The 1,113,524-nt window shown below is 42.5% G+C and overlaps 7 protein-coding genes, 2 long non-coding RNA genes and 1 other non-coding gene across 135 annotated transcripts; 6 read left to right on the top strand and 4 right to left on the bottom strand.

Annotated features, from left to right (window-relative positions):
* The first annotated feature begins 47,556 nt into the window (after window positions 1–47,556).
* Pik3c2a (phosphatidylinositol-4-phosphate 3-kinase, catalytic subunit type 2 alpha) lies at window positions 47,557–153,445 on the top strand. Of its 6 annotated transcripts, XR_015630478.1 has the most exons (35): window positions 47,557–47,702; window positions 48,320–48,405; window positions 70,239–71,367; window positions 89,362–89,465; window positions 98,748–98,905; window positions 101,529–101,649; window positions 102,474–102,585; window positions 104,889–104,968; window positions 105,096–105,159; window positions 116,347–116,490; window positions 118,273–118,318; window positions 118,398–118,608; window positions 121,384–121,506; window positions 122,370–122,537; window positions 124,417–124,528; window positions 125,209–125,354; window positions 129,030–129,218; window positions 130,335–130,428; window positions 130,746–130,840; window positions 131,180–131,360; window positions 133,374–133,478; window positions 134,417–134,509; window positions 135,331–135,400; window positions 137,265–137,394; window positions 139,005–139,141; window positions 140,421–140,590; window positions 141,331–141,487; window positions 142,118–142,227; window positions 143,950–144,157; window positions 145,813–145,937; window positions 147,332–147,449; window positions 147,540–147,612; window positions 148,189–148,298; window positions 148,378–148,503; window positions 150,302–153,254. XR_015630478.1 is itself a non-coding variant. In NM_001108500.1 (34 exon segments), coding segments are annotated over 32 exon segments (5,064 nt in total). In that variant the 5' UTR covers window positions 47,557–47,702; window positions 48,320–48,405; window positions 70,239–70,296; the 3' UTR covers window positions 150,485–153,445.
* A 2,582-nt stretch (window positions 153,446–156,027) lies between these two features.
* On the top strand, window positions 156,028–158,470 carry Rps13 (ribosomal protein S13). The gene is made up of 6 exons (NM_130432.2): window positions 156,028–156,081; window positions 156,219–156,267; window positions 156,392–156,470; window positions 157,101–157,270; window positions 157,673–157,773; window positions 158,396–158,470. Exons 1-6 carry the CDS (start codon window positions 156,059–156,061, stop codon window positions 158,427–158,429), a joined length of 456 nt encoding a protein of 151 aa, NP_569116.1. The 5' UTR covers window positions 156,028–156,058; the 3' UTR covers window positions 158,430–158,470.
* On the top strand, window positions 156,908–156,994 carry Snord14a (small nucleolar RNA, C/D box 14A). The gene has a single exon (XR_015655475.1). It is a non-coding gene; the product is annotated as a small nucleolar RNA SNORD14 (small nucleolar RNA).
* Window positions 158,471–180,462: 21,992 nt separating the features above from the next.
* On the bottom strand, window positions 180,463–183,983 carry LOC120099912 (uncharacterized). Its single transcript, XR_015652403.1, has 2 exons — window positions 183,218–183,983; window positions 180,463–182,017 (listed from the first exon to the last, which is right to left on the bottom strand). It is a non-coding gene; the product is annotated as an uncharacterized LOC120099912 (long non-coding RNA).
* Plekha7 (pleckstrin homology domain containing A7) lies at window positions 183,165–364,918 on the top strand. 44 transcript variants are annotated; one of them, XM_087582694.1, is made up of 30 exons: window positions 183,165–183,269; window positions 183,372–183,448; window positions 183,528–183,585; window positions 296,890–296,973; window positions 305,098–305,209; window positions 305,896–306,000; window positions 309,332–309,404; window positions 310,494–310,594; window positions 314,323–314,498; window positions 321,945–322,403; window positions 327,928–328,450; window positions 328,753–328,839; window positions 329,378–329,497; window positions 331,319–331,372; window positions 337,771–337,851; window positions 340,906–340,974; window positions 341,142–341,222; window positions 342,623–342,772; window positions 343,288–343,389; window positions 345,259–345,367; window positions 345,481–345,707; window positions 350,955–351,143; window positions 351,229–351,346; window positions 352,302–352,405; window positions 353,030–353,230; window positions 355,693–355,848; window positions 359,020–359,153; window positions 359,831–359,970; window positions 361,495–361,604; window positions 363,605–364,910. In XM_087582694.1, the coding sequence occupies exons 1-29, from the start codon at window positions 183,187–183,189 to the stop codon at window positions 361,593–361,595; spliced, it is 4,074 nt and encodes a 1,357-aa protein (XP_087438820.1). In that variant the 5' UTR covers window positions 183,165–183,186; the 3' UTR covers window positions 361,596–361,604; window positions 363,605–364,910.
* A 4,804-nt stretch (window positions 364,919–369,722) lies between these two features.
* On the top strand, window positions 369,723–378,084 carry LOC148007800 (uncharacterized). The gene is made up of 3 exons (XM_087603930.1): window positions 369,723–369,906; window positions 371,891–372,059; window positions 377,322–378,084. Exons 1-3 carry the CDS (start codon window positions 369,723–369,725, stop codon window positions 378,082–378,084), a joined length of 1,116 nt encoding a protein of 371 aa, XP_087460056.1.
* A 5,013-nt stretch (window positions 378,085–383,097) lies between these two features.
* C1h11orf58 (similar to human chromosome 11 open reading frame 58) lies at window positions 383,098–394,205 on the bottom strand. Its single transcript, NM_001013898.3, is given in 5 exon segments — window positions 383,098–384,099; window positions 384,989–385,098; window positions 386,214–386,274; window positions 388,530–388,613; window positions 393,991–394,205. Coding segments are annotated over 5 exon segments (546 nt in total). The 5' UTR covers window positions 394,054–394,205; the 3' UTR covers window positions 383,098–383,871.
* Window positions 394,206–394,374: 169 nt separating this feature from the next.
* On the top strand, window positions 394,375–1,003,139 carry Sox6 (SRY-box transcription factor 6). 50 transcript variants are annotated; one of them, XM_087657718.1, is made up of 20 exons: window positions 394,375–394,452; window positions 403,849–404,018; window positions 414,943–415,067; window positions 449,241–449,423; window positions 545,674–545,743; window positions 692,749–692,989; window positions 715,786–715,993; window positions 783,420–783,509; window positions 820,694–820,866; window positions 823,610–823,678; window positions 882,859–882,979; window positions 892,590–892,669; window positions 894,131–894,253; window positions 921,434–921,583; window positions 926,627–926,810; window positions 929,642–929,826; window positions 962,686–962,794; window positions 984,396–984,629; window positions 987,373–987,589; window positions 996,756–1,003,139. In XM_087657718.1, the coding sequence occupies exons 6-20, from the start codon at window positions 692,753–692,755 to the stop codon at window positions 997,057–997,059; spliced, it is 2,484 nt and encodes an 827-aa protein (XP_087513844.1). In that variant the 5' UTR covers window positions 394,375–394,452; window positions 403,849–404,018; window positions 414,943–415,067; window positions 449,241–449,423; window positions 545,674–545,743; window positions 692,749–692,752; the 3' UTR covers window positions 997,060–1,003,139.
* On the bottom strand, window positions 397,035–448,594 carry LOC147996941 (uncharacterized). 2 transcript variants are annotated; one of them, XR_015652401.1, is made up of 3 exons: window positions 448,317–448,594; window positions 398,934–399,075; window positions 397,035–397,472 (listed from the first exon to the last, which is right to left on the bottom strand). It is a non-coding gene; the product is annotated as an uncharacterized LOC147996941 (long non-coding RNA). The 2 variants fall into 2 exon arrangements; XR_015652402.1 differs by having other exon boundaries at window positions 397,035–397,455; window positions 448,317–448,571.
* LOC147996940 (uncharacterized) lies at window positions 846,952–921,291 on the bottom strand. 28 transcript variants are annotated; one of them, XM_087607475.1, is made up of 16 exons: window positions 920,889–921,289; window positions 913,316–913,385; window positions 910,032–910,204; window positions 897,853–898,029; window positions 882,616–882,958; window positions 880,332–880,601; window positions 878,661–878,799; window positions 878,513–878,588; window positions 876,262–876,403; window positions 874,265–874,451; window positions 871,784–871,898; window positions 869,953–870,170; window positions 861,040–861,211; window positions 858,207–858,280; window positions 848,342–848,531; window positions 846,952–847,620 (listed from the first exon to the last, which is right to left on the bottom strand). In XM_087607475.1, the coding sequence occupies exons 1-4, from the start codon at window positions 920,891–920,893 to the stop codon at window positions 897,882–897,884; spliced, it is 396 nt and encodes a 131-aa protein (XP_087463601.1). In that variant the 5' UTR covers window positions 920,894–921,289; the 3' UTR covers window positions 846,952–847,620; window positions 848,342–848,531; window positions 858,207–858,280; window positions 861,040–861,211; window positions 869,953–870,170; window positions 871,784–871,898; window positions 874,265–874,451; window positions 876,262–876,403; window positions 878,513–878,588; window positions 878,661–878,799; window positions 880,332–880,601; window positions 882,616–882,958; window positions 897,853–897,881. The 28 variants fall into 28 exon arrangements, 2 of the variants coding, with proteins under 2 accessions (XP_087463601.1, XP_087463600.1); XR_015652374.1 differs by lacking the exons at window positions 846,952–847,620; window positions 848,342–848,531; window positions 858,207–858,280; window positions 861,040–861,211 and having other exon boundaries at window positions 869,683–870,170; window positions 910,032–910,251; window positions 920,889–921,291; XR_015652399.1 differs by lacking the exons at window positions 878,513–878,588; window positions 882,616–882,958; window positions 897,853–898,029; ... (1 more) ...; window positions 913,316–913,385; window positions 920,889–921,289 and having other exon boundaries at window positions 846,966–847,620; window positions 861,040–861,110; window positions 869,953–870,173; window positions 880,332–881,643.
* Window positions 1,003,140–1,113,524: the final 110,385 nt, after the last annotated feature.

The following is a 1,113,524-nucleotide window of genomic DNA, read 5'->3' as shown; positions in this document are numbered from 1 at the left end:
CACCTGCCCCTGCCTCCCAAGTGCTGGAATTGAAGGCGTGCACTACCATATCCCACCCAGACATTTCCTCCTGTTTCTTTTTCCACCTCCTGTCTGTCACCTAAACAGAGATTCTTCGTTGTTCTTGGGTTGAGTGGATATATTCATTGGCAATGTCTGGGAGTTTCCTCCCTCTCAGATCTGCACTCTCTCCAGAGTTCACCACTCCCACTTATCAAAGAGAGGTAATCAAGGAGAAACAGACCTCCATACAATCTCTGAATCCATAGCTTTGAGGCCTGCCTTGGAGGATGCTCAGGGTCACAACATGGGGTACATTGATTAGTGGTGAAAGAAAAGCCATTAAGGAACCTGCTGATTGCAGAGCCCCTAGAAACCAAATAACTAAGCTGTGGTAGGCAGTGGGTGACTGTAATCCTAGCACTGTGTGTAGTGGGAAGGAGGGTTCATCCACTGCTTAATAGAGAGTTTGAGGCCAGTCTGAGCTACACAAGATCTGAGAGAGAGAGAGAGAGAGAGAGAGAGAGAGAGAGAGAGAGAGAGGAGGAGGAAGAGAAGGAGGAGGAAGAAGAGGAGGAGGAAAAGGAGAGGAGGAGGAAGAAGAGGAGGAGGAGGAAAAGGAGAGGAGGAGGAAGAAGAGGAGGAGGAGGAGGAGTGGGTGGAAGAGAAAAAGGAAAAAAGAAATGTAACCAGATAACTGAGATCTCTAATGAGTGAGCAGTCATTCAGCCAGAGGAGCCTCTATATTACTGGCCCCTAAATTTCAAAGCTATTCCTGGAGTCAGATTTTGCAAACTTAGTTCCATAAGGTCAAAGTTCAATAGTGTTGATCTGATTAGCCTTTTCCCTGTGTTAGCAAGGAAATCCATAGGCACTGGTGAATTCAAGATTGTGTGAAGAAGAGGCAGTGCACTGAGGTGGTATCCTCCTGAGGCAGAGCCTAGATTATGTGGCAAGCACCTGACCAGCCAGGGATACACAGTAAGACTGTCTCACAAACAAGAGTCAGCATGCTGGGAGTGGAGCGCTTACCTGGTGTATGAAGTTCAACCCAGCCCCATAAAAGCAAGAAAGGCAGCTGATAGAATACAGGCCTAGGTCCCTGGCATTTTTCCTGTCTTTGGAAGGAAGGACAAAGTCCCATGTATGTGGCTAGGAAAGGCTGAGCGGCCTTGAGAGTTCCCAGTGGAGGGCGAACAAACCCTTCAGAGATGCCATTCCTAACTCCTGTCTCCTTAACTCTGCCAGCCTACTCCCCTGTCTCAGTCTTACTCTAGGAGCTATGCCCATGCGAGGAAGCAGAACCCTGTCTTGCTGATCACACAGATGAGCCAGGGACAGCTTCTGCCCTCAGGCCACTCACCTACCACAAAGGTACTGTGTGGTCTGGAAACCACTTATTTACACTGAGTACAACCATTTGGTTCACTTTCATGTGGTTTTGTAGCCTAATTAGAAAGAAGCCTCTGACCACAATAAGCTAGCTAGGACTTAGATCAAGCCACGCAGAAAAATGACTGTTCCCCTAAAGGAAATTAATCTCTGCCCAAGATATCATGTGGTTTCTCCTGGTTTGTTTTCAGATTCGGAGTAAGGAAGTTATCTCTGAAAAGAATTCGAACTTGCCCCACACAAGGGAAAGTGTCCTCCTCAGCGAGAAGCCAGACATCTCAGCACTTAATCCACAGTTGCTGCTCTGACACCAGGCGTGGGTGGGTGGTTGTTTCACATCTCTGGGTCTTGACTCATTTTCTGACAATCACAATCAAAAGCAGCTTTTTTTGTGGCAGCAACGGAACATCAAGGCTGGACACCAGGAGGCCCAATCCCTGCTTTTGTAGAAGAGGAAACTGAACTGACTAGAGATAAAGCAGTGTACCAAAGTCAGGCATCTGGCTGAGGCTGAAGTGGATCTTAAGTGGAGTATGACTGAGAATCAAGCCGGTTCCGAGCCCGGGCGTGCCTGCTCGAGAGCGCCTTATTTAATACACTCTGTTCTTCCTTTATTTGGACAGTCCCCTTTGAAGAAAATAAAGTCCTTCCGTTGGCTGTGATTTGCCTTGAGGGATTTCAAGCTTTTATCTGAAGTTGCTGGTTATCATAAATCCTTACAGCTTTCAAGTATTGTTTCTTCATGGCAAACAAAACAAGGGAAACTTTCTAAAAGATGAAAATTAGCTAATTTTACAGTTCAGCAAGATGCTTAGCATCAAGCAGGGGAAAGATATTAAATTGCCTTATTTTTAACTTAAGAATTATGACAGAGCCAGGTGTGGTGGCCCATGCCTGGAATCCCAGATGTCAGAGGCAAAAGGATGATCAGGAGTTGACAGGTCAAACACATGGAGAGTTTGAAGTCTGCCCTGAGCTATGTAAGACCCAGTCTCAAAAAAAAAAAAAAAAAAAAAAAGGAGGAGGAGGAGGAGGATGAAGGAGAAGGAGCAGGAGGATGAAGGGCTAGAGAGATGACTAAGCAGTTAAGAGCACACACTGCTCTTGTAGAGAATCTGAGTTGGCTCCAGCCCATGTTGGACAGCTTCCAACTCCCTGTAACTCCAAAGGGATCCAACGTGTGTCTACTCATGTGCACATACCCACACACAGCTACACATAATTCAAAAGCTGAATAAAATGTAAAAAAAAAGTTATAACATGATTTCCCTTATGAGGAAACATGTAAGTATGTAAGTGAAGATCTTTAAGATTTGAAGGTTTCCTGAATAATTGATAATTTACTAAGAATAACACTATTTAGACCGGGTGAGAGAGAGAGACCCAACCGCCTGGTCAGGTGGGCACTCCTGAGGCTGCAGAGCGGAAGAGACCACCAACACTGCTCACCCCTGCCCACATCCCTGGCCCAAGAGGAAACTGTATAAGGCCTCTGGGCTCCCGTGGGGGAGGGCCCAGGAGCGGCAGGACCCCTGCACCTGAGACACCACCGGAACCTGAAAGAAACAGACCGGATAAACAGTTCTCTGCACCCAAATCCCGTGGGAGGGAGAGCTAAACCTTCAGAGAGGCAGACAAGCCTGGGAAACCAGAAGAGACTGCTCCCTGCACACACATCTCGGACGCCAGAGGAAAAAGCCAAAGACCATCTGGAACCCTGGTGCACTGAAGCTCCCGGAAGAGGCGGCACAGGTCTTCCTGGTTGCTGCCGCTGCAGAGAGCCCCTGGGCAGCACCCCACGAACGAACCTGAGCCTCGGGACCACAGGTAAGACCAAATTTTCTGCTGCAAGAAAGCTGCCTGGTGAACTCAAGACACAGGCCCACAGGAACAGCTGAAGACCTGTAGAGAGGAAAAACTACACGCCCGAAAGCAGAACACTCTGTCCCCATAACTGACTGAAAGAGAGGAAAACAGGTCTACAGCACTCCTGACACACAGGCTTATAGGACAGTCTAGCCACTGTCAGAAATAGCAGAACAAAGTAACACTAGAGATAATCTGATGGCGAGAGGCAAGCGCAGGAACCCAAGCAACAGAAACCAAGACTACATGCCATCATCGGAGCCCAATTCTCCCACCAAAGCAAACACGGAATATCCAAACACACCAGAAAAGCAAGATCTAGTTTCAAAATCATATTTGATCATGATGCTGGAGGACTTCAAGAAAGACATGAACACACTTAGGGAAGCACAGGAAAACATTAATAAACAAGTAAAAGCCTACAGAGAGGAATCGCAAAAATCCCTAAAAGAATTCCAGGAAAACACAAACAAACAGTTGAAGGAATTAAAAATGGAAATAGAAGCAATCAAGAAAGAACACATGGAAACAACCCTGGATATAGAAAACCAAAAGAAGAGACAAGGAGCTGTAGATACAAGCTTCACCAACAGAATACAAGAGATGGAAGAGAGAATCTCAGGAGCAGAAGATTCCATAGAAATCATTGACTCAACTGTCAAAGATAATGTAAAGCGGAAAAAGCTACTGGTCCAAAACATACAGGAAATCCAGGACTCAATGAGAAGATCAAACCTAAGGATAATAGGTATAGAAGAGAGTGAAGACTCCCAGCTCAAAGGACCAGTAAATATCTTCAACAAAATCATAGAAGAAAACTTCCCTAACCTAAAAAAAGAGATACCCATAGACATACAAGAAGCCTACAGAACTCCAAATAGATTGGACCAGAAAAGAAACACCTCCCGTCACATAATTGTCAAAACACCAAACGCACAAAATAAAGAAAGAATATTAAAAGCAGTAAGGGAAAAAGGTCAAGTAACATATAAAGGGAGACCTATCAGAATCACACCAGACTTCTCGCCAGAAACTATGAAGGCCAGAAGATCCTGGACTGATGTTATACAGACCCTAAGAGAACACAAATGCCAGCCCAGGTTACTGTATCCAGCAAAACTCTCAATTAACATTGATGGAGAAACCAAGATATTCCATGACAAAACCAAATTTACACAATATCTTTCTACAAATCCAGCACTACAAAGGATAATAAATGGTAAAGCCCAACATAAGGAGGCAAGCTATACCCTAGAAGAAGCAAGAAACTAATCGTCTTGGCAACAAAACAAAGAGAATGAAAGCACACAAACATAACCTCACATCCAAATATGAATATAAAGGGAAACAATAATCACTATTCCTTAATATCTCTCAATATCAATGGCCTCAACTCCCCAATAAAAAGACATAGATTAACAAACTGGATACGCAACGAGGACCCTGCATTCTGCTGCCTACAGGAAACACACCTCAGAGACAAAGAACGACACTACCTCAGAGTGAAAGGCTGGAAAACAACTTTCCAAGCAAATGGTCAGAAGAAGCAAGCTGGAGTAGCCATTCTAATATCAAATAAAATCAATTTCCAACTAAAAGTCATCAAAAAAGATAAGGAAGGACACTTCATATTCATCAAAGGAAAAATCCACCAAGATGAACTCTCAATCCTAAATATCTATGCCCCAAATACAAGGGCACCTACATACGTAAAAGAAACCTTACTAAAGCTCAAAACACACATTGCACCTCACACAATAATAGTGGGAGATTTCAACACCCCACTCTCATCAATGGACAGATCAGGGAAACAGAAATTAAACAGTGATGTCGACAGACTAAGAGAAGTCATGAGCCAAATGGACTTAACGGATATTTATAGAACTTTCTATCCTAAAGCAAAAGGATATACCTTCTTCTCAGCTCCTCATGGTACTTTCTCCAAAACTGACCATATAATTGGTCAAAAAACGGGCCTCAACAGGTACAGAAAGATAGAAATAATCCCATGCGTGCTATCGGACCACCACGGCCTAAAACTGGTCTTCAATAACAATAAGGGAAGAATGCCCACATATACGTGGAAATTGAACAATGCTCTACTCAATGATAACCTGGTCAAGGAAGAAATAAAGAAAGAAATTAAAAACTTTTTAGAATTTAATGAAAATGAAGATACAACATACTCAAACTTATGGGACACAATGAAAGCTGTGCTAAGAGGAAAACTCATAGCGCTGAGTGCCTGCAGAAAGAAACAGGAAAGAGCATATGTCAGCAGCTTGACAGCACACCTAAAAGCTCTAGAACAAAAAGAAGCAAATACACCCAGGAGGAGTAGAAGGCAGGAAATAATCAAACTCAGAGCTGAAATCAACCAAGTAGAAACAAAAAGGACCATAGAAAGAATCAACAGAACCAAAAGTTGGTTCTTTGAGAAAATCAACAAGATAGATAAACCCTTAGCCAGACTAACGAGAGGACACAGAGAGTGCGTCCAAATTAACAAAATCAGAAATGAAAAGGGAGACATAACTACAGATTCAGAGGAAATTCAAAAAATCATCAGATCTTACTATAAAAACCTATATTCAACAAAATTTGAAAATCTTCAGGAAATGGACAATTTCCTAGACAGATACCAGGTATCGAAGTTAAATCAGGAACAGATAAACCAGTTAAACAACCCCATAACTCCTAAGGAAATAGAAGCAGTCATTAAAGGTCTCCCAACCAAAAAGAGCCCAGGTCCAGACGGGTTTAGTGCAGAATTCTATCAAACCTTCATAGAAGACCTCATACCAATATTATCCAAACTATTCCACAAAATTGAAACAGATGGAGCCCTACCGAATTCCTTCTACGAAGCCACAATTACTCTTATACCTAAACCACACAAAGACACAACAAAGAAAGAGAACTTCAGACCAATTTCCCTTATGAATATCGACGCAAAAATACTCAGTAAAATTCTGGCAAACCGAATTCAAGAGCACATCAAAACAATCATCCACCATGATCAAGTAGGCTTCATCCCAGGCATGCAGGGATGGTTTAATATACGGAAAACCATCAACGTGATCCATTATATAAACAAACTGAAAGAACAGAACCATATGATCATTTCATTAGATGCTGAGAAAGCATTTGACAAAATTCAACACCCCTTCATGATAAAAGTCCTGGAAAGAATAGGAATTCAAGGCCCATACCTAAACATAGTAAAAGCCATATACAGCAAACCAGTTGCTAACATTAAACTAAATGGAGAGAAACTTGAAGCAATCCCACTAAAATCAGGGACTAGACAAGGCTGCCCACTCTCTCCCTACTTATTCAATATAGTTCTTGAAGTTCTAGCCAGAGCAATCAGACAACAAAAGGAGATCAAGGGGATACAGATCGGAAAAGAAGAGGTCAAAATATCACTATTTGCAGATGACATGATAGTATATTTAAGTGATCCCAAAAGTTCCACCAGAGAACTACTAAAGCTGATAAACAACTTCAGCAAAGTGGCTGGGTATAAAATTAACTCAAATAAATCAGTTGCCTTCCTCTATACAAAAGAGAAACAAGCCGAGAAAGAAATTAGGGAAACGACACCCTTCATAATAGACCCAAATAATATAAAGTACCTCGGTGTGACTTTAACCAAGCAAGTAAAAGATCTGTACAATAAGAACTTCAAGACACTGAGGAAAGAAATTGAAGAAGACCTCAGAAGATGGAAAGATCTCCCATGCTCATGGATTGGCAGGATTAATATAGTAAAAATGGCCATTTTACCAAAAGCAATCTACAGATTCAATGCAATCCCCATCAAAATACCAATCCAATTCTTCAAAGAGTTAGACAGAACAATTTGCAAATTCATCTGGAATAACAAAAAACCCAGGATAGCTAAAGCTATCCTCAACAATAAAAGGACTTCAGGGGGAATCACTATCCCTGAACTCAAGCAGTATTACAGAGCAATAGTGATAAAAACTGCATGGTATTGGTACAGAGACAGACAGATAGACCAATGGAATAGAATTGAAGACCCAGAAATGAACCCACACACCTATGGTCACTTGATTTTTGACAAAGGAGCCAAAACCATCCAATGGAAAAAAGATAGCATTTTCAGCAAATGGTGCTGGTTCAACTGGAGGTCAACATGTAGAAGAATGCAGATCGATCCATGCTTATCACCCTGTACAAAGCTTAAGTCCAAGTGGATCAAGGACCTCCACATCAAACCAGACACACTCAAACTAATAGAAGAAAAACTAGGGAAGCATCTGGAACACATGGGCACTGGAAAAAATTTCCTGAACAAAACACCAATGGCTTATGCTCTAAGATCAAGAATCGACAAATGGGATCTCATAAAACTGCAAAGCTTCTGTAAGGCAAAGGACACTGTGGTTAGGACAAAACGGCAACCAACAGATTGGGAAAAGATCTTTACCAATCCTACAACAGATAGAGGCCTTATATCCAAAATATACAAAGAACTCAAGAAGTTAGACCGCAGGGAAACAAATAACCCTATTAAAAAATGGGGTTCAGAGCTAAACAAAGAATTCACAGCTGAGGAATGCCGAATGGCCGAGAAACACCTAAAGAAATGTTCAACATCTTTAGTCATAAGGGAAATGCAAATCAAAACAACCCTGAGATTTCACCTCACACCAGTGAGAATGGCTAAGATCAAAAACTCAGGTGACAGCAGATGCTGGCGAGGATGTGGAGAAAGAGGAACACTCCTCCATTGTTGGTGGGATTGCAGACTGGTAAAACCATTCTGGAAATCAGTCTGGAGGTTCCTCAGAAAATTGGACATTGAACTGCCTGAGGATCCAGCTATACCTCTCTTGGGCATATACCCAAAAGATGCCTCAACATATAAAAGAGACACGTGCTCCACTATGTTCATCGCAGCCTTATTTATAATAGCCAGAAACTGGAAAGAACCCAGATGCCCTTCAACAGAGGAATGGATACAGAAAATGTGGTACATCTACACAATGGAATATTACTCAGCTATCAAAAACAACGAGTTTATGAAATTCGTAGGCAAATGGTTGGAACTGGAAAATATCATCCTGAGTGAGCTAACCCAATCACAGAAAGACATACATGGTATGCACTCATTGATAAGTGGCTATTAGCCCAAATGCTTGAATTACCCTAGATCCCTCGAACAAACGAAACTCAAAACGGATGATCAAAATGTGAATGCTTCACTCCTTCTTTAAATGAGGAAAAAGAATACCCTTGGCAGGGAAGGGAGAGGCAAAGATTAAAACAGAGACTGAAGTAACACCCATTCAGAGCCTGCCCCACATGTGGCCCATACATATACAGCCACCCAATTAGACAAGATGGATGAAGCAAAGAAGTGCAGACCGACAGGAGCCGGATGTAGATCTCTCCTGAGAGACACAGCCAGAATACAGCAAATACAGAGGCGAATGCCAGCAGCAAACCACTGAACTGAGAATAGGTCCCCTATTGAAGGAATCAGAGAAAGAACTGGAAGAGCTTGAAGGGGCTCGAGACCCCAAAAGTACAACAATGCCAAGCAATCAGAGCTTCCAGGGACTAAGCCACTACCTAAAGACTATACATGGACTGACCCTGGACTCTGACCCCATAGGTAGCAATGAATATCCTAGTAAGAGCACCAGTGGAAGGGGAAGCCCTGGGTCCTGCTAAGACTGAACCCCCAGTGAACTAGTCTATGGGGGGAGGGCGGCAATGGGGGGAGGGTTGGGAGGGGAACACCCATGAGGAAGGGGAGGGGGGAGGGGGATGTTTGCCCGGAAACCGGGAAAGGGAATAACACTCGAAATGTATATAAGAAATACTCAAGTTAATAAAAAAAAAAAAAAAAAAAAGAATAACACTATTTGTCCTAACGACTATAGATGAATTTTAATTTTGTCTGTGGTTAAATTTCATATTAATTTAATATGAAATTTTAATTTATTTCTCTCATTTTTCAGGTAAGCAAGTTTTTAGAAATGGGGTCCTCTCTAAAACACAGGGGCTAAGGAGGTTAGTGGAGAGCTGTGTGTTTATCACATCCAAGGTCCCCTGACTTCAATCCTCAGACTAAAACAGGAAAGAGGAAGCTCTACATTGCTGGGTCCTTACTTCAAGTTGTCAAAGGCTTGTAAAACCTGGTGTGGTGGTGGATACCTGTGACCTCGGTATCTGAGAGACAGAGATAGGAAGGTTCCCCCCCTGCAAGCTCCAGGCTGGCACAGTTTACATAGTGAGTAAACTAGGCCAGTTACCACAGCAAGGCCCTGTCTCAAAATAAGGCTGATAAGAGGTTCCTAATGCAAACACAGCTTACCATCTAATAGGACCATGCCATCTGCCAGTTTGGGGTCTCCTAGATTGTCTTGATTTGGGGGTCTTGGAGAAAGGGGTTGTAAGAAAGGGTCTCATCTTTCCTAGACTGGTCTCAAACTCAGCCTTGGACTCCTGATCCTCCTGGCTCTACCTCCCAAGTTCTGGGATTACCTGGGAACAAAGCACCAGCTCCCCAGCTGGTCTCAGACCTTGTCTTTTTAAAGCAACTAATCAACCTTCCACTGACTCCAAAGTAATCACCACCTCCATAGGCACTGTACCCACTCCCCCAGCTCCTGACCAGACTTTCCGCCAGTTTCCACTCAGCTGCCCTGTTCTAACCTTAATGAGTCTCTCTATCCCAGGGCTGTATTCAAGCACTTCCCACCCCATCCCTACCCCCATCCCTACCCCATCCCTTCCTCATCCCTCACCTCTGCTTCCCTCTACCTTGGGCAGGATTTCTGGCTTAAGCAGCAGGTAGACACTGCCCCTGCTTGATTATCCTTGGACTAGAGAAAGATAAACTCAAAACGCCCATCATTACTTTCTCCTGGCCCTGGCCTAGGTATAAAAGACAAAGAAAGCAAGTCCCTGGATATATTGGAAAGTTAGCTAGGGTCTCAGCTGGAAACCTGAGACTGAGAGAAGACAGTAAACACGGATAAATCTCTACTGAGAGCAGATGTGAGCAGGATGTGGTAGTGTGTGTATGCGCGCGCGCACGCATACACTCACACACGCACGTAATTCTAGCAGTAGGGAACTGAGGCAGAGGAATCTTTAGAGTTCCAGGCTAGCTTGGGCTACATAAGAAGACCCAAGTTGTCCCCAGCTCCGGAAAAAAAAGAAAGAAAAAAAAAAAAAAAAAAAAAGAAGAAGACCCAAGTTAAAATAAAAATAGGGAGGGAGGGAGGGAGGGAAGGCAACAGAGGTCACAGGTGGCAATTACCTATACTTTGCTCTTCAATTGTGACCTCAGAATGGAAGCATTAGTATCACATGGGAGCAGTTAGAAAGTCAAGTCACTCAACTCAGACCCAATAACTCTAAGGCTTCATTGTCTTCTTAAAAATCTGTTTAGGGGCTGGGGATTTAGCTCAGCAGTAGAGTGCTTGCCTAGCAAGCGCAAGGCCCTGGGTTCGGTCCCCAGCTCCGGAAAAAAAGAAAAAAAAAAAATCTGTTTAAAGTTGCTTGATTGAGAGAGAGTTTTACACTGTAGCCCAAGCTAATCTTGAACTCAATACAGAGCCCAGCCTGGCCTCGAACTCATAGTAATCCTTCTGCTTCAGCCTCCCAAGTGTTAGGATCACAGGCATTCACTTCTATGCCTAACATAAGCCTACATTTTTATTACATTCATGTATTTATTTCATGTCTATGTGGGCACACTCTTGCCACAGCATGCATGCACAGGTCAGAAGACAACTTTTGGAAGTTGATTCCCTCCATTCGCCATGAGACTCTTTGGGACCAAACACAGGTCATCAGCCTTGGTGACAAACGTCTTTCCCTTCTGAGCTGTCTCAAAAGCCCACATCTACATTGTAGCACCCCAGCCCCTAGGAGTCCTGCCCATGCATACTCTGTCTGCTCGGACGTCATAACAACATACCAGACTCAACTGTCAGGTCTAACTTCTGGCAGTTAGACAAAAGCCAGCATTCCTCAGGAATTTGTGAAGCTATTCCCCTCTATAACAGGAGCTAGTTCCCCTATCACTGACAGAAGGGACAGATGGTTATCTGTGGTACCGATTGGCGCACCAAAGCACATTCTGGTCTCCAGGCTCCCTCAATATTGCAAGTATACATTTCAGAGTCCACGTTGACATCCTGGCGCTTCTTACCCGGCTCCTTCCCCTTAACGTTTCTAGCTCATGGGCTTCTCTTGTCTTTATAACCCTGCTATTTAGGCTATGCTGTCTCTCTTGCTTCTCTCTCTTGGTTGTCTCTTTCTATTCCATGATGCTCCACACCCCCTCCTCTCATGGCCAAGTCTGGTTTATGGGTCATGTTCCATCTCCTACTTTATCTCTCAGCTCCGGATTCTTTCCGATGCCCCTGTCACTTCTCTCCTTATACTGAATAAAAAGAAAGAAGGAAAAAGGAAAGGACATGACTGCTCCTAGATACGGTGGAGGAGAAAGTTTATTACAGATATGTGGGAGAGCATAGCTAGAGTCAAAGACATCTGGGAGAGTCCAACAGGCATGACCAGACTGAGCTGAGCCATGTGGGGAGAGGAGGAGGGTAAGGGAGAGGGGAGAGGGGAACCAGGTGCAGCAGCCAGGAGGCCAAAGGTATAAAAAGAGAGAGGCAAGCAAATATCTGGATTATACAGGAAAGAACTTCTGGGGAAGAGTAGCCCAGCCCCTGGGCAAGAGAATTCTGGGTAGAGGGTGGCCATGCCCTATAACAGGTAGGGCCTGAGGACTGAGGGATGCTGGGAGAACCTGGAAACCAGATCTGATTTGATATGGTAAATAGGCAACTCAGCTGTTTGTCTGGGGTTTGAAACTTAACACATATCTACAATAAAAATCTTCTGATTAACCATACCTTAGAGTGGTCATGCCATCAGTGTGTAAACCAATGACTACCTGAACAATGGGAATATTCTGATGGCTTTGAAGGCTCACAGTCAGCAGGTCAAGCTTCTTCTGCGGCTTCCCTCCCTCCTGGGCAGATGGCTCCCTCTTCACTGTATTTTCCCATGGCCTTTCTCTGTACCTGTTCTTTTCTGGCATCTCATGTGGGCCCCTCTTCTTATAAGGACAAAAGACAGATTGGGTGAGGAGTCCCTACCAGTGTCTTCCTAATCACAGTCTTCAAGGCCTTATTTCCAAATACAGGTACCTGGGGAAAGGGCTTCAGCATGTAAACTTGGAGGACATTCCGGCATTCTGTCCACAGCCAATAAATTAAGTCTGGCTTGATCTGTTCTTTTCTTTGAAAGGGCCCCAGAGTAACAAGAGCCAGGAAGACCAGCTCAGGCTGCCCAAAATGCACAATCTAGGGCTACAGAGATGGCGGCGGTTGTCTGGGAGTGCAGAAGGGCCTTCTATGGGAGATTTAGCTTCAGTTCTGTAGGCAGAGGCCTTTTCCAGGTGTATGCCCAAGCGAGTCTCCAGGTCTCAAACTGCTCTACCCACCAAGATTCCTGGTATAGTTTTACCATCCCACAAAGGGACTAAGAGGAAAGCCAGGAGACGTTCTCGGCTGTGCCTCTCTCAGGGAAGATGAGAGAGCCATCAGCAGTGCGCAGCAAGCCATGCTCTGTCTCTGTCACTGTCCATCGAGTCCTATTTATACCCTGCAAACATCACGTGTCCTCCATGTGTCTTGCCTCAGCATGTGCGTCTATCTCAGCTGACATCACTGCCAATCAGCCTGAGTCTGAGGAAGTGGCAAGAAACTGCAGCACACCACCAGACGTTTTTTAGTCTTTTTTTTTTTTTTAAACTCTATGGAGTCCCAACAAATGCAGCTCAACTATGCAGTGTAAGGTGAGCCAACACATGTGTGTCTGTTGGAGATTGGTTCTAATGCTTTGATTCAATCAGGAATCTGTGTGTCCAGATACTGAAGGTCATTGTCCCCAGTTGGTTTTTGATCGATCAATAAAGATGCCAACGGCCATGGCTGGGCACAGGGCGGGACCCTTAGAGTTGTGTGTGTAGGACGCAGGTAGGAAGGGCAGCAGAATTGCCTTGACTCAGGAAAGAAGGAGGGGACACAGTAGCGGCAGGAGAGAAAGCCAACCAGTCATGTGAGATTTAGGGGAAGTGGCCACTTCCCCAATTGAACCTAGGGTAGCAGGGGAAGGTTTAGGGGTGCCCAGCCTTTGAGGTAGCCAAGGAAAATTTAAAAATAAGCTAATGTGTATGTGTATGTGTTCGGAGGACCCAAAACTAGCTCCTGGGCAGATTGCACATGTGTGATCTGCTGAGAGCACAAAGCAGTGTGGCCAAAATTCTCGGTTCCAGGTGCCATTAGCAAAGAATCCTTCCTTACATGGCCTTTGACATGCTTGTTTTAGCAAAACATCCTTTCACCTGTGTTTGCTTCAGCTAAACGTTCCTTCCCGAGTCTGCCTTAGTCTTTCACCTGTTTGCTTTACCTAAACGTTCTTTCATGTGTTTGCCCTAGCAAAACACCATCCAACTGACTTTCTAAAGAACCCATACGTTTCTACTTCAGTGAGCTTCTCTGATATTTCCGGAAGACACGGTCTCACGGCAAACTTCCTATTTCTCTGATTCTTACAATCTTCCCACCCGCCTCTTCCATAGCGATCCTGAGATACGGGAGCCTTAGGTACAGAGTTGTGTTGCAAACGTAATCGGGTAGGACTGGGCACCCACGGTCTCTGGTTCTCTGCATTCCTATTAGTTGTGGTCTTGTAACGGTCCCTGTTCGCTGCAAAGGGAAGTTTTCTTGATGAGGAGTGGAAGGACACTTAATTGTGGGTGTAAGGAAAAATGTTTAGAGTGTAGCTAGGGTATATACTGGTTTAGAGTGTAGCTAGGGTATATACTGGTTTAGAGTGTAGCTAGAGTATATACTGGTTTAGAGTGTAGCTACGGTATATACTGGTTTAGAGTGTAGCTAGGGTATATACTGGTTTAGAGTGTAGCTAGAGTATATACTGGTTTAGAGTGTAGCTACGGTATATACTGGTTTAGAGTGTAGCTACAGTATATACTGGTTTAGAGTGTAGCTACGGTATATACTGGTTTAGAGTGTAGCTAGGGTATATACTGGCTTAATAGAGTTTTGGTTGTAGGTTCTTGTCTAAGACCAGTGACTTCACTAGCTCTGGGCTGCTGCCAGCTGGTTCCCAGTACCTCGTACGGTTCCCCTCTTGTTGAGTGGGTCTTAAGTTCAATCAGAGAGTTGTTGGTTACCGCCCAGGTGTAAGTGCCACTCTTGCACAATTAGGGATGTTGTGCCATGTGGTGTGGACTTTTTACCCCAGGTACTGTAGAGGCAGAGATAGGCAGTAGCCTGAGGTTTGCTTGCTTCACTTGCCTATGCAGCAGACACTAAGCCAATGAGATAATGTCTCGGGGTGGGGGTGAGAGGTAAAACGTATCTGAGGAACAATAGCAGAGTTTGTCCAGCAAACACACACATGCACAGACATGGGAACTGTCGCTGTCACAGGTTACACGCTCAAAGGCAAATGCTTCTGATTCTGTCACCTTCCTTACCCGGGAGATTGGCTCTTCCTCAGGTTGCCAAGTGTATTCGGAATGTTTTCCCCACTCCTAACTGACCTCGTTTTCCCCCTAGAGACTTATGGGAGCTGTCGGAGTATCTCCAGCTCTCCAACCTCTGATTCTCAAGAGCAATCACGCCTCTACTTTGCTCAAGGCCGAGAACTTCTGCTAACTTTCAGACAAGAGCTCAGAACACAGGCTCGTCCCATGATCTCATCCAATCCTCATAACACACCACAGACACATTATCCCTACTCTACAAATGAGGAGGCAGGGCTGCAGTGGTGTTAGGTAGCTTGTTTAATACAGATTATTCGGAAATAGGAGGCTAGAATTTGACCTGGCTCAAAAGCCTGTGGTCTTAATCCCAGCAATATGCAAATGATCACCTTGGTTTTTCCTTCAGACAAGTTCCAAAGTTGCCTTCCCACTGCTGTTCACACATACAAGACTGATTTGCATTCCTTCTCCTGTGTGTAGTTTATGGGTCATATGTCAACCTCTTCAGTTTGATTACTGTAAATTTTTGTTTGTTTGGGGGGGTTGTTTTTTGTGTGCAATGGGGTTTTGCCTATTTGTATGACCCTATGTCAGATCTTGGAGTTACAGACAGCTGTGAACTCTTATGTGGGTGCTGTGAATTGATCCAGGGTCCTCTGGAAGAGCAGTCAGTGTTCTTAACCACTGAGCCACCTCTCCAGACCCTAATTATTATACATTTATAGCTACCACCAATTAACTAACATTGAAAGCTCTACCATTGCTGGGTGGTTGAATTTTAACTGCAATTTCTGGCCCCATATTCTTCCTATAAATTACTAGGACTAAGCAGAGTATGGTAGCACTCACCTAGAATCCCAACACTTGGGAGGTAGAAACAAGAGAATGAAGAGTGGTCATCCCTTGGTCACATAGTGAATTTGAGGCTAACCTTGGCTGCATGAGATGAAAAGGGTGGGGTACATCTAATTGAAAGCATAGTTGAAAGAGAGAATGTGATGGTTAGTATTGTCAACTTTACAAAAGTTAGAATGCTCCAGAAAATGGGCCTCTGATTCATGCCTGTGGGGATTATCTTAATCATGTTAACTGAGGTGGTAAGACCTGCCCACTATGGAGGGGGGAAGTGCACCATTCCGTACGTAGGGATCCTGGATTGTACAAGAGGAGAAGTACCAGTATGCTCAAACACTTCTGACTATAGACACAATGTGATCAGCTGGTCCTGCCACTATAATTTCTATGATGGACTATAACTGGGACTTCGAGCAAAAGAAACTAGCAGAAAAGCTACTTGTCACTAGAAAGCAGCCACAGGATAGTCCCTTGAGATTCGGAGAAAGCAGAAGTGAAAAGAAAACACAGCAGCACAGGAAGTGCTCTCAGTCAGCTCACTGTGTCAAATGACAGTCCTATGGGAACATCAGAGTTGTGGGCTTTCCCCTGCTCATTTGTCAAGGTTATCAGCCTTGACACTCTTGTAATCACCTGTGACCTACCCTGCCTCCCACCAACACTAATATACAAGAATTATCCTAATTGGAGGTGGGGGGGTTAGCAAGGTGGCTCCCCTGACAGCCTGACAACATGAGTTCCATCTCTGAGGCCCCTTGATGGAAGGGAAGAACTGACTTCCACAGTAGTTCCAACCCAGGAGAACAAGACCATTGGTCAGTTCCATCCCCTGAATCCCAGAGAATGGCCCTGAATTATATTAAACACAGGCTTATAAAAGCAAAACCCACAAGGTTTCATATTGCCCACTTTCGTCCAATCAGAGGCAACCAACCATACATCCTGACATACTTCCTGTCGTCTATGTGTTGGAGAACCCTGCTATTAAGGTCACAGTCTCTCATGACCTGATGGCTCTCTAAGCTAGACCTAAAATGGAGGACTTCATTTCTTACTTGTTTGACTTTGTCTGGAAAGTGTCCCTGAACACAGATGCCTGCCTTTATTCAAAGAATGACCTTGTACAGAGTTGCTTACCTCCACATATAAGTTCCCCTCTGGCTTCCTGCCCACATGATAACTAGGCATTATAATCAATCAGCCCTTCCCACAAGAATGATGTTATGACCAATTAGCCCTTTCCATCCGTACCCCTAAAGGCCCTTATATATCCTATTCCTAGAATGCAGTTGAGCTGTCTCACCGAAGCTGATCCAGAAGTTAATCTGTCGGTACTCATGGCCTTGATCCTGTTTGCAGCTTCTTTGGCCTTGCAGGACAGTGACCCCAAGGAGAAGTATGATCCACATCTATGTGCCTCCCACCTATGTGTGTTCAAGCATCTCCTGTGTGGTTGGGAGAGCAAGCCTTGTTTACTGGCCTTGTGACCATAATGCATGGCTTGTTATTTTACATGGACAGCAGCCCCCAGCATTCCAGAAAGTTATCTGTCCTTGGGCAACTGGTTACAGGTTAGAGGCATTGTCGTGTTATAGATCTCTTAAGCACTGTAACTAAAAATTAAAACATAACCTTAGCCCTCACACAAACACATGCACACTCAATCAACCAACCAATCAATCAATATAAATTCAATAACTTTTTAAGAAGAAATCCCAGTGGGAGATGGGATTCCTTTGTATGAACTGTGAAAATACTGCTTTTGTGACTTCAAGGACTGATAAGCTGTTGGGACTGACACTACTGTCTCAAAGTCAGTGGCTGGTTTGGTTGGTTGCTTGGGTTACTTTAGCTTGGTTTGTTTTAGTGTTCTGAGATAGCATTTTAACATAACCCAGGCTGTACTCAAATTCCTTATGTACTATATAGCCCAGGATGACCCTGAACCTAATTCTCCTGCCTCCACCTCCAGAGTGCTGGTATTACTAGCATTGTCAGCACATCCACTTTTATGTGGTATTGAAGATTGAAGCCAGGACACTTGGCATGCTAGACAAGCACTCTAGCAACTGAGCCACATCTCCAGCCCTGGAAGTCAGCCTGAAGAAAGGAATGTGTGCCTAAGCCTTGGTTTCATGTTCTCTGAACTAACAGAGGATGTTTAGAGTCAGTTCACTGAGCACTTGGAGCTCTTTCTTCCATTGAGATCTTTTTCTTTCCACTGTTGTTGGTCGTTGCTGTTGTGTGTTGACTCATGCTGGGACGACTGTCTACTTAGCCCTTGAGCAATGGTTAGAGGGTTGATCCCTGGGAACAAGGAGCCATCTGGGATTGGGAGGGCAAACTTAGATTCTGTTAGTTCCATTATGGCAAATTTTGCTCTTAGTGAGTTGCAGAGCCTGGAGAAGATGTAGACTTACACACAGCCTTGCATAGCATTTCTGCCCTGCAAGTCCAGTAGATCTAAAAAATAAACCTCAAGAACACAGACATCTAGATGTGGTGGCCACCAAGGATGCTGACCCTTAGCAAGGTCAAGCTAACTATCAGCTTACAGTGAGGGAAATTTGACACATTAGGAGGTTCAGGACGAAGGATAGACCGGGTGCCACTGAAATAAGCCTGGTTAGATAGACCCAAAACAAAAGAGGACCGGCAGCAGACACACTAAAGGAGGTTGGGATGAGTCGCATACCAAGAGAACAGGTTCCTCAAATGCTGCAAAGTTAAGATAGACATGGGGTGTTGTGGATCTGAGTTCCACCCCACTGCTGGTGTGTGGGAAATGCTGCTGGGTAGACAAAACAGTGAGAGACTAGACTCTGTTTACTGTGTGCTGCAGTTTGTTGGGTGCAGGGCTTGAGCAAAGCACAGATAGACCACTCAGGTTGGAAATGCAGCTTAGCATGTGGGAGGCTGAAGCTGGGGTTCCCTGACTCCCGGGAATCCAGTCGCCACTAGGGTACCACATAGAGGAGTCTGAAACAAAGGGTCAGTGGCTCCCAAACTCCCAGACATCCAGGCACCCCTAGGTCTCAGGTGTTGGGAATGGAGTTGAGAGCCACAGGCTAAGGATGACGATGAGCACAGGGGCAGGGGGAGGATGGCAACTCCAGCTTAGTTCATTTGTGACCATCTTTAATTTCGTGCCAGTTGTCTGGGAGCACAGAAAGCCCTTCTGCAGGAGACTTAGGCAAAAGGCTTTCTCCATGCTCCCCATAGCAGTTCTTGATGAAAGAGACAGTCCTTGGTTCCAAACTGTTTATTAATTGTTCAATGTGGAAAATGGGAACATACCACCTTCTCAGGGTGGGGCAGAGATTAAATACCTTCTGCAAAAAGAAATATCCAGGAAGGGAAGCCTATTGGATAAACCTTCAGGGCCTCTAGATACCTCATCAGCATGAAGAACTTTGTTCTGGGCTACATGTGGGGAGTGTGGTCACATGTTCTGGGCCAGGAATCTGGACACACACACACACACACACACACACACACACACACACACACAGAGTATTCTAGTATCCTGCCAAGTCCACATATTTACTCAGAGCCTGCATGAAGGACAGCAGCTCCAGAGCAAGATATTTACTCAGAGCCTGCATGAAGGACAGCAGCTCCAGAGCAAGATATTTACTCAGAGCCTGCATGAAGGACAGCAGCTCCAGAGCAGTTACCCTCAGGTACTCTGGCCCAGCCTCACAGAGTGCTGAGATTGTGCCTGCACACTCCTACTCCCAGTGAGCCCACATCCTGCACAGCAGTGAAACAACAGCATCCCACTCTTCTTAGTGTTCCCCAAGATGACATTGCACCCAGTGTCGGCAGGGATTAGTTGTAGACAATTATGTTGCCCCTTATTCAATTATTAGCAACAAAAGGCTGGGACGTTGGGTTTCAGACCCACGACAAGGGGCTGAGTGCATATTTTACAGACCAAAGCAGACCTGGCCTCAAGGTTCTCCAAGCATCCTTCAATCCCTATGTGACTTACCAAGCTCTCAAACCATGAACTTTCCAGCCCAGGGGCTGGGCTCCCTTCCCAGAGGCTCTTCCACATATAATCCAGACATTTTGGTCTCTTCTCTCCTTCTCTCTGCTCACACTCTTTCTCTTTCTCTTCCCCCTCCTCTCTGTCTCCCTCCTATGGAGAGTTCCCTGGCCTGGCTCACTGGGACCAATGAACTTGCCTGCCCAAGAACTATTTCCCAATAAACCTGCACACATATATATATATTTTTAATCTGGTTTGGGTTGGCTCATTTTTACCAGCAGAGAAATAACCTTTTAATTTTCTAGCATCTATGATTTGAAAAGATGTCTGAGAAAGTAAAAAGGCAGTCATTGGAAGAAGGTTCCTTAGAACACTCCATAGCTCTATCGCTCCCTTGAGAGAAGCATTAGCCCTTGCTGACGATGCAGATTCTTTGTCTTCCTGGCTCAGTAGGTGACAGGACAGACTCTTCCTTACATTTCATCAGTGCTTCTCACTGTACGTCCACATAAGCAGCTTGACCTCTTCCACTTCGGTTACCTCAACTGTACACAGGGGTGCTGATATCTACTACATTGAGTTATAAGAACTGAATTTGTTAAGTGTCAAATATGAGTAAATACAAGGAATTTTTTAAAACTAAACATGTAGAAATTATGGAATCAACATTCTAATTATGAACACTTATGTATCCCCTGAGTGTCTATGGCGGTTAGAAGTCCCACATGAAGTGAGTACATGTATATAGCACACAGCTATAACTCTGGCACTTTGGAGGTAGAAGCAGGAGGATCAGGAGTTCAATGCCATCCTTAGATACATATGGAGTTTAAAACTATCCTGTGCTATATGTCTGTCTTAAAACAAAACAACAAAAGCAAGCAGGGTGTGGTGGCACACCTCTTTAAACCTAGCACTTGGGTGGCAAAGGCAGACAGATCTCTGTGAGTTCAAGGCCAACCTAGTACACAAGTGAGCTCTGAGGCAACCAGGGCTACACAATGAAGCCCTATCTCAAACAAAGAAGCCTCCAATGAGATGTGCAGAGGGCACACCATAGATAAGCCTAGATAAGCCTGTAGCACATCCTAGACATCTTTAAGTCTTTTCAGCCTAAGTTCATGTAAGAGGCTTTTGCCTTTCCACAGGAATGCAACGTGGTTAAGTCTGGATGGTTAAGCTACCTGATATCATTTCTTGCCAGACTTGTTTCCAAGTACAGCCACCATGGTACATCCTGTTCGTTAGTTATGGAAGTTTCCATCCCTAACTATGAAGAAAAATTAGACTTTGGAAAAAGTTTATAAACTTTGATTTCACAAAATTCTATCTAAAAGAACTTCAAATATGTAAAGCATTTTGTGACAAACCATTGGTTTTGTATAGGGATGTAGCAGTAGTCTGGCTAAACTAACTGCTTTGTGCTCCCGATAGGTTGTATGTGCACACCCATTCAGGAGCTATCTGGAGTCATGAATGAAACACACACACATGCACGCACACACGCACACAAACACGTCAGTTAATTTTACTATGTCTTGACTAGCTCAAAGGCTAGCCTACATTTTGGATGAATTTTCTTCTGCAACTCTAAATCAGATCCATCTCATTCCGAAACATGGCAATCTCTCTCTTCCTCTCTTCCAGTTCTTAGTCTGCACAAAACCCCAAGTCCTGCCTCAGTCTACCTACCTAGCCACTGGCCGTTGGCTCTTTATTGATCAATCAAAAACCAATTGGGGACAAGGACCTTCAGCATTTGGACACGCAGACTCTCAATTTTGGGAGTGAGATTAATTTAAAGCATTAGAACCAATCCCCAACATAGGGGTTGGAGAGATGGCTTGGCAATTAAAACACAGCCTGCTCTTCCAGAGAACCAGAATTTGATTCCCAGGATTCATATCAGGAGGCTCACAATTACCTGACTCCAGCTCCAGGCTCTGGCCTCTGCAGGCACCTGTATTCATGTATACACACACACACACAGACACACACACACACACACACACACACACACACATATTAATTAAAAACTAGCTGGGCATAGTGATGCTTGTCTTTAATCCCAGCACTCTGGAGGCAGAGGCAGGTGGATCTCCATGAGTATTAGGCCAATCTGGTCTACAGAGTAAGTTCCTGGACAGCCAGGCTTACATAGAGAAACCTTGTCTCAAAAAAAAAAAATATCAAAACAACCAAAGACACACAGAAAAAGTCTGTGAGGGAAAAGTTGTTAACAAGCTTATGTTACCATAGAGAAGGAGCTACCAATTACAGTATTCTGCCTGAATGGGCTATTACACTCTCATTTAAAGGCTATTTCGGGATAACTCGAAAGCCCCTAGAAAACAACGAAACAGCATCATCAGAGATTCAAGATATAAGACTGGATATACAAGCATTCACAGACACATAAAAACACGACAGGAAGGAAATAGATCAAACTGTTGACCTTGCCTTTGGCTGTGGGATTGTGGGGTGGGGGTGGGGGTGGGGGCATTGAAAATGTCTTTCTTCATTCTCTCCACAGTTTTGTATGTTTCTATATTTACAATGAGCATGCTGTAAAGTTGCTAATGATGTCTCTTTATTTTGTCCTACATAACTCAGAACCCTGCATGCTTTCCTTCGTGGAAAGCAGCTGTGTGTGCAGGGACAAGAGCGACACAAACGGAGGCTGCACCTTGCCATCCCACGAACTCAGGGAGAACTCCTTTAAAGCTTACTATGTCACACAGTGTCCAAAAATTACTACAAGCCCCCAGTCAAGCACTCTCTAATAGTCAGGCTAGTGGAGTGACACACATTAGCCCCAGTGTATGGTAGGTATGGGCAGGAGAATCAAAATGTTCAAGGTCTGTTCAATATTAGTAGCCATCAGAGAAACGCAAATTAAAAACCAGGAGGGCTAGAGAGATGCTCAGTGATAAAAAGCAATGGCTGCTCTTCAGAGGTTCTGAGTTCACTTCTCAGCACCCATCTGTGACTCCAGGTCCAATGCCCTCTTCTGATCTCTGGAGGCATCCTCTCCCTGACCTCTGTAGGCATTCACACATACACATACACACACAAACATACATGCATATTCACAAATAAAAACAAAATTTAAAAACAAAAACTACGTTGAGATTCTAAGCAGTTTGCAAGTGGCATGCACTGTTAATCCCAAGGATCAGGAGGCAGAGGTAGGCAGACCTCTTCGAGTGTGTAGCCAGTCTGGTCTACATAGTAAGTTCCAGGCTAGTCAGAGCTATATTGTGAGATCTTGGAGAGAGACAGAAAGAAAGATGGAGAAAGTGAGGGACAAGGTGGGGGAAGAAGGGAGTAGGAAGAGAGTGAAGGGAGGGGAATGGAGGAGAAGAGAGGGGAGAGGAGAAATATCCTATCTTACTTCAGTCAGAATGGCAATCATCAAGAAAATAAATAAAAGGGACCCCCTAGGTACCATTGGTGGGCACATAAATTAGTCCAGCCACTGTGGAAATCAGTGTGGACCTACCATATGACACAGCTGTGATATCCCCAGATATTTTGATGGTTTTTTTGTTTTTTGTTTTTTTGAAAAGTGTCTTATCTCATGTAGCCCAGGCTGGCTTCAAACTCATTTGTTAGATGAGCCTGTGCAACTATGTCCAGATTTAGGGGTTGTATTGTTTTGTTTGTTTTTGAGAAAGTGTTGCACGGATGGATACTGTGGTATACATCTGTAATCCTAGAGTTTAGGAAAACCAAGAATTCAAGGCTACCCTTGGCTACATAGCCTGTTCAAGGCCAATTGGACATCGTAAGACCCTGTCTCAATAGAACAAACAAACAGAAGACAGGGTTTCAGTACATATAGCCCAGGCTAGCCTGAAACTCCCAGTTCTCCTGCCTCTACTTTCTGAGTGCTGGGGTTACAGGCCTGCATAGTTGTTTACTAATGTGTATTTTATTACAATTTAAATATTTTATAAATGAACAAAATAGCTGGAATCCAAACTGTTTATGGTGGTTTGATTGAGAATGCCCCCACCCCTAACCTCCTATGTTTAGAGCCTTGGTCCCTGGTGGGTGGAACTATTTGGGAAGGATTCAGACATGTGGCTTTATTGGAGGAGGTGTGTCACGAGGAAAGGGTGAACTTTGAGGTTTCAAAAGACTCAGTGCCATGAGTGCAATGTTTTCTCCACCTCCTACTTGCAGTTTGAGATGTGAGCTCTCAGCTGCTGTCATGCCTTTGCTCCATGGCCTGAAGTAATCCTCTGAAACCGTAAGCCCAATTAAACGTTTTAAAACTTTAATCATTGCACTGTTCTGTTACAGCAATAGAAAAGTAACTAAGATACCGCCTACAATTGTAATACATGTTCTTGTAATGGGACTCTTGTGTGGAATTTAATTATTCTTGGCTAAACCCAGCAGTGCAATTGCATATTTTAAAGTACATGGAAATGATAACATAACCTAAGAGGAGGCCATGGACTTTTCCTTTTAAGACTCCGAGCTGGGCCTGGTGTTGCAGGCCTGTATCCCTAGACACCCTGGAGGACAAGCCAAGACTGGAAGTTCTAGTTCAATGTATCCAGATCCTATCTTAAAACAAAAATGTTTTGAAACAACATAAAAATGTTGTGTTGTGGACTGAAGAGATAGCTCAGCCGTGAAAAGCACTGACTGCTCTTCCAGAGTTCAATTCCCAGCAACCACATGGTGGCTCACAACCATCAGTAATGAGATCTGATGCCTTCTTCTGGTGCATCTGAAGACAGCTACAGTGGACTCATAAAATAAATAAACAAATCTTTTTTTAGAAATGTTGTGTTGCAAGGGTGTGCTGAAGATACTGGTAGAGTATCACCAGGAGTGCGGGAGACTCCAGGTGCACATCGTAGAACCGAAGGATTAAGGGATGAACGCCATTCATGACGACTTGTTTTTAAGACCTACTTTTTCATTTTTAATTATTTGTAAGGGACAAGGAAATAAGTGCCCATGGGTGCAGGTAACAGAATTGGGCAGAAGATGGCGTAAGGTCTGCTGGAGCTGGAGTTCCAGGCAGTTGTGAGCCACCCAACGTGACTCCTAAGGATCAAATTCCAGCTCTGCGTGAGAGCAGCAAGCTCTGCAGTCTGAGTCAGCCGTCAGCCCGTTTACAGCGTCTGAGCAGATTCAGAGTATATATATATATATATATATATATATATATATATATATATATATATATATATATATATATATATATGTATATATATATATATATATATATATAAAAGCAAGGTGGAGCTGACATTGATTCCCAGAAATTGTCTTATCAGAGCTGGAGAGGTGGCTCTGTTGGTAAAGTGTTTACAGGTCAAGTGTGAGGACCTGAGTTCTGACACACATACAGAGTGCTGCTGTCCCATTGGTGAGAGAGAAGATATGGAGAGAGTATTCCCAGGAGCTCTGAGACCTGTTGACCTGACATACACAGTGGTGAACAAGAACCCCTGTCTTAAAGAAGGAGGAAGGTGAGAAACAACACCTGAGGTTGTCCTCTGGTCTCCACAGGCACACTTTGATATATATGTACCTGAACACTGGCATGCACACACACACACAAGTACGCACACCACACATGCAATACATATATATATACACACCACACTCACACCACACACACTACATACCACACACCATATCATATACACCATACACACATACTACCCACCCATACACATGCACCACACACACACACACACACACACACACACACACACACACACACACACACACATGAGGACCTGGAATGACCTCTGAATTCAAGAACAGAGCTTAGGAAGCAAAGGAAATTGAGTCAGGAAGATCAAGGTCTCCGCATCCTTGAGGTGCTGTGCTGCATGCCAGCTGTGTGTGTGTGTGTGTGTGTGTGTGTGTGTGTGTGTGTGAGCATGTGCGTGTGTGTCTACTGAAGCACTTGCCAGCCTAGATAACTGTGGTGTGTTCTTCATAACGTGTCAAACTTTAAAGCAAGTTGCTTTATAAAGTCAAATATGTTAAATAACCATATTTTTCCCAGTTAACTCAGAATGAATCGGTCTATTATTTTTATTCTTAATTTGGAGACAGGGTCTTTTGTAATCTAAACTGGCCTTGAACTTTTGATCCTCTTGCTTCAGCCTCTTGAGTGCTGGGATTATAGGCATGTACCACAGGAGAGCTGGTAAACCTGTCTGTTATTAAAGAATGTACGTGCAGATGTGCTCTAGCTTTCATACTCCAGCCATTTAATTGTTTTCTCCCTAATAGAGTCTACTGTAAGCACGTGTCCTTGTTGTCCCCATAGTCACCTCCTCCTTGTCCTCTTCCTCCCTCTTCCCCCCCCCACTTCTCCAGTTCTCTGCTTACTTTTTTAAAGATTGATTTTTGTTTATGTCTGTGTGTGCACATGTTTCTGCAGGTGCCCAAAGAAGTCAGAGAGGATCTTGGGTCTCTTGGCGCTGGGATCATAGCTGTGGAACACTATACCTGATCTAGGATGTTAGTCATTTGAAATCTCTGATTTTAAATCCTCTTCTCACTGTGTCTTGATCTTACACACACACACACACACACACACACACACACACACACACATTGCCACAAGCCAGAAATGAAAATACCAGCCAAGCATTATTTGTAATAATGTAAGAAATGAAGCCAGAGAAAACGCTGACTTTTCCTGAATCTTTCCCCCTATGAATGTTCCATGGAACATCAAGGGTCAGGAGGTCACCACAGGCATGCAAGAGTTTGGAGAGTGTTGTTTTGCTGCCAAGGCACCCCTGAGAAAAAGGCTCTCACAGTTTTTGAGGACCCTGGAAAAGGAAGTTTTGGGTAAAAAGCCAGGAGTGGAAAAGTACTAAGTCCAATGGGAAAGTACTAAGTTAACTAAGCCAGGGCAGATCAAATTATCTCTAGAATTCCCTCTTTCCTGGTCCCTCCACCAAGGAAGTCTCCACAGAGTCCCTTGAAGAAAGCCCCATAGACCCTTAGAATGAAGGCTCATGGTCTAGGAATGCAGACACGCTTAAGATTGCAGCCAGGCAGGAAGCCTGAGACCTGAGTCTTTGTCAGAAGCTCCCTCTGGCAACCCCAGTGCAATGGGCGTGCAAGGCCTGCGAAGGGAAGGACACATTCCGCTGTGACACCTAAAGACAGATAAAGCTTGTGCAATGGCCTGGAATCATGCTTGAGAAATCACACAAGTTTGGAGCAGGAGCTGAAATCCTTCTTTACCTAATTATATCATCAACAGCCCAGTAGGAAAAAGGTCAAACACTGTCAGAGTGGACAGAGAAAATGAAGTGGAAAGGACTGCCTGTGGAGTCTGTTCTCTCATTTTACTGTGTGGTCCCATGACAACACGGGTCATCAAACTTGGAAACAAGTGCCTTTGTGGACTGAGCCATCTCTTGTTTTGTTTTGTTTTGTTTTGTTTTGTTTTGTTTTGTTTTGTTTTGTTTTGTTTGAGACTGGATCTCATAAATGTCAGGCTGGCCTCAAACTTACTGTGTGGCTGATAATAACCTTGAACCCCTGACCTGCTGCCTCAACCTCCCAGAGCTAAAATTACAGGTGTGCACAGCCTTGTGCTTTCTCTCGTGCTGTACAAGAGTGTGTATTCAGCATTGGCTCTGCAGGATGTAGATTTAAAATCTACTAAAATTACAGTCACAACTGTATCTTTGCTCAGCAAACATTCTAGAAGATTGTCTTACAGATAGCTCTCACATGTAAAAAATAACAGATCTATCACAGTCTTTAGTCATTGCTATTTATTGTATAAGGAATGAGCAATCAGAAGCCACCTTTATAGTAAGCTACAGTTTAAACCACATGTGGCATGCCCATACACAAATTCTCTGCCTTCATTCAGAAACCATGTCCTTAAGTTTTCAAAGCAAGTGCAGACCACTGTGTGTAGCTAACTGCAGTTTGTGTGATAATAGGGAGATGACAAATGTGTGGCGGTGTTGCTTATAAAACGTACGTGAGAAAGCCGTGACTGACTTTTGGAGACAAAAGAAATTATTAACTGAAGTGTAAAACAACTGTTCACTCTTTTTTGACCTTTTAAATTCTGAACCATTGGGGGGATACCCTCACAAAGCTGAATGTGACCCCTCACATTTATAATGCTAGTTAGCGTTCAGGAAGATGAAGCAGGAGGATTGCTGCACTAACACAGTAAGTCCTAAGCTACCCAGACTTGCACACCAATAACACAAAACAGAGCCCAGCATAGTGCCCCATACGTGTAATCCCTGAAGCACAGCAGGCACTGAGGCAGAGGTGCGGTGACAGGTTTGAGAATAGCATGGGCCATACACTGAGTTCAACAACAGCTATAGCAGGAGGCCTTCCTCAAAACACATAAATTTTCTTTGAAAACACTCAAAGTTTTTGTTTGTGTTTTCTTACCACTCATTTATTAATTCAACAATCATTCCATTGGCAACATCAACATGCTTGACACTCTCTCCAAGGCCCAAGGGACACTGCAGAGGAAGGAGTAGAAAGACCTGGCGAGCCAGATGGGGAGGAGAACTGTGAAATGTGATTTCTGGATATGACATAGCTACTGCAATCATGAGCCTGTCTCAGCTGTGGCTGTCCACACAATGCATGAGGATGGTGAGCTAGGGGATGTTAGTTAGGGTTTCGACTTGCTGGGACAAAGCACCATACCAAGGCAACTTGAGGAGAAAAGGGCTTATTCAACTCACAGTCCATTGAGGGAAACCAGGGCAGGGTCTCAAACTGGTCAGGAACTTGGAAGGAGGAGCGGATGCAGTGGCCCTGAAGGAGTACTGTTACTGCCTTGCTCCTCTGGGCTTGCTCAGTCTGCTTTTTCTATAGAACCCAGGACCACAAGCCCAGGGGTAGCCCCACCCACAATGGGCTGGACCTTCCATGTCAATCTCTAATTAAGAAACTGCCCTACAGGCTTCTCTGCTTTATAGCTCTATCCTCTGGAGGTGTTTTTGCTCAATTTGGGGGGGGGGGGTCCCATCTCTTAGATGACTAGAGCTTTTTATCAAGGTGACCTAAAACCATGAGGACGAGCAGTTTCAGAGTTGTTCATTACTTTACTGGAAACAAGGAAAGAAAGTTAAACAGGAAGCTGTGGTGGCTTGGATGGTTAATGTTCCCCATACAGGCTCTTGTATTTATGTGAACACTTGGTCCCCAGCTGCTGGTGCTAACTGGGAGGTTATGGGACTTTTAGGACATGGAGACTTCCTGGACAAAGTACATAACTGAAGGTGGGCTTTGAGAGTTTATAGCCCTGCCTGCTTCCAGATGTCTCTGTAATTCCTGTGCAGTTTAGATGTAATCTCTCAGCTTCCTGCCCAGCCCACCTGCGGCCATGCCTTCCCCACTATCTTGGACTCTCATTCTAGAGCCATGAGTCAAAATAAACTAACAACAACAAGTAATTAATGTAGGGGCTAGACAGTCCAGCGGTTAAGAACACATGCTGCTCTTATATTGGGCCTGAATTTGGTTCCAAGCACACATTTCATGAGGGTCACAACTACCTGTATCTCCAGCTTTGGCGCTACCTTCCAGCCTCCCCAGGAACCTCTTCTCCCGTGCACATATCCACATGCAGACACATATACAGGCATATTTCAAAATACAATTAAAAATATTTTTTGATACAAGGTCTTACTATGTGGCCCTGACTGGAATTCACTTTATGTAGAACTCACAGAGATCTTCCCTGCCTCTACTTCCCTAGTGCTAGGATTAAAGACAACTATACCATTATGCCTGGCTCTACAATAAAATCTTGAGGAAAAAAAAGTACAGATACAGAAGCCCTTGGAATAATGAGGGTGAGAAGATGTCAAGACACTAGAAACAGGACATGGCCACTTATGTGACTCCCAGTTCCCTTTTTACCTCCGTGACCACCAACAAAACACACACAAACAGAGACATGTGGCCCCTTCATCCAGCACCTTTTGTTGTTCTGTTTCTTAGCGTTGGTTTTTGTTCATTTTCTTTTTAATCAACTGACCTGGCTCCCCCTGCTGGATAGAAAACAGTACAAAATATAAATCACTTTATAAATCAATCCATAATACAGTGGTAAGAAAACAAAGCCCGTGGTAGCACTGAGACTCTTATCAGAGATGACAGACTGTGACTTGGTTGTGACTATGACACTCTGAAATCTCTGTGATGACTGGCTACGTAACAATCAAATTACCTCATGTTTTTGGAGGCAGAGGTGTGGCTTTGAAGTCAAAGTTCAGAACTATAGACAAGGAAACTCAGAGCATAAAGTCAGCCCTGGTGCCAGTAGTGTCCTGAGAGTCTGGCTGAGTTGTCTCTTGACTAGTTTTTTATCTGCATCGAGGCCATCAATGTGCTGCCAGCTTCTCATTGCCATTCGGTTACTTGAGTCGGGTCAGCCATCAGTGGAGACTAGAGAATCTGCACACTACTGCCTGTCTCCGTCCCACGATTTGAGGGTGTTTTGAGGAGACGTGGAGGTTATCTATGTCATTTACTATGGTGCCTGACTTACTGTAAGCTCTCAACCAATACTCCACCATTTTCCTAGTCACCACTGACTCTATGAGGAACTCAAGGTTATTTTCAAGCCTGAGAGATGACGTTTATAAGATGTCCAGCCTACACTGGCTTGTCTGCAACATGAGAAGTACAAAGTCCTGTTTACATTCCATCACAATTTCTTACCAGTAAGCCTAGCACATAAACCGTGTTCTCAAGGAAATTCATTCTAGTCTTTAAAAAAACGTAAAGTGTGTGTGTGTGTGTGTGTGTGTGTGCGTGTATGCAATATGTGTGCAAGTGCTTGTGCCATGGTATATGTGTCAGTCAGAGGACAGGACAATTTGCAGCAGTCAGTTATTTTCTCTGTGAGTTCAAGGCCAGCCTAGTCTACAGAGCAAGTTACAGGATAGCCAAGACTACACAAAGAAACCCAAAACAGAAAAACAAACAAACGAACAAAAAAAAAAAAAAAAAGCCCAGTGTGGTGGCTTGTGCTTGTAATCCCAGTGCTGGCAAAGCAGACACAAGCAGATCTCTGGGGCTTGCCAGCCAATTTAGCCAAACATGAGATCTCCAGGACAATAAAGAGAAGCGAGGTAGATGGCACATGGGAAACAACGTAGGTACACACATACACTCACATACACACAAAGTGCATAGATATGCATTTGAAGTATGCTGTAAAGCCAGGTATGAGGGTATGAGCCTGTAATTTCAGTATGTGGTAGGTGGAGGCAGAGGACAGGAATTCAAGGCTAGTCTTACTATACAGAAAATTTGAGGCCAGAGTGGGTTGTACAAATCCTTATCTCACAACAATAATAACAAAAATCAGGAAGAGGAAAATATACTTCCCATGATTTGAAATCACTGGTTTGCATTTTGCCTAATTGATGATTACTGCCCAGCTCATAAAAGCTAGCTCTGGGGCTGGAGAGACGGCTCGGCGGTTAAGAGCACTGACTGCTCTTCCAGAGGTCCTGAGTTCAATTCCCAGGAACCACATGGTGGCTCACAGCCATCTGTAATGGGATCTGATGGTGTCTCTCTCTTCTGGTGTGTCTGAAGACAGCTACAGTGTACTCACATCCACCACCACCATCACCGTCGTCGTCGTCGTCGCCATCATCATCATCATCATCATCATCATCATCATAAATCTTTAAAAAAAATGTTAGCTCTGTTCTACTGCCTCTTCTCCACCTTTTCTTGCCCTTGGAGTGGGGGAGGAAAGACTTCGGGAAGCCTTCAAGTTCAACTTACAAAGTACAGATTCCCAAAGAAAAAGAAAGTCTGCATGTACAGCATATGAACATGCAGAAATGCCCAGTGGTGAGCCTCTCAGGAGAGCGGTGGATCTCTGTGGGCTTGAGGCCAGGCTAGTCAAATAGCAAACTCCAGGGTGACCAGTGTTTCCCAGTGAGACCCTGTCTCAAAAAAAGGTGGGGAGTCAGGAGAGAGCTAAGGGCTGCCAAGGACAGAACGCTCCAGCACTCCAAGCAGAGCAGCCAGCACTCCAAGCAGAGCAGCAAGTGTGGAGCTTCCTGGAAGATTTGGCAAAACAGAGCGGAAGGAGTGGGAAACAGCTTAGAAAGAGGCAGGGAGGGAGGCCTCTGCATGGGTGAAGGAATGTGAGAATCCATACAAGCATGAATTCCAACATCAAACTGAGTTTTATGAGATACTCGGTGACAGTGTTTGAGACAGCTAGCTCTGTGCCTTCTGTTTAGAAGGCTCTAACAGTTTATATGGAATAAATCAAATGGTTCAAGTAATTGGGGTGGAAGTGAAAAGACAAGCAGAGGTGGAGTAAATTGACGCTAGCCAGTGTGATACCGGAAACAGTCCTTATCAATAGCTAAACCTAGGCTATATTCCATTCTGATCTTCTGGGGAGGATAAAAATGGAAAATCCCAACAATAATGGAAGTCAGTGAACCCATGACAACAATGAAGTCATTCTTAAGGGAAATACAGCTTCCTGGTAACAAGACCTGAGAGAAACGGTCCCTGTTATGAGTCACTCTGACACAATGGCCAAAGTCTCAAGAACATTCCTATAATACACACGATGCTAACAGAACACTTTCAGCTCCAGAAACAAATGCTACAAGATTCTGAGGGCTAACTCTCATATCTAATTTCATGCTACATATGAGGAATAGTGTTCTGAATATCAAGCAAAATCCCTGGGTTTACTACCCTTTGAGGAACCACTAAGGAATATTGAGTAAACTACAGTAAAAATCTGAACTTCTCTGGAGAGAGAGAGAGAGAGAGAGAGAGAGAGAGAGAGAGAGAGAGAGAGAGAATATGAATATGCAGATGATTCTTGCTTCCAAATAACCACGGGCTTGACAGTCCGTGGAGCTGAAGGTAGGATGACAGCCCCTCAGACCAATGACTAGCCTAGCTGTGTGGCAACCAGAAAGAAAGACCATTCTACTGCCATTTAGATCTGGGTATAAACCGTTTATAAGTATGGCTGGGTATGGTGGCTCACTATAGGTTTGAAAAAAACTGAATGGCAATATGACATTGCTTGGCTGTGTGGTACATACAGGTAATCCCAGTAGCCAGGAAGCAGAGACTGGGTGATTGCCCTAAGTTCAAGGCCAGTCTAGTCTACATAGAGAGTTTGAGGTCAGTCAAAGTTACATAGCAAGACCTCATCTCAAAAAAAAAATACTACCACTGCTATTAATATGATGATCCAAGAGACCCAGAAATATATTGAAGCCCTACAAACATAGGGGTGTAGGCCACAACACTGTAGATAGTAGCATAACTGTGAAATCACTTAAAGCGAGAGCCTGAGTAGTCAGAAGAAACAAGTTTATGGGACCATTTGTAATCCCAGTGAGAGCTAACATGAACTGAAAGTTCACTTTGTGCCAGAAGCTGGCCAAAGCATTTTCTGTACATCTGATTGACTGATTGATTGATTGATTGGTCGATTGGAGTCAATTTCACAGGAAGAGAATCTGAGTGTGGGGCAAGTAGAACCCTTTCACTAGACAGAAAAAAAAAAATGGTAAGGTTGAGCAGCTTAAGGAACCCTGGCAATTCTCAAAATTGAGAAAGGTAGGCATTTGCATCTTCTCCCCAGCCAGTTCCTGTTCTGGAACACGTGACCACAACACCTCAATAAGAGGACCATGACAGCTGGTCACAGCTTAGAGCCCAGAGTTCTCCGTGCTAATAAAGTATCTAGATGGGCCTGCCTGAGGGTTTAGCCAATAAGCTTCCCTTCCCAGACATTCCTTCCTACAAAAAGTATTTAATCTCTGGTGTTCCCTGACTAAGTCATATGCATCCATTTTTCCACCATAAATAAACAGTTTGGACAAGCAAGGACTATCTCTTTCATCAAGAATCACTGTGGGTGGGGGGCTTCCTTACAGAGCTGTACCTCCTAGGATCATCTCAGGCCGGAGGACCCCCTGTTCTCGATGCCTTATGGTTCCCAGCGGTATCTGGATGCCCAGGAGTTAGAGAACCACAGCCTGGGCCCTAGCTCTCCTGTTTCTCACCCAGAGGAACATAAGTTGGGGCCCCTATCTTAGGCTGTGTTCTTCCTCCCGAGAGTGGCTGTTGGGAGTGCCACAACTTTACGTAGCCTAGTGCCCCGTGTTTCATGTTTCCATCTCAGCACCCCAGTGGGGAGGCGAAATGCTGACCCACATCTGAGCACTGGAAACGTAAAACTCTCTTCTTGTATTTGTTTTTATTTTTATGTAGGTGTTGGGGATTGAACTGAGAGTGTCATCTAGACTACAAAAGCACTTAGCTTCCAATTTTTATCCCCCAATCCCAAATACTTTCTTGACTCTGTTGGCATCCCACTGTGTGCTAGCTGCTCTAATGATAAACTTTATGATCCCAGTGACCGGACACAGCAGATGTTTTCCTCACACAAACCCAATAAAAAGTCAAGGTGCTGTCTTTAGAATATCACATCACATCACTCCAAGGCTTCTAGTTTCTATCCCAAGGGTGAAATATATCCAGTTCCACTGGCCAGAATCACCTATGCACACCTAGACGGAGAACCACAGATACACTATGGGTCCACAGGGGAAAAAAAGAGGGCTTTGTTACCAGCCAAACCGTTTCCATCACGCCAAGAGATCGGTTAGCTCGGAATGTGCTCTTCAGTGAACTGAAAGCACCTTTAGATAGCTTTGTTCACAGCCTTTTGTTAAAAAAGGAAAGAGAATTGTTTGTCCTCATACTGGAAGCACGGCATTATATGCACTCGGCAGTCACAGTGTTCTACTTAATTACTGTCAGAATGCATGGCGTGGCTTAGTCTTTGTTTCAGGGCTCCCCCTATCTCTAGACAAGATCTCCTGTATCCAGGCTGCTACATACTCCTATGTGACAGAGGATGACATTGAACTCTGTATTAACAAACAAAACAACAGAATCGCTGGTTCTGCTCCATGCGTTGCATTGATTTGTCTGGTGTGTGCACGTATGTGTACATCTGTGTACATGCCTGAGCATCCTTGCCCGTGTGGAGGCTGCTGGTAGACATTGGGTGTCTTCCTCAGTTGCTCTCTATTTTGCTTTTTTAATTTTTATTTATTTTGGGGACAGTGTTTCACTGAACCTAGTGCTCACCTATTGGCGAGTACTGGGGGTCTTTCTGTCTTTGTTCCCTTCCCACTCTGCACTGGCTTATAGACATGCACTGCTGCACCTGTATTCATCTGAGGCCTGGGGGTCTGAGCTCAGGACATGCTTGCACAGCAAACCATTTTTACCCACTGAGTCATCCTTCCACCCTTATTTGTTTTTAAGACAAGGTATCCAGTAGTTTGCACTAGCCATAAAGTCACTACGAAGCTGAGAATGACCTTGAATTCTGGATTTTTCCCCCAGTTTATATCAGTGCTAGGATTATAGGTGGGAGCCACAGATTCCTGGATTATCCTACTGTGTTTTAATGTATATGTAAAAATGTTATTCTGCAAAGAGGTCTTTAGATCACCTGACAGCTCAAAGGATGACAAAACAGGCAGAAAAAGGAAAACCTTAGTATAGTAGTCACTTTTTGATTTTTATAAAAGACATGGGAGCCAGGCATGGATGCTGGCATGGTAATCCCAGATTTGGGAGGTTGAGGCAGGAGGAGTTCAAGGCCAGCCTATGCTACATAGTGACTCTAGGGTAGTATAAACTACAGAGTAAGATACTGCCTCAAATCCCTAAAACAATGAAGTTTAAAAGAACAGATTGGTAGCCAGGGATGGTGGTGCACACCTTTAAACCCAGCACTCAGGAGGCAGAGTCAGGAAGATGAATTCAAGGCCAGCCTGGTCTATGTAGTGAGATCCAGGACACCCAAGGCTACATAGAGAGACCTTATCTCAAAGAAAAGGGAAGGGAGAGAAGAAGAAGAAGAAGAAGAAGAAGAAGAAGAAGAAGAAGAAGAAGAAGAAGAGGAGGAGGAGGAGGAGGAGGAGGAGGAGGAGGAGGAGGAGGAGGAGGAGGAGGAGGAGGAGGAGGAGGAGGAGGAGGAGGAGGAGGAGGAGGAGGAAGAGGAGGAGGAGGAGGAGGAGGAGGAGGAAGAGGAGGAGGAGGAGGAGGAGGAGGAGGAGGAGGAAGAAGAGGAGGAAGAAGAGGAGGAGGAAGAGGAGGAGGAGGAGGAGGAGGAGGAGGAGGAGGAAGAGGAGGAGGAGGAAGAAGAGGAGGAGGAAGAGGAGGAGGAGGAAGAGGAGGAGGAGGAGGAAGAGGAAGAGGAAGAGGAAGAGGAAGAGGAAGAGGAGGAGGAGGAAGGTGACAAGGGATATATTTTGTCTGTAGCACATCATGGAACAAAGATGCTCTATTCAATAAGGGAAGACAAAGGGACAAGGGACCCATTATCCCCTCAAGGGGACTTGAAGACCTTCCCCTAGCCTTTGCAACACAGACTTTTGAGGGACACTGAAGAGTTAAACTTTGGCAATGGCTTAGTGGATTTTATACTAGGTCCTTACCTCCATATAGTCTTCCTGGTTCATTCTCCTCCGAAGTCTCCCCAAGTTTTATAGTTGTAGCCTTGGGCCCTGTATACCACATTCATGGCACACAGAGTTGATATCCTTTCCTAAAGCACATAAAGACACCAGACATTTTCCAACTTCATTTTATGCTTCATGTAGTACCTCAACTCTGTTTTTCTTTTTTTTAATATTTCAATTCTAATGCAGATGCTTCTTACCACTGGCTCACAAAACAAGGCTTTCTGACTCTGACTGAGGGGGTATCAAACATGAAGAATTTATTTCATGTACTCATTCAAACAGTAAGCTTTTTTTTTTTTTTTAACTGAGGATGGTTCCTCTTGCCTATAATTCCAGCACTCGGGAGGCAGAGACAGGATTGCTGAGACTCTGAGGCAACCCTGGGTTATAGAGTTAAGCTGCAGGCCATCCTTGACTAGAGAGTGAGACTTCATTACAATCAACTTGTGCTCTGTGCCAGTGTTCTAAATACTGAGGAATCAGTGATATTGCGTTTATTTTCCCATGTAGAAAGAGAAACAACTAGAATAGGGAAGTATAAGGAAGCAGTCGTTGCTTCCCAGAGCATTAAAGCAGTGTTGCACAGATCAGTACTCAATGGCTGTTTCAGACACAGTGGTCAGGCCAGTTCTCAGGAAGGGACATTTAGGCAGAGATCTAAAGGATAAAAACCGGAGCCAGCCACACTCAAGGGACCGGCATTCCAGGCAAAGGACTTACTAGTACTATTATAGCAGGAATGGAGGCCGTTCTGGCTGGGAAACTGTGGGCAGAGGTAAACCTGCTGTGTTTGCATGTAGTTTTGGGAAAAGAGGGGAGAGTTATTGCAAGTGGGTGGGGAGCTTCTGGAGAGTCTGGATGGTTTGTTTGTTGGTTTGTTTGTTTGAGACTGTGTCATGCTAGCTAGCCCAGGCTGGCCTCAAACTCACAGCAATCCTTCTTCCTCGGTGCTGCCATGTTCACTTTACTGGGGAGTTTTAACTAGTGGTGAGATTTGATTTATGGTTTTGCTTGGTTAGTTCTTTCGTTATCATTGTGTTTGAGACTAGACCTCATGTAGCCCAGCCAGGCTTCAAGCTCACAGCAATCTCAAACTCACAGTGATCTTTGTGCTTCACTCTTCTGAGTGTGGGATTGCAGTCATGTACCACCATACCCACCTTTTCTGAATTCTGAGTTGCCAAGCAGCCAAATGCAAACACAAAGACAGTTATGTAAAAGAGTTCAGAGATATTGGGACTAGTTATACAGATTTGAGCATCATTGATCCAGGAGTGGTACTTAAAACGATAGGACTTGATGAATTTGCCTAATTAGAAGATATAAAACAGGGGGGAAAGGAGTTCCAATCTAAGTCTCTAGAGCACCACCTACCATCAAAGTTGTGATAAAGAAGGAGCTGACAAAAGACTGGGAGGCAGTCTTGATATGGTGGTGAATGCCTATAACCCCTGCTACCCAAGAGAGTAAAGACTGAGAATCATGAGTTCAAGGACACCCTGGGAATATAAAGACTGTTTTAACATTTCAAAAAGGAGAGCTTGGCTAGCCCATTGGCTGACTTCTCTAGCATATGTGCCTCGGTTCAATTCCTAGTACTAAAAAACAAAAGAGAATTAACTAGCCAGTGTGTGAGGAATAGGAAGGGCAGGAAAAACTAAGTGACCCTGGAATCCTAGAATTCTCCAGAAGAAAGGTCACAGAATGAAAAGTTGCTGAGTGTTCTCGAAGGATGGAGTCTTAATAAAAGACATTTCAGGATATATAGGGGGATTAGGACCATGAGGGTGAGAACGCGGTCATCAGGTAGAAGCGATTCTTTTGAGTTTTTTCATAACAGGAAGCAGAGGAAGAATAGAAGCTAGAACACATGTAAAGTCAAGTCAGGGGTTTCGGGTGGTGTTGGAAATATAGTTCAGCAGTTAAGGGCTCTTGAGGCTCTTGCAGAGGACCAGAGTTTTGTTCCAAGCTCCCACATGGGATGGCTCACAAATACCTGGGGTTCTAGCTTCAGGGGATCTGACATTCTTTACTGCACCTGCACACTCATGGCTTATACTTACACATAAATAAAAATGAAAACAAAAATTTGAGAGAAACTAAGAAGGCCGGTGAGATGGCCCAGCAGGTAAGAGTGCTCTCCACAAACCCAACTATCCTGAATTGATCCCCAGGACCCAAATGGTGGAAGAAGAGAAGCAACTTCCACAAGCTGTCCCCTGATCCCCATGGTCATCCTGGCTGAAATGCAGAAGAAAACAGGATGGTATATGTATGTGCGGGGAGTTGGATGGAGAGGGTGAACTAGGGAGCCACAAGAGGCAAAGAGAGTTTTGAACTTTGGTTTCTACGCTTAGAGAAGTTATGATCATATCTGGGAGAAACAGTACTAATGACAGGAACTTTATGCTTGATGGGGCCTGCTGTAATCCTAGCATTAGGGAGCTGGAGTCAGAAGAGCTAGAGATGTAGCTCAGTTGGTAGTGTTTGCGTAACGTTTAAGGCTCTGGGTTTGAACCCCAGCACCAAATGAAAACTGGGCATGGTCTACAATCAGCACTAGGGTTGTGGAGGTGGGAAGATTAGGAGCTCAGGATCATCCTTGGTCACATAATGAGTTTGTGGCTGGCCCAGGAAACAGGAGACCCTATTTATAAATAAAGATGCAAAGTTCAAAAATTCAAGGTCATCCATGGCTACATGAAGACAGCAAGGCCAGTCTGGGCTACATCACCCAGTCTCAAAAACAACTGGGTTATGAATGAAATCTGTATATAAAATGCTCAACACTCAGAACTCGCTAGATGGTGAGAAATGTAATAGTAAAATTATTCAAAAACATTAAGGATGGAGTAACAGGGCTAGAGAGATAGTTTGGCAGGTAAGAACACTGGCTGCTCTACCAGAAGTCCTGGGCTTAGTTCCCGGCACCTACATGGTGACTCACAACTATAACTCCAGTTATGGACACTGATGCCCTCTTCTGACCTGGAAACAGGTCATACAAGTAGTGTACCCACAAACATGCAAGCAAAATGCCTGTTCATTTTTTTTTAATGGAAGGTCTTTAAGGATTAAATGAAACAGAATCAGGTCTTCAGAAAATGAAGAGATTACAATGAACCACAGTGACAGTATCTTGCCATTAAAAATTAGGACCCATAATATGGGTTAAATTCTATTAATACAGCCATGTGGAGAAGTCTATAAACTTTGAGAGCTTTAACTAGCTCAGAAGTAGAAGAACACTTGCTTAGCATACACAAGGCTCAGGAAATTTTTTTGTCATTAATGAAAGACGGGTTTACCATTTCACTCAGGCTGGCCTTGAACTCATGGCAGTCCTACCTCAGCCTTCTAAGTGCTAGGATTAAGGCTCTAGGTTTGACCAGCAGTACCACCAAATCACAGAAAAGGGAGAAGGAGGTAGAGAAGGAAGAGGAGAAGAGGAGGAGGAAGAGGAGGAAGAGGAGGAAGAAGAGGAGGAAGACCTCACAAATATTTAAATAACTATTCATTTTATTTTATGTGTGATTGTTTTGCCTGCATGTATGTATGTCATCAGCAGCCAGAAGATTCCCTAGAACTAGAGTTCTGGACAGTTGTAAGCCATTATATTGGTGCCGGGAATCAAACCTGGGTCCTCTGAAAGAACAATTACTCTTAACCACTGAGCCATCTCTCCACCCTCTTGCAAAAAAAGGAGGCAATTCCAAATGTCTTCCCTCTGCCCCATACACCAGCTTGTATCTTTTCCTGTCCAGTTCCACTCATTGCCCAGGTTACTTCCTCTAGACTCCTGCTTGCTCATCCTAGCTCCAGCAGCGGTAGATCATGTTCCTTTAGTAAAAGCTGGAACTCAGTTTTTCTTTATGCTTTTTTGTTATTTATTATTTTGGGTGCGTGTGTATGATGTGTTGATGTGAGTGTGGACACAAGGGTACCGAAACTTACAACAACAGAAGAGCTGGCATTCCAGGTGTGTGCCCCCATGTCTAGCTTATGGGGTGCTGGGGCCTGCCCAACCCCCAGGATTTTGTGCATGCAAGGCAAGCTCTCTATCAACAGCTCACAGCCCTAGCCCTCAGTCAGTAACTGAACTCAGCTGAGTTTAACAGTGAGACTTTATTGCAACATCCTGGACCCAAGTCCTTGACAGACTGATAAAAATCCCACTGCAACTTTGTATCAGTTCTCTTCACAGGGGAGTTCTGGACTGTTTGTGTTTTATCTTTATTTTCTGGATCATTGAGCTTGGAGTCAAACATGGCCACTGTAATCTACATATACTTCACGCCCCAATTACCAAGCCCTCACACCTTAAAATTTAAAAATTTGTGTGTTATGTGTGTCACATGCCACTGCACAGGTGTGAAGTCAGAGAACAACTCTGAATTCATCTCTCTCCTTCCTTTACATGGGTCTTAGGGATCAAGCTCAAGGCCTTCAGGCATGGGTTGCAAGCACCTTTACCTGCTAAGACATCTCCCAGTCTAAGTACATCCTTTTACCATTTTTTCATATTATTTTATTTCATAGAATGATTCAATCCATTTCCCTTCTGATAGATATTTGAGTATTAGTAAGGGTTATCAAGATGAGTGGAACCAATAAAATATATATGTGTGTGTGTGTGTGTGTACTATATATATATATATATATATATATATATATATATATATATATATATATAATTGTATATACATGTGGGTGTGTGTTCTATATAACATATAAGTATGCAAAAGGGAGATTTGGGCCCATGAATTGGTTCATTGAGAAAAGGTTACTTGCTATGAAGCTTGATAACCTAAGATTGAGCCCCAGGATCCACACATTGTCCTTGACCTCTACACATGCACTGTATATGTATTGGGTAAACACATACACACACACACACACACACACACACACACACACACACACACACAATCAAAATGTTTCCTAAAACTTTTAAAATAAAAGGTGATTTATCTGATTAGCTTAAACGTTATTGGCAGTCCAACACCATACTGTAGAGGCTCGGGCACTCAGTTGACACCACTGGTTGTTTCGAAGTCCTTGTCTACTGCTGAAGACTAAGAGGATTTCTGAAAAGCTACTGGTCTTCAGTTTGTGCTGGAAGGTTGACGAAGCTGGGTTCCGGTGTCTGTAAAGGAGGGGCATGGCAGCAACAGTGGGGCATATTCAGTCAGCAGCACAATGCAAATGGCATATGAACTTGTCAGCATGTCAGGAAGGCAACAACAAAACAAGCAGTGAAAATGCAAAACCCTTTCCCCAGGAACCCCTTCATCTGGGTGATGTCAGATGGTGCAGCCCACATTTAAGCTGGGCCTTCTCACTTTAAATAACCTAATAAAGTCTCTTTCAGGGCCTGGAGAGAAGGCTCAGTAATTAAGAGAACTTATTGCTCTTGCAGAGGGCTGGGTTCTATTCCCAGCACCACAGGGCAACTCATGACCATCCCAAACTCCAGTTCCAGGGGAACCTGACACCCTCTTCTGACCCCTGTAGGCAGCACACAGGTGGTAAACAGACATGAAGGCAAAACACAGATAAAAATCTTTAAAGGGGAAACAAAAAGGAGAAAGCCCATTATAGATACGCCCATTGGTTTCTCTTAGTCGATTCCTGACCTAGTCAAGTAGACAAGATTTACCATTACAGATTATTTTCACTGTGCATGCTGCACACTTTGAGTTGAAGCATGTCCCTTATAGATTCATGTACACACTTCTAACACTTAAAGGTCTTAGAATGCATGTTTATTTGTGAATAGGACCTTTGTAAAGAGGTCAAGATAAACTGTTGTCTTTGAAAGAAGTTGGCGCTATGGCTCAGTGGTTACAAACACTTGTTGAATCCCAATGGTTAGTACTCAATGCCCTCCAGGTTTTCCCACTTTTGTGTGTTCTCCTTCCACTGAATATGGGCCATACTTACCCACTCATAAGGAACACACTCTAGGAGAAGTGACAGGGTGCCACCAAAATATTGGCCCTCACATCAGTCTTGTTCTCTCACACCCTGTTGTTTTTGAGACAAAATGTTGATATGTATCCCTGACTTTTCTAGAACTTGTTTGAAGAGTCCAGAGACCTTGAACTTGCAGTGACCCCAGGGGAGCCAGCACTGTGCAAGTGCCTTCTCATTGTCTCATGAGGAATCCTTTGACACGGTCCCCACCTCTCCCACGCCCATTAAGCCATTAAATGATGAAACTGAGACTGATAACTGAAGGGCCAATCTGAGCAATGCTTAAATTCCTGGTCCAAAGGAAGTACGAATATGAAAGGTATGTTCCCTTAAGGAGCTTTGTTAGGGTATCAGATATCAATAAACATGGAGGCCACAGATAACTAACAAACTTCCACCTTCCCTGTGTATCTCTCTTGAGCTTCCAGATTTATTTGGACAGATCTCTACAAATGATCATTCCACACTACCTATCTAAGTCACTCTCCTCAGCTGGACTGTCTCCTAAAACAGGAACCCTGGCTTAGTCAGCATAGTATTTACTGTGTCATATGCAAGTCCAAGGCACAGACATTTGTTCTAATTTCCAAAGTAGGCTACTTGAATCCTCTCCAGCCCCATTTACGGCATTTTCCCACCACTCCATGGAATCTTCAAAAAAGTACAACCCTGACCATTTGAGAGCTTGAGATCCACAGGGTGTTACTATGCAGGCTTGGTTGACTGGTAACTCACTATGTAGACCAGGCTAGCGTAAAACTCTGACATCCATCTGCCTTTATTTCCCTAGTATGGTGGTTTGAATAGATATGGACCCCATAGACTCATGTGTTTGTGGCCTTGTTAGAGGAAGTATATTACTGTAGGGGCAGGCTTTGAGGTCTTTTTTTTTTTCTTTTTTTTTCGGAGCTGGGGACCGAACCCAGGGCCTTGCGCTTCCTAGGCAAGCGCTCTACCGCTGAGCTAAATCCCCAGCCCCAAGCTTTGAGGTCTTATATGCTCAAGTTATGCTCAGTGTGGCACACGGTCTTCCTGCTGCTGCACGCAGGTCAGGATGTAGAATGCTCGGCTCTTTCTCTAGCGCTGTGTCTGCCTGTACACTGTCATGTTTACCACCATGGTAATAATAGACTAAACCGTTAAAACTGTAAGCCAGCCCCAGTGAAATGATTTCCTTTATAAGAGTTACCGTGGTCATGGTGTCTCCTCACAGCAATAGAACCCCTACGTAAGACACCGAGTGTTGCGATCAAAGGCATGTAGCACCACACCCAGCTATTTTTTTTCTAAATTTCATTTAATTTTAAAAAGTTGTAAATTACATGGCGCTTTGTTTCTGCATGAGTCTGTGCTAAGTGTGTGTAGGCACCCAAAGAGGCCAAAGGTATCAGACCTCCTTGAGTTCCAGGCAATTGTGGGCCGTCTAACATGGGTACTGAGAACTGACGTCAAGTCCTCTAGAAGAGTACTGCACACTTTTAACCACTGAGTCACCTTTCCAGTCTCCAATCTGTTTGGCAGGGGTGAGGTGGGATGGGGGAGGATTGTTTGTTTGGCTTTTGAGACAAAGTCTTCTTATATGAGACAGGCCTGCCTTAAACTTTTGAGCCTTCTGCCTCTACTTCCCAAGTGCTGACATTGCAGGTGTGTGCTATCATTTGGCAAGACCTAAATTTTTAACACTATCTCTAAGACCCAGCATGAGATGCTTGTTCGACTCATTAGGGAAACAAGAGTCACTTCCCTCTTATTCCCACTGTAACAATGACATTGGCCTTTCAGTTCCTCTACTGAACCTTGTTCCCTGTCTCTTTGCACACAGTTCCCTCTGTGTAGGCTTCTCTTTGTCCTTCCATTTCTTTCTCTTCCCTCCCACCTTTTAAGAAGGTCTTAGGCTAGAGAGATGGCCCAGCTGTTAAAGGCCAGGTTCACTACCAAAAATATGAGAGCGTGTATCATGTAACTCAGGTTGGCCTTGACAAGTAGCCAAGGCTGGCATGGAGCTTCTAATTCTCCTGCCTCTGTCTTCTAAGGGCTAGGATTACAGATGTGTGCCAGCATGCCTGACCTCCTTAATTTCTACTCAATGACATTTCCTAGAGAGGGTCTTCCTGCTTTCCATTCTAAATCAAAGAGCACTGTCAGTTTCCCTCATACTGCTTATCACAGTTGGGAGAAAATGATCACTTAATTGAGTATTTAGTGCTTGTCTCCCATGTACTCCAAACTCAGAGGACAGAGAAATAGTCTTTCTTGTTGCCCAGTGGATCCTTGGCATAGAGTTGTGGTCGGCACACTGTACAGAAGGTCAGGGCTCAGCATACTCTCCCTATGTTCCCTCAATGCCCACTCCCCTTTTTGGATCAAGGCAAACATTTATTCCTTTCACAAATTTCATATCCTTTTATTGTTTACGAATGCACTATTCTGAGTGTCGCTTTATCCGTGTCAATGTTATTTGCCATAGTTGATGATTTCTAAGGAGTCTAGACATAACTTTAAAAAAAAATAGAGCTAGGATTGGAAGCTGAGTCTTATATATATGAGGCAAGTGATATGCCACTGAGGTACATCTATTTTTGGAGACAAGAGTCTCACTTGGTAGCCTAGCTATTCAACTCTATCCTCTTACTTCCCAAGTACTGGGATTATAGATGGGTCGTAGTGCTGCTCAGAAACTCAATATACATACAAATGGGCTTCCAACTTGGTGATCTATTTGCCTCTGTCTGCTGAGTGCTGGACTTCTAGGTGTGCACATCCATGCCTAGCTATTGATGACCTTTTAAAGCTCTCTGGTTAAAATTTAAGGGCAGTGAGAGGGTTAAAGAGGTTGGACTATGTGGTAAGATCTGGGTTTGGACTCTATTATTTATAGCTTTGTGGCTTTTGGCAAATTGCTTTTCTCTCTGGTCCTCAAAGTGCTCAACTATAAGTCAAAGACAAAATGGTTCCTTTTTATCCAGGTTGTAGGTGGGATTCATACAAAGCATGAAGAACAGGGTCTGGTTTCAGGAAATGCTCAATAAATGTCAGCCATTCTTTTCATATATAGTAAAAGAGAAAGGGTTCCCATTTCTCACTTGGTACTGGAAGAAGTTTGGTGGTATTTATTGGCTGTGCCCTAAAGTTTTCTGTGGGAAGTTAAGGCTGGGGCAGTTTAAAATGTAATGTAACCCCCTCAATTTTTTTTTTCTTTTTACTTTCAAGTCTTGAAACTGAAGCCAGTGGGAGGAAGTAGGTGTTAGCTATGGTCTCCACTGACAGCAGCATGCGGTGCACTTTCTTTCACAAGTCTGTGTTCACATTGTTTAACAGCAGGTGCCATTGCCAGACAGAGGAGGAAAGTTAAGAGAGGGCTACTAGTCTGTAGTGATGGGCATCGCCCGTAAAAGGAACGACTTTTTTTCCATGTTTTGATTTACTGCCCGGTTATTAAAGATACAATGACTTGAAAAAAAAAAAAAAAAAAAAAAGAGAGGGCTACTAACTCAGCTTCTTGACACCTAGCAATTTGCAGTGCTGTCTTTTTTGGAAGATACCTAAGTCTTTTAACTTTTCAGTCTACTGGCACTTACTAGGTGATCAGAGCCTACCAATGGGACCATACAAAAGCCAAAATAAATGAGAAAGTCAGAATTTCAATAAGGATTTGTTTGACTCAAACCAGGGTGGGCATCAGCTAACCAGGAAACAAAAGAAGATACCTCCCTTTCTTCCTCAGATAGATGTGTGTGTGTGTGTGTGTGTGTGTGTGTGTGTGAGAGAGAGAGAGAGAGAGAGAGAGAGAGAGAGAGAGAGAGAGAATATATGAATTTATCTTCCCATAAGACTCAGTGTTTTCTTTTCTAGCTTCTCTTCCCCACCCCCCTCCCGGAGCTGAAGACCAAACCCAGGCCTTGCACTTGCTAGGCAAGTGCTCTACCACTGAGCTAAATCCCCAACCCGTGTTTTCTTTTCTAAAGGCACACTCTGTTCTCCAGCAGAAGGTAGGAAGCCAGTCCTGAGAGAATTCCTTTTCCTCACCCTTTTAAATCTTGAGGAAGGGCTGCCAAGTGTATAAATTCCTCCTTTGATCAGAAGATAAAGCAGAACAATGCTGTAGAGCTGAGCAGATTCCTAAGGAACATTCTTCTGGGGTGTGTAAGCTTGCTTGAAGTGCCAATGTACAGAGGAAGGTGAGGTTGGTGGACAGCTAGGGGCTGGGAAGGTGGTACAGCCAGAAGTTGCTCCTAGACTTCTCCCTAGAACAGCTTTTTGTTTTGCTTAGCTAGTGCTTAAGATTGAGCCTACACCTCACACATGCTACTTAGGTGCACTACCACTGAGCTAGAGTTTTCTTTTTCTTTTTTGAGACAGGTCCTGAACTGCTGAGTTTTAGTAATCTGTCTTAGCCTCAGCTTGGACTCCAGATGCCACATTCTCATATTCTCTCTCTCTCCTTCCGTCCCTGCCCGCTTTCCCTTAAAGTAGAACTTCATCCAGTCTCTAGTAGTGCATGAGTGTTTATTTAAACGAAAGTGTCAGGTCTCTCTTCCCTTGCTAAAGGAAAGGGGGGAAATGCTGGAAATACACTTCTAAATTCCAAAACCCAAGTAGACTGCCGATTTATTTTACCATTCCTCTCTTCCGACAGTTACGGACAGTCCTCTTTTGCAATCTGTAAAACGGGAATAATTTTCCTATCTGCTTCACAGTTTTGAATGAGACAACAGAGCGCTAAATTCTTTACAAGCACAATTCCAGTCCGTGCTCATGAGAAAGGTATGATTACTATGGGGCCTGGGTGTGATGTCTGGCCAAGCGCTGTTATTATCAGGATAACCTTCCTCACCTGGCCGCGGCAAGGCTGTCAGCAAACACTGAGGTGAGAACGCCGCACGCATCCAGCCCTTTACAGGACCCACATAACGAGCTAATTACAAAGTTCGAAGCACCTGAACGTCCGCGAGATTTCGCTAAATGCTGGAGGAAATGAAAGATTTAGTCTTGACTGTTTTCTGTCTTCCAATCCAAGTTAATCTCCGAGCGGCCTGGGGCCAAGATCTCAACCCAGGAAACTGCAGGTCAGAGGTCGGTGGTGCGCGGTTCAGGGAAAGGGTCCGGGAACAAAGGGCGCTTCAGAGCCCGAGGCAGGCCAGGAGGGGTCCTGGGGTAGCTTCCCCGAGAGGCCCCTGGCGGCGCCTAGACACCCATTCCCCCCGGGCAAGCTCTCCAGCCCGCAACCTCCCAGCAGCTGCCTCGCAGGCACCACCCTCGCCCAGCCCACCACCTCAGGTAGACCATCCGTGTCAGCCAATCGTAAGGCGCCCAAGCACGGGGGCGGTGCTTGTACCATCGGAAGTGACGTACAGTGCTCGGCTAGCCGCGGAGTCAGTCGAAGCTCTCCTCAGCGGCCGGCTGAGCCAGCTGAGGCGGGAGAAAAACATGGCTCGGACCTTTGAGGGCGCGAAGGCTTGGGTTGCGGTGGAGACTGGGGCTCCCGTAGCGTGAGGTAAGAGGCTGCCGGTGCGTGCGAAGCGAGGCCTGGCGCTGCGCGGCCGCTGAGGGACTCAGAGGGGAGGGACCGCGGCCGTCTTGCCCCTGGGTCACTCCATCCTCTCTGACTCGTTCCTCAGGGCCCCGTCCCCTACCCGGCGGTCGTCAGCGCCCCGCGCCAGGCCCCTTTGTCGCGGGCCGTCGGACGCTGCTGTCCCTCGGGGGGAGGGGAAGCCACCCCACGGTCCCTCGGGACAGTGAGGGAGCCGCGGCGGCGGTCCCAGGCTCCGGTCCCGCCTGTTCTGGAGAGTTGCTGTTGAACTTCTGCTATGGCCTCTTCCTCCTCTTCTCCCAGCTCGGCTTTTGGAGCCGCGGATAGTTCTTTTTCTTCTCCTGAGACCCATCACCTCGTTACCTTAAAACAAAAGTCCAGGATCTACTTGCTTTGGGAAGGCAATAATATCTGTGTATATTTTAGCGTATCATCTTTTTGCTAGGGCATTAGAGTAAATATTTAACTCTTCCTGAGTGACTGAGGAACAAGAAATAATTGAAGAGGAGGGGAGCGTATACGGTATTGTTTGTGTTGTCCTGATAGAAGGTGAAGTTCTAATTATTACATTTTTATTTTAGCCAGTGGGTGTTTTGAATTGAGTGACACGAAGGAAGCATCCCTGTTTGAACAAGATTACTTAAGAAGTATTCCCAAATCTTACCAGGTACGTGTCAGGAGGAAAACTGCCTTGGGAAAAACTTACTGAGTGTGGAACATCACAAGCCACCAGGTCAGGAAATAAAAGGCTATATTCTTTAGGGGTTGGTGAAGTAGCATTGGGGAAGGGAGGTTGCACAGAGGTCCTGGAACACTGGTTCCAGGGAAGACTTTGTACTCTTGCCTCTTTGATGATGGTTCATTCTCCACAAGAAACTGTTACTCAGCTCTGCTGTCATTATGGAATTGGTGTGGGCATTCAAGGTTAAAGACCACGCTGAAGTGCCTTGGTTGAAATTTTCAAGTTTTTGAAGCTGTCTGCATGGTTGGCATTCAGTGTTTTGAGTACTGAGAAGCATTGTAACTGATACAAAGATATTTGTTAACTCAAACTTCGTTCCAAAGTGTTTTTTAACCTAGGTACAAAATAAATACAGAGCTTCCACAAATCCCCACGAGTGCTGGCTAAATTCAGATTCAAAAGCAGGTTGCCTTGTGAAGACCTCTGTTGTTTTGGGCTTGGTGGTGTACCCTGTAATTGCTGTTCTTGTCTGCATTGTAGACCTATGGTAGAGGGAGTCAAATTTAAGGCCAGCCTAGGCTATGTGATGAGACACTGTCTCTGAAAGTAATAATGATAAAGTAAGGAAAGTTGTGTTATGATTTGTGTACTTGTTGCCTGCAGTTTAACTTGCAAACATTATACTTCAATGGTCTCAATCTCTTTCAGTTTTCTGGAGCATAACGGTTGGTGGGTTTGCCTTCAGGCTTTTAGAAACAACTAACTTTCTGTAATTAGCTGTGTAAGCGTATGAGTCTTTGTTTGCATCTGTTTAGAGCTCCAAATTTTCCATTCAGTTTTATCTTTCTGTGTACATTGCTGTGCCCAGGAGTAAATCCAGCATATTGTTTGGAATGTAATAAATTAGGCACATTCAGTACATTTGTACCTAAAGACAGTCTGATTTCTAAGAGCTCAGAGTTTGCATCACAGCATCACATCAACCCTTCAGATCAGGAGAGGTGCAAAGCACTTTCTTAAAATGCCTTAACAACATACCTGTAGAGATCAGCCTGAGCTACGGAATGAAATTGTGACTATCTTGCTTTGATAAGACAACTTAATCTGTTTTACTAATTGATCATATTTTCAAAACAAATTTGAGACAGGCAAATGCTTAAAGGTGTTTTAGTGTGCTTCATTTACACAATTTGGTGATTTGTTTAATCTGGACATACACATCCTGCCCTCCCAGTACTAGAGATTGAACCTAGGGCCTAAGCAAGCACTCTACCACTGAGCCATATCCACTTTGGTTTGGTGGTTTCATTTGATACTTGTAACTGAGTTGGGCTACAAACCAACCTCCAGAAACTGGGGAGGGAGGAAGGAGAAGAGAGAAAGAAAGCAAAGAAGAAATTGTTCAGTCCATCTAGGAAGACAGGTTAGCAAATTCTAACAGTGATGGATTCAAAGTTCCAAAGAAGGATGTGATCTCCTGGGATGGAAGGTGAAGAAATGAGCAGGTCTGAAGAGAAATATTATGCTCAAAATGAGGCTTACAGAATGAGTTCTTTCTATTAACAAGGGCAAATGGGTAAAAGTGATCAGATCCTAAGCTCTCTTCCATTACCTGCAATTAATAAGGTAATTGAGAAAAGTGCCTAACAGCTCTGGTATGTATTCATACTCAGGTATGGTATGTACTCTAGTTTTTGATAGTATTTATATACAATATTCTTTTAGTAGGAATCATATTCACACCTGGGAATTCAGCTCTCAATAGGGGTTTCCCACATTCGTAGAACTATGGTTGAAGCTAAGAAAAAAAACTCTTTGTTTTCCTTGCTTATGTGGGGGTCACAGTTTTGTTTGTTTGCTTGCTTGCTTTTGTTGCTGTTTTGAGACAGGGTCCCTCTGGTTATCCTAGGACCCACTACACATATTAGGCTGGTCTGCAACTCACAGAGAACTACCTGTCTCTATCTCTAAGTGCTAAGATTAAAGGCATGCACCAGCACATTTAGCCATGAAGTCAGTTTTTATATCTTTATTTTGTGTATTTCTGTATACCTTGAATCTTTTTTGCAATATTATTTCTTTATTTAAAATTTAATTTCATATATATATTATGATATTTCCATCCTCACCCATTAATCTTCTTTTATCTCTTCCCTTCCCAGTGAACCTCTTCTTCCTCCCAACAACTTTCATGTCTTCACTTTTCCCTTTTGTGGAAATTTTAATTAAGGTTGTCTGCATGAGCATGGATGGGTGGTTATTTACTTAAGTAAAGGTGGCTAGCCAGGGATGGTACCACTGAGGAATATGACTTCCCACCCCTGGCAACCATTCCTATAACTCCTTGAGAGTGGGGTAGGTTTATGGGTCCCTTCCAAATCCATGATAGAATGTTAATGGGCCCAGTCTTATGCAGGTCTTGTGCCATGCTTCTGTGAGTAATGGATACATGGCCATGTCACGCCCTGAAGATTGTTTTACAGTATTCCCTCCCATATTCTGGCTCTTAAAATCTTTCAGCCTTTCTCAGTATTACCTGAACTTAGGAGGGGTGGAACTGATGTCCTGTCTTAGGCTGAGCCCTCAGCAGTCAGTTGTTTTCAACACATTGACTAGTCATACAGCTCTGCATTAAGTTATATCCATTGTAAACAGAAGCTTCCTTGACCTACACTGAGAATAGCACTACAACATAAATATCTAGGAGCAGTTCAGTACTCTGTCCACTTAGCAAAACAACAATAATAGGTTCCTCTCCTTGGGCTTGTAGTAACCTCTCTTCCATCCATTTACAGTACAATTACAGGCATGAATTCCTATGGAGTGGTCCTCAAATCCAATTAGAAGCAGTTGGTTGTCCCCATAACAGCTGTGCTGGCTAATTTGCATCAATAAAGCAGGCTGAGCAAGCTATGGGGAGCAAGCCAGTAATCAGTGCCCTCTCCATCTGCTCCTGCCTCCAGGTTCCTGCCCTGTTTTGAGTTCTTGCCCTGCCTTCCTTCAATGATGAACAGTGATTGGAAGCATAAACCAAATAAGCCCCTCCCACCCCCTGTCTGCTTTATTGTTCGTGTGTTTCATTACAGCAATAGTAACCCTAACTAAAACAACAGCCATGCAACTATTGCATCAGTGGGCACGTCTTGGCCAAAAGATTGGTATTGTAGCTCACAGGATTCATAGCAGAGTAAGGGTGTTGATAACATTTCTCTTGTAGTAACCTGCACAATGCCTTCTGAGATCATAAAAAATAGACAGCAAGGAGGAAGTTTCCAGCTCAGTTCTAGCTTGATGTTTGCATGTCTTGCAATCAGAAATGTTTTGTGTCTTCAGCGATAGTGTCTTACTACTAAGATCTGGTTAGCAACTAAAAGCAATAGCAATAACCTATTATTAAGGGGGAAGAGGAGCTTTTGCTACTTCCTTATCCAACAAACCGATTAAAGGGTATCTTATACCATCCCTCGCACTAGGATTTTTGTTTTAAATTGTTGGGACATTATTCATTTGGGATCTTACTGTGTAGCTTTGGTCTGGAATTTTCAAGGTTGAGATGCCTCAAACTCAGAGATCTGCCTTCTATCTCCTGACTGCTGAAGTTAAAGGCATGTGCCACTATGCCTAGCCTATGTCTTCTTTCCGATATGATAGATTAAAAAAGAACAAGATGTACACATAGACATTTTCACAGTTAAGGGAAATAAATGCAACTGTGAACTACTTTCTGGGTTTCTTTTTTGCTTTTGTAGATAGGGTCTCATGAAGCCTATGCTAACCTCAGATTGTAGGTGAGGAGGACCTTGAAGTCTAGCTCTTCCTGTGTTCTAACAAGTGTTAGGATGGCAGGTACCACCATAACTGACCTTGGATTTCTTTTTAACTATTTTGGTACAAAATAAATGGAATTTTAAAACTTTTAAAATAGATTTGAAAGCAGTTTTTGTTGGCTTAGCTGTAGGTATTTATCTTTGAACTTTGAGACTATATTAAAATACTATTTAATTAACATCCTTACTGTTAAACAGTAATGCTTTCTGAAAGTCTTACTGTGAAATGGAGTCATATACTTTAGCTCAGATTGGCCCAGAACCTACTATGTAGGACCAATTGGCTTTGAATTCATAGTAGTTTTCATGCCCCAGCCCTTCAAGTACTGCATTATAGACGTGAAGCACCGCATCTAGCTTTAGTATTGAGATCCAGTCTTTCTATGCAATACAGGTTGCCCTGGAACTAACTTGCTGTCCTGTTTCAGCCTCCTAAGTACCTGGGATTACAGCCATGCACCAGTATACCTAGCTTAACAGTTACACGATAGAAAAAAGCAAATATTTTACTTCGTTTGATATAGTTGAGATTTGTTAGAAACAAACATTAGAAGTAGATAACTTAGACCAGTGGTTCTTAACCTGTGGGGTGCAACTCCTTTGAGGGTTGCATGACCCTCTTTTACAAGGGTCACCTAAAACATCAGAAAACATTAGATAGATATTTACATTGCTATTCATAATAGCAACAAGATTACATTATAAAATAGCAACAAAAAATGTTTTGGTTGGGGGTCATTTCTACATGAGGAACAGTGTTAGGGCTACAGTGTTAGGAAGGTGGAGAACCACTCACTGAGACCACAACATGAGAGCCTGATGTATGCATTGATTATAGCTTACATAATGCTGTTATTCCTCAAGACCGTATTATTCAGATAAATAGTGAATATTTTTGTTTTCTTGAAGAAGAAAAGGAGGTGTAATTATTTTATGACTTATTTAGCAAAGTGTCTAGAAAGGCACTATTTGAACCCAGGTCCTGCAATACTGGCCCAGTGTTCTTTTCATTGTGTTTCTTAAATTGGTGTTTGAATATTTACATATGTAACATGTAGCACAGTTTTGGAGTATGTATTAAAGAATAAGCAAGTTTATAGTCCAACCTGGAAAGACCAATTATAATCCATATGACATTTTTCTGAGATAGGGTCACAGAGTGCAGGTTGGCCTTGAATTTGCTATGTGGCCTTGAACTTTTTTTTTTTTTTTTTTTTTTGGTTCTTTTTTTCGGAGCTGGGGACCGAACCCGGGGCCTTGCGCTTCCTAGGCAAGTGCTCTACCACTGAGCTAAATCCCCAACCCCGGCCTTGAACTCTTAATCTGCTTCTACTTCCCAAGTACTGGCATTACAGGTGTGCACAGCTGGTTCTTTCCTTCCCTTTCTTCTTCCCTCCCATTTTGAGACAGGGTCTCAAAATTATAGCCTGTGCTGGGCTTGAACTTAGAGTAATTCTACTGTCTTAGCTTCATGAATGTTGGAGTTACATTATATGCCACTACATGTATCTAATAAATCATTATTAAAGTTCCACTGTGTAACGAGAAAACAAAGCAAAACCACAATCTTCTTTCCAGGTGAGAGGAAATGAATGAGAGGAGACTCTCAAGTGGAGATCAGCGCTGGTAGTGCCTTCTGCTGAGGAGGGAATGACACAAGACTGATTTTGTTTTTGTTTCAAAAAATTCAGTCTACTTAGAAATCAGGAAAATACTTTTCAAATGTTCTATTTTCAGTTTGGGAGAATAAGTAAACATGTATGCTCTTCCCACTAGATAAGCTCTTACAGAGATCTAACTATTCTTAGAAACAAAATCACAGTGCCGTGAGTAACTGTAACTGCATTGGTTTATTTATTAGGCCACTTTATCTGTGTTCATAGTAGAATGTATGACTGTTCTAACAAACACTTAATAGTTTAATGTATAAATCAGTTTTAGACTGCAGTGCTAAGTGAGAAAAGGATGCTTTTTAGCTCCAGGGAATATATAGTGTTGTACTTTCTTTTCTGTTCTGTTCTGTTCTTTCTCCCTCCCTTCCTTCCTTCCTTCCTTCCTTCCTTCCTTCCTTCCTTTCTTTCTTTCTTTCTTTCTTTCTTTCTTTCTTTCTTTCTTTCTTTCTTTCTTTCTTTTTGGAGGGAGTGGGAGACAGATTCTCACTGTCAACCTAGAGTAGACTTGAGTGCCTTCCAATCCTTCTGCCTTAGTCTCTGAATGCTGAAATTACATGTGTGTATCCCATATTTGACTTGGAATGACCCTCTTTTGTCAGAATAGACCTCTTCCCTTCCTCCTTTTGCATGCTAGATGAGTTTTCAGACTAGATTTTGTACATGTTCTCACTCTGTAGCCTAGGGTTGGCCTTAAACTTACGGCATTTCTGCCCCCAGCCTTGTAAATGTAAGGATTATAGGTGTGAAATACTACATACACCCTACTAACTGCAGTTGGTTTTTTTTGGTTTTTGGGTGTGTGTGTGTGTGTGTGTTGGGTTTTTTTGCCCCACTCATAGTTACTGAGGTATGTTTTACATATGAAAATCCATAAATCTATTTATCTAGACATCTGTGCACCCAAACTGAGCACTTCTGTTGATGATGGAAAACAGCAGTCACAGAACTGCACAACAGCAGTTAGGACAGAGAATGTGGGACTAGGGATATGGCTCCATTGCTAGAGTTATGCCTAGCATTTGTGGAGTTCTTTGATCAAGCTTGATGGCTTACACCTGCAGTCATAGTGCTCAACAGATAAGAGGTAAGAAGATCAGGGGTTTATGGTTATCCTTTGCTACTTGGTATAGTGAGTCTGGGGCAACCTGAGCTACACAAGGATGCTGTCAGCAAAAAGGAGGGAGGGAAGAAGGAAGAGACAGACCATATTTTCACCACTCAAAAAGATTGTGTCTGTTTTGAGTAACAGTCTAGTTTTGTAGATCAAACTGGCTTTGGCTTTGAACTCTTGATCCTCCTGCCTCAGCCTCCTGAGAGCTAGGATTAAAAGCATGTAACTCTAGACTCGGTGGGTACACGATACTGGGACTTTAACACAGGGCCTTGCACCTACTAGATGAGAACTCTGCTATTGACATTCAGTCAGTCTGTCTGTCTGCCTGTCCTCCCCCCGCCCCCCACACACGAACATTTGCTCATTTATAGTTTAGTGTCATGTTATAATGTTGTCTACACCACTGTCTGTTTAGAAAAACTACTGCAAAATGAGACTGCCCACTAAGTAATAACTATCCATGCTCCTACCTCCTATATTCCTTAATAACCATTATTCAACTTTCTGTCTCCCTGTCTTCTTATTCCAGATATTTCCTGCATGGAAATAGACTGCATTTGTTCCTTTTGTTTGGTTTATTTCACTTAGTATAATGCCCTTAAGGATCATCCATGTTACAATATTCTTCATTACTTTTTATGCCTAGATGATATTCTGTTCTGTGCATATGCCACATTTTGTATATCCATGCATTGATGGATACATGGTTATTTCCACCTGTTGGCTATTGTAAATAATAGTGTTTATACCAATATTGCACAGTTTGGACCCCACAGTGTCCTTTAAACAGATTTGGTTCTTTTTTTTTTTTTCTTTCTTTTTTTTTCCGGAGCTGGGGACCGAACCCAGGGCCTTGCGCTTCCTAGGCAAGCGCTCTACCACTGAGCTAAATCCCCAACCCCCCTTTAAACAGATTGATGTGTAAATTAAATCTGTTTTTGGTGCTTTTGATTAGGAGTAGAATTGATAGCGCAAACAATAATTATGTTTACATTTTGAAGGAAGCACACAAAAGTGTTTTTTAGAATGGCTGCCCCATTTTGCATCCCTTACTAACAAAATATGAGAGTTTCTGCATATATTTGCTACTACTTCATATTTTCCATTATAGTTTCCATATAACTGTCAAGTAGATTTGACGTGTGACTGGTTGTAGGTTTGTATCTCCCTTCTGACTAGGGTTGCTCAGCATATTTCATGGGCTTGAACTTCTTAGTGTTTACAGCACATCAATGCTTATTTTAATGATTGGACACACACATGCACGCACACACATATACACACATACACATATATCTATACATCATATTCTTCATGCATGCTAGGTAAGCACTCTTATCAACTAAGCCACATTCCCAGCCTAACTCAGTTTTTTTTTTTTTTTTTAAAGATTTATTTATTATTTATTATAAGTACACTGTAGCTGTCTTCAGACACACCAGAAGAGGGCACCAGATCCCATTACAGATGGTTGTGAGCCACCATGTGGTTGCTGGGATTTGAACTCAGGACCTCTGGAAGAGCAGTCAGTGCTCTTAACCACTGAGCCATCTCCCCAGCCCCCTAACTCAGTTTTTTATTATTACTGTTTCTTTGTAATTCTTAGTTGTATTTCTCAGTTTTAATTTTTCTACTCTTTTAAGCCATGTTGGAAATGGAGGCATGTTTTGTAATATTTAACACAAAAGATTTACTGTTATTTGTCATGTTGAAATTTTGGTAATGCCAAAGTATATTTAATGATTCATGTCAAATGAATGAACAGAAAAGTAGTACAAAGTTCAGTAATTATCTCCATCAAGAACTTCTGTTGGGAAACCAAGTTAGATTGCAAACTTTGTGGTTAGCATGTTGCCTTTCAGAAGAAGCTTCTTTCTGTGAGTGGGTCTTCTCTTCCTTGAGCTTCCCCCAGCTCATATATAATAGATCCCTATAGACACAGATGGTTGTTGTGGCTGAGTGTCCTGGATGTTTAGAATGTTGAGAGTGGGGGTTGGGGATTTAGCTCAGTGGTAGAGCGCTTGCCTAGGAAGCGCAAGGCCCTGGGTTCGGTCCCCAGCTCCAAAAAAAAAAAAGAACCAAAAAAAGAACCAAAAAAAAAGAATGTTGAGAGTGGAACAATGATTAGTGATAATTAGGTTACAGTATGCCATGCTTTTTGTCATGACTTAGTATACTCCTCGTTAGTATACTTGTACAAAACATTTTGAATTTTAAATTTTAAAAATAGGGGGCTGGAGAGATGGCTCAGTGGTTAAGAGCACTGACTGCTCTTCCAGAGGTCCTGAGTTCAAATCCCAGCAACCACATGGTGACTCACAACCATCTGTAATGAATCTGATGCCCTCTTCTGGTGTGTCTGAAGATACCTATAGTATACTCATATAAATAAAATCTTTAAAAAAAAAAATATGAGCTAGTAAGAAAGCCTAATGGGTAAAGGAGCTTGTCACCAAGCCTGACAACCTGAGTTGGATCCCTGGTACCTATGTGGTGGAGAGAACCAATTCTTAAGGTGCTATGGCATGAGTACCCCTACACACCTCACACAACAACAACGATAACAATAATATTAATAATTTAACTGAAATAAAGACAGGTAAGATTAGTTGCCTTCCACTTTATTCTTGAACTTTCATGCTCCTCTATTTACAGTTTGTTTGGCAAGCAGTTTACCCATGAGCTGTCTCACTGCCTCTCACCTGGCAGGTACCGGAGCTCTGGAGAGTCTTACCTGCATTTTGGTCTTTTTGTTTGTTTGTCTTCCTCCTCTTGAGACAGGGCTACACTATGTATAGGTGGAGCAAGCTGACATTAAAATCAATAGTAATCCTCCTGCCTCTGGCTCCTGAGGCTGCAAGTGCAAGTGTAAAACACCATGCTGTGCTTTACCTGTCTTTAAGATCATGAAGAATCTTGGGGAAACTTAATTTTTCCCATGCCTAATTTTTTTCCACTACTGACTAAAAACAACATCCACCTTACCAACAAAATGATTCTTTGTTTTTCTGTTTCACATACTCTCTAAACTCAGCATGTTTGTTTAAATTAAACCACTTCTAACATTTCCACTGCCACCATCCTTATGCCAAGCCATTGCTAGTCCCCTCATTTATCTGCATATTTATCTCTTGGATCTCCCTGTTTCCCTCCCTCTCTGCCAAGAAATCCATGACCCATTCCATGCTAGGCAAAACTCTGTTATTGAGCTATATCCCAAGCCCTCGAGTTTTGTTTTTGTTATTTTCTACAGAACAGTAGGGAATTTTGAACAGTGTAATTTCATGTGCTTAAAGTTTGTCTTCCTGTTATAGTGTTAAGTACAGTAAAGTGTCTCCAACACTACATACTCTTATTGTCAGATTTTTCAAGGTTCAGTGAAGGGCAAAGAAGTTTGATATGTAATCTTAATGATTGAACTTTTTTTTCTGTTTTGTGTCTAGACATTGAATCTTAATCCTTCAGCCTCAGCTAATTTAATCTCCATCTTTATCAAAACATTTTACCAAATTCATAAAGTAAAGTTTGATTCAAATGAAAAACTTTCATTGTGTCAGACTGTAAGGCAGACATATTACTGCACATTTAATATAAATTAAATTAAGAAAGAATTAAAACTTGCAAATCAAGTTTGATGTTGAAATGCTGGTGTTTGAGTAGATCTTACCATTCAGTGGATAACAACTTCATTTACTTGAGAAATTGGTTCCCTGAGAGGTGAAATGCCTAATCAAAGCTGAAGTTTAGCTATGATAAGACCCAGTAATCAGTCTCAATCTCAGTCAGCTGTTGTCCCCCAACCCGAGCCCTGTCTTTCTCTGTCTGTGTGTCTGACTCTCTCACTTTAAACTCATGGCAGTCCTTTCTCAGCCTCCTCACTGCTGAGATTACAGATGTATGCCAGTGGTTCTCAACCTTCCTAACCTGTGACCTTTTAATACAGTTCCTCATGTTTTGGTGACCCCCAACTATAAAATTATTTCATTGCTACTTCATAACGTTAATGTTGTTACTGTTATGAATTGTAATGTCAATATCTATTTTCTGGTGGTCTTAGGTGACCCCCATGAAAGTTTTGTTTTTCTACCTGCCCCCAAAGGGCTTGCTACACACAGGTTGAGAATCACTGCTCTATGCCCTGCTGTCAAGTTTGTTTGGTTATAGTTGTTTATCACAAGGGTTATATAATATATGAACTAGGTATAAGTAATGAGTATAGTAACTTATTATAAAAATCAAGGAGGATTCTGATTTAGATTATCTAGGTATTTAAAACTTAAATAAATCTTCTCAAACTGCAAATAGATAAAAAGAATCATGACATCTCATCAGTAAAATATAGATTCTGAACACTGATGTCCTATAGAACTCTGTTGTCAGTCTCTCTAACCAGCTTGTCCTGTCTCTAGAAAGTTCTTACAGTCCTGCTTCCTGTCTTTTGTGTTTCAGATCTGCCTTACTCATCTCACCTCTGAAGGCATAGTGCCCATAAGATTATCCTCATGTCATACATGAACTGTACATTGAAAGGCAGCTCCCCAAACCACCCTTAGGTTTGATAATCTGTTAGGATACATAAACCATATAGAACAATGTTAAACTTGTGGTTAATGGTTATTACAGGGTAAGGATAGATTAAAATCAGCTAAGGAAGAGCATGTAGAGCAAAGTCTAGGAATGTTCCCAACGTGGAACTTCTAGTAGTTTTCCCCTGTGAAGTAAGTTGTGTTAAACTCCTAACTATCAGTATGTAATAGTATACCTGGGGTATTGGCAACCAGGGATTCTCACATGAGTTTCAGGGACCATGCTTCATTGCATAGGCACAGTGGTAGAGTGCCCATGGTGTTGTTGAACTCAGTCTCCAGATTGAATTAAGATTACCCTTTATCACCTAAAGTTCTTTCTACCCCAAATCATATAGTTGGTTATTACATATGACCAGTCACACACTAAGCAATGACATTCCTATTAGGTATGCCAAAATAGGCTTCCTTTTGGACAAGGCTAAATTATTTATATATAATATATAAAATTACAGCTTCTTTCCTCTAGTCAGGCATGGTAACAACTGACTAGAAGGGGAAGCAGGAGTTCAAGGCCAGCCCAAAATACATAAGATAAAAATACAGCCCTTCGGGCTGGAGAGATGGCTCAGTGGTTAAGAGCACCTGACTGCTCTTCCAGAGGTCCTGAGTTCAAATCCCAGCAACCACATGGTGGCTCACAACCATCTGTAATGGGATCTGATGCCCTCTTCTGGTGTGTCTGAAGACAGCTGTAGTGTATTTATATAAAAATAAATAAATTAAAAAAAAATACAGCCCTTCACAAACAATCCTTTACTTCCTTTAAGAATCATCTATGGAATAATTTGATTTGATACTAACTTCACGAGTATTACTAAGGGAGTTACAGGTAGTTGTGAGTTACTTGACATAGATGCATTGGATCTCATAATTTCTCTCTGGGAACTGAACTCTGATCCTCTTCAAGAGCAGTACATACTTTTAACTACTATTTCTAGTCCTGTGTAATTTAATTTAATTTAATGTTTTTGTTTTGTTTTGTTTTCTTTGGTGATAAGGATTCACTATGTAGAGCAGGTTAGCCTTGAAGTCAGAACTTTGTCTCTGTCTCTGCCTCCTGAGTGCTGGGATCAAAAGCATGTGCCACAACACCTAGCTTAAGTGGATTTTTGTTTGTTTTTGAAACAGGTTCACATGCAGTTCTGGTTATCCTGGAACCTAGACTAGGCTATCTTCCAACTCATAGAGATCCCCCCCTGCCTTTGCCGCCCAAGTGCTTTAATTAAAGACATGCACCACGGTGCCTGTCCCTGAGTGAAATTTTAGGACAATGTATTTCAATAAATCTGTTTCTCATAAAGTCGCTAAAAAGCCTTTCAATTCCCTCAGGTTTCTGTGCTTTTTATGAACTCTTTCCAGTCCTTATACTATCTATAGATTTTGACAATACTGACCATTTTCTTAGAACACTTTATTCCTGTATTTCTCTATCATATCTTTTCTTGTTTTTGTGTCCTACTTGAGCATTATTGGGTTTCTTGATTTCTCTCTTTTCTTTACAGTCTCTAAGGGTGGTATCAATTGCTTTTTTGTCTTTAGGTCTTCAGGTGTTCATAGATGTCACCTGGGGTTTTCTTTTTAATCTCTAGTCAAATTACTCTCTTGAACTCTAGGCCAAGCAGAGAGGACGTATACTCATAGGAACTTCACAGTAGTAATGTATTTTGATCCAACTAAAAGGAATCATGTGGCTTTGAAAAAACAAAGCATGTACATACATGATTGTCATCTGATTGAGAAAGAAATTGGTAGCTTAATGTTTGTCCAATTTAAGATAGCTCCCAGGCTAGAATATGGAGCTTGCTCAGTACATGTGAAGTCTCAGATTCAATCCCTAGCACTATTCCCAAATCCCTAGAAATACCAAGATACGTGGGGCTCACAATACACTTTGGGAGGCTGAGGTAGATGGATTACCAGGGTTCATGACCAAATTTTGTCTCAAAAGACAAAACATTGAGAAGAAGAAAAATATATATAATTATATTTTGGTTCTATATAAGGTGTATATTAAATATATTCAGTTTAGACTTGGGTACATCTCAATATGCAAATATTCTAAAATTTGAAATAGTACTTATCCCAAACATTTCAGATAGAAGGGTAGTCAGCCAGTATTTTGACTTTGCTATTTGATTCTGTTACTTCTTTTTCTGACCTTATTGTACTATCTAGAACTGGTTAAAATGCTGAATTAAGGTAGTAGGTGGTTGACAATCCTGCATATGAATAATTTCAAGGTTTCCCATTAAGTGTGAGTTGTTGATATCTTCAATGAAGGAAGGAACTTCCTTTCTGCTTATCACCAGTTAAAATATCTACCATAATAAGCACATTTTATTTATAGTACTTGTTTTAATTTTTTGTTTTCGTGACAGACTAGTCTTGAGCTCTGTTGTGTAGCTGAGGATGCTGTGGTTTGAATTGCAGCAGCCCCACATAGTAACTAACAACTCTTTGTAATTCCAGTACCAAGGGGGCTTGACACTTTCTTCTGGCTACCATGGGCACTGCTTCCATGTAGTACACAGACATATGTGCAATTTGAAGTACTCATACACATAAAGTAAAATACATAGCTGAGGATGGCCATGAACTCCTGACTTCCCTCTACCTCCTGAGTTCTGGGATTGCAGGCTTGTGCTTCCACACCAATTTTAATTTTTCTCTGCTTGGTCATTATTGCCAGTAGCTTACCAGTTTCCTGTTGTATCTTTGTTACTGTTTTTTTTCCCTCTGATCTTTATTAATCTCATCTATTTTGACTATAAAGTTTTAAATTTCATAAAATAGTTTCTTAGTTCTTACTTGCCCATTTATGCGTGGGGAATATAGTTTGGTATACAGGCTTGGAGTAGTTTAATTGTTATTGTCTCAACAAGTGAAAGTATATTAGCTAGCTTTACTTTTGTGAACTGCTTATTCAAACCCTTTCATTTTACTACAGTATTGTCAATTATTTTCCCCTATTGGTTCCTTATTATACATTGGAGGATTAATTCCTGCTGTACAGTGTAAGAAATTCTTTTCAGGTTATTGTTTCCCACAGACATTTTATAGTTAATCTTTTTGTTTTTTGAGACAGGGTTTCTCTCTGTAGCCCTGACTGTCCTAGAACTCGCTCTATAGACCAAACTGGCCTCAAACTCACAGAGATTTGCCTCCTGAGTGCTGGGATTAAAGGCTTATGCCATCACTGCACAGCATGGTTATTTTATTTTTTATTTCGATTTTCATCATTGAGCAGAGTGCAGGGTACATAGTATATATATAGGAAACATCATTGAGGAAGTGAACCCATTTCATGGTGCTTCCCTTTGTCATTAATATTAAAATGTTTACGTACCAGAGTGGAGAGATGACTGAGTGGTTAAGAGTACCTAGTATCCTTGCAGAGAGTTTAGTTCAGTCTCCAGTTATATAGCAGTTTATACCAATCTGTAACTCCAGTGCCAGGGGATCTGAAACAGTCTTCTGTCCCCTGTGGGCAAAAATACAAATACAAATGGCACACATACATACATGTAGGCAAATATTCATATACATAAAAATAACTTTTAAAAATGTATGTACCCCAAATGTTATGAAAATTTCATGTGGTTTATAGGTTTTGAACCAAGATAGGGAGGCCTTCTCTGTGCAGTAGCTATACATAAATTCTTATTTTTTCTTTTTATGACTTTTCTTTTTTTTTTTTTTTACGGGGCTGGGGATCGAACCCATGACCTTGTGCTTCCTAGGCAAGCGCTCTACCACTGAGCCAAATCCCCAACCCCCCTTATGACTTTTCTTACACCTAAATATATTTTTAAAAATGTTATACCTGTGAGTGTTTCACCTGCATGTATGCATACACACTTCTTGCATGCCTGGTGCCCTCAGAGACCAAAAGAGAGCATTAGATCCCTTGGAACTAGCATTAGAGCTAGTTGTAAATTACCATTTGGGTTCTGAGAATTGAACCCAGTTCTTATGCAAGAGCAGCTAGTGCTTTTAACTGCTAAACCATCTCTCCAGCCACCACATACGTACGTACGTACGTACATACATACATACATACATACATACATACATACATACTCTATATTGTTGATTATGAATGCATTCTCTGTGGTAGGTGTGAATGCATGCAGATGCAGAGCCCAGAACATGTCATAAGGTGCCTTTCTTTCTCACTTTTCTACCTTATTTTGAGGGATAGGATCTTTCATTGAGCCTGAATGTGTCATCCTGTGTATACTAAGAAGGCTGGTTAGCAAGCTCCTGGACTCTGCTTGTCTCCACCCAAATGCTCCGTTTTTTGGGCATATGCTACAATGCTCAGGTGTTTTGTTGTTGGGTTTTTTTTGTTTTTGTTTTTGGTGGTGGTGGTTTTGTTTTTGGTTTGGTTTTTTTGGTTTTGATTTTTTAAAGACAGGGTTTCTCTGTGTAGTCTTGGCTGTCCTGGAACTCCACTAGGCTGGCCTCAAACTCATAGAATCTGCCTGTCTCTGACTCCCAAGTGCTGGTACTAAAGGCGTGTGCCCCTACACCGGGTTCCATGCTCACTTTTTATGTGGATGCTGGAGATTTGAACTCAGGTCCTCTTACTGAGCAAGCACTCTTACCCCCTAAGCCATCTCTCTAGCTCCATAAATGCATTGTTTATAGAATGTTGAGTTTATAATTCTAGAATATTGTTAATTGGAAGTTACATAATTTTTAAAAAGTTACATAACATATAAAAATTATGAAGACTGCTGGGGATATAACTCAGTGGTATGTTATTGCCTCAGATATCTCAGTTGCCTCAGATATTTTTGGTTTGACTTCTTTTTTTTTTTTTTCCCCTTTTCTTTTTTTCGGAGCTGGGGACCGAACCCAGGCCCTTGCACTTCCTAGGCAAGCGTTCTACCACTGAGCTAAATCCCCAACCCCTTGGTTTGACTCCTTCCTTCCTTCCTTCCTTCCTTCCTTCCTTCCTTCCTCCCTCCCTCCCTCCCTCCCTCCCTCCCTCCCTCCCTCCCTCCTTCCTTCCTTCCTTCCTTCCTTCCTTCCTTCCCTTTGTTTTTGTTGTGGTTTTGGTTTTGGGGTTTTTCGAGACAGGGTTTCTCTGTGTAGCCTTGGCTGTGCAGGAACTTACTACATAGACCAGGCTAGCCTCAAACTCAAGGAGATCTGCCTTCCTCCACCTCTTGAGCACTGGGTTCAAAGGTGTGCACCACTACCATCAGGCTGGTTTGATTAAAATAAAATTACAATAAATTAAAAAAAGATATGGTAGCTTTTCTGTAAAGGCTGTATTATCTATAGACTTAAATAAAAAGAAAATCTGTTTTGCTTTGTTTTGTTTCCCAAATGGTAAGCATTTGAATTGCTTCTCTGCCTTGAGGAAGGAGATGGCTATTGGGAACTGTTTTATCATACATCTTGTTACTGTGCAGAAGGTATAATGCTTGTTTGCCCTTTTTCTCTGCTAAACCTTTTCTTCTAAACTATGACTCTGGACTGTGCACACATGTGACTAGTTTGCTGGGTGTGGTGATGCAGGCTGGAATCCCAGTAGCATTAACATGTAATCTCAGCAACATGGGAGAAACAGAAGGATTAAAGTTCATCCTTAGCTACTTAGTATGTAGCTAACGTAGGCTCTGCTACATGAAACTCTGTATCAAAGAACCTAAAGCAAAGGCTAAGTAGTCTCTTGGGATACGGAAGTATAAAATAAACATCAAATTCCAAAGACTCAATACTAAAAGAAGAAAATACTTTTATTTATTTTCATATTGATTATCTGTAATGTGATAATTTGGATATAGTAGAAAAGTATGTTAAAATTATTTCATCTATTCGTTTTTATTAATAAAATTGATGACATTTTAAAATTTCCATTTAAACTCTTTGTCTTCCATTTTATCTTTGTGATAAATTAGTGTTTAATACCAAAGTACTTGGTTTATCCCTTGAGATGAGTTCTCCTTCCCATGAATTAGAGATAGAATATTCTCTTTTCATCTACTGGTATTTCTGTCTTTAACAGAGGTGGAACATCTATTTTTAGTTCTCCGTTGCCATATTCCTTCTAGTGTTCAAGATAATTGCCTCTCCCTGTTTATTCTGAACCCAACCATCTGATTTTTTTAAGTAGAAGGTGAATCATTAATAAAAGGTTCTTTTTTGCCTGATTTTTCTTTTCCAACTTTTTTTTTATTTATTTTTTATTTATTTACTTTTTTTTTCCGGTCATTAAATTTTTGACTGTAGAAGAAAGAACTCTTGTCCTTCAGTGAAATTATAAATGTGCCAGTCATTTGTTGCTGGTAAATTAACCAACAAATTGTGTGTGTTAATGACCACATAGAGGTGCTACCTGCCTTGTATAGAATTGAAGCAAAGTTTATCACTGTCTTCAGACACACAGATTCCATTATAGATGGTTGTGAGTCTCCTTGTGGTTGCTGGGAATTGAACTCAGGACCTCTGGAAGAGCAATCAGTGGTCTTAACTGCTGAACCATCTCTCCAGCCCCACAAAATTATCACTACAGGAAAAAGTAGTTCAAGATTGAGGAAGAAATTTGATATTTATGATGAATAAGTTATGGTGATTTAAGCCTATACTGGTTCCAGGTAATTTAAAAGTGTATCATCTAAGTTAGTAATGCTTGAATATATTCCACACTTGCTGCCTGCTCTCCATAGATAGAAATGTGTAGATACTTAACCACAATTTTTACTAAGCATTAGTAACTGCAATTTCCACAATTGTATGTGTGTGGGGTGTGTGTGTGTGTGTGTGTGTGTGTGTGTGTGTGTGTGTGTGTGTAAGTGTAAAAGCCAGAAAGCCAGAAGTCAACCTTGGTTGTTGGTACTGTCCGTCTTTTGTTTGAGGCAGAGTCACTCACTGGAAGTTAACTGAGTAGGCTAGACTGGCTGACCAGTAAGCACCTGAGCACCAGGGAGCCATCTACCTGTAACTACCTCCCCAGACTTGGGATTACAAGCCTGTACAGTCATGCATGGGTTTTTATGTGGATGCTTGGGATCAAACCTAGGCACAGTGGCACGCACTTTACTGACTGAACCATCTTCCCAGCTTCATAATTTTATTTCACATAGTGGCCTAATCAGTCCCATATCATTGTCATATTAGAATAGTGTCTAGTTTTTTTAAATTGATTTTATTGTCTGAGTATTTAAGACAGATTTATGCAACTAGAGCAGAGGCTATCGATGACTCATACTTTGAAATGAGAGGAGGACCTGCTTAGTTTTATAACAAGCCAATGAAATTTGTCTATCACAGGTGAAATTTAGTATCCTCATCATTTCTGAGCCTCAAGATGCCTGCAGGCTGAGACTGCTTTTTTAATCAAAATGCTAGAGATACTCAGGGATATCAGGAGCAAGGCATTTGGACTTAAGGATTCATAAAATTTTATTGCCAGCTACAAAGCTAGACCTGTGACACACCAGAGTCCCTCAGGATCACACTGATTTCTGAAGGCGTCAGGCCTTTTTTGGCCATTTTGTAAATATGCTCCTGACACTCAGATGTCACCTTCAGCCAGGTGGGAATGTAGGCAATAGAGCAGTAGAGCAGAGCCAACCACAGGCCCTTTCAGGGAGCATGCATATAAACTACGATGGTGACTGGCAGCAAAGAGAAGTGTGTCTATTGTTAAACTACAGTCATTGCTTCTTCATTTTCTTAGTATCTTTTGACATTGAGTTTTTAAATTGTGTATGTGACAGAGTTTAGAAGACAACCTCTAAGAATTGGCTTTCTTTTCAGGAACTGGCATTCTCTTTCAATCATGTAGGTACTGAGAACTTAACTCAAGTTGTCGGGTTTTGCTGTAAGAGCCTTTACCCACTGGCCCTGTTTCTTGTTTTTTTGACAGAGTCTAGTTATACAGTATAAGCTGGACTGGGAACTCATGGTTGGCACCCCTGGAGCTCCCTAGAACTTCATTCCACAGTGTTCTTTAGGGAGCCAACAGGGCCTGGCTAACTATCTTGAATTGTTAAGATGAGAAAGCATTTAGATGAGTAACAAGACTGACTTGTTTTATTTTTCCTGAGGTTTAAATTTAAATTGTAAATGAATGTCGATCACAGAAGGAGCAAGGAACTTTTAAATGAATCCCTGTGTTTTAGGGTATGCAAATGGTGTCCAAAAGTTTGATTAATTAGTTTAATTGCCCTCTTTTAGAGAATTTTAAAGTAGCTATGGCATTTGTGATCAGCAAGTGGTTACTGTGAAAGTTAGTGAAAAATATTAATTATTGCATTTTTTCTTTAATCTGACTTAATTTTTTATCTATAAAAATGAGGCACTTTGAAACAATTCTCACTTGTAAAAGATCATCTATCTCTCTTTTTTTTAATTAAAAGAAAAAGCAATTTTTTAGGGCCTTGTGAGATGGTTCAGTGTTTTAAAAGCACTTGTTCTTTCAAAGGACCTGGATTCCATTCCCAGCACTTGCATGGCAACTCACAGCCGTCTGTGACTCCAGTTTCATGGGATCCAATGTTTTTTGGTAATTTCCATGGATACCAGGCATGCATGTGGTCCACAGATATACATGTAGGAAAAACACCCATCAGATAACATAATAATAAAATTAATAAGAATTTGAAATTTTATTAAATGTGAGTCGGTGTTTTGTACACATGTATGCATACTATCTAGTGTTAAAATCAGAGTGCCAGAAATGAGCGTTGGATCCTCTGGAACTAGAGTTATAGTTAGGAGCTTTTGTTTTGGTGCTTGGAATTGAACATGGGTCCTCGGAAAGAGCAGCCATTACTCTAGCTCCTCCCTCTGTCTTTTTTGACAGGGTCTCATGGTTTTTTGTTTTCTTTTTTTTTTCTTTTTTTAATGTATAAAATTATTTATTGTCAATAAATTTTTATTTAAGTGGTTGGTTTGATTTCTTTGCTGTCCTTCCAGGCACTCTGAAAATAGCCCTTTCTCAAGGGCATCCAGTTGTACTTTTTAGCCCTGCATAATAAGAACATGGGAGTAATGGGATGAGTAGTCAGTATTCTAGAACCATCTACATATAAAGTAACAACTGGATAAAGATTTGCTCAAAAAATGTTCTCAACAGGTTATTTTGTTTTCTTTTTATTGAACAATAGATGGCTTTTTTTTTTCTTATATCTATCCTGATTACAGTTTTTCCTACCTCTATTCTTTCCAGTGCCTCCTACCTCCAACCCTCCTCCCCAAATCTGGTTCATTTCCTTTCTGTCTCTCAGTAAGAAAAGAAACAGGCTGGAGATGGCTCAGCTGTTAAGAGCACTGGCTGTTCTTCTAGAGGTCCTGAGATCAATTCCCAGCAACCACATAGTGGCTCATAACCGTCTGTAATAAGATCCAATCTGGTGTATTCTCGTATACATAAAAGAAATAAATCCTTTAAAAAAACAAGATTCTGGGGTTGGGGATTTCGCTCAGTGGTAGAGCGTTTGCCTAGCAAGCGCAAGGCCCTGGGTTCTATCCCTAGCTCCGAAAAAAAGAAAAAAAAACAAAAAAACAAGCTTCTAAGGAAAATAATAAAAATATAACAACATAAAATATAAGATGAAACAAAAACTATCACATCAGGGTTGAACAAGACCAAAAAAACAGAAAGAAAAGAGCACAAACAAGAATCAGTGTTGGCCTTGAACTGGCAATGTAGCTGAGGATGACCTAGAATTCCTGATTTTTCTACCTCCATTTAGAATGGTTTTCTTAGATGCATATTTTCATATGTGCTGAAAAGACTTAAGTTGTAATTTTTTATGGGAACATTTTAAGGATAAGTTTTATAGTGATTTTAACTGCATATAAATTGAAGTGTAATCTAAACTGATAAATTGAGTTATGATAAAATTTTTGAGTGGAATATTATAGCTCTTTATAATTTTAAAGCTTGCCCTTCTATTCTAAGCTATGCTATTTTGTACATTTTTAACATTTTGGGGGTTATAACAAAGGCTTAAAAAGTTTTTAAGAGATTTTGATCAAGTAACAGTTATTTATTTTGTTGACTGATAAAGTTTGCTCTTGGCCAGTATAACAGATAACAAGAAGATCATTACTATTTTGACTTTTTAGCTGTGTAATCATTAGCCTTGCTTTGGAAATATGTGAATGGTACTTATGTAATTTCATGGCAGGAATAAAACTAGAGTGCCACTGGGAAATGATAGCCATTTTGAGAGTGGACATGACGCCTTTTTAACTTCATTTGCTGTGCCAAGTATTTTGATAAGTCAGGAAATGGGGTAAAGTAAGTGTGTTGTTTAAGCATCTTCTGAACCTAAGACTGGATAAGGTGTTATGAGCTTTTACATTAAGATTTCATGAAACCTTTCATTGTTTTTATTTAGTGTGTAATTTTTGTAACTAGCTTCAAAATTTTTATTTGTGTTTTGAGACAGCATACTACTAAGTAGTACTGACTGACCTAGAACTCACTATAGAGACCATGCTGGTCACAAACTCAAAAGAAATCTACCTGTCTCTTCCTCTTAAGTGCTGGGGTTATTATAGATCTTTGTCACCACACCCAGCAGGTTTAAACAAAATAAATTTGTGTTTAGAAAATCTAACTGAGTGTTATGTTTATTTTTATGTATAGGTCCTGGTATTTTGGAAGCCACAAGAAAAAAGATTAAGAGATTTGGTCTCTTGTGGACATGGCTCAGATTTCCAACAACAGTGAATTTAAACAGTGTTCATCTTCACATCCAGAACCAATAAGACCCAAAGATGTGGACAAAGCAGAAGCATTACAGATGGAAGCAGAAGCCTTAGCAAAATTGCAGAAGGATAGACACATGACTGACAGTCCAAGAGGCTTTGAGCTGTCTAACAGCACTAGACAAAGAACACAGGGTTTTAACAAACAGGATTATGATCTCATGGTGTTTCCTGAGTCGGATTCCCAAAAAAGAGCATTAGATATTGACGTAGAAAAGCTTACCCAAGCTGAACTTGAAAAGATATTGCTGGATGACAATTTTGAAACTAGAAAAACTCCTGCATCGCCAGTTACTCCTGTTCTGAGCCCTTCATTTTCAGCACAGCTATATCTTAGACCTGCTGTTCAAAGAAGCCAGTGGCCCCCTGGATTATGCGGGCCTTCCACATACACTTTACCTTCTATTTATCCTTCAGCATACAGTAAACAGGCCACATTCCAGAATGGCTTCAGTCCAAGGATGCCTACTTTTCCATCTACAGAGTCTATATATTTAAGACTTCCAGGACAGTCTCCATATTTTTCATATCCTTTGACACCTGCCACACCATTTCATCCACAAGGAAGTTTACCAGTCTATCGGCCACTAGTCAGTCCTGACATGGCAAAACTATTTGACAAAATAGCAAGTACCTCAGAATTTTTAAAAAATGGGAAAGCAAGGACTGATTTGGAGATAGCAAACTCGAAAGCTTCAGTCTGCAATCTACAAATATCTCCAAAGTCTGAAGACATCAATAAATTTGATTGGTTGGACTTGGATCCTCTGAGTAAGCCTAAGATAGACTGTGTGGAAGTGTTAGAACATGAAGAAGAGAAGAAGAATCCAGTTTTGCTAGCAGAGGATCCTTGGGATGCTGTTCTTCTTGAAGAGAGATCACCAACAAGTCGTCACCTAGAAAGGAAGGTGAATGGAAAATCCCTTTCTGGGGCGACTGTAACAAGAAGCCAGTCTTTAATCGTTCGGACAACTCAAGTTACAAAAGCCCAGAGCCAGGTATCTCAGGTATAACCTCTCCTTGCTAACTTCTTAAATTCAGTAGCAAAACAGAGTGCATATTTGTGTGAATTGTTTTTTTGTGGGGGGAAATGGTCTTTTTAATCTTGCTTTTCTTTGCTTCCAAGACTGCTTTGGTTTTTTTTCTTGTGTAACAAAAGATTAAATATGATTAGGCCAACTGAAAATTTGCTTAGTTTTTTGTAAGAGTATAAAAACCTAGTTAGGCTGGTCTGGTTAGCACTGACCTCTAATCCCAGAATTTAGAATTCAGAGGCAGGTGGATCACTACGAGTTTGAGGCCAACCTGTTTGACTTAGTGTCTATGTAGCCAGGGCTACCTTGAGAAACTTTATCTCAAAACACAAAAATGAACATGCAAGACCAGCCTGGTTGAAGATTTGTCATCACTGAAGTGAGTTGAAGATATTCATGGTCTCTATTCTATGTGAACCTTTCTTTTTCTTATTTTCAGAGTGAACAAGGAATTCATTACACAAATTCTAATACATTTTCTTTTGTTATTAAGTTATGGAAGACACAAAGAAAAACATAACTTCAGAGAAACAGGAAAAGGGCCATTAACTGCTTCTCCTTAAATACCTGTATTGATAAAAGAAAGAATGAAATAGTAATGTAAAGGCTATAATTAGTTTATGTGAGTTTTTTAATTCTGTGAGTTTTTTTTTAATTAGGAATTTTTTAAAGATTATTTTTATTTTACGTGTGTGGGTGTTTTGCCTCCTATGTCTGTGCCCCACATATGTGCAATACATGTGGAGGTCAAAAGAGGGCATCAGTTGTGAGTCACCATGTGGGTGCTGGGAATTGAACCTGGTCATTACCAGTGCTCTTTAGCGCCTTTGAGACAAGACTCAAACTACCCTGAAACTTTGAACAGCCATCCCAGTAGAGCCTGCCAAGGTGCTAGGATTACAGGTTTAAAACATTGTTAGTTGGGCTGGAGAGATGGCTCAGTGGTTAAGAGCACCCGACTGCTCTTCCAGAGGTCCTGAGTTCAATTCCCGGCAACCACATGGTGGCTCACAACCATCTGTAAAGAGATCTGATGCCCTCTTCTGGTGTATCTGAAAACAGCTACAGTGTACTTATATATAATAAATGAATAAATCTAAAAAATAAAAAAAAAAGAAAAAGAAAGCATCACAAAAAAAAAACCATTGTTAGTTAAGGGGTAACTACAAATATTATATTTTGGCTCAGAAGAGAGTTGGGCACAGTTTAGAATTTTCTTTTTCAAATATTTTGCTTTTATATCCGTAGTTGTTGGAAATGTTTAGGATTAAAAAAGAAAAACGTTAACCCCACCTTTAGGAAGTTCACACCTTTAATCTGAACATTTAGGAAGTAGAGTCTGGCAGATATCTTGAGTTTGAGGCTACCCTGGTTTGTTAGCAGTTTCCAGGTCTACTAGGGCAACATAGTGTCTGCCTCAAAAGGAGAGAGGCTTGGGGGGCAGTATACCTGAGTGGGTATGGTAATTTTGTGTATAGTTTGTTGGTTTGTTGGATTTAGATTAGAGTTTCTCTCACTATGTAGCCCAGGCTGGCCTTGAATTCATGCTCTTCCTTCCCTCACTCTCCAAAGGACTGTATGTTTCAGACTGTTCAACTGTATATACTGTTTACATTCCTACTAGTAATGTGTGAAAGTTCAGGTTTTTCTGTGTTCTTTCTAGCACTTAACTATTTTCCATTTTAAGTTGATGTTGATTGTTCTTTCATGGCTTATATTTTTCTGTGGTACTGTGATCAATCCCAGAACCTTATGGAAGCTTAGCAAGCTTTCTACCACTGAACTATACTTTAGCCCCCCATTTTATGTTTTTACTGGCCATCTCTGCTTTTGGGGGAGAGGTACACATAATCATTTTGTTGTCCTGTTTGTTCATTTGTATGAGACGCTACTCTCTAAACTCACTATGCATTTCATGCTGTCCTCAAACTGTTAGCAATCCTCCTGCTTCAGCTTCCCAAGCACTAGCATTATAAATGAGTCACCATGTTAGACTGAAAAATGTCTATTTAAGATCTTTGTCTACTTTTTTTTTTAAAGATTTATTTACTTTACTTATATGAGTACACTGTAGCTATCTTTAGATGCACCAGAAGAGGCATCAGATCCCATTACAGATGGTTATGAGCCACTATGTGGTTGCTGGGAATTGAACTCAGGACCTCTGGAAAAGCAATCAGTGCTCTTAACCTCTGAGCCATCTCTCCAGCCCCTTGTCTACTTTTTAAAAGCTGAATTATTTATAAAAAATGAATCATAAAGATTCAAAGTAGAAACTGCCCAAATGTTAAACTAAAGAATGGGTTAACAAATAGAGTATATCCACGCAATGGTATACTTCTCTCTTAGAAAAAAATGAATGAAATCCTGATACTTGATACATAATGCTGAGTGTAGGATTGCAGATTTAGCTTAGTGGTAAAGTGCTTAGGCAAGGCTCTCTGGGTTTGTTGCCCACCAGCAGGAAAAACAAACAAAACTACACATACTGATAGAAAGAAACTAGATTTAAAAATCCTGGTGCCACATGTGTGTAATCTCAGAATTTAGAAGGCTGAGTCAGAATGATTGCCACAAGTTCTGATGCTAGTCTGAATTACATAGTGAATGCTAGACTAACCAGGGGTAAGACCTTGTTTTAGAACTAACAACAACAACAACAACAACAACAACAAAAATTCCACTGTATGTGTATTGTATAATTCCAGTTATATGAATCATTCTGAAGAGGCAAATGAGAGACTGGAGAAATGGCTCAATAGTTAAGAACACTGGCTGCTTTTCCAGAGGACCTGGATTCAGTTCCCAGCACTCATATGGTGACATACAATGGTCTGTAATTCCAGTCCCAGGGGATCTGATGCCTTCTTCTGGCTTATAGAGGCACCAGACATGTACATGATGTACAACATACACACAGACAAAGCATTCATATGCATTAAATGAATAAATAATTTTAAAGGGGACAAACATGTAGAAAAAGGATGCAAAAATAGTGTCTGCATAGACTAAATTGCTGTATGTGGAATGGCGTAACAGTACAGGCTCTTAGAAGTAATGTGAAGCCATTCTGAAATTGTTGATTGAACAAAAATTTGAATGTCATAAAAGCTACAGAATTATAGTTTTTCTTAAGAAATTGAACATTTTATTTTATATATGAGTACACTGTAGCTGTCTTCAGACACCACCATCAGATCTCATTACAGATGGTTGTGAGCTACCATGCAGTTACTGAGAATTAAACTCAGGACCTCTGGAAGAGCAGTCAGTGCTCTTAACCACTGAGCCATCTCTCCAGCCCAGAATTAAACAGTTTTAAATGGTTACAATTGTGACTTTTATGTTCTGTGAATTATACCTAAAATTTTTAAGTGAGGAGAGGGGAAGAAAGGAAGTTAGTCATCCCCAGATCTTTCACCTTGTACTGTATGGCACTGAAGAGTTTATGCTCTTTTTAATGGCAGTCTCATTTTTGTAGGTTAAACATGATCGAAAGTAATTCTGTGTATGGTGCCTACTAGTCAGGGCTTGAGATGTCAGCTGTTTGTAGTTGTTTGATAAAGGCAGCTACCTGGAGCCCACTCACTTTGGAGCAGTAGGAAGTTGTAATCTTACTATCAAAGAAAAAGTGAGCTTTTGATCCTATAGAGAACTTAAATGTTTTATCATTTATGGTGAAAACACTGAAATTCTTTCTCTTGGCTTTTGGAAACACTATGACATTACAAGCTGTATGTACTTACCCTGCTTTTGTGAAATTACTCCTAGTTTAATTCCCATTGATCATCCTTCCTTTCCCCCTTGTTAAGATGAAATAACCAAGGCCTGACGTGGTGGCACTCACCTTGAAGGCAGAAGCAGATGGATCTTTTGAGTTCTAGTTTAACCTGGTTGACGTTTTGAGTTGAGTTCTAGAATAGCCATGACTACAGTGAGACCCTGTCTAAAAAAATAGTTTAATAAAATAAAAACATATAGTAAATCTTAAACAAGTTGAGGTTCCTGGTAGGCATGTTCTATACTGTTCAGGACTAGGATTTGGAATGTAAGAACTTACATAGTTTTATTTTGGATGAATGTGTTGAGAATGAACTCTTGTTTGTTTGCTTGCTTGTTTTTTTTAATAAAGCTACCAAGAGTTACATTCACAAGGGCAGAATATTGTATCCCTATATTTGTAAAAGGTGAAAAAAATTGTGCTATAAAGAAGTTAAGGAATTATGTTAATATATTGGTATAATTCTGATATTATAGTTGTTAGTTTTTGTAAGGTAGGTAGGTGAGTAGATAGGTAATACATAGATAGGTACATAGATGAATTGGTAAAAGGACCAGCATGTAGGAGTGTTTACCACCAAGTCTGATGACCTGATGCGAAGGACCTACATGGTGGAGAGAGTTTAGATTTCTTCAAATTACTCTTTGGTCTCCACATACACATTGGCTGTAATGTGTGAATACACACTAAATTTTAGATGATTTATAAATTAAGTTAATGTAATTTTAAAGCCAAATGAGGTGTTGTGATTAGGGAGAGATATGGATGAAACAAGACTGGCCACAGATAATAGCTAAAAACACAGGCATTTTTCATTATTTTTCTTTTGTGTGTATTTCAGATTTTCCATAGTAACATTGTATTTATCCAGGGGAAGGAAAGGGAATTACTTGTTAGAAGCAAAGATCTGGTATCAGGATGTTTTGGAAGTAAAAAGCTCCTTGTTACAGAAGATGTGCAAACATGCTAGAAAGCCAGCTCCTTAGATCTGCTTGTATGTCGTCATGCCCTGCACAAAGTTTAGGCCACTCAATTCTGCTTTGGGGTTAGGGTAAGGGAATGTGGAATTTGAAGGGATAGTTTTTCAAAACTTCTAAATTCTCCTAATGATACCTAACTCCCTTGAACTCTCTTGGTGGAGGACTTGAAAATTTTCTTACACCTTAGGAATCTATGAAGCTAGGGCTATGGGAAGACATAGCAAACTAGAGCACATTGGGAATAGTTTCTGTAAGACCACTAAACCCATGATTAGATTGCAAAGAGTAGTCACTTTCCAGCCTTGCCTTTGTTGAGGAAAAGAGTATGATATTTACAAATGTCTGCCTGTGTGAATCTTTTTCGGCTTGTTTTAAATATCAGTACCTTCCTGATATTTTCCTGTATGGTTCCCTTCAGAAAGCATCCTGAAGAAATAATAATAAGTAGTTTCCTGAATATAAGATTTGCTGTTGTCTGAGCCATCTGATCTAATGGTTGTCGCAAACTTCAGGGATTAACTACTAGAGCTGCTCTGCATAAGCAGGGTTTGTTTCTTTGCCCTGTTGGTGACAAGGATTGATCATAAGGTCTCACACCTGCTAGACAAGTGTTCTACCTCTGAACTGCCTCCCTATCCCTTTTGTATCCCTAACTCTTGTAAAAAGTTCACTCTGGCTCAGGCTTCAGACTTGTAGCTATCCTCTTTCCTCAGCTTCCCACATGTTGAGATTACTAGTGTGAACCATCATACTTAGGGCAGTATCGTGTTTTAAATTAGTTAAATTGAGGAAGGATTAAAGAATAAGGAAACAAGTTAAGGAGAACTATAGGTCAAAGCCAAATAGGTAAAAGTAGCATAATTAGCCAGCTGATGAGTTAGAACTGACCTTGGCTAGCGCTGAGCACGGAGCTTGACTAGTAGCATACCATCAGGACTGAAGTAGCTTAACGTACCTGCCAGGCCTTAGAGTAACTGAATATGGCTGAGGAGGCATAATGCGGTTTATCATCCTATTGTATTTAACTATTAGAGCACATTCTCAGAGGTGTACCATAAACCTGTGCTATAAAAAGAAAAGTCTTTTTTTTTTTTTTCTTCTTTTTTCCGGAGCTGGGGACCGAACCCAGGGCTACCACTGAGCTAAATCCCCAACCCCAAAAAGAAAAGTCTTTAAGATCTATGAGTTAAGGCATCTAAGAACTGTTGACAAAATTACATTTTTTTCCCAGAAGAGAATATTAATTATATGTAAGTCACTATTTTGATCTGAAGGGTTTTTATTTGTTTGTCTGTCTGGTTGGTTGGTTTGGTCTTTTTGAGATAGTCTTGCTAGGTAATTCTGGATGACCTTGCTATATAGGCTAGGCTGAGCTGGGACTTTATCTTCCTCTCTGCTTCCCCAAGACTGGGATTAACAGACTTGCACTGCTATGCCTGGTCTTGATCACATTTCTTCATTTATTAAATAGTCATACTAGGTAATGTATGAGATCCCTTTATTTAAATAACATATAACATTATATAATTATATAATATAAAATTTGGAAAGTTGCCATTTAAAAGAGGACACTAACTTTTTTGTAGGGTTTTGGTTTTTGTTGTTGTTAGTGTGATAGTTGTGGCTTGTGCTAGGGATTGAAGACAGTGCCTTGTGCAAGCTACTGAGTTGCAAAACCTCAGGAGGTTTTGTATTTTGAATGTGTAATTTCAAATTAATGCATAGAATAAGATCACTGGAAAGGTATGGTGTTCTTGTAGAGCGATAAAATAGTAGTATACCAAATTTTCAATCCTATTAAATATTTTAAGTTTTCCTTTGTGTATGTTAGGATAAAATAGTTTGTGCTAGATTTGTATCAAGACAAGTGTTTACTGCTGAAAGTTATATTTTATAGAAAAATCCCAAAATCAAGCAACTTCTACTTTTTTCCCCCTGTAAATCGAAAGTTCAGTGTAGTAACTTAGTTTTACAGCTCAGTATCCCAAAAAGTAGAACAAGTCAGATGGGGAAAAAAATTCAAGTAGGAAAGTTCAACATCTAATTATCTACAAGGAATCTATAGCTATTTCATAATAATGACACTTAGGTTACAAACATAGTTATTAGGAGCAGTCAATCTAAGTTTGATGTACAAAAACATTTTTATATTAAAGTTTCAAGCCTAGTTCCTTAAAGTTTTAAATTTAAATTTACTATTTGTGCATATGTGTGCATGAGTTTCTATTGGGAGTCCATTCTCCTTCTATATGAATCCCATGCATCTAACTCAGGTGGTTGGCTTGGCAGTGAGCACCATCACCTTCTCAGTTATCTTACCTATCCCATACTACTTTTTTTGAGATAGGGCCTTGATATGTAGCTCAGGCTAGCCTCAATCTTCTTCTTTTCTTTTTTTTTTAAGATTTATTTATTTTAAATATGTGAGTACACTGTCAGTGTCTTCAGACACACCAGAAGAGGGCATTGGATTCCATTATAGATGGTTGTGAGCCACTGTGTGGTTGCTAGGAATTGAACTCAGGACCTCTGGAAAACCGGTCAGTGCTCTTAACCGCTGATCCATTTCTCCAGCCCCCAATCTTTTTCCAGGTGTCAAGATCTTATACAGTTTGTGAAATCTCATGATGATTTTACTTATACAACATGAATTTAATTCCCAGAACCTGTGTAGAGATAGAAGGAGAGAACTGACCCCATAGTGTTGTACCTGACCTCCACACTTGCACAGTGATATTCATGTGCACACACATGCCCATCCACACACTGACATCATACACATGCACTATAATAAGAAAAGAAAGTTTGGTTTATGTAGCCCAAAAGATAAAGAGAATATCAATAATGGTCTGATTTTGGAAGTCATTGGAATGGGACTTTCATGTGCTCACATACCAATCAGTCTCTCCCTACTTATCAGTATTTCCCTGAAGCTTATGCTTTCTGTTGGGAAACAGCATTGCAAATACCTATTCTCTATAACTACTGTGTGTACTTATGTGTTCATTTCCTGTTAAAATTTCTGTGTGTTTAAAAGCCCCACTCTAAAGGATATTTTTCTTCTCACTCAGCAGGCTTACTTCCTGTTTCCTTTTAGTGTCTTTTGTTTGGTTAATAATAATCTAAATACTTAAATACAGTTTTTGTTGTGTGACTAAAACCAGCTTTAAAAGATGTTTTAAGCTTAAATCAGATGTGGTGGTCAATAACTATTTTAGCTAGTTTAAACAGATTTCAGAGATTTTAGTGGTGAGATTAGATGACATTCATAAAAGTGGTTTTGAAAATTGGGTATGATAGCACACATTTAAAATATTTGAGGCTAGAGAGACGGCGCCAAGGTTAAGAGGTTATTGTCTTTCAGAGGACCTGGTTTGGTTCCCAGCATCTATGTGGCAACTGACAACTATCTGTAACTCATGTGTTCGAATAGTTGGCCATAGGGAGTGGCACTATTAGGAGGTATGGTCTTATTGGAAGTGTGTTGCTATTGAGGTGGGCTTTGAGGTCTTATATGCTCAAGCTATACCCAGTGTGGCACATAGTCTCCTGCTACTTGTGGATCAAGATGTAATCTCTCAGCTCCTTCTCCAACACTGTTTACCTGTTTACTGCCATGTTTCCCATCATTATGACAATAGACTAAACCTCTGGAACTGTAAGCTAGCCGTAGTTAAATATTTTCCTTTATAAGAGCTACTGTTGTCATGGTCTCTCTTCAAAGCAATAGAACTTTTAGCTAATAGAACTTTTACTTTTTAGGGCATTTGATTCCCTCTTCTGGCCTCCTCAGGTACCAAGCACTAAGTATGCAAATAAAAAATATATATACTTAAAAATGATAATAGTTAAAATAAATTCAAATCCTAGCACTTGGAACACTAAGCAAAGAAGATCAAGACAATGTCTGAGACCAGCCTAGGCTATATAGTGAGTGTAAGGTTAGCCTGTACTGTAGTATAGCAACATCCTATTTTAAAAACAGCAATGTGCTTTTATAAATGTGGACACTTGATGTTTCTAAAAGTTTATTAACAACCTAACTTTATATATTATTGGCAGAATGTCCAACATCAATTTCATTATATTTTTTTATTTATCGAGGCAAGGTCTCTTGTACCCTTGAACTCATTGTGTAGCTAAGGCTGGCCTTTAACTCCTGACTTCCTCCCTCTACCTCCCAAATGCTGGAATTATAGGCATATATCATTATGCCAGTTTCAACCATTTTTTACCTCTCCTCCCCCCTTTTTCTCATTAATTTTACAGAAGATTCAAAATACTCTTATTGTAAAGGGAGCAATGCATTTGTTTAGTTCTGAAGAGTAATATATTTAGAATACATTTCCTACAAATTTTTTTAAAGTATTTATTTAATGTATATGAGTACACTGTAGCTGTCTTCAGACACACCAGAAGAGGGCATCAGATCTCATTACAGATGGTTGTGAGCCACCATGTGGTTGCTGGAAATTGAACTCAGGACCTCTGGAAGAGCAGTGAGTACTCTTAACTGCTGAGCCATCTCTACAGCCCGATTTTTTTTTTTTTTTTAACAAAATTGTTTTTATCTCATTTAATTTCTGAGTAATGTATAAGGAACTTTAAAACTTGTATTGGCATGAAGCTTTCCCATGCAATATTTTTTTCCAATACGAGGTTTCACTCTGTAGCCAATACTGGGTGGTTTCCTTATTATATACCCTGGGCTGACTTGTACAGTCCTCCTCCTATAGTCTCATTAGTCTTACTTCCCAGCACTAAGATTACAGGTATAGGCCACTAGGTCTAGCTTCCCATTTAATATTCTTTTGTTGTTTTGAGGCAGGGTCTCTCTGTGTAATTCTGTCTGGCCAAGAACTTTTTGTATAGACTATGATTGCCTTGAACTCACAGAGCTCTACTTTCTTCTGTCTCTGTAAAGTGCTAGGAGTGCTGAGATTAAAGGTGTGTGCCACTGGGCCCAACCCATGCAGTGTTTTTGGTTTTTTGTTTGTTTGTTTAGATCAGAATATACTGAAAAATATTTGTTCTAAATATAATCCCATCTAGGGCCAAGTACTCCGTAGTCTCTTACTCTCTGCACATTGTCCAGTTGTAAGTCTCTGTGTTACCATCTAATGCAAGAAGCTTCTCTGTGGAAGGCTAATCAAAGTGCAGATCTATGATCAAAATATCATCAAAGTTGTTTTATTGCTGTGTTTGTTTAGCAGAATACAGATGGTAAGTTTTCCTATAGGGTCTGTGACCTATCTAGTCTTAGACCCTAGGCCATATTTACCCTAGGCCATATTTATACTGTCTGGTAGAGGTTCTATACCAGAAGAGGCCTTAAATCCAATTTAAAAAAAAAAAAAAGTGGTTGGTTACTTCCTTAGCATTTATACCACTATGGCATTAGTAGGCATATCTTGCAGGCTAGTCACTATTGTAGCTCACAGGGTTTCCAGATGAGAGCAATTAACGTTTACTTTTCTCCTCTTGTAGTGTGTATATCACCGTCTAGGACTGTGAACACTAGTCAGTAGGGGCGAAACTTCCAGTTGAGTACCAGCTCCATTTTTTCATGTTCTATGATGTAAGTATGTGGTGTCTTTAGCAGTAGGTTGTGGAAGGTAACTAATAGCACTGCCAATGGTGTCTGCAGGAGGAGGTGGACTTCCGGGACTCCTTTGACCAATGTCAGATGTAACCTATTTCTTCTGGTACTGGGAGGATTTTTTTGTTAGCATATGATATCTAGTTGAAGTATTCTCTCTCCCATTTCTGTTTTATCTTATAGATTAGGCTTTGCTCAGACATTTGAGCAAATATTATTCTGAGGATATCTATTAGAGTATTTCTGGGTGAAGCTAATTCTTGAATTGGTAAACTAGGTAAAGAAGATTGTCTACTTTTTTCCCAACCAGTTAAGGACACAAAGACTAACCTCCTGTCGAAGTGTTCTATTACTGTGGGGAGACACCATGACCAAGGCCATTTAATTGGGGGCTGGCTTACAGTTTCAGAGGTTTAGTCCATTATCATCATGACAGGAGCATAGCAGCACACAAGGCACTGGAACAGTAGCTGAGAGCTACTTCCTGATCTGCAGTCTAGAAAAAAAGAAAGATGCTGGGCCCGGGTGGGAATTTTGAAACCTCAAAGCCCACCCCAGTGATACACTTCCTCCAACAAGGCCATTCTTACTACAAAAAGGTCACACCTTCTAATCTCTCTTATAGTACCACCCTCTATATAGTACTACTATCTATTCAAATTGATGATCCTATAGGGGTCATTCTTATTCAAACCACCACACCTTCCAATTTGGAAATTCTGTCTGAGTACTTTAAAGCTGGAAAATTGATTTCCATGCACACATACAAACATGTGGGTAGGCACATCACCCTCTTGCCTTTAAATTCAAACTTGATGATACATTAGTTCTTCGTGGGTTTTAAACCTGCCAGACTCATCTTGTGCCTCTGGCTTACCACCTGCAGATTGGGGATTTCTTGGTCTTGTACAGGCATGAGATAATTCCTTTTACCCAGTCTTTTCCTCTGAAGAGGGAAGGGGTGTGTCCCTTACCTTCATAAAGGCTGTTGTCTATTGATAGAGATTAGTTAACCCAAATTCCCTTTGGTTGGTTGAAGTGTTGCTATTAAAATGATTATAATGGATCAACAGTAATTAGGGAGGGAGGGAAGAGAGATCCTGTAGAGAATTGGTGCCCGTTTTTAATCTCTTGGAATTTCTAGAATATGCCATTTCTAGAAAATATTTGGGTGGTAACCTAAACATTTACTTGGAATTTCAAACAATTTTACTAGAAAACTCAGTACCTTCCCCTACAGTCATTATTTTTTTAAATTCTGTGTATTTGCTGATGGCATTAGTTATTTTATAGATTATCCTGTCTTTTTAATTTACTAAAAGAAAATGAATGAGGGAGAGAAATGGCTCAGTGGTTAAGAGTACTTGTTCTTACAGAGAACCTGGCACCCACACCAGCACCCACATGAAGGCTTACAGCCACCTAATAATTCCAGTTCCAGAGGTTCTGATGGTTTTTGCTGACCTCTATGGGTACCAGACTTGCATGTGGTACAGAGACATACATGTGAACAAAATACTCATGCATATAAAACAAATAAATATGAAAAAGATTTAGGATATACGGTGTGTTAATAAGTATTAGTAATTTTCAGACATGACCTCTAAAGAACTTGATCCAGAAGAAGGGGCTGATAGATGAAAAAATGAAATAACAAACAGGAAGTCTTGAGTGCCACAAAAGAAAAGTCTTCATGATTTATGGAGACGTGGCTAGTTGATGTTTTTGGTTGTTGGTCTGGCACTTAGGTAATAGGGCATGGCTCAAAAGCATAGGTATAAGAATGTGTTGTTTCAGAGAAAGGGAAGGACTCTAATAAATGCATGTGGTGGCACAAGCCTACAATCCCAACACTTGTGAAACTGAGGAAAAGGAGGATTATAAGATTAAGGCCAGCCTGAGCTAAATAGTGAGACACTACTACAAAATGAAGACAAAGTTGACATTAGCATCTGAGGTAGCATAGACAACTTTATATTTTTTTAAACCCATTGTATACTTGAAACTTCCTTAATTATATTATATCTTCAAATTGTTTCTGTCTAGTGAATTGAAATTCAGTGACTTTAAAAAAGGAAGGACCGTGGTTAGGACAAAACGGCAACCAACAGATTGGGAAAAGATCTTTACCAATCCTACAACAGATAGAGGCCTTATATCCAAAATATACAAAGAACTCAAGAAGTTAGACCCCAGGGAAACAAATAACCCTTTAAAAAATGGGGTTCAGAGCTAAACAAAGAATTCACAGCTGAGGAATGCCGAATGGCTGAGAAACACCTAAAGAAATGTTCAACATCTTTAGTCATAAGGGAAATGCAAATCAAAACAACCCTGAGATTTCACCTCACACCAGTGAGAATGGCTAAGATCAAAAACTCAGGTGACAGCAAATGCTGGCGAGGATGCGGAGAAAGAGGAACACTCCTCCATTGTTGGTGGGATTGCAGACTGGTACAACCATTCTGGAAATCAGTCTGGAGGTTCCTCAGAAAATTGGACATTGAACTGCCTGAGGATCCAGCTATACCTCTCTTGGGCATATACCCAAAAGATGCCCCAACATATAAAAAAGACACGTGCTCCACTATGTTCATAGCAGCCTTATTTCTAATAGCCAGAAGCTGGAAAGAACCCAGATGCCCTTCAACAGAGGAATGGATACAGAAAATGTGGTACATCTACACAATGGAATATTACTCAGCTATCAAAAACAACGAGTTTATGAAATTCGTAGGCAATTGGTTGGAACTGGAAAATATCATCCTGAGTGAGGTAACCCAATCACAGAAAGACATACATGGTATGCACTCACTGATAAGTGGCTATTAGCCCAAATGCTTGAATTACCCTAGATGCCTAGAACAAATGAAACTCAAGACGGATGATCAAAATGTGAATGCTTCACTCCTTCTCTAAAAGGGGAACAAGAATACCCTTGGCAGGGAAGAGAGAGGCAAAGATTAAAACAGAGACTGAAGGAACACCCATTCAGAGCCTGCCCCACATGTGGCCCATACATATACAGCCACCCAATTAGACAAGATGGATGAAGCAAAGAAGGGCAGGCAGACAGGAGCCGGATGTAGATCTCTCCTGAGAGACACAGCCAGAATACAGCAAATACAGAGGCGAATGCCAGCAGCAAACCACTGAACTGAGAACAGGACCCCCGTTGAAGGAATCAGAGAAAGAACTGGAAGAGCTTGAAGGGGCTCGAGACCCCATATGAACAACAATGCCAAGCAACCAGAGCTTCCAGGGACTAAGCCACTACCTAAAGACTATACATGGACTGACCCTGGACTCTGACCTCATAGGTAGCAATGAATATCCTAGTAAGATCACCAGTGTAAGGGGAAGCCTTGAGTCCTGCCAAGACTGAACCCCCAGTGAACTAGATTGTTGGGGGGAGGGCGGCAATGGGGGGAGGATGGGGAGGGGAACACCCATAAAGAAGGAGAGGGGGGGTTAGGAGGATGTTGGCCCAGAAACCGGGAAAGGGAATAACACTCGAAATGTAAATAAGAAATACTCAAGTTAATAAAAAAAAGAAAAAATTAAGAAAAAAAAAAGGAAGGACCTCTTTAATAAAAGGTATCATGAAAAATAACCACTTTTTAATTAAAAAGTCTAAACATTCCGTTGAGGAGACTGGGCATCTATTCAACAGGGCAGGTTTCATGTCATTACCTCCACAAAGGCCACAGTGTTGTTTTCTAGTTTTCCCTGGCTTGTTTTTGCTGGGGGTGGGGGGGTCCTATTTTATTTTTGTTTTTTTGTTTGTTTGTTTTTGATACAGTTTTCAGGCTATCCTCAGACTTCCCGTGCAGCTGAGGCTAGACATGAACCTCTGATCCTTCTGCCTTTATCTACCAAATGACACACACCTCCTCGAACCCCACCACCAAGTGATCCTCCACCCCCTTTCAGGAAAGCTGTTGAGTATGAGTAAAGTCTTCCATATCCCCATCTGTAAAACAAATAATAATAATAGTACCAATTTATTGAAGCTACTTAATAAACAAATGCTTGTGGATTTTATACAGAGAGTCTGATAGGATACATGTCAGTATTTGTTGCAAGTTATTTTTAAAGTAATACTAAAAACTTAAAAAGATTATTTTAGAGAATTAAATATTAATGAAAGTTGGTGTTACTCCTTTCGGGATTGTTGAAAAAAAGCATAGTTTCTTAAATTATTTAAATTATTTGTTGTTTTGTGGTGTGTTTTTAGAGGGAGCAAAATATTCAACTAGTTGAACTGATTGATGGTTGTGTACCTTTTTAGCTGGATGTGAAGTTCTGTAAAAATACAAAATTTAGTTTGGTGCTTGTTCTCAGTCATTTTACACCAAGACTCAAAACAGGATGTGATGGTACAGGTTTTGATTCAAACTAAGTACTTAGAGGTGGTGGAGTAGAGGTAGGAAAATAGCTCAATAGAAAATTCTTGATCTGCAAGCATGAAGGCCTGAGTTCAGATCACCCATATAAAAAGCTGGTTTGTAACCCCATGTGGGTTGGAGGAGATAGGCAGCTTTCCGGCAGAGATTACAGAAATGGGTGCTACTGCTCTTACACAGGTGCTGAGAACTCTAATATGGATCATCAGGCTCAGGGAGTTGGGGTGGCATCTGGAACAAGTGTCAGTCATATCTCATTGAAGGCTGTTTGTTCTAGAACTCATTTCTATAATACCAATTAGCAGTGTAAACAGTAGACTCCAAGTTCAGTGAAAGATTCTGTCTCAAAAAATAAGGTGTTCTTTAAAACTTGGTAAGGTTCTTATTTTGTTATTTTTAACGTGGCATAAGGGTAGGCAAAGAGGAAGATGTTTTTTAGGCAAAGAGAAAATTCAGAACAAGGGTAAGCCCCATTGTGTTTTGGATGAACAGGATACAATTAAAGCTAACTGCAGCATAGAACTCAGTAGAAAGGTCAGATAAGTAAGATTGGAATAGACAGTGGCTGTTTGTACTTTTAAAAAATTTTTTTAAATTGTATTTTTAAAAATTCGACTTTAATGTATTATAATTTTGTGTGTCATGGTACACATGTGGAGGTCAGCAGACAGCTTTGTGTCATTTCTCACCTTCAACTTTGTTTGAGACAGGGTTTCACTGCTCTCTACACCAGGCTAGGTGGCTGTGAAACCTCTCAAGGATTCTCAGTTTCCACTTCTCATCTTCTTCCCATTTCTGCAATGATTACAGAAATGAGTGCTATTTGCTTTTACCTGGGTACTGAAGATGAAATATGGACCATCAGTTTAGGAAAGGCAGCATTTTACCTACTGAACCATGTGGAACAGCGGTGGTTAGATCTCATTGTTTAGAGAACTAAAGTCTGTTTGTTACAGTGCTTATTTCTATAATACTAATATGTTATTGATAATTCAGATTGGTATGGATACAGCAGGAAGTTATACTAGTTCAGCTTTCCTAGCATGTTATTATTAATAGCAATCCTGAACAAACTTTTCTTACAATTTAAAAGAGACCTTTAACAATATAACAGGTTTTATGGAAAATACTGAATATCCTGTACAAGTATCCTCTTTTAGTGAAACTGCAATTTCAGGAGTAGATCGCAGTTCACAGTATTGAACTGGTGAGACTGCGTACAAAGCAGCTGTGAGGCCATTGGCCCTTAGAAGAACTTTTGTCTCCTGGTTAACTGAGAGGTCTACTACATTCTTTAATATGATTCCATTATTCAGCAGTCTTCAAGGGAGTAAATACCCTGAAGCATGTTCATCACAAAACAGAAAGAAAAACAACTTCTAAGCATTGAAGAGTATGAAATGAGGGTGGACATTTAACTGTTAGGTTTGCTTTGGTGTGCTAATTTTGTCTTTTGTGATAGGGTCTCTGTAGAACCCAGGCTGGCCTGGAATTCCAGATTCTCCTGCCAGTTGAGAACCACCATGCCTAGCTGTGTTAGGAATTTTTATTGTAAGGATCTATTTTTTAGTTAGTTTTCTTCATGTTGCCCTTAAATTTTTTACTTAAGTATCTTTGTAGGCACCAAGATTATCGAAATAAATTGATTTTTAAAGTTTATATGCTGTTTGTTTTTACGTTTATTTATTTATTTATTTATTTATTTATTTATCTAGAGAGAGAGAAAGAGAGTGAGTATGTGTGTGTGTGAATACACAAAAGTCAGTAGACAGTTTTCAAAAATCAGTTATCTCTTTCCGTCATGTGACATTAAACTCGGGCTTCTTTGCTTGGCAGCAAGTACCTTTACTTGCTGAGCTATCTTTCTGTTCCCACTTATTTTTTATTTTTCATTTACTTATTGCCATATGGAATCTTGAACCCAGGGTCTATGCCATGTCTCTGCCACTGAGATAAAACTTTGGCTCTTTATTCACTTCATTTGGGTTGAAACTATTCCTAATTTTAAAGAAAATTTGTATTTGAAATTTGTACTAAAACAAATATTTCTATGTTGTATGTTAAAATACCTCTAAGTGAACTCTACTATTTGGCTGTTATTGTGTGGTAAATTGATCTTCACAAATACTGCAAACATAGTCTGGCCAAATATAACTTATAAGAGATTGTTAGGATTTTCGCGTATGCTTATTAACATAGAAAAACTACATTTTTTTAAAAGATTCATTTATTTATTATATATAAGTACACTGTAGCTGTCTTCAGACACACCAGAAGAGGGCATCAAATCTCATTACAGATGGTTGTGAGCCACTATGTGGTTGCTGGGATTTGAACTCAGGACCTCTGGAAGAGCTGTCAGTGCTCTTTACCACTGAGCCATCTCTCCAGTCCAGTAATACATTTTTCTAAAAATCATTCTCTACATAAGATGCCAGTTCTCTTGGAACTTAAAGCTTGAGTAGATTATATAGACATAGTGGTTTATAAATTCCAAATGAGTTTGGTCTCTTCCTTTTCTTAAAACAGATGACAGCCTTTTAATTTTATTCAGCTGCTAGCTTACCCAAGTATTTAGAATGGAAAGATCTTTAAGGTCTTTACTGTTCTAGCTGATCAGTGTAGCATTTTTTTTTTTTTTTTTTTTTTGGTTCTTTTTTTCGGAGCTGGGGACCGAACCCAGGGCCTTGTGCTTCCTAGGTAAGCGCTCTACCACTGAGCTAAATCCCCAGCCCCCAGTGTAGCATGTTTTTAATTTTTATCAATTAAAAACAAAGAGTTAAAACCAGGCTTAGTTGGTGCTTTACCAGGATAGAATTCCCCTTTTTCTTGTGTTTTTGTTTGTTTGGTTTTTTTTCTTTCTGAGATGGTTTCTTGATTACATACAGGCTGGCCTTGATTTGGAGATCTTCCTGCCTCAACTGTATGCCAAGGTGTATGCTGAAAAATAGGTATTTTTAGCCAGTTGTAATAATAGTTCATGCTTATAATTCCCATGTGTGTGAAACTAAGACAGTTGGATCACTGAGAGTCAGAGAACTGCCTGAGTCACAGTATAAGATGCTGTGTTAAAGCTAATAGGAAACTTCCTACTTAAATGATTCATCTTATCTCTCTAATTTTGTATAGCTTCATAAAAACTGGCTAGGCAGCATTTTGGAGATCTTTGCTTTTAAAATAAAACCACTTTTTTGATTACAGAAAGACCCAAATGGGACCAGTAGTTTGGCAACTGGAAGTTCTCTTCTACAAGAATTTGAAGTACAGAATGAGGAGGTGGCAGCTTTTTGTCAATCCATTATGAAGTAAGGAATTTTTCTTTATAAATTTACAGATTCTTTAAGTTAAAACAAACAACTTCAGAGATGAGTAAGGTAGAGGCAGCATATCTCTGAGGTCTAGGCCAGCCAAGGCTACACAGTGAAACCTTGTCTCAAAACAAAACAACAAAACAAAAATCAAAAGTTGCTACTTAATGCCAATCCTAAAAATTTTTAACTTTTTAAAAAAATTATTTCCTTCATGTGGCTAAAATTTTGAAGCAAACAGTTAATTGGCACATAACCACAAGCCACAGATGAATCTAGATCTTTATTTGTCAGGCTTCTAAATATTTAAGGAAAAAAATGAAGCCAGGAGTGAATTTCTGATCCCTAGAAAATGTCTCGTTTTGTTTTTAGGCAAACTTTCATCTTCTCAAAAAAAATAGGTGCATGTATGTATGTATATATATAATATATATTATATATATATATGCATATACATATACATATATGTGTGTGTGTATGTGTTTTGTCTTAGGAGACACTGTTTCACTTTGTAGCCCAGGCTAGTCTCAAACTCTCAGTCTTCTGCCTCAGTCTCCTGAGTTCTAGGTTTATCAGCATACATAACCATGCCCAATTTCTCACAAACTATCTAGCGTTCAGAATGCTATCCCATTTATTTAAAAATACAGCTTTTAAATATTTTCTCACTCTTGTATGTATTGGACAGTATTATTTTTTGTTTTGTTGTTATTGTTTGAGAGGTGGGGTCTGTAGCCCAGGTCTGTAACTGAAGATGTTGAACTTTTGATGTTCCTGCTTCCACCAAGGACTAGGATTACAGTAATGAACTACCACATCCAGTTTTCTGCAGTACTGGGGATGGAATCCAGGCCCTCAGTCATGTTAGGCAGGCACTCTACCAACTAAGAGCTTTATTTTCAGGCCTTGTACCATATGCTTTACAGATGGAAAAACTGAGTCCAAAGAAATACCCTAACAATGTTTTCTCTGCTGTCAGTACAGGACCACATCTTTGCCTCTGGTTATATGTGTGTTTGTTACATGATTGTACGTGTGTGTTACATTTCTCTGTGGGATCTGGGGAACAAACTCAAGTTGTCAAATTTGTACATCAAACACTTACCTGCTATCCTATCTTGCCATCTCTGTTCTACGAAACTCTATAGGCCCTGCTAGGCTGGCATACACTATGTAGGCTATACTGTCCTTTTACTCAAGATAGTCCATCTGACTCAGCTTTCCTAGTGCTGGGGTAGCATATATGTACCACCGCTACTGCTTTGAATTCATTTTTTTTTTTAATTTTTAAATTCAAATTTTTATTAAAAAATTTAAAATTTGAAATTGGTTTATTTATATATATGAATAGATATCAGATATATTTAATCTGTTGAATATATCTGATATATAATGAAATATGAACTTGAACTTGGATCCTTTGCCTGTATTTCTCAAGAGTTAATAGGTCTTATAGAACTGCTAACATGATGGATCAAATTTACAATTTACCCCTCCCTTCAGACTTTGTCTTTCTCTTTCCTTTCTTTCCTTTTTTTACCATGTTCAACCTCCATGTGGTTTAACTTTATTTTCTCGTATTGCTAATGGGACTTCTTAAGAAAGGGAGTATGGCAACTGACTCTATATTCTGATGCTTTTGTTAGCAGAGAAGAAAAATGATTCTTAGCCAGACAGAGAAAAGCTATGCAAAACACTGAAGTAGCAAACTTCAAGGCTGAGGGGACAAAATCTGTTCTCTCATGCAGGGAAAGCAGTTACCACTATGGGATCATTCTGAATCTAGAGCTGTTTTCTGTAAAAAGATCTCATTTTTAAGCAGGCCATGGGGCCTCAGATCATTTTTGAGTATGTGTGCCATAATTGATTTAGGAGTAATCTTTACCTTAATGGAAATAATCTGTTAAATTTCTTACATAGTTTCTTCTTTTCCCAAACAAGTGCTATATGATTTCCCTCATATTTTTTACTAAGTACTACATTTAAGCTTTGCAAGTCGGAGGATTAAGTTCTTTATGATCTGCCTTTTGAGTTGTAGAGCTGTTTTCACAAACCTCCCAACTTTAACTAAGTGGTTACAGTAGCCCTTCTTGGCTAGGACAGCTGCATTCCACAACTCTTCAGTGGATGTCTGAAAACAAATACTGGTGTAAACTCTTTGTAGAAAATATGTGTTTGAAAAGAAAAATAAGTTTATAGGGGTCACTCAGGTGGCTTAGTAGGTAAGGTGCTTGCTACCAAATTGATGATACAAATTTGATTCCTGGAATCTATTCCCTCTGGTTGTTTTCTGCCTCCACCTATATACCCCTTTCCTACATAAATTAAAAACAATAAATAAATTTTTAAATTTCCATTATTTTATGTGTATGAGTGTTTTGCCTGCATGCGAGTATACCATGTGCATACTCTGTGCCAGAAGAGGTGTGATTGGAGTTACACAGTTGTGAACTGTCTGCTATATGGGTGCTAGGAATTGAACCTGATCATCTGCAAGAAAAGTGCTTTTAATCACTGTGAGCCAACTCTCCAGCTCCCTCAGATAAATTTTTTAAGTTAAAAAATAGTAATTTTTATATGATAGAATAATTTACCATCAATCTTGACATCCTGAGCACATAACTTTTTTCCCTTCCTTTATTGGATCACAGATTTTTCTTTTTGCCTACTAGAAGTATTTTCAGATCATAATTGACAGGACAGTAACTAGAACTGAATAAGGAGAATGCTGTATTCATTTATATATGTACATATTTATGCTCAGAATGGCTTATATAACTCTAGATGAACCAAATAGAAAATGAGTTCTAATTCTCAGATACCCAGTAATACATAGTATGGATACAGCAATTATCAGAACAATAAGACCTAGACTTTTCTGAAGCTATGTTCTAGGAATTTTTTTTTTTTTTTGCTCTGGAAACATGGAGACTCAGCGCATATGCCGAGTTCCTCAAAAGTGACTGCTTTCTTCCAGCAGTTTTCTCACAATCCCAGTGGACTTTAAACACACACACACACACACACACACACACACACACACACACACACACACACCCTCACATATGTCAGACAAGCACCGTACCACTAATACTAAGGTTCTTGGTTCTTTTTCCCCACTCTCCTTTTGTTATTAAAAAGTCTTCTAAAAATATTCATGTGATCATATTGATTAAGCTGTGAAGTCAGCATTAGTCTATTAGGGTGTTGTGTGTGCTTACATTTGAAATTACAGTACGTCTGTTTTAACCACTCAGTTGCCTGTCTTAGGCCTGGACTTTGTTTGTTACCATTTTTGTCAATGAAATTAAAAACTTGGACTAGTGAAGGTCTTCTACTTTGACTTAGGATTACCTTTCATTATATTTGTTTCTTTTTCTTGCTAAAACTTACTAGATTTACTAGTTGTGCTTTAGAGAAAAGTTTTTAAAAGAATGTTGATATAATAGGCTTGTTTTGGAATAATGAAGATTGAACCTAGAGGACTAGGCATGCCTTCTAGCATCAAGCTTCAGCCCAGGCTTGTGGTTATTGCTTCTATGTTTCTGTAGTACAAAATGAGAAACTATATTCTATACCCGCCTTTTCTTTATATGTGATTCAGATCTCATACAATGTAATGATCTTTTTATTATTAGGGAATGTCAAAAGTATCATTGCAGCAGTTTCATACATACAAATAACATTGATCATACCCTCTCCCTCTCAAGAGTATCTTAATTACAAGACATTCCAAATCTTTTTAAAAATTGACTTCAACTTCGAATTGTTTGTTTATTTAGTGGTGTCTTAATTTAATTTTTTGAGATAGGATCTCACTCCTTTGATAGACCAAACTGGCCTCAAACTCAGAGAGATCTGCCCACCTCTGACTTCTGAGTACTGGAATTAAAGATCCAATATTATTTTCATGAATCTGCAAACAGGATAATGCCAATAATAAGAATAAGCATTTTGTAATTAGCTTATTGCACAATTATAAGCTTATTGTGTTGTGAAGAGATAAGCTTGAAAGAAACTATCTTTATCTTACTGTGTCCATCTGCGATATAGTACCAACATCAGTTCTGCTTCTAGCACTCTGATCACTTCTCAACTTTTCTTGTAAATATATATATATGTATATATATTTATATAAACCCACATATACACATATATAAACACATACATTTATATGTATACATACATATACACACATTATATACATAATATGCCTATATATGTTTGTATGTGGTTATGTACATGTGAATGCTGGTGCTAGTAAGGGCCAGAGTCATTGGCTCACCTGGAGCTGGATTATAGGTAATGGTGAGTCACCTGGCATAGGTGTTGTGAATCAAACCTGGGTCTTGTGCAAGAACAGTATACACTTTTAACAGCTTTCCATCTCTATCTATTTGAGCTATCTCTTCCAGTTCCATATTTTATCTTTTTAATATTGGATCCTGTGTGTGTGTGTCTTCTAAGACCACAATGTATAAACCACATTTATTCTTTGACTGATTCATTTATTTTATAAAGCATTAACAGCATTTGTTATGTAGTAGGCACTAACTGCTTCATAATATTACTTTACATATTCTTATGACAATCCTGAAAAATATATGGTCATATTATTCTGAAAAAAAGATAATGTCAGTAGCTTAACTGCATTTGTGTAGTTAACAAATAGTAAAAATAAGGTTTAATATCAAGTAGTCTGCTTAACAGGGTTTTTTTTTTCTTTTATTGGATATTTTTTATTTACATTTCAAATGTTATCCCATTTCACACTTTTTATTCCAGAAACCCGCTATCCTTTCCCCATCCCCCTGCTTCTATGAGAGTGCTCTCTCACCCACACACCCACTCCCTCCCGCTTCCCTGTCCTAACATTCCCCTACACTGGGGCATTGAGCCTTGACAGAACCAAGGACCTCTCCTCTGATTGCCCATTGCCCAACAAGGCCATCCTTTGCTATATATACAGCTGGAGCCATAGGTCCATGCATGTGTATTCTTTCTTTGGATGGTAGTTTAGTCCCTGGAAGCTCTGGGGGGGGGGGGGTCTGGTTGATTGATATTGTTGTTCTTATGGGGTTGCAAAACCCTTCAGCTCCTTCAGTTTTTTTTCTAACTCTTCCACTGGGGACCCATTTTCCGTTCAATGGTTGACTGCAAGAATCCCCCTCTGTATTTGTAAGGCTCTGGCAAAGCCTCTCAGGAGACAGTTGTATCAGTCTCCTGTCATCAAGGACACAACAATGTCTGGGTTTGGCATCTGTATATGGGATGGATCCTCAGGTGGGGCAGTCTCTGGATGGCCTTTCCTTCAGTCTCTGCTCCACACTTTGTCTCCTATTTCCTCCTGTGAGTATTTTTTGTTTCCCCTTATAAGAAGGATTGAAACATCCACACTTTGGTCTTCCTTCTTCTTGAGTTTCATGTGGTCTATGAATCTTGGGTATTCCAAGCTTTTGGGCTAATATCCATTTATTAGTGAGTGAATATTATGTGTGTTCTTTTGTGATTGGGTTACCTCACTCAGGATATTTTCAAGTTCTATCCATTTACCTAAGAATTTCATGAAAATTTCATAGCTGAGTAGTAGTACTCTATTGTGTAAATGCACCATGTTTTCTGTATCCATTCATCTGTTGAAGGACATCTGGGTTCTTTCCAACTTCTATTAGGAATAAGGCTGTTATAAACAGCATGTGTCCTTGTATATGGTGGAGCATTGGGTATATGCCCAGGAGTGGTATAGCTGGGTCCTCAGGTAGTACTATGTCCAATTTTCTAAGGAAATACCAAACTGATATCTAGAGTGGTTGTATAAGCTTGCAATCCCACCAACAGTAGAGAAGTGTTCTCTTTCTCCACATCCTTGTCAGCATCTGCTGTTATCTGAGTTTTTTATCTTAGCCATTCTCACTGGTGTGAGGTGGAATATCAGGGTTGTTTTGATTTGCATTCCCTGATGACTAAGGATGTTGAGCATTTTTTTAGGTACTTCTCAGCCAATCAGTATTTCACAGTTGAGAATTCTTTGTTTAGCTCTGTAGCCCATTTTTTAATAGGGTTTTTTGATTCTTTGGAGTCTAACTTCTTGAGTTCTTTTTATATATTGGATATTAGCCCTCTTTTTGGATGTAGGATTGATTGGTAAAGATCTTTTCCCAATCTGTTGGTTGTCGTTTTGTCATAATGACAGTGTCCTCTGCCTTACAGAAGCTTTGCAATTTTGTGAGATCCAATTTATCCATTCTTGATCTTAGAGCGTAAGCCATCAGTGTTCTGTTCAGGAAATTTTCCCCTGTGCCCATGTGATCAAGACTCTTCCCCACTTTCTCTTCTATTACTTTCAGTGTATCTGGTTTTATGGGGAGGTCTTTGATCCACTTGGACTTGAGCTTTGTACACTGCAATAAGGATGAATCAGTTTGCTGACTGCCAGTATAATTATCACCATTTGTTGAAAATGCTGCCTTTTTTCCACTGGATGGTTTTAGCTCCTTTGTCGAAGATCAAGTGACCATAGATGTGTGGGTTCATTTCTGGGTCTTCAATTCTATTCCATTGATCTACCTGCATGTCTCTACCGATACCATACAGGTTCTATCACTATTGCTCTGTAATATAGCTGGGGGTTAGAGATGGTGATTCCCCCAGAAGTTCTTTTATTATTGAGAATAGTTTTTGCTATCCTGGGTTTTTTTGTTGTTCCAAATGAATTTTCAAATTGCTTTAACTCTATGAAGAATTGAGTTGAAATTTTGATGGGGATTACATTGAATCTGTAGATTGCTTTCGGCAAGATGGCCATTTTTACTATATCAATTCTGCCAATCCATGAGCATGGGAGATCTTTCCATCTTCTGAGATCTTCAATTTCTTTCTTTAGAGACTTGATGTTCTTGTCATACAGATCCTTCACTAGCTTGGTTAGAGTCACACTGAGGTATTTCATGTTATTCGTGACTATTGTGAAGGGTGCTATTTCCCTAATTTCTTTTTTCTTTTTTTTTTTTTTTTTCGGAGCTGGGGACTGAACCCAGGGCCTTGCACTTGCTAGGCAAGCGCTCTACCACTGAGCTAAATCCCCAACCCCCTAATTTCTTTCTTAACCTGTTTATCCTTTGAGTAGAGGAAGGTTACTGATTTGTTTACATTAATTTTATATCCAGTCACTTTGCTGAAGTTGTTTATCAGCTTTAGTAGTTCTCTGGTGGAACTTTCCAGATCACTTAAATATACTATCATATCATCTGCAAATAGTGATATTTTGACTTCTTCTTTTCCGATCTGTATCCCCTTGACCTCCTTTTGTTGTCTGATTGCTCTGGCTAGAACTTCAAGAACTATATTGAATAAGTAGGGAGAGAGTGGGCAGCCTTGTCTAGTCCCTGATTTTAGTGGGATTGCTTCAAGTTTTTCTCCATTTAGTTTGATGTTGGCTACTGGTTTGCTGTATATTGCTTTTACTATGTTTAGGTATGGGCCTTGAATTCCTGATCTTTCCAAGACTTTTACCATGAAGGGGTATTGAATTTTGTCAAATGCTTTCTCAGCATCTAATGAGATGATCATGTGGTTTTTTTGTTTTTTTTTGTTTGTTTGTTTTTTTTTTTTTTGAGCTGGGGACCAAACCCAGGGCCTTGCGCTTGCTAGGCAAGCGCTCTACCACTGAGCTAAATCCCCAACCCCGGTTTTTATCTTTGAGTTTGCTTATATAGTGGATTATGTTGATGGATTTCCGTATATTGAACCATCCCTGCATCCCTGGGATGAAACCTACTTGATCATAATGGATGGTTGTTTTGATGTGTTCCTGGATTTGGTTTGTGAGAATTTTATTGAGTATTTTTGCATTGATACTCATAAGGGAAAATTGGTTCTGAAGTTCTTTCTTTGTTGGGTCTTTGTGTGGTTTAGGTATAAGTTCAATTGTGGCTTCATAGAACGAGTTGGGTAGTGTGCCTTATGTCTCCAATTTGTGGAATAGTGTGAAGAATATTGGTATTAGGTCTTCATTGAAGGTCTGGTAGAATTCTGCACTATAAACCCATCTGGACCTGGGCTAGAATAGCCAGTGTTCTTAACTACTGAGCCATCTCAAAAGCCCCAAATTGTTTACTAGTTATAGAAGCACATAAACAATATTTCCAGCATGCATTCCATTTAAGGCCTCATGAAAACCAGATGGTGACTAAATATATAGCTCACTGATGGTGTATATACCTAGGTTCCTAGCATTTATGAGGTCTTGGGTTCAATCCCAGCACTGCAAAAAAGGAGAAGAAACACTGATTAGGTAAGGAGACTAGATTCTGTTACCAACCTCCAGGAAAAAGTCAGTTATTGGGACCTGTGACAGTATTTCCAGCATGTGCTAACAGTGTTCAATTTCCCCCTATCTTAAAAACGTTTATTTACATTTGTTTATTTTTTCATTGTGCTTATGTGTGAATGGGTGAGTGTGAGTTGTGTGTTGGTGAACATGTCATGGCAAGTATGTGTTTATTCCTAAGGGTTGTCGTGAAGTTTATGTTTGTAAACATGTGAAGGTTAGAGGATGGCAGGCAGGAATTGCTTCTCTGCTACCATGTGAATCCCAGGGACTGACTCAGATTTTCAGGCTTGGTGCCAAGCACTTATTTACGGAGCCATCTCACTGGCTCCCTTCTCATAGCCATGTCTGGAGATGAGCCACATACTACATTCATGGATTTACATCTAACTGTGTTGCTCCAATGAATACATTTGCATGTGACCCTTTTAAAGTCCCCTCGTAGCACTTAATGTAAGGCCTTGTGCCACTATGAAAACCCATTTCCCCCATTGTCTTATAATCACAGTGTTTATAGGAAAAAAGTTTCACTTAGAAATAATATTTTGAAAGGACAGAAACTTTTTATCCCTCTTTATTTACAATTTTAGTTACATTTTTTCCCTGCCATAAATAATTCATTTAAAATAGACCAGTTTATGTAATTGCATTGTGCAGCCTAAGAATCTAAAGCAGAGAACCTAATTTGATGCTGGCCCTCTCTCGAATGCCTGGATCTTGTTGACAGTGTTACCAAAGATATCCTGGCACTAGTTAATCTCTTCTTTTTTTCTTGGTTCCCTTTTATTTAAAAGGCACATGCTGGTGTTTGGAGTTTTAACAGGAGTTCATTCATTGTCATTCTCATGAGCTGCTCTGAGTAACTGAAAGCATGTAAAGCCTTGTTCAGGGCTCTCAAATGCAGCTTAGAAAAACTAAAAAACATTTAATATCTTCTTTCTTTTGAACAGATTAAAGACCAAATTTCCATATACCGATCACTGTACAAATCCAGGCTATTTGTTAAGTCCAGTCACAGTGCAAAGAAACATGTGTGGGGAAAATGCCAGTGTGAAGGTCTCCATTGAAATTGAAGGGTTTCAACAACCAGTTACTTTTACATGTGATGGTAAGTTTTGTGTTGACTAGGAATAAAATGTTTTCAATGCCAATATATCCTTTCTTCTCATAAAACAATTTTTTTTTTTTCCCGGAGCTGGGGACTGAACCCAGGGCCTTGTGCTTGCTAGGCAAGCACTCTACCACTGAGCTAAATCCCCAACCTCCAACAATTTTTTTTTTTTTTAATCATTAGGTATCCTTTTAAAATGTCTGCATTCTCTTGGGAAGTTTTCTGGTTAAGGGAACAAGGTCACTGCAGGACTTTTCTCTGAATATAATAAATTGGTTTTTAGCTAAGGCCCCAAAGCATTAGCTATCAAGGCTAATTATAATGTTTTCTTCTACTTTTATGGCAAGAAAAGTACTTTCTTACAGAGAGCTGTCAGTGATACGAACCTTCAGATCACTTCTGATCTCCTCTGCAGGGAAGGTTCCCTTTGGTGTTAATTTTTCCTTCCAAGCTTGGGTAAACATTCTTTCTAGAATTGTGTCCTGGATATGTTTATAGTGTGTTTTATTTAAGTGAGATTTGAATGGTGAGGTAAGTTTCCTATTCCTAAAGTAGTAACTTCATGTAAGACTGAAGCCTTTCAGGGCTGGAGACATGGTTCATTGGGTTAAGAGTACTGGCTGCTCTTCTAGAGGTCCTGAGTTTAATTCCCAGCAACCACATGATGGCTCACAGCTATCTGTGTTTGGATCTGATGTCTTCTTCTGATATGTCTGAAGACGGCTCTGTGAGTTTGGCACCAGCCTGATATATAGAGCTAGTTCTAGGACAGCCAGGGCTATTCAGAGAAACCCTGTCCTGGGGTGCAGTAGGATAAAAGTTAAACATGAAAGTTTTAAGTATAGAAAAAAGTTGAGCATAAAAGTTTTAAGTATAAAAATAGATAATTTTAAAAACTTTAATTTGGGTCTGCAGAGTTAGCTTAGTGATTAAGAGCACTTGTTGCTCTTACCGAGGACCTATGTTAAGTTCCAGCATCCACATGGCTGCTCACTGTCTAACAAAGCTAATGGAGGCTTTGGAGCCCTTGAACTGTAGCTTCAACTCTAGTCCCACCTCATATGACACTCTCTTTTGACCTCTCTTGGCGTCTGGCATGCACACAGAGTGTGTGTGTGTGTGTGTGTGTGTGTGTGTGTGTGTATACACACATTTAAAAGTAATCTAAGAAAAATTGAAAACTAATTTTCTTATTGTTGTCATATTATTAGTTCATGTTAGCAAGAGTAAGACTGCCTACTTGCTCTGTTTCTTCTTCTTCATTGGAAAATTTACTATGCAAATATTTAGTACTTTTTTCTTTATCATTTGCTTTAAGACACTGCTTGCTAGGTACTGCTGACTACTGCCCTATTTGAAGGAACTGTAATATTGTTGTGACTTACATAGACCTTTCATAGAGATTGTAGAGCCCTTAAAATGTGGCTCATGTAGATGGTACATTCTGTAGATCCAAAATATACACTTGAATTCAGAGCCTTAGTCTAAAAAAAATATAAATGAAAATGTAAAATAGTTCAGTAGTTTAAAAAATACTGATAATGCTAAAAACCATATATTTACACAATTTATTGTTTGTTTAAGATAGGGTCTCATTATGTAGCCCAGGCTGGCCTAAACTCATGATACTCCTGCCTCTAAACTAATGTTCTTAATCAGACTAAGGGTCTGGAGAGATGGCTCGATAGTTAAGAGCACCGACTGCTCTTTCAGAGGTCCTGAGCTCAATTCCCAATAACCACATGGTGGCTCACAACCATCTGAATGGGATCCGATGCCCTCTTCTGGTATGTTTGAAGACAGCTACAGTGTACTCATATACATTAAATAAATAAATCTTTATATTAGACTAAATAAAACATTATTAAAATTAGTTTTATAAGGCTGGAGATATAGATTAGTTGGTAGAGTGCTTGTCTAGCATCCATGAGATACGTTTTATTGATCCTCAGCACCACATAAACTAGGCATAATGGTACATACCTGTAATCCCAACACTTAGGATGCAGAAAAGGTATCACAAGTTCAAAATCATTCTCTGCTTTATAGTGAATTCTGGGCCAGCCTGGGCTACATCAAAACTTGTCCCCTCCCCACCTCCAACATATACACACACAGTCTTTGCCCTATTGCTCACTTCTCAAGTTAGCCTCTTTCTCTGTTTTCATAGCTATTAGAAAATTTTAAATGGTTGAGTGTGATGGGCCAAGGGGTAGAAACAGATGGATCTGTCTTTTTTGTTTTTTTAAATGTGTACGAGTGTTTCATTTTGCATGCCTTGTGACCGTGGAGGCCAGAAGAGGGTATTGAATCCCTTGGAACTAGAGTTATAGATGGTTGTAAAATGTCATATGGTGCTGGGATTTGAGCAGCCAGTACTTTTAACTTGCTGAGCCATCTCTCAGCCCTCCAATGAGTTTGAAGCCAGTGTGAGCTACATAGTGAGTTCCAGGCCAACCAGGGCCACATAGTGAGACCCTGTCTCCAAGAAAGAAAATTTAAAGTAATACATGTGGCCTACAATTTGCATTATATCTCTGTTGTACAGTCGTCTCTTAGATTTTAAGTAATTCTTAGAGGTAAGTGAACAAAATGAAAATGACAAGTAACTCTTTTTCAGTGAGTTCTACTGTAGACATAATTATAATGCAAGCCCTTTGCTGGGTACATGATGACTTGAATCAAGTGGATGTTGGCAGCTACGTTCTGAAAGTTTGTGGTCAAGAGGAGGTTCTACAGAAGTAAGTTTAACTACTGAGTGGTATCTTTGGAAATTCACTTTTAATACCTTAAATTAGAATCTTTTTCAATTTAGATTTGTAATCTAAAAATATATTTGAATGTTAGGCATGATGTCGATGCCTTTAATCCCAGGACTTGGAAGGCAGAGGCAGGTGGATCTCTGTGAACTTGAGACCAGCCTGATCTGCATATTGAAATATAGGTTAGCCTACATAGTGAGGCCCTGTTCCTAAGTTCATTCATTCATTTATATACTTATTTTTTATATATTTATGAAATATAAGAAGTATATTTTGTCATATTATTGAAACTTATGTTGAGATATGTTGTATTGAAGATAGTGGTGGGATTATAGAAATAAGGAAGACATGATATTCTCTTAAGTTTAATATCCTTATGTGTGAAAAGTTGTAGTCTATTGGTTAAAAACAGAATAAAATGCTTATTTCTAAAAGGCCAGTAATCACCTCATTTGTAGACTCCATTCTTCTTTGTAGCATGCAGCTACTGTATATACAGGAGTCAGTTGTTAACTGACTTTTATTTGTCTGCAATAATCACTGTATGAACTTCAGTAATTTGTTATAGTTTCTCCAATTGTTTTAAAGATTGAGGCATTATACTCTTATTTGCCTCTATCGCCTTTCATATTTACTGACTCATATGGAAAAATTCCTGCTTAAATGTTTACAGTTAATTTAAAAACCGTGTTTCACCATTTTCTTTAATTTCTAATACAGATACAATTTGTAGTTTACTTTTATGTCTATAACTTGTGATTTGAATAGAATAATACCGGTGGATAATTCATGTATTTTAACAGTAATCATTGCCTTGGAAGTCACGAACATATTCAAAATTGTCGAAAATGGGACGCAGAGATTAAATTACAACTCTTGACCTTCAGTGCAATGTGCCAGAATCTGGCTCGAACAGTAAGTGTTTATGAATTGCATTTAGTGAGTCCAAATAATTCTGATAGCTGACAGGTTTTTCATTCTATATGTTTTCCATGTTTTCTATACCAGGCTGGAATGCTGGGATGATACACTTGTTTCCAGCAATAATCTCTTCAGATCTTTAGTCATGGAAGTTGAGGTAGCACATCAAATAGATCTAGAAGTATAAATTTGAAAAGCAAAATGAAAGAATGGAGTCTGCTGAACAAACAAAAGATGTTTGTTTGTTCGTTTGTTTAAATGGGAAAGAGTTAGTCTCCTTTATTTCAGACTGGCTTTGAACTCACTGAGTAGCTAAGGATCACCTTGTGTCACCCATGGCCAGTTTTATGCAGTGCTGGAGACTGAACTGAGAGCTTTATGCTAGTCATTCTTCTAACTTTGCTACATCCTTAGCCTTGCTTTTTCATTAGATTTTAAAGAAAAAGGTAAGTTTACTTAGTTCATTGCAAGAGCATAGTCTCATATTTAATAGTCTTACACAAGAGTGAAAATTTCAGGGTTAATTAAGAGAGAAAAGAAGAAAGGGGTTGGAATACTAAATAAGGTTTTCAGTTTCTCTTGAATAAGTTTGTATAATGTGGAATGGCAGGAGAAATTAGTATTTTTCTCAATGGTGATGAGCAGAGAATGGGACAAAACTTACTGAGAAAAAAAGGCAGAAATTCAAATGACCTTATCCCCATCTAGTCCCACTCTAGATTTTGCCCACCCTCTTACTCCTTTGATTATTTGAGATCGAATCTTGCTAAATAGGCCCAGCTGTCCTGGAGTTCCTTAAATAGACCACACTGACCTCAGATTTGTTACCACACCTGGATTACAGGTGTGCACCATCTGGCCCAGCTTAGTTTTTGCTTTATTTGTTCATCGTAAACTAGATTTAGGAACATTTATCTTCCATTTTTAAGAAATGAATTTCATTTATGTTTTGTGTGTGTGTGTGTGTGTGTGTGTGTGTGTGTGTGTGTGTGTGTGTGTACTTAGGCATGTCATGGTATGGGTGTGTTTAGATCAGAAGACAACTTGTGAGAGTTGTGGGAACCTGTGTTCTTTATACCATGTTAGTCTCAAAGATGGAACTCAGGTCATCAGGCTTGGGGGCTAATGCCTTTTCCCTCTGAGCCATACTGCTGGCTCTGTGAAATAGAAGTTTTGGCTACCTAGAGGACTGTGGGGTTAAGAAGTACACTCACTGTTCTTCCACGGGACCTAGGTTTGATTCCCTGTACCCATAGAACAGCCCACAACTATCTGTAGCTTCAGTTCTAGTGGATCTGACATCCTGTTTTGGCCTCTCAGGGCACTAGGGACACACATGATGCACCAGGCATGTGCATGATGCACCAATAGATACACATAGGTGCAGACAAAATATCCATACACATAAAATATTTTCTAAATAAAAGTTTTGTTCAGATATGATAGTATGCTTCTATAATCCCAGCAAAAAGACAGAAGGGTCAAGAGTTCAAGGCCAGCCTTCTCTTTAAAATTAACAGGGTCATATAGGGCTAGTAATTCAGTGGATAAAGTGCTTGAGGACTACAGTTTGGATCCCTAATATCTGTAAAAAGCTAGGTATAACAGAGCATTTTCATAGTCTCAGCACTAAGGAGACAAAGACCGACAGACCTTCCAGGCTGGCTGACCAGCCAGTGTAGCCAATGGATTAGCTTCAAGTTCAGGGAAAGAACCTGTCCTGTCTTAAAGCTTAAGCTAGAAAGCAATAGAGCAAGATATATGATGTTGACTTCTGGCCTCTACACATAAATGCATGCATGTATGCACACACCCTTGTACACATACATATAAAAGTAAATAAATAGTCAAACATTTAAATAATTATTTGTTTTTATTCAATGTGCTTGAGTGTTTACATGTATGTATGCGTGTATGTGTACCTTCTGCTTGGTGTGCATTGAAGCCAGAACTGCCTGTCAGATCTTTGGAACTGGAATTACAGATGATTATGAGCCACCATGTGGATGCTAGGAACCAGATCTAGATCCTCTGCAAGAACAGCAAGTACTCTTAATCTCTGAGCCATCTCTCCAGACCCAAATAATAAAACATTTAAGGCAATTAAGAAATGAATTTTTCTTAATTTAACTTATTGAGTCAATTATAAATAATAGTTTTGATAGCATTTTATCTCCAGTCCTCAAAAATTAGTCTAATTTTAAAATTTCATCATCTATTTAACTATACTTAATTTGATAGAATGACCAAATTGTTATATTTCATTTTCTTAAACATGTGTGTATGAATTTATTTAGGCAGAAGATGATGAAGCACCTGTGGATTTAAACAAGTACTTGTATCAAATAGAAAAACCTTATAAAGAAGTCATGACAAGGTATAGCATCTAAAACATTCATTACAGATTTTCAAACTTTGTTTTGGGTGTGAATATATTTTCTGTGATCAAAACAACTACTTTTATCTAAGATAGTCTTCAGCCAAGATACCTGTTTTTCTTTCAGACACCCTGTTGAAGAACTCTTAGATTCCTATCACTACCAAGTAGAACTGGCTCTACAAACTGAAGTAAGTTTTGGTATAAGAACTTAAAGATTGTTTCTGTTTTCTCTGAAATTCTAGTTATGGAATTAGATTAAATGTTTTAAAACTATGTACTTCATGTTAGCCATGCACATTCAGTGGACAGCAGGTAGGGGAAATTTTAGAAAAAGATTAAGGTAGCCCAGAGCATCAGAGTTTAAAAAGCATACTTGGGCTCTAGCCAGCATATAAAAGAAAAAATCAAAAGAAAAGACAAAGCAATAGTTAAAACCCTTTTGAGTTCTGACCCAGAAAAGATGAATCTTATTGGTGGCTAACTTATTGGTGGTAGCAACTGTCTGGCTAACTCTTCCCCCCCCCCCCGCCCCCCCGGAACTGGGGACCGAACCCAGGGTCTTGCGCTTGCTAGGCAAGTGCTCTACCACTGAGCTAAATCCCCAACCCCCTCTGGCTAACTCTTAAACAGTTTGAATTAGCCAGAAAAAGTTGAGAAGGGCCTATAAACAGAAGTGTACATACATTATACATGGAAGTAAGCAGTTCTATAATAGCATGTAAATGTAAAATGAAATGTACTAAAGAGAGTTCTTATTGGTTAAAAGCATTGGCTGGTCTTCCGTAGTATTTGATTCCCAGCACTTACATAGTGACTCACCACTGTGTGTAACTCTAGTCTCAGGATACTTCCACCCTTTTCTGACCTTCTCAGGCACCAGGCTTGCAAGTGATGCAAAACGTCATACATGTAAAATAAAAATTTGTAAAAGAAGGAAGGAAGAAAACATTCGACATGATTAGACAAAAGTTATTACATTATAGTTCATAAATGAATTTTTTAGCCCATTAAACCTATTTGCTCATATTGTTTGATGTTTTTATATTCCAATATTAGAGTTGAGTAGTTAGAATGTAGACTTTTAGTTTTTGCAAAGCCAAAACCATTTAAAAAATTTTTTTTAATTTTTTCTTATTTTATGTGTGTGTTTTACCTATAGGTATATGTACTATGTACATGCCTGGTGCCTTCAAAAGTCAAAAGAAACAATCAAGTCCCCTTGAACTGGAGTTACCAGACAGTTGTGAGCTACCATGTGGGAGCTAGAAATCAAACCTATGTACTCTATAAGAGCAATAAGTGGTCTTAACCACAGAGCCTTATTTCTAACCCCTTATTATTTGATCCTTTATAGAAAAGGTTGGCTGATCTTTTACATATAGTTGGTTCTAGCCACTTAAGGTGTTTTTAGCCAAGCACAGACTCAGTGAATTATTTAGCTCTGTCTTGTAAAGTTAGATGGGCCATGATGTAAAGATGAGGCTTAAAGGTGGCAGAATTAGTTTCAGAGAAAAGGATTTTTGTAACAGTTGAGGTAAAAGAAAGCAGAGCATTGTGAGTGTTACAAAGAGAACTGCTGAACAACACTTGGGGATAAAATTGATAAGAACAGGTTATGAGAAACAGAAATGTAGAACAAATAGATTGCTAATTACTGTATATTTTGTGTCTGTATGTATATATACATGTGTCACAGCACACTGAGAGACAACCTACAGGAGTTGGTTCTCTCTACCATGTGGGTTCCTGAAATTGAACTAGGGTCATCTGTCAGGATTTACCCACTGAGCCATCTTGCCAGCCCTACTACTAGTATATTCTTATCAACATATTTAAATACTGAATATCACATCCTGAGACAGTGTTGGTACACTGAATCTTCTGAAGCAATAAGCCCAAATAATTTCCTTCCTTAAGCTGTTTCTGTCAGTTATTTAGTCACAGTGACAAGGAAAGTAACCAATTTGGGTGTCTGAGATGTCATCCAAAAGAGAACCTGAAGTGAGTGAACCTGAAATTTTTCCCAAGTGGAGAGAATATACTTGGGATTAATCAAAGTATACATGGTATCTTAACAGCTCTAAGACTAGTTGAGGGGGCTTGGGGACATAGCTCATCAGTTAAGACCAGTGGCTGCTCTTCCAGAGGTCCTAAGTTCAATTTCCAGCAACCACAAGGTGGCTCATGATCATCTATAAGAGCATCTGATAGCATGCGGGTGTACATTCAGCAGAGCATTCATACATTAAACATACAAACATAAATAAATAAATCCCTTTTAAAAAAAAAGACTAGTTGAGGTGCTAAGAAAAATCATTGCAGAAGTGGGAGAAGAGTTAACTCAGCAATTAAGCAATTAAGGCTGCTCTTCCAAAGGACCTGGGTTCTCCTCCCAGCATTCATATGGCAGCTCACATCCACCTGTAGTTATAGTTCTGTGGGACCTGATGGCCTCTTCTGGTCTTCTTGGGTACCAAACACACATGTAGTACTCATAAATAACATATGCATACATGCATACATACATACATATAAAATGTTGAGAGCCCATGTAATCCTGTATCAGTCACACCACTCATCTGTTCTCTTTGCAGCAATAAGCTGCAAAGTTTTGCTATTTGCTTTTTCCTATTCTTTTAGGGACCCACTATAACTATGCCTTCATTGCTAACACTCCTTAAAGAAAAAGAGTATTTGTTGTGTCTGTAAATGGACATGGATATGTCTGTAAGTATACATGTGGAAATCAGAGTACAACTTGAAGGAGTCACTTTTCTACTCTTATGATGTGGGTCCTGGGATCAAACTCAGCTTATTGTGCTCATGGCAAGCCAATCTTGCTGGCCCATTGTAACAGTAAAATGAAACTGTACTTCAGGTCATTAGGCATGCACACAATCTCTATCCTGTAGTACTTATATTTTTTTCTCAGTCTTTCTGTAGATTAGTTTACATCTGCTTTTCTTTTTTTTTTTTTTAAGGTCTATTTATTTATTTTGGTGGGTTTTGTTTTGAGACAGGCTCATAGTATGCAGTCTTGGCCAGACTGGAACTTACTATGTAAACTAGATTGGCCTTAAACTTATAAGAGGTCCACATACCTCTCTGCCCCTTAAGAGCTGGGATTAAAGTTATGCTCTCCACGCCTGGAAAAAATTATTTTTATTTTTATTTTATATGTGTGAGTGTTTTGTCTGCATGTACACCTGTGCACTTGTATGCCTGGTGCCAAAGGAGACCCGAAAGGAACACCAAATATCCTGGAACTGAAGTTACTATTGTGAGCTACCATGTTGGTGCTAGGAGGTCCTCTACAAAAGCATCAAGTGATTTTAATGTGTGCTTATCTCTCTAACCCCATAAATAGTTATTCATTCTCATTCATTCTTTCTCTCTCTCTCTCTCTCTCTCTCTCTCTCTCTCTCTCTCTCTCTCTCGCACACGCACGCACGCACGCACGCACGTACACACATACACACGAAGGGGCTGTTTTAGAAGACAACTTGGAGGAATTATTTCTCTCCTTCCACCATATGGCCATATGGGTCCTAGAGCTTCAACTTAGATTGTCAGGCTTGGCAACAAGTGCTTTTACTGCAGAGCCATCTGTGGGGGTGTGGAGTATGAATGTGTGTGTTCATACATGCACAGTATTCAAGAGGAGGTCGGAGTACTCCTGAAGTTGTTTCTTTCCCTTTTCTGAAGTTGTTTCTGCCCCTTTTCAAGGCATTGTACTTGGGTCATTAGGCTTGACTTTCAACTCCTTTATCTATTGGGCGTTCTTGATGGCCCACGACTATATGTTAAGAGAAGTTTTGGGTTCAGAACAAAATGAGAAGATAGAAATATCCCATATATACCCCTGGTATTTCCCAGATTACCCTCTCTACTTTAAAAATTACTATTATTGGGGCTGGGGATTTAGCTCAGTGGTAGAGCACTTGCCTAGGAAACTCAAGGTCCTGGGTTCGGTCCCCAGCTCCGAAAAAAAAAAAAAAACCAAAAAAAAAAATTACTATTATTATTTTGCCTTAATTAATAGCAACTCTGTTCTCCCATTTAATCACACTAAAATCTTGGTGTTATCCTTGACCTTTCAAAAAAGGATCTTTCATCTCCTGTATTATATCTTATTCTTACCATCTCTGCCATTAAAAACACATGGAGATTACAACCATTTAACATTCCTAAATAAATTGCTATTCTTAAGTCAGTTGTTGTTCTTTACTAATCTTCCAAATTCTCTGCTTTTCCTTTTGCAACCCCCTCAGCCAACAAAAATGATACTTTAAAAATAATTCATTAAGGGCTGGGGATTTAGCTCAGTGGTAGAGCGCTTGCCTAGGAAGCGCAAGGCCCTGGGATCGGTCCCCAGCTCCGAAAAAAAGAACCAAAAAAAAAAAAAAAAATAATTCATTAAATGTAGTGATGTATCTTGGAACAGAGCAGGAAAAGGCGTTAGTGGTGGAAACACTGGTACAGCTGAGCAAATCTAGAGTTTACCTGATGGTGTGCTACTGCTCCAGTCTTTATTTTGTCAAATGTATCATGGTTGTGCAGGCTGTTGAACTGGTTCATATGGGAACTCTCCGCACTATTTTTGTAACATCCTATAATTCTAAAATTACTCCAAATGAAAAGTTTACTTTAAAGGTGGAAAAAATAGGAACAGAAAGCAGATGTCAAATAAGAGAAAAGGGGGGTGGGGACGCAAAAAACAGACTTTTGGAGCTGGCTGTAATGACAGACATCTTTAATCCCAGCACTTGGGAGGCAGACATAGGTGAATCTCTTTGAGTTTGAGGCCAACCTTCTCTACATAATGAGTTCCAGGGCTGCATAAACTATTCGGCTAATTTGAATTTACTGCTTAGCTTGGGTTGGCCTTGAACTTGTGAACCTCTCTCCTCAGCTTCCTATATTCTAGGACTGTATCCTGAGACCAGGCCTTTTGGTTTATAATCTGCCAAGTGTATTCCTGGTACCTATATTTTCTAGAGCTCTCCCTCAGGTATTTGTTTGGCTTTCCATTCCTTAAGGAACTTAAATATTATCTGAGTGCTCCAAACCACTTTGTCTCAAATATCAACTCTTTTATTCCCCCTTTTACAGTTTGATTGAACATGTTTTAAAACAGTGTCTTACTATTTATTTAGTTACTTACTATGTAGTTTAGGCTGTGGAATTTAGAATTCTCCAACCTCAGCCTCCCCATGTGCTAGGATTATAGGTTCACGCTCATAATGCATTATGCCCACAAGTGTAATTTTTAAAAAATTTTTTAAAATAAATAATTAATATACATGAGTGCACTGTCACTCTCTTCAGACACACAAGAAGAGGGCATCAGATCCCATTACAGATGGTTGTGAACCACCATGTGGTTGCTGGGAATTGAACTCAGGACATCTGGAAGAACAGTCAACATTCTTAACCACTGAGCCATCTCTCCAGCCCAAATATAATTTCTTTTTTCTTTATCTTTTTCCTGTTTTAGTTTATTGAGCTCATTCAGTTCAGGCTGACTTTGAACTAGCTATGTTGCTGAGGCTGGCCTTGAGTTCATCATCTTCCTGCCCATAGCTCCTGAGTGCAGGTATTATAGTGTTTGCCACTGTTTAGAGACTTACCAAATTCACAGAATTGTACCATCATCACCCCAGTGCTGTTTTAGAGCATTTCCGCATACTAATTTGCAGTCAACCCTCCTTCCAGCTCTAGCTTCAAATAATTGCTGAGCTAGTTCCTGTCTCTAGCATGATTTCCTCTTCTGCACATTTCTTATAAATGGAATGTACTAATTTTTCTATGCCTGTTTTGCTTTTTCAAATTAAACCCTTTTATCTGTTATAATATGTAGTTGTAGTTTGTACCTTTGTGTGGTGTGTTGTATGATGTAAGTACTTAATTAGTGTCAGTGAATCTCCTGGAGCTGAAGTCACAGGTGGTTAGGAGCCACCTCATAGGAGTTCTGGGGACCAAATTCAGAGCCACCTCATAGGAGTTCTGGGGACCAAATTCAGGGCCTCTGCCAGCGCGGTACACTTGCCTACCCCTGATCCATCCCTATAGCCCTATACCCAGCTTTTCACACGGGTGCTAAAGATCCGAGTCCTTTTTGTTAACTACTCTTCCATTGTAGTACATTTCTTTTGTACACCTAATAATATACATTTGGGCATAAGTTAATAGCTTTTAGTTACCATGAATAATGTTGGAATAAAGATTCATATATAGTTTTTATATAGGTTAATGATTTACTTTCTCATGGGAAACATTTTACAAAAAAAAATGAGGAAATTTCAGAACTTTTTAATTCTCTTGAATTTGTTTTTCTGGAAATAATCTGTTCATTTTGCTAAAGTGAAAGTGTGGGACTTAAAAAAATATTCTAAGGACTCAGTAGTTACAAGCATGTGCTGCTAGAGCAGAGGACCTAAGTATGGTTTTCAACATTCAAGTGGAATGGCTCACAACCACCTGTAACACCAACTCAAAGGAGATCCATCTCCTCTGGCTTCTGAAGGTACCTGAACATTATGTTTGGAGCTGCCAGTGTGATCATTCTGTGTGGATCTGACTTAAAGTAGAAATCTAAATAAATATAATACCCAGAACAAAAGTATAGAGAACTAACTACCTATTAATTAGTACTAACGTTTATCATCAGTAGCCAGTCAAGGGAGCATACTATGCTAGGTTTTTGGGTTTTTTTTTTTTAATTTTGATATGGGGTCTCATCTACTCCCATTGCCTGATCTTGAACTCTTGTTCTTTATGCCTCCATCTCCCAAGTATTGAGATTACTTGTGTGGACATGCCTACACACACAACTGAACCAGCCTGACACATTCTGGGACTTGACCAGAGCTATATTCCCCAACCTCTGTGCTAGCTGCTTGAATAAAATTTCTAAATAACCATTAGTGAAAGGGTAAAAAGGTTATTTTATCCTTTTTAGTAAAAGAGAATTTCTTTTTTTTTTTTAAGATTTATTTACTTTATGTATGAGTACACTGTCACTCTCTTCAGACACGCTAGAAGAAGGCATCAGAACCCATTACAGATGGTTGTGAGCCACCATGTGGTTGCTGGGAATTGAACTCAGGACCTCTGGAAGAGTAGTCAGTGCCCTTAACTGCTAAGCCATCCTCCAGCCCAAGAATTTCTTTTTTCCCCTCCTTCCCCCAGAATTTCTTTTTTTAAATAAATTTTTTATTTTAAAGTTATTTATTTGTTCATTTTAAATGTATGAATTTCTGCGTGCATCTATGTCCATTGTGTGCATGCCTTATGCCTACAGAGTAGGTTGTTAGATCCCCTGGGACTGGAGTTAGACAGTTGTGAGCTGCCATATGGATTTTAGGAATAAAACTCAAGTCCTATGTAAGAGCAGCCAGTGCTCTTAACTGCTGTGCCATCTCTCCAGCCCATAAAAGAGGATTCTAAGGCAAAAACTAGCTTGCTGTAGCTCATATGCCAAATCCAGCCTGCCACCTATATTTTTGTTGCTTATTTACTTAATGTTTGTTTATTTTGTGTTTTGTTTGGTTTTGAGATAGTCTCCATATTGCCATCTCAGACTTTGAAGTCACTATAATTATAGATGTGTATCACCATGCCTGACGATTAGTGGCTTGAGGGTGGTCATGATAGGGATGGAGATTTTCTATTCTTCCTATATAGCCCTGGATGGCTGGGAACTCACTATGCAGAGCAAGCTGACCATAGCCTTTTGACTTTGTTTCTGTGCTGGTACTACAGATATGTGCCATCACACCTGGGTGCCTTTTTTTTTTTTTTTTTTTTAAAGAAAATTTGCTAGTCTTTAAGAAGGGTCCAGAATTTGCAGATGTAAAAAGCAACTGCTATGTTGTGTCTAGGCTGTAGAAAAATGAACAATTTAAGATATAGAAGGACTTCTGATAAAACCTCTTCCCAGACTGAAATTTAGCCCTTTTGAAGAGCAAATGGCTAACACAGGAAGGTGGAGCCCATGGAAAAGAAAATTTCTAAAAAACTTTAGCCAGAGCTACCACATCAGAAGAACATGATCATAGGATACAGGTAGGACTGGTCTTTAAGAACCACTGAACTTCCATAGTGTATTGAAAAGAAATTAATAAATGTGTATAGGACTGGAATCCAGCTACAAAGTGTCTTTCTGTTTTTGTGTTAAAGTGTCCTTTTAGTGCCCTCTAGTGACAAAAAAAATGTTAGTGTGAGTTCAGTTCTACTGCAAAGCACAGCAAAAGAGGGTGGAATTAGAACTGTTAGACTGACCCCATGACACGTTAAGTATGATGGCGAATGGTGCAAGACAGTGTCATGAACCTTCTTATGGGAAAGGTTTTTACACGAAGGTGACATTACAAGCATAGCTATAAATCAAATGACTAGAAAGGGAGAACTTTAATGTTGATCATCAGTTCAGGCCCTGAGAACTACATAGTAATTGGATATTGAAGAAAATGAGATGGTTCCATTTACGCTTGAAGGTGAAAAGGGCATTTGACTTAGAGGGTAGCCAAGCTCAAGAATAGAAATCCTCAAAGGGAAGATGCATTGCTGAGTTGTAGCCTTTCGTAGTACTTGCATAAGAGTGTAGCATGAATATTTTATGAATCTTTAAGCTGGGTCTAGTGCACAGTTACTAGGAAGTAAGAGAGGAGATCTCTTGAGCTTATGAATTTGAGACCAGCCTAGGCAATATATCAAGTTCCTGTCAAGAAAAGGAAGAGAAATATATGAATGCTTTTGTTGTTGATGTTTTTAAAACTACATTTTGTGGATGTCTGTCTGTGCACAGGTCCATGTGTATGTACAGGCCAGATGATATCCAGGTAGCATTCTTCAGGCATTGCCATCCACCTTTCCCTTGAGCCAGGCCTGGAGTTTACCAAGTAAGCTAGTATGGCTGTCCTAGTTGCTGTTGTACTGCTATGAAGAAACACCAGGACCAAGGCAGCTTACAAAGGAAAGTACTTAATTGAAGGCTTGCTTACAGTTTCAGAGGGTGGGTTCATGACCATTGTGGTAAGGAGCATGGCAGCAGGCAGACTCTCAGGTGCTGGAGCAGTAGCTGAGAGCTCACATTATCTGTAAGTTGCAGACAGAGAATGAGAGACTGGGCCTTATGTGGGCTTTTGGAACCTCAAAGCCCACCCCTAGTGTCACACCTCCAACAGGGCCAAACCTCTCAATCCAATAGTTGACCAGTCAGGAGCCAAACATTGAAATATATTAACCCATGGAGCTATAAACATTTAAACTACCAGAGTGGCTGACCAGGTAGCCTCAGGGATTCTCCTATCTCCTCAACACTGGGATTAGTCATACACCACTACATCTAGCATTTTTATGTGTGTTCTAGGGGGTGATACACATGCTTGCAAGGCCAGTATACTGACTATACTGACTAAGCTATTTCTATAGCCCTAAAATTTATAGCTAGTTGACAGATAGTAGTTATACATATTTATTGTATGCATTGAGATATTTCAGTGTGTGTATGAGTAATGACTCATGCAAGGCAAAATGGTACACTCATGTATATAATTCTAGCACTACACAGGCTACAGAATTTATACACTTGGGTTACATAAGGAGTTTCAGAGCAGCCTGAGCTGCATACTGAGATGTCTCTAAAAACACTGGTTAACTAATATATGTAATGATAAAATCAAAGTCCACCCCTAGTGACATATTTCCTCTAACAAGGCCACACCTCCTAATCCTTCTACTCCTTTCAATTTCATTCCCTAGTGACTGAGCATTCAAATACATGAGCCTGTGGAGGCCATTCTTAAGTCAAACCCATAAGTGCCCAGTATCTACATCAGGTACCTTACAACCATCTGCCAGCTCCAAGGGTTCCAATACTCTGTTTTGGTCTTAACTGATACCTACACACATGTGGCATTCTTATATGGACATATAACACACACACACACACACACACACACACACACACACACACACAAATGTAGTGAACATTTTGGTTTCTTTAAAAAACATAGAAATATTATGGGAATATGTTTTCATTTTAATCCCAGGTATGGGGATATGGGGCTGCTTCACAGCAGGTGACTATGATTTTCCTTGTGCTCTAACAGGGACATGGTTTTGCCAGCTGCAGGTAGTTTGTGTGAGTGTATGACACTTGGAAATCTGGGGACTTTTCAAGTAGAGAAGGAACTCTGTGTCATTGGGTAAACAATCTTTTAAAGCATTTGTATGTATACAGTTCGGGTTTATGCTCCAGTCAGCTGTAGTGGAGTGACACACATGAACTGTCCATATGGAGACTGAGGTCAACAGACTTGTAAAAAGCCTTATAGAAAGCTGACCCAACACTGCTACAACTGACTTTTAAAAAACAACTTTAGGGGCTGGAGTGATGGCTCTGTGGTTAAGAGAACTGACTGTTCTTCCAGAGATCCTGAGTTCAAATCCCAGCAACCACATGGTGGCTCACAACCTTCTGATCTGATGCCCTCTTCTGGTGTGTCTGAAGACAGCTACAGTGTACTTATATATAATAAATAAATCTTAAAAAAAAAAAACCAACTTCAAGGTTTTATTTATTGCTTTTTAAGATTTGTATAACTGTGTGAGTGAATGTACAAAACAAATGTGTATTATTCATATGAGCTTAAGTGAGGGGGGTATACTACATCCCTGCGTGCCTGTGGAGAGCCTCAGAGTTAGAGGCATTTGTGGACTACTCAGCTTGTTTGATGGGATGCAAACTCAGGTCTTCCTGATACTTTTTTTGGGTTGGTTGATTTATTATTTTCCAATCTCTGTGCTGCCCTGTCTAACTAGGACTTGTTATCTAAACTAGGCTAGCCTGAACTAATAAGAGATCATCTGCTACGGCAAGACCTCTTAACCACTGAGCCATCTCTTAAGCCCCTTAAGGGTTATCTGTTTGGTTTATTTATTAGAATTTAGTTTTTAATACCAGTGTTTCACAGAAGAGAGGGTTATCTTCAACATGGAAATTACTTCCAAGTTGAGAGTTTAAAAGATAAATTTTGTTTTGCTTACTTTTTAGATTTACTTTAAATGTATAAGCAAATCTAGTTTTAAAAAATGATTTAGTATCTGTTCCTAATTTGTTGTCTTTTAATTCTAATAAGAAATTAATAACATTTACATATGAATAATTGTTTCAGAGTGAAAACTAACCATGCCTTGCTTTAGTATATTTCACAGTATACCACACGATTGAGAACTTATCTCAGATTTTTTATTTTTCAATAGAGAATATCTAATCTTAGAATTGTCTAAAATATCTAGCTTCTGGTTTATTCTCTGACGTGGGTCATATATCGTACCTAGTTATTTTTATTTTACTTTTCATTTTAAAGAACCAGCACCGAGCTATTGATCAAGTGATTAAAGCAGTAAGAAAAATCTGTAGTGCTTTAGATGGGGTTGAGACCCCCGCCGTCACAGAAGCAGTGAAGAAGCTAAAGCGAGCAGTTAACCTTCCAAGGAACAAAAGTGCTGATGTGAGTATGTGTGTGGACTTAAGTGACCACTGTCATTTACACAGGATGCTCATCTCTTTAGACAAAATATTCATTTAAAATTTTTGACTTTTACTTTTGGGTTTGTTGAATTGGTTTTTGGTAAGGTGGGGATTCCTTGTTGAAATGGTGAAAGAGCTTTGTGAACATTGACACTAAATAGTGGATTCAAATTATCTTCCTTCTAGAAGTGAGATCCCTGGCGATTTAAGAAACCTAGAGAGTAGTGCTTGCAGTCCTCCCTTGATGGAAATGCCCATGCTCATTATGGCTCATTGTGCTCATTCAAGTGGCATTGCCTTAGAAGCAGCCAGATATTGAGTCTTCTGTTATGTATGTGTCAGTTTTTAGTAAAACTATGTTCCATGATACTTCCTTCCATGGGATTTTAATAAATTCAGTTCATAGAAATGTTTATGTCTTTTATTGAAAGGAATAAAGAAAAAGTGCCTCTCATAAGCTACTGTACATTTTAAGGAGAAGCTATGTCATTGGCCTGCTCCTCTGTGTCTTCATGCTCATGGGTCTACTCATTTTTGCAGAAGTTCTAGCTGTGTAACACTTAAAGATTTAAGTGTCCTCTTCATTTTGTTTTGTTTGGTTGGGGTTTTTTGGGGGGGAGTAGGAGTTCTGTTTAAAAATTATTTGGAGGGGTTGGGGATTTAGCTCAGTGGTAGCGCAAAGCACTGGGTTCAGTCCTCAGCTCTGGGGGAATAAAAGATTATTTGGAAACTCAGTCGCCATAGATCCTAATGTCTGAAGTTTCTGCTTTTTTCATTCCTTTATTGCATAAAGAAAGAGTAAAATGTAGTCAACATGGGAGTTTACCTTTAAAATATGTGTGTGTGTGTGTGTGTGTGTGTGTGTGTATAAAGTTGGTAAGTTATATTTATAGTAAATTGGTATGTATATTACAGTAATTATGTCTCCAACTTACTGTACTTTTGCCAAGGAAGTTCTGAACTTCTGTCCTGCTCTTCTTACTTCATAGGTGCCGACCGCAGGCGCACACTACCATGCCAGCCTTTTGTTTCTTTCTTTTCTTTGAGTCAAGGTCTCACTCTGGCCCAGGCTGGCCTTGAACTTGATGTATTTCTCCTTCCTTAGCTTCTCAGATCTCTGAGTTCAAAGCTAATCTGGGCTACATGGTAGTAAGACCCCGTTTTAAAAAAAACAAAACAAAACAAAACATAGGTTTATATTTTTCACTTTTTTCTTTGGTCATTCTGCATTTGTGTGTGTGTGCACATGTGTGCGCGTGCGTGCGCGTGCGTGTATGGATGCAGTTTTTCATGTAGGTATATGGTTATGTGTTGTGGTGGGCAAATGTCCATGTGGAGGCTGGAGGTGTACAACAGATGTTAGCTGCTCTCCTCTCCTTTTGAGACCGTACCTCTTTTACGTGGGTGCAGGGAATTCTTCCGCATGCTTTCTTGGCAGTTGTTGTATCAACTGAGGCGTTTCCATAGCCCTCCATTTCTTTGTTTGCTATTTTATTAACTTTTGAGGCATGTTTGGCAGATTTCTTCTGAGAAGGGTTTCATTGACATTTAAAGAAATGTATCAAAAGTAAAGGTTATTTAAAACAAAAGCAAAGGAGGGTGGTGATACACTCCTGTTATCCCATCATTTTGGATGAGGATCAGTTTAGCAAGTTTGAGACCAGCCTGGGCTACACAAGTCTCTCTCAAAAATGGAAGAAAAAATAAGCATTTTATATTAAATTGTGGTCGATTTCTGACTAATTGATACATGTATATACAGGTGACTTCATTATCTGGAGGAGATACTAGCAAGAACTCAACTAGGGGTATGTCTTTAGATTTTTTTTTTACATTTTGGCAATGACTTTTGCTTTTTCAGAGAATTAAGACTCTGTTTCAATGTAGGCTCACTGAATCTTGAAAATCCTGTTCAAGTAAGCATGGATCACTTAACGGCAGCAATTTATGATCTTCTCAGGCTTCATACAAATTCTTGTAAGAGTTCTACAGTCTGTCCCCAAGGTAGCAGGAACATCAAGGAAGCATGGACTGCAACAGAGCAGCTCCAGTTCACCGTCTATGCCGCACACGGAATTTCCAGTAACTGGGTATCCAAGTAAGTAGCTGCTTAAAGGACATTCACAGCTTTACCCAGAAGTTACACTAACTTAGTGTTAGTAACTACTTTTATCTTTTTAGTTTAAACAAGCAATTCAAAGATCACAGGTACCCTTGTACCTGTCTGGTTTTAGCAAAATTACAGGGCTGTTTGAAATAATTGTAGTGAAAAACATCATTTTTATGACATGAAAAAAAAGAGCATGAGAGCCGGGTGTGATAGTGCACACCTTTAATCTCAGCCCTCAGGAGGCAGAGGCAGAGGCAGGCAGATCTCTGTTCAAACTCAGTCTGGTCTGCAAAACTAGTTCCAGGACAGCCAGGGCTACACAGAGAAACCCTGTCTCAAAAAACAAAACAACAACAACAAAGGAAAATATATAGTGAAACTGACAAACAAAAATGTTATTTAAAAGAATTACCTTAAAGTTGCTGAGCCTTTCTGCCTTTCTTTTACAGTCAACATAATTTGAAACAAAATGTAATCAAACTAGAATCCAGGCCCTATATCTCTTTAGTAGTTCACAGTCTACTAACTGCTGATACTTGAATTCTGCAAAAGTATATTTCTTCATACTGAAGTTTTTATAAGGTTTTTCCTTGATTTCTTTTGTTAAAATCTTTAAGACTTGGCATTTTGGTGCCAATTTTAATTTACTTTGAAATAACTAATATAAACTGAAAAGTGTAAAATTAATATTTTATTGAAATATGTTCATGATGGCCTAAAACATTCAGTAAGGGGCTGGAGAGATGGCTCAGCAGTTAGAGTCATCAGAGACTGCTCTTCCAGAGGTCCTGAGTTCAATTTCCAGCAACCACATGGTGGCTCACAACCATCTGTAAAGAGATCCGATGCCCTTTTCTGGTGCGTCTAAAGACAGCTACAGTGTACTTATATATAATAAATAAATGAATCTTTTAAAAAAAAAACATTCAGTAAGATAAAGTCTAGTGAAGAGTTAACAAACAAAATTCTACTTGAATTGAGCTTCAATTAAATTGAATTGATTGAAATGATGGAGTGTTTTTTGTTGTTGTTTTCAAACAGGGACTCTGTGTAGTCCTGGCAATTCTGGAATTTGCTATGGAACCTTAATCTCAACAAAGCTCCACCTGCCTCTGCCTCCTAAGTACTGGATTAAAGGTGTACATCACCGGGGCTGGAGAGATGGCTCAGAGGTTAAGAGCACCGACTGCTCTTCCAGAGGTCTTGAGTTCAATTCCCAGCAACCACATGGTGGCTCACAACCATCTGTAATGGGATCCGATGCCCTTTTTCTAGTGTGTCTGAAAACGGATATAGTGTACTCATATTCATAAAATAAATAAATCTTTTTATAAAAAAAAAAAAAAGTGTGCACCACCATTCCTGGCTAAAACTGGTTTTGTTAAGTCATGAAGTGTTTGCTGAGCCCCATCTATAAACAGAGTTTTCAGTATTGGAAATCCAGTAACAAACAAGAGAATAATGCCTTTTATTGCCTGTTTCTTTTTGTCTGTCTTGCTATTGAAATGATTTCTCACTGTATTGCTCAGTTGGTCTCATCTTCAGAGATTGAGTGATCCTTTTTCTGAGGCCTTCTAAATAATAGGGTTACAGCTGTGTTCCAAGGTCCCAGCTAAAAACATGGCAAACAAATCGTGTTGATTTTTTTTTTTTAGTTTGTGCTTTCTTTTGTTCACTGGAGTTCAGTAATAGAAGGACCCATGCATGTAGTAGGAGAGAAACAACTCCTACAAGCTGTCCTTTCACCTCCATACACAGACTTTCATGGACTCAAATACAGTCTAAATAAATGTAATGAAAAGACTTTTTTCTTTTGACACAGGGTTTCTCTGTGTAGCCCTGACTGTCCACGAATTCTGTAGAGCAGTCTAGCCTACTCTCACAGAGATCCACATGCCTCTGCCTCCCAAAGGTGGGATTAAAGGCATGTACTGTCACTGCCCTGTATAACTTTAAGTTAAGTTGGTATGACATGCATTCCTTTGCCTAATACTTGGGAGGTGGAAATGGAAGGATAGAAGATTCCAAGAACAACCACCACTCTACTGATTCACATCAGAAGAATTTGTGGCTATGAATAGAATAATTAGCACGTAAACCTAGAAGTAAGTTAGAATAGAAACAGAATATAGTTTTATTGAGTCCAAGGTTCTTAGAAGATTGTCTTATTGTGTTTGTATGAACAGCAGTTTGGAACTAAGTCATTGCTGTTTAGTGAAAGAATGTAGCAGTACCCTGTGAGGGGTTGGCTGAATTGTTGGGCCTGTGTATTGTTAAATAATGCTTAGTCGACTATTTCAGTGGTATAGCAAAGGAAAGTAGCATCAGCATCTCCACCACTACCAAGAAGAGACCAAAAGAAACTAAGCAAACCTCAACAGAAAACAGGAGTGTAATGGAAGCAACACCAATAGAAGATACTGTTGGTACCTCCCGGGTTTTAACTAGAAATGGATAAAATAGTCTCTTATTATTTACCTGTGCTCTTAGCACAATACCCAAGACAGCTTATATTCTATGAGAATCATTATATCCCAGCACCCCCCCGCCTCAGACTGACACTTAGGGTATAGGCTTCCCTCTTTACTTCTTTTGTTACACCTCTTCTCTTTCTGTAGAATTTGCAAAGGTTAAATTTTACATGGATTTCAAAAAAAAAACCAAAAGGTGACCATTTTGTCACTTGGGAAATCTGCTAATGTACTTGTGTTAGTTAGATAATTATTACCAACCTAGAAATCAAGTTAAGCTTTCTTTTCTCAGTTACGAAAAATACTACTTGATATGTTCCCTGTCTCACAATGGGAAGGATCTTTTTAAGCCTATTCAGTCAAAGAAGGTTGGCACATACAAGAATTTCTTCTATCTTATCAAATGGGATGAACTGTAAGTGGAGTTTTTTACTTTTATAATTTCACTTACCCTATTCTATAATTTTTCCAATGTATACATTATGTTTGCCTTTGAAATTCAGTAAATTCTTATTAATATCTTGATATCTTCTACACAAAATATACTAAGACAAATTGTAATTAACATTAAAAATGTTGAAGGTACGGGGTTGGGGATTTGGCTCAGCGGTAGAGTGCTTGCCTAGCAAGTGCAAGGCCCTGGGTTCGTTCCCCAGCTCCGAACAAAAAGAAAAAAAAAAAAAAAAGAAAGAAAAGAAAAAAAATGTTGAAGTACTTTAAATCTCTATATTAGATTTATATTTAAATCTTTATATTTATCTAAATTCTATAAAATTGCAATAGTGTAGTGTTACTTCTTTGTAGACTTTTGACATGTCAAAGGTAAAAATTTATATAACATTATACAGGAATCCAGATCTTAACAACCAAGCTGAATCTTAAATCTATGTTCGTGATAATATTCTTAATGTTAATTCTTTTAAATACTTTTCTTTTTAACTAAGGGAACTGCGATTATTTAAGTAAATAGCTAGTTGCAGAACTAAGGTCTAATTTTACTTTCGACTGTAATCGAACTGCCTATCTTTAAGTGCTTAGACATTTTTACCAAAAGAATTGTTTACATTTTTTAAGTTTTATACTAATAGTGAAATTTAAGATGTAATACTACAAGTTAGCCATACTTGATACTTAGCTAAAAGTTACTCAGAACTAAAGATTGTTTTATAAGTGAAATAAAACACCTAAAGTTATTGGTCTTCATTAAATGATTTCTAAGCCTTATTTTTCATCTATTATTTTCTAAACACCAACAAATTTTTTTTTTCTGCTCCACAGAATCATTTTCCCTATCCAGATATCGCAGTTGCCTTTAGAGTCAGTTCTTCATCTCACTTTGTTTGGAGTTTTAAATCAGAGCAGTGGAAGTTCCCCTGATTCTAATAAACAGAGAAAGGGGCCAGAAGCTCTGGGCAAAGTCTCTTTAACTCTATTTGACTTTAAACGGTGAGTATTACTGAATTGTGACAGAGTTCTCTGATACTCTGTACATCAAAAACAGGCTGGGGGCTGGGGATTTAGCTCAGTGGTAGAGCGCTTACCTAGGAAGCGCAAGGCCCTGGGTTCGGTCCCCAGCTCTGAAAAAAAGAACCAAAAAAAAAAAAAAAACAGGCTGGAGGCCAGAGTGGAAGCAGTGACAGACGTGAGCTTTGACCTAGACAAAATAGTCTCTCTGTTAGAGTTTCAGTGTAATCTATCTGGTGAATATTCAAAGGATTGCTTGTCACTCACTGATCCAGGAGAAAAGCGATAGCCAGTGATTGTCATTTGTAAATGACACAGTGCAATAGCTCTATCAGTTCTCTTGATATTAAAAGAAATCTATTTTGCATATTTCCTACCTTTCTCCATTTTCAGAGATGGTACAGGATTAAACAGTTCTAACTCACTAACCAGTCCTTAGTCTTGTGAGCCCTTGATCTGAGAGTTGCATGTGGCATTCCAAGTACAATCATGATTGCCATTCGTCCACTTTATTTCTAAGTCATTTAAAAAAAATTCAATTATTTTATGTATTGGGGGGTGATTAGAGAACAGTTTGCGGGACTCAGTTCTCTTCTTCCACACTGTGGGTTTGGAATTGATTACAAGTTGTCAGTTGTAAGAACAAGAGCCTCTGTATGCTAAAACATCTTACCAACCCCACTTCCTATTTTTATAAATATATTTTGTTATAATATATCATACAACATACTCATTCATATATCATTCTTAGCTACTTTGTGTTACTACAGCCAAATGAAGACTTTGCAACAGAGACTGCTATAACTGAGATTTTAAATATGTGCTATCATGTCCAGTCTTTTAAAATGTATATTCATTTATATTTTATGTATGTGAACATTTTTGCCTGCCAGGATGTCTGTGTACCATGTACGTACGTACATGCATAGTAACCACATGGATCAGAAGAAAGCATTGGATTCCCTAGAACTAGAGTTACAGGCAATTGTGAGCCACTGTGTGGGTGCTGGGAATTAAACCTCTGGAATTAAAACTTCCAGAGTAACAAGTGCTCCTAACCACTGAGCTAACTCTCTAGCCCCTAATTTTCAATTTTTATTGTGTTTAGGCAGGAAATCACTATGTAACCCAGGCTATCCCAAACTTAAGGTTCTGCCCCAACCTCCTGAATACTAAAATTACAAACATGTAGACTCTTAAATATTTATTGTCTAGCCTTTTATAGAAAAATATGTGGTTGGGGATTTAGCTCAGTGGTAGAGCTCTTGCCTAGGAAGCGCAAGGCCCTGGGTTTGGTCCCCAGCTCCGGAAAAAAAAGAACCAAAAAAAAAAAAAAAAAAAAAAGAAAGAAAAAAAAAGAAAAATATGTACTGAGGAGTGCTTAAATATAATTTACCTCAAGTAAGTTGTGCATCAATGGCAAAGCAGTTACTGATTCTCCTGGCTTTTTATTCTAATGGTAAAAAACAGGATACAGTTCTGTAATCCAGACCATGACCTTGAAGGTCCTGGTCTCTGGAGAAAACTTGGAAAGAGTTGTGTTTTGTTTTGTTTTGTTTTGTTTTGTTTTGCACCTTCCTGTCTACACAGCGGTTAGACAACAGTGGTTGTCCTTATCCCTTCTACACTCTCTTCTCAATGCCATTCTTTCCTAGATGCATTTTTATTCTCCCTTTTTCTGTTCCCACCCCACACTAATATTTTATCTAACCTCTCATTACAGTGTAGTTGCTGACTCCTTCCAATGTATTCTTAAAAACCATGCTGTTTTTACTAACACTCTAAGTTGATTATCACAATGTTTTGTGGGTTTGGGATTTTTAAAATGAAAATTACAGTATTTTTTTTAATGTTCATTAAGGTTTTTAACATGTGGAACTAAACTTCTCTACCTTTGGACTTCATCACATACAAATTCTATTCCTGGAGCAATCCCCCAAAAAAGCTATGTCATGGAAAGAATTGTGCTACAGGTAATGGTGGTTCTTGATACATGGAGGGCTTTAAATGTGAGTGTCCTTGTAAAAAGTGTTTGTGGATTCCATAATGTGGATTGTTATTAAAGAGCCTAATTAATCTTGTTTTAATCTCAGAATCTGTCTTCAATTTAAGTGTTAATAAAACCATTTCCAGTTTCTGAGAGAGTAAAACATGCTGTTTCTATCCCCAAAAATATAAACATGCTTTTGAGAATGATGAACTATTGTTGGTAATCACTGTCAACAGGAAGAAGTACTAGCTTTATACTCAATATAAATTTTTGTAGGGGTTGGGGATTTAGCTCAGTGGTAGAGCGCTTGCCTAAGCACAAGGCCCTGGGTTCGGTCCCCAGCTCCGAAAAAAAGAAGAAAAAAAATTTTTCTAGATTGTTATGAAAAATCGGTTTCCTGAAAGAAAAAGATATCAATATGGAAAATTTGGATTATAATTTGAGTGATTTTTTTTTTCCAGGCAGTGGTGGAGCATGCCTTTAATAGCAGGACTCAGGAGGCAGAGTCCTGAGTTTAAGATCTTTGAGTTTAAGGTCAGCCTGGTCTACAGAGTGAGTTCCAGTACAGCCAGGGCTATGCAAAGAAATTCTGTCTGGGTAAACAAACAAACAACCAAATACACACATACACTTTTTTTTCACTCATTTCTGTGAATTTTTCAGGTTGATTTTCCTTCTCCTGCATTTGACATTATTTATACATCTCCTCAAATTGATAGAAACATTATACAGCAATACAAGCTGGAAGCACTGGAGAATGAAATAAAGGGAAAACTTCTGGATATTGTTCACAGAGATTCATCATTTGGGTATGCTTTGTTTATTACTTTCTTGGGACTCTTCTGTGATGTAATACTAAGGTTAAAGTTAGAAATTATAGCCCATGACTTAGAAGTTGTCTGAATGTGAAACAGGCCATTTGGGACTGGGAGTGCAGAATGATCCCAACAGTGCCAATGAAAGACTGGCTATATACAAATCAGGAAAATGTATAAATCTTTTAGTCTTTTTAGTTGTTTAGACTTTAAAATTGTTTCTGTAGTGCATTTGTCTGTGTGTGCCCATGTGGAGAGAGGTCTACATGGGGTCTCTTCTCTATCTCTTTAACACTTTTTTTTTGAGACAGACTTTTATTGAACCTAGGCTCATCTCTTGGCTAGGCTGGCCTGCGGGCCACAGGACTTTAGGGATCCTCCCTATCTCTTCATTCCCAATGCTGAGTTGCAGATGCACACTGCCACACCAAATTTATATGTTAATGCTAGAGAGCTGATCTCAGGTGCTCATGTTTGCACCGTAGGTACTTTTTACACTAAACCATTTACCCAGACCCATTTTTACTGTATACATGTGTGTATACATATATGTGCATATAGAATATAGAAGTCAACATTAAATATCTTCCTTAATCAATCACTCTCCATCTTATTTTTGAGACAGGGTCTCTGACTGAATCTGGAGCTTGCCAGCAAGTTAAATAGACTGGGTGACCATCAGGCCCTAAGGATCTACTTGTCTCCAGCTCTATCACCCAGATACTTTAAAACAAAGCAAAGTAGAACATATCAGTGCTGGGAATTGAATTCAAATACTTATACTTACATAGCAAACACTTTCCCAACTAAGCCATCTTCCGGTCCTTCTTGTATTATCAAAGGCAAACCGGCTGAGATATCTCTAATAGGTATCAGTTGATTAATTCGCTTAACCTATAAAGAATCTATTCATGGACTGACAAGGTGGTGCTGCAGATAAAGTGTTTGCCAGTCATGCCTGGCCACCTGAGTTAAATCCTATAGCCCACATAAAGGTGAAAGGAAAGCATAGATTCCAAATGTTGTCATCTGACTGCTACACATGCTCTGTGACATGCATGCCCAAGCATGCATTGTATACACACACACACACACACAAACACAAAACCAATAAAATTTTAAAAGGACCTTTTTATGTTAATAAGATAAATAGGGTTGGGGATTTAGCTCAGTGGTAGAGCGCTTGCCTAGGAAGCGCAAGGCCCTGGGTTCGGTCCCCAGCTCCAAAAAAAAAGAACCAAAAAAAAAAAAAAAAAAGATAAATAGCTAAGTAGTAACGGAAAGGGGATGAACAAGACAAGCCCTTAAAAATGAGATATAATTAATACAATGTAGTATCCAAGTGGCAAAAATTTATAATCACCTTATGAAGCTATGTTGAAAACATACATACTGGACTGGAGAGATTGCTCAGTGGTTAAGAGCACTGACTGCTCTTCAGAGGTCCTGAGTCAAATCCCAGCAACCACATGGTGGCTCACAACCATCTGTAATGGGATTTGATGCCCTCTTCTGGTGTGTCTGAAGACAACTACAGTGTACCTATATATAATAAATCTTAAAAAAAAAAGAAAAGAAAAGAAAACATACATACACACAAAGAAAGAGAATTGTTTTATTAGAAGCATATTTAAAGGCCACATCCCTTTTGGAGAGCAATTTGACAAAATCTGTAAATGTTATAATATGTATATACCGCAACCCATCAGGGCTGCTCCCTATGATAAAGTAAAGGAAATCCTCATATATATTGAAACACAAATGTTCTTTGTAATATTTATTTGCGTTGCCAACTGATGGTTGATGTCCACTGATGGAAATTCAATTACCCAGGTAACAACAGTGAATATTTATAGTCGTATATACTAAAATGTGATACAGTAAATGGAGAAACCAAGGAGCAGATTAGGATAGTGATACCATCAATACAGAGAAAATAAAATCTAAAACACGCATGTGGATACTTCTGTGTGAATAGACCATCTCTGGAAGCAATGCATGCTGTCTTAGTCCACTTCTCCCTCGGGGTAGCCAGGCCCTTTGTGCACTGAGCTGGACTGGGTGGTACAGGCAGGATCTTGGTCAACAGTGAGTTCGTGGACAGAGAACATAGACCTGGGAACAGCTTTGCAGAACTAATTCAGCTTATTTGGGAGGTGGGGGATAAACACTTTTGAACTTTTGAGGGGTGAATAGAGGCTATCAAGATGAGGGTACATCATCGGTCATGGCTAGGTATGCCTCCTCTGCATGAGGAGGAATTCCAGGGGCTGCTGGACATAACCTTATACGAGGAAAGGAAGTTTAACCTGGCTGCCAGCCTTGTGACCTCCTCTGGTGAGGCAAAGGTGGGGAGCACATGGCTGCATGGACCAGGACATGCAGGCCAAGGCAGTAGGAGAGAGATCCTACTCCTTCAGATCTCAGGACAAGACTTCTAGGGTTTGGACGTGCTTGACCCCACTCTCGTTCCGGACTTGCTTTCCCAGTCCCCACGCTCCCTGGCCGCACAAGAGCAGATGCTTATCTATAGGAGAATTAGGAAGACTCCTGTCTTAGTCAAGGTTACTATTGCTGTCAAACCCTCAACCAAAGCAAGTTGGGGAGGAAAGGGTTTATTTGGCTCATACTTCCACATACTGTTCATCACTAAAGGAAATCATATCTGTGGGCTTTTTCATACTGAATATGAGTACATTTTACTTGTGTACTATATGCACAAAGATGAATGGGTGAGCCAGACATGCTATGCACACCTGTAATCCCAACACAGGCAATAAGAGGAACAGGAGTTGGAAGCCATCTTAAACTGCATGGCAGCTTTGACGCCAGCCAGGGCTGTGTAAGATCCTGTCTCAAAAAGAATGAGAAGGGTCCCCGCCTCGTCGCCCCTGGTGTGGGGCGGGTCCCCCGCCTGGAGTCTGGACCAGGGTCTGGTGCAGAGAGCCATTCGTCCCAGGAAACGGGGTGCAGCCCGGAAAGGGAGCCGCCCTCTCACCCGGCATGCTTAATGCAAGTTGTTCGTGTGGAACCTGGAGCTAAACCATTCTTAGACGACCTGCTTCTGGGTCGGTGTTTCGTACGTAGCAGAGCAGCTCCCTCGCTGCAATCTATTGAAAGTCAGCCCTCGACACAAGGGTTTAAATGAAAGATAATAATAATAATATTATTATTATTATTATTATTATAAAAAGAATGAGGAACGACAGTGAAATATTTCATGAACATGCCATTGAACTTAACTCAGAATTTGTCTCCAAAATATTTTCTCCCCATTTCGACTGTCAATTCAACTGTATGCTTCCCTAAAAAATTCACTGTAGCTTTTTATTTTCCCCATTGCACTTGATTGTACTTGTGTGCATGGAATCTTTGCTTCTTGTAGGGTAAGCTCTGCTTATTTAACTCTTGCTTTGTAGTGCTTGGCATCTTGTTGGAATTTCCCTTTATTTAAACAGATCTGGTACTTCTGTCAAATCAGAATGATTTTCATCACCAAATGAAGATAGGTTAGTGATGTTAGCTGTATATTGAATATAATATCTGTTTGATATTAGTACTATCAAGAGGTGACTGTCACAAATGAATACATTTCTTTGAATTTTTAATTATTAAGATAATTATATCATGATTTTACTGAGAAATAATTTAATTCTATTATATATGCAGACTTTCTAAAGAAGATAAGGCCTTTTTGTGGGAAAAACGCTATTATTGCCTAAAACATCCAAATTGTCTTCCGAAGATACTAGCAAGTGCTCCAAACTGGAAGTGGGCTAATCTTGCCAAAACTTACTCTTTGCTCCACCAGTGGCCGCCATTGTGTCCATTAGCTGCATTGGAGCTCCTTGATGCAAAGTAAGTCAAATACATTTATTTGATGTTTTATTGTCAAATTTTCCATCAATGTGTTATGCTTCCCTTTTAACATGAAAACAGCATAAGATGATGTAACTGTATACATGTAATTTATGTAAGCATAATCTTTTTCATTGAAATGGTCAAGAAACCATTTTTGTGACATTTAAAACTTAACCTAAAGAAATAATTAGATGGCTAATTTTGAATAATTTTATTAATATAAAATTTATAAATATATTTTTCAAGACAGGGTTTCCTCTGTGTAGCTGTGGCTGTCTTGGAATTCACTTTATAGACCAGTCTGGCCTTGAACTCATAAAGATCTAAATTTATAATTATTAATAATTAGTATTTTATGATGGTGCAAAATTAGTTTTATGAAGCTCAAGTTAAGGAATCTGTATTTAGGGGGGCTGGAGAGAGCACTGACTGCTCTTCTATTCAATTCCCAGCAGCCACGTGGTGGCTCACAACCATCTATCTATAAAGGGATCTGATGCCCTCTCCTGGTGTGTCTAAGGACAGCTACAGTGGACTCACATACTTAAAATAAGTAAATAATACTTTAAAAAAAAAAAGAATCTGTATTTAGACAGTGTTTTTCCTACTTTAGTGAAAAGAAAGGTATTGAGGAGGGCAAGAGAACACATGCGATGTACAGACCTGAAGAGGGATAGTGAGAATGATAAGTGGAGATTTGTGAGCTGGGCGGTGCTGGCACACATCTCTAATCCTAGCACTTGCGATAGAGGCAGGCGGATCTCTGAGTTTGAGCCTAGCTTAGACTATAGAGGGAGTTCCAGGACAGTCAGGGCTATACAGAGAAACACAAAAACAAAATTAAAAATAAGACAAAACAAAAAAAAGTGGAGACCGTGGGGGAGGTTCAGCCAGAACTTAGTGTGTATGGAGATTCCATTAGGAACTTGCTGTGTAGACTAGGCCTCTGCCTGCTGAGAGCTAAACTTAAAGGTATATACTGCACACTGGTTTAAATGGAGTAAGAGCCATTTGAAGCTTCTTTCTTAGGGGCAGACTAAAATTGTGTTTTTAATTAATGCAGCTGCATTAGAAAGAAACTATTGTTAAATCTTGAGTTTTCTGCTATTCTAGATTTGCTGATCAGGAAGTGCGATCGCTAGCTGTGAGCTGGATTGAGGCCATTAGTGATGATGAGCTAACAGATCTTCTCCCACAGTTTGTACAGGTAGGAATTTTTATCAGGCTACCTTGCTTCCTACTCACCCACTCAAGTTCCAGTGGGTGGGCAATGATTATGGGACCCCTTTTCTATTCTAAAATGCCATTACAGTACAGCAGAAATGTTGAGGACATTGTGTAAGAATGTAGTATGAAGCGTCTGCTAGGCAAGCCTTTTACCACTGAACTATAAAACCTAGCGGTTTCATTTCTATAAATATCTTTTCACCAATGAGTAATATTTAGTCTACATATTTAATGCTTTTATCTGAACAATTTAGTATGGTTTGACTCATAATAACACTTATTTCCTCTTACACATAGGCTTTGAAATATGAAATTTATTTGAATAGTTCACTAGTGCGCTTCCTTCTGTCCAGGGCACTGGGAAACATCCAGATAGCACACAGTTTGTATTGGTAAGATTTAAATTTTATCAAGTCACTCCTTTCTTTTGCAGATATTGGCAGAGTTGTGACAATAAACAGTGGGCTCATGATACTTGCTGTAGGTGACCAGATGTGTAGTGAATCTGTTATTTTACAGAAGCTAAAATTTTAGTCTTTAAAATTAAAACCAAAATGAATAAAATTGGACAGTATTTTTGGACACTATGACTTTATAATAACTAATAAACCTTTTCTTGCTTATATGACTTAATTTCTTAGATATACAAAATAGAAACTATTAGATGGATTTTTGCAGGAGCTTCATCTAGTTCACAGAAGTGACTGACATACGTATTTTTGTTGCATTAGGCTTCTCAAGGATGCTTTGCACGATACACGGTTTGGAAGCAGATATGAACATGTGTTGGGTGCTCTCCTCTCTGTAGGAGGAAAAGGACTCAGAGAAGAGCTTTCTAAGCAGATGAAACTTGTACAGCTTTTAGGAGGAGTGGCAGAAAAAGTAAGGCAGGCTAGTGGATCAGCCAGACAGGTATGTACCCATGAAAGAGAACACAAGTATTCTTTTGGGGGAACAGGGGGTTGGGGAGGAGATCTCTATATACCCAGGAAGGCTGGCCCCTATATCTTCTTGCCTCAGCCTCTTCAGTGCCCGGATTGTAGATGCTTGCCACTTTACTTGGGCAGTTGGTATTTTTTTTAACTTAATGTTTTTATTGATTATTTGAAAATTTCACATAATTCACCCTGATCCCATTCATTTCCCAGTCCTCCTAGGTCCACCTCAACTCTTATACCTCCCCCAAAACATAAGAAGGAAAACCAAACAAAAACTCAAGCCCAATTCGTATTGCCCATATATTCACTGGAGCATGGCCAAACTCCCAGTGGCCAGCCCTTTAAAGAAAACTGATTCCATCTCCTACGCCAACCCCTCCAGAAGCCAGCAACTGGAAGAGCCTATACTTCAGCAGCCTTATCACAATTTTTAAGAGTTCTCTTCTCACTTGGGCAGTTGAAATTTTAATAAGAACTATGTCGAATCTATAAATCAATTTGGAAATACTGCGATTATAGTAATGTGTATGTGCTCATCTGTCTGTCTGTCTATCTATCTAATTAGGGATTTTTGTTTTTTGGTTTTTTTTTTTTTTTTTTTTTTTTTTTTCGGAGCTGGGGACCGAACCCAGGGCCTTGCGCTCGCTAGGCAAGCGCTCTACCGCTGAGCTAAATCCCCAACCCTCTGTTTTTTGGTTTTTTGAAACAGGGTCTCCCTATAATCCCTGACTGTCCTTGAACTCACTATGTTGACCAGGCTAATCTCAAAATCACAAAATCTTCCTGCTTCTGCCTCCCAATGCCGAGTTAAAGGTGTATACCACTACACTCAGCCATAATAATGTATCTTAATTCTTGAACTCAGCTTGTCTTGTGTCATGAACACAAGATAGGACGTCTATTTAGATAAACTTAGATTCTTTCAAAAATTGTTCTAGTTTTTGTTTTGTGTTTTGAAAATGGCTCTTTTCACTTTATCTTGGAGAAGTCTTGTCAGCACAGTTACACTTCACATTCAGTAAGTACATAATATTACGAAGTATTTAGAACATGATTTCTGACCTCCATGGACATTGTTCATATTTTTGTGCTTTCTTGTGTAATGTTGCTGTGAACATTACTGCACATCTCTACCCATCCCGCAGCATTTCTTATTTCCTTCTTATGATGTTTTGAAAGGATGATACCATCCTTACTGTGTTGCCTAGGCTGGTCTCAGACTCTCTTAAGTTATCTCAAAATCCTGTCTCAATCTCCCTAGTAGCTCACTCTGTAGATGCATGTCACTGATTTAGGTATGCTTTTCTTTCTTTATGGGATATTCCTATGGACAAAATAGTCAAGAACTATACACATTTTAACTATAGTGACTTCTGTTAGAATCTTATTTTCTCTAAAAAGCAACCCCTGCCTGGGCATGATGACACACGCCTTTAATCCCAGCTCTTGAGAGAGGAAGGCAGATCTCTGTGAGTTCCAGGCCAACCAGGGTGATAGAGACCCCATGCCCATGACCCCAAACCCTGTGTATATGGGTGTTACTAATTGGATTTAGTGGGTTATATAGGAAAAAAAAAAGAGAGTTTGTGATGTTGGGAGGTAGATGTATTAGGGGATGTAGAAGGAGGTGTGGATATGAGCAAAAAACATTGTATATACATAGAAGAAATTTTCAAAGAACAATCTTCAGTGCTAGAAGATGACATTGTCAGTAAAGTACTTGCAGCACAAGCTTGAATTTAGAGTCTCAGTACCCACATAAAAAGACTGGAAGCAAAGACAAGAAAGGATCCCTAGGGCTCACTGGCAAGGTAGCTTAGCTAACCAGTCCTTTGATGAGAAACTGTCCAGAAAGATAGTGATTACAAAAGACACCAAGCATTAACCTGTGGCCTCCATGAGTGTGTGTGTGCATTCACATGAACATACTCAAAATGAATAGATCTTCATTTTCATGATGCACTTACAGAGGCAATCTCTTCCATAGGTGGTCCTCCAGAAGAGTATGGAACGAGTACAGTCCTTTTTTCTGAGAAATAAATGCCGGGTTCCTCTCAAACCAAGTCTAGTAGCGAAAGAATTAAATATTAAGGTAACACAATACTCTTTAAGTTTATATATACTTCAAAATAATGCATAAACATACAAGTATAAATGAGATGTGTAGTTTGTAAGTGCATAGGAAAGGGTGTCGTTAGATGTATTTTTTAGCATATTTTTACCTAATCAATATTCTTTAAAGACATAGTGTCAGACTTTTTTTTTTTTTTTTACTATTTTGGGTTTTGTTTGTATTCTTAAATTAGGGGTCTTACATTAGCTTTTTGGTAAATTTTATTTTAAGGTGAGATTTTTGTAGAGCATTTGTCTATATGTGCAAAGCCCTATATGTCCAATCCCCAGTCCCACAAAAAATTAGGTAAAATGTGATTTGATCTTTTCTGTAGTTGTTATTTGATGGCATAAATCATGAATCTCACCATACATACGTGAAAGTGGAGCTGTTCCAGATCAGGATGGGAATCACACAGCTGTGTGCTTTGTTGAGAGATTCAGATACTTTAAAGTTCAGGTGATTAAAATTTTTTGCGGGCTGGAGAGATGGCTCAGTGGTTAAGAGCACTGACTGCTCTTCCAGAAGTCCTGAGTTCAATTCCCAGCAACCACATGGTGGCTCACAACCATCTGTAAAGAGATCCGATGCCCTCTGGTGTGTCTGAAGACAGCTGCAGTGTACCTATATATAATAAATGAATAAATCTTTAAAAAAAAATTTTTTTTGCACCAGATTTTTAAATTTTTGTCATTTCTGCCTTTTTTAGTGAAGGTATTTTACTGCTATATGCTATGTTTAAATTTTAAGAGATATTTACATATATTATTGGCGGATCATGTAAACGCTAGTTAACAACCATTGTATGATTTGCTGTAATTCAGAGCAGATAAAAAGGAAAACATGAGGGACTATACATTCATAATTCACTTTTATGCTAGTGTTAACCTTTCTAACGTTCAGTGTTGTGTTTGCAGTCATGCTCATTCTTCAGTTCGAATGCCATGCCTCTGAAAGTCACAATGGTGAATGCTGATCCTCTGGGAGAAGAAATTAATGTCATGTTTAAGGTGAGAAGACCAAAGTTATTCTTTGGCTTTTGTCTTGGGTTTTTTTGTGGGGTAGGATGTGTTTAGTTTGGTTTTGAGACAGGCTCTCTATATAACCTTGGCTATCCTGGAACTTGTTATGTAGACAAAACTAGAATTGAACATAACAACCATGTTCCCATTTCTGCCTCCTGAGTGCTGGGATTAACAGTGTGTGCCACCATACTAGGCCTCTTGGTTTTCGTTTTATTTTGGTTTTTTAATGATAATTCCTCTGTATTGCCTGGCTGAAGGCCTAGGCTCAAGGGATCCTTCTCCTGGTTGAACTTCTCAAATACCTATACTATACTATTGATTGTCACCATGTGTCCAGCTAGGACACTGGGGGGAAAAGACAGCTTAAAAATTCTTTTAACCAAATTTATTAAATATTTATTTAATTTTGAAGTTGAATCAGTAAAATTTAAGATGGTGGCATATACCTGCAATGCTCAGGAAGTTTAGGAAAGGAAGACCACAAGTTGTAAGCCAACCTTGACTGTGATACTCTGTCTCAAGGAAAAAAAAAAGCACAATTTGAGTACTTCTATAAAATTATTACTGACACTCTTCTCAGATAGGACTGGGGAGAAGTTTAGCCCTAGGCCAACCTGACTGAACAGGCAGGCACTATTAGGTTTGCCAAGCTGCAAAAAACAGGAGTGACAGTACCTAGGGGATTGTGTGAGACAGCATCTCACAGTATAGTCGTGGCTGGCCTTGAACCCTGGATCATCCTGTTAGAGCTTCCCATGTGCTGGGGATTATAAGGGTATGCCACTTACCTGGATTTTGGTTTTTAGAAACAGAAATTATCTATGTGAAGCAGAAGGACTGGAGTATTAGAGAAGAATCTATTACCTGTTGAAATTTGTGAGTTTTAATCATAATGTGTATGCTTTTTGGGGGGGCGTAAGATTTATTAACTTATGTATACATTGTTCTACCTGTATGTATGCCTACAGGCCAGAAGATCTCATTATAGTTGGTTATGAGCCACCATGTGATTGCTGGGAATTGAACTCAGGACCTCTTGAAGAACATCTAGTGCTCTTAACCTCTGAGCCATCTCTCTAGTCCATAATGTGTACACTTTTAAGAAAGAATGGAGAGTTCTGATTAATTCATTAAGTTGATTAATTGGAAGTTCACAAAGACAGCTTAAATTGAACTTCCTTTGATAGATAGAGGTTTCTGTTTCTAAAATAATACCATTTGTTTTAATTATAGACATTTTATGAAGTTGTCTCAATATTTGTTAAGGGAAATCTCCCATAATCTTTTTCATAGTTTTATGGAGTGGCCTCAAAAATATATTTATAATCGTTTGTATTAAAATTGTTATTTAGCCAGGTATTGTTGTGCATATGTTGAATTCTACCTATCCAGGGCAAAGGCAGAGTTCAAGGCCAATATCGCCATATAGCCAGTTCCAGGTCAGCTAGGGATGCAGAGTGAGACCCTGTCTCAAAGAATAGTAACAATAAAATAAAAATGTGGTCCAGTTTTTAAAAGAAAATTGAAATGCTGACATTCCAGTTAAACCTACTCATTTGGGAAGACTAATATTTAGATTTACTTAACTATATGTGTATGAATGTTTGGATGTGTGTACATGCATGCTGGTATCCTCTGAGATCAGAAGAGGGCATTGGATCTTCTGGAACTAGAATTATAGACAGTTGTGAGCCACCATGTATAGATGCTGGAAACTGAACCTAGGTCCTCTGAAAGACAAACAAGTGACCTTAACCTTGGTATTATCTCTCCAGCCCCAAGAGGACTGTTTTTTGTTGTTGTTGTTGTTGTTGTTGTTTTTTTTATTGGATTTTTTTTATTTACATTTTAAATGTTATCCTCTTTCCTAGTTTCCCCTCCAGAAACCTGTTATCCCACCACCCCCACTTCTATGAGGGTGCTCCCTCACCTACCCACCCACTACCTCCCACCTCCTCGCCTTGACATTCCCCTATACTAGGGCAGCAAGCCTTGTCAGGACCAAGGGCTTCTTCTCCCATTGGTGCCCAACAAGGCCAACCTCTGCCACATAAGCAGATGGAGCCACAGGTACCTCCCTGTGTACTCTTGGGATGGTGGTTTAGTCCCTGGGAGCTCGGGGGTGGTGGGTGGGGTCTTGTTGTTTGATATTGTTGTTGTTCTTATGGGGTTGCAAACCCCTAAAGGACTGATATTTTTAAGTGACCTTTTATTTTAAATTATTGTAGACTGATTGATCATTATAATTCTTGGTGACATAGAACCATAATGTGATGTTATATTCAGAATATTGGCATTGATATAGTCAAGAAACTATCCTAAGATCCCTGATTTCCTTTTTTGTTTTTTGGGATTTTTTTGTTGTTGTTTTTCTAGGCAGGATTTCTCTCTGTGTTGCCATGACTATCTTTAATTAAAGGTATTTTACATACTCTAAAATTTAACTTTCTAAATGTACTGTTGAGTAGAGTGTAGCTCAGTGGTAGAGTACTTGCCTAGTATACATAAGACCAAAGACTCAGTCCCCAGAACCTCAAAATTAATTAATTAATTAATTAAAATAAAATAAAATCACTCTTTGTGAAATGGAGACAGAGTTTTAAGTAGGTTTTTCTAGGAAAGTTCAGTACAGCTCTGATGATCTCTTGTCTCTGTACATTCCCTTCCAAACACCCCTCAGATCTTAAAGCATGTAACAAGTGCTTGGGAAAGGTGTAATTTTTATTTCCTTAATTTAAAGGTTGGTGAAGATCTTCGGCAAGATATGTTAGCTTTACAGATGATAAAGATTATGGATAAGATCTGGCTTAAAGAGGGCCTGGATCTGAGGATGGTGATATTCAAATGCCTGTCGACTGGCCGAGATCGAGGTAGGTCTTTTAATTGGGTCTCGATTTCTTTTTGTCTCATGAATGTGGTTTACTTTTGAACTTATTTTTGGTTGTATACTTAATATGTCCTGGTGCAGGCTTACCGGGGTCTCAGGGTCTCAGTTATTTATATCTAGTGTTACTTATTGGTTGGACTATGTATAATTAAATACTTTTAAAACAACTGTAAAGCATTTAATAAAATTACTAACAAAACAGCTCAGTAAGTAGTCTTAATAAACACTTCATATTAATTAACCAGAAGTGTAGATCAATTGGCCCAATAAGAAATTCATTTACTTAAGCCAATTTTGGGTTTATTTCCACAAAATAAATAGTGATTAATGGGTTTGTTATTTTTGTGGTTTTGGAGAATAGGCATACATGTATGGAGTACAGAGAACAACCTTTAAGAGTCATTTCTCAGCTGGGTGATGGTGGTGGCACACACCTGTAACCATAGCACTTGGGAGGCAGAGGCAGGCGAATCATTGAATTCAAGGCCAGCCTAGTCTACAGAGCTAGTTCCAGAACAGCCAGGGCTATACAGAGAAACCTTGTTTCGAAAAACCAAAAAGGAAAGAAAGTTATTTTTCTTTCTTTTGTGGATTCTAGGGTTAGAACTCAGGCACTTTCATGGCATGGCGGGCATTTTTAATCACTCACTCAGTTCTCAATTGAACTCATTGTGTGATATATATTACTTGTTAATCAAGTAACACCATCATTGTTACATTGTTCTTAATCAGTACCTACCACATGAACAACACAAACACACAACACAAAATAATCATTACATTTTAGATACTCTTTTATATTTTTTCATTTTTTCCAGCGACAAGGTTTCTCTGTGTAGGCCTGGCTGTCTTGGAACTCACTGTGTAGACCAGACTGACTATGAACTCAGAAATCCACCCGCCTCTGAGTGAGGGTTAAAGGTGTGCAACTCCGCCACCACCTGACATTTTTTTTTCTTACTTTATTTACATGGGTTTGTTTCTTAAAAAGAATTATTTTATGTATATGAGTGTCTTAAGATAATACCAGAAGAGAGCGACAGATGGTCATGAGCCACCATGTGGTTGCTGGGAATTAAACTCAGGATCTCTGGAAGAGCAGTCAGTGCTCTGAACTGCTGAGGCATCTCTCCAGCCCCATATATGGGTGTTTTGCTAGCATGTATGTTTGTGTACTATGTGAGTGCTTAGTGCTTGGTGCTTTAGGATGCCACAAGGGGACATCAGATCTCCTGGCACTGGGGTTACAGATAGTTGTGACATGTAAGTGCTGACATTCAAACTGGATTCCTCAAGAAGAAAAGCCAGTAGTGCTCTATAACTACCGAGCCATCTCTCCAGACCTTGGGTGCTTTTAAAAAATAAGATAATTGGGGCTGGGGATTTAGCTCAGTGGTAGAGCGCTTGCCTAGGAAGCGCAAGGCCCTGGGTTTGGTCCCCAGCTCCGAAAAAAAAAGATAATTTTGGCTGCTCCCATTTTCCAGCATGACTTGTCAGATTTGGTATCTTATTTCAAGGATGAAAGATATAAATATTTGAAAAGCTTACTATGAAGACACATTTTCACACAGCTTCATATTGTGTTTATTAAAGGCATGGTGGAGCTAGTTCCTGCCTCAGACACTCTCAGGAAAATCCAAGTGGAATATGGTGTGACAGGATCCTTTAAAGATAAACCACTTGCTGAATGGCTAAGGAAATACAACCCTTCTGAAGAAGAATATGAAAAGGTGGTCAATATGTCTCTCTAGTCTAGAGAGCTATCTATTATAAAGACTTTTAATGCTTAAAAACTGTTATAATGTTAATGTGGCTTAAGGAAGACTCACAATCACTTTGAATGGTATCCTAAGAAGACTCCAGTTTTGTTTTGTTTTGCTTCAATGTTTTTATTTGCTTGTGAAGAATTATGTTTCAGTATGGCATTTTCAAAAAAATTTGCTTTTGTTGTTTGTCTTCCCTATCTTGTCCCTTGAGCTAAAGGACCTCAGGTTTAATGTGATTTAGCTGCCTAATTTAGGTACAATTAATGTGTCATTTTTATAGACATTGAAGTGCTGTCTGTCCGTTGACCTGTGGAGGTAAAGCAAGAGAAATTTGCATTGTGGGTCTTTTAGAGTGGTTTAGTTAGACCACTCCTGTTTTTAAATTCTTTTTGACAGGGTCTCTCTACATTGGCCCTGGCTGTCCTGAAACTCGATGTGTAAACCAGACTGCCCTTGAACTCACAAAGTTCTGCCTTCCTCTATCTCCCTAAAGCTGGAATTGAAGGCCACCACATTAATTTTTTATAGTCTTGGGAAGCAGTATGAAGGAGATGGTATTTCTTCACTTTAATATTTCTGATAAAATGATGGCCCAAAGTGATTGTTGAACAGCATGCACTAAACTAAGCACTTTCTTTCCATTTTACTAAGAAGGAATATAGCAAAATGGAGTCCTGTTGCCTGCATTGGATTTTAGCGTTCCCACCTCCAATTACATGATCTTGACGAACACTGAAGTCTTGCTAGATCTTACTTTTCACTTGCCTGTGAAATGGCATAAATCTTAATACCTAAGTTACTGGTTTATGGTGGGGTTTTTAAAAAATAGTTGTAAATAGATTGGTATTAAGTGTTATACCTTTAATTTTTTTTGTACTTGTATTTTTTGAGACAGGATCTTGTTCTAACTGGCCTGAAACTCATAGCAATCCTCCTGCTTCTACTTCTTGAGTGCTGGGATTATAGATAAGAGCTACCATACCCAGCTTTTCAAATACTTTTATTAAAGAGTGATGGATTGGACCTGATGTAGTGGTATATTCCTTTAATCTCAACACTCAGAAGCAGAGGCAGGAGATCTATGTGAGTTTGAGGATAGCTAGGGCTACATAGTGAAACCCTATGACCAAAAAAAAAAAAAAAAAAAAGTGATAAGATTACTACCACATACTGGCAATCCCTGCCTCACTTCACCTCCTTTAAGATATTTTTTTCCTAACATAGTTTTATGTGTTTATTACAGGCTTCTGAGAACTTTATCTACTCTTGTGCTGGGTGCTGTGTAGCCACTTATGTTTTAGGCATTTGTGATCGGCACAATGACAATATAATGCTTCGAAGCACAGGACACATGTTCCACATTGACTTTGGAAAGTTTTTGGGCCATGCACAGATGTTTGGTAGCTTCAAAAGGTACTAATGTTTTTATTACTATCACTGAAGGACATGTCCCAGGCCTTGTTCTTGCTGTGCTTTGCCTGTGTCTCCTTTTGAAGATAACGGGGAATAAAAAGACCTTAAGAAATGATCCTTTTTGTTGTTGTTGTTTAAGATAGATTTATGTATGTATGTATTTATTATAATCACACTGTAGCGATCTTCAGACACACCAGAAGAGGACATCAGATTTCATTACAGATGGTTTTGAGCCACCATGTGGTTTCTGGGATTTGAACTCAGGACCTTTGGAAAAGCAATCAGTGCTCTTAACCACTGAGCCATCTCTCCAGCCCAAGAGATGATCTTACCACACAGTAGACAAAACCAGTTTGCGTCTAAACTTTGTTGAAATAAATGGACATATATTCTGTTTCATCTAGTTCATGGTGCCTGCTACAGATGGTTTCATTTGTATAATGGTAATGAGTATAAATTCTCCTCTACATATTTTGGTAACCACTGTTGAATCTATCTTTGAGGATATTGATTTATAAGTAATCACTTTTGTGAAAATTTCATATTTAAGTTCTGTCCAATGATGAAGTTTTCCTCAAAATGTGAATTTTCAAGGATTATGGAAATGCAAAAACGTTTGCTGTTTCCTATTTGAAAATTGTTATAGCTCACATTGCTTCATTTAATAAATTTTAACAGCAGTGGCACCATTTATTTTGTGTGCATCTGTAAATATGCTTTCTGTGTGCTTTCAACAGGGACCGCGCTCCTTTCGTGCTTACCTCTGACATGGCCTATGTCATTAATGGAGGTGAAAAGCCCACCATTCGTTTCCAGTTGTTTGTGGACCTCTGCTGTCAAGCCTACAACTTGATAAGAAAGCAAACAAACCTCTTTCTTAACCTTCTCTCACTGGTAACAGTCTTTATAGACATTGAATTGTATATTAGAGCCTCTGTATTTAGATAATTTAAAGAGGATGTTTTATGCTTTTGGAATAAAATTGGCTGTACTCACAGATGTCAAAATATTAGTGCAACATTTTTAGCTTACTGCTATGAATCCCCAATCCTGATTTCAGTAATTAAAAAAACACAGAGTCAGGAAAGTGGTGACCCCAGAGTGGAGAGTAATAGTAACTGGAGCATGTAAGGGGCATTCATTCACTGCTGGTGAGTGCATTTCTGTCTCTAGATCTAGAATGTTCAGGTGGCAAACATCCATTAAGCTGTATACTCAAGATTTCTTTACTTCCTAGAATATATAGCACCTCAGTAAAAACAAGAAGAAGGTGCTATAATAGTTGTGACTGAAATTGTTATAGTAAACATAATCCTAGGAGGGAGATCAAGATTTTATATGTTATAGTCCATAAATGGACTTTACTAACAGCAAGTCATTTGACTTATTAACTTTAAGTTTCTCATTTATAAGAGTCATTTAAATACTCAAGACATTAACAACCTCCTCAAGTGTATGGTTTTTGTTCTTTTAATTCTAAGTACTTAACCAAAAGAAATTTTAACATTTTTTTTCCTCCTACAGATGATTCCTTCAGGATTGCCAGAACTTACAAGTATTCAGGATTTGAAATATGTTAGAGATGCACTTCAGCCCCAAACTACAGATGCTGAAGCTACTATTTTCTTTACTAGGTATGGCATGTTTAATTGTGTCAAAAGTCTTTTGTGACAGAAGACTGGGGATATAGCTCAGAGGTAGAGTGCTTATCCTCTCCTGTAAGGTCCTGGGTGGTTGTTCACCAGCACTGAAAGAAAAACACTAAAAGTTGCTGCAGCAGTGCTTACAGAATGTTATTCCTCTCATCTCAAAGTGCAATCTCTGCTTTTTAGTACATGATTTCCACTGGATGACTCTTGCTTATAAACATATTTCTTTCTTTCTTTTTTTCTATTCTTTTTTTTCGGAGCTGGGGACCGAACCCAGGGCCTTGCGCTTGCTAGGCAAGCGCTCTACCACTGAGCCAAATCCCCAATCCAAACATATTTCTAAGAAACATGTTTTCCACAGTAATGGTAATGTGCTTCTTTGAAGGTTTCTTTCTGAGACGATTTCTTTTTTTCAAGATTGTACCATAATAGTTTCTATGGATACCACAACCCAGCAAGAGACTCTGATTCACAAAGGCTGTACGTTATTGCTTCATGCTAGTATGGGAAGTACATGCCAGGAATAGCGAGCACTTGACTATCATTTTTGCTTTCAGTAAAAATAGATCTTGGCAAAGGTGTTCTAAAGATCCAGCGACCATGTTCACTGAATTCTGTTATGTCTTCTGGGCAGGGAGCTCAGTTCCCACCCCCAGCCCCTGCCCCACTTTCTTCCTCTCAGTAGAGAGGAGGTATGAAACACTGGCCCAGTCTTTCCTAAAATCAAGTTTGGCTGAAATGAAGGAAACTAACTTTTCAATGCTTCCCAACTTAATAAACCAATTTTGGTGTTTATAGTTTTTATTGTGATTGTTGTTTCCCTCAATTGAGGCTGGGGGCCAAACACAGGGCTTTCAAGCATTTTACTACTGAGCTAAACTCTCAGTCTTTTTGGGTTTTGTTCTACCGAACTACATCTTAGACCTTAAATGTGTTTCTGGGTCTTGTTCCTCTGGTGACCTAAATATGTAATCTGGCCTTCCTTACAAAATGCTTCTACAAATTCCACCATTTCAAAATTTCTTTTCCTAATTAAGTATGATCATGATTATCTGATGGAATCTTGTCAACAGATTCCTCCATGCTGCTTAATAAATTTTTTTTGAAATGTGAATTAAAATAGTAGTCATCTTTTCAGTAATACATTAATCATATTCCAGTTCTGTAGCTCTTTGGTCTTGGACCCTATATAGCTCAAGAAATCCAAATATTATTTCTTTTTTTTTTTTTTTTTCGGAGCTGGGGACCGAACCCAGGGCCTTACGTTTGCTAGGCAAGCGCTCTACCACTGAGCTAAATCCCCAACCCCCAAATATTATTTCTTTATATTGGAATGAGATGCATTTTAACAGATTTTCTTTGGCCCAAAGAAAAAGAGATTCCTTGGCAGAGAAAAAAAAATCTACTTAATACTTTACTTTTTTAAGAACATTGTTATTATCTCTTCTGTGTGTGGTGTATGTGGCCTGCTTGTAAAACAGGTAGAGGATAATAATGTACAAGGAGTCAGTTCACTCCTACAATGTAGGTCCTGGAGATTAGACTTAGATCCTCAGGCTTGGTGACAAATCCCCTAACCTGCTGTGCCATCCCCCAGAGCCTGCTCTTAATATTTTAAAAGGAAGTGGTTGTCATCTTTTATTATCTTAAATTTAACATATGTTCCATGAAAACTTAACTATTAACAAGTTTCTGATTATTTTTTAGGCTGATTGAGTCAAGTTTGGGAAGCATTGCCACAAAGTTTAATTTCTTCATTCATAACCTTGCTCAGCTACGTTTTTCTGGCCTTCCTTCTAATGATGAGCCCATCCTTTCATTTTCACCAAAAACATACTCCTTTAGACAAGACGGCCGGATCAAAGAAGTCTCTGTTTTCACATATCATAAGAAATACAACCCAGATAAACACTATGTAAGTTTGTTCAGTATGTAGATGATCGTGTATAAGGTTTCTGTTGTCCTTTGTTCATTTTTCACTGACTGCTTGAAGTTCTAAGCATTGGTTCTCTTTGTGCTTGTTGCTTCCATGAATGGTCGAAAAACAAGTAAATGTACTTAAACAACATGATTTTGATTTTTTTTTTTTTTTGTATTGTTAAGTTTACTTAAAAATCACAAGGCCGTGGTTGGGGATTTAGCTCAGTGGTAGAGCGCTTGCCTAGGAAGCGCAAGGCCCTGGGTTCGGTCCCCAGCTCCGAAAAAAAAAAAAAACAAAAAAAACAAAAAACAAAAAATCACAAGGCCAAAATATATTCTTTCAGTGTCAAAGTATTGTTTTCTCATTCCTTCCATCTTTTCTTATTTCAAAGGTCAATCTTGCTTGCTATCATAGATTTATCAGTATAATTCAAAAAGTCAACTCCCAGCTGGGCTTGGTTATGCACATCTTAATCAGAGTACTCAGGAGACAAAAGGCAGGCACATCTCTGTGCTCAAGGCTAACCTGATCTACATACCTAGTTCCCAGGACAGCCAGGACTGCTTAAAGAGAGCCTGTGTCAAATAAATAAATAAACCAACCAACCAAATGAACGAACAAAAATGTCTGAAGCTCTCATGCCTCCTTTCCATACAGTATTTTTCTATTTTTTGTATCAAACCCAGGGCTTACATAGCATTCATTAAATATACACATAAAGCTTGTTTTTGTTTTTCTGTGACTAGGTCTTACTATATAGCACTGGTTGCCATGGAACTCTGCATAGACCAGGCTAGCCTTAAACTCAGAGTCACATGTGTCTGACTTCCAAGTGCTGGGATTAAAGGGTTGTGCCAACAGGACTTGCCAAACCTTATTTTGAAACAAATAATAGGATTTGTATTGGTTTTTTTTCCACACTCTTTGAACTATTATTATTTACCCTTGTGTAGGTTTTTTTTTTTCCTCCTTTTATTTCATGCAGAAGTCAATCCCAATTTCCTAGGAATTGTAGCCATAAGCTCTATCACTGAGTTGCACCTCTCTCCTTCATGCTAATATTGTTAGATAATGTTTCTGGGTTTGTTTTGTTTTGATGTGTGATAAATAGTTTTCAGAAAGCCATTTCACTTTTTAACCGTTCTATTGAGGTTATATTGCCATTGATTTTATAATAGCTCTGGTAAGTATACTAAGTCTATACACACACATGCCTCTGGTTTACTGTGGATGTGCCTGACTCTTCTTACAGCAGTATTCAAAATATCGTAACTTAGAGTAGTTGAATTACCCAGTAAAATGTTCCCTTAACTCCTACCCCATAATTTTTTTTACCTTTTTTTCTATTTATTTTCTTAAATCCTAAACATTTTTTTTTGTTGGAAATGTACCAAGTGTATAATTTTGAGAGGTACATTATATTTAAACATGAAAACAAGTGTTGACTTTCAAGTTTTTATTCGAATCTTCCAATAGTTAAATTCAGTTTCAGAGTGCAGTGATGTGTACTGTAAATACAATGAACTGTATTCACTATGTCCTGATCATGGCATATATTACCAAGGTTAAAAGTACTTGCACTATAGATTTATATCAGGAAAGGAAATTTCATTATAATATAATGTGTCTATCATGTGATTTCTTTTCAGATTTATGTGGTTCGAATTCTGAGGGAAGGACACCTTGAACCATCATTTGTATTCCGGACATTTGATGAGTTTCAGGAACTGCACAATAAGCTCAGCATTATTTTCCCACTTTGGAAGTTACCTGGGTATGTTCCTATTCCTGCAGAAATTCACTTATTTTCCTATGTAGGAATAATTTATTTTTACACGTACATGAGAAACTGGTTAGCATTTAGTTCCAATTAAAACAATAAGTATCTTATACAGACTGAAAGTAGATAAAGAGCTAGAATTTGATGTTGAATGAACATATAACTAAAATCTTCACATCAGGTTTGGTGACACATGTACACAGGAAGCAGGGGCAAGAGGATACTAAAGATTTTTCTCCTTTAATTGTGTATCTGTGTCGGTGTGTGTTTGCCATGTTAGTGCCTGCAGACGCATTGGATCCCCTGGAGCTGGAGTTACAGTAGCCATTGTGAGCTGACCAGTGTGGGCGCTGGGAACTGTACTCAGTTCTCTGCAAGAGTAATACTCATTCTTCACTGCTGAGCTAATCTCTACTGCCCTAGTGCTTAGTTTTTCACCTGACCTCTTCAGTAAACCTTAGATTTACTGTAGTTTTCCTTTGACACATTCTTCTCAAACAAGATTTCAAAAACAAAGAGGCAAAATGGGTATCAAACTGTTATTGCTGGATGTGGATCTCTATAAGGGATACACAATGAGACCTTGTCTCAAAAGATATATAAAGTTTGGCTTAGGTGGTAGTGGTGGCACACATCTTTAACCCCAGCACTTGGGAGGCAAAGAAGCAGTCTGATCTCTGTAAGTTCAAAACCAGCTTGGTCTACAGAGAGAGTTGCAGGAGAAGCCCTGTCTTGAGAAACCACACACACCCACACACACCCACACACACCCACACACACCCACACACACCCACCCACACACACACCATTATTACTGTCTACAGTCATTTTTCTTTTTTACCATCACCTAAATAAGAGTTGAGATAATGGTTTTGGCACCTGATTTAGGGCCTGTGTCATTGTTTATCTTCTTTTATGATTATTGAGTAGTGACTATTTTAAAGATCAGGTAAAATATTTGAATAAAGCTGAGACCAAATAACAGAAAATTAATAACAAAAACAGCAAACTAGTAAAACATGCATCTTTCTTCCCATCCCACCCCCTCCTCCCCAGGGGTTGTTGAGATAGGACCTCATATAGCCAAGGTTTGCCTGCAATTTACTAGGTAGCTGAGACTGGCCTTCAACTCCTGATCTGCTTGTCTCTATCTCCCAAGTGGTCCTGGGATTACAGGCATGTGCCACCATGTCTAGCCAACAGATGCATCATGATGCCAAGGCTTACATAAAGAAAATGAGTAGTTGAAAGTAGCTTATCCTCAGTGCTTTGAATCATACAGGCAAAAACATAACAAAGTAGACTCCTAAGTAAGTGCTGTTCATGAATTTACAAATACTTTCTGATGAAATAATTTAAATCCGTTTGCTTTTGTTTTTCTTTTGTAGCTTTCCTAATAGGATGGTTCTAGGAAGAACACACATCAAAGATGTAGCAGCCAAGAGGAAAATTGAATTAAACAGTTATTTACAGAGTTTGATGAATGCATCAACAGATGTAGCAGAGGTGACTTCCAATCTAAGAAGTAAATAACATAGTCTACCTTTGTGCTTGTAATAGTTAACTAATGAGCCTTTTTTTTCTCTTCAATCTTAGTGTGACCTTGTTTGTACTTTTTTCCACCCCTTACTTCGTGATGAAAAAGCTGAAGGAATAGCTAGGTCTACAGGTGAGATTTTACCTTTTCCTTCTGGTTGATAATTATGAATTCTGTGATGGGGTGGAAATGTATGTGTGTAAGTGCATGTGTGTAGACCAGATATCAGCTTTGGGTGTCAGTCTTTTGTTTTTGTTTGTTTTTGTTGTTCTTGGGGTTTTTTTTAAGATTTTATGTGCATAAGTGTTTTACCTGAATGTATATATGTAGATCATATACATGCCTGCAGAGGTCAGAAGAGGGAATTGCATCTCCTGGAACTAGAGTTATGGGTGATTGTAAGCCATTATGGGAGTGCTGGGAATAGAACCCAGGGTTTCTCTAAGAGCAACAAATTCTCTCTGTTTGTCTGTCTCCCTCTCTCCCTCTCTTTCCAGGGAAGTCTTTCTAAGCCAGTCTATTTCTGGAAAAACTTAGCATTTTTAATAATTAGCATGTGATTTCCAAAAAAAGTACAAATTAGTGGCATATGAAATTTACTTTTCCTATTTGCTTTCTCTCACCCTACCCTCATGCAGCAGTTCTTTTGCTGAAGTGTGAGCCATTTCAGGCACATTGAGATAAAGAAGAAAGTATTTCTGTTTTCAGGTACAAGTCCCTTCAGCCCTACTTTGGGCCAAATAGGAGGAGCAGTGAAGTTATCGGTTTCTTACCGAAATGGCACCCTCTTCATCATGGTGATGCACATCAAAGATCTGGTGAGTGGTGACAAATGATAACTGTAAATTTGTGCCCCGGTAGGAAGCACTACTGTTAAGAGACTGCTTTTCTTTATAGGTGACTGAAGATGGGGCTGACCCAAATCCATACGTCAAAACATACCTGCTTCCAGATACCCACAAAACGTCAAAACGTAAAACCAAAATTTCACGTAAAACTAGGAACCCAACATTCAATGAAATGGTAAGCTAAGCTTCGTTTCTAAAATTTTCCAAGAGTAGTTGTTTTGAGTTTCAGTGCTTTTATTTCTGAAGGCTTACTTATTTTTATGTGTATTTAGTGTTTTGCTGCCATGTATGTAAGTGCAATGGATGAATGCATGGAGCCCACAGAGGCCAGAAGAGGGTGCTGGTTTCTCTGGAACTTGAGTTACTGGCAGTTGTGAATTGCCCTGTGGGTGATGAAAATTTAACCCAGGTCCACCTCAAGAGCAGCCAGTTTTTAACTGCTGAGCCATCTCTCTGGCCCCTCCTTGAATGTTTTCTCTTGGTACTCCTCTTACAAAAATGATGTTTCAGCTGAACAATATTGAGTGTAACTGTTGCTGAGATACTCATGGCCAACTAGCAGATCAGTAATTAGTTAAACTAGTTAAAACCTACTAAAATTCTCCCATCTTGCTCTCTTAACTATTTTTTAGGTAGACATTTATTTATGTACCTTAGCATTTCATCCATACAAAAAATGTCTGGTCAGAGATTGAAAGACAACTTGAATTTTTATCAAGATTATAGCCAAGCATGGAACTGAAGAAATGGCTCAGCAGTTACAAGCACATTCTTTTGGAGGACCTGAGTTCAGTCCCCAGCACCAACATTAGGGGACCTAAAATTGCCTTTGACTCCAGTTCTAAGAAGGAATCTGACACCATCTTCTAGCTTCCATCTTCTGGCGTCCTCAGGCACCTACACATGTATGGATGATATAAACATTTTTTTAAATTAATGAATAAAAATTGAAGAGGAAAAAATTGAAGAGGGTAGTAAATTCCTGTACTCATAGCTCTATAGAGGGCTGAAGCAGGAAGATTATAATAGATTATAATGTGAATTGAAGGTCAGCCTGGGTTATCTATATAGAAGACCCTGTCTGTCTCTGTCTCTCTGTCTCTGTCTCTGTCTCTGTCTCTCTCTCTCTCTCTCTCTCTCTCTCTCTCTCTCTCTCTCTCTCTCTCTCTCAGAAACCTACCTATAGAGGATCATTCACTCTTTAAAAATACATGCAGTGTTGACCACTGAACACAGAACACTTGTAAAATAGCAGTGGGTTTTTTAGTGGATTTTCCACTAGTTAATCCACTAGTTGATGTTACACTGCCAAGACAGCAAAATGCAAACAAGTGTGGTGTGGTTGTTTTAGTCAGGCAATAAGACAGACTAAAGAAATGTTTCTCAGAACTTACTATGAAGCTCTGTGGAAAAGTAAAAATTTAGAGTGTTGTGATGAAGATTTGAAGTAGCAGTTTGAACACTGCAGATCTGCTGCAAACTGCACTTGCACTGTGGTTTTGTATCTCCTTGTGATTCAGAAGTTACCACTTCCTGCTATAGAGCGTTTAAAGAACAAAAGAATCAATGAAATTTTAATCTGTTTTTGCAAAATAATTTTAAAATTACATTATCCAACTTGCTTTCCTTTCAATCCTCTTTTCCTCTCCAGCAGTTAGATCACCTGAAGGTGATCACGAGGTGATCTCTTTTCCTTCCCCTCACTTCCATCTCACAGAAGTCATATCTCAAAGTTTTGGGATTTGTTTTGTTTTTTGACAATGATTGGCCCTGCTTTGTTCAGTCTCTGTGTTAAACATTGACAGGAATGATAGTTCAATCCAAGACTCTAGAAGTTAAAACATGCTTCCGATGCTCTGAGGCAAGCCCTGCTGCTGTAGTCGGTGCCACTAATTGGATAGCTCTGACTGATGTCTTACATTTTGTTGAAAAGATTCCAAGAAACCAAACCTTATTCTTTTTCCCCCCTCTAGCTTGTATATAGTGGATACAGCAGAGAAACTCTGAGACAGAGAGAACTTCAACTGAGTGTGCTCAGTGCAGAATCTCTGCGGGAGAATTTCTTCCTGGGTGGAATAACCCTGCCACTGAAAGATTTCAACTTGAGCAAAGAGACAGTTAAGTGGTATCAGCTGACTGCGGCAACATACCTATAAACCTCCAACTTCCGAGCTTTGGAAGCAAGGAATTATAAATGTATGCACATGTGTGTATGTGTTCTCATACACACGCCTTGGGAACTTTATACAATTTCATACTTGGTTAGAAATTATAAACTTAACATGTTGGACCAACTGTCAGCCACATAACTAACTTTTATAGATTTTTGAGAAGCCATTGCTGTTTCAGAGTCATTTTGTTGACTCCTACCAATTCCAAACTTAATACGTACTAAGTCCTAAAAAAGACTTTGACATAATACTGTGTTATTTCGGCCACTTTGTCTGTATTCTTCCTATACAGACACAGCAAATTGTTTTTTGTTGTACACCTCACAGCCTTTACCTCTGTGTGTGTTCACAGACACCAAAGGAAAGATGCGGCTGCTACTCAACAGGCTGAAAAGCAAAGCACAAACAGTAGTCAGGATGCTAAGGACTACTAAGTAGTCTACAGAAGTAGGAAAAAATACTATTTTTATTCATTGTTAAGCCTTTTCAGAGTAAGTGCCAATCACTGAAGTTGTAAATAATGGTGCCTTACTGAACTCTGTGCTTCACTGGCACTTCATTTCTGTTAAAGAGCAAGTCGTTTTCACTCATTTTCACCTTACTGAGGAGGACAAAATATCATGTACATTTACTAATGGTTTCCTCACAAAAATACTATTTTCTCTACTTCTGATTGTGACTTTATTTTCACTATTGAGCTATTTGACTTAATGTTAATTGCCCAGTAATTGAATGAGATTCATTGATACTGTTGTATTCTAAATTCTATCATTCCATTATTATTTGCAAGGGTGTGAACTGAAATTGGCATTTCACTTCCATATATCTAAACTTTATTCCCTCATTAAACAAATGGAAATTGTTCAGCCTTATGCATAATAACCATTTTTATTTGGTAAGATGCCCGGGCGGCATAAGGAGTTAGGGTCCTGACTGAACTTTAATTTAGACATTTATGGAAGGTGTTGTGTAAACTGTCCTGTATTTGTAGACATTGTACATTCATGTGAAAGAACTATTTTCTGTACTACAATGAAACTCAGAATTTCAAGAGAAAAGTTTGAAGTTATTAGGGAGTAGCCATTAAGAATAACATTAATCTTTATTTCCCCTTTCAGATATAATTTTGTTTAGTTTTGGTAAACATGTATATATAATAAATTTCTTGGTTAGAAGTTCAAATATTTTTAGGATGGTAATAGAGATGTAGCAGATTTGGTAGTTAAGAGAAAACTGACAGACTATTTAATGAAGGGTACCAAGAGAGGACAATCTGATTCAGTTTTCCAGAATAAAATTTTTATGAAGTATACAAAGTGATTAACAGAAGTGATGCTTAAAAGAGTTAAGGGTGTTACCATTGGAATACATTTTTAAAAATCAAAACTTGAAGTATTTGGTGCCTAACACTATGGTCCATTTGTAGGGAAATGAGTATGAGTATGTGAATTTTTTATATTAAAGTGTGTTGTCTACTTGATAATTAAAATGAAGATCAAAACACCATTGTTTGCTTTTTCCACAATTAACATTTCCTTAAATTGTTTTGCAGATGTAAATAGCATTAGAATTTTTTTTTCTTTTGAGAGAGACCTGATTCCATTCCATGAGTCACATAGCTACTTAAAAAAAAAAAAAACAAAAACGCTGTTTGTAAAAGGTGGTCATTGACTGGACTCATGGACCTTTTTGTGACCTGTTACTGTCACAAAATATTAAGATATTAGCAGAAACAGAATTAGAAAATGTAATGTCACTTTTCAGTGACAAGAAATCTGATTAAACGGGGTTGGGGATTTAGCTCAGTGGTAGGTCCTGGGTTCGGTCCCCAGCTCCGAAAAAAAAAAAAAAGAAATCTGATTAATATGTAAAAGTATATATTATAATTAATACTGTATAGTTAACAAGAATTCAAAAGGTATTATTGTCTAATTTAACTCAATATGTGCCTTCTTTGGTCATTAGACTACATATATCTTAATATAAGTTATTTCTTTGTAAAATGCTAATCTTCAGCCCATACCAAAAAAACAATGATAGGGAGGAGAAAGTAGCCTCTTTGCACTACAACTGCAGCCAATTATAATCAGCTGGCTTTCTAAAAGCTTCTTAACAGTTATCTTGAAATAAATCTGAAAAACAAAACTCTAAAAAAACAGGTCAAAACACTAATTTTTATGTATATCATATTTATAACTACCTTCATCAAGTAAAAATAATTCTGCTACATACAAGTCCTGTGCCAGAATTCTTTGTTCTTGCCAGTGCTCTAGGACCTGAAGATAATGGTTCATCCCAAGAACCTGTTTTCTTTGAGGAATCCAATGAGAATTGGCACCAGTGCTTTTTATTACTGTGTTTATGTGAATGAGTTGTTAAAGCATGTGTATCTTTTTAAGTACTTTTTTTTCAAATTAAAGTTGTATCTAAAGTTCAGAATCTTGCCTTAAATTGTTTAATTCTTTCTAAGACTCATGAATTGTAACATTTAAAAAATTCACTTTTGATAACTCAGATTTTAAAAACACTGAAGCCCTGCTATCATGATACACATTTACTTACATGCTGTCCACTAGCAATGCGAATATGGATGTGGTTACTAGTGTCACCTGTAAGAACAAAATGCTTTAATTATATCAGCATAGTGAGATAAGATGTATAATATTTTTATTAATACTTGGAATATATTCAGTGAATTGAATGTGACTTCATAACTATACTACAATTATATTAAAATATTTCTGAAATAAAGGAACTCAGCTGTCATTTCCTTCCTTGGTTCAATACTTTGGTTTCAAACTTTAATATGGTTATTGCTTCTTACCCAGGAGTTTGTAAGGTTTAGTAATTCTAAGTTCGAATGTGATTCTTTGAAGGTCTGGATATTGTCTGCTACAGCCTATCACTTCCTGAGATGTGAATTCTGTAGATATGGTTCCTGGCCTGTGAAAGTTCACTTAGCCACACATTCTAGGCATAGTTCACAGAGCTGAGAAGTACAAATTAACATCATACCTTTATTCCGGATTATGAGCACAAGACTGGCTCTCTAACCTGATAATGCAAATAATAAATAAATAAAATACAGTATAAAGACCCCGAAGTGACAAAGCCATATCCTCATGCTGCCCACTATCCTCTGGCTCCCAAACATCTTTAGAGAGAGATGGTTTATGTAAACTTATCCTTTGAAATAACTGAGTCCTTGCCTGATGCCAGGCTGTTTGGGGGTGCTAGAGTTCAAACTGTTGCAGGCAGGGGGCTGAAAAGATGGCTCAGTGGCTACCATGGCTTTCTGTTGTTGTCGAGGACTAGAGTTTGCTTCCCAGTACAAAGGTACTAGTGCTTATTACTCTAGTTCTTGGGGACCCAATATCATCTGGCCTCTATGGGCACTGCACTCAGCTTGCACAGCCATATATACAAGTAATTAAAACACAAACAAACAAAAAACTAGGGGCAGATGGCTAGAGAGATGGCTGAGGGGTTAAAAGCACTTGCTGGTCTTGCAGAGGACTTGGGTTCAGTTTCAAGCACCCATGTAGCAACTAAGAATTTTCTGTAACCCCCGCTTCCAAAGTATCTGGTACCCTCTACTGGCCTCCATGGGTACTGCAGGTATTGTGATGCAAAGACACACACACACAGACACAATCTTTAAAAGTATATTTTTTTCTAGGTGGACAACATGTTACTACTTATTGGATCAGAAATGTACCTGGAATGAATAGAAATAAGGGCAAAGTGGTAGGACATGAGGCCAGGGACTTGGGTTTTATTTCAAATACATTGAGAAAGTTTAAAAAGAGGGCTTCTGAGATGGCTCAGTAGCCAAAAGTGCTTACTGTGCACTGACAACCTTAATTTGATATTCAAAGCCAGATAAAGGTGAAAAGACTCCACAAGATTATCCTCTTACCCCTACCCCATAAAACATTAAAAGTTTTTTAAGGGGTTGGGGATTTAGCTCAGTGGTAGAGCGCTTGCCTAGGAAGCGCAAGGCCCTGGGTTCGGTCCCCAGCTCCGAAAAAAAGAACCAAAAAAAAAAAAAAAAAAAGTTTTTTAAACAATTTAGAGAGATTCACAAAGAAGCAATGCATTTATCTGACCACTAGGTGAAAAATGGATTGTATAAGGACTGGGACACCACTTAAGCTGCCTGAGAGATGATGGATAGGATTGGAGTACCTGTGGAAACAAGTATTTGTATGATACATTTCTGTGGTGAGGTGTGTTGGAGTGACTTGTGCAAATGAGAAACAATAAAGAACTCTGAATTTGTATTCAGACAAATGTGTTAAAAGTGAAATGAACTGGGTTCGGTCCCCAGCTCCGAAAAAAAAAAAAAAGAAAAAAAAAAGTGAAATGAAGAACTCTCTAGCTTAGGGATTGCGAATTGAAGCAAGGCTTGATGCACGCAACACATACCTGGGCTAAAAGTATGAATCTGGTTAATAAATACAACTTTGCCAGGAAAAAAAAATACAAATTTGGCTCAAGTTCCCAATGTTTTGGGAAACGTTATTCAACTAGTGATGGGTTAAAAAAAAATGCAGCTGGGCATGATGGCTCAAGCCTTTCATATCTCAGCTTTATTATTTTTTTTTGAGACAGAGGCAGAAAGACTTCCGTGTGTTTGAGGCCAGCCTGGTCTAAAAGGCGAGTGCCTGGACAACCAGAGCTACACTGAGAGCCCCTGTCTCAAAACAAAAAGGAAAAATGGATCAGTGTTTCAGTACTATTTTAAACCTCTCACCCGTCACTTGTCATCAGTCTTGTAGATCTCAGTTTCTTCTTTCTTGGGTCCATGCTTTTGTTGTTTCCTGTTGCATTTATAATAAATTGTTCTATTCATCCATTCTTGGAACATACCGTGGTGAGATCAACTCCAAAAAAAAAATCAACTCTTCGGGGTAGTAGCCCTTTCCCTCTCATCTTCTCTCCTAGTTCCCAACTCCTCCATCCAGAGCCCGCGCGGTTCTGTGCTCCGCCCAAGTAGAACAGGCGCGCAGGAAGCTAAGGCCAGGTAGGGGCGGGGCTTGGAAGCCTGGTGTTAACCATCTAGAGAGAAAGGGAGGCGACGGCTGCACAAGGGGTATTGCTCTCATCCCGTACCGCACGAGTTCGGGGATTCAGGGGGAGGCATGACGAACCACTCGAACCCGCCCTAGGTTCCCTCAGACGCAACTTCTGAATAGAAGGCTGACTTCCCGCTCGGGCCCTCAGCCCGAGCAGAGACTTTGACGCAGGACGTAGTGGCCCAACTAAAGAATGAGGTGTGACGGTTGGGGATTTAGCTCAGCGGTAGAGCGCTTGCCTAGCGAACCCAAGGCCCTGGGTTCGGTCCAGCTCCGGGAAAAAAAAAAAAAAAGAATGAGGTGTGACGTATGGCCGCAATGCCTTCTGGGACGCGTAGTCATGTGGGCTCCAGTGGCCACACAGTGTAGCACCGCCCCCGCGCGAGAGGAAGCGTTCCTGCGTGACGTCAGTTCCGGTGCGGCTTGACTTCCTGTGCCGTTTCCTACCTCGTTCTCTCTTTGCTTCCAGACCTCCGCCATCATGGGTCGCATGCACGCTCCCGGGTGAGCCCGCCGGGCCAAGTTGGGTTGCGGGGTTGGGGCGCGGGACCGGGAGAGCAGGATGCGGGCTGCAGATGGTGGGACAGTGGGGCTGCTTGGGGCGCGGGCCACCACCTTACTCCCTATACTTATGTTCTCAGGAAGGGCCTGTCCCAGTCGGCGCTGCCCTACCGCCGTAGCGTGCCCACGGTGAGTAGAGGTTAAGGGTTGGAGGGAGACGTGGGAAGCGATCTGTGCGCAGAGGATGGGGCCCGAGGTGGAAGATTGTCGCCGTGCTTTCTCATCCTAAGGCCGATTTTTGTTCCATCTACAGTGGCTGAAGTTGACGTCTGACGACGTGAAGGAACAAATTTACAAGTTGGCCAAGAAAGGCCTGACTCCTTCCCAGATAGGTGAGTGTTGATGTAATCTTTACCTTCTGCTCTCGTGTGATCTGAAAAAAACAAATGTTTCTAGTCCATGTGGTAAAACGAATTTCCTGCTTCCACAGCTGAGCCCGGACCGTCTGGGATTGAGTCACATCTAACTGAAGTGACTCTAACCTGCTGTGACTTTGTACAAATGAGAAATAACTCATTTCTATTATCATGGTTCTGGAGCCTAGGATAACTGCTTCTAGGAAGAAATTATCCTCTTTAGGACATAAAGTACGCTAGAAATATGCAAAGACAGCCATTTGAAATAGACTCAGCTGATCTGAAGTAACAAGAGGTTTAGAAGTAATAACATGCAGTTTTAAAAATTGATATAAATAAATGCTCCTTTTAGTTAACACTAAATATAAAGGTAGAAATCATTGGTTCCTGTGGCCAGATGTGTTCTGGCAGGCTCACTGTGATGATGGTGTTCCAACATTCGCGGTTTCCACCAGAAGGACATTCTGTGTTGGGTAGACCTTCCTTGGATGTCTGAGTGAGCAGGAAATTTGGAGAGTTTTGCTGTTGGGGATTTATCACATGCTCAAGGGTGTGTGTGTGTGTGTGTGTGTGTGTGTGTTGCAAGTTACATGTTTCTCTTTTCAGGTGTGATTCTGAGGGACTCACATGGTGTGGCACAGGTCCGTTTTGTGACCGGAAATAAAATCTTGAGAATCCTTAAGTCCAAAGGCCTTGCCCCTGATCTTCCTGAGGATCTCTACCATTTGATCAAGAAAGCAGTTGCTGTCAGAAAGCACCTTGAGAGGAACAGAAAAGTAAGCAAGACAATAAACCTGGTATCATGTAGAGACTACTGGTCTTCAGAGAGTGGGATGCGTTTAAGTTGAGTCCTTTTGCGTGATTGGGGATACTAACTAGTGGTCAACATGATAGTTTTCCTTGAAATGGGTGGTTTGATTTTTAGCTCTCCTAAACCTATCCAGTTGGTCTCAGATGCTGGGCTCTTTTGTAGATTTGTGACTATGGGTCTTATTCTAGGAGCCCTTAATTTCTTGAGTTTGAGACCACCCTGGTCTAGCAAGTTGCAAGATAACCAAGGCTGTATAATAAGAAACCCTGCCTCCTTTAAAAAAAAAATTGCCTTAAGGACTTACCCTAACCATAGAAGGTATTCATTTTACTTGGTGGTGGTTTTCTTAGATGTCCTCTATTTTTAGGATAAGGATGCTAAATTCCGCCTGATTCTAATTGAGAGCAGAATTCACCGGCTGGCTCGATACTATAAGACTAAGCGGGTGCTCCCACCCAACTGGAAATAGTAAGTATATAGGTTTTTGTTGGCAAATCAGCTAGATAGTAAATAATGGGTGGTGGTAAGCATTTTGCCATTCTGGGTCCACTTGTTAAGTGCCATTTCAGTTCATCTCTGTCATGGTGGGAAAGCTTGCATGGGTAACATATGTATGATCAAATGACAGTGTTTGTCAAAATGTTACCTAGAGGCAAGCTGGTCTTTCAGTTTAAGCTGACCTAATCTACAGAGTAACTTCAGGACAGCCAGGGCTTTGTTTTGGTTGTTTTTTGTTTCTTTAATTTTGTCTTTTTAATGTTTCCTTCTAAAAGAAGAGGGTCCTAGTTGGCAGGCTCTGGTTAAACCATGAATGCACACACACTCCTCCTCCCCTTGGTGTGTTCCATGAGTTGCTCACTATGATGATCATACAAACGTTGACAGTTGGTCCAGATAGCTATTTCCTTGTTTTGGCCAGTTAGACTCGACCTTAGATGTCTGGCTGAGTACTGCCATTCATCCGCATGTTTAAACCTTTGGACTTTTGGGTTCTCCCTCAGTTTGATGCAGTGTATACAGTTGGTTAGAGAGTTGAGTGGGTCCTGGAGTCCAGTTCTAATCCTAGTTTCTCTTCCATTTTTTTTTCCAGTGAGTCATCCACAGCCTCTGCTCTGGTGGCATAAATGCTGTTGCGTACACAAGCAATAAAATCACTTTGAGTAAATTCATGTTTTGTGTTTCTCTGCGCCAGTACTGCATGTGTTGATGGGAAAGTGTTTCGGCAGAAAGGTGGGATCTGCTGGTGGCTTCCCTGGCCACTTAAACTAATGACCAGTTGGTGTGGAGTCTGGTGGGGTGTTGCTATCACCATGTAGGAGAGCTGTAAGACTAGGAAGTGGGGTGTGTTCATTGTGGAGATTTGAGTCCTCTGGTTATATTCAGTGTTTAAGGTGAGCCTGGTGTGCACACTGCTAGCTGTGAGGCCGATTCCATCTTGCGGGGGGGGGGGGGTCTTAAGGAAAAATGAAGTCTGTACGTTCTAATTTGGGGAATGAATTTATTAAACTTTGGCTGCGTTACAGTCATGCAGGACTTTGAGAGAGTGGAAGATAGAGTTGAGTCCCTGGAGCTGGAGGTCATAAGTTGCCTTGTGCTGGGAACTGCAAGAGCACCCGATGCTCTTGGCTCTCAAGCCATCTCATATATAAGTTCACTGTCGCTGTCCTCAGACACACCAGAAGAGGGCACCGGACCTCTTTACAGGTGGTTGTGAACCACCATGTGGTTGCTGGGATTTGAACTCAGGACCTCTGGAAGAGCAGTCGGTGCTCTTAACCACTGAGCCATCTCTCCAGCCCTAAAAATATTTATAAACTGGTTGGTAGGCCAACAAAATTCAACATGTCCTGTAGTCTGAGTGTAGACAACAGGATGGACTTAAACTCCACTTTCAGGAAAAGTCCTGACCCTTAGAGATTGTGTTTAAGTGAGGTCTCAGGTTGCCAGGACAGTAGCCACACTATAGACTGAAATATTGGTCTCAGGCAGGGCTGATAGGGTTTGGTAGGGTATGGTGCTGGGCAACAAATCTGACAACCTGAATTTGATCCCTGGAAACCAACTGGAAGAAAGAAAAGCTTGCATAAGTGGTCCTTTGAATTTAAAACAGGGTGAAGTACACACAAATGTTTAAAAACATCTTTGTGACAGTGGGATGAGATGTGTATGTAGGTCTAGATACTGTGATCTAGAACTGGCTGTAAGGGTTACTGTTATGTGCAGAACCCTGGGGACAATGCTAGTGTGTGAGATAGCAGGATCTGGAGGGGTAAAAGGTGTGTAACATGTTAGCCCAGGACTTGGGAGGCAGGCTAACTGGGTTCACAGCTAGTCAACCACATAGTGTGACCCTTTCTCAAAAACACTTAGTTCTGCATTCCCAGTACTTATCTGTTTGCTTTACTTACACGTTGACTATTTTTTGAGTCAGGGTCTCACTCTTGAGTTAGCTGGCCTTAAGTTCAGAGATTTGCCTGTGTGCTTTTGGAGTTCTGGCATTAAAGGCATGTGCCTCTCCCAGCTAAGTACATTTTTACTTTAAAAAGCATTTCATGGGGCTGGAGAGATGGCCCAGTGGTTAAGAACCCCGAGGGTTAAGATGCCCTCTTCTGGTGTGTCTGAAGACAGCTACAGTGTACTTACACATAATAAATGAATAAATTTTTTTAAAAAAGCATATTCTTGGTAACATCTCAGACACATGGGAACACATGTACATAATTTGTCTAAATCTGTTCCTATGAATCTAAAATTACTGTTTTCTTCAGTTGTCTTCCTTTTGAAGAAAAGTGACCTGTATCTCTTATGAGCCTTAGACAAAGCTTAGATCTGGTTTTTTAGCTCCACATTCATGAAGAAAACCATTTCCAAGGTTTATATCTCTGGCTTGTGCTTTATGGAACTATTCAGATGAAGGGATTCACTGGCTTGTATGTTTGTAAACTTTTTGTTTTGCCACAAATATACATACTCTTGAGCACAGGCATATGCATACCAAAGTGTTTATGGTAGACAGCTAGCTTTAGGGAATCCTTACCTTCTGACTTGGTTTTGAGACAATCTCTTAATTTTTTTTTCTAAGATTTATTTAATGTATGTGAGTGCTCTGTTATCGTGCACACCAGAAGAGGGCATCAGATCCCATTACAGATGGTTGTGAGCCACCATGTGGTTGCTGGGAATTGAATGCAGGTCCTATGGAAGAGCAGCCAGTGCTCTTAAACCACTGCTTTCTCCTAATTCTTGCCCTGCATGAGTACTCATGCTAGCTGGCCTTGGAAGTAGGGATTGTGCTTTCCCTGCTTTCCATCCCAACATAGGACTGCTGGTCTCTCTAACATTTGTAGTCATAAACCAGGAGGCAGAGGTAGCCTGATCAATGCGTTCCAGGTCAGCCAAGGCTACATAACAAGCAAGTTACAAAAAAGTAAGTCAGGGGCTGGAGAGATGGCTCAGTGGTTAAGAGCTCCGACTGCTCTTCCAGAGGTCCTGAGTTCAATTCCCAGCAACCACATGGTGGCTCACAACCATCTGTAATGGGATCTGAAACCTTCTTCTGGTGTGTCTGAAGACAGCTACAGTGTACTCAATCTTTAAAAAAAAAAAGTCAAAGAGCCAGATGATGTCTCTGAAGTTGATCATTTGCAGGAGTTTAGTTCCTAGCAGTCCTGTCAGGCAGCTCACAACTACCTGCCTGCAGTTCAAGGGGATTGGCTACCCTCTCTGGGCACACACTTACACAAACACTTTTTTTTTCAAAGATTTATTTATTCATTTATTATATATATATTAGTACACTGTAGCTATCTTCAGATACACCAGAAGAGGGCATCGGATCTCTTTACAAATGGTTGTGAGCCACCATGTGGTTGCTGGGAATTGAACTCAGGACCTCTGGAAGAGCAGCTGGGTGCTCTTAACCGCTGAGCCATCTCTCCAGCCCACAAACACATTTTTTTTAATCTTTAAAAAACTGCCAGGGCTGGGGAGATGACTTGGTGGTTAAGAGCACTGATTGCTCTTCCAGATGTCCTGAGTTCAATTCCCAGCAACCACATGGTGGCTCACAACCACCTATAATGGGATCTGATGCTCTCTTCTGGTGTGTCTGAAGAGAGCGTCAGTGGACTCATAAAAATACATAAATCTTTTTAAAAAAGATTTCAGGATGGAGCTGATGAGACTGCTTGATGGATGGATGCACTGTCCATCAAGTCTGGATACCGTATGCCGAAAGGTGAGAACCGACTCCTGTGAGTTCTGGTTTTGCCCTAAAAGTGTCAAAAATAGATAAAAGTTAAAAAAACTAACCTGTGATCTCCCAGTTAGTAACTCAGTGCTTTCATTAGACTCCAAGTGCTTAACCACTGCACAGGACAAGACAGGGTCTGTGTATGTAGCACTGGCTGGGGTGGAAATGATTAAGACCAGGAAACTGGCCTTTTCCGGCTCTCTTGATTGACAGGAACTGAAAAGTCGAGGTTGGAAATCAGTTTCTGTAGAAACATCTTAGTGCTAGCGTCCTGACTTAGCATCGAGAAGAGATTGGTGTTGCCGAGAAGCCGGCTGACTCTAGCCTCTAACCTGCTCAGGTCGGCCTCCTCTGCTTTTCGGATTCGTTGCTCTGCGTGAGCTGCGCTGATACCCAGCTTCGAGTTTTCATTTGGTCTGCAGGGTGCTCCAGCCCGTTTCAGCCCACAGCTGAACCGCTGCTCTGAGAAACTCTGAAATTACTACTTTGATAGCTTCAGCCAGCCCCCATTTTCAATTCTCAGAGTTTATTTGCACATTAGACTTTCTGGTCCACTAGTTTTCTTACCTTTTTCCCTTGAAAGTTCCAATGTTATCTTTTAATCTTGATAATTTTCTGTTTTACTTCCCTAAGTGCTGAGCTCAGGGGTATGCTGTCAACCGGACTAACAGCGTTTACCTCTTTCTGAAGTATGGAAACACCACAGTGCTTGGCTTTGCGTCACTGGTGGGATGATGGAGCTTGGCAACAGCAGCCGGCCCATGGTATGTCCCTCCACAGACAGCAAGTGTGGCAGCTGAGGAGCAGAGAGAACAGTAACTGATGTGAAGCGGGAAGCGGGGAAGTGCATTGTGAGATTGATGACGGTTTTTGTGAACATGATTTTTCTCACAAGTCTAATTTTTAATAAAGTTGATGTTTAACTGGCTTGCAGGGTTTCTGACTTCTTTTTTCAAGTCGACAGTGACTTTGTGTGTAGCCCTGGCTATCCTGAAACTCCCTCTGTAGCCTTGAACTAAAAGATCCACCTACCTCTGCCTTCCAGATGCTGAATTAAAGGCGGGTGCCACCACCGCCTGTTGGGTTTCCAATTTTTTTTAAAATGCAAATCATCAATTACACAGCCTCCAATATTTCCATTCCCTTTCTGTATTATGTGTTTATGTGAGCACACTGTCACTGTCTTCAACACAGCAGAAGAGGGCATCGGATCCCATTCCAGACGGTTGTGAGCCACCATGTGCTTGCCAAGAATTGAACTCAGGACCTCTGGAAAAGCACATGCCTTCAGTCTCAGCATTCAGGAGGCAGAGGCAGGCAGAGCTCGGGCCAGCCTGGTCTACAGAGTGAGCTCCAGGACAGCATGGGCTGTTAATGCAGAGGTAACCCTGTCTTGCCTGCACCCCCCACAGAAGAGAAATTTGTACCCATTTTAATTTGGAACTGTGTAGTGTTTTTGTAATCGTGTGCATGTATCTGCACGCCAGGGTGAATGTGGGAGGCCTGAAGACAGCCTGCAGCAGTTGATTCTTCCACCATGTGAGTCGCAGGAGTCGAACTCAGTTGTTAGGCTTGGTGGCACGTGCCTTTACCTGCTAAGCATCCTCTCAGCCCGTCCCTGTTTTTTAAAAAATGATGTATTTATCTTCGTTTTGTGTATATGGGTATTTTGTTTGTGTGTATGTCTGTGCACCACAAGTGTGCAGTTCCCGTAAGTTACTGACAGTTGTGATCCTCAGTCTGAGTGGTGGAATTAAATCCCAATCCTCTGAGCCACCTCTACCCCCATTGAAAAGACAATAAAGTTGCCAGGTGTGGTGGTGCGCGCCTGGATCCCCGCCTTCCGGACACAGGCAAGAACAGGACAAAGTTGGAGGCTGCTGGTCTACAAAGCAAGTTCTGGGACAGCAAGGGCTACATGATGGACCCTACCTCAAAAAGCCAAAAACAGATGAGGGTGAGGAATCTGAGGCTCAGGACAGTAATTAACTTTGAGACTCAAACTCAAGTCACAGAGATGTCTAGAGTTCTGTCCTGACAGCTTTATTGTTATGGTACTTGTTTTTATAAAGTCTATCTGGTGCACGCCTTTACCTCAGCACTGACCAGGCAGAGGCAAGTGGTTCCTCTGAGTTGGCCAGCCTGACCTACGCAGTTCCAGACCATGAAAGCCTGTCTCAAAACAAGAATTATAAGTACTATGTTTTTCTAGACAAATCAACGTAAGGATTAAGTTTAGTAAAGCCCTAATGTATGGAAATACCTATTCATTCAAAGAAACAAAACTTAAAATTCCTCAAATCAACCCAGCTACTTTGGGCACAGGATTAGAAGTTCTAAGCCAGCCTGGGCAACAAAGCAAGAGCCCATCTTAAAACAACAACAACAACAACGAACAGACAAACAAAAAACCAAGCAAACAAAAAGGAAAAAGTTAAGTGACTTTAACTGCCGCCCTACCCACTTGGCTGTTTTCTGAGACAGGGTCTCTGTATTCCAGCCTGGCCTTGAACTGACTATGTAGCAGAGAATAAAGAGCCCCAGATCCACTTGCCTCCATCTTCCAAGCACTGGGGATGCAGGCGAGTGCCTCACCCTGCTAGGTCCTTTGGTCTGGAGAGGCAGAATACTGGGGATGGGATCCAGGGCCTGTGCACAGTGTAACCATGTTCTATCCATGTTCTACAGCAGGGGACCTCTGTCCCCACTATTCTACCCTGTCAGTCTGTCCAATGGTGTTACAAATAAATACAAATTAGAGCTTGCTTTAGTTGGAAATGGGGTTTTCTCAGCCCCATGCTGATGCTGTCTCTGCCATTGCAACCTTGCCTCAGTCACATTGCTTCTTACAGCATTCTGTGTTGCTATGGCTACAAACCAACTGAAGTGTTTAGCTGAATTCCCAGGTCAGGATAATGGTCCCTCCCTGGGGCACAGCCATCGGGGGAGTTCGGGCTCTGCCTGATACTGCACTTATAAGCAGGGTGGCAGGTACAGGGGCTTTGGTACAGTTGTCTCCATAGTTTTTAATTTTCAATGATCCCTTTAAATCTCAGTGGGGTCCAGAATTATGAAACCAGCCCATTCATTCAGCAAGTATTTCTAAGCCTGTCACTTGGGTGACATGCTTCAGTGAGCAGCATTTTAGGAGCTAACTATGGCTAATTGTATACATTGCACGTATTGGTTGCCTGCTATAAACAAAGCTCTGATCTGGTGCTAATAAGATGATTATAAGTGGGGCTGGAGGGATGGCTCAGCGGCGAAGAGCACTGACTGCTCTTCCAGAGGTCCTGAGTTCAAATCCCAGCAACCTCTGGAATGGGATCTGATGCCCTCTTCTGGTATGTCTGAAGACAGCACAGTGACATACATTTAAAAACAAAACAAAACAAAACAAAAAACAAAAAAACAAAAAGAAGAAAAGAAGGTCCACAGACTACCAGACATGGTGGCACACACCTGTAATCCCTACACCCGAGAGGGACAGGCAGGAGGATCAGAGTTTGAGGTCATTCTTGGTTGTTTAGCTAACTGTAGGCTACTTTGGTTAAGGAAACACTGTCTCAAAGACTCAACACTGTTGGGACTGTGTGTTAACTTCCTGTTGGCGAATGAACTGCAGAAGAAAGGTGAAGATCTATGTTAAGGAAAACCCACAGAGTTTTAGAAGCTTTCAGGAGACCACCATTAGATCCTGAAGGACGCTGTGGAGCAAAGACCCACCTATGCAGAGGGAACAGCAAGCACAGGGTATAGGGAAAGGAGAAGCCAGTGGCCACTTTAGTTTGGCTAGTGAACCTTACAGGAAGAGAAAGTAAAAAGGGGTAAACTGCCCAAGGGGCCAGACAGCCGCTGGCAGCACTGACTGGGGGCTTTCTGCAGCAGGCCAGAATCCTTGGCTGTTCTAAGCACCAGCAGGGCAAGGGAGTGCCAGGTTGTTTTGTGCAGCCTGAGTGAGCACAGTCGCTGGCACAAAGAGACAGGGAAGTATAGACCCCAGCAGCCGCCTGTGCCGGGTCCGTCCTCTCAGAGACCTGTTTGGAACTTCTCAGGACAGGAAGATCAGGACCTACAAGGACTTGGTTTCTCTGCTGGGAAGTATCTCCTCGCTAACAGGCCTACTGTGAACCCTTTCACAGGACACTGGTGAGTGAGAGCTGGAGGCGCACCATGCAACAGCAAACCTGTCTTCCAGGGGCTGTTTGTGCCCTGGTCCTGGCCGCAGTGCGCCTGAGATGCACAGAGGCTGCTGTGCTGCTTACCTCTTCTGTATCAGACAGTGATGTACACCGGAGTCCTGGTGCCCACATAGGGATTCTGTGGACCTGGGATGCCACGTCTGATTGGGCAAAGTAGGACACAGAGTGCTAAGGCTACAGCTGCGAGATGATCTGCCCCAGCCCGGGTCCCCCTGGGCCACCATCTCTTGAGGAATGGCATTTTCTATTGTTCTGGGACTCTCTCCAAAAGGCGTATCAGCATTGCCCGATGTGGCGATTTGAATGAAAATGTCTTACATGGACTCAGGGCCCACGTTGGTATTGGTGTCTGAGAAGGTTTAGGAGCTGCAGCCTCCCTGAAGGAAGTACGTGTGACACTGGGGGCAGACTCTGAGAGTTTACAGCTCCATCCCAGCCTCTTCCTTGCAGATGCGATGGTGGCTTCTAACCCCCTGCCTCCCTGACACAATGAACTCAGCCCTCTGCAACCATAAGCCCAAATAAATTCTTCTTTTTGTAAGTTGCTTTGATCACGGCATTTTATCATAGCAACAGGAAAGTAACTAATACACCTTTCACACACACACACACACACACACACACACACACACACACACACACACCACCTCTTATCTCTCACTTGCTGGCTTCAGGGTCTGAATTCCAGTCAGTGGAGAAGCACATAAATGTTTTAGAGGGATTGGCACCTGTTTGAGGGTTAACCGGACCAATAATAGTTCACAGACACAGTGGTGTTTTACTGTAAGTCATAAAGCCTGGGCTAACCAAAGGACTGCTGTTTATAACAACCTCCTCAGAGGCACTCCCCAGCCTCAGTTTAGGAACTCACAGATGACAATATTGTCTGTTAAATCCCATTCCACTAGTGCCTTACAAGGAGCCTGCACTGTGGAGATTACTAAACTTCCGTCTGCCTCCATTTTCTTTTCTTCCTTTCTTGTCTTTTAAGTGAGGCTCTCTTGTAGCCTCTGAGTCATGATACAACTAAAGATAACTTCAAAGTTTTAATTCTCCTGCCTCTACTTCCCTATGCTGGATTACAAACCCTCAAAGAGGGGCAACCTGGCAGGCAGCAGGCTTTGAGCTACTTGGGAGCCCAGCAGAGGGCAGCAGGGGCCTGGCCCAAGCCTCCCTCGAGTCTCTCCAGTGACTCTGGACGTCTTCTGGAGGAGAAATTAGGTTCCTTACTGAAGAAGCAAAGAAGAAAGTGCCTTGTGGCCTGCATAAAGCTGGAGAGACAAGGATTCACGCGTGGAAATGTGTGGGGATGGAGACAGAGTAGCAGGCCAGTTCTGTGTATGCAGCTATGAGTGCCTGACACCTGCCATACTTAGTGAAATTCAGGAATGGGGGTGCTGCTGAAGGAAGGGAGTGAGGGCAGGAGATGCACGGAGGTGCTTGAGTGGAGGACAGAAGAGAAAGACAGTTTTACTGACTGAACACCTACTAAGGCCACATGGTAATAAGGTATTTCGATGCATATTTTTGTTATCTTTAGGGCTTTTTATATTATTTATTATATATAAGTACACTGTAGCTGTCTTCAGACACAACAGAAGAGGGCATCAGATCCCCATTACAGATGGTTGTAAGTCACCATGTGGTTGCTGGGAATTGAACTCAGGACATCTGGAAGAGCAGTCAGCATTCTTAACCGCTGAGCCATCTATTTCTCCAGCCCCTGATTATTTTTATCTTGAGTGTACGCATGTTTTAACTATATGTGTGTGTACCATATGCACGTCTGGTGCCTGCAGAAACCAGAAGAGGGCTTCAGATCCCCTGGGACTATACCTACCAATGGTTATGAACTGCCACGTAGCTATTTGGAGTCTAACTCTGGATCATTTGGAAGAGCAGCTGGTGTTCTCAACTGTTAAACCATTTCTTCAGCTGCACATTTAAATATTAAAGAAATTAAATTTCCTTTTAAAGTTTCAGGGCTCAGTTGGTAGCGTTGGAATGTCCCCTGCGCCACATAAAACCAGGTAAGGTGAGGTGGTAAACAGCTGTAGTTCCAGTGGAAGCAAAAGGGTCAGGAATTGTCTTCTTCATTCAAAAATCATCATTCCAGTTTATCCTCAGCTACACCCTGAGTTCCAGGCCAGCCTGGGCTGAGCCAAATGAGAAAAAAAAAAGATTCATCCATTTTTTTTTCTTTTTATTTTGAGACAGGGCCTCACTATGTATCTCTTGCTGGTCTATAACTCTTCGTAGACTAGGCTGGCCTAGAATTCATAGACATCTGCCTACTTATGCTTCCTGAGTGCTAGGATTAAAGGCTGCCATGCCTGGTTCTTGCATATTCATAGAAGCAATGCATATGCATGTACCTTTCGGGGGCATCTGATGCCTGTTGTGTCTCCAGTCTTTACAGCACTGTCCAAACTGTGATCTGTGACCACCTTCAACCCTCACCTTTATTATTAAAAAGGCAGAATCTCAGCTCTCACACTGGTCCCCAAAAGCAGAAAAGGGGAATCTGCATTCTAACTAAGTGTTCCAGGAACTCTGATGCCCATTAAAAGTATGAGACATTGGTGTCGTGTGTTAGTTATTGTCTTGTTGCTTGGTCTCCAGCCCGGGGAAGTCCTGAACTTATTCCATAGCTCAGACTGATTTTGTCCCTCAGCCTCCCGAGTGCTGGGATTGCAGGCATTAGCCCCCATGCACATACTGTAAGTTTATTATATATTCTATACTTTTTGTCATACATATCCACAGTGCAGGGTCTCTCTCTGGATAGCATCAAATTTGAGGTCTCCCAAGTGCATGCTGGGATTATGGGATTATGGGTATATGCTTCCATTCCTGGAGGTAGGGTGTCACTGCAGTCTGGGTTGGCCTGGCTTGCTATATAAACGAGGCTTGGCACAGACCTGTTTGCCCCTGCCTCCTGAATGTTTCACACCATGCTCATTCTTTTAAAATATGTATTATTGTATGTGCTGAGTGTTTGCCTGCATATGTGTACCATGTGTATACCTGGTGCCCGTGGAGGCCAAAAGAGGATGTTAGATCTTAGATCTTCAGAACTGGGATTATAGACAGTTATGAACTGCCATGGATGCTAGGAACTGAACTCAGGTCCACTACAAGGGCCAGTGCTCTTAACTGCACAGCATCTCCAGCCAGGCTTTTAAATAAGACGTTTATTTTATTTGTGTGGGTGTATGAATGTGACTGTTTGTGTGTGTTTGTGGTGCTTACAGAGAACAGAAACGGGCATAGGACCCCTTGGAGCTAGAATTCAAGGCAGTTGGAAGTTGCCCCATGTGGGTGCTGGGAACAAAACTCAGTGCTGCAGGAAGAATAGCAAGCACTCTTAACCGTGAGTCATCTCTCCAGCCCCTTGCTCCTTTTTTTTTTTTTTTAAGATTTATTTATTTATAAGTACATTGTAGCTGTCCTAAGACACACTGAAGAGGGCATCAGATCTCCTTGCAGATGGTTGTGAGCCACCATGTGTTTGCTGGGAATTGAACTCAGGACTTCTGGAAGAGCAGTCAGTGCTCTTAACCGCTGAGTCATCTCTCCAGACCCCCTTGCTCCTTTTAAAAAAAATCATTATTTCAGCTGAATGCCTCTGGGGAGCCCAGATTTCTCAGAGGCCCAGGCTGTATCTGAGTCCTCAGTGGTCCTGAGACTGTCTCTAGCTACTGCTTCTCCTCCAAGTTGAACAGTGGAGTTTTAGATGCAAACTCCTTCCCTTCTTCCTGCCCCATCCTCTTCCTCTCCTCCTCCTTTTCCTACATGTCACCCTCCCTCCCTCCCTCCCTCCCTCCCTCCCTCCCTCCCTCCCTCCTTCCCAACCTACTCCTTTCCTACCCATGTCTACTCTGTGCTGGGGATTGAATCCAGGCAAGTGCTCTAATCCTGAGCTCCCCAGCTCAAGATCAAAACCTCTAAAATATGTCCAGGCTCACAGGTGGAAAGAAAAGACCACACACACACACACACACACACACACACACACACACACACACACACACATATAGATGAGGCCATCCTTCCTTAGCAAAGTGTGTTAGCACCAGAGGCTCATGAACACATCATTCAATCCTCTCTCTAACTCTTTTCTTTCTTTGTACTAGGGATGGAGCTCAGAGCATCAGGCATCCCTGGCAAGGGCTCTGCCACTGAGCCTTAAGCACCTCTCTGTGAAATGCTATTGCTCCCATTACATAAATGTAGGTGCATGTCTAATAATTAGTGGGAGAGAGACAGAGTATTTGTGGCTGTGGTGGATCGAATGAGATGCCTTCCATAGTCATGTGAATAATTAATCCCCAGTTGGTGGTCCAGTTTGGGCTGGAGAAAGTATGTCCCAGGAGCAGGCTTTGAGGTTTCAAAAGCCTTGTGTAATTTCCAGTTTGCTCTCTTTGTTTCCTGATTGAGGTTTAAAATGTGAGCTCTCAGCTGCGCCAGTTACCCTGCTGCCCACTGCCTACTGTTGTGCTTTCTTGCTGGGATGGTGATAGGCTCATCCTCCTGGAGCCAGAGCCCAAAAATCAAGCCTTCCTTTATTAAAATAGTTGGGATGTTTTATCCAGCAGTGACAAAGTAACTAATACATTGTCTGACACTGTTTTAAAAAACATTTTTAGTAAAAAGATTTATTCTCCATGCATGAATGTTTTGCCCACATCATTGTATGTGCAGCACGTATGTGCCTGGTGGCTGCAGAGGTGAGAAGAGGGGTCAGGTCCCCTGAAACTGCTTTGCTGACTGCTGTGACCTACCATGTAGTTTACGGAATGGGAACGTAAGGTGTCTACAAAAGCAGCCAGCGCTTTTTTTTTTCTTTTTTTTTTTTTTTTCTGAGCTGGGGATCGAACCCAGGGCCTTGCGCTTGCTAGGCAAGCACTCTACCACTGAGCTAAATCCCCAACCCGCAGCCAGCGCTTTTAACCGTTGAGCTACGTCTCCAGCCCACCACATGGCTCTGCGTCTTATGACCACACTAGATTGTAGACAAACAGAAAATATCCAGCAAAATACCACAGCAGGGTTTGTTTTAGGAGCAGTCAGTCATGGAGGCTTGGGGGTGGGGGTGCAGGAGAGATTGCTCAGCAGTTAGGCAATTGGGAAAACGTATTGCTCTTCCAAAGACCTGAGTTTGGTTCCCGGCACCCATATTAGGTGACTCAAAACTTCAGCTCTAGAGGATCCAACAGTCTCCAAGAGGAAACCACCCTTATACTTGTGTAATTAAAAATAAAGACAGTTGAGGGCAGTGACGAGTACTTGCTCTCCTCCAGAAGAGCCAGAGTCGGCTCCATCACCCACATTAGGTGGGGTAAGCTCATCTCCATGGAATCTGACACCCCTTTCTGGCCTATACAGGCATGCACACACACACACACACACACACACACACACACACTTGCACGTACATTTTCAAAAGCATCAAAAGGGAACATTCCAACATTGCCTGTTGGCATCCATTCTAAGACAGACTGCAGACCTGGTGGCACTATCTTCATCTTTGAGGAAGTCATTATATGATTTTTGTACAGGATGAATTAAAATCACCCAACGATTTCTATAGACAGAGTCCTTTTAGGTAGCCCAGGCTACCTTAAACTTGTGATCCTCCTGTCTGAATCTCCATAGCTCTAGGCAGAGAGGCAGCACCTCCACACTTGGCTCTAAGTACACCCTTCCTCAGCTCTGTCTCCATTGTCTAACGAGGCAGGCCTAGGACTTTCTAGGGTGTTCCATTGCTTTCCACAGGAGACCAGTTGCAAAGCAGGAACCTCTTTATATGAAAAGGCATTAGGGACTTTTGTTTTTGTCTAATGTAATGTGTTTCCAAAGCAGTAACTGGGCTTGTAGACTGTGCCTTGGGGATGTTTGCAGATGCTCTGGGTATGGGGCTAGGGTGTGTCCCAGTGCTCTGGAATCTGTAGTCACTGAAGCATGCTGCCCTAGCTCCCAGCTCAGAGGATCAGGGCCAGTCCACTCTCTTGAACAATGGGTTAGGCTGTTAAACGTGGTTTTGTAGTTCCCTGTGAATCTGTAAAGCTGACTGAATGATGGGCAGAGTAACCATAGTGTGCCAGTCTGTTAAGAGTGTTCAGTGCTCTTATCTTTCCTCTTGACCAAAAAAAAAAAAAAGTCTAGAGGACATTAGAAAGCTCTGGGGACGCTGTGAGTGTGGGGTGTCTGTGTACTGCAGAGTAGGGGAGGAAGGGGAACCTCTTTGGTCAAGAATAGGGCACCAAAGAAGCAAGGTGGGTAAGGAGGATGTCTCTGAGAGATGCTCCCTGGAGGTAGAACACAAGTGGGAAAGGACAGGGCTTGGTGACAGGGGCGTCTGACAACAATGGGTACTCTAGGAAACTTTGTTTTGAAGAGGGAAACCAGCCAGGTGGAGGAAGTCTTCAATCCCAGCACTCCAGAGGCAGAGGCAGGAGGAGGTCTGTGAGTTAGAGGCCATCCAAGACTATATAGCCCTGTGTCAGTCAAACAGATTAGAGGGTAGTAATCTCGTAACAGTTAGTGACTGTTCTCTGTTTGGGGCTGCCTGTAGAACATTTGTGTTCGCTGCCTCAATGAGCTTCTAGCTGCTAGAAGTAGGTAGTTATAGAGCTACCATGAAAAAGGGCATAGTTTTTAAAAAGTCTGATTTTAATCTTTGAGGCTTATACTGACCCTATGGGAGGATGCCCTTGTTCACAGGAAGTGTGTCGTTTTGTTTCGTTTTGCAGTGCTGGGGATTGAAGCCAGACCCTAACACATGCTGGTCAAGCACCCTACCTGAAGTCATCCCAGCCATGGACACATCTGAAAGTGGGATGGGATGGGTGGGGTGGTCCCAGGTCATCCTGTCAGCAAGGTATGTGTCAAAAGATTTGAGGAAAAGTGAACTTTTCTTTGTACTTTACTGTAATTGAAAGAGAGATAAAGAGAGAAAATATATCAAGAGACAGTGTATATGTGGTATGTGGTGTGTGTGTGTGTGTGTGTGTGTGTGTGTGTGTGTGTGTGTGTGTGCTTGTGCGTATGAATGTGCACACACACACACACACACACACGGGGACACAGAGTCAGTTTTTGGCTGAACCAGATTTTAGTTTTTGGCTGAACCTGGAAGGAGAATGGATGCAGAGAGGGCAGAATAGCTGAGAACGGAGAGCCTGCAAGAAGACATGAGGACACATAATCTTCATTTTGGCTAATTAATTTTTGAGGATAGAGGTCACTATGTAATTTTGCCAGACCTCAAACTCCTTGGCTTGAACAATTTCCTGCCTCAGCCTACCACACAGTCAGAATTAAGTACAAATTATCCCCCCACACCTTCCCCTCTCCCTCTTGTAGTTTTTCTCTTTCTAGTTCCTTGGAGAACCCTGACTAAGATGCTCATTTTCTTATTCTTTCTTCCCTTACGTGTCTCTGATTATTGAACTAACACTGCACAGTTTCTTAAGAAAGGGTGGGGGAGGGTTTGGGGATTTAGCTCAGCGGTAGAGCGCTTGCCTAGCGAGCACAAGGCCCTGGGTTCGGTCCCCATCTCTGAAAAAAAAAGAAAGGGTAGGGGGTTTTGTTGTTGGTTTTTGTTGTTTTTGCTGTTGCTGTTTTTTTGTTTTTTGTTTTTTAAGGATCTCTTTGCGTAGCTTTAACTGTCTTGGCACTTGCTCTGTAGATCAGCCTGGTCTGGAACTCAGAGATCTGCCTACCTTTGCCTCTTAGTGCTGGTATCAAAGGCCTGTGCCACCACCAGCTGGCTAGGAAAGATAGGGTTTTTTTTTTGTGTTTTTTTTTTTGTGTTTTTTTTGTTATTGTTGTTTTTAAGTTTTCTAGATAGGATCTCATATACCTCTGCCTGGTCTTGAACTCACTTGTAGCCAAGGAAGATCTTGAACTTTTGATCTTTCTACCTCCACCTCCTGAGTACTGGGATTACGGGTGTGTGTTACCTACCATGCTGAGTTTTATGTGGTACTGGGGATCGAAATCAAGGCTTCACGCAGGCTACGCAAGCCCTCTCCCACTGAGTCACGGGAAAGGAAGCAGTTGAAAAGAAAGCAGCAATGAAATATAGATGATCACATAAGAGGAATGAAGAGTACACATGGGGTGAAGGCTGAGGAGACCTTCACTAACCTGGTGGGGCTCATTCACTACAGGGGGACCCTTGAAGTCTTCCTCTAGGGGGGCTTCAGAGCAGTTGGGAAAGTCCACTTAAGGAGTGCCCGGCAGGGACAGCCCATGTCTGGTGTTCTATCTTCAGGCTTCTGGAGCCTTGGTATCCTCCTGCCCTCATATGGAAAAGACTCATTTCCGAGTCCTTATTCCAACAGTGAGAGCTTCAAACCGTGGGAACCAGGATGTGTGGGCCAAAACGGATTTTGTAGTCAGCTACCATGCTGACTCACCCATAGTTTGGTGAGGAGAGAAATATGTAGAATCACAAGGCTGGCTGACTCCTAAGCCACCAGCCATGATGTCCCTAGATAGGGGACATACCTTTCACATGAGGAATTGCTGCTCGCCTGGAAATGCTTGGACACATAGTTGGTTGTCAGTGTTACCTTTCCTTTCTTCCTTTCTTCCTTTCTTTTTTTTTTTTAAGATTTATTTATTTATTTCATGTATGTGAGTACACTGTAGCTGTCTTTAGATACACCAGAAGACGGCATTGGATTCCATGACAGATGGTTGTGAGTCACTATGTGGTTGCTGGGAATCGAACTCAGGACCTCTGGAAGAGCAGTCAGTGCTCTTAACCGCTGAGCCATCTCTCTACCCCCCCCCCCCCCCCCCAGTGTTACCTTTCTATGGTTATTTGACACAGGGCCTCACTATTGTAGCTCGCACTGACCCAGAACTCAAGATCCTTCAGCCTCAGACTCCTGAAGTTACAGCTTTGAGCCCCCATGTCAGCTTTAAGCCACATTTAGACTCCTGTTTGAACATGGACTACTGCACATGTAAGTAGATGGGACAGTGCCGTGCTCAGCAGCAGAAGCTTCTAGTGCCAAAGCCTAGCACTAGGGCCAGTCAAGGGCCTCTGGGAGGGAAACTCCACTCACCTCCACGAGGTTGCTGACTTGTCCTGAGATAGTTTGCTAGGCAAGGGCTCAGGGATGCTATCTTGAGAGGGGCCCAGGCCTAGCTCCCAGCTTCTCAAATTGTGGGCCATGACCCCATATGTAGTTGAATATGGAGCATGAGGATTACAAAGACTTGGCAACATTAAAGGGTTTCTGAGCCACCAAACTTAAGATTAAAATCAAATGTGTAATGATTCTGAGGGGTTCTGGGAGCTCTTGCCCATGCCTCATCACGTGACCTCACTGCAGCGCTGGTTTTGAACACGCACCATGAGAGCACTTTGCGTTGAGTGTGCCACCGTGCCATGTGCATGCCCGAAACCCTTGGCTGAGATCCAAGGCTCCCCGGTTCTGAACAGCTGTGCCGCCTCTATATATACTGTTCTCTGTTCTGAAACACGACGTTTAACCATGGGAACAAAGACTGTATATCCACAATTCATCTCTCAATATGTAAGTATTAGATTAATGCATCTCTGGGCTATATCCTGTAAGAATGTTTCTTAAATTTGTCTTGATTTGATGTGCATTGATGTTTTGCCTGCTCATATATCTGTGTAAGGGTGAGTGTTGGATCCCCTGGAACTATAGTTAAGGCCACGTATCACTGATTAAGAGCACTTGCTGCGGGGTTGGGGATTTAGCTCAGTGGTAGAGCGCTTGCGTAGCAAGCGCAAGGCCCTGGGTTCGGTCCCCAGCTCTGGAAAAAAAAAAAAAAAGAGCACTTGCTGCTCGTGTGGAGAGCCTGGGTTAAATTCTCAGCACTCCCACCATAGCTCAGCCATCACTCCAGGTTCAGGGAGTCTGACACTCTTTTCCGACTTCTGTGGGCCCTAGGCAGGCACATGGTGCACATATACACATTCAGGCAAAACAGTCACATGCATATTTTATTTTACACGTATGGGTGTTTTGCCCGCATGTATGTCTGCACCACGCGTCTGTAGAACCCACAAAGGAGTTATTACAGATGACCGAGTTGCCATGTGGGTGCTGAGAATTGAACCCCGGTCCTCTGGAAGGACAACCAGTGCTTTTAATCACTGGGCATCTTGGATTTTTTAATTTTAAAAGCATTCTGAGTTGAGTGTCCTAACAAATCGTTAAATGAACTTTGGCTTGGGGTTGGGACAGAATTTACAACTTCTGAAAAGGTCTTAAACGTCCTTCACCAATCTGCATTATGAATGCAAAGCAGGGTCTTCCGTTCGCAACAACAACTATGCATTCAAAATATCCTCTAAACCATCAGACATCTCATTAGCATGCAAATTCACCTTTGTCTTAATAAATGGTAAAATAATTATACCAAATAACCACTTTAGAATATATTTACAATTTATTATCAGTATTTTTTACTGTATATGCTATGTATCTATGTATTTGGTATTGTGTAAAAAATTTTTGGGCAAATGGGTTGCAAGTATAAAAGCTTAAGGAACCCTCCCTGGTCTGGACTTCATTTCATACTGAGCTGCTTGGTTTTGGACAATGCCCTTGCCCTCTCTGAGGGCTCAAGATCCTCCTCTAAAACCAGAGACAAGAACTCTTCTCTGGTCCACCTCAAAAAACTTTTATATGTTCAAGTTATCTTAAAGCCATCCCCACAGAACCAACTCAGATGAAGAACATGCAAAATCTTAGAACCCCCATTATTTGTTTTTATTGCTCAGAAAGATTTCCATGACCAGACCACAGGCTGGGGAAACATCACTCCTTGTTTTGATCAATCACATCAGCCTAGGACAGAACTGACAATGCCTCTCTGAATCCAGACTTAAATCTTCATTCTTTGCTGTAACATGCCTCTCCTTAATCACACAGAGAAGGTGAAAGATGGTGTAGTGTGGTTCCTAAGCAACTGTGTGTTAGAACCTGGGGAGAGTCCAATAACACCAAGGTCAAGCAACACCGTTGTTGAGGCCCAGAATGTTTTTTGTTTTGTTTTGGTTTGGTTTTTTCCCCCCCTAAAGCACTCAAATAGTTCTAAGGGGCAGTAAGGTTTGTAGCTATACAAAGATATGATCTGCAAAGGCTATGTTTTCTCATGTCTGTCTTTCTCATTGAATTGGGGAATGGATGAGGGACTCACACATGCTACACAAATCTTCTGTCACTAAGCTATCTCCCCAGTTCCCATATTTTTAGGGGGTGCGGTTTGAAACAGGTCTATATAGCCCAGAGTGGTTTCAAGTTCCCTATGTAGCCTGGCTTTGAACTCTCCATCCTCTGAGCCCCACTTTCCAAATGCTTGGGTTACGGATACTGGGCCTGGTGTATCTTTCACATAGGGCCTTTCACCTCAGAGTGTAGATCAGATGTAACTCACGTGTGAGCAGCTACTGTCTGGTGTATGCAGAGCTAGAAAATACAGCACAAACATTTTTACCAACAATTTGCTGGGTTATCGTACTAGTACTTGCAAGAGTCTCTAACTCTGGGACTCTACTCTTCTCGAGGACTTGAGTTTGTGTCCTAGAATGCATGGCCCCTGTGGGCATTCACACCCACATACAAGGAGGAGAAGGAAGAGGAGGTGGAAGAGGAGGAGGAAGAGGAGGAGGAAGAGGAAAAATTCTAAATCTTACAGAGTATATATATATATATATATATATATATATATATATATATATATATACAGACTTTACTGTCATTTTTTATTTATACATTTAAATAGGAAATGAAGTTGTCATGTATCATTTCTCTGCAAAGTCCTGTGACTTTTTACCATCATAGTTGTTTTATTATTGCTTTTGTTTTACTTTTGAGATTAGGTCTTGATGTGTAGCCCAGGCTAGCCTTGAATTCGATTCTCCTGGTTCTGTCAGGCACGTTGACTACCACTGACTTATCTCCCCAATCCCTCATTGTTGTAATTTTGTAATTTTCTTTTGTATTTTCTCCCCCCCCCCCAAGATAGGGTAAACTCTGTAACCTTGGCTGTCCTGAAAACTACTCTGTAGATCAGGCTAGCCTTGAACTGAGATCTGCCTGTCTCTGCCTCCCAAGTCTGGGAATAAAGGTGTGCGCCTGCACCGCCGCCACCACCACCTAGCCATTGCTATTGTTTTTTAAAATAAAACTTTTAAAATTACGTTTAGGGAGTTGGAGAGATGGTTCAGTAGTTAAGAGCACTGACTATTCCAGAGGTCCTGATTTGACTCCTAGAACCCACATGGCAGTTAATAGTGGTCTGTAACTCCAGCTCCAGGGAGTCCGACACCAGCTTCTCACCTCTAAGGGCACTGCATGTATGTAGTACACAGGCATACATGCAAAACACCTATACACATAAAAATAAGTCTTTAAACTGCCAAGCTGAGTAGCTAGATCATTTTCCTTCTGCACTACCGTATCTGAGACTCAGTTCCTCACTCACTAGCCATGCAGTCTCTATTTGAACTATTAATAATTCTTTTATGATTAAAAAATGTTTAGAGGTGTGTTTACCTGCATGCATGTCTGTGTATCATGTGCATGCAGTACTCTTGGGTCGGAGAGGGCATCAGATCTTATGGAACTGCAGTTCCAAATGGTTGTGAGCTGCTGTGTGGATGCTGGGAATCAAACCCAGGTTCTTTTTTTTTTTTTTTTAAGATTTATTTATTTATTTTATGTATGTGAGAACACTGTAGCAGTCTTCAGACGCACCAGAAGAGGGCATCAGATCCCATTACAGATGATTGTGAGCCACCATGTGGTTGCTGGGAATTGAACTCAAGACCTCTGGAAGAACAGTCAGTGCTCTTAACCACTGAGCCATCTTTCCAGCTCCCAAACCCAGGTTCTTAAGGAGGAGCAGCCAGTACTCTTTTTTTTTCCTTCCATCTTTATTAAATTGGGTATTTCTTATTTACATTTCAATTGTTATTCCTTTTCCCGGTTTCCAGGCCAACATCCCCCTAACCCCTTGCTCCCCTTCTATATGGGTGTTCCCCTCCCCATCCTCCCCCCATTACTGCCTTCCCCCCAACAATCCCGTTCACTGGGGGTTCAGTCTTGGCCGGACCAAGGGCTTCCCCTTCCACTGGTGCTCTTACTAGGCTATTCATTGCTACCTATGAGGTCAGAGTCCAGGGTCAGTCCATGTATAGTCTTTGGGTAGTGGCTTAGTCCCTGGAAGCTCTGGTTGGTTGGCATTGTTGTTCATATAGGGTCTCGAGCCCCTTCAAGCTCTTCCAGTCCTTTCTCTGATTCCTTCAACGGGGGTCTCTTTCTCAGTTCAGTGGTTTAATGATGGCATTCGCCTATGTATTTGCTGTATTCTGGCTGTGTCTTTCAGGAGAGATCTACATCTGCAGCCAGTACTCTTAACCACTGAGCCACCTAGTCCTGTCTCTAGCCCTCTGTTACTGTTGTGTGAGATAGGATCTCTATGGCTGTCCTGGAGTTCACCCTACAGACTAGGCTGACTCCCAACTCAGAGATCTACCTACCTTTACCTTTCCATTGCTGGGATTAAGGGCATTTGCCACCAAGTACAGCCCTAATGAAAATTTAAAACCAATATTGGCTATTGTACTTTGAGTATGCTATAGAGTCAAGTGTAACTTTCTTTTTTTTTTTTTTAAAGATTTTATTTATTGTATATGAGTACACTGTAGCTGTCTTCAGACACACCAGAAGAGGCATCAGATCTCATTACAGATGGTTGTGAGCCACCATGTGGTTGCTGGGATTTGAACTCAGGACCTTTGGAAGAGCAGCCGGTGCTCTTAACCACTGAGCCATCTCTCCAGCCCAAGTGTAACTTTGTTTGAGTGACTGCTCTTTCAAAAGTTGGTATTAAAAATTTGAGCTCCACCCACATGCCTGTGTGTCAAGTTTTTTGTTGTGAAGTCAAATGCTGTGGTGTAAGAGATGGACTCTTATTCAACCACTCACCATTTCTAGTTTTTGCCCATACAGATGAAGCTGCTGTGAATATTATAAACATGTAAATGTTCACATTTATAATAAAAAACACCATTTTCTGGGGTAACTCATGAGTACATGTGATTAAAATATTTTTAATTTTTTAATTTTATGTATATACATTTGTATATACATTTTGCTTACATGTATGTATGTGCACCTCATACATATGCACCATGTGTGTACAGTATGCTCAGAGTTCAGAAGAAGGCATATGATCCCCTGGAGTACAAATGGTTGTGACCCACCACGCTGGTTGCTGGGAACCCAACCCAGGTTCTCTGCAAAAGTAGTATGCAGTCTTTAATTTTTAAAGATTTTATCTATCTATCTATCTATCTATCTATCTATCTATCTATCTATCTATCCATCCATCCATCTATTATGTATACAGTGTTCTGCCTGCAGGCCAGAAGACGACACCAGATCCCATTATAGATGTTAGGGACTAGCATGTGGTTGCCGGGAATTGAACTCAGGTCCTCTGGAAGAGCAGCCAATCCTCTTAACCTGAGCCATCACTCTTAGCAGCTGAGTCACACTGAGGAGACGGAATATTTCATGTGGATGAGCTCCTGGGGTGGAGTTGCCTGGTCAAAGCAGTGTGTAACAGCTGCGGCCAAGCTGCCCTTGAGGAATGTCTTAAGGTTCTACTGCGGTGAACAGACACCATGACCAAGGCAACTCTTATAAAGGACAACATTTATTTGGGGCTGGCTTACAGGTGCAGATGTTCAGTCCATTATCATCATGGTGGTAACATGGCAGTGTCCAGGCAGGCAAGGTTCAGGAGGAGCTGAGAGTTCTATATCTTTATATGAAGGATGCTAGAAGACTGGCTTCCAGGCAGCTAGGATCAGCATCTTAAAGCCCACACCTACAATGACACACCCACTCCAACAAGGCCACACCCACTCCAAGAGGGCCACACCTCCTAATAGTGTCACTGCCTGGGTCAAGCATATACAAACCATCACAAGAAGGCAGAATCATTTTTTAGTCCCAGCAACAATGAACAAGAATGGTTTTCTCTTCTAATCTGACATCTACAAAATAGAATCCCACTGTAATTTTCATTTGTATACTTGATGTTATGCAATGGTCAATTATCTTCCCATTTACTTAAAAGCCACTTGTGTTTCATTTCTATTAACTGTGTTTTCATATTCTTGTCCATTTAATATATTGTTTTCAAATGAGTGTTTAATAAGAGATGCTGGCCACTCCTGTCCCAGCCTCCATGAGAGATGCATGGAGTCCCTGATTGCTGTTTTCCAGAAGTACAGTGGGAAGGATGGGAATAGCTGTCAATTCTCCAAAACTGAGTTCCTTTCTTTCATGAACACAGAGCTGGCCGCCTTCAGGAAGAAACAGAAGGACCCTGGTGTCCTTGAATGCATGATGAAGACGCAGGACCTCAACAGCGATGGACAGCTAGATTTCCAAGAGTGTCTCAACCTTACTGGTAGCTTAGCTATAGTGTGCCATGAGTCCTTCCTCCAGACTTCCCAACCAAGTCATCATCTCCTCCACCCCCTCCACCATCCATCCCTGTACTGAGCCCACCACACCACACACACAGCCCATGCCTGACAGGGAAAATAAAACAATGTCAATTTTTTTTAAATGTCAACAAAAAGAGAGAAGCTATCTCCCTGTGTTCATTTGGTCAAGAACTGGATCAGAGGCTGAAGGCTCCACATTCCCAGTCACAGCACCTCTCTCCCTAATGACTGCTTCAGAGGAAGGATCGCTTCATGGTCTTCCTAGCACTCCACACCCCTCCCACAGGTTCACCTGCACCCCTAATAGGTTCCTCTGGAGCAGCGGTCATGTTGTGGTGACCCTCAACGACAAAATTATTTCACTGCTATTGTTATGAAACGTAATCTGAGATGCTACTCCGAGGGGTGGAGACCCACAGGTCAAGAAACACTGACAGAGCTCCACTGCGCCCCCTTCAGGGTCCATCCTACTCCTGATCTCTAATTCTAGTGCCCAGTGCAGACAGCTGCACCCTCAAGTGAGCCTCCTCAGACCTGCAGCTGTGTCTCTGCAAGGCTGGCCTGACCCTTGCCCAGCACCTAGCTTCCGGCTCCGGCTCCGGCTCCACCCACTTGCAGAGTGAGGAGTGTTTCCCATTCTTCCATTGAGATGTTGCTGAAAGGATGAGGTAGAATTGTTCGGGTGCCCAGGTCCTGGTATTTTGGGGGCAGATCAAGGCTCCTTCTCTTGTCCAACTGACAAAAGAGAGTAGACACATAAATGTTAATTAGGAGCAAACGAGTGAGTTAAGGGTCTCCTTTACTCTGGGAACTCAGGAGAGCTCCCCAAGAATTCGGGTTGACAGCTCTTCCTTTAAATGAGAGCAGGGAAATCCAGACCCAGCGCCTCTTTTTTTGTCAGTTGTCAGAACTGAAGGTTTGTGATCGCTGCAGCTTCAGGTGTGGGGGGCATTTTTAAAAAAAATTTAAAGGTTTATTTAATATATGTGAGTATACTATTGCTCTCTTCAGACACACCAGGAGAGGGCATCAGACCCTATTACAAATGGTTGTGAGTCACCATGTGGTTGCTGGGAATTGAACTCAGGGCTCTGGAAGAGCACTCAGTGCTCTTAACTGCTGAGCCATCTCTCCAGCCCCTACGTTTTGTTTTTTGAGACAGGGTCTCGTAGTAACCTGCGCTGTCCTGTAATTCTCTTAAGTAGTTCTGTCTGTCTTCCAGCTCGCAGCAATCCTCCGGCTTCAGTCTCCCCAGGGCTGGAATCACAAGCTAGCTTTTCTTTTACAGAAGTCTTGGAGACTGCTCTGGAATCCAGCAGAAACCTGTTTGGTGTTCCTAGTCTAAGACAGAAGCATACTTCCGGGGTGGGGGGGAGGAGAAGCTGTGGTGTGCAGGTCGGCCGGTTTTCCTGGAGAAAGGGTGTGTGTCGGGGGCTGGGGGGGGGGGTGTAGTCTGTTCACGGCCTGCGAGTCTCGGGGACAAAGGCTGCGGGGCCCTGTGCCCCGCTCCGGCCAGCCCTCCTCCAGTGAACTTTGGAGGCACCGGCCGTGACCTCGAACCACGAGTCACCAAGGCTGGGAGCCCACGCTGCACCCAGCACAGGGGAACCCAGAAGGATCGGTCCAAGTCCCTCGCGTCTCAGCCCCTTCCCACTCCTTCCTTGCCTCTCCCCCTCATTTCTTCCAATGTACCCTTCTCCCTATTCCTCCTCAGATCTAGTCCTCTCCTCCCTATCCCTAGCCAACTCCTTGTTCCAACTCCTTGTTACTCCAGCTCCCCGTTTCTTGTCCCTCCCACTCACTCTGTCCAACATCTTGCACCCCTATCTCCTCGCCCCGCCCCTTACCCCGCCCCTTTACCCATCCCCCCCTCCCCCGGTCCGGGGCTCAGGCGCTGGGCGAACATGGCGGCTGCGGTCGGGCGGGACACCCTACCTGAGCACTGGTCCTACGGCGTCTGTCGGGACGGCCGCGTCTTCTTCATCAAGTGCGTGAGAGGCGGCGGCACCCGGGCGGGGTCGTGTGCTGGGGCTGGGTCCGCGGGCGGGCGTGTGGGGCGGCGGCGCTAACAGGTGCACCTCTCCCGTAGTGACCAGCTCCGCTGCACGACCTGGCTGCACCCGCGTACGGGAGAACCGGTCAACTCCGGTCACATGATCCGCTCAGGTAAGCGCCCGGTCGGTAGAGGGTGCGGGAGGGCGCCACGGCTGTGCAAGTTTGACCAACTTTTCTCGCCTTCCCGCAGACTTGCCGCGCGGCTGGGAGGAGGGCTTCACGGAGGAGGGCGCCAGTTTCTTCATAGAGTAAGTGAGCCCGCACCACCGCCGCACCTCGCTTGCTTTCCCGCAACCTTGGCGGGCTCGGCGCTTGGGGTTTGTATGTCTGAAGGTGGCGGGCTCGGGGGACCGCTGCGTACCGGGGTTCGCAGCGCCGCAGGGGGCCTGACCAGGTCCCGCCCGCCGGCGGCCGAGCCAGCAAACTCCACGGCTCCCGGGACACGCCTACCCCGGGGACATGCGCTGGGCACAGTGGCCGGTGTCAGGGAGAAAGGCTCCGGTGGGTCAGGAGTGTGGCCTGAGGGCTTGGGCGTGGGGGAGGGGGGAGGGGGCCCCGACGCTAGTGTAGCCGCGCTGGCTGGGCTGGCGGTGGAGAGTTGGAGCGCGACCCGGGCCGCTGCATCCTTGCTTCTCAGGGATGGGATGGGGGTGGGGCTCCCGGTCAGCCAATGATATTCTTGGAACTCTACCCGCGAGTCTTCGGCGGGCGCCGAACGCAGTGGAACGCGGACGGTCGGCTCTGCCTGGGCTAGTAGAACGGGAGCTTAGCCGCCTGAATCTCTGGGCGCTGTCCCAACAGTTATTCTGGGTCTGTTGGGCTGCGTGGATCTGATCTCGAAGCTGTAAGGGGACACGTGTACAATCTTCCCTTTTCCCACTCCGGGAAGGTGCCTGTGTTGCAGCGTTCCTCCCCTCTGTGGGTCCTGGGAGTCAGAACTTGCCTTTGATCGTTTGACCCAGTCAGTGCCTGGCATAGAGTAGGAGCTCTGTAAATGTTTGTTTATGGAATGAATGAACTAGCCAAAGGTCTGGCGGCCGATGGTTTGACTGGCACTCGGTGTACTGTGGGGGACCGTGATTCAGAATTAATTTCTTCACCAACTTGGAGACAATGTTTAGATCTGGATCAGAAGGTGTGGAGAAAGTCCCGAGCCTCCTTTATCACTTGGGACTCTTGAATAGTGACTGCTGATGGATGAGGTGTGTGGAAGGGAGGTGCTCACTGTTCTTGTTCGTCGATATGTAATCCGCGGGAGGAAAGGGAACAAAGAGTGAGCAAATAATAATAGCAGGTAACGGTGGCTGCTGTGCGGAAAATTAACACGAGGGGATGTGACTTGGAGTGATTGGATGGCTGGTTGGATTGGTAGGTCCTGAGGACTTTTTTCTGAGCAGGTGACATTTGGAATTTGAATGACAAGAAGGACCCCTGCTGTGGTGCCAGTTGGGGCAAGACATTTCAGAAAAAAATGTTTAAGGTACAAACCCCTTCCAGTTCAATGAGTGGCTTGAAGATGGTGACCTAGGGAGAGAATGGCATTAACGGGAGTCACAGGAAGGGAGGTAAATGCTGAAATTGGACCAGGGTAAAGAGCTCCTGAACTCTGTTCAGAGACCAGGGAGGATGCAGACGGTTTAAAGTGACTTGGTATGCTTTGGGTATTCTTCCGTTAGGGAGAATGGGGTTTGGTGGACAGCAGGAGGCTGTGGCTGTGGTCCAGAGCAGACCGTTAGTGGAGGGTGAAGCACAGAGATGGAGAAAGGTAGTCGGATTCAGGCTGTGCTTTGGATGCTGCCCAAGAGAAAGAACAAAGATGACTCCTAGGGGACTGGGGAGATGCACAGTCCATAAAGCGCTTGTCATGCAAGCACGAGGACTCACGTTAGATCTCCTAAAAACCCAGGTGTGGTAACGTGCACTTGTAATCCTAGCTGTCACTGGGGAGGTGGAGACAGGAGAATCTGGGGCCTGCTGCGGGTCATCCTGCCTAAGCTGCAAGCCCCACTTCCCAGGAAGAGACAGTTTCAAAAATAAGTGGATATTTGAGAAACAACACGTGAGGTTGGGCTGGCTCCTGGATTTTATATTTACAGGCACACATATACGTGTGTACTTGTACACACAGGAATACATACAAGTACACATGCTGCATGCATGTATGCATGAACACACACTGTTGACTCCTAGAGGTGGGAGTTCCTGAGTGAGTGGGTGGTGCCCATATGTTTGAGATGGGAAGGCTGAGGGAGATATAGGCTTGAATAGGTGTTTAAAAAATCTTATTTTACTCTGTTACATATAAGATGTGAATATATCATGTAGTTCAGTAATTCTCCCCTGATTCACAAATAATCCCTTTTCAGGGGTTGACTAGAATCATGGGAAAACACAGATATTTACATTATGATTCATAACAGCAAAGTTACAGTTATTAAGTAGCAGCAAAGACAATTTTGTGGTTGGGGGTCACCACAACATGAGGAGCTATATAAAAGGGTCACAGCATTAGGAGGGTTGAGAACGACTGATACAGATATATGAATCTAAAGCTTGCGGTTGAGAGGGAGAGAGGCTCGCAGAGACCCATCTGAGGATAACTACGTGATGTCATAGGGCATAGATGTCATCGAGGACAAGTGTGGGCCAAATGTCTGTCCTGGTGTGCTGTCTGTTCATAAGCACCATGAGCAAAAGCATAGTGAGGGAAATTAGGGAAAACAAGGGTTTTTGTTATCTTAGTTTATACTTCCGGTCACAGTTCATCAGTGAAGGAAGTCAGAGCAGGAAATTGAGCAGGAACTGAAGCAGAAACTGGAGGAAGGCTGCTTATTGGCTCACTCTGGCTTGCCAGGCTGCCTGATTTATGCTTACACGTATAGGATACTGTGGTCCACAGTAGGCCGGACCCTCCCACAACCATCATCAATCAAGACAATTGCCCAGAGACATGCCCACTAGAGGCCAGTCTTCAGCTGAGGTTCCCTCTTCCAGGGCTACTTTAGTTTGTGTCCAGAAGCTAAGCAGAACAATGCTCTAAGCCTCGGGGCAGGTAATGGCCGAACTTGGGAAAGGCACACTTAAGAGGAGCCACTAAAAAGGTGAGAAGAGGTCACAGGGACCTCCAGAATGGCAGGTGATGTGGGTAAGAGACAAGTCCAGGAAGGGCAGCACATCTTCCTGGAAGTTTTGTTGCAAAGAAGAGTCCAGGCATTGTCTGATAGGCTGGAGGTTGTGTGGGTAGAGGGAGGGTGCCTTAGGGGTTTGTTGCTGTGAGGAGACCCCATGACCAAGGCAACTCATATAAACATTAATCGGGGCTGGCTTACAGTTTTGGAGGTTCAGTCCATCCTCCTCATGGTAGGAAGCAACATGTAGACCAGCACAGCTGGAGATGGAGCTAGAGATTCTCCATCTTGATCCCAAGGCAGCCAGGAGAAGACTGGAATTCCATACTGGGCAAAGCTTGAGCATAGGAGCCCTCAAAGCCTGACAACAGAGTGACGATACACTTCTTCCAACCAGGCCACATCTCCTACAGTGCCACTCCTCGTGGGCCAAGCATTCAAGCATGAGTCTGTGGGGGCCATAGCTGTTCAAACCACCATAAAGGGGTTTGCTCTTTTCAGGAAAGATGGTGCAACAACAGCTTTTGTTCCGGGGGTGGGGAGGAAGGAGAAATAGATGTAGGAAAGAAACTGGCAGTTATTGGAGCAGAGTTTCTGTGGAGATGAGAAGGATGCCAGCGTGTGTATCAAGGTCACTTGTTAGGACACTGAGAAGAGGTTGTGTTTTGTAGTAGTGGCACAGCCTTGAGCTTGGATTTGTGCAGTCTGGAAGATTCTAAGCTGTTGTCTCAGCACTGGGATTTTATCCCTGTTGCAACTCTTCTTCGATTATTCTGTCCCTGCTCCCACCACTCCCCCTTCTGAATCTTCCCACACTTTCTGGAAATGACTACCCATAGCAACATTGACGGTGGCCCTTACTCTCAAAGGCTGCTGGTGCCAGTAGGCTGGAATCCAGTTGTGTTTTCTACATGATAATTTCTGAAGAAGCCTCTAGATTTGGGACTAGTTTTCCCTCTCTTTTAAAAGATTTATTCGGGGTTGGGGATTTAGCTCAGTGGTAGAGCGCTTGCCTAGCAAGCTCAAGGCCCTGAGTTCGGTCCCCAGCTCTGGAAAAAAAAAAGATTTATTCATTTACTGTATATAAGTACACTGTAGCTGTCTTCACACACACCAGAAGAGGGAATCAGATCTCATTACAGATGGTTGTGAGCCACCATATGGTTGCTGGGAATTGAACTCAGGACCTCTAGAAGAGCAGTCAGTGCTCTAACCACTGAGCCATCTCTCCAGCCCAATTAATTTCCTCTTTGCCCTACCCCCCATGAAGTTTTACATCTCTGCTTACTAAAGAGTTTGTGTTCTTTTATTTTTTTTAAAGTTATTACATTTGGTTATGTGTCACCCCTAAGCCTTTAGTTTTCTGTGACAAGATCTTCCTGTGATCCTTAGACTGGTCTTGAATTTAAGATCCTCCTGTCTCCATCTCCTGAGGGTTGGGATCACAGGTATGTGCAACTGCATCCTATTTACTGAAGACTTTAAAGTCTGTTTCTTGAAGAAGACCCTGAACTATGAAATGTGTATTTTCATTTATTTCTGCACTTTTGGCTACATTCTGTCTTCATGGTTCTCGCAAGTACAGGCGAGGTGGTGCAGGCTCCCCTTTAAGAAAAAGTATTGCATTCTGAAATGTTTTCATTTTTCCGTGAGTCTCCTGACTGGATAGTAAATATCATAGTAGTTATTGATAGTGTTATCATACCAACAATGAGAATAGGATAGTAGCAATTATATAATTTTTTTTTTTTATGAGACAGAGTCTTATCTCCATGTGTAGCCCTGATTGACCTTCAAGTCACAGAGTCCACCTGCTTCTGCCTCCTGAGTGCTGGGATTAAAGGTGTGCACCGCCAAGCCTGGGCCTTTTGTTTGTTTGTTGAAGACAGGGTCTTGCAGTTTAGCCCAGGCTAGCTTTGTGTTTTCTAGCTCCCCAAGAGCTGGTCTCACAGGTAAGCACCTCCACCACATGGCGCTAACTTAATCTTTTTGAGTTTTGGGGGAAAATACCAGGAACTATTGCTATTCATAGCTGTTGTCTGATTTATTTACTTAAACACAGGGTCTCACTCTGTAGCCTAGTTGCCTGGAACACTTAACAGTCCTTCTTCCTCAGCTTTCCTGAGGATTTCTCAGGATTAAAGGCATGTATCACTCTACCTAGCTTTTTGTTTTGGGTTGAATAGAGCCTCATGTACTGAACCTAGGTCTTCTGTCAGGAAGCTATGCCCCCAGACGTTTAATTTTCATTTGGAGACAGACTCTCACTGAGCTGCTGAGGACAGCCCTGAACTTGCAATTGTCTTGCCTTAGCGTCCAAGTAGTTGGGATTTACAGGTCTGAGCCATACATTGTTCAGCTCTAGAGCTGCTTGGTGAATGATCCTCCAGCCACAGTCACCTATGTGCTTGGTGGTGTGTATGTGTGTGGAGTGGGGTGTTGGCACACCACACCCTGCTCCAAGGCTGCTCCTTGAGGGCAGACCTGTTCACTGTTTCTAGGCTTTGGCACACAGCCGAGTCCTGGTCCAGCTTCTGCCAGTATTTATGGAAGAGACTGTGTCCCCAAGAAACCTTGGACATTCATTTAATAGTCCAATCTTTATAAATTCCTGGCTAAAGAGGAGACTTGTATGTGGGACAGATGCGGGGAAGCCAGGAGTGGGCCTGTTGGGGCTGGTGTTTGGACCTAGGCATCTTGGAGATAGTCATTCATTGGCAACGGCAACATTCAAAGTAGGAACCTGGCCAGTAGAGAGGCTCAGGCAGCCTTTTCTGGCTCCTTGGTCTCATGAGCTCAGCCATTTGCATCTGGGATTTTCTCATCTGTTGGCAATTGGTCTAGACCCCTCTCTTTCCCTGGCTTCAAGGCTTTCACATCTTCTGACTTTGCTCCAAGGTCCTGACGGGGACCAGCTGGTCACACAAAGTGCCACTTAGCTTCAGGTCCTCCAGCCTTAGCTTTGCGGATTTGTGGGGTGGTCTTGTGTAGGTGCCATTCCTTAGGCAGTAGGACCTGGGAAAGATACACTGAAGACTTGGAGTGAAGTTGTTTTTCTGCTGTTCCCCCTGCACTGTGGCCTGAAAACATCTGAGGGGCAGAGCCAGTAGCATAGCTTTGAGGTTCCCAGTGCAAAATGAAAATGGAAGGCACCTACTGAAAGGGGAGGGCTGCCATTGGAAGTACTGTAGTAAAATGGGTGTGGTGGCACAGTGATCTTAGCTCGTGGGAGGAGGCAAGGCCATCAAGAGTTCAAGGTCATTCCCTGTGCTCCTTCGTGAGACTCTGACTTTTGGAGTCTCTGTCTCCAAAACCCAATAACAAAACAAGGCTGCAGTGTAAGCAGCCAGCGATTCCAGCGTTCTGGAAGTGGAGGCAGGAGGATCCAAGAGTTCAAGGCCATCTTCAGAAATATATTGAATTGTAAGAAGCTAGCCTGGGTTACATGAGCCTTTTTGCCAAGCTAAAGGAGACAAATCTACAAACCTACAATATAAAACTTGTTCCTTTTGCAGTTTTTTTCCTCCCCTAGACTTGTCATGGTTTTAAAAATTTGCTATTTCAAGTCTTTTTTTTTTTTTTTTCTTTTGAGAAAGAGTCTCACTGTGTAGCCCATGATAGCCTGGAATTTGCTATGTGGATCAGGCAGGCAGGCCTCAAACTCACAGAGGTCTGGTCATCTTTGCCTCCCCAGTGCTGGGATTAAAGGCATGCATCACGATTCTCTGGTTTGTTTAATATCATTTTAGGTAAAGAGAAAATGTAAGCGTACGTTATATATGTTTTGGAGCTCACTCTATATCAAATATAATCGTTTATTTAAATGTCAATATCAGGTCATTCACCTCTCATGCCGAATGACTCATCAGCCCCATGTCCCACTGTAAAATATGGTAAGGAGTGTGCAGGCTCAGGGCACTCTGGACAGGGTGAGGCACGAGCAGGCCAAGTGGGACATAGGAGGCTGGGAGAAGCAGGGAGAGCTGGGCTGCTGAGAGCCACGGCTTCTAGTCTCCTTCAGAGACGCCCAGTGTTTAGGATGTACCCTTTACGTAAAACAGCCTCGACTTTTCAGTCAATTTAAAGATGCAGTGAAGAATCAGAAGTGACAGATGTTAAGGGGGAAGTCACTATTAGCTGTAAGGCCCTTTAGAAAAACTATTAGAACTTGGACACAGCACTTGCAGAACTTTTGTTTCAAACCAGAAATTGACAGCCTTACATTGAATTCTGGGTGCTAATGGCTTACAGGTATTTAAAGTGGAAATCCTGAAGTCTCCTTGTTGAAGAGCAAGCAGGCTCTCCGGCTTGGCTGGTTTGGATATAATCTCACATTTTACCTAGTACTTCCTGGTGGCTTTATCAAGGGGGAAAGCCGGATCACGGATTTAGCACTGGGTCCATGGGAAAACACTAACAGTGAAGGTTTTGTGGGAAGCTAGAGGAAAGACTTAGAGCTGTGGTTTGTATCACGCTCTCTAAACAGGCCCTCCAAACACCTGGGAGAACCTCTAAGTAAAAGGATGGAAGCTGCTTAAGGCTCTTGACCACAGGGGAGCCAGTTGCTCTCAAGGTAGGTAGGTCTGTGTGTTAAGAGGAGGGTAGGTGTGAGTTTCCTCTGCAGTGGTAACCGCTGGGGGACTTGGTACTAGGAGAAGGAACTCAGAGGAAGAATGCTTGCTTGGCATGCCAAGGAAGCCTGGGTTCCATCCCCAGCACAGCAAAAGGAAAACATGCTTCTGCCCCTCTGAGACGATTTCTATCTTTTTCATATATTAAGAGGATATGTTTGGCACTTCCTAGTGGAGGAAGACCGAGAGCAGGAAGCAGGGGGACTATTAATCCCAGGTCTTCCAGGGCTACAGAGTGAATGAGTTCAAAGCCAGCCTGTACAACTTAGTGAGACTTTGATTCAAACGTAAAAGTAGAAAGAGAAAGAGATTAGGGGTTTGTTATGGTTTGTATATGTTTGGCCCAGAGAGTGGCACTATTTGGAGGTGTGGCCCTGTTGGAGTGGGTGTGTCACTGTGGGTGTGGTCTTTATGAACCTACTCCTTGCTGTCTGCCAATCAGTATTCTGCTAGCAGCCTTTAGATGAAGATGTAGAATTCATAGCACTTCCTGCACCAGGCCTGCCTCCGTGCTGCTATGTTCCCGACTTGATAGTACTGGATTGAACCTCTGAACCTGTAAGCCAGTCCCAATGAAATGTTGTCCCTTATAAGAGTTGCCTTGGTCATGGTGTCTGTTCACAGGAGTAAAACCCTCTAAGACAGGGTTCCATCCAGCCCAGGGTTAGGGCCTTTGCATTGCACGTGCAAGGCTCTGGGTGCAAGTCACAGTGGTTCTTTTGAGGGAGGCGGGGTGGGCAGCTGGCAAGGCAGGCTAGGATGTGGAATACTGGGTGACAGACTGTGGTGCCCACTCCAGCTCAGCATAAGGAGTCAGCATCTCAGACTGGCATGGTGTTGTGAGTAAATATTGGCAGAGGGAAGAACCTGGAGGAATACGGTGTTGTTTTCCTCTCGTCACATGGCTGTCAAAACATTTGCTTTTTGATTTCTGGGTAGGGGAAGCATTTTCAATGAATGTTTTTATTGTCTGCGGAGTGTTTCTCAAACATTATCTGGTTCAACTCTTATTATTTTTTTGGCTGTAGAACTTTGGCTCGCGGGTTAAAGTGATTTTTCTACAGTTACCTATTAGCTCAGCGTTCTCGGGGCTCAGGGGAGAGACCTGGAGGTATTGTCAGCCTAACTTGGGCTTCTCAGACATGGGGACTGCAGGCTTAAAGACAGAAGGAAAAAGAAGGTCTGCTTTCCAGGGAGACCTGTGTGTAGAAAATGTCATTCATGCAGATGTCAGTTTTGCTGTGCTGGGGTGGAACCCAGGGTTTTGGGCCTGCTGGGCAAACGTTACCACCGAATGACATCCCCAGCCCTTAGCTATAGAAACAGCAGTCTTCCTGTGAGACCCAGGCTGGCCCCACTCCTCATCCTCCTGCCTCTGTCCCGCAAATGCTGGAATCACAGGCCCTCACCAGCACACTTGGCTTCTATGGACTTAGAGTTGATTTCTCCTCTCCTCTGCCTGCCTACCTTGGGATCCCTGTGTTGGTAAGCTGCACCAGATCTACCAAATCGAAGTATCTGCCCCAGGAGGTGCCAGCTTCTCTTCACTGCCACCTGGGCTTGTGTCTGTCTCGGTGGACCTGTGCAAGTCTCACACTCTCCACCAAGCATTTGCTCAGTGCTGTGCACGTGGGGAAGATGGAGAGTGTGTAGTGGGAGTCTATGGGGAGACCCATCATTGGCTTTCTGGTCTTTCGGGGTCTTAGTCCCCAAAACAGGTCTAGTGCCTGGAGGAAAGCCACACCGGCAGCTGCTGTGGCCTTAGGTTATCTTCCTCTCCTGCACCCCAACCCCGCTTTGACAGAGCCTTCCTATATAGCTATGGTTGGCTTCAAAATCTCTCTATATATAGACCAGGCTGGTCTTTAACTCAAAGTTCCCTGCCTCTGCTACTTGAGTGCTAGGATAAAAAGCACGTACCACCCTGCCAGGTTTGGGCTGTCATCTTTTGCTGGACTGAGATTGTTTGGCTTTTCTAACCACCTGCCACCTGGGAAGCAGAGTTGGTTTTTCTGGAAGCCCAAAGCAGGGCCAGGCCCTGCATCCTGTAGACAGTGTACATGTGTGAGGATGTGGTTGACATCTGTGGGGAGAGGCAGCCTTACCACCTGGATGCTAATCCCAGCTGGGCACTGGCTGCTCTCTGACCTTGGTCTGTGGCTGACTGTCTTTAAGCTTACTTCCCCAAAGGTTCAGTGTTGTTAGTTGGAGGATTAAATGGATCACATGATGGGAAAGGCCCGGGACATGTCTAGTGCAGAGTAAATGCCAACGAACATGAGCTCCATTCCCACAGCTCAGAGCTGGGGCGAGGGTCTGAGCCCCAATTGCATTCGCTGCTCCAGGGCAACCCTGATGTCCCTGATACTGGTTTGCCTAAGTTAGTAGCTTGTCAACTGTAAAACTCAACTCAAATTAATTTGAACCAATAAAAACGGAAAGCCATTTAGTACTAACAATATGTCCTTAGTTCTGGAAAATGCACACTGAAATGTTTGCTCTGGTGGTTATGAGGCTGGGAACTGTGTATTTGTCGGGGGAGTAAGGGGGAGGAGAGGATGACACCATGGGACACTGTGTTAACAGTGGCTGGATGATGGATACTTGGGGACATTTTTCACTGTTCTTACTTTTGCAACTTAAAAATAATTTTTTTTAGCTGGGCATGGTGGCACATTCCTTTTAATCTCAGCACTCAGGAGGCAGAGGTGGGCTGGTCTTTGAGTTCAAGGCCAGCTGATCTATAGAGCAAGTTCCAGGACATCTGGAACTAGACAGAGAAACCCTGTCTTGAAAAAAAAAAGTTCTATATATTTATTTATTTATATGTATGAGTATTTTTCCTTGGTGTATATGTGTGTACCACATGCATTCCTGGTACCTGCAGAGGTCAGAAGAGGGGGTGTTGGATCCCTTGGAACTGGAGTTACAGGTGGTTGGGGTGCTGGGAATTGAACCTAGGTCCTCTAAAGGAACAGGTACTCTTAACCTCTGAGCATCTTTTTTTTTTTTTGTCTGCCCGCCGTCCCACCTCTGAGCATCTTTCTAGCTCCTTTACTCTTGGCAGCTTTTACACACATTTACAGGGATGTCAGGTAAAGTGTTCATTACGACCGACGTTGTAGTGAATGCCTGGAATGCACAGGAAGCTGAAGCAAGAACATTTGATGCTGTGAGTTTTTGCTAGGCTGGCCTACATATTGAGTTCAAGGCCAGCCTGGGCTATAGCAAAACCCTGTCTCAAAACAAAACAAACAAACAAACAAAAGCAGGAAAAGAAACCCCTCAGCAGTTTATCTTAACAGTCTGGCACTGACGGGTGTACCAAATAGAAATGGCTCCTTTAATTATCATATGCTGACTGCTGTTTACAGACTCGAGGGTGGGAGGGGTGTTGGGGGGGAGTGAGGAATTAATGCATGTGTGGTGGGGTTGGGGTTTTAGCTCAGTGGTAGAGTGCTTGCCTAGCAAGCGCAAGGCCCTGGGTTCAGTCCTCAGCTCCAAAATAAATAAATAAATAAATAAAAAATTAAAAAAAAATAAAAAAATAAAAAAATGCATGTGTGGTAGGTAGCCCAATCACAGCCCCGTTTCCCTGCTTGGCTGCCTCCTCCAATATCCCTGATGGTCCTGCACACGCTGGGGCCATCTTTTTTTTTTTTTTTTTTTTTTTTTAATTAACTTGAGTATTTCTTATATACATTTTGAGTGTTATTCCCTTTCCCGGTTTCCGGGCAAGCATCCCCCTCCCCCCTCCCCTTCTCTATGGGTGTTCCCCTCCCCATCCTCCCCCCATTGCCGCCCTCCCCCCAACAGTCTAGTTCACTGGGGGTTCAGTCTTAGCAGGACCCAGGGCTTCCCCTTCCACTGGTGCTCTTACTAGGATATTTATTGCTACCTATGAGGTCAGAGTCCAGGGTCAGTCCATGTATAGTCTTTAGGTAGTGCCTTAGTCCCTGGAATGGGGCCATCTTTTTAAGGGAAATACTGTCTATCCAGGGCCAGGCTGCCTGAAGTCACAGGTACTTGCCTAGGCTGCAGGAGACTAGGCCGTGAGAGGGAAAGGCTGGGGTCTGTTTTCTTTCTGGAAACTTAGAGGCTGTATGAAATGCTGCCCGGAACCAGGCAGCCACCTGGCATCAGCTGTGGACGCTGGAAAATAGACAAGTTGTCTGGTGTTTATCAGAGCAACAGCTGACACTAGTCAAACACGTTCCTTCTAGGGCACACATTCTGCTTGTCATTTGTACAACTTGGGCATTTGAGTCAGGAGTTGGGGGCCAGGGGAGAGCTAAAGATCTTCCTGAAACCAGAACCTCAGGTGGGACTCGAACCTGAGTTCTTTGGTGCTATTTCTACCCTGGCTCCACCCACCCTTCCTCTGTATCATCCTGGAGGACACCAAAGCTGCAGCATCTTGGACCTCCCTCACAAAGACCCCGAGGAGGGGAAAGTGAGTGGAGCTATGGTTCTCAGCAGGTGGGGGTGGTGAGCAGGGCCCTGGTGTCCTGGAGGGGTGGGTCTCCTCGTTTGGAGTATCACCCCCTCGTTAATCTTTTCCACTTCTCCCTTCCCCTCCTCCCCAGATGTCAACTGACCCAGCTTAGGGACTGATGAGCCTCTTAAGTCTGCTTAAAGAGCCAGGCCGTCTTTTAGGGCCTGCCTGAGAACATGTCTACACCCCAGCCAGCTCTACTGAATTTCCTATCTGGGCCTCACAGCCTGGAGCTGGCACGCGCTCTCCTGTGCCTCCCCAGAACCACAGGGGAATGTCGTAAGGGCAGAGTCCCATTTCATCCTGTGCCCCCCGGTATTGCTGCTTGGCCTTCCTATGGGCCAGGGCCAGACAAAGGCATATTTGTGTCATCCCCGTTTGTAACCTGAGTTGACCATAGCTCATAGCTGGAGCCCGTGGGCTGTGTAGGGTTGAGTGGCTCATTAGAGAATTAACCAGACGCTGCTTGGTTTGGGTGAAGGACTCATCCATTCAGTTACCAGACGTGAAGCTGAAGGGTCTTCACATTGGGCCCTGTGGACAGAGAGAGGCCACTATCCCTATTTCCAGTGTCCAGTGCACAAGCAGAGAGGACCCTGGCCAGTTTCAGTCTGGGCGTTGGGGGCGGGGCTCTGAGAGAATGGATCTGGGGACCTCCAGGGAAAGATTGAAGGCAGGCAGCTGTGGAGAAGGGCATTGCTGACCTGCAGGGGAGCAGGGGAGCAGGTAGTGTGGGTCATGGCATCTGTGTGAGGAGTGGAGGTGTTGGGTGGGTCCTGGATCAAGGCCTGCATTGGCAGCTTGGTTTCAGGAAAGAGGGCTGATGGGGACATTGCCTAAGGGGTTCCCAGTGCCTGAGTCTGAAACTTACAGTGGTTGTAGAACAAGATACTGGGCTGGGGATGGAGATTGATTTTAATTGGCAGAGTGCTTGCACAGTTCCCATGAAAACTTGGGTTCGATCCCAAACACTGCATAAACCTGGCACGGGTGGCACACATCTGTAATCCTCATACTTCAGAGGTGAAGGCAGGAGGGTCAGAGTTTCAAGGTTATCCTGAGTTACCAAGGCCACCCTGGGCTACATGAAACTCTGTTTCAAAAAGAAAGCAAAATGATGCAATAGACTGGTGCCCGGTCACTTCAATCTCTGTCTCCAGGTGTTTCCTCACCTAGAAAGTGGGGCAGTGATAGTCATGGCCACTTTGACCACCTACAGCAGCAGGAGCTCTCTAGCTGAGAAAGAAACCCTTATCATTGCTGCTTTCTAACTCTGTGAAGGAAGTGCCTTGCTGGGATAGGTAATGTGCTGCTGGCCAGGGGCTGGCATAGTTTCTGGGGATGTCTTCTGAGTCCTAGCTAGAGGTGGGGTTTGTGTGCTTTTGCTTTTTCTTTTCATTCATTGTTTTTGTTTAAAGAGGATCTCACTTAGTAGTCTAGGCTAGCCTTGAATTTATGTCTCCCAAACACTGGGACTCCAGGCTGCCAGTGTGCCTCGATGAGAACTGTCTTTGTATTGAGACGTGTCTGTAATTGGAAGCTGGGCACTGATTGGTGCTAAATACCAAAGAGTGGTTATTGATCTTAGAGGCTCTGTGTAGCTGTGTCTGTCTAGAGAGAGCATGACCAGGTTTTCTGGGCTGAGCCTTGGTATGGGCTTTCCACCCCTTGCCCTCTGCAGGACCCTGGTGGAGGGGCTTCCTTGGGGTTCCTGCATGGGCTATCTGGCAGAACATCTTGTTCAGTTGGGGGTAGGCAGCAACCTTGGTGTTTGTATTAGACACACTTAATGAAGTGCATGAACTAAAGCCCTAGTCTAGAATGTGGCTCTAAGTCTCTGGGGGCTTGGGATGTGGGAGCCTACACAGGTGCCACAGGTAATGCCGAAAGTGAAGCTTCAGCTCCTGCATCTGCACAGCAGCGGCGCCCCTTTTCTCTGGGTGTCATTTGAGATGGAAAGCTGATAGCCTGGCTGCAGGTCCATGCCTCTGCTCTACACATGGTGGGCCATGGGCATCGTGTCCTTCATGACAGAAGCTCATCTGTCCAAAACAGATAGTTGTCTGTCAGTTCCGACACTTTTGCTCAGAGGGAATCCTGGGAGCAGGAGTCTGGTCTTACTTCTCCATGGAAGTAGAACCGTGCTACTCTCACCTCTGCCTGGATTCTGCTGTCAGTCTGTCTCATAGGGAGGGGTCTGGTTGGTCATACCAGTGACCATAGAGTGGGGACTCTGCCTTCCGGAGGGTGATGAGCCCACACCTCAGAAGCCATAACTACTTAGAGATACTCTGAGGACAGTGGAGGCCTGGCTGGAGGGTCGTTCTGGGGTGCTGGAGGAGGCAGGAAGGTTGCAACTCAGAACCAGGCTGACTGTGTGCATGTGCACCTATCAGTGAATGGTGGTGATGGGAAAGTGATATCCTATCTCTCCCAACAGCCCTGAGCTGGTCCTGGGGGATCCTGGCAGGACTAGGGGCATGACCCTGTGCTCCAAACAACTCACCAGCTCCCTGTGGACTGTGTCAGGTTCAGGGCCAATGTTCAGCCAAATAGGTATGTAGGTTTGCTGATTTAACCTTTGACCTGTCTCTCCAGAAATGCTGGTTTACAAGGAGAGTGTTTAGAGTTGGGAGTTAGTAAGGCTTTGTGAGCTGGGATGGGAAGAAGGACCAGAGCCCATGGTCAGGGTTCAAGGGAGGAGAAACGCTTACCTAGCCTGCCAGGGGAGTGCTTGGAAAAGTATTTTTCTTAGCACGTTGTGAGCTGGGGATTTGGAAAATAATAGACAGTCGGCTGCTGTGAAGCTGAACACCTATAATCACTGTACCTACCCAGGGATGCGTTTTTAAATGGAACTGGTGGTACCTAAAATTACATCCGTTTATGTAGGCTTTGAATAATTACTTTTTTTTTTTCCTCTGTGAGGTGTGAGTGAGAGCTGAAGAGAGCTCAGCTAGCCTCTGCCTTTGGTTTTTCCACCTGTCCTCACCCGAGACTGTGTAGGTGTGTTTCCGTGTTCGACATCAGATGGGTTCTGAAACCCAGAGGACATTAATTCTTTGGGGGAGAGAGAAGTAATTAGCTTCATGTTCTGGGAATAGATATTTAAGTTAGAACTCAGAATGTACCCCTGTATTGTGGGAGAGGCATGGGTGATTGGTACTGGACATTTCATAGAACAAGCCAGACGTTCTTAAAGTGAGCTGTAGGGTGGACTGGTACCCCAAGAGGCCAACTGGTTTTCTTAAACCCTCATTCATTCATTCATTCATTCATTCATTCATTCATTCATTCAGTGTTTGTGTGTTTCTTTTTTTTTTAATTTATTTTGAGACAATGTCTTACTACATAACTTTGGCTGGCTTTGAGCTCCCTTTGTAGATTGGTCTGGCTTGGGACTTGTGGGCAATCCTCCTGCCTCTGCCTCCGTGGTGTTGGGATTATAGGTGTGCAATACCACCTTTACTTATTTATTTATTTATTTATTTATTTTTGGTTCTTTTTTTCGGAGCTGGGGACCGAACCCAGGGCCTTGCGCTTCCTAGGCAAGCACTCTACCACTGAGCTAAATCCCCAACCCCCCACCTTTACTTATTTACTTTATGTATGCTTGTCTGGCACTGACATGCTCACCAAACTTAACAGAAATGACTTCTTTAATTAAATGCTGACTGCTGTTTACAGACGAGAACAAGGGTTGGAGGAATTAATGCAGATGTATTAGGTAGCCCAGTGAAGGCTGCCTAGCAGTCCTCTGTGTCATCACAGTCCCTCTTTCCCTGCTTGACTGCCTCTCCCCAAGATCCCTGATGGTCCTGCACAGGCTGGGGCGATCTGTTTTAGGGAAACACTCAAACTGTACAAGTTCACTTAAAAGGGTGAATGGCCTTTTGTAACACTAAGGGGAAATAAACTTTGGGGACCTTGTGTTGAGTAAACTGGGCAGAGCCACACTGGTGGCAGGCATTGCCACCTTTCCCTGGAACATGCAAGTGGACCGTAGATGTGTTCCTGGGCTCTGGGAGAGAGTGGGGAGGTGGCTGGCTTTGTAGCGGTCATAGACTGTGCTACACTGGGGGCCGGAGCCTGGCCAGGTAGGCCTGGGGTCTTGGCCATGCTGACCTCTTCCTGTCACATGCCAAGTACAAGGTGCCAAGGGTACAGAAAAGCTGTTAGCTGTTTAGGTCACCTCTCACTGACTTATTCTGATTCCCATATCTGGCAAGCTGAAGGTTCCTGCAAGGATAGTAGGGCCTGGGAGAGGAGACAGCCTTCTTAGACCTTGGCCTTCGCCTTGGCTGTTTTTAGAGATGAAGTCTCTTTCCCCAGCCCTGCCTAGAGTGGAGATAGGACTTTGAAAATAACGAGCCAATGAGATGGCCCAGTGGGTAAAGATGCTTGCTGTGAAAGCCTAATGAATCGGGTTTGATCCCCAGAACCCATGTAAGAGGATTTACTCTATCAAGTTGTACTCTGACCTCTCCATGTGTCCACGCGCGCGCACACACACACACACACACACACACACACACACACACACACACACACACACAAATAAATAAAATAAAGCTGAAAAAAGAAAAAGCAAAGTGGGGGCTGGGGATTTAGCTCAGTGGTAGAGCGCTTACCTAGGAAGCGCAAGGCCCTGGGTTCGGTCCCCAGCTCCGAAAAAAAAAAAAAAAAAAAAAAAAAGAACCAAAAGAAAAAGCAAAGTGTGCTCCCAGTGGAGGGTCTGGTGCCATGTAGTGCTCTCCTGCTGTCTGTGGTCAACTTCTGGTGTCCCCTTTGAGGTTACTGCTCAACAACTTGTCTGTGGACCCTTCTCGTGGGAGGAAGGCTTTGGGCTCAGCAGAGAGAAGTTGGTGACTTTCCTGTCCTTAACACCTCATTCTGACCAGGGAATGGTGATGGAGCAGTGGCCACCTGGGGTGGGAGCAGAAGTGTCCTGCCTCAGGGAATCCCCAGGTTCTGGTAACTCAAGCAGAGACCTGGCTGAGCTTGAGGTTGGCATCTGCAGGGCCTGGAACCACTTTGGGGTTCAACTCATAGGTTAAACACCTGGTCCTGCATGAGGACCTCAAGTTCATTTATGTTTGTCTGTATAGGTAGCTATGAATGTGTGGGTGGGTGACATGGAGGTTACACATGCTTATGGGTGCACTTGGGTGTCTAAGTCAGAGTTCAATCTCAGGTGCTGTTTCTAGGAGCCATCCACAGTTTTATTATGAGACGGGGCTGGAAAGATGGCTCAGCAGTTAAGAGCATTGACTGTTCTTCCAGAGTTCATTTCCCAGCAACCACATGGTGGCTCACAACCATCTGTAATGGGATCTGATGCCCTCTTCTGGTGTGTCTGAAGATAGTTTACAGTAAGTAAATAAGTTTTTAAAAAAGTTATAAAGGGCTAGAGAGATGGGTCAGCAGTCAAGGGCACTGACTGCTCTTTCAAAAGTCCTGAGTTCAATTCCCAGCAACCACATGGTGGCTCACAACCATCTGTAATGGATCTGATGCCCTCTTCTGGTGTGTCTGAATATAGCTACAATGTTCTCAAACAAAATAAATAAATCTGTTTTGAAACAGGATCTCCCTGGACTTGGCCCACTGGCTGCTTAGGCAGGACTGACTGACTAGTGATCCAGGGATCTATTTACTTCTGCTCCCCCGATGTTGGGTTTGCAGGTTTGTTCCACCGTGCTTAACCTTTTCTGTGGGCGCTGGGTGCTGGGCATGGAACTCAAGATCTAAACGCTTGCGTAGCACACACGGACCTCCTGGCTCCATCTTGTTTGTTCATTGTCTCACCGTGTATCCTGGCTGGCCTGGAACTCTCAGACGTCTGCCTCTGCTGGGATTAAAGGTGGGCACCGCCACCTACCAGCTATGCTGGCCTTTTTTAAAAAGGCAGAATTTTACTCTGTAGTCTAGGGGCTGCGGTCAGGCTGCTTTGGGACTCACGGCAGGCTGCCTGCTTCAGCCTAGTGAATGCTGGGATTATGGGTGTGAGCCACTATGTCTGGCTTAGGTTCATTTTCATTCATTCATATTCATCCTCCCTCCCCATAACCCTACTGACTTAGTTAGGATTTCTGTTGTTGCAGTGAAACACATGACCTAAAATCAAATAGGGAAGGAAAGGGTTTTTATTCTACTTACACTTACACAGCTCTGTTCATCACTGAAGGGAATCAGGACAGGGCAGGAACCTGGAAGCAGGAGCTGATGCAGAGGCCATGAAGGGGTGCTGCTTACTAGCTTGCTCCCCCATGGCTTGCCCAGTTTTTTTTAGAACCCAGGATGACCAGCCCAGAGATGGCCCTATCAACAATGGGCTGTGTCCTCCTCATCAATCACTGATTAAGATCCGCCTTACAGCTGGATCATGGAGGCATTTTCTCAATCGAGGTTCCCTCCTTTCAGATGACTCTGGCTAGTGTCAAGTTGATATAAGACCAGCCAGCATACCTCCCTCCCTTCTCTCATATATAGACTTTACTGGCCTCGAACTGTCTGTCGGGGCCAGGCTATCCTTGAATTCAGAGTTTTGGCAGCCTTTGCCTCTGAGTTTAAAGGCCTATGCCACCATGACTGACCTGGCTCAAGTCCTTGACTTTCCTCTTACTAGTGGGTCCCTTAGTCTTCCTTGCTTGCCTGTCTTTCTGAGCTGATGTGGTTCTCTGGCCCTGTGTTGTGTGCTTCACTGTGGCAAGTCTGCTGGGCCTGCTGTGTGTTCACGTGGGAGAGCAGGGACTACCACTCAGCAGAGTGCTTGCTTTCTCTGTGTGTGCTGAGGGCCTCAGCCTGACTGAGCCTGACACCCAGCTGGCTCACTCTTGACTTCATGTAGCACGGCTCTGGGGTCATGAGAGAGCTCACGAGAGAGCACAGGGGCTGTGGAGGTTGGGGGAGTTATTAAGCGTCTGTAAAATGGGGTGAATGTTGGTATCTTTCCCAATATTTAAACAAATATAACATGCCGAGGGTACTAGTGGTCACATGTAATCTCATCCTTGGAAGGCCAAATGAGGAAGATTGTGAGTTTAAGACCACGCTGGAAAACATAGTAAGACCTCATCTCAAGAAAACTAAAGTAAACCAAACCAACCAAACAAACAAACAAAAAAGCCCTTAAAAAAAACAAAACAAAAAAAGTTAACAACAAAAGAACGTGGGGCATTGATTCCCAGAATGGAGCAGTGTCGTTTAATACTTTTGGCTTATTTGTATACACAGGGGGTTTAATCCTCTGGAGTGGTTGTGCTGTCCCAGGTGTGTGGGAGATTGCTTGGTTCCTTGGCTTCTATTCCACAGGCCTCCTGATAGACAGAGGTCACCTGCTGTCTTGTTTGGCCACCTCAGCATCTTCTAGACGACAGCATCAGTTGTCCTGTCAAGGTCAACAAGGGTTGAGAATGTCCAGTGTCCAGTGCTGCATCCTAATTGTGACTGTGGCTGTTACTACTTGTGGAGGCAGTTTGAGTACAGTTTGTAGCACAAGTCATGTCTCACCTGAGCCCTGCCTTTCTTTCCCTGGAAGAAAAGGCTCCAGTGATAATGGCGAAGCTAGAGGGGAGGTTTGAACTCAGTTTAGCATTTCTTCATCCACCTTTGCTGTGCCTCTGGGAGTATTAGGTATCTAGGTAGCTGGTGAATCAAGGCATTCATTCAGTTTCATGTGATGGTTAGGAAGTGTGTGGCGAGGACCCAGGGTAAGAGGTGTGGGTCCCAGGAGGGAGTGGTGTGGGGGCTGATTAGTCAGGGAAGCTTTGGGTCTCCCGCTGGGGTGGTGCAGAGGGCTGATCCAGCCTTGGTCACTAAGGGACTCATCATATGGTGGATTCTCACTGAACCCTTGATATGTGTTAGGCTCAGGCCCCCGGCACTTTGAGCATCCAGATGAGAAGAGTTCAGCAGCTTTGGACAGAAGTTAGGAACACAGGTTCTGACGCAGGGTTTTCTGTTTTTGAGGTCCAGCCCTGGCGCTTCTCAGCTTGTGGTGTGATCCCTATATAATCTGGGGCCTGGCTTCCTGATGTGGGAAATAGGAATAATGACTGTGATGGGATTTACATGGGCTAATGTGGGGTACTCGAGGATCTTGAGGACAGGAATGCTATGTGTGTGCTGCCTCTTTATTAGCACTAGAATGTCAGTTCAAGGGGGATGCTTTGTCTGGGTTGGTTACTGCTATACAGGTGCTCACAGAAACTTCTGGTACATACATAGCAAGTGCCAGTTTAATGATTCACAGCACCACTGGTGTGCCCAAGGAGCCCTGAGCCTGGGCTACAAGGGTCACACACAGCTGTGTCACAAACTAGAAGACACCATGCAAGTAATTTGATAAAGGGAACCTGGGTAATTTGGCAGAGGGGTGGGTCAGGGAAAGCTTGGGATGTTGGGCAAGCCCCCAGTGTGGTCTTGAAAAATATGCGGGGCTTGTTGGAGTCTTGAGTGATAGAGGATGACACTTGGGCAGAGTCACAGGAAGCATGTCACACTGGTGGCAGTGGGACAGTGCGGGCTGCAGAGTGAGTCACTTAGAGGAGCTTCATCCTGTGGGCTCCCTGGAAGGACTCTAGCAGGGGTGTGACCAGGCCTACCTTAGAGGAACATGGACTGTAGGGATGTAGGGAGTGTGGGAGGGGACTGTCATTCTGAGACTGCCCGTGCCTGTCATCCATGGGGTGGAGCTGGAGAAAGTAGGCAGTGTACATGAGACTTCCCCTGGCAGGTGAGGGCTGGCCTCCGAAGCAGAAAGCTGGTAACATATACCTTGGTTGGCAGCACATCTGTCTTAAAAATAGAAGGGACAGAGAAAGAGGGGTGGTGTGCCTGTCCTAGGTGTGGCCTAGTTAAAACCTGACCCCCTGGCAACACCAGCTGTCCTCACCTTCACTTGCAGGCCAGCAACTTCCTCTCGATACTGAGGACTACCTCCTGTCCTTCCCTCCTTCCAGGACTCAGCAGAGGGGTGGACTGAGTCCCCAGAGAGGCCTCTGAAGTCTGGGGGTGGGGGGGCACGTAGAACATTGTCGAGATTTCTGCTGACTTCCAGTCATTCCGTGTGTGTGTGTGTGTGTGTGTGTGTGTGTGTACACCCAGTGAGTTGTAGGGCCTTATACATTCCTATGGTGGTCACAGACCACTAGATGTGGTTTTGTGTGTTTAGTGTCTAGGTGATTCGAGCAGTTAGGGTGTAAGAGACAGAAAGTGCACAGACTTCATAAGTACCAAGAACACTTTATTCCATGAATCGTAGAGGTCAGGAAGGAATGTGCCATCAAAGAGACAGCTGGCCATGGAGTGAGACTCAAGTCTCTAGCCTGTGGCTTCTCTTTTGTTGTCTAGAGGAAGACAGTTTTTGGTTACTAGGGACATAGTTTGGTTCTGTGTGTCTGTCTTTGTCTCTGTCTCTCAAGATGTTGAGTCCTAGGCTTTCTAGGGCCAAGTATGAGTTTGCTGTCAGCAGAGCTTATCAAACTCAGGGAGGAGGCTGCAGATTGTAAACACCCTCTGCTACTCTTCTGGTCAGAGTTCCGGAGTGTCAGTGTCCCTCTCCTGTGTGGGGTGTGGCTTCTAGAGAGCCCTCAGGCGAGAGAGGATTTAGAGCATCTCTAACAGGTTCCTAGAGTAGCAGAATTTTGTGAGCAGGGAACATGCTAGGCTAGAGCCAGGGTCAGAAGTCTTGGCTTTGAGCCTCTGGATGGCCTCCTGTGGCAGTATGACCTCGTAGAAAAGCTATAGTGACCAGGCCCCAGATAAGTAGTCACAGCCTGTAAGAGGGCTAGACATGTGTTGTGATAACTTTTATTCTTTGGTTTTGTTGTTTGTAGACTTGGTCTCATGGGGCTCACTAGCTGACTGGGTCTGCATTCTTGATCCTTCCTCAGTGGCCCCACTGTGTTTACTCCTGACTTTTCAGTAGGTGAAGGGAGTCTGCTCCCAAGGCCAGTTGAGGGATGGAGGATGGAGAAACTGGGGCTTGGACCGGGGAGGGGAACACCAGGAAGCCTTTACCAAGAAAGTTACTACGCCTGAATTTTGTTTCAAAACCTTGTCATGCAGGGAAGAGGACAAAGGCTATCACAGGATCAAAGGCCTGGGGTCATGGGGTAGAATAATCTGGAGGAGAGAAGACACTGGAACTCAACACAGAACCTTTCGAAGGGTTGGAGAGGCCCCCTCTGTTTCCCACCCAGTGCTTGCGTCTCCGGCATCTAAAGGAGGTCTTCCATCCATCCGAGTTACTAGAGTGTTCTGGTCAGACTTGAGTCATAAACAGGCAGAGAAGTTCCTGGAGGCTGTTTTACATTCTCTTCATTCTTCAGACTAATCAGAAAGCCAGAAAGGGGCAGGTAGCTTTCCAGCCCAGTTAGAACCTGGCCACAGCCTCAGCCTGAGCTGTTTGCACCACACCCATTTATAAGGGAACCCCAGTCCAGGCCTGGTCCGCTCCGCCCCTCTATTCAGTCTTCTGTGGAAAAGGTATTGGAAGCAGCCGTTTTGTTTACCAAAGGGGCTGGTTGGGCAGGTCTACTTTGCAAGGTTAAAGGTCGGTGGGGAAACCGAGGTTTCTCTGCTGGCTCCTGGTGGTGGGTAGGTGGAGGAGGTAGGTGGGTGGAGGAGGCCTGAGCCAGCCAGCAGCTGGGGAGTTTTTGCTTGAGATGACTGCTTGGTGTGGTGCCTGAGGTTTTTCCAAGGCATGGTCCCTGAGCTCAGAGGGCTGAGCAGTTTCCGGTTCTCACATTCTTTTTCTGGAGAGTAGGGCTGGGAGAGATTAGGGCAGACACAGGAGGCTTGTGAGTTTTTCATTTGGGGCAATTAATTTGATGGATTGCAAACCAGCCCCCGACTTCCTCATGCTTCTCCCTGGACTGAGCAGTGGGACTGAGAAAGCCCTCCTCTCCTCTGGCACCTGTGTTACCTGCCCATGGCTTCAACTTGGTTGGTGAGCACACAGTAGGTGCTTTCTGAAAACCTTGAGTATCTGATTAGAGCCTTTCTAGAAAGCTGCTAGCTGGAGGATCTCCTGGTGGCAACACCATTCCTAGGTACAGCTGAACCTCAGCCATGAGCTAATCTGCTCAAGGTTACTCATGTCACTGGTGACAGCTGGGACTGTAGCCAGGTTTCTCCACCGCATTTGCCTAGTGTGCTCAAAGGACAACAGTGTATGAGGTACCCAGTGAAGGACTCCTGTGGGTTTTCCTGATTCCCCCCCTTGTCTTGGGGGTTGAGGGTTCCTGTTAGCATCTTCCCCTGGTGGTTTTGCAGCATCCTACAAGGGTGCCAAGGGCTACACTTTGTTGTGTCCCAGGGTCATGTCCCCTGCGCCCCCACATACACACATGCACATGCACACATGCACATGTGCTCCCCTGGGCGCTGCAATGATATCCAGAACTGACTTGCTTTATAGGGAGCCTTTGTAGCTGCATTCTCCTTCTCCTGGCTTAACTTTATGTGTTAAGATTTTGGCCTTCCCACACATCTGTAAACATGAAGGGTATTACAGAAAGCAGTGTGTAAAGAACTGACAGTGTAAGGGTGTACCAAGTGTCTAGGGGTGGCTGGCTTATACAGTGCTCCTGCTGTGTGCCAGCTTTGGGCAGGGGCTGGCTTTCTCTCTCTCTCTCTCTCTCTCTCTCTCTCTCTCTCTCTCTCTCTCTCTCTCTCTCCACACACACACACCCACCCCCCTCCCCAGAGTCTCATTATGTAACTAACCCTGCTGGCCTGGAACTTGTCTATATAGAACATGTTGGTTTCAACTCACAGAAATCTGCCTGTTCTCCCTCTCTCCTTTTTAAGAACTGGAATTAAAGGTGTGTGCCACTCATCCAACTAGAATTAATTTTGGTTAATATATAAATAAGTAGGTTCCATTGTGGGGTTTTTTAGGGGAGGGGACAAGGTGTCATGTATCCTAGGCTTAACCTTGAACAACTTTTTTTTTAAGATTTATTTATTTTTATGTATGTGAATATACTGTAGCTGTCTTCAGATGCACCAGAAGAGAGCATCAGATACCCTATAGATGTTTGTGAGCCACCATGTGGTTGCTGGGAATTGAACTCAGAACCTCTGGAAGCGCAGTCAGTCCTCTTAACCTCTGAGCCATCTCTCCAGCCCCAACCTCGAGCTTCTTTCTACTTCCTCAATGTAGGGTTACAAGGGCATACTAACACCCCAGCCTACATGGTGCTATGGCTCAAACTCAGGGTTTCACACATACTGGGGAAGCCACCTTAACACCGTCATATAAATAGGTCCTTATACTTTATGGCCCCGCCCCTCTTAGTTTCAGTTTCCATTTGGAATCAGCTGATGAGGCATTATTGACTTCCTGTGACTGCCAGGTATTGTTACAGAGGCCAGGCTGGGACTGTGTCCATAATCCTCAAACTCTCTGCTCCTTGGGCACACTTTGTAGTGGAGAGAAAGATGTACCGTTGGAGGATGGCAAGTGTGTGCGGGCTGGGCTGGGGAGTCAGGAGGGTGGGGTGTTGGGGGAGGGGTCTCTGAGGAGATAGATGGCATCTGAGTTGAGATCTCATTAAGATATGTGACATCTAGGCAGAACGCCCTCTGAAGAGAGAACGGCAAGTTCAGAAGCCAGGGGTCTAGAGTGGGCTTGTCTTGTCCAGAGCAGAAGGAGGTAGGGGCTAGGCTGAGAGGGCAGGGAGGAGTGCGGGTGGGGGATTTGGCCTTCACTCAGGGTTGGGGATCAGGGGAACTATTCTAGGCTTTTGGATAGAGGAATGTCATTTGATTTAGAAGGTTAATTTGCTGTTGTGTGTGGAGTAAACAGACTGTCCCAAACCCATGTAGGTAGTGTGTTTAATGCAGTACCCAGCATGGAATGAGCCTTCCTCTGTGGACGCTTGTTCTTCCCGAGAACTCAGTCATCAAAATTTGCTCTGGGTGTCTGTTGCCGTCAGCCCATTGTCTACCTCCTGAGTGAGTGACAGCATCAGGATGTCCCTTCCCTCGGGGAACCAGTAGGACCTAGGCTTGGGAGTGAGAAGAGAGCCGACAACCGATCCTTTGGCTAATCCCAGCTCTGTAGTTATGGTGGTATTCAAATGGAGTCATGGAAAGGGTGCTTGCTTCTACAAACCTGGCAGATGTAGTGTAGACCACCCAAGTAATGCCAGGTTGGCTGCCCATGGAGTTTCTGTATCTATATCTCTTTTCTTCTTTCCGGTTGCCTATGATTTTGGAAGAGGCTGGAGCTGGGCCTCTGTACCTTCTTCCTTTTGCCTTTCTCTCTACAACCTCAGGCCTTTATGGAAAGACCTCAGGTGTCCTTTGGCTCCTGGTTGCCACTTATCAGGTGGAGACACCTTTGGCAGCTAGACTGGGGAACACCTCCACTGGGTCTCTTTGGATGGCAGGAAGCATTCTCATTTGAAATGAGATGTCCCAGTATCACTGGCAGGACATTCCACTTTGGCTCTGAGATCATCATTGCTTTTAGTTAATTTTTAAAGGTGTGCTTTACCACATCCAGCCACTCTTTGGTTTTCAGTTAATGAACTATATGCATGTGGGTATCTTGTCTGCATGTATGACTATATACCATGTATGTATGTCTATATACCATGTATGTATGTCTATATACCATGTATGTATGTCTATATACCATGTATGTCTAGATACCATGTATGTCTAGATACCATGTATGTCTAGATACCATGTATGTCTAGATACCATGCACTTGCAGTACTTGCAGCGGCCAGAAGATGGCGTGGACTGGGATTGGCATTATAACTGTAAGCAGCCATACGGGTGTGGGGAATAGAATCCAGATCCTTTGGAAGAGCAGTCAGCACTCTTAACCACGGAGCCATCCCACAGTATCCTCTGCTTTTAGATCTTAACAGCCTCTCCTACCCATTTATTTAACCCCGCTTCCTTTAGGTAAGAGTTTCCCAAGAGCCTTTGTTTAGTTCTGGCTATATTACTTGGCGCAATCTCCTGAGTGGGAGGCATCTTCTCGGGGCACAGAAGGATCCAATGAGGTCTTTGAACCAGGGGGCAGTAGAGCAGAATCCTGCAATTCAAGGTGGTTGCCCATCACTGGGCAGTTGAGCCTATACTTGTGCCTATGTATGGGTGTGGGGTCAGGAAGGGTTGAGGCTGTGAAGGAACAGGTGTCCTAGAGCATACAGGCTCCCCCTTCATCCCATGTGTCTGATTGAGGAGGTCAGCGGACTGGGCTGCATGTTTTAGAGCTCATTTGTTTGGGCCCAACCACCATGGGTTTCACCCATAAAGAGCTCCGTTTGGGTTTGCAACCCCCCACCCACTGTCTTTTCTTCCTACTCTGGATGGGGTTACTGATTAAATTTGTCCTTGGAACCTGTGCACACAGAGCCAGGACAGAACAGTGTGTTGGATGTGACATTCTGATTTGGGGTTCAGTGGGGTGTGAGCAGGGCGCTAGGCCCTTGCATTGGGAGCTCTCTTTGGGTTCTGTGCCCTGGCTTGCTGGTCTTCTGCCCCTCAGTCAGTTGGACACACATGCCTGTCTCTGCCCTGCAGGTTGTTTGATTTAGGCAGAGAGTCTGCAATAATGGGAACCTGGACTTGAGCCCTTGGCCAAACATTCCAAATTCTCTGGACATAAAGATTTTCTAAAGGGGCTTGGGGCCTTTCCAAGGCTTTCAAGTTTCTGTTTATACCCCATGCATATCTGTGTTTGGGACTGATTTTTCTGTATTCCCAGTATTCTGAGGGAGGCCTGGTTGGGTCACTGGGACTCTTCTCTCAGTCCAGCCTCTCCCCACTGGCTTAGGGAGCATCCCCCTGGCAGCGCCTGCTCTTCCCCAGGGCTGTGATGCTGAAGGGCTGAGGGTGGAGTGGGGCCTTTTGTTTTGTTTTTAAATAAGGGCAACGTGGATAAACAGAGCAGGCTTCTGGTGCTGTCAGAGAGGGCCAGGACCCCACATTCCGGCTCCATGACGACAGGCTGTGGGCAGCGGCCGTTGAAATGGACAATGGTGGCTCTGTTGAAAGGCCGAGGCTGGGCTCTGAACAAGCGCATTTTAATTGAGCATTTTCCACCCTGAGATCTGTGGGGATCTGGTGGCCCACTCCTCATGCAGTCATTTTGTCTTTGTGGCTTCAGAGCCAAGTTATTGAAGCCCCCTTGTTCCCTTTTCAGCCTGGGCTGGCTTGTTCCGCAATGGTAAGAGGAAGGTTGGGATGAGGGCCAAGAGGGTTTGGTGACATCCTTGTAACCTGGCTGGTTTGAAAAATAAACTGACTGGGTTACAATCCTAGTGGCAGTGTTTCTCAGCTAAACCCTGTGCCTCAGTTTCCATCGTTTGCAAATTATGTGGAATGACGTGTCTTACTTGGGCTAGGGAGATAGCTCAGCTGTAAAAGTGCATTCCACGAAATCACAAGGGCCCACGTTCGTTCTCCTGGAACACATATGAAAAAAGCAGGGTGCAGTGGGGCATATGCTGGTAGTCCCAATAACGGCAGAGGTAGGTAAATCTCTGGGGTTTGCTTTTCAACCTAGCAGGACTGATGAACGTCAGGTTCCGTGAGGAGAGACTGAAGAAAATAGGTGACATTCCACTCCCAGCCTTTGCATGCACACGTGCACACAATTGTGTGCCATTATTCCCCTCAGGATTATTATGAGAATTAAAGATGTTTAACAGAAAGTCCTGAGGATGATTCCTGGGCTCCAGTAAATTCCATGCTGCCTTTCTTTTTGCCTTATGCCTCTTTAGTATCGGTCTCAATCACCACAGACATTTCACTTACCTCCAGAACTCCGAGGACCAGCGTAACGTTCCTACCACAGTGCAAATCTGATTTCATTCTCTCCTTGGCTCAGATTGTCACAATGTGTCTCACTGAGCCCTCTGCATAAGGAGAACTTGGTTTTGTTAAAGACTGAGTGCATGCCGAGCGCATGAAGCTTACATTTGTTGAAGACCTGAATGCTCAGTCCTCTCAGGTAGAGACTGAGCGAGACCCTTCACTTGGCTCTATTTTCCTGATCTTTCTTCCCCGTTGTCTCAGCCCCAAACCAAATAAGAACATGCATGTCTCGAACAATGGCCTTTCCCATGGTCGAGCTCAGCATGCCTTCTGCCAGGCTTGCCCCCTTACAAGCATCCCCATTGGATTCTTCTGTTCAAAAGCCCATTTGCCAGGCTCCGTAAGTGGAATTAAACCTTCGAACCCTGTCTCCACTGTGCTCTGTGGCCCTTAGACATGCTTAAGAGTATCGGGCCCCAGGTAAGTTGAGCTCCTGTGTATGATGACCTGTGTCTGGTTGCCGGGAGAACATCACAGATACAAGCTGCTTTTGACACCCTGGGTCTTTCTAAAGACCATGTAAGTCTCTGTTTGGATTCTCTCTTGAAGCTCACTTAACTGGACCAAGTTAATTTAGAGAAGCTAGTGTTTGAGGACGTTCAGGCTGTGAGGGAGGGCTGACATAGGTCTCTGGTTCTGCCCTTTCTATGGTGACTGGTGCTGCTATATTTCATTGCCACTTTTGGCTCCTCCCACTGGTTACGTTCACTCTTACTTCTCAGCCGCTGGGTGCATCCCTTATAGGGACAGACCCAGGGCAGGAAATGTGGGGTTAAGACCTGTGTGCACATACCTGCTGGTCTTGCCTGACTGAATGGGCTGCCAAGTATCCAAATGGGAAGCACTTCCATATTAAACAGAGCCACAAAAGATAGATCCTCTGTATTGCTGGCTTCATGGGGCCAAATTCTCAAAGATTATCATGAAAGTGGCTCTTGTTGGAAATAACAACCATGGTGAGGAGCCTTTAAAGGGAGTGCAGAAGAGTGGCCCAGGAGCTGTGAGCATGGGTGTGGTTCCTGCCACCTCCTGCTCTGATTCCAGGAGAGCCAAGCATCACCTGTGCAGTTAGCAGCTCACTCATTGGCCTTGAGCCTTTGGGTCTCCTCTCCCATACCTGTGACGTGGAGGAGGACTCGTCCAGCTGTACCAGCGTCTTCAGTGGCATCAGGAGCAAGGATCAGGCATTCTGGAAGTCCTGTCTTTATATCATCAGTCAACCTTTGCTACACACACTAGATTCCACAGCTGTGTACCTAAGGGTCTCTTTCTCCTGGAGCCCAGAGATGGCAGCGGGAGAGGGTGGGTGGAGAGTGAGTGGACAGAAGCTCACGATACATGCTGCCGAGTGTTGTGACAGAGGCATAAAGAAAGGGCTGTGGTACCTAGCTCTGAGAGGTCAGTGCAGCATCCCAGAGGAGGTGTCCCTCAAGTGAATAATGAATGGGGGTGGAGAGCCCTGGCAAACAGTCTCAGCACTGTGGAAATCTAAGGAGGGGTTGGGGTTGGGGGCCATGTGGGAAAGAGGCTGTCCTGGGACCATGCTGTGAGTGGAACAGAATAACTAAGGCCCCAGAACACATGTTGGTGCATTGAAAATCTTATTCTGATGAAAAAAAAGAGAGAGAACAAGACAACGGCAGGGAGGCCTGCTAGATAACTGTTAACGATGCTGTGTGTGTGTGTGTGTGTGTGTGTGTGTGTGTGTCTTTTAAAGATTTATTTATTTTATGTGTATTAGTGTTTTGCCTATGTGTATGCATGTATACTGTTCATATTCCTGGTACCTAGAGAGGTCAGAAGAGGTCTCAGTTATAGACACTATGCTGGAACTATAGTTACAGGCAGTTGTGAGCCCCTATGTGTGTGCTGGAAACTGACCCAGGGGCCCTACAAGAGCAGCCTGTGCTTTTAACCACCAACTAAGCTAGCTTCCTTCCTTCCTTCCTTCCTTCCTTCCTTCCTTCCTTCCTTCCTTCCCCTTTACCCCTCCTCTCCCCTCCCCTTTCCTCCCCTCCCCTCCTCTCTTTTTTGTTTTCTGAGACAGAGTTTCTCTGTGTAGCAGCCCTGCCTGTCGTGAACCTTTGAAGATCAGGTGGCCTTGAACTCACAGAGGTCCACCTGCTTCTGCCTCCTGAGTGCTGGGCTCACACCAGGCTCCAGTTCATCTCCCAAAGATGAACAGAGATAAGGGAAGGCACCTAGCCTCCAGCACACATGCAGGAAAGCCTTCATCTCCCTTTGTCACCCACCAAAGTCCCCAGGCTTGAGTGGTGCCTGTGAGGGATAAACAGTGGTTTTAGTTTTATTTTGAGACAGGATTTTGCTAGCCCAGGCTTGCCCAGAATTTGCAGTATCTCTACCTTAGTTTCTCAAATGTTGAGATTCCAGGTATTTGCCACCACCCTGGAGTATGTAAATGAAATGGCTTACTGGCCTGATGTGAGGTCAGGGCATGTGTAGAAGAGAGGGTGGTATAGGTGTACATATGTGTGTAAGTATGTGCACATATATATGGAGGCCAGAGAACAGTCTCAGGTGTCATTCCTCTTCCAAACAAGGTGCAGTTCATTGATTTTTAAAAATTTTTACTATTTATTTTGAGACAGGGTCCCTTACTGCCTTGGAACTTTCAAAATAGGCTAGACTCGTTGGCCAGTGAACTCCAGGCATCTACTTGTCTTTACCTCTTGAATGCTGGGTACATGCCACCTGCCTATTTTGTTTTTTAATGTAAGTTTTGTGGATCAACCTCAGGTCCTATGCTTTCAAGACCAATACTTTACTGAATGAGTATTTCCCCAGCCTGATGTAGCTTTCTGCCTCCGATTCCGGTAGTAACTGTTTTATCTCTGTGAATAGTGCTGCAGCCTCTTTCATGCCTCCCCTCCCTGGTTTTCTTTAAGCAACAGGGATAGGTGGCCGCTAACTAATGCCAGATTTAATTGGGAGCTGTGACGGGGCGGCCTGCCCCAGCATTCGGTAATACCGAACTGTAGGTTGACTTCGCCTCCCCTCTTGCAAACAGTCAATGCGCCTGGCCCATAAAGAGGCCTTTAAGCGGCAGCACAGCTAACAAAGACTTCTTCTAAAGACCTGCCTGAGTGGGGCAGGAGTAAAGTCGGGCTTTGTTTTCTTCTGCTTCTGGAAGCCAACTGGCAGCCAGGGGATGAGGTGTGTCTGCTGTCCAACCGGTTTCCCGTTCTTTGGTGTGCACCACTCAAGCCTGGGGGCTTTGGTGGGCGGCAGAGGAGATGAAGCCTTTCCCTCACGTGTGCTGGAGGCTGGGCACCTTGCCTTATCTCCATTCATCTTTGGGAGATGAAGAAATATGCTGCTGTAAATGGTGGAGCCAAGATCTGCCCTCAGATCTGTGTGCTTTCTGACAGCTGCCAGTCATCCTAGAGCAGGGGCTGGTCCACCCCCCAGAGGTGGGTACTCCTGCAGGGAGGACTTGATCTGGGCACGATGGGCAATCAGATATTCCTCCATATCCGCTGTGTGTACTGTATGATCGCAGGTCCCGAGGGGGTACAGAGAAGAGGCCAGGATGACACCTTGTTTGTGTGCTCAGCCATCCTGTTGAAGTCACTTGTTTTATCTGGAGAGATAGGCCAGGGGGTGGGGTGGTATAAATAGAGACACAGAGAAAAGGAGGTGGCTGCCATCAGTGGAACAGCTGGTGGGACCAAGGTGTGTTGGGAAGGCTTCATCGAGATGGGGGATACACAGTGGTATGGAGATGTGAAGCTTAGGTGAGCGTGTGGTTCTTGGAGGTGACGCTTGGACACTGACTGAAGAGTTCTACCAAGTTCTCTGGGAGGCAGGGAGCTTTTGGGTGCTTTTGAAGAGTCGACCCAGTAGCCAGCAGTCTCCAGGGGACGTGTCTGGAAGCTCAGTGGAGGAGGTGGGCTAGGATGTTTGCTCAGCTGTGGTAGTGGGGTTGGGAAGACAGGCTGGCTGAGCTGGAGAATCTCAAGTCTGGTCTTGGGTAAGCAATGGTCCGACAACAGCGAGGAACAAATGGCCCTGTGTCGTGGGTATGGTGGCCCACTGCTGTGTTCTCCTTTTAGAGAGTGCTGGTGGATGTGTGCATATGCTTTTGTGTAACTATCCACTCACCACCCAGATCATCACTATCCACCCTGATATTGGAGCCAAGCGTATGCCAGACACAAAGCTCTTTCTGCCTGGCATTTGCTTTGAAAACAGTGTTCTCTAAGACACTGGACAGGAGAAGCATGGGAACTGCTCAGAGAGAGCAGTTGGCTACCTCCAAGTGTAATGTAAGCACTGCTTCCCGCTAAGGTGGGATCTTAGAGAAGCCTCGGGACAAATGAGCTGGACAGAAACATGGAGCTTAGACATCTACTCCAACCCACATAATGTAGAGGCAAGAGGAACGGGTGCTGGATGAGCTGGGGCGATCCTCACAGCTGTTCCTCGTGTTTTCTGAGGTCTCCATGCTTCCAGCATGCCTGTTCCATGCCTTGTTGGCCTTGTTGTGTGGCTTAACCAGCCTTTCCTGACTGCTTGCTATCTTGAGTAGGACAAAGTTGGGAGAGAAAGGGCTCAACAGGCAGAGGTGGGGCTGGGTTGATAGAGTTCTTGCCCAGTACACACAAAGCCCTGGGTGATCGATCCTGGCTCACAGAAGGAGGCATGGCCATTCAGGGCTACATAATGAGTGTGAGGTCAGTTGGGGTTACATAAGACCTTGTCTCAAAGTGGGGGTGAGGGTGAGGCTGAGGTTGGGGAATAGAAAAGGGTGGGTGACTAACAAACAACATGGAGGCACCTGGCAAAGACCCCACAGCAGGGGTTCAACGCAGCTTTGACTGACCTCAGGTCTTTGTCAGCCCCTCAGTGGTAGTGGCTTTCTTGTAGGGATTATTTCTGAAGGCTTAGGTGAGGGGCAAGGTATTGCTACTTTCAGAGGCTTTCCTTTGGGTCCTCCCACTCTGGCTAAGCGTCCATGGTATGGCTGCAGGTTCAGGTCCATGGTAAGTGCCTGGGTTTTCAGGGGTGGCAGTGAGGCAGGCAGTGAGTGGCCACAGCCTATCTGTAAGAGGTGCCTGCTGGGCTGAACCGTGAATGAAATGGGTCCTAGTGTGGAGACCTAACAGGGCTTGCCAGCTGGAGGAAGGCCATGGTTCTGCTGGAAGCTGGGAAGATAGAGAAATTGGATCTTTACTCAAAGAGAAAAAACTGTTTTTTTAAAATAAGACTGTTTGTGTTATAATGTTATTCATGTTTCTTGTAAATTAGGCAATAAAAATACCTTGTAATTCTGTTAGCTTAGAATCACTGTGGATTTGTTTTTTGGTTTTGTTTGTTTTGGCTTTGGCTTTTTAGGTAGCATCCTACTCTATAGCCCAGGCTTGCCTACAGCTCACTATGGGGCTCAGACTGGCCTCAAACTTGCCATACTTCTATCTTAACCTATCAAATGCCAGCATTATAGATGTGAGCCAACATGCCTGGTTTGCTGTTGACATTTTGTTGGGTCTAGATCTGTGTATAAGTGGGCGTGTGCCAAGAAAAATAGGATAGCACAACATATTGTCATGCATTTCTCACTTAAGTATAAGAAAAATGGTCATTCATTAATACTGCATCATCAGTTTTAATAGCAGGAAGGTGGTCCCTGAAATCAGCAGGAGTGTCCCAGGACCTCAGATAGCGACCAAGAAGGCTTGGGATGGGCCCTAAGGAGTGGGGAGACATAGGGGAAAAGGTTGGGAAAAGGTTGGACCCTTATAGAGGCTGGGCCTTACTTTTTAATACAGTGGATGGGAAGAGTCATGCCCTGTAATGAGGCAGAGTGGACAGTGGGCTGGGTGGTGACTGGGAGGCGCACAAAGCCTGGACTCCACACAGGGGAAGCAGGTGCCTGGGCTCAGTTTCCATCCCTAACACAGTATCTGCATGGGATGGATGCTTCCCTGGGCCCAACACCCTCAAGGCAAGATTAGAACCACCGGGTATTTCTACCCCATGTAACACCTCGGCTTTGTTCTGTGACTGAATGGGGGTCTCTGGTGTTGGACTCTTGGCTGTGGTTTCTGTTGATCCAAATGTTCAACCATGGTTGAGAGCTCTGTGCTTAGGTCCTAAACACGTCGGTTGTCCCCTTTATTTTGGGGCTCGACGTAGCATATTCCTTCAGAAGGAACACCAAGGGAAACTGCCATCTTCGCCTGTACTGCAGCCACCAGGGGAGTGTGAGACAGCTGCTGCTGCTGTGCAGGAGCACAGGAATCTGGTAGCTCCCCCAGAGGCTCGCTCCTTGGTTGGCTTCTGTGATCTGTGTCTTGTCTCTTGGAACACTTCAGCCAGTGGCTTCCTTGTGGTCGAGTGCAGCCCCATTCAGGAGGAGCAAGGGCCGATGGATCTGAGAGAGTTTGTGGGTTGGAGGGAGACTGACATTCCCCAAGTCTCCATGGTACTGTAGATCACAGGCTGCTTTCAGACCTGGGTGTACCCCAACGCCAATAGCAAGCCTATAAGATGGGTCAGCCAGAGAGGAGCAAAAGAAAACCTGAGTTGGCTGGAGCCCTCAGGGTTTACCTCTTTGTAGGAAACCCTTTTGTCATGGCAAGATCTATGTGCCACTGGCTGGATGTTTCTCATTTTCAGGCATTTTTGGAGAGCCAGTTATGTGAGAGTCCCAGCACCTCAGTGCCCACTCGGCAGAGTGATAGGAAAACAAGACAGAGGCAAGATTCACAAATACCTCTTGTTATCTTTTTGTTTTGAGACAGAATCTCACTATGTAGCTTTGGAGGTACTGGAACTCACTCTGTAGACCAGACTGGCCTCGAACTCACAGAAATCCACCTGCCTCTGCCTCCTAAGTGCTGGGATTTAAGGTGTGCACCACCACACCCAGCTCTGCATTCTTATCTCGGTGCTTCAAAGATTTGCCTCCGTCTCCAGTTCTTTCCCAGGTTCTAGGGAAACATCTTCAAAAGCTTAAACTATTGGGTTTTGTGGGAGTTTTGGGTGTCCCATAGTAGCTGGGTGTTATTAGCAGTCAGCTGTGGATGTGGCAGCCATGATAGTTTATGTTTACCAAGCCCACGTAGGCAACACCTGGAACTCTCCCACACTGAGTTTGCCCACTATGGACTGTTTCCCTTCGGAAATAAACGGGGGAGAAAAGCAACTGTAATAAAATAAACAAACAAACAAACAAACAAAACCCTGCCCACCCATTGCTCACATCCATCATGGTACCTGTGTCCAGTAGACTCCTGTGTGTCTGTTATATTGACTAAGGACGTGGGTGATGTTCCCCTGTCTGTTGGGAGACAAGAGACCAACACAAGATGCTTAACTTGATTTACAAACAAGTAAATCAGTCTCTGGCTCTATTAGAGGAAACCCTCATGACTGAAGGGCACGTGAAATGTGAATCTTGACTCCATATTCAAGACTTGTTTGTGTTTATTAAGAAGTAAGAGTGTAGGGGCTGGGGATTTAGCTCAGTGGTAGAGCGCTTACCTAGGAAGCGCAAGGCCCTGGGTTCGGTCCCCAGCTCCGAAAAAAAGAACCAAAAAAAAAAAAAAAAAAAAAAAAAAAGAAGTAAGAGTGTAACAGCTCTGAGGGCAGCTGGTGGAGTGCTCGCCTTTGCATGCAGCAAGCCCTGAGTTCCATCCCCACACTGTGCTAGCCTGTAATCCTAGAACTTGGGAGATGGAGGCAGGGAGACTTAAATTTAGATGTGGTTCTCAGCTGCACACTGAGAGTGAGGCTGACTGGGCTCTGTGTTTGAATCAGAAAGGACTGTGGTCAGAGGAGGCCATTTGACACCATGCTACTGTGTTTGCACTCTGCTTTACAATTGGCAAAGGATAAGTTTTTAAATAATTAACAGAAAGAAACACCTCAGGGAGAACATCTATTTCTTCTAATTCTGCAGGGGTGATCACTGCTGTATTCTTCCTTCCTGTCTTTCTTTTCTCAGGGAGAAATGTAACTTGCATAAACTTGGACAGTGTTACACACAGGCTTTACTTATTTACCTGTTTATCCTTTTCTTTTTGAGAGACTCTCACTTTGTAGCCCAGGTTGGGGCTGACCTTGAACTCAAGGCAACGCTACCTCAGCCTCTCGGTTGCTGAGGTTGGGGCATCTTCTGCCACTCCAAGTTGTAGATGTAGTTTTGTTTTGTATTTTCCTTTTAAGTTTTGTGTTTTCTGTCTGAGTGTGTTAATGCACTTTGTGCAGTGCCTGGTGCCCAGAGAGGCCAGATCCCTTGGAACTGACGGTTGTGAGATGCCATGCAGGTGCTGGGAACCGAACCTGGGTATTCTGCAAGAGCAGTAAGTGCTCCTAATCAGCTGTATTTTCTCCCTGTATTTTTTTTTTCATCTCTCTTTTGCAACATGACTTCCTGGGCTGTGGAGTGAGACACTTTTCTCATCTTTGGACATGCAGATATTTTTTTCAGTATTATGGGTGACAGTGTTACTGACCTGCTTGTCTTTGTGAGCGTCTTTGAATTGCTTAGACATTTCTTTCTCCAGTCCAGGATATCAGCATTCAATACAACACTCTCCATTGAGTTTTTCATCCTTAACGTGATGGAACTTGGAGGGGGTTATTATCCTCATGGCAAAGGCTTAGAAAAGGCATTTGTGTAAGACAGGGCAGAATTGCTTTAATCCCAGTGAGGAGCAGCAAGGGCATTTAGATTCATGTTTTGTTGTGCCCTTCAGACTTGCTTGGGATTCCTCATGTAGCCCCAAGAGATGTCTTCCGTGCCCCTCCAAATCCCCAAACCCTTCCATGTCCTCCACCCATTCTTGCAGAGGCTCGGGGTTCAGTACTGAGCCCCCTGTTCAGGCTTACACTCCTTTTCCCTTTGAAACATGGTTTTACTCACTGTCTCTGACACACTCTGCCTCATTCCATCACCTGAAAATCCCCTTAAAGTATAGTCAGCTCTTCAGCTCAGAAGTGATAACCAGGTCAACTGGATTTTTAAAAAGACAGGTCATGTTCTCCATTCTCTGTGTAACCCTAGAACCCAAGATAGGTTGACCAGACTAAAACTTGCAGAGATCCACCTGCTTGCAAGTGCTGTGATTAAAGGCCAGAATGGCTTGTTTTTGTTTTTTGTTTTTTGTTTTTTTGAGGCAGGATTTCTCTGTGTAGCCTTGGCTGTCCTAGAACTCACTCTGTAGACCAGGCTGTCCTCGAACTTAGAGATCCTCTGCTCTGCCTTCCTAGCGCTGGGATGAAAGGCGTGCACTACCACTACCTGGCTTTCTTTTATTTATTTATTTATTTATTTATTTTTATTAACTTGAGTATTTCTTATTTACATTTCGAGTGTTATTCCCTTTCCCGGTTTCCGGGCAAACATCCCCCTAATCCCTCCCCCTCCCCTCCTTTATGGCTGTTCCCCTCCCCATCCTCCCCCCATTGCCGCCCTCCCCCCAACAGTCTAGTTCACTGGGGGTTCAGTCTTAGCAGGACCCAGGGCTTCCCCTTCCACTGGTGCTCTTACTAGGATATTCATTGCTACCTATGAGGTCAGAGTCCAGGGTCAGTCCATGTATAGTCTTTAGGTAGTGGCTTAGTCCCTGGAAGCTCTGGTTGCTTGGCATTGTTGTTCATAAGGGGTCTCGAGCCCCTTCGAGCTCTTCCAGTTCTTTCTCTGATTCCTTCAATGGGGGTCCTATTCTCAATCAGTGGTTTGCCGCTGGTATTCGCCTCTGTATTTGCTGTATTCTGGCTGTGTCTCTCAGGAGAGATCTACATCCGGTTCCTGTCAGCCTGCCCTTCTTTGCTTCATCCATCTTGTCTAATTGGATGGCTGTATATGTATGGGCCACATGTGGGGCAGGCTCTGAATGGGTGTTCCTTCAGCCTCTGTTTTAATCTTTGCCTCTCTCTTCCCTGCCAAGGGTATTCTTGTTCCCCTTTTAAAGAAGGAGTGAAGCATTCACATTTTGATCATCCGTCTTGAGTTTCATTTGTTCTAGGCATCTAGGGTAATTCAAACATTTGGGCTAATAGCCACTATCAATGAGTGCATACCATGTGTGTTTTTCTGTGATTGGGTTACCTCACTCAGGATGATATTTTCCAGTTCCAACCATTTGCCTATGAATTTCATAAAGTCATTGTTTTTGATAGCTGAGTAATATTCCATTGTGTAGATGTACCACATTTTCTGTATCCATTCCTCTGTTGAAGGGCATCTGGGTTCTTTCCAGCTTCTGGCTATTATAAATAAGGCTGCGATGAGCATAGTGGAGCACGTGTCTTTTTTATAGGTTGGGGCATCTTTTGGGTATATGCCCAAGAGAGGTATAGCTGGATCCTCAGGTAGTTCAATGTCCAATTTTCTGAGGAACCTCCAGACTGATTTCCAGAATGGTTGTACCAGTCTGCAATCCCACAACAATGGAGAAGTGTTCCTTTTTCTCCGCATCCTCGCCAGCATTTGTTGTCACCTGAGTTTTTGATCTTAGCCATTCTCACTGGTGTGAGGTGAAATCTCAGGGTTGTTTTGATTTGCATTACCTGATGACTAAGGATGTTGAGCATTTCTTTAACTACCCGGCTTTCTAATAATAACTGTCTTCATTTCTCTGGTGTCTGCACGTCACACGTTCTTCTTTTTTGTTGTATTATAAAGCTGAGGATGGCCTTGAATCCCTGATCTTCCTTCCACTGCCTCATACGGGGACTATAGATCTGTGCCACCAAGTGTGGCTGAATGTCTCTTCTGTTTGTTTGATTGTTTGTTTTGTGTTTTTTGGGTTTTTGAGACAGGGTCTTTCCATGTAGTCCTGTAGACCAGGTTGACCAGGCTCTGGTCTCCAACTCCCAGAGATCCTCCTGCCTCTACCTCCTGATTGCTGGGGTATAAGATACATGCCACCGTGTCTGACCGTACACCACATCTTTTGTTTTTCTTAATGGCTATTTTTGATTTCTGTGCATTGGTGTTTTTGCCTGCTTGTGTGTCTGTTTGGGGGTGTTGCCTCCCCTGGAACTGGAGTTACAGACAGTTTTCAGCTGCCATGTGGGTGCTGAGAATTGGTCCTCTGGAAGAGCAGCCACTGTTCTTAACAGCCTTCTCTCCAGCTCCTTTCTATCACTTCCTAAAGAGAATTTGATTGTCTCTTGGGTCCACCCGTGGGGTGCAGCATGGTGGCTGATTAATAATAATAAATATTTTGTTTTCTTCTTCTTCCTCTGAGATGAGGTCTGATTCTGTTGTCTAGGGTGGCTTTTACTTCCTGTGTTTAAGAGATCCTATCTTAGCTCCTACAGTGTACAGATCCATGCATTGTGCCTGGCAATATTATAATTGTACTAATGCTGCTTAAGGGCCTATTACTGTCTGGTCATACTTGGCTCATGGGTCGTTCTCCACCTCCTGAGTCTGCTGGGAGACCATTGGCCTGGGCTTAGACTTCATGTGGCTGGTTAGAGTCCAGAGATCAGCCTGTTGAGATTCTTCCCCCTCTTTCTCTCTCTGATTTTATTCAGTCTAGCTCTTTGTGTAGCCCCAGAGAGGCCTCCAGCTGTAACTGAGTATGACCCAAACTCCCGATTCTCCCGCCTTCAGCTCCCAAGTGTACAGTACAGGCAGGTGGCCATGACACACCTTGATGTCTTTAACCCCAGTCTGTAATCCGCTTCCTCCTGACCCCACCAAGTTCTGTGCTTGTGCCAGTGACCTCAAGGGGATGGGGATGGGAGATGCGGATTCGACTGCTCCAGGTGGTCCACTGCATCAAAAGAGCTGGAATCTCCTCATCACCTGCTACCCCACCCCAACCCACCCGCACCACCAAACCCTTACAGTTTTCTTCCCTTGGTCCATGAGCTCAGTGTGCTAGGTTTCTGATATATCATAGGTCACCAAGGAGGACTTCTTTGGGTCTATTGCTCAGGAAAGGTGGCATCAAAGATGGGGAGTCAACACCTGTCTAACCACCACCCAACCTCTCTTAAGGGCCTTGGACATACGGGAAAGAGGCAAGGAAGGGATGGAGAGGGGGAGGGAAGAGAGCAGTCATCGTTCTTCTTTTCTTAAATTCATTCCTGCCTCTCTCTCCCTTTTACCCTCTCTCCTGCTCTTCATTCTTCTCCCAACAGGGTCTTGCCATATAGTTCTGGCTGGCTTCAAACTTATTATCCTTCTGCCTTGGCATTTAGAGTTGATTACAGATATGTGCCACTGTGCCTGGTCACAGTCAACTTTTCTGTGGAGGCCCCAAATGAGCAAGTTAGAGAGATCACACACACACACACACACACACACACACACACACACACACACACACACACACACACACACAGGCATAGGTGGCCTGGGAGGCATGTAGAGCAAGCAGCAGCAACTGCACTGATGAATGTTATCAGGCTGAGCACATGCTTCTGAGACACAGGATGAGGTGTGTGCTATGTCCAGCAAGGGATTGGAAGTCTGAGCCTTGAGTTTGCAGACCAGTCCTGCTGCCTGTGCATGCAGGCACTCATGGTAGAGGGTCATGGGTGTGCCGGGTGGCTTTGGGCTTTGTGGCTCTCTTAAAGACTGGGAACAGTGTGCTTCAGCTGCTTAAACAGTTTTCTTTCTTGGTAGGCAGGAAACACAAAGCAGCCCTTCAGAGAGGGTGGGCAGGAACTTCTTCTGGCCCTGTGTCGAATTAATCCAGTGCAACCCTAGGGCAGCCTCCCAGATGGCCTGGCAGAGTCAGAGTTGGACAGCTGTATCTAGAGGTCGCCTAGGGGACAGAGAGCAGTGGTAAGAGCCCTTCTGGAAGCTGTGAGTCCACTGATGGCCTGGAGGAAGGGGGGCTGGTCCAGTCCTGGCTTGCTGGGCTGAGGCTAGAGCAGCTTTCACCTATAGCCCCTGGGTCCATTAGAGCATCCTGAAGTGCTGTGGGGCTCTCTGGACCTAGGTTTTCAGCAGTTGCTCTCCTTGTGTTTGGGAGGAGAGGAAGCAAATCTCTGTCGAATGAGTATTGCAGGAATGAGGTACCTCACCTCAAGGCAGGCTTGGGAAACTCCTTGCTATTTTAACCCTTCCTTCCTTTAGCACTCAGGTGATGTCATGAGTAAAGCCTAGTAGCTCTTTTCTCCTGCCTACACCAGGTCATGGTTCTGTTTTGATTTTGGCTTGGACTAAAGAGCATCTGTCTGCTCTCTCCCCTCCCCTTTTCCATCCCTTCCTTGCCTCTTCTTTCCTGTAAACCCCCAAGGCCTGAAGAGAGGCTGGGTGGCAGTTCGACAGGTAAGTGTTGTCTCCTTTCTGGTGCCACCTTTCCTGAGCAGTAGACCCAAAAAGGTGTAGAGTTTGACTCTGGGGTTGGTTGTGTGTGGAGGGGTAAGGCAGGAAACGGCATGTCTGAGTATCAGATGACAGTGTCCAAACCTTCTGGTACAAATGTGTGTTTGGGGGCAAAGCTGTGGGCTTGCCCTTTTAGCGACCTGACTCTGAGAGTGCCTGTGTGTTGAGGAACAGGTGTGAGTGGTGGGAAGTACGTAGAAAGTTAGGCTTTGGGGTTCTCTCCCTGGGACTTAGCGTGCTGTGGGGGAAGTACTCCCTGCTGTGGAGGCAGTACTCCATGGTTCTTGGGGTGCTGTGGGCTCAGTCCTTCTTAGGGAGATTGGTGCATGTCTTGATGCAGTTCTAAGGGCTAGGAGGCCTGTGGCCCTCGTAAAGTTGAGTCGTTCCTTCCCTTTCCACCTGGCCAAGGTTCAGAATAACCAGCTCCTGCCAGATCTTAGACTCCCTGCTTAGGATCCTGGAATCACTTGGGTTATTGTTGTTTATGATTTTTGCTGGAGAAAGCCAGAAGTATGCTTGGGAAAGCCTAGTGGCCTCTGGGATGGACTGCGGGGCTGACTGAGGGAGGCCTGCCCTGATAGACAGCTGTTCAGAGGCTCGCTGGAGAAATGATGCTGTAATGAGAATGCTGTCTCCCAAACTGTAACTGGCAAAGCCACTGAAGCATTTGCAGTTAATAATGTACTAAAAGTGTCGCTGAGCTGAAATTTAACAGCCGGTTTAAAAGCACAAGGTAGGGGATTTAACAAATAGGACATAGAGACCACGTGTGTCCTGGAGTAATTCCCATTCCTGTGACTTTGTGCTGACTGGGAGTATTGCTGCCTCCTCTCTGGAGGTCGTTATCCTGTCTCCTCCTCTCCGAAAAGTAACAGTGTACAGCCCACGTGCAGATAAACCAGGGAGCACAACTTGGTGAAGCCACAGATTCTTCCCAGAGTGGGACAGTCCAGGGAAGGAGGCTTTAGTGGAGAAGGGAGTCAGGATTCATGATGTCCCTGCTGTGGCAGGCATAGGCAGCTGTACAGTTCTGGGGCCAGAGCAGAAGATGCCCCAAGCAGGGTGTGGTTGGCCCCATGATAAGTAGGGAGTGGAGTTACTGCTCAGATATCTGAGATGACAAAGTCCTTCTGAGGAGTTTGCTTTAGAAAATAGAAAAGTTAAAAAAAAAAAAGGAATGGAAAATTTAAGGGAACTGAAACAAAAGCTCCCTGGATTCTGAGCTCTGTGTGCCACTGCAGGAGGTGCACCAGTGGGAAAGGCCTGGGGTTCAGTTAGGTCTGCTCCAGCTTAGACTCGAGGTCTCACGTGACACACAGTTACTGACTCCAGATATCTTTAAGCCTTGCTTGATCTTCTCAAGCCTTGGTGGCCTTGTGGTTTATAGTGTGAGGTCCCAAGGATGGATTCAGTTTCACTCATGTCTATGTCTATGTCCCTCAAAATGGTGACACTTATGCATCTACACATACATACTCACATACATAGTATACATGGTACACACGTACACATTCATGCTTCTACACATACATAGTCATACATACATGCACACACATTCATGCTTCTACACATACATAGTCATACATACATGCACACACACTCATGCTTCTATACATGCCTTTGATCCTGCTCTGAGTTGGTCTTCACTATCTTTAGATAATTCCAGTGTGTGTGTGTGTGTGTGTGTGTGTGTGTGTGTGTGTGTGTGTGTGTGTGTATACAAACTGTATATTCCCAAACTGTAACTGGCAAAGCCACTGAAGCATTTGCAGTTAATAATGTACTAAGAGTGTCACTGAGCTGAAATTTAACAGCCGGTTTAAAAGCACAAGGTAGGGGATTTAACAAATAGGGCATAGAGACCATATATATATATACACATACACACACATATATATATCTTTATTCTTATATGTTGATTGAAAGAAGTAGCATGGGACAAGCAGGCAGTGCACCCATTGCTTTGTGTGGACTTCTCATAACTGCTCTGTGAGGTAAATGCGGTTATAATGTCATTGTTTTTCTAATGAAAAAAAATGAGGTAGAAAAGGATCAGAAAGAGTTGTGGTTTATGCTTGCAGCTCCAGCACTCTGGAGCTGAGGCAGGAGGATTGATGTAAATTTGAGTCCAGCCTAGGCTATATAGTGGAGTGGTTCTGTGGTACCAGAGAAGGGTTGTTTTCTGGGACTCAGGTACAGCTCAGGGGTTATCAGGGTATGGAGAAATTGGCTCTCATGTAATTGCTATAGGAGTGTAAAGTAGGGCAGTTGCTATAGAAAAGAGTCTGGGGGCTTCTCGAACATCTAAACTGAATCATCATGAGATCCAGCAATTCTGCCTCCAGGTATAGACTCAAAGGACTTGAGAGCCGGGCTCCTGCGGCAGTGGCAGTCGCAGTAGCCAAGAGATGAAATGGGTCCCACTATACATTGTGGATGAATGGATAGACAAATGTGACAGTTACTCACAACTGGATATTATCTGTCCCTCCAAAGGAGGAAATACGTCCCATATGCCACAACATGGATACACATCCAAGACATTATACTAAGTGGAATGAGCCAGTTACAAAACCACGAGCACCGGATGACTCTATGAGTACAGGTCACCTAGAACAGAAAGCTGCGTAGAGACAGAAAGGTGGATTAGAGGTTTCCAGAGCTGCTGAGACAGAAATGGAGAGTTGATGCTAATGGTATCGGTGTCTGTCTTGTGTAATGGAAACTTTTAGAAATAGCCCTGGGCTGGGGCTGGAGAGATGGCACTGTGGTTAAGAGCGTTTGCTACTCTCAAACAGGGCCCATGTTTGCCTCGCTGCTCACGGAATGGTGCACCTAAACTCACACAGGCACATACACAGACATATGAATAAATAAATATTTTTAAAAAGAAAGAAAGAAATAGCTCTGGGCTGGGGAGATGGCTCAGTGTGTCAAATGCTTGCTTGTATTTACAATGGCTTGGGGTCAGTCCTGGACTTCACAAACTGGGTGTGCCTATACTTGGGGGGCAGGAGATCAGATGTTCAGGGTTATCCTTAGCTGCACAGTAAGTTCAGGGCCAGTCTAGTCTACATAAGAGCCTGTCTAAGAAACCAAACAAAAACCACCACAAAAACCAAAACGAAGAGACACCATCATCAACAACAACAACAACAATAACAACAACAACAACAACAACAAAAAGAAAGAAAGAAAGAAAGAAAGAAAGAAAGAAAGAAAGAAAGCAAAAAGAAGAAGAAGAAAAAAGAACCACAGTAGTGTTTAGAGAGCTGTGTAACGAATAAAGCAGAGCACAGAGGGGTCTGGGCTGGAGCGGAAGGCCATGTCATTAATTCTTTTGTTCAAATGTGGTTCAGCTGCCAATCAGATGCCACAATGTCCCGATTCCTGTGGACATTTTCTACCAGACACCAGGGCTGCTAGAATCGGACACCTGTGGCCACACCCTGGGCATTCTGGTTGGCTGTACCAACAGCTCTCCTGTCTTCCCAGGGGGGAATAGTCAAGATTTAGGCCATTAAGTGCAACCATTTGTCCCCTTTTTTGTCCTCTTTCCTCTGTCAGCTGATGCCAGCTGTAACTCAGTGCCCTGTGGTCAGGGACATTTCTGCGATGTTCCAGTGTCAGTGTTGTAATGTTCAGAAGCAGGTGCTGAGGTCTCCGTCATCCTGAAGTAGGGCAGTAGGTGTCTTTGCAGCTAAGCTTACTGCTTAGCATATGTGGTGTTAGAAAAACCCTAACTTCTACCTCCAACCATCAAAAATGAAAGAAAAAGTCCTAAATTAAACAAGGTCTGAGGTATCTACAGGTTCCTCACCAAACTAGAACACAAACCTCTAAAAATAAAAGGTGCTGAACTCTGGGAAATACAAAGCATGGTGCTTGGTCAGGTGCTCCGTCCTCCTGTGCCTGCCACACTTGAAGTTCTGACCTGGATAAGGGGAAGCTCAAGGCAGGCCCAGCGCCTCCTGGGAGGCTCGGCTGGAAACAAGGCCTTGGTACCTGGGTAGAGGAGCGGGATGGGAATGCTGACTCAGGTGTCTTCAAAGGCCACAGTGGTCCCCCCTGCTCCTCCTCACCCCCTTCCCAGGCTGCACACTCACTTTGATTGTCCCGGGTGGGAGGAGCAAGTGCAGCCACTTCTCTTTACCTAGTGCCCATGTCTGACCCACAGTTTGGGTCTTGTGGCGGTTTGGTTTTTATTGCTCCTGGGTCTTGAACAGGCTAGAGTGCCAGAAACATCCTTACAAACACAATCAGTCGTTAGGCCTGAGCAAGGCGCCCGCCCTCAGTGGCTGAGGTTGATTTCTTCAAGGAGAGAGGCTTGCTGGGTATTCTGGGAGAGGAATGCTGTGTGAAGGTGATAACCACAGTTGTAAGATCTCAGACACTTCCTGCTCTCCCTGTCCATCTCCAAGGGTCTTTCAGCAAACAGCCTCACAGCAGCCCCCTGCTGGACCCTGTGGTAGTGTCCACTTAAGAGTAAGAAAGCAGAGGCTCACTCCTGCCCAGGGTCACACCCTGCAGACGGATGCAGACCCAGCATGGTTTCCCCACCTGTGCATCTTAGGTGGGGAAACACAGTCGGGTCTCAGTCCCAATGCTCTTCTTTGGGAAAGAAGACAGGGTAGAGGTTGACTTATTTATCCCTTTGCTCCCTTGTGCAGTGGGGATGAGGCCAGGCTTTGCATGGTGTGTGCTTTCTACCTGATGAATTTGGCCAACCAAGGACATACTTGTAAGCACCTGCCTACAGCAGATCCCTCTGTGCTGTTTCCCTCCTGTAACCATGACAGTAAGGTGGACGTTACTGTTCCCAACATGCAGGGGGTGGGGGTGGGGGACTGAGACCTTGAGAGGTGACTTAAACTGCCCAAGTTAAGTAGCTAATTAATGGCAGAATCTTACTTGGATGTCAGAGCTGACTGAGATCTTGCCACCCTGGCCCAGGAGGGTGCAGCAGGGAGTCTGTAGCCCTTTTACTCCTGGGTGTACTCTCTCCTTGGGTGCTGATGCCAAGGAGGGTCTGAAGACCAAGGCTGAAAACAGCCCCTGACATCTAGGGAAGATCCTGTGCCTGGGAGAATAACAGCTGCAGATGTCCCCTTCGGGTGTGGCCAGAGGTGGGAGGGGGGCTCATTTCTGGGCCACTTCTCTGCTCTCTGGTTGCCTGCAGCTGTAACTGTAAACTCTCTGGAGCTCTGGCTGCCTGGGGCAAGCGGAGGCTCTCACTGCCTTTTCGGGGCCAGGGCAGGTGTGAGATGTCAGGAGACTGATGTGCCCCTCTCAGCGCCCGGACCTCCTTGAGAAGCTGCAGTGCCTTCTACAGTTTTCCAGCCAAGCTTTGGGATTCTGCCCTTTTGTCTGGAATCTCGGTAGTCCTAGTGAGTGGTGGAGGGATGACTTGGGAACCAGGGTGGTTTGGGGACCTCAGTGAGGAAGGTTCTCCGAATTACTCCATTTTCTTAAAACTTGAGTGCTATGTGTTTGGGGAAGGGGGAACCTGTATCCAGAAAGTGCGAAGGGACTGTTCAGACAATGAAGACCCAAGACCCTGAGGGCACAGGGACAGTGGTCTGTCTGGAAGGTTGGAGGGGCAGCTCCTGGCTGGGTCTGTCCTCTGGAGGTCAGTTCAGGGCCACAGGGGCTGGAGTAGTGAAGGGAAGCAGGGAGTTTAAAACGAGTTTGGGTTTAGGGAACGGGCAAGTTACTTACTGAAGTAAGAGATGCACCCTACACTTGGCCAAGCCCTGCGCGCCTCGGTGTCCCCATCTGGATGTTGGGGAATAAGTCGCCTTCAGGCTTTGGGAAGCCTCTGCCTTGGGTGTAGCTGTTCCACAGTCTGTTGTTATTGATATTTATTATTTAAGTGCCTCTCCTGTGTCTGAGCAGCTTCCTGGGGATGAAGTTCGCCCTCAAACTGTGGCTCCCTTTCCTGTGCACCCTGCTCTCCTGAATTTGTAGGTAGCAGCTGCCTCTGCTGGTCACACTACCTCACACCAGTTAAGCTTTCCTGGGACTGAACAGCTTTTCCAGAATCACCCTTAAAATTCTTCCCTCATCTTCTGACTATTGGTAACACACATTTCTTTCCCTTTGGCTTGCATGCCCGCCCCCCCCCCCCCAGCCCCTCACTCCTCTTTTTTTTTTTGGAGCTGAGGACTGAACCCAGGGCCTTGCGCTTGCTAGGCAAGCGCTCTACCACTGAGCTAAATCCCCAACCCCCCCTCACTCCTCTTGAGGGCCTAGCTGGTCCTCACTTTCACTCCCATGGTGCCAGGCACTCAGGTCTTGGGAAGTAAGGACTATGGCATTTGTATCTAGTGCTTTGGTTCCCCCCTGTTTCCTGGGTGCTTATGCTTCTTGTGTTGGTACCCGATGCTTGGAGACAGTAGCAAGCTTCTTTAGGGCTGGTGGGAACTTGAGGCTGTGAACTCCAGGAGCAGGAGCTGTGTGTTCTGATCGGAAGGGAACAAGTTTCAGATCCCAAGTGCAGGGATCGCAAGGATGTGGTTTTAGGTAGAGGAAGCCAAGAGAACAGGAGGGCGGATGTGGATTCTACTTTGAGGGACAGCGATGGGGCCTTGTCAGTACTAGTACTCTGAGCTCCCAAAGAGCTCTGGGGAGAGCAGACTGGATCGCCAAGAACACACCAGCATCACCAGCACAAGCTCCTTCCTTGTATTTGGCCAGAGTGTCAGACCCCGCCCCACTGCACCTGGCCATCCCCACCTCTCCAAAAAGGAGAGAGCTTGAGCCAGGAACCACAGGCCGATAAAGAAGTTTTTCATTCTGGGGGCGTTAATTGACACAGATTAGATTTCGGTTGAGTGGGCCTTTTGTTGCAGGAGCCTTTCTAATCAAGATGGTCTCAGAACTTCTGTAGTTTCTCAGAGTCGATTCAGGTTCATTACCTTGGTCTGTCACTGGCCTGGGCATTCAGACCTGATGTCATTACTTTTGGCCTTGGAAGGTTCAGTTTTTCAAATTTGGTTCCTGGGCTGCCACCTCCCTTAGATTTCACCCAGAGAGAATGCTAGGCTCAGGAGAATTCGGCTCAGACGTGCAGGCACATTGCTTGGCCGGGAGATTTCATTAAACATTTACAAACATGTTTTCTGCGAATTCCTGAGATAATCTGGCCCAAACACAATGGGATTCGGATTCTCTTCCGCTAGTCATGTTTATTAATAATTCCATCAGCTCCCACTGTGTGGAGAGAGAGTGGGAAGTAATCAGCAGTGCCACTCAGGGAGTCAGTTCACCACTACCTGTAGGTCTAGCCCAGGGCCATCTCACACCTTCTCTGGCCTTTGTGGGTACTGCACTGATGTGAGCACCCCCGTCCCCAACATCCACATAATTAAAATATCTTCAAAGTCATTAGGCATGATGGTGGCACACACCTTTAATCCTAGTACAGACAGGCGGATCTTTGTGAGTTCAAGACCAGTCTGAGGAGAGACCCTGTGGTCCCCACCCCACCTCCACCCCCTGCCAATTTTTTGAAATTCATGTAATATAGTTTCATTTTATTTCTTAATTAAAAAGTTAGAAAAACATCTATTTTATGTTTATGTATGTTTTGCTTGAGTGTGTGTCCTTGACCACTGAAGGCTTGGTGCCCTTGGAGGCCGGAAGAGGGTATTGAAATCCTATAACTGGAGCTGCAGGCAGTTGTCAGCCACCGTGTGGATGCTGGGAATAAAAACTGGCTCTTCTACAAGAGTAGCCAATGCTTTTATAACGGATTTTTTTTTTCAACTTTGTTTTTAGGGGTGTGTGTGTGTGTATGTGTGTGTGTGTGTGTGTGTGTGTGCTCGTGCGCGCCCCTGTAAGGTATATTGTGCTTAACACATTTGTGCTGAAATACATTCTTGTGTCTCAGCTCATGTATCCCCTATGCAGTTTGGTTTGAAAACAGTGATTGCAGGCTCTTGTGTGCCTATGTGCGAGCAAACTCACTTTTCCTCTCTCTTTTTCTATGTCTCTCATTCTTGGTGTCCCCCCTTGTCCCTCCCTGCTCTGCTCCCCCTGTACACCTCTCCCCCACTCCAGCTCTAACCTTTGGCTCCTTACTGTAATATGGAAACTCTTATCTCTTTCGTCAAAGTGTTCCCTTAGCAAGTATGACTAATGCTGCCTGGAAGCAGGAAGGTGATAATGCCTGCTTTGCACAAAGGTAGTGCTTGCCTCCCACTTCCGGTCTTTTGGGAGTGTGTGGACTGTCTATTGGGTCTTTGTGGTCTTTAAGTGCAGCATAACTTTTGCCTAGACAGATGACACTCTCTCTGTATGTTCTAGAGTCGGTGATCGGAGTTGCTTCCTATCTCTTGCCTGCGTGATCTCTGCCTCAAGGCTAGAGGCAGGCTGTGCGTGATGTCCTGTGCAGACAGATTGGGGATGAGGGCCATAGCCAGGAGGAGATCTCCCACAAAAGCCAAGAATGAGAGCCTCTCTCCTTTCCCACGACACAGACCTGGCTTATGTGTAATTAAGAGAGCCATCTCAGAACCTCACTGTGGCATTGTAGAGGATCAGTAGAGGGAGCCATTGATGTGACTGATGGGAGAATGATGAGTTAGGGGTCTGATGTTTGTTGTGTAACTTGAACAAGTTTCCTCTGGGGATCCGTAGTATCAGTAGTTGCTAACTTGCCCAGGGGGATTACAGCCCTCTGCAGAACTGCATGTTGGACTGTCATTGATATTTCTTCCCTCCAAGCCTACCACAGTGCCTGGCATAGGGTAAGCATCCAGGGTGTGTGTGTGTGTGTGTGTGTGTGTGTGTGTGTGTGTGTGTGTGCGTGTGCGCGCGCGCAGTACATCTCTATGGCAAACAGCAACCATATTTCTGCCAATGAAATCATTTTCTAAGAATCCTGCTCAGTGCTCTTTGAATGGCTGTGCAGTTCTTGAACTCTCCATGTATCCAGGTCCTGGGTCTGTATCAGTTCCGTTTCTGTGGCTTTAGTAAAGCACTACAACCTTATCTGGACTTAATGATTTTAGACGAATTAGAGTCCATCATGGCTGGAAACCATGGCAACAAGCTACAGGCATGGCCACAGGAGCAGAAAGCCGAGAGCTCACAACTTGAAGCACAAATAGAAAGCAGAGCAAACTGTAGCCTGAGGTAGCCGACGGCTCATGGGTCCCTACGGTTTAGATTGTCCTTTCTGTAGGAATCCTTTTGGAGTTCCCAACATAGTGTCCTGCATGCAGCAGTTGAGAAATAAATGCTTGAGTAATTTTTAAACATCTATCCATGACGTCAGGGACATAGACATGTAGAGAAGGTTCTATGAAGACAAAGCAGGGGCAGTGGTTAATACATACATCATTGTTTGTTTGCTTGCTGGCTTTGTTTTATATGTTATGTTCTTTAATTCCTTTCCGAAGAGTGTTGTGGGTCATTTCTGTTCCTGTGACTTTTCAAATATTCTCAGAATTTCATTAATTCTTTTTGTTTTCTTTTGAGACAGGGCTGCTATAAGCTAGGCTAGGCTCAAATGCTTGGAGTAGCCAGAGATGACCTAGAACTTCTGCTCCTTCCACCTGCTGAGAACTGGGGTCAGAGGTGTGCCTCACTGTGCCTGTTCATGGTTTATGTGGTGCTGGGGCTGGAACATAGGGCTTCCTTCCTTTGCTGTGCTAGGTAGACACTTGAGCTCTGCCCCCAGCCTTCGTGCTATTAATTCTTTATTCTTCCAGCAGTGTCAGGTACAGTTATAATTGTATTTTATTTAATAACTGCTTGTTATTGTTTAATAAACTATGTAAGGCCAGGCATTCTATAAGCCTTTCTTAGCCTGTGGTGCACTGTCTGTGTTTAAGTATGCTTTTTAGCTGGCACAGCCCAGAACTCCTAGCCTAACTCCCTGACTCCATGCAGATGCCTCTGTGTATGAGGCATCTTGTCCAAGATTATTTCATTGAGTTAATTTTGTAAACAAGGCCATACTACTGTTGAGTCCTTAACTCGGCTTGCTGGAGCTGGAAGAGGCAGGACACAGACTCTAGTTTGCTTTGCATTTTCCTACAAAGGACTGGGGATCTCTGTATGCTTGAACAGGAAAATAGAAGCACAAGCTGCAGTAATATGTTCCTTTACAGACAATCAGGTCAGTTTAATCCTGTTAGCAAAGAGTTGTGTTGAGCACTAAATGCAGTACTAGTTAGCCACATGTTAGCACTTAATCAGCCCAGCTGGCTTGGTGTAAGTTTGTCAGCGTTGTCATGCTTTCATGGAGGGCGTGTCTGGTGGAGAGTGTTCCAGTTCATTCAACAAGGTTACCTGGGCACCTTACCTCTCTCTCCCTCCCGTGCTGGCAGGGAGGTTGACCTGTGATCAGTGAACCTGCCTGGGTTTCTTTCCTCTGACCCCACTCTAGCTGAGTGACCTTGGGCATATGACCTTGCCCAGAGACTGTGCTCTTCAAAGCCATCATAACCTCTGTGAGGCGGGAAGGGTTAAAGAAGCAGCGGTACAGAATTCCCAGCACTGCGCCTGGCAGATAGCAAGCACTCAGGGCATGTTATTTAAAACAGTGAGGGGATACTGGCGTAGAGGCAGAACAGTCTCCAGCTCATTGGGAGCTGACAGTTGTGTGTGGGAGGCAGGCATGGAAGGGGTGATTTCTCCATGTGTGCCGAGTGCCAAGAAGGATTCACCGAGTGCTGTGAGAGTGAAGAGGCAGGGGGTAAGTAGCTGGGAAGGAGTGAACACAGGGCCAGCAGGAAGAGACTTTTATCATTATTTTTAGATTTGTTTCTCTGTATGAGCGTTTTTGCCTGCATATATGTATGGGCACCACTTGCACGTATGTATGGGCAGCACCTGCATGTATGTATGAGCACCACCTGCATGGCCCTTGTCCATGGAGTCAGAAGAGGCACTGGATCCCTTGGAGCTGGAACTATGGATGGTTGTGAACTGTGGCAGCTGGGAACCAAATCTTCTGGAAGAGCAGAAAATGTTCTTAATCAGGGAGGCACCTGTCCATCCCCGGGGAAGAGGTATTTGGTTTGGACCAGGGGGTTCAGCGAGGATGGCAGAGCAGAGGGTGAAGAGATTTGGAGAGGACCTTGTCAGAGGTGCCTTGGCTTAGAGGTGGGAGGCCGAGGAGTCCACAGGTGAGGTTAGGCATGTGGATCTAAGGCGGTGTGTGGGGTGAGGATAGGCGTGTACCTGAAGTGCCTGAGGGACTTCGATGGCAAGTCTAGCAGCATCTGAGCACCCGAGTGTGAAGGGCCTAGGGAGCATGCTCAGGGATTGAACTGTTCTACACCAGCAGCTATTCCCTTGTTCGCCCCGGCTTCCTTTCTTTATATATGTGCTCGTGGAGGTGTGCATGCCAGTGCACATGTGTATATGGAACCAGAATTTGACATTGGGTGTTTTCTTCTCCACTTTACATTCAATCTTGTTATTTTTATTTTATATCCATTTATGTTTTGACTGCATGTCTGTGTGAGGGTGTCAGATCCTCTGGCGCTGGAGTTAGAGACAGGTGTGAGCCGCCATGTGGGTGCTGGGAACTGAACTCTGCTCCTCTGGAAGAACAGCAGGTGCTCTTAACTCTCCAGCCCCGCCTCCCTTTAAAGATTTATTTATTTTATTATTTTATGTGTATGGGTGGTTTGCCTGCGTGTGTGTCTGAACGACACGAGGAAACCTGATGCCTTCAGAGGACAGAAGAGGGTGCTGTAGCCTCTGGATGTGGAGTTGGCCTCCATGTGGATGCTGGGGGTCGACTCTGGGTCCTCTTCAAGAGCAACAGGTGCTCTTAACTGCAAAGCCAACTCTCCAGCCCCTTCTATCTTGTTTATTGAATTTCAACCTTATTGATGATTATAGATCCACCCAGGCCCTCATTCTTACAAGGCAACTGTTTTACTAATGGAGCATCATCTTAGCTTCCAAGGTGCCATCTTCAAATATCCATCCATCCATCCATCCATCCTCCCATCCATCCATCCATCCATCATCCATCCATCATCCATCCATCCTCCCATCCATCCATCCATCCATCCTCCCATCCATCCATCCATCCATCCATCCATCCATCCTCCCATCCATCCATCCATCCTCCCATCCATCCATCCATCCATCCATCCTCCCATCCATCCATCCATCCATCCATCCATCCATCCATCCATCCTCCCATCCATCCATCCATCCATCCATCCATCCATCCTCCCATCCATCCATCCATCCATCCATCCATCCATCCTCCCATCCATCCATCCATCCATCCTCCCATCCATCCATCCATCCATCCATCCATCCATCCTCCCATCCTCCCATCCATCCATCCATCCACCCATCCTCCCATCCATCCATCCATCCATCCATCCATCCATCCATCCTCCCATCCATCCATCCATCCATCCATCCATCCATCCATCCTCCCATCCATCCATCCTCCCATCCATCCATCCATCCATCCTCCCATCCATCCATCCATCCATCCATCCATCCATCCATCCATCCATCCATCCATCTAGTGTGCATGTGTGAGTGCACACACAACTGTCTGGGGAGATGGAGTGTGTATGTGGAGGGATACATATGCCCTCATGGTACCTGTGTGGAGGTCAGAGGACAAATTTCAGGAGTCAGTTCTCTCCTTCAACTGTGTGGGTCCTGGGGATCAAACTCAGGTTGTCAAGCTTGGTGACAAGTGCCTTTACCTGCAGAGCTATTTTACTAGCCCTCTTTTTTTTTTTTTTGATGAGTTTTTTTTTTAATCAACCGCTTGTTGAAAATACAACAGCTTTGTCAGCGTTTACCAGAGACGCTTCAAAATGCTCCATTCCCAAGGTCCTGACCAGTTCTTCCATGCTCCCAGGGATACTGGGGTAGCTCCATCTTGGCTAAGATGAGCTAGTGCTCTTACTTTCCACCCAGAGGTCAGGGATGTGCAGTCCTGTCAGTTGGGGCAGGACTTTAACTCTTAGGGAGCAGAATGATAGCTGAGGACATTCATGTGCCCGTGTCAGTGGCAGTGCGTGTTCTGCAGCAGCGCACATCTAACAGAAGTTACATCTTCCACCTCATTAAGACACGGCAAGTCGGAACCTGTCAGCAGTGAGCTCTCTAATGCTGTCCTCTACAGAAACTCACTACAAAGCCTGGAGTCTTCACACTCCCTGGCCTACCATTTCTAAGTAGCAGTGAGAGAGCTTTTGGGCAGGTTCATGGCATCCCTAAGCATCCAGATTGTGGGAGCCTCTGCTGAGGCCCCAGAGTTAAGTCCTTCAACACATCAGAACAGGTGACACAAACGATTCACACCCTGGGGTCCCCAGAACCTAGATGTGGCCCAAGTCCAGGGCAGTAGTTCTTTTACCCTGCACTTGAAGCCCTGTATTGTCCTGCTATGTGCCACAAGCTCAGGAAAGAGGAACCGAGATTGGGGCTCTTTGGCAGGAGAGGAATCCATTCCCCACGGACTGGGTATGCATGACTGGATTGTCTGGAACAAGGAACAGGAAGGAAGTGCAGAGGCTCAGCTTCGGGCTGGTACAACATGCGTGGCTGCTGTCAGTGCAGATCCCCAGGCTGGTGTGGCCCATCTTTTAACCTCTAGCAGGACTGGGCCAGGGAAGCCAGCTGCCATTGTGGGAAAGAGCTGTAGCCGCCACTGCAGGATCCTGCTGCCCTCAGGAGGACATGTTGAAAAGGGAGTGACATCTTCACTAAGAGGACAAACAGCAGAAGGTTTGTATCATGGTTCTTGTCTGTCTCTGCCGTGCTCAAGCTGTGGTCCCCCAAAACAAAACCAGCATCACTAGGTGTCTGAACACATGGGAAAAGCAGTAGCATCCCACGAGGCCAGATTGACACGGGACCAATTTTCGCAGAACTCCTGATCCTGCCCAGGTGCCTTTGGAGCCGAAGTCCAACCTCCTGTTGAGTTGGACTCAAACTGCACCCCTCCCCCTCCGTCTCCTTGCCACCACTCATGTCCAGAGAGTTCCTGTTCCCTTCTCAGAAATGGATCTTTGATTTATAAAGCTGATAATGTCTGACTGTCTAGCCCCTCTATAGTCCCGTGGTAACCAAGGCAATATCAGAGTCACCTGGGGAATTCCCTAACGTCCACGCACCTGCCATCTGTCTCTCTCCTCTTCCCTCCCCTCTCAGAGGCCAAGTTCTCGGGTGTGGGAGGAAATGTGATGGAAAGAGTTGCCATTCCTAAGATACTCTCCAGACTGTTGGGGAGGGTGGACAATAGTCAGTTATGTGTGCTGTGCACCAGAGAAGAGGTGTCTATGTAAAGGCAGGAGGATCTGCTACGGAGGCCAGAAAGAAACCTAGCGATTCTCAGTATTAGGGGAGTAATGATGACTTTTATTATAGACTTATTTATGTTAAGCTTCATGGCTTAAACAGAAAAACATTAACTGTTTTTTGATCCCTAGAGTTCTCATTTTTGGGGTGGGGGCAGGGTCTCACTATGTAGCCCAGGTTGGGCAGAAACTCATGATATAAACCAGACTGACCTTGAATTTGCAGAGATTGGCTTGCCTCTGCCTCCTCAGTGCTGGGATTAAAGGCATGTATGTGACACCCAGAACTCCAGCCTCAGAGGATGACAGTGAAATGTACTTTCTGAGAATATCTGTGGGAGAGAGTCGGTGCTCAGTGAATCCTGACTGCTGATTGTGGTGGTTATCATCAAAGGACAGCTCTTCTCCAGGATCCTTGGAGGAGACGACTGCGCAGTAAAATGTCTCCACATGTTTGCTCAGCGTGGGTTCAGAGTTTTACAGTCTTGTTTGCTGTATCATGCATGAACAAAGTGTTAGTTCAGTTTAGTCCCGGGTAGGAGGACTCCTGGGAGATAAGGCACATTGCCTTTTAAGTGTTTTTTTATTATCTTTTATTGGCACATATTCTTTGTACATAGTGGTAAGTTTCATAAAGGCATTTTCATACAAATACATCAGGTACTCTGCCCGTCCCACACCTCACACCGCTGTCCCCCTGCTTCTAGAGTAGTGGCTTTCAACCTTCCTAACACTGTGACCCTTTAATACAGTCCTTATGTTGTGGTGACCCCCAACTATAAAACTATTTTTGTTGCTACTACATAACTATATTTTTGCTACTGTTATGAATGGTAATGTAGGGGGCTGGAGAGATGTCTCAGAGGTTGAGAGCACTGACTGCTCTTCCAGAGGTCCTGAGTTCAATTCCCAGTAACCACATGGTGGCTCACAACCATCTGTAATGGGATCTGATGCCCTCTTCTGGTGTGTCTGAAGACAGTTACGGTGTACTCATATACATAAAATAAATAAATCTTTTAAAAAAATGAATGGTAATGTAAATACTTTTTTAAGATAGAGATTTACCAAAGGGGTTGTGATTTACAGATTGAGAACTGCTATTCTAGACTGTTTTGCTTGTACTAATATCATATATATATAAATTACTTTTGTATATATAAATCTAGAGTCCACAAATTAGAGAAAACACGAAGTCTGTCCTTCTAAATCTGAGTTATTTCACCTTTTTCGTTGTTGTTGTTAGTTTTTGAGACATAGTCTCAACACACACACACACACACACACACACACACACACACACACACACACCCCTTCCAGGCTAGTCCAAAACTCATGACTTTTCTGCATCAACTTACCAAGTGCTGGGAAGTAAGAAAAAGAAAAAAAAAAGAAAGAAAGGAAAGGAAAGGAAAAAAGGTATTTTTGGGCTGAAGGATTTGGTTTACCTGTCAAGAGCATTGGCTGATCTTTCAGAGGATCTGTGTTCAAGTCTCAGCACCCACGTAGTGGCTTGCACCTGTGTAACTCCAGCTCCAGGCAATCCAGCACCTTCTTCTGGCCCCTCAAAGTACCAGGCACAAATGTGGTGCACAGGTGCATGCAGGCAACACCCCCCACACACACACACACAACAAAATAAAGAGGTATTTTAACATTTGCAAAATGGTTTAGTGCAGTCTCTTTTCAAACAGACTGTATTAGAATTAGCTGGGAAACGTCTTTATTGTATCTTGTTAGGCTGGAGTGTGTGTGTGTCAGAGACAGGGTCTTCTGTAGCCAGGTTGGCCTGGAACTTGCAATGCAGGGAAGGGTGACCTTGAACCTTCAGATCCTCCCCATCCTGCACCTCCCACGTTCTTGGATGACAGTCTTGTGACACCTCCCCCAGCTTATCAGTGCATATTTTACATGTCTTCAGGTGATTATGTTTTTGTGGCTGTTTGGGATCTCTGAACTCTGAGGCTACTGGGCTTCTTCTCTGCTCCTGGTCTTGGGTGATCTCCTGGTCATTGGTCCTTGCTGTTACTGAGGGTTACTGGCTGTGGGTATCTGATGAGAATTAGGGCGTAAGAGGCTTCCCCATGCAGCCTCTGAACGTGAACGTAATCAGAACCACCACACCATGGCTTTTATCTTTGAAGCCTGCAGTTGATTTGACAGCATTTAATGTTGTAAAATAAGGAGCGAGAGCCAGAGCATTGGCTCAGCAGCAGATGCTTGATGTTCAAAAGCCTCTGATTGGTGGGTTTGGGGATGGGGCTCAGTTGCTTAGCATGCACGAGAACATCCCTGCATCTATCATCCTAGTACTAAGAGATGGAGGAAGGAGAATCAGAAGTTCAGACTAGCCTGGGCTGCAAGAGACTCTACCTTTACAGAAAGGAGGGGCTGGGCTGTAGTGACACAGGCCTTTAACCCCAGCATTCAGTAGACAGAGGCAGGCAGATCTCTGTGAGTTCTAGGGCAGCCTGGTCCATAAGTGAGTTCGAGGACAGCTAGGACACCGTAGGAGAAACCCTGTCTCAAAAAAAAAAAAAAAAAAAAAAAAAAGAAAAGAAAAGAAAAGAAAAAAGAAAATAAATAAATAATAAAAAAGAGAGGGAGGGCCCTGGAGAAATGGGTCCATATTAAGAGCACTTACTGCTCCTGTACAGGATGAGGATTTGATTCCCAGCACCCTCATTGGGTATTGGGTGGCTCGTAGCCACCCGTAACTCCAGCCTTAAGGGACTCCATGCCTTCTTCTGGCCTGTGGGTTATCTCCGCACAGGTGCACACACAGAGAGAGACAGCATCACACACATACACATAAATAAGTAATAAATCTTAATAACAAAAGCAGCTTCTTACTGTGAACTACATTTTCCAGTGTCATGCGGAGAAGGAACTAAGTGCATTTAACAGTTAGACTTGAAGTTTTTAGATTATGCTGTCCAAAAAGTGCCCACTAGCCTCAGAGTGGCCGTGAGCACTAGGGGCTACTGGTCTGGATTGAGATGTCTTATGACTGTGAACGAGGGCCCTAGACTCCAGACTCAACACCTAAAGCAAGCAAACAGGTAAGTAAGTCACTAACTAACTAACTAAAATAAATAAAGCGTCTGAGTGCTGCTCTGATCATTTTCTGAGTAGAAAATGATAATGCTTTTAATACGTTGGATCAAGTTAAATACATTAAAATTAGTTATGTTTTCCTATTGAAAATGTGGCTCCTTACAGATCTGTGACATTCTGTTTTGTCACACAGCCAAGTTAGTTTCTTAAATCAATTTGAGGAACCAGATTAAAAAGTCGACAGCAGGGCTGGAGAGAGATGGCTCAGCTCTTAAGAGCACTTGCTATTCTTACAGACGATCCTGGTGGGGAGTCCCAGCACCCAGCATGGGAGGCCGGAATTACTGTCTGTAATTCCAGCTCCAGGGGATCCAACATCGTGGATCCAACATCTGTGGGTACATGCCCTCACATGCCAGTACATATTCAGACATATATGTACACTAATAAAGCTAACTCTTTCAAGACAGAATCTCTCTGTGTAGCCCTGTCTGTCCTGGAACTTACTATGTAGACTAGACAAACCTTGAGTTCACAGAAATCCCCCTGCCTCTGTCCCTGGAATGCTGGGATGAAAGATGTGCACCACCACAATTGGCAACTGGCAGCGTTTGCTGTCCCCCTGGTGCTGCTGAGTGGTGTTTGGGTACCCAGGCTCTTGATCTCTAGGGCTGCGTTGGGGGGCAGACGTCCAGGGGCAGCTATTCTGTCATTTACCTTGACCTTGAGCATCAACAGTGCCATTATCAGTGGCACTTTCTTTGAAATGGGAATTTTATGAAGCTTGACTTAAGGGTATTTAGTAGTTTCTCCTATTTTAAAGAACTTTAAGAGTGTTCAATGTCTCTGGGAGGGAGAGGAAGAAAATTGCCTAAGTGGAGAAATTGCTTTGCGTGGACGGAAGCTTTACCACAGCACTGTGGGGCCTCTTTAGAATTCCCTCTTACTTTACGTTTGTGGGCGTTTTGCCTGCATGTCTATGGGTGTACAGCAAGCCCGGTTGCTCTTGGAAATTAGAAGAGGGTGTGACATCTTGGGACTGTAGTTCCAGCCAGTTGGAAGCCACCCTATGGGTGCCACGAACCCCAGGGCTTCTAGTCATTGTTCTTGTTTAAAGAGACCTCTCTTTAGGCCCCAGACTCGTTTTAAAAACTGTCGGTAAAACTGCTATGAATTTCTGATTACAATCCCCAGTGCTCCAGTGTCCTGTGTCCCGTACAGTTGTTCATCCCCTTCATTCCCCTTCCTCAGTATCTTTGGCTGTCTCTCTGGTATTCTGCTGCTCTCTCTTTCCCTGATTTGGGATTGCTATGGGAATGCCAACTGACCCCTGCCCCCTCCCTGCAGGACGAGAAGAGTCCATTCAGTGCTTAAGGGCCAGCCGTGCGGTGGATGCCACCGTTCAGGTGCCCAGCACTCCAAGCATTCTTCAAAGTGGCCACCTGTTACGTGCTTGAGGCAGGTTGGGAAGAATAAGAGAAATAAAAGGGGTGCCGGAAATGTAGAAACTGTTGACGGTAGGAGCTAGGCTGAAGAATAGGCCCTGCCATTAGCTATTTGTATGTCCTTACATGGTGCTTTAGTTAGGGTTTTACTGTGGTGAACAGACACCATGACCAAGGCAACTCTTATGAAGGACAACATTTAACTGGGGCTGGCTTACAGGTCAAAGGTTTAGTCCAGTGTCACCAAGGCGGGAACATGACGGAGCCAGAAAGGGTCTAGAGCTTTGGGAAACTGCAGAGGGCTTTTAATTCTGCTTCAGTCAAGTTGCTCAACTGTAGGAAGTAAAGAGTACTGGATTCTTTTATTTGCGCATGCTCTCTCTCTTTCCCCCTCTCTTTCCCCCTCTCCCCTTCCCCTTTCCCCATCTCTCCCTCCCTTCCTTCCTTTTCCTTCTTTGGTGCTAGGGATCAAACTTAGGGCCTTGTGTGTCCAGGTAAGGAGTCTACTACTGAGCTCAATCCCTGGCCCAAGCTATTTTAAGAATGGTAACGATTTTAATTTTAAACAGTAATTATGTCAGGCAGTTTATTTGCTTTTCAGAGTGGCTTCAGATACAATGCCTCTGACAGCCAGCAGAGGGCAGGAGAGAGGAGATTCTTCTGTCCAAAGCAGTGCCCCAACCCTCACCGGCCTGGTCACACCTCTGTGTGCCTCCTGTGTGCCAGACACTTTGCTGAAGGCAAAGACACAGGATGAAGAGCCTCCTCTTGTAACACAGGCTGCTCAGCCCTGCAGAGGAAAGCTCCGGAGGTTTATGAAGGAGACAGTCCCACCCAGATGATTTTCCTGGTGGTCCTGCCCTCAGTTCTCCCTGCCCAGCCTGTGTTTGACTGGGCACACTGGGGCCTGTCTGTATTCTCTCAGTTTCCATTTCACTTCGCCAGCCTTATCTGGGCCACAGCAGATCTGGGTGCCAGTGTAGTGTAGCTGGTCTTTACCGCTTACCACAGTCAAGTTACCTCTGTCCTCCTAGGAATGAAGACCTCCCTTTGTAGACTTTCTTTGCTTTATGTGACCTGATCCCATGTAACTGTAAGTCCTCGGGGACTGATTCTTGTCCTGTCTTCTCAGAAAGTCAAGAGCCTTTCAAGGGTGCACACTCCTACTTGCCAGAGGACTTTATCTGTCCCTCAGCTCATTTTACCCCCACCCGCTCTCCCCAGTGTCCTTCATAGCAAGGATGACTTCAGGGAGTAGTGGTGTGCTTGCAGATGGTGTACTGGGGTGGGCATGCTGTGCCACAGGTAGGGAAACTGAGGCACAGAGGAGGGAACTAGCTTGCTGAAGGGTACATCACTGATTGGAGTTGCTCTGAAGTTTGTCTGGACATAGCTGGATTCTCTCTGCCTGCTGCTTCTGAGCCTGAGCCAGAGCCACTGCGTATCCCCTGGCTCTCTGTAAATTCATGGCTGCTTCTGACAGCTGCTGAGTTCCAGCCTCTCCAGTGTAGGGAGAAGAAAACCCACACCTGGGGCTCGCAGAGTCCTCAGAACATGTTCTCCCTGCACTCTGCACATGGTAGATGTGTTTATTGTACTAGTCACAGCATCTCCTGAAGTGCAGGCACATTAAAGATGGATATTACTTTCATAGAAGCCACTGGGGAAAAGGGAGAGAGAGGAGAGGCAGAGTTTGGGCATCTGAAGGAATAATTGGATTTATCCAGTAATTGTGGGAAGTGACAAGGAGCCAAGAAGTGCACTGGATAGGCTTGTGGGTTCGGATTTGTCAGGCATGTGTTTTTAATTACTTTGTCTCTGTTGTCATTATTTTAATAGAGACCTAATTTTGAGAATGGGGTTCATTATTTAATTAAACTTCAGCAGGATTGGCAAATGAGCGGGCCTGTGGCTCGGTGCTGCCCTCTTGTGTGTACTTCACGGATTGTCAATCTTCAACTACACAAGGCAATAAAATGTATAAAATATATTTTACAATTGCATCAAGTGTCAATAGATGCTTCTACAAGGTTGGCAGTACTCGGGACAAACATAAGCATCTGTCATCGCTGTGTGCTCAAGGATTCACAGATGACAGGCAAAAATCATCTCTGTGCTTTGCTCCCTGGAGAATGAACGTGATCACAAACACGTGTGGCCTGCCCATGGGGTTGGAGTAATTGCTGCCTTCAGATTTCTTAGAGAGGACGGTCCCCGAGGAAGGGCCCTGGTGGTGTTTGTAAACAAGATGAGGCGTTCGGTTCTATCTTTGGCCTGCTAGGCTCAGGAAGGGTTTTTGGCTCGAGACAGTATTGAGAAAATGTCATCATTTTTATGTCTGTGAAGTTGTGCTTCCACACTGCTGTTGGCTGCACGTTTGCCAGCTTGTGTCTGCGCTCAGAAGAGGACAGACAGAGCCCAGATTCATCCATGATAGATTCACATTGAGTCTGTGCCGGCCCCCCGGCGAGGCTTCGACGGTCTCGTTGGAAGATGAGGTAGCCCGCGTGGAACCCGTGACCTTGTGTGAATGGCAACAACCACAAAGTCACCATGCACATGTAGTGTCTGGGTGTTTACCTCTTCCCTCTAGATTACCGTTGAGTTAATTAAGGAGACGGAAGAAATAAGAACACGGGCGCTAAATATAAACTGATTTGCTTTTTTATTTTGAGACCTGGTCTCACTGTGTAGACCAGGCTAGCTCCTCTCACAGATCTGACTGCCTCTGTTTCCCAAGTGCTGGAGTTAAAGGTGCCTGGCTCCACACCCTGGACCAGACCTGTGTTTTCTTCTCAAACATAAAGAGATCAAAGATTAGAGTATTTTACTTGATACTTAGGATATTTCCCTTTAATCTTTAATTACTCTGTGCGTTGATGAGGTGGTTCTGACAGCCTGACATCCGGGGCTGTGCCATTTGAGCTCTTTTGTTCATTTATTTCTTTATCCCATTTCACAGTGGATTCTAAGCAGCTTCTGGGAAGGGACAAAAATGACTTAAACCCCCCCCGTTCCTCCCCCGTGACACACACACACACACACACACACACACACACACACACACACAAGAATGTGCATCCAGTTAGGAGAGGAAGCCCCAGGGGACAAGAGGCTGGAGCACACACAGTTCTGGAAGGCTGTGTGAAAACATGGCTGCCTGATGTGTCTTACGGTCCTGCTAGATCTTGGAAATTGTGCTCCTCACAACCTCTTTCCAACCTCCAGCACGTAGTCTCTCTTCTCCCAGAAAGCCCAGGAGGTGTCAAGATATAATTGTTTTACCGGGCCACATGCTGTGACACTGTGGCAGCTGGGCATTTGGAAGGGACCACTGTGGGGATCTTATTTTAGGAAACCTTTTATTGTCTTAACTTGTAGGCCTTTCAAGTGGCTCCAGAGCCTCACACTCTGGTGGGCTGCAGTGATAAGGGGACCAAAAAGGGAGTGTTGACGTGGAAGGGATGCTGGGTGAGATAACCTTGTGCTCCGGGCCAGAGTGAGTTGTGTCGCCTTCTGGAGACTGTCAGGAAGCATGTTGGAGCCTGGGCTCCTGGGAAGCTGCTCAGAACATGGAACTGAGATGTTGATGGATCATAGAGGATAGGCTGGGCCTGGAGAGATGGCTCAGAGGTTAAGAGCACTGACTGCTCTTTAAGAGGTCCTGAGTTCAACTCCTAGCAACGACATGGTGTCTCATAACCATCTACAATGTAATCTGGTGCCCTCTTCTGGCCTGCAGGCAGAACACTGTATATATAATAAAACAAACAAACAAACAAATAAATCTTAAAAAACAAAAGGCCAGGCAGGTACTGTGAGCCTCAGACTGAGTGCAAGCTTGTGACAGTGTTCCAGAAGTCCTTAGCCAAGAGAGCCGTCTCCTCATCTTCCCACAGTTACCCACTTCCTGCTGTCGCCCGTTCACTGCCTTATGACTTCTACTACCCCATCTGCTAGACCCATCCAACTCATGGATTTGAGCTCCCCCACCTCCATCTTCTCAGGACATAAAGCTGGCCTTGGTTTCTCAGTCAGAAGCCTGGAATAGCCTTGGTTTTCCTTTGCTTTGTCTCTGTGAATGCCATCCATGAGCCTTGGTTCTACATCAGCTGTTGGGCTAGCTCCCACCCTGTTCCCCTGCACTGCTCCGGGGGCCTCTTCACCTCCGCTCGCTTTCCCCTATTTCTGCGCTGTCATTGGTGCTGCCCTCGCAGGGATGGGTTCATTGCCTTATTCACTCTGCCTTGGTTTCGCTGTCTGTAAAATCAGGGCAGCAGTGGGCTCATACCAAAAAGCTTCTAGGGGGATTAAAGACACACACACACACACACACACACACACACACACACGAGAGAGAGAGAGAGAGAGAGAGAGAGAGAGAGAGAGAGAGAGAGAGAGAACAACACAGAGCAGAGCACTGAATAAATACTGGATTTTTACTTGCTACCACTGATTTCCAGGCCATTTTGGGCCCTTTCCACAGGCCACCGGGTTCCCCCACACATGGTATTTCCTTTCCAGGGAGACCCTTGGTTTCTTCCCACTTGTTTTCATGCCTGGACAGATCTTTTTTAGAGCTCTGCTGGAGTGCCACAGCTTAGGCCTTTGCTGCTGTCTCCCTGACCCCACTTCACAGCTTCATAGCCTTTACCTGCGCTTCTCTGTTCTTCTCTATTCTGTCTGTTATCCCCTGGGCTCGCTGTACCTCTCTATGAGAAGCCCTAATTGACACTAATGATCAAATAACGACAACACCACTTCTTTTTTCCCCTCTATATTTTATTTTATATGTATGAGTGTTTTGCCTTTGTATATGTCTGTAGCACCACATACATTTCTTGGTGCCTGAGGAGGTCGTGAGCCTGCATGTGGGTACTGGGAATTGAACTCAGGTCTTTTGCAAAAACAAGCACTCTTTACTGAGCTAACAGTCCTAGTGATACCGTCGCTTTGTTTTCTGTGTTGCATATACTCACCCGGTTCTGTTATCCAAGCCTTATAACCCCATAGTAGGGCTATGTGTTTAAGTCCTGTTTTAGAGTTGAAGAAATGAGACTCTGAGAAGGACAAACAACTGATACCAGGTCACCCAGCTGTGAGGAAAATGCGCCTACACTTTACTGAGGTCCAAGTCTGTGGGCTTTTTACATACAACTGCAGTCAGATGAGAGAGTTCTTTCCTGGCTATGGGTGCTGGCCGAGACTGCCAGTGACAGGAGCACACTAGCTCCATTTGAAAGCCAGTAGTCTTCCATTCCTGTGTGTTTTGGGCACCCATTATTCTGTAGTCTTGTATGGGGTGAGAGCTCATAAGAGGTACCCACTAGATTCTGTTTAGCTTTGATTATGAGTTGATCCAAGACTACTTGGGTGATCACTGCTAAGGGTGGTCTGTGTGTTACACTAACGTTCTTTTAAGCTTAGAAAGTGTCATAGTTAGGCTCTAAACTGCAAGTGGCCAAATCACTGGAGAGCTAGCCTACTCCGGCTGGGGGCTGCTCTAAGTGGTAGACTGCAGCCTACACAAGGTTCTGGATTTGAGCCCTGTACCATCACATACATGTACAAACAGGCAACTTAACAATGAATAAATAGAACAAGTGTTGGTCTCTGAACTTACTTAGACCTTTCATTTTAGATTATCTGGGGGTGGTGAGTCCCTGGACCTACATTTTTTTTTAAAGATTTATTCATTTATTATATATAAGTACACTGTAGCTGTCTTCAGATACACCAGAAGAGGGCATTGGATCTCTTTACAGATGGTTGTGAGCCACCATGTGGTTGCTGGGAATTGAACTCATGACCTCTGGAAGAGCAGTCAGTGCTCTTAACCACTGAGCCATCTCTCCAGCCCTGGAACTACATTTTTTTTTTTTTTTTTGGTTCTTTTTTTCGGAGCTGGGGACCGAACCCAGGGCTTTGCGCTTCCTAGGTAACCGCTCTAACTGAGCTAAATCCCCAGCCCCCTGGACCTACATTTTTAACCCAAATTTATTCCAGTCAAAGTAGAAGATGATACTCAGTGGCAGTGTGTGTGTGCTGTAGCTAGCTAGATGTTTTGTGTCTTTTTATCTTCAGTTTGAAATATTTATGTGTATGTTTGTCTCCAGTGTGTGTATGTCATGTGAGTGCGGTGCCTATGGAGTCTAGAAGACGGTGTCAGATCCCCAGAACATGGGTATTGGGAACCAAACTTGAATCACCAACCAGAGCAGTTAAGTGCCCTTCAGCACTGCAACATCTCTCCAGCCCCTTTGTTAATTTTTGTCTTTACTTGTGAGGCTTTTGGTCTCTGACCATGGGGCAGGAAGCCCTTTTCCCTCAGGACCCACACTTCATGCATATCGGCTTCCTTGGTCACTGTGTCCAGTGTATCCTTCCCCTGTCTTGGAGTCAGCTTTCTGGTGAAGCTACATTCAAAATTAAGTGTTGGCTTGTGTTTTGATACAGGGTCTCTTTGTATTGCAGCCCAGGCTGTCCTGGAGCAGCTCCTGGTCACCTTGCCTCTCCTCCCTGAGTGCCAGACCACAGGCTTCAGCCAGCCCAGCCTGATGTTGAGGTTTGTTTTTGTTAAGTTCCTTCCCAGAAATAGTTTTGAACTAATCAGAACCCGGAGCCTTAATAGCTGTGCTTTCCTCTTGTCTGTTCCCTCTCTAAACAAAGGCTTCGTGTTTTAATAGGCACAATAACAGTAAAATTAGCTTGATTAGGCTCCAGGTGGATTTGAAGTGTATCCTAATGGCATCTCTGCCTGGCTTGGAAGCCATGCATTTTGTTTTGTGCACAGGATGTGAGTGTCACATGACTTGGGGTAGGAAAGGACGATTGAATTAAAGTGGCCATCTGTAGATCCTGCCTCCTGGTTTCTAACCTATTACAATCTGGGAAAATGGACCTGCAGCATGGAGCCAGGTCCGCCTGCCTTCTGTCCTTGATGTGCTAAGTTATACCACACTGCTCCTCCCCCCTCTGCTTACCCCACTGGAAACCTTCTGGGTGCTTGGAGAGCTCAGAACCGGAGGTAGGGCCTGTGAGATGGCTTACCAGGCAGCTACCTCTGCCACCTCTGACAACCAGAGTTCCATCCCTAGGACCCACACGGCGGCAGGAGAGAACCTGCCCTGCAGGTTGTCCTCTAGCTTCTTCATGCACATGTTGGCACACACGCACTTCTGGACACCTTTGGCTGAAAACCCACAGCTAGCAGCTCCCTACTTCACGGGGAAGTGGCTGTGTCCACTTGCACTAAGTAGCCGAGCCCCGTGCTGGTGCTAGCCACTCGGCCCAAGTGCTTTTCCGTCTCTCCCTGGAAAGGGCCCTGACCATTGCAGGCTTTCTAATAAGAGGAAGATGAGGCACAGAGCAGCCTACTCATCACCTGAACCAGTTTAATGTGTGACTTGCTAATTAATTAGTCTTTATCTGCATGCTTGGTGGCCCACAGAGGCCTTAAAAAAAGTGAGTTTTTCTTTTTTCTCCTTTGAATCAAAGCATAGGCTATATAATTCCCTGAGCTCACTAAGAACCGGGAATATCAAACCTAGTATTTGAATAATATGATAATTATCATATAATAGTAACATTTGCAAGCAGGAAACAGAACCCCTGGTCATGGCTGCTTCACTTTGGAGCCTTTACTAAGTTTCTGGGCGTTGTTATAAGCACAGCCCAGGAGATAAAGATAAAAATAATTTTCTTGCCATTTTTTTCCTGTGTGGTATCCTAGCGACAATGGAGTGGCTGTCCTTGGGTTTAGGGGCACCAGCTGGGTCTGTGTCAGCACTCACCGAAAGGAAGACCGTGAAGGCCATGGGCAGAGTGGTCTTTTAAAAGCCAGTGCGGGGGGCTGGAGAGATGGCTCAGTGGTGGAGAGCACTTACTGGGTCTCACTCTGCAGCCCAGGCAGATCTTGAACTCATAGTGATCCTTCTGCCTCAGCCCCCCAAGCATTGTGATTACAGGCACACACCACCCACATCTGGATTTTGAATGGTTTCCTAAACTCAGTTATTTTTAGCAGTAATCTATGATCTGACCATCCAAGTAATATGTATTTATTGTCAGACAAGTTAGCCGGAAAATTTCAAGGGAGGAGATAAAAACCCAACACCGTCCTGACACTGTTCCACATTGGCAGGTAGTGCATTGTCTGCCGTACTGAACTGGACACCGACCAGCTTCCAGAGTTAGGGTAAAAGGCTAAAAACAAGTAATACAGTCAGAAATACCCCATACCACCCTGGACAGTAACTCGTGTGTAACGAAGTCTGAATCCCTGTGAGCTAGAATAACTGACAAATCTCTACACGAAGGCTTGGGGCAAAACGATTCCCCCTTTAAGACAAGTGTGGAGTGTATGTGGGTGAAGAACTGAGGCGCCTTCCTGTGTGCCTGCAAGGTTTGCTCCATTCCATTTTAATATTAGGGTTTCATACCTCTAGTGCGGGATAATGGATTTCCTTGTGCCATAGCAGAACACGTTTCCTGTAGGGCATGGGGAAGGTCAGTTCTGAAAACAAAGGAACACCAGGCAGGACCATGGAAAGTGCATCCCACCCACCCCTTCCACACATGCGCACAGGCGGGATCTCTTGTCTTAGAACCCTCTGCTTATTCTAGAGTAAATATTATATGTGTATCTTTCTTTTAAAGACAAGGTCTCACTATATAGACCAGACTGGCCTTGAACTCACAGAGGGAGCTCTGCCTACCTCTGCCTTCTGAGTGCCGGGATTAAAGATGTGTTCTACCACACCGGGCCCCCAGTCTATCAGCTTAAAACTTGGACATATTTTACTCTAAGGATGTTCCATAGTGTCTTAACTAGTCTCTTGTGTGTTTAGGTCATTATAATTATGTACCGTTATGCAAGTGGTGACACCAGTGAGTCCTGGGTGGGTCTTTGTGTCTGCCCAGAGTGTATTTTGTGCATAAATACTTAACTGTGGAACTGATGGCTCACAAGAGCTGAGTGTTTTTAAGGCTTTTATCTCATACTGCCAAATTATCCCCAGGAACATTCTACACTTCCTACAGTGGGTCTGTATCCCTGGTTAAACTGGAAATTATTCAAAAGAATTTTCCACAACATTCCTGTTCTTTACGGCCTGGCCAATTCTCTCTCCACCTTATATATGGAGGCAGCATCTCTCACTGAACTGGGAGGCTACTCTAGCTAGCCACCTCGCCTCTAGCACCTCTCTGGCCCTAGGATTATAGGCCGACCACAACACCCACTCAGCATCACATAGGTGCTGGGGATTGGAACTTTCCCACTGAGCCGGCCCTTCAGTATGATTTGTGATTTGGAAGATAGATGTTTGCTGTCTTATATCAGACAGGCTACAGAATGAGAATGACGTTTGTATATTTTTCCAAAGGAGCTATGGGTTAAACAAGTCTTTGGAGAGATATTGTCCTCACCCATCCCTGCACTGTAGATATAAAGAACACACAGAGACCAGAGAGCAGAGGCATTCTGAAGGGCCATGCAGAACAATGATGGTGACACCGGAGCCATCAGTGAAGGTCCCAACTTCATTTGCTCATGGAGGTTAGACAGCCATGAGTTAGGACATGAGAGAGGATTTGAGGGCCCCAGGACACACGGGTAGACTGGGCTGCCCACACCCCTCCTGGACAAAATCTGATTCTTAGGCAGGAGGCCCACTTCTGCCCACTCATCTCCACCTGTTGGTGGTTCCGTAAGTACTCTAATTACTAGGGTACATTCTCAGCAAGCCTCTGCAGCTGCGTGGCGTCCTCAGGGAAGACGTTCTTGATTACTGAGTCAGTTTGGGGTCCCTTGCATAGCTGCTTCTGTGCCTCTGTACTTCTGCGACCACTGTAATGAGTTTGTTATGTGTTTAAGCTCTCATCCTGACTAGACTATCAGGGCTGTGAGTGCAGGAACTTTATCCTCTGAGTGTAGCCGCAGGCACATTCTGAGCCTTATTTTTATTTGAATATTTAGATGCTAATGAATGAATTAGAAGTGTGTGTGGGTTGCTGGGCGGTTCTGTTTCCAACTGCTTGCAGGAACAGAAGCAAAGTCCCTTTTTACCAAGGACACCGAGAGAGAAAAGAAAAAACACAGTTGGGGCTGCCAAAGCTGAGAGGGGTATGGTCTGCTTTCCTGGGGCCTGTCAGTGGACTCCTAGTGTATGGGGTCAGCAGCCATATCTAACCAAGCATTCTTTCCTGGCTTACCAGATCAGCTGGGCAGTTCCCTAGGGGTTGTTAAAGCAGAGATTCCAGAAACATTGTGTGGAAGAGAATTCAAGGTCAGGGCTCTCAAGAAGGTTTTTGGCGGTATAGGGATATCACAGCTCGTCACCTACAACCTGGTTCTCACTGTTGATGGGTGCTCGCTGCAAAGGGCTTGGCAGGGCTATTTATTGGTGGCTGGCTGGGCGCCAGAGCGCCGCAGTGGTGAGGCTGCAGGTCCTGCCCTCCCCGCGCGCTTGCCTCCTTCCCCTCCTCCATCTCTGCCTCCTCCAGCTTGCAGCATCCTCTGCGAGGAAAGGAATGTGCCAGTCTGGGACGCGCCGTCCTGGCCGCGCGGCAGCACCTAGGGCGCCCTCTGGACTGTTAGGGGCCGGCGTCTGGCGCTGCGCGGCGCGCTTGGGTCGGCGCTGATGTCAAGTGGGTGTGGGCTCTTTGCGAAGGCCCCGGCGAGGACGAGAAGGGCGCAAGATGCGCCGCGGGCGCGTGGAGGCCCGGGCACGTTCTGTGTCCCAAAGCTGTTGACCGGTGGCCCACTGGGGTCGGAGCGAGCGTATGGAACCTTGGCGCTGCCTGCCCCGGGATGCGCGCCCCGCCGCCCTGGGGTTCTGGGGAGAGCCGCTGGCAGCCTGCAGGTGTGTGCACGCACGAACTTTCTCGGGCAGGACGCTGGGAGCGTGGGCTGCGGTCTGGTGCTTTGTGTCTGGGTGCGGCGGGTTGGGAGAGAATTCATCCGGCCCCTGATTAATCTCCCCTTGGGAAGGGCGCGCCGGTAGCTGCCCAGCAGGGTTAAGAATCGCGTCTCCAAGTCCTGCCTGTGTTCATGGTAACAGGATTCTCTCTCTGCAGACAGCACGGTTTTCCAAGATCGCCAGTGGTGCGTGGGAACTGAGAGGCCCCAGAGGCATGGGAGCTGCGGGTCGGAGGCTGGTTCCGAAGCGGGTGGGAGGTGACCAGTGGTTCTGCACCGGGTCCGCCAATCCCACCCCCACCCCCTTCCTGGAGCCCTTCCTTGCACACTTTCAGAGAGCAGAAAGCCTGAAGCTGGCTATGGAAAGGTCAGGGGTCAGCCCCTCTTGAATGACATCTCAGGTGTCCTGAAGGAAGGGCTTTGTTCCAGGCTCCCTTTGCGCCAAAACCCTGAAGCCTGGTGGTCTAGGGCTGGGGCTCCAGTGCTGTCACTAGTCTTTCTTGGCAACAGCGCTCTTGGTAGGCAGGTTAATTATTAATATGTATCGGCTGGTGACAGAGACTCGAAATGAGATTGGTGGCTACAAGGTCCTCTTCTCTCTCTCTCTCTCTTTCTCCCTCCCTCCCTTCCGTTTCAGTCCATCATATTGCAGTGTATTTCCAGGGAGTATGTGGGTATTCTCCCATGGAACCCAGACTCAGGAGGACACCCCCCTGCCCGCCCCCCCCCCCCCCGTGAGACAGCCAGATTCTCTGGGGAAGACAGCAAGACAATGTCCCTTCATTTTTATCTTTTTAACAGTGTTTTCTTTCTTTGCCTTTGGAAACCAACTGCACTCTAACACCAGACTGAGTTCTGTCAGTGTGCACCTGGAGTTTGGGCTGCAAATGCTACCTGCAATGCCTCACATTCTACAAGTACCTCTGATGTTGCTTTGAGAACCTGGGTTGGTAGGAACTCAGGCACGACCCTGACAGGTGGTACCAAACTCGGGTCTCCTGCGGAGTGGAAGACAGGCATAGGTGTGGAACTATGGGGGCAGAGTGGAGTGAAGCCCAACCCCTAGGCAGTTTCAGTTTCCCTTCTAGTCTTGACAGGAGAGGTAGAGTCTATGACCAGGCGCTAGGTGTGCTGTAGAGCTGGAGTATTTATATCTGGGCCCCAAGGAACAGAACGGAACAGAACGGAAGGCGAAGAGTCCAGGCTATGGAGAGCATGGATGAGAGCAGGCTTTGGGGATAATGGAAGCAAGGCTGAGGAGAGTTGACACCTTCACCCTTCCTAGCAGGGCTGAGTCTTGGGACCAGGCAAGCTGTTTGCCCAGCCTAGGACAGAGTGCCCAGTCTGGTAATTGAAGGGCCCTCTGATTGGTGCAGTGAGTGAGATGAGAAGTGGTCTTACTGAAGGGGTGGGAGTGGAGGTAAGGAAGCTGATTGTAACACTGCCCGTGGCTGTCATTCAGGTGACAGAGGCCCTGAAACAGACCTGGCGTCCTTTCCACCCCAGCTTTCTGAAAACTTCTGCAGGAACTTGACTCCTTAGGTTCCTCTTCCTCCTTACTCCAATGGCTGTGTTTACTGGATAATTGGAGATACAGTACCATGGGCTTCTTCAGCAGGGCCTGCTGGGCTGTACACTCTGGGTGCCACTCCCAGCACCCAGCCCCGTTGTCCTCTCCAGTGTTGGTGGTCCAAGCTCTCCGTGCTGTGCTGTGTGGAGGGCTTGGAGGCAGCTCTGATTGTGAGCCAGGTCTCCTCTGTTGTAGGAAGTTGGCCCAAACCTGCTCATCTTTTGGCTTTCTGTCATCTCCCAGAATTCACTGACAATGGCCCCATCCCTGCCTGGTGAAACCCTCCAAGGGGATTCCATAAAGAGCCAGTGACTAACAGAGTCTCTTAAGCACTGTGAGTTTAATAGGAAGGGACCAGTGATTGGAGGATTTCCGGGGAAAGTAAAGCAGTTTTCATGGAGCTTTTGGAATTCTGGGATGGGTCGTGAGGTCAGAGGATGGGGTGTGACTGTTAGAAATTGTGTCATGTCTTGTGTCCCATCCAGTGTTCAAGCAGTCATGGCATATTTTTGTCTACTCAGAGGCCTCTGCTAGACACTGACTCCAGGGACTCTCTTCTTAGGGCAAGAGGGGAATACTCTGAAGGTTTATCTGATTCAGGAGATAGGGAGGAGATAGAGAAGACCTAGCAGCCTTGTTTGCAAAAAACACAAAGATCCTTCTGGGGGTTGTACTGTCTCTTGTGAGGGTCAAAAGTGACCACTCTTGTAAGGCCAGTGTGCTGTGGGCATGCAGAGTGTGTGTGTGTGTGTGTGTGTGTGTGTGTGTGTGTGTGTGTGTGTGTGGTTTTCTCTGTGGACTTGGGTTTGAACTCAATCTCTGCTTTGTGTGGTTGAGGCAGAGTCAGTTTCTTCACTTGTGGAGTGGGAATAAGGAAACCACCCTAACCCCATACCTGGGAGGATTATAGGAGGTGTTTGGAAAGGATTTAGCACAGTGCTGACTAATTGGCAGATAGAAGATCATTGGGACATCGGCTGGGGGAGCTGCTTTCTCACTAGGAAATAAGAATGTTAGAAACCACATCTGGGCTCCTGGGGATCCGGTGTGGCAGCTCTCCCGGAGGAGTTTAATCACGCTTGAACATCACACTTGGCTTCCAGACTCCAGTACTGAAAGAGGTCTTTGGAGCCTCAGATGCCAGGGCCACTGAAACGTGTCCTAAGACTGGGCAGCCAGCACCTGACTCAGGAGCATAGGCTTCTGTGTGGGAATGGCATTCTGGTAGGACGGGCTGTGTGCCAGAGGCTGTTGGACACCCCTCTTGTGTGTGTGTCATGAGTTCGTGACAATTTTAGAGGCAGATGCTACCATTCACATTTTATGGATGAGATTGAGCTGTTAGGAATTATTTTGATTTTGTTTGCCTCAAGAAGACCATCATTTGAGAGCCTCTAAGTTCAACTTTCCTCAAATATGTTTGTGTACCCTTCTTCATTGGCCCGTTCTGCTGCTGTAGGTGAAATAAAGTATAAGCTGTAGACTGTTCTTACTGGTCCCTTGTTCAGATCCTCCATGGGGCTCAGCCCTTGCAAAGAGTGGCCCCAGCTCTCTGACTCTTCCTTACGTGACCTCTTCTATCTCATTGCCTTTGCTTCCCATGACCCTGTGTGCACTGAGGTCTGAAGTTCCCCAAATGTTAGAGAAAAAAAATGTCAGCAGACCCCCCCCCCATACTTGTTATCCCCTGAAAAGTTCAGTATAGCAATAGTTTACATATTGTTCTACTGTAGAGCTATTTAAAGCAGTCTATAGGTAGATTAAAGCATATAGGAGGAACGAGGAGGGTCTGATACTGTGCCATGTCACGTAGGTGGATGCTTTAGGAGCTCCTGGAAGCAACCCTGAGACACAGAGGGGCAACTGAACTATGTGGGGTGACATTCGTGTCTTTTTGTTCTTGGTTTTCAGGACAGAGTTTCCCTATGTGGCTCTGGCTGTCTGGAACTTGCTCTGTAGGCCAGGCTGGTCTCAAGCTCACAAGAGATCCATCTGCCCCTGCCTCTAAAGTGCTGGGATTAAAGGCATGGGCCACCATACTCTGCTAACAATTATGTCTTTTTAAAGACACTCAGCTTGGCTTATTTTGCTTGTTTGGGTCACTCAGTAACTGGAAGGGTGGGAAAGTCTGAACTCTCAATAGGGTCTCAACTGAGTTTCAGAGCTGACCGAGCCTACAGAACCATTTCTAGTTGGTCCAGGACCAGAACTTAGGCTCCCCCTCCTATTTGTGTCTCAGGGTGTCATGCAGGGCTCATACTTTTATCTTTAACAGTTTTATACATTAGGGGTATTTTTCACATGGAATTGAAGAACAAAACAGCTAAAACTTTAAACTCCCCACTTGTCATTTATTACTGCTTTGGATGTGGTTAGAATTGTCCTGTCTGTTTAGAGAAAAAAGTGGAAGTACGGGTTGGACAGGGCCCTGGCTGAGATTTCAGAGGCAGTGTGTGGGTGAGCTGCGGTAAGCGCTCTCCCAGTGAGGGACTTGCCCAGCTGCCTTTAGTGTTTCAGGGACCGGAAGAAGGAAGTGGCCCCAGTGAACATATATATTCTGCTTGATGGGTGTCTTACTCATGATCATGTCAGCGAGAGTGGGCACATTGTGTATATTGTGAAAGCCCAAAGTGAGAGAGGACAGGGAGCATGGAGTTGGGGTTCAGATCTCGGCTTTCTCTCATTGCTCATAGCTGTTTTCCACAGATTGTGTGCCGTCCTCTAGGCTCTGAAATCTGTTAGGGCCCGACTGCTCCAGCACCAGGCTCGGGTGGCAATGAAGAGGCTGGGTTCTAGGTTGCCATCACAGCCTGTTAGTTTAAAGCTTCCTTTTGATAGAATTTCAAAGACTGGAATTTATCAAATCTGACTCAGGCGGTTAAGCGATAGAGAGCACTTATCCTGCTGCCATTTGGCTAGCGTTCACATTGTGTGGTGACGCCACAAGTCTCCAGGAAGATGTGGTCTGTGCCTGTCAGTTTCTTTAAAGGGCAGTTGTCACATGCATTTTGAGACACAGTTATATGCCTGCGTTTTCAGCGTTCAGAGAACCAGTCGGAGCCTATGCACCTAGAGCAGCAGGAGGAAGAGGAAGAAGAGGAGGGGGGAGGAGGAAGAGTGAGCCGCTGCCTCCTTAGCTGTGAAGAGACCCAGAGCTGTAGGCTGGAGAGGGAAACAACCATCAGGGTCTGCTTTGGGGATATGGCAGGCTAGAACAATGGGTCTAAGTTTTGTCCCCTTCCTAGCCCTGCCAAGAAAGTGCTGCCACTTATTGGTATACTGTCTCACTGAACAGAGTGTACCTTGTCACAATGAATAGCTCACATCACCAGCACAGATTAAATGGCCTCACTGTGACGTTTCCATAGTGCCTGCCACCTTGCTCTCTTTGTCTTCAACATGAAGCACCACTGTCCGTGTGCTACACATAGGTGCTGTGACAGCTGGACCAGATGTCCATGTTCTAGTCCCAGAACCCATGTGCTGTCTGTCTAGAAAAGAGAACTAGTTTACAGGAGTGAGGAAGAGCAGGGCTTTGGATTCCCTGGTGCAGAGAGCCAGAGCCTCCAGAGAAGAGGTGAGGCAGGTGGTGGAGGCTGTGAGTCTGGGAACATGGGCAGCCTCTTGGGGGGTGACAGAGGTCAGGGATGGATTTTAACCTCAGTCTTCTGATAACCTGCTCATACTTTCGTTCAGTGAAGCAGACTTCATATTTGTAATCTCTGGAGCTTTGCACGCACAAGTGTGAGTGTGTGGGGTATGTGTGTATGGACAAGTTTTAGTTAACTCTTCTATTAGTGGACCTTTATCTGTACTTAGTCCATAGAGGATGTCAGACTTGGTTATGAGAAAAATAAGATATTCAGTAAATTATCAATTTTAAGAATAAAAATTTAAATTTAGTAAAAATTTTAAATTTAATATATTATTGTTACTATTATTTTGAGATCGAGTCTTAGTATATAGCCTAGGTTGGCCTCAAACTTCTACTTCTAGCCCAGAAGTTCTCAACCTGTGGGTGGAGACCCCTTTGGGGAGGGTTGATGAATGACCCTTTTACAAAGGTAGCATATCAGACACCCTGCATATCAGATATTTACATAATGGTTCATAACAGTAAAGGTTACAGTTATGAAGTAGCAGTGAAATAATTTTATGGTTGGGGGCGATCACACGTGAGGAACTGTGATAAAGGGTCATGGCACTAGGAAGGTGGAGCACCAATGCGCTAGCCTTTGCTTCCCAGGTACTAGAATTACAAGTGTGTATCCCATGCTTAGCTTATTATCTATTAAAATGCCTGCTAATTAATTAATTAGTTTGTTATGTGTCAATGCCCACATGTTCAACAGTGCTCCTGTGTAGGCCAGAAGACAACCTGTTCATTTCCTCTGACCGTGTGGGTCTCAGGGATCGAATGCAGGTCGTCAGGCTTGGTGTCATGTGTGTCTACCACTGTACCAGCCGCCGCCCCATCAGGGCCTTTAATATGAACTATAGATGTCTAACTTATTTAGTTTCACTTCTGTAGTCCTACTTAACAGTTCTGTTGTTTCCCTTTTGTTTTGTTTTTCAAGGCAGGGTTTCTCTGTGTAGCCCTGGCTGTCCTGGAACTCACTATGTAGACTAAGCTGGCCTGAAACTCACAGAGATGGCTCATCTCTGCCCCCTGAGTGCTGGGATTAAAGGTATACCATTAAAACTGGCTCTGTTTTTCTTTTAAAGCAATAAAAACAACCGTGAATTTCTTTTCTCTCTCTTGGGGAAAGATTTCATACCCACGCTGTGGCCTGGGCAGGATTTGAACCCATGGCAGTCTCCTTGTTCAGCTTCTTAAATGCTGGGATCACAGACATGGGCTACTATGCTCAGCTACAGTCAAACTTGTAATAAAACATTAAACATTAAAACAATTATTATTTAAGATTCTCTCTCTCCCTCTGTGTGTGTGTGTGTGTGTGTGAGAGAGAGAGAGAGAGAGAGAGACAGAGACAGAGAGACAGAGAGAGAGAGAAACAGAGAGAGAGAGAGAGAGAGAGAGAGAGAGAGAGGGAGAGAGAGAGAATATAGAGCGTATGTAGAGTGTGTTTAGAGTGTGTGACTTCTGCATGACATGGATATATATATATATCTCAGAGGACATCTTGTGTGAGTTGGGTCTATTGTTCCCTCATGTAGGTCCTGGTCTAGAACTCAGGTAGGGTTGGTGGTGAGTGCCTTGCTGCTGAACTCTCTCTCCAGCCTTCCCTCTGTTTGTATATTGCAGACTCTTATCCTCATGTGACATTTAACACAATTTATAAAAAACTTGTATTATTGATTTAATATGTTTGCAGTTTATTCACTTATGTATTTTTTAGACTTGGGCTAGCTATAGTAACTGGCCTTGAATTGTCCGCAGTCTGCTTGCTTCAGCCATGGAGTGCTGGGATGATGGGTGTATGCCACTTGCCGCCCTTGTTTAGTTTTGTAAGGCTTCCTTCCTCACTAGATGGTGCCATTTGTGCTGTCTTCAGTCAGTTTGTAGTAGCATGACATGAAGCAATATAGACAGACACCGAGCACACAGCCGTCACACACATGGTCAGCCCTGTCGTCAAGGGGAGGCAGACAAGCCAGCAGCCAGACTATATATTGTGGTAAGGCCCCAGCTGGACTATATATCCAGGGTTTTAGAAGCCCTGAAGGATGGTTGGGGAAAGGAGGCAGGAAGATCCTTACTACAGCAGGAAAAGCGCGGGAAAAGCGTGGTCAAGGTCCTCTAAGTAAGACCTGAAGGCAAGGCGGGGCTAATGGCCACTCCACACAAAGCCACTTCTTCCTAGGCTAATATGGCCCAACTCTCACCTCCATCCCATTTTCAGACCAAAACCTGTGGCCCTACATTGGTAGGAGACACTGGGACTGAGATTTGAACCCAGGCCCAGAGCCTAAATTCTGAAAATGCCTCTGTGAAAAGATCCTGGGGCCCAAAGATAAGAGAGTAGAATGTGACCCTTGGACACCCAGCTTCGTCAAGAGCAGCAGGGCTACTTCTAGGGCTCTCCAAGAGGTCAGACCTGTTGTTATTGACCCTCCGTCTTAGAAGAAGGGGGGGAAGCATCACTGACCCCTCATCTGAGGCCCCAGACCCTCCCTCCTGCACCTTCTGGCCATTGTTTGTAATTCTACTCAAATCGTAGCCCCATGGTCTCAGGCCGTACTTGGAGTAAGACTGTGGAGATTAGCTGAAGGGAGACTCTGTCTTTAGCTATGAGGAGGTCATCATCCATGCTGGGTGGCACTTTACATGGGGTGCAGCTGCTTCACTGTCACTGCTCATATAAGTAAACCACTCAGCCGCACACACCCTGTAAGCTGGCTCAGTAAACTCAAAGTTGGACTTTGGTAGACTTGAATTTGGTTTGCAGTTGGGGCCCTCTGAGGAGGGGACAGACACTTGTCACAACTTTTCAAGAGTTCCAGGGATACCTCAGTTCTAGTCTTTAGTCTGCTTCTTTGTAGATTCAGAGACAGCCAACCCCCTCAGCCTCAGTTTCTCCATCTGTAGGGAGGCCAGTGGTCTATCTGCTTCATATGTGCTGAGAGTAGAAAAGGGATCCTTTAAGCTTATTCTGTGAACTCCAGGACACATGTACCTCCAGAGAGGATGCTCACAGGGAGCCCCACCTCTTGATGGCTCTGCATCCTTCAGTGTCCTTGAGGAGGGCTGGGAAACTTGGCCACAGTCAGCCATTGAGGTAATCAGGGACAGCGTCAAGAGGCAGTGAGGCAGCCTGTCTTAGAGTATCGGAGTGGGGTATAAGTTTAGAAGAGAGCTGTGGTTTATTCCGTGCTCTCCGCGCAGATGCCAGAGTAGAGGTGGCTGAGAACACCTTTCCTGATGTGGGGCGTGTGGGCAGGACTCTGTCCCAGCCCCGCCACTTAATTTTCTTTGGTATGACTTGAGGTAGTTGCCCTGAATTATTGGACTCGCCGTTTATTTCATGGAACGAAGCCAACAGTTTCTACTTTGCAGACCATGTGAATGGAGCTTGCCCAGCCCCTGGCTACACTGGGTGAGCAGTTGGCAGGGCTGACTCTGACTCTGGAACGTTCTCAGGTTGCTCCAGGAAGGCCTTGTTTGACAGAGCCCTTCTCCCTCTCCTGCTGTTCACCCTCACTCTGGGTGAGATGTACGGGAGGGTCTGGACAAGAATTTGGAATCCTGGACCCTGTGTGAGTGGGAGTCCCGTGCCTCTGAGTGGAGCAGCAATGTGTGGTTCCCAGGTGCTTCTGCGGGCATGCCAGGCTGTTTTGGAAAGCACGCTGTGTTTGCCTTGCCAAGTGTGGGATCAAGTGTCAGCGTTTTGCTTTCTGGGAATAATGGCTGTGCACATGAGGTAGACTCATTGCGGAGCTTCAACAGACACCAGGATCTCCTCTTTCTTTCTCTTTCTCTCACCCTTGTGAATGCTTTCTGATTATTCTTATTTATAACATTTGGAAAATAGCCCCTAAAGAAGGAAATAAGGATGAATAAATACCTTCACATCCAGAGATGGTTACCACTAATTATGGCAACTATTTCTCCCCGCCCCCACCCCTCCAGTGGTGTGCCGCTTTGGGGTCATTCACACTCTTACAAGTAACCCCTCATCCACTCTGTAAGTCAGCCCAGTAAACTCACTGGGGCCTCTAACTGGATTCTAGTGGAACTGTCCACCCTCCAGTCCTCTCATCTCATGTGATCCAGGCTGTCCTTGAACTTGGTATACAGAGGATGATCTTGGACTTCTCTCTGGTCTTCCTGTCTGTGGCTGAGTGCTGCTGGGGTTAAGGGTGCTGGCAGGCAGTGGGCACTGACAAACCATCACTTTCACCTGTCACTGGAGATGGAGCTCTAGGCCTCTTGTACGCTGGGTGGCCATCAGGCACAGGACTGCACTGAGCGCCTCTGGTTTTTTTCTTCTCTCTCTCTCTCTCTCTCTCTCTCTCTCTCTCTCTCTCTCTCTTGTTGTTGTTGTTGTCGTTGTTGTTTTTCTGAAGTGTACGGGGTGTCATTGGCAGAGCACAGCTTTAATGTGTCTCACACACTTGGTCACACTCACAGCCAGGTCATCGAAGCCTTGCAGCAGTTTCATCCGCTTTGTGATGGTTGCTAGTGTCCCCTGTTCAGTAGAACCTTCTCCCGAGATGCGTGGAAGAGGTGACTTTTTCCTTCTATTTTCTTAAATTCCTTGAACTTGGTTTTCTAGTTCAAAGATAAGCATATTCAGGTGCATGTCCGTGGTGAGGCAGCTTTTGGCAGTCGGAGTGAGTCCCCTGCCTCTGACCATTGTGCACTATGCTGCCTCCTTGTTACTTACCCCCAGTCCTGGCGGACAGTACAATCAGCCTCTTGTGGCTTGCCAGTGAAATTTAAGTAATGGGTCAGCCTTTCCAGTGCTTCCCTCTTAGTCAGGAAGTTCACCGTGAATCTAACCTAAATCTCATCAGCTGCATTTTAAATCCTCACCTGCTGCTGGTTCCTCTCAGTGAGGTTGAGTGGAGCAGAGCTGCACATCTTCAAGTATTACCGCTCAGCTCCGGCCACCCAGCCTTATGTTACCCTGGAGGAAACTTGAGGGGCTCTGGCTAATGCTGTCACGACTGGGAGGGCGATCTCCGCATCAAGTTGCCACTGATAACACCAGGTAGGGTTTCTGCATCCTAGGGAGGCCATCCTGTGGAAGCCAGCATCTAGACCTCCCTTGCCCTCAGCAGAGCCTGTGGGGCAATTATCATGCAGAGCAGTGCTTGACACTGTGGGTCTATCAGATTCACTCTCTGGGAAAAGATGTGCTTGGGCCAGCCGAATGATTTGCCTCCCAAGCTAGTTGACTGAGCTCTTGGTGTGCATTGAAGAAGGATGCTCCCTGAAGGGAGGGGTGCCGGGATGATTCAGAACAGCTCTGGCAAGTGCAGGAAGCCAGGGTCCTAGCCTGAGCCACCCACCTTTGCTAAACCGCAGCTGGGAGTAGCCTGGGACGCCTTTCTGAGCCAGTGTCTCTCATCAGGAGACCCTAGCTGTATATCGGGAAAGGAGCACGCTAATTTGGAATGGAGATAAAATGCAGAAAGCTGCAAATTTGAGGACAGCAAGAGGACCCGTCCTCGTTGGGTTATTTTAGAGTCTGGCAACAGCCCCATCAGGGTGGAGCCAGCCTCCTAGGATAGAGCCCAGACCTGGAGGCCCCTGTGGGACTATTTGCTGTAGGGGGTGGAACTAGTGTCCTCAGGGACCTCGCCCAGGCTGGCTGGCCTTCCCTAGCTGCATGCTGCCCTTCCCTTCCTCAGCACCAGCAGACCCCACCTCCTGTGACTGCACAGATGCTGTGTTTGGGCAGATGTTCCAAAAAGGAAATGCTTAGTTCTCTCCTTCAGTGCCTGGCAGTGTAATGCTAGGCTGAAATAAAAGGAGTACCTCAGAGTCTTGGGCACTGGGTGAAGAAGCTCTCTGTTAGCTGGGCAAATGGTAATGCACTCACCTTCAATCCCAGCCCTCAGGAGGCAGAGGCAGGTGGATCTCTGTGAGTTCAAGGCCAGCCTGGTCTACAGAGTGAGTTCCAGGGCAGCCAGGGCTACACAGAGAAACCGTGTCTAGAAAAAATAAAACTCCACAAAAAAAGAAGCTCTCTGTTGGTCACCTCCCACTTTAACCAGCCAGGCCAGACTGCTATCCTCCTTCCAACTACCTTCCTGCCCACCTTCATTGCCAGCCTGTATTCACCTTGATGTTGAATGTCCCTGGTACTTAGCTCACCAAGTTGGAGCCCAAGATCCCCACTGCAAGGTCTGCCCCCATAAGTACCGTCCCTGGCTATACTTAGACCCCTGGGCTAGATGCCTGGGATTGGTGCAGAGGCTCTGATTTCTGTTCTGGATTAGGGCATTGCTTTCCCAAAATGTTGCACAGGTGTCTTTATGCTTGTTGATTTTCCTAAAGCCTCAGTTTTCTCCCTGTGGGAGCAAATGTCCCTTTCACTGGGGTCGAATATCAGATATCCCACATATCTAGTATTTATATTGTGATTCATAAAAGTAGCAACATTACAGTTGTGACCTAACAGTGTAAATAGTTTTATGGTTGGGGTCACCACAACCTGAGGAACTGTGTGTATTGAAGGGTTGCAGCGCTAGAGTAGTTCAGCACCACTCTCCCAGAGTAAGGTGGAAGACATACTTGCCACAACCCCTCAGCACTGCCCTTCATGGGAAGATGAGCATTCGAAGCCAGGGATGCCTGTAGCAGACGTTTGTTCCATATTGTCTTGGGAACCAAAAGGGAGAATGACAGATGAGAGCATCTGCCGGACTCTCCTGAGCTGGGTCAGCTTGTGGGGATGCCCTTGTGGGGATGCCCTTGTGCAGATCCTCTGCGGGCAGGGCTTGAGCTGTGTCTTGCCGCCTGCTAATTGAGGTGTGGGAAGGATGAAGATGCTGGGTCAGGTCAGTCGATGAAACTGAAGAAGCAGCAGTGAAGGGCACCTGTGTGTGGCTCCTCAGCCAGGGCCTGGAAGCCCCTCCCCTCCCTTTTTCTTTTCTTTCTTTTTTAACTCTTTGGAGGGGCGGGGAATAAAGCTGTGAATACCAGACCTTAAGTTTTTCACTTTGTGCCCTAGGGAAAAAAGACAGTCAAAGGATCAGGTGCCTACAATGTGGCACAAGCCCTGAAGCCCAGGCTAGCCAGCTTCCTGGGAAATGTTGGGGGTACCTTTCCTCAAAGGAGTTAATGAGGGCAAGCCATTGCTTGGGTGAAAAACAAGCCCGTTTGTCATTTTGTTTGTCCAAGGTATCTTCCTGTGACTTGAGCATGGCTATTTTCCATGGCTGGAGCATCCATCCCCACCCTCCTCAGGGTGCTTGAGGCTGGAGTTTTGCTCTGTGAGGGCTGCACTTTCATCTCCTGGGCTGCCTCCAGACTCTCAGCACTGCAGAAGCTAGCACTCCCTGGAGAAAGCCCTTGTCACTCTCACACCTCTAGGCTAGCAGTGGGGTGGAGTGTTCCCTAGACTTGCAAATCTTACTTAGAACAATTAGGAGTCCCCTGCACCCTTTAGACTGCAATCTGACAATTACCTGGAACAGCCGCTCAGGGTGGTGGTGACAACTGCAGAATTTCTAGGAATAGATTTTACACTCTAGTGAGACTCCTACTGTCTAGGTACAAGAATTTTTGAGAATTACTATGTCACATTGCCCCCCTCTTGTTTTATAGTAGAGAAATACAATGTGGTTAACTTGCCCAACTACCTGGAAGGCTAACACTATCACTTCCAACTTGCAGAGTTCATACCTTTGTGGACCTTGGCCCATCTTTCTGCTGCTCCAGTGTGCTGCAATCATTGTCTGGAAGTAGATTATTCCTCAGTGCGTGTGCGTGTGCGTGTGCGTGTGCGTGTGCGTGTGTGTGTGCATGTGTGTGTGTGTGTGTGTGCATGTGTGTGTGTGCGTGTGCGTGTGCGTGTGCGTGTGCGTGTGTGTGTGTGTGTGTGTGCGTGTGTGTGTGTGTGTGTGTGTGTGTGTGTGTGTGTAGCTCTCCTACCTCTAAGTATGAAAAACGTTTCCAGAGTTGCCAAACATCTCCTGGATGCAAAATCATCCCAGTCAAGACCACTGGTTTCGTGGGAGAAGCTGCGGCCAGAGCTATCCCCCGATAGCTTTATGTTTGGGGATTTTACTTTATCATTTGCATAGTTGGCTTCCCCCCAGCTTGGCCAAGCGCAGGGTTGCAGTCATAAATAGAAGTCACACTGCATAGAAGCTCTCCTCTCATCTGCAGCTTGGCCTGTGGAGGAAGGCATAAATCAATTTGGAAAGACCACTTGCTTTGGATTCTATTCTGTGGCTTCTCTGCCAGCCCTGTGCTTCCAGCTGCGCGTGCGATCTTGAGCAAGTTGCTTAACCTTCCCCGGTGCCTTGTCTTAGCTGATTATGATGGAAAGAAATGTTTGTTGTCAGTGAGAATGAAGTGACACCTTGCATGTGGGAATGTTTATGAAACATTACTCATCTATTAAGTGGCGATGCTAAGATTCGGGTCTAATTACCAGCACTCGAGAGTCCTCAGGTTGGAAAGTGCAGATCTCAGTGTAGTGGTTCTAGTTGTATGTTTGGCCAAGTACGTTACCCTTCATTTCCGCCCGTGGAGTTTTAAGCTTCCGCCTTCTCACTTTAAATTTAATCTGTAAGACCAATCAGTAAGTTTCTCTTTGCCTGGCAGAAGCCAGTTTTTTTGGTGTATTATTTTTTGTTTGCCTGTTTTCTTTTTTGTCTTTTTATTTTTACAGTGAGTTTCTGAAGGACTGTCAAATCTTGTATGAAAACCAAGTCACAGGCACCTTTTCTCCCCATGCTGCTGGCTTCCACAGAGAGTTAGGTGAGAAGCCAGTCCTAGCCTGCAGAGAGGCTCCTAGGTGTGCTCAGCTACTGTAGTCTTTCCATTTGCCGCCGTGAGACTGGGCCCAGGCGCTCCAGGTTCAAGGCTCCAGTGTGACATCTGCACCTTCCAGCTGCTGTGTCTGAGGGGAGGGTGGGTCAAGAAGGACACGCAGGCTGCCGCAGCTGCTCTGCAGGTCTTGGGAACCTGTATTCCTCTCAGCAACGTACGGGTGGAGTTTTACTAGAGTACACATCACACATGTGTGATTGTCTTTGACTCCTAGACCATCTCAAAGGGAAGAAGGCAAGGACACAGAAGGCCCCGTTCTTCTGTGGAGACAAGAGGAATTGCCAGAGAAGCTGGAATCTCCTTTTTTATTTTTCATGTCCTCAAACGCTGTCCCTGTTGTTGCGGTGAAACACCACGACCACAAGCATGTGGAGAAGAGGTTTATTTGGCTTACATCTCCTGTATACACAGTCTATTGAGAGAAGCCAAGGCAGGCAGGCAAACCTGGCAGGAACCTGGAGACAGGAGCTGGTGAGAGGAGTGCTGCTTACGGGCTTGCTCACCCTGCTTTCTGATCAAACCCAGCACTTCCAGCCCAGGAATGGCACCAGCCGCAACAGGCTAGATACCCCCCGCAGCAATCATTAATTTTAATAATGCCCTACAGTCTTGCCATATGCCCAGTCTTCGGGAGGCATTTTCTCAGCCGAGGTTCCCTCCTCTCAGGTGACTCTAACTTTGTCAAGTTGACATAAAAACAAGCCAGCACATTTGGCCAGTTTCTTCTACTGAGAATTGATCTTTTAACATGGCTATACATACTAATGAGTAGTAAAACTGCTACATTGTTGAGTGTTTACACCAACAGTGACACCTCACTGAATCCATCTAAACACCTCACATCATTTGAAGCGAGCAAACAGAAACAGGCTGCATGGAGAAATGAGAATCAGATCATTCCCATTCCCATTCACAAAGCCTAAATGGCCTCTTTTCTGCCCTGCAAGCACAGTGTACCCACCTGCAGCTCTGCCCAACTCCAGTCAGTAGCTGCTTACAGGTTCCTACGTCAGTGTTCTTGGTCTGCCGACACAAAATGTTGGGTGGCTTAAGCAACAGAAATGTATGTTCTCAGCCTGGAGGCTAACAGTCCAGGTATCCTTAGAGACCTATGTCCTTGGCTTGTAACCTGTCTTTTAGTTGTTAGCACTTCATCTTTGAAGAGCCAGGTTGTATGCTCTTGTTTGCTTTGAGACAGTCTCACTATGCTGTCCAGGCTGTCTCAACCTCCCCAACCCAAGCATTGTCCCATGCGCCGGTCTTGTGAGCAGCTGGGATTTAAGGTGCAATTGCTGTGCATAATCCGGGGTTCGAATTCAAGCTCAGCCACCCTTTGACTGCTCTGACCTTTATTGTTACTATATTCTTAAGTTCTGTGGGGGAGGAGATCAAACATGGATTTCACTGGGAGATGTGGGTCAGCCCACAGGAGTCCTGTTTGTCAGGTGTCCATTTTGATGGGTGGCACCCAGCTTGCTAAGCTGCTCTTTGACCCCTACAATGCTAAGAGTCTGATGGAAGGGCTGCTGCTGACCCCAGGAGCCTGAAGGCTGCCTGCTGTCAGGAATCACACCTTCATCTTCCAGGTCTACATCTGCCTGGACAAAGCTGTCATCTTCTAGAATATCACCTTCCCTAGTGTGGAGTGGAAGTCAGGCTGGCCTCCAACAGATGAAATGCTTCACATTGAAAGGGCTGAGGCTGGAGACCAGGCATGGTAGAGCCTGCCTATAACCCCAGCACTCATAAGGCAGAGGCAGGCAGAGCTCTGTGTTCAAGGCCAGCCTGGTCTACGTAGTGAGTTCCAGGACAACCAGAGTTGCACAGTAAGACCCTGTTGGGGGCGGGGAGACTGTAAACTCTGAGCTCAAATGGGTCTGATTTATACCCATGCTTGATCTATAGCCCCCACTGTCCTGGGGGATAGAGCTGGAGCCTGGGGAATAAGATAGAATTGGGTAAAGCCCACCACTTAGAATTGGCCCGTTCAGCCAGTTTGGGGGGAGGGTTGCGGATTTCTGCCTCTCTGTTTTCCTGGGGGACATGCTCAAAGGAGCTAGCAGCTGTTTCCTACAGATCCAGAGGGCTCTGTCCTGCTTCCCTTCAGGCAGCCCTATGGCTATGGGTGAGGATGGAGGCCGAGATTGCTTAAAAGGAAACAGCCGCACAGATGCTTCGGGTTATGGTGACCTTGAGCAAAGTAGTTAAAGATCTGTTATTTCGCCAGGATAGAAGTATTACTTTAGCGAACAAGATGTTGGAGAATGAATAAGTGGGGGATGGATGGGAGGCTGGAGTAATGGCTGTCTCCTCAATAGTCAGAAATACTTGGCTCTTCTTGCAGAAGATCCAGGTTCAGTTCCCAGCACCACATGGCCACTCACAGCGATCTGTAACTCCAGTTCCAGGGAGTCTGACATCCTTGGTCTCTGAAGGGACCAGATATACAGGCAAAATACTCATTTACATAGACAAAGTAAGTTGAGAGAGAGGGAGAGAGGGAGGGGTAGGGCACCCGATTGGTCAGTTGGTGATTAACAGTGAACACTGTTCTTCCTTTTAAAGGATTTTTATTTTATTTTTACATGAATTGATGTTTTGCCTGCATGCATGTATGTGTGTGGGTTTCAGATCCTGGAACTGGAGTAGCAGACAGTGTGAGCTGCCATGTAGGTGCTCAGAATTGATCCCAGATCCTTTAGAAGAGCAGCCAGTGCTCTTAACTGCTCAACTATCTCTCCAGTCGTGAATACTGTTCTTTCTTACAGAGCTTACAGCCATTTTTACCTAAAGCTCCAAGGGATAGCATGCTTTCTCCTGGAGTCTGTGTGTATCTGCACTCACCTGCGTACACATGTACACAGCATAAAGAAAATCTTGTTTTGTTTTTTAATGAAGGAAACCAGACTTGGTGACTGAGGCAGGAGAATTGTTACGAATACCAGGTCAGCCAGGGCTAAAGCTCAAAATAATAAAATAATTAAGTAAATAAATAAATAGGTGAAACTTTTCGTTCTGTGCGTCTTCTGGAGCTTCAGGCAAAGGCTCGGAAGGCAAAGGCTCGGAAGGCAGCCTGTTTGAGTAGGTGTACTCAATATGGTGCAGATGCGCGGGTGCATGGCGTGTAGAGCAAGTTACCTTCAGCTTCTCTGTAACACTGCTCCTGCCGCACACACACGTATCTAAACATTTCGCATCCTCCCCCATTTTAAAGGCCAAAAACCCTTGCAAGCAGAACGTGCAAAATGTACTTATGAATTTTAATTCGTACATAAATAACAGGTGGCAGCACACCAAATTAGTATCAGTGGTGGTGATTATGGGTAATTTACATTTTTGTCCTTCCCCTCCCTCCTTTTTCCATTCCTTCCCCTTCTTTTCCTCTCTCCTTCTCTCCTTCCCTGGAACCCCAAGTGTCCCAGGCTGACCTCAAGCTCTTCTGTTGCTGAGGGCGATCTTCAGCCTCCTCTTTGCAGGTGCTGGGATTACGGTGTGCATACCTGGAGTATGTGGATTACGGCGTGCACACCTGGAGTATGTGGATTACGGTGTGCATACCTGGAGTATGTGGATTACGGTGTGCATACCTGGAGTATGTGGATTACGGTGTGCATACCTGGAGTATGTGGATTACGGTGTGCATACCTGGAGTATGTGGATTACGGCGTGCATACCTGGAGTATGTGGATTACCGTGTGCATACCTGGAGTATGTGGATTACAGTGTGCATACCTGGAGTATGTGGATTACCGTGTGCATACCTGGAGTATGTGGATTACAGTGTGCATACCTGGAGTATGTGGATTACAGTGTGCATACCTGGAGTATGTGGATTACAGTGTGCATACCTGGAGTATGTGGATTACGGTGTGCATACCTGGAGTATGTGGATTACTGTGTGCATACCTGGAGTATGTGGATTACGGTGTGCATACCTGGAGTATGTGGATTACGGTGTTTTTTTTAAAGCTTAGTTGAGCTAAATAAGATATATGGCTGTCCACTGAGCACTTGGGAAGATGCTCAACGAATACCATTAGGTATTGAGGAAAGCATGTGATGACTTCACACACAGTGGTCTCTGCAGTAGTCCCCTTCTCTGCTGGGATGTGTCTCCAGGCTCCAGTGCTACCTTAAATCACAGATGCTACTCACTTCCACCCCCTACCCAGGGATGGTGAACCCAGCATCCCTGTGTTTTTCTCCTAGTGCCCTGCAGTGCCAACGCATAGCACCAAAGTCTGTCTCTCCTCCCACATCCTCTGCCTCTTAGCCCTCCATAGCTGGGGCCACAGACACAAGCAAGGTACTAGTACGGGATGGGGGTGTTTTCTTAGGGAGGCAAAAATGACCAATGTGGTCATTATACAACTCTGAATGTACGCAAAGCTGTTACATTGAACTTGTAAAGTGGTGATTGATTTGTGAATTGTATCTCAGTAAAGCTGCCCTCTATGTTCTCCCCACTCCAGCAGACATGCTGGGGAGACCCACACCCTAACAGGTGAGTTGCTAATGGTAGAGTTGAGAAGAGAGTGGTAAAGTCCCACACAGTTTTTTTTCGAAACTCTGGCTTTTATTAATTCATCTTCAGTAGAACCTACAGGGGGAAAAGGGCTTGCTTTAGCACAAAATTAATTATCTAGCTCTTAGACGATGGTGTCAGTGGACCTGGAAGTGATGTCCCCCTCAGCATTTCTCCTTTTCTAAATTTACTTATTTATTTTTTTATTTTTGCTAAGGGCTGCATATGATTACTTTTTGTAAATAACAAGCAAAAGATAAACTTTCATGCTGTACGTATTCCTTTGGGTTATGCACGGCTTCCGTGTGCTGAGCAGCTTAAAATTAGATTTAGAGTTTCTATTCTAGCAAAATAGGGGTTTTTTGGTTTGTTTTTTGGGGGTTGGGGGGAAAGTGTCTGGTCTCGTAGGTGAGGACCTGACAGAACCAGTGAGGGGCCTTTGCTTGGAGCTGCCTGCTTTTTGTCTTCTTTCGTCCTGGCCTGTCAGATCACTAAGGGCCTTGACCAGTTCTCAGCAGCTTGATTTGTATAAACGTGCGTGACCTTCCTGACAAGGAGGAGACGATCTGGATGGTGGTGGAGCTGAGCGCTTGGACAGGTGGAAGTAGAGCTGTAACAACCTACCCAGGAGTCCAGGAGAGACATGTCACAGAGTCTGTGCTCCTAAGACCTCTGTTTCACTGTGTCGTTCTGGCATGTAGCAGGCCAGCATTGCAGGTGCTGTGTGTATGTGTGTGTGCACATGCGTATGTGTGTTTGCATGTATTACTGTGCACATGTAGAGGTAAGAGAACAATTTTATGGAGTTAGTAATCTCCCTTCACGTGAGTTCTTGGGTGTCAGGCCTGCCAGCAAGGCCTTTATCAGCTAAGCCGTGTCACTGGCCAGCATTGTTTTTTACCACTCCATTTATCTCAAAGGCCTTTAAAATAAGAATGTTTTCCAGTAAAACCCAGTGTGTTCCCCCCATACTCTGAAAATCGTCTGGGAAGTTCACATAGAGCAGAGTGAGCAGTCTAAGTTGATTGATCATAAGGACTAGGAGCCATGCAGAAGGTTCCAGAAGCAAAAGAGGTTAGGTAGGAGCTGTTAGGATAATCCATGTGAGAGATACAAGAACCTGGGTTTAGGATAGAGGAAGGAAAGAAGCCAGTGTATTCTAGACATTTCAAAGGAGGACAGGACCAGGACTCCTTTGTTACTTGGGGCAAAATAATAATGACTTTGTTTCATTGTTTAATTAGACAGCTCACTATGCATACATATAAAATGATCACTATTGCTTCTTGCTGACGTTTCACAGTGGTGTTCCTACTTCTGTCTTCCAGGTGGGATCTAGAGAAGGTAAAAAGCTAGTCCAGGATCACACAGAGTGCACCACAGGGATCCTAAGCCTAATGAAATTGTATCAGACCTTTTAAATTTATGACTGAAATAAAAATAGCTAGAACCCTCTTCTCAGTCATAGTCAGAAAATTAAATTGGAATGTTTACACAGTTCTATGATGTTAGATCAAATACCCAGACAAATCTAAATTTATGAGCCCTGTAAACTCTGAGACACTGAGGCTTTGGGAATGTGGGGGTAGGGTCATGTGATTTGTGAAAAGCAGTGAAAATATTGCTGACTTCCTAAACTGTTTCTGGTCCTGTATTTCTGGATAATGTTTCATGGTTGTTTTCTTCCAACTGATTTAAAAAAAAAAAAAAAAAGAATGGCCTTAATTAAAATTTCTATTGTCTTTGCCACAGAGGAAGGAAGACTTTGGGTGGTTGTCATGGTGATGACTGAATACTCTGGGAGTGGGTAGTGATTGCCACCCAGAGCCCTGAAATGAGCATTTGCCATTTTCCTTACCCCCTGAGAGGCCTTCAGTACTACACTGCATATTTCCTTAATCGCCTTTTAAATTCACATTTGAGCCACATTCGTGCCTGCAAGGGCAGGCCCTCCCACGACAGCCACAGTTGCAGTCGTGAAGTCTGAATCTCATTCTGATTGCTCTGTGTTCCCAAAGCAAAGGCAACACATGCAAGGTGATTGGCAACCAGCAGCTTTTCCTAGTCAGTGAGGACGGTCCACGCTGCACAGCAGGGGCTCTGCAGCCGCCCTGTCCGAAGCCACACAGGATGCTGGCAGAGCCTTAGTTGCAGACCCTAAAGGCAGGCTAGCTTTGGGATTTCTGACTGTGGTGGAAGAAGGGGAAATGCAGAGCTTGGTGTGCCTCTGAGTCGGGAGTTGGCTTTTCCAGTGAAAAGGAAACTGAGTAGGAGCAAATGATTTTTCTGTGTTTCTCTTTTATTTAACTTCTTTCTAACCCCCACCACACACGCTGTGTATCAGACACTGTCCACTTTGCATTTGAAGTAGGCTTTCGCACTGGAACCTGAGGCTCCCTGATTCGCACAGGCTGGCCGGGTGGTCAGTGAACTCCAAGGATCCTTTGCCTTCCCTTCCCTGGCACTGAGATAACAGGAGCGCTACCACACCTGGCTTTTTACATGGATTCTGGGAACAGAACCCTGAACTTCTTGCCTGTGTAGCAAATATTTCACTGACAGGCCACCTTCAGCTCTATCTATTTTCGAAATGAGATCTCATAATATTGTTCAGACTGACCTCAAACTCCTGACCCTGTCCTCCTACCCCAGCCTCCCCCAGCAGTGGGGGCTATAGCTATGTGCTTTTGCATTGATCCACGTTTTTTCTTTAGACAGTTTTGGTAAGTTCTCTTATTGGTAAGTGCCCAGGTAAACCTGGGAAAAGGTGGATTTTTGTTCCTGTCTGTAGATGGCTTTTTTGTTATCTTACCTTGTGACTGGTAGGCCCAACTCCTTCAGAGAACTGTTCTGACCACAGCCCTCTGCCTCTATGCGTTAGCCAGAATACTGCTCACAATGTGGTTTCTTCTACAGTGGCAGATCTTCCCTCGAAGCCCTCCGTTCTTGGTTGACTGATTAGTAGACACTTGGGGAGTTGCAGGGAGGCAGTTAACATGCATCAGATACCATCACGCAGCAGAGAAAGCCATTCACCAAGCAAGCTCTCTGCTGTCTGTGTCCCTTCCTGCCCACATAGTTTGACACTGGGGACAGAGCCTGGATTGGGAAAGGCTTGGTTTTGAGTGTGATTCAGAGGCACTGATGTGCAGTTGTCTGTAGAGTGGGAGGCGCTAGGAGGATACTGTGTGCACTCATTTCTTCACACGGGCCTCTTCAAAGGCCAGAGTTCTTGCTAGTGAAAGACCAAGGACAACTTCCGGGTTCCCATCTTCATGCAGCCCTAACTGCTGGGACTTGCATGGGGAAACAGAAGCCTTTTTTTCCCCCCAGAGAATGGAGAATCTAGTGAGAGCAATTTCTCCTTCCTTCTTGTCTTGGTAATATAAAGAATTGATTTTTTTCCTTTGCTGTCTTTCTCCTTTTTGGGGACAGGAGCTCATGTCGCTCAGGCTAGGCTCAAACTTGATATGTCACTGAGTGTCACTTTGACTTCTTGATGCTCCTACCCTCATCTCCTGAGTGCTTAGATTATGGGGTGAGTACTGACTTTACAAGATACCCCAGGGATGGATATCATGTGCATAATGGGCAGGCACTCTGCAAACTGAGTCACATCCTTAGCCTTTGCTTTAATGTCTGAAGGAGAATAGTCCAACATTTGCTGTCCCCCCCCCCCAAGCTTTTAAGTCAGAGGGCCTGTGTTGAACCCTGATGGCAGCCCCCTCTCTAACTGTGTGATCTACAAATCTCAGTGGTTCTGACCCTCAGTTTCTTCCTTCATGAAATGAAGAGAGCAGTACCTGCCTCCTAGGCCATGTCCATGTAGGAGATGCCTGGAAGAGCAGTGATACAGAATGTAATGTGGGGGCTGGGAAGATGGCCCTATGGTTAGGGGTACTTAGTGGTCTTCCAGAGGATCTGGGTACAGTTTTCAGCACCCACAACTACCTGTAGTTCCAGGGAGACCTAATACCCTCTTTTGGTATTCGCTATACCCAAGGGAATATACCCACATGTAGACACATAGAAATACACATAATGAAAAATAAGAAAATATTTTTATATTATTTTATATATATGAGTACACTGTAGCAGTCTTCAGACACACCAGAAGAGGGCATCGGATCCAATTACAAATGATTGTGAGCCACTGTATGGTTGCTAGGAATTGAACTCAGGGCTGCTGGAAGAGCAGTCAGCGCTCTTAACCACTGAGCCATCTCCCCAACCCCAAGAAAATAAAATTTTAAAATAAAAGAGTGGAACGTGCTCCCTGGAGTTATTGTTCTGGACCCACATATCATTGGTATCTATGTCCTCCACCAGTCTCCAGGCTTGGCTGCCTGTGGGAGAAGTCTGACACACGGACATGGTGGGCCCTTGCTGGAGATGTGGAGAATCTTCAGGATTTCCTTATGGTGGGGTGGGGTAGACCCCAATAAGAAAACTTCGGGTTCTTCTTGCTGCCAGGCATCCCATCATGGAGAAATTTTCTATAAAGTGTCCACACTGCTGGGTGGGACTGAAGCTTGAGCCCAATTCTTCTTCAGACTGATTTTCTTCCACTGACTGATGCCTCTCTCTTGCCCACTCCTCTCTCCTGCCCCATTTAATGCTTGAAAATCAAAAGGAAAAAGAAAGAAATCCTATTATCAAGCTAGAAGATTCTGTCAGGGTGTTGCCAGTGTGGCCCTGGTGTGTACAGTGGAAACTTTGGGTTCTTGGGGTCGCTGTGGGTCAGGCCCCTTCTTCCTGTCGTGTTCCTCAAAAAGGACTCCCTTCCTGAGTGGACACAACTGGGAAATAAAACAGGAAACCATTTAGGTGGGGGTTTCCGAAGTCATCCCATTCCACCCTCTTCTAAGGTAAGGTAGGCAGGGAGCCTCTCTCTGTTTGGATGTCTGGAGTGTGAGTCTTCAGTTCTGAGGTAGAGTGGGGTTCTCCTTCCCTGGGTCCTGCATGGATACTGAAAGGAAAAGCACTGTTCTTCAGGTCCCCTCTGGAGTCTCCAGACTGTTAATTACTATGGCTAGAAGCCCCTTGGAATGCATGCATAGTAAACCGGTAGGTTTTGCCAGGCCGGAGGTCCTGTCTGGGGAGATTGAAAGGTTCTGGGTAACCTGATCATGGGGACCAGCTAGGGTAGAACAACACAGAAGCTCCTCCCATTGGGATGTGGCTGGGTTATCTCCTACACCCTGATAAACAAAGACCCTGTGCTTTAATTCCTAGAGATGTCCCCTGGGCTCTGGGCACAGTGAGCCTTTAGATCAGTGGTTCTCAACCTGTGAATCCCAACCCCTTGGTAGGTGGGGCTCAAATGACCGGACTGCCTAAAACTAGTGGAAAACAGACATTTACCTTATAATTCAAAGCAGCAGCAAGATTACAGTTATGAAGTAGCAACAAAAATTATTTTATGGTTGGGGTCACTGCGACGTGAGGAGCTATATTAAAGGGTCGTAGCAGTAGGAAGGTTGAGAACCACTGTCTCAGATCTATGTGTTGATTTTTCCCAGCATGGCCTGAGGCTGATAGAATGAAGGGCCAAAGTTCAGAATTTAGTGGGTTACTGAGTAAGCTGATGTGGGCACTTCTGCCTCTTGTTGATTTCCTCATTACGATGCTGCTCCTACCTGCAAGACTTTGGGCTCTTTCCTGGGTTCTAGAGAGACACCACTTCCCTGCCAGCAATTTCTCTGGTTCAATAATGAGGAGATTCTAGGGGAAAAAAAGGAATAAGTAAATCTCTAGATTTATTTCTCTTATTTTTTATGTGTATGGATATTTTGCCTGCATATTTATGTATGCACCACATGCATGTCTGATGACCAAAGAAGCCAAAAGAGGGCATCAGCTACCCTAGCACCAAAGTTACAGACAGTTGTGAGCCACCATGAGAGTGCTGGGAACTGAACCCAGATCCTGTGGAAGACTAGCAAGTGCTCTTGATGGCTGAGCCCTCTCTACAGCTCCAAGAGAAGAATCTAGAAAATGTCACTTTACAGGGCCACCGTAGGATACATGCCAGAGGACCTTCACTTGGTAGCCAATTTGCCTTGAATGAATTAAACCCCACAGTAAGGTGCAGAGGAGACCACAGGTCTCAGAAGAAACGCTTGGTGTTGAGCTTGGAGTCCTGGAGTGTGGGCTTGAGCAAATGATTTCTCTCCTCTTATGGGCTGTTCCTAAGATGGTGAATCTTACAGTGACCACAGCCATCACCAGTCCCAGTGGTCAGCATGCTGGAAATGGAGGCCGGACAGATACTTCATGTGGCCTCTGGGTGGGTGCTGGACACTGAAATCTGCATATAGAGGAGAAACGGTGGAGGGGCAGAGCCTACACAAACGACAGTGATGCCCTTATAGAAGAGGGTACAGTGGCTCCCTATGATTCCAGGTTGAGAAGGTGGAGAGAGGAATCCCTGAAGCAAGCTGACTAATGAGACAAACCATATCAATGAGCTCTGGGTTAGACTGAGAGACCCTGCTTCAAAAAGAGTCAGGAGAGAGTTATTGAGGATGACTTCCATTACTATATTAACTTCCATGTGTGCACACATGTGCACACACACACTCTTTTACTCGTGTTTGCACATATGTGAACACACATACATGCATGCACGCTCACCACACATGCACATGAAAAGAGAAGGAGAAAACTGGCTTCTAAGAGTTTCTTTGCGACATCCCACCATTGGAGGAAACTGGGAGAAGATCCATGAGGAATGGACAGGGAACCTGTGGGAACTGTAATATTCGACTTCCTGGCCTCCAGGACTATGAGAAGTGAATGTTTGTTGTTTACTCTAGGGACTGAAGAGGTCCCTCAGTTGGTAGAGTGTCTGTTTACCTCAAGCATGAGGACCCAACTCCAGTCTTCTTGCAACAGGCGAGGTTTGGCAGAACTGTTTGGGACCTGCCTGCCTCTGCCTCCCATGCTGGGATTAGAGGTGTGTGCCACTACACAGGGCTGGGAGTTCTGAGTGTGTGTCAGGGTACTCTTCTAATCCTAGCAATGGTGATGGGAGTCAGAGATAGGCTAGTCCCTTGAAGCTCATTGGCTGGCTAGCTAGCATACTTATTGAAGTTCTAGGCCAGTGAGGGACTGTGTCTCAAAAGGTGGAAGATACCTAATGTTGTCCTTTGACCACATGGCAAACTTACACACACATGCATGTACTCACATGCATGCACATCCACAGGAACATAGAAGTAAATAAGAACATTCGATGTAAGAATTGTCTGCCTTGGTAGAAAACCCAGCTCCTTGGGAGCTGGCTACCAGTTATCACTGTAGCTCTGCACTGGGTCTTGCTTCTGCTTCCCCACAAGTACCACTGTACACTTAGAAAGTCACACATTGCAGAGATGGCTCAATTTAGGTGATTACTAAACAGAGTATTGTCATAGACTCAAAGGTTCCCAGAGTTAGAGAGTAGGAAGTGGCCACCTTAGCTCATGGCAGGACTGGGCTCTCTCCATTCTTTCATTACTAGGGCTCTCTCTCTCTCTCTCTCTCTCTCTCTCTCTCTCTCTCTCTCTCTCTCTCTCTCTCTCTCTCTCTCTCTCTGACTTGTGACTTGAGCTGGAAAATGCACAATAGGGAGATCTGATAGTCAGTGAGTCAGAGGCTATTCTGACATTGTCACTCAGTCCCTTGAAGAGTCTGTCTCCCTGGGACCCCATCCAATATCCTGTTTCAGTCTTGGATTCCTACTCCATTTTATTTTTATTTTAACTCTCCAGAGCTGAGGACTGGAATCCATGGCCTTATGATTGTTAGGCAAGTACTCAACTACTGTGCTATCCACACCCACCCACCCCCACCTACCCCCCCAAACCACAGAACACTTTTTAAAAGTTTGTTTAGTTGTACTGTAACAAGAATGCTACCTGCCAACTCTACTTCTTGATAGTCCTTCCAGCATGGAAGATAACTGCCATCTTAGTTACTATTGCTGTAACCAGGCGCCATTATTAAAAGCAGCTTGGGGAGGAAAGGGTTCATTTGGTTTATACTTCACGTCAACTGTTCATCACCAAAGGAAGTGAGGAGAGGAACTCATGTAGGCAGGAACCTGGAGGCAGGAGCTGATGCAGAGGCCATGGACGGGTGCTGCTTACTCACTGCCTTGCTCCCCATGGCTTGCTTAGTCTGCTTTCTTACAGAACCAGGACCACCAGTGCAGGGGTGACTCCATCCACAGTGGGCTGTGCCCTCCCACATCAGTCACTATAGAATTGCCTGCAGCCTGATATTACAAAGGCATTTTCTCATTTGAGGTTTCCCTCCTTACAGATGACTCTGGCTTGTGTCAAGTTGACCGTAAAACTGTAGCCATCTTGGTAGTCATTTGCCCAGTGTCTTCCCAGGCCACAGAGAGTTCCAGCTCTTTCAGCAATGAGAACCTGTTTGTGTCGTTCACAGTCCTGGCCCCGATCTTCTGTGCTGGCTCCAGCTTTCCCACCTGGCTGATAGGTGTGGATCCCGAGTCGGACATGATATTTGAGTGGGCTTTGACCAGTTAAAAATGTAAGAGTAGCTGGGTGGCACACATCTTTAATTCCCCACACTTGGGAGGCAGAGGCAGGAGGATCCCCATGAGTTTGAGCCCAGCTTGGTCTACAGATCGAGTTCCAGGACAGCCAAGGCTATACAGAGAAACCATGTCTCTAAAAATAAAAAACAAACAAACAAAAAACAAACAAACAAAAAAATTGTAAGAATATTTAACCTTGCTTGTTTTGGACTCTGTCCTAGTGTTAAGTGAATTCAGATGTCCAGTGACTCTGTAGCTTTTCCAAACTGGACTAATTGGATCTACAGTCTTCTAGAACTGTAGGACTAAGGCAGGTTGTGTTCTATGAGCTGTCAACAGCCTTCAAACAGCAGAGTTTTATTCCTTTCCTGTCTTAAGATTGTGAAGGTCAGAAGTCAGAGGTCAGCAGGTTTGGTTCTGTCTCTGCTTCTGATTCTTGCTGCATCTGACGGCAGAGGCTGGCCTCTCTGCATTCCTTGGCTCTGGATGTGTAACCTTTGTGACTTCTCTCCTGTGTGCACTTAAAGGGCCCTCAAACCCAGATCTACCTTTCTGCAGTTCTTATGAAGTCCTGAGACTAGACACAGGGATTCCCACTTCTGAAATGTCTTTTTCATGTATGGGAGTAGAAATGAGACACTGGAAGATGGATCTTGTTTAAGGCAGGAAATTAATTAAAACCAAAGTAGGATGGGCTTCCCTCGAATCCTGTTTTCAGGAACTGCTCTTACTGTGAGTGGTTCAATAATTCTGTGACCTCCAGCCATTCTCTTAACCTTCCCAGGCCTGTTTCCTTATCTACGGAGCAGAGACTGGATGAGGTCAGTCTGAGTAGATTTCAGTTCTAAAATCTTTTGTCTTTTAAAAAATTACAGTTTTAAAGTTTAGTGTGTGTGTGTGTGTGTGTGTGTGTGTGTGTGTGTGTGTGTGTGTGTGTATGTGTGTGTGTGTGTAGCTTGTCATTCCAGGCCTGTATATGGATACCAAAGAACCGTTTGCAGGAGTTGTTCCTCCTCCACCCGTGCGGATTCCAGGAGTGTGTTTACCCACTAAGCCATCTCTCTGGCCCTCTAAAGTTCGAATACTGTGATTTCTGGAAGACAGGGGTAACCCTACTAAGAAAACAAGTCGGCCCAATTTGACTTCATAAATGGGGAATTTGCTGCTCTTGACTAAGTCAGGTTATCATTTGTGGGGATCTAAACAGCCTTCCTGTTGTTCCCCTTTGGGAGGGTATGAGGTGTGAGCTTACACTCCTGACTCCATTATTCACTGTTCAGAGGAGGGCAGCACCGGGTGGCTCTCGGATATTTATGTATTGAGTGAATGAATGAGGTGTATATACTGGTTCCACAGTCATTGCTGTAAACGGATCTTTCAGGTCTTGTCACCTAGTAAGAGAATTTTAAGATTCTGAATGCACATTAGTAGGGCCAACTTTCCTGTGGCTTTTTGGACCTGGGACCAATTTGTCAAGGGCTACATTCTGGCCTGAGCTCTGAATGCCATATTCGGTGTTAGGGGAAGTGAGTGATCTTACCCAGGGAGCACTTGGTCTCAGAGATGCTTTTCAGTCCATGTCTGAGGTCACTTTTGGTGTCTGTCATCAGAGTGGCATCCACTACAACCTCTTCTTGGATTCTTTAGGGATGATGCTGGTGGCAGTTTGCTGGGTGCTCTTCGGTGGGGAAGAGCATGGTGGTCTGGATTTAGCTGTGCTGTTGCCAAAGCAGGGAAGAGTAAGGGCGAGTTCCCAGTAGTCGCTAAACGGTTCTTCTACAATATGACAGGTGTGTATAAGTTAGTTACCTGTTTGCTTGATAAGAAGGAAAATGTCTAGCCAATTTTCTTCCTCTGGTTCTTCCTCTCATGCAAGATTCTCCTAAACACACTTGCTAAAGAAAAGCCTCCATTCGTCAGTATTGGTGCTGTGCGCCCCAGCAGATACATCCAGCCCGAGGTCTAAGGCATATGGCTAAGGACAGCTATGAAGTTGGCCTAGCACAGAATTGTAAACTTAATTAAAGCTCGATTAGATTATTTTTCAGAGACTCCATTGTGAGCTTTGTAGGTGACAGCCTTGTGTCGCAAGTTCAGAGGGTAGGGCTCGCCCACCAGCTCTACACTCATTTGTTTCTTAAATACTCAAACCAAGACTTTGTCTTTTGTTTTTCTCATTCTGGCTGAGCCATGGATATAAAGAGGTTAGTGTGAAAAAAGCTGGGAGTGTGCTAGCGATGACAGATGGGCTCCCAAGTCAACCCTGGGAGCAGAGGGTGTGGTGGCGACCACAGCGAACTGAAGGTGGGTCTGCTTGGCAGCCTTGCAACAGTGCTTGCTTTTCCAGGGTGACCTGGGTTATTTACACGTATATGTATATATGTGTCTGTGTATATATATGTATATATGTGTGTGTATATATACATATATATACATATACATATGTATATATACATATATATACATATATACATATATATACATATATATGTACACACATACATACATACATACATATATACATACATATATATATATATATATATATATATATATATATATATATATATATATATATGACATTTTTGGCTTTTAAAATTCCACTGGATTTTTAACCTCCTTGGAACTCAAATAAAACTTGTCCTGGGGATATAGTAGTTCACAGTCATCAGAATGCAATGCCTGCTATGTGTCTGGTAGGGTGTGTGTACGTGTACGCGTGCAGGTCTGGGGACAACTTATGTGAGTCAGTTCTCTTCATCTATGGAACCCTAGGGATCAGACTCAGGTAGTTGGGCTCGGTGGTGAGGACCTTTACCTGTTGAGCTATTTCACTGGCCAGGTAGAGTTTTAAGTGCCTAAGAATTCCATAGATGAAAGCAACAATAATGATACAAAGATTTATCTGGCACAAATATTGGCCAGATTGGCCAGTGGGTTGGAGGCAGGAAAAGGGTTTTGGTTCATACCCTTCTGGAATATACAGTTCTTGAGTATGTTTTGAAAAGCAAAATAAGAATTGGGAACTATATCACTCTAGTCTAAGCCTTCAGGAGTCAGTTAGGCCTGAGGTGACCAGGAAGGGCCACTTAGAAGAAAACAGACCTTGAAGGCTTCCCAGAATTTAGCAGAAAAGATGATAGCCACAGTCATGCTCAGGGGCGGGAACGACTAAGTGACTGAAGCTGGTAGACAGTTAATCTGGCTGGAGTTGGGGCCTATAGAGTCATGAGATGCGGAGGCGAGGTGGGGGAGGGGAGGCAGTGCAAGAAATCTGGTTTTCAGCACAGCTGATCTGGCAGCAAGGACAGCAGGGCCACTGGGCAGAGTGGAGGCAGTCTCTGTGTGTCCTTTCTAGCTCTCAAATACCTGTCACTGATCTCTGTTTAGGGTGTTCCTGGTGATGGAGGGTTAAGCCCAGATGCCTGCTGACTAAGTCCAGGCCACTTCCTGTTCCTCCACTGGCTCCTTGGCATCTGACGCACTGGGGCAGAGGTGACCTTAGCCTGAAGTGTAAGCAGGAAGACTAAGCACTAACTAACTTGAACTAACTTGAATTCTGTTCATGTGGTTGTAGAAGGGCTCTGGGCTGCTTTCAGCTCTGAGTTCTTCATTTGTTAAATGGAGAGAGCACAGTTTACCTTCAAAGGTTGTTGTGTTGTCTTTACAATGCCATTTCTAGAGATAGTCATGTCTCAAGCTTGCACTGGGCACTTGTTCCAACCTGGGTATGTGGCACAGATGACCACATCCATTTGTCCTATTGGATGTGAGTGCCTGTACCACGGGGCAGATTATGCAGTAATTGTTGTTTGTCCCCAAAGTACACATAGTGCTAAACACACAGTAGGACCAAATAAGTATTAACCCTATGGGGTTTGGACTTGTAAGGCTAATTCAGTCTTCATAGCAATTGATTTGTGATTGATTATGATCTTTTGTAGTTAAAAACATTCTGTCAAGGAGGACAATTATGAGAAAGGGTCCTGGTTACTCACACTTTTTTAAAAAATTTTCTTTATTTTTGGGAATTTAATTCATGGATACAATAAAATATCATATCTACTTCCTGTTCTGCCCTCCAACTCCTCTTGTCTTCCCTCCAGTATGCCCCCTCCCAGCTTAATGTCTTTTTGTTGTTGTTTAGATAATCCATGTAGTCCAATTAGCGCTGCCTACATGTGGATGGGTCTGGGACCATTCACTGGAGCACCCTCAAAAAAGAATCTTCCTGCACCAGCTGTCTGTAGCAGCACCATGTATAAACTGACTATGACTACTCCATGGTGTGGTTATGGAGCAGTTTATATTGTACACACAAAAGACAGAGAACAGTCAGAGGCATCAGGAAGAATCCAGAGCAGGGACAAAGGGAAGTAGACAGAATGTGGCCAGCAGACTGAACATGGCAGGGCTGTTTGTGAGAGGGGGGAATAGCAAGGGAGACACACACACACACACACACACACACACACACACACACACACACACACGCATGCACGCTCGAGAGTGCGCGCGCACACACACACACACACAGAGAGAGAGAGAGAGAGAGAGAGAGAGAGAGAGAGAGAGAGAGAGAGAGAGACTGACTAGCAGTGTAATAAGTGGCTGGTGGAAGGGAATCCCCATGAGCTGTAGGGAGTTGAGGGTAGGGGAGGAGAGAAGGTCTAGATGTGGTACTGAGGGAGCCCGACGACCAGCATGCTTTGATGTGCCAGTGGGTACCACGGATAGCCATTTGTCCCTTCTGCAGTATGTAGAGAAATGACTCCTTGGTAGAGGGTATCTTCTTGTAGAAAGCTTTGGCTTCCCAAGTTCCTGAGGAATGCTGGCCCTTATCCTACCTCCAGAAGTCCTCCAGAAGTCTGGGCTGAGCCCATCTCTGGACATCTAGACTGCCTTTCAGAGTCTGGGGATCAGAGTTCCTTTGGGCCTGACACATCTTAGAAAGGATTGGTTGCTTACTCTTTCATTTTTTTAAAGATTTATTTATTCATTTATTATATATAAGTACACTGTAGCTGTCTTCAGACACACCAGAAGAGAGCATCAGATCTCATTATAGATGGTTGTGAGCCACCATGTGGTTGCTGGGATTTGAACTCAGGACCTCTGGAAGAGCAGTCAGTGCTCTTAACCACTGAGCCATCTCTCCAGCCCCTCTTTCATTTTTCAGTGCCAGATTCCCATTCTGTTTTACAACTTGGAAGGCCTTTAAAACTTTAAAACTATTTTAAAAAGAAAAAAAAGGGGGGAGCAACAACCCAGGTTTCAGCAACAAAGCTTTTAAAATGGTAACAGTTACAAATTTTAGAAAAACTGTCTTTCTAAACAGACTAAGAACCAAATCCCCTACAACCTCCCTCTCCCCTTCAACCTGGTGGAGGTATTTCACCTTCCCTGTGATCAGTAGATCTAAGGCGAAAAAGCCACTGTTGGTCTGTGACCTCAGTATCAGTTTCTCTTTCTGTCTCCTCCTACTTCTTTTGGGAGCAAAAGCTTCCTGGTTAAGATTTGTCCTGAAGGAGCCGTAGCCGTTCCCAGGAAGTTCTGAAAGAACCTTGGAGCTAAACCAGGCAGGTAGGTGGTCATGGCAGCAGTGTTTCTCCACGAAGAAGAGGCTTGGTTTTATGGCTGATTTTAGTCCTGTGCTGAAAGGGAGGAACTAACTGGATGATTCTTTCTGACATTATAGACGTTAGGCTATGTCCAGATGCTAGAGGGAGCCAGCCTCCCAGGCTCCAAGAACAGCACTTGGGTCCTATAGCCTATAGCGCTTGCCTGCCTGGCTGTGTACAGCCCAGCATCCTCCTTCCATTTGGCCACAGGGGGTGGAGACTCAGCTGAGGCTCTGTTCCTGCCTGGTGTCTGGTGTTGCTTGGGGTGTGGAGAGGAAGGAGAATGAATGAGCAGGATCAGAGCGACTGCTGGATTGTAACACCTGGGAACAGCCGTGAAGAGCTGAAATCGAGAGAGAAAGAAATCGTAGGCAGCTGGGAGCCTTCCTCTCAGTCAGCCCGGAGCTGAGAGTGCAGGTTTCATCACACTACCACCAGGAAAGACAAAGTTCTGAACATGGGGCTCAAAGCGAGTGCGGGCCTGTCTGCAAGAAGAGAACAGGTGAGTCCCGTGCGGGTCTGTAAGGATTCAGTGTGTGATATATTTTGGTTCCTGAAGTTTCAAATGACCAGGAGTGCCATTCCTCAGCAAGAATGCCATTTAATTAGGAAAAAGTAGGACAAAGGTGTCCTGAACCCTTATCTCCCTCATGTCTTTCCGGATGACAGTAGCCTGTTGGCAGATGAGGAGGGACGGTCCTTTGTGTTTTAAGTTACCTGTACTATTGTTGAACTTCAGTCTGGGTTGGGCGGATGGTGGGTGTTTGAGGAGAACCTCGGTCACCTAAAACGTCCTCATTGCCTGGGAGATTCTTATAACACCTGGCCCTGTGTTCTCAAGTGGCTGCCAAGTCACCAGCCTGGGGAAGCACTGAGTGGAATTATAAATGAGTGATCTGAGGTTGAAGACGTCTCCCTTGTAATTTCAGTACAGCTGTAGGCTCTGTGCTCCTGGCTGAGCTCAGCCTGTCCGGGAGGTGGATTGTCTTGGCCCGTAGTTTCTGCACCATAGCGGTAGACCCTCTGAGGAACAAGGGTGTGGTTGAGGGACGGTGCCTGCTGATCCGAAACTACTTTGTCTGGCAGGGAGTTCTTTAAATAGATGTTGACAGTGGTCTGGGGTGTGTGTGTGTGTGTGGGGGGTGGAGAGTGTGTGCTTGGGCCTGTGTCTTTGGAGGCTTCTCCTGCTGGAATTGCCACACAGAGCAAGGCAGGGCACCTCAAGAGCAGTTCTAGAGACAGCACAGGAAAAGCTCAGCAGGCCCCAAATGCTGAAGTGTTTCCCGGGTCTCCACATAATGACCTCCTCATAACCTTGCAGAGTTGGTTTATCTCCTCTGTCGACAGATAAGCCCAGCACTCACCCACTCAATTCAGGTCATGCATGCATAGGAAAGGCAGAGCTAAGGTTTGAACTCTGGGCTGTGTCCGATCTGATCTGCCTGGGTGCCCTCCGTTGATGGGGAGCCCAGGATGAGAAAACGGGAGCCCTGAGAGGTTTTGAGGAGTTACTGCTAACAAGGCTGATACCAGCTTCTATTACCTTGTTCCTCTGAAAACTTCCTTCCAAAAGGGGATGGGCTGTCTGCATTTGATTTCCTCATTCTAGTAGGAGTTTGTCTTTAATCTTTTCATTCATGATCAGAGGAAGCCAAAATGAAAACTCCCTATTCAGCAGGTGGAATTCTAAGTATGCAGCCCTTTGTGGGATCTGGGATGCAGGCAGGCTTCAGCCAGCCAGGTGGCTTGCTTGGGAGAGAGGTATTTTACAAATGGAATGGCCACTGAATAGATCTGAAAACCTATAACCTGAGAGAGAGGTGCAGGGGAGGGAGAGGGAGAGAGAGAGAGCAAGCTTTCTAGATCCTACTCAAAGTCGTTACTCTGATCTATGGAGAAATCCTCTTTCTAAAGTTGGCAGTCACGATGTGTCTCGCTCAGGCTCCCTTGGTGTCCTTTGGCACAGAAACCCTCAGGGGGTGCCCCAGTATTTGGCTGGACTCAAGTTCCGCCTAGTTTGGGGTGTGCATGAGACAGATGTGGACAGTGTAGGTGCTAGTAGCCCAGCACTGCTGTGTTTCTGGCTCCCCAGGGCTGGTGGGTATTTCCAGCACTGGCAGAGGATTGTTTGCCAGGGAGCCCTGGCCCAGTCACCTGTCTCTGGGACTTTATGAGGTATTGATAGGCTCTGCACAGCCTCTTGAAGGTGGCTGGTGTTCATTCCCAGGCTGTTGAGGTAACGGTTCGATGAGCATCCCTCTGCCCATGCTCTATGATTGGCAGGTAGTGAACAGCAGAGGAGAAATACTGGTGGAGGAGCAGAGAACACAGCAAGAGCCTTCACAGCTGTCCCTGAGCTGAGCTTAGCCCCACATCTGTTCATGAACGGGAGACTGAGGCGATGTGCTCCCACCCCGAATGTCCTCGCCACTGAACAGTTTCCTCTCAGGCATTGGATTCCTGCCTTTCTGCACCTTCACCATGGGCCTGAAGAGGCTTCTGGTGTGTGTCTCTTGTTCTGCCAGTAGGAGGTAGCTACATCCTGGTGGCCCGTGTCTGTTAGGTTCTTGTCTCTTACCTGAGTTTGGGTTTCTGCAGGCTCAGACAGCTCATTTGAAGGATCACTTGAAGATCAGAATCCACCCCCACACCCTCCTTTTTTTCCCTCACCCACTGAGTCAAGAAATACTTCTGAGTACCTCCTGGGTGCCAGACACCTCTACTGGCTGATACAAGACAGGCCAGATCTGTGTGCTAGCCAAAGAAATTCACAGCAATCACACGTGCACATAGGTGAGAGACATTACAGCTGTTAATAACTGGAAAGTGGCTGGTGTGTGAAGTGACAGTGGGAAGGGCCAAGGTGGTGATAGCCCTGCCCAGGTCTAAAGTACAAGGTGCAAGTTCCATGGACACAGGCGAGGAGCATGCAAACTGAGAGACAGAGGGTGTCGAGTAAGAAAGGCCTGAGTGTTCAGGAAATGAGGTAGGCAGGGACAGAATAGTATTTGAAGAGGCTGCTGCTAGGCAGGGGTCATATCATCTAAGGTTTGCTCTGGCTTGAAAGAGATTCTCATAATTGAGGATGATATTGAACTTCTGATCCTCTTTCCACCTACTGTGTGCACAGTGCCAGCTTATGTAGTTCTAGAGATGGAACCCAGGGCTTTATGTGCATTGGGCAAACACTGTGCCCATTGAGCCATTGCCTCAGCCTGTCTTCTAGGGTCTTATAAGCCATGACAAGGAGTGTATTTTCACTGTGCATGGTGAACTGAGCCTGTTGCAATCTCTCTTACCTTAAAAGACCTGAGAGCTTCTGGTGAAGTCACAAAAGCTGAGGTAGAAGAAGCAAAGGATGTGCTTAGGGGCTGTTACCAAGGCTACAGGAGACAGAAGACGAGCCTGGTTCTTACAAGGCTGTAATCCCAGCTCCTTGAGAAGCTGAGGCAGGTGGATCTCAAATGCAACGTCTGGCTGGGCCACAGCATGAGTTCAAGGCCAACCTTAGCAACTTAGTGAGATCCCGTCTCAAGGTAGAAAGTAAAAAGCAGGCTGGAAACACAGTTTTATGACACAACACTTGTTTCGTGTTTGTGAGGCCCTAGGTTCAATCCCTTGAGTGGGGATGGAGTGGGACTGTCTGTATGTGGGCCAGGCAGGTGATGAAGATAGTGGAAAGCTGAGGGTGAATGCGGAGCATCTCTGAGAAGAAGCCAGGAGTGCTTACATGTGTATCACAGCAGAAGTTAAGATATAGACGAGAACAGAGAAAACTCTGGTGTCTGGGGACATCGTTATTGGAAAAGTACTTGCTTTGGGGCAAAGAGGGCTTATTCTCCTTCTGTTAAAACTTAGATGTCTGTTTATTGTTACCATAGTCAAGCCTCAGTCAGGTTAAACATTGAGCACCTTCTGTATTTTATGCCCCTTTCTTTTAACCCTTCTTTACATTTCATAGGAACATTTTAGGATCCCACTCGTAATGCCAGAACCAAGGCTTGGAAGAGCAGAGCAAGCTTGCTTTAATTTGAACCCAGCCCCAGCTCTGAACATCTAGGCTGACTGGTTCTCAGTGGCTGTGTTGGAAGAGATAGATTAGTGCTGAGTGGATAGCTCCCCCTTGGGGGACTGGATGGGACCATAAACTGGCCCATTCAAACCAGGGTTTCCTGGCTACAGGAATAAGGGCTGTATGCAGAGAGCCATTGTCAACAGTGGCTTATTTAAAACTCTGCAAACTTGAAAGACCATTCCGCCACATTATGGTGACACTTTCTGTTACGTGAATAAATTAGTAAAAGTGTTAAGTAAAATAAACCAAAGGAGCTTAGGAATCGCTGAGGCATTGCCAAGGAGGCAGTCTTATCTAGTCCAGGCTGGTCTGGAACTCACTCTGACACAAGGCGAGGATCACTTCTAACTCCTCCTGAGTGTGGGCCACCGTCGTAGCTTGGTTATGGGGGTGGGGATCGAACTCACAGCCTTGCGCTTGCCCAGCAACTGAGCTGCGTCCTCAGCCCTTGAAGATAGTTTCTCCTGTTGATTACCTCCTCTCCATTGAGTATCCCAGATGAGAGCTGATGATGTAGGGAAGGCAACTTCTCATTCTTGGAGTTTTCAGTTTTCAGTTTTGAGCATTTACTAGAGCACTATCAGGTGACCCACCATCCTTAGTTCTGTTGAGACACTAAGGACAAAGATAAAATGTGCCTTAAGCCCGGAGGCAATGCTGAAATCAGCCTTAGCCTGAGGGAGACTCTTCTACAGTGTTCTGGGAGGCACATGGAAGGGTTAGAAGGTTGGGGACAGGGGACCGACAGGCTCTGCTCAGCATGCTTGATGAGGGCCCCTGCTGACTTTGGCCAGATACTTTCCTTACATTTTAAGCTGTTTCTTCTTTTTATAGCTGGGAACAGAGCCGAGTGCTGACAGCACATCTGTCACACTTCACATGCCAATGCCACGACCATCAGGAAGCTGCGCTTAGCAGTATGATCTTATTCCTTCTTAAGCATCTTCCATGGCTTTCCAGAGCTCCTTGCGTTAAAGAAAAAAAGTGGCTAGATAAATAATTGGAAGTTTTAACTGATTGGATATTTAACTAATCAGTCACTGCTCATTCTTTTTTTTTGGTGGGGGTGGGCAGAGGGTGCTGTTGCTGAGATAGGGTTTCTCTGTGTTGTCCTGACCACCTCAGAACTTTCTCTGCAGACCAGGCTGGCCTCGACCTCAGGGATCCTCTTGTCTCAGCCTCCTGAGTTCTGGGATTAGCAGTGTGCACCACCATACTGGCTATGCTCATTCTATATGAATGAAAAATTCACCTTCCCCAAACTGCAAGAAACTATCAGGCCCTCCACCCTCCACTAGCCCAGTTTGTTGTGGTGCGGGTAAGCTCCCGTGAGCTGTTCTCTGGTTCTCCATGGTTCTCTGGATTCTGTTATCAAGGCTCTGCGTTTGCTGCCCACCTCTTTGGAGCCAGTCATGGTCCTTCCCTACCCTGGGCTCTTGTGAAGCATGCTTACTTACCTGGGTACTCACTCTCTCCCACCCTCTGCTCTCTGGTACTCTTCAGGTAAGAGCGGCATTTTAAGAAAGAGGACTGGATTATGTTTTAAATGGCTTGGCAGATTGCTTTCTTGGTAGCCTAAAGCGAAGCAGAAACTCCTGCATGAGGAGAGTTTCTATTCCCTTGAAACCAGCTGCCTGGCTCCTGGCAGGGCCATGCCTGCAAGGTGGGAAGGTAAGAAGGTGGGAAGTCAAGTTTCGGAACAGGTATTTCAGGGATGTGTTAGGACAGGCCTGCAAACTGTTTCCTGAGTCAGGGTAATGGGACGTGCGACTTTGTGGGTTTAAGAATCAGGAAATACTAGAGTTTTAGGTCCAAAGAAGGAGAGAACTTGGAGAACAGCGTGAGAGAACTTGGAGTTTCCAAGCTGATTTAACAGCCATCCAGCCTTCTTTGGGCAGTGGTGGGCCTGGAGCTGTGTAGGGAACACAGTAATTGACTGTGTCTGTAGACTGTGTCTACCTCTGGTGGGGTTTGCTTTTCTCCTTCAGGCCAGGTGACAGCACATGCCCTACTGGTCTCAGGTTGAACAGCATAGTCCAGGAACCTTACTCGTGTCCTTCTGTTCTGAGTGCTGAGCCAGAAGCTCTGCCAGGAGCAAGCTAGGTACGTTCAGTCAGAACTCACCACCCCAGCATTCAGGACCATTTATTCCTGCAGGTCTGTCTCCTTTCTTAGTGGAGATGTCCTGTTTTTTATTTTTATTTTAAATTCTGATATCTCATAATCTGGAGCTTCATTCTCTCTCTCTCTACATATATATATATATATATATGTGTGTATATATATATAATATATATATATTATATATATATACACACACACACACACACAGTATGTGAGTACACTGTCACTGTCTTCAGACACACCAGAAGAGGACATCAGATCCCATTACAGATGGTTGTGAGCCACCATATGGTTGCTGGAGTTGAACTCAGGACCTATGGAGGAACAGTCAACGCTCTTAACCACTGAGCCACCTCTCCAGCCCCAGCCTTATTTCTCTTATCTGTATCATGGAAATAACGTGATCTGTGCCTCTGACCACCTTGGTTATCTGAGAGTATTGGTCAGGAATTGCTAAATGTGAGCAGTCGGAAGCTGGAAGGGCTGATGCTGAGGCTGGCCTTGTTGGCATCAAGGGCAGCGTGAGTATTACAGAAGAGAGTGTGGGGAGCTGCTCTACATGTGATCAGGCAACAGCCGTGGTTCTTTTGTTTGTTTTGGGTGTTTTGTTTTTTAACTTAACTCATCTTCCTTCTAGTGTTAGAGTGCTTGCACTTTTGAATTCAGCACCAGCACCTTGTAGCTCAGGATTCTGGAACCTGGGACTCTGAATGACAATTGATGACATGCATTGGGTTGTGGGGAGTAGAGTGGTTGCCCTTAGGGTTGATGTTGTGTTTAGAAAAGGCAGCTACTGCCTGCTGGATCTGCTCCAGGCACGTAAAAGATTTGCCCTGTGCTTTTGTCTACCAGAGGGTCCACTGGGTGATCTTATGATAGGACCAGAGACTGCTTGGGGTATACTGATCACCATACAAGTATCATTTGGCACTTTGGCCCTGGGCACGAGGGAGATGGGGTGGGTGAAGGTAAGCATTGAGTTCTGATGCTCTGCCCACAGGGCTTTCTAACCCGCAGAAAGGAAGCTGCCAGTCTCCAGTTCCTAAGGGAAGGGGGCAACAGGTGATCACGTAGAAGGCATGGGATTTACAATCAGAACCTAGATTCATGCCGTCTTAACACTCTTCTCTGAAGTTGTCTTGTACACAGCCCTCACCTTCTCCACCCTGCTTTCTCACTTAGAGAATGAGGGGCTGATGTGTTGACAGCTGAGATGTGTGAGCAAATGTTTTGCCGACTCTAAAGTGCTTCTGAGCTTCGGATGTGAGGGGTGTTGCTGCTTAATTGTTCTCCCGTGAACAAGACATTCCCCCCACTCCCAGGTTGAAAATGGGACTGACTTAGGTTTGTGTTTCTGGTAAAACCAGCTATGTGCACATAAGGTCCAAGCCTTGACTGTGATGCAAGGCTGTCTGAAGCAGGTGCTGCAGGGGGCTACTCTCATCCTAAACTGGGAAGCTCTTTTTTGGGAAGCCCAGGCTGCTGCCTGCCTGGTGAGGTCATAGGATTCCGTGGGTTGGGTAGGAACAGGAATTGAGAGGCCAGCTGTCAGGACGAGTGAAGGCTCGGTAGGGGTGGGTCTCTGGGGCGAGGTCAAGGAACAAGCAGCCTGGACTGAAGGCCTGTTAGGACCAGGGCTGCCAGATCTACCAGTGCTAAGATTACTTCAGGTACTAGGGCAGAGTAAGGGAAATCTCAGGCTGTTAGAAATTGTCTTTCTAACCTTTGTGCTATGCTGATTTAGATATACTAATCTCCAGAGAGGCCCAGTGCTCAATTAGGGGGTGAAACTAACGTCTTAAAGTCACTAAACTGAGATGATCTATTTGGCTGTGACAGCCAAAAAGGGATCTTCATTGCCTGTGTTAAGAGCTTTTAAAAGGGACCATGCCCTTTGATTTAGTAATTTTACTTCAACGACTTTAACTCAAGGAAATAATTTGAATTGGGTCAAGGGGGCATCTGTGCTCAAAGGCGTTGATTATAATAGGAGGGAACCCCTAAAATATCCAGCATCAGAAGAGTTTGGGTCTAAAGAGAAGCACCATGGGGTCAGGGACTAGGGATGCTTTCATTCCCCTGTGCCCCTGCACCCACAGCAATGCCTCACACGCAGGCAAGTTTTATGAGAAAGATTATGTCCATATGTCAGGCTCTGTTTCTCAGTAAATCAAGTGAAGGCATCGGAAGAAAGTGTTTCTCTTATGTCAGTTAGATGTGGTATTAAAACCACAATGGAGACCTTTACTTTGTAAATTGACTTGAAGATTTTTTTTTAAAAAAAGAAAGTTAACATCAAATATAAAAACTGAAAAAGCAACATATTTTTATATGTAGAAAAATCACTGCCAACTTAGGCTCAGCAAGTAAGGGCACCTGCCACTCACCCTGATGACCTGAGGTCAATCTCTGGGACCCATCCACATGGTAGGAGAGAAATAACTCCTGACAGTTACCCTCTGACCCCCACATGTGTGCCCTGGTACATGTGTCCCCCCCCAAAAAAAATTCCCAAACTACCTTGGAAGGAGATTTCCAGAAATATAATAATGCTACCAGTGATTTTTGTTGTTTTTATAAAAATTTGAACGCAACTATGATTTAGTTCTTGGGAAATCCTTTCTCAATCCATCACATTCTCTTTTGAGAAAGGAGATTGATTTATTTGTGAAACAAGCTAGCAGCCTCCAGAGCCAGCTCCCCATCTTCTGAAGTGTCAGGCAGTCTTTGTCAGCACACAAAACACCTACACACTGGCCGAATCTGTCAGCGTGGCAAGGAAGCGGCCCCTCCTGACTTCAAAGGGGCGATGGAGGTGTCTGTGTGTTGGAACCGTGCGGGTCGGGTCGTGTTGCAGAGACATGCCCGTACGTTTATTATCCCTTCAGTGAACTGAAGACCTTTGGTAGCAGTGAGAAGAATTTTAAGAAGATAGGACCCGCAGGGTGGGTGGTTAATTCTTAGCATTCTCTCCCTAGCATGCATACAATTTGGAGAAGCTGTTGAGAGCGTTGCCCGTTTTACTTCATTCTTGCATCAGCTTGTACTATCTTAAAGGCTTTCCCCCCTCCCTTTAATATTTCAGCGTACTGGAATTTAGTGAGATCTGTCTTTAAGGTATTGTATTTTCATGGGTGTGGTGACATACCACTGCAATCCCACTATATACAAGGCAGAATTAGGAGGGCTGTCCAAAGTTTGAGGCCAGCCTCGTCTGCATGGAAGTTCCAGGGCAGCCAGAGAAATGTGGCTAGACCCTGTTTCAGAGAAGAAGACCAACGGGACACTTAGGAGTCAGAGGCAAGAGGATCAGTATGAATTTGAGGTCAGCCTGGGCTACATGTGTAGTGAGTTCCAGCCAGCCATGGTCCCCCTTTTCTGAGGAATGTTTGATGGCCAGGGTCCCTGGGCATACTGACCTTTTTGTCCTTGTTGTCCCCTCATTGACTTCTCATCTCTCCTCTCTCTAGCCACAACCAGCAGACTACAACATTCAGGCATCCTGTGACTGGACAGTTTTCTTCAGAAAACAGTGAATACGTTCTGCGGGAGGAGTGAGTACTTTTTCTTTTCTTAATGTTCTCTGTACTTGGGCAGTAGAGCCCCAAAGCGTGAAGATATGAGCCCAGCACCTGGCCTGCTAGGCTGTTTCTACTGTTTACGTTTGCTTGTTTTGTGTCAGGTAGAGGGGGCTTGGAGTGGCTGCATTGATTCAAAGTGAGAAGAGTTTTATTTCTGTCTTCACACGTCTGGGGAGATGCTGTGGGCAGGGATAGATGCTTGTAGGATGTGCTTGGTGGTATGATCAGCGCCTCCTAAAACTCCCTGTCTCCTGAAACATCCCCTTGTGTACTAGCATGCTCTGACTACACTTCTCACCTTGTGGGGAGATTTTAGAACTGGGATTGGGCACAGAGGCCCCTGCAGGAATTCCTAGGTCCTTGCCCTGAGCAAGGATTTGGACAGAGATACTGCACAGTAATAGAAGAGTTTAGTAAGGGAGAAAAGCTTTTCCATGGGTAGAAACAGGCCAGAGCTGGGAAAAGATCCACAGCTCAGTGGCAGAGGTTCTATACAGAGGACCAGAACTGTATAGTCCAGTATGGTGAGCTTTGGGTCTTAGTACAGCCCACATTTTTTTCTTTGCAGAGAGGGCTTCCATTCTTCATTCTTCGTTTCATATGTTAGTTTGACTTAATTTCCACCCTACTCTCTTGCTATAATTATACATATACATAAACTCTAGGGGTATCAAGTAGGAACCCAAAGCCTGAGTCCAGAGGAGAGGAAGCAAATCCTTGCTTATCTCAGTGATCTTCAGAGAGAAAGCCCTAGTCACAGGCTGATACGGTGATTCTAGCTGTAGTCGATCTTTGCTTCAGAGACACCAAGCCTTCTTTACCATCTCCTCTGTAGGATCCCTTCTCCAGCACTGTTACAGGGCCTCCTTGCTCACGATCGGATCATCTGTACTGTTCTTCTGAAGCCTCTTCCTGATGCTTTCTGGTTTTCTTCAATTATCAGGATGTGTCTGGCCTTTTGTGGCTGTCCTAGTTTTATTCCTGTAGCTGTGGTAAAACATTGTGACAAAAAAGCGACTAGTGAGGGAAGGGTTTGGTTCAGCTTACAGTCCCAGGTTATAGTCTGTTATCACGGGGGAGTCAAGTCAAACAGCTAGTCATAGCACATACAGTCAAGAACAGAGACAAACTAATGCATGATGATTGCTTGCTTGTGCTCAGCTTGATTCTCCACTCCTAACATAGTTCAGGACCTTCTCTGCCTAGAGGATGGTGCTGCCCACAGTGGGCTGGCTCTTCCTGAATCAGTTGACTTAAGATAGTCCCCTGTAGACATGCCCACAGGCTAACCCAATATAAACAACTCATTTAGACTCTCCTTGTGATTCCAGGTTGTGTCAAGTTGACAAAACTAATTATCACCGTAGCTAACTGGTCTACCTGAATACAAGGGACATGGAACATCCAGGAATGTGATTTCCATATCTGATCCTCAAGCACAGGACATGCTTTCTTCTCCTTAGTGCTGGGGTGGCTCGATAGCTTTAGGGAAGAGGACAGAAACATTCCTGAGCAATGACGGCAGCTGGCTGGCAGCAGGCTGTGTACACCAATCCCCACATTCTGCAAAGCATTTCATGTGGAGGTGGAGCCTGGGTTGAGTGAGAGTGCACTTGCTTTGGAAGCTCAGAAGTCCTCTGTCACCAAGGGGACCCTCACTTAGCCTTCCCTTCCCTGTGCCCAGTGAGCTTTATCTGCTCTCCCATTTTGTCATTTGTGTATTTGGATAAAGAAAACATTGGTTGGAATTGCTGGTAATGTTGTGAGTGGTGTTTGAAGACAGCTCTAAAAGAGATCTGAGGGGTTGGGGATTTAGCTCAGTGGTAGAGCGCTTGCCGAGCAAGCACACGGCCCTGGGTTCGGTCCTCAGCTCCGGGAAAAAAAAGAAAAGAAAAAAAAAAAAAAGAGATCTGAGCTTGCTGAAGGTAGGCGGTTGGTCCCTTACTGAACCTTGGCCCCTTTGCAGAAGAGCCTTTATTTTACGGGTTTCAGGACAAACTCCTCCGAGACCGGTGCAGATTGTTGGCTTAGGTGGGAATCTCCTGCTGTCTCCTGCTCCTCCGATAGCTACATGTTGATAAAAGCTGGCAGCCAGAGAGGAGAGTGAGGAGAGGGCTTTCCAGCTCCAGAAGGAAGCTGTCCCATGCTCACCCTTGGGGTTCTGGCCTGTGAGAGTCTTGTATGTTGCTAGTGGTGGCTGGTAAAACCAGCACCTTCTCTCCAGACACTGATAGTCTTGGGCTAGCTTTGCCTGTTGCATTTGGTTGCCATGGCAGCAGAAAAGATGAGGAGAAATGCAAACACCTGGCAAGCAGATGCAGAAACTTGACTGGCTTTCCTCTCTGGATTTTCAGACAGCATTTGTGGCAGTCACAGGTAAGGGGAGGCATGGGGATGGGGTCCCTTAGTTTACTCAGGGCCTAGCGGCAGATTTTGGTGTGAGTATTTTGAAGGGCCTTGACATTGGGAATGCAGTCATTGCCACATGACACCCACATCTTTGGCTCTTCTCTGCTGGCCAAATCTGTAGCCGTGGTGGCTTTGCAATGTGGAAGGGAAGCTGTTGTTCGAAAACAGAAGTCTGCTTTCTTCCTGTGACTCCTCTTGTCCAAGTCTTTTGCACCCCTCCCCCTCCCCCTCCCCCTCCCCCGTCTGGGAATCGCTCTGATTGCTATTTGACAAATGCTGTAGTTTGATGAGAGCAGTGGCTGCTTCGTAGATCAGGCAGGAGGAACAGACAGGCTGGAAGGAGGCAGATTTCAATGGGAGCATCTCAGAGGTCCATGTCTCTCATCCTGTACAGATAGTCATGGAATCTGGAGAGGGTAAGGGACTAGCCCAAGGCAGTCCAGCTTGAGGACTCTGAGGCCAATGCTCTGGCAAGGGTTGGGGGCACAGTTGTCTGGGCTGTCTTTGTGCCAGGTGAGGGGGTGCTGTTTGGGCTCCTTTCCAGCCTGTCTTTAAGGAATTGAGGGGGACGGGGAGAGCTCATAGTGAGCTGTAATGGAATGAGGCTGCTGTTGCTGCATTGAAAACCCACGTCACACAGCCTCCCCCGGGGGTGTTGGGGGTTGATGGTAAGCGTTGGCAGCCTGTCTCCGTCTCTTTTTCTGGGAAGACGGATATGTAGGTGTCCCTGCCTCTTTGGGACAAGAGCTAATTCACTCTCATTCATTCTCTCTCTCTCTCTCTCTCTCTCTCTCTCTCTCTCTCTCTCTCCCTCCCTCCCTCCCTCCCTCCCTCCCTCCCTCCCTCCCTTCATCTTCATTGTAGATTGTGCTCCTTAAATGTGTGCTTGTGTCACAGCCCTCCACGCAGAACTCAGCTGAGTTCTCTTGTCTTTGGAATCCTTGAGCACGCAGCCCGAAGTTGGGGGTCCATTTATCTAGAAATTCATTGGATAACATTAACTGAGTTTTTTTTTCAATGCTGGGGATCAAACTGAGGGTCTTATCCATACTAGGCAAGGACACTATCACCCCCCCAGCTGTATCCCCAGCCCAATAAGGTTTTTTTTTTAAATTTAATAATCAATTTCTGTTTCCCCTAACCTGAGTTCCCACTGTTGCCTTGACCACTTAGGGAAACGCCTGCTATAGTTTTTATACTTTGACTAAAAAAGTCGCAGGTAAGGTGTTGCTAAGCAACCACAGTTGTCTGAGCTTTCCGATAATAAAAATAAACTGTGAACGGGATTTAGGTTTTGGGGTCTCCAGTGGTGACACAGGAATGGTCTTACAGTACCTCCTGGCTCTCAGAAATTCGTTTTCATGTAAGAGCTGCCTTGCAAAGGGAGCGGTGGTTTTCAGCCTGTTTTACAAAACAGAAACTAAGGCACAGAGAGCCGACTCGTACAAGAGATATAACATCAGAGCTCAGCTGAAATCCAGTCATCTCTGTTCTTGCCCTTCCTGTTGTCTCAGGCCCCCTTGGTTTGGAGTTGCCCTTGTGGCTGATGTAGGCAAGGTCTAATTATGTCTTACAGACCTTGGGACTTGGCACTTGGAGCTTGGGAATCGCTCTGTGGCAGACTCACCCAGTTCATTGTTTTTAACTTGCTTTTAATTTTTGCAACGCTAGGAACTTAACCTGGGTCTTCATAGGCGAGCCCTCTATTACCTGCCACAGCTAAGCTCTCCTTTTCTATGTAAGATGGAGTCTCACTAGGTTGCCCAGGCTTGCTATGAATTCACCCTATAGCTTTGGACTGTCAATTCCCCTGCCTCAGACCCCTGAAGTAAGCCCAGGTTTTAGAGCACTGCTGCTATCTTAGGCAAGTCTGTCTGGGGCTCATCTACAAAGCAAGGTTGATAAACCTAGCATGCTCACCGTGTAGCTGAGAGGACTCAGGGAAAGCACCTGGCACTTAGGGACTCAGAAGGCACTGCACTGTCCCACCATGTGCTGTATTATATGCCCCTGTCCCTCACAGCTCGTTTGACCCCTGTCTCTTGTGACTTGCAGAAGGGAGAAGTCTTGCTGTGATAGCATGCCAGTGCTCAGAGCAAATGGCTTCCAGAACTTACAGTTTTTTGCCCTGCCTGTCAGATCATGCACACTTTGTCTTGAGGTGCAGAGAAAACCACTTTATGGCTAAGGCCAGGGTAGAATTGAGCCATTTTCCAATGGGCTTCCTCCCAGCTGATTTTGTCTAGTCTTCATTTCTTTTGTTCAGTACTGACAGGAGGCAGCTGAGCTCAAAGTCTTGCTCACTGTTTTGAACTTCAGCCCACACCCCTGCAGTAAAAGAATCTGCATTCATGTAGCTTAAATGAAGGAAAGGGAGGTCTTTGTTTCAGCCATCCCACTGTACTGGGAATTCAGACTGCACAGAAACCCGGCAAGCGGGCTTACAGTGAATGGATTTTATGTAGGGACACTAATAGTCTGAGCATGCAGGTTCCGTGGTCTCCTCTGTGGGATGCAGTATGCCTGAGGGCAGGCTGATGGGAGAACTGTATGTCTTCTGGGGACGTTTCTTGGGTGAAACTTAGTGGAGCACATGCAGGCTAAGGACTTGAGGAAAGATCAATGGGTCTGCCCTGCCAGTCTCTTCAGTGAGGAATATGCCTGTCCAAGTTGGAATATGAGCCGAGCTGAGGCAAATGGACCTGAATTCCCTTTGTTGAATGATGCCCTGTTCCCTCATTCTGGGTTTCCTGGCCTATCTGTTCAGGAGGCCTCATGGATGTTCCCGTTGCTCAAATCAATGGGGTTAAATGCTCCGGAAGCTCTCAAGAGTGCCAGTGTTTCGTCCAACTGAGAAAACGATTTGATGCTTTCTCCTATCTAGTTTTGATGTGAAGCGGGTTACTGGTTGTAAATCCTAGTAAATAGTGTGCAGTCCTTTCCAAAGTCATCATTCAGTGCCATCCATGGTGAGAGGATCTGGCCAACATCCTCTGAAGGCTGGCCCTGTTTCTTGGCTCGTGGGCTGTGTGTGTGTCTTGTTCTTTCAGGGCTGGGTTGGGGGCTGCTGCCTGAACGGGGATCTGTTTCTGCAGTGTTAGTAGAGACAGCACAATCACCTCCCTAGAGTTTTCCTTTTCTGCCCTGCCTCCCACCACCACCCTTCAATGTCAGTGCTGTGGCTATAACCAGTCTTTCTCCAGACAAAATCTCTCTACAGCTGGCTCCTTCAGCAGGAACTCTGTCCGCTTTTCTCGTCCAAACTTGTGGCCAACTTGTCTTCATTCTCATGCTGTTGACTGAGAGGACTCCCAGCCAGCTAGTGCCCAGGGCAAGGTATAAAATTCAGAGGGCCAAAAGAAAAAAAAAGGCCAAGTGCTCAGTCCTTCTGGGTTTCCTGGGCCAGTCAGAAATCCAAATGCTCTCTGGCATTGTCCTGTAGAGAAGGCATGGGGGAGCTCTCAATGAAACGGGTTGTGTTCATTTAAGGTGATTTAGATAGCTGAAAAGTGACGGGGAAACGTTTATGTTAAAATGTGCCTCCAAATCAAAGCAGGCATATCAAAAAGGACAGGCATAAATAAATGTTAAAGCATTTTTGCTTTGGGTAGCAGGACTACAGGGCATCCCCCTTCATCTTTTTCTGTGCATTTTGTTAAAAATCCTGTTCTATGCATCTCAAAGGGAAGCTGATTGAACTTGATAAAAATCACAGATAAACCTCTGTGAGATTGGCTCTTAGGTCTTGAATTTGTATGTGTATGCTGATGTTTGTTGGCACGTATGTGTGTGAGTATGTGTATGTGTGTGTGTGTGTGTGTGTGTGTGTGTGTCAGTGTGTGTGTGTAAGTGTATATGTGTATAGATGTGTGTATGTCTCTGTCCATCTGTTTGTCTATTATCTGTCTGTGTAGGTCAGAGGACAACTAGTAGGAATCAGTTCTTACCTTTACCGTGTAGGTCCCAGGGATTGACTTCAGGCCCTCAGACTTGGAGGACAGCACCTTTATCGTGTCTCACTCACTGGCTGTGTCTTAGGTTTTCGTGGAGAGGTACAGTCACCCTAAGAGGCAACCCGAGAGTTCTCCTTCCTGTCCCTCCTGGAAAGCTGGTAGGACAGGGTCCTGGGAGGATGCTTGGCTGCACTGCTTACAGGCAGAGGGAGAACAAGGCAGCTTCACAGAGCCTCTTCCCACCCCATGCCGAGATCTTGCTGCCACAGCCTCTGCCAAGGGAGAGGCTGAGTCTGGTGACATTCCCCATCTGAGCAGGGAGCAGTAACAACATTTTGGCTGGGATGGAAGCCAGGGGCAGGGATTCAGGATGAGCCTGGCTGGTAAGGAGTCAGCCAGCTTTCTGCCTTGTGCGGAGCTCGTCTGCAGCAGCTGAGCATCTCACAGGGTGGCCCATTGGGAAGCTGGTGCCTGCTGTGGTGGAAAGTGTAGTAGCCACACAACTTCTGCCGAGGAGGCCCGCCTGGGGCAGTGTGTTGCTGTGACTCAGGGAGCTGCAGTTCCCTGTCCTTTGAGCAATGGCGGTACCTGAAGGGAGCATGGAATCTCTAGGTGAAGACAAGAATTTTTCTGCCATTCCATGTTCAAGTGAGCGATACAGGACTTTCTGACCACTTTTCATTCAATTTCGTCTACCCTGGATCTTCCAGCTCTGTCTTTCAGGAACCCGGCTACATCTACTGAAGTGATTTTTCTCCACCCTTGAAGCAGGAAACTCCAATCTAGTGTAGTCTGCCTGCTAATCACCTGCCTGGATCCTGCTGCTCATTGGAGCAGCAGACAATGTGCAGCCAAGGAACACGCCGTGGTTTCTGTTCTCTGCTCAGGGACAGCCTACAGATTGTGGAGCCAGCAGGGTCTTGCCGTCATGGACCATGCTAATCAAGGATAGGGACTGAGCTTGGGTGAAGGCAGTGACAGTCTTGTGTGGGAAAGACGGGTACAAATATGGGCTCAGTGGAAGGCAGGTGAGAAGTTTTCTTCCACATCTCTTTAGAGTAGTGCTCCAAGCTCTGGCCGTCTGGCTGGTGGGGAAGCTTCATGTGGCTTGACGTACACTTCATGGCTTCCTGCTATCCAGGCATGGCACAGGGGGTTAATAGCTCCAGTGGCTCTATTTTGGGGCAAATGGAGTGTTCCCAGAATAGGACTCTTTGTTGAATAGTCTATTTTGGGAGGCAAGCCCCACTGGCGTTTATGTAAGCATTCTCTGTGTATGTCTGGGGGTGTGGATGTGTGTGCAAGTGATTTCTTCTTACTAATTATAAGCAGCTTCTTCGGGAGTCAGGGAAGTGGAGGTGTATGTGTATAAGGGTCTGATGGCTCCCTCCTTCTGTGAAGAGTATTGTGTGCCTTGAGCAGTTGCCAGGCACATCCTAGTAGGAGAATGCGCGTGGGTACCATAGGACCACAGACAGTGTGGTGTGCACCCTTTTCTGGAATATCTGGCTGTGGTGATGTGTCCATTTGTCATCTTTGTGGTGTCCTGAAGCACAGGGACAGGTGGATATTGTGGCCTTCTGTCTACAATCTGGGATCAGACGGCCTCCAAAAGATGGGACCTGAGTTACTCTAAGGCCAAGCAACTAGCTCCAACCTAGAACAGATCACAGACTAAGCCTCCCACTCTGCGGCTTGACGCACACTCACTGGATTCCCTTACACCTCCCTGCAGGCCACACCCACATATGTCGAAGCAAGAGAGAAACCAAAGACCGTCCAGCATGGTCAGCGAGACATCCACGGCTGGGACGACGTCCACCCTGGAGGCCAAGCCTGGACCCAAGGTGAGTTCCTGATCACAGGTTCTTCTTTCCTTTCCATATTTGTTCCAAGCCCCTTTGTAATCAGAAGTCCATTGGGTTATCACTAGTTCTGTGGGATGGACTCATGAGAAATGATGCCCCAGTTACAGATCAGGAAATGAATGCTGAGCAGGGGGTGGCCTCTCTCCAGGGAATCAAGTGGTTGCTGATCAGCCAGCACTTGTGTCTGGTTCTTGAATGCATTCTTCACTGCTCTGGAGTGGGCTCAGAAAGCCCACCTCTGTTCTCATGTGCATGGTGTTAGATCCCGGCAACTCTCAGTGACAGACAGGCCTGAGGAAAGGAAATGCCCAGAATTCTGTGCTCAAAATGTAGGATCACTGACCTAGGCAGGTGAACCAGACTGGGGGCCGAGTATTGGAAACTGACAAAGTCAAGGACTGCAAGGTGGATTCATTTCAGGGTGCCATAGCATCAGCCTTTAACACTAATGGAAAATCCCTTAACATCTCTGTGTGGACCAGTTGGGAAGTTTGCTGTGTCTGGGGCTTGCTGTTTGGCTGGGAGGGATACTGCCAGCAAGGACATGCACTGACAGGAGGATGCTGCCACTTAGAGTATGGCAGAGACTACCAACGGCCCTCCTAAAATACAAGCATGTGCCCCTCCAAGTCCCTGCTGCTAGAACTGAGGTCTGCTTTTCCTAGATCATCAAGTCCAGCAGCAAAGTGCACAGCTTTGGGAAGAGGGACCAGGCCATTCGGAGGAACCTTAATGTTCCGGTGGTGGTGAGGGGCTGGCTGCACAAGCAGGTGAGGAGGCGGACGTGGGACTGAGGTGGACGAGCGGGAGGCTGTGAACAGTTAGAGACGTTTCCTATTCCAGAATTTGTTTAGAGTGGGCAGAACCTGCCCACTAACCTGTTTGTTTGTTTGTTTGTTTGTTTGTTTTTTCTATGAGTGAGCTGTTTGCTCAAGGGTTGCAATGTCTCTTCCTAAACTTCATCACTTCTGTCCCTGGTGCTCTTGGCTAGTCAGTTGGGGGTGTGGGGGTAATGATGGAGATGGAGGAGAGGGGGCTGCAGATTGGAGCCTGGACCACAGTGTGAGTGGATGAGTCAGCCAGAATCCAGCTTCACTAGCCCTCAGCCAGCACCTGTCTTCCTGGTGCCAATGCCTTTGTTATTTGGTTACAGATGCCTTCTTTTCCTTGCCTGGGATGCATGGCTGGCTCCCTAGCATGTGGAAATCCAGATCTGCCAAACTCATCTCTCCTGCCACACACTCCAGCCACTTCCCTGGGTCTTGGTAATAAGGAACCATCACTCCTCTCACGGGTGCACAGGGTAGAGACCAAGGATTCCACAGCAGCACCTCCTAATGGAGGTGCAGTGGCACCATCACCTGCCCCTTCTCTCCCCACATCTGTGTAGTGGGAGCCCCTGCATCCCTGTCTCTTCCTTACCCCTCCCCACCCTCAGTACTTTGTCTTTGGTCTACAGCCAGCTCTGAGCGCCCAAGTCCAGAACTAGTCTCTTGGCCTCTCTCTCCTCCTATCCTTCCCTTACTCATTTGCTTGCTATGTCTGCACCATGTTTTGAGGGCAGGTATGAGGAGGTAAATAAGAAGGTGCCTCCCCTGAGGAAATCCTCATCTGCAGAGGGAAACATCACACTGTCACCCACCAGCATCTACAAAGGCCAGTCAAACACCCAGTGCAATGACACCTATTTGACAGAAGTTGTGAGAAAGTCTTGCATTGTGCGCTATGTAGGAGGGGCTCCAAGGTATTGTACACTGTGAGGGAGGGGTTGCAAAGAGCCCTTCCCATAGAAGGGGAGCCCCAGAGGCCCTTCATTGGCGTCCGGTCATACGTCTCCTTTCACAGCTCCCATCTCGTGTCTTTCCTTACCTGATTGTCTTCATCTGAGTAATTATCCTTCCTGACTTGCCTGTTAAATAAAGGACACTGCTTGGAAGTTGGCAGGAGGGGGAAAGGACTGTAAATAATTCCTCCCACCCCCTGACCTTTGCTGCTCCCCAACCATATGGGTCTGTTCAGAGCATTGCAGACCGACGGCAGAGGGTAGACTGGGTTCACACAGCCAAGGACGCTTTCCCAGGAAGCAGCATTTGAACCTTGTATGGAGGATGGACAAAGGCCTGCCAATAAGGAGGAGGCAAATGCTATCTAGACTGCTATCATTTGGCCAGTCTGCACGCCTTGGAACTGACCATCAGATGACAACATTAATTTAGTTTGGTTTTGTCTTTTAGTGTGTGTTGGTGGGAGGAATCTGTGGGGGGTGGCAAACAGGCCTCATGTATTCACTATATTCAGGGTTGGAAACTGTTCTTTTGTTTCAATTCGAGCCTGTCAAAAACTTCTGAATAGGGGAAGACTTTGTTTCTTATGCGTGTGAGTATTTTGCTTGCATGTATGTGTGTGCTCAATGCTCATGCCTGGTGAACAGGGAAGCCAGAAGAGGCCATTTCATCCCCTGAAACTGGAGTTAACAGTCATGACTTGCCATTGTGGTTCTGAGAACTCAGATCCCTTGCAAGATCAGCAAACGCTCTTAACCACTAAGCTATCTCTCCAGCACCAAGGAAAGATGGCTTAACAGCTAAACCCAACTCTGAAATTCTCCTAGGCCTTGGAGAAAGCTAGTGTATAAAATTGCTATTTTCCTTGTGACCAAGCTTGTTTGTTTGTTTGGTTTGGTTTTTTGACTTTTGTTTTGAGGAAATTTGATTGCGAAGAGAATTCAGATCTTTACTTTGAATGAAAAGAAAATAACAAAATCAGTCCTTTGGTAGAGAACAAAGTTGGTTAGCTGAGAGCTTTGTCTCAATTACCCAACATAGATTATTCAGTACTATGTAAATTCACTTTCTAATCAGCATGAATGATTATAGCCTCGATTCTAAAACAAAAACAATTTACATTTTAGTAAGAACACACATTTTAGTAAGAACTTATTATCAATAGGTAAATTCTATTTTTGAATTTTCCTTTCTAGAAGAAAATTAGTTATAATAACTTGTTTCTAGGAGACCAGAAAACCTTACTTCCTGTGATAAGCCCTCAGTGAGTCTAAGATTAATGTCTATTTAAAGATTAGCTATTCAATAACATATTTGTTGAAAGGGGGAGGGACTATAAACCATCAGTTAATTTAAGTTTAATGTCCTTTTCCAAGAGTAGCTATTCAGTAAGATGTTCATCGCTTTGTTGAGTGATAGGGAGTCAGAGATGCAGTTCAGTCAGCAGAGAGCACAGACTGGATCACGGGACCACATAAACCAGGCAAGCTCTGGCTTACCTGTGATCCCAGCATTCAGGAGGTGGAAGCGGAAGATTAGAAAGACAGTTAAGGTCATCCTGGATTACGTATGTAGTGAGTTTAAAACCAGCCTGGGCTTCATCTTCACCATCCACATGAAACTGACTCATTTAGATAGATAGATAGATAGATAGATAGATAGATAGATAGATAAATAGATAGATAGATAGATAGATAGATAATAGATGGATGGATGGATGGATGGATGGGTGGATGGATGGATGAGAGATAAATAAAAGGGGCACTGTAGCATATGCCTTTAACCCCAGCACTAGGGAGGTAGAGGCAGGCAGATATCTGAGTTTGAGGCCAACGTGGTATACAGAGAGAGTTCTAGGACAGCCAGGGTTACATAGAGAAACCCTGTCTCAAAAACAACCCCACAACAAAACAAAAAAATAAATAAAAGAGAAGCTCTGAGAAGTTAGTTCATTGAGTAAGAGCATATACAGCTCTTGCAGAGTTCTTAGTGACTCTCAATGGCCTGTAACTCTAGCTCCAGGAGATCTAACACTCTGTGACCCCAATGGATGGATAGGGACACACACACACACACACACACACCTTTAGATTCATTTTGAATGTATGGGATCTTTCCTGTGTGTATAATTGTGTACCATGTGCACGCCTGGTACCATGAAGGCCAGACTCTAGCCCCCAAAATAAACCTTAAATATAAAAATGTAAAGAAAGAGTGGCTATGGGCAGGTCTTAGCTCCGGGATCAGCTTCAGGTGAGTGGGGGATAGAGTGTGGAGTGCTCCAGGGCTGCCCTCACTGATTCTCTGTGCCTTGCAGGACAGCTCTGGGATGAGGCTGTGGAAAAGACGCTGGTTCGTGCTGGCTGATTACTGCTTGTTTTATTATAAAGGTGAGCTGGAGCCTCAGATCGCCAAGGGTTCCTTGTACTAAAGAGGATGTACAGATGGGAGTTTCTCAAATCTAGTTGTTACAACAGTGGCCTGCATTTCTTAGCATGTTACCCTGCAAGAGGATTCACTGACATGTATGGCTGTGGCTTTACCAGTCCAGTCCTCAGAAGTTCAAACTGTTGAATTTAAGCAAGTAGGATTCAGTTACAGTCTCAAGACCCAGAGTCACATGAGCTTTCACCCCACTTGGACCTAGGTTACCTTAGAGGCCCCGGAGAGCTGGGAAGCAGGGGAATCACCCTGTCCTCTGGGTGTCTCTCCTGTGCTCCTGAACAGGACACTCAAGTCGAATTGCCTGTTTGAGCATTTATGGAGCATATTTGAAGTCAGGGGCTGGGCCGTGTGGAATCTGCTATAGAAGAGGAAGACAAGCATAGATGCTGCTGAGTGACACTGAAGACACTGACGCCCATAGGTTCTTCAAGGGAAATGACAAGGGATTGTCGTTTGGGAATCCTGAGAAGGCTTAGGATTTGTGTTTGGCTTCTAAAGATGGGTAGTACTTTGCCAGTATGGAAAGAAACAGTCACTACAAAGACAAAACTTATACTGAGAAAATACTAGATACAGAAGGAGGTGGAAGGACAGACACATCTGTGTGGGCAGGGTAATCTCGCATAGGGATTATTTAGGACATGAGGCTCAAGAGGTGGGACCAGATACAAGGGCTGTCACAGAAGGGTGGGACACTGGGCTTAGGGTGGTGTCTGGTGGAGAGGCAGCATGTGAAATGTCTGAGTTCAAGAACAGCAGGGCCAACTCTATCACTCTGTGGGGTGGGGTAAGGAGTGGGGATGGGGGGAATGTTTCATAGCACATAGCATACTGCCCGTTCACCAGCATGGTGAGCTGAGAGTACCCCCATGCCCTTCTCTGCCCTTGGGGAAATTGCCCTGTCAGCCTCACTTCTGTGGTCCAGTCCTTAATGCAGAGGTGCTGGTAAGCATTTGATACAAGGGAAGGTGCCCGTGCAGCCTCGGTAAATGACCTGGGTAGGATCCCAAGAACATGTGCTTTTCCATCCAAAGACAGCCGAGAAGAAGCCGTTCTCGGGAGCATCCCTCTGCCCAGCTACGTCATCTCCCCGGTGGCCCCCGAGGATCGCATCAGCCGCAAGTATTCCTTTAAGGTATTGTTCTCTTGTCTCAGTGTTCTCAGAAAAAACACCCTTCCCATGTAGCTGTTTTTGTGGACAAGAAAGGGAGGTTAGGAAGCGAGAGGGTCTCAGACACAGGCTAACAAGGTGTAAATGACTTAAGAATAGAATCATGACAAGGCTTGGTGGCCCACACTTTAATCCTGGTATCCAGGAGACAGAGGCAGGCAGATCTCTGTAAGTCAGCCCGGTCTAGCCTAGCTAGGACTACATGGTGCGATACTATCTTCATAAACAAACAAACAAACAAACAAACAAACAAAAGGCTCATCACCTGGCCACTCTTGTATTCTGTAGCTCAGGAGCTGCTCTGAAATAATTATGTTCAGTGGCTTCTAGAGTTATCTTTAGTGGCCGAGTCTTTTTCAGGACATCTCCCCTTTGTGGGTAATTTTCTATTGCTGTGGTAAACACCGTGACCAAAAGCAGTGGATGGAATAAAGGGTTTACTTTGGGTTATATTCCAGAGGGATGAGCTCATTATGGCAGGGAGGTGTGACAGGCAGGGCAGCAGGGATGGCTAAGAGTTCTCACTTTACACTATGAGTACAAACCAGAGAGCGGGGACTGGAGGTAGCTTGTGCTTTAGTCTCAGAGCCCACCCCTAGTAGCGTGCTCCCTCCATCAGGGCTGCACCGTCTTGAGCCTCATCCAACAGCACCGCTTTGGAACTAAGTCTTCCTAAGGGGGAAGTTTTCCTTCAAACTGTCACACTGGGGTTGAGTATCATGGGGGAAAATGACTGGGGACCAGGAGAGATGGCCTTTGGAGTAGCATCATGGGAGTGTGTCATGGCTGTGTGTAGTTTATCTCCATACTTCGTTGTGGGGTGTGAGAGAGATGCTGGAAAGTGTCTTTTTGTGGTCTTTCCTTTCCTTTCTGTACTTCAGTGGTCTTTCCAAGATCTGATCTTGCTTGGCCCAGTTTGACTCCCTCTATAACTGAACACAAACCCTTAATGTGACCTGCAAGGCCCTGAAGACCCAGCCCTGGCAGCATCATAGCCTCACCACATGCCACCCTCCCCTCTGCTCTCTCAGGCCGGCCGTGCTGGCTTCATCTATGAGCATGTACACCAATGCTTGTGCTTCTCGGGGTCTGAGCGTCCTTTCCTCCTATCCAGGAGTCGCCTGTCAGGAGGAAGGCAGCTTTAATGTCCATCTCAGATGACACTCCTTTACAACCTCCAAAACTATGTTAGAGTTTGTGTGTGTGTGTGTGTGTGTGTGTGTGTGTGTGTGTGTGTTGGCTGCAATAAGTGTGTATGTACAATTCAGAACCATAGGTGTCTTTCTTTCTCAATGTGATCCTTATTGTCTTGACATAGGGTCTCTCACTGAACCCGAAGCTCACCATTTTGGTTAGGGTACTGTTTGGTGAGCTCTGGGGATCCAACCTGTCTCTGTGTCCCTAACACTGGGGTTATAGATACACACAGGCACATCTGACTTTCTGTAGGTTCTGAGGATTCAAACTCAGGTCCTCATGCCCTCAGAGCAAGCGTTATTACCCACTGAGCTGTAGCTGCTCACCTCTTGGCAGCAATTGTTCTGCCGGGGTGCTCATCCACAGGTGTTTTCTCAGACGTGGTTGTGAGTGGTCTCAGCCTTGTAAAAGGCCGTCCTCTGGCTTCTAGTGCAGTGCTTCTTCCCAGGTGGTAGCACTCAGTGATGGTGAATTACTGTGCAGGGAGTACATTTGAGAATGTCAGTCAGTTGGTGGCCTTTGGATGCTCCTTTGTTACCCACATAGCTTCTTGCTGTCCTGAAATTTGATCTTGGGGCTTGAGGGGGGAGGAGCTGGGCTTCCTTCTTAGTATCATATGAACACAGCCGTCTTTGTGGTTTCCTTTGGGTGCAGTCATATAAAGTCATGTAAACGTAAACTAGGGTTGTGCTAGCTGAGGAGCAGAGCAGACAGGAAGGGACCAGCTCCCAGTCTTCTCACTGAGCCATGGATACTTCTTCAGGTACAAAACACTTTGAGTTTAGGTCACTGGGCCAAGTGACAGGGGAACTTGTGTCTTTCTTACCTTTCCAGTCAGAGCACCTGATTGCCTCACAGAGCGAAGCTGGAAACCTGGTCTGCAGGGGAGCAGCTGGGCATAAGTCTGCTGGTCGCGTGACTAGAGAACAGGTTCCATGTGCTCGTGCATGGCTCCTCTGTGGTGGCTGCACTTGCCGTGGCCCATTTGCCGACAGACTGCAGAACTGTACTTGCATGCTAGAAGTGTGCTCTAGGCTGATTGCGGGACAGGGCTGCCTCTGAGGGTGCTTGTAGCTCAGGAACTTGCTCTTTCAAAAGACTGCACTACAGACCCCCCTGCATTTGTGACTGGTGGACAAGAGATGCCCCAGAATGCTCTGTGGTGGGCAGAGAAGGAAGGGAAGACATGCAGAGATCTTGGGCCTCATGGGCCAGGGGAACCTGTCTAAGGATTTCTGCTGGTATGTGGTGAAGTCTGCATGAGTCTCTTCTTGTTTTTATTGCCATAGCTCCTGCTTGCTGAAGCAGAGGGGACCGAAAGGACACCTAAGATATTCAGAGGGGGAGATAGGAGGTTTCTCTGCAACTGTGGGGTTCTTGGCTGCAGGCTAAGCTTGCACAGTGTCTCTGGGCTCTGGGCTGGGTAGAGCAGACATACTAATGGGAGAAGTGGGCCTGTAGTTAGTATGCACTGTGGACCTGGATGTCCAGTGTGGGGAGGAGTAAATGCCAAAGGCTCGTCTGAGAGGTTTTGGTCATCCATACTGAAAGCACACCACTTTCCTCCAGTCTATAGCTGTTTTCTCTGGCTGGTCATCAGTACAGCCTGCCTTTTATTCTAGGTCAAATTAGATCTCAGTTTTTCATGGCACTGTGAGCTTTACACAGAGAACCTTGGGTTGGGAGTCAGACCAGGGTTCCAACTCTTTGCTCATGTTCTTTTAGTCAACAAATAGTGAGCTCATGTCTATGCCGGGCACCTCCTGGGTGTGTAGTGGGGAACAAAATCGGAAAGGCTCCTTTCTCACGGAGTTTGTAAAATGTGCAGTGTCTGGGGATGGTAATCGCCCCGAGTGTCCAGGGATGGTAATCTCCCTCAGAACCTATTTCCAGATGCCATGTGTGGGAGAGTTACCAAACCTCTCAGATCCCTTTGCCTCATCTGCAAACAGGTCTGTGCCTACCCCTCCAGGCTGCTGGGATTATAAAGAGACTAAAAGTGTGCCACATCTAGGGCCCACAGGGTGGGTACTTTGACAGCCTTCCCATTTCTACACCATCTTCCTGTGCAGAGTGAGTGAGGTTTTCACTGCAAGGTTAAGGGGTACCCTTGCCTCCTCCGCAGAGGATTCTGATAGGAGTCAGCCAAGGTACTAATCAGGACTCATCCCCTGTGCCTTTTTCTAGGCTTCCCAGAATTCTTAGTCAGATGTTGATCAGCTCTAGCTCTGTCCAGTTCCTCAGTGTTTTCTGAAAAGACAGCAGCTGATTCTTTAGGCACAACTCACGTTCCATGCCAGCTGAAACAAACTGAGCCATATCGGTCTCTGGGTCTGACAACAGCAAAAAAGAAGCATCTAGGCTGGGACATTTTTCAGATGTGGAGACCACCTGGCCAACACCGGGGCTTCGTCTAGAAGCAGGAAGACAGCCAGGGTGCCCTTATTCTTGTTCCCAGAGAGCGTGTGTTAACCTGTCTGTCCTCCTGCTTACAGGCTGTGCACACAGGGATGAGGGCTCTTATCTACAGCACCACCACAGCGGGCTCTCAGGCAGAGCACTCGGGCATGAGGACCTACTACTTCAGTGCTGACACCCTGGAGGACATGAACGCCTGGGTCAGGGCCATGAACCAGGCTGCACAGGTGCTGTCTCGATCATCATTGAAAAGGTCAGTCCCCATGGGGGATCTCCAGGGTGGGAGCCACAGAAGTCCCCTGGGGCTGCAGTGCCACCATTCATGCTGTGTTCAAGATGGCCAGCTCTCTCAAGGCCATTCTGGAGCAAGTGCCTTTAGGAGGAGACTGCAAATACCAGCACATGTCTCTCAGTAGGCTTTAAGCTCTTCTAGACAGCATCTAATGGCTACGGCTGCCATAGAACCTGATGTGGTGTGTGTGTGTGTGTGTGTGTGTGTGTGTGTGTGTGTGTGTGTGTAGAGTTATGCTGTGGCACCACTGTGTAGATCAGAGGACAACTTTTAGAAGTTGTTCTTGCATGAAAGAAGGGTCCCAGGAAGACTGGTAGCAAATTGGACCATCTCACTGGCCTTCTTGCCACTTTAAAGCATAAACAAGATCTCCATTATTTAATACCAGTAGACATAGATCACTATATCAGTCTGTATTCTGCTGCTATAACAAAATACCGAAGTCTGGGTAATATAAAAAGAAAAATGTCTACTTAACCCCACAGTTTGGGAGGCAGAAGTCTTAATAGCATGATTTGGAATCTACCACGGGTACACACACAGCCCATTTGGACTGTCTCAAAGGCAGGTGACACTATGATGGGACCTCCTGCAAGAGGGCAACAGGTATCAGTTACTTTTAGTGCAGCATCTTCATTGCCTTGACCTGGCACTAAGCCCCATCTCTTACTCCTGTCACACTTGAACCAGACTTCTAACCCGTGAACTTTTGTTTTTTTTTTTTTTGTTTTTTTTTTAAAGATTTATTCATTTATTATATATAAGTACATTGTAGCTATCTTCAGATACACCAGAAGAGGGCATCGGATCTCTTTACAGATGGTTGTGAGCCACCATGTGGTTGCTGGGAATTGAACTCAGGACCTCTGGAAGAGCAGTCGGGTGCTCTTAACCGCTGAGCCATCTCTCCAGCCCCCATGAACTTTTGGAATGAAAACCTCATCTAAACCCTGGTGACTGTTTAATTGGCCACTGGTGTGGCATGCACCACGTGGTACCTACCACGTGGCCATGCTGGGTATTCAGACAGGTACAAAGCCTTGACCATCTTGAGCCTGTTTTCTAATGCTATTGATATAAATAGTCCTATATCAAAACCCCTCCACCAGCTTTTCACACAGGTTCTTCAGATTGACCCCATTTTATTTTATGTAACTCCACCAAACTGTCCTGTAAGCAACATGGTGTGTTCCACTTGTGAGTATTGGCTCATACGTCATCACTGGCAGTTGTTCTATCAACCTTTGGTGTTTTCTGATCTGCTGTGTAAACAGTCAGTGTCATCTTTAAAAAAAAAATAGCATCTTACTTTGTAACCAGGCTGCTTTGAACTCACAGTAGTCCTCCTGCCTCAGCTTTTCAAGTGCAGAGATCACAGGCATGAGCCACTGGACTCAGCAGTATCACTTGTCCCCAGTGGTGTAAAGACCAGCAGAGAATGCTGTAGGCAGGAGAGTGTTGTAGCTGCAAGTGCCATGTGCCAGAATGTGTGAGACTTACTTCTCTAGCCAAGATTTGGACCACTCTAGTCCTACCCGAAGAATTACAGTGACTATCAGTTTTAGAAGGAATCCTTGCCTTTTAAGATCTTAAACTGTTTTTGGGAATATTATACCTATTTTTCTTCTAACAAACTCTTAAAATCCCATCATATTTGCTCAAGGTTCTTCCCTTTCAAAATCTGGGAGAACTCTTCCCTTCTAATTGAGAATAAAGACATGATACTATTTCCCCTTGTTAAGGATTTGGTCAACAAAATGGATAGACTTAATAACTAGCTGTTAAGATGTTCAGACATTTGGTTAGTTACAGTGTTTTGTCTGTCAGGAAAGAATCTTGCCTCTCCTCCAATGTTTCACTGGCTCCCTCTCTCCTTGTTAGTGGTGCCCCCCCATTCCCCACCCCCTGCCTCTGCAGCTATGTCCTGCCTCCCCCCCAGCCATCTCTTGCCCCACCCCAACCCCTGCAGCCACCTGCCCCCAATCCCCATGCCTCTGTAGCAGTCTCCCATCTTGTAGCTCTCACCCAGATCTGTCACATACTTCCTTTAGGAACGGTGGCATCTATCAGTGCTGCTGACTGTAGGTGACTGAGGGAGGGGATGAGGATTTATTGTTTCATGTCCCTGAAGAGTTCAAGCTACATCTGGCTATAGATGGGGCTCAGACACTGTCATCCTCTCAGACTGGATTCAGTCTTGGACTCTGTGGGGAGGTCCCAGAAACATCTGAATCTGAGGTTGAGGGGCCTGCAGCAGTCTGGCTATCCTGTCTAAAGCCCAGCAACAGAGACAGGCAGCGTTGAGATCCATTTTGATTAGACAGGCTGACCTCGAGCTGACCTCGATTACACTGAGGCTCTCAGCCATCCACAGTGACCGGGGAGGCACTTGCTGATGCCACTAGGCCATACGAACCGAAAGCAGAAGAAAGGATTTGTTTCCATGGGAAGGGTGGGGGCTTCAGGCTGAGGACCTGGGAATGGCTTCTTGGGATGAGTGAGTGAACACCAGTAGCCATCCCCAGGCTGCTGATGCACCTCACCTTCTCCTGCAGCATTGTCTGTTTTACTTTTATCTTGTGTGTATGAAGTTTTGCCTACATGTATTCTGTGGGTATCTGGTGCCTGGTGCCCACCGAAGGTCTGAAGAGAGTGTTAGATCCCTTGGAACTGGAATTTCAGATGGTCATGAGCTGCCATGTGGGTCCTTGACATCGAACCCAGGTCCTCTGGAAGAGCAGCCAGTGCCCTTAACCTCTGAGCCATCTCTCCACACCACCGAACCTTCCCCTCTCCATTCCTATTGTTTTGACACCTCTTCCCTGGAGCTTATAGTCTCTGAAGTCTTTCAGACTCCAGCTTCCCTGCCGTCACTGTGTGCCAATGACTTACACTTCTCACAGTCAGTTTCTCACAGTTCATGAAACCCTTCCAGTGATTAACCATGGTTACTTAGTGAAGAGCTGAAACGTAGTTGGCACACCCCGTCAGATGTGGCTTCTGTAGCCCTTGGCATGGTGACATCATTGCTACCCCCTAACCCACCCCCAACCCAGTGCACCCTTCCAGCTTCAACTGTGAGTCTTTGAGCAAACTTCACATTCTCTGTTGCCATTGTATCTCCTAGCAGTGTGTGTAGCTCAGCCTCAGCTCCCCGAAGTCCCCCTCTTCCTCTAGCCCCTTCCCAGGGAATTCCTTTCTGCACCTCTGATTTTCACCATCTTGTTTCCTACACAAGGTCATGGGATGGGAGGAGGATGACTGTCCCATCCAGTCTTTCTCCATCCCTATATTCTCACCATCTCATCTGGACTATGTTTGATTCCCTGGGGTTTTCTTGACACCCATCTTGCCAGCTTGTCTGAGGATGCTTTGATTTTCTCAGGGAGCCATGACCCTGAGCAAGAAGGCCCATTTGCATTTGCAGCTCACAAAGCTGACAGGTGAGGGCTTACCAGAAGACACCCCGAGTCTTCCTGGTCTCCAGCCCTGCTTCCCATCCTTGCTTCCAGTCTGTCTTGGGACTGAAGGACTTACATCCTAGTCACCTAAGGAGTACAATCTAGGTTCATCACAGGGCTTTTGAGGCTGGTGTGTCTGTCTAGACTCTACAGACTTAACTCTTGCCCTCCCTATTGTCTGTGCCCCAACCGCCTGGACCTCCCTGCACTTGAGCCTGCACATCTGTTCATCCATTCATCTTTTATTCGGCAAATACTCATGGAGGGCATATTGCAGACGAAACACAGTTGGTGACCCTGAAATCGTAGCAGTGAATAAGACAGGTGGTGTGTGATCCAGCGTACATTTGGGGAGGGGGAGACACACATAAGTCAGTAAGAAGACGTTTACCACGATCTAAGCATGGAGGCTCTGAGATGGGGTGATGGCAATCAATGGGAGGAAAGTTCGAGCGATCAGGAAAGGCCTCTAGTAACTGTTTGGCTACGGAGGTGAGGACACCTTAGTACAGGGGAGTCGGATGCGCACACACATTAGTATAGGGAAGTCAGACACACACACACACACACACACACACACACACACACACACACACACATTAGTACAGGGGAGTCAGATGCACACACCCAAGGAAAAGCACATATGGGGCTGACGGATGACTTGGTGAATAAAAGAACTTGCTGAGGAAACCTCACCTGAGTTTGATCCCCCAAACCTACATTAGTGGGGGCTGGGATCGTCTAGATCCCGTGGCACACATCCTCACTTCACCATTACCTCCTTAAAAATAGCCTGTTTAGTGCCTGGCACAGAGTAAGTGCTCACTTAAATGTGCGGCTATGTGTCTGGTTGGGTGGGCAAGTGGATGACTTGCTAAACGAACAGTTGTGAATTGGCATGAGGCTGCCAAGATGATTCAGTGGGCTGAGGCACTTACCCCCAAGCCTAACAATCTGAGTTTGAGCCCCTAGAACCCCCATGGTTGAAGGAGAGAACCAACTCCAACAAGTTATCCTTTGTCCTCCCCGCCTGGCAGTGGTACACTGCTTTCTCAACACACCCGCCCCTTCCCCGCCAAAAAATAAAAGTTGTAATGAGAGAGCAAAGTGAAACTGCTCTGGGGTTGTGTGTAAGACACCAGCTTCCCCGACCCTCTAAGAAGCGGCCCCACATTCAAACCCTCTGTACTGTTTTGGGCTTCGGACTATTCACCTGGGTGATGTATGGCTGGACAAGCCCCAGCAGAAGTACTCCATAAACATGTTTCAGCCCTTTGTCTGCAGAGTTTAGGGTTGGAGCCATGGGGTTGGAGTCCTGTGTGTGTCACAGGGAGGACCTAAGCAAGTGTTTCACCTCGCTGAGCTTCACTTTCATTACTTGTAATGAAGGTGACCCTGGATCCAGCCTGTGGGTTTCTGAGGTTAACAGAAGAGGCAGTATCGTGCTTTGCTTAGAGTTCGCTCTCATAAGTGGTGAGCACACAGTCAGCACCTCAATTGTCACTGTCCCTCTCTTCCATTAGAGACACTGTGTTGTAAGTAACCCCATATGTGAATGTCCCTAGGCATGGCAGACCTGACCTGGCGGTGTTGTCGTAGTGATGAGAGATGGGCCTTGTCAAGCTCTTAGCACACAGTGGGACAGCGCATGTGTGACAGTGGTAGCATCATCCTTAAAAACATATATGACACTGGCCGAGACCCTGTGGAGTTTCCATCCATATAACTTCACAGGGGAGTTTGTCATTTGTCATTCCTGTGCAAGAGGCAGCTGCATTGTTGGGTGTACTTTGTGCCTCACTGGAAAGAGAGTGTCCTTAGCACAGGCAGGTCCTTTGTTGTTGCTAATTCTGGTAAAGCAGGGCCAGTTGAAGGGCTGTGGGGTGAGAGATTTTCCCCTGGGACAAGGGGTGGGGGCTGCCCTATTTAACTGAGCTGCGGAAAGAAGGAATGACTACCGTCCCCACTGCTCTAGCAGCTCCTTCCTCAATGCTGAGTGAAGGGAACTGCCTGCCTTCCGGGTTCTGTGAGGCCGCAGCTCTTCAGTCTTTCATACAAAGTTATAGGTGATTCCTAGGGTGGGTCTTCACTGTGAACTTAACCTACATCTCAGGCTGGGGATCGGTGCTCAGCACTCCAGCAGCAGCCCATGTGGGAAGGGTTTATGCCGTCTTAGCTCTAGACACCTATGCTCTGTGGCCAACTGTCTGACTGACAGTCATCCAAGTGAAGGCATACTTTACCCATTGTACTAAATTGATCTGTGAAGATTTCTTTTGTGTCTTCTGACTTGAGAAGTCATATGGTAAATTGCTGGAACTATAGGGAGACAGGAGAAAATGATTTGTTTGTTCGTTTGTTTGTTTGTTTTTTTTATCTTGTTTTAGGCCCCCATTAAGTAAATTGTTAAATGTTGAAGTCAGATAGAGCTATGGAGCAGGAAACACTGCTTCCCTACCTGTAGCCACAGACTGCACATTTTGTGCATGAAAGTGTCTCTTTAAGTCCTGGAAGCCACGGGGATAAGGAGCTTCATAACCTCAAAGTATAGGTTTCAGAGGTGAGATGTCTCTCAGATAGGAATAAAATGAGATACAAAGCAGCTGTAATTCTGTAAAGGCAAGATCAAAAGATCAAGCCAGTTCTCAGTTACATAGCAAGTTCGAGGCCAGCCTGAACTTCTTGAGACCCTGTTTTAAAACAACAAAAAAGGAGGCCTAGAGCTGGTAAGATGGCTCAGCAAGTAAAAGTACTTGCCACCAAGCCTGAAAACCTGAATTCTGTCCACAGGAGCTGTGTGGTGAAAGGCCCTCATTTCTTACTGCAAGTTGTGTTCTCGCCTCCACAAATGCATCATGTTACATTCATATAAACAAACACACACAAAACAAGTAGGTAAAAAAAAAAATGTAGAGAAGCTGGTGGCATATACCTTTAATCCCAGCACTTGAGAGGCAAAGGCAGGTGGATCTCTGGGTTCGAGTCCAGCCTGGCCTACAGAGGGAATTCCACCTGGAACCTCAGCTCTCCCAGGTGAGTTCAGACTCAAGCTAGTCTAGGGGAAAAGAAAAACATAATTCCCTACACAGCGGCTGCTGCTTGTTGTATGTGGGTCTAACTGTGGACATGAGGTCCTAAGCAAGACATTCTCTTACCACTGTCAGCGTTTGGATGACTTCTCTACAGAAACCCCAAGTTATGCAGAAATAAAGTTTCTCTGTACTTCTCGATTCTATCTATCTATCTATCTATCTATCTATCTATCTATCTATCTATCTATCTATCTATCTATCTATCTATCTATCTATCTATCTACTCTGTGTAGCCCTGACTGTCCTGGAACTCACTCTGAAAGCATTTGCCACCAAGACTGAAAACCTTTGACCTCTTTACCCTGGAGCACAGCTAGACTATTGCCCCATCTGAATTCCTGCTCATTTTCCCATCCATGTTGGACTGCCTTCTTCTGACTCCAGTGAGCCACTGTTCTGTCCTGAGTGATGGGGCTACATGCAAACTAGGTTAGGATCTGTCCCTAGGAGGCTTTCAGTATGGCAGACCCTGACAGAAGAACCCTGTCCAATGTCACAGAGCCCCTCTTCTATCCTCAGCTCACAACTTAAGTTGTGACCAGTACCTCTCCTCAAACTGGCCAGGCTTGTGGGTGGGGGTGAGGGCCATGAGTGGAAAGACAGTAGGTGGCAGAAGCTAAAGTGTGTGCTTCTGGATCAGCTGTTTCAGTGTGATGGTGTCAGGTGCAGTCCTATTTTACACTGAGGAGTGTGTCAGGAGCAGCTTTCTGGGGGAAGCAGTTTTTAAGACAGGCTCTCACAGCAGTAGAAAGCACTAAGCTTGACTGGGGTGGGGGGTGTTCCAGAGGTAAGTATATACTGTCACTGGGAAGTCTGGGCTGTGCTGTGGGCTGAATGTGCTGCTGCCGTTACAGGGACAAGGTGGAACGGCAGGCCATGCCACAGGCCAACCACACTGACGCCTGTCAAGAATGCGGCCACGTGGGGCCTGGACACTCAAGAGACTGTCCTCGTCGAGGCTATGAAGATGCCATTGTCTTCGACAGGAGGGAGCAGGAGGAGGAACGCTTCCGTTCTCAAAGGGACACACTGGAGGGCAGGAGGGACAGGAGCAAGGCCAGGTCCCCATACTTGCCGGCTGAGGAGGATGCCTTGTTTGTGGATCTACCTGGTGGGCCCCGAGGCCAGCAAGCACAGCCACAGCGAGCTGAGAGGAATGGGCTACCACCTTATGGCCTGGGAGAACAGAATGGGACCAGTGGGTACTCGAGAACTGCTCCTCCGAGGGCCAACCTAGAGAAACACAGCCAGAGGAAGACCAACCTGGCCCAGACAGAGCACTGGGCAAAGGCTCAGAAGGGGGATGGCAGAAGGTCAGTCCGGTGTCGAATGTGACAATGAGGGTGGGTGTGGGCTACTGTTATTTCCCTAGTACCTGCTCAGCTAATTCATCACGCTACCTCTATGTGAATAACCTTTAACAGCCCTCCAAGGAACGGTAGCTCTGATGTACAGGCCAGAGAAATGGGCTTGGAAAAGGGAAACAGCCTGCCTAGGACACACAGATTAGCAGCAAGGCTGGAGTTTAAAGTGTGGTTTGTGAGCCTCTGACCACCAAGAGGACACAGAGATGGCCAACGGTATCTGTAGCTTTTCGACTGTACACTGCTGCCCCTCTGCTTCCAAGAAGTCTCTGTAGACTCTTGAGAGCATGGAGACCCAGTTGTCACCTCCCAGATGCCTGGAGGAGTCTGGGGAGGAGCCTGGGGAGGAGCTCAGGTACTGTGGGCTCACCCTGTCATTGGGTATGGGCTCATTTGAAGAAAAACAATTAATTTCTGTGTATGGGTGTTTTGCCTGCATATATGTCTGAGTGCCAGATATTTGACTGGTGCCCACAGAGACCAAAAGAGGGCATTAGTTCCCCTAAAGCTGGAGTCAGAAACAGATGGATGCTGGGAACTGTCTGAAGCCTCTTCAGGAGCAGCAAGTGCTCCTAACAGCCAAGCCATTTCTCTACACTCTTGTCTTGTCTTGTCTTGTCTTGTCTTGTCTTGTCTTGTCTTGTCTTGTCCTGTCCTGTCCTGTCCTGTCCTGTCCTGTCCTGTCCTGTCCTCTCCTCTCCTCTCCTCTCCTCTCCTCTCCTCTCTTCTCTTCTCTTCTCTTCTCTTCTCTTCTCTTTTCTTTTCTAAAACAGGGTCTCACTGTGTAGCCTGGTTGGCCTGGAACTTGCTGTGTAGACTGGGCTGGCCTTGAACTCAGAGAGCTCATCAGCTCCCAAGTACCTCCCAAGCACCTCGATGAAAGCCATGCACACCACACCCAGCCAGAGCTAGTTTCAGGGTTTAAATCTGAAGGCAGTAGACGGTAGGAATGAAGGAGCCACTGGAATGCCTGACCCTCGAGAACTTTTCATGGGAGAAAGCCCTCGAAAAAAAACCAGACCACTGAGATTCCGGCTTGTTGTTGATGAAATGTGTCTCCATGAGTCTCTCTCCACCCACAGACCTCCTTATTCCACTATGCACAATGGCCTGCCCTGTGGGAGGCACAGAGGTGGCAGTGTCAGGGAGCTGAAGGGAGGGCGGTCAGCATGGGGATGAGATACAGTGACTCTGAGGGCTGATGGAAGGCAGAGTGTAGAGAAGACGCACAGCAGCCCCGGGGTTGCACCATGTCTGAAAAAGACTGTGTCCTGTGTTCCCAGATATTTGTCCTTAAAGACTTACATACCCGTGTCTCGTGGCACATGTCTGTAATCATGTAACCAGAGGGTGGCTGTAAGTTGCAGGTCAGTCTTTTCTACACACACACACACACACACACACACACACACACACACACACACACACGTATATGGTAATTTCCTATGGTAAGTGACCAGTAAATCTGCCTGCTTACTGAAGGAACTTCCTCCATTTTCCATTTGAAAACACAGAGAAAGAAAGAAGCCAGCTATCTCTCCTTCATGTATTATAAGACCGTGCTGATTTCATTGTCACTGGACAGAGCACACAGAGGCACTGGAAGGGAGTCCACATGGGGAACTATTTCTCACCTATCCCCATATTGTGAGACATATCTGTAGTGCATCTCCTGTCATTGAACTCTGTTGGAATGGGGTTAGCAAGAGTCTCACATAACCTTAGAGTCCTAACATGTTTTTGAAATTCTAGCCTCCCATTTCCACCTGCACCCAGTGTTTAAAGTAAAGTAAAAGAAAGGTGGGGTGGGGCCAGGGATTAAAGGAGACTGAGGCAACACAATAGGAAATGAAAGACCTGCATGATTGATGTGGATGAGAGGGTGAGGGATTTCTGCAGCGAACAGGAGTGGTCACAAAAGTCGACTTTATACTTGGCGTGACTGTTCCTGTAGCCACTTTCTCAGGATATCCTTTTCTGGTTTTGGAACCACAGAGCAGGTAGAAGAACAGGAGTTCCTGATACCAGACTATGTAAGGCCAGCTTGAACACATGTCTGTTGTCAGGATAGAGCTGCCCCAGGAGCAACCACCTATCATGTCCCTCCTTCCACAACTAGTTAACTAATATAGTGGCAGGAGTCAGCAACCACCACCAAACTAGTGTCAGGTCTCCCCAAATGGCAGACAGTGCACAGGTGGAGAGCAGGGACTGAGGATAGGCTCAGGATTTGGGGTGCTGCCTAATAGTGGAAGTGGGGGACTGTCATTACCTAAACATGGCAGGCAGGTACTCTGTGTAGGCTGTAGAGACAGCCGGAAGGAACAGCCCCACACCTGCTGTCTGCTCCAGCCACCACCTCTGAGGATTTGGGTGATGCCACATCAGACGCCAGCTTTGGAAAATGAATGAAAAGTCTGCCACCTAGTGGCAAGCAGGGACACTTGCATGCTAGACAGGTTTGGGTTGAAGAGATCTTAAAACTACCTCAGCTGAATGGAAAGAATCTGTGAAAGGGAAACTGCCATATTTGATGGCCCCTATTTCTATTCCTCACAGTGGTTAGTCTGAGGTGCTTATCATCCACATTTTACAGAAAGGCAAGTGAGAGTGGGACAGAAGAGACAGACCTGAGGTCAGACAGATAAGAGTGATGGAATAGCACTTTTCAACCAGGGGACTGTTTAAACAGAGTGAATGAATGCACTCTGCCCAGAGGTTATCACTCATAGGCCTCCTGGGGATGAAAAACATACATCTTAAAACTATACTTTTTATAGTTGATCCCAGACTAGCTTCTAGTCTATTAATGCCACGCTGGGAATTGAGCCCAGGGCTTCTGGATACTAGACAGACTCTAAACACTGAGCTATATCTCTATCCCGTATTTAAAAGATGTATTTTATTTTATGTGTTTTGCCTGCATGTATGTGTACCATGTGTGTTCCTGCTGTCTGCAGAGGTCAGAAAAGAGAGTCACAGTCCATGGAACAGGAGTTAACAGATGGTTGTGAGCCACCATGTGGGTGCTTGGAATTGAACTCAGGTCCTTTGTAAGAGCAGCTAGTGCTAAGGCACCTCTCCAGATTTTTTAATAATTATGGGATGAAAGAGATGGCACTTGGCACGAATGTTTCTTGTGCAGTTTCACCCATGCCTGGCAATCTCAGTGTTAGGAGCAGACAGATGGATCTGGGAGCTCATTGGCTTAGTCAGAACAAGAAGTTCTAGGCCAGCGAGAGACACTGTGTCAAGGGAATGGGCAGAGAGTGTTAGAGCAGGATACTGGATGCCCTCTTCTGGCCTACAGACACAAACATACATAAGTGCGCGCGCGCGCGTGTGCGCGCGTGTGCGCGCGTGCACACACACACACAATCATACATCTGAAAGAGTAATAGCTATATATTGATGGAGTAGATGGGATATTTTGGTACATGCATACATTGTGAAGTTGTTGAAACAAGTTAATTAATATTCATCAAAATGAACATGTGGTAACAATAATCAGTCTATTCTTCGAGCCTTTTGAAGTATGTCATTATTAGGGGCGGTCACCATGTTGTGTACAATGTGGCTCTGACACATGCTCACTTGAAAGTTTGCAGAAAGTTTGACCAATATCTCCTCCCTCTTTATTTCTGCCATCCCCAGCTTCAGTCATTGCTTCTCTGTATCCCACATACAAGGAAGAACATGCAGTGTCTGGCTTAATTCAGGGCCCTGCCTTTTGAATAAAGCCTCGGTCATTGCCGCTATTCCGCCGCTGCCTCCACAGACCACACACTTGGAGTTAGCATCGGCCCAGAGCAGTGACTGACACACAGTGGTATTTTTTGTTATAAGTTTTCTATGTGAAGTCGATGAGGCAGAATCAGGATTTTAACTCAGGCTCCTGTAACCCCAGAGCCTGTTCTCTTTACAAGGCCACACTACCTTGCAGATTAGACTAAAAAAGCAGACAACAACAAAAAAGAGTGTGTGTGTGTGGGGGGGAGAGCGCACGCACTTGAGCAGGCACATGGATGTCACAATACACATACAGCAGTCAGAAGACAACTTTGGGGAGTCATTTTCTTCCTGCCACCGTTGGTTCTGGGGATTCAGTTCAGATCATCAGGACTACTTGGTGAGCACTTTTATGTACTAAGCCACCTCACTGGCCATAAAATATAAAAAATGTTTTTTAATTTATATCCTGAACGTTTTTCCTGCATATATGTCAGTGCACCGCTGTACATGCCTGGTGCAGGAGTTAGATCTCCTGGAACTGGAGTTACAGATACTTAGGTGCCTTTTGTGGTTGCTGGGAATTAAACCTGGGTCCTCTGGAAGAGCAGCAAATACTCTCACTGCTGAGCCGCCTCTTCAACCCCTAGTCTTTTTTTTTTTTGTCTTTTTGTTCTTTTGTTTTTGTTTTTAGACAGTATTTCTTGTATCCTAGGATGGCCTAGAACTTACTATGTGGCTGAGGATGACCCTGACTTCTTCTCCAACCTCACTGTTACTGTTATAGGTGGTATATGCTGCCTCCATACCTGGCCATGGAGGAGGCGGTGTCAGGAAGGTGCACATGCTGCTAAGAGCCTTCTGGCTCTCAGGATACACATTCCCTTAATGGCCTCATTAGTTCTCAGAAGCCCTAGATGAGGTAGTGATACTACCACACATGCAGGTAGGGAAACTGAATCTCAGAGCAGTCAGTAAGCCTCCTGCGGTCGTATAACCCATATATGGAGAATTCAGATTCAAAACCTACTTTTGCTTTTTGCGCAGTGAGAAGTTCCTAAGGTAGGGAGCTCCCTGGTGGACAAGCGATGCAGACACTCATGGTGTGTGTACCCTGGCAGTCTAGGCTGCTGGCCAGCTGCTGGTCTCAGCCATGGAGGGAACTGGGAGAAAACAGTAGGAGCTCAGGGTAGGTTGCAGTCAGATGTTAGAGAGCCATGAATACCAGGCCAAGAATTTCAGGGGAGCTGAGGTAGTTTGGGGCACACTGGAGTGATGAGATCGGGTGACCATGTACAGGAAACACATTGGGAGACTCTCAGAGTTCTCTGCAGGAGGGAAGGAACCAGTGTCTGGATTAGAAGGGGAGCAAAGAGAAGACACCTCACCCGACCCCCTCCAGCTATTTTCTTTGTGAGCTTTGAGGCTCGGTGCTAGGTGAAGAGAGTCTCTCACCCCAGAAAACTGTGAGGCCTTCCCAGAACAACTCACATTGCTTGTCACTGACAGCTGGTAAGAGAGAGGCAGTTCAATCACACGACACCAGGAGTGAGGGGCACAGGAACCCTGTGGTAGTCCTGGCTCTCATAGAAAACTGATTCTGGGTTCTTCTGCAGTGAGAAGCCCCAGGTGTCTGCATCCATCACTGTTTGGGGTCCTAATGTCTCCCCCACAAGAGGTCTTGTGGGTTTCCTTAGCTGCATTGCCTTGTGTGGCGGCCTGACATGCTCTTTGTCTTTCTCAGCTTGCCTTTAGACCAAACACTTCCTCGCCAGGGTCCCAGCCAGCCCCCGTCCTTCCTGGAAAACTATCAGACTCTTCCCAGGAACACTAGATATCCTTCTGGGAGCTCTTCACCCCCGCCCCGGAACCTGCCCAGTGACTATAAGTATGCACAGGACCGAGCCAGCCACCTGAAGATGTCCAGTGAGGAGCGCCGGGCACACAGAGACGGAACCGTGTGGCAGCTGTATGAATGGCAACAGAGGCAGCAGTTCCGTCACGGCAGCCCCACTGCACCCATAGGAGCTGGCTCCCCAGAGTTCACCGAGCAGGGCCGCAGCCGGAGCCTGCTGGAGGTGCCCCGCTCCATTTCCGTGCCTCCATCTCCTTCTGACATCCCTCCTCCGGGGCCTCCGAGGCCCTTTCCACCCCGGCGGCCACATACACCAGCAGAAAGGGTCACAGTGAAGCCACCTGACCAGAGGAGGAGTGTGGACATCTCTCTGGGAGGTTCTCCCAGGAAGGCACGGGGTCATGCTGTCAAGGTGAGGCCTGGGAACTTCTGCCAGGCACTGAAGTCTTGCATTGACAGACAAGAGTCACTCAGTGGCTTCTTGACAGCCCACAAGTCAGGACATAGTTTAGGAGTTCAGTCAGTCCTCATCTCTATAACAACGCAGCTAAGGTTTAGCCCTTGGGACCTTTCAGTTTGCTGTGCTGTGCCCAGGGAGAAAGGTGTCCATTTCAGAGGCCAGGCGCCTAGGGCTCTGAGAAATGGAAGACCCTAGTGGTGAGTGGTCAAGGTCTCCTTGCCTGGCCTCAGTCTGGCTTCTCTCTCCTGCTACAGAACTCCTCTCATGTGGACCGGCGTTCCATGCCCTCCATGGGCTACATGACCCACACAGTGAGCGCTCCCAGCTTGCATGGAAAATCGGTAAGCTGTCCCTCACTTCCTGCTCCAGGTGACTGACATGCTGTAGAATACAAGACCCTCGCCCACACCACTCTTTCTCTCCCTCGGAGCCGAGCAGTTGCAACCCACTGGGCAGCTTTCATCCCCTTCTTGGTAATGAGGAGACAGGCCAGTGAGCACTGGGGCTCTGTAGCAGGCCCTCCAAAGACTGAGGGAAGTAGAGGGAAGTGTTGGGCTGGTCCTCTCTGGTTTTTTTTCAGAAATATAGTCCAGCTACCTGCTTTCTCCTTCAGCACCTCTCCTTTCTTCCCTGGCTTTCACTATGATTGGTTAACTCTCCCTTCAAAGCACTCATCCTTCTGGGTGAAGCTGAGCTGGTGGCTTCCAGAGCCCTCCCTATGCTGGCAGTGCCTTCACTTGCCCTAATGACCGGGCCCGTGCAATCACTGCCTGGCGGTGTCACGTCAGTGTTGTCCTGGCACGGGTGAAGAGTGTAATTGCGGCGGTGTGCCTCATGGTGCCTGACTCCCTCCCTCCCAATGTGTCTACACGCCCACAGCTGGAGGAGCTCTCGCTGCTGCTCACCCGGTTGCAGCGGCACCAGTCCAAGTTGGCCAGTGTGCGAAATTTCGCCGTGGGCCAGTTACTACACCACTACTTGACCTTTCCCGCCTGCCAGGTCAGCGCCGGTGGGCCCTCCTGGGCCCAGGCAGGGATGGCCTGCCTCCCACGTTTCCCTGTGCCGTGCTCTGGTCTGTCCTGCTATCTGTCCTGCTATCTGGCTACCTGGCTCTTCCCTCGCCTGTGTGCTTCTAGGTGCTGCAGCTAGTGACTGTGGGCATGGTGGAGTGCCTCCCCTCTGGTGCAAGGGAGGGGCTGCATGGGGTGGGACAGACCTGAATCTTGCTTCTTGGGCTGTGGAGAGGGGCAGGCTGCTGCGTGGTCGTCTTGTCTAAGAGCTGTGCCCTGTCAGCATTATTGCTCATTGAAGACACATGTGGGTCAGCCCGGAGGGAAATGTAGGGCATCTTCGCTTGCAGAACAACCCTCATCTCTTGTCCTGTCTAGCCTTGTGGGAACCTGCATAGGTTAGGTGGGTGAATGTAAGAGAGGACATGTTAAAGACAAGCAAACAAAAAAAGTAAGTGGTAGACTGAGTAGGCTCAGTGGCTAAAGAGATTCCCATGCAAGTGTAACCCTGCAAATGCTGGGTGGGTGTGGCCATCCTTCAGTAGTTCCGTCCCTGAAGCAAGCTGGCTACTAAGACTAGGTAAGTAAGTGTATCTGTGAGCCCTGGGTGACAGAGAGACCCCATCTTATAAATACGGTGGAAGAGCAGTGGAGTGGTTACACATGTTTGTGCCCCACACATGCAAAAACATGCATGTATGCATGTATACCAGAGAGAGAGAGACAGAGACAGAGACAGAGAGACAGAGAGACAGAAGGGAAAAAGAAAAAACTCATAAGTTCTGCATTTGACTTTAGCATTCTCCAGCTGTCCTTCTCCTATTCAGAGTGTGCAGGGACAGTGGCTTGGGGAAGTGGGATGAGGAAGGAGGCAGTGGGAAAGAAATATGCCTATGCAAGCTATAGCATCCCTTAATGATGGGGCTGCCACACCTAAGGCACGATATGGTATGCGTCGGTGACCGTCTCACACCAGAGCTATGCACCTTCCCCATCCTTGGCTTGTTCAGCTGGGGGCCTCAGTTCACTAAGAACACAATATCTGGACCATTCTTCAGCTTTTGCAACTCCTCTGCCTCAAGTAGCTTCTGTGATCTGCTGAACAGAAGTGTGACATGTGGGGAGTCTCTTTCTAAATAATTACACTGAAGAGCTTGATAGACCATTGAAGACACCACAAGCAAGTCTTACTCAGGAACTACACTAGCCCCTAATATGGCTGCTCTGACTTCTTACCGAGCAAAAAGAGCAAAAGAGTTTCAGGAAAACTTCCAGCAGCTGCTACTTATCCCCCTGGAGTCTAAAGTCATACTAGGTCCTCCTGGATCACCCAGGTCATTTCTGTCTTTTCCAGTCATCCATCCACATCACTTTTGGTCTTGTTACTTTATGCATGTGACAAACCAGGCCAAAGGCTGGATGCCAAAAATTAGAACAGTAGTGTGAATGGGATTAGCTTCGGGTGCGGCAAGTGCTGTTCTGGGGAGATCTGCTGGTTCTGCCTCGGAGCCCAGCATCCGCCTCATCTGCTCTTCTTCCCTAGCCCTCTTGTTGGGTCCTCCCCATTAAACCTCGTGGGTGCAGGGATAAGCTGGCTTTCCCACTGTGACCCACAAATTCTGCCATGCTGAAACAGGGCTCTGAGTTGCAACAAGACATCTGTGCTTCCTCTGTGGCTGGTGTGTTAATCTGCTGTGGTCCCTCGTCTCCAGTGCAATGTGAATGATCTACTTTCGAAGACCCAGGTTATTTAAACCTTGGTGTTTGTAACTGTTTTGTTTTGTTTTTTTCTCCTTTGCTTCCTTGGAAGGCTGATGACACCTACCTCCAGCTGAAGAAGGACCTGGAGTACCTGGATCTGAAGGTGGGTGGAAGGACGGAGAGATTGTTTAAGGGTTAGGAGTACTTGCTGCTCTTGCAGAAGACCCAGGTCCGGGTCCCAGCACCCAAGTCAGGTAGTTCACCTATTAATCCATTCGTTCTAGAGCATTCGATTCCCTTAGACCTCCACAGGCACTCCAGTGCATGTGGGGCACATAGGCTCACCCAGGTAATAATAAAGGTGATAAAACTTTAAAGGTGAGTGGCATCAGGATCTACCTGATGGACACTGCTCATCTTTCTGAAAGTATTACTTACTGGGACCAACACTGGAATTCCAGACCGTAAGTGAAAACTCTTGTCTGAATCAGGAAACAGTCATTGCTTATGGTCTGACTCTGGTGGAATTGCCTGTGAGCCCTGAGATGAGATCTCTGGCTTTGAGAGTGTAAAGGTCATGATTTTGGTCTGTTCCTTCCCTTGGTTAGAGCCAGAGGTTTCTAGAAATAGCCATGGCTTTTCCAGAGCCTCTGCTGCTGGTAGGAGTGTGTTTGGATCACAGAGAGTAGCTGATGTGTGTTTTTAGCCACACTGGCATGGTAAGGCCTTTGCATTTATTGATGAGGGAGTAAGTTCCACGTGGAGTCATGAGGCTTTGAGGCCTGCCAGTAGCCTCCACTTAGAGCTGAGCACTAGTGCCTGTGGGTACTTAAAGCTCAAGCTCTGAGTTAGCAGAGATGAAAGGGCCCAAAGAAAACCGCCACTGCCTTGCCACAACCCACGAGCTACGTCTGGTGACAGCCCTCCTCATGCTGGAGCTCTGGAACACACTCGACGGGTGTAACGTTAGTCAACCCAGGGAGGGAAGAGGGCTGTGGACCATGTTTATCCACCCTGCACTGTATACCTAGCTTTTCTGATGCAGGGATCGTCTCTCAGCCTGCAGCAGGTGGGGTTTTCCCGTGCTGAAGCGTATACAGTGACAGATACCTGTTTGCCTCAGGTCTAAGCTGGAGTCATGAGGATTCCTATGGGCTGTGAGAGAAAGGCTCCGAGCAGTTGTGATGAAGTTGGTAGGGACAGGACCAGAGTAAGCCAAAGAGAGCTGCCATGCAGTGGTGAGATTAGAGCTGTGGAGTGAGGTGGAATAAATCACGTTGACCCCTGACTCTGTCATAGGCCTTATAGGAAGAGAATGGAGGAGGAGAGACTGAGGCACAAGGCTTCAGAGCAAGAGTTCCTGTTTGTGCAACTAATAGAAGCTGAGTAGTGATGGCCCATGTTCTGAGTTTTACTCTACTGCAGTAGTTTGCACAGGAGTCAGGGCTGGCAGTCCCATAAGGGAGTAAAGTACTTCTCAGGGCCACACAGAGACAGAGACACATTTGAGTCCAGCACTTACTTACTCTGAAGCTCACATTCACCTCACTACCTGCCATTTGTGCTGCTGTGGTCCTGAAGGCATTAATCTTTTTGGGGAGCCAAGCTTGGGTTGGGATGGCAGGGAATGGGTTTGATGGACTGGAGAGGCAAGTTGCATCCTGGGAGTGCTTTCTTAGCTAGGAGCTATGTATGTCACCTGAGGAGGTATTCTGGATGCTGACATTGTCATGAGAAGAGCTGGGCTTGTAGCAGAGTTCCCTGGTTGTGTATCTGCTACTGTAATTACTAAGCTCTTTTCAGGGAAGTAGTCTGGAGTGAACCTCTCCCTCAGCTTGGAGAGGCTTGACGCTATCTGCCCAAGAGAGAAGAGAGGTTGTGTATGGAGTAATGGTCAGAAAGGCCAGTGTGCTTGCATGGCTTCCGTGAGAAAGACCTGGAAGAGTGTCCCACTGCAGGACGCAGAGCCCAGGGTTGGGAATTACAGATGATTATGTTTACAGATGTTCAAAGCCTGCTAAGTCTAAATGTGCCATTCCAATTTCCGGTGTCAGGGTTAGCAGTCCAGGGGGTTAGGCTTATCTCTGCCTTCCTATCTTGATATGCTGATGTCCCTGTCACCTTTGAATTCAGGTTCCCCTCTTCTCCCAGCAGCACCTCTGTGGAACAAGAGAGAGTGTCCATGTTAACTGTGTCTGTGAGAAGGCTCTTAGCAGCAGCTGCACTGCAGTGATAGGGAGTTAGGGTCAGTTTGGGAGAAATGGAGACAGGCTGTAAAGCTCTGGTGTATCACCATGCCTTTTCTGTGGCTCTGAAGAGGACTAAGCCAAGCAGATGGCAGCTATAGGCCGATGGTTCAGTTGGTAGAAATGCTCTCCTGAAAGGGCTTTCTCTGCGGTGGTGAATGTCCTTTCACGGGGCCACACAGATCTGTAGATCCTATGATATGCTGGGCAGGATGTCTTTGACATGAAGGGGATGTGGATGCAGGTACTGTAGGTAGAGACAGCACGAGAAGTGGTTCGCACCCCCAGGAAAGTGGATATATTTGAGCTCTGAGAACTGCCCTAGGCATGAGAGACAAGCTGTGCCCCTCTAGAACCATCCTTTCTCTATGGTATGGTGGATTGAACCTCCAGCCTCATGCAAGTACCCTACCTCTGAGGCATATTCAACTATGTCACCAAAGCTCTTACTTTTTTTCCTATGACTTTACTTTTTTTCTAAGTCTTAACTATTGATAAATTCCCAGGCTAGCATTGAATTCACTTTGTAGCCCAAGCTGGCTTTGAACTTGCACCAGGTCCTCAAGTAGCTGGGATAATTGCCTGTACTGCCACCAAGGTCTGGGGTGTGTGTGTGTGTGTGTGTGTGTGTGTGTGTGTGTGTGTGTGTGTTGCTAGGGATACAACCTAGGTCCTGTGCCTGCTGGGCAGGTGCTGTGCTACTGCTCTATCTCCAGCCCTAGAACGAGAGTCTCTAGAGATCACTTCCCCTGCCCACATCTGGCCTGCGGATCCCCCACTCTGATGTGTCTGTCGACTTAGGTTCTTCTGTGTTCTTGTCCCAAGAGCCAAGGATCCAGAGCCTGTCACCCTTCTGGGTGTCCTGCGTTCACTGGTGGTGACTTCTCCCTAGCACCTTCCACAGGTTCCTCTCCCTCAGGTGAATAACACTGTGGGGCCAGGAGATCAAATGCAGACGCCCCTCAGAAGTTGCTCTTAGCTCGTGTGTTTTAGAGAGTGCTTGCTCTCTTGGTGATGCCAGGGTATAAAGGACTGAGCAGCGGTGAAGCTTCTCTTCTGCCTGGCGGTATCTGGGCACTTGGTTCACTTGCATTTTAATTCTCACAGCTACTGAGTAATAGGAATTACTGCCCCTATTCCTGTTAACCAAAGAACCACATCTCAGAGAGGTTAAGGGAGCTCTGCAAAGCTCCATGGCTGAAACTGACTGCAGCCCTGAGTTTGTCATCTGTGAACTATGTTTCCATCATGGAAATTCTGCTTCCCAGAGCCTGAACTCCATTACCTGGCTGTAGTCGCCCACTGTTATCCATAGTACTTTTAAAAATCATCCTTTTAGATAGCATCTCACAGTTTCACCCAGGCTGGTCTCAAATATCTGGGCTCAAGCGTGATGCTCCTGGACCATGGATGTGTGCCTGTGCTCCTGGCTTTGAGTTATTTTTGTACAGCTGTGGAACGCGTCCAGGTGAGGCTGAGCAGCCTCTCAGACGATGACTTTGTAGATACAGAAAGTTGCCTTCAACCCCAGGGAGTCCCTTGTCTCTTAGGAGGAGTGTATCATGGTTGATATCAAATCTGTAGCACTGTGAGCTCTCTCTGACAGTTGGAGCCTGAGATCAGGCCTTGTCGGTTTCCAAAGTCAGCTTCTGGGGCAGAGTTTTTTAGGTTACTATCTGGGGCATCAGCTATTTCTAGAGCATCTAGGAACATGATTTTAAAAATATAGATCTGAGCCAAGTATGATGATACACGCCTGGGGTCCTAGCTTCTTGGAGGACTGAGACCAGGGAATCATTTGAACCTGTAAATTAGAGGCCAGCCCACAGAACATAATGACTTTCTCCCTTTAAAAAAATTTTTTTAATCTGGGCATGGTGGCTCATGCCTTGGGTGCTAGCACTGAGAGCAGAAAAGGGTGAATTTTTGTGAACTTGAGGCTAGCCTGGTCTACATAGTGAGTTCCAGGACAACCAGCAAAGCTTCCCGTAGAGACTCTGTCACAAAGAACAAACAAACTTCAGAGCCTGGCATGATGCATGCTTTAGACCCAGCAGTCAATAAGGCAGACACAAAAGGATTGCTTCAAGTTCAAAGCCATTCTGGACTACATAGTTCCAGGCCGGCCAAGGATTCAGAAACCCTGACTCAAAAATAAATAAATAAAAATAAATTTAAAAGCAGGGCTTAGAGGTATAGCAGGTACAGGTACTTACTACCAAGCCTCATGACCTAAACCAGGGCCCATGTAGTGGAAGGGGAGAACCACGCCCACGAGTTGTCCTCTGACACAACACGAGCACTATAATGTACACATAGATGGATAAGTAAATATGTCTCATTTTATTTTTCAAGATCTCTACTGAGTTAGCACTCTTGTGCCCAGGATCCTCTGCTCAAGCCACACTCAGGTGTGATCCTTGTGCACACTCAAATTTGAGGTCAGCCGTTCAGGAACAGAGATTACTGAGCCCGGCCATGAACTAAACCACTAGGGAATTTGGAAGATGCATGACTTAGGCTTTCTACTGCTGTGAAGTGACACCATGACCACGGTAACTTATAAGAGAGAACATCTCATGGGTGCTGGATTATAGTTCAGAGGTTTAGTCCATTATCGTCACAGCGGGAAGCAGGCAGACGTGGTGCTGGAGAAGATGCCCAGAGCACTAACTACATCTTGAGCTGCAGTCAGCAGGACATGGTTGCCATACTGGATGTGGCTTGAACATCTGAGTTCTCCAAGCCTGCCCCTAGTGACCACTTCCTCCAACAAAGCCACACCTCCTAATAGTCCATGGGGGCCATTTTCATTCAAACCACTACAATGCACATCAGTGCTTAAGTCCTATGCTTAGAGATTCTGACTTAATTGGCCAAACAATTCCTTAAGTGTTTTTAAAATACACTGAGGGTTAAGAAAGATTACCTCAAAGTCGTTGTTTTGTATTTTGTTGTTGTTGTTGTTGTTGTTGTTGTTGTTGTTGTTTTAAAACAAGGGCTCATCTATGCCAGGTTGTCTTGAATGCCCAATGACCTTGGACTTGTGTCCTTTGCCTTTCTCCTGAGTAGGAGGATCTTGTAGGTACATCTATGTCCACTTTATATGGTACTCAGTGGAGCCCAGGCCTTTGTAGATGTCAGACAAGCACAGAACCAACTGACCTACATCTTGGAAGTAATCACCAAGGTCTCAAGTATGGTTCCTTACCCAGTCACAGCAGCAATACCTGGGAATCTGTTAGGAGTGCCAGATTTTGAACCCTAGTGCAGACCAACTCAGCAAGGCCCTTCAGGGTGGAGCCCGAGCCTTCCAGGTTGATTCTACACACTAAAATTCAAGAGCTTGAGTAGGAATTCCAATGCTAAACTGGGGTTGTACCTTGTGGTAAAGTACTTGTCTAGTATACATGAGGCCCTGGGTTCTATTTCCAACACTGCAATAAAAAATAAAATTTTTGTTGGCCTGGGATCTACCCACCTGGTGGGTACAGACAGTGTTTTCTTTCTTTGAATTTCTTTAATGTGTCTATGTGCATGTGTGTGTGGAGGTGTGTGCATATGTTAAAGTCCACATGTGGAGATCAGAGACAGCCTGCAGGAGGAGCTGGTTCTCTCCTTCCACCATGTGGTTCCCAAGGATTAAGCTCAGGTCCTCAGGCTCAGTGGCAGCATTGCACACTGAGCCTTCTCAAGACCTGACAGACTGTATACAGACAGCATCACTTGTAAGCATTTGAATCTTCTGGTTAGGCATGAACATTTATCTGCACCCAAGTGTGGAGCTGAAGTCTGAGAAATTTCTGTCGGAAGTAATTGTTAGAAATGAGATGAATGCATAAGCCAAGCTTCCAGGTGTTGCAGAAGGTAAGGGAGGCAGGAAGAAGCAGATCTCTTCTGTCAGGCTTCCCCTCACCTTCAGAACTGGGAAGGAAGTGAGCCAGGAAGTGGCCCTTGTGCATGGTCAGTTCACACAGCGGCTCCCAAGCAAGCAAAGCTGGTGAGGCTAGTTTTTTTGTTTTTTGGTTGTTTGGTTTTTTTTTTTTGGTTCTTTTTTTCGGAGCTGGGGACCAAACCCAGGGCCTTGTGCTTCCTAGGCAAGCGCTCTACCACTGAGCTAAATCCCCAACCCCGAGGCTAGTTTTATAGAGGCTGTCCCTAGCTGGAGCTCACATCACGAGGCTTAACTGTCTTGACTGTCTGCGCACCTCATCTCTGAGGTCCCCCCTCTAGCCCCCAGACTGTGGCTGCTTCAAGTGTTGTTGGATGTCTCACCTGTTACGTTTTGTTGTATTTGCCTTTCTGTTTGGAACAGATTAAAAATAATGAACCTTTGATCAACGTGCTTTACAAAGTGCTGAAGAAGTCAGCACGGGGCTGTCGGCCCGGGAGAAGCGTAAGATGATCGGATCCGTGTCTCCAGGCGGGGCCATTCCATTGCTTCTGGCTCAGGGCCGGCACCATCACTTGCTTAAGCAGTTGCTCTCCTGACCGCCCCACGCTTCCTGCAAGTCATTTCGGTTGATTTTCTTTAACCCAAAGCTCTCTTCAGCACTGTGGCTGAGCCGCTCATCTGTGGTGTCCTGTGGCTCCATCTTTTGTGTTGCAGAGGGGTGGGGAGCTTGCCTGGCTTGTCATCAGCTTGCCTTGTGTCTCCATCTTCACTTGTCTGCCTCTACAGTAGTAGGGCTGAGCATGAGTTTATGGGAGTTTAGAGCAGCCTTAGATCCCAGTGTGTCTCTCCTGGGGACAGGATATTGATATACAGGTCCCATTTTGGAACTGGATGACTGTCCTATGTCTCCTTTGCAATGTAGCCAGCTCTTGGAGCATTCTGAGGGAGGGTACAGACTGGGGGGGCAGGTGTCATGGTCTGATGTGGTTGGGGTTAGAGGGATGGTCCAGGGGCCGAGTCTTTTCCCAGGTAGAGATTCTTTAAGATGAATGGAGATCCAAGACCTTTGATATTTCCGGTGACAGATACTGGGGACATTTGTTGATGTTTTAAGTGGATAGAAGTGCTGTCACCACTGAGCACGGTTTAAAAAGGGAAACTTGACCGCCATATACTACCTGTGGCTGTAGCTGTCCATCAGGGCACCCTTTCTCTGGAGTAGAGCTAAGCTGAAGGTCCTCTGAAGAGTATAAGCCTTTCAGGGGAGCCAGTGCCCTGTCACCTGTGTGTCACCTTTACTCCATCAGAAGCTAAACCAGCCAGTCTGATTTTGACATGTTTGTGAACTCACTGAGCTAACATTCTCCAGATCTCTTCCATATGCCAGTCCTGGCTGGGCTTCAAGGATAGAGAGAAAATGCATCCCAGTCTCCACAGTGCCCCCTAATGTGGCTAATATGTCTGGAGAGGAGAAATGAGCAAACATCATTATAATTTGATACTCTAAGCCCCACAGCAGTGACAGGCACCCTGTGTGAGAGGGACATGCTGAAGGACACCAAACCCACTCAGAGGAAGAAAGAGAGGCAAAGACTTTGAATTCCTAGCTCCCAATGTCCTACAAACAGCACATCAGGGAGAACAAGAGACTCCTGTTTCATAGAAGAGAGGGAATGCGGGTACCCTGGAGGGAGAGAGAAACAAATGGTTGGCTCCTGAGTCACCGAAGACAGCAGTAAAGGGCACACTTCTATCAAGGATGCCACTAGAAGGCTTAATTTAGATTTCTCTTTCTCAGAATGCCTTCGTGTGTAGATACCTCATTTCTTTCCTGATGGTGCTAGATAAATGAGGCATTGCTCAGTTAGATCCTCTTCCTTATTTAAGCATCAGAGACGTCCTTGATAAAAAGCTTAAGGGGAAAAGGGGGAGAGCTTGCTGGGGTAATCCCCAGAGTGCACCTCAATTTGAAAGTGATTTCTAGCTGGGTAACAAGCCAGGGCCAGCTTCTTCAGAGAAGAGACCAACTCACAGTCCTCCCCTCAGGGTTCCATATGTTTTGATGATATATATGCATGTGTGTACACATACTCTGCATATACCCCAAGGAATTCCATGAATGCTTGCTGAGCTTTTCCCCATAGCCAGGCCTTATAGTCAAGCTCTACCTTGAAGTAACCAAGGCCAGGGTCCATGCCCTCTGCTATGTGACTAAACAGAAGCAGTCCTCAGCTCAGAGCAAGAAGTCATGTGACTTCTTCTGTAGTGAAATGGCTCAGTGGTTAAGAGCACTGGCTACTCTTCCAGCAGACTCAGGTTTCATTCCCAGCACCCACATAGCAACTCACATGAGAGCCAACAACTTCTTCTGGCCTCCATGGGTATATAGACCCATGCATTTTATATGATACACAGATATACATGCAGGCAAACACCATACATAGAAAATAAATATTCTTTTAAAGAAGTCATTTGATAGTGCCTTGGACTTGCTGAGGGAGGATGTAGGGCAATTGGGCACATGGCTGCGGTTAGTCTGAAGAGAATGATTGGCAGCACTTTTGACTCCTGGCTCACACTGGCAAACTTCTTGGGCCTTCCAGATGGAGTGGGGAGAAAACAAAAGCTATGACTCCAGCAACTGACTGTCTGTCCATCCTGGGGCCTTCTGCCTAGCACACACACTGCCTGCCTCTGCCGTGGTCACCTATTCTTCATGTCTGCTGGTCAGAGCCATAAAACAGAACAGAGAAGGGCTGTCTGACTTGAGGTGCATTCAACTTGACCTTGTCTTAGCTGCAGAAGCCCATGTCTTCACAGCCTATGAAAGGAAGGTGCCCAGGGAAAGGAAAGCATGGGATAGGGAGCTGGAATCAACTTCTCAGGGGTCAGTGAGAGCAGGAAGGCAGCAAGCTGCCTGCTTACAGTTGCCTGAGGATGTGAATGGGACGTTCTACTGGCCTGGAAGTGTAGGTGACCTGTCCGTTGCTTCGTTGAGATTCTAAGACAGGTGATGACTCTCTTGAGTACAACCAAGCTTTGTTGTCTGGGTGTGAATCTTAAACCACTGGCTGGATCTGACCTGGGTCCCTTCCCCTCTGGCTGGATCTTTTAATAGTGTAGGATAAGGAAGGCTGGCTTTGTCCCTGGGGAAGTGGCTTCGCAGAGACATGAAACAGTAACCTGGCCAGCAACTGGACAAACTGTTTGTCCCTAGGTGTAGTAGCACGCCTCTCTTAACAATGGCAAACCCCAAAGACTCATAGAAATGTGTCATGCTCATTTGGGGCAAACTGATGACCCTGTAACTTGAGCACCTGCGCTTTCTTTAATTTGAGAAATGTAGTTGTACTAGGATCACCAACAGGTTTCGTTTTTCCATAAAATGAAGAAGGCTTTAAAACAGTGCAGATAGTGCTCAAGTTCTTGCCCATTTTGTGCCGTGAGCCTCCCGCCTCTGCTGAGACTTCCACGTCCATCCACCATAGGACTAACCTTCCTTCCTGCTGTTTGACCCCACACACCATGTTAATCATTCAATTGTTCACCTCCCAGATGACAGGCCGAGACCTTCTTAAGGATCGAAGTCTGAAGCCCATGAAGATCGCCGAGAGCGACACTGATGTGAGTTACCATTGACAGGCTGGCTCCTTGGCCATCTCCTGACCTGGACCTGGGCAGCTTCCTCAAGGGCTTCCATAGTCTCTGCTCTTTCTGCTCTTACTGCCGATGCCATGCGCCATGTTCTCACCCCCTTTCCCTAGCCCTCTCCAACTTGTTCTTACTCACAGGTCAAGCTGAGCATCTTCTGTGAACAAGACAGGATACTCCAGGACTTGGAAGACAAGATCCGAGCTCTCAAGGAGAATAAAGTAAGCATCGGTTCTGCATAATAGTGGCATGGGTCGGGGGACTGCACCAACTTGGCTTTGCTGACACAGTATTTGCACTCCTGTGTTAGCATTAATCAACAATGAATAGAGGTGTAACAGGCTATAGAGTGCTTGCCTAACATGTGTGAAACCCTGGCCTATATCCTCACATCATATAAAACAGGTATAAATTGTTAGCATACACCTATAACTTGGAAGGTAGACTCCAGGGGAATCAGAATTTTCATCCTCAGCTATGCAGTGCTTGGTCCTGCTTCAAAAAAACCACAATAAACAAACAAGAGTATAAGGTTATTCGGGGTTTTTGTTTTGTTTTTGTCTAAGGATATTTCTCAAAGACTTCTATCTGAGCCTCCCCTGTTGTGGTTAAAATCGGAGATTCTACCCCACTTTTGATCATTCAGTTCCCAAATAAAACCTGTATATTTATATTAAGCCTTAAAGCACCAGAGTTGGGCATATATCAACCATCTAAGCCATTTTGTCTACTTCTCTGTCAATAACTCTGTAACAGAACTTGCCACATTCCACCTCGGCCACTCTTACTCCAACTGGCCAGGCTTCAGGGCCACGTTCTCACTACTCACTTACCCCATGTCAGTGACTTCTCTACTTCAGACCCCAAGCACAGCAACCGAAGCCCCGCCTACCTCTCTTCTGCCCAGCTACAGGCTGTAGGCATCTTTATTTAATCAACAGTTTTAAATTAAGGAATGAGGTGCAGATTTTCTCATCCCTGAGGTGACTAAGCTTTTGGGGTCTACTATTTAGCATTGCATTACATAGCAACAGACCAAAGCTCAACACTCCCCTTCCTTAGGAAGAACAGTCTGCTCTGTTCAAGTGCCCCCTTCTCTGTGCTGGCCCACATCTCAGCCTGGGAGAGGTCTTTATTGGTAGCTCTGATGGCTTGACACAAGAAACCCAGAGGTCTGCCTTGGAGACCCTCATCACACTGGTCAAAGCCCTTGGCTTCCTCAGGTTCCTTCTCTCAGGGGTCCAGGCTGGGATGGCAGCAAGTCTAGATGGGAAGACAGGAGTGAACTGGGGCCACAGTTATGGCCTCAGGTTGACTTTTCTCTTTTTCACATTTAATAAGATATATCCATGGTGTCAGACATCTGTGACATGCTTGCCAAGGTTCCCTGTCCATTTGTCCCTTTGTTTCCAGATAACCTATAAGGAATCGGAGGGTTCTGCCCCTACCTTGTAGATAAGAAAGCTGAGGCAGAGCTTTATTGAGACTTACCTCATGCCAGTGAGCTGCTGTCCAAGGCCCGGTGTTCTGTTCCAGCTCAGTTCACCTCTTTGGTGTCAGTTGTTTGGCTCTGTGGGGGATAGCCCTCCCATCCTCTTGCTCTGGGCCCTTTCTCGCACAGGACCAGCTCGAGTCTGTGCTGGAGGTGCTGCACAGACAGACAGAGCAGTACCGAGACCAGCCACAGCACCTGGAGAAGATCACTTGCCAGCAGAGGCTCCTGCAGGAGGACCTTGTCCACATCCGCGCAGAGCTCTGCAGAGAGTCCACGGTATGTAGGGGTTAAAGAGGTAACGGGCACTTCTCCCGGGGGCTGGCCATGGCTGCGTTCCCATCTCCCTGGCTGCTGAGATGAGGCCAGGGGTGAGAACTTGTCACTGCCTCCTGGTGGCAACTTATCCAGGGTATCATGTCTGACTCTCTCTGCACCCTAGGCTTCTTTCCATCAGAATAGTTGAGGGAGCCCCCATTTCTTGGAGAGGTCTTCAGGCTGTATTCTAGTCTGCACAGTGCACTCTGAGATGTCAGAGTTCCCACTGTTGTGGCTGTCAGTGTACTGTGGTGTTGGCCTTCCTACTAGAGTAGGGAGGGAAGCCATCTTGGGGGGCGGGTAGACAGTGCAAGTGGCCAGGGTCACCTGCTCCCATCTCCTTTCCATCGGGCTGCCTAGGCCTTCCCCCTCCCCCTTTGCCTAGGGAGCAGCAGGTTATGGGTGGGTGTCCTTGAGGCTGGGAGGGGACAAGGTGAGGGCACATCTGGGGACCAGAAGTGTCTTCTTGCCTACAGGAGATGGAAAATGCATGGAACGAGTACCTGAAGCTGGAGAAGGACGTGGAGCAGCTAAAGCAGACCCTGCAGGAACAACACAGGAGAGCCTTTTTCTTCCAGGTGACCAAGAGAGAGGGTTGTCACCTCCCTCACCTCCATCACCAGCCTGTTAGGGCTGTGAGCTCTGCCTAGCAGCTGTTACAAGCTCTTCCTTGGCAGGGAACTCTTTGCTCTCCATGCCTGACCCTCAGTGTTTAGGAAAACTGATCCTTTAAAAGAGCAGAGCCAAGAGGAACCCAGTTCAGTGCCTATGCTCACCCGGAGTACACTTCGGACGTCCAGGGCGAGTTTCTTCTGGATTCCCTAGACAATAGCAGGAAGTCCAGCCTCTGTCTTGCTTCTGATTGTCACTATTGGCCTGAGGAGAGAGTGTGACTCAGTCCCTGGAGTTCCCTCTTAACTCATTTGTGCTCATGTTTTCATTTCCGGAGCCAGGCTGGCTGACTCCCATCTCTGTGGCCCCTGGCCAAATTGGAAGAAGTGAGTTTAGCTTAAAGTCAGAATATTCAGAGGTCATAGTGGTGCACACCTTTATTCCCAAGACTTGAGAGTCAGAGGCAATCAGATCTCTGAGTTTGAGGCCAGCCTGGTCTACAGAATGAGTCCCAGGACAGCCAGGACTTCACAGAGGGAAAAAAGGTCAGGACATTCTAAGTGGCCTGTGCTCTGTCCTGTTGGAGTAAGCATCAGGCTTCTACCCCACCCTCAAAATGTTTAAAATAGAAAATGGCCTGTTTTCTGTCTCTGCTTCAGGTCTGCCTGTCTTGGGCCTCTGCCGTAGGCTCAGTGTATTTGAGTTCAGCAAACGTTCCTGGCTTCTTGTGCACAGGCACCATGCTGTGCCACTCTGAGAGCTGGACTTGCTAATGCCGATGGAATTCTGATCTCGGTTCCTCTTCCAGGTCACTTAGTGAATATGTGAGCTCTGGATGTTCCCCGAACCCTAAGAAACCAAGGACTTCTCTGGGGAATTTTGTTTTGCTTTCCCCGTGGCCCACTGCCCCCAACTCACTCATGGGTGGTCTGGGAGATGCTGAGGACCATGTGGAGACTCTTGCCTCTGGCTCAGGGATGACCTCAGAGGATCTCTAGAATATGCCTCACTATTGTCACCCGTCCCCCGCCCCATAACGCCCTTCATTGGAAACAACATTCTGTAATACTGTAATGGCTTGAGCACACTGGGTGACTGCTGTTGCTAAAATATTCCCAGCAGTCGTTTCTAGTTCTTGCTGAGGTTATCTCTAACCCATAGCCATTTGAGAAAAGTCTCACTGCATAACCTAGGCTAGCTGGCCTTGAACTTGAAGTGCTAATCTTAGTTCTTTCTGTCTTTATAAGCTTTATAAGTTTCATCATGTATCCCTGGCTGGCCTCCAACTATGGAGGCCAGAACTGCCTCTGCCTCTGCCTCTGCCTCTGCCTCTGCCTCTGCCTCAGCCTCTGCCTCTGCCTCCTGAGTGCTGGTGGTAAGGTGTGTGCCACCACATCAGGCATCCCAACTGTGTTTAAGAGTACACTTGAGCAGTGTAAGTCCATTCACACGTTGTGCAGCCATATTCCAGAATTTTCCATTTTGTGAAACTGAACATCTGTTCTCTTCCCCTCCCCTCCTCTGGTCCTGGATCCCTGTTCTTTCCCGTCTCATAGACTGACGAGGTGTTGCATGTATCACGTTCCGCCCTGTGCTGCTCGAGGCCATCTACTTTTAAGTTAGGTAGGGTAGGGCAGTTGAGCTGGTGAACACTTTCAGCCCAGCATTCCTCACTGGTCTGCTTCTCAAGCAGACTTTGAGTGGACCCTGGCAGGTTCCAAAGATTGTGCCACCCTATGGTAAAGGACTTTGACTAAAGACATATGACAAGTCCTCAGAAGAAAATTTTAGTGAGGAGCCAAGAAGGTCCTGAACCAGCCCCCTGTGTTCCCCAGGAGAAGTCACAGATACAGAAGGATCTGTGGAGGATTGAAGATGTCATGGCAGGCCTGAGTGTGAATAAAGAGAACTACAGAGTCCTGGTGGGATCTGTCAAAAATCCAGGTAAGACAGTCAGCCATCTTCCTGGTGTGGGGACATGGAGAGGCGGGCGGCATGGCCCATGCACTGAGGAAGTCTCCATTCCACCCTTGTATTGTTTCTGCCCATACCCTCAGAAAGGAAAACGGTGCCTTTGTTCCCTCACCCATCTGTGCCTTCACTCTCTCCAACTGAGAGCAAGCCGGCCCTGCAGCCCAGCCCTCCCACCAGCCCCGTGCGGACACCTCTGGAGGTCCGGCTCTTTCCACAGCTGCAGACCTATGTGCCATACCGACCTCACCCGCCCCAGCTGAGGAAAGTGGTGTCTCCTCTGCAGTCACCAACCAAGGCAACGCCTCAGGCGGTAAGCTATGGCGGCTGGGAGCTGAGGGTGTGTGGATGACCTCCTGCAGAGATATGAACCCAAGTCTGTTCACCTCAAAAAGGCACTGGCAACATACCAAAGAAATGACTTCACCCAAATACAGCTTGGTGACCAGTGTGTTTATTGGGCTTCCTTACAGCAGGGGTGAAGTGTGACTTACAGCAACACGAGTGACCCCCCAACACCCACGTCATTTGCAGAGTCAGCCTCAGCACGAGTAAATGACTCACAAAAGCTGCATTGGTAGAATCGCTGGTTTTGATCCATTTTAAGATCTCCTGCCCAATGCCCAGTGTGAGGCACAGACCAGAGCTGCAGCCTTGATGGAGAGGAGGCTGCTGATGTGTAGCCAGGCGCCTAGCAGCCAGGGTTGGGCACAGACCAGAGCTGCAGCCTTGATGGAGAGGAGGCTGCTGATGTGTAGCCAGGTGCCTAGCAGCCAGGGTTGGGCACAGAGGTAGAGCTGCAGCCTTGATGGAGAGGAGGCTGCTGATGTGTAGCCAGGCGCCTAGCAGCCAGGGTTGGGCACAGAGGTAGAGCTGCAGCCTTGATGGAGAGGAGGCTGCTGATGTGTAGCCAGGAGCCTAGCAGCCAGGGTTGGGCACAGACCAGAGCTGCAGCCTTGATGGAGAGGAGGCTGCTGATGTGTAGCCAGGTGCCTAGCAGCCAGGGTTGGGCACAGACCAGAGCTGAGGCCTTGATGGAGAGGAGGCTGCTGATGTGTAGCCAGGTGCCTAGCAGCCAGGGTTGGGCACAGAGGTAGAGCTGCAGCCTTGATGGAGAGGAGGCTGCTGATGTGTAGCCAGGCGCCTAGCAGCCAGGGTTGGGCACAGAGGTAGAGCTGCAGCCTTGATGGAGAGGAGGCTGCTGATGTGTAGCCAGGCGCCTAGCAGCCAGGGTTGGGCACAGAGGTAGAGCTGCAGCCTTGATGGAGAGGAGGCTGCTGATGTGTAGCCAGGCGCCTAGCAGCCAGGGTTGGGCACAGAGGTAGAGCTGCAGCCTTGATGGAGAGGAGGCTGCTGATGTGTAGCCAGGTGCCTAGCAGCCAGGGTTGGGCACAGACAAGAGCTGCAGCCTTGATGGAGAGGAGGCTGCTGATGTGTAGCCAGGAGCCTAGCAGCCAGGGTTGGGCACAGAGGTAGAGCTGCAGCCTTGATGGAGAGGAGGCTGCTGATGTGTAGCCAGGTGCCTAGCAGCCAGGGTTGGGCACAGAGGTAGAGCTGCAGCCTTGATGGAGAGGAGGCTGCTGATGTGTAGCCAGGCGCCTAGCAGCCAGGGTTGGGCACAGACCAGAGCTGCAGCCTTGATGGAGAGGAGGCTGCTGATGTGTAGCCAGGCGCCTAGCAGCCAGGGTTGGGCACAGAGGTAGAGCTGCAGCCTTGATGGAGAGGAGGCTGCTGATGTGTAGCCAGGTGCCTAGCAGCCAGGGTTGGGCACAGACAAGAGCTGCAGCCTTGATGGAGAGGAGGCTGCTGATGTGTAGCCAGGCGCCTAGCAGCCAGGGTTGGGCACAGACCAGAGCTGCAGCCTTGATGGAGAGGAGGCTGCTGATGTGTAGCCAGGTGCCTAGCAGCCAGGGTTGGGCACAGACCAGAGCTGCAGCCTTGATGGAGAGGAGGCTGCTGATGTGTAGCCAGGCGCCTAGCAGCCAGGGTTGGGCACAGAGGTAGAGCTGCAGCCTTGATGGAGAGGAGGCTGCTGATGTGTAGCCAGGCGCCTAGCAGCCAGGGTTGGGCACAGACCAGAGCTGCAGACTTGATGGAGAGGAGGCTGCTGATGTGTAGCCAGGCGCCTAGCAGCCAGGGTTGGGCACAGACCAGAGCTGCAGCCTTGATGGAGAGGAGGCTGCTGATGTGTAGCCAGGTGCCTAGCAGCCAGGGTTGGGCACAGACCAGAGCTGCAGCCTTGATGGAGAGGAGGCTGCTGATGTGTAGCCAGGAGCCTAGCAGCCAGGGTTGGGCACAGAGGTAGAGCTGCAGCCTTGATGGAGAGGAGGCTGCTGATGTGTAGCCAGGTGCCTAGCAGCCAGGGTTGGGCACAGACAAGAGCTGCAGCCTTGATGGAGAGGAGGCTGCTGATGTGTAGCCAGGTGCCTAGCAGCCAGGGTTGGGCACAGACCAGAGCTGCAGCCTTGATGGAGAGGAGGCTGCTGATGTGTAGCCAGGTGCCTAGCAGCCAGGGTTGGGCACAGAGGTAGAGCTGCAGCCTTGATGGAGAGGAGGCTGCTGATGTGTAGCCAGGCGCCTAGCAGCCAGGGTTGGGCACAGAGGTAGAGCTGCAGCCTTGATGGAGAGGAGGCTGCTGATGTGTAGCCAGGCGCCTAGCAGCCAGGGTTGGGCACAGAGGTAGAGCTGCAGCCTTGATGGAGAGGAGGCTGCTGATGTGTAGCCAGGCGCCTAGCAGCCAGGGTTGGGCACAGAGGTAGAGCTGCAGCCTTGATGGAGAGGAGGCTGCTGATGTGTAGCCAGGCGCCTAGCAGCCAGGGTTGGGCACAGAGGTAGAGCTGCAGCCTTGATGGAGAGGAGGCTGCTGATGTGTAGCCAGGTGCCTAGCAGCCAGGGTTGGGCACAGAGGTAGAGCTGCAGCCTTGATGGAGAGGAGGCTGCTGATGTGTAGCCAGGTGCCTAGCAGCCAGGGTTGGGCACAGAGGTAGAGCTGCTAGCTGGGAGCCAGGGCACTGGGATTCCAGTGCTCAGTTTTTCACTGGGTCCTTAACAAGTCCCTCATTTTTCTGAGCTACCTCAGTTTCCTCTGGAGCAGATGATGGAATCTGCGGTCTCTGGAAAAGCAGTTAGTGTTTTTAACTGTTGACAGCCTCGGTTTTACTAGTTTGTATGGTTGTTTGCTTGTTTTAGACATTCACGTGTGTGTAACAGAAATAACTGTCCTGGGGCTAGAGAGATGGCTCTTTGCTAAGAACACTGTAACTCTTGCAAAAGACCTGGGTTCAATTCCCAGCACCCATATGGCATCCAGCACTGACTCTAACTCCAGTACCAGGGGGTCTGATGCCTTCTTCTGGCACTGAGCATTTATGTTCACAGACGCACATGCAGGCAAAATACCATACACATAAAGTAAAAACAAATATCAAATTTGTTTTTGTTTTTCAAGACAGGGTTTCTCTGTGTAGCCTTGGCTGTATTGGAATTCACTTTGTGGACCAGGCTGGCCTTAAACACACAGAGATCTGCCTGCCTCTGCCTTCTGAGTGCTGGGATTAAAGGTGTGAGCCACCACCATCTACCTTCATTTTTTTTTTTAATGAAATATCTGGGGCTTGAGAGATAACTCAGTGGTTGAGAACACTTGATGCTTTTTGAGAGAATGGAGGTTTGGTTGCCAGCACCAACAGCAGGAGGCTCACAATCACCTATAACTCCAGCTCCAGGAGATCTGAAGCCTCTGGCTTCCGAGGGCACTCATACGCACTCGTTTATGCACACACCCATACGGATACATGGAACTACATGTAATGCAAGGTTTTTATTAAAATATCCATTCTGAAAAATGGCATTAAAATATGTCATTGAATCATAATCAGGTCACCATCCTTGACAGACCAACACTGAGACCAATAAGTGTGGCCATCACAAGAAGGCCTCCAACCTCGAGGTTCCTCCCTCACTCCCAGTGGCCTTGGCATCTGTAAAGTTCCCTTGCCCATTTCTTTCCTCCACTCTCCAAGTTTGCATCCATCCCTAAGCGCCTGAATTATGCTAGGTTAGAACACCGCTATCCTGAGTCTTCTACATTGTGCACTTCACCAATCCTGTAGAGTGCAGGGACCCCACAGTGTGGCTTGGTTGTTTCTTTAATTTACTACCATTTTAAAAACTGAAATAGTCTCATCATGGTGGTATACGCCTTTAATCCTGGCACAGGCAGGTGGATCTCTGAGTTCCAGGCCAACCAGGGCTTAATAGAGAAGTCTGTCTTTAAAAACAAACAAACAAACAAACAAACAAACAAACAAACAAACCAGTCGTGGGTAATTTCAAAGAACACAGGAACGAGAGCCACAAAGCAGGTGTCTAAGAAAATGTCCCCCAGCCACCCTATCTATAGCTATTTTCTTTAATCATAGACAGTGGATATTTTGGGCTTCTCTTTGTGGAAAGCTTTTTGGACGATGGTGATTCTGACGGCTTGTCAGGTTGGAAACTGCTGATTCTAGGGAGCCCATGGCTATCTCAGGCAGATGGCTTACCTTTTGCCCACCAATGAAATGCTTGCTTTCAAAGACTGGATGGGAGACCAGGGGGATGGCTCAGCAGGTAAAGGTGCTCACTGCCAGGCCTAGCCTGAGTTAGATACCCCAAGACCCACATAGTAGCAGAGGAGAATAGATTCCCACAGGTTGCCTTTGACAGCCTGCATTTGCACACCCTGGCATGTATATGTCCACACACATGTGCACACAGCCACACACGTGCAAACACACTAAAATGTGAAGCTCTTTTCCCCCAAGAAATGCTGGTGTTTGTTTGTGCAATCAGCTTGGACTCCTTCCTGAGTTCTGTGGAATCCTGAAATAGACAGTCATACTAGAGTAAGGAGGGGAGAGCTAGTGAGGAAGGGGTACAGCTGTCATCAGTGAGTGAATTTTCTTGGCAATCAGGCTCAGTCTCCAGGTATAGAAGAAGCCCCCAAGAAGCCAGCAAGCACATTGAGTACCAAGGAGACTGGCTTGTCCCCTTCCTCCCAGGAAGCGAGCAAGCACCTCTCCTGCTCTCCTGTCAGGTCACTAGAGAGACTTTGTAAGCAGGTCCATTTCCAAGAGAAGGAACAGGATGCCAACTGATGAACTGGCCCACACGGGAGGACCCAGGTTTGTGTGGAGTCACCCGCAGTCTGCTCGGACTGAACAGTAGAGGTCTGGAAGATGTCTGTTCTTGGGGCGGGTGCTGTCACTATCTCAGAAGTGGTAGTCAGTGTCCTACCTTCCCTGACGTATGTGCTGAGGAAACGGTTGTCATCTGACACTGCCAAGAGCGTAGATCCAGGACACCAAGTACTGGAGCTGGGGACACACTGCCACCAGTAGCTTTGAAACTAGAAAGCATGGCCTATCAAAGAGGAGAGCTGTAATGGAGGTAGCCCTCAGCTTCCTTGGCTGCAGTGGTAATGTGCGTCTGAAGTGGCTGGCCCTGTGGCAGGACCTCGTAACAGCACCCCTTCAATTCCATCCCTCTGGACACCGGATCTGATTCTCTTTCTGAACAGGAAGATGAAGCACCTCCCAGGCCACCACTTCCTGAACTCTACAGCCCAGAGGACCAGCCCCCAGCCGTGCCACCTCTGCCGAGAGAAGCCACCATCATTCGGCACACGTCTGTACGGGGACTGAAACGACAGTCAGATGAGAGGAAGAGGGACCGGGAGCAGGGCCAGTGTGTGAACGGGGACTTGAAGGTGAGCTGTGAAGACCAGGCATGCCCACTGAGCGGAAGGGGCAGTGTGACGATAGTGACTTGACAGCCTCAGACTCTGTCCACAGGTGGAGCTCCGGTCCTACGTGAGTGAGCCAGAGCTGGCCAGTTTCAGTGGGGACGTGCCTCGGCCCTCCCTGGGCCTCGTGGGCTCTGAGAGCAGGTACCAGACACTGCCAGGCAGAGGTAAGGCAAGGCTCTGTGAAGCCTTCAGAAATGTCACTCTTGCATAGCACTCACAGACTATCCCCAGACCTCAGATCCTGGCCTGCAGCTTGGATCTAGCCATGATTGCTGAGAGGAGGGAGGACTGGTCTGACTTCAAGAGTAGTTTAGTTTTCCTCCCTTTTCTGCCTCCAAGAGCAACACCAGTGATTGCCTTAAAGGCTGATACTCTTGACCTGTTCTATGTGAGCCTCATACTCAATAGTACTGGTAGGGCAGATACTGTTATGATTCACATTTTAAAGATCAAGAAACAGAGGCTGGGACTGGAAAGACTGTTTAGTTGTTAAGAGTGCTGACTGCTTTTCCAGGAGGACCCAGGTTCAATTCCCAGCACCCACATGCTGGTTCACAACTGTCCACATAACTCCACCCATATCCTACCCATAAATAATTTAAGGAAAAAGAAACTGAAGGTAAGAGAAATTAATTAGCAATTGCCAGTTGGCTGACCGCAGAGGAGGCACCAATCCCAGAGCTCTGACTCCAGATCATGGCAGCCTGCGGGCTGGGGTCATGGGAACCACCAGCACAGAGGCCATATCACATCTGTGTCAGCCTGATATTCAGGGAGTCCTTTCTTTAGCCCACAGTCTCTTCACTGGGCTCCCTGTTTCTCCCTAGCTGGATTCTCCATGAAGCAGAGGGATGAAGGTTCTTGTGTCCCTTTCTGCCTGCTGTAGCCCAGCACTTCTTACATGGATCAGCTCTGTAGGGACAAAGACACCCAGACCAACTCTGTTCTTTCTGTGTGTCCGCCTCACCTAGGCCCCAGGAGAAAAGACCAGGACAAGTGGGTTGTTTGGAGGGCTCTCTGGTCCCTCAGGAGAGGGTGTGTGTGTGAGGGTGATTAGGGAGGGCTTGGGGTATGACTAACCACAGCACACATACACCTGAGTCTTTCCTCCTCGATAAGGGCTCTCAGGCTCCACGTCCAGGCTCCAGCAGTCATCTACCATTGCTCCCTATGTCACACTCCGGAGGGGTCTGAATGCCGAAAACAGCAGTGTAACCTTCTCTGTAAGTGGCCATGGGATGTGGAGGGGCTCATACTCCACAGAAGGAAGGGCCCTGGGATAGTAGTGACCAGTGAGCCACGGGGAACTTAAAATCCTCTCTCTCTCTCTCTCTCTCTCTCTCTCTCTCTCTCTCTCTCTCACCGGGTTCACCAAAAAGGTCATTACACTACCATCTCTATTTTCTGCTGACTACCCTAAATTCACCCTGGAGTGCAGATTGCCAGCTCAGTAGGGTAGGGCCAGCTACCTCTTCCTAGAAAACTCAGTAGGACGAGGGGCATTGGGTAATTAGAGGAAGTGATTTTCTGTGGCTAAGATGAGCCCAAAGAGTGTATGAGAGACTAACAGGGAGAGGGCAGGGCTGTGGCTCAGTCGGTAGTGTTTTTCTAACACATACAAGCCCCTGGGTTTGATCGACCCCCAGCACTGCATAAATCAGGTTTGATTGTCAACACCTGTAATCCCAGCATTTGGGAGGAACAGCTAGGAAGGGCAGGAGTTGAAGGTTATCCTTGGCTTAAGTGGTGAATTTAAGGCCAGCGTAGGCTACCTGAGATACTGCGCTAAAATCAGGAAGGAGCAATGCCCCTCGCCCCATCTACTCTGTGTCTCGCCTCCTCCTCAGAGACCCAAGAGTGCCTTGGAGCGACTGTACTCAGGGGACCACCAGCGGGGCAAGATGAGTGCAGAGGAGCAGCTGGAGCGGATGAAGAGACACCAGAAGGCTCTGGTCCGGGAGCGCAAGAGGACACTGAGCCAAGGAGAGAGGACGGGTCTGCTCTCAGCCCGATACCTCAGCCAGCCACTGCCTGGAGATCTCGGCTCAGTATGTTAGGCGGGGCTGGGACAGAGGCCAGAACATCCCTAAGTCCCCCAAGCATATGCACATCACCTCCCAGGGTGGTGACTTAGATGGTTGAGTGAACATCCTGAGGGGCTGTTTGCCCACAACCCCAGCTGCGTGTGCGAGCTGGCCAGAGGATGACTGGGAAAGAGTAGTAGGGAGAATCTAGCAACAGAGGCCTCATCCTTTCTCCGTAATAAGTGAGAGGAAGCTCTCGGCTGAATTAAGGACTTGAGAATGTAGGATTCGAGGAGTAGAGGAAGATGGTGAGGAATTGTATGATATGCAAGTCAACCGCACGGCCTCCCAATGTCCCAAGCAGATACTGCAGCCAGGGGAGGCCACTTATTCAGCTAAGGGTTTGTGTTCCCCGACCCTGAGGTGCTGGTAGTCTCCCGCAGCCCCTGTGCTGAGGCCTCAGGTACTCAGGAGGGCTGGAGAAATTGGTGCTGCCCCCGATGGCTGGCGCTGCACCTGCCCACGGGTGCCTTAGACCCATTGTGGGGACATTCCATTTGGCTTTCGGGCTTGGAGCCCCCAGTTCCCCAGCCCTCTAGCCTGATTGCTCCTTCCCTAATTCATTGCACAAGCTCCTACGCTTCTAGTGTCCGCGCTCATCGCCTCTAATCCTGCCTGATTGTCTTTACAGATGCTCTGAATTGGTACTGGCCCCTCTCTAACCGGCCAGTGCTCTCTGACCAGGCTTGTACTAGCAGCTCACAGCTCCCTAGCCTAGTAGGCATCCCTAGGTGTGGCTTACCTCTCCACTGTCCAGCTTTGTGTAGGCCAACTGACTGGTAATTCACTCATCCCAAAAGCTGCTCTGTGAGGACCACAATCATTAGCACAGGTCTGGGCATTGGGGATTTACCGATTCCATGCCTTACAGTGGACAATAAACATCAACTTTAGAGAGGGCGTAGTCTGAGGCCATTTGGTGGTAATCCCTCCTATCCCTCATGATTCCTTCTGGAAAAGCTTTTGTAATTCTGACTTAGTAACTCAAATAGATAGCAAAATTGTATGCAGAGGGCCTCTCTGCACCCGTTAGTCATCAATGACTAGAATAATGTCTTTAACAGCTATAAACCCATTGACTTTTAAGTATTATAAGTAAACATCATATGGGACAACCCTGACTTTCTATACCCTGCTGTCTGAAACACAGAGAGCATTTCAGAACCATAACTCCAATGCCTTGTACTTTTTCTTTGGGGGGAAAAGGCTTGTATAAGTTTCATCAACGCCAATAAACATGTTGCTTCCCACTATGGATTGGCGTGGTTCTTCCGCAGGGTACTTCGCTGAGCGCAGTGAACTTTTGCTGTTTGTGAAAGCAATCAGGCTGGGTTTAAATGAGGACTTGTCTCTTTTTGAGCATTGTGAGCGTGTAAGGAAATGAGTGTTTTCTTTGTGAACCATTAAATTTATCCCTGAACTTCAATTGTCTAAGTCTTCCAAACTGTAATTGGAAAACCAAACACCATTCCATTGGTTTGATATGGAGAACCTGAGCTTGTGCATGAATGTGTGGAACGTGCTGATGGGGCATTGGCCTTGGGGTCAGGGTGGGGTGTGAAGCACCTTTGGCTGCTAGGGTATTGTGAGGTGAATGAGGTGAGAAGGAGGAGGCGACCTGAGGCATAAGCATGGTCTCAGCCTCACAAGAGAGTCCTTTGTTCTTTTAAGGTCAGAGGTCTGAAGTGAACTGGAAGCCATCTTGGAGCTGCATAGCTGTGCTTGGGTAAATCTTTCCCTCCTAGGAAGAGACGTTGATACAAAGCTGCCACTGTGAAAGAGCCTTGGAGCAATTAAGTGTGATCTCACTTTTAGTTTCAGTGTTAGTTTGTTTTCTAGCTTAAGGAAAATGTCTTATCTTAAATGGTTACCGTTTTCCACAGCAGTTTGCTACACTTGTGGCCAACCAACTTCTTCGAACTGGTTGAAACTCTATCCCTGCTGGAATGCAGGTTCCCAAACTCTGTATCTGGCCTGCCCGGAACTCCCACCAGAGAGTCATCCCCAAGAGCTTGAAGGCTGTGAAGGGCTTGGTTTTTTCCCCACTGTTGGTTGCCCACCCGCCCAGAATGTATGGCTCTAAACCAGAAGGCCTTGGGGGAGGAGTATTTAGGAGGGTCAAGTCACCCTTTTGTACCCAGGAACATTTTGGATCCCTGTGGACCACTGTGAGCTAAAAGGCATGGGTCTTCCTCTAGTACCCTAAAGATGCACATTTGAGTACACAAAGGTCCTAGATCACAGCACAGCTATCAGTGTGGAAGAGGCTACAAGGAGGAAGGCAAAGGCCTTGTTTTCAGTCACACACAGCCATGACACTTGTCTAACGTCTCAAAAGTCCACCTTCCCAGGACCCCAGGCCTCAGGGCCCCGTGTGGCTCTTTAATGAGTTGAGAAGTGAGGTTAACCCTCTCCTCTGTTGCCAGTGGAAGCGAGAACAAGAGTTTGACCTGCAGCTGCTGGAGCGGGCTGCACAAGGGGACAGAAAAGACAAAGAGGAGGGCTGGCTCAAAGTGCAAGCCACACCTGTCATGGAGCTGGACCTGGAGCCACAGGACTATGACTTGGACATCAACAGAGAGGTAAGGATAGGGGCTTCCTTCGTGCTTTCTAGAAGTCACCAGGCAGGGTTCCGCTTCACTGTTGCCCAAGAAGGTAGATACATGAACAAAGACTTGAAACCATGAAGGCGTCAGTGTTCCTATTTCTGTAATTGGGAGCAAATTGTGCCCCTGTTTCTTAATGGTGATGTGGGGAGAATTAAGTGACTCAGCATGTTCCCAAGAAGATTAGAAAATGTTCCCTTGATCATTACTGGTGGCCCTCAAAAATGACCTCTTAGGCAGACTGTAGCTCTCATAGTGGTGGGAAAATACAGGGCAAGTCTGAAAAATCACAGGAGACATTTCCAGCCAGGACTGGAGCCAATTTTGGTCTGAACTCTTCTGCTGCCCTCTGGTGGCGCACTTGCCTCATGACAGGTCAGACCTAGGAAAACAAGGCATGAGAAAGGGAGTGAGTACCTTTGGTCTGTGGACAGTGTCTGCAGCTGCTTCTGTCCTTTTGTGTCTGTAGTAGGCATGTTATAAATGTCTGCTGGTTGAAGACGTTGCTATATGAATTTTCAGTGCCTCAAAACATTTGTATAGGGACTTGACCTGCTGAATTTTTCCCAGGTATAGGCTGAGTTTGGGTGAGACTCTTAAGTCTTCCGTGGGTCTGTCTGACTCACCTCAAGTGCCCTACTCAGGGCTGGGGGATATGGGGGCTTTGCCACTGTTGTTGTTGTGTGTTAAAATCTGGGTCTCACACATGCCAAGTACATAGACCTACATACCTCCCCTTCTGTTTTCAAGAGACAGGGCAGATTGATTTACAAGCTGGGGGCTGTTGTTGCTGCTGTTGTTGTTGTTGTTGTTGTTGTTGAATGGTTAGGGGTTCATGGGGAAGTGTGCTCTGAGAACAAAGAGAACACTGTAGGTTTGTTGGTACTTGAATTTCTGGGTTCTTGCAGTCAGTAAACCCGACTTTCTGCCCCAGGCCTGTCTCTCTGACAGCCTAAACAGTGGAAGCCAACAGCCTGGGCTTTCTTATTCACACCTCCTCGAGCTGCAGTGCTGGGATGCCCTCTGCTGTCCTAACTGGCCGGCAGGCAGCCCGGGGAAGTATCTTTCCTTCTCTCTAACTAAATCCTCCCGCTATAGTGAAATCTACCTCCTTCTCTAGCTCTGCCCCGGTCAGATGACAGATTTTTCTTGCCACCTCTCCATAAAGTGAAGGGCCACTTGGGTTTAATTCTGCTACTGAGACTAAAATCAACCCAGTCAAGGGGGAAGAAAACTACTTTGAGGCAAATTAAGATGACATTTTGAAAAGTCACAATCTTAAACAGTCCTAAAAATGTGGTTGGAGGTTTTCAGAGCTTTAGACAACAGGTTAAAAACAGGGATTTCCGACCAGTGCTGGCAAAGAAAGAAAGAAAGAAAACTAAATTATCTTTTTTAAAAAATTTTAAATAAGATAACTGGTAGAGTTGGTTCTTTCCTACCATGTGCTTGGCAGCGAGCACCTTTACTGCTGAGCCGTCTCTCAATGTGTAAGTTAAACATTCCTACAGGAGAGGGGCGCTGTGAATGCAGGATCTCTGGGTAGTATAGGGGTGGGATAGTATAGGGGTGGGGTCTTGTCACCTGGGAGAAACACCTATGTCCTTGGGTGAGGCTCCCTAAGGTTAGAGATGAGTGCCTTCTCCGCCCCCTGTTCCCCCAACACTTTCCTGGAGGAAAGAATGAGAGAGCTTTTAGGAAAGGTAACTTAGATAAACCTACAGAGTCAGGCTGGGGGCGGAGTGGAGAACTGAAGAGAAAACCAACCACTTGTCTTCATCCACTGAGGTGAAGGTAAAAATCTATGCTCTGCCCAGAAGTGTGAAAAGCACCTTGGTTATTAACTGGTTGCCTGCTGTTATTATTGGTGTAAGCTTTTCAGTCAGTCAGGTCCGACCCGTATGCACCCCAGACTCAGAAGTACATTTGAGATGGGAAAGGTTTTACTACGGTGATGTCAGCTCACCCATCAGTTTTGGGTGGTCTCTAAGCTACCTGGCTGTGGTTCGACCTTTTTTGTTTGTTTATTTGGTTGATTGGTTGGTTGGGCTTTGTTGTCGTTTTCTGTTTTGAGACAGAACCTTTCTAGGTAGCCCTGGCTGGCCTGGAACTTACTATGCAGACTAGAGTTCCTCTTGTCTCTGCCTTTCCATTGCTGGGATTAAATACACATTAAATATCTCACAACCCCGAAGTAGGACACAGACTTTGGCTTCCTCCCTCCCTCCACCCATCGATCGTCAGTCGTCCATTACAGAGGCTTCACTGAAGAGCTACTTGGTGCCAGGTCCCTGAATTAGACAGAGCAGAAGAGAGCTCCTTAGGTGGGAAGGACACTAGAGCTCCTGAGAGCCCGTATGGCTGGAGGGTCAGCTCACTGGGGCTTTGAGTGTCACACTAAGGATCAAGTGCTTCCTGTGATTGTCTCAGAGTGTTGCCTGCCTTGCTCGTTTCCTTTCCCTTGGCCTCCAGGAAGCTGTCTAGTGTGACCGGAAGAGCATGTGCTTTGGTGTGAGACCCAGGTTCAAATCCTTAGTTCCACAACCGATTCATTTGATGATCTTAGCAACTTTCTTCACCTATGTGTGTGGGGCTGAGTGAGCCGTGGGGAACAGGCCTGGACAAGAGTGGGGTTGAGGCATGTCCAAACCCTAGAAATCTTGTCCTGATATTGGCAGGAGAAGAATTACCTCCCCCACTCCCCCCCCCCAACCCCCATATCGCCCTGGGCCTGCATGTCCCAGTGCATATAGACAAATATTCCTACGTTTTCCTCACCAGAGGAGGTCATGTAGCCCAGCATCCAGGTTAAACTTCTTTCCCCCTTATAAGGTCCTGTCCAGCAGCCCCTGGAATTCTTCCTTATGAAAATGATGCATTCCCAGTAGCTTTGCCCCAGTCAGTGAGGCACACTTACCCCAAAGCCTCTACCCACTTCCCAAGGGGTTAAACAGCCTTTGCTTCCCACAATTACAGGAGCTACTCAATGAAGCCTGCCTCCCTTTGCCTGAGGCCTCCATCACCCCTGCTGCCATCATCCTCTCAGGCTACCTGTCTGATCCCGGGGGTAGAAAGGGTGGGGAAAACATGTCTCAGACCAGAGCATCTGAACTCACCCTCCACCCTACCACCTGATCCTCTCCCCAGCTGTCTAAACCAGAGAAGGTCTCCATCCCAGAGCGGTATGTGGAAGTAGACCCTGAGGAACCACCCAGCGTGGAGGAGCTGCAGGCACGGTACCAAAAGGCCGAGAAAATACGAAATATCCTTGCGCGGTCAAGGTCAGCCTTACTAGAAGTCTCACAGACTCCGTCGCAGGTGATAGGTCAGATGAGGAGACCCAGGCCAGGCCGACTGGTCCTTATTTTCTAGGCTTTGTTTCAAATGAATTCCTCTGATTGAAGTGGGTCGGCAGGTACTCAGACAAAGTTTGCCTCGGTCACCTAAAAGGCACTGAAGAACTTGTGAAGGGCTCCTATCCCAGGTCCATGTCCCCATATCTGCCCCCAGTGACTGGCAAGTGTGAGCCATCTGGCCAGACAGTAGTGAGGTGGACTTAGTGGAGGTCACTTCCAATGATGGTCCTCTTAACATTTGTGCCCGCACTCCCTTACAGATCCATAGATGGGCCCAGACTTTACATACTTCCTAAACACTGAGCTTGGACAAGAGGTTTTTCTGACCTCTGAGCTTTCCTTTCAGAGTTATATTAGCCATTTCATATCTGGATTTATCAGGAGTCCCTAGCTGGAGCCCTTCACTTGAGGTCTACAGGAGGAACTGAGTTGTGTTCCTTGTGGGTTTAGGGAGAAGTAGGCATTCTTGTCTTGGAAGAAAACGGGCAGTGCACATCTGATGCCCCCCAAGTGTTGAAGATTCACTCCCTGCAGCCAGGGAGACACGTGAGGCTGATGGCCAGGGTGTCGAGACTCACAGCCTTCTCTCTGGTCCCCAACAGCATGTGCAACCTGCAGCCACCAGGCCAGGACCGCAACAGCCTGGCCGACCTGGACACGCAGATGCAGGAGCAGGAGCGGATAATCAACATTTCCTATGCCCTGGCCTCTGAGGCCTCTCAGCGTAGCAAGCAGGTAGCAGGTAAGGCCGTGGGCGCCAGCCTCCAGGGCCCAGTCCCTGCCTGCTGCTCTTAGCGACCTGTCCTAGAGTCAGGAAGTGAGCAGGTATTGGCAGGTAAGGGTGTGTTCTCTGCCCTGCCTGACCCAAGTGACAGAAGAGCTGCCACTCAGCTCCATACCTGCCAGCTCTGAGACAAAGAGACAGGGACATCTCTTTCCTTAGGAAGAACGGGCAGATGATACCTGCCAGCTCTGAGACAAGGAGACAGGGACATCTCTTTCCTTAGGAAGAACGGGCAGATGTGACACTCGAGCAGGCCTTTCTTGGTGGGGCAAAGCAAAGAGCTCCCCTGACCTAGCCTAGATACCCTTTCTTGGTCCTCAAGCCAAAGCACTCACTCACCTTGTCAGTGACCCTGTGGCAGAAAGTAGGAGAATCGAGAATTGAGGCTTTTGGCAGCCTAGCCAAAAGAATATCACCATGGTGTAGAAACAGCACATGGCTGCTGTGTTGTATATGAAGGCTGCTTTAAGCATATGTCTGTAAGCTCAATGGTCAGGAAGCTGAGGCAGGAGGATTGCTACATGCATGTGGTAGCCTTATAGTTCACCAGCTATACTTTGCCCCTTATACAGAGGCCATTGTGTCTGTCTATGGTGCCCCTGACCAACTATACTGAGACGGACAGTCAGAGGACTCAAAATCATAATCCAACTGGCCAGCCCTGTGGCTGCCAGCCCTGGGGTGTCTGGAGTCGGGAGCGGCTTGGGCATCCTTTTGGAGGCCTGTGAGTGGTAAATGATCAGACAGACACCAGACTCTCAGGAGCAGCCTGCTTCTCTGTTCCCATGCCCCCATGCTACGGAGCTCCTAGAAATACAGCCTTGTATGGTGGCTTATTCCCAGCCAGGGAGGTGTAGACAGGTTGATGAGGATTTCAGAGTCATTCTTGATTATGTAGCAAGTTTAGGCCCAGTGCTGACTATGAGGCCCTGTCTCAAAACAAAACCAGACTAAAGCAGATCTCTGACGCCTCTGTTGCCCTTTCTCTGTCTGGACATGTAGAGGGGCTGAAAGTGGTCTTGTGTTGGCTGGGACTTAGGCAATCCCATCTCAGCGGCCTTTGAGCCCCTCCGTGGGAGGCTGCCCCTGTCCTCCAAGCACCTCCTCACTGCTGTGCTTGCTCCCACTCTGTGCCTCCACCACATCTTACGTGGTTCTGGGGTTGAACTCAGGGCCTCTGGTATGCTGGGCTGGCCCACTGGTCACTGAGCTATGCCCCCAGCTTGCTCTCACTGTGACCAATACCTTCTGCTTCCTCCCTTACAGCTGATGACCCCAGCCCTGACTTTTTGCCCTACCTCCTGTTCCACGCCTTTCTTCACTCTTGCTCTCTCCCCCGAATCAGAAATTACAGGCAAGCTAGGCCTCACGGATCTGCCCCCAGGGCCAGGCCACACAATCTTGCCAGGCAGGGCATAAGATGGTGTGGGTGGACAGAAGATCACTCTAACACACCGCTTGATTCCTGTGTGCTCTGTCCAGTGCAGCCGCTGGCCCTCCTCCCGCCTAAAGCCCCCCTGTCCTCCAGGACGGTACCACCTTACCCCCCCCTAAGCAACGGACTGCACTACACCTTTGTCTAACGCCTTCAAGTAAGAGCCCCTGCTGGCCTGCTGCTGTGAGAGCCCTGCCATGCTGGCCTGCTGCTGTGCACCCGTAGTCCGAGCATGCCCTCCTGCCTTCCCACTGCCGCTGAGCTGACTGCCATGCTGCCTGCTGCTGCTTCCTCATGGGCACTGCGGCCGCTGGGGGCTGGGGTCGGGGAAGCTGCCATGATGGTAGCAGTTGGAAGAGAAGGAACTCAGGCCTCTATAGAGCCGACATCAAAGGTGCTATTGTGCTAAGTACCTTGGGGGAGTTCCCTCCTTTGCTGTTGCTAGATGATGTCGCCATTTAGAGAGTTCATGCTGCAGAGCTGTACAGTTGAGGTACAAGAAAAGAGCTGCCAAGAAAAAAACACGTCTAATACTTTAAGTCCATTTAGGGTTTCGTGCTGGGCTGCAGCCCCAGCTGTCCTGGGCCACATAGAGTCTGTGGGCCTTGGGTTGGACATGTCTACTAGGGCACTAATAGCCCTTGCCCGTTCTCTCTTCCCAGAGTAGCCTAATGTCCCCAGCACAGGTCACGATGCCAGTGTCCAGGGAAAAGAGAATTAGGTCTCACTCTTTCAGGGCTTTAGCATAGAGACTGGGTTATAGTCCCGGGTTACAGAAGACAACAGACCCCGAGGGACTGGGCTCAGTCCTCACACAGTAAGGCCTGGCATTTTATCAGTCACTGTGTGCCTTAGGGAAGAGACAGAGACAAGTCCAGAATCCCAACCCATCAGGATGCTTGGTAAGACCCCATGAAGTGAACAGTTGACAAGGACAGGCAGTAGGTAAAGGAAGGAGCTTTGCCCTCACCACTCATACTCCACCCCACCCCCAGGAGCCAGCTCCTGTCCAGCCGTGAGTGAATTCATGGCCTGGGTCAGCTGCCTCTGTGTGTATCCTCACCTGGACCTCAGCGATGACACTAGAGCTCCCTGCAGCCCGTCTCTTCCTAACAGTCTGCCTTGCTGTCAGTTTGCAAAGAGCTCCCTTCTCTTTCCTTTACTGGATTATGGTCAACCTTGTTGAGGGGCTGCTGTGTGCTAGGCATGGTGCTGAACATCTCCTGATCTCCCAACTATACTATAAAGCTGCTCACTCCATTCTGTAGCCGAGGAGATGCAGCTCAGACACCTGAGGGACTTACCCAAGGAGGTGAAGCTTGTGTCAGGGTGCAAAGCCCTTTGGTATGAACCCACAACTTGTATCTCTATCACTGATGGCTTGTGGGCTCATCCAGGCCACTCCCAGAAGCTCCAAGGGTCTGCAGAGGATGATGATGGGGTATCGCTTTGCATTGGGGTCCTCCAACTTAGGACTGCCCCTGCTTCAGAGCCGGTAGGTTCTAGCAGCCTGAGGGCAGGAGGAGAGGTAAGCCAGCTTGGGCCTAGTCTGGCTCTCAGGATGGGTAGAGCAGAACTCCATGGAGAACAGCAGCCATGTCCTTTGTAAAGGCCTCTGGGGACTTACCAGAACCCCAATTATAGATGTGCTTTCTTAGAAATCTGAGCAGGCAGAGGTGCAAGGGAGAGTCTCTGTTCACTCGAGCTTTTCAAATCCCAGACTCTGTCTTGTGCTAGGCCTTGGACGCTCTCTCCAGACCTCAGCCTCTTCCTCTCCTGGCACTACATGCCTAAGAACCACTGTGTTCTTAGGTTAGAAAGCAGGGCCACAGCAGTGGGGCTCTCCAGTCCTCCCGAGAATAAAAAGCAGAGCCTTTCCACCCCCCCCCCCCCAAGGCTTGCCCAGGCCTTGGCTTACAGCAGGGCAAGTTTGTGAACCTGTGTGAGCACATTGTGTTTCCTAGAGTGGAAGGAAAATGAAACCCAACACTTTGGGTCCTAGATGAAAAGGTCCCTTGACAGCGGCCGCCTTGCCCACACACCCTGCTCTGCTGCCCCATCTTCCAGCCCCTGTCATGCGTGTGCACAAACATGTCCACTCTGATGACAGGAGCAAAGGTTTTCCGGCCTCTCATTGTCTCCTGTGCTTTTTGCTAGCCCAGGCAGTAACGGACCCATGATCCAGTGTGCATTGGAGAAGCGTGGAGCCAGGGTCCCAGCGAAACCAGCATCTTCCTGGGATATGGCCCTCTCTGCCCACTGTGGAAACCCTTCCAGCTGAACAGGGGCTCTGGCTGGAGGAGAGAGCAACCTACCCACCATGGTGGGTGCAGCATGGAGCCAGGGCCCCATCCTACCACATGCCCATTTGTCTCGGTCCAGGTTCCTTTTTACAGATGACAAGCACTTTTGATACACGATGTGAAATATACTGTATTTTAGAATCAGAATATATTTTATAATGCTCACCTCAAGGACTGGATGACTCGTAAGGTGAGCCTGCAGGGTTTTGTAGACACACATAGGGTTTCAGGTACTATGGGGGGTGGGGGGGATAATGGGTAGGGAGAGGGACAGGCAAGCAGGGGCCATTTCCACCACCCGTGAGCCCAGACAGTGACAGGATTTGAGGCTGTCTTCCAGTATGAAGCTCATTGTGCTGTCCAGGAAAAGAGAGGCAGTCGACTGCTGGGATCTGCGTCCCTGCTGATACCCAGCCTTGGACACTCCACCTGGATGGCTCAGGGAGCCTGTCTGTGCCTTGCCCCTTGGTTCTGACTGAGGAGCAACCATGTGCTCAAAAGCCTTGGCTTCTTCGTCTGTCGATGGAGTGACGTTTCCTCAGCAAACAATTCTCAGAAGAAGAAAAAAAAAAAGCCCCTGTGAGTGGAAACTGGAGAAGTGTTATAGCAATAAACGCAACATTGGGTGACATCTGCCTACAGATGCCTAGCCTTGAGCCATCCCTGCAGCCAGGCAGTGCTAAAGGACCTTTGCTGTCTGCTGTGGGGAAAGCCCGGACAGCTTCCCTTGACTCCGTCTGGTGAGGAGGGCAGGCAGGGCCGGGACACAGGATTGTGACTTGACACCAGCCCCGCTGAGGAGGAGGGGGCCCTTTATTTAACATGTCTCATGATATTCTACATGCGGGAAACAATGAGAACAAAAAAACACCTTCATTGGGCGGAGCCACATTTTAAACAAAAATTTGTCTTTGACTATGCTTAAAAGAAGAAGAAAAAAAATCCTTGAATATATTTAGAAGTTACTGTCTGTTTTTAACTAACTCCATATGCTGCCAGTATCAACTTCATGACATTTGCCAAAATAAGATTTTATTTTTTGCCTTTATAAGATTTTGTTGGAAAAATGAAATGAATATTTTGCAAGAAAAAGTTAATTTAAATAAAAGTGTAATGGTTTGCAAAAAAAAAGTGATGTATAGATTAAAATATTAACCTCATCTGTGTCCTGGTTTTTGCTGGCTGTGTTTATTCACTATGGAGTGTGCACACTTACCCTGCATCAACCCTCTGCCTCCTCACTGTGTTCACGTACGAAAGATCCTTCTCACTGACAGCTCCTTGACATTTGAGTAAGTTTGGAGGCTTGAGGGGTGAGGATCCCTTTCCCACCCGCAGGCAAGGATCCCTATTTGGGGCTGGCTTGGGCTGGCCAGCCCTGATCTAATCCAAGACAGCAGAAGTGGTACAACAGGCCCTCAGCCAACCCACACACTGTACCCGTTCAAACGAGGCCTGTTAGTGATGAACCGTTGCAAACTGGATTTGCATTTAATTCATCTTGACTTGGGATGCATGCCTAAAGCAGAAGGCAAGGGGCCAGCTTGGTTTAGAGTTGTGTGCGTTTCCAAGTTTCTGCATGGCCAAGGAGTGTGTTGGAGGTTTGGAGAAGCCTTCCAAGTATTTAAAGTGGGAAAGTGGATTCCCAGGCACTCTGGATGGACCGAAGGGAGAACTGTTGTAGCCACTGTTCGGCTGGAATTTAAGAAGTACTCTTCTTGTTTTGAACATTAGCCAGAGTGTCACGTAGCAGATTAAAACAAGGAGGGGACAATCTGCAGCTGAGTGCAGTCATCTAAAAATACCTCACAGCCGATGCCCGCCCCTCAGTTTCTAGGCGGTTTCTAGACAGAACCGCATTGGTGGTTTCAAACTGTCAATGTTGGTTTGTGTTTCACAGCTATAGCCCTGTGTGTGAGGGAGCCTGGCAACTGTCTGGCTGCTGTTCCCAGGGTTCTCCATCAGGGTTCTAGGCGAACGGCAGCTTCAATTTCAGTCTGCAGAGAAAGTGAAAGGGCTTCAGCCAAACTCAGTGCAAAGCACTCAAAAAAAAAAAACAAAAAAAACAAATGGGCTGGAGGGATGGCTCAGTGGTTAAGAGCACTGACTGCTCTTCCAGAGGTCCCGAGCTCAGTTCCCAGCAACCACATGGTGGCTCACAACCATCAGTAATGGGATCTGATGCCCTCTTCTGGTGTGTCTGAAGACAGCTACAGTGTACCTATATATAGTAAATAAATCCTTTTTAAAAAATAGATGGGGTATTCTAATTCAGCAATTCAAAAAAAGCAAACCAAGATGAGGCCGTTTGTAGACTGGCTCACTAGGTATGTGCAGTCTGGGGTAAGGACTCTGATCCAGTGTTTCCAACTGTGTACCCTTACCTAGCCGAGGGCCTGAGGAGCAGAGGACCAGTATGTCTCTGTGTCTTCTCTAATCTCTTTTGCATGATCCCAGCTAAATAAAAACAGTTTACATACAGTTTGTGAAGCTGGTTTGCTGGACTGAGGGGATACTAAAAGGAAGCATCCTGGTTCATCTTCCCTCCGCTGCCTTGGCGTCCAGCTCTGGGCCCGTAAACCTCTAGTGGGTCCTTTCACCTCCCCACCGAAGGCCTTGGTTACCTCCACATGGACAGTTTACAGAGCTTTCCCATCTACTTCTGGTGGTATCTTTCACCTGTTCCCCAGGGGCCTGCAGGTTCCCAGCAAGTGTGAAGAGGAATGATAGTAACAGACTCTGGCCCAGCCAGCCAGGAGCCTCTTACAGCTCTGGAGGCCCCCCCAGGAGCAGCACACAGTACCCTATGCTAAGTCCTTTTGTGTTCTCACCAAGGGTGGGAATGAAGCAGCAAATTATTTGTCTAATCCACAAAATCACATTTCTGAGACATAGCAGGCCAATGCTGGGAGCCCTCTGCCTCAGGAGCCTCATCACTCAGGGGCTTTGCAAGGGACTTCTCAGGTTGTTCTGAAAAGAACAAAGGGACTAGGCTGGGGAAGGCATGAAAAAAAATGGCAGCCCCTCCCCGCACAGTAAACATGCCATTGCTTTGCAGCCTGCACTCAAAAGGCGACCACTTTCATTGCTCCCCCAGCAAAAGAAACCTTTCTTCAGAGCGAGTGGCGGGGTACAAAGGCAGAGCACAAAATGTACGCACATCAGAGTCCCCGCAATTCTGTTTGAACAAGCATATTGATTGGGCCTGACCCTGTTACATTTTTTCCCTATTATTTGAAAAGGTGCATCTAAGTGTAGTGAATTGAATCAACGGGACTGAACTTTCCACGAGAACTTCTCGAGGTATTTCTTTAGTTCAAAGCTTTTGAATTTTAAAGGGCATTTTTAATATGAATCTGTTGAGTATTCTTTGCCACAGCCCAACAAGGCATGTTAAATGCAGATGAGGCTAGAGTAGGCTGGGAGTGTGGGTACAGCCAGATGCTGCAGAGTATGAACAAACCTCACCTTGTGGGAGAGCCAGGCTTTGGAGAGAGGGTAAACCCCAGGTTGGGAAACAGGGCAGACACTAACCGGGACTTTCTGAGTACTGAGAGCAGTCTCGAAGCTCTCCTGTGGAGGAGAAAGTGTGTTGCCAAGCTGCCCACTGTCCTGCATTCTTACGGAGCTGAGAAAGAACTACGCAGGCAAAGTCCCTTAGCCGGGGTCCCAGTTCGAGTCAGCACACCTTGCTGATGTCCCCCCAGTGCTAGGCAGTCTTCAGCCTGTGACAGGAGCTCTGCCTCTGGACATTGAGTTGTGCCTTAATCCTTCATGAACCAAGGTGTCAGGCGTTTTGCTATTTGTGTGAGTCCCTTGTCTGGTTCTGGCCCTGGAAGCATCTAGAGCTCTCAGTTTACCCAAACATGGGTAGGACTTGGCCCACTCAAGACTCATGCTTCCTTTTTTAAATTAAAAATTATTGTAGTTGTTTTTATGTGTATTGTTGTTGTTTTGCCTGTATGTGTGTATGACCTGTGTGCAGTGCTGGAAGAGGCCAGAAGAGGGCATCAGATCCCATGGAACAGAGTTACAAACCGCTGTGAGTTGCCATGCGGCTGCTCGGAATCAAACCCAGATGCTCTGGCTGTCCTGGCCGAGCTCTTAATGACACCATCTCTCCAGCCCCCTCATGGCTCCTTTTTGTCAAGTTCTCTGTTCCTTGTTGGTCTGAGTTTCTGTTTGTCTGGAGGTTTTTGACCCTCAAAAGCATTTTCTTCCTGAACCCAGGGTTTAGGCTCAGAGGCAGAATTGTCCCAGAGGAGCTGATAAAGCCTCCTCCACCCACCCACCCATCCCTGCCTGCACCCAAAGGATCTGTGGTATGGATATCTCTGCAGGGTCCTCCCCCAAAAGACAGTTGCTGAGGAGTCCCTGGAAGGTCAGGATTGTTGCAAAAGATCAGTTCTTTGTGCCTGTCTCTGCCCACAAAGGCAGGAGCCATACCCATTCAGCCTCCTCCGCCTTTCCCACCTCCAAAAGCTTTGTCCTGTACCCTAGATAGAAATTCACCCTCCCAACGCTTGTCTTCTTGGCTTTGACTTTCAGGCCTCCTGCTGTGGTCCGTGCCCAGGGCCACAACAGCCAGCGAGCACAACAGTTAGTAAGCAACCCCTGCGTCTCCACTGGTCTATTATATCCCAGGGGGAGCCTGCCAGCACCACCTGAGGGTGTCCCTCACTGACTTCACTTCAGTCCCCTCCAGTTTGAGTGGCCTAACTGGCAACCTCTAGATGTCTGCTGGCTGGGGGAGATGGAGAGGTGGGGGAATGATCCAAGCAAGCCTCTCACCCCTGCACTTCAGGACAGCTGTCCCTGCCTGGCTTCTTGTCATCCCCACAAGTTACAGCCCTTGGAAGTATCAGAAACATCTTTCTCTTTATATGGGAGGAGTGTTGCTGCTCCGGTTTCTATCTCTTGCCCCCCAAAGCAAGGCTGGGAGGCTGCAGAGGACTTCCTCAGCACCTGCCCGGGTCCTCTGTCTTTGAGCTTGGCAACTGTCTCAGTAGCCCTCCCTGTTCAGGGATTGCAACCCATTTCAAGTAGCTACTACAGTGTGGTCGGATACCTTAAACCTAGCAGCGTAACACTGTAATTATCTGTCATGATTATGCAATTACGCAGGCTCATCAGCGGGGCAGATCTTCAGCTCTTATAGCAGAGGCAGGGAGCAGCCTAGGGTGGCTTTTTCACCTTGGAGGTACAGCAGTGGGGCTGTCTGGATGGGATGCCGATCCTAAACTGGGGCGGCTGAGCATCCTCACCTCTACCCAAGCCTCCTCACGTGACTGCTAAGACTTTCTTACAACATAGAAGTTCAGGATACAGGAACCCCCTCATCTGAGCTGGTACCCTAGGGAATCAAGACTAACTCAGGCCCGAGCCAGGCATGAAGGCCTATGCCTGTAATCCCAGCCCTAGAAAGACTGAGGCAGGAGGATTGTGAGTTTGAGGCTAGACTGGGCTATTTAGTGAACCTGTCTCTACCAGTCTGGGAGGTGGTCTGGAAACGGTATTTCCCGGAGCCTTGCTATTTTGGTTTGGACAGGAAGTGTTTCCTGCAGTTCAAAAGTGAGTTGAAGCTGGTTCACAGCAGGTGGTGTTATCTGCAGCATTGTCTGAAGCCTTAGGAGGTAAACCCAGCTGGGGGCTGGTCACTGGTGGTCTGTATGCCGCCTTTGGATTAGAACTGGTTCCTGGTCTCCTCCTCTCTCTGCTTCCTGTCTGACTGGAGCCGAGTAGCCTCTGTCACATGCTTTGATGACCAAATATTCTGCTTCAGTGTCCACAGCCCAAAAGCTATAGACTAAAACCTTTGAAACAGTGAGCCAGGAGGAATCCTTCCTCTCTTAAGGTGTCTCTCCCAGGTATTTGGTCCCAGTGACCCCGAAGGCACTAAGGAACAGAGCCACCAACCAGAGAAGGTGGGCTGTGTATGTTCCGTCTCCCCCCACCAACCCCCAACAGTCTCGATGGCCAGCCCGTGGCGGTCTGGAAGACTGCTCTTTGCTTTGGTACCCAGCTTCTCATATCTGCTTCTACAAGAGGGAAACAAGCCAGTAGGGGTGGTGTCCTCTCCACCTCCTGCTTCCTCAACCCTCACTGCTCCAGGAGGGTTTGTCCTGGGACAGCTGTCAGAGACTGAGAAGGGTCAAGGTGAGCCCCTGGAAAGCTGTGATGAGAGAGGAAAGGAGGGGATAAAGGACTTTCACTTTGAAGGAAGGCATGTCACGGGGTGGGGTGTGGGGTGTGTGTGTGTGTGTGCTGAGGATGGCCAGTCATGGTTACCCTCCACCATCCCCCTCCCAGGAGCTTGCCTGCCACTGATGCTTCTGCATCCTTCATCCCACTAGCATCTGTTTGACACATTTGCCTCATCTTTACTACACATGATACTTTCCACCATCTTTAAAAATTATATTCATGGGGTTGGGGATTTAGCTCAGTGGTAGAGCGCTTGCATAGCAAGCGCAAGGCCCTGGGTTTGGTCCCCAGCTCCGAAAAAAAGAAAAAAAATTATATTCATTTATTTATTTTGGGCGTCAGGGGGACACTCATGTCATGGCTTGTTTGTAGAGGTCAGAGGACACCCTTCAGGCATTAACTCCCTCCTTCCATTCTGTGGGTCCCAAGGGTCAAACTCGGGAGGTCGTGCTGGTGGGAAGTGCCTTTGCCTGCTGAGCCTTCTCACTGGCTCTATCTATCACTATCCATTCTCCTCTTCTTATAAAGTAAGGTGACTGCTAGTTTGCCACAGTCAGGCTACTGTAAGGACTACGGGAGAGTGCGTTGGAAATGCTTCTTTTCTGTTTGTTTTGTTTTTTGTTTTTCAAGCAAAACCTGGCTGTCCTGGGACTCACTCTGTGGATCTAGCTGGCCTCAGACTCAGAGATTTGCCTGCCTTTGCCTCCTGAGTGCTGAGATGGAAGGCGGGAGCCACCACTGCCCGGCTGAAAATAGTTCTTGATTGGCTGAGATGGTTTCTTAAACGTGTAGCCTTGGCTAGCCTAGAGCTTGTTATGTAGACCAGATATCACTTGCCTCTGCCTCCCAAATGCTAGAATTAAAGGTGTGTGTACCCCTACACCCACTCAGATAAGAATGGTTCTTGATCCTATAGGAAACATTAAGAAAAAATATACATGTAGGGGCTCAGATCACTGGCTGCTCTTCCAGAGGACCAGAGTTCAGTTTCCATCACCCACGTGGTGGCTAACAACTGTCTATAACTCACGGTCCAGAGGATCTGGTGTCATCTTATGGCCATCCTGGGCATTGAATCTCATGAATATACGTGAGGCAAAACCCATCCACACACATAAATAAAAGTAAATAGAATCTAGAACAACCTTAATAAATCTGTGTGTGTACATACATATTTACAATTGTCTATCTACACTTAAGTTACAGTAATTCATCAGGTTTCACACATCTAGTCTTTTCTTTAGGGAGAACATAGGCCGATGGCCAGTGAGATGGCTCAGCAAATAAAGGCACTTGGCCACACTAGCCTGGAGACCTGAGTTCAAACCCCGAGATGGATAAAGACAGAAGGAGAGAACCAGCTCCACAAAGATCCACACCCACAAACATGTACTCTGCCCTCCACATCTTCCCTGTGGCTCACATGCACCTTGCATGTACACGCGCGCGCACGCGCACGCACACACACACACACACACACACACACACACACAATAATAAATTTAAAATATATGTGAGCTGTATGATAGTAGGGTTACTGACTTGTTTCCTACAGTAGCCACAAGAATCACTAAAAATCATAGTTCCAGGAATAAATGTCTGTTGCCAGGACCACTGGCCTTGGAAGGCGTGACCCATCTCTGTTGTGTGTTTTAGCTCCCGGAAGCATCTCTAGTTCCCTGAGCCTAGGTAAAAGCAGCAAGTATGGAGTCCAGCACGTCAGCCCTCACTCCCTAAGCTTCAGTTCCTATTTGAGAAATGGGGCTAGCCATGCCTGCTCCACTTGGGTCATCGCGGAGCCCGTGTGGTCACCGTTACTCACACACAGCCCTTGCTGGAGAGCTTTTGGTACACCACTAGCCCCTTTGCCCTCGTGTCTGATCCAGCCGCAGAGCTTGAGGTGGTTCACCCCTATTTAAGCCCTGCCCCTCTTAAGAGCTGGCCAAGGAGCACAGGCTTGGGATCCTCCAGCAGCCCTCTGCCCTGGTCTTCTGCTCTCACCCTCTGCCATTCCAGTCAGTCACCTGCAGCAGCCCTAGGCTTTTGAAGCTAGGATTCAAGGAACCTGGCCCTGATGGAGCTGCCTCCCTGGGCCCTCCATCCAGGTACGAGGACAGACAGGTCCTTGGAGGCCTGCTCCTGCAGCCCTGCGGCTGTCCACCTGACATCACATCAACCTGTGTAGTCCCTTTGATGTCAGTCCCCAAACTGGAGCCTGGCGCCCTGCTCTGAGGACCCGGGCTTTGAAGTTGGCCTATAAATTGAGCTTTCAGGAAGAAAGTTGTCTGTTGTGCCTCAGAGCAACCAGCCGGGCCCTGTAAAGGCACGCAGAGTACCGTGAGCCCCTGATAAATAATTCTTTCTGGGCCCAAGAAAGAGTCGTTCCATTTAAAGGGAAGGAAAATTCCCTTGACCTTTTCATTGAAGTTGGGGGTGGGGTGGGGTGGGGTGGGAGCGGTGGAGAGGGTTTTCGTGTCTTCATATGAAAGCCACATGGGAAAGCAGGTAGTTTCTGAGAATGAGGCCGGGTAACTATCCTCCAAACAAGCACTCTTGACACCAAGTGCTCTTAGCCAACCCTGCCCCTCCTCTCCGTGCCTTGCCATGCTGTGACCCGCCTCTTAGAGGAAGAGAGGCAAATCCTGCTAGAAATGATTGGGACTTTCGACCCATCTTTTCCTTCCAGTGTCTGACTCTGTTTAGGGCCGAGGCCTCCAAGCAGATAGCTCTCTGACCCCAAGGAGGCCTGGACATAGGCACTGGTGGGAACACACTGGGTGCCCTTGGACAGTCTCTGTAGTCCACAGCTGGGTAACTGGATAGCTAGACAAAGCATAGTGCACACACAGAAGGTACACAGAATACCACATTCAGGCCAGAACCAGATGTGTGCCACAACACCAGCTGCTCTTCTCAGGAGGCCGTTGCCCCAGCAGTCACCCTCCCCACTTCTGTGTTAGTCACACACACAGGATTTTCTTTATAGTGTTACTACCTAATGAAGCACTAACAAAGACCATCTCTTTTGTTGTTTGTTTGTTTGTTTGGAGGTTTTGTTCATTTTGAGACAGGAGATCACTACGTAGCTCCGGTTGGCCTCAAACCCACAGAGATCTGCCTGCCTCTGCCTGCTAAGTGCTGGGACTAAAGGCATGCGCCACCATGTCTAGCTCAAAGGCCATACAAACCTTAGCTTGACTGGTTCTTTTGAAGTTACTTTTCTCATTGCTATGATAAATACATCATAAAAGCAACGTAATGTGAGAAGGGTTTGTTTTGGCTTATGGTTTAAGAGGGGAACACTGTCTATCGTGGCAGTAAAGGCATGACAGCAAGGTGTGAGGTGGCACCCACGGTCCAGCCTCAAATTTGTTCCTGAATGCTGGAAGTTTCCGTGTACCATCATGACTGGCTCAGAAATTTTAATAAATATGATTTTCTGTTCACTTAGTCAATCCTGGAAGAGTATTGTTCCCAAAAGTTCTAAAGTCGGGCTGGGGCATATGCCTGGGAAGTTCTGGGCTCAATTCTCAGCAGAGTGTGGGAGGAGGAGAATTCCAGCTGGGTATGGAAGCACGCATAGATCTTAGGAGACTAAGGCAGGAGGATTACCTGGAGTTAAAAGGATGTTATATATAAAGAGATATATAATAAGACTGTCTTAAAATATGTACATATATACATAATTATAGTTGTATACTATACATATATATTTATAGAAAATCCATTAACTTTGAATTTGAAGAACTGTTTCTTCCTTGATTAAAGAAAAAGGCTGGAGAGATGGCTCAGGAGGTAAGAGCACTGACTGCTCTTCCAGAGGTCCTGAGTTCAGATCCCAGCAACCACATGGTGACTCATAACCATCTGTAATGAGATCTGATGCCCTCTACTGATGTGTCTGAGACAGTTACAGTGTACATATATATTTATTTAATTATTTATTTATTGTATATACTATATATATATCATTAAATCTTTTAAAAAAGACAAGATTACAAGAATAAAGGAAATTTCAATGATGTTCATTATTATGCAACGTATCTTTTTGTTCCTTTGCTTGTTTTTATTTAACAAAAAATTGTTCTTATGTGTACACGTGTGTGCCTGCATGTCTGATCTGTACCACGCATGCGTACATGAGCTCTGAGACCAGAGCAGAGAAGGAAAAGAGGAGCGCTGGTGCTCAGTTCACTTTCTCTTTTTCATTCAGTCCAGGACTCCAGCTCGTGAGGACCCACATTTGGGACAAGTGTTTGCTACTCAGTTAAAGCTCTCTGGAAATGCTCTCCCAGATACCCCGGAGTGTCTTCTAGATAATCCCAAGCCACTGGACAGTGGAGATTGACCATAGGATGTATCTGTTGGTTTCTTTGCCACTGAAGATCTTGCCTCTGATGGTCATCTTGCACGTTAATACCCATCCCTGCTCCTTTAGTATCATACAGTGCTGTATGAACACCTGCTTCTTCTCTGCTGCACTGTTGAAGGACACCAGAGCTACCTCAGATAATAGTGTGCAGCCACTGAATCATAGGTACATCTTCAATTTAGAAAGTACCAAACTGAAGCTGGGCCCCGTGGCACATGCCTACAATACCAGCACTCCGGAGGCTGAGGCAGGAGGATTGAGAATGTAAGTCTATCCTGAAAGATCTCTTTATTAGAAAAGAAAAAAAGCAAGAAAGCAAGAAAAGATACCTAAGTGCTGCCTGCCATCGTAGCTTTATTTCGTGTTTCTGCTATGGACTCTCGTTGCTACCCAGCTTCTCCACAGACGGCAGTCTCTGGGACAGCCCCCGATCTTCCCTCTTGGTATCCACACCCTGCAGTCCTTTCTCCTTAATTGTGGGCTGGAGCTAGTAATTCACATAAAGGATGTGACAAGGTGATAGGGCGGCACTTCTGAGGAGTCTGCTCCTGAGTGCTGGGATCAAAGACACAAGCTACCATACCTTGTCTCAGTGGGATTTTCTTTGTCTTCATTCTAATTGGGATTTTTTTTTTTTTTTGTGGTGTTCTCAACCTGTGGATGAATGTCTTCAGGCCATTTGAGAAGGTCTTATATATTCTCTCTTTTAAAAAAGACTTAATTTTTTAAAATTATGTGTATATGTGTATATAGTGGAGGTATGTGTGTATGCATGCGGGTGGCTGAGGAGACCTGAAGAGGGCATCAGATGCCCTGGAGCCAGATTACGGGGAGTTGTAAGCCACCTAGTGTGGGTACTGGGAGCTGAGCTAATGTCATCTGGAAGACCAGCAAGTGCTCTTAACTGATGAGCCATCTCTGTGGCCTTCGTATTATCTCTTTAAAGGTTGTGCTCTGGGGCTGGAGAGATGGCTCAGCCATTCAGAGCACTGACTGCTCTTCCAGAGGTCAGTTCCCAGCAACCACATGGTGGCTCACAACCATCTGTAATGGGATCTGACGCCCTCTTCTGGTGTGTTTGAAGACAGCTACAGTGTACTCATATACATAAGATAAATTAATAATTCTTTAAAAAAAACTGGTGTTCTCTGGCCCGGTGTGGTGGCACACACCTTTAATCCCAGAACTCAGGAGGCAGAAGCAGATGGATCTCTGTGAGTTCTAAGACCACTTTTGTCTACGTAGTGAGTTCAAGACAACCAGGGTTTGTTGAACGGAGAAACTGTGTCTTGAAAAAAAGAAAAAGTTGTTCTGTTCTCTCCCAGCTGTCCCTTTCCAGCACCCCTCTGTGTGAATGCTAGCTAGCCTTTCACACCGTTGCATGTGCAGAAATTCATGGTGCATCTGGGTGAGATGGGCCACACAGAATTGAAGACCTTTTTGGCCACACTCCCCTAACACATGGTGGCACATCTCACAGACCATCATCATGACATCATCATGACACTTGTTCATACTGACTTGTTTCAAGGATGGAAAACAAAAGATGTGGGACTCCTGGTCACCACAGCCCCTGTCCAAGCTGGCTGGCCACATAGTACCAGGCATCGGTGCCAGACCCTGAGTGATAGAGGTGCCCACACTCTGCGATAAACATGCATTTGTAATGTGCAGCTCCTGGGACAGACTCTTGCCCTCCTTAGGCCTAAGGCTGGCTTCTCAGGCCACACAGGACTGACATCTAGAACCAGGTTATTCTGCTGAGTCTCTTGGGTGTGGGATGGTATTTGGCAGTAGCCTCTGCCTCCGCCCACTCTATTCCAACGTCTCTCAACCATGACCAACCACAAATGTCTCCAGACATTGCCAAATGTACCCAGGGGAAGAAGCCGAAGCCACTCCTGGTTGAGGGGCAATGGTCCAAGGACAACATTCCGGACAAGAAAGCCTCACAGAGTTAGCGATACTAAGAGTCTGTGCAATAAAAGAGTTGACGGTTGACGGTGTAACCGGAGCTGTGGGTTGAGAGCTGTCTGTCTTCGGTTTTGGCTGTGGAAGCTAGTGGCTAAGTTCCATGTGTTCCACTTTAGCTACGTGAACTCAATTTTCAGCCCTGATCTTTTATTTATAACATAGCAATTCTTTTGAAAATGGCTTCATGTAGTTTGAAGACTGGCAGGCAAATTGACCCACTGTGGAATTCAGTCTTGGGGGTAACGCCCTGGCAATGGTGATAGCCCACTCCAAGTGTGTTAGGACCTATGAAGCTGCTCTCTGGACGAGTAGCACTTGTGGGTGCCAGGGAGAACAGGGAAGGCCTTGTTTGGTAATGGGGGACGTGGTTTGTAGGAAACACAGAACGGGTATTCCTTGGTTTTTCCTGAGCCAGAGGTAATTGAGAGTGCTTTGTGAGAGTCTGAGGGGGTCTGATATCCAGAAATCAAGTCAGGGGAAGCTCATGCCATAACAATTTGATGCTCAAGTTGTGCACTTGCAGTTTGGAGACAAAAAAGTGAGGTCATTTCTCACTTTCTTTGACAATCACCCAAAGCAGCAAAGAGAAGGAGAAACAAGAGAGCAGACACTGGCTCCCAAGGACCTCAGGCATCGAAACAAACTTGGAAATGCATGAAAGAGCTGAAAAGAGACTGGATCGTATCAAATGAACACAGAAAGATGTCTGCTTGTGCAGAATGTGAGTCAAGGGGCCAGTGTCTTCCTGAGGAGAGGCTGATTGCCAGAGCCACCTGCCAGGCACACAGGTCCACAGCCTCTGCCTCTCTATTTTATTGATAAATTGTGTGTGTGTGTGTGTGTGTGTGTGTGTGTGTGTGTGAATGCGCATGTGCACATAATATAATGGCCATTAGAGGGTGTTGAGCTTGGAGCTGTAGTTACAGCCTGGTATGGGTGCTAGGAAACAAACTCTGGTGGTCTACAAGATTGTCTGGCACGTGTCAGGTACTGAGTAAGTATGTGTAGTGGGTCAAACAAGTAATAAAAGGAGAAGAGGAGGAAAAAAGAGGGAGGAGAAAAAGTGGAAGAGGAGAAAAGGAGGAGGAGGAAGAAGAGAAGAGGAGGAAGAGGAGGAGGAAGAGGAGGAGGAAGAAGAGGAGGAAGAGGAGGAAGAAGAGGAGGAAGAGGAGGAAGAAGAGGAGGAGGAGGAAGAGGAGGAAGAGGAGGAGGAGAAAGAGGAGGAGGAGGAAGAGGAGGAGGAGAAAGAGGAGGAGGAAGAGGAGGAGGAGGAAGAGGAGGAAGAGGAGGAGGAGAAAGAGGAGGAGGAAGAGGAGGAGGAGGAAGAGGAGGAGGAAGAGGAGGAGGAGGAAGAGGAGGAAGAGGAGGAGGAGGAAGAGGAGGAGGAGGAGGAAGAGGAGGAAGAGGAGGAAGAGGAGGAGGAGGAAGAGGAGGAGGAGGAGGAGGAAGCGGAGGAGGAGGAAGAGGAGGAGGAAGAGGAGGAGGAAGAGGAGGAGGAAGAGGAGGAGGAGGAAGAGGAGGAGGAGGAAGAGGAGGAGGAGGAAGAGGAGGAGGAGGAAGAGGAGGAGGAGGAGGAAGAGGAGGAGGAGGAAGAGGAGGAGGAGGAAGAGGAGGAGGAGGAAGAGGAGGAGGAGGAGGAAGAGGAGGAGGAGGAGGAAGAAGAGGAGGAGGAGGAAGAAGAGGAGGAAGAGGAGGAGAAGAAGAAGCCGCCGCCCCTAAGCTTGTTGAAGAAACCGCAATGCAGAGAGCAGAAACACACTCTCCAGAATGATTCATTTTTATAGAAATAATGCACAGCAAAAATATAAGAAGATATGACAAAACGATAAAGAATATCAGCTGAAAGAACAGAAGATTTTACATTTTTATTTAGACTTTGCCCCCTACATTTACCTGTGTGCCTGGTGCCCGCTAGGTCAGAAGAGGATATCAGATGCCTGGAACTGGAGTTACATATAGTGGTGAGCCACCATGTGGGTGCTAGGAATTGAACCTGGGTTCTCTTTAAGAGCAAATAGTGCTCTTAACCTCTGAGGCAGCTCTCTAGCCTCTGATAATCATACAATGCAAGCTGGAATGTTGGACACTGCTTGAGTCACAAGAGGAACAGAGACAGGAATGACAGAAATGGAAATGGAGTGGAAATAGCAGAGGCAGAATGCTTGTACTTGGCATTTCTAAGGGGAAGGCTTGTATTTATTGATGACAGCATGGAGCAATTTGTTGTAAGTTTAAGAAACCACACTTAATCCTCTGGACTCGTTGGAAGTTCACCAAGTTTGTTTTTTCATCAAATTTATTTTGACTAAACCGGTCAGCTGACAGTTCTCTACCAATTTTTTAACTTTTAGATTTACTCTTATTTTGCCTTCATGTATGTATTTGCACCATGTGTGTGCCTGAGGCCCAGAGAGGTTTAGATTAGCATTAGAAATGGTTGTGAACTACCGTGTGTGAGTGTGTGCATGCTAGGAATTGAACCCAGGTCCTCTGCAAGAACAGCCAGTGCTTTAACTGCTGATCTCTCTCTCCAGCCCCATGTTCTCTACGTTTCACTGAGGACATGTAACTAGAGATTCTCTGTTATCCTGTTCTATATCACCGCGACAGGACACCAGACTGTTTAATTTATAAAGAAGATTGGAAGGCAGCCTAGTGGTAGAGTGTTTGCCTAGACACACACACACACACACACACACACACACACACACACACACACACGCATTCGCGTGCGTGCGTGCACGGCTTTTAGCAGAGGATGGTGGGGCATTTTTATAGTTACTTTAGCCCAGGAGTTCAAGACCAGACTGGGCAACACAGTAAGACTCCACTTTAAAAAAAAAATTAGGTGCTGGGTTGAGAGTGGTAGCATACATAGTGTATTGAGGTTCTGGGTTCTACCAGCTGGAATGCAAAAGAAAAAATTTTTTTCTTCTAGTTCTGAGGTTGGGCCACTCAAGAACACTGTACCAACAAGTGTTGAGGGTTCTGTGTGGTGTCGTCCATAGTAGAAGAGCAGAGGACAAGACAGGTTTGTGGACAAGCTCATGATGCTTTCCTGGCTTTATAGCCATCTGCATTACACTAGCTAGTTCACCAGGCTAATGCTCTCAGGACCTGGTCCATCTCAGCACATGGAGCTGTAGGTGTGGTTAAGCGACAGAGAGCTTCTTAACATGGGAAGGGCCTAGACTGCATCTCCAGCACCCCAGACCATTCTCACCATCTGTTCTAGAGGGGACATTGGAAGTATGTACCACCCGAATTGCACATAGTCGACAAATGTTTCCAATTTTACTTTTGTTAGGAGCCTTGAAAGATTGTGTTCCCCAGGACTATTGTACAAGCCGTTATGGGATGGCTAGAGGCACTGTCTTCCCTCCGGTGGGATTTTCTAAGGGGATGGAGTGAGGAAGAAGTAATTCCAGGTGCTCAGGAATGGAGGTCTCCAGCAGAACCTCTTCAGCACTGGGTGTGCACATCCTGCCAGGGTGTTCACTGAGTCACAGTGACTGACACTGCCAATAAGCCAAGTGAGAAACAAGGCAAGGGTTAGGAAAATAGGATCATGGCGTAATCAAACTTTTGCACTGTAGCGTCAAGGGTTGGTAGAAGCCATGTTGGGGTGGACTGTAGAGGAGATGAATGGTAATAATAGACTGGCAATTAAATTCACTCTAGGAGGGGCTGCAAAGTTGGTTGAACAGTTAAGAGCACTTGTTCTCACAGGGGACAATTCTTTTTTTTTTTTTTTTAAGATTTATTTATTACATGTGTACACTGTAGCTGTCTTCAGACACACCAGAAGAGGGCATCAGATCTCATTACAGATGGTTGTGAGCCACCATGTGGTTGCTGGGAATTGAACTCAGGACCTCTGGAAGAGCAGTCAGTGCTCTTAACCGCTGAGCCATCTCTCCAGCCCGTTTGATTTTTAGCACCCACATGGAGGCTCACCATCATCTAACAACACTTAGGTGTCAGGTGGTTGTGATCACCATGTGGGAGCTAGGAATAAAACCTGCACCTTCTACAGGAGCAACCTGTACTCTTAAATGCTAGGCCATCTCTCCAGCTCCGAACTTGTCCTTACACTGCTGGTGTCTCCTAGCCACTCAGCTGCGTGCTTTACTGTAGTCTCAGTGACTAACCAAGGTGCTCAGCCTGCTGTCCTTTTATCGATGCAAGGTAAGGCCACTCAGCACACTGTGCTCAAGTTGCTTAGTGTATCATCAATAATGGAGAGAGCTGGGTTGTGGGACACTAGTCCACACTGAGGCTTTAATAAGCACAAGTTCATGGAATTAAAAATATATTCATTTAGGGGAGTGGGGATGTACATCATGGTGCATGCCATGTGGAGGTCAGGGGCAGCTCGTGGGAGTTCTCAACTTCCACCATGTCAGATCTGAGGATTGAACTCAGGTTGTCTGGCTTAGGGTGAAGCGTTTGTACTTGGGGAGCCAGCCAGCCAGCCCAGTTCAGGAAAGACAGAAAGAAAAGACATTACAGAGATAGGAAAAGAGGCTCATAACTTGTAGGTTGTTTTTTACATAAGAGTAAGAAGTCAGGTGTATGGTCATGCAGTACAGTCAACACTCAAAAGGCAGGAGGATTCTTGAATTCCATGACAGCCAGAGATAACCTGTCTACCAAATGCAAAACAAACCAAAACAAAACACCCTACAGATGAACAAAAGAGTTGACTAGACAAGGAGTTATAGGCACTGTGAGGTCCTCCAGCATTTCTCACTGGCTTGTTGGATCATTTTCCAGAATAGCTAAAGGTGGTCAGGAAAGTGTGACCTTGGGGCTGGTGGCTGACACTGAACTGAGCAATTGAGACCTGCACCATTTCAGTGGTGACAGAGCAGCAAGGGACATCCCTGTGTAGCAGAAATTTATTTCCCCATTGGAAGGGTGACTCAACTTTGTTTTCAAGTGAGGTCATCACACTGAACATTTCTGCATCTTCCATTCTCCCAGTGTTAAATATCTAAGTAGCTTTTAGCTACTACATAGGACATGGATTTTGGTCATTAAGGGCAGCTGGAACCCGGTTAGGGGCGAACCTCTGGGTACGAACTTGGGGTAAGGACAGTTCTGGATGAAGTCACTCGTGTGAAAAATCATAACCCTTCCACCATGCCCGACTGTTCAAGAATAACTTGTATTCGTTACGTTTTCCATCTCATTTACTTAGTGTGTGCTCAGGTGCCACAGCACATGGGCACGTTCAGAGGACAAAGCGGCTGCTGACTTCTACCGCACGGGCACTGGAGAGCAAACTCAGCTTGTCAAGGGCAGGACTGACAGCCAGTGCCTCCACCAGGCTTCTCACTGGCCCAATTTCCTGAATTCTTTAAAACCTTGGCACAACATGGCATATCAAGTCTTTTGTTTTCCTTTCATTCACGTAAGATAGGCAAGGTGTTTAATATGGTGTAAGGACTAAAGGCTGCAGGGCTTCCTGGACCAATACCCCAAAACTGAGCCTGAGTCTTGTTGGTATCCAGTGGTTAGACGTGGATTAATTAAAATTGTAAACCTTATACTTAGCCCTACATGTTAAAGTGAATTGAAGGAAATGCTTTAAAATCTCACTGATCTTTCATTCTCCCATGGTCCTGAGGGTGGGCCTAAGGCATCCGCTATCAGACCGTCCCAGGAGGCTGGTTTTTCCAGTGTCCCTTATTATCTTTGAGACGGTCCTGCTGTGCAGCTTCCTCTGACCTTGGCAATCATCTGTCTCCCTAGCACCAGGGTGTCTGGCCAGCACCTTAGGGTTCTGCTCCTAAATGGAGTTTTACCTCCTGGTATGTTTGTGCACCACTTTTGTGCCTGGTGACTGCAGAAGTGAGAAGGACACATTGGATTCCCTGGAACTGGATTTAGTTGTAAGCTGCCATGTAGGTGAACCCAGATCCTCTGGAAGGGCGGCCGGTGCTCTTAATCACTGAGCCATCTCTCTAGCCTCTCATCTGTTCTTAAACAGTTTTCAACTTCTACTTAAATTAGCTCTAATGTACAATCCCAGAGGCTAGATTTCAAAATCATTGTTCAAGCTAAAACCAAACTTCTTCAAGGTACTTTACACACTGTTGATCATCCAGAGAATACTTATATGGGCAGTACCTACTTGTAGAGTTTGAGGAATTAACAATCAAAACAAAAAGGCCCTTTGGGTGAAAATGCAAAACATAGTGTGAAAATCAGAGATCAGCTGCTCTGTGCCCCCATGTTTCAACTTTCAAGAGTAGCTTTGCAAAGTCCAGCTTTGCAAATGTGACCCACGGCATTTGAAAGCAAACACTCTTTGTAGTTATTTAAAAGGGCCTTTTTAAAAATAATACAAAGGTCTGTGCTCTATAAGCAGTCCTCCACTGTGCATTATAACAATAAGGCTTACTTTTAATACAAAGACTAAGTGTTTGGTGGTTATGAGCCACTGGACTTGACGAACATCATCTTATAACTGCTCATCGGTCACTCACTGCTGTCTTCATATGTAACAGATCAGTTCTAACACAGGCTGGATTCTTACCTTTAGGCCCATTAAAATTTTGACAATTATTCAAAGCTCCATCCACTACCCCACAATGTACCCGTTAACTGTGGTACAAGCCAAGGAGAGAACAGATGCATCCGGCCTTACTCTAGCAGCACAGTGACCTGGTGATGTGTCCTTTCAGCCATCCGTCTAGAGAAGATGGTAAGATGAACATGGTTTCCTATTTCTTACTCAGGAAGCCTGTTCCCCATTTACAGACAATGAGGATAAAGGCATCACAATCAAATATGGGAAACTGCTTTCTCTTTATTTAGACCTTAGGAGGAAAAAATGAACTTTGGTCACATAGTACCTTAAAAAAAAAAATCCAGTTTTACATATTTCTAAATATACAGGACTAAATGAGCAGAGAAATAATTTCTTCTGTAAAAACTGGCCAAATTTTATCAAAACTTTACCATACAGTGAAATCAAATTATATAAAGACATTTTGGGATTGCAACCTTGAAATGATGTGACAGGGCACTTCCACACACCAGTGTCCTGTGCTTGCTCTAGTCTGAGAGCAGAGACTCAACAAGCAGGGACTGTCATCAATGGTCTGCAGCATGGCTGCTGGCAGCCAGATCCATGATGGACAGGTCTGCTTTAACAAAGTATAATCAAGGGAACACGTCACAGTATCAAATGAATATCTAAGAGAAAAATAGGAACAAACCAAAAGATGAAGATGAAAGGGCTACCACAGACAAAGCCAGTGTCCCCCATGATGCACCTACAGGGGCAGACAGTGGAGAGAGGGCTGAGGATGCTAATATGAAAGGAAGCTGAGTGCAGTATTTATTTCTCATTTTATACAACTCTGACTCTTTACAAAAATGGTTATAGTCATGCCGGGAGAAATGTGACCCACGGCATTTGAAAGCAAACACTCTTTGTAGTTATTTAAAAGGGCCTTTTTAAAAATTATAATACAAAGGTCTGTGCTCTATAAGCAGTCCTCCACTGTGCATTATAACAATAAGGCTTACTTTTAATACAAAGACTAAGTGTTTGGTGGTTATGAGCCACTGGACTTGACGAACATCATCTTATAACTGCTCTTCGCATCTTTTTTGCTCTTCGGGTCTTCTGTGTCGTCAGGATGCGCAGCAGCGTGGAGCTCTTCTGCAGACTCCTCCTTCTCAGACTCAGAATCGCTGTCCGAGTCATCTGGACTCTCAGCATCAGGAGAGTCGTCCTCATCGTCATCCCCAGCCACATCACCTTCTCCATCATGATCTTCTACCTGAAACATCAACCGAAGGCCTATGAAGGAAAAACGAGCACCACTGGCCAGTACAGAAACGGAACTGGGACTAATCCTAATTTCTGTCTATTTTAAAAATAGCCCATTTAGTTAGGCACAGTGGTGCGTGCCCTAATGCCAGCATTCAGGAAGCAGAGGCAGGTGGATCTCTGAGTTCAAATTCCAGCAGGGGCTACATAGTGAGACCCTATCTTAAAACACCCCACCTCCCAAAGGAAACCCCCCAAACAGTCTACTTAATAGTACTAGGTCAATATTCTATAGACAAATTAAAAATCCCTGGTTGCTGAGGCAAAGACTGAGGACAGCCACTCCACACTTTAAGGAAAGCTTCGCAGGAGCAATCTGTTGTCTCCCTCCTCTAGCTTGAAATTTTCTGCTTTTTTCTTCCTGAAACATCATCTGTTAGTAAATTCACACTGCACCAGTCATTGGCACTTATTACAGACACCAGTCAAGAAACAGCGAAGAAACAAATCTAAGCCAGAATCTTAAACTTCATGAAAGATTTTATTTTTTTTTTCTTAAAATATTTATTTACTTTACATATGTAAGTACACTGTAGCTGTCTTCAGACACACCAGAAGAGGGCATCAGATCTCATTACAGATGGTTGTGAGCCCCCATGTGGTTGCTGGGAATTGAACTCAGGACCCTGGAAAAGCAGTCAGTGCTCTTAACCACTGAGCCATCTCTCCAGCCCGAAAGATTTTATCTTATGAGCGTTTATTCATATCTGTTAAAGGTTTGTCCAGGTTAAGTAGCTGACAAGAAAGCATTCTTCCTCTATTAGGGTTCTCAGCTGCTTTAGCAACCCAAGTATTAAACTGAAAGCCATCATGTCCTGGTCGTGAGCAGTCACACGTACCTCACTGAAGCCGAGCCCGCAGTGCCGCCGGTACCGTCCTGACAGTTTGCTGTCCATGCTCTGCTGGTACTGAGACTCCAGCTCTTCATTAATTTTCTTGTCTTCTTCCCCTGCGTGTCCATTGTACTTTGGTTATGATTCAGTCAAATCAACAAAAACATGTGATTACACAAAAAGACCCACAAAACAGAGGCTATTCTATTCAGGGCTGAGATTTCTAACTGTGATTAACTTCACAATGCGTTCTGTGGACAGTTTCTGTAGTACAGTTGTCACCCATCAAACAACAGACGTATTTATGGTGTCTTAAAAGCCACCCTTGTACAGTAAGTGTCTAATGATCACTCTAAAGGTTTCTCCAAGTGTCCTAACGAGCGCTGATGCACAAGAGCATCTGCTGAGCAGTCTGCTCAGAGCGTCCCGTCTTTGCTTCTCAGTAAACTAAACCCAAGTTATTTCATATGCAACATTTGTATGTTCCCATTTACTCTGCGCTAAGCAGCAGAGGACTAACAGCCCAGTGAGCCCCACTTAAAATGGATGGTCCCCAACAGTCTGGATTCAAGACTGGGCACAGTGCTTTAGTGTATAAACATGAAAGCAATTTTAGGTTCCAATCACAAATTCTTGTGCTTTGGGTTATTTTTCTTCATAGGCGTCTCAATGTCTTTGGCATTTATTATCTAGTGAGCATAGCAAGGGCTGTCGTGGTCTTTTCATGCATTCATGTCACTTCACTTTGCTATAATTCTCAATTTTAAAAGAGGAAGTATTAAATGCCAAAATTCCTTTCCATTTTGCAAAGTTGATGTTCTGCCTTATGGAACAATGCTAATCATTCTGAAATAACTAATGTCAGAAAAATGAGAGATCAAATGATTTCTGAAATATACAAGATAGTCCACATAAAGTTAAATGATTCAGTTAAAATTTTTGTTACATTTAATTTAGATTATGCTGTTAATTAATAACAACCAAGATTTTATTTACTTTCCAACAGACTGAATTAAAATTCAATTCATTTGCAGTTTTTATAAAAAATTGTTACCCATATGTTTTTTTCCTTTTCTGGAGCTGCAAAGCCAGGGCTTTAACCATGCTAGGTGACTGTTTTACCAATAGAATATACTTTCCTTGAAATGCTTTAATTAACAGGACCATGAAGCTTATAAAAGCTCAAAATAATATAGATCTAGCACCTCTGTTTTAATTATGTTTTTCTTACCTGTTCTGAAGTGAGATGTTGATTTGTGATCTCCTATAACAAGACGACCAGTGTGTTCTTTCTGCAAGAAGGTAGAAAACTTGAAATTGCTCATTCAATATAATTACCGGGTGTTCACTATAATGTAGTGGAAACTATGGTAGGCTTCTGGAACATTCTGAAGACTAAGGCATAAATGAAGATCTGTCTTTATGGAATTACATAGTACCAAGAGGAAAGATTAGAAAGAGATTCACAAATGTAAACAGTGAATTATATGTATTATATTATACTACAGAAGGTAGTGCCATCAAAATAAAACAGAATACGGTGACAGAAAACTCAAAAGGGGCAGAGATCAGGTTCCAATATTTTGAGACAAGATCTCACTATGTAGACCAGGTTGGCCTTGAACTCATAAAAGATCTACCCACATCTTCCCCTTAAGTGGTAGGATTAAAGGCAAGTACCAACATGCCTATCCCAGGCTGCAATTTTAAATGATACATAATGAGAAAATTAAGCCAGCCCAAGCATTTTCTTTCCTGCTGAATGTGTTGTCATTTCATAATGGCCCCATTCCCCCATCTCAACACTGGTTTCTCTGTGTAGGTCTGATTGTCCTGGAACTTATCCTGTAAACCAGGCTGGCCTGTAACTTAAGAGATCTGCTGGGCTCTGCCTCCTGAGTGATGGGATTAAAGGCATGTGCTATCATCATCTACTGAATTTCTTAAAACCTTTTCTACCATCTCTTTCTGATGCCCAAGAATAGCTTAGCAAGCAAGCAAGCAAGCAAGCAAACAAACAAACAAAAAACAAAACAAAATAAAAGATTCCCCAAACCCCCCAAAATTTATGTGGATTGAAAACAAAATAGACTTATCACATACCAAGTAATAGAAAATGAAAATGAGCATTACTATTTACAATTTACAATTAACTAGCTAGTTCTTCATTAGATTACAATAAATCCTAAATTTCAACCTCTCAAAAACAGACCATAAAACAATGTAATACAAAACATAAAAATACTTTGATTCAAAGAAACTACATAATTAGTTTCATTATGTTAGTTCAGTCCACTCTTTATAGCTCCCATTTAATTTCCTAAAGAAAGGATCCATGAAAAGAGGGAAAGATTAAATCTAATTCCAAAGCAACATTAAAAAGCACCTGTGGAGACACATGTACGTCTTCCTGTTTCTCCCACCTAAGGACAAATATACACTCCACTTCCAGTCCTTTAGGCAAAGATTTATATGATGGTAGAAAGCCCATAACTGGTCACCAAATTTTATAGCTTCTGTTAGGATGTTTTTAGTACTGTCAGAATTTTCATCTTAGTACTTGATCATGTTTTCTAAATTATTACTTTATATACCTTTGACAAATCTTTTATTTGTAGATGCCAAGTGAAAGTTACATATTATGAAAACTGCAAATCATCAGGAAGCAAGGATCATTGATTCACTACAGAAATGCTTCCTGACAGCTCTGTGAGGGCCTGCCTTTCTCAGTCCCTTTCCATTCAGAACTCTCTGCTGGGAGCTGGGAGCTTGCACATCTACTATGCCTGGAAGCTTTCTTGTGCAGCACAGTCAAGAGATAACTGGCCACCATTGTATGCTCCCTCACACTAATGATTCTGTATTAGTTCCAATTTCTTCCAATGCACAACAGTCACGTCACCACGGGTGATACCCAGGGCACAGAGCAGTGCGGGCATGGATTAGCTAACCAGTAACTGCTGGTGAAATGCACCAGGGCTTCCAGTGTACAACAAAAAACAAAGAGCGGGGTTTATCTTGGGGTGCTGAAAAGGAGAAAATGATCTTCCCAATGCTTCCAAATGTTGTTTGTAAAACAAAACTGCTAGGAAAAGAAAGGCTTTCAAAGAGTGCTTTCTTAGCACTATACCTACACATTTCATTAAACTCAGTGTTACAAGATTCATGTAACATTCCTAAAGTTAGGACTCTGATAAGGAATAGTCCCCAGGCTGCCACTTTAAGGGCTATGAAATACAGACTTCTGACCTTGGGCAGCAGCTATAACTGAGTAGAAATGCCTTCCATTAAAACCCTCAGGCAGTAAGCAATCAGCTGAGTTTATACAAATCCAATTTTTTTCACCATACTGCCAAAGGTGCAGAAAAGACCAGACTGGTTCAAAAATAGTATAAACTGAAAGTGTTTGTTAGGCTAGGTGTATTTCCCAAAGGCAAAAATAAATCAAGCAGAAGAAAAGTGGAACTGGACACGCTCCAACCTCCTCACTTAACCCACATAAACACAGCATTGTTTTTAAAAGATAAAAACAAATATACAAGCTTACCTTTCCTGCACCCATAAGTCTCAAGAACTTCTGTTTTCTTTCTTCATTGCCCAAGTCTGCTGCCTCCCAATTGCTAGATCCAAGCTGCAAGACATTAGTTATCTTGGTTTTTGTTTCTGCATTTACAAATACTAAAATATTTACAGTCAATTTGTAACTCCAAGTTTTCTTCTGCCAGTTTTAACTAACTGGGACTTATGGTTCTTAGAAGTTAATGAATGTATCAATCACATCTGAGTTCTGCTAGGCTCCCTTTCCTCATCTCATAGCAGAATTCTTAATTGTGTTACAGCCACAGCTCTGTCTATAAAGCCTGATAATGCCAGCATTACATAGAGTGCTCATATATTACTATGCACAGTCCTGTGGGTTCCCAGCTCCAGGATGCAAATCTGCGACACCTACGCAGCAACAGAAGGCCGCCAGGACTGCTAAACAAAGCTGTAAAAATTCTGGGCTCGGGCCGGCGATGGCTCAATGGGAGAAAGTGCTTGTTGCCAGCCTGACAACCTAAGTTTGACCTCTGGGATTCCTAAGGTGGAAAGAACTCACTTCCAAGTAGTGTACCATGGAATTATGCTGAGTATGCATGTGCACACGCACACATAATACATCACTCAAAAATACACTTTGCTGAAATTCTAAGGAATATCATGCCATCATAATCTTTCAGGCTTTTTTGTTTGTTTGAGAAATTCTGATTATTTATTAGACCCAAAATGTTGTTTTATTGTTTTTTAGAGATCTTCCGAAGAATAGAAAAAGTTTACCGAAAAAAAAAAAAAAGACTAAAATTCATTGTATCTTTCAAGTCACTGAACCCGTTTGTCAATCTAAGTACTATAGAATCCTAATAACTATATTTTCCTCTACATTTTAACCTTTTTTTTGGGGGGGGGGTTCTTTTTTTTTTTTTTTTTCGGAGCTGGGGACCAAACCCAGGGCCTTGCGCTTCCTAGGCAAGCGCTCTACCACTGAGCTAAATCCCCAACCCCTTTCCTCTACATTTTGAATCTACCAACCACTTCCAGTCATACTAAGAATGATTAAAAGGAAACAGAAAAGAGAAAAGCTTGTTGGACTTTATTGTGTCAAATACTTTACTATCAAAATGTCCAGTCATCTGCTGTGCAAAATTTTTAATTTTTTTACCCAAAAGAAGAAAACTGACAAAAGGCATTTTAGAACTAAGAATTTAAAAAAAGAGGGCCAGAGAGTTGTCTCAGTGGTTAAGAGCAATACTCTTTCTGAGAACCTGGTTTTGATTCCCAGCACTGACATTGCAGTTTACAACTGCCTGTAACTCTTGTTCTATTAAATCCATGCCCTCTTCTGGCCTCCATGGGTATGAGGCATACAATTGGTGCACAGACATATTTGCAAGCAATATGCTTATACACACAAAAATTAATAATAAAAAAGCAAAAAAAGTAATATAAAATTATAGGCTAAAAATAAGAACAAAGTTATGTGCAAATAAACTCAGGCTGATCCTTTGTATGATAAACAACCAGATGAGTTTTCCAACCCACCAATCAATGTGAGACAAAGCAGGAATAAAGAAGATGGTACCCTCATCCAGTAAGCCACTCAACGGGAAATGCTCCGTTTTTGCAGAAAGAGTTTCATTTTGCAAGAAGACCTGGGACCATCTCATTTTTCTAAAAGGATGCTTGACTTTTACTTCATCTTTTATTATATGTGTACAACATTTACTTGATTTGTAAGGGGCAAAGGCTGAAGACAGGTGTGCATACAAAGGTGACTAAAAGAAAAAGATGATAAAGAAATGAAGACATTCATTGGGTTGATCATTCTAACTAAAATACAATAAAAAATAAAAATGTTTTACAATTATGGAGCAAAGTGAAAAACCTTCAACACAAAATGGTAAATCCTCAGTTTTCAAAGAATCCAAGTATTACATTTTGACTATGAAAATACAAGAAATAGACGTGACGAGAAAGCTAAAACCTATTAGAAACAGATAAGCAATCTTTACCCATTCGTTCTAGTTGATACATGACACCAACAAGCAATCAGCTATAGCCACAGGATACCAACTCTTTGGGTTTATAGACTGCTAAAAACCAGAACTTATAGAGTAGAAGTTTAGATTCATTATTGTTAAATTTAGATTAAAATTCCTAGTAGTCATTGATAAGTCCCCTTTTATTTCTCTGAAAATCACGACTGAACTATAAAGGACTTTAGGAACAGGGAGGACAACTGTGGGCCCGAGAGTTGCAGCGCTTGTACCACACCACTTCTCCTACATTACGTCTGCTGAGGAGATTACATGTTCTCATGGTTTTGGCTGCCTAAGTTACAAATCTCTATTCCTTCCCATGACGCAGGTCTTTTTATAGGTCAATTAGTCTTAACTGTTTCTAGCTCATTATAATAAAGTACCACTACTACCAAATCTTACTCTCACTAAACCACTTGCTCTGTGAGCCAAGATTGACATTCCACTGAGTTTTGATTCCTTCCTTACTAAGACTTTTCAGGACTAGTGTGGTGGCCCAAACCTATCTATAATCAATGAGATGAAGGCAGCAGGGTCCTGAGTCTTGGGGCTACACAGAAAATTTAATACTAGCTCCAGGTACACAGTGGCCTTGAATTGAAATCCTAATGGCTGTGTAGCTCAGTAGTAGAGAATTTGCTTAGCATGTTCCACCACCAACGAAAGAAACCATCTCAACAATGCATGAAGAGTCGCATGCAGGCTAAAAACCTAATATGAAAACCTGAAGAGCTCTGACTCCAAAGTTATTTTGAATGTGAGCATGGCAAACTATTCACCTGACCTTACAAGGTAGTTCAGTCAGTGGTAGGTGTACTCCAAAAGTTACCTTCAGGCACATTTGTGTATGCATGAAATAGGTCATTCTCTTACCTATACTCAGACCTAATCCTCAAGATAGCTCATTATAAATATGCAAATATTCCCAAATCCAACAAATTCTGAAACCTGAAACACTTCTGGTTCTCAGCCGAGGGGGTACTCAACATGCAGCCTTCTTTAACTTACAAATAAACCCCCACTCCCATTCCCTCTAGAGCAGTGGTTTTCAACTTGTGAGACTCCTTTGGGGGTGGCATATCAGATGTTTACAGTATGGTTCATAATGGCAGAAAATTATGAAGTAGCAACAAAAAAGCTTATGTCTGGGGACCGCCACAGAATTAAAGGGTTGCAGCATTAGGAAGGTTGAGAACCACTGCTCTAGAGCCACTCACAGTCCAACAAGCAAACCAAGGGGCTGGTAATAAAGGGGCACTAAGGCTCAGGAACTGCATGAGCTGCTCCCACGCTCTGGCCACAACTTCTGGTTCTTTCACACACACCGACTGCATGGGGCCAAATTAGCCAACAAGAACATACCAGCAAACATCTTGACAATGTTTTTACCTAAGTAACTCCATCCTTTACAATCTCTAATCTTATTTATTTCAATGCATTGTTGTTTTTGGTTCTTCCTTTCCAAGAACAGCAAGCACCTTTCCAAAATACTACACTCTGAAACACAGAGCCCATTTGTGATTCTCCCATTCTGACAGAACAGCTTTATTACCCACGTCACCCAAACCAATGAATCCTCAAGAGCCTCTTTTCACTATTCCTCACCATAAGCTGCAGTCAGGTTTGCTCCTCATATACACATCCCACTGATCATATATTTGAGATTATTTCTGTCACCCTTTCCTAGCAGTTCGTTCTGAGGTATGTTATCTATTTCTAGTATCTTCTGGTTTTGTTGCCCTCAATTAGGTATCAAGTCACTGAGCAAAAAACAAACAAACAAACAAACAAAAAAAACCCCCAAAACCCCACCAAAACAAACAAACAAAAACCCAAGAAACAAAAAGTCTTGCAGTAGATACTAACACATTACTGATAGTTGATTTCCTAAAATTACCAAATGTATCTAGAAATACAGATGAGCTAAACAAACAAAAATATCAAGCAAGTCATCATCCAATTAGCAGTAAAAATAAAAAGCATATACATTGAAAACTGAGTTAAGAAAACTACCGAGGGATGTTACTGCATAATACCGTGTAACATTAACATCGCAACCCTTTTTATGACAGTATAGGCAAAGACTCAGGTCCCAATCTTGAAAGGCAATGATATCACCTTTAAAGACAAGTTACAGGATTTGAAGTACATCAAAGTTCACCTGGCTCAAAAGTTGTTTTATTTCTGAGTCTATCAAGGCAAGTATGTAGCAATCAATTCACAGTTGATATTAGGAGGAAAACAATGTGACAGCTCTTATAGATCGATTTTAAAGGTGAGGTCACTGAAAACCTTAGACAAGTTCCTAACAATGCAGAACGGCTGTATTAACTATGTGTGATCTAAATTCCAGTAGCAGAGAAGACAAGGGACATGAATTAACCTCACTGACTACCCTTCCTTCCCTCTTTTTTCAACTGACGACTAATTTTCCTTACAGGACTAAAATTTATTTAAATGCTCTTACTATTCTGGTCCTCACCCCATCTTCCAACCAAAGGAGAGCTGTTCTTAGTATTCTCTCATGAACTACAAACTAGTTCAGGGGACCTTTCATTGTAATCGCACTAAGATTTACAATTCTCAAGCTGACAGTGTATTAAAGATCGAAGCCAGTTTTCAGCTGTCTCAAAGATGACTTCCTCATGTTCCCTTCCCACTGATTTCCCCATCAATGTTTCCAAAGGATTTCATTATAGAAGAACCTAATTTTACAAGTACAAGTTACCTGCAGTTTCCATGACATTATGCTAGAACTAAGGCAAATATAACAAGCATCCTCTTTATGAATCTTTCAATTCCGGTATCTGGCATTGCAGTCAGTATTTTACAGGTTATTAGGGGCACTTTATTATTTAAAATAATAAGTCGAAGGCCTGAGAGATCAGGAAACAGGAATTTGACATCAAAATGAGCTTATGGGTCTCACTCCCTGTGACCTCGACATTATTCTATTACCAAACTATCTACCACAATCTTCGGCTTAATACTGGTCTGTTTATTATGAACGGTATATAGTAACGGGCAGCAATTACCAGTACACAGAAAAAATGATTCGGGCTGAAAAGCTTGTCCAAATGTGATTGAACATTTCGCCATTGTCAGAGATGCGTTTTAAACCTAAATCAGGAGTATGACATATCTATCCTGAAATGACTAAGAAATGAGCTTCACCGGACCCCAAAAACGCAAAGACATCTGGATTAAGCTCTTTTTCCTTTTGATCCCTTCTCAGGATTTCCTTCCTCAATTCCCCTTGCTACGCAGGTCACTGGATCTCAGCTCAGGGCATCTTCTAACCTTCATATTCTAATAAGAAAAGGAAGACATCCCTTGTTGCGCCCCCTTCCTTCGGGCGCTTTTTCCTCCATCCACCCTTCCCGGCCTACCCCAGCCTTCAGTAGGCCTCAACCCTCATCCATTGTTATTTACATCGTCGTCGGGAGAGGCTGAACGTTTCACCCCGTGCGGGTGAGACTCCCGGGCAGCACTCATCGTAGCTGGGATACCGATGGGTATAGGCCAAACAGACTCGCAGTTCTCCTCAAACGCGACACCAGCAGCCCTCACCCAGCCGCCGGACCAAGCAGCGCCACTCCAGAACGCAGAGCCCCTCCGGGCCTTCTCCGCCACAGTCGTCACTGCTGCGGCCGCTCGCTACCCTGGAGCACACTGGGAGTTGTAGTTTTTTGGATTCACTCTTTACTGGCCTGACTAAGCCATCTTCAGCGATTTAAACTACAATTCCCAGGAGGCCGAGCGAAGCATCTCGCGCGGCGTGGCGGGAGTGCCCTCGGAGGCTACGCTTTCTTCGGCGTGTAGAGGGAGCTTTCCCGCGGATGGGTATGATGGTGATCGTTGGTGGAGAACTTCGTTGCCACAGAAAGGCCTAGAGTGGGTTTTTGCCTTTTTTTGTGTGAGGTTCTGCCGTGTTAGCAAACACATACATCATAGTTAAACACATAGATTTAAATGTAATGTTCGGGGCTTTTTGAATACGAGTTCTCGACCTAAGACCTTTTAAAAAATGGCTTCTTTCCCCACCCTAATGTGTAGTCTCTATTACTAGCATGGGATATCTAGGCAATTCTGATTAATTAAAAAAAAATTTTTTTTTTGAGTACTCACTGAAGTGAGTTCAGTATGATGCTGAAGGCTTGTTAATTGGTTGTCTTTTAAAAAAAGGTTCACCCTCAGGAATTGGCAATTGGCTGTTTTCCTCGGGGCCTGGTGTATTCTAGGTAGGAGTGACCAAACCCTCTGACCCCTTTCTTAAGGTAGATATTATTTGAAACTTCATCGACTGAAGTCTGTCTGCCAGAAAATCCTCTATCTTTTATTTTTCTTGTGTATGTGTGGGGTGAGTTTCCTATAAAATAAACCCCTTTAAAGTTACAATACAGTAACATCCACAGCTTTTTCCAACTGTCTCCTCAGTCTACTTCCAACCACCCTTAGGGTAGATACTTCGCTGCCCTTCCCATTTGCAGTCTTGTTTCTATTTCCTATTTCCCCATTTTCCTGCCCCTTTCCTAGCCCCAACAATGGCTAAGCTTCCCGCAGGGTCTTGTAGTTCAGTGCTCAGATATTGAAGATAAACTTGTATACATTAGGGCGTCTGAATTTTTCATTCACAGTTAAACCTAACGTTCTGTCAGGATGAGTTTCCCTTACTTATTCTGAAGTTTTCCAACCTCACTTAAAAAAATATTTTTAAGTATAAACAAATAGTATGACAGTGCATGTCTAGTGTAAATCTCCATACTGTTCTGTACTCAACAGTTAATCTAGTTGAACTGCTTGTATAAATTTCAGATGATGATGGGCTGTTCATAGAATTGTGCCCAAAGTGAGGCCGGGCTATGCCTAGTATATGGGAATTGGTGAAGAAAGATCAGAAGTTTAAGATCATCCTCTCCTTTATAATGTGTTGTAGGTCAGCCTAGGCTACAATGAGACCTCAAAAAATCTAAATAAAAACAGCACCCCACCCCACCCCAACCAAACATCAAAGCTTAGAATTGTGCACACTGAGAAGACATTCTCTTAATTTATGCAGTCATAGATCCAATTCTATTCCTTTATTTCGAAGCAGAGAATAGCTTTTAAATACATTATAGAAAAAAAACAAAAAAATACATTATAGAAAAATACAATTGGAGCTGCATTAGTAAGCCCAACCAAGCAAAACACAGATTAATGTTATTTCTGCATTAAACCACAATAAAGGAACAAACCTATGAGAAAAATATTTTTAGAAGTGGTTGTTTAGTCACTAGAATTAAAATATTCTACCTACTAACTCCATGAACCTACTTAGTTTTTATAAATGCGATTACAATGGAATTCCACCTAAGTAACAAAGTAGGATGATTATAGTTCACTTCAAATAGATTTGAAAAATTGTATTAAACACAATTTAGAGCTCTTAGCCATGATACTGACAAAATAAGCTAAAGATAGTTAAGCGATTCTAAGATAAAGAGGATAATCATTAAAGTTAGTAGCTACTAAGCAATTTTAACTTTAGTAAAAGATAAAAGTCCAGAAAAATTTAATGGATTAATAATGTGCTATTTATTTGCCAGATTTGTGCCACATCTGGATGACCATTTCTTTAAGTTATCTTAAAACATCATTGAGCAAATCAAACCTCAGTATAACGTAGACTGTATCATTTGAACAAACTTGACTTAGTTCATGTTCAGACAGATGTTAAGATGAAACGGTATGGTAGTAGCAGTATATGACACAGACTTAGTAGTATTCTTCCTTGTTAACAAGAAGATACTTAGTCATCAACAGAGCTATTAAATACCTTCTCTGGTACCGAGACCATTCCAACTGCACTTTTTGTTTCTGTGTTTTCTAGCTCAATGCCATAGAGTGGTTAGTGAATATCTTAAGTTTGTACTATCTCAGATATTCTCTGCTAATCCTTAAATTTTACCAAACACTTTCAGTAGGTACATAAGGGACATATTTTCTGCATTCAAGGAATTTACATTTTGATTTTTTTAAAGTCATACTTATTTTATGTATGTGAGTACACCGTTGCTGTCTTCAGACACACCAGAAGAGAACATGGGATTGCATTACAGATGGTTGTAAGCCACCATGTGGTTGCTGGGAATTGAATTTAGGACCTCTGGAAGAGCAATCAGTATTCTTAACCTCTGAGCCATCTCTCCAGCCTAGGAGTTTACATTTTAATTGTAACAATTTAAGTTGTTTACTGATTAACCATATACATCAAGACCATTTGGCAAAGATAGAGATGAGCAAAGGTGATTACTGAATTACAGTCGGTGGAGTGCCTAATGTCTAGGGACTTAACCTCTAAGGATTATTTTATTCTAGTATTCATTTCCATTGTTAAATACCTCACTCTTCAGATACATTTTTTAAATAGTGAAAACATTCAAAAATTCTTTCTCCTATCTTTTAATTTTTTTCTGATTTTTGGGAACAAGGTCTCACTAGCCCAACTTGGCCTGGAATTCTATGTAGTGCACTGTGTCGCTGAGCTCATGGTTTTTCTCTCAGCCCCTCAAGTACTGGGATTACAGATGTGTGTAGTCTAACCAGGCTTTTACCTACACCAGAATTTCTTACCCTTATCTAACTTTAACTTAGTACATCTTCACCAACTTGCCCCCACTCCGTTTTCTTAGCCTCTGGTAAACACTCTCCACTACCATGAGGCCAACTTTTAAATAATCCATGTGTGAATGAATGAATCACTCAGGACTTGACTTTCTGTTTCTCATTTATTCCACTTGGTGCTCTCCAGTTCCGTGCATAGTGGTACACATGACAGGATTCCGTTCCTTTGTGTATATATACGATGTCATCTGTTCATCATTGATTGATGCTTAGCTTGCTTCCATTTGTTGGCTATTATAGAAATAATGCTGCGATAAAAATGGGAGCACAGATGTCTCTTCAACACAGTGCTTTCATTTCCTTTGTATACATACCAGTTGGATAATTGCTACACACCATATGATAGTTCTATTTTTAATTTTCTAAGAAACCTTCATGCTGTTTGCTATAATGGCTGTACCAATATTCATCCATTAGTAGTGTGTGAGCTTCATCTTTCCTCAGCATCCTCCATAGCAATGTATACATTTGATACTAGCTTTTTTCTGGGTTGAGGCAATCCTCTCCGTGATTTTTGTTTGTTCTTCTCTAATGGTTAGTGTTGGTGAGCATTTTCTCATCTCTCTGTTGGCTGTGTGTCTTCTTTTGAGAAATGTTTATAAGCTCTGCTAGAGTTTGACACCCTCTGACACACCCTAAAGGCCAAGTTCAATTTAAAATTAGTAATTTATATGTTTTAAGATATGGTCTAGAGCTCAGGTAGGCCTCAAATGTCTCCTCCTCTTGTTTTAGGCTTATTAACTTTGGGATTACAGGTGTGTACCACCATGCCTGAGTCAAGTTCAATTTTAAATTGAAACTCAGAAAAATATTCCATCTATTTCACCATCCCCCCCACTCCTCTCCCAGTTACAGATGGCCATTGTGCCTCTGAATTTTTATCATCATCATCATCATCATCATCATCATCATCATCATCACCATCATCACCATCATCACCATCATCATCATCATCATCATCTATGTGTGGGGCTATGTGTGGGGCTATGTGGGGGTATGCGCATGTCAGTACAATTGCTGGAAGAGGCTAGTGGTGTGGGGTTTCCTCTAGAACTGGAGTTACAGTTGGTTATAAGCTGCCTGATGCAGGTGTTAGGAATTAAACTTGCATCCTTGCAATAGTAGTATGTACTCTTAGCAGCTGAGCCTTCTCCCTGCCTCATCTGATTTCTAGTACTGTACAGCTAGTGAGGCAGGGGTCATAATGTGTTTTTTTTTCTTTTTAGTTTTCAAAAATCAACACACATGCTCGACACAGTGGCATATACCTTTCATCTTAACACCTGGAAGGCAGAGGCAGGTGAATTTCTGTAAGTTTAAGGCAAGCCTGGTCTACATAATTCCAGGACAGTCCAAACTACCCAAACGAGCTATATAGTGAGACCCTGTCTCAAAACAAAACAAAACAAAACCAGCAAACACACTGCACAAGTCCCACATATACTACAAGTTTCACTGTGGCACTTTTGCACACTGGTTTTCACTGATATTCCCACACCCCCATTCTTGCTCTCCACCCACTCCAGCTGGTCCCCTTCCTTTCCCTAGTAGATGTCGTCTGCATTTAAAACAAGTTTTAAACATCTAATTTACTTGTTCATTGTGTATTTCTGTGTGTCTGTCTGTCTGGGTTTATGTATGTGAGTTCAGGTCCCGGAGGCTAGAGGTGGTTGAGCCATCTGGAGGGTGGAGTGGGGAGGGTAACCAACCTGGGTCCTCTGCTAAGAAGTACGTCCTCTTAATGCTGAGCCAGGTCTTCAGTCCCGCTCTTCTTTTCTTCTATCATAGATATTCTCTTGCCTTCTTTAGTAAAAATTTTCCTACCTCTCAAGATCTCTTCTCTCATGAGATCTGAAAAAAAAAAAAGAAACAGTACTGTGTTGTTTGTTCATGGGTTATGTGGATGAACAAATACTTTAAAAATTATTTTCTCTTGTCACAAATAAAACGTGCTTTGGTTTTTTTGGTTTTGTTTTTTTGACACAGGGTTTCTCTGTGTAGCCCTGACTGTCCTGGAATTCACTCTGTACACCAGGCTGGCCTCGAACCAGGCTGGTCAGAAGGGAGGGACTGAAGAGCTGCCTCTGCCTCCCAAGTGACAGAATTAAAAACATATGCTTTAAAAATAAGTTAAAATATTTTAAAAAATAAAAATAAAAAGCATGATCTAGGTGTGGTGGTACATGCCTTTAGTCCCATCACTCAGGAGGACTGTGAATTGGAGACCAGTCTGGGCCCACTATCAAAATAAATCAATAAATCAAGAAATGTATTTATAATTTCAATCTTTCAGACTTTGTATTTTGCACACAAGTAATTTCTTGTAAGCTAGGCTAACACAGCACATATTGGTTGACATTCTTTCTGAAATTTAAGAGCATGTTTTGAATGATTTTTATTTCAGCATTTCTGAGGAGAAAAGACCAAAAACATTTAGTTGTAATAACTTTCAATTTTGAAATGAAGCATGTTAAACTGACATCCTAAATCTCCAAGCATAGAATTAGAATTTCTTAGTTTTTAGAAAACACACACTTCATATGGGCTCTTAGAAATTGCCCCTGAATCTTTAATGGTGCATGAATTCCCTTTTTGTTGTTGCTCTTAAATTGTTGTTTTGTTTTGTTTGTTTGAAAGACTGGCATGAGGTTATTGGGGGTTGAGGGTAGGAAGAACTCAATACTACAAAGGAAATACAGTGGGAATGTCAGTGCGGGGCTCTCGAGCAGCCCTCTCTGGGCTGTTAACATTTAAAAAGCCCTTTCAGGGACTAAGGAAATAAAGGCTACAACTGTCTGGAGCTTGAAATGGCTTTTATACTTTTGAACCTGTTATAAAAGCCTTTCTTAGAACTCTGTTTCATCCTCCCTCCACCCCAAACAAAATAGTTGGAAGGAGGTGGGGGAAGAAAATTAAACTGAAAAAGACCAGACATAAAGGATGCTGCTCATAGCTTATTTTAAATTTCTGAATTACTATAAATGGGGGGAAATAGAACAAAAGAGGGAGCATGGCCATATTTGACAGTAAGGGAAAAAGAGAAAGGATTATGTCCTTGGCAGACGCTGTCAGAGGCTAGTGGCACCAACAGGTGCCCGAATTTCCTACAGGAACCAGGCTTCTCGGTTCTGCTGCTCCTAACTTGTTTGTAAACAAGCTGCAAAACCAGACTGTATGTTGACACTCCTTCCTGATGCCCCATTTAAACAGTGCCCTGTGCCTTTCGACAGCATGGTTTTAGAAGTTGATTAAAGGGCATGAACTTCTGGTTCTTGTAAAGTTCTTTTCAGACTATAGGACTTTTCTTCTTTGTTTTATGATTTATTCGTTATTTTTAAATTCGTACTTATTATTTTTGGAATATTGATGGTTTGCCTGTGTACCACATTCGTGAGTTAGATAGTTGTGAGTCACCATGTGTATGCTGAGAACTGAACCTAGGTCCTCTGGTGGCAGAGACAAACTTCAGTGGTAGGTCCTTGACTAGAATAATATTAAGTCCTGGGTTCAGTACCTGAAACCCAAACAAGCAAAGGAAGACAATGCAGGCCAGGTGGCAGCAGAGCTCACCTTTAACCCAGCACTGGCGGAAGAGGCAGGCAAATCTCTGAGTTCTAGTCTACGCTGGTCTGGTCTACAGAGTGAGTTTTTTTTGTTCTCTTCTTTTTCCCCCTTTCTCTTTTCTAGCCCTGTAAACCATCAAGATTTCAGAGAAAACCCAAGTCTATCTATGAACTCTAACAGTACTTAAATTATAAGCTTTAAAAAAATCCTGCAGTATAATGTAAGTGCTAAATTTTTAGTTTAGTTTAGTTTTTTAAATCTATTAATGTGCCCTTGACTAAATGGCTTAACTTTTTACAGAACTAAATTAAGTTCATTCTAAGGTTTTCTGTTTCTGAACTCTGTGATTCTTTTAACTAAATAAGTAAGAAAATAATTTTAACAAACTCGTTGAGAAACAACTTTCACAGTGGCTAGGGCCTGTAATTCTAACCCTTTGGACACTAAGGCAGGAAGCTCACCTCATCCTGGCATAAGAGTTTGAGGCCAGCCCCATACACACAGCAATACCTTGTCTTGGAAGAAACTCCAAGATCCCAAACTCAAATAACAATTAAAAAATAAATTCCAGGAATAGTAAGAGTCTTAACCAAATCCAAGAATTCATGAAAAAGACATGCAGAAACCTACTGCTATGTAAGCTAACTAAAAACATAATTTAAATTTTTCTAAATTTCAAATTATATTGAATTAGCAATATAAAACATATTTCTGAAGCAGTAGCATACTACAGAGAAGAGCATAAGTCACAGATGCTCCTTTGTCACCAATGAACATATCCATATTACTGCTCCTGGTCAAAGAGTAAAGTATTTCCAGTGCCCTGAAGCCTTCTCTCTGGGTTATTACCGTCTGTGAAGATCATAAATTCACTTTCTCATTATTTAAATTTCATTTAACTACTATAGCATGTGCTTTTCTACAAAGTGTCTTCTTTAATAGCATTCTTTCTGAGGACCATAACTTCATATAGGATAGCATCTCCTTCACCTTAGTTCTGAGTCATAGTGTGCTGTATGACTTTACTACAACCATACAGTATGAGTCGTTTCCAGTTTTTCACTGTCATGAACTATCCAACTACAGAGACTTTTGTATATTTTACATATATGCACTGGGATTATGCTTAGGAATAGAAAATGAGCCTAACTGGTTTTCCAAAGCATCTGACTCTCTTTATACTCCTTCTCTTCTGCTTATATTCTATAATTGGATCAGATTCATGTCCATTACAGTAAAGTACTTGAAGAAGAAATGAATATGTAGATATATGAGCTTGATAAGGTCTGTTTTAAGAATATATTCATGTATATATATTTGAATTCCTTACAATTAATGTGATAGGAACTGATTTTTGCTAATTTTGTTCTTTCAGAGAGCTGAGTACTTAGAAAAAAAGTAAGACTTCAAAATCAAACTATTGTTTTGATATTGTTTACTTTCTTAGCAGAATAATTTTTGTTTTCTGAGGCATGGTTTTTCTGTATATCTCTGGCTGTCCTAGAACTCTCTCTGTATACCAGGCTGGCCTCAAACTCACAGAGATCAGCCTGCTTCTGCCTCCCCAGTGCTAGAACTAAAGGTGTTTTTCATCACAGCCTGGCTCAGAATATTATTTTATTTCCTTTAACTGTTAGAGTTTTCTTGAACCTATAGTGTTTTTTTTTTACTTTGAGCAGAAAGACAATTTTTTAATTGGATATTTTTTATTTACATTTTAAATATTATTCCCTTTCCTGGTTTCCCGTCCATAACCCCCCTATCCCATTCCTCTACCCCTTCTTCTGTGAGGCTGTTTCCCCACCCAAACACCCACCCATTCCTGCCTCCCCATACTGACATTCCTCTATGCCGGGGATGGGGTGGGGTCCAGCCTTGGCAGAACCAAAGGCTTCTCCTCCCATTGGTGTTCAACAAGGCCATCCTCTGCTACATATGCAGCTGGAGCCTTGGGTCAGTCCATGTATAGTGTTTGGGTAGTCGTTTAGTTCCTGGGAGCTCTGGTTGGTTGGTATTGTTGTTCTTATGGGCTTACAAAGCCCTTCAGCTCCTTCAATTCTTTCTATACCTCCTCCAATGGAGACCCCATGAGAGACAATGTTTATTGTGTATTCTTTTCACTCTTCTTTCAGTTCCTAATTCTTACTGAAACTAAGTCTCACTAAGAATTTTGCTTCCATTAGACTATCTACAACAATATATTAATCATAAGCAATTTCTTCAAGGAAAATAAAACATCACAAACAAATTTTTAAAATTCTACTGATTATGGAAATAGTGATATAATGCCACAAATATGAGTCATAATATAATTCAAAATTTTCTATAGCTATACCGTGGAAAGTAAAAAGATGAGGCTGGAGAGATAGCTTGGTGGTTAAAAGCACATACTGTCCTGGGTTTAATTTCTAATACCCAGGTTGTGCAGCTCATAATCATCTATAACTCCAGCTCCAGGGGATCTGATGCCTTCTTCTGGCCTCCTTGGGCACCTCAAACACACACACACACACACACACACACACACACACACACACACAATGCACATGTGCACACACACATGCACATGTGCACACACACATAAAAAAATTGAGTCTTTTTACAAAGTAAAAGAGAAACAGGTAAATTAATGTTAATGTAAGTTTCAGAATACCCAATATTCCTAAAATAGTGGAAGTATAATAATCATAATTACATGTAATAATAATAAATACAACTAGTGAGATACCCTCTTTTATTTAGGATCTGATATCATTCTAATATGACAGCACATCTAAGTCAAAGTAGTCACATTTCCCGTACCCAAAAGTTCCAGGTGGCTGTTGGGCACCACATTAGACAGCAGAGGTTTGGGCTTGTGATAGAATGGGAGTGCTCTGTGCTGTACACGGTCGCTGTGCCTTACTGCTAAGCATGCTTTCAGCAGCAGTCTATACAGGTGAACACTAATGATGGGCAATTAATCGGTTTTCCAGAGGATCTTGAGTTTCTAAGATGAGCAGGAAAGTGAGTGCTCTGGACTCCAGTACTAAATATCACTTTTTGAAACTTTTCTAACAGGGCTGCCGCAACAGATTCTGAACAACAATTTTGAACTTAGAGCTTCGAAGATGGTAGAGGCCCAGACTATTCTAAAGCAATCTGTGTAGTAGAATGAGCAATAGGAAGATCCATGTCTTGTGGGCAAAGGACCCAAAGAAAATGAAAGGACACACCACGCAGAGCTGCTGGTAGGTAGCATGGAGGCACATGGAGAACCGTCAGGCTTTGGTGGGGAGCAATGACCTTGACAACAGGGACTTGGGAAATATAGAAATTGCACAATAATTGGGAAACCAAGCAAATGAAAAGGATCATGGAAGTGATATCTTTTCTAGAGCAACTGTGTACAATGAAGTTTCTTGTTCAATAAGGAAACACACATAAACGTAGAACTATAGTATAGCTGAATATTTACCATTTTTAGAAATGAGTACTGTTACAATGCTAAAAGTAAAATAATTCATATTTTATTATTGCTTTTTAAAATTTACTTTATTCTTGGAAAACAAAAAAATTACTTCATTATTTTATGTGTATGAGTAATTTTACCTGCATGTCTGTTTATGTGGTGTCTGCTGAGATCTGAGGAGGGTATTAGACCCCAGAGAATAGAATTACAGATAGTTGTGAGCTGCCATGCGGGTAGTGGGAATCAATTCTGAGTCCTCTGCAAGAGCAGCTCTCGATTTCTATTTTACCTTTTTTTTCCTCCCTCCACCCCTCCTTTACCTTTCTCTTTCCCCTTCTCTCTCTTTGTTTTTCCTTTGCTTCCTCCTTCTGTGCTCTTTCTAGCATAGCCTGGTCTGAAACTCTGGGTGATCCTTGTGCCTCAGCCTCTTGTATGCTCAAATTACAAGCACCAGTTATCATACTAGTTTACTGCTTACTTTCACAGTTGCACACATTTTACATTTTGTTTGAATTTCAGAGAGTTAAGCTGCCTATCAGGGGAATTTAAGAACATTTTTAGGGACAAAATATGATTTCCCCAGGAAAGTTTATTTTGAAGGACGTTGGAGATGATGGAAATGAAGCAGTGGCTGGCTCTTGAGTTTCTGCTTTGAAAACAGATAACAGAGTAGACAAGAGTTAAATTGGCGTTCATATTAGTTAACACAGGGAATAGATAATCAACAAACCAGGACTTCAATCAGATAACAGCACTGTATCTTATAGTATATTTATTTTTGTATTGTTTCCCAAAATGTTGTTGTTATTAGGGGCAAGAGAGTGATGTATTCTAAATAGGGGTGTATTAAAGCCAAGATAGTGGATGAAGTTATGCAGGAAACAAAAGAAGTCACAACAGGCTCTGGCCTGCACCTCAGGAACATTAGAACTTATAGGGAGAAGAGACAGACAGATTCAGTGGTGGAGCTGAGAGACAGTGGCTCTAGGTGAGGGTAGAATGAGCAAGAGAGTACAGTCCTTGGACGCTAAGAAAGGTGAGCAGACAAAGAGCAGGTGGCTGTTGTGGCACTGAGGGCTGACAAATAAGACAGCAGAAATGGCTTTGGCAGCGTCTGCTTTAGATTCCAGTGCCCTGAACTTAGTTGTGTAACAGGCAGCACCTCATTTTAAGTCACTATGTCCTGGTTTTATCTTCTTCAGAAAAAGGGATAACCCCTTCCCACACATGCTTGTGAGGATTAATGAGCTGTTCATCAGAATCGTCTGACAAATGGAGGGTGCTCAGTTCGTACTAGTTCCTTTCTGTTCTAGCTTTTGTGATGCCCTTTGAAACTGAATGGATTATGCATAGCCACCAGTCAATGAGATTAAAGCATTTCTGCAAATTCTGCTGTTTTGTGGGAAGTCATAAGGTAGATAGTGTTGGGGCTGAGGCGTGAGCTCACTGGAACACTTGCTGAACATGCTCAGGACCCTGTGATGAATCCCCAGTTCCACAACAAAACACACAGAAATTCCAGAACTAAACTATATTTTAAAGTTAGCATAAAAATGTCAGGTATACATACAACAGAGTATTCAAAGTACATATATATATGTATACATACATACATACATACATACATACATACACTTTGAATATGTATATGTGTAAACTTGGATTGAGTGTGGTTGCTTTTGCCTGTTATCCCAGCACTAGGGAGGTAGAGTTAGGAGGATCATGAGTCAGTCCAACTACATAGTGAGACCCTACAACAAAAAAACAAAACAAGACTCATGAAAAAGCTGGTGAATAAGCAAGAAGGCTCACTTTATGGTGCCACCAGGTCTGACAACTTGAGTTTGATCCCTGGGACTTACAAAGTAGAAGGAGAGAACTGACTTTTGAAAATTGTTCTCTGACTTCCATACATGCACTGCGGCACATGTGTCTGGGCATGAGTGCACACATGTATACACACCCTTGAAGAATAATGATAACAGTGTTATATAAGAAAATATCATTTGCAGGCGAATTAAATGTGGATTATAAGTGAACTGTGTATCAATCAAGGTTTTTGTTGTGCTTACCAGTGGAAGCAGAGTGCTGACAGCGAGAGATGGAAGGAGGATGAGTGTGATGAATTTTGGTTTTGGAAGGTGCAGGAAGGTACAATCTTCTTTCTGTACTATTTCCTTCTGACTCCTTTTTCCTTTTAGAGACTCACTATTGTCTTACCTTTATTTGGACTTAAAGTTATAGCCAGAAAACTGCTTTTAGAGTTGGCTAAGATGCTACCTCTTCAATTCCTATCAATGATGGAAAGCATTGGGGGTGTATAACTTAAACATGAACTATGACACGAGTGTTTTTAGATGAGAGTCTCTTAAACTGTGTTATGTACAGTGCTGCGTGCTTTGGCTGAAAGTAATGTCAAAGCATCAGGCTTTATATTTATTAGTATTGTGTTATTTGTTTGCAAAACAGCTATTATTCTGGGAGGGATGAGATCATCTGAATAGTGATAAAAACTTCTCCAGAGACATTTTAAGTTACTAATTTTAAGTTACCTAATTTAAGGTCTAGTGTACTGATAATCTGCTCTATGCATAACTATCCTAGACTCTTATAAATTAAATGATAATTTAATGCACATTATCTAGCAGGTAATATTTTTAGAAAAAAATTTTTTAATTTTATCTGTTATCTATCGTCTATGTCACATGTCTATCCATCTGTCTACTCTTTTTTCCATATCTATTAAATTGTGTATTTCTTATTTACATCTCAATTGTTACTACCTTTTCCATTTCCAGGCCAACATCCCCCTAACCCTTCTGCCTCCCCTTCTAGACGGGTGTTCCCCACCCCATCCTCCCCCCATTACTGCCCTCCCCCCAAGAATCCCGTTCACTGGGGGTCCAGCCTTGACAGGACCAAGGGCTTCCCCTTCCACTGGTGCTCTTACTAGGCTATTCATTGCTACCTATGGGGTTGGAGCCCAGGGTCAGTCCATGTATAGTCTTTGGGTAGTGGCTTAGTCCCTGGAAGCTCTGGTTGGTTGGCATTGTTGTTCATATGGGGTCTCAAGCCCCTTCAGCTCTTTCAGGCCTTTCTCTGATTCCTTCAACGGGGGTCCTGTTTTCAGTTCAGTGTTTTGCTGCTGGCATTCGCCTATGTATTCTGGCTGTGTCTCTCAGGAGAGATCTACATCCAGCTCCTGTCAGCCTGCACTTCTTTGCTTCATCCATCTTATCTAGTTTGGTGGCTGTATATGTATGAGCCACATGTGGGGCAGGCTCTGAATGGGTGTTCCTTCAGCTTCTATTCTAAACTGTGCTTCCCTATCCCCTCCCAAGGGTATTCTTGTTCCCCTTTTAAAGAAGGAGTGAAGCATTCGAATTTTGGTCATCCTTCTTGAGTTTCACATGTTCTGTGCATCTAGGGTAATTCGAGCATTTGGGCTAATATCCACTTATCAGTGAGTGCATACCATGTGTGTTTTTCTGTGATTGGGTTACCTCACTCAGGATGATATTTTCCAGTTCCATCCATTTGCCTATGAATTTTATAAAGTCATTGTTTTTGATAGCTGAGTAATATTCCATTGTGTAGATGTACCACATTTTCTGTATCCGTTCCTCTGTTGAAGGGCATTTGGGTTCTTTCCAGCTTCTGGCTATTATAAATAAGGCTGCGATGAACAAAGTGGAGCACGCGTCTTTGTTATATGTTGGGGCATCTTTTGAGTATATGCCCAAGAGAGGTATAGCTGGGTGGTCAGGTAGTGCAATGTCCAATTTTCTGAGGAACCTCCAGACTGATTTCCAGAATGGTTGTACTGGTCTGCAATCCCACCAACAATGGAGGAGTATTCCTCTTTCTCCACATCCTTGCCAGCATCTGCTGTCCCAGGAGTTTTTGCCATTCTGACTAGTGTGAGGTGGAATCTCAGGGTTGTTTTGATTTGCATTTCCCTTATGACTAAAGATGTTGAACATTTCTTTAGGTGCTTCTCGGCCATTTGATATTCCTCAGCTGTGAATTCGTTGTTTAGATCTGAACCCCATTTTTTAATGGGGTTATTTGTCTCCCTGAAGTTTAACTTCATGAGTTCTTTGTATATTTTGGATATAAGTCCTCTATCAGTTGTAGGATTAGTAAAGATCTTTTCCCAATCTGTTGGTTGCTGTTTTGTCCTAATGACAGTGTCCTTGCCTTACAAAAGCTTTGTAGCTTTATGAGATCCCATTTGTTGATTCTTGATCTTAGAGCATAAGCCATTGGTGTTTTGTTCAGGAAATTTTCTCCAGTGCCCATGTGTTCCAGATGCTTCCCTAGTTTTTCTTCTATTAGTTTGAGTGTATCTGATTTGGTGTGGAGGTCCTTGATCCACTTGGAATTAAGCTTTGTACAGGGTGATAAGCATGTATTGATCTGCATTCTTCTACATGCTGACCTCCAGTTGAACCAGCACCATTTGCTGAACATGCTATCTTTTTTCCATTGGATGGTTTTGACTCCTTTGTCAAAAATCAAGTGACCATAGGTGTGTGGGTTCATTTCTGGGTCTTCAATTCTATTCCACTGGTCTATCTGCCTGTCTTGTACCAATACCATGCAGTTTTTATCACTATTTCTCTGTAATACTGCTTGAGTTCAGGGATAGTGATTCTCCCGGAAGTCCTTTTATTGTTGAGGATAGTTTTAGCTATTCTGGGTTTTTTGTTATTCCAGATGAATTTGCAAATTGTTCTGTCTAATTCTCTGAAGAATTGGATTGGAATTTGGTGGAGATTGCATTGAATCTGTAGATCACTTTTGGTAAAATGGCCATTTTTATTATATTGATCCTGCCAATCCATGAGCATGGGAGATCTTTCCATTTTCTGAGATCTTCTTCAATTTCTTTCTTCAGAGGCTTGAAGTTCTTATCATACAGATCTTTCACTTGCTTGGTTAAAGTCACACTGAGGTATTTTATATTATTTGGGACTATTATGAAGGGTGTCATTTCCCTAATTTCTTTCTCACCTTGTTTCTCTTTTGTGTAGAGGAAGGCTACTGATTTATTTGAGTTAATTTTATACCCAGCCACTTTGCTGAAGGTGTTTATCAGATTTAGTAGTTCTCTGGTGGAACTTTTTAGATCACTTAAATATACTATCATTTCATCCACAGATAGTGATATTTTGAGTTCTTCCTTTCCAATCTGTATCCCTTTGATCTCCTTTTGTTGTCTGATTGCTCTGGCTAGAACTTCAAGAACTATATTGAATAAGTAGGGAGAGAGTGGGCAGCCTTGTCTAGTTCCTGATTTTAGTATTGCTTCAAGTTTCTCTCCATTTAGTTTAATGTTAGCTACTGGTTTGCTGTATATGGCTTTTGGTATGCTTAGGTATGGGTCTTGAATTCTTGTTCTTTCAAGGACTTTTATCATGAAGGGGTGTTGAATTTTGTCAAATGCTTTCTCAGCATCCAATGAAATGATCATGTGGTTTTTATCTTTCAGTTTGTTTATACAGTGGATTACGTTGATGGTTTTCCTTATATTAAACCATCCCTGCAAGCTTGGGATGAAGTCTACTTGATCATGATGGATGGTGTGTTCTTGGATTCAGTTTGCAAGAATTTTATTGAGTATTTTTGCATTGATATTCATAAGGGAAATTGGTCTGAAGTTCTCTTTCTTTGTTGGGTCTTTGTGTGGTTTAGGTATAAGAGTAATTGTGGCTTCATAGAAGGAACTCGGTAGCGCTCCATCTGTTTCAATTTTGTGGAATAGTTTGGATAGTATTGGTATGAGGTCTTCTATGAAGGTCTGATAGAATTCTGCACTAAACCTGTCTGGACCTGGGCTCTTTTTGGTTGGGAGATTTTGATGACGGCTTCTATTTCTTTTTTTTTTTTTAAAGATTTATTCATTTATTATATATAAGTACACTGTAACTGTCTTCAGATACACCAGAAGAGGGCATCAGATCTCTTTACAGATGGTTGTGAGCCACCATGTGGTTGCTGGGAATTGAACTCAGGACCTCTGGAAGAGTAGTCGGGTGCTCTTAACTGCTGAGCCATCTCTCCAGCCCGGCTTCTATCTCTTTAGGAGTTATGGGGTTGTTTAAATGGTTTATCTGTTCCTGATTTAACTTCGGTACCTGGTATCTGTCTAGGAAATTGCTCATTTCCTCCAGATTTTCAAGTTTTGTTGAATGTAGGCTTTTGTAGTAAGATCTGATGATGTTTTGAATTTCCTCTGAATCTGTAGTTATGTCTCCCTTTTCATTTCTGATTTTGTTAATTTGGACACACTCTCTGTGTCCTCTGGTTAGTCTGGTTAAGGGTTTATCTATCTTGTTGATTTTCTCAAAGAACCAGCTTCTGGTTCTGTTGATTCTTTCTATGGTCCTTTTTGTTTCTACTTGGTTGATTTCAGCTCTGAGTTTGATTATTTCCTGCCTTCTACTCCTCCTGGGTGTATTTGCTTCTTTTTGTTCTAGAGCTTTTAGGTGTGCTGTCAAGCTGCTGATATATGCTCTCTCTTGTTTCTTTCTGCAGGCACTCAGAGCTATGAGTTTTCCTCTTAGCACAGCTTTCATTGTGTCCCATATGTTTGGGTATGTTGTACCTTCATTTTCATTAAATTATAAGAAGTCTTTAATTTCTTTCTTTATTTCTTCCTTGACCAGGTTATCATTGAGTAGAGCATTGTTCAACTTCCATATATATGTGGGCGTTCTTTCCTTATTTTTATTGAAGACCAGCTTTAGCCTGTGGTGGTCTGATAGGACGCATGGGATTATTTCTATCTTTCTGTATCTGTAGAGGCCTGTTTTGTGCTGGTTATATGGTCAATTTTGGAGAAAGTACCATGAGGTGGTGAGAAGAAGGTATATCCTTTTGTTTTAGGATAGAATGTTCTATAAATATCTGTTAAGTCCATTTGATTCATAACTTCTGTTAGTCTGTCTAGGTCTCTGTTTAATTTCTGTTTCTATGTTCTGTCCATTGATGAGAGTGGGGTGTTGAAATCTCCTACCATTATAGCGTTAGGTGCAATGTGTGCTTTGAGCTTTAGTAAGGTTTCTTTTATGTATGTAGGTACCCTTGTATTTGGAGCATAGATATTAAGGATTGAGAGTTCATCTTGGTGGATTTTTCCTTTGATGAATATGAAGTGCACTTCCTTATCTTTTTGATGACTTTTGGTTGAAGATAGATTTTATTCGATATTAGAATGGCTACTCCAGCTTGCTTCTTCAGACCATTTGCTTGGAAAGTTGTTTTCCAGCCTTTTACTCTGAGGTAGTTTCTGTCTTTGTCTCGGAGGTGTGTTTCCTGTAGGCAGAAAAATGCTGGGTCCTCATTACATATTCAGTTTGTTAATCTGTGTCTTTTTATTAGGGAATTGAGTCCATTGATGATATGATATTAAGGAATAGTGATTGTAGCTTCCTCTTTTATTCGTGTTTGGATGTGAGATTATGTTTATGCTTGTCTTCTCTTTGTTTTATTGCAAAATGATTAGTTTCTTGCTTTTTCTAGGGTGTAGCTTGCCTCTTTGTGTTGGGCTTTACCATTTATTATCCTTTGTAGCGCTGGATTTGTAGAAAGATATTGTGTAAATTTGGTTTTGTCATGGAATATCTTGGTTTCTCCATCTATTTTAATTGAGAGTTTTGCTGGATACAGTAACCTGGGCTGGCATTTGTGTTCTCTTAGGGTCTGTATGACATCTGTCCAGGATCTTCTGGCTTTCATAGTCTCTGGTGAGAAGTCTGGTGTAATTCTGATAGGTCTGCATTTATATGTTACTTGACCTTTTTCCCTTACTGCCTTTAATATTCTTTCATTGTTTTGTGCATTTGGTGCTTTGACTATTATGTGACGGGATGAGTTTCTTTTCTGGTCCAATCTATTTGGAGTTCTGTAGGCTTCTTGTATGCCTATGGGTATCTCTTTTTTTAGGTTAGGAAAGTTTTCTTCTATGATTTTGTTGAAGATATTTACTGGTATTTATGAGTCTTCACTCTCTTCTATACCTATTATCCTTAGGTTTGATCTTCTCATTGTGTCCTGGATTTCCTGTATGTTTTGGACCAGTAGCTTTTTCTGTTTTACATTATCTTTGACAGTTGAGTCAATGATTTCTATGGAATATTCTGCTCCTGAGATTCTCTCTTCTATCTTTTGTATTCTGTTGGCGATGCTTGTATCTATGACTCCTTGTCTCTTCCTTTGGTTTTCTATATCCAGGGTTGTCTCACTATGTGCTTTCTTGATTGCTTCTATTTCCATTTTCACTTCCTTCACCTGTTTGATTGTGTTTTCCTGTAATTCTTTCAGGGATTTTTGTGTTTCCTCTCTAAGGGCTTCTACTTGTTTACTTATGTTTTCCTGCATTTCTCTAAGGGAGTTCTTTATGTCTTTCTTAAAGTCCTCCATCATCATGATCAAATGTGATTTTAAATCTAGATCTTGTTTTTCTGGTGTGTTTGGATATTCAGTGTTTGCTTTAGTGGGAGAATTGGGCTCTGATGATGCCATTTAGTCTTGATTTCTTTTGCTTGGGTTCCTGCGCTTGCCTTTCACCATCAGGTTGTCTCTGGTGTTACCTTGTTTTGATGCTTCTGACAGTGGCTTGACCGTCCTATACGTGTATGTGTCAGGAATGCTGTAGACCTGTTTTCTTGTTTTCTTCAGCCAGTTATGAAAACAGAGTGTTCTTCTTTCAAGCGTGTAGTTGTTCCTGTCCACTGGCTTTCAGCTGTCCCTGTGGGTGGGAACCAGAAGGGCCTGCCCCTACTTCTCCTGGGTCCCTGTGCACAGGGGGCCCAGATGGTACTAGGCATTTTCCTTTAGAGTCAGAAATGTGAGCAGAGGGTAGTCTCCTCTTGTTTTCCAGGCGTGTCTGCCCCTCTGAAGGTCTAGCTCTCCCTCTCACAGAATTTGGGTGCAGGGAGCCGTTTGACCAGGTCCGTTCAGATTCGGGTGCAGTCTGGACCGCAGGGCTCTTGCAACTTGACTGCCTCTATCTTCCTGTGCCCAGAGGCCCTATGCAGTTTCCTCTTGGGCCAGGGATGTGGGCAAAGGTGAGCAGAAGTGGTGGTCTCTCCTGCCCTGCAGTCTCAGGATTACCCACACTGGCGATCAGCTCTCTCTCCCATGGGGTTTGGGAACAGGGAGCTGTGGGCTGGGATCAGCGAGCCCATCTGTCTATTCTTGTCTTGTATAGTAAAAGAAGCCATTTATTAGTTCTAGTCATCTTTCCTTTAACTGAAAAAAAGCACAATATATCTTTCTAGACAAGAAATAATCCCATTAAAAGTGTAGGGTTTTTTTTTTTAAATTTATTTTTAGTTTTTAACTGCGTATGTGTCTGTCTGTGTGTATGTTCATGTGAGTGTAGGTGACTTTGGAGACTCAAAAAAGGTATCAGATTCCCTGGAGTTGGAGATCGAGTCATTTGTGAGTTGTTAGCCGTGAGTGCAGGTAATTAAGTTGGGTCCTAGAGTCACAGTGCTACTGTGGCCCATAGGTAGGAGTATGGATGCATCAGGAGCTACTGTTCATATAGGTTATATATTGAAGGTATGCATATTTCCTAGCAAAACTATGAATTTCTTACATAAAGGCTTGGCTTAGACAGGCAGAGTTACTTGAATCTCTCTATGTCTTAGGTGTCTGTGTCTAACTTCTTTAGCATGGGACTTTTAAAGCAAATGTAATTACTTATTTCCCCTTTCAAAACTAAGAAGTTTCTATCTGGCATGTGATAGTTCTTACTAGTTGCTTTTGGACAGACTTTGGTCCCAGAACAGCAGTCTGTGCATATTGAAAATCAGCCCAGAAGACTTCAGGTGACTATTACTAAGGTTTATTCTAATTCTGATCATTTTCTTTTTTTGTCTTAATATTAAATTCACTCCCCAGCTTAGTGGCCACCCAGTGATGGGACTGTAGGCATCTCTTAAGCCTGAAAAGGTACATTAAGATTAACGCAGGGGCCTTCTGTACTTTGCTGAAAGTAATTCTGTGTGTCTTACTTCAGTTTATTTACTTTTTCTGCAGAATTACTGTAAAGGTTTTCTATTTCACTCATTACAGCACAGTGTTTTTCACATTTGAATAGACTGCATCAACATGAATTCTTTATAAGGACCTTAAAACAAACTTTGCCAAGTCCCAGAATACAGAAGTGAATTCACATCCCAATACTCAGCTGCCTCATGAATAAAGGAGAGCTTGTGCCTGACACTTTGAAGCTGTAGCTGTTAAACCATACAGAATATTTACCTCAATAAATCATTATAAGAAAATAAGGTACAATTATACCCACAGAGAAAGAGAATTCAAAACAGCGATTTATGTGTTTCGGTGCCTATCCCTCTCCCACCGTGTTTTGAATTTCAGGAATGTTTGTCATCTTTGGCTGCTCCTTGTATCTTTAAACTAATGGGTTCTCCTTGTTCTTTATTTTATTTTTCACATTCCTCATTAAGGTCGTTATTTTTCTTTGACACACGACATGATTTGAATAGTATACCAGGTTTCACATTGAAAATGAACTGTATCTCTTTTCTTAGCTAAACAAAGGAATCAGGAGGAACTGCTAATTTATTTTAAATAACATAAGGTGTAGTTGCTTAAATTTGTGACATATGAACTGAAATTCCATGTGAAGAGTTTTTTGTTTTTTTTTTTTTTACATCATTTTGAAGTATTCCTGAGAAAAAGGAAGAACTGGGCTACAATGGAAAGAAGACCACTGCTGTAGCTCCAGCCTTGACTGGGCATGGCAATTTGCCTATAATCCCAGCACTCAAGAGACCTGGCCAGGACAACTGTGAGTTCGAGACCAGCCTGAGCCACACAATGGGGAGACTCGTCTCAGTTGAACTAGTTTACTTATTCACAGTGATAATGGTGCTGTGGAAAGATATATTTGCTCACACAGGCCTATTTCAGGCTTTTGAAAAGTAAAAAAAATTATTCCCAACCCAGAAGAGAAGTGGTAACTTGGGGAAAGGAGTGACAGTGAGGTCAACAGACTCCGGCAGGCAGGGGCAGGGGCAGGGGCAGGGGCAGGGGCAGGGGCAGGGGCAGGGGCAGGGGCAGGGGCAGGGGCAGGGGCAGGGGCAGGGGCAGGGGCAGGGGCAGGAAGGCTCTGAGTGTGAGTGCAGCCTGCTGTACACAGTGAGCTCCAGGCCAGCTAGGGCTACATAGTGAGACCCTCTCTATAAATAAATAAGTAAACAAACAAAAAACATTAGATAAGGAAATTTGTGCCTAGAATAAAACTCATCAGATGTTGTTTTAAAGAGGATATAAAGTGTTTTAAAGAACTAATTTATCAAAGTATAAAAGTTTTACTGATTCAATGCAAGACAATTTAAATTTTTTACTGTATTTAGAAAAATTAAAGCAAATGCTATTCTTATAACTTATCAATAGAAACAATAGGTTAAATTTAAATTGATTGAAGTTATGATTACTTTTTAATCAAAGAATTATACTTTTAAGTATAATTATCTAAAAATTATCAATCTATGAAATTATGGATGTTCGTGATATTATAGATTTTTTTTAAATGGCTATTCTGAGAGATCTAACTCGAGGCTTTATACATGCTAGGAATTTACTATACCACTGAATTAGGACTTAGCCCTAGAGTTACATAGACTTGTAATGTATTTTTTTATTACCTAAGCATTTCACTAGTTACTTTTCTTGTTGCTGTGGAAGAGTAGAGAAGAAAAGTGTACTTGTACACTGATTTCAGTCCATTGTGTTGGGGAAGGCACTGTGGCAGAAGCTGCTTAATCTGTGGCTGTGAAGCCGAGTGGATGGCAGGAAGAAGCCAGGGTAATTTACTCTCAGGAGCCTATTTAAGTAAGCTACTTTTCTTCTGCTAGTCTCAGCCTGTGCTAGCTTCTACAGCCTCCCAAAATAGTGCACCAGCTGGGGAGCAGGAGTCAGAGCATATGAGCCTGGGGTAAAACTGTGTGTGTGTGTGTGTGTGTGTGTGTGTGTGTGTGTGTGTGTGTGAAAGAGAGAGAGAGAGAGAGAGAGAGAGAGACAGAAAGAGAGACAGAGAGACAGAGAGAGACAGAGACAGAGAGACAGAGAGAGACAGAGACAGAGAGACAGAGAGACAGACAGAGAGACAGAGACAGAGACAGAGAGAGACAGAGACAGAGAGACAGAGAGACAGAGAGAGAGACAGAGACAGAGAGAGAGAGACAGAGACAGAGACAGAGACAGAGACAGAGACAGACATAGAGACACACACAAACACACATGACCATGCACACAGAATAAGAATGACTAGTATTTAAAAGTTTCTGGGATCCTGGGATGGTCCATCTCCACTTTCTCTAGAATTACAACCTTTTTTAGTCTTTCCATTCATATCTATAGCTTTTATTTACTGTGCCTTATTTATTATGTGTCTTTACAACAAGAGCTCTGTGAGCAAGGACCTGACTTATTTTGTTTAATATTATATTATCACTGCCTATACAGGTATGTGTGATGCATAGTATATGCTTTGTAAATATTTTAGGATGAAGGGATGAACATTATTATCACTTTAAATAAGTAAAGTAGTTTAATTTTTAGGAGTCCCTTTTTTGTCTGCCCTAGCTATGAGTATAGCTGAGAAAAGCAAGTCTAAAGGTGAATTAGTAAGTCAAAGAAGGAACCAACTTAAGACAAGAGAATTCAATTAAATGAAAGAAGTCAACTAGATGGTTAAGGACTTTGGCTGCCAGACCCATTGACCTAAGTTCTACACCCTATATTCACATGGTAAAGGGGAACCAATTCTTTCAAGTCATCCTATGACCTCCACATTCCCCCGCCCAGTGATAACTATTAAGACAACAACATTAGCAACAGCAACAGCAACGAGAACAAGAACAATAACAGAAGACCTAACTATTGAGGAGGAGCAGAAACATTCTCTGTCAGTCTTCCTCACCTTCCCTTTGGTTTTTTTCGAGACAGTTTCCTGGTATAACCTTGGCTGTCCTGGAACTTGCTCTGTAGAACAGGCTTGCCTCTGCCTCTCAAGTGCTGGGATTAAAGGTGTAACCTTCCATTGCCCGGTATTCTGAGTCTCTGTCTCTGTCTCTGTCTCTCTCTCTGTCTGTCTCTGTCTCTCTGTCTCTGTCTCTTACACACACACACACACACACACACACACACACACACACACACACACACACACACTGTATTTGGTTATCTTCACCCCAATTACTCTCTCACCCCTCCCACTGTTAAACCACTTCTTCCCAGCATCTCCTCCTTTACTTTCTTGTGTTTTGATTTGGTTTTGTTTTGATTGTGTGACCCACTGAATCTAATGAAGTTGCTTGCATGAGCATAAGGGGCTGCTATTTGCTGTAGCATCAGCAACTTAACAGTGGTATCACTGGAAAAAAATGGCTCTCCCTTCCCCAGCAATGATTAAATACTAATAGTTTCTGAAAGGTACATTCTCCTGAATGTTCTCCTGAGTGTTCACAGACCCCCATCTTGTACAGGTAATCATGTCTCCCATGAGCTCATGAGTTTGCAATGGGTATGTCCAGAAGATTGGGTTTCACAACACTCTCTCCCAGTCCTGCTCTTAAAATTCTTTCTTCTCCTTCTTTCTTTTTGTTCCTTTAATTTTGGAAGGCTATTAACTTTCAATATAGAAAAATAAAATAGTTCGTAGTAAAAAGTAATATGTCAATATTCAGGAAGTAAGATTAATGAGAGTAAAAAATAAAAAATAAAAGTGAAAGATATTTATTTACTCAATTTCTATAGTTGTTTTTCAAGTACTTTATGAAGGGTATTGAAGGTGATCCTAAATTCTCTTTTTCTTTCAGTGAACTTTTAAACCTAGAGGGCAAATATGTTGTGTACATTAGTAACAAAAGAATCATAAGATAAAAGCTATGACATTGAAAGTAGTCACCAAAGGCTACATAGTAGGTGATGGCACTTAATGAAAAGGCTAGAATAAGTGAATCTACAGAATGAAAAGTAGAGTGTTACTGGTGAGGTGGGGATTGGGAGGTAGGAGTTGCTTCTGATGTTGCATGTGGGTTTATTTGAGGGGGTGACAAAACTTTCTAAAACTGGTGATGGGGGCACAATTATATAGATGAACTAAGCTTTACTGAATGCTTTAAATGAGAGAATAGTACAGTTTATAAGTAGCATTAACATTAGACTGTTGTTTACGGTGTATGTAGGAGGGCTGGAGAAGGACACTAGAGATGCTCAAGATAAGTGAACTGAGAAGAAACTGGGCTGTCAAGCAGCAGATAATGGAATGGTTGGGTGTGTTTATGGAGAAGAAGCCTCTTACTTTTGACAACTGGACATCTCTGTGTATAGGACAGAGGAGTAGCTAGGGTCTGCAATAAGTACCTTTTGTTATTGTTCGTCTGTTTGAGACGGTTTTGATACTAGCCTTGGCTGCCTGAGAACTCTATAGAGTCCAAGTTGGCCTTAAACTCACAAAGATCCACCTACTTTGTCTCCTAAGCACTAGGATTTGTGTACCATAATCCCTTTTGGCAAAGGATGTTTTAAAGAAAAATTCACAAGTCTGCAGCTGGACACGGTGGTGTGAATCTGTAGTGCCAGGTATAGGGTTACTTGAGCATAGGAGTTTGAGGCCAACCTGAGCATCTTAGTCAGATCGTCTCTCTTAAAACAAGCAAGCAAGCAAGCAAGCAAGCAAACAAGCCAGCCTTATGCTTGAATTCTCTTGAGATATATTCTGAGTGGATGAAAGGGAAAAAGGCAGGAGGGTGAAACTAAGAGTGAAAGGTTAGCGATAGACCTCAGGAATACAGGAATGTCTAGCACTCATCAGGCAGGCTTTTCCCCAGCAAAGCCTTCTTCCTCAGGAAATGCTCAAAAAAGTAGAGTAAGTATGCTTGTGTTAAATGTGTGTATCTGAGTGAAAAAAGACATGGAATCTAGGTTAGTGGTGAAGAACAGGACCTAAATCACACCGAGGAAGAAGGCAATGATAGTGACCTGGTTTGTTCTATTGCTTGGACATTCCTGGTTACTTTTCTGGTTCCATTTCCTCCTCCTGTGACTTTACCGAGTCACAGAGCCAGTGCCTTTATTTGATGTAATCTTATTTAATTTCAGGAGGTTAGGAATAGGCCAGGCAAGCTATTTGTCACCCTCTATTATTCCCTGTGACTGGAGTTACAGATTGTTGCAAGCCACCAAATGGCTGCTGGGAACTGAGCCTCAGTCCTCTGAAAGAGCTGCTAGTACTGTTAGGTACTGAACCAGCTCCCTGATCTTTCATTTTAATTAGAAAGATAAAGGTGAAAGGAGAAAACAGTGTTTGGCACAGGGATGTAAATTATGAAAAATGGGCATCTGATTGTCAAGGTTATTGCTGTCTAAGAGGTGAAAGAAAAGAACCTTTTCATGATTGGCAGATTCTAACTTCCATGTGAGTGATGAGTGGCTGAAATCCAGATGATTTCTGTCTCTGTTTGTTTCATGGAAAATGGATATTTTTTCTGTTAAATGATGATTTAAAACCTAACATCTGAAAACCCTTAAGTTATCATTATATTCTAAAATATTTCCTATAATGTTGTACCTTAGATTATTCAGAAGAGTTGAACTGTTCTTTATTAAGTTTATCATTTAACTTGGGAAGAATCCTTATGACATTGTAGCTATTGACAATAAATTAACTTATAGAGGATCACAGTAGGACAGGATCCACTCTTCAGATCCTTCCAAGATCTGAATGTATGCATAAGAAGATGGGAAGACTTTGTTTTTCCCTTATGATAATCTTATATGAAGCCCTTACATTTTGCATATGAATAACGACATTTAAATCCATAGCCAAGTTTCTGAGAGAGGGGAAGTTCAAAGCTGCAGTGGGAGGCAAAGGAGAGCAGCAGTGCTGGGCGTGCTGCCAAGGCGTCTACACTAAGCCTTGGACATATTTAAATTTGATTCTATTAAAAACACATAACCTTAGTACAATATAGCACGAACATTTTGATGACTTAGTGTGTTCCTAATTTCTAGTGTATGTACAGTGCTGTGCAACCATCACTACACTCAGGATATAAAACAATGTATTCAAACCCTAAGTTTTTCTCATCAAGCCTTCTCCCTTCTCACAGCTTGAATAAGACGTGTCCCTGATGTTACATCTTGCCTCTTGTTGACATCCTATAAGGGGATGATTTTATTCAGCACATGCCTGTGCTCTCCACCCGAGGAGCATGTGTGGCTTGGGTCATATCTGTGGACTCACACTTCATTTTTACAGAGGTTCCACTTGCTGCTGAAGAGCATTCAGGTTGTTTCCAGGCTCAGTTATTTTTTTTTTTTTGAAATAACTTTTAGCTTAGCAAGCAAAGAAGTGACTTTCTTTGTGTCATTGTCATGCATACATCTAAAATCATGCCTTCATTCTTATTTGTCTACTTGTCCTTCTCCGTCCCTGCTCCATTCTCTCTGGTCCCCTTCCTTTTCCCAAATAGTCTCTTCTGCTTTTGAAACAGACTCCACTGCTTTTTGTGCGTTCCTTTCATTCCCCTTAGACCTCTTCTCCTCTCCAGGATACCTTTCCATCTTTGTCATGGATATGCACACGCACATAATTTAGTCTAGGTTATACACATGAGAGAAAATGTGATTTTGTTTTTATGAATTTGCCTTATTACTTCATGATTTTCAGTTATATATATTTTTCTGAAGATGCCATGATTTTAATCTTCCTTGAAGTGCCACAGAATTCCACAGTTACATAAACACTGGTTTTTTTAATCCTTCCCTCTGTTGATGGACATCTAGGGTACTGTGAATAGTGAAGCAGTTAATATAGATGTGCTGTGTCTCTGTGGGACACTGACTCAGAATCCCTAGAGCAGTAACCTAGGCAGCTGTAGCTGGATCACACTGCATTTCTGTCTTTAAGTTTTTGAGGAGCCTCCATACTGACTTTCATAGTGGCTGCACTAATTTATATCCTCATTAGTGATATATAAAGCCCCATCACATATGGCTTCTTTGATTTCTTGAACACAAACATTTAACCTAAGCTAAGATGGAGCCTCAGTGTGTTTCGCATTTGCATTTGAGGGTTCTATTTCTACGTGAGAGTGAACAATGCCACTGATGTGTTGAAAAGAGTACAGCAAATGTAAAGTATGGGTGTTTAAAGAATGGTGGCTATTCTAACCCATGAATGTGACATGTCTTTTCCATGGGTTTTCTTTTCTTTTCTTTCTTTCTTTCTTTTATTTTTTGTGTCCTCTTCAATACCCCTCTTTGCTTTTGTCTCTCAGTTTTTGAGATTGAATCCAACCCTCATATGTTCAGAATGAACTCTCCCACTGAGCTATACTGTGGTCCCTCTTTAGTGGTTCTCAATAGTGTTTTTATCACTGTGTGTGTGTGTGTGTGTGTGTGTGTGTGTGTGTGTGTGTCTGTGTCTGTGTCTGTGTCTGTGTCTATGTGTGTATGCGTGCCCACGCACGTGGTCATAGTCGTCCTGAGGGACCAATCACCTTTATGTTTTAAAAAAGAGTGTGGTGGTAAATATTCAATAAAATTCTACCATCCCACACTGTGCCAGCTCCAGGAGGCCATGTGGCATCTGCCGGCATTTTCATGTTAGTCAACAAGGCATTTCAACCCAACTTGCTAAGTTTCCAATTTTATCCCAAGATGTAACTGGCTACTCTCTGGCCCTGCAGTGATCTCACCATCCCTCTAGTTCCCAAGGGGGGTCACTGCCGCGCCAGTGCCATACAGAGACTGCCTATCTTGAGGCTCTCTTGCTGTGGACTCTGCTCACATTCCCAGCATCCAACCCCTGTGGTTATCATCACAACTCCCAGTAAGTTGTTAAAATCGAAGCTCAATAAACTTGTAATCTATCAATTAGATTTATATCTTAAATTTTCATTCCACAAAACATTCACAAAATAAACTCACAACCAATTAACAATGATATAAATTGCCCACCTAAATAAGACAATTGTCCTATAGAAATCCATCCCTTATGAAATGTTCATTACCACCTGTGGCCCCTTAAGGCCACACAGACCTGGGTCATCCTTTTCCTCCTCCATCTTGGTTCTTCTTCTTTCTCCTCTCTCCCTCCTCTTTCCAAAACTCTGCTCCTGCCTTACTTTTTCACTGCACAATCACAGGCCTTGTCTTATATTGTGCCTGCCTTCATCTGTAGATAGACAACAATCCACAAGAGATGTTTGTTTACTTGTTTTTATTAATTTTCATTTATGCCTATATGTCTGGGTGTAGATGCTATGTATGTAGATGCCTGTAGTGGCCAGAAATGCATCACCTCACTTGTAATGGGGGTTTCAGAAAGTTGTAAGCTGCCTGTCATTGGTATTTGGGAACTCAACTTAGATCCCCTAGAAGAACAGCAAGCCATCTTAAGCACTGAGCCATTACTCCAACCCCCAAGACTGTGGTTTTATTTTTTTTAATTTATTTATTCATTATATATAAGTAAACTAGCTGTCTTCAGACACACCAGAAGAGGGCATCAGATCTCTTACAGATGGTCAAGAGCCACCATATGGTTGCTGGGATTTGAACTTAGGACCTCTGGAAGAGCAGTCAGTGCTCTTAACTGCTGAGCTATCTCTCCAGCCCCTGTGGTTTCATTTTTAACTTGTGTGTGTACATGTGTATGCCTGTCACATATGTGCAGGCACCTACAGAGTCCAGAAGATGGCACTGAGTCCCCTGGAACTGGAGTACAGGTAGTTGTGAGCTGCCTGACATGGGTGCAGGGAACCCAACCAGAGTCCTCTGTAAAAGCTAGCAAGAGCTTTTAACTGCTGCACCACTTCTCCAGCTCCCAGATTTCTCTCTTTAAAAGATGTGGCTTCTAGGGATCAAACTCAGGTCCTCAAGCTTGCCAGTAATGTAGTTACAGACTGAGTGCCTTCCCAGCCTCTCATCATGTTTGTTGTACAGATCTTTTACTCCCTTAGTTAGGTTTATTCCTGTTATTTATTTACTTACTAGTTACTTTGAGTAATACTGCTTTCCTAATTTCAAAAAATTGTTAGTTTATAAAAACACTGCTTATTTTTGTATATTGAGTTTGGTGTCCTTCAACATGGTGACTTTTATTAGTTTGACATGGGTTTGTCAGGCCCCTAGGCTTTTTCATATCATGTTTTTTAAACAGAGACAGTTTGACACCATCTTTCTCGTTGTGATGTCCTCTATTTACTTCTGTTGTTTGATAGTGTTGGTGAAGACTTCAGGAACATGTTGAATGAAAGTGGGGGAAAGCATTGTATTGTGCACTGGTCACCGGGGATGTAGCATGTACAAGGCTTTGGAGTTCTGTTCAGCAACATAGAAGGGAAAGGTGGTGGAAGTGTACATCCTTATCTTGTCCAGAGTTTAGATAGAAAGTGATTGCCATTTCCATATTTAGTTTTATGTTATATATGGACTTCTAAGTACCTAAATTGTCCAGTTTTCTTTTCCTAAATGGATGGCAAGTTTTAAGGAATACCCTTTCTAAATCTATGGAGATGGCCATATGGTGGTTAATCCTTGGTTCTGTTGCATGATGTACCACATTTTTTGGTTTGCATGTGTTGAATCTTCCCTGTGGAGGTGTGCAAGAATGCACTGACCCTTTAAAAGCTCTCCCTCAGAGCCCCCTAAACATGTGAGCTGGATTTTTGGCAAACGTGGGCTTGGAGATCCCTCTAGTGCTGAGATAGTAGCAGTACACTGATTGTAGCCACAGGAAACCTTGCCAGTGATGGATGCATCAGTACTGAGATAGTGGCAATGACTCACTGTGACAGGAAGCACCCTGCTTAGAACTCCTGGGAGGACAGGCACAAATCCAGACTACAAAGAGTACAATAAAAATCCACTCTTCAGAGGAGAAACCCCTTCACATACCAACATGGTTCCAGTAGCATCCTACCTAATGGACTAAAATAAAGCAGCAAAAACTGTTCATAAGGCTGTCAATATGTGTGAACTTCGGGCAAAAATGTTTCAAAGGGTTGTTTTAAGAAAACCTAGTGAACGGGCTGGAGAGATGGCTCAGCCGTTAAAGGCTAGGCTCACAACCAAAAATATAAGAAAACCTAGTGAACTACAAGAAAATTCAGAGAAAGAACTCAGTGCTTTTATCAGAGAAACGTAACAGAAAGATTGAAGTAATAAAAAAAGCCAACAGTAATCCTTGAACTAAAAAGTATACTCAGTAAAATGATAAACACAATAGAAGGCACTCATAGCAGGACACATCGACGAAGTGATAAACACAGCGGAAGGTGCTATAGCAGAACACATCAAACAGAAGTAACCACTGAGACCCAGGATGGGCTATTTAAAAACACAGTTGAAAGAGGAAAAAAAAGTCCCAAGAATGAGGAGGATTGAAGGACTGACAGGAAGTCTGGTACATCATTAAAAAAGCAAGTATTGGGGCTGGGGACTTAGCTCAGTGGTAGAGCGCTTACCTAGGAAGCGCAAGGCCCTGGGTTCGGTCCCCAGCTCCGAAAAAAAGAACCAAAAAAAAAAAAAAAAAAAAAAAGCAAGTATTTCGAAGAGAATTGCATGTATGGATCATACTTGTAGTATTCAGGCTGTTATGTTTCAAGTGATCCTTGACCTTACCAAATGGGTAATAAACATGTTAAAAAAAAAGATGACCTAGAGAAAGATGTAAATACCCAGGTACATGAAGGTAAAAGGACACTAGCCAGATAAACTCAACGAAGTCTATCCTATGACATATCATAATAAAGTTTAAAGACAAGAACCTCAAAGAAGCAAAAACAATAACAACAACAACAAAACAAACAAACAAAAAGGGTGTTTCTACTTGACAGCCTACTTCTCTGTGGAAGTCACAGTGTAGATCATGGGGAAGTAGAAGGGGTTATTCACAGCGCTGATGGGGAAAGAACTACTCTAGGGAGTAAACACATGCTTCGGAAATGGAGGAATGGGCTCTGAGATGGCTCAGCAGGTAAGGACGCTGTAACCAAGCCTGGAGACCTGAGACTTCTCCTCCAGAACCTCATGGTGGAAGGACAGAACTGACTTTCCACAAGTTGTCCTCTGACATCCACAAGCATGCATTATGACATGCACACACACACACACACACACACACACACACACACACACACACACACACAGAGAGAGAGAGAGAGAGAGAGAGAGAGAGAGAGAGAGAGAGAGAGAGAGAGTGTTCCCCCAACAATCCCTAATGAGTAATTAAAGGTCTCTCAACACGAAAAGTCCAGGGCCAAAGAGACTCATTGCTACATTTATATTCAACATTTTAGAATTGATGCCAGTTTTTAATTAAAGTATTTCAAAATGTCAAAGGGGAGGAATTTTTTCCTCCAAATATATTCTGCAAAGACAGAATCATGACAACACTCAGGTAACAAAATCAGACAATGCTCCCAAAATGAAAGCTGTGGGCAAACATTCTTGGATAACAGTTGAAAAAAATCCTGAATAGAACACTACTCAGCAGGGCACAGGCGGATGAGATGCCTTGATTAAGAATAGTAATCACCGGAGTACAAGGAAGGTTCAATACAGGCAAATTCCTAAATGTGACACCTTACATCAGCAGAATGGAGGGTACAAACCACATGTCATCTCAATAGAGAAGCATTCCTTAAAATCCAGCTGCCCTTATCAGAACAGATTGAGTATAGGTTGATGGCAGAGAGAGGCCACAAAGAGGCCCATAGCTGACATCATACTGGACATGAACATCAAAAATCTCTCCCTAAGAGGATTTAGCTCAGTGGTAGAGCGCTTGCCTAGCAAGTGCAAGGCCCTGGGTTCGGTCCCCAGCTCCGGGAAAAAGAAAAAAAAAAAGAAAATAAAATCTCTCCCTAAGACCCAGAGAAAGAGCAGGATGCCCAATTTTACTTCATTCATTCAACCTTGTCTTGGAAGTCCCAGTCAGAGTAACAGAAATCGAAACACACAGTCGTCCAGTGGATCCAGAGGAAAGAGTAAATGAACAAAAGAAGAAACAACTCAGGAGGGCACACAACAGAGAACGATGATGTAGGTAGCCCAAAGTACAGACATAATGGCACTTACTGCATTTGTCCGACGACGTCAGGTGTGTGTAGGACTTATGCAGCTGTTTATGAAACAAAGACAGGATGAGCAGTAGAGCTGGGGAAAATACTTCAGTTAAATACTTCAGAGTTAGAGAGAAAGGCACTTTAAAGTCGGAAGTTGCAAACTACAGACATAGTAATTATTAGAGATAAAGTAATTGTATGATAATAAAAGAACAGACTACCATTTTTGAATATTTAAAAAGATTAGCTTTTCACCTCAAATACAAATAATGTTTTCATTTAAAAATAATAAAATATGTAAAGTAAGAATGGAAATTATTATAATTAGAACTATATATGAGAATAAAGAAAAATTAAAAATAAAAGTTATGAAACAACAGTAGATGAAATTTAATTTACTTGTGAAACTGTGTTGCCTCTGTTGACCTCAGATTAGTGATCCTCTTGCCTTCAGCCTTTTGAGTGCTGGGGTTATAGGTATATAGTGTCATACATAATTCCAAATATGTAACTTTCATTTATGTACACTTGTGTATACGCAGGGCTGAGGCCAGAAGGGGTCAGAGCGCCTGGAGCTGGATTACAGGCCGTCCTGAACCAACTAACACTGGTGCTGAGGATTCTCTTCAGGCTCTGGGGAGGGGCAGCAGCTGGTCTTGACCACTGAGCAATTTCTCAGCCCATAGTAAACCTTTTGTCTGTTTGCTTGTTTGCTTGCTTTAGACAGGGTTTCACTGTATAGCTCTGGCTGTCCTGGAACTAGTTCTGTTGAACAGGCTGGCCTTGAACTCACAGAGATTTGCCTGCCTCTGCCTCCCAAGAGCTGGGACTAAAGCTGTGTGCCATCACTACCCAGCTCTATATTAAACTTTTAATGTGTACTCTTCTAACTGGATTTGACTCCAACATGTATCATTGTAAAGTTCCTAGAACTGAAAGGAGGAATTGGCAGATGATTCTAACACTTCCTCCTTGGTATCTATCAAGCAGATCCAAAAGATTTGAAAATAACACATTTAATAAACCAACTCAATGTACATTTACCCACCAATAGGTTACATTTGCTCCTTTTATTTATGTATGAAATATATTTAAAATTAAGCATATACTAGACAACAAAATAATCTTAACAGATTTTAAAGTCATACCAAATTCTCAGTGTAATTAACTCAGATCAATAAGATGAGTAAGTAAAACTAGAAAAGAGAATCACATATTCAGAAATTGTAAAACATTAATTAATGGATTGATATTGTAGAAAGTATTAAAATGTAGTGTTATGAATTTAATGGTTATAAAATATCAAAGTAGTGTTTATTATTTTAAAATTTTATTTTAAAGATTATTTTTATTTTATTTTCCATTTATTTTAAAAATACTTTCATTTTTATTTTACATGTATTGGTGTTTTGCTTGTGCGTATGTCTGTGTGAAGGTGTTGGATGTCTTGGAACTGGAGCCACAGGCAGTTATGAACTCCCATGTGGATGCTGAGAACTGAACCTGATCCTCTGGAAGAGCAGCCAGAGCTCCCAACTGCTGAGCCATCTCTCCAGCCCCTTAGAAATACCTTTTTTTTCTTTTTTTCGGAGCTGGGGACCAAACCCAGGGCCTTGCGCTCACTAGGCAAGCGCTCTATGGCTGAGCTAAATCCCCAACCCAGAAATACTTTTAATGATTACATTTTCACTATTGGGCATGGAATCCATAGCCTTATACATACAGGCAAACACTCTTGAGCTGACTCTTGAACCAGACATTTTATAAATTATTTTTATTAGAAAAAAGGAAGAACATCAAATAAATACATTTGAAAAACTAAGTAATCAACAGAAGAAATTAGAGAACAGCAGAATTTCCAGGGTCTACTCAGGCTGCCCTAATAGACCACAGAGAAAGAGATAAGCATAGTTCTGGTAGAAGTGTATTGCTCACTTTTCTGAAAGCTAGAGGTCCTAACCCAAGACTGGAAGAGCTCTGTTCCTGGTAAGGGCTGTCTTCATGATTTGCAGATGGAAATTGTACTGCTGTGTCTGCCATGCTGGGCAAAGAGAAAGTCTGGACTCTCTTTTGTTTCTTCTAATATGAACATGAATCCTACGGGACCAGTTCCACCCTTATGACTTGTTAGAGTTTGGATGTCAAATGTCCCACACAGGTCTGTGAATTCAAGGTTCGGTCTTTGTAATGGTTTAGTTCAGGTACATACACCTGACACAGTGCTGTGTTGCCAGAGGCCTACAGCAAAGGAAACAGTAATAGTTGAATCAGAACCTTCAAAGTTCTGGGCCACAATACAGCCTTTTTCTTTTTTACTTAATTATCTCAGATACTTAATTACAATGACAGAAAGCTCACTACCATACTTTAATATAGGCCTCAATTCCAAATACAGTTAGTTACATTGGGAGTCAGGAGTTTCAACACATTAGTTGAGAGCATACAATTGTATATAAGTAAGAATAAATTAAAATAAATCAAAAGAAAGTAAAATATCTGCTTCACTATGGATTAAACTAAGTTAAATGCAAATCACTAAGTCTATTTACAGGTGACCATATAGGACCATTAGTGTGCAACTAGAAGTGTTTTCTAATAATTTTATATGTTCTGTGCTGATCAGTTTGATCAGACATTTCTGTGTTTGTATTCTTCATGCATGGATATAGGTCAATAGGCCAATTTGTATTTAAAGTATTGCTAGTTGTCATTGTAGAAGAAAAAGTAAATAACAAATCCTTTCCAGGCTATTAAGACTTATGCTCAGAAATGCCATAGATACTTTTCCTATGCTCATTGGCCAGCATGCGGCCACCAATGTCTTAGCAATTACAGATGAAATGATATCCCCACATACCAAGCCCCAGTAACATACCGAACAAGGCATATTTTAAGTCAAAATTAGAGGAGAAAAATTTTAATATATTTGAAGAGAATGAGTAATATCATAGAAGTAAATAGTCCATCAATAAGATATATCGATATATTGATGCATGCAGGGAACATGAATATACCCAGTTTTATAAAACAAATATTAATAGGCATACAGAAACAGAGGACCCTCATGGCTCCAGATATAGTAATACAAGGTGACTTCAACCTCACTGTCATTAATCAATAATCTAGATTCTCCCAACCCCCATCAGTGGTCTTTAGAGTTATCCTGTATCATAGAGAAAAATGGTCATAACAGACATAGAATCTTCCATACTACAAGAATTCAAAGTAATTTTAGGTCATAATGGAGCTAGAAATCAATAAAAAACTTGAAATCAATAGAAAAATACAGGAAACTATACTAACATGTGGGGACTGAACATGCCAGAATTATTAGTGGGTCACTGAAAAACCCAGAAGGGAATTTAAAATGTTCCTGGAATCAAATAAAAATAAAACCAACAAACCCAAATCTTTGGTAGTTCTAAGAGAGAAGTTTATAAGAATGAATGTGTGCACATTAAAAAGTCAGGAATATGAACAAAACACCAATGGATTTTGCTCTAAGAATCGACAAATGGGATCTCATAAAACTACAAAGCTTCTGTAAGGCAAAGGACACTGTGGTTAGGACAAAACGGCAACCAACAGATTGGGAAAAGATCTTTACCAATCCTACAACAGATAGAGGGCTTATATCCAAAATATACAAAGAACTCAAGAAGTTAGACCGCAGGGAGACAAATAACCCTATTAAAAATGGGGTTCAGAACTAAACAAAGAATTCACAGCTGAGGAATGCTGAATGACTGAGAAGCATCTAAAGAAATGTTCAACATCTTTAGTCATAAGGGAAATGCAAATCAAAACAACCCTGAGATTCCACCTCACACTAGTCAGAATGGCAAAAACTCCTGGGACAGCAGATGCTGGCAAGGATGTGGAGAAAGAAGAACACTCCTCCATTGTTGGTGGGATTGCAGACCGGTACAACCATTCTGGAAATCAGTCTGGAGGTTCCTCAGAAAATTGGACATTGCACTACCTGACCACCCAGCTATACCTCTCTTGGGCATATACCCAAAAGATGCCACAACATTTAACAAAGACACGTGCTCCACTATGTTCATCGCAGCCTTATTTATAATAGCCAGAAGCTGGAAAGAACCCAGATGCCCTTCAACAGAGGAACGGATACAGAAAATGTGGTACATCTACACAATGGAATATTACTCAGCTATCAAAAACAATGACTTTATAAAATTCATAGGCAAATGGATGGACCTGGAAAATATCATCCTGAGTGAGGTAACCCAATCACAGAAAAACACACATGGTATGCACTCACTGATAAGTGGATATTAGCCCAAATGCTCGAATTACCCTAGATGCACAGAACATGTGAAACTCAAGAAGGATGACCAAAATTCGAATGCTTCACTCCTTCTTTAAAAGGGGAACAAGAATACCCTTGGGAGGGAATAAGGAGGCAAAGTTTAGAACAGAGGCTAAAGGAACACCCATTCAGAGCCTGCCCCACACGTGGCCCGTACATATACAGCCACCAAACTAGACAAGATGGATGAAGCAAAGAAGTGCAGGCCAACAGGAACCGGATGTAGATCTCTCCTGAGAGACACAGCCAGAATACGGCAAATACAGAGGCGAATACCAGCAGCAAACCACTGAACTGAGAACGGGACCCCCGTTGAAGGAATCAGAGAAAGGACTGAAAGAGCTTGAAGGGGCTTGAGACCCCATATGAACAACAATGCCAACCAACCAGAGCTTCCAGGGACTAAGCCACTACCTAAAGACTATACATGGACTGACCCTGGACTCTGACCTCATAGGCAGCAATGAATAGCCTAGTAAGGGCACCAGTGGAAGGGGAAGCCCTTGGTCCTGCCAAGACTGAACCCCCAGTGAACGGGATTGTTGGGGGGAGGGCAGTAATGGGGGGAGGATGGGGAGGGGAACACCCGTAGAGAAGGGGAGGGGGCGAGGTTAAGGGGATGTTGGCCTGGAAACCGGAAAAGGTAATAACAATTGAAATGTAAACAAGAAATACCCAATTTAATAAAGATGGAGGGAAAAAAAAGGTAGGTTGAGCAACTTTCTACCAACATTTAACATGGATGAAATGGGTATACAAATGTTTGGACATGGGTTTAACTTTCTTTAATGGGTCCATTTGAAAATTAGATTCTATTTGAAATAATAACTCAATAAATTAAATAACTAAAATAATAAAAAAATCAGGAATAAATAGAATAATTCAATGATGCACTAAAGGCCTCAGAAAAAAATGAGAGTAAGCTTATGCCCACATTAGTCAGTGGAGAAAAATAGTAAAGATCAGGTGATAAATTAATATAATGAGTCTGTAAACAATAAGGAACCAATGAAACAAAGGTTTTTTGGGAAAAGATAAGGATAATCAACAAACCCATAGCCAAACTAACCAAAAAAAAGACTCAATAAAATTAGAGATAAAAAGATACTACAACAAGCATTAAAAGTAATCTAGTTGGTCATTAAGGAATATCTTGAAACTTTAGAAGAAATGGACAATTTAATAGAATCACGTACCTATCAAAATTAAACCAGGAAGATATAGATAACTTAAATAGATTTATAATAAGCAACAAAACTGAAGCAATAATAAGGTGGCTTCCAATCAAGAATAGCCCAGGTCTAGATGAATTTGATGCTATATTCCATTATTACCTTAAAATAGAATTAACACAGATGCTTCCAAAACAATTCCATAAAACAGAAAGGAAGGAATCCCACCCCACTCACTTTATGAACATTATCGAGAAACCAAAAGTAAGCAAGGATATGACAGAGAAGAAAATTTATAGGCCAATTTTCATGATGAACATAGATGTGAAAATTCTACTTACAAGCCAGATTTCCTAGAAAGACTGAAACAGAATAGAGGATCTAGAAATGAAGTCACTTAGCTACAGAAATCTACTGTTGAGCAAAGGGGCCCAAATCAACTACTCGAGAAACAGTGGTCACCAGCAAATGGTGTGGAGAAATGGATACTTACATATGGATGAATGAAATGAGACCCTCTCCCTTCCCTGAGCAAACCTTTCACAAGCACAATCAAGTTGGTTGCATTTTCAAAGTACAAGGATAGTTCAACATAGGCAAATCCATAAATATAATCCAGCTCATAAGCTCAGAAATAGGAATCACATGGTTGTGTTAATAGATGTAAAAAGGCCTTTGGCTAAGTCTAATACTATTTATGAGGAGATCTCCGAGGAAACTAGGAATAGGAAAAACATTTCTCAGTAGGCAAACCTAAGGCAAATTCAGACTAACTAGGGACAACCTGAAAGTCATTTCTGAAAGTATCAGAAATGAGACAGGGGTGTCCATTCTGTCCACTTACATTCATTCAATACAGTGATTGAGTCCTTAGGACACTTAGATCTAATGAGCACTTTCAGCCAAGTTGTGGGATACAAAACCAACATACAAGATCAGTAATGAATTTATCTAGAAAGATTAGTCAAGAAAAATAGTTTGTTCACAACAGTCATAAAACATATTGAGGAATAAGCTCAATATGTTGGTGAAAGACCTCTGCCAAAAGCAAAAATCCCTATGAAATACTGAAAAAGGAAACTGAAGAATACACTAGAATATGTAAATCCATTAATGCACGAGGGTAACTGATATGGTGAAACTGTTATTTCCAAAATAACCAACACATAGAGTCCTGGGTGCCCCCACCAAAACCCTAACGTTCTGCACAGAAATAGATAAAGGTCCTGAGATTCACATGGGAACACAAAAGACCCCCAAAAGTTAAAGCAATGTTAGTAGAAAGAGCAATGCTGGGAGGATCATAGTACCTGATGTCCAAGTACACCACTCACAGGACAGCGATTAAGCCCTGGCCACTGACACAAAAGCAGACACAATGATCCTGGAACAGAAGAGAGGACCCAAAAACAAACCAACTCAGCTACAGCCATTTGCCTTTGGGTAAAGGGGCCAAAATCCGGTATTGGAGAAATGATGGTCACCCCAACAAATGCTGTGAGGAAATGAACACATACATGTAGACGAATGAATCACGATTCCCCACCCCTTCCCTGAGCTAAAATCAAGTCAAAATCAATTAAGTATCTTAATGTAAAACTTGAAAGTTTCAAGTTACCATGGGAAAAATAGATAAAATTCTTCTGGATGTCGCCTTTCCAAATAGATCTCTAATAGCCCAAGAGACAATAGCAAGTATTAATAAATGGGATTACACAGAACTAGAAGTCTCTATGCAGCTAAAGAAATAATCAACAGAGTGAAGTGCTGGCCTACAGAAGAAGTTCTTTGGCATCTATTAATCTGACAGGGGATCAATATCTTGACTATACTATATAAAGAACTCAAATGCAAAGCCCCCATGCATTTGATCTAAGAACAGGCAAGCAGATTGAGCAGCCTGACTCTCCCATGTGGTTCTGACAGTCCTCAGCAAATGAAATCTCTCTGTGGTAAGCTCAGCAGTGAGCTCCCAGTTCATTTAGTGTTAAAACCTGAATTTGTCGAGTTTTTCTGTCTTTTTCTCCTTTTACTTCTGCGTATGCAGGTACATGTATGCATACATATTGTAATAAATGTAAAAATGTTGAAAACTTCATTGAGGGTATTCAATTTTCTTGTCTTGGGGATGGGAGTTTTTTAAACCTTTTCCCAATAATCTTAAAATTATTCACTAGTTACAATGAAAATTATGCTTATTCTCTTTGAAAGTTTAAAAAGGAATACAATACAGGTTTCAGAATGCAGCATGCTGGTTGTTAGATTTCTGACACTGTGTAAAGAGACTCAAGGTAGGAAAAGAGCTGGGAGCCTGATGTTTCAGCAGACTGAACTGTGCTTATTGGCACACACAGTGGGGGAGGGAGGGAGCATCTCTTCCATCTGAGTGGTTGAAGAACTACCAGAAACAAGATAGCGTCAATCCCTTTGGGGGTCAGAAATGATCACAGCATAGAGCTTGTGTTTCCCTCCTGTAGTCCCCTCCTCCTGGAAGGTGCCCATCCACGGAGAGACAGATTGGACTAGCATATGACTGAGTGAGGTCAAGCCAGATTATTGTAGGGGTGCTGCTTTTCAGGGGAGACACTTATCATTGGTGGTGATCACTATAGAGCTTTTATGGTTGTTGTGGTTTTTGTTTGGAGCAGGATCTTAGGATGTACCAAGGCTGGCTTTGATTCTTGATCCTCTTCCCTTAGCCTGCTAGCTGTTAGAGTAGAGGCACTGCACCACATAGCCTGCCTCTGTTTGTTAGGCAAATGAACAAAATCACCAAGTGTGAATAAAGGTAAATAAAAGTACTACATGACAAAGAATCAGTGTTCTCTCCCCTTGTTGTGAGGTTGTGTGAGAACATGTGTCAATTCTTTTCAGTGAGTAGTGCATAACTTCAGGACCCACAGTTTTTTTTTATTTATTATTATTTTTTTATTAACTTGAGTATTTCTTATATACATTTCGAGTGTTATTCCCTTTCCCGGTTTCCGGGCAAACATCCCCCTCCCCCCTCCCCTTCCTTATGGGTGTTCCCCTCCCAACCCTCCCCCCATTGCCGCCCTCCCCCCATAGACTAGTTCACTGGGGGTTCAGTCTTAGCAGGACCCAGGGCTTCCCCTTCCACTGGTGCTCTTACTAGGATATTCATTGCTACCTATGGGGTCAGAGCAGGACCCACAGTTTTAAGGAGATATAGAGAACCCAAAATGCAGAGCTTCAAGTATTATTAGAATAGCATTATTGTCTTAATGTATTTTGTGTTATTATCACAAAATTCTGGGCATTGGGTAATATAGAAGAGAAATAGGTTTATTTAAGATTTAGTGACTTGAAGGACCAAACATCAGGGTTGCTGGTTTTCTGATGAGCCCCTGTTGGTTGTCTCACCATGTGATGGAAAAGTGGGATGGTTATTGGCTAAGTGCAAGGAAGCAGATTTGTGTGTTCAAGAAGCCAAGAAACCAGGAAAGAGGCTGCTGCTGCTGCTGCTGCTGCTGCTGCTGCTGCTGCTGCTGCTCCTCCTCCTCCTCCTTGGCTTCCTATTCTTGCAACCTACTGTCATGGTTTCACTCCTACCATAGTTAGCCTAGCGTCTTAGAACAGAATATATATGCTGAGAGGCTGGAGACCTCAGGCCCCAACTACTTTCTATTAGGTTCCACCTCTGAAAAGTTCCACCACCTCATACTTCAGTCATAAAAGCTTTCCATGCATGAAGCTTTGGGGTGGTGGGGAACCATGTCTAAACCATACTACAAATAGCATGCATAGACATTGACACCCTGAATAAAGCTAACATTAGTGTTATCTGGATACTTCTGATGAGTCCATAATAGTAAGAAATCCTCTACAGTGTGGTAGTTAGCATTTTCATATCACATAACCACAAGGAAAATTTTTGGCTACAATGTATTTTATAAGTCTGGAATTTTGAAGTTCAGGCTAGTGTAAGTGCAGTAATGCCCTGAAGTCTTAGACACTGTCCTTCAATAGACAACAGTCACTATTCACTCACGTTTGCATTTTACAAAATATTTGTAGCATTCTTGTGGTGTGCTTGGGAACAGTTTTGTATATTTTGAAATTGCTTTTCATCCTTGTACTTAAATGGTTCTTTGTTCTTACCACTCAAGGCATGATGGCCACCTTCAAAAGGAGGAAGCTTAGAGGCGTGAAGGACATGTGTCCCTCTGTAAGAGTAAGAAAGCTTTCCCAGAAGCTCCTGCATTCGAAGGTGATGTTAAGCAGAGGGGAAACAGAAGAGGCACATATTTCAGACAGTCATTTTACAAGTTCTAACAGTGGATCAGTAGAATTCCAGCAAAGAGAATAGAGAACCAAATAGGGATAAAAATAATAAAAATTTAAAAAGTGTCTGGAACTAAAGGCACCCAGAAAGAGATAACAGTAAATTGCATAGGATCAGAAATCAGCTGTCTCAGTGTCACACTGAAGTGGCTTACAATCATAGAAGTCTAAGGGAAATGTCAGAATAGATACATTTTCCAATATGTAGCAGATACAAATTTCCTTCCATTTATTATTCTTGCTAAAGAAAGTATTAGAGGTTGGGCTCCAGGAAAATGAATTAAGGAAAGCAAGAAAAAGGAAGGCGTGAAATCCAATACAGCAGAGTGTAAGACAGACAGACACTAGTGACTGCAGTGAGGACTGAGAGCAGTATGAGCTGAGGTAGAAAACAGAGTCAGTTGTTACAGCCAGGCCTCCACAGGAAGAGTATATACACACTATGAGATTTGCTGTAAGAAATCTCTAAGATAGGATATGTGGTAGGAGATATTTAGGTCACTGGGGTGTGTTCTAAAAGGAGATTGTGGAGCCCGGGATCCTTCCTTTCTCTGTCATTGGCTTCTCAGAAACGAGGAAAGTGGTTTGTTCTACCACAAACTTCCGCCATATTGTGTTGCCTTAGCATGGACCCCAAACAACAGGCTAATCCAGTTATGGATGAAAACCCCTGGATTATGAGCCCAAGCTAACTTATGATATTTATAAGCTGATTACCTTAGATATCAAAACTGATCATCAGTGAGACTAACAAGGCCAAAATTTGCACAGTGGGCCAGAAACCTGGAACTCTGCAGATCTGATGAGGCATTTCCAGCCTGAGGCCTGAGAAGAACAATTTCCCAGTTACCGTCCAAGAGCTGTCTGTTGGGGGATGCTCAGTATTTTATTGATTTCTTCAGCCAACAGGATTAAGCTTATCTATTACATCCTCATAGGAATACTAAGAACAATATTTGACTAAATACCTGGATATGATGATCCAAAAATTGAGATGGATAGCTGCCTTGGTAATATGGGATATATTAACTGATATATTTGACTATTGGAAAATAATGCTGATAGACAAAAACATATGGAGACAGTGATATGGATCTACAGAAAGAAAGTAAAAAAAGGCTTTCCACAGGGAAAAGCTAAAAAGAAAAGATATACCTAGTAAAATGTACTTGTAGTATACTAATTAACGCTACTGCGAACAAAATTTAGTTTGTGTGATGATGAAAACACTGACTTGGATTAGACTACAGTTACTACATTATTGTTTTTATTTTTAATAATGTATGTGTGTGTGTGTGTGTGTGTGTGTGTGTGTGTGTGTGTGCATGCATGAGTGCAGATGCCTCCAGAGGTCAGAGGTGTCAGATCTCTGGAGCTAAAGTCACAACAGTTGTGAGCTGTCTGATACAGGGTACTGGGAGCTGAACTCTGGTCCTTAGCAAGAGCAGTATGTATTGTTAACTGCTTCGTCATCTTTCTAGCCTCAGGTTATTACATACTGTATGGGGAAATGAGGAGAATACATGAGCGAACTAATACTCACCTGCCAAAATGGTTGTGGGTATGGACGAAAGAAATCAGCACATGCGCAAAAGCTTACTGTACATCTAAAAGCATGGTATTTTAAAATGTAGAACTAAATATCAAAAGAAAAGCGGAGGATTTGAGTGTGATTACCTGGAATCACACACAAGGGAAGGAGAAGAGTGTGGCAGGGGCCTAGTATCGTAAGCTTTTTACTGTAATATTAGCTTTTATCATTCACAAGCTTTAATTTGTGAAAATCAATTAAGAATAAAAAGTGAAGTTCTTTACAAGTTGGCCTGGCAATGCCCTTCTCATTGATTTTTTTCGTAACTAAGTAAAAATGTGTATATTTGAAAGATAAAAGAAATCGGGACTTGTCAGAAAAACAGTTTATACCAGATACACTTGGATTATGAACACAAGAAATTTCAAGGTTCCCGATTCTTTCTGTTTGAATTTCATGGAGTCTTATGCAGACATTTGTAGAATGCTTGCTATGCACAGGTGATTTTGTTTTCTCAACAGTAAGTGAAGTGGTGCTTAGCAGCCTGGAGAGATAGCTCAGAGGTTAGGAGTATTGAGCTGTTCTTCTAGAGGATTCAGGTTCAATTCCCAGCATCCGCATGGTGGCTAGCTGCCATCTATGAGGTGATCCAATGCCCCCTTTCGTCCTCCACAGGCACTGCATATATGTGGTATACAGACATACATGTGGGGGTAAAATAGCTATAAATGTAAAATAAGAATAGTTCTTAATAGAAGTGGTACTTAGAAAGCAGGGATGAAGTAAATGGAGAGTTGTCAGTGCCTGCACTCCTGGACATAGTCAGTGGGAAATTACTGTAGTGATATTTGTAAGATATTTTAAAAGTTTGCTGATATATTGACATCTTGTCTAGTATAGTGTCATCCAGTACTCTGGCTCAGCAAAGATGCTATAATACTCCCACTTCTTGGTAGACTCTGCCTCTTGTGACAGTCGAATGACCATTTCTTTCCACGGATCTGACATATCATCCAGTCATTGCAAAAAGGATTACATTAATTTTTTTGAGAGTTGTCTGCTCTATACCAGTGGGATCCAGGCACCATGATCCTTTTTCTTATTCTTCTTGGATCTTAGTAACCATATTTCACAATGTAGATATGGCCTGATTTTTCTTAGTCCTCCTGAGTACATCACAAAAAAATTTGCAGCAGGACTTGAGCACTTCTGTGGGAAATGCAGTAGAATATCAGCTACTGAATTTGTAACTCTGCCTATGTAGCAATGCACATGTCTTCCATGTAAGGAATTACATCCAGATAAACCCATGACAAGTTGAAAACATAATTAGTTACAGGCTGAAAGTATCATTACTTAAAAATGCATGTGGGGCTGGGGATTTAGCTCAGTGGTAGAGCACTTACCTAGGAAGCCCAAGGCCCTGGGTTCGGTCCCCAGCTCCGAAAAAAAGAACCAAAAAAAAAAAAATGCATGTAATACACTCGACCTACCAATTTGGCTTAGCTACCATTTTGGCTTAGCAGTCCAGCTCTTGTTGGTCTCACGTGTCCTTCATGCTCACGTGGCTGACAGGAAACTCATTATAGCTGCCTTGCACCCCAACAGAGGGTCTTAGTGATCTCCAGGGAAAGAAGAATATTCCTGGTAGGATTTCTTTCTTTTTTTTTTTTTTTGGTTCTTTTTTTCGGAGCTGGGGACCGAACCCAGGGCCTTGCGCTTCCTAGGTAAGCGCTCTACCACTGAGCTAAATCCCCAGCCCCCCTGGTAGGATTTCTATTGACTATGTATTACTTTTGTACCATTGCAAGAATTGTTAAGTTAGACCATCATAAGTTGGAGGTCACCTGTAATTACAGACTAAAAGAAGTCTGCTCATTGCAAGATACCGCTTCTGTATGTTCATAAATATTAGTCATCTTGGTAGGAAACATTTATATTTTGATGCTTTTTCAGATGTAAGGATGAAAATGAAAGCAGGATGTTAAAGTTCACATTTTATGTGCTCATATTTGTCAGAAGGTAAAAAAATAGTACTTCTAATAACTGTTGTAGAAGTATCCATGCAATAATAGGAGGCGGATTGAACATAAGAACAAGTTAATATGACACCACCCAAAGTTATCAAAGAGACTCTAAAATGGGGACTACCTCTATTCTATTAGCATTTTCTTTTTTTTCTTTTATTGGATTTATCTTTATTTACATTTCAAATGCTATCCTCTTTCCCAGTTTCCCCTCCAGGAAACCCTCATCCCAACTCCCTCCTTCTGCTTCTATGAGGGTGCTCCCTCACCCACTCACCCACTCCCTTCCGCCTCCCCACCCTGATATTCGTCTACACTTGGGGATTCAGTCTTGACAGGACCAAGGGCCTCTCCTCCTATTGATGCCCAACAAGGCCATCCTCTGCTACATATGCCATTGGTCGCTCTATGTGTACTCTTTGGATGGTGGTTTAGTCCCTGGGAGCTCTGGTTGGTTGATATTCTTGTTCTTCCTATGGGGTTGCAAACCCCTTCAATCCCATCAGTCCTTTCTCTAACTCTTCCTTTGGGGACCCCGTTCTCAGTTCACTGGTTTGCTGAGAACATCTGCCTCTGTATTTGTCAGGCTCTGGCAAAGCCTCTCAGGAGACAGCTATATCAGGGTCCTGTCAGCATGCACTTCTTGGCATCAGTAATAGTGTTTGGGTTTGGTGACTGTATATGGGATGGATCCTCAGGTGGGGCAGTCTCTAGATGGCCTTTCCTTCAGTTTCTGCTCCACACTTTGTCCCTGTATTTCCTCCTGTGAGTATTTTGTTCCCCCTTCTAATAAGGACTGAAGCATCCACACTTAGGTCATTTTTCTTGAGCTTCATGTGGTCTGTGAATTGTATCTTGGGTATTCTGAACTTTTAGGCTAATACTCATCAGTGAGTGCATACCCGTTCTTTTGTGACTGGTTTACCTCACTCAGGATGATATTTTCTAGTTCCATCCATTTGCCCATGATTTTCATGAAGACATTGTTTTAATAGCTGAGTAGTATTCCATTGTGTACCACATTTTCTTTGTTTTCTTTTTTTTTAAGACTTATTTTATTTATGTGAATACACTGTAGCTGTCTTCAGACACACCAAAAGAGGGCACAAGATCCCATTACAGATGGTTGTGAGCCACCAGGTGGTTGCTGGGAATTGAACTCAGGACCTCTGAAAGAGCAGTCGGTGCTCTTAACCACTGAGCCATCTCTCCAGCCCCACCACATTTTCTGTATCCATTCCTCTGTTGAAGGACATCTGGATTCTTTCCAGCTTCTGGCTATTATAAATAATTAGCATTTTCTTTCTTCTTTTTTCTTTTCTTTCTTTTTATTAGTTATTTTATTTATTTACATATTTATTTACCTCTCCTGGTCCCATCCTCGCTCCCCTTTGCCAAGCCTGGTATAACTGTCCTCTGAGAGGCTCTGCCAGCACCTGACTGTTACAGAGGCATTTTCTTCATTGTTGATTGATGTGGGAGGGTCCAGCCCATTGTAGGAGGAACCATCATTGGACAGCTGGGCTTAAACTCCGTAAGAAAGGTACCTGAATGTCAGTGAGAGCCAGGAGAGAGCAAGAACACATGCTAGCCTTCTCTGGTTGCGCAGTGAGGGGTTGTGAGTTGGAAATAGAAGGTAGATAAACCCTTTCCTCCCTAACGATGTTTATTACAGCAGCAGGAAAGCAAATTGGAGCATTTTGGGAACGTAAAATATGAAAGTGTTTTCAAAGCTGATGGAGAGAGTGGGTTTCACTTCCTGTCATTTTGGAAGCTCTTCTGACTTTTTGTTTTTAAAATCCATATAGATAATTCATCCTCACCAGAAAATGCCAGTGATATTTGAGAGGCTGGGTCAGGATGACTAAACTTCAAGGCAAACCTGGACTGGATCACATACTGAATCCCATCCAGGAGAGCCTGAGATAGGGCCCTGGAGATAGAAGGGGTGTGTGTGTCAGTGATAAAAGTAAATCTTTTGTTAACTCTGCAAACTATTTCTTGAACATTATCAGATAAAATATTACCCTAAATAGCTGTTTGAAAATGAGAATGAAAGTAAAACGTTTCATTTTTAAACCAAACTCAAGCAGTTTTACAAATTTCTCCCTGTTGTATACTAAATATTATAGGAGGATAGGGTCATAGAGAGGCTGTTGAAGATTTCAGTGATCTTTTAGCTAACAAAATGATACCAAGGGCTAAAATATTGTTGGCCTGAAAGAGTTTTCTTTTCCCTGTGGTTAAGTATCCTGCACCCATGTAATGTTTAACTTACATTTCAAAACACCCTTTTTAAATTGAATGAAGTATGTGAATATCATTTATATGTTATCATAATTTGAGAGTTAATTGAAATTTCATGTGGAAATAGATTTAATTTCAACAATAATATTCACAAGAATAAATATCTACTAGTTAGTGAATATTTTCTAAGTACCAGGGACAAAAATTATCTGTCACATTTCCCATATAAATAAAAGTTTAGTTGTGATAGTGTGTATATATTTTAGTGTATTCAAAGATTTTCCTAATTAGATATTTATGCTCAGCTTATGTTCATCAAGGTAATTTTACAAGTTGTGATTCTTGCTTTCTTTTTCTCTTCATTGTGCTCCAAAAATATCTTTTCCATTCTGACAAATATGAAAAGCATCAGAGGTCACGTGAGAGAATAGCCATGTGGGCAGCAGCAATGCTGTATTTGTGGGCTCCGCCAAGTTCCATTCACGTCCTCCAGAGTGATCTCATGGGCAGAGTTCCTCATGGACACGGACCTGATTAGATATTTTGCTGTCTTTAATGGATAACACACACAATCACTCCTGTAGGCAGGAGATAAATGCTGCAAGAAGAAGGCTCATTACAAATGCATTTTTAAAAATTTAAACATTAAAAATATCTAGCACATACTTGGTTCAATAGATAGTAATATGAAAACTAAACTCTGAGCATCAGCAATTTTTGAAGTTTATTTCTGGTAATAAAGGGCCATGGTTATCACATATAACTTTAAAAAATACTCACTTGTAACTTTTCCATGTCACACCCTGCTACTGTTTCCGTGGGTTTCAGCTTCCTTGTGTTTTTTTACAATGGTGCTGCAGTTGCTAATGTGGTCTCTCAGGTCTGTATGCACTGAACACCTGGCTTACTAAGATGAACGTTTTGACAACAGTGAGTAAAACTTGGTGAGACAGATTGTGTAAAGCACAGCCTGTGTGTTGCAGCTAACGTGCTATGGAGCCCTTGCCATTATGAATGTGCATTATGACTACATTGTACAAAGTCCTGGTATGCAAATGTGTGGCATTCAGAGAAGTGAAATAATTCTGTGTTATTATTATCTTTGTAAATTACATCTGAAGAGTTTTTGAGGACTTTACGATGGCAGTTTCTATAGTCACAGTCACACAGTGTGTACAGCACAAAGTGTTTTTCTTTCTCTATTAACAATAAGTAAGCCAATGAAAATGCTTTTAAATACATACCCGGCAAGCAGTTATATGGCTTTTCATTCTTACTACCCACAAACCATCCTTCATCATCTCTTAAGACAACGTAGGGAACAGCGTTGTAAACATCTGCTTTTCATTGTTAATTGTCAGGAAAACTGGCATTTAAAAGCGTTGGAATCCTCTTAATCCTATCAAGAAGGCTATGTTATATATGTTTCCATTCCCCTTTCAGGTTGTTTCTCAGACTGTAAAACCATGCTACCCTCCATTCACTTCTCAAAAATCACTTGTAGAAGTACAACATTTTCATGAAATTTTTTTTTGCAAATGAAATATTAACAAAGGCTAAATTACATACAAAATATGCAGTATAAATAGAGTTTAAGTATATAATATATATTTAAAATTTCATGGGTATATTCCATATTGAAATGTTCAATGATAGAAAATATAAGGAAAAGATATTTGGTAGCCAAAGACAGATTAATTTGGGGCATCAAGTCTTCTGTCTTCAGAAAATATGCTTTATTTTCATAGGCTTTTTCTGTTCCAATAATTGAGCCATTAATGTCAACAGAGAATCCCTGGCAGTGATATACTGTGAAGGCATTTGCAGTAATGTAGTGGCACTTCTTTCTAAATCAGAGGCTCTGTTGAAATAATCACTAAAAATATTAAAATTCTGTTCTAGTTGTTCTGAATTTATAATGTGAGAGCAACTGCATCCATCTCTCAAGAGCATAAAGAGCACCCATAATTTAATAATTAAGTAACACATAATAACCAATAATTTTTGTTACCTATAAATAGGCCTGTGTAACAAGAGTAAGGAATACTAAGAGAAGTAGTTGATTGTTAATAAAAACTTTTTTCAGAATGTGCTCATTTAAAGCCTTTTATGACCTTTATTAAATTGCCATCTTACCATGCAATTAGAATGTATTGTTATTTTTCTTTCTTAAAAAACTTGCACTTTATCATTTTCCAAGCTGGTAGAAGTTGGACTCTTACTGCATTTTTTTTTTTTTTTGCTTTTTAAACTTGTATTGGAATGATGTAGGCCTTATCATTACATAGAAAATTAAATTAAATGACATATTGTTGCAGTTTCTATGACAACCATATCATGATGCTCATGTTCTTAAAAATTTATAAACTATAATCTGAAGTATGCTAATTCTAGTGAGTGTAGGCAACAGTTATTTGCTTAATATTCATTTTAGTACTGAGTTTCATCAACTCTGAAAATCAGATGGTTAACATGCTGCAAACAATCCGAAGAGGTTTTGTATGAACTCTTGGGCTTATGTATTTTCCTCAGAAGTCTACAGTACTGAACTTTTAAGTGTGGATAAGAGAACCTTTCATTCTTGGTTTCCTTGAAGAGACTGAATGAATAGGGGGGCCAGCAAATGCTGCAGACTTTCAACATGGCTGTTTCCCTCTCTATCCCTACTGGAAAGACAATATACTCAAACTAATGTAAAAAAATCTAACAAACACTAAAAATTCAATAACATCCAATGAGCTACTTAAGTAATGGTGACTATTCAAATCCTTGGGAACACTGGCTTATTCAACCTTTGCTGTTTGAGGTCAAGAGGCTCACATCTCTAAAGTATAATATATGGTTATGATATATGATAATGACATGTATCATATCAGTTAAGGATATTTGCTCAGCATTGATATTAAACATTTTGATTTGAAATACAGTTTGAATTTGCTTTAGGACTGATTTAAAAATATGCTATTTAGTTATAACCATGGACTCTCTTGTTAAATAAAGATGCTTTTAGATATATCATTTGATAAATTAAAAATGTATAATTTTAAAATTTGTATTTTACAAATGTAAAAAACATTGTTGGTTGATAAAAATAAGTGAGATATTTAATTTAAATAGTATATACTGAATAAGATAATTTAAAGTCAGGTGGAATTATCAAAAACCAAACAATATTTTTACTGACATATTTTATAAAAGTCATTTTAATTAATGTTCATTGAATTATAAAAATGCAAAACATAAATCCTTGGTTAACATGCTTTCAATGACTTGCTTTTCACGTGTTAGGCCCTCAGTGAATGCAACAGACACCCTGTACTTAGACATTTTAAAAAGCAATCTGTGGTTTCAAAAAAGAGATTGTCAAGTACCAAACTTTAAAATTATAGGACACCAAATTCAGTTTTAAAAACACAATGCATATCATATAACATTCCTAAAGAAAACAATCAAACGTCTGAAGAAGGGTAACGTCAGTAAGCTGCCTTGCTGGCAGTGACTGGTAAGCGGACCCTTGTCTGCCTTTTATGAGGCAGTTACAATAGGTGTCATATTGATTTGCCCACTGTTTCCTGTGTAGCCTGAGTGTATAGTAAATGGAATGACAGTCATCTTAGCCAGTGGTAAACTTCAGTCTGGAAGGAGGCAGGTATTTTTTCTAGTCAGTCAGCAGCACCTATGAGGCAGTGCCACCCTTTTCACTGGATGGTGAAAGGGTAACACAGTTATCATACTATTGTGAGGGGCACTGGGAGTTTTAGTGCAGGAAGTTTACTACTGTGTTTGAAACAACTTTTCATTGTATCTCCCCTACCTGGTGTGTGCTAAATGTGTTAATTATCCAAATGGCTTTTATTTTGGTTAAAAAACCCCCACATTCCAGGTAGGATTTTCAAAGAGACATTTGGGTGTATGACAAGCCTTTCTATTTCAGTGACTGCTTCAGTGGCATTAGCGTCAGTGTTATCCAGTGGTATCGCAGCTGTAATCCTGATGTGTTCTTTCACAGAGCATTTCAGAAAGGTTAGCTTGATGGTTTTAAAGTGTAGTTGATTTATATAGACTTTGGAGTGGTAGTAAAGGGTTACAATGGTTTCTTACCATATTCTTTATTTATGATGGTGTAATTTCATACATTTTCCCATTTATATTCCATTTATAGTCATGGGAAGTATGCCATTGAATAATGTCAGCTTGTACTGCAAGGATTTTTGTTTAAAAATTATGGAATTGGTCTCTGACTGCACATTCAATGTGTTTTCCAGTTTTTTTTTTTTTGATATGTCTACCTAAGCTTGGTCTCTGCCAGTTATGTTGGCTTCAATGTATGCCCATCTCATTTAAGATGAAGTGAATGGCCAGTATTATGTATAGCAAAGCCAAGCTTCCTTTGAGTTAGGGCTCTGGGGCATTGTACAAGTCTAATGTTCTTCCATGAAGTTGGCCCACCCCACTGTGACTAAGAAATGAGATGATTTGAGGGCTATTACATACTTACGATTTTCATAGTGGATTAGAATAACATTACTTAGCACAGGTGTTTCTATAATTGGGATTCCCTGGGAAACTTCAGTACTATATTCAATAACACTCAGCTTTCCACATGAGTAAAGGCACCATTGATTTGCTGGGCTGTAGCATGAATCAGGAGAGTGGTCTGGCTTAGAGGCTTGTTGCTACTCTTTTCAGAGAAAACATTTCCTTTTGGCCGTTAGCATAATATTGCTGTGGACCTATTTACAAATTTCCTTTTATTTATTTATTGCTGGCCAAATACTGGAGGCCGCAGCTGGTGTCAGCCAGACCTGGTTTAAGCTTTCATATAACTCAAAATAGGTCCCAAGTGTCCTTTTTCTTAAACAATTCTTCTTTTGTAAAGCATCATATTTAAATAACATTTATGTACCCAAGCAGCAGTGAAAAATCTCAGAGGTGTTCTCAGGGCAGCTCTCTGAGGAGGACCTTTGGGATGGCTTTGTAAGATGCCTCTAAGCCTTGAAGCCACTTGTCCAGGAATAACAAAGAGCGACTGCAGTAGGTTGGGGCAAGATTCAGCAAGAGGGCTGAATATCCACAGCAAATATATCTGCAGAGCAGTGAGTGAAAATGGGCTTCAGAAATGAAAGCAGGTGAAGCAATTAACAGCACACCATTGTTTTACCAAACCTATTCTTAAGGTGCCTGGAAGCCCTAAGTTTTCGGGAAATGGGACTCAGCTTTCACAGCAGACAACTATGCTGCCTCAACGTTCCGCCCCTGTTCTGGGTTCTCATCTTGAGACCTCTGCTTATGGCATCTCTAAGTACCTTTGTCTCCCGTTGAAGAGCAAAGCAAAGGAACCCAAGAGAGGCCGAGTCGGCCAGGAGCCATGTTCTCCGTCTTATAGGAGCTGAGGACGTGTCTTTCTCAAGCTAACTACCCATTCTCTGCCTGGGTAGTTAGTGATAAAAGTTCTATCTTGGATCTGTTCTCTAATCCCAGGTTTGTAGTCTAGTGAGAGAACGCAGCGCACCGGGTACTGGCACTAGCAGGTGTCTCTCTGCCATCTCCTGACTCGGGTTTCCCAGTAGTACGGCTTCCCGGACTCCTCTGCTCCAGGGGGACCTTCGTGGACTTTTTCTTTTTTTCTGTCCCAGAGGTTGTCCTGGCTGCCAGCTCCATCTGCTTGATGGATCTTGGTGGCTCTGAGCCCAGCGCACTCTTGCGCTCCACCTCAAGGTGGCGACCGAGGCACGTAAACAAAGACTGCACTGGCGGTTGGCACCCGTGGCCTCATCCACGAATCCCAGTTTCCCAGCTGCTCCTCAGAGAGCTGAATTGACTGTTAAGGGGGCCCTTGTAGACGGGTCGTTGGGCCGGAATGTCAGCCGTGCGTTCGTGCGTGACTGACTTAGTGACTCTGTGTGTGTGTGTGTGTGTGTGTGTGTGTGTGTGTGTGTGTGTACACGCTCGCGCGCGCGTCTGTGTATCCGCTGAAGCAGGCAGAAGCGCTTCTAGGATGGAAACTCTAGCCCCAACCCGTTTGGGACGCTGGAGGTTTCCTGGAATCACCTGAGCCTGCAGGCTCCCGCGACCCGGCTGGCCCGCTGGCCGGGGCTCCCGCCCACTATGTGTCCCGAGTACCCTGGGTCAGTGAGCAACTGGCGGGACTGCCACAAACAGCAGGTTTGCAGATCTCTGTTCAGTGACACCACGATTTATGAGTGGCTCTGGAAAATACAGCTCTTTGCTGCGCTGGAGTCCTCTAGGGTGCGCGCAGGCCGACCCTAGGGGTAGGGATAGTTGTGGGCGGGGAAGAGAGACAGTGAAAGAATAAGCATGCGACAGTCATACAGTCTTACCTCTGGGACGAAGGACACGGTTCCTAGAACTGCGATCTTCACGGCCAGTGTGCAGCCCAGCTGTTTCTCCCGTAGGCGCTTCCCGCCTAACACCGCCTTCTGACTAACTTGGATAGGGCTTGAGTTGCCCCCTCCTTTTTTCCTCCCCTTCTTTTCCTTTCCAGACATCGCTTTAACTCAACCCAGGGCATATCCAGAAGTCAGTTCCGTATAGCGCTTCCATTCAGTCCTGGGGGGGGGGGGGTGGGGGGAAATCCGGTATACAGTTTCTCGTAGGCAGATGGAAGATCTAGATGGTTACAGGACTTTGGAGGGGTGCGTAGGAATGGCACGGGGTGTTGGTGGCAGCGAAAGACGGTTTCTTTTGGGTCTTCGCACTGCCGCAGGTAAGGCTCTCAGATTACAGCTGCCCTCCTGTCGAGTCACAGTGGTGGGCAAGCGGAGGGCGCTCTGCTGTAGAGAGGGGAGTGGAGGAGGGTGGAGTGGGAGAAATGGGCTCTGGACAGGCTCCACCGGCACGCATTGTCTTGGTTGGTGTCTGTGCTTGGCGCTCAGCTGATGTCTTTGGGAGCTTTTGAACAAGGTAGACCCTCCAATACCCTCCCCCACTCTCTAGACTGTGTTTCAAAAGACGCGAATAGCTCTAAAATAAGTTTAAATTTTTTTGTCTGACTTTCCGTTCGAGATGTAAAAAGGATTAAATAAATGAAACTTTATTTGACTGTGGAGTTTATCCAGAGACTCAGCGACATCTCTGGTCTTTGGCCTTATTCTAATTCTATGGTAGTAATTACCCTTCGTTTCTTTAAGTGCGATAGATTTATTGCCTTAGAGACTATGCACAGTTTGATTGAATTATTCATTTTTTTCTTTGGTGTAGACTGCATCTGGGGACTCTGATGTGACGTGTAGATTTTTTTTCAGGAACAAAGGGAATGTGGAAATGAAAGAGAGAGGGAGAGAGAGGCTGGCAGATGTAATGAGACGCGGTGAAGGTGTACGCAGACGGGCACTCCCACGCCTCCTCCCTTCGGCTCTCACTGCAGCCCTGGGTAACTCGCAGGCTAACACAAACAGCTTTTCTCCCGCAGCCTGCCCTCTGTCACTGTAAGTACATCACCCTTCTCTTATCAGCATGCAGATTCCAGCCACGCACTCCCTCGCCTTGGCTTTGCACCTTTGACAGCAAAAGCACATTGGGAAATGAACTTTCCTAAGCTAGGAAAGGCATGTTTATAAAACTTACTTTTTATTTATCTTTATTGTTTTTTGAAAACAGAAGTTCATGTATTTTTACCACTTTCCTTACCTTCTTTGTGACGGTGCTCTGTTGCTCCTGTCACTGTGGCTGTGCTTTTCTCAACTGGATGTTGCTCAGATTCAAATGAAATTTAATGTTATTCTCCATCCGCTTAAAGTCCAGGCGCATGCCTTGTCCTTCTGCGAAATGACATCTTAAAGGACGAAGAATATTATTCACGGTTTGCTTTTGTTGCTGAAACAGGAGTTCTAACCTCTTTGAGGCACTGACTGTCCCAAGGGCACTGTTATTTGGGAGTTGATAAGATCTGCTTCTCCCAAACTTAAAGTGCCGCGGGCTGCTGGAGCATTCGGGTGTTTGTCATCCAGGGTTAAGGAGACCAATGGCGAAAACTTTTCTCCACGCTGTAATTAAAGTTTTTCAACTTCCCCTTTGCCTTTTACACTCTTTCACATACTCTTCGTTTTGTTAAAAGTTCTCCTTGGTGTTTTGGAGTGAGTGACATCTTTGTCCTGTTCACACAGTAGCTATGAAGCCCTTTCTGGGAGAAGTTGGCCACCTTAAGATGAAGTCATGTAGGTCTGAATGATCCGCCCGGTTGGTGTAAGTGAGCCTTTCACAGGGAGAACTCGAGGTTTTAACGGCTGTTCTGTCCTTTCCTTTCCTTTCCTTTCCTTTCCTTTCCTTTCCTTTCCTTTCCTTTCCTTTCCTTCCTTTTTCTTTTTTTTTTTTTGCGTGGGTGTTTTAAATACTAACTTCTGAAGCAGGATTATTTGCGTTGCCCCATCCCAAGTTCAGGGGGGAACCTCTCTCCAGGAACCGTGCGCGCCTTGTCTCACCAGTTCGTGCCTCTTCTCTGGAGGTGCGAGGCCAAACTTAGTAAAGCCGAGTTGCCTTTGGTTGGTCGAGGTGCAAAGGGACACAAACACAGCGGGCGCCCAGGCAGCAACCGCAGCACGCAGGTAAGTCAGCCCCACCCGCTGGCCTCTTCTTCCCTTCTGAGTCCTGGCATTTCAAAGCCTGGGTTCGTGTGGAGATGGCTCCGGACCCCAGGAGAAGTGAGCGTGTGTGTTCCAGGATTGGGATGCGGTGTCGGGTGCCCTTCGTAGACTTCTTGGAACCCGCAGGCGGTGCGGATCAGGTGGAAAGCCCACCACATCAGCGGATGCCTGGCTCTCTGCCTCGCCCACTTGCGTAGTACAGCTGGTGCTCAAGGCTTTGGAGGAAACCCTTAGCAAGCACACACCCCTACTTCCCCCGGGCCACATGTCACTCGGTGCCCTCTGGATTGTGATGCCCAGACCCCAAACTTTGGTTTCTTTCCTTTGGGACACAACATTGTCACCTGCTCTAGGTCGTTTGCCCCTCAGCCATCTATGCTGTTACTAGTTTATGACTTGAACTCTAACGAGGTCTCTTGAACTCATTTGCAGAGGGTACTAGGACCTTGGATCACAAAAATCTTGGTAACGTTTTCTTTTCCTTCTTGCCTCCGCCAGCCCAGCGGCCTGCTTTCTGGTCGGCTGGGTCTGTTTCCCAGATCCCGGAGTACTCTGTGATTTAAAAAGACCATTGGACTGTTGTTGGGAAAGCCAAACCTGCCTCAGCAATTAGGAGGAACCCAGTGGCGCCCATATTTGCTTATGCAATGGCTCATCTGTTTGAATGACTCTTCCTGCGAATTGGTCATTGACACCTAACTTGGCGCTTCTTCTCTTTGCAGGCTTTTAGGGTAGGTCATTTAGTTCGACCTGTAGGATTTGGACAGGATTTCTGGCACCCTAGTTTGAATTCTAAGGAAGGCAGCTGAGGCAGCTGAAGAGTCCAAGGCTTAGGAATTCAGAGCTGGGCCAAGTGGAGCCTCGCTCAAAAACAAGTGGGGGAGCTTTCTAAGACGGAAGTGCAGATTTGAGCTTCCCTTTGGACGTTAGGTCTTAGGACGGCCCGCATTCTAAGGAACCCTGCTAGGTAAGCATCTGGCCTATAGGTGCTGGAGATCACACCTCCTGGCTCTCTAGTCCCACTACCTAGATGCAGTTATGAGCAATGGAAATCTCAACATTTCTTGCCCAGGACTACTTTCCTCCCAGGCAGCTTTCATCAGGCCATTTAAACATGCAGCCTCCAAACTCGGAACCCTCATGCTCTGTGCTTTCCATGGAGCAGAAACAACCAGTCTCTGCCTTCTTCCAGGCTGTCCGCCTCCATCCCACCTCTCTCTTGTTTGGAGTTCATATGGAAGCTAATTAACATGGAGTAAGCATTAGGAGCCAGTTCCTTCCATTGCCTGGCTAACAAAGATGAGGCTTTCCCTCTTTTATTCTTGCCTCTATCTATGGGAGGTCTTCCTCTTGTTGGTCATCATTCCTGAGCCTTCTCCTTAGAAGGCATCTCAAAGGAGCTCTCTTTTGTCAGTTTTTACAAAGTAGAAGCCTTTAAAGTCTCTGCAGGTTATGTTGATTAACTAGAACCTCGCTCCTAGCTTTGTTCCTGATATAGGTTTCCACTAACCTCAGTGCGTGCCTCCCTCCTTCCTTCCGTCCTTCCTTCCTTCCTTCCTTCCTTCCTTCCTTCCTTCCTTCCTTCCTTTTCTTTCTTCTGGGCCTTGCTTGAGGCAGGCCAACCTCACCTTTTGCACACTGCCTCTTGCTAGCAACCTGATGAAGTCACAGATAGTTTTCTCACTTACTCTTTCTCTTTTCTCAACTCCCGACACCATCAATGTTCCCTCTGTTTCTGGTCCTCCAGTTGTCTTTGCCTTGAGATAAAGTTCCAGGCCTCTACTCATTTGGACATTTTGCATCTGTCACACCATTAGTTCACCCTACACATGGCTCAAAAGGGCATCTTGAGCTGGGATAGGGCTTTTATTGGGAGGAAGTGCTTTTTATTAAATAATTGTTTATATCTGAACATACAATTTTATGTGCTATTCTGGTCGACTTGAAACTTTTCAACATCTCCAGTCTCCAGCTCAGACATTTGAGATTGTCCCTTCCAGTGTGTCTTTGCAAGGCTGAGTTAATGCACATGTGTCACCCACTCAGTTCTTTAGGATAGACGTTCAGCCATTTTATTTATTGTACAGGTATGAAGCCTTCTGTGGTGTTTGCACATATCTTTTTATAGAAATTTTATCCTGTGAACATCAGTCATATGGCTTCCAGGACAAGACTACCCACAAAGTTAGGGATTTGTTACGCCGATTTCTTTTTCTTTTAGTTTCTCCTATATTATTTAGGTTTTTCTTCTCCATTCACTGAGGTTTTACGCATTGATGGTTTTATGATCTCTGTTTCCTGCATCCTTTTCTCTCCACTCTGCTGACTTCTCTCTCATCTGCATTACTCGCCCCCAAAGCCATCTTTCTCCTCCCTGGTCCACGTCCTTCCCTGTCCTTCTCCTTCAGTGTCTCCCTCAACCACTGGGACCTTCTAGTTTAGTATGAGTAGTTTTTAACCTTCAGACCTTGTCACTTAACTTTTCTGAAGCTCAAAGGGCCACCTTTACTTTCTTGCCAATTGACGCCTTTGCTTCTTCGCCTTGCTCCTCATTTTCTCAGAGCTGCCTACCTTTCTCCCACCTTTTTCTCGGTTCCTTCTCCGGCAGTCCCAGCCCCTTACCCATGCTCCCTCGGCCCTTTCTTTTCAGCCTGCTTCGCCCCCACCTAGTTCTTGTTCCTTGTTCCCTTTTGCCGGGAATCTCTTTCCTCTTCATCCCCCTGTAACCGTTGCTCCACTCTCTGCGTCCTGGGGCGCGTTCTCTAATTCCAGTCTCTGTTCTAGCTGATCTCTCTGCCCTCCTCTCTCAGAGGCTTGCTCTTGCCTCTGCCTCCTGCTCTCCCCTCCCTTCTTCCCCAGCCCTTCCCCCTCCCTCCCAGCCGCCCCGCCTGGCTTGCTGCCTCCTTCGCCTCTTGTCTCATCTTGCCTGTGTTGTCTGGGAGGGGAGCCCTTCCTCCTCTCCCTCTCTCAGATCAATGCCCTGGCCACTCACTTTCTGATGTTGCACGACGGGAAATGCTTTGAATACTTACGACATGGCCGCTCACACTGATTGCCAAGATTGACAGCACTAACCATCGCCTCCACTTGTTTCAAGGGGGGAAGCCCCCTGTCACCCGGCTCCGCGTGCACCTCCTGGCACCCCGGCAGCAAACTTGTGCGCTCAGCGCTCCCCCCAGGGCCCGGGACAGGACACCCCCGCAGACTTGAGTTAACGGGCGGCAGGCCGGGACGCAGCGCTGGGGACCTGTTCCCTTGCTCCCCAGGCTCAGCTAATTGACCTAGCACCGACTCCCCTTTCTTTAATTTTTAAAATTTGTATCTTTCCCTTTTTCTTTAATGCCTTTTACTCCCGCGGCGCAGCGCACAAGGAGCCCTCCCGTGAGGTACCATCCTGGAGCCCGCCCAGGTAACCGGGACGGAGCGAACGACTTAGGAGAGCGAGGGAGGCTGAGTGAGAGGGCAGCAGTGCGAGCTACCTGTTGGGGCGCCGGAGGGGGTAGGGGACAGGAGCCCCGCGCCAGGCTGGGCACCGGCCTCAGCGCCTCCCACTCCTGCCCTTCCCGGCACCTCTGGGGTTAGTTTCTCTGCGCGGGGACGGCGGCTGGGGTGGGACAGCGGAGGGACGCGAGGAAGGCGAGCGCAGCCCTTGGCAGAGTCGCGGCTGGCCGGGAGGGGACTGGGAGGAGGGCGCTATCCGGCGGGCAGGCAGGCGGGCGAGCCGAGGTAGAGAAAGGGGCCCGGCGCCGCTCGCTTGCTGTGGACTCGCTGTTCCTCAGGATGCCTGCCTCTCTTGGAGAGTTGTGCCTTACTCCGGAGGCGGTGACAGATCTGCGTGGCGGGTTTCTGGTTTTCTTGCCCCCACCCCTTCCCCAAATCACTCCGAGAAAACACACGTTGTAGCCGCAGATAACTGTGCGTAGGACACCGAGGCAAAAGGGCAGGGAGAGACAACCAAAGCCACCTTTGACAGCAGAAGTGTTATCGCCATCGCAAGTATTCGTCCGGAAATCTGTCTGCCCTCTTGGCCCACCTAATTCCTCCACCTTCGCCTCCCCAAGTAGATAATCTATAGAAGTGGGAATGATATGAAAAAGAAGTCAGGTGGCTTAGAGAGTGAATTGTTAAGTCTCCGTAAAGTTCGAGGTAGGTATTTCATGGAAGTTTGCACAAGTGTGGGGTGGAAGAAGTTGGTGTGCCTACTGTGTTGTGTTAGTGTTCTCTCTCTCTCTCTCTCTCTCTCTCTCTCTCTCTCTCTCTCTCTCTCTCTCTCTCTCTCTCCCCCTCCTTCTCTCTCCCTCTCCCTCTCTCCCCCCTCTCCCCTCTTTCCTCTCTTCCTACCCTCTCTTCCTTTCACTCGCTCTGTCCTCCAGCTTAGGGTTCAGATGGGGCTCTTGGCTGGCAATGCCCTTTGTACCCACAAGAGGGCAACATCTTGAGGGCTTTGTGAAACACTGGATCTTTCATCGCGGCATGCTTGCTTGGGTTTTGAGAAAGTTTTAGCGAAACTTTCAAAGTGATATTTCATGTTATTCATAATATCAAAAAGTAAAGTCATAAAAAGAAGAAACAAGAGAAACAAGAAGAAACAAGAAAGGAGAGAGGGAGGAAGGGAGGGAGAGGGAGAGGGAGAGGGAGAGGGAGAGGGAGAGGGAGAGGGAGAGGGAGAGGGAGAGGGAGAGGGAGAGGGAGGAGAGGGAGAGGGAGAGGGAGGGAGGAGAGGGAGAGGGAGGGAGGAGAGGGAGAGGGAGAGGGAGAGGGAGAGGGAGAGGGGGAGGGGGAGAGGGAGAGGGGGAGGGGGAGGGGGAGGGGGAGGGGGAGGGGGAGGGGGAGAGGGAGAGGGAGAGAGAGAGAGAGAGAGAGAGAGAGAGAGAGAGAGAACACGAACAGTTAGCTTGCCAGGGGAGTCTAAGCCACAGAAGATGGGGGAGGGCTGTTGTAATTGTGGGTTTGGCCGACTGACGGCTGGAGTGCCCTCCTCGGCAGTCTCAGTTGTAGCCGGAGGTCATGTAAATCGACCTTAAAAGAATGCATAAGCCATAAATTAAACCCTCACCCAAGGGCTGATCCATAAGTAGACAAAATCTAATCTGGACAAAACGGGCTTCCCTTAGAGCCGACCTAAACTGCCCCCCCCACCCCAAACTAAATGCGAAGTAAGTTTTCTTAGCGAATGAATATTTTGTTTTCTTGAAAAGTGTCGGGTTGATTCGCGGTGTGACTGCGCCGCCACAGTTCTAAGAGGCGTCAGTGTCAGCCAGTCTGGGGAGCAGGGACCCGGAGGACCCGCTGGGCTTCTGAACCTCCCATTTCGGTTTGGGATCGTTGGTTAGTTGTGGGGTTGTCGCTGGCCTAGGGCGGGCGGGACTCCAGGATCTCCATAGCACTCCTCATCAGGGGTGAAGTTTGCCCGGAGAACTAAAGAAAACCCGGGTGGCTAGAAGCCGCGCGCTCGCTCCTCGCCCTCCACTACCAGGGCTGCCCACGACTTTCCCGGGACATTCGAGTTCCAGTCCCCTCACTCCCTCCATTACTGAACTTTACTTTTTATGGTCTTCTCAGCAATACACACACTGAACTCCAAGGCAGTTCGCAACCCAACGGTGGTCCTCTTTGCTCAGCACGCTTGCTGCGCAGGCTGGCCCGCTGGCGGCGTGGGCGAGGGGCGGCCCCGTAAGGCTCGCGCGGGTTCGACTTCCAGGTCCTTTGCGCTTCAGCCGGCACCCTCGGCTCAGAGCCTGACCCGCAACCTTCGTCCCTCTAGGCTCTCTGCCCGGCCCGCTACCGCTGCCCGCTGCCCTATCTGCTGCGGGCCGATGTTCGCAGCACCGGCTGGGCCCTGGGCGGGAGGCGGTGCTGGCGAGGCCCGCCTGCCCCGGGGGAGCTGCTTTCGGCTTTCTCCCTTAAAGGGCAGTGCGAAGAAGGACCCGGGCTTGTGCAAAGGCTGCTGGGGCTGAACTGCTGCAAAGGAACGGCCAGGCTCTGCGGAGGACAGATTAGCTCCGGGTCCGCGCAGCTTTAAGATAAAAAGAATTGGTGTGTTCGGACAGATAAAAGGTGGTCGTTTCCGGCGTCCTTTGAGTTTTAGTTAAGCTTGTCTGATTCTGACCAAGTATGAAAATGTTTGTTTGTGTGAATGACCAGTTATTGACAGCCGCTCCTGTTTGTGGTCTAAAATAAGTCATTTACTGTGGCTGGCAGGGCTGCTAGTTAGCAAGATGGGCTGTTCTAGGCTGCTTCTGTGTGTCGCCTCCTGTAAGGGCCGAACTTGAAGTTTCAGTCTCAAGATAGCCCAAAGCTGTCCCAGTGGCACAATGGACTAGGCTCGGGACCACCACTTTCACTGTCTGAAAGGGAGTACGGGTGACTTCCCGGTGCTGGACGCTGAGCTCCAGAGTGAACTCCAGTGGCTTGGCTTTTGGCCCTGGCGGAACCGCCCAGCCAGCAACCCAGTGGAGAGAATGCCCCTTCCCCCCGCCCACCAGGGTCTCCACTCTTCTGTCCTTTGTAGTCACATGTCCGGGTTTTCCCCCTGGTCCCGAGAACAGACACAGCCCCGCCCAGTCTATTTCTAGAAGGTGGGTTTGGTGAATAAAAAGGTCAAGTGGTTACGTTCCCGAGCTGGTCCATAGTGAGGGGGGACAGGACAGACACCTGGCAAGGCCCGCCCCGCCTGTCCCCCCAACCCTGGCGGGCCTGCCTGCCTGCGACTGGCCTCCCTAGGCCACATTCTTGTGCTAAGTTCGAGAGGCAGTAGGAAAGGCAACCCTGAGCCGGCCCAGAGCAGGCGAAGCTGATCCCAGAGATGGCATTTTGTTTTGAACAGTTGGTGGGGTGGACGTTTCCTCATAAGGTAAGGTGTCAACTGGACAGTTGGCTGCCCAAATGCCACATGTATAATTAGCCTGCGCACTCAGCACCTCATCCCCAAGGCCCATAGGCACGGGCTTGGCTGACTTGAGTAGCTCAGTTCAGCTCTGGATTACAGGATTCCCAAGGGAAGCCTAACCCGCCAAGAGAGCCTGGGGAGGCCCTGGCTAGAAAGACTGGCCATGACGCCTCACTTTTGATTTCTGCCTTTTCTGCTTCTCCAGTTTTTCTTAGTTTTCGGCTAAGGGGCAAGAGCTGATTATGAGAGGGTACCCAACATCAGCGGCAGGTTGCAGACTGGGCGGGGAAAGGGAAAGCAGAAAGAATCTGGTAACATCGGTACCCACATGCTGCCTGCCCTGGGGAATCTGCTCAAACCCCTCTGTATGCACTTATTATGCACTTATTTACTGGGGACAGCAAGCCTTGGTACTGTATGTCTTGGCTTGGGAAGGGACTTTAGAACTGCTCACTTCAGAGGTCTCTCACAGTAATTTAGTGTCAGTGCCTGATTGTAGTTTCTGCTCCGGCTTCAGGCCTAGTTGCTTGGGGTTGCTAGTGGATCCCGGAGCTGGGCAGATCTGTTGTTTCTCTTCTCATTCCTGTTCAGCCTGGGGTTCTTGGAGTAGAGCCTTGTCTTCCTGTCTGCTCAGATGGATGCTAGAGTTTCTTGTGCAGCTTTCCTGGACATCATAGCCTGAGGCCAGCTTTAAGGTTGCTGCCCCCGTGCAGACCAGATTTGTGCAGTTTCAAACACGACCTTCCCCCTCTGTCATCCCTCTGCCACTCTGTGCACTCTCTGTGGAATTCAGCACTCAGCATTAGGCACTGGCATCAATTCGCCTCCTTCCCTTGCTTCTAGGCCTCTCAGATACAGTACTGGAAAGATTCGCTGTATTTCAGAACAAATGAGCAAACATTTACCCCAAACCTTCCAGAGGTTTAGTGGAGCAGATGAGAAGAGGGCACATGGCTAAGTCCCACTTGCTTTGATGGAGCCAGTGCAGTATTTTCTTATAGCATGACCAAGGTGATAGCTGAAGTTTTAGGTCTCTCAGCCCCGGAATTTTTACCGATGCACTTTCTAGAGGTTCTTTGTTGAATAAAAAGCATATAGATAGGCAAAATGACATGTAGATTTCTTCTAAATATTTGAGAGACCTTATAAGAGACACTATATTGTCCCAGTTCTTAAGAAAAGGGAACAAACCACTAAATGGCTCACATTTTGAAAGCCAATGTCATTGGATCTAGTTTATGGCCAAAAACATCAAGTGACTAGTACCTAGATACCAGGAGGAGACCATGTATTCCTCAGGCAAGCTGACACCCTTAGTCACTTCATGAGCACTAACACCTCTTTCTCCTCTGCCCTTCTGCATTTGCATTTCTTACTATGACAGGCTGAGAAGATTTTGTTTATTGTTTATCTGGTTCGTTGTTGCTTTTTTTGTTGTTATTCTAGAAGTGAAAAAAAGGAATGTTCTCTTGGACTATACGTCCTTTTAAATTAAAATGCAAAAATTGAGTTTTTTAGAATTATGAGGTATGGTACTCTGTGCTATATTGAACAACTACAATACTCAACAGTATATTGTAAAAACCAATGTTAGGAGACTACTTACCAGGCAGTGGTCATGTGCCCGTGTCTGCAGTGACGCTAATGCACTCAGCACGGCTCTCAGATGGAGTGATGCTCCGGGGATGCTGTCCACGAAGCGGCTCTCAGTAGCAGCAGAGAGCAGCGGCACTTTCTTTATACAGAAAAGCAAAGACTTACAACGTGTCAGCATAACCAGTAAATCTTCCTTTATACAGCTTCAAAATATATAGCTTTAAACAAATAAATGACAAATTTTGGTGGCATTATTGAGGTTTTATATAAATTTTTATTTGTCTTGTTTTAGGAGCTATTGGGTTTTAAGTCAATGATCAAATTCCCACATATTTTTCTTAAATATCATAAATCTGAAATATTTTATATAATTCTTTTTCAATTAATACAATAGGTACTAGAAGTATTGGTATTTCTTGAGAATAAGGTAACACGTTGGTTTTAAAGCTTTTAGCATTTTCTATCTTTTCATATTGGTTATTTTAATCCACTAGTGATATAACTCACACATCTATATTTATATCATGTATATGTATCTACTACTTAAAACAGCATTTTATGAAATTGTAGTTTGGGTTTAAGAGAACTATTTGCTTAAACATAGTTTAGGGATGGGTGTGTGTATATATCAATTGATGTTTTTGAAGTCAAGCAGAACATTCCCTAGAAATGTGTCTAAGAAACAATATCAGTACCATATCAGGCACAGACAGGTACTAGAGATGATAAAACACAGATAACATGCTGGGAGACGATTTGCAGATGGGTGTAATATCTGCCGTCATGAGGTTAGATGTGTCATGTTACTGTATATGTTTTTTAAAAATTAACCTAGGCCATTTCCCATTGATGGAGTTATGTGGCTAGATGGGGTTTAATGATGGCAGGTATTATAGAAACATGCTAACATGAACAAAATAAACGCTTAGTGCTGTTTTAGAAGAAGAAATGAACCAGTTCTGGGGTCTGGAATGCAACTTGCTTAAGAATATGGTTCTCTGTTTTTTCTTTCAACAGCGAGAAATAAGGTGCTGCACAACGGTAGCATTTCATGTCCTCAGCTGGTTCTGTATTTCCTTGTGATTATGTCCCCAATGTGAAAAGAGTCTAGTTTAAAAAACTAGTGTTTTGAAATATATGAAAGCAATTTTTACTAGACACAAGCACATTTTAAAGAACAGTATGGCCTTGTCAATTAAGTTTTTCAATTGTTATCTGGACATTAATTGTTTTGGTGCGTGGCATCAGAGCTCTTACTCCTCTCATTATATATTCATTAGTCATTCTTAGGAAGGATGTTTTTATTTTCCTTCTTCTATAGAAGAGGGTAAGGCTTTTCAGCTAATTATTCTTAGACATTTAGTCAAACTGGAAATAGTTCAAAATTTGCATTATGGTTTTGGTGGAGCTTTTCAAGTATATAGTATCTGATTGTCATAGTTTGGATAAAAATATTAACTGACGAGCATGGACAGAGAAACGGAATATAATTTAACTCTCTTCCAGGCTCTCACCTCCAAAGCGGGATGCTGATGCTCTTCTTCAAATCTGTGGTAGTCTTAAAAAAGGGAACAGGAAACCCTAAAATCTCAGAGAGGCAGTATTGATTCAATTCTTAACCCAAATCCTTCATATCATTGCTCAAAATAGCCAACTTTGCACCAATATTAGCCATTCTTTTTATAGTGACACCACGCTTAGTAAAAAACTTCTAAGCACTGAGGTCAGGTGTTGAGATTGGATTCTAGTTTATTTTTTATGAATCAGATAAAGATTTCTGTGCATGAGACCATATGTGAAGATGAGAGAACAAGAACATTTCCATATCAAAGGCAATATATCTGAGCTGCCTGGTAATTAAGATGCAGTGGTTTGGGCTCTGCACTGGCACTTAGAGCATCTCCGGGCCCTGTGCATCATGCAGGCTGGTGCATCATGCAGGCTGGTGCCTCTGCGTACTTCTTGAAATACACTTATGATTTTGTACAAACATTTATGCCAGTCCACACTTTTCTGTGGATAATTTGTATTTCATCCAAACCATTCAAAGTCGAAGTTATTTTTCGAGCTACCCCCTCATTATGGCTTTTGTGCGTCAACTATTTTTATTCTAGTTGTTTGTATTTCCTTTTACCAGAATGATGGCTTGTTTATATTCAGAATCTCTTCTTGCTCCTCTAAGACCCCTAATATATCACCCATTTTACCATTCACTCAAAAAACTTACATCTTTAGGAAGGATGTGAGTTATTTTCTGAGGTTAATTGTAGATGGTGCAATCCACTATAAACTAATAAACCACATTAAAAGTCAACTGCCTAGTTATTTGTGCTTTACAATGCTAATATATTTAGGACTCCTCAGTAACTTGTGTAGAATATAATATTGGGGAAATTTCAAAATGTTTAGAGAAGAATCCAGAAATCTTCTGTTTTACGTTTTTATAGCATGAAAATGTGTGGTGACATTTTCTTTTATACTCCACGTGAAAAGCAATACTTTGAAACTGTAGAAATCTTGCCATTTATCTAGAGTTACTTGTTTCTTTGCATTTAAAGAGAGATGTTTGGTTTTATTTTGTAATACATTGAGTTAGTGTCTTAACCTGTTTGGGACAGAACAGCGATACAGTGAAAGCTGCTGTAAATTAGAAGAGTGAAACAGGAGGATCTAGCGGTTGGTGCTCTAATGCTGCGTCTGTTTAGGACGCTTTGCATCTTTGGGAATCAGCTTGAATGTGGTCTGTAATTTTCTGGACTTTCTATTTCTGTGTTTTCTCTCTATGAGCGTTCTGCTGGCAAGGACTGCTCTTGGTGTATTTCATTAGGAAGCTTCGAGGGTCACTGAAACCTTTTTAATGCTTTCTCCGGATTGAAGTATTACTGTTTATTGAGGGTTGATATGATACTATAAATCCTGTAAGAATCTTCCATGTTTTAGTTATTTTGGACCAAATTGCTTAAATATATTGATTTAATGCTTTTCAGTGACGTCCCATGTAAAGCGGCAGAATGAGATCAATGCATTGTATGATGTGGGTATTATGATATGCAGATTTCTCATGCTATCTCAGATGTCATCGCAAGATAACCCCTTACATGATCTTCCTGTCACCTGCATCTGCTCATTGTTTCTAGTCGTAGTAAAGAGAGATGTTGAATTGTCTGCCTTTGATATATTCCTCGAAATGCAGAAAGGGGCTTCAGTGCTGTTTTTGATTTTACCTTCTAAACACAGTCTCTGCTTCTTTGAAGAAAGTAGTTCTTTAAAATTGTACAAAGAAAACTGAAAACACTTCATTTTCCAAGTCTAAAAGAAGCTCAGTGTGTGTAAGAAGAAAATACAACATTTTTTTTTAATCAAAGAGCACAGGTTTAAGAAGGCACTCATTCTGACACATGGCCGTGAAGCCTTCATTTCATATTGTGCAGACACATTACTGGGAAATGTGATTGGGTGCTCATTTCTTCGCACCCAAAGGACATCTGCTGAGGGCAGATGTTTGTTACAGAAAACTTAGGCTTTCATGTCCAGCTTTACTACCTGTTTACTACGAAATGTAGCATTTGGCCAGTTGCAAAACTTGCTTCCTTTTTCCTCTTCTGTAAAACAGAAACATCCACGTATCTTTTCTTTCCTAGACAGAACTCACTTGAACTCTAGAGCACTTGGGGGAGCCCTGAGTGAGTAAATGTAGTGTCTGGATTCATGACCTCTAAAATTTGATGAAACACCAATCTTAAAATCTGGAAGCGATTGTGAAAAGTCATTTCATCTGTCATCTTCCATTCAATATTGATGATCTTTATTTCACTCAGATCAATTAAATCCCTCCCTTCCTTTTGTAAGCCTGCAACCAAAGAGATTTTATAGCTGAATATGGTTATATACATGTTTCACATTTGTGAACCAAAATGTTTCACAACATCAGAGAGTTCTTTTGTCCAATATATACAATTTAGTCTTTATCTTTCTCTTCTATTTTAAGGAAAAATGGAAGCAAATATTTTTCCCTTGAGTGATAGACCTGCAAAGAGCAAAATCAGACCTTTAGTTTTTATTTCTTGACTCTTCCCCTTTTACATCGTATCCCAAACTTAATTGTATGTCCTTGGAAAAGTTACACAATCTTTTCAAGTATCAGTTTACTAATTTAAAAGATGGGGCAGTGATAGAATTTATGGCATAGAATTGCTGAGAAGATGCAGTGTGAAGATGCTGTAGACAGTTGTGTCAGGACAGATGGACAGTGGCTATGTGATCTGTACTAGACCCTTGACATGAGAAGTAGTCTTTATTCTCTAGTATTTTATAAATTTCCCCAGTTTTTTTTTTTTTTTTTTTGGTTCTTTTTTTCGGAGCTGGGGACCGAACCCAGGGCCTTGTGCTTCCTAGGCAAGTGCTCTACCACTGAGCTAAATCCCCAACCCAAATTTCCCCAGTTTTAAAGCTGCATTCATATTTGTGGTCTTATGTGAGCGCATGTATCTTGGGGCTTTGCTCCAGGATATTGTTTATTCCAAGCAAAGGCTGTATGCAGCAGGTAGGACTGGTGTTTTGCTCTTGTCTTTCCATCTTCTCATAGAATGTCATTTGCTCTATCTTTGTGTTCACTTCCAGAGCCAAGGTCGCAGTGTTTCCCATGACTATGCAAGCGACCAGCGCCCTGCTGACTTAGGAGCACTGCACATTTGTTTTCTATGTCCTTGACCAGGTGACTAGTCTCAAAGTATGGGGTACACCAAGAGGAGTATATAAAGTGTCCTCAATGACGCAAAGGTTGGGAATCACTTGATTACATGATTTCAAAGGTGAAAATGCATAATTCTTGAGGAGATAGAATTATGGGTGATTCTGAGCAGTGTAGTTTTTATTACTGCAGTGGATATATGTGTATGAGTAGAAGTTCCTATGCTGAGGAAAGCTTCTAGTACAAGGTGGCCTTTCGTCTGTTATATAAAGGGTGGTTGAGGGTGGAAGTCAGGTAGTACTTCAAGGAGCACTGGGGCAACATTTGATATAATTCCTTACTATCTGGTGAGTCTGATAGCGAAATGTCTCATTGTGTCTTTGTGATTTTCAAAAGGCCATATCTGTCATAAATGTGATATGGCCATAGACCAGTAGCTTAATCACTGCACCTCTCTTTCTGAACTCCATTTTGTGGTCAGAAACAACGTGGGTACATTTGAAGGTACAAAGAAATCTTTCAGATTTGTTTTCCTTCAAAGTTTTTAGATGAGGTATGAAAATTAAAAGAAGTGGTTTATTAATAAATGCACTTGGGCCTGGGGATATAACCCAGAGGTAAAGTGCTTGTATGGTTTATATAAGGTCTTCAGTTTGATTCCCAGCAAAACACACATACACACGCGCGCACACACACACACACACACACACACACACACACACACACACACACACACTCGCATACATGCCCCCCCCCCACATGCATGAAGGGGAAAAATCACTGTCAAACTAGATAAGCTGCCGACTAAAGATTATAAATCAATATTATCTCGTATGTTGTACTCTAATGTGCTCCTTTTCTTCATTTGACAAGCACAGTTGCAACGAAAATGCTATCTGAAAAGCTTCTGATCTGGGTATTAGTTTGAATTTTTCTTATTTGTTCCTGGTGCTAAATATTAATAGTTTTAATTTTAATAAGTATCAAGTTGGCATAGTTCATATTTTTGTTGTGTTTATGAATGCATGCCTGAACTTGTATTCAGGTGTGTGTGTGTCTTTGTGTGTGTTGGCCAGAGGTCAACCTTAGTGTCTTTTCTCAGATGCTATCGACCTTAAGTTTTGAGAATCTCTCACTAGTGTGGAGCTTGCTCAGTTGGCTGGGATGGCTGGCCAGAGAACTCCAGGGATCTGCCTGCCTCTGTCTTCCCAGTTAGGTTTAGTGATTACACACCACCATGCTAAACTTCTTATGTATGTGAGTTCTGGAAATTGAGCTCAGATATTCATGCTTGCTCTATGGCAAGAACTTTATCAACTGAGCGATCTCCAGAGACAATTCGATTTTGAGTTGAAGGGTAGCATGAAAGGAAATTCTTCCTCAGAGTGTAGAAATAGGAGTTCCTGTAAGATGATAGTGGGCAGAGCCCCTGGAAGAAGCAGGGATAGTAACAGCCGCTTCCCACTCCTGAGAACGTTCAAACAGGGCTGCTGCAGTTATTCTTGTTAGCTTTATAATCGGAAAGTCATGTTTTCTAGATTCTCAAAGGCCTTTTCTTGGAGCTGTGGCCTTCTGGTTTTGATCTGGAGTTTCTTTAGTGTTTAACAACACTAAATTAACTCCAAATTAAACATGCTCACTGAGATCTTGCAACTCAGATGGCTGTGACATAATGCCTGTCAGAAAGGACTGGGGATCACACAGGTTGCAGAAGCAGTGGGCCTCTATTCCAGTGGCCATTACCTGCTGTTGTCTTTGATACCCCTTGACTTCTGGACACTTGTGTTGTTTTTAACAACGTCATGAAAAAGTGATGCCACCTCTGCATTATAAAGAATGTTCTGGAGCTGATCAGGGTAGGACTTGTAGAAAACAGTTTTAAGGCATCCAGAGTCACATAAAACCAGCCATGCTCAAGGAGCAACAGCTCAAACAAAAAGAAAATAAATTAAAATAAAATGAAGGCTGAATAAAGTCTAAGTTATTTAGAGTGCAGTGTATTAGCTAACTGAATCCCAGGAATGCATATATACACATCACTCTTGAGTCAGAAAACCCAACTGTATGCTGGAGGAAAATCTGATTACTTACAAATTTCTAGATATATTCCTTTCTCTTAAAGGTTTCCCTCCCTCCCTCCCTCCCTCCCTCCCTCCCTCCCTCCCTCCCTCCCTCCCTCTTTCTTTCTTTTCAGATGGGGCCTCTCTACAGATTTCTGGTTGTCCAGGAACTCACAGAGATAGATCTCTCTCCACTCGCAAGTGCTGGGATTAGAGATGTGTGCATCACCACACCTGGCTCTAGTTCTTTCTCACTATTAATGTTTTTGTTGACACTAGATATATTGAGATTTAGAAATAATTCTAATCTTGGCATCCTTAAACTTGTATAACATTATAGTAAACTTCTATTTTTTTTTTGTTATACCAGAGCCTTGTATGTACTCAGTCAGGACTCAACTACAATTTATTCTAAGGCATTACTAACAGAAATTTCCACCTTTCTGAGGTTAGAACCTTCTAAGTTTTATAGACGATAGTCCAAGGAGTGCTTTGAGCTGCATATTTGTGTAGGTCTATGTTGTTTATAGGATGTTCATTATACTGAATACTTTCATATTTTAAATTGTGTGGTATCTTGTAGTAGGTTTATTTTCTTCAGTGTGTGTGTGTGTGTGTGTGTGTGTGTGTGTGTGTGTGTGCGTGTAATCAACTTAAATTGGATAAAATAAGTGAACTTATTTTAATAACTCAAATTCTTCTCTGTGGTTTGACAAGGGTGAAACAAAAATTGTTGTTTTAATTATGACACATTTTCCAAAGCACTATTCATACTTAGCTATGTGTAAGCTGTGAAATTTGTGCATAATGTCTTTGTCATAGCCATGGAGAAAGGTCATCAATATTACCAGAAGGTGTAGAAAAGTTTATCCTTTTTACTGTGTGTTAATATTTTCTTCATATTTTTAGTACCACTTTTACTTGTTTAGTGTTCTTATTCTTTTTGCTTTTTAATGTGTATATAAGCTAGTCCCTGTAATTGAAATACCAACATATTAGGACATTTGTATCAATGTATTTTACAGTTTAAGAAGCTAAAGTAGTATATATGTTAGTTTTGCTTACTTATCAAGTTTATATTAAGATAATTAAAAAAGAGTGCGATTTTTATTAAATGGAGTAAGAAGGGCATTGAAACTATGTAGTCATCAGAGAATTTCCCATGTGTGTCCTCTGTTCAGTTAAGTCTATTGCTGATGCATCTTAAAATAGCCTTTATTACTAATAAAGTCTTAACCTCAGCATGAAAGTATGGTAGTACTATCATTGTTGGTACTCATACTTCCTGACTGCGGTGAGCAGAAGAAAGACCTCCAGCAGTTTTAGGTGAAACTTAGGGAGTTCAAAAAGATATGGAAACAGAGACCCAAAGTAGTTTAGGAATCTAAGCACAGCTAGCGAATCTGCCAAGACAGTGATCAGGTTCAGGAGAACTGCAGAATCATTCATTGAGCATGCTCCCTACTACACATGCATATTTATTTGAAACTTTAGACATGTCATGTTGAGGTAATGTATGCTACAATATATCTCTAAAAAGATATTGAAAGGAAAGCTATAGCTAGAACAAATACTTTAAGGTTTATTATGGCTTCCCATACCAGGGCATGTTTTGTTATTTGTAAAAGTCTTGGCTGCACACCGTGATGAAGTGATTTAACATCTGGTTCTAGGCTTCCTTTACTCTGTTATGTGCTTTTAATGCTGTCACACTTAAACAGTGATTCTGGGGAAGGAAAGCAAATGCACGCAGGGGAAAAATTACATCACCAATTACACTTTCTAAATTGTGATATTAATTTTCTTAATACTAGGCACAAAGAATGCAAAGACTTTTTTAAAAAAATTGACTCCTAAATCACCATCTTCCAATTGATTATTTTTACCAGTGGGAATGAAATTATAGCATTTTAATAATTTAATAAACAGATTCAAAATACATTAAGATTCTTTGAATATCATTAAACAGGTTAGAATATTCTGTTGCCAATTTTAAAATTGAAAACAGATGAGAATTTTTAAAGGTAATCGTCATAGAATTTTGGTGACCAAACCACTCAATGTGATGTGATGTTTGCAAGTCTGTTCTCAAATCAATGTGTAAATGGCACTTTTGTACTTGTTTGATAAAATATGACCTTTACCTTAAAGAGACATTGTTTATATGTATCTTTCTAGTTACTTACCTGTATCTGTCTGTATGTTTGTGTACCTTATCATCAATTTGTCTATCTTTTATCCTACCTATTTAATTAGCTGTCAGGTTTCTATCCATCAATAAGCTATCCTCCTCCTTTTCGCTTATGTACCAAGTGGCATACACAGCTAGCTTCTTGTTATTTTAGGGAAATTCAACGCATTTGACATGTTAGGTCTTTTGCTTTTGTTCCTTTCCTTTAAGTTTTTCTTTCTCTCTGAGATAAGCAGGAGAACCTGTGGATGGTGCAAGCCATTTCTCTTAGCGCTTTACAGCCTTAGAGAGTCTTCACTGTTTCACAGATTTATTTTTAAAGATAGATGTTACATATGCTACCTCAGCATCTGGAGGCAGTCGTTAGTAAGGCCTGTGGTGCTGTCCATAGTCTCATCCTTTGTCCTATTTCAGCCAGGACAACCACTTCACCAGCAGTTACCACTTCCTCCATTATCCCTGCAAATTATTTTTATTAAAAAAAGCAACCGAAAAAACCCCTCATGACCAAAATTATATTTTCTGTTGTATTTCAGTGGTTCATTCAGAAGTAGCATTTTAGGCATGCAAAGAAACACATGGATTTATTAATCTGAAAAACAAGGCATGATATTATGTCTTTGTGCAAATTTGCAGCCATATTTTCTATGAGCCTTTCAACCTTGTGTGTAACAAAACCTGATGTACAGCTCCAACGGACATTGTTCACATTGCATTCTGGGTAAATGGCTCTTCCAAAGTGGTATATTAAATAGCTATGATTTTTAATTACAGGAAGGGATTGTATATTGTTGCTCTATTGTTTATCCTTTTTTTTTTTGTAGCCTTCTTGATGGGGCAACAAGAACAAACATGCAGCCTGTTATTTTATGAAGAAACTCAGAAAAATGCCTCTAAGTCTTTAATGTGTTGGTAAAAATTTGTAAAATATTGGATTTTTCATATTATTTTTAAAGACATTGTTGGAAAGAATTACAATTTAAATTTATATCTATGTAATTAGTTTTAAAATATCTTACAGATTGTAAAGTCTTTATTTTTTAATTTTTATTATTTAGCATCTCAAAGTACACTAGAGAAGGGTACACTGTCAATGTCACGGGATAGGAAAATTGTATCTACAACTGTTTTCTTGATAATTAGGAAGAGTATTGGCTAGTTTTGGCCAGATCTGCTTGGATCATGATCCACCCGAAAAAGTACTATTATAGAGTCCCAGCTTACAGTGACACATCTGCCAGGCTGGTCATGGGCTTACGGTATTATACCTTTGGAAAGATTTTTTAAACTAACTGGGTGCTTATTCAAGATTAACTGAATAAAAACACTAGATATTAATATCTAAAATAATCTCTATTTTTTATTCAGAATATTTCTTATATCAGATACAGGGCATTAATAATTCATACAGAGACCAGTATGTCATTTAGTATTTAAATTTAAGTAAGAAATAATTTTCCTTCTTTTAAATAGATATATAAACCTGTCTTTTATATCATATTTTCCTAGGACGGTACATCCAGTTAGGAAGTTACTGGGATGGAAAAGTAGGTGAGAATGACAGGGGAGAATGTAGGGAGTAAGGGGCAGCATCTCTGCGGAGAAATCTGGACAGCATCAGGAAGGTCAGTTGCTGGCTCGCCCGTGTTAAAGTTCAGGAAGAAGAGAATGAAACTTTATGGGCCCCAATAAGAGCGAGGAGGCAAACAGACGCCTTTTATTTCTTATGGCAAAGTCAGCCTCTGCTTTTCCCTTTTCTTTAATGTGAAGGGACAAGAAAGGGTTAGGAGTTTTAGAGGTAAGTCCATTTCCCATGCTTAGGAGGTGGATGAGTGAGGGTTACTAGTGTGAATGTCTGCAGCTCTTTGTTGTTTCCATGCTCAGCCTCCTCTAGATTTAGATGCAGTCGAAGTAGAAGTTAGAAAAGATGAGAAAGGTGGCACCTAGTGATGGTCTTTGGCAAACAGCAGACCAGCATTTCCCACTTGTCCTCCCCCTCGCCCCCAACTCAATGGGATACTGCCTTATGTGGATTGATTGCATAACAAAACCAAAAACAGTTCGGACATTTCAGCTCAGCAAACAAACTTTGGGTGATATTGGCAGTATCATTTCTCTCTAGGAATAAATTCTTTCATTATCAGACTGAGAAGTAAGTTTGATGATTTCTAAGGAGGTTTGGCTTTGATGTCCTGTTTATTACTTTCTGGGACAGTACCATTTCTTCATCTAAGACTTCTAGTGGGTTTTCCTGTTCTGCACACCGTCCACAATGCCTTCTGAGGCAACAAATGTTATGAATCTAATGTTATGATTCTCATGCTAGTGGGCTCATGAGAAAATACGTAGAACTCTTCTTCAGACAGTTTCTGACAGAATGCATTTCTATGATGTGATCCTGGGTGATGTGCTCTGGCTATCTAACTCAGTGTCTAGGGCATACCTCAGGAACGGAAATGTGTGTCTCTGAAGGAGCTCAGACTGCACAGGTCAGGAAGGGTGTTGGGATACAGCCATCAATTCATTGCATGTGCTTGGCTAGACAGGCAGCCGTGGCACTGCCAGGCCTTTTGAGTATGGTTTCTGTCACCAAGAGAGTTGGCTGTCTTTGAAGTGTGTTAGTTAACCTCTTCTAGAGTGTTAAGTACAACTGTCTCTCAGGAGGAGGATAAGGGATCTCTAGGAACAGAAAAAGCTACCATTTCCATGAAAAGTTTACTTCTCTTCCACTAGTATTACTTTTTTTTTTTTTTTTTTTTTGGTTCTTTTTTTTCGGAGCTGGGGACCGAACCCAGGGCCTTGCGCTTCCTAGGCAAGCGCTCTACCACTGAGCTAAATCCCCAACCCCTACTTTTTTCTTTTTTGAGCTTATTGCAGATGAAAGGACTTCAGTCTTTCTCATTCTTCTTTTCAGGGCCTACTTACTGCATGGACGCAGTACTGAATGCTGGAGTGGATGAGTTTCACCACGTGTGTACTGGCAGGAGTTGCTATGCGCCATGCGTATTTCTGGGGCCCTTTCATAGAGCAGAGGTGAAAACAGTACTTGTATCATAGTTCCTCAGAGCTTTGAATGAACAGATATACCTGAAGAAACAGATATAATAAGAGTTGTAAGTTCTCATTAGGGATTTATTATTTGATTATTAAATGTTCACAATTACTTTGGAAATATTATTATCTTTGTTTTACATGAAAATAAGTTAAGGCCTGAAGAGGAAAAATGGCCACCTTACAATCAGGCAGTCATTGAGTAGCAAAACCATGGTAGGCATAGATGTCCTGGCTTGAGATCCTGTGGCATGTGTGCCTCTAACAAAGCACATGGCCATTGAGTCAAGAGATTTCTCCTGGTCGTTATGAGCCAAGGTGATTCAGTAAGTAAGTTGGATAATCAGAGTACTCAGGAGCTCTCTCTCTCTCTCTCTCTCTCTCTCTCTCTCTCTCTCTCTCTCTCTCTCTCTCTCTCTCTGTGTGTGTGTGTGTGATGGGATCTCACTGGTGAAGTTATTAAAGTAATCTTCTCTGAACATGACGTGGCATTGACTGCAGTGCTTACATTCAGAGCTACAGTCTCAGCTTTATATGGTTGCTATTCTGGGATTTGATCTCAGTTACTACAGAGTCTTACAAAGTAAAGTAAGGCCATGGCTCCAATATGAACTACTTCAGCTAACATGACTTACTGGTTGTTTCTGTGAGCTTCAGTTTCATATGCAGAAATCTCAAATTCTCTTTCCTTTGGACCAGTTGGATGGTTCCTTTTCAATTGATGGCCTCTTGTGTATCTTTTAGGATTCTGCTCCTGCTAAGGTTACCATCTCCGACATTTATTGTGTTTAGTGGCAGAATTTCACTGATTTAGACAGAAACACCTGTTTCCTTTTGCCTTTAATGTTCTCGCCATCTCTCATTATATACCTTACTGCCTTTCTAAGTAGATGCACTGCTCTCTGGGAGTGTTAGCCAGGTCTAAGGCCAGCGTGGTCAGTTATCTCTCAGTTGGAGATAACATATAACCTTTAAGTAGCACTGAGCCTATTTAAATTTCTTTTTAGACACAGACATTTAAGTTCCCTTTAAGGACAGTAATCATTTCAACTCGAAGGCCATTGTGTAGATATCATTGTTAGAGTGTGGTAGTAAAAACACTGAAGCTTTGAATCTCTTCTTGACCCCGAAGCTTAAAATATTCTTCCCTGAATCTTTACTGCCTGTGGTAAGATGATGTGGAAAAACAGTTCTCAGACAAATGCTCTGAAGACCTGAGCTTGTGGGACAGCACACTTTTGCTTTCTGAGCTGTACAGTGTGGGAGAGTTAGTTTGGGTTAAGGAAACTCAGCAGTGTGAACATTGTTATACTTACTTCCTAGGGATGTTTTAAGAGGCAAAGGAGTAAATATTAGTACTTGGTGGTGGTATACTGTTATCGTTAAAGTGAATGCATGTAAAGGCCCTAAAAAGAACAACATTGTATTCAACATAAGTAAAATGAACAGCACTAGATGCAATGTACCACACAGATCCACGGGGGCTTTAATAGAAGCCTAACTCATCTATAGCCATGCATACTTTGAGATCAGTTTAACCAGAAACAAATAAACCTGCTGGAGCTAAAATTCCTTTATTTCAAGGTCAGCTTTGTTCATCTTCAGTGTCCTCGCTTGTGGGGAGGAACTGACACAGGTACTCAGTGAATCTGCATGTGAGATTTCTTGGGCTCAGATCTGTAACTGAAGTGACAAGAGCAGGAGCTCCAAGAGCTTCAGGAGGCAGCAGGTGCCCACCAAGCTTTAGCATTGGACCTAGTAGCTCATTCCTGGGGGTGGGAGCAGTTGAATCCTGACTGGAATACTGACTCTACCTTCTTCCTAGATCCAGAAGGCCTGAGTTGAGTTCTCTTTCTGAGATTGGGTTGTGGTATTGGTAATCCTTTATTTTTCCTTTAGTTCCCTTAAGTTTTTTATTGACATGGACTCCAGGTGACCTTTTCCCCCAGAAAGCATCCTCCAGAGGGGTTTAGCCTCAGTCCAGCAGTGCCAAGAATCTGTGGGTACCAGAAGATTCCTAGCAGAGGCTTCAGACTGGTTATGTCAGATCTGGGATCCGAACCTGAGTTTGTCTGACGGTAAAAGCTAAGCTCTTTCTAGTAATGGTTCAGTACTTTTTGCCTGGAGAAGAGGGTGGTGGGGAGAGATATAGGAGAATCACTAGGGGATCCATAGGTTCATCATCTAAACTGATGGTGAAGTGAGATTTGAGAAGGAAGCTGTGAAGCTACAGGGACTTCCTGTGTGCTGGCATGCTATGAAGTTTGTGCTGTAGGTGACAGGAGTCTCTGCAGCTACCCATGGTAACATGAGAGCTGTGGGATACATTCTGGGTACACGTTCTTTAGGTTATGAACCCAGCCTTTGCATTATGAGACATACCTAGAGCTGAAGGACTGCACAGTCACCTTTTCATGATGCAATTCCCTGTGATTATCCATTGCTGGCAGGGGAACAATGATGGAAATGACCTTCTCCTTATACCATAACATTACCTCCATGTAGACTTGACATTTGTGCATCTAGTTAGTTTGTGTCTGGCACCTAAGAGGTGCTTGGCAGGTACTGTTCAGCGAAAGAATACCTGGAGTACTTCATTGGATTTGGGTTGGCAAGATGGCTTAGACTCTAAGCCGTAGAGGGTAAAGATGCTTTGCTACCAAACCTAATAACCCTAGTTCAGCTTCTGGAACCCACATAGTAAAAGGAGAGAACTGTATTCTATAAGTCACCCTCTGAATTCCACAGTTACTTCACGGCATATGGTGTATCAACCATGCTCACCCACACACACACAAGTAAATGAATGTAAGAAACTATATTTTGTTTGATGTATTCCATGAAGATATGTTTCAAGTATTATCTCACAGAAGTTTTCTGTAACCCTGCGAAGTGTGTGCTATTATTTATGGTTTATAGATGAAGGGCACTTAAGAATTAAAGAATTTACTTAAGGTGACATAGTTAAGACATAGTGGCCAAGGATTTGAGACTTTAAGTACAACTGTTATAGAGTACTAGGAATTATCACCTTTCTTGTCCTAGATAATTGTCTATTAATAGAACCGCCCCCCCTTTAATGGAAGCTACCTCTTACTGTTGACTCATTAATCTTGCTGCCAACTCAACTCATAAGCCTTTTATTTACTGTGACTTGTCCTGTGCCAGGTGCTTTGGGCCTCAGTGCAAGACCTTGTCTTTATTTCATATAGACATTGTCTGGCTACATTCACATGAGCTTTCTTTCTTGAGTTAGCTTGGATTATATGGTCATATGGTTTCCTCAAACAATTTCTTGACATTTACTGATCAAATTTTTTTTACCCCTTAATATTATTAGTATAGTGTGAAACATTTTGATAGATATTCTAGTGCTTAAACTTTCTTATATTCCTTTACTAAACTAGTTGGTTATATTGAGTATAAATGCATACTGCTGAATTTGAATTATATCTATGTGAATTTATATCCATAATTCATGTATCCTAATGCCACAATTATAGAGTTAGGGCAATAGAAATGTTCTGGAATCATGGGGAGAGCATAGGGATTTATCAGTTCTTTAATGGTTTTTAAAAAAGCCCAAACCAAATCCTAACTGTAGAACTATTTTATCACTATCCATTTTAAAGACCAAGAGATTCAGTTGTATTTTATTGATGTATTTATATGTGCTATTCTTCCTTGAGCCAGTTTTTATAATTTGTATTTTATTATGGAATCCTCTTTTTCTCTTGGTTTAAAAAATATATTGAGGCCAGTGGGTACCTCATTTGTTCAAGGCTGAGGACCTGAGTTTTACTCCTAGGACTCACGTGGTGGAAGGCAAGAACTGACTCCCGAAAGCTGTCTTCTGACCTCCATACACCTCAGTACCATACGCACACAAAATAAATAAATGCCAAAGAACCCTCTAAAAATATTGATATCAATTGTTACGATTTAAAATTGTTTTCTACTTTTCTGTACTATGGGCTATATTCTACATTTTTCTTATGTTTTAAAAGCTTTGTGGTCTTTTCGGATCTGATTGTAGCATTTAACACGTTAGTTATTAGAAATGGCGAGTGCTCTGGCACGCGGTTTACACTCACTGTACATTTACAAGGCTTGGTTGAATACAATTCAACAAGTACAGTGAGTGCCTTCTGGTTACCAGAGAGGCCCTGAAGACTCCAGGGCGGTTCTAAGAGGCTCCTGCCTTAGGAACCTTACAGTGTGGTAAGAATGTTTGAGGCCAGTTGTAAACACTGCTGAGCTTCCATTCATCCAGAGAACAGTAACACCATAGCACCTCTTCTCTTCCTGCTGAATACTTGGTTCATATGGTATCTCTTTGTATAGATATGGGCATGCTGTCTTGGTATTTAAATTCATATTCTGTTAGGAAGACTTTTAGGCAATGTTTTAATTATTCTAGAACTTTGTAAATTTAATCAACTAGAAACTTGCTTTTTAAATTTAAGCAGGCACATATGTTATCTGGAGGTTTTTAGTAAAATTCAGACTCTGATTTTATTAGGATTGAGCTTAAGATTTAGTACATTCCCCCAAAGCCCTTAGGCAATGTCTCTGCTGCTTTTCCTCCTGATGCTGACTGGGACCACACTTTAAGTAGTTGGAAGGTAAAAAGTAGAAAGATACTATGTTTCCCGTCCTGTAAGTAGTAAAAAGACATGTTTCATAAAAGTATTGAAGAAACATATAGAAGGCTTCTTGGCTACTAGCAGTCAGTTACTTCAGGCCATCCTAAAATTAGTTTCAATTTGTAGGCAGTCAATTTAAAATGTGGAAAGATAAGATTTAAAACAATCTCTACATTCAATTGAATGATTAGTATAGTTATTCCTTAAACTCTAATTTCAGACTGTATTCATTGATAAGAAGCCACAATTAGAAATTCTTAGGTTCAGAGACCACATCAATGACAGAGACTGAACAAGATCATCATGCTTGCTTTGCAACTGCCTCACCACTCATGGTGAATTGTGCATCAGCTCTCGCAACGAGCAAACAGTCTTCAATAACTGTGACTGAGATGGTAAAAGATCCAATACAAATGAAGCTGAACTCTTACTGTACATCATATACATTAACTCCAAATGTGCTAAGACTTAAATGTGAGAGATTCAATTCACAGAAGAAATAGGGACTGCATTCCTATAAGCTTGGTGTAGAGAATGGTTTCTTCAATTTGTTGAAAAGAAGAGAAATTGGACTTCATCAACATTAAGAATTTTGTGCTTCAAAGAAAACCACCAAGGAGTTAAGGATAACGTGTAGAAAGGAGGTACTTTTTACAGATTATGTGTCTGATAAGGTTTCTGGGCCCATAAAAATCCTCAGAGCTCTTAACAATGAAAAGACAACACCATAGTGTTGTTGTCCCTACACATATAATAAATAAATCCTTGGAAAAAAGAAAAGGAAACTTCAATAAAGTGCAGAGAACTCAACCAGTACTTTTCCAAATAATATAGTTACCTAGCCAATATGCATACACACATGCACGTGCGTGCACACACACACACACACACACACACACACACACACACACACACACACGATGTTGAATATCATGAAACATTAGGGAGTGCTAATTAAAATTACAGTGAAATGCTGCTTCACAACTTCACACATTGCAGGGTCAATATGAGCAGAAGCCAACAAATGTGGATGAGCTCATGGAGAAACTGGAATGCTCACTCATTGCTTATGAGAATGTGACATGGTACAGCCAATTTAGAAACCAGCTAGTTGATTTTCAAAAGCTAAGAATACAATTACTGTAGGTACCAACTGTCACATTCCTACTAGCTGAGACACATACAGACTCTAGAACTAGGACCTGTGTGACAAAAAAAAAGTTTTGATAGAAAGAAAAATGAGAAACGATACAAGAAACAGTACAGTGGAAGAACAACGCATGGTTATAGAAGACATAATGCGGTTAAAACCTGATTTATGCTCATTCAATTTACCAGTTTCAGAAGTGAGAGCATATTCACCCACATGTATATATTTGAACACAGGATTTGAGTGTATCCGAGATTCTGTTTTTAAAGCTATGAATTTGGAAAAACAACTTCCCTCTTTCTCCTCTCATTCCTTCCTGTCTCTTCTTTCTGTTCCCCCCCCCCCCCCCCCCCCCCGGAGCTGGGGACCGAACCCAGGGCCTTGCGCTTCCTAGGCAAGCGCTCTACCACTGAGCTAAATCCCCAACCCCTCTTCTTTCTGTTTAATTTAAATGCTTTTTTCTTCCATTAGGTACTTAACACTTTAAAAACTAATTTATAGTATTTTAGGGAGACAATCAAATGGGATAAAGACCTTTAATATAAGAATATTATTAGGAGACACAAAATATTTATTCTAAATCTAAGAATTCCAAGTCTTCACATTGTAGTTCTTCAGGAATTCCTTATAGTCTTAGTTCTTTGCTCAGTGCGTTTGCTCTGGAGGAACTTTCATGTTAAAAAGATCATGTTTTAATTCAAAAGAAGGAATTGATTTAAAACCAGTGTTTTAAAAAAATCTCTTTAAAACTGATGTTACAGAAGATGTGACTTAGTGCTTTGAGTTAGCAGAATGTGTTTCTGAGGTATGGTCTGTGAGGGAGGTTGTTTCTAATTCTTAACTAACCTTAAAAATAGTGTGCACATAGTTTGTAATTTTGAAAAGGAGCTTTTCACAGGTGCTATTTTGTCTCATCTAGTGAAGTCTTCAAATTTATTTATTTGTATTTTTAACATGTATGAGTGTTTTGCCTATATGTATGTGCACCATGTATGTACCTAGTGCCCAAGAAAGATAGAAGGGGGTGTTGGATCCTCTGGAACTGGAGCGAGGGAAGTTATAAGCTGCCATGTGGGCACTGGGACATGAACCTAGGTCCTCTGCAAGAGCATCAAGTGCTCTTAGCCACTGAGCCATCTCTCCAGCGCTTGGTTTGTCTTCTAATGTAGACAATCTTTTTTTTTTTTTTTTACCCCGGAGCTGGGGACCGAACCCAGGGCCTTGCGCTCGCTAGGCAAGCACTCTACCACTGAGCTAAATCCCCAACCCCGTAGACAATCTTTTGATGAGAAGATGTTTTTAGGTTTTTGTAGTTGAATATTTATTGATACTTTTCTTTATGGTTAGTGACTTTCTGTGCTGATCAGAAAACAATTCTCTATTTGAGGCCATAAAAATAATCTCTAGTGAGTTCTACACCAGTGAACCAGAATGTGTTTTGGCACATTATTTGAAATACAGGTGTGTTGTATCTTCTTATGGATGTCCAGCTATTCCAGACAATTTATTAAAATCTTACCTCTCCCTTATGATTGTACAGTTTACGTTTGTCGTCCAACAGCTGCTGCTCAGAGTTTTTTTGGAATATTTATTGTGTCCTCTGTTGTGCCTGTCCGTGCCCGCACTTGTGTGCTTCGATGTGCCTGCACTCCTGCCTCCCCGTCGTCCTCATATTTTCATTGCAGTGAATCTTGGTGCCTTATAGGTTAAATCTTGTTAACTGGTTCTTATTTTTCAAGAATATCTTAGTGTTTCTTGTCCCATTGCATTTTTGTATGAATTTAGAATTATATTCCATACACATAAAAAATGACCTAGGATTCCTGATGTAGTTAGTTCATATTTATCTGTAAGAAAAAAATTTAGGGAGAAATGATACTTTAAAATTTCTAGTCTTCCAACTCTGTGACCTTAGTGTATTCTTCATTTATTTTTCTATTTCGAAAGTCTCCCAATATAGTTTTATTTTTCCTTATAGGTCTTACGCAACATAGACATTAAGAGTATCAAAAAATTTCAAGAAAATTGAAGCAAAATTTTGTCTGCTTAATGAATAGTACAAGCAGTGTGAATTGTCATGACAGGAGAAAAGAAGCCCAGTGTTTCATAGTAGATGTCGCTGAAGTAGATGATTAAACAGTATTCAGTATGTCACTTTGTAGGTGTTTGGTGATATGAAAATAATATGGAAATCACTGCATTTTCATTTAGTCAATAAGTAAAGGGGAAAATCCGTGCCCTGGTTGTTTTATTGGCCACTTGTGCTGGCCTTACCTTGCTGTTTCTTTTTCTGTATGGATAGACCCATTGCCGGAAGTGCCTAGGCTTAAATAGATGTTTTGGTGTTCTGTACAGCCACTCTGAGGGGAAGGTCTCATAGTGGTTTCCAGTCTAAATGTAGTATGTACTTTTGTGAGCTCTAAAGTAATAAACGGTGCCTGAGCTGCCTTTCAGTAGAAAGTAGAGCTGTTTTCATTTAGCGCTCGCTCGCTCTCTCTCTCCCTCTCTCCCCCCCCCCCCTCTCCCTCTCTCTCTCCGAGACAGGGTTTCTTTGTGTAACCCTGGCTAACACGGAAGTGACCCTGTAGAGCCTTGAACTCAGGAGGTCTGCCTGCCTCTGCCACTTGAGTGCTGGGATTAAAGGCATGTGCCACCTCTAGTAATATTTTTGAAATCACCAGAGCCTGTAAGTGTGCAACTTACATGCTCCAGAATAAAATTAAGCCAAATGCATAATCTAACATTAACATAGAATTTAATTTTTGTTTCCAAAAAGAGATAATGAAGCAGGCTGTCATAGTTTGTGATAATCAGAAGTCTCCACCGGGAGTCGGGGATGCTGTATAGAGAAGCTCTAACCTTGCCACTTCTGGGGAGCAGCAGTGAGACTGCTTACTTCTGACAGCAGACAGCCCCAGTGCAGAGCCCTGGTTTCATGTTACATTAGGTATTAGCGCTCTTCTTTCAGGAGCTATTATGCTGTGACATCAAAGATTTTCAGACAGGGCAGTGGTGGGTTAGCACTGAAATTGTCTGTTGAAATTTTAAAGAACTGAATTAAATATATATGGTTAGACTTTAATAGAAGAGGTAGAGACAGAATTAGAATGGAGTAAGTAAAGTTGAAGAAATGATCAATCTATGGGCTGTCCACTTAGTCTTTCCTTGTTTAAGCCAAATTTTATGTCTTTTTATTCTATACCAAGTACAAATGGCCCTTATGTTAATGCCCAAGTAGTTGATCATTTACAAAGAGACATTATGAAATAGGGAAAAGTAAAGTGGTTGGTTGGACCCACAGAGCATTGAATGGACATGTGGACAGTGATTGCTTTGAGCGACACCCTTCTTGCCAATAAGCTAGTTAGTTAAAAAGAGCAGAGCACGCACCTGGGTGGAACCACAGGCATGCAGGCTCCAGGTGCGGTAGAACACACACGTCTGCAGCTGGACACACGTAACGCTGGAGAGCCTAGCTCACTGCAGTGTATGAATGGAAGTGACTGGAAGTCTGATCAGATCACAGTGCTACCCTTTGGAAATGCTAATTCTGTGCAATGGTGAGGACCATTATTACTCACCTAGGTCTGCGATTTATAGTTAAGAAAAAAATAAATGAAGCATTGTGATTTCAAGTCTTTATTATTATTTTGTTTTTGGTGGTGAAATGAGTGTTTCTGTCATACAATGTTACTATGTTATTCTCATGACTGCTGAGACATGAAATGCTAGTTAATTTTAGAAGCTAACCAAGGGAGCTAAATATTAAAGTGAACACAGCTGTAGAATTATGTCTTTTTGGGACCTGTAAATTAGATATGTCATGATACATTTATTCTACATTAAAATTCTAATGCTGTTATTTGAGAAGTAACTGGAATAAAACTCCTCGAATCTTTATAGATCCTGTGCTTTTGATTATGTTTAAAGATAGTTTACTTCCTTTTCAGACTAACGTATAATATAGCCATGAAAACACTCACTTAGGAAGCAGAAGGCAAAGGTCCTGCCCTGTCCCGGGCTTCACTTCTCTGTCCGCTAATGTCATTAGAATGATTAAAGGCCGATGTCCGGAACTCTGCTGTGTGCCTGTCAGTTGTGGGATGTGCTAACCTACACGGCGGATTGAAGTGGATTTCATTATCTAAAATGCTTTTATGCCTTCTATGTTTTAGTTTGATTTTATTTTGGCATAACAAAAAAGGAAAGAAGTATCTGACCATTCACAGAAAAATATCTTAACAGCTATTAAAGCATCCAAGGTTTCTTGCCTCAGAACTGCTTAAGGATATTCAATATTTTTCTTTTAAAATACTATAATTTAAAATTACAGTATTTGGTAGGAAAAAGGGAGAATATTGAGATTCATGGTTACTCATTTATAAACAATAATCAATCATATAGAAAAATTAGTATTTTCAGTACTGCCTCAATTCTTTTGCTTTTACCAATTAGGCAAAGCCTCATTCAAAACGCTATGAAGGATCATAGCTCCAGAGTCCATATGGACTGGCAAGGTTTCCTGAGCCGCCTGGATGTAACATAGGGGTGTTGGATGTTTGTAATACTTCCACTGACTGACAGACTGAGTTTGTTCTGTGTCATAGGGCACCGAGGCAAAGTATAGATACTTTAGCTTATGTGAATGGTTTAAAAAATACTTTAAAATGTGGTGAGTTACAATGTCTGCAAAACTGATCCAGCAGATAGGTGCAAGGTTGCCCTAACTGCCCATCACCAAATACAAAGGTTGTCTTACTGTCCAGTATAAGAATTTCAAAGTGGTGCTTACGAGGCATAGTCTTAGGAAGCTGCAGAGCACAAAACAGAACTACAAATAAAGCCACATCAAATACAAAAGAACAAGCTGGAGAGTGTCTGCAGTTAACAGAAAGTGCTAGAAGAAATGGAGTTGTGCTTTCAGAGATAGAAAGGAAAATAATAATTGACCTAATCTTGTAGGATTATGTCTTGAAGCTTTACATCTATTTAAATGAAGTATCTTTGGAAATAACTTTGAGAAATATTTGCCAGAAAGAAAACAGTCATGTTTAAGGGGGCTGTTGTCTGTGGGTGGAGGCAGCACTTCCTGGGAGGGGCTGCAGAGGGACATCAGAAGGAAAATGTGTCTAAATAAAGGCTTTCATGATATCCATTTAGAGAGCTATTTGGACAGTACTTATAATTGAGGAGGCATAGTAGTCATTTTGGAAAAAATGTTCTGCCTACCAAACCTCTCCAGCGATAAGAAATCCCTACTAAATCCATTATCATTCAGTTTAAGTAAGTCTTAAATGATCCTTCCAATCAACAAGTGTTTATCAATGCTGACTATTGCCAGCTCTCGTACAGACAGAAAGTAGTGTTTCTCTGAACACAGAGACCTTAATAGTGAGATAGAAGACACTGTCTACTCAGTCGTTAGGCGAGTTTGCACCTTCTGAGATGAGAGAGACTAAAACCAGCTGCAAGACCTTCAAGGTCTGAACCTTCTGATGTATCCAGTGAGTGAATTGCTTGGGGCCATGCACAATGTCCTCTTTTGATCCCCAGCACTCACTGCACAGACATGGAATGATGACACACCTGCAACCCCAGCACTTGGGAGCGGGGAGGGGAAAGGAGGATTATAAATTAAAGGTAATTCTTGGCTATTGGTGGGTTTGAGGCTAGCCTGGGACAGGTGATACCATCTCAAAACCAAAACCAAAACCAAACCAAACCCAAACCCAAACCAAACCAAACCAAACCAAACCCAAATCCAAACCCAAACCCAAACCTAAACCCCAGCTCCAACCCCAAACCAAACCAAACCCAAAACCAAAACCAAAACACTAAACCAAACCAAACAAAGCACCTTTAAAGTCCTGACTGGATTGGACTGTGTTTTGCATATCACGTAAAGTAAAAGAAACAGTATCATTTAAGTAGTCTCATTCAGAAACTGGTGCACTGCTGTATCTAAGAAACAAAATTTATCATCTACTTTTTCTTATGTGAATATTCAGTTAAAGGAATAATACTCATGTTTAAACTGCTTTTTCTTAAAAATTAAAATTAAAAAGAAAATTTAAAAATAACTGATCAGGCCAATATTCATATTTCTTTGCCTTTTAAGGGGACAACAGCGGATAAAGTGAACTCTAACCATTTTTACTGCTAACCATTTTTTGAGTCCTTTCAAAAAGGGGCTGAGATGCATTTTCTTAAAAATTAAAAAGATTACAGTTAACTTGGATTTCAGATTGTTCTGAGAGTTGGCATGCTAAAAAAATGAACAAATACTCAGATTGGCGTAAATTTAGTGTAACAACTATTTACCACCTCTAAATATAGAGGTAACTCGATACTGACTTTTACCTTTACGATGGTCACAGACTGTTCTGCCATGCACTTATGGATTTGTTTCTCCCTCCCTTCAGTTGGCAGACTTAGTGAGCATCCACACTGCCAGGCCCTGTGGACGTGTGCAGAGAGAATAAAGCGTTTGCCGCCAGGGAGTAGGAGAAGGCAGACCAAGGAGTGAGGAAGGTGAGGTGAGGTCAAAGACAGCTGAAGGGAGGTGGGCAGTGTGAAAGCCATCCACATACTGTCTTTTATGCTGTGGGCATTTTCATAGAGCAGTGGTCAAAGGATTGTAGGAGCATACAAGAGAGAACACTTGTTCTGACTGAGTGACAGACTCTCAAGTATTATTTTTATGCATATGATAGGAATTTTCATTATTGGCACTGGGCCTTTATATCCTTAATTTCACTGTGATGAATTCTGTGGGTAAAATTTACACAGCATAGAAGGGTCTGGTCCAGCAATATTTACTATATCCACATGTTGTGCAGTCACCACACCTACATGGTCCTGGACTACTCCTTCACCTGAGAAGAAAACCTGTCAATAAATTATTTTTCTTTCCTCCCCTAGCACTCACTATCCAGTTATCTGCTTTCTGACTCTGGATTTATTGCTGATAATTTCATAAAAATGCAGTCATGGAATTTATAACCTTCGTCCCAAGCTGTTTTTACTTAGCACAGTGTCTCTATGTCTATGAATGTTTCAGCACATGTCAATATTTCCTTTAAAGATTTAGGAGGGTTGGGGATTTAGCTCAGTGGTAGAGTGCTTGCCTAGCAAGCGCAAGGCCCTGGGTTCGGTCCCCAGCTCTGAAAAAAAAAAGATTTAGGAATATTCCATAGCACACATGGTCATGTGAGTTGTTTCTGCCTACTGGCTTTTGCATGTAGTGCAGCCATGATATCTGTGTCCAAGGTTTTGGTTGGATCCCCACTTTCAGTTTTGGATGTGTTTGCAGCAATAGAGCTGTCAGGGCATGTGACAATCCTGTTTACCTTTCTGAGGAGCTAATGTACAGTTTTCCACAGTGGCTATACTTTTTTGGCATTTCTACCAGCACAATATGATGCTTCTAGTTTCTCCACATGCTTCTTAACTTACTTTCTATTAAAATAATTATTGCCACATTAATGAATATATTAAACATATTTGATTTCTCCTTTCTTTTCATAAAATTATTAAACTATTTTATTAGTTCTGTCTAGTTCCCATATCTGTTCCTTATCTACCCAGTCAACTTTGCAATCGTAAAAAAAAAAAAACCACTGGAACCAATTTGTCCAAATATTCTTAGATATGTGGCCTTCTACTAGAGAACTGTTGACTTATTTGGGGCTGCACTCTTAGAAAAAAATGATTCATTCTTCCAGAAGCTTCTTGGCTAGGGCTGGAACTTCATGTCTAACTCCCATTTCCATTCAGGGCTTTGGTCTGGCTTGGGTTTGCACAGATTTTTGTGCATCCTGTCTCAACCACTGTTAGTTCATATGTGCAGTTGCCATAGTGTGCCCATAAGATAGTTTCTGTCTAGTTTTTGTCTAGTCTTACACTCTTTCTGCCCCTTCTTCCGTAATAATTGCCTGATTCTTATGAGAAGGAAGTGCAGCGTATGGGTTCTTTTTAGGGCTGAGCATTCTGAAGCCTCTTATTCAGTACCTTGGCAAGTTGTAGGTCTCTGTGTTAATAATTATGTACTGCAAATAGAAGCTTCTCTGGTGAGAGTTAAGATAAATGGGTAAAATAAGTCATTAAAGTCAGTTTAATATTATGTTTTAAAAAATAATAGTAGTATATTTTCTCTTAGGGTCTTTGACATGTCTATCCATAGATAGATCTTGGCCCAATAATGATACCATGTATGGGTTCCATCTTGAGGAGTGTGAATTAAATAAAATCAGAAAGTGGTTGGTTACTCCCATGGTGTTCATGCCATTATTGTGCTAGGGCCTATCTTGCCAAATCATCACTGTAGCTTACAGGGTTCACAGCTTGGTACTATTGATCATAATTTTTTAAATCATCTAGCATGCATAGGACCTTCTAGCACTATGAAAGCTACGAAGTAGGAATGAAGCTTCTAGATCATTATCAGCTTATTTTTCCATGTTCAATAACTCAACTATGTGACAGTAGGCTCAAGTTCTAGAGGGTAATCAAGAACATTGGCAGTAGTAATGTTTTGGGGGTGGGTTATGGGACCTTATGAGCTAACAATTCCAAAAGAGGAAACCTACTCCAGACATTGGATTTTATCTAATAGATGTCTAGTGATATGTAGTATAGGGGCATTGTTGACCTGTTATAGAGTAACTCAACTCTCTCTCTCTCTCTCTCTCTCTCTCTCTCTCTCTCTCTCTCTCTTTCTCTCTCTCTCTCTCTCTCATGTATATATATATATATATATATATATATATATATATATATATATTACACACACACACATTCTCCTACAGGAGTAGGTTTCCATATGACTTTTAGAAAGATCTATATTGTTACTTGTCTCCCCCACATTTCCTCCTCTACTCTGTCATGTGTATTTCTTGAAGGGAGAGTGCTGGAGAGCTAAAAAAAGAAGAAGAAGGATAATAGGAGTTTGGTTGAACTCTGGATGTGGTGCAATATATCAATCTCAGAGACTTAGTCTATTTTTTTCCTTCAGCAGGAATGATCCCATTTAATAAAGATACCCCTAGCTGAATATACCCCAATGCTACATTGATGGTTCATTCTTCAGATTGTGCTGTTACAAGGACAGGATTCTAACTCTCCTAGAACATATAATAACTAAACAATTGTAGAGACTGGTAATCTCAGTCTTACTGGACTTTGAAAGTGAGTCAAAGTAGATGTTGCCTATACTTCAGGCTTTCAGTGTTTGCCTTAGGTTACTCTGAGCAAGCTGGAGAGCCAGTGCCCTAAATCAGAGGCTCTTAGACTCTTTACTAATGGTATCTCTTTGCACACTTAAAAAAGCTTTTGTTCATGTGGGCTATTTTACTTGGTACTTACTACATTGGAATTATTTCCCCTGTTGATGATTTCATTTACATTAGAGTTGTTTGGTCCATGAAGAAGAGAGTATATACTTATGCTGGTTCAATGTTTTAAAACATTAAAAAAATAGAGTGTATGATGAGTGTGTGGTATATAGTATATTATGATTGTTGCTTATTTAATGATTAAAGCATTAGAATGGTGTGTATGGTGTGTGTGTGTGTGTGTGTGTGTGTGTGTGTGCGTGTGCGTGCGTGCATGCACGCATGCTTACATGTATGTGTGTGTATTGGGGCATGCATGTGCCACAGTGTACTGTTAGCCTATGTCTTACACATTGTGTGAGACAGGGACCTTTTTGATTATTTCTGTGTGGCCCAGGCTAGCTGACTTGCAAGCTTCCTAGTATGATTCTCTGGTCTGTTATCTGAATCTTCTGGTTAGGGTGCCCTGGCATAATAGACACTTGCATTACTGCACTCAACTTTTTACATGGTGTGAATTCATTAATTCAGGTTGTTAGGCTTGTGTAGTAAGCATTTTACCTGTTGAGCCATCTTCTAGCCCCTTAATATTTTTTTAATGCAAAGACAAGGATTGTTGAAGGATATTGGATGGAACCTTTAAAATTTTTTTTCTTTGGTGCCGATGTTTCTGTGAGTTTTTGGTGTTTGTTTTGGTGTTGAGATAATATAAGCACTGTGACTGCTCTAGGGTATATTTCCTCCTCTTTTTTTATATGTGAGATGTGTAGAGTTGCTGTCATTGTTTGTTTTACATCTGGACAGATATTTGGGCTTGGAGATTTCTTTTGAGAAGTACTTAAATGTGTGCGTTTAACTGCCCTAGCAGTTACAGAGCTGCTGGAAGTGCTCCACTTTAGATGAGTTGCACTGTGTTGCAGGGAGTGCTCTAGTTCACCCACACGGCCGAAGCTGTGCATGTAGAGCCCACAGTGTCTTTATCTACTGTCTCCTCCATGCCGGTGTGCTGTGGATGGTCTCATTCCTGACATCTCAAGTTTACATCTCCTCTCTTTCTTTGTCAGTTTTGATACAGATTTGTTAATTTTAATGACAGTTAGAAAACATTTGTTTGCTTTATTATAGTGATTACCATTATTATTTTGTATATTGGGATTGAACTTGGGTCTCTCGCATGCTTAACAAGTACTTTGCCACTAAGCTCATTCCCAGCCTTATTCCATAAATATTTTCCTAGATATTATTTTTCTGTTTAATTTTATTGGTTTCTTCTCTTCTGCTTCCTTTGGGTTAACCATGCCCCTTTTCTCTGGGTCCTTGAGGTAAGAGTTGCTGCTAGGACACTTGTTTTATGTGTGTGCTCAGTGCTATGGAGTCCTGTTCGACCTTGTGTTAGCCATCCCCCACATGTTTTATGTTTTCATCTAGTTTGGGAATTCTTTGTTATTTTTGAGATTTCACCTTTGATCTACACATTACATGGTTTCCAAGGGTTTGTTATTCTGCTATTGATTTCTGGGTTCATTTCATGTTAGTCAGAGAACATGCTGTCTACCAATTCTTTAAAATTAGTTTGTGTATATGTGCAGGTGTGTGTGTGTGTGTGTGTGTGTGTGTGTGTGTGTGTGTGTGTGTGTGTGTGTGTGTAGGCCAGAGGACAACTTTGGCTGTCATTGATCAGGAGCAGTACATCCTGTTCTTGAGATAGGATCTCTCAGTGGTCTGGAACTTTCCAGGCAGGGTAGATGGCTGGCCAGGGAGCACCAGGTATCTATCTGTCTGTGCCTTCCTAGTGCTGGAATTATAAGTGTCCAATACTTTCCCCCATTCAAGTTCTTATTTAATTAAAATATAACTAAAATGTAATATACCACTATGCATCCGGTTTCTCTTCCCTCCCATGTTATATCCCTCCATTTCCCACTTCTCCTTCTGAAATCAATCATCGTCATTTTTTTCATCTGAATGTAGGTTCTAGAGATTGGACTAGGATTCCTGTGAACTGACTGATTCATCTCCTTGGGACTCATTTTAAAGTAGTTTGTAATGCATCTTGGTATGTGATCTGGAGACACTTGTTAACAAATGGGTATTATGTAGCTAGCTTGAGCATTCTGTCAACTTTATTTTCTCTTGGTCATACTTGAGGTCTGTCTTTCCCATGATTCTGGTGCAGCTCTGACAGCTGTCACTGCTAGGATAGTGGTTGTGGTAGTCCAAGTGGAATGCGGACCACAGGTCTCATTACTTTGCTTCCTTGTGATGCACCTTGAGTAGTGTGCTTTATATAATCCAGTAAACTCAAGAAGGGAAGGAAAAGTTGATTGATTTACTCATGTTTTCCTCTTATGCTCCCTCCCAGGGTTGAACTCAAGGCCTCATGCAAGTTAGTTAAACACTTTACCACTAAGCTCCTTCCGTGGACTTTTCTTCCTAACCTTTCAGTGTTTTGTGTCCTTTCTGCTTGAAGAACTTCCTTCTACATTCTTTGTGTGTGATCTTGCTTTGGATAAACTCTCTTCATTTTTTCTTCTGAGAAATGTTTAGATTTCACCCACATTCCTGAAGAATGTTTCAATGTGTAGGGTTTTGTCTGTCTTTTAGCACTTAACAAATATCAGGCCACTCCCTTCTGGCTTTGAGGGTTTCTGATGAGAAACCTGCTGCTGGGTGAACTTTGTCTCCCTGTAACTGACATGGTGTTTCCCAATGGTTTTTGAGCCTTGGCTCATCTTTTTGACGCTCACTTGTTTCTGCTGCGTAGACTGGATGCATCCTACTGTTTTCTATTAGAGACACTGGTCTTTCTGTCCTTTCTGTCTTAATAAATCCCCTCTATTAAAATATTTTACTTTAATTACTATACTTTGCAGTTCTAAAAGTTTTCAATTTTTTCTGCTTTACTGAAAATTTATCACATTACCTTTTCTATTCAATATTTTGCTCTATAGCTTCCTTGGTCCTGTTTGCTAGGATGCCTGAGAGTTGTACCTTGCCATGGACCCTGTGGAGACTGGCAAAAATCATCAAACTCTTCTTTTGGTCATGCTGATTCTGGCTTTCTCTTTCTGTAGACTTCTGAGATGTTACCTGGGCTGCCAGTATGAGTTTTTAGGAGATATGTCTCACTTCTTGGTGATGAAGGATTTCCAGGGTAAGAGAGTGCGCTTGGAAGGGTCATTCCTCATGGCCATGCATTGGCCTTGAGGGACCATTGCAATGGGCTCACAGAGATACCATGGTCTGTGCATTTGCTTATGAATGCTGTTCACCCTGAGCCCTTCTAGACTAAAGTCCCTGTGAGTGTTTACCCTGGTGTATTTTCTCACTGTGGGGCACCTCACTATGGGCCTGATGCAGGGTGAGACCAACATGGCATGCTTTCACCAGCTGATCCTTGGTCTGTGGGTCTTCTGGGCTGGCTGGTTGAACTAAATGTTCACTCACTGCTGCCAATCCTTGTGGACAAGGAAATGATACAGGATCCCACTATTCCATGTTGGCCCACAGCTTCCTCCTGTGTAGGACATTTAACACTTTCTTAAATCATGGCTGCTTTGACATGATTGCCAGACAATTCTAATATTTAGGTGTTACTATCTGTTGATTGACTTGTTCATTTAATCTGAGAGCTTTCTAGTTCTTTGACAATGCATTTTCTTTTCTTTTTTTTTATTAACTTGAGTATTTCTTATACACATTTCAAGTGTTATTCCCTTTCCCGGTTTCCGGGCAAACATCCCCCTCCCCCCTCCCCTTCCTTATGGGTGTTCCCCTCCCAACCCTCCCCCCATTGCCGCCCTCCCCCATAGTCTAGTTCACTGGGGGTTCAGTCTTAGCAGGACCCAGGGCTTCCCCTTCCACTGGTGCTCTTACTAGGATATTCATTGCTCCCTATGGGGTCAGAGTCCAGGGTCAGTCCATGTATAGTCTTTAGGTAGTGGCTTAGTCCCTGGAAGCTCTGGTTGCTTGACATTGTTGTACTTTTGGGGTCTCGAGCCCCTTCAAGCTCTTCCAGTTCTTTCTCTGATTCCTTCAACGGGGGACCTATTCTCAGTTCAGTGGTTTGCTGCTGGCATTCGCCTCTGTATTTGCTGTATTCTGGCTGTGTCTCTCAGGAGCGATCTACATCCGGCTCCTGTCGGTCTGCACTTCTTTGCTTCATCCATCTTGTCTAATTGGGTGGCTGTATATGTATGGGCCACATGTGGGGCAGGCTCTGAATGGGTGTTCCTTCAGTCTCTGTTTTAATCTTTGCCTCTCCCTTCCCTGCCAAGGGTATTCTTTTTCCTCATTTAAAGAAGGAGTGAAGCATTCACATTTTGATCATCCGTCTTGAGTTTCGTTTGTTCTAGGGATCTAGGGTAATTCAAGCATTTGGACTAATAGCCACTTATCAATGAGTGCATACCATGTATGTCTTTCTGTGATTGGGTTAGCTCACTCAGGATGATATTTTCCAGTTCCAACCATTTGCCTATGAATTTCATAAACTCGTTGTTTTTGATAGCTGAGTAATATTCCATTGTGTAGATGTACCACATTTTCTGTATCCATTCCTCTGTTGAAGGGCATCTGGGTTCTTTCCAGTTTCTGGCTATTATAAATAAGGCTGCGATGAACATAGTGGAGCACGTGTCTCTTTTGTATGTTGAGGAATCTTTTGGGTATATGCCCAAGAGAGGTATAGCTGGATCCTCAGGCAGTTCAATGTCCAATTTTTTGAGGAACCTCCAGACTGATTTCCAGAATGGTTTTACCAGTCTGCAATCCCACCAACAATGGAGGAGTGTTCCTCTTTCTCCACATCCTCGCCAGCATCTGCTGTCACCTGAGTTTTTGATCTTAGCCATTCTCACTGGTGTGAGGTGAAATCTCAGGGTTGTTTTGATTTGCATTTCCCTTATGACTAAAGATGTTGAACATTTCTTTAGGTGTTTCTCAGCCATTCGGCATTCCTCAGCTGTGAATTCTTTGTTTAGCTCTGAACCCCATTTTTTAATAGGGTTATTTGTTTCCCTGCGGTCTAACTTCTTGAGTTCTTTGTATATTGACAATGCATTTTCAAAGAATGCATTAACCTGGATATCTTGGTACTATCTTATGACAAAACCTGCATTGGCCAAATCCTTGTGTAGCAGGGAAGGACGGTACTCTTTTACTGCTAGATGGATTTAGCAGTTCAGCTGCCCAGCTTGTGACAAGATCATTGTTCTTGCTGGGTGAACAGTTCTCACTCCCAGAATGGTTCTCACTGACATTCAAGTGGAAATGACCTGTTGTCAATGGGTAGTGGTCCTGTGGGTACCCTATGATATCACTTCAGTGAGAGTGGGAGGATGCCCCAACATGGGACAGCACAGCCAGAGAGACAGTTATTGACTGGCAGGGTAAAGGTCCTAGGCCTCTCCCTGGCCTTTTCTGACACTTCTGGGATGGGAGAGTGATGTTCAGAGCCTCAATTACAACCATGAGAGAGTGGGACTCAAGTTTACATGTGGCTTTTGTTTGAATCACTTGGGAGGGCACTACCATACCTTTTCTTTTCCAGTGTCTACTTGAAGTCAGAGTGGTTATTGTAGAATGGGTTGTCTTGTCTAAGGCTATCAATTTCCTGGTCCTTATGCTGAGGAGAACAAACTGCTCTTGGGCCATGTTTGTCTGGGTGTACTGGTTTCCTAGGTTGTATTTAGGATGAGTTTTGCCTGTGTCTATTGGTGTTCCTTGACTGTTTGCATCTTTAGCTCCCGGGGAAAGATGCAGATGAGAGAAAGCTGGGGAAGTCACAGCAGTATTGTGAGTTCTCTTGGCTAAGTCTACTTTTCCCTACCTGCGGGTGTCTTCTTACATTTGTGTTAGTTGTTCATAAAGGAGAGACAATGGAAACGGGTCCTACTCCATCCTTTTAGACTTGGAAGTCTCTGATCTGTTGATGCACAACAAAGAGTACAGTTATCTCTAGAGGAATGATGTCATTGAGCAGCCTCTGGATACAGAGAGAAGAGTAAGAAGGACATTTTACCCTTATTATGAAAAAAATTTACCTTGAAAACCCCTGGAAAAATCCTATAATCATGTCTTAAGAACCACTGCCCTGGATCAGAAAACGCTCATGTTGACAATATGGAAAAAAATGAATATTTTTCTTATTTTGAGATTTGTTTTTATTTATGTGTATGTATGCATATGTATGTGCAGATGTCTATGGAGGCCAAGAGCATAGGATCTCCTGGAGCTGAGGGTTACAGGTAAGCCATTTTCTGTGGGTGCTGGCAACTCACCTTTGGTCCTTTGGAAGAGCAGCAAGTATTCTTAACCACTGAATCATCTCTCAAGCCTCTGACAATATGTATTTTTAAAACATTTTTGGTTGTGTGCCTATTTTTCTAGTGCTGAGATACAGCAGTGTAGAATCAAGAGCCAGGCCCTTATGAGCTTCAATCTTTTGACTCAGTTGACTTGGCAAATGATTGAAGTTGTAAGTTTCTCTTGGCAAGGGCCAAGTCCTTGCATTCATTTCTCAGGATTTGTCTCAGTTTGGTGTCTTTGTTTATCTTAAACAAGGTATTACAACCATTGGTGTTGAAAAAGTGGCGTTGAGAACAGTGGAATGATGTGATCAGGCAGGTGTCACTGCATAGTTGCTAGACTAGACAGAATGATTCAGCAGGCCCTCTCTCTCCTTCCCTCTCCACTCCTTCCATCTTTCCGTCTTTCTCCTCCTCTCTTTCCCTCCTCCACTTCTCTGTCTTTCCTTCTCTTTTCTTCTTTCCCTGTTCCAGTTTGAATTATAAACTGATCACTTTTCTAATTCTTACCTTCCAATTTGTGTATATTTTACATAAGTTTACAAAGTGCACACACATCTCTAGAATAGATTTATATATCTATATCTATATCTATATCTATATATCTATATCTATATCTATATCTATATCTATATCTATATCTATATCTATATCTATATATATATATATATCTCCAAGTATTTTCTACGTTTGGGCTCTATAAAGGATGACAATGCTAGCTAGTACATGGAGTAGGAATTGGAATTACTTTTCTTTTTGGATTTGTTTGTTTAGAGACAGGGTCTCTCTAGTTAGAATTGCTTGTCCTATAACTCACTGTGTAGACCAGGCTGGCTTCAAACTCGGAAATCTGTCTGCCTCTGCCTCCTAAGTGCTGGGAGTAGAGGCACGCACCAACACCCAGCTAGAACCAGAATGTTTTAATGTTGTGCTGTATTGAAATGCTGGTGAGGTATGTGTGCCATAGAGCCAGAGATCCCTATCCATTCCAGCTTTTATTTGAACAGTTTCTTTGTGCAATTCTAATGCATTCGTGATGGTCTGGCTTTGAAAACTTTTCCACCCTGTCTCCATACCCAGTATGAACTTTCATAATTGAACTTTCTTGAGATCTTAAGGGCAACCTAATGTTCGTGACCAAAATATCCTGACTATGGCTATAGTCTGAGAACCCCCTTTTTTCCTTGGCAGGGAACATTGTAAAAGGCAAGGCAAAATAAACATAAAATTCAAAACTTTGCTTTAATTAAAATAAACTCTTTGGGCAGGCATATGACTGGTGCACTAATAGCCTAGGGAAGTCAGAGCTCAAAGGAAATATTATTAGCATTCTTTAGACTCTAAGTAATAGCAACAAACCAATATTGTTCAACTTACAGTTTTGGAAGATTAATACAATACAGTTAATAAAGACTGAAAGACAGTAACAGATAGATGAGAGCTGGGGGGTAAAATGATTCATTTATTTGCGGGGTAGGAAACTGCTTTTCTATGTCTTGGTTATTTTTAAAACACTTGGTGCCACTTGCTGCAAATGAAAAATTTAATGGTTAACGATGGAAATCACTGTGAGGGGATGAGCCTGCTAGTGACATCCTTTTAGTCAGTAAACATGCTTCCTTGTTGGTCCCAGAGAGCCAGGAACGAGGCATTATATTATAATAGAGGCCCATGGTCCTAATCAAAGGTCACTGGTTGCCTCTTATTCTTCAGTGTCAGATTTGTCTGTTTGGTCAGGGGTGGCCCTGGAATGATGGTGATGAAGATTGTACTAGGCTGTTTCTTTTGGAACTTGAAAGGCTTTGGAGCCTGGTTGCTGACAGCATGTGAACCCTGAAGAAAGTGCAAGCTGTGTAATGTCTTAAAGAAACTTTCAAGCAGCATCTTCCTTTTGTGTCCTTTGAGAGAGTCCTAGTCAGTACTAAGGTGCATGTGAGAAGGTGTTTTATTGATTAAAGGAGATTTTTTTCTTCTCGCAAACACTCATGGAGACAGTGTTCCTATTACTTCCCTCTCGGTGCCTGCTTTTACACAGAAGTTCATTAACATGTGGATATGCAGTGATTGAAGTCAGACCGCTTTTCACAGTGGAGCTGTCTTGATATAATGAGCTCTTCTTTAATGTTCAAAAATTGTTGTTACTTTCTAAAAGGGGTTGTTTGTGAATTTCATTAAATTTAATCTCCTCTTCAAACAATTTCAGCATTGTTCAGTTTACTACAATTAAAATGCTTTCTGATGCTAAAAAAGCCACTTTTTACAGATGTATCACAAATGCAAGCACTGTGAGAAGGCTTTGTGTTTCACTCTGAAGGAAAGGCTGCTATTTAGCTGAGAACTCTTGGTGTTAGATCAGGAGAGGCACACACAGCGGCAGGCTCCTTTGCTCACAAGGTTAGCTTTCACAACGCCTTGCTTCCTTCAGTTCCTGGACTTATATCTTTGCATAATCACAGCTGAAATGCAGGGCCTTGCCTTCTCAGTTGACCAGAGTGCAGCCCTTCACCCTGAAGGTTGGAAATCTGGAGCTTCTGCTGTGAACAAAAATTCCCAAAGGGATTCGTGAGAAATTCCTAGGAGCAGAGCACTGCTTACAAGACCTAGTGGGCAGCTTCACTGAAGACACTCATCTTTCCTGCTCAGTAGGACATGAAAGGCATGGGAGCAATCCCCCATCTCTTGAAGATAAAGAGACAGGTAGTCTTTCTGGAGAGTGTTGTGCAGGAGAAAGATCAAAACGTTTTCATGTGCTAGAAAATAGCTTTTCCAGAGACCACCAGGGCAGTTGGTTGTTTCGCCAGCAATGGTAGTTTATAGAGCTTTCTGTGCTGTACTCCCGACCTGGGGAGTCAGCTCGATGCATCTTTTTGCTTCAGTTCCCAAGGTCATGAACTTCATCCCTGAATGTCTGGTGAAGTGAACAGGACTCACATGTTCTTGATAATTAGAAAACACGTGTCAAAAAAGTATTTAAGACATTGGGTTTTTGAAATAGTGCTTTGAGTTGTTAAGGGCAGAGCCAGTATGTGAAATGTGCGGGGTCTTGAGTTGGTGGAGCTCAAGCCTGCCTTTATCACCAAGCCGGCCTTTGTAAGTCATTGTGATGTAGCTCTGTAACAAAAGGGCTGTGGGGTCTCTCTGTTACCTCAAGTACAATGATGGTACTTAGGTCTGAAAAAGGAGCAATTCTTGTGCTACATGAGACAGGAAAGATTTCCATGGCTTTGTAAGACCTAACTATGATAACATTACTGATATTACTGTTTATTTATAACTAATAAATAAGGCAGTTGCCAGCGTTATAATTTGTAATCATAAAGGTAAGATTTCAAGTGAGAAATGAGGGTATTTGTGTTAGTCACCTAAGAAAATTATAAAAAAGCAAAGTAATTATAGAATGATGAGGGGATGGAACTTTGTTTAGATTAACTTCCATGTGGAGATTGCCAGCTTCACAATGGAAATTGTTAAGGTGGAACCAGTAAGAACATTCTACGGGTGGTATATAGTCAAGGAAAGATTTGGGTGCGAAATGGGTTTGCTGGAGGTCTCTCATGAGGAATATATTAAGGGAACAATTCAGGTTGTAAAGTAGGCAGAAAAAGTTATAGAGGTAAAATGGAAAGGGACAGGTGAAGAAATCTGTCACATGCAGTTCATATACTAGATTAAAAGATTCCTAGTTCTGTCTGCCTGTCCTCACACTTCATGTGGGCATACACAAACTATGTTCAGGGCACTTCGACATCTTCAATAACATTTTCCAGTAAATAGGGGAAGTTGAGATGGAGATTTGAAATTTTATGTAAAAGACAGATGTGTTTATGAGTTCTGTTCAAGGCACTGAATATGGCTAAAGAGAAGCACCACACTTGGAACACATTCAAATTGACAGTGAAAATGAAAAATCAAATGTGGCAGTCAAGTCATAGTGTGTACAAATAATGAACAGCCAGAGAGTAAAGCCAGCAAATATTGTTGTGAGTCTACCTATAATCATATCAGTAGTCATAGCTGAGACCTTTGGATTATTTATTGGCACAAAATCAAATTTGTGTGCATTCTATGTTTTATCAATTAAATTTCCATGTTTTTTAAAAATAAAAATAATCCTGAGGAACAAGTAAATGTTATCACCAAGTGTTTACAAGTAAATTTGTGATTAGAATAAGATGTTTTTATCTTCTGAAAGCCATCTTACATGACCTCATACTGGGTACTTTATTTGACTGGATCATTAAATGTTTTAATGTACACAGAGAAGGTTGTAGAGACGTGTATAGGTTAAAAATATTTGTTTTTCAGGCCAATTCTCTGCGTAATCGTGTGGTTGTATTCGAATAACTCATAGAAAGAAGGGTTTTAGGCTGTGCTTTAATTGCATTTGGAAGTTGGGATGACAGGCACAGTGGAGTCAGGCATGGTCACATATGCTGCCATCGAAGCACTTGGGAGGGGGAAGCAGGAGGCTGGAGGAGTTGAAGGCCATCCTTATCTATGTAATGAGTTTGAGGCCAGCCTGGGGAACCTGAGGTCTTGTCTCAAAACAGATAGACAACAAACCAAACAAGATCCAGCAGAGTAATTTTGTTTTAGTGAGAGAAAAAGTATGAATTGTGTGGCTAGGAGAGAATGGTGAGCCACCACACAGTAACAGCCTTCACTTCATTGACTCTTAATTTGGGGACCTGTGTATCAGTGGTTTTAATTTGTTTTCTTCCTTGCTTTCAGGCTATAATGAATTTTTGATAATTATCTTGATTATCTGAGTCATGTTCCCAGTCACTTTGACTATTTGAACTGTCACTAAGGGATCAGTGTCTGTATGTTCAGCCAAGGGTCTTTTGTTGCATATGTGAGCTAGAAGGTAATAAGCTAGAAATGAGAGCTGTGGTTTCTTAACCACTGAGCCATCTCCCCAGCCCCACAGCCGTGATTTGTTATACAACTTCACTTTGAATCAAATGCAGGAAAACTTTATTACATAGATAATGGAGATGTGAGAATCCACACATTCTACTGCCAACTTCTCAGCCATCTTATCTAGGTCAGGATTATGGGAACTATTTATATTAAACACATCTGGATGTAAAACTATGGGAGTGTCACTAAATCATGGCAAATATGAATGTATTCATAATTTTACCTAAGTAGTCAAAGGTACCTGGTTAAAGAATTTCTGTTTAATAATATTTCTATTTTAAAAAGTGATTTAACATTCTGGTAGTCAAAATTCTTTGGTAAAAATTTTTATGTGCTTAAAACTATATGTAATAATAATGATGACAGTATATTTTATTTGAGAAGCACATGCTTAAATTACATATCACACCTGAGAAAAAATGATTTGAAAAAGAAATAATTATAGCTATCTTGGTAGATGATCAGCTAATTAGTGGTAATTTAGATTAAATGCACACACTGAAAGCTGTAATAAGTTTTCATAGCATTGTCAAGTTTTTAAGGTGCAAGTTAAAACATTCTTTTCTTTCAGATTGTTGAATTTTGCTATTGATACTATAAATTCCATTTGCTTGTTTGTTTGTTTTTTGACTGTTTATTTTTGGTTGTGAAATTTTCAATTTGTCCCAACAGCTTGTGATTTAAATGAAGATATCCTCCATTTGTAGACATTTCTCTATGAGGCACTCATAGGAGTAATCCTGTATATATAGTTTTTTTGTGTGTGTGCAAATCAAGTGACATTCAATGCAGATACTATGGCAAGAGAAATCAAAATAGCCACCTAATTGTAATTACTACCCCCCCCCCCCATCATTATATCACTACGTGCACAACAACTGGTTTCTAAAGTGAGAGCTCAACTGCGGAGTTTTGGCAGGTACAAAGGGTTCTTTTCTTTTCTCTTCTCCGTCTGCATTTGTATTTCCATTCCATGTAGGGCTTTTTGGAAAGTTCAATCTGACCTCTCTTTTGAAAGATTTCATTTTAATTCTAGTAGCTTACAGGAAATGATTATTTTGTGTCTTCTGAAATTGTCAACATTTATGGTATAGTTAGGTTGTTAAGGGAATAGGACAGTTTTAGGTAATTGAGGGAAATCATTATCAAGGGTTGGGCCAGATAACATATAATCAGCTGTCACAGTTAGTGTGTATTGGGTAAAATCAAACATATGCCTGTGAGCGCAGGGGTGATGCCTGCTTTACTGCTCTGACTCAATGCGTGACGTGGGGTACACATTTGGTGGTGGCTGAAAGAGAAGGGAACTCAATGGGAAGGAAGAGAGCACTCAGTCCTAAATTCTATGCCAAACTCTTGCAGTGATTTTCATCTAATTGCGGTTCCCCTAGGTTGTAAAACATCAGGAGAATCGTTCTTCCTCTGAGCAAGAACATGACAGAAGGTTGAGAGATCTCATTTCAAAGGGTTGTAGGCACTTTATCTGCTTTACTCTTTTCTGTGTGTTTACTTTTACTGGTTAGTGTTGAAAATAACAAAAGTTATATGTAACATTGCAAGGAAAGCTTTGATGACAAGTATGAACATTTTAAAAGCCAAAAGGCATTTATTAGCCCATTGACTGAGAGTCATATATTATTTACCTTGTAGATAGAAGGCTTTTGATGATAGTGGCAAAGGGCTTGAAAAACAAAGCTCGTAAGTCAGAAATGAAACTCACCTATCTTGCCATTATGAATTTATTTTTATTTTAATGTTTTTCCTGGGATTTCTGTTGCTGTGACAAAATTACCTGAAAGACCCGGCTTATGATGAGAAAGACGTGGTTCACAGTTTTAGAGAGTTCAGTCCATAGTCACTTGGCCCTATTCTTTAGGGTCTGCAAAGTAGAAAAATCATGGTGGGGAATATTCAGGAAAGCAAAGTGCTAGCTCATGGCAGCTGGGAAGCTGAGAGCCAGAGCCACTGACCCAAGCCTCCACAAAAAAATGTGTCCCTTTGTGACATGACTTGTTTCAGTAGACAAACTTTTTTTTTTTTTTTTGGTTCTTTTTTTTCGGAGCTGGGGACCAAACCCAGGGCCTTGCGCTTCCTAGGCAAGGGCTCTACCACTGAGCTAAATCCCCAGCCCCCAGTAGACAAACTCTTTAGTCTTACTGACTCCCAATAACAACATAATCTCCCCACCAAGCCTCAACACATGGCCTTCAGGGAACATTTTAGAGCCAGATCAAACCAGGGGCAAATCCATGCTATATGTTCCTGGAGTCTGTACCTCTTTAAAAATATGATCTCAGCAGAGAGGAGTGGATGCTGGGTAGTTATGAATTGCTGTTGGGTCAGGTAGAGTAGTCTCTAAAGGAACAGATAGAAAGAAAATATTTTTGATGATAAATTTCAGGCTTCAGGTTTAGACTTCAATCCTTTTGGTGATACTAACATTTAGTAATTATTATATTTACTATGAAATGAAGTAATTACCATTGTATGAAAATCGCCCATGTACTCATACAGTATTGCTTCTCAGAATTAAGGATTTTCATTCCCATTAAGATAGGTATTATGCAATGCTGTTTTAATTTTCCTGGTTCTCAAACTGTGTCAGAGACCTGTGATATTTACCAAATCCTGACTTACAAATGTCAGCCCAGAGAAAGGCTGTGATTACTTATGGCACAGGGGTCTCATTGTAACCTTTCAGATCTTCATTTATAACTTTCAGGAATATTATATGGAGCATTTAGATGCATGTGTGTGGACACACATGCCCCAAACCTCTGCCATGCTAAAAGAGCTAAGCAGGGGGTAGCAATGCTTTGTGAATAAATGCCTAGAAAAAGCGTTTTCATTTCTGCTGTCTCTACATGTTGTTTGGTGCATCAATGCTTAGTTTATTTGACTCTAACATTTCTTATAGGGTAGGTTTACTGATGAAGAACTATCTGTCAACTTTTATCTGTGTGAACAAACGCTTGGGTTTTGCCTTTGTGTTAGAAAGATATTTTCTTTAGGCTTAGAAAGTCATCCACTTTTTTGTATGTTAATGATGTTGACTCATGGTCTTTGGACTCACATAGCTTCTAATGCAAAGTCTGCTGTCATCATTTCTGAAGTGTGTTATATGCATTAATTAGCTTTTCTCGTGGTTAGTTTTAAGGCATTTATTCTCCTATTTTTGGGGCAGTAGCTTGATTATGATATTTTTGTGTTCTCTTCAAGTGATTCCACTTGTTAATTCTTCTTGCGCTTTTTTTGAGGTCCCCAGACTTGTGAATTTATAGTTTTATCCACATTTGTAAAGCTTTGGGTAGATTCTTCATTTGATTTCTCCTTTCTCTTGAGATTGCCATGTATGTTAGATTGTTTGATGCCCTGTTAATTTTCTTCTTCTTTTCCTCTGTGCTTCATCTTGAATAGTTGCATTGCTACCTCATCAGGTTCTATTGTTGGTACAGCGGATGTGCTTCCACTCTGGCCATTATTTTCTTTTTTGCTTTACAAGTTATTTTTGTACCTTCCATTTTTCATTTCAACAAGTTTGTATTTTTGAACACTTGGCATTTTACATATCTATGTACCATACTTACCTGTTAAATCTGTTGTTTTTAATTTCTGGGTGACTTACTTTTCCCTGGTCATAGGTCATAATTTTCTGCTTCTTTGTAAGCCTAAGCATGCATGCATATACATATATATAAAATCAGTTTTAATATTTTACTACTCATATCATATTGGTTTGTTATCAATTTACAAGTCCATAATTCAGCAGAGGAGAGGAACACAACTTTGTATTTTCATTATCTTCCTGTGCCATTATCCTCTGTTTGACTCTCAGTGGTGCTCCCTGCACATTTTATCTGTCTCCTGAGTATTCTTAACATCAGTTTATGCTTGATCGTATGCGTGAATCCTTCTGGTAGAACAGTGCTTTGGCACATGATGGGTCCATTTCACAAGTCTCCAAAACAACTGTCACTCTTTGTTAAGTAAGCAGGCACTAGTCTTCAGCACACAGCTCAAGGGTACAGCAGCCTGGATGTATCTGCTTTCTCAGGAGTCTTTGCCCTGCCTGTCTGTCTGAAGCTTTTGTATAATTTAAATAGACACTGTCCAGTTCTTAGATTTGAACATATATTTCTAACCCTTTTTAATGTTTTCTGATACTTTTTTATTATATCTTTAGGAATGATCCTCAATCACCACTTTTCTTTATTTCTCTACAATCTTCAATACTGCACAATGTGGTAGATTTTTCACTGTTCACTTCTGTATTTTCTGGTATCCTTGCCATGCCTGTTTCTTTAATTACATTGCTAAAATCTAAATATGGAGTTAAGAATGTTCCCATTAAGAGTTGAGAACCAAGTAAGTATATTATGTCCTGCACTGGCTATCCTTGACAAGCCCTCTTACATGTGCACTAGAAATGTTCCCTCCACATGCCCTGCTCTAATTTGAAAAGTCTCTCCCCCAACACACATACTTCTTAATAATTCAATGGAAAAGGCATCTTTTCAAATGGAGAGCTTTCCCAGTTGTGATTCAATGCCCTTTTCTACTGTACAAAACAAAATTAATTTTGTACTTTTGGGAATAATATATACAAAAATTCTATTCTACTTGGATCAACTTGTTCACTTTCTGATGTTTCCATAAAGAAGACTCAGGGATGCTGAGTTGGAGGACTTAGCTACTCAGAACAGGTGAGACTCTGGGACTGCAGATGTATTCAGGTGTAAGACATGGATACTTTGTGCATGAGCAGCACAAGAGACTCCATGCCCCCAAAATGAAGACAATATCTCCATTTGTGCAGGCAAATTGGCTTCACCGGGTCAAGAGTATAACATCATAACCGTTCTTGTGGCTTCTGTAATGTAGGACAACTTCATCAGTTCCCTGCAGGAGCCATTGGTCTTTACAAGGGAACAACCAGCATGGACATTCTTAGCCCAAACAAGATGTTAAGATGAATCCCTTTTCAATTGACACAATGCCACAAATTCTGGAAAGGCCATCTAATTAGACAGAGGAGAAAGACTTCACCCTTCATGAGACAGCAACTGTTTTCCTTTTATGAATCTCCTTAAGTGCAATAAGTGCACTGGGATCCAGAAGGTCAAATGGCCTTAGCTCAACTCATGCAAAGTATCTACCTGGTTTCCACAGCATCTGTCAGCAGGTAATGTGCTGGCTCAAGGCTAGCATTAGTGGAGGGGCTAAGTTTACTTGAATTTATCACAGGAAACTTCAGAGTGACTTCAGAGTGACTACAGAGGTTAGGTCTGTCTAAAGTAGATGGGTAGAGTTCCAAGCTGGGATGATGTCACGTGGCTGGTGATCAGTGGCAGTCAGTAGATGGATACTACAGTGTTAAGTGGGGCCATCTAACTGAATTTTAAAAAGAAATGAGATTACAGGAGTGGCTCAAGAGGTTTTTCAGTCCTTGGATGAATGAAAAGAAGCACAAAGGTGACTAATCCATTTATCAGTTGGAAATTATTAGAGTTTTGAAAACAATCTTATATTTTTAGATAAAAAGCTATGTTTAGAGAGGGCACTATAGAGTAAAAGTGGAATGGATTGGCAAATAGGAAAATGTACAAAGTCGTTTTAAAAGGTATGTTTGAATTGGCGGTGAAGTGCTAGAGGTCAAGCTGTGTGAGAGTGGAGGCCCTGAACACCAGAAGAGGTGGCTATGTACAGGAGCCACTGTTATTCACTGGTCTGTTTTTCCCAGCATTTGACTTATCACTGCAACACTAGGCTTAAGATTTATATGGGAACCATCAGCTTTTCTCTTTCTATGATTTTTGGAGTACAGCCACATTCATTTTCAGATGGTAGGTTTCTATACTTCCTCCTGTAGATGGAGAGCTTTGACTACCCGCCTCTGAAATCATCCTATTCAAATTATCTACTGGACAGTGATGAGATAGCAGCTGACTCTACAAATTCACTTCATTTGTGTCCCTAGAACTTCCAATCTCATAACAAACCTCAATCTTGATAGTTTAAGAGGCAGAACTTCAAAGATGAACAAATACCTGGTAATATATTGCATTTTATACCAGATTTCTGTTTTTCTGACCAATAGCTAAATTTTCTTCATTTATAATCATTTAAAAATAATTTAATAAGAACTGACAACTCAAAATTTGATGATCTTCCTTGTAACTCACTTCTTTGAAAGTCATACATCAGCGCTACAGAGATGGCTCAATGGGTAGAAATACCTTCAGCAAAACCTGATCCTCGAATTCCATCCTCAGGACCCACACAGGAAGAGAAATGGCTCTTGCAAGTTGTCTTGTGACCTTTACAAGAGTGCTGTGATACGTACAATATCCCTCATATAGACATGAATACATAAATAAATGTAATGTTTTAAGAGCCAAAAATCAAAGAATTAAATGGTATTTGTAATTTTAGCATCACAAGAGGCAAAAGATAATTTAAAAGTAGTGACAGTTTTAACTGTTTTTATTATCTATTATAACATCTAATTTATATGTTAAATTCATGATAAAGTTATTTACATGTGCATTATCAACATAATCATACTATTTTGGATTAGAGGATTTAGAGGCAAGTTCTGGGTTCCTATTTAACTCAGTACTTCTTACCCCCACCAAGATAGAAAAACTGTCAAATAAACAAGAGTATTCTGGGATGTAGAGATGACTCAATCAGGAAAGTACTTGCTACACATTTTGAGACCTGAGTTTGAATCCCCAGCACATATGCGAAAAGTAGGCTATGGTAGTGCCTGTCTGTGAGCTCAGCACTGGAGTGGTGGGCACAAGGAGGATCCCTGGAGCTTGTTAACCTGGCAACCTTAGTATCTCAGTGAGCATTAGGTTTAACGAGAGACCTTATCATAAAGCGAAGTTGTAGGGCCACTGAGATAGTCAGGTGGTAAAAACACTTGCTTTTCAAGTCCGATGACTTGAGTTCAATTTCAAAGTTGTCTTCTGACATGCACGCACGCATGCATGCACACACACACACACACACACACACACACACACACACACACACGAGAGAGAGAGAGAGAAAGAGAGAGAGACAGAGAGAGACAGAGAAAGAGACAGAGAGAGACAGAGAGAGAGAAGGAGAGACATACACAGAGAGAGAGACAGAGAGAGAGGAGAGAGAGACAAGAGAGAATGAATATGAAAATTCTTACAATCAATAAATGACTTTAGCAAGCTCATAGATTGCAAAGTTACTATGCTGAAAAAGAGAAAAGGTTTTCTGATCTTCAAAAGCAATAAGCAATCTTGTTCTTCCTCTGGCCTTGCCTGTGTTTGAATACATTATGTGAACGGTGCTGTGCAAACATTCATCTTTTGTTTCTAGCTTGCTTGCTTTTCTGCATTTTTCCTTAGCCCGTCTATGCTGTACCATGTAAGAGCTTTTATTTTTGTGAATGAATAGTGTTCCGTTGCACAGCAGTGCCTTAGTTTTGGTTGTCCAGTCCCCTGTTGATGGAGATGGGCTGTGGCTACCTTTGGGTTGCTATGAACAGAGCTGTGACGAGTGTCCACATGGAAGTCCTTCCTAGCACCTGTGTTTGATTTGCTGGATCTGGTGATTTGTTCTTAACCTTTTGCAGAAGTGTGAAATTGTTTTCCACAGTGGATGTGTTTTAAGATTCACGCAAGCAATATACAGATGCTGTGGATTTCTCTCCTGGGGACTCAGTGGTCCCTTGCTGTGGTTCTGACTTCTATTTTCCTACTACACAGTGAAATTTCCTAATGCACTCAACTCCTCATGTGCTTCTTGGCTATTCGTATATTTTCTTTGGAAATGACTGGCCTCTTCAGTAATTACAATTTAAGAAAATATTTTTAGTGTTGGGTAGTGAGGAGTTCTTTTGTATTTGGGACATTAAATATCCCAAACATAAATAACACTGTTTTGCTAAGGTTTTCTACTTTCTGTGGGTTTTCTTTTCAAGTTATGTAGTGTTCTTTGATATAAAAAGTTCCAGAATGTGGTTGCTGGGTGGCTCTCATCACTCTCGTAGAAAGGTAACACAAGAGGACTTAGTCATTCTTGCAGAGGACCTGAGTTCACTTCCCAGGATCTGTGCCTAGTGTTTTGGAACTCTCATCAAGGGACTGAAGGCTTCTGTGTTTCTGTGAGTGCCTGCACTCATAGGCACATACACATACAGATACATAATTAAAAATATTAAAACTTTTTAAGATGTTTTAAAATTTGAAGAAGTCCAATACATATTTTTCTTTAGTTACTTGTGTTTTGTGTATTATCTTTAAAAATTATCATTATTGTAGCATGTATATGTACATGTTTGTGTCTGTATATGTATTATATGTGTGTGTATATTTATATGCATATGTATATATTTGTGTCTGTATGTGTGTATATATGATGTGTGTGTTTTTGTGTGTGTTTGTGTGTGTGTGTGTGTGTATGCTCACGTGATACCACATGCATGTGAAGGTCAGAAAACAACCTAGTTGTGTCAGTTTTCTGTTTCCATCTTTGTGTTAGTTCTAGGAACTGAATTCAGATCAGCCGGCTTGTGTGGCAAGAGTTTCACTGCTGAGCTCCCTCACCAGCCCCTTTGGTGCTGTATCTAAGAACCAATTGCAAAGTCCACAGTCGTGAAGACATGCCCCTAGGCTTTCACCCAAGGACTCTGCACTTAATTCATAGGTTAAAGACTCTACATCTTACAATAGCTTCTCTTGCACATGATGTGACGTGAGGATTTGCACGTGTATATCTAGTTTCCGTTCATTTTGTTGAAAAGACCACCTCTCCTCATTGAACTCCTTGGAGCTCATCCCCCTGTGGATGTCTGCACATGCTTCTGAGCTCTTTCTTCTGTTCCATTGGTTTTATTCATTCTTAGGCCAGCACTGCAAGTGATTACTGTGCCTTTCTGGTAAACTGGAAACTGTTAGTGTTCTAGTGCAGACCCTTTTCAAGATAGCTTACGGTCCTCGGCAATTTCATATAATTTTATAATCGGCCTTTCTACTTCTTCAGGAAAGGTCAGATTTATACTATATTTAAAAAAAAAGGTAACACCACAAAAATAACCATGTCTTGATAGCTAGCAGCAGGACTTGGAATGTTCTGTTGTGTGAGTTACTGCATCTGAATGGTTGGAGGAGATGGTGTTTCAATGATAGGCTTTTATTGCCAGCTTTTGTTTCTATTAAGGATAATGAAAACCCCATGTTTGGGCCTGTGAACAAAACTACTGTGACCTTGACATGATCCACCTGTTGTGCCTTCACAGTTAATGACTGTCACCTCATGTGAGGGTGATCTGGAGAGTAACATGCTGGCGAGATGGAAAATAACACATTTAAATCTCAGAAACTGAATATGGAACAGATCTTGGACAAACATAAAAAAACAAAACAAATGAAACAAACAAATAATTCTTCCCCAAACCAACACAACTTATTTAACTAAGTATTTTGAGAAATGAAGGTAATAAACGAAGGTAATAACAGCTGATTGACTCAGTGCCCTTCTCAGGGAGACTCGTGCCTTGACTCACAGTGTGCATACTATGCTCCTGCCTGGTAAGACACATACCTTCTTAATTCAGAGTTAGGCAGTTTTCACAAAGACTTCATAGCCAGTGCCTGGAGTTTACTCATTTTCTTCTGCTGCTTTTATGGGAAATTAGCATTATTTATCATTTGGGATTAAACTTGGAAATTATTGATTATTCTTCAAAAGGAAATATAAGCAGATATATCATTTGCTCTTAGAGCATAGGTTAGACTTTTGTGCTCTGGAGTTTTGTGGAAAGTAGTTTGCCAGCTAAAGACTGATATCAGTTCTTAGCTGGAGAGAAGGTTTGGCAGTTAAGAATACTTGTTGCTCTTGCAAAGGACCTAGGTTTGGTTCCCAGTATCACATGGTGGCTCACGACTCTCTGTTATTCGACTTTCAGGGGATGCTGCATCTCTTATGATTTCCTTGGGCTTCTTCTGTATAATATGGTGTAATAATGCACTCAAGCACACACACACACACACACACACACACACACACACACACACACACACACAGACGTGCCCAGAATAAATATTTATTTATTTATTTTTCTATTTTTTTTTTTTGGAGCTGGGGACCGAACCCAGGGCCTTGCACTTGCTAGGCAAGTGCTCTACCACTGAGCCAAATCTCCAACCCCTCAGAATAAATATTTAAAAAAGAATTTTATCAGTTCTGCAAATATAGTTTTTAAAAACACATTATTTTTAGATATTTTCACCTGCTTAAATTTTTTCTTTTTCTTTCTACTTCATTTAAAGAGTGTATCCATTCTTAGAGAGATCCTAATACTAATTTTAGTGAGTTAATATTTGTGGTTTTTTTTTTTTTGGTGTTTTAAAGTATAAAAAACCCACCACAAAGATACTTTTGAATACACATGTAAGCCCATCATCATGGGACTCTGTGTACAGATACATGGACTTGTTTCCATTTGAGCTTAGATAAAGATGGTTCTCACTGAGCACTGTTCAGACTAATAATGCTGCAGAAGCCCCTCCCCCCTCTCTCTTGTAATTACTTGATCATTAGTGCCTTGCCTGTAACTTTGTGATGGTTTTGCCTATAGGATAAACGGTCATGGTGGTGTCCAAGCTCCAGCTGAAGGTTTCTGGGTGAAGTTTTTTTTTTTTGTTTGTTTTTTGTTTTTTTTTTTTCTTTTTTGTTCTTTTTTTCCGGAGCTGGGGACTGAACCCAGGGTCTTGCGCTTCCTAGGTAAGTGCTCTACCACTGAGCTAAATCCCCAACCCCTGGGTGAAGTTTTGCTAGTGTCTCATGCTCGCTCTTGAACCCATTGCTGCCAGCACCAGAGGAGCTTATTTGTAAAAAGGACAGTGCTCATTTGAGGGCCAGGAGCACAGCTTATTCAGGGAGTTTCCCATGTGGAATTCAATAAATCTCCCCTCCCCTCTACTTCTCTTCCCTCCCCTCCCCTCTTCTCCCCTCCTTTCCCTTCATCCCCTTCTTTTCTCTCCTCCCTTCTTTCCCCCTCTTCATTCTTTCCCTGCCTTCCCTCCTTCAGCTTGAATTGTTTGTGAACTGTTTCTTCAGATCGTCCCCTTCACCACTGTTCTCTTTTGTCTTTAAACAGTGTCACGTACTAGTAACTCAGCTTGGTCTTGAACTTCCAGTTGCCTGACTGTCCTCACAGCATGACATACCTGCATCAGTCTTCTGACATAGAACCATGCTCAACTCCTATTTTCCCAGAGAAGCGGGAGTCTTACAGTTCAGTATTCCACCATGCTGTGAGTGGACTAGCATAGAATTCTGGCCGTTCTTAGAATTGATGTTTTTATGTGTAGGTGCAACATTTCAAACGTTAAGAACTTCTGGGGCCAATCCCATTTCCATTTAGGGATTTCTGATGCTCCAAGTCTAGACAGCAGCATTATTTTGGAGTTAATGGAGTTCATCCATTTCAAATTTATTATATACATAGGTCAGAATTCTAAAAGAAATACCAGTCCAGTTTGACTGGAGAAATGATCTTATGGGATTGTATCTTTAGAGCATTGAGAAAACCTAATGTAATCTATAACTTTACTTCTTTATGGGTCCCAAGACTCTTAGTTTTCAAAATTATTCATAGTCCTGTAATATAAAGGCCTAAGAATTCATCCTTTGAGAATTTTCTAGGCATCTCTATAAGGATTTCTGTATCACAAACCAATGTTCATGAGTTGCGATGAAAGGTGAGTGAGAGTGTATTTCTTTGAACTCACTTATTTCTGATATGTTTTATTGTTTTATTAGGTGTACTTAGTATCATGTTGAAAATATGGTAAGGTAGTTCTGTGTGTGTTTCTTTGGGTCTTCATGTGCTCTCAGTAGTACCTAAGAGGATATTATCATCATATATATAGGTGGGCAAGCTATGTATGGGCAGGCAGGACAAAACATGTGCTCGACTCATGCAGTGCTGTGGGTCAGACACTTTATTATTTTGAATATAAATAAATATGTAGGAAGAATTGTACTTGTTTTTAAAGAGACATTTGAAACAATTTTATTGTTACCAAATGGCAAAATGTGATTATTTTAGCATATGGGTAATTTCTTTGCAATATTGACAGTTTTGTTATTACCTCTTATCTATCTGAACATGTACTGTAATAAGATAAAAAGTTAGAGACATTATTGATACATTTAAGACAGAATTTCAGGTTTTCAACAAACATCTAATATCACAACTCCTCATTTTAAAACATCTTTACTTTAGGACAAAAGCCATAGCAATCATTTGCTGCCACAGAAAAAGGGATGACAAAGAGATGTCAATAGGTGGCTTTCAATTCTGTTTTCATGTTTGATTTCTTCAGAATTAAAAATTTAGAGTATGGCGTGTGTGTGTGTGTGTGTGTGTGTGTGTGTGTGTGTGTATGTGTGTGTGCGCGCGCATTCTCATGTGTGTGTACATGCTGAAGCTAGAGGCCATTGTTGGGTGTCTTCCTCTACTGCTCTTCTCCATTACTTGAGACAGGGTCTTTCACTGAAGGTAGCCTTGTTGGCCAGCAAGCCCTGCGTTCTCCCTATTTTCACCTGCTGTGACCTCTACTAGTTCAAGGGTCACAGAGTTGCTGCTGTTCCCAGCTTCTACATAGTATTGGGTCTGGACCAGGGCTTCCTGCTCACTCCGAATTTTACTCACTGAACAGCAGTCTTGCTCTAAAGTATGACTTTTAAAATCTCAAGATGCAAGGTTTTTTCCTCCCATTAGGGTTAAGACTCTTCAGGGACCCTTCTATTACTTCTCCATCGTACCTAATTTTTAGGAGATAAACAGTCTCAGCCACCAGTAATCTGCTATCTTTCTCAACCTCACAGACTAAATTATTCACAAAATATTAAAGATGTTCACTAAGGTTTAAATATTATGTTTCTATCACAAGATACTGGTGTTATATACTCTTGATTTATGTTGAAAATTTTTTTGCTGAATGAATATAATCAGTATGCTAAGTATTATGTTTTAAACAGATGCCAATCTGTAATTTTGTATCTAAGTATTTTTTGATGATACAGGGCATCAATATTAAATGAAAATTTAATTCAGTGATTTCATTTTGTTGAAAATATTTCTATCAGAAATTCATATTCTACTTGTATTATGCTGAATATGATGCTGCATGCTTTTCTCTTCCAAGCAATCACCAAAACATCCAAAAGTTTAATTCAAATGGAAGTGATCCTCCATGGAATGCACAGAGTCACCTGTGAGGATGAGTAAATTCCAGAGGTCAAAGGATTTTTGCAGTTCACACCTTAGCTCTGAGTACCCAGCATCTGAGAGCTCTGTCATGCTGTGCTTCTAAAAAATGCTTGCACAACCAATATTATGTCTAGGTCTGATGTATATTTTTGAGCATGGGGATCAAATTCTAGAGTTTTAAGAATGGCGGGGAAGCATACCACTCTATTCTTTATTTCTTCTGTCTCTACAGTCTTTGTAGAATAATGTTTGGGAAGTATCACTTTGTAAAAAACAAAACAAAACAAAACAAAACAAAAACTAGGAGGCTGGGGATTTAGCTCAGTGGTAGAGCGCTTGCCTAGCAATCCCAAGGCCCTGGGTTCAGTCCCCAGCTCCTAAAAAAAAAACCTAGAAAAATTTCAAAGAATTTGATTGATTCTGAAGCTGTTAACTAGAAGTCACTAAAACTGCAGTGTGCTTAAAGTCTTGAATGCCTTCAGGGTAACTGACTGTATTAGTGAGTGTTTTGTTTCTATGGTAAGATACCAGAGAAAATCAACCTAGGGACAAAATTTGCTTTGGATCATGGTTTTACAGGTCTGGTGGTGGTGAGGCAGAGTATCATTAAGGAAACCCTAGTAGACCACATATGCTCTCACCTCTCAATGGCCAGGAGGCAGAAAGAGCTCTAGGCCTTTTTTCCCTGGCAATATTGGAGATCAAACCTAGGGTGTCATGCATGTGTGACAAGTCACTCTATCACTGGCCTACAGTCCTGCCCTTATCAGTCTGTTTTAATAGAGCAATTTTCTCCAATTTCTCAGGTTTATGCTATTTAAAAAGATTTTGTATCATAATAGTGATATATTCTAAATAGGATTAAGTAGTTTAATTTGCCTAATTAAAGAAGTTAGATTACTGTTAATATAATTGCATATTTGTCACGGGAAGGGGCTTGCAAGAGGGAGGGAATCATGACCAGGGTGGGAAGGGGGTGAGAGAATGGGGGCTGAGAGCAGTCAGAACCTATTACATACATGTATGATACTCCTAAAGAACAAATTTAATTAATAAAAACATTATTATAAAACTGAACAAAGTCATATAATTTTAGAGCATTAGATGTAGAACCTGTGCAGATTAATGTCGTGGGCTGAGTCACTAGTTAGGTTTCTCCCCTCTCTTCCTCCCCTCTTCCCTTCCTCTCTCTCTCTCTCCCTTTCTTTCTTCCTCCCTCCCTCCCTCCCTCCCTTTCCTCCCTCCTGTCTTCCTTCCTTTTCTTCCTCCTCATTCCCTTCTTCCTCCTCCTTCTCTTCTTTGTTTTTTTGACAGGCTCTCCCTTGATAGCCAGGCTGGCCTTGAGCTAAAGATCTTGCTACATCTAGCTAAGTGCTCAGAATGAAGGCACTCATCACCCTTCCTCATTTCCAGAAGTAGGAATACATGCAGGAGTTGAGTAGTGGTAAGAGAATGATATTTAGGGATCTGCCCTAAGACTAGTGACTTAAAAAGTTATGTATTTATTTAAAATGTTTAGGTAAACTTATTTTTAATTAGTAAATTTCCATACAACATATTTTGATTATATTCTTTCTCTACCTCCAACTCTTCCCAGCAGTTTCCCTACCTCCCTACCCACCCGACTTCATGTTCTCTCTCTAAAACTAAAAACCTCAACCAAAACCAAAAAGTAAACCAAATTCACTTAAAAAGCTACAAAAAGATACTAAACCAAAGAGCACAAAACATATAGAGTTATTTTGTGTGGTGCCTACCCTGGAATATGGTTGATGTAGCTAGTAACACTCCATTGGAGAAAACTGAATTTTCCTTCTCCTAGTTGGTTATCAATTGCGAACAGCTTCTTGGTTAGGGGTGGGATTTTTTCCCCACTTTATCTTCTCAATGCTAGGAATTTGGCTAATTTGAACCTGTGTAGGTCCTGTGCCTGCTGTTACAGTCCCTGTGAATTCATATGTATGTATGTATGTATGTATGTATGTATGTATGTATGTATGTATGTATGTATGATCTAGAAGATTCTGCTTCCTTGGCTACCACTTTTGCTCTTATAGTCTTTCACCTCCTCTTCCACAAAGATCTCAGGGCCTTGAGGGTCGAGGTTTGACACAGACATTCTATTTGGGGCTGAGGGGTCCAGACGGAGTCTCAGTCTCTCACTATCTGCACGTTGTCTATTTGGGGGTCTTTTATTAATTGTCCTCTACTGTAAGACAAAGAAGCTTCTCTTACCTGAGTCTCAGTCTAGTGTCTAAAACTTTTAAATTTGAATTAAAATGTAATTATGTCATTTCCTCACTCCCCTCTCTCTCCCCAACTCCGTCCATGTCTTCTTCATCTAATCTCCTGTGATCCCCATTACTCACTCTCAAATTCATGGCCTCTTTATTATTGTTGTTATCTACACACACACACACGCAGATGACTACAACCTGCTGAGTTCATCTAGTGTGGCTTTTCTGTACATGATATGAGGACGGATCACTTTGTATTAGATAGCCAACTAACGAATCGTCTCTGGGGAGGACTAATCCTTCCTTCCTCAGCAGTCATTAATTGTCTGTAGTTTTTGTCTAGGAGTTTCCTCACTTCCATGTTAACCTGAATGCACAGACACAGCTCCTTTTTTCAGTGGACAAGAAGCCTAATTTAAGTTCTTCATGTGGTAAACAATAAAGAATGGCTAAATATCACAATGAAACTTATATTTATATAGAGTTAATATACAGTAATGATAAATATCCTAAAATTAAGAATGACTAATATACAAAATTATCAAAGATAGATAAATAGAAAGGGAACTGGGAATAATTTTCACTATAGGTTAAAAGAGATTTTTTTGTTATTTGAGTTTTTAATAGTTCTGCTCCTATTTAAAACAGTCAACAAAACAACTTTGGCCTTTCACTTAGAATAGGTAGAATTACTTTAGGAGCTTCGTGTTGTGACCCCATATCAAAAGGAATTATGGATATTATGAGGAAAAATAATAAAAACAAAGTGTAGCAGAATTCTGTCCTTAAGCTAGAATAAACAACAAAACCAGACGGGAAAGTCAGGTTTTATTACAGTGTCTTCAGAGGAAATGGAGTCAGAGCGAATGTAGAAGCCAGGAGGATGAGGTGCTCCCATAACCTGATCCAGTTCCATGCTATGTTTAGGAAAGTACCACAGAGTCAAATTTGTGCAGTGTGTGTGTGTGTGTGTGTGTGTGTGTGTGTGTGTCCGTGTGTCCATGTGTGTATGAGTGTGTCCATATGTCTGTGTGTGTATGAGTGTGTCCATATGTCTGTGTGTGTATGAGTGTGTCCGTGTGTCTGTGTGTCCGTGTGTGTATGTGTGTGTCCATGTGTGCGTGCATGTCTGTGTGTCCATGTGTGTGTGTCCATGTATGTGTGTGTGTGTGTATGTGTGTGTGTGTATATGTGTGTGTGTATGTGTGTGTGTCCATGTGTGCATGTGTGTCCGTGTGTCCATGTGTTTGTGTGTGTGTGTATGTGTGTGTGTCCATGTGTGCATGTGTGTCCGTGTGTCCATGTGTTTGTGTGTGTGTATGTGTGTGTGTCCATGTGTGCATGTGTGTCCGTGTGTCCATGTGTTTGTGTGTGTGTATGTGTGTGTGTCCATGTGTGCATGTGTGTCCGTGTGTCCATGTGTTTGTGTGTGTGTATGTGTGTGTGTCCATGTGTGCATGTGTGTCCGTGTGTCCATGTGTTTGTGTGTGTGTATGTGTGTGTGTCCATGTGTGCATGTGTGTCCGTGTGTCCATGTGTTTGTGTGTGTGTATGTGTGTGTGTCCATGTGTGCATGTGTGTCCGTGTGTCCATGTGTTTGTGTGTGTGTATGTGTGTGTGTCCATGTATGTGTGTGTGTGTATGTGTGTGTGTATGTGTGTGTGTATGTGTGTGTGTATGTGTGTGTGTCCATGTGTGCATGTGTGTCCGTGTGTCCATGTATGTGTGTGTGTGTATGTGTGTGTGTGTCCATGTATGTGTGTGTGTATGTGTGTGTGTCCATGTGTGCATGTGTGCATGTGTGTCCATGTGTTTGTGTGTGTGTATGTGTGTGTGTCCATGTATGTGTGTGTGTATGTGTGTGTGTGTGTATGTGTGTGTGTCCATGTGTGCATGTGTGTCCGTGTGTCCATGTGTTTGTGTGTGTGTGTATGTGTGTGTGTGTCCATGTATGTGTTGTGTGTGTGTGTGTTCTCTGAATCATGCCTGATGTACCAGGTATTGCGCCTGTGATGAAACTGCCTCTTCCTTCCCAGGAGGCTGTCAGCATGTCAGCTCCGCATGAGCACTTATCCCTTCCATGCTGGACCGCTGACTGGCTTCATCTTGTGGAGCCTTGTATAGATACCCACATTTTCTCTGAATTCGTGAGCACATCAGCTCTGTCATGCTTAGGAGACTGCTTCATCTCAATCCACCCTGATTGCTGGCTCTCACAGTCTTTCTTCTCCCTCTTCTGTGACAGTCCCAAGCCTTGTGGGCAATATGTGGTACAGATGCCCCATTTATGGCTGAAAGTGCCACACTTTATCTCTGTGCTTCAATAATCCTCGAGTTTCTGCACTAACTGCTGTCCACTGCACAAGGCTTCTCAGATTTTAGTATTTTATATGTTTTCTTAGTCTCAGCGACCTTTGCTCCCACCCCTTATAGTTTATGCTTGCTTGTGTCCTCAGTTTGTGGCACTAGAGCGTTCTGTGGCTTATGCTGAAGTGCAGTAAGCCAGGCAGACTCTCAGAGCGTGATGTGGTGGTCTCTGCTTATGTTTCTCCACCAAGGAAGTGTCTAAAGATATTAGATCACAGACAAGATGGCCTGCCAGTGTGTTTCTCTCTCATTGAGCTCTGCTTTACCTGGAATTTTCTTGGTACAGAACTGGGATATTTCTTCATGGGACTGTTCCTGACTAGTTCTGTTGCTTTGCATGCCCCTAGTGAATTCTACTTTCATCAAAGGATCATTGGGTCTCTTTTCTTATTTTGAGAACACTGTATTCTTTCTTTGAGTGTACAGTTGGTGTCACATCACTGAATTCCCCCCTTTTCTGGTTTGAATGCATTTAGAAGACAATTTTTTTGCATTGCCATTGTAGGTTTTTTCAAAAATCATTTTATTAAGTTATTTGCCATTTTCATTATGTTGGTTGCTTTTAAGGGGAGTGATTAGAGAAAAAAATGCTTTTATTTCATGTGTGCTGGTCAGCTGGTACTGGGGTAAAATTATAAAGACTGGAGGCTGACTCTTGTTTAGGTTCTTGTCCCTGATCAAGTGGACTCAGTGGAATGTGGTGCTAACTTACATGGCAGGACTGTGTGGTGGAGCACACTGTTTGCTTCATCAAGTCAGAGAGCAAAGGTGGAAGGGGAAAGTGTCTTGTTTCTCCCACAGGCTGCTCCTACCGATCCCTAGAACTTACCAACAGCACCACCTTGGAGACCCAGCTTGGAATAGGTAGCTTTGGCAAACTTTTAAATTCCAGACTCCAGTGTCATCGTTAGCTAGTTTAATGACTCACTGTAGAAAGGTTGTAGGCCAGGCATGGTAGTACACATTTTTAATCCAGCATTTTGGAACAAGGGGCAGGCAGATCTTTGTGAGTTTGAGGATAGCCTGGTCTAGAGTTAGTTTCTGGGCAGTCAGGACCTTGCCTCCAAAGCAAGCAAGCAAGCAAACAAACAAAAACAAACAAACAACCCAAGAAAACAAAAAACAAACAAACAAACAAAAACCAGACAAAAGCAAAACAACTGCAAAGGGTTTATAAATGTGTTTGCTACACTTTCCAGGTCAAACATTTCCTAAACTTTATTGTCTATCACATATTAAGGCTTCTCTGTGAACTGTAAGTAACTATTATCATTCTGAATCTTTGAAGAGGCAGCATGTTTCAACACTGTCTTATGTAGAGATTAGCAATTTCAAATTTAGATTAAGTTGGTTGCCTATGTCACACTGTAGTGAAGCTGAAATTAGAATCCATGCCTTTCTGACTCCAATGGTTGAATTTTTCTGCCATATGGTCCCAGCTTATATAATTAAAACTTTTACATGATATATAATTCTATCTCTCATAATTAGATCTTCTATTGTCTCCTTTTGACCCATTTAAATTAATAAATGTATTTGTCCTTCATCTACTCACACATCAGCAATGCTAGTGCTAGAGGCTGTGAGCTGGCTTTAATGGTCATACTTGTCATGAAGAGTCTTGTCCTGCATCCCTACAATTCCTACACTTGGCTTATCTATGACAGGCTTATTCCTGCCAGTCTCTTTAAAGTCTGTGTTCATAGGCTTGCACGGTGCATGCTCTGTTACCCTTACATTGATATTTTCACTTGAAGTGTTTGCTTCCCGAAGCCGTTTTAAGCAAATGCTGGCCTCCATATGACAGCCCACATGTTGAGTTAGTATTTAACACTGTCCAAGACAATCAGCTCCTAAGTCTGGATGGGGGAAATTCTCTAGTGTCCTGTTATCCTGCACTGGGGCCTCCAGCTCCCCTCACACATTCTGGAGCCCCCAGCACTCATCAAATTACTTGCAACAAGTGCTAACTTCAGTTTTATAAAATCTAGTCCCTTCCTTACAGTGTGGAGACCAGGTGTGATGGAGACTAACTTCTCAGAACTCGGGGGGCGGGTATGCTTAGGAGACAGACAGTACACTCTACTGCTGTCCACAGTCATGCACTCACTGTTTCACAAAGATGAAGTCTCTTATCCTTCTTCATGACTTGAGTCTTAACCATGCCATTTCTGGACAGAAGCTTTTAGAAGCCTGCAGGCTTCCATCCAGAAGCATCACAGGAGCACCAGGCTCTTGTAGAAGCTTTGAAGGCTTGTTTGCCATTTCCTCTGTTATGAGAATGGCACCTTTCCACCATGGCATGCGTAACTCTCAACCAGAGTTCCAGAAGGAGAAGACAACAGAGTAGACCTGAATTGGACTAACACCCTGGAGCATGGCATAAAAGATGACCTGTTCTCACCGATCTGTAACACAAGCTGGAAATGAATACTTGTTGCTGTAAGTCACAGAGTCTTTGAGGTTGTTTTGCAACACAATACCACCTTGTTTACCAGTCCTGAATGTGTCAGCTTTGCTGCAGTCACAAAGAAGCCCAAGCTAGTTTACAAGCGCAAACCGTTTATTCTCAGTCCTGGATCCAAGGCTGACTGTGGCTGTGCTTTGCTTTGCTTGGCCAAATGTCTCCTTAGTTTGTGACCTGAGTTGAAAGAACAGTTTCTGTTGGGGACATGCTGTTCCCATAGAAGACCCAGTGGTAAAAGAGGCTTCATCAAATCCACACAGATGCACTTAAATCTTCCATAAAGGTAGGGCTATGCCTCATATTTTTATATTCTACTGCCTGGTAATGGGTCAGGAACATCTACTTTGTGGACTGAGGGGCCCTGGGAGTCCTTGGCAGAGGTTAGAACAGACAGTTGGAAGCAGTGCAGTGTAGCCACAGTAGACTTTTCCTTGTGGACTCCTTCTGTGGTGGCATTTCTCTTTCCAGTCCGCGGTGACTGAGTAGGTATACAGTACTTAAAAAGGTTGGGAGTGGTAGGTGAAATCAGCTTCATTTCACTCACTACAGACTTTTAAATTGTTTCCTTCAGTACAGGTTCCAGCCAAGGCTTCAGGGGCAACAAGAAAGAGTGTGGAGAAAGGTTAACTATCAGAGGGGGCTGGATCAAGGCAGATGCATTCTAGAGAGAGTAAAAAAACTTCCCACCTTGGAAACACAGTTAATTATGTTGTCACTTTCCCAGGACTCTAAAAAGAAATGGCTATGGCAGTAGCTGGTTTGTTTGACTCGATGCCTGTTTTTCTTTTACTTCCTCTCCTCTTCCTCTTCCTCTTCTTCCTCTTCCTCTTCTTCCTCTTTTTCCTTCTCCTCCTCCACTTTCTCCTCCTTTTCCTTCCTTGGGGCTCTAGGAATTTTCATGAGCCATTTAAAAGTAACTGAGATGTTGGTCAGAATGCTTGTAGCAAACAGGTGATATTTGCAGTTTGGTTGCTGAACTCAAGAGTGAGAAGTTCCTTTGGCTGATGGAGCCATTTCTCAGGATTGGCATTTGTGTCTTGGGCATGAATATCCATCTGAAAAGCCTCTTGTTTGTTGTATAGCCTGTAAAAGTTCCTACTGTAGATTTATTTGTAAGTTTTCATTCTTATTGTTAATTGTGGGAATACATGTATGTATGATATATGTGTGTGTGTTCTGGGGTAAACATGTGCATCACAGGACACTTTTATGAGTTAGTTCTCTCTATTACTGTGAGTTCCAAGGATTAAATGCAGGTTGTCAGGCTTATACAATAAGAACTTTACTTGCTGAACCATCTTGCCACCTCCACCCCTCCTACATTTATATCTGTAATGGGGTTCCCAGCACATCAAAAGACGGCTGGAGGAAAGTTTGGTAGAAATAAGAACGTCTTCCAATGTTTTATTGAAATTCATTCTGAGTCCTTAATTCTTCTTCTGTGTTTTGTATATCTATATCTTCTTACCTAGACCTTTTTTTAAAAAAGGAAATTTGATCTAGGAAGAAGAAATGCTGACTTTCAGGCAAACCAGTACTTTTATATATATTTTTTATTTTTTTGCTTGCATGTCTGTGTACTGTGTGTATGTAGTGCCTGGTACATACGGAAGCCAGAAGAGGGTGGTAGAGCCCCTGGAACTGGAGTTGCAAAGAGTTGTGAGTCACTACGTAGGCGCTGGAAATTAAACTTGGGTTCTCTGGAAGAACAACCAGTACTCTTAACCATGGCATCATATCTCCAGCCCAAACCAGAACTTTTAAAATTTATTATCACACCATGAATTTAGAAAAGAAGTTTTCTTCAAGATTAGCTTATTGCATAGTACCTGGAAGACATGGTTAATCACACATTGAATTTTTATCCTAGCTGCTGAAAGTGAAGATTCATTCATTCATTCATTCATTTCTCTCCTCTGTTCTTCATTTTCCCAGAAGTTAGCAAGTGAGTGAGATCACTAGCCAGCTCTGCTTTCCTTACTGGGGAAAGTGCTAAACTAGACATTTTGTTAGTGGTCCACATATAAAGGGGAGCTCTAGTGAGATGTGAATAAAATATATTTTAGATAATGATCATGCTTTTCATACTGTCTAGCCTTCAAGGATAATTATTTATATCCAGAAATCAGATTCTGGAAGTAGAAGTTTTTGAAAAAGCAGACACACTTTGCTGTGCAACATTGTTACTGAAGAAATTCCCCTGTTGCTGGTGAATGCACATATTGCTTTTATAGTACCTGTGTTTTGTAAAAGTTGCTAATTGATGTGGATATGATGTATAATAAGGGGTAGCATGTCAATAACAAATATTTCCATCTTTCTATCATGGGAGTGTCCTCTTACTAATTTCTTAGTTGTGATTTCTCCAGAAGTTTTGTTTGCATAATTTGCTTCATACTTTAATTCCACAGAATGTTACTGAGTTCCTGGTAATCAGAGCACTTGTGTAGACTTTGCTGGAGAAATGAAAACGGACAGGACAAGTCTCTCCATGAGAAGACAGATGATTGAAAAAGATGAAAGATGTTAGATACAGAGCAAACTCGCATATCCATAAGAGACATGAAGGCCTTGTTCTCATTACTTAAGGCATGAGGGATGCATTCTAGTCTGAAGACTTTGTAATTGTCAAGAGAACTTGTCAGGGGACAATAACTATGGTGGTTCAGTAGATAAAGGTGCCTCCAAGCCTGACAACCTGACTTCTATGTGTGTAACAGCTCCTGCAAGTTGTTCTCTGATCTACACACACACACACACACACACACACACACACACACACACACACACACACACACACGTGTACACAAACAGGTATATATATATGGTACAAAGAAAAGAGAGAACCTAATAGAGGAAGCAGGGTTTGCATGTGATGGCTGGAGGTGAAGGAATACATCTCAATGGCCTTGGAGGAAAAACAGGAACAGAAGCTTAATGAAAGGAATGTACAACTTATTTTGAGGCCAGATTCAAAATCTTGAATTTAGTAAAGATTTTAGGGTTGGGGTGAGGGATGTGGGGGAGCTGTGCCAATTTTGAGCCTAATAGTGACATGCTTACCTCTGAATTTAAGAGAAATTCCTGGAAGGTTGTGGGTGGGATAAACAGTCACCTGAAAAAAAGAAAAGTTGAAGTTTCAGGTATCAGGCTATATAGAAATTAAGGTGAGAGGCAAGAAGGGGTTATTCAAGAGGTGAGAGGGAGTGGTGGAGGGGTTAGTATGCCGAGAAACATCTTGGAGATTACCAATGATAACACACATTTGTACTAGGAAAAGAGATAATTACAGACTGTCTTTGTTTCTGGTGACCAGTTACTTATTCAGGATTATTTTATTCGTTCGTTTATCCTTCATTATTTTGGGTACTTAGGATTTATCTCTGGGTCTGGCACACACAGACAGGCAGGCATTCAACTGTCGCACTTCACATGTAGCCCTAGGGGACAGTTTCCAAGTCCAGGTTTAAATATCCAGTCCCAATGGCAGCTGTTTCCTTTGGTGACTATCAGTGGCCAGTGCACTAGGTTGACGGTGTGTCTGTCTGTGTCCTGAGAGCAGCACGCCTGCTGCCTCAAAGCCCACGTGAACACGAGAGTGAAGGTCTGTGCAGGATGTTAAATGTTTCCAGTGTAGAACTGCCTATATTCAAAGTATTGTCGTTTTGTCATCTGAACTCATTTACAACACTCCTGGTCCAACAAATTGCATTTTAAAAGTATGTTTTATAAATTCAGGGAGCCAGGGAAACAGTAAGTTACTGACACAGCTAGCTTTTAGAAGAGAGGAAAATGAATGATCTTTGGATTATTATGTATCAAGTTACTCTGCTTGTACTAAAGTTTTCCTTTAGTCTGACCTAGTTTTAATAAAATAACTGCATAGATAAGCCCAGATAATCAGTCTATTGTGTTGAAGTCATTAAACAACACAAGAGCAGAAAAATACTGTGCTTATTGGCATTAAAGAAAAATACCAAATATTTTATTGATATTTTATACTCATATATTTAGATGCAAACTTGATTTTTCATTTAACAAAATCTTGTATGCCAGGAAGAATATGGAATATTATCAAATTTGGCCTTCTGTTTTGTTATTGGCTGCTGAGGCTGCATTGGGCATGGTGTTTTATTGGGGCTTTTGGGATCACAGCTGTGGATACTGCCTAGGCTCATCTGTGTTCTGCCTTTGACATCATTTGCTGGTACTTGTATGTTTCTGATTCTTCCTATATTATTTTGCAAAGATCTTTTTCTTTGCTTCTTCCCAGCATTACCGTCTCAGATGTTTAGGGTGTGGGATGGGATGGTGGTTAGAATCTCTGATTTCTGTGTTCTTTTTTGTTTCTGTTTTTGCCCCCCGCCCCCAATTTTTAGTTACCCATTTCCCCACAAGCTCTTGTATATTTTTGTGGTTACGTTTGGTCTGGGATCAGTGTTATCAGATAGAGTCAGCATGCCAGAGTGTGGAGTCTCACAAACGTCATGATGTATTACTTCCAGAGCTGGCAGGGTAGTGCTGCCAGGACTTCATCCTTTGGTAGTGTCTTCATACTCACCTCTCAGGGGTGTCTTTCACAGTGTGTTTGCTTTGCTAGGTACTGGCTTGCTGTCCTGACACTGAAGCCATTTGTTTCTTTGCATGCAGATTCCTCTGCTTTGCTTGGGAAGTAGATTTTCAGACTTTAGTCAATTCTCTATTTATAAACACTACTTTGGTTTCCTTGTGTTTTATACATTTGGGATTGAGCAGGGAAAGATTTCATAGCAGAAGCCGATTTTTACTTGGTTTGTGATGTCCTTAGGCTGCCAGGGATTTTTTTTAAATGTTTTTTTGAGAGGGTTTCTCTGTGTAGCTGTGGCTATCCTGGAACTCATTCTGTAGAGCAGGCCTCAAATGAAGAGATCCACCTGGCTCTGTAATTAAAGGCGTGTGCCACCACTGCCTGGTGGGTGTCAGTGGCTTTATTAGTGATTCTTGCCTAAAAGAAATGACTCATGCTAGGTATTTATGTGCTAGTAACCTTTTAGCTCTTTGTAAAAGATAATGTGGATAAACTCTAAAACCATTCATTTAATCCCATCCCGTTGTTGTCGTTGTTGTTGTTGTTGTTGTGCTCCTCCTCCTCCTCTTCCTCCTCCTCCTCCTCCTCTTCCTTCTTCTTCTTCTTCTTCTTCTTCTTCTTCTTCTTCTTCTTCTTCTTCTTCTTCTTCTTCTTCTTCTTCTTCTTCTTCTTCTTCTTCTTCTTCGTGTGTGTGTGTGTGTGTGTGTGTGTGTGTGTGTGTGTGAACAAAATTTCACTATGTCCTGTCATCCAGGCCAGCTTGGAACTCAGACACTTGCCTGCCTCTGCTTCTTGATTGCTGCAGTTAAAGGTATGCACCATAACTGGCTGATCTCATTCTTAAGTCATTGTTGTTAATACGATATGTTTGCTTCTTTTCAAACTCTGCAGACTGCACATTGTCACCCTAGTTTCCTGTTTCACATTCATTGTCGCACAGTTGCTTATCATAGTAACTGCTGAAAATCCAGTCTTGCAAAGAGGAGTTGTAGTCATGACCAGTGTGATGTAATACTGACTGCAGAGGAATCCATTTGTAATTGGCTGCTGATCAAAAGATGTTGTGTACTGCTGTTTTTTTCTTGCAGAGTTAAAATATCATCTTGCAGAGAGATGTAAATTCTCTAGCATGAGTGGCTGTATTTGAACGCTTTGAAACATGGTTTGCAAGCTACAGCTTTATGCATATCTCGTATCTACCATGACAACATATTTTCCTGGCACACGTCATTTAAAAGATGATGGTTGGTTTTGTTGTCCTTAGGCAAGCATTTGGTTCACAGAAGTTGGGACAAAAAAAGACCATATGCAATCTGCAGTTCTGAAATGAGACATTTTGCAGTGTGGTGCTTTGCTGAGTTCCGATTTCCCTTGCTTACATTCCCCCTGAATGCATTCTGACGATGGTGAGACACTCATAATGGGTTTGTCAGAGGCACAGTTCAGAACCTTAATCTTCTCCCTTTTGTCTTTAATGCAAGGAACTTATTTTAGACAGCTCTTCTGAGAAAAACAGAGTGATGGAGAAGCCATGGTTATCTGGGAAGGCTATTTTGGAACCTGGTTATTCCTGTGGTTTTAGGTTTTAGTAGCTCAGTCTTTTTCCTTTAAGGTAGCTCTTTCAAATGGAGGCCATCAGATGTTCCTTCTCAAGCCTGGTTGAGTCACCTTTCTCTGATTCACCCCTGTAGTGCAATGACTACACCAGGAACAGGAATTCGGTGGGTGAGTGTCTGGACAATATCTACTCTGTTGTGGCCACTGTCCTCATGGGTCACACTATTATCAGAGTTTAACTGTGACAATAGCAATTCTATAAGAACAGCTAACTCTGGACATATAAGGTCTCTGTTGGGGAAAGATTTATACAGTGCAATTCTGTTTTGAGTTGGCAAGAATTTTTCTTGCTTAAAAAAAATTGGTTTAGCCTCCCTAGAGTGTTAAGTGCTAAGTCAATATTTTGCTAATTATGCAGAAGGAGCACCAGATGGTCTGTGAGGGTGACACCCTATGGGTGGGAACTCTGGTGACTGCTGCTGTGGTGAACTTCGTGGTTCTGTAGCCATCATCCTCCATAGCAACACATCTATATGCTGCTGCCACCTGGGGATGACGACACAGTATTCTAAAAGTAAAGATGCTCCTAAGCCCCGTTCCAGAGAAGGCTTGGGTGCTTTGTAAATCATCCACAGCTCTTTCTTTCTGCCCTGCTTCCCTTTTTTTCTGGACAATAGTCCTGGATTTTTAGCTTGCTTTTTATTCAGTGAAGATTCTCACTAAGATAAAAAGCTAAGAGTTTCATTTTTTTTTCTGCAATCAGTTTGCAAGATTATTCACTGTTTTCTACCGCCTCCTGCCCTTCCGATCAGTTTTCCTATTTTGAAAAATGGGGGATAAAAAAATTAGTTCTATCCTGGTTGTCTCTGTACTGGGCTCTATTTGCAGCAGACTTAAAGGTACCACCAGCACACAAGAGCTGTGACACACATACGTTCAGATAAGCTACCCTAGCAGATACTTCATAGAGAGCAAAAGCTAGGATGGCAATAATCTCATTTTACCACAGGACACAGTTGGTTAAAAATGTACTTTGATTATATAATATTTCTATTTATAAAATTGTACTAACTAAATTGAACTTTGTGGTTTAATCAATGTTTATTGAAGGCTAAGTACTAAGGTATAATATAAAAGAAAAGACAGGAAAGAGTTCTCTCAATGGTTTCTAATGAAGGGAGTTAGCAGAAGGGGACACGAGCAAAGAACAGTAACACACAAGCCATAATGAAACTCAGTGTTTTGAATGCTGAGAAATTAATTAACCAAACAGTAGAAAGTCTGAAATGAGGTAGTACCGAAAAAATTTAGGAATATTCTGTCCTTGTAGGTCAGAACTTGGTTACTCAGTATCTCTGGAAATAAAAAAAAATAATAAGCAAGATAAAAGCATTGATGCCGGCTTGGTCAGAAAGGTAGCTTTTATGTAGATTGTCACAAGCAAGTAAATAAGTCAAGCTCTCTGTAGGCTAAGTGTTAACTCAGGAGTCTGTAGTCTATGAAGATGGGAGGGTGTTGCACCACCACCATCCACTGGTGAAGTCCCAACTTTGGAGTTTCAGAGGGGCAGTGTTCACCTCTTCCAAGTGTAATTCACTCCTTTTCCGACGGGACTCAGATTGATGACTTGGACATCATTCATGACTGTATACAATTGAGGCCTGGAGATGACTGAACCAGCTTAAAAGGCAGATCTGAGATCAACTGAAATGAGATATTAATAGATCCATGACAAAGTCAGGCTCCAGAGTGCTCATGGAACGTGGCTAATGTTTCAACCACAGCCACTGGATTCATTGAGTTGCCTTTGCAAGGAAGGAGTCAAATTGAAGATATCTATTTGATTCAACCTACTTTATAGCAACCATTTTACTTCTGCAGAAATTATGAAACCTCAACACATTGCCAAGAGTACGAGTGCCAGAAAATGGGAAAATTCAACTGGAAGAGAGAATCATTTATTGCTCAAGTATGCCTAGGTGAAGAAAAATGAAATTTATTAAAAATTTCATACTGGGCGTGTATGCTCTGTGGGCCTGTTTGGGCACAGGTACGGCTTGTTCTCCCTTGTGTATGTGAACTTGAGATGTTTACTCTGGCGTTTATTAGCACAAGGCTAAAATGTTTCTAATCTTTGCTCTCTCCAACAGTATTTAACAGTGTACTTTGAAAAGATATGCTATCTTAAAGACATGTCCATTATAGTGAGACCATCGTGCTGGGACCACAGGTCTCCAAACTTTGTTTTTAGGCTTTGTCACGTGTGCTCCCTCCAGGGCATCTCAGAGCTGGTGCTGCCTAATACACCAGTTGTACCAGGTTACTGTGTGTCAAAAATAAGGTCTGGCTGAGCAGATTTTCAAGATTTTAGATTTTATTTATGTGTCAAGGTCTGTGAGGACTTCTGTGAAATTAAATTCCAAAGTAAACTTACCATTTGAAAGATCATAATATATAGTAAAAACTTACAAAGCTACGAAAGGTGTATAGTTGAAAAGTAGGTCGCTGACGTCCTTAAGCCCCTCAGGTCCTAAGTGCCCTTCCCCAGAGCCTGGCTACCACTGCTTTCCTGTCAACCCACAAGAGAGTGTCCTGGAGTGTCTGTATCCCTGCAGTGCAAACATCCCTGTGCCAAACCTATTTGTCTGTTAGTTTTGAAAGTTTCACAATGTTTTCAGAATGCTTTTTATCAGAAATAAAATTTTCTTTTTTTAAAAGATTTATTTTTATTTACAGTATGAGCACACTGTAGCTGTCTTCATGCACACCAGAAGAGAGCATCAGATCCCATTACAGATGGTTGTGAGCTACCATGTGGTTGCTGGGGATTGAACTCAGAACCTTAGGAAGAGCAGTCAGTGCTCTTAACCACTGAGCCATCTCTCCAGCCCCAGAAATAAAATTTTCTTATTCTTTTACATGTTACAATATATTCAAATATATGTGTATACTAGAATTAATTTAACTCCTATTAATGGACACTTACTGGTTTTAGTATAATGGTATTAACAATATTGTAGTGAATATCCCTGTATAATGTGTGATTATGTGAAAATGGTGTCCAAGATATTTCTAAATGTTGAATTGTGGGCTAAGGGTTATATAAAAATTGAGATTTTATTTATTTATTTATTTATCTATCTATTTATTTATACGGGGCACTCTAGTGGGGCTGGCCTTGAACTCACTATGTAGCTAGGTTGGCCTTAATCTCTTTACCCTCAGCCTCTACTTTCCAAGTGCTGGCTTCAGTACGCACAACTATGCCTGGCCCGGGATTGAAATTTAAAATTAATGTAATCAATTTTTTTCATACCTAGTTTGTGAGTTTCTAATACTAATATTACTGTTTTGTGTACCTTTTTATATATGTAATATATTTTGTAGTACAAATGTTAAAAACTGCCTGACATCTAAGTATAAGACAAACAATCTAATTGAAAATAAAAATATAAAACCGAACAATGTGATGTTTTCACTTGTGGTAGAGGGTGTGGAGAAACAGGCATTGACAGTGAGTTCTTTTGAGCCAAGTCTCATGTCGCAAGCTGGCTTTGACTATCGTCTCTTTTTCTCTATTCCCTAAGAACTGAGAATTTAGGAGCATGCTACCACACCTGGCTTTCAAAAACTGTATTTTCTCTTGGGGCAAACGTCTACCACCACTGCTGAGGTTAACAGGTCCAGTGTTTCCAGCATCGTAGAACCCCCAGCCCCATCCAAAGATAAGGCTGACCCTGCTTTTCTTTTGAGGTGATATTACGTATCTTTTAGTTTCTTTGTAGTCTCACTCAGAATAGGCATGTCTACACAAGACAGTTTTGCTTTGCTTATTTTTTATATTTGAATATAAATAGAATTGTGATTTTCTGTCTTTGTTTCAATTCACATTGTAAGATCCATTCTGATGGTTCTGTGTGATGACAGTATGTGCCTTCATCATGGCATAGTATTTCACTGAGTGCTGACCACAGTTTACCCAGTCTCCTGCTGGCACACATTTCCAGTTTGGGGCTCGTGTGAACAGCTCTATGGCGAGCTTTCTCTCCCACGTGCACAGGTGCATGCACCTTTGCTGGGGGAATCTGAAGAGTGGATGAGCTGTGTTCTCTCCTTAGATACAAGTCCTTCCTTACTCTACTGATGGCACATCGGGGCTCCTCTGGTCAGCTCCTGCTCCTTTCATTGCTGTTATTAGTTGTGGCTGCAGCACAACATTCTGGGGTCACGGTGGGACATCTTTTAACGTTTGTGGGCCATTTAGAAGTCTTCCTTTGTGAATCCTACTCATTTTTGAACCCCTGATTTATTCAGTCATTTGCCTCACCTTACTGACTTGTGCCATCCCCTCCTGTGCCATGGAGGAAAGCTAGTTTCATGGAAGTTGTGGTGACGGCAGGGCAGGTGATCTTCAGGTGGTCACCTTGGGAAGAAGAGTGTTGGCTAGGAGGCTGGGGAGATGGAAGCGCTCCGACTGGGCCACTGGTGCCTTCCTGAAGGAAGAGCCTAGAACACTTGCTTTGTGGTGGCGGAGATTTTCCTTCAAGGGAAAATCTGGCTGCTGCTGATCCAGTGCTGGGGTAACCCTCTAGGTACCTTCAGAGAAGGCCCTGAAAAAGGAGGCAAGTGTTCAGACAAGTGACAGGAAACATACAGAAAACTCACGAACCCCACTCACTGGGCTCAAAAACCCTGAAAACAGGACACCTGTCACTCATTTCCCGAGGGAAAAAAGGTGGCAGCATTTTGAATAATTTTAAGGTGATAATGGAATCTTGAAACACTCCCACAGAATACCTGCGATCCACTGGGTTTTCATTTAAGACTCTGGGTCATTGTCCCACTTTGAAAATTTAGGCTCATGAAGCATTGGACTGGATTAGGCCAGGTCTGATTGCAGTTTTCTATAAAGATGTCCAATGGGACCCTGTTTTTCCTTATTACTTAATGGTGCCCACAATGCTAAGCAACAGTGCAGCCCTGTCAGGAGTCTCTGCTGCCTATCTTCCTGTGGGCGGGACATTGCTCTCGAAGTCTGGCTACCTGGCCTAGCAAGCCTGTGCTCGCTTCCCCCAACCCCGCCCCGTGTGTGTGTGTGTGTGTGTGTGTGTGTGTGTGTGTGTGTGTGTGTTTTATTGGTGTTACTTGAAACTATAGGTTAGTTAGGGGAGATGGACTCCTATAGAATGTTTTATCTTCCACTCTACAACACAGTATTAATCCCATTGCCAGCCTTCAGACTTATTCTCAAAAAATGTAGTTTATTACATAGAGGTTTTATATTCTTTCATTATACATTTTACTTAGGTATTTATATAAATGTAATATTGAAATCGTTTTTATAAATATTATATATTATTCTCTTTGGGATTATGCATAGGATTGTATGTATGTATGTATTTATTTATTTTTGGTACAGTGCTCTGGCACAAAAAACTTGCCAAGTTCTCTTGTAATCCTTCCTCTGTGGTTTCTTATATTTTTGTGTTACTTTCCTCACTGCTGGGATGAAGTGCCTGGCAGAAGCAGTGGTGGGGAAGGTCGGCTTTGGTTTGAGGGCGTAAGGTACTCTGCAGGAAGACAGGCAGCAACCATGAGTACCGGCACCTTTGTGTCTGCAGTCAGCAAGAGAGACAGGGAAATGCTGCTGTGTGGCTCATTTGTTCTTTGCATTCACCTTAGCTCCATTCAGGGGGGATCTGCCCTCCTCAGCCGAACCAGTCTGGGAACTCGCTCCCAGACATCAGAGGTGTGTCTGCTAGGAGCTGTAAATCTTGTCCAGTTGACTGGCGGGGCTAGCCACCCGAGTACAGCCATGTGCATACAGTGCTGGTCTGCTGTCTTCTGTGACTCTTCTGTCAGTTCCTGCACTTCACGTTTATCTTCACTTGTCTGGCTGTACTGTTCAGTGCCATGCGGACACCAGAGGCCGTGACAGCGAGTATTCTTGTCACACTTCCTATCTATCTTAAAGGAAATGCTTTCAGTATTTTCAATAGTTTAGCTATTTAAAGAAATGATGTAAGACTACACATGGACAGACCCATGGCTCCAGCTGCATATGTAGCAGAGGATGGCCTTGTTGGTCACCATTGGGAGGAGAAGCCCTTGGTCCTGCCAAGGCTGGAGACTCCTGAGTAGGGGAATCAGGTGAGGAGGTGGGAAGGGAGGTGGATGGGGAGGGGAACATCCTTATAGAAGAAGGGGAATGTGATGGGGTAAGGGGCTTATGGACAGGAAACTGGGAAAGGGAATAACATTTGAAATGTAAATAAAAAATCCAATAAAAAATAAAGTACCGTCTTCACATAATAAACAAACAAACAAACAAACAAATAAATGGTGTGGTGGTCATTGTTAAGTTGGGGTTACCAGTCTAAATCAGTCATTTGGTTCAAATTTGTTGATAATACTGGTTAGATATTTTATTTTATTTTATTTAGTCATTGTATTTTGTTTGTTTGATTGATAGATTTTTTTTTTTTGAGACAGGGACACAGGGTTTTTCTGTGCAGCCCTGGCTCTCCCAGAACTCCCTCTGTAGACCAGGCTGGTCTCAAATCGGAGATCCACCTGCCTCTGCCTCCCTAGTGCTGTGAGCTACCATTGCCTGGTTCAGTCTCTGTATTTTAAGAGCTATCAAAAGAAGTATTTAATATATAAAAGTATATAAATTAAAATTTAATTTTTTTATGTGTAAATGGATTTGTGTACATAGGGGTGCATGAACATCACAGTGTGCATATGGAGATCTGAGGATAACTTGTGGGAGTCTGTTCTCTCTTTCCACTTGGATTAAGGGATTGGAAAAGGTCATCTGCTCATGTTTGCTGAATGTCCTTATCTAGTGAGCCATCTCAACAGAGACCCTTTTTCTAATTCAAAAACTGAAAAGAAGTTTTTAAAAATCTTTACTCTGCTTTTGAGTTTGTTTATTTTCTTTATATTCCTACTGATATAGAAATACTAGATATTTTGGGTCTACGAGTTTCGGTTCCTACAAACAGCCCTTGCTCTGTTATGTTGGTGAATTGCTGTTTCACTGTGACCGTTGTGATTACCACCATTACCATTCCCTTTCTCTGGTGTTTGGTTTTTTACTTTCAGCCACCTTTGTCTGACGATATTAGTGTTTTCTTTTGGCTGGTATATGTGTGCTACTTTGAAAAATTATTTACTTTTGCATTAGAAATGCTTTTTGTAAATTACACAGAATGTCATATTTTTTTTATTATAGTGCTTAATTTCTGGGCATTTTGGGTCCCACACTGCAGCTCTGCTGAGCTCTGTGCTCAGATGGCTTCATGTGTCTTCTAATTAGTTCCCGCCTGAAATACTGTTCATGCACCTCCTTGTTCCTGTTTGCCTTCCTGTTAGGAGGTAAACTCAGTGACACAGACTTCTGCTGATTTGTTTGTTTATGATCAAATAAGTGGGTAAGCATTTAAAAACTGTGACAAAATAATCAGTTACTTGTAAATTTCTTTCTTTACCTATCTGTTTTGAGATTTCCACAGATTTTTAATGTACAAAAAGTTCCTTAGGCATAAAATCTGTTCAGTCTGAACTTTCCTGAATTCATGTGGTCACAGAACAGATGAGTTTCCTTGTGTATCAGGAAGTTAGTACTGCACAGGAAGCACTCTGGGGGAGCTCTGTCCTAGACGATGTTAAGGCATTGCTAGGGTGTCACACATGAGCCTGTGAGTCCTGCGAGTTGGGGAGCAGGAAAGCCAAATCTGCTATTTATGTAAACATTTTCTTGGAACCCAGTTTACCCTTTCCCTTACAGAGCCTCCATGGCTGATCTTGCATCTTCAGGGAAGGTCGAATGTCTGCAATGGGATCCATGTGGGCCACAGAATTGCCATTGCTTACCGACTGGTGATGACACCATCATCATATAGAAAGTTTGCTCACAATAATTGCCAAAAAATTGTTAAAAACTCACTATTCTGTAGGCTATTTTATATAGATGATCTTGTTTAGTGCTCTTCAAACTCTTATTGATGTAGGTAAGATGATTTTTATATTACAGATGAGAGAACCAAGATGCTAAGGAAAGTGTTACCAGTTTAAAGAGCTTCAACATTGTGAAGTGAACTTAAATATTTGAACACAACAGTGACAGTTGCTACCAGTTTTCCAGTTCTGTTCCCTGCTGGGAACTGTACTGATGTCTCTCCTACAGAATCTCAGTGTCAACGGGATGAGACAGGGTTATGGTGAGCTACTCACAAATTTACTCATGGAGGAAAAAGTAGGTAAATTTTTCCATTCTGCAACTTTGAGGAACATTGCTGATCTGAGAAAAGTTCAGTAATTCTGGCCATTAAGCCAAAGCCTCCCTGTACATAAGAGAGGCTGTGCAGCATGCACATTTCTGTTGTGGCTGCCCAGGGCTCCACATGAAAGCTGTAACAAGCATTCAGTGCTGTATCTAAAGGCTGGGCTTTTGAAAATAGGAAATAGAACTCACATTTCTAGTTAAAATGATGTACTGCATGTTAATACCTAGCATATTAACTGGACAGGACTTCAGAAAAAAGTCCTGAATACTGGTAGAATTGTGAACTCCATAAAGAACTGCATATTTTTGTATGGCTTTACTCAGCCATATGAAAATTAAAAAAAAAAAAACTACAAAACTAAAAAGAAAATAACGGACTTTGTCCCTTTTCCAAACCAGTGGAAGCCTTAGTTACCAGCTCAGTAGTTCTTTTTAGCCTCTTGTTTAAGCATAGGATTAATTTTAAAATTTATTATTCTCTCATTTATTACATGTAAAGTGGTTTTTACACTTCTCTCTCCCTCTTCTCCCCCCAGCCCTTCCCCACCACCTCCCCTATCCTGCAATTCTAATCTTCCCCCATTTCTCTTCAGAAAAGAGCAGACCTCCCAGGGATATCAGCCAAACATGGTGTAATAAGTTACAATAAGACTAGGTACATACCCTGGTGTCAAGGCTGGGTGAGGCAGTCCATTAGGAGAAACGGTTTCCAAAACCAGGCAAAAGAGTCAGAAACAAACCCTGTTCCCACTGTTAGGAGACCCACAAGAACAACAAGCTACACAACATACATGTAGAGGGCCCGTGCTGGCTCTGATTGTCAGTCTTTGTAAGTCCCTATGAACCCTGGTTAGTTGTTTATTTGGGCCATGTTCTTGTGGTGTCCTTGACTCCTCTGGCTCCTGCAATATATACTTTCTCCTTCTTTTCTGCTTGGGTCCCTGAACTCTGTATAATGTTTGGCTGTGGGTTTCTGCATCAGCTTCTATCAGTTGCTGGATGGAGCCTTTGATAACAATTATACTAGGGTCTGGTCGAATAGTATAGCAGAATATTGTTAGGAATAATTTCATTGCCTTCCCCTACCCCCAGTTATGTTTGGTTCTATCCTAGGTCTCAGGACTATCCAGTTTCTGGTCCCTGGCCATCCAGGCAGTGTCAGGTGTGTGTTGCCTCTTGTGAGCCTCAAGTTGGAGTAGTCATTGGTTGGTCATTCCCACAATTTCTGTGCCACTTTATCCCAGCACATCTTGCAGGCAGGACAACTTGTAGGTTGAAGGTTTCGTATCTGGCTGGTGTTCCAGGCTCACCACTGGATGCCTTGCCTGGTTAAGGAAGATGTCTGGTTCAGGCTCTCTAACCCCATTATCAAGCATCTTTGCTAGGACCACTCTCCTAGATTCCAGGGAGTTTCCATGGAACTGATTTTTTTAAAGTCATGCAAATATAATCTGTATTCATATTTTTGCTATGTGTTCTGATACTATTATATTGTGTTATCACCTAGGGTTCTAAATAAAAAAATTAATAACTACATAATTTTATGCATTGTGAGTAGATTAAGTTTACTTAAAGATGTGATGACTTTGGGATGCAGGTAGCTTCACATTCTTCTGGTTGCCGGATCATCTCTTTTTCTTCTGTATTTTAAATCAGAGTAATGGTGCTCACGTCAAAACAGATTTTCTGGAAACATGGTTTTCAAATTTCCTTCAACCTTTTTATAAAGGCTTAATCATTTATAATGTAAATAGATAAATGTATAATGTAGGTGTATCACATTTTTATATACATACATAAGCATTGAATTTATTTAATAAGGTAAATTTAATCATTTCCGAGCACCATTCCAACCTATCATTTATCATTTCCAGTGTCATTTTGGAGCTTATAATTTGTTCTAAAAATAACTGTGCTTGAATCTTAATTTAATCTTTACCCAATTTTTAATTTATTTAAAAATAAAAATAGCCTTTTTCCTCTCCGAGCCTATGAGAAATGAGTACCCATGTGTGTAAAAATTTGGGCACTATGGGAAGAGGGAGAAGAGGAGGTGCGGCAGTTCCTCACGCTCCACGCTCACCACATCTTCCCCAGAATATTCCTTTTACTTATGCATGTGTTCCATCGTCAAACATGTTATCTCTACTCAGGATTAGTCCCTGTGTGTCATTCTTATATTAATGTGCACTTGTGCACACATTATAGTTTGTTTTATGTTTATGGGATATGTATGGCCTCTCCTCTTCAGCCTCCTTTCTCCATCATAGCTATGGCTGTCTTCCTTGCCATGAGTACATCTAAGTGTGTGTCCCAGCTTGAAGGCCTGCACCGCACTCTGTTCTGATGTTGACTCTTGCTTATGGCTACACCAACAGATCCTGGCTGGCTCCCAGACACTTAGGCTATGAGCCTTATACATGCCTCTTACCTTCTAGTCCAGCACTCTACTTAGGAAAGATAAACAAGACTTTGTAACAAAGACCATCACTATTTAAAGTTTATTAGGTCAGGATCTTTTCCTTTTTACATCTGCCCATCTTTGCATTTTTGCCCTCAGTGCTATATGTAGTGAATGCCAGCGTCTTCCCGAAGGCACCGCTGTTCTCGGCAGTGAATGGGAGCGTCCTGTTGTCCTTATGCTCACGAATGTCACATTTTGAAAATTAATGTGATGTTGGATGCTCCTTGCTTTTCTGTTTTGTCATTTGTAGTGCTTACATCTGTAACATATTTTTCCCATTTTCTTAATGACTTTTGGAGCTTTTATCATTCCTCTTTGTCACACTGTTCTGAACATACATATTTAAAATTTTGTGGCTTGTCCCTTTGTTATATTTATACAGAAATTAAAAAATAGTTATAATTTGTATTAATATTTATCTGAACAGTTATTTAATAGCATGTTTATAAAGATCACTGTAAGATACAAATAGTCATCTAGATTTTATGATAGATATTTATGGTTTTTGTTTTTGCATTACAAAACCCCACATGAAATTTATTTTAGTTGACATGTGAGGTAGGGATTTGATTGTTGTCTTTCCTTAAAGAGCTACTTTTCTCAGGCTCACTTGTTGAATAGTTGGTTTTACTTTTCTAACTCGATGTGTAATATGCTAAATTCTTCTACATAGTCAGTCACCTTTGAAAAGATGCTCTATTGCTCATTGATCTGCTTGTGGATTTCTGCACTAGTAACACATTCCTCACTTGTACTTCAGTAATATTTACAGTAGAGGCTTGAAACCCAAGGTACATGCATTTTATTATGTTCTTGGGAAGATATTAAACTTCATATTTAAAAAATCACCTAGGATTTAAGTAATTTATTTGAGCACAATTATAATATCCTGACCAAAGCATAATGTTCTTTAGTTTAAGTTTTCATGTAATGTATATATATATGTATGACCAGGGGACAGAGATGTAGCTCAGTGGTAGAGTGCTTGTTTAGCATGTGCTCTGAAATGCAAGTCTCAAAAAAAGGCTTGGATGGGCTGACATGTGTGCTCGATATACCATTTATCTTTGAAGAATTATGGAAGCTGAAAAGCAGGGTTGGGGTCAGCAGACACAGATGGCAGCATTTAGAATCTCTTAAAAGGAGTTCTTGACAGAAGAACCAACAGGCTTTGAAGAGGTGGGGGTCTCAGATGCTAAGCAGTTCCATTTATGGGACAGGAAGAGATATGAGGTTTGAAATGAGACTTGGTTGAGCTTTAGTGCTGACCATGGCACCTGCTGAAAAATGGATGTTTAATCTCGCTGACATCTCAGGTTTCTTATGTATACAGTGGGATAGCAATCCCTTCCTACAGGTAATTGTGGAAACTCACACGGAAGCTGGACATCAGCTGTACTGTGCATGGGTGATAGAATTTGCTTCGTAGTACTTGTCTTCTTTTCTTTATAAAATGCATTTGTTTGTTTATCTATCATATGTGGTGTGTGTGTGTGTGTGTGTGTGTGTGTGTGTGTGTGTGTGTGTGTTTAGTTAAGAGGACACTTTGTGGTAGTCAGTTATCTTTTTCCAATGTGTGGTTCCAAGGATTGAACTTGGATCCTCAGGCATGGTGGCAAGAACCTTTACTCACTGACCCTCTTGCTAGCCCTAGTTGTCTTCCTTTCTTACCATCAGTTCCACAGAATCAGGGCTGATGGGGATTGGAGGGCTTAGGGTATCTCCATCTTTTCAAATAAAAAAAGAGGAGTTTTGTCCCATTTTTGGCCTTAGCATAGTAACATCAAAACAGGATGATGTAGGGTGTGTAGAGCATTTTTGAATTGTATATAAACACACATGCGCAGGGGTACACACACACACACACACACACACACACACACGCACACGCACACATGCATGGGCACACAAACACACACATACATGCACAAACTGTTCCATCAAATCTTGTTTCAAGAGAGAGTTAGCAAGGGAAAGTGAAAGAAGAAAAATTTTGGACAGGAAACAAATTTGTGTTAGTTTGGGGTTGGGGAGCTGGGTAGGTGCTAGCACTGAGCATGTCTAATCCCAAGCAGTCCCAGCTTCCATCTGCACTAAGCACAACGGTAAAGGACTGAAGCTTGCTGCTGACCAACCCATTTTACAGATGAAGTAGAGGCCTTCTTTTCATTGGACTAGATATAGCCTAGTAATTGCAAACTTACACTTAACATGCAGCCTATATGCTACGTGTTTGTTTCCTTGACCATAGTTTCTACCTCAGAGATGGAACAATTCTTGTGAGATACCAGGCCAGATTTCATCTGTACTTCACTGTGAGACCCTTGAGCTGTTCTGAAAATATAAATGGATCTCTCCATGCTGCTTGTTGCTGTTTCTGAGAGTGAGAAGAAACCTGTTTAGACTGGGGAGGATTCTCTCACAGTGTCCTGCTGGCCTCTCAGGTGGCTCTGCAGTGGTTAGTCAGCACATGACTGCCCTGACAGCATTCCTGGGAGCCTCAGCTCTGGGATCCCATTACCCTTAAGCCATTCTTTTAAAAAAATATTGACTAAGGGTCTGAGGATATGACTTCATGGGTAAAGTGATTGCTGAGCAAGCATGAGTACCTGAGTTCAGATTCTTAGCAGCTGTGCAAAGACGAGGCATGATCCCAGCTGTGGGAGGCAGAGACATGTGGGTTCCACCCTGATTAGCTGCTCTAGACTAACCATTGAGCTCCATGTTCAACGAGAGACCCTGTTTGAAACAATAAGGTACAAAGCAATAGAGAAAGATACCCAACCTTGACTTCTGATACCTGCAGAGACACTTAGGCACATACAAGGTGGTGGCTATAGTACCCTGTGTATACTATGTGACTTGGACACATTTCAGCTGAGTTTCAGGGTAAGGGCAGAGAAGAAATGTATGTGTGAAAACTGTGCCCCAGGCAGGAGTTAGGTTCTTACCTCCAACTGTCACAAAAGCTGGGAGAGGACCACAATGTTCTAATTCTAGAATATACATTCTTTATTACAGAACATGAGCTATGCAGTTTCTATTCTACTTTCCTTACCGGATGTTCCTACACTGCTAAGGCAACTTCACCAACTGTGAGCACCTTGACATCACCAGTTCTTCTCTGGTTACTTGTGCTTCTCCAGGGCTTAGCATGGTGCCCAGCAGAGAAAGCATGCACTGCCCAATGCATAACTATGATACACCCAGGAAATTTGGCTCTTAATTACCCAAGTTACCAAATCCTTATGTTTTTTTTATGATCTCTCCTCTTTTAAATTTCTGCCATGAATTTAGAAATACTTACAACATATAAAGTGCCACATCGTGCTGCATAGCATGTTCAGACGACGTTGGCCCTCTGTACTCATGTAAGTTGTTCTGGTTGGTGTCCAGTTGATAATGCAGCTGTTATTTTTATAACCATCCTAAGTACATATTTGCACAACAGGCGGTGTCATCTCATCTTGGTGTTATTTGCTTGGTACTTTCAATTACCAAGCTCCATTACCCAAGTCATTATTTGTGGTTAAGAGGGAGTGGTTCTGAGAGCAGCAACAAGAAGTTTCTTAAAACGAGGATCAAATCGACCCTTTTAAGATGTCTTTAAATATATCTTGGCTTAACTGGCTTGGTGCACAGAGCAGTCCGGCTTACTCCCTTTCACCAGTGTGCTGTTTAGAAAACAGGAAGCTAAATGAAACACGTCTTGGCTTCTTAATATCTGGTATTTATTTACAAACTTTTGTAACATTATTGCTATTTTTAGTGTTCTGCCTCTCTGTTCTTACCAGTGAGTATAATTGAGGAGGGGGAAGCTGACTGGAGGAAGCATTTCTCTCCACCAGTGTGAGACCTTGCTACAGTTTTTATCTTAAGAGGAGGAATCCAGACCTCAGTTGCAGGAGCTCTGAAATTGAGCTTTATCATTTTGAATCCTCCAAGATACCACATGCCACACACCCATGGGCTCTCGGAAATGCTAACCAAATTCCTGTATCTTTATCTCATATTCAAAAGAAGAAAACAGCCCACCCAGTGATAACTGAGTTTTAATCTCTAAGTAAACCCGGGTCTAGTTTCTAATCCCAATTCACACTGACGGAAGTACTTCATAGTTTAAAAAATCTTACTAGTTGAAAAGATTTTTAATAGGATAAAATATTTTACAATTTTTACAAGTAATACAACTTAAACAAATCTTCTGAATGTTTTAGTTTTTACTCCTGTGCAGTACACTGGCTTCTCAGCTCAGTAGGCCTTGAATTCTACCAGGGAGGAAAATACCTGAGGAAACTCCATAAAAATAGATTCCTGAACCAGACACGCTTCAGGACTGCGCAGCTGCTGTGTCTGGATGGGCCTAACGCTAAGAGTCTTCGGAAGCGTCCTGGTTACTGTACCAGCTCTGCTCACACAAGACCACCTTTGCGGCCTCTTGTTTTTACTCACAACCACATAGACAGTGAGAAGATAGAGGGGGCAGCTGTGAGTAAACAAGGAGGTGAGGGAGCAGCTCAGCAGCTCAGACGTAGAGCCCTGCCCAGTGCAAAGTGATGAGCTCAGTCCCAGTTCAGGAACAAAACAAAATGAAACAAGTGGAAAGACCTCCATGACAATGGGTATTCCAAAGATGTGCATTTGCTAAGAAAAGTGAAGGGACTGAAGGCAAAGGTGCACATGTTTATTGAATGAAGAAGTTACAAAATATACCCCAGTGTTCTTTCTAATGCTTGGTTCTGCTCTAGTGCCTTCCTCCTTTATGTTGCATTTATAAAGCATGTGGAGTTTTTCTGTAGTCAGTGCAAAAGCTTTAGGGACCAATCTAGAATCACATGGTGATTCTAGAAACAGTTCTTGAAAGCTTATCTTCTGTAGTTTGCTCTTGGTTCATAGTAATAAGCTGCCTTTGTAAAAAGTCTTTATGAAGGCATATAGTTTTCTTCTAAACAGTCTGATGTTTCCCTCGTGAGTACTGTTTTGTGCCCACTGTGTTCATCCACGATAACTTAAATGGTTACCTCAGGAAAACAACACAGTGTTGGTGGTTGTGTAAACATGTCACACTTAGGCAATCCTAACTCTTATTTATAATTTAGCACCACAGCCTGGCAGAGGCCTACATTGAGCAACATCAGTTTCTTCTGTCCCAAGAAAGATCACCAATTCAGTTAGACTAGGTGGCCACCAGCCTTCAAGATTTGCCTGTCTTTCTCCCATACACCAGCACTGGGAGAACAGGTATGAGGCACTCTGGTAGCTTTTATCTGAGTTCTAGGACCTCAATTCAGGTCCACGAAGCCATCCCGGGACTTTCAACTTCTAGTGTGGCATAACAAGCATTGAGCTTTTATTTATTTATTTATTTATTTATTTATTTATTTATTTATTTATTTATTTATTTTTCAGAGCTGAGAACCAAACCCGGGTCCTTGTGCTTGCTAGGCAAGCGCTCTACCACTGAGCTAAATCCCCAACCCCCTCAGCTTTTATTTTTGTGAGCAAATTATTCTATTGCTTTTAAAACATTTGTTTTGGACTTAACTAAAAATGACGATTTAGTGATATCTACAGAAAGGCATTATTCTTTTGGCAAGAGAAAAGAAAAGTTGCCTCTTAATTAGTACTTACCATGTCATATTTGCTGTGCTAAATTTTCCCCTTCTTTGTTGTCTTGAAAATGTTAAACTAGTTGGTTTCCTTAGCAGTAGAGTTTTAGAGAATATCAGTGGCCTGCATAGTAGGAACCCTCAAGGGTCTTCGTGTCTGAAATCAAGACCGCTTCTATCCTTCTAATATGTGGTTGTGTCTCCTGTGATCACTGTGCTGACAGTTGTGTGGACGCAGTGCCTGAGTGTAAGCCTGGTGAAGTCACGTCTTTTACCACAGTGACCTTAGGTGCCTGGGAGAAGCATAAAGACCTGCTTAGTTATCATCCATCACCCATGTTTAACTAGACACATGAGTGGAAGTGATTTTATTAGTTCTTCAGCACTGATTTAATATTCTGAACTTGAAAGTAATACAGAGTATTCATTTGCATACCCAGTGTTGTGGTCACTGTGAGGAACGTCAGATGCACCCTTGGTGGAGCACGGTCTTCACTCGAAAGCACAGCTAACAAGACACACAAGGGCTGTTTTGACTTGGCCCTTGGCAGCCGTAATTTCAAAAGATGATCAGTGAATCTACTCATTTAAGGAAATGCATACGTGTGCACATGTACATGTGTGCCAGCACATGTAAACACTCCCAATACAACACTTGAGTGTTAGCATTGTTATCAATTCTTTTGACAGTCAAAATTCATAGTGTATTTGTATAGGTAAATTTTTGTCATATTTCATGTGTTTATTAACGAACATTAAATGCAAAAGCTAAGCCTTGTGGAATTCAGGAAAAATGAGTCCAGTCTCATAAAACTATGAAAAAAAAGGGTTTTTTTTGTTTGTTTGTTTTTGTTTTGGTTAAGATTAGTGTGGTTGACGTGTGTGTAGGAGGGTATAACTCTAGCAAATGCATTAGATTTGCACAGAGACTATTATACATATTTTAACATCTCAGTTTTTATTTTGAAATGTAAATAAAAGATAAGTACTGAAGAAGAAATGTTTTGAAGGCAAGTGGTTTAAACCCATGGATCACTACATATAACCTTGTCAAGTCAGTGAATCAAGAAAGTAAAATTCTTTAATTCTTCAGTTCTTTAATGTGCAATGCTATAATTTAATGTGAAGGTAAACAAAAGTTTGTTTACAGGTTTGTTTTTGAAGCACTTTAGGGACTTTCAGGTTGGAAGCCGTTTAATCCAACTGCCTAGTTGATGTTTGAACCTTCTTGCAAAATCACACAGTAAAGAAAAAAAAAGGAGGAGTGTTAAAAAAGAAATGGGTGTGGCCTGGAGACAGAACTTTATGTAGGATTAAAAAATGTAGCCTGAAAGCTTTCAAGGTCTAATTACATGGGGAGGTGCCTGTGTTTTTATTTGCTGTTTACCTTTGATCTGTCGACTATTTTTGGCAGAATGGGACAGGCTTTTTTTGAGTTTTCATAGCTTCTTTATTTGATGTTCAGACACTGCTCCGAAGTTGCCTAGTAACTCTCAAGTTTCTTTTTCTTCTGAAAACCCCTAATATTAACACTTGGCTTTTGTTCCTAGACTAATAGCAAGTTACCATCCATATATCTGATTTCTTCTGAATGTTTAAACAACAAACTGAATTTTAGAAGCTATTTTTGCATCTGTTAGACAGGTTACATATAAAAACCCCAAATAATATCAATCTGTAAAAATAATAACAATAAATAAGAACTTGCAGCTCACTACATACTGTAAAAATTTCTGCGAAACTCTACTTTCTAAAACTTGTGTGTGTGTGTGTGTGTGTGTGTGTGTGTGTGTAATTTGATTTTCACATGTATATATATAGGTATTTGGTTTTTCTATAGATTTGTTTTTAGTATGCACATTGTTTTTATTAAGAAATATGTTGTGGTAACATTTTATTAGTAAATTTAAGATTTACACTTTAATATTGAATAGTTACAAAGTAGTGTTTTTGTGTCATAATTAACTTATCCAACCACCTGGATGTTTTTGATTTTTTAACTATTATAGATGTATTATAATGAGCAGAAATATTACATGTGCTGTATCTTTTCATGTGCTTGTGATTGGTTCTTTATGATAATTGTTAGACAATTTGAAGAATACAGACATTTAGTACTTTAACAGTTATGGTTACATTTCTGTTCAAAATGATACCATGATTAATAGTCCAGTTTATGATACACGAACATTCTTATTTATCCATTCCTCACCATTTAATCCACTTTATAAAACATTTTCCTGGATTTCAGGTAAATAAATATTTTACTTACAACTCTCTGATTATAAGCCTAGTATTTTATGTTATTAACTGTTTTATATTACTGGATATTAGTATTTCTTCACTGTACCCTTTCCTTTAGCTTTTTCATGATTTTCTTATAGTGAGATATACCGAGACATTTCTAAAATTTAACTAAGAATGTGGAGAGAGTTGACAAGTGGAAGGTAGGGAGCTGGCTTCCACTGTGTTGAATGTAAAAATCTGTGAGAATTCTTTTGAGGGGTAAGACTTAAAAACAAACATCTTTCTATGCTTTAATACTCCTGGGAAACCCCTGACCCATGGTCACCATTGCTGACTGAGTGAGTGGGTGAGCAGAGGTTTGGATATGCTGTGGCCCAGGGTGTTCTGGGGATGCCTTTGACTGAACAGACCGTGATTTTCCAGAACAGATGGTGATTTTTCTCTGGCATTTCCTCCAGATCTTCTCACTTGTGTGCTGCCCTCAGGACCCAAGTGGCTACTTGTACTTTTGGAAATATCTTCTGTAGCTAGCTTATAGCATATGTGGTGTGTGCAGGCTGACTTAGAGCCTGTGCTGACATGTTGCTTCTCTATTCCCGTTTTCTGTGGTTGAGGCATTAAAGTAATTTTTTGTTGTTGTTGTTTATTACAATGATCTATGTGATGTGAGGAATATATACCCTCTTCCAATTGTTTGCTCTGGAATTTACCAGTACTTTAAGTTGACTGACAGTCTGACTAAGAGATACCTGTACCTACATGTAGCAGGACAGCGTTGATTTAACAGATGGGATATAGGGAATTTTCTATAGTATTAGAATATCTTTTTTTGACCAAAATGTCTGGAATATGGTTTGTTCCAAGATTTAAAATATTTCAGAGTTAGAGTTTATAGAAAAACCAAATATCTATATAAATATATGAAAAAAACCTCTCTTTATATATGTATATGTACATATATATTATATATAATCTATCTATCTATCTATCTATCTATCTATCTATCTGCATGCAAGTTTTACAGAGTACAATTTCATAGAAATTTTCACAGTAGTAGTGGGCTCCACTTAATTCCTGAACAGCTCAATGATTGAAAATGTTTAATTCTTGTTAGGCATGATGTTTTCTAGTTGCTTTTCTTATGTCACCCATTGTTCACATGACAGTGAAGGAACAGGATGTGTCATGTGTCTCTCATACTTACAATTCATGCTTGTAAAAGAGTAGTTACCAAAGAAACAAAATATTATATTTTTAAAAGAGAAATTGCATAGGTTAAGAAAACCCTTTTGAATTTCTAGCATTTTGCTGTAGATTTCTTTCTTGAGAAACTTAATTTTCCCCCCGAGAACCCAGGCCTCAGACGTACTAAGCCAATGATCCTTCACTGTGCTACGTCTTCAGCCCTCTCTAGTGTCGATGCTGAGGCGGCAGTCTTCCTGCCTCAGCTGTTCCAGGAGCTGGGATCCAGGTCCATGCTGCTGGGCTTGGATCTATGTAATATCTTCATAAAGAGGTAAAAGGACCAGATAAGGAAATAATCCTTTCCCCACAAGGACCCAATACTCTGTTGCTTTGAGGTAATTCATGTTGAGGGTGTAGATAGAACTGTTGTATTCCAGGTAATATTGCCCTCCTAGATCTTAAAATATCTGACGTCTAAAGCAGAGAAGGATAAAATACCAAAGATGAGTGATAATGCTGTTTTCCTGGCAGGACTCTTCTATCTCTTTCCTCCTCTCAAGTCAGATCACATAGCTGCCGAGCACTGGTGAGCAGTCGGGACAGCCTGAGACAGCACATTATATGGAAGCATGGCATAAGGCAGCTCAGAGACGCTTTAATTCAGTGGCTCTCAGCCTTCCTAGTGTGTGAGCTTTTAATACAGTTCCTCAAGTCGTGGTGACCCCCAACCTTAACATTATTTGTTGCTACCTCATAACTGTAATTTTGCTACTGTTATAGAGTGTAAATATCTGATATGTAACCCTGTGAAAGGATCGTTTGAACCCCAGAGGAATTGTGATTCACGGGTTGAGAAAACACTGCTCTAACCAGATCCTCTTCTCAAATGCCAGACCCTCACCATCCATATGTCCTTACTTGAGATTAGACTAAATTGCCTCGATCCCTTAAGACAAAGTGTATTTTAGGGGCTGTGGAAGGGCAGAATGAAATATTTACTGTTTTGTCTCTTACTTTCTGATGCACATCCCTAATCTATTCTGATCATTTGTAGTGATTGGTATATTGGTTTCTACAACAATATATTGACCGAACTTTTCTTGAATGAATTTTATTTAACCTAGTTAATTCCAACTTATGTGTTTGCCGTCTATATTTTTAAAGTCACAGAACAAGTCAAACTCATCCCTAGAGTCCAGGAAAGTTTCTGGGCTAAATTAGTAACTTAAGTTCCGTCATTACTTTCATTTGAACACCACTCATCAGCGTCTTCACATTCTGGAAAGAACACAGCCTCTTTAACAAAGTCCCTTTGTTTTCATGGAACCAAAATGTCTTTATTTAGGCCAAACAATAAAAACAAACGACCTAACTACTTTCTAATGCATGGGGGCTCCAGAGGGAGGAAACTATGGCTATTTAGAGGCATAAGTGACTCACTGTGCTGGTGTGGGTTTTATAAAGCCGGCTCTGCATGTTTGAACTACATCTGCTACTTGAGCGTAACTGGTGTGTGCAAGCATGAGGATGCTGAGTAGAACTGTTGCAGCCTCAGCAGCCAGCAGTCCGCCCCTGTGCAGAGCAAACGCTGCCTCTTTCCTTATTATTTCTACCTATATGGTATTTCTGTTGAACACACGCAGGGTATTCCTGATGAAGTGAATTCTTTTTAACCTGCAGGATAAGTTTTCAAAATGCTTCTTGCAAATTTCATTTACCCCTTTAAAAAATCTTTTAGTTTTCACTTTTACTTTTAAACATCCCTGCTACTGCTGATAGTTTTTTGGAAAAAGCCACTGTGGATGGAGAGGTTGTATTCTCAGATGTAGTACAATGAAATAATTGTTGCTTTTGGCACAAAAGTCTTGGCAAAAGTTCTTAGAGTAGGTGAGGATGCTGACTCTGAAATGTTACTGCTCATTGCCAGAAAGTGCTTCTTCAATAAAGCTGTAAATGCAGTTTACTCATGCCTCTCCATTTCATTTTGTATCCAATTTTTTAGGTCACTTTCATGAATTCAAAGGCGATTTACCAGTGACTTCTGGGTGCTGGGGTGATCCTCGTGTATAATTGTGAGTATTGATCCAGTCATTACTTTTCTCATTATGTAGAGGAAACTCACAGTTTATAAACAAATCAGCCCATACGTAAATTCTGGTTAGCCCTTTAGTAACTGTTGAGTAAACATTGTTAGGTTTTCATGAGTGATTGTTTTGGGACCAAGAGTATAGAAGAGACGATCGGCCGTTGTGAGGAGCCTGTGTGTTGTGACTCCTGTACAGCAGCACACTGCAGCCCCACTGCTGTGAGCCTGGGCAACAGACTTGTTTGGGAAATAACCGCTGTAGGAGCCACCTTACAAGTTCTCCTGCATCCACACATAAGTCTTTACCCTGATAACTTTGCACATCTTCTGATTATCTGGACGTGAAAAGTGTTGTGTGTTTGTACTCAGAAGTGAGATAGGCAGATTTCAAAGAGCAGTCCATGCAGGGAGATTGCATGCTAAAGAGCCAGATTCATTGGTGAATATAATATGGACATCAAAATGGTGTCGTTCTCCATTTCCTCTCCTCCCCCAATTATCTTTATCCTTTCAAACCGTATTTTGGAGAAAAAAAACTTTTTCTCATGAGAAAGGTAAATTAAGGAAAAAATGAACTATCAAAGATTAATTAAAATACTTTGATTGACACATATTTGCTATACAGAAGAAGCCATACATGGTAGCTATTAAAACATGTCTGCATAAATCTACTTTTAAGCATCCAGAGTTTGCTTCCCTGTTTATGCTGTTGTGAACCATTGGTGTTTAAGGGTGTCTCTTTTACTGTTGACAATAGTAAAAATAGAAGAATCATTTTTGTTTTTGTCAAGAATATACTTTTTAGGAAAGTATTTGAAGAAATGTCAAAAATTAGAGTTTAAGCAGAAAGCACTGAAACTTTATCTGAACTCAGCTTTATGTGTCAGTGGAACTGTTGATCAGGACAGGCATTTTGAACTAACCAAACGGGTATGAATGTTAAATGTAGTTTAGATCATTTTGTATGAGTTTGGTCTTTAAGAATGAGCAAACGGGCTGGAGAGAGGCTCAGGGGTTAAGAGCACTGACTGCTCTGGCAGAGCACCCAGGTTTGGTTCCCAGCACCCACCCAGTGGTTCACAACCACCTGAAACTCCAGGTCCGGGGAGTTTCTACACTCTCTTCTGGCCTCCATTGGGGCACTGGACACATGTGGTGCACACACAAATGCAGGCAAACATTCATGCACACTAAGTACAAAAATTAATCTTTAGAAAATGACAAAATTGTTTTTTTTAATGAAGTTATCAATGTTTGTCTGGTGCTCTGAGGCAACTGTGCAAGCACAGGCTCCTATGAACTTCATGCCTTGTTCAGATTTCATGCAGGATTTAAATAGCACAAGGAGCAGTGGTGAGGATTAGGAGGGAGCAGAGAGGGATACAAAAACATCTCTTTGGAATGGATGGAAAGAGGGGCTTTAGGAAGCAAGGAAAATTTTTGAGGAGCTGAGCTGACTGGTGGAACCCCAAGGCGAGGGGAAGGATTTGGAGCTGGCCACTCTTCGCTCTGCCCTTTCTTTTGGCCCCTTTCTACTTTCCTTCCCAGCATCCTTTTCTCTCCAGTAAATCCTCTGAGTGATCAAAAGTTTTAAAGAAACAAACATAATTGCCATCATTTCGTTCAAATGTGATTTCTCATCACACCAAGATTTCTTTCCTAAATTCTCCCTTCTTATCAAGACACACAGGTGCTACTTTTGAAAGTAGGTGATCAGGAGCCGGGTCCTCGGGGTCAAAGATCAAGGGGTGGGGACATTGGAAGGGGACACAGTTCACACAGCTTTCATGCCATTATTTTTATAGTTTAACTTAAACACCTCAAACCCTTCTGGTCAGATTCTGTCTGGTCATGGGAATGGAAGCCGTGCTTGTCAAATTACCTCATGTAATCATTTTCCAGCCATGAAGAAATGCTAGGTTAGGGCACGGGCCAGATATTCCAACACAGGTAAAGCTGCCTTAGGCTGCAGGGCTGTGGGAAGAGATGTGGCAGGAAGCTGTGACTGCTCTGCTGTTTCTTCCAGTGGCTGTGGAGCTGGTCACCGCTTACCCTGAGTGACAAGGAGGCTTCAGTGATAGGAAAATGCTCACCTAGTGAGGCCAGCAAACAGGGCAGTGGATGGCTCAGTGGCAGAGGCTTTCTGAAGCTTCCCCCTGGAACTGCCTATTCACTGCATGATGGAAGGCAGAAAGCTCCAGCTCACAGCTCCGTGGAAGCCTGTGAGATAAGGAAGGTGGGATATTATTTTGCACATCCATAATGAATAGGCCACACCAAGGGTGTGTGAGGACTGACCGGAGTCTATCTGCTCCCTCTGCTGGTCTGCTCAGAGGAGGAGAACACTGTGAAGCTGACTGGCTGTGGCTTCTGACACCATGTCTTATCCTAGCATTGCCTCTTCCTTTCTCTCTTTCTCTCTTGTTAAAGAATAAAATGACATATTTTTCCCAAGTTGGCATTGGGTAGAAAGATCTTGATCTGTATTCTGTATGTCATATTTAATTTTTATCTTTAATGAAAAATAATTATGTAATCCTTTCTATTAAATTGTATTATGATAATAAATGACTGATTAAATAAATCAACAAATAGCAACAAACCCAAAGATGGTTCAATAGGTAATTTGTTTTTCTAATCTTCCCACAATACTCAGCAGTTTGAAATAGATTCCCACATAGAAAATGCTGCCTCCTCATGATCATAATAATAGTAAGCCTTTCCCTAAGGCCACCAAGTATTTTATTATCTGGTACACACACACACACACACACACACACACACACACACACACACACACACACACACAGAGATGCACATGCACACATGAGGTGGGTTGGGTGGAGAATATTGATTAACTAAAGGCCTGAGGCAATAATATAGCTTAGGTTGGCATGACCCTATTTTATAGACATGAAACTGGCTGAGTTTTGTGAGATGAGTCTGTGTTACTTTCTATGTCAGCACAGCAGAACGCCCACCTGACCTCCAGTGTACACCAGTCTCTCCCACAGCATCATGCTGTACTCTGAGAGACAATTTTTGTTTTTCTTTTTTAAAAATATGAGCACACTGCAGCTGTTTTCAGACACACCAGAAGAGGACATTGGATTCTATCACAGATGGTTATGAGCCACCATGTGGTTGCTGGGAATTGAACTCAGGACCTTTGGAAGAGCAGTTAGTACTCTTAATTCCTAAGCCACCTCTCCAGCCCCCAATTTTTGTTTTCTTTCTCTTGTTTTTGTCATTGTCTCTGACCTTAGTTGTGTGCTGTGTCAGGGGAGCAGAGGCCCAGTCCCTTCCCCCACTCACTTCTCCACCTTCTGGAGTACTGGCACCCCATCGGCCTTTTCCAACACTTCTGTTCCAGACTACTACTCATCATCATACTTCTGTTGGAAGTTTTTGAAATACATAGATTTTTTTGGGGGTGGGAGGGTGAGATGGAGTCATTAATTCACATCTTTGTGGTATTATTATTATTGTTACTATTAGTTTTTAATGAAAAGAAATCTGTGGCAAACTGAGCATAGCTCAGACCAAGGCTCCCTCAGGGAGAACATCTGTGAATTTAAGGGAAAGTAGGTCTAAATGCATTATCTTTAAAAAATATTATTCCAGTCTAATCTTGACATAGAGCAGGTAAATAAAAAAGATGAGCTGTGAAAATCCACAAATAGGGCTTGAATGCCATTTTCCATGACAACGGGAGCTGCCCCATGAAAGCATTAGTGCTGGGAATGTAAGGAATTTAGAATTGTGCCTTCTCAGTTTTACAGTTGTGTGCTCATGTTAATTAGAGATATACTGACATTTGAAGTATCTACATTAATGCACAGACCTACTATACATTTGTGAACCAAGGCCAGAAACCTACTTTAATTGAAAGGAGCTGCTAATCTGACTGCATACCCATTACACCGCAAGCCTTTAAGCTTTATACACTGCTGTCCATGCTCTCTTGCTCTTTATATGCTCTCCGCTGCCTAGTTCTAATTTATTCCCGAGAGGCCAGCCTGCTCTGTTTTCACATCCGGGACTGGTGCTTCGGAGGACTATCAGTGGGATTTTTCAGGAAAAAAATGTGATTAATAGTGTTTCTTTTCTCTGACTTCCTAAATTTTTGGTTTTCCTTCAGAATGGCCTACACTGAAGTCTGGTAGGATTTAGGTCTAGGAAGCTCACTCCACTACCTGTGTGGAAGCTCACACTGCAGTTGCAGGAGAGAGCCCAGTTCTTCAGGCCCTGATTAGGTGAGCAGCTCAGCAGCATTCGGGTTTTCCTGGTAGAGCTGGAGCTCTGCTGTTTTCGTGCCCGACCACAACTCTTCATTTCTGCCTTGTATCTCGATGCCTTCTTGAGGTCAGATTTCAGAGATTTTACTTTGTACAGTTTGTGTATAAAGTAAGACCTTCAAACTATTTTTATGACTTTGTATTTCTTTAAAAAATTTTAATTTTTTTACAAATTTTATGTGTATCGGTATTTTTGCCTGCATGTATGTCTGTGTGAGGGTGTCAGATCCCCTGACTCTAGAGATACAGACAGTTGTGAACTGCCAGATGGGTGCTGGGAATTCAATCCAGTCCTCAGAAAGAGCAGCCAGTACTGTTACCACTGAGTCATCTCTCCAGCCAGAGCTTGTATTTCTTAAGCTACGCTTGTCAGAGTTTTTAACCTAATTGTTTTGTGCTTGTTGTCTAGTGAAACTCCCTCCCTTACTTTTTGGAGCAATCTGTGAGTATTACACAAGACCAGTTAGAAGGTTTCTTTTTGCAGTACCAGATCGCACTGCCCCAAAGGACTCTTAGGACTCAGGACTTGTTCCATTAACTTATTCTACAGGCACAGTCAGACCCAAAACCTGGGGCCATTAAAACTTACTCAGAACTGTTCGTGTCATTATGGCCTCTTTTCCCTCCTTACGACTTCTGTCTGCGCAGCACCTCTGGTCTTTCCCTCTTTCATGTTGCTTGCTACTCCTTGTGCCATCATAGCTCACTTGGTAATTTCAAGTTAATTGCTCAATTATCAGTGATAGTCACAGAGGACTTGAAACACGCGCAGTGGAAGATCTTTAAAATTTCAAAATAAGTCGGTGTGTCATAATCTTAAATGTGAGGCATGCCAATGTCTTCAGATGTAAAACACACAGCCTGAGCCAAGCATTTTAGAGAAGGCCAAAACTCACTGTTAAAATCGCAGCTTTTGTCTGGCACCAAAGTGTTTTATGTCCACTGATTTCAAACAGCATGTCTAAATTTGATCTTGGTTTACTCTTCAACACCAATGCGTTGGGGTGGTTCATAGAAGAAAGGGGAAGTAGAATTGCACAGGTTTCTGTTTGAGTGCTGGAGTAGAAACGCACAGCCACACATTCCCTGTGAGTAGGCTTGCTGCATGGCCGCCTACGTTGGTGCCAGCATAGGAAGCTTCTGAAGGGGACAGAACAGTGTGGTAGTGGTGCTCATGCACCAGGTGGGAGGCTGCAGTCTAAGGAACACGAGCAATCATCCCCCAAGAGCAGTGACTCTGAGGACTCATTGAATCCTACCTAGCAGCACTCAAATGCTTCCAAGATCGCTCACATATGACAACAACAGAACTAGTGTAATGCGTTTGGCAACTAAGCAAAGTATTATTAAAATTTTGCTTTATCTCCCAGTTTGTGGTTTTCTCTAAACTAATATGGCACCGACAGCTCCATTTCCAGATGCTATAGTGATCCTTTCATGTTTTTGTAGGATTTACTGGCTGCATTTAAAGGTATGGTGGACCACACAGGGGTCAGTGCTGATATGGTCAGTGCTCACTGGAGAAAGGGGAATGGAGGCCTGGAGAGAACTGCTCCATGCTGCTTTCTGAGATTGTTTTAACCAAAAGATAGACATTAACATTGCCCTGTATTTTTACATAACAGTAATTTTAATGAAAGGACCAAATGCATATGGCAAAGGATAAATTCAGTCATTGCCTCAGCTGGGTAATGTTCTCAAGCATAGGCTAGGGAGTGCCAGCAACCTCTAGTACATAGCTAATAGCTGGACGTGACAGACAGGCTGCCCACAATTTAGCAAACGGCCATTGATTCCTGCAAGTATTTTAGTAACCAGTTCAGGAAGACTGAGAAATCAAAGACATCTACTTTGTTGCATTTTGTCTCTGCGTTACTTAGCTTCATTTTACCTAGGCATCCTGGTTTGTTATTTTGCACCTGGCATATGGATAATATGTCACCACTTTTTGGTAGTTCCACAGCATCGCAGTGTGAGTTAGATGCTGCTGTAAGGAGAAACACGGTGTGCGGTCTCTCTCCTTTTCAGTGTAATGCTTACATACTTCTGCTGGCAGTTTACAAAGGCATGAGTTAATTATAGTGAGAAAGATGCATTTCTGAAACTTCACTTCGTACAGAAGACTGGCAAAGAGACTTACCATTAATGTTTTATCAGTCAAAAAGCCAATCCCCATGATGTGTGCTTGCTGTTGTTAATTTCTGAGCACTAAGGGCTCGGCACAGATTTTAGAAGAGAAGGGAGGTGTTTACACCCGAGGGTTTAAAGCTTGAAATATTACTAGAGAGTTTATGTGGGTGGAGTTCTCTGTGGACAGTGTTGGCGCTTTCCCTTCTCAGCTCAGCTTCCCATGTGCAGAGGTGGACGGACCCACAGACAGCATCAGGCTTTCCATTGTATCTCTTTTTTGCCTCTTTTAGGGCTTTGGATGCACAATCATTGCACAAGGCATGTTTGCCAGCTAATTGTTGTTTTTCCCTGTTTAAGCCTGGCATTATGAACAATTAAGCAGCAGCATTAATGGAATCCAGTCTCTGCCCTTATAGCTACCTGAACTGAACAGAATACAATTTTATGTTTTTCAGCTGGGGCAGGCTGATAAGAAGCCCATGGCTTGGTTTTAATGACTGCTACAAATGTTCCAGTTTCATTAAACTAAGTAATGAAGAAATTTAGATATATTATTCCTCAGGGTAATACTATTTTCTTTTATTATTATGTGTATCAGTACATCACAAGTTAGAATGGATGGCTGCTAAAATATGTGCTTAAGTTCATATTCACTGAAGACTGACAGCTTTAAGGGAAGGGAACATTCTGGAATTTCTCTTAGTAATGGCACTCTGTGAACCCACTGACTGTGTTGATTCTATGACTAATTAAGTGGGTTTTTCCATGAGCCTAGAGTTGTAGGGCAGACAGCTAAAGGGAAACGTCTGGGGACCCTGAGAAACCTAAGCATAATATGGGACAGACAAGAGGAGTGTTAAAGACCCAGAGCCTTGAAGAAGGCGATATGGCTGAAGAGGTGGGGCAACATCTGTCCTTCCAACATTGTGAGTAACTGGGAAAACAGAGACAGCGCGAGACATGTGGACAAGAGGACCCTTCATCTGAAATAGGAGGCTTTGTGTAGGTCACAAAATGGATTTTAGGACTGTTTTTCAAGACTTGGAAATACTTGTTGGAATTGAGCAATAGTTATTTAAAAGGATTTCTACAATTTCTTCTGAATTATTGCAAGTGTATTTATTTTAATTCAGTGCTTTTTAAAAGTACAGCTTAAGACATTTCAGGAAGTGTAGATTCTGCAGAAAAACTAATGACAATAATTTACTTTTTCTGGGTAAAGATTCATATAGGTGTATATGAAAATAATCACCCATATAGCTCATGTTAACATTGTATTGGAGAACCCTAGAAAAGTTCCTCACCAGGTCAGCATTCCCAGAGAGTTGTACTCCATGCATATTGCAGTGATTTTACAGTCCTGCAGGTAGGGACCAGTCTAGACTGCCATCAGGAGATGGATAAAGATGATGTGGAGCATATATGCAACAGAGTACGATTCAGCCATATTGAAGAACAAAATGATGTGATTTGCAGAAAAATGCATGCAATTAGAGATTGTCATGTTAGCTGAACTAAGCCTGGCACAGAGAGACAGGTATGACTTGTTTGCCCCTTAGCTCTCACCTTTGAAACAGTGTAGAGTCTGTGTGTGACGAAAAATGTCTTATTTTGGGGGTTAGAAAGCTAGTGGAGCCTGTCCTCTCATGCAAGACAGTGTGGTGGATCTGTCTTCTGCTTCCTCCTTCTCTCCCTCCCCTTCGTTTTCTTTGTCTCCCTGTTCCTTCTTTGTTTTGCTGATGGTGGCTTTACTTTTAGTCTGCATCGTGTGGTAAGTTGAAGATGACAGTTGGCACTTGCCCCTTAAATTCTGTGCAGTGCCATTGTTCTGATGGGGGCTACAGACCTTCTTTAAGGTAGCCTGTGTTTGCTACTGTTGTTCTTTTCTGTTTTGTTTTTTCAAGACGGAGTTTATCTGCGTAGCCCTGGTCATCCTGGAACTAGCTCTGTCGAGCAGACTGATCTCCAGCTCACAGAGATCTGCCTGCCTCCGCCTCCCAAGTGCTGGGATTAAAGTTTTCCAGCACTCTGGGAAACAAAGAACTGATTGTTCCTTGTTTTGTTTTATTTAAAAACTATAAACTAAGGTCCCTGTAGACCAGTGGTTCTCAACTTTCTCAGTGCTGTGACCCTTTAATATAGTTCCTGATGTCGTGGTCACCCCAACCATAAAATTATTTTATTGCTATTTCATAACTGTAATTTAGCTACTGTTATGAATTGTACTTTTTTTTTTTTTTTTTTAGATAAAGGGTTGCTAAAGGATTCTTGACTCACAGGTCAGCAGCTGAGAACTACTGCTCTAGTCCATCCTGTGCAATCAAAGAGAAATGTAGAAACTATTGGAATTAGTTTATTATTATGAAGTGATGAAATAGGATATTTGAAAAGAAATAATTTTTATTGTGTCAGAAGCTTACTAAGCCAGAATTAAGGCTTGTCAAGTTTTAAGGCTTATTTGCTGAGAACAAGATAGAGAAGGAAGCATCTTTTTCAAAGGCTGTAGAAGTCTTCATCAGTGAGCTTGCTCGTTATCCCTGTGTGCGCCAGTCACCAGGGACGTCCCAGCTCTGGCTCTTGGTCATTTCATCTTCAGGGAATGAATTAGACTCAGTTCTTGACGCTGCTATTTTTTAAGAACAATTTCACTTACACATGAATAAGGTAGATGCTCTAGTACCAGAAGGGTTAAGTTTATCGGTTATATTAAGAGTAGTATTTAAGTAATGAAAGGTATATACACGTGGAAGAAGGCTGTGGCTTGGTTAAGGCCATGCATACTAATCAAATGGTGAGTTCACAACAATCTGAAGTTCTTCAAGGGAGTTTCCTTGGTGATAGCACTTAACACTAGAACTCTACACTTCTCATACCAGGAGAGGAATGAGTGGGCCCAGCAGTCAGGACTTGCAGCCATGGCTCTATATATAGCTTTCAGCGATGGTGCAAGGTACAGACTCTCCCCAGCTGTGGTTTTGTATGCTAGTTGGTTTCTGTTACTTTTTCTTTTTTCCCGTGGTAGTATTTAAAATAACAGGAATGTGTCATTTATAATGTCTATTTCCTCCCCAGATTAAAGGTTCTGTTAGGGTAGTTACCATGACTATTATTTAAGCTTGCGTAGTCAGCTTCTAGCACAATCCCTGATCTATAAGAAGTTCCCCTAAATATTTATTGAAAGGGTGAATAAATGAACAGTAAGTAAATAAAGAAGAAAAGGCAAGTGGGAATGCAGAGAAGTAAAAGATAGAACTAGGACCTGAAATCTGATGCTCAAGAGGGATGGGCATCATTTAGATAGTGAAGTCCCATTGCATTGTACCTACCTCAGAGCAGCTGGACCCTCCCGTCTCTGCTCTGCTCCACCTTGCTTGAGATGGAAGGCCATCTCCTCGTTTTCAAGCCCCTGGTTACTCAGCTGTCTTAACTCAGCTGTCTTATGCTAACAGCTCCTCCAGGAACAGCACTCTGGACTTTCAGAATTTTCTTTCTCATACACAGAGAGTACCTTTATCTTCTTTATTCTTTAAGATGGGTGCATTACTTAGGTCTTTGTGCTGCTAATTTGAGTTTGGGTCATGGGCGTTGTGCTTGTTGCCCGCCCTGCTGAGTTTTCTCTTGGAGAGGCGAGTCAGCTGGCACACAGCTTGACTGAAGTGGTTCTTAGCACCACCTTGCTTGTTTGGTCCTCTAGTAGTAACTCATTTTTGTGACTTCTCTTTCTTTCTTTCTTCCTTCCTTTCTTTCTTTCTTTCTTTCTTTCTTTCTTTCTTTCTTTCTTTCTTTCCTTTTGTTATTAATATATATGATGGTCAAGGAATCTTTTGTTTGAATTTTTTGCTTTTGCAAAATTCTATTGAGCACTTTAGAATTTTCTGATGTCACTTTAAAAATTGACCTTATGGGTCTTTTTCTTTTTCTTTTTTTCTCATCTTTATTAACTTGAGTATTCCTTATTTACATTTCAATTGTTATTCCCCTTCCTGGTTTCCAGGCCAATATCCCCCTAACCTCTCCCCCTCCCCTTCTCTATGGGTGTTCCCCTCCCCACCCCCCCATTACCACCCTCCCCGCAACAATCACGTTCACTGGGGGTTCAGTCTTGGCAGGACCAGGGGCTTCCCCTTCCACTGGTGCTCTTACTAGGATATTCATTGCTACCTATGAGGTTGGAGCCCAGGGTCAGTCCATGTATAGTCTTTGGGTAGTGACTTAGTCCCTGGAAGCTCTGGTTGGTTGGCATTGTTGTTCATATGAGGTCTCAAGCCCCTTCAAACTCTTTCAGTCCTTTCTCTGATTCCTTCAACGGGGGTCCCGTTCTCAGTTCAGTGCTTTGGTGCTGGCATTCGCCTCTGTGTTTGCTGTATTCTGGCTGTGTCTCTCAGGAGCGATCTACATCCAGTTCCTGTCGGCCTGTACTTCTTTGCTTCATCCATCTTATCTAGTTTGGTGACTATATATGGGTCTTTTTCTTCTGCCTCCCAGCTAAGAATGAAATGAATCGGGCAGAGTAAGCGCAAGGTTTGTCTCTTGTCATAGACACATGTTTCTATCTCAGTCCCTCCTACAGTGTTCTAAATGAACTTCCAAGGGGGTACAGGAAACAGATTTTGGTTGTGTGAAGCCAATTTACCTTTACTTGGAACAAATTATTACCCTGATGCATTGGCCATGTGAATGCTGTCAAAGCACATCAAAAATCTGCTTCCTGGGGCCAGTAGGATGGTTCAGCAGGTAAAGATATTGCCACCAAGACTAAGGATTTGAGTTTAATCCATGAACCCCACATGGTGGAGGAAGAGAGCTTCTGACTCTCAGACGTTGTCCTTTGATATCCACATGCAGGCTATAGTATATATGAACCCATTCACATCCACACCCACAACACACACACACACACACACACACACACACACACACACACACACACCACACACGTAAATAAAATGTGTGTTTCTATTGTTCCTTTTCTAAAAAACGAAACAAAACAAAAATATTTGAAGCAGCTTGGTTTTCAACTTTCTGGAAACTGGAAGTATAGTAAAGAGTGATCTAACTGCATCACAGACTTCACACAGGGTGACATAACCAGTGTTCAAACAATGTCCAGCTCAGTGCCTACAACCTGTTTCTAAGTATGACCAGCTGTTTTCCCAGTTAAGGCAAATCACTGTTTTGATAATAAAGGTTTCTAATCTCACGAGAGTGCTTAATACCTGCTGAAAATGAATGTACAAGCCACACACTGAATATGGAGGGGGCACACACACTGCATATGGAGGGGGCACACACACTGCATATGGAGGGGGCACACACACTGCATATGGAGGGGGCACACACACTGCATATGGAGGAAGCACACACACTGCATATGGAGGGAGCACACACTGCATATGGAGGGATCATACTCAAAGCATCACGTTAGGCATTGCACTAGAAATAAATGCAAATGTGTGCATAGGTTCCTGGGCTGGGAATTGTATAGTGCTTTTGTTCCTTGTTGTGTCCCAAGTATCTAAGGCAACATATGCTTCAAGAAGGTAGTAATAAATTCTGACTATCCTACAATGGTTCTGATTGTTTTAGCGATGTAATATAGTCTCCCATGCAGAATGTATTAAGGGCCTTATAGAGAGGATTCAATATTCTAGAGTCTACCTTTTAGGATACATTATTAAGGAAAAGAACATTAGAAGTGTACATTTATTTATTTATTTATTCATTCATTTATTTATGCTTATGAATGAGTGCATCTATGCCACAGTGCACATGTAGAGTTCAGAGGTCAAGTTTTGGGCATCATTTCTCTCCCTCTACCATGTGGGGTCTGAGGATTGGACTCAGATCCTTAGGCTTGGTGCTAAGAACTTTTACCTGATGAGCCACAGCCCTGGCCCTAGGAAGCAAACCATTAATGTTCCTTGATAATTGAGTACAATTTTGTGAGTGGGATAGGCACAGGGCAGGTGATGGCAGTGAGGGAGCTAGGGGCATAGTAAGCAGTTCAGTTTCACGGGGCACAGCTTGTTGGAAGAGCTGGAAAGTGCAGGCATGGTTAGGTGTGACTGTGGGATGGCTTCACACTAAGTAGATCACAGGGATCATCATGCCCAGAAATATTACTTCTGAAAGACTAATTCAGGCAGCAGGCAGCAGGGTAGACTGGAGGTCCCCTTGCAATCTGAGCAAGGGAAACTGCATGTGAAGGACATACTGCACATGTTTCAGGAGGGGGAAAGGTATTTAAGCAAAGAATCGAGAAGAAGTGTGGTAGGAGGCTATGGTGGCAAATGACCCTTGTTGCTTTCTCTTTGTTTCTTTTGCTTATGACTACATGGGATTTATGAAAGACAAGAATGACCCACTACAATGCCTCTTGCCAAAGTGTACAATTTTTTTCCATCTCATCGATTAAATCCTCACTTACACTTAAGGATTTTTTCTTCCCTTTCCATAGAATGCTAAGAAAATATAGTATGTTTTTAAAGCAACAAAGGGAAGCTTAAATATAAAATTACCTAGAAGAGTTAGAGGCACACAACTACACACAAGTGCACACACAATGTGAGATGTATCTAACAAGAACAAACATGGACTCCAGGAGCTGAAGGACACAGGCAGGGACCCATCGATTTCAGATGCCTGTGGTGGAGCCAGGCAGCTGTGAACATGAGGAAGTGAGGGTCCTTAAGATGGAGCAGTTGTTTCAGGCAGCTTCCTCAGGACCATTACTGTACGGTCTCTGTAAGAGTAGCGCTCCCTCGGGTCCTGATGACAATGGCTCCCTGGCTCAGTTGTCACAACAGGCATAGTTACATCAGACATTATACTTATAAACATGGCTCTCTTATTTATTCCTTTCAAGGCAGGATGGGTAGTGCTGGGAAATACACCATAATATAACAAGCTTCTGCTGAAGTGAAACTTAGAAAATAGGCATTTCAAAAAATTACTAGAGCCACACAGCTTTCTTGAAGATCTTGGCCATTTTTGTTACACTATCATTCAGAAAAAACATTGTCATCCATTTATTCACCTATCCATCCAATCATCCAAACACCTGTCCTTCCATCCTTTCACCTCTTCATTTATCTATGATCCTTCTGTCCACTCATCTATCCAGTTATCCACCCACATATCCATCTGTTCAGCCACCTACTTATTCATTCATTCTTCTACCCACCCACCCACCCACCCATCCACCCATCCATCCACCCATCCATCCATCCATCATCCACCCACCCATCCATCCATCCATTCATCCACCCCATCCACCCACCCATCCATCCATCATCCACCTACCCATCCATCCATCCATTCATCCACCCCATCCACCCATCCATCCATCCATCCATCCATCATCCACCCACCTATCCATCCATCCATCTATCCATCATCCACCCATCCACCCATCCATCCATCCATCATCCACCCACCCATCCATCCATCCATTCATCCACCCCATCCATCCATCCATCCATCCATCCATCCATCCATCATCCACCCATCCATCCATCCATCCATCCATCCATCCACCCATCCATCATCCACCCACCCATCCATCCATCATCCATCTACCCATCCACCCATCCATCCATCCATCCATCCATCCACCCATCCATCCATCATCCACCCACCCATCCATTCATCCATCCATCCATCCATCATCCACCCACCCATCCATCCATCATCCATCTACCCATCCACCCACCCATCCATCCATCATCCATCTACCCATCCACCCATCCATCCATCCATCCATCCACCCATCCATTCATCCATCCATCATCCATCCACCCATCCATCCATCCATCCATCCACCCATCCATCCATCATCCACCCACCCATCCATTCATCCATCCATCCATCCATCATCCACCCACCCATCCATCCATCATCCATCTACCCATCCACCCACCCATCCATCCATCATCCATCTACCCATCCACCCATCCATCCATCCATCCATCCACCCATCCATTCATCCATCCATCATCCATCCACCCATCCATCCATCCATCCATCCATCCACCCATCCATCCATCATCCACCCACCCATCCATTCATCCATCCATCCATCCATCCATCATCCACCCACCCATCCATCCATCCATCATCCATCTACCCATCCACCCATCCATCCATCCATCCATCCACCCATCCATTCATCCATCCATCATCCATCCACCCACCCACCCATCCACCCATCCATCCATCCATCCATCCATCCATCCATCCATCCATCCATTATCTACCCATCCATCCACCCATCCATCCATTCATACCATCTACTCTATATGAATTTGAATTATTCCATGAGAATTTAAAAATTTATTTTATTTATATGGGTATGTACCATATGCATGTTGGGTACCAGAGGAGTCCAGAAGAGGGTATTGGATTCCCTGGACCAGGAATTATAGGCAGTAGTAAGCTGCCATGTGGGTGCCAGCAATTGAACCCAGGTCCTATACAAGGGCAGCTGATGTATTTAATTGTTGAGCCATCTTTCCAATCCTCCATAACAATTTAAACTTAAGAATCTTTTACATGAGGCAGAATTTAAAAAAGAAAAGAGAGATTTAAAATAGATCAGGAGCTTACAATCTGATTGTGAGAGAAGATGACATATACACATCTGGAAAATGCAAAGGAAACCGACACATCTAGCACTTTTCTCCCTGCGAAGCTGTTTGTTGTTCCTTCTTTGGAGAGTTGAACAGGCTGGCTTCATTCATTTTGTATTTAAGTATATCTGTCTCAGCTCTGGACACACTGAATGCTCTTTCATAGCTTTTGTGTGACTAAAAAACCTGTCTTTCTTGTTCCTAGGACTAATGAATATAAAAATCAGATATATACATTTGTGTATGTCTATAATACCAAAGTGTTTTATATGCTTCCATAAATTCTATATCCTTCATAAACATTCTATCAATTTAGATATTTGTGTGCTAAAAATATGAGAAATTTGAATATCCTATGAGAAAATTAACATTAGAGTCTTCCTATGCTTTGTACTTTGAGAATAAACAAAGCAATAAGTAAAACTATTAAAGTTCCTCTGTGCACCAAAGTATATCTAGGTGTTCCATGTCCTCCCCACCACCACTAATTTCCCTAAACGATAGTAGCTGCTAGCACAGTGTCGGGGTACAATGTACTCAGAGGTACTGTTTCCCCTCAGTACCAGCCTCACTCCCTATGGGAGGAAGGACCTGTGAAAGTATTCTAATGGTTTTGAAATAAGACATGTGGGATTCCTGGCACCCTGGGCTTTGCTTGAGCTAGCAGAAGTGTTAGTCAAAGCATAGAATGCCACCTGTGCATGCTGGTTTTGATAGCTTTATTGGAGGGTAATTAATATACAATAAGTTGTGTGAATTGAAATACTTCATTGGGTAAGTTTGAGTTGGGGTATAGTAATAGTGCCATTTCCATAGCAAAGTAACATTTCATTGTTCCCAGTGTGTCTTCCCGATCCTTCCCAGCTTCTCATTTCTTGCTTCTTGCCTGACCCAATCCCAGGTTGTCACTGACATGTTATCACAGCTCATTTTGTACTTTATGGAACTTTGCATTAGTGGAATCATACAGTATATGCTGTTTTTTAGAGTTTCTTTCACTCAGTGTAATTATTTTGAGATTCAGCCATGCGCATGCTAATACCTTATCTTTAAAATTGTGGAATGGTGTTTTATTATATCAGTCTGCCGTGCTTTTGATTGTCCATTTCGTTTTGTTTTGTTTTTTGCCCTGGTTTTGACTCATTACAAGTGAGGCTGCTGTGAACATTCACTTCTGTGTGGTCCTATACTTTCTGTGTCCTGGTTAAGCTTGAGAGGAGAACTGGGTGTTTAGAGAGACAAATATAAGCTTACCTTTATAAGGCTGTTGAACTTTTCTAAAATACAACTTTACATTTATGTTCCTGCTATAGGCACTCCATATTCTTAGCCTCAGTTGTCATGCTTAGCCTACTCTTAGCTATTCTCTGGAGTTATTACAGCATTTTCTGGTGTATGTATTTAAAAAAATTTTCATTAATTGAATCATTAACTTAGTCTGTATGCATGTATGTGCATGTTTAGGTCAGAAGACAGAATGTGGAAATCAGTTCATACCTTGTAATGTGTGGATTCCAGGGGTTGAACTCAGGCCATCAGGCTTGGTTCAGGCCCCTTTCCAAGCTGAGCCATATTATTGGCCCGCCTTGTACATCTATCTTTCCCTAATGACTGATGATGTTGATTTTCTTCCCATGTGCCTTTTTATCTACTTTGCTGAAATATCTTTCAGTCCTTTCCCGGCTTTTGAATTGTGGTTGTTTTTCTCACTGGGTTATTTTATTCTTTGCATATTCTTTTACATTTTTAGTGCATTTCATATAAATTATTGATTCTATTGGCATGGATTTTTCATGATACCCACTCATTATACTTTTAATGAATGTAAGCTATTTAGTGTGAACCATATCTCTGGTTTCTGATATGAGAATATAAGTACAATATATCAGAATTTAATGTTGATTTTCTGTTTTCTAATTTGCCCTTTTCTGTTCTAATCATGATGTGTCCCATTCTCTGCATGGTTTGGTTTTTATTTGCTGTTTTTCTGATTATTAAGCTGAAGCCAAGGTTGCTGTTTTGTGGTTCTGCAATAGCAGTTGTGATGCTGTGAACTGGCTTCCAAGTGCTGCCCTGGCTGCTTCCCTGGCCTTGAGAGGTCACAACCACATTTGCAATCACTTCGAATGCTTTCCAGTTTTCCTCTTGATTTCTTCTTATTTTTTGTTTTTGTTTTTGCTTGTTTGTCTTTGGTGTTTTTGAGCTAGGATTTCATTGTGTAACCTTGGCTGTCCTGTAACTCACTCCATAGACCAGGCTGACCTTGAACTCACAGAGATTGACCTGCCTCTGCCTCTCTTCTTAAATTTATGTTTCATTTAGAAAATTTAGTAAATTTATACTTTAATAGTTGGGTATCTTTCAGTCATTCTGTTAGTAATTCCAATTTAATGCCACTGTATCAGAAAGACCCCTTGTATGATCTAAGTGACTTTTAACATATTGAGCTTGGTATTATAGCTGAGAACACATTCCATTTTTAGAACATATCATGTGAGCAGATGACATGCTGCTGGATGACATTGATTGATTATTGGATTGATTGATTGATTGATTGAGTTGGTCAGGCCTACTCTTTTCCTTTTTGATTTTTTAAAGATAGGAATGTCACTGTGTAGCTCAGGCTGGCCTACATTCTGTATGACCCTCTTGCCTCAGTCTGAGGAGTGTGGGGCTCACAGGTATGTGGTACACAGCTGATTATTTTTGACTACTGGGTTTTCACCCACTAACAGAGATTTTGGAAACTCTATTATTCTGCTTAAATTTTATCTACTTTTGCTGGTTTTGCTTTGAAGTTGGGCCAGGTGGATTGGTATTTAGATCAGTATATCTACATAGTATGATTACATAAGTGTTATTATATTACTAGAAAAATATCAGAGAAATTCTTTTTTGCTCTGAAATCTACCTTGTCTGCAAACCTATTGCAGTCTTTTATCTTTTTTTTCTTATTAACTTGAGTATTTCTTATATATATTTCGAGTGTTATTCCCTTTCCCGGTTTCCGGGCAAACATCCCCCTGCCCCCTCCCCTTCCTTATGGGTGTTCCCCCTCCCAACCCTCCCCCCATTGCCGCCCTCCCCCTAACAATCATGTTCACTGGGGGTTCAGTCTTGGCAGGACCCAGGGCTTCCCCTTCCACTGGTGCTCTTACTAGGATATTCATTGCTACCTATGAGGTCAGAGTCCAGGGTCAGTCCATGTATAGTCTTTAGGTAGTGGCTTAGTCCCTGGAAGCTCTGGTTGCTGGGCATTGTTGTACATATGGGGTCTCGAGCCTTTTATTAGTGTTTCTGTACTATGTTCCTTTGTTCTCTCTCTCTTTTTTCCTCCCCCCACCTTTTTTTTTTTTTTTTTGAGACAGGGCTTCTCTGTGCTGTGTTGTGTTGGCTGTTCTAAAACTCTCTGTAGACCAGGTTGGCTTTGAATTCAGAGATCCATCTGCTTCTGTCTCCTAAGTGGTGGGATTAAACTTGTGCACCACCACCGCCCAGCATTTTTTTTTTTGTATTTGTACTTTTAACTCTTTTACTTTTGAATGCTTATGTTTTCATTTGAAATGGATTTCTTATACGTGGCCTATAATTTTTGTGTAGTGTATAATTCTGCCTCTTAACTTGCATGTTTCAACTGTTTTAGTTAACGAAGTCACTGGCTTGGTTAAGTACCAGTATGTCCTCTTGTTTTTATTTTATTTTACCACTTATTCATTCTTCAGTTTTTCTTTTTTTGCCTTATTTTAAATTTGTTGAGACTCTTTATTACTTTAATCTAAAACTTTTAAAAATATGTTTGTTTTATTAATGCTAGTGATTGCTCTAGGGCTTATAGCAACTCTATTCGCTGTCCCGGCCTTAGTTCTTGTGATGATGCATACAAAGACATACGGTGCTGTGGCTTCACTTCTCTCCCCTGGATGCTTCACACCTGCTAGGATCCCTATAATAAATTATACTTTTGCTTTGAATTTTCAGTAAGGCTTAAACATTTTAAAATGAGGCAGAAGATGAAAATACAAACTTTTGTATTTGCTCATGTGTCTCCTACAGGATATGCTTACCACTAAGATTTCATTATTACCATTACTATAGTAGAGCTGCACGTGCTAGGCAATCATCCCACCAACCCGTCCTCTGCATTTCTAGAGAAAGCTTTCTTCTTCTCATGTGTATTCCAGACGGACACTTTTTTGACTGGATTCATTGTCCTTTGGCTTGCAAAACTGTCTGTTGTAGTTCCTGTCCATGTTGCCCTGTGTGTAATGTGGCTGATTTTTGGCTGGTGGCTTTGGAGATTTTTATCTGATTTCACAGGGTCTAGTTGTCAGGTAACTCATAGAGATCCTCTTCTCTATCTCTCAAGCTTGAGATGAGACATCTGTGGATTTATGCCTCTCATCACATCAGAAACAGCTCAGCCACGGTGTCTTCTGACTCTTTTTTCTCATGCCACACTCTGGAGGCTTGATTATACAGAGCTTCAAGTTCCTCTGTAGCTCAGGTCCCCCCTTTCCCTGTGGTCTCTTTCATTTTGGATTCTTTCTGTTGATATGTCTTCATATTTAATTATCATGTCCTGGAGTATGTAATCTGCTTTAAATTCCCAGTGACTTTTCATTTTACAGTATTTTTTGTCATAAAAGTTCAATTATAATATTTTACAAAAATGTCTCCCTCTTTCAGTTTATATGATTAGTCTTCCATTCAGCTCCAAGAACGAATAAAAGTTAGCTGTAATACCTACTTTCCTGTCCGTCGCTACCCATTCCTCATCCTCCGCTTCAGTTCCCTCGGCCTCCTCCTCATTAGACATTGTAGTTTGTTAGTATTAGGTGTGACCAGTAACGTTTTACCTTATTTTATCTGTATGAGTACTTTGCATGCATGCATGTTTGTGCACCAGTTGAGCACAGTGCCCAAAGAGGCCAGAAGAAGGTATCAGATCCGCTGGAACTGGAGTTACAGATGCAGCCATGTGGTGGCTGGGTTTCCATCCTCTAGAAGAGCAGTCAGTCCTTTTAAATGCTGAGCCATTCCCCAAACATGGGGAACTGTTCTTCTTGCCTCAGCTGTCTCCTAGGAAAACTGCTGAGTATTAGCAGGAACACAGAAACACCGAGCTGCCAGTATAATAAAACAGTGCCTTTTTCTATGTCCTGTGAAAGACTACTGACCAGGGCTGGTGCACAGTTGGATCTCGAGGTAGTTGAATTCCAAGCTTTCTTAGGAACTGACATAATTTCCATAGTGACTGTACAAGTTTGGGCTGCCACCAGCAATGAGGAGTGCTCCCCTCTCTCCTCATCCTTCCAGCATGAGCATTCTCTTGTGTTATTGAGCTTAGCCATTCTGACAGGTATAATATGGAATCAAACAGTAGTTTTAATTTGCGTTTTCCTAGTGGATATGGATGTTGAACATTTCTTTATGTGTTTCTCAACCATTTGAGTTTTCTCTATAACAAATTCTCTTTTTAGATCTGTACCCCATTTTTAAATTAGGTTATTTGGGTTTTTTGATATTTAGTTTCTTGAGTTCCTTATATATTTTGAATATTAGTCCATTATTGTATGTGGAGTTGGTCAAAATCTTCTCCAATGGGGAAGGCTGCTGCTTTGTCCAATTAACAGTGTTCTTGACCTTATAGAAGCTTTTCAGTTTCACAAATTCCCATTTATTAACTGTTGATCTTAGTGCCTACACTATCAGTGTTCTGTTCAGAAAGTCTTCTTCTGTGCCAGTGAGTTCAAGGTTATTTCACACTTTCTCTTGTCCTGGGTTCAGCATATGTGGTTTTATGTTGAGGTGTTTGATCTAGTTGGACTTGAGTTTTATGCAGGGTGATAAGTATGGATCTGTTTCCATTCTTCTACATCCAGTTTGACCAGCACCATTAGAAACTGGCTAAATCCTTTTAAGGGACTCCCTAGAGAACGTTGGAACCTGACATATTAAGTTCTCTTTTCTATTATCCTGTCCCATAAACTGCAGACATCATGGTCTCCTTTTGTTTCTCGCTCTATCACTGTAGCTAACTGATACCATTATGTTTTTTCTCTGAATAGCAGAGCTGCCACTGCCCCATGCAGTGACATGTGACCATATTTGATTTTCCTTTCTCAGAAGCTACTGTTCTTTGTTGCTTGATATCTGTTCTGAAACTGTTGTTTTCATTTTCATTTTGTTGGTCCAAATCTTTCAATTTTGGACCTTAATTCTAAAGCTGGTCCATGTTAGTTCATCTTGGTTAGAAGCAGAAGTCATCACCTATGTAAGGAAAATAATGTATGTGCCCCATGCATTTTATTAAGCATGTGCTACACTAGAGAGTATTCAATACAAGATAGTTATTACTGCTGTGTGCTGTTCATTAGCAAGGATTTATCTTATGTGCTACCCTCTTTGAAATCTTCTTGGCTATGTTTTCTCAGATAATTCCCATTATCTCTTTTTTACATACGCTTACTTTTTTAAATCCTCTTTTATTATGACAAAAATCCATGTTACAAGTTTGAGTTTCTTTTTTTCCCATGTGGAGAGGTTTAATGAGAAGAGAAGAGGAGAAGAGAGGAAGGCTGGCCATGAGCACGTGGAGGAAAGGGAGTGGTGTGGGGAGAGAAGGGACAGGGAAGAGGGCAAGAGCAGAGAAGAACAAAGAGCAAGAGAAGTTTGAGTTTCTTTGTGTCTCTTGCAGTAGGTTCATGGCTTTTAAACAAGTAAGATCTTTCTTGCATATTTCCCTCTACTCTTCAGCATATGGAACATACTTTGCTATTTGTTGTACAGATTAATAGTCAAGAGTTCTGAGCTTCTTACAAAATCATCAGAAGTAGATTGTTGACCACAAAAGAAAGATGAGCGTTTGGGAATATGAGGGCATTCAAGTAAAAACCGAAAGAGGAAATAAGATTTGGGGAGGTTAGAGAACAGCATGAGAGAAAAAAGTGGGTGACTGACTTGGATAATGATTTGAATAATTAATAATGATACTGATGAGGATAATAGTAATAGTCGTAAATGGTCCCAATAAAGGCAAGAGCATAGAGACATATAAAATAGAAGATGGAAGAATTATTATAGCACACCAATGGAACAGTTTTATGCTGTCTTCATCATAGTGCTATGATGGACATGGCAACCTTGGTAGCATTACATCAGTGTGAATCGTGTTGATTAGCGTCACTTGGACGTTGCAGTGGGGGGGATTTTAGATGATGTACTAAGGGACTTACTTTTGGAGTAGATGAACTTTAGAAGAGAGTGATAGGGGTATATTAAGAAGCAGAAAGGAATTATAGATAGAAAAGCAGAAACATCATGGACCATAATTGAGCATGCTATATTAGAAGAACGGTTGGACCTTGGAGTTAGGTACATTAGGATTTCATTCTTGTTCTGCTTTAGATGTGACTATGTAAGGAACCCCCTCCTCCAAGGCTCATGGCCAGCAGGGGGACAATTAGAAAGAGGTCAAGAATGAAACTGAAGGCAGTAGCAGGCAGTGGGGCAAAGTTTTCCAGAGACTGATCTTGTGATTTACTTTTCTTACACATTTAAACATAGCATAATTTGTGTCCTCTGACCTTTACAACAAGAATGAACTCTATTGGCTTATAAACAGAGCTCAAGGCTAGGGCTTGGAAGAAAGATCTATTATAGCTAGAAGGATAGATTCTGTTATTGGAGGATGCAAAGTACAGGATTAGGACCTGAACAATGCTCAGAATATTGGGAGGTGGGGGAGGACCAGGTGGAGGTTGGCTCCTAATGAAATAGCAAAGAATCACCAGATTGATTGAGCACTTATTATTCTGGCATTCCAGATGACTAGGTGTCACTCATTCCTTCCATTGAAGAAAATAGGCCCACCTGATTGACAATCCTGCGTCTCCAATGCTTATCCTAAGCATTGCCTCCTACAGGACTATGGACAGATGGTTATCCTGAGTCTCGATTCCCTCACCTGGGAACAGATGTGCTTGTTGGAAAGGATGAGATGATAATACACATTTATTCTGCATCTGGCAGCTAGCAGGCCCAATAACCACTAATTTTTAAATTTTTCCAGACATTCTTTAACTTCTGAGGAGGTGAGGAAAGTGTTTCTAGGACATTGTGGTTCTTTTTTAACTTGTAAAGGTCCCAGTGGGGATGTTGCTCACTTCTTAGAGCAGTTGCCTAGTACGGACAGTCTTGGTTCAATCCCCAGTGCTAACATGAATTGATCATGGTGGCATATCCCTATAACCCCATCACTTGGCAAGAGGAGGCAGAAGGATAAAATGTTCAAGGCCATCCTCAGCTACATAGTGAATTCAAGGTCAGCCTGAGAAAAACATTGTAAATAGTTCAAGTACCATATATGTGTTTGTAACTGATATTCCTGTTTATTAATGCTGCCTGTATTCACGGTGAATTGCTTTGCGTTCTGCACTGTTTTGTGGTCTATCACTAAGAACTAGGCAATGTGCACCCCAGAGTTTCTCACATAGTCTATCTTAACTTGTGTTTAGAGCTACTAGAATTGTTAACTAAACTTTATACACAAATTACTACCATAATTCAGTATTTTCAAGAATTTTAAAAATAGAGGGCCTACCTATTAAGTTAAGGAGAGAACATATGAATATCTGACAGATTAAAATTTCCCAAGCATTTAGCCCACTTTCATTCATCCCTCTTTTGTGAGTGAAGCAAATTTTGGTTTTAATTTTCATCATTGAATGATATGGTATTAGGTTGAAAATAATATTTAGAAACTCTGACATTCCAAAGCAATTATCTTTTAATCCCCAATTAGTTCAAAAATACCATGGCCAATGTGCACTTGCCCATGAACTACTATGTACATCTGGGAACTTTAAAGTGGTTCTAGCATGACTAATCTAGAAAACAGAGCGCCAATCTCCTCACCACAGAAAAGGTTCAGCACTCCTTCATTTGGATTGGTCTGCGTTTATCTGAGAGAACAATGCATAAATGATTGGTAACCAGCTCTGGGAGCTGCCTTTCCACCCTCTCCTGAATCTTTGCATTGACTATATGGATCAGGGGTACCACACTTGCTGCTGATCATCTGCCAAATGTAGACCTGCTGTATACATCTGTCTGCTTGCTTGTCACTGCTATCTGCTGAATTGGCTAGCACCCGCTTTCCCAAGCTGCCGAGTCTCAGCCTAGATCTTTACATTTCCTTGGTCTGTCTAGCCTGGCGGCAGTTTCCTAGGTAGGACACCCCCGCCCCCGCCTTATTTTTAGTTCCAGATGTGCCGCCAGGAGCTTATGAACATCTTGCAGCACTGCATTTTTGTTACTCTCTGGAAATCTCTGAGGTTGACATGAGTGTCTGGCGGTGCTCTGGATACCCAGCATTCACAGTTCCCCTGGACAAAAGTGGTGCGGGATAGTGGGAAATTAACTTTAGTCCTCTCATTCTGGTCTGTGGAGAACATTTGAGTACTTTCTTCAGCTTATAGAAGAGATGCAGAAGGTACCCTTGAAATGTGGGTCTACACTCCATGGGAAATGCAGGTCTACAGTCTACAGGACTGCGATCTGTGAAATAAAAGTCAGCATCACATCAGTTTCCACCCTGATTTAGTGAGAATAATGCTGAATTTTTATATCATATTGTGGTTGATTTGGGATATTTTAAGTTGCCTTTTAGTACAGAATATTAGATGAATGCCTATTTTCATATTTCAGGCAAACACATAAGCCTCACACTAGTAAATTTATGTATTTTATTTATGTTCAAGTATGAGAAAGTTGGGAAACTTAAGATATGTTAATAAAAATGGACACACATGGTGGCTCAGTGCTGAGGACATTAATGCCATTTTACAAAATTATTTTCAGCACAAGATAAATATACTTTCTCATATTAAAATGCCTTAGAAATGACACATGTCTTTTAAACATTATCGATCACAGCACACATGACATAGTTTGTGTGGCTAGAAACAGTATGCACTGGCTTGTGTAAAAGGCCTGGCTCCCTACGGTGTGGTAGGTAGTTTGTAGATCTGTGTCCTCCTGGCACACATAAAAACCTGTGTGACTCAGGAGACCTACACTAAAGCACTATTTAAGGCAGTGTCTGGTTCCTGGGGCCACTTGGCTTTCAGGTGACCAAAGGTTAGAAATGAAGGATTTAAAATTTGCAAAGAGAAAAAGGATGCTTTGTGCTCCTTGAAGCATTGAGATGTGTATTAGTTCCTAGAAATCTCTTGTTATGAGATTCAGTCAGTAGTCAAGGGCATAAGTGAATACATTTAAGTGAATACATTTGAGCTAGCTGTACTGGTGAAATATGGTCTGTTCTTACATGGAGAAAGACACTGGCAATAAAACTAAAAGTTTAGAAAAGATAAAATAAGGTTTGCTTTGGCTGTTGATGAAGCTGATTTTAAGTCTTAATAAAACCAATAGCCAAAGATATATGCTACTATTATATGCTCATTAACATAAATCATCCAGTGGGTGATTATGTTCACATGACACATACGTGGGAATCATGGTGGTAGCTCACCACCTGTTTCAGGAAGTGCCTTCTCTTTCCCACTTAGAAATTTTCATAGTTTTCTTGTCAAAGTCTTTAGACCAAAAAAAAAAAAATCAAACAAAACAAAACAAAGCACCTCCCTGAAGGCAGAGGAAGGTTTTTACAGCACATAAAAGTATTGCTGCTGAACTTGAGAGGAGTAGCAAGAGGATGAGAGGATCTGCCACAGTGCCGGTCCCCCATAAAAGCTGTCAGGACTGCTTCTTTGTGTGCGTGTGCGGGGTAGTGATGTCCACAAATAGCGTTCGTTGTACTGTTAGCAATAAAATGAGAGTTTAATCCAGAGACTAGCTTAGTGACTTTGGTTCAGTTTCTTTCCTCTCTGGGGCCTTTTGAAAAGGAGAGCACAGTACATTTCTGGGAACAACCTGCTTTTCTCTTGCCCTGGAAAATCATAAAGAGCAACTTGGCTTCTGACGCTGTCTGAGCTGCTGGGATGAGGTAAAGCTGATCTTAAAGGAGAAAAACTGGATACTTAGCCGGGCCCCACTGAAATTCTGACACACTCCTGGGGCTGTCGGGAGTTGCCACAAATTTAAATATTACTTGTCCTAGCAGAGAAGCCCGGTGAACAAAGGTCTTTGGATATTTTATGAACGGCAGGCCTGCACCCTGCTTTGATATGCCTCTGGAAGCTCAGACTTGGGGGATGGCTTTCTTTTGGGAAGAAGGAGTGTTGGAGAGGAGCTACTGATGAGGTGTCATATAATTTTACAAGTTGCATAACTGCATTTAACGATTAAACTAGCTCTGATTAAAATAACAATTGAGCTTGTAATTCTTTCTGAACAGCTGCTGCTACAGGGGGTCATTACCTTGGAGAGCTGGGAAATAATCATACTCCTGGTGCACGAGTTATGCAGTCTTGTGTTTTACAGCAAAGCACAAAGTTTAAAGCTTACAGAAGAATGTTATTTGAAAGCTGTCAAACCATGTTAAAAAAGACTGCATCGTCAGAAGGCCCTGGTGGCCACGCTTCTGCATGTAGCCTTGTCTTATTCATTATAAAATGCATGTTTATAAAGTTCCACAGAGCATCCAATTCCCAATTCACTTATATCAGCAAGACTTAACTTGCTCATTAATCTAAATTCTTTTGCAACTTTAATCTACATGTTTAATTAATCATAAAATGAGGCGGTAAGTAATTTCAGCAATGTGTGGCTTGTTATCAGATGCATTTAATCACTCTTCTGTGAGCTCATTTGGAAACACCTGAAGATGTCGAGTGCAGTTTGAATGAGCATAAATTATTCTTTGTCAGCGTACTTCACTCAACTAATAAGACATTAATTTAAAAGGCACTGTTTGTCATTTTTAGATCTTTACCAATATTTTTAGCTTAGCAATATAACTCTAATTGTATATATGATTCAGACCTAGTGCCCAGCATAGGAAAGGGTAAGAGTTTAATTCACTTTTCTTATTGACATGTAATTATGTCATGTAATCTTAGTTTTTAATGAGGATTAACCATCTTGTAAGTATTCATATGCTTTTGGAATAAGACACTAATGAATTATAGTTGCAAAAATTATTTGTTGCTACAAAGACTGATAATTCCTTATTTTTTTCAAGGTGAGGGATGAAAGGCAGTGACTTTTGGGAGAGGGCACTGATTTGAGGATGCAGGTACCACCATACAGGATCATAAGATATAGAGGCTAGCATCAAGTCCAACAGCTATATGTTGCTGTCTCAGAACATAAAAAAATCTGATAGGCAGTCAAGAAACACTAAATACTGGCTGTCTTATTTTCCCTAAGTTTCTCTTGGCATTCTCTCTTCTCTGTCTCTCTCTCTCTCATGTCAATGTGGTATATATGTGTATGCCTATATACATGCACAAGTCAGGACAGGACATGGGGTATCTTTCTCTGTTGCTGTCCTATTATTTTCTTGAGACAGGGTCTCTTGCTAGATCAGAAGACTGCCGTTTAAGCTTGGCCACCTCTCCTAGCCAGAAGAGCTCTTGGGCATCTGTCTCTGTCTCTCAGTGCCATGTCTACCTTCTTATGTGTGTGCTGAGATTTGAACTCAGTCCCCCATACTTACAGAGCAAATGTTCCTATCCACTGAGTCATCCTGCCCCATCGATTAACAGTGTCACACTTTTCAAGATGACTCAAAAAGAAGGTAAAACAACAGCAACAATAACCAAACCCCACTCATCTTCAGAGGAAAAAAAAACCACACCAGAAAAGCAAAACCGAACAAAAATTGTCCCAAGAGTGGAATGAGTTATGTATTTCAGTGTCAGGAGTAGCAGAATAACAATGCCATTTCACAGGGTGTCATCACCTGTCCTGTTATGCCCCAGGATTGCAGATACATGGAAGAATCATTATCTCAGTAGTAGGAGATTTATGTACCTGCCTTAAAGCAGCTCCGTTCATCTTACTCAGGAGCTTGTCTTACTCTCGGGCTGTCTGTGCACCAGAGGGAAGGAGTCCTGCAAAGGGAATGTGGTTTGAGTGAAAATAAAGCCATTTTGTCCATTTTACTTGATGTGTGCCCTTCATGCTAAGCTAGCTACTTTTCTCTGTTTCTTGCTCTGTGCCTCATGGCTTAGAAAATGTTTTTCTTCCTAGCTTCTTTTATAAGGAAAAATAAAATCTGGTGACATCTCATTTGTGCCATTTAGACCTGACAGGCTGCAGCTGCACAGTGAAGGGACGCACGGTTCACTACTGTTTTGTGAGCCGTGGCATGTGGTGTTTCTTAGACCTTAAGAGAAACTGCAAACACTAGGACTTTCTTCATCTGAATCAGCTTTGCAAAGGAACACTTTTTTTAAAAAAAAAACTTTATTCTTTTCTTCCAGAAATTTCCATAATTTTCTTCCAGTCTCTGTACATTCTTAGAGGATGTGTACACATCAACTATCAGGAGGTGTTGCTGTTGGGTTTTCTCAATCTTCCTTTCCCTGGAAAATTGATGACTTTTGAAAAAATGATTTTTAGCTGAGTATGGTAGCTAATACTTTTGAATCTAGTACCCAAGAGGCAGAGTTAGGCAGATCTCTGTGAGCTCTAGGCTAACCTGATCTACATAGTGAGCTCTAGGACAGCCAGGTCTATGTAGAGAGACCTTGTCTCAAAAAATTAAAAAATTCTTTCCTTCCTTCCTTCTTTTGATGACAATTTTTGCCAGGAGGTTTCTTCCCCATCCTTCCTGGGTCTCATGTAGTCCAGCTTAACCTTAAATTCTGTATAGCTCAGGAGATCTTTCAATTCTTGATTCTCTTGCCTATACTTTCCAAGTGCCAGAATTACAAGTCATGTGCCAACGAGTTCAACTAGGAGCTTATAGTTTAAACCTCCATTGTATGGACAAAGAAAGTATACAGCATCCCAATACCCATCCCACTGAGGTGTGAGAGGCCTGTCCTGATGTTCAGTTACCTACAGCGCTACAAACATAATTCATTTTATAAAATCCGAAGTGCTAACTGATGACTTTTGCCTGGGCAGACATTTCTCAATAGGCAAAAGATGAACTCAGTTCCATGAAGCTCGTGAACGTTCAGATGTTTGAATAAAGGTTTATACAGAGAATGCATCCTCATTTTCACCTGCAGCCACACCTTCATCCTCATCCACACTTTGTCTCCATTCACAAGCATAGCTTCATCTGCATCCATACTTTTTCCAGTGTCACCCAACACATACTAGCACACCTACCTTTGTCCATTCACAAATGTGGGCATATCATTTAAATGTGCCTCTTTAATTGGGGCTTCCTAGTTGAACGGGGTGAAAAACTTTCAGAGGAGGAACCATTTCAGCAGATGAAATGGAGTGAGTGGCCCTCAGTCTTCATGCTGGCAGAAATGCTGAGTGGGTTTTCATTTCCATGCATGACTTTTGTAGCTGACAAGAAAAGGGATTAGCGATAGCAGACAAAGAGGTCCTAGAATACGAAAGGACACTTACCACGTGGTGTGTAAGAGATCACATGCTGTACAGGAGGTTTGTGGAAGTCCTGAGTGGATAGCCACAGCTTCAGCTGTTGTAGAATTTCATGTTGACCAGGTAGCTGATGATGGTTTAACGCAGTCAGTTACAGGCTTCACTTTGCTTTAGACTGTGCATGTCAATGTTTTACTTATTAAAAACTGAGATAAACATCTTACATTCAGTTAATCCTTTGTGATACTTAAGGAGAAGGTTGTTTCCCACATCAGTTCCATATAAAGACAGATTATATTCTGTGTGTGTGTGTGTGTGTGTGTGTGTGTGTGTGTGTGTGTGTGTTTGTGTGTAAGCGTAGGCCAGAAGACAATCTCATGTGTCATCTTCAGAATTGCTTTCTACCTCCTTTGAGACAAGTCTCTGATTAAGGCTAACCAGTTGGGTTAGATCAGCTGTTTGGTGAGCCCGAGAGATTGATCTGATTTTATGTTCCCTGGGTTAGGATAACAAAAGTGGAAACCATACCTGGCATTTTCACGTGGTTTTCAACTTAGGTCTTATGCTTACAAGGCAAGCACTTTACTGACTGAGCTATCTTTCTAACAGAACCACACACCCTGAATTCTGTTTTTATTTTAAATAAAACATCTGTGTATTATTAAGAACACCTTTATTATTTATGTCTGTCCATCCTTGCTTTGGGCCCACCATTTTCAGAGTTTTCTTGTTTGCCTTCCTTTACAATGTAGTTTCTCAATCACTGAAAGCTGCTTTTGTTTGGTAATCATTTTAGGCATGAGAGAGTATAAGACATTTGAGAAGGTCTGATGACAAATGTGCAAAGCTCTGCTCAGATGATGTTTTCATGGACCATGCAACCTTGAAAGTGTAGGAAAGAAAGCAAAGCGCTGGGTCGTGCAGACGGTTAAATGTACATTAGTTCTATCTCTGGAGTTGACACAAAGATGGGTTGACTTAAACCGTACTGACCTCTCCAGTGCTGCCAGCCTGGAAGCTGCCTCTTCGTGTTTTAAAGGTTAAATTATCTGAGTTGTTTATGTTCAGAAGAGAAAAGTCATAGTTTTAGAAGTGGCGAGTACCCCCCTCACCTCTAGCTCATACAGTGGGCGTTCAGTTCTCACTTATTAGTATCTGCAGTTGTGTTTCAGTCCCCAAGATCATTTGTTTGTGCACACCTCCTGTTCTGTATTTTAAAACCTCAGACTTTGTATACCGTCAATAACACTGAATTCTTGTTATGCATTTTTCTATCGTACTTCTCTTTTGGTAAAACATATGATATACGTGAAGGTTCTTAGTTTCCTGTTTTTATTTTTAGTGTTTATCTACATTTTAAAAATATTTACTTTGCATGGGAGTATCTTTGCTTCTAAAGTACCAGTAGGCAACATTCTGAGAATGTTGACTTACTGTTAAATGGTTATCCACTCTTACTTTAAAGTCTAGCTTTCATAACCTTCTTCTGATAATATCTGGTAAACATTTGACTGGAGCTTCTTGCACTCCCTAGTAAGAAGCAACAAAAGTAAAACCTCTTTGAGATGGAACTGGGAGGCCAGGGCTTCCTCATAACCCTTCTGTGGAAAGAGAGTAACCTATCTGAGGTGAGATGGGTGGCCTGGGATCCTGGAGTAGTGAGCAATGCCTGTTTATGCACAGTGGGTATCTAATCGAAGGGTTCGGTAGTTCGAGGATGAAGAGAGCAGCACTTAGGCTCACACTGTAGTTCAGAGAAGGGAGGTACAGTACTTCTCTTCATTCACACACCCACAGAATCCAGGTATTCATGTGGCAGGTCTTATACTTAGCCTGTCTCTCCTCTCCTTCAGTTTGGGTTCTTTGTTTTTAAACATCAGCACTGGTGGGAGTGAAGCTTTGAACACCCTTGGAAAACATTATTTATCAAGTCTTATGTGAGATAAAGTGGGTATGCACATAGGCAGTGGCTGAAGTTGACTGGGAATTAAATATTCCTTAATAGATGATGAACTGAGAGCAGTAATTCATTACTGTTTAACTACAAAGTATCCGCAACAGTACTGGACAGCTTTGGTGACATCTTAAAACATCTGAATTTCATGAGTTTTAAAAGGAGTTTACTCCTTTCATTTTTGATATGGAAAATTATATTTATTTTCATTGCCAAGTGGGGGAAGTATGAGGGAAGGAGGAGCAGGGACAGGGGCTGGCATCTAAAAGACTTGTTGGATTGAGGTTATAGGAAAACAGTTGAAGGAGTTACAGATAAAACAGTTCCCAAAGGAATTGCATCAGCTCAAAATTCAGGGCAGGGTAAAGTGTTTGCTGTTACAAACCGTGTATTATTCCTAAAACAGTACATTAGGAAAACAGGTAGAAAAATAGAAACTTACAACTCAGATGACTTCATGTTGACCAAGTGAAAAATTTGAACTCCATCATATGGCCACATAGCTGGGTCACTCATAAACAGAGCCATCTGGTGTGTGGGCCACACTCATTGGCAAGGAGCCAATGGTAAGGACAAATTCATAAGCACCATACAGAACACACCAGTTACTCTGGCACTGTCGGCAGCACTGCCGGGCAACTAGAGCTATGTAGATTGCTATGCCATGGCTGGCTTATTAGCCAGCTTGATTGACTCCACTTTTTTTTTTTAATTAACTTGAGTATTTCTTATATACATTTCGAGTGTTATTTCCTTTCCCGGTTTCCGGGCAAACATCCCCCTCCCCCCTCCCCTTTCTTATCGGTGTTCCCCTCCCAACCCTCCCCCCATTGCTGCCCTCCCCCCAACAATCTAGTTCCCTGGGGGTTCAGTCTTAGCAGGACCCAGGGCTTCCCCTTCCACTGGTGCTCTTACTAGGCTATTCATTGCTACCTATGAGGTCAGAGTCCAGGGTCAGTCCATGTATAGTCTTTAGGTAGTGGCTTAGTCCCTGGAAGCTCTGGTTGCTTGGCATTGTTGTACATATGGGGTCTCGAGCCCCTTCAAGCTCTTCCAGTCCTTTCTCTGATTCCTTCAATGGGGTGCTATTCTCAGTTCAGTGGTTTGCTGCTGGCATTCGCCTCTGTGTTTGCTGTATTCTGGCTGTGTCTCTCAGGAGTGATCTACATCCGGCTCCTGTCGGCCTGCACTTCTTTGCTTCATCCATCTTGTCTAATTGGATGGCTGTATATGTATGGGCCACATGTGGGGCAGGCTCTGAATGGGTGTTCCTTCTGTGTCTGTTTTAATCTTTGCCTCTCTATTCCCTGCCAAGGGTACTCTTGTTCCCCTTTTAAAGAAGGAGTGAAGCATTCACATTTTGATCATCCGTCTTGAGTTTCATTTGTTCTAGGCATCTAGGGTAATTCAAGCATTTGGGCTAATAGCCACTTATCAATGAGTGCATACCATGTGTGTTTTTCTGTGATTGGGTTACCTCACTCAGGATGATATTTTCCAGTTCCAACCATTTGCCTACGAATTTCATAAAGTCATTGTTTTTGATAGCTGAGTAATATTCCAATGTGTAGATGTACCACATTTTCTGTATCCATTCCTCTGTTGAAGGGCATCTGGGTTCTTTCCAGATTCTGGCTATTATAAATAAGGCTGCTATGAACATAGTGGATCACGTGTCTTTTTTATAGGTTGGGGCATCTTTTGGGTATATACCCAAGAGAGGTATAGCTGGATCCTCAGGCAGTTCAATGTCCAATTTTCTGAGGAACCTCCAGACTGATTTCCAGAATGGTTGTACCAGTCTGCAATCCCACCAACAATGGAGGAGTGTTCCTCTTTCTCCACATCCTCGCCAGCATCTGCTGTCACCTGAGTTTTTGATCTTAGCCATTCTCACTGGTGTGAGGTGAAATCTCAGGGTTGTTTTGATTTGCATTTCCCTTATGACTAAAGATGTTGAACATTTCTTTAGGTGTTTCTCAGCCATTCGGCATTCCTCAGCTGTGAATTCTTTGTTTAGCTCTGAACCCCATTTTTTAATAGGGTTATTTGTTTCCCTGCGGTCTAACTTCTTGAGTTCTTTGTATATTTTGGATATAAGGCCTCTATCTGTTGTAGAATTGGTAAAGATCTTTTCCCAATCTGTTGGTTGCCGTTTTGTCCTAACCACAGTGTCCTTTGCCTTACAGAAGCTTTGCAGTTTTATGAGATCCCATTTGTTGATTCTTGATCTTAGAGCATAAGCCATTGGTGTTTTGTTCAGGAAATTTTTTCCGGTGCCCATGTGTTCGAGATGCTGCCCTAGTTTTTCTTCTATTAGTTTGAGTGTATCTGGTTTGATGTGGAGGTCCTTGATCCACTTGGACTTAAGCTTTGTACAGGGTGATAAGCATGGATCGATCTGCATTCTTCTACATGTTGACCTCCAGTTGAACCAGCAACATTTGCTGAAAATGCTATCTTTTTTCCATTTGATGGTTTTGGCTCCTTTGTCAAAAATCAAGTGCCCATAGGTGTGTGGGTTCATTTCTGGGTCTTCAATTCTGTTCCATTGGTCTATCTGTCTATCTCTGTACCAATACCATGCAGTTTTTTTTATCACTATTGCTCTGTAATACTGCTTGAGTTCAGGGATAGTGATTCCCCCTGAAGTCCTTTTATTGTTGAGGACAGTTTCAGCTATCCTGGGTTTTTTTGTTATTCCAGATGAATTTGCAAATTGTTCTGTCTAACTCTTTGAAGAATTGGATTGGTATTTTGATGGGGATTGCATTGAATCTGTAGATCGCTTTTGGTAAAATGGCCATTTTTACTATATTAATCCTGCCAATCCATGAGCATGGGAGATCTTTCCATCTTCTGAGGTCTTCTTCAATTTCTTTCTTCAGAGTCTTGAAGTTCTTATTGTACAGATCTTTTACTTGCTTGGTTAAAATCACACCGAGGTACTTTATATTATTTGGGTCTATTTTGAAGGGTGTCGTTTCCCTAATTTCTTTCTCGGCTTGTTTCTCTTTTGTGTAGAAGAAGGCTACTGATTTATTTGAGTTAATTTTATACCCAGCCACTTTGCTGAAGTCGTTTATCAGCTTTAGTAGTTCTCTGGTGGAACTTTTGGGATCACTTAAATATACTATCATATCATCTGCAAATAGGGATATTTTGACTTCTTCTTTTCCAATCTGTTTCCCCTTGACCTCCTTTTGTTGTCTGATTGCTCTGGCTAGAACTTCAAGAACTATATTGAATAAGTAGGGAGAGAGTGGGCAGCCTTGTCTAGTCCCTGATTTTAGTGGGATTGCTTCAAGTTTCTCTCCATTTAGTTTAATGTTAGCAACTGGTTTGCTGTAAATGGCTTTTACTATGTTTAGGTATGGGCCTTGAATTCCTATTCTTTCCAGGACTTTTATCATGAAGGGGTGTTGAATTTTGTCAAATGCTTTCTCAGCATCTAATGAAATGATCATGTGATTTTGTTCTTTCAGTTTGTTTATATAATGGATCACGTTGATGGTTTTCCGTATATTAAACCATCCCTGCATGCCTGGGATGAAGCCTACTTGATCATGGTGGATGATTGTTTTGATGTGCTCTTGGATTCGGTTTGCCAGAATTTTATTGAGTATTTTTGCATCGATATTCATAAGGGAAATTGGTCTGAAGTTCTCTTTCTTTGTTGGGTCTTTGTGTGGTTTAGGTATAAGAGTAATTGTGGCTTCATAGAAGAAATTCGGTAGTGCTCCATCTGTTTCAATTTTGTGGAATAGTTTGTATAATATTGGTATGAGGTCTTCTATGAAGGTCTGATAGAATTCTACACTAAACCCGTCTGGACCTGGGCTGTTTTTGGTTGGGAGACCTTTAATGACTGCTTCTATTTCCTTAGGAGTTATGGGGTTGTTTAACTGGTTTATCTGTTCCTGATTTAACTTCGGTACCTGGTATCTGTCTAGGAAATTGTCCATTTCCTGCAGATTTTCAAGTTTTGTTGAATATAGGCTTTTATAGTAAGATCTGATGATTTTTTGAATTTCCTCTGAATCTGTAGTTATGTCTCCCTTTTCATTTCTGGTTTTGTTAATTTGGACACACTCTCTGGGTCCTCTCATTAGTCTGGCTAAGGGTTTATCTATCTTGTTGATTTTCTCAAAGAACCAACTTTTGGTTCTGTTGATTCTTTCTATGGTCCTTTTTGTTTCTACTTGGTTGATTTCAGCTCTGAGTTTGATTATTTCCTGCCTTCTACTCCTCCTGGGTGTATTTGCTTCTTTTTGCTCTAGAGCTTTTAGGTGTGCTGTCAAGCTGCTGACATATGCTCTTTCCTGTTTCTTTCTGCAGGCACTCTGCGCTATGAGTTTTCCTCTTAGCACAGCTTTCATTGTGTCCCATAAGTTTTGGTATGTTGTACCTTCATTTTCACTATATTCTAAAAAGTCTTTAATTTCTTTCTTTATTTCTTCCTTGACCAGGTTATCATTGAGTAGAGCATTGTTCAATTTCCATGTATATGTGGGCATTCTTCCCTTATTGTTATTGAAGACCAGTTTTAGGCCGTGGTGGTCCGATAGCACGCATGGGATTATTTCTATCTTTCTGTACCTGTTGAGGCCCGTTTTTTGACCAATTATATGGTCAATTTTGGAGAAAGTACCATGAGGAGCTGAGAAGAAGGTATATCCTTTTGTTTTAGGATAAAACGTTCTATAAATATCTGTTAAGTCCATTTGGCTCATGACTTCTCTTAGTCTGTCTACGTCTCTGTTTAATTTCTGTTTCCATGATCTGTCCATTGATGAGAGTGGGGTGTTGAAATCTCCTACTATTATTGTGTGAGGTGCAATGTGTGTTTTGAGCTTTAGTAAGGTTTCTTTTACGTATGTAGGTGCCCTTGTATTTGGGGCATAGATATTTAGGATTGAGAGTTCATCTTGGTGGATTTTTCCTTTGATGAATATGAAGTGTCCTTCCTTATCTTTTTTGATGACTTTTAGTTGAAAATTGATTTTATTTGATATTAGAATGGCTACTCCAGCTTGCTTCTTCTGACCATTTGCTTGGAAAGTTGTTTTCCAGCCTTTTACTCTGAGGTAGTGTCTGTCTTTGTCTCTGAGGTGTGTTTCCTGTAGGCAGCAGAATGCAGGGTCCTCGTTGCGTATCCAGTTTGTTAATCTATGTCTTTTTATTGGGGAGTTGAGGCCATTGATGTTGAGAGATATTAAGGAATAGTGATTATTGCTTCCCATTATATTCATATTTGGATATGAAGTTATGTTTGTGTGCTTTTCTTCTCTTTGTTTTGTTGCCAAGACGATTAGTTTCTTGCTTCTTCTAGGGTATAGTTTGCCTCCTTATGTTGGGCTTTACCATTTATTATCCTTTGTAGTGCTGGATTTGTAGAAAGATATTGTGTCAATTTGGTTTTGTCATGGAATATCTTGGTTTCTCCATCTATGTTAATTGATAGTTTTGCAGGATACAGTAACCTGGGCTGGCATTTGTGTTCTCTTAGGGTCTGTATGACATCAGTCCAGGATCTTCTGGCCTTCATAGTTTCTGGCGAGAAGTCTGGTGTGATTCTGATAGGTCTGCCTTTATATGTTACTTGACCTTTTTCCCTTACTGCTTTTAATATTCTTTCTTTATTTTGTGCGTTTGGTGTTTTGACTATTATGTGACGGGAGGTGTTTCTTTTCTGGTCCAATCTATTTGGAGTTCTGTAGGCTTCTTGTATGCCTATGGGTATCTCTTTTTTTAGGTTAGGGAAGTTTTCTTCTATGATTTTGTTGAAGATATTTACTGGTCCTTTGAGCTGGGAGTCTTCACTCTCTTTTATACCCATTATCCTTAGGTTTGATCTTCTCATTGAGTCCTGGATTTCCTGTATGTTTTGGACCAGTAGCTTTTTCTGCTTTACATTATCTTTGACAGTTGAGTCAATGATTTCTATGCAATCTTCTGCTCCTGAGATTCTCTCTTCCATCTCTTGTATTCTGTTGGTGAAACTCGTATCTATAGCTCCTTGTCTCTTCTTTTCTTTTTCTATATCCAGGGTTGTTTCCATGTGTTCTTTCTTGATTGCTTCTATTTCCATTTTTAATTCCTTCAAGTGTTTGATTGTGTTTTCCTGGAATTCTTTCAGGGATTTTTGTGACTCCTCTCTATGGGCTTCTACTTGTTTATTTGTGTTCCTGGAATTCTTTCAGGGATTTTTGCGATTCCTCTCTGTAGACTTCTTCTTGTTCTCTAAGGGAGTTCTTCACGTCTTTCTTGAAGTCCTCCAGCATCATGATCAAAAATGATTTTGAAACTAGATCTTGCTTTTCTGGTGTGTTTGGACATTCCATGTTTGTTTTGGTGGAAGAATTGGGCTCCGATGATGCCATGTAGTCTTGGTTTCTGTTGCTTGGGTTCCTGCGCTTGCCTCTCGCCATCAGATTATCTCTAGTGTTACTTTGTTCTGCTATTTCTGACAGTGGCTAGACTGTCCCTATAAGCCTGTGTGTCAGGAGTGCTGTAGACCTGTTTTCCTGTTTTCTTTCAGCCAGTTATGGGGACAGAGTGTTCTGCTTTCGGGCGTGTAGTTTTTCCTCTCTACAGGTCTTCAGCTGTTCCTGTGGGCCTGTGTCTTGAGTTCACCAGGCTGGTCACTTGCAGCAGAAAAGTTGGTCTTACCTTTGGTCCCGAGGGTCAAGTTTGCTCGTGGGGTGTTGCCTACGAGCTCTCCGCGGCGGCAGCAACCAGGAAGATCTGCGCTGTCCTTTCCTCGAGTTTCCGTGTACCAGGATTCCAGATGGCGTTTGGTGTTTTCCTCTGGCGTCAGAGATGTCTGCAGAGTGCAGTCTCTTCTGGTTTCCCAGGAGTGTCTGCCTCGCTGAAGGTTTAGCTCTCCCTCCCACGGGATTTGGGTGCAGAGAACTGTTTATCTGGTAGATCCCTTTAGGTTCTGGCGGTGTCTCAGACGCAGTGGTCCTGCTGCTCTTGGGCCCTCCTCTACGGGAACCCAGAGGCCTTATACAGTTTCCTCTTGCCCAGGGATGTGGGCAGGGGTGGGCAGTGTTGGTGGTCTCTTCCGCTCTGCAGCCTCAGGAGTGCCCACTTGACCAGGCGGTGAGGTCTCTCTCCCACGGGGTCTGGGAGCAGAGAGCTGCTGCGGGCCAGAATCCGCAGGTGTGGGACTCCCGGTAAACACCGGAAGTTCCCGGTCCTAGAGGAATTTTGCCTCTGTGTGTCCTGAGTTCACCAGGCAGGTCTCTTGCAGCAGAAAAGTTGGTCTTACCTCTGGTCCCGAGGCTCAAGTTTGCTCGTGGGGTGCTGCCTATGAGCTCTCCGCGGCGGCAGCAACCAGGAAGATCCGCGCCGCCCTTTCCCGACTCCACTTTTGATAGCTAACTTCCCAACTGATTTGGCTAAAATGAGATGAAAGCGAACGCATGCACTAATATGCACGATTGTCTTGTGTACTGGCTCACTCTTCTACCTTCCCACGTACACACACACTACACACCTCAGGGAAGGGGTATGGGAGCGCTCTTCAAGCAAAGCTCAGTCACTGGGGTGCTTTACTTTCCATTTATCCCACACCTACCCCCAGAGGAAGAGACATTTCCTTGGTTTCTTACTTGTAAGTTCTTGGTTTATTGAATATGAAAAGAACAACATTTTTAACTCTTCTAATTACACTAATTTTTCTTCACTTTAAATCACTGCTGGATTTTATGGTTCTAGAACTTGAAACGTTATTTAGATCCATTTAGTTTTTCTTTCTTATCTTTAGATGAACTCTGCAGGGAAATACTCTGGCCTCGCAGTCTTGCAAATCAGTGGATATCCTGAATTCTATGAGTTAAAGAGACCTACAATGAGCAAGAAGACAAAAATAGCTCTTTCTCTATTTCATGGAAGCTCATGGCTTTAATTGTTCTAGTTTCCATGGAGTCAAGAGACTTTCCAGCTGTTTAAGTATGACCCAGAATAAAAAATAAATTTAGCTGCTGACCCAGTAATACACAGTGTAACTGAAACAAAAAGTTTAGTTAATGGATTTTATTTATTTATAATATTTTTGTTTTTGTGTGTTTGTCAGTGTGAGTTAGTGTAGTGTATATCAGATGTGTAACTGGTATCGGTGGAGGCCAGAAAGGGCCATCAGATTTCCAGGAGCTGTAGTTGTAGATGACTGTGAGCTGTCTGATGTGGGTGTTGGAAACTGAACTTGGGTTCTCTGTGAAAGCAACAAGCACTCTGTTAAGTGTCCCTCCAGCCACTGGCACTTGGTAGTTCTGACACTAACTTTTAGTACCTGCTTTGTGTTCTTTCCGGTTTCTGAATCTTCCTTAGCCTCCTCTCTCTTCCTTTCTTCATAATTTTTGAGTTAAAAATGCCAGTTGTTTCAGATAATTGATTTTTTTCATGCATTTGTGATAGTTTGAAAAATATTGCACCAATGTAGGGATTTTTTTTAATAAAGCGCTAAACTTCATATTCTTTGGTGTATAGTTGTTTTCCAAGAACCAAGTCTTCTTCATAGTCTGTTAGTTACATTTCCTGTTTTGTTAAAAATCATGAGGAGGATAAATTTGTCTTCCACAGGTAGCATGTAATTTATTCATAGCACCATGTATACATAATCTGATAAATTATATATATAATATGATTTAATATAATATAATATATTGGGGGAGAGAGAAAAAGGGTGAAAGGCAGAGAGGGGGAGAGAAGGGAAGAGAGAGAGAGAGAGAGAGAGAGAGAGAGAGAGAGAGAGAGAACTTCATTTATTTTATATTTAACTACCTTGGCAGGTAGAATTAAGGATTATTGCTCATCCCCCCGAGAGAAAGTGCATACTGGTAGAAACAGTCTTCAATTTGGGATCATTTTAATTAATGTTCATTCTCTTTCCCTTAGGCCTAATAATTTAATTGTGAACAGTATGTGTCACAACGCAAAGAGAAACAGACTTGTAAGGATGATTGCTGCATTAAGATGTAAATTAAATTTGTAATAGTTTTCTTTCTGAAGAGCAAAAAGAAGGAAATGAAGAAGGGAGGTGCAGAGAGTCACCACTCTACTTAAATATTAAGTAACTGACTCTCGCAAGATTTTTTTTTTTTGTGGAAAAAGTAGATTGACAGGGAATAGCATCTTACTCCACAAGTCAGGATATTTTACCAAGCCAAAGGAATTCAAATCTGAACGAAACATGGAATTTTCCTTTCGTTTTCTATAATAGCTGTGTTTGTTGAAGAGAAAACGGAGGAAAAAATGACCATCATGCCCGGTTTGAAGAGCAACTTGTTTATGTGTGTAAGGCATTGGGGAAACTTTTGGGACTGCTTTGACTATACAGAAATGTGATCACCGAAGTTCTAACCAAGGCGTGGGGCTGCTGGATCCACGAGAGGAACCAAGGCATACAAGAATGTCTGTCTGTGGGGTTGGGGATTTAGCTCAGTGGTAGAGCGCTTGCCTAGGAAGCGCAAGGCCCTGGGTTCGGTGCCCAGCTCCGAAAAAAAGAAAAGAAAAGAAAAAAAAAGAATGTCTGTCTGTGAGAAATTTGCTTATTTCAATTTCCTAGTCCCCCTTTGTAAAAGAGAAAATATTTAAAAAAGAAGACACTGAACGCAGCCAGAATTGTTTGCCTCTCCCGCTCCCACCACATCCCCAGCCTCCCTTCTAGTCTCTCCTTTCTCTCTCCCTCTCCTGTTATTCTGTCTTGTTTCTTCTTCTTCCCCTTCTTCTCCATCTTCTCTTTCTGGCCCTCTCTCTACACTAGTATCCCTCTGTCCCTTCTGTCACACTGACTTCTTAGGTGAGGTCTCTGTGACCGTCATTATGACCTTTGTTTTCTTGTGTCCTATATGAAAGGTGTAAAGAACTTTGCTGTTGCCATTTAAAGGGGTTGTCTAGAAAAACATTATCCTCTATGCCTTTTCATACTTTTCCTTTTCTTTCCGTACCACACACAGTTTCTGAAAGAAATACTGTTCTTTCTCTGTGGACGTTGGCATACTGTGTTCTAACTCCCCATCTCTCATGAATGAGATTTGTCTATGGATATTGATTGTGTGCCCATTAGCAATGAAAGCAAAACATTCACTGTAAAACTGGATTGGCTCAGATGGTTTTGCCACTCTAAGGAAACCACTGAAATGCACTTTTCTAAAGAGATGTACTTGTTCTGTACATAACCACAGGGGAATCTCTGCCCCAACTCACGCTGGGAACAGATCTAGGCCTTGTCAAGGCTGTGGTTCTACAACCACCCTTTTCAAGGGTGTTCAGACAAGATGTGATGATGAACTTGGGAGTATGGAGGCTGTAATGGTGAAGCTCCTCAAACAGACAGATTGATTTATGAATAAGGATGTGAAAATATCCTCAGACATATTTACCACACTGGACAAAATGGCAAATCATGGAGTAATTTGAATAAATTCAGATAACTCAGCTAGATGTGTCTTAGACAATGTTGGGGTGAAGGATACATTTCATAAAGCATTTGTGAGCTGATAGCTTACACTGGGTAAAGGGGTTTCATGAATTCCTTATTGACTTATTGACTTAATGTTGCCCTGCTATTAATTGGTTCGTATATTTTAAGCATCTTTATATGGAACCTAACCCTATACATGTTAAGATACCGATTCCATTATTGATCCAGGAGTTTTCTGTCTTAGATCATCAAGATACTCCTCATAGCACCTGAGACTGCTGTAGTCATTTTGGACACCTATGACGGACAATGCAGCTACATGTTGAGTGTGATTATTACACAGATATTAACTTGCTTTGTTGTTTTATGAGTTTGGCCATCAATTTAACCCTGATCAGCAATAAGAAAAAGTTCTTGGCAATAGAAAAAATTGGCAGAGAAAATGAGTACATTTCCAATACCTTGTATTACTACTAATAGGTACTTCAAAACTAATCAAAACAAGCAATACAGCCTCCTCTTTATCTTTTAAAAGGGGAATGGCCTTATAGTTTTTATAGTATTTTATTTAAATATTGACAACCATCATTTTGTCTGCATATCCAGATACTACTAACTGGGACCCACGGGACTTCCCTCTCTTGACCTCATGTTAAACAGTTTTGCCAATGAATGCAGAATGCAAGGGTGTCCAGTGTCATGTTAGAATGATTTGACAGGACTGAGCTGCCCAGCAGGGTTTCTGGGTGTGTGTGTTTTTTGGGGTGGCACAGAGGGAAGGGAACCAACAGTCATTGAATGCTAAAGGATGACGCTGAGTCTTTTACTTTTTACACTGGCTTCATGATCTGAACAGGACATTACAAAGAGTATTTGGAACCAGGAAACATTACGATAAAGAGTGAAATTGCCACAGGTTCTCACAGGAAGGACTTTATATTATAGACCCAAGTAAGAAATGAGGAAGATAGAACAGATATGCCTGGCAAAATGGGGGTGGGGGGATGGGGTGAGCAGTCACTTTTGCCTCACTCAGCAGTGAGTTCTCAGACAGCAAGTACTGCAAGTAGAGCTACTTTATAGCAGGGCACCTCAGAAAAGGGGAAGGGCTACGCTGCTGCTCAAGGAGGTGAAGAAATGTCAGAGGAGCCACAGACTACATACGTTTTAATTTGTGCATTTAATTTTATTCCTAGGAAATGTACCTTTTGATGGTAAAGAGACTTAAAAAAAATCCTAAAATAACTTAACTTTTTTTATTGTTTTTACTCCTTAGCCTCATCTTCCAAATCTCATTAATTAAATAACCAGCATTTAAATAAAACACTGAAAGAACCAAAATAAAACAGAGGCCAATTGTTTAAAAATCACGGAAGAATTTTTTGTTTGTTTGTTTTGTTTAATATGGTTGTATTGCCCAGGATAGATTTTAACGGCTGGGCTCAAGTAATCCTCCTGTCTCATTGTGAGTCACCAGAGTTCAGGCATACACCATGCCTGCTTTCATGCTTGAGTGAACATCTGTGTAGACTTTGTCTGACACTTAGCCCCATGGATGATCTGTAGCAAGTCCTAACTGTGTACACGTTACAGAGATGAACCCGGGAAGAAGTGATATAGGGTCCATAGACGCTTATGTATTGTTCTGTTTGCATCAACAGGAGATTACTGACGATGTGCTGTGCTCCAGGAAGACATGTTAAGACTTACATGTTAGTACACTAAAGCCAATTGGAAATATCTTAAAACACTAACAGAGACAGGGCAAGAAAGAAATCATAATGGCATTTTAGTATTGGCATCAAGATATGAATGAAGTGAGAAATTTGAAGTCTTCTAGGGAGAACTGGGGCAAGACTGCATTGAGCTGTTTCCATTCAAGGGCTTTTTTATTGAAGTGGTAGGGTTTTGTCTGGGCCCACATGGCAGCCAGTAGGCCATTCTAAGTAGAGATGTAAGAGTATCTTGGTACGAAGAGAGCTGGGATGCTTGATACTTGGAGGCTCACCATGCTTTCCACATTTTAGATGAGAGGACAGGAGAGAGAAACAAGCTAAAAGGCATAATCAGGATATTCATAGTGTGCTGATTTCCTTACAGACACTTGGAAATTAACTTTTTGATAAAAGTGTAATTTTCTTTTGCTAGTTTTTATTTTATTTTTTAAATATAGGTTCTTGTTATGGAGCCTAGGGTGGCCAAGAATTTTTGATCTGCTTGCCTCATCAGCCTCTGACATGCAAGGAGTTCTGGTGTGTACCACTATTGCTGGCCAGGGACATGCATTTTTGTAGTGATTTTCCTGCTTTATTAAGTCTCTATGATACGTGCCTCTTGGTGCCATTGCTGAAGTAGGAGAGCTGCAGTGCGTTAGATGAACCAGTGGTGCAGAGAGCAGTGCAATATGAAAGAACCTTGAAGCCCTGTATTGGAAAGCTGCAGGTCAGGACTGAGAGAATGCTCAGTGGTTAGAGCTGCAGGTCAGGACTGGGAGAACGCTCAGTGGTTAGAGCTGCTCTTTCAAGGGACCCAGATTCAGTTCCTAACATCCACATGGAGGGTCACAACTAACTTCAAGTCCAGTTACAGGGCATCAAATGCCTTCACCTGGCCTCCATAGCACATGTGGTGCACAGATATACATGCAGTCAAAAACACCTATACACACAAAATAAAGTAAAATAAAAACCCTTAAAAACAAACAGAACTGATGCTCAGTTTTCCTTCAGTTATTTTATCTGTTTAGTTGCTCTTTGGACTTTCCTAGAGTTTGGCATCAGTTCACTTTATAGACAACTTGTAGGTCAATGAGAGTCTAGATTCTAAGATGCACAGTGGATTTTTAGTTGGTGCTTAGTCACAGTTTCTATTGCTGCTTATGGAAACACAAATACCCAGAGTGTAGCAATGTGTATTACCACGATCACTCACTTGGACTTCAGTGTCTTCGTTCTGTGAGCCTGACTGCTCTATGTGCAGTCTTTCATTTTGAAGGGGGAAGGTCAGGCTCTGCAGTCTTTGCTATTGCTTTGGACTCCTCCTGAGCCACATTTCAGGTGACATCACAGTCCCTCGGACTTGAGATGGTTGGGCAGGTTGCTGCCAGAACACAGAGAACAGGATGTGTTTTACAAGTCAGAAAGTTTTCCACCAAGTCACAGCAGCAGTGAAAATTGTCAGAGAAACAACTAATTAATCTCTGCTCCTTTACAGCTGCTTAATGTAATGCATAACTAAAAGTCCTGTTAAATTAATTAATGATTTCAATTATGAACTTTTCTTCAAAATGTTATGATTCGTATGTTATGATAATACAGTGACCCGAGAGTGTGAAATCTGTGTTAGGAAGAGAGTCGCCAGTTAATTGATTCACAAATTATTTAAAGTTTGTTGCACCCAAGGGAGTGCTCTGTTTCACGACAGTCATTTCTTAAAGTGCACAGACTCCCTTTTCACCTTAAGAGTGTCCTGGGTGACTAGACTGATAAAACACCAGCAAGTGCTGCACCCTAGCATCCGTAGGTGAGTGTGAAGAGATCCCGGCTCTGAGGAGAGGAGAAAAAGCTCACCAACCAAGGGTTCTCTCCTGTGGCAGCTTCCCACTGCTCTCATTTTAGTAATCTGCAAGCATTTTCTAGCTATCACCTTTTTAACTCTTGGAATCTGCTAAGTTCCAGTTGAATATACTGTACATTTGAAGACAATATGAGCGAGTGCACCTCCTCTGGGAGCCCCGATGGGCAGTAACACAACACGAATTGTTGTGATAATTGCCATTTGAAGCATTTGGGTTCCCAGGGAGTCTGAGATGCCAGCCTTAAGTTCTGGAGTGCTGCTTTCCCAATGCAGTCAGTTTGGAAAAGACACCTCAAGGGTTTAGAAAAATAGCATACAAGAACCAATTAAAAGAACAAGAACCAATTAAAAGCGCCATAAACACTTGCTTCCAGTTTGGTTACTTCACCCATAAGTTAAGTACAAATAAAAGTATACATATGTACAGGCAGAAGCAGAGAATCAATACCATCAATATTTTATAATACATTTATTAAAGTTTTATTATGTTTTTATGCTGGGCTTGGGTGGATAAGAAAGCCTTAGGAAAGAGTCCTTTCCGATAGCTCGAGACTGACTAGATCAAGGGCAGGACTCCTGAGCAGACATTCAGGGTGACTGGAACGTCCCCAGACATAAGTGGCAGATTTATTAATAGTAGGCACAAGACCCATTCTTGTTCCACATACAATTGGGCTTAACGGATAGTTGAAAAGTAATGTGACTTTGGTTGGCTGAACAGTATCCTTCTCAGGTTTGTTCCAATTTGGTAAGCAGTATGGAAAAGGTGTTTTCTATTTCCTGTGGAAACCAAGTTTTCCTCTGGAGAAAAAAGCCTCCCCATGTTCAGTGGGTAGGTGCATTTACATGTTGGAGCAGGAAACACACCCTGACAGACTGTTCACAGCACCCTCATGCCCTGGTGACTCTTAACTTCTTCCATTCATTTCCTTGAACCCAGAAAATTGCCCAGAGAGAAGACAAATAGAGAAAGACTGTTACAAACAATGAATTTATCTTGTTGAACTTGCTTCAGGGCAAAAAAAAGTTAAGAAAGAAGGATAGAAATGGACTTGAAAGGGGAGTAAATTCCCACTAATTTTCCCGCTGTAGGGAGTGCACTATTTTAGACCCTCACTGACTGCTTCTGTTTTCTAGAATCAGGGAGCCTATAATCTCAGCACCATTAACAAGTGCTGTCATTCAGACACACAGTGTCTGGCTGATTTAAATAAAATGAAATGAAGATAGTTGTTTCTGGTCCCTTGGCTTCACTCATCGCCATAAACATATGCTCCGCGTCCCGCGTCCTCCATCTTATTTATGACTTTAATTTGTTGTGTGGGCTGCGCTAGAAATTAAATTTAATATAATTCTCCAAGGGACCCTGTCATATAATAACATGGTAATTTCTGTGTATCCTTTTGAAAAATGAGGAAATTAATTCTTCCTGACATGTTCTAATTATTCCAGTGTGAACGGCAAATCCGTTTTCCTAGCCCCTGAAGTGTTATAGGCAAATGGCTGGTGTTCAAAGCCGAAGTGCTAACGCTGACCAGCAGTGCGTTTAATTTGAAACATGAGCAGACACCTTTCAACACACCTTTGTAATATTGGAGTACTTTACAGGAATTAATTCACTACTTATTTGGCAGCTTAGCCTTGGGGTTAGGTTTTTTATTCATCAATACTGTAGCCACGGTAGCATGGTGTCTCCCCTTCCCTTTAGCGCTGCGGCTCTGCCTGGAACTTAGCGTGTGCAGTGGGGTAGCTCAGCTGTGTGAATGGAGGATTCCCCAGCCACTGCAGAGATACCAGTCGTATGCCAAATTGTGTTTACACTTTACAGAGAGGTATAGCAAGGTCTCGAGTGCTAAGCTTAATTATAGTCTGTGGTTAGCAGCTTTGAACTGAAACCACACAATGTAGGAATTATCAGGACAGCCTTGCTGTGGGAAGATCCCGTTGCCCTGCTGCACGTTTCAGTTGTGAAAATCCAGAGTTTTATGTCGGAAATGGTACCATGGGCAGTTTATTCTAAGATTTGTGAATGTGCATCTCAAGATCTTGTCTCTGCCACAAAGGAAGCAGGGATACGTTGGAAAATAAGGGCTGAGAGGCATTTTTGTTGCTACTGACAAAGTGGGACAGTCGCCGGCCAGATCAATTGGAAGTCCTGCGCAGCATTCCGTACAGGATTTTCTTTATCTGTGATCTTCATTGTAGACTGGCTGCTGGGGTGCTTTGTTTTAGTGAGCAGCTGATAAATGCTATCACATGCTGGCCGTTTATTGTTATCATTAACAAGAAAAATGAATGCACAAGATACTGCTTAAAACAGAAGCTGGAAATACAATTAAACTTAAATAAAAGAAGCAGGATTGTGTCTGGAGTGTTGTAATAAAGGCTATCTGTTTTTGTAACTCCGTAGAGCATTTCTGCTAAGTTTTAACTTAGGAGATCATAATTATCCTGAAAAAATAGCATTAATATTGCTCAGACATTTTCTGCTGACCATTCAGTTGCTGTATACCTAGTTTGAGTCTCTCCATCAGTCTCTGGAGGCTTAAACAGAACTTAAAAGAGGTTTGATTTCTTTAAGCTTTCCTTTCTGCTCAATTGATGGAAGGAGTGGGCTTCCGCATGCTGGAGACTGGGTTGAGCACAATAGCACATGCCCCTCTGCACAGGGCCAGGGTGAGGTCGCTCTGTGGCTTAGCCTGTGGCTTGGCAGCAGAGGCTCTGAGGAGGTGCGGGTGAGTAAGGGGCAAAAGACCTGTCTCCCCTGAACCCCAGGCTAAACCTTCTCTTCATGGTCTCTCCTGGTGCCTCAGGAGACACCACTCCACTTGACTCTTCCTTTTCCTTTTTTATTGTCCACTGAAATTGCAGGTGGATTAGCACTCAAGGTCTGAAGTAGGTCATGGTCTAAAGGACAGATAGATCCCTTTCAGAGTGTGACATTCCCCTTCTGAGGGCTCTAAGGAGAATGGAGGATAACTCTTTCCCTGCTTACTCTTCCTCACAGTTTTCAGAATAGGATGCACCATCAGTTGCTGACCAGGGCACAGTATGTTTGTCATGATTGAGTTCTGTGTCTGCCCAGTTTGTCTTCTACAAGGAAAGACACTGCAAATGCTTTTTGTGTTTCCATCAATGTGCCCTGAAAAATGAGCAAGACAAATATCCTCCCCGTTGCAATAGTTTTTCTTTCATAGAGTCACGTACACTTTTTTGTTCATTTTAATCTCTAAAATTCTCTTATTACAATTCAAAGCTAATATCTAGAAAATATGTTGTTAATTTCTCAATACTCTTTACTGGAATCAAAGTAACTGGAATCTTATGTTAAATTTTATTTAAAAGCAGATAAGTGATAGTCCATTATTTATTCTACATATGTCTGTGTGTATAATATATAAATATACATATAAACACACACATATTGAGGCCCAGATTTAATTAGTATTTCCTGGATAATCTTATAAGTACCTTCTTTTATAGCAGTATGTTTTATATATTGTTTCCTGAGTCAATTCCTTTTTTAAAAAAGGTGTTTCCGAGTATTTTGCTAGTGACTAGAGTTAAGAACATGTCTTCCCTTTATTTATATCTGTGTATGTTTTTGTAGCAGTCCCAACAACTAATATTTACTGAGTATCTCATAGTAGCAGGCATTGTGGTGATCATTTTATATTTAACATTCTCATGTGAAACCAGAAAAACTTCTTTGAGGAATCTGTGTGTGTGTGTGTATGTGTGTGCATATAGGAATTGGCTACTTCAGATCGATTTCTACCTAGTTAGAGTTCTGTTGTTGTAAGAAACACCATGAGCAAAAGCAGCCTGTGGAGGAAAATGTTATTTCATCATACAGGTTAGAGTTGGTCACCCAGCGGCAGGATGCCAGAACAGGGCATCAACCAGAAGATTTGCTCAGATCAGGAAGCCGGAAGCAGGAACTAAAGCAGAGACGCTATGGGGATGCTGCTTACTGCATACAGGCCATTTTATCCAGGACTACCTGTCCAGAGCTGTACCACATATAATAGGCTGGGCTAGGCCCATTAATCGCTAGTTTAGAAAAGGCTCCATAGACATGTGCACAGGCCAACTGATATAAGCAATTCCTTAACTGAGATTTCTTTCTCTTGGGTGATTCTAGTTTGTGTTAAGTTGAAAAAAGCTGACCTGCACAGTAGCTATTCCTAGTAGCTTTTGTAATAGAGTGCTTGGGTGTCCTGAAGTTCAACCAATATTTGCTGACTCTCTTCATTATTGTGTTAATGGAAATTATTTCGGTCATGGAGAAACTAGACTAGCTGTCCTAGGATCCTAGCTTGTGAACCTAGTACTTGGAGAGTTTGAATCTTAACTTGAAACTGCTCTCTGACTGCTGTTGTGAAGCTTGCTTTGGGTCAGAAAGTGCTTTTGCTGCTATCTTGCTTTTAATCTCGTGGAGGTGAGAGTGTGGATATGAGGGAATAATACATAATCCTGGGTAGAATGTGATTAGCTTTATATTTTAGAATAGTTTAGGAGAGAATCGCCATGGCTGTTGACCAGATTTTCTGCTTTGTTTACAGATGTTAGCATTCTGTGACTGTTTGGGGGAACTGAACACAATGTGGTGATTTCAGACTTAGAATCCTAGTGGACTGTAGGAAGAGTTGCAGCAAGTTTGAATTTACTAAAAACTTCCCATGGAAGAGGCCCAAAGGAGCTACTTACTGCCCATCATATGTTTCTTCACTTGACTCTTCAACAACCTAGAAATAGATATTATTAGTGGTAATATTATGAGGCAGGTTAAAAACCAACAAATCCCCAAGCTAGATTGGTTAACATAGAGGGAGGAAAGTGAATTTCAGCTCAGAGTCTGAGAGGTTTCAGCCCATGGTTGGTTACTTCTGTTACTCTGGGGCCTGAGTGGAGGTAGCACAGCAAAGAGGGAGTGGACTGTAGGCAAAGGCCCTTTGCTTAATGGCTGTGATGTGAAAGACAGGAAGGAAGAGGACTAGGGCTACAGTGTCTCCTGAGGGTACACCGGCAGAGATCTAAAACCTCCCACTATGCTCTACCTCTTAAAGTGTCTGTCACCTGCCTTTAAACGTAGGAGCAGGGGGAGCATGTAAGGTCCAAAATACAGCATTTGCTAACATTGCTCTGTGTGAAAGTGTGGCTGTCAGGGGTCTAGGTTTGGAAGTTACTTACAAAGGATTGGTAGTTAAAACCATCTAACCAGAAGATATATCTTATATTTCTACACACACACACACACATACACACACACACACACACACACACACACACACACACGTGCGCACATGTGTTTGGAGGCAGAGGGAGAAGAGAGCAGACAGAGGGAGAGAAGAGATAGAAGAGACAGAAAGGAAGAGAGAGAGAGAGAGAACGAACTAGGATGAGAGAGGAGACAGATGAGAGAAGGGAGAGAGGGGAGAAAGGAGGGGAAAAAAGCCCTAAAAATGGAATTATGGGGGAGTGGTGAAGGGAACAGGAGGGATGTGGAAGACAGAGAAAAACTGAGAAGTAAGTTGGGACTTTTTAATGTAATGGAACATGAAAGACTCTATATGAGGGAGTGTGGCTCCAGCAGTGACTGCTGATTTGATAAAGTGTGAATCCTGCTGAGAATCTTAGAAGAATGTAAGTTAAGGAGAGAGCATTCGCTACAGTACAGTACAACACTACCTGTAACTGAGAAAAACCCTCTGCTCTGCCAATGCCGTTAGTCAGCAGTAGCTTGTTGCTAAGGCCATGGATGGTCTGCTGCATAGGGATGGAGCCATTCCATTACAGAGAGATGGAGTCTGCTCTTAAAACGTGTGTGTGTGTGTGTGTGTGTGCGTGCGTGCGTGCGTGCGCGCGCGTGCATGTGTGCGTGCGTGTGTGTGTGCGTGCGCGCGCGCGTGTGTGCGTGTGTGTGCGTGTGTGCGCGTGTGTGTGCGTGTGTGTGCGTGTGCGCGCGCGTGTGTGTGCGTGTGCGTGCGTGTGTGCGTGCGTGTGCGTGTGCGCGCGCGTGTGAGTGCGTGTGTGCGTGTGTGTGCGTGTGCGTGTGCGTGTGTGTGTGCGCGCGCGCGCGCGCGTGTGTGTGTGTGTGTGTGTGTGTGTGTGCGCGCGCGTGCGTGTGTGACAGCATCCTGCAGTGGGAAGGTCAGAGGACAACTTTTGGGAATTGGTTCCCTTCCATGGTGACCTCAGGTCATCTGGCTCACGCAGCATTCTTCTTTATCAACTGAGCCGTCTCAGCACCCCTTCTTTTTCTGACAGAGAACCCAAACATGTTTATGAGCAGATATGAAACAGTCAGGAAAAAAGAGAGGGGAGGGAGAAAACTGAAAGAAGACAGTGGAAAGAAGGAAAGTAGCAGCCCTGTTTTTGAAATAGTTGTACGTGAAGACTTTTGCTAGGAGTGTGGGTTTTCTACCATCATTAAAACAAAGCACTGAAAGCTGTGTGGCTTGAAAAGGTGGACATTTACTGCTTATCACTACCAGCGTCTAGACTCCAAAGCCTGGGGGCTGGTGGCTCACACGCCTTTGGAGACTTTCATTGTCTGTTTCTGGCTTCTTACAGTCTGGTGGTACCACTGGTCCCAGATCTAAAATTTATAGTTCACGTTCTTATAGGAAGATGTGTGTTAGAGTTAAGCCTGCAAGTCGCTGTTTTGTAAATCACTATATGAAAGCAGTTTTAAAGATAATTTGGAATTTTCAAAATATATAAAAGCAAACAAAGCAAGTTTAAATTATTTTCTAAAGAGCTGAGCATGGTAATGCACACCCAGCACTCAGGAGGGGGAGGCAGGAAGTTCTCAAGTTTAAGGCCAGCCTGCTTGTACAGTCTGATTCTGTCTAAGGAAACAAAAACTCCACGAAAATACAATATAATAAAGAAACAGCAACAAAATATTCTATGCCCAAATTTTCAGTTCTTGAAACCATTACATTTTAAGAAATTTGATTACATTCTAAACTCTGTGACCTAGCAGCAACAAACATAGATATAAATAAAATTGTTTATAATCCATACAATTATTGGTATTTGTGTCATTTTTAATTAATACTTAGTTCAAATTATGACTATTAATACGTCAGTAACAGAACACTGAAGAATTAGTATCTATAATTCCTCGGGCAGAGCAGACAAACTCTCAGTTACAGATAGTATGAGGTTTGACTGTGGTGAATGCTGTTTGATCCTGCGTGATGGACGAGGAGGCAGGGTAGTTCTGCGCGTTCAGCAGCTGGCTCAATGTGTAACAGAGGGCGTACTGTCCAGCATCCAGTGTGACATCTGATGTAAACCCAAAGGCTGAAAACACCAAAGAAAATGTAAACCATCTTTACATCTTCATGGCCACCACTTTTTCTGTACTTATTTTATGAATTAAATCATGTTATTTTTCTCTTAGATATTTTAATGTTTAACTTATATGGACCATAAGTACACCACTTCATACGAATGTTTAGTGTGGTTTTCTGTAGGTTAACAAAGTGCTTAGTAAGTGCTTATGAACCAGGTATTCTCCTGGGCCAGATCACATCTAAATACAGAAGAGCTTCCTGTCTCAGTTGATGACTTAGAGGGGGAAGATGATCTAGATACATAAATGATTGTGATGTGATACAGTAAAGGTCTGTAGAAAGTGCTGTGAAAGAGATTATCAAAATAGATTTAAGTGAAAATGTCATCAGGACAGCCACCACTGGAATCAGGTAATGGTCACCGAAATCAAGGTCTATGATACCAAATCTTTCCATGTTCTAGCCTAGAATTATTCCAGATACATAATCAAAGTTTTAGCAGCACCATTTGTACCTGCTGTGAGGGACATGATCGAATAAACTTATCCTCAGGGTCAGAAACATCGGTGACAGTCCTCAGACACTGAAGATCATGATGTATAGACACAAGCTCGCTACTGGTGCTGGAATGAAGCATAGAAGGAAGTCTATAGCTTGTTACAAATGAGAACAGAAACTTTACATTTGGTTCTTTAAGAAAAATACTTTTCAGTCTCCAGGGATGTCAGCTTGGCAAGTTCCCTACTGTTGAACTCTGTCCTCAGGCTTAGACTTTAAATCTTCGTCTTAGATCACATTGGCAATAAAAGGTCAAACACTGAGTGTTTTCCCACTTTCATATACAGCCAGTGGGCCTGTCAACAGGGCTTAGTGGTGCTAAGTGGGAAGACCTGAGTTCAATTCCTAGAACCCACAAGGTTGAAGGAGAGAACTGATGCTTATAGGTACTGTAATAAAAAATAATGCAGCTAGTAAGAAAGCTGAGGAAGAAGCTAGTTGGCAGAGACCTTATCAAGCATGCACAAGACCCTGGATTCCCCATACTTTAACCAGGCATACATCTGTAATCCCAGTGCTTCAGAGGTAAAGGCAGGAGGATTATTACCCTTTGCTATATAACAAGTGTATAGACAGCTTCCAATATATGATACCCTGTCTCAAAATATTTCATAATAATTTATGTAATGTGACCAAATGGACTATCTGATAATATGTCCACCCACTGGAAAACATGATATAAATTCTTGTCATTATTACTTTCTTGTGGGGAAGATGTGATGAGTCTGTGACTAGAAGGATTCATAGCTCCTGAATGTTCATCACCGTTAAAGGAAAGGGACAACCAGCCACATATAAAGTAGAACTTATCCTTTTCATAATCCCTAATCTTGCCACCCCTATTGTGCTCATACTGCTCAGTTACTTAGTTGCTGTCTCCAAATGGGGAGCAGATCGCATGCATTTATCGCCATGATTAAACACAGTGACCTTTTCTCTTTGGCTGTTAAGGGTGTTGAATAGCACATAGTAACAAATATATATTTTTGGTGGGGGTGGGGATAATAAAAAATTGAACAGCTGCTATTTATAGGAATAATATACATCAGTGACAAAAATGTAGCTAGTTGTGACAAGTGAGGACTGCTTGATGGGTGACTGAATGCTGATTGAATGTTTATAGGCCACGTTCCAAATCCGGTGTACTAAGGGAGTCCCTTTAATGACCTCCAAGTTATGGGTAATACCTCTGAGCCTAACCCTTCTCTTTTTTTTTTTTTTATTAACTTGAGTATTTCTTATATACATTTCGAGTGTTATTCCCTTTCCCGGTTTCCGGGCAAACATCCTCCTCCCCCCTCCCCTTCCTTATGGGTGTTCCCCTCCCAACCCTCCCCCCATTGCCGCCCTCCCCCCATAGACTAGTTCACTGGGGGTTCAGTCTTAGCAGGACCCAGGGCTTCCCCTTCCACTGGTGCTCTTACTAGGATATTCATTGCTACCTATGGGGTCAGAGTCCAGGGTCAGTCCATGTATAGTCTTTAGGTAGTGGCTTAGTCCCTGGAAGCTCTGGTTGCTTGGCATTGTTGTACTTTTGGGGTCTCGAGCCCCTTCAAGCTCTTCCAGTTCTTTCTCTGATTCCTTCAACAGGGGACCTATTCTCAGTTCAGTGGTTTGCTGCTGGCATTCGCCTCTGTATTTGCTGTATTCTGGCTGTGTCTCTCAGGAGCGATCTACATCCGGCTCCTGTCGGTCTGCACTTCTTTGCTTCATCCATCTTGTCTAATTGGATGGCTGTATATGTATGGGCCACATGTGGGGCAGGCTCTGAATGGGTGTTCCTTCAGTCTCTGTTTTAATCTTTGCCTCTCCCTTCCCTGCCAAGGGTATTCTTTTTCCTCATTTAAAGAAGGAGTGAAGCATTCACATTTTGATCATCCGTCTTGAGTTTCGTTTGTTCTAGGGATCTAGGGTAATTCAAGCATTTGGGCTAATAGCCACTTATCAATGAGTGCATACCATGTATGTCTTTCTGTGATTGGGTTAGCTCACTCAGGATGATATTTTCCAGTTCCAACCATTTGCCTACGAATTTCATAAACTCGTTGTTTTTGATAGCTGAGTAATATTCCATTGTGTAGATGTACCACATTTTCTGTATCCATTCCTCTGTTGAAGGGCATCTGGGTTCTTTCAAGCTTCTGGCTATTATAAATAAGGCTGCGATGAACATAGTGGAGCACGTGTCTCTTTTATATGTTGAGGCATCTTTTGGGTATATGCCCAAGAGAGGTATAGCTGGATCCTCAGGCAGTTCAATGTCCAATTTTCTGAGGAACCTCCAGACTGATTTCCAGAATGGTTTTACCAGTCTGCAATCCCACCAACAATGGAGGAGTGTTCCTCTTTCTCCACATCCTCGCCAGCATCTGCTGTCACCTGAGTTTTTGATCTTAGCCATTCTCACTGGTGTGAGGTGAAATCTCAGGGTTGTTTTGATTTGCATTTCCCTTATGACTAAAGATGTTGAACATTTCTTTAGGTGTTTCTCAGCCATTCGGCATTCCTCAGCTGTGAATTCTTTGTTTAGCTCTGAACCCCATTTTTTAATAGGGTTATTTGTTTCCCTGCGGTCTAACTTCTTGAGTTCTTTGTATATTTTGGATATAAGGCCTCTATCTGTTGTAGGATTGGTAAAGATCTTTTCCCAATCTGTTGGTTGCCGTTTTGTCCTAACCACAGTGTCCTTTGCCTTACAGAAGCTTTGCATTTTTATGAGATCCCATTTGTCGATTCTTGATCTTAGAGCATAAGCCATTGGTGTTTTGTTCAGGAAATTTTTCCAGTGCCTATGTGTTCCAGATGCTTCCCTAGTTTTTCTTCTATTAGTTTGAGTGTGTCTGGTTTGATGTGGAGGTCCTTGATCCACTTGGACTTAAGCTTTGTACAGGGTGATAAGCATGGATCGATCTGCATTCTCGTACATGTTGACCTCCAGTTGAACCAGCAACATTTGCTGAAAATGCTATCTTTTTTTCCATTTGATGGTTTTGGCTCCTTTGTCAAAAATCAAGTGACCATAGGTGTGTGGGTTCATTTCTGGGTCTTCAATTCTATTCCATTGGTCTATCTGTCTGTCTCTGTACCAATACCATGCAGTTTTTATCACTATTGCTCTGTAATACTGCTTGAGTTCAGGGATAGTGATTCCCCCTGAAGTCCTTTTATTGTTGAGGATAGCTTTAGCTATCCTGGGTGTTTTGTTATTCCAGATGAATTTGCAAATTGTTCTGTCTAACTCTTTGAAGAATTGGATTGGTATTTTGATGGGGATTGCATTGAATCTGTAGATCGCTTTTGGTAAAATGGCCATTTTTACTATATTAATCCTGCCAATCCGTGAGCATGGGAGATCTTTCCATCTTCTGAGGTCTTCTTCAATTTCTTTCCTCAGTGTCTTGAAGTTCTTATTGTACAGATCTTTTACTTGCTTGGTTAAAGTCACACCGAGGTACTTTATATTATTTGGGTCTATTATGAAGGGTGTCGTTTCCCTAATTTCTTTCTCGGCTTGTTTCTCTTTTGTATAGAGGAAGGCAACTGATTTATTTGAGTTAATTTTATACCCAGCCACTTTGCTGAAGTTGTTTATCAGCTTTAGTAGTTCTCTGGTGGAACTTTTGGGATCACTTAAATATACTATCATGTCATCTGCAAATAGTGATATTTTGACCTCTTCTTTTCCGATCTGTATCCCCTTGATCTCCTTTTGTTGTCTGATTGCTCTGGCTAGAACTTCAAGAACTATATTGAATAAGTAGGGAGAGAGTGGGCAGCCTTGTCTAGTCCCTGATTTTAGTGGGATTGCTTCAAGTTTCTCTCCATTTAGTTTAATGTTAGCAACTGGTGAGCCTAACCCTTCTTATACAATGATTTACAAGCTGTGCCCTGGGTAGTCTATGGCATGGGAGCATTTCAAGAACTTCATCAACTATTAAGTCAACAATAGCATTGTGTGATTGGATTCACCACAAAGATGGAGACCCTCACTGTCAAAGACTGGCTAGAGTTTGAGACTATAAAAAAATAAGATAAATGTAAAACTGGATTTCAGTGTTAGACAGTTTTATGGCCAAATGTATCTGCTATAACTCTGACACTGAAATCTCCCCTCTTTAACTACTGGTTGTAAATGTCAGCTTCTTACGAGTGGGATGCATGTTGGTCAGTGATGCTGTGGGCTGTACTAAACCTGAAGGTTCAGTCTCAAGCACTGAAACAATAGCACTGGGTCATTCCCACTGTTTCAGTGTTAGTCACAAACTGCTTTGAATCCTTGACAGTTCCTACAAGTCCACCTTTGACTGTACTTACTTTGGTGTATGCCTTTTAGCTAAGTTCAGAGCAGGAGTTCTGAACTCTCAAGAGAGCTTTGAAAGTGGTGTTGATTCTTTTTATTGTCCTTATGTCACTTGGTCATGTATGGACACCTTCTGTCAGATATTTGTCCTAAATGAAGTGATATTAATTAAATGTAGTTGTCTGGCTCCTTCAATTAAGATAACTATAGGTCTTCAATTGTTAGGAGTAGAAGGATCAGAAATGGAGATGTCTGTGAAGTTAATGCCAGTTGAATAAAGCATACAGTATTGGCGATAGTTGATTTGCTAAAGGTACTTAGGGAAAAATTCCCAAACACCATTTCCTTGTTTCTAAACATGTCTGTCTTTACTGTCTTTCCTCTCCATCCCCTCCCCTCCCCTTCTCTCTCTTCTCCTCTCCTCCTCTCCCTTCCTCTCCCTCCTTTCTTAAGGTCTTATTATGTAGCCCACCGAAGCACCAAACTCAGGATTCTCCTGCCTCAGCGTCTGAGTGCTGGGATTACAGGCATGTACTACAGTGCCCAGCTTTCCTCCTCTTTCTTGTCCCAAATAATTCTGACTACATTACCGTGGGAGATGTTTGCTGATGCCTGATGGGCACATTACATTTATAATAGTAAAATGTATAATAATAAAAATGTCAGAGTTGAAAATTCCTTTTATAATTCAAAAGAATGTAGAACGTTATCTATGATGAATACTTAAACATAAGGTCTGTGTCACAATGAAGCAATTAAAACAATAGGAACTTGAGTAAATGTAAGCTCCTCGCAGCTGTTGCCATCCACGTGCTTCACAGTTGTGGAAAAGGCACACGTGCAGTGCTGCAGATACAGCTAAGTGACAGTGAGCTTGCTCAGCTCCCCATGGCCTTCAGCTGGCCTCGAACCACACCCAAAGCACACTCTAATTTTCATTTATAATCCCTTGCTCCATGTCGTGCTTCCTTGGCTTTCCTTTTTATCTAGCTCATAAATGGGGATTTCATTCTTTCTTAGTACCTGTATCTTAATTCCACCTTGAAATGAAATTCTTGAAGGGAATTGGAATTTAGCCTAGCTATTGTGAAATACCTGAATCTTTGTTTTCAGCTGCATAAAGTGTTCATTTTTGAGCATTTATGAGGCTTATTCCACAGACATCAATCACTGTAGGGGTAGGGTCTATGGTATGTCAGGTACCGTGTAAAGCAGGGCCCTGCATCAGCAAAGAACAGTCTTTGCTCCCTTTGTTTATTCTAGTGGTTGAGGCGAGAATGCCATTACAAATGACAAACATGGAGAACTGTGGTCTGTGGGAGAGGTGAGTGCTAACAAGAAACACCAAATGGATGAAAGAGGTCAGGAGGCCAAAGAGCAGACTTTCCTAGTTTATTATGTAGGAAACAGTACGGCCGCACGCACGGAGAAGGTGGAGTTTATACTGAGGCTATGAGTGAAGGGGTGACACATGCCGCTGAGGGGAGACTGTCAGGAAGAAGGGCATAGCCTCCCATCCCAAGCGTGAACTGAGGAGTGTAGGTTCAGAGCCGCAGAGGCCAGCATAGTTGTATAGTGTGAAAGGCGAGGGTGCATATGACTTGGGACATAGTGAAGAATGGTGGGACTCGAGGATGAAGAGAAGCCAGAGAAAGGTGGGCTTGCAGTCTTCTGTTTCAAGTAATGTGCACTGCCTGCAGTGTTGAGTGTGGGCTGCATGACAGAGATAACAAAAAGCCATGGCTCAGAGGGCAGAGAAGAGTTTCTCTTTCATAGTTCTGTAACATGGGAACACCAAAGCCAGGCGCAGCCAATCCATGTGCACTAAGCCTGCTTCCTCACACACAGCTGTGTAACCTAGCATGGTGGAAGGGGTAGCAAATCTCTTTCTGGACCTCATACAATAGCACTGCACTTAGGACTAAATCACCTATCAGACATACCCATCTTGTAATATCTTAGGGATAAGGGAGGAGTCTATGGGAGTACGAACATTCAAACCATAGCAGGAGTGACCCAGGTAACAGTTAATGGTGTCTTAGATCCTTGAATGAATGGCCCACTAAAAAGGCAATGGTCCATCTCTCATTGTGAACAAATGTAACTTGTATGAATTGATTGAATTAGGTAAGTCTTTCCTGAAGAAGTAATGATTAAGCTATAATCCCAAAGAATGGGCAATAAATAAGATATTTTAAAGGGTCAGGATAGGGATAGCAGAGGAACATACTACTTTACACAGAAGAAAGGGCATATACAAAGGTCCTATGGTAGAAAGTATAAGTCGAGTTCCAAGAGCTGGTGGATTTCTGGTGAGACAAAACTCAGAGTGCTGGCATCTGAATACTAATTGCTTGACAGGCCCCATTTTTTTCCTCCTATGTAGTCTGAGGGAGTTAGGTTCTGTTTATTGTTGATTTCAGAGTTGAAGGAATTGAAACGTACAGGAATAAGGCCTCTTGCTCAGGGTCAGATGGCTAAGAAATAGAAGAGCCAAACCCTTACCCTCCCCTCCCCCCCCCCCCCCCCCCCCCGGAGCTGGGGACCGAACCCAGGGCCTTGTGCTTCCTAGGTAAGCGCTCTACCACTGAGCTAAATCCCCAGCCCCTACCCTCTTTATCAGAGTGCCAATTAAATGAGAGCCCAGACCTTTTTCGTCTGAAGGTTCGTCCTTAGGAACAAGAACTTTTGGCAGATACTCAGTATTTGTGAATGAGTGAATGAACAAATGAAGGACTAGATTGGAATCAAGGTGCTTTTCCTCCATGATCATAGTCGAAGCTGACCCATGTGTGGGGCAGGACCGGATGCACAGGCACAAAGCTAAGCTTTTGAACCATTTCTTCTAGAGAAGGTTTTGAAACGGACCAGTGCTTGAGGCTAGAGCAGTCCGAAGGGGGAAGCGAAAATCCTGCTGGAGGGACTGAGGGAGCTCTGAGGGATGAGCACTTTCAGAGCAGCTTCCTGGGAGCAGGAGCAGAGGAAGAGGGTGAGAGGGCTCAGCTCAGGAAGGAGTCCCGGGGGCGTGGCTTGTTAACCTTTCTGCTGCACAGCAGCGCAGCAAAGGGGCGGCATTCACTGTGTGTCCCCTGCGGATTTTCTCACAGGTTTCCTTTAGTGCTTCACTTTCCCCCAGATATTCTCCCCATCGTGTTCTCTGGAATCTTCAGATGCAGGGAGCTTTGACTAGTGATTCCTAGTCAGCTACTGTGTGGCTTTACTCTGCCCAGTGTAAGTTTTTGTCAAGCGCTACATGCAGGCCGCAAGCCTCCCGCTCTGCTTTGCTTCATCTTCACAGCGAGGTCCGTTCAGTATTTCAGCCATTTTTGTTCATCTTTTGTCACAGAAGAAAAACTGTGCCCTCTGGTTTATTGAGGAGACATCTCTACTTGTGTTTTTGAAAATTCCATCCCCACTGGAGATGCTATTGTGTGTGTGTTTACGAAATTCCTGTTTTGCCTCTTTTGGCTTTGGTCAAATTAATTTGTCTTTTTTAAACTCTCTAGTTCTTTTGTTTTTAATTAAAATGTAATATCGTTTTCCCTCCTTTTCCTTTCTCCAACCCCCTCCCAATGCCCCCCTCTCCCAAATCCATGACCTCTTTTTCTTTAACCATATTGCTGTGTATATATGAGCAATATGTAAGTGCAACCTGTTAAGTCCATTTAGTGATGCATGTGTGTGTTTACAGGATAGACAAATTGGTATTGGATAACCAATTAGGGGGCTCACCCTCTGGGTACTCGTGGTAGTTATTAATGGTTTGTAGCTTTTCATATTGGGGTAGGTTCTGGTGAGATTTCTCTCATCCACATTAGGATGTCAACTGGTGTTGCTTAGGCAGCCATATTGTGAGATTTCATGAGTGTAGCTTCTCTCTCATATCAAGAAGATCCAACCTCACAGCAGATTTCCTGGCTCTTGATTTAATTTCCTTTATTAAATAAACATTTTTTCTTATTATTTTGTTTTTAAAAATTCTCTCTGTCTCTCCCCCCAAACCTCCGCACCTGCCATGGTAAGTGTGGCTCAGGAATTTTTGCAGAAGAGGAAGCAGAGATAGTTTAAGAGCCAGCGGTGGTGGAACATTTCAAGGCAAGAGCGTTTTACAGATACGGCAATGGAAACCACATATGAAGGAGGTCGAGGTCAAAGGACAGACTGTAGGAGCCAGTTCTTACTCCTATCTTGTGGTTTCTGGGAATCAAACTCAGGTCATCAGTCTTAGCAGAAATCACCTCTACCTGGTAAGCCATCTTGCTGGCCTTTTAACATTACAAATTCTCCTGCTAACATTACTTTCAGAATGAATGGGTTTTAACAGTGCCTATGAGTATACTTTATAAGCTAAACAAACATTCCAATACTGTCTGTGATCACTAAAGCATATACGCACAGATCATTAATATTTCTTAAGATAGTTTTCCTCACCTATGCTAACTTTCACAGTATTTTCTTTCTTCCTTGTATGATTAAAACCTCTTAAAAATATCTTTGCATTATATCTATATTTCCTTACTCTCTGTCCATAAAAATGTAACCCAGTGAATCTGCTAACTTTACTGAACATCTCTAAGTTCCATACTTATTGTTTTCCTCAGTCCACCCTTTAACACAGTGGCTGTTGATATAGTGGGCTAAATGTGGTTCACCACAGTGCTCAACATGTAGGAGATACTCAGAAGGTCTTAGCGAGTGAGTGTTTCAGATGAACTCATTTCCTTTTAAATACGGGCTTTTCTAAGTTTAGACCTCACTCCACTCTTTTCTCATGACGGTCATTCTTGTGTCTCTGGTTTGTCCTTGTGCCTTTTAATGCTACATGAATAAATCTTACACCTCCTCCTCCAGCTCCGTCCTAAGCTTCAGCTCTACCTGCCAAGTCAGAAAGTCAGAGTCAAAGAGACAGTAAAGGAAGTTATATCAGAGACAGCTGGGGCCTCAGACTGACGTCCAAGTATGACCATGATCGTAGCTTTCATTCTAAGTGGCACAGGAAGTCACTGAGGGTGTTGAGAGAGATATGATTTATGTATTTTTAAAAATAATTGTTCTTTTATAGGAAGAATAGGCTACAGAAAAGGAAGTATGAGATTTGGTCCTAAACCAGCAAATACAAGAGTGTAAATGAGCCGCCAGACTTGGACTGGAACAGGAGCAATAGGAAACCGAGCGTGCTGTGTGTGCATAGAGGAAACGAATCCCTTCTGGTGGTCGACACGGTGTCTTCATTTAGGGCGTTCTCCCTTGCTTCCTTTCTTCCTAGGTGCTTTCTCCCGTGGTAGCTACAAGCCATGCCCATGTTCAGTGAATAGGGTGCCAGCTAGATTTGCAACCTACTGGAGCATTCTGATATAGTGGTGAAGTGAGATAATGATGTACTACCATCCTGAGCAGGAGGAGAGGGAATGATAAGATAGTCACTGAGAAAGCTGTGTGTGTGGGTGAGTGTGAGTGTGCATGTGCATGTGTCTGAGAGTGTGGAAGGCAGAGGATGAGCCAGGGTCCTTCATAACGTGCTGTTCACCTTGTTTTTTGAAGGAGAGTCTCTCATTGGGGTCTGGAGGGCCAGTGAACCCCAGGGATCCATCCGTCTCTACCTCCCCAGCTCTGAGACTAAGTGTGTTCCATCACATCTGGCTTTTGACAGGGTTTCTGGGATTGAACTCAGGTCTTCATGCTTGCATGCCGAGCACTCTACCCCCTGATCTATCTCCATAGTTTACACCGTACCTCAAGCCAATTTGTTTTCTACCATCATTATTCTCATCTAGGCCCTTACTACTTCCTGTACATTTAATATCTCCAGCTACATTTTAAGACCAGGATGACTCCTTCTTTGCTTCAATAGTGTGGTGGCTTGAATTAAAATGTCCCCCATAGTCCCATAAGGAGTGGCACTATTAAGAGGTGTGGCCTTGTTTAAAAAGATGTGGCTTTGTTGGAGGAGGTTTGTCACAAGGGGGTGGGCTTTGAGGTCTCACATGCTCACAGTTCACTTTCTGCTGTTTGCTGATCCAGATATAGATCTCTCAGCTCTTTCTCCAGTACCATGTCTGTCTTCAAGGTGCCATGTTTACTGCCATGGTGATAATGCACTAAACCTCTGAACTGTAAGCCACTCCAGTTATAAGAGTTGCCATGGTCATGATTCTCTTCCCAGTAATAGAAATCCTAAGACAAGTAGTGTCTGACATGCTACACCTGTCATTGGTACTTTGATGGAGACAAAGACCAAATTATTTCATGGCAGTCTTTTTCCACAGTCATTTATAGTCACTATAGTCAATTCCTGAGGCCTGACAGTTCACCATGCCAACAGGAGCCAGTCATCGCAGCTTATTTCTATGGCTAGGGGACCTGAGCTAATGAATGTAAAGCCACTGAGTGACTTACACACCTTAAAAGTGGATTTGGGGGACTTTGTGAACTGTTAGTGTCATTTGAGAAGCTGATTGTCTCAATGTGCCTTTACTTAACTAACTAACCTAACTACCAGGAAACTTAACACATCCTTACCATTTCATTTGTACTTAGTGCAACAACTCAGTGGTATGTTGCAATGGCCTGGTGTTGTGGATGAAGGCGGTCCAGGGCCTCTTGCCAGGTCCTCCACAGCAGCAGCATGGAGGTAGGAGGTCATGGCTTCTTCTTGCAGTCTGCAGCCACTGTGCTAGGGGCACATGCAGAAGCTCTGCTAATTGCCAGCTTGTTTTCCATATGGTTCTGTTTTAATGAAGCATATTTGATACAGATGGTTGGAAAGTGAGCCGGGCGATGTCTAAACAGCTCTGACTGATCACAACCATGCCCCCTCCCTAGCACCAAGTGCCTCTATAAGCATCCTCATTCTCGGCTTTTCTTTTTAAAAAAGTTGCAATGGGGCCCAAGTTAAAAAAAAATTTTTGTTTTTGAAATTTAATCTTGGTCTCTGAAAAAGAAAGGGGGAAGAACAATCACATTTCTCCTGATTCTAGGTCAGAACTCTGTTCTGACTCGGGTTAATTCGGGTCTCTGCAGCTCTACTGCAGCTCTTTCTGTTTATGCTTAGGGGAGTATGGACACTTTAAAAGATTATCCATACAGACCAGGCGTGCTATTGTACACCTTTAATCCCAGCACTTGGGAGGCAGAGGCAGGCAGAACTCTGTGAGTTCAAGGCTAGCCTGGTATATATAGAGAGTTCCAGGACAGCCAGGGCTACATAGTTAAGACACTGCCTTAAAGAACAAAACAAATCAAGAACATCAAAGATGATAACCTACAGGGACGAAAACGTCAGTAACAAATGTGAAAACTAGTGTTGTGCATATGAGAACACATCAGCATTTCTATATAAAGTAGAACAAGTGAAGACTATAAACATATTGTTCTTTTTCTTTTAAGATATTATTTATTTTTATGTGTTTGGGTATTTTTGCTTGCATGTATGTCTGCACATTGCTGTGTGCCTTGTGCCCATGGAGGCTGGAAAAAGCCATGGGTTCTGTTGGGGTTGCATCAGACACTCGTCAGCTGCTGCTTGGGTGCTGGGAGTTGAAACCAAGTGCTCTGGAAGTGCAGCCACTGCTCCTAACACTTAGACACCTCTCCAGCTCCTGTGCATTTTCTATATTTTATGCAATGAAATAATACTTGCTAATTGTTAATATTAAATTAGAGATGAAATTTTAGATGAAAATAGAGATAAGAGCACAAACTGCCTAATAATACTACAAAAATCTTTCTTCTAAAACAAGAATATCAACACAGAGACATTGTGTATGTGCTAGAGCTTCAGAGAGTTGAAATGTTTTATCTTGCTTAACACAGGCTGGTGTTCTCTGAGTATTTTATTTTGGGTTGTGTATAAACTAAAAGTGGATGCAAGTGGACAATTATCTTCATATTTGCTCGAGAATATAGATAATGCCCTCATTAGACTTAAGGCTGAATTCTGCAAAGCAAAAGGGAAGACGTGGTCCAATGGGTCTGCATTCATTTTGCTGGTTTTTTCTTCTTCTTCTCACATTGTCACTAAGATATTCTCTTTGTTATCTGAATTGGACATCTGCTGACTGGTGGGGCCTCTTCACCTGATTGTGTGAAAAGTCTTGGCTGAATCTGTTAGGCTTTGGAGGCCCAGGGATCTGTTAAGTGCCACTGAGCTTGAAAGGCACAATGTCCTTGGTCTCTTGTCTCTTCTTCTTATGGATACCTTTGATAAATAGCCCTGAAGTACGAATGGAATAAGCCAAGGAAAACTATATTGTAATAGATATGTAGCCCAAAGGATTAATTAAGTCTTATTAAGAAATAACTCCTCAAATTCACTGAGAGGTTGAAATACGATGCAAATTTAAATTAACTTTTGCTTGACTTGTTTCTCTTGGTACAGAGAGAGGATCTGGTCACTGAAGAGAAATCAGTTAAAGATTCTTCTTCCCCAAGAAACTTGTTGCCAGAACTCTTCTAGAGTTGCAGTCCTGACTTATATCTAATTTTTCTCCTCAGCTATCTTTCTGTAGACAGGCCATAGAGCATTTGCTCCAAAGTACATGAATGTGTATGGGGAGCTATGCCAAGCACACCCCTCTGCCACAGAAACTGTCATCTTAAATAAATGTCAGAGCCAATGTTGAAATTTTATGAGGACTGAGAGGAACGCACGTTTTCAGGTTTTTTTTCAAACTTCCTTTTGAAAAACATAGTCTGTCACTGTTGTCTCCTGTTGGAAGATTTTACTAAGTTCCCTTTCATTACCCATGGAAAGCAAATGCCATCCAAAACTAGACGAGACAAAGCAGCAACCCACCACTCTTTTAAAAGTCTTAATACTTGTGGCCGGCCAGGCATGCCAGTCTTAGTCATTTTGTTTTTTATCGTTCTCTCAATTTATCATTGCTCTGGAGATTTTATCCTCCTCTTCTTTCTTAATCATTTTATTTAGAACATGGCTTAACTTTTGCTGGAGCCAGAGTCTGAGAGGTGAACTGTCAGATAGCTGAACCCTGGTGAGGATGCAGGGCATATCCTGGTAGTGCTTAAAGCAGAGCAGGATCTCACTTTCCAGTCGGATGCCCCTTGAGAAATCCCATTCTGCCCCTTTCACACTTCTGGAGGGACGCCTCTTAGATTCAAAGGGAATTGATCATCGGAATGTTTTCTCATGGCGAATTCTGTGAAGAACAACTTTCCAGGTACAGGGACCTCTCAACTGTGGTAAGCAGCTTGGAAAATCATTGATATATCATGCATGGTGAATTAGGAATGGGGTGGGGAGGACTGAGATGCCATCTTGTCGAAACAGCAGGGGAAGAACCAGAGAGACCCAACTTTTCCTTAAGATGGATGTCAAGTGCCTGCAAGTTGTTGTGTTTGTTCCTCTTATTTTCAGGGGACTAATACTCTTGTTTTAGACATAAAACAAGATATTTGGGATATTTGGTTAACCTTTGCATTGAAAAATTTTTTTCAAGCCCCATGCTATAATTTGCTCTAGTTCTTCAACTATTTTTTCTTTTCTTTTTTTTGGTCTTAATTTTGTCTTCAGAGAAGTAGCAGAGCTTAGATTTCATTTAATTGTAATAAAATATTACCCTAGAGAAGAAAGAACTATGTTTTGCTTTTGCTGGTTTGTACGGAAACACGTAAAACTGCAACAATATTTTAAGTATAGTGTGTATAGACCACACATTTAGATGTTGTGCAAGTCTTTGTAACTTTAGGGCAAACAAGCTACTAAGCCATACTGTGTGGTGTGTTGTGGTGAGCACGTGCCGTGATTGGATAATCGTGCTGGTGAGTTCATTGTACTATCGGCAGAGGAGAGCCATAGCATCTCACACATAGAAATATGCAAATAACCCAGCAGCAAACAGCCCCACTCTGGAACACTTGGGGAGGGAACGCACTGGATGGTTTCATTTTGTGGGAAGTTGCAGTGGTTGATAAGCGAAGACTAAACTAGCAGAAATTTCTGTTGTCTTCATGCATGGAGTTACTAAGAAGCCCCTGTGAGTACGCAACGTTAATTAAAGTACTCCCTCTGTAGGGTGGAAAGTACGCTGCCCAGACTACATGTGTTAGGGTCCAGGCTGGCCTCTACTGTTTAGAAATATTGGTGTTGGGGTGGGGATGTCTTAGGTGAAAGTGACAAGGGGCGTTTGCTGACTTGCAGCTCAAATATGTCACTTAGAAAGGACTGACAGTGCATCTCATCGTGGAAGCAGGCGCCAGCTTGTAAAACATTTCTGTTGCACTTCCCAGGTTTGATGAAGGTGCATGAGCTTAACTGCATCCAGAAGTTGGGCATCCAGCTTCTTCTCTCCCTGATCCTTCTCTTGGGCCCTCCCCCAACTCTATCCACTTCTGTTTTTTTAAAGGTTTCACAGAAATAAATGGCTGTGAAAACTAAGGATATCTAGCCCACTAAACTCTGTTAAGAATATGTAAAGATGTCTGTAAGTTAGAAATCAGGCTTGAGCCACACATTTTTTTCCTCCTCCCAGTTCTCTTGCTCTAGGTGCACTGCTCTTAAGGCTCCCTGTTAGACTCTGCATGACAGTGGGGGCATTGAAGGCATCTGCTTTAAGGTGACAAGCTCCCTGTGGGGCTGCCTTTGAGGACTCGCAAGTTCCCAATATTAAACTCTCCAGTCTCTCACAAGATGTTTGGATCTCAGGCTCTTTTCTTCCCTTTTCCTCTTTTAACAGAAGATTGGCCACTATCAGGATCAACTTGCTTAAAATGATCTGTTTTACACATTTTGATTTACACAAGGCAAAGCCATGTGCTCTGTCTCAAGGGTGCTGAGGTGAAGAACCCTGCATACCCTGTGGGACATGATTCCATCCATGCGCATCCCACACAGCAACTTTGCCAGGATAAGGTGCTGTGAGAGGGGGACCACATTTTGAAATGCCATGGTTGTGATGTAGGGATTGAAGACTCTAGGCACTCAACAAGCATCCAGTGATGTACAAGGACCACCTGGAAGAGTGGTCCTTTTCTCCTTTAATTATACCATTCTTTAAAATGTAGTGGCATCAGGAATGCTCGAGTTTGTTTAAAAAGCCTTTAAGGTATTTCACAATACTCTACCCCTTTAGAATTAGACGACAACAAGTCGTTGGCTGCAGAATGAGCTGAGCAGTGATTTTTAATGGGCAGGGTATTGCATGCTGGAAGTGTCAAGTGAAGGACTCTCTGCCCAAAGAGGTAGAAAATGACTTCAAAGCTGGCAATTCTGTGTACTAGTATCTCTACAAGGTTTAGGATATCGTGATCCACAACTACGTTAGTATTTCTTTTATGAGAGTAGTTGGGATGTTTAACATTTTAAAAGAAAAATAGATTCAGATATGAGGATTAGCTTATACTAAAATATATTTTTTCTTTTCCAAATTAATTTGTTGCAAATTTTCAGTAAAATCTGTTTCTTCTCTCCCTCAACTGTATTCTAGTCTTAGTTTGGTTCTATCATTTGTTTTTGTATTGGTTGTCTTGGGGATGAGGACCATTTTAAACTCTGAAGACATTGTCAGAACCTGAACGTGAACTCCTTACCTACAACCACAGTGGAGGCAAGGTTTTGATGAATTTGACTTATTCTAGCCTTGTGTCTGAGCTTTTCAGATGGAAAACACATTACAGAAGGGGTTTCAACACTTTATTGCACAGTTCAGAGTAAGGCATACAGTGTTCCGGTATTATCTTGGACTCTTTGTCTTCTATCTTGCCCACCTTACTAGCAACTTAGACTTAAAGTGTTTGGTTATTTGGTAGTGTCTTTGCACCATTATGATATTGTGGTAAGATTATATAGTCAGCCCCCAAAAGAGAGAAAAAAAATTCCAAACAACCCCCAAACCTCTGATTCTTTGTTGCTTTGAGTGCTTGGCAGATAGTAACATCCAATAGCTATGCAGCCAGTGACTGACCAACAAGTGAGTAAAGTGTGGGGCCGTGACAGGAATGTAGTGGGGCAAGCTACAGAAGCAGCTAGTACTGCTCACCTGACATATAGATTCCACAACTAGCCGCCATTTATTAAGCTGAGGCAGCCTTTTCTTTTTTCCATATCTTAAATTCTTTTATTTTTAAAACTTCATATTTATGTATTATATTTATATCATTTCCCTACCTCTCTCTTCTCTCTCTACCCCATTATACTCTTCCTCAAATTCAAGACCCCTTTTTCTTTATTGGTGTGTGTGCACTCCTGTGTGCATGTGTGAGCTCATGTATGTGTGCACATACACACATGAATGCACATAAAAATACAGCTGGCTGAGCCCATTTAGTGTTGCTTATATGTATATATTTTTAGGGTTGACTACTTGGCATTAAATAGAGGGTTAGTCTTTGAGGAAGACTGACTCTTCCTCTCTCAGAAGCCATCGATTGCTAATAGGTCTTTATCTAGAGGTAAGGCCCTTTGAGATTTTCCCCATCCACAACTGTGATGTCAGTTGGCGCTCTCATTGTTCCAGTCATGTTTAGGCATCCATGTTGCTGAGATTTCATGAGTGTAGCTTTTCTCTCATAGGCACAATCTCACAGTGGAATTCCTGGTCGTCTGGCTTTTACAGTCTTCCCACCCCTTCTTTCTTGCTGTCCCTGTACCTTAGGTGGAAGGTTCTGGTATAGATATATATCTGCATTTTGATCACGTGAAGCTTTCTACAATTTAAGCAATTTTTTAGATCTTTCTTGATAGCACAAAATAGCCACCTTTTGTCCCCCAAATGTTTTCAGTTTTTCCAAGTATGTTTTATAATCAATGAGATCCTCAAGAATGTCATAGACAGGACCAGACACATCTTGGAAAATTATGTATATGCTACTTTGCAAAAAAAAATGATGTTGGCCAGTAGGAAGGTCACCATTCTTGTCTACAGGAAGGTTTGCAGGAATTGGTGGTGAGTTAATTATGGGTCTGCATGTGGCCAAGTTGCTCTAAACAGACAGCCGGGAGGGTTTTCTTCAGGCTTACCATTGGAGGGTCAGCCAGGGCACTGTCGGTGTATTGACCTACTCCCAGTGTTCATGGGGTAAATTTGCTGACTTGCTCATTGCATGCACAGAGGACACCACTTTCTTCAAAGAGCCACTTGCTAGGACAAACAGTGAAGGCTCCTGCTAAGCGTTCCTTCGAATATTTTAAAAAAAATCAAAAGACCGCCCCAAAGTAATGTCTGCCAAGTTCTACGTATCTCAACTGTTTTAATGCAGCAGCTGGTGTACCCAGTAGGCATCTTTTCTTTCTAGATTATTTTTCTGTTATTTTGCCCATCATTTAGACCATCAGAAAACCTGGAGGTTTTCTGGAGTCCCTCGTAATTGATCATTTATTCTGCTTACATAGTCCACGGTGTATTTGTGCAAATGGTAGATGTTTTATTTACTGGCCACAGGGGAACAGAAATCTTGTGGACGCCCAGTTATTTTTATGGAGGCAGTATAGATTTTACCTGCCTAGTTAAGCAGATAATTTATATGACCTCTCAGATATTAAAAGTACTTCCCATTATATGTAGCAGACTTTCCCCATATTTTATTATTCATTTGCTAAAATATAAATAATAAAGAAGAACATATATCTTGAGTATCTCTGGCATGTGATGTTGGCCACAGATTGTATATGGAAAGTCCCATTCTTAATATATTGCAAATATTTTGGTGCCACAGTATTCTAGCACATATTATTTATAGCTTTCAAAATATTCTAGTTTTGAATAATACAATGCATTAAAAATTTAGGACATTAAAAATAGCTTATATGTATATGGTATCTTCATCCAAAATTCTCTTGATACTTGGAACTAGTATCAAGCTAGCATCAGAGGCTTCCTATATTTTGCAATGTGTTTCGCACTAGCATGTCTTTAGATATTTCTGACAAACATGTTCATTCACTTGTAGTAATCTGATGTGTTGAGGCCAGTCCCTGGTAGTCTGTGATCTTGCTTTACCTGAACTCCTGCTGTGTTTTCTCTCTCTTATTGTGTTCCTCAGAATCTTTTTTAGTGGTTTTTGTCAACAGTCCTTTCTGTCAGTTTTCTCCTTTCACAATGTGAGTCCGGGGAATTGAACTCAGGTTGCCTGGCTTGGAGGCAGGCACCTTTATCTGTTGAGCCATCTCACTGGTCCTAAATGCTAACTTTATATACTGTCCTTGTGTGGCATGTATATTTAAAAAAGTGTATGACTCTTTTTTTTTTTATTGACTTGAGTATTTCTTATTTACATTTCGAATGTTATTCCCTTTCCCGGTTTCCAAGCCAACATCCCCCTAACCCCTCCCCTTCTCTATGGGTGTTCCCCTCCCCATCCTCCCCCCATTACCACCCTCCCCCCAACAATCACGTTCACTGGGGGTTCAGTCTTAGCAGGACCAAGGGCTTCCCCTTCCACTGGTGTTCTTACTAGGCTATTCATTGCTACCTATGAGGTTAGAGTCCAGGGTCAGTCCACGTATAGTCTTTGGGTAGTGGCTTAGTCCCTGGAAGCCCTGGTTGGTTGGCATTGTGGGGTCTTGAGCCACTTCAAGCTCTTTCAGTCCTTTCTCTGATTCCTTCAACGGGGGTCCCGTTCTCAGTTCAGTGGTTTGGTGCTGGCATTCGCCTATGTATTTGCTGTATTCTGGCTGTGTCTCTCAGGAGATATCTACATCCAGGCTCCTGTCGGCCTGCACTTCTTTGCTTCATCCATCTTGTCTAATTGGGTGGCTATATATGTATGGGCCACATGTGGGGCAGGCTCTGAATGGGTGTTCCTTCTGCCTCTGTTTTAATCTTTGCCTCCCTATTCCCTGCCAAGGGTATTCTTGTTCCCCTTTTAAAGAAGGAGTGAAGCATTCGTATTTTGATCATCCGTCTTGAGTTTCATGTGTTCTGTGCATCTAGGGTAATTCAAGCATTTGGGCTAGTAGCCACTTATCAATGAGTGCATACCATATGTGTTTTTCTGTGATTGGGTTACCTCACTCAGGATGATATTTTCTAGTTCCCTCCATTTGCCTATGAATTTTATAAAGTCATTGTTTTTGATAGCTCAGTAATATTCCATTGTGTAGATGTACCACATTTTCTGTATCCATTCCTCTGTTGAAGGGCATCTGGGTTCTTTCCAGCTTCTGGCTATTATAAATAAGGCTGCTATGAATATAGTGGAGCACGTGTCTTTTTTATATGTTGGGGCACCTTTTGGGTATATGCCCAAGAGAGGTATAGCTGGGTCCTGAGGTAGTTCAATGTCCAATTTTCTGAGGAACCTCCAGACAGATTTCCAGAATGGTTGTACCAGTCTGCAATCCCACCAACAATAGAGGAGTGTTCCTCTTTCTCCACATCCTCGGCAGCATCTGCTGTCACCTGAGTTTTTGATCTTAGCCATTCTCACTGGTGTGAGGTGAAAGCTCAGGTTTGTTTTGATTTGCATTTCCCTTATGACTAAAGATGTTGAACATTTCTTTAGGTGTTTCTCAGCCATTCGGCATTCCTCAGCTGTGAATTCTTTGTTCAGCTCTGAACCCCATTTTTTAATAGGGTTATTTGTCTCCCTGCAGTCTAACTTCTTGAGTTCTTTGTATATTTTGGATATAAGGCCTCTATCTGTTGGAGGATTGGTAAAGATCTTTTCCCAATCTGTTGGTTGCCGTTTTGTCCTAACCACAGTGTCCTTTGCCTTACAGAAGCTTTGCAGTTTTATGAGATCCCATTTGTCGATTCTTGATCTTAGAGCATAAGCCATTGGTGTTTTGTTCAGGAAATTTTCTCCAGTGCCCATGTGTTCGAGATGCTTCCCCACATTTCTTCTATTAGTTTGAGTGTATCTGGTTTGATGTGGAGGTCCTTGATCCACTTGGACTTAAGCTTTGTACAGGGTGATAAGCATGGATCGATCTGCATTCTTCTACATGTTGACCTCCAGTTGAACCAGCAACATTTGCTGAAAATGCTATCTTTTTTTCCATTTGATGGTTTTGGCTCCTTTGTCAAAAATCAAGTGCCCATAGGTGTGTGGGTTCATTTCTGGGTCTTCAATTCTGTTCCATTGGTCTATCTGTCTATCTCTGTACCAATACCATGCAGTTTTTATCACTATTGCTCTGTAATACTGCTTGAGTTCAGGGACAGTGATTCCCCCTGAAGTCCTTTTATTGTTGAGGATAGTTTTAGCTATCCTGGGTGTTTTGTTATTCCAGATGAATTTGCAAATTGTTCTGTCTAACTCTTTGAAGAATTGGATTGGTATTTTGATGGGGATTGCATTGAATCTGTAGATCGCTTTTGGTAAAATGGCCATTTTTACTATATTAATCCTGCCAATCCATGAGCATGGGAGATCTTTCCATCTTCTGAGGTCTTCTTCAATTTCCTTCTTCAGTGTCTTGTAGTTCTTATCATACAGATCTTTTACTTGCTTGGTTAAAGTCACACCGAGGTACTTTATATTATTTGGGACTATTATGAAGGGTGTCGTTTCCCTAATTTCTTTCTCGGCTTGTTTCTCTTTTGTGTAGAAGAAGGCTACTGATTTATTTGAGTTAATTTTATACCCAGCCACTTTGCTGAAGTTGTTTATCAGCTTTAGTAGTTCTCTGGTGGAACTTTTGGGATCACTTAAATATACTATCATATCATCTGCAGATAGTGATATTTTGACTTCTTCTTTTCCAGTCTGTATCCCTTTGATCTCCTTTTGTTGTCTGATTGCTCTGGCTAGAACTTCAAGAACTATATTGAATAAGTAGGGAGAGAGTGGGCAGCCTTGTCTAGTCCCTGATTTTAATGGGATTGCTTCAAGTTTCTCTCCATTTAGTTTAATGTTAGCAACTGGTTTGCTGTATATGGCTTTTACTATGTTTAGGTATGGGCCTTGAATTCCTATTCTTTCCAGGACTTTTATCATGAAGGGGTGTTGAATTTTGTCAAATGCTTTCTCAGCATCTAATGAAATGATCATGTGGTTTTGTTCTTTCAGTTTGTTTATATAATGGATCACGTTGATGGTTTTCCATATATTAAACCATCCCTGCATGCCTGGGATGAAGCCTACTTGATCATGGTGGATGATTGTTTTGATGTGCTCTTGGATTCGGTTTGCCAGAATTTTATTGAGTATTTTTGCATCGATATTCATAAGGGAAATTGGTCTGAAGTTCTCTTTCTTTGTTGGGTCTTTGTGTGGTTTAGGTATAAGAGTAATTGTGGCTTCATAGAAGGAATTCGGTAGTGCTCCATCTGTTTCAATTTTGTGGAATAGTTTGGATAATATTGGTATGAGGTCTTCTATGAAGGTCTGATAGAATTCTGCACTAAACCCGTCTGGACCTGAGCTCTTTTTGGTTGGGAGACCTTTAATGACTGCCTCTATTTCCTTAGGAATTATGGGGTTGTTTAACTGGTTTATCTGTTCCTGATTTAACTTCGGTACCTGGTATCTGTCTAGGAAATTGTCCATTTCCTGCAGATTTTCAAGTTTTGTTGAACATAGGCTTTTATAGTAGGATCTGATGATTTTTTTGAATTTCCTCTGAATCTGTAGTTATGTCTCCCTTTTCATTTCTGGTTTTGTTAATTTGGACACACTCTCTGGGTCCTCTCATTAGTCTGGCTAAGGGTTTATCTATCTTGTTGATTTTCTCAAAGAACCAACTTTTGGTTCTGTTGATTCTTTCTATGGTCCTTTTTGTTTCTACTTGGTTGATTTCAGCTCTGAGTTTGATTATTTCCTGCCTTCTACTCCTCCTGGGTGTATTTGCTTCTTTTTGTTCTAGACCTTTTAGGTGTGGTATCAAGCTGCTGACATATGCTGTCTCCTGTTTCTTTCTGCAGGCACTCAGAGCTATGAGTTTTCTTCTTAGCACAGCTTTCATTGTGTCCCATAAGTTTGGGTATGTTGTACCTTCATTTTCATTAAATTATAAGAAGTCTTTAATTTCTTTCTTTATTTCTTCCTTGACCAGGTTATCGTTGAGTAGAACATTGTTCAACATCCACGTATATGTGGGCATTCTTCCCTTATTGTTATTGAAGACCAGCTTTAGGCCGTGGTGGTCTGATAGAACGCATGGGATTATTTCTATCTTTCTGTACCTGTTGAGGCCCCGTGTTTTGACCAATTATATGGTCAATTTTGGAGAAAGTACCATGAGGAGCTGAGAAGAAGGTAGGTATATCCTTTTGCTTTAGGATAGAATGTTCTATAAATATCTGTTAAGTCCATTTGGTTCATGACTTCTCTCAGTCTGTCTATGTCTCTGTTTAATTTCTGTGTCCATGACCTGTCCATTGATGAGAGTGGGGTGTTGAAATCTCCTACTATTATTGTGTGAGGTGCAATGTGTGTTTTGAGCTTTAGTAAGGTTTCTTTTACGTATGTAGGTGCCCTTGCATTTGGAGCATAGATATTTAGGATTGAGAGTTCATCTTGGTGGATTTTTCCTTTGATGAATATGAAGTGTCCTTCCTTATCTTTTTTGATGACTTTTAGTTGAAAATTGATTTTATTCGATATTAGAATGGCTATTCCAGCTTGCTTCTTCCGACCATTTGCTTGGAAAGTTGTTTTCCAGCCTTTCACTCTGAGGTAGTGTCTGTCTTTGTCTCTTAGGTGTGTTTCCCGTAGGCAGCAGAATGCAGGGTCCTCGTTGCGTATCCAGTTTGTTAATCTATGTCTTTTTATTGGAGTTGAGACCATTGATGTTGAGAGATATTAAGGAATAGTGATTATTGCTTCCTGTTATATTCATATTTGGATGTGAGGTTATGTTTGTGTGCTTTTCTTCTCTTTGTTTTGTTGCCAAGTTGATTAGTTTCTTGCTTTTTCTAGGGTGTAGCTTGTCTCCTTATGTTGGGCTTTACCATTTATTATCTTTTGTAGCGCTGGATTTGTAGAAAAATATCGTGTAAATTTGGTTTTGTCATGGAATATCTTGGTTTCTTCATCTATATTAATTGATAGTTTTGCAGGATACAGTAACCTGGGCTGGCATTTGTGTTCTCTTAGGGTCTGTATGACATCTGTCTAGGGTCTTCTGGTTTTCATATCTCTGGCAAGAAGTCTGGTGTGATTCTGATAGGTCTGCCTTTATATGTTACTTGACCTTTTTCCCTTGCTGCTTTTAATATCTTTCTTTATTTTGTGCGTTTGGTGTTTTGACTATTATGTGACAGGAAGAGTTTCTTTTCTGGTCCAATCTATTTGGAGTTCTGTAGGCTTCTTATATGCTTATGGGCATCTCTTTCTTTAGGTTAGGGAAGTTTTCTTCTATGATTTTGTTGAAGATATTTACTGGTCCTTTGAGCTGGGAGTCTTCACTCTCTTCTATACCTATTATCCTTAGGTTTGATCTTTTCATTGAGTCCTGGATTTCCTGTATGTTTTGGACCAGTACTTCAGTTTTACATTATCTTTGACAGTTGTGTCAATGATTTCTATGGAATCTTCTGCTCCTGAGATTCTCTCTTCTATCTCTTGTATTCTGTTGGTGATGCTTGTATCTACGGCTCCTTGTCCCTTCCTTTGGTGTTCTATATCCAGGGTTGTTTCCCTGTGTTCTTTCTTGATTGCTTCTATTTCCATTTTTAATTCCTTCAACTGTTTGATTGTGTTTTCCTAGAATTCTTTCAGGGATTTTTGTGATTCCTCTCTGTAGGCTTCTACTTGTTTATTTATGTTTTCCTGCGTTTCTCTAAGGGAGTTCTTCATGTCTTTCTTGAAGTCCTCCAGCATCATGATCAAATATGATTTTCCATCTAGATCTTGCTTTTCTGGTGTGTTTGGATATTCAGTGTTTGCTTTGGTGGGAGAATTGGGCTCTTATGATGCCATGTAGTCTTGGTTTCTGTTGCTTGGGTTCCTGCGCTTGCCTCTCGCCATCAGATTATCTCTGGTGTTACTTTGTTCTGCTATTTCTGACAGTGGCTAGACTGTCCTATAAGCCTGTGTGTCAGGAGTGCTGTAGACCTGTTTTCCTATTTTCTTTCAGCCAGTTATGGGAACAGAGTGTTCTGCTTTCGGGCGTGTAGTTTTTCCTGTCTACTGGTCTTCAGCTGTTCCTGTGGGCCTATGTCCTGAGTTCACCAGGCAGGTTGCTTGGAGCAGAAAAGTTGGTCTTACATGTGGTCCCGAGGCTCAAGTTTGCTCTTGGGGTGTTGCTTATGAGCTCTCCGTGAGGGCAGCAACCAGGAGGACCTGTGCCGCCCTTTCCGGGAGCCCCCATGCACCAGGGTCCCAGATGGCGTTTGGTGTTTTCCTCTGGAGTCAGAAATGTGGGCAGAGTGTAGTCTTTTCTGGCTTCCCAGGTGTGTCTGCCTCTCTGAAGATTCAGCTCTCCCTCCCATGGGATTTGGGTACAGAGAACTGCTGATCTGGTCCCTTCAGGTTCCGGAGGTGTCTCGGGCACAGGGGACCTGCAACTCCAGTGCCCTTATCTACCGGATCCCAGAGGCCGTATCTGTATGACTCTTTCAATTAAAATGAAGATAAGTATTCAAGGCCAGCCTGGTCTGCATAGTAAGTTTTAGGTCAGCCAAAGCTACACATTGAAACCAGTCTCAAAGAAAAACCACAACAACACGAATTAAGATAAATGATTAAATTACAGGGATTCTTTGTTCACAGTAAAGATTTGCTTGGCATTAGAGAGAGGTTTCTAAGTTTTTGTAGTTCTTGGATCCCATAAATAGAAAAATTTCATGATGGCAGTCTGGTATGGCAGGGCGTGACTATAATTCCAGAAGAGGCAAGATGATCAGGATTTCAATGTCAGACTAAGCTATAGAGAGAGCCAGACTCTATTTCAAACAAAGAAAGATACAAACAACTCCACCTAAAACAAAAGAAAAACCCAAACCCAAACCAAAAAAAGCACAAGATGAACATATACATACTAATATATATGTACACACACATGTATATTGTATATGCATATATATATAAATACACATATTTATATACATGTATATCTACATTATATATACACATATATATATACATATGCCCCTGTAGATCTTTGTGTTATATAAATCTAAACTTATGAGGACAGTAGCAGTGTTTTGAGTGTCATCTTTGAATCCAGAGAACAGAACTGAAGTTATCAAAACAAGAATTGTTGGTTCATAGTTGTGTCCTAAGGACTTGATGACACAATTCAAAGAAGCGTTTGCTCTGCAGCTGCTGTTATGATAAATAGTTTGGATCTGCATCCCACCCTCATTATTAGAAAAGCATACTCTTATGTACTATGTTGCTCCCTGAGTCCCTACCCAGCATCTCCCTAGCTTTTTTCTGGGAAAAAGCCTTGCATATGCTGCCTATAGCTAAGGTGGAGAGGTCCTGACCTGTCCAAGTCCTAAGGAGTGGGCATTTCATGTGCCCGGACACAGAGAATAACACAGAAATAAGCTTATTATCTAAGTCATGACAGAGGGACTCAATCTTGGGGTATTTTCTTCAATTAGTGAGAAGAAAGCACTGTCCTTCTACTGAGTGGGGAATAGGCCTGAATGAGAGGAGAGAAACGAGAGGGGAGGGGGGGAGAGAGAGAGAGGGAGAGAGAGAGAGAGAGAGAGAGAGAGAGAGAGAGAGAGAGAGAGAGAGACTCTTACTTAAATCATCTTGGGAGTGAGTCCCACAGTCAGATGCCAGGATTTCTCATTTATATGAACACGTAGGTTATTTTTATTAAAGCCATTTGAATTAGTTCTTAATACTTGAAATAAATGCAACCAAAGCCAGCACTCCTGATGCGGGGTGACCACATGGAACATTACTTTGGTGTTGACATACTCACCCCATTTTATGGTTTATTTACTATGCTTCACTTTCTAGCAGTGTGAGGGAGCAGGGGTGATGTAATGAAAGTCACTACTGTTTAAACAGCCACTGCCAGATGATTTGATTAGCATTGTCAAAGAACAGAATGCAAACAAGATGATATAGCTAGATAAATTTCAGACTTTCAGTTTATGTTATTTTGAAAATAGAAAAGTTTATAGATGTTTTTCTTCTTTGGTTAAGTAAAAGAAGTTGAAACTTGATTATGTTGTGAATATGAACTTCTCTGTTTCAGTTTGACATTTTTGTTAGATGTCTGCCTTCTACCAGAATGGGAGTCCTGTGCTTCATCTGCCTATGTTTGACATTTTCATATGCTAATCCTATTCATTACTATATAATTCTACTTAAGATCAACTGTAATGGATTTGCTTCAAATTACAGATTTCACTAGTTAAAAAAAAAAACAAAACAGGAATAAGTGCTGTAGTACAGATTGTGATGTTTGCCTGGAAAAAAATAATCTGTATTTGAGAGGAAAATTATTCTCCACATGTAGTTATGGAGAGTCTATCTGATTTTTATAAGTTATATTTAAAGGGGGATGCTTTGATATATATTATTTACATAGCCTTTTAGGAGTTCTCCACTTGTATGTTTTAATAGGACCTGAAACACACATGAAAAGACCAGGCTAATATGCTCTTTCCTTCAGCACACACTGGGCCTTTTTGTTGTAAGATTTTATTGCTTAAAAGTTAAAAACATCATCAGAAATAGCATCCTGGCTTTCCTGTTTTTCATCCACACATTCTCAATCAAATTTGCTCTTCTTTACTGCAAGCCTTCCGTGCCAGTGCTGTAGGTTTTCTCCCTGGGCCTGATAAACATAGTCTTCAGATTTGATAATCTCAGACAGCAGTCTCAGGGCTGTGGAGGTGCCACTGGGACATGGCCTTGCTTAGAGTTTGGAGTGCTGACTACCAGTTTAAAAGAGTAACACTCACATTGGAGTGATTTAGGATGTAGGATGGGTAAAGATCTTTTCCTAATCTGTTGGTTGCCGTTTTGTCCTAACCACAGTGTCCTTTGCCTTACAGAAGCTTTGCAGTTTTATGAGGTCCCATTTGTTGATTCTTGATCTTAGAGCATAAGCCATTGGTGTTCTGTTCAGGAAATTTTCCCCAGTGCCCATGTGTTCCAGATTCTTCCCCACTTTCTCTTCTATTAGTTTGAGTGTATCTGGTTTGATGTGGAGGTCCTTGATCCACTTGGACTTGAGCTTTGTACAAGGAGATAAGAATGGATTGATTTGCATTCTTCTACATGCTGACTTCCAGTTGAACCAGCACCATTTGTTGAAAATGCTATCTTTTTTTTCCCACTTTTTTGGTTTTAGCTTCTCTGTCAAAGATCAAGTTGGGGTTCACTTCTGGGTCTTCAATTCTATTCCACTGGTCTACCTGTCTGTAGGGATTACAGATGTGAGTCACTCTTCCCTGCTCTAGTTTGTGTCTTTGCACAAATCATCTAGTAGGAATGGGACATCTCTGTGATTCTAAGTTGCTCTTTACTTAATGTTGTACACTGTCTTTTACCAGATTGCGCACCAAGTTCATACAGATGTGCATGGGACCCCAAGTGTATCTCACCCACGTTTGGTGAGACCTGCTTGCTATTTCATTTTATACTGAAAAACCAATTAAGTTTATACATTATTTAAAAAAATTCTTTAGCTTGACAAGTTGTAATTATTTGTAATTTGGGAGAACATGGCAATCTGTATGTAGTGTGAAATGTTAGAATTAAGCTAGTTCATACACCTGCCACCTTTCATTCTTATCAGCTATGGCTCTCACCTCGGCACAACGTGGTCTTTTGACCAAAAACTATTCCTGAACTGCATTCCTACTCTGTGCACACTGCTCTGTCTCTTTACTGTTAGCATTTTAGATTTCCTGCAAAGGAGAAAGAACATGTGGGCTTTGACTTAGCAGTAAGGCCTTCTTCCCAAAGGCCTTGGGGTACTCCTTCCAACAGGAGTCTGAAGATTTTCTTCTTTTCCTGAGTGAAGACACCGTTCCTCTTTTCTGAGGGAATACATATTGACATTTTCCTGATAACTGTGAACTTTTATAAAGTCCTTTTCTTTTTTTCTTAGAGTTTTTCTTTGATTTGTAAATATGTCATTTCTGGACCATGTAGCAAAGATCGCATAGAATCTGCCTTCTTTCAGTTTTAGAATTGGTTAAAGTTGAGAAATGTTTTGCATCTGTGTTCGTAAATGAGATTAGTCATAATTTTCTCTTCTTACAGCATCTGCATTTGGCTTTGGAATTAAGAACACTGTAGCCTTGTAAAATAAAGGATTCCAAGGTTACCTTCCCTTGGAGGACTTTGCAATTTAAATATACACTGTAACTGGGAGAGAGATTATTTTATCCTTAAAGTATTTTGAAACATCAACTTAAGATATTGGTGTTGTCATTGTTGGGGGAGGGGGTGTGGATATGGAGGAAGTTGGGATAGAGAAGATGGAAAAGTCTGGGTATCTTCATTGGTCAAAACAATAGCAGGGTTACTGTTGTGCTTCTGTCTTTGGTTATTCTATAAGGCTTTTGGAACACTCAGTTGGGAGTATGATGAGAACAGCAGGTTTGGAAATGTCTGTGAAAGTGTGAACTAAACAGAAGGTTTCTGCAGCCAATGGGAGTTCATGTGAGTTCCTCTGCATACATTGAAAATGGTACAGCTTCTCTTTCAGGCTTGCTGCTCTCAGCTCCTGGTCATTTTGAGCCGTGTATGGCACCCATGTCCCTGCAAGTCTCTTCTTGGGGCCAGTTTCAGCCCATTTTGCCTCTATGTGGGGAGAAATAGCTGTAGTTCCTCTCCTAGGAAAAAGCCGACTGATGCCAAAGTTAGGAACTCTTGGGCTTCATGCATGTGCATTGTGGCCAGTGGTTTCTTACAAATGAGCAAATGTGCTTGCTGTCTAGAATCCTTGCCTCTTCTAAAAGTGGGACAGTTTTAATCAGTGCAGTGTTGGGGCTTGTGCTGTATGCCAGGTACTAGATACTCAGAGGTGACTGTTCTTCCTGTTTTCCACCTTTTCCTCTATGGCTTGCTCCTTTTCTGATACCACAGGTTTCTGTTTCTCTTTTACTTTGCCTGTCAAAGCAAAGAACCTTTTAATAGGAATTTCAAGTTGAAGTCAAGTTCCTTCCTGAGAAGACCTGCACTAGCTTGTGAACAAGGCTTGTTTGTTTGTTTATTTAGAACCCAGTGTCAGTGAGGGCACAATGCCACTTGACTCCTGTGGGGACTCCCTTCCCTCCTCTGTTCTGTGGGCTTGGACTGTTGTCCTAAAGACAGAAACTCGATGAAGGTGAGAGGATGGAGGATCAGACCATGCATGATTGTCTGATGCTGTCCTTATTGACAAAATGTAAGCCATAATTTAAGGCTTTGATTTAGAACAAAATCCTCATTGAATTAAGTTGTAAGTTGCTGCAGAAGAGTGAGAGCACTTACATGGGCTTCATTATGCTTCGCTCTCCACTTGGGTGAATCTCGGCAACCTCTTCCCTTTTATTTTTGTTTGTGGGCTTTGCAGGTTGTTATGTGTTCGAAATACTATCTTAGTTATTTACTTGAAAATTTTGTATAATATATTTTGATCATATTCACCTTTCCCCCTCCTACTTGTCCCAGATCTACCCCTGCCTCTAAATCAAGAGAAGTTGTAGAGCCCTCCTCCAACCCCCACTTCTCATTTAGTATTGGCCAGCTACTCTTAGGAGTGGCTTACCCTGAAATGTAGTCAGTTAACCAGAGGTCACCCACTAAAGAAAACCAATCTGCCGGTGTTAGTTATGTTTCTATTATTTTGGCAAGACATCACGACCAAGGAAACTTAGAAAAGAAAGGTTTGTTTGGAGCTTTCAGTTCAAGAGGGATAGAAGTACAGCACCGTCATGATGGGGAGCATGGTAGCAGGCAGCAGCTGAGGGCTCACATTCCATCCACAAACAGGAAGCAGAGAGTGCACTGGGGACAGTGGGAGGCTTTTAAAGCCTCAAACTCTCCCTAATGTCAGATGTCCAACAATGTCACACCTCCTAATCTTTTCCAAATAGTTCTACCAACTAGGGACTAAGTATTCGAATTTTTGAACCTATGCAGACCTTCTCATTCAGAGCACCACATTCCACTCAATGACCCCATAGCCTCATGGCCATATCCATGCAAAATGCATTTAGTCCAACTTAAAAAATACTTATAGTCTTTTACAGTTTTTAACATTGTGCAATACCTCTTCTAAGACTCAAAGACTCAATGTAGTCTTAATTACAACCCTCTGAAAATCAAAAGGTAAATTACACATTTCTAACATACCATGGCACAAAATATTTATTGCCATTCCAAAAGGGAGGGATTGGGTATGTTGTGTGACAAAATGTTTCCCAGGGAGAAACAACACACATGCCTACTTATTCCAGATAGGGAGCTCACCATAGACCAAAGTACAACTGTCACCAAAGTTCAGCTTGGTGAACCAACGAATTTTATTGGAGTTACTTACAGGAATATGGGTGAGGGGGTTACTCATAGGAGCAGAAATGACTAAAAGATGGTTGCTTTATCAAAGCTCACTGCAGCATGGGCGATACCTCACAAATCTGAGAACTTGCAGCATACTTGCAGCCAGCAGGCATTTCAACAGGTCGGAGAAGATTCTTTCCAGGTATCTTAGTTGGTCTAAACTCTTCTGGACGCTTGGTTGGTTTCTGCTTCTTCTAGGCACTTGGTCTGGTCTCAGAGTCTTCTTTGCAGCTTTGCTTGGCTGAGAGACTTCTTTGCAGCTCACTTCCCTTTCTTATTGCACTTGTTCCTTTACACAAACAAATTCCTACACCATCTCAACCTCAGATGCATCTTTAACTGCACAGAATAGAGGTCAGACATCCTCTCCTGCTGCTGCCAACACTCTTGATCCTTGTACACTAATCTTGAAGACTGAAAGATTTCTTCTAAACCTTTAACAGTTTTCAGGATGCTTCTGTATTCACATGGTAGACCCTATCATCAAGCAGACATGGCACCACATACCAGATGAAGACTGCCATTCTGGGATTCTGCCCACAGATACTCCTTATCCTGATGTTTCAGCTTTAATTGCATATCTCACTACCCATAGTAACAAACATGGAACTGTTATCAAAGCACAGAGGCACACTATACTATATAGGAAAGCAAAACCCTATTATTGAAATTTCATTCACAGATGCTCTTCTCTCAGGCTGCTGAGCATCAGCCTTAGTTGCTACCCACAGATGGCCAGGACCATGCACTCACTTCTCCCCAATTCATCTTTGGTTCTGTTGTGTCTCTATTCAGGTGCCAATTATGTCGTATGACAGAACTTTTCCTGAGGAGACACAATACACACATCTATTCACCCCAGAGAGTGAATTCACAACAGACCAGATACCACCAAAGTACAGCTTGGTGAACCAAAGAGTATAATTGGGGTCACTTAACAGGAGCAGAGATGACTAAAAGATAGCTGCTTTATCAAAGCCTAGTCCAACATGGGTGAAAATTCACAGAGTAAGGACCTGTAGGCAGCTCAACAAGTTGGAGAATGAAATGTCCTTAGTTGATTTAAACCCCCTTCATACAGCTCAGCTGGTTTCTGCTTCTTCCAGGCATCCAATCTGGCCTCAGTCTTCTTTGCAGCTCTGTTCTTCTAGTCTCAGAGGGGCTCTCAGCTTTTATAGCTTACTCTGACAGGGAAGGGTCCAGTGAATCTGGTCAGTTTCAGGGACTTCCTGAAGCTATTTTGACTTGTTTACCTTCCTGCTTAAGGAGCTTCCCTGCTTTATGGAATGTCTTAATCTCCGAGGAAACTGTTAACACAACAGGCATAGTGTGAAAATAGGCAAAATCAAACTAAATAAGGCAAACTTCGAACTTCAATAGCTACTACATGTCTTATGTCAGAGGGCTTAGATAGCTCTTCTTTCCAGTTTTGCTGCCTACCACACACTTCTCCTTCTGGAGCTGGTTCTACTTTCTGTTTGCAGTTCTCTGTGGCAGACACCCCACAGCTCTGGCACCTTTAATGTCTTAGAGTCTCTACCACATCCAGGCTTCACTTTTGACATTTTCACAAAATGGTCTCTAAGGGCCTCAATGCAGGGACTTCTCTGCCGTATTTTTGGCCTCAGCAGCTTTTTCTTAACTTCGGAAAAAGAGTCCACAACCCCATTATTCATGTATCCTCATGACTCTAAAGCCATAACTTCATGGAGAACATTGCCAAATTCAGTTGCCCACTTGAGATGATGAGCCTACACCCCTTACATCATTTTTGCAACACCATTCATTGCTTTTTGGAGCAGAGAATCCTTTAAGCTTTCTCTATTCCCAAGTTGGAAGCTTAGCTGGGTGGGGTCTTGCCCTGAGGGTATCCCTTCCTCTATCCACTGAAATCAGGCCTGTCTGTAGTTTTCTTATCTTGTTCAGCACAAGCCTTGGCTCCACTATCAGATCTTTTTGGTGCTCTTTTACTTTTCAAGCTGTATGTTTTGTATTTCTTTTTGCCCTGCGTGCTCTTTTTTATAGTAGACCTATATGAGAATGATTACTAATACAATACAATAAAGTCAATATCAAACTTTTTTGAAACCTCCTCTACTGAAGAAATCAGTCCATTGTTTTTCAATTTAGCCTCAGGAAAATTCTCAGGACAAGGGGCAGTAGATAGTCACATATTTTTAAATCAAATAATCATCTCTAGACAAGTTACTACTTCAAGAAGAAACTTTTTTGCTGTGGGTTGAATGATATATTGGTCTATGGATGTGGATGTAACAAGTCATTATAATGTTGTGTTCATTCAGCAGAGGAATTGCTTCTTACCAGAGGCCCACAACTTATCTGATCACAAGTGTTTTGTTTTGTTTTTTGTTTTGTGTCTCTCTATTACAAGTGTCAACTATGGGGTATATCCTGTGAAAAAGGCTTTAAATCTAGGCAGAAAGTGGTTGGCTACCTCACAGGGTTAACAGGGTGAGATTGGTGATTACCGTTCTTCTTTAGTAGTGTGCTTAGCATCCTCCAGCACTGTGAAGGCTAGCTAGTAGGAATGATGCTTCCAGTGGTGACTCATTTGATTTTCCATGTTTAGGACTCAAATATGTGGTGTCTTCAGCAATAGAATCTCACTGTCAACTTCCAGAAGGTAATAAAAAGCACTGGAAATAGTCTGTAATGTTTAGAGGGCTCTGGGACCCCGTGGGCCAAGGGCTCAAAAAGAGGTAACCCATCCCCGAAATGTTTTAATAAAGTGTTGATACTTTTATTTGGTAGTGTGTGGTGTTTAGTTGGGATATTAGCCTCCCACTAAATGGTGACTTCATATATATATATATATATATATATATATAAAACTTCTATTGTTATAGGTTTCCATATGGATTTTTCCAAATGTCGATAGAAGTAGTTATCCCACCCCTGTATTCTGTTTTCTACACTTCCATCTCATTGGCTTTTATTTATTTATTTTTGGCAGTCTTTATTAGTGCTGGCTCATAGGGATCAGTGTCTGAAGATATTGGATACTCACTCTGATGTTTTAGTTGCTCACAGGAGAAAGTATTCAGTAATGCTATAGGATCTGATTTCCCTTGCCACAGGGTTTAATAAGCCTGCACAGTTATCACTACTACTACTGGGTAGGTATTTGTGAGTAGATTGACTGGTGATTTCGCTTGAAGTACACCACTAGAGTTATATAGTGTCTCTGCCAGATCAACTTGAGGAAGTGGACACAGTCACTGTGGATGCCTTTCTTACTCTTTAACCACTAAGATCATAAACAAAATTTACAGAGTGCAGACTTATCTTCTTAATTGTCTTCAACTGTACCTTCATGTGAGGTGCCTTCAGGTCAGTTTTCTTTATTTTCCTTTATCATAGTTAAAGATGCTGGAGGAACAGTAGGTTTGGGAGTGCTATGGACTGAGGTTTAAGAACAATTTTTAAAAATATACTATATAATTTTGATCTTGTAGTTTGAAACACTATTATAGCAAAGGACTACAATTTAATTTTTTTTTATTTGTTTGTTTTCTCAATGTGGAAGGAAACTGTATTTTCTAAGGTGTAGAGCTGAGGAAAATATAGACTCAACTCTTAATCTATAAGATCAGTGGTTTTTAACCTTCCTAATGCTGTGGCCTTTGGATACAGTCCCTTATGTTGTGGTGACCTGCAACCATAAGATTATTTTTGTTGCTACTTCATAACTGTAATTTCGCTACTGTTTTGTAAACATATGTAAACATATGTTTCCTGATGGTCTTAGGAGACTACTGTGACCCTTCTTAAATCCCCACAGGTGTCACAATCAACAGGTCACAACTTGAGAATCACTATATTATATCTTTCCATGGATGATAATATGTGTAGCATGGGAGACTCTGGTTTACAGAAGTTTGTAGTTTTGAAATCTTCTTTTATTAAGGTATCCTAGTTCAGGTCCATTAGAACATAAAAATACATACTGATTTTGTATAGCACACATTTTGTGATTGCCTTCAAACTTGAAGTTTTTTCCACTGGGACTCAGTGGGGATAAGATATGAGAGGACTGGGCTGGGGATTTAGCTCAGTGGTAGAGCGCTTACCTAGGAAGCGCAAGGCCCTGGGTTTGGTCCCCAGCTCCGAAAAAAAGAACCAAAAAAAAAAAAAGATATGAGAGGATTGTTTGTTCATTGTTTGTAAAGAGCTTATTTAACTATCAAAATGGAAATTCTGTCAATTCTGAGTGGCTGTCTAGACAACATTAGTTACAATGGAATGAGTTGGAAGCTTCTTCTGCAGAACTTTGAGCTTCATTTAAATGACCTTGACTTCTTTGCTAGTGTTAACATTTTGAAGACCTGATTATTAGCTATTCGTCCTCATATTCAAAGCCTTTGCCTTGAAATTTCACAGTATCCTTTCCCTCCTGGGAAGCATTCATCATTTAACTTGCTTTAGCTAATGGGTTGTGAGCAAATGCCTCACATGAAGAGGCTTACAGACAGGTCAGATTGAGCTCTACTAATGAAGGATGAGATGTAGGGAGTGTAGTTTAGTGACCCCATTTGTTCCTACCATATCATCCTAGATTACCAAAATCCCAGTCATTCAGGTAAGTTTATGAACTCATCTAAAGTCAGTTGGTCTGCAAACATATGAACGGTTAACTTGTTTTAAGCTACCAAGTTTTGCAATGGGCAAACTTTCCATTGTTCATGTATCCTTAATATTTAATATAATCTCAGATAACCCCATCTCTGAAGTATATAACTCAGCTACCATCATCAATGATACTGAGTTATTAATTTCCTGCTATCCCACTGACAATTTGTTTCACATTGGCCAGGATGTGGAAAAGGGGAACATTACCCACTGCTGGACCCAGGAACTTCAGAGAGCAAAACATTCAGTGGTACTTGTGTGGAAAAAGTAGTTATTCTTTTTGTGGAATTTTAAAAGTACGCCCTCCCCAGTGGAGAGTAGCTTTCTAGAACATGGAATTATGTAATCTATAAAGAACAACACAGGTAAGTCATCAAGTTGAGTACATACAGTTGGACACATGACATGAGTTACAGGCCTATGATGGCAGTCTGGATAGTGGGAGACCCTGTGTGTGCTAGTGTAATGTGTAACCCCATGAGATGACTGTTTGCATCTGTGATGTACAGCTATGCAACTCCCTGTCCTCATTGTGTGACACATGTTTGAACATTTTTAGTCAAGAGCAACTTTAACCAAGTACTAGTTTTGAGGAGAGAGAGAGAGAGAGAGAGAGAGAGAGAGAGAGAGAGAGAGAGAGACTTAGAAAAGTAAAATTCACTTTACCTCTGGGTCATTTAAAGATAGCACAGTGTAGACAAATGCTATGACTATAGACTGAGCTATTGAAACTTAACTCCAGACACAGCAGGTCCAGTTTACTCAGGAGAGGTAAGGTTGGTTGTCAAGAGGCACAGCAAGTTTTATTGGGCACATGACTCTGCTTTGCACTTTGACCTTGGAAATCGGGAGGCTATTGTTTTTATGTGTTTTGTAAAGCACTGCTATTTCCTATCCTTTTCTTTTGTGGGAGAAGCCTGCTTTCATCTTAGTGATGAAATAAAAAGGTGCTGTCTGCGAGTTCTCTGAACAGAGCCTTGCAGAATACTTCTCAGAAGCTATGGCCTTCTGTTTCTGGAGCTGTGCTTGAGGAATGTTGCCTAGGTCTTGCCCTTGGTAAACTCATCCAGTTCCTTGGGAAGTCCTTACTATTTTGCCCTTAGTTAACTCACCCAGTTCCTTGGAAAGGACCTTATTATTTTGTGTAGCAGTGCTGGTCACCTGGCAGTAGGTCATTAGCATTTTTAGTCTTCTTTTCTTCACAACAATGCACAACATGCTAATTAGAGGATTCTGAAAGCTAAGTAACCTGTTTTAAAATCAGACATTTTAATTTGCAGCTTTAATGGCTGTTTTTATAATAACTGGCTTTATTGGGGGTAAAAGCACTTCTCATGTTCCACTAGCAAGGCAAAGCATAACAGAAGCTGACAAAATTAAAAACCTCATAATGCGACCTTTGCCTGGGATAAAAGGCTGTTTCATAACAATTTCCTTTTGTTCTTTGTTTAAGCCATTACTCTAAAAGGAGCCTCCGATTAATCTGAGTAAATGCATCATTACAGTACTAATCCACGTCCTTCTGTCAGTGTCTGTTTTAATTAAATAAGAAATGCTAGCAGAAAGATATCACGTACAAAGCTGTGATTGGAGAAAGAAACACCGGTTGATGAGGGAAAAGATTAAAAAGAGCTTTACGTTTTTTTGTCCATTTGTATAGCCCCAGATGCCACGGGGTTTCGGGATGAAAAGGAAACTTAAAAAAGTCCTGACCACATTGCTCTCATAGATTTAAAATAATGGGACTGACCAGTGCGATTCTAATCATGCATTTATCACATGCTAGACATTCCAAAGCGAGGGGCGGAACAGTGTGTGGTGTGTCTTCTCAGCCGTCCGTGCAGCCTCATTGTGCGGTTGTGAAAACACACCTGCCAAATTTGGAAAGTTTATTTTAGATGAAATGTACGGTGAGACTTGGTTGTGGGGTGTGTGTGTGTGTTGCTCTCATGAATGTGTGTTTAAAGTATCTTGCACCTTTTAGTTTAGCTTTTCTTTTATTTGGAACTGGTTTTCTTATGATAATATATTAACGATTTGGGTGCTTAATTGATTGTTAACTCTAAAAGGCACACCGAGTAAAAACTTGCCAGAGAATCTTACTACACTGATACCTAGAAACTCTCCCTGGCCCTGCAGTTGCAGAATTCCTGTGGCTAGGGCATTCTCCACATGCCCACCATTATCTGATGTAATGAAAAGAGAAAGTGTGCAGCAGTGAGATTGTTAATTAATTTAGCCTAACAAGATGAAGACGAATGAAGCAGAGCACAGACTGAATGAAGTAAGAGGTCTTATTTACAATTTAATACATTTTTTATATAATACAGATTTCACTTGGTTTAAAAAACACAGACCCCCAATATTATGAACAAAATAAATCCCCCACCCCACCATTCCGCATGGAGCTTCTGGCCTGACCTCACAGAAAGCCAGCCATGGCTCCATGTGGAAGACACTTCTCCAGTGTGTAAACAGGGCTTTTCCCCTGCTAAGAACCCACAGTAGTTAACCTTTAACTCCAGGGCTTTATTATTCCTGCTGCAGACAAGAGGGGAGAACAGGCACAGAGACCTAGAAGCCTGTCCGTCTCTTGTCCTCCAGGTTGCCCCAGACATGTTGTCTCTGTTGTTTAATAATCATTTTATTTTAATTGTCTTTCACCAAAGGCAGGAATCTCAAGAGCTGGGGGTGGGCAGGGAGGAAAAGCTTCGTGCTTCTTACATGCAGTTACACAAGGTTCATAGATTCGCATTATTTTAAAGTCCCCCCTTCAGAGAGTAATGAGCTTTCTCCGGGATTTGACCTTTCATCATTCCTGCTTTCTGCTCAGAAGTACTTCCTTCCTTCCTACTGTAGCTAGAAAAGACGGTCTTTTATCTCGTGTTACTGTAGGCAGTGGTGACAGGACTCCACAAATGGTGGGATTATGATCACTGTGTTTTTATCTCAGGGGTCAGGAACAAATGCATGCAACTGCTTCTAAGGATTTCAATAAACAGGACTTTTTTTTTTTAAAGTCCAGACAATTGCCTTTTATGTTACTTTTAAACAAAGCTACTAGTCCATCAAGAGTTTGAAAAGAAAACAATTCCACAGAGTGCCGGTATGGCCACAGACCAATCATCATGGCACCCATTCTCAAGTCCTTTATTTTTCAAGTCCACAACAATAGGTTGTTGATTCAATGGACAAGACCAGAACAATTAAGTTCTCTGTTTAGCAGCAGTGCAGCATTTTAATGCCCTTCTCTAATAATGCTCTCATTATTGTTATTCTAAGACTGGGCCTCAGGAGGAGGAATATTTGCTGGAGGTACGTCATTATTTTGCAAATTTCGATTAGCTCATCATGTTGTCTGTAGTGTGAAAATCGTAGCTAATTAGGGCAGCCAGTTAGACGACCAGCTTTTGAGCTTATGAGTTAAAAGGTAGCATACTTGATAGGCCAGCGATGTGAAAAGGTGGTAAAAAGGAGGATTAGAGCAGTTGCCTTAGTAACTCCAACTCCCATCTGGGAGGGAACAATGGACTTGTGTTTCTCCCCCACCTTGGTGTAAAAATTGGTTTTGTTTTGAAAGGACAGGGTTCTTTTTATGACAATCTGGAATTCAGCCCAACTGAGTGCAGTTTCAGTTGTTAGGAGAGACCATTGGGATAGGAAAGATGAAAAGGTCATGGTGAGCCTCAAGGACATGAAAGGTCGTTGTCTGGTGAAACAATGGCAGATTGTGTTCTTTTTTCCTCTCTTTCTCTAATATTTCAAGCCAGCCTCTAAGTCAGGTGATGGGAGAAATACCTACAGTTTAGTCAGGTGAAACAGGAGTGTGGGGGACGGGAGGGGGGTGTACTATGCCTTAAAAAGAAAGGAAGGAAGGAAGGAAGGAAGGAAGGAAGGAAGGAAGGAAGGAAGGAAGGAAGAAAAGGGATTTCTCCAGTATTTCTTTGTCACCATCTCCAGATTCCAGTGTGCTCTGGATGGCTTGCCTCTGTGGCCAGCACATCTCTGGGAACCTCTCCAGTATGAAGAGCTTGATTTAAGCTTTCTCTTTGAGCTCCCGGAGGACCAGTGATGTGATACTTAACAATAAATTTAGTTGTTGTCGCTTTCTTGCATTATTGGTACCCTTAAAAGGTTTTCCTTAAAATGCACACGGAATAAAATGAATGATAAATATGAAAGAAATTTGTCTCAGCACTCCACAGGGTTTTACCATAAATTCTATGACTTCCATCACAGAAAGTTTACAGGAAACTGTTTAGATGTTGCCGCAATAGCAGTGCAATTTTTTTTATGTACATAAGAAAATGCCACAATTTTAGGATCTACTAGGGGCTTTTTATATGGGGATGGTGATAGAAAAAGACTGAATGCAGTGCCATTTCTTTAAAATCCTCAAAATAAAATCACCCTTCCCAGGTTCACAATACTTGTAGTTCAGCGAAATGAATAACTTCTCTTGTCCTCCCACATTAGTCTCTCTCTCTCTCTCTCTCTCTCTCTCTCTCTCTCTCTCTCTCTCTCCCCTCCCCCTCTCCTTTCTTCCTCCCCTCCCCCTCCCCTTTTCTCTCTCTAGCTCTCGCTATGTCTGTGTGTGTAAAGCTAAAAGGAATAAAGGGATTGTTGCGTTTTATAAACAAAAAGGCTGTTTTTGATGCTCTCAGAAACCTTCATTTCTTTCTTCTCTGTTGTATCACCATGGTTCTGTGGTTGAAGCTGAACTTGGTCTAGGGGGTGGTCCAGGGGGTGTGGAGATTTCAGATTCTCCCTTAATCCCAGGTCTCCGATTGCCCAGCAAACCGCCCTCATCAGAGTAACCTTTGTTCTTTGGAGAAGCTGCATTCCTTTTGTTCCTTGTAGACTTGACATAGCTGAGTTATGAAACTCCAGAGTTGCAAGACTTTTGCTACTAGCTAGTTCATTTCTATATTTGAAACATGAAGAAAGATGGAAATGAAGTTCAACTCTTTAAAGCTAAAGGGCTACCATTTGTTATACTGTCTAAATATGAACACCTGAATTAAAAGAGAGAGAGAGAGAGAGAGAGAGAGAGAGAGAGAGAGAGAGAGAGAGAGAAAGCATTATCCAAACAGGTTTAACTTGCTTCCTGGATCTCTGAGTGGTTGAGAGAAGATGTGGTATCAAGCTAAGACCTGGTATGCTGGCGGTATTGAGAGAAATTTATTTTGAAAACTATTGAAATTCTGTTTTACAGAAATGGAACTTCTGTATGGTAGTGCAGTCTAGGATTACATCTGGATAACCCTGGGGAGATGAGCTTTGGTCGGGAAGCCTGGTTGCCAGTCCTGAGATTTCCTTCATCTTCACTGTTTACTGATGTGCTTCCAAGTGTATTAATGTCATTGATGTTTTTAGCACTTTTTCTACCGTGGCAGAATCCTTACTTTCTTGTTTTTGTGTTTGTAAAAAGTGACCTGAGGTTATTCAATTTTATTAGGTATTTGGAGACATTAGATTTGTTACATGATTTGAAAATGTAGTATACATTTGGGAGATTATGATGAGACTGTAAATTTGTGCTATATTCAGATACTCAAAAGCAAATATAGAATCATGATATTTAATATGATCAGTATAAATGCTATAATTTATGTTTTGAATCATTTAAAAAGTATTTAGAAATTTTAGGCTGCGTGTGGACATAAAAGGGAATGACCCATATCCTTACCTTATTATTTCATATTAAAGGAAATTTACCCCTCTATGACATTGGCTATATTTTATTTCAGCCTTTTTTATGCATGAGTGTGAGAAGAAAGAACACGGGTAGTTATTTATGTTCTGTCTCTGATGCTCAGGGCAGTACCTGGCTTATCTTAGGCACTTGGCAAATAGTTATGGGTGGAAACGAATTTGCATGCATGGATCATACCATAAGCACACTTTTATATTGGAATCATTTTATTGGATTTTCTCATGTTAATAGTTTTTAGGACATTTTCTTTTTTCTTTTTTCTTTCTTTTTTTTTTTTTTTTGGAGCTGGGAACCGAACCCAGGGCCTTGCACTTGCTAGGCAAGAGCTCTACCACTGAGCTAAATCCCCAACCCCAGTTTTTAGGACATTTAAAATGACTTCCTCATGTGCTTGCACACGTCCACCACACTGTGTTTTACCACGGAGTTAATCATTTTGTTAATTTTCACTGTCACATGGAAGTTAATTTAGAAAACCATCTTTTATTAATCTCCAAAGTAGTGTTTGTTTTCATTAAGAAAAGCAAACCCCTCTTGATTGCAGTAGCCCATGAAATGCTATCGCCTTTTCCTGTCATTATTCAGCTATCACTTCCTTAGTAGGCCTACATTGACTATCCTGTTTGCACTACATCACTACCTTTCTGGTGCTATGTATATTTCCAGGCTTCACTAATTTTCAGTATCTCCTGAGCTTCTTGACCTTCTTTCCCATCAGAATACCAGCTCTGTGGTAGCAGAGGTTTGTGGGTAGTGGTAGTCATCCATTCCTCATGCCTAGAACACCAATTCAGAATTTCAGTGGTAATACTGAATGAAATAACTGAAATTTGAAAGTAGAAATGCTTATTTCAAGGATTTTTAAGTCAAGCATTTATTACACACACATGCAACACTTATTAAAAATTAGTACAATGACCAACGACTTCCATTTTCCCCAGTTTTTAGGCTTATTTTTGAATTTGTGTGTGTGTGTGTGTGTGTGTGTGTGTGTGTGTGTGTGTGTGTGTGTGAACCTGCATGAGCCTGTGAGACCCATATGCTTGTTAGAATTCCTTATGAGCTGGAGTTACAGACAGTTATAAGCTACGAAGTAGGTGCTGGGAACTGAACCCCAGTCCTCTACAAGAACAGTAAGCACTCTCAACTGCTGCACCACTCTCAGATCTTGCTTTTCCAGTGTTGATAAATCATTTGAGCAACATCATTAATATTTGTCTCTGTTGATTACTGATCGGGTTTTCCTGAGGTTCTCCACATGAAGTCATCTGAACTCAGGCGTTAGGTAAATGTTTGTGTGTATCAAATCTTCCCATCACAGCAGCTCATCATCCCTTTGTTCATCCTCAGGCTCGTCTGTAAGACTCCTAAGGTTTCCATCTCATTGCAGTCTCAGATTCCATGGTTAAAATTTACTATATCCTGCTTCTAAGTGATTATTGGTTCTTTTCCCAACATTTCTTTAGGAAGAACATTCCACAAACTCCTGTTGACTGTTTTCACTGGGTTACTGTTATACAACTGCTTAAGATAATATAACATTGGCTGGGAAGATGGCTCAGTTGATTAAATGCCTGCTATACAAGCTCGGACACCTAAGTTCAGATGCCCAGGAGCCACATCCAAAGCCAGATGTGCTAACACGTCTGCAATCTCAACTCTAGGAGAGTGGGAGGAGAAAAGTCAACTTCTGAAGTTCATTGGCCAGACAACCTACCCTAATAGGTGAACTTCAGGTCTTAAAAAATAAAGGTGGAGAGAGAGATTGAGGGAAGACACCTGTGTCCACACTTGCACATGTTCCCACATGTGTAGATACACACACTCAGACTAACAAGTACACACATCATACACATACATGTATGTAAATATATCACACTGTGCACATATTCCACATCATATACATACTACATTACATATTTATCCCTTTCACAATGATAGTAATATGAGCTAACAAAAACAATCCTTTATGTCTTTTGTGAGTATGTTAATTATAATCTTTTGTAAATCATAAACTATGTGACCATTTAGTAGCTACAACAGCTATATCATATTTATATGGTACTCATGCTTTCAAAGTTTTTCACTAATAATGGTCATGATTCCTTAACCATAAAAATGCACCATGAGATGAAAAGGACATGGCTTATTATATTAATTTTGTAGGTGACAAAGAAACAGAAAAACAAAGAAAAAGTCTAGACCCAAAGTTTATATATTGGTAGAGAGGCATGGGAATTCATGTTGCTTGAGTTCTACTGGGTCAGCACTATTTGATCCAGTTTGTAGCCTTTTCTCTCAATTAAATCATCTCTCTTTTTTTGACCAACCTTAGTAGATACCACAAAAATAAAAACAAATACTTATAATGAAACAAGTTTAAAATCTTATTTGTTTTTTATTTCTGAGACATAATATTGCTATGTCCTTTAAGCTGGCTTTGTAACCTCAATCCTGCTGTTTGAGCTTCTGTCCTAGCCAGGATCACAGGCCTTGGTTCTATACCCAACTCTTGGCTTTTATTTTACTTCACTTCCCAAGAACATTGGCTGTTCTTGACTGTCATCTGCTTTTCTTCATTCTGACCATGCACACAGGCTTTTATCCAGCATGTGAACCTTGGTTGTTTTCTCACCTTCTAAGTAGTTAGTTGTTCATTTCCATCTCTGGATGTGACTATACATAGGAGCAGGTACAGAAGGGCAAATGAGGTCTGGAATAGCCTTGTAAGTAAGTTAACACAGTAAGCACAGTGTATCAACTAAGAGATTGGGCAATAGATACCAGCAAATGTAGACGATTATGGAAATGAGGCTCAAAAGAGGAGTTAAAGTGTTCCATAAAGCAGACCAAGAAAAAATCCTGTCTGGAGGTTAGACCACTGTCAGACCTGAGGCACCAAACAGAGTTAAAGGAGAGATTCTAGTGTCTGGGTGGTCTGCATATGGCAGATTGTCAGTACCCTAGAAGGAAGGGTCAAGGTCTCAGATGGACCAGCCCATTTACATATAATAAAGCAAGGTAGAATGTCAGGGTCTAAAATCAAGGCAGAAAGTCAAGGTCACAGGGCTGGAGAGATTAATTGCTGAGTGGCTAAGTGTTTTTACTGTTCTAGCAGATGACCAGAGTTGGTACCCAACATTCATGTCAGGCAGCTCATAACTGCCTGTGACTCTGGTTCAAGGGGGCACCCTATGCCTCTGGCTTCCATGGCACTCACATGTACATAATCAAAAAAAAACCCACAAAAATAAATCTTGAAAAGGTCAAGGTCAAACTAACAGCAAGAGTAAATAATTTTATTCTTAATCCCCAGAATTTGTATTGGAGACTCTGACAGGAGGTCAGAAATGGTTCCTCTGGAGAAGTCTTTAAGCCTTTAAAATCTCATGAGAACTGCTTGGCCTGTTAGGACTGAAGACAGAGGGTCCAGGTGTCTACATTTTCACAAGCATTCCAGATGATTCAGAGTCAAGTGTTTGCAGACCACATTTGGAGAAAATTGCCCTAAATTGTCAGGAAGCACTTATTGTGGGATAGGGGACCTAGTGGCTACTGCTGTTGGGAGAGGAAGAAGGCATTTAGAATTTAGACCTCCTGCTAGAAGAAACATCTCTTATGCTCAAGAGTCCAGTTGTGTTTATCTGCATGCAAGAAAGCAGTAAACATGGACTGGTATGCACTGGTCTGTGGCTGTAAACCGCCTAGGTTTTTCTCCTCTCTAGCTTCCTGTGTTTATGACCTACGTGCTTTTGTAATCCCTAACAAACATTTATACCTTTTGTGTAAAACTGCAAGGCAGATAGTTCTTTTTGACCTAATCCTAAGTGTTGTTCATTTTTTCTTTTTTTTTTTTTACCTTCCACTTGATAACTGCATGATTAATTTTCTTCTTTTCCCTCCCACTTCCTAAATTGATTAGCTCGAGCTGGGCAGGCAGACTGCTGTCGTGCTAAGGGTTAACCAGAAGAGAATTACAAATGAACTATCTAGAAAGTTGATTATTAATCCAGCTAGAGAAGAAATATCCTTTTACTTAGCAAGAATGAGTATCCGAAGAGTGGATAATATTGTTCAGACTGTGGGGTGGAATGGCAGAGCTTGGTAAGTAAAACATAACCTTTTATATTCATTTCTGAACAGGTAGAATGTTGATGTATGTAAACAATTACGCATAATATAAATTCACAAGCTGCTAGAACATTCTAAGGAGTTCCAAATGTTCTTGTCGATGAGATAGATCCCTGTACACTCTGCCAGCAGAAGGTCACGGAAAGTGTTTGCATGAGTGGATAAATATATTTAATTTTGAAAACATACGATTAGATTGGTGATTAAGAACAAGGAAGTGGGCATGGAGGAATGATTAGTAGGATAATCGAAGTCCAAACCTCAAGTAACAGAAACTGAAGAATCCCCAGTGACAAACGTACTTTCTTCTCTCTTCTCTCTTCTCTCCTTTCTCTCTCTCTCTCTCTCTCTCTCTCTCTCTCTCTCTCTCTCTCTCTCTCTCTCCCTCTCCCTCTCCCTCTCCCTCTCCCTCTCCCTTTCCCTCTCTTCCTCCCTCTCCCTCTCTCCCTCCCTCCTTCTCCTCCCCCTTCCCCTCTTCCTCTCTGCTTTCTCCACACAAGAGCACATGCTGGACTCTCTGGTATTAAATATAATTTAAAGTATAACATTCACATAAAGATTCACTGAGATATTTTCCAGACAATGAGGCAACAAACACTGTCATAGGTTTTCAGGGTCCCAGGACTCATTTCCTTGCTGTATTTAATTTAAAGCCCTTCCTAAAGACAGCTTTTATTGTATCTGTGAATTGGAAGGGAAGAGAAATGAGAAGATCTGTGCTATTTGTACAACGAAAATTAAGTGAAAAGGTAGGATTTTAATAATGTTCTTCCACCAAAGATTGCTCCTGTTGAAGGAGAAATTTTGATGTCAATATTCAATTCTGTAAGGTTGAAATTTTCTCTGATACCACAGAAAAATAAGCCTTTAAATGTAACGTGGAACAAGGGTATTCTCAAAGCTTGTGTAATAAATAATATGAATATGAAGCTATTTTTCTTAGAAGTCAGACAATTTCCTCAAATTGCAGTTGTGTTGACAAATGAACACTTTTGAAAGTATGTTTTTAATGATAATGACATCATTTCAAATTAATATTTTATTAGTTAGTGCTTTTAAATGAGTACAGAAGTCTTCTTTTAAAAATTCTAAATTTCAAGATAGAGCATATGCTATGTATGTGCGTGTGTCTGAATGTGTCTGAACACAGATAGGAAGTGTATGTTCAGAGCGCCAGAGCACCATGGGGCCCCACATACTTGGCTCCTGTTTACTTCTCATGTCCTGGCCTATATTTATGGCTGGGAGCAGCACAGCATAATAAATGGAATAGTAAGAATATTAGTTAAATGTATGTAGTTCTTAGAGGTAAGTGCATGTCTTAGTACACTTAATCCTCATATTAGCACTGTGGTTCTTGGGAAGCTGTGAGGATTAAGGTAGATGCTAAAACAAAAGTCAAGCTAATTAACGATTCCTTAGCATCTGATAGTATAAGTCGAGAGAGTCAGGGCTCAGGAGCTTGACTGTGTAAGAGGGGGAATACCTGAATTTGATATGCTTGTCTTGAAATTCAGAGACTTTGGTATAGGACCAGTGAAGAAGGGGAGGGAACTAACCTCTGAATTCTCTGCACTCATTAATTCTTCAACAAATGTTACTGTGGAATTTCAGCCATACAAATGAGATCAGTTATATCGCATAGCATATTAAATATGTATACATTTAAAAGAAGTGAAATGTCACTACAAAGTTTAAGCCTCGCTCAGTCTCCTCCTGTCATGCCAGAGGTAGCCACTTTCTTGAGTCGATGCTTCATTTTTTGTTTTGTTTCCTTCCTAAACTTGACTCAGATTTCATATTCATTGTGTCATAGTGAGATACCCTCTTACCACTCTTTGGATCCTTGGCTTCCCACAATTCTCTCATCAACTAAACAAAACAAACCGAGCAACAACAACAGTGCCAAGGTCCTCCTGCCCATTACCCAAGTCTCCCCTGGCTGCATCTCATGCTTTTCTTAGCCTTTCTAACCCAGCTCCTGTACCAGTTTCCAGTTACTTCTTGTAGCCACCAATGTAATATTAATTTTTTAAAAACTTTATTTTTTATTTTTTATTTTTTTATTTTTTTCGGAGCTGGGGACCGAACCCAGGGCCTTGCGCATGCTAGGCAAGCACTCTACCACTGAGCCAAATCCCCAACCCCAAAAACTTTATTTTTAATGATGGTTCTTAAACACTTTAACTTCCCTTGTAGCTCACCACCCACCAGAGGAAGTAGGAAAAAAGGATAGCGGGGGAGGGGAGAGTGGACCTGTTTAGAAAGGTTCTTTGGAGCAACTCCTGTCTGTGTTGTCTGGAAATCGTCAGTTCAGTTTATAGGTTAGCAGTAGCAGCTCAATCCACTTGCAAACACTTCACAGATATATCAGTGGTCTACTTTGGTAGAGTCAGGATAACAAACACAAATCAGCAGTGGTGGCACTACCTAGCAGAGACAGCCAGGTATCAGCCTCAGCACGAGTTAGCAGGAGGGACCCAGAGGGACACCAGGAAAAGTTCTCAGCTGTGCCTCTCTTATCAAATGCAGAGACCAACAAGTGTTGCATAGCTAGCTCTATGAGCAAGGCTAGGTCAGCTTCTGTCACTGTCCATCCAGTCCTATTTATACCCTGCAAACATCATGTGTCCTCCATGGGTCTTGCTTCAGCATGTGTGTCTGTCTCAACTGACATCACTCTGTCAATCATCTGGGAGTCCGAGGAAGCAGCAAGAAACTGCAGCACACCACCAGAAGTTTTTTTTGGTACAGTTCTCTGTGGAGTCCCTTCAAATGTAGTTCAACTACTCAGTGTAAGGCAGACCAATACATGCTTTCCCTGTGTTTGCTTCAGCTAAACATTTCTTCACAAGTCTGCTCTAGTCCTTTATTGTAGTTCAGTTAAAAATTCTTTCATGTGTTTCCCCCAGCAAAGCACCATCCAACTGACTTTCCAAAGAACCCTTAAATTCCACTTCACTCTGATTTATTTTCTGTCTTCACAGAAGGCTGTCTTCTCCTCTGTACTTCTTCAGTCTTTAATAGTACACTTCTAAATCATCTTTTGGGTCTCTGTTTTAGGTCACAGTTTTCATTAATTTAATCTATTAATTTACTATTGATTCATTTTTTTGTGGAAAGGAGATAGATGGGCCTTTATGTGCCACAGTGCACATCTAGAGGTTAGAGGACATGTGTTAGAGTCCTGTCCTTTCTGTGGGTCCTAGGAATGGGTCTTAAGTTGTTAACATGTGAGGCAGGTGTTCTTAGCTGCTGGGCCATCTCAGTAGCCCAGGTCCTAATTTCAAAGTCATTTCTTCAGAAAAACCTTCCCTAATCTTTCCATTTCTAATGCTGTTTGCCCACAAATATCTTGCCTACAACTCCTTTGATTTATCTGATATTGTCATTTTAAATGATCTAGTTACAGCAGTGTCTTTCTTTCTTCCTTTCTTCCTTTCTTCCTTTGGAATAGCCTACTTTGTTGTTGGATTTTTTTCTTCACATGTAGTATACATCTTCACATGTAGATACATTGCGTATCACAGGCATTCCTTAAGTACCCATTACTCTCAGGGAGGGGAAAGTAGTGAAAGAGAAAAGAGAAAGGGAGACTGATGTGAAGGACGACACGTCTCTGATGGTGACACTGATGGTCTGTTGTTCTGTATGGACACATTATGTAGACAGAACTCTGCAGTTTGATGTCAGTAAAGAATGAACTGAAGATGTGGTACAGACACAGGGACTCAGCCCCACATTACAGGCTTATAGGGGACCTCAGTGACTATAATCCTATTGTAGAAGTGCTCTAAGAGACTCCTAAAATATGGGGGAACTTAAGACTCAACTGCTAGAATGAAAAGCCTGGAGGCCACTTGTAGGAGTTTTAAAGCAGGAAGCTAGAATTTGTGGTGGGGAGAGTGGGCATGGTACAGTTACACAGCTTTGATTGTTTTTCAGGACAATTGTAGGTAACTTTTTAAAAAATAAAGAAAATGAAGTCAGGTAGGTAGGACTTACCAAATGTTAGGATATACTTACATTGTATTCTGCGCAAACCTTTGCTGACATTTATAATTAAGGTCCAAGGCTTTGAGATTGTTCTCAAATATGTTTGTTTGTGGTAGAGGTAGGAGAAAGGTAAAATGAAGATAGTAAGGGGACTTAAGTCATGTTTTTAAGTTCTACTTATACAATTAAAATTTTTATTCAATTTAATGTTTACTTACTATTTTCTTTCTATTGTTCTTTTATTTAAACAGACTTTTAAATACAATATATTCTGATTATGGTCTCCTTTCCTGCAATTCCTCTGAGATCCTCCCCTTACTATTATTTATTTACTATTTTGTGAGTGTGTTTATGCCACAGCAAACACTTGGAGGTCAGAAGACGATGAATGGCCATTGGTTCTTGCCTGCCAAATCTGGTTCCCTGGGCTCTTTCTTACTTGGGTTGTCAGGTTGGCAGCAAGCGCCTATATCTACACAGCCATCTTCCCAGCCCATCTTAGACAATTCTTGTGGGAACCTTATGACATAACGACAGTAAGGCTTTTGCTGTCATTGTTTCACAAGAACTCAAACAGGATCCAAGATTAAACTTATTTTAAAGAAATTCCTAGACACAGCTTTCTATGCAAAAAGAATACTCACTTACCCTGAGACCTCCTGAAGGCTTATGTCAAAGGAAGTGTTTAGTGGCTTTGGTAGATGTCTTCTATACATTGTCTTGACTTGAAATATTTTTTTTTCTTTTCTCATTTCCTAGAAATGCTAAGTAGTTAGCAATTTCCAACAAATGGGAACCAAATTGTCTAGATGCTTGTAATCAATGGAGATACACCACTGAACTTACTTTATGTTAAGGATTATTGAATGAACTTTGTCAGTCAAGTTCCTTGCCTGATATCGTAGAGCTCCAAAACATGGCACAAGTGTTACTGGAAAAGAATGGAGCAGTGAAACCATGTGATATCATAGGGTGCAGGCTCTCGGGTACATAACTAAGTATTCAGAGGAAGGTACTCACGTGTATGATTTTAAAAAGAACATGAAGAGTATTTGTGTTTATGTCACATATACACACATGGGCAAACAAGTGGCAAGTAGCAAATGGAGGTTTTTTTTTCCCCCAGACAAATTCCAGGAGCTATTTGTAATGATTACCTGAAAAGCTGTTGTGCTTTAGGACAGCCAAACTTCTGGGTTTCAGTTGGACAAAGGCTGAGGAGAGGGGTGTCTGCTCATGCTTGTTTGGGTTTGGTGATAGAAGATTCCAAGGTGAGCAGAACCAGGAGTGGTAGTCGTCAAGAACAGAACTTAGGAGAATGTGAAAGCTTGTGTGGGTCAGATGGTACAGACCTGCAACCCCAGCTACTCCAGAACATGCAGCAAGATCCTATGTGCCGGACATTGTGGGCTACAGAATGAGTTCAAGGCCAGCTTAGGTAAACCTAGTGAGACTGATACAAAATAAAAGTAGAAAAGAAGACTATGGATATTGCTCAGTGGTAGAACACTTGCCTAGTACACATAGCTAGTATACATGAAGTCTGATTCAGTCCCTACGCCACTCAGATAGAAAATGAGAATACAATACCTAGGCAGCAAGGATATGGCTATATGAGAAGTAGTGTATACCATGGTATGCCAGTGCATGAGTCCCAGGGAGCCATGGCCACAGCATGCAAAAGGAAGTTTGCAAGCTTATAGTTGCTGAAATACCATGGACTTCCCTCCTGCGTGGCTCACACATTTGGCCTCCAAGAGGAGAATGACTAAAATACTGAGCTATAGCAAATGAGTTCAGGGTTAATTCTTAAAAACAGCTGTCTTCTGTGAGTCTCTTAGCTCCAAAGGGAAATGACTTGATGCAAGGGACACATTTATGTATATTCCTCTAGTATGTGAACTTCATGAAGTCCAAGCTTGCCTTCTGTGTTGTTCAATCTAGGAATAAAAAGTGGTATGTGTTTTACATCTAGTTAGGCAGGTGATATCTGCCTTTAGCCCAAGTGAGGATTTTAGATTCCACCATCTTTCTTCAAACCACCAAAGAGTAGGTTTCAGAGACTTATGTGCTATGAGAAGGGGAGACAGGAGAGTAGGGATCTCAGGGTAGGATGTAGCTCAGCAGTGTGCAACAAAGATGCCAGGCTGGGAGCTCAGGGAGCTCAGGGAGCTCAGGGAGTGTAGGCCTCAGCACTGGTGTAAACAAAAAGAGTGTGATTTGATCTGGGTTAGTCAGAGGAGATTCAAAGCAGACTCAGAATCCCCTTTAGAGGCCTCTATTTGTATGCTAAAAAGACTAAGGATCCCATTTTTAAGTACCTTATTCTGTTATCCCAGCCTCCCTTCATAGAGGGGGTGTTCATAGCCCATTGAGTACTATCACAGACAAGATACGACATTTCCCCAAAATCATTGACTTCTCAAGTGAATAATTATTGGAATAAAGGAAGAAAAATTTCTTTAATGTATCTCTTCAGTATAATCTGTTTTTCCTTCCAAGAGTAACTGCTATTTTCAATTTGAGTTTTTCCTCCAGACTTCTTCCTATATAATCATATAGAAATATGTATGACTATTTAGAAATACACAGTTTTATTTGTGGGAAGGTAACACTCCTCTCTTTTACAGGTATCAGTTTATTCTTTTCACGTTATTTTTTTCCATTTAAAAAATTATAATTTGGCTTGTTGTGAAACCATGAAGATCAGAGTTCAGATACCAGTTACCCATGTAAATGCTAGGCAAAGAGTGCATTTAAAACCTCAGCAGAACTGGGCGTGAGGGGAGGGCTGTGCATGCATGTGCAAACACACACACATGCACACACATGCACATACATGCTTTATGTCTTATTCTTCTACACTATATTTTATGCATATACCATTGCTACACCTGTGCTATCCAACTTACAGTTCCTCAAGTGAAATTTTAGATATTTAAAAGTTGGGAAATGGTAAAATGTAAGTTACTTTTAAAAATATACAAGTAAAGCATAGAAGATGTCGATTGGAAAGGATCAAGATAATCCTATGGGTAGATAAGGGTACCTGGGACTTGTTTACTTTTGAACACCAACCCTTCCCTTCCACCCATCTTTCCTTAAGTCATTCACATTGAAAGAATGTGAATTGTGATGCAATTGCCCATGGTCTCACTTTTATCTTCCCCAGATGTTGTGTGGCTTATTGAATGTCTGATCCTTGGTCTAAAAGTTATTTAAGGTAATGACTCAGGGCCTTGTTCCCTCTTGAAACCGTCCACTCACTACACATCAGGTTGTCGCTCTCTATCCTAGGCATCAAGGAGACGATCAGCATTTTCTATTTGCTTGTTTGTCTCTGTCTTTAGCTCTCATTCTGAGGATGGAGCCTAAGTCTTTACACACATATGTTTATGTTCAACCTCTGAGCTACATCCCTGCCCTAGAATCCAGGACCTAGACGATTCCAGAGTATAAGGAGCCTACATTTGTAGCCAGGACAGACATATAAACTTATAAATGTAGAATAATGTGATAGAAGACTGATTAAATCATTAATGAGAGTAACTGTCTTGTCTAGGGTAGTCAGGGAAGGTTTTTACAGGGTATATGACAATTGTTAAGTTTAAAGATTCACTATTACTTAATTGAAAAGACAATAGAAAATACATGGCAGGAATGTAAGGCCTAAGGGCTCTGAGAAGTGAATAAAGCACGGTGCCATTTAATTTCTCATGGAGAAAAATGAGATGTCTTTTTGTATAGGGAGAGTGGCTGGTAGTGAGGAAAGACCACTTGAGCTGAAATTTGTTTAAGAAATCTGGGGAAAGAGCTTGCTGTGAAACCATGAAGATCAGTTCAGATACCAGGTACCCATGTAAATGCTAGGCAAAGAGTGCATTTAAAACCCCAGCAGAACTGGGCGTGAGGGGAGGGCTGTGGATGCATGTGCAAACACACACACGTGCACACACACATGGAGTTCATTTGTGTTGGCCATCTTTACGGGGGAAGGATTTGATATAGACATTCCATTAAGGGATGAGTACTCCAAGATATCAATGTCTGCATATTGTCCGGTTGTGGATTTGTATGTTAATTACCATCGATTGTAAGAAGAAGCTTCTTAGGTGAGGGTTGCATACGTCATTGGAAATAGTTTTATTGCTATATTCATTTTGAACATTAGTGGTACATTTTCCTGTAGGCATCTATGTAGTCATAGGTTGTTTGGCCTCATAAATAGTGTTAGGTGTGGGTCCCATCTCTTATTGTGGGCCTCATATCCAAGCAAAGGGTAGTTGGTTACTCACCTAAAGTTTGTGCCACTGTTGGACCAGTCTATATTGTAGACAGGTGGCTGTTGTAGGCCCCAAGGTTTGTAGTTGGTGAGACTGATTACTTTTCTTCTCTGGTTGTGTGTGTAGGGCCTTCCAGCATATTGAACACTAGTCAGTAGGGATGAAACTAATTGAGCACCAGCTAACTCTCTCAGTGTTCAATGCCATGGTAAGCGGTGTTTTCAGCAATAGGGACCTTACTATTTTGTGAGGTGTAACTGAGAGCACTGGCAATGGCCTGCAATGTTGATGGCATCTACAGGATTCTTTTGGCTGACAATTAACGAGATGAAACCTATTACTGGGACTGGAAGTTTTACTTGGTACCCTATGATGTATGCCTATTGGGGCATTGTCTCCAACATTGTAGGTTAATTCTATTTAAATCCCTTTTATATATGTACATCTTTTAGGGATCTTCTAGAGTAGTGGGTTTCCACATGACTTTTTAAAAGGTCTTTTGTGTGATCCCTCCCCAGGAGGGAAGCTTAATCTTGATTGCAGTTCAGCAAATCTGAACTGACAAACTCCAGATTCAATAAAGGATCCTTCCTGAAAACACAAGGAGAAAGCAATTGTGAGAAGACCTGGGCGGCAATCATCCAGCCTGGTTCTCAGTCTTGACTGGGAAGAAATCTAGCAATTTTGCTGTCTTTTTGTGATGCTAAAGATTAAACCCAGGGCCTCATGCATGGCAAGTAAGCACTGCCTCTGTGCCACAACTCTAGATATTTGCAATTTTTAAGAACAGTAGCCCCATGCTTAGGTTATGATTAACCAAGCAAATTGATTTTTGAAAATGAGATATAGCTATCTATATTTTTAAAGGTCTTTATTTTATTTCAAGATACACCAACACTTGAAACCACTGAGTTGTGATGATTTAAGATACAAAGACATTGCTTAATATGAGCACAGGTGCCAGGAAATGAGACCAAAACGATAGCACCCAATCAGGTCACACATGTGATGTAGATTTACCAAGAGGGCTATGTACAGTAGATGAAGAGAGATAACAAAACTCTTAAGGCAGGAGATTAATATACTTAGGTATTGTTTTGGGATCACAATGCAGGTTTTAAAAAATTGTCCCTCTCACCTCTTCCACCCTATCCCCAAGAGTTATCAACTTGGAATCAGGAAGGGAAACTTTCATTCATTTTGTATTTCTTATGTGCAATAAAAGTTATTAAAGATGAATGGACTTAACGATTTCTCTAATCCTTCTTATTATGCTATTTCCAAAAGTAAAGGCAAATCTATATACATGTAAGGACCAAATAAATAAATAAAAATAATTATAAGTAAGAAAAGCACATTTTCCCCCAAGATCTTATGCATACGAATACATTCAATCTTCCTATGAGTTTTGAATTTTGCTGAAGATGGCTTTGAAGTGAGGCCAGTGAGAATCACACTCAAGGGTTTGAGCTGAAGAACAATATGACTCCCGACACCACAGAGCTCTGAACACAGGACAGCTGCCCAAGGCTACTCCTTGCTGCCAACATGAAACTCTCCTCTGAGTTCCAATGTGTATTAGCTGGTAGGAGAGGAAGTCAGAGGAAAAAACTGCAAAATTTAATTAAATAATGTTTTACATATTTTTCCTTTAGACTCAATTCAGCCACAAATGAAATAGCAGTTGCCTGGGATTTCCACAGCATTAATTAATTCAAACAAGGAAAAAATGAATCAGAACCAGAAACTTATTTATTATGCCCTTCTTTCCTTTAAGATCTCAAAAGTCCCAGGGTCTCCTGTGATCACAGGAGTTTGCATTTTTAAGACTTGGGTATATCAAATTTTAAATGGATTAAAACATCCTCCCAGACATAATAGTAAAAGGAAGATATTTGTTTTCATTAATTTTTCTTTACCATTCTTTTAGTGGAATTTTTTTTCTTTTAAGCGACAGTAATAAGACTTGAAATAGTAATGCTGCCAAGAATGGAGCACCTCTTAAAATACCTTACAGATAAAGTGGGCTTCATCCTCTTCGTGCTGTAATATGTGGATGACCTGTATTTAGAGATGGTGTCCATCACCTTTAGTCCCTGGCAGAGGGGGAAAAGAAAGAAGTACCTGTCCGTATGAGCTGAGTCAGCTAGAGTAGCAGCATATCCATCCAGGGAGAGCATAAAAGACCGAACTGAACATTAATTGAAGTGGGATGCACAGATTCTGAATTCTAGACTTGATTCTACCAGAGGTCAGTCTCATGCTGGGCACTTCCTTCAGTCCATCTCTACTCTGTACGCAGTATAAACAATGTTGGTAATGTGTCAGTATTTAAAATCACTGAGGTGTCCCAGTGTCCCAACACTTTGTGTCTTTATTTATCTATTTATCTTTTCATTCTTATTCATTCATTCTGCTTCCCTACTTATCTTTCTATATCCATTCATGTATCTCTGAATAATGAAGAAGTAGAAAATGATTTGTGCTTCCAGGAGGATTCCCACTTTTTGAGTGGAACCATCCTCAGGTGTCTGCTTGCTATGTGTCTCTGGTACAATCTGCTGGTTGGACAATTCTAAGAGCTAGCTGCTGCGGGTCAGAAATGAAGCACTGTTGCTATGGCTTCTCTTCTGATAGTTTAGTTTCCCGTCTTCTCCTTTCTCTGTCACCTGTGCAGTACCACACAGTTGGTGTGATGGATGGCCATACCAAAACCTAAGCAGTGGAATTTCTTACAGAAAGTAAATGCATTTCATTTAAGATGATGGAGCCTCAACTTTCCCACTTTATCCATGTGTTTTGTTCTTTCCCTAGGGTTGTTTAAACTTTGTTTTTAAACTTTCAGACAGAGACACATGTGCCATAATAGAAGCTCCATGCTTAGACACTTTTTTAAAAGCATTCAAGTGAATTTGTTGGATAACATTTTTTTCCTTGAATGACACATTTTGTCTTTCTTTTTTTAAATTCTCATTTTTTTAATGTCACGCACACTTTGATTAACCTTTGTTCTTCTAGGGACAGTGCAGGTTATGTGAGAGAAGACTAACAGTCAGTGAGGAATCGTCTGTCATTCATGCATGTGCTCCTTGAGATTCTGGGCGTCATCTTTAAGAACCAGCCCTATGTTTTACAGTGTAGCTAAGCATGCTAATTTCCTAAGCAGTAAATACAAAGAGTTTGTAAATACAGTTAACAGAGATAATTACAATGACCTGCAGTTCCAGTATTAAATAGACTCTTGGCTGGGTTAGATGGCTCAGATGGGAGAGCTGCACAAGTCCAAGCACTTGAGTTCGAATCCTGGAGCTTCCAGTGGAAGGAGAGAACCAACTCCTGAAACTTGGTTCTGATGAACACTGTGGTATGCCCGTAGGGGTATATACTTACACACACAATAATAGTAATGCATAACATTTAAAAGGAAGTAGCACTGGGACCGTTTTGTTTGATTTGTGTGCAGCTGATGTCATATCATAGTTTTTTTCTGGTTTTACCTGATGATCCTCTGGTTTTTCAGTTTCATTTCTTGCTAGCTTATCATAATGGCTCAGAGTGGTCACCATGGCCATCCAGTCCTGACCTGCCCCTGAGCTGAGAGTCTGCTGGTCTGTTGACTTCTTGCTTCTATATTGAGCAGCCACAACTGCTATGCCTTCCAAACTTTTGTATCTGCATTTGAGTTTTCCGTATTTACCTTTGTTACCAGACTCACAGTTGTTATTTCTCTTCAATTGTTATTTTGGCCTTTATCAGGATCAGTTCTATACTCCAAGCTTCTACTTAGATTTGACTTTGAACTTCCAAATTAGATAAAAATAGGAAAAATAGCATTAAATGAGCTTCTTCAATTGCTGAACACTGACATAGCTGTACAGGAATTTCACCATTTATTTTTAAGTACTTAAAACTTTTATTTTTATCATTCTTAATTATGTATGTATGTGTTCATGTGGATATGTACATGAGAATACAGTACCTGCAGAGGTCAGAAGCATCAGAGCTGCTGGCCCCTGGAGCTGGAGTTACAGATAAGTGGTGAGTCACCTGGCATGGATGCTAGGAAGCTTCTGGAAAAACAACAAGTGCTCTTACTTCCTGAGCTATCTCTGCATCTCTGCTTTTCAATTCTTAAGCATTTATTCCTTTTTTATTTCAAGTAGCAAATAACTAGAATTAAGAACTCAGCATATGCCAGGCATGATGCTGAGAACCTTACAGATACCCATTGGGTTTATCCCTGCAATAGTCCAGCAAGGTGTACCATTTGTACACTGTATGCATGAAAATTCATAGGCTCAGAGAAGTTGAATAACCTGACTGTATTACTGATAAATGTTAGAGACAGAATTTGAACCCAAGTGTGGTTCTCAAGAAAATAGACTACAGTGACATTAAAGTAGAGTAAGTAGACTCTGAGCTGAGAGGACTCTCCTTTAAGAGAGATTAGTTCTTAACAGATGACCTTGAGATATTTCTTTGGGGTCTGCATCCATTCTGATTCGCACCATCACTACATTGTTACTACTGGGACATCATGAAGGGTTGTTGTCAGCTTTGTATTCAGGACCAACAGAAAAAACCTTCACAGCCCTCAGCCAGGAAGGGGCATCCTCCTCCTACTCAGTGTGACGAGTTTTAGGACTTGCCAATCCCAGGATCCCAAGTACACTTTTGCTGTGTTTCTCATATCAGGCATAAGACTCAGGATTTGTGAAGAAGCAGATGGTCTCTAGGAGCAGGGCACTGACCGTAACAACGCGCTTCTCAGGGAAGCAGATGTTAACCTCTTCACATGCATCTAGATGATGCAGGGCTCAGAGAGCAGTCCCTGAAGTTCCTCTTTCTAGGTTCAAATCCTACCTCACTGTGGGTGTATACTCAGGAAGTTCGTGCATGTGTCTGACTTCTCTTAGAAATGAATAGCAGGGATAGTGGCAATACACCTGCTCCCAGGACTTACTCCTACATGATTTGTTTTTAGAATCAAAGAAGTTAATGTACGTAAATAATTAGCATAAAACTTGTATAATATGTGAGGTACAAATATTAGCTATTAAGATTCTAATTTGAATTTTAAACCATTTTTGAAAACTCAATGTTTGTGAAAATTAAATCTTTAAAAGCCTCCATTAATCAGTATGTTTTATTTTTTAATCTAACAAATAATGGATGCCATCTCTTACTTCTGTTTTTTCCTTTTCTTAAAATCTACTCTCAAGTTGAGAGTGACCTGACTGTGAATTCTTTGTTTTTTGGGGGTGTATTTCTTGGACCTAAATGCAGAAATCTAAAGTTGGAAGATTTTGTTTAGAGTGGACCCAAGGTCCAGGTGAAGGGTCATGAACAGCATCTCTTCACCTTGGTATAATATCCTACTTAATGTGAGCATCTCCTGTACTGTTTCAAAGTGTGTGAGCTTCCATTGGGCAAACTGGAGAGAATGTAGTCTTGTTCAGCAGCTGACTTAAGTGTTGAACCGTCATTCCCTGCTCATTTGCTACTTAACTATTGGAAGAAAGCGGCAAATAGTACTGAACTACTCCCTCCTCTGTGGTCTGAGTGTGCAAAACAAAGATAAAAGCTATGTTTTCTTCGTGGAAGGGTGTGGAGGTAGACAGTAATTTCAAATAGAAATAATGAGGCTTCCAATTGCAATTGAGACTCCCAATGAGGACACTGTGGCCATCAGAGGAAGAAGGAAAGAAGTTCATTCCTGAAAGAGAGGTATTGGAGTCAACATTTAGACTGTGATGTCTGTCCAGGTGCCTGGGTGCTGCTGTGAATGGGGATGTGACTGTTTGACAAAGGTGCTGTCTGCATAGTTCCAGGATGGCTCCAAGAAGAGCAACGCCTGCAATTAGCAGAGTGAAATCCAGTGTTCTGATAGACAAAGACTTTTGCTTCTTGGGTCTCTTGCTTCTCTGTTATGCCAAATAATTTTGAGAGTTGGCTTATTATAATAGTGATTTATCATTTTTGACTAATGACATTGACTTAGAGGAAAAGTTACCAGATTCTGATGAACATGTGTAGAACTGTTTTATTACCTCAACCAGCCAACCTCCCCTTAACCCTCTACCCCCACCCCCACCATGAAGCATTGTTCAGTCTTGCTGTCACCTTTGGGTGGTATTTAAACATTTGTTTTTAGGAGTTTGACTCAGTGTGTATATGCCTGTTAGTGTGTGTGTGCACCTCTGTGGGCATATATTTGGACTGGGAAGGGATGAAGAGAAAGTGAAAGTTTGAGGGGATAGAATGTGACATTTGATGCAGAGGAGTGGAAATTTAAACTAAAAGATTTTCAATGTTTTCATCCACAGTTAGAAGAATGAAACTGGCTACATAATACACATTTCCACAGAGTATTTATGAATGCAATGTAAAAATTATAAGAGCAAGCAGACTTTCTAGAAATGGGAGAAAAAAGATATGATTGAAAAAACTGGGCAGAGGTAAAGAAAACACTTTCTGAACATAGTTTGGAGCACAAACTCAGCTGGGATAAAGTTTTAACAAAACAGCCTGGGCCATTTATAGATTACAACACTTTTAATTTCGTCAGTGTTACAAAGTGTTGATGTTGATAAAGAATTTGTTGATGCTGTATCACTTTCCCCAGGTGGAGAAGTGCTCCAGGGTGATTAGCCTACTTGGGGCTGGTAGCCAGAAGACAGAAACTGGGTCCCAGGCCTCTGAAATAGGAGCAAGTGGCCACTGCCGAACTTTCACTCTCTGTACAGAAATCCTCATGACCAAGGGTGGAAGCTCTCTTTGCTTTTTTATTTCTTTTGAAAAGTCTTTTGTGGCTTTTGCTGTCATTAACAGCTTCATGTCTGTTTGATTAAATTAGCACTACTTTCAAAGACATGCCAGATGCCAGGACCTAAAGTCACCTTGCTGTATACAGATTTGTGCAGTAATTTGAAAGCTCAACCCTTTAATGTGTTGCTTTATACTTCCAGCCAAGGGTCTAACACCCAGAGGACTTACCTGGTGTTCAGGAAAGCATGCTTAGGGGTCAGGCCAGGACTTTGAAAAGCAAAGCCTCCTGCCAAACAGCTGGCCCTGGCTGAGGTTTGCTTTTTGTCCCACCTACAGTGACCTTTTGCCAGCAGACTGTCACCTATTGCGCCATCTCGCAATAGTCTCACCCATCCCTCTGCCTTGCTGCAGGCAGTTGACATGAGTGACAGTGGCTGGCCTCACCCACAGCTTGATATAGCTGGAGGCTACATGCTCCCTGCCCTTGAAATCTTCCTCTGTGTCCTCCGTTACCATACACACCAAGTGCTTCACTGTTGCACCTGCATGCGTGCTCTGTAACTGGGGGTCTCATGTCCCACGAACACACCTACACTCCTGAACTTCACCTGGCTTAGAACTGTCATTCTGTTGTATCAGTTTGGTAATACGTCACTATATTATTTCATTTTTGTCAGTAAGTATAATTATGGGCTTTTAAAGGTTAGTTGGTAGGGTAGATTTGAAGAAAGGGATAAAATACAGTGTTTTTCATGGATTTTTTTTCCACTTAAAGTGCTCCATGATTATTAGAGAAAATCAGAAAATACAAAAAGGAAACTAAAAATGAGGAAACTCCTAGGGTGATATTGAGAAATAGTGCAGTGTTTAATAGGACATATTTTAGGAGATTTTATACCTCAGTATTCACAGTTATAGAAGAAAATAAAATACTACTGAATATTGATATTTTGTAAGTTACATTGTTCTATGCAGGTACTATGAAGGAATTGCAAAATACGGTAAAAACAAAAATAATTTGAAATCTTAACTACTCAGATTTTAATGGTTATGCTTTATTTCTTCCCCTTGTAAAAATTTTTTAATAAATATTTTTTATAGTTGCCTTGGGTCATGACATTTATCTTTCCTATTATTTCATTTTTTTTAATTTATCTTTTGAGACAGAGTTTCTTTGTGTAGCCTGCTGTACTGAAACTCAGAGATCTGCCTGCCTCTGCCTCTTGAGTGCTAGGATTAAAGGTGTGCCCACCCCCCAGCTCTCCTTGTAAAATAAAATTCATATAACTTCATCCTTAGGCCAGATGACTACACTGACACTATTTCATTATCAGTTAAGTCATGGTTCTTTGTAGTTGCATTATTTTCTAATTTATTTTTTGTGAATAAAAATATATCCACAAGCCCAGTACTATGTCCAAAGAATAGAATTTTGGTAACAGCACCTATTGCCACTAGGTGTGAGTTACTTTTTGAACATTAGCACCTCGTTAGCATTTCCTCACACATTACTAAATGCTCTTCCTCACAAATGTCTTCTTTTCTAAATGAGTCCATACTCTGTAGAAAAGTAAGAGGCACTGCACATGAGAAACTCAGAGAAGGTTAAACACCAAGGGAAACAACCTACTTCCTTTGTCCCACTATTGCCATCTTCAGGCACATAGTGCTTGATTTGTAACATTTCCTACCTGTCTATCTGTCTACCTATGCTTATTGACTAACTATCAACCATTTACATTTATCTATCCTTTTATATTTAATTAAAAATAACAGTAGGATCAAATAGTAGGAAATGTTTCATTTTCTTGTTTTACTTAACAATCTATTATATCCATGATGCTACGTGTCCATTAGCATGATGGTAGTTTTCCTTTTATTAAATAAAATTATAATTTGAAAAAAGCATCAGTGTGTGTGTGTGTGTGTGTGTGTGTGTGTGTGTAAATGTGTGGTCAGAGGACAACTTGAAGGAGTTCGTTCTCTCCTGCTGCCTTGTGGATCTGGGGGATTGAGCTCAGGTTCTCAGGCTCCATGGCAAGTGCTTTACCAGTGGAGAGTGAAGCTGTCCCTCCCTTGCTACAGCTGTGAGACAGCCAACAGAGCTGGGGCACCGTGTCCTTGGGTGGGGTCACATGTGCAATACAGCAGATAAGGACAGGAATAAAGAACCCCAACAATTGTTATTTTAGGATCATGGCTTCTAGGGGTGAGCTTTTCTCTATCATAAACTGTTTCATACTCATGAGGATAGCTGTGATCTTCTGGTAAGAACAAATGTTGCTTGCTTATGTAGTTTCCTCCCCCAAAGTGTCCCCTTCCCCCCCATTATTCCTGCCTTCTGCTTTTCTGACACATCTGTTCTGAAACCTCTTTTCCCTTCTTTTTGGAGTTCTGGTTCCCTTCTCACACTTTTATGAGATAAGTTTTGACAAACCCAGAGTGCCATTTCCCTATCTGTAACTTGTGTAAGTGCTGCATGTGTGAGGGGCCAGAGTGTTCATTGGTATGAGCTAGCAAAGTTTGAAGAGATTTTGAAAAGTGTTTGTTACTAATAGGTTTCCTTTTCATATGAATTTGAGGTTTCTTTTTCAAATAAATTAACGGATTTTTCTCAATGAAAGCTAATTACAGCAGTAATTGTTTGAAGTTCTAGAATATATTTTCAAGCTTCACTCCTAAAATCCCATTAGTTACAATGTTGCACTAACTTTTATTCTATAATTTTGTAAAAACAACTAATGTGGCATAGACTGCCTTAAACTTGTGCTCTTCCTGCCTCATCTTCTCAGGTCCTGGGACTGTACATGTGTGCTACCTTGCCACACCCATCCTGTATTTCTGATCATGGTTGTCTCCTTTTCTAAATCCAATGACATACAAGTGGCAAAAAGCAGGCATTACAAAAATAAGGAGTGGAGAGAAGTATGGAGAAGAAGAGAGGAAGATGTGATAGGCGAAATAGCAATGCAGATGGTCATCCCTTTAAAAAGTTGACCCCAAGCATAATCTTATTTTGCTGTTTCTTGGATTTCAAGGTTGAAAAAATTTTCTGTCATATTAGGATTTTTTTGTTTTGTGTTCTGTATTACACACATATCTCTTCGTTTGTCTTTAACACTGAATTTTAAAAGGTTGATTTATTTTATTTTTATTCAATGTGCCTGGATGTTTGGTTGCATGTATGTATGTGCATCATGTGCACACATTGCTTGTGAGTATCAGGAGAATGTGTCAAATCCCCTGAGACTGGAGTTATAGTTGTGGGATACCATGTAGGTGCTGGGACCAGAACCCAGGTTCTCTGCGTGAAAAGTCAGTGCTCTGAATGGCTGAGCTGTTTTCCCTCTAGATTCCAACATTATAACTATGTAAAGTATTTGAATCATAGTGTGACAGATTTAAGCAGAGGCTGAGAAATAAATCAAAGTGTTGGCTATGAAAAAAATATAACATTAATACTGAATTATAATTTTTCTGTTTTAAAAATATATCCCATATGTTATTTGAAGTACCACATATTGCATTGCTGTAAAGTTAATTTTTAAAATTAGTTTGATATGCACAATCACAATTTTATCTGACAAACCACTAAGAATGAAAAAGTTTAGAAAGGAAAGCTACAGACTTGGGAATAGGTGACAGTGTAAGTCAGTGTTTGCTGTCAGAAGTGAAGATGCTAATGAATTGAGAAGTCAGGTCAAGTCCCTCATGATGGCAGCATCTGAATAGTTTTCCTATTTCCTTGGTAGACTTTTATGGGGTTTCAAGATTTCATAAGTGTTAAGTCTCAGATGTGTGCATAGAAGCCTTAAGACACCGAGGGATGAAAGATTCATGAAGAACTCAGAGAAAAAGAGCTGGCTTCCTATGCTTTAAGGTAGTGTGACACAGTGTGATGTTGTGAGAGGGTCTGGGAATAGATGCTGGGGGTGGGGTTGATTGAGTTAAACATGGATCAGAGACGTGGTATTTACATTAGTCGATACATACGGTCCTTCCCTCCTGTCCCCTCCCTCTATTCCTTTTCCTTACTTTCCTGCGCTTTCTCTTCATTTCCCTTCCTTTGTCCACTTACCCCTCCCCTCCCCATTCTTCTCTCTCCCTCCATCCTCCCTTTCTTTGCCCTTTCTTCCTCTCCTCTCCCTTCTTACTCCTTTTTATTCCTTTCCTTCCTTTTTCCTCCCTTCCATGTTGCTTGTACCTCTCTTTAACTCTTTTTCTTCCTTCTCTTTCCTCCTCCCTCCTCCCCTCCCTATTTCCCCTTCCTTCTTTCAAGCACAATTACACTATAGTACCTAGGATGTTACATATTTTTGAAAAGTGTGTGTGTGTGTGTGTGTGTGTGTGTGTGTGTGTGTGTGTGTGTATGCACACACGTAGAAATCAGAAAAAAACTTGCAGGTGTTATTAGCTTTTTCTTTCCACATTGTGAGTCCAGAGATAAACCCAGGTTGTCAGGATTGGGAGAAAGTGCTTTTAACTGCTAGGCCATCTCTCTGTATGCATGTGTGCATTTATTTACAATTTGTTTTCGTACATTTGGTTTTGAAACTTTCAGAATTAAGCACATTGAGACCATATAATCTCAAATTCTTGAGATAAAAATTGGCTAGTCACTGGATATGCTTCTGGAAACGGTAGAAATACACCAATTAAATGTGCAAAGACAAATAATTACTTGTAAGGCTCACCTTTCCCTAGTGGGAGGGGGGCTCACAGATGGAAGTTATCTAAGTGGGATCCTTAATTTATTTGGGAGTGAGAGAGTAGCACAGAGAAGGAAGTTATACCAAGAAATAAGAAAAAATGTATGAGAGGAAGAGTGGACGTCTGCTTCAGACACATCTCTATACTCCATTGGTCTTGTATGGAAATGAGCACCATGCCTTCGTCCTTGGAGGCTGTTACTAAATGTAGAGACTATATGGACTATAGCTCAGTTTGGTGATTAGTAATGTTTGGTGTCACTACTAATGTGTGGAGGGACTGCATTTTTGTGTACTGCTGCTTGTGGATGGCACGTGCTGTCACATTGCTGGGAATGGCAATCTGTACACGGACATCCTGCCCCCATTCTCACCCCAACTATGAACTGTATTTGTGACGACTTTTGAGGAAGTGTTTGTGTCTTAAGTACTAGCATGGCAAATTTCAAACATTGATCAAACTATTAATGTTTTTACAGCATCAAGTGAATATATATATGAAATATCTTCAAAGTGATGGATATGAGTTCACAATAAGGGAATGAATGAGAGACTCTAAATTATTCTATCTAGGTTTTTGGCAGGTGATATCCTATTTATGACTAATCTAAGCTGCACACCCCTCTCTCCCTTTTAAATTCCCATTTCAAAGACAGTTGAGGGATTTCTAATCTCTGGTCACTGTCCTCCGCATTTGCCCTGCCTTGAGAGTGCAGTGCCTAGTTCCTTGTGACCAGGACCCACTGCTCTTCCTTGGAGTCAGCCACTGCCTCTCTACACTAGACTTATCTTTCAGTGATCTTTGAAGAGGTGGTCTTTCCAACAAAGTTCACTCTTAGCTATCAGCCCAACTCTTAGTTACTGCGTGCTGTCCTTTTTTACAGCATTGCTTTTGATTGGTTGTCCCTTGATTGGAAAGCCTGCTTTTTGTCCCCACTTTCCTGTTCTTTTTTTATTCCCCCCTCCACCTCCCAAATAGAGAGAGAGAGAGAGAGAGAGAGAGAGAGAGAAAGTTCATCAAAATTCTATTGAATTTCCTTTCCTATTCTTTTTGTGTTTTTCTTCCCATGCTATTCATTTATCATCACTTCTTCTCTCTTAGAGCACACATACTGTTACACAGTTTTTTTAAAAGTCTTTAATATACCTTGCTATAGTTTAGTACCTCACACGGTATAATTAAATAAGGAGACTGGACTTATAATCTTAGTTTTTAAAAAGTCCTCTTGTTGCTTGTTATGGTCATTTTGAGTGATTTCGCATTTACAATCTGTGTCTTTACTAGATTTAGTAATTTAGATTGGAGACTGGGGTCTGTTGGCAATGTAAGCATGAGAAACTAATTAATCTTCAGAATCCATTTTTTATTTAACCACCACCAAACACATCTCAAAAAACAAAGGGAGGCAAGGTGGCACCAGCTTGCAATCCCAGGGTGGGTTGGACAACCTAGCCTACTTGGCAAGTTCTAGGCCAGCAAGAAAGCCTATTTTAAAAAGCAAAGGTCAGAGCAATGAGGTAGTTCAGTTTCACCACCTGATGACTTGAGTTTGATCCTGGGACCCACATAGTTGGAGAGAATCCATACTAGTGGTGTCTCTCTCCACCAAACTTGTGTCAGGATACATGCATGTGAACACACATACTAACTAACTATGCTAAAAAAAAGGACCAGTAATGGCAGAGAAATCCCAGCTGAGGTTGTCTTCCTCATGCCCTACACGGAACAGGCGTACATATTTACACACCACCACCACCACTACCATAGAGCAATCGACCATTCAGTCAAATATTATCGAATTAAAGAGACTTTTGTCTTGTACTATCAAACAATCAAGGAAGCAATATAAACCAATTAAAGTAGTGGGATTGTCATTTAACAAATACTCTTACAATAACGATAGCTAAGCTCCATGCTTATCCTGGACAAGATATACTGTGCTAAAGATGTGTAAGCATGGTGCATAGTTTAATCTTCTATGTAATTTCCACGAGATATGTTTTATTATATTTTATGATTGTTGATACAGAATATGATACACAGAGGTCAAGTATGATCTCAAAGCTAGTAGGATAAGAATGAGTCATAGCAGGCAGACTGTTTAGAATGCTAGGCTAGAGAGCACTGATGGTGTTGGGTTGTTAAGGGCGAGATTTTGGTAGGAAAGGATGTGTAATGATGGTCTCTATTGGAGTTCAGAGTGAAGTCAAGACCACATGTAGATGGATTTAGGATGTGTGTTGCGCAGTATTTCCATCTGTGATGTATCCATTCTTTGGAATTTAGGGTCTCTTATCAGGTGTTCACTGAAGACATACTAGATGTATGCCATGGCTCTGGGGACACATCTGAGAGCCAAAGAGAAAATCCAGCCCCCAGGAGCTTACATTTTAGCAGAGAGAAACAGGCAACAACAGAAAGGTAACCTCAGAAAGTAAAGTAATATATTCTAGGTTAGAAAAGAAATTCTATGGAGCAGAGTAAAAACAAGAAATGAAGACAGAAAGAGCAAGTGTTTAGGCCGATGGGAGGCAGAATTCTAGGCAGAGGGGCTGCCAGCCCAACGACTCCCTCCCTCAAGAGGGGTAAAAATGAACCCGTCTATTCCAGAACAGAGGTGAGGGCCAGAGGGACTGGAGTCAAGTGAGTGGAAGGAAGCAATAGGAACCAGAAGATGCAGAGACATGCAACTGGACATGTGGAATTTTAGTTATTTTAAAATTTAGTGTACAAAATATTAGATTATACTGTAATGATTCATATATATTTATATATACATATACATGTAAAATAAGAATGCTGGGCATCCTTATAAGAAGTTTTATCTTATTTGTTTCACTATGTAATGGAAGCAGCCTTGAGTTTCTGTAATCCTCCTGCCCCAGCCTTCCACATGCAGGGATTACACACTTTGCCCCATCTCTAAGGGCTCTAAGAAGTTCTAGGAAGGCTCTGCACTTTTGGTGAAAGTTGCAGGTGTTGTGATGGTCTATTCTCTCACATTTGTCCTGAAAACTTGGTACTTGTGTTACATTTTACCTTGACAGTGGGTTAGGCATGGAAAAGACATGGAAAAAACAGGGCTGTGGCTGTAGCTCAGAAGTAGGGCCCTTACCTGTGTGTAGGTCCTAGCATTGCAAACAGACAAACAACAAACCTAAAGCAATAGCCACAAAACCCAGATGGAGAGCTTGTATACGGTAACTCCAGGGTACAGAAGAACCCCTGCCCTGTTAAACAGTGATTCATCGCCAAGAGCACATTTTCCCGGTAAATGTGTACAGAGCCCAATGTAGAAAGGAACTGTGATAGGCCGTAGCTTATGAAGTAATTTGTTCTCCGAGCCACTGAATAATAAAAACAGCAAATTTAGGCCCAGATATAAATCTTCGTCTTGCAATTTGCTTGCAATGTTCCTTCTCAATATCAGTCTGTTGTCTGCAAATTGGATATAATGTTCCCTACAGCTGTCATAGACTCGGGAAGACTAAGTAAGAACGCCCTTTCATTTCTTTCTCTACTTGAATTCATTCTTTATGACACAAGAAGCACTTCTATGTGTGTAGGTTGGTGGAATTGTATGTAGATCATTTTATAATTGGCTCCCTTTGCAGAATGTCAGGAGGTAAGAATGGAGAGACCTCTCTAGCCATCCTAGCAGCTGATTAAACACTGTGTGGGAGAACGGGGAAGTGGGAAGGGTGGCAGATGAAACCCTGGCAAAGAGAACAGTCTGATCCCAGAGGACATTTGCAACAACCGCCTGGGCCCTTTGGCTAGACTCAGAGCAGCCCAGGGCAAGAGGCCTGCCCCTCAGCACACCATCCAAACTGTGTGCGTTAAGGCTTGGCTTTAATGAAGTCATGACCACTTGTTCAGCTCTGCATATGGCTGGATGTGATTCCCAGCTGCCCTGTGAGTTAAAGTGTAAACAATGAGTAGATTGTTATGTTCTCCTATTAAGCTCAGAGTGTGATCTCATGTCTGTGCCACATATGTCTACCACTAGAAATGTCCCTGCTCCTGATCTCATGAAAGGGAATTAAAACTGTGTCTGAAAATGTCTGAGTCTGCTAGTCTGAGGGCTTTTTCCTCATGTTTACATTGAAAACAAAGAATGATATAGAGGTATAAAAAGTCATCATCAATAGGTGTCAACATGACACCAGAAAGATAATATATGCTAGGATGAACATTTTTTACCTTAGGACTAAGACATCCATGCATGTGACATTTTCTCAGAATACAATACCCTTGTAGTCTACAGTCGTAAAGAAGGCTGAAAATTCCAGGATCTGAAATGTATGCAGTGCTGGACAAGTAACCCATCCACAGAACTGTTTTTGCCCAATTGCTAGCATGTCGATTAATTAGTGTTCTAGTTTTTGTTGTTCTATATTAATCAGAAATGCTATCATCTGTGCATGTGTTTACATTTTTAAGGGTAGCATATGTGTACTGGTCAGTGACATCCTTGAATGTCAGCCCTATAGCCTTCTCCATGGTTTGAGACAGGATCAGGTACATCCAGCTGCTACATACAGAAGGCTAGCTGGCTTACCAGCTCCTGGGGATTCAATGGTCTCTGCCTCCCATTTCACCACAGGAGGCTTGGGATTACAGGTGTTTGCATTATCTTGTCTGACTTTATGTGTGTTCAGAGAACTCAAACTCAGGTCTCTACAGTTGCACAGCCAGCATGCAGCCATCCATCTCTTCAAGCTCTGGGATGATGTTTGTGCTGTTACTCTTTTATATGATGAAGGTTTCAAATGTTGATATAATGAGAATGCTAAGTGAAGACCAGGGATTTGAAGTTCTCTAGAAGGAAACATTTATTTTTGATAATGTCAATTAGCATTCTAGATAATCCAAGGTATCTGTCTAATTTTGCTTATTCTTTGTAGCAGTTCTAAAGTAAAGCCATCCCCATTCTACCAATGAGGAAGGGGAAGCTGAAGAAATTTAAATAACCTCTTGAGGTTGCGAAAGACTGGTTTCTTACTAGGGTGATCTAATGTCTCTATGTTGATATTCTTGTTGTGCCTCAGTGCTTAAGTCTTTCCTAAATTCTATGCAAGATGGCTTCCTGATCTCTAAACTTGGTAGTAGTTCTGAGTACTAATACTCATATTACTCTCACTGCTTTTTTCCACGTGTGTACATGCGTTCTACCTTTCCCATTGATGCTATGTCTGTTAAGCTGTGGTCTCTACCTGGCTGCCATGAAACTGTTATCCCTGTTTACAGGTGAGTAGAACAGACAGAGAGGGTGTTGATTTTCCAGGTTAAACAATTCTCAGAGACAAACCTAGTAATCTCTTGTCCCCAGTTTGGCAATCCTGTTCAAACTCTGCTGTGTATCCTCAGGGAGGCTGACTTAACACAGAGAACAGTGACTGTACAAGTGTCAAAATATTACATTAGCCAGTCTAAGGAGTAGTGTTTTTCTTTCCCTAAAAATGCAAGTCTTTGGGAAATTCTCTTGGGGGTAGGGGTGGGGCTTATCCTGCAAGTCCTGCCACTGTATCTAGGGAAAGGATATTCAGATAGAGTTATTATTGTTATGGATTAAGTGTAACAGATTCCTGCTGGGGTCTGCTAGGCCAGGGCCTTGGTTTCAGAGCTCTTAAAAATTCTCCAGCTTAATTGAACGGAGAAGTTTGGGAGTGGAAGAAGAGTTTGGAAGGGAAAGTTTTCTTGTAGGTGATAATTACAAATGCTGCACTCTAGTAGCATTGCATCTTTTCAAACCATGGGGTAAGGAAACCACGCAATCCATCTATGACTGCTGTCTAGTAACAGGGAAGCCTGGTTCTGTAGTGGGTAGGTATGGTTACTCTTGGGTGTTTGTGCTGGAACCACCATGAAGTAGCTGTAGATTTGGCACAAATTGCTTCCCTTCTCTGATCAGCCCTCACTTGGCAAGCAAGATAGTAGGGTTTGACAGCTTGTTTGGTTTATTTTGTTTTTATTGTGAGACAAGGACTTATGGAGATCGGCTTTAAGTTGGCTGTGTAGCTGAGGCTGGCCTCTGTCTCCTGAGTGTTTCAGATGAATTTTATGTGTACTTTTATTTTTCAATGGTTATCTCTTGATGCCAAGTATTGAAAAATTGAATGTTAAACCATATTTCTGATAAGAATAAGCAAAGATATAGAAACTTGCTATCAAAAATAATGTAGCAACATAAGTCCTCAAAAATATGGCCTTAACCTGTTTTTAAGAAAAAAAAAGTGTTCCTCCCCCCATTATGAGTTTATAAACCAGCCCTAGGTTAGGCTTCAGACCTTATTTCTTCCACTCACTTCAGTCTAGCCACAGACCATTTATTTAACAATGGGAATCTGCCTGTACATCTCGAACAACGTTTGTTTCTATTTACTTAAACCCTTTTTAAGGTCACTGGACCATATGTCAGATCCCGAGGCTGGAAGGCCCTCCTTCCTTATGGTGAGGAATGCCTCACCACTGTGGACTACGAAGTTCATAAACTCTTTTTGTTAGCAGTGGGACCACAGAGTTGGAGGGCACCTGGGAGGTGCCTTCACTTGAACTTAGAAAGCATGTTATGGACGTGACTAAACCTGCTTTATCTGTGGACTCCAGAATAGTGCTACGTACAGATCCATATTTACCGGTTAGGTAATAAGAGAATAGCGAGGAGGATACTTGCGTTAGGCAGCACTTTTCTTATCTACAGCCTTGTGCTCACATGTCAAACTGGCAAGGTGCCCAGGCTTGTGGGCATCTCCATGACAAGAGAGATAGGTGCTCTGGGTGGTTTGGTGTGGCCATTACCACTCTGGCAACTTCTGAATGGATATGTGATGTGCTGTTGCTCCTTGTGGAATGTGAAGAGTTCCATATGCTGAGAAGAGTCAATGCGCACAGTAATCTCTGCTTCCCGAAAGAGAATGTTTGTGGTGTAGAAGGCCTCAGCTCAGGGATAGCGTTCTCTGCTTGTACTGTCAGGTTCTCTCTTGATCTCCCTCTTCCTTAAGAAGGATTAGGCACCCCGCAGTGTTTCTGTACATGCTTGCTGTATGTTACCTCCTTCTGGAGCATTAGCATCTTGTTCCACATGGGGAAGTGGCTGCATTTTCACTGTTCTAGTTTTCTCTGAGCAGAGCAGTGGCAGGGACTCGGTCTGTTACCCTGCTGTTCCTTAGTCTGGGGAAAGGACAAGTGAGTTTAGGGAGCAGTGGGGATGCAGAGCCTGGAGGGGAGTGTTCATTACTTGCTATTGTTCTCTCTAGGGGAAAGGTATGGACCTGGCTTGATCTGGCCATTGTGTACTTTTGTCTCAGTAGCTTTTCTTCCCTTTGTAAGGAGCCCAGGGACTCACATTCTTCTTTTCTTCGGGAGGAACCACATGGTAAAGGGGGCAGTATTTTTGTTCTTTTCCTTTTCCCTTTTTTTTTTAGATAAAAAGGGAACATGGGTTTTACTCTGGGCTTCACACCTGCCAGTCCGCCTGGGTAGATGAGGAATGTTGTCCTCTCTGAACTTTGTCTGTAGACGATGATGGTGTAGTGAGAAGACTAATCACCGAGATGCTGGGGAAAGTAGAGGAAATAGTATTTATATGGGCTGTGAAAGTTGTAAATTATAAATTTATCTAAACACAAAGTGCAGTCATTTTTGTTTTCCAATATCTGTACTCTTAGGGATTTTGCTGAAGTGAGACTGGTTTTTTCCTGACTTTTGCAACTACTTCCTCAGGCACAAGCCAGTTGGTGCTCGGCACTGCCCCAGCCTTTCCTTGGTGTCTTCACCAGGCAATCACTCTGACCCTCACAGCTGTTGTGTGTCAGTTCCAGGAGGGTGCCTTGTGCTCGTTTAGGATTACAGAATCTGGTATTGAGTTTCAGTTTTTAGCGAACAATGGCTGATCATTCTGAGGTATGCTACGATTTGGTGTATTCCTGAGAGGATGACGTGGGTGCTTTATAATTCACAGAAACTTGTGCAAAAATGGCATACTTGACACTCATTCTTTTTAAAGAGGAATACATCTCATTTTCTTGATTTCTTATTTTCCCAGTGGTTTCTTTTGATACCTGCTGTTTAGATTTTCCACCCTTCCCTTCACATCGCCACACTTTGCAGCAGGAACAAAGAATGTTTTTACCATTCTTTCCTAAAGTATAAGAATTTCTCAATGTTGGAACAATATGTTCCAGCAACGTGGAGCTACAATACACAGAGACAGTGTTGAAAAGTAGTTAAGGACATGCTGCCTTTGGAGTGAGACATGTGGGTTTGTTAGGATGGAACTTGGACAGATTTCTTAGCTCTTTTTTTCTTATTTCCTTCAGTTTCCTTTGTAAAATAGGGTTGAAGAACCTATAGCATTATGTTATATGACAGATGAATTTGTATATATACATACATTCGTATAGAGAATTAGCTATTATTTCTGCCATCATTCAGAAAGTCTTCCTACTATTAAAGTACTAAAGTCATTCCACACCTTGTTCATGCAGCTAGGAACCTGTCATTTTTCTTGGGCATCAAACCTCACCAGGTATAATTCTTCTATCTTCCTGAAGCTGAGTGTGAAGCATGGTATGTTTGGATGGTACAGATTGCCCATGAATTCTGCCAGGGATGTATCCAATGTTATCTGTGGAGGAACACAGCACACAGACAGAAGAAGAAATAAATATAAGTCTATCTTGATCAAGTTAAATGGCTATTATATAAATAGTTGCAATAGGAAAGTCACGAAAGATTGATGCTTTCCTGAAAAGCTTCTGGAGAAGTCAAGCTATCAGCTGAGCTTGGACAGTGGATCTGGAAACAGGGAGGTGTGTGGAAAGCTCAGGGTGTTGGGAGTGGACAGCTGGTGCCAAACAGAGCAAGGACAGGATGCTGCATGTGACTTCCTGTGTGGGTGCAGTGAAGTTACTTAAGTCCCTGAAGCTTCAGTTTTCTCATCTGTGAAGTGGGGACAAGGATACTTGCCCATGCAAAGCAACTAGTGTAGCTTTTGGTATGATTTATATTTGGGAAACAGGATCACTTTCTATACACTCCAACAGCTGAAGGTGTGGGAGTAATACCCCAGGCAGATAACCATAGCCAAACTACTGAACTACTTTAACATGGATTGTTTGAAAATGAGTTCAATTTTGTCTTTATAGTTGTTTTGAGACTGTAGAGCTCAGGCTGGCCCTGAACTCTGTATCCTCTTGCCTCAGACTTCTCAGCTGGAAGGAAAGATGTGCACCACCTCTCTGGCCCCATAAAAGGGGATTGATTAGTAGGTCCCTTGCAGAGTTGTTTGGAGACTTAATGAGGTTCTGTGAAGATAGCTAGTGAGCTGAGCATGCAGTAAGTTCTCAAACCCCAGCCACTGCGCCAGCCATTTCTTCTGCAGTTCTGCTTTCTTGCGGATACCTTCTTGGCTGTTTTTCATCATTTCCCTACCCTCTGCTCTTCTTTTCATCTGTCTTCTTTCAACAGCATTTATCAGTGGTAGCTGGAGACACTGAACACAGAGGCTTGGAAGAATGTGGAGGTAGAGTAGCTGGTTGGCACCACACGCCCAGCCGAGCAGATAAGGAAGGGCAGCTAGACACACGTAAGCACCGCAGCGGGAACATAGGCACACATGCACCCCTTTGACCGAGGAGCCATCCTTATTAAGGCCACTGAGGGATTTTCTTCTTAAGAGGAATTCTGACCACACTGCTCCCTTGGTTAAATTTCTTCATCAGCGTGTTATCTCCCAGAGTTTAAATCCTTCCTGCCTGAACAGCATTAGAATCCTTTCTGCTTTGTTGTCTGCCTGCCTTTCCAGACAACCTGAGACATCCTGTATCTCTAGAGGGTGCTTTGAAGTTTGCTTTCCCAGGGTGCCTGCACACACTATGGAATCTCCCTTTTCCACCAGACAAACTTCTACTCGTCCTCCAGGAACCCACTGACTGGGACATCTGTGTCACCTTTGATTTCTCCAAAATTTGCTATTTTCTCTTTTGGGTTTCTAAAGTGTTTCTCTAGAGCACCTATGTATGTTGTCTCATAATGATTTATGCTCTAGTTCTATTTATTGCTCTAGCAAAAAGCAAAATGGTCCCCTACTTACATTTGCTCAGTTTATAATCTGATATCTTTATTATGACACAAAAATGTTGTGCTCTTACTAGAAGCTGTATTTCAAATATCACATGCAGTCCCTCTTATCCAAGGATAGCAGCCTGAGGTGTGCTGAACTCTGACCTTCCTGTGGTACAGCTCCGTAGCAAGTACCACACAGTTGCTAAGCTCTGCTACTTGATAGGTGAGGTGTATAAAATGCAGTTTTGACTTGTAAGTTTTCAAGTCATGGACTCATCAGTTAAATTCTGTCACAAGGTGAGGCACATGTTTACCAGATATGACAGTATTATATACCTCTGAGTTCGGCAGTCATGATAGTTCATGAGATGGAGCAAGCAGTCAGTGTTTGCATGTTAAATAAAAGAGGTGGGGACTCAGGGCTGCTGATTTCTCACGTGGCTAGCCAAATTCTAAGGATTACTGTGAAGACACTGTCTCATAGATCCTGTTTTGTATGAAGAATTCAGAATGGCAACAAACATTGTATTTTCCTTTCTCCATCAGATCAGACAATGATCCCTTTCCTTTAGAATTCAATGACAAAGTTTCTAACATTCAAAAAGAAGCCCCACTAGTTTTCTTTCTTCTAGTGGACTGTTTCCCAGATCATCTAGTCTACAACTCTGGCAGAAGCTGATGGTCTGACAGTAGCCTCATCTCTGGTTTTTCTCCAGGGTGGAGACAGCTTGACCTGGACACCGTTTACTGTGTGTCGTGGGACTCTCCTATGGGCAGAGCCATCAGCACATTCACAATAAAACTGAATTTCCTGTAGTGTATGCTTCTTAACAGTAAAACAATATAACAATTCACCTGAGATTGTACAATTTGAAAGAAATGGATGGAAGGAAAATGGCAGGGAGGTTAGCCTCCCACTTGTGGTTTATTAGCTCTATGCTGTGTTTAATGCTTTATCAGGATCAAATTTCTTTGAGAAGAAAACTGCTAATGTGGTCAGAGATATCTTTTGTTCCAGCTGGCTCTGGCCATTTTGGGGAGTAAATCAGCTCTTTTTTTTCTGTATACACTCTGCTTGGGAGCTGTAATAAGGGAGTGCATACTGCAGTGCGGTGACCTTCAGCCAACCAGAGAAAGACACTTCTTCTAATCAAAGGCAAAAGCCACGATCTTTCTTGTTGTAACTTACTGTTGACACAAGAAAGGCCAGAGAGATTGACATCAATCTCTATAGAAACCATTAACCAATGCTGAGTAAATCTGCAGCATTGAATCCATATGCATGCTTGCTTTTATTATTCTTGACCTATGGGCACACGTGAGCATTTTGTGGGCTTTGTTTTAAAAGGAATGTTTAAAATGTAGCTAGTTATTATGGGATTTCGTTGGTGAAATAAACTGTTTGGGTAGTCTAAATAAAGGAATATGTATTATTTTGCATCTCCTAAGCATTATTTGCTTAGGTGTGGCTTGGCTTGATTCCAAATTAGCACCCGGCAGAGGCTGTTGCTTTAGCTGGGTGTAGCAAAAACCAAGTAATTTTATATATGTTTTCCAAATGATGTGCGAGTCATGTGTATATTTGATTCTAACTGTGACTTTATTTTTTGGCTTCTACTCTTAAAAAAAATTCCTTAAAACCTTAACAATGACTGTGTTGGCTGTAGGGACATGTGTGTCTAAGAGTCTCTTAGATGTCCCAAACTCAGGTGGGTAATACTTGCCGGACAATTGGTCACCGTGTGCTTAGCAGAAACAGGCTCTGTAGTCAGAGCTTCAGTGTTTGGAGCTCTTTTTCCTGACTCCCCCGCCCTGAAATCTCAGCTCTGGTTGAGGAGGGCGAGGAAACAAAAATGCTTTTCATTTTATTCTCTGCTGTACATTTTCCAGTTTGGGTGACTAAAGCTGGCCAGGGTGCCTATTTTTGGAAAGAGGAATTAAGATACTTTGGAGAAAGTACTGCACTGTGTGCTGGCATTCCAGATGGCCAAACTAGAGTAGAACCAAGCCCAAGGTTTTGAGGCTTTCGTGCCAACGATGACCTCATGAGGTCCAGCCTGGAGAAAGAGAGACATAGTTCTCCAACAATGATGGAGAATGGCTTCTTCCTTTCATATTTCTATTGAGTGATCTCCAGTGTCCTTCTCTTTTCCTGTCTCTGACAAAATTAGCCCTTTATAATTAACAATTGTTAGGTTTTTGGCTTGTCTCTCAGACTTCTCTTAGAGCCCCTTTCACCCCATCTACCCATTGTGTCCTCTCTACCACACAGAAAAAAAACTGTGATATTTTTCTCTTTGGCATTCCTGTCTTTTCCTAGCAGGCTTTTCTAGTGGGGACTGTGGGCGATTTTACACTTGATTTGTTGAATCTGAACTCTTTGCTGTAAACTCTCACACACAGAAGGAGCTATCTTTATAAATGACAGAACGGACCAGGCCTGAATGGCGCTTTGTTTACTGTTTTCCTAAAAGGGGCCCCTCTATATTTCATCTGTCAAAGTTGCTTTTCTTTCTTTCAACAATGCTTGATTGTTTTCACAAAAATTCAGGTTCCATAGACAGGAGAATTCTGTATTATATTTTCCTGCCAAATTCCGATCTCTGTTTTCCTTCCCCTGTGCTCACAAAGGGCTCATAACTTACTGTCAACTGTGGGCCGACCACAAAGCTCCACTGTTGCTCAGCAAATAGGCTCTATTGCATGATGGCTTGACTAGCTTGTAAAGTTTGCTTAACTGGAGCAGCAGTGGCAGGAGGCATGTGGGTGCTGTATCTCCCCACAGGCCAGGAGTCTTCACTGCTCCCATCAACTTTTATGCTTTTAACTCTTTTAATTGTTGAACAGAATTGACACTGCTTTGTTTAAGCAGAGTAGATGCAATTTAAAGCCCCACGGCTGCATTTGGTAGCCCGGGACTCAGGAGAAATTAATTAGTTTTTTTGTTTTGTTTTGTTTTGAAAAAAATTCTTTTTGGTTGGCAGTTAGTGTTTTTTGTGATTTGGGAGGGTGTCAAAGGGGTATGCCCTCGAGTTCTGAAGTTCTGGCTGATGTGGCAAGAGAAAGTCGGATTGAAGAGTGGAGGAACAGCTACTTCGTGTGAGTGATTTGTGCCTTTTAGCTGTCACAGGTCTTAACTACGTTACTTTACCTTCTAATTTTCTTAACTTCAAAGCCTACCTGATTGGGTGGGATGGTGGTGTGTGAGGAGCCGCCGCTGATGTCACGGTACCGAACTAATAACTTGAAAGGCATTTTTGTGTGACATTTGTAATCTTCCTAGGGAATTGTAAAAATTTTTTTTTTAAGATTTGATTTTCCTGGGGGTTTAATATGCATGCCTTTTTTGGATAGTATTTATTAGATTTTCTAAAGCATGCACTTTGTTTTCCCTGTGTGCTATAAGGTCCTGGTATATAATTACATAGGAAGAATCACGGACCTCATCCACAAACTCTTCGAGGAAGAGTGATCTGTTCCCCACCCCTTGTGGTTTTCAAAGGCAGGCTGCATCTGACAAGAGGCCTTGTGTGCAGTGGTAAAGATACCTTCTCTAGTGAAAATATTTCATCATAATAAACATTTCAAAGAGGCACAACTGACAAGCAGGCCACCGGGTAATTTCTGGAGTGTTTTAACTAAAGAACATGAAATAGTCAGTGCTCACAAACAATTCTGACTAAGGAAGACTGCTGTTTTACCAGGATTCACCGTGTTGGACATCGTTAAAGGTATTTTTATACGAAACTCCAATGAATTGAATTGACTTCTGAGAAATGCATTACATTAGTGCTCCATTAATTCCTTTCACTCCGAACCCCTTTATTCTGTCATTTGTCCCTTCTACACCCCCACCCCCACCCCCAAGTAACACACACCCTGAGTTTGTTCCCTGTAGTGTTTGGCAAAGTTCAAAAATATTTATTTGTTTCTTTCCTCATCCATCTGCTCTAGAAACCGCTGCATTTATGAGCTTGGTCCTCAGGCAAGTTTATTCTTTTGGTACACTCGGCTTCAAACAATGCAACTAGGCACCCCAAGCTGCAGCGAACATTGTTTTGACTGAGCCCAGTGAAATACTTCTATTTTGTAATAATGAAGTCACTAAAAATCCAAATAGGCCAGGTCGATTCTTTAAAGTAAATGGAGGTAAGAGGGCAAACATCGTGTCTTCAGTCAGCCATGACGCTGCATCGCAGCACAGTACTCTTTAGAGCATTGGCAGGAGCTGGGTGCTTGCCTGATTTAGAAACAGAGAAGCTGGCCTAAGACAAGAAACAGTTTGGAGCCTCGTGTGAGGACAGGTATCACTGCTGCCCAGGGTGTTGGTCTCCCTGAAAGAAAGGCAAGTGTGAGTGAGCTCTGAAAAGCACTCCTGCATTTCAGGGAACACGAGCGGTGCCTTAGACTTTCTCTGCACTGTCAAGTTAATATGAGTACTGACGATGGAAGTTCCGCTTACCATAAGCTTGTTTTAGTTTAAAAATCTATCCAAAATGACCTTGAATGGGTTACGGTATCCAAATTCTTGGATTTGCTCTTTTGGTTTGTCTGTCATTGAAAATCAAGGGAAGAGATGGACAGTAGGAGGTCCAAATGGACAGTCTGAGTCCCAGACTCGACTTTGTCCTTGGGAAACAGCTTCAGTGGTGTGGACAGTAGGATCTGGTCTTATGTGTAACTCTTTGTAGAGATGGTGTGTGTGCACCTGTGTGTAGAAAATGTACTGTCCCACCTATTATTGTGTCACAGACAGATTGACAATAGTAAACTTTTACTGAGTGGAATGTTAAATGATTTCTAAAAATTCAGAATTTCTTTAACGATTTTTATTGGCTTTGTTTGAACTAAAATATTTTTCCTCTAAGTCTTATTTGAAGTAGCTTAGCAATTTTTCCATTTCTACTAAATGTTAGGTGCTTTCACAATGATTAGTTTAATAGTCACATCAACTCTTAAAGGTACATGAATTGACCCCACTTGTACAAATGGGGATATGGTGGCTCAGATAGTTAAATGACTTCTCAAGTCCACAAGTCTACTAAGTGAGAGGTCAGAGATTTAAATCCCTTTTCAAAACCTTCCCACCACAGCCTTCCATGTAGCAGCAGGTTCTGTTAAGACAAGTGAGGTTTTTCTAGTTATAGGCACCTTAGATACAAATAAATACCGCATCTCTAAAACTCATCCTCAGAACTCTCTCAAGTCAGGTTTGAGAAGTTGCAAGGCATGTTTTCATGATGGGGGCCTATGACTGTGAATGACACCTACTTCTTTCTTTCTTTTTTTTTTTTTTGGTTCTTTTTTTCGGAGCTGGGGACCGAACCCAGGGCCTTGCGCTTCCTAGGTAAGCGCTCTACCACTGAGCTAAATCCCCAGTCCCCACCTACTTCTTTCTTACAGTGAACACTTGAGCTTGGGAAAGCCAGAGGTTCTTAGCTTGGTAGATGCAGTTAGACACTCAGTAAAGAGTCTCTTAATATGCAAAGCTGTGGGCAGCCACATTTGACTTTCATAATGATAAGCAAAACAATTCTGTGCAGTGATTCATGGAAACAATTGGATTCTCATGTTCTCCTGGAGCTGTTTATGATAATATGTAACCAGCAAATGCAAGTGAGAAATTTACAGCAAATAGCTATAAGGAAGGTAGAGAGTTGCCGAGGTATGGAGGGGAAAACACAAGGTAGTGGCACTTCGGTTATCTGCAAAAGCAGACTATTTTGTGCATATTAAAAATGTGGAAATCTGTATTGCTGGTAAAATCTTTCTTTAGTTTCTACAGACAGTGACAGTTTAGAAAAATTTATGCCATTGTGTTTGAAGGTTTTCTGCCTCTTTCCCTAGAAGTTAGGGCATATGCAATGTCATGTACAGTAATGTTTTAGGAGGTTGTTTGAGTTCCTATGCCCTCCTTGGGATCAGCGGAGACAGTTGTGTCTGAATGAATATTGCTGGAGCTCCTGTCTCCTTCCCCCTGGCCCCTAGGCTGTCCTGATCCCTGCTTTTGTAGCTGGTACAGCAGTAGGAGTCATATCTTTTGAAATGCTTCCAGCTCTGACCTGTGTCCAGAGTAGCTTCTGTGGTCAGAGCTGGTGAGTAGAAATTGAATCTCATCCTCCTCTAAACCTAGATATGAATGAGCAGAGATATCCTTGTATTTCACTATTGATTGTTTAAGGACATAGTTATATGTGGGTCAGCAATGCTTGCCAGAAAATGCAAACTAGAAGAGGATGGTTTACATTAAGAAACAACACTACAGCACACCTCCCAGCCTCCTGTACTAAAAGCTGTAGTTACTTGCTTAACTGATTTTGGGTCAAGGTACCTGGAATGAGAGTCAGGTGGCCTGTTCATCAACCTCCTCTCCTTCCTTCTCTTTCTCCTCTTGCTTTCCCTTACTCTTCTTCCTACTTATCTTAGTTGTTTTCTATTGCCCAGACAAATCACTAAAACTGAGGCAACTTATAAAAGAAAGTATTTAGTTTGGGGCTCATGTTCCAGAGAGTTAGAGTTCAAGACCACCATGGCAGGGAGAGTGGTAACAGGCAGAAGGCATTGGTGCTGGAGCAGTAGTTAAGAGTTTACATGTTGAGACAACAACCACGAATCAGAGAGGAAGAGTTAACTGGGAATGACTTAAGCCCACCCCACAGTGCAATGTCTCCTCTAATAAGGCCGCAACTCCTAATCCTTCCCACACAATTGTACTAACTTTGTCTAAACATTCAAATATATGAGCCTGTGGAGGCCATTCTTATTCAAACTACCACAGCACTCCTCTTCTTTCCCTTCATCTTCTTTCTCCTTCTCCTTTTTATCTCTCTTTGCCTGTCTATCTCTACCCCTTCTTGCAACAGTTATCTAGTAATCAAATACCTCCAACTCTAGGATTAGAAATTATCTTGTTTGTTTTTGAAGTGCTAGGGATCAAACCCAGGTCTAGGACAGTTTTCTGCTGTCGGGCTATGCTTCAGGCCTGAAAGAAAACAAAAAAGAATAGATTGAAGTTTAAGTGAGCATTTAGAATACACAGAGAGAGAGAGAGAGAGAGAGAGAGAGAGAGAGAGAGAGAGAGAGAGAGAGAGAGAAAGAGAGAGAGAGAGAGAAAATACTCATAGTGATAGTCTATATGGAGAGACTATATTAGTAAGGAAGGATTCATGTGATAATTGTAAATAGTTAATAATTTATATTTCAAAAATCTTTAGCCCTGGTAGAATCTGCCTAGGAGTTAGACTGTCAGCTGTCACACTCTGTCCTCTGTTTGCTTGCTATGCCCTTCTGGAGAGCGCTCTTTCATTTTCTCTTTGTCTTGTGAGACATGGCTTTTGCTCTGCAGTCCTGGCTGGCCTCATAGTTATTATGCAGACTGAGAAAGCTTTGACCAAAAAAAAAGGCTCCTGACTCTGCCTCCCGAGTGCTAGGATTAAGGACATGTGTCATCTCACTTGGCCTTACATTTTATTTTACGTTTTGAATAAGCAGTTTTATTCTTTGGTTTTCTTATCATTAAACAGGACAGTGATGTCACCCAAATCCTATTGTCTGAGAACATGAGCTCACACTGTATGTATAGTAGCACAGAGCACAGGATAGGGACTTTCTAAGCTTTTAGTGATTGCTTCAATGTCCATCTGTCTAACCATCATCTATCCATTTACTATCTCATTTGTCCATCCTTTTAATGTTTCTGGAAACATAAATTGATGTTTGATTTGTATTTTTAATTGCAGTTATGTTTAAAATTCAAAATGAATTTAATGGGCCAGGGCGTGTGTAAAGAGGAGATATTTAATCGAGTATGGAAGTTTGGAAGCTTCATTTTAAATCTTCTAGCATGGCTGCTATTTTCTGGTTAGTTATATCCTACCAGTTTCTCTTTACTTATTTAATGGCATTTAAACAACTGGGTAATATTTTCCAATGTTACCTTTACACCAAATATTGTGCTAGGTTGGTACCGTGGGATTCAGAGAAACATGGAGTTTTGTTATTTTTCTTGGAAACTCATAATCTTGTTGGGACAATTTATACAATTGTTTATAGTCTATCATTCTTTCATTAGAAAAAATGTTGTATGCATGAAACATTGAATAAATGTTGTGAGAATGACTTCCTTAGATCACTTCCTGAGAGTTAAGCCCACAGTCCCAGGGATAGTCCCAACTAGTTCCACAAAGGTCAGAGAAGTGACAAGGCCAGGTAGACCATCACAGCAAGAGTGAGCGAAGCTTGAGGGTACCAGTGTACGCAGAGCAGAGGGGGAAGGTGCAGCCCAGAAAGGCTTAGGAAAGTTGGACGGGTCTGGGTGCAGGGCCTTGAACGCCTGGGTGAGGAGTTTAGATTTCATGGTGTCTCCTGGGAAGAGCTACTGATGTGTTTTGATCAGAATAGTGGGGGGAGACAGAATGGCAGCAATTCATCTGAAAGAGGAGGGACTTGAAAGAGGTAAGCCAGTTTAGGGTAGGTTGCTGGAGTTTGAGCCAGATGTATAGATTAACCCTGTCCTGAGGTGATTGTTATGGTGTGCAGGGAAAGCCTGAGAGACACGAGCAGGGAGGCTTGACACAGCAGAGGCAGGCTAACAATGAGCAGCCATGATGCTTCTGGGACTCTTCTGCATCTGTGTAAACAAGGGAAGGTGCTGAGGAAAGTCTGATGAATTTAGTTTTAAGTTTCATTGCTATGGCACTGCAAAGCGTATCTTCATGTTAGCACCTTGTGGTTGTTTGGGGCCCTTCATGGAGGAAGACAGCTCAATGTTGGGAGAAGACAAAATAATCAGGGAATTTAGAAATAAAGCAGAAAGATGCTTGTTCAAGAGTATAGCAACAGAATAGAGCTGAGGGTGGCAGCCTGGGCATGTGAGTGGTTTGTGTCTGTTCTCTTAGGTAAAAAAGAGTGATCTATTGGCTATTTTCCCTCTGCCTTTCTTTCCAGAACTATTGAACAGCTGTGAGATATGGTGCATGGGTCAGGCACTAAGGAGCCAGCGATGAGCAGGGCAGGTGTGAATCTGTCTCTGGGTCACATAGAATAAAAACCCTGGCATGACGCCTCTTTCCTTTACTTAACACAAGTTTGTGACACTCTCTACTGGGGCCTTGAAAGGATTTCTCTGACAAAGCATACCTTTTTTCTCAACATTCCTTATTATCTCCGTATTGTAAGAAATACCATGTGGGTGTATAATTTCAGAAATGGCTTAAATTAGCCATCACTGAGGTTCAACACTCATGATTACATTCTCTCAGGTAGGAGGTTGTCACTCTGTAAGGTCACATGTAGGATCTCTTAGAAGGAAAAAAGTTTGTTATATTACTTAAAAATTGTAAGATTGAGGAAAATGATGTTTTCACTAGATGATGGGAAATGTATCATAGATCACACAGTTGAGCTTGCCCCAGAGCCCTGACTTCTGTTCTAGCTCTCCCCACTTAGAGTTTCTGAGCCTGTGTGGGCGAGCATCTGTGTCTTTCTTACTCTTCCCTGATGATACGGAGTGGAGAGAGTGGGGTGCAAAGGAGCCTGGTCTCAAGAAAGTGTCCAGATAGAAGCAGGACACCAGATTGACAGCCTCTGGTTTGTATGCCAGCTGGCTCAGGGGATCCAGAGCTGCTGATGGTGCCCAGTTTGTTTCTCTTTGCCTGGTGTGGGACTTTTCTGCTCCCCTGCTAAACCTAGCTCCTTGTGGATTAAATGATTAGAAGTGATACCTTTTAGAAACAGAGGTGAGAGGCAAAAGTGGAGTATCAGGCTTTAGCAAATTATGTACCTTTCTAGTAAAGGAAGGATACTACTGATGGGAGAAAAGAAGGCCTTCAGGTTGGGAGTGCATGGGGAAAGTTATTTATTTACTTATCTATCTATCTATCTATCTATCTATCTATCTATCTATCTATCTATCCATCCATCCATCCATTTTGGACGGAATGATATGAATCTGAGCTTTTAAATTTTGAGTTAGACATAAAAGAACATAAGCTTTTACGTGACAGGTTTCCTTTTTATGTGTCAGGATGCTAATGATAATAGTTTCACTTGAACTATGGCATCTTCAATGTGTGGAAGAACAAGGTCAAATGTTCATAGCTTTAAAGCCAAACTAGTTTGGAGTTATCAAGGTCCCCAGGAGAGTGAATCAATTTGGGTACCAGATTTGGGTAAGAATTTCAGATGCTGAAGGTCTCAAAAACAATTGCAGAAATGTATTCTATTCATGGCTATTTCTAAATTTGGATTAGAAATAATCAATTTTGAAAGATGAGTTTCCAATGTCAAAAACTTAGGCCAATTTAAAGGACAAAAATAAAACATACACTTTCCTTCTCTTTTAAGGAAAAGTTAAGTCAAAACCTAATGAGTTTAAATTCTGTTCTTTCCCATTTCTGTGGTGGATTCTTGGCGAGAAGGAACTCTCTAGAGGTTAGGTTATTTTGTGATGGACATACTGCTGAGTGTGAAAAAGATAAGCCACCGTGATGTCACCTATAGGCCATTGTACCATGCCAGCAAGGCTGTGGGGCTCCTATTCATACTTGGGTTCATTTTCTATAAATTGGTCTTTCTAGTTGTTTTCCATTTTTATTTGATGTAAGACTAATAAATCTTACTGATAAATAACAGAGAGCTTTCGTCATACATGCAGGATTAAAATGCACCCCTTTTGGGGGAGCCAGATAGGTGTGTTTACTCTGTAGAGAGATTTAGAGTTGATTTTTTGTTTTCTTTGTGGTAATTATGTTTGCACTTTGCTGATCACTAGTTGTGCATTATTACAATGGAAGGTGACAATTTGATTGTCTTCAATTGGAGAAACAAGTAATTTTATATTCACTGAGCTGTCAGGTAACAGTAACTCCCAGAACTGAGAGCTCCTGGTGAAGCGTTTGGCACCTATATTTAACTGCTTTGATGCTTGCATAACCTTTGCTAAGTCAGAAGTGCTTCTCCGGCTGGAGACAGTTTCCAGGGCTATGCAATGAGGTTTCCATTAAGTAGGCAAACTGAAATGGACTGCAGAGCCACGCTTCTTCCCCCTTCTTCTGCTCCTCCCACCACTGCTCCCCTCTTTTCCTTTCCTTCACATCCTCCCCCTTTCTTCTCCCCTCCATCTCCACTTTCCCATCCTTCTCTGATAGGAGTCTAAAATGCATCTGATTTGTTCTTTTTTTTTTTTTCTTTTTGGTTCTTTTTTTCAGAGCTGAGGACTGAACCCAGGGCCTTGCGCTTCCTAGGTAAGCGCTCTACCACTGAGCTAAATCCCCAGCCCCTGATTTGTTCTTATGAGAGAGAATTACCCCAGAGCTTTATGTCACTGAGGGGAACCTAGAACATCAGCTTCTTCACATAATTTTGTCGAGCATAGCTATGCTTGAGATTTAATATTGGGAACAACCTCAGTGGTATCAAGTTTTCATCTCACGCTCTCCTTTTCTGAAAATGTTAGTCAAAGAGTGACTGACAATAGAGGAAGAATGGAAGAATGTCCATGGATCGCTTCCTACACTTTCTGTTTGGGAGGATATGGCTCTGGTCTGTAATTTATTTATTTTTAAATGAAAGAAGCAGATGAGATGTCCCATAGTCAGACACTCTATTAATGGATCAGTTTCAGCCTGGTGGGTATGCTCCTTGAAAAAATAAAGCTTTTCATCCCGTGTGAAGAGGATATTCTAAGTGAACACGTGGAAATAAATTCATTATGCTGTTATTTTAGACAGTCTCCTCTCATGAAAACCACGAAGAGGTCTTTCAGTTGAGCTGAACAGTGGCTGAGCTTGATTAAAACCCTCTGAGTTAGGGTGTGTATTTATAGTAGCCATTGTTCAGTTTTGATCTGACTGTCAAGCCACTGGTTTTATTTATAATCTCTGGTAGTGGCTTTACAGAGCAAAACTCCCAACAGCTACTGTGAGAAAATTCAGTATTGCTTCTATGAAGCAAAAAGTGTAGTGGTTCCATGATATCAAGTTGTTTTGATCCTAGGAAGAAACTGGATACACAAGGACAAATGTGATAATTTTAGGTTTTCCATAGGCAGTCAATTAGAGGCCAGCCGTTGGTCAGGATGCCTGTGCCTTCTAGCAGATACTGACCAATTAGACAGAGGTGGTTACGTGATGTAACATTATCAGGAGAAACAATTCATGAGTCAAAGCATTCCAAGACATATGAGCTCTAGTCCAAAGAACAGTCTTAAGCTATATAAAGTGACAGCAACATTGTCAGCTAAATATAGGCTCCAGAGAAACACAGACTTTGATGACTTGAGAGGAATCTGTTCCAGGTAGTTCCTGTTCTGTGAGAACCTCAGAGGGCCTTTGGTGACAATTTTGGAGCATCAGTATTAAAAATTAGAAGCCTTAGAAAAATCAAGGCATTAGTTTAAGCCCCTTCTTAGGCACAGGTTAGGTGTATTTCATTTGCCTCATCTCTTAACTTGACAACTTGCTCAGATCAGTGAGTTTTCTAACAGTGAGGCATGACATCTTGGTGGTTCTATATAAACTCCGAAAGAGGGGCTGAAATGCTAGAAGGAAGATAGGCTTCTACGTTTTCCAGTAGCTCTGATAGCACTACCCTTGCATTCTCTTAGCTGCTCATTAAGACATGGACAAGGAAAGAAAAACTGGTAAAAGCCTACAGGTATTTGGAGGTAGAGTGGAGAGGACATGAGATTGTGGCTTCAAAGAACTCAGAGACCCAGACAGCAAAGACGGCCTCTCCTGTGTGCGTGTGTGTGTTTGTGTGTGTGTGTGTGTGTGCGCGCACGTGCGTGTGTGTGTGTGTCCTATAAGAGGTGTCTTCATTGTAAGATCTATTTTATGTCTATATGGTGTTTGCTTGTGTGTGCATCTTTGTACCATGCCTAATGACCTAATATGTCAGAACTAGAACTGGAACTAGAGTTATAGAGGGTATTTAGCTACCATAGAAGTGATGGGATTTGAACCCAAGTCCTCTGTAAGAGCAACAGGTGTTCTTTACCAAACGGGCCATCTCTCCAGCCCTCAGAACTCTCTTCACGTGAAAGTCTAAAGTTAGGCTTTTCCTTGCAACCCTTTCAATCCCTGAACGTGGGAATTGGAGGCACAGGACAAAGGCTTGGAAGTCATTCTTTGCCCTGGCCTGGGTGAACTGGAATCCTTTGTGAGGGTTCCTGGGCATTGTGCATTTTGGCAGCTGAATGTATCTGTTACTCACGCTCCTTAGAATGAGAGGCACTGTGCTATATTTTTTGGGGGGGGGGGCGGGAACGAGTTTATTTCTCAGAATCAGATCAAGGGTAGTGTTCAAGTAACACTGAATTGTCTGAGATGAGTCTATGCTGAGCTTCAAAGAATAAATGTAAGCGTTGGGCTGAACGTAACATTTCCTTATAAGTAGGTGAGCTGTTAAAGTGCTGCTTTATGTCAGAACAGCATTTCTTTTGTACTTTTAGTTTTTATTAATTCTTTTATTTTTGAGATTATAATATAATTACATCATTTCCTCCTCCCTTTCCTCCTTCCAAGCTCTCCCATGTGCCCCTCCTTGCTCTCTTTCAAATGCATAGCCTCTTCTTTCATTATTACCACATGTTTATGTGTGGGCACCAAATTCTTTTGAATAAGTGTAACATACTTAAAAAGTTGAGTGTTATTTGATAATAAATAAAAATAATGAGATATTAGAAAATAGTTCTGTGCATCATATTGGAAAGGTCTGTAAACCACTTTTCTGCAGAGGCTTTAGCACGTGAATGCCCACCACTAGCATCCCTTCACAAAGCCCAGACCACCTCACCTTCCTCGTTCAAGAACACAGCGCACATTTACCCCTGGGTTACTTGGCAGTGACCTGAGCATTTGCACCAGTACATCAGGGCTCGAGGTGGACTGTTCGCACTTCGTTGGGATAGAGGTGGTCCTGCTTCCATCCTGGAGAACATTATTGATTAAGGACCATCCTTTCCATCAATCTCATAACCACAAATCTTAAGCTGGAAGGTTTGCCCAATGGTCCAGCATCTGAGGGCTTTCACCTGATCTGTTGGCAGAGAGACAGTTCAAATGCAGGGAACATATGATGGGAACTGAGTTTTACATGTCCCAAGACATACAATACCATTCTTTCTGGAGGTTTTCCTTGATAATAGCTATGCCCCAGAAAACCATCTTGTTTAACCAGTGTGATAAGTTGACAATGTAGTTTTCCTCTCTGATTATAATGTGCTCTGTGTAGTCAATACACTGGTACCATGTGAGTGTAATTTCCTCTTTTATTTGATCTCCAATGCACTGTATTATAAATAAACAGTTAAAAAAAAACACCAAACAAATCTGTTGCATTTCCTTTTAAGATTGTAGCACTGTAGACACTTGTTCTAGTAAAGTAGAATTGGGCACATTTGATTGCATTTAAATTTTTCATGCTTCAGCAGTTTGGCTGGGAGCACAGCAAAGAAAAATCCCATGAGCGAGGAGAGTTGAGAATAATAGAAGTTGATTTTGTGTATTATAGCGGCAACATTTGCGCTGCTTTAGTAGGGTTGTGTCAGCACTTCCATTGTAAACCCCTGTTCTCAGGGGCTTTAACTAGGGAGATTTTTTTAATACAAATTAAAAAACAATTCATTTGAATGATTTTTAAGTTATAATAGAGCAAAAATAAAACAAAGTAAAGTCACATCGAGATTGACCATTTTCGAAAGAATTTTGATTTTTCGTTGCTCATTAGTTGTGTGGGATGTAGCTAGGTAAGGTACTACCTAATGTACAGGGGTGGAGTGTATGGGAACACTGTTGTAATGGATAGTATATAGAATATTCAAAACAAGTGTGAGAATTCTGCACAAAGCTGAAAAACTATAATCGACAAGGTGCGTTTGACTCATGGATTTCTAAAGCAGGTGACTTGGGTAGAGTGGTGGGAGCAAGGGTATCGCCACAGTCGAGTGTCTGTCTTCCTAGAGTAGGAGGAAGGTGTGGAGGACTGCCAGGGCCTGGAGGAGTGCCAAGGTGAGGTTACTTACTAGTGCTTGCTGTGCAAACCTGACAGGAGTTCAATTCCCAGAACACACTCCTGAAAGTTGTTCTCTGGGCTCCACATGCATTACCTGTCAAGTGGCCGCTTGCATTTCTGATGCCTCCCCTACCCCCATATTAAAAACAAACAATAAGAAAGGGTAATATTAAAGAAAGAAATGAATGAGGACATAATCAGTTAAATTGAAAGATAGTATAACAATTTATGTGTAAAATTACTAAACCTGATCCAGTTGTAAATCTATGACTTATTTAATAAACTCTGTGACAGCAAGATGGCTCTGCAGATAAAGGCAGTTTCAGCTAAGAGTGACAGCCTGACTTTAGTCTCTAGGACCTACATAGTGGAAGGAGAGAGCCTGCTCCTGCAAGTTGTGTTCTGGCCTTCACATGTGCACGTGCACACACATGCACATGCACTGACACGAATATAACAATTAAAAAAGCTATGCATTAAAAATAAGTTGTGTGTACATTCATATAAAAACCAAACAACTACCACCTAGGAGAGTGGCTCTCAACCTGTGGGTCACAAGCCCTTTGGGTAGCATATACCAAATATCCAGCATATCAGATATTTACATAACAATTCATAACAGTAGCAACATTATAGTTATGAAGTATTAATGAAATAATTTTATGGTTAGGGTCACCACAGCATGAGGCACGGTATTAAATTGCATTAGGAATGTTGAGAACCATTGTCCTACACTAATACAACACAACAATTGCTACTGTTGAGAACGGTTGAGAGCAAGAGTCTTCTTTTCCTCTGTGGACAACATAGCTCGGAGTGCTAATAAACAAACACGGAGAAGGATGAGAAGTATGGTCTGAGAAGAGCTCTTAGACCACAGCATGGTGACCTTCTTACCAAGGGATGGACTTGGGAGCCATGTGTGCCTTCCTGCTTCTCCGACCTCCCCACGGCTCTGCCTGGTTCTGGTGGGAGCTGAGGATGAACAGTCAGCTTTAATACATTGGCAGCCGAGCTGGTATTTGCAACCTTGATACACATTTGTGTTTGTGGGTGTAAAATAAAAGACAGCTTGTGTGCCACTGTAAATAGACTTCTGATGGGTCACTGGAGGGCTCACCAGAAGCCTGCCGATGAAGGAGAGGTGAAGACTTTCCCCACTAATTGTATTCAGCGTGTAATTTCTAAACTTCCCTCTGAATTTTGATTTTCAATTAACACTCCCCATTTGAAGATAATTTTCTATTTAATGTAATTGCAGGAAATAATTTATTGGCTGATTAAGACTGAGGGCCCAGCCTTCCTTAAGAAAAACACTCACCAACCAGCCTTTAAAGTCAACTCATAGCTTTGGACAGATTGAGTCTATTTTTACAGCTGCAGGGTTGTTTAATGAGGATCGTACACCATTGTTAACCAGTATAGTCTGTTGTCAAAATGATTCTTAAGAGACTGTTTACATTTTGCATTTTGTGTCATGATTAATTTATACTAAAGCGATAGTCACAGATACTGCTACTGGAAGGCACCAAATTACTTTATAATAAGAGGCTGCTTGTTGGGAGAACTGAATGAGACTTGTTGTGAAGTCACTTTGAGTTTTGGATTATGACTTTTTTCTTTACTTGTATTGAACTGTTTCTAAAAGGTGGCAGTCAACTCATTCATCCATTTTTAACGTGTGTGATTACATTAGGGCTAACTTCCCATCATCGGAACAATGCAAACACTCTTGCTGCCTCTGACCGATGCGTGATAACTTACAGGACAGTTAGAATTGCCTGGTTTTGCACTGGCATTTCTGGGGCCACTTAGTCACACTAAGTTCAGTAGTGACTCTCAGTATGGAGGCTCATCTGTTGGCTTTGATTCTCTGTGTGTGTGTGTGTATTTGTCCATTTGTTAGCACCAACAGGAGTCACTCGAGAACGTGTCAGAGCCTTTGAAACGGTGCTCTTTAGAACATTCAGTTTCTCTCTTTTTAGGGGAAATAGAGCTAGCCACTCGTCTGCTCACTGTCCCTATTCTATTTTCCAGTCTCATCTAAATAGGTGAAAGTTTTGGTATTTGTACAATGATTATTATAAGTAGGCATCAGCATTTTAATATGTTTCAAAGCACTTCAAAAGCCCGTAATACTTTTATTTAGAACTATGCATAATTAGTTTAGCTGATCTTCTATTAATGTTTTTCACTGTAGGATACTAACTCTGAGCCCCCTCATTAATTGTGAGAAATTTAGCATTAGCTGTTAAATCCTATGTGAAACATGGGCTGCTACATAAAAACTACTGTTTAAATTGGAATTAACTTAATTATTTTTCCTTGCACTTGATATTTCCTTCACTGCAATATTCATGAAAGCATGTGACAGATTTGTAAATTTAACTGTTAATCTCAGATTTCTAGACCCTTTAATCAGTATTTATTTGTCTGTAGAAACAGTACAGGCAAGTTAATGATTTGCTAATTTGAAAAACGCTCATGTGGTTCCCTATGTTAACTGATTTGTGCATTTAAAAATGGTATGAAATCAATTAATGTTAAAGAGCAATTAAGGTGGCGATTGTACTCCTTCCACTGCACAGCAGCTCCAAAGGAATACAATAAATAAATACCAACATGAAGTTTTAGGGCAAAATGTTTTCTTCCACTAATTTGTAAACTTTTAGTGGTTTGATCACTAACCCCTTTACTAAGAAACTCATCTTTCTAAGGTGATATTCTCAGAGCTTTGTAATTTTGTATGACATCATGGTTTGTGATCTTATCTGAAGCACAAAATGAAGAGCCCACTACACAGTCCTTTGACGATTTGACACAGTCCTTTGACAGTTCTTTGTGAAGATTTCCACAGAGTTTTTAACCTTTAGTGTGCATAGTAGGCATTTTATTTTTTCATAGTAAATGCTACGAATCATGTGTATACTTTCTGACATGAAACGGAGGTATACTTATTTCAGAAATTCAACTCAAATGCCACAAAGTTGCTATAAGATTTATCTAACACTAGAAGCCATTCAGTCAACATGGCCCTTAAAAGTTAAGAAGCAATTCTTAATGCATCTGGGAGGTCTTCAGAAAAGCTTCAGATAGGTCATTGGTGTGCCGTCTGGCACTCATAGTCAAGATTTAAGATAGGAAGTGATGATCAGTTTGCTTAGCGTATTAAGGACAAATTATTTATTCAGTTTATATTTTTTTGTATAGGCTTAATTTTTTCCTTCAGCTGTGTGAGAAAGTTAGATCTTCTTTCTCTGAAGTCATTCGTCAGAGTGGCTCATTAGTCTGTTTACTCACTCTCTCGTTCTTGTCATTGCTAACCACCAACCCAAGTACCGCCTTACGCGAACTCAGAATCTACTGGGGAAGCCTGGAAGAAGGGCACACAGATATGTATATTGTACATCACAAAAGCTGCTAAGGATCAGATTTGCAGCAGTTAGGGGGAGGGGCAAAGAGGAGGAAGGTAACAGATAAGCTAACAGTTGTTTGTCTGTAGTTTAGACTGCTGATTTCTCTCAGTATCAAGAATCTTTATTTTATTTTTGCTCACATTAGTCAAATACAGTAGCTTCTAATTTGTTTGTTGAGGGTCCTCTAATCCATGGTGTTTCTCTTCTGCAGAAGAATGTCTTCCAAGCAAGCCACCTCTCCATTTGCCTGTACAGTGGATGGAGAGGAAACAATGACCCAGGATTTGACCTCAAGGGAAAAGGAAGAGGGCAGTGATCAACACCCGGCCTCCCATCTGCCTCTGCACCCCATAATGCACAACAAACCTCACTCTGAGGAGCTGCCGACGCTTGTCAGTACCATTCAACAAGATGCTGACTGGGACAGCGTTCTGTCATCTCAGCAAAGAATGGTGAGCACCGAGAGTCTGGTGACTGCTACCAGTGGTGTCTACATCATTAGGAGATGTTTAAGGAAAGCTAAAATACCTGGCTTCCGAGTATTCCTGGTCAGGCCAAATTCAGGTTGTTATTGTTCTGGTAACTGGGAAAACTTGGAGAGCAGTTTGCGATGTAAGCTATAGCCACCATGAAGTCTGCTCGACAAAAGAATATTGATTTACCCTTTAAACAAGGGAAGTCAGTTACCTTATTCTTTCCATTCTAATTTAATGTGATTAGTTTAGTAATGTCACAAAATAAATTCAAATAAAGTGTGGCTGTGTATTAATATTGAAACATTAAGTTAAACAAATATGCCCACATGAATGAAGTCATAGCATGACTGCATCTTTAATAAGGAAATGCCTGTATCTTTCAGTTTAAATGACAAGTCATGTGGCTATATATTAACATCAAAGGAGCACTCAAGGCTGCATTGTACCATCCAGTCAGACCACACAGGGCTTCTCTAAAGCAAAAACAGCATGTCAAGTGATGCAGGAGTATGCAGCTTTCCCATGGCAAATTCTGTCTTCTGAACATCAGAACAGAAACCCCAGGAGGACATTAGTTATCTAGTTCAAAACAAAAATCTTCACTTTTTTATCATCTAGAAGAAACCAGAACCTTAATATGTCTTAACCCTAGCTTGTATTTCTTAACTTTTGAGTGATCAAAAATTTAGTGAAAATATCTTAAGCAATGAGTTTTATTCCTAAACAAAACACAAGGTATCATTTTAAATGCCTTTTAAACAAATGAACATAGGGAAATAAATAACTTGTTCAGGGAGAAAGTTTTTTTTTTCCAAATGATTTTTGTACATACAGTATAGGCGTAGGTGAGAGAATCAAAAGATGAATGAAGCATGACTCAAATAATTTTAGTTTTACTCCATGATTCGTAGACTTTTATTTAGCACACCTTAATTATACAGATTAAAAATTTCATAATGTCATTTTCATAATGCAGATAGTACTTTTATTATAGTTTCCTGCTCTTCTACCATTTCTTGAAGACCTCCTTTCTCTCCTCTTTCTAGTCTAAGTTCCTAATAGTCCTTTTAGGTCAATGTTTCTCTCTTCCCCCATACTTACCTTAAATCCCTTGTCTGTGTATTAGACTTATTTCACGTAACATGATGATCTCCACATTTTCTTGCAAATGACATCATTTTGTTCTTTTATACATAGGGAATCAAGAGTAAACAGTTTTCTGGGCTGGAAATTTATCTTCCAGGAGAAAGGGAAGGCAAATATATAGCAAGGCAGGAATAGAGAACATTTTCTGATTGAACTTAACGTTCACTCTGTGTCTGTACGATGGCGTGGCTGAGACGGATATCTACTCTCTGCTCCTTGCTCATAGGCAGGATAATGAGACTCTGCTTGGTCTTTATTTGAACAAATATTTATGGAGCACCTTCTGGATGCCACACATTCCCTAACTACAGCTGTGTTATGGTGAAGCAGATGTGAGGCATGCCTGCCTGGAGGTTGTGTTCTTAGACAGGGGACAGCATGCAAATACATATATAGTCGAAGTTTTTTGTGCTGTGCAGAAGATCAGAATGTTGTCTGAAAGCACAATGAGACAAATCTATCTTTGAATAGATGGATAAAATGCCTTCTCCAACCTAAGGAGGACAGAAAGTAGTCAGAGTAGGGCAAAGACTAAATCCATGGAGAGAACAGCTGTATGGAGTGTCTGAGGTGATAAACCCAGAACTTAATTTAAGGAAATGAAAGATGGTCCTTGTGGTCAGAGGATAATGAATGGAGATACATCAGATGTGGTTGGAAAAAATAGATAGGGACCGTATCATACAGGCCTTGGCAATGGCATTGTGGGGGTGAGATTTGATCTGAGTGCAGTGGGAACAGCCTTTGAAGGGCTGAAGAAGGTTTCTCACAGATAATTCCAACTGTGGCACAGTGAATGGCTGAGCAGGCAGCAAGTGTGGAAGGATGGACCCTGGGGTTTCTATTTCAGAAATCTAGATGAAAGATTACAGTGGCTTGGATTAGTGTAAACAAAGAGGGGACACAGAGAGGGACTGGCTCAAGATAGCTGTGCTTTGATTCCATGTGCAGGCCTGACCAAATAAAAGTAACTGGACTGGAAAATGTATGGAGAGAGGCAGGGACAATACACTTCAAGTTCTGCTTCTTCTGAGGGCACTTAACTTATTTTTCTTAGAAAAACTTTACTTTTGGCAAGTGCTAAGTTGCTTTGCTGAGTTACTCTGAGTTTTTTGTTATGCAGAACTTGTCAAAATAGATACTAATGTATATGTAGTAATTCATGTCACATATGATTTATGGTAGTATAAAATAGCTTAAGGTTGCAAACATGTTATAGATTAGTGTGAAAGAGACCATTCTCATAGAAATGTTTCCAAACTTTCGCTGTGCTTTCTGCTGGAGCTTTTGTGTTCTCCAAATGCTGGAAAGCCAAAGTATTTGTTTAACTCCCACTCTATAGCATTTCCCAGCTGTGTACTTATATGGTGCAATAAAAGGATTTAACAAATGGGAAATAGCAGCTGCATGTGGAAACTTTCTCTGTGCTCCCTCTTCACCAGATAGAGTCAACAACATGGCGACTGTAGCCTCGGACCTGAACTGACCTAGGCCACAGATCAGGTCACCAGGCAGCTTCTGTTTTTTTGTAAAGAAAAACAATGGAAGGGTTTTATGTTCCTGCCAGACCTACAATGTGTGTGTGTGAGATATGTGTGTTTGTATAGTATGTAAGTGTGTGTGTTTGTGTGGAGTGTGTGTGTGTGTTGGAGTAGGAAGACTGTGACTAATGTAAAATTTTAATTTATTTCATTAACTATGAAATCTAAAGAGCATTGATGAAGAGCCCAGACATTTGCAGTTGTCTTCTATGGACCCTGTTTACTTGCTTGTTTGATTACTGTCAGCTGAATCCCGTCAAATGCTGTGGAGAAGTAAAAGCCAAGAATGAGTGTACAAACTACAACCCACATTGGCCAGGACCTCTTCCGTCTCCACATTGGTCCTTGTCTCATGGACAGCATTTGGTTTACTGAGTTCAGAGGGCTCACTGGGAAACATAAAGAACAAAGGTAGAAAAGGAAAAAACTTCACCAGTCCCCATGACCTGGTTAGAAAAAAGTTGCATCTTAGAATCCTGGTTATTTTGAAGTGGAAACTCAGTAAAGTAAGACGCCACACAGTTTCCAATAAGAAAAACAATGTGTAGTAATCTAAGCACAGAAGGAGGATAGAAATTTTAGGGAAGGGAATTCACAGACCAATGCAATATAAAAATTTAGACACATTTTAAACAGCAATTACAGAATCCAGAATGTTTGATTTTAAATTTAGTATTTTTTATCAACTGGTGACTTTTTTATGGTTGAAAGTTAGTACACATAAGAATCTCTCTCTATTTCTGTGCACAGCACTTGTTTTTGTCATGGTTTTAGGATACTAATACCTTTTTGGCATAGGAGCATTCCCACCATCCAGTGATGTGTGTTTTTATTCTCGTTGACCCTGGGCATTAGTAAAGAATGCACCCATGTAATAAAATGTACATGGCACAGTCCTTTCTGATGTCAGTGTGAAGGAACATCTCTGTGATAGCTTGCAGTGACCCATATTTGTTCTTATATGTAATTATTTTCCACAAAAGTTTTAAATGTGGAAAGGACATGTGAGCCTAGATATTGTTAGTAAACTCTGCAAATTACATGTTTTGCAGGGTGGGGTGTGTTGTGAAGACTGTACTTCTATGTAGCTATTCGTATTGAATGAGCTGAGAGGTGCATGCCATAGTATGCTCTCCTTCTAGCACATTTTATTCTTTTCCCTTTTTTTTGCCTTAAAATATAATTTAAAGAGGTATATCACCATTGCCCATGGGGGTTTGGAATGAATACTCAGTTCCAGATACAAAGACTACTTATGGTAATATCAGGTTTCTAGTGGAATTTACATAGCACCATGTCTCAGAGTAAGACAGTTCAGACAATGAAGAGAATGCAGTGAGGAGAGAATGACCGAATGGAAGGAAGACCTTTCTGAAGAGAGCTCTCAGCTGACATTTGGAACAAGTCAATTGTGCAGAGACTTAGGGATGATAAGTATAAAAGTACCTACAAGTAGCAATAATAAGTAATAAGAAGAAGAACAAAAATCTTTACAATTTCTCATTTTTACAGTGTTTGGATTTAAAATATGTTTTTATTTATCTACTTCCTGCCCACTGCCTCTTACCAATTCCCCCTGATAACTACCAACCCAACTCCTTCCTGTCCTCTTAATGTCCTCTTTGAAAATCTATTATTATATTAATAAATTATATTAGTAGTTCCCTGAGTCCAACTAGCTAGACAGATGTGAAGGATGTAGGACCATCCACTGAGGACAGACCACCTATCAGTAGGCACATTCCCACAGAAGAGAGAACCAGCAGCTGCCAACTGTCAGTAGACCCTTTGATAGAGATGGAGCCTCGGCGGCCCCTGGAATTTTCACTGGCTTGACCTTGTTCGGGTCTCAGGCAGGTAACCATCACAGATGTGAGTTGATGTGTACATCAGCCAAGTCATGTCCAAAAACATTCCACAACTCTCCTCGCCATTCTGTGTGTCTTGCATTCTTTTTCTCCACTCTTCCATGATGTTTCCCGAGCCTTGGGTATGGAGAGGTTGATAAAGATGACCTATCTATAGCTGAGTACCTGAAGTCAGCACTTTGACTGGTGATTGGTCTCTGCATTAATTAGTATCAACTGCAATCAGAGGTTCCTCTGACCAAGGTTGGGAGCAGCACATAATGGGTATACACATATTAGGAGGGCAGTCTGATAACCTTCCATTTAGTGAAACAATATCAGTAGACTTCTCTATTAGGGTCTATGACCTTCCAAGTCATGGAGTTTTGACCAGGTTACAGTATCAGGCAGAAATATTTCTTAAGTAGCGAGTCTCTAATCCAATCAGAAAGAAGTTGGTTACTATCACAACTGTCATACCATGATCATACCCGTGGAAATGTCTTTTCTGTCAGGTGATGCTGTAGCACACAGTGTCTAGTATTGGGAAATGTCTTTTCTGTCTCAGTAGTCTTCTGGCACTGTGAAAGCTAGCCATTAGGAAGAGAGTTTCCTGGTTAATTTGAGATTTCTTAATGTCCTGCAACCAAAGTGCATAGTGTCTTTAACAGTTAGTACAAACATCTTTTGATTAGTGTATTTGAACAACAAAACACAGCAGAGTGCCTGGAGAGGAGAGAATGATGTGGATGAAATCAAGGAGGCAGGCAGATAATACGTATTATAATCTCAAAGGCTCTAATGAAGTGTTTGAACTTTGTTTCAAGTGCAAGAGGAAACCATTGGGAAATTTTAAGCAAGACAGTAATAATGCTTTATTTAACTTTCTAATAGATCACATTGCCTACTGTGCAGGTATATCTGGGATGAGGATGGCAGAGTGAACAGTTTGGGAGGTTATCCCATTGAGAACATGAAGGCTTAGTCAAAATTGAGTGAAATAAAAGAGGCCAAGGACCAGCAATATGGTAATAGACATACACATTCCTGATCAAACCATGGTGACTTCTGTGTGACCATGAAAATGTGGTGAGAAGCTGATGGTCTCTCTCTCTCTCTCTCTCTCTCTCTCTCTCTCTCTCTCTCTCTCTGCATTTATGTGTAGATTGCATGTATTTGTGCATGTGTGTGGGACCACTGTATGTAGCTATGTGTTTGGGAATGCATATGTGTATGTATGTTTATGGAGGTAGAGGCTAACGATGGATGTCTTCTTCAATTACTTCCCAGTTGATTTACTGAGACAGAGGAGTCATTTGCTGAACCCAGGGCTTGCAAATTTGCCTAGTCTGGCTAACCAACTTCTCCAGGATCTTGACTCAGGAATGTTGTGATTACAAACTGACCACCTTACCTGCCTGGCTTTTATGTGAGTCCCTGGAATTTGAACTCTGCTTACTAGGAAGTGCTTTATTCATTGAGCCACATCCCCAGCCACACAGGGTCTTTCTTGAAAAATGCACAACGTGACAATAAAATTTATAGTAGGATCCATGCACATATGCCCTTGTGCATTTACATTCACAATCACATTGATATTTAGGTAAAAATGTTATTACATATATCTGAGTTTGAACTACTCATCTAATTAAGTAGAAAAAACTACTTGTACCCTCAGCCCAGAATGTCTGAACCCCTTGTTTTAGAGATGCAAGTCGAATAGCTTTTCTTGCTTGTTCTGGGACTGTAGTTTAGGAAGTGTAATTTATCTGGTGCTGAGTACTTGCAGCCTGCAATAAGACTGATGTACAGTTTTTGTGATTCCTGATCAATCTATGAAAAGCTTTAAAAAATACAGAAAAGAGCAAGATTTAGATGGTGACTTTCATTCATTAGAGAAGTTTTAAAGTAAGATGCACATAGACAAAAAAATGTGAAGATTATTCTTTGTGATAAGCAAAGGAAATAATAATAGCCACGTTGGCCCAGTTAATAGTGGCCAGGAGCAATGCTTCCTTGTTTGCAAACTGTCACTCCTCTCTGTCTCTCTTGCTTCAGCCAGGAAAGTTGCTAGTCAGCATTGGAGTGTTTTTTGTAGTTCACTTGGAGTCATAAAATTTCTAGTGTGGACTTTGTACCATTTCTTGGAACAGGGCTGTTGTCATTGTGTGATAGCATAGTCCAGGAATTCTCACTGGGGATTTAATCTTCTGCCACACTTCATGTTGTGACAGACTTTTAGAAGATTTCTCATCTTGCTTCTTTTTGAAAGATTTAAGAAGTTGAATTGTTGCCAAGGTTTTTTTCTGTGTATGTGTGAGAGAAATAGATTTAGTAATTTAAGGTACTAGGTACCACCCAGATGGATTTAATTTCAATACATTTATTGGGGGTATAATTCAGTAAGTATTGTTCACCTGGTCTGACTACTGTTGTCCTCATGCCCAAGGGCAGGTTGATCTATGTCTACTGTGTGGTATCTGGTCAACATCTGGAGTCCTTAAGAAAAAAAAATCAGAAACTGGCAATATTCAGGCTTCTTGAGAAATTTAGTTATTTCTTGTCTTAGTTACTTTTCTTCAGCTGTGACAAATCACCATTACCAAGAAAACTTATAGAACAGTTCCATGGGAGTTTCAAAGAATGGGTTCATGACTATCATGGTTGGAAGCATGGTAGGAGGCAGGCAGACATGGTGCTGAAATAGTAGCTGAGAGCCTACATCTTGTCCATCGCATGAATCAGAGAGTGGGGGATGGAGAGGAGAAGAGATGAGAGGGGGGAGAGAGGAGAGGAGAGGAGAGGAGGGAGGGAGAAGGGAGGGAAAGAGAGAAAAAGAGAGAGAGGAAGAGAGGAGAGAGGAGAGAGGAAGAGAGGAGAGAGGAGAGAGGAAGAGAGGAAGAGAGGAGAGAGGAGAGAGGAGAGAGGAGAGAGGAGAGAGGAGAGAGGAGAGAGGAGAGGTGGGAATGTCATGGGCTTTAGAAATCTCAGTGCCCACTGTGGTGGTTTGAATATGACTGGCCCCATAGGTTCATAGATTTGAATGCATACTCTCCAGGTTTGGAAGGATGAAGAGTGTGGTCTATTTGGAGTGGTTGAGGCCTTGTTGGAGTGTGACTTTGCAGTACGAAGTGTTTCTTTCTTTCCTTCTTTCTTTCTTATTTTCCTAAAGAAGTCCCCTAAAGAACTGGGTAAAGATTTGGGATTTCTTTGTGGCATTGTGAATATAAATAAGTCAATGTGAACCACCATACTACTATTCTCATTTTCCAATTTTAAAAATTCATTCAACTTAGAATTCAAACTTACGTGTTAATTAGGGGAAGATGTCCAACTGTGGCCCAGAAGACACCAAACAGTATTATCTAGGAAGAGTTCCCCCCTTTCCATAGCTTTTAAATTAGCATGCAGTATTGTCTCTTTTTATAAAATTTATCTTAGAAATTTAATCACAAATGTAGTTGCAGTTCATGCTGCAGAATCAAACTCCATTTTACTGTGTGGAATTTGTTAGACCTTACTGTGGGAGTGAAATAGGAACTTGTTCTGTGTTTAACACACTGATACTCGACTGTAACTTTCATGCCTGGATCATGCCCAAGTTTCCTTTCTGTTATTTTTTTTTCATGATACTCTAAAAGAGTCTCTCAAACCTTGGTTGGTTGTTTAAATAAAAAGGAAAAGGGTTATTAGATTGCTTCTGAGAAACGCTTTGACACTTTGGGAATTCTGAGTGGCCATGTTCTACTTTGTCCTGTTAGTGATGTCGTAGTTCTTTGTAAAGACACTTTTCTGGAAAAGGTTTTCTTCTTACCTAGCAGATAACTAAAATCTGTATCAGAAGCAGAAACACTAGCTGCTCTGCTATGGTTGACTTCCCCCTGGGCACGAAGGGATCAGGTATGCATGCCGATTAGCACAATCCAGTCATTAGCATGTGATTATGTGGGCTATATATTGAATACTTGCCAAAATCTAAGAACCCCATACTTTGCTGTATCCACGCAAAGACTTGTATTTCTTCTGTGTTTTGACAGTTTGAGGAAAATCAGTCCCTGATATCTTTTCTGTCACTATAATAAAATTGTGCATACAGTGTTCTTCAAGGAGCTGGCCTATGACACGCTCCACTCACTTTGCACTCATAAGCTGGGGTTGCAGACTACTGAACCCCATCACTGTTGTCACTTGTCATTTACACATTTCTACTCAACCATGGGTATTGTCCTTTGGGTGATTTGGCCAATTTTTTCTCCTAATCAATTTTATGTGATTTGTTTCCCCATAAATAGTTTTCCTTTCTTTTTCTGAGTTGTCCTTCTCTATGGTTTTGGTCTACCATAGAGTGTGTCTTGTCATCTCAGGATGCAGCTTTTCCCTAGGTTGCTGGTTTACTGTAAGAGTATATCTTGGAGTTGCACTTCTACAGAACAGAAGTTGTACCATGATAATTATTTAAAGCAAGAATTGATTGCAGCAGAAACTGGTGTAATTCGGCACAGAGCAGACAGCTTAAACAGGATGATTCTCAGGTTTTATTTTTTCTGATGGATTAACATATTTGAATGTAGAAGACTTTTTCTTTTAAAATGATCCTGTTAGAATTTGTTGTCGTTAATCAGTGGGGCAGCCAATGATTTGGACACCAGTGATTTCCTGCTTGAATAGAAATCCATAGGTGTGCTTCCAGTGTGCAGGGGGTTTGGGCTGTGTATACATTCCTTCAACATTCTTTATGCCACCCCTTCGTGCCTGGCTGTGGGCACTTCACTAGAATGAAAAACAATGACTGGAATAGTGAAACCTGCACATTTGTGATGCTCTAAGAAACATGCTATAGAGAGGAGAGTGTGGATTGAGTGGTGGGCAGGGATTTTCAGGACTACTTTGAACTTTTAGGGGAGCATGAGCTCCCTTTCCAGGCCCTTTAGACTGATGGGAGGGGATAGGGAGGACAGTGGTGGTCCCCTGCTTTGTAACTACAAGCCAGGGTTGTTTGCATTCTTTAGGGTCTGTCTTCTCCAATTCCAAGGGAGCTGTTTTTTCCAGGAAGGCAATTGAGTCCCACCTGCACCATTCAGGGGAGAGCTTGAAAGGCTCTGATGAGGACTCAAGCTTTGCATCAAGCAGGAGAGACCTCGCCCTATTCTCTCCACAAACACATCCAATCTTCATTAAACAAGCTTTCAATAAATGTGTCTTAATAACTTTAATATGCAAATGAACCCACTATTTGTCCCTCTCAATGAAAAGTTTTCCTTGTTTCCTCTAACCTTTTATTCCCTTTTGTTAACATAGCCTTCTATGAGATAACATTTATTATATTATAATATTAATCTTCTATTTTTTTGTGCTACTACATTCCCATGACCGCTAGGCATGGTGATACAAATTGAGCTTAATATTATATCTCTGCTTGAACTACATTCTTAGATCCAAAGTATAAATCATAAACCTTCACTAATAAAATCTCACAATCAGCTTGAAATTAGAAATGGATATTTATGCATTTAATTTATCTTGTTTATATTTTATTAACACCCTAGAAAATGGAAAATCTTGTTTAACAAAAGTGATTGGAAGTTATTTTGTAAACTTTTGTTTTCATCATTGTTTAACTCCAAGTTATTTCTACTACCAGAGTGTTGAAAGTAGCTTGAATACAATATTCTAAACTTCATCTAATTTCTGATAGTACTTATGTCCTTTCAAGCACAGATATACCACAGTGGTGTCACAGAAGACACCCAGTGTTATAAAATGTCAACAAAATGGAAAAGGAAGAGTTAGAACACTTAGATGACAATTATTTTTATTTTGTGTGTGTATGTGTGTGTGTCTCTGTGTGTGTGTGTGTCTGTGTGTGTGTGTGTCTGTGTGTGTGTGTCTGTGTGTGTGTGTGTCTCTCTGTGTGTGTGTGTGTGTCTGTGCCTGTGCAATTACTGAGAAGTAGCTAGGATTAAACAAACCAAGGACACAACTACTTTTCTGCTCAATGAAGAACCCCACAGGCATGCTTTCAGTCTACAGGTGGTTCAGATTTATGCATATTTTCTTACACAGAATTTTTCAGTTAACTTCTTCTCATCTCCATGAAGAAGTTGAGGAAACGTTTTCACTTGAATTTATTGGTAATATTTGGCCTTCAGCTGTTTTATTTTGCACTTTTCCATTTTGGTAACACCTTTCATTTTGCACAAACATTGCTATGCCTTGTTTATAATTTGAATATAATGGTTTGGGCTGGTCTTTTAAAGTGGCAAAATAGGTTAAGGCATAAATTTTATTTTATTTTATTTTATTTTTTTGGTATTTGAAAGTTCCTTCTCAGAGACAAAGTGCAGGCTCACTATGTAGTTGTTAAGTAAGGTCAGATGAAGGCTTATTACCTGAGGTGGGGAAGGCAGAGCTTCAGGCAATATGGGAGCTGATGGGCAGGTTAGACTTCCTGCTGCTTTGTGTCAATGTTGAGACACTTAGTGCCCAGTTTTCCCCTTTTCTGCAGATACAGAGATAAGTCTGAAGATACATGGATGGAAGAATGGATCAGTAGATGGATGGATGCATAGATATTTTACAACACTGTAAATGATTTCTCTGGAAATCATTCTTAGTCTGCTCATATTTTGTTCTCTTTGTAGAAATTGAAATCAGAATGCTAATGATGTTACATGTGTTTTCCTAGATTAACACAAGTTTCCTGGTAAGCTCATCATAGGTATTTGATATATTAGAAAGGCATTTGAAGACTTTTGCAGTGAAAGCCTCAAAATTTGAACTTGTACAAGACAGAATCCAATGAAGAGAGATTATTGGGCTGAAAGAGGCCTTGAGGGCTGACTCGGTGTGTATAGTGTTGAAAGTGATCTGTCCTGTCTTTCTTCCATAGATTAGTTTGGCCTTTAAAGGACTTCACTGTAGAGAAACATCTTTTTTAAGGCACAAATGGATTTAAGAAGCCCTAATTGGGATGTGGTACTTTTTAATGTTTAGATGGGTAAGGTCTGAAGAACATGGCATGAGTGGTTTGTCTAATTTTAAGCACACCAGTTGTCTTGCTGGTTATAACAACCACAATGATAACACATGGTTAATTTTCAAACCACCCCAATGTCTCTCAGATAAAGGAGAGAGGAAAACATCTGCTTAGTGCTTGGCAGGAGGCAATAGAGTTGACATTAGAGCAGACTTTGAGAAAAATTGTGGAATCTTGGGCCTCTCCACACAGTGAACCTGTAATCTGTAAGAACTTGTGCAACATCTCCAACTTTTGCATAATTCTTCCCACACCCAGTGCCTCAGATTGTCAAGAAAGGGGGGAAAAAGGAATCCTTTCTGGGTAATGGAGCTGTTTTCCCTGGTGTGACTGGGAGGGGACATGTCAGAAGGCTGCTACCTTACCAAAAGCCTGTGCTCATCTCTGCCACTGATTTGTCATGCGACCTTATGAAAGCCACTCTTAGTTCTTGACTTGGATTTCTTCATCGCAAAACTGAAAGACTTGAATTTTAATTGCCAAGGTTCAAACCACTTTTAGCTCCCTGGTTTCAGAGTTGAAGTGGTTTGAGCTAGTTCAGCCCAGCAGCATTGTTAGCAACCAGTGACGTTCCAGGTGAGTGGCCAAGAGCTGAGCCTTGATATTCCAAGCTGTTGTCTTGGACTCTGAGGAGTCCACCATTAGGCATCCCTGCCTGAAAATGCTTATACTCCACTATCAAAACCTACTGAGTATTGCCATCCATGAGACTTCCTGGCCATGGCGTTAGGACTTAAAACACTAGACCTCCAAGGCAGTGTTGATAGGGTGACTTAATTCTTGAAAATCAATATCCAGGTTGCTCAGTTCACTGCTCTTTAGGAGAGAGAAAAAAACAAGCTGGCATATACTTCAGGGAGACTGATTAGTGTGTCTGAACTTTTTACAAAAAATTATTTTATTTTTCTCGAGGGTCTTACTATATATCCCTAGCTGGCTTGTAACTCGGTATGTAAACCAGGTTGTCTTCAGACTTACGGAGATCCACCTGCCTCCTGAGTTGTACGAGTAAAGGTCTGCAATGCCTCTTATCTGCCTCTAAACTGTATCTTCATGAAGAAGTAAGGGAAGCTAGGGCGTTTCGTCCAGTTTGCTAAAGATAAGGTAGGAAGGTGCTTTGGTAGCTGTGTGTTGTATTGAAAGTGCTTCAATCTGAATTTTTCATGGGACAGATTTATAGATTGAAATATATTTATATTCTTATAAAGAGAACAATTTTCAACTCCCCAAAGATGAAATAGACTGCTTTCGGAGACAGTGAACCCTCCATGAAGAGGGAGGCATTTGCAGAGAAGCCACCCAGCTGATTGTCAGGGCTTTCTACCACTGCTACCAATCCTGTACCCCTCATTAGTGCTTATGTAATTGGCACAGGTCTGAGAGTCTTACGTTTAATCTGCTTTTTATAACAACCCAGTGTAGTCGATTCTTTATTGGTGGTACTATTGCTCCCATTTTAGAGAGAAGGAAATTAAAGATAAAGAGTTTAATTAAGTTGTCTGAGCTTAAATGAATAAAAGGTGAAAAAGTTTGGAGTCAGACTAGACAACCTTTCCCCAATTGCCTGTACCTGAGTTAAGGAGTTTATCATTCTAAGAGCTGCACAAGGATCCAGGCACTGGCTATGACTGGAGAACTATAATTTTTTTTTCTTTTCTATTTTTCGGAGCTGGGGACCGAACCCAGGGCCTTGCGCTTGCTAGGCAAGTGCTCTACCACTGAGCTAAATCCCCAACCCCGAGAACTATAATTTTAAGGACATTAGTTTGAAAGGGTGACTGTATGGTGACAACACAAGGTGCTCTTAAGAACTTGTCTCTGCACTTTGGGATTTAAGGATGCAACATTCCTTCCTTCCTGCCTGCCTATATTCTTCCCCCTCCTTCCCTCCTTTCCTCCTTTTCTCCCTTTCTATTTTTTTTGTGTTTACTTTGATCAATACACAAACTTCAACTTATTATGTGTCATTAAAATGAAGCAGTTTAGAAAACTTTTGGGTTTGTGATTCCTGTATTAGACACTTAATCTTCAACATGTTAAAGAAGTTAAATTTTCTTTGTAGCCAGAAGCTAGTAGAACCTAGAGAAGGCAACTCTTTCTAGACACTAAGACAGTAACCTGGTAGTGGATGGTCTCTACCACAGGGTAATCCACGGCTGGGTTTTAGTTCACCAGAAAACATTTTAAAGTGATAGTCTGAAATCACTGATAAGCTTGTATGTACCTCTCCCTCCCCCATGGTGTGTTAGAATTCTATATGGGATCATTTATGAATAAACAACTCTCTCCTTATGTAAACCTTATCTATAGGGAAGGTGGGCTATAATGAAGATAATGGAATAGGTACAGCTAAGCATGGTGCATTTATAATATGTATATAAGGCCACTGAATGTAAATGGATATGAAGATACATGAGACTTACGTAATACAACTTGAACGTCCATTGGAACTTAGAATAGATAGAAGCAGGGTCCACAAAGAGACTTGAGGTCATAGTAGGGACTTTTCACCCTGGTAAAGGAGACTGACCCCCCTGACATGCTTGTCAACATGAATACAACTTTTAGTTTCTTTTTATTATATCAATTTTAATTGATATTTTATAGTTTTTAGCATCTTTTGTAGATACTTAATTGTCATAATTCTCTCTAGAATATGTAGTAGTTGAATATCAATAGAATATCCAATATAGTTTAATAAGTTGTGTTGATTATCTATTTGGGATTTCTTCAAATGACTCTAGGTATGGGCTGAGTATAGTCACTGCATATTGAGTGGGATCAGAATTCAAGATTGCATTTCACAATGCTATGATTTGGAATCTCAATAAGCCTTACCTTGAATGGGGTGGGACTCACCCCGGTCATAATGGGGATCAAGGAATCAGACAAAAAATGCTGCAGAGGATGCTGAGAAAGAGGACTTGCTGCTGCTGAGAGTGCAAACTGGCATAGCCACTGTGGGAATCAGTGTTGGAGGCTCCTCAAGAAATTAAAAATAGAACTATCATATGACCATGATATTTCACTTCTGGACATTTGCCTAGAGAGCTCTGCCTGTGACAGAGATATCTGCACCTCCACATTTACTGCAGTCCACTCACTATAGCAGGGGATTGGAACCAACCTAGTTGTCCACCAGCAGATGAACAGATAATGAAATCTGGTTCATACATAAAACAGAATGTTATTCAACTCGGAAGAAAAATGAAATCACAAAAATTTCAGGAAAATGGATGGACTTGTATTATGTAATATTTAGTGAATCTACTCAATCACATAAAGAAAAAACCTGCATGTTCTCCTTCATGTATAGATCCTTAACCTAGGACACATGCATGTATATAAGTAAACAAATGTGTGTATAGAGTATAACATTTAGAAAGGAGAACAAGAAATAATATTTAAAAAGACAAAATGCTCACTAATAAGTTCACATATGCAGTATAGTTCCTGTAAATCCTTTTTTATTATTTCCCTAGGTATAATACATTTTCAGTGCAAGATAATTGGGGTGGGAGAGTTACCTTAGTGTGAGATCTGATTGACAGTTTCATTCCATTCCTATTCCTGTAGGCTCTCATTCTCCATGGTACTAAACCAAGTGTCCTTTACTCTTTGACAAAGGTTAGTTATTCAGATTATAGAGTGTGAAGATTGTTAGAAGTATGTTTAATACCAGAAGTTAGGTAACTCCGACACTACCTAGAAATTCTGATTTACTTTTTCTGAATCTAGAGAACAGCATGCCATGAATTTGAAAACACTGAGAAGCTTGTTTTACTTTTTCATTCTGTTATAGTTCCGATTACATCATTGATGATGAATAACCATACCCTCTTCACTTAAATAAACATCTTTAGGGAGGCTTTAGTGAGCTAGAGTGAGGATAAAGCTGTGACTAGAAAAAGTGCACCTAACATGGACATCAGAGTCTGGGGTGTAGATAGGGTGGTGGAGGGCTTTTTGTTTTTTAACATACACAGAGCCTAGACCATACAAAACAGGCATGGTGCTACATGTCTGCATTCTCAGCGCTCAAGAGGTGGAGGCCGGAGACTCAGAAGTTCAAGGTCATTTTGACTACAAAGTAAGTTAAAGGACAGCCTGGGATACATGTGGCCACATTTCAAAAGAAAAACTAAATAGGAAAGCACATTAAATTGACAGTGCACAAAACACAAAAAATGGATGCATTTCATTTAATTTTGCTTATGTGCTCAAGGAAGGGTAGGAGAGGCCAAAACTTTGTCCTGACAGTCAGATTGGGCAGCTAGTCACTGAGTTGATTGGTGCAGTGACTTAGGCCATTTCTCAAGTCTTTCTTTTATCAGCAATGACTTCAACTTGTTTATGGGTCTCCACTCCAGGATACAGGCAAAATCCCATTCCTGATCTCTGCTCTCCAGCTCCTATTTGTGGACACCATGTTTGATAGTTGCAGCACTAGTCTACTTCACTCCTCTGCCTGTGTACTGCTGCACATCCACATTCCTCCCTGAGGTGTGGCAGCAGCCCAGCTGACTCAGAGCCTTGAATAAGGGAGGAGAAAGCTCACTTGCATGTGTAGGACAAGTGCTCACTGATAACATTCCAAGAGAAAATCTAATTGCTAAGGTTTCTGGAGCCTTCAGAGGAGCCAGTACTTAGTCCATTCAGCTTGGGAGCAAAGGGTATAATGTAGTTTAGGCTCATTACTCCACTCAGATGAATTAGTATGAGTAAAATCCTAAAAATAGTGCCACTGGCTATCATGACAGTACGCAGAAGAGACAAATGACACAAAGCACATGGACAAAGGACATTTGGATTCAGTAATAAAGAGTTCTTGAAATAGCTAGTAGTGGGTACCATATGAAATGCTTTATAAAGGATTTACTTCTCACAGCAACTACTTAAGGATATAATTATAGCTCTGCCATATATAAGGTTAGTCTTAACTTCCATCCTCAATACTGTGAGCGAGCTCCATGACTCAAGGATTGAATAGAAAGCTGTGACTGACTTACACAGGGTCAGCAATAACCTTCCTCCAACTGTCCCGGAGAAACCAGGCTAGAGAGCAGGCACAATATGAAGTCACACAGTAATAGAGGAAGGAGTATGTCCTCGAAAACTCTAGCCATTCCAACCCCAAGTCTTGGAAATGTTCCTGCTCCGGTACCTACCGCACCTCTGAGCATGTCTCTAATGGGAGCCAGCCACCTCACAGACTTAATGCTGCTTCCCGAGAGACTCTGAGACAGAACCAGGCAGTTCTGAGTGTTGTTCTTAGTACTTCTGTTTGGAAGGATTTCTTTTATGCAGCTGCATGCAAACACTGCAACTTCCGTTTGCTAATTCTTGGGTTAGATTAGTATCAAAAGTATAATTGCAGCCTTTTAGTGGGGACATCTTCCTCCTGGAGAGAGATGTGTGGGAACAGAAAGGTTTACAAGGCAGGCCTGTTTGGGGTTACAGCATTGTACTGTTGATGTGACTGCTTTATAGTTGTGTGAGGAGAAAGAACTTTGGGTTTGGAGTCATAGAGCCTGAGTTTAGATGTTTGCCTGCCAGCTTTATCCAAGTGGCATGGCAGAGGTACTTTGCTGAGTGCTGGCTTGTTTCCCACCCAGAAAGAAGATTGGGAATTCACTATTTCCTGGAGTATTTTTAGAGATGTATAGAGATCAGAGTGTAAGTGGGGTCTGGAAATTATGTTAAATGAGAAATGGGAGGGGAAAGGTAGACAGCACAGTTAGATACTACTATTTGATCTGTTAAGATATTTCAACAACTTTAGTATGGAAGAGGATGTTATTGATGTTACATACTGTTGGAGGACAAACAGGAAATGATGTAATAGAGTCAGTTATTCCTCTGCTACAACACAATTTCACCGACCAAAGAACTCATAAACAGTAGGAATCTGTTAATACTGCAGAGCTCTGAAGGCGGGTGCTGTGGTTTGGAGGAGTGTTCCCAGTGTCCATGTTTTAAGGCTTGAGTCTTAGCATCAGGTGATGTTGTGAGGTGTTGAGAAGTGGAACCTAGTGAGAAATGCTAGCTATTGGAGTTGTGCCCTTGAAGGGGATTGTGGGGCGCTAATATTGATCTTTCTCCATCCTCCTCCCTCCTCCCACCCTCTCTTTGGTCAGGCTTTTCCCCTTAATATGTTTTCAATGTGTTATCAGGATGTGTACCAAAGGCCCAAAGTAGAACTGAGTCCATAGGTCATAGACCCAAACCACTAAAACTATAAGGCAAAGTGACTTTTTTTCCTTTTAAGTTGATTTATCTCAGGTATTTGTTACAATAATAGAAACCTAACTAAAGTACTCAGAAAGTCTAAAATCAAGGCACCAGTAGCTTCAGTCTGGTGAGACTTTTCCCTGCCTCAAGATGGTTAGAGGGTGTCCATTACTGCACTTTCTAGAGAGAGGGGGCTAATTAACAGTGTCCTTAAAGTAGAAACGGAAGAATGACAAACAGGGCCTAGCTAAGTTGCCAACAGGCTTTTGAGTCACAAATTTTATCCATGAAGGCTTTATCCCCATCGGTAATTATCTCCTCAGTGCCCCCCTTAATACTATGTTTAGACAACACATTCTACCTTAGGAGTTTTGGGGAGGATATATATATATATATCCATGTGTGTGTGTGTGTGTGTGTGTGTGTGTGTGTGTGTGTGTGTGTGTGTGACTATGTATGTATGTATGTATGTATGTATGAATGTATGCATGCGTGCATGCATGCATGCAAGTACATAATTTTAGCCCATACGGATTCTCCTGTAATATCTGAAATTCTTCAGTTGATAATGGCAGTGGCTGTTTTTTGGATTGCTTAGGGAAGTCACAACAAACTGGCTTTGATGGCTCAGGCAGACCAGGCTTTAGTCTCATAAATCAATCTTTTCCTCTTTTCAGTGTCCAACTCCAAAGTAATTTTTGTTTTTCTGTATTACAGAAATAGTCTGTTCATTGATGGAAAAGTTAGAAGACCAGATAAACAAATGTTTTTGTTGTTGTTGTTTTGTTTTTTAGCTGTTGCTTTTGGTGGACCCATTGAAAAGTGAGGCCAGAGAAACAAGTCCATTGTAAATTTCTGTTGCGCGTGACACCGGTCTGTTCACTGAGCTCCTCACTCCTGGCTTTTTGTGGTGCTCCTGTGATCACTCATGTGAATTAGTAATTGTTTTCCAAAGAAAGATCAAAGGAAGAGAGTCAGCTCCTGTCTTTTTTTTTTATTAAAAATCTCACAACTCTCTAGATTTATTAATTTTGTCTTTTTTTATATCCACATTGCAATGTTAAGGCCAAGCACCCCCTCAGAAGAAAAGGAAAATTCTCTGAGGAGCCTGAGGCGGCTGCTAGCTGCACAAAGAGCAGCACAAAGAAAAAGAAAAAGTCGCAGAAGGCACAGGAGGAGGATTAAAATGGACCTGCCTGGTGGAAGGGGCACCTTATGGGGGCAGCTCCTCCTGCCAATGGTAAACTCCATAAAAACACAAAACCAGAAAAGAAAGGGCCAAGAACTATTTAAAAATTTCCGAAACTGCTTTTTTGGTGTGTGTGTGTGTGTGTGTGTGTGTGTGTGTGTGTGTGTCTTTCCAGAGGTCAGGGTTGATACTGGGTGTCTTCCTCTATCTCTCTCCATCTGTAGTTCCAGGTGTGGTCCCTCACTGGATCTGTAGATCACCCATTTGTATAAAGTGGCTGGCCAATCAGGTGCAGGGAGTGACTTGTCTCTGCTTTCATAGCAGAGCAAGGCTCTGAATTCAGGGCTTTGTGTTTGCACAGCAAGCACCCTACAGACCAAGCCAGCGCTCCAGTCTCCACATAGATTTTATTTTACTATCTGCTTAGGTAGCAATGTTTCCTACAGGGAGTCAGGACCTATGTCGCAAAGTTACCGTACTTTTGTTCCTGAGGTCATTCTAGGGACACAGAAAAATCTTTGCACATGTTTCTTAGTTGCTCTGACCTGGAACCTGTCTTGTTTTATAAAATCACAAAATAAACCATGCTTTTATTCCTTAAGAAAATTTCCATGAAATGATGTAACTCTCTAGAGTGGTTTGAAATCTTTTTTCAAAGTTTGTTTGATGATCTCTCTCTATATTTCCCCTCTATTTTGACTATATTTCCTTTGATAAGTTCACACAGAAATGTATATTTTGAGACTATAACTATTCCCTACTCACTCCCTACCCCCACTCATCTCTTGCCCATCTTCCTCCCAAATTCATGTCGTGTACTTCTTTAAAAATTTTAGAAATGCTTATTTTACTTGGCTGAAGAAAACTGTCTCCCCTTCCTTTAACTGTGATTCCTTGCCAAATGCCCCTTCCCTATCTGTGCCATAAAGTTGATGGCTTGGTCTCGTACAGGCCTTGTGCAGGTGCCACAGCTGCTCTGAGTTCATGAGCGCAGTGACTCTCTCTCGCTGTCCCTCCCTTCCTCCCTTCCTCCCTCTGTCATTTGGGGTTGCTGCCATCCTATGAGACAAAATTTTAAAGATACATTCATATTCTTGTCAGTTTTGTAAAGTTGAAAACTGATAAACACATCCCCCTTCCCATGTTTCCAAGGGCCAGTGTAAGCACTTTTGTTTCTATTTCAGCCTTCCTCGAATTTCCTCAATGCCTGTGTTGGTGCCTTGGGAACATATGAGTATTTCTTGTGGCTTTTGTGAAAGAAATCATGACTTTGCAGCCTCATGTTCTGTACTTGGTAATGTAGAGGCACTTTGCACAGAGCTTGAGACAGGACAGCATGTGTTATCACTGAAGTAAAGGAGTCCATGGTTATTGTATTTGGTATAGGATGATGGAACTTACATTCCATGACCATAAAGAACACAGTCTAACAGCTAAGCAGTAACCAGCTTGCAGAACTGCTTAAGCTTGAGCCTGAGGAACTGCATGCCTGGAGCGCCTCTCCAGAGCCTTTCAGCCTCCATCTGACTCGGCGAGAGGACCTCCATTCTGGTCAATGGAGTCAACTGTGGACAAGCAGGTCCCTGGGCCACTGTTTTGTTGTTTTGTCATTCAGCTCCTCTTAGCTTATGCCAGAATTTTAGTTTTTATTTTTAGGTTATACGAGCATACTTTGCATCTGAGGGAAAGTGAAGGATAAAGAACCTAGTGATCATTATTAATAATGATCACAGTCACAGTGGCACTGCAACTATGTTTCTGGAGACTTTGTTTACACAACGTGGAGACTGAACCAAGCATGCTAAGGAGTCAGGCCTAAGCCCAGCAGGCATCACACAGAAGGGCTTCTCAGTCTCTCTCATAGAATGCTTCTAGATGTTAGCTGAGATGCCAAGTTGTCCATGGGTAACTGAGATGTCTAGGTGCAAGATAAAGAACTCTAGGCCATGCCTCACCCATTTACTTTGTCTTTGTCAAGTTATTTCAGAGTTCAGCATTGTACACAGCCCCTCTGGCATTGTGCTAGCAATAATTTGAAGGCAAGGAGTAGAAGACTCATCTCACAGTTTTAAACCATTCTACTGAAATTCATACCACACAGTTTATCTGATAATATAGACCATTCAGTAGTTTTTTAAAAGTAATCACAGTATTTAAGCTTATCGAGGGTCATATCAATGCCTCTAGTCCCAGTACTATATCTGTTCCAGGGGCTTTTCAAGTGCTACACCATCCTCTGGTCCCTTCCTCCGTGTGAACAGTGGCAGCAGTACCATTGAGCCAGCCATTGTTTCATTCAATGCACATGGAGGCTTGCTGATTTAGCTCCCACGCCCCCCATATACCAACATGGTCTCACTGGCCTCCCATTTCTTCTAGCACTAATTTATTTCTGTTTCATGGTCTTGGAGACCAAACCTGTTGTCGTTTGCATGCCAGGCCAGTGATCTGCCTCTGACCCAGCCCCAGCCCTTCTTCGCTCAAGCTGGCAGGGCTGCCTTTGGAAGAAAAAAGATTAGGAACCATTAGAAATTTGACGTTTCTGAAGACTAGACATTTCACACTTTTTCTTGGTCTTAACCAGGAAAAGAATATTTTGTTCAGACAAGGTATATGGAGGGCTACAGCCATGTAACAGTTGCCTCTAACCATTGGTTGTTAATTTTTATAATTATTATTAACTTATGTGTATGTGTGGGTTTGTGATTGTAAATATGTGAATACAGTTGCCCACAGAAATCAAGTACATTGGAGGTGGAGTTGTAGAACTACAAAATGAACCACGTGGGTGCTGGGAAATGAACTCTAGTCCTCTACAAAAGCAGCGTGCACTCTTACACAGCTGAGACATTCCTCTATCCCTAATTTTCAGTTCTTATTCAGAGATACAAAACTATTTCCTTTTCAAAAAGCTTTCATATGGTGTTTGTATTTTAACCTAAGAGTTGCTCCTTCTCTGTATCTATAGATGGGCCTCCAAGTAGTTAGCAAACTGTTGTATACTGGGAAGTAATTCCTGTGCAAACATTTCTGCAATGAGCAATTTACTGTTGTTAAAGACAGTTTTTAAATGCCATGTGAATGGCATGCTGCAGCATGCTGGAGCATTAGGGGCAAGGCTGAGGGGTGGACAGGAGCTTCCGTGCTATGGGCATGCATGTAGCTTGAAACAAGCTTTCTTACAAACACTAGCATACAGAAGAGTGAGGTTGCTGACTTTCCAGCACAGGTTTAGACATTTTGTCTAATTTCTAGTGAGGAGTCAATGTTGGACATTGAAACTAACTTCCACTATTTTTAAGGTTTCTAAATAGGAGAAAACGTTTTTTGTTTGGTTGTTCGTTGTATATATTTTGGTCTGTGGGAAGAGTATTGCTAATGAAAGGACCCAATTAGGGAGAAAGACTTCATCAATTCTAATACCGACTCACTGAAACTGAATGCTCGTAAGTTCAAAGCATGAGTGAATGAGGTGAGTGAGAAGCCAAAATGTCCAGTTTTGTTTTATTACCTCAAAAATGAAACAGCTTGAACTGGGCTTTGAGTTTACTTCCTTTGGTAATTAACTGCTACTTTAAAATGCAGCATAGCTTATCAGACAAATAGTTTGTCTCACTCAGTTATTTTATTATAATTATTAATATAATTTATTTGATCTAGTGACAATCATGAGCTATCCTCCAACAGTTAGGTTTTCTTCTTTCTTTTCTTTTTCTTTTTGGAGTGGCTGAGAAAGAAACCTACATGTTAATGACTCTTACAATCTCATTTTATTTTTCTAGGAGTCAGAGAATAATAAGTTATGTTCCCTATATTCCTTCCGAAATACGTCTACCTCACCACATAAGCCTGACGAAGGGAGTCGGGAGCGGGAAATAATGAACAGTGTTACTTTTGGAACCCCGGAACGCCGCAAAGGGAGCCTTGCCGATGTGGTGGATACGCTGAAGCAGAAGAAGCTGGAGGAGATGACTCGGACGGAACAAGAGGGTATGTGGACTTCTCCTCTGGGCTTTTTTCCCAGCGTTAGCAAAATAACCAAGATCCCAAGGGCCAGAAGTGCCTATGTGCAGCAAACTGGGGATAGTCACTCAGAGATTACTATGGTGACAGCTAACTGAAGTCCATTAGGAGTGGTAAGCAGATAGCCCCAGTTTCCTCAAAACCCGTGCATTCTGTTTGTTTCTTACAACAATACCCCAAGGATTAGAACTGATTTAGTGATTTTTTTCTCTTATTTCCCTTGGACAGATAGCTTTTTGATGATATGTCCCATTTAAAAACGAAGTAAACTTTTTTTCTAATGTATTTCTCTTCCATTTTATGACTGCTAAACATTTAAATTTTCACACTCACCACTGAATGTTAGAATAGAGTGGAGAGCGCTAATGGTCTCCAGGGGTGGGATGTGGTGCCTGCCACAGCCGTCTGCACTCAGCGTCTCTCTACAGGACTTTCCCATGTACTCTGTGTTTACACAAAATGCTCTGTGTGGTTATCACAACGAGTGTGTACGTGTGTTCTTTATCTGTGTGCTCCAGGCCTCATCTAGACCTGGCTTTTTCACTCGTAATTGAAATTTACACCTGGGTGACACTCTAGGGAACTTTGACTAGCAGACAGGTCCTGTCTAATTTAATTTCATTCTTGTAAAGACTTAACGTTTGTCTTTTATTGATATTTGTGGAACTCTGTCTAAAAGGTCTTGCTCACTTTCTTGTCATGCTAATCAGATTGCTGGCATGTATTTGACGCTTTTGATGACCCAGACTACCTTGCAGTAACGTAGGAACTGCAGCCCTGTCTGACACTTACTCTACCCAAAGCTCAGTTTTTCCAAGCCACTGAATTCAAAAGTTGCTGTGGTCTTTGTATCTAACATGACAACATTTTGAGAAATAACTCAAACAATGAATATGAAAGTCTCTTATAAACTGCAAACTATGTGGATTTGAGATGTTTCTGATGATTATCACGTTATAAATATTAATTATTCCACTGTGCTTCGATGTAATGATGCCTCTAGAGACCACTGAGGTAATTTGGATGATCAACTTCACAGTTATTTCTCTTTAGTTACAGCCCTTTAGAGTTCTTGTGCTTGCTTGATGCATACACCACATATGTCTTTTTACACACTCACGTGTGTGATCGGTCCTTTTTGTCACCTGAGCATATGTGTGCATGTGTACTCCTAGAGACTGATTGCCTCTTCAATACTGGGTTTCAGGATGTTTATTTCTTTCTCAATTGTAGTTTCTAATATGTTTCTTACATTCATCTCTAGAATGTGAAGGAAGATGATCTATATTTAAAACATGAACAAGTATGCTCTAGAAGGACCGATGAGTAATTATGGATAACACATGTGATCATTAGTGTGTGAACTCTGAGCTGACTCTTCTGCTCTTTCAGAGTTTTACCTTCTCTCTGACTCCTTTCAACAGTCTAGCGAAGCCTATAATGCCTTTCTTAGTGCCATAGTAAACGCAGAAAAGAAAATCCATAGACTTACAGAGAAGTGAATTATATTAAATACCCACGGAACTTTTAAAATATGATAAGGCAGAGTGTGATGCTTTTCTAACAGTAAGGTAAAGTTTAAGGTGGGCCCAGCCACACCCTTCTAGTGTAGTAGAGCTGTAACTGACATGTGCAGATGTTTCAACAACTGCAGTGAGATGGAGAACTGTGTTGTCATCATGACAACACTACAGCCGCAGTACATGTTGTATGTTGCTTTCACCGTCACTTGAGGGAAGGTAAGTCTGAGTTAGTTGGGCAAAGGTTGCTTTTCCATCTCAGTTCTGTGTCTCTTGGGGTCTGCGGACTCAAGGTTAAGAAGGCTGATGCTGGATTACATGCTGTGATAAAAGAATTCACAGTCTAGTAAAAGGCATAGAAGATATAGCAAATGAAACCTAGTCCGAAGTCTAACAGTGACAGACTCCATGAAAGCTGAACAGATCAAATGTTTTGGGAGTTTACAAGGTAAGGTGATTGCTCCTGCCTGGGAAGCTACCGGAGGCTTCTACCGGGAATGAGTCCTAACTAGTCTGGAGAATGAAAGCATTGCTTTGCAGGCTGAGAAAGGGCATTGCGTGTAAAACAGCCAGCCTTCAGGTTCTAACTTGAGGTGAATTTGCATAGGGACTATTAAGATGGGAAAACCAAGCCGTGTTTGGATCCTGACAGGCCTTGCCATTTTGGCTACAAAATTCAAATGCAATATTGAAAGTGATGGAGGAGCTGCTAACTGTTCTGTTCTTCATAGAAAAGGGTTGGAAGTTGGCTCTGAGGAAGTGAGTCAGGCCATTCAGTGTTGGCGGATGGGAGCAGGGACAGGCATTCAGGATGTTGCTCCAGGCTAGAGGCAGTAAGACCTGAAAGAAGGCAGCAGAAGTGAGAAAGGAAGGCTGCATATGGAGACGGAGTCAGGAGAGGAATTGTGAAGGTGTATGAGTGTCCAACCGCAGCTCAGGGTTTTATTGTGGTTTTTTTTTTTTTTTTTAACTCTGGGCCAATAGGAAGGTGGTGATATAATCAGTAAAATAAAGTATGTAAATATGGTTTGCAAATGGGAGCAAAACATGGTTCTAGTTTTATAATTTTATAGTTTGAATCTCATTTTTAAGTATGTGCATGTGCATATACATAGGCACACGTGCATGCCAGCATACCCACATATGTATATGCAGTACTCCTGCCTTAGTGACTGTGTGAAGGTGAAAGGACAACTTCAAGCATCAGCCCTCACTTTGCATCCTGTTGCAGGCAGTGTTTATTGTTCTTTGCCACTGCATGTACCAGGCTAACTGCCCTATAGCTTTCCAGGGATTGTCCCATCTCTACCTCTCCTCTCCCATAAGTATGCCGGGACTACAGCTGCACACCCCTGTGTCCAGCATTGCATAGGTACTAGGATCCTGAACTCGGGTCTCGACACTCTTATGGCTGGTGCTTTAGCCACTCAGCCACCTCCTCAAGCGCTGAATACTAATTTCAGTTATGTTCTGGTAACAGTAGACTAGAAGGCAGTGGGAGACCACGGAAATATAGAAAGAGCATTAAAGTTTAGGATAGATTTCTGATTTTAAAATGATCATTGTTCTCAGGAGGTCAGACAGTTCTTCCAGTTCCTGCTTGGCTTTGGCTCTTTAAAGCCTTGGGTCTGGCTCCTCAGTTGAGATGGGACAACTCATGGGGGATGTAAGAACTGTTCACATATGTCATCTTGCCCTCCACTTCATGGTTTGAGGATCATGTTTTAGAATCAACTGATTGACAAGCCTTTGTGGATGACGAGGTAAATGAAGATTTTTCTCGAGTCATTCCCTGGAAATGTTTTCACTCTTTATCAAATTAAAAAAGACCTTCCCTCTCATTCCTCTTAATGCAAAAGCTCATCTGTATGAAGTTTATCATTGTCCATTTAAACCGTTGCTCACATGATAAAACAGCAGCTGCTTTGATCCACTATATCACTGTTCTCCCTGTGCATTGCTCTGACTACATTGCAGAGAATCTGGTGAACAATGGCATTCTGTCAGAAGTGCCCCCTCCCAACAGTGCGGCTGATGGGAAGATGAACAAGGGTCTGCCTTTTGTGAATTTAATTTTGATTTAGTGTCATACGTAGATGAATGGCTATGTGGCATGTAGGAAAATGATGGGTGAGTAGAGAGACACAGGAGTGTAGTGAATGACTAAATCTCAGAATCTTCTTTTTAAAGTCCCATTGACACTGGTGGGTAGAGCACACAGAATGGCTGTGATTAGTAGAGCCAGGTTAGAATGCTTCCAAGATAAAAAGCCTTCAGCTGTGATTAAAGACGAATCCTAGTTGTCCCGTGTTACTCATCTTGCTGCCAGTGTAGCTGGGTCCTAACATAAGCGACAGTTGTCAGAAAATGAACACTTTAAAAAGGACTTCTATATCTAAATACATATATTTAATCAGAGAGCCCTTTGGCTTCTGAAAATAGGTTGTCTAATGAGAATTTCATTTGAGCAGCTGCGACTGAGGAGGTCAACAGGCAGCGCTAGGAGAATATGGCCCAGCTGGTTAAATGTGGTGGCTGTCGTGATTTAAACGGTCAAGTGCTGCTTGTAATCCAGGACCGTCTGTTTGTGGAGGGAAGAGTGAGTGCTTCAGCATAATGTACAGCTGTTTTAATCTCTCTTTAATAATAGTACTCCAACCACTGTCATGTCTTGTGTGTCATACTACTGAGTATATGATCCCAGGCCGCTGGGGTGGGTTGCAGTTATGTGAGGGACAGGGACACAACAGGAAAACCCTTGGGTGTCAGATAAGACTTTCTGATTCTCTGACTTTTTAAGACTCTCTTTTGGGTAATAATTACCATCAACGTGAGGAAGCAATGGTGTTTGGAATTAGGAGAAATATCAGAGTGGATGTTTTTTTTTTTTTTTTTTTGGAAAGTGTAGAAAGGACATAGGGTTCCATAGACATATCTGGGTCAGAGACAGAGTGTGAATCTGCCCCCATGGTGTGCCTTAGGCCATCAGGGTGATACAAGCACACAGATACACCATGCTGTGCACCCACACAAAGGGCAATAAGCTAGGGCTTCTGGCAAAGCAAGTTCTTAGAGGATGCCGTAGTTGTTGGGATTACTGTGTATGGGTTTCTGTGTATGACAGACCCTCTGGTCATCTGTCATCTGGTCTGTGTTCCCGCTCAAGTTACCAACGCTGTGTGTTTTTGTGTACTAAAGTTGTTGGGTAGTATAGTTGAAATGAGGAGAAAACTCAGTTTTGAAAGTCATGTCCTAGACTGAGGCAGATCTGGATTTGAATCCAAGTCTCAGGACTCATGAAAGCACTACAAACTGTCATGTGGGCTGGAGTTAGAGCGAGGTGTTATTTATACTCTGATAGTTACTCGGTATTTACCACAAAAGCTCCATAGCACAGATTACTGAATTTCTCTGTGTTTTAGTTTTTTTAAACCCAAAATGTGCATAATTATTGTCTTAGTTACTTTCCTATTCTATGATAAAACACCATGACCAAGGCAACAAAAGCAAACATTTCATTTAGCTTGAAGTTCCACGGTTAGAGTCCATGATGATGATGAAGTGAGGAACAGCCGAGAGCTCACATCTTCACCTACAGCCAGAGAGAGAGAGAGAGAGAGAGAGAGAGAGAGAGAGAGAGAGAGAGAGAGAGATGGGTCTAGCCCACTGTCCACTGTGTCCCTTCATCTACGAAGCTGGGCTGTAGGCTGGCTGTCACTTTTCCCATCACAGCAATTATTGCTGTTGTTATTGCAACTACGATTACAGTGTTGTTACTTGAAGAAACTTTTCAAAGAGAAATGTTATAAAAAAAAAATCGCATTGCATGCCGTAGGCCATAGGAAATGCCCCAGGGTGTTAAGGGATTTAGCATTTGGCGGCAATGGTGTTCTTGTGTTCTGGAAGAGCAATTCAGTTCTGCTGGCCTGTCAGGCCTTCTGGAAAAGCTGATAGTGAAGTTTCCCCACTGGAAGCCCGTCTGTCTTCCCTGCTGTGAAATGTGGAATGCAGTGTTGTCAGCCACTGAGGCTGGTGGAGCCTTGGATGAGGTTTTAAACTCCTGTCAGGAACAATGTGTTCCTGTTGCCATGAGATCTATGAAATCCTGTGCGGTAATAATAAGAGCACCTAGACATTCACACCATGCTGTAGCATCAAAACAATTCACAGCAGAATGTATTATTACTATTTTGATTGATTGTTGAAGTTTTAGGGCATCTAAACCTTTTCTGGTTTTCATTTGTGAGATGTGTACATAAAAACACATTAAAAAGGCTTGGGGATATGGATGGCTTCTTCAGTGAAATGCTTGCCTTTCACACATGAGGGCATGAGTTTGATACCCAGAACCCACTTAAAAGGTCACTCCAGTACTGGGGAGGTAGGCACAGGAGGATCCTGGAGGCTTGCCAAATTGGTGAACTCCAGATGCAAGCTCAAAAGTTAAGTGGGGAGCGATTGAGGAAGACACCACATGTAGACCGCAGGCCTCCGTGCACATGTATGTCTGCCCCAAACATGTACACATACATATTACACCCATACACATGAACACATGCACACAGAAATGCCTTGATTATTCACTGCAGTCCTGAGGGTATCATCTCAAGCAATTGGAAATGAATACTTAGGCTCCACAAGATGCTCACAGTTGAGGAAACAGGTAGTCAAAACAATGCTAATAGGCTTCATTTAAATTCCGTTCTCCTTTTTCTAAAATTTATTTTCTCCTAATAATATTTACATTCTTGGTGCTATATTGGATTGTTTAGTGTGGGAATTATGCTTAGTGCATTTTCAAGTTAGGTATATTTGCTTTTCAATTTTTGGAAAATGGCCATCCTCTCATGTAACTTCAAGAATCACAGAATGAGTGAGAGTTCTGTGGCCCATGGCTTTTTGGACAAATCATCACTAGCCCTGTCTGCAGCTGTTTAGTGGCCCCTGTTACAGCCCAGGTGACATACTATGCAGCTGAGTCCTCTCCTTAACTTCTCTTTGTTTGGTCTCTGCTTTGAAAAGATGTTGTAGATTTCTTGGCCCATTTCTAGCTCCTCAGATTTAAAGGTTATTTTTTTCCTGGCTAATAGCATTAGCAGACACAAGCAATTGTTTCAGGTTTGTCTTTTGCTGAATGGGGAGGGGGTTGAAGGTGCTCTAGGCATTTTGTTGTTTAGAAAGAGGCAGCTTCCTAATGGCTCACTGGAGCAGGTGCATTCTCCTCTGCCTTTTGCTTTGGAGAAGTTTGCATTTCTCCTTGAAAACCCATTATATTTTCTTCAGAGTTTTTTCTGCGAATTTCAAGAAATAAGCAGGCAAAAGTTTGGATCTTTAGTATGTTTTAGTAGCTGAAAGAGAAGCTGAGCAGATAAGGAAGTGGCTCCTTTACCATGTTAGCTGATGGTCAGTCCATGATCAAGAGACAAATGCTCATGGGCTCGTGGATGAGGATGTACTGTGACTGCCTGTGGGCTCTCCACTGTGCAGCCCTTGCTTTAGGCACGAGACATGCTACAACTTTGCTCTGAAATAGTTTTGAATTAGTTTTTAAGTAATACATTTAGTTTTGTTGGCTTTGGAACTTTATAAAAATGATGCCACCCTGCAGTTTCTGAGCCCTGGTTTGTGACTTCACCCCTGAACTACATGATGAATTTTGCATGAAGAATAATGCATTTTCACTTCTAATATTCCACACACTACTCTAAGGTGTGGCCTGTTACAATTTGTTCTACTGTCTTGCCTCTAGATATTTGAATTTTTCACAATTTTTGGTTGGGCAGCCAGTAATGTCATGGAGGGTCTTGCACTTGTCTGACCTACAAGCGAGTAAGGGTCTTCCCTTCAGGACAAGTACTGCTAGCATTGACATTGTTAGTGACAAACATGTGTACTCCTTTTCTTTTATTCGTTCTGTCTGTCTCCCTCTTCCTTTTCTGTGTGTGCATGTGTGTGTTCTCTGAAAACTTTAATTATCTAGACCTCTTTGGTCTATCTTCCTCAACTGTTCTTATAGTTTTGTTTTTATTTTTTGTATTTTTCCCATAATCACTAACCTTTTCAGAAACTCAACAAGAGTCTTCAGTGGGCCCTTTGGTGCAGTTTTCCCTTTGTTGTGTCATAATAGAATGTCTTTAGCCCTTTCAACAATGGCCAAGCACAGGTGCCTTGTGCTTCTTCTGGACTGTGATTACTGGATTTGTTAGGAAACACACTGTTCTCCTTTTGATCTTCTTTATTGATGTTCCCATCTTAAGATGTGGTTTTAGGATTAGAGTAATTACTGACCTCTAATTATCTTGGGTTCACAACCTACATTTTTTCTGAGATACTTTAAATTTAAAATTACAAGCCTTTGGATTATTGCTCAATCCTATTTTTTATATTGAAATAGACTTTTTTTTGGTAGTCAATTGATCTATTATATGGAATTGCCTTTCTCTAAGAATATCATAGACCTATAATTCCAGTTACCAAGAAGCTGAGGCAGGAGGATCACAAGTACAAGGCCATTCTGGGCTACATAGTGAGTGCAAAACCATCCTGTTTCAAAATAAAAATGGAAAAAAAAAAAAAAGGAAAACGAGAGCCAGGAATGTCACTCGGCATTTGCATGTTTGCATCGCACACATTCAGTGTCTGGGTCCCATTCTTAGCGGTTTAAAATTATTTAAGAATCTTTTCAGGAAGGAGACTGGGAAGATGGTTCAGTAGGTCAGATTCCCAGCACCAGATAGGTTGGGGCCTGCCTATCCTTCTAGCACTGCCTATCCTTCTAGCACTGCCTATCCTTCTAGCACTCTGGCAATGGAGATAGGATCTTTGGAGCAAGGTGGCTGGCCAGACTGACCAGATTTATACATTTCGGGTTCAGGTGAGACTCTGCCTCAATGTTTAGAGTGGAGTCTGGTCAAGAAAGATACCCAAATGCAACCTCTGGTCTCCAAAAGTGTCCACTATATATGTTCATACATGTGAATATGTACCTTTTAGGCCTGCATCCACCACACCCCCATTTAAAATAAAAAAAGATGACTTCTTTCAGATGTTGGCTTGGACTTGATATGCACTCTTTTATGGCCCTAGTAATTTGATAGTATCAAGTAATTAACTAGTTGATTTAAGTTTTTTGTTTTTTTAAAATTTATAAAATGATGATATATATATATATATGAATAAATTCTAAAATTCTATGCCATTTTGATTTTTTATAAATTCATATCTAACTTCAGAATCCATTAGTCAGGGTGTCTCTCTCCCAAAATGTTTTTGAATTAAATCACTCATTTCAACCAATTTCATGATTCCTTTTCTTTTATTCTTGAAAGTGTTCATGATTATCTCTTCTTTTTGATCTGGGAATATTTATGAAGTGAGAGATAAAAGCAGCTATGCAGTTTTGATGTCTGAAGAAGACATTGTCCAACGAAGTCCTTACAAAACCATGGCTTCAAGGCCGTAGCTTAGTTCTGATAGCTTAGCTCTGAATTATCTGGTGGCACAGAGGTGGACGCACTTTCTCAGTTGATATCTTTTGAGTTTATGTCGGAGGGGCCCACACTACAGCACAAGTCCAGACAAGTGACCCACAGTGAAGTCAGAGGATGCAGGCTATCCACTACCACTGGGAGCACTGGAGTTAGAGGCTTATGTTTTTGCACAGTTGCTCACAGACAGTATGTTAAAAACAAGTAAATACTAATGATGAAGGTATGCTGAATAGCTATGGCCCTGTGCTAAGAAAAGCCATAGCAGCAGCAGCAGCAGCAGCAGCAGCAGCAGCAGCAGCAGCAGGAAGATCAATCACACCATTGTGTATTTTTTAGTGAATGGGAGCAAGAGTCAAAGGGAAGTCTTAAAAGAGGCCCAACAAGCTGTGTGCTCTGAAATTCCATCACCTTCCAGAATGCAATCCCAGCTTAAATGGAACTCATTAGATTTGTTTATTTATTTACTCATTTTAATAATTAATTAATTAATTAATGTGTGTGTAGGTGTGTGTATGAGCATGCCATGGTGCATGTATGGAAGTCAGAGGATGACTTCTTTCAGGAGTCCTATTTCTCCTTCCACCTTATTTCCAAGGCACTGGCCTCTCCTGCTGTTTCTGCACAGCATACTCCAGGATAGGTGGCCAGACCGCTTCCAGCTGGTTCTACTCTTTCTGCCTTCCATCTCTCTAGGAGTGCTGGGATTACAGATGCATGCCACCATATCCACATCTGGCTTTTTATGTGGGTCTCACTTCATCAAATTGATCCAGCAAGGATTACACTTGAGTCATCTCCCTCACTCTCTTTGGCCTTCCAAAAGGATGATCCTTTAGTTCTCAGTTTCCAGCTTCTACATACTCAGATTTCAGTTCCAGGCAGGCCTGGATGGCTCAGTGGATAAAGGAGCCCTCTGCTGAACCTGAGTTCACTTCCCAGGACCAATATGATCTACAGAGAGAACTGACTCCTGTGGAGTGACCTTTAACCTCCACATATATCATTGCCTGTGTTCCACTCATATCCATACACAAATAAATATAATAGGAAATATCAAAACAAAATGTCCTCTTCCTTGGAGAAGTCTTAGAAGCCTGTAAGCCTAGCATTCAGGTCTAGGGGAGATAACACCCACACTTCCTTTTCTTTTCTCCCCCATCTCTTTTTGAGGGGGGTATAGGGTCTCATTTAGCTGAGTCTGGCTTCAAACTTACCTTGAACTTCTGATTCTTCTGCCTCCACTTTCCAAGTACTAGGATTAGAGACCTGTGCCACCACAGCTGACTTTTTGTTGTATGTGTGTTTAGGGGGTCTCTTTGCAGGCTTCATGGATGATACGCAAAAACTCTGTCAAGTGGACTCCATTCCAAGCCCCACAGAATCTTGTGGACATGCACGTGCACTCATTTTCACAAATTCTTTGTCTTCCATATTGTCTCTCACTTCATTTAGGGAGAGTCAACCAGGGCTTGTCCAGGGCTGTTTCCCAGGACTTGTAATGCTTAATAAATGTTTATTGATTAAAAAAACAAGTGAAACTTATTATCTTGAATATGGCTTCTGGTTTTTCCCTCTGCCTCTCCTACCTTTGCCTTCACCTCGCCCTCACAATTAGACTTTTAAGTATAACTTTAATGGCAATGCAGACCAGCGGAGAAAAAACAATTTTCTCTTTTGGTAACATTACATTACTTGCCCCTCTTTTAGCTCTATGAGACCTTTTAAAAGTCTTTCTGCCAACTTTTGGTATGATACCATTTTTCATCAGCCATTGGATTGGAATTACATTATCTACTCTGAAACTACAGCCCATCTCTCTCTGTTCAGCCCTGTGCAGTTACAGCCAATTGATTCTCAGTTAACCATGGACGTAGGCAGTCTCAAGTCTTTCTATGCCATCACACCATGACAACATCTCTTATCCATCCATGTTGATCTCACCCTGGTGGAAACTGAATTCACTATCTCTCTGATTGTGCCTGCTGTGTCATCAGCCTCTTGGATGTGCTGTACTCCGGTAGAAAATAGCTTCTGTGATTTTCCCATCCTAGATTTTCTATTACTTCAAAAATATTGCTTTGAATATGAGTAGTTCCTATATTCTCTACTCTGTAGTGTGAATACATTCCTTGGTCAAGGACAACCAGACAGGTTTCAGTTTGGTGATATCCCAAAAAATTCTATGAACACTTATAAAACTTACTACTTTTTGGCTGAAAAGAAGTTTTCATTTCTCTGTCAACAGTATTCAGAATAATCACTGGGTTAGATGGCAGTTTCAGTCTTAGCTTGATAAAAAGCTGCTATACTGCTTTAGAGTCACTGTGCAATGTTGCTTTCCCACTAGTCCCTGAGGAGTGACTTGGTTTCTCTGTATCTTTAGCAATAGTTGGCTTCCTAAGTCTCCTTTTAGCCATTCCAATGGATATGTTGTGCTTTTATTGCTAGTGTTACCCATTGTGTGTGCTGTTTGGCATCTGTGTATCCTTGTTGGTGAAATGTCTTTCCAGACCTTAGTTCTTTTATACAAAATCAGGTTTTCTTTTGCTATTGTATTTGGCAGTTCTTTGGTAGTCTAGTTAGAAGGCCTATGTTAGAGATATGGTTTGGAAGTATCAGTTCAGCTGTTGCCTTGTCTCCCCATGTGCCTACACAACTGCAAGTTTAGAGTCTCAATGAGGTTGTCGAGATGAACAGTTCTTTGCTTTATGGATTATATTTTTGATACAAAATCTTAGAACAATTTGTCAAGTCCTGGATTTTTTTAAACATTGTTTTCTACTTTCTCCCCTAAAGAATGTATAGAATTGGACACTTTACATTTAAGTCCACACATACTTTGGAGGTAACTTTTGTATAAGATGTGAGATTTAAGTCAGAATTCATTTTTATATTTTTAGCTAATGGATAGTTACCACTTAGTTTGAAAAGCCCTGTCTGCCTTCATTGATTCATACTACAAATGACAAGATTGGTTACACAGGACACCCCTAGGAGTCAGGAACAAAATGACATAGTGAAACACTAGCAGCTGCAGTAATGGCTAGAACAGAGGTCATGTTGGGCTGATGGTTCACGGGTCAGAGGGCAAGATCAACAGAGACCCATTGCACTTAGGGGTGTGGCTTAGTCTGCAAAGGCTGCTATAGTAAAGTGCTGCAGGCTGGGAAACACAAAACTAAAGACACATTGCTCACAGGCCCAAAGTCTAGAAATCCCAGGACCTAGATGCTCCCTTCTTCTTGGTTGGTACCTTGTTGCTATGTCTTCATATGTTGTTAGGGACAAGCAAGCACTCATAGTCCTCTCTCATAAGGACACTAACTTCATTCATGATCCAGTCACCAAGTCTCTTTAGCTCTTGACACCACCATACTGGGGATTCTATTTTAGCATGTGGGTTGGGAGGACAGAAACATTTGGACTATAGTAATACTTGAAAACAAAATTAAAAACAATATTATTACAATTTTTGTCAATAAAGTAAAATTTTTTGATATTCATCTATCACATTTGTACAAGATTTATATATAAAAGTGCAAAATGCTCATTAAAGAAACTAAATTTAGGAGCAGAACATACTATTCATATTCTTGAAAATTTTGCTGTGATGAAGATGTCAGTTCTCCCACAAATGATATACATATTTAATCCAGTTCCTCTTCAATTTTGGTAAGACCTAGTAAGTAATACATATACCATCATATTTGATTTTTTTATAGACAGACTGATGGGCACATCCAACCTTTCAACATTATAACATATAGTCATTTACAAGGTTCGTTCTTGGGAACTGTGCAATCAAGTTATGAAATAGATTATTAAGATCTCATACATTTTAAAAGGCATTTATGATTGTGTGTTGGACCACATTAACATCAATTTTTGATTGCATGTGGCCCTGGTAATTAATTCCATAAGGCATTTATTTATTTATTAAGCTCTTTCAAATCTATTGTAGTAGACCAAAGTGGGAGAGGTAAAGGTGGGGAAAGGAGGAAAAGAAGGATAGATATTGTTCTTAATGGCTTAAGGTTTGGTGGGAGAAAGTGGAATGAGTAAGTGTGGTACATGCTGTAATAGGAGGGGCTGTTAGCATGCAGCAGGCCAGAAGACAGAACCGTTGTTTTGTCTCAGGCTAGAAGTTCACGTGCACAGTGTGAGCTGGGTTTTGAGTAGCTGTAAGCTCACTGTCCTGAACAAGGGACAAGACGGAGTCTGAGGTAGGGATGTCAGTGGTATGAATGGGCTTCTCAGGAGATCTGAATGAGAGGAAAAATAGGTCGAAGGTATGCTAAGAAGATTGAATTTGATTGTTTGGTGTTGGAAAGCAAATGAGAACTTCAAATAAGAGGATGAGTGACAGATAGGAAATTTTATTTTTAAGGAAAGCAACTCTGTTGGCAATCTGACCATCAGTAGCAAACAGATGATGGACAATGAGGGGCAGACTGCCATAGGCTATTGTAATGGCCTAGGCATATACTGACAACAGCTAAAACATCAGCAGAGGAGATACAGGATCAAGCTTTTAGAGAAACAGTTGAAGTTGCTGATTGGCTGTGGTATATGAGGTGGGAGAGACAACTGGAAGGGAGATTTGAGACTACTGAGATGATCTATCTCCCACGGAGGAGACATTTCAGGGAAATGCTTAGGTTTCAATGTACTGAGTTTGAGCATTCTCTCTGTGGATGGAAAATACACCCAGTATGCAGATATATGAGGGACTACACAAGAAATTAAAAGAAGAATATGTTCTGGAGGTCCTTGCCGCTCATTGCTACGGAGTAAACTTCCTTTTTCTTAGTGAACCCATTTTGATGGGTCACAGTCCTGGATGGTACAGGGCAGTCACTACACCTGACCCTTTGGTGCCATCAAAAGATGCAATAGGCACAAGATGAGCTACATCTGTGTAAAAAGGATGCTGACGGCATAGCTGGCATGCTGCCTTATAGTAAACTTTTTGTTAAGTTCAAAAACATTCAAGAAAAAATAGTACATTAATGGCATAGTGGCTTGCTGTCACTACCAAGTGTCACATGTGCCACAGAGCTGCATTTGGCAATTACTGACACTTGGAAACTGGTAGGACAGTTGGCAACATGGTCACTATAGTGACATGAATTTTAACTTTATTGTCATCTGGTACCTAAACGGTATGTGTTCTGAATTTGACCAAAACATGACATGTGATGACAGTGACATACCATAGAATTACCCTCAAACAGGATAATACAGTTCCATGATCAATTTCCTAACAAATTTTCAAATACTTGATCATAGATTTAGGTAATAGGGTAGGAATATTAGCTGGGGAGCTAAGTCAAGACATAGACATCAACTTCCCATTTGATTACATAGTCTGTGGGTTTGCATTTTCACATAGCTTAACAGTTGAACTGATGTTATAGCATAAAGATAAATGAAATCTGAGTCTGCCTTAATAGTCTAATGACTGGCAAGGGTTCTGGTCTTAGGGCTTGTAAGGGAAAACACATTGTCAAAGCAAAGAAGAAAAGTTATTGTGTGCTTTCAAATGTATTCATTTGGATTCCAATTTTATTTAAGTTTCTGTACCTTCATCAAAGATATAGACAGAGGTCACAACATGATCCTCTATGGTGCTTCAGAAATACCACTAATTGATGAAGCTATAAGTAATACAGGAAACAAAGCCCACCGCCACCCAAGTTAGCATTGACAAGATACACATCTAATTACCACAGGAAACCCTGCATTTTCCTTACACATGCAGCTCTAGAGGTGTGGAGGTGGCCTGGGCAGAAGTGGATATTTGCAGTGTTTAGGTGAACAGCCTCAGATTTCTTTGGCGATGAAGTTGAGTTTTCGTCAGCCCCACTCACTCTGCCAGTCCTGCTGTTTTGCAACAGGGCTTAAAAGTGCTTTAAGTGCTTGTGACCGTGGTAATGAATGAAAATGTCTTTCTAGCACTGAGAGGATTGCATTAGACTGAATAGTCACCTCACTTGTAAAAGCACTATTAGAGTGGGGCAGCTGTAAGTAAGGATAACGATTTGTGTCCACTGCTTATTTACTGAAAATTGTCAATGTATTATTTATTGAGAGCTCTCCAGACAGTGCTTGTCAGAATAAAAATGTCAGCTCTGAGCAAAATGTTATAATACATAATAAAAATGCTAGGTACGCATTTTAGGAAGACAACTAATTAGACCTGCTTTTTCTTTAGGAAGGGACAGCAAAGATGTCTAATATCGGAGACTTTCTTCATTTGTACGCGGTCTTTTCTTTCTTCCCTGCTCAGCTCAGTATTTGTTTTAAAAACTTACCATGTCTGAGAAATAATTTGACAACTTTCTGTGGTTGCCATTAGACTCCCCAAGTAGTGGGAGTCTTGCTCAAGGAGGAAGGCCTGGCTTGCCACCCCACAGTGAGCAGCTGCCCTCACCGCCATGTTTTGTCTGGAATTAGATGTCACTTCCTCCCTGAGCAGTGCTCTCGGAAAACTGCCTCCAGTGTAAACAAGATAAAATTATTAAGCTTATTCCTCAGCCGTGCTAATTAACCCCAAACAAATTTCACATTAAGGAAACAGAATTCAATCAATGTAAATGTTATTGCCGTGTATTACTGTAAGCAATAATATAGTGGCTAAAATAATTAATTATTTTGATTTTTTTTAAAAAAGAAAGTATTCCGTCTCTATTTTTAAAATGTTGTTGCAAAACATTTTGTGGGTTTATTCTGCCTCTCTTTGCATCTCCTGGTATAGAATATGAAAGACTCAATTGGTAAAGCAGGAGTAACACAAAATTTTCTTCTGAACAATGAGTTTTTTCCTTCTTTCACAATTGGACTATAGAAAGGGGAGAGTACGCTTTGGAGAGCTTCAGATTTACTTGGTCTAATGTGTTTTCATTGGCAACACCGAGGCCGGGCTAATTTCCTCGGACCTGGTCCAGTTGACAGCTCATCATGGCGGTTCCCTCTCCTTTCCCAGCACGCTTCGGTAAAATGCACAGGCAATGGTGGAAGAGCACTAATATAATTTATATCCGGGAGGAGATGAGAAAATACAGTTTTACTGCATTTCAGGGTTTCAGAAGCATTTGCCTATGAAGACTCCCCTACCCCTCCCCTTTAAAGAAAAATCTGGGTTCACACAGGAAGTCAAATTATCCTCTTCATGGTAATTTTCTAACATCAAACCCCCAGATTTCAATGTGATTGCTTGGTTGTGCCTTTGAGAACTTGGATAAAATTTGTCATTACGGTTTTCATCATCCTCAAAGGCCTTTCACTACACAGAGTACAGATGCCATGTGACATATAACTTATTTCTCATTCAGTAGAATGTGTATCTGATTAATACAGAGTAATTTATCAATTATAAATAGCACATTCTATGGCAAATGGAACATAGATCAAACATCATCCTATTAAGATTATTCTGAAAAATAGTAAGCAACTTCACCAATATATACCAGCAAGCACTAAATAACTTTGAAATTTAAAGTAATTTAGCTGAATTATACAATAAGGAATGTGTGACTGAGTTTAACCCCTACGTTTCCTCTGTAATTTTTCCATTGTCTAGCAGTTGCCTCTGCTGTTCCCGTCCGTGCCTGAGTACTTTGGTATCTTGTATGAGGGTGCCGTTGAGCACCTTAGCTTCCTCTGTTAAAGCTGTCTTCACCTTGGTAGGGATAGTTAAGCCTTTAATGATATCTTAAATATCTAACAAGCAGGTTGCTGCTAAATATGCACAGTGATGCCAAAGTGAATTCAAGAACATAGGTGTTCCAAGAAAAAGCTGGTGTGTGCCACTAACGACCACATATAAATAAAAGCCAGACCTCATAGCAGAGATATGAAAAGATTACATTCTCCAAGTCCTTTAAAATCACACCTGGGCTGACCATTTTCTTGGCAGTATTTTGATTTCAAATAACTTGTTTCAGACAATTGTTTAAATTTTAGTCTATTTCTTTAGTTTGTATTGCCAGATAGTTGGTTATAATTTTTTCACTTCTTTGGACATTTATTTTTACTTTGCCAAATAGAAAACAACTTTAGTTTTTATTTCCTCACATTCCATAGGTATCTGTTGATGCCCTGCACATTTTAAGAAGCTACGTTCAGTAATTAAAAAAATGGAGACAATAAAAATTTGTATTGATCATGTCTTCATTTTAGACTTATGTATATGCAAACGTATTTTAGGCAGAAATGTTTAAATACTATGCATGCTATAGCAGAGAATATAGGAGGACTAACTATGACAGCCAGCACTCTCATAGCTTCTGGTAGTCAGTAAACTTATAAAATCTTAAACTGCATGATTTCTACGAGTCTAATGTTCCTAGGTTTAAAAGTTATGCTATAATTCCAAGTGAATAAATGCAATAAAATCTAAAAATAAGGATCCTCGTTAGAAGAACCTGTATTAGTGTATTTTAAATGAGATGCAAAAGGCTGCATCTGGCATTTTATTCCATTTAAGACAGTAATTGACAAACTGCAGTCAGCATGCTTTCATGTGTTTTTCTTCCTCTGCTGAATTCATTTTTTTTAAAAAATGAAAGTTAAAAAGGGAAAAGGGGACTCCAGGATTTTGAAACTCACTGGTCCTGAAGTGATGGGAAAATAGGCAAGGTGTCCCAGCTAATTTCTGGCTGTTCTGTTTTATGAGTTCTGCTCTACCTTAGTCCCCTGTCAGCTCAGGAGTCCCCGAGGCTGTGCAAGCTGAACATCACTCAATCTGAGTGTTATACCCCCTTTAATACTGTTGAGTCTATTCTGTCCAACTTTGATTCAGACAACCTGCTTGTCTTGAAAAAGTGATATATTTAATCAGTGGTGCTGTCTCTAGCCTAGCTCCCACTGCGTGTGACTGCAGCCAGGGAGTGGTACAGTGCTCTGTCAACTGCTGTTTGAATGGGTAATGCGGAGCCCATCAGCTGAGAAGACAGGAGCTGGAACTGCATGTTAGGACACACGATCAAAAGACACTCCATTTTCTGCCAATCAAACCTCATGTCGCCTTGTGGGGCAGACATTAAATAGATTTTTTTTTCCAGCCTTATACTGTGGGCACTTTGCCAGTTTGACATGTGAACTGTTATAAAAGATAGCAGAGTTTTGACTGCTTAAAAATATTACTGAACACTTGTCAGAATGAAATATTCATAATTCTATATTATAGTAAGCCAGTGAGATGTTCGTTACTCTTATGGTACTTTATGGGTTGTCGTTGTTGTTTCAGAAGTGGTTGGCAGAAGAAGGGCAGATAGTCGCTTCTCGGGAGAGAGTGAAGAGTCTGAGCCGAGGGAGCTGGCACAGAGCTAACGCTCGGCGTGACCCACCGTTCAGCTGGGGCGGTTGTCACTTTGTGGAGATAACATCAGTGATCGAAATATTGTTTTACATTCGTCTCTGTGTTTTAAGAATCATTTATTCCTCTGAAGTCAAAGTAGGAGAGGCTGTTAGTTATATTCTGAGCAAGCACTGCATTCGAAACTTGCAACTGTGACTGACACGGGTGTCTCCACCCATGAAGAGTCCCATTTCTGAACTCCACGGCAGTCTCTGGCTTGTGTTTGTCCTGTGACTGTTTTCAGCTGCCTCTTTTTTTTTTTTTTTTTTTTGTTCTGCCCTGAGGATTTCCTCATTATATTGCTGCCTCACCCCGTGCCCATATCAGCTCAGTAGCAATGATGGCCTAACTGCTAAGCTTTTATAAACACGAATGAATAGTAAGTACTTTTAATTTTAAAAGTGCCTTGGGACTGGCATTTCTGTCCATTTCCAAGCTCCCAGATAACCGTCCCAAAGCTGTTAAATCTTGGTGTTTTGATTCTTCCTGACTTGCCTCTTGGTACTTGCTGTCGTCTCTTCTCTAATGATCATTTTAAAAGGAGTTAAACATTTTCACCAAAACATACCATGGCAGTCTAGTGAGCTGCACATAAACAGCTGCTCCTTCAATAAGCCATTCTTTATAATACCCTTATTACCTTCCAGTGTCTCAAATTCTGATTAGTCAACAGAGCTGATTGCCGCACACATTCCATTGCCCGTCTTCTCGCTCAGCTGCTCATGTCTGAGTAATCACAACACAACTTGGGCATTGTTTCTCCCAAGTTGCTGTTCATATTGTGCCTTGAAAAACTCTGAATTACCCAGGAAAACGCCGTGGTGTGGCTGTGAGTGACTTTCCTTACTTTGTATTTAAACTGTCTGCAAAAAGCACTCCATTAAAAAAAAAATCATGTAACTGTTGAACTCTTAGGTTAGAAAGAATATCTGTAACTTAAAACTGTTGCTGTGATTGAATTATGAAACAGGGCATGTGGCTATATTTTAAAAACGAGTTCTTTATAAATGTGTAGTTATAAAATTGTTATGCTACACCTATTACATTTCAGTCAACTTTGGAAGAGATAATCGTGCGGAGAAGCTCACAGGAAGGCTCTGAAGGACCTCTACTTTTGCTTAAGATGAGATAACTTCAGTCCAGTTACCGCAGGCCAACACTGGTGCCCACCAGATAGGCCAGCTTGGTGGCGGTTCCAGTTAGGACGAAATAAGTAGGGTGGGAAAAGCGTCTCCACTGAAGCTAGAATTTCAGCGATTCCTCTGTTGTGACCCCCTGGAATTTACTCTCTGTGAGGAGGAAATGCTGACACACTAGAAATGCAACCTCAGCCAAGGCCCTAAATCTGTCATTGTGCTCTGGAGTCTGCTCTGAAAATAGCGGAGCTCTTTTGGTAAATTAAAATCGGTGTGAATGGGAACAGATGTCGCCATGCTTCCCCACTGTCTTCAGGGATGCCCATTAGAAAGGAGAGGGTCAGCGAGGTTAGAGGGTGGAGCACAATGGAGTATGCAAACAGGGTCCACATGGAGTACTACTGACATGTTATTGAATAGATTTAGACTTATCTGGTGGCTGCGAACGAACTTACCTATATTGCTACACCTAGAGAAAAGGAAGGGGCGGTATTATGTCTGGAAGGCTCTCGGATATTCCCTGTGCTTGTATCTTTTCGTCGGCGAGCTACATGGTCCCTGGATACCATTAGGTTCTTACTTTCTGGGATTCTCTTGGCATATGCTCCTAAAGTATTTGTTACGCTATAAGGCTATAGTAGATTCTTTGTACTGATATTTGTCAAAAATAATGAAAACGGTTTGTGCTCTAAAACTGTACAATTTATGTAGCCAATTTAAATAAGTCTCATCGAAGTTTCAGTCTTGATTTGAAAAAATAGCATAGGATGAATTTATTTATAAGAACCTTAATAGTTTCTCTCAATTCCTTTTACATTTTAGATTACCTTATAATTTTCTAAATCTATATGAACAATAATGATCAATTTTGTCAGCATTATTCACACCTTTTATTAATTTAACATAGATGAATAAATGTGAGTGTTGTGAAGAGTTGATTGGGAATAGATTTTAAATCTGACAGTTAGATTACAGGGTACCTAAGAAAAAATGGCTCTTTCACTAGGTACCTAGTAATTTAATTCTTGTTTGAAATTATTATAATTTATTACAGTGTGTGGGTCCTAATGAATGTCTACTATTAAATGAAAAGGAGAAATTGAAATTAAGATTATGAAATTCTTTTAACTCATATCTTTAAATCCTCTTAAACAATTCCAAAGACATTAATAAGCTATGTAGGTTTCTTTCCATATGCTACAATGACAGATAGAAACATTTTTCAACATTTAAATATTCTAGGAAATGTTGAATGCACCGCAACTCTACGCTTGCAATCTTGGGATTTTATAAAATGGGGAAAGCCATTACAAGAACATTGAACTTGGCAACTCCATTTAGGTCTTTATTTGGACTTGACCCAGACTTTTCTAGTACTTTTGCAAAATAGTATTTGCAAAAATGGCTATTTCCTACTTTTAAACCTTGAATGTAAGGCAATTTGAGCTTTCACGAAGTTATAGACAGCACCACATTAACATTTAAAAATACCAAATACCAAGGGGACCCCTAAAAATGTGAATTAGTAAAATCCACATATGCAGTGAGGATGGGTGAATGTCGGCAGACGTTGAAGGCTGCTGTGCCCAGATGTTGATAGAGCCAACATGGTCTCAAAAATGATCAGATATTTACAAATAATTCCTGAAAAAAACTACCAATATCATAGGTCATTGTTATATCCTGATATATTGCCAAAATGACTGCTTGAAGAGCCAGCCCTCTGGGTGTTTCCCTCTGGGATTCAGCCTCAGTTTACAAACATGGTCTTTTTTGTTTGAAATCCTTTTAAGAATTAGAAACTGGTTCTTTGAATTTTAAACTAAGGCTTTAAAACTCCAGAGGCTGTGTTTGCTAATTTTCAGACCTTTCCTTTCTTTCTTTCTACCTTTCTTTTTTAAGTTGGGGCTGCTGTGACAGTTTGGGTATAAAGAGGGGGAGTCAGAGACAGGGAGCTGGGCATGCTTAGTTCAGAGAGTTCAGAGAGGAAGCCTGTTCAGGCTTCCACAGCTCTGGAGCAACGCTGAGCTGTAGGCCTTGTGTCTTCTCATCTTGGGAACTCTGTGACCAACCCTGAATGGAAGTGAAGTGTAACTCTCAAGAGTGTTTCTGTTTGGTGGGTGAGTTCTGCGTCAGTTTCTTCTGAGGTCTGGGAGCAGGCCTTTGGGCTCCCAAGAACTGCATTTCCATTCTTCTCCAAGCACAGTTTGCTGTGGACTCCAACACTGCCCCTGTTAGTTAAGGAAGACAGTGGGCACAGCAAACTGCTTTTACTTGAGAAAGTGATCTGTGACTTCTAATATTGTGCTTGTTGACCTTGAGTTAGCTGAGTTTCTGATAGAAATAGTTATTATTGGGACAAGACATAGGACCCAGAGCAGTGCTTAACTGCTCTGTTAAGAGGAGAGAGACAATTGCTCCGTGTTCTAAGTTTGATAAATAATAAAGCCCTTTCTTATCCGTCCATCATATCCACATGGTTGCTGTTTTGCACTGCAGCTAGTACACTTATGTTCAATGTCGTCTTTCATATATTATTACAGAAGGCTAAAATCCACTCTGGCAGGGAGGTGGCACAGAACTTGTGGTGTTAGTTACATGGTGTGAGAACACGAGGATCCTGCAATGGAAACAGCCTCTTCACATTATTCTTTTGCCAATTGTGATGCCATAACTAAAAACATTCATTTTGAAAGCATTGACAATTTACAAAACTCCTACCTACTGTCATCTGTTTAATTAGATTTCCCCCCTTGGTGCCTATTTAAACTCTAAATGAAAGATGGAAATATGTTTGCTCTAAATATTTGATATGATTGAGATGAGATTAAGGGGTTTAAATGATTTAAAAATTATATTTACTTTAGTGCAATCTGTTAGATTCAGTGTTAATCTGCCATTTGGTTTGCTTTATAGCAAAGCAAGCTCCAAGGGTTAAAGTGCCCAGCTCACTGGTACAGTTAAAGCTCCTTCCCAGGCACAGAGTTCTTCAGGCGAAGTTGAGTTTCGCTCAGACCCTCCCTGTGCTTCTTAGCAATGACCTTGCGGGATAGAGAGGCATGGCACAGTGGCTCTTTCCAGCTGTACTCAGCCTATCCGTTGGGGTATAATCATGCTTGGTCCCAGCACCGCAGGCTTGGACATATGTTGAGTTTTATTTCTTTCTTCTGACATTAATCCTATTCACCAGCTGTTCTGCCAGCTGCCATTCTTCAGTTTGGAGATTACATTTTGGGGGATACCAACAAAGGTCTGGCTGACCACTGCTTTCTCTTTCCTCTTTCTCCTGTATTCCTTAGAAATGACTGGACCTGGGGAAAGGAGGATTCAATATTTTCCCACTATGACCTCACCTTTTTTCCCTCAGCTTCCAGACATTAACATGATTTATGATCACTCAGCATGCTGTAGATAAGCTTCCTCAGTGCAGGTTACCACCTTATTTATAAATCCCTTTCCATAAAAAGGTTTTAAGTTTACATTGAAGGATATAATTAATGTTTCTTATGCTACTATATAAACAACATTAATTAGTGACAATTTCTTTGATGTTCTAAAACATATTCCAGATGAAAATATGCTTTTCATTATTTCTTTGTCTCCTCCATCACAGGTTTGAGAGTGTATCTCAGTTGAGATACCCTCCCCCTTTTCCCCCTGAGCTATGGTCCCACTAATCTTATTTGAATGGGCTATTAAATCTCTGTTACACTTATAATATATACTAATAAGTAGTATAGATTTCTCACTCTGTATTCCAGATGATCTGTCTATAAGCAGGATGTTAAACATCTGTAGTTTAAGCCTCTGGGACTAACAGATGCATTAATGCCAGAGAGAAAAGTAGCCTGGACAATAAGGTCACAGACCATGTGGTGAAGCTGCATCCCCAATATTATTAAGTCCACACATTCTTTTCAATGCTAATCCTTCCATTTTCATAAAGGCAAGAAGATTAATAGACTTAAGTTGTAATCATTTACAGTACATGTTTATTACATTAATACCAACAAATACACAAAATCCCATATGTGTTATAATTCTCTGAGCTGATATTTGGTGGTTTAAAATACTCTACATGCCTCACAGTAGCACCCTCTTAGCCATGAATGTATTCCTAAAGATATACCAAAAACACGCATGTTTATCTACATGATTCTGCCTTTGTCTTCTAACTTTGTGGTATGTTAAAACTGTATCCTGTGGTAAATAACTCAATCTAAAGAGCACCTTAAACTGAGGTCATTAAAATTAAAACTGCACTCTAGATTAAAACAAACTAATTAGTACTGTGCTTTGGAAGGTAGTTTTGTTTAGTCTTTATTTTAATTGTCTATCCATGATCCGTATACCTACCTACCTACCTACCTATATCCATCCATTCATCCATTCATCCATCCATCCATCCACCCACCCACCCACCCACCCATCCGTCCGTCCGTCTGTCTGTCCATCCACCCTTCCATCCAGTCATTCATTCCACGGAGCATGATGCTACCTATTAAACCATGTAAGAGAAAACATAACATTTTGTGTCTACCAAAGCAGTGCTAATCTTCACGTGCAAAAATTTACAGAAAAAGGAGTTTATAACTGCCCGCTAAAAAATTATTGATTCCATACCATCTTCCTATGTCCCCCCAAAGCTTCAACAGTAGTGAACCCCATTTGCTAAATATGGGCATTCTATTTATAGAAATATCATATTTTTATTGGTGGCCAAAGCAGTGCTTATAGGCAAACCTACAGGTGACTAATAGGAGTTGCTCACTAAGTGGAATAATGAATAGTATTAGGTGTCAATTAAATCAAGCTTCCCCGAGGTGCAGGTGCTCCACAATGTACTGACACATTTCAAGTAGCAGTGCCACTTCACCCATGCATATGAACAAGCGCATTTGCATATTAAAAAGCTGAAAATTATTTAACTGAAGCAAAAGTCTTTTAGAGATGATGGAGGTTATTAAAACTGTTGACAAGAAAGAAGGTAATTGCCTGAAAATGAGAGATGACATTCTGCTATACACAGGGAACGCTGTTTTTGTTGTATTGTGCAGCAGTGCCTGGGTGTATAACCTATTACATTGAGATTGCTCCTATGCAATTAGACCCTTTTTGTCCTCACTTCAATAAGGCTATGATTATGAGGGATTGAAGAACACTTGGCATATTGAATGTCTGTTGTTTTTATAACTTCGTCAGAAATGACAAAACACGTTTTGTGTCCTGTTTTTTCTTTGTAGGCTTATTGATTCTGTGATTATAATATTCATAAAAGACAATGTGTTCATGGTTGAACACTCTGTCATTTATACAGGTTTTATTTTTTCTGTCTCAGCATCACATTTGTTTGAATGCCAAGGTGTTAGTCATAAGATGAGCAGATTTTTAAAGTAAAAGATGAATAGGTGAGAAGTTTATCATGCTAATAATCCCAAATATTACTATTAAAAGTGTCATAAAAGTGGATGATTTTCCAAGTTTCAGATGCAGATAGTTCACCCACAGAGGAAACTTGAAAATGATTTTATTTTCTCTTCAACTCTGGGCTGTTTATTTTCATTTTGATTTTGAGAGATCTTGTGCTTTGCTTGCGTTTGTCAGGAGGGAGATTCATGGCCTAGAGGGAGGCTCTTCCTGCCACTGGAAGGCAGTGCTTCTGGCTTGACTCACCCCATTCTGCAGGTAGCAGCTGAGGCAAGTACAGTAAATGAGGTAGAAACCTGCAAACCATTGCAGGTGGAAGAAATTTCTGCTTTTATGTTTTATTAAAATTATGGTTGTTAAATCACCCTAATTAGACTTCAGCTCCCAGAAGTGCCATTGTGGCAGTGTATGAAGTCCATTGTCAATCATTATCTTTTTTCCTTGAAGGTGGTGTTCTTTGGGACATAGCATCATAGCATATTCAGCTGGACTTCAGCCTTCTGATAAACCCATTTTTCTCTTGGGACAATCAGTTCCTGCCTCTATTTCTTACGTGAATTTAAATCCAAGTCTAGATTGTTGGACATAGAATAGATAGGTTCTGAATAATGCCCCAATGTATCCAAAAAGTTTTCTGGGGGCTTGCCATTTACGGGGCCTTTCAGTCTTTGATTTGGCTGCATCGGGGCTTAGGAAGTTAAGAGGCACACCTAGGGTTTTGTTAACAGCTGTCTAGTGATTTATCTAGTCTGACATGTTCATTTCTTTAAGTTGAAGAGGGAAAATGTCTTTAGGCATTGCAATCTCTCAATCAGAAACGTAAAAGTGAGATACCCCAGTTCTTTTCAAACACATTACTGCTTGTTGAAAACTTAGCTATTTGAATGGTGAAAATCCCAATGTATCTATATTTTAGAAAATACAAAATAAAAGATCTCCACACTAAAACTTACAAATAGAAGATAGATGTCCCCCAAATTCAAGAATAGAAAATAGAAACATCTCCTCATTCAACTCAAGAATAGAAAATAGAAACACCCTCTCATGCCAATCTCAAGAATAGAAGTCAGATCTCCCACAGGTCAAAGTCTTCAGTCACTTCAGAATGCATGTCTAGCCATAGGCCCTGAGCCTGAGTTTTTATTCACTTGACGCCTAGTTCTGTGACATTAAGTTATTTTGTGTTCTAATTACTGTTAGGTGACCTTGTTGTAAAAAGTTGAGAATAATCTTAACCTATCTTCTTTGACTGATTTTAGTGAGTCAAATCATTGCTTTTAACTTTACAGTTCTTTTTATAATTTGTTTTGATACTATTACTTGAAGTTTCCCCTCACTACAGCTAAGTCAGTCAACATGAAGTTATTCAGCACTCAGAAGCCTTTATAATACCATTGGCTTTGGTACCTAATTGGCTTATAGATTGGAATATTAAAAAGTATTGGTCAAAATTAGTTTTAATTTTAATTTATAAAAAATTACACCAAACGTATTAATGTTAAGTAGGGATTGTTTAATAGAAATAGGAAACATAAGATACAACAGGATCATAGACATTGCATTTGTTCTGGAAAACAAATACCTTCTGTTTGTCATATGCTAAGTTCTCTATGAAGCCATCATGTCACAACCCTGTGGGAGCCAGGGTGCACCTTTCCACAGATCCGTGGTTATGAAGCTCCCTGCTTGCTGCACCATTGACAAACTGAGTAGGCTTTCACATCCTGGGCATTCAGAAGAGTTCTTTGAAATTCTTTTAAATGAGGGAGTTATGTGAAGTAAACTCTAGCTTTCAAATGTGTATGCTTTTTCTCCACGTTCCCTTATGCTTAGAATATTTAATGTTCAAGTTAATGGGCGAAAAGCTTATTAGCCATCATATTGTAAAGTTGGAAATAATAAAAATGAGACCAAAGAAAGATTAAGAAAAACCAAAACAACAAAAGCGGTGCATGAGGCCACATGAATAGAAACGAAGGAAGCTATTTAGGTGGCTATTGCACTAGGAACATTGAAAATTCAAATACCTTGGCATGATTCGAGGGGAAAAACCTTGAAGAAATTGGTTGTGATTCGAGGGCTTTCTTCTGCATCCAGAGACTTTTCTAGGATGTCGGATACTGGGGAAATCATACTGTATTCCTATCTCAGTCCCTTAACCAAGCTTTGTGTTGTTGTTCAGGTAAAATCTGGTTAAGGAATAGCCAGTGAACCCATGAAGAATGAAAGGTAGCCTGAAGCCAGAAAGGTGGGCAGCAAGGTACTAGGAGCAGGCTCTGCAGATTCAGTGTACACAAGCTTAAAGACACTCTTAAGTTTAACTCCCCAAATATGTCTTATCTCTTACTCACTATTTTAAAGTCTGTGAGAAACTTAGGAACCCAGTACTGGTACTTGAGATACCCACACACTTCCACGTATGGGCTCGGATAAAAGCCTTGCATTGATTGCATAGGGGAGCACAGCAGGACACTTGTGTACCTTAGTTTGTTAGGTCGATGATGCTTTAGTTCTATGCAGGTCTTTAGAGTTTACACAGTTTTCTCCTGCATCATTGAAATCCCATACAAGCTTGGGGTGGGAAGGACAGGACATTACTCTCATGCTGTTCTAGAAGGAGGGTAGTAAATGATGGACTATCGATTACCCAGGAAACAAGGAGCTGGAGTAAAAACTCCGGCCACTTGTTTCTTTCAGGACCCAGGTTAGTCTCGTGTTGTGTTGCACACGTTAAGCTTGGTGTCATGAGGAGTAGCTGGATGTGATGAAGCCCCAAGTAAAGGAGTGAGAGACTCACCTGCTTAGGAGCTGCTCTGTGCAGTTATTTGTCTTCAGGCCAGGAGCCGGTTCCTTCAACAAAAGTCAGCTTATGAGGAATGTGTGTGTGTGTGTGTGTGTGTGTGTGTGTGTGTGTGTGTGTGTGTGTGTGTGTGTGGCAGGGAGCAGGGAGCAGGGAGAGGAGAGAGGGGGAAGTAGAGGAGAATCTCAAAGAATGCCACTAACAGAACAGTGTATCTCCCTTTGCCCTTAGACTTCTGTTGTCCTTTCCTTGATCGATTGCTCTCAGCAGAGCACACATACCGCAGTGATACACCCACACAACTGCATGATCTACAGTGGCAAAGAGACGCATGTATTTTCATGTTTCTTGAAGAACTGTCAGCTTTATACATCTTTCCTGAAAATTTCAGGATACTCATAATCAGTTTTTACACAAAATAAACCCACTCTTTTTTAAAAAAAAATCAAAGAAATAAAAAATTCAGAGAATGGTCTGATACCTTATGGACCCTTTAATTTAAACATTAAAAATATTTCACCTATTTTTATTTGATTAAAGTTTAATTTAAAATGTAAATTACAAAATATGCCATGCATCTAGAAAATCTAGTACATGCACTCAAATTTCCACTACTATTAGTCAGCACACATTATTTTTGTGTCAAACACGATAATGAGCTGCAATAATTGAAAGATTGAAAACAGACACAGAGCACACAAACTAAGAAGGGTGTAATAAAAGCATTTTGTAATTTACCAGAACTTGCTTGCTATCACGTCTTTAAAAATAGAATTCTGCATAACAATTTGTGTGACTGCTGAGTAAATGCCTTCTTGAACACAGTGACAGCCACAAGTCAGGTGACTGAACTCTAATCGAGGCGCTTTGACTTGCAATTGTAGCAGAGGCATTGCCGGAGCACCCTGTCTGCCTTAGTGTACACTCACAATTTCTTGCTATTAGGTATGGCCATTCGGAAGTCAGCGACATCTGTTCAAATTTCCTTAAACTACTGTCTGTGCTCTGCCATTAGGTCCAGCTGAGTTGATCTACAGTTATACTGAGCCACCTCTGGCACCTTCTTCTGAGAATCAGTTCAGTCCTTAGGTCTAGAGCACTCTTTTGTTGGAGAAATCGTCTCTATATATACTAAGTACAGCAACAACTTATTCTTCAAAATCTACAATACTATTTTTAAGGATTTAGACAGCTTATTTTGCACATTTATTAAGAATATTTATAAAGGCTTTTGACAATTTTCCTCTTATAGCAGTTCAGTGTGGGTAACATAATTAGAGTAAGTTTTTATTGATGTAGACTCAGGCCATATCTCAGGGATACATTGAATCTTCTAGTGATAGAGAAGATTGAGAGAATTATTTGTTTGTTTAGAAACATTTGCTGAGCTCCTGGCGTATGCCACAGCAAAACAGAAGTCATAAAAACTACTCTAGCATTGTTTCTTCTTATAATTTGTGAATGTGTATGTATGTGATCACACTTTACATGTACTCAACTCATGTATGTGCATGCAGGTGCTTATACATAAGAGTATTATCATATATGTGCACATATGTGTGTAGAAAGGGCAACTTGGCTGTCATTCTTGAGGTATATTCTTTTCTTGGGTTTTTTGAACCAGGGTTGCTCATGCTCACTGACGTAGGGCTCACCTAGTGGCTGCCAGCTAGCTCCAGGGACTCATGGGTTCTGCTCCTCAGTGCTGGGATTGCAAATCTGCACTATACTCACCATGGATTCATGAAGTTAACCCAGCTCATAATGAACACAGCCTAGGCCTCTGTTATAAAACAATTCTTCTTCTCTTCTCTCCTCCTCCTTCTCTTTTGTCTCCTTCATATTTATCTCTATTTTTTCTGAGGGAGGATTTCTCTGCGTAGCCTTGGCTGTTTTGTAGAGGTCCAGCTACCTCAGCCTCCCCAGTGCTGGGATGGAAGGTGTGCCCCAGGACTGCCTGTCCACAGCATTATGTTTCTTGTAATCTATTAACTGCAATCTACTTTGATTTTCTCCAGTTCTGGTATTTACTAAAAGAGGACTGGCGGATGTATTGGCTAGTCAACTTGCTTAACTGTACCTCTTCACTGAATAAACAGAGAAATAACCCGCTTCCCAAAATGAAGTATAGCATACTGTGTTTGTTCAAATTCTAGCCTTTGAAAGGATACTATGATAAAATTCTGAAATAATGATCCTGTCAACTCTTGAGTATGCTGTATCAACTTTATAAGAAAAAAGAGAAAGAAATGGTGTAAGAGAAAAGACAACTTAAAATGTAAACTTTAAACATTGTTTAAAGTAAACATTAGACATTGTTTGAATACACATATGTCAAAATGCAGATATTTCATATTTTTGAAGGTAATAAATGCCCTTTAAAAACTAAGAAAGTGCACCTTATAATCTACCTTGCAGTTGTACATGTTACATGTTTTAAGATATATGAGTGACTATAATAACCATAGATATCAAAAGATAAGTGAGCATTTAGAGTCTATAAGATATTTTGTCATTCTTTATGAACAACTCAGGATATCTAAAAACTCAAACGACCATAGCGATATGTACACATAACAAAAGTTTGGGCAAAACAGACATTTTCCAGAAGAGAAAGGAAGGGAAGGTAGTAGTGAGTGGGGTTTTTGTTGTTGTTGTTGTTGTTTTGTTTTGTTTGTTTTTTCATAGAAGGAGGTAGGCTAGACTATGACACCTGGGTGTCTATAGCAACAGTACCACCCCTATCATAGCACTTCCACAGGCTTTTGATTTGCTCGTTATGTGCCTAGTGTTTCCTATAAGACTGAAGCCCAAGCAGATAGCACCTCAAGTCATAGGATGGATAGAAAGAGTTGAAATACTACAAAATAGTAAGTTCTGTACCTGAAGTTTTTTTTCCTACAGAATATTCTAATTATGGCTTTCCCTCCCCTGACTCCTCTCAGATCCTCCCTAACTCCCCACCATCCAAATCCATATCCTTTCTTCCTTTTCCTTATTAGAATACAACCAGGCACCTAAAGGTAAAGTACAAACAAACCAGAATAGGATTTAAAATAACAGAAGAACATGAGACCTATATAGGTGCAGACAGACATGTTTGTGCACAACGAAATTCCATGAAAACACAACACCAGAAATCATAATATATACCCAGAAGATCTGTAAGGGAGGGTGGGAAGGAAATATGATTACAGAAAAAAATAAAACTGTTGTTGGGGTAAAGCATGAAACAAAGAATCTCCAAAACTACCACTGAGTTCGTCTTGTGTGTTGACCTTGTGCTATTGGGCACAGGCCCTGTCCTTAAAAGTGGCTTGCACACCCAGTGAGACTGTGGAGGAAGCTAACCTTCTTTTCATGAGCACTTGTCAACTGGAGATATCTTTTGGCTTAGGAATGGGCTTCCCCTACCCCTGCTTCTCCTCCCAACACTAGGATGCATCTGATCCAGATCCATGCAGACCCTGTGATGCTGCCACCTGCTCTGAGTTCATGTGTGTCAGTCCTGCTTATTTGGAAGGCCTTGTTTCCAACCTAAAAGCCCTTCCATCTACAAAACCACCTTCTCTGAAAGTAAATTTGAAAATATTTCTATACCTGGATGCAGTTAAAACTCTTTGTGTGTGTGTGTGTGTGTGTGTGTGTGTGTGTGTGTGTGTGTGTGTGTGTATGTGTGTATATTCTTTTAGTAGATATTTTGGCATATTGAGAAGTGAAAATGGTATTTTACAATTATGCAGTAATTCCTAAAGCAAAGATATATATATATATATATATATATATATATATATATATATATATATATATATATATATATTAGCAGATCACCCAAATTCTATAAAACTAGTGCCCCACATGTTATAAATATAGTACCTGCCAATTAGGTACTAATAATTAGGTAATAATCCAATTAGATTATTGGATTATCAAGAACACCCCAGTTTTCACTACAATAGATACCAAAAACAAATTGGTACACTTGATGGAGAGGTATCTATTTGGATTTAACATTTTTGGGTGGAAAAGAACACTTCTTCATGTTAAATATTAGTGTAAAACAAGAACATTTCATTGTGTTAGGTATGAGCTCAGCATTTAGAAGCTGTGTGCAACTGTGATCTGAATTGGTTATAGTTACACTTCACAGCAAATTTTTTCACTGTATCAGGAATACTTTAGTGAATTTAAGCCGTAGCCACATAAAAGGATGCCATGGACCGAGGGGACTCCCTGAGGAATGGAGATTCTGAACATGGCCACTGAGTTGTTTCCTTTTTGGAAAACAAGAACGTTAGGCAAACACAATCATTCTTGTAGTGGGGTCTGTGTGGCTTGTTTCTGTATGTCTGTTCTTTTCCATTCATTTGAGAGACTGAATGTCCTGTCGCATAGTGTGCAATCATAACCAAAGAATTTCAAAGATTTTAATCAAGTTTTACTAGCTTCAATGGAAATAAAATTAAAGTCAATCTTTTTTGTTTGTTTTTCAGACACAGTGCTGTTGTGTATGGATATTTCTGGTGTAAATTATGGTTAAAATAACGATTTGCTACTAATACACCAGGGTACACAGTCTGTGGAGATTGTTCTTTAAAGTATGATATGTTGGACATTTCTATTTCATAATGCAAACTCATCAGTCCTTAAGAATTTCATGCAGTGACTTTAGTGTTATATTTCTGTTTTAACATTTTAAATCAAAGTTTCTTTTAAAAATTGGTGTATTTTCTTGTTTATATATATTACTGTCTATTCTTTTTAAATGTATTCTTCCTTCATTTATTACATCCTGGCTGCAGTTTCTCCTCCCTCCTCTCCTCCTAGTCCCTCCCCTCTTAGATCTACTCCTACCCCATTTTCCTTCAGAAAAGGGCAGGCCTTCTAGGGATCTCAACCAAGCATGCATTGCTTATTTCTTACGCAGGTTCTCTTTGAGTTACCTGCCTTCTTGACTTCACACTTAGAGTGCCATTCAGTCCTCTGTGTGTGACTCCTCTTTTTCTTTCTTGTCTTCTTTTTCAGGGTTCTCACTCTTGAGCATAAACATTAAATACATTTTAACTCTGCCTCTTTGTCTTGTCTTGCCTATTTTTATTTATTTATTTTTTTAGACAAGGTCTTAGTTGGTAGCTAAGGTTAGACTATATCTTGCTAAATAGCTCAGATTCTTCCTACCTTTGTCACCTGAGCATTGGGATTGCAGCTTTAGAACAGCACACCCAACTAATTCTGCCATAATTTATAGAATTATATTTGTTACTGTGCCAAAGTTTCTTTCTTCCTCTCTCTCTTTCTGTCTATCCATCTGTCTGCCTACCTGCCTGCCTGTCTCCTTCTCTCTCTCTCTCTCTCTCTCTCTCTCTCTCTTTCACACACACACACACACACACACACACACACACACACACACACATGGGCATGAATAATCAAATTTCAAGTAGTGAGAATATTTTATTTCATTAAATACTTTAATAAAGTACTTTATTTTAATAAGGTGGAATTAAGATACCTATATCTGACAAAGTAGAAATTAATAAATTCATAGTTTATTAGGTTTATAGATTATTTTTAGGTATTTACCTATTTACCTTGTAGCTTCTATAATTATCCTCAGAATTTATATTTTTAGTATAAGTAAAGATGAAAATTAATATTTTAATAATAACAAATTATATATCTTTAAAATTAAAAATAAATCTACAAAGCTGCTTAAACTCAAAGATCCTACTGTGGGACGTACACCTTCCCACAGCTGTTTTCTAACAAGGAAGTGAGGGGTGGTAGCCTTAACTAGAATCCTTTCTAGATTTAATTGTGGACTTTATGTGAGGAAATGAAAGTAATTATAAACTTTATTTTCAGAATTGGTTTTATACTAAAACAAACAACTCTTAAAACCATCTTTAAAACTATCTATGCTATTTCAACCCCACATGCTTCAATCAGTGCTGATTGAGTTTTGGACATTTTGCATTGTTACCTTGATTTTCTCCTTAAAATTTCATTGTGGGGAGCAATTGATCAAGAGCAGTCTCCAAGTAAATGAATGCATTAGTGATTAATTTGATGAAGGAAACCTTTTGTGTTAATATATGATCAAGGGATTTGGTCTTGAGAAACTAATCTGAGGGAGGGAGCCAGTTTAAAACAAGAGCATCAAAAAGCAGTGGTAGTCAGTCAGACTGGGAGCTAGCTTGTGTGTACGCCACCCTCCTGTCAACCTGCTCAGTGGCCACACCACGGAGCGTTCCCAATAATTAGACACCTACTAAAACAAACTTCACTGTGATTTCAGAATTCGACCTGTCTATTGAAGACAAATCCACAAGTAGCTGTCTCTTCTTCCAGTCAAGACTTGCAGCCTAGTCGCTGTTCTCCTCTTTGAGAATTCAGCGAAGTTTAAATCATCTCAGCCCCAAGGAAGAGATGGATATGAGAAGTTTTGTGGTTTTTTCCCGTATTTTATTGTGAAGAAATATATTGGCATATTGCAGCTAGAGTATTAGTTGAATTATGAGGCAAATTGAATTATATTTTATTGTAATTATTGTACTTTATTATATGCCCTAAATTCTTCAAATCAGTGGTTCTATTTTCAATATGAAGGTGCATATTTATTTTATGAGTTAATATATAAACATGATATGAAAGTTTCTATATGAGACACAAACTTTGTAGGAGTTAATATATTTTGTGTATTTTAAAATATACTGTGCATTATAATATTTGCAGCTAAGGTAGTAACAGTACATATGACCTGCTTGCATTTCACATATTATAACTTGCTTGCATATTAATGCCTGTTTTTATATTTGCATCTGAGTCCATGGAGACACCACATCTATTTAGAATCTGGAGCAGGTATCTGTGGTTGTTCTATGTGCTTGGGAAAGCTACTTAACCTCGGAAGCTCTTAAATGTTGGATTGTTAGGATCATATAATCGCTACATCTACATCTCAGTAAATGAAGGTTAGTTAATAATAGTATAAAAAACTAAAATCAGACTTGGGTATTTTTGTTGATTTGTAGTTGTTGTTGTTTTAAGAATCTCTTTCTATAGACTAGGCTAGACTGGAATTCCCTATGTAGCCCAGTTTAGCCTTGAACTTGAGAGTACATATTAACATCACCAGACTTAAGTACTCTGTTATAGATATTAACGCGGAGTCTGTGTTTGGTATATGTTATATGTTATTGATGCCTGAGAGCCAATAAAGCTTTGCTGTACTTAGAGATTTTGTCCATATGATTCTCTTAAGATTTAGTATCACTGGAAACCTACTATGCAAACTATGTATATTCGTGTTGACAATAACATGGGTGTGTGTGAGGATCTCTCTGTCTCACAGGTAGAAGATTTTCATTTCTTTGATACAGTAGTTCATGTATCTCATTCAAATAGTAAACACACAACTTTTTTGATGTAGCACTTAGAGAGCGAGTGAGCGAGCGAGCGAGAGAGAGAGAGAGAGAGAGAAGGAGGAGGAGGAGGAAGACACTCAGGAAAGGTGGCTATGGATGTGACAATTCTCCTCCTCCCTTCCTCTTCCCCCTCCCCCCTTGCTTATATAGGTACATAACCCAAATCAATGGAAAAACTTAGGCCTTTTGAATATTTGACACCTCAGATCCAATTTTTAGTCAGTGGGTTTGTTCTGTAGTCTCATTATAGCATTTGTATGTCTGATACTGAAACATTTTTAGAACAAATAAATGACCCATCACTTAACTCTTATTTGCTGGTGGCTCAATGAATTTTTCACTCTCTTCTCTGTGCTACTCTTTAGATCTGATTTTTCAGATGGTAAGGATAACTTAAATCAACTATCATTGAACTAACTGCTGGGATTCCAGAATGAATTTTGTTCTTTTGGACACAGGTTTGGCTTTTCTTCATGGATTTAACCAGAAAATGATGATTAAAGGGGAAAAAAACTTATTAAGATAGAACGCTAACACAGCCAGCCTTCCAGGCAGTTAAGAATAGGGCATTTGAATCTTTATACACATAGCCAAGCAAACCGTGTGCATCTCTTTGTTTTTAGACAAGCATGTCTAATATACAGAGTATTCTCCTGTAGATTAGATCTGTGGTTCCCTTGAAGGGCCACTTGGTGAGGAAGTAGCTAAAAGTCTGTAGAGAGACGGGACAATTCCATTTGTGGTTTTAAGCGAGTCATTGTTTCATTTGGAGAATGTAAAATCGGTGACTGGGCTTGTTCCCTTTGTAAGGGATTACAGTGACACACGGAAGCTTATGAGTGCCTCTGACAGATGTGTTGGCGGTTTGCCACAAGCTAAGGGTGCGGCCCTGACTGACAGCTTGCAATTATGTTATGATGAATGGTTCTGATGTGTGTTCAAGAGAAAACCACTTTCTAGAGAGTGAAAGTCATACATACGGTTCCTATAAAAATCAGCTCAAAGAAAGTATGGTAACTTTCTATTTTGTTTTAGCATTTTGGTGGGCTAACCAATTTGAGCATTCCTCCTTCCACAGAAGTCTCTGTTTTTGATAAAATAAGGATGAAATCCAAATTTTTTTTGTGGGTGGAAATGAATTCGATACCTTTTTTGGCACCAGAAATACTTTATCTGCATTTTTGACAAAGCTGACATGTCCAAGGAAATCTTTCCCTCTCACATAAACTCTTAAAATGTATCTATGTTCTGTGGTGTGCCCATAAGACTTTTGAGTCAAGCATTCAAAAAGAAGTTGCCTCTTTGGACTAACTAACTTCTTAATAAGTCCTGCTGTTTGTATTTTGTTGAAGATACTGTGTTCAAATGATGTGGGAGGCTGACTTTCTGGGTCATTCGGATCATCTCCACTAGCTTCTGATTTAAGTCAGTGTACATTTTTTGAGAGTTAATATACTTATTGGTATAGAATTTTACTACTCAATGATGAGACTATAATATTTAAAATATGTCTTGATTAAACCAGCTGTTATTCCTCCCTGTATTGACAAAAAGTTGACAGATTTTCCAAAATTAAGTCAAATAAAAATATAAAATTAAATTGAGAGGGAGTTTTTTATTTAAAAAACTTAAATTATGAAATTTATTACTTATTTTGAAAAAGGTAAGTTTCAACTTGATTCTCTGAGAAGCTCAAAGCACAATGTTCCTGAAGCTAAGAAAGAATCTCTATTAAGAAAATAAAAAAGCAACATTGAAATTGTTAAAATCTCAGTAAGGGTAGTATTTACCATGTAAGAGAAGACAGCACAATAGCCAAATTCTTCACAAACTCTGACTACAAGTAAGTCTTAAACACTGAGATATCCAAAGGTCAGGTGAAAAAAATAAGAGGAAGAGAGATCATTCATTTATCCCAGATTTCCTAAAATGTATTGCACTATCTTACTCCAGAGAAGCTAATTGGGATTGTATAGATCTGAAGCTATCCCAAACAAATCTCTTAAGAATTTAAATTATTTCAGTTTTTCAGTAGCCAGCTTTTGTCCTTTGGACTTGTTTATCTCCAAGTCTCTTTGTATGGTTAAGGTGTGCCATCTCTAGTATTTCAGAAGTGACCTTCTATTGTAACTGAAATTAATCTTCCACAATAAAAGGAGGGGCATGTAGCAACTGTAGCAATCTGACTCCAGAATCCTACATTGCATCATCTATAGAGCCAATGGGGGAGAAGTTCTGTAAGCTTGGGTTTAGCTGGGAGTCACCTTCTTTCCCTCCTGCTACTCAGTAATCACTTACCATTCAAACCTGGCCTTATGTCTAAGGCCAAGAACGTGCACCCTTAGATCACTGGGACATTCGGTCTGGGTTTCCATCTTTGTAGGCCTCTGATTTTTCCTTTCCTGTTAATTCTAAACCTGTATTCTAGCCATAGATGTTCATCTGCTAAAATGTTATCATTTAGGTCTTGGTTTTTATTGATAAAGTTGTTTGTAATTCTTACGTTTATCCAGGCTCAAATGGGTGAACGTTATTTTTGTTTTCTAGTCTCTTTTTCTTTCACCTCCCTCCCCTCTCACTGTTTTTCCCCCTCTTCCTTCCTTTCCCTGATGTCCGTCTCTCTCTCCCCTCCCCGTTTCCTTTGTTTTCTTCACCAACCTTGACATTGAAACTCTGAGGCTTCAGATCTTCAGAACTCCTTGTTTGATTGAGTCTTTTCCTGGAAGAGGAACCTTCACCGACCCCTTTGCAGGTGCGAGTTAAGGCCTGCTGCAAAGCTTGGCATCTGAGCTCCAAGCTCTGAGTAATGGCTTCCAGCATATACTTTTGATCAGATGGGGTGTGCAATTGTGGAGGAAAGTAGATTATATTATTTTGAGTTGTATGGTAGGTCATAATTATTAGTGTTTATAGGACACACTCATTAGGCAATTATATCTTGTTGTGAATTCGAAACATATTTGTTTTTAACTCGAAACCTTTCTGGTAGGTAATAATTAGATCCCAATTTGGGATATTTTATTTAAATAAAAAGTACTTGGAATAAACTGCACATTTTCTTTGCTTAAAACATTATTTTAAAATCCTCTGGCATTTTGGAAATTATCTAGCATAAGCAGTAGAAGGCACAGAGATATCTGTCCTTGTTAATACCTAAGGTTGGGTGCCTAAATGTGTAATTGGATTTGGGAAAAGTTTTCTGGACTGCTCAGAATTAATTCCTCACTGATACCTTGTTGTTGTGATACTTATCAAACAAGTTCATAATGCCTGACACTATCTAACATGCTTTTAGCATGCATTATCTATCTCTGTGTGTGCCCTAATCAAGACCACAAAGTTAAAAATTAGAACTTGACATTCTAAACCACATGTAGTGCTTGAAATCCCAGTGTGAAGCATTATGTGCTCTGTAGTAAGCTGCATAGGAAAGTGCAGGAAAACCAGCCTGCAGACAGAGTTTTCCTGCTCCTCTCCCAGCTGGGAAGACAGGAAAACGAATGCACTGGCATTCTTTTCCCCCCACACTTGATCCAGCCAGTGTTGGATCCTTTGGAGCAGTTACAGGTTGGGGGTGAATGGAAGGTAGATAGACTACAGAGAAGATTTATCTGTTGTTAAGTACTCACAGGAGATGTACTTAAGCCACATGCTTTCCCCCCTCTTCATAACTACTCTGCTTTTTATCTTCGTTTTGTTTTTTCCTCTACAATAGGGTCTCACAATGTAGCCATGGCTATCCTGGAACTCACCCTCTAGACAAAACTGGCCTCAAACTCACAGAGATCGACCTACCTCTGCCCTCTGAGCACTGGAATTAAGGGTGTGAGTCTATAAGCGTGAATGAGTTTTTCTAAGAGAAGCTTAGTCACCTAGTTTCTCAGTCAGTTTGGGTTGCTGTCTATTACAAAATACCATCGGCTGGATGGCTTGAATAATAGAAATGTTTTTCTTATAGTTCCAGAATCTAAGAAGTCCAAGATTGTTAGTGAGGGCTCTTCCTGGCTGGCAGGCATTCATATTCTCCTGGGTCTTCACATGGTATAGATATGAGGGAGAAGAAAGAGCTCACTGGTATCTCTTCTTTTATAAACTCATCCCATCTTGAGAGTCTGGTCTTCAGGATTTCATCTTCACCTAACTACTCATGGGAATATCCTTCTCGGCATTCCATGAATCTGGGTGTCAGGGCTTCAACATGCACAGTTTTGGGGATATAATTCAGTTCTAATAATAGTCCTCCTAGACCTTAGGTCCTCAGCCCTAGAGCATGAGTTGTCTGGTGACAATAGTATTTACTTCTGTTTCCTCCTGGAGCATGTGTGCTGACAGATATGACAAGCATGTATCTCTTAGATAAAACCTTTTACCATGCAGTTTATGGTGTCTAAGAGGCTTAGTGTTTCTTGAATGTTCCTTCATTTAATTTGTGCAGCACTTGAGGAAACTGTGGCTTAGCCATTCTTCACATGGCATAATTAAGTGATAAAACTTGTGTTTGGGGAATGTGTTGGGCTACAAGCATGAATAACCAAAAAAGAGAAACCAAGCTGTACAAAATGCCTGGCACACTGTAGCTCAGGGTATCAGTAACAGCAGCAATAAAGGAGGCAGGCGAGAGGCAGGCCGAGGGGAGTTAGAGGGAGGAGCTGGTGGATGAATAAGAGCAAAAGAACAAATAGAATATTAAAAACAAGTGGGTATTTAATTCTTTCACATAACAAGCACTCTGGAGAGGTGAGATGCTGGTGTTAGTACAGGAGGCTAAAATTTAGGGACATGGTCTGCACATTTACACATCGTATGGCCTTCCATTAGCCACAGTAGCCCCATAGTCTGGGAGTGGGGACAGAAAATAGTGCATGGATGAATTAGTCCACATGTTCCCCTTTCTTTGCAGGGGAAGGGTAGAGGGACTCAAGACAAGGGGGACTTTTCAATAGCCCCGTTGCAGATGTCTTCCCATGTCTCATCTAGAATTAGGTTATATGGCCGATTACCACAGCTGCGAGGGAGACAAAAGCAAATGGCTTGTTTGTCTAGTTTTCCCAACAGAGGCGCCTGAGAAGGAAAGGGGTTATGAATGGGCTAAAAGTCTCTTACAGGAAAGAAATCCTAGGTTTAGTCCTTTGATTTCATCTCCATTCTGTCTAACTCTTGAGCTTTGCTGAAACAGGTATTACATACACCTTTTAAAAATATGAGCAGTCATATTTTAGTATATTTTCACAAAACATTTATAGAAAATGGCAGAAACACATTTGGTAAACCTTAGAAAGGGCCTGACTCGAACCAGGTTCAAATGTTTCTTGTACACATTAGAGGTCTATCACCCAGGAAGTTTCTGGACTTCTCTGTAACATAGTGCATATCAGGCACAGTCACACGTAAGGATTTAACAGCTGAAAGTAATTGTTTCACTATCAGTAGAAAGAACGTTTCCATGGTTCAAGATTTGGGAAGTGTAGCGTGAATCTATTTATATTTGTCAGCTTGAAGGACAGAATCTACCTTGATTTGGACTGTCTATTCTGAGCAAAGTTTAGACAATACATGAAACACGATTTAAAGACTCGGCTGTTTTTAAAAGAAGACAGAAGCCACATCTGGTCCTTTGTAGTTAATACCTTTCTCCAACTCTACTGACTTCTCTGGCTGGGCCTGCTTTAGGACCCCTTCACTGTGGTCACTATCGCTTCCTTTCCACTAGTTGGAGTGACACTTTGTGTAAGTGATCTGAAGTGATAGGGGGAGAAAGAGATTTGATTAAAGATTTGGTTGAAATAACTCACAACAAGATGTTAATGACCAATTGGTTCACTAATTCCTCAAAGGAAGAGGTGGTTTTGTTCTGAGATGAGCTTGTATACTTATTGCCAAGAATCTATAGTTTGTGTAACATATGAAGGGGGATTTAAGAAAATGTGTTATAAGGTAATCTTGATCATACAAAAATAGAAAATGTTTTAATAAACTCATATGCATCTTTACTTAGGTTCTAAACGTTTCAAGATTTTGCCGTTCAATATTTATTCTAGTGTTTATTTCCTCATTCCCATAAGATAATGGGAAGTAAGCCTTAGCCTTCAAGTCCTCTATCCAGATTATGCATATAGCACTGTGCTCTCACCAGACCAGCGGCTCATTTGTTTCTAAGAGCTCAACGTCTCATGCATATGCTGTAGGCCAGTGTGACTCAGCAGAGACTCAGCTATGGTCTAGGGTTAACTGTGTAAAAACATTTGAGAACAAAGGCATGGCTGTGGGCTTTGTATTATCTTTCTAGGGATTAGTTTTAGGTTGGGGCAACATGAGGAGTTGTAGCCCCTAAATCTTTAATTAAGGGGAATAGTCGATTGTTTCTATACCAATCAATTAAACATATTTGCTTTAGTTTGTTTTGAAAAAGAAGTATAATTTAATGAGAAATATGTATTGTTTGAAGTAAAAATTCAACTTGGAAATGTTTAAAAATAGAAGAGTCAGAGCTGCCACTTAGGAACTGTCATTAATACCAGGTATATATGATTTTATGTGATTACAAAAGTAGAGAATGAGTAGGGAGGATAGACAGTGGGTGAGATAGGAAGACTCATAAATACAGGTCATAGTGTGGTATAATTGTGAACAGAATATTTTTCTGTTATGCTAATAGGAAAGAAAGTGACCTACAGATAAAGGGGTTGCTGATTCTAAATAAGTATTTATTTCAACCACCAGATCTGATATTTGGCCAAAGATTTCCCTTCAGTTTTAAAACCAGGAGGGAACATTCTGAACAATTGGGAGGTTTTTTTGACAGAGCCATTTGTCTTTCCTGCTTGTGTGTGCTATTTCTGCTCTGTCAGTTCTGACAGCCTTCATGGCATTGTCTGGGGGATCACTCAGCTGTACCCCATAGGTACACAAGTGCAGTACCCTTCCCCAATCCTCTGAATATATCTCCTTTCTTCTGACTTTGCCTCCCTTTCTTTGACTGCCTGAATTAAGAGCAATTCATTCTCCTTGCATAGGGCTTAGGGGTACGGTCTAATGAGACGAGAGGGGAGCAGAGGTGGGGAGATCTCGGTTGAGGCTAAGTTGCCTTTTCTGAGATTTTGTGTCTAATGGTCTAGTCCTGTCTGTCTCGGCCTGGGCAGATCAGGATCCACCATTCCTTGAGTTAGGCATTCTTGGGACCCCTCTCCATATTTACCATATAGACCTGAATGGTCCTCTCTAGAAGCCAAAAGGGCTCGTTGGCCTTCTCCCTTCTGCCCCCCATTGGCTTGCTTGTATGCTTTACTTTGGGCTGAAGATGGAAGGGCTACCAAAGCTCACTTGATTGCTCTCTAGATCCGTGATGATCAGTGATTGTGCGTAACGTTTTACTGACTCATGACTTTTGACGTGTTACGTATGTTCAGTTATTTTACTCTGCTTATTTGTGAGATCTTGGTGAAATAAAAACAAAACAAACCATTGTTTTCTTAATTAGTAAATGGGAAAGCAAAATGTGTGACCTAGAATTTCCTAGATATTTATATTAATTCTTTGAGAGAGTCCTATGTGTTTTGATCCTATTTACCTCTGACTTCTTTCTCTAACTTCTCCTAGTGCACCTCACTTTTCTGCCCCCTAACTTTGTGCCCTCTTTCTATTCTTCTAAAAAAGTAACATGCTGACTCCAAATTGTACTGTCCTTACACTCCTGGCTATTGAGCTATCCCTGGAGCACAAGTATAGTTCTGGTAACCATAATCCATCCCCTTTGTATTGGGAGAATGTAATGCACTATACCAGTTTATTTTATTTTATTTTATCTTTTGGTAAAGAAAAACTTGGTAAAAGGTATGTTGATATGATAGAGCACGAAAGATAGGATAGATTATTTAAAAACAGACCATCCCAAGGGACCAGCAGACAGCCGGGTGAGTAAAGGTCCTTTCACTGTCAAGCCCAAGGATTCAACTTTGATCCCTGAAACACACACGATGCAAGGTGAGAACTGGTCTGCAAGTTGAAACCCATCTTTCCCCTCCACAGGCCACAGCATGCACAGGCCCCGTTCCTGGAACACACACACACACACACACACACACACACACACACACACACACACACACACAACATATATATATATAGAAATGTAAGAAGAAAGAGCTCCTACTATCAGATTTTGTGAATGAAGCTCAAAGCCTCTGCCTTTTAACTGTGGGTTTTTCCTTTCCTCTAACACAGTGGCCAGTCGATGGTCTGTGTGCTGAGACAGTGTTATTAGGTGTGTAAGCATTTAAAAGGTTGACAAACTATTCACATACTAGTGCAGGACCCACAGACATTTTAATTATACCAATTGCAGAAATTCTACAATATGTAATGTTTTTGTTTGTAACTTTTCTCCTTGCTGTGGACAAGTGCCTGAAAAGAAGGAGTGGTTTCTTTTGGCTCCAGTGTGAGATGACAGCCTATCAAGAAGAGAGGGCATGGCTTCAGACCATGGAAGAGTAGGTGCTGCATGGCTCATCAGTGCGCTCTCTCTCTCTCTCTCTCTCTCTCTCTCTCTCTCTCTCTCTCTCATTTTATTCAGTCAGGCTCCTAGCCCATGGGATGGTTCTACCCACATGCTGGGTGTACCTAAGAGATGGACGGAAAATAAGTGATCTCTAAAGTTGGTCCAGCTTACTACCTGGCACAGAGAGAAAGTGTGAGTCCAGGTGAAGGTTACCTACATTCCTGAAAAAAAGATAGGACTGTAGAGTCCTGGAGACGGGGCTGGCTAGAATTTGCAGGGAGAGGGGGCACCAAACACATCGCTGGGATTCTTGCTCCATAGTTGTGTGGTTTGTATCACATTTGGCTAGATGTAGTTTTACCTTACAGGCATTTATTGCCATTGTCCTTAGGCCTCTTTCTTGTATACTGCTAGGTCACTTGAAAGCAATATAATTCTTTCAGGTCTTACTTTTAAGTTTTCACAACAGGACAAAGTAGCATTTATCTGGTCATAGAATAGATTGTTGTGTAATCGTGATTCTGTCCAGCTTGGATCCTGAGGGTGTCAGGAGCTGCTCAGGGTTATTAATTATGATTGTTTCTTCTCATCCTTGCAGGCAGTCTTCCTCTGTCTTCTCTGAGTGCATGCTCCCATTGTGTGTGGTGCACCCTCTCCCTGCAAATTCTAGCCAGCCCCGTCTCCAGGACTCTACAGTCCTATCTTTTTTTCAGGAAAGTAGGTAACCTTCACCTGGACTCTTTTTCTCTGTGCCAGGTAGTAAGCTGGACCAACTTTAGGGCTCACTTATTTTCCCTCCACCTCTTAGGGAATACTGTCTCTATCACCAGATATATGTGAAATCTTATTCAAAGGCCTTTTTTTCCCTTTTGAACATAATTTAGGAAGCAGAGTAACTTCAGTGTCTACTGTACCCAGGAGTGAAATGAGTGCTGTACTAGTGGGTGCTGGTCTAGTAAATAAAGTTACTGAAAATTAAACCTGTGAACTCTTTTTTTTTGTAACCTTATGAAGAAAAGTGAAGAAAGGGGCAATTTTTTTGAGGTGAATGAAAATTGACACAATTGTTTGGAAGGGAAATTCAGTGTTTTCATCATCTGGCTCTGGCCTTCTTTTGGCTCCCCAGTTCTTGTGACTCAGGGAAAGAATTCAGAGGATAAAGAGAGGGCAGTATAGAAGATGAGAAGAATCTATTAGAGTGAAACACAGCCGACAGCAGACAATGGCCAAGAGGACCTCACACAGACTTGGACTTGAGGCAGGCTTTGTTTGCACTGTTTTTAAAATCTAGAAATAGCAGTTTTCTCTAAGGGACACCTCCCTGCACAAGTGTTTGATAGGCCCCTTTGGATCAACTTTTAAGGAACAGTACAGTGGTGTATCTCTGTTTTCTACCAGAAAGCCTCCAGTTAGATAGCAATTTTAGAAACTTGGGACAACTCAGAATGCCTTGTCCCCAACTAGGACAGAGATACCCTCAAATCCAGTCATAACCAGTAACCTGAATCCTGTAGTTTCAGTTCCTGCTTTTCCAAGCTGCTGGTTATGAGGGAGAATTTCATCCCCAAATACATTCAAGCCGGCTACCCAGCAACAGTACATCTGTCTCAATGCAACAGATGGACTTCCTCATGATCTGTCAATGCCCTTCTTATAATTTATCCTTGAGAGACCTCTGAATGACTCAATGATAGAAATACCCGAAATAAGTCACTGTGATGTTAATGACAAGGGGAACAGCCTAAATAGTCACACATCAGAATGACTGGATAAACTATTGAACAACCACAGAATGGAATACCATGTAGCTGTGTAAAAGGTCGAAGAGCCTAAACTGACTTGGAGTTCTTAGTAGTATAATATAAAGCATATTCTGATATATATATATATATATATATATATATATATGTGTGTGTGTGTGTGTGTGTGTGTGTGTGTGTGTGTGTGTGTATTTTAGAAATATATTTAAGAAACACTATATTTTGTGTACAAATGTCCAATCACATAGAGCGAAACAGAGGGCATAAAATAGAAAAAGCTCTGATGGGATAATGGACATAAACGGAATAGGAGAGGTGGGTGTGGTGGAGATCAGAAGGGCTGGGGCAGGGAAGGGAGGCCACTGCGAGAGACAAGGATGGATGCCTTCCCTGTCTGCAGCTCAGCCCGGGTTTGTATCACTGTGCCTGTTGGAACCATATTAAGTATTCTGAATACAAAGCAAATAATGAAGAATGTCACTGTAAGGCAAATGACATAGCTACAGTGACATAGGGTTGGAAGGTGGCTCGGTCAAACTGACCTCGCAGCTTCGTGTTAGTGAGCATGTGGACCACATGGCACAGGGCTAAAGAGAAGGACTCACTCTTAAGAGACACAGAACCATACAGCTGTCTGGGTAACATTTATTTAGTCTAGGTAAAGTATGGGCAGAGGTTCTCTCTCTCTCTCTCTCTCTCTCTCTCTCTCTCTCTCTCTCTCTCTCGTGTTCAAAGTAAAAAGAAAAGATACTTCCTAAGTGAACACGTTTCCCTGATGAGCGTTAAGATGATTCTAAGATCATTGGCACTTATGTAGACTTGTACTCTCATGACACTCAGTAATTATTGGAAAGCCAAGAGCCCAAGAGCTGGTAACTGAGGACTTTAAGAACAAATCTATAAACGACCCAGCACTCAGGGACCGTCTCTTTCTCCTTGTCTGATGAATGGGTTACTTGAAGGTATATCAAGCGTCTTGCGCAGAGCCTCCCGGTCATTCTTATGACAGTTTCCGAGAAGAGGCATGCACAGAGTGTGTTCTCTTTCCACGGCACGGTGGAAACACAATGAGCTGACTATAATTACTCCTGAGATCTTGTTTGGCAGTAGAGAAGATTGAGACTCAGTGTTGTATCTAGAAGAACCTCAGGGCTCTGTGAGAAACTATAAATTAAGATGAAATCAAGACTATAAGTCTTTTTTACTCCTGTCTGAGGCGCTTTCAAGTATGTCATCGCCTCAACTATTATTAATATTTTTATTACTGTTGCTTTCCTCCATTGAACCACTTGAAATAAAAGCCTGATCGTAAAATTCCTAGTTTACCTGCATATGTGTAAGCTTTGGAGTTTGAGAATTTTTTACAAAGAGTGTGTTAGGCAACATCAAGGGAGTAATGTCACTTGTCAGCAGGTCACCTGACAGGACTTGTGGGAGGTGTGAGATCAGGGGAGCTGCCAGTGGAGTTTGCAGTTTTCTAGGGATGGAGGCATCACACAGCCCACACTAATGTTTTTTTGTCCATACTAATTATTTTGTCATTTATGATTCATACCTCAGAATTCCTCTCAATGCTTTGATCTTAATGCTCCATTGATCCAACCCTGGGATGCTACTGCAGGGTTTCTTTCTATGCTGATTAACAAGGGACTTTTTGGGGGGGGCAGTGAAGGCAATGCCATATATTTTTATTTAAGCATTCACAGAGAACAGGATTCCATATGTAAAAAATGATGGTATTATCTGGCTAAAAGATTTGCCATATTGTCTGTCCATTAACACTATAGCCTATGGCCATGGGTTGCTATGGTGTGACACTCTCTTTTGTACACATCTCACTACTTTGTGGCAGTGGTCAGTAGTTTACAGAGCTTGCACTCTGAGACATTGTCTCGGCTTTTAAAGTGCACTTTGAATCCTATTCTGTTTTAGTTATTTGATGAAACATTTAGATCAATTACTGCACAACCTTTGGATCCTGACACTTGCATGATTTAGCAGTTCACTTGTCTCTGTGCTGGATGCATGGCTTCTGTGGGTAGAAACTGCTCAGCACTCATACCTGATGCACACAGAGTCCAAACTCTCAGGCATGCATTATCATCAGGCTCGAGCTCAGCTCATAGCTGGATTCCCTTTGACACCACTAACTGTTGCCAAGTTTGAATAGAGGATTAAGAGGCACATGTAGTCCATCTTCAAGCTGTGCAGAGGACTGTTCAAAGAGCCTTTGTGCTCTGTGCAAGCAAGAGAACTGGTCAGTGTTTGGAATCCGCACAGGACAATAGCCAGTTGAGAATTTGTTGTCATTCTTCCTGTTCTCTCTCAAAGTGAAAAGAAAGGGGAGTTTGTTTAGATTTCAGTTGGGCTTTTTGTTCTTTAACGTTCTTCTTCTCAGGAATATAATTTTAGCTTTGAGTCTCCTTTCACTCAAAATGTAAGTGTTGAATACTAAGCCAGGTTAAAATCGGGTGTGGGGAAGTATGTTTAGGTAGAAGCTTTTACAGTCTTGATGATTACTTAATTTATTGTCTTCGCTCTGAGAGACGGGATTCTTTGAAGAACTAATAATGGACAGGCTCACCCTGCTGTGAATTCCCAAGTTCCCATTCCTGTGCAGGTCATTTTCTCATATAAATGAGGAACATTTGGTTATTTAAGGGGGAAAAAACCTACAGAAAACTTCAGGGCGGAAAGTATTTTGTGGGAAGCTTCTGTGGTGAGAAGCAGTGTCACGGTGGTGTTTGCTGTCCAGACTGTGCCTCCCCACCTGGGGTCTTCCTGGGCCTCTCCTGCTGTGGCTGAGCATTTGGAATCCCTGGCACCTTTTACACAGCAACAAAACAACTGAAGTCTATGGCAGAGCAAAAGGCAAGTAATTCCAGAGCCCTAGGGAGGTAGAGACCGGTGAGTCACAAGCTCAAGGATAGCCTGGCTCACATCAAAAGCAAGCGAGCAAAAATAAAGTGTATGGAACACTGTTTGCCCACTCAGTGGGTCCAATGGAGGATCTGGGCTTCAAGTCCCACCATCTTCATCCAACTTTACTAGCACTAAGATGAGGCTTTAATTATCTCCCATCTGCTATGCGGAACAATAAGGGTGTGCTAAAGAGCAGATAGATGGACTGGCTGATCTGACAGAGGTCAGTGGAGACGTAATACAATAATGTGTTGAAAGGCAGGATAAAGGCAGCCTTCTACTCTACTGGAGGCACTCCTGAAGAAATGATTTTGATTTTATAAAAAGATTTCATTGTGTGCATGTGCGTGTGCACATGCGTGTGTGGATGTGCATGTGTGTGTGTGTGCGTGCACGCACACGCACGTGCTCGTGCACACATCTGGAGGTCATAGGATAATTTACCGGAATCAGTTCTTTGCTCCCATCATGTGAGGCCTGGTCATCAGGCTTGGTGGCAAGTGACTTGGGCCACTGAGCCATCCCACTGGCTCAGACATGTCACTATGTAGCAGTCTAGCTGAAATCTTTAGATAACTTTGTGCAGGGCTTAATCTTAACATATTATGCCTTTAAAATCTGAGCCCAGCATCCTTCCATTTGTTTGGAATTTAAGAAATTTATTTTATTATTATCTTGTAGGGTTTTTACTGTGTGTATGTATGGAAATTCTGTATATTTTATAAATTCATTTGTTTTACTTTTCTATATTTTCCAAATATATAGAAATATATAGAAATATATTTTATATTAACCACATAGTCAATTATATTTCTAATATACTTATTAATTCCAATAATTTATTTCAGGTTTACATTTCTTTCCTTGTACATGATCAAATGGTTGTGTATTTTATTCATTTTCTACAGAACTTTTGTATGCTGATAAACATTTTCACAGCACTTTTGTAGGTTTGACAGGAGCTACAAAGTTGACTGGACAGTACTGGGCATGCTCAGCCTTTTTTCCTGTCATATATACAGCTTTGCCAGCTATCAACCTTCAGCACATCTTTTACTGCTAGTGGACTGGTGTCAACATCATAGACTCCCCAAGTCCACAGTCCACAAAACTTCCTTCTGTATGTTCTGTGGGTTTGATGGTGTGTCTGTGTGTCACAGTGGCTGTTTTTTACTGTCCTGCCAACCCTTTCAGTCATCCTCCATTCCACTGATTACCATAGTTCTCCCTTTTCTAGAATGGTGTGTGTGTATTAAGACATTCTATAGTGCAGCCTTTTCAGATCGGCTCCCTTTACTTGGTATTATGATAAACACTAACGTTCCCTCCATGCATCTTCATGACTTGATGGCTCAATTATTTTTAGTGTTGAATAATATTCCACTGTCTGGATCTACAACACGCTATCTATTTATATGTCAAATGGGAGCTTGCCTGGTGCCCAGTTTGAACGACTGTGAGTGAAGCTGCTCTAAACATTTACATACAGGTTTTGTGTAAATCTTTCAGTTTGTATGGGAAAAAAAAGCTAACCTGTGTTATTAGAGAGTGTTTAGTTTTGGGACAAACTGTCATATGTTACTCATACTGGCTGTACTACAGTTCATTCTTATGCCAGACTGTGCTGGTATTTGGTGCTGCACACTCAGTTTTGGCCATTCTATAGGTGTGAAGGGCCCATCTCATGCTCCAGTGACTAAGGTTTTATACATACTCTCATACATTTTACTGTCTGTATCTTTCTATGGTGTCTATTCAGGTAGCTTTGCACTTGAAATAACAAAGCCGTGTTATCTTATTGTTACTTTTAAGGTCTTAGTGTGTTCCAGTCAACATTCCTTTATCAAATGTATTTTTAGCAAACATTTCTCCCACTCTGCAACTTATTTTCAGAATCTCTTTACTGTTGTCTTTGAAAGGGCAAAATCCTTTTAATCTTGAAGTTAAAAAATTTAGCTTTCAAAAGTTCAATTTGTCATTGATTCTGGAATATGTTTTCAGTGTCTTGATTACAAAAGTCATCATCACAACACAGTCATCAAGGCCCACGAGCTCCATGCTACCTTCCATAAATTCAGTAGTTTTGTGTGTTTCACTGAGGACTACCATGGGTCCATAGTTACACATATCCTGGGTATGAGGTTTGTGTTTAGATACCTTATTTGTGTCTGGTTGACCAGTTGTCCTGGCTCCATTTATTGGGAAGATCTTTTCTCAAGCTCATGATGACTGTCATCAGTGATCAGGTTTAGATGGGTCAATTTTTCTTTTCTGTCCTTCTCCATTCATAAATATTTTTCTGATATCAAATGGCTTGCTTACTGTCATTTAATAAGAACTTGATTTATGTCTGTCCTCTGAGCTTTCCTTCAATTACAAGGGGGTAATAGGCTCTTTTGTGTCTCTGTGTAAACTTTCACCTTAACTTTGTTGATGTCCTTGGGGCAGTTGGTTGAGATTTTAATTGGGACTGTACTCAGTCTACAGATCAGATTGGAAGAACTCATATTGATGATATTAGATATTAGAGCTCTTCAGTCGCTAAATGTGGGAATAGTTTGAATTTATTTAATTTTTGGTATCATCAGAATTTTATCATTTTTTTCTATACATTTTGGGCATACTTTTGATTTATCCCCAAATCTTGCATTTTATGGGGACACTAATTCAAACTGCAATGTGTTTTAAATGTCAGATTTCATTTGTTGCTGATAGGAAAGTCCTTTACTTTTTTGTAGTAATTTTGTGTCCTTTAGCATTGCTGAGCCATGTAATGAAGCTCATGCTGATGTTATACTTTCTTAGTATTTTGGTATTTTCTACATAGATGATCAATTTATCTCATTATTCATACTCTGTATGTCCTTTACCTTCCTTTTGTTGACATATTCACTGACTAGGGCCTAGAGTCTGAGACTGAGAGCATCTACAAGAAGGTGGCTTGTTGCTAGCCTCCCTGGGACAGGCTTGAATCTCACAACTCTGAGTATGGTATTTCTTTCTAGTTCCTATTTCTTCTATTTTTCTGTATTTATTTTCTTAAATGTACATTATGGAGTTGTTTGTTTCATCAGGAATGGGCACTGAATTCTTTTTCAAGTGACTTTCCTTTGTTTATTGATATGATCACGTGGTTTCCCTTCTTTGTCTTTCTGGTGTGATTTTAAATGATTATTTTTGAATCTGAACCACCTTGGACAATCTCACTTGATTGTTGTTAATGATTTCTTTCAAGCATTGTTGGCTTTGAGTTGATAGCGTTTTGGGTTATAATTTTCTTAGAATACCTTGGTTTGGTTTTGGCATTTGGGAACTGCTGCTTTATATAATAAGCTAGGAGATTTCCTGTTTCTATCTTCAGAAAGAAATCATAGAGAATTGGTGTCATTTCTACCTGACATTTGTGTTAGAATTCACCTGCATCTGGTCCAACTCAGTGTTTTCAACGGATAGAGGTCCAGGTCTTTAGACCCCTCATGCTTTCTCAAGGCTTAGTAGATTGTGTCTTTGTTTACTTATTGATTTCTGTTTCATCTAGGACAGGTATTTACATGTGTGGGTATAGAAGTTTAATAACATTCTTTTATTTTCCCTTTATTTATTGCAAAATCTACAGCAAGGTCTTTCTTAGTTTCTGGACTCAGTGATTTAGTAAGGTTTTGTTGTTTTATTTTCTCTTCTTTTTGTTAGTTTAGAAACTCACCTATTTTACTAACATTTTCAAAGAAGTACCTTTCATTCAGTCTGTTGATTTCCTATTTCCTTCCCTTACCTTATTTTTTTCTTTTTTCCTCCCCTCCTCTCCTCTTTCCTCTCCTCTCACCTCTTTCCTACCTTTCCCTCTTCTCTTCTCTCCACTTCTTTCTTTCTCTCTCTTCTATCCTCCCCTCTCCTCTCCCTCCCTTCCCCCTCCTCTCCTTTCCCCTCTTCTTTCCTCCTCTCTCTCTCCCCTTTCCTCTCTTCTACCCCTCCTCTCCTCTCCTCCTTTCCTTCTCTCCCCTCTGCTCTATCTTCCCTCTACCTCCTCCTTCCCTGCTCCTCCCCTCTTCTTTTATTTTTGAGACAGAATCACATTTTGTAAGCAAAGATAGTCTCAAAGTCCTTTAACTCATGGCAATCCTCCTGCCTCAGTGTCACAAATGTTGGGACAACAAATGAGTTAGAGTTACCACACCTGAGCTGTTTCCAGGGTCATTTACAGTAATTATTATTATTTCATTTCTTCTTCTACTTGTAGATTTAATTTCCCCCTCTTTTAATGGCATAAAACAGAGACTAGGCTTGCTAATTTTAGATAAATGCTATACATTTCCCTCTAAGCACCACTTTTGCTACTTCTGAAGAATTTTGATAACCCATGCTTTTATTTCCATTTAGCACAAAAATATTTTCCCTTGAGGCTTCTTTGTTGTCTCAGAAATATGCAGAAACATGTTGTTAATACCTATGCATTTGGCATTTTCCTATTATTGATCAATACCCTAATTCCACTTAAGAGAAATGTATAAATTTTCTTCTTTTAAATTTGCCTGCTGTACTTTACAGCTCACAGCATGCTCATTTTTTTTAACTGTTCACTGTGAGTTTAAAGACTATTCTGTTGGGTGGGAAGTAGTCTGTAGGTGTCAATTATGTCCAGTTGATTGATGGTGTTAAGGTCACCAATGTCCTTACTGATTTTATGCCTGCTGACTCTGTCCATTTTATGACAAAAGGATGTTAAAGTCTCCAGCTGTGAGAGTGGATCCATCTATTCTCCAAGCAAATCTTGCCCAGTGTGTTGGGATGTTCTGTTGCTGGTGTGTGCACATCAAGGATCATCATGTCTTGTAGAGTTGCTAGGGATGATGACCCCCAAACCCTGATAACATCTTCTGCTTTGAAGTGTGATCAGTCTGAACTTACTACAGCTACTCCCATTTCTTCTGCACGTTGTTAGCATGCCAAACCTTCCTCTACCTTATTACTGGATCTATGTATCTTTATAGCAACAGTGCTTTCTTTTAGATAAACTATAACTAGATATTCTGTGATTGGCTACTCTACCCCTTTAACTTGGTATAATTAGACCTTTGATTATGTATGGTTTCCATAGAGTTGAACTGAGATGTACCACTGTGCTGCTGTTGGTGGTGCTTTGCCTATGTTCTCATTTCTCGTTTTGCCTTTGATACCTTTTCTACTGGCTGTGGCTCTTTTAGAATTGATTTTGTAGTTTTCGAACAGTAATGGATTTGTCATGACACATTTACAAATGTATCATTACCATGTTTTCTCATGTATTTTTCTGCCCACTCGGTTGTGGTCTAAATCTATAACTTTACATGATTCCATTTCTCTCTTAGTCAATCAGCTACAGTTTTGTTATGACAAAACGTTTCTCAGTCCTGGCCTAGAGTTGCAATCTAGATTTATAACAAATCCAAGTGAACTTTCAAGTAGCTACCTGAGTTCATATCTAGGACAGGAGTTATATAATAGCGACTTTTGTCTCTAAGTCTTTCTGCTCAGCCTTCTGTCTGTTGCCCTCACACTTTTACTCAGATTCAACCACCATTAGAAAGGGCAGCTGTGTTGAGATATGTGCACCATTATACAATATGGTCGAGCTCACCATTGCTAGCATTTTAAGTGGGTCAGTTGAGCCTGAGACCAGCAGAGGCATCAGTTTGGTTTCCAGGATCCTGCACTGCTCTCTTTCCTACATTTGAACCACTGATAGTACCATTGACCTCTCTCTGAAGAACGGCCTTCACTTTTCTTATGAGGCTACTTTTGTTTGAGGAAATATTTCTTTTCCACTTTGTTTTTTTTTTCTTTTCTTTTTTTTGGAGCTGGGGACCGAACCCAGGGCCTTGTGCTTGTTAGGCAAGCGCTCTACCACTGAGCTAAATCCCCAACCCCTCCACTTTGTTTTTAAAATGTAACTTCATAGGGTACAGAATCCTGAGTGATTTTTCTTGTTTGCTTTTCTCACCTGGTGGTATGGTTTGAATGTGTTCCTGAGCTTTCACTTCAGTGCAGTGGTGGTGAAGTGGGGTCTTTATCCGATGATTAATGTGAGTGCTCCTTCATGGACAGGTTCTACCATTGTGGTGGGATGACATTCAGTTACTTTCATGTTACTGGGATAAGACCCATGGCCAAGAACAACTTAAAGAAAGAGTTGTTCGGAATTATAAGACCAGGGTGTTTAAAAGCATGGCTTAGTGTGTTAAATTTTTTTTGTGGAGAAAGTAGACAGCATGCGGAAGTAGACAAGCAACATAAGCAAAAAGAAAGGAGTTCCAAGAATTGAAAGAAACCAATACAGTGAAATAAAAATATGTTTGCTGACTCCTGAGCATGCACCATAGGTATCTGATCAACTCTGAACTTGAGGGCACATTGGCAGGAATCTTCAAAACAGAATAGCAAGCAGGGGGTGGTGGTGGTGGATAATACTGAAAAGTAAAGTATCCAAATATGAGTTGTTGATAATTTAATGTCAAAGACAAAATCACAGAAAGAGGATATGCAGAACACACCAAAGCACACATGTAAAAGACATAAAAATGTCAAACACACGTTAATCATCTTGGGTGTTCTTTGCATCTGCCTTGTGAGCTTTGCTTATGTCCACCTATATTGTGAATTGTGGTTCATTGTGGGTCCATCTGTGTAGTGAGCAGGATTTGTTTCTCCCTGTGCTGTGAGTTCTGGTTCTTTGTGTGTCTCTTTGTGAGTTGTGGTTCTTTGGGTGTCTATCTGTGTGTGAGTTGTGATTCTTTGTGTGTGACTGTCTGAATCTCCTATTTGGGGACAACAGCTTGTCACACAATCTCTTTTATCTAAAGGACGTAAGAAGAATTGTTGCCTTTCAGTCTGTTTAGCTTTTTACTTGTGGTTGAGGTGGAATGGTGACTTCTGAACTCCTTATACTGCTGGATTGGGAGTCAGAAGTTGACTATATAGACTGTAATTTTTCCTTATCTCTTTGACTATAGTCTCCAGGGAAACGGAGAACTGAATTCTGTCTTCTTCCTCCTCCCTCTCAGCATTTGCCCTTAATAATTACACCTGCTGGAACTCCCTCCTGTTCTTAGACTGCTGACTGTGTAGTCATACCAGGGTGGGGTTTAAGTGTTATAACGAGATTTATCTATACCCAGCAGAACAGTCAGATGCTTTGTCACCTTTATTCCAGTAAGGGACATTGTATTGTACGGCGTCTGAATCTTTGTGGAACTTAACAGCTCCACTCCTGGCTTATTTCCAATACTTATACTTGGCAATATTTTTTGTGGATATAAATAACTTCCAACGCGAACTACCATTTTACTTAATTATAAATTATGTATAAAATATTTGTGTGCGTGTGTGTGTGTGTTCCAGAAGACAACCTGCTGGAGTTGGCTCTCTCTTTGAACTAGGTGGGTCTTCTGATCAGCTCAGGACATGAGTCTTGGAGACAGAGTCCCTTTTCCTGTGAGGCATCTTGCAGATCCCTGTTGGGGATTTTGTACCTGGATTTTGTACTATAAAGGAGACTCACCTACACATTATTTCTCCTAAACCTTTTGAAGACTCCTGTTATAGTTTTTAGTATGTAGATTATAAAGGAGATTCACCTATAAATTATTTTCTCATAAACTTCTTGGTCGAAATTTGTTGGCCTCATGAGTTGAATAGTGTTTGGTTTTAGATGTTTATTGTTTGTATGAGATTATTAATGTTTCTTCCTTGACTCTGGAAAAATTAACCAGTTTGGCAAATTTGGAGTCACAGTGACCTAAGTGATCAATTTTCCATCTTGATATGTATTTTTTTCCAGCAAGTTTTGCATTTTTCTAAAAGTTTCAATTTATTAGCATAAAGTTTTTCATAGTAACCATGATTTATTATATTAATCTGTCATCATCAACATTGTTTTGTTTTCTTTGTGTATTACAATGCCATGTTTTAAAAAGGCATATTCTACTCTAGCTTTTGGCCACATAGGAATAACTGGATTGACCCCTTCAGTACAGACAGTCAGAATACTCATCAAGTGTCTCAAGAACATAGAAAACAGGATGAAGAAACACCAGCATTAGTGAACATGCAAACCAGACAAGAGAACACTCGGAGCAGAGAAAAGCAGCGTTTAGAGATGGTGACTGCAGACACTCAAGTGTAGGCTAAGAAAGAAGCGTAATCAAAAACTGTACAGTAGAAACTTTCTAAACCAGAGAACATACGGGGAAAGGCACAGAGATGAACAGGATAGCAGAGCTGAGCCTGTGGAGCTGACGGTGAGCTGTGCAGGCAGTGGGAGTGCCTGAAGGAGGCAGCTGAGGACATTTTGAAGAAATCATTACAGAAAATTCTAAGTTTGTTTAAGAATGTAAGCCTCTAGTCCCATGGAGCACAAACTAGTGTCAGCTGGTGCCTGCTCCATCTCTAAGTCTGTGCACCAATAGCATAGGTTCAAAATCTAGAGAAGACTTGAGAGCATTAAATAGAAGGCACACTCGCAGTTCAGTTATTGTAGGAAAATATGGTGACTATAGAGGACCTGAACAAAACCTCAAATCCCCAGGACGTAAGTGATGGTGACAGCACTTGGCAGATGCAAACTTATGCATGCTTATTCTGTTTAAGTGAACTTGGAGTTTTGCATAAAGTTTATGTTGTGCTATAAGCAAGTCTACGTAAAGATGACTTAACTTTTTTAAAAAGAGTGTGTTCTCTGGTTACATGGAAAGAGATAACAAACTGATAACGAAAGAAAATAAGAAATCTCCCAAACAGTAACTAAACCACCAGGCTTTAATCAACATGAATTAATGAAGAAATATCATATACAACCACAAAATATATTTAACTACATGGCAATGATAAATTAATCTAACAAGAATATATCAGACCAGCAAAGACAGTGCAGGAGAGAAATACACAACTTTATGTGCACATATTAAAAATAAGTATGATTTAAAATTGGTCTATAAATTCAGAAAATCCCATCAAACCTTTTGCTTTGTAAGTAGGACAATCCTAAAATGCACTTGAAGCTGCTAAGGACCAAGTACAGCCAAGAGCACGCTCTCATTCTGTGTGAGCTCAACCGAGTGCCACAGTGCTGGGAAAGCCAAAATATGTAAGGTCAAGGAACCATCAGCAGAGCAGGCAGAATCCAGTAGGAGTCTCCCCAGCCTCTCAAAGCCCCGCCCAGATCATGGAAAAAGGAAAAATGACAGTCTTCAAACAGATAATGTTGAAGCAACTGGACACAAAGTTTACTCTGCTTTTTTCACTCTTAGAACACAAAACAAGTGAAAATAAACTTCATCTTGAATATAAAGTTGGAAGTATAAAACTTTTTAATTATTTATTTTATTTTTGAGATTATAATATAATTATATCATCCCTTTTTTCCCTAACTCTACACCTTCCCAATTAACACAAATTGTTCTTTTTAAAATTTCTTGGCTTATTTTCCTTTAATTGTATACATATATATGTATCACAATATATGTTCCACAAACAATGTACGTATGTATATACCCTGCTCAGTTTCTATGGTACTCATATGCATGTTGTCAAAGCTGATCACCGAGTATTGGATAACCAATAAAGACGATGATTTCTTCTACTCTCAGCACTCCTTAGGTGCCTATAGTCCTTTGTGTTGAGTTGAGGCTTCATGGTATTTCCCTGCCTATTTTTTAAGATGTCTATTTTTGATCTTGTTCAGCTCATGTGTAGGCACTCAAGTTGGTAACACTTTATGGGTATAACTTTATATTACTTGGGTACAGAATAAATTCCCTGATCCTCCAGCTCTTAAAATCTTTTTTTTGTCTCTTCTGTAGTGTTCCCTGAGCCCTAGGATAAAAGTTGTTTTGTAGAAATATTCACTGGGACTGGGCTCCAGAACTCTGCACTTTGATTGGTTGTAGTTGCCTGTAATGGTCTCTGTTGCAAAGAAAAGTTTCCTTGATGAGAGATGAGGACTCCACTTATATGTGGGTGTAAGGACCGATATTTATAATGAAATTAGGGAGTATACTAATTTAGGAACATGGTGTTGTGGGTTCTTCTCCAAGATCCATGACTTCATTAGCCCTGGGTAGCTGGCTAGGTTTCCAATTCCAGGTATAGTATCCCTTTTAGAGCAGGTCTTAAATTTAATTACAGAGCTGTTGGTTACTGCCAAAATATGTGTGCAGCTACTGTACCCTTAGGGTATCAGGCCACACTGGTCATTGCTGTAGGTGTCATAGCACTGTTGATTGTTTCTGATCTCAGTGTAGACAACATTGCATAGGTCTTAGAAACACTAGTCAGAAAGGAAGAAGTTACTAATTGTGTAATACCAAAATAAAATCTTCAGCTCATCTAGAGACTTACAGTATAATTTAGGTGTGTCGTAGAGAGGGCAAAATATTTGTGATGTATATTCTGACAGACTTGACTTACTTAGAGATGTAAAGTGTATAGATATATGATATCAGTTAATAAAAACATATAGGAATGTAAAAACCAAGAAAAAGACAAATAATACAAATGTCACTAAAACTATTTCTGTCATTACTTGGTGTTCAGTAAGAGTGAATTTTTACTACTTCAAGGAATTTTCAGAGTTTGAGTTAATCACACATGGAGGAAACAAGTGGTGTCAGGCATGTCTGGCCCTCAGGTGACTTAATGTTATGTTGAATGGAGTGAACTTGACCATGTATTCGCCTATTCAATGCTGAAGACTGCTCAGCAGTAGTAGCAATAGAGACAGGAATTTTAAAGCTCAGAGTTAAAAATTGACCAGAAGATTAATGAGAAAGCAAAAACTTGGCAAGTATTATTTTTCTATCTAGAGGATGAACTTTGATATTTGAAACAGTGAATCAGTGTAGGCAATGTTAGTAGGTGGTAGTGGTATGTGTGCGCATGCATACGTACATGTGTGTGTATGTGTATGTGTGTATAAGAGGATATCGCGTGAGAATGGTTGAGAAGCTACTAGGCATGCAGAAGGGAGTGGGACAGTTTTTGAAGACTTATCCAAATATGGCAAAACTCAGAGTTTCATGTAGGAGCCACCATTAGGGCCAATGATAATGGGACCTGAGCCCCCGGGCAGCACAGCCTTCTACTGTATTGCCCTTTCATGGGTGCTAATACACAGTGAAATAGACCAAAGGAGGGCGTCAGCAGCTCAAGCTCATGTCACACTTTGACTTGATGACAGCTCACCAGGAAGTTGTTTGTATGAAGCTTAGAAACTGGCAGTCTGTTATGTTCAGATATACCGGGGGTTTTTTGTTTGTTTGTTTGTTTTTGGTTTTTGGTTTTTCTTTCCGACTTGTCACATCGAGTCTCTGCTTTCACTTTGTTTCTGCTGTTTTCAGTGGGTGGCATCAAGTTCAAAAATACTGAGTTCTGTAGAGGAATCTTTGGTCAGCATTGCTGCGTAAGGCCTTTGTATGCTTTTCAAGTCAGAAACTCGTTTCAAGGCTTACACCCTACACGTTTAATGCATGTTGTGTTGTAATCCAGTGCTGGTTTCCGTGTGATTTAAACTTTGAACATAACTCATTTACATATATCTCATACATTTTCATGTATTATCTCACTCTCTGAACATAACATACCTACATGTATATCATGTCCTTTTGTGACAGTTTTCATATTGTTTAGATTTTTATTTGTTTTATTTATTTTTGGTTGCTTTTTTGTTTTGTTTTGTTTTTGTTTTTTTTGTTTTTTGTTTGAGACAGGATTTCTCTGTGTAGTCTTGGCTATCCTGGGACTTGCTCTGTGCTCTGTGGACCAGGCTGACCTCAAATTCATAGAGATCCATCTGTCTCTGACCTGTGAATCCTGGGATTAAAAGTGTATGTTACCACCCCTTGGCTTGTTTAGGTCTTTTTACAGTACCAACTTGCAGACACTTAAGTGAATACAACATATTGGCTTATCTCTGCCAGACCAGGAGTTGCATTTGACTTCCACATTGGAGAGCAAAATATGATGTCAGGCCTCAGGCTCTCTGCTCCTCACTTCTAAGTCTATTTTCTCATAGAGTAGTCAGAGTTTGTCTGTGTGATCCACAGCAATCCCAGGTCAACACACATTTTGCTTCTGATCTGAGCATGAGAGAGAGGCTTTCAATTGTCCCAGCAGAGGTTTCTGATGAATCAGTTCTTTGTGTGGTCAGGAGGAGCAATAGAAAGCAGAGAACAGGTCTGTAGTTGGCATCTCCTGCGGTGGTTATGCTTTGATGAGCAGGTGAGATGCACAACATAGCAGTAGCGTTCGGAGTGTTGGAGAGATAGCTCAGTGGCTGAAGACTTCTGTTTGATCTCCAGAACCCAAGTGAAAAACCACGCAGGACACAAATGCCAGGGAGGCAGAGACAGGAGGATGCCTGAGATTCACTGGCCAACTGCTCCACAGGAACTGTGAGCTCTAAGTTCAGTGAGAGATACAGTCTTACAAAATAACAGTGGAGGAAGACATCTGATGTCTACCTTTGGTTTCAACATGGAGTCCCCCAAACACAGGATACATGTATGTCCAGAGTCATAGAATTAGAGATGACTTCTCACAAACAGGAAGGCAGGGTTCTGAGGATGTACCTCAGTTGGCGGAGTACTTGTCTAGCGGGTACAAGGTTCTCTGTCAGATGCCTAGCACTTTACATACAGCATGGATAGTCATTTGGGGCAACGTAGGGAGTTCTAGACTAGGCCAGCCTGGACTATGGGAGATCCTGTTTTAAAATACAAAAACAAATAAACAAAAATGGAACATAGAGCATACTAGATACACAAAAATAATTAAGTTGCATCCATTATCTAATAATATTTTTGAAATCAGATACATATGAATCTGACATAGTAAAACAAATAGTTGATGACTATATACAACAGAATCAGCAGTCGATAAAGTGGAAATGTCATTGGTAGGATATATTTTAGCAATATGGCTACCTCCAGTTTCTAACAGACATTTCTATTACATTAAAACAGTGCAGCATCTGAGTGTCTCCTGTGCAAGAGGTGACAGTGGAGAATCAAGGCCTCAGACTGCACATGCAGCTCTCACCCGGGAAAATGAAGCCTGTCTTGGAAGAAACAACCTGTTGAGTTTGAGGCAGTTTTGAAAGAACTTTGTACAGGTTGCTTAGTGGATGGTATTTAAGAAAGGAAAGCTTTCAGTTTAAACTAGATGGAAAAAGCAAAATGGAGGGTCAGAAACACGAGCCAAGCACCACGTGTGGTAATCTGGGCTGCTGGACACCACTGACTTTCCCTGAGGTGGCCTGTGTTCTTGGCACCCCTGTCCAAAGAGAGAGTGAGTGTTAGTGTCTATATCTGAAGCTACTGTTAGCGAGTGTAAAACTACCATCTCCCACTACACTGCCGGCTGCTGTGTTGTGCAGACCATAGCACTGATGTTTAACCAGTGATTTAAATAGTCTTTGGGAAAGCAAGCACTGAAGCACAGTTGAGCGTCACCATCTGTTTGCAGTCAGTGATGCCAGCAACTTCCTTGTCTTCACTCCTTTCTAACTCATTCCGAAATGAGGCTGTTGCAGCTCCAGCACCAGGCGGTGAGCCCTGGAGTCGCCTGTGGCCTGTCCTTCCTGTCAGCCCCTGCAGTGGCTATGCCTTGGTAAACAGGCAAGATTGTTGGGAATGATCCCCATGTTCATGTTTTAGGTGCTAGCAGCCTCAGTGAGCAGATGAGAGAGAGAGAGAGAGAGAGAGAGAGAGAGAGAGAGAGAGAGAGAGAGAGAGAGATGGTGTTTTCCGTCTTATACAGAACAGTGTGACTTTTGTGAATGTATGCTTAGTGCCAGTTGTCAGGGATGCCTAAGAAACACTCTGGTAGATAAAAATAGTACCTGGAGAAAAGATTGTCCCCACATGAGAATGCCTGCATGTGAGTCTGTCAGGTTAGATGTGGGGCCTCTGTTTCCCTGTGCACATCCCAGAGTCCGGATGTAGCAGTCCTAACAACATTTCCAACACTGTGGTTTCCTCCCCACATGCAGCCTCCTGCAAACACACCCCTCACTCACAGCATATTGTTCAGTCAAGTGGCTGAGGAATTAACATTTTTCCTGGAAGGACTATATCTGATTTAATGACCAAATCATTTTAAGGCAGCACAACAGAATTTTACAGGAACGAAATCTTTCCCTTCACACCGATCATGCGTGTTTTACTCGAGTATTGAGTCATTAGCATGTTTATAATGGTTCTAATTTAGCACAACATTTTCTGAATTTTATCCTTGAGTCATTTACAAATTGTTCTTATTGAGTAAACAAAGGGAACAGATTGCATTTTATACTTAGCAATTTATCTGAAAGAAGAGGGGAGGGTTAATTGTTTTAAAGTTTTGGTCTGTTTGGGGAAGTGAGCCTGCTTTCTCATGGCTGGGCCGACATGCCTTTCTTCATGTCTTTTTGGATGGAGGGTATGCTGTGGAGGAGGAAAATGAAGACGAAGGAGTAGGCTGAGGTTGGCCACTCCCACCTCAGGGGAGTGTGGAGCACAAGGGGGCTGGCACGAGATTATCCCAAACAGTTGGTGCATTCCTTAATGATCAAGTGCTTGACAAGTCCAGTCCTTCCTGGCAGAGCATCTGTGTTGATGTTTATACCGCTGCCCTGCTGTATGGGAAAGGCATGCTTTCTCTGCTGCTTGCCTAAAAATAGGATGGAGTATAGCATTGTATGAGATATTTTAAGATAGCAGAAACATTTAAGAGGTTAAAGGTTTGGTCTCAGATCAGAAAAGCTCAGTGATATAGTGTGCACTGTTCTTTCCACACTGGGTTTTCTGTGGAGTTGGTTGGCGATCCGCACACTGGGTTAGAGAAGTTATTTCTAGGTTTGTTTAGTTCGGTCTGAAAAACACACTCTGTGGGCTTTTCTGTCAGCTCCCTGCATGAAGAGCTTGCTTGAAAACAGACTCTATTTATACCCCTTGTTCTTATTTGGAAAGTCAGTTGTTTCATTGTGTGTGTGTGTGTGTGTGTGTGTGTGTGTGTGTGTGTGTGTGTGTGTGTGTGTGTGCGTGCATGTGTGTGTGCATGCGTGTGTGTGTGTGCGTGTGTGTGTGTGTACAGTCATCATGGAGCATTCCTTTGTATGTTATAGTGACTTCAAAATAAAACTGGCACATTTTAGTGTCTAATTATTTTTAGTGAGCTTGGAGGGTTTTAATTAAAATTTAAGAGTGCTCTTCAAGCTCTCCAAGCTCCAATTTTATCCCACTGTATTGTGGAGCTCTTACCACTGTGTGAAAAGATGTACAGTGGCTGATGACTGCATCTGTACGTCCCCAGTGAAAGCACTTGGGGCTGCTGAGGGGCAACTGAACGTACACTGTCAGGTCTGGCAGGAAACTAAAGTCATGGGCACTTCAGATAAATTATCAGTCTTTGGGAATACAGAGAAAAGTGACTGTATTTGAAGTAGGTGATTCCAATGGTTAAATGAAGGGATGCCTTCACAATTGTCTTAACCATCACTAAAGCACACATTTCTTCTAATGTGTACACAGTGACTGAAGCATTTGATTCTTCACTAGAATATTTGAAAGATATATTTCTGTATCGTGTTTGTGGTATTTTAGCCCTCTGATTTTCAATATCTCGTGGAAGTGAAAAGAGTAACAAATGTTTACTCATAGATAAACTGTTTCAAAGTATACTGAGACATTTCCCATCATTCCATCCTCTTCCCTGGCCTTAATTACAGTTTATTTACTCTCTGACACAGAAGATAAACCTTTATCATAGTACTACTGAAGCTGGTTTTTTTAATATATTAGGAGTAATTGAAAACTTTTCCTAAAACATCAGTCCACAGATTAATCCCATCTTGAACTTCAATTATTCCTTAGAATGTGTTAGTAGCCAGTACATTAGCTCACCATGGGGAATCACACCCTTTACTCATCCCACAGCCTCGGTTTCTAAGAAGCAGAACCACATTTGGGAATCTGTTTTACAGTGTATTTTAAATAAAGTCAATCCTGAATTGTATCATTCTTTGCTAGAAAAACTTTAGAATATGTTTCCTGAAAGATAAAAACTTAAATTTGAAAAAATAAGAAAGCAAACAAACAAAATCGCCAAATCAGCCTACCAACTGCTACATAACCCAGTAGTAGTTTAGAGATATGGGCTCTCTTCAAATGGAGAATACCTAGCATCAGATTTATATCATTCATTAATTAATAGGCAAAATAACCCAAGGCCCTGGTTTCACTGAGTAGGTGTTGTGTAGGAGTGACCTCTAGCCTCTGATGGCGTGCTACACAGTATCAGGGCACTGTAAGTTATACCTGTTTCTCATGTGTTCACGTTGTGGGGCTACTGTGAACCACACATAGTATTATGACCCATTCTTTCAGTCTTGAAGAGTCATTTGGTTCATTAGCTGCAAACAGCTCAGTCATAGAAGTTGGAACAGTCAAACTTAGATAATGAAATTTACTGTCACTGTCTCCTTGAGTAGCCATATTTGTTCCATGACAGAACCCTAAACTATTTAGTGGACATTTGTTTTGTCTCCATTTAGAATCACTGTGCCTATTGTATTGAAGACACACACTCTTATTCTTTCTGTGTGGAGTATAAGGTCTCATTTATGTAGTTTTCCCTCTTTGATCACTGAAGTTATGCTAAACCGCAGTGGGATAAAGTCTTCTCTGACTGGCTGCCTCCTACTGATGTTCTGGAAGGCTGTTGTAGAACAGGAAGGGAGCCTCACATTTAACCTGCACCCCTACCCAGATATTGAGTGCATTAGTCCAGTCCATGGGGCCTTTGACAATACAACTTTTCCTATGCAACTTTGGACCTTTTATATGTTTCCTCATCTCTGATCAGAAAGTCCTCCAGGTCAGAGTGGCTGGGTGACAACCAGCTTCTGGCTCTTCACGCTCATCTCGCTTGCTTTATCTACAGCACCAACATGGTTCTTGTGGGTCTGGCACTTGGATGAGCAGCCAGGAGACACTGTTAATTTCAAACCTTCAAGATCAAAGGATGATGAAGTTGTATGTAGTGACTACTAGTGTCCCTGGATAAATATTATCTGTGGTTGTTATTAAATAACTTCCTGTCTATAAATGTAGGCACACAAAGCCTGTGTTATCTTTTCCTTCCGCTTTCTTAAATAGGAGCTGGTATAGCTGGATCTCTGTGTTAGTAAGGACAGGATGTCTTAGTAGAGTATCACGTGCTTTGGAGCCTGTGACTGTAGAGCTCTCCATGAAGCCTGTTGGGTTAATGTTGAAGCATCATTCCCGTTGTCCATAGAGCTGTCTTCATCTCCCACGGAGCTTCAGCATTCCTTCCTGGGATCTCTGGGGTATTTTGAATCTATTTATAGAAATTTTAGACATACTTTTCATCGTGTGTGTGTGTGTGTGTGTGTGTGTGTGTGTGTGTGTGTGTGTACTTAACAAGTCAAGTTTTGTTACAGTCTTCGTCATACTGGCGTTTTGTCTGATGGGTATATCATCTTACTTAAGCAGACATTTGGGACTCCTGCATCTGTGCTATTGAGCATCAGTTTAATGTAATGACAGAATCTACAATGATGGGTGAAAATGTAGCAAGCCCTAGTAAAGTATAAAATTCAAGACTGTTTATTGATCTGTCTCAGTGTTATCTACTGTTATAACCATCTTGATCTGATTGGAGAAACAATAAAGCCTGGCTGCACGCCTGTGAAGATTTGCTCATTGGCTCTCTCTTAACCTTAGAAAAAATCCAAGTACCGAACAGGCCCCATGCCACATTTCTGATGTGACCTGGAGAGAAGGCAGGGAAGGGCAGGGGCTCTCACTTAACAGCCCTTCTATGTAGACCTTGTGACAGCATCAACCCTTTCATGGCACTAGATCTGGATTCCATCCATTCCCTGATTGATTGGTCTCGTCACAAACAAACGTTAATTGTTTTCAGCAATACTTTCTAATCATGTGAAGGTCTTCTCATCTCTTAAGCAAGGATCATTGCCCTTTTCAAAGCTTATCTAGCCTCTAAAGCCCTTGAGAGCCATCTTGACCCAACTGTCAATCTGAAAAATTCAAGGCGGATTTGGAAGCTAAAGGGGGGGGGGAAACCTGAAAGGGAAAATGCTTAAAAGATAGGAGCTGATATGGGGGAGAAAAGCATTTGGAACTGGAGGAACCATTTTAAAAATAATTTAAAAAGAAAGTTATCAGAATTTTGACACTTGGAATGCTAACGTTTAATGGGAGTTTTAAAATCTGCATTCTCTGGAAACGAGGCCTATTTGTTAAGAGCTGAGCCTTGGAAAGGCTCATGTAGAAGGTGGTAAGCAGGAGGTCTGCTTGCAAGGTCATCTGAATCCTGAGAAGAAAACAACACACACAGAAGAAAAGAGATTGTTAGTACAGTGTTCTCAAGTTTGTACTTCTATATATTATGAATCTTTATAACTACATACGTACTTACTCCCTGTAATCTAGAACATTATTTTAAAGTGCAAAAGGGTGGACACTATTTAAACAGGTATTTCCTTTAATAAACCTATGTGTTACTTTGTGTATAAAGTTTTAGCAGATTTCTCCATGAGGGCACAAAGAACAGCTTGATTTTATTTACTTGCCTAATTTTTAGTTTTTCAAAAGTTGAATTTCTTTTTTATGTGCTAAGTGGCTATAGGCCAGTTGGCTTCTCCTTTAACAATGTATCATTGTTCCTGCACAGCAAATAATTGTGCTTTACCTTTACAAAAAACCACCCAGGCTAAAAGAAATATCTAAATTTAAAGCCTTTGTTCTGTTTTCTCAGTCTGATAAATGATAAACATTGGTTAATATTGCTAGAATTAGGCTGCTAAGCATGGATTACGGAACACTATCATCCTGGGGCAATAGTTTACCTTAGTCATGGTGTTTTATTATCGCGTAATGGCAGAATTAAAAGAATAGCAACAGAAACAGCATTTGTTTGTTTCCCAAGGAGCCAGTTGCTCAGGCAGCTAGCCCTCTGGGTCCATAGCACACATCTTTAATACTTATTTTTGTATTTTAATAGATTCCTCCTGCATGGAAAAACTACTTTCAAAAGATTGGAAGGAAAAAATGGAAAGACTAAATACGAGTGAACTTCTTGGAGAAATCAAAGGTAAAATCTAAAAAGTATCAAATGTGTTCAGGTGTTGCCTCACATACCTCATGCAGCTGCTGGTCTTTGTGCCAGGACGCTAAATTCACTTCTAAATTACTAAAGAGTACAGAAATCTACTTTTCTTTCCATTGAGGAGTAGATGTGACACATCCCTGAATGTCTTCTCTGTAAAGTGTGCCCTATGGACATCTGCTACCCCCAGTGTCAGTGTACAAATTACCCTGTGAATCTACTTGACAAAGATGACAGAAAGTTTTGTCAAACAATGAACAGTTCAAAATACCATTTGTTCTCTTAGAACTATAGTACTAGTGCAGTTTATAAATTGAAGTTATTTGTGTGATTTCTTTTTTTCCCCTGCAAATTGGCTCTCTATAAAATCCGAAAAAAACCAGATGGAATTTGCATCTCGTTTTATGGGTGATTTGGAGACCTATTTACCTTGGTCCCCATCCTGCCTGTATCACTTTATGCCTGAGTAGTTTTGGCTAAACACTGGAGTTTCCTCCATCTTGTACTTCCTGTCTCCATGGAGGTGATAGCATCTACTTTATATGCTCCTTAGGAGAGAGAGTTGACACAAGTAAAGGTCTTGCAACTGTATCACTTGGCACTGAGCAGTGTTTGGGTGAGTGCGGGTTACAGTGATGGTTACTGCGGGATACAGTGATGGTTACTGCTAATGTTAACTGTTAATACTGTTAAACTGTTCATAGGACTGGACATTGATTCATAGCAAAGAGAGTTCTGGGATTTAGCATTTCCTGATCTTGGGATCCTAAAGTACCTTTGTTTTCTAATTTACTTATTTTTGTGGTTCTGGGAACTGGTCTAGGAAGTCCTGTAGATTCACCCCTGCCTGTATGTCATCCTTCTAAAACATTAAGAAATGAAAGAGTGCAGTGTATTTCATAATTGCTAGCCTGCGAGCAAAATGTCTGCTTCTGGACTAATCCAGCTCTTCAGTGGAAGCTTTTCTGAGAAGTGTTCCCTTTCTTATACGTCTGTGTCACACGAGGAAGCCAGAGCTCCTATAAATGCTGTCAGTCATCACTCACAAAGTCTAACCCTCTATTTGCAGAAATACTTCAGGGTCTTAATCACATTAGTTCTCTGGATTTATTAAACAATTTTGGGTCATTTAGCTTAGTTAAGGCAACCATTTGGTAGTAGATACTTCATGAAAATGTTATTTTTAACTTATTGTAAAACATTGATAGAGCTCTGGTTCCATTCAACTCAAATGTGGAGAACAGTTGTTCTTCCCAAAGAGTAGTTAATAGATCATTTCATTAACTAGCACGGTGTCAAAATCAAGTGGAAATGAAATATCATTTTGGATTTTACTGCCTCTGCTTTGTACTCATAAAGGCCATTTTCTATTTTGGAAAAAACAGAATCTCAACATAACTGATGGGTAGAAAGAAAAGTCATTATGACATATTCTCCATCCAGCTGCAATAACATGGGCAGTGCGACTTCACACGTCATTTTGTGTTTTCTTCTCTTTCCAGAGCCACTGGTTTTATAAGAGTCAGGACAGAAATGGCTTATGCAAAGGCAAGCGTTTGCCAACACGAGTGATGAGGGGGTCTTGCTTTCTTCCAGCAGTGTGGACGCTAACTTTTTTTTTTCCGGAGCTGGGGACCGAACCCAGGGCCTTGCGCTCCCTAGGCAAGCACTCTACCGCTGAGCTAAATCCCCAACCCCACATTTTATTATCTTTATGTGAATGCTCTTTGGCTTTTTATACACTTCAGGGTGTCTTTCCTCTCATACCTTTAGATTTTATTTATATTTAATTTTAATTATCAGTTTAAAAATTAAAAAATCAGCAGAAATTGCAGATGCTCAAAATGTGTAATTCTCAAAAGTGAATGATACAGCATCAAGCCTTTTTATGCTATTCCTCTGGAGCCCTGTCGCTTCCAGTGGTGAGCTATTCTGAATTTTGTAGACATAAATGATAATACTCTTACTGAATTTTCTGTTTAACTTGTTCTACATTTTTCTTTTTATACATTTTAGCATTTTGTCACTACACACATTACATGTAGAAAATATATCAATTATACACTAATTTAGACATTAAAAACCTTAGTAAAGTGGTAATTCAAGTAGTTTGGTTTAACCAATGCTGAGAGAACACACCCTTTTCATCCTATGTGACATGGGCCAGCTGCATACTAAGCTCAGGGCCTTCTCTGAGGGTTTAAAGGTGATCTACCCTTTGAGGATTGTGTACTGTTGGGGATTATCAGTATCTCCTATCTTAGGCATTGTGGATCAGTGGATTTCCCCAATTCCAAAATTCATGCATATTTATTTGTAAGAAATAGAACACAACATACAATAAAGCAAAAGCATTCTTTAATTCTGCATAAATCTTGTGGCACAGGCTTTCTGTTTTAGCTTTCATCTATACCCTAAGTTTTGTGTAAAGTTAGCTCCCCATTCCCCGCCATGAGTTGCTCCTTGTGCTTCACGCAGGCTTTCATTTGATAGTGTTTAAAAACCATCATGGGCAAAAACATGGCATAAAGTGAGTTTGCCCTCTGTCAACCAAGTCATCTTACCTAATACCAGTTGCTCATTTCCCTCTAAAGGACTTGTCCCATGCGTGCTGGCTGTCAGAGCTTGAGACCCCTTGAGTACATTTAATAGCATCACATCCTGGGACGTACGTGCCTGCCTTCTTTCCCCTTTAAATGTTTGACTCTGTTGAGGTTTGTTCGGGTAGGCGACTCCCAGTCTTGAGATTAGATACTACTCTACCATATTTTCTCCCAATTAGTTGAAACATTTAACCTTTTCTTCCCCTCTGAATATATTTAGATGTATAGTGTCCACTAGAGTTATAGTTTTAAAAAAAACAGTTAAAAAACAACATTATAAGGGGTTGGGGATTTAGCTCAGTGGTAGAGCGCCAAGGCCCTGGGTTCGGTCCCCAGCTCTGAAAAAATAGAAAAAAGAAAAAAAACCAACAACAACATTATACATTGTGACTGAATGCTGTGATCACTCTTCACTTGGAATAGTATCTTTTCTTACATTTTATTATACATTTGAAACCATTCATGTAAATTTTCACTAGTACTTTAGTAATAAATATAACATTTCATATTTATCATAACTTATCAAAGATATTTTCACACTTTAAAAAATTATCTTAGATTGTTTTATAACATTGTGTTAACATTAAACGTTTTAAAATTACATTTATATAAAACTATTAGATGAACAGACATCTTTATGAAATCACAGATTTTCATTGGGAACAATTTATTCAATTCTTCTTTGAAAAATTTATTAATGTCTGTGTGTGAGTTTGTGTGTGTGTGTGTGTGTGTGTGTGTGTGTGTGTGTTTTGCTTGCATGTATGTGCATGCAGTACCCACCGAGGCCAGAAGAAGGCACTAGATTCCCTGGAACTGGAGTTAGAGATAGTTGTGAACCATCATGAGGGTGCTGGGAACAGAACTCAGACCACCTACTGTCTTACTTTTAACCTTTGATCTATTTCTCCATTCCCCTAACCAATTCTTGTATGCCCCCAGGAACATTTTGGTTTTAATTCTTTACCTTTCCTTTCATGTTTTACTCTTCAGTATTATTTTTCTTCTGTTACTGTATTTTGAGATTATCCTAGGTTTTACAAGTCAGTCTTACTGATTCACTGTGTAATTTTCCTTGTTATTGGATTACTGGGTCTAACCCTGTAGCAGCTGACCAGAATGCCTTTATCTCATCACTTCAAATCATGCCACCTAGATTGCTAAGAGCAGTGTAAGGATAAAGGAGCAGAATTTTGGACAGAATTTTTAATTTATAGTGTTAGTTTTAGTATTCTACACTTTGTATGGTCATAAGCCATTTTTTAAATGCCATCTCATGTACCCCAAGTTGGCTTTGAATTTGTAATGACCAAGACTGACTCTGAGTCCTTGCTTCCCTGCCTCTTCCTCTCTAGTGCTGATATCACAGGGACATTCCACCATGCCTACACCAGCTGCTATTTTTTCGTTAAAATAAGTTTATCATTGAAAATATAGTTCTTTATCATTAAAAATATAGTTTTAGCTCTAGACTCTTAGACGTCTCTAGAATTGTGTTTATGGCACACTTTGCTAATTTGGGGGATTTGAATTCATTATGAAATAAATGCAGGCTAATTGTGGGATAGTCATCTTTGAATGTCCTGTAGGGTGTCTCTCATATATTGGATTGATTTGTATCTATTTGTGTGTGTGTGTGTGTGTGTATCTATATGTATGTGTACACACACACACACACACACACACACACACACACACACACAAAGTATATAACTTCCAGAATTCCAAGTAGAACTGGCCTTTCCTTTCTATATTATATAATAGAAGTAGAAGAAATATATGTGTGTGTGTCTGTCTGTCTATCTATCATCTATCTATCTATCTATCTATCTATCTATCTATCTATCTATCTATAATTTCTCGAAATTCTTAATAATCTGAAAACACCAGAGCCTAAAAACATGTTTTACTTTTTATGGTCATTTTTTTTCATAAAATACTTATTCTGAAATCGTACAGTCTGTGAGAGTTTTCCATTGTTACTGTTGTTGATTTAACCTATAGTACCTAGCATTTCAGGCTTCTGTGTATTTTCTGTTCTATATCTAAATCTTACTTTTGAAAATTTGTTTTCTCCTTCTGCCTTTCACTTCTCTTGGCAGGAGTTTTTCAACTATTTAGCCATTTACCGTAAAGATGCAACACATAACTCCTAAAATTGCCCCTTTTCGGCATGCCAATCAAATAATCATCTTGCTTTGTTGTTACTGTTTCTTTAGTCTTGATTCACTTCCTACATTTTGTTTGTTTTTATGTACTCTAACTTCCCACATAAGATGCTTCATTTACAACTTTTAAACTTAATATTAAAGGCACTTGGTTATGTGTGCCTTTAGAATTTTTGTCATTTTATGACTATTTAATAATTACAATGTTTGCTAACTAATTTATGTTGATGTATTTTACATAAGTTTATATCTCATTCTAGAGTCATGAAGTGTAACAAAATTACTATAAGGAGGGAATAGCCACCATCAATCTTAGTGGAATATTCTAGAAATATATAGTGGAACAAAGTGGGGCCATAGAATGTTTAAGACTGAAAGATGAGTCTTCAATCCAGAGACCTTAATATTCCTATACAATTGAGAAGCAATGATTTTTTTAAGCCTTCACTTTAAATTCTTTGCTTCATGTAATACTACCCAAATGAAGCACAACGAGGCTGCTAAACCCATGAACTACCGCAGACGTTTGTGAGACAATGGTTTGTCAGAGGTGTCAGCGAGCCTTGCCTTGTCTAGTATTTATATTGCTTGTTTAAAGGCTTGTTTCATTATTTTAAAAGTACTTATTTATTTGTTGATTGAATGATTGTTCATTGCTGTTCTGCCTCATCTATACCTGTAAGAGGAGGTCAGATTCTCTGAGCTAGAATTACAGACAGTTGTGAACTGTCATCTGGGTTCTGGGAATTGAACTCGGTTCTTTCTGAAGAGCAGCCAGTGCTCTTTACTGCTGAATCATCTCTCTAGGACCTATTTTATTATTTTATATAATGTGTATGTATGTGCCTGTTTGTGGATATGTGCATAGAAACACAGGTGCCCACGGAAGCTAGAGGTGACAGACCCCCTTGTGTTGGAGTGGTTGGGAGCAGGTAGATGTGGATGCTGGGAACCAACCTTAAGTCCTCTGAAAGAGCAGCAACTGCTCTTTAAGTCATTGAGTCATCTCTCCGGCCACTGTTTTTATAGTTTATATCTAAGCTAGGTAACAATATGTTTAAATTACACTACATTCTGAATGGTTGGTTGCAGCCAAGATAGAAACATCACCTCAAAGAGTTCTGTTTTTCTCAGTGCAGTACCTAAAGTATTTCCTAGCATCCTTTAAATACACCAAGGGAATATCCCACAGCATCATTCACTGACATATTTCTGCAGGTCACCTCTTTTCCTGCTGTCAAATTACTTGAGGTACAATGTGATAACTTGCAGGAGATTAGTAGCAACAGACTCATGATGAGGTGCCCCAAACATTTATTATGAAGAGTACTAAAAGACAGGCAGGAGGGGTCGGCCTGGCACATGCTCTCTGACTTGGAGTGTTGGGCAGACAAGCAGATGTAGGGAGCTGAGATAATAGGGAACTTTTCTTAAAAACACAAAACAACATCTCAAGAAATTGTGGTATCTGATACAGTTGAATCATATGTTTTGGCAGAGGGCACCTGAAATACAGCATGTCAAAAGGAACATGGTAATAAGTCTTGTGAGATTCTTTATTGTCCACAAAACAGAATATTAAAATACCTAAAACTGTGAGTACTAGCTCAGGAGACTGGGGCAGGAGGATTTCCATGAACTCTAACCTGTACCATATGGTGAGTTTCAGGCTAGTTATCCTGTCTCCAAAAAAAAAAAAAAAAAAAAAGTTCATGCCTTTAATCTCAGCACTTGGAAGAAGGCAGAGACTGGGAGATCTCTTTTGGAGGCCAGTCTGGTCTTTACAGTGAATTCCAGGAGAGCCAAGAATGCAAAAAACAAAACAAGACAAAAACTTCTAGGTATGGTAGCTCTCTCCTTTAATTCTAGGCAGAGGCAAATAAGTCTTTATGAACTGAGGCTAGCCTGGGGCACAAGTTTCCAGGCCTGCTTCATTGTGAGACTCTGTCTCAAAACACCAAAGAAACCAAACAAACAGAAAATAAAAACATTATAAAATATTTTTGATGTTATATGAATAAGAGATACCTACTCTTACAACTGAGTAAAACAGAAGAGAAAGTTGGCAGCTTAGAGTGTTGCTTGAAGCTGTAGGGGTGGGGTCCGAGCTTGGTCTCAGAAGTCTCTGCTTGATATAACAGAGTGGTTATAAGTTCTCTGAAGCCTTAAGAGAGAGACGCTGGGAGGCTCCTGACCTCCCCCACAGCACACACTAGCTTTACATTTCTACTTTTGATCATGAGGCAGGACATGGGCAGCATAGCCTCACTGTACAATACTTATTCCTCTGTGCTTAAATGACTGAGAGAGGAGTGGAGACGTGACAGAAGACAGTACAATACAGACATGTGGTGGGGTTTGAGTTGTGCTGAGTGTGTGGGGATTCCAGGATAGTTGTGGTTTGACACGTTTCTGAATGCAGTCATGTCCTTGAGCCATGCCTGCAACATGAGGACTTATTGCTGTGCAGAGGCTTGACATCTTCAGTTTATAGGAAAGGTTTTGAGCCTCCTTCACACATCTTCCCCTGGATATGGTGGCTGGCATCTCCTGCTTGGTGTGAAGGTGCCTCTTTGGGCACCGTGCCAGGTGAACGTGCTGCTGGTTGTCTAAGTTAGTACAGACTGTGCTTGTGTTTGTCAAACACCCAGACGATAAGAGACACAGGAGACAATGTGCAGTGAAGGAAAAAAAGGATGCTGAAGACTCCTTTCTAGTGTCATTAAGGATTAAATGTTTTGCTATATACATTTAAGTATAAGGTAGATGCCTGTGAGATACAGCCTCCTTACACCTTAGAAAAACAAAGCTTGTTTTTTCATGCTGGAAAAATGACTGAGAATACATTTTTCAGGGTGCATTTCTGCAAGTGGTGCCAGTGTTTTCCAGAGTGATTACTGAAGTACAATCATGTATAATGTTCACTGCTATGTTTGAGGACCTGTTTGGCCTTCATCAACTTTGTGCTCATCATGTGTGCTGAGGAGCAGAGGTGCTGTGCTGTTTTTTCCCCATGGTTTTTTCCTAGAAGATTTAAAGGCAGGAACTGTATGTGCTCATAGCAAATACTGAAGTGACAACATAAATTTAAGTTGGGTATGGTGGTCAGGCCTGTAATCCTAGAACTCAGGCGGCTGAGGCAGGAGGCTTGTAGTTTTGAGGCCAGCTTGGATTGCATCGTGAGTTCAAGGTGAGCCTGGACTATGTGGTGAGGCTCTGTCTCCAAAAGCATTGAGACAGCACTCAAAGAAAATATAGCAGGAACCAAGAAGGAACGTCACTCTAACACTTCTGTGAAATACGTCTGAGGGCCTCGTTTTGTCTCAGCTTTGATTGTCAGCAGGAATCCTCAGAGGACAGGTCAGGCACACAGAGTCATGGTTGACTTCAGGTCACGATGGGTCTTAAAGGTCAAGTAGAGCAGGATGTTCTAGAAGTTCTCAGGAGAGTTCTTATTTCCAGTTGAGACTGGATCTTCCAGTTCCTGCAGAATCAGTGTTCTGCACCAATCGCTGACTTCCGTGCCCAGGGACTCCTACTTGGTTATTCTCATAAGGACCTAAAACACAGTGCAGGAGCTAGTTCCCTACCTGGCTTCCCTCTTTCCCCGAATGCTCTGTTCTCGAAGTGATGGTGCCCACTGTTTTCTGCTTTAAGCAATCACAGTACTCAACTGGCTGGGCAGGTACTATGACTGTATACCTTGAATATTTGTTTATAAATGAGATTTTCTTGAATTTCTACTCGTTAATTTATGGTAATTTCTTCTTCCTTTGGGGAGACTTCCAAAAACCAGAAAGAGACCTTGGATGGCTAATGGATTAAGAACACTTTGTGCTCTTGCAGGGAACCCAGGTTCAATTCCCAGCATACAGATGTTGGCTTACAACTGCCTATAACTCCAGTTACAGGACACCTGATCTCCTTTCCAGGCCTCTGCAGATACCAGGCATGCATATGGTATATATGTATATACATATATATTTATTTTTTACCATTTATTTATTTTTGTGTGTATATGAGAGCACTTGCATTTATAAATATATATGCAAAACAAAACAGAACTGCCTAGGGGTGAATCTTTTGCCACCTTACCAATAAAATTAGCAAAGTTCATTCATTTGGTGATTTTTAAAAATGTGTTCAAATAATAATGTGCTGGTGTTTGTTTAGATTTAATGTGCTATAATGAATTTTTTTTAATGCCCTGAGTTGTGAATTTAGGGACATTGTCTTCTTACCTCCTTTTATGAGATGATGCATTTGATTGACAGCCAGTGCCTTTTGTACATGTTCCTATAGAGTAGAACTTGAGAGTTACATCGAGATTCACAGACGCTCAGAAAACTAGAGCTTGAGGCTTATTTTTTTTGTCTGTTATACAATCCAACTTGTTTTTCTCCAGATAAGTCCAGAAAGCTTCTGCTGTAAACCACATGGTAAATTACTAAGGTAGAAACTTAATATTTGGCTCCAAATAACATGTTTAGCCAATTTCACATAGTCTTTTGGATGTCTTGTAATCAATAGCGAGTAATTACGGGAGAACTCCTGGATTTCTTTAGCCAGCAGCAAATGCATGAAGCAGCCCCTCTGAACACATTTGGATCCAGCAGCACCACGGTTTCTAATTACACCGCTTTGCTTGAGTGTAGACATCTCGGGCTCTCCTTTGTACTGTCTGCTCTAAACATCTTTTGCTTCTTTTGAAGTCTGTGTGATATACATGCAAGCAATTAAATGCCCCCCCCCCACTGCAGGTTGGAGACACAAGGTCTTCTTAATTAAAATTCTAACAAAAGCTACCGGCAAAAATTCCTACTATATGATTAAGGTCTAAAGTATTATGATACATTAGACTCATTGTTAACTGTCAGGATTAAAAGAAATCGATATGTTGGGGTAAGATCAGCTGAATCTAATTAGTGAAATCAATGTTTATATAAAAGAAAATACTAAAGTTTAATAACAGGTTCTGCTTATAAATATAAAGCTGGCTAAAATTGTTCTTTGTTGTTACTGCATTGACCACATAATCATATTTTAAATTCACTGTGTAAGAATCGGAAACTTCTTTCTTGTAGTTAATTATTATAATTAAAACACAAAACTTTAAAATCATATCTGGTTTCAGAAGTTTTAATTATGAAAGATTCTTAAATGTAAAAATAGTCTCCAATTATAAAATATTCCCAGTGATTCCATTTTTAAAAGGCTAATTTTAGCAAGAGCTATGTACCAGAGTCAGAAAGGAGGCAAACTTGGGTAGAAGTAAAAGGAACTAAAGTATTCTTATGCAATTATGATTACATTAATATGCATTAGTCCATCAGTGATATAGCAAAATTAAAATGGATACATTTTGATATACCATGAAAACAACATATCTTACCTTTTCCTTCCTGATTGCTGTAATGAAAATAAACATCACAACCAGTATGGAGAAGAAAAACTTTACTAATTGCAGCCTAGATTTTAAGTCAAATGAAGGTCATTAGCAATTTCCTGGAAGCCCCTCAGATTGCTTACCAGGAAATGGTGGCTAGCAGGACATCTGTAGTTCTCCTGGTGGAATTAGTGAGAACTGGAGTTTTAATGATGTGTGTCAGATGAAGGCTGATGGGGGTGGGGTGGGGTCGAGTCCTCTAGCACAGTAGGTAATATTCTTTGAACAGAAACATTTTTTAGATTTCTTATTAACATACAAACCTAGAAATGAACATAGCCATTAACATGCATAAGTTCCCCCATACTTTAATATATGCCTGTAGTGAGTAGGTCACAGCCACAAGGGGCATTGTGACCGGAGGGATCTGCATGTGGAGTGGAGCTTACCGAAAGACGCTGCTCTCAGAGGCTGGCATGATGATTCGACAACACTGTTGGGTGGCAAATTCAGTCTCATCTTTCCATCTCCACAAAAGTGAGAAAAATCGAGTGCGAAACACCTTCCAAGACATCAACCTAAGTCTGACTTACTCTTTGTCTTGATGAGTTCACAGAGGTGGCATCAGTCATGTAGAGACTTGGAGCTTAGCTCTCCTTATGATACTTAAATGAGTGGTTGGCTTCAAGTGGGCTAGAATGTCTGAAGCATTTAATAGTGACAGAAACAGAGACATAATACTCATTCATTCACTCATACATATACTAAATTATACAGAAAGGATGTTTCTGGTTGGTTTCCAGTGGCAACAGGAAGAAGAGTATCTGGTAACCGCCTCTTGTGTCACAAGTGATCTTATAGGAAATGAGCTAGTATATGTAAGCCTGAGAAGGAGACCTCGTAGGCTAAGACACTGACATTATCCTACACATCTGTCAAGTTTACAATGCGGAGTGTGCTGTTAATGCGCAACCCAAAATCAAGTTATTGCTAATTAAAATTAATTTCAAATAGGTTAGACCTGGCAACATTAACCCAGCTTTATTTCCATTTTGCTACATTACAGTTTAGTTATTAAAGACCTCCCAAGCCTTTTGCAGGATTATTAAACTATTATGTCTTACTCAAAAATTTAAGTGATTTCCCATGTAACTTTTGTTGTTTTTGTTAAAAATGGGATGTTCACATTTAGTATTTCTGATACATAGTTGGCAAATGGTATTTTGTTTTTAATGTTCATTTTTGTTTTGTTTTGTCCTTGTTTTTTTGAACAAAATATTACTCTGTAGCTCAGGCTAGCCTAGAACTCACAGCGATCCTCTTGCCTTAAGATTCCTGAATGCTGAGATTATTGTTGTAAACCACTTCTCCTGACTTGGCTTAATTTGTTTTGAAAATAACTGTGGTAGATGAAATTTACTATGTACACCTTAACACTTACACAGAGATTTAAAAAAAAACATTTTAAAATATACTAACATTCACTCACCTCAGCTCTTTTCATTTGAATAAATTACATGCATTTAAGATATACATTTGTGGAATTCTAATCCCACAATTCTTGGAAGAAAAACTGGTAGGACATTACTAGTCGTCCGTGGTGTCCCCCCCCCCCCCCCCCGTGCTCTGCATTTAGCACAGTAGGTGCGTCACACCACAGGCATTTTCCTAGTTTAGGGTCAGCTCTTGAGCTCACTCTCAGGGGTCATGGCTACATCCCACAAAAATCTGCCACATGGCTTTGGACCTTCCACAGTCCTAGAATTTAGGATATTTGTCAGTACTGAAAAAGCAAAGCAAAACCAAAACAGAGCCTTTTTGTCCAAATACTGTTCCTGTGAAAAAGGCCTCTGCAGTGAACATAACTTGTACATTATTCTGTACATTAAGATTTTTTACCAATGTTGGTCATTGCCACTAAATGCATATTTAATGCACTGGGGAAATTTGACGCAGTTGTTTGTTTGTGATTCCCCTTCAATTCAAACGTCTACATTAAACTATTGAAAAATAAAACTGGAGAGTTTAGCTCGCTTTTAAAAATTCACTGACTTTCTGAACTCTGGTAGTAGACATCTATTGTGTCAACCGAGATGAAATTAGCATAGGGACTACAGTGTAAAGAATACGCTTCCCGAGTTTAGTAATATAAAATAAAACCCCTCCTTGAATACAACCTTTAAGAGGGGAGACCGTCAGCCACACCACCTCATGTGGGGTCAGTGGGAGACACTATAACTGAGTGTACATTTTAGCTACTTTAACTTTAGATAAATTATTTTCCCTTGAGTCTCTTTTCAGCACTCTGGCATTGATTACACCCAGAAATGGACTAAATAGTCCAACACAAGTTGGTAGCTCTTAGGAAATCCGTTCAAATGACAGAAACCACAGAGAAAAGGCCCACGACGGACTCTCTTCGTGATTGTCCAGACTGTTTTAAAGCCCAGAGAATTTGGGTACTGAAAAAGACCTCTAATGCTGAAAGGGTCTGAAAAGAAGAAAGGTGCCGGAGGGGTAGAGTTTCTGCTGACCCATGTTTTATTTCTCCTTTGATCATAAGCTGGAAGGAAAGGACTTGTTTCACAGAAATGGCTCAAAATCATTTAGATGGTTTGTCCAGGAGAGGAAGGGAGGCAGATGCCGGCAGGGTTTGGTGCGGGGGTGGGATTCCACAGGTCTTCTGAACCAATGTTCAGTAGCCCAGCCAGGGTTTTCTCGCAGCTACTTGTTCTGTGTGCTTTCCTGGTATTCTTAAACATCTCTCTGTACAAGAGACTGGATCTAAATGGGATCTATCCGTGCCCTTAAGTAGGTTTCTTGACGTAATAAGAGATTTGTGTTCTTGCAGTTAAAGCAGAGAGTTTCATTCCTGTTCACATTTGTTTAACCAGATTCCCATCACAACAGGTGCACAATTATTTTTATGAGTAAAATATTATCAGCCTTCAAAATTAGCCAGGGCAAAATGCAGGTTGTCTGATTAAATAATCAAAGGTGATACTTAAAATACATTTGATTTCCACAGGAATTTTAAAATGGTGAGCCCTGATCTCTTCCTCCCGGTTCAGAGGGAGTTACAATTGTTGCTAGTGTAGGCAGTGCTTGTAAAGTCTGACGTGCTTTGTGAAGCCAAAGCACACTCATCAGATAACGAGCTCTGGTCTGATCCTCTCACCTGTCAGTGAAGTGGTGCATATCACAGCAGGTGACTCTTTCCCTTGAACATTATTCAGCGTCTGAAGCCTAACAGTCTAGAAAACTAAAATCCAGTGTTTGCTCACTTAAATTCAATTTGTGAGGTATAAAATTAAACATATATTTCAGCTTATAAACTAAAATATGTATATATCCACACACACAAAAGCTACAGATTATTTGGGTGAACAGTCAAGATGCCTAAGTGGCGGAATACAGACCAACCCTACCCTGCCCCTCCTGAACTGAACAGGAAGCGTCTCCGGGTGGCAACTTAACTGTGGTTTTAAAAGTACTACAACCGTACAGCTGTCAGAAACCAATTACAGGCAGGTAACTGTTTGTTTTCATATCTAAATCTGTTTGTCAATCAGGAGTATGCAATGAATCAGGAGAAGGGATCTCAAACACAAACCACAGAGTAAGGCGGAGCTTCTGGAGGAAGGCCAAGCCACAAGAATTAGGGCAGGAGTGGGTTGGAACCAAATCCACACGTGTGTGCACATGGCTCCCGGCTTTGACCACATTTTCCAAATCCAGTCAGAAGCTGAGATGATTGGAGAGAACTCTCAGTTTTCTGTTGGGAGTAGACTCATTTTAAGGTTTGTTAGAAGCAGTGTGGTTACCGAAGAGAGAGATTATAAACGAAGCCTGCAGTTTGTTATTAACCGAGGACACTTTCAGTACGGGCTCATCCAGTCTTAAGCAGAGATGATGACTTGGGTGCTGGTTTGGGAGTGTGTGGAGACATACCTTTGGCTATCTTGTGAACAAGTAGGTTTTTACTACTTTGACTTTAGTTCACAGAAACTTTTATTTCTGTGCCTGTTTCTGAAGCATCTTGTTTTAACTGGACACAGTCAGTGAGGCCACCTCTACTGTTCTGATCCTCCACCCTGGGGCTGAGGTTGCGAGACAGTGAGGCTCACAAAGAGTGCTTTACACACGTCTGTAGGGCTGAACACGGGGAACCTACTGAGAGCCAAAGTTTAAGTTGGTAGCATCACGAGAGAGTAAATAGAAGTTTATTAAGAAAGCTAAAAACAAAATGGGCATAGCCATGCTGTGGTTTTGCTAAAACATGGGCTTTTGGATACACCAAGAACCTGGATTTCTGTTCTACTGCTTACTGAAAGGAGCCCTTTTACTTTTCCAGGCATAGTGTGGGTGTGCCAGTGAGCCTTAGACCGGCAGCATGGTGCCTGTTGTCCAGCCCTCGCTGTGCACCGTGTGTCTTTCTGCTGTGGCTAACAGGCTTTAGGCTACCCTTTTAGGTAGATGTGGGAATGTATGCTATGCAAAGGCTTGGTGCTTGTGCCAGGTCTCTGTGTAAATTCAGTCTGGTTGTCAGGAAACAGGAAGAGATCTTTGTGATCTGAAGGAGCATTCTCTGAAGACTTTCATCTGACATAGCATCAGAAGTAACTGATGAGCTTCAACAAAATAGTAGATGAATTAACACCATCCCTTTTCAGTATAAAGAGTAAAACAGCAGGAAGGACCTTGAGGAGGCACTCTGTGTTCTGTTTCATGGAGAAAATAGGAGGTGTGTATGTGTGCGGGCACTCTCCTTGTGTCCTTGAGCAGGACAGAAGACAACTGACTTGTGAGAGTCGGTTCTGTCCTTCTACCATGTGGGTCCATGGGCTTGAATCTGGGTGATCAGGATTGATGGCACTTTTATCAGCTGAGCCATCTTGCCAGTCAGAACAAACCTTTGTCCCATTGAACCTAAGATAAGAGCCCAAATGGATCCTTAGAATTCCTGTCCCCTGTTCTCCTGGTTTTCAAGGTCTGAGTTTGTAGCATTTCAGTCAGCCCACAGATCCCCATACCGTGCTTATTTGGGGGTTTATATGATTGCATATTTCCTACTGTTCAGGCAGGATTGTTTATTTTGTGTATGAATGCTTTGCCAGCATTGCCTGTGCAATGCATGTGTGTAATGCCTAAAGAGACCAGAAGAGGGCACTGGATCCCTTGCAACGGGAGTTAGAGAAGGTTGTCAGCTGCCATGTGGGAACTGGGAATCAAATCAGGTCTTCTGCAAATTCAGCTTAACCACTGAGCCATCTCTCCTGGCCCCAAACTTCCTCCTAAAGACTTACTTAGAACCAAGAGCAGAGAATCTGATGATAACAAGAGATAACATTAATCACATACTGTGTCATAGTGGATTGTGTGTCTTCTCTCACACAATCCTCAAGCCAAGGCTGTGAGGTGGGTAGCATTACTTTTCTTTTACTGAAGAGAAAGAAGGGTTCAGGAAGAAAGAACAGTTTTCTTCAGACACCAAGAAAATACCAGCCATTTCAAGGTTTGAATCAAGGTCTATGTGCTGCTAAGCCGTCATCCCTTCTGCCTGAGCTGACTTTCTGCAGTTTGGTCCCTGCTGGGCCACCCAGACACCACTGGGTCACACCTTTTCCTGTGCTTTTCAACTCTTTCAAACTAGAATTTGAGCAAGTCAGACAAATGAACAGAGATGAGCAGCCAAAGCAACAGGCACCAATTGCTACCATCCTGGCTATGACCTCACAGTAGGAACTACGCATTCACTTGTTTGAGAATTTGGAGGTCATCTATATACTTTCATATCTACAAGTTTTCATTAAAAATCTCATGAGTGTAAACTCTTTTCTGTTAGGTTGATCCTCCAGGTTTGATGTGCTCAGTGTTCCTTAGTGTACCCACACCTTTGGGGTCTCTGGTTTGCTGTTAACTGCAGCATAGATCTGCACTGTCTCCTTGCATAGTATCATTCTACAGTAGACTCTGGCCTTCTCAGCTGTCTGATCTGAAGTTCTACTATGTAGGATGTATGATATGTCAGAAGAACAATAATAGAGCACAAGCCACAGACACTCTGGCTGCTGGTGAGGCTTCTGGGCTTTTTAGACTTCTAGCACAATGTCATATGGACTTGTGTGTTTACTGCAAAGCCTTATGAACCATGAACAGAATTCCAGTCACAGACTGCACTGTGGTTAATTATTAAGTTAAAACTGTGAGAAGCAGTTAGAGAAGATTGCCATCTCTCTGCAACAACAACCCTTTGTGGTTCTGTTCCAAGTTCTCCTATCACACCAGGTGCTGTTAATTATTTGGTTCTTTGAATCTTCATATTTGTAATGTAATTTTCTGCTCTCTCTGAAGATATACTAGAAGTCATTTTTAGCCTCTTTCACTCAGCAAAACAATAGAATTGCTAGTGCTCTAGGAAAGACCAATTTGGGATCCAAGGGGATCCAGAGGACATTTGTATTATGTAGAACAATGAGAATCATGTCATCAAATTGTCTGCAGCAATTTCCATTAAAAGAGTTTCAACTTTGAGGAGGTGAGAAAGCAGAGCCAGACATGAGTTTAGAGGCATGGATTTGATACCTAGTCACGGATCTGGAAGTGGAGATAGCATGTACTGATGGAGAAACAGCTTAGCAGCCTGGGCTTTTGGTTATCGTAGCTGAGGCACCTGAGGACCAAGCAGAGATGCCCAAGGACACAAGTTAGGAGAATCAGAACTAAGTCATCTGGGAAGCCATAGGTTAGCTAATGGGTGAAAATGAGATCCTGGCCACAAGACACAGGGCTACAGAGTAGCATGTGTACAGAAATTAGCACTACAGGAGGGAAAAGTACTCACTGCTTACAGTGTTTGAGTAGTGTGCCTCTGACCTTGTGGTAAGGTTTCCCAGTTCTGGCTACCTACTATGTATAGTTAGAAACCAATGTTTAGACCTAGATAAAAGGAAAAGTTTGGAAAGGTTTTCTAGAAAACTTTAGATCTGTTACCCAATACAGAAACTACTAGCATTATATGGCTATTTTATATAAATTCACATTGATAGAAAGTCACCAGAATCAAAACTTTATTTCTCAGTCACTTTTTAAGTGCTTTACTACGATACTTGGATAGTGACCATCATATTAACCAGCAAAGAAGTAGAACATGTTCATTACCTAGAAAGTCCTGTTGCATAGCATTGACGGACAGTATGAAAGTCCTCTTGGCAGTGTTGCTGTACGGTCTGAAAGTCATTAGAAGACATTCTAGCACTATCTAAGTGGAGGTATATTCAGTGAGGTTTCTGGAAATAGAATTTTGCTAGAAGGGTTCTATTAAGTGAGGCTAGTTCTGAAATTGGTGCTCATAATGTGTATTTACACAAAGGTGAATTTCATTCTCACTGGAATGCATTGTAACTGGATATAAAGCTGTGGCAGTGGAGTAGAGCCTTACCCTTGCATGAACATGTGTACTTGGGGACACACATTGACTTTTCTAAGTTATCTTCACAATAGCTGATGGGAAGTCCATTCCTGCATCCAAAAAAAAAAAAAAGAAAAGAAAAGAAAAAAAAAAGGAAACTAGACAGCTTCTATCGACCCCTGTGGTTTTATTGTTCATTGTATCTAATTCTGATTTTGTGTATTTAAGGAAAACACTAATGAGGAAGTGAAGTGCATAGAATATTCCTTTTTCCCTTGAAAGTAAATAAAACTCCAAGGCAGAGAATGTTTGTGGGTCTGATCTTCTAAATTCTACCAGCTTGCCTTCCTAACATTGAATAGAGACATTCTTACACATGGTACTTCTTCCTCTCCCTTGTCCTTGTTGATGTGGGGTCACTTATCCTAGATTTGAGGTCTAGAAATAAAATAAGTTCAATCTACCAAAGCCCAGCAGTACCCTGAAGAGATTTTAAACAATGAGGATGTCAGTGTTAAAAACAACTTTTAGGGAAAAAACCCTCAGAACTCGTTTGCTGAAAGCACTGCTTTGGTCTTTGGTGAAAGCTCTTGACAGACCTGAGTACCAGGCTCACAGAAGCAGAGGAAATGGGACCAATATTTCTTGCTAGGGCCAAACTGGTAAAGCACAAAATAGAGACTTCATAGAAAGAGTTGTCTGAAGAAAAGAACATTAAAGCAACAGACAGACACTGTACCATGCCAATAAGAGCAGCAGTAAGCGCAGGAAGGAAGTGCTTGCAGCAAAGTAAGTTACTCTCAGCACTTGCTTGGCACCTCTTGAAGAACAGCACTTCTGTGTTGGTGAATTTCTAAGCTGAAGAAACAGGAGAATGCGCTTCTAGTGTAGCTTTTAATAGCAATCAAACCACAGACACAGGAAAAGAGCTACAGAAACCAACAGGCACAAGTTTGGAAACATTAAATGAAAAGTGCAAAATTACATATCTGCTGTATAATTTATATAAAATGAAAACATAAAGCAACCCTGTAGATGTCTCATATAAACTCGTGTGGCTACAGTATGAATGTGTTGAACTGATAAACATTTACTATACGCCAAAGCCTCTAAGTAGTTTTTGTTTGTTGTTGCCATTTTAAATAGAAGCAGGCTGTGCTGCAGGAGCAGAGGAAACAACTGCATTAATGTGGCCACTCAGTGGCCGAGCTGCAAGCAGCCCTGAGACCCCTCCCCTCTCTGCTTCACAGGAGCTTTGGGAGTTGCCTAGCCTCCTCATACTGTCCCTTCAGAAAGTGTGGCTATTGTCGTCCTCTTGAAGGAAAAGTGAGAACAGCAGAGTCAACTGTGGGTTGAGGAGTTATCTTTGTAGAAGCAAGCAATTCCTAGTGCTGTATTGCACACAGCTCTTTAGGGACAGCCTGTAATTCCCATGCTAGTTCATTCTTTTATATTTTCATCAGTGCCACTCATCTGGCCACATTCCTCTCTCTCTCTCTCTCTCTGTGTGTGTGTGTGTGTGTGTGTGTGTGTGTGTGTGTGTGTGTGTGTGTATACACATGCAGAGGCCAGAGGAGGCTGTTGGCTATCATGCTTTACTACTTTCCATTTTTCCCTTGAGACAAGGTATGTGATGAACTGGAGCTAGGCTGGTGACTCATCCTCCTGTCTCTGCACCCCAACCCTGACACTGCAGGGCTTGTTACAGGTGCATAAACCTGTCCATGCCCTGGGTTTTAACATGGGAGCTAGGATCCCATTCATATATGCACAACTAGTGCTTTTACCCACCAAGCTTCCGGTCCCATGACAAATACTTAGGAAGAAGCTGTCATGTGCTAGCTATTAGGATGTAAATGTAGGCCCTATCTGTAAGAGGCCCAGCATCTACAACATCCAGATAACAACTGATTTAATTCATGCTTCTGGGAATGTTAAAGAGGAATTGGTCAAATTGTGATTTATTTTTTCCTTCAAGAAAGTAAGAGGAGTGTGTATTAAAGAAGTCATTTAGGTTTCCAGAACACCACCACATCTTCTTCAGTGTTTCAAACCCTGGACAGCTAGAGTTCCTATTTCTCTCTAGCACACACCTTGGTTCTGAGTTCCAACTACATACAGCCAACTTTCTGTCATTCACTGTCATCCGAAAACTTTACATTCGGCATAGGTGGAAAGGTGCTCCTGACTTTGTTTCCGAAATGTATCATGCCTCCATCTTCTTCCAGGGAATGGCAGCTCTGTCTCAGACGCTCCATCACCTCCCTAATCCTCCTCAGCCTGGTTTTGCAACACTAGTCCCAGTATTATGGATTTCAGTAGTGACTGATTTCTGGGTTGGGGCAATGGGAGACAAGGAACATGATCAGAGAGGTCTGGGGGAGTTGGTATGCACTCCCTCACATAAGCTCTCCTGTTTGATTTTTGGGGTGGACTTTGACCTTTAGATGACCTGACATTCCAGGACCCATCTTGTTGTTCTCTGGGTTACACTGCAGCCAGCCCGGGAGTCCAGTGCTGTCCCTTGCTGTTCTATGTAAGTTCTACCCAAGGAGAGATTGGGGCCCATGTGAAACCTCTTGCCGCTTTGACTTCCTCTCCTGTGACTACCCTTCGTCCTTTGTCATCAAATACTGTTTTGTGATGCAGTTGTAGACCACATTTGTTCATCCAACTCTCAGTTGATAGCTGCCATTTTGCCTTCCTAATATCAGTGTGCATGGCTTACAGCTTCTCCATGTGCTCATGTTTTCAAAGAATATTTTTTTGAGAATACCTGAGCACTGCATCTAGGTCTCTCCTGTACATTCCTTTCCCTTTAACTCCACCCATGTCTCTCTCCTCCCAAGATCACAGCCTCTTGTTACTGTTGCATCTGTATTCACACGTATACACAACCTACTGAGTCTGTTTAGTGTTTGTTCATGTAAATGAATTCCCAGGGCTTACCTTTTGGGAGTGGACAACCTGTCAGCATCTTGTCCCTGCAGGAGATGGACTTCCCCTCTCTCAGCAGCCACCCTCCCACCCCCCGCAGCTCTGCCTACTCCTAGGTGGCCCTTCAGGATGCTTCTTCACTCTTAGGTGAAGAACATAGAAGACATCCAGCATGATTTCACGACAGTTCCTCTTGGCAGATATTTTATATTTATATGTAGGAAAGCCAAGGTTCTAGAAACACAGAGATAACTTGTTCTAAACCACAGAGACTCAGGAATGTGGAGCTCATTTATACAATCTATTTGTTCAAAATCTCTCTTAATTTATTTTTTCAAAATTCCTGCTAGAATTCAAATCTGAATAAATATCCTTTGTCTATCATCAATTTCTCTCAAGAGAACGTGGTTTCTGTGGACAGAACACCTCGCTCAGCTCTCAGCAGCACGTGCGCACGTTTCCTCAAGGTGACAACTATATTTTGTCATATAGCAGAAATATTTCTCATCTGGTTATGCCCATTATTTTATAAAGTCTACTCCCAATTGGACTCTAAAAGTAATTTATTTTACTGCTTTATCAAGAAGTTTTAAATGAGGCCAACCTGGTAGTAGAGTGTGAGCTTATTCTCTCCAGGCATCGGTGGGCATTGGCGGGACTCAGTGTTGCCGCTTTCACCTGACATTGCTTTCACAGTATCAAGGCAAATGTCAATACAGTGAAAAGGAAAAGACAATAATTTTATAAAAACAGGTTTATATGTGTATTTTAGGTATCTGACTTTGTTATATCCATTTCATTCAAACTATGATTAATCTCCCAAGACCAGCCTAATGGAAGACCTTCATACTGGCTCTAGACTCTAGCATCTAGAAGGAAAGCCTTGGTATAATTGGACATATTTTTTTCCTCATGACTGCTTCTGTCATTTGATTGGCATTTCATTGATAGAGTCTATGGTAAACGTGGGAAACTCAAATCTGCTAAAGTAAATAAAGCATCCTCATTTCTTTTAAGGCAGGAAAATGGTTAGCAAAGTTGATTAGAGGGAAGTTAAATTGAATTATTGAACTTCAATTTTAAAATGACAACAATGAGGAGCATGTGATGGGGGAAAGAATCTGTCCTGAGACCCAAGGAGTCCTGATCCCCAGGGCTGGGGACAAGGCCTGCTGTAGGCTGCCTGGCACATACCAGCCCTGGGTTCAAGTCCCAGCAATACACTCAAGTTCTGGTTCCATTCCTAACTCTGCTCTAGCTAACTAACTTCATGATATTAGCAATGACCCCTCCCTTTCTTGCTTTTAGTTGCCTTATAAAATGTGAGGTTTAATGATCCCTTGGTTCTTTCCAACAGTGATTTTATGAGTCTATGACTGGATAAGTAGGTTTTAAAAAAAGACTTTGCAGTACTTTTGAATAGGTAAGATAGGTTTCAGATTTATCTGCATCTGGCAAAAGAGTCGGAAGCTGTGGGGAGTGTTGGGGAAGTGCTTTTGTTTGCATGAAGTTCCTTCCCTGTACACTCAGGTATAGGATGGCCTGTGTGAAAAGCATACTGGCTTACTGAGAGCTATAGTGGAGACAGACACACAGACGGCACACCCACTATGCCCACAGCCACACTCACTCTTCCTTCTGCAGCTCTCCAGGCTGCTGGATATGGGCCTGTCTGGGACATTAGGGGCATGGTGCTTTGATGGTAATGAGAGTTCCAAAAATTTCCAGATGAAGAAAGTGTTCTCAGATATCTGTCTAAAAGAATAGTATGATGTTTGGGGACTGGAGAAATGACTCCGTGGTTAAAATGCTCACTGCACAAGAATGGGGACAGGAGTTCATATTCCCAGAGGCCACATAAATGCTGGACAGATTTGGTGCCCCGCCCTGTAATCCCAACATTTGGAAGGTGGAGACTGGTGATCCTGTGGGAAGAGTGGCTTAGCCAGACTAGCTCTATCCACGAGCTCTAAGTTCCTCTGAAGCAGGCTCATCTGAAACACACTTCCTCAGAGAGACTGAGGAAGACTCCTGAAGTCAGCCTCAGGCTGCCTCCACATATACACTCGTGCACAGGAATGGACATGGGCCCCCACACAGGCAAATCCACATACTAACATGATGTGGAAAGAAAGGACAGTGTGTTTTGAATGAGAACTTTGACCCTCCTGCCTCTGCCTCTTCAGCATATACTACCAGTGTGTGTGTTGTGTGTGTGTGTGTGTGTGTGTGTGTGTGTGTGTTTTGAATTAGAAAGGCAAATAGGTTTGAATGAAGATTTCAAGGTCTGACTTCATATTCTCTGAGTATAGCATATGTCCTTCCTGTGTGGCCCATCATTTGTAAATTGGTGGAGAAATCAATAGCAACTATTATAGTTTTTTAAAATGACAAAATTGTCAACGATATTGTTTATGTTTTGATGTTTGGGATATATGCATTGCGGATTAGCTAAATTTAGCTATTAATATAATGTTACTATTTTTGTGGTATCTATGATACAAAATGGAGATTATAGTTAACATAAGAGCTTTCAAAGCACTTGCCAGCCTTTTTCAGTGTTGGTTTATTATTGTGTCTGGTTGATTTTCATGAACAAATTACCCAAGATAGTGCCATCCTTCCTATCTCACTGTACTGCAAACTAAAGCGCTCACGTGGTCTCATTTGGTACCTGTTTAGGCAAGTTTAGACACCTGTGTGCCGGAAGATTGTTTTATTGTTTTCTCAGTTATGAGAAAATGAGTTGCTTCATACTCGAAATCACTTACTGTGCATTGTTTTATATCTTAGAAGATGTGGTGGTCTGGCAGGCTGTCTATTGCAGCTTTGATTTTTAATGATGAGATAAAGAAGGACATCACCCCACCCTGCTGATGACCTTGGATGTATGTTTGTTGAAACGTCACGAAAAACTTGTCTTGGATTTTCCTGAGTGATGTCAGCTACAGTGGCTGTTGAGCTGATGTGTTGTATGGTGGAGATGGGGCTGTGGCCATCAGCTTGGTCGCCTGGGCTCTTACTTGCACTCAGAACTTGGATCGGCATCCACATGCTTACACTTAGCTCAGGAATGGCCTTGTGTGTTCACATATGACCACATCTGGTATGTTGCTTGCCGGTATGCTGCAAAGACAATTAATTAAAACTTGGAAGTGCTTTTGCCTGAATTCAAGTATACTTTATCATCTAGAAAACACGTGGCCCCAAACTCCTGCCGTGTGAGTTTCTTGGGCCAGTGTTTCTCTTGTTTATCTTTCACATACACACACACACACACACACACACACACACACACACACACACACACACACACACACACGGCTGCTCAATTTTCTAGTTGGACTTGACTGATTCTTTGCTCAAAAAAGGATGTTAGAAAACAAGTCGTTTCAAATGTTAATAGTTACAATTTAATTGAATTTGTTCTAGAAGGAAAGGAAAGGAAAAGAAGCCTAAGGTGCTGAGTATGTGTTTAGTACCTGGGTTGAAGTGATTCAGCCGTTTGTTTTTTTATGTTTCTAGTCTTCAGTTTTTTTTAATTAATATATGTTTTAGTAATTCAGACCTTTTCATTTAAAGAATGTGATCCCAGTGCCTCTTACACTTCCTTTCTTACTATGAACTTCAGAGTGTGAAGCAAACCCCAGGATCTGATGGAGCCGCATCTACAAAGCTGCAGGCCTGGCAGAGACATCGTTTCTCCTCCAAGTGTATTTAGTAGATTTCCTTGCTATTCTATGCTTGTTTGTTAGTACAAAGCCTTCTAAGCAATTTGATCTGGTTTAGATCCATCATTACTGACTATTCCTTGTTGTGGTTTATACCGATCCCTCAGATGTCTTAACTTTGAGACTGTTAGAAGTGTCTGACAGGTTAGAACTGACGAGGTATGAACTTGAAAATGTAATTAGGGCTCAGGCAAGACACAGTCATTCTTCTCTACTCATGTGGGAGTTACTTTTTGAGTTGGTAAGACATTGCATAAGTAGTATTGCTATTAATCTCCTAGATATTTACTTATAGGACCTTTGGAATAATATTGGTATATGAATAATGTCACATTTATTTATGTATTTATATTTGCTTTATGTACCTAACATCAAACATAAAGTTTATATTAATATAATGTTATAAAATATAGGCATCTTGATAATCACTATATTTTACATGGGCAGCTTTCTAGTGTCTAGTTCATTATTGAGTAAAACTATAAATCTTTTTCTTCTAAAAGGGGGAAATTCATATACTCTGAAAATTCCTGTAATTAGGAGTGACTTTTTATAAGAATCCAGAGATTAGCTTTGTTTGTGTTAGATTAAAATTCTCTCCAAAATCCATGACAATACAGAAGCTATGGAACTAAGATTATATAATCTGGTTCATTGATAGATTTAGTTTAAACATAAGTCATATCTGCCTATCTATGTATTCACCTATATATTTACATAGTGAATTTTATTATACATTCCTACTTATTTGAAATTATTAATTGAGCCTACTTATTTTATAAAATTCCACCATCCATATCTCAGGTTTGCATACCATGTGGATCCATGTGGGACTGGGGGATTTATTCATCAACCATGGCTTCTATGATTTTATGTCTTTGATATTATTTAGAAAATCGTACTGAGAGCAAGTTATAACTGGAGTGTCCCCATGTCCAGATTACCAAGTGTCCTGAATCTCACACTCAGGTTATTGATATAATCTTCATGACATCTCCTTTCACGAAAGGAATAACCTAGATAGATGATATGTTGTCCAAAGGACTTCACGTGGCAGAATTCCTTTCTGCAATAGTTTTTGAAGGTCCACCCACCTGTATCTTCTGTAGGTGTTAGACAGCCTAGATTGAGCAAGTTATGAGACAAATAAGGACCTTATACAGCTTTATATATTACTGTTGCCAAAAAATGAAATTAGGTAAATTGTCTTTGTCGTGGAACATAAAAAATAAACATCAACTCTGCATGACAACTGAGTCCTCCTCGAATCCCAGCACATCACTGAGACAGAGAGAAGCTGCCGATACTTCAGGGAGAAATCACAGATGTTCTATGCATGTGTCAGTGTGACGGGAAATTGCATTGTCTTCAGAGAGTCAAAGAGCACTTGAGAGTGTTTAAACAGAGACAAACTGCCAATACTCCATTAATTAAAATTCTTCTTGACTAGTAGAGTTAGACTCTCAGATGGGGTTGCGCGTAGCATAGAAAGGCTGGTGTGCACGGCGCCAGTTTTCTCCTGTGCTCTGTATGCTTCCATAAGCCATGGAGAGTTTGTTCAGCTGATTGACTTTCTATAGTGTGTTTAATAAAGTAATAGATATATTGATGTAAAAATGTTAGGAAACACTGATATGGACCAATGTCTAGATCTAGTTAGGTCTGGATCACAATAAAGCCCATTCTTCCAATTTTTTAAATAAAAAAGAATTAATTTCCTCATACAAAGCATATTTTCTTTTAAAGCTTTCTAACTTTAACTCCTTTGACAGTTTTTTTCCCTCTTCTGAGTAATTAAGAATTAGAACCTGGACTCTAGCTGCAGGGTGTTGATACATAAGCCAATTTTATTGGAAGGCATGAATTTAGAAATCACTTATGCAATAATATAAACCCCTTTAGCATGTTTGCCTTAAATGCTTAGACTATGTAAGTCATACATTACATCAACAGGACTCCATTAATGGCCCTTCCAACTTAACTTACAGTTTATAGTCATAGAATTATTTGACAAAACTGTTCAAATAGTTTGAAATTTAATTTCTAGTTATAATATTTTTTCTGACTATTTTCAATTTAGTTATTGTGTATTCAATCCTCTCCATTTATGTTTATAGATCTTAATATTATAATTTTTCTAAGTATATCTTACCTATTGATATTGTATTTACCAATAAAGTATTTAAAAATTTTAAAACACAGAATTACTTCTTGAGTACTATGTATAAAGTCATTGATAACTGGATGTTATCTGTATTTTTCTTTAAAATACAAAACAACAACTACAACAAAAAAATCCAAAAACCAAGCCTGTAATTTCCTGGAGACTCGGAGAACAGACCAAGTGGCTTAGAGTAACGCCTCGACAAAGTGCGTCCACATGATCTTGGACATGTTTTTACCTCTTTCTCATTCTCCCTTTTCCAAGTTTGTTGAACTACAGATAAAAGTATAACTAACCCAAGCACACAGTAGGAACTGGGATCATCGTAAGTGCTCAAAAATACTTACAAACCTAAACATGAACATTGTTAATGTTTATCGTCCTTAAGTTACCTCTTTCCTTCTCTGAATTCAGTTTGGTACTGCATATACAGCGATGGAGATGGCCAGGAGGCTCACTTGGTTACACTGGTCCCCAGACTGTGAGAAAGTCACAGAAGGCACACGCATTCCTGGGATTCAGAACCATCACTCTGTGTTGTTAACTGCTGCCACTGCCCACTTCTAACTGTTTTGTAAACTCCTTGTTTAGAGTTGGTAGCTAGGTCCTTTCAACTTTACCAAGCCAAGAAGTGCCAGTCAGTGTAGCATCTGCATTCTTTCTTCAGGGATGCTGGTGACACAGTCAATTCCACTGAGGAACTAGCACTTAGGTGGCAAGTATATATGGTAGCTGATGATCTTGTCCTCCCTTGCTACCAACCTTCCCATTTGGGTGGCACTATGATGCGTTCTGACCTGGTCAACCGAGCAGGTTTTAAACTTGGTCTGGGAAGCAAGAAGGTCTGTCTGTGACTGTCCACAGCTGTATTTGGCATTTGTATATTCTCAAATGCCATCCTAGAAAAGTGTACACTTCAAATTTAAATACTCTTACTGCCTTCCAGACTTCTGTCTCTTTGGGATGAGATGTCCATCACCACCGAGTTGTGATTTTCCCACCACATTAGTTGCAGTATTCTATCCTCTGTGAATTTCAAGAGTTCCTCTATCTTGCTTCTGTATTGCACACTCACTTATCACCATTATGTTAAAACATTAGTCAAAAAGCATGCCTTTTTTCATTGATGGGACAATTGTAAAACCAGGAATATTTTAAAGTTAAGAAAGAGTTTCTGAAATTCTTTCCAAGCTCTCTTTGGAATCTACAGTCATATTAAATGATCCTTTTAAGATGTGAAATTTGGCTTTCTATGTACTTATGAATGAGTGCCTTATTATGAGAATATAAAGAAATTATTGTTTATAAGTTGAACAAACATACATTCACTTTTAATTTAATTTTTATAGGAAAAGGTTAGAAAATATTCTGGATATTTTTTTCATATTGTAGTTTAGCATGTTCAACAATGTCCTGTGAGAGGAGACCCCTGGTCACTTCTAGATCCAGGTTTGTCTTTCTTTCTGTCTCTGACATTCGTTAGTTCCTTTCTTCTGAATATGTGAACTATGAACTTCTAGTAAGAAAACCTTCAACGGAGCATTCTCAATGTAGCGTCTTTGTAAAACAAGGATGAGAAAAATTGGGCAATATTTGTTTTAACCAGAAGGTAGTATCAGTCAAAGCTGATAATGAAAAGAACATATGTATTTATTCATCCATGTTTAACTGTGAAATAACAATGGAAGGAAAAGCAAAGTTTTGCAACTATATGAGCCTTTACAGATTTATCATCTGAGTTTGCAATTGGAGGGAAGCGTGAACGGCTTGTTACCAGGGCAGGCGCTCAGCCACGGCATCCTGGAAACTACCAGCCATGTATATGAACACTTATTTTCTCTTTCATATGCACTAATATATATATTATGTGTACATATTCATAAAATCAGGGAAACAAACCACATAAACTAGAATAAAAACGAATGTCCTCTACCAAGAATTTACTTACTGTGTGACAGGCAAGGTTGAACTATGTTAGGAGTTGTCCTGACTTACATCAGGAAAATTACAAATATACCTGGGAAGTGTGTGTGTGTGTGTGCGTGCGTGTATGTGTGTGTGTATACATGTATGCTATGTTAACATAAATTGTTGCCACCTCAGTGCTACCTAGGAGTTTTCACAGACTTTTCCAGAAGGTTTCCCCATGTGCTTCCCTCTTGGTTAGCACTTGTCTCAGTCTAGCATCCAGGGTAGTAGCATATTTCATACTTGACACATGCAAATATTTGAGAAGTTCTCAGACATTCATGGGTGTTGTAAATATTGTATCTGGAATCTTACAGAATGTTGGAGAATGCTGTGGCCTGCATTATCACTGTATCTGGGCTTGGGACCAGCCATATGTTGTATGGGGAAAGGAGGGTATGCTTCAAAATTAAGCAAGCCAGGCTGCTCATTTCTTGAGAAACTCTAGATCTGTCACTCAATGTCCAGATCTGTTTTTACATGGACACCCTGTCAAAGTTCATTGCTGAACTCTTTGGCTATTTGATTTCCTAGTACAGCTTTTAAACTTCTTTTACAAGTACAACCCAAGAGAAGCTGCATATTTCTTCTCCTTAAAACCACCAGTTTGTGGAAATAGAGAGACATTTCAGTGATTAAGAATATATACTGCTCTTGCAGAAGACCCAAATTTAGTTCCTAGCACCCCTTCTGGGTGACTTGTAACTGACTGCAACTCCAGAACCTTGTGGGGGCATTTGTACTCATGTGCACATACAAACACATGTACAAAACTTTACAAAAATCTTTAAAAAGATAAAAAATATAAAAGAGTTCGGTTGTCTAATTTTACTACTTACCTAGCAGTAGTCCCTGGTCCCTTACACCATTGCTCTTCAGCTTTAGCTATTCCCCGATTGTATTTCCAGTCTGCAGAGAGATAGTAGCTTTAACTCTGGACATGTGTAGATTAGAAATGAAAAGACTTGGATTCAGATCCAGCCAACTGCTTTGTGGGTTGGTCAAGTTATTTAGGTTCTCAGTGAAGTAGCTGTTCATCTGTGACATAGAGATAACAATGCCATATTTAGGGTATGAACTTAGTGCTGTAACACCAGTAATGTTCAGACAATGCTGCTTTAATAGGGCTGTCTGTCTTACTCCTCCCTTCCTAGCCCTAGATATGACAGACTAGCCAAAGAAGGCAAGTCTGCAAAACTTGGTGATTGAAACAAAATGGTTCATTGTTCTCCACAAAGGAGCAGAGACTCCCATGTTTCTGAAAGGCAGAATTAGTATTTGTGTGTGTGGGTTATGGAGGCATAGCCCTTACTGTCCATCACTCACACCTAGCAGTACTGCCATGCCGCTTGTCTCCTACTGAAGAAGACGTGTCAGGATGCCTTCATTTCCGGACCCAAAAGTGATTGGATAATAAAGCACAATGGGCTGGTGCCCAGCTGTGAGGTTGGGAGCCCAGATGGCAGAGTTCCATGGATTGTTCTTGCTCTGTTAGGATCTGCAACATGAATAGACCTCAGTTGATCCAGGAAACACACTTCCTTTTACAGCCAGGAAGAAGGGAAGCTAAGGAGAGGTGAGTGTGCCTGGCATAGATAGGAGACTGGTCTTCATTTAGGAAGGACCCGGGTCTTCTTGTCTCTTGTTTAGTAGATTTGAAAGACATTTCAATTAGATTTCTTTACATTTTAAAAAGGAAATTCTCATATATTTAGCGGGGGGAAAAGCCTCTGTCTCAATCTGTGAGGCCAGTTTCCTGTGTGGTGCTCCTGAGGTCATTCCTAAGAGCACAATTGCTGCATTTATTAAACTTTTTATTTACTGAGGAGTGGACGGGAGCATATGGGAGCCATGACAATAGCTGACTGAGGAGAAAACAAAGCAATTCCAGTGTTCTGCTGCTTTGAAAAAAGTCATTCAGGATTTGCGCCTATTGGTTCAGCTGTTGTAACCAAAGCCTGATAAGATAATGGAGGGCTTTGTTGTTGAATTTTTTTCCTGAAATCCTTTATCTTTATGATGGACTGGGGCCCTTAGAGTAGAAGCTTTTAAATTGCTGCTGGATCCAGGACTCAATTATCTGCTGGTGCCTTGGGACAGGGTCCTTTCTCAGGCAGTCATCACAAAGCAACTTTTATCAAGGAATCTTCTGGTGTGTTGTGGGTCTCCTTAGCTCACCCTGTTTATTTTTTGTTGACTTTTTGATGCCCTATTTTGTGACATTTAAAAGAAGATTCCATCAAAAAGGCCAGGGCTAAATGCTGTACTGGGCTTGTGAAGTAGCAACATCACAGCCCATCTGATGTGTGCAGGGCTGCAGCGGGAGAGGCAGCAGCTTGACCAGGTTATCCGAGGGCAGGAGAGATCAAATGTGGCTTTCTTTTATGATTGACATTGTATTTTTAGCTTTCTTCCCAAACAATGTCCATTTTAAAACAATTAGACCTGACCTGGAAATTGACTCGTAAAAGCTTTTCTTTTCAACTTAATTTAAAATCTTCCTGGATTGTTGGCTGAGATCCTGGATTGGTGTTACTTTGAAATTACTGTTAAGTGCTTTTTTAATCCTTCTAGGACCGATGTGGAAAAGTCTGTCCTCATCGGAACCCCCACTTCAGCGTCTCTATCCACCCTCTTCATCACACCACACACAGGCATTTGTAGCTGCAGTCTTACAATTTCACTGTGACTTTCTATCAAGTCTGTTAAAGTAACCCGCACAGGGAAACAGGCTGGTTAGCTTTGTTTCATGTTGAAGCCCTTGGACTTCTTTAGTTGCTGCTGCTTGTCCTTGGCTTTATTTGAAATAAATTTTACCTTTAACAACACAACCCTCATTTCATTAGAAAGGAAAAGCATGCAGAGACATGCCCAGAACTTAACTCAGCGCTCTCTCTCTCTCTCTCTCTCTCTCTCTCTCTCTCTCTCTCTCTCTCTCTCATCCTCCTACCCCACCCTGGGCCTTTCCCCTACCTTTTCTTTCTCCTCCCCTCTGACCTCCCTCCCCATTCTTTTAAAGTGTCTTTTTCTGTCTCCCACTCAACTGCTGTGCATACTTCTTCATTTTCTTCTAAAAATTTAGCTCTTAGGAGAGCCATGTTCTGCTTTGCGACTAAGTGCCAAGGGCGTTATTCGCAAAGATTCTTGTGCTCTAGAAGTCATGGGCATGGAGTTATTTGCAAAGAACAGAGGCAAGTCCACATGCAAAGTGCCCAACCCTGCCCTGATGGCTCTGCCCTGGAGCCCTTCTCAGCCTTCCAGTGCCCAGTTTTGTTTTGTTTTTTTCCTGTGCTACCAATTGTAATTATATGGGTTTCATATGGGCAAAATTAGCTGGCAGATTATGACGCTAACTTTTATGAACTGATGTGGGGGAAAGAGCTTTAAATTAATCTTAAATATGACTTTTGATTTCCATTTTAAACCAAAAAATAAATTAACTGTTAAACATAAATTCTTATATATTTACTGTTTTTTTCCTTTGGTATTGAGCTTGAAGAGGGATTTATAAAAGTTATAAAATAAATGATCTATTTTAGTTAATTTTTCCGGGTTCTACAGATTCTGACCAAAAAAGGCTAGAGGGGGGATTCTGAACTATTATAATAAAAGATGGTATTTGAAAACTTTTGATGAGGGAAATTGCCACCATATTTACATTTAAAAAACTGTTTCCTCATTTACACACTATTGACTTCCTATTGAGGCTCAAAATTTTAACTACAACTGGTAAAGAATTCAATGGATCAAATTCAGTAAATCCAAAGTCACTGGAATAAAGGCCCCTCAGGAAAAAAAAAGTGTCAATTTTAAAGGTCTTTCCTAACTGAAGACCATTTTGTGATAGAGCCAAAGGTTAATAAAATCAGTAGTGAATGTAGCAATTTTACAGATAAGCTATTCACAACAAGTGTAGTTACTTGAATAAAAAGCTAATTCAGTTCTAAAATGCCACATGCAGTAGCAGTGAATAGCTGCTTTTAGGTGCTTTCCAGAGGAGGGTAAAATACAGAATCGCAGCGCGCTCTTCTCTCACTGCGTCCCCGGCCGCCTGTAAATTGCTGTGAATGGGGCTGTGGGCTGACAGGCTCTATTAAGACAAACTGCCTTTCTCATCGGAGAGATAAAATAAATCAGGTGTTTAGTCAAATTAAAATACTTCAGCTGGAGCAGGCCCCGGGGAGCACTGATCCACCTTACTAATCCGAGAGAAACTCAAGACAGATGTGGTTTGGGGATAAAGATGACCCCATGGAAGAAAAAAGGAAAGAAAGGAAAAAGAAAGAAAGGAGAAACCGTGCTGTAGCTGGCAGCCCCATCTCTGTAGCTGGAAGATAGATACAGTTTACGGTGGTGCGCCAGACGCACCCTGTGTGTGACACACAATAAAAGCCGGCGCACTGACTTGGAGGAAAGCTGTGTACAGAAGCTTTTTTTTTCTGGCTCCCTTCCTGTGGTTTATGAAACTACCTCTGGCTTTGTGTGGGAGGCAGAAGAGGCTATTTTCTGGCAGTGCGTCTGAGAGAGTCATTTTAAGACAGTCTAAAGATGTGAAACAGATGACTTCAGGCAACCGATGACCTCTGCTGGCCCGCTGAGATGGGGCTCATCCCAGGCTCCCGTCTTATTTATTATTTATTTATTTACGTATTTATTTAATCTCAGTTGATTTGGTCAAATCTCAAAGCATGATTTAGGGTAAGATTTCCCCACATATTCTTAACTTAATTGAAGAAGCATCTTACAATCATCTGCCATCCCTAACAGTCCTGACTGTACTAAGGGGTCCTGTACACCCCTTTGGCTGCCTCCTCTTTCAGCCACTTTGAGCATTCTAGTTTCTCTGTAATGTGGAATCTCGGTTCAACTAAATGGGTCTGGGAATGAAGTAACTTGGACTCTCAGGTTGGCTGGATCACTATGACTCACAATTGATATTATTTTTATTACAGCAGGGTAGGTAAACACTTCATTAATTTAAACAGAAAATCTATTAGCATAGGTTCAAATACTGAGCTTTAAATTAATTGTGCCAAATGTATATAATGTATGGAATAGAAAGGTTGCCTTCTCCAACCTATGCATTTAGAGAACATAAACTATTGTACTGTTTGAATGTGTTACTCCCTAATCTGAACCCAAGCTATACCTACATTGCTATACAGAGGATTTCTCATTCTAAAGGAATTTTACATTTCACCCAGCGCCATTTGTTGTGACTCATAGCTGTACCAACAACTATCTGTTAATTATCTACCTGTCATCCAGCTATCACCTATTGCCCATCATTTAGATCTATTTAGCTATCATTTACTATCTAGTGCCCATCACATACAATCTATATCTGTCTAGCTATGTATCATTTATTATGTGCCATCTGTCTACATATATGCCTACCAGTCACCTATCAATTATCTATCATCTATCTGTCTTATTATACCTTTCTATTATATTATATCAATCAATTATAAACTATATATCACCTATCAATGGATCAATCAACCTATGGATAAATCTTACTTAAGTAAAATGTGGGGGAAAAATGTGACTCTTTTTTAGTGACAATGATATATGAGTACCAGAACCCTTAACTTACAAATCCTACTGTCTCCTTGTTTTATTTTCCTTAAAAATATGGCTAAGTGCAATGGAAGAGTTTTTAAATCACACTTAATGTTTACAGTCAAATGGTTTCACTGTCTTTACACTCTGTAAAATGATTCATCTAACTGGTGTTATTTGGTAAACTTAGGTCACATAATGGAGTTACCCAGACATTTACAGATAGCACTGTTGGCTCCTACTTGAACAGGAAGCTGCTGTTTAAGACCACCTCAGCTTCTCTGATTACCAAGCGGAAGAGAAAGAGAAATTAATGACAGGTGGTTGAGAAGGCTTTAAAACTGGAGAAGGAAGAATTTCATATTCATGGAAAAATAAAAATCCAACCTGTGTGCCTTTGGTCCTTACCCAAAACACTCTGCGGGGTGCTTTATTATCCAAGAACAGTGGTAGGGCAGCCGATACAGTGGTCAGCAAGCCTCCCAACTCACCTCATAGAGTCAAGTAAAGGAGAAAACTACAGTGTATTAAAGATAGGCAGTAAAAGGTGTACACTTTTTTTTATTGATTTCAGAACTTTCCAGCCTGTTCCCCACACCATGGCCAGCGTGCCCTCCTTGCTCCAACTGTTAGTGTTGTTGCATTATTCTCAGAATGGAGAGAAAGCTCATCAAACCTGTTCTATGTGGAATGACATTTTCTGCCTCTTTATCCTCTTTCCTTATTCATATTTAATCATCTTTATTTAATCTCTAAACATACCAAAGCCTGTATACCCCACCACGCAGGTGCAGAGACGAAGTCTATATTGTCTATATTGTTTTTTCCTTCTGAAAAGCTCTTGATCATGTATACTCCTACCCACAACCCTCCCCTTATCTGTAGTTCCCTTGCAGTGGTAATGTTTCATATTTTCTGGAAAGTTCTTTGATCAAAAGAACTTATGATCAAAAGTTCTTTACCTTGCTTATGCATATTCTTCTTGTTAAATTCTTGCTTTTCCAGGTTTCCTTCCTTGAACTTGGGTCCAAACTTGGGTCAACTTCCCATAGCATACTTGATTTGCTTGCAGTTTCTCAGTAGTAGTTTACATTCATATAATGATTATTTTGAGTAGTGCCTGGCACATTGTTTCAATCAAAAGATATTTACTGAATTAAAATGAATAAAATCAGAAAATAAATGAGCTCCTTAGTTTTCCTGTATCTTCTTATTCCTGTGTATTGTGATGAAAGCACGTTGTTTGGATCTCCTCTGGAAACCTACATTTATATTTTTCTTATTTAATATTTTTGTGTCAAGAACAACTTTTTCTTTTTCTTTTTCTTCTTCTTCCTCCTCCTTGCCACCCTCCTTGTCCTCATCCTTCTCCTCCCCTCCTCTCCTCTTCATCCTCCTCCTTTTTTTCTAACCAAACCTAAAATCCTACTGATGAAATAAAAACTCATTTTTCTTCTTTAATGGTTTCCAAGAGCTACTCCTGATTTGCTTGCTGTGTATTTCCATAACTAGTGTCTCCTTTCTTGTATGTCACTCTTGTCTCTTAATTCTGAATATAGATACCCTTTCAGGTCAGTCAGGGAGGTCTTTTTCTGTTTGTTCTTTTAAACCTGAGTTAGTTATTAAAATCAAAAAGTGTTTCTATCTGGGTTGCTTTTCTGTCAACATCTGTCTGTCTTTGAAGGAATCCTATGCTAGCAAGGGCTACTCTGAAGACACCTTTTTTCTCTGGGGGTCCACTCAGAAAATAGGGACACACGTAATTAAGATATTTTTAGCTTCTTGGTTTGTTCTGGTGCTTTCCTAGCAGGCACGAAGGGGAGGGCTTCACAGGACTGAAAGTCTCCCCTTCCACATTCACAAAACTCGGAGCTCTTCATCCCCTTTGACAGCGGCTGGCATCTTCCTGAAAAGCTTTCAAAGCATAGATCTCTTCTTTATAATGAAACCAGTGAGGCTCCAATACAGTGGCTGCAATCCTTATCTTACACTGTGGTAAAATGCTCTAATTTAGACTCACAAAAGGATTCTGTCCCCTTTACTTAAGAGAGCTGTGCAATTTACCCATAAAAGACTGCAGTGCCATTAGCGCATACCGTAAGTGCTCTGCGTCTTTGCGTTCATTAAGCTGCACATCCTTATGCATGGCCTTTCCAGTCTCTTAGCCTGTTTTCTCCCTTTGAGGAGTGACAAATGACAAAGGGGCGAGGGAGCCCCCAAGCAACATTGTTGCCTTTGAGGACAAATCTGGAAACCTTAGCTTGATCCCTAGCACAAAACCAAAACAACCAAAACAACAGCAGCAGCAGCAGCAGCAGCAGCAACAACAACAGCAACACCTTAATACTTTCTTACCTAAGGCGGTTTTAATTCTCTTGGGAAAACTTGTTCCATGCCCAAGAGATTGATGACCTCTTTCTTTCCTCTGAACTTCAGACAGTCCTTCGACAATAGAAAACCTACGAGGACCACAACTAGGGAGATCCTTAAATAGTGCTTTGTGAGCACCTGCCGACCCTTGCTATTAATAATGCCACTAAAGAAAGGGCAGTTTTAGAATATTAAACTAGTTAAAGTTTCTGCACTTTGGTCAGAACTATAGAACTTTGATTTCTTTTTTTAAAGTTTTTTTATTAGCATATATTAGTTCTATGTAGTAGTATGTTTGTGACAACATTTCGGTATATAGTGTATTTTGATGACACCTCTCATTATATCTGCTGTCCCCTTCGATCTCCTTCCTCTTCTGAACTTGTTCCCCCATCCCCACCCCATGTGCTTTCCTGTCTTTGTTTTGATTCTTTAGCTTTGGGTAATCCACGAAGTTTAACTAGGGTCACTTACTTACCCTTATGGATAAGGGGTCATTTACAGGAGCTGGAGTTCCTTACTTGTAACTACACCACGGAAGAAAATATCTCTCCCTCCCACAGCAACCATTAAAAACCTCAGGAGTTCTGGTTTGCTTAAAGGATGGGTGTATCATGAAAAGGAGTTAGACTGGTTGCTAGGTCATTCTGCTTTGGTTTTGGTTTTAGAGGGGGACGGGGATTCTAGGTGACAACACAATTTTGAGTATGGAAAGCACTGTCCACATCACAGCACACATGCACTTATAGGACTAATAGTTACAGTCCTATACCCTTGTCTAAGGGGTTCTCCTAAACTGGGCCCCTCTTTTTCTGATTCCTGCAAGACATTCCTCAAGCTTGTGAGATCTCCTCTCGTTCCCATTTTAGGTACACCTGAGAGCCTTGCAGAGAAAGAACGGCAACTCTCCACCATGATTACCCAGCTGATCAGCTTGCGGGAGCAGCTCCTGGCAGCGCACGATGAACAGAAAAAGCTGGCAGCCTCGCAGATCGAGAAACAGCGGCAGCAAATGGACCTTGCTCGCCAACAGCAAGAACAGGTGAGGCTCCAAGGCTCCAGGGAACTGGAGATGTGGGGGGTGGGCGCCAAAATCAGCAAGCAATCACACTGATTGGTCTATTTGTTAGAGGCTTTCTTCAGAAAATCAAATCACAGAAATTCAAAAAAAGAAAAGGGAAAGAAAGAAGAGAGAATGAGAGAGAGAGAGAGAGAGAGAGAGAGAGAGAGAGAGAGAGAGAGAGAGAGAGAAGGAAAACTTCTAGCAATTTAGTCTTCAAGAAGGCAAAGAAACAAATCGTAGCGCGGATGACAAACATGGCTTTTGGAAGATATGGTTTGGATTGCTTGGGTGTAGCCACCTACAGAGTCACCCAGAGAATATTCATGCTCACTGTGGGTTCTGTCCAGGCCTCACTGTCCCCTCTAGAAAAGATGGGATTTTCTTCTAGAAAAGCTTTAGGACCCTGTAGCTCACTGGCCTCTAACTTTAAAGTGCTCGTTCCTCCCCAAATAGCCCCGACTAGCTTGTGTTTACTTTCCAAGATAATTATTATATTGCATTCTTCATCCATGTGAAAGTTGGTTGGTTTGGATGGCGAGTTAGTCTCTTTCTGTAGTGTGGGTGAGGTGAGGCATTGAAAGCAAATTAGTACATGGCTCCTCAAAGAGCTGGATGTGATTGACTCAGAAATGAGAACGAAGGAAAATCTGAGAGTTTAAATGTATGTCTTTCAGAAAATGAACCACTTTTACAAGTGATCTTCTTGTCTCCCAGGGCGCCTTCACATAACAATGATCCTATAGCATAGTCTCTCACGCTCTAGATCAGACAGACCCAAATTAATGTGCGCTTTTTAGAAATCTGACATTATTACTGGAATTATCTTTTCAGTTAAATGTATTTTACAGGGATATATAGAGCAGTATATGCTCTGTTGGTTTTAATGAGTTGTGACGTCTGGTATTTTACATGCTTGAGTATTTGCCCACATGTAGGAATATGGACTCAGCCCCTAATGGAAAATACCATAAAGGAGCACTGTAGAAATCAGAAGTTAGAATGTCATTTAGCCATCCAGAGATGACACAGTAATTAACTATTGACACTTGTGAATAAGCTAGCACAAATTAATCTTGACACATTTGCAGACGAGTGATATCTTACAGTGAACACTTTGTAATTATATTTCAAAATGAAAATTAAATGACACTTAAAACTAGGTTGTCATGCTCAATGAAGCGAGCGTGTAGCTCAACCGATCGGCAAATAAAATTCAGAGTTTGAGCCACATGGTGCTTATGTACCATACTTCACTGTGTCAGGCCCATGTGTGTAGAGTGGATGATGGTAATTGCGCTGTGGTGTTTCCGATGCATTTCTAGGCAGCACTTTATCATTTACGAGGGACCATCAATATTAGATGCCTAGTGGCGTTTCACCAGTTTGCTAAGGGGAAATAAATATTCAAAGGTTCCAGCGTCCATACCTAGAGCTGCAAAGTGAGTGGTCGGTTTCTGATTTGAGTGGCAGCAAGCCAGAGCAGGCTGTCCTAACCTGATTAAATTCTGTTTTCCTATGGACTCTAAACTCTGAGAAAATGTAATCCCCGTTCTCAATCTGGGATTGCTTAGAGACCCCAGGTATGAGCCAGTTGTCCCCAGAAACCATGAAGCAGCATCAGGAAGTCTCCCACTATTGTCCTTCTATGCTGGACGACATGATTGGGTGTTTCTCCTGTTCTAGGCAAGAGAGGGTGACAGGTGATGGAAGATGAACGGGGTAGAGACCGGCATCATTGGCGCTCATTTCACTCCCAACGTAGTTCATTTTTGATTCCTGGCTTATGGAAATAGGTAGAAAGAGGAGCTCTTGAGCACAAAGCACTATGAAACCAGGTCCTCCTGGGAGCTCTTGGGCTCCCACGCCTCCCTGCTTGGCAGTGCACACTCTGAAAGAAACCTCTTTAGAGCCTGAGGCTGTAGTCAACTGTGAGGTGGGCAGTGAGCAGCCGAAGGGAGCAGCTGAACGCTGACTGCCATCTAGTTAGGCAGCAAGTCCACCATTTTAGGAAAGGTTTTGCCCTACTCAGGGGCAGACTCCACTAGGTTTTGTGTTTTATGGCTACTATTTCTTTTTGTGGCCCAGGTAACCTTCTGAGATGATTGCTGTGCAAAGAAAGGGAATATAACACCTGCATGCAGATCCTGTCCTGTGAACAAGTGTGTCACCCCAAAGGGTGATTGAGACTACAGCACAGTTTGTCTTAGAAACGCTCTGTAGAGCCCAGAGCGTCATCAGAAAAGCAAGGATCTTCTCACTGTGTACTAAGCTGTTCTGTCCTTTTGATAATATTTATAAGTCTGTCAGGGCTGAATGACAGAAATAAACCCGTGGCACATCAGGAAGCCTTTTACTTGCAGATTTTACTTTTTATAGCCAGACTATCCTATTTAGACAAATGTGGCTGGATTTTTCTGTTTTATTCTGCAAGGATCTAGTTTCCAAAGTCTGTGGAAGTCAGTGCAGCAAGTCCGTGCAGATTGAGGAGCTAGCTCTCAGCTAAGGGCACAAGGTTGTCATTTGCACTTTTGGATAAAGCACAGGCACCCCACTAGCTCAGATTCTTCTCCTGTCCTCCCCGATCCCATGGTCTCCTTCCAAACTGAGGTGCAGTAAAGCATCAGGGAGTACCAGGAGAGACGGAGACGGAGACGGAGACGGAGACGTAATGGCAAAGGTGCAAGCGTTTCATTTTAACCTAATGGAACTTTATTTCTGATAGATCGCAAGACAACAGCAGCAACTTCTACAGCAGCAGCACAAGATTAATCTCCTGCAGCAACAGATCCAGGTCAGTGTGTTTTATTACCCTCATCTGACTATCTGTAGGTGTACTCCTCCTTCAAAATGGAATTTAAAGTGTTGTAAATGACCATCTTATCAACAGTGCCAATGTGGCTGTTATTCAAGGACGATGCTGTACACAGTTGTTGTCCAAAAGGACAGCAAGATTTGGTCACAGCATCCTTCTGTGGTGTGATGTGTGAGCAGGGTACACCTACCCACCTCCTCAATCCTGCCTTCTTCCATTTATCCTAATGCCACCAGGCTGAAACCTCTTGGTTTCCAAGGCAGCATACAGATGCTGTTTTCACTGCTAAAAGCCAGTTTCTGCTTTGTGTTTTATTATGTAATAGGGCTTCAGAAAGAAGATTACTTTTATTTACTTGTTAGGAAGGACTGGTTGGGTCAATTCTGAGAAGAATCCAAGAAAAGCCCGTTGATAATGAATTTCTTTCTTAGCAAATACTGACGGCACTCTCTTTGAATACAGGGGAAAGCAGACATAGCAGTGAACAGTGGCCTGTCTTCAAGGAGCTTACAATTTAAACAGCAAGAAAAAACTGGTTCTGAATAGTTGTAACTTACTTTAGAGAAGCCATTATTTATTACTTACTTATTTTTCTAGCTTCAGTATAAAAATGTGCAGTTCATTACAGGTCTACAAAGGAAGGTGACAGTCTGATTTATCTTGTTCCTTTAGACACTTGATGATTAACTCAACTAGCAGCTGTTTCAGATAGTTAGGGAGAATGGGTTGTATTTCTGAAGAGAAAACTAAGTATGAATTCTAGAAAGTGCTGGTTTTCTAGATTAACCTTCAGAACACTGGTCCCAGAGCTATGCTTAACCAGCAATGGAATTCTTTCTCTTGTTCATTGTGGATATTTTCTAACTTATTGAGATCTAGACTAGCACAGCTAAGCCACTATCTTCTGAGCATCTTGCGTACTTTTCCTGAAGTTGATGCCCTGCCTGAAGTTCATGCACCTCCAGAAACACCAATAGCATGAACTCATAGAAGCTTCTTCTAATGTTCCACGGTATTGGAGAATGCCAGTGATTTTAACTTAGATCTTCACTTCATTTTGTTAACCTTTCGTACTTTGCTGGGCACCATGACTACATTGACAGTTCTAATGGTGTCTGAAGAGGTGCCTCTCTTCAATTTAGCTTTTTGTTTTCAGCAACTTCACTGGGCGGATTGAGCTGGAATGCGTTTTCTGGCTGTGTTCTGATTTTGTATTCAAACCTGCATTTCAAAAATCAAGATGGAATGTCTTTTGCATTTGTGATGGTCAGACTTTACAATTAAATCTGGGAATAATTTTTCTTCCTGATACCCTTTTCATGTCTCATGCTGAGGTTCTTAATTACATAGCTATCCAGGTGGCGACTTGTCTGCCCTTATTAAAGTTTCCAGTGTGTTTCCTTCTCCTGGGGTTAGGATTTCTAGTCTGTGGTTTCTTACGTGCTTCTCTGGCTCCCTTTCCAAGAACTCAGGGGTGTTAAATCACATCAGTTAGTCCTCTGCATGGACATTCTAATAAGAGTATGTGTCTATGTATTTCTAATACAGTCTGCTCTTCAGCCAATGTTATTTATATCAGCGGTCTGCCTTGACTGACACCTTGCCCTGCTCCTGAAAACCTCAGATACATAGCAGTTAGGTCATAGTAGTCTATGAAATATTATAGTTACTCATCACATATGATTTTATCATTGTAACATGAAATTGAGTGTTTTAAGTAACTGTGGAAACACAATTAACTAAATATTAGCCTGAATACTCAGTTTGAGAAAATAGGGATGGACCTTGAGAGATAGCTCAGTTGGTAAAATGCTTGTCATAGAGCATGAAGACCTGAATTCCACCCCTGAACCCAGTACAGGGGAACCAGCCTCAGTGGTAAGCTCCAAGCCGACAAGAGACCATGCCTTAATACAGTAAGACAGATTGCAAATGAGAGCTAGCATGCGAGGTTGACTTCTGGCCTCCACAGGTATGTACGTACATGCTGTGCAGCCTTCCCTACCGGTACCCTCTGGCACATGCATGTGTGTACAAGTACACATACTCACACATACACACACACACACACACACACACACACACACACACAGAGAGAGAGAGAGAGAGAGAGAGAGAGAGAGAGAGAGAGAGAGGCTTCTCCTTTTTTCAAGTTTCCTAATAGAATTTTAACTTTTGTTGTTTATTTTTTAATTTAGCTAATCAGCATTTGAACTCAGAAATCCAAGTTATAAAACAGCAGAGCTGCACGGCTGGCATTGTTAGGCTGATTTTAGGGATTTAAGTTTCTTTCTAACAAGATTCTGTGCTTTTTAGAGTAAACGGTTAGACTTGTGCCTGCTGTTTCCTCTGTTGTGGGATCCTGACCCATCTCAGCAGCACTTATCAGGAGGAAATCGGTTTCTCTAAGCATTTTCCCATGCTGAAACACTCCTTGCACTAAACTTGTTTATCTCTGACTCTTACAAAGCATGGTTTTGATATTCAACTTTTCAATCAGTTCTTTGGAAGAGTATATGAGTAAGCTGAATTTTTAAAGGTATTTTCTTACCAGCTATAAACATAGTCTAATTTATAAGAAAGTATATAGTTGGATTAATTTTGGGTTAATTTCAATTAACTTTTAGGGGGAAAATGTGAGATTAAAGACTGTTTCAACAATTTTTTTACACAAAGGAAACATTCTTCCTTTTGAAACAGAACAAACCAGATGATTAAAAATTAAATCTAGTTTCTTAGCTTTTTTTTTTTTTTTTTTTTTTTTTGTCTGAGACAAGATTTCAATGTGTAGACCAGATTGGCCTTGAACCCAGAGAAATCTACCTGTTCTGCTCCCTAGCTCTGGGATTAAAGGCCAGATCAACACTTTACTTAAAGTTCCCAAGGACTGCAAAGACAATTTCGAAAAAGTGTAACACTTACACCCTTCTCACATCTGGAGGCCAAGAACCTGCTAGCATACATGCTCAGTCTCACAATCAGCTGTCTGTTACTCAGTAGCCATAGTCAGGACGTTCCTCTGTTCACTAAGCTGATTTGTCTTTCAATTGGCAAGCTTCAGAAGAAAGGAGAAAATGTCTAAACTCTCTTAACAACTGCAGGAAACACATCTGGACCTATTATAAGAGCAACACATGAAAACCTCAATGATTTGCCCAGAATGAAAACCATGATCTTTCACTGGCGTTAGGAAAAGCTGTGGCTGAGATGGTCCTGTAAAGGTCCTGATGAGAATTTTATGTGCAGTCATTCAGAACCTGTATGTGCAGTTGAGAAAGAATTTTCTTAATATTTTTTTCCTCTTTGAACATTTTTATTTTACATAATTCTGCCTTGGTAGATCCTAACTACATTTTTAGAGAGGATCTTTAAGACTGTGTAAATGGAGTTGAAAAAATATGATTAGTGATTTTGTGATCTTTTAATTGGTTTTAGTGAGCTAACACCATTTAAAAAATAGGGATTATGATTTAAAGGATTATTAACATAGTTTAATATTAGCAGATGCTGTTTGCCTTTTGAATGCAGATCCATGATTGTTCTTTGGGAAATGGTGATTCCTCAAGGTTGTTACATATTAAGTGGATATCCTCTATGGAACACAGGAAAAGTCAGGCATGATTGATATTCCTGGACAGCAAGACAATGCGATATAAAACAAAGAGGTCATGGAATGTGAGTTTTCCTACTCAGCAAAGTTGCTTCTTAATGCTGTAGTCCTAAAGGAAGATGATGGCTTCAGTCATTTCAACCTACTTTCCCTACTAATTTCACTGTAATACCTCAACCAGTGTCCTGAAGAATTTGATTCATGACTTATGTGAACTGGCATACAGAAACCACTTCAAAAAATGTATTTAAAAAGTTGTTATAGTATTTTAATCAACTAGTCAAGATAAGGCTATACTAGATTAAAATATTTTATAAATCTAGATCTTATTATTTTATGTATTCCTTCATCTACTTTCATTTGACCAAATTATAGATTTAATCAGAAAAGCCATTGTTCATGGATACAATATCCCACACTGGCACCTGTCATTGGGAATACATTTAATGATGGCATCTTAGGGCTGCAACTTAGTTTTTGTAAGAGAATCCAGCTCATTAAAACACCTTTGTGAAAAAATTTACTTTCCCAGAAATGAATGGTGTTATCTAGTGACCCAAGTCTTTTCAGACCAGGGTTTAGAGTCATTCAAGTGGTCTGTCTCTAAGACTGACTAAAGAACAGACTCTTCCAGAGGAAATGGCTGCTGGGGATTTCCTCAGGCACTTGGCTTTCTGTAAGGGCTGATGCTGTCAGTTCACGAATACTCATCTTCTTGAATAAAACTGGGAAGCTTGGGATCATAATTAATTTATGATTAATACCCAATATTCCTTGCCCCTCTCTATCACTTCAGAAACATGTTAGATGGGGAACTCTATCTTTAGAAAGCCAGAAATTGTAACTGCTGTAGAACATGCTGTTTATTAACCTTTCCCCATGCTGTTTTTCAGTTTTGTATCATGGGAGATTTAAGAGCATGTGAATATTTTCATATGTAGCATTTTCTATTGTGGTTATGATATACTTATATGGTGTTGGTATATGTCATGTGTGTCTGCATTACTTGTATGGCAGAACAACACCAATAAACGTATGTTCTCCTTCCTGCCATGTGATACAGAGATACACAAATATTCCAAGAAGAAAACAATCACCTTAAGCAATCAAACAAGATGGCTTGAAATGTCCCGTCTTTCAGCTAAGCTTTGCCTGTGGCTTACTTCAGGATGATTTACTAAAGACATTTCAGGTATCTGCTGAGCAGAATAAAGGACAACCTTTTTATGGGAAGTAGTTGTCTAAAGATCAGAAATAATTACTTTGTACATTAGCCTTCCTGGCCTGCTTGACCTGGTTAATTAATTTTTTGCTAGCATAAAATAATAGATATATATTTGAAGATATGCTTCATCGTTAAGTATCTAATTGACCTCTAATTTTAAGAGCTGGACCTTCCATTTATTGTCTTTCCAAGATGGCTAGAGCAGAGCACGTTCAAGAGCTGGCTGCCGCCCTCAGACCAGCTTAGGCCGCATCTCTCTTCTAACTGTGTTTAGTGCTGAGAAGCAAGGCAATAACGCCGCTCCTGCTTAGGCTCCAGCAAACAGTCTGGTTCTGTGTGGTATCGATCAGGTAATGGATCTCCTTCCAAAAGCCTTGGAAAGAAGCAAGTAAATCCATCGAAAGCAATTTGATACTTCTATTGGCATTGTACATGTGTCTGGTAGTCTCTTGCCATGCAATGAAATAAACAAAGCTTAGAAGTCTAGGATTAGCCCCCAGCTTCAGCAAGCCCTTAAAAATATCTTGTAATTCTATCTTCAATCATGAATTAGCCAAGAAAAACAGACCCTCTCTCCTCTCTATTTCTCCACTGCATGCTTTTTCAGTTGCCCACAGGCAAGCTGTGGTGATCTTCTTTCGAAGTTTAAAACCAAGATAAAAATGCAAATCTAATTATTTCTTTTCTGTAATATAATTAACTTTTAAAGTAATGATAGATGCTGTATAGCCTGCTTCAAACATTTTAATAATGAAGTTTCTAGATTATAAAGAATAGGTAAAGCTGCTGTAATTTATGAATTGCAAGGGCCATAAAAGCTAAGATGACAAACCCTTACTGTGGTTAAAACTACACATTAATCACTCCCGATTGCTTAGTTTGGAATGGGTCTAGAAATAAGAAAAGTGTAGACAAGATCCCATACGATGCTCTGAAGACTTAATCCTCTAGTTTCCTGCTTTCCCAAATGTGGCCTTGTGCAAAGATGCTATGCAAAGGGAAAGTGGGGTCTGTGAGACTGTGGCGTTCCTGTGTGTGAGCCTTCCCTCTTGCCTTGGAACTCTCTGTAGCCCCCAGCTTCCCAGATCTGTTCATCTCTCAGATCCTATCCCCAGTTTCCTAAATCAGAGATTCTGAAAATTTATGGAAGCCAGAGAGTCTTCTTGCTTGGGACTAAAGTGGTAGAAAATCTCCTCTTTTCCTAGGCAGGGCATGAAGCTGCCCAGTGGGTAAGATGATCCTGGGGGCATCAGCAGGTGACATTACATGGCAGTGACTCAGTCTTATAAGGAGAAAGTAACTCTTTCTGTTGGTTTCTTGGTCCTCTTCTCCTTGAGGGTTCAGTTTTATATAAGTTTTTAGTCAATCTCATTCCTTCCTCCCCCCGCCCCTGCCTCTCTCATATGTATGTGTCAGAGAGGTTTCTACTATGACAATAATTAGATAAGTAATTTTTCATCACTGTCTTCTTTTTGAGATAACGTTTCACCACATTGCCCACACTGGCCTTGAACTTGCAGTTGATTCTTCTGACTCAACTTCCAAGTGCTACCACTAAGAACATGGACCACCACATGAGGCCTCAGGTTATTTACTTCTAGGATAAATACTTACTTTTCTTTTTTTAAAAAAAAATACTTTGTTTAATATGAGTACTCAGTTCCCAATATTTAATATTTTGACCAGTTATGAGAGACTGTCCACTGTAAAAAGAAGCTTCTCTAATCATGATTGAGAGCAGCAAAAATATATGGATATAAATAAAAACTTAGAAGGCGGTTTGACAACATGTTAATTCCCTCACTAGGTCCAGTGACCTTCCTTGCCAAGGACTTTTGACCAGGTTTATAATAACAGCCTCAGAATCAATTAGAAAGAAGTTTATTAACCCATAACAGTAATGCCAGTATCTCTTTGCCAATATATCTTGCCTGGCAGGACAGTACTGTAGCATGCAGAGTCCAGTGCTAGGCCAGATCTTTGGTGGCTTTTCCAGGAGCCTGCACAGTACCCTTTGGCACTATGGCAGCTAGCCAGCAGGGGCATAGTTTTCTGTTCATTTCAAAATAGATTTCTCTGTGTTCTGTAACTATGCTGTCTTCAGCACTGGGGGCCTGCTGTTTAGCTATGGCAGGCAACCAAGAGTTGATAGGCTGTGTTGTTTTGGGTGCTTGGTGGCCTGCCCCGACTAATAACTGCTAAGGAGATATCTCATGCCTGGCACTGAGTTTTCTTTTAGTAACCTGTGTCTTCTGGGAGTAGCCCTAACTTAGCCCTGCGGGTACCTTGTTTCAAACCCACTACTTTGCAAGGTTCTGGTTATTTTTCTACTGATGAGCCATTTTTGTTTTGATTTTTAAGCAGTGACAAAATGTTTTCTATGAAATAAATGTATTTGAAACAGAAAAGCAACTTTAATAAATATAAAAACTTCAAGCAAATAGTGGTTGAGCACCTGCATTTGGATCAATCAGAAGTTTGGGAAACACTTGAGAAAGCAGTACGGGAAGAGGTGGTACATATCCTCCTCCACAGCATAACTTAGGCTGCTTTCAAGGTCCTCACTCAGGAAAGCAGAGAAGGAGATGGCTGTCACAAGTTGATCACAGAGCCAAACTTAAAAGCAACAACACTTCTCACATTTCACCTTTTATGAATTGAAAATGTCCTTCCTTTTTAGGGAGCTATAGTCATCATAGATGTTACCTGCTTCTTTTTCTAGTAATTTTATTTGGTAAATGCTATGAACTACATGTAGATCTCTGGTTTTGTGTTTGCTTGTTTGTTTATTTGTTTATTAAATTGTACTGGTCTGTAAAATAAAAGACCTTGATCACTCTTACATTTGAATCCTAAGCACTCAGGCTGCCCCACCTCTTGACTGCTGGGGTTTAGATGTGCATGGTCAAACCAGAATACACATTATTTATTAGTAAATGGGAAAATTTGAATAATTGGACTCAGTTTACTTCAACTAAGAGGTAAAAAGAATGGACTAGAAACTTTTGTAACATAGTTTGAGATTATATTTATGGTTGAGAATTCTTTTGGTATCTGCATATAAACTTTCTAGTCTGCATTACTTTCTAGGGACTTTAAAGTAGTTTGTGTCTATCCTGAGGGTCAATAACCTTTCTTCATGTTAAAAACTTTTTTAAAAACATGTTTCTGTTGATGAAAATGGGCATTGACTGACAATGTTGCATGTTAGTGATTCTCAACCTTGTTTGTACCTTGTCATTACATGGAAGACTTTAAAAAGTACTGGCATCTAATACCCATATGAAATATCCTGATGTAATTATTTAATTAGTTAAACTATAGTCCTAGCACTGGCAGAGCTAAAATTTTCTTTGTGTATAATTGTAGTGGGTAATAAGAATTGAGAAATGTTGACCTTTACATTATAGTATAGATTACATACCTAAATGCTAAACCTGGGTTGTTTAGATTGACTGCCTATCTATCTGTCTATCCAACCATCCATCCACTCTCTTATCCACCTACTCTTCCACTCATCCGTCTACCCTCCACCCATCCATCCATCCATCCATCCATCCATCCATCCATCCATCCATCCTTCCAATAGTTCAGAGAGTTGAGATATAACCTAAAAACTAAATGACTAGTTAAGATATACCTTCGTCTTTGGTCACAGACACTTAACTTCCTAGAAACTTTAAACAGACTATATCTGAAGCAGGTAACTGTGGCTAGTGTTTCCAATAGTTTGACTTTTAATTTATATAGGGGTATATGAGGAACACAAGAAACTGATGATATCATGTGTGTGTTTCTAGGCGATGGCATATTTAAAAAAGAAATATGGTCTTATAAAAAGAGACAGGACATGTAGAAAGTGAATTTTCAGAGATCACATGACTTTTAGTATTATTCTAAACAGTTTATTTTTTAACCAGCAACTAAACTATCCCTACCCTGACACATTCTTATTGGGGTGGATAGATGGCTTAGTAGGTAACAATGCTTGCTGAGCAAGAATAAAGATCTGAGTTCAATTCCCAGCACCTACATTAAAAGCTGGGTGTGGTCACATTCATGCGTGAACTTGCTTTGTAAGTGGTGGAGACCAGAGGATTTCTGGGACTTGCTGGTCACCAGTTAAGTTCCAGGTTCAGTGAGAGACACTGTCTCAACAAAGTAAGTCACAGAGCCTTATCTGGCTGTCATGTATATGTACCTGTATTCACATATGCTTGTACACTTCAATACTACATTCACACATATGCTCATCCAAATTTCTGTTTGTTTAATTTTTTTTTATAGTATAGAATAGTTTATTCAGGGCATGGGGAGGAAGTTGAGAGATTGGGAGAGAGAGAGAGAAAGAGAGAGAGAGAGAGAGAGAGAGAGAGAGAGAGAGAGAGAGAGACGATTAGAGGCCAGTCATGAGCATGTGGAGAGATGGGGGAGGGGAATCTTGTTTAATTAATTAATTGTGAAGTGGGGGTCTCACTCAGGATGCCCTAGAAGTCGCAGTAAAGGTGAGAATGACAATGAAGCTCTGGTCCTCTTGCTTTCATCCCTTGAGTGTTGTGATTATAGGTATAAGTCACCATGCCTTGCTTGGTTGGTTCTGAGAAGCAACCCAGGGCTTTGTTTATGCTGTGCAAGCACTTTACTAACTCATAACCTGTTGTTTTCTTAAAGTGTTTTAACATTGTAAAACTGACTAAACTTTAACATCCATGAGAAATGCATGAATTTAGGAACACTGGAAGCTAGGTTTCTCTGTATAAACCAAGCAACCTGGATTCATACTTGTTATAGTAGAGCACAGGTGTCGGAGATAAGTGAATCAGGATGTAGATTCCAGTCCAGTTGATGATTGGCTTTGTAGTCTGTTTTACCATTTACTAGCTTCCAGACAAGTTGCTTTAGATCTCTGAGCCTTCTTTTCCTAATCCCTAAAACGGATGATTACAGTACCTTACAGTAGTTTCGAGATTAGAGATAAATTTAAAAGTCCCCAAGTAAGCCCATGCCTAGTATCTGCTGCCACACTGTCATTAGTACTTCTCCTGGGTGATGGGGGGAATAATTTCAGAGATCGTAAGGGGAAGCAGGTATGGACATATTTTGTAAGCGCACATATGTGAGTCTATGTAGATACACACATGTATGTTCAGAACCCACAAATTGGCGATGTGGTTAGAAGATAATCATTGTGTAATGCTGTAATCAACTATTATCTCCATAATAACTACAGGCAAAGGAAAAAGCAACTATTTCCTCTGGCTGCCAAATGAGAGCTGTTTCCACTGTCAGGGAGTAAGGCGTTTCAGAAGTGTAGGAATGGTCAGCTAAGAACTAGACAATGCTGTCTGATGATGGTGCAGAAGGGAACAGGGCATTTTATTCTTGGAAACCAGGGTCCAATTCCTTGCTCTCATGCTAAAACAGGCCTTGTTATTAGATCGATGGTGCTTGAGAAATTAGAAGGACAGTAAACAAACCTTTCCAATTTATTTTATAGCTTTTTAAACACAGATGAAGTTGTGCAGTGTGGCTGCACAAACACAGAAGACCTTGTCTTACAAAGTTGTTGGTATAAATCTTACATGTGCCATGGCCCATAAGTCAAGCACTTGCCTGGCTTTTGTGAGTTATGTCTACACTTAGAATTTAAGAAGTTAAACAGTATGCATACCAGGCTTGAGAGATGGGAATAAAAATTGATATACTGTGTGGCACTTGACGGAGCACAAGGGAATATCTTCTGAATGCTGAGGGATGTCCTGACATAGCCATTTTTAATTTACATATAGTAATACCCACTCAAAGTTATTAGAGTCAGAGCCCAAGATTTTCACCTATTCAAAGTAAAAGAAAATAAATGATGCAAAACGTGTAATGTCTCCTGCCAGATGCTGCATCCATTCCCCCTACCACCCTGTCCATTAGGAAAATATAAATCTGCATCCTTCAAGGAGGAAACTGTAATAGTTCCCGGATCAAAATGATGGTAGAGTCCATCTTCAGTCAGGTGGCAGGCTTGACTTTTTTTTTTGTTCCCTGTGTATTTCAGAGAAAGGACTCTCTCTCAGAATGTCTGCCTGCAGTAGCTGAGATTAGTGTGGTGGGAGGCGGTCAACAGACTGGCCTGACTGCTACATCAATGTAAAGGCTCCTGGGAACAGGCCGTGCTATTCTGTGCTGGAATTGCCTCATGCATGGACACAAGCACGCACATGCACACACGCACACATATATGCATATGTACATATCATCTTTATGTATGAATATATTTATTGATATAACTTCTTTATATGTGTATTAATATATATTTATTTTAGGGAAAGAAAGGTTTAAAACTGATGTCATTTTTTTTTAGATGGTAGTCATCTCAGGCCAGAAAAGTGTCTCAAATAAACAAAACATTTCTTATAAACTATGACCACTATTCTGGTGTTTCTGAAACTGGATTTGGTAGAAGTTGGTTTTAGCTGTTGAAGAACCAGATAAATTTAGGGTACTATGAAATTAATATACTTGAGTGGATTGAGAGGAGGCAATTGAAGACTGAGAACTTCCAAAAAAAGGGGGATGCCTCCCCCCACCAGCTGACAGTGAAGGTTCAATGAAGGACATCTTCTTTTTCATCCTGTGTGTGTTAGCCCTTCGTTCTCCTGACTTGCACTTTACTGCAGACCATAAGGTTCAAACAGTTTATAAGCTGGGGTCTGGCTGGGACTTGAAAGAATAGGCATGAGTGTAGTGACAGGTATCAGAGCCCCAGTGCCCAGGAACAAAAAGTGTCCAATTATTTTGTGATGATTAAGGTGTCTTGAGAAATGGGGAAATGTATAGTATTCCATTGAATTATTTGTGTGCTCTGTGTATTCCTGTCATGTAAAGGCAAGGTAGGGTAGGGGTGCCATTTACTGACCTGGGATTTGTGCCTGACAATAATACTCTAGTAGGATGGATTACTGGGTTCTATAGGTTAGCCTTTAGAGGGTCAGAGGACTCAGCTCAGCACCAGAGTGATGGAACCTGCATGCTCTCTACCAACTGAGAAATTCCAGCTCCAACACTCCCCAGCTCAGCATCCACACCACAGCTGTGTTTCTGAAGAGATTAATTCTGATTGGATTGTTAGATTCACTGGGTTCTGAGAGACCTCACATGGACCCCATTTTAGGATGGGGGATATCCTTGGAACTCCTAAGCCCTAGATGGTCTCTTGCAGGAGAGAGTTCAGATCTTAGTAGTCTGTAGAGTAGGTAACCCGAACTCTGTGACTTGGACTTGACATTCATATTGCTAGCATTGTTCCTTCCCAACGAGATGAATCCCTGACTAGGACCCTGATTTGTGATGTCCTCTATATACACAGTCATTAAGGCAAATGTGTTTGAATAGTAGAATTAAAATTAAGCTATCTTTTTTTAGTTTAGGATTAACTTTTTTCTAAGTGCTTTTATAATTTAAAAGTTAAAATTTTAAATGTGCAGTAAAAGATCTTATTAAGTTAAATTTATTGTCTATTCATTGTGGTGGTCTGTCACTGACTATTAAAAATGACACCAAAGTAGTTTTTAGTCATTTAGGATAATGTTTTAGTATAACATTACATGAACAGAAACCGAACACAATAATGCAAAAACAGCAAGATCTTATAAGGTTACCTAAAAATAAGCCTCAAAAGAGACTAGAACAGAGTACAGTGTTGCCTGGTTAATGTCATCATTCCTCTTTCAGAAAAGGCTGGTTGTCAGTCTTTGCATCTTGTGTCTGCCTTCGTCATATGTCATCCCTAACTCTTGGGATTGAACATCTGTGATTGATGGTTGCTTCCAGTTCAAAACAATCAAGTCTCCAAATTGCTTGCAACTATTTGCAGGACAATGTTTTCCCAGGGTTTAAAGCCCATTTTTACTGATATTTATACCTGTTTCTGACTAATTTTCCTGACTTTGCCTGGGACAATGGATTAATTCCACACTTAAATATTCTCCTTGGCTCTGGGAGGCCATGGTTTTCAAGCTGAGAAAAGAGGATTCATGAAGGTGACTGACCTGCTCTCCATAGAATCAGTGGATTCTATGAATCCATGAATACACAAATGGAGACAAAAGAGAATCAGGGCAAAGAAGAAAGATAAGAAAGATGTGCTCACAGAAGGCAGCCCAGACTGGGATTCAGTGCATCTGCGCTTGGTCTTTGTCCCGTACCTTCTGCATGTCCTTCAGATAGCTCTGCTTTCTTGTTTTAAAGCAAGGGTTCTAAACCTTGCCCCCGAAATTCTGAGTAGCTTTGATTCTGGTTGAAAGGGTAGATGTGAGGCCTGAGAGTAAAAAGAGAGAGTATGGACATTCTTGCCAATAAAGCTTGAGAAGAAACACCAAGTTGACTGTACCATTGATCATGTTCAGAGGAGGATGCTGTTGTAAACCATGGAAGAGCTTGGAATTGTGGGATGCCTCCATGGGACATTCATTGCAATGGATTGCAATGCTTGCCACCTAGATGCTGGCTAAGGGGACTTTTAGAAAATTTTATTTAGGACAAGGACTATATAAAGACCTTTATAAAGCCCTGCTTTCAGGGGACAGCAAACACGTCTTGGAGTTAATGACAAATTCCTGGCACTAGGGATCCATAATGGAAAGGGTGACTCAAACTCAATTTTAGTGTTACAAGTAAAATATTACAATTTTGGGGAAAAATTCATAGCTTTCCAAGGTATTAATTGCAGGAAATTACAACACATCCCACCGAAGTGTTACGTCAATGCATGCAGAATGCACAGAGAAGTTCTCAGTCTCTTGTTTTCATTTGGAAAGAGATGTTAAACGATTGGAACTTTGAAACCCGGGGAAGGGGTGGAGGTCAGTCAATCAGTGAAGGGGAAATTTCCCGACATGCTTCCTGGAAGTAGGTGTCATGTGGAGATAACTTGGGTATGAGTCCTTACGGCTGTTTCTCCTTTGTAGCTAGTTATGTTTCATCTTCTGGTACCAATGGATTTTCCAACTACAATTTATTTATTGGGTTGTATGATGAAAATATGAGAGAATTTCATTTCTGATGTGTGGCAGCGCTTAATATGGTTTTCCGATTTCCTCCCATTTTGTTTGAAGTAAATAGGGTAATTACTCACTAAAATTCTAATATATTTCAGGGCTTTAGGGATGAATCTAAAACAGAACCATATAATGTTCTATTTAAGCAAATCTAAGTTCTTATTAGACAGTTCACCTTAATGTCATTTTTTATAAATAAACTTTGTTGTATTTTTTCGAGGGTTATTTAATTTGTGGCACCGCATTCTGATATCTGCCTGTGCAAAGGCCTGCAGGATGTGATTGTGGTTTAAACATGAAAACAATTTGTTTTTGAAAATGGATAAACCATGTGGGGAGGATACATAATCACAAATGAGAAGGACTCTGATGTTACTACCACTTCATTCCTTCCTTTCTGCTGAGGCATGTGTAGAGTTTATCTGTTCGTGCATAAGGCGTTTGTGCCCATTGTACAACTGACAGCTACCTAAGTAAATAGGAATGGAGCAGATTCTTGGGAAACTACGGCCATGCTGCTCCCATGGTTTGTTTATGGTCCCCATTAATTGTAGGGCTTTGTCAGATAGCCACTGGCTAGATCTGGTTTTACTTATCAGGTCCAGGCCTGTTTTTCTCCCCATGCTGCTTAGGGGATAGTCCTTGTGCTACTAGGCTTTTATGACTCCTGAGTTCAGGGCATCTTAAGGATTGAAGCTGTCAGTCCTACAACTCCGGCATTTTCTGGGAATATTAGCACCACTGTAGCAAACCCTTGGCAAATTTGCTCTCTCTCCATGCTGCACAGTCAGGTGAAATGAGCAGTTTACTTTTACACATAGTAGTCATTTTAATAATTATAAACACATTCATTTCACTCTAGTCTGACCCTTCACTGCTTTGAGTAAACTGAAGACTCTTAAAGCATGGTTGGTGCTTTCTTCACAGCCTTATCATCAGGTAAAGGAGTAAGTAGGGTGGGGCGAGAGGCAGCACTGAAGGTCACTATATCAATATCTTTCCCCAGAGGGACACTGTATATCCTGGGAAATAAGAACACAGGAAGGGGATTTGCTTGGGCTTCTAAGAAGACGGTTGCTGGTGGAAAGAGCCAGCAGGAAGCAGTCCTTGCATTGCATGCTCTGCCTTGAGAGAATGCCTTGCCCTTGTACCCAGAGGGATGAGGTACTGAATTTGAATAGGATGACACTTCTGTGGTGTTCTAGGCCTCTCCATTTTAGTGGTGCCAGGAGTGGCTCCTGTAGCGGGGCTTAAGCCCAGCTGTGAGAGCATTGGAGTTTATAGAATGAGTGAGCTAAGATTAACCATCCACGTGGGAAAGATCTGTGCAAGGAAATCTGAGGAGACACCACCTCTACTTATGTGGATAGTGTTTAGGATATTCACATCTTGAAAAGAAAAGTCTCATTACATTTTGAAAACAAACAATAGGAACCTTTTTTTTTTTAAACCAACTAGCTGTGAAGCTGTACAAGAAAAACACCGAAAACTAGTAAGGCTCTCATGCATTAAGCAGAGTAGATGAAATGATTTATTGGGTTTTATGAACATTCTGTAAAGGGTTAGCACTGCTAACAGAATGAGTGGCAGCCTCTGGGAGCTCAACAGACCCCAGGGACTAGTCTTTGTTCCTCTAGTCTTGACAGGCATGTGCCTCTGTTAAATGAGGGCTTAATTCTTCTCATATGTGAACAATTTCCAAGCCCAACAAAGGCAGCCAGAGCTGGAGCTATTCAAAAGAACTAACACAGGAGGACGCATTCTTGAAGGAAGAGGATGCTAAAGGCTAATTACTCCTCTGCTTAGCCACTATCTTACAGTTTATACTACTCCAGGTTTATTAACATGGCTCTGCCACATGGTTGCTTTTTAAAAAACTACTAGGATATATTCTTATTCTCTGTGAAATAGTCATTTGCAGATCTCTGCTGTCTGAAGAGCATATCATGGAATATTAACTCGATAGTGGGGGAGGGGAGAGGCCAATATGCTTGGGTTTTCTGTCTCAAGTGGAAGGAATTTAAACTATTTACTGAGCAGCACCCCTGGAAACACTATGAACCTTTCTTTTGACAGCACTGGCCTCAGATGTGGAGAGGTCCTTATGGCATCATTTTCTGTAGGAGTTTCGGGCTTTGGATCTTCCATTTGTCTCAATGTGATCCACATTGTTAAGGGTGCAGGTGGGAAGTCTCATGCCCTTTCCACTTTGCCCTGTTCGTGTCTTCTTCAGGACTCCATAGTATATTTTTCCTCCATTAGAGTTGGATTATGTTTCTCTGTTTATATGTCAGCCAGCTGTACAATGGGCACAAATGGCTTCTGCAAGAACAGAAGCAGGTTACCTGTGCCTCAGAAGAAAAGAACAGACACAGAGGAAGTGCCTCTTTGATCTGATCTTTATCGCTGAAGAGTGTTCTTTCAGGATCAGTACTTTCCAGGAAATACTACCTACCAGTGAATGTAGGGAATTATAAAGATGGGGCTAATTACTAGAAGTGATCATCTTCTGACTAATCATTGGTTTTATATGTTCTTAAAGCAGAAAGCACCAGTTCTTTGGGTTACTGTAAAGGGTTATCTGTAAATGAAGATCTCTTTAAACTTGGAACCTAGGTCGCAAGAATAAAGCATGGCTTTATGATATGACATAAATTACAGAATATTCACAATTGATGTGCTTAAAATTTCTTCCAAATACTGTTAAATCTATATTTAAGATACTTAACATAAAAAAACTGGGAAATCTTCATGTATGGTATCCTTCATGTATGCTATCCTGTCACAGACTCAAACATCTCTTGCTCATTTCATGGAGCAGTGTCTTCTGTACATGGTAGACTTTATGTTACATAACAGAAACGTGGCAACTATTCATTACAGTTTTACAGATGGACAGCAGACAGACAACTTATTTGATGGTATTTGGCTAGTGAAGTGGTCTTTGTGATGCACTATTATCAGGTGTGAAAAACATAACTTCACCTATGACTGTTTCAACTAAAGTATCAATGACCTGAAAGGACTTGGGGTGATAGCTCTACTGTGAGAGTGAAAATATTGACTTTGACTTGGGAAAGAAAAAAAGAAGCTGTTTCTTCCCAAATGCTTTTCCTTAGATACCTTGCTTTCTATCCAGAAGCACTGTGGTCTCTGTCATGAAGAATGCTCTAGAAGTAAACACTGCAAGCCATTTAAGCCGACTGAGCCACCTTTGCTCTAGATCTGGAATGCATGAGATGATGAAATACATTGGAGTGTTCAGATTTGAATCAAAGAATTCCAGCACTCTTTAACATGTATCAATGAGGTTAGTTTGTTCCCCACTTTTATTCAGGAGGGTATCCCAAATTATCAGTCGGTAACCTTCTATAGCCCCACTCCAGTTTTAAGTTCCACATTCTTGTATACAACGACGCATTCTCATGTTCTCTGTACTACTTGCACTTACAGGCACATCATAGACTTGCTGATTCTAGTTCAGTCCATTTCAAATGCCTCAGGTCTATCTGCTTTCAGTCTCTTGTTATCAATAGGACTCTGGCTGCACCTCCTCAACAAATGGTCTCCACTTATGGTCACTCTGTATATCCACTCCAAAGCTATCATTTCTCTTCGTTTCTCTTCTGCCTAGACATCCACTGGGCTGTCTAGCTTCTGATTTTGAATGACTTAGAGTTTTTATCCTGTGCTTGTATTGCTGACATGGTTCTAGACTTGAAGATGTGATGGTATGCAGTACCCTCTGCCCTGTTAAGTTTCTGTGGCAGCTGGGACAGGCAAAAAGTGCATGAGGTGAGTAACACAGCGTGCTGGTATAGACAGGAGCTGGAGGAGGATTGGGGAAAAGGAATTATAAACAGGATAAGCAAGCACTGATCAGAAAAGGTGTCTTCACAGAGACTCTAAGGAATTGAGAGAGCAAGTCTTGTGGATTCCGAGGAAGACATATTTTAGGATAAGGGAAAAGCATATGCAGAACTCATAAGGCACCTAAGTCAGCTGTAAGTAAGGAATTAAGGGAGCCAGTGTGGCTGGCAGACAGGAGGAACTCTGCTGTCTTAGTGAGTTAGGGAGCCATTGAAAAGAAGGATGTGAACACTGGCTGGGGTTTTAACAAGCTTATTCTGGCTTGATCCATATTTGGAGTATTGTGAAGGAGTCAAGAGTGAACACAGGAAAACACTGAGAAAGTTCTGGCAAAACCTGCTGGCTGCTTTGACCAGAGCTATAGAAACAGTGACAATGCCTAGATATACTGTGAGAAGGTGAAAACAAAGAGCAGAGAGAATGGGGGTTGAGTCAGAGGTGACCTCACCTAAGGAGGAATTTGGACCTAAGCAAGTGGTGCAATGGAGCTGCCACTGATTTGTAGCTCACTGGGAACTGGTGAGAGCAGGCGACAAGGATGGGCAATGGGAGGGACAGCAGAGAATCTGGAAATAAGTATGGTGTTGAGAAACTGTAGTAGTATTAGATCAGGGAGTCATGCTGAGCAGGAGGCCAGAAGAGCTACAAATTAGAATTCAAAGGAGACACTGGGACCACGAGGATAAAGTGTGTTAGTATGTCATGGTCTTCAGAGTTCAGAGGTCTGAGCCTGAAGTCATGGCTCTCTACATAGCTTCCATTATTATTATTATTATTTTTTACATCGCGAATAAGTCTGTCTGTGTGCAACCTTCTGAACATGTCTGTACTTCCCCATGTGCAAGCCACCTATCACATCGTTTTTCTATTAGGGATACCCATTGCAGCGGTTTGAGTGAGAAGGGCACCCATAGGCTTATATATTTGAATACTTGGTCTCCAGTTGGTAGAAGTGTTTGGGAAGGGTTAGGACATATAGCTTTGTTGGAGGAGGTGTGTGACTGGGGGTGAGCTTAGGTTTCAAAGCCTATAACTCTACCTGGTAGTTGTGTCTCAAAATATAAGTTCTCAGCTACTGTTCCAGCACTGTGCCTGCTGACTTGCTCACCTACTGCCATGATCACAGCCATGATGGTCATTGACCCACTCTCTAAAGTCATAAGCCCCAAATAAACTTTTTTATAAATTGCCGTAGTTTTATCTTATCACAGCAACAATATAAAAGGAACTAAGACACCTGTCTATGTTCTCAAAGTCTGTTTACCTCCTAAAGCCTTGGAGATCCATTAAGACCTGGTTCAACAAAGTCTTCACTGATCATCTGTGACTGGTGCCTTCCAACACAGTTCTTTCTCTTCTGACTTTCCACAGCCCCTTGAGACTTTTCATACAACTTATGATGGGCACTGGACTTTAGCTACTTGTGCATGTCTTATCCTCCTACGAGATAAGTGTCCATTTGAAGACAAAGCAAATGCATTTGTGTAGTCTGAACATGCCTACTCTGTGCGTTATGCACAGTGAGCACTTGGTAAATATTGTTGGACAGGTATCATCTTCAACTATTTAGAGAGGTAGACAGATTACTCAGTTTTCTTCTTCTGTGCATCTACTAGTTATTGGAGCAAGTATTGAAAAGCACATTCACGAAACGAATTACACTAAAATATTAGCTCTGCAAAGGAGGGGAATTCGTTGAATTCTGTAAGCACTGACCCTATCAGGGTAAAGTCTGTCCATTGTGGACATGAATTTGTGGATAAATTGGCTATTAGTATTAATTTGATAAAGTTAGTAGTACGGATGAAAGAGTCTACAGTTAGTGCAATAGGAATAATTTTAGGGATCTGTTTTGATGGACCCTTAGGTGCATTAATGCAGCATCCAGGGCATCCCTGAGATCTTTATAGCCTAGCGGTTACCATACAAAGTAGAACAATTGGAATTCCCAAGAAAATACAATAAAATTAATCCTCCACAAGTAGATTTTAAAACACCATTATACTGTTTTGTAATCAATTATAAGAAAAGCCACAGTTGTAAATAAATTAAGATATAAATAAAAAATAATATGGATTCTGGGAACCAAACTTAGGTGCCCTCGAAGATCAACAAACACTCAGCTGCTGAGAATCTCTCTAGCCATATTTTCCTCCATCTTTAAGAGAAAAAGAGTTTCCATCATGAGACTTTATCTGGAAAGTATATATAAAAAGTATCTTTCTCTGTTGGATTATGCTTTTTCTGAGAACATGGGCCAATGTGTGGTTTAGCTGTTTTTCATTGAACAATAAAATTGTGCTTAAAGTTTTGTATGATTGATGTCACGTGCTCTGTCATTAGTAATCATGTTTCTTTTCAATCATGGCCCATGGCTCGTTAAATTTTTTCTTTTATGAAAGATACAATCAAAATATACAAGGTTTTAGATTATTTTGGCTTGGAGGAACCTGGATGGAGAGTAGCCTGGTTCTCTCGCTTTCAATGCTGCTGGCCTCATATGGGCTTGTGCCTGTGTGTAACAGAAGCCGGGGTTCTGTTAAATGACATTCCCGTCTCAGGATGGATGACTCTGTGTCTTTTCTGCTTGGGCTGTTTGTGTTTGGCTCCTTTCTTTTCCTTTTAGGTTCTCTTCTATCTCCACTTCCCATGTTTTCATTCTAGTCTTTCTGCTGGCATTCCATGTCACCTTCTCTGATTATTCACTCTTTCCTTAATTTTTATCTTGTAGTTCTTATTCTCAAATACTTATTTTCTTCACTCATCTTATGAAAATCTCAGTTTCCCTCATTTTATTCTGTTGCATTCCCTTACATTCCTTCCACTCTATTCTATCCCACTCTACTCTTCTGTATTTTGTTCTATTATATCCTCTGTACTCTACTCTGTTCCATTCTATCCTTCTGTATTGTGTTCTATTCTATTTTAATTTAGTTTTACTACTTATATTCTCACTGACTTGTCACAACCAAAATGATTTTTTTTTGAAACACTGACCCCGGTCAAACCAATCATTGTGGACTCAGGCTAAAGCTGATGGCTTGTCAATTATGTAAGAAATGTGAAAAAGCATGCATTATATCCCACAAACTATCAAAAAAGGATGAAAATGTAGGCCTCTGAGGCCCTTTAAAGAGAAAATACATCCAGGTTACATGGCCATCTTAGTAAAACCCCGAACCCAATTCCTCCTGTCTTAAAGGATACAGGATGTAGCTGGTTGAAGCTGTAAGTAGGAATGTCCATGTACTAAATGGGAAAGTCTCACTTTTTTTGGTTTAACATAGTTAATTTCCATCATAATGAATTTAAAGCTAAATTTACTAACAAGGGATTTGAGTTATAGGTACAAAGTAGAGGGCATGAAAGCTCCAGCATATATAATTATATAGAATATTTGCATCAGATGAGGTACAGGGAAGAAATCAGAAAAAAATCTATTAATTTATTGTCTTAGTGCCAAGAGGGGGATGAGGGACAAGATAGTGGTACCCACAGTCTGATACAGTAGGCCTCAGCATAGCCCCTGCCAGAGGTTGGCATAGTCAAATAGCGAATCCTAGAGAAAAATACAATTTTTTCCAGTGAGAATATGGAGCAGGCTGAAGGTACTGTTTTAGGTGGGTGGCAGGTGTGATGGCACTCAGAGGGTCAGGGAGGAAGAGTGAGGATCTGGCATACATGAGTGCTACAGGTAGTAACCTGACTTTATGATTAGTGTGAGCTATGTCTGCTGTCCACCCAGCAGCTTTTATGTGGTGAAAATTTTGTGGTGCTGCATGCACCCAACATTCTATTTTCTCTTTTATCTGCTTCCCGCTTTTCCAGATTTTCCCTCATCTTGTGTCTTCTTAAAGAATCTGTGTGAAATACACATGTGCGTGTGTTTTATCATTTAACCCCCACTGTTTTCCTCTCTAAAATGATATATCAGTTTTCGGCCATTGAACTTTCATGGCCAACAATAAAAATAAAATTGATAAAGTATTTTTATTTAGATAGCTAGCTACTATTTAAAATCATTCTTATGTTTACCATTATAAAAATACATGGTAATGCTAACATGCATTTTAAAGGTACAGGTGGTATAGTGTAGGAACCGAACCAGTGCTTCATATGGACCAGTTGCCTCTTTATAAAATTCCGATCCAGGGAAATCATGTTGGTTGATTGAAATCTGTGCTTACCAAGGACAAATGGCTCAGAGCATTTTCTTCAGTGAGATTTGGCTTACCAGCATGTGATGGGGGAAATATTGAAGAGAACAACAAACTAATTGGTTATTACACTAAGCCTACTTGGCACTACCTGAGGAGGCAGAATCATTAGTGTAGCACCAGGAGTTTGAATATTTCTCGAAGCTTTGGTAAGAATTTGTATTTAATAATAAAAAAAATTAAGAGAGCCCAGTTCCAAATATTCACTAATTTAAAAATATGTTAAAGTTATTCACAGCCAGAAATAATAATTAGCCCCCTGGGCCCACTCTGCTACTTTTGTAGACTCCAGGAAAAGGACAATTTAGAAATTCGAATAAAGCCTATCCTAACAAAATGAAACATTCTACATTTAATTTTATTCTCAGTCCATGATTTTTCTGAACAGTACCTCTTCAGTATCTTGCAGTAGTCTGAGCACCAACCTACTTTAGCATAAAAATTCTTCTTATGACATTGATTTCTAAAATGTAGCCACATCATCTTCTGTCTCTGTCAAGCAATTTGCCACTCTTCCTGTAATGGCTCAAACTATTGTTTAAGGAAAGTGATTGTGGTGGAAATTAGGCAAGTAGTATCCAGATCATCCCCCAAGAAAGCTCAATACCCAGCACAGGAGGACAGCAGTCAGACTCAAGGCCACCTACTGTCCCTGCCTCAGTTCTGTCAGGCTGCACAGCCCTGACCCTGAACTTCCCTGGGAGCTTCCACAAGAAAAGAAGGATATCAATCTGAAGTTCAGGTATATTTTTGTCCAGACAACAGACAGATGATAAGTCTAGAGCTTTCTACCTATTGGAAGACATTTTGTTAAGTCCCAGTGTTAGTTCCCCTCTCCTTCTGCCTTGTACCCTTCTACCCAGCTTTCGAATGTGGTTCTTTATTAAGTAAGTCTCCCATATCCCAAATTTTATCTTACCTTTCTGCTTTTAGAGAGAATTCACCCTGCTGCAGCCCTGACCACATCCACTAGTATTATGAAAGGCAGTTTTGTCAGGTCTGGCCAGTATAGTGAGCCCTGTACTCCTCCTAAGGGAATTCTTTTGCATAGTCTTCCCCTCACTCTATGAGCAACCCCCAACAAAACCCTGTGCATAAGAGGGTTAACTCCCTTCTCAGTACCTGTTCCCCGACCCCTGCCACTTGCCCACATTTAGCTATGAAGTTTCACCCAGTCCAGTGTTCTGTTGCATTAGCTAGGGTTTTATAGGTAGAAACAGACTTATCAAAAGTCTGATTGTTCTGTGTGCCAATAAAAGTCAGTAGAAAGGAGACTATTTAATAGTAACCATATATGTTACAAACTTTATTACATTTTAAATTTAACCTAAAATTCCACTTGGTCAAAAATTTAAAAGATCCCACAGTCGTGTGTATAGTTGGTTACTAAAACCCACAGGTTTATAGTTTAGAATCTTATATTATTCAGAATGCTGTATAGGAGTCTTTTGTGCTCATTTTTTTCTATTAGTTCACAAGTTCACATCACCTAATATTTTTTTCTATTGAATTAGCTTTTGATCCTGTGAGGCCAAATCAAAAAATTCAAAACAGGAAACATGTCTTTTCCTTAATGAGCAGCAATTCCTTCACCCAACAGTTTCAGAGACCTGAAGGAAAATGTTGAGAAATAAAATGGATGGATATGACAAGAACCATGAGCAGCACTAATGACCCCAATGCTGTAACATTTAATGAAGTTACTCATTCTCAACTGAGGTAACTTTCATTCTCTGGACCGGAGTAGGGCCTAACTGAGGCCCCAGTCACTGCTGACCTGCAGTGATTGCAGATGAGGAACGTACGTCAGAATCTGGCCAGCTTCAGCAACGCCGATAGCCTGTCTGATGAGGGTGTTCTCTGAAGGGAGTCTTTTCATTTCTCTGATGTTATTGTTAGATATGACTTCTGCATCAAGTCCTCTGGGGACTGTGGGCATTATCTTTCTCCTGTAAATGACACATTTATTTACTATTCTGCTCATTTCTAAAATGCACAATATAAAATGTTTTCAGCCAGATGGTATTGAGATATATTTTCCCTTCCAAAAGACCAGGGGAAACCCTGGGTTCCAGTACACTGCTAACTCTGACTTGAAGGTTAAATATGTAGAGGGAGCTAATCCAGAATATCTGGAATACTTAATTCTTTCCCTCCTTCATCTGATTCTCTCCACCTCCCTTACTGTTTTCTCATTTTCTTGCAATAGGAGCAGAAGAAGGGTGGTGCAAGAGGAGTTTGGGTAGATATAAGTAAGTAGACTATTCTCATTATTGAGGATAGTTATACAAATTATTTTGTTTATTTATTGTATATAATTACACACACATATTCTCTCTCTCTCTCTCTCTCTCTCTCTCTCTCTCGCTCGCTCGCTCGCTCTTTCTGTCTCTCATGTTCCCCTAGCTATAACTAATTGCTTGCCTAAATGATTTTTAAGGAAAAATACTCAAATTTTACTTTAAACTAACTTTGACCACTCTTTGGGTACTGCACTGAGACAAAAGAAGAACGACACATTCCTCAGGACAACACTGTGGTACGCTGAGCACCGTGTTGTGTGTGTTCTCTCATTGTCACCACAAGGCAGATTGACGAGTCTCAGTGATGACCTGAGTGAAAGTTGGGCCAAATATGGTTTAATGTGAGATTGGTAATGTAAAGCAGAACCTGAGGAACCCCGACATTGCAAGGGTACAGAAGAGTGCTTGCTGGTAGAATGGCTCATCTCGCTTCTCAGCTGGGCTACATTTGTAAGCAGCTATTACCCCAGTAGCTGCACACTCCTGTAGAGGACTCTCTTCCTCAGATTGTGGAAGCAGGAAAACTCATAAATGTGGGCAGCACCTTTGGTACCAGCCTAGAAAAGTGACACAGAAGAAGAAGAAACTTTCACCTAATTCCTCTCACTTCTGCCAGCTATCCCCGTGCTAAAAAATTCCTTCATCAATATTAGAGACAGCTCCTTTGGATTTTCAGTGAAGACTGAAGATCAGCAGTTCTTCAGGCCCATTGCCAGATTGGGGCTGATGGGACATTCATCCTCATGGACTGAGTAGTACTATTCATTTTGGCTTCTCTAGTATGTGCAACAATTTGGGACTATCTGGAATGCATCTTGTAAGCCAATATAATACATCCCATATATATTCAGCCTATTAGTTCTGTTTCTTTAGTGAATGCTAACTAATACAGTTGATAAGCTATGATGAGATCGGTTTCTCAGTAAGGCTGCAGTGAAGTACACAAGTACAGGTGTGACAGATGAAGCTGAAGGGGTCTTCTCAGTAGACCTTATATGACAAAGTTCATATAACCAGTTCTTTGAGAAGTTAAGGAAGAGAAAAATATGTTATTTGCAACTCAGAGGTACCATTTTGGTGACATTGTGAATAATAGCATCAAAGCAGAGTCAACGTGCATTTAATATCCAATTAAAGCAATCCAAAAGGGAAGAAATCCAGGATCCAGGTTACACTGGGTCTTGATATGGAAATGGACTTGAAAATACTGAGCACGTGAATCAAGGGTGAGCAAATGTCTGGGTTTAAGAAGAGGTTAAAAGTAGTCCTCATATTTCTGCATGGGTCTCCAGGATACCAAAGAAGATGGATATTTGTCTGACTCCACAAATGTTTACCAGGTATATAATGTATGCTAATAGGAATTTTAAGTATTGACAGTATAATAGCAAACAAAGGTTTGAGCAGGACCCAGGTTCTAGCACATATGTCTAGAGAACTGTAAGTGCACTGGAAGACACACATGCCTCCAAACTGGTATTACTCATCAAAGTGTTCAAGCTACAGGCAAATGAATACAATAAACATGTAAAATATGAACATGGCAGAGTTTTATTTAATCACAAACAAGAGTAAAATTAAATTTAATCATTTGCAGAAAAGAAGGTGGAAATGGGGATTATCAAAATATACATGGTTACTCATGCCTGTAAGCCTAGCACTTGGGAGACTGAGGCAGGAGGATTGATGTGACCAGCTTGGGCTACAGAGTGAGGCCTTATCTAAACAAAACAGAACAAACAAACAAAAGTCAACAAGAAGACAAATAGAATGTTTTCTCATATGCAGAACCTAGCTAGATTCAAAAAACAAAAAGTATACAGACAAATGAACCACAAGATAAATGTGAACGTAAAAAGGAAATGTAGTAGTCAGCTTTGTCTAGAGACATCTGAGAGGAAAGTCTCTAAAGGAATTGTCTAGATCAGGTTTACTTGTGGTATGTCTGTTGGGATTATCTTAGCTGTTAACTGATGCAGGAAGAGACAGCTTATTCTGGGCAGCACCAGTCCGAGGTTCTAAGTATCTAAGAAAGCCAGCTGAACCTGAGCTTGTGAGCGAGTCAGAGCATGAGCCCACAATCTGTGAGCCTCCATGGTTCCTGCTTCAAGTACCTACTGGAGTTCCTGCTCTGATTTCCCTCAATAGTTGTCTATAGTCTATAAGCTGGAACAAACCCATTTTTCCCACTATGCTGTCACAGCATCAGAAAAGGAAGCTAGAACAGAATCTGGGGGAAAGGGAAGTGATCAACAGTAGAGATGATAGGGAAATGATAATAGGTCAACATATATTATATGCATGTGTAAAGGTGTCCTAATAGAGCCCATTGTTCTGTACTATTACTATATACTAGTTAAAAAGAAAAAGAAACCATCTGCTTAGAGCAGCTTACCTAGCTTTTGAGGGAATAGTGACTAAAGACAGAGTGATACCCTCAGACCACATAGTTCGATCATAACAATGATGGGTCTGGAGTTTGAGCCTTTCAGTTTATTTTCTTTCTGTTCCTCTGAGAAACAGAAAGAGCACTTGGTTAGATGAATTACAAAGACTTTTCTATAACTTTGGTCTTACAGGGGATATGGGAATGGGTTACGGATGGAGAGGCAAGGAAGAGAGGGCAGGAAGTATATGAAAGCTGCCTTCCTGTCTAGGACTCGAATAGTTCTTACTAAGGAACAAAGAGAGACACTCAGCAACTTCATCAAAGTAAAGACTGTACTTAAGAGAGAGGAAGCAACAGGAATTGCTGTGGAAGAGGACCATGGATAAACAAGACAGACTGTATGCATAACAATTGATATTTATTTACTAGTCTCTGTGTTTCTGCTGTAATGAATGTTCATATGCTTTATGTCACTTGATCAGCAGAGTAATTGTTGGTCATTGAGAAAACAGACGTATGAGAAGTAAGGAACCCAACTGGACCAGGCATCGTGCTAAAATGCCTCATCAGGGTTCTACCTAGCAATAGCAGACATACAGTACTTCCTATAGTTGGGGTACTTCTCTAAGGCTCCAGATATCTGAACTTACTGATTCCTTCAAGATAAACCTACAGGGTAGGAAATATCATCTCACTCATAGGTGAGAAAATGAAATATAATAAGCTCAAGTGATCTGTCCAAGGTCACATCTTTCCTTTGTGGCAGAGCTGAGAGTCAAAGCTAGAATATGTAACCCTAACTGTTGAATCCACCACCTCTCTCTCCCTCCTCAGTGTCTCCAGGGCCATAACAACTGGTTTCCTGCACAGCAGCTTTGGTTCAGAGACCTGTAGATTCCTTCATCAAAGAGGAAATTGGAACTAAGAAAACAAATTCACATGCAAAGCATTTTGTCTTATGGGCTAATATTGGGATGTAGAGTGAATAAATAATTTGTTTTATGTATTTCTTGTGATACTCAGCTTTGGTACAAGCAGAGAGTATAATTCAAGAACTATCTACAGACAAAAAAAAAAAAAAAAAAAAAAGGGAGCCAAATAGTCTCAAAGTGGGAAATTTACCAGGTTCACAACTTGTAAAGGAGGAATGTATGAGTAAGACGTCAAATATGCGCAACCCAAACTGTCCCACACAAATGTATGAGCACTCCCTGGAGAATTGGCTGCCCCTGGAAGGCCTAGTTACAAATTTAAGGCCTAACTCATTTTCAAGGTACACAAAAGCCTGTATACTATTTTGTGACTGTCCTTAAGACAGATAAATGGAGATGGGAAAATGTGATTTGAATGTCACTAAAATCCTATTGTTTTATCTTTTTAGAAAAGCCGCCTGACATATTTTACAGGGACTTACATTATGGCTTTAAAGTAATGAAGCCGTGGTGGAATGTTTCAGAAGGTTGTTATACTTGATTTATTCCAGAGCTGGGGAGGAGGAAAGGTCAGGTGTAGGTGTGTGAAGTTGTCACAGATATGACACAGAAGCATTGGAGTGTGGAAAGAAGTCTCGGCAGATTGTTTGCTGGCCTCCTCACTGGAGAGGAAGGACTGCTCCTGTATGAGCATAAAGGACACTGAACGAGATGTGTAACTCAACTCAAAACTGATGAAATGAGAGGCCCAAAACTTACATATGTCTCTGCTAGCGCATGTGTGCTTGCATATAAGTACAGATTCATCTCATCTGTCTACACAACGTGCTGCAATGCTCCCCTCCTGTCTCCTTTATACCATCAGTGGTGCGCTTAACTCCATCTGTCTTCATGTGTTTGCAAAACACACTTAGAATCCTCATCAGAACACAGTTCTTTGACTCTATTAAGGTTTATGGTTCTGCCTCTGGATGATTTTGTTATGGCTCAGACTTGTACACACACACACACACACACACACACACACACACACACACACACACACACGAAAAAAGAATAAAACAGGTCTCAGGTCTCAGCTGTCCAGGTAGTAGTCAGCCATTGGTGAAGGTGAGAATGTGCTGAGCTAGGAAGAATTAATTGCAGTTACACTTTACTGACTTCTTTTGTATTACTGGGCAGAATGGCCAGATCCATGCTCTCCATACCATGATCTGTTCTTAGATGATGCTTGTCTGGATCACTGAGCATGGCACTCTGAGGAGAAAACCAGTTTTACTGCATTTCCACTTGGGATTTTGCATTTCTAGCATTAAGAGTAACTAAAGTATCCTTCATGTCTTGCCAGTAGTATGTAAGCTAGAACACTCAAGTTGGAATCATTTATGACTAATCTCTTTAGTTTTTCTGGCATTGGAGAGGTAGCAACTGGAAGATTTAAGTGTATTGTGTTCAAGGAGACCAGAGACCAGTGGTTACAGCAGCCAAAGAGTCCTTGAGACACAGATGGAGTTCTGATGGGTTCAGTGGGTGTCTGTTCTGGGTTTATTTAGTTGCCTAGTGCTTGGTGCAATGAATCCTTACTGTTACTCTGTTTGCTGGGGGGCAGGAGGAGTGAAATAACTGGATAAAAGATTTAATTTGTTTGAATAGCTGGTCCTATTGGAGGCTGTTTGTTCTGTAGGGTCTTTATGCAGAACTGCATTGTAGGGGAATAGACAACCAAACAAATTAGATGAAGCTATCAGTTCCCAAAACCTTCCCTTTTCTAAGAATATTAATTTTCCTCTCTTAAAATCACTGTCTGCCAATCTTGGTATCCTTTTAGGTATATATATATATATATATATATATATATGTATATATATATATATACATATATGTGTGTGTGTGTGTGTGTGCATATGTATCCATGTGTAAATTAACATGAAACTAGGAAGTGGGGAAAATATAATTCTTAAACCAGAATGAAGTGTTTATCAAGAATATCTCAGTGTGTTCTCCTTTGTCAGTCATCTCTACTAATGGCAAAGTGTTTTCTGACTTTCAATACATCTGTTCCACAGACAGCAGTAATTAGTATTTTGTTTTGTTTTTGTAACTTACTGTCAGGCCAGCATCAGACTCCACTGGCCTGTACTGGGATCCCATTTGTGTGTGATGTCAGCAATCACTTCTCCAGATAAAGAACAGAACTATCTGTGGGTGGGGTCAAATATGCTGTGACTTGGGACCCCTGGAAACAGCGGAAAGCATTTGTGGCAAACAGCTACGGCACATGCCAGACTTCTAAGTCATACACATCTGTAGATGGAGAAAAGTGGCTATCTACAGTCGCTTAAAAAATAGAACCATTGTCTACAAAGAAGGCAACTGTAATGTACGATTTGTAAAAGCAAACTATTTGTAGGTGAAAGGATATGTTTTTGTCAAAAACTTTTGTGGTGTCCCTCCACACTGCAAGTGATCTGGGTGGTAAGTCAGCAGAGTTGAATAGTAGAGATGGAGTTGACTTTTGACAACTTATTATGTGATAAATAGTATTCATTTAACCCAGAGGATCTTGAGGCCACCTTTAAACCTTGGTGATGCTGGCTCTTTGCCAGATACATACAATGAAATTCTTTGACCTACATTAAAGGTGTCACCTGAACTGTATCTAGCCACTGCAGTTGGCTGTGTATGTGTTCATTACACTCTTGACTTTTTCATTTTGGCCTCAGTACCTTTTTGCCTAGAGGTGGTCTCCTCATTGTAAGGTTAACAGTCACGAGGCCTGATTGTATGGGACTAATTTTTTTTGACTTGGCAAACTAAGTCCTTGTATAATAGATGTGATTTAAAGGTTGTTTTGTTTATAATTTTGAAGATGGTGAGAGATTCTATATCTGATTTTATCTTATTTTTTCCTTTCTTCTCCAAATATAAAAAAAATGATAAAATTGGTGATATTCTCCCAAAGAAGATATAAAAATGTAAAATTTTAAATGGGAATGTTATATCTGAATACCCTAGGAGATTTCAACAAAATAAGCAGATTAAGATGTGTTCGGGCTTAAATGATTTATCATTCCATCCTGTAATGTGTGTGTGGCCATGCTGGCAGGAAAGGACGCTGGGTAGATAATGTGGAGAGGAGAGGTACTAAGGCAAACTGAACAAATCTACTCCAGGAGTTAGCTTCCAGAGGGAGGGACAGAGATGCAGAGGTAGACAAGCTCGATGTGTATGTGGTAGAATGTACAGTTGCCACATGCAAGAGAACACCAGGGGATGCTTCTACCTATGCAATCTTTGCTAGGAAGCAAAGGTGACGAGGTTATTGTCAGAAGACACAAAGTTAGTTCGGGAAGACTGGACAGAGTGAGTTACAAGGCGATAGATTGAAATGGGACGTCCAGACAGAGGTGATGAAGTTATAGGCAGTTACTCAGTGGTTGCAGGAGTGAGAAGAAACGCTGGTGTGACACACTTAGCTATTCCTTAATCACGCTCATTAGCCCCTATTGTCAGCTCCAAAAGGAAACTTTTCATTGTGATTTATACCCAGAATGCTAGTCACTGAAACCCAGAACTTCTCAAAAGCAGCTGCATGCAGAATCCCCTATGTATCACCTTGCTCGTTTCTGTAAAAGATGCAAAGAACACCTTGCTCGTACCATCAGAGGAAGAGTCCCACGCCCAGTTGTGTGTTATGAAAGAGGCACTATTTACTATAAGATCCAAAAGTATTAATTAGCTGCCTTTGGTTTAAATAAAATTGATTGTTAAGGCAGAAAATAGAGGATATTATGAGTCCTGTTCTGCTGTAGCCTCCCAATAAAAGATGCAGTGACCCAACTCATTAGCCCTTTGATTTAATATATTGACACTTGGGTTCGAATAATTCCGTTTAGTGGCTTTTGCTTCCCAGGGATCAATTTAATTAGTTATAAAATGTGACTTCTTGTCAAGAGCTAGAAGAAATGCTGACGTTAAATAAAGTCATACGCAATTTAAACAATAAAGCTATCGATGCCTGGTTAAAAGTTAATGATGCAAGAAAAACGGCTTAATAGAGACAACCTCAGCATTGCAAGTGATGCTATGAAAATTAAGCTAAGTGGATGAATGAGGAATGTGATGTTGTTGAATTGTTAAAACAAATTCGGAGCTGCTCCGATGGCTCAGCAAGGTTGTGAGTGGTTATCCTTCAGCTGGGGAGACAGGACTAATTGTGGGTTCCTTGTCACTAGGACTTGAACATCAGATCAGTGCGAGGCTTTGGTCCAGGTTTGGGGCCTGTGAGCTAGCAAACTCCCTGAGATGAACCTCATACTTCATGAGTGGCTCCAGAAGTGCTGTTCATGGTCATGCCTGGACCTCAGTGAGGGCCTCAGTGAGGGCTTTCTTTTCTCGGTGCTCTGGTGGCTGGGTCCCTCTGCAGAGGGTTACAGGCACTCCTAGCCCCAGGCCTTTTCTGAGAAATATTGAAGCTGAGTTCTAGGTCTGGACTTTGGCCTGGTATGCTTCCTCCCCCTGGAGAGGTATCTCCTCCTTCTGCAGGGAGGCTGATGACCACATAGCTCTTCCGATTCAGAGATACACATGTCTCTCATCAGGTTTATTTGATGCCACCAACTTCTCCGATGCTCTGGCTTTAACTCTGGTTTGAATGATTTTTCTATGAGTGTCTCTAGGTCCAGCAGACTTAAATTAAGTAGTAAGTGAACTGACCCAATGCTAAGCGACTAGATGGTTTCTGAAGTGCTTTCTGACTCCCTTAATTCAGTCATAGATTCAAACTTAACTGCTTAGTCCATGAAATCAACTGCTTTCAGAGCACAGTCAAAACAACCAGTAGGCTGGCTAAATATACCCTGTGTCCTCTGGTGTGTATGCACACACCCACAATCAACTGTCTTTTGACTCGCCTGCTATCTTAACACCGGTTAGCTAAATAAAAGATTACCACATTTTATTGTCAGACAAAATTTATATCTCATTCCCTCAACTGTTGCATTTCCAAGCCATTTGCTCACTATGTGAAAACAAGGCACATGTTGAAACTTGAAGAGTTTTCAAATACCTCCTCTAGTCACAAGATTGGCATATGTGTGCTGTGCTCAACTCTTAGAAACAGCCAAAGAAGCCTGCAGTTGGCCCCCAGTTTATTGACAGGCACTGTCAGTGGTTGCTGGGTGGGAATACAAGAACAAGGAGCTGTGCTCTGGAAAGGAAGATGAAGGGGGGATTGATGGCCTTCCAGCTGCTCTCTAACACCCTTCCTGCACACCTTGCAGTGGAGCAAAGACTCCTCCATTTCTTTCCTGGAGTAAACTAGAAAGGTTCAAGATTGAAGATCCTGGGTAGAAGCTTACTCTTTTGGAAATTTGTTTATTCTTTCTGCTGATTCAGCTGCCAAGGAAATTACTGTAGCATCGACAGTGGACCATCAACGGGCAAGTGTATCCATCTAGGAAAAATCACTGAATAACGTACCTTGTCTATTTATATAAAATGACTATGCTTGAAAATTGCAATAAAGCACAAAAGCTTTAAACTTCCAGCAAAATAAGCACATTAAGATGTGTTGGGCCTAAAATGATCTGCAGGTTCATTTGTCTTTCTATCTTATAATATATGTAAACTCACTGGGAGGAAGGATGCCTTGCAGTTGATGTGGAGAGGAGAAGAGGGTACTCTTGAGAAGCTGGCAAACTTAACAGAAATCCCCCAGAAGCTTCCCTATGGGAGGGGCAGAGATGCAGAGGCAAAGATCCCGCTTGCTTACGTGGTGGAGTGTTCACACAGGCCACAGGCAAGAGAACACAAGGGACATTGCTGTGTATAAAATTTGTGCCAGTCCTAAGCTCACCACTGGAGTAAAGGTTATCTTTTTATTTGCTTTTCCTTTTGAATGTTGGGGGAAGGGCAATTAGCTGAGGACAAGAGGGAAATTGTTAGGGACCTCTGTAAGATAAACTATTTTGTCTTTGTGTTGACATTATATTGGCTACAGCCTACACAGAGGGGGATTGCCTGGAAAGGGAAAAGTCAGGAAAGAGAGGCATTAATATTTTTTAGCGTGTGTGGGTGCAGCGGCAGCAGAGGGGCCCGTGTTTTCTTACGGCTCAGATGGCAAAGCTAAGCATTCAGCCTACGGCAGGAAAAAGTGCCTTTTTTGTTTTCTGACTGCAGAGTCCAGGCATTCCCAGGGGAACACAATGAATGGCCCATTTTGTCTAACGCGGTTTCATAGACATAGATCTCTTGTTTTTCATCATTATTCTTGCCCGTCATTGGGTGTGCACATGACATTTGAGCGTGTTTTAAAGTCTTAACACACTCATGTGCCTGCAATAAAGTTACTCATAACAATCCCGCTTTCTCCAGACAACAGAGCGGGGTCTGTTATTTTCATAAGTCATGGCAGCTGGGAGGCAATTGCATAGACAACAGCTTAATCTAGCTGGAAAATGCAGGAAAAGGACGGCACACACAAAATTTCCTCCCATGTTATTCTAACGTGGAAGAATAAAAAAAATTATCCATGGGTGGTCTAGCTCGGTAACTGATTGGCAGACATACTTTGGATTTTTTAGAATGGTAAATGTAAGGCATTACTTTCCCTGTATTTGCTAATTGGCTAGCGAGCAGGATCAGAATGTGATACTCAGGTTGGTCTTAGTGGTCATGTGCTACTCTGAGCTGCTGAGAAGCAGTGTGTTTGTATGAAAAGACATTGAGTGAGGCAGTTCTAACTCAATGGCGAGCCCTTTTCGAGAGGTTCATGGAAGGCTCACTGGAGGCTCATAGCAATTCACAGCTTCGTCAGGCTGTGCTTCTGGTGTGCAGTCAATAGTAGGCCCAAACTCACAGCGAATAACGGGTTGGGGAAGAGGAGAGAAGCTGAAAAATTGAAATCTAACCTCAAACTGCCCGGTGCAGCATGCAGGCTGTGCCCTCAAGGATGCTGGAGCACTATTAGTCACATGCATTTCGCCTGGAAGATAGGACAAAAGACCTGTGAGTAGAGTGGAGAGGGGAGCTTCCCCTTTCTCTTCCACTGTGACTGAGAGAGAAGGGATTGCACAGAACCCTGGGAAGGAAAAGACTTAGGAAGCAAGATTTGCCCTGCTGTGCTTAACCATATCAAACTCTGCCGGCTTTTTCCTTTCGAGGAAATATGCTGTGACAGAACTTCTTGTAGGCTCTTTAAAGATACACAGGTGACACAAAGCATTCAGTCTCTAAGACATAATGGCTTTGCTGGTAGTTTTACTGGAAAAGATGAAGCTGTCCAGGCTGGAACCAACTCAACCCTCCCTAGGATCTTGTGTCTGAGTAAGAATAATCTGGTTCATTTCCAGCCTTAGTAGGGAAATATTAACCCTCATGAGGGCACTTCTACAGGAGGCCTTATGGAGAAATCCAAACCACAGGCAGCTGGGGCATGAGCTAGGCCTCACTGTCTCCTCCCTTATGCGCCAATGAGCATGGAGACACCTTAAAGATTCAGTTTTCAAAGCCTCTACTTAGCATTTTTTAAATTGTGTTTCCTTGCTCCATTATTATACTTTACTTAACACACTCTTTACTTACCTTTGGCAGAGTGCAACACTAGAGGGCCTGGAGCAAAGCCCTTGTGTGTCAAAAGCCAAGACAGAAGCCAATCCTCTGCTGACCTCTCATGTTGCCACACCCCAAACCCAGAACAGAGCCATTAACGGCAGGCCTTTACGGTAGCTTACCATCGAAGTTTGACTAGGGATCTGTAGTTGTCATTTGTGGTTCAATTGACCACCAATCCATTTTCTTTATGTGAATTTTCTTTAATTTTAATAAATATGCACCAGCATGAATTTTAACTTTTGCCACCAGGCAGGTGAGAACTAAGGTAACTCAATGACTGTGACGGTCAAGGGTTGAGCTGATTTCTCTCGGAGAGAAGCTGTGTTTACTCTGCAGTTGCAGTTGGCACCCAGTGACGTGAAGGGGGTGGGTTGGCATAGCAGTTTGTAATTAATAGGAAATAGGACCTACAAGGGAAGCTAGAAAAACAAAAAGCACTTTTTACTTCTTATTCTCCTTCCTTTTTTACGTAGATTAGAATGTTAGGTAGGACCCATGGAGAAAAGGAACTGGGCTATAAGCAGCCCTGTAAGGCAACTGCTCATCAAACTGATGGTGAGACATAGGGCCCATGAATAAAGACTGCTGAATTTAGGAGCAACCCAAGGATGAGGATATATGCTCATAACATAGAAGAGATACACAAAACATGTGCATATATATATATATTTAATTTTTAATATACATTCACACATACACATAAAAACACTGTTGCTGTGCTCCTAAAATTCTTTAGGCACTTCCTCACTTACTGAAATACTCATTATTTTCCCTTTTCCAAAAAGATATATACGATATATATTATATATAAAATATATATTATATATGTGTATGTGTATGTATGTGTATAAGAATATAGATATTCATACATACTGGTTGATGTAATGATTTTTAGACCTTTCACTATTTTACAAAAAGAGTTCCAAGTATGGGATGGAGCAAGATAAGAATAAATTCAGGGGCTAGAATAGAATTCAAAATGCAAATATAATTTCATGATATTGCTTATTAAAACTATAATAATATGGAGACATCTACTTATACATAAATAGTTATTAGTACATGTGTGTATGTATAATATATGTGTAAGAATATTTCTCAGTTCTGTGAATGAAATGTTAGAATAATGCTCCAAATAAAGCAGTGGTTCTCACCTTCCTAATGCTGCGATATTTAATACAGTTCCTCATGTTGTGGTGACCTCCAGCCATAAAATTATTCTTTTTGCTACTTCATAGTTCTAATTTTGCTACTGTTATGAATTGTGATATAAATATCTGTGTTTTCCAATGCTCTTAGATGATGCCTATGAAGTGGTCATTAGATCCAAATCTAATGACAGGTTAAGAACCTCTGGAAAAAGTATCCCCTAGTGGTTCTCTATACACCGCAGCCACATCATATCCTCATACCTTCTCCTGAGTCTTTTTGGGAAAGGGAAAATAATGAGTATTTCAGTAAGTGAGGAGGTACCTAAGGAATTTTAGGAGCACAGCAACAGTGTTTTTATGTGTATGTGTGAATGTATATTCAAAATTAAAAAAAAATAGGTAGAGATAATATTCTCCCTGTCGTAGAGTGCCAATTATATAATGTGTAAGAACTTAGGGAAGCTGCTTGGCAACCAACTTAGCTAGTCATGGGAGTACAGGACAGTAATGTAAGGGGTGCCGAAGCTGCCAGAGGGCTTGGCTATGGAAGGGTGCCCACCTCGTCTGAAAGCATTGGCCCATATAACACACAGGGAGGCCGAAGGGAAAGTTCATCAGTATAGCAGAGAAGCCTGGCCAATGCTACACTGCGCAGGCAGTGAGGGGATGAACTAGAGTGCCCCAGCGACTGATGGGCTTGGGTGAGCACAACAGGGCAGCCTCTTCTTTTAGATGACTGACAAAACATACAATCCAAATTTAACCATAAAGAATAACCCCATGAAAAGTCAAGCAACTTAGGGACAGTCTACAAAATAGCTGGCTTGGAGTTCTCTACGTTGCTATGGTCGTAAGGTAAAGAAGAACCTGGGTCACTTCCACTTCACAGGAGATGGAGACGTAATGCAGGCTGGGGTGATGCTTCAGGACTATCCCTGTCAGAGGCTCAGCATCAGAATTACTTGGATTTAAATCTTACCTTTGTCAATCTAGTGGCTCTGTCCTTTATACACTTCTAAGGTTGATGGAGTGCATCCCACTGTCCTGTGGCTTGGTGGAGGTAAAGCGTAAAGGTTACATGCGTATCTTGGAGAGCCTGTGGACATCTAGTTAATGTCTCACTTCTTGAGCTTTGTTCTTCCTAGACATTGCTGTGAGTGTGGAGACATGGTGAAGATTGTTTAAATCCCATCCACATATGTGGTGCAGGCATTAATGTGGCGCTCTACACAGTATGCAGTGCTTCATGGTAGTTCATTGTCTTACAATCTCCTCATCTATTTGATTTTACCTTGTTTTCTCAAGGTAGGCAGAAATATAATTTTCTCATTTATTTCTAAGGAAGTCAAGATTTTCTGGTTCAAATCTAAGATGGTAGGAGCAGGCAGGGGGGTAGCATAGATTTTGCAGATGGGAACATTGGTCTCTTTCCAGGCATTGCTCTTTGTTCTTTGTCAGAGCCACATGATAAAGGATTGATTAACATTATAGAAATTTTACTTTTGATTAATATGGCAGGAGAATTATTTTTATCTTCCAAGATATATACTTTCCAGTATTTCTGAGTATTTTTATCTTCCAAAACACATGCTTTTCAATATTTGCAAGTTTTTCATAGGCAGTGGGAGGCGACAGCACAGAAACAGTGACTCTGAACACATGGTTATAACCACAGAAAAGCCATCACGATCACTGGTATGTGGCATGGTCCATTTACAAGCTGTGACAGGCACAGGACACCTCCTCTCTGTGGAGTCTCCAAGGTCTTAGCACCCTCTGCTTTCCCCTACTTTCTCCTTTCCTCCTAGCCTTACTCCTACACTGTAGCCTTGGGCTCCAGCCTTGATGCATATGGCACACTAAGTTAAGAGTATGATTCTAGAGCCTGAATTCAAATCCTTAGCCCTCTACCTGTGAGCTGTCTGACCCTGAGGGGAACTACTGAACTTTCAATGCTCATCAGTAGAGTAAAGGGAATGGCAGTACCTACCGCATCTACATGTTTTGAGAATTACACGTGTTAGTTCATATGAAGCCCATAGAAAAGCACCTGACATGTTGCAGATGCTGGGTTGGTGTGGCTTTCATTAGTATTATTACATTATTGCTATTATCATCACCCATGTGATTACCATAGTGGCTTAAAGCAGGGTAATGACACCATAATATCATTATAATGTCATAAGATTCAGATTAGCATCTGTCATTACGTCTTCAGTCTGCCCCTCTTACTTTTGTGTCTGATAAAGTAATTTAGAACTTCTACTGCTAACCCTCTGTAGACAATTCAGTGAAAACCTTGGTCTTTGTTTTGTGAAACCCTCCTCTAAATACTTTAATAGGAAACCTTTAAAGGGTGGTGGGATAGATGCTTTGGGATTCTTTGGGATCTGATCTGCTGCTCTTTAAAACATGCTTCTGTGATTCTCAAGTCACATACAGCTGCCACCCTACTGTAGAACACACACAAATACACTCACACATACACACATATATACATGCACACACATACACAAAACGAGTAGCTACATATACACCCACAAACACAGATCCAGATACACACACACACACACACACACACACACACACACACACACACCATTATTTTGCAAATCTTTTTTCCCAGTTTGTGACTAGTGTTTTCAGTTGTGTATTTTCAAGTTTCATTGAATTTTGTTTGATTGAATGAAGTATTATGTCAAGTTTAAAGTTCATAATTTGGTTGGTGTGCAATTTACTTTCTATCTTCATTAAGTACACAGATTTTAATTATTTGTCTAATACAATGTCACAAAGCCTTTTCCTATATTTTTATCTAGAAGTTTTTCTAACTTTAACTTTTATGTAAGATACTGATCCATTTGAATTAGACTTTGTGTATAATGTAAAATGAATAGGTCATCTTACTTTTTCCTGCTGGCATCTATTTCTAACAAAATCTCACTAAAAAAAAAAACACTACCCTTTCTTCTTTAAATTGCCTTGGCATCACTGCTCAATGGTGTTTTAATCTACTTACTACATACTGTCTTTCATTTATATGCCAATTATTTGTATCTATCATCTCTATTACCTAGTCTATCATTTACTTATATATCATCATCTATCTACCTGTCTATCCATCTGTGTTCTACCTACATAACCTACATATCTATGTATGTATATACCTATGTGTGTATATGTATGTATGTTTGTATGTATGTATCTATCTTCTATCTATATCATCTATGAATCTATGTCTGTCTGTACATTTGTATGTATTATACATATATGCATCAATCAATCTATCAATATATCTATCTATCAATCTATCATCCATCTATCTGTCTGACTATCTATCTATCTATCTATCTATCTATCTATCTATCTATCTATCTATCTATCTGTTTTTCAGTACTGAGATTGATCACAGGACCAAGGAAGCATGCTAGGCAAACACTCTACTGTTGAGCTTTATGCTTACCCACAGCTGAATTTTTATTTATATTGTATTTGATGAGTCAATATGAAGAGAATTGCTATGTTTTTTTTTTTGGTTCTTTTTTTCGGAGCTGGGGACCGAACCCAGGGCCTTGCGCTTCCTAGGTAAGCGCTCTACCACTGAGCTAAATCCCCAGCCCTGAGAATTGCTATCTTAACAATATAACTCTTCTATTCCATGAATGTATTAGTTTCTTTCTTGCTGTGGTGTTTTAGGTCTTTCCTTTATAATTTTCTATTTTTATGCGCTTGATATAGTGAAATGACTACAGCATCTTCATTACTTGGCATAAGTATTTCTTTTGGGTGGTAAAAATGCCAGAACTCTCCACCCTTGGCCAGGGTTGAATAACAGCACAGTCTTGTTTGCTTGGTTCTCAGGCTGTGAACTGTGTTTTCATGTTATGTATTCTATCAGCATGGAAGTATTCTTGTAGTTTTTGGTTAAAGTTTCTCACTCCTTTTTATTCCATATATGGAATTTTCAAAAAAATTTTTTAGTTGTTCATTGTCAATATATAGAAAAGAAACTGATCTTCTTTTGTTTAACCCTGTATGTTGACTGTTAATTCTTTGCTTGTTAGTTCTTCACTTTTTATAATATTTTGATTCCTTCAGATTTTCCATGGTCATGATCGAGTTTTCCACAGATTTTTCACACCGTGTCAATTTTATTTTCAGCAACTGCTCATTTATCAAATAATCTCGATTACTGTGGGGAACTTCCCTTCCAGTTCAGTTTTTTGAAAGTTTTATTTTTTAAAACCATAAATATATTTGAATTAAAAGTTCTTCTCTATTATTAACATAATCATTGTTTTAGTTTTATTATAATAAATTACATTGATTGGTTTTCAAATGCTAAGCCAACCTTCCAGTCTCCAAACAGCCCCTACTTTGGTATGATATGATGTTCTTTTTATATATTATATTCTACTTAGCTGTTAATGTGTAGGCTTTTAAAAATTAATTTCAAGAGCACACACACACAATTTATATTTTATTGAACAGTTTTTGGAAAGCTGTGTATATTGTGGGGAATTTGAAGGTCAAAGTTATCATTCTGCTCTCAGAATTAATGGTTTCATGTATTTTTGTAAAATGATAATGCATGACTAACTTGAATATATGTCATAGACATGAAGATTGGTGGGGCGGGTGAAAGGAAGGAAGGTAATTCCCAGTGTAGCCTGGTAGTCATGTTGGCAAATTTCTTTTTAGACAGAGTGAGGTTTGTCCTCATTCTCTTCCCATGTGTGGACTTGTGCTAAAGAAGTCAGAGAAAAGTTTGGAGATGAAAAGGGGGGGCCTGTTTTTAGGTTCTACGTTAAAAGACAAAAAGAAACTGTAAGTAGAAATTAAAATCCATGAGATTGGATTTCAGCAGATTTAATATCATGTATGTTGTTTACATGGTAATGCCACAAACAAGTCAAAGCATCCCCACTTCTGGTCTTTGTCATATGTGGCCACTGTTACCATGAAAGCAGGTGGGGGCAAACATGGTTCTAAAAAAATCACAGGGGGGCTAACTTGTCTGTGAGAGAATCACTGGATTATGATTCTTTTTCATCCCTAAAAATCGCATTTTCTAATGTTTTGAGTAGCGATGGAAACAGACGTGGCAGTCAGTTTGGGTTTTGACCTCAGATTTTGAGACCTTGACATACAAGGTCTCTGGGTCTCATCGTGTCTATGTTTAAGATGACTATACTGAAAAATGTTTTTCTAAAAACACTTCTAGCTTTCTAAGACTGTATGACTCTAGTGATCATTTTTGTATTGTATGTATGGATACTATGCACGTCAGCCTGGCAAGGAACTTACTGAAGTAAGATAATTAATTACCATTACATATTTTATGCGGGTGTATTCCACATCTTTAATAATGGAAAATGAAAACCAATGCCCACATAGTGAAAGCCATTTCTAATTTTAATGGTAGATACAAATTCTTTCTTGCACATGTGTTGAAATGCTAGCATTGTGTTTGCTGTTCTGAACATGCAAGACAAGAGTCTTCAGACTTCTGTATGTTTTATATGCTATGGTTTTCCTTTATTATTATTTATAGACCGTTGTACGAAAGCTTCAAGGAATACAGGACATTAGCACACCACACCTTTAACTAGCTGTGGCATAATGCATGATTTGAATCCCCAATATTTTCTAGCATTGAGGTTTGTTTATTAAAAACACCCCATGCTGTGACTGAATCAGTCTAATGGAAGCCAAGTTTGAACTTGAGCATTCAAATGTCTGCCCATCTATCTTGAGCATATATCATACGTAATGATGCGGGGTCTAGACATCTTTCTGGGTTTGTTTATGTCTGTTATGGATTCCCCTCATTATCCATACTGTTTGAGGGAGACCCCATGGATTCAGCGAGTTTATTGCATACCTACTGTATTTTAAGACGAACTCAGGTTTTCAAGCATTTTAACTTGGAAGATTCTTCTCCACTCTCCTGTTTTATGGTGATGATTAAGGCAAATAGAGTATGATTTTAAAGAGTAATGAAATGTTAGAGTGTGAGGCCCTTGACTGCTTTCGGGTACAGCTCTATAATCCTTTTGTCTATTATACCAGGCTTCCTAATTCTTCAGGCAAGTTTGAATTATAGCATCTGTTTTCCTATTTTTAAAAATTAAATTACATACCATCTGCTGTCTGGTCACACTGATTATCACTCTTTGGACACACGTGTATGTATATGTAAAGTTTTAACTGGAGCTAATGTCACAGTTTGTAATCATATTCTGAGTACTAGATAGAGCTGAGTAAGTAGATGTCATGTATAAAGTGTAAATATGAAGAAGAGACTTTAAGTTAGGAAAACAAAATTATTTTCCATTGCTAGTTGAGATTTGCTATTATTCTAGTTACTCGTCATTTTCAGTACAGAGCAGTGAGGTCATAATGAGAAGAGGGCAGCATCCTTTCCGTCCTGCTCTTAAGATTCTCCTCTATCATTTTTCACAGTTACGTATCCCTTTGCATGACTATTTAACTCAAAGGAAATGCTATTTGTAGCCTTTGTACGTTACAAAGTCATCTTTTTCATTAAATGGAATAAAGAAATCAAATAAGATGATCAGAATCTGTAATAAACATTTGTCAACAGCACTTGTCATTATGGGTATTTTTGGAGGAGGTGCCACAGCGCTTGCTGTAAATATTCATCGTGTTCTTGAGTTTAAAGATGTTTGGATCCAGGATTTCAAGAAACTCAGAAACTGAAAGCAGAAACGTAATCGAGCCGCCCACTTAAAAGAGAAACCTGAATCAACGCTTTTCAGGGGAAACCGTGCCTTCCGTGTAAAAGGCTAGTGTAGCAAGGAGTCTCTATTCTTGATTTCTTTAGACAGCGAGAGCCTTGTGCCTTGTCTAGTTCCTGCGTTTTAAGAGCTTGTTCTGTGTAGCAGAAATAATACAATAAATGGGTTTAACCACATTTGTCTCAGCTAGACAGTCTGCTTTGTCAGAGAGTGCTGGTACAACATAAACAAATTACGTGTTTGCAGGGCTTTCCAATGAAAGCCCATCTCACAGAGCTGAGACTGCGGCAGCAGCTGTAGATTTAATCTACCTGTCAGTTAAAACAGGCATTTCCTGAGCCAGATAAGGACTGGATGTAGAGAAGGGAAGTAGTCACAGCTGGACAAAGACCTATTGTTATTGGCTGATAATTTCCATGTACATTCAACCCTTGTTCTACCGTGGAAACTGCAGCCATAGTGTGGCATTGAAGGATCCAACAAGGGCTTATATTTTAAACTTAAATTAAAAAGGTTGAAGAGAATGAAAGCCAGGCTTTGTGTTACTGACTTGGGAAAATTTTTAATGTACATTTAAAAAACAATTGCCCTTGGCTTTGATCATGATTCCAAATAATTGTGGACTTGATAATAAGACTCTGGTCAGTGTATGCTCACAAATTGACAGCTAAATATTTAGGAGTTCAAGTTGTAACCAAAACCATCCAAAGCCAAAATCTTAAATCTGAGGACTGAGGCTTTTGCCGTAAGCACTGCTGCAGCTGGAGACACGGATGTACTGGGTAGTGTGTTAAATCAGTCCTGTAGTAGCGATGTGGGCGTGTCTGTGTGTGCTCCTGGATTCCTGTTTGCAACCAAAAGCATGATTTGCCTTTAGTTACTGGAGAAGTAGTGGGCAAAAACAGTAAACAAGAGAAAAATAACCACCTACGTATACACCTTTGCTTTCTTTCTCCCGCTCTTTTGTTGAAGGAGCAATAGCAGAGCAGGTTCTCTCTGTCTCACTTTTGTACCCATAGAAATTTATATGACGTAAAACGACTTGTGTAACCTGATAGGCTTGATTTGGAAATGACAAACACCACTTCTACACCAGTAGTAGCTAATGCTGGGGCACTGATAGATCAGCCCTTGTATTTATCCTGGCTTGTTTAGTAATCTAAATACCCAACTTAAGAGTCACCTGGAATTTCAATTTAAAGTAATTCCCCCAAATGAACATATGGATCTCAAAGCATAAGTACCTGAGTTTAGCTCCCCAGCATTTTCCTAAAAAGCCAGGTATTGTACATGCATGTCACCCTAGCTCAGGAGCTGGGGACTTGTGTGCAGAGTTTGGTGGATCTGTGTGTGCTAGACAATCTTGCCAAATTAGTGATCTCCAGGTTTTGTCAGAGAACTGTCTCAAAAAATAACATGAAGAGTGGTACAGGAAGACACATGATGTTTGATTTCTGACTTCTACCTGCATGTACATAAACTCTCACAGATGTGTACATACACACGAACATACCTATCTACATGAAAGAAAAATGAAAATATATGTATGAAAATTTTTTGTATTTTTTTGTTGAAAACTTTTTTCATATGGTATTTTCTGATTACAACTTTCCCTCTACCAACTCCATGCAGACCTCTCCAACTCCTGTGTTACCACAAAACAAACGAACCAAAGGAGCCCAGGCAAAGCACGAGAAGCACACATAGACACAGAGATGCATGTTTCTCACATACATCTTTTCATGTATTAAAGTTTTAAAGTTTTAAAGTTTTCATAGCAGTTTCACTTTTCAAGGAGTTTTTTGTGACTGTGACTTTCACACACTGTTTCAAGGCAGGTTGAGCTTCGGGGTCTCCTTTTGCTGAAGCAAAGAACAGAATGGCGGCAGTCAAGCCAAACTGCAGCCATATATGTCGCTCCCTTCGAGAAGGCATCTTTGCTTTCTCCTCTTCTTTTCCTTAGTGCTCCTGCTGCACTTAGCCATCTAGTCCCTTAGCATCTCATGATGAGGACAAACATGCCCAGCAAGGCTCTCTAAATGGTCCAGAAGTTTAGAGACCACCTATATGTGCATATTTTTAAATCTGTGATGGGCATTCCTTACTTAAGTTTCCATCAAGAATTATCATCAAAGGAATACAGCATTGTGTTTAAGTAAAAAACCAATGCATCAAAACAAAGAATGAAGGAAATCTTAAAATCCATCTGTCTGTCTCTCCTTCTCTTCCTCACCCTCTTTCTTCCTTTCTCTCTCGCTCTTTCTCTCCTCTTTCTCTCCGTTTCCTTCTTTCTCTCTCTCCTCTTTCTCTCCCCCTCTCTTTCTCACCCCCTCACCATTTTCTTTTCTAGAAATGAAGTCTTTTGTGTAGCCCTGACTGCCTTAGAACTTGCTGTGTAAACTGGGTTGGCCTTAGACTTGTAGGCTATCCTGTTTCTGCCTCAGAACTACTAGAATTATAGACGTGCGCCACACTTAGCTCGTTTTGTTCTTTTTTTCTTCTTTAGACAGAGCCTTATTATGCACAAGCCTTGTCCTGTGGCAATCCTCATACCCCTTTCTCCCAAGCACCTTCATATGTTTTCACCCCATCCAGACAAGTTCTTAGTAAGAGGTTTTGGCTCAAATAATCATGCTAGCATGTCAACAGTTTCAGTTGCCAATGTGAGTTCTGTTCTTCCTTTACCTAGTGGATCACCAGCATCTTTCCATTGGCTTCTGTTTCTTTAGTTGTGATTCTACTGTTGAGTTACTGATTGCATTGAGTTAGTACTAATCTGCACAAAACAACACTATTGGCTGGTCATTTTACCGGCAGGGTGGCACAAGGGGTGAATGACTGACTGTCATGTCTGATTTTATACTATAGAGCCTATTTTTATTTAGCAAATACGACATTACCCTTATTACCAAAAAAAAAAGTAAAGTTTTATTCAACCAATATTTGAGCCAGTTTGCATCTATTAAATTCTGTCATTGGGATCTTTATTATTAAAATTTTCCAATAAAAAGGTTGTAGTTATCTTTAAGTGTTTTGAATATTTATTTTCTACAAAGAATTTAAATTAAGAATTGTATTTAGTTTCTGTTAGTAACTTTTTCCATTGCCTAAAATTGTGGTAAGGGACATACATGGTAGGTAGAGATCCTTCCTGTGGCACAGCAGGCTCCATCCAGTTTGGAGGATCTGCTCACCTCAGCTTCAGCATGAAGGAGAAGTTGGGTTCAAAGGGGTGGACCTTCATCTCCACGATGCTTCTTACAAGATCACCATAGGAGATCATGGCTCACACCAGCATCACGTTCTCTCTTCTTTACTTCCTTGCAGCCTATTATCTGCCACATGTTTTCTGCTTGAACAGAGAAGATATACAAGAGTGAAATAGGTCCACATCACCCCTGGTTGTGGACAACTGAGGCAGTCTCTAAATGGGTCTCCATTTTAATTTTGCACTGTGATAAACTCAATTAGATCTCAAGCCACTACTCTCTCTTCAAGCCCTCCCAGGGACTGTGCCTCACAGTGGGACAAAAGCCAACTTTCTTCCTGAGCTCTTCACTACCCTAGAGGATCCAATGTACCTACAACTTTCTATCCTCTCCTTTTCCCTCTCTGCTAACTGTATTCTGGCTTCACTGCCTCTCCCTGACATTACTGTGCCTTAGTGCCTTTGTATCTAAAGCCCAGAGTCACTGCTCAGCATCATTCCACACCATCTTCCTGCTGGCCCAGTGACTGACTTGTTCATCAAGCTTGGGCAGCAGATATAGGATTATTTGTATGAGTTTATATATGTTGTTTGAGAATGCATATGTGTGAGTGTGCGTCCTTTGTGTGCGTGCATGTATGTGTTTATGATGTGTGTATGTATGGTATATGAGAGTATGTTGTCTGCATGTTTTATGTATGTGGTATGTATATGAATGAGCATGTGCATGTTGTATGTGTGAGTGAGCATGTGTGTGTTGTGTGTGTGATGTATGATAGCATATTGTATGTATGTATGCATGTATGTATATATATGCAATATGTGTGTGAATATGTTTATGTTGTGTGTAGATGTGTGTGTGTGTGGTGTATAAAAGAATGTTGTGTGACTTTTCAAGTATGCATGGTGTATGGGTCCTGTGTCCACTGTGTGTGAATGTATGGGATATATATCTATACAGTGTGTTTTTAAGTTTGAGATATATATATATATATATATATATATACACATATATATATATATTGTATTGTCTGAGTATGCTTTGTATGTATATGCTGCATATTTCTGTGTGTTGTGAATATATGCATATATGTGTCATACATGCTAAAAGTACAGTAGGAGTTGTACATAATGCTCCAGGATGACATTATAGTGAATGGGTTTTTTTTTGTTCTAAGCTCAGTGTGTATAGTAGATGACAAACTTGAAGGCCACTAGGCTTGTGGTGATGGTTACTGTTTATGCCTGTCCTTAGTACCCACTCTCTGACTGTCACCCACTTGCCCTCCAACCACACACAGTATGCAGAGTGGCCTCACACTGATATCTTCTAAGACTGTCTACATGTCAGCCATTGACAACATGTAAATCTAATGTTCTTTTTACATCCTGCACAGTGTCTTCCCCAGGCTTTCTTGAGAAGAAACAGTTTTTGTTCTTTGAGTTAGTTGAAGCTTAAATTTTCTTCTTGAGTACGTATTTTATAGCCAGGCCAAGATGGCATAACAAATGTTTTTAAATCATTACTTTAGAATATTATGCTTCTGGTTCTGTTGAAAACACTTTATCCTTTTAGGCAAGAATGATGCACTTGGTGAAGGCTCTTAGCATCATCTACGGATTATAGTAAAGAGGAATTTCAACTGATTAAATTAGAGAAAAATCTTGATAAACAAATTAAATCAATTTTAATTGTTTCTTACTAAATAGCAAACCTGGAAGTTAGATTCTGGCATAGCCAAACACAAGCGTACCAGAGTGAGTTGTGTCTGAAGTTTCTCCTCTTCTTACCATCCTCTGAGGCTTACAGGTGTGAAGACTTTGACTTAATCAAGCAGATAAAAGTCTGCAGCAGTGCTTTGGCCTAGCCTGTAAGTCAGATACATCTGTCACAATTTCTTGAGCACATAGTCAGTGCAAGGCCTCTCACTGAGCCCGGTGAACACAATGCTCCTGCATTTAAGGTGCTTGAACAGAACTTTAACAAGACCTTCAGTTCCAAATATAAACCTGCATTTCTAGACGAGGAATTTAATAATTGAACTGTGGTCATTGCTAGCAGAGTATTCTTCTATAAAACCGTTCAGAAGTCAAACTCAGTTTGCCTTCATTACAGGTCAAAAGTTTATGAAAGGTTTATACCTGGATGTGGCTGCAACAGAGACTGGGGCACCACATTCTTTACAAATGGGAATGTACTTAGATGGCGTTTGTACAAAATATGAAAAAGAAATAATTTTCATCTTGGCAAAACATTCTGATCATTGTGTATTTAATGAGGTTTCCACTTAAGAACACCAATCATCAGTCTCTAAAATGCGTCCTACTTCTCCAGACAGAAGACAGGCTACACAGGACATTCATCTTCACTAGTCTTTGGAAATATCCAAAGTAATTGACTAGCTCGGTCTTCTGTGATGGCCCGGTGACCACTAACTGTGACTATTTGCATAATAGTCAACTCTTCACTTCTGTAGTGATAACTGTTTGTATCTGATTAAAATTAAGACTGTTTTAGTTCTCTTGACTTTTCCAGAAGTTGCAAAAATTGAGATTTGCTGTTCTGCTTTAACCAAACAAATGCACACATGGGGATAACAATATGCTGACTTTATGCAGATTTTACAGCACGGATCTGAATAAAATGCCCACTAATAGACCCTTGAGGAGTAATAAACACACATGAATTTTCCTTAGTCGCACTTTAAAGTGATTTTAACATACTACTAGACCTTAACAATAATATTTAATTGACAAGATTATGCATTTGTATGGATTGAAAAGGTGGTAGATATCTAATTCCAAATGAATCATAAATTTTACTTTTGCATAACATGTTTTATTAATTTCTTTATGGCCAGGATATTCTATCTCCCTCCTGGTGAGAGTTTCTTAAAACATAGTAAGGAAACTTAAGCACATTTAATTAACATTTATCATCTTTTTCAGAAAATTATCTGACTTATGTCCTCATAAATATTCTTGTCTTTTTTTTTACACTATGGAAAGATCATGGAGAAATATCTAATGGAATTTTTGCCATAATTTGATTTTTTTTTCCTTAAGCAAATTTTTTTCTTGCTTGTTGATGTTATTTCAAAGCGATCTGACAGACAGGAGGGTATGTTAGGGTATACTGAAGACTAACTAAGCAGTACTTTATAATGTAGTGAGGCCATAGACACTATATTTCTAGTGCCTAGCTACCAGCCGTGCAGTGGGAGACATAATACATGTTTTCTGAGGAGCTGGATAAGGATAGGCACTGCCTCCTCCCTCAGGAAGTAATATACCTCCCAAGAGTATCTGAGGTGGCTGTGCATCAAGCTCTTCATTTCATGGAATAAGGAATGAGGGACAAGTAAGAGACTGTAGAAAGTAAGTCTGTTAGTGACAAATCGATGTTCTTTTCTTTGAAAAGTTCCATACTCAGAACATATATAGACAAACCAGAACTAGAGTAATAATCTTCATTATTGGGATCTGGTAGGTTAATAAGATGTCAGCCCACTTAAAATGCTACTGGGGCTAGAGTACACACTATGCAGTGAGAATGAAGAGATGTTAGGAAGGACAAGTGTCCCCATCAGCCGGCTTCCTCCTTGGGGTGTATCTGGAGAAGTAGTGTAGGACCTGTGCCCACTAACCGACAACTGCTGTGCGCTTCCTCCAAAATACCCCTTCTCTTCTGAATAATCAAGGAAGAGAGCAAAGAGAGCTGGGCTAGAGGGAGTTTGAATGACTGTCTTAAGGACAATTGAGCAAATTGATTTGATTTTGCCGACTTTATTCACTCGTGGTAATGGTGTGGGGACAACAAGAAGCTGGGGACAAGCTGTGTCTCTTCTATTTCTTCTGTAAATATTTCAAATGCTTCACTATGTAGCAGTCTGATTAGTAAAGAGAAATAAGTGTTGTAGCTGCTCTCTTTGATTAACTTCTTGTTGATGTGTAATGTATAGAATAGTGTGCTGCTTAGCTTGTCGCCTTGACACCAGCTAGGGACACCTTGAGAGAGGGAAAGCCAGTGAGGAAGTGCCTCCATCAGATTGCTGTGTAGGCAAGTCTGTGGGGGCACTTTCTTGACTAATGATTGGTGGAGGAGGACGCAGCTCACTGTGGGTGATGCCAACCCTGGCAGGTGGTCATGGATGGTATGAGAAAGCAGGCTGAATAAGCTACAAGGATCAAACCAGTAAGCAGCACTCCTCCATGATCCCTGCCTCAGTTCCTACCTCCAGGTTCCTGCTTGAGTTCTTATCCTACCATCCCTCATTGAGGGACTGTGCTGGGGATGAGTAAGCCAGATGAGCCCATTCTTCCTGGTTCCTTTGTGTTACAGCACCTACCACAGCAACAGAAAGCTGGTCTTGTTCTGAGCCACTGGTCAGTCATTATACAATATTCATTATGTTCTTCTTCCTTTGTGGATAGTAATGGGGTAAATTAAAATAAATGGCACTGGTCACTCGGGGGCTTTGCATGTACCTAGAAAGACATGGCAAGTGAACTGAAGAGCTTAATAGATGAGGGCTGTGGTCAACCAAGAGGACTCTATGTGGACTTCCTAAGAAAGGACCGAGCAGAGTCACCTCGTATCACACACTTAGCAGAACATTTGCCACTGAAAAAGTTTCTATTGATGGAAGAATATACACTATCAAATAAGACCTTCTCCTTCATAATCCCTCAATTAACTGTTCAAGTATAGTTTGATATGTACTGTTGGCAGACAGGGAACTCCTGTCTGCACTATAAAGCTCTTCATATAAGTTTCTTGGTCCTTTTATTCATTCTCCTAGATGCTGCAGTTTTTACTATAGTAATAATGCATTATACAGATGACACAGCTATCCTCAGCAATGACAAGTGTGGCAGTTAGGGAAACTGACCCCTCTCTGTATGTCTGTGTGCTAGTTTTGCCTCTGTTTCTCTGTATCTGTTGTCTACCCCCAATCTTCCTCTTTCTTTCCATCATAGTGTACACACATGGAGATTTTCTTTCCAACATTTCAAAAGACTTTCTCCAATTAAACCATACCAGGAATTATTTTCTAGAAATAAATTATTTAAAAAAAAACCCTGACTTGCCCAGTCTTTAACACAAGCACAGACATTAATATGTACATGATTTTTCAATACAAATACTTATTGCATATCACTAAAAAAAAGTGGAACCATCTTCATGAAAGAGAAAATGAGGCCCCCTGAGTGTCACTCTGTTTGCATATTAGCACACAGCCAGGTCTCTGCCAAGTTGCTCTGACTGACTGCTACAGATGCTCTTTCTCAAGTATTCTGAGTCAGATCTTTAGTGCAAGTCTTCAGGGACAAACAATAGCACCTGTCCCTCACAAGCTATCAGGCGAGACATAGCCCATTCATGTATCTTTAATGAAGCTTGGGGGCAGATGGCAAGACATGGCATCGTCAGCAACTTAGCACAGGGAACACAAAGGCATGAGTCTTGACACAGCAATGCTATTTCACGAATTTGGAAGGGAGCGGACCCAAGTGTTTCACACGCATCTGCTGCTGTCTTCCTTCCTGAATGATGCGTGGAACACCCAACCAATTAAAATTTCTAGGTATACAGCCTGTATGATGGAGAATGTGTTCCTTACTCTCTCTAAAAGGGGAACTGTGTTGGTCAGAGGTTGCGGAAGTGTAGGACAGGGACAGACTTGTGTTTGGGAGTGGTTTGTTCCTTCCATTATGCACTAAGCTTGACCTGAGACTTGACCTGAGATGAGATCCCTCTTTCTCATTAACTCACTAGATACCCTGCCAATTAGTGCTTTTTTCCCAAAGCAGTAAAAACAATGACATTTTCATGCTGAGATTTATTTTGGTCACATCATGCTTTATACTCTGCATCCATGAAGTCATTTCTTTCTCTTTATCTATAGAATAATTAAAGAATATCTCAATATATACAAGGAAAGTTACAATTTCAAGAAAGAAAGATGCTATCTAAAATCTTGATATGTCCACATGACAAGACATGTGGAGACTGGTTACTCTTTGAAAGAGTGTGGGGAATTTGATTGCTTTTAGCTGTTAGTAAAATACTTAGGGAAGCTGCCTTCTTCTATATGACTCTGCTTCCTAGCATGCCACCAAGTGTGTGAGTGGGACAGAAGTCAGGATCACATTTTTCAGAACACATAGAACTTGTATATCTTCATAATGCTTCATCTGCCCTAGTCATACTGGCACTCAGAGCAGTTACCTCAGTTCACTGCCCATAGAAGAAAACACTTTGTCTGCTCGGTGGTTCTTGTGTAGTAATCAAGCCCTCTTTCCCAATCTTTATTGCTTGCTTTCCTTTGCCCATGTTCATTCAACAGTCTGTTAGTGAGCACAGGGAGAACCTGGTGGTATAGAAGGGGTAGAAGTATCAAAGGGCTTTATTAACCTTGCCAAGTTTTTAAGACAATATTTTCAACACACTGGACAGCTGTGAACAAGTTGTGGGGATATGAGTGGCAGTCCCTTTATGCTAATATAGTGTAAATTCTAGCATCTTCCCATTGAAGGACACTGGATAAAAGCTGCCTTGATCTTACTGTATTGTTACTACAAATGAGTGGAAATCTACAACTTCACCTCAAAGAACTTCATTCCTAATGCCACTTAGATCTGCTTTGCAAAACCAGGCTTAATACTTAATATATCATGGCAATTTGTAGTAGAAGCTTTAGTTCTGACAAGTACAAACTTTGATCTTGATCTGACCTTGGATCTTGGACATACTACATTTTTATTTGATGAAGTTATTTTAATGTTGCTCAGCTTTGGCTTTCTCATTGAGTGAGCAAGCATAAAATTGAATGCCTCATGGGCTTGTAAGGATTACATGAGAGAAAGTAAACACATCACCTTTTCGATGGGAGGTGTAAAGGAAATAATGGAAGATTTTGGTCACCATCATCACCACTTCTTCAACTAAAATCTCAGAAAGGAAATGTCCTGTCTGCACTCAGCCTACATCCTAACCATTGTCTACCTATCCTGGCTGTAACAGGGCACTTTCTTCACTATATCATTGATATAGTCATCATAGACGAAGGACAAAGTGCTGAGGATCCAGCTTGGTGGCAGAGCTCTTGCTTACATGCACAAAGGGGATTTGTCCCCATCACTTGGAATAAGATGCTAAAGGCAATTTTATTGCTTGGAGCTAAATGGTTATAGCTAATGAATGTGCTGTAATCAGTGATTGGAATTAGTGATAGTAAATATCAAGAGCAATAAGTTCTGGGTAACAATGAAAGAAAGGGGGAAACTATTTAAAATGACAGTGCTCCTATTATCCAAACTCTAGAACTGTCTCCAAGAATATGGTCCTGACATGCAGAATTACTGTCAGCTGGAGGCTTCAAGGTCCCTCGGCTAAAACTGACTCTCCTTTTTCTACTACTGATGTAATACTCATGTAATAATAACTGCATGGGCTTATTGGCAGTTCTGCACTCTAGGTCCAGCTGTTAGAGGCAGTGGAACCCTAGCCTTGTGTCTTATATGATTTCTGTTAGTCTGTTTCATTGTGTGTACAATTTAAAAATTGGACTAAAGTGGGGATTCTCAAGGAATGGTCCCTGGCCAGCAGTACTAGCACTTCTTGGGAGCTCCTCAGAAATGTCTATGCCCCAGCTTCATCTCCAGTACAGTTTCCAAGTTCATGAGGGTAGGGCAGAGCCTTGCCTCTTTTAAGAAACATGTGTTTGTGTGGATGCTCATCAAAGCATCACCACTCTCTGAAATGTTGGTTTGAATATTTGAATCATTGGATCTCACCTTAGAGCATCTAACTCAGAAGACATGCTATGGACCTGAAGAATTTGCTCTGTGAAAATGCTGCTGATGCTGACCTACACTTTGATACTTGCCAGCCTAGATCTTCTCTGAGCTCCAGTCCTGGCTCTGTTAGCACTGCTGCTCTTAAGCTGTCCCATCCCGACCTCTTGCCTGAAACAGCCTCCTGCATAATAGTTATCTGTGAGGGTTTTGGTTTTTTAACCTTATCTTGACAGAAAGGAATGACCCCAAATTCGTACTGTTAATATAAAACACCTACAATTATGTTATTTAGCATGAAAAAACAACCCCAGGGACTGGGGTTCAGTGGATAAAGCATGTGATGTGCAAATGTGAGAGTCTGAGATAGAGTTCCAGAACTCACATGTAGCAGCATATATCTGTCATTCGGTGCTCCTAGGAGGAGAAGGGAGGCAGAGACAGGAGCTTCTCTGGATCTTGCAGGCCAGCTAGCCTGGCATTTACAGTGATCAACAGCAAAGACAGTCTTCAACAAGGTGAGCATTGAAGACTAATCAACTAGTACCCAAGGTTGTCCTCTGACCTCCACACATGCACTCCACAGACATATATACATTCACACACATGAACACACACATTCACACTCCACACATCATATACATAATAAAGAAATAAAAACCACAGCCATTTTACTTAGATACCTAACAGTGAGCCAGCTGCAAGATCGGTAATTTCAGATGGACAACCACTCATCTGCTTCCTGTGTTGCTTGCTCACCTGATGGAAAATTAGATTGTTTTAATTCTAAGATGCTGATGAACAAGGGACACTAGAAGCCACCATGCTTACCTTGTAATGAATCCTACATCTCCCCTTTCATGTTTTTCTAGAAACTTGTACTGGATTACACAGGTGTAGCTTATCTTTGCTACTTTATGGGTTCTTCTTTCTTCCATCCTTTTCCCCCAACTCTTCCAATCCCCTAAAACTAGATAAGGGAGAGAGAAAAACAAAAAGATAAAGAGGAAAGAGATCTCTGAATAAAGTCAGAAAACAAGGTGGTATTATCACATTTTCTGCTCATTAAGGGGTGTCGAGTTCCTTGGGGCAAATTTGATCTTTGCCATCAGTTTATCTAATTTCTTCTTGTTCTTGTTTCTTCTTTGCACATGACTAATTAATAAACCATGACCAACAATGGGCAAACAACCAACTAGCAACAACCCACCATGCCCCTTAGGGCCCTGCGTTTATATACACTCTGAAAAATGCCCAGAATTTCAAATATCACACAGTCTCAGAAACTATCTGCCATTGGCAAAATCATGCCTCTGCTAGAGCACAAGGCAAATCACAGTCAGCTGCTGTGAACAGTCTGAAGCAGCCCTGTATCCCATGCTTGAAATTAAAACAAAAAACATTTTTTATATTTCTGTGTTTTTAAAGAAACCACAAATTACAAAATTGTTACTACACACAGGTGAAGCTCAGTGTCTGCTAAATGCATGACAAACTTCTGTTGTCTCAACTGAATGATCCAGTTAGCTCATGTTTTTCTTCTTGAAGTAGAGTTATGGATAAGATCTACTGTCTTCTGCTTAACCATAATTTGATATTTTTCTATTACCAAACATACAAAACAAAACAAAACAACAACACCCAAAGAGCCAATGTTGACTATAATATAATACAATTGTTAGGTTAAAGAATGGGCTCAGGCTTGGCCTTGGTTCTCCTATCCTCACTGTGCCTGTGCGAGGCACCCAGTCAGTGTTTGCAAATGTTGACAGACAGGGTCCCCAGGGCTAAGGTTTTGAAGAGCAGATGGCTCAGGAAGTGCTGGGGACAGAGTCTTGAATTTGGGCTTATTCACTAATGGAGTCTCTGCCAGTTCTCAGTAAAGACAAAATGGAATTATTACTAAAGTCACATTATGTTCTTTAAAAAGTGTTTTTTTTTAATTCTTCCAACACAGTGACTTTTTATCATGTTCACCCTTGCTCTTTTCTATCCCTACCTCTCTATATCCTCTTCATGTCTTCTTCTTCTTTTTGTTTTAAAAGACAATTCATTTGTTTTTATTTTATTTATATGAAAATTTTGCCTGAACATGTGTATGTGTACCACAAGCATGCCTGGTGCCCATTAAGGCTAGAAGAGGGCATTGGGTCCCCCTGGAATTGTGGTAACAGATTGTTGTTGCAAGCCACAATGTGGGTGCTGGGAACTAACCCTTTTACTCCAAGAGCATCAAGTACTCTTACTGCCGAGATGCTTCTCCGGCCTGCACACACTCCATCACTTTTAACAGACCCATCTAATACTATTTCAATGTCCATATTCTCCAGGCTGTAGGACCATCAACTAGAGTATGGTAAACCTACATGGCGTCATATTCTTAAAAAGATGACTCTCGGGGTTGGGGATTTAGCTCAGTGGTAGAGCGCTTGCCTAGCAAACACAAGGCCCTGGGTTCGGTCCCCAGCTCCGAAAAAAAAAAAAAAAGATGACTCTCTGTACCTCAGAAGGCATCAGTTGTCCATAGCTCATAAACTCCCTCTCCTCCATGCTAGAATGTTGACTGGCTTCATCTTGTGCAGCAGCCATAGCTGTCACGAGTTCATGAGTACAGTGTTCTTGTCACATCCTGAAGATACTGTTTTTCTCCCATTCTCTCTGCTTTTAGAATCTTTCTGCTCTCTCTTCTGTGATGGTCCTTGGGCTTGGGGAGGTAGAATGATGTAGATGTTCCATTGTGGCTCTCTGTTGACACAGTCTTCTTAATGGTAGCTTTTTAAGCAATCATAGAATCGCTAAGTTGGAATGGCTCCGTATGTTTCGTATATGTACACACACACACACACACACACACACACACACACACACACACACACACATTTATGTAGAAGTAAACATACAGCACCTTTAGGGAAAGGTGCTGTGCCATCTCAGAGCCACTATTGCATAAGGAAACGAGAAAATTCATCTTTGTACAAAGCTTCCCTAAAAGCCTTTTCTCTTGAGACTTACTCTGTCCCTGTAATAGTCTCAGCAGCATCAATTTTACATGGCACACAGCATGTTCTCCTCTCTCTCTCTCTCTCTCTCTCTCTCTCTCTCTGTAGCAGTGATTTCTTCAGCTGCTTCTCATATCCCTAACACATAGGAGCAACTTAGTGCATTGTCAGATGAAGGGAGGAAAGAGAAAGACAGACAGACAGACAGACAGACAGACAGACAGACAGACATGGGGGCGGAGAGAATAAACATGCTGACTCCTTCCTCATTCTTCCTAGTTGCCTCCTCTTTAGGGTAAGACATAGATGGTGCTCCAGGCCCATGCTAGGACCACATTTCTGTAGGGACATGAAGGGATGTCCTTTGATGAGCAGCTGTCACTCATAAGGACATTTTGTTTTGTTTTCTGGTATGGAAGTTGCCACTGTCATCTTGAACATCTCACATTTGTACAGAGTCACAGCAAACTGGGGACGAACAGCAAACCTGGTACTTTTCCCCCAGGCTGAAAGTGAGGCATGGGCACTAGAGGCTCTGTTCCAATTTCACCAGGCAACGTTTGCTCTCCCATGTACAAAGCTTGGGCTTACCTCAGCTAAAATAGAAAAAATAGCTGCTCAAAGCTAGTTTCTTTCACGCCCCACTGGCAAGGTAGTAATTGCACAAAGACCTTTTTATTATAAGTTGATTTTCCTGAGAAATGAATTCAGAAAAATACTGTAAAGTGTTTATTTTTTGCTTGCCCTTTATTAACCCACATCTTAGGGCATTCCCCTGAGAAAGACTGTTGGCAAATGAAACCTCTCAGACTCACACAGAAGCATTTGCACAATGTCCCTGGCTGTGAAGGGACAGGGACAGGAGAAAGTAAGCTGGTACCATGTAGACAGGGTCATCAGCTCATATATGGAATTTTGTCTAAGGCAGAGATTTAGGAGTTTAGACAGAGGGAGCATTTGGAGTTTGTAGAATTGCTGGAAAACATTTCTATCTTAATGTTTAGTTAAGTGTATAGTGGACTCATTTTGTGCCACCGAAAGCCATAGATTTGTGTAAACCAAAGACTGTGCCTTCTGACACATCTCTGTTCAGATCTTTAAATGAGGAAAATCCCATAGCTCAGCCTATGGAATCATGCCAGGACAAAGCCTCCCTGCTATGCTGGAACCAGGGTAGCTTGCTAGAGTAAAGAAAGGAGGTAAGGAATTAAAATGTGATTTTCAGGAGCATGATTCTGTCATAGCACTGATTTCCTTTATATGGAGTACAAATACTGATGTAGAGTGAATATTTTCCTCTTTTGCATTTTTGTGGTCTTTGATACGTTTATTGAGGTCAAATGAAATCTGATATAGTAGGATTTATTATGAGTTGCTCAGTGGATACAACTCCATAATTACTGAGCTACATGGCAGTGCATAAAGCTGACAAGCAATTTATATGTTACATCGAGGTGTGTATGGCAAAGGATATTAGTTTAATTGGGCGCCAAGATATAGTAGCCTTAAATCTGAAGCGCTATGTGTTTAATATAATGCAGTGAGGCTTCAGAAGAAGCTCCTCGACGAGGGAGACACACAGCTTCTGGAATATATAACAATTAGACATTACTTTCTGGCCAAGGATACTAAATACTGTTTTCACAATGAAGCTTAAGAATGCAGTGCAGGGGAAAGGGCAGAACCTCTCACCTACAGGGCAAGAGAAAAGCAGAGCATTTAGTTTTCCTGTTCTTTCTTTTAACAAAGAAGGCGAGAAAAACAAGTCAAGAGAGAAGGCCACTGACCACCTTGAGGTGAAAGCAGGGATGTGGTCAGGCCAGTGAGGTGAGACGGTGGCATTGGTGTGCTCATAGCATCTAAGAAGACTGGCTAGGTGGAGTTTGCCTGAGTATTCTCAGCTTCAGCTCTGGAGAGAGGTTTGAGGTGGGCGGCCGTGTGGGCACCAGAGCAGCTCCAGCAATGGAAGACAAATGCTTCTTGGTAACATCTGCTCCCTGTCTGACCACAGGCTCTCTTCTGTTTAGCAGGTTCAGGGGCACATGCCTCCGCTCATGATCCCAATTTTTCCACATGACCAGCGGACCTTGGCAGCAGCTGCTGCCGCCCAACAGGGATTCCTCTTCCCCCCTGGAATAACATACAAGCCAGGTAAGTGGAGAGCCTCGGTAGAGTTTTTGGAAATGCTCAGGCCCACATGTTTTTGCTTAGTAGTCACAACAAACACAGGCACAGACAAGGGAGCTATGGATCAAAACACTATAAAAGCCTATTGCAAAGTAAAACCAGAGCTGGGGCACTGTCAGAACTAATCGGTCTCTAGAACCTTTACTTCTCTCTTCTCTCATTAGAGTTTATTCCGAACTCACATATGCAGGCCCGCATGGTTTCACCCCTCTCTCCCTCCCTTAACCAGCTTAGGTTGCCCACAGGTCTTTTGTCCCACTTGAGCTGTCACACTGGGAAACGGGTCACAGACAGTAGAAAACGCTGCTGTTGGGTTCTGTTGGATTTTGTTTTCATTTTGTTGTTGTTGTTTTGTTTTTGAAATTTTCCTTTGGGAAAAAAGTTAAAACTGCTGATTTAATTATTTCACCACTAGTGGGTAAAGTTCTTTTTTATTTTGGTCTAAATAATGAAGCATTCAATAATATTCTTCATTCATCCTTGAATTAAAAAAAAAGCAGATCATATAACCTTGTAGTGAAATGTGCTTTGAGATGATTTAGCAAATGTTATGATTTTTCTTTTTTCCTCTGAGTTTACTGGACTCCTGGGGAATTCAATTAGGGGTATAATGGTTTGAAGCTCTTTCAGAGCCTCCTTGTAAACATGGCTTTAAATGTTTAAAGATAGGTTGCCAAAGGAATCCAATGTAAGAAAATAGCCAAGTACACAGAAGCCGACCTCGATTTCATTTGTGCGTTCTTTGTAAGTGACCCTAGCTCAGAGGTAGTGACCTTGTTCTGCTCATTAATAATTCCTGTGTCAAGTTCTTTTTAACATATTAGCCCGATTATAGGAACCACCTAGTCAGGGCACAGCCAGTATGAGGGCAGCAGTTTCTTTGTATGTGTGACTTAGAACACGAACAAAGCCATTTTAATATGCTTAAGCCACAGATATAAACCACCTCACTGAGATTCTAAGGAAACTGATGAAACAGCCCAGAAGCAAACTTAGAGTTGTAACTACTTCTGACCATAGATGCCTCTCTGTGTTTCTAGGGAATTCAGTTCCCTGTGAGAGAGGAATCTGGGGGAGACTCAGATGATCCAAGAGATACTGGTTCTAAGGAGGGGTTCTGTTGATGGCTGATTTAAAAGTCCTCAGACACAAATGAGTCAAGGGTGAAAAAAGTACTCTGAAATCAGAAGTAGCGGGTGTCATGATGACATTGAAAAGTTCTGGCTTTTAAAACATTTTATATCATTTTTCTTCATTGGTAAATCTATGCAAATATTCTAAAATCTGAGGTAGTACTGGTTTCCACATTTTAAACTAGGGGTCCTGGATCTGTATTCCTGGGAGGGTTCTGGAAGTTACCCCTCCCTATTTGAGTTCAGTATTAGGGATCATGTGCTCATCAGTGTTCTCACGCTGACCTGGTTCTTCATGGCAGCTCCATTTTGAACATGATTTAAACTAAGCTAATTGTTTCATCTGATTCTGAGCTGGCACCAGCATTCAGTAATATTCTTCATTCATCTGACCCTGCCTTGGGAACCTTTCAGTAAACTATACAGATATTATCTGTTGGTTTAGTATTCTTACCACTAATACTCTCTCCAGCTCAAAACCACACATAAGCTTTGTTCTTTGCTATTGTAGTTTTCTTATTATGTTGCCTAGTGTTATTACAGCAATGGCATCATTTCTCATGGGGGTAGATCTGGCTATGTGTTCAGTGAAGTAAAGCTGTTTCTCCCCCAAAGGTACTGATGAGGTTGTACCATGTAGGTGAGCAGGTATGGACAGGAACAACTTTGTGCATGATTTAGTGATTTTCAAAGTTGTGTTCTTGGATAGCAGAGCTGTGTTTGACTAAAACTGTTAAGAGCAGCTCAGTGGGGCTAAATTCGTAGGAAAACTCTCAATTACAAGCTATTTTCTCAAGGTATTTTCTATTAACCCCAAACTTATATACAAAATAATTTAATCTAAATTTTAAATCCTTTAGTACTTAGGCTAATCTAAGCTTTATTATAGATAAAAATTATGTTTGCAATGGGTTAAAAGTATGCATACTTAAGCTATGAGTTGAGAACTTGTGGATTTATGCAACTATACAGTGTAGCCTTTTGTCATTACAGGAGTTGGGGGAAGAGTATTGGACTGAGTCTGGACAAGCAAACATTTTGCTCCAAACTAAATCATGGTCGCTTCACTTGAAATGTACATGAGCAACTACTGTATTTGGAGAGAGAAACACAGGCCTGAAATCACACACATTCATACCTGGACCCCCTAAGTGAAAGGAGGAACACGTACCTCTCTGGTCTTTATGAAATAGAACATAAACTCCTCTCTTTTTGCTTCCTTCACCTTTCCAAGAACAGCCATATTTTGGTGTCTGTGAGCCAAGAAAACTAATTTAGCTAGTCGAACAACTGTCCTGACCGCCAGAAGTAAGGACCATTGTGGGGTGGCACTCACTGCTTGCTGAAGTTAGCCATTTTGGATCCTATGTTAGAGTAGTGTCGTAAACATATTTAGGGCTCTGAGTCATAATTCCCCTCCAGGTGATCTGACCTGTATCTCTGGAAATAATAGCATGCCAGCTATGGTGCACACCACACAAGATCTCCCACCTCCAAGTAGCTGAGGAGTGCAGTGCAGGCCTATAGGCAGCATCTCTCAGACTAGCTTCTCTAGAAGTAGCTTTACTAACTACTCCTAGAGTTAGTAAATATCCCTCCATCTTTATTCCTCTGTTCATCCTATCATTAGAGACATCTTTCTAGATAGGGATCCAGTGGGGCCGTGAGCATAAGCCCAGACATTAGCTATTCTGCTCGCTCACATTGTAAGACTGAGGTACCTGAAAAACAAAATCATGTCTCCTCTCCCCTGCATTCCATAGATGAGGCAGCTGACCACTGTCCCATGGAGTTGGGAGTTAACACCATCACGTGTGACCAGAACCCTTGACTTTCCTCAGATATTCTAAGAGCAGGATGCATGCTTGTACCTGGACTTACAGATATTCCTTATCACACGCTAGTGCCGAGAACTTACTGTACTGCTGCCATGTCAGAGAAAGGCGCTCACAAGATAAACAAATTGGGTGTCCATCTCTTTTACCAGTGGTCATCCAGTTTTTCTCACACCATTTATTGAAAAGGCCATCCTCTTCTTTTTAATAGCTGTGGCACCTCTTCAAAAACAAATCAAATGTATGTGTGAGGGTTTATCCCCCAGCTGTCCATTCTGCTGTGCTGGCCAGCCTATCTCTATGTCAGTGCCATACTGTGTTGGCAACTGTTGGTTTCTAGCAAATGTTGAGGTGCTAATCTTCTGCTTTACTCACCCTTTGAAAGATCATTGAAGTTTTGAGGGGCACCTGTAGCTCCATATAGGCCCAAGAAGTGTTTTCTTTGTTGTGTAAAAGGACTAACAGGGATTCTTTACATATGTCTATTTCTCTGAATAGTATTGACATCTTAATAATGTTATCTTCTTGTCAATACAGATACTTCTGTATATTTCTGTCTTCTTATTGATTTAAAAAATATCCACTGACAAATGGAGATTGTATGTATGTATGTTGTCCCTCACAGCGTGTTTTGATACATGGATGGATTTTACAATGTTCAGGCAAGGAAAGCCAGCCAGTCTTCTCTAGCATGTGTAATGTTTTAGAAATGCCAAGACACTGAAAATCTTTTCTTCCTTTCTGAAACATGTAACATTCCATTATCACAACCCGTACTCATCATGCAGTGCAGTGGGACTCATTCCCCTAACCGTACCTCAGTGCCTATTGATCACACTATCCTCTCATGCTTTCTCCCCATCACGTTTCCCTGAACCTCTGGCAACTGCTATTCTACTTTCCATTTCTATGATCAACTGACTTTTGCACAGATGAACAGGTGCATGCCATACAAGTCCTTCTGTGCCTTGGTTTATTTCACTTAACACAATGTCAGCCAGTTTCACGCATGTCATCACAGGTGACACACTTGGTGAAATAGTGTTCCATTGTGTGTATCCCACCTTTTTCCCATTTTTTAAGTTGGTGGACACTTAGGTAATTTTATGCCTTCATTATTTATTTCAACTGTGTTTTATAGTTCCAGGGTGTAACTGTTCCCATCTCTTTGCTTAGATTTATACCCACGTGTTAAATTCTTTTAGACTGTATTATAAATAGACTTTCTTCATTTCCTTCTGGTTTATTTATATTTACTCCTGGCACAAATAACTGAATTGAGCTTTTGTGTGTTAATCCTAATATGTATGTCTCTGTCTGTCTGTCTGCGTGCGTGCGTGCATGCGTGTGTGTGTGTGTGTGTGTGTGTGTGTGTACTCTAAAATAGATGATTTTTGTTTACTTTTCTTACCAGTTTGGATGTTCTCCATATTTTTCTTCTGTAGTGGTACGGGATGGAGCTTTCAGAACAGTGGAGAGTTGTCTTATTCTTGGTGTTCGAGGCAAAGCTTATCAGTTTTTGCTATTGATATTTTTATCTGGGAATCATAAACTTTTGGTTGTTATGAGTTTCTCTTTTACTCGTAGTTCTAAGAGTTATCATAGAAAGGTTGAATGTTTTGTGTATAATTTTGAGGTGATCATTCAAGACTCACTTGTATACACACACACACACACACACACACACACACACACACACGCACCCTTGTTCTATTATTGTAATGCATTTCATTGATTTGCTTAGATGAAGCCACCTTATAATTTCTTGCATAAATCGTACTTGCTATGGCAAATACTGCTTTCAATATTCTGTTAGATGCAATTTGCTTGTTTTCTTAAAAAGATTTTGTTTACATTCATAAAGGATATTGATTTTCAGTTTTCATTTCCTATGAAATACTTATCTGTCATCAAGGTATTTGGGGCCCCAGAGAATATAGGAGAAACTTCTACCCCTATGCTTTGGAAGAGCATGTGAAGGATCGTGTGCATCTCTGCCCAGTGTTTGACAGAGTGCCGGGGAACCTTCTAGTGCGATAATTTCTTTGTTGGGAGCTTTGATTATGAATTCAAGCTCTCTATTTGTTATGGGCCTGTTGAGATTCTCTATTTGCACTCTAGTTAGGTAGTTTCTGTGTTTTCTGTTTCTTCTGAGTTGTGTAATTGGCTGCATACATTGCTTGCAGTTGTTATCTGATGTTTCTTTTATTGCATACCATTTGTTTGCCAAGATAACCCCATGTGTGTGAGTAATCTCATTAATTTTTACATCAACTCTAAGATATAAGTGGGAATAAGTGGTATTCTATTTATTAAATGAAAACAATAAACTGAAAGTTTTAGTGTTAATTAAGTTTTCTAAGACTTTACATCTCAAAAATGATGGCATCCACAATCAGTCTGAAAGTTCTCTGAATGGATATTTCCTGCTCTTGGGACATAGCCTAAATGGGTATGATCTTAAGGAACTCCAAATTTTTTGTTTAAAAAGTAATTTTGCATGTGCGCTTATCCGAACATCTTACAAAGCCAGTCATTGCTGTCTTCCAGAATATTTCAGAGTAGCGCTGTGTCATCAACACGGGAACACTGGTTACTTGAATCCACATATCTAGAATGAATGCATTTCCATGGTGCTCCCTCAATTGCCTCTGCTTTCAGTGTGAGTGCTGAGGTTCAGAAAGAAGATATACTCATCTGTGTAAAGCAGCCTGTGTCATGAACACTGAGGTTTATTTCCTGTGTTTTCTCACATGTAGAGATTCTGTCACAGATGAGCTGTAGTTAGACATGAGCGTTGAGTTGTCATCTGAGTTGATTTCTTATGGAGATGGTTTGTATCTGTTTATTCATATTCACTCACGTAATTGCCATCATGGAAATGCCCTGGTTTTCAGATGATTGGCTAAGGGCCTAAGATGCAGCCACCAAATAATTGAAGGGATAAATATGTCCCATGATTCTTAGGTTTTTTAAAAGGCACGTAGAACAATCTATGTGATAGTTATATAAATAAAACTAAGCTAAAAGTATTTTCACCTGTAATAGTATTTGATGACTAGAAGAGAATATTAGCAGGAGAAATGAGGACATGCTGGTCTCAGCAATGTATGTTTTCTAATTTTTGTACCCTAAACAAATTGTGTTAGTTTTAAACATATCATGTTACCTTAAAAACCTTTGAACAATGTAGCAATACACAGGGATAAGTCTAGACCCCCTATGTCTTCTCAGAGGACCAAGAGATTATGTGTAAAAGTGACACAACTAAGTCTATATTAGTAACTTTTGTATAGTGACAAGAACAGTCATAGGTCATGAAAGTATACTCCATAGGTTTGTCAACTTCTACTGATGCCACCGCAAAAATTTGTGAGGTTAGGGATATGTAAAATACTGTTCTCTGTGTTGGAGGGTAGGATTGCAGTAGGGACTTTATTCCCATCTTGATATAGTTACTGAAGAATCTGAGTCCTTATTTTTAATTCTGATTTTCTTCTTCTCTTTTACTACTCCCAAGTCTCAAAACAACTTTTATAGTGTATTAATATCTATAATTAACAATTTTAGGATCTATGAATCTCCCAATGTCTTGCCTCTCTAAGGAATGAAAATAGATGGACAAAATCTTACTCTTAAGACTGTGTTTTTCTGATTTTTAAATGATTCTTTTTTAGAAAGTAGGATTTACATATGAAATGTACCCACGAGGAATATCTAGGAGGTGCCTGGTGTATTCTAGGTTCTTGGAATAAGTTCTCTTCATCTAGTGATTAAGAGTATGAAGATTTCAAATCTGAATATCTCTGGAAATTTTAGAATTTACTCCCCCTCCCCTTTCTCTCTGATTTGGGATTCTTGATGGAGAGGGGGTGCCAGAGGAACATTGTCTGTTTTGATGAATGAAGCCAGTGTTGGCCACATTTACATGGGTCTCAATTCTGTTTTGCGTTTGCTCTGCAATGATAGCTAGACCATTGGAAGATGGGCTTGTAGGATGACCATTGCTTCTTGGATTGGTATTTGGGGACTGACTGGTTAGACTTGAGGTAACAAGGGCCAGATTACAGTCATGCCTAAGTTGAACCTGTTTCAACAGGCTGCCTCTTCCTTTGTACAAATTTAAAAAGAATGGTCCTCACGCAAACATTTCACATCCAGAGACAAATTTGAAAAAGATTGCTGCAACATGTTGGCTGATTCCCTGCCAAGTCAGACACTGCAAACTTTTCTTGATCAACTGTTACTAAAGAAAAATAGAGTGGGTAAAAGGAAACGTGTAACTTTGTTATCACGAACTAAGCTCACAGTGCCCTAAAAGCCCTCTCCCTAGTACATTTCCCCACTTTGTGCTCCCCTCCCTCTTTTCACCATCCTCAGTGACATACTCCATTGCTCTAATGTATTCATTTTGACTTTTAGTACTGATACAATGATGGGTTCTGGAGAAATAGCTTTCTGAAGATCTATTCAGATATGCAGATTCAAACCCGCAGAAAGGTTAAAAATATTTTGAAACTATGCTTGTCAACAGTGGAAAGAAAGCTGTTTGTAGCCAGCAGGTGAGCTGGAGAGTACTAAGGGTGTGGTAGAGACAGTCATAAATTAACTGGCAAGCCAGAAACCATGTAAAAAGCCGACTATTTCACGGCACAGTGGCATGACAGCTATGGAGAAGGAGTGCCCTGGGGAATTCTTTCAGAGTTTGATTTTTTAAAATATGTTTGACATGAAAAATGTTTTAGTACAAATAAAGCCACTGGTATTAAACTTCCAGGGAGGGGGCTGTGCGTGGAGTTGCATGAATAATGCATGACATTTAAAGAAAGAACAGCTTTAAAATGTTTGGGGAGGAGGTCTGTGCTGATGGGTGGAATGGTTATTTTTTCCCTCTATTTTTGAAACATCATTAATTCAGTATCATTTGTGGGTTTTTTAAAAAGCTGATAAGATATCCACCAAAAAATTACCATTTGACTTAGATCAAGATATTTTTTCTTCAGATAATTTAGTTTAAATATCAAGAAGATCAGTAGACTTATTTAAGCATAAAGTGATAGTCATTTACTATAAAAATAATTTTGCCTAGTTATCTTTTCCAAAAAGCTCCGAGAGTAGGGCAGACGAAAATCAACCTCATGGAAGGGGAAAAACGAGATCAGATATTTTGAACATTACTCCATAGGAGACCGGCACAATATGGCCTTAGCAAGTGCATTGTAGCAGCGCTCCGTTTGCAATCAGAAGCCAATTGTTACTGGACTGTGTACAGGCGCACACTGTGCTCAATGGTCTGATGAGGTATTATGGATATGATGCAAAGAGACCGTGCAGATCAGAAGCTAACAATTTGTTAAAAGTGAAAGCAACTTAACATTTACATTGGGCCAGCTGAGTAGCACTTTACATGGTGAGCAGGGATGAGCTGCAAGGAGCTAGGGGTACCAGGCATGCTGAGAGTATTAGCATCTATGCAGACAGGAAACAAGAGGTTCTCCTGCTTTTGATTTGACAACACTAGTGCCTGGAACTCTTCCTGCAATGTCTCTTCATTATTACATTCAGTGTTCAGTGTAGGAAAGTTCATGCAAAACAGCATGATTATTATAAATGTCAAAAATATGTGGGGGAGCAGCCTATTAAAATATAGCCTAGAGATAGTACATAACACTGACTTTAAATAAGTAGCTGGAGCCAGCACGCTGCTACATTAAATCACCGATACTGTGTGATTCACCCACAAATATTAATTTTTAGTTCACCTACCACCACTCCAGTCTGTCCTTCATCCATTTCTCTTGGCTCTATGGGCGTCTGGCCATGGTCTGTGTTCTCAGGTCACAGACGGTTTCAACACAGGTATGTGTTGGCTGGGCTCGAAGCACCGTACTGTATAGCATAAAGAACATTCCCAGCCTTCCAGTGCAGGCAGCCCATGCCGAATGTGAAGTTATTTAATGATCATCACCAAAATGCTTCAATCATATGCCGTGTGTGTGACTCTGCACCAGGCTCCACTACTTAGTACCACAGGTCAAACCAAAAGACAGATTTTCCCTGTCCTTTTCAGCATTTCTGAGTACCAACAGGTAAGATTGGCCAAATTAAAGGGGATATTTTTCTTATTGTTTTGTTTATTTTCTATAAAATAAAATTTTGCATTATGGCTTATCATTAGTAAACATCTTTTTTGTTTGTTTTTTGACTCTAAGTCTCCATTTTACCTACCAAGTCCAAACTTTCTGCTTCTCCAAGAGAAAAGCCTCCTTTCACAGTGTGCCGAGCATCAGCCTGGCTTTAATTTTTTTGTACTCTTAAAAAAATGATGTATTACAAGATTTGTAGTGGAGCGAACATGCTTGAATTGCACATTTAATTTTTTCAACATCACATTCATGTTTTGCCAGTTTGCCTACCAGCTATCTGTTAACAAAAAGTTCCAAGGCGGCAGCGCAAGCCTGTGCCCAACCAAGCCTTTTGTTTCTGCAGATGTTTGGGCTTAGGGCAACGTTGTAAAGCTCAGGGGATCCAAGGACCGTGTTTATACTTGTCTGCCGCGATTCCCTGTGCATTGTCTAAACCTGTGTGCATTGTTCTTTTCGACAGGTGATAACTACCCCGTACAGTTCATTCCGTCAACAATGGCAGCTGCTGCTGCTTCTGGACTCAGCCCTTTACAGCTTCAGGTAAGTACCAGGAAGAAGCAAGAATGTGGGAGCAGGGCCAGTGCTTGAGTGGAAACCTGCAATCCAGCTGTATTCTAAATAATGGCCCGAATGTTAAATAATTTTTAAGCACAGCCCAGAGAATTAACACCTTCTGTACTTAGCATGCTGAAAATGGAAGAGAAAAGTACCAATTCCAGGCATTTTTAAAGGAGCTCCAGTGTCACAATTTGATTCTGTGGCTCTGTGTGCTCTCTTTTAGCAAGTTAACAGTTTTGTTTAAGGGTGGTAGTTGTTTGAATGTGTTAGCATTTCCTTTTATCCACGTTTTGTCTGGGTTCCCATCATACACGGATATACAGACAGGCTTCTTTTCCCATCAGTTTCAGACCAGAGACAATGCTGGGCCTTTTCCTCCTTGCAGCTCAGGGAATAAGAAGCCATTGTTCCCAGTTACTTTGATTATTTAGCAAAATATAAACACACTGCTCCTGAGTCTGTAGTGTGACCTTGTTCTTGCCAGGGTTAAAGGTCTAGGAATGGTGCCCAATTCAGTTCTGGATCAGTGTCTCTTGTTTATCAAGCTAATCATGTTTGGAAGCTGACTGAAAAATTATTTGCACTGTATGTTCCTTACGATAAAATGAGGTATTTAGAACAGTTCTGCGTGGCCTTTGCACATGTCTAACACCCTCGTTAGAGCCATGAATTGACTTTAAATAGGAATAGATTTCAGTAGTAAAAACAAAAAGAGTAAAAATTTTAGCATTAGAACACTTAGAAAATACATGATAAGTTGTTTCCACACAGTTCAAAGTTCCTTAAAGACGGTTTTTATCTGAGCTTTCCTTTTGAACCTGGGGAAGAGCTTCTGGACAGACAGTATTTTTGTGTTGCTATTGCCTGTAAGATTTGAACATAAAGGGTGTGTCACCCTTTATGTTTCCATCGTACCGAAAGGAAACAACACTGACACATACACCCTCCACACATACACACCCTCCACACATACACACCTCCACAGCACTTCATACATTTTCAATTGCTTCACAAAGAAAAGAATTTTCGAAATGCCCGGGAAGTTTTTGTCATAAGCCTCTTCTGGTCAGCATGAAGCTGTCCCCACTAGAACCCCCGGGACAGGGACATCTTGCTAGCAGATGACCAGCTACTACTTCTCTTTGCCAGACATTTGCCTTTCACACTCCCAACACTGGGCTCTGAACAGCAGAGGAAGATCTAAAAGAAATCCTTTTATTGGTGACCCTATTTTGGCTCTCCATGCTCTACCTCGGAACTGCACTAACTTTCTGAACTTAGAGGCAGTAGTCCTTACCCATCTCTGTAAAACAGAGAGCATAGGCCTAGAACTGTGTGCCGTTCTTTGATGTGGTCTATACCCTGCACTGAGTTCCATGCTGTTTCACGAGTTCTGACAGTATGTTTTGTTTTGTTTTGTTTTCTGAATATGCCATTAAACAGAAGGGTCATGTATCTCACCCACAAATTAACCCAAGGCTAAAGGGCATAAGTGACCGTTTGGGCAGGAATTTGGACCCCTATGAACATGGTGGTGGCCACTCTTACAACCACAAACAGATTGAGGTATGAATGCTTCCCTTGATGCTTCTTTGGGTGGGGGACTGGATGGTTCCAGCATATTCTAGGTCTTATGAAAAGTGGCAAACAGTGAATGCTAAAGCCACTCTCCTGTCTCTGAACGCAAAGGCCTTAAGCTAGGTTCTATTCTGCCTTTTTCTTGCGAGGAGCCTCAAAGCTGTCTTTCCACACTCTTAACTATTCTCATTTAACATGTTTTAAGTTTAACAAATGCTTAAACTTGAAAGATAATTTCCATTTGACCATAGACCTTCCTGTATCCTTGATCAACTATAATTCTGATTGTAGAATTCTATAGTTAAGGGTTAGAGAGATCCTGAGAGCCCACCACAGCTGTTACTCTGGGTCTTGGGGTGACTGCTCACTCTGCCAGAGCTGGGTCTCCTAACTTAGTCTTTGTAGTCTGAAGTCGGGTGCCTGGGCCTGGCTGAGCTAAGTTTCTCAGGTGTCCTTTAAGTGTCTAACCACCAAGAAAACCTTTTTTTTTTTCGGCGTTGTGGAAAATCATTCTCCTTCTGTGTATGTGGTCCCTTTAGAACATGAAGGCCTTCTCTGCAACAGGACCCTGGCCGTCCTCTCCGCGGTGTCTGATCTGATTGCACTCCTTTCCTGTATTGATCATTGATATTCCTCTCTGGTTATTTCAAATACCGGTGTGTGTGTGGTAGCTACTGATTTTTTTTTTTTTTGGTTCTTTTTTTCGGAGCTGGGGACCGAACCCAGCTACTGATTTTTTTTTAAAGATTAATTTCCTAGGTGGGACCAAGTACCAAACTTTACATTCTAACCCAGATAGGAAACTACCCATTGCACTCCTCTAAAATACTCTAATGCATCTATGTTCAGCCCTTTGGTTCGATCAGTGAAGACAGATCAGTTGTCCGTGACCTTTGGACATGATCACCTCTGCCACTCTCTAGTCTGCCTACTTGGAAATGATGCTGATCACACTTAAGGAGGAAGACAGGACAAAAGGTCACCTTGAAGCAGCTAACTGAAGAGCTGCAGTGCCCTCTGTCACCTTCCTGCTCTTTGATGGGGACAGGAGATTCTGACATGACTAGACACAGCCTGGCACACTATGCTGCTGCCTTCTGCATAGCCAGGAAAGCTTTCTTTCAAAGGCATTTCTATGGGCTGTAGAAATGCCACCATGTTCCTGGGCAGTGTAAAAATCAGCTCATTCCAGAAAGGGTTAAAGAGGGCTCTATATCTATGCTGTATGATGGTAGGTAACAAGCTGACCCACTCAAAACACCCAGCCCAAGGAGCTATGAAGTGCCCAGGAGACTGGGAAAGCAGGTGACCTCCACTCAAGCTCTTTGCCTTTGGTTCTCTGTAGGGATAGCCAGTGCTGCCCTCCCTCCTGCCTTCAGCTAGGGTCCACCAAATCCTTATCTTACCTCATGCTTCTCCCCGATCTCGTCCCTCACAGGCACACATGCCTGTTATGTCAGATCTGGCTTCTAGAAACCATAGTAGCATAGTTTCCCAGAGTCACAGGGGTGCTGATATAGAAGCTAGGCAGATGCCACATGTCTGTCACTTTAATTGTGCCAACCCCATCCGGTGCAAGAGCTTCTACAGCTTTGTAGTTTATCTGCTCTGAGAGTATCCTGGGTTTTTATTTGCACTATGTTCTCTTGTCTAAATTTTAAATTTTTATTTATTTAATTAAAATTTTCATTATAAAGAAATATCTTTATTGTGATAAACTCACAAATAAAAACATCATGTAACTGGTTTATGGAAGAATCCACTTCCAAACTCCCCAAATCTCAGTAAACTTCTGTACAGTTATATTGGCCATTTAAACTTTGTCTAGGTTTTTATACTTACTGCCCATATGCACGTATCCATAAAAAAAAAGAAGAGTGGAGACTAGAAAACCCCTAACTCTCTATCTTCTCTCACAGATCACTGTCCTTTTTGCCTGCAGCCTGTCTGTCTGTCCTTGTCAGCTAATGCTACACTCCCTTGGTTTCCTTTCTACATGTATACTTTGTCCACATTCACAATTGTCTACATGTAGAAGAGCATACATCATAGGCTAGATATGTCTGCATGGGAGGACGTGTGGTTCTTCCTATCACAAAAAAAAAATTTTTTTTTCTGCAAGTCAACAACCTTTGATGTTGCTTACAGTTGTATAAAGGTAGGTTTTCCAGATTTTATGGCCTGAGCATGGCATATTTACTGGGACATCTTTAAACAACACAGTAAACACCTGTATCTAAACTGGTGGACAGTAATATTTAGGATAATATTAGGATATTTAGAGAGAAAACTTGATGGTAACTTGCTTTACTGCGATTATATCACCACCTCTGTAAGCCGTGGCTTTCTTCCTCCCTTTGGCAAGCTAATATGTCATGTTTTTGTCAATAATTGGGGTCATGATAAACTGTGACAGTGCCAGGATTTCTTTATAAGGAGAGCTTCCTGGGAGGAGAACTCTAGAGCATACTGACCCTTAACTAACATAGTGCTCAGAGCTTTGCTTTCTCTACCTGTTGATTTCCCTTCAGAAGTTGTCATTTCTACTGTCACATGACTACAACGATGAGGCAACACTAGCCTAAATTCTGAAAATTTGCATCAAGGAGAGAAAAGGTATTAAAAATGGAATGACCCTTCTGACATTAGCATATTCTAGTTTGTCTTTAAATTAAGGAAGATGGGGAAAACTGTACTGACGTAAGGTCTGGTTGTCTCTGCCTCAGGGCACGATATCTGCAGACAGGAGGCCAGAGGTGCTCTTTTCAGTTAAACAGGTCAACAGATGGAGAAATGGACACTCACATACGGAAGGCTGAGGGGCCTGAACAATTAATTTTGATAATGTATTTAACCCTGGGAACAATCGGAAACTGTAACTCTAAGGTTACAATGCTTTTGACCTTTCCAGAACATAGGGCACTTTCCACAGTAAACAATATATTATATTGCTACTTACTCTGGGGCGCTCGCCGTATACATTTCTGGACCATTTGCCATTTGCTTTCTGTAGCTGTGTTAGCACTGGTCCTTAAGTAAGTCAAAAAGAACATTCAGGAAAGGGGACCAGAATAATAAGGCAGTCATGTAAATATGGCCTTTAAATAGATAGGATGTTAGATTCTGTCTGAAGATATACTGTCTCAAAACCGGAGTTCTGGATATTTTTTGTATTTAAAAGTATTTTCAGTATATTGATTCATTTTACCTGATTACTGTCAATGATAGATCCAGGGTAATTTTGCTTTGTTTTGTTTTTAATTGGGAGCAATGTTGCCTCGTAGATGTAGCTTATATTTAACACAATCTGGTACCAGATGCAAAGTGATACACCTGCCTCATGCCTTCTTATTAAATGATGCATGCTTCTCTTCAGCAAATCCAGCAGTTAAATACCACACAGCTTAAGAATTTCTAATTAAAATATCTCCACATGTCAGCATATTGGTAATGTATTATTTTAATCCATTTATTTTGTTTATGAAACAGTGACATATGTTTAGATTGTGAAATATATGATCCTTAAAAATCATTTTATTGAAGAAAATTAATTCCCACAGAAGTGTGTGGGTAATGTGTTCACTCACCCAGGCAGCTCCTGGCAATGCTGCCAGTCTTAATGTCGAATCCGCTCCGCGGCCTCGGCCACGCACAGGCTTGAAGGGAGCCCCATGGTTCTTTTGCCTATCATTTCTTCATCTTTTTTCTTGTTTATGAATTCAAACCTGCCCCTCTCTACACACTGCTGAATACTTCTGCTACCCCTGTAGAAATACGATAAATGGTGGAAGTGGGTACTATATAAACGGTTCTGAAAGCGAAATCAAAATTAAAACCAGCTAGCTGCCTTTTCAAAGCTAGACAGTAACTTGTTTGTCAGTGGGGAGATGTTTGGGTCAGCCCTGAGATAAAGTGACTGTCAGCAGTTATTCCTCCAAGACAAGTAATTTCCCTCAATGCATTGCTGACAGATTGCTCACTTCTCTGAATCACCAGAGGAAACAAACTTAATATTGTCACAGGCAGAGTTTCTGTCTTCATTAGCCCCTGAGAAGGATTTTCGAGCATTCAAAGGCACCAAGCTTTAGTTGGAACAGATTTTAACAGGCTGGTTCTTATAGTGGTAGCATAGGTAGTAGCCTAAATGAAGGAATTGGGTATGATCATTTAAAAAAATCAATAGAATTACATTTCCATACTTGTTGGTTACTCGCTTTGCTTAGAGGAAAGGTCTTGGCAAGTTTGCAAAGATGGAGCATATTGGAGGTTTTGCTAAAGTGGAAGGAGCACATCTTTTGTTTAGACAATATTGTCAAATTTAGTGCTTCATGTGGGAAGGAAAACTGTTCCCACTCGTGTGGGACTCCCTTGCTGTTTTAGCTCCAGCTTCATGTGTTGTGTTTAGGAGCTCTCTAGTTGCTGGGACCCTGCCTTCTTTGTGGTAACTGTAAGTGTGCCTCATGCAAGGGCACGAATTCAGGTTAGCTTTGCTGGCTGGGATTGGGAGTTAATACAGAGTTGACAGAGCACTCTACTCATCCCATAGAGAAGAGGGAATTTGTTGATTCTAAGCTTGTCTTGAGGATTCCAATCAAGGGGCTGCAATGTTTGCCTTTTATTAATCAACCCTCACCCACACTCAGCTTCTTTTCTTGACTTTCAAGAGGTAGAAGAACTTGAGGGGACCACAGCAGTTGGATCCCACGTGCCATGAGCTAATGGGATGAGACCCAAGCTCTGCCTCTCACCATTTCCCAAATGCCTCCTTTTGTCAGTCTCTTCACAGTGAAATGAGCAAAATATATATATATATATATATATATATATATATATATATTTCAGGGTTGTCATGAATAGTATATGGGATTATGAATCATATTTTCCCAAATTCTGGCAACTAAATACAACCTTTCCAACATCACCAAGTTCCTCAGAGTCATCTGACAGCACTGTTAGGCCCTGAACTTAGATTTGGGTGTTCTTTTCTTTATTTCTTTCCCTTGGTCTCCCTCTCCTCCTTCTCTGTTTTCAATGTAAAATCCCTAATATTACTTGGCATTGCATTTAATAAAATGAGCAAGGGTAAATGAATTAGGTCTTTGATGGCCATCGTGTCTAACCTTAAGAAAAAAAACAAAAACAAAAAAACAAAAACAAAAAAAAAAAACAAAAGAAACCTCTTCTTAAAACACTTGATCTTATGCTCTGTCTATAGGGAGCACATAAATCTTCATGTGCAGATGCCACTTTAAGAAAATATGCTCTTGAGGAACCCTGACAGAAGCTAAAGGAATTATAAGCAAATTAAAGGGAGATGCTAGCTATAGAAGCATTCTCCAATTCTTGGACATCTGGTTGGTTATTATAGTTGCCAAAGTCAAAATTTGTATTCATCCACCATCCTTGTCCAATCAAACAATGGGGGGGTTCCTTTAAGATGATTGATTTTCACTTAGTTTTAAGGCAGTGCCATAAAGTTGAGAAAGTTGGCTCTTCTCCCATAGGTCCGGTTACCTTTGGTTTGTTGTTTGATTCTTGGGGCATTAGACTATATCCTGAGATAGTTTAGTAGAAGACAGTATGCTGGAAGCACAAAACCTTTACTAATGTAGAGAGTGCCCCATCCACACCAAGAGTCATTCACCTCCAGCCCCATCTGTCACTCCACAGTCAAGAATCTCCCACTATGCAAAAATGGCCAGCCCTTATTTATGGGTTCTACAAACCATGAATCCAACCATTCATGGGAAGAAAAATGTCTTGAAAACTGAATCTCTAAAAAAATGTACACAAGTTATTTTTTGTCATGACTCCCTAAATAATACAGTATAGCAAGTGTTGCACGGCATGTGTATTAGATTAGGTCTTATACAAGATCTAGAGATGTACTGAAGGACATGGAAAGATATGCAGAGCTTGCCTGTTTTATATAAGGGTCTTAAGCATCCAGAGGTTTAGGTGTCAAGAAGGAGTAAGATCAAATCCCCTACAAATACTGAGGAACAGTTGTCCTTGCACGTAAGTAGACAGTGAAAGCTCCTCCCATAATAACACTGCTGTCATAGTCTCACACATAAGCATTTTGGATTGGTATTGTCTGCATATGTCTATACTAGAGTTAGAGACATGAGCTGACTGAGAATGTAGTAGAAAGTCTGAAAGAGAAAAATCCTGTGTCAGAAGAGACTTGCATCTAGTTGGCAATGATAGGATGAGTGGATACAGTCAACAGCTAGGACATAGACAAGATAGCCATAAGCTAGTTTGATCTGTCAGGAAACAGATAAGACGGATCAAGACTAGACCATTCTTAGTGATATTTAACTAAAAAGACTGAGAAGCTGGACACAGTCAGATGTCTCCCTCACAGACATCACCCAACTGCACTGCAAAACTTCTTCCCATGAGGGGTGGCATGAATTGGTTAGCCTCACAGATCTACCCTTCTACTTTACTTCTGGGAAAGTTCATGTGCTGCTGGTCTGCATGTTGATGAGAGTCCATCCAATTGTCAGTTCAGGGAAATTTTGTAATATTTCACCCTCTACATAATTGTTTGAAACCATATCAATTTACTTTGGCTATTCTAGATTTTAAGCATGAAGGAAATCAGAAGTAAAAGACACGAGTAAGTAGAGCAACTGCTTAAGACACATCCTTTGTTTAACTGTCTCACCTCCTACAAGGGCCCAGTCTATTGTATTCAAATCCAGTTCAAAACAGCACCACTTATCATCTTAAAAGTCTACTTTTGGGTTATCTATCAACTATTTACTAATTTTCCTATCCAGTTAAGTTAAATAATTAAATAATACATATTTCAAAAATTCATCTTACTAGTGGATAGGGAACGGGTAGATCTGGGAGGAGCTGGGGGAAGAGTGAATATAGTAATAACATTGTATAAAATTCATAAAAGACCAATAAAATCAAAGTTTAAGTAATTACTTGGATATGACCATTAAACATAAAACACTTATTAAGCTGGTCACAGAGGCCTGTAATCCCAGCACTTTAGCAGGAATAAGAATTCAAGGTCAGCCTTGTCCACATAGCAAATTTTAGCCCAGCTAGGGCTACATGAACCCTGTCTAAAAATAAATAAGCAAACAAACCCCACATATTATGTAATTAAAATTATATCAAAATATGCCTTTAAGAGAGTTTATAAGTGATGTATGCTCATCAAGTTGAAAAATGAAATGTATCTATGAAAACAGTGATTACCAAGGTTTGCGGTAAAAAGGAACAGGAGCAGGCAAGGCATGGGATTTCTGGATTGGCGAAAGTCTCTGAGAACATAAATCCACGCTTTGTAGAACATAGAGAATGTGGGCATGAACAGCCCGCCTATAGCTGAGCACACAAGTGGATACAACTCATCCTCAGTAACCGTTGCCCTCTGACGGGGACGTTGATGGTGGGGAGACCATATGCATATCAGGGATGGAAAATCCGGTGCCTTCTTAATTTTGCAGTTATACTGGAACTTCTCTAAAACTAATGTCTTTTTTTAAAGTTTATAAATAAATCCAAACATAAGGAATTTAGTGATTCAGTCGTTCCCCACTGTTTACACAGTGCCTGTTGTGTGCCACTATCTGGGTAGCAGCCTTGAACTGACGGCCAGTTTTCTCCTGAAGGCTTGACTGCCAGTGTCTGGAGACACTTTGCTGTGATTGACAGACAGCAATGAGATTACTGTGGCATCAGGTAGGAAGAGATAACCAGACATATAGTCCTAAAGATGCTGCAATATTTTAGATGGCCATTGGCAACAGAAGCACATCCTGCCTAAAGTGCCAGCAGGGCTGAGTTTGAGAAAAGCATCCAGATAGCAGGAGGTACCAGTGGATACTCAGAGAACCTGCCTTCACTAGGTTTATATTCTGGTGGCAGAAGGAGGAAATAGAGGAGAGCATAGGACTACCAATCCCTCGCTGGAGCAGAAGTCTCCTCATCCATCTGCCTGCCCATCCAGACACCCACAGATTGTTACAAATCATGACCTGTTTGATTGTCCGGACTCAGTTTGTCTTTCTCTGATCCTCAAAACTGAAAGCTTTATACTAGCCAGCCTATTTTGCTGATAGCAGCCACAGATCTCCTGATGGACTGAAGCACACAGTATGTGCTTAACTTTCCAAAGGGAGTGCTAATTTTTACTTCCAACGGCGTATACACTCTATGAGACTCTGTGTGACTATGAAACTTGGTGAGGGTATGGGAGCTGGACGTTAACTTTGGTGTGGGAGATGCTTTTCCTTAGAGCCAATGGTATAAATGAAACTGTTCTTGGCAGAGAACTGTATCTGATGTATTAAATCAATAATGCAAAGGAAACCTGAGTTTCTTTCTGATACAAAGCAAAAGAAAAGCTAGACATGAGCATCATTAAATAATAGCCAGTTGTGATGATGTACGTGTATGAAAAATGACAGCATGAAATCGATCTCTGCATGCTATTGTACACTGACACAATATTGTGATACTTATATAGCACCCACTGTCCAATTTAAAAGAATTTATATTTAGCCTTTATAAGAAATTATTTTAATGTTGTTCCCATACATTTGAAGAAGCAGAAGCTCAGGTGAGTTTAGTGACTTGGACCAGGTTTCTTCTCTAGTGGCAAGGAGGAACTCTAGTAGGCGGCTGGGTGTATTCTAGAATTTATTTCTCAGTGAGGATCCTTTGCTTTAAACTTCACTGACCGATGGCAGTGCAGGAGGAGGCACAATGCTGGCAGGATGCACTTAGGAACTCCTTCACAGCGCGTTCCTCTTACGGCAACATGGAAGTTAAGGGAGGCAGATTTAATTAAATCATAAAGGGGACATTTTTCAAAGTCACTGTGGTCTTCTCCACACCCCAAGGAGTTTACATACTTTTCGAATTTCCAGCTGTCTAGAAGAAACTTCCAGCTGAAAAAGAATTAAGATGCCTGAGAACTACTGTGAGGAAGACCCCATCTTCTTAGCTCTCTTTCCTGGGAGAAAATGCTTTCAATGTGTCTGCTCTGTGCAGCTCTAGCCTTTGGAGAGTTTCTGGGGCTGTCTTGCAGTTTCAGAGTTTTGATGAGTCTCCTAAAGGAGCTAAAACAGTGTCCTTGGCCATCCCTCCTCCGCGCAGCGCTCAGATTGTGTTCAGCAGGTTGCTCGCCTGCAGAGGAAGCAGATGCTTAACCATACTGGAGTGAGCGCCTGCTGCACGAGGAGCTGACTATGCCTCCTGACATCTGGCTGTGGCTGGGTCGCCTTGCCTGCCTGGGGCCAGGAGGCCGACGGAGCCAGGGGCAGAGAGCACGGAGCCTTCTCTGCTCTTTAAGCGATTAGTGCACTGGACCAGTGATAATGTTGAATTATCGCTTGGTTGCCTCTTTCCCGGGAACCTCGGGACAATAGGAGAGTCAGGAAGGAGCATTCACAGTAAAGTCGTGTTCCAAGAGACACGACTGATTATGGAGTATTAAAGGGCTTTATTTTAAACGGTTTAATATACAAATAGATCCAGACAGTATATGAAACTTCCAGAACCATTAGTGGAGCAGCTGAAGAGTTTTCTAATTTAAAGTGGCCGGGACAGAAGCGCCGGTTCAGCAAGCTCCATTTTTAGAGTTTGGGCAACTTGTCCAGTTGACGCTGTAGACGACAGGGTGTCTGACACAAGGAGAAAATATGCTGATACTGTAATGCTGGGGAAATTTCTCTAACTTGAGGAGAAAGTAGACTTTGTAGGTAAGAAGCCAGCTGGCTTCCATGGAGGCTCTCACAGTCGTACCGCATTCATGTGAAAACGGGTTTGCATTGGTTCCCCAACGTCAAAACCATCTGTTCCGCCAGTTTCCTTTATGGTATGTGTTACTTAAGCACAATGGATATGGAAATTGGTAGTTGGAAATGTGTTTGTTCTATGAACAGTTGTCACATTATGTTGCTTTGCCCCTTATAATTTTTCATCAGTGAGACCTCTGGGCTTGAGAGCCTTCTTATAACAGATCACCTTGTCTATGCTTACAGGAATGTGTTGGAGAGGAGCAGTGTATCACTCCCAGTTTACCCCTCCCATTCCGAGTGATTTCTATTTAATTAACACTGGCGAAAGGCTGGGGAAAGTGAGGGAGCTCCATTTTCCAAGTCTCCCTTTAGTCAACTGGGAGAGAAATTTTAAAAAAATAAAAAAGAAAAAAGAACATCATCTTTTCTGAAATCCCGTCTAACTAAGATGTATGGCAATGGGCTGTTTAATGCTCAAACAGACAAAGGTATTGCTTCAGTCACTATCTAGCTCCCTCTCAGAGGTCCCATTTCAAAACTCAGTAGGAAACGTGCTTTAGTGTGGCATTCCCACTCGATGATCACTTGATCTGCTTGAAGAGAAAAGCAAGCAAGCAAGCAAACAGACTTTAAAGGAGAAATGCCAGCAAGGGCATTCTCATTGCTTTTGTTCTCAGCACCTTGAATCAACACCACTGAACAAGAACAAGAAGACAGCCTCCTAGTGGGGATGGTGGTCACCTACTTAGGGCCCTTTCCTTACATACAGAATGTGTTGGCTCCACACCCTAGGGAACCACATTGTGTGTAGATAAAGGACAGGCTCAGACATAGCGTCAGAGTGTGTGGGGAGGTAGGGAAAAGAGAGAAGCTTTATTCAGATAATGAAGGCCTATGTATGACTCCTTTGATGTAGGTGCCTCAGTTTTCTATCCATTCAACAGTGGTCTTTAGAAAGAGATATTCAGGAGTTGTAGAACAAAACAGCCCTCTAGAATTCCTCTCCATGAAGCCTCCTAGTTCTGCACCTCCATCTTCAGGGGTTTCCTGACCACACTATGAGACTGAAGGTCATTTTATATCAAGTCATGGCCAGTGACCGAAAGTGTATGCTACTCTGTATGGCATCTAGCTTGTTCTCTCTTTAAAAAAAAATCACTCATTTATAGTACAAGAAAGTTGACGAAGCAGGAGAGGCAGAGCCACAGTATGTCCCAGGCGTGGAGCTTAGAGGAAGGGTGTGGGACTTAGTTCTTTCCTTCTACCCTTTCAATGTGGCTTCTGAGGATGGATCTGACCCAGACTGTAAGGTTTGTATAGCCATGGCTTTTATCCCCTGGGCCATCCTGCCTGCTCTGATTTGCTCTTTTCTCTGTCTTTCCAGTCTTTAACTCAGTGAGATACTTGGAGGTTTCATGTAAGCCGTGCTTCCTAGTTTATAAGAACCAAGTGACCATGGACTGATTTCTTCGGAATTCCATCTCCCACAGGGCAGTCAGGAGGTTAAAGGAAACGATAGACACACAAGGTTAGATGTTTGGTAGTCTTTGTGTCTTGACCCTTGTTGTTAAATCTCTAATCCATTTACTTATTTAACAACTCCTTTAACGCTATGTCTGATGTATATCAGTTAAGCACGCAAACTAAGCAATTTGCACCCCCTTACAGTCCAGGGAGGAAATCAGGTAACGCGTAGTAGTTCAAAGCGAACTGAACAGATAACACAGCTGTGTTCATTGATTGTGGGTGTTTACATATTTACAAACCTTTGTATCTAAATGCTGAGAAATATTTGACCTCATATATGTATCTGATGCTCATGATTTCAAAAGCCATGAAGTCCCACATGATATACTTGTGGGAATCAGTCAGTTGGCAATTAGAGTACTTTAGTTTTGATTTCTTACTGATAAATAACAACAAAAACCAAACAAAAAGAACAAAAAATACAGAAAAAAATTTTCACAAGGCAATTGTGAAAGCCACAGATTTTCATAGCTGCAATGATAGAAAAACCTTGAACAGTCTCAATTGCCAAGTCCTATCTTGAGCCTGTTACTTGAATTTGGACAAATTAACCTTCCCAATACCCAAATCCTTCTGTTCAGTGGTTTTAGAAATGATGTCCATGGGGATAAAAAATTCCTGTGGAAAGTGCTTTGCACACTGCCAAGTGCTTAATGAATCTTTTGATTTCATACTAGAGAAATTGTGACCCAAAGAGCTGGAGTAGCTTACCCAAAGCTGCAGTGCCTATCAGTGGTCTGTGTGGAGGTCACCCTGCTTCTTAGTGTAAGTAAGTTCTGGCTGAACAGAGAAAGATAGCCAAGAAGACAGTATGCCTTAGTGTGCATGTGTGTGTATGTGTGCGTGCGTGTGTGTGTGTGTGTGTGTGTGTGTGTGTGTTTGTGTGTGTGTGTTTCCATTTGGTTGCACCAACATAATTAAGATTATCCATTAAAATACCAAAATATGATCTTGTTGTAGTGAATGGTAGGTATTATAAAAGATTATTTAGTTCACTACACATTAAATTTCCAAGTGTGTATTAAATGTCTACTATGTAGTAAGCACCCTTTTCTGTTTTGGATATAGAAAGATCAATAAAGCTCAACCCTTGCCCTCTGAAGGCCCATGATCTAGCAAGCAGCATAATAATTGTTAAAATAAATGTGTTCCCAGTTTGAAAACACTGTGGGAGGAAGAAGCACTTATGTCTGCCTGGGGGAGTTCTGGCAAACTTCCTGGGTGAGATGCTGGCAATATTGACTCCTGAAAAGAGAGTATGGGGAGGGAGGCACAATGGCAGAGACCTAGAGACATTCCCAGAACTTGGGGGCAAAAGCAACAATGTGGCACCTTTAGAAATACTAGGTCCAGGTTGAGTGAAAGGAGAAAGCAGAGGTGAGTCTGGAAAGGTCAGCATGGAGTCAGAGAGCAGCACGCCTTTTGGGCAACATGAGGGGATCTGCAATGCCCGTCATAGACATACTTTTACTTTCACAAGGAATAGTAAATCAGTAGAAGGGCTAGTGACTAACTTTAGTGTGTTCTAGTCCTATATTAATTTGATCTCTAGTTGACATTTGCCATTATATTGGAGTTAATAGTTAGGGAACTATGTTTGGTAAGATTGATATTCCCTTCAGTACAATGGCACCCTGTGGCAAGTGACACTGTACAAATAGTGTAAGGATATACGCTGAATAAACAACACTTGTGAAGATTGACACAAAGCCAAGGTCCAACCATTTCCTGGGGATTTGGGGAAATCCCATAATCTGCAGTTTGTGCTCAACCCAATCAAACTGCTTCTCAGTGAATGGGCCTCGATTCTCTTATTCCGACCAAAACATGTAACGAGAAGTTAAATCTGTAAAGAAAGGCTCCGTTCTTCTCATTGTTAACATGTTGTAATTATGCCCCTTTCTGGAATAATAAAATGTTCTCTGGCAGAGGTCAGGATCTCTGTCACTGACTTATTTAACAGATCCCCTAACATCTGTCCTGCAGACTGCGCACTTTATTAGCAGACAAGAGACCCAGCAGCCGTGGCCTGCTGTGTACCTTTTTCACATCCACACAGCTGTGGATTAACTCAGACTCACCAGAAGAAGACCAACAAGAAGGGACAGTAATGTTATTGGCTGAGTCTAAAACAACAGGAAGAAAGAGCAGAAACAAATGTTGCCTGAACACAATTCAGTGTTTTTAGGGTGACAATTACCAGTCTGTTTGAAAAGGAATAAAAGCAGCTATTTCACAAAAAATAAAAAGAAGGAAAGTCTATTCATATCTGTGTGGGAACCTAATCAGGCTCTTGTTTCCAACAACGATGACTCCACAGTCACACCAGGTCTGCGACAAGAATGCTTCTTTTGTGTGCCGATAATGTGGAAACGATAAAATTTCCGTTAAGAGACATACGTGTTTATATCACGAGGTGTGTTACTTGACAAAACACTTTGTTCTTCTCATATTTTCCACACAGCATTCATGCTGAGAGGAGGCTGGAAATCTTTGATTAACTAGAATTAGTCGCTGAAGTCAAATAGTCACTTTGTTTTATGATTCATCTTACTGTGCTGTAAATTATCACACAGCATATAAAGAATGACAGAAAGAAATGCTGGTTTGAACCTCTGACCCAAGACAGGCACAAAAAACATAAGATTATTCCTTCAAAGAGCTACACAGAGACATAAATATTCCATGGTCTGTTGGAAAGATGCTTTCTTAACAAAGCAAAGCTGCGATTTGCCATCAGGAATAGAGTTTTCTGGACATGGTACAGTAAGTAGGCTTAGAAGAGATAGTGAGAGTCAATGCCCTCCAAAAACGCCAGGACTTTGAATGTTTAAAGTTCTTTTTCTTCTTTCCAAAAATAGACAATAACAACAAAGACCAAACAAAGTTCCTGCTCCCTAGAGAATAGCAAGGTACTTTCCCTGTCAGCAGAGGGGGCGGGGTGGGGGGCGTTTATAAATCTTGCCACATTCGCTCTTAGCACAGACATCCTATTTCTATAGTAAGCAGCCTCCCAGTACTGCCGCAAAGGAATGGGCTGGGAGGAGACAACAGTAAACACCTGCCAGCCATGGTGCAGGGATTGGGCTCACAGTGAATTTTACTTTCAGCTAGCGAAGGGCCTATTTCTGCAGCTTCATTGGAGCAAAGCTCAGCCAAGTGCTCTTAGTCAAAACTGTTCCCAGACATGGTGCTTCCGTCATTTGTAAATGCCTTTGTTAGACTAGTCTCTGCTTTCCCGGTTTGTTGTTTGCCTGTTTTTATTTCTGATATATTTTTTTCTGCTGTAGGGATTGAATCCAGGATTTTGCACATGCCAGACATGTGCTCTACCACTGAGCTACATCCCCAACCAAGAATATCCTCCCCCCCCACTCTCTCCCTCTCTCCACCTCACCTCTGGCTTCCTACATGCTAAACTAGTACTCTATCCACCAAGCTCCAGCCTCAACCCTACAAATGGCCTTCTCTTAAGGAGAATGTGCTATAAGAACAAGAAGTACCAATAATGAGTTCAGTTTACTGCCACAGTAATTTGTGGAGAAGGTTCTGCCTGTGCCCATTTCCCATCTCTGAGAGATTAAATGGCTTATTGAAGACCACACAATTAGCGAGCAGAGATGATCACTAAAGGAGATGCACTCTTGGGCAGGATATAATTCTGCTTCTCAGAGCAACATATAAAAGCTTATTTTCTAAATTTCATATTCGGCCCTTTATGTAGTTATAACCTTGTTAATGTTTGAGGTAAATTGTTGAGCTATGTATCTGTATCTACTGACAATAAAGCATGTTGTGTGCTGTTTTTCACCATCTGAATGGTTTTCGCTATGGCCACCACATACAAGGTATTCCCTTTCTGCTAATTAGAGAGTAAACCATGGGTATCACTGCAAGGTGCAGATGGCATATTTACATACTACAAAATATGACAAAGTTCTACCATTGGCAATAGTAATAATGTGCTGTTTAAACAGTGACAGTGGAATTGGCCCTGAAATAGGGCAAAACATTTGCTTGAATTTAAAGAAAGCATAGAAGAAAATCTGAGGAAATTAAGAGAATATTTTACATTATTCCTTATCATTTACCTGAGTCCTTACAAGTAAGTTCAGAATACATCCCTTTCTCCTTCAATAGTTCTAAAAATGCAAATTTTACTTTGGTATTAATATAAAATGGATTGTTTTAAATAAATCTGTGGATTTTATTACAGGTGTGAATTGTGTTTAGTAGCGTGTTTCTGCTCAGTCTTCCAAAGTTTGCTGAGAAATCAAAACCAAGTTCATCATGAAAACAGCACAATGTTCTTACATGCTGAACATTCATTTCCAGTAAACATTTGTTCTGTTCAATTACTAGAGCAGAAAAGGTAGCATTTAGAAAACACCGTATTTTGGTGCATTTTTGTTTCCCCTACATATGTTTTAATAATGTAAATACTTATTAAATGACATAGTTACCCATAATTGTCTTCCTTCTGTATTGACTTGGAAGCTTCATCATAGATAGGATTTTGATGAGCATGGAAGCCAGACGGTTGTAGACTATTTTTCAAGCAGCAACAGCTGGTTCCTTGGCAATCTTGTGAGTCAATGCAAGTCTCCTGGACTGTCTCCAGATTCCCATGTTGGTACTGCTGAGAATTTTGAGGTCAGCCATGTTGTTTTAGCATGGTATTTCCTAGAAACCCAAAAACTCGGTGTGGGATCCAAAGTCCATTTCATAATATATAAGGGCTAGAGGATGCAGCATTACCCTTTCTCTGGTGCCTGCCGCAACTTACTCTTCCCACACTGGATTCCTTGATTTTCTTTTCTTTTCTTTTTTTTTTTTTCAGAGCTGGGGACCGAACCCAGGGCCTTGCGGTTGCTAGGCAAGCGCTCTACCACTGAGCTAAATCCCCAACCCCGGATTCCTTGATTTTCAAGGGTACCTCTGTCAAAGGACTACCATCCACAAATTCCAAGCCCAAACTCTGGGCTCATGGATGAGTCTTTCTATCATCTTTATAGAGTCAAGAAGTACTTATCTAAGGTTTTGCTCATGAACGCTGGCTCTGTGACTAGAAAGTCACTGAAACAGTAATCTATTCAGCTAGGTAGACTTCTCAGCAGCACCTCCTCAGCTCCTGGAAGTGAGCATGGAGCTGCTTATTTCCATAAAGCTGGTTGCCGCCTGGTTTCAATGTCATCCCTTTGAATCTCTTGCTTCATGAGCTGAATCACCAGTCATTTTAGTGATTTGCTTTTATTTCTATAAATAAGGCATCATAAGTTTTATATCTAATTCTGTGTAAGTAAACACACAAACACACACACACACACACACACACAGAGAGAGAGAGAGAGAGAGAGAGAGAGAGAGAGAGAGAGAGAGAAATAATTTTGCTTATTCTTTTTTTCCATCTTTAATAAATTGGGTATTTCTTATTTACATTCCAAATGTTATTCCCTTTCCCGGTTTCCAGGCCAATATCCCACAACCCCTCCCACTTCCCTTCTCTATGGATGTTCCCCTCCCCATCCTACCCCCATTACTGCCCTCCCCTCAACAATCACGTTCAATGGGGTCCAGTCTTAGCAGGACCAAGGGCTTCCCCTTCCACTGGTGCCCTTACTAGGCTATTCATTGCTACCTATGCAGTTGGAGCCCAGGGTCAGTCCATGTATAGTCTTTGGATAGTGGCTTAGTCCCTGGAAGCTCTGGTTGGTTGACATTGTTGTTCATATGGGGGTCTCGAGCCCCTTCAGCTCTTTCAGTCCTTTCTCTGAATCCTTCAATGGGGCTCCCATTCTCAGTTCAGTGGTTTGCTGCTGGCATTCACCTATATATTTGCTGTATTCTGGCTGTGTCTCTCAGGAGAGATCTACATCCGGTTCCATACAGCATTATCAGGCAAGGAACTCCTCTTAAACTGTAGCCCAATGTAATCAGTGCAATTGGAGACTGAGTCTCCACATACCAGCTCTGTAGCACATGAAGGTGATGGGAAGTTCTGTCATATGATGGAGACTAGCTTTTAAAGACATGCCTTGAGCCTCTCTCTAGTCTCTCTTCTCCATAGCCATCAAATTCCCTGCCCTGTTTGCTGTGAGTCATGCAAAGGGCCAAGTTACTGAATGCCCGAGAGCTGGGCAAGGGGACCTCATGTAGGGATACTTTTCTTTGCATTTATTTTCTTTATTGTCCTTCATGATCTGTCTGCAAGAAGTAGTGAATCGATGCCAGGTCCTGGCTCTCACTGGCTTACAGTGGCTGAACTTGTTCTGTTTTGCTTTGGGCTATTATTAAAAGACCAAGAAAACCCTCAGGTCTACTCTTACCTGAGATACATTTACCCCTATATCTATAATTGCTTAAGGTTTACTTTTATAAATCCCAAAATACTTTAACATGATTATAATTACTTTAACCTAATTACTGTGGTGGCACTTTTAAATATGTACATTTAAAAACAAATATTTTTTTAAAGTTCTCCAAAATAAGTCATTTCTGAGTACCCACAGATTAGCTCTCAATTATTTTGAAGACAAATTTATCTTTGATAAAATGTACAAATTCCATCTGCAGTCATATTACATATGGGGACCAAGGACCCAGAAGCCTGAGTGCACATGAAGGTGATTGGAGAAGGCCATGGACCTGAGCTCTGGGGTTTGCTCTTCCTACTTCTTGGCAGTGAATATTTTAAAGTATACCATTTTTATCCTCTAGACTTGAGATTTTCTCATATGAGCAGAGGAGAGACTAGATGATTATATTATATAGTGATCACACTGTCCAGTGATTCTGTGTAAAAGAACTAGTGTATCACACAGTGACCCATGTGTCTGGAGCTTCAAGACTATAGAACCAAAGATGACCTCTGTCTTTGCAATTTGTTTTGGGGAGGAAAAGACTGTTGGAAGAACTACTAATTCCAAGAAGACTGTACCGGATGGAAATGAAAGGAGATAATAGCCAGTGTGAGCAGGACTGCTGTTAAATGCCAGGCATTGTCTTACATACTGGGAAAGTAGATTAAGAAGTCCCTGTCTTCCCTTGAGCTTCTTAATGAGCTCAGAAGTTTGTGAAAGGGAAAGACAGGGAGAATATTAAATGGAAGCCCAAAAGTCCATGAAGCTAGAGGGTTGAGAAGCTAAGGGCGAGGGAGGAAAAGGTTCACAGAGAAAGGACATTTGAGTTTCAAAGATAGGTAGGATTGTGACTTGCCACCATGGATGGAGGGCATCTCATAGGCCCCCACTCCTAGATGAAGAGCTATAGGCAGTTAATGACTACTGAGAGAAGGAAAATTAGCCACCATCCCCACCCAGGGATGAACCCTGAAAATGGTTATTTAATACCAAGTGACCAGCCTGAAAAACATATATATACAAGAAACACTAAACAGATTCATCAGCTTGTAAGTGTATTTTATTCTCACATGCATACATATGTGTACACCAATAATCACTAAAGAAAAAGAGGCCAGGAATTTGAAATGGAGCAAGGGGGAGTCATGGAAGGGGTTGGAGGAAGGAAGGGAGGAAATGGTGTAATTATAGTTTAATAAAAAATTGAAAAGAAAGAAAAGAAAGGGAAAGAGTGCAGGATAAAAATGTGCTGGAAAGCAAGACAGTCTTGGCAAAGAACTCATACATAAAATGAAAGCTGCCCACCTTCTCTCTTCCTTCTCTTACCTTCCATCCCCTCAGACAGGCTTCTTTGGCCTCAAGTATTAACAGACTAGCCACACAAGTACCTTCTGTGTTGAAAACAGGGACTTCAGTTCTGCTCTTCCAGAAAACCACAGCTGTATTTCCTGGATCGTTCTGTTGACATTGAAGGTTTATGAGAAGTAAAAGTATTTGTAAACCTTTCAAGTAATTATTTTTAAACTCCCTCCTCACCTCGCCTTCAGACTGGAATGGCTAGTACTGACATATTTTCCTCTCTACTAAACAAGCACTAAATCAGGCTTCTTTAATTACCTGCCTCTGTTTCTACCTCTTCACAGCTGAGCTTGTCCTGTTTTACAGCAGAGCTTCCTGGGTAGGCAGAGGAACCCAGGGGATCCCTGGAGAGCTGAGCTAGGCTTGGGCCATCAGCCAAGTAAATAATGTCACTTCCTTCAGGATGCTTCCCTTCCCTACCCAGCTTGTTACATCCAACTTCTGTTGTCCCCTTGAGCAGTATGTGACATACTAGGGTAGGGTATGTTAACCTGGGCATGCACTAGGCCTTGGACTCTCAGATATTAATGGGAATAAATATGGAATTAAGAGTTGACTCAGTTGGTAGTAATGTTGAACAGTATATTGTCTATTGCTACCAATAGCCAGCTTATGCTTGAGAAGAATATTTTTTCTTTTAAGGAAGACATGGGCAGACCACTCTATGTCCTTGTTGGATAAAATGACATGCAAGGAGAATCTATTTCAAAGAGAATTATGTATGGGTTCCAGAAGACTCTCAAGCACGTTTGCCTTTAAATTGAGTTAGATTGGGCTGGAGAGATAGCTCAGTGCTTAAGAGCACTGACTTTTCTTCCAGAGGTCCTGAGTTCAATTCCAGGAACCACCTGGTGGCTCACAACCATCTGTAATGGGATCTGATGCCCTCTTCTAGAGTGTCTGAAGACAGTGACAGTGTACTCACATAAAATGAATCAATCTTAAAAAACAACTGTTAGATTGATAGAACCCCCTGCCCTGTGCTGAGTCCGCACAGACCTGGTTATGAAAGTGTCACTAGAATCCAAAGCTAAGAAAGCTCTTACTCAGGCTGGCCTGAGACCCAAACTCCTGAGAGCATGTTAGAGGTATGTAATTTGTAGGTCTGTACAGTCTTCAGAGGACTTCGCTAATCTGTTTATTTTAAAGGCTGTTGGATAGCAATAGCACAGAGAAGGCGCAGTGCTTCCTGGTTCCAGCTAACTTCTTCTTTCTAAGTACCCATCCTTAGGGATAAATTCTAGGATTCTGAATGTAGCCTGGCACTGGGTTGGATATTTATGTTCCCACCACGAGTCCTGTGCTGAAGCTGTAAACCCACCTGATGTTGTCAGAAAATAAACCCCTGGCAGAAGATCGGCCCATCAGTATGGAGTGCTCAAAAAAGGAGCTCCAAAGAGACCACTTCCATGTTCTATCATAGAAGGCTAAAGTGGGAAAAGTCTTCTAGGAGTAAGCAGGTCCCTACCAGATCCCTGCCTTGAGAGTTGTGCGAAATAAGTTGCTTTCATTTCTTGTCAGCCACTCATGTTGTGTGGTGGTGGTTACAAACCGAGATGCACCGCAGCCACCTGCACTGACAGCCTCATCTGTTGGTCTCTGTGTACTCAGCAGCCCTGACAACCCTGCCTCAGGTCTACCTCAGAGCCAGAGTACTCAAGGTTTTCATTTTAGATGACTTTCTGTCATGCTCACCACCTGGAGAGCTTTTTCCTGACATAGGATATATCTTCCTTGGAGAAGCTGATCCTTCACACACTACCAAGTACCCTATTTAGTGAGTTTCTTGAAATTCTCTCCTTGTGTTTCTCAGAGGTTTCTAACTATAACTTTATAAGCACTCTCTAGGACCTGTATACTGCCAGTTCCTCATTAAATGGATGTTGTTTTAGAGGGTCTTTGTTGATGCACCTCCAGTGGTTAATACAAGACTTAACTGTAAGTATAGAGTAAAGCTTGGCTAAGGAATAATTAATCAGTGCTGGAACCATATTTGAAAAGTACAAAGATTGTGCATGTAACCGGGTTCTATTTCTAATACAGTCTGGTAACAAAGTGAGAGCTAGAAGTTTCCTCCACTTCCAGTTATAAATAATTGTTCTTGGGAAACACCTTAAGCTCCTTAAAACCTCAGTTTACCAATAGAAGGAGGACATCAGGCTAGGGACCCCTTCAGGTCTCTGTGTGTCATTGTTCTGCTTCCCAAGTCTCAGTGCTAAGTACATTGTTTAAACCTCTACTAGTGAGAGTGGAGCACTTTTAGCAATAAGGTTAAAAAGTAATTTCTTAATGCACTGTAAAATATAAGTGCTTTCCTAATTTTAAAAAATTCAATGAGGTTCAATTTTATGTGCATTTCTTTTGTACATATTGTATATTTAAATGACAGTTCAGTATCCTAGACAATCCCTAAGCATTTTACAAAAATGAAATGGGAAAAGATCTTCATTTACAAAAGTCTTTACCAAATTGAAATGTTTATGGGACTTTTCCTAAGCCTGTTGTCTACTTTCCTGTGTTGCTGATTTCTCAGACCTCAACTGTGGTTAGGAATCATTGTTCGTGATCATCTCCAGACTGTGTACTCTGGTCTGAGAATCCTGCATAGAATGAAGCTCTTATAAACCCTAAGAGCTACATAATCAGAGTTTGACCTTTCTCCTTCCTAATCCTCTGGTCTGCAAAGAGATTTTCTAACTAAAGCTATGTCATTAGAATAACTAGTATTTTTATACTCTTCCAAAGAAGATGCAGTATCAGGAAAATGTTAGAGCTCTTTGTAAATACACCAAAAAGAAAAGCCTGACGCCACTCCTGGCTTATGCTTAGACCACTGTCTGTGTGAGAAGCCAGAGCACACATCACCACACTAGCGGTTACTCAACACCCAGTAAATGTGCTATCAAATCACCTTAAAAGGGTATTTTGTGAAACAAAATAACGCTTCAAATTTATGTTGTAGTTAATTTTTAGATTCGTATATAAAATAATAGGTTTCTTCGGGACATCTTCATACTATGTGACTTACACCCCATTTTCCTTCTTCCCCCCTCCCCACTATGCATAAGAAACAATGTAATTTAGTAAAGATTGAGTGATACTTTTTTTAATTTCATTTGATTTTCTAGAATTCAACATAATTCTCAAGACCTACGATAAATAAAACTGAGTGTGGTTCTGTCTTGTTTGCAGAACCTCTTGTACTGTGCAGTGATCTGTATAGACTGTCACTTCAGTCACTTCAGGAGTCCTTCCTAGGCACCTGGTACTCCCAAGCTGCTGTCATTAGTTCAGATTCAAAGATTAGGTCTCTCAGGTCTTCAGGAAGTTTATAGTCTATCATGGATTGTAACTGACTAAACACACGGTTCAAAAGTGATGGACACCTCAAGAAAGCTCAGTTAAGGGTTGGAAATCTCCATTTCACCCCTCCAGAGCGAATATTGGTCCAAGACTTTGGATCCTCTATTCTTGGTACAGAAATACGCAAATGAAATACATTAAGCTGATAGTAGTTTAGAAAGTGAGCCATGAAATTGTTTTGTAAATGTATGCCTATTTGATGAATAGCATTTTTATTATCTAAATCAAATATAAAATCTCCAATTAGGTAGAATGTGATGTGGTAGCTTTCTTTTTGTTGTATTCCATTTCTGATTTTTTTTTTCATCTCAAGCCTGGTTGTACTGAGTTTTACATTGAATCTTGCTGTCCACTTCACTTGTGGCGCTTCTCCCTGCTTTCAGTGCACCAGAAGTCACAATGTTCAAAAGGCCAGTTCTGAGCAGGACGAGTTTATGGGGTCCTGTCACTTTTATATCAGCCTTACTAGATATGAGTGTAAAATGATTATAATAATTTTAGAGAAAACAATTAATGCTACCTTATTTTTAAAAGTTAACTATGTCAACCAGTAAATCTGAAGGATCATTGAATTGAGTCAGATATTTAAAATATGGACTTATTTCTAAAGACGTGTTTTTGCATTCTTCCTTAGTTTCCTGAAAGATTAAAACAACATGAACTTCCTTCTGATGAGAAATAGATTATTTCTAAGGATTGTGTCACTAAGACCTAATAGCTCTTTAAAATTCAGTTATTGTTTATAGCTCCCAAAACTAGCCAGTGCATTTTTATTTGTAACTACCTTTACCCATATCGTTCACTATCAAGTTTCAGTGCCTTAGTCTAAGCAGAAGTTCCATAGCAGATGCTTGTGTCTCCTACCAACTTGATTTGTGTGGTATTTATTTATTTATTTATTTATTTATTTATTTATTTATTTATTTATTGCCATGGTCTTATGTAGTTCAGACTGATCTCAAACTTGGTAATGGATTACAGACATTATGCTACCATACCTGGTTCATGCAGTATTGGAAAGAGACCCAGGGCTTCGTCCTTGCTAGGCAAGCACACTACCAGATGAGCTCTACGCTCAGCCTTGCTGATTTTCAAAAGGAAAAGATCCATCAAAGTAAAAAAGAAACAAAACCACAGCCTTTCCTATGCCTAAATTATAGCGGTTTGACTCTTGTGAATTTTCTTGCCTCTGAGTCATTGCATACAGAATTAAGAAACTTTAATTTCTTTAGAGGCTTGTTATATTAGAAAAATTGTTCCAAAGAAAGCAACAATCATGACATAGGCACATCTGGCTCTTGCAAATTATTCTTTATTAAGCTTTCATTTAATTACATGTGCTGAAAGGTCTGTTTTTGATTACTGTAATTTTTTTTTATTTGTCCATCTGAATGATAGTAATGCTTGAAATTATACACAAACCACCTGTTTTTTCTCTTCTACTAATGTGGCCCAGTTTGAACTATTTTCTCTGTAGTTGATGAACTAGGATGCTTTCTATTATGAAAGAAATCTGACCATCAAGGTAATGGCTTAATCTTGATTATAGGTAGAAAAGAAAATATTTGAATGTTTTCAAGAATCAACAGTGTTAAGATTGGGGTATCTGACTGTGGGTTACCACAGCAAATTAACATATTCATGTATTACCAGTTTTATCTAAGTTTTAATACAGAAACAGTTAAGGATTGGAAGCAGCAACCTTCAAGTACAGGTAGAAAGAGAGACCATTATAAGTTTGGGGGACATAAGAAATGGATACTAGAGTTGTAACTGTCATCAGTAAAAAAAAAAAAAAAGGCGACGTGTCATAGAAGGAAGACATAGGAGGAGAATGGTCACATGGCACTTCAGCCTCATGCATGATAATGGATACTGCGTCATCTTACCCATCACTAGCAGCACACAACCCAGCAAGGAATGGAGAGACTCTGGAGAATCTGCAGGAATAGTTTGGTTTTTTTAATCTTGGTACATCAGATATAATAATGGCATTCAAATGAATATTTCCAGCCAAGACAGAATTTGGGGATATCCCTCTAAGAATAGGGGAAACAATGTGAGTATTGACACTTTGGATTCCCCAAGGAAAAACCCTACTTTCTGCATCATTCTTTTATACAGAAGTCTGTCATTCAATATTTCCTACCCTCACTTAGAATTCCCACCTGTCTTCTGGTGATGTCACTTACATATCAGTCAACCATCACCAGAGACATTAGAAAAGCCTCCAATGAGAAAGGGCTCAAAGGATAAAAAGAGATAAATCAGTGCAGAGAACAGAAAAAGAAAACAACTTTAAAGCCATCATTGATATTACCCAACAGAAAAGTGATTAAAATGCTTTATAAAAGCAACCAGGGAACAAAAGGATCCTTTAAACTGGACAGCAGAAACTTAGGAAAATTCATAGACCCCTTAGAAATTGATAAAAATAATCTGTAGTAAAATAGAATAATATGTTGAAGAGTAGGAGATAGAAGAAAAGGCTAGGGTCCACGAGCATTCCTAATGTTTATTAGTATGAATTGATGAGGAATCCCAGAGCATTGCCTAGAGTTGAAACACATGGTTTTATGCATTAGACGGGCTGGGCTTCAGACCAGTGAGTGCTAAGGCAGCAGGCAGATAGACCTCAGGGTGAAATCCCTACAGTTGGTATTAAGGGAAGAAGTCAATGTTATCTCAAGAGACAACTGATTTCATATGAAGAATCTGAAATCAGAATAACATCAGATTTCCTTAGCAAAAAAGGAAAAGGACAATAAGTTATTGTCTTTGGAATTCTGGGAGTCATTTTAACTTAGAATTCTGTATCAAGGGAATATAATAATAATACCAGTTTCCTGAGCCATTGGTTCCTAAAATACTAACCTCACAGTCACTTTCTCAAGTATTTCCTGGAGGGTAGATACTGCCTAAAATAAGACAATTAACTAACAGACAGGAAGCTGTGACAGACAGAAAACAGAATCCAATATAGGAGACACAAAGGGGAATTCTATGTAACACAGGTCTAATGAGTAAACTAGTTCAGACTGGAACAAGAGTGTAGAGAATCCTAAGAGGGTATCTCTTAGGGATATACAGATTAGCTGTATAGTCAACTGTATTGTGTTGCGTTTTCTTGGTCTTTTGGAGAGTCTGTGAATTACCCAGTGCTAGTTACAGAAACCAAAAGGAGAGAAATGAAAGATAAATTATAAAAAATACAAATATTAAATCTACCAAAATAAAAAGTTAAAGAGAAAAGTTGCTGCTCTATCTAATCCATCTAGTCCCAAGTACATGGAAGACTGAGACAGACAGATCACAAGTCCAAGGTGTGTGTCACTTTCAGGGTGAGTTCAAGTCTAGCCTGGACATCTTAGTGATACCCTGTCTCAAAATAAAAGATAGAAGGAAGTCTGGGGATATAGCTCAGTGGTATTTACCTAACAAGCCTGAAGACCTAAATTCAATTCTTGTATGACAAGAGCAAGAGTGAGAGTGAGAGAAAGAGAAAAGAGAAGAGAGAATGAAACACAGCTCTTTGCATACCTCAACTATGAATAGTGGTAGAATGAAACAGTGAGACTAACTTAAAATCTGTGATGTTAGCATTAAGTAATTGGAGGGACGCATGAAAGCACATAGGGCTGCTGATGTAGTAAGGCTAAGCTTATCCTCCTGTGTGAGGTCAACGGATAAGGACAGAACAGCACATAAACATCTGCGAGTGAGGTGGAAAGTGCCAGCAAGAGCAGTTGATCAAGCTCAAAAGAGATGGTCTCCACAGAGTAGGCATGAAGTAGGGAGGCCAAGGCCATCATGGATGGCTATAGGGGCTTTACCTTATTCAAGGTAGCCATGCTGTGGAGATTTCTTTCATTTAAAAGCCTTAAAGTAGTACTGAGTTTATGGAACCATGTATAACATTATTTTGATAAAAGTTAAAATTATATAAAAGTGAGATTGGCTTATATTCCAATCTGGGGTCTGCATTCAGTTACATCAATGTGCTTATTGTTGATCACTTTAAGATATATAGTATCAGGTGTTCTGTTTACCTTCATCAGGAAGAGGAGCCCTGGAGAGGGGGCAGAGGTCTACTACTGAAGAGAACCATTGCAAATACTTAGAAGAGGCCAGGAAACAACGGTGGAAATATAGGGGATGAGCCTGGAGTCGCAAGCCAAAGGAGAATTGAGGGAGACACCAGCAGAGCTGTTCTGGACATAAAGAGGGACATTTTCTTACCTCATTCAGTCCTAGGGCCAGGAAAAGAAGCTTGACTTTTTGTTTCTATGGCTGCCAATCTGTTATATGGTGCATGGAGATAAGACCCTGAGAGGGAAGTGGCTGCTGTCAGACTCAGGGGCCTTAGAGGCAGCCCTGATCTCCAAGAAGGATCTGAGTCCACAGCGAAGGGTGATAAGACCGAGGTTCCTCAGGGAAGTTGGGGTTGGTTTCTTAGTCCACAAGTGGACACACTGGACGTTAAGGAACTTCATGTAGTGATTCCAGGCTGTGCAGGGACCTCAGAGAGTGCTTAGCCAAGCTCCTGTTAGTACAGTGGAAGGGACTGAGTTGTCTCCCAGCGTCACTTGGAACAGCCACAGCACCATGTTCCTCATTCTAGCCCTCTTCCTTTCTGAGTTACTTGGCTTTTTTTATTTTCCTCTTTTAAAAAAGTGAGAAACTACACAGTTGTGAGAGCTGTTTTCTGACAAAATGGTAAGATTTTTTTTGAACCTGTGTCAGTTGTATTTACTGAGACGACATTTGCCTTCTCTGTTTTGCAGCAGCTCTATGCCGCTCAGCTGGCCAGCATGCAGGTGTCACCTGGAGCAAAGATGCCATCAACTCCGCAGCCACCAAACTCAGCAGGGGCGGTCTCACCTACTGGGATAAAAAATGAAAAGAGAGGGACCAGCCCTGTAACTCAAGTTAAGGTACTTGCTTTGCAGGATTGTGGAAAGAGTTGGGAAAATAGCTGTGTAAGAAAGGTAGTGAACCAGGCTACTACGCTGGGAGTAAACAGCAGGACTGCAGCAACATAAGAGATCCCCAAATGTGCCTCGTTATGGGGATGCCATGAGTGAGCATTGAGAAACAGGTGTTTGCCTTTTGATAACAATAGTGCTCTATTGTGAGATGCTTACCGAACTCCAAAAGTTCACTCTTCAAGAAATCTCTCCCTTTGGAGTCTGGCTTTCCTTTTTTAATGTTCACTGGCACGAATGGCTGTGCTTGTATTGTTAGTCTTTGTCATAGACTTGCAACACTTTTCTCCCTGTTTCTTAAGCAGGTGGGAAGCCCCCTCACAGTATCAGAGTAGGATCTAGAATCCTTGGTGTTAAAAGAGGATCAAACAAATTCTAATGCTGGACTTGGCATAGTCTGGTGGAGGGCTGTCCCAAGGAGCTGAGGAACAGGGTGTCACCGGCTGATGATACTTTTGATGTTGTGTCATTATGAGGGGATAAATGTGCTTTCACAGTTTTAGGGGCAGTGTTGATAGATGGTTTTCTTAACTGATTTTTCAACTGGTCACCTGAGGGATACTTGGTGATAAGAGAAGTGATCAGCCACTTCAAATGTGTGCTGCATATGGTTCCTATACAAAATATAAGTTGACTTGGGGGACTGTATCTCCTTTCAATATCAAGTTAATAAGTTCACACCATTTGGAGAAATAATTGTGTGTAATTGACCATGACCTTGGAGAGTTGTGTAAGGGCAGATGCATGACTGTAATGCATGAGAAGCATTGTCCTTGCGGAGTCTGGGCAGCTTTTGAATCTTCGCGAAGGAAACAGTGGAGATGAACCAGCATCACTACTGGGGACTCCATGGTCACTGACGCTGTTTCATTCCGGTAAATTTTCAGATAGCAATGTTGAGATTTCAGAAAGTCTGCAAAAATAATGAACTTCAACTCCTGCAGAACAAGACCACGAGCACCCTCAAGGCAGCCTGTCTATGCTCCACCCCCAAATTAACTTAATGCCACCCATTCTGTCAGATTCTTTAGAGAAATAGAAGGAAAGTGCACTTAATCGTTAGAAATCTTGAGCTATAACAATGAACACAGGAATTATAAGTTTTTGAAAACACATTATTTTATGTTCCAAAAGCTTATTTTTGGATACAAATCATAGCATAGCAGCTCAAACAAGGACTGAGTCTCTTCATAGTTGTTGGAGAAAGATGTGAAACACCACAACTCAGGCTATTTGGGTATTAAATATTTTAATATGAAAAAGTCATTTTGTAATTTAAGTTGGCCAACTGGAACTGCACCAAACCAAGCCTTTACTAGATGAGTAAATGTTCCCTGGCTAAATTCACGTTTCTATCTGCTTTTACCATTCCAGCTTTGTGGGCCAACAGATTGTATTACTCACTTGACCACATGCAAATTCTTAGGTAGAAGAGTTCTGTATGGTTTGACTTGACTATTTTATGTTAGCAACAAAGGACCCATTTCTTATACTTCTTAGATCATATATTTTGTATGTGAGCAGAAATATATAAACCAAAATATAAAGTGAGCATTTAAATTGAATGTTCCTATTACTGAAGAACTTCTGAGACTGCTGACTGTGAAGATTTGATCATCCAGATACATCATGGTTCTCAGGATATAAAGCATGATTATGCATTGTGTAGTGAAATACAGCATGGCAAGATTTGTTGAAGGTACCAGAGATAAACAGGGGGTTTTCATCTATTAAAAGTCTGTCACTGTAATCTAGGAGTTGGTGGTCTAGGAGAAGGAAATGGAGGTAGTTTCTGTGTTGGAATAGAAGTGTCCGCGTGCATACTCCCATACTGAGAAAGATTGAGACTTATTGAGCTGGCCGTGAGTATTATGTATCTGGTCTATATACAGGAAACCTTCTCAACCTGGCAAGGTAGACACTCAGGCCCTACAGCCTGTCCCCTGACAAATGCCTTCTGCTATCTTAAACTGAGTGGAGGGGGGCAGACAATTAGCCCTACTAAAATATCACAAAAAGTCACTGTTCTTACATAGAAAGAACATAAATGTTTTCTCCCATTGTATATTCTAGACAGGTGACATTGTCTGCCTACATCCTAGCCCCCTCTAAGTTGCTGTTTTTGCTTTTCTGTCTTATCTAACTCTATTATCTCTACCATTCTGCTGTATTTTTCTTGTCTTTATTCACATTAGCTCATAGTTATTGAATAGATGCTATATATTTTGAATTTCACAGGGTTGACTATTAAAGTGTTTGCATCTCTTTAAATATCTGAAATCTATTCTGAGACACAGAACTCATGGATCCTCTCTGGATATACTTTTCGTATTTGTTAAGTTCAAAACAACCAGGAATCTGGAGGAAGTTTAGCCCCAGGATGAGGCAACAGCCTCCTAGGGAGTTTACTTACTGCCCTGTATGTACATCAAGAAACCTTTGCACTGTGTTTATGTGAGAGTAAGCCAGTCTCAGTAGCCATTTTGCCTACTCCCTTCATTCTCCCCAGCCTCAAGCTGCCTTCTCACATGCATCTGCTGCTCAGTGCTCAACTGACTAAGCGTGCAGCCCAGTCTTTTGGACTTCCTTAGCATTTTCTCTCTGTAGATCTGTCCTCTTTGGTACTCCTCAGAAGTTATGTCTACATTAGCAATTTTAAACTCTGAACTCTCTGCTCAGGGAGGCTACCTCGTTCCCTATACCACTTCTCAGAAACTCCTTCTGGATAGTAAAGTAGGACCAGTCTAGAATTCACTTATTTCAGGAATCACGTTCCCAGGCTCCTAGCATAAATCCCTGGAGAGCACTGTCTAACAGTCATGTCTTGTGTCCTGACAGTGAGTAAACCTGGTCCTGTCCCTCTATCTTGATTTACAATGGAGAAATCCTTGACATGAATTTTGAATTATAAATAGTAAATTAGAGCATACTTAAAACCAAAGAAGATGTTGTAAACCCCATATTTTCAAGAAAATTGAAGAAAACACAAATATAATAAGACAAGGACAAAAATAAAAGTAGTTGCCTACAAGTGGTACATGCAGTTGCGCAGATGAGCCATCACTGGTTGGGGTTAGGAGCAGTTCAAAGCCACAGGAGGAAACAATCATGGAATCGAAGACAGAACAAAGCAACGCAAAGTGGAACCTGGGGAAGACTCAAACGAGCTAACTCATAACCAGAAGAAAGAGTTTGACTTACATATGAAGAAATAGTGATGGAGCATGCCTCTAATGTGACAAACACTCTAAACTTGGACATTTTAGAAGTTCAGCAAACCCCAACTAAAAGAAACATGGAGAACATGAGTGAAATACTTAGCATATAAATCGCTGTGATTCTAGTATGAGTGAAGGAAGTGACTAGTTTAAAAATCCTTTGAGTCAAGGGCAAAAAGAAAAAAAGTTAATTTAGTACAGCAGAGAATTTTGACATTCATAGTGGGTGTAATCATATTTCCCCAGAACGTGCCCTATACTAAATATAGATTAAAGTGCACTGCAACACAGATGGAGCTGACACTTGTTTCCTATTGACACCAAACACAACAAGAACAACAAAGCAACTCAGACAGACATAAAGACAAATGATCATTTGTGCTGGTCATTTGGTAGGAAGGGGCAAGGGTGAGGTGTGGAGTCCGGTAAGTTAGATTCATTTTTTTCTCTCCCTATACAGCCAGGAGAAGGGGCTTTTGGTTATTTGGGTTTTCATCTCTTCATTTGTTGACTTTGAGCAGTACAGTTCACACTCCAGTGGCATCAGTGGCTCAGTGGCTGCAGGTGCCCAGTGTAGTGCTTGGTGCATGGTCTGTGTTCCCGTCCTTCCTCTCCCCTCCCCCTGCACTGTCATTTTCTGGCATGGCTGTTGGTTGACATCCCTTAGTATATGGCTGTCTTTTTTATAGATGGAGAACTAAGCCTCAGAGGTCACATGTTTACCCTGGGAGAGAATATTCTGTTACCAGATTCTGTTGTGTATTTTCAATAATGTCACTGAAAACAAGTCCCCTGTGCCCCACAAGCGAGATGGGATCTGGCATTTGCTGATGATTTTGCTTCAGAATGCAATAATGCAGATCTTATTATTGAACCTTTAAATCACATATTTAAATATGTGAAATGAGAGAAATACTATCTGTAGCTCTTTGATGGTTGGATAAATGAGAAAAAATGCTTAAAACAAGTTGCTTAACTTTCAAGCCACTGGCTAACTCAGAGTTCCAAGTCAGAGATGAAAGTACTGGGCTTGGTGTGGAGGGGCATGGGTCTTAAAATAGACATTCCATAAATATATGTAGCAAAGATTGTAACAAGACATCACTTTAAGCATGAAAAATAAATTGCATATAGCATAGCATGTAAAACATAATTATAATGTATGCTTACTCTTCACAAAAATTAATTTTAAACATGAATAGAGACCAGAATATAAACCACAAGAGCACCCACACCCAGAAAGCCACATAGAAGCCTGTGGTGTGGCATGGGACTCTGAGGGCAGGGGCCCTGGAGAGCAGAAGATGGCTTTCCATATTTCCATTCTAAAGTACTTGGAATTGTTTGATTTAAAATATATATTAAAAAATTAGCTGCAGGGACTATTTATAGTCACAGGAACTTTTCAGAGAGACTAACACAAAAGCACTCCAGAGCTACTGAAATTTTAAATAATTCTTTGTAAATGCCCTAGGTTAATTTAGATCCCTGAAAACACATTAGGAAATTAAGCTGTAATGTGAGCTAATTCAGATTTTAATTTGGCAAAAAGAATGATCCAACTACACAGTTAATGTAAATAGAAGCATAACACAGGGAAATTAATGAGGTTCCTTCCGATGAATCTTCAAGGAGGTAGATAATTAGCTTCTTTTGTTATTATTGTAGGAGAACGTGGCATTGTCTCGGAGGTGTAAAATAACTGTGGCTTACTAAGTGATAATGTGCTTCATTTGTCTTTCTTTAAATACTTATTTATGTTAAACTCTTGTAGGATGAAACAACAGCCCAGCCACTGAATCTCTCATCCCGGCCGAAGACAGCAGAGCCTGTGAAGTCCCCAACATCTCCCACCCAGAGCCTCTTCCCAGCCAGCAAAACCAGCCCTGTCAACCTGCCAAACAAGAGCAGCATCCCCAGCCCCATCGGGGGAAGCCTGGGGAGAGGATCCTCTTTAGGTAAATGGAAGAGACCTGTGAACCGGAGAGAAAGCAATCTGTTAGTGCCTACTAGCCCTGTCCTGAGTTCCTTGGGAAGGACAGCGATGTTCTTCTCCCTGAAGCAGACCCAACTTAGTTCTTGGACAACTAGAACTTTTAGAAATTGTCCTGCTAGCATCTGCTTTTGTTTTGTTTTGTTTTGTTTTGTTTTGTCCTGTTTTGAATGATAGTGGATTCTGGCCATCATACACTTAGTGGGGAATCTGAGTTTTGTCAGTTTTGCCCTGAAGTAATTTCGTAAGGGCATCAAGAATTGGCTTCATACAGGAAGCCATGCCACAATGTGCCTATTCCTCCTTGCCCTCTGAAGTGCCTTTTCAAGGACTTGAAGGTATTTTCATGCCCCTGTTGGGAAAGTGTGGAACAAAAGCATGGGCTTTACAAGGATACATCTGAACAAAAGTTAGTGACTGGAGTGATTTTGTATTTCCTAAACCCTGAAAGGTCAATGGTATTGTGTAGCTTGTGGGCTACTGTAAGGCCTGCAGAGAACAGTCCACCTGACAGGGTCTTGCAGTCTTCATTTTGAAAGACAATGATAGGTGGGTCCCAGCAGGCTCCTGTGCTTAGGTAGAATGAAACAAAGACAGGAAGGCACTTGTCAGCAGGAACAAAGCAAAGTATTAAAGGGATTGTTACTAGACTCTTCTCATCTCTTGGTTTCCAAATAAAGACTGGGGATTGGGAGCATTCAAAGGGGTTGGGAATTAGACTGGCAATTTCTTTACCATGTCCTCTTCCTTGTGTTATTGAATCAAGGAGCCCTATTGCCTATCATAATTAGAAACAGTAATGTGTGGCTAGAGCCACCATAGTTTATATGTAGTCTTGCCCCTTTGTTTAATTTCCCTTTACAAGTTACATAGTGTAGTTCTTACAGGTAGAATGACTGAGCCCTGTGCTGTGGACCAGCAGAACCAGGACTTATAGCCAGGTCACTCACTCAGAACTTTGTTCTCAGGAAGCTGACAGTTAGAGGTGCACTCAACTGGGCTGTGTGTGAGTGGGTCTCCCCACAGTAAGATGTAGTGCTGCCACTGACACTTGGGACATTAGGATGTGGACAACAGCCTATTCTGATTTCCAGAGTTAGGTTCCTCTCCTAGGAGCCACAGCATCCCACACTCTGTCAGGGCCACTCAGGGAGAGGACAGTGATACACATCCAGAGCATTAACATGAACTATTTCTTTTGGCTGGCGTTTTTAGAGTTGGGAGATAAGAAAAGAGAACCAACATAAGGAAAACAGTGGCCTGCGCCTTGAAGTGGCTTTGTGCAGTCTACTCTTATATCCTGTTTGGAAAGGATGCAGCCTGGGCTGTGCATCCAAAGGGACAGAGACAGAGCTGGTACATCCCAGGACCAGCTCCTGTCCACAGCTTGTTCGGTCCAAAGCCAGACGGGCAGGGGTAAAAGCATCAGCTGTTGGACAGCAATCTTATGAGAATAATATTCCACAAAAGTGGTCTTTTATTTTAATCAGCAAATTTCCAAACAAAAGAAAATTTTTTTAATACTTTCTAATAAAGTAACTGATTTTTACAAACATTTTCATAGACATATTTCAGAATTTTTTGCAACATTTTCTATGTATATGTATGTGTGCATATATACATTTATATGAATGTACTCACACACACACACATATATACACACACACATTGTACATAGAAGGCATGTGGTATGAGCTTGATTGTAGTCTGGTTTCCCTATTCCTCTCTCTGTGAGGTGTATATGCATACATGCCTCTTACACACGTGTGATGAAATACAAAGGACCTCACACAAGTACACACAAGTGGATGATGATAAACGCACAACAGCAGCTGAAATCTATCAATAATTGCCCTCCTTTGTCTCAGAATGAAAAAAACTGATCCAAAATATTCATTTGAGCTGAGAAAAATGCAAGGCATAGAGGAAAATTAGTTTCCATTTCATTTCCCTCCCTGGGTTACACGGAATATAATGAAGGGAAATGTTTATTCTTACTTGATTTTAGGATTTGTGCTCCTGTGAAAGCCATCCCCACGCATACTGCTTCCCTGTCAGGAGCGGGGGTGGGGAGAGCAATGGGTGTCCAAGGTGGGGGTGGGGCAGGGTTGTCATCCTTTTGGTAAATAAGGGAGGCAGCATGATAAGAAGAATGCTTCATTAACCAGCCAGCTCTTGGAGAATGGAGAGTGTGATGTGCTCCTTCCCACCCCCTCGCTCCTGCAGTGGACACAGGACACACATATAGATGTCACCATAGTGTACATGTACCCTCTTAGGTCTCATCCTGTTGAGCTTCAAACTGCCCTCCTACACATAGCACACCAAATAAACAGGATCCGGACAGAAATCTCAGCTTCCTCTCTGCCCTATCCCCATCTTGTGCCTCCCCCACAGATCAACAAAGACTGCACATAAATTACAGACACAAGAAAGCAGTTACCCTCCCAATAGATCTAGGACTGGAATGTAGGAGCGTTAATACTGTAGGCACAAGCAGGGCAATAACTCTGCCCTGTATAGACAAGATTAGAACCTAGGATCAGTCATCTGTGAGAGGCAGACAGCTGCACAGCCTGGAGTACTAGGGTGTCCTTCACGTGCTAACTGCACCCTAAAACTATATGCTTTGTTAACTTGGCTTTCTGTTCTCTAACCAGTGTTGTAGTTTTGTTAATAACAGATGTGCCCCTTCCTTGTTCAGAAAATACCGTGTTACCCTGGGGAGTGGATCATAGCCAGCACTTGAGGGACTATGTCCCCACACACCTCTAATGATGCACCCTGTGTATGCAGATATACTATCCAGTCTCAACTCTCCTGCCCTGTTTGGGGACCAGGACACAGTGATGAAAGCTATCCAGGAGGCTCGGAAGATGCGAGAACAGATCCAGCGGGAGCAGCAACAGCAGCCGCACGGAGTTGATGGGAAGCTGTCCTCCATGAACAGCATGGGGCTGAGCAACTGCAGGAATGAGAAGGTAATCCTGCACCCCTCTCTGCCCACCACATGGCGGGCCCACCAGCTCACACACATCTCTTTTTCTTCAGGCCTGCAGGTCCTACTTGCTACAAAAGAACTGGGCTCCCAGCTTGTAACTTTTTGTCCTGTGTCACATGCTCTCATTCCTGCTGGTTGGCACTTGGATTGCCTCCCTGATATCCAACCTACTTGCCTGTTGCTGTCTCTCTGTCCCATTCTGAAATACTTAGGAACTTTCTAATGAAGACTGTAAACTATACAATTAGAATGAAAACAGAGTGTAAAAATGTTTAAAAGAATACAAACCTAAGCTCACAATGACAGTTAAGTGAATTGTTGCTCACCATTAAATTTAATGCTATGCTTTCCATCAAAAAGTAAAAACCCAACAAGCAAGCTTCAGACTGTATTTGCTTTTTTATCATTTTGATCCAGTGAATCACTTATGGTCGTACGTGTTCTGAGATAGACTCACATAGCAGAAGGGAGCCCAGAGCAAAGGCCTGAGCTAAACAGAGCACAGGCTAACAGGGGAAGAGGCCCTGAAGGGGTAAGCATACAAGGCAGAGTCAGTACATGTCTAGGAGCCAAGAGGAAACTAGAAGGGAAGAAGCCAGTGGCAGTAAGGACTGTCTGGGCCTACGACTCAGGATAGAGACCTGGAGGAAGCCATGGTACAGCCACAGGAGCAGGATGGAAGGCACTCCAGACAGGCAGAGCTATGGGTGTGCAGACCAGTGTGGCCAACTGTCATAGGAGAAGGAGCAGCAGAAGACATGAAGTGACAGGCATAGCCTGGGAAAAGTATGTTAGACCTGGAGGGTTCTGGGAAGCCTCTTTAGTTCATCCACACTGGATCTGTCTGGGGTGTGAATGAGATCTGATTGATGTACAAGAGACCATTTGGCCCCCTGAAGAAGCATGGAAATGCGGTGACTGGGAGGAATGTGCCTGACAAGACAAATCTTTCCTTTTATATACACAAAATACTTGCTGGGCACTAAATTATGATGAAATGTTTGTTTATTTATTTACTTTTAAATGTGGGACTACTATAGACAGACAGATGAATTCTGTGACAGACCATAGTAATAGTAGTTAAGTAAATGTTAAAACACTTACATGTGTTTATTCAGTAAACCGGAACTGCAGGCTGCTGAGCCCAGGCCAGGAGTCTCCCCCTTTGTTTCAATCCTCACTAACTGTGCTGAGGACACAGTGGCAGAGTTTGCACAATAGTAGCAAAGTTTGTAGTTTCCCTAGTTCCCTGCAGGGCTTTTCTCTTTGCTCCGGTAGTAGTTGGAGTGTGTGGTGCTATTTGTATTGCCGTGTGTGGGTGTGTGGTGTGACCATCTGGACACAGGTGGGACTCTTTCCTACGTAAGGATACATGGGCTGGTGCAGAGAGCAGGGACTTGAGCTACATGGCTCTGGAGGCCGGTCCCTCCCCAGCTGTGGTAGAAGCTGTGCTCTCCCGCGGCTCTCCTGCCATGTCCTCCCTTCTCTTCCTGCCTTCTAATTGGTGCAGGAATCCTGGCTTCTGTCTGCTCTACCTCGATTTCTTCCTGTTTTTTCTATTTGCTTTCTGTCTTCTTTGTCTACTTTCTAACCCATTTTGACCTTACTCCACCTTGATAACATCTATAAAAGTTCTACTTCAAAATAAGGTCACATTCACAGCTGCATAAGGTTGAGACTCTCTTAGGAAAACAATGTGACTCTTTACAAGGGGTGCAAATTCCCAACCTCTTGACCTTATTGGTGTACTCTTGGGCCACATCAGTAAACATCTGGGGTTCAGGGTAAGATGGGGCTGATAGGCCTTGTAATATGATGGGACACTCCAAGCCTCATGTGGGCTAGATTAACCTCAGAGAGAGCTGGCCTCCCAAAGCCTAGTAAAGATGTAATGTTCCCCTGAGTTCTCATTGTAACTGTGGCTGCCATTATAGGACCTGGCACACCATACATAAACTCAGGCAACACATCTACCTGTAGAACCATAAATTAAAAAAGGAGTGCCTTGCATCGTATGTAGTTACTTACTATGATCTGTTGGCACTGAAGGTCAAATATGGACACTGTGCACTTCAAATTCCAAAGCGTAATTTTTATTTTCCATCGGCTTTTCTTAATTCATTTGGGAGGAAGAAACCTGAAGTTAAAAATGAAAAAGAAAACTATATTTTTCCTTGGAGGGTATGAGAGAAAAATCAGAAGTGAGCTTGACTTTGTACACACTGATAAACTACAACGTAAAATATAACATGCTGAAGAGAACCAAGTCCCTCAAGGTAAGCAGCAGTGTGGTTTTCACAGAACCAGGGAGCTCTGATTTTCCAGCTGGAGGGTCTCACTGTGTCAGTAGATAACTTCACTGGAGTTGAATTTGGGACCCTGGAAGCCCATACTCTTTAGGGATGCCATATATGTTTAATAGCTCTTACAGGATCTCAGCCCTCCTGACGGCTGGCTTTGGGTAGTTTGTGTGATGCGGACCTTGTTGGCCTCTGGAGGGAATTTCTGTGCTTGCTAGACCCTTTGCTATTAGAGGAATGCATCAAGGGACCCATCCAGAGCCCCGAAGGCAGCTTTGGCTCTCTTATGACTTAGATCTCCATCTTAATTTTGGGACATTTGTACCACAGGGGTACCTCTATTCCTTTTACCTTCTCTTCTAAATAAAAAGGATAAGTATATAATATGCAGTAAGACTAGGAAGTGGATTGTGACAAGTCCAGTTTACTCTCTGGTTTCAAAATTGCCACCTCTGAATTGCTGGCCCAGTTTGCATTAAATATAAAGACCTTTAAACTAGACTTAGGAATTTGTTCTTTGGGCCCTACATCACAGTTTTCGGTAAGTTTTACAGCATTACTGTCACAAGACTTATCATTGACTAAGCATACTTCTCTCTCGTTCTTGAACATTCTTTACAAAATAATGTAGCACACACCTGGGCTCCCTGGGAAGTATGCCATTAGCTGGATGTTAGTGGCAGGTGTGTATATGTATGTGTCGGGGGTTACTCTCCAAAACTACGGTCTGTAGGAGGGACAGGGACAAAGCAGGACTGGGTGAGAAATGGCTGGCACTGTGCCTCCATCAACAATTCCTCCATCAGCTCCAGGACCCCACAGTTATTGAGAATTGTTCCAAATTTAGAGAGGAGAATGAGTTTTGTATATTAGTGCCAGTCAGTCCTTGCAAGAAAGCTGCCCTGAAATGAGGATTGGACCGGAGGTGACTGTCTTTAGCTGAAACGAGGCCAAATAGGATAGATGGTACCTTCCAGAGCTGAAGGGGATGGGGATCACAGGCCAGTGTGTACCGTGGTCTGTCACATTTATCACACTCAGTGTCATTAAACAGATACTGCATGTATAACAGGGTGGACTAACATTTATGGCCCAGGAACAGCAAAGCTGTGTTTCCATAGCACACACAGGCTCACGTGTGTGTCCTTGTGAATGCATATTTATCCATGATCTGTTTCACTTTATTGAGCAAATCTCTGTTTTGCCAAAACATCACTGATTTGATCGGTCAGAACGGCCCCAGTGGAGTGTCTCTGGAGCTGTTGCAGGGTGTTCAGGGTCTGCTAAATACATAGATTGTGGGGACAATAGACTGTAACGGCACCCCAGGAGCTCTTCTGCACCATCATCTCTAAGAGCCTCTGTGCGCTCACCACACACACACACACGCGTACACACACACACACACACACACACACACACACACACACACACACACTGTGAGCATCCTGCCAGCAGAAGGCGGAGTCTCTGTCCTAAGTTAGCTTTTCCCACTAAGAACACCAGCCGGCCCCATCTGTGCTGGAGCACCAGTGCGATTAGATCATATTATAATGGATTCCTTACCATACTTTATTGTTCTGATAATTCTAAGCATTTTTGTCATGAAAATCCACTGCAGAATTTCAACCGCTCTGCTTATAAATGTCCTAGAGCTAAGCTCGGGGCATCTGGCTAAGAGAGAGGTAAGGCAGGGTGGCCTTCTTCATGAATGGTCTGTTGTATGTTTGAGTAGGAATGTGGACTCAGTGATTGGTTGGAGAATGTTCTTGTATAGGCGTCACGTCAGGTCACAGTGCTCAGAAATGGGCAGGTTGCACAGGCATACACAGGTGGCCTGAGCCACCCCTCCCTCTGGGAACTGCTTGAGAAAGATTTTGGCCCTCAGCAGATGTCAAAATGAGCCATGGTGACTCAAAGACCACACTTTACCTACATCTGAAGTACATGGGCTCTGACTGAAAGTACAGAGTAGACGATGGAGTTTTGTGGTAGAGAAGTTGCTTTGCCCGTTCATGGTCCTGGATTTGCTGAAATCTGATAAAACCAAACCATTCAACCACCTCCACCAACCCCCTTGCATGAAGGAATGGAAAGGAACAATACATTTATCTGGTAGTGACTACTGGTTACAGAGAAGAAATAGCCCCAGAGAAAGGAAGGTGCTCCCTGACAGGTCCAGGCTTAGAGCAAACATGGACTTAAGTCTTGGTGCTTCTCATCAGGAGTTACTATTTCCACAGAGAATTGTATCTGATTCAGTTAACAACTTTCTATGACAGTGTTAAGCCTGGGACATACAAAAGAGCTTGTATACTGACAGTTGCAAACCTTTGATGGAATAAGGAAAAGATAGACACAGAGAAGCCTGAGCCTCCTGTTTTGTCTCCACAGTGCCTTGTCCCTGCCAAGCCGTTCTTTGGTCCTGGATCCCTAAACAGAAGGTTGAGTGATGCAGATATAAATCTGTATCTGTATCTGTATACAGATATAAATCTGTATCTCTCCCTACACACACACACACACACACACACACACACACACACACACACACACACACAGAGAGAGAGAGAGAGAGAGAGAGAGAGAGAGAGAGAGAGAGAGAGAGAGAGAGAGAGAGAGAAAGTGGCTATGTGAGGCCACTCAGTCAATGAGAGAGACAGGACAGCCTGGTCTCCATGTTGATTCATTATGGGTCTCTGTTCTCCCTGTCATGTTTTCTGACACTCTGATCTAAGTAAATCACTTTACCTTTCAGACTTCCAATGGTCAGAGCTATGACATGAAAGTGAGGTTCTTCTCCTTAAAAGATTGTCTGGGGAGTAGTGGAAGATGCTAAAATGGTATCCGCTTCTTTCTCACTTTCAAACTGTAGTGTGTCAACTCTGTGCTAATTTTGTTCTCTCTCTGATGCACTCCAGTGATGCAGGGTGGAACTACCGTGCCTTAGGGGCCATGGTGTCTACAAATAGTGTGATGGCTTGGAAGACCCTACCAGGCATCACAAATTCACCTGTTCATTTTGCTCTTTTATTCAAAGGCACTTAAAAAGTTATAAAATTGTATTTATTATTTTTATGGGATCTGTATGCATGATTGTGGGAGCATACATGTCATGTGTGGCAATCAGAGGACAACTCTTTGAAGTTAGTTCTCTCCTACCTTAATGTGGGTTATGAAGACTGAGCTCAGATCTCCAGGTTTGCTACTAAGTGGTTTTATGTGCCAAGCCTTCCTGCTGACCCTTGGAGAGGTTTCATATACTAGTTACCTACTAGAACCTGGGTATAGCCAACAAGATAATAATATTCAAATATGACCTGTCGTTGGCTGGGGAGTTTTGTTTTCTTCTAATTAAACAGATTTAATAATGCTTTCTTTTAATAGCCTTTTAGCCTGGTATTTGAGATTGCTCATGCTCAAATGTTTCTTTTTCCCAGGCAAATAAACTAGGACTATGTATGGCAAGCTCCTCACTAAGGCACACTGTAAATGGTTGCTGGTTCCTTTAAAGCCACTGTTGCATTTTCCCTAGCCTAGAGCCTTGTTCCTTGCCTCACTTTGCACAGCTCAGCCCATCAGCACCGTGTATAAAGCCTCCCCTGGATGGGGGAAGGGAAACAGGAGGCAGACTTGGTGGCTCGTGGTCAGTTGCCACGGCTTCTTGTTATTTCTACAGCTGATTCAGATATTACTGCTGCATGACAAGGTAAGCATAATCAAAAGATCAATGCCGCCATACAGCAGTAACTGAAATGGGGCGGAGAGCAAATTACTTAGCAAACTGTGGACTGACTGAACTCCTTATGCAGACCAGTGGGGTCTTACTGTTTTCAAACCAAGTGTATGCAGAACCAATTGATTGGGATATCGTCTTTGCAGTTTGACTGGCATGATCAGTTGCAGTGTTTCCTCTGTTTCCTTTGCTCCCAAAATCCTATGGAGGAATTTAGACCACAGTGGAGATTTCACAGGAAGTGGCAGAGTCTGTGATCATCTTGTTTGCAAAGAAGAACAGCAGTCAGTTCAAAAGACAGTGTGCGATACTTTTAACATGATAAACAATATTTAAAACGTGCTTTATGCTCCCCAAATACTACCCATTACGTACAGTGTCTCTCTTGATTGTCGAGCGTAGGGGCTCTGCTGTCCCTGTTTCTTAGGTTGGGAAGCAAAGGCTAGTTAAGACCACTTTACCCAGCATGTCTTCTCTCCATCATCTTCTTTGTTTCCCACACCTCCAAGAGATGGAAAGGGCAGTTTTACTTAGAAATTAAACCAAGGTGTATATTGAAGCTCCATTTTAATGAACATGCTACTATCAGGAGCATGCTATATAAACACATGTGTCCCTGCATGCTTTTTGAGATAAACATCTATAGTTTATACTTGAAGAATGTACACAAATCAGAAGCTCTATATAATTAGAAGAGAGCTTGAGGGTTTATTAATGTTGCATTTTGCATTTGAACCAGTAGCACTGGGCAGCTCTGTGTGCTGTGTGTAGACTCTGGCTGAATGCAGCCATTACCTTCTTTCTTCCCTGTTGTCAGGGCTATTTCATTGGTTGCCTAGCTACTGGTTTAAGGCTTAATTCATTAAAAAAAAACTTGGTTGTGTTTCTTACTTCCTCTGCACTCTCACTGGAAAGAATGGTGAGGACTTGTACAGGCTTTCAGGACTCAACGATACTTTTTAAGGACAGAGGTGAAGGTTTGGAACAGATAGGAAGCTTCAGTTTTGTTTACACGTATTTAGGTCAAAATGCAGAACCCAGTTATCACTGCTTCTAGTAAATGGGCTAAGGCTCAACCGAGTCAGGTAGTAGTTTTGTGCCCAGCTTCTGGAGGAGCTATTATCTGGACAGTGTATAGAACATACTTGTCACTAAGTCCCTCACTAGGGCAGGCACTTTCTAAGCGTTTATCTTTCCAGGTCTAATCTTTCTACTTCCAGGTGTCCTGAACTCTTGAGATCTCAAGACCCTTCTACATTCCTGAAAATATTCAAAGACTTCAGAGACTTGACACCGTGGGTGATAATAACCAACATCTATCATATTAGACATTAAAAATGAAACATTACAATACTTATTTAAAACAATAACAAGTTAATTAGATATCAATGTTAGCAACATTTTCAACACTAGCCATGCTCTGTAAAGCAAAAGTATCATGCAGACAACTTTGTTTTTAATGTTTACAGACTCCTTTAGTGCCTGACTCATTTTGGAAAGTCAGGCTCTCTTTTCTTCTTTGTCACTAAAGTTTTATCCTAGACATATAACATTTTGAGCACAATTGTATGTACTATACAGAAGAAATGAAATGAACAAATAACGTCTCGGTATGATTGTGGAAAGAATTCTGGCATACTGGATCCTCTAAAAGGGCCCACGAGGTTAAAGAACAGGGATTCTGAGCTATTCTAGATTGTACTGTAATCTATCTGCATCACCTTCATTTTAAAACCCTTCTACTCAAATGCCTTAACTATGTAGCAGTAAGTAGAGTCTTGAGGCTTAATTCTCTTGGAGTTAAGAGGGGAAAGCTTAACAGAACTGTGTGCCTTGCCTTAATGCAGACAAAAGTCATTATGGATGATTTGCAGTGCCACGTAATATGAAGCAGGTAAATAAGATCTACAGGGAAAAGAGTGGGAATAAAAACAACTAGGAAGAAACCCAGGTACACAGGTGAAGGTGAGACAAAGTCCTGTAACAGTGCAGGAAAATAAGCACACAAGCAGTTTTGATGTTGGCTGTTTGCTTAATTGCTAATGGGCTCTGTGGTGTTTTGAATAGATCTGGCCCTCCATAAATTCATGCGTTTGAATGCTTGGACATAGGGAGTGGCACAATTAGGTATGGCTTCTACACATCAGTTAGTACAGGCTCTCATCTTGTACATGGGTAAAGGGAAGCAGAAAGGACTGGAGCTATTGCCTACTCCAAAATGAAAGGCATTGAGAAAGGGTACAAGATCCAACTCCCCAACATTTTGGCCAGTGTGCATTCCAGAACTCAGAACAGCATCCATTTCCTAAGGTGACAATCAATCAATGATAGTGACTCTCAAGTTTACATAGTATGACTTCAGTCTAGTCTTCCTCTGTTACATGTTATAATTCTTGTACTAGTGACCCATGCACATATGATATATGGTACACATACATGTATAGTATATGAAATATATATGTTGTGTAATACTTTATTAGAGTTAAAGTCAAAGCACACATATTTTCTAGGCATGTTTAGTACACAGCAAGCACTTAGTAGCATATGAAATGATTTAAGTTGATGCCAATAACAGAATTTTTTTTACATCCATTTTATTTTTTCTGTTTTTTCTTTATTAATTTGAGTATTTCTTATTTACATTTCGAATGTTATTCCCTTTCCCGGTTTCCGGGCCAACATCCCCCTAACCCCTCCCTCTCCCCTTTTCTATGGGTGTTCCCCTCCCCATCCTCCCCCCATTACTGCCCTCCCCCCAACAATCCCGTTCACTGGGGGTTCAGTCTTAGCAGGACCCAGGGCTTCCCCTTCCACTGGTGCTCTTACTAGGATATTCATTGCTACCTATGAGGTCAGAGTCCAGGGTCAGTCCATGTATAGTCTTTGGGTAGTGGCTTAGTCCCTGGAAGCTCTGGTTGCTTGACATTGTTGTTCATATGGGGTCTTGAGCCCCTTCAAGCTCTTCCAGTCTTTTCTCTGATTTCTTCAACGGGGGTCCTGTTCTCAGTTCAGTGGTTTGCTGCTGGCATTCGCCTCTGTATTTGCTGTATTCTGGCTGTGTCTCTCAGGAGAGATCTACATCCGGTTCCTGTCGGCCTGCACTTCTTTGCTTCATCCATCTTGTCTAATTGGGTGGCTGTATATGTATGGGCCACATGTGGGGCAGGCTCTGAATGGATGTTCCTTCTGCCTCTGTTTTAATCTTTGCCTCTCTATTCCCTGCCAAGGGTATTCTTGTTCCCCCTTTTAAAGAAGGAGTGAAGCATTCACATTTTGATCATCCGTCTTGAGTTTCATTTGTTCTAGGCATCTAGGGTAATTCAAGCATTTGGGCTAATAGCCACTTATCAATGAGTGCATACCATGTGTGTTTTTCTGTGATTGGGTTACCTCACTCAGGATGATATTTTCCAGTTCCCTCCATTTGCCTATGAATTTCATAAAGTCATTGTTTTTGATAGTTGAGTAATATTTCATTGTTACATCCATTTTATATGACATTTTGGTTCTTACTAGCTCAAACTCGTTAAAGATTTACAAAAGCCTTTCTAGCAGGAGTGAGGCAAGTAACACTAGTCCTCTTTCTTTAGCTGAGGAGACTCCTCTAGCAGCTGCAGTTTTGAGAATATGAGGATGTCTGTGTTCTGTCTTCAAAGCATTTTTTCTTGTTTATCAACTACAGCTGGCCCACACAGCCCTCCTTACACATAACTTTCTATCACTCCACTTTGCAGGTAAAGATGATGTCCCAAGAGCTGAAATCACTAGCTGATCTGCATACAGGGATCTAGGAAAGTGAAGCTCCTCACACTCATGGTTTCATAGCTAACATCCTTTCCATTGTAGCTGACAGACCTCATCGTCTCTCACAGTGTCGGTCTCTGCCATGCATCCTAGTGAACCCTAAAAAATCAGTCTCTTCCCCCCCAACCCCCACCCCATGTATGTGTGTTTTCTGGTCAGAACTCTCTCGAAGGTGATGACCGCTGCTATGTTTGATAGTTTTCATTTTTGCTGGGGTCTCAGTTGTGCGTCTGTAGAGTGTGTGTAAGAATTCTACAATAGACGTGAACTTCTTCCTTCCCGGCTCCTCTGTCAGCTTTGTCTTGAATCTGCTTGTCCCCAGTGTACCTCCAGGAACACTCTGACAGAGGTTCACTTTTAGCTAAGATCCAGTTTGTAATCTTGACATTTGCAACTAAGATTAGAATTTCCCAAAGTACTGTCTTCCTGCTATGGAGAGAAACGCTTGCTTTTATTTTTGGTACAACCCTGATTTGCCCTTTATGTCTTTTTATAAATGAAGTCAACAGCACTGGCTTTGAAGAAACACAAAGAGTATCTTATATACGCACTACCCACCAGCCCCTGCTCACATATCTTCTTGGCTGCCAGTCCCAGTAACTCCTACCAAAGATCATTTGAATTTATTTTATTTTGGAAAATTAACATAGTTTTTATGAAAAAGGCAAACCTTAAATTTGGAATTCTATTCTATATGTTGATAGTAAGCTATCAACATTATAATCAATCTCGGTTTTTCTACCTTTAGAATAGAAACAAATTTAAAGAGACAATTCTATGAACTCATGGTTTGAAAAGTCACATTGGCCTACCAAGAGCTTCCTAGGGTTAGGGATTGAAGCTCGGTGGTAGACTCGCATGGCATGCATGGGACCCTGAATTTGATCCCTACCACAAACAAGGGGGAAGGGCCTTTTGTCCTTTTACAAGTATGAAGTCCCATACAAATTGGTAAGGCCCCTGCAGATGAGTTTAGGAGCAAATTTAGCCCCCTGTATTCTAGACCACAGCTGCCATAACATAATATCCCTAGGTCTAGGCTAACATCAGCAGTTGAAGAAGGAACAAAACATCTTCAAATAAGTCCCAGTGAGGTCAGAGTCTCTGTTCTGGTCTAATGAATGCTCCATTCACTTCAACCATGTGGCCTTCACCTTGGCCTGTTACTTTCGAGTGCCTTTGTTTACTCACTGAGAAGGCAGAGATGATAAATACACAGGCTGTGGGCAAGAGTAGTGAAGGACAGTCTGTGTGGGGAAAGGAGGGTATGTGAATCTGACTGTCTCATGGTTTCCAGCACTCGCATTGCACAGAGGTGGGCAGGAAGTGCTTCTCATCTCATGGGCAGGCATCCTAGAAAGACTGCAGAGAAACATCCAGATGGGGCCCAGCTCCCAAGTGTAGATATGCCAGCACATTGGCATTTGTCTTTTCATGGGGCAATACTGAGGACCAGGCTCCAAGATAGTAGGGTATGACACTGTTCCAGTGACAGTCTTAAATACCTGGGAGAGAGTAAGTAATTGGCCATGATTGAGCACAGGAGAAAGGGGTAAAGGAGACAGAGAGGGGGCGGGGAGAAGGGAGGGTAACTGGCTGAGGTAAAAAGTATTTCCCCAGATAAACTTTCAGACAGTGAACTTGTTACATAGCAACTAATAAGTTATTCCTTCCCAGGAAGACAAAGGTAGGCATATGTGGCTATAAACAGAAATGAAAAGCTGAAGTACTTAGTATGGTTTGTGGGCATTTATGACTAATAAATTGTCTGGGGCGGGAGTCTCATTCTCCTGTCAGGAAAACCCTGGCAAAGCTCTTCTTTTCTGCTGTCCTCTCTCAAGAGAAAAACTGAGGACCTACCCATTCCCCTGTGGTCTGTGTCTTCCTAGCCCCACTGTGGCTTACTCTTTTGGTAATTCAAAGGAAGAACCCTTGTCCTCATCCTCTCTATGCCCTTCCCTGACACTGAATCTAAAATCTGTGTTTGTTAGCTGTGTGCTTATGAGGAGAAGTGGGACTATGAGTCCACTGTTCCCCCACCCCACTGAAACTGTAGTCTGACTGCATGTGCTCCTCTGCCCCACTGAAGCTATATTTTCCTTTCAGCGTCTCCACATGCCTGTGTGTCTGTGTTGCTCTCCAGGGAATACTGGCCTTGTAGAAGCTTGCTTACCTCTTGCTGGGCTTCAGGGTGCTTTGCAGTCAGGATCCCTACTTGCTCTGCCTCACTGCTGGCTGTGGTGGGTGAGGTGTTGCCTGTGCCCTGCTCTGTCTCTGTCTCCTCATGTGTAAGAGGGTGTGTTCTTTCTCTGATCTGCTCCCTATGCACTCTGCTGCCATTCTCCTCATCCTGTCTTCTCCCCATCTCCCCACCTCTCCTTCCTTACTCCCACCACAATCTTAAGCTGCAGTTAGGGTGCAGTGTCTAACTACTGGTGATTTTTCTCCAGGAAGATTGTTCTGGTGAGGGGTTACCATATAAAATGAATATGTTTCCTTATACAGTCTGTATCTTTTGTAGCCACACAGATATGGGAGCCCTAGCATGTGCATCCTGTGAAAGATACCCCCAAACCGAAAAGGAATTACTTCATGAGGATGAGGTAGCACATTATGGGTGTGGGGGGTGTACAGACTTGCACAGAATCTAAGGTTTGTTTCCTTTATTTAAATGTTAAGGGCATGAGGTCTTGGCCTTGAGAAGCTTCAGGAATTCGCATTGTTGAAGTGAGTGCTGAGTTGTAGAGCTTTAGAAGCTGACATGAACGACTATCTTCTTGATGGCTTGATCTATGTCTACAAATAAGTGAGCTCTTGGAAATGAAGCCATGCAGAATGGCAAAAGGGGTCGAGGCTAGGTGCTAAGGCATGAGGCCTGTTCTCTAGGGGACTCAGGCAAGGCTCCAGATACTGAACCTCCCTCAGGGAGTTCTGAAGCACCAGTAGATTATGGCCTCCAATAAGATTGTAGGCATAGGACTTGATGGTGTGTTTGATGTCACCATGGCTTCGGTGACTATGAAGCAGGTCTGGGAAGTAAGGCAGTGGCTTCTACTTAGAAGGGAACTGTGGCCATACTCTGGGCTTCCTGCCTGCAGGCTCCTTGGAATGGAATGAACTTGGCAGCCTGAAGCTGATGCATAAATAAGTAGTGTGTCCTCTCTGCTTTTCCATAAATAAAGTAATTTTTTGTTTATGATCCTTGTGGGTGGTGGTGGCAAGGAGAGGCTGTGGAGAGGAAATGCTGTTCATTTCAAGTAAATCAGGTCTGCTGTGCCCAAGAGCTCTGGTGTCCAGATGACCCCCCACTCCCCGCCCCAGCAGTAAGTGAGACCTAGAAGATGTTAGCTAAGTAAGAGTACAGACATCTTGACTGGTCTTCAGGGGAAGGCTAAGATTTTAAACCAGACAGCTGCTAAATAGATACATTTATTTTCAGGATTGTTTCTTTGGGTCTCAGCCTTCTAATAGTCTGTCCTCAGTTCCTAGCACCCACAGGAGAACAAGCTCACAAGTCTTGTTTGAATGACAGGTCTTAACCTGCTTGGTTGTGTCTTAATTAATCAACTTACTACTTGCTACTCTATCACCTCATTTATTAAAACTGATTGTTCTAATCAATACAAATTTAAATAGGAGCTTATTTACTTGGTTAAAAAACAAATTTAGTCTTATTTTGCTTTTCTTTGGATTACATATGACAGGAGAGTTTTATAAGAATTAAATTTTAATAGGCGTGTTGCATACCTTTAATCCTAGCACCTAGGAGGCAGAGGCAGGAGAATCACTTCAAGTTCAAGGTCACTCTGATCTACACAGCAAGTTTCAGGCCAGCAGGGCTACATAGTGAGACTTGTCTCAAAAACAAAAATCAAACACAAAATAGAAGGAAATTCTATTCTTAAAGCTTAAATAGTTTGTGTAATCATTATTCTCATAGCTCATTGTTCTTAGCTCATCAATTAGTCTGAAATTACAGTTAAAAATTCTCAAACATTTAGAACCTCTGCTAATTATGGTAGTCAGATCGGAAGTTGGAATTATTGTTGTTTCCTTGAGATCATGTAGATCCATTTTAAGAACATCTCCTTAGCTAGTGTTGGGGATGAGTGAACGATTTCTTTGCCCCTGCTGGTTTTCTAGGTCTCTCATGGACTAGGCAGAGTGGGGAGGGCATGTGTGCTTGGTTATTGAGGATCTGGTTCTCAGGCTCTTGGAAGAGTTGCTCTCGTTTCGTTTAGAAAACAGTTTACATGGACCATGGGTGAAGCACCTTTTCTCCCCATTCCTCCAGTCTCTACTTTTTAAAGTTGGAAGTAGTACATTTAAAATTTTTTAATTAATTACTTATTTAATTAATTATTAATTTACTTTATATCTCCATCAAAACTCCCCTTCCCTCCTCCCCTGTCAGTTCATCACTCTCACTCTCCTTCTCCTTCTCTTTCTCCTGAGAAAAGGAAGCCTCCTGTGTTTTTTAACCTATCTCGGCTTCTCAAGTTGTAGCAGGTCTAGGCACTCCTTCTCCTATTGAGCCTAGACTTGCAGCCAAGTTAGGAAAAAGAGATCCAAAGGCAGGCAATAGAATCAGAGACAGGCGCTGCTTCTAGTGTTAGGGATCCCACATGAAGACTAAGCTGCACATGCTATATATGTGTAAAGTGCCTAGGTCTGTCTCGTGCGTGCTCTCTGGCTAGAGGTTCATTGGCTGTGAGCCCTTATGGGCTCATGCAAATTGATTCTGTAGGTTTTTCTTATGGTATCCTTGATCTCTCTGGCTTCTTCAATCCCTCTCACTCTTCCACAGATTCTTTGAGCTCTGCCTAGTGTTTGGCTGTGGTCTCTGCATCTGTTTCTATCAGCTGCTGGATGAAGCCTCTCAGATGACAGTTTTGCTAGGCTCCTGACTTCAAGTAAAGCAGAGCATCACTAATAATTTCAGGAGTAGGTTCCCTTTCATGGCATGGGTCTCAAGCTGGAGCAGTCATTGATTGATCAATCCTTCAATTTCTGCTTTAACTTTATCCTTGCACACCTTGTAGGCAGGAAAAAGTGTGGGTCTAAGGTTTTGTGGCTGGGTGATGTCCTCATCTCTCCATTGGAGGTCTTGCCTGGTTACAGGAGGTGGTTGTTACAGATTCCATAGTGGTAGGGACCACTAAGAGTCTTAGCTAGGGTCCCCCTCATAGATTCCTAGGAGATACCATTGTCCTAGGTTTCTAGATCATCCCAGAGATCCACCCACCAATTCTAGTTCTCTCTCCCATATCTCTATTCTCTATCATCCCCACACTTGATCCCTCTGTTCTCACCACCTTTTGTCCCACTCAGTTCCATCCCTCCACCCACCCCTGATGTTTACTTTATTTCCCTTTCTCAGTGAGATTTGATCATCCTGCCTTGCGCCTTCCTTATCAATTAGCTTCTTTGGGTCTATGCATGGTAGCATGGTTATCCTATACTTTATGGCTAATGTCCACTTATAAATGAGTGCACGCCATGTTTGTCTTTCTGGGTCTGTACTACCTTCTTCAGTTAAAGGACATCGAGATTGTTTCCCATTTCTGGCTGATACAAGTAAAGCTGCTATACAGTTGCACATCCTTGTGGGATGGTGGAGCATCTTTTTGTATATGTCCAGGAGTGCTATAACTAGATCTCGAGGGAGAATTTTCTGAGAAACTGCCAAATTGATTTCCAAAGTGGTTGTACAAGTTTGCACTCTCACCAGTGATGGAAGAGTGTTCCTCTTGCCCCACATCTTTGCTAGCATGAGCTGTCACTTGAGTTTTTGATTTTAGCCATCTCAGAATCTCAGAATGATGGGTGTAGGGTGGAATCTTAAAGTCAATTTGATTCGCATTTCCCTGATGATTAAGGATGTTGAACATTTCTTTTAAGTATAAAGCACCCTTTCTAACTTTAGAAAAAGTTGTCCAAATACATAGAAACACTTGTTTTTTTGAAGGAGTCAAAATCCCACATTTTAAAGCACGTTGCTGCTTAGAGTCTGACCCTGAATGATCAGCTGGAACTCAAATTTATGAGCCAAATTAAATTCCATTTCCATGCTGCTACTATCTTGGTGTTTAAATTGTTGAAACATAATTCTGAAGACTGACTTCCGACTTACTAAGAAACAGAGTTGGTGCAGTCCCAGACTTCACTGTCTCGGCTACGATGTAAAGCATTTCACTCTCTCATTTCTGAATGTGGAGATGACAACCTCCCGCCAATATAATAAAAATAAATAAAACACTCTGAGCTGGCTACACTTTGAATTGAAAATATTTCAAGTTGTGTCAATCAGAATCAGTTGCCAAGACCAGGGGGTCTTTATTTTTATCTACTTTGTCGTTTATTCACACAGGGGATGGAGCAGCAATTACTAGCATACCCCTCTCTGTCTGGGGGTTCTCTGGTGACAAACTGCAGGTATGTAAGAGCCTCCAGCTCATTCACATCACACGTGTAATGGGCACTGGCTGGGGTATTGGCTTCTTCGGTTTGGTGGAGTTGCCTCACACACAGTGACCAGCACATTTTTTGAGACTGCAATAGTCAGAGGAATGCAGCAGCACTGGGGAGCAAGAGGAAGTGGCCTGGCATCCCCACGTGCCCATCACTGTTCCACATCACCTCTGGACCAGGCTGGCCTTCCTCAGTGTCTAACAAATAGCTAGAAATCTAGTACATTACAGAAGCAGGAGCAAGGATAATGTCGATTCCTAGGATTCACGTTCAGTAAGAAGAGGAAAATTTTGACTTCAGGGAGAACAAACTGCCCCAAGCTTTGTGGATCTGTACATATGCTTATGTAATTTTCAAAGGCGATGCACAGCCTTTTACAAATGTGCCGAGCCGCATTTAATCTCAAGCAGGCATTGGATACCACAGAGGGGGAAAAAAGGAAGAAAGAAAAGTCAGGCATGGGAAATTAAAAGAAAAAAAGTTCAAAAATATGCAAAACACAAGTTGCTAATAAAATATTGTCTGCTACACTAATTAACATGTTATTTACGAAGTTTATTCTTAGCATGCTAACGAGAAGATGACAATCCCATAGCAGTTTCCTCTCTGATTATTTAGGACTGTAGCAACAGTTCTATCCTGGAAGTCTGTTACAAAGCCATCAGCTTTCTACAGTCCTGTGCAGCATTTCTGCAGAACGCTTACACAGGAATTCAGTCAGAAGCCCAGATGTTTGAAAAGGAGACAGCAGACACACTGTAGCTGTGTTTTAAAGACAGCTCCTTTGCTTATGTCCTCTTCCCTCATCACAGCTCCCTCCCGACTAAACCGAGCTGTGCTATTTAACTTGTACGTGTCCCCATGCACATCCTCATATCCTTTGTTGTTATTGCTGATGGGAGACATCCAACAAGGAATTCCTATGGACTGAGCTGAGCCATTCCTCCTGCCTTCCAGTCACCTCCTGATAAGGAATTGACAGGATTTACTACCTCACACCAAGTAACCTGTTAGCCTGTGTAAGCCCCCTCCCCATGTCTCCTGGACTCTTCTCCACTCATTTCTGTGTTTCTCTGTGGCCCTTCTAAGGCAACTTCTTGTCAAGTGTTGATTAAATAAAACAAAATATATAGGCCATCAGTAAAAACTGATAATCCCCTTGGTTTCAAAGAAGGGTTGTTCAATGCCTAAGAATTGAAAGAAGTGGGGAAAAAAACCCTAATTTTATCTGCACTAGATTGACATTAAGAAATTTAAAGTCTTTGCTAATGTATACATTTCTGTCTTTGTGCAGTTTTTTAATGTAATATGTAAAAATAGTGTCCTTACTTGAATCTCATGAATGCCCCCCCTTGAAATAATTATGTGTAAAGGCTGTGTATGACAGTATCAGGGACAACTTGCTTAATTTAATTTTATATTTTAGGCTTACTTTTATTTTTTAGAGGAGTATTGTGACCCCATTTGGGAATTTTTAATTTGTATCTTATTTAGTCTGCAGTGTGACACCAGTTAATTGTGTGCTACTTTGTAGTAACTACATGTTAACTCTGTTGGAAGTAATGGTAATTATACTGTAATTGATACCAGTTCTCCCACAGCCTTGGAAAGCCATACAATTAACACATATCGCCACAGTTGGATACTTTCTTTTGTCCTTTGTGACATGCCATCTTGGAGTACTATTTTCAACAAGGTCCCTAAATATTTTCTTTTTCTTTTAAATGCCTATTAACATTACTACCAAGTAAGAATAGTTCCTAAGTTTTATTTTTACTCAAAGCTCCTTTTTCAATCAGATGTAATCCAAAGTTATTTGTGATTTTTATTACAAATTCATTTGTGGTGTCCCTTGGCTCCATGGTGCTCCTTTCCTCCTAGGAGAAGGCTGTAGTAAAATACACAGGATCTTTCTTCTGTCCTGTTAAACTCGGCCTTCAGGCGGGATGGGTGCACAGTATCCAGTGTCCTGCTGCCCCCACAGTGGACACCAGCCTGGAGACAGAGACACATTTAAAGCCAATTAGATGAAAATAACTTGCCTCTGACTTTCATTGCCTCCTTCCCTTGCCTTCCCCTGTCCCCTTCCATTGCCTGTGTTGGCCAAAGAGTTTTTGGGACCAAATGACCACAGCTTGCTAGGCTTGTCTGACAAAGGGATTAATTTTGAGTGCATCCTTTGAGAACATGGATAATTGCTAAGAACTTTTATGACACAGTGACATGATTTTGCGGTGTGTGCTGGAGATCTAGGAGAGGTAGAGGTGATTTGTTATTGGGTCAGAAAGTTTCAGAGCTAGAAGAAAGCACAGAGACAAGCTAGCTCCTTGATTCTATTGATGAAGTAAACAGACTAGCATGACTGGCACAGAGTTGCCAGGTTGGAAGGAGCAGGAGGCTGAGAACTTAGAGGCCACGAGGGGGTGGGGTGGAGGCACTGGCAATGTTGGTAGGGGCTTCAGGGCTTCAAATAAGCCTCCTGGCCTCTCTGGCCTCAGAGCTCTCTGAGTAAAGAGGCTTTCATGTTTCCTTCTGGAATGACAGCTTCCCCACGCCCTTCTTTTTCTCTTAAAAACATATGCTATTTTTGCAGCACACACATTTTCTTTAAATTACAGGAAAACCTCTTAGGGGGTATGATATATTTATACAGCTCATAAATTAAAACAGATACAATGTGGTAATGCCTTACACTTTTGCTTTTTTGTATGTGTTTATAGTTCTGTGGGGGAAACATCTTCAAAATTATCAGTCGGCCTGCTGAAACTGAAGCACAATGCATGATTTTGAAGAAAATACTCATTCCTGGCTCGTATGGTTTTGATGTCTTTAGCTTGAATAAATTGTACCTGTGTTACCACAAATAATGTTGAGCAATATACACTGTAAATTACATAGACATCTGAAATCAAATTTGTATAATCCCCAAAATACCATTTTTGGACAAAGACATTTGCTAGCTGGCCATTAGTTTTGTTTTGATGTCCTTTTTTTATATGCGGAATGTCAGACTAATGGAGTCTTATTGGTGGTTTAAGTGAGATAGAATTCCCTGTTTTTAAATCATGTGTTAGTTTTCAAAGGAGCTTCTGTAATTTTACAATGGAACCTTTTGTGAACTTGTTACCGAATAATCAGAGAATATTCAGGAACAAATCTGCCACATGCCTCTGTGCAGGAATAAGAAGTTGAAACCACATATAAGCAGGACTCTGGCTACCACACAACTGGATCTGCTTAAATCTGGGTGCTTTATAAGTCTACTTGGGAGTTGCAAACTTATAAATAACCTTGCAATTGGTTAAAACCATATTAAAACCATATGACTGAAACAGAAAGCGTTTGGCTCCAGAACGTCAGTCAGCACTGTCACCCAGAGAAACAGCACTGTCACCCAGAGAAACATAACTGCCTTCAGCGGCTCCTGTCTTCAGGACTAAGGGCGCCATGTCATTTGTTATGTGATAGTCGATGACATGAGTCCAAGCACGTTGTAGGAGATGCATGGATGCTGTTGTTGCCAGGACAGTAGAGACAGAACTTTTCTGGCTTGGTGACCCTTGTCATACATCATTTGAGAATGTCTTTGAACGCTCCCTAAAGCATATCCACAAGAAGCTCTGCTGACAGTGGCTCATCTCAGCAGGCGCGTGCTACATGGTGCTTCCTTCTCTCCTTGCAGGGCAGTACGAGTGAGGCAGAGGGAGGCATGATACGCTTTCCCTTCCCAGGGAACCTATGCTCCAGAGGTTAAAAAAAGCAACCAAGCACCCCAAGAAGAAATCTGAACAGCTCATGTCACCCTTATTGATTATGATTCTTTTATTTAAGTTTGAATCTTTGGGTTTTGTCATTATAAACCTTCCTTCTCTCTAAGGGGAAATGTTCTTCTTTGAAGGATTATTCATAGACAGTTGATAGTTAAGTGATAGATCGTAGATAGGTAGATAGGTAGGTAGATGGCTGATAAGTGATAGGTAGATGATGGATAGATATATCTTAGATAGCTAGACTATAGAAAAGCAGGTAGATAGGTGGTAATCGAGTGACAGAGGATAGGCAGATGGAGAGGTAATAGAATTATCAACACAGAACTGCTTCTTGGTTCTGGTTGCAAATGCTTTGGAAGAATCATTGCTGAGGCTAATAACCTGTACTGTTATACTTCGCTCTTTGATTATGTGATAAACTGCCCAATGACAAGAAGTAAGATGCAAAAGCTGACATTCCAATAGTTTGTTATGTATCACAGTACCTCAGGCTGAGTGCCTCAAATGACTTAGATTCATCTTTTCATCTTAGAAAATCCTAGGTCAACATGCCAGCAGGCCTGTCTTTTTTCTGAGGCCTCTATCCTTGGCTTCTATATCTGCCCTTCTTGCCCTCACATGGTCTTTCTTCAGTGTATACACACTTGTGTCCAAATTCCTTCTTAATATACAATTGTCAGAATGTAGTAACACGACTGTAAGGACTTTATCGGATGGACTCATTTATAACCATGGATAGCCTTAGAAAACAATGGTGAGGATTTAAGAATATTTTTATATTTTTAACCATTAAACTGCAATTTAGGTAGGTGTCTGTGGCGAGGTAAATTTAGGATCAAAACTCTAAAACTTAATTACTGTTTGTCACTTCCCAATCGATAAAATGGGTAAGGAAATGCTGGTGCCATGGAATTGCAGAGATTAAATAAAAAATTGTATGTGTGAGTGCTTTCCAGAAAGACAGAGACAGAGCTGGGGTAGATTAATGAAATAACGTGACAGATAAATGAGTACCTGAGAGATTATATGTGTGAATGCTTTGCAGAAAGAAAAAGAAGCAAAGAAGGGAAAATAAATTAATAACACATTGTAAATACTCTAAGCTAACCATTAACAGCATCCTTATCTAAACTTTGTATTCTCCTGCATCAATAGTTGACCCACACAAGGAAAGATGCATTCCTGTTGCCTTGACTAAGCATCTCAGAAATAAATCTAGGCCTTAATCCCAGAAATCATGTGGCAGCCGGGTCTTACTTCCATGTTTAAGCACGCAGACGTTCTTGCCACCTGCATGGTAAGGAGCAAGCATCTGGATGGCTCCCTTGACCTTCCGTGGTGTCACTCTCACTCCCTGATCAGCTCCAGCTCTTACTTGGTTTGGAGTTTCTGTTTGCATGCTGTATAGCTTTCTTTGAGTTTTCTGAATGTCAAATCCCAGAGCTCTTTGGACTCCCAAATATTATAGTTTTTCCTAAAATGCTGTTCTCTTCCTGGACGGCATTATAATTAGGTCAACTAAAGCTTTTCTTCTTGACAAAATCTTTAGTTGACTTCTTTTTTTTTTTTGTTTTTTTTTCTGTTTTTTTCTTTTTTAAATTTATTTAATACTTAATAATAATTCATTGGTTTCCGGGCAAACATCCCCCTCCCCCCTCCCCTTCCTTATGGGTGTTCCCCTCCCAGCCCTCCCCCCATTGCCACCCTCCCCCCAACAGTCTAGTTCACTGGGGGTTCAGTCTTAGCAGGACCCAGGGCTTCCCCTTCCACTGGTGCTCTTACTAGGATATTCATTGCTACCTATGAGGTCAGAGTCCAGGGTCAGTCCATGTATAGTCTTTAGGTAGTGGCTTAGTCCCTGGAAGCTCTGGTTTCTTGGCATTGTTGTTCATATGGGGTCTCGAGCCCCTTCAAGCTCTTCCAGTTCTTTCTCTGATTCCTTCAACGGGGGTCCTATTCTCAGTTCAGTGGTTTGCTGTTGGCATTCGCCTCTGTATTTGCTGTATTCTGGCTGTGTCTCTCAGGAGCGATCTACATCCGGCTCCTGTCGGTCTGCACTTCTTTGCTTCATCCATCTTATCTAATTGGGTGGCTGTATATGTATGGGCCACATGTGGGGCAGGCTCTGAATGGGTGTTCTTTCAGTCTCTGTTTTAATCTTTGCCTCTCTCTTCCCTGCCAAGGGTATTCTTGTTCCCCTTTTAGAGAAGGAGTGAAGCATTCACATTTTGATCATCCGTCTTGAGTTTCATTTGTTCTAGGCATCTAGGGTAATTCAAGCATTTGGGCTAATAGCCACTTATCAGTGAGTGCATACCATGTATGTCTTTCTGTGATTGGGTTAGCTCACTCAGGATGATATTTTCCAGTTCCAACCATTTGCCTACGAATTTCATAAACTCGTTGTTTTTGATAGCTGAGTAATATTCCATTGTGTAGATGTACCACATTTTCTGTATCCATTCCTCTGTTGAAGGGTATCTGGGTTCTTTCCAGCTTCTGGCTATTATAAATAAGGCTGCGATGAACATAGTGGAGCACGTGTCTTTTTTATATGTTGGGGCATCTTTTGGGTATATGCCCAAGAGAGGTATAGCTGGATCCTCAGGCAGTTCAATGTCCAATTTTCTGAGGAACCTCCAGACTGATTTCCAGAATGGTTTTACCAGTCTGCAATCCCACCAACAATGGAGGAGTGTTCCTCTTTCTCCACATCCTCGCCAGCATCTGCTGTCACCTGAGTTTTTGATCTTAGCTATTCTCGCTGGTGTGAGGTGAAATCTCAGGGTTGTTTTGATTTGCATTTCCCTTATGACTAAAGATGTTGAACATTTCTTTAGTTGTTTCTCAGCCATTTGGCATTCCTCAGCTGTGAATTCTTTGTTTAGCTCTGAACCCCATTTTTTTAATAGGGTTATTTGTCTCCCTGCGGTCTAACTTCTTGAGTTCTTTGTATATTTTGGATATAAGGCCTCTATCTGTTGTAGGATTGGTAAAGATCTTTTCCCAATCTGTTGGTTGCCGATTTGTCCTAACCACAGTGTCCTTTGCCTTACAGAAGCTTTGCAGTTTTATGAGATCCCATTTGTTGATTCTTGATCTTAGAGCGTAAGCCATTGGTGTTTTGTTCAGGAATTTTTTTCCAGTGCCCATGTGTTCCAGATGCTTCCCTAGTTTTTCTTCTATTAGTTTGAGTGTGTCTGGTTTGATGTGGAGGTCCTTGATCCACTTGGACTTAAGCTTTGTACAGGGTGATAAGCATGGATCAATCTGCATTCTTCTACATGTTGACCTCCAGTTGAACCAGCACCATTTGCTGAAAATGCTATCTTTTTTCCATTGGATGGTTTTGGCTCCTTTGTCAAAAATCAAGTGACCATAGGTGTGCGGGTTCATTTCTGGGTCTTCAATTCTATTCCATTGGTCTATCTGTCTGTCTCTGTACCAATACCATGCAGTTTTTTTTTATCACTATTGCTCTGTAATACTGCTTGAGTTCAGGGATAGTGATTCCCCCTGAAGTCCTTTTATTGTTGAGGATAGTTTCAGCTATCCTGGTTTTTTTTTGTTATTCCAGATGAATTTGCAAATTGTTCTGTCTAACTCTTTGAAGAATTGGATTGGTATTTTGATGGGGATTGCATTGAATCTGTAGATCGCTTTTGGTAAAATGGCCATTTTTACTATATTATTCCTGCCAATCCATGAGCATGGGAGATCTTTCCATCTTCTGAGGTCTTCTTCAATTTCCTTCCTCAGTGTCTTGAAGTTCTTATTGTACAAATCTTTTACTTGCTTGGTTAAAGTCACACCGAGGTACTTTATATTATTTGGGTCTATTATGAAGGGTGTTGTTTCCCTAATTTCTTTCTCGGCTTGTTTCTCTTTTGTGTAGAGGAAGGCTACTGATCTATTTGAGTTAATTTTATACCCAGCCACTTTGCTGAAGGTGTTTATCAGCTTTAGTAGTTCTCTGGTGGAACTTTTGGGATCACTTAAATAAACTATCATATCATCTGCAGATAGTGATATTTTGACTTCTTCTTTTCCGATCTGTATCCCCTTGACCTCCTTTTGTTGTCTGATTGCTCTGGCTAGAACTTCAAGAACTATATTGAATAAGTAGGGAGAGAGTGGGCGCCTTGTCTAGTCCCTGATTTTAGTGGGATTGCTTCAAGTTTCTCTCCATTTAGTTTAATGTTAGCAACTGGTTTGCTGTATGTGGCTTTTACTATGTTTAGGTATGGGCCTTGAATTCCTATTCTTTCCAGGACTTTTATCATGAAGGGGTGTTGAATTTTGTCAAATGCTTTCTCAGCATCTAATGAAATGATCATGTGGTTTTGTTCTTTCAGTTTGTTTATATAATGGATCACGTTGATGGTTTTCCGTATATTAAACCATCCCTGCATGCCTGGGATGAAGCCTACTTGATCATGGTGGATGATTGTTTTGATGTGCTCTTGGATTCAGTTTGCCAGAATTTTATTGAGTATTTTTGCATCGATATTCATAAGGGAAATTGGTCTGAAGTTCTCTTTCTTTGTTGGGTCTTTGTGTGGTTTAGGTATAAGAGTAATTGTGGCTTCATAGAAGGAATTCGGGAGTGATCCATCTGTTTCAATTTTGTGGAATAGTTTGGATAATATTGGTATGAGGTCTTCTATGAAGGTTTGATAGAATTCTGCACTAAACCCGTCTGGACCTGGGCTCTTTTTGGTTGGGAGACCTTTAATGACTGCTTCTATTTCCTTAGGAGTTATGGGGTTGTTTAACTGGTTTATCTGTTCCTGATTTAACTTCGGTACCTGGTATCTGTCTAGGAAATTGTCCATTTCCTGCAGATTTTCAAGTTTTGTTGAATATAGGCTTTTATAGTAAGATCTGATGATTTTTTGAATTTCCTCTGAATCTGTAGTTATGTCTCTCTTTTCATTTCTGGTTTTGTTAATTTGGACACACTCTCTGGGTCCTCTCATTAGTCTGGCTAAGGGTTTATCTATCTTGTTGATTTTCTCAAAGAACCAACTTTTGGTTCTGTTGATTCTTTCTATGGTCCTTTTTGTTTCTACTTGGTTGATTTCAGCTCTGAGTTTGATTATTTCCTGCCTTCTACTCCTCCTGGGTGTATTTGCTTCTTTTTGCTCTAGAGCTTTTAGGTGTGCTGTCAAGCTGCTGACATATGCTCTTTCCTGTTTCTTTCTGCAGGCACTCAGCGCTATGAGTTTTCCTCTCAGCACAGCTTTCATTGTGTAGTTGACTTCTTTTTTACATATCTTTTTCTTCTGTCTCCAAGACCATACAGAATGCATATTACAACTGGCTTATGGGTCTGTGCCCGTGGCTCCTCAGCTACTCTAAAGATATAACATCCAACTTACTGGCTTTACATCAGATTAGGCACTCTGGTAGCTAAATCCTGCTAAATAGCTTCCCTTTCTTCTATTTTAGTTTTACTTTTACACAAAATAAAATTATTTTTCAGAACTTTTACAAAAGCAATTAAATATATTTTAATTATTTATCTGTAGCTATATTTAATAATTGAAAAACAGATTATGGGGTGTAAATCAGTTGAACAATAGAATGACCGTTTAGCCAGGACTGGGCTCCTTCTGTGAAGTGGAAAGTCCACCTTACTCTAATTCTATGTCAGGCTTTGCATGAACAATTTTCCCTACAATCTCAACTCTTGTAAACGTTCCTCTTACACCCGTTAGCAGTCTACTGTCTAGCACTCTCCTTTGTTAAACATGTCCGTTTCTAATGACAGATGGAAGGCTGAGCACGTAAGCAAAGCCAGGTAAATTTCAGTTTACTTCCTCTTTAGAACCGAGAGGAACAGAGGGCCATGTGCTGATCAGCTTGGCAGAAATTCTCATCGGAGAGAATTCTGTTCTGACAAGTTGGTCAGCACATGTCCTCTTCCTTCTTCTCCTCCAATAAGCATCTCTGTGCTCTGGGGTAAACACAGTCAGAAAACTCAGAGCTTAATTCATTCATGAGTACTAGCACAGTATTTCTGTTAAGGGTGCATTAGGAGCTAGATAAATTAAGAATGTTAGCTAGCAAACATTAGACTGTAGAGTTCAATGATGAGCTGTATTTCTCCCAGTCAGTGGCTTAATTATCATCAATACTGACTCTGGAAGCATCAGAGTGGCCCTGTGAAAATGAATTCCAGTGCTTTTAAGGCTTCTTCCTCTAGAAAATTACCTTCTAACCTATATTTCATTTATTTATCTTTTATTTGTATGTATGTATACATGTGTGTATGTATGTATGTATGTATGTATGTATGTATGTATGTATGCATGTATGTATGTATGTGTGAGTGTGTGAGTAGCTCCACATGGGTGCAGGTGCCCACAGAAGCCAGAGGATATCAGACCCCTACAACTGAAGGGTTTGAGCTGCCTATCTGGGTGCTGGGAGCCACACTGTAATCCTCTGCCAGTGCAGTGAGTGTCCATTCTCTCTGAGCCACTTTCTCCAGCCACAAACATAGTTTTGATTATTAAATTACTAAATGTAAGTTATAGAACATAAAATAAAATGATAAGATATGTATGGAAAATCAATCATAGGACTGTGTATATGGTTGAGAACATCTTTTGAGAATCACATCATAGAAAGATATATCCAGGTCAGGCAATGGGACAGAGAATCACTTTATGTTGTATTTACCTTGCTTGAAAAAGAAAATAAAATAAAACTTTATTTTGAAATATGTACTGCCTTAAGCCAAATATCTTTGGTAGGGAATATCTTCTGTTGCCAGTATTTGACAGAGAGTTTACAAAGACGTCTGTATTTACCTGTAGAAAGTCTGTTAGATTTGTATTAAACTATATAATCAAAAGCATTTTTCTGTTTTCTTTGAAAATTCTTTATCTTCCTTCTTCATAAATATTTAAGGTTCTTATCAGGCTTTGTTTAGATTCTCTTCTTCAAGGAACTCTGATGAGTGCAGTGGAGAGCGTGTTGAGTCTAAGTATCTCAGTCACTAACTTGAATGTTGGAAACCTGGTGGTCCTTGCTCCTTCTAGCTACTCCCTTGTGTGTGGCCTTACAAGACCAGGTCCTTGTAGACACAGATATGAACTGCTGTGTAAGGTCTACAGCAAGGCCTAAGATAGAATCCCAGACTTGTAAAATCCTTTGATCTTGATGACAGAGATTCAGCAATGTACATGAACCAAACCCTTATTGTTGAACATAGTTCGATGAAACCCAGGGGCTAATTATGTAGTCAAGACTTAGAATTTGGGCATAATGGAAAATGAGTCGATTAGACAGGATATAGAATTCATAGAAAATGTGGGTTTTTTCAATATGAATAGAACTTGACAGGAAGGCAGAGAAGAAGCATGTCCCAGAGGCTATGGGGAAGGCAGGATTATGGTATCCAAAGATGAGCTACTGTCCATTCCTAGCAGAAGATGCCTGATGGGAGATTGTTTTTTCAATTTCTGGATTTGAAAAGGCATGTGGACAGGAGTGAATGAAGTACCTTGCAAGCCAGGGTTTGACCAAAGTACAGTAGAAAATAGGAGTAATAGAAGATTCTGATCTAGACACGTGGGATTACATAAGCTGAGGAACCAATGGGGACAGTAGACCAGAGAAGACAGTGGCCAGGACCAGCACCAGTCAGGACACTGTGGCAGACACTGGAGGCTGGAGGGCAGACTGCTTACCCTACGCTAAAGATGGAGGACAAAAGGCTCTGTGAAGGGAAAAGCAGCCCACCCAGCTGGCTGAGTAGACAAGAGTTAGGAAGGAAGGAAGACTGAAACTGTGAGCTAATTGGAGCTGGTGTAAATGAAGGTCAGGAGGGATGCTGGGTAAGGGCAGTTGTTAGATTTAGTTTTGGACAATGCACTCCCACACTGAAGCTCCAGTCTAATAGAAAAGTGAAATCAAGTGTCTAGGAAAGAATGAAACTTGGAACTGGGAGGAAGACAGAAAGACTTCATTAAGTGCTCAATAACTACACATAGCTGGGACTTCCAGGGTAGACAGTATCTCAGAACACTGCAATACCTGTGGTTTGGGAGGGCACAGAAGTGATTGATGAGCTGTGGTGTTAACCTTTATTGCAAATCTGAAAGGTTTTAAAACGTTTTAAATATCTAAACGCTCATTTGACTATGTAACAACAAAATTCTTATTTACATAAAAAAGAATCATGTCAGATTCCCCCATGCAAGAGATTGGTGCTACTAATTCCACAGTTATATGGGCACAGAATTTTCTATTTACTGTGTCATATATACATAAGTAGAATATTTGGCAATTAGTTAATAACACACATTTAAGTTTATTTAAGAAAGTCGGTGTAGAGCACATCCTAATTATCATGTATTTTACATGTAAAAATAACCCAAGATAATTATTTTTCACCTTCTAAAACTACAGTATATGTAATAACACCCCAACCCACAGCTGTTTGCTTTGTGACACCACACTCAGGCAATCTATACAAATGGGCTTTTGAATAAAGGTAGGTAAAGTGCTTCTCTTTTAGACCACTGGAGTGAAGTGCATGGCACCATTGTCTAGACAGGTCTACAATAAAACATGTCCATTTGTAGAGTGACTAACAAAGGCTTTCTGAGCATTCGCCATTTACCCTCCTGATTGTAGGAAAGGGACTGCCTTGAAAGAACTCAAGGCACAGTACAGGCTGGCCACCCTCGGTGACCCAGAGGTAAGGTGAGGCACAGAGTTACATTTCATATGTCAGTTTTCCGGGGACAACTGCAATCCGTCATCCCGCATATGGTTTGAAAGTGGCTTGTCTCTTTGGCAAGCAAACTGTTATTTAAGTACACCATCCACTCTACTACTGAAACGGTTTTGCCAAACTTATCCAAGTAGTCTCACATGCTTAAAGATGGTATAAATATCATTTATTGCCAGCAGTTTTCCTCAGACTCCATGGATGTCTTCCTGCTGCCTGATCTAAGTGTCCCAGTTTACATTATGGCCTTTACTGCCTCTGTTTGATGGAGTGATCAGTAAAAATTTAATGACACTATAAAATAATAAAAATGTCATTAATTTACCACGGATCTTGGATGCAGTGGTTGTAAAGTTACATTAATAAACAGAATATTTTTTACAACAAAAAGCATTGTTACGTGGGAACATATAAATAACACACATAAATTTAAGAGCAATTTTACTGTGAGCACACACATTATTATGGAATAGCCAATAAGTGTATAAAACACAGTATATAAAATTTTATTAAAATATACTGTGCACATCAAAGATTCAGCTTTTATCTAAGTGCAAAGAAAAGCCATTATTGTGTGCTTACTGTTTCATCTCTGTGCCTTCCCCAGATCACAGTCTCAGGTTTGTTGCCAGGAAGAGGCAGCTCACTTCCTGGCCTAAACTAGAACAAACCCTTGTCTTTTATTTACCCCCGAACTCATTCTCTCTCCACTGGTGCCAAGATGTAACTGATCAATCTTGTCACGGTAGGCAGGGAAAGTTGCTAATTTAATGCAAAGTTAAAAATAATGCCAGGGGAGCTGAGTGGTTTGTTCAGTGACTCTGGAAATAAGGGATAATAATCAGAGTCTGTCTGTCAGCACTGAGGCCACCTCATCATTGACTCTGCTAACACACGGAGATGATGGATGCTACCATCTTGTGGCTTATAACATTTTACATTCATCAGCTCTCACTAACGGGAGCTTTATCATTTAAATATTTTTATTTAATATGCAACATCTACCTCATACATCATAATTTCAAAACACTTAGAGAGCCAATAGTCCCTACAACACAGCAGAGCTGACTTTTAATTTTTTTCCAGTAACTTTCACATGGCCTGCATGTTTGGAACTGACAATGCATAAGAGAGTGTCTGCTCATGGGGCAGCATGGAGAATGCACATTCTGTTATCAATAGAAAGACCAGGGAGATTTCAAGAGTAGGGCATGGGGCTAAGTTTACACTGAGGAATTTTGTTCATATCGCTAAATTATCCTACTTTGAAGCTGTGTACATTGGGAGGGTTTGTTTAAGGGGTCGGTATGTGTTATTTGCCACATAAGCTTGTAAGGACATGCACTCCTCTGTCTATGTTACATATGGGCACAAGCCCATAGGTGTTTAGGAGATGGGGCGTTTTCTACTGAAGCCTCTCCAGACTCTACTGCCCATAGCCATGTCCTGTGTTTAAGAGGCTCACGTTCAGTGCACTGGTAGATCTATGCTTAGCTCAGCTGCACAGACCTAACCAGTAGACGTTGGGCCTGCCTGTCTTAGGGTTCTGTGCTGGAAAATAAATATTCTGAACTATTCTTTGAAGAAAGGGAAATCTTCTGGGAGGCTGAGTAGAAATTTATATGAAAGGGCTTGGCTTTGCAGGGCCCGGCTTTAATCTCAAACACAGTGCTTAATATTATCAAATTGAAAATGCAACCCACTGACCCTAACACTTTTTATCATTGATTTATTTTCTGCCTATTTAACCAGTATTTCATGGGATGCTCTTCCTTGTCTTCCACTCTGTCAAAATATTGATATTTTACAGGGAAAGTGTCTTTGCACAAGAATTTCTTTTCAATGAAGTCAGAAAAATTGTCTAACTTCAAAGACAGCGTGAATGTGTTGTGGAAGGTCCTAGATGTGTTTTTTGTTATGATTAAAAACACACTGATGCTACTGCATTGCGAGCACACTTCGCTTTCAGGAAAGAAAAGAGATTATCATATGTAAGCTTTGCTGTCTTGGGGCTTTTACAACGCATGGCATGTAATCTCCCCTCTTCTCCTGCTCTGTCAAAATACTGATACTCTTTCTTAAACTGAGAATATTTTCTAGGAAAATCAAAGAGAATGGATGACTAGAAAGACCTCTAGAATATGAATATTGATATGTGGGTTTCAGAGACAGTTGTCCTATCCCCACCTGCCACGAAATGCAGGGGAAGGTTGTCCTTCAGAGAAGGGAGGACTCTGGGCCCATCACAGTGACAGTCACATGCAAGTATGCCAGCAGTGCCAGAAACAAGGGTCCACGGTGGCTTTGGAGTGCTTTCCACTTTGACTCTCTCTCTTTACATCACCACAACACAAGGTACTGCTCAAAACCAGACGCGGGCTGAGGGTGAGCAGCTGTCCTCCCTGACCATGTGTGAGGACGCTCGGGCACAGCCCCGGGCTGTGGAGGCTCTGTCCTGTACCGCATCTGAGTTAGTTTGTTCCCCAGCAGCCACGCTTTCACATGAGAAGGTACTAGGGAGACACATTCACTTCGGTTTTGATTTTCAATCTGTCTTTTATACAGGTCACAGTTCAGAGGTTTTCCCATGCGCTGCTGTTGAAACTAGTGAGTTTGTGTTACTCAATTGTTGAAATGATGGCTAGATGATTGTGTTTTCTTGCAAAGCTTTCCTAAAACAGTACTAGATTAATGCAGGGCTTATGCTGAGTTTCCTTCCAATGAAGATTTCAACATGGTCTCTGACAAAAAGGAAATGGAAAATTTACTGCCACAATTTGACTGATGTGAATTAATTATAGAAATATAATGATATTCAAAAATGATCGTATTAGAAAGCACAAACGCAGTGAGGCTGTACAAATGAGGCACATCCTCTATCAAGTAATTGTATGTTTGCTCCTTCAGAATATTTCCAAGTTTCTAAACATCTACAGAACAGAACGCTCGGCATGTTTCCATCAGATGGCAAGCATGCTCGATGCAGAACTAGGTCACTGAACAATAGACCGAGCAGCAGTCGGCACTGCACTGCTGCATAATGCATTAGTGTGATATGCAGAGCCGTTCCCGGAGCCGCGAGCTGCTACTCCATGTCTGTACACTCGGGCTGACACGACATTTAATATCGTCTCATAGTAATGAACAACAAGGCTTCATTCATTCATACGGAAAACACAAAGCCGAGTGTGAGTAGAGGCGAAGCATAGAGAAGGAGGTGAGGATGGGATTGCTGTGCTCAGTTTATATAGATCATCCCACCACACTCAGGATGGCCAGTGAGCCCCAGCCACTGCCTGAGAGGGGCAGGGCTTCTGCCATTGTGTTACCCCAGACTCCTGCTCTTACAGGCACTGGTAAACAAGCAACCACTTTGGGGTTCCCTCCTAAAGAAGTAGGGGTATTGAACCTTCCTGGGTTTTTTTTTTGATTGTTTTGTTTGGTTTTCTGTTTTTTACTGGGTGGGAGTCATGCATTCTTCAGTTCCTAGCAACTTAGTGTTGAAAGACTTGCTCCAAGCAAAGGAACAATGCCAATGTTCACTCTACCAACTTTGACACATTCAAATCCTGGTACGAAGAGTTCTAATTTGTACTTTATCAGGATTTACTGATCAAAATCATAATGTCTAGATGGAAAGGGTGTTCTCCCATTCAGCTTAGCAGTAGGTTTTAGAACATTCTTAAGTTTTTGCACATCTGGCCTCTCTCCACTGCATTTCTTAAAGATTCTAGAAGCAAGTCCAACAGAAGGACCAGGACAGGCAGAACAGCTCTGGCACATTCTCTGTCATGGCCTCCCCTTCTTCCAGGTTCAGCCTTCTAGACTTCCAGATTACCCATGTCGTCAGTGACACTCTTAGCCTTCAGCCATCTCAGAGCTGGAGTGGGTTGGACATGATGTTTCTAAGGCCACATTGTGCCCATTAAGTGAGGGAGAAACTAGAAGAAAGCAAGCATCTAGCGACTCAAAACTAAAACTAAAACAGGCCTCTGGCTATTTTTTCTCCTAGGAAAGAACACGCTTTGAGAACCTGGGTCCCCAATTAACAGGAAAGTCAAGTGAAGATGGAAAGCTGGGCCCTGGTGTCATCGATCTGACTCGGCCAGAGGACGCAGAAGGTGAGTGGGTGGCTTATGTCTCTGCTGATCTGTACCTGTATGAAGATGAGTGGGTCAGGCATGGGATCCATATAACCATTGGAGTCACTAATTAGATTTTCTAGGCAAAAATGAAATGTTGGTCTTCAGTGTGTATTACAGTTGAGGGCTTTGAGACAATGCTGGCTTCTCTATTCCTGAACACATGAAACCCAAGTACCTCAGGATGTTATTTAAAGTTTTAGTGAAAAATCCTTCTATATTCCTTCTAACAGATCTCTGTGTATCACCTACTTCACTGGATTCTCGTTAAGAAAAATAAGAAACATAATTTTAAAAAGTCTTCTTTGTAAAGAAGAATTCTTTGAAGAAAAATCTAGACCAAGTAATTCCTAGGCACTGTCAAACCACTTGGGACTAATGGACATATAGATTCAGCAGACACCGACTGACTTCTTAGGAAAGACCCAGCTCCGGGCCTGTGCACTAACCATGGCAGAAGCCTGTTTAGTGTCTGTTGGAGAGAGCAGCCTCCCTCTCAGGATGTCTACCTGCAGCTCTCTCATGCCCATCCTCATTGCTTCCTGTTTGTTTGTCTTAAATGCACCAAGCGCCTGTCAGCAAAAATCGTTCCCCAGAGGACAGTTACAATTTATAGGTTAGGTCAGCACTTTGCTGGCAGCGTGGCCTGGTTATTTACTGTGTCATCACAGAGTGGGGACTGGCTTTCCCGTTAGCTGTTTCTTTGGCAGAATCCATCCCACCAGTCAGGGAAGATTAATTTGCTCTCTTAAGAGTAACAGGATCCTTTACCCATCTCAGATCCTAGTGAACATCCTTTTTTTAGCTTGAGGGAAAAAGTCTTGCTAGTTCCCCATGTACCGGCAGGATTTCTTCCAGGACCCTGATCCCTTAAAAACACACAAAGATAGTTTTTAGCAACAGCTGAACCAGACCTCCCCAGGCAGCTTGGAAATTCTGGGTATGAATCCTGAAAGATGGATGACGTCAGACAGGAGCAAGGCTTCAAGAGCTTGCAGAAGGCACGGTTTCTGTTGTCAGTTGGAGATACTGATTCTTGGGTAGTCTTGGGTGCAAAGGGTCAACATAAATTCTGAATAGTATATACATGAATTTGTGTGCTTGTAAAAGAGAAGGGGGAGGGAGAGAAAGCAACAAAGAGGAAGTAAAGGGACAAGGAAAGGAAAAGGGAAGAGGAAGAGGAAGTGAGACATTAAAGGACTTCAGGACTCTACCTGCTCTCCTCCATGAGCAGTGTGTATCAAGGGTACACTGACATTGTCATAGGCACATAGATGAGCAGGCTTTCACTGACAAGGGCTGGATGCTTCTGTCTAGCCAGCCAAAATGGTTGGCATGGTTAACAGGTTGATGGCAACACAGACATGGTCGTCAGCCTGGTGGTCTGCAAAGAAGTGTTTTAGATCAGGCTCATCTCAGACTCCGTGGGAAGCAGTATGTAGAGTGCCTGAGTCTTTGGCTTTATAAAGTAGCTAAACCATCTCCAGCGCTTTGGGGGTTCTGACTGTTCACTTGGCTATGGACCAGGAGCTGCAGAGTTCTGTCATCTGACCCTGCTCTGCCTGCACTTTCATTTGATTTCTTAACTATAGATTAGCTATAAATAGAGTGAGTTGTCTCTCCGTAATGCTGCTCATCAATTTGCTGTGACTATGTGAATGGAACTATTGGCCATTATAAAAAGATACAAACCTTAGCGGCAGAGAAAAATCTACATAAGGGTTGTGGAAATTCCACTCGGTATGCACATTGTCTAGATTCAAATACATTTTCCTAGTTACTTTTTTTCCTTTTTTTTTAGCAAACATTTATCCAGTGTTCCTCTACCAGATGATCAGTTACTTTTACAGTCTTTTCTCATACAATTGTTAGATACTCTTTGAGGACAATGTTTATTTATTGTTGTGTTATTATTATTATTATTATTATTATTATTATTATTATTTTATAGCCAAGACTGACCTTAAGCATATGATTTTCCTACCTTAGTCTTGCAATAACTATCTATATTCCATAACACATAGCTGGTATTATTTTTTTCCCATTTTACAGATTAAAAGACTGAGGCTGGAAAATTTAAATTTAAATTAAATAAACTTGCTATAGGTACAATGCCAGTAATGGTAGAACTAAAACTGGATGGAAGGTTCAGGTTCTGGCTTCCAGACTATACCTCTGTATAGTCGGATAATTGTAGTCTTCAGTTTTCTGAACAAAATACTTGTGACCTTCCTCAGTATGGCCCATTTCCTCTCCCCTAAATATAGCTGGTCATGCCATACATCAGTTCTCATGTTACCCCATCACACGGAGCAGCATGCTGATGAGTGTAACAGTAGACAGGCTGTAGTGGCCCAGGAGCTTACGGAGCGTGTGAAAACCTCCCTTCAGAAGCTTGCCCAGAGTTGCCATTGAGACCTCATGTGCCTCTGGGGGACTGTGAGTTCATGAATGGAGTCGAGTTACCTGAACTAATATGGACAGCAGTGTAGAGCCTTTGTGAGGACTTCTGGGATGGGGAGCAGCCTTCTGCTGAGTCCAGTCTAGTTCCTGGCATCTGTTCAGGCCCACGCTGATTGCAGATCCTGCTGGAGTTACAGTTCATATTAAAGTCAGGATAGTTAGCAGGTACACATAATATTCTCTCCACTCTGCTTCATACTCTCCTCAGCATGAGGATTAGAAAGGGCTGGAGTGTTAAGGTAACAACAGTCAAGTGTGTTTACTCATCCACTAAGCCCATGGTTCAACAAAACAATCAACCAACATTTCTTGGGTGCCTGTGGTGTGCCAGTCCCCTGAACTAGACCCTGGGTAAATCATGGGAAGTTGAAATAGTGATGTCTTCAGCAACTAGAGCTTATGGTCTAGTGAGGGAATACGAGATTCAAAGATAAATCTGTGCATACAAAAGTAGTACCCTATCATCACTGAGAGTAGGACTTTAAGAGTAAGACTTCTTGGTCCTCTACCAAATACCCAGACGGCAAGCTCTTTAAATAGCTGAAAGGTGAGCCCTGCCTCTAGCTTGGGAGATCACCTCCTTCCATCCATGCACCATCATTTCCCAAGCTCCCTCTCACCTCACCGCGGAGAGCCATCTCAAAGGGATGTGCCCTTCCTGCATGTCTCATCCCTCCTGTGAGGCTTCTTAAGTATTAAAGTAAGTCCGTCAGAAGTCTGGCCCTGCTTGGACATGCTTCCCAGGACTGCCTGCCTGCCAGCCATGAAGACGATGGCGTTTCTTAGAAGCAGCTTGAAGGCCTGCTTTCCACCCTGGGCATGGAGGCAACAGGGAAAAGGTTGCCCCAAAAGGCAGCTGTGCACGTGTATTAACCACTCATCAAAATCAAATGACAAAACCATAAGCAAGGCAAACAGAAATTAGAAATATAAAAGGCAAATGTCTTCAAAATTTTATTTTTAAAGTCCAGCTGTTATCTGGCTTGGATGTGACAAGACAGCATTTCTTGTTCGCCATGGTATTTATAAAGCTACGCCTTCAGTGGTGCTGGGGACTTCGGAAGCCTGGGTAAGGCCCTGTTATGTTTAGAAGCTGATGAAGATTTAACTTGTATTGATTTCATACAACATTTTAACATTCCTTTAGTATATGTGAGAATGGGAGGATTTGGTTAGTCGGGATTGTGACCTTGTATTAAAAATGACAATCTGACAAACAGCTGCCAAATTGTTCACAGACTATCCATGTGGTGTTTCCCCTTTCTCGGCTCTTTATAGGCCAGAGTTCCTTCTTAGCTGATTTCAAAGTTACACTGTGTAACAGAAAGGCCCCTGGCTTGGTTATTGGGAGGTTTGGATTAAAGCTTTTTTTGCCCCAGCAGAAGTCTCTTTATCTTTTAAAGGAGGCATGTTGGCTTTCATTGTCTCCAAAGTTCCTTCCTATCCCATGCTTGTTCAGAGGGAAACACAGAGTCTGTTTCTGGTGAGAAAAGTGATATATCCACATGAAGCTCAGTCAGTTCCACTGAGGTTTCTATTTTCAGAGAAATGATAGAACGATGGCTTCAAGGATTTACTTCTGCCACTTACTCAAGTGAGTTTGCATGTTCTTTGTGCTTTACTGTTTACTAATGAGAACAGCACATCTGCAAGTATTGCTTACCTTCCACAGATTAGCTTCTTCCCTGTATGCTCACTCTCTCTCTTCCCCCTCCTTTCCTCCTTCCCCCTTGCCTTCTCTCCCTCCCCTCCTCTATCTCTGATTAGCTCCTCCCTCCTCCTCTTTTCCTCTTTTCCTCCCCTCTCTCCCTCCCTCCCTCCCTCTCAGTTTCCCTCTTAAACCTGTGGCTTTACACTGCTTTGCAGTATGTTTTGGTTAAGAAAATGTTACTTTTCTCAAATTTTCACCTTCAGTTACTGTGGTGTAGCCTTGGAAGGATCTGTCCCTCATTCTCATGTGAGGAGTGGTGGAGTATGTGTTATTCTTTAGGGACAAGCCCTGAAGGTGATTATCTTTAGCTGATGTTTGAACCTTGCATTGGCATTGTACCAGTGTGCTGTACTCTGTGTGTTACTCACATGATTTGATGGGAATGGATATTTCCATCCTGGGGACTTCCTGGATAGGTCTGTGGCTCCCAGAAGCCTTCTGTAGCTTCTTTCTCTCCTGGTCTTTTATTTATCATCAGCTCAAGCTCACTGTTTATGGAATTAGAAGACTGCAGGGTTTCCTTCTTTTCTTTCAGAATGTACCAGTTGCCAGTTAGAGTGCATATCCTTTCTTGGCAGCCCCACCTTCCCTTGGGCCATCCTCTGAAGTCCCTGACACTTTGTCCTATCTCTTACCTTCTCTGGATCCTTACTCCTACAGGGAAGGAAGTTTGCTTCCGTGAGGCAGGAGTCATTGGAGGCAGCAGAAGAAATCGTAGCCTAACCTGAGGTGGCATTCCAGGCTACTTGTGCTTTAGAGTTTGAGGGTCACTGGTGCAAGTCCATCAGAGTGCTGGTGCTTTATCCTTCAAAACCAGATCCTCAAATCTGGAACAAAGAAGGGGACCTGACCCCTGCAGTTTCAGCTGAGATGTCCCTTCTCTGGTCACCAGTCACTTCAAGAACTAGGAGACTCCCATCCCTAATGTTTCCTTCTAGGAAGTTAGGTTCTCTCCCTGCTCTTCCTAACCTTTGCGTCGGGAGGTTGAGGGAGAGCAGGTTTTAAACTTTTCTCAAGCCCACAGTCACCTGAAAGAGTTCACAAGACTTTGGGTGTTCTGAATACCCATATAGGTGCATAAAAGAGTTATATGAGTCAAACAATTCTTTGGCATAAACATAGTTTTGTCATTTACTAAAGACAAAAGCAGACTTGCAGCTGCAGGAGGTACAGCACCTTCAGCATTTTTCAGAGTGATTGACATTTTGATTTTATAATTATCACTGCTGAGAAATCTCCTTTACCTAACAAAATGACAGAGGTGTACTTAGGTCCATTTTAGGAATGATTGGAAATTATCCTAAAGCAAGCTAAAATTTCAGTGATTTGTATGAAACTCAAGTCAGCATCCCAAATGGCAGATTTTAAAATCCAACATTCTGATGCAACACAACCCACAGATACACTGTCTGATGTCTCTGTTACACACAGAGTGACAGATGATGGCAGGAAGATAATAAAAGTCTTTGTTTTCTCTAAGAAAGCCATTATGGTTCTGTACGGACATAAAACTGTAGTTCACTGACAACAGCATGATTCACAGCATGTGGTAGTCTCAGACCTGAGCAGAAGCATGAAGTCAGCACTCTCAGCTGCCAGTGCCATGATGTCCAGTACAGCACCAGTCAGACAGCCTGTGTTCAGAACCCAGGCTGCTGTGAGGCCACGCAACTCAGCACAGGTCGGTGCTTCCGGAGACACTTCTGATCCATCATGTGCCTGATTTGAATTAATTATTGGTCACTGTGTATTCAGAGACCTTTAACTGTGGCCACCCTAGCCCCAGCTTCTATGTTTGGCTAGATGGCCTTGTGCAGGTGGTGACCCAGAGTTTAAGAAGTAGTGGTCTTATTTAGATGGTTTCTAGTGACAGGGCTGTTGGTTTCTTTAACTCTCTAATTATACTGCCTTGTAATTGGACTCATTAGCCCTTAATGCAACCGGAATGTAGCAAGTATCAATTAGGGACCATGCGGTCTTGTTATTTGTCTGTTGGTCTGGTTTTGCAGTAGTGAAGCTTGAGCCTAGAGCCTTGTCCACACAAGGGAAGGGGTCTACCACTGAGCCAGAGCTCCAGCCCAATGTAATCTTTTAGATAAATGAAATTTTTAGAAAAATATTCCAGAGTGTGTCTTTTCTCAGAAGGGTATCCATCTGGTAGAATATGTACCAGGAATAAAAGGTGAAGAATTATATCTACAAGCAGAAAAGATTAGAGTGAATCAGAAGGACTATTAGCCAAGGCTGTGCGTCAGGGTTAGGCATCTGGCCTGCTATCGCTGCCTGAAGCAACATATCCAGGCATCCCAGAGACCTTCCTCAGACAGAAGAACCTGGAGGAACCAATAGGCAGGTGTCTGCAGCCAGGCTAGGAAGTGGGGGAGGCTTGAGATGTGGTAGAAATGAGAAATAGCTGCGCAGGCTGGGAGAGCAACAGAGTTCACAGAGCGCTTGGCTCTGGGCTGTTGTATGAGTATCACAAAAATGTATTTTACTGAGGATATAAACCGTTTTAGAGGCTCCTGTGCAGTAGCTTATATCAGCTCTATATATAAAGTGCAGGGCTCTTAAACAAGCAAATAAACTTCTCTTACAGAAATATATTTGCAGTGTCTTAAAAGCCCCCAAATAACTTTTAATGTTAGGAGAAAACAATTTCCATTGAACTCTTCAAGTGATAGATGGGCCTGATGGGGCAAGAGAGTGAAATGTCAAGGGTTTTGTGTAACTGCATCCCGAATACTTCCTAAGAACACAGCCTGCTTCCTATAGTTGCAGGGCTTGAAAGTCCAGTCAAAGGCCAAACCATTCATCTGAGAGGAGCTGAGCCCTGCCCAGTGGCTAGTTTCTCTGGAGACTGCACTGTAAAGATCCAGTGATAGTGTGTATGATACACACACACATACACACACACACACACACACACACACACACATACACACACACACACACACACTACACATCAGAAAGAATGTCCTTATCCCAAGGGAGATATGTCTGTCTGTGCTATTACTACATTACAGAATGGCCCCCAACTCTACAGCAACCAAATGACCAGGATTACTACCTCCTACCTTGAAAATTAGACCCCAAATCAGACTGCTTCTCTAGCCATGGGCCTGTAAACCAATCTACTGGAGTGAGTATGTAACACATGCACAAACATGTTGTCTTTGTCTGGGTCCCTGTCCTAAAACTTCCCTCTCCTGGCAGCAGGAGCCACTTGACTTTCCATATGCGGACTGTAACGTTTGTCCCAAGCTTAGGTTGGTAGAAATCAAAAGGCATGAAGTCAATTCTGAATGCTCTGAACACTTCCCTGCTTATGATCAGGATTGAACTTGAAACATTTTAGCCTAATTGGCTCTTTTTCTTCCCCTAAATTTTGGAACAGTTTTTTGGTACCTCATTTTACAGGACCAGTACTATAAAGGACTCCTTACTTCTTTTTTGACTTCCTCATTTCTTATCTTCATCCTATATTTCACTGCCCTCCTGTACATACCTTGTCCTTTCCTAGTCTGTGTTCTGTGGTTGTTTGTTCCTACCACCTGCAAATCCCCAAGCCCATCTTTCACTCTGTGGAGATGGCTCTCAGTAGACTGGACCACCCATGCCAGAAAGCAGCTCTTTTCAACCAGAATCTGTCCCTAAATAGAGCCTCACAACCCCCAGCTTAACTCATAGTGGTCAAATGGGTCATAATGTCTCATATACATAGCACTATCATAGTGCAGAGCTCTTAAGCACTTCCAGTGTTTTGGAACTGAGAGGGAGAAAGGGAGAAGGGAGAGAGGGAGGGAAAGAATATGAGTATGAATGAATGAATGAATGAATGAAAGAAACTTGGAGCAGAACTGAGCTCTCTGGTGGAAAAGCCTTAGCACTACATAAGCTCAATGTGTTTATTGCATGCAGTTGAACAGAGATCAGGGTTATTCCATGCAGGTGAACAAGTAGGCAGGGTTAATATGTACAGATAAAAAAGGGGGTAAAATTATTTCATATAGATAAGCAAGAAGGAGGGGTTTATAGCATACAGCTTGATCAAGGAGACAGGTTTAGCTAATCTTGGTAGGAGCAGGTTCTGTAGGGGAGTAAGCACTCTGCAGGCAGTAAACATCCAGTAGGAGAAAGCTATGGTAGACATTTTCTGTGCACACTATCAACCTCCACACACAAACCAAAGAAAGGCCTTGCTCCTCTGAGCCACAACCCAGGGAGTATTCTCTTTGTACTTTCTCAAGAGTCTGGATCTGTGATCCTTGACAAATCCTATAACAAATAATACCCATTCATTCAGGATTTACTAACTCAGGGCCTTCTCCACTCCCCACATGTAAGAGAAAATTAAAAAATATTCACATTGTGTCTTAAAGAGCTACTCATGTAACTAAGATTCCATGGTTAGCACACACAGGAGATAAAGTAGTATTCCGCTGCTGTATTCCATATTCAAGTATGTCTTTGCAGAAAGAGAAGAAGGCCCAATTGGAGGAGGAAGCCCCCAGTGCTTGTGAACAGCACAAATTCTAGAAGTCCTGAGAGAAGTGTGCCTGGAAATAAGCCTACGGTAGACAAACAGAAAGTTGGGGCACTCAGCTGACAGAATAAAAAGAATGGACAATAAAGCAGGTGGGACAATAAAGCGGCTCCAGTAGGACAGGGTCACCCCTCTCACATGTGTCCCCTTCTGTCAAAGACTCACTGACTTTACTGTCCATTTGTATTTGCAGACTTGAATGCTTTCTGGAAGTGGCTGACCCTCTGCTGCAGAGGGTCCTGAGTGCCAGGGTGAGGAATTTGGACTTTGTCAAATAGGCAGGCATAAACCTTTGTCAAAGAGAGACGTAGATCCCAGAGGCTGAGAGTAAAGGAACGCAGCAAGGAGGCCTTAGAGCTCATGTAGCCACTGCGTTCCTCCTCTGCCTTTCCGTCTGTGCAGTGGGCTTGTCCAGCTGCATGTCTTTCTGTGCTAGGTCTGGCCTATGGAGGCCAAGCAGGTATTGGGTGGGGTTCTATGGGGTTCTACCGTTGGGCCCTCACAAGAGTGAATTTCCCAATTGCTGTTGTCTAGTGGACACTTATAGCATCCTACTCGTGTCTGCCCCAAGTTAGGCCTTGGTGTCCGAGAGATCAACATATCAGCAAGTGCCTATGTTGTCAGCAGCTGCATTTAGGATTCATTTGTAAACAATATCTCTGAACTACAATTAGTATCTCAAGTAAATATAATATAGGCTTGCTTTCATGGTAGAGGAGTTACAGAGTCCACTCCTGGAAGTGGTGAAATAGCAGATGAGAACTGCTCAGTGTGGCAAGTCAATAGAAGTAGCAAAAGGCAACAGGAGAGTGTGCAGACCCTAAACAGCTATAGGTATATTTTTTCCCATCTCAGCTCTTCTTATGACACATAACAGCATATAAGAAATTACAGGGGGACTTAATTACAATCTAACTTCAGAAACTCCGGGGTGCCAGAGAAAGACACAGGCATGTCTCTAAAACCCCTACTGTGCAAGATCGCTGCTGTCCTCCACTGTCACCGTGTGTACTTCAGCACTTACGTTAGAGCTGGTTGCGCTGGACCCTGGGGCGAGCTGTAGCTAGGACATCATGCACTCAATGCATTTGGAGTAGATGGGCACGTGGAACTAGTGATGTGAATAAATGAGGTTAAATGTCAGGTTACAGGTAGGCGTAAGGCATAGGGTATCTCATATTGGAACCCAGAGTTCTGCCAGTCTTCCCAAGGATTAAACAGTCCTTTAAGTTGTGTCTTTAAGGAGTGATTTCAAGACGGATGTACCTTTGTAGAAAAGTAGAGAATTGGGATTCACAGCATGAAAAGTGTGTGGGAACCAGGGGTAGTGCAGTGTTAAAAACCAGCACTTCCAGTAGACCAGCAAGAGACAACACTGAAGTCATATAGAGAAGCTCGCCTGCTCCTGGAGGTTAAGATCTATCTATGTACACAGAGGTAGGGTAGGGCATTGGAGGAGTTTAGGTAGAGAAGTGGCCTGGTCAGAAGTGAATGTGTGATGTTCCACTCTGCCTGAAATCAGAGAGTGGTATTTCTGTGGAGGTTAAAAACATTCAAACCTGGAAAGAGGGATCTAACTCAGATGGCTAGATTTTAAAGTAATCTGGCAGGGACCTGGAGGGGCTAAGATAATCAGCAAAGGCAGAGTTGAGAAGGATCAAGTAATGTCTTCCTTATAAGCAGCATTTCTTTGCCTTGGTTTATGCTTCATTTCAGAGTCTGTGGTAGGAACAAGGGCTAGGTGAAGCCAGGAGCTGCTGAGCCATGTGAATTATTTAGTCTACCAGCTTTCAGCAGTCTCTGTGTCCTCCACGGGCCTCTGCTTTTACCAGAGGTTGGTTCCCCTGGAGTCCTCAGAAGACAAAACCTGTTATTTCTTATTTCATCCCCAGTGGTTTCCAGTTCAAACTTAAACGTTGCTTTTCACCTGGGTGCACCAGCACATGAGCCCTCCAGAGCTGCACATGACATACAGACTAAGTGGAATATTCCGTGCTCTGTGCCACTTTGAGATCATTAAACTACAGAAGCTCAGAAGCCATCCCAGCTGCCGTGGGAGTCTGTAGCTGAAACAAGCTGAAGGACTCTGTTCAGCTATCTGTACAAAGTAAATATAACGAGAATTTAAAAAAATTAAACCTAAACTGAGAGCAGGAGACTGCAGGGCCACTGGTGAGAATTCCCTTCATTTTGTAAAGCCACGGGCCACATGCACCAGCTCACCACAAAGTCATTAAGCCTTTTTAAGCTCAGATGAAAAACATTAACACATACCACAAAAGGCTTTAGTATAGCCCCTTTGTCCTCACATATGGCACGTTATAACTCCTGCACCACTCTACTCTGTGTTTGTTTAAAGCTGCCTACATCAGGCGGGGCCTAAAAGAACAAAAGACATCTTGAGCAATCCTTAGCAGGAAATGGGCTAATCTAAACATGGTTTGTGACACTTTAAGTAGAATAGAAAGCAGAGGGATTGATTAGCCATTAATGTCCAATTGGCTCCATATGGATGTTGCAATACTAAAGCCTTTTCAGGGCAGTAGCCGAGTTATTGAATTAGAGTCTATGTTTCCTCAGAGCTGACCTTAGGGAATTCCCTTTCGGTTCTTCTTGTTAATCTTTTAAAAAGAAGACAGTTTTGAATAGAAGAACAGAACAGCGCTGTCTACAGTAACACTCATAGCCCTGAAGTCAGGGGATGCCTTATGCTGTAATTTCAGTTCTCCATGCTTCTTCAGTGCCATGTGTGGTGCGGAGGTGGGCAGCATCACAGACCACAGTAAAGGGCATGAACGTCATAGCTTGCAACAGGCTTCTTGGATATGCTAAGCTGCGCAAGGAAGAGCATTCCTGCAGTGAGAAAGAAGCCTTCATTCTGGTGAATGAGAACGGGCTAGAGGAATTGTGATTGACTGAAAGTTGGCAGACCCGAGTTCTAAGTGTGCCTCTGCTCCTTGATAGTATGACGGAGACAGGTTAGTACAGTGTTCACAGAGTCTGTAAGCCTTGGTCGGAAGGGCTACCTTCATACCCATTTCAGAGTACTGTGAGGAGGACTGAGACCATGTATTTAGTGAAAGCACTTCATAGATATTGTTTTGTGCACAATTACATAGCACACCTGGTGTGCTTTCTTGGAATATGACCTCTGGCTTCGTCTATCAAAAAGTTAAGTTGCTTCCCAAAAGATCATTTGGGAATGGCAACTAATTAACTGTTTCCAGAATATCGAGTGAAACATTTATTTGTTTGTATACTACCTATGACTACCCATCTACCTTTGTAGTTTAGCCACTAAGTTTCTTGGTTTAGACAAAGGCTATAGATGAAGGAAATGAAGGGTATTTGTTATAGTGGACTTGCAGAGCCCAGGGATGAAAATGAGGACATGAAAATGTATCTATGGCCTTTCCTACATTGGCAAGTGAAGAATTAAATGCCTTAGGCAAATGACCACAGGCACCCCATCCTTCTCTTCTACACTGTTGATTCTTAGATTTCCGCCAATCTTTAGCTCAGAAGAGCCAATCATATATCCACCATATGTGCCTTCCTCAAGACTCTTCCCCAGTATTGCTAGTATGCCTTGCTAGGGCCTGCTTGCCCTTCAGCTCAGTGGTGAAGCACTTGTCTAGCCTGTGCAAGGCGCTCAGTCAGTTTCCAGCACTGCCAGAGTAAACAAACAAACACATCCAGCTGACAGTTTATAAAAGAGGCAGGGAAAAGCCATGCCCTGCAGGCCTGGCCGTCTATGTCTCAGACATGAGGAACATGTTGTTTCCCTCACGATGGAGGCTTTCTTAGACACAGAATATGTTTCCTACTAAGTTGACCACAGGACAGTTAGCTCCTTTTCCTCCCTTACTTCCTTTCTTTTGTTTTAAACAAGAAGAAATATCAAATTTTAATTTTAGTCAGTATGCTTGTAATGAAAGTAAGTTAGCATTCTGACCATAAGCAAGACAGAAGCTAGCAAAGGGCTCCCCTGATTGGACATAGCTAATTCCACAGTAATGAGCTGAATCTCTACCACAGCCATTTGGATTTGGTAAGATGAGAGCGGTGAACAAACTGAATGTGATTTTAAATTCCTCTTTCCTGATATTCCATGTTCCTCCGAGAATTCCTTTCTCATGTCCCCTCTCCCACCAAAATTTTGATCATCTATATTTTTACTTCTAGTGTGCTTGTTTTTATTATCCCTACTAACTACATAAGAGGCTATCACATGCATCAGATAACTGTTAAGTCCTACAAAGAGAAACAATCATTTTAGTGATGACGAAGCAATCTGAAATGCTGTGATTATGTACTGTTATCTGGAGCCACCTACTGCAAGTGCTGCCCCCCGTACTCAAAAGCAACCAATGAGAGCTCATTCTGCCTTCCCATGATTGTTTGTTTGTTTGTTTGTTGTTTTGGTTTTTGGGTTTTTTTGACCAACACCATTGTTGAGTTAATTATGATCTGAGAATACCACACATTTCTCAGGGCTCTTGAAAAAGATGTTCAGAAAAAGTCATTGGCTAAGTTGGTTGGCTTTTCATTTTAAAATTGTATTGCTTTTTTTTTTTTTAGTTAAGCAGATTTTAAAACATTTTTCTTTGGGGAGTATCCTATAGTATTCATACTTTACTCATTTTCCAATTATTTCAAGTTTTGTCTATTATTACTAGAACTATGATGGTGTTCTTATATCCTTCTATTTTTACACAGACATTTTCATTTATTTTAGAGAGGCACTTGGAGTGAGACTGCTGTCTTATAGGCTAAACTGCCAGGAAATTATTCACTGTCCCACATTTCTGCTGGTTGGCCCATGCTTGCCAACAACATGGCAAGCATGTTGTTGTGCCCTTGTGACAAATGTGACCTGAGGTCTCAGTGTGGTTTTGATTTGCACTCTCCTTGTAATTAACTATGAGAGCGGCTTTCCTTGCCTCCATTGCTATCTCTTCTTTTACAACCCTCCCCCCCCCCCCGTTTCCCCTTCTAAAAAGCACATGCTTACTTTTATCCATCTGTTTTTAAGGCATGAAAGGCTGATTTCTCCTCAGAGTCGGAGGGTTCGGGTGACAGAGAAAGCATGGCAGGAGAGGGTGAGGTGCTGGTCAGGGTGTCTGCTGTGAAGGAGAGAGCAAGATGAGTCTTATAGCTTTGTGGTTTCTATAGCTGTTATTTAGCTATTCTAGATTGAAAGTCTTACCAAATACATGCACTGAATCTTTCCCCAGCCTGTTCTTACATTTGGGTATTTGTTTATTTTGTGTGCTCTGAGACAGTGTCTCAGTCTGTTGCCCAGGCTGACATGGAACTCAGTATGTAGCTTCTGCAGGCCTGGCATTCTTGATGATCCTCCTTGCACAGCCTCCTGTGAGTGCCAGGGTTATAGGCAGTCACCCATAGCTGGCCCGTTTTCAACAATGACTCCTGATGAACGGCCCCTTTATTTTGATGCAGTTGAATTTGTTATTTTTCTTATGAGCTGAGAGCAGTATACAGCATCTCAAGACTCTCAAAACTCTGAAGTCACTCTAAAGTGTTTGTTGCTCTTTATTTTGTATGGAGTGTTATAATGTTACTTTTGATTGCAAGTCATATCTCATCTTGAATTAATTGTTGAGTGTGGGATGAGAGGTCAAAGGTCACTCTTTTCAGTGTGTTTATTCCCTGGCTTAGTCCTACCTAGTTGGTGAAAGACCGTCGGGTCTTCTAATTTTGCTCAAGCCTGCATTGCTCCTTCTCTACTTTTTATATGGGCTTAGAAATCTCATGTCAATATCTACAAGAAACTCTTTGAGGAATAAATAAATTTGGGAAGTACTGATAAGTGTTGACTTTTTGCTTCATAAATGGTACATTTTGATTTACTTAGGGTTTCTAATAAGATAAGTGCGTGGCTTTCGGTGTAGATGTCTCAAACACTCTTTGGTTGAATTTAGTATTTTATTGTCTGATAATTGTTATTCATACAAAAGGTTATTTGTTTGTTTTTGAATAAGGGTCTCACTGTGTAGCTGTAGCTAGCCTGGAACTTACAATGTAGAGCAGGTTATTCTCGGGTTCTCAGAAGTCCACACACTTTCCTTTATCTCCTAAATTCTGGGACTAAAGGCATGTGCCACTAGACCTGGTCAAACCCTTTCCTAATGATTTTGATTGTTGACTGCCAATGCATAGATACATTTAATTTCTGTGTTATTTAATATCACAATGCTGAGTTTTCACTTATTCTAGTCATTGATTTTGTAGATGCCTTGTATTTTTTCTTACACAAATGGTACTACCTGTGAACAGATAGTAGCATGTACGCTATCTGTGTGCTTCTGTTTTGTGTTGACTGATCACAGTGAAGAGTGACTGTTCAGTGTGACCCTAGCTGTAAAATTTCTAATGCACTGAACAGAACAAGAACACTCTCTGTTACTCTGCCTTCTTGAGTCCCTTTATCATGAAGGAATATTGTTTTTTATCAGTGCCAGTTTCTGATTCTGTATTGATCAAGGGCAGTATATTGTTTGAGTTTTAAGTTTTAAATTAATCTTACATTCCTGAGGTTTAAAACTCAACTCAAAGTGAATTGACTTGCTTATTGGCAAATGTCCTTCTTCCTTTGTTCTGTGTTTGCAGTCATTGTCATCATCATTGTCATCGTCATCATCATCATCTTACTTTATGAATCTATTTCACTAGAAAAAAATAGATTTCTTGGGGAGGTGTCTGACTTATGAATTAAAATTTCTTCCTCAGTTATCAGAGAATTCATGCTTTCTACTTAAGTACGTTTTAGTAGTTGTCTTTTAAGGAGTTTGCTCATTTCCTCTAAGTTGTTAGATTGATTAAAATCCAGTCATTGAGAATATCCCTTTGTTGTCTTTTTAATGTGAACAGGATCCACAGTGAAATCCCCCCATTCAATGTAAATATTGATGTTCTTGTTTTTTCTGTTTGTTGATTAGTCTGAAATAGGTATGCCAATTTTATTGATTTTTTTCAAATTACTAAGTCTTTGCTTTATAAAAAGTATCTTTACTGTAGTACTCTTCTATTTCATAAGTTTTCTTTCTGAAAATAAAAATCTCTGAACTAAAATTGAGTTATTTAACTCATTTTTCTCTAGCATGAGTCTGAATATGAATATAATCTGAATTTTAAAAACATCATCAAAATTTCCATTTTGTTCTTCATCTCTGTCTGCTTGTGTTGAGAGCCTTTCTCTGCAATGCTACTGGCTTGTTGGCTGTGCTTCTAGTTGGTATTTCTGAGGGTGTGTCAGAAACCTTGATTTTTCTGACAGTAAAAATGTTGCTGCTTTAGCAGCCTGGTTCGATTCACTCTCCTAGCATCCTGAGCTATCCCACTAATTCTATCCCACATCCATCTCTTTATCATCCATATGTTGAAAGCCTGACAGAACTTCCCTTTTGCCGTGGAATTAACTCAGGCTTCAGGGCTGGAAGGCATAGTCTGAGTCTGTCCTCGGACACCATAAGCAGCATGGGTAGGCTTTCTGGTTACACTCCAGGCACTCCATCTGCAAACACCGAGAAGTATCTATCGCCTTGTGGGAAGTCTGCAACAACAGGATTTCATTACACAAACTTCCTTTTTCTAGGACAAAGTCTTCTACAGTGTCTGCTTGACTTTCATAACTCTGCACTGTCTTCAGACTGCTGCCCAGTGTTTCAAGTGTTTATCCTTTTGGGTTTGATCTGATAAAAGCAGTCTGCTACTACTGGACGGCAGAGACTTGGTTTTGTTTTGTTTTTTTTTTTTTTTACTCCAGTCTTTCTCATTCATTCTGACAAAATGAAAGTTTTAAAGGCTTCCCAGAGGGTTCACAGGTACCTTCTTCTCCGCTCCTTATGAGTTCACAGTTGATCACTGAGACTGTTTGGTGCTTTGCTCATTTAGTTTCTGCTTTGCTCTCCTCTAGAATACATTTATTCTCGGTTTAAATACCTTCAAGCCTTCTGAGATTGGCATTCAAGGTGTTTAGCGATCTAGCTCTGTTTATTTTTCTAATTTCATTTGTTAGGACTTCCCTTCCTTCTCCATAAACCCATTGCAAGCTTTTCACTGTGCTCCAGTTGGGAGTCTGTGTCTTTGTTCACACCGACTCCCTGCACCCCTTTCACACCACACTGACCAAATCTTATTCTCCTTTAAAAATGCAAGCAGCACTTTGTCTCTGAAACCTCCCTGTGGTGCATCTCTGTGCACCCCAAGGATGCTGATAGCATCTTTTCCCTTTGCAGTGTTCTGAAGTCACCTTCATTAGCACTGGCATGTAATTTTAACTGTGTGTTAACTGAGTCCTTAATAATTCTAATGCCGGGTTACTTCCCTTTGTGGAGCTCTATCCCGGTGCTTTCTATACACTGAAAATGTGTCATGAGAGTTTGCTAAATCAATGCACAGGAGTGATTACCAAGCACAATATAGCATTTTCCAGAATCTCTTCCTACAGAAACCTTTGTATAAGCACAAAGCCACCTTGCAGACTCACTCACCCAGACAGCCCCTGGGACTTAGGCAGGAAGGGCCCCTCTGTAGGATTAGTTCAGGACCATTGCCATAGGCTGTGATGGGGAAGTGAGCCTCTTAACAACCCACCTGGAAAAGCTCAGTCTTCTGTCTTCTCTAAATCACTCACTTCCCAGCTTCCTAAGAAACCTTTGTCTTGGCAGCTTCAATCCTCTCCCTATAGATTCTTTGTTTACCTGAAAGTTTGTGTTTACACAGCCTTCTCTGGAGAAAGAATGAATTAACTAACCTAAGCCCTCTGGTGCAGGGACACTGTAGAGAGCAGGAGGGCCCAGCAGACTGAGTCTTCGGATTCCTGGGATGTCCTGCTGTCCTCCTGGCCTTCTTGGGGCTGCCTTTGCTGCTGGGTAAAGACTCTCAGGTCAGCAGGAAAGGTGTGGTCCCTGGACACATGGCTGTGAGTCTACACGCCTAGCCACTCTCTGTGGGACTCCCTTGACTTCCCAAACCAGTCGCTCATCCAACTCTGAGCCATTGCATACCAGAATTTGGTTATTTAAGAATATACTTATCTTTGTGCACTAAATGATATTTTCAAAAATGAATAGGCCATGGCATAGTTGATATAAAGATTTTACAAGATACTTAAAGCAGAAAGGGAATTTTGGGTTTCTGAAATATAGGTTAATAGAATATCTTTTGAAATTAATGTATAATATTTTATATCTTTTAAAAGGGGGTTAAAACATGTAATTTCCATTTTAATGGAATTTTCTGAATTTATACACGCATGTACAGCATATGTATTTCTAGTGCTACAACAGTCACATGATCCTCTTGTTTCTTTCATGAACAAGGTCTTAGGGAAGTTTAGTAACATTCTCTAAGACTTCTCTGTCTCTCAGATCTCTGTGGAATTCTTTCTTCACTTTTCTCAAACCTAGAGCCAAAGCACAAGTGATAGATGAGTGACCATCTTAGAGTACAAAGGACAGTGACACCGAGAGATTTCCTATCTAAAGATTCCATTCAAGAAGTCTTCATTGGAAGGCATCTTTCTGTATGGTGAACCTGAGATTGCTTCATAGAAGCTGTGTGTGGCACAGATATTACACAACGTGGAAATACAGAACACCCTGGTGGAGCATGCGTAATGCACAGTCCAGCACTGTGTTTCCTCTATCAATGTAAACATGAATCTGGATATTGTAAAATCTGGGAAAGGACTTCCTCCTTCTAGGACATTGGCAGTACTGAGTCCAGGGGAAGTGTAAACTATTGTCAGCCTGCTGTCGAATGTCTAGGTAAGAAAGAGAGCGACATCCAAGATGTCATCTCTATAATGATGTATACCTTGGAGTACCTCAGACATGGAAGACAGGAGAGAAAGAATATATACAGAAGGGAGAGGAGGAGGAAGCCAGGCAGACACATGGGTCCAGTGGATTGTAATGGACTTGAGCACAGCAGAGTTACCCCATATTAAAGTCACAGCTGCAGTTAGTATCTGGTCAGATATCAGGTCCAACTCATGATCTTAAGTTTTAGACTCCTTGGTAAGTCTCTTTTTCTGAAATCTTGGCTCTTCCTAACATTATTCCCCCATTTAAGATGTCACCTCCATTTTCTGCACACTTCTTCTAGGAGAGAAAGGAGGAGACAAGAAAAAGAGGGGGAAAGGGAGAGGGAGGGACGTGGACATAAATCCTCAAGTATTGCTGGTCGCTTTCTCCCTTTGCATTTTGCAGTGTGCACTGTGCTTCACTTTCCAATCTGGATCCATCCTTTGAGCCCTACGTTTCTGTGGGGCCGAGTGTAGGTAGGAGATGCTGCAGAGGACAAGGGGAGACTCTGGTGAAGGGAGACGCTGGCTACGTTATGTCCCTTGCAAGATGCATACTATTACAGAGCTCCTGAAGAAAAGAACAAGAAGAAGCTGAGGCTGTAATAGCCTGGAGGGGGTGGGACAAAAGTGGGACAAAGGAGAGAGAACTGGGCACATATCTGAAAGAATCCGTATTGGTAGAATATTTGGGATGTCTCTCTGGACTAAATTCTAAAATCTCACGATGATTTCTGTCAGTCTGTGGGAAGGTAAAGTGTCTCATGGCCACACAAAATGACACTGTAAAGGGAGAAGAGAGATGCTGGCTGTTGCTAGTAGAGAGGAAGCAACAGCAGCAAAAGCAGGTCTCGGGTGTTAATCACCTGTGGCATAATAGTTAACTTAGAACAATACTGCAATGTTCTCGCATCTGACATCACACAAGCCTGCCTCCGCCTATGTGCACACCTGCCAGTATATAAATGGCCATATCCATGTCACTTGTAAAGTAATGGCACCAAGGGCATCATCAATTACCGCAGTGACCCTCAGGAGAAGACACAGTTGTATCTGAATGAGTGTTTCGCTTCCAGAGTAATGCATGCCTTCATCTGGCCCAGCAGTCAGTGTGTTGCCCCGTGTTGATGGATACTGTCAGCTGGGAGCTACACTGCATTTCACTGCACAATAAACATGGCTGTCAAACCCACATAAAGTGAAATCAATTTATCCTGCATGGTCAGTGCATTTTAAATGAAATTAATGTACTGTGGGTTTGGTGGCAAAAAGGTAGCATATTAGTTATGCATCTCGGGATCTGAGCCTTTCCGAGTAAGGCATCATTCTGTCTAGTGGGCTTGAGGAAAGACGGTTTGTAAAATGCGTTATTTTTTTCATAATTTTCAGAAAGTGGCTTCACTGCCCCCCTTCCTGTTGACAGGAAAATTCACAATATTAGTGAAATTCTATCCTTTTTGCCTGTCTTTTGTTTTCTAGTAAATGATGACCATATTTTCCAAATAATAGCACCTTTTAATGTCCTAATTTATTACTGGCTTTGACACAAACAAATTGCTCCTTAAGCAAGGTATCTGGAACTAGGACAGAAGGGCCCAAGATTGATGGGGTGTGCTGCCTGCACTAAATAGATTGTTCTAGAAGATGAAGGTGTTGGTTTTAATGTATACTGAACTTTGGGGGGCAGTATTTCTAGTTTGTGTAGTGGGAACACTGGCTAAGACCACCAACTGTGCTCAAGTCACATTTTACCATAGCTCTCAATCAGTTATTCAGTAGTTAATACAAATCAAAGCTCCTGTCAGGTGTCACACTTATGTGCAGATGAAAATGCAAGAACCTTGTTCACTCCTTCATTTAAGACATATTACTAACCAGAGTTCTGTATGCCAGACGCATCACCAGATCTGAGTCCAGCTGCAAGTAAGCCTCAGCCCTCACTCCGGCCTCAAGGAGCTGCCCATCCTGCGTGCTAATCACTTAGGTCTTCACAAAGTGTCAAAGACAAGGAATTTAGATACGGTTTCATAAATAATAATCAACAGAAATATATCAGGACTCTTGAAGCAAGTATTTCTTAGTCTATTATTTTTGCATATGAATTGAAGACCAATTACCTTTTACATAATGAATATTTACTATGTTGTTTGGGAATTACTAATATACAAGTATGAAAATAAGAGAGTCTCTAACTTCCGGGATTTCACATTCCTGAGCTGGAGTGGAAAGGCCAGAAGGAGACAGTCACATAAACAGTAGTTACTTCAGGCCATGAGCTTGGCGTCCAGAGTCAGGGCATCCTATATGGAGGTCCTCACCATCATGGCTACACCTGGAGCCTGAGTGTCCTTCCTGACTGCCCTCATCCCTTCCATCAGCTGAAATGTCATGTCTCCCATGCACGGGCTGAAAACTATCCTGCTGTGTATTCTCCTGGTGCCCTGCTAATGGCAGTCCTGAAGAACTTTCACAGACCCAGTAAGGTATAACTGTCCCAGATCGAGAGCTTCTTGAAGGCTTTATTTGCCTTTCTACCCCCAGTGCATAAGATGCCCTCAAAAGTGATTGCTCAGTGAGTACATTTCATTGAACTAATTTATTCCTGAAGCAGCAGCAATTGACCAGGACTTGAAGGACAGTGGGACCAGGGTGGAGGAGCAGAAGGCCTCTGGGAGGGGGTGGGGAACCATTTGGGGACACATATAGTTTGAAGTAGCAGATTTTTCTAATGGTTGATATGACTTTACTTTTGAAAAAAGCATTACATCAGGAGAGTCCACCAGATCACAGCCCCAGTCTTACCTGACTGTAGTGTATGGAATAGGACTGAACAACATGCAAAAATCAGTTCAGCCTACTCTGACGCTGTGTCAGAAAGGGCTGTGGAAACATTGTTGAAAACTGTCTGTTTCTAAAAGGTCCTTGGAACAGAAGATGGGCCAGAGGACAGCAGATAAGCCAAGCAGAAAAGTGTGAAATGCTCTCATTATAACCCTTTTCTCATCTTGTTCTTCCTGCCCTGACATTATAGGAAGCAAAGCAATGAATGGCTCTGCAGCTAAACTACAGCAGTATTATTGTTGGCCAACAGGCGGCGCCACTGTGGCTGAAGCACGCGTCTACAGGGATGCCCGAGGCCGTGCCAGCAGCGAGCCCCACATCAAGCGACCAATGAATGCGTTCATGGTTTGGGCAAAGGACGAAAGGAGGAAAATTCTTCAGGCCTTCCCTGACATGCATAACTCCAACATTAGCAAAATCTTAGGCAAGTGCTGCAGCCCAGCCGGCACCGATCTCTTATGCCACGAGGAGGGTAGGGTGGGTGTAAGGGTGTGAAGCAGGGGCAGAAGTTAGCCTTCAAGAGAAGCCCATTGGCAGAGAGCAAGTGAAACTTAACCAACTGCCCATAGCAGCCCTGGTTATTTTCTCTCAGAATGCTACCACACCACAGTTCAGGTGAAGGGATGTTTTATCTACTAAGACAAGGCCTGTAAATGTTCTTCCTGAACAGAATTATCATCAGGGTAAGCCTGGCTAAAAACTTTACTTTAGAGCTGAATTTCTTAGAGTAATGGGCTTACATTGTAAATTTAGTGATTATTGAATGAGGTCACAGAACTCACAGGGACAGGCTACTTAAGGCTCTTACCTGGCTTTTTAAAGCCATATTTTTCAAGGCAGCCTTGCAAACACAGACCCTACAGCCCAGGTTCACATGGTCCACTGGCAGATTTCACCAAGTACTAGCAGTACCCCTGCCCCCAAATGGTGTGAAACTCACGGGGTGTGGAACAGTGCCTCTAAGGATAACTTGAAGACTTTTAAACTAAAGCTACATTTAATCTGACTCTGTATGCCCAGTTCACATTTCATAGCCAGGAACCTCAGGGTAGAGTCCTGCTTTGCCTGCGTCAGCCTCCAGATTCCCAAGCTTAAACTCTATTCCATCAGGGTAAGCTCTCCTAGCACAGATTGTACAGTTTGGAGCTGTTGTGCTCAACATATTGAACATATTTTATTCAACATGCAGCATTACAGTCAACATGCTTCCTCTTCTGAGAGAAGAAACACAGACGGCCCTGTTCTGTTCAAGCTGCCGCTGTAGAACAGAACCCCAAGGAGCTGCCGGGAAGCACCAGGCTTAAACTGTGGCTTTAATTCTTTAAATGTTTTGTTCAAGAGCAATAAATATTTAACCTGAGTAAATGCCAGTGATCTGGGCACACACAAATACATGTGTTTTGTCACAAAATAAATGATTTGACTTGATTCTAAGACATTTTGAGGCAGGAGCCTCTAAGAAAATTTAAAACATACCTTGTACCAAATAGGGGTAGAATGTGGAAACACCGGTTTTTTTACTTTGTTGTTGTTGTTGTTACTTTTAAATTTTATAGCAAATATTAAATGTCATTCCCATTTAGATTAATTTCAGTTTTAGAGTTTCAGAAGTAGACAGGGGGATGATACTCTTTTTTTAATTTAAATACCTCTCAGGCTAAAATGTTTCTAATGGACAGAAAATATCTACACATAAGCATTTTTTTTCTAAATTCAAAGACATAAAAGAAATCAATGTTACTCCAGATTCACAGCTGCTGATAACTTCGTGTTTGTTCCTTTCCGTTTGGATAGAGGCATTTGTAAGCTTTGGGATGGGCACAGACACCCTCCCTTTGCATCTTGGCAGCCTTGAAGAATTCCTATTATTGATACACATCCTGTGAAGACATTATGAGCAACTTAAAAGTATACCATTAAAATGTAAACCATTAAAATGTGCATTTCGCATTTCCAGGGTACCAGGCTTCCTAACCTGGGACCCTATACTGCTGGCAGCCAGCATATCGAGCTGATTTGGCATAGCCGATGATCATGCAACCACCAGGAAAGGATGGGACACAGTGAGAGCAAACTAGGGTATTGATGGCTACTGAAACTGTGTGTATGACCTTGCCATTTGTTTATGTGTGAAAATCACCAGTGAAGAACTGCTAGCATCCAGTCTTCACAGCTGCGACCACTTTATCCACCAGACACAAAAATGCAATTCAATACATGTAAAAAAATCCCTTCTGTTAAGTGTTTAGATAATTCTTTGTAAACAATATTAGAGAAAGGAATACTTTTCCTTCTTCCTGTATAAACCATACTTTAAAAAAAATCTGTGCTTTTATTAGTTCCTCTTTGAGAGATTATTTATAGAATTTAAGAATGGGGCATATGGCCCTAGCTGCACCTCCATGGATACAGACTTTTAGGCAGAGGTGTATGTTCCTCGGTGGCAAGGGGATGGTGCACGGGATGGTTACTGTACGGGTAAAAATCTAACATTTGCCTGAAGATGCTTGCAGTGTGGGAGGGGTCTGAATTTCTGAGACCAAGAGAAGCTCTCTGAGAATGTGGTCAGTCAAGTATGCCTTGAAAATTTGTGCTGTTAACCCTTTAGGAGAGGGAGAGAGAGGGAGAGTAGGAGAGACAGGTAGAGGCTGAAAGACAGGTAAGCAGGGGAGCTCTTGGCTACAGTAGCAAAGTCATTTTAAAATTGCACAGCAGGGCTGGTGAGATGGCTCAAAAGGCAAAGGTGCTTTCTGACCTAAGTTCAATCCTCAGAATGGATGTCAAAGTGGAAGAAGAGAGCCAATTTCACAAAGGTGTCCTCTGACCCACTTGTACACCTGTGCACACACACAATCATGATAATATTTTGTTTAAATAGCATATCACCAGCCACAAAACATTGAGAAAAAAATACAATAAATACTGTCTTTTTCCCTTTTTTTTCTTTTTCCTCTTTTTTTCTTTCCTTCTTTCCTTCTTTCTTTCTTTCTTCCTTTCGGGTGGGAGGTGGGGTCTGTGGTTCAAAGGACAAGTCAGGAGGCTAAGTGGTGTGTAGTAAAAGGAGCTCCTGAGCAAAATCTGTGAATAGGAGATATGGCCTAGGTCTGGAAGATGCCATATCCCTGTGACCACTTACTTACTTACTTCTCACTTATTCTCATGTTTAGGATCTCGCTGGAAATCCATGTCCAACCAGGAGAAGCAACCTTACTATGAAGAGCAGGCCCGGCTAAGCAAAATCCACCTAGAGAAGTACCCAAACTACAAGTACAAACCCCGGCCGAAGCGCACGTGCATTGTGGACGGCAAGAAGCTCCGGATCGGGGAGTACAAGCAGCTGATGCGCTCACGAAGGCAGGAGATGCGACAGTTCTTCACTGTGGGGTAGGTGCTCCCAAGTGCAGCCCACTCTCCCTTCCCAAGAAAGGATCACAGGGCGCCCTTGGCATGTGTATTGGGAAAGAGGTTGGTGGAGGAGGGGCTGTGACACATGGAGGGTATGACTGTGAGACTCTGCTGTGTCACCAGCCTACAGCTGGGCTCTTGTCCCTAGTCTACATGTACATAGTGATGACAAGTCGTCCATGCTCACCGAGATAGCCAGTGCCCACACACAGAGCTCCTGGTAGTTTATTTACACAGACACACAGGGAGGAAAAGTAAAAACTGACTTAGAAATCCCCACAGCTTCCCGGCTTCTCTGGTGGTGCTTCTGACTGCATTCACAACGATCTGCTTTTGTTGTGGGATCTGCCACAAGATAATTGGCCTTGACATTGGTTAGAAGACCTCATTTTTGGCATCATATCCAGAACTCCTGTTGCAGTAAATTATTCTGTGGTGGAAGCAGTAACAATGTGGATTTTCTTGCTTGAATCAGAAACTGGGCATGTTTTTGATATCTCCAAGTCTGATTTCATGTCATTTTGTTTAAAAATTAGGTAATAGATTTCTGGTATAAATTTCAACTTGGCTGACGGGCTGTCTGCATTCAAAAGAGGCCCCTCCTAACCACAGTAGTCAGGATAAGTGGGGCAGATGGATGCCTAGAGATTCCAGCACACAGACCCTTAGCAGCCTGTGGGGGTGGAAACCCCAGGACCACTCTGGAGACAGAGGCTGAAGCAGCTACAGCCAAAGGGAGAATCCTGGAAGAGAGATGAGAGAGAGGAATGGAGCAGGCAGAAAGGAAGCCGCACTAGCTGGCCCTGTGAAGAGCAAAGGAGAGCTAAGCATGTGTCTAAAGGGTAAACTTAATTCCAGAAGTGAACAGAGTTCAACCTAGAGGTCCATGAAGGAGCCTAGGAATGCGCTGCACCAGGCTCCTGGAGAAAACTGGGGCTGGGAGTCTGAAGAAAAGCTGGTCCTGTCACCTACCAGGGCAAGGGCCTTTCTTTTGCCTAGCTTCCATTTCCTCACATACAAAATGGGAGGAATGATAGCAGGCATACTGTACAGCTGCTGAGACAATTCAAGATGGCAGAACTCTTAGAAGTCAGTACTGTGTATGGTGCCTCTAAACCTAGCATCACCATTTTTGACTTCCTAGGTATCTGCTATACCAGCAAAAATATCATCCTGGTTCCCCTATGAGTTCAGAGACTGTGTAGGGATAAAGAAAATTGTCCCGCCTTAATTGAAGATTCCAACATACTAATAAATGAAGATGTGACAAAATAGGCTTACCAAATACCTCCGTGCTAGGAGCGTTTGCATCTTTTCAAATAATGCTTTTAACACAAAATACAATGCGATGTAATTTGACCATTCACATGGTAATGAGAGGGTTTATGAAAAATACAGGTTCATAGTGCCCTTTCAGTAGGATAGTCATTTGAACACAATACAAACTTAAGACTGCATGATAAACATCTTGTTTTAACCTGATACTGCATCCCTGAAATTGTGTTTATCTTTTGAAAAATTTAAATTTGAGAGCTTTTGTGATTCCTGACCTTCTCGTGGCCCTGTGTGCTGAATGATACTTGGTGGGTCTCTTTGACCACAGTCTCAAAGGTTATTCAAAGTACTCTTTTGTTTCCTATACTTACTTGAATAGATGAGTTGTAGCAATGTCATTTACCTCAGTCTTCTTTGCTGAGGTACATTAAAATGGGCCTATATCCAAATACCACAACACGAACTGGTGCAGACTTATAGTCTATCTTATGCAGTCAAACATAATAGATTGGTAACTCCCTGAATGTAGATGACTTGGTAACATGTGCTGTTTATTGGATGCCTAGACTGCACTAGGTGTTTTCATAGATCCAAGTCACACTACCCATAGTCCTCTAAATAAGATACAGGAACTAAGGTTAAAAGAGTTCTTGTGGCTCTCTATGTTGAAGAAACATCAAAGCTCAACTCTAGGTCTTTGCCTCTGCCATCTCAAACAGCAAAGAAAGTCACTTTACCATGTCCCCTCAAAAGGCACCTCCCAAGCTCTTCTGGGACAGACATAAGCATAGCTGTTTGGTTTGCTAAGGGCTCATGGACCTTGAAACCAGTGTGGTGTATGACTGTGGGATGTACTGATAAAAGAAGCTGGGAGTTCAAGGGTTAAGCTGCTCCTAACAGTGCAGGAAGAGCTGTTAAGGAAGGGTGCTTTAGTGTATAGAATGAATAGGGCTTCCAAATGGCAGGCAATGACCAGAATGGCCCATCCTCAATCTGCAGTGCTGAATATGTGTGTCTCTCTGCCCAGTTCCGGGAACATCTGCTACATAAAGCTAGGTATTACCCCTACTCACCGATTCCTATTTTCTTCTAAATAGTTAAGTCTGATAGATTGGTAAGTCCCCAAGGTTCAACTTTGGAAATTGATCTTCATTAGCTGTAAGGTTATAACCAGAGGAACAGAAAGCAAAAGAAACAAAAACTCAAAGATCACTATTGACGTCTTGATGGGGCAAGATCAATTTTTATAGCTGATTTTGAAAGACATGCATCCCTTTTGAGCCAATAACACCACATACATTACTTTATATTTTTGTGCATTTAAATGACTGTAGAGCTATAACTGATGAGTTAGATTTTTTTTAAAACTTAGCTATCGCAAAAAGAATTCTGTCAGTACTATGTAATAAGAGTCCCCACCCCTTGCCTGAGATTTAACTCCTTCAAATGGTAGATTAAGTATCAGAGTTTTTGTGATTATTCTGTGAATACAGAATTGATATTCACTGAGACCCAGGTAGCTATAATGATATATTTTTCTTGTGAATCATTACTAAAGCTGCTCTTTATTTGGAAATACGTGTAGCAATTTAGCTTTGAACTTGTGGGGAATTACATAGATTCTGAAGACTATCCATTGGGGATGACGTTTTAAGCAACCACAGTGGAAAGGTATTGAATACTCACAGTATGCCATAGGCTCTGCCGAGTGAAGAATATAAGCTGTTGAAAATACATCACTTATATTAGATAGACACCATCACTATTTGAGGAATGACAGGCACAGTGTAGATGAGAAACCACTTGTTCAAGGGAAATGAGTTAGGGGTATTGATATTTAAGTTAGGCTGACGTGGGTAGAAAGTACTTCTGCCTTAACCTTGTGTGCCCCTCACAGTTAGAGCCCAAGTAGGACAGTACTGAAGGCATTGACTCCGAGACAGAGGTTCCAGCTCCAATGCCTTTTCCTCCCTGGACCAGCAGGTGCTTCTCATTGCTCCTCAGAAGCCACCACTTGCCCTTAGGATACTTCCTTAATTTCTCTGCCTGTCAGTTTTCTATATGTAGAATAAGGATGACCATAGCACCAATAACATGAGTCCCTCTGAAGATGGAATGGCTTAGCATCTGGAAAATGCAGACATGTTACTCTTAAAAAATAAAGCTGTGTCAGGTATTTATTTTGTACTATTTTAAAAGCATTATTTCCCCAGTTAATTGTGGCCTAACTGATATAGAAATCTGTAGGGAGACGTCTTCCTTACTGGACGAGGTAGGCGTTACAGAAATCTACCATCTCAGTCTTAAATCTAAAGAAGTCAAATAAAGCCTGTAAGACACGGGTAAATGCTGGCTCTTCTGTTTTCTGCACCAACCAGTAAGGAAGCAGCTTAGAACTCTCAATAGATAATGTGAGAAGACTGCTTGTATTTCCACCCCTTCCTACAACATCAGCCTCAGAGCCATACAACCCACCTCACATTCTCACAAACGGAGCCCTGATGCTTCTGAAAGCCACAGGGCTTCTAGAGTATAAACACATAGTCCTTTTATATTTGGGAAAACCAGATGATTCCAGAACTACTCTGGGGATTTAAGAACCTTGCCACAGTGCTGAGCTCTCTCCAGCCCAGGTAATACTCTGCTCTGTCAGCTGCGTGCAAACACTGCCAAGGTATCTTCAGCTTCTGTTCTGATGTATATGTTTGTTATTTGCAGAGCCCAACACTTGCCAGCTACCCCTGTCTGTGAAATCTGCAGAGTTTGAATTTTGACTTTGAAATTGATCTGTAAAGGAAGGAAAAGGGCTTTCTAGGAAAATGATTCCTGATAGACAGTGCTTGATGCTGTTGGCTGATTTTTTTTTTTTTTTGGTTTGTTTATTGACTAAGCAGTCACTTGCTAAGGGCCTATTAGATATCAGCAAGATTTCCAGTTCTGTACTAAATCACCAAAGCATGAAGCATTGTTTGTATAGACAAGAGGTTTTTTTTTTTGTCTTTTGACACATTTAATGGTTAGACAAGCCAGACAATGTATAACTGTGTTAGCTGATAATAGTTTGTCACATCAGCCACACCATAGGTGGTGCCCACACATAAAGCATGATAAAATGCTCATCCAGACACACAGACAGGAATAACTGAAGCCCAGGAAGGGAGTCTCCTATGCAGTAAGACCAGACCAACCGCAGGCACCCTGGAGGGAGGGCCTTGAGGTTTGAGAAGGTCTGGCTAGTCGAGAGTAAATTCCTGACTACAAATAAAGGAATAAAGGAGTGGTGTGTGTGAGGGAGGAAATGTCAGATGCAGTAATCTGGAGGAGGCCATGGAGAAAGTGGAAGGTAGGCTGGGTGGAGGAACAGCAAAAGCCAACGTTCTTCAGCTCAGACTGGTTATGTGCACGTAACTGTTTGTTTGTCTTAAGTCTCCAAGACTAAATAGTAAGATGAGAGAACCAGAGTAGCATAGCTTTAGACTTTATCCCCACAGAATCTGGTGAAGCCACAGAAGAGTCTTAAATCTTCTGTGTTTCATGTCACCCAGCAGCCTTGTAATCCTTAGCACATCCACTCAGGCTCCTGGAGGGCTGGTATGCTGCCTCCCAAGGGAGCTGCTTCCTTTGGGAAACCTCCAGTACCGGAAGGTTCTTCCTTCTTCAGGGCTCTGAAACCTGCCTGCTGACTTGCGGGTTAGTCCTGCTCATCTGGTCTGGTCACCTGTTTATGAGGACAATCATTTCGCCTTTAAAGATTGTTACATCCTCTTCTTTGTCATTGTCCCTCCCAGACTTCTAGTCCCATAGCTTTTCTTGTCTGCAATGTCTTGTCTTTTCTTTTTCGGAGCTGGGGACCAAACCCAGGGCCTTGCGTTTGCTAGGCAAGCGCTCTACCACTGAGCTAAATCCCCAACCCCCCCTTATGTTTTCTCATTGGGTTTCCCTCCCATTTACCCGTTTGTTCCCTCATGCAGTAACTTGACATATTCAGCAGGGATTTACTGAGTGTGCCCTGTGCTCAGGCCTTGTCTGGGCTCTGCGGCTATGTTAGTGGAGAGTCCTATCCTTGCAAAGCTTATATTCTAGTGATGGAAGAAGCCAGACAGCCAACCAATGAGTGAAGGAGAGTATAAATGCCTTCAGAGAAAAGTAAACTAAGGACTAAGGACGGAAAGAGGCAGGGTGCTGCTGGGGTTCCAGTGCTCAGGGGAGCCCCAGGACATTTTCCTAAGAGAGACAACAAAGACCCAAGTTGGTAAAAAAGCAAGCTCTGCCAATACCAGGCAGAGAAGGCAGCAAGCCCTGAGGACCCCAGCCATAACTTTGCCTAGCTTATTTAGGGACAAGGCAGAGGGAATAGGTAGAAGGAACAGACATCAGAGAGATGATAGAGAGCCAAACTGTAAAAGACTTTACAGGCCATTGTGAAGTCGGGTTTTACTCTAGGCAAATAGAAAAGGCTTTGAAGAATTAAAAACAAAGCAAAACAAAAGATGCTGAGCCTTGGCCTGAGCTTTGAGAGGATCACTCCAGACACTGTTGGGACTTGTCTGAGGAGGGGCAGCTTGTTGCAAAGAGGCTGGGCTCCTAGGATAAATCATAGTTGAATTGATGGTGGTTGAAACCAGGTGTGTAGGAGTAGAGGTGCCAAGAAGTAGATAGATGCTAGATATTTTCCCAATGGAGAATCAACATGATTTGCTAATGGATTAACTGTAACTGAAAGAACTCTTACTAAGGATTGGCTTAAGCAATTGAAGGTTGCTTGTCAAGATCAGAATGGCCACATGAAGGTTGGAGAATGAGCAGAATTCTCTGAAATCCAGAGAATGAGCAGGGGTTTGGTTTTACATCTGTATGACTGAGATAGTCCTTAGCATCCACATAAAAGAACACACAAGTGTGTGTGTGTGTGTGTGTGTGTGTGTGTGTGTCTGTGTCTGTGTCTGTGTCAATGTGTCTGTGTCTGTGAGTGTGAGGGGGTGGAAACAGAGGAAGGATTGAAAGAGAGAGAGGGAGAGAGAGAGAGAGAGAGAGAGAGAGAGGAGTTCGTTTAGGAGGGATGTACTTGCTAGAGATACAAATATTGCATGGTCAGCATGCAGATACTGTTTAAAGCCACAAAACTGGATGGGAATCAAGCTGACTTTGGATTAAATAGTTTGGAGATTGTTGACGATCTCCTCCTGAGTTGTTTCAGCACAGGATTGCAAGGAACCAAAATGGGTCTAAGGAAGAACTGAGCAGCAGAAATGGAGAGAGACTGAGTTTTGTTTTAGAACATCGGAGAGGTGGAACAGCAGCTAGAGAGGAGGGGAGAGTAGACATGATGATGTAGATGGGAAGAGACCATAGCTAGAGGGAATCCTTAGTACGCCATGAAAAATAGGTCCAGAATGCCAGGAAGAGGCCTCCCTGTCAGATTATAGACTTAACTAAAAAAGTTGCACAGTGCAGGTAGAGGGTTGGACTCAGAGATGTGAGCAAGTCAGTTCAATGGTGGAAACTTCCAGAAAGTCTCATCTACTGCACCTAGTTCCCCTGTCATACAAAAAAAAAAAAACCCACATTGTCCACTTAACGTGAGAAATCATATATTCGATGAGCATTGAAAGCAAGAGAAAGAAAGGAGTGCACTAGGAGAGTGCGCCATTCGCCATTCCCTATCTGGACAGCACCAGAGGCTCCTGCACAGCTCCTGTTTTAGCTGTAGAGAGCAGAAGCAGGGTAGTGCTCCGCCTAAGTTCATCTTAGTGCCTGGACTGAGCAGGGCGGGAGTGACTGACTCCAGAACCACTAGTAAAGCAATGGTTAGGAAGGTGGTAGGTAGGGCAGAGGCCTGGAGGGGAATACCAGCAGTGAGCCACAGAAGAAACCCAGTAATGGGGAAAACTTAAGTCAGGGGAGGGCTAGGCTTTGGGCACAATTTACATTTATTTAAGACATAGAAGTAAATGACATACAGATATTTTGCTTAAAATATTTCAAAAAACAGACATCTGTTTTTGTGAAAAGCATGTGTTTTTTGTATTTAAAGAAAATATTTGATAGTTTGTGTTGGGCTGCAAAGTTTAGAATGGCTGTCACATTAGGAAATCTGAAAAATGGGTCAATATTGAAGAAGAGTGTTTCCTTTACACTTGTAATTATGGCAATAATATTATATAGTATATATAAATATGTAAATATAAAGTATATGGTATAATTATCCATAGTACTTGCTGCTCTGGGCAGGTTAGCATAAAATTAAATTTGTGCTAATTTAGTTTTAAAAAATTGAAGCATATATTTTTAGAATTTGAGAGGGCAAGGTTTCATGTGATCTACGGATAGATCTAACGTCTCCTATTGCTTCCTGTGTCAGTCCCAGCTAGCCAGGTGCTGTTGAGTCTTTGGCTTATATCAATTCAGAGGTGATAAGACCTCGAGGGCTATGGTCATACTTGTTGAACAAAGGTGTATGTGTGTGTGTGTGTGTGTGTGTGTGTGTGTGTGTGTGTGCATGTTATAATCACACAAACATGGGTGTTATGTTAGCAAAGGGTTAAAGAATCGGGGATATCCCTCTGATGACTGAAGGTCATTAAGGCAGTGTGAGCACATATCTCGAGGCGCCCTGGCTTTTCTCCTTCTATAAACAAGGCTGGATACCTCTGTGAGGAAATAACACCCATTCTGTAGCGTCCCAAACCCGACAGACTGGCAACAAGTCTGCTTCATACACACGCATGACTTTCTGTGAGACTAAGGTGGATAGAAAGTCTTATCGATGTAGAAGAGCAATAAAAGAATTGTTCAAATGATGACTGACTAGACGCCTTAGCTACAAGGCAGGAGGACCTTCCAGAACACCCCTGACCCATTTTTACAAATGCATGAATACCAAGGCTCAGGAAGAGTTACTTCAGCGATGCTTGAGGGGAATGTTGACTGTAATTTGCTGCCCATAACTATTGAGGACCACTTGATAAACGATGGCTCAGGCACAGTATCTGGGTTGGGTAGGGCTTTAATCCTTGTGTCCTGAGTGAAAGGAAAGACACAGAGGCAGCTCTTACTGCCCAGGAGAGGCTGACCATCACAAGATCTGCTGGTTTGTTTGAACTGGGGACACAGTTTAAGGAGGTGATCTGGTGTGACTCAACTTGGCATCTGCTGGGATATCGCAGGAGCAGCAGCCTGGTGTCTCTGATCATTAGGGTGTAAAGCTCACTGCTCCTCACTACTGAGTTCTCCAGCCCCAGCCTCAGCCTCAGCCTCAGGGTTAGTGGTATCCAAGATGATTATTCTGGAAGGACCCTAGCCTGGAAAGTCCAGCTAAAGAAACAAGGACACATTAGAACAGAGGCAGAGTGAATCATTTGGCAAACAGGACTATTTGGGACTTGCCAGACCCTTTCCCATTTTTCTCTTTCATCCATAGTTCTCAAACCAAGTTGAAGATGACACCAACCCACTTAAGAGTATTATTACAACATGCCCATGCCTCCCAAGTATTTTTTTCTAAAAAAAAAAAAGCTGCTCTCTGGTCTCTTTTTTAAAATGGTCTCAGATGGACCTCTGTGGTCTTAACTGCAGCATTTGTGCCCAACCCAATGCCAAGTGTGATCTGAGCTCTGTGACATTTGCCAAGTTGAAGTCCTGCCTTTATGTTGTGAAACTGTCAGCAAATTGCTGCGTTGTATTATTTAACCACCAGCCACAGCATTAGGAGCAGCCAGGGATTCTTCCAAGAACATTTTTTGTCACTTCTGGCCACTTAGCATGTTACAGAGGGCCTGGTTTGGCAAATGTGGGTTAGGAAGTCCCGGGTCTCATGTGAGGACCTATAAAGATTCCCTCTCTCTTTCATTTTGTTTCTGAACCTATACAGGCAACAGCCTCAGATTCCCATCACCACAGGAACAGGTGTTGTGTATCCTGGTGCTATTACTATGGCAACGACCACACCATCACCTCAGATGACATCTGACTGCTCTAGCACCTCTGCCAGCCCAGAGCCCAGCCTCCCTGTCATCCAGAGCACGTATGGTATGAAGATGGACGGCGCGAGCCTGGCTGGGAACGACATGATTAATGGCGAGGATGAAATGGAAGCCTATGACGACTACGAAGATGATCCCAAATCAGACTATAGCAGCGAAAACGAGGCCCCAGAGCCTGTCAGTGCCAACTGAGGAGCTTTTGTTTGCTGAATTAAAACACTCTGACATTTCGCTCCCTTTCCCCAACAACAACAACAAAGTTCTTAAAGAGCCCGCATGCATTTGTGGCTCCACAATACATCAGCAGAATGGTCTTAATTGCTTCGTAACGTGTGAGACAGATGACGTTTTCCTGATTTTTCATAAACTTGAGTTTTTGTCGTTACCGTTACTGTTGTTGTTTATTTAGGTGAAGATGTATTAAATATGAGACACCGGGACTTGGAAACCTATCTCCGCCCATCGCCGTCTTACGAGTCTTACATTTCTGTCTTACTATTTTTCTTTTGGATGTTGACAAAGGGTTTAAGTTACTGTTTTAGATGGGGTTAAACATTCTCACTCAGGTATGCTGTGCCGGCTACAGGTTGTGAATGTGTTTTTATTCTGAATTACTTTAGAAAAATAACTGAGGGTTTCGTATTGTGAAACCGGACAAGTCCACGGCGTGAGCGGCTGCATATAGAACATGGTCAAAAGGCCTCGGAATTCCATTGTTTTTTTCCATGTGTAGAATTCAACTTTGAATGTGCCAAACTTTTTTCATAACTTTTGAATCTTAACTATTTTGAAAGTCTTACAGGAGACACTGCAAAGTCTTAGACAATCTTTGGCATCTTAAAATAAAATAGCAAACCACATTTTTTTTCCAGAAAATGGTGAAGTACTCAGGAATCTGGAGACAAGATATTGTAAGGAATGAGCAAGGCTACCACAGTGCGTGAACCCAATTGTGTTTGCCTATTGATGTGCCATCGGTGTGTGGCGTGGGTTGACATAGATCAGAGCAATCACCACAGCAGACACCACACGGTGGGCTCCCCTGTCTGAGACCACAGCAGACACCAACACGGTGGGCTCCCCTGTCTGAGACCACACCGGACACCAACACGGTGGGCTCCCCTGTCTGAGACCACCTCTCACTACATCCATTCTTCCTTGCCTTTTGCCCTGACATTCAACCTTAACACATTGTTCTCTTAAATAATTTATTCATTCCAGAATGTCAAGGGTCCACTTACTATTTATTTTAAAAATTATTGGTGGCATTAATTTAATATTTTTCCTTCCTTGCCCTTTAACCTCTTCTTCCTGCTGGATACAAAAGATGTACATAGCAACCTCGTGTCCCCAGAGTCCATGGAGACGTCTCTGAAGTGATGCTAGCCATGCATACATGGTTGTTTTTAAAAATGAGTGTATATCTGGCTGCAGGGTTGTGCATCTGCATCAAGATGTCCTACATTTAAACATGTATGCCCCCAGGAGTCACTGTGACCTCAGGTCTTTGACTAGAGTTTCTCCTTCATTCAGTTTTTCAGTAAACAGTAGAACCTGAGTTCCATTCAGCAGTGAGGGTCAGCAGTGGTTACTGCCAGTCAAGGAGCCTCTCACAGCCACTCTGAAGTCCAAGGGCCATGGGCCATACAGGAGTCTACATTGGAGCTGGCATGCTGTCACCTTTACTGAGCTACCTGGTCCCAGCTGGCACATCCATGGAGATCTTTGCAAAATCTGCAGGTTGTTAGACAATTTAAAGGAAAGACTGGGTGAAAGGAAAGCACAGGGAAGGGAAAGTACAGGTGTGCTGCCAGCTCTTAGGGGCACATGGCGTCTGGAGGTACCCGCCAGCTTCTCTGACGACCTGGTTTCTCAGTGTCTGTGAACGCTGCTGATCTGCTCCTGTTGCTCAAGGTGAGCCCTGGAGACATGCTGCAGGGCTGTGAGGGATCCAGGTTCCCTCTCCCATCTCCTAACTACAGGTAGTTCTACTAAGTTGTGAGTTTGACCATCCTAAAGCCAGGCCTGTTGCTTACAAGGAGCCTTACTCAGAGCCCTTCGGTAGGAGGTGTCAGTGAACAGTACAGCCTAGCATCTAAGCATCAGGACAAAGAACAGCTCCATCAAGAATTGAGCCATTTTGTCACTTGGGAAAAAGTAGTAAAACGTCATATTTATTTAAAGAGTGCTCCAGGCCATACCTAATAGCAATAAATATGGGTCTAGCCAAGAGATGACCAGCTGAGTCATTAGCTGTGAGTGCTCGCCATAAGCTGTTTAAGGTACTGCTAGGAATGTTTTGTTCTTAATATTATTAACGGGGTATTGGAACTTTGTTCTCGTACATTGTTTTCATATGAGGAGGAAGTCACTTTTCAAAAACAAGATGAGTATTTATTATGTCTTACTGATTTCTTGGACTCTCCTCAGTTTCTCCTCATGCTTCCCCACTTCTCTTTGGCTTCTGCTCTCATTGGTATGTTTGTTTCTGTTTTTGTTTGTTTGTTCTTTTTTTAAGGAAAAAACTGTGCTGCATAGGTAGGATGTTGTATGGCTAGCATTGAATTGTATGTAATTAATTTTGCACAAAGGCAAACATTTAGCATAGTAGTTAATTTTGTTTGTTATTATGACCATGCCAAAATAATATTCTGGGCTAGTAGAGAACAAAGGACTGTTCTTTAGGACTGAAACTTGATTTTACTTGTAGTAAGAAAAAGAAAAAGAAAAGGAAAAGAATCCCACACACTCACAGACGTTGTTTCGTACGTGTTACAAGCACTGGATATAAATGGTATTTTTATCACTGACTAATGTGAAACTGGTATGGAAACCATGAACAAAAGTCACCTGTTTCGACTCGTGTGGGCTTGCCTCACAGTTGCCGGATCTGAGTCATTTTTATGTCTTGTTATTTCATTTATTTATGCAAAATACATGTGTGTAGGAACACTCTGTGTCAGCTCCAGCTTGGCCTCAGCACTGGGGTTCAGTAACTTCTAGCCATATTCTCAAGTACAAAAGCTGTCCGGGAATGACTGGGTATGAGCGCCTCTTTCATTGGCTCAGACAGTGATGCTGTATTGAAATCTAAATTTTGTGCATACACAGTTTATTCTATTTATTAGCCACACTTGGCTCTAAATATCCATGGGGATGGAGAACGACGATCACAGAGATGACTTACACCAGTGGGGCTTAAGCAAAGTTTTATGACTTCACCATCTCATTTTTAGAGTTTTCTAATTGTGTAAATATAACATAGAAATAGAATTTATTTTTGGTTCATGAATTCCTAGTGACATATAAGTTATGTATCTTCTTTCTTCTGTTCTCTATTCATATGTGTTGCTCCACACTAAAAGCTGGCCGTCACAGTTAGTGTGGACAGAGAGTTATCAGCTCCAGCGAGGCAGCATCCATCCTCAGCCAAGACAGCAAGACCCCTAGCTGGTCCTCACACAGCCTGGAACCCACTGGCCCCAACTCAGACTCCCCATCTCCACATAGAGAGCTGCGGAGCTGCACACACTGAGTTTCCAGCAGAGTTGAAAGGAAGTCAGTTTGCTTTGGTAATCCAGACCCATCTGCCCAGATAGCTCTGTGGCCCTAGAATGGCAAGAAGCAGGGGTTGCATTTCAGAGGTAAAGATCTGCCTGCAAGGTTAGTATAAACCCCACAGCACCAGCCCAGGGCAATCCAAAGTCACCTTCTTGCAGTGTTCCGTTCCCCATTTTACACTAGCTTTAAATCAAAGGCCAGGTTTGTCTCCGTCAGAGCACTCACAGAATCGGGTCTTTCTTTACCAACTGGGAATAGCAGTACTGATAGCCTTCCTGCTAATGAACAGGGTCTATGGACTAGGAAGGAAGGGCAGAGAGGAAGGAATACAGGGACACAGAGAGAAGGTTCATCCATGGACATGAGAAGCCTAGTTGGCAACTTCTCTTCCTTGCTGGCAAATTCCAGGCCATGTTGTTTTCGCAAACACTCTCTCAACCTTTCAGGTTTGCATCACGCGGCATTTGATACCTTCTAGCCTGTCCTCAGTCTGCATTCCTTCTCCAAGGCCTGGTACTGACTCCCAGGACAGCTTCTAAATTCAGGTGTGGGCTCACAGTGCTATTCCACTTGTCAAATGCTGGCCTCCTCTGGACATTTGCCCTGTGTGAGCCGGGAGTGCTAAAAAAGGGTGTGATCCCTCTAGGGCTGACACCAGGCTCCTGCAGAGCTAGGCTGCATCTCTAGTATAAAGCCTCCTGAGCCAGGAGCTCAGTGTCAGGGATGACCACCTCCTTCAAGAGAAACATGGGCTGGTCATGCTGATGCCACCGAGGATGGTGCTGCTCTCCAGTCACTCACTTCCAATAAACTGACTTTACCAACTTCTTCGGGAAAGGCAACACACAGAACTTCATAGTTTTGAGCCATAGAAGTTCTGTACCAAGTGTCAACAACAGCAAAGATCTGTGTGTAGAAGATTCAGTTGGGATGATGGCTGGGTCTCTCTCTTTACCGAGAAAGCAGCAGCCGCATTGGCTGTGCCTTTGCTTGGCATGCACATTTCTAAGGCTCGGGCTGACACTTGAGTTCATTCTCCAAGTATAATGACAGCAGTGACCTTGCCTGTCCCACCTGCTCTGCTTTATTTAGGCCCTCTACCCCTGATGTGGCTTCCTCATGGGCAGGTATTCCTTCTGCCAATCACGTTTCTGATACCACACACGATCATGGGTCTGCACAGCAAAAGTAGATTGAAAGTCACAACACTGCAAGCATAGATCCTTTTTGTCCCCATCCTGTCCTTTCCAAACACCTATAAACTGGTACTCGAGGACAGAGGTGGAGTGAGGGAGGGAGGGATGGAGAGTCACGGCTTCCTGCAGATTCTTCTATTGACAAGGACGCTGGTGCAAAGTAAAGAGGTGACGTTTCTTGCTGGTCCTATGTCCACAGAACTGCAGGCGGAGAGCAGGGCTTCCATGGGTGGCACTTGGAGTCTGGGGAATGTGCAAACATGTAATTGCCATCGCCACACGTCGCAGGGATGCTGGTGTGCGTCCTCCATTGTCTTTCTTCATCAGAGAGCACTTACTCTCTCCCCTTTGAAACGCAGCCTTCGTTGTATCCCTCTCCAGCTTGTAGCACATTAGCATGTTTAGCACTCATTTTTGCTCATTCTTGTATTTGCCATGTACAATTCTGAATTACCTTATACAAGCCTCTAAGCTGTTACTACATAACTTATCTTACTGTAACTCTTTTCTTTGCCCATTGTAATTTGTTTGTGATGTATATTGTGAGATTGTATTCTATGTTAATTTAATCAGCACAACTCACTGACATGCTGGACTGACATGCTGGCTGCTGTTTTGAAGTGTAAAGCTTGTGCAGGGCTGTCCGGACAACTACAACTCTGTTGTCAAGGTACTGTGCATTGGTTCCCATAGCAACACTGTGGGTGTGACCCTTGAAATTCTAGGGACATTTAGCACACCCTCCAGCAAATTTTAAGTGCAGATTTTCTTTGTTGAAACTCTATGAATACCACAGGTACCTATGTGGCCCATGGCTGGTAACTATTTTGGGCAATTAGAAAAACAAACAAGCATTAAAAAAATAGTGTCTATTGCTGCTTTGAATATGTTTGAAAGTCTGAAAATGTAAATAGTTTATCAAAAAAAAATCTTGTACAGTCCAGTGTAAAGTTTTTAAATGACCTGAAGGGTTACCATCACAGCTTTCGCACACTCTCCTCTGGATAGTGATAAAAAGAAGTTTGCTAAGGACTTAAAGAATTGGAAAAAAAAAAAACAACAGAATCTCTTCCAACAGAAAGGAGTGGCTCATGGCCCCTAGCTTTGTCACATACACAGACCTCTTGGATCTTGTTGGACAGTATTGGCATGAGACAAACTCAGCATGGAACACCCTCCAGTGGGACTTGTTCAGGGCTTTCCTGCTCTGCCTCACGATTAAGGGACAGGATGAGATAGAAAGGCACGCCGTCTTTGTCTATCCTGGAATATGTTGGCACCTTAGCTACTTCCCCCCTTTGCACAAGGTGCTTTCCCGATCTGTGTTAGACACGCCATCTTGGGTGATGATGTATATGCCATGAGAGGGCTCAGGCCCGCGGGGAGTGTCTATAGGAACTGCCTATTTATGCTCATTTACCTCAAGACTGTCCTCTACCCTAAACTAGTTGTCATCACTCCATCTTTTGTACTGCTGTTGACACTTACCAATTAAAGATAAATTTTGTTTTATGACCTCCGTGTTTGGCTTAGTCTGTGCCCTGAAACCCTTCCTCCACAGAGTACAGCAAGACCCAAACTTATAGACACCTTCTGCCAGAGCCTGGAGGCCCCAAGCTTCCTACGCAGTGTCTGCCTGAACCCACTGTAGGGAGGAGGGGGCTGGCTTGGCAGCTTCTCAGCCCTTCACCTGCTCCTTCTCATGACCCACACATCACTGCAACAAGAAACACTTGTGGCTTTTGATAGGGGGAAGGAGCAGGTGTGGATTCTTCAAGAAAAGATGAGCAGGGAAATCATTCCCTGTTGCCTGACTTCTTTCTGAGAGTGAAGGAGCTGGACAAAGGTCAAGGCCCTGGGCACCAGCTCCCTAAGCAGAGCAACTTGCTTTGCATGGGAGTGCTGAGCTGATGCCTGGTGGCTTCTGCCTTCTTCAGGAAGCTCCTTCTATGGTTGATTGCCCACTAGTGGGAACTTCTGCTCCCAGTAATAATGACTTTTAGGGTGTTTACAGACAATTCCATGGGGCTCAGAGTCTCAGGGGCCAGAGTAGGTGGGCCTTAAAGTAGACTTGTCAAATCAAAGCTAGATCAGGCCAGAGTAACGGAGAGTGAGGGCAAGGGACCCAGGCTTCTTTTCTTGGTATTCTCTGTACAAAAGTCCTCCTCAGAGAGAAGTCAGGAGCCTATGAAACTATCCCAAGCAAGTTGGCACAAGCTGGTTAAATCTAGACCTGTGAATCGCAAGGCCTCCTTCTAGCACCCAAAGGCTTTTGCTGGTTTGTTTTCTGCTCTTTTGGGTTTTTGTTTGTTTGTTTTATCTAGGGTTTCATGTAACCCAGAGTGACCTGAAACTTACTCTGTAGCCCAGACTGGCCTTGAACTCCTAAGTACTGAGGTTGTACTCACATGCCACCACGCCCATTAGCCCATAGGTCTTGAAAATCCTAGGTAAACCTGATATTAAAGAGTGAACATGGCAGTCACAGGAGCCTGGCTTTGTCATTGACTCAGTATTCCCTTCCGTCAAATGGAATCTTAGCCTCTAACTCTCAAGGTAGGAGAGCTGGGGGTAGGAGCAATATGGAGGTATAAAATATAGAGCCACAGGACATCACAGAGAACTTAACCACACAGCCACTTGCTACCTCTGCCCAGCAAATGTTTGAGCCAGAGAGAATGGTAGTCTGCCACCTACTGAGCCAAGTAAAGGACAAGGCCTGTCTCCCTCTTCCAAGCTGCTTTTATCCTTAGCCTGTCCACTACCTGAGGTCTTCACAAAGCCCAGGCCTACCCTCCCGTGCTTTCCCATAGTCTTTGGCTTTGCAATGATGACCAGGTCAGACTCACTTCCTTCTTGACAGCCAAACCTCTGCGTACCCACAGTGTCATCTTGCTCATGAGGCTAACATACCCACAGTTCCTTGCTGCTTCTCTCACACCCCACTGCTTGTTTTCCATACTGGGCCACACAATTTCTCTTCTGAGGAAAATGTCACCCTTCTGTTTGGGAAATTCCCACTTGATTTTGTCTCCACTTTCCAAGGTCTTCCGCAAACCCCAGTTTCTGAGCTCCCACATAATACTTTGAAAGGACGCGTGTGCGTTCAGTTCCCATGTTATCCCATGTTTTTCTGAGGATGAGGCTAACTAAAACTCATAGAGGCCAAGTCCATTTCCAGGGTTTCTGGAAGTATGAATGTGACTCTTACCTTGGAAGGCTCCCTCTGACTGTTTCAGAGCTTCTTAATTTGTTTTATGTTTTAAGTATCCCTACCTGTGTAGACATTGTATTACTTTTCTCAGCTTCTCTAACTAGTTCTTGACAAAAGCTTTTTATCTTGGCTGAATTTGAAGGTGTGGTCCATGCACGTACGCAGGAGCTGACAGCTGGTCCACAGATTGCTTCCATGGTCAGGAAGCAAAGAGAATGAACGCTAGTATTCAGTTTGCTTTCTCCTTTTATTTAGTATAGGACTCTCTAGCCCTTGGGATGGAGAGAGCCACATTCAGGGTGGGTCTCCCTCCTGGAAACTCTGGAAACTCAACTCTAAGACCCACCCAGGAGTGTCTTCTAGGCAGGTCCAAATGCAGTCCAGTTAACAAGGACCAACTGTGACAGACGCCATTCTCCCTCCAGTTGCCCCTCCTACACTCTGTCTAACTGTTCCTGCACCTGCCCAGGGCAGAGTGTGGGCCTATTTGCTTTACAGCATGGGTTGTATGTTAAGAGTGAACTGCACGTGAGAGAGAGGCAGACCAATGTTGTGTCTTCCCTTATAACTCAGACTGCAGGTTAGAATTCTCACCCAATTTGAAAGTAAAGAACACCAACTCCACCTCGTTGGGGGAGTTATGGAAGAAGGGTCTGGATGTCGCTCTGACCCTCTGGTGCATCAGCTGCTGCACTAGGGGCCTGCCTGCATACTCTTTCCCTGGATCCCACCCCCAACCACAGCTTCCCTCTACAGGGCCTTGCACGGGGCCAGCGTTGACACAAGTGCCTGAAATTGACATCAGTGTCTTAAACTGAACTGTGGCCTAACCCTGCCAAAGCCAATATGTTGTTACCAGGACCCACAGACCCCAGAAGAAGCCAGCTCTGAGCAAGTAGCTCAGGGGAGAGCCCAACATTCTCAGAAAGACTGTGAGAAGGAAGCATTGAAGTTATTACAACCTTGCTGAAAAGGGGGTTCGGTTCTCTCTCAGTCCAGATACTTACTGAAATGTTCAAACCAGTCTAGTCCCGTATTGAGGTGAGTTCCCTGGGGTATTTGCAATAGAATTTGACTAATATTCATTTCTATACAAAGAAAATAATGCCACTCATCAGCACAACACCGGTGGCAACACAGAGCCTATATTGATGTTTCTGTCGGCACTGCAACAAAAGACGCCTTAAACAGCAATAATCGGCAGGGAAGCCACAGAGTCATAGAAAAACAATTTAACAGTTTTCTGGCTCAAAAAATATTGGTGCCGTGTTCTAACGGTCCTTAAAAGACCTGATCATCGACTACACTTAAAACGTGAGGCTAAGAAAAAACGATCTGAACCTCCACAAAACCTTCAGAGTTCCTGATTTGGGGTCAAGGCTGATGGGCTAATCAGCCTTCTCACACACACTGAGCGAGGGTGGTTATGACCGCACTCTCCTCTTCGAGCCTTATTTATACTTCTATTGACAGTAACAGTAACGCGTTCATTTTTGTGAGTCCTCAGCACTCCCCTTCTAAGTATCATAGGAAATGGCGAGTTTGGATTCTTTCTATTAGTTGCCCAATAATGCAGCCCCCACCGCCATTTGGAAACTAAAGGAGTACTGTTATTATTATTAATGGGTCACAGAGACAGGTGTGAAAATTAAGACAGAGAAAAAAAATCCAGAGAATTGTATGATCACTCAAGAACAGTCAGGATACTGAGCCCGGGATAAGCCAGCTGTTCAGTCATGACACACTATCCTGCTGTCAGGGCTTACAGGGAAATTAGAAAGCATTTAATTGCAAAAAGTAATCATATTCTATATTTGGATAAATACCCTCATAAAACCACGTGTGGTTATTGCCCATCTTAAAGAAGTTAATTCACTAGGGAAAGATGCTTGTGAATGTTGAAAAGAGTAACACCTGCTGAATGCCTGGACTTGGGCCACTGGAAATAAGAAAAGCCACAGGCAGTTGTGGTCCCAATGCTCAGGCCTCAGCACCTTGGAGTCTCCATTTGCAGAGGTAACCAGGACCTCCACAGGTGCCAGGAAGACAGGTTGTGGATATGCTAGGGTCTAGGAACCAAGCACGCCTGTCCTGGGCAATGCCGTGGAAAACATAAGTGGCTTTGGACCTTAAACTGTGTCAGATAAGACACACCAAGGGGGATAAGTCTGCAGCTATAAATACAGTCCAGAAACTGGATCGGCTTTGCGGGCTGCTGAATTTCAAATGCCTGCCAAACTGAGTGTGATATCTGGGGCTCTATATTTGTGTAATGCTGCTGCAATGGGTGGCAAAAGTCCAGTTAATCTAAACAAGAAAATCCGGGGAAATGACAGGCAGACGAGGTAAACTGGCCCATCAAAACTTGGAGCTGAAATTGACTTCATGAATTTTAATAGACTGCTAGGAGGAGTTTAAATGGAACCCTAAGCATCAGTTCAGCTCCTTAACACTGACAGACTAAAGAGAGGATTTGCTGGACAAGGCTGAAGACTGATTAATGACTGACTGACTGATTGATTGATTGACTTCTGCAATATTAGGATCTGACCAATCAGACATGTAAATTGCAGTCAATTTTGTGATTGGCCATCTGTGAAGTGCTTGGTTCAAAGAGTTAAAGACACTTGAGACCCTCAAAACAAAAGAAGAAAACATCATAAAATATTGGTGAAGTTGGGCTGGAGAGATGGCTCAGTAGTTGAGGGCACTGACTGCTCTTCCAGAGGTCCTGAGTTCAATTCCCAGCAACCACATGGTGGCTCACAACCATCTGTAATGGGATCCGATGCCCTCTTCTGGTGTGTCTGAAGACAACAGCTACAGTGCACTCATATACATTAAAATAAATAAATAAATCTTTAAGAAATATTGGTGATGTCAAGTATCAGTTTATTTAGATTATAAATTATTGGCTACAAGTGACCAGAAGCTAGCTTAAATGGTTTAGAGAGCAAAAAGGAATCAGTGACTTAGATAACTGAAACACACACAAACACATACATACATACATACATACATATGCACATATACACACATGCATACATACATGCATAATGTATACATGCACACACACAAATACATACACATCTGTATCAAGTATGCATATATATACACACATAAGCAAGTCTATACATATGCATATGCATATGTACATACATGCACACATGCACATGTAACACACATGTATATGTTCTGGTAAAAAAATAAAGAGCAGAATGATTCTTATGAGTACCCTGGAGCTTTCTCTAGTTCTGGCTCCAGCAGGTCATTGGAACTAGTGCTAATTTATCTCAGTGGCTTCATGCTGCCCCCAAGTACTTTTTGACCTGGGTGGTTCGAGAGCTGTTCCAGCGCCGCACCCTGTCAGGCTGTCCTGCCCTCACTCACAGCTCTCTTGGTTGGTTTCCACCATGCCAGACATACACATCCCAATTCCATAGTGGGCCTGGTGCATCCCACCACCATATAATCTCCTGAACTCAATTAAGACACCACATGAAAGAACACACTACACAATATCCTCTGATCCAATTGATAAGATATAATTTGCCCATCCAGACAACACAAAATCCTGTACACAGCCATCCCTTAAGAATAGTTATAACAACCTGTAACTATGTGCAGAGAATAATCCTAACATCTGCCACCATGTTCTCTTAGCTTCTGCTTCTTGCTCCAACTTCTCTCATCTTCCCCTCCCTTCTAAAACCTCTGTTCCCACCTCCCTTCCTTCTTGTTCAATAACAGGCCTAGTTTTATCTTGTTTGCCTTCACCTGCATAATGATATCAACCTACGTGTATATTCCACACATATTCCGTATGGCTTCAGGCCTGGCTGGATACGGATGTTCAACAAAACTGAATGGAGACTGTCTCCATCTTTTGCTGATTCTGAAGTGATAATACTCTCTGAAGTCTCTTCCCATGGGGCAATGTTCCACGGTTTCAAACTTCTATAAGGTCAGTTTTGAACTGAACAGCAAGAAAACCTTTTCTTTCTCCAATATATATTTCAGGTTTATGGAACCCAGTCTTCTTGGGATAGCTTGCATGACATGACTGTGGAAGAGCCTGTCACTGTAGCCCAAGGCAGGAACAGAACCAGTGGATGAAGGCTGATGTCCCAAGAAAAACCAGGTGCCCAGAGGAGGGTGCTGGGTTGGGTGTCCGCATGCCTTGCACAAGTCAGCCTTTGTGAACCTCAAGTGAGTCTCCAGGATTCTTTTCAATGGACCCAGCCAACATTGCCATGATCCTGTGTGAGCATGGATCCCCTACATTGTTGGCAATTTAATGCTGACTTGACCTGTTTAATCTTCAGCAAATGGCAGCTATTCTTCAGCATGGTTCATGTCAGTCACCACTCAGAGCTGTCTGTCTCCAGTATACCTGTCTACTCATGAGAGAGTGAAGAAAGCTTTGAGACCAAGGTCTTACTAGGGTAGCAGTAGAGAGGTAGCTTAGAGCACATGCTTCTGATTCTCTACAGTAATGCAAGGATTGCTCTGGAACCTCTGCTATTAGGACTGAGACTAAAGTTTGTAAATACATCTTTTATTCACCTGATGAAATTCTTTCTGAACTCTGGCTGGCGGGTTCAACTCAGCTGTTCTGGTTCAATCTGGCTTCTCTCAGCCTTTCACTACACTGCTCGGGTTGGCCTCAAACTAACACTGGCAATTTGTTCTAATCTCTCTCCTTGTTCTCTGTCCTTAATTGCCTTTGTTGACCTGACTTGAACTGCATGAACTCACTAACAAACTACACTCACTGCACTGCACTCACTGCACTGTGCTCACTGCACTCACTGCACTGTACTCACTGCACTGCAGTTATTGCATTCACTGCACTGCACTGTGCTCACTGCACTCACTGCATTGCACTGCACTCATTGCACTGCACTCACTGCACTTACTGCATTCACTGCACTGCGCTCACTGCATTCACTGCATTACACTGTGCTCACTGCACTGCACTCACTGCATTCACTGCACTGTGCTCACTGCACTTGCTTACTGTACTCACTGTACTGTGCTTCCTGTGCTGGGCTCACTGCACTCACTCCCAACTCAACTTTCAACTCACTGACAGATTCACTGAATGGCCTTCACTCCCTACACTGCTCTTAAATAGCTTTTCTCCTGAGAGTTGGGTATATCCTTTCTCTGACTCATTCTGTCAAATCTTTCTCTGATTTGTCACTTTGTCTGCCCCTCAATTAGACATCATTGTTTGGGATTAAACTTCTGTACTGAAGAAGTCCAGCCAGAGAGATTAAAGATGAGTGCTAAGGGCATGTCTACATTCCAGGCAGATCTTAGAAGGTCTTCTTTGGATGTAATCAGAGCTGGATTAAAATTCCTCTACAAAGTTCACAGAATAAAATTTTCTTACATAAAAATGGTGTCCTCTAGAGCTTGGGCCTACTTCTTTCAGGAAAGCAGGCCTCATCAGAGGGGAAGCTTAAAATCTGCACCGGAGCTTGCCTATAAGTTACCTTTGCTGTGAAAAGGCACCATGTCCGACCTAGAGACGAAAGAGCTGGTTCGTACTTACGGTTCCAGAGGGGTGAGAGTTCACATGGTAGCAAGTGGCAAGCATAGCAAGAGGTACGGATGCAAAAATGTCACAATCTGAAATGCAGTCACAAAGCAGAGAGAGATAACTGGGGTAGGGCCAGGCCGTAAGCTTTAAAAGCCTACCCCCTCAATGGCATACTTCCTACAGTAAGGCCACATCTTCTAAACCTCCCCAAATAGCAGCACCGAGTGGGGACCGAGTGCTCAAGTACTTCAGACTCTGGAGGGCATTTCTCAGTTGAACCATTATAGCATAGGTACAGACTGTAGCCAGTCCTCAATGCGTTTCAACGTGAATCTCTATAAGGAAAACCTCATTAGGGCAGAGCTCCACCCTCTTCTAAGTGCATTGCTGATGCTACTGCTTTTATGGCCATGACAGAGATGAGTAGATGTATTAGAAGACATGTGATCCAGAATGTGTGTGATGGCTGTTTAGGCTCTTTACAGGAAAAGTTTGCTGCCTCCCTTCTCTACCACCCAGATGGCCCAGGACGGCTTTTCTTCACTGTCAACTTGATTATATTTAGAATCATCAAGGAACTGACAATGCACATCTGTGGGTGGCTGTGATGGCTTTTTGAGGTGGGTAGCTAAAGGGAGAAAGACCCACCTGAGATGTGGGTACACTGTCCTGAGTACTGGATGATCCAGGGAGCCAGGAGAATGCCAGCTCTCCCTCTTCTCTGCTTGCTGGGAGCTACATGAACTTTTCCGCTCTGCCACACTGTCCTGCATGAAGGACTGGTGCCTCCAAGAGTGAGTCAAAAGACTCCCTTCCTGTGCTAACTGTGTCTATCGGTTATTTAACCACAGTAACCAAGAGGTACCTGGTAAGCGCTCTGTCTCCAAGCTGCAAGTGCAACATACCTCTAGCACTGTGGGTCAGCGCCAGCCCCTGGTTCAGATGTCCCCCCATGGGTACACAGAATCCCTCTCCATCTTGATCTTCAGAGAATGAGAACTGAATGGGGAAGGAGATTTGGGAATGAGCTGGCTCTGGGAGAAATCAGGCCAAATTCCAAAATACACAGGAGGGGAGGCACAGTCCTGAGGTATGTTAGAAAGACCCATGAGTCTCTTGAACTAAGCGGGCTCCACCTGCAGAGAAGCCTCAGAGAAACTGTTAGTTCTCAACCATGGCTGTGTTTGGCAACCACATGGAATGCTTTAGTCCTTTCCTTCCAGGCAGAAGTAACTTCCTGAGATCTCCAAAGGCTACTAACGGGCACGAGGATGACTTTAATCTGCTGTGGGAGTAGTGATTGAGCTACTGTCCTATTAAAGAGTTGATGTCAGCACTCAGTCATCCAAACTTAAGGATTGGGCATCCTAGTGTCCCTGACATTCTCCAACTCCCCTGCTTTCTCAGAGTCCTGCAGGGTTTCCAGACTTCAGGAGTTCCTTCCTGAGCATGTGCTCTGAATGTGAAATGTCCACCATACTCTCAGATTTTTGAAGACATGGTGCCCAGTTGGTCCTGCTGGAGGAAGTTTGTCCATGGTGACAGGCTCTGAGAGCAAAGGCTTTACCTTATTCAGGTTCACTGTCTCTGCTCCCTGCGTGTGATTACTGATATGAGCCCCAGCTCCCTGCTCCAGTTGCCATAACCTTTTGCTGCCAGGCCTTCCCACTGTGTTGGAGTCTTATCTCTTTGTAATCACAAGCTCTGGTAGACTCGTTCCTCCATGTCCCCCTAGTCACAGCAACAGAAAAGCAGTAACACTTCACCTCTGACTATAATGGCCTTTCTCAAATGGCAGCTGTAATCATGCCCCTGCTGAAAGTCACTGTGGAGTTGGAACAAACCGTGCACACCAGTGTCTGACCTAATCCTAACCCAGCCATCCCCACACAGGGAGCTGCTCACTTCATCCCCAGGTCCCTCTGCACTTAGCACAGGGCCAGCCTCCTCTTCAGCACAGTAAATGTTTACTGGACTTAAATAAACACAGCCCAAGCTCTCACAAGCTTACATTCCACCATGTAAGTGGAATAAAATCTGCCAAGACGCTACACGTGGGCAATTCCAGGCCTCCAGACGACCTTATTTCCTTGTGGCTTTGAGTTCACTAGGTGTGTTCCCTCCCCTTCCTCCTGGTCTTTCTCCATTAGTGTCCTCATGTTCTCTTCCCCGTAAAACCTGATTTTTAAATTTTCCAGGGGTGAGAAGGCCTAACACACTCCCTACCACAACTTGGCCCAAACAAGACACCCAGGTCTCCAATCACCTTGCCATGCCTTTGGAGGCCCAGCTCAGTTTTATGTTATGAACTTTCAATCTTCCAGTGTTTCCCATGTATTTAGCATTCTTTACAGCAGCAGTTGGTTTTGGGGGGAGAAGGGGTGGTGCAGGGGAAGGGAGGGAGAGAAAGTTTCTTTGGTTTTAGCATTACCCGTACAGTATTAGGTGTGAATTTCTAAGAAATTACGTGTCGGTGAGGTTATGATTTTCACACCATGGCTGGAAGCAACATGAAAATATTGCCTAATGCAACTCCACATGGACATATGAAATTTCATTCTACCTCATACATGTAATTAAGTGGCTCACATAATGAAGTACTGTGCCTACAACGAGGCAGAGGACTTTTGTAGGTGAAAGATAGCCAGACAGGGAACAAGATTGGCAGTTTAAAGATGTAGTCATTAAATAAGGGCAGCTCCAAATGATTTACTCTAGCCCTCCACCCCTAGCCCTAATGCCAATGTTCTGGTTGTCTGTAAAACAAATTTATTGGTGGATCTGTTCTAGTTTGGTTTCTGTTGCTATGATAAAACACTAAGCAAGACCAAGGTAGGCAGGAAAAGGCTTATTCAGTCTCTCAGGTCACAATCCATCACTGAGGGAAGTCAGAGCAGGAACTAAAGACAGGAACCTGGAGGCAGGAACTGGAGCAAAGGCCATGGAGGAACACTGCTCACTGCTTCTCTCCCCTGGCTTGTTCAGATATCTTTCTTACACAAACCAAGTGCACCTATATAGGGTTGGCACTGCCAAGAGTTCCATTAATCAGCAATCAAGAAAAGACCCCTATGGATATGGCATAGGCCAATCTGATAGCATTCCTCAACTAAGATTCCCTGTCCTCAAATATGTCTAGCTTTGAGTCACATTGACAAAAATGAACTATGGCAATATTCTCCTGCTAAAATGCCTTAATAGATCATCTACCAATGTAGAGGGGTAGAGAAATTTCTGAGCTTGGAATCAAAGAGGACAGATTTCAGACTCTACTTTGTCACACATTACAGAGTGACCCTGGGTCAACTCAGTAAGGAGTTGAAACAGATGCTCTACATTCACTCTCCCTCTCCCTCTCCCTCTCCCTCTCCCTCTCCCTCTCCCTCTCCCTCTCCCTCTCCCTCTCCCTCTCCCTCTCCCTCTCCCTCTTCCTCCTCCTCCTCCTTCCCTCTCTCCTCTTCCCCCTACACCTCCCTCCCTCTCTCACTCAAGGTTTCAGCCCCAGATGAATGAAGGACATAAAATAGAAGGGACGTGACTGCTGGGTGTGGTGGAGAAGAAGGCTTACAGTAGATACGAAGGAGAGCATAGCCAGAGGCAGGAATGTCTGGGAGAGTCTAGAGTGCACACAGCGCCTGGCCATGTGTAGAGAAAAGAGAGGGAGGGGAGAACCAGGAGAGTAAAAGGTAGAAGAAAACGTCTGGGTAAACCAAACAGCTGGAAGGGCAGCTGGGAGAAGGGAGGCCCAGCCTCTGGGCTGGAAAGGTTTAGGGTAGGGGGTCAGGTGTCCCCAATAGTACCAGTCCTCTTGTAACCGGAAGGGACTGAAGAATACTTTGATATGTTAAATAGGCACCCCAGTTAGCTGTTTGCCCTGGGTTTGAGACCCACCTCACAGCAGCAAGCAAGGTCTGTTGCAAATTTAAGTTGGAGATGTGAGTGTCTCTGAGGATGGGATGGGCAGTTCTTGTTCTAGCATGTCTTCCAGATGACTGTCACTTTCTCCAAAATGAGATTCAATCACTCAACTTCCTTTGTGTAAATGAGAAAACATGAGCCGTACACAGATTAATAGCATAAGAATTGAAAGATTCATAAAGCAAAATGCAGAGTAGATCAACCTCCTAAAGAGATCCGATCCATTACCTCAGAGAGTTACCCATAGTCCTTTAGTCTGAGTTCCCCACATCTGGACATGATGCTGGACTGGAAAGAGATTCAAATGAAGATTGAATTAGAACAATAGACTTAGAGTCTTGCACAGAGTTTTAGAGCCAGTGTTCCGTTGTTCGCATATTTACTAAGGAGCTAACCTGTATGGTGCATTGTGTGGGAATTGGGGCCGTGATGGGTAAACCTCTCCTACACAGATATTAACTTAGTTCCAGTACCCAGTCCTTTAGGCCACGTCTTGCTCTTCACTCCAGCACAACACTTGTTCCTCAGTTTTGGAGCTCCCTCTTGGTTGGGGTTTCCAGGGGACCCTCAATCTTCACTCAGATGCTAGAACATGAACTGCTTTCTTAAGCTCCCTTGCTCATCTGCCAGTGAGTGCTGGGCCCCAGGGGATTGTACTTCCATGATCTGCCTCCGTCCTAGAATTGGGCTTTGCAGAGCACAGACCTCCTCTCTTCCGTGAAACACCTCTGGCACTTGGCAGAGCCTCTGACATGGTGCAGATTTTCTTCAAAGAAAGATGTGCTTCTTCTCCAAGCAGATGCAGAAGGCCAGTGCTCCCTCACTACTGAGCAGGACCCACACCACCCTGGAGATGTAGCCGAATGGGGAGTTCAGAGATGATCCACACAGAGCAACACTGTCTAGCTCTAGCATGACTTTCTGTAAAAATGAAAAACCTGCAGTGACCCAGAGGCACCTCTGGCCACAGGTGCCAGTGCAATGTGACCAGGGGCATTGAGAACTGAAATTTTTGTTTATTTAATTTTGCCTTTTTTTATTGCATTTGTTGGAGGAGCAAGGTCTCATGCAGCCCAAATTGGCCTAGAACTCACCCTATAGCATAGAATGACTGAATTCCTGATCCTCCTAACATAAGCTCCCAAGTGCTGAGACTCTGGGGACATACTGCCTCAAAGCCAGCAGCACCACTTTGGACATCATGGTTGACTTCATGGACCTCATGGATGACTTGAACTGTAGGGTCCATTTAGGAAGAAGCATTACATACAAAAGCATGCTTGGGAAATGTCAAACAAGTCTTTCCACAGCCTGCAGAATGGGATGGGCATTTCTGCTCTGGTATCTAGCCCGCATCCATAAAACAGCCTGAATGAAGCCCAAGAGAGAAAAGCACAGGCCAAGCTGATGGAAAACTGAACCCCAATGGTCAATCTCAGACACAGCCAGAAGGCTGCATGAACACAGGATGGAGTCTTCCAGCGGTATTCATATTTCTAATGTCTCCCATAAGAACCTCTTCAGTCCCGTGAGAATCCAGTCGGGCCCATGGACTACAAATGTCCTAAGACATTTTTCTGGGTAGTGTTCCTTTCTTTAAAATTCAGTTTAACTTTTTATTGTCTGGTTGGGAACCTGAGGACCTAGAGAGGTACATGGTTTAGGAAGTGCCTTTGTGAGGGTCCTTGATGAGGTATGAATGTGGCTCAAGGCTCCTTCAAGTTGTTGGATAAGAAGCTATCTGGTCCTAGTCTCTTGCATTGGAGTCTCATGCCATTGGACATGTGGATGCGGAGAGCAAGAAGGGAACTTTCAGAAGAACCATTTCTATCAACACAAGCAGAGGGCCACATCTCCTGCTCCTTAAAGATCACCATCCTCTATAGCCTGGGGTCTCCAGAAGAGAGCACAGCAGGAAGGTGAGCCTGGGAGTCAAGACCAGAATATACAGTCTATACAGGAATGGGGCTGAGGGTGACCCAGCTAGGGCTTAGCATACCTGGGGCCCTGAGCATCCAGCAGGCCTGTGCCAGTAGCTGACAGTGAACTTGTTTATGGAGAGAGGTGGTGGTGGTGGGAGTCATTAGTGAGCAAGGACAACGAACATCAGTTCTAACAGACGATGCATTGAAATAGTGACTTTTGGGGGAAAATAGGACATGAACAGAAGGAACACCTGTAAATGCATGGCCGCATCTGAAGCATGCAAGTGTGGTGTGTAGCTTACAATGCAAGTTTCACCCGCTTGGAAAGCTGCTCTGAGCAGGTGTGCCTGGGTTGCACAGGGGAGGGTCCTGACCTAATAGACACCCCCACCTTTCAAGGGTCTGAGGCATTCCAGTCTCCTCCTGCCCAGTGTGAGAGGGCAGTCAAGGGCACAGTCAGGTTCCCCTAAAAACATGTCCTTTGCAAGTCAGCTTTTATGACTTGCTGTTGGATAGATGACAGGGCAGGCTGACTCTATTTTAAAAACAGCCCCCCCCCGGGGGGGCAGGGGGGACAGTTAATAGACAAATGGGAGGGGCAGGGAGGGGAGCAGAGTTACCATTTGCAAATGCGGCTGTCATTCTAGGAAGGTGGAATAAGTGCTTGAAAGTCTCGATGTAACTCAAAGTAAGTAGAAGGAGGAAACAATAAACAGCAGCAATCAATGAGCTAGAAAGCCATGGGGGGAAATCAAAGGAACCATCAGCGGCTTCCTCTACCAGGTCAATACAACTGATAAGCCTCCAAGAGGGTGAACTGGAGGGAAAGATGGGTCAACAGGAAGGAGAAGGGAACAGATACGGGAAAACTCGGCAAAAATTCTTAGTGCTTTGGTTAATAAATTTGAAGTCTTAGATACAGAGGGCAATTTAAAGATTAGCAAGGAGACTCAAAACAGCACACAATATGGATAATTTCCTATTTTTCAAAATTAGTTGATGTTTTGTGGTTAAAACTCTTCCCACAAAGAAAATTCCAGGTTTGGAAGTGTCATTGGTAAACTCAAGTATTTAAAGAAATCAATGCTGAGCTCCGATAGTTTCTTTTAAGATCTTAGTATTGCCCTGATATTAAAACCAGACAGAGACATCCCCAAAAAAAAGAAGGGAGGGAAAAAGAAAGGAAGGAACAGAAGAGATGGGCGGATGTGATGAATGTGACAGGTGGGTGGACGGCAGTGAGAGATAGGAGAGGTGGATGGTGGGATGGGATGGACAGAAGAAGGAAAGAAGAAAAACTTGATCAACATCTTTAGTGCATGTATGCAAGAATCTTTGACATTAGCAAGTGAAATGCCACACTGTATTAAAAGAAAAATAAATCATGATCGAGAGGTTTACTCTAGGCAGGCAAGGCTGGTTTAATATATTATTTTATTTCTTTCTTCAATAATTTTATTTACTTTCATATGTAATGTGTGTGCTTGCACGAGTTGATGTGTGCCATGTGCATGCAGACACATGTGTGGAAGACAGAAGAGGGTGTTGGATCCCCTGGAGCTGGACTTGCAGATGGTTGTGAACAATCATGTGGGCGCTGGGAATCAAATCCCTGTTCTTTGCAAGGGCAGCCAGTGCTCTTAACCACTGAGCTACCTCTCCAGCCTCTTGGTTTAATATTTTCTAAAAGAAATACATGTAATTTACATATGAAAGAACAACTGAGAAAACCAAAGCTATTAGCTAAGTAAATGACGCAGAACACTCGAGTCCCATCAAATCTCACTTCCCTCAGTAAACTTTTAGTGAATTAGGGATAGAAACAAATTCTCTGTCACTCCCCTCTGTGTGTGTGTGTGTGTGTGTGTGTGTGTGTGTGTGTGTATGGGTGTGCATGTGTGTATGCATGTGTATATGAGCATGTGTGTGTGTGTGTGTGTTTGACCTTGAACTCATGATTTTCCTGCATTGTCCTCCTCATCTTCCTACCGGCGAGTACCATTGTCAGGCTGCATGGCTGGTGGAAGTGAGCGCTCTTAAGCAGTGAAGGACATTATAGAATTTGGACCAGAAATGCCTCCCTTAGACTCATGTGTGTGAGCACTTGGTCCCCAGCTGCTGGTGCACTTTGGCGGCTATGGCATCTTTGGAACAAGAGGTCTACCTGACACATGGAGACGGCTTAGAGGAATGTCGGCTCGCTTGCTTCTGACTCAGCCCTGGGCTTCGAGATTTGCTAACATGGGAACAAAACTGCACTCTAAGCTCAGGTCACAAGGCTTCATGCTTTCCCTGGGCCTCCCATGCACAAAGTCTGGGTTCTTGTCCAAGTAGTGCATAAAAATGGGCTTAAGGTAGAAGATGGAAGTTGGAAGTTCAAGGTCATCTTCAGTTACACAACTAGGTCAAGGTTAGTCCTTATCCTCCTCTCCCCACCAAATAATAATAATAATAATAGTGATAATAATAATATAATGATAATAATAACAACAATAATAAAGGGAGAGCATTCCACTAGACATTTGCGTCCTGGTGGCAGGTGGTGAGGGCAGGCAGAAACTCATCGATCACGGTTCCTATCTGTTACAGGGCACGAGGACCGTCTGGTGGGGAGGGAGGACAAAGCGGCAGGTGGCCCTTGCTTCCTGAGCCCTGAGGAAGGCTCCCACATTATCATCCTGGTCCCGAGTTCAGAGCTCCTGTGGGAAGATACTAAGGCCTCTTGTTCCCTGCACTTTACACATAATGGGGTGTCATCACCCTTATGATTTGCTTGACAGGACAAAGTATTATCTATCTATTATAGCTGGGAAAAGAGATGATAGGACTCGTCCTGTTCAAGGTCACATGCCTCACAAGTCATCCCGAATCCTGGTTTGACAATATGAAGTCATGCTGCCCCTCCTCTGCCCTCCTTGCATGTCGAGGCCCCCATCCCAAGGATATTGGTCCACAGCTCCCCCAGGCTCATATGCACGTATGAAGGGATAGTAGTCTTTGTTGTCCACCTGACACATACCAGGATCATGTTTGTACATTTAAATGAAGAACTATATAAAAAATGTCATGTTTCCTGCTATTTACAAATTGTAAACCCACTGAGCCAAGGAGGCCTACTGCAAGGAAGGCACTGCACTGGGGGCAGAGGCCATGGGCTCACAGGTCCGTTCCTCCATCCTGGATGCAGTACGCATATTGAAACACGTGCTTGGTTGGCCCCGTCTCCATGGCCAGATCGTGGTGTGGCCTGGCTATTATTGTCTTGTGAGGTTAAGGGAAAGAGAGCTTGTTTCCCTCACAACAGGGCTAGCTTCTCCCGTGTATGGGTATTTCAAATGCAAAAAAAAATACTATAACTGCATGCTGTCAATCCAAGAAATTAATTGATTATTTTCTAGAGTGTTTGATGGCGCAGGAACAGTCTCATCACCAAGGATGAGGAGGCCTCAGTTCGGATTCTCTCAACTGCTGGAGGCTCCCCTTCTTTCCCTTAGCATCTGGCCTACAAGGCTGCCCAGCGTATGACTCATTTGCCATCCCTCTGCAGGTTGGAGGAACAGTACACACACTCTACATGGTCTTCCCTCAGGACCAACTTCAACAAGCAGGCTCAAGGCCCCACAAGCCTTTAACCCTTTCAGCAGCCCTGCACTTATTTAAAGAACAAGGCTCCTGTCCAAGGCTCCACGGCCCAGCCCCTGCAGCTTGCTCCAATCTCATCTCTCTTCTGACAGTTGGCTCAGAACGGCCACATCCCCTCAGCAGACCCTGGACTTTGCACATGCTGCTGTTCTGTTTTCAAGTGAGCCCTTTACCAGCAATAGCTCTCTCCTTACCTGACTTGGATGCAGCCATAGCCATAGCCTTCACTGTTTCTGGGAAGCATCCCTGACACCACAGAGCCCTCCCTTGTAGCACCGGGGCCATGCTGTAATATTTTATTTGTTTCTGTGATTCATTGATTCCTATCTGTCAGCTTCACTCAGTATAAACTCTCTGGTGCCACAAATCATGTCTTTTGTTACTCCTTTGGGCCTCCCATGGTCTTCCATGGGAGGTCTTTCTTTTTTTTTTTTAAGAAAAAGGCAGATGAATCCTGTCTAGTCCTCAGTGTTGGCCACACCTGCTGGTTAGGGGCAGAGGAGTTCTTTCTGCAGACCTGAGCAGGCCTGACCACTCCCTAAATCAGTCAGCCCAAGGAAGCAATGGGAAGGTAGCAGGCAGGGGAAATGGCCATAGCGGGCAGCAGGCAGAAAGAAAGGGAGGTTTGACTGGCTCTGCGGACAACACCAGTAGGCTGCCACATGGGTGGCTTGGAAGGAAATAATTAAATTAAGGTCTTTTATTTTGGGGTGCTACTGACCATGGAATCCTGGGCTTTGTGCTCTACCATTGAACTACAACTTGAAGACTGGCATCTTGAGAAGCTCGAAGAGCCGGCTATTGCTTGCAGTGGTTGCCAACACAGCTGCCCCACAGTCACTGGTATGACGGTCAGTGTTCTCATCTTGACAGAACCTAGAATAACCTAGAAGAAGGGCCTCTGAGCAGGCCTATGGGACATTGTCTTGTGTTAATTGAGATGCAAATACTCACCCACTGTGAGCAGAGTCATTTGTGCTTGAGGGTCCTGGATTATAGAAAATGGGGGATTGTGTGAGGAAAGTGAACTACTCTTTGCTTCTTGCCTGTGGACACAAAGTGACCAGATCCCACTAGGGTCTGCTGCAGTCACTACTCCGCCACGAACTATGAGTCAAACAAATCTTTTCTTTCATTTCTCCTGCGCTGTGAGGAGCTCTGGTCTAGGCCCTACGGCCTTGCGTTTGAGGGTTCTGTGTTTAAGAGCTCTGGCCTAGCAGAAGAGTCAGAATACTTAGTGTTAGTGCCCTGAACCCACATTGCTTTTTCTGGCTTATTCTAGTGATGTCTTAGCACTCCCTAAAGGTTGGTGGATGGTCTGGAGGATGACCTGGATACTAGGTAGTTTATGAAACATGACAATTGAGTCCTTGGTTAAGCTGTCCTGTCTAGGGCAGGTGAGCTCACCCCCGGCTCCATGCTTTCAGCTGGGCTGGCCTTGTGCCTGAGCGCAAGGAAGCCTCTGGTTTTCCAAACCGGAGCCCCTGAACCCCTGGGGGGGCGACAGGGATCCTGCCTCCCGCCCAAAGGTGGCTGGTTTGGCTGCCGAGTTCCCCTGTAAATTGGTTCCGCATGTTGCCGACATCAGGCTCGAACGTTTGCTCAGCACACAGCACTGTGGGCCCTCCGGGGAGGCTGAAACCCCACACCACCCGCCATCCGCCCCCAGCCAGCTCTAGGCTGCCAAGCCGCTGCCCGCAGCCAGCTCCTGGGCCCAGGGGTGGGCGAGCCAAGACTGTAGTGAGGGGCCCCCGGGGGCCTATAGACCCCCATAAGGCAGCCATAGTGCCACCTCGTGGCTATTTGGAGAACTGCGCCAGCATGGCAGCCTGCTCTTGTCCAGGGCCCAGAGACCAAAGATGGCTTACTGGAGAGACGTGCTAGAGGGCTAAATCCTACCAAAGATGCATCTTCTCTTATTCCAAGAACTCCCAGGGCAGGAAAATGCGGTTCCCAAGCCTGAGCTATTTTTAAACGACACCATGCGCCATGCAGATGCTCTGTTTATGGCTGATGTTCTAAGCTACTAAGAAGAGCTGTGCCTTTAACCAAAGGCAGATGCCCAGTGAGGGTAATTTGGGTGGGCTGGGCCTGTCAATTCCCAGGCCTAAGTGGCAAAGCACGCAGAACCTTGTGGCCAGTCTGAGGCTGGGGTTTCCCCTGGGAAAGATGACTGGGCAGGCTGGTTTCTCTGGGACTCTGTGTCTAAGCCCTTCTGGTGTGACTCAAAGCTGAGATTGGAAAGGGGAGACCTCTTACTGGTTCCCTCATCCATGTAAGAGTAATAGGAGGACTTATCTTCGAGGCTATGAGGTCTTCAGAGTTTTGAGATTTTTCTAACAGGTCTAGCTTCTGCTCACTCTCCATGGCTTCCAGTCACCCTGGGACAAAGCTATTAGCACCTGCTTGTCTGTAGGGAAACTGAGGCCGGGACAGTGGATCTTTGCACCCCCACTCTCTGTGTGACACCTGTGTGTGTAGTGTGTGTGTAGTGTATGTGTATTCACACATACATGGGAAGGCATGTGCGGCTGCCCGTGCACATGTACATGGAGGTCACATGTTGATGTTGGGTGAGGTTACCACTTTTCCACCTTATATATTGAGACACAATCTCTCACTTGAACCCAGAGCTCCCATATTTGGCTAGTCTAGCTACCCTGTTTGCTTTGAGTATCCCCGGTCTCTGCCTGCCCCAAATCAAGATAATGGCAGGTCAGCACACCCATGTGACAGTTACCTGGGTGCTGGGGATTTGAGCTTTGCTCTTCAAGCTCTTTACCTTCTGAACCCCCTCCATCGCCAGCTGTCTGAGGCTCAGGACTGAGCCACGCTCAGTTAGCCGGTGTCCTCACTGCCAGTTATATCTGAGACTGAGCTTGTTATCCTGCCAGCTCATACTGCCCACTCCAGTGCTTATGTCCCGGGTCAGGATGGGTCAGACCCACATCAGCTGCTCCTTCTTGCTCTACTCGGACCTCGCTTCTTCCCTAACCATCTGGTCTCCCAGCTTACTTTGTCCCTGGGTGTAGGTGCCAGAACGTAAGAGCTTGAGTATACACAAGTTTCTCTGGAGTTTACACATTTTTCTGTAGTTGGTGACATGATCCATGGGGGTTTCCTGTGGGTGTGATGTGCATATGGAGACTGGAGGCAGCTGGAGGTAAGTGCCTCACTATGAGTGAATGAGAAGGGGAAGGGAAAGGTACCTGAGGAGGAAGGGCAACATTTGAAGACTAGAGCCTACCACAGTTCCGTGCAAGAGACAGAAGACGCAGGAAGGACCGGATCTAGGCCCTTCGCTGTACAGAGAGGAGAGGATGTAGTTCCTTGTGTTGCGCAGTTGGCAAAAATGTTGAAGACGGTTTGGAAGTAAAGCTGTGACCCAGCAGAAAGTCCTTTCTTTCTCTGATTAATTTGGAATGGCTTTGTCTGTCACTTGTTTTTAGACATTTTCATAGTTAGCCCTGGAAGACTAACTATGGACTCACTACATAAACCAGGCTGGCTTCAGATGCATAGAGACCCACCTGTCTCTGGCTCCTGAGTGCTTGGATTAAAAATATACATCCCTACACCCAGTTTTATTAGGTTCTCAAGTAGCCCAGGTTGGCCCTGAATTCATGATGCACCTGGGAATTGATGTTGCACTCCTGACCTTCCTTTCAATCCCAGAATCCTCATTTAATAGTGGTGTAACCCCAGGGAGGCCACTTTGAGACCACTCAGTTTTGCCTCCCCTTCCAGAATTACATTCCATTTTCCAGGAGAATTGTCTGGTCAACTACCCAGCACATAGCATTCAGCAGGGCTTCCCAGATACCTTAGACAAATTTTGAGCTCTTGGAGGATCCAGGGAACATACAAAGAGGTAATAGCTAAGTAGATGGACCAGCTATGGGAACTCAGAGAGAGGCCCAGGGCAGATGGTTTGGTTTTCAGCCCTGGAGTCACCATGCTGAGCTAGAAGAGCCATGCAGAGGCCATCAGCAGCCTCACGACCTGTTTCTTGTCGTGGTGATGCAGTAGCTTTGCGAGGCATAGCTCTGAGTCTTTTAACTGTCAGACCCAAGGTCCTTCTGGGTCAGGCCTGTGGAGATAGACTTTGTGTAGCCAACAACTGTGTCTAAGACCCTTTATCCTCCCTTTTAGAAGAGCCTGTGGCGTGGGTCCCCAGATGGTAGTGAAGCCCGAAGAGTGAGTCATAGGTGAACTCAGTCTCTAGGTCCAGGGCAACAATACAAAAAGCCACCGCCCCAGGACACAAAGTGGCACCCTGGGGCCTTGCAAGCCACCCCGTTAAAACCCACATAGCTGGCATCCTTAGGGCCCATCCAAAAAATTGTGTGGTGCAAAGTCTGAACTCATACTTGTGTATCTACCACAGAGTAGGGGAGCAGCAAGGGCTGCAAGAGAAGGGGGGGGGGAGCACAAATGGTTCATTTGCTTTCAACCCTTTTTGTTGTTTTTATAGCCCACTCCGCTGCCTGTGCCAGCCGGGAGCCAAGGCCCGGCAACAACGCAGAGTTATGGAGCAGCCAGCGCTAAGTGCTTGTTTGTAGGGAACTGCCAAAATGTTAGTACAAAGTGGAAGGTGTTTGTGCTGTGGAGAATAACGGATGGGCTCCCGGGCAGAGGCGGACGCCTGCTTATGTAGGCGGTGCTCTTCTTAGGAGCCTGCCGCCGCCCCAGACCCCAGGCAGGATTTTTCTGAGCACACAGGGCCTTGTGCTGGCAGCTAAAGGGCACGTCTGGGCCTCATGAATCAGCCCCAAGAGGGGTGGAGGCCAGGCTGCTGCTGTTTATCTGATTCTTGGGGTTTGACTTTGCTGGCCAGAAAAGCCCATTCCTCAGAATGTTCCAGAACCCACTGTGTGTGGTGGAAGCAAAGAAGAAGCCTGTTTGGGATGCCAAGTGCCAGGGTGTCCCGCTTTGGGGAACCCGAAGAGACTGTTTTCTAAAGAGGCTTGTGGCCTCGGAGAATGCAAAGGGAGTTGGGATTCTGAAGGTTTAGAAGCTGCTCAAGGGAATATTCATCACCTTGTGTGGGCAGCTGGAAGGAAGTGAGTCCAGGCAAAGAAACCGATGAACATGGGGCTATGCCATGTCTCTGTTTCTCAAGATGGCACAAGGCAACCCATGGCAACCCATGGCAGTCGAGGGGTTCCCCCCACCCCTTTGGTCATCATTTTGCTTTCAGATTAAGCAGAGTCCAACAATGTAGTTCAGATTAACCTCCCGTTTCAGATCCTCCTGCCTCAGCTTTCTGAATGCTGGGATCTCAGACATATATCATCATACTTGGCTTAGTCTGAAACCCCTAAAGACCTAAACATTCTCACTTCTTACATTGTGTGTGTGTGTGTGTGTGTGTGTGTGTGTGTGTGTATACGCGTGACTAGTCACAGCAAGCTTTCTTTAGCACACCACTAGAGGTAGGACCCATTAAGACATTTGTATAACCTATCAGAAGTTCATTTGTTTGTTGGCATAAGATCTAATGGTACTATCACACACTGGGCTCATTTTGTCTTTGAGTTTGGGGAGATCGCCCACAGGAAGGGGAAGGCATGAGTGTGAGGGGCTGCTCTCCCTGTATCCTCATGCTGGAGGGAGCAGAAAGGAAGTGAAGTAAGGTCTTAAAACCTCAGGCCCAACGATGCCTCCATGCTCTCCACTCCTATCACCTAAGCCTTTATATCCTGACCACCAGCCCACTCCAGCCCACACCTACCCACCCACCAACCTGCCTCTCTACCCCAAGAGACCAACTTCCATCAGTAAGGCTTCTTCTCCTTAAGTTTCTAGTCCCAAGATAGGTGGAAACCAAACTGTTGCTGTCTGTCTGATGGTTGACAGAGCCATTCATTAGGTTACGTGTGACCCCGCCTTCAGAGATGGCTCAGCAGTTAGCAGCTCAGGTGCTAACAGCCCGGTAAAGCTCTCTGGATGCTTTTGCGGAGGACACAGCTCATAACCACCTGTGGGTCCAGCTCCAGAGGATCTTCTGTCCTCTGAAGGCACCTCCCCACTTACATACATGTAGATATAAAAATAAATGCTTTTTACTTTGTGTGCCTAGGCATTTGCCTGCATGTTCTCAATGCACATGCGTGTGGTACCCTAGGAGGCAGTGGATCACCCAGGACTGGAGTGACTAGGGTAAGCCCCTGTGTGTGTGCTGGGAATCATACTGCGGTCCTCTGGAAAAGCAGCAAGAGATCTTAAGTACAGAGGCATCTCTCCAGATCCTTCCCAACCCCCCAATAAAACACATCTTTAAAAAGAAAACAAAGGTTACTAGTGTGCACACTTTGTGGTTATTACCCGGACAATAAGGATGCAGAAGTTAGCCAGAAACAAGAAAAATACTCTAACCTTACAAAGTCTACATTTTCACACACAGACAATAATATAAAGATTAGTACAGCGGAGCATGACGTGCTAAGATGGTAACGGAACAATGACGACAGCCCTGTGAGATACGTGGAGTTGACGAGCAAGCAGGAAAAACATTGGAACCTGCTCCTCATCAGGTGCTAGTGAAGGCTCCCTGTAGTGGGCATTTTGCACGGACACCACAGTGCTCTACCAGAGAGGATGAGTAATTATTAGGACGTGGCTCAGAGCCTCCACCCTTCAGTCCCCTGGCTCTGCTTCTGCCAAGCTGCTTCAGTTCCCTAGCTACGAGTGACGTCATTAGCCTGGAAGCCCCGCCTCCTTCCTGCTGGGTGATTCGGCAGTTAATCATTTGACCTCTCTAACTTTCACCTCCCTCAGTCTCCACAGCGTTTTCGTGAACAATAAATGCATCTATCTCCATTAAATATACATGAAGTCCCTACCACGACTCCTGACATAAACGGGCTTCGATCAACTGCTAAACTAATATTGGTATTCTGATTTTCTTCTAGTCTCCAGGGCTGTGCTCAAAGGCTATGTCCTCACCACCTTTCCCGCCTTGCACACAAGGTTCCCATAGCCTTTGTCACTGGGCTCTGGGTCTACAACAGGGCTTCATAAGTTGGTGGGGGACACCTAGCTACATCTGCCTGGGCATCTACCCTGCCAGTCGTGATAGCCTCAAGCTGGAGCCTGCTGCTGACACCAAGGGCTCAGCCTTTCAGCTGAAGGCAAAGTATTCCTTAACCATCAGCTCTAAGTTTTAAGCTCTGCATCCTGTATATGATAAGCTCGTGGCGACAGATGTATACACTCTCTGGATGCTCCTGTTACTTATTTCTGCCTTGGGAATATGAAGTATGGTAACCCACTCCCAGGCTTTCCATGGGCTGTGGGGAGGCCTAGTGTGGGAACATTACTCTGGCTATTAGGAAGCCTCTTCTGTAACATGCCAACATTGTGTTTTAGCAGCTGTGGAAGAATTCTCTCTTGAAAGCAGGGAGATTAGGGGGCTATATTAGGGTCCTGTAGGGGGAACAGAGCCAATGGAATTACTATATATTAGAAAGGGGGTTGGATTGGATTGGTTTACTTCATTGGGCCTGGGTAGCACAATGGCTGGCCATACAGAGAAGAACCAACTAACACCAGGCCAGGCAGAATGTCCCTGGTAAATTCCTGTAGGATTCTCATGTGCAGTCCATTGCTGGAAGACAGAAGGAGCTGGGTTCTGACGGCAGTGAGGGCGCATGGTGGTGAGACCAGTAGCCACAAGGTAGATGGATTTAGCAGCGAGAAGCAAAGGCGGGGAACCAGCACACCCTTTTAGCAGACACATTTATTTCTGGGACACCTGTAAGGTGCTGCCCATTCTGGGAGAGGGGCTACTCCCAAGTTAATGTTTCTTAAAAGGGTCCCACAGGCTGGCCCAGAGTATCCTAGCTGATTCCAGACCCAAAATGCCGGCAATCAAAGTTAACCACCACAGGGGCATTCCTAGTTGTATTCTGGAGTTGATCTGTATGACGTGTTGCTTGGTTGCTGAGGTGTCTGACTTAATGACCGCAGAGTAAGAACTCAATAAATCACAGCTAATGGAAAATGCTTGCCAAACCCCAAACTGTTAAAAAGTGCATTCTCAACCTTAGAAACTCTTTGTTCTCCTTTCATGTGGATGGAAGGACCGTGGCATGGAAAAGGCTCAAAATGGCCCCTTAGTGTCTCTGCCTCCTTTTTTCATTAGTGAAATATTAACTGGCTATAGCATAATCAACCCCACTTCCTCTGCAGTGAGGCATGGCCCTCTGACTGGATTCCATCCAATGGGATCTCCTAGAAGCTGCAGGAGGGGGACTCTTGTTCCTCCCACCTGCTTCCTGAAACAGAAACAGGCTGAGCAGCATTTAGGCCATATGGTAAGAGGGACAGCATAGTGGCAGCTGGAAGAATCATATGCCGTGGCCACCCCGGAGCCAAACATTCATCCTGGGCTGCCTGTGCTGTGAGAGGAAAGCGGCTTTACCTTACTCTAGCCACTGGGACTTTGAGTTTGGTGGCAGTACTTGGACCACTTAATACAAGTGGGACTTGTGGGTCTTCCCCGCATCCCCCAAAGAACCACCACTCATGACAGGCTGAGTCAGGTTAACCTGAGTGAGGAAAAGAATAACTGTGTTTTCAGAAGCGAGGTGTCCTCTCTTGCCAACTCCCCACCCCCACCCCTGGAGCCAGCCACTTCTGCTCCCAGAAGCCTCAGCGTGTACATTATAGATGAGACTCTGCAGGTCTCATGGTACAGGACAGAGCCAAAGCCAGAACTCAGAGTGTGTGAATGTTAATCCATCCTTCTTTCCCTCGCAGAGCTTCCTGTCCATCTGTAAATACGTGGGGTGTGGGGGGAACGCTAATCCCATCCCAATCCTCCAGTGGAGACATCAAAGAAGCTGGCAGGGGCCCCTTGCAGGGACAGCTGGAGGAATCCGGCTTGCTAAACCTAGCCTGCTGCCCTTTGCCCTCTGGCATGGAAGTGTTGCCTCCTGGGGCTTCTCAGAACCAGGCTGCCCCAGGGTTCTGGAGATGCTTTCCGAAAGGAACGAGAAAGTCTTTGACAGCGATGTGTGGTGCAGTGTTACAGTGAGCATGTTTAGAGACTCGGCAGTGGTTGCTTTGTGGGTGCGAATGTGGGCACAGTAACCCAAGAGGCCAATTTGGGCCTTTTCATCTGTACACTAGAGAGGACCTCACCTGCTTCACCGGGATTTCCCAAGAATTAGATCCTGTGAGTCAGGTGTTCTATGAAATATCCAAGGCTGTCTCACATGCTTGGCATTCGTGAGAGGAGAGGCCTACAAGTGATCTTTTAGTCACCAACTAGTCAAGAGCATCCTTGGAATGGTTTGTAAACTATTTGGTGGTCCAGAACCTGATCCATTCTTTTAGATTGATTGATTGATTTGTATTATTTCTTACTTTTAAAGATGCGACCCAACTTTATAAATTTCCCATGTATGGATCAAGCAATGGTAGTATGAAATATTAATTAATTATGTATTAATTAGTATTAATTAATTGTTGAGTATTAAGCAAGTTGGTTCTGGTGTTAATTTTTTTTAATTAGAAAGCTATGTTGAACTTTCTTACTATGAAGTTTTTTTTTAATTCTGTATCTGTTTCTAATGATTGTTAAAGCTATTTAATTAGTTCAATATAAGCTAATAGGCTGGACAGTTTTCTGGAGAATTAGATAGTTCTTGTAACATGTTCACACACATGGATTTTAGTGTATGTTTAAAACAGTATAGCCGACCTGCATTTGCCTAGGTAAATGCAGCTGGCTTTATTTTTTCTGTTATTTTACTTTTAGACTTTTTGTGTTCTTATGCTTTAGACCTTTCTCTTTTAAACAGCACACAGTTTTGAAAAGAATGATGTCTGGGGCAGGAGAGGTGGCTCAGGAGTTAAAGTGCTTACTGCAGAACTCAGATCAGGTTTGCTTACAGCGCATGTAACTCCAGCCTCACGGGGATCTGCTCCCTTTTCTGGCCTCCATGGGCACTGAACACACCTGGCACACAGACATACACACGGACACACAGACACACAGACACACACACACACACACACACACACACACACACACACACCACAAATAAATTTTAAAAATTTAAACAGTCAAGTCTAATAAGCTCTGTATGTCAATTTGTAACGTTGGTCCTTTTCTTTTTCTGTTCGTCCAGACTTTGACACACTTGTATGTGCCTCTTGCTGACACACTTGTGTGTGCCTCTTGCTGACACACTTGTATGTGCCTCTTGCACATCACTCTATTCTTTCTCTGGGCTTCTCCCTGTCTACATTGTTTCTTCCTCAGGTGTTTTTGGTCATTGATTTAACTTTTTTTCCATTTTTACAATTTTGTAAGTTAAAATTAATTTTTATTCTTTTAGCTACTGTGTTTGAACTTTGTCTTGCACACTTGACATGAATAGATAAAACCTACTTCTTTTCCTCAGCAACACGAGAAGGAACACAGACTACGAGAGTGCTTCAGTCACACTCAGTCTTCTCCTGTGTGGTGCCATCACTGAATTTTTGCTTTGATGCATCACCTGGTCAGTATTGCTGTCGTGAGTAGTAGAGGCCTGGCTTCCATTTATCTACACATTTCCTCTGTGTTTGACTGTGACTCCTGTAAGATCATCTTGTTTTTCCTTTCTGAAGTTGGTTATTTAGAAATCTCTTTAAAGAAGGTCAACCAGACCCTAAGCACAGTGTTTACTTACCTTAAGTGCTTTTATTTTCTTGTTGCTCACTGTTGTTTTCTATTGAACCCAGGGCCTTGTGCATGCTGGGCAAGTGCTCTACCACTGAGCCACGTTCCTAGCCTGGTGCCCCTTTGAGGCTGGCTTTCTGGAGCTGACACTTTTCTTAGCAGGCTGGTGGCTTTATTCTACCACCTCTGGCCTCTACCACTATAACCCACTTTGCTGTGGGTCCAGTTGCTTTCTAGTGAGCTATCCTTGTTCTCTGGCTACTTCTACGGGTTGTTGTCATGGCTTTTCTTCATGTTTATTTCACTATGGGTCTGGGGGTTTTATTTATTCTTCTTGCTTGACATATTTATGTTTCCAAATTTGTAGATTCATATCTTTCCATTAGTTCTAAGAAACTCTCAACCATCACACCTTTTAAACAGTTCTTATTACATTTTTAATAAAACCATTCACTGTATGTGTGTGCATATGTGCATACCAAGCCATGTATGCAATCTGAGCATGGCTTTTTAACTGGTTTTCTCCTTCCACCATGCGGGTCTCAGGGAAGCAAAGTTAGGTTGTCAGACTTATCAGCAGGGACCGTGATCTACCAACCAATCTTGCTGACCTGCAGGCCTTCAGATATTACGTCTCTTAAGACTTCTTCTTCTGTTTTCTCTCCCCTTTACCTTCTCTTGTTCCTCTTTTCCCCTTGATGTGGTCATGTCGTGTAGCCCAGGCTACCCTACCTCAGCCTTCTGAGTGTGCACTACTGCACCTGGGCCCACTGGCTGGTTTTCTGCCCACTGCTCACTGCTTTTTCCCACTTTGCATTGCTCCACAGCCTGTGTACCTTCCAGCTCCCTGTCTGACCTGTACTGTGAAACATCCTTTTATCTCTGTCTTCTAAATCACTGATTTCCCAATCCTCTGAGTCTGATCTGCTGTTTTAACCCATCCACCCAAACTTCAGTGTCTAAAAACTTCTGTTTCATTTCCAAAAAAAAAAAAATCACATTATTTACTTTCATATCTGCTTGGCCAGTTTTGATAGTTTCCTGTCTCCTACACATTTTTAGCTCTATGTTTCTGTCACCTCTTGTTTAACATAGGATTATATTTGTAGTCTGAGTATCGAAGTTTCGCTATGTTGAAATCTGGAGAATTAAATGTTTGTCAATCTTCTGGAATGAGTGATCATTCCAGATGAGCCTGGTCATGTCAGTTGTGGGCTCTTTCTAGGTTAACTTCATCTGTTGGGGAGATGGTCTGCTTTAAGACAGCATCTAGTTTTTAGAATCCTGCTTGCTATAATCAGTGTGGTGACCAGTGGTGGGGCTCTCAGAGGTTATTTGAACTGATTTGCTAAGCAGAGAAGCAGAAAACAAATTCCATGCTCTGACCAGGCCTCCGTGATGGGTTCTGAGCAGGAAAAGGCTGTCAGGATGCTGGGAGTCCTAGGCAGAGCAGGGCAGGGTGGAGCAGAGCAGCATCCCGAGGTCTCCTTGCGTGGCCACAGCTGAGTGTACAGAGGAACATTCTTGGTGTGGTCAGGGTTACCCTTCAACCCAGGAATTTTTCTTTTGATAATTTGAAATATAAAAAGCACTTTTACATAGATGATCTCTATGTATGAACTGTTTTGTTATATATAAAGCACTGTGGTAAACATCTTTGTAAAAGCTCCTTTTAGCTTGCAAGTTTATCAAAAGGAAAATTCCTGGGTTAAAGGATAATTAACTCATTGTTTTTAGGCAGAAAGCCCAAGGAAGCATTGCCCAAAGCTACTTAATAAACTGTGGAGAGAGCTGAGAAAGAGGTAGAGAGAGAGAGAGAGAGAGAGAGAGAGAGAGAGAGAGAGAGAGAGAGAGGAGTTAGAGAAGAGGAGGAGGAAGATGAAAGGGGAGAGACCAGGGTTACACGATGGCATCTCATAGTCTGTTTTACCCAAAATACTTTCATCTGTATTTATGAAAAAATAAAATTGTGACAGAGATGTATTTAGAATCTTAATAATAAATCTTTTAGTACATCTCTAACCACATCCCTGAGAAAACACAACAGAACTCCAGTCCTCCATGGTGACATTCTTTCTGCCAGTCAAAGGCTGCACATGAAAACTGAATCAAATCAGTCTCTAATTATTCCTAGAAAAACAACTCAAACCAAGGAAGCCCTTGTGTTGTTTGTAGACACAGTTTGTCCTTCACAGACTTTGGCCTCAGTCTTGTGGGTTGGTTTGATGGGTCCTAGATTCCAAGATGCCTCTGAGTGATTTATGGTTAGCCAAATGTCCAGAGGTGGGTGCTGATCATCCGTTTTCCTTGTGATGTGATGGGCTTCAGGCATCAGCTCTCTTCTCAAGTTTTCTCTGTCTGGACATGAGCGGAAACATTGCAACTAAGAGTAGAATGATAGAAAATTCTAGAAGCCCCACAGTGGTACGATTGTGGCTCTCCAGTTGAAGGAGGCTCTTCACGGTCTTGTTACAGGGAACACAAAACTGTTTCTACATTGAAGGAACCTGAGCTTATGCTGAGCTGTGGGGCTCCCTTCTACCCAGGATGAAGAGGCAGAGTTGATGAACAGGATTTCAGATAACCCCTGAGCACAAACAGAAATGAAGGATCAGCTGCTGGGAGGCAGGGTGAATCATGGGTTATGTAGTTGGGGGAAGTGGGTAGGAATATGCAGGGTGGTCTAAGGACATTGGCTGAAGGCTAAGGTACTGAGGTACCTCACTGGCATGGGAAGGCATCCCAGGCATCTCAAGTGCTTACTGAATGGATTTTTATTGGAAGACAGGAAGCTGAACCTGTAATCTAACCAAAGCTATGTGATGTTCTACAGGTAGAGAGTATAGGGGTTTCAAGCTCCCTACAAAAGGTCAGAGAAGGGGGTTGGGGATTTAGCTCAGTGGTAGAGCGCTTGCCTAGGAAGCGCAAGGCCCTGGGTTCGGTCCCCAGCTCCGAAAAAAAGAACCAAAAAAATAAAAAAAAAAGGTCAGAGAAGGAGAAGCCTTGCTGGTAAAGGGAGTCTGTCATTTTGCACCAACCTCAGGGCTTTCTGGTAATGTCAGACTTTGACCTTAGTTAGCAGAGCAACACTGAACAGCAGGCTCTTCCCCAACACATGCCTTTCTATCCTTACTAAATGACTTCAAAGTACCACATGAGAAACTGGACAGGATGAGGATCATACAGCTAGCATCCAGGAGGAATGGTGGAAGAATGAAGATGAGAGAAGCAGGGTGTTGGAGAGCAATAGAGGAGTTGCCTTCAGAAGTCCGTCATTCCTGTGGAGAAAGTCAAGCGGGACAAAGGAAAAGAACACTCATGGTTAGCGGACTTCTGATAACATGAGGCAGACAGAGCAGAGCCCGAAGGAGACATGATTATTTCACTCTTAGGATGAATGGAAGAGAGTCTAAGAGGATCAGGAAAGGATGCATAAGCTGAGCCATGAAAGAGGAGTTAGCGTTTACCAGGTTCGTCAAAAGGGATGGAAGGGACGCCAATGGCGTTGTGAAAGACCAGCCAGACTGTGTATGTTGTTTTAGCACTGGTATAGCTGGGACACTGGGAATATGGGCAGTATAAGCTGGAACAGATGGGAGAGAGGGACTATGAGGCTAAGGGCAGGCAGAGTGATGGGCTAGTTCTTGTGGTCCATAGGTCTGGGGAGGTCAAAAGATCTCTGATTCCTTCTAATTCAGGAAGGCTAAGGCAAGCACTCAAAAAGAGCAAAACTTTCCTGAGACTCACCCTACCTAGAAATCTCTTTGGGATTTAAGGATTTCTTTCTTCTGTCTGAACAAGCTCTGACACCATAGCAGGGGCAATATTAGACATGGGCTTAGGACCTGGACTTCAAATTTGGCTCTATGTTATAGTCCTGGTCTTATCATCTAAAATGTAAGCACAGACATGAGGCCATATTGATGTCCATAATCTGTGCTGCCACTGGGATCCATGTCTAGCCTCCATGGTCCTACTGCAGTGAGGGGACCATGCTGATATCCATGGCCCAAGTTATCACTGAAGGCCATATGGATGGATGACCACGATATGTGCTACTCCCTGGATTCATGTTGATGCCTATGGGTTGTCCTGCCACCTGAAGCCATGTTGACTTGAGTGACCTGCACAACCACCTGAGGCCATGATGGGATCCACCCTTGTCACATCAGAGGGCCATGCTGACATCTGTGTTCTTCGTTGCCATCAAAGGCCATGCTGAGGTCCATGGCACATGCTGACGCTGGAGGCCATATAAATGTCTGTGGTCTGTGCTATTGCCATAAAACATGTGGAAGTCCATGATCTAATGGACTCCTGCTAACTGTAAAGGGCAAGAAAACTACTTTTGCCATTGTATTATGACTGTAGACTCACATTTGAGAAAGAGACATAGACATCTACTCTGACAACCAATACCCTGTATGCCTCCTAAAGCTTACAGCCTAAACAGGAAACCATCCAAGAGAATTCTTCAAATTTGTAATAAGGATGCCAACATGTAGCTTTACACAATTAATGGCCTCTGGTAGGGGTTCAGGTGGCGAAGGACTCAGTTTTCTTTAAAGGGCTGGCCACCGGGAGTTTGATCCTGCTCCAGTGAGTACATGGGCAAGACAAATTGGAGTATTTTTCTTCTTTCTCTTTCTTTTTTTGGGGGGTCTGGCTACCACAAGGTTGTGGAAGGCAGATCTGTGAGGACAGGAAAGTGAGCAGGATTGAATTTGTGATATGAAAGCCTCAAATATCTAGTAAAATATTATGTAAAAAAGAATGGGCTCAATAATATGAACCCCAATGAAGGCCAATCATTTAATGATTACATGGTAAACGTTTAGCAATGTGACCCAACTTGGCAAATGATGAGGCCAGGTCCTCCTACAGAACCAACAGGTGGCTGGGAGTGAGGCTAATGGTCCCTCTGCCTGCCCTGTATACCCGCAGAGCTCCGCCATGGGGAGCTAGCAGTGTCAGGGGCTGTCAGAATGCTGCTGCCACTGTGTGATGTTGCTGGAATCAGGTTGCTCTCTGCTAAAGGGGGCACACACTTGGTGCTTAGTTGAATAGTTTTTAACTAGAATTTTCTTCCAGGCTGATTGAGGCACAATGACTGTCTACCTAGAACACGATTTCTAGTGTAAAGGACCAAGAAACAAATGAGACAGTTAAGTTTTCACTGTAAACTCTATAAAGAGAAGTGCTTTCCAGATAAATACTATAGGCATCCAATGGCATCCTGTTCCATTATAACTCTATGTCAGGGGACCAGTCACTGTGTTTAGCCTATAGCCTGAAGGTAGAGGCAATAATTTTAGCCATGTACACATCACCTATCCACCTACCTCTTATCCATTAGTTCACACATCTTTCTATGAAAGATCTATTTAACTACCTACCTATTCACTCATGCTGTACACATACATTCATTGATCTATCATTATCCGTTTATCTCTGTCCATCCATCCACCCATCCAGCCAACCACCCATCCATCCAACCACCCACCCATCCATCTGTCCATCCATCTGTCCATCCATTACCTACTCATTCATCCACCCATTCTTCCATTCATCAATCCATCTGTTGATTATGGGTCCATCTATCCACCTGTCTTAGTTAGGGTTTCTATTGTTGCAATGAAACACTATGACAAAAAAGGAAGTTGAGGAGGAAAGAGTTTATTTAGCTTGCACCTCCAGATCATAATCTAACATTGGAGAAAGCCATGACAGGAACTCACACAGGGCTGGAACCTGAAGGCAGGAGCAGATGCAGAGGCCATAGAGGGGTGTTGGTTACTTCCTATGGCTTATAGAAGCCAGGACCACCAGTCCAGGGATGGCACCATCTACCATGGGTTGGGCCTTTCCCCATTGATCATTAATTGAGAAAACACCTTACAGGTGAATCTTATTGAGGCATTTTCTCAACTGAGGCTCCATCTCTGATGATTCTAACCTGTGTTGAGTTGACACACAAAATCAGCTAGTATACCACTTGTACTGGCTGATTTGTGTGTCAACTTAATACAAGCTGGAGTTATCATGGAGAAAGGAGCCTCAGTTGAGAAAAGTGCCTCCATGAGATCCAGCTGTAAGGCATTTTCTCAATTAGTGATCAAGTCGGGGAGGGCCCCTTATGAGTGGTACCATCTCTGGGCTGGTAGTCTTAGGTTCTATAACAAAGCAAGCTGAGCAAGCCAGGGGAAGCAAGCCAGTAAGACATATCCCTCCATGGCCTCTGCATCAGCTCCTGCTTCCTGACCTGCTTGAGTTCCAGTCCTGACTTCCTTTGGTGATGAACAGCAATGTGGAAGTGTAAGCTGAATAAACCTATTCCTCTCCAACTTGCTTCTTGGTCATGAGGTTTTGTGCAGGCATAGAAACCCAGACCACTCATCCATCTATCCATCCAATCATCCATCCATTCCTCCATCCAACATCTGTCCATCCTTCATCCTCTGTATCCCCAAATTTCCAGGGTCTATGGTCTTTATCCCCTTAACTATTATTCCTGAGCCTAACCCTGCCTAATTGAAAGAACTCTGAGCTCCATGTAAAGTTTCTGAGGGTTTCTGGACAGTGTGTACTTGTGTTAGCTATGGCACATTAGAACCTCTCTGAGTGAGCTTCATGTTGGATTTCTCTGCTCATGTTCCCCTGGACCCTTTTCTTCCCTTAGAACAACTGGTCTCAAGCACAGCTGCAACAGCCTGCTTCTGTCTCACAGCTCTGTGAATACATAGTTGTCATAAACCCCAGGCAGTCCTGGGGATATCCCAAGGGAATGGTGATCCAGGCAAGGGGTAGTTAAATATCCTATACTAAGGTTTGTCATTGCATGGCCCAAGGTAAGGAACTTTTTTCTGCTGCTCTCTTCCCTGCCCTGTGGCTCCCATATGCTGCATGGGCTAAGAAGGGCTATAGCTATTTCTACTGAGCCCAGAGGCTACTCTGGTCTCTTTTCTCTGTCTGGACTCAGATCCATGAATACTCCATCTGTCAACTCACCAGGAGTAACAAAACGTAGCTCAACGAAAACCCATTTTTCTTTATATTAAAAAAAAAACAAAAGGACAGATACCTGCTATTGTACACAGAAAAGACACAGAAAGTATTATTTCTTCAAAAAAATTGGCCCTGGACTCCTCTATGCACTTCTTGATGGTGCTCACAGCCTGGACTTCACAAAGCCCATGGGAGTTTGGTTCTGATGTTATCTCAGAAGAGCCATCTTCCGTCAAGAGAAAGCTCCAAGTCTCTCTGGAGGACACAGTCCTAGTCTTTGGAATGTCTTTCATTTATTCAGGTACCGGTCGTTCACTCACTTGCCCCACAATCTGGAAAGTTCTTTCCTCTTAATTTACACAGAGGATATTTATTGTGCACCCTCTGAGGTCCCAGTCAACTGGTTACTGAAGCGAGAGTTGTCAATAAATTAGGTGTGACCCATGACTTTATGTAGCTGCCAAGAGGGTCAGAGAGGAGATGCCAAATGAATGCCTGAGATTGGTTGCAATGCTAGCCCAGGCCAACGGACCCTGAGATTGGTTGCAAGTGCTAGCCCAGGCCAACGGGCCCCAGCAGCTTCCCATTCGCCTAACTACCATGATGATGGCTTGTTCGTTTGTCCATTTTTGTACATTGTTCCTCCCTCCAATCAGACACAAATACTGTCATAGTCTGGCCACTAAACCAGACAACAGTGATTCGAATATGAAAATAACCTTGACCAGGTCCTCAGGGCCTGGTACATAGGAGAAACAGATATTTTGCTACCATCAGAACAGGGATACTGGGGTTAGAGCCCAGGGATGGCTCCTTCAGTGAAGCCAAGAGACTGTGTTTGAAAGGCATCAAGAAAATCTAATTTGATCGGGACTTGGAGACATAGTGGCAGTTTGCCAAGTGGAGAAGAAGGCCATGACAAGCAGACAAAAAACAAACAAACAAACAAACCAGTAGGGTGTGGGGGCTAAAGGGATTGACATGCATTTGGAAGAGCGAGTGTCCAGACAGAGGCTGTTCCAGGTGACATGGCAGTAAGGCAGGCTGCAGAAGAACCTGTGAGCCATGGCTGCTAGGGAAACACTGAGATGAACAAGGGCTTCAAGACCTGGGTAGGAGGGGAAATGGCTGTTTGGGAGGACAGAAGACTCATTTTGAGCCACCCCATTTCTGAACTTGCTACCTGCTGGAGTGTGTTTGGCCTCAACTGGGGAAGCCTGTTGCCACAGGGTAAATTCTCCCCAATTACCTACATGTACCTCCTAGTGTGCTAATGAGCACAAGGCTTCAGTAGATGCTCACCCTGTCATTTAGAGTCTATGGAGTGGAGCACAAGGCTGCAGTGGGGGCCTGCCAAGGCTGATGATACCTAGCTTTGCTAGACTGGACACCCAGTATCAGGGAGGGGGCTCCTGTTTGAGAGAAGGAAACAGTCTCACCAGGTCAAGATTGGTTCCTGGGATGCTTGGACCTATCAAGATGGAAGGGAAGCCCGTGCCAGGGGTGGAAATGTGAGGTGATACACCTACATTTTGATCTCTGTACTTTTATCATCTGGATTGGCGGCCATGAAAAAATATTTTAGGATATTTGGAGTTTCCATTCACCTACCTGAGGAGAGGTGAAAGCAAGGCAAAGCAGAGATTTGCCGTATACTTGAAAAGAAGAACCTGGAGCGGGTATTAAAGTCTGGGCTGCTGAAATAAGGTAAATTCAAGAGGGCGAGAGAGAGGATAGCTCAGTGGGTTGAGCTGCCCACTGTGCAAGCCTAAGTTTGAAATCCCAGTACCTATGTAAAAAGCCTAACACAGCCATGTATACCTACTACACTAGCATTGTTAGGAACAGAGACAGGAAGATGGCTGAGGCTTGGCTGGCTGTCAACCTAGCTCCAGGTTCAATGACACATCTCATCCCAATGAACTATGGTAGAGAGTGATAAACACATGAGACCCCTTCTCCAGCCTTAGCATCTGACATGTACATGTACATGTATGCATACATGAGACATATCATACACATGCAGTGAGTTAAACATGTCACAAATGAAAAGTACTTTGTTCTCATGCACTGAGCCTCAGGTAAGGGTAGGTCACAGTGGCAAATAATCCAGTTCCACACAGACTCTGAAGGATTTAGATCCTTTCACCTGCTCTACCACCGGCTTCAGGGTCAAGTGTGGATTCCATATTCACCTGGTCGGAAGGGAAGAATGTACTGGTAAGTACAATGCTCAGCAAATCTGTTTCTTTGCAGCTATCGTTACTTGATGAGTCAATTTTCCTGCCTTATTACCACATCAAAGCTGTATGAAATGACATGAGCATGTGCTCCCTGACAATGTCTAACCTGGGTTGTGTGTGAGACTTGCACAAGCTGTCACCTGCAGAGCTTAGTGAGAACATGAATCATGTGAAATTAACCTGCATTCTATCCTGGCCTGGAACAGATCAGATCAGAAGCCTACAGAAGTGTGAGCAAGAAATGGGGACATAGGGTTGTTTGCATCTGAATTTGGGAGTCATCTTATACAGCAGAAAAAGCTGACAGATGCAGCACACAAGTTGAAGGCAAGCAAACTCTTAAACAATTAAATGAAAATAAAAAGTGGGCGCTTGAAAAGAAAGTATGTCCACATAGCTGCAAGAGAAGCTGGAAAAATACGTATTTTCTAGCTAAATAATCAAAATCTTTGTTTAAAAGAAGAAAAATGAATGGCAAATAAGCATATGAACATAAATTCACATCACTGAAGAAATGTAGACACTCCTAAGCTACCACTAGAATCCATTAACGTAAGAAAGGCTGATCATACAACACATTGGCAAGAATGTAGGACAACTAGAATTCTCATACAATGGTTATGCTATTATTTAAAAGGTCTAGAAGTTCATCTCATTGGTTAGGTTTATTCCTAGGTTTTTACAAATGAATTTCTCCTGACTTCTTTCTTAGCATATCCATTACTTATATTTAGAAAAGCTGATTTTGTGTTGATTTATTAAAAGTGTTTATAAGGTTATACATGGTGGTATACACCTTTAATCCCAGCACTTGGGAGACAGAAGCAGGCAGATCACTTTGAATTCAAGGTCAGTCTTTCTACACAGTAACTTCCAGGACAATCAGGGCTATGCAAAGAGAAGAAAAAAGTAAGGAAGGAAGAAAGGAAGAAGGAAGGAAGGGAGGGAGGGATGGAAGGAGGGAAGGGGGAAGGAAGAAAGGAAGAAAGAAAGAAAGAAAGAAAGAAACAAACAAACAAACAAAGGAACAAAGAAAGAAGGGAAAAAAAAAAGGTCAGCTCAGCTTGTGATTGGATAAATGGCTCAGTGGCTAAGGGCATGTCCTTTTCTTCCACAGAATTAGAGTTTGATTCCCCAAATCCATGCCCTTCACTCAAGCTTCAGTTGATATGGTGCCCTCTTCTGGCCTCTGTAGGTACTTTACTCATGTGCATGAGCATGCGCACACACACACACACACACACACACACACACACACACACACACACACACACACGTTCTCATAAACAGAGATAAAAATCTTCATTAAATTCAGCTCAGATCAACAGTTTCTTAAAAAGATAAACATGTTTATCATACAAACCTGTAGACAATCTACTTTTAGAGATTTACCCAACAGATAACAACTATATTGGTAAGTATCCTGTCATAGTTCTACCTGTTGCAACAAAATTCACTAGACTGAGTATCATATGAACAATAAAAAAAGTATCTCCCAATACTTCTAGTGATTTGGGAACCTTAAGACCAACATTCAGGCAGTATTAATGTTTTGTAAAGACTTCTTGCTTCACAGATGATTCCTTTTGCTGTGTTCTCACAGGGAAGGAGTTGAACACTATCCTCCTACTGTGAAAGTCAGAATGGCTAAACATGCTTATCCAAGCCCTTTGTGATGGAGCAGAGAGTAGATTTTGACCAAACCTGGTGGTCTGACACAAAAGAGAGAAGATGAGGGTGTCTCTGACCAATGGTCTAGACCCCTTTTGGGGGCTAGCTTTCCTCATTTTAGACAGATAGGATCTGGGAGTAGAGGGAAGCTACATTCAACTTGAGTAGTCCTGAAAGCTAGAAGCTGTGCCTTATTTGATTGCAGAAAAATACACGGCTTCATGGCAAGAAACTAGATGACTTGTGACAGCCTTTCTCATCTTCCCAGTGTAGCTAGAAGATAGGCAGATTTTAAGAGGGTTTATCCAAGTCCTCCCAGAGGTAGGAGTCCAGCAATAGGCATCTGTCAGAGACTCCCATCCCTGAGCCCCAAGTTCACGGCACACAGTTTTCAAGTTTGAAATGGTTATTCAGGGCTAGATGTGTCAGGAAGAAGTCCACCTTGGTTTCAAACGTGCATCAAGACTGCCTTCATTCAGCTGTGCATCTCTTCCTGTGAGGTGGAAGAAACTCTTCTACTCTTCTGTGTTCCACCTCTTAACCCTGACCATTGTGGACCAGGCCCTTGACTTGAATCAACTTGCTTTTGTCATTAGGATGTCATTAAATGTGATGCCCACAGAACCTTCACAGATCTTCAGCCACCAGATGTTGCTCTCTGGTCATTGGTCGCTTGTTCTTTTTCCTAGCCTCCTGAGAACATGTGTATCTTATCTTCTAGAAAATTAGCATGCTGAGGAGTTAAAAGATACAGTAGAGATGACCATGGTGGTCCTGATTGAAGTCATACTACATTAGCCCATTCACATGGGGCTCACCCAGTACCAACTAACTGCAAAATACTGAACCCAGCTCACATCATGCCAGAGTGTCAGAGCTATCTACACGCCCAGACAGCCTCATGAAAAACAAGGAATAAATATTATTGCAATGAACAGATATTTCAGTCAACTATATTTGGAGCGATTTGTTATCCACAAGAGCTAATTGATACAGTGTCTAAACCTTTGGCTCAAACAAGTCTCCATATGTCCACTCAGCTGTGAATACTTACTTGAGCCAACATTGTTTCCTGTCTCAGTTCACTTCCAAACTTCTAGACAGCGGGGGACAGAGAAGGCCTAGCTCCTGTGTACCCTGCTTATTCCTTTTGGGCAGATGAAGGGCCAGATAGCTCATCACAACCCCCTCCAGAGGAAGGCAGAACCTGAAGAAGCAGGGTGGAGGGGAGGACATGCAGTTCACTCATGGAAATATGCAACTTAATTACTACTCAACATTTGCCATACCCAGGTATTCTAATTAAGAGAAAAGGTCAATAGGTTAAATAAGTAACTTAATCAGAAAATTATGCAAAGTGCCACAAATCAAACATATTACATAGCCCTTGAGATCGATATGGTATGCAAATCGATTACCAGACACCAGGACAACTGAACAACTGGAAGACGCTGACAATCAGGGAACCCAGGAAGTGTAGCAGAGGTGGGAAAGACATAGTGTGTAGGTGAATGGACAGTGGTGCCCCCAGAAATGTGACCATGAAGGGACTACCCTCTATTCTTGGGTCCTGAAGATGCGAGGATGGTCAGTGGTTAGTGTGGAAAGCTTGTGTGTCATCCTGGCATTGTGCATGGGTCATAGAGTGAGGCTACAGGCCTAAAGACAGTCTCACCTCTGTTTCTGCTTAGCTGTGTGGTTTTGGAAGAGCCATCAGACTCTCTGGCACTTCATGAACAATACAAATGTTTATTGTCCAAGTCAGAGGCATTGAATTAATCTCCAGCTCTGGACCCGATGTGTCTACTGAGGACAGAAGCACTGTGGAGGAATAGAGGCAAGGAACCAGCTGATTCCCTTCTCCATGTTCCTTCTTGCTAAGCAGCAAGAAGTCCCTCTACCCATTTAGGACAGTGGTTCTCCACTGCGGCTGCCAGCTGGCAGGCCTAGAGATATTTTTGGCTGGCACAATTATCAGGGTGGGGGCATGCTACTGACATCTAGTGGGTAGAAACCAGGGATGCTCATGAACATTCTACAGTGATCAGAACAGCCCCCACCCCTGGTCCTCACCTCAACAACTAACCAGCCTTGATGGCAGTAGAGAATAGCTGAGAAATCTTGTGTTAAGAGGACTGAGTAGCTTCTAAAGCAGTTGTTCTCAACCTTCCTAATGCTATGAGTCTGTAATAAAGTTCTTCATGTTGTGGTGACCCCCGACTATAAAATTATTTTGTTGCTACTTCATAACTGTTATTTTGCTACTGTTGTGCAGATATCTGATATACAGGATATCTGAAATGCAATCCTCAAAGGGGTCATGACCCAAGTTGAGAACTGTTGCTCTAGAGGGAAAGAGGGTTAGCTAGAGCCTTGAAGGCTACAGGATCCCTCAGGAGCTACCAGAGAACCTTCTAGCTTTCCCCCACTAAAGCTATAAGAGCCCCTGACAAGTTCTGGCCTCCCAATGCTGTGTGAGGAGGTACAGTTGGTTCTCATCAGTCTTGTTACCTGGGCTGTAGAGAGGACCATTATAGGCCAGCTCTTCCCAGAGTGGATTCTACAAGCCTAGCCTGGCCCTGCCGAGGAGCTGGCAGAAATGGAAGCCTGCTCTGGCCTGGCATTCCCTTCAGACTACAGGAATGTTTCAGAAATGGACCCTTATTTGGGCTTGTTTTTATCCCAGAAGCTATGAGGCTGCCTAGATTTTCCCAGGCTTCCTGTGACTCTAGGGAGGGAAGTGGGACCTTGGGGACCATGCCAGCCTGAAGTGGAGGGAACAGCATCCATCCCCCCCCTCCTGGATAGAATGGGAGTCCTGGGATAGAAGCTTGTCCCTCCTCAGGGGTCTATGCTGCTGACAGGGAAAGAAAGGGCATAGTGTTTGCCTCTAAATCTCCTCTAAACACCAAGACCATGAGAGATCTTCTACCTAGGGCCAGGAGCTAAGATAGCAGTCTTTAATAAGTGCCGGAGGAGGCAGAGGGCAAGAGATTAGTTAGAACCAGAAAGTGAGATCCGTGGGCTCATGTTGGGCATGGGGCAGGAAGGCAGCACCAGGAAATCCTTGTGTCTTGAGTTTTCCTCTATAGGCTCTGGAGATCTCCCAGGCCTCTGAGCTCACAGTCACTGAAGGCTGAGGCCAGGCCTTGTGTCATGAAGGTCAGGTCTGGAGAGAAGAGCAGAAGAGAGAGTTTATCTCCTTTCTCATGACCTTGCCTGTCACCTCCCACAGCTAGCCTTCTTTTCCCAGTCTTGAGGCACATGCAAAACATAGCAGAGACACACCAGTCTCTGCCAGCAGAACACTGTGGGGAACAGAGGAGAGGAGGGTGTATAGGCAGGAGCTTGCCCAAGACCATCGAGTGGAATGGTGGCAGGAATGATGCCTAGGTCTTCTTACTGGTTACCATAGTGTGGCATTCCTGTGGCAACCCCTGCTTCCTCAGCTTGGAGCCTTTCACGAAACACTCCCTTTAAGAAAGTGACCTGCATGTGATATGCTCTGTACCAGGATAAGCTACTCAGTCCTGATGTTTATTGTCATACCATTACTGATTTCAGAAAACAGACCTGCTTCAGGTTTCCTGGCTGTGGGCTGGGGTCCTTGGGTGCTTCTCAGGAGTGTCTCCTTGAGGGCAAGTTCTCCATGTGGATGGTCACAGGCCTCACAGAGCCAGCACCAGAGAGTGAACTCATGACAGTTCTGCCATACTTCATGTGTAGAAGTCAGTTTCTGGATCCAGCTGGCTCTGAAGCCATACAAACCTGAGTCTTGGAAGGCAGTCATCCAAAGCACTTCGGAGTTTGTCACACCAGTGAGACAGCAAAGGTGGCAGGCATGTGTACCATGTACCCTCACCCCCTCCCCATTAGATAGCTGTTAACTGAAACTTTTAGGGGACATCCCCAAAATAGAACAACTTAAACAGAACTGGAGTAGTCTGTTTTCCCTCTATATCTTCTATTCAGGAAGACTCAAACCTGGGTTTCCTTGAAGTCCCAGTTTCTTCCCAGTTTTTAGTCCTCGAATTTTAAGCTTCTCAAATGAGGACAAAAGCATTGGCTATGGAGCAACAAAGTCAGGCCCAAGTCCCAGTTCTAGCAACTCCAGGCAATTTTCTTCATTCACCGATTTTTCTCGTGTGTGAAGAAGGACCCAGGCCTCAGGTTCCGCTCAGGAGGATGGCAAACTCCCGTCCTTGCCTTTCTGCCCACATGGACTCTTATACCTGGAATGTATCTGTGTCAGAGAGAGTGGTGCATTATGGGACAGAACCAAGAAGAAAAGGAATGAGTGTGGGAAACTGGGCAGTGACCTTCAACCAGCCATTGTCCTGGCCTTTCTGTAGGCTGGAAAAGCTCCTTGTCAAGTGTGAGACCACCACAGTTAAAAGTAGAAAGGCCCCAAGGACAGCTGGGCCTCTGGCCCTGACAAGAGACCCTACAGAGCTATAATAGCCACACACACAGGACTTTGTCCAAATGGACCTTGTCCTCCAGAACCCATTTTCTGGAAGTATTTCTTTTAGCTTTTCCATACTGGTGTTTCCTGCTCTGGTCAGCTGACATGCTCTACATGGTGATATCTTCATGGATGACATGCTGTATCCCCACGTTCATCCCACCTATACCAGCCTCATGGACTGTATCCATTGTGTCCACAGTCTCTGGATAAATGCCACTGGTGCTGGGAGTTACCGCTTCACAAGGCAGGGAGGTGCTGTTGGCTGGGGTAGAGAGGCGGGGGTGAGAGCACTGTGTATATCTCAAATTCATTTCTAATTCACTTTCTTTCTGAAGTGGTTTTGTGGCTGTGCTAATGCAGGTGCCATAAATAGTATGTCCACGGGCCATAATGGAGGGAGGGAGAGAGGCAGAGAGAAAGAGAGAGAGCAAAAGCTGTATTAAGTGCACACTGTGGGCTTGGGGGAAAATCCTTTTGATCTGCTCCCATTGCACAATGCCCTATTACCTTGTTGGCTTGCATCAGCCAGAGAGAGGATGTTTCTCATTGTGATTGCTACAAATTGGCACCTGTTTCCAGGAGAGTAGCTTTTCCCTGAATTAAGTGGAGCGTCCAGCTCCATCCCAGGTGCTAAGGACCTCCTATTAGTGGGTAATGTCAGCACCAAGCTGCCTCTAGCTGGGAGGATGGCTGGCCACACTATGACTTCAGCTTTTCCTCCCTAGGAGCTGGTACAGCTGGGGTTCCTCTGCAGCAACCCATCTTTTCTGCCCAGTGGGGTGTTCTATCTGAGGACACAACTGATGGTGCGATTTGAAAGAGGTGGTACTGAGTTTTGAATTCATTTTTTTGTTCTCAAACTGAAGCTTCTTCTGATTCTTCTTTATTTAATTACCCAATCTATTTAACAGGCAGTTACCGAGCAAGTGCTGTGCTCCCAGCATTATAACGGATGCTGGGGGGCTCAGCAGTAAAGCAGAAGGTCTGTGCCCTCATGGGGCTTGCTAAGTATGTCTCCGTCTATCTTCCCATCCCAGCACCACTCAGGAATTTCTCTCGTCCCTGGAGATCGGCAGCCTATCAGTCCCCATCTCCCCGCACGAGCCTCTCTCTATTTCTCCCTTTCTCGTTATGATCTATCTAGTTCTTTACCACCTCGTTGGATCTATGACTCAGGATGTCTCAGTCTCCGAGTTAGCTTTTTGGAGTGACCTAAGCCAACATCACTTTTGAATCTCATAACTCTGTAGTTCCAATGTCTGACAATAGCCTCACAGGACAAAACTCAAGTGTCAGCAGATATACACTGATTCCTGGATGCTCGATCAGGGAGCTACTCCTTTGCCTCTTTCAAGCTCTAGATGCCTCTGCATTTGTTCTCAAGCCAGTGATGGCAGACCTAGTCCTGCACTGCATCACGTGACTATTCTTTCCTGCCACCCTTCCCCTGACCCATCTTTTATGTTGTGTATGTGGTAGATGTGTGTGCGTGTGTGTCTGCATGCATAGGCCAAGAACACTGTCTTCTTCTATGACCTTCCACCTTGTTTTTTAAGGCAAGGTCTCCTTATTGAATTTGGAGGTGGCAGGTTAGACTAGATTTCCTGGCCAGTGAGACACAAGGATCTCCACTCATCTCTGCCCCCATAGCACTGGAGATATACATGTGAGCCACCATGCCTAGATTTTTTTTTTGTGGGTGCTGGGGATTTGAACTCAGGTCCTCAAGCGTAGCAAGCATTTTAGTCACTGAGGCATCTCCCTGAACCCTCCATTTCCCCTTTGTAAGGATCTTTGTGATCATATTGGGTTCTTTGTAGTTATGACTGTCTTCTGGTCTTCAGGTTAATTGCTCAGAAGCCATAATTCTATCTCATTTCTCCTTGCCACAAAATATAACACATTCAAAGGTTCTAGGGACCAGGATGAGAATATTATGGAGATGGGTGTCACTTTTCAGGTAACATCTCTGTCCTTCCTACAACCTTCTGCTAACTCTTCAGACAAGAGCCAGGTTCATCCCATCAATTCACCACAGGCCTGGTCCCTTGGCACTGACTGTTTTTCCTCTGACAGGTTTTTAGGCCTCAGATGAAATCTCTTCCCCTGAGAGAAGTCTTTCTTCACCAGTTTACAGACAGCAACATTCTCACACAGTGGCCTTCACAGTCTGTAGAGACTCAAAGGCTTCCTCAACACTGTCTGTACCCAGACTGGAAACTGTGCTTCCTTGACTGTATTATGGAGTTCCAGCAAAGATATACTGGCTAGTTGGAGACTTATATTTAGAGAGCAAAAATGTGTACAGCTCTTACATAAGAAAGCTGCCCTAACCTGTGTGTGTGTGTGTGTGTGTGTGTGTGTGTGTGTGTGTGTGTGTGTGTGTGTGTAACTAGCAAGCTGAGGAAGGATCAGACTTATCTAAGTGATAGGCTCTGGGAAGGGTGGGCAGGAGCAAAGGCAGATCCTTTGTGTTGTATGGACTCTGGCTGCTCAAATCCCATCCGTTATAAGCCTGTAACTTTTTAAAGGGATAACATAAAAACTAAACAAAATAGGTTTTTGTTAAATATTATCAAATATACCACAGAAAGTAGACAATATACTGTTCTGGAGTCATCTGACGAACTCCCAGATGTGGTTCCTACATTGTGGCTGATCATGGCCTTAAATGGTACCTGGACTGTCCTGAGGCTGCCCATGAGCAAGTCCCTCTGGGATCAGTCAGAAAAGATAGTCTCAATTCAGATCTGATGCCTTCACCTCCCTCAGCCTCAGGTGTGCCCACCACGGAGCTCACAGAGTCGAGCACTCTGTGTGTGTGTGTGTGTGTGTGTGTGTGTGTGTGTGTGTGTGAGTCCCTGGATGTGGTGGATGTAGTATAGTATGGTGTATGTGTTCCCTTAGTATGCATTTGTGTGGCACGTCACTAATTTGGCATATATGTTTGCGTTGCCCGTGATTTGTATGTAGGTATGATATGGTGGTGTACATGGTATGTACAGCATCTAATTTATATGTGTTGTGTGGATGTGGTGAGTGTGATATATGTATATATGTGGTCTGTACATGGGTGGCACTATGTGGTAAGTTAATATGTGTGTTTTTATGACATATGTGCATGTATGCGGTGTATAGCTGGTACCTGTTTGGTATGCAGCTGATGTGGTATAGTATGTGTGGGTGTGATGTGTGGTTTATGTGGTTTGTGTGATGTTGGTATGTGTGTTGTATATATTGTGGTACATGTGGTACATGTTTGTATGGTATCTTGGTATACCAAACATGTATGGTATACATATGGAATATTCATGTTTATGGTACTTATTTTACTATGGCATATATGTATGTGTTGTATGGTATTGGAGGTGTTGTTTGTATGGGTATATGTGTAGAGCATCTGTCTGCTGCCTATCGTGTATATTATGTGTAGTATCTGTGTGTCTCCATAGGTCAGCTGGGTAGCAGAGACTGGACAGACTTCTTCAGCCATTCCTCTTACCCTGCTTTCACACCTCACACACCGAGTGACTCATTGGAAACTCCCTGCACACAGCCTAGGGTTTGGTGTCTCTCAAACAGTGATGTGTACATGCCAGGGGTCCTAGAGAAGCCAGAGGGAAAAGAGCTGGGCTTTGAGGACAAGGAAATGGCTCTGTTGGCAGGTTTACCACTGAGCCTGGGCTGGACCCAATGGGTGTCCTGAAAATGATGGGACTTGGTGGACTTTAGAGGAGAGGAAATGCCCAGTAGCCCAGAGCAGCCAGTAGCCCAGAGAGCAGCACCCAGGCATCAAGCCAGTCCCCCGCCTTTAAGCTGCTTCAGTCCAAGCTGTCTGGGTTTGGCAAGCACACACACCAGCCTCTGAAGAGGTGGCTGCTGGTTTTCTTTTTGAGCTCTCACATGTCTTAAAATTGGTCCGAGTAATTTTTTCCTTCAAGTTATTCAAAATGTTCTGTTTCTGGCCCCAGCTTAGGTTTCGCTTTGCCTCAGGAAAGATTGGTGAGCCAGGGTACCCTGTCCAGCTCACTCCCCCAGCATCTCTGCCAAGCCCTGCCAGGGCTGAGGAAAGGGGGTGGTGGGTGAGTGTTCGTGGGCTATGCTGAGGGGCCCCACTGCCATGTCTGGTGGTCAGTGTTGGTGGGCGGGCTAAGCTGCCGGCCTAGCGTAGGCCCCAGGTGTGGCTTAGGTTTAGCCAGCAAAAGCCAGATACCTGACTCCTGGTTTCAGAGGACAGGGTAGGACACAGACCCAGATGGCTCTGTGACTCTGGCTTTGGCATCCATCAGAGCAAGTGTGAGGAGCTACCTCTGACATTTTGGACCTTCAAAGAAGGGACTGTGCCATCTCTGAGTAGCCAGATCTTCACAAGCCCTTCTAACCCTGGCTTTGGGCGGTGGGAGCTCACAGGCAGACACTGTGAAATCATTAAAGAAAAGGGGCACAAGGGGAGTGTTAGACCAAGGGAAGTAGAGACGGTTTGGGCTATGACATCTTGCACAGCCCCGGGAGTGGGTGCTTCAGAGGGAAGCTGTGAGGACAGGAATGCTGGATGAGGTGAAACCTCACATTCTGCCAGCCCATGCTCACAAGAGGCTCACTCCCAAATACTTCTCTGATGCCAGGGAAGGTGCTAGTCTCATGGGGTGCAGGGTGAGGGCTCCGCTTTGGGTGTGTAGCAAGGCTGTATTGATGGCACTGACAGAGATTCAGACAAGTGGCCCTGGGAAAGGGGAAGTTAGCTCACTCCTAGGCCTATACACCTAGATCTGGGACAACCATAGGCACAACTCTGAATGGCTTTGTTCTTTTCTTGTGCTGAGATAGGAACAAGCCATGGCCGAGCAGGTGGGGTGAGGGTAGTGGTGGGCTCCTCCATTGCTGCCAATCATGGGGAGATGGTGCTTAGTTCTCCTTGGGCAATGGGTCCACGGGTGACTTGGAGCAGCTACTACCCTTCCTTGGCCCCTTCATACTTTCTGTGATTCTTCTCTGGTTTTCACAGGTCTGTGATGCAGGCTTGGCTTTCTCTCCCAAACAGTAACTAATTCTGGCTAATGTGGGCCAATAAGCTTTATAACTGTGTTCAGAACCTCTCAGAATTTCTGGAGAGCCATGGCCCCTGGCTGGAGGCCCTGAAGCCAGGAACAGCATTCAAAAGCACCTCCTAAAACTGGCTAGTCTCTGAGAGTGCCTCAGTTGTCACCACAGGGGCTCTTACATTGTGGTCAGCTACCCTGGGGATTAGGTGTTCTAGAAAGTTAGCTCCAGTTCTGGAATCAAGCGTAGTGGTTGTAGCTGTCCTACAACTAGAATGGATAGGGTAGGGGGCACTTACTGCATATTTTACTCCTTTAAACTTGATTGTGGGTGAGAGTGGATCACCTAGGTGAGGGAGTAGGCTGGGCTTTAGTTTTTTCTACATGAGAAGGTGAAAGGTTAAGGTTTAGCTTCTGTCCAAAAAAGAAAAAAAAAGACGCTTTGCCTTTAGCCTGTAGCCAGTAGCCAGGACTTCTGGGAAAGATCCTTCAATGCAGAGGAGAGGAATGTTTATTGACGACAAATGACCAGCAGAAAGGTGTGCAGGACCATCCCAGGTGAGCAGCCCATGGATTTAGTTTAGTTTGGTTTTGATCTGGTTTCGATTGATCTGAACAGATGAGCTGAGATGCCCAGAGGTTCTTCCTGCCCCTAGTGTTTTAACAGGGTCCTCTGTGGAGACCAGCTGATATGCCAACCTTCTGTCCCTTGGGAGACACACACACACACACACACACACACACACACACACACACACACGAAGGGAGGTGCCATTTTACACTGTTTTCCACTTGCAACTTTTTTACCCTGGTTTTCCTCAATTTGAAATTGTGTGCCCTGGCTAACTTAGAATAGGTGCAGCCTGCTACTGCTAAATCTTGGAGGTGGGTGGAGCCTGTCCGCTGAGCAATGGAGAGGTGGCACCTTCAGAGCCTTCTAAGTTGCTACTGGTTCTGTCTCAGGTCCACAGGACAACAGCAAACTCGGTCCAGGCAAATATTCATCTTTCCCCAAAAGGACGGGCTGGTGTCCCCTGGCACAGCTTAGATTGACGGCTAGACTTGACTCTGTTGGCTCAGGAGTGCTCTGGAGCCAAGCTGGTTGGCCAAGCTTACCTCAGGAATGCTAGTGCTCTGGGAGAGGGTAGCTGACAGGGAGGGGAGCCTTTGGGTACCACTTGATCAATTCAACCCTCATCTCCTCCCAACCCCTTAAGTATTGACTTCTTTCCTATAGTTTATCTTAGTGATCCAAAATAAGGGCTGTCTTCTAATTAACAATATAATTTTAGAATATAAATGTACTTGTTTTATTATAAAGTTAATATATACTCCATAAAAATTCAGTATATATATATATATATATATATATATATATATATCCTCCACTTAGACGCAATGCTGATTTTTAAGTCTACATTGTATTTAATATACATTGTATATGCGAAGATGAAATCAATCCATTCAGAGGAAGATGTCCACCCTGTAGTGTTGACTTTAGGAAGTCAGTTTACACCCCTGTCTGCTGCTCCTGTCTGATTTTAACTAAAGTAGAAAGGGCTATCTAACAGAATGCCTCACTGAGGGATGAGTCACCCAGCAGGTAGTAAGCTCTGTCAGAAGAGGTGTGCTAACCTAGCCTGACCAGTCAGGCACAGGGAGCTAAGCTGAGGGAGTAGCCACCTTACGCAGTTCACCATGGTTACAGTTATAGAATAGGGGCTAGAAGACTAGAGAGCAAGCAAGGCTGGCTCTGCCAGGTCTGACTCTGGGTCCATCGCTCTTCTTCCCTCCTGCTATTGGCCTGGTGAGGATAGAAGGCTCTTCTTCTAGAGGCCCCAGGGACGGCCTGGCCTGTTGGTCCTCCAGAGTTCCAGGAGGCTTCACAAGGCTTTTACCCAGAGACATTGAGCAAATATTTACAAAAAGGTCACCTTGGTGACATGATCTGCCTGTGCTATAACACAGGCATGTCTGAGTCCCAGAGACTCAGGGAACCTCACAGAAATCAGGCCTCCTTGAGGTGTAACAGACTCACCCTCTCTTGCACAAGCCTCTTCCCCACCAAGATGGTTGTCACTTGACATCAAGTCTGTGAGTAGGGAGACTTTAAATTTCATGTATTGATTTAGTTATTGACACTGTGCAGTCTGAACTGGTCTTCCTGCCTCAGCCTCTCCAGTGCCAGGGAGCATAGGCTGGTACCTCCCACCCCTGAGTGAGGGGCAGGGACATTTCTAGATGTAGAGCTCCCCCACAGACAGCTTTCCCATCTTTAGTCCCTCTTTCCTGGAAGTGCACAACAGCCATTCCACCCCCAGTACCAGAGCCCACCCCCAAGTCTCTTCCCCTCTTTGCAGTTCCCAGAAGTAGGACCCAGGCCACCGCCAGCTGCAGCCTCTCCAGGTTCCCCATCGGATTATGAAGCTTAACATTTTTGTGAAGAAGAAAGCCTTCCGTCTGGGAAGCGATAAGAACATTCCATCCTCCTCTGGCTCCGGGGAGCCTGGGAAACAATCACCAAAGGGACAGAGTCCCCAGGGACTGATGTCCTGGGCCTGGGGCACAGGAAGTACTGCCCCCTGCTGGCCCTTACCTCCCTCATGGCCCTCCCCTTACCATTCATAGCTGTCTAATGTGGCCTCAGGGCCTCAGGAGGAGGGCAGGTCAAGTGATGGTAAGCTTTTCTCTTCCTAGGGCTGCTAGAGTCACGGGGAAACTTTGGAGACTAGTTCTGGCTGTGAGTTGCAGTCTGAGTTGTGGTCAGTTCCCAGGGAGAGCACTTAAAAGATGGGGCTGTCATGGACATGGTTGAGCAGTGGAATTGGGCCCCCGACCTGGATTAAAGGATGAAACATCCAAGGCAGAACCTGACACTACACAGATTGGGGCTTTAGGGTGGCTCTACTGGCTGGCAGGATGCTCATAGTGTTGCCCCAGGAATAGCCCACCTGCCCCTGCCGTGTCTGGTATACTGGGAGTCCTGAGTCCACAGTCTAGAAGGGAACTGGTCCCATTATTAATGCACAATGAGCCCTTGATTCAGCCACATTTTCCACTCAGGGGATCCCCTGTCTCTTTCAGTTGGAGCTCAAAAGCTATCTCTTTTAAATGGTCTCTATTAGGCCACGCCCCTCATGGCTTCCCTCCCACAGCCCCTTGACTTCTGTGACCACACTTCTTGGACTGCAACTCAAATTTGCTCTTACTCTTCCAATGCCCCTGCTGCCGACACAGGAAGGGGGCATATGTGAGGAGGGCTAGGGACTTACCGCTGTGTTCTCATTGCTTGGCACCATACCTGGAGCCCAGCTCGTGGACTCCTGCTAACCCTTCTGTGTTTGCTGAACATAGGGATGCTCCCACACTGCACAGGTTCATTTGTGTGCAGATAGATCAGTCGACATTTATCAACAAGCCTTTGCTGAGTGCCTACAGTGGACCAGGTTTTGACTGTCAAATCGAAAAATGGAGCAAGCTCATTTCTACCTTACAGAGAAACAGCCGAAGAAAGAAGTGAGGTTTAGGATTGTTTTCTGATGGCGCCTTCAGGCATTAGTAATGTTAAATGCCCATCAGCTTTTACTGTCTGGCAGCCATCAGTTCAACAGATTTCCATAGATCACTGCTCCTGAGTCTGACTATCACCTCTTGGACCACTATCACTCCATTCACAGAGGAATAAACAGAGACATGAAACGATTAACTATTGTCACTGATACGTAGCTTCAGTGTTCCACATACCCGTTCTTCGCCACTGTCCCCTGAGACAGCATTTATGAACCCTGGGCTGGCTTCCAACCTCTTATGTAGCTGAGGATGGCCTGGAACTCCTGATCATCCTGTTTCTACCTCCTGAGTGGGAAGACTGAATTCAGGCATGAACCCACTCACTCTTGTTGTTTGGAGACACAATCTCACCATGTCTTTGACTCTGGCTTGTAGCTCACTCAGATTGGCCTCCAACTCACTTTAATCCTCCTGTCTCAGCCTTCTGAGTGCTAAAATGACAGGCTTGTGCCGGGAAGCCTGACTAGCCTTCCTGAGTCTTGATAGACAGGTTCTGTGAGATTTGCCTTGGCAGAATGGCAATACTTAGAAGCTCCCCTCCAGCTGTTCTGGGTAACAGTTACTTCAGGGGTCCCAGGTGAAGCTGCCCACTGGATTATTTGAGGTGGGAAAAGTGGCGGGGAAAGCCACTCAGCAAGCAGGGCAAGAGAGTTGTTTTGGTTGAAAAGATTGACATTTTAATAAACTGCTCTTAATTAGCAGTACTTTGAAATTCCAAGTGGCGTGCTCTCCATCTGAGCGCACGCGGGCGGGTGGCTTCTCCGAGACGCGATGCTTGTGGGTGATCTCCCTTTTTGAAACAAACCCAGACCCTCCAGTCACAATTTATTTTTCATTCCAAAAATGATCTTTACTGCAAATGTTGCTTTGGTTCGAGTGAATTAGGAATCCTTATTACACAGGCAGGCACTTCAAACACTGCCGGCTTGCCTCGCCGGCTGCTGCATCAAAGCCTATGCTAGAATCTCTGATTACCACCCAGGCTGTCACCCACTTGGGAGCTGACAGTGTCTGAGGCTTGGGCATTTGGCTCTGGGATCCAATGGGCTCAGGGGCCCAGAACCAGGTGGCTTCCGTGCCAGCTGTGGTGCCTTCCTGATTTGCAGGGCTTAGGGAGATTGCTATGGATAGAAGAAAATGAAAATGGCGTCGCTGGACCTCCTGGAGACTCTGAAGCTAGCACCGTGCACTCTGTGATATTGTACATAGATCTGGCGATGTTTTGTTTGTGAGGGTGAAGACAGCTTGATAAACAGTACCCCTACTCTCTTATTCTGCACCAAGTGGGGGGTACGACAAGGAGGTCAAGGCAAAAAACAGACTAACAGCATCCTGGTGACCAACACCAAAGCCAATCCTGGACAAGGTGGCTAGACTCAGCAGGACAGCCTTCTGGTTTGTGCCTATCATAATAGCTTCCTCTTAAGGCCCTGTGCATGGTACAGGACAGGCTGCCTCATGAGGAGCATAGATTGATAAAGCATTAGGAACAGGAAGCTATACACATGCTGTTCTTCGCAGTCACGTTAGGTCAGCTAAGAATGAGTGCCCATGAACCCTGGGCTCTCAGACCCTTGGAGGCTTGAAAGGTTTAGTAACACCCAGGGGTGTTTAGTTAAAGATAATAGATTTTATCATCCAGTCTGACTTTTGACCAGTCTTGGTGTCTAGAACTCTAATATACATCATTGTCACCTCCTTAGAGAGAGGAATTAGGAGCCATGGACTCTCCTGGTTGGCCTTCTTGTAGAAGTCAGCAGCTGTTTCAATGTCTTGGAAAGCCTAGGCTACCCTCCCTGTGTAAAAGTCTTCCAGTCTTCCTAGGATGGCCAGTGTGACTCTTGTTTTGCAGATAGGGACATTGAGCCTTGGCTGTATCCTTGACTCACACATACTAAGTGCTGAAAAGGGGCATCCTAAGACCACTGGCCATAAATTATCATCCCATGGGTGATAAGACTCCATATAACACTGTGGCAGGGTGTGCCCAGAGAGACACACTGTGGATCATTCTAACAGGCCCTCACCAATCCAAGTGTCACACTTGGATTTAGGGAATATTTGCAGAATACTTTGTGAACCTTTGATTTCCAGACCCATGTGTAGATATGGATCCCACCTGACATAGCCAGCCACATAAAACATGTTGCCTCTTTCAAGGTATCCATGAACACACTAAGCAAGCACTATTAAAATAGACTTGCAACTAGATAGGGAGAGGGGAGAGGAGGGGAGTGGAATGGGAGGGAGGAAAGGAGGGAGAGAGGGAGGGGGAAGGAGGAAGGGAAAGAAGGAGAGAGAGAGAGAGAGAGAGAGAGAGAGAGAGAGAGAGAGAGAGAGAGATTTAAGCATGAATTCTGCCTGGCCAATCTCTCTCCTCCCAGGTAGGCTGTTAGAGATGCTGCCACATGAAGGATAGTGAAGAAACAAAAGAAGCACGTTCTTACCATCTGACACAAGCCTGGTGATTCCTAACAAGAATCCTGGAAAGCCAGGCTCAGAAAACAGGGGACTTCTCATTCCTTCCACTGAGGCTTAAATCCAAGTGTTACCATTGGCCAGCCACCATGTTTGAAGCAGGGGATGGGCTAGGTCCTGAAGAGATCTGACATGGGTCTTCCACAAGTTATAATCCTTTGTCACAGAATAAGTGTCATGATGTTCCTTTAACAAGAAAGGTTTGCTAGGGAAAGCAATGTTAACAGAGCCAAACCCAAACCATATGCATGCTAACACAGTCAGTTTCCACTCGGGAACAAGCTCTTTGCTTATCATAGACCAGGTCTAAACAGACCACACTGTCAGTAGCATGACTGTAGCCTGCCTGGGAGATGAAGAGAGGAGACTGTAATGGATACTTTTCATTTGCCAATTGATTAGATTCAGAATCACCTAGGTATGTGGATATTGAAGGAAAGAGTCACTCTGAATATAGGTGGCACTACCATCACTGGCTAGAATCCTAGACTGAATACTAGTCAGAAATTGAGCAGAGTACCATAATTCATCTTTCTCTACTTTCTGACTGGACAGAATAGCCTCAAGCTCCAGTTCCATTCTTTTCTGCCAAGACAGACACTGTTCCCTCCTAAACCATGAGCTTCCTCCCCTCAAGTTGCTTCTTGTCAGTATAAATACACAGGGCTGGATCAAAGCAAAGCAACACTGATGCTCTACCCTCCTCTTCACACCAAGTAGCACTGGGCATGAGGTAGTCCATGGGGTTAGGATGACAGAAGGTGACTCAGCTGTTCAGGCACCAGCCCCTCGACCGCAGGTGAGGACAGCTTTCTCTGTGAGGGGCACTAAGGAGAAAGCTTGTTAGAACTGACTCTTTTCCCCCACTGGAAGTACTTTTGCTTGGCCTGTGGAGGGTTAGCCACAGCTCTATGTTGGGTCTCTGGCAAGTATTGAGATCTTCACTTATTTCTGAGTTTGCAGCTCTTAATCCATGTAACAGCAGAGCCTTCAAGGTACCCCTTGTCCTTCCTGAAAACTGAACTGTGCATTTGTACACATCTGCTTGCAGGTTAGAGACTGGTAGAAGCTTGAGAAAGGCTCAGGAAACAGGGCAAGCGCAATTGTTCAGCTGGCCAGCATCTTGCTCTTGATTGAGTAGGTAAGATGCCTCAAAGGCAAGAGGAATGGATATAAATCTTGTAGCATAAATGAGTCAAGGAGTGTTTTGAGGTGAAAGCAGCAGAATGAAAAGGACGGAGGGAAATCTGAAAATTTGGTAGGAGCCTCTGATCTTTATGTGAATCCAGGCGATGAATCCCTGGATATTAGGGACCCTGGAGGTCAGTGTGGGAGTGCTGAGGGCCTTGGCCTTTAGACCCATTAAAATCTTTTGGGGTTGGGCAGGAGGACCATAAAACCAAATCTCTGAAGAGATTGGTAGGAAAGGCAGTAGATTCATTGAACCTTCAACTGTTTCATAGAACTGATCTGGAAAGTGTGCCAGAGAAGGTTAAAATGACCAACCTGACAAAGGAGGCCAGGTTCTAAGGGCATCTTCAGGAGGAACAGTTGCCTTAGTGGTTCAACTACAGAAATTCTAGTATAATAGTCACTTGTGAGGAACTATCTCTTTGCAGACCCTTTGAGAGTCACACACTCTACTCCAGCATATCCTGCCTCTGGGAATACCAAAAAGAACAGATACACCGTGTTTCCACAGCGTGGGGGTGTGGCTGCACATGTAACCCTCCTGCTGAAAGCCTGGGGTTGCGTTACCTTCTCTGGTCATCCAGTCCTTTCCTTGAGTCAGTGCGTCCTTACCCCTTTCTACTCTGGTGTAGCAGTTTGAATGTGCTCAGTCCATGGAGAGTGACGCTATCAGGAGGTGTGGCCTTGTCAGAGGAACTGTGTCACTGTGTAGGTGGGCTTTGAGGTCTCCTAGTGCTCAAGCTCTGCTCAGGGCAGAAAAGAGTCTCCTCCTGGCTGCCTCTGGATCAAGATGAAGCACTCTCAGTTTCTTCTAAAGCACCATGCCTGCCTGGATGCTGCCATGCTTCCTGCTATGGTGATAATGAATTGAACCTCTGAAACTGTAAGCCAGCCCCAATTAAATATTATCCTTTCTAAAAGCCACCTTGGTCATGCTGTTCACAGCATTTAAACCCTAACTCCCAAGCCAAGGGAGCTTGGGAATTTGAGGCACCAGAGGTAACCGAGACAGTGCTGGTAAGAGAGAATTGAACTCAACGGTCAAGTGCCTAGATCAGTAGTTTGACCTTGGTCACAGTAAGTATCATCTACAGAGCTTTAAAAACAATCCATGTGCTTTGGTGACACTGTCCATCAATTAGCTAAAAATCTCTAAGCAGAAGGGTGAGGCCAAGCATTATTGGAAAATGAAACCGAAACTTTGCCCTGGGTCCAGTACCTTGCCTCTAAAGCCTGTGGAGTTAAGCTACTGCATCTGTCTACAGCACGCATGTGCTGTGAAGGCCCTGAACTCCATGCTGGGTTAACTCACTATGCTCCAGAGCTCTCTGACACAGGGTAGACCACGGTGGAGTTGTAAGGCAGGGACCAGGCTCTGTCTTGCAATAGAGATGAACAAGGTTGCTTTGACTAAAAGACATGAGTATCAGGGAGAAGGATGAAGATGAGAGAGGCTACCAGGAATTCCGCTGGGTTTTGTGTATTCATGTCATCTTGGTTTCCCTAGGTACTGGGGAGCTCTGAGGAGGTTATAAATATAGGACTTGCTGTTAGAAAGATGTCCCCTTGCTAAAACCAGTGTAGGACACTTGACTGTCTCGTCTGCTGAGCATGCTGGGAAAGTGAGTTTCTTCTTCCTGGGGAGTCCAGGAAGAAAGTAAGCATCTAAACACATTTAGAGGATAAAACATCTATCCACAACTACAAAGCCAGTTCTCCATGCTATATCACTCCACTGGCTTTGTTCTCATGGTGTATTCTGTCCAGAAAGCGCTTCTCTTCTCATGGGCAGTATGAGGAAGATCTCTGCAGGATACATTTCACCCTTCTCTCCTTTATGCATGTTACGCTAGAGTTCTGCATTGTGTTACTGGCATGTTACTTACCTTCCTAGCTGGAGCAGCGAAGAAATAACACACAGTCGGTGCTTTAAAATGCAGTCATTGTCAGCATGACTTTCTCTCCAGTGTCAAGGGTCCTAGAGAAGGAGAGATTAAGGAGCACACTAGCAGGCATGCCCTCTCAATTACCTCTGCCATCAGGGGTCTAAGAAGCCTCTTTCCAAAGACAGAAGGGTGACAGCATCAGTTCCAGCCCAATATTCCACTTAGCCACACAGGGGAACTCCATGCAATGCTGGATAGCACCTTCTTGCTTGCCTGGGTGAGAGGCATTTCCATGGGCCACATGGCCCAAGGAAAGAGGGGCTCCACGTGCACCAGAGGTGAATGGGAGCACTGAGATTTCCCCTAAGTGAGGTGAGTGTCTCAGAGACCTGCGGAGCATTAGAATTTGTGTCAGCTGGCACATGGGTGAATGCAAGTCCTGGATCCCCATGACTGCAGGCAAACCCAGGCTCCCAGGCCAGCCAAGAGGAGGATTACTTTCTGGTTTGGTCGATTAAATGCTGAGGTTTCTGTGAGTTAAACCCAAATCGGCTTTGGAATGTGTTCACTCTCTCTGCTAAGAGAATGGGATCCTTGTCATCAGCTAACACTGGATAGTACAGCAAGCCCTAGGCTGTTTGGAGGATTAGCTGGGATCCTGACCATCAAAGCCCTGGCTGCTGTTGTCTGGGACATAGTGAGGTCCCTAACTTCTGACTTGCAAGTAAACTGAGGCTGGGGTGAGGGCAGGCAAGAGCCATGAAAGAAGAGAGCTTCATATTCAGTGGGCCTCTCTCTGGTATCTTTTGGTCTTTGAGTTTTATGGCTCCAGGTCTAGGTCAAAAGCCCTTCATGCACAGCCTGTCTGCAGTAACCGGAATAAAGCCAATCCCTTAATCTCTCCTGCTCCAGTAACTTTATTGTAACAGGACCCACCGGATACAGTTGCTGACAGTTTTACCTGCTTGGTCACCTTCTTTCTCAAGTCCCAGCTTCTGTCTTTGGCCTCTGAAGTCTTTTCCAGAGTGGTCAGGCCATGCAGTGTCTTTGCATAACACTTAGAACACAGGGAAAAAACTGGAAGTCTTCGGAGGAACATACATGTACTCATGTGCATGTGCACACCGCGCGCGCGCGCAAACACACACACACACACACACACACACACACACACACACATGCACACAGTGAGAGAGAGAGAGAGAGAACACACACAGAGTGTCATGTGTCCTCCACCCCCACACCCACCCTAGCCACACACACTCAGTTATTTCCTCCCTGGTGCCCCATTGTTCTTATCTCTGCTAGATTCTTGATTCTCTGGTGCTGACAAGGCTCCTGCCTCAGGGCCCTTGTCCCTGCTGTTTCTTCAGTCTAGAATTCCCCCCCGCCCCCCCCCCGGAGCTGGGGACTGAACCCAGGGCCTTGCGCTTGCTAGGCAAGCGCTCTACCACTGAGCTAAATCCCCAACCCCAGTCTAGAATGTTTTAACCCTAGAAACTATACACAGGAAACTACTGCACTTCATCCCTGCTCAGCTGCCCTCCTCCTTACATGGGCCACCTTCCCTCCCAAGTATCCAGGGAAAATTCCTTCCCTCCCAAGTATCCAGCCCCTCTCTATTTGCATACCTCTTGCAGTTTTCTTTGTGATGCTGTGGGCAGTAGGGGGACAGTACCTCATGTGTTTGCATCCTGCCTACCCTGGCTGAAATGGAGGATCCAGGACACCAGGATTTTGGCTCAGCAGACCAGTAATTGACTAATTATCTGACAAAGGAACACATGAGTCAATGGCTGGCACATGGGAACACTTAGAATTATTAGCTATTCAATGGAATGACCTCGAATCTGCAGCCTGAAGAGGTAGCATTGCCCCTTGAATACTGTGCAACGTCAGGGAATTCATTTACCCTCTCTGGGCCTTTAGCAGAACAAAAGGAGAGCCTGGGTTGCTGGCTTGATGAATGATGTCCAGGGTCAAGCAGAGGTCAGCTGATAGGAAAACAATTTGCCTAGGACAGAGGACCTGGGAATACAAAGGGAGGCCTATTTCCCTAGGAAAGCCAGTGTGTCTAATTTCTCACCAAACCCCAGCTGAGCAGTGTCAGGTGGTCCCACGTAAGGTGGGGGAGGGGAACTCCTTTGACTACCAGTGAGAGGCTTCATGGAGGCCACTCGGTTTTGCTTTCAAATAATTTCTTCAGGGCTCCCAAGTGCCTTGGTGCTGGTACTCATTAGCAGGCTACAGAACTTAAAGAGAGAGTCTAATTAAGGAGACCGTTCCCATCACTTACTGTGAGGGGTGGGAGGGAGTGCCCCAAGGCCTGCTGGGGCCCTTCTGCCTACACATGAAGGCCTCTAGGCTCCAGGCCTCAGAGCTGAGCTCAGGAGGAAAAGCCCAAGCCACAGGTCAGGGGGAATCTGCTATTTGGAGTGAGCCATCATTATTATATTTTCTGAAATATAAATTCTGGAAAAGTACACAGGACTCAGGCATCTGGGGTGCCTGGGGATGGGTCTGACTCTTACTTGTCAAAGAAGTGCAATTATTGACTCTGCTGTTAATGAGGAACGTGGAGTGTGCAGGCTCAGGGCATAAGGAGAACAGTGGGGACAGCATGGATTGGCAGAGAAGATTCCAGAGGCTGCTCCGATGTGCTGTGTGGATCTTGTGTGAATGTGAATGTGAATGTTGGCAAGCACATTCCTGGCCTCCTTGGAAAACAGTGGAAGTGAAAGGGGAAAAAGCCAAAACACCAAGACAGAACAAAACACCATTCACAAGCTTGTATGAGCATTAGCTAAGTATGCAATAGTGAAGGAAGGTAGCCTAGAGTATGCTTTGGGTTATCTCAATAGAGACCTGCTAAAGGAAGGAGGATCTAGGCTTGCCTCCCTTCACAGAGGTCATACCCAGTGGAATCTATGTGATAGCTAAATGAGGAAGTAGCTAGACTTTTGGCCCTCAGAACTTTACAGTCCCTGAGGATATGGGAATGCTGAAAGAGCTACTGAGCAATCTCAGGCAGTGGCGAGGCTAGGTCCTTCTCCATGAAGGCACGGCTTTTTGTTATCCTGGCTCTGGCAGAGGGTACGGTGTGGGATGCTCCTGTTGGGTACCCATTCTGGGGCAGAAGGCAAGGCTGTTCTCAGTGGGATCCTATGGCTTCCCATGGCTCCTTTTCACTGTATTGACCAGGATGTTGGTAATGGGACTTCCAGGGCTGTGTGCGTGATGAAGACAGGGGTACCTTGGGGTTTCCAATTCACCCAGGACCAGAGATCATACTGAGCCCCTTGTGCTGTGCTGTGGTTCCCTCCACACCATCTACCTGGTGTGGGACTCTGGTGCCATCAGAATGCCACAGAAGATGTACTGTCTAGGGTCAGAGGATAACATTAAAGTCTGAGCATGAGGTTTGTAGTTATTTCTGTCTCTTTCCTAAACAGTGGCTGGTGTGGATCCTCTGGAAAAGATCTGTTCTGAGAGAACTAGGAAGACAGACAGTGGCTCCTTTCAAACTCACTGTCATCAAACTCACTGTGCAGTATAAGAGAGACATTGCTAGCTTAGTTGGTCCTGGTAGTGAAGGCATTGTGGCTTCCTGACTTTCCTGTGGCCTTTGCTAATCCCTCAGTCATCCCCAAGAAGCATTTAGGACTGTGGTCCACCTGGGAGGCTTCCATATTTGAGAGTTCTCAAGAACACACGGGGATGGTTAAAGCCTGGAAGCAGGAGGAAACGTGTGAACTTGCAGTTGTAACAACTGCTAGGGCAGTGTTCTCAACCTGTGGGCCACGACCCATTTGGGGGTTGAATGACCTTTTCATAAGGGCTGTATACCAGATATCCTGCATATCTGATACTCATATTACAATTCAAAACAGTAGCAACATAATAGTTACGAAGTAGAATTGATTAATTTTATGCTTGGGGGTCACCACAACATGAGGAACTGGACTAAAGAGTCACAGCATTAGGAAGGTTGAGAACCACTGGTCTACAGGCTGATGCCTCTCTAAAGCCACCCTCTGGGTGATGCTGTTCTCACACTAGAGACTCTTATCAACATGTAGTTGATGGTGCCAGGGCAGGAGTAGAGAGAATGGAGCTGTCTCTTTCCCTGGGTGCCAAGCTTGGCTCAATGGAGAACTGGTGTCACCTCGGGGGATCCTTGGCCCCTATTTTTTAAAACTTTACTTTTTTATGTATGGGTGTTTTGCTTGCATGTAAGTCTGTGTACCATGTGTATGTCTGGTAACCCAGAGAGACCAGAAGAGGGTATAAGATCCCTTGGCACTTGAATTACATGTGGTTATAAGCTCCTGTGTGGGTGCTGGGAACCAAAATCTAGGTCCTTTACAAGAACAGCAAATACTCTTAATTGCCTGCCTTAGTTAGGGTTTTTGTTGTTGTTGTTGTTGTTTTTGTTTTTGTTGTTGTTGTTGTTGTTGTTGTTGTTGTTGTGAACAGACACCAGGACCAAGGCAACTCTTATAAGGACAACATTTAATTGGGGTGGCTTACAGGTTCAGAGGTTTAGTCCACTATCATCAAAGCAGGAGCATGGAAACATCCAGGCAGGCATGGTGCAGGAGGAGCTGAGAGTTTTACATCTTCATCTGAAGGCAGCTAGGAGAAGACTGCCTTCCAGGAAGCTAGGATGAATGTCTTAAAGCCCAAGCCCATAGAGACACACCTACTCCAATAAGGCCACACCTACTCCAACAAGACCACACCCACTCCAACAATGCCACACCTACTCCAACAAGACCACATCTACTCCAACAAGACCACACCTACTCCAACAAGGCCACACCTACTCCAACAAGACCACATCTACTCCAACAAGACCACACCTACTCCAACAAGGCCACACCTACTCCAACAAGACCACACCTACTCCAACAAGACCACACCCACTCCAACAATGCCACACCTACTCCAACAAGACCACATCTACTCCAACAAGGCCACACCTACTCCAACAAGGCCACACCTACTCCAACAAGGCCACACCTACTCCAACAAGGCCACACCTACTCCAACAAGACCACACCTACTCCAACAAGGCCATGCCTCCTAATAGTGCCACTCCCTGAGCATATTCAAACCATCGCACTACTACTCTTAGCTCATACCATATCTTTATCCCTCAACTTCTACTTTTCAGCTAGGACTCAGCTAATGTGTCCTGTTTTCCAAGAAGTCGCTACCTTGAGTCTCTCACATCATCTCTCCTGGTGCAGCAAAGAGCCCTCTGTAAATGCTCTGGAGCTGATCTCTGTCTGGAAAGTCTAGGGTCAGTTGTCTGACTTCATGTGTATGGTTTTGTCACTGGTCGGGTGAGGCCAGTGAGAACACTGAGGTACTGGGTGAAGAATGAGAGACTCAGGGTAAGCCATCTACAGTCCTCCCACTTCTCCCTCATCCCCATCTCTTCCTTTGTCCTGATGGCCTTCCTCCAGGCCAGCCTTGTTCCCTCCTGGTCTCAATGCCAGCATGGAGATACTGCCCCAAAGTCCAGCACAGTGTTCAGCCACACCAGGTAGAGCAGAGGTGGCTCCAGGCAGAATACTGACCCCTGGATTAATGTCTGGATTTCTGGCTCCTTTTGGCAACTAAGCACTTTCTTTTCTTATCTAGTAATCCATAGAAAACAAGTGGGGAGGGAGGAGTCTCACCTTCAACCCAGGACCATTGCCAGTGCCTTGGCTGTGGCATTTGTCTGTTCCTTGGGTTTGGTGCCATGGGCAAGGCTATTCTACAAACCAAAAAGACATTATGGTAATGATGGTGATGGTGGTGGTAGGTATATCAAAACTCCCAAGACAACATGTGACTACATACTTTTTCCTGTCTACCCCTCCTCTTTCTAAGCACTAATGTTGGGCCTGTAAGGGCTACAGGGTGGGTACCATGCAACCACAGACCACAGATCCCTAATTGGGAAGAAAAACAAAAGGCCTGCAACACAGCAGAAGTTATGGCTTCCTACTCCCAAGTGTGGCTGGCACATTGTTCATATACTTGGAAGGGCCCTAGGTCATCTCTAGTTTATAGACACTCTGTTTCCCTCTTGTGCTATCTGTTGACTCTGGTGGGATGGCCATCCTGATCTGACTTAGCTTCCTCACTACTGTGGTATCAGCCGGTATCTTGATATTAAGCACAGACTCAGACCTGAAAGAGGCTTTGTGTCTAGGCCAGCTTGGTACCACTCCCTGCCCAAGTCGGCTTCCCAAGACAGGGGCCGTGCAAACCACTCAGGGGATCTGATTGCTGGGCTCCATCCAGTCCCAATCAGCAGCCCCATCCACAGACAGCTTCTTTCCTTGCCTCTCTGCCCAGCCCAGGCTGTACAGTTGTGGGTTACAGGACTGGGGCTGACAGCCTGCCCTTGGGTTTCCTGAGACTTGAGTTAGGAGTCTGGAGGCATCCTGCAGTTCCTACCCCGGGGGCCTCTTCTTCTTAGGCTTCTCAGCCAAAGCAGAAGCTTAGACTCTTCAGTGTCTTTTGATGGTATGTATGTTCCCTTCCTTGTGACCAGAAAGGATTCCAGAAGTTTTCCTCCAACCTTGAACAATGACATACCCCCTTCTTTTTTTCCAGAACATAAATGTCACCTGAGGATTATTTTAAACCAGATAGGCTTAAATACAGAACCAACACAAGGTAGAACATTTTAGAAATAGTCCCATCCAATTTAGGAGCTTCAAATGCAAGTTTTAATTGTCCTTCCACCATACTGTCTTTCTGCCTTTTAGCTGTTAGTATCTGCTCATAAACGCCAAAGCCCAAATGGAACCCATTGAGTAGTCAGACCCAGTAGAAGAACAATGAGACCTTGGCTAACAAAGTGCCAGTGTTTGCCAAGCCAATTTACCCTTTATTTATTATTTTCATTGTGGCTTAAAACACAAAGGCCTGGAGGCTAAGCCTGGAAGACAGAGCATGTGCAGTAGGAAGCCTGCCTCTGATCAGAGACCGCAAAGGAGCTCTGAGACTTTCCCCTTCACCTCGATGGCCAGTGGCTGGGACTAGACACAGCATGTTTTGAATTTACAGAGAGATCTACAGCTTTGGGCTCGGTTTTAGTACTTTTAAAAAGCAATCAATAATGGCCAGTTTGTAATAAGAAAAATTTATGAACTGACAGTCAAAATGTAATTACAGAGGGGATCCCTTGCAAGAAAAAAGAGGTGATGTGAGCAGCCATCTCGACAATCTGTTTGCACTCGTTTGCGTTCATATAAGTGATGGAGTGCTTCTGGGTTGCGTGGGCGCTCTCTGGGGGCTTGTCTGGAGCCTGGAAAAGTTGCTGCCAAAGTTTCAGCTAACGAAGGGTAATGGCTCCTGTGTTAACTTCTCATTGTTACCCACCAAATCGATTTTTCACAGTGTTACTTTTATGGCTAAAGCTGTTACCAGGTAGTAGCTTCCACACCTCATCTTCTCAGTCCCTGAGGAGCGAGAGATACAGCGTGCTGGAACGTTCTGGAAACCAGGGCAGTGCTGCAGCCCACCTCAAGGAGACTATAGTTTCCTCCCACTTAGTACTTTGAGTGCACTGCCGAGGACAGATGAACACTCTGACCTTTTTCTAAAAACTGTCCTGGGTTGCCTTTTGTTGCTATGATAAGCGCCATGTTCGAAATCAACTTGGAGAGGACAATACACTTCTAGGTCACAGTGCATCACTGCGGGAAGTCAGGGCAGGAACTCAAGGAAAGAAAGCAGAGGCAGGAACTGAAGCAGAGACCAGGGAAAATGCTGCACACTGACTTGCTCCTCATACCCTGCTTAGCCTGCTTTCTTCTATACCCCAGGACTACCACTTGCCCCGGGTTGATGCCAGTCATGGTGGACTGGACCCTCCCACATCAACATCAACCATTCATCAAGAAAATGTCCTTCAGGCCAATCTGATGAGGCATTTGTTTAATTGTAATGCCCTCTTCCCAGATGACTCTGGTTTGTGCCTAGTTGTCAAAAATGTAATAGTATAGCATCTTTGGAAGTCTCTGGGCACTATCCAATTTCAAGACACTGGGCATTGTGCCTAGCCTTTCACCCACACGAAGACTCTACTAAGGCTTTGAAAAAGCACGTTTGTTTCAGTTCACCAGATGTTTCAGAGGCCAGTGAACCTATTGATACTGCCAGATAGCTGAGGGAGATTTTACTCTATGAATTTCCACCCTTCCTATTTAAATTGTATTTCCTTAAATGATTTTTTTTCAAGTACTGAGATTTGAACCCAAGACCTTATACAATACCAAGTTCCAGCCTTAGCAGCTCCCCTCCCCCACCACACACACACACACACACACACACACACACACACACACACACACACACACACACACACACACATCTATTTGTAACTACTGGTCACTCTATTTTTGAGAATTAGTTTTACAGATAACATTAAGGATTTGTGTGGGGTTTTTGGGAGAAAGCCAAGGGGTGGCTCACACCATTATGCCAGTGACTGGGAGGCTGAGGCAAGATGATTGACAAGAGCTTAGTGTAGGCTTGGGCTACTGAGACCTTGTCTCAAAAAAATAAACAAGATGATAAAAGACTTTATAGTAACTGTTTACTAATAACTCTCCCTTTAAGGGGAAGCTATGACAATTCTACAGGATTTCCAGAATTGCTTCTCTGCAGATCGCCTATGAGCCCAGTTCAGTTTCTTACCTTTTCCCCATTTCTTTGCCTACTGTGCCCTCTCTATGGTTGGCTAAGCCATTTGTAAGAGGGGAAGACAAAATTTGGGGTGAAATGTCTCTGGGCTTGAATGCTGTTTTTTCTTCAACAAATGGGAATGACTAGGCCTCCTCCTCTCTAGGCCCAGGGACAAGAGAGACACTCACTGAGAATAGTAAGTAACCCCAGTCAAGTACCCTCAGAACCGAACCCAGGGCCTTGGGAGCACAAAGGACATTAGAGCTAGCCCTTCCTGAAACAACTGTGAGTCAACAGCTGAGTTTCTCAACTCACCCCCCAAGAGAACACAGAGAACTTCCGCTTAGTATTTCTGAGGAACCTGAACAAAGAATCAGGCAGCTGAAAGCAAAAGTGAGAGCAAGGGCAGCTTTCTGTTAACTAGCCGAGGCTGGAATTTCCCAGGAGCCCAGAGTCTTTACTCTCCTCTTCCCTGGACATTTCTGTTTTTTTCTGAGGGTTCTACAAAAAAAACATCCTGGAATTTGCTGGATATTTGACTTCAAGGACCGGAAAAACGTCCCAAGGTCCTGTGTCTCTTAGACACAGCAGGCCCAGTCAAATCCCCATGTCTTTTTCTAAATGGAATTGTCTCCACTCACACAAAGCCTTGTCTCTTCTGGGGCCGGGACATATGACTGGGCAGGGGCTCTGGCCCCACAGAGAAAGCTTTCTAGGCCATTATCTCCTCAGGACACAGCAGGAGCCAAAGTAGGTGTCATTAGTGGCCTCTAAAGGGGTAGGCTACATTCTCTAGACACACACAGGAGAGTGAGCTGCTGGACAAAGGGCTAAAGGCAAGACATTAGTTTTAAAAAGGCAAAAAGCGAAGCCTGGTAAGTTAGGACCATACTGTTCCCCAAACAAAAAACCCCAGCAAGTTTCTGGCCTCCTTGTGCCTGTGGAGGCAAAGATGGCAAGAAGAAAAGGGCTTTCAAAATACCATTAAGATATGAATCTTCAAACTATGACGACTACTAAATCCCGCAGAGCCTGGCCCAGAAAGGAAGGGATTCCCCTGGACTTCCAAGGCAAGCTCTCCTCATGTACCCAGCACACCTTTATCTTCCTGTGCTTAAGGAAAATGGAACTCTCATCCTCTGAAATCAGCCAACTTAAGGAAAGCCCCTAATGGTGTTGCCTCTCCTGGCTTAGTTACGTATGACACTTGTGATGAGAAATTGTCTTAGTAATTACTTCGAACACATCTTCAGGACAAACCAGCGAAGTTAGGTGCCATCATTAGTACTAATGACATACTAGTGCACACTTGTATCCTTAACACTCTGCCAGAGGTAGAGTTATTACAATGGAAGAGTTGGAGGCTGGCGTGGGCTACATGAGGGTATCTGGTTCCCAAAAGAATATCAAATTTTAAAGTATTTAACCATTGACTTCATCTCTATGAAGGGTATATCCTTTCCTCTTCTCAGACCGTCCACTTCCCCCTCTGCAAAATGAGACAGACAACAGACAGCGAGATAGGAGAGAAGGGTGACATGTCATGTCTCAGCATCTCTGTGGCCTGGCCCGCTTTCAGGATCTCCACTGTGTTACTGTTGATGAAGCTCACCATCGATGGTCCTCTGTAAGGTAGGAGCATGGCCACACACTCAACTTTAGTCTCCCAGTTAGAATGTCACACTACAGGAAACTTGACTGTTGGGAGGGAGAGACAGAGCCAGCGGTCAGCTGTCAGATAGGGTGACTTTATTAAACCACAATGTAAGACTAGAGTGATTCTATGGTGGGTGTCCATCTTTGAGGTAGGTCTCATAGACAGGCTAGGCAATTGATGGCTTGGCATGTATGATTTATCAGCATAGGTCATTTAATCCTTGAAAAATTTAAAAGACTAATAGATGGGTTAGGGGCTAAACAAGGAAATGAATATCTATATAACAAAATTCATACAGAGATAAACTCTAGGAATTCCTTTTGTTTGCAGCCCACAGGAGGAATTTTATCTCTTTTTTTCACAAGAGGCAAGATGCTTTTATCTTTTTTCTCATCTTGGATGCAGATCATGAGCTTCATTATGGACCTGGAGTTGATGCTAACTCTGTCTGATGTCAGCTTCTCTTCCATCATCCAAGACTTCCCCATATACCTGTGATGCCCCCACAGATGGACCTCTTTAACTCCGGCCTCCTGGTATGAGTTATACAGAAAGAAATGAAAGCCCACTGTTTTAAGCCTCTTGGTCAAAAACTACTTGCTTGATAGCCATAGGAAGTTGGCATAGGGATCTGGGATCTGCATCCCAAAGGCCCTGATCTTCTCCGTCCATTGTGGCTTTCTTTCAACATTCACGCTTAACTCAAAGTTGTTCCTTTCCCTGTTCAGTTCTGTGTGCTCATCCAGTCTTCCAAATCTGTTTGTTTGTCTGTTTGTTTGTTTGAGGCAGATTTGTGGGTAGCCCCTTCTGAGCATCGGATGCTGGTGCACACCTGTAATTCTAGTGCTGGGAAGGCAGAGATAGGTAAATCCTTGAGGAATCTAGCCAAATTCCTTGAGTTCTAGGCCAATGAGAAAATCTGCCTCCAAAAGCAAGATGGACAGTGTCCTGAGGAAAGGTATCTATGACTGACCTCTGGCCTCCACATGCATGTGCATACCCTACACACATGTATATGTATGTATACATACACACATAGGCATGCAAACACAAATTACAATCTAGCACAGTGGTTCTCAATCTTCATGCTCTGACCCTTTAATACAGTTCCTCATGCTATGGTGACACCCCCCCCCAACCGTAGAATTATTTCATTGTTACTTCTTAACTGTAATTTTGCTACTGTTATGAATAGTGATATAAATATTTGTCATTTTCGATGGCTTTAGGCAATCCCTGTAAAGGAGTTACTCAACCTCCCAAGGTGGTTATGACCCACATACTCAGAACCACTGGAGCAGATACTCTCTAGGACAACTAGGAATGGCAGCTGTGCTTGGCCCTGGACATCACCAATCTTGTTTCTTTCTTTTACCTTCAGCTAAGATCATACAGAGTCCTTCCCTTGTGACCTCCCAAGCATCTGTGTGCTTCTACCTTGGCCGTCTGTAACCTTCATCTCTAGTCCAGGTTTCTCATCCTTCTGTGTCCCTAATAGGCTCCTCATACTTGGATTCTGCATCATTAGATCTTTTGCAAAGGGATGCCTCATGCCACCCCAGGTTCTTGTGTTCCTCAAACCCAAAGGGCATTTGATCTAGTTGGTGTCTGTCACATGGCTGAGCTCTGAGAAAGCGTGTGCATGGACCCAGGAAGGGCCACTTCCACTCAATCCAATTTAACTAGAAGAATAACAGCGTTGAAAAAACAATCTTTAGTAATAAGTGCTATGGTGAATTATGTAGCAAATCATAAGCATCGCCCCAATATTATGCCTGCAGAAAATGGCCTTATGTACTAATTGTTAACTAGGAAATTTGTTCATTAATTCAAATGGGCCAGTGTTTTTAAATGATACTGTCGTATAAATGCAATGTGAAGGTTTACGTGCTGATCACTCGAAGGTATCTCTTTTCTTTCTTTCTCTCTTTTTTTTTTCCCTTTTGGCAAAGCAGACTAATGCTGCATTATGTTTTATTGTGCAATAAAATTATGTGCTAAAATTATGCTCATAAATGTACGCAAATGTAAAGCAAGCTATTAGTTATGTTTTCACAGATAAAAGTCATTAGCATAGCTATCAAACTCTTCTCCCATTTGAATAACAGAATTATGTCTAGAGTCTCAAGCTGGCTTGCTGGGGCTCAGTCTCCCCGAAACAAGTGTAAATCTTGTTACCCATGGGAACAAGTACCCTGACCTGACTTCAACACCCAGTGCAGAGACATGACCTGTGTGAGTCCTCTGGGGTCCCCAGCTGAGAAGGGGACCACTCAGGGACTCTCAGCATCTCACATCAGTTGGGAAGTCATTCTTAACACCTCCCCACCTACTTCCTGCTAATTAGACTTATTGAAAAACAATTGTGGATCTTTGGAGATTTCAGGAGGCTGACAGCATCTTTTAGCAACAGTCACAGGGAAGCAGGGTTTCATGTATAATTCATGAGGTACATGGTCATCCTGGTGGGAAATTATTTCCTCTGACAGACTCGGGTGGTAGTGGTGTCCTGTCAGAATGGCCTGCAGTGTATAATTAAAACCTGAACAGAACAAATTAATGCTGATTACTTTACAAACAGTTTGAAAGCTTGGATTCTGTTCCCTGTCTTACAAGAAGAAAACAGATATTCAGAAATGTGGAGATAGGCCCCCTCCTCCCTGCACTAATGGTTCTACTAATAAAGAGCCCTTGAAGAGATGTTACACTTAATATTCTTTGTCCTTCAATTTGCTTCTGGGATATCCAACAATACAGGGATCAAATCAAAAATTTGACAGTTGCTACTCTGGGTGGGTCTCTGTCTCTTCTCCTGATATGAAGTTTTTGTCTCTCTAGGCTGATGGATCAAAGCTTTAGGGTGCAGAGAATATGAGGGCTAAAAAGCTCACCCAGTTAGTCATTCCTCTGGTTTTATCAATAAGAGTGCTGAAAATAAATGATTGGTCCAGACTCAGCTGGGGCCACAGTGAGGTTGTGAAATTGCCAATGTAGAGCTCCTTGTAAGGTTTTGCATTTAAAATAACAATGGCAATATACTGTTGACTACTATTTGCTTTTTTAGCTTTTAAGTTGCATTTGCTTATTTTATGTGTGTGCATGATGTGTGTGAGTCAGTCTCTGTCTCTCTGTCTCTCTATCTCTCTGTCTCTGTCTCTCTCTCTCTGGTGTGTGTGTGTGTGTCTGTGTGTCTGTGTGTGTGTGTCTGTGTGTGATATGAGCATCTAAGTGCTGTGGTGTGCCTGCAGATGGCAGTGGACAGCTTGCAGGACTCTGTTCTCTTCTACCATGTAGGTTCTAAGGATCAAACTCAGGTGATCAGGGCAGGTACTGTTACCACTAGCTGAGTCATCTCACCAATCCTGAAGACTATTCTTTTTGAGCACTGAGTATGTACTGAGCTTTGTGCTAGTATCTCATTTGACCCTCAAAGCTCAATGAAATTCATGCTATGGTTACCCCATATTACAGGTGAAAAGAATTTCCAAGGCACGTGCCTTGGCTAGATGTCACTTGGCTGAATATATGAATGCTCAGTGAAGAGATTAATGTTGCTGCTCTCCATCCTTGTAGACAGGAGTCTTGCTCCCTGGTGTTTTTGCTTGAACTCTTGTATGGATCTTCTGACCAGTCTGTCTCATTGTTTCTAACTTTAATCTCTTCAGATGAACTCTTCACCCTTCTCCCAGGGCTAGCTTTCAGAAGCAGCCTGAAATAACTAATAGGATTTAAGCCATCTTAATTTAGTCTCTACCACCTAACCAGAGTAGTGTATGCATTGGTAAATGAAAGGCATGGTGCTCACCTTCCAGAGCATGTCCCTGGGGTGGGGAGAGAATGGGATTCCGATAACATGGTGTCCTCATGTCAAAGTTAAAATTCTTAAGCTTAGATTCAAAGCCCCCATGCTTCTCATTTACTTTCTCTATCCTAACCTCTATCAGTTCTTTCACCATCAGACCAGTGGAGGGACAGAAGGGAGTGGATCTCAGTTGTCTTTCTTCTTTGAAAAGGTCTGTGATATTAAACTCCATGTTCTTCTGCCTTGTTGGAAACACAGATAGAATTCCCTTCCCCTGAATGGAAAAATTACCTGCCCCGGTGAGAAAATCATGCTTCTATACAGGGACTTGATATGGTTTGGTTAAAGGATGTGGAATAAAGCCTGACATGGCTTCAAATTTTACTCGGACCTATTATTCTGTCTCTATAAATATTATTTTTTCCATACACATATAAGAAAATCTCATTATACCTTCCTCTTGTGACAGAGTTGCCTCAAGCTTTAGCATGCTTTGGAATCTCTCTGGCTCTAAAACAGACTTCTAGATTCTTCTTACAGCTTTTAGAAGGTCTGTGGGTTTGGGCCAGGAATTTGTATTTCCTTACTGTTGAAGCTCAGGAAACCATAAGAGAATCCTTGTCCTGTGGTAATTGTGTTTCTCTCTTCTGTTCTTGATTGAGGTTTATCAGAGTATCTTTTACTGTATCACTCCATGATGAATAGCTGCATGTTTAGACATACATGTACATATCAGTCAGCCCAGCACCCCAGAAGGATCCCTGTGCCCATTTGCAAAGAAAACAGTGATGGTGTCTCCACCAGTGTCGATTTGCGTGTCCCAGAATGTTTATGACTAGAAAGGAATAGTATGTGTTCTGTGCCTGATTCTCTTGCTCATTACTAAGGCTGTTGGATTCTCCCTTGTTTTATGTAACAGTCCATTCTTCCTCATTGATGTGTAGTATCCTGTTGTTTACATATCCTGTTCTACACCATTGTAGAAGTTTAGCGCCCTTTTCCCTGTGCTTATTATTAAAGGGCATTTTTTGGGCTATTCCTAGTCTTTTGAAAGGCATAAAGACTCTATTTCTCTTAGGCATAAACTCAAGTGTGTAATTTCTGGGTCACAGGGAATAGATTTGGTCACTTTTGATCAATTCTTCTGCTATTCCAAAATGGTTGTACCAACTTCTATCACCATCAGCGATGTCTAGGCTTTCTAGTTGCTCTACAACCTCAGCAACATCTACCACTGATGTCTTATTTTAGTAATTTTTCTGAGCATCCCTGTGGGTTATTTTGTTGTTGTTTTATTATAAGTGTAGCTTCTGTGGTTTGTTGATTATCAAGATGTTCTTTTTTCCTCTTTACTTCTTCTGTTTTCTTCCTGATAAATATCTGAAAGGAGAATATTTTCAAGTTCAAACAAGTTACCATGGGTGGCAATGTAGTAAATTCTGGCACAGGACTTGACCAAGTAGAGAGAAGAAGAGGGAAAAGTAGCATGCACATGTACAGAGAAGGAGCCTAAGGCCAGAAGCAGCATGAAACATGTCCTAGAGTTGGAGAAATTTTGACTGGCCTGGCTCCAGGAGTAACACCTGCAGCTCTTATAAGGGTGAATATATGGGTGTTTTGGGCTGATTTATCATTATTTCAGATATGCCTTGTGGGGCTTCAAGGGATGTCATTCTTATTCTCTCATTGTAGATTAGTCTATCTGTGCATGTGCATGTATGTGTGCGTGTGTGCGCACATGTTTTCCTGTGTGTACACATATGTATGTAAGTGTCCATGCATTTATGTGGAGGCCAAAAATGTCTTATGACATTGCTATATAGCAATATATGCTATATATATTGGTATATGTATAAGTGTGTGTACATGGAGATCAGAGATCAAACTCAAATGTCAACTTTAATTGTTCTTCACTTCATTTTCTAAAGGTGCAATCTCCCATGAACCTGGGGGGGGGGTCACAAATGTAACTAAATTGACTGGCCAGTGAACCCCTTGAATCTGCCTATCTTACCCCAGTGCTGGGAATCACAGCAGGTACTGTCATACTCTGAGGCCCTAGGATCAAACTCAAGTCCTTGTATAAGCAATACAGCATGCATTTTACTGCACCAGCCATTGTTCCATCCCTATTTATTGCAGGGTTCTGTGATGCAGCCAGCAGCTAGTTACAAATGGGGCCTTTCTCTAGCTGAAACAGTCCTAGAGGCTGCTGCTGGGCCTTGTTTTGAGCTGTCCCCATACCTTCAGTCATGGATTCCATTCTGCACTCCAGTCCTGAGTCTGATGTGTGGTTATTTCCCTCCCCAAAAAGGCATTGCCTGACTCTGGTCCACCAGGCCTCAAAGTTCCCGTAGAGTCCAAATGATCCAAGTTAAATTCCCAGCTGCAAGATCTCAAGACTGCCTTCTCTGAGCATTGTGGGGATGAAGTGCCAGCTGCTAGCTCACTTCCCTGGTTCCCCAGGAAAAGGATTTTTCACGCTAAGTCTTCTAGACATATGGGGTGAGACAAACATTCCTCCACTGCGATTCTAGACTCCCTCCCAGATCCTGTGTCTCTCTTCTTCCATGAAAAGAACCCTGACAATGTCAAACAGTATGATTCTGGGGACAGTTCATCACACTTCTTTGAGACTTGGTTTCTTATTGGTGGTGGCAGTGCAGCATGTGACCTTCAGCCATCCCTTTCTATATTAAATGACAGCTATGCCCCTGGTTCTTTCATTCCTGCAAGCTTCAACTCTTTGTCCTGTGCTATACATGGGACCTCCCACTTTGAATTCTCTCCATGCAGGCTGTTGTTCCTGTTAGCCTCTAACTTCTTCTTAGAGCCCTGGTTGGAGTCAGGGCTCTGTTAGGTTTGCATTCTCTTCAAGTGTGTTTTCTGGTCAATTTAATTCTTGCTGTAAATTCTGACATCTCTTCACAATAAATTCTCACTGGTACTTGAAGTGAAATCTCTAGGTTACTTTTTTCCTGTTTTCTCTTTTAGAGTGTGAGATCTTTGGCATGGCAGCAATATTGAGGAGCCCCACTGTGCTATTACAGAGAAAGGCAGCATTCATGGGCTTGACTAGGACTAGGGATTTAAGGAATGGGAGGGGTGGGAGGAGATCTGTTCTCTGTCTTAGCAAAGAGGAAGCAGAGATACACACACCTGCTCAGCCCGAAAGTCATGGAGCTGAGAGGAGACATCAGGGCAAATATACAGAGGGAAGAACGTGGTCTTGTAAAGTCTGTCTGCAGAATGCCATCATGTGTCTCTGAATGATGGCTCCCAAGAAGGCCCCATTCTCCATGCCCAAGGTTCTAAGTCTAGAGACAAACAAGTCTCAGAGTACACTCCACCCCGATCCTCACAGAATTCTCATTGTCCATAGGCCAAATGAAGGGGTTGTGTAATTACCATAGGAGTGACTTTGTAGTAAAAAAAATAAAGTAAATTTTTTAAGTAAGGCTCAAATTTTAAAATGCATAATGTATGTAGTTGAGGTAATTAAAAAGTTTTAAGTTGATGATCAAAGTTAATGGTAACCAGTTTGTAGACAATGTCTGAATCCTATATCATACCAGGGGTGGGTATTCAACTGTGTTATGCAGAATGGCTACAAATGAGGAGGTGGGGGAGGCAGTGGATATGCTCTTACTATCTATGGCTAGACAGTAAAACATCTGCCTCACCACAGGATAGAACCGTGGCCTAACTTAGCTGTACCTTCTTACTTCAGATCTCCTGGGAGGCTGCAGTGAAGGTGTTGGCTAGGGCAGCTATGGTCTCAAGGTACACTGGAGAAGGCCACTTTCCAGACTCAGTCACTTGAGAGTCACAGGACTCCACTGGGATCAGGGGTTTGTATTGAGACCCTTAGTTTTTCTGGTTGCTGCCTAGAAGCCACATTTGGTTCTTGGCCTCATAAGCTTCTCTAGAGGACAGATCTGAAGATACTATTAGTATAGTGCTTTGTAGAACCTGAAAGGCCATGATTTCAACCCCCAGAACTGTAAAGACAATAACAGACAGTAGCACTTTGCCTAATCAAGTTGAAGATGAGACAGTAGGGAGGCCCATCCCCTATAAACTAACCTTTGGAATACAAACTTTCACCCCTCATTTACTCTGTCCCTTAAAAACAAGCCACAAGGGGGCTGGAGAGATGGCTCAGCGGTTAAGAGCACCCGACTGCTCTTCCAAAGGTCATGAGTTCAATTCCCAGCAACCACATGGTAGCTCACAACCATCTGTAAAGAGATCCGATGCCCTCTTCTGGTGTGTGTGAAGACAGCTACAATGTACTTATATAAAATAAATGAATAAATCTTTAAAAAAAAAAAGAAGGCAAAAACAAGCCACAAGGTCTAGCCTGTATACAAGGGGAAAGGATTACACACAGGGCATGACTATCAAGAAGTCACATAACAGGGGACACCAGTCACATTATCATGGCAGTTCACCACCATAGGGAGGCTATGCTCAGCTTCTGTGGAGGTGGAGAAAACAGAGATGAAACTAGGAGGTGAAACTGTGCTTTAGCCATGGTGCTAAGAACAGTTAAGAACTGTTGACTTCCTGATTTGATGACCACATTAAAAGGCCCAGGTACTGCCTCACAAGATGGTATACAGACACATCAATGTGAGTTGTTTTCCAGGCTTATGATTTGAATGCTTAGCCTCTGGATAGTGTCACCCTCTGGGGAAACTATAAGGCTCTAGAATGTAGGGCTGAGGAGGAGGAAGTAGGTCACTGGGGCAGGTCCTTTGGAGTCTATGATCCTCAACTGCTTGAATGCTTCCAGGTTGGCCATGCCATGGATAGCTCTCCTCCATCACTGGTTCCTGCTGTCACAACATTAGGTCTATGTTTGTGAAAAACAGTGACCATGTACTTTGCCCTCTGAAACCTTGAGCCAAAGTAAACTCTACCCCCTTCTAAATTGTTCTGTCAGAAATTTTGACCCAATGAGGCAAAACACAATACAGATACTGACAGTAAAGATGTGTGATCTTTTTGTACTGTAACTGGCCCAAAAAATTACTATAGAAAAATAGACACACAAGGAAGAATATTCCAGAACAATCAATGAGGTGGTGTTTGTGAGAGTGAAAAGCATAATATAAATGACAGTAGTTTTAATACAAAGTTTTTAGCCCTTATGTAAATATAATGATTTAATTACAGAAAATAAGGACTCGATTTCTTCCTATTATCATTCCATAGCATAGAATAGCAAATTAGTCATTGGATTGGATTAGAATACTTGATTTTTAAAAACTGATATTTGACATGCTGAGTTGAGTTTTATTTATTTATTTAAAAAAAAACAACTAAATGAATTTTGGCTTGAGATCAGAACTTCCCAGCGATTTCTGAAACGGCTCTTAACACTTCGGTCACAGTGTACTGTATTCGTATGTGAAAAGATGTTCTCAGCATGAAGTATTATAAAACCAGAAAAGCAATGGAAAAGTGGGGAAGATGCTCCATGGCCTGCAGTATCAGAAATTCACAGAAGTTGAGTCTTCGTGTACAAATAATGAGCACCTAGCTAATTAGTATGCACTTACTCCCATCTTTAGTAAGTGGTAAAATTATGCCTGTGTTTGCTATTGTAAAACAACAACAACAACAACAACAAAAACAAAAACAAAAACCAAACCAAAACAAAACAAAAAATTTGACAAGAACCACCTGAGGAAAGAGGGGTTCATTTTGGTTAGTAGTTTGAGGCTACAGTCCCTCATGCTGGGAAATCATGGCATCAGGTATAAGAAAGCAGCTGGTCCCATTGTACCCACGTGGGAAGCAGAGAGTCGAAAGAGGGACTGGGCTCACTCTCTCCCATTCAGCCTGGGACTCCAGCCCATAGAATGGCGTCACTGTATTAAATTGGATCTTTTCATCTCAACCTGATCTAAAAAATTCTTCAGAGACCCCAGAGGCTTGCCTGTATAGTGATCGTGGAGGCTTTCGAGTTGACAATCAGTATTAACCACCATAATACCTGCTATAAAGCATTTCGAAATAAATCTATGACTCATTGCCAGTAAACATTTGGCTTGTACACCCAGGATCATGTTAAAAAAATTTTCTTAGGTGGAACAGGTTGAGAAACCTTGCTTTACCGGCTTTACGGGTGGCTAGGGTTGGGCCCAGGCATGGGGTGAGGGGATGAGAACCCACCTGCAATGTTAAGGAAGTGATGTGATTATTGTTCATGCCCATGTCTCATTCTTCTCCCTTTCCCATGTTGGTCCTGATGGAAATGGAAAAAATAGAGTTGGGGGAAACTTGGAGACCTTATTGTAATATTAGAGACTATGAGGAATCTTAGGATTCTTTTGGGAAAGGCTTGGGCATGTCTTATGATAGATTTCAAGCTAGTAACAACACATCCAAGGATGCTTCTTAAGAAATTTAATTAATAAATTGTGTGTGTGTGTGTGTGTGTGTGTGTGTGTGTGTGTGTGTGTACATTCAGGTCAACATAGTTGCTTGTGGAGGCCAAAGGAGAACATTGGATTCCCTGGAGCTGAAGTTATAGGAAAGGGGACTTGTGTGGGTGTTGATAAGCAGTCTCAGGTCCTCTGCAAGAGCAGTACTTACTAACCACTGAGCCATCTCTCCAGCCTCCATAGATTTTTGGTGTGAGACAGCTGAGACAGAATGGTGGTGTAACACAGGAGCCCGGAAGAAAAAGACAGGTTCAGGAGACTTCCTAGAGTAGGAGCCTAAGCCTACTTGCCTCAAAAAGACAAATCGGTATTAATCAGCTGAAGGGGAGAAAGCAGGAAAGGAGAAAAGTGACAGAAAATAAGTCTTGTAGAGAGATTTAGCTGGCCGTGGGTTATGGAGTGGCAGATGCTAGGTCTAGAGGGAGGAGACAGGCGCAGGTGGAAGATGTTGAAACTAATGCAGGGGAAGGGTCAGAATTACACCCCAATGGCTGCAGGAGTGCCCTGCTTTCACCTTTTCTTGGCCTCAATTCTTCCTTTTAAAATCAAAGCCTGCCTTACACCCTCACCCTGTCTTTCACACAAAAATAGGGCAGCAGCAAGGGCATTTGAAGGGTTTCTACAGAGATGGCTTATGGCTTCAGAATGACCCACGTGGGATCACTGGCCCATGGTCCTTGACACTCAGTAGTGAACAGAATTTGCCTGAATCAGATAAATAACTGCAGACTAGGGACTTCTCTGTGCAGAAGGGTCTGAGCTGGATGAACTACAACGAGGATCCAGAAGAATCATGGTGACTGGAGTCCTTGAGGCTGCCCTGTCCAGCTGCCTTTGTCTTCCTGCCCCAAACTCACTCCTCTGCGGGTACAGTGCTCGGCAGGCTCCCATAAAGCCAGGAGCTGGGAGTTGTCACTTTGCAAGCCGCACTTAGTGGGCAAAGATTCTGAGTGATGTCTCCTGGCTGTTTAACAGTTATGGATCCCAGAACTGTTGTTTAAAGTCCCCCAAAGCTAAGATTCCTGTCTATTAATGAGAGAAACGATAACCTCAGAAGGTAAAGAGTGCTCTGTACCTCTGCCAGCAGATCATCTGTGTCTCTCCTTCTCCTCCTCCCTCCCCCATCTCAGCATTTAGATAGCTGTTCTCCTGGTCTCGGACGAGCCTTTGATGTTCTTCTGAGTTATGTAAAGACAGTTCCCAGCTCCTATTTTCAAAAGCAGAGGTCAGGATGACAGAAAGGTTTCCTGCTCTGTGGGGATTGCATGACTGTCTGTCTTAGTTAGGTTTCTATTTCTGTGATGAAGCACCACAACCAAAAGCAACTTGGGGAGTAAAGGGTTTCTGTCAGCTTACAACTTTTAGGTCACACTCCATCACCAAGGGAGGAGAAGCTTGTCTCTTCCTAACAGCTTGGCAGGGCAAGAGATTTCTTCTCTCTCCTTTTTGTTAAGATGAAGAATGCTCCTGAAAGGAGGGAGGGCATAGTTTTTCTATACAGTTCAGGAGGCAGATGTGAGTTCAGACACAAGCCTGCCCGTGGTTGGTGTGTGACTCTGCAACAAAACAACCCTAGGACCTCAAGGTTATCTAATCTCTCTGGGTCTCGGCATACCCATCTGTGAAATGGAGAGGATGATGTTAATGTCATGATTTCCTCTTTTATTCTTTTTGAGATGAGGAACCTTGAATCTAATAATGTGGCCAAGTATGGCCTTAAATTTCTGCTACTCCTGTCTACTTTTCTAGTGCTAGTCTTACACACAGAAGCCACCAAGCCCAGTTTACATAGTGACTAGCTCTGGGCTTTCTACATACTGGATGAGCATTCCTACAATGAGCTTTATCCCCAAGTCCTTAACTACAGTTTTGATGTGGCTGAATGTCCCAGGCTGTAGGAATTAAGCAGCCAACTGGTGTCATTAGCTTGGTGTCCTTCAGGTGGCTGTTTAGGCTCTCCACTGCTTCATCTTTCAAGTAAAAGGCCTCACTCGATGTTCTGACAGTGAGTGGACATGGTCCGTTTGAGGATCAGTGGCTCTGAGCACAGCCAACTTTTCAGAGAGAATGAAGAATTAGAAAGAAAGGTGTGCCTGGTGCTGTATTCTCCAGTTGAGTGTTTAAGGTGTTCATGTCCCACATGGGACTCCATCTCTTCCAAAATACTAGTACCAGCTCTGGCAATCCCCCAGCTTCTCTTTAATGGAGAGAGAGAGAGAGAGAGAGAGAGAGGCGCTGAAGGTGAAGGATGAAGTTCAATAGTTCAATTATTTGCACCATGAGCGTCACATGTCTCTACCTAGGAGAGAACTCTGACATTTGTATTCTGTCAGTCCTCCCCACTTCTCTCTCTCCCTCCTCCTCTCTCCAGTTCTGTCTTAAGACAAAGCCAAACCACTTCATTATATTTTTGGAAAATATGCTTTTTAAAAGTAATTAACAAAATAGAAAAAGTTGAAAGGTAAACATAGGGAAATAAGAAACAACCATTTCTGAGAACAAGCTCACGATCCAGTGAGTTTTGCATATACATAGACAGAAAAATATAGACCCCTAAAAACACTTTAATGAAATGAGCTCATAATTCTAAATACTATTTTAAACCATGAAAGCACACTTTCAATTTCATTGGAATTTAACAGAAGAAAATACACTCAAGTAAGACTACAGAAGTTATTGAGGAAATATGTTTTTTTACAGTGGGATAGTATTTTGTGAAAACACTTCTAAGGTTAATCAGAAGAGGCTGTCATCATTTATTTTTAAAAAGGAGAGATGGTTCAGTTGTTCACAGGCAGAATTACCTTCTCACAGAAGACATCCCTCTAGCAGCAGATTCTTCTTCTCAGGCTATCGAATGTCATCTAAACATTCTGGAAAGTGTACAGTAGTAACACCCATTTTACTGATTGGTAAAGTGATGATCAGAGGCATCCAATGACTTCCACAGGGTCACAAGCACAGGCCGGGAAAAGAAGAGTAGGAAGCCAGATCTGTTAGAACTCAGGGACAGGGCTATGCCCACAGTCAGGTGTGTGACAGTCATGTTTGGGCTGCAGAGGATTTGGACACAAGTCCTCTATGACCTCCTCCTTTCCCCCTTCCTAGTCAACTAGAGAACTCCACTCGTACTTTCCTACAAACTCTTGGGTTACCTTATTACCTCTATGTCCCTTAGACCAATGGCTCTATAAGGTAGTTCTATTTATGCAATTATTCATTCCCTGGCCACTTACTCTCTCGTGGGCAGGAGAGGTGTATTGGTTACTTAAAAAAAATCTGTGACCAAATTAATGACACAAAAATTGCTGACAAAAAGCAACTTATGGAAGAAAGAGTTTCGGGGGATTGTGCCCCTTGTGGCAGAAGGTGCAACTTCGAGAGTGCAGAGTGGCTGGTCACACAGAGTGGTATCTGCTGTCAGGAAAAAGAGGGAGATGAGAAGAAGAGGGAGATGAGGACTCGTCTCAGCTTCATCTTCTTATTCAGTCTGTGACCCCAGTCCATGGGATGGTGCTACCCACACTCAGGGTGGGTCTTCCCTCCTTTGTTAATCCACTCTGAAAACCCTCTTATAGAGTTGGCCAGGACTGTGTGTGTCTCTTGGGTGACTTCGAATCCAGTCAAATTGACAATGAGGATTAAAACAGCAGAGCAATGGGGGATAAAAACCAACATCAAGGAAGACAGCCAGCCATATGTTATCTCGTGAGTGGAGCAAGGGCGATAAGGATGCTTCCGGTGGAGTTCTGCCAAGTACACAAGACAGAGGAGCTTCTTCACTGAGTGCTTTTGGTTACTGTTAGTCTAAGTATCAGATGGTGCCATGTCTCCGTCAGTAGGATTTTATCCCTAAATCATCATCGTCTTCCTCTTCCTCTTCCTCTTCCTCTTCTTCCTCTTCTCCTCCTCCTCCTCTTCCTCTTCCTCCTCCTCCTCCTCCTCCTTCTCCTCCTCCTCCTTCTCTCGTTGACTGACCATCATTGTCACAGCATTTTGTTCAAGAGGGGCTGTGTGTATTGTATCACTGGTTTCATTAGTTTGAGAAAGTGTTGTTTTTATATAGCATTATCATATGCTATACTTTACCCTGTTCACTTTCTTTCTCTAAGCACATTGTGTATATTGGTTTTGGCTTTGAGAACTGCTTGGAGAGTGCTGAGATGAGCCAGGATTCAATACCTTTGATGCCTACTCTCCCTGGCTGTCTGAATGCCTAAAGTATCATCATTTAACCAGCCAGTATCTTGAGGGGTTTTGAATTTTCCCAGAATATGGTATGTCTTTTAGTTTCCATATTCAATTTTTAAAATTTGGATAATTAAAAAAATTATACTTTTGGATTTGGATTCTTATCTTTTTTATTATTAAATGCTTTAAAATCAACCAGTTTCTCTGTACTGGCTCTCATGTCTTTGTCTTAATCTGCATTTACTCTATCTCAAACTTACATCCACATAAATAATTTACATTCCGAGGACCCTACCTGCTTCTTTTCTCTCTAACTTTGGTGCTAGTTCAGTAATGAGGTGGCTTGGGTCCTTGGTTTGCTCCCTTAGATCCTCCATCTCTGTTTTTGTTTTTAAACTCACACTCTTGTCTTTCAGGCCTTATGTTTCTGGATTTATGTCCTTATTAACATGGTGCATAACACGAAAGAGTGGTGATGGATTTCTGTCGATTCTTTTCTGTGTTTTTGCCAAGATTGGTTTTCACTTTTCTGCTTTCTTTTTCTTCCTTTCCTTTCTATCCTTTTCTTTTTAAAAATTATATTTGCATAGTTCTTCTTTCAGTAAAGGACAAATGTTTTGTACCACCTTATCCTGCTAACATCTCCTTTCCTGAAGCTCAGTATAAGTTACCCGATTCTCTTTCTTGCCTTGAAAGTAATGTTCCTATCCAGAATGCAACTCAGTGCAAGAGGGGAGCCTGCGGAGCCGTACTTCAATCCTTGTCTCCTTCCTTCCAGGACGGTGGGAAGGCAGAAGGTATATGGGCTTCTGAAGTCAATTGCAGAAATGGGCACAGAACAGTGGGTAAAAGTATAACCCTTCACTACCAGAGCCCAGAGAAACCAATTTGAGAAGACATTTACTATCCGTGGAAAACTCAGAATCACACCAAATACAAGTCCAAAGAGCTTATGCTCTAGAGACAGACAAATTGGTGTTTGGTCCAGATACACTGTGATATCCTGGTTTTATAATCTTGGACCTCTATTTCCTTCTCTGCAAAATATAACAACAACAACAACAACAACAACAACAACAATATAAATAATAAAATCATTCTTACAGAATTGTCACAATGTAAATGACTCAGTGAAAGCAATTTTTACCTCAGGCCTGACAGGTTTAACAATGGCTAGCTCTTCTTAATATAATTAGTGATGTGCACAGGACAGGAGATACTTGTAGGCACCAAGCAGGGAAACTGATCAGAAGGGATCTTATGCACCAGAGATACATATTAAGGGATGGGGGTGTGGCTCTGTTGGGAGAGCACTTGTTTAATATGCAGGAAGTTCTGGATTTATCTCCACCACCCCCCAAAACAGGCATAGTGCTGCATGCTTGTGATCTGAGCATTTGGGAGCTAAAGCTGGGAGCATAAGGTCATGTCTAGTTATGCAGAAGACATAGAGCATTCTAGACTAGATTGGGCTACATGAGACCCTGTTTTTAAAAGTGACCCAAAGTCAATTGGGTACCAGCCTATAGTTTTTAGGGCTATAAGTTAATCACTCACTAAAGGAACCTGCACTGAAGCTAAGAAGCTTGTTAAAACAGCCTTACTTTTCCGTGATGTGATGAGAGATGAAAAACGGGAGAGGGGACTCATGATACACAGGATAAAACTACTTAACCTCATAGTTTTAAAGATGTCCCCAAAGCAAGGCCACTAGTCTGTGGACTAGTTAGAAATGTAAGTCCTCTGGCTCCATATGGGTCCACTGAGTCAGAAACCCAGAAACCAAGACTCAGGTTGGATCTTTCACAAGTTAGACATTTCAGATGGATGCAGGAGTTGGAGAACCATTCTTTTCTTCTCCAATGGAGCTAGTGCTCAGAAACTTTGTCAGGGTAGAAACATAATAACTCTGGTACACCCGGCTGGTATCTCAGAACAGAAAGTGGGCTATGACCCTGTGGGGAGCAGGAGACAGAGTTGTAAGAGTCAGTGAGCATTTTCAACCTGTGTATTTATTATAAATCCATATCTTCCTCCATATCATCTTCTGGATAGCTGGATAGCTTCTGGGATGCTGCTGTGATGAGCTTCTTTTTTTTTTAACCGTAATTTTCATTATAAAAAAGACAAACTATAGAAAAAACTTGGCTCATTTTTAGTTAGGGTAAAAGCTTGGGGCTCATTGTGGAAGCCAGTACCGTCCATCATCTTCTGGCAGGCTACCTCACTGGCAGGTGTCAGCAGTGCTGCATATCAAGGATTCTGTAGAGGCAGGAATCAGCTAGTGGGGAATTGGACAAGGTGTCCAGTCATGCCAGGCTGTAGGGTTCCATCCTGAGAAGGGAGATGATGTCGAGTAGAGAAAGGACTATAGAGTCAGACAGAGGGGTATACAACCCAGTATTCCTGAGCCTCAGTACGAATGCTTCCACCTCCAGATGATTGTGGGGGTCACACAAGGGTAGGAAACAGCTGGATGTGTTTGGAAAACCGTAACTAGCTGCCCAGATGTGAACTGTTTATTATTTATGCTTTAACCTTGGTCTTTACTTGTGGAATGTAACATTTTCTGTTGGAGGAATTTTAGCTATTAGCAAGCAGGTGGAGGAGGTATGTGGTGTTTGGTTTTTGTCTTGAAAAAAAAATTTTTTTAAGGATGTAGGGGAGGGAGAAAAGAGTGAGCCCTGAGATCACCCTAGCTATGAATACTGAGCAAACGAGGAAGGGCTATCTCCAGGGTCCAAGGAAGTGGTGGGCAGTGGGAGCAAAAAGCGCAGTGTCAGGGGCTCCTCATTCATGTGTTGTCTTGATATGAGGGAAGGCAGGTTAGAGAGAAAGAGAACAAACCAAGGATGAAGAAAAGAAGGAGGAAGAGGAGAGAGAAAGAGAGAGAGACAGAGGGAGAAAGCACACAAGCACACACTGGAGGGGAGGAAGAGAATTGGAGAGCAAAGGAATAGAAATACAACTAGGTTAGAAAAGGTCAAATCAATGAAGAAGACGGGTGCTGGTGCCACCCCCCTGGCCATTTAGGTTGCTAGGCCTTTCTACCTGGCAACCCTCTCCCTCTGTGGATGGGATTTTATGACTATAAAGGGTCTTTCCTCAGAGACCTTGGGCTTCCTCCATGTGAAGTGTTTGGATCCCATGTGCTTAGTGAAAGAGAAGAGTTGGGCATGCTGGAAAAAGAGAACAGATGTCTTTGAAATCATCTAAATTGTCTCTATTTTTAAAGAAGTTACTCTTTCCATTGCTGCCAGATCTGAAAGTCCAATTTGCCAGGATAATATATCCGGTATGGATAAAGATTTCCAAGCTTGAAGTATTTGTTGCTTAGCAACCTTAGAGGCATGAAAGGCTTACTGGAGTTTGATCATTCGACCTTTTGGGGGACAAGTCTTCCTCAGTGGGTACGGTGGGCTGAGAAATCACAGGGACTCACCTAGACCTCAGCTCCCCTCTCCTCCATCTCTTCCCTTCTGAGGTGCTGGGGAAAGAAAGCCAGCAAACTGAATCCCAAAGGTTGCCTGAGGAGGAAAATGCCAGGAACATGGAGACCAGAGAGTGGGTAAGGAAAAACAAAGAGAGAGACAGCAGTGTCCATAAAGGACTCCTGGGCCATCAGCACAGACCCAGATCTGAATAAGTACTTCTTGAGTGGTTTGGCTGGAACAATGGCATTTCTGTTCTTTTGAAAAGACTATTTTTAACGCATGTTTCATTCTGTACCTTGTCATTATTGCCATCCCTGTTGCTGTTTAGGAAAACACTTTTAGTCACTATGTGGTGGGTTGAACACGCCTCTTCTTGCTGACCTAGTATCTAATCCATACTTGGAGGCCTCAAGCTGCAGCAGACTTTCATTCTGCTGAGAAACTTAGGTAAACAGGATTTGGCATTGTAGCCGGCCCCCTTATCCATGCCCTCTTCAGCCAGGAATAACCCAACTTTTGTCTAGTTTCCGTCTTTCTATCTCTTTTTAATCCTGGCCCTGTGTGACTGTTTGAATGAGAAATGTCCTTGACGGGCTCAGGTCTTTCAACATTTGGTCTTCAAGTCAGTGATGCTGTTTGAGGAGTTAATGTAGCCCCGATGGAGGAAGTACATCATTGGTGGTGGGCTTCGAGGGTTTGTATCTTCTTCCCACTAACAGTTTAGCTCTCTGTCTCTCTGCCACTGAAGATGTGATTCCCAACTTCCTGTTCTGGCTATCATGCCTGCTGTGTCACTTGCTTCTGTGCCTTTCTGCCATGATGACCCTTTATCCCCTGGAGCAGCAGCAGCAGAAAATAAATGAATACACAGTGCATGAACTTTTATCCATAAGGGATCAACCAGTTGGCATATGTAGTCCCATCTCCCTCCCTCACCCTTCTTGCTGCTTCAAATAGTGCCCCTTGAAGAGAGGTATAAGCCTGGGTTCTCGGGAGAACTCTTGTTCCACACTGGAGCCATGTCTTTTGCCCCTAGATTCTGCAGACCTGTAGGGACTGTGAGAGGGAGACAGCTGCAGTGTGAAGTGGCCTTTGATGAGGAGGAAAGAGAGATGAGGCAGGAAACAACATGGCTGACATGTCTCTATTGCTCAGTAAAGCCGCCCCTAATATTTAGCTTTTTCTTGGATTTCAGGTTATTTCAACCCGTAGTTTCCTTCAGTGACTAAGCCGGTTCAAATTCCTTCTTGATGCAGTAATGTTTATGAAGCACTGTTGCATGCTTTGCACTCCATGCCTCCATGTGTTTTCTACTCACAGTCCTTATGGGAGGTTGGAAGGGATAGCCTGGCACCCTCACTTCTTCATCTTGGGGAGAGTTGGGGTATCAATCCAGGAAAATGTGACTACAGAATGTCAGCCAATAGAAGAGCAGAAGCAGGTAGGAAGGACAGTGTGTTGATTTCAATAAGAAATGTCTTCCACGGTCTCATGCAGCTGAACACTTGGTACCTAGTTGTTGGAATTGATTGTTCAAGTTATAGAACCTTAATGAGGTAGTGACATTCATCACTAGAGGCAGGGTTTGAGGGTTTAAAGCCACACACCACTTCTCTCCTTCCTGTGTGTGGTTATGAAAATGGGATCAGTCAGCTTCTTGTTCCTGCCATGTCTTCCTTACTATGATAGCTGATCTCTCTGGAATCATAAGCCAAACAATACTTTTCATCCCTAAGTTGCTTTAGTTCATGGGATTTTAACTACAGCATCAGAATAGTAAAACTGGGCACATATCTGAGCTCTAGACTCACCTGGCAGGTAAGAGCAAAGGTCAGCCTGCCAAGCAGAATCTACAAGTTTCCAATGAATGGTCTTGCTTAGAGTCCTCACAAGATACAATGTCACCCTGCTGTGACATCACATGGTTTTCCTTAAAGACCTAAGATTCTGAATCTCATGAGAAGCAACAGCTTCATGGTAATTTTTTATTCCTAGAAACTGGTGCTTCATGATTTGACATCTTCCCAGCACCTTTCTTCAATTGATATAAGCCAGAAAACCTTTAGAATGACAAGACCATTGGGATGTGATAGGCTAACTAACATTGGTTATGTGTATTTTGTTTATAAGGTCATTTGTATGTTAGTAGTATTATGTGAAGGTCCTAAAGCTTAGGTGAGCCTTAAGCATCAGAGAGGTAGGTGTCCCAAGGTCACACAGCTAGAACTATGTTCTATGATCTAGTATTTCCTGTAGGGAGGCCTGAGAGCTATATATTTTGGATTCTTCCCACTTACCATATACTGTACCAAATTGTGGACAAATTAAAAAGGAAAATCAAAATTCTGTCACAACAATCTAAAGATAATTAGTTTGCCTAAATATTGCATCAATTGGAAATGTCATAAAGTAATAGTTTTCACTTATAAAAGTTAAATATGTTTATTAGGCCATGAAATGTATGAAAAAGGAAAGAACCTTGAGTCTTAATATGTAAAGAATTCTTATAAATCACTAAGATTTTTTTTAAAAAAAAGAAATAAGCAACATCAAAATGTATAAACTGTTAATAGATGTGTCAATTTGTACATGAAAAGACACATGTAGTAAAATCCACCAAATTGTCTTAGACATATGAGTTAGTGAGTCCTCTTCTAGAAATGTACCTTGAACAGAAATGATCAATACTGTATCAAATCACAATAACTTGAAAATTGAGATATCTCTGATTCTTTTTAACACAGATGCAATAGAGTTAATGGCAATATTGATCCACTGAAAGAATCTACAACAGAGATCAATTAGGTACCAGATGTGAATTTGCTGGCAATGTAATTGGAAATTTGATCTGACATTGAGCAAAGTAAGGAAGTTATACACGTGATTATATCTGTGTATAGATAAAATTATCATCTTTCATGTATGAATGTGCTCAGCAAGACATCTATCTTACAAGAAACATACTTATACCTATATCTATCTATATGCCTGAATATATTATTCTTCATGTTTTTCTAAAATAAGTATACATTTATGTGTAATAAATAAATTAGCACATTATTTTACATGTATAAATATTGCAGAATTTAAAAGTAGATGTGTCTATAAACTCTTGTTCTCTCTTTTCTGATAGGACTGGCTAATTACTTCATATGTGACTGAATTCTTTGTTGTTTGAATATAGAGTTGCACAGTTGCAGACATACAACTCTCTGAGCGTCAGGAATCTCTGCCACATGAGGAGTAATTTCCCCACACAGTCATTTGTAGACTAAATTAAAATATAAACTAGTCCTTAGTGAGTATACAAAGAAGGTTCAGAAAAATTTCAGTAAGAATAACTCTCCCTTAATTGAGAGCTCAAACATCTTCACTTCCCTTCCAAACGGTTAGTTTATTACTACTTCCTAAATGCCCAGCTCAGTGTTTCATACTTAGTAAAAAGAAGTTAGATCATTGTCCCCCTCAATGAAACCATGGACAAATTATAGTTATGTCAAAATGATACTATGTTGAAACAAGGAACCACTTTCAAGGAGAGCAACTTTAAAGACGTACGCTCACTAAATCTGTTCAGTACGGTCCTCTCTGTTGGGAGCATAGCATGAAAGTCCTTGCATCCACAGACCTCTAAGAGAAACCAGGAATGTTAAGCACAGAGGATTTTTCTCTTCAACGGGAAAGGTGTTCTTCTATGCAGAAAGCTGTGAATTGAAGTGATTACTAGCCTGTGATGGTTTGTATATGCTCAGTTCAGGGAGTGGCATTATTAGAAGATGTGGCCCTGTTGAAGTAGGTGTGTCACTATGGTTGTGGGCTTTAAGGCCCTTGTCCTAGCTGTTTGGAAGCCAGTATTCTGCTAGCAACCTTCAGATGAAGATGTAGAACTCTCAGCTCCTCCTGCACCATGCCTCCCTGGGTGTTGCTGTGTTCCTGCTTTGATGATAATGTACTGAACTTCTGAACCTGTAAGCCACCCCCAATTAAATGTTGTCCTTATAAAAGTTGCCTTGGTCCTGGTGTCTGTTCACAGCAGTAAAACCCTAACTAAGACAGAAGTTGGTACCAAGAGTTAGGTATTGCTGTGATAAACCTGACCATACTTTTGCTTGGAAGAGTGTGGATTTTGGGATGTTGGATTTGGAAAGACATGGAATGTTTTAAGTGGGTCTCAATGAGCCATCCTAGAAGGAATAAGGAAGACTTGGTTGCTGTGAATGATTTGAACTGTGCTGACCCCAGCTCAAGAGGTTTCAGTGGAGAAGAATTTCAGTATGTGGTGTAGAGACTGTTTTAGTTGTATTTTGGTGAAGAATGTGGTTGTCTTTTGTCCTTATCTAAAGAGTCTACCTGAGGCTAAGGCAAAGAGATTTATATTTAATATAATTTATATTTAATTACATTAAATTAATTAATTTATATTTATATTAATTTATATTGACAAAGGAAGTATCAAAAAAGTCCAGCAGAGACTTTGTTCTCTGGTTAAGTCTCATGAAAAGCATTTTGAACAAGTGTAGCAAGCTTAGAAAGGAAAAATATAAAATATATAGCTCAAATATTGAAAGGTCACTAGGAAGGGAAATGGAGCTGTATCTCGTGTTCTAGGACATAGCAGATTAAGGGAGGGGGACTTTGGGGCAGGATCCTATCCAGCTAAGTTTAGATCCAGGAATGGTGGTACACACCTTTAATCCCAGTAGATAAAGCCAAGCAGGTCTCTGAGTTCAAGGCCAGCTGGTGACAGAGCAAGTTCTAGGAAAAGCAAAGCTTAAATCCAGGCATGGTGGTATATGCCTTTAATCCCAGGAGACAGACATGCAGATCTCTGAGTTCAAGGTCAATCTGCAAAGCAAATTCCAGGACAGCCAAGCTTAGGCAGTGAAGGAATTGAAAAACAGAAAGCTGGTGATAATGTAATGGAACAAGGGGGTAATATTCTAGCTCCTGTAAACAGCGGAACTCGGCAGCTTCAGCCACGTGGCTCTGGCTTTAGAGTTAAGAATAGAAGGGACGACTGGGACAATTGATGCTGGCTAGCTGGAGCTAAGAAATTAGCAGTGATTTAAGAAGAGACCAGCATCACTGAGGTAAAATCTTCTGGGTATTGTCTTCTGAGAGCACAAAGAAGCTGTGTTTCAGAGATAGCCAAGGATGTACCTCGTGCTGCAGCTGTACTTGGTAATGTCTAAGAGTCACCCGGGTGGTGCTGGTTTTGAAGCATGAAGGTGTCATGAAGAGCACCTGAGGACTGGCACTGTGAGAGGTCATGGAAGGCCATTGGTGAAGGTACAGCCTCAGTTGTAGTTGACAGCCCAGGACTGAAGGGGTCATGCAAAGGATTTGAGGCTTGGCATCATGAAGAGAGCCTACGAGAGGCTATTGGTGAAGCCTGGCTGTAGTGGAAGACCTCGCTGCATTGGAGATGCCAGTATCATGGGATGAGCACCAAGAATGGCAGCAGCAGTGGAGTGGATCATCCTGAGCTTAGAGGGCTACAGAGGGCAGAGCTGGGAGAAGTGAAGCTAGCCCTTTGTAGGAGCCCAGATCATATGTGGGTCCCAGACACTGAAACAAGAAGCTGTAACATTGAAATTGCCTTGGAGATCCAAAGATGTTAAAGATGCCAGAGCCATGGGCTACCTGCTGAGGAAAGCTGCTAACGGAGTGGAACCAGCCCCGGAGAAAGAAGTTTGTTGCAATCAACAAAGATGAAAAAGGAGTGGAGATCCAAAGACCACTTAGACATCAGACGTGGAGACTGGAGTTTGCCCAGCTGGTTGCCTGTCTTGCTTTGGGGACTACAGTTAAGTGATTGGATGGACCTCAGAAGAAACTTTAAACTTTGGACTTTTAACATTGTTGAGACTACTGTACTTTTTTATTATGCTATGGCTAGGTATGGCCTCATGTGTTTGAACAAGCCTAAGGGGTTCAGGGAGTAGAATGTGATGGTTTTTTCTGTTAGGCCCAGGGAGTGACACTACTAGAAGGTAAGGTCTTGTTGGAGTAGGTGTGTCACGGTGGTGTGGGCTATAAGACTTTCATCCTAGCTGCCTGGAAGCCAGTTTTCTGCTAGCAGCCTTCAGGTGAAGATGTAGAACTCTCAGCTCCTCCTGCACCATGCCTGCCTGGATGCTGCCGTGCTCCTGCCTTGATGATAGTGGACTGAACCTCTGAACCTGTAAGCCAGCCCCAATTAAATGTTGTCCTTTTAAAAGTTGCCTTGGTTATGTTCACAGCAGTAAAACCCTAACTAAGACATAGCTCAATGGTCTGCTTTATCTGTTGGGCCAGGTCTTATGAAGCTCCTACAACCAACACTGGAGGTGGCTAGTATTCTAAATGACCTTTATGTTATTTTTACAGCCAGAGGCTCTCCCATTTTCCAACAGCTGGGACCAGAAGTGGCTAATAGACCAATAACTTGGTGCTATCTGTATGACTGAGATTGAGCCAGACTCTTCCAGACTCTTCCTTAGGCAACTATGGTAGCCTATCTCTAGAACTTACCTTCTAGGAAGAAATGGCATGCACCCTGAGTCAAGTTTTGATGTAATTATTCTTCCTTGTGTATGGGGATTATATTACACCAAGAAACTTTTTTCCCCAAATTATATTGTGTTTAAATGTATTGAGAATAAACCATCTGAGATTAGACTCCCTGGGGTCTTGGTTCAAGTTGACTAAATCAATCTGAACTGAGTTCTCATTCTTACTTCTTTGTGGTTCGTTTTGTGGATCAGCTACCTGCTGATCACCAGCAGGGTTACTCTCATACCTATCTCTCTACATATATGCACACACACACACACACACACACACACACACACACACACACACACACACCACCCCTCTTACTACGTGTTTTGGAGTTCAATTTCATAAACACTCAGGTAGTCAGTGAAAATGAACAGGCCTGAAGGTCAGTTAAAATGACGGGCCTAGATAGGTAGGTAGGTCTAGGTAGGTAGGTAGGTAGGTAGGTAGGTAGGTAGGTAGGTAAATAGGTAGTAAAAACTGGCAGACCTAGGTAGTCAGTCAAAATGGCAGGCTCAATAGTATGTTATTGTAACAAGGGTAGAGATGATTCTCTAGCCCTCATGTTAGTGTCACCCAGTCCTTTGTGAGACAAATAAGAAGATAGTTGTGTCGGAAATAGAAGTTGTTTTCTTCCGGTGTCTAGAAGTAGCAGAACCTGAGTCAGGATTTGAACCCGGGTCTTCCTTACTGATGCTGGGTCCTCTGCTCTTAGACATGACTGCTTCCAGAACTGCATCTTCAGACTTTCATTGAGAGGAATGATGGAGTCCCCTGGCAACCGGACCAATAGTTTTCAACAAATCTCTAGAGAAGAGTAGGTTGTGTATTTGGGGGTGGCGGAGAGATAAGGAATTGCTGTGGTGTCAAGAGGAGATGCAAATAAAAGTAATGGAAGGAGGAAGAAGAGGAAGAGGAAGAAAGAAGGAAAGTAAAGAGAACATTGAAGCAAAACAAGACTTCACCTCTGATTTTCACCTAGTATTCTATTTTGGCTTCTTACTCACCCAGGCCTGCCATTTTTACTACCTACCTACTACCTACCCTCCCATCTACCTACTACCTACTTACCTACCTATCTACCTACTACTAACTGACCCTCACTCTCTGCCATTTTCTCTGTCATTAGGGGATTAGCATCTCCAAAAGCAGGTGATGCTTGCAGTGTAACCGGGGACAGTGCAAAGACTGCATTCTTGTGCTCTTATTAGAAGACCCGGAGTCCCGAATAATCCTTGATTTGTGAATGAATTCAAGTGGACAGCTTTAAAATTAAGAGAACTGGACTTCATTTTATTTTACAGTTTAAAAGCATCAACCTGTGTCGTTATGAAAAGACTGACCTGTTGTCACCAAATTTTTTAAAAAAATTGACTGTCCAGAAAAATCTTAGTATGAGAAAGAGGTCTTTTAGCTCCCTTCCCCACCAACACTAACCTCTGGCCAGCAGCCTGTGCCTGGAGCCTTTGGTGTTCTATTTCTGCTAATCCTTGCTAAGAAGAAACTAGGGAGCTGGAGGTTAGCTGATGGGGCCTCAAGGTGTGACCTTTCCCAGGAACATTTGCATGTTAATAGGGGATCCAGGGAATCCAGGATAGCTTCCAGGTCTCAAATGAAAGAAATCCTGAAGGTGGTCAGGGGAGCAAGTTGGGCCCCCAGGGGCCCTGCTGTGTGGGCCGCCAGGATTCTGCCCCTGCGGATGGTGCTGCTCTGGGCATCTCTCCAGTTGCTTTTGTACGGAAGCTGTTTAGACCAGAACAAAGCAATTGTGTTTACTCCCTGGCAAGGACTCTATTGCCAGGGCCCTGAGAGCAGTGTCCAACTTAGAATCTGGGCCCAGTAGACCTGGCTTAGTCCCTGTTAGTGAGATGAATAAAAAAAAAATCCCTACCCTGGCTATACCTTCAACCTTAATGCCCAGGAGTTTTTTAAACCCAGGGCCTGGACCAAAGGTTTGGGCAACTTCTTGCTAAAGATATGAACGTTTCTGCCATTTGCCTGTTATTTTTCTTTCTCATAACTGAAGAACCTCAGAGTGTGTGCTGAGTTGCAGGACCTCAGTGGCCAGATTTCATGTTTGCCCTTGAACTCTGGATAAAGAACCTCCTTTCTAACTCGGACCAGGCTGGAGAAAGTAAAAGCCCAATTTGGACACACTGCTTCTATACAGTGGACCACAAGGACAAGAGTAGTTTTCTGTTTGGCTGAATTCATCAAAAATGTCCAAACCCCACACCGAACATTCATCACTAATTAAATCCTAGCACCATAATTCAGAGAAAACAATTACGGCATTTAGAATTTTTAAAGGAACTATTACTGCTGCCTTGGCCCTTTTAAAAATTATGTTCCCCAAAGGACAAAATGTAATCCATTAATATGTATGTATTATTACTTCTTCTTTTTTTTTTTTGGTAACGGGAAGACTGCTGACGCCTGTGATTGTGGAAGCATTTATCGGTCGCCGACAGCCCGCTCCGTTGACTTGCAGTTTCAAGTGCAGTATTTTTTAGAATCTAAAAGGCTATAACATTAATTACCTTTTTGCCTTCTTCTGGTTGCCTGCTAGTTTTCTGCCTAGAGTTCCTCTTCATCTTCCCCTTCCCCAGCCAACTGGTGACTGGTTAGCCACTGAAGGGCTCGGTCAGACTTAGGAGGAGCCAAACTTACTGAGAAGACCTGTAGCGATTCATTTCACAGGCAATCTCTCCCCACTCACGCTTGGTGTCCAGAAACCCAGCCTCACCTTTTACTTTTTCCAGTTTTGGACCCCTTTGTTTCTGCTAGATCTTGTGACAGTCCCATAGGCACAAGACATCTTGACTTTTCAAGCCCAATCAGTCATTTTTCCATGTCAAATGTCTCCATCTGAAATGGGGGTCTGATTATTTTTTCCTCTTTCACTTTATTCTCTGGATTCACATGGCTTCTTTGTCTTTATAATGTAAGGGAGCATTTGAGAGGTTAGTTACCTGAGTCTGGCAATGGGGACTTCGTCCATGAGGAGGTATTGCTGTGTGCTTGACCTATGTGTGCACATGCATGTGCGGGAGTAGAAGCATGCACACACATAGGTGTGTACGTCGCTATGTATATCTAAAAACACAACACAGAAATTTTCATCCTGCTCTCCAATCAGACTATTGTCACATGCGTTTGGCATTCATTATCTATGAGCCCCCGGCGCCTCTGGTCCTGTGCCCTGGCTAGCAGCAATGTGGTTTATAGAGATCATATGGCAGGGAAACAGACCTTGAAAGACACAGCTCTGAGAAACACAGTTGACGGATTTCCTATGATTTGAGTCTGGGTTTATCCTTCCCTGTGGTGGGACAGGCACCCCAGAGCACACACAACCCTGACGCCTGGGAACCCAGGAGAAGTGGGGACTATGACAATAAGCACACTGTTGTTTTTTTTTTTTTTCTTCTTCTTTTTTTTTTTTTCCTTTTTCTTTACACGTCTCAGATTGCATTTCCTATCTGGGGGTAAAAAGAAAAGAAAAGAAAAGGGAGCTTTGTAAAGGATCCAGAATCTGGGCAGGAAACCACACAGAGTGAAGGTTGCCATTGTCATTAGCAATTAATGTAACCACCAGGGCTGGAGGGAGAAAATCCTGCCAAGGCTAGAGAGGGCAAGGGATGGGGGCCTGCTCACCCTTACTTGTCAGCCATTGTTGGTTGGTTGGAGGGATGAACAGGACACCTCTCCAGCACTCCTAAGAGACAGGTTCCAATATTAAGATTTAAAATTTTTATTTCCAAGTGAGGTATATAGGACTCGATAAGTTATGTCTCTGCCACATACTTTTACTCTCTGCGGGTCCAAGTCCCATTCCTTAGATCCCTTGGGAGCTGACTTTCTCCCCTCCTAAGGGAGTCTATTGAGATGCTACCTCTTAAGTAGCATTTATTGAGTGCCCTCTGTGTGCCAAGTTCTTGGGGTGTTGGGCATAAGGCTGGGGCTAATCTATAACAGATGGTGAGAACCAGGCACAGGGCTAAGTGATTTCTGTTCCTCCCTCATCTGGCCCCACGTTTTCTTCTTACCCCCAGAGAAAACAATGAGCTATGCTCCAGATCATGTAATCAATAATTCCCCTTACCAGATCTATACCCTGACTTAATTTCTCCAGAAGCCCATAACCTCGAGAAACTTCTGATAACTTACTTGACAGCTAAATGGCTGTGGGCTTCCATGAAGGTTATTTGGCAGTCTAGAGAAGAGACATTCTAGGCAAGGCAAGCATTCACACACAGCTTCCTGGAGGAGCTAAGTCACATCTCTCCTGTCCTCTTCATTATGTGAAGTTGTTTTGGCCAAAGTAAGCAGCCTGGAAGGGAACACATCCTTCCTGAAACTAGCTTACTCCCCCCTCCCCCCCTGTGTTCTACACTCTTATCCTTGTCACTGAAGTTCTTATGTCACTAACTGAAGGCATGGGTGCAGGCTCCTGCAGGGGTGACAGGAGCTGAGGTTGCCAACATTTCTTCTATATTTTGGGTGCACTCAAATCTTTCTATTTTTTCCTCCACACCACACCCTTCTGCATCTCTTCATTTCCTTCTTCACACACCCACCAAACTTTTTCTTTTTGGTAGTTTAAAAAAATGCCACTTTTCATTAATGTGACCAAAATGTCATCAAGTCATTTAATACTCTTTAATGTCCTTGTATCGTTTACATTTTGTGAACAGCATGGAAATGAATCCCATCTGTGAGTTCAGGGACATCAAAAAAGTTGGACAGGCTATTTAGACTTGCTACTTCACATTGCATTAGCGTGTACAATGTCAGGGGGCCGAGCCAAGTACAGCCCAGCTGGGGCCTCCTTTGCCCCTTCCCGGGGCCCAGGACTGACAGATCACTTACTTCGGGAACCCAGAGTCAATCAAGGATGCAGGGCTGGAAGGGTTCCCGGAGGCCCCAGGAAAAGTGTGAAGCCTAAATAAAAAATGAGAAATGATTCAGGAAAACAAAATCTCAATGTCTCCCAAGTCCCTCTGCCCCTTTATCAGTGGGGTGAGAAGCTTGGCTCTACTGTCCTCTTCAAAAGGAGCTGACTTGTCTGCATCCCTCAGGCCGGTCTCTTTGAGCCTCCTCATTTCCTATGGAAGGGAACTTTGGTGCTAAGATTGAGGATATGTAAGGAAACCGTTACAAGTCTCATTTCACTTGAGAACATCAAGTTTAAGGGTAGCAAAGCACATAAAGAAGGATTGTTGGGGGCCCCCAAAGGGTCTCCAAACCTAAATGAAATTTGGTGACTTGAAGATCCTGCTGCTGGGGTACTCTGTGAAGTGGGATGGCTCTGGGGCCAGCACATGTAAGCTTCCCTTTGTTTTTCTCTCCTTTTCTGAATATAGAAATGGGGGTGTTGTTAATTAAACCAGCCAGAGTAAATGACCTGTTAGATGTGAGGATCATGGACTAGCATCTGATCTCATTGAGTATCCATGAGCATACCTGTGTTAACGTTTCCCTAATGCTCTGCTGTTGGCCCGCTCATACCTTGTTCTTCAGTGATACTAGGTGGAGAGGTCTCTGACCTGCTCAGTAGCTTTCGGGCAAGCTCAACTACACCATTTCCTGTCGAGGACCAAGGCTGCAGTATGAAGAAAGTGCCTTGAGTCCAAACTATTTTTCTTTTCTTCAAGTCTGGAGACCTTACTCCCCATTCTAATACATTCTCTGGAAAGAAAGATGTGACATTTTGCTTCAATAAAGAAACAAAATGAAACAGAATAGAACAAAATCTTATTTTCTCCCTCAGTCCCAGAAGCAAGAATAACATTCTCACTGCTAGTCAGCTGATTGGCCAATCACCTGCTCCAAAAGCCCTTAACTGGTTGCTAATCATATAAGTCCCTCCCAATTTGCACATTTGTCTATGAGTGTGCTTAAATGCTTTCCTTGCAAACATAAAGAAAATCAAGTAACCTTCCATGTTTCCTTCCTGGTTCTTTAGACCAAGAGCTTTAACTCCTGAGTTTGACAAATATTCCCTTAGCAAGACTGTTGATTTCTAAGTTCTTTCAAGGTGATACAAATGTCTAGAAGCCGATTCTGCAAAGGCAACAGAACTATAATGGGAAGTTACGTCTGAGCCTCTGGAGACCAGTGAGTCTGCCACTGTTTCAAATCTTCACTGTGCCACAGCTGGGAAGGACACCATATTTTAAGACTGGCAGCTCTAGTGCTATGATTTAATTGGACTAAATGCTTAGAGACTTCCTTTACCCCTCTACCTCCACTAGGACTTTCGAGGTTCTCACTGATGGTGATTATGGGAACGGTTATGATGGTAAAGAGTATAGAGCCAGGGGCCATATAACAGGACAGGACTTTGAACTCAGATTCTATTGTTTGCTCATTTTGGATAAATTACTCGGTAGCTGTACCCATATCAAAAAGTTCCTGTGAGGATGAGTTGAGTTGATATGTGTTAGGCAGTTGTCTAGCACATGACATACAGCGAGTGCCTTGTGCCAGTTGACTGGTTGCCGTTCTTTTGATTGGCCACAGCTATCCTTGAGTGATACCCCAGTTTCTGGGAGACCCTCCTTAATTGTTGAATTGTACTGAAGTTAAAAAAAAAAAAGATCTTCAATAGAGTTGTAAGGTACTAGGCAATATGTTTTTTTTTATTATAATTCCTGGCTCTAGCAGGAGTTTATTGACTATGATACCCCTGTGGTTTTCTTAAGTCTGGTGTTCTTGCTGGGGGTGATGGGAGTTGGATTATCCATTGTCTAGTGTGCCCATGAACGATCTCATCATCAGCGTTCTCTAGGCTTACTTCTTACTTTCCTGCTTTGTGCTGTGCAAATAGGTTCTGCTACACATAGATCTATTGAGTATCCTCTACATGAGTGTGACCCCAGGCTGGGAGAGGATGTGGCAGGAAGCAGAATCAGAGTCCTCTGCTGCGTTTGGCCTCACACTGTATGGAAGCAGACCTATCTGTCAGGCCTGAGCACCACTTATCATTCTCTGGCATCACAGTAGTGGAACACCTAACCTAGCCTGCTTATTAGGGTCATTTAGACAGTGACAGAGGTACAGTCTTTCTCTTTCCTTTAGAGTTGGTGATTGAACATCCTGAAATATCTGCCTATTCTCCCATCGGCTTGGAGGGATCCCAATGACACAGCAAACAATGAAGATAACCTATAAAGGAAGGGTGGAGAGATTTGGGCTCTTACAGTAACTTGCCTATCTAAAACAAGATAAACTTGTCTTCTCTAGAATTCTTTATGATGACACATAAAATCCTTTATGATATTGAAATCCTCTCCCTTTGAAAAGCTCAAGAAATAAGGAGTCCCACAGCTATAGGTCCCGTAGGGATCTTGAGCAGGGCTCTTCCTATCTGTCTTGTTGACATCCTGGTCCCTAATGAGGTCATCTGAACATCTGTAGCATATCTGCCCAAAGCCAGTTAACTGGAAATAGAATTAGTCACTGTCAGCAGAGTGTCTCTTTCCCCTTTCCCTGGAGTCTGTGTTTTGGGGCCACTCCTACACAGCTCAGAGGTCCTTGGGCTCTGGACATCAAAGGAAGTGATAGAGTGTCCAGCGATGCCCTAGCCAGGAAGTTTTCTAGCTTTCTGATTCTCAAACTTTCAGATATAGAAGACCCCTTGTATTCATCTCTTCCTGTAAGTTACAAATGACCATGTCTCAAAACATAAATCACCATTTAAGTGACAATTGAGTCAGTAATGGTAATGACAAGGAGCAGACATAATTTGAAACCAGACATTTCAGTTAGACTGAGTGAACTTATCTATAACACAAGAAGCTTTTCCATTGTTGTTTGCTTGCTTGTTTTGCTTTGTGAAAAGATAGGCTTTGGGAAATTGCTAGCAATTTCTTTCTTTCTTTCTTTCTTTCTTTCTTTCTTTCTTTCTTTCTTTTTTTCTTTCTTTCTTTCTTTCTCTCTCTCTCTCTCTCTCTCTCTCTCTCTCTCCCTTCCTTCCTTCCTTCCTTTCTTTCTTCCTTCCTTTCTTTCTTTCTTTCTTAGAAAATTTTAATGAATGAAGCAGACCGGGATACCTTTGACTTTGGTTACCCTGAACTGGGAACTCAATAGATGCCTCTTGTGCTACTGTTACTGCTCACTTGCTATTTTAATCCTCTAGATACAGAATTCTGACCTAGAAGACAGTTGAACACTCAGTGTGTGTCTACCTAGGAACAGCTTCGTAGTCCCACAGGCTCATCTCTAAGCCCTCAGTGACCCGGAACATCTGAACTGGAGATTTTTAGGGTGGTTTTAGCTATTGGAGAAGTGTTGAAAGATGCCAATACTCTTCCCCAAGTCACATCAATCTCAGGAAGTCTTTGGCCTGCCTACTCTGGCCGGGCTTGGGTCTAGAAAGAGCCCCAGGGTACAGTTGTTTTGAAATGAAATGCCTAGATTCTCTTCCATGTGTGTACATATATGTGCATGTACATGTGTTGATGTGGCTATGCATGTGTGTCTAGGTGTGTGTGTGTGTGTGTGTGTGTGTGTGTGTGTGTGTGTACCTAGGGGTTGTTCTTGCTTTTACTATTTCCAGCATCAGGTGACACTAGGAGAGCACATTGTGACTTCCTGGAAACTTATGCTGGACAGACCATAAGCCACCGTCCTTTCAGAGATGGGGACACTACTAGACAGGAGCTCTGATTTGCTGGAAGATGCACAGCAGGACAGCAGGGAGACATTCTCAGCATATCAGGTCCCAAAGCCTGTGTTTTCATAACTTCATAGAATGACAGAGGAAGCTGGACCCTCAGTGACAGCTAAGCCCAATTTCCTCAGTGTGCAAGTAGGGAAACTGAGGTCCTGAAAGCACATGTCCTCACTCAGAATTACAATGAGCCGGAGAGAGAAGCAGGCTTTGAAGCCGGGTCTGTCAATTCCTGCTCTAATGTACCTAACAGAGTTGCGTGAGCATCAGAGTTGTTGGGTTCATTCATTCATCCAGCCCAGATTCCTCATTGGAAATGAAGCCTCTTGCCAAGACTCACACACCAGCTCCCCAGTTACTATCGTATCTGAAACAGACAGCCTGCTTCTTGATATATGTTTACTTTGCTCTCATGTCACATGTTTAGTCTATAATACATTTTGTGCTAGTTTCCTGTCATCTCAACTAGAATTAAGACTCACGGAGGCAAAGGCTTGACTTTTCTTTTTAAAATAAGTATCCTTAGTGTCTGGAACAATATTAACTAAAATATGCACCTGATAGACCTTGTTAAATGAATGGATAAATGAATGAATGAATGACTTGGTCTAATGAGGATCTGCCAAGGGGGAAATCTTTTGAAGAGTAACATGCTTTAGTGGCTGTGGCAGATTCTAGAAACAGGAAGAAGGGAAAGTGGACACTGGGTAGATGACCAGCAGCTGTGTGAGGTGCTGTGTCACGGCAACTATGACAACAGCCACTGGGTAAATTGAGGAAAGTTTAGATGCCATCTGTTTTGTTTCCAATAAGTAGCCATCAAGAGAGTTTTCTGGGGTTCAAGGTGTCTCCTTTCCAGGCCCCTCTTAGAGAGAGGCCAAGGAATGAATTGAGACTCCCTGAGGCAGCAGGAACTTGGGGCTGAGCTCCATATGTTACCTCCGCCAATGACAAGCTGGTCTTCAGTGATGTCATCTGAGCCTCTGCAGACCTTTCTGCCAGGAGCCCACTAACTGGAAATGACATCAGCCCCCAGCAAAGTGACTTGTGCTCTAGGCAGACATGTCCTGCTGATCCCTGTCTGGAGCTCATCACCCCGCCTACCTGGAAGTCTTCTGCCTGGCACTTTGGCAAACAAAGAGGCATTTGAGAGGGAATTAAACTGACTTTAACAGATAGCCCCAAAGTGTTTCCCAACACATCGATGCTCACATTGAATTATAGGTGCTAATAAAGCTGTCAGAGCCTTGGCATAGGAGCCAAACCCAAGCTGAAAGGCCCCTGGGAAATGATGAGAATTCCTCAGGGCCTGCAAAGTCACTACTTGGCCCAGCAGGAGGCTCAAATACACAGTACCAGGACAGGAAAGAGCTGAATTCACCCATCCGCCCGCACTCACTGCCGATTGGCCCCATGGTTCTTATGGTCTTTGAGCAGAAGGCAGCTTTGCTGGTTCTACCAGCCCAGGTCCTCTCCCATTGGCAGGAAACTGTTTCTCCAGCTACAATAACTGCATTTTCATTGAAGAAGTCTGGGACTCTTGGACTCCTCTCTGGGTTTCATCGTTACCTCTTTCTGGCAGGTAAGGCTCCCGTTGTCGCCCTCCCTCAGTGGTGGCTGATGGCCACTATTTATCTGGACTGGGCTGGATTCTTAGAGATGTGAGTGACAGATGTTTGAGTCAATCTGGCTTGAGTATGAAATAAATGCGGATATTTCTCCCCTAGGTCAAGTGCAGAAGAGACACACATATTTACAAAATCAACCGTTGGCCTTTGTACTGAAGAGTGAAGTCACCCAGCATCTAGCAGCTGTCACCTGAAGGTGCGGCTGGAGTAAGGACTCCAAATGAGGTTGAGAACTTCCCCTTTTAGCTCCCAGAGTGACATTTGTTTGTGGTGCCTCCCTTTTCAAGGTAATTCAGTCCCACTCACATGAATAGCCCTTGACCCCATCAGCCCAGCAAGGCCAGTAGAAAGTTTCTCTTCTGTAGCCTTTCAGAGAAAGCTTGTTTGTGAGGCTCCCTGGGTCACCTCCAAGGGCACATCTATCCCTAAATCAGTCACCCTGGCATAGGAGTGAAGCATTCTCATTGACTGAGCCAGAGACCACATGTTTCTCCTGGAGCTAGATAAGGTGGGTTCATCCAATTCGAGCCAGGTAGATTAAGAGTCTGGCAGCAGGGACTGAGCAGTGGATGTGAATGTTGCTACCTGCTGTGTTTTGAGTATAAAACATCTTAGATGGTGGAAAGTGTGGAACCTCAGTAGGTAGATGGAGCCCTGCCGGAGGGGGTGGGTCACCAGGAGAGGGCCTGGAGGGTCATGGTCCAGTCTTACCTCCTGCTGCTCTCCGTCTCTTGACCACACATAGAATGACCAGCTGCCTCACACCCTGCTGTCATTTCTTCCTCTGTATAACAGACTGCATCCCTTCTTAATCCACAAGTCAAAACAAACCCTTTCTTAGGTTGCTTACTTGTCCCGTCAATGAGAAAAGTGACTGCCATGCTACACAAAGAAGGCTTACGGTGAAGCTGTGAGATGAAAAGGCCAGCCGCTCCTGGTTGCTTTCCCTGCAAATTTCCAGTACTTTCCATACTTTTAAGTATTTCTGCTTTAACCTGCTGGGCCCTTCCCCATGACATTGACCTGGAGAAATAGCCTTCCCAGGGCCAGACTCAGCTTCTACTTCCGGATCCCTCTAAACGCAGGGCTCAGTCTTGCTCTTGCTGGTCAGACACCACTACCACACTTTCCCTAAGGTTCAAGGCTCTTCCTATACTCATCAAAGCTGATTTCTTTCCAGTTCTCTGGATCTGCCATGACTCTGGGAGGGATGAGAAAATCCACAGAGATGAACTAGATGGACCCAGAAGAAATAGTAACAGACCACATTGTCCCTCACAGAGTCAGGAGAAGACGCATTCCACAGACGCTGGCCACCATAGTGCCTCCCGTCTGTTTGTTTGCTGCCCTTGGCATGTGTCCCCATTTAACTGCGTTGCTTCAAGCTCTGAGAGGTTTTGGGGGCGTCGGGGGGACAGCTGGTTCAGAAGCCAGATTAGATGAGACCCGAGTGTCCTGAGAGCCTTTCTTCCCCAGTTTTCCTACTTGTGGTAGTGAGTAGGAGAGTATTTCACTGCCCTCTGAAGCACCTTCCAGAGATACCATTATTCCTTTATTTGATGATGTGGAGCCTGAGGCACAGAAAACCTAAGTGGCTAGTTCTACTCTGGACTTTAACTGACTTTTATATTCTCTTTACCTGCTCTTTCAAGAACTGTGTGCATCTTTTATTTAAATTTACTCCCTTCCATGATGTCATACACACACACACACACACACACACACACACACACACACGAGAGAGAGAGAGAGAGAGAGAGAGAGAGAGAGAGAGAGAGAGAGAGAGATTGATTCAGCCCAGGGTACACAGACGTACATCCTGATCACTTTGTGGCCCCTGTTCCACTGAATTCCAGCTGGTAGATGTCCCCACACATTGAGGCTGAGCATGGAGGTCCTTGGAGGAAGAGGGATAGCATTGGCTTTGAAGCCACAAACAATGCAATCCACTCACCCCCCCCCCCCAGCCTTCACATGCCTTTAGCTTTCCCCACTAGACATGAGCTCATGGGACTCTGCCCCGTGCCCCCTTCCATAGATTTTCCTTTTCCTGTCGTCAGGTTAAATGGAACCATCACAGAGATGCATTCATCAGGAGCCGCCATCGGGTAGTAATAGGGTAATTGTGCTGGCCCTGGTACCACAGAGATGATCCCCAGCATCGCCCGAAGAATGTACAGAGGCCACATTTACGTTTCAGGGCAGCCTTTGAAAACCTTGGCATAGGTCCCCAGCTCTGTTTGCCTTCCCGCAGCGTGATGTGAGAACACTGGTACAGTGCGTGCCTTGTTTAAGCACAAGCCAGGCACTGTGTGGCCTGGGAGGTGGATTATGGCCCAGATGAAGGGCGGAAATCCTCGGCAGGGATGGCTTCAACTCCTACAGTTCAGTGTATGTGTGTTACTGTGAGGTCTGCTGCCCACAAAACCCATGGCTATCCTCTCAGTGTGAGAAGACGGGCCGAACCTGGGGGGCACACCAGCATATCCATTGTTTCTGTTCTTGGTTGCAGCACAGAGCTTTCTGTAATTTGGTCCTGCCATGCTCTCTAGACTTATTTTCTGCTATAGGTTTTAGCTCTTCTGGCCAAATCTTTACATTTATGTACATGTATATAACCAAACAAATATACACAGATCCGAGTGAGATACAGACAATGTGCACATATATACACATTGGCATTTATATGCTTTATATATATTTAGAGAGATATGCTAACTTATGTCATTGACATACATATGTATTAGACACAGATATGCTCAGATGTATACCATTGGTGTATGTGTATAAATAATTGTGTATGTGTTAGATACAGATATGCTTACATGTATAACATTGGAGTATGTGTGTAAGAGAACTTGAATTCCATCCTCTGTCCAGTCGGAGATCTTGAGAGTTGTTGCCTGGGTCACTGGTTGAGAAGCATGCTGTGGCTGCATCCTGACTCGGCGGTATAAAGCTGTGACTGAGCAGCCATGGACCGATGTCAGGAGGTGTCAGCATTCACCCCTTCTACCTCTCATCTCTGCCTGTCTTCTTAGCTTTACTTTTGGGCTACATGCTATAGTCTCTCAACCCTTTCTATATTCTTCCCATCAGTTAGGAATTTTATCCTCATGGACACTGGTTAATCTTCTTCATGGTAAAAGGAACATTCCAACCTATAATTCTTGCAGAAGGCTATGCTTTCTTAGATAAGATTGTAGCATATCTTTTTCCTTCATTGTTGCATGGCTTAGGAGATATCCTCCTGTAGTAGTGTTCTCGATCTTGAGTCAGAGTTCCACATGTGTGCACTGTAGCATGCTGAGAGAACTGAAAATCAATTTGCTCTTGTCTTCATGTCCTTCCAGCACGGGTTCTAGTCCCACAAGGAGACTTAGCTCCTCGGGTAGAATCTTTACACTTTGAAAAACTATGGTTTAAGACAAGGCTAGAGAGTGAGCTGCCAAGTCCTATCAAAGCCAGCAATTCTAATTCTGACTCTCAGATGAGACCCTGGCCATCAGGGCTAGAGGACCGCTCTGAGGCGGCTTAGTTCTGTGCCTGGGTGGCTCTGAGGGCAAGCACATCTCCCTTAGCTTGCTGCTTCCTGACTCATGGCTTTGATGTTCTGGTTTCACTGTGTTGGCTTTACTGTGCATCAGGAAGGGTCATTTTTTAAAAGTAAGCTGGGAGTGAGTGAATAAATATAAATTGTTGCCCCTCACTCATCTGAGGGAAACTCCTATCATTCTCCTATGGATAGAGAAGGACACAAAACAGGTAGGAAGGACCCTACACCCTTGTAGAGTTTAAACTTGAGGAGTGTGTATTTTCCTCTTTCCACATATTTTAACTCATTCACTCTCCCCTAACCCCTCCCCACAAACGTCAGGCTACAGCTTATGTGACTACACTCATTTTTCCTGATGAAGGTATTGAGGGCCAGAAGTTAAATAATTTGTCCAATGTTGCATAGACGGTAGTAGACATATGATTTGACATCAAGGATGGGGAGATGGCTCAGTGGACAAGGCATTTGCTACCAACCCTGAATTTGATTCCCCAGGATCCACATGGTAGAAGGAAAAAAAAGCCAAAACACAATTCCTGAAAGTTGTCCTCTACCTTGTACACGCACACTGTAGCATGCCCAGCTGCCAGCCTGCACACGTCACACCACAAACAAAAGTCTGTAGAAACAAGTTTAAACTTTTTTTTGAAGACCAAAAATTTGCCTTCAGCCCTTCTGTCATGACCAGTGTTGCCAAGCGTTTAAGATTTGAAAGAAAGAAAGGAAGAAAGAAAGAAAGAAAGAAAGAAAGAAAGGGAAAGAAAGAGAGAGAGAAAGAAAGGAAAAAGAAAGAAACTCAGAGAAGTTAGTCCAGTGAGCCAAGGCCACATAGCTGGTTTAGAAGCAGAGCTAAGCTTTCTGACTCCTTCACACTAGGCTTTTCCCAGGCTGTCTTTCCTTCCCACACTGTGGTAGGGAGCAGGGCAGACACATCAATGGGTACTATGGCTTGTAGGAGCTGAGAAGACGGAATTCTCTAGTATGATACGCACAAGCTGTCTGTCTGGGTCTCACATTGGTGAACTGGGGGAAGGGTGGGGACAGAATACCAATGCACTAAATATTACTCTAATTTGCTCAAAGGCCGTGATTGTATCAAGTTCTAGAAATAATGAGTGAACCAGACGGTTAGGCCACTGCAGCTGGCCAGCAAATTTTTGGCTCAAGTGTTATAATTATTAAATGCAGGGGAGAGAATAGATGAGGAGACAGAGGGAAGAGAGCTCACACAAGCAACTCCAACGCTTAGTTTGAGCTAATTTATCCAAAAATTATACAATCCAAGAAGGCCAACACTTACTTAAATTTAGATTTGGACGAGACTCCTGTCACACACACAAATGACTACTGTTTCCTGGACACCCACTCAGCACACACAATCACCCCTCAGTGCTGCCAGCCCGCTGGAACAAAAGGGATTTTGATTCTGAGATTCTGATTATTTTTAAACTTTAATGACAAATCCTTTCCTTCTCTACATTAAAAAATAAAGGCTATGCATCTTGCCATTAAGGGACTGCTTGCTGCTGCTTGGTTCTCCCAGGCACTTATGTTGTTTAAATTTTAATTTCCGGGTTGAAATTTTTATTGAAAACATCACTATCTTTCTAAATAACAACAAAAAAAGTTTTCTTCTCTCGTCGTCACTGTCATAGTTTGTCCTTTTACCTCCTCTCCTGCTGCCTTAGTGGTGAGTGTGTGTGTGTGTGTGTGTGTGTGTGTGTGTGTGTGTGTGTGTGTGTGTCTAGCTTCTCCAGTGACTCTCTGGCTTGAAATTACTAGACCTGCCCCCAGACAAGTGGTTACTGTTGCTTTAAAATTTTTATTACATTTTACTCATTCTCTGTGTGCGCGCATGCACACACGTATGCCATAGTGCTGATGAAGTCAAAGGACAGCTTGTGGGAGTCACGTCTCTTCCTCTATCGTGTGGGGCCTCAGGCTTGGACTCAGGTCTTCAGGCTTGGAGGCAAGCACCTTCACTTGTTGAGCTATCTTGCTGGCCTCAATTATTGTTGTTACTGTTGTTTTACAATCCAGGGCTTGTCTTGAGGACAAGTTAAATACTTAAGACCCTACATTGTTGGTCACTGGGGAGCAAAGTCCCTCTATAATGGTGACATTAAGATAGTGTAGTGACAAGGCAGTCCCCATGTGCTTGCCACTACCAGGCTGGCTCCAGGCACTCTCCCTTTATTCTCTTCCTGCAATCTTCAGCAGGAGATGAGGAAGCCACCATGACTCCCACCTTAGAGGAGGCAGATTGTGGCAGAACTTCCTGCATCCCAGGGAAAGCAAGGCTGCCATTTGTCACTCTGGTTGCTGACAGCCACAGATACCACTGGAAAATCTGATGTGGAGAGCTGAGAGATAGCCAAAGATAGATGTTTCTAGTTAGGCACTGGCCAAATCAAGGCAGACGTCCTAACAAAGAGAGCATTTGAGTTAAACGTGGAAAGCAGACAGGATTCTGATAGGCATGGTGGAATTAGACTAGACAGCATTCTTAGCAGTCAACAGAGGAGTGGAGGCACGCTTGTGAAGGATGGTTCAGCTATTGGATGAGGAGAAGGCCCATGCTTGGTCCATGGTTGGTTCTTGAAATCCATGGACTTTTACCTACGGGCGTTCAACTCTTCTTGGCTCACAGTTGACCTATTCAAATCTGACAGTTGGGGGGTGAACTGCTTAGAAAGATCAGCCTTAGCAAATGGTGATGGGCAATCTGTGGAGGTAAAGGGAGGAGCAGTACAATACCGGGAGGCACTTCAGAAGCGGTTCTTCCTAGCTCTATTTCTTGTCTAGCTTGCCCTGCTTGATCTCAGGCCTTGGGTCCTGGCTGTCTACTTTGGACCCCCAGGTGGCCCCATGGGTCCCAGTTTGACCCTCAGATAGCTCTCTGCTGCCCCCATCTGGCCAAGCAGCCCATGCCACGGTTCATTTGCAGGACCTGGCCCAGAGCTCCCAGAACATTGCTGCCAGGAATATAACTCCTGTTACTGGACAAGATTCAGAACACATATTCTGTGGTGAGCAGGTTCATGTCTATAAGTGCTCACAAGTGACATTGCACGAACATTCAATAGTGATACTACTATTGCTGGTTCACCAGGGGAGGCCCAAAGCAGAGAAATGAGGTGTCTTTAGGGTATGAGCTATGAGTGTTGATTAAGTGCTTACTTGTTCTCTATTAAGATCTGGGACTCTTGCCTTTGGGCCATTTTTGCCCAGATCCTACAGGAAGTCAGAGCTTGACATGGGGGGAGACTGCCAAGGCGTATTGTAAGGTATGGTTTGCCTCAGGGTAGGCAGGGTTGGAGGAATGCGAGGAACAGGAGAGGTAGCCATGCTAAGGACTGTATCATTGTGGACTAAGGCCAAAGGGAGAGGCAGAGCTTTGCTTGGGAAATGGGAGGCAGGGGATCTTGGAGCCAGAAGCACAAAAGGCCACAAAAGGAGCAAGGGGCACCAGCTCAGGGTCTAGTGCTCAAAGTGATGGCTGGCATGGTGGCTTAGGACTGCCTGGGTGTGTCTCTTAGTTTCCTTAAATGGGTAGGGTTCTTTCTGGCCCAAGACATCATTCCAACTTGACAGCATTTGAGGGTTAAGTCTCCGTCTCTTAGAAAAGTCCTATTAAGGAAAACCCACTGGCATCTTTCAAGCCCAGAGCAAGGCCGGGAGGAGTGGCAGCCAGACAGGGTGGTTTCTAATGGAGGCACAGTGAGATGGGAAAAGCTAGGTCAGGGGTGCAGCTGGCAGCTGCAGGAGGGAGAGTCTGAGAGAGGTTGGGGAGAGCCAAATGCAAGCTTCTCCCACTTCCCATTTTAGCCCGGGGCCAGCCGTGGGCACAATGATAGCGTTTTCACAGAACAATTCTCAGGAAGGCTGGTGGGGGACAGAGCAAGGCTATCTGTTTGCACAAGTGAGTGTATCCGAATGGCCTGGTGGAAGCAGCAGAAGTTGTGAGTGGGTTTGGAGCATGCACAGAATGTGAGACCAGGGGTGGGTGTGAGAGCTGGGCGTATGTTGTGTACGTGTGCTCTCAGTCTCAAAAGTTTCATAAATCTTGTAAGACACCTCCATGTCCTAAATGTTTCCTGTCTACGTACATAGCCATAGCTGAACTCTCTTTAGAGACCACTGCAAAGATATGAGTCAAAGTGGTATGGAAGCCTTCTGGGGAAGCGTCACTCAGATCTATGACAAACAGCAGACGACCATAAGGCCAGAGAGATTCAGTGTAAGGAGAGGTGAGAACCTGACCCAAAAGCTACTTATATTTTCAACAAAAATGTCCCTGTAGACCCACTTCCCTTATGGCCTTTTTTTTTCCTGGACTGTGAAGTGCTTAATTCAGGTTATCTCTGTATTCATTGGCTCTAACCAGATCCTAAGTCTGAGGGTGTAACTGTGGAAAGTATCCTTCCTGTCATCCTCATGGGGGACTTTTAGCCAATGGAGAAGTGAGTCTGACATTGTCAGTCTTATTGCAGTCACCCTTCATTAACAATAACTTGCAGCTACTCCTCTTAGCAAATAAAGTTGGTCCAGGATCAGGAGCTGTGCAGAAATTGACACAATAAAAGACATGTCTAGAACTGAACGTTGTGACACATACCTTAAGTTCCAGCCCTAATAACTGAGTTATTTGGGTCTTGAGTTTGAGGCCAGCCTGAGACTATGCTTTAAAGAAAATATCTAGTGTAGGGATGGATATAATTTTGGTCTCCATGGAAAACCTGTTAAAAGCAGGAAATTGAATGAAGAATGAATAAACTGATAGATATGTGTGA

This window comes from Rattus norvegicus, chromosome 1, assembly GCF_021556685.1.
Source record: "Rattus norvegicus strain SHRSP/BbbUtx chromosome 1, alternate assembly SHRSP_T2T, whole genome shotgun sequence".
Lineage (NCBI taxonomy): Eukaryota > Metazoa > Chordata > Mammalia > Rodentia > Muridae > Rattus > Rattus norvegicus.
Note: the sequence above shows the minus strand (reverse complement) of the source record. Positions and strands in the feature narration are given on the sequence as shown.

Coding starts and splice junctions, on each gene's coding strand:
- LOC147996940 (XM_087607475.1), bottom strand. Junction 910,205..913,315: donor CCCTGTTTTCAACACAGAAG/GTACTTGTGTGG, acceptor AATTCTCAGCAG/TACCAACATGGGAATCTGGA. Junction 898,030..910,031: donor CAGAAGGAAGACAATTATGG/GTAACTATGTCA, acceptor GTATTTCTACAG/GGGTAGCAGAAGTATTCAGC.
- Plekha7 (XM_087582694.1), top strand. CDS start 183,187: ATGGCGGCTGCGGTCGGGCGGGACACCCTACCTGAGCACTGGTCCTAC. Junction 314,499..321,944: donor TCTCGATCATCATTGAAAAG/GTCAGTCCCCAT, acceptor CTGCCGTTACAG/GGACAAGGTGGAACGGCAGG. Junction 331,373..337,770: donor TGGAGTACCTGGATCTGAAG/GTGGGTGGAAGG, acceptor TGTTTGGAACAG/ATTAAAAATAATGAACCTTT.
- Sox6 (XM_087657617.1), top strand. CDS start 677,132: ATGCCCTCGAGTTCTGAAGTTCTGGCTGATGTGGCAAGAGAAAGTCGG. Junction 715,994..783,419: donor GACTCGGACGGAACAAGAGG/GTATGTGGACTT, acceptor GTATTTTAATAG/ATTCCTCCTGCATGGAAAAA. Junction 894,254..921,433: donor ACAACCACAAACAGATTGAG/GTATGAATGCTT, acceptor TCTGTTTTGCAG/CAGCTCTATGCCGCTCAGCT.
- Pik3c2a (XM_087571258.1), top strand. CDS start 70,297: ATGGCTCAGATTTCCAACAACAGTGAATTTAAACAGTGTTCATCTTCA. Junction 129,219..130,334: donor TTGGAGCTCCTTGATGCAAA/GTAAGTCAAATA, acceptor CTGCTATTCTAG/ATTTGCTGATCAGGAAGTGC. Junction 137,395..139,004: donor GTCGACTGGCCGAGATCGAG/GTAGGTCTTTTA, acceptor TGTTTATTAAAG/GCATGGTGGAGCTAGTTCCT.
- Rps13 (NM_130432.2), top strand. CDS start 156,059: ATGGGTCGCATGCACGCTCCCGG. Junction 157,271..157,672: donor ACCTTGAGAGGAACAGAAAA/GTAAGCAAGACA, acceptor CTCTATTTTTAG/GATAAGGATGCTAAATTCCG. Junction 157,774..158,395: donor CTCCCACCCAACTGGAAATA/GTAAGTATATAG, acceptor TTTTTTTTCCAG/TGAGTCATCCACAGCCTCTG.
- LOC148007800 (XM_087603930.1), top strand. CDS start 369,723: ATGGCCAGCCCGTGGCGGTCTGGAAGACTGCTCTTTGCTTTGGTACCC. Junction 369,907..371,890: donor AGAGACTGAGAAGGGTCAAG/GTGAGCCCCTGG, acceptor GCCCCTCTTAAG/AGCTGGCCAAGGAGCACAGG. Junction 372,060..377,321: donor TCCCTGGGCCCTCCATCCAG/GTACGAGGACAG, acceptor GGGTCAAACAAG/TAATAAAAGGAGAAGAGGAG.